Source organism: Sphaerodactylus townsendi, linkage group LG04 (assembly GCF_021028975.2).
Source record: "Sphaerodactylus townsendi isolate TG3544 linkage group LG04, MPM_Stown_v2.3, whole genome shotgun sequence".
NCBI lineage: Eukaryota > Metazoa > Chordata > Lepidosauria > Squamata > Sphaerodactylidae > Sphaerodactylus > Sphaerodactylus townsendi.
This window is the reverse complement of record NC_059428.1, coordinates 68,870,925-70,024,357: the sequence shown is the minus strand read 5'-3', so window position 1 is coordinate 70,024,357 and position 1,153,433 is coordinate 68,870,925. Positions and strand designations below refer to the sequence as shown.

Sequence of the window (1,153,433 nt, the reverse complement as noted above, 5' to 3'; positions counted from 1 at the left end):
GCTCCCTCCTTGCCGTTTGTTTGCTGATGGGTACTGGACTCGGTCGGCACTGACTGTCGGCCCTGGTTCGCATACCTGTTTCCATTGAAGACCGTAGGGAGAGGCTGGTGGCAGGAACCTTTCCCTATTGCCCATTATCTAGCCATTTGATACCATCTGGCCACCTGACATTGATACCAGCTAGAGGGAGCCACATTTGTTGGATCCTGGAAATGGTCTTGGACTTCTCCATTATTGGAGACTTTTAAGAAGGTGGATGTTTTACAAACGGTCAGGTTTGGCAGTTTTGAACTTACCATCAGCGGGAAGAAGTGGCAGTGACTCCCGACTGATGTGTATTGGGCTACATGATCTGGTTTGGCAATCTTGAACTTACCATCAGCGGGAAGAGGTGGCAGTGACTGATGTGCATTGGGCTATGTGACCTGGTTCTTGGTTAACAGGTTGGATCCAGTATCTGTCACTAATCACCATTATTGCCATTTAACCAAACTCTTACATGGCTAAATAGGAGTACTATAATTGCACTAACGCATCTTACTATACCTTGCTGCACTCCATTTCTGGGAATTAGCTGTTGCCAAAGCCAGGGAACAGTGTTGTTGAGTGGCTGTTGGCAGCTAGCATGTATATATATATAAGTTAGGCTAGTAGAGTAGATAGTTGTTGTGAGGCTACTGCAAGTTGTATTTGGCCTTTACCATGGGAGGGGATGGCAGCGGGGGGGCAGTATGCGGGAGCCAGGAGATCCCAGTAGTATGGGGGCGGGGTAGATATGGCGGTAGGAGGTGGCCATATGAGAGAAGGGGGAGGAGATGCGTTCATGCTCGGCCCCCTTCTGGCCTCCGGCCTATCCCGAGGGATGCGGGCAGAAGGGCCCAGGTACACTCTGCTTCGAGCCTGGTGTTGATTAATGCCAGGTCCATCAACAATAAGACCGCGACGCTCCGAGATTTTCTCGGGGCGCAGCAGGAATGGACCCTGGCTTGCATCACCCGAAAGACCTGCAAAGATTAGCTGCAGAAGGCAAAGGCGGTCGCTTCTTTAAAGCGTAAGTCTCGCCCGGTTTCAGCGTGTGTCCACCAGCCGCCTCGAACACAGGGCGAGGATGTGGCAATGTTCATCCGGGATGACATGCGCCTTCAGGGCAACCCTGCCCCTCAAATTTCAGACTGGGTTCGAATGTGCTGGTTTGGGTGGTTGTCGGGGGAGAGGTTGGCCATCTTCCTGGTGTACCCGGGTTAAGCCCTAAGCGCAATTCCGGCTGACGTGACCTTTCGCCACGGCATTGCTGGAGGCGGATGGCTGAGTGGGCGTTAAGCGGCTTCCCCGCTAACTTATTGTCTTGGGGGACTTCAACGTCCATGTGGACACCGCCTCATGTTCAGCGGCAGTGGACCTGGTGTCATCCATGGCGACGCTGGGACTCTCCCTACTAAACACCGGCGCCACCCATGAAGCCGGTCACACTTTGGACCTGGTCTTTGGGGCAGGAGTGGATATGGCCGTATCCTCTGTTAGCAGAGTGCCATGGTCCGACCATTTTGCCCTGAAGGTCCGGATGGATCGGCCGCGCCAACCCCGTCTAGGCGACGGACTTATTTATGTCCGCCTGCGGAGACTTATGGAACCGATCAGGTTCCTGAATGCCCTGCGGGACCCTGAGCCCTCTGGTACCCTCGATGAGCAGGAGGTAGACTGCAATTCCAGACTCTCCGATGCCATCGAGGAAATTGCTCCCAAGTGCCCTCTGCGCCCCCGCTCACGGCAGGCTCCTTGGTATACTGGGGAGCTGCGCCAGATGAAGCGGGAGCTCAGACGGCTAGAGCTGGCGTGGAGGAAGTCTCACAATGAAGTGGCACGAACAACTTATAGGACGTTTATGAAGGCCTATGAGTTGGCGATAAAGAGGGTGAAGAGTGCTTATTTTTCATCCTCCCTCGCGTCTGCTAGCTCTCGCCTGGCACAATTATTTCGGACTGTTCGGTCCCTTACCTCTTTGGTGGAGGGATCCACAAATTATCACAATTATCACATAATTGGTGGAGGGATCCACAATTATCACATAATTGGTGGAGGGATCCACAAATTATCACATAAGATGGCGGACAAAGGTTTGGATGCCACAAGGGATGTTATGAGAATATCCTGTTTTTGTCTCCTTGGGGAAAAGATAGAGTGCTAAACTAAAATGTCACCAGTACCTCCGTCCCTACCTCTGAATCTAGAGAAATAAATAAAAGTCAGGGGGTTGGGTTAGTCTAGTCAAGCAGCCTGGGTTGAAGATCCACTCTCCCAAAGCCTCTGAATAAGGGACTATGTTTCAATGGTATACAGCAATTTTATAAATTAAATGAGAATGTGTAGGAGGGTGCTTATAGGGACAAAAACAGAAGTATAGGTCCAATTCCATGTAACCATGTTGTTCTATTCATTTGTTAATTTCTTCCTATGCTTGCATAGCCTTTCACTTTCTCTTTAAATAGATGGCTTAATTTGTTTCTCTTTAAAAACTTCTTCCTTACTAGTCTAGTGTTTTCTTGCTTAGGCAATTTATAGACCTCATCTTCACTGTGCATTGGCCCTCAGATGCAGCCTAAGGAAATGATAGGTGGGAATTTTATAACAGCAAAGGAGAACAAAATGCTGTTCTTCCATTCAGTTTGTGTGGAGTTACCTGAAACTATCAGCTTTTGCTCCTTTCAGAATGGGTTTATGGTGAGTTGAAATTTGGTTAGCCGACCTACTGTAAAATATTTAGGACTGTTTCCTGTACCTATGCCGAATGTCTGCAGTGAAAATCAATGGCTGATAAATCTTGATAACATTGCTATAGGGCACATCATGTGTCTCCACACCCCCACCAAGCAATGAATGACGAAACAGGGTGTGTTTGAACAAGCCCATCGGTTGCCTCAGATTATCTGATTAATGGCTTTGCTCATATATATTAATGAAATATGAAAAACACAAAGGCAATATTATTCAGCCTGTCCATCATCAGATCAGATATTATTTAGACTTATCTGTGTCTGTGTGTGATACAGAATATAATCTTACTTAAGGAAAATGCTAACTGCAGGGCTATTAAGTATAGTAATAAGGAAGTGATGCATATAGAAAATGGTGACTTAATTAGCTGCTAGTAAGTCAGCACCATCCTAGAATCATGGAATTATAGAATCATAGAGTTGGAAGACACTTCAAGTTCAACCCCCTGCAATGCAGGAACACATAATCAAAGCACTTCTGACAGATGGCCATCCAGCCCCTGATGGACTTATCTTCCATAGACCTATTCTCCATAATCTGTCTAATTTCTTCTTACAGTCATCTATGCTTGTGACTATCATAATGTCCACAGGCAGTGAATTTTCCAATTTTACTCATTGAGTAAAGCATTTTTTTGTCTGTCCTGAATCTGCTGTCTGTAAACTTTATGGAGTGCCCCCAAGTTCTAGTACTGTAGGAGAATAAAAAGTTCTCTCAGTCCTACTGCTGGAAATAGCAAGTGTTGATACCTCTGGAAATCTTTGTCATGGCTTGTTCTAGTCAGTATGTTGCTGTTTGGATTTCACAACTGCATGAGGCAAGGACTGCAAGAAGGGTAGCAAGGGTAGAGAATGACTCAGCATAGATATGGCTGATAGGGATGGAATCCAAGGAGTTGGCGGATCTTCCTACCTAACAAGATCATCCTGATTGGCATTTCTACTTATTTGTTTTTATTTTATTAGATTTTTAACCTGATCCTCCCCTCAAAGGGGGCTTGGAACACCCTCCAAAACAGCCATTTTCTCCAGGGTAACTGATCTCTGTAGAATGGGGAATAAGATGTAATTCCAGGTTATCTTCAGGTCCGACCTGGAAGCTGGTATCCCTGTGGGGAATGGGGAACAGGCAACTTTCTTCATTTAGATCTATTTTAAAAACATTTTTATGAAAGCAGAGCACAAGGAGGACAGGAAACCAAACCTGCTTCTACCTGATCTCATTGTGCTCAGTTGACTGATTTCCACATACACCCCCCCCCCCCGGCTTCAATAGGGTAACTCAGCTGGGCTGGGGAAAAGTGTTCCAAAAGAAACACAAGAGAAGTAAGGTCAATAGGGAGACAGTTTAGTTCCCATGCCTAAAAGCATGATTTTTACGGGAAAGACACATGAGCACACATACTGCTTTTGAATTCTGGGAAAGAGGAAAAACTTGCATTTTATTTGGCATTGCTGAAGAGATCCCCCTTCTACTGCTTGTCAAGCAGCGATGCAGAATGGGACTAGACCCTCCACCAGTATACCAGGAGACCTTCCTGCCACCAGTGTCACACTTCTTTGTTCCTGTCCTGCAAGCAAGGGTGTTTATTGTCTATAAACTGGGACATTTTCATCTATCTATTTGAAATATGTTAGATGAGAGGGCCTTTTTGCAGAGTGAGAGGTAACAGTAAGTGGGAATTTCATCCCAGATAGATGAAGAGGAAAATGTAATCCCTTGAAATGTGCTTCTCATTAAAACCAATAGGAAGGAAAACAAAATAAAGAAAACAAACATGTGTCATAACTATAATTAATAAAAATATATAATTTTTTTAAAAAATGAACGAAAATTAAAATTAAATGTTGGTAGACATCCCTACAAATAATATTAGAGCCTAACAAACACAACTTTGTGATTAGATTCTAACCTTTAGATGTGGCTGCCCTCTAGTGGTTATTTTTAGTATCCTTTTCAGTCCTCCTGCCCCCCAGTTTATGTGTATTATTTATTGTATTATGGCAGTAATATAATTACAATGAAAACAACAGTTGGTATAGATATGAAAATGAAGATAATCAGAATAAAAATCACTAGGTTAGGAAGCTAGGTATGTTTTGTCTGGAGAAGGGAAGCTTAAGGGACGATATGATGGCCATGTTTAAATATCATGCTGAAGATGGAACAAGCTTGTTTACTGCTGCTCCAGAGACTAGGACAAGGAGTAATGGGTTCAAGATACAGGAAAAGAAATTCCACCTAAACATTAGGAAGATGGTAAGGGCTGTTTGATAGTGGAATGTTCTGCCTCGGATATTGGTGGAGTCGTCTTTGGAGATTTTTAAACAGAGGCTAAATAGCCATCTGTCAGGAGTGCTTTCACTGTGTCTTCCTGCATGGCAGGGGGTTGGACTCAGTGGCCCTTGGGATTTCTTCCAGCTCTATGATTCTCAGTCTTGGTCACTAGGTAGTTATTGTTCGGCTGCTTGGAGACGATGTATACATGAAAATGTGAACACAGAATTAGGAATCACAAGTGAGATGCCCATAACATACTGAAAATCCATATGGAAATGTGGCCATAAATGTGGAATAAATGTGGGCAATGTATGAGTAAGAAGGTGAAAGGCAGTCCCATCTTCCCTCACAATGGGTTTCTCCTCACCTTCCTGTCTCTTGGCCCATCCTTCTCCAGATCTTCTCTTGGGGTCAAACTAGATACAACAGTGCCAGTTCCATGTGTTTATACATGCAGAATCTCTACGGTCACATGGAACAATAACTCAAGTTTCAGCTTTCCAAGCAAAATGATATGCTTGTGAGAAATACTAAGCTGTAAACTGTAAACAGTTTCTATAATTCCTTACTGGAGCACATTTTTGCTTCCCTGAGTTTTGATACTGGAAGTTAGTCGTCAGGGAGAAAAACACTCAGAGGCTGTTTTTGCACGGTCAAAATATCCTGGGGTGAGCATGGAAAATATTTCTGTGCAGGCAGGAATTCCACATGGTTTCCGAAGCTGCACAAGGTCTGCCCCGGTCTTGCACCACCATTTCCCCCTTTCCCTGCGACTTAACCCCCCCCCCCACCAAATTTGCAGTTCTTTTGAAATGCCCCTGTGTGACTCTGCTTCTGTGCAAAAACCATGGAAGCAGAAACAGGGCTATTTTTCCCACCTTGCCACTCTGACCCACCCCACCAATCAACAGGTGCTGGATGTTTGAGAGAATCACTCCCCTCCTGCTCATTGCACCTGCACACACCCCTTTCCTGTCTAACATCCATGTGTGTTTGAGAGAATCGCCACCCTTCTGCTCGTTGCACCTCCACACACCCCTTTTCCGTCTAAAATCCAGGTTTTCTCCCTCTGTTTTTATTTATTTATTTATTTATTTATTGTATTTGTATACCGCCCTCCCCGAAGGCTCAGGGCGGTTTCCAACAAAATAAAAAGTTAAAACATCATATATATAAATTAATTAAAATACATAAAATTAGACTAAAGATGGCTTCAGCTATTCTATTCCCCCTTTTATGAACCCACGGGAGGCCAGATGTTTGCTTTTTGTTGCAGTTGATATCATCCTGGCTGGCAAAATGCCTGGCGGAACAGGTCCGTTTTACAGGCCCTGCGGAAACTTTGTAAATCCCGCAGGGCCCTGATCTCACCTGGAAGCCTGTTCCACCAGGTAGGGGCCAGAGCCGTTTTCCCCTCACTGCAATCAAAGCCACATCTCTTATCAAGACTGAAGGAGTTTTGAGTTCAAAGTCATTTAAAGCTAAACTAGTGGAAGTGAGTGGGGGAGAATCAGCCAATCAGAACACGGGAAACGGGGGTTGTCTGCACATGCGTGGAAGAGATCGCGGAACAGATCGCAAATGGAAACAGACTTGGGCTAGTGTGGAAACAGCTGGGGCATTACATCCGGGTTCTGCCTTGACTCCTTGGAAGCACTGGGGGTGGGGAACTGTGACAAATCAGCTGCAGTATGTATGATCCCGGTTCTACCCTGGGATATTTTTAACGTGCAGAAACGGCCAGAGAGAGAAGCTGAAGAGAGGTACACCATGAATGACACAGAGAGGTTTCTGCATTTCTCACATACATACCTTTTTGCTTTTAAAATCTTAGTACCCCGCTTTCTACGTAACATGTTTCAATACACAAAATTACCACTGTTGCCTTTTGTTTGCTCCTTATCTCCTTTGCTGCCTCTGCCTGCTCCCTCATCCCTTTGCAGCCTCACTTGTGCCTGCTGTCTTATTCATCTTTTCCACTCAGGCGACTGTAGCATTTATTCCTTTCCCCTCACCTTGACTTCCTACACCTTTCCCAAACTCCCCTGTAGTCCTGATCAACTACTTCTGTATCTTTTTTCCATTACTACCTCAGTGGATCTCAGATGTGAGACAGCAGAGTTTTTGCAGGTTTCCATGGTACGCATACAGATTCTACTCGTGGCTTTTGCTGTACATGCTGTGGTTGGGGTAGGGCAAACTCCATGGATTCAGTGAATGCAGTTTTGTTTGTCACTGGGGCTTACAATACAGAGTGGAAAGGATCACTGTTGACTGTGCCCTGGAAGTGGCAGGTGTTCAAAAGGAAAGACAGTGAGTGTATTTGCACAGTTATGCCACACAGGTATATTATTGTTACTTCATTTTAAGGTTGTCAACTTCCAGGCTACAAAGATCAGTTCCCTTGGAGAAAACAGTTACTTTGGAGAGTGGACTCTGTGGCATTGTACGCCGCTGAAGTCTCTTCCTTCCCTAGACCCTATCCTCACCAGGTGCCAACCTTCAGGAATTTCCCAACCCAGAGCTGGCAACCCTATCATACTCTTCTGCATCTCTTAGCAAAGCACTAGAGAAAGATATAAGCAGATGTTGCACTTAGGCACAGTCCTTAGAAGAGGGCTATTTCATTAGTTGTACCCCACCTTTCTCTTCAAAGGAGGTCAAAGAGGCCTACAATTAAAAAAAGAATGGAGGAGAGCTACACCTATAAGCCATTAAACTACAATACAAAACAACAGCAGACTACATCTTGGACTTGAATGCTGGTCTTGAATGCTGGATCTTGAATGCTGGTCTGGAATGCTGGTCTGGGCCTAGTCTGTGAGCCACTGGCTAAGGGTCAACAGGAAGACGACCAAGGGCCAAAACAATTGGAACAAAGGCTGATTCCGCATGGGCCAAAAACAGCAGTGTGAAAACGGTGTGAAAATGGTGTAAAAGGGTTTAAAACGCTGGAGAAGTGTTTATACTGTTTTCACACCGTTTTCACACCGCTGTTTTTGACCCGTGCGGAATCAGCCAAAGAGACAAAGAAATAACAGTGATGCAGTGGGAAGACTAGGCCCATTTTATTCCAAAATATTAATAACCTCTATATGTCTCACATTAAGGGACTTCAAGGGGATCTATACATATGTCAAGAAATGACAGAAAAATGTGAACAAATATCTTTTGACTGTTTTGACTGTTTTGACTGTTTTTCTTGTTTTATAATATATTATAAAATATGTTTTAAAGGATAGAACAAAGAACACTTAACTATGTACAAATAACACTTAATTATCAAGAGCCATCAAAATACTGCTAAGAACTTAGAATAATAACAGTTGTTGCAGGCATGTAAAAAACAGGACAGCTCCAAAAATCTATACTGACCTGTGGAATATAAACATAGCAATGCTCCCACTAAATCAGCTTCAGGAAAAAAAATTCTGTTCTTGCCCTGCATTTCTCTAAAACAAAGCCAGCTAGGAAATGTTTTCATTTAACCCCTGTGATACCTAGGTTGTCAACTTAAGAATCCATTCTGCTTCTCTTCTAAGAAGAATCTTATTGTTCTGGCTATCAGATCTATATACAGTCCAAGACAAGAAATCATTTGGGGCATGACTATGTTCTAAAAATGTTGTACCAATGTAAGATATTATATTTATGATCTCCCAATGCACATTGTATGTTTCCCTTTGGTTTTACCCACTTACAGTTTGTCACATGAACATGGGATCACATAAGCTGCACAATCAGAATTGCATGTTGTAAAATGCTTTAGGGTGTAGTTTTTTGTCACGTGGATTGATACTGGTGTTTGATGGCTTCACACATTTTAGAGATTGGGAAGGTAAAGTAAATTGGTAGTTCAAAATACAAGACTTGTCAAGAGTTTGGTAATGAGGTTGTAGAGGATGCATGATTGGGTTTTGCATTGTAATGTTTGTTTAGGTAAGCTTTAGTTTTGCAAAGGTAATGAGCCTACAGTTGTAAAACTTGTAATTGTTGTAATTTATCTCTTTAAAAAATTAAAAAAAAATGTAAGCAGTGCCCTGCTGGATAAAGCCAATAATTCATCTGTTCGACCATCCTATTTTCCAACATAGTCAACCAGATTCTTGGAAGGACAAAGCCTTCTCCCTGTTACTGCATCCCAGCAACTGGCACCCAGATAAATACTGTCTCTGAACATGGAGGTTTCATTTCGTCATCATGACTTTGTGGAAAAGGTAGATAATATAGCAGGCACAGGCAACATGACAAAGGAATTAGGGGGATACACAGAGGAAATAGAGAAGAAATCTGCATTAAGCCCTCTCTCTCTCTCTCTCTCTCTCTCTCTGTGTGTGTGTGTGTGTGTGTGTGTGTGTGTGTGTGTGTGTGTGTGTGTGTGTGTGTGTGAAGTCAAGTTCAATTGACTTATGGTCAACCCAACAAGAGGCTTTCAAGGCACTCAAGACGCAGATGTGACATAGCTTTCCACTGCAGAGTCTTTCTTGGTTTGATCCTTCTGAGATCTGACAAGATTGGTCCTGCTGAGCTTCTGAGATCTGACAAGATTGGTCTATACTATAAACCATTCTACATTCCATTAAGTCATCTATTAAACATATAAAAACTACTGTGCCTTTATAAATAAACAAGGAGCACTTTGGGATTGTCTGAGTTTTTGTTTTTTTAAAACTGTACTTCCTTGATACTGAAAGATTTAGCTGACGCATGGAGCGATCTGTGGTTTATAGATATTCAAAAGAAGCTGGTGTGGGAAACCCCCACAAAATGGTGTCACTTGGGCACTTAGTTGACAGCAGAAGAATAAGTCTTTTCTCTCGAAGCTACAGAACCCAGTCACCTAACAACAGTTCAATATTATGCCCTGAGGTTTATTTTTCATGGTAGGAAAGAAGTGGGGTAACTTTAACTTTAAATGGATTTAGGGCATGCGTTACAAGGGTGTCGAATATTGATGGGCCTATGAGAACCTTTGGAGATTTGAGAAAGGGAAGTGGGCACTAACACAAAATGACTGGCATGGATTTTGGGCTCATCAGAAAACACTGGAAGGTTGGAAGATAAAGGGATCTGGTTCTGCAGATGTGAAGGTGATGCTTTATGGGGTTTTTTAAGCATCTAGGCAAGGATGTACATAATGGGGGGGGGGGTTTCTCGGGTTCAAACCTCCCATTACATGTCCGAAGCTCCAACCCATGTTTGTGGGGTTTTTTTGTATTTGTTTTATTTTTTCAGTTTTTGGCCTGCAGTGGGCACAGTTTTTAGGCTAGCAGCACCAAAATTTCAGGGATTTTTTGGGAGACTCTCCTGATGATACCACCCAGGTTTGGTGAGGTTTGTTGTAGGAGGTCCAAAGTTATGGACTTCCAAAGGGGGTGCCCCATTCCCCATTGTTTCCAATGGGAGCTAATAGAAGACAGGGGCTACACCTTTGAGAGTCCATAACTTTGGATCCCCTGAACCAAACTTCACCAAATCTGGGTGGCATCATCAGGAGAGTCTCCTGAAGATACCCTGAAAGTTTGGTACTGCTAGCTTAACAATTGCACCCTTGACAGCGCGCGCGCGCACACACACACACACACACACATTTCCCCAGATTCTCCTTTTAAATCCACCCCCTTCGGCATGGATTTAAAAGGAGAATCTGTCCCCAGTTTAAACCTTGAAAGTGATGCTGTTTCATGGTGGGGGATAATCCACCCCAAAACAGCATCACTTTCAATGTTGTTTTAACTGGGGATCCCAGATTCTCCCTTTAAGGTGGATTTTAAAGGAGAATCTGGGCTCCCTAGTTTAAACACCATTGAAAGTGATGCTGTTTGGGGGTGGATTCCAGCACCACAGCGACTGCCCATGCGCCCCCCCCCGCAAAACTCAGATTTTGCACCAGACTCCATTTTCTCTAGCTACGCCTCTGCCCAGAGGGTAGGGTAGAAGGGACTGCCGGCTGCTGGTTGGGAGCCCAACCGGGGGGTGGGGGGAACGGGGCAGGGGAGTCTTCTATCCCTGGCCTCGGAGAGCTGCTTTTATAAGCACTGAGGCTGGGGTGGGGCTTGGGGAGGCATGGGCATATCCCCAGGGGTAGATGGGCCCAACCCCCCCGAACCCACTCCACAAAAAATCTATACCTACGTCACTGATCTAGTGTGCCACCTATGTGGAAGAAAGCTCTGACATGATAGAAAGCTAGTGGAGAGGCACTTGGCTAGGTTTACCAACTTCCTGGAGAAAAAAAAATCCTGTCACTTTAATAGAGGCTTAATGGGATACATGTGATGTTAGTTATCTTCATGCCATGAAAACTAAACCCATTTCTACACATTAAGTCTCTATTAAAGGGACAGGACATGGTCTAGAAGTGGGCCAATTACTTTTATCATGCATCAACAATAACCGACTGTACTGCATATCTTTGCTGTCATAAGGACTAGAAACTTTTCTGAGGATGTCTGTATTGCACACTGTCATACCAGGTTATGTGCTTCTACAGAGATATATGGACTATGCAGAGCCCTTGCAGGATGCCAATTTCCTCACCTGCTTCAAATCACAGTTACAGAAATGCTAAGATTCTTATTCTAATTATACAAGACAAATTATTATGAACACCAGTGAAGTTCAAAGGGTCCTGGAACAAGCCAAGCTGAGGGCACAGCTCACTAGCTGCTTTCTCTTGCAAATTGGCGGCAGTGCAGAAGGAGGCAATTGGTGAACTGACAGCATTTTTCATTCTGCTCAAGGGCTCAAGCCAAATGGCCCCTGAGGCCTTGGCAGAGTTGCTGAGACTTGGCTCTGCTTCAAAGTGGTCCTCTAGACCAGCAGCCCACCAGAAAATGTCCCTTCGAGTGCAATGGTCAGTCCATTCTTGGACTGAACCGAGCCTCTGAAGAGTCCTAACATCTCCAGGTTAGCACTGATTCAGATGTTGGAAGAAGTTTAACCCAGCCTTGGGCAATTCAATGGGGTTGACATGATAGACAGAGGTATCTTATGCTGAGTTACCCTGTTTAAATTCATTAGATCCAATGAGTTAAAAGAGTGTAGCTCTGCTTAAGATGGCACAGTCTGATACAAATATTTGCATTCAGGTAGTGAGTCTTATAAGGGACACTTAAATCTGATTTTAAAAAGAAGAATATCTGCAAGAGAACTTAACTGACATCCTGTTCCTGAGACCCAGGAAATGAAGGGGGGGGGGGCACTGTTGCTGCGCATGGACATTTGCAATGGCAAGTTATTTTTGGAGAAAATGCTCCAAGGCTGCTTCCATCTGGAGGTATGAAAAAACACCTCTGCTGTAAACAGAGTGGCAGCAAACAAGGATGTTCCATCCCCATGTTGTCTGCTGCTGTCCCCATCCCTTCCCTCCCTTCCAACCCATTAATGCAGAAGCACCAATGTGAAAACAATTAGGCTGGATCACCCAAGAACCCGCCCTTTCTCTTTTCCCAGTTGAGCTGCGGTTAAAGCTACTCCACAGCTCAGATGGGAACAAAATAAACCCCTAAAGGACTGGGGAGCCTTGATACCTTAGGCGGTGCACCACACCAGCACTTATTCTGCATATAGTGTTAATTGGCTCTGGCAATAAGGAAAAGAATACTTCAGAAGTCACCCTCTAGTGGCCATTAGACACACCTTCAAGCGGATTCCAGTACATGGAAATAGCAGGGCAAGCAGAAGGGTCTTGGCAAATATGAAAAACAGCTTGAAATCCAGTTCAGATGAGAGATGTGTTGTGAGCGTGCCAAAATGTCTCCATTAACTCACTGTAATTTGCTGTTCTCAAAATACATGTCACAGTAGAGCACCATCACACAACATAGAAACAAAAGTATACCTTTGCTGTTGAAGAAACATTTTTTCTTCTTCTTGTAAAACACACAATGAAATACCAACTCTCTCCAGATGGAATGATTTTCAAATGACATTTAGGAGGGAAATTTAGGAAACCTCTTCTAAAAACATTGGTCCTCAGTTACTTTAATTACATGAAATAGTCCATTAAATGAACAGACAGTATACCAGTAAAGCTGTTAAACATTTACTGTGCTATTTGCTGTCATCTAAGAATATGTTCAAACAAGTGGGGGACCTGCAATAAAATGTTGTAGATCCTGTTGTGGTTAATTTTCACTAGTACTGTATTTGGGGGGAATGTTTCTCTTTTCTGTAGTCTTTCTGATTTTGGATTTATCTGCAAGTTTGGATGCAATGGATCATGCCATCTTGTTGAGGCAGTTGCAGACAGAAGTAGATCTTAAGGAATGTGCTTTGAATTTATCCAAATCATTCCTCAGGCAGTGATCCCAAAGGGTTGCTATTGGAAATCAGTTGCCATGAATATGGGAGCTATCTTGTGGGGTTCTTCAGGGTTCCTTTCTATCCCCCATGTTTTTCAATCTCTATCTAAAACCCTTAGGTCAAATTATTCACAGTTTGTGGCTGGTTGCAATCACTATGCTGATGATACCCTTCTCCAAATCTCCTGGTAATGCAGAGAGAGAGAGAGAGAGAGTGAGAGTGAGAGAGAGAGAGAGAGCGCGCGCGCGGGTAAAATTGTGTCAACTTGCAGCTGTCTTGTGGCAAACCTACCAAGGGTATCTCAAGGCAGATGAGAAGCAGAGCTGGTTTGCTATTGCTTTCCACTGCAGAGTATTCCTTAGTGGTCTCCTTTCCAAGTGCTGACCCACTTAACTTCTGAGATCGGGCAATACCATGTTGCCTTCCATCCCTGGTGGTGAAGTAGAGATCCTAAATAACTGTCTTGTGCTGTTGCTAAGAATGAACAAACTGAAACTAAATCCTGAAAAGACGGAGGTAATGTTTGTTGGGCAATTATTAGCTGTATACTCCTTAAGCTAGGCACTAAGGACAAATTAGGCATTCCTTTTGTCTCCTGCCTGCCAAGTTCCCCAGTGGGCACACTTCACGAGTTAGTAGAGGCACTGTCAGATGTGGTATCGCAGATTCTACACTGTTTGTTCTGGGGGACTCCAATATCTAGGCCAGGGGTAGCGAACCTGCGGCTCTCCAGATGTTCAGGAACTACAATTCCCATCAGCCCCTACCAGCATGGCCAATTGGCCATGCTGACAGAGGCTGATGGGAATTGTAGTTCCTGAACATCTGGAGAGCCGCAGGTTCCCTACCCCTGATCTAGGCTGAGGAACAGCCCAGGATTTTATCATCTCTTGACAACTTTGTACCTGTATCAAATTGTGATGGGCCCAACACATGAGAGAAATCACACATTGGGTTTAAGTTTTTGCACTGAACAGTTGATGGATGGCCTCATTTCAGGGTTAGAGATTCAACCTGCAGCATGATCTGACCATTTCCTACTTAAAGCCAAGATGAATGTTGCTCCAACACCTCACATGAGAAGGAATGCAGTTAAGTGGTCCACCCACAACAGCTGATGAATCCTGCTGAATCACAGAATGCTCTGGAAGATTTTAGAATCCCAAGCACATGCTCAGCTGAGGTTTCAGTGGGAGTGTGGAACATGAAGCCCCTTGAAGCAATCAACAAGGTTGTCCATCTAAGACCACTCTTGTCTCTGGTTTAGTATGGAAGTGGGTGACCTGAAGAGGGCTGGGTGACATCTGAACATTGATGGCAGCGACCCCATATTGAATCTGATACATTACACTATAAAGCCAACTGGAAGACCTATGAAGCACTGGTTATGGCACCATAGGCGTAAACTTCAGTGGGGATGGGCTTGGGGGCTTGAGCTCCCTGGGACAACCTGTGCCAAGCCATATTACTGAAATCACATAAGGGACTCAGCTAGTGACTGTTGAGGCATAGGACTGCCCTACTTTCCTGCTGCACTCATAGGGAAAATCAGCAAAGCTCCCACTCTGCAGGAAATGAAACCTCTAGGTTTGCCATAGTTTCACCCTAGATGAAACCGGGAAAAGGCCTGTGTTTTGGACTGTGTGTCTGTGGAGAGAAGAACCTTCTGACTAGGATTAAGCAAGGGTATCTGGGGTGATCTAGAAGGAATGCAGTGTCAGTGGCTGCATTTCGGAGAGAGATTACTTGTTGATGTGTGAGTTCACAAGAAAAGGGCTGTACAGCTAAAAGCTGTGAAAATTGGGGAGGGGGCCTCTACCAGCTAGCAAGTGATTGTTTTTATCCCATTAGGAGATTTACATGCAATAAAAACTGCTTGAGGTGACTCATGGCACAAACAGTGAACATTAAAAACAAACAAAAGAATTATATAAAACTAAATAGTTGAACCCCCAAAGCTCAGCAGCCTACCCGAGGTGTAAGTAAGCCAAATGGTATAAAACTCTTTGCTAGCATACAAGTACCTAAGAAGATGTAAAGAAGCCAACTGGCAGGAAAACAACTCAATCCAAAAGATGCTCAAATATGAATGTTCTGATCTGGTAGCAAAGTATCTGTAGGGGAAGCAGCAGAAGCAGATGTGGGATTCTAAAAATGGGGAACCACCACAAGGAAGGCCCCATCTGTAACTGATACCTGCCTCACTTTTACAGCAGCAGAGAGTATAGGATGAGGATTAAACCCGGTGAGTGGTTAAGAACAGCCCAGACTTTGGTCCTTGCTGAAGGGGACTGTGTGGTCTTTCTTAATTGATTTGTCTGATTTGCATACCACTCCTTCTTCCAGGTGCTCAATGTGACATATAGGCCTCTCCTTCTCTTTTTATTCTCACAACAACACCATGAGATCCATTAGGCTGAGAAAGAGAGAGTAATTGATTCAAGATCACCCAATGGGCTTCATGGCTGGGTGGAGTTCGAACCTAGGTCTCACCAGTTCTGCAGAGTTCTTGCCAGGAGTTTGTAAGGATTTTGAATACTATAGAGGAGAATATAATGTCATTGTCACTGGGGGGTGGGGGGAACCAATATTCTCTATTTTTTTTTTAAAAAAACTGTTAGACGAGAATAGACAAACATGGTCTGGTCTGGAGCCCTTCTCTCTGATATGCTAGTTTTTACTTACTGGAAGAATGCTTTTATTGTGAGCAAACATTGAGAAGTGGCATTGTCCACCTGCAGTCTCAAGCATTGCAACCTCAGTATTCTACTACCCCATTCTCTCCATTACATTTGTTTCCCATTCTTCCTCAAGAACTATGCTCCCTTTCCTCACTTTGCCCTCACAATAGCACTGTAAGGTAGGTTGGGCCAAGGGTCTGAGACTTCCATGTTAAGAACTCCCAATGTTTGTAAAAGTCATTTACTTGGTATGTGGTAGTAGCCTGATTTGGACCAAGACTGTAATACAAGGGGATTAAAGCTTTCTGCTCCAGCGAAATTTTCCCAATTTAACACAGCCCCAAGGAGCAGCTATTTTTTCAACTGGGAAAGACTTACATGGACATGAGTTTTTAGGGGAAGGGTCGGAAAGCTGTCTTTGCAAGAGCTTGTCTTTCTCAGGCCCAACTCTGGCCAGGCAGGCCTAAGTGGAGTAAGACTCCTCTAGCTTTGACCCCAAACAGCTCCACTTTTTTAAACTGTTGACATCCCAAATCCAACAGTTCCAATTCTGGCTAGCCTTGCTCAGACAAGCATGAGCAAGAAATGTTAAATGAAGTGGTTCTCTTCCATCTCAGGCATGGAAATTGGAAAAAGGAGGAGGATGTTTTGGGGACCATCTGAAAAGAGGGAGGACAACTTCACCCATGTTGATCACTGGCAGGAAAAGAGATAAATGCTTGGAACTTTATTTTGGAAGAAGCCAATGTGTGTGTAACCTCTATGTAAGATTGGGATGACCCAGAAAGTGGTGGAGTCTGAAAAGAAGCAAAAGGCTGCAGAACTCATGAGGTTGGAGGAAGCAAGGCTACCAGGCTGGGACCTTGATTGATTTTATTAAGCCCTTAACACCTTGTTTAAGGTAACTGCAATGTTGTTGGGAACTAGTGGGAAGGGAGTGTTTATTTTTGCTGTATTGTAAATGTTAGAATTTATTGTTTCAGGGTTTTTGTATATGTAATTGGTGAGAGTTCTTTGGGGACCTTCATTATCTTGGATCCCGTTCACCAAGCCTCTGAAGTCTTCATAAGCCAACCACCAGTAAAGAAGAATTTGACTTGGCATTATCAGTAGACTGTAAATATAAGGACTTGAAATGCAACTTAACAGACTGTAAAGTGTTAATGTTAAATGTTAAAAGTGTTATTTGTTAAGAAAGTAAACCATTTTGTTTTAAATTTAGTTCTTTGCAACTCCTTCCAAGTTCTGCCCCACAGATAGAGGTTACATGTGCATGGAAGATGCATTGAATATGAATCAGGGGCCAGAAAGGGGATTCATTCCAGTGCATCTATCCTTTTTTAAAAAAAACAACTGGGAAGTAAGGCCTATAGTTCAGTAGAACTTCTGCCCAAGAGTGGATAGGATTGTACCCTTTGTTGTGTTTATTCTAATTATACAATGATGTTTCCATCTTCTTTCTTTCTTCAAGGTGATGTGTGGCTCAGGGTAAGCATGTGACCTATCACTTACTGTTAATGGGTTACTTGTTAGGTGAGTAGTCACTGCAGAATATTAAAAGTTAAAATATGCAGTAGGTTAACAATTGTATGACAAAAAGGAAATATTATTACTCACAGTTTTGACCTGTTCATTTGTCAAGTTCAGTCCACAAGGTCAACTTGCAATTTTGTATATCAACATGTGTGGAACTATCTTTTTTAAACCTTAAACCTTTGGTCACTCCTGAAACAACTCCTGAAACAACAAGGAAATAACAAAAGTGTGCTCTTGGGTTATTTGCAACTTTGTCATTGATTTACTGTTAACTTTATTTAATCACCTGCTGAGTAAAACAAGTTCCAGTTGCCTCATATCCTAGCAGTACAAATTGAACATTCCATATTTCTGAAACTATGGATTAAAATATCTTCTCTATGGAGTGCCAATATAGATTGGTGCCTGGTGCCAATCGGTAGAAAGGGTCCAGTCAGTATTCCTATATAAAATCTTGGGCGTACCCCATTGTGTCCCATATGCGGTGTTATGCTTGGAAATGGACTTGCAAATGTTAACAACAAGGGCATGGCTACTCACCTTTAAATTTTGGATAAGAGTATGCTTTTCTACTGATCCAAACAGTTTATTGTTTAGGGCTCTCCTGGATGTTTATGGCTCGGAATGGTGGAGTGTAATCACAGGGAAACTTTCCTCTTTGGGTTTAGCCTTAGAGGACCTGGTCATGAGGCAACCACTAGGAATACTCTGGGTAATTAAAACTAGACTACTCAATCAAGAACATCAATACTTAATTTGTCAAGCAAGATCGTCATGCTCCCCTTTATCTCTTGGCATTAACCTTGAGGCTGGTAGGATGGCCACATATCTTTCACTGATTGTTGATCCCAAGCAATGTTAAGTTCTCACAACAGCCAGATGTAATGTCTTTTCCCCTGTGCTAATACAAGGTCAGTTTGGGAAGCTGCCCCTTTCAGATAGTATGGACATACCAAGTTGAAATGCTGGAACTTATTCTATGTCTCTGTCCAAAATATAACCTTCCGAGAGAAGCCTTATTATCATGGAAGCTTGACAGGTGACCTTGGGCTAGTCACTCGTTCTCAGTCTAACCTACCTCTCAGTTAGGGTTGCCAGCTCCAGGTTGGGAAATTCCTAGAGATTTCATGGTGAAGATTGGGAAGGGATCACAGCAGGCTACAATGTCACAGAGTCCACCCCCAAAGCAGCCATGTTCTTCAGGGGAACTGATCTCTCAGTTGTAATTCCAGGGAATCTCCAGGCCCCATCTGGAGGCTGGTAACTGTGACAGACAGCTGTCCTGCCCCTGAAGGGCAGAGCCTATAGGAATGCTGCTCCAGCATCCAACCACCTTTGAGAAGGGGGAAAGAATATTGGAGTCAAATGCAGGAGAGGGGAGCTCAGGTCTGCCTCAGGGAGAGAGCAGGGTCCTTCCTACACAAGGCACTTATGTTTCCAGAACACTTTCAGTATCTACCTTTACTACAGTGTTTGCTTGCAATCACCTTCTCTAAATCTTTCCTGGCCAACCTGAGGGTTTTTGCATTTGGTGGTGGTGGTGGAGGACAGGGTTGTGTGCATGTGGGGGGGGGGGGGGGCATTATTTGTAGAAATGATACTTAGTTGATTCTTTGCTTTAATTATTTGTAGCTCCACTTAATAGACACTTTTAATCGATTCAACCAAACAACAACAGCAAAAAATGCAGAAATGACTAAAATAAAGAGGTGTGAAGTCAGTGACACACAAATAAATGGTGCCAAGGGAAAAGTTGGGCAATGGCACAGTGGGAAAGATAAAACATGGTAAATATGACCACACAGTGAGGGAAGATGGCTTGATAATTGTAAAAAGGTTTTTTTAAAAACAGAGAAAACGTTGCTTGGAAAAACAATGTGGAACTCCATGGAAGAAATGCTTAATTTCCAGCCTGAAAATGTAAATTTCTTGTACGGAAAAGGTCCAGGGATAACTCAGGTCTGGCTCAACAAAGACAGCTACTAAATCCTGGGAGAGAATAGAATACCCAATTGTTAGGCCTGTCTCTGGAGATGAGCGGACCTTGTACAATTTAGTCTGACTCTTGGAAAAGGGCAAGTGGATGGACCAACCTACTGCCTAGTCAGCAAAAGTCTGTGTCTAAAAGCATTAAAGAAAATTCTAACTACTTTCCTAAATTCCAACTGAAGCCATAACTAATTTAGATGTATGTGTCTCAGCCAGGTTTCTCCTTTGTTTGCCTGGAGACCTGTATTGTTATCCATTCCTCGAAGCTAATCTATAAATAATTAAATCTTCTTTGTTGTTCATATCCTGCCTCAGTGATCTCCATAGTCTACTTGCACACCACAAATCTTATCTCCCATCAGAGAACCTATTCCAGTATAAGTGCTACTTTAAGAACACCTGGCAACTGAGGAGAAAGATTTTGGTTTTAAAATAAACCCAGTTCTCCAAAACCACAGGAAGCTGTGTGGGTTGCCTCAGTAGGAGAACAGACCTGTCACAGTAATACTACTCACAAGGTTGTGGTGAGGATAAAACAGAGAAGAAGAGAATGATGTAAGCAACTTTGGATCCCCATTGGAGAGAAAGGTATATTACTCAAATTAATGGTTTGCAACCAAGTAAATTATTATGTGGAATTTTAATTTATGCAAGAAGTGGGTAATGGCAAAATCTCTCCACCAATGTATACCAGGATCCTCCTCCAGGAGTTTAGACCTTTGAATAATATTTTGACAATACAGAGAGTTTTTGTTGAGTCTCAGAAAAATTTCGTGATAAAAATTTCTACAATTGTCTTGGAGTGATTCTGTTCTAGCTTGCTGAGTTCAGGGAGTCAGATTACAGCTCTCTGTAGCAAGCAGCAAGAATGCTCACTGGAAGTTCAGGCACAACTAATTTGGTGCACGGAAGAAACAGCCAAGGGTCAAGTGCAGGTCAGGTGAGACAGTCTGGTGCAGGGTCATTGAGTCCAGAGATGGCCATCTGAGAACAGGTGCAGCAGCTTTCAACAAAGTTGCTTCTGCAAGGTCTCCTCCTCTGCTCCGTCTGGCTGCTGGGAGAACTTAGAGCATTCCCTAAGGTGTCTCTGAGCCTCTAGTCTTGCACTGTCTTTTAATTTGCAACTCCTAATGGCCACAGATTGGAGTTGCCTAACCAGTTCAGGCGAGCTGGGTGGGGTATTGACTGTGACATTTATAGCTGGAGGTTATTATGTCAGCACTTTGTCCTCTACTCTTGGCCTGTCTGAGGATCTCATCGCCTCCTTCCTGTGAGACTTTGGATTGCTCCTGGTGCTCAATCAGCTGGGGCTCTGATGTAGCTGGGTTGTTGTGCCTATTCTCCTCTTCCCCCAAGGATTCTCCACTGGCTGAACCTGGGTCCATAACAAATTCATTCATACAGAGTCTAAGAAAATAAAGTATTAATGTATTGTCGAAGGCTTTCACGGCTGGAATCACTGGGGTGCTGTGCGGTTTCCAGCCACAGATGCAGGCAAAACATCAGGAGAGAATGCTGCTAGAACACGTCCATACAGCCCAGAAACCACACAGCACCCCCAAATAAAGTACTGATTTGGATTTGGAAAAGACATAGGGCAGAGTTATACATTACTAATCCAGGTCAGGAAGCAAAAGCGCTATGCATGACCAGTGTGCGTAAGGTTGAAGGGGAGAGAGTGGCAGTTGGGGTGATAGCAGCTGCAGCCACAGCCCCACACCAGCCAGTTTCTATACAGATGCTAACTTGCTATTTTATAGGAAATAGTTTTCATAGGAACATCAACTGAGTGTCTTCATGAAAACAGTATGTTCTCTCAGTTGTTGTTTGTTATAGGAAATGCTGCTGGCCAGAACCTTTAGCCTTGATAAAAGACACATTAGGCAGCTGAGTAAAACTTTTTCTCTGGGAGAACTGCTGATGGTCTTCTATTAGAGGGTAGATATTTATTAGGGGATATTAGTAATTCTGTATATGGGAAAATATCTTATAGGAAAAACCTGTCATCAGTATTGATGAGACTGTTATAGTGTAATAGGAGACTCATTGGCTATATATTTTATTTATTTATTGGATTTATATCCCACCCAATCCCTGAAGAGCTTTGTATATAGCAATGTATACCATTAAAGTGTGGATTGGGGTGATGGGGTTAGTGTTTTATATCACTTCCACATAGCTGTCAGATGTCTGTCAATTTCTCTCTGAAATTGCCATGTGGGACCTATCCTTGCAGAGAGGTGTTTCAGCCCTTATAACTGACCCTAAGGATTGTGGGAGTAGTCTGACCCATTAACAGGTGGGTCATAAATAAAGTAAATAAAATTTAGCTAACTAAAATTACAGGCAAAGCTAGCAGGTGTTCTTAGTAGATGAAGCTTGTCTCTTAGGATGGTACATTCACCATGTTAGAAAAATAACTTTATATTCCTACCTTGGTAAATACTCTGTCCTAAGAAATAAAGGCCAATAATGCACAGCACAAATAAGATGTCCTGGGAATGTCTTAAAAAAAGCTACCTCCTAATTTTTTTGTTTGGACAGTATGGATTTAAAAAGGCATCAGAGGAGAAAGAGGATTCCTCCCACCCCCACCATTTCCTCCTGCCCAAGTTTAAAGCTCTCATGCCCAACATTTTGTTCCACACACAGCTATTTTATTAAGGTTTCTCCAGGACATTCACGCTGCAGGCTCTGCTGCTGGTCACCTTTTCATCCTGAAAAGTACACGGTTGTACTCAGCTTGTCCTGCCAATTCTGGCAATATATAGTTTCCCTTTTTAAAAAAATTGAGGAGCTGTCTTTAAAGACACAAACACACATATAAGAAGCGGCTTATTCTCATATGCATATGTCTGTGTCTTTGAAGACAGCTCCTCGGGGAAGGAAGAGGAAGGGAAAACTATATATTGCCATAATTGGCAGGACAAGCTGAGTAAAACCATGTACTTTTCAGGCTGAAGAAGATGCCCAGCAGTGGAGCCTGCACTGCAAACATCCTGGGAAACCTTAAGCAAAAAGCTGCAGACACAGAGAACCCCTGCAGCAGCATAAAACACCAGGCACGAGTGGTGGAGGAAACTGACCAGAAATCTTTAACGGTGTGGTGGGGAAAATAAGACATCTCCTGAGCTCCACACAGCAAGCAGGAAACAGCTTGCAGATGACTTCAGGGAAAAAAGTACACATTTTAGCTCCTTCCAAAAAAGGTGAAATAAGGCATCCTGAGGATGTCTTGAGGAAAAAGCTTGCAGAGTTCCTCCCCGAGATGCCTTTTCCCCCATCCTCAGAAGAACGTCTTATTTGTGCTGTGCAGAATGGATCCTCTATCAAGCAGACTCGCTAACTGTTCCTATAATTCTAATTTCAATTGAGGACATAGCAGGTTTTATATCATTTCATACTTTATTATTGTATTATTACATTTAATATACTTTTTATTATTACAGTTACTTTATTATTGTATTATAAGATAGTTTGCATCAAAGGTGTAGCAAGGGAAAATGGCGCCCAGGGCAATACCTGCTCCGGGCGTCCTGCCCCCTCTGCGCCCCACTTACCTTAGGTGGTAGTCTTGGGCAGCCTAGAGGGGCTGGGCCTGGCAGAGCGGGGGTGAAGGGTACCCAGCGGGGGCTCAGTCAGGCTGCTCCTTCAGCCAGTGGAGGCTCCACCATGTGAAAGAACAGCTTGATGGGGTGGGGCTGGGCGAAGGGGGAAGGAGGAAGGAGGAAGGGTGTGGGGGTGATTTTCCACCCCCCACGTGATGGAACGGTAGCCACCCAGGGCGTTTGTCCCCAAGCGGCCCCATGGAAGCTCCGTCTCTGGTTTGCATATGTAGTATTTGATCTCTGCCTTGAGCTGACACATAAAATGTATTTAAGATTAACTTCAGAGGAAATGTTCTCAGTTTCACAAGGAAATGTTCTCAGTTTTATATTTACACTGCTTAAACTGATAATACTGAGTGCCATGAAGGATTATGAACAAATATCTGATGAGAAATTTACAATTCTATTGGGTGAAGAAAACAGTCTTTTGAACTTACTGTGATTTAAGTTTTAATTCTAGCATTTTGGCAACCTATATCACGCTCTGTGGACATTTTAGTCTGTTGCTTAAAACCTGTTCATATTTAACTTCCTGGCTGGTACCTGTTCAAATGATTGGAATTTGTGGCATATGCCCATTTGGTTGGGTCGGGCCTGAAGTAAACAGGCTTGTAGTTTGTGTTTGCCCAGGCAAAGAGGATTGGGTTTAACCCTTGGATAGCAAGGGATAGTCTTGGGGTGATCTCTCAGATGGCTTCTGCACTGTGACAGTTCCCACTAGTTTGGCTGATGGTAGAGACTGACCGGCTTAATGACCTGCCTCTCTGGGCACAGCAGAATACCTGCTTTCATTCTATTCTTTTGATTATTGATTAGTTTACTAGACTAGGAGAGGACAGCATGATTTACAGGTATCTGCCTGGCAGAGTTAAAATAATTGCCAGACGTCTAAGACAGGCCCTTGACAATAGGTGCCTTGGGGCTCTCCTGGACTTGGCTGGCATTTTCTTTTCCCTGCATGGATGGGCAGTTTTAAAGTTGTTGCTATTATTACTATTTTTAAATTTACATGCTACCCTTCCCTCACAGACACAGGGCAACTCCCAACATATAAAAACAGTATGATTCCAGCGTTAAATATGTTTTAAAAATCTAATGGTGAATAACTAATTTCAGAAGTCTAAAAATTTATAGTTTAGCATCTCAATTGAAACTTCTACACATTTACAGTAATAGTTATCACTGTGAGATTCCTCATTCTATTTTGTCACAACTTATCTTACAATATTGTTAAACATTATTACTGTTTACTAAATATTGCACATAATATCTAATAATTAATGATAAGATTTATTAAGATAATTACCATTTAATGCTTCTTATATCACTAGTCAATGCTCATAATGGTCATGATCATCGTGCATTATTTATTGTTCATTATTTCATTGCCGATAATATTGCATATATACTTATTCTTCTCTTTGTCTTTTAATGCAACTGTAAATGTTACAATATGGTTCCTATTTCTCTTAATGTTTTATTCTGTTTATGCTTACAAAAATAAAATAAAAAATAAATTGGGAAAAAGGAAAGAAAATAGAAACAATTGGGTGGGGGAGAGGCTGTTAAATGGAAAAACCATTGCTGCCTCAACCATTAGCCAGGTGGAACAGCCCTGTATAACAGGCCCTGTGAAATTATGTCAGATCTTGCAGGGCCCAGGTCTCATTGGACAGAGTGTTCTACTAAATTGGGGCCAGGGCCAAGAATGCCCTGGCCCTGGCTGAGGTCAGCCAGATATCTTTAATGGCAAAAAAATTATGATGGACTTTAGTGGATGTTTTCCCTTATCTATTACATCAGAGGCACAAGATTCTATGAGTAGGGGCCTCCTGGGTGGCAACAACACACTGACTGAGCAAATGAGGTAGGATAGTATGTATAAACATGCTGGTCCTACCCCTGCATACTTGGCAAGGTGACTGCATGGTGTGAACTTGCGGCGAAAGTGTCTCCAGCATACTTCCTTCTCATGACCAGCACTGTGGCTTTCTGAATGCTGCCAATCACAGGGAGGGAGAGTACACATGAACACTGCCTCCATGTGTAGGTGGTTTACTCATGAGCTAATGATCATGTGGAGGTGGGGGTCTGGGCCGCATGCTTGTTCCCTCTCTCCCTTTCTGTGAGTTCAGTCAACATGTAGAGGGCTTGCATGGAAGTCCCTCGCCCAATGCTGCAATTTGGGAATCAAAGTGAATCTAAATGTTCATGAAGAAACAGCCACACATTCAAGAAGTTCAGGCTGTTTAGGACTTCAGTAGTAGTTACTACCTAAAATTTGGCAAAGAATTTAAGTGGCGGTTTGTACAACTACAATGACTGATTCAAGATGTTCCCTCTGGCCCATTCTTCCTGAAAAGTTCCCCAATTCCAACAAGTATAAATATATAATCATAAGTTACACTTTTCTGACTTATAAATACACTATCAGTTTTTAAAGGACTGGTAAACATACACATCTAGTGCATGGAATGAGGAAAACATGTCTCACACCCAGATCTCTCCCACACTTTTACCTTTGTTTGACAATTTGCTAAAGGGGATGGAAGCCTCAAAATGAGCACAAAAACTTCCCACCAGTCACTTCAATGGTATGACATCACCAGCATAAAATCCTTTCTGTGTTCTGATTGCAATTGTTGAAATTAATAGCCCCAAGACCGAGTCAATCAGAGAAAGAAGAGAAATTGTGCTTGTGCACAATCTGTACCATTAGCTTTCTACTGGTGAATGTTTAACTGCTTGTTCTCAGAATGCTGTTACGTGCGCTGAGTGCCATTTCCAAATGCAAGCAATGTTTTAGGGATTGTGGTATAGGAAGCAATGGAACTGGCTATCGCTTTGCTTAATGTGATCTTAGTTTCTGAGCTGTATGCATTTGGTTGGTTCTGCTTCTAATCTTGTTGGTGGAAAACAGAAGTACGGACACTAAAACACTCAGTTCAGCCTACATTCTGCTCCATGGTTGCCAGCAGGTCTGTTCGTGAGCAGCTCGAATCTGCTTGGTTGGTTACTTTTTGCATATTTAAGCTATAAAACAAAGTGAAATTGGCCATGTTGATGCACATGTATTCTTGCAAAGCTTGCTGGAAAATGACAAGGTTCCTCCAGGCAAGGCTGCCTACAGGTCAGGAAAAAAACATTGTCCTTTGAATAGAGGTTTAATATGCAGAAATGTGAAGTTAATGGAGTGTAGAATATTACAAATCATAAGCTATTAAGCTGTCTTTCAATAAAAAAATGATTTCCAACATAGTTCAAAGAAAGAAGACAATAAATATATAAACAATACAATAAACTTTTTCATATAATGGAACAAATTAACCTCATTTAATAATTGCAGATCAAATTGATATTAAAGGAACAGCTAGAAGTACCAGTTTGAAAGTTGGCAAACATATCTCCAAGGAGATTTCTGATGAAGAACTGGGAATCCAGGAGATGTATAATGTTGCCCCAGCCCTCTCTCCATAATCCACATGCTATTCCTTTAAGAAGCTCTGGCAACATCAGATGTCTCTTTCAACTTCTACATAAATACTTCCTCACAGGATCATGGCCGAAGCAAGTTGTTGCTGGCTTAGTCCAGCACGCAGGATCATTCCCCCTCTTGCTTCCCAAGACCTGTGGTGGTGGTGGTGATGGGAAAGAGGTCCCAATCCTGGGAGCTGGACTGAGCCCAGCATGCAGGATCTTTTTTTAAATTCAACAAACAACAATATTATACTGAAACTTGATCAATAATCAAGAACAATATAATCTTGATCAATAATCAAGAACAATTTGCAACAAAACCCATAATTTTTTGCACCAAGCCTTTATTGGCATATAAGACAATACAGGTAAAATACAGAGAAAAAAACAATAACAAAAAATAGATTTAAAAGAATCTCCAAAGAGAATGATAACAAAGAATCCCTTAATAACAGAGTGACTTAAGAAAGTTATAAAACATAGGGTGTATAATTTCTAGTAAAAACTATTTTTTTAAATAGCATATAGCTATATAGCAGCGCTGAGAAACATAAATTACAAAGCTCTCAGAAATACATACCATAATAGATTCAGCTTATTCACTCAAATAATCATATATAACCAGTAATTTGGTCCATTATGGATTACATTAAAATCTACAACTTCCTGTTAGGGGGGAAAATATTGTCTCTTTCCTATACCATATATACAAATGCCATCCATACTGTAAATCAAAGTTTACAGTTAAACCCTCCAAATTTAATAAATCTTCATTGGTTAATAACATCCATTCTCGAAACTGCACAAAACCTGCAGCTTGATAGTAAAGTTTTAAATCAGGAAGTGCTGGACCACCTCTTTCTAAAGAATCACATAAAATTTTATATGCAGGATCATTCCTTCTGCCTCACTTTCCAAGACCAGTGGGCCTTGGGAAGTGAGGTGGGGGGCCCAGAGTTGTCTCCTGGGTGCTGGACTGAGTGCCCTCTGTCCAGCACAGAAGACTGTTCCCCCTCCTTGCTTTCCAAGCCCTTCTGGCCTTGGGAAGCAAGGGGGAGGGGCTAAGAGCCCAATCTTGGGTGCTGGAATGAGCATACTAGAGACTTTTTTTAAATAAAGGAAGCTAGAGACTTTTTAAAAAGGATGAACATTCAGAGAATCTGATACACAGATTATTATATCAGTATAATGATACTTGATTGACAACTTTAAAAAATTCTGAAAATGCACTGGTGACATGGTATGTGTATATGTGTCACTGCTGGGGGACTTAGGCAGAGAAACTATAGGGAAACCTGATATGTCGAGTCGCATTGTTGCTGTCCTGTACTGGAAGTTACAGCAACAATGAGAAAAATACACAAGCCTGTCCCCCTATGGAAGCCTCCCACGTCTACTCATTATTCTTCTAATTTGTAACAACTGTTTTAATTAATGTTCACTAGGATACCTTGGCTTTCAGAATTAAATGTTTGTGTTGAGTTAACAGCTAGTCATGAAATGGTTTGTTTTATCAGAAACCAGATTTACTTGGGTTGCCGTGGTCACAAATGTATTCAAATGACCTGCTCAACTGGATCTACAGCTGAGTCATATGTTTAATATGATGCAGAACAGGTAGGAGAAACTGGCCTCAAGTGAAGAATTGGATTCCAACTACAGGGGATGTGAGAATTTGCATTGTCCTTGTTGCCCAGCTTTATTTCTTGCCCCCTTTTGCTCTTCTGTCACTGACTAGTATGTGCTGAATTTGCTAACATGAGACAAATTGTCTAAGGGAAACTTCCTCTTATATGAAAGAGATGAGGTTTAGGTAGACACTTTTATTTATAAATAAGTAAGAACTATGCATGTATTGTAACTAAATAAAGAATTCTTAAATCTTAAGACTTTTCAATATGAAAATACACTCAAAAGATTACTCTAAGTACTTACGAGATGTTTTAATAATCAAACATGTTAATTTCATTAATGGTTATCCAATAATAGTAACTGTTAGAATCATAGAATCATACAGTTGGAAGAGACCCTAAGGGCCATCAAGTCTAGCCCTCTGTAATGCAGCTACACACAATCAAAGCACTGCTGACAGATGGCCATTCAACCACTCTTTAAAAAAAAACCCAAAGAAGGAGACTCCACCACACTCCGAGGTACTGTATTCCACTGTTGAACAGCCCTTACCGTCAGGAAGTTTTTCCTGATGTTTAGGTGAAATCTCTTTTCCTTCACCTTGAACCTATTACTCCTGGTCCTAGTCTCTAAAGCAGCAGAAAACAATCTTGCTCCATCCCCAACATGACATACCTTCAAATATCTAAACATGGCTATCACGTCACCTCTTAACAGTGGTGGGATCCAAAAATTTTAGTAACAGGTTCCCATGGTGGTGGGATTCAAACTGTGGCGTAGTGCCAATAGGGCTGGGCGGGGCACGATGGGGGCATGGCCTGGCATTCTGGGGGTGGGGCATTCCTGGGCGGGGCTGTGGCAAGGACACAGCCGCTGCACCAGTCCTTGGGCGGGAAACGAATGCATGCAGGCGCAGGCTGCCACGCACGTTGATGCACCTCCTGCTAGACTGCTTCAAGTTCTGCTCGTGTAACCTCAGCATGTGGGTTCTGTGGAGCAGAACCTGGAATGAGTTTGCAACAACAACTTTTAAAAACAAAATGGTTCACTTTCTTAACACATAACATATAACATCAACATTTAACATCACATTTCAAGGTCCTGTTCAGGTTGCATTTTCAAGTCCTTCTAGTTACAGTCTACTGATACTGCCAAGTCCATTTCTTCTTGCAAGTGGGTTGGCTCCTGAAGACTCCAAGGGCTTGGTGAACAGGATTCAACAGGATGAAGGTTTCCAGGAGAACTCTCACCCATTACAAACATAAAAAACCCTGAAACAATAAACTCCAACATTTACAACATAGCAAAAACAACAACTACCTTCCCAGTAGCTCCCAACAATATTGCAGTTACCTTAACAAGGTGTTAAGGGCTTATACAACCAAGGTCAGAGTCTGGTAGCCTTGTCTCCTCCAACTACATGAGGTCTGCTGCAGCCTCTTGCTGCTTTGAGTCTCCACCCCTTACTGGGTCAACCCGTTCTGAGCATGGGGGTTACACGTGCTACTGCTGAGAGGAGGGGTGTAACTAAGGCAAAAATCACGTGGCAAAATCACCAATTAGTAACCCCCCCTTGGCACACACAAATAATTAGTAACCTACTCTCGGGAACCTGTGAGAACCTGCTGGATCCCACCTCTGCCTCTTAACGTTCTCTTCACCAAATTAAACGTACCCAGCTCCCTAAGTCTCTCCTCATAGGCATGGATTCCAGACCTTTTGCAATTTTGGTTGCCCTACTCTGGACCCATTCCAGCTTGTAAATATCTTTCTTGAATTGTGGTGCTGAGAACTGTACACAATATTCTAGGTGAGGTCTAACCAATGCAGAATAGAGAGGTACAATTACATCCCTCGATCTGGACAATATACTCCTATTGATACAGCCCAAAATTGCATTGGCTTTGTTGGCTGCTGCATCACACGGCTGACTCATGTTCAGTTTGTGGTCTACTAAGACTCCCAGATCCCTTTTGCATTTATTGTGGTCAGGCCAGGTGTCACCCATCCTATATCTGTGCATTTCATCTTTTTTTGCCTAAGTATAGTACCTTATATTTATCTCTGTTGAAATTCATTTTGTTTGTTTTGTCTCAGCTCTCTGATCTGTCCAGGTCATTTTGAATTCTGACTCTGTTCTCTGGGGTATTAGCTACCCCTCCCTAATTTGGTATCATCTTCAAATTTGACTAGCATGCCTCCTATTCTATCATCCAAGTTGTTGATAAAAATATTGAATATCACTGGGCCCAGGACAGAATCCTGTGGCACCCCACTTGTCACTTCTCTCCATGATGAAGATGAGCCATTGATGAGCACCCTTTGAGTTTGGTCAGTCAACCAATTAGAAATCCATTTAATAGTAGCATTGTCTAGTCCACATTCCATTAGCTTACTTGCGAAAATATTATGGGGCACCTTGTCAAAAGCTTTACTAAAATCCAGGTATGCTATGTCCACAGCATTCTCTTTATCTACTAAGCTTGTCATTCTATCAAAAAAAGAGATAAGATTAGTCTGGCATGACTTGTTTTTCAGAAACCCATGCTGACTTTTTGTGATCACGGTATTTCCTTCTAAGTTCTGGCAGATTGTCTGTCTAATGATCTGCTCCAGAATCTTCTCTGGTATTGCTCTCAGGCTGACTGGATGGTAATTATTAGGGTCCTCCTTTTTCCCCTTTTTGAAGATGGGGATAACATTAGCCCTCCTCCAGTCCACTGGAACTTCTCCTGTTCTCCAGGAGTTCTCAAAGATTATAGCAAGTGGTTCTGAGATTACTTCTGCCAGTTCTTTTAATACCCTGGGATGTAGTTCATCAGACCCTGGAGATCTGAATTTGTTTAAAGTTGCCAGGTGTTCCTGAACTATCTCTTTATTTATTCTGTTCTGTTGCTATAACTGGATTCTGCATTTCGGTCCTGGTTGTAGCTGGCTGCTTATGGCATTGCTCTTTCATTAAATTGAAAATACAGGAACAACCATTTCCTTTGTTCCTTGTATCCTCAGTTCAGTTCTTAAGATCTCAATCATACTGAAAAGTTCTAGTAGAATATTTTTAAATAGTAGAGCAAGAAAGGTACAACATATTCAATTATCCATACAAATCATAAAATAACACAAAATTAAACAAAATCCACTATTTCCATTTTTAGTGATTCATTTGGCTTGATTTCATCCCAGTATGTAATAAAGAGGGACCCAGCTTGAGTAGATTTAGGGAATCTGTCACCTTCCCAAAACTTTCTGTATGCAGAGATTTTCTTCATAAGCATCATGTACCATATTTTCATTAGCCATTTTTCAGTATTAGGTGCAAAGTATTTTTGAGTTAACATTTTAGGTAGTATTTATCCAGTTATTTCTATATCTGAATGCAAGAGCATGGTGAGTAGCACCTCCATGGTGCCATTATGTCCCCGTGCGCCTTTGCTTCTCCATCAAGAGAGATTTGAACTTTCCCCTCCGGGCTCCACATGACAGCATTGATGAAGTTTCAGTTGCACACCAATGGATCCTGCAAACCCACCTATTCTGGGGTCATCCTCAAACTTGAGTGGTGTGTTTCATGACACCAATATTAGGAAAACCACGGAATATCATCGGGAGTGGGGCAGAGACCAGGGCCACCCACCAAGATTACTTTTGGCAATGATTATGTGAATATTTTGTGTCTTCACCCAGTGGGAACATTTTGCTAACCAATCTGCAACCACACTGCTGGTTGCATTGTCCACACCACAGTGCACAATTCTGTAGGCAGGAGTATCATGGGTGAAAACATGGCTCGCAACATCCACAGCTTCAGAATAAATGTTCTGTCTTTATCCAAATTGTCATGTCCACATGCACTGTGATCTCTTATACAACTGTTTATGTACTCCTAATACAGGGCAACCAGCTAATCCAAATCCTGCGGAACAGTTCCTGGAGTTCAGGTTGATTGTGGGTCATACTTGGAGAAGGCGTGTCACCCTGCTAACTGATGTTGCTAAGAACTTTTGCAGCAATCTTCAGCAAAGGCAAAGAGATTTGAGAAGCAGCAAGAACAAATACTTCAGGAAGACAGAAGCAGGCATGAAGCTGCACTTCATCGCGCCAGCAAGCAAGGGAGGCTGCACAGAGAGGCAACCTGACAGAAGGGGGGATTCCACAGAGAGTCATTTGAGAGGACAATGGAAAGGAGCCACAACCTGATGTCAGAAGTTGTGGAGGTCATAAAAATCCTAACAGGGATTATGGTCTAGAAACTGTCACAGCAGACCACAGAACAACAGTCACTAACTGTTCCTGTCACTAACCCTGTTCCTTCTGGACAACCAACCCTCCTTCTTTGCTACTTCCCCTCAATCCCACCAGTCAGAGAGGACACAGTCAGCCATGCCCCTCCCCCGTAAATTTCAAATTAATGTCCTATTTAAGGGCCCTAGCCCAAATGCGCTTCAGCACATGCCCTCCAATCCCACATGGCAGCAACACCCCATACATGTTCCACCTCCACACTCCTCTCCTATCCATACCCATTCTGAACCTTCCACTCCCAATGTCCCTTGGCACATCCCAGATATGGAAACCGGGGAATTCCCTCCTAGCCATGTCCTTCCCGAACCCACCAACTCCCATGGCCCTCAGAACATGCCAGACATAGCAGCCAAGGAATGACCAGGTGTTAACTTGCCTGAGAAAAAATCAGGAAATCTCAATCAGAAAACTTTGCCCCAACTACAGACAGGGAGAAGTCAGGAAAAAGAGGAAGCAAATGGACCTTTGAGACGGTGAACTAAACTCCCCCGTTTGCATTAGACTTTTTTCAGCGCACTTTAGCTGTTCTGTTGAGATGCTGAAGTTGCTGTTTCCACTTTCTACTCTACTGTTTGTTTACGGTTTGTAATAATGTTTCTGGCTTGCTGTGGTGTGCAGGTTGAAATTGTCGACCTCTGAACCAAAGAACGGCACAATGCTTTGAACTTAAAAATAGTTTTATACCGTTAACTAGTTTAACATTGTACAGTTACAAAATAAAGGAATGTGTGAACTATTAACAGAGAACACCTATTATAACTATTTACAAGCCAGTGTTGAAACATATTAACAACAAAACACTACAATTTTTTCATCCTTTCTATCTGCTTGTCCATAGTACTCAATCTCTGCTCCATCCCAGTTAGTGCCTGGAGCCTCTTCTGCTCCCTACAGTGTCTCTCCAGCCTTCTAACTTGTCTGTGAAGGTTCTTGACTGTAAGATAGAAAAGTTGTAATTTGACAAAATACACCAATAATGCTGTAAGTTTCATTATTCTTACATTAATGTTGTAGTTCATACAGAGTAATCCTTATGGCATGAGGCAAGGAAGGCAGGAAATATTGCTGGGAACATTTCTCAAAGGCTGCACGGCACAGGTAAACATCAAAATCCCTGAATGGACAACAGGCACAAAATGAACACAACAGAGCATCTACTCACCTCTGCTACATCTTCCCCAAGACAGACAGTCTTTCTGAAGAGCTCCATTTGATGGCCAAGCACACCTCCACAACTGTCTTACCGATTGTGGACACTCCAACTCTGAACTTGTATTGAATCAGGCAGTAATAGCTCGGGCTAGCGAGGTACCACAGAGCAATAGCCAAATGTTTCTCAACCAGGACTGCACAGCACATGGCAGTATCCTGACTCTGCAGGCACCCTCGCAAGGCTTCCACCAGGTCCATGAAGATCCCCTTGGTCATTCAGAAATCAGCTAGCCACTGCTTATCTCCCCAGGAACCCATCACAAGGTTGTCCCACCACTGAGTAGTCCTGCAGTATACCCAGCAGCAACGCTGGTTAGGAGCACTTGTCAGGGTGAACCAACCATGCTTGGCTTTCAAAGATGAGTGGTGGTGGCTGGCATCAACAAGAGCTCTCCTCCCTCCAGTACCTGGACTCCTTGGTGGGGTCGGTGGCTACAGCAGTTCTAGTCTCCAGACCTGCATCCGGTGGTAGGAACTCCTGGTTTATGCTGGGATGTGCAGACTCTCTTTGCATCAGAAGCGCCGCGCTGCAAAAGAAAAAACCAGCAACATCCACTGCAGCTCTTCACAGCTCCATGTTCTTGCCTTCATCAAACAGTTCAAAGATAGAGATCTTTGAGTTCACCATCACCACGGAGAATTGACAAAATAGATGCCTGGCAAGACAACTGGAAGCTGATTTTAAAAATCACTTCTGTTTTGTGTGCACACTGACCAACACAAGGGAGAGGGTCAGTAACACCTTCATCTAATGAGATCGCATGTGACACTTGATAGAAGAACTGAAACTACCCAGTTCTTTAGCAGAGTAAAAAACAAAACGCAGCAGAATTATAAAAAGGAGTTATCCTTTAATAAGGTTCTAACTATAAAAAGTCAGGCTACAAAAATATATTTACAAAAGAGAAAGACAAAATAGTCATGTGGTACAAAGCACTGGCAAGCAAATAAGCTTACACAATAAGCAAATAAGAAAAAAATACAACACAGCAGCATACAATGCCTTGGGAGAGACCAGCCGCTGAGTGCAGCGCCCCCTCCCGTTTTATTATCAGGGATCCCCTAACATCAATGGGACCCATCGTTCTTCCCTCTCTGGGAGGGTTTTAAATTTAAATTCAGATATTTGCTGGATGCCATTTTATTGTATTAACTGTTGTTTTAATAGATTTTTAGCTTATAGCAAATGGAGTTGTGTTTTTATTATCTGTAAATTATTTATTTGTATTAGCCATTTGCTTCACCTGTTGGGGTTGGGGTTGGTTATTTTTGTGGGGAAGTTTGTGTTGTACACTGCCCTGAGGCCTCTTGGGAAAGGGCAGTGTACAAGCCTAAATAATAAAATAAATAAATAAATAAAAAGCATCAGGAGGAGAGAAAAAGGAGTAGGAAAAAAGAGTGGAGGAGAGGTGAGGAACATGAAAAAGCTACACCATAGTATGCAGCATTGAAGGTCACCCTCAATCAACCAATTAACTGCCCAGCTACCCTCCATTAACATTCAGTAACCAAATAGTGCAACTATCTTGCTCCTGCAATTACTTCCATAAAAGATGCCAAATATTCTAACAACACTAACATCCAATCAGAGAGCACCCTGAGAGTAGGGAAATCACCATGTCTGTAGAGAACCATGTCTGTGTATCTTTGTATCTGCACCAGTGGCATACCACCCAGGGGGACATATGGGGTCAAATGTCCTTGGGTGGAGGCCATTTAGTCATGTGGGGGGGGGGGGTTTGCGGAAAATCGCCCCACACACCACTCCTCCTTCCCTGATTGACTTCTGCAAAATTCAGCCCCTGCTCTGGTGCGCCCAGCCTTCCCAAAGTCAGTGGAAGGAGGCAGCTAGGACTCCACCCCCAGTCACTCCTGAGCGACCTCCAGCTCTCCAGTTAGCTGGGTGTGACCTGGGGAGGATGCCTAGCCCAGGCATCTATCCCTGCACCACTCCCTCTCCTTCTCTGCAGCCTTGTTTGGCCCAATGCTGCCTTCTCTGGCTTCCAAGCACCAGAACTTCCCGTTGCTTTTGCATTGCAGTGCCAGGTGAGATCCCCAAGAGGTTTCTTGGGGAGGAGGGCACACCAGAATCCCATAGGGGCAGCAATTGGAGTTGCATGTTTCCAGCCAGACAGGCAGAGGGAAGGCAAGTCCCCCCCCCCCCGCCAAGGGGGGCAGAGCTTGGGAGCAGTGGGAATACTGGCCCATGGTGTAACTTGGGCACAGCAGGGATAGTTTTGGGCACTGGGGAGGCATGATGGATGGAGCTGGGGGCACAACTTTAGACAAGATCTCTGCAACCATGGCAGGAGATGACACATGGAAGTATAGGGTTAGGAATCCCAGGGTTTGGTCTTGGCGGGGCGGGGGAGGAAGCCAGAGTATACTGTGAGGTGGGGGCAATTGAAGTGCAATTCTCCTCCTCTGGTCCACAAGTCCTTGTTTAGCAGAGTTACCAGGTTTTTTTCTTCAGAAGTTGGTGGGATCCTGATGGGAGAATACCTTCTTCAGAGATTTGCACCTACTATGCTTCTGTGTTTGTGTTTTAATGGGTGATGGCACCCGGGAACAGTTACTGTCTACTTCCCCCCACCTATATGTCGCAGACTGACTCCTGGACCTTTGGTCTGAGCCATCAAATGCCTCCTTGTCAAGGATTAGAAATTTTTCTGGTCCCTGGAACTATCAACTGCTATGCTCCATCAGAACTAAAAATGGAACCTCCGTAGCCAGAGGCAGAATAGACCTGAATGCAGAATGCTGGGGACATACAGTGGGGGAAGAACAGTTGCTTGGCAACCCTTGACATAATGTTTCCAAAATAGGAAGAATAATGATAAACAGTCTTTCAAGGATAAATAGGGAACATTTTGCAGATCAAAAATACTATAGAAACCACACACAGTACCTATTGAGTATGAGATGTTTCTTTTTCATAATACAAACAGGATATTCCTTTCCCATACAGTTGAGATTTCCCACAAATGTCAAAAATTAAGTACTGTCATTTTTGTCTTCCTGTATGTATCACATACTATTTTAGCAACTCTTCCTTGAAAATAAATGCACACTCAAAATAAATATACACTCATCCAGATAAACAGCTGTATTCATGGATAATTATTATGCATACACATCCTTGCATCTTATTGTTTGCATATTACAGAAATCTGCTATTTGTTACTATAGATTTTGAGTAAGACTGGTGCAAGTCCAAATAGTTTAAGTAAGTGCTCTTAAGAATAAGGAAAAGGAAATCTAGAGGAGAAATTGTTAAAATGTCACTGCCTTGGAAGATACAGGTTCCATTTAATTATAATAGCTAATAATCATAGACATTTTTCTTAGGAATTTGTTTAAACCCAATTTAAGGCACTCTATTACACATTACAGTAGTGAATTCCATGTAAGTTAAGTACTTATAGACTAAAGTACTTGTATAATTTTAATTGTACATACTGTTGTACTCTGCTCTAAGCTCTGCTTGTTAGGGGAGCATGATTTATAAATTGAATAGTTAAATTAAATTACTTCATGATGTCTGTTCTGAATCTACTTTCCATCAGCTTTACTTGGAGCCCCTAAACTGTAGTATTACTGGGGGAGGGGATTATATATTGCTAGAGAAAGTGGAGAGGTTCACTTACTTGGGCAGTGTGATCTTCCAGAATGGAGATGTGGAGGCAGATGTCAGGTGCCACATTAGGAAGGCTGCAGCCGTTTTTCTGAGAATGAACAAGATCTGTTTGTCCCCAACCAGTGCCCTAAAGACCAAGCTCCACCTATTCACATCCATTGTGATCCCAACAATCATTTATGCTTGTGACATCTGGAAGGCATCAACAAGTATCAACAACAGGCTCAACATCTTCCAACTGAAGTGCCTAAGCTGAATCCTGAAGATCCAATAGTATGATCACATCACTAACGAACAGGTGCTCCGAAGGAACAAATCATTCCTAGCATAGAATTTGCCTTTTGTTTTTGTTTGCCACTGTCATACACTGAGAACATTTTCACAGAACTATTCACTATGATTATTCACAAGCTATTCACCATCTCTGCCAGTTCAGATGTCATAAGCATACATGTAAGGTTAGGATTCATTGCCCTACCATACATTATTGTACAATTGCATACCAAATCCAAATCCAAATCCTTTATTTCAAATTTCAAATACAATAAAAAGATCATTATTGCTCAACTTGTAGTACACAGAGTAAAAATATAGCAACAGCTTCAGAGATTTCAACATTAGAGTTATTTAGAAGCTTAGCCATTTTTATTTTATCAGAAAGGAGCATAAATCCTGTTGGTAACACATTTCTCAAATCGGTTCTGATGTTGTTGTATTTTGAACAATGAAGCATAATATGAGAAAGTGTATCAGTTGTATCAGGACAAAATCGACAGCAACGCTCATTTTGTGGAATACCAGAGAAGCGACCTTGAAGATGTACTGACGGAAAAGAGTTACACCTTGCTCTAGTCATGACCCATCTGCAATTGTAATTAATAAGTTGTTGCAGGTATATAGCAGGGCTAGATTTCTGAGGGATAATCCCAAAGAATATTGGAGAGCAAGAGCTTTGCGCTTTGCTCAGGAGAAATTGGTACTCTTGATCAAATAATCTAGTCTTTAAGCAATGGTAAATCTCCGGAGCGACACACAATTGCATACACTGAAACTGCCTTTAGCCTGAGATCTTTAGACTAGGCCAGTGGTGGCGAACCTATGGCACTCCAGATGTTCATGGACTACAATTCCCATCAGCCCCTACCAGTATAGCCAATTGGCCATGCTGGCAGGGGCTGATGGGAATTGTAGTCCATGAACATCTGGAGTGCCATAGGTTCGCCACCACGGGACTAGGCTTTCTCTATGTGCCAGCTCTATGGCAGGCAAGCCTGATGAGCAATATGAGAGGGTCTTCTCCAGCACCCCCTCCACTTTGGACCTCCCTGCCCCTAAAGACCCAGCAAGCCTCCTCCTCACTGATCACTTTCCAGATTGCCCTTCCCAAATAATTGCATTATCCTAGGCTTTTGCGGTTTGATTGGACTTGGTTATTAGTGTGTTTAAATTGTTAGGTTTCTTAAATATAGTAGGTGCTGTTATTACTGCTGTTTTAAGTCTTAAGTCACTGATATATATGTTTTAATTTCTGCTCTAAGGTGCCCTGAGTATTTTTCTTGCAGTCAAACAATAGATTAGGAAACCTTTCCATCCTTCCAAGAATCCCTCCTTTGTGAGTCCTAGAGCAGAATACGGAAGGGTTCCAGTTATTTCTGAATGTAAAATAGTTATGGAAATTAAAATGGCATAATCAAGTATATAATATGTTATTGGCTTCAAATATATGATAAATTCTTGGTTTCTGAGGCAAACAGTGCGCAGTAATAATTCCATATCTATGCTTGTAAATGCTTTTTTAAATACTTAGTTTAATTTTAAGGGAGAGGCTGAGTTTCATTGGAAGGGCATCCTCTTGGCATCCAGAAAATCCCAGATTATATCCTAGACATCTCAAGTTAAAAAGGATCCAGTGGTAAGTAACATGGTTTACTTCTAACTGACATCTTGAAGAGATTCTGCCTGTTTGAATAGATAATATGTACCATGATAAACCAATGGACCCTATACTTATTTAATACAAAGCAGCTTAATGTGTTGTGATTTCTGTGGTAACTTCAGCATAAAACTGCTATGTAGTATCAGCAAACACCATTTGTATTTTTTGTGTGTGATTGTTAACAGTCATCATCATCATAGTTTATTTACGGTCATTGACCAGCAAGAATTGTTAACAGTTTTGCTACATAAACTTCCATTTTGACAACAATTTTGTGTGCTTGCTGTATCTTTTCAAGATATACAATTGCAATGACCTTTAATGGCATTAATGCAAGATATACCATGCAGGAATAAAATAGCTATCTTGTGTTCTTTGGAAGTGTAAAAGAAATATGAAGCGTCCAGTACATTTCAGATTGACAGTTACTAAAATATTTCCATTGAATTGTTATTTTCTTAAATGCTGCTTTGTTAAGAAATCTCTTTTGCTAAAGAAACTTCATGTTTTGTTTTCACTCCCCCACCCCCACCCCCAATTATTGTATATTGTATGCTATTGTCTTTATATTGGCGGTAGTTGGGGAGATTTTGTGAAACTATAAGTATAAATTGAAATTGTATCCTTTCTCTGTGAGATAATGACAAGCTACTAGCAACAGAGGAGTGTTCTTGCATAACTATGCGCTTAATTGTCGAGAGTGATAAGCCTGCAAGTGCAAAGCGATAGCCGGCCTGGCCTTTTCACTCCTCTTTATTGACTTTGTTCCTAGTCATATGTTGTAAATCATTTTGTTATTCCGGTATGGGGTGGGGAGCCACGCCATTTGGCATGAGGAAACATTTCTGATTCTGTCTAGCCATGGAGAAGGGAGTATCATAAAGACAATGCCTTCAGCAATTTTGCTTCACCTGGGCAATTGAAGCACTGGGGTGTCACCCCATGTAGGATTTTCAGATAAATCAGGTGTCCCACCTGCATATGTTGTATTCTGTGAAACCTTATAACAGGGTCCTGAGTTACCAGGACTGCTCTAGATTGGAGGGTTGGAGGCTGCCACTGTGTGAAGCTGGCCTGAGGAAGCTTGGATGAGCTGGACTTGTAACTACTGAGAAAAATCCTTGCCACTGTTTGTTTTGCTGTTTTTTTAGACAAAGTCTCCTGTTGAGACTAGTGAGTTATTTGTTTTCTTACTGCACACAGTGCATCCTGTCTAGATCCTTGCACTCTGCTTAAATAAACTTATCACTAACATTTCTGGGCTCTTTTGTGACTTCACTACAAATTCAGGGGACCTCTCAGGTAAAATACTACTAGTTAAGCAATGGGCAGCCTCATCTAACAGGTTTGATGCCTGCCTGTGATGCTGCAGTCACACCTGCCTGCCACTTCCAAGGAGCTTCCTGGTGGTGTGGTGAGGCTACAAACACAGAAAAGCTTCCTCACTGCCAGAAAGTCCCCATTGCGCTTCATGGATATACCACCTTTTCTGGTGGCATAAGGTTAAAGCCCCAGCTGCTGGCACAATGGGTACAGTGGCTGAGATGAAGCTGAGTAATGTCAGCTCCTCCCCTGGTCACACCCCTGGACTACCTATGCTATGCTAGGAGTGGCAATGTGAGTGCAGGCACACTGGCTCAGCATCCAGTGCAGTGTCCCACCAGCAGGGAGGGCCATGGTGTCTGCCCCAGAGGCGTAGCAAGGGGGAAAAGTGCCAGGTGCACCCCTGTCCTGCCCGGGAACACCCTCACTACACCACCACAGGGGCACCCCCCCTCTTGGAGCTATGCCTCTGGGCTGCCAGCTGGCGTAATAGCCCCTCTGGACAAATCCGCTACTGCAGCCCCACACCATTCCCACTGGCAGATTCACCATACTCCTTTGGATGGGGCTGCAAGACTATCTTATAGGACTGGTTGCCTGCTTTGTTCCCAACTTTGGGGCAGGGGTGGAGTTTTTGCAACCAAGAGCTTCCTTTGGCTTACGGGAATATCTTGACACTGGTCCCAGTGGTGGGATCCAAAAATTTTAATAACAGGTTCCAATGATGGTGGGATTCAAACAGTGGCGCTGCTGCACACACGCACCTCCAGTCCCTATTGGGCAGGGAGGTTGCTTTAGTAACTCCTTCTCGGCACTCAGAAAAAAATTAGTAACCGCTTCTAGAGAACTGGTGAGAACTGGTTGGATCCCACCTCTCTGGTCCTCTTGTTGCTTGGCACTGAAGGCTGGCACTGCAGAGGTAAATCAAAAGTGCCTTTATAAATTATACAAATATTGACTGGGAGAAACTGCCTTTTCCAAATTAGGTACTTAAAGGAGAACGTAAAGGTCACATTGTATCATTTATAAAGGCATTTTTGATTGTCAGTGAATAACGTGCATACAGCTTTTTGGCATTTTGAATGTATTTTAGCAAAAAGGCTGAAGCCATCATCAGAAGCATTTAAAAGACTCCTAAAAGATAAAAGGCCATATTAGATATTTTAAGAAGCAAGCCTTTATTGGCATAGACAGCAGTACAACAATAATAAAAACAGATTAAAAAGCATATACAATACAGGATATACATGTTAGGACGAAGGAAATCTACTGGCATTTAATAATTTCCAGGAGAAAGTCTGCCACTATCATACAGAGAGAAAGATCAGGGTTGTCCAACAAGTAGTGTAATCTAAATAAATCAGGGAGATCGGGTAAATGTAAAGGAGTGAGATTCACATACTTGGATCTGATTTCCTTGAATCTGAGACAGTGAAGTAATTGGTGGGCCAGAGATTCAACTGAGCCATCGTTACATGGGCACAATCTTTTAGCCTTTTCTTGCTTATTCAATCTGCCATGTAACAAGGCAGAAGGCATAACATTAAACCTGGCGAGCATTATGGCTCTCCTTTGAACAGGGTTTATTAAGCAATACCGGTAGCGTGCCAAGTGGCCCCGTTCAAATGGGAGAGAAAAATACAGGGGAACATCGTTTTCTTGGCTGTGGTGGGATTAAGGTAGAGAAACTCTCTATCCAATAGTTGACCTTTTAATTTCCTATAAGCTTCTGAATAGGACAAAGAGGGCAGAAGTGAATCGAGCTTGACAGTCCGGATAGGAGGCAATTTTTTCTTCAATTATGGAAAACCAGGGTTGGAGATGGGTGTCAGAGAGCGAGACGGTGGACCAGGAATTACTGTCCGTGAGGAAATGAATTCGCTGCCAGACTTTACAAGCCCTCAGCAAATCGGCTGATTTCAAGGAAGTTTTGACTAACTCCAGACAAAAGGGGCTGCATAGGGCACACAATTTGGGAGTACAGTTATTCCTTGTTGAAAAATTGGATTGAAGAGAATTCAAAGGGAAAATTGGTTAGTAAGCTTGAATCCAAATTGGGACTCCGTAAAAGCAATCTCAGCGCTGACTTTGGCATTAAGGAAACATTTGAGGGAGGAGGAGGGATAAAGGAGTGGCTAGCCACTGCTGTAAAAAAAGAAGAAATGTAGTAGATGCTGACATACTATTAGATAGCAGCGCTAGGAGAGCGGCCTTCCTCTGGGTTGCCCATGAAAGGTTAAAGGAGAATGAGAGGCCAAGGTATTTATAGCACTTAACCTGTTCAATTTGGGTGCTTTTCATTGCCCATGTAAGCTTCTTAAAGTGCCTAGAGAAGACCAATACCTTGGTTTTTTCATAATTAATTGTCAGTCTGTTGGATTCACAGTAATCCACACAGCGCTTCATTAAGCATCTGAGGCCAACTCTGGATCGAGAGAGAAGGACAGCGTCATCTGCATAGAGCAGAATTGATATATGGGATGTAGCCAGTTTTGGGGCATGGCTGTTCACTGCTGAGAGGGCAGAGGGTAGGTTACTTAAGAAAAGATTGAAGAGAGTGGGGGCCAGGACGCAGCCCTGTTTGACCCCTTTGGAAATTGGAATACTGTCTGTCAAAAGGCCTTCGTGGGAACACTTGATCCGGCAACTGGTATTTGTGTGCAGTTGCCTAATTAAGAACAAGAGTCTGGCATCAATGTTGAGGGCAGCCAGTTTTGTCCAGAGAAGTTCTCTCGGCACAGAGTCAAAGACAACCTTTAAATCAATAACGGCAGCGTAGAGTTTGTTATCTGCATTGATTGAATATTTACTGGCAAGGTGTAATAGCACCAAGGCATGGTCCAGAGGAGATTTCCCCTTGCGAAAGCCTCTTTGTTCAGCCCCCACTGCACCAGAGTGGGAAAGCCACAGCTGAAGTTTCTTCACTGAGAGGAGAGCTGATGGGGCGAAAGTTGGCAGGCTCTGAGTGACTTCCTTTTTTATGGATGGGAAACACAGTCGCAGACAGCCAAGTCTTGGGTAGGATACCTGAACTGTTTACTTGGGTAAAAAGAGTGGCCAGGATAGGGGCTCACCAATCAGTATGAAATTTCAGAATCTCTGGAATTATAGAATCAGGGCCAGGGGCTTTCCTTCCTTTAAGGGCCTCTAACAGCTCAACTACTTCTTGAGATGAGACAGGAGGCCAACTTGGCAAATCTAAAGGGATGGGTGAAAGAGATCCATTGCTTAAAATATCATCATTAAAAAGTTTGCTAAAATAGCCATGCCAAATATCAGGGGTAATACAGGTAGGGGTAGGATGCTTGCTTTGGTTAAAATTATTCCGGACAGCCCAGAGTAACTTCGAATTTTTGGAAGTTACTGCAGAGTGGAGATGTTCCCATTGAGTGTTGACATGTTCCATATGGTTCTTCCTAATTAGCTGACGAAAGTTGTTTCTACAATTTATTAGTAGGGCGAGGAGGTCCTGGTCTCCCGAAGCCCTAAAGTTCCGATATAAGGAGCGAATTTGACTATTGTGCTCCATGCACTCTCTATCAAACCAAGGTGTTCTCTTTCTGTTTTTGCTGGGATTCCCCATGTTGGACGTGGAAAGACCAACCACAATTTGTTTAAGAAGATCTTCGAAGCTGGTAATAGTCTCCTGGGGGGAATCTGCAGTGAGAACAGAGGATTTAAGGCTGGTTAAGCTAGGGGAAATGAGTAAGTTTTGAGTGGCTAAGGCCAGTTTGGGTATCTAAACTAGTCTGGGGGGGGCGGTTCATTTGGTGGTGAGGAAGCTGCATGTCTGGCCTCTTGATGTGATAAAACAAGTCTAAGGGGAAGGTGATCACCCAGCAGAAGATCTCCAATCTGGAAGGATAAAACAGATGATCTCAACTTTGGGGAAATGAGGAGATAGTCAATGACACTGCAGCCATGAGGAGAAACAAAGGTATAATCTTGAGCATGGGCGTAGCACTTTAAGCCGTTAAGCCAAAATTTGTTGTGCTTGATGGTCAAGTTAATGAGTTTCCTACCAGCAGCGTTGGAGTGAGTATCCTTGGAGTCACGAAGGGCAGGAAGTAAGAGTGAGTGGTAGGGTTCATCATCAAAGCCTTCCTGCTCAAGAAGGGAAGCTAAATTTGCACCTACTCTTGCATTACAGTCCCCCATTAGAACAATCTCAGAGGAGGGATGGCTAGATTCAAGCTCCTCAATATAGATGAATAGGTTATCCCAAAGGTAGGTTTCTGAAGACCAGGAGGGACATAAATATTAACAAGGACTAGAGAAAGATCCTCCCAAAGAATTTGAACAGCCTGAGCTGTCTGAGCGAAGGAGGGAAGGGCCTGTGCCTGGATTGACTGTGAAACTAGAATGCAAAGACCACCGGAATAGTGACCAGACCTAGACAATTTGGTTGCTGGAAGGCAGAAGGACTTATAGCTCATAAAGCAAATATGATAATTGGCCCACGTTTCCTGAAGGAGAATCACATCAGCCTCTCTGAGGTAGTCACAGAAGAGAGGGTTTCTGAGCTTGTTCCCCCATCCTGAAATATTCCATGATAGGATGGAGAGGCCAGCTGGAGGTTGGCGTCATTCGGTGTGCTCTAAGTCCGTGATTCCAGGAATGTCAGAAAGGATGCAGCCATTTCTGGAGGGTAAGGCTGTTCTTGTGATAGGGGGCAGTGCCAAGGGTCTCGACTTCGGCATAGAGTTCTCGACTGAGAGGATCTCTGGAGGGCACGAATTAGAAGGACTTATTGGTGCAACAGGACACTCCATATTAGTTATTTGAAAGGAGTTTTGACTATAATAGAATGGTCTTTTCTGTCTAGGCTATGATAGCCATTCGTTTATATATGTTGCATTAGTTATTATTCTTGTGCAAATGTCAAAAAGTTATAAGTGAATAATGTGCAAATCATTATAAAATAACAGAAGACACATCATTGTAAAGGACCAAATTCATTTTGCGGTTCCACTCACTTATTATTTGAATGTGAAGCAACAATTTTGAATGTGGAAAAAACCTTATTATCCATGAACTGGTAAAATACTTTATTATTTATAAAAATAATAATTGTCTAAGCACCCTTCCCACTATATACAGTGTACCATCTAGCCTCCTGATAGTTGATTCCTTTTGTTGTTGTTGTTCTGTGAACTACTATGTACATAACTGGAAACTTATTGGTGGCTGCCTGGTAGTAGATCTTCAACAAGAGTGCCAATATTGTATGGTGGTTAGAGTGTCAGACTAGAATCTGGGAGCATCAGATTTGAATCCCATTTTGCCATGGAAGCTTGCTGGGTGATCTTGGGCCAGTCGCACACTCAGCCTAACCTACCTCACAGAGTTGTTGTGAGGTTAAAATGGAGGGTAGGAGCACAATGTAAGTTTGATTAGATCAGTTGGTGAGAAAGGCAGGGTACAGAGGAAGCAAAAATAAAAACAAAAAATATTTCCTCTACCACGTCTCCTGTACTCAGGCATGGGGGCAGGGAGTAGGTGTGCTTTTCTGGGGTTTATTGCCTGGTATGATCTATTTGTGTAATTTCAGAAATAAAATACTAATTTCTTAAATGATTTGTGAGATTGTATTATAGGATCAGTTCATGAGCATATGATTTTATAAACTAGTGCTGGGCTCAGAGAGATAATTCTGGGGTTTTCTATAAAGCACCAGAAATTCAGGTGTGAAAGTTTTTCCCATGCTGGGAAAACTGCATGTACTAAATTTCTACGGATAGCAAACTCAATTTCTGTTTTACTTATAAAACTGCCAGAAAAACTGCAAAACCTCTTTGACTTTTATTTTTCAAGAACTTCAAAGGATCTAAGGCTGCAACTCCATTCATATTTACCAGGAAGTAAAGACAGTTACATTCAGCATGGATTATTTCTGAATACCGGTAAGCAGGCATATTAATGGGATGTAAGTTATGTTAAGGACAAATGCACCAGTTGTAGTGGGTTTTCCAGGCTATGTGGCCGTGGTCTGGTGGAACTTGTCCCTTATGTTTTGCCTGCATTTGTGGCTGGCATCTTATTTATTTATTTACTTACTTACTTACTTACTTACTTACTTATTTATTTATTTATTTATAATTGGTTTTATATACCGCCCCTCCCCCGAAGGGCTCTGGGTGGTGAACAACACAATAAAACAATAGTTACAATAAAAACCCCATTAAAACAGTTCAGGGGTGTATCACAGAGGGAAGTCTGCTACACACTGTGTCAGTCTTTGACAATACAAATGCACCAGTTTACAATCATTCCACATACGAATATGTCACTTAAACTGGAGATGTGATTGTGCTTAACCTACCCTAATCACCACTGTACCACAGAAGTCAATGTGCACTTATATTTATTTATTGTACATCTATTTATTGTACATCTCCCGATACAATTTTATTTCCACAACCAGTCTGTGCAGTAAGTTAAGCTGAGTCAAGATCAACTGGTGACTTCATGACATAGAAGGAAGAAGAATGGTAGTCTTATTTGCTTTATTGCAAATAAACAGAAACAAGTGAATGATACCAAAAGGTGAGTCTCTTCTCCTGACATTTCTGGTTGACTTCCTTACCTGTATTTTTCAAGTGATCTCACTGTGAACTCCACATCATGTTTAGGAAATGAGATCATGTGAATTTCTACACCCATACACGTGAGAGGGAACACAAAATTAATCTAACAACCCCTGTCACTTTTATGTCTGTAATAAGAGTTATGATGACTGCAAACTCATAACAGTTCAAACAATATTCTAACCTTAAGACCAGGACTGTGACATTCATTTTCTTCAAGCTTCTCTGAACCTATGGAAAATATGGTTGATGTAAGGTTGCACTATATAGTATCTATAACTAAAAACAAACCTCTCTAAAAGTCCACCAGTGTGAGTTATTTATGTTTATCTTTTCACAGTAAGTGAAAAGATGAATGCATATCCATGTAAACACCATCATAGTGCTTTTAAACAGCAAAATTAAAAAATATATCACAGTGCAACTCTCATTTGAGGAACATTTTCTTTATTTTTAAAATATTAATTTAATGTAAATATTTTATTCAATTTTCAGTTTTCGTCCTTAGCCATATTTTATTTACTTTAATTATTTACTTCGTTTACTTCAGCTAACCTTTCTGCTCAACAGGAACCCAAAACAGCTTCCATAATTCTTCTCTCCTCCTATTATTTACTTCAAGCCAAATTACAATTAAAAAAAAATCAGTTGAAACAGTGAAGACCTCCAAAAAAGAAAACCCTCCTAAAAACCTAAGTCATGATTAACATCAGACAGGAAGTGGGCTACAAAGGTAATCTTAGGGAAGACATACTTTGGGCAGATTCAGAGCCATTCTTGGCTTTCCTGTAGGTCTACAGAAGATGCCCCCCTTAGAAACAGTTGCTTCCATTACAGGAGGACAATGAAATCCACCAGTAGGCACCATGTTGGGGATCACTGCTTCATTAAGAAATACACTCTGAGATTCTACTGCTGATTTCTAAAATTAGGAGTAAAGGTTTTCTAGAAATCACACAATTTTACCTAGAATCCTGGATCCACATAATCTGTGTTGGAGAGTCGGGCTGAAGGAATGAAATTCTGGTTATGTATAGAGGTCCTTTCTATCTCATTACTTCACGCATTCCCAGCAGCAAATTGGGACATTAAAAAGATCCCTGCAGCAGGCTGAGCCAAGTGACTTTTGCAATGCTTGCAGCACAGTGGGATCTGATTGGTCCATCCCCAGGCTGTGATGAGGATGAGGACAGTTGGGGTTTCAAGGCAAGACACTAACAGAGGTGGTTTGCCATTGTTGCCTCTGGCCCTGCTTCGCTTCTGAGATCTGATGAGATCCAGCTAGCTGGGGCCATCCAGGTCAGATTTATACAAGACTTGAAAGTTAATATTGCTAGGCCAATATTATTAGAACACATCAAACAGCCTTATACCAAGTCAAACCACTGGTCTATCAAGGTCAGTATTAACTGTTAGGACCAGCAGGTCTTTCGCATTGTCTCTACTACCTTGTCCTTACAAGTGGAGATACCAGCGATTGACTCTGGGACCAGCACGCTTTTGAATTTTACATAGAATTATTACGACCTCACTGTCCTACATTTTATGTCCCGTTGACACACTGTTTATGCACAAACACATCTATAAAAATCCATTTCATTCATCTGATAAAAATCCATTTCATTCATCCAACAAAAGCTTTTGCTGTGATAAACTGTTTAGTATTTAAGATAAGGCCAGACTTCTCCTGCCTCAGCCTGTGTGCCTGTGTTGGTCAAGCAGCCATATAGAACTTTTGACATCACGGAAATCCCCTTTCAGATGCTGGGGTTGCTAACAAACGCGTTTACTCCTAGTTAAGTTAGTAGTCCGCTGGGTTTACTGGTTAGTTTATGTGCTTGGTGGCTTTCAAGCCTCTTCTTTTGTGGTTTAAACCCTTTTGTTGGCCGCTATGAGGAAATCTACTGATTTCTCTAACAAATAGCAACCGGTCGCCCCTCCTCTCCGCCACTCTCTCGGTTCCTGCAAGTGAATAATAGGACATTAATCCCGTTTGCCGGGTTGCGCGGGGGGGGGGGGGGGAATGAAGCGATAAAGGGCAAAGGGAGGTTGGCTGCAGGAAACGACCGCCTCCTCCTCCCGATGCGCAACAAGCACCTCCTGGCAGCTAGCAGCAGAGCGCGCGCTCTCATTTACCTGCCTGGCAGCCCGGAGGGGTTTAATTATTCTTCCTCTCACCTCAGGGAAGGGCGCTTGGCAGGAGTGGCGCGGAGGCAGCTCCCTGGGGAAGGAGACTGTCTGTGCGGAAAAGCGTCGTCCTCCGGCAGGGCTGAAACTGAGCAACAAAGAGTCGGCTTCCCTTACCTCCGGTAAGCTCCACGCGAAGCTTTTGGGAGCATGCCTATCTCGGGGAGTTCAGAAGGTTCGCCTTCCCTCTCCTTTGTGGGCGAGTGCTGCGAAATGCAAAGATCTCACCTCGCTTACCCGGTCGATTATTGGAATAGCATACTTAAAGCGCAAAGGCCGTTTTGATCGGAACTCTGCCTGCGTTTTTTCCTCGTCCTCTTTGGTTGCGAGCACACATGCAGCTGTGTCTCATCATCGGGGGTCTCTCCATTAGTACAACTGAAGCTCGTGTTTATTTAAAGGCACTCTGCATAGGAGATAGAGGTATGAAGCGTTAAAATTGGATGTTGAAGCTGGAACAAATACAGTATTTTATTGTATGACTGATCTAAGATTATATTGCCCTGACGTTTTTCTGTCTGAACATTCTTTTGTGTTGGTAGAAGTTTGAGTAGCGCTATAGTTCTGATAATCTATAATTGAATACGTTTTTAAATGGTTTTTTCGTGACCTCAACAGATGTGTGCTTGTGGTGTTCTGTTCGGTAATGGTTCAGTGGCTGAATCCAAATCTGAGCCAGAAGGGGCACTCATTTGTCTTCTAGTTTTTGTCTGTACCGTATGCTTTCTAGGACCTTGGAAATTCTGGTAAAAGTTTTGGTTGTTGTAACAGCTATAGTGAAGCGGGGTTAAAACAGGTTGCTTGGGCAAATCTCACTGATATATCTGTCCCATTTCACCTCTAAAGATCCCAAAGCTATTTAAATGTGCTTTCCAGGTGTACTTTTATCCAGGCAGTTTACAGAGCAAGACTGTTCAGGGTTAATTGAGTCTGTTAAAAAAAGTTCAGTATAGAAAACTAGTAAAGGTGGGGACTAAATGATGGCCAGATTTCCACCGAGTTGAAGTTTTGGGTTGTGCTTTATTAGGGGGAGATATATCTGCCCCATTGCACCTCTAAAGAGCCCAAAACTATTTAAATGCGCTTTCCAGGTGTGCTTTTATCCAGGCAGTTTACAGAGCTAGACTGTGGGGACTAAATGATGGCCAGATTTTCCACCTAGAGTTGAAAAGTTTTGGGTTGTGCTTTATTAGGGGAAGAAAAGCTAACTAAAAAGAATATCTAATTAAGTTGGAATTGGGGTCAAAATCAGTGACGTGAATATTCACTCACACTCAAGAATCCAAGGTTCTTACATACACTCAGCTGTTTTGTTAGTGACTAAGAACAGGATGGTGGAATCTGACTTTACAAAAACACAAGTATCCTTTGCCTTTCAAAGGATGATAGTGCCTTTCTAATAATAAAAAACTTTACAGTCAATTTAAGCTTAAACTACCATGTTCAACTAATTGGAATAATTAGGACTAACTCTGTTTTGCCATAGTAGGGATATAAAATCTTTGAATGAGACACAGCTTTGACAGTCATCTCAAAAGGGGGTCTCTAGTCAGTAAGATCAAAATCACACCAAGGTGTCAAATATATGTGGGAACTGGCAAGGATGGGAGGCACCTCATCCTGTCCCCCACTGATATTTCTTCTTTCCCTTTCCTGAAAATTTCCATAGCCCTCCCCATTTCCTTCTTAATGCTTTCCCTATAGTGTCGCCAGCCTCCGGGTGGGTCTGGAGATCTCATGGAATCGCAACAGATTTCCCAACTATAGAGATCATTTCCCCTTTAGGATTGCCAGCTCCAGGTTGAGAAAATCCTGGAGATTTGTTGGTAGGGCCTTGGGAGAACAAGGTTTCAGGAAGGAAGTGGCTTTAGCAACATATAATGCCATTGGGTTCACCCTTCAGAGAAGCTATTTTTTACAGGGGAGCTGACCTCTATAATTTTGAGGTTGTCCACCTGAAGGTTGGCAACATTAGTTTCCCTGTAGGAAAAATGGCTGCTTTGGAAGGTACAATATATGCTATTATGCTCATCTACTTTTTATTTAATTTCTGCCCCACCTGGCGAAGGCTCCATCAAACACTAAAAATAGGCCTGGAAAAAACTTTACCCTCTCCCCCTTCCTTTTAATCAAAGGAACTGATGCCTGGAATGCTGTGGTTGCCTAGCAACAGTCACAATGTAAATCTATTGCTTAAAGCTACAGGCTTTACTTTTATCATTTTGGGGCTTTTAAACCACCAGCTGTATTTTTTTAAATCACATTATTATGCACTCCTGCAGCCCTCTTCAGGTTTGTAAAAAGATCTGTTTTGTTTGTCATCCATTTGAGTCACCAGATTTAAGTATCCAAAGATTTGGCCAACTTCCTATTATAATGTAAGATACCATTCAGCAATTGTCCTTTCCTGGGACATTTGATAGTAAAACCATATAGAAAACTTTTGCAGAAATGTTTGACTTGTGTTTTTCTTATTTAAAAGTCCAACATAGCTATGAAGTTTGGACTTGTTGCTCAAATAGTAAACATTTTATCTCTGTGTCATCCTTCAGCTAAGCCGTAGGTCAATGGACTAGTTTGAGAACTAACATGGATCCAGTATCTCTGTTCTTTTACAACCCAGAATCCCAGTCAGATGAATAGCTGCAGTATGCAGTCAAAGCTCTCCTTAGGGCTTGAGTTCAATATCAACAGAAGTCGGTTTCATGTAGCCAGCTCAAGGTTGACTCTGCTTTCTATCCTTCTGAGGTTGGTGAAATGGGCACCTGGCTTGCTGGAGGTAAAGTTTAGATGACTGGGGAAGGCACTGGCAAACTACCCTATAAATTAAGTCTTCCTAATGTCATGATGTGATGTCAGCCCATGGGTCAGCAATGACCTGGTGCTTGCATCTTTACCTTTATGAAATGGTATATTCATACAATGCTTAAACTTTTTGGTAAATGAATTCCATTAACCCATTCATGATATCATGCTTTTCCAGACTTTCTGTAAGATTGTTTTGGCAATTTCTCCAACTAAAGGTTATTATCAAAGATTCTTGGTTTTGAGTTTTTTGGAAGATAACATGCCTTTTTGCAGAAAATAATGTTATACAATAAGCATATAGAGTTGAGAAATACCTTAATCCCATTGTTCCTTTGCAAATCTATATACACGGAATCAACCCCCTTATCTCTTAAGTGCTAAGTTTCAAGAAGTTCAATGAATAGAAAATGGTTTCACTGGAATTGATCTGTACAAGTAATTAAGTGTGAGCAACCATATATTTGGAAGAGACTGCAAGGGCCATTAAGTCTAACCCCCTTCCATGCAGGAATACACAATCAAAGCACTCCTGTCAGATGGCTATTCAGCCTCTGTTTAAAACCTCAGAAGGAGATTCCACCATACTCTGAGACAGTGTATTCCACTGGCAAACTGTGTATTCCACTGGCAAACTGCCCTTACTGTCAGAAAGTTCTTCCTAATGTTTAGGTAGAACCTCTTTCCTGTAGCTTGAACCCATTACTCGTTGTCCTAGTCTCTAGAGCAGTAGAAAACAAGCTTGCTCCCTCTTCAACATGCATTCCTTCAAATATTTAAACATGGCTATCATGTCACCCCTTAATGGTCTCTTCTCCAGACTGAACATACCCAGCTCTCTAAGGCCCCTTCCGCACATGCAAAATGATGCACTTAGAAGCTGAAGGAAAGACTTCTGAAGGAGCCTTACCTTACTCTAGAGAAGACATTTGAAATGTGCCAAGTGGCTGAAGTAATGTCTGCTTAGCTACAAACTATGGCTACTTTTTCTAAGCAACCAGACAGATCATCTGAGATAAGCAAGGAATGTGAAGAGATTCCAGTTCAGATACTTGGACATAAGAAACTCTTGCAGCATATGGTGGGACACAGATACAGTCTCTTGGCACTATTGTCCTTGAAGGTTGTCCTTCAAAGGGGAAAGCCAGATAGTTGTTCAATGTAACAAATGTATCAACTCTTCCATTGTTAGGTAGGATGGGTTGTGAGACCTTGAATTCAGTTCGTCAAGTTGATGTTATACTGCCAGTTAAAATGTTGTCATGTGAACAGTTATTTGCAACATATTCTGATGTTTTTCAAGATCTTGGGGAATTTGAAGGTACTCATCATATGCATGTTGATCCAACAGTTCCCCAAGTAATTTAAGGTTGAAGGAAGGTATCTTTTGCAATACTTGAGAGGTTAAAAGAGAACTTATGTCAAATGGAAAGTACAGGAGTGATATCCAAAGTTGTAGGACCTACAAAGTAGGTGAACTGTTTGGTCATCACAGAGAAGAAAAGTGGGGTGCTGTGTATATGTTTGGATAATCGTGGGCACAGTGGGCTGGCCAGCATGCTTTAAAGCAATTGCAGCCACCTGCCTACTAATAGAGAGTTTGGATTTATATCCCCCCTTTCTCTCCTGCAGGAGACTCAAAGGGGCTTACAATCTCCTTGCCCTTCCCCCCTCACAACAAACACCCTGTGAGGTAGGTGGGGCTGAGAGAGCTCCGTAGAGCTGTGACTAGCCCAAGGTCACCCAGCTGGCGTGTGTGGGAGTGCACAGGCTAATATGAATTCCCCAGATAAGCCTCCACAGCTCATGTGGCAGAGCGGGGAATCAAACCCGGTTCCTCCAGATTAGATACACGAGCTCTTAACCTCCTACGCCACTGCTGCTCCTAATGGAAGAAGCTCCCTAATGGAAGAAGCTGTCAAATGGAATCTCTTCACATTCCTTGCTTGTCTCAGATGATCCAAATTTACTCTTGGGGGAGCACTGACTATATATGTGCCCCATGCAGTGCTAGCTACCTTGGAGCAAAAGGGGTGGGACATTGGCTCACTCAGAGAATGGCAAAGTACAAGGCTATTCCGTGGATCGCCTGGGAATTAAGTGTGAAGTAAGCACCAGATTGAACCCTGCTACCCTCGTGCCAAACCCAGGAGAACCCCTTGAGCATGACTGTGTTCACACTTTAGTTTTAACATTTGCCACTTGTGAAGTCTTAAAGATGTTCCTCTTGACAATTCTGATTTGGAATTGTGTACAGATGGCAGCAATTTTATGATCAGTGGCAAAAGATTCAGTGGATATGTGGTTGTCACTTTATATCCGTGGTGGTGAACCTATGGCATTCCAGATGTTCATGGACTACTAGTTCATGAACATCTGGAATGCCATAGGTTCACCACCACTCTTTATATAGTACTGTGGAAGCTGCCTCTCTCCCTGCTTCCTTTTCAGCTCAAGCAGCTGAACTGAGGATGCTTACCAGAGCCTTAGAAATTAGTATAGAACGAACAGCCACAATGCATACAAATTCAAGATGTGGATTCGATGTTTTACATGTTTTTGGTGAGTTCTGGGTTGAACGTGGAATGCTCACATTGGGAGGGAGAACTGTAAAACATAGAGATTTAATAGTTCAGTTGCTGGAGGTAGTTCATTGGTCAACTGAAGTAGCTGTGGTACCCTGCAACAGTCATTCCTAAGCAGATACTGAAGTAGCTAAAGGAAACAGAAGAGCTGATAAGGCAGCCAAGAACGCATCCCAGTCTGGCAGCATTAAATGCTTCCATTGAGAAATTGGATCCTATTTTTACTAAGAGGGTGTAGCAATTTGCCAAATCAGAAGATTTAACAAAGAACCCAGAAGGTCGTTGGGTGAGAAAAGATCTTGGTCCCCCACCATCTAATATTCCCAGATTTAAAATCCTTATGCCTTTAGGCCTCACCCATTAATCTATGTTAATCAAAGTCCCATTGATGTGGTGGTTTTTCTCACTGTAAAGACATTTAATATACAAATACCATCTTAGTAGTTATGTTTTTATTAGATGTTTATTTTTATTTCTATGTTATTATGGTTTTAGGCTGACCCGAGCCTGAAAGGGAGGGGTAACATGTCAAGTCTAATAATTCATCATCATTACATGAAAGAACTCACATGGGCAGCAATGGTCTGGATAATTGGTTTAACACTTATTTCGTGGGAGCCAGAGTCAGAAATCAAGGCAAAGCCATTATTCAAAACTGTTCTGTTTGTCAGAAAGCCAATCTAGCAGCATTGAAGAAGCGAAAAGGGAGTGGTGTTCCAGCAGCAGCACTCTGGGTTCAGATGGCAGTGTGATTTCTCGGAGTTGTCACCTGCCATGGGCTACACATGTTTGTAGATGCCATGATGTCATGCCCATTGGTTTTTGCAACTCACACTTTCCAAAGTAAATAAATACATGTTCTTAGCCTCTCTTGGGAGGACCCTTTAATCCTGGGAAACCAGATCACCGCTCAGTATTTGCAGCAGTTATCTGTTGCAGTATCTTCTCTTCACAGAGATTTTAAAGATTTGACACATGATATCAAGACAAAAAAACCCCCTAGATCAATTCACAAGTCCCTTGGCCTCAAAAGTTTTTTTCGGGACCATTAGATTTGAAGGCAAAATCATTAAATGTCCATCTGTTTTGTTGACAAAGTAAGTTTATACAATAATCTTAACTCTAGAGTGGAAACACAGAAAACTGCTGCATGTTTCTCAGTCACCTGAGAAATGGCAGGGGGGAAGGGAGAGAGGCAGACACCCATGAGTTTCCAGTGCAAGGGGTAAATGCAGGTGGGTGGGTAGTAGAGATTTTTTGGTGAAAAACATAGTCTGCATCTCTATTTAGATTGCTGCATATTCTGATGTGCAAAAGATCTTGAAAAATAATTGAAACTATCAACTACCTATGCATATACCATCCTTTGCAAACCTCAGCTCTTTCTGGTTTTTAGCTTTGCTGGCATAGAGGTGAGTACCACTGAGTTGCATCAAAGAAATTTGTTCATAAAAAAACGGTTAGCACAGATTTTTAGATTCACTTACTATGTGCCCTATCGCATTTACCACAGTAGTTTTTGGCTAATGGGGCCAGCAGTATACATTTTGGTGGATAGATATGAATGACTTTTTACTGGTTTTGTGTGGGGGAGGGGGACTGTTAGATAGTGTGTGTTGTTTTTTGTGACAATTTGTGAAATGTTAGTATTTTGTTGATATGCTTTTCACGTTCTTAGTTGCTTCATGCTGTGAAATAATGGGTGTGTATATATTATTTTTGAGACCCCTGTTTTTCTGGAGCTGCACTTTTCCTGCCAATTTTGTGGGGTATAAAATGCTGATGATGATAATGTGTAGTACATTCAGATATTTTGTATTCAGATTTTCCCCTTTCTTGTTCCCAATCCTTTAATGGCATTCTCCATTATGCTTTTCTCCGTTACCTAACTTCCCACTATCTGCCTGGAAATTCTAACGTTAATGTTAATATTATTTATGGAAAACATTTGCATACCACCTTTGTACCCAACTTAAAGTTCCAGAGGAGGCAAATAATCACAACATTAAAGCAAACTTTTTATATTTTATAAAAGTATAAAATGATTAATAAAACATGTTAGTATATCGATGATGACATATGAACAGGAAGGAGAGTCGCTGAAGATCTGTGACTGAATACAAAACAAAACTACTGGCAGGGGACAATGAAAGAGGGACAAAGTTACCCTTCGAAGCTTGTTAGGTAGCTTTCTTGTATCTTTGGCCCTGCCTGATTCTCACAACCCCACAATGAAAGACATATGTAGTTGCATGAGATGTGAACTTCAAAATAGATTAGAATGCAGGCTTCACTCTCTTAGTATATACTGTTAATTTCCATAACTAGCTTACTGCCGAAGCTGTCACCCCCTCCTTCCACCTCTTACATTTGAAGTATATCTTGGAATGACACATACTAAATATGAATGCTGCCTAAAGATTGTGATGTAATGTTTTTCAATCAAAGCAATATTGCTTCCAATGTGCATTTTATTGTGCATTAATTTTGTAGTAGGAAGGTTACCTATTTGAATAGGCATTTTAAACTTTTCGAGTGGCACATATTCTCTGGTATTTTTGATATATATGATGTATGTGGTATCTACTTTGACAGTGCTGACTTGCATTAAAATTTCAAGAGATCACCTCAAACATCAGACAGCTCCTTATCTTCATTTTGTTTTTAATTAATTCTGAACTGCACTCCCATCTTTATGGCGAGTAGCCTGTGGAGGCTTTGAAATAATATTGATGATATCCTCACACATCTTTAAGCATAGTTTGGCATGATAACTAAAATGAAGTGTTCGTAGTATATTCTCTCTTTTGTATTTGCATGCACCTGCGTACATTCACACCCGTTTGAAGATATTGGACAGCATCCAAACCAATACCAATAGCTCTATTCTTTCCATCTGCTCCGATTGCCAGCATAGACAACAAAGTAATTAATTCAAGAAGTGTCCCTCCTTCTCTGTCTCACTGTTCTAATGCACCACTTTAAAGCAGAGGAAATGAAGAGAAAGTAGTTGGTCCATATAGGGAAGTAACTAGACATACAAGTACTTAAAATTTCCATTAAATTATTTCCATGCCTGTTTCCTCTTCAAACTAACTACAATATCCAAACTAGCTTTTTATGTTGCTGCCATGGTTGATGCTAAAAAAACCTGGAAGATCCAAAAGCAGTTTGTTTTTAATGGAGTTAGATAAATTAGGATGTACCGGATGGGTAGCTTCTTTTCATCTGCTTAGTATGGCCCTATAGCAGTGGTGGTGAACCTATGGCACTCCATATGTTCATGGGCTACAATTCCCATCAGAAACTGCCAGCATGGCCAATTGGCCATGCTGGCAAGGGCTGATGGGAATTGTAGTCCATGAACATATGGAGTGCCATAGGTTCGCCACCATGGCCCTATAACATGCATCACTACAACTATCTTTGAAGCAATTCTGTTAATATAAATACTCTCACTGTAGTGTGAAAGGAAGGGTATTATGGAAAATGGCTTGCCAGCTCTGTAAGGTCCAGGTGGCTGAGCTATTGTAGCAGGTAGTCAAAGCCTGGACACACCCAGAGGTTGTGAGCCTTTTCACAAGAACCAACAAGTTCATAGACCGTGCTCTCAGTCTTTGCCATAGATAGACTACCATAGTGGACCCCAGGTCTGCTCAGGGTGTTTAGCTCACTGTTTGTTTTTGTTTGCTTACTTTGCATTTTTTTAAACCCCTTGGGAGACCTATTGGGGAGGAAAGCATGATAAAGCTTTTTCAGTGGTGGCCCTGAGACTGTGGAACAATGTGAAAAGCATCTTCTTTGCATGCATTTAGACATTCTCCCTGGCCTTTGGCTGAAGAGATGGTTTCTCCCTTTTGATATTATGAATTTTTCAATAGGTTTTAAATAGATTTAATGAGTAACTTTAATGAATTTTATAGATGTTATGAATTTTAAATAATCTTTATTGTTCTATTGCAGTTGTTTTTAGGTTCTTAATTATTTCACTGGTTTGTGTTGGGTTTAAATTTTTTTCCCAAAAATATCCAGGCAAAGCTATAATTACTGACCTGAATATTTACTGACTCAAAGAAAAAGCAGTTAAGATTAGGGTTTCAGCACGTTTTGTGAAAAACGTGTATAAGCATGATACAGAAAGTAGGGTGTGTATATACCGTGAAGAGGTTTTTCTAACCTCTTACTCATTTGTATAGTACAAAATGTTTACACTTTACTTCCCTTTCCTTTCTGCAGTGTGACGAATTTGGATGAAAGAAGAACATATAGTATTTGTACTACATCAAAGTTTCAAATTGTCAGGTTATAAATTGTGAAAAAGGCAGAACTCTGGAAACCTGAGTTCTATACCTTGTATAGATAAATGTAAATCCATATGTACACCTAAGTAGCTTAGATGTTCTGCTGCTTTTGTTAGTCTGGAAAAGAGAAAGATGTGGTACAAGGCACTATGCCCCTGCTCCTACCTGTTTCCTAGATTAGAGTACAGAATCTAACCGAGAAAAAATCGTAATCAGTAGTGGCTTGAATATATGAAGCTGTCTTATACTGAATCAGACCATTGGTTCATCACAATCAGTCTTGTCTGTTCTTCTATCAGATCATTTTTAACAAAAGATGGGGAGGATTGGAACCTGGGACCTTCTATGTGCCAAGCAGATGCTCTAGCCCAGTGGTTCTCAACCTTCCTAATGCCGTGACCCTTTAATACAGTTCCTCATATTGTGGTGACCCCCAACCCTAACATTTATCCATTTTACAGATGGAGAACACTGATGCAGAGAGTCGTAGGCGACCCCTGTGAAAGGGTCGCGACCCACAGGTTGAGAACCGCTGCTCTATCACTAAGCCATAGCCCCTCCCCATGGAGTATTATGACCATTGCAAAGTGATAGGTGGTCAGTTGACCTGGCAATGTTTGGCCAAGCAATTAAGCAGCATGACAATGCTGGCTTCTTTTGTTTTAGAGATAACATCATTTCATGGTTCCCTTTACACCTGTTAAGGGCTCGAAAATTGGCATTTTGAAATGAAAACTGAAATTCTGAGAGTAGAGTTTTTTCACAGTATCAAATGCCATGCTGGTTCTGTGACTGCAGACACTTGTGGACTACAATAATTACTGAAAAAATTACTGTGAACAGACACGTGGCCGTTCTTACAATGCAGAATTCCTAGGTGATGTTCCTAGGTGATGGTAATCTCAATCATTCATGCTGGCAAATGCCCACAGGAATGATTCTGGTGGCACATTTACCAATGCCCTAGGACTAAAGCAACCTGTGTGACAGCTGCTTTTAAATAGTGTACTATTTAATCACTTTGAGAATTGTCTCTTACAAAGATGCTGTATGTGAAAGCGATGTGTAATCTACCCAAAGGTACCTGGTGGCTCTTGACGAGCACATCATAATTATGCTAGTAAAAATTAATTTAAAGTACTTGCATCCTCCCTGTTCAGAGACTACATCAGAAATGATCACTACAGTAGCTTACTGACTTTGTGGACAGTTGTGAGAAAAACAAAAGTACCAGCACAGCTTCAGGGAAACAAGATGCATTTTTGGAGATTTAATATTGAGGTCCCACTTCCAAATACAGTACTAAGAGATATGAAGAAATACTATGCCTCTTTATTAAAAATGCACAGTTATTCATAGTCCTTTAATGATTTCAGAATTGCAGGTGAAGTATTGAGAGAAAGCCTCATGTTTGTAGAACAGTTGAGAAATGCATACATGACTAATAAGTAGGTATTTAGGGCAGACAGATTGTGGCTGCATTCCTAAATCATGTTGTAAAACTCAAAACGTGATCTGTTAAATGTTATTCAGTAAAGGTGGGGTTTCTCAGATGACAAAATTCTAGAACTGCACTGCTGAGTAAAAATTGATAGAGCAGAAAATAAGAGGTTCTTTACATTCCAGAACAGTTACCTGGAGAGAGAGAGAGAGAATGTGTATATTCATCCATTACTTTTAGTATTCTATCTTACTTCTGACAGGCTATGTTTGAGCATCTATTGATTTATATTTAACTTTTCTCCCTCATGGGTGCTCATCACATTGTTCTCTCCTGTTCTACTTCATCCTTAAAACACTCTTGGGAGTTAGGTTAGGCTAAGACAGGGGTCTGCAACCTGCGGCTCTCCAGATGTTCATGGACTACAAATCCCATCAGCCCCTGCCAGCGTGGTCAATTGGCCATGCTGGCAGTGTCTGATGGGTATTGTAGTCCATGAACATCTGGAGAGCCGCAGGTTGCAGACCCCTGGGTTGAGAGAATGTGATGGGACCAGCGTTACTTGGGGAGTTTCCATGGCAGAGCTGGGGTTTGAACTTGATCCTCATAGGCCTTAGTCCAACATTCTAACTGTTATGCCACACTGACATCATATTAGCAACATTAAATAGCAGTGGTTTCTATTTTTGTTCAAAGATATTGTTTATGTCTAATGCCAGTGGGCATGTTTGGGCACTGTCCAGGACACATGCGAAGGTGCACTTGGAAATGCTCTAGATGTACCCTAAACCTTGTGAGTAAATCAAAGGGTTTGGGGAAAATACTAATGTCATACTTAACATGACAATGGTACTTCTGGCATGGTGTTACAAGTGACATTGTGTGCAAATGTAACCCCTTTTCTCCTACTGGGTGAAGTTCTGGCGGGAGTTGACGAAGGGGGGGGGGGATTCTCAGGAGCTATCTCCCCCCCACCCAGCTTGTAAACATTAGAAAATCCTTGCATTGAAGTATACCCTGTCACCACTCCCATCCAGGAATTCTGCCTACCTTGCCCCAGAGAAGTTTTCATCACTTCAGACTTTAAAGACCCCAGGCCTTGCTGATGGACTGGCTCATAGGCTTTTTGAATTTGCTAGCCACCTGTTATTCCCCACTTTAGCCTCTTACCATTTAGTGTCTATGCTAGAGTTGCTGAAGTTTGGAAACTTAACAGGGATGTTATACCATAGAGTTCACTTTACAAATAGGGTTGGCAGGTACTGGCAACTGGAAGGACAGTGTTACCCAGCTTAACAGTGAACAAACTTATTTTATAGAGCAATGAGGAATTACTCTGCTTGGCAATGCTAGTGGTAGGCTGGGAGGGGATCTTTTTAGACTATGTATACCAGAAACGGCTTGAAACGTATCTGCAGAGAATGCACAAAGAGACCAAATTGCAGTTTAAATATTTTTATATAAGTTTTGGTTGCAAACAATCACACAGTGAGACGTTAAGGCACTTACACACAGTTCCTAAGTAATTAGATAGGGAGGAAAAGATAGGTGGGATGATAGAATGGGATTTGGGAAAGCAGGGGACTTATACATTACCAAAGATCTGCAGAGAAGTTCCAGAAGAAGGCAAGAATCTCTATGCCAGCATAGGGACCCAAGCAAAGGACGATATATTGTGTCTCACACCAACTTGACCAAGGGAGGTTCAGGTCAGAAATGAGCAATGAGCTTAAGGTGAGCAGGACTTTTATAAGATCGCTAGTTTGGCAGGAAAAGTGGCCCTTGGCATTAGGTTTTGTTTCTTGCCTCTATGCTGGGCTGCAGGGCTGAGCTAATTAGCAGCTCTATCTATTGTTCTACTCCCTGGGACAATGGGGCCAATTGGTCCTTGATTATATCAATGAAACCTTGAATGGTTTATGCAGAGGTACTTCCTACAGTCTCTGCCTTAAGTATTCAAATTTGGCTGAGGCTTGAGTGATTTAGGAAGGGATCTTGTTGTTAGGGAGATTGTTTCTGGAGCTTGAGGAAATGCATGGAAGAAGCAATTGTTTGGAGAAATGTTTTATCAAAAGCACAGTATCAGGGACTTCCAAAGAAACAACTTAGCGAGGTGTGGTGCTCAGGAGTTCCACAGACTCCATTATGTTAAAGAAGTATTCTGGCAGGGTAAGATAATCAAAGATTCATGTCCTTATTGTGAGACATCCAGATAGTATAGATTTGCAAACAGATTGTTTTGCCTTAGGCTTGCTCTCAGCTTGGACACTCTGCTATCCACCCAATCAAACATGGAAACTGGCATTTTGCAGCACACAGTGTGAGAAATAATATGAAATCCAATAATTCATAAGGCAGGGTATGCAGGGCAGGGTTACAGCAGGGTGGACGCAAGGCAGGGCAACTTGCAGTGGCAAACTGAGGCCCATCCCCCCCCCCCATCATTAATGATGCATTTATGTTACTTCTGGCATACACTGGAAGTGACTTCATCACCGAGAACATGAGGATGCTTTGGTATTTTGGCAAAAATGGTTAAAGCTATTTTTACCATAGAGTTTTTGCCTATCACTAGAAGTGACCTCACTTTGCTGATGACATGGAAACTGCACCTCAGTTCCCTGCAGCCAGCTGAAAAGCGCCAGGGAAAAGGGCCCCAAAGGAGTGGGGAGCTCCCCCATCCCAGGTGGAGGTATGGCAAAGCTGCTGTTTTCTCCAGGGAAGTGGATCTCTATAGTATAGAGGTGAGTTGTAATTAAAAAACATCAAGGTCCCATGTGGAGGCTGGCAACCTTATTTGGGGCCATGCTGATTTCCTGGCTTTTTTGGCCTATTCTTGAGCAAGTCTTTACTCTGGAAGAGGCCATTATTCTTGAGGAGGCTGTGGTGGTCTCTCTGGTGGCTGGCAAAAGCAGATATCTTCTATAGATAGAATTACTTTATTAACCAAAGGACTCCATTTGTAGAGATTCTTTTTGCTTGCTCTCTTGAAACTTCTCTGCCTGAATAACACCGTTCTCTTAGTCTTGAGTTGTTCCTTCTTACCCATCTCTTAAAAGAACCTTATTTTCATGTATTTCTTCTAATCATGTAAAACAAACTGTTCATTCTACCACCATATCTAATAATAAAATCATGAGTGAGACACAAAATCATCATGTTCTGTCAGTTTCTGTGGTGCTTTGTGCTTGTAGGACATGCCTAAGACTTTTGCTCTAAAGGAGAGTCACATTGGTCCACTTACGTAGCCCTTGTATTTTGTGTAGGTTGGGGTGGCCTTGCATCACATTCTCAAAGTAGTCTATGGCCCCTTTCGCACATGCAAAATAATGCGTTTTCAAATCACTTTCACAACTGTTTGCAAGTGGATTTTGCCATTCCGCACAGCTTCAAAGGGCACTGAAAGCAGTTTGAAAGTGCATTATTCTGCATGTGCAGAATGAGCCTATGTAATGTTGCTGCAAGGTATGACTTAGCAGCTTCTTGGTTAACCACAGTTGCTGCCTTTGTCCATGCTACATCATCATGAATAAACACTTGGTCATCTGGTTGTAATGGCTGTAAATTCTTTGATCTCTTGTCATAACATTTTTGCATATGGTTCATTTGTTCTTTCTGTTGATATACTTCTCACATCTTCTGCTTCTAGTAAGCAGGGAAATCTTGTTCAAGTTGGTCTTCAAATAACAGAGCTGGAGCTTTTCCATGATGATCTGCATCTTAATATAGCTAATATGGATCCATACTAATCTCATGCACTTTACTGAATAACGTCTTAATAAGTTGTACTGCATTTTCTGTGAGACCATTAGACTGGATATCTGGGCTTCAAATGGATGCTTTGAACCCCACTCACTGGTAAACTCTTGAACTCATGACATGTGAACTAAGGGTCATTATCTGTCTGGATAATTGCAGGAATACCAAATCTGGCAAACACAAGATTTATTTTTCCAGGGAAGCTATGGTATTCATAAGAAAAGGTCAATCCACCAGTTAACGTCTGTCTCTCAACCCCTGCTTTCTGTGTCCCTGCCTTCAGAGATGAGTCTGGAGATGGCATTTTCTGTGATGGCAACTCACCTTTGGAACTCCTTCCCACTTGATGTGTGTCTGGCATCTGCTTTACTTACTTTTAGGCACCAAGCTGAAACACATATTTTTACCCTGGCTTTTAATAATGGGTTTTATCTTATCCTTTTTAATGGTCTGTTGCTGTTTTATGGATAGTTTTGATCCTGCTTATATGTCCAGTGGCTTGTGTTTTAGCAACATGTTTTAATGTTGTGGTTTTTAATGGTAAGTTGCATTCAACAAGATTCTGAAGAGGCGGTATAGAAATGTTCTAAATAAATCTGTCTCCAGGTAATAATAAAATAGTTCAGCTAGGACATATTTCTTCCCACATATGCAAACAAATCTTTACCCACTTCTGTTCATTCTACAGTAGAATGAATAGTTTTGACTGGCGGGACTCTATTTTTAGCCCACATTACAGTTTTTTCTATGTCATGGTTGGTTTTTGGCCAGAACAAAATATTTCTGGCTCTTTTTTGCACTTTTCAATACTTGTATGGTCTTCATGCAATGTTTTTAATGTGTCCATTTTCATATTCTTAAGAACCACAAGTCTTTCCATTTTTAACAAGATTCATCCAGCACAGAAAGCACTTCCTGAAAGTGATTACATGGTGCTGGTCTGTAATGTCTTGGCCAACCAACTGCAACAATATTCATCATGTTTTGCAAAAGTCTGATCATGGGCAGTATTTCCTTTCAACTTACTCTTTTTCTTTCTTCATCAATAGACATTTAAATAATACACAATGAACAAGATCAAAATAAAAACTCACAGTAGTCTACTTTCTAGCTTTAACAACTTCTGCAAATAACTTTGCAGCCATAACAGATCTTACCCCTGTTGCGTCTCAGACCAGGTACGTTTTCCTAATCAAAATATATACACATGACCTCAGCTTAGATGTCTTGCCTCTTGAACGTAGGAATGTATCAGCCACAACAAGGTCTTCCCCTAGCACTTCTTTCTTTTAGGACAGGTATCTCTCAAAAGTCTCATTTTTACTTGGCATACAATGCTCCTGAAACATGTTTTATCACTGTATCATATTTAGACTTCTCATCTGAAGTTAGTGAAAAGGTATTAAATCATCAGTTTGGGGCCCTGTAAAGTTCAAAAATAGGGCTGCCTTCCTCTTGTCTTGCTTCTCCACATCTACACTGTCTTGAATAAGTCAAACTGCTGTTTGAATCTTTTCCAGTTGTCTGCATCATAATCTAATGTACCTGGGACTCTAAGCTGCTCTATTCAGCTTCTTGTTCACTTCATGACCACTCTATAAATATACACCCACTCCTGGTACCAGATGGCATTTTCTGGCTAGTAAATTATTCAGAAATCTTAGTTATCAATACTTTATTGACGTTATTAACCAGAGCACTCCATTTGTAGAGAACCTTTCTACTTACTCCTTTGAACCTGCTTCGCCTGATAACTGCTCTCCTTCCCATTCATCTCTTAAAGGAGGCTTATCCTCACAAAGGCTAGCACTGGAAGACATTCCCCCGCAGCTTTTTATCTTTTTGTCTTTTTATCCCCTAGCTTGCTGTTTACATTCCTGGGCACCCTCATCATGCCCAGCCCAGATTACCCTGGGATTTGACAATTAGTGCTATCTCTCTGGGTTTTTTTAACTCTCAGTAGTTACCAACAGGGGCGTATCTTGGGGTGGGAGGGTGGGAGTTGCCTGGTGCCATGTGCCTTGGTCACATGTGGGTGCATTTGGCTGCCCTCCCCTGCTGTCCCTCCCCCGAAGGCCAGAAAGGCAGAAAAAGGGTTGGGCTGGGAAGGCCCTGCTGCCAAAGAATGTGAGCTTGGGCAGGCCCTGCTGCCTGACTTGTCCATGATATACACTTTGTAAAATTATAAAACATGTAAATTTTTTACTTTTCTAATAAAGGACATGTATTTTTTGTTTACAGGTATACATTTCCAAGAAGTGCATTCTGAAAATCAAGATGGCATCAGATTTGGTAAGTGACCTGTGTTTCAGTTGAGTCTGTTGAATAGAACTGTTCTGGGGAAACACTATTTTCTGAAAAGTGGATGTTACTTTTTAAATCCACACATTGTTCCATAAAATGAGTATTACAGAACCTCTGTAATTGTGTGTGTACCCAAGACCATAAAAATAAAGTCAATATTGAATCCAAATCAGATAGATTGTAATATATTATGTACACCTAAAATACTACTTATGCTTTAAAGGTATAAAGTCACTTGTGATGCTGTTCTAAACTAACAAGTTATTCTGGAAAGTTTAAAAACTAAGCCTGCTCTGTCCTTTTCTTGAGAATTTCCCTTGGTTGAGCAGCCATCAATACGAAAATAAAGATGGCTGATTATTCACAAGGCACCTGCTGCGAAATGCGGCAAATGTCTGTCACAGCAAGATTACTTGTATGAATGTATTTCTTCAAGCCCCATTTTTCACTTTCTAGTCTCCCCACGGCAAATGAGACTTGTAGCATGGATTTAATTTTGCTTTGCTGCCAGAGTGAGGAGATTTTCCAGTGAGCACAGCTTTGCCCTGGACCTCTTACCTCTGCCCACGGCCAACCTGTCTTGTTCCACCCTTCCCCCTCCTTGCACTGCCATCCATGCGGTTCTCCTTGCCCGATTCCATGCTGCTTCTCTAATACTCATTTTGATATATTGATATAACAGTTGGCTTTTGCAAGGAACAGCACAAGCAGGGTCTGTTTCTGGCTGTAGCCCACTCTGTAGCCCACCTCCCCACTCTGCTTCTGCCCTCCCAGATGATTGGGACTTATTTCCAGACAAGCCTCTTACTAAAAACAAGCCTCTCTCCTGCTGCAGCAGTGAGAGAGAGGCTGGGAGAGGGAGAGAGTGTATGTGTGTGCATTTGGGGGGGGGGGAAGGGGGGAAAAGAATATCAGCTCTATACTATTGGGACTTCTGAGTGGAGTTAAGAACCAGGAAATGACCCCGTTTAGCTGTGGGGGAGGACTGGGCTGCCCCCTCATATGTAAACACAGAAATACGAGGAGGCTACACTTCAGTCTCACCACGCAACTCAAAGGCTTGAGGTAAGTGTTCCATGTGCCTACTTACAATTTAAGTTCTGGTTGCAAAATGCTGGTAGAACATAGAACAGGGAAGCTGTTTGTTCAGCTTAACCTGCTGTTTTCAATTATTTTTAAAGTGTGTGTCCCTAATACCTTCCCTTCTGTACTAGTCTGACTGCAGTGGGCTATTGCAACTTGCTCCTTTTACAGACTGTGATATTTGACTTGTTCCTGACACTGGCTGATTATGCATAACACAAATAAGACACCCCAGGGATGTCTTAAAGCTGCCTCCTCATTTTTGGTTTGAACAGCATGGACAAAAAAGGCACCAGAGGAAAAAGAAGTTTTTACTCATCCCTTGCCATTTCCTCCTGCCCAAGGTTAAAGCTCTTGTGTCAAACATTTTGTGGTGCTGCTTTTTGCTGCAAGTTTCCCTAGGATGTTTGCTATGCAGGGTCCACTGCTGAGCCCTTTTCAGCCCCCAAAGTACATGGTTATATTTGCTCATCTTGCCAATTCTGGCAATATATAGTTTTCCTTTTTTAAAATTTTTTCGATGAGCTGTCTTCAAAGCTAGGCAGACACGATTTCAGAATCCATGCTGACTTTCATATCATGTCTGTGTAGCTTCAAAGACAGCTCATTGAAAAATTTTAAAGAAGGAAAAACTATATATTGCCACGATTGGCAGGACGAGCTGAGCACAACTGTGTACTTTTTGGACTGAAAAGGTGCCCAGCAGCAGAGCCTGCAGAGTGAACTTTTCTAGAAAACCTTAAGCAAAAAGCTGCAGACATGGAGAATCCCTGCAGCACCACAAAATATTGGGTGCAAGTAGTAGAGGAAACTGATGAGACAGCTTTAACCGTCGTGTGGGAAAAATAAGGCATCGCTTCTGCTCCTGAGCTCCACACAGTAAGAGATGATGTCATGAAGATAAGTTCTGGAAAAAGAGTCAGCATTTTAGCAATTTCAAAAAAAGACAGCTCGAGCAGAAATAAGGCTTCCTGGAGAAGTCTTGGGGAAAAAGCGGTGCAGAATTCCTCCTGAAGACTTTTTTCCCCGCCCTCAGGTCACCTTATTTGTGCTGTGCATAATCAGTTACCATCAGCTTTTGTACTAACATTTTTTTCATTCCATTGTTTTCAGAGGCCACCTCCATATTATGAAAACTATGCTTATCAGCCAGAAAACCCTACTGCACCCAGACACACCGGTGGCTTTTATACGTATCATACATCTCCATATTGTTCAGCAACAGTACCACATTATATCCCAAGAGTTTACACTCAACCCTCAGCTCCAGCAGCTACAATAGTGCATCCTGTTTCTTCATCTGGAAAAATCTGTACAGCAAGTAAGCATTGCACTGAAGTTATGCTAATTATATTTTAGTAAATAATGCTTGTCTGCTGATGAAACCATATTCCAGTTTCCAGGTTTCATGCATTTAAAAATTCCACACCCAGCTGGAAGATTATGCTGATATTAGAGTAGGAGACCTAAACCTTGACCTGGGAGGCCCAAACTAACCCAGTCTTGTCAGATCTAGGAAGCTAAGCAGGGTCAACCCCTGGTTAGTGTTTGGATGTGAGACCACCACAGAAGTCCAGGATCACTACACAGAGGCAAACCACCCCTGAATGTCTCTTGCTTTGAAAACCGCACATGGTTACCATAAGTTGGCTGCAATTTGATAGCATTTTCCAGCTCTACCAGGAGACACAGTATATGAGCTTGGCCCACACTGATGGCTGATCCTGTTGAAGAACCGCCCTGAGCCCTCCGGGGGAGGGCAATATATAAGCCAAATAAATAAATAAGACTTGTTTGTACAATTTCTTTCCCTCTAAAAGAGGGAGAACGGGGAATTGTGTGAGCAGGCTTATACTCAAATACTGGATACTGGGATGTATGCTTTAGTTAGTTCATATTATTCTCCCCAATAGAGTGATAACATTATTTCACGGAGTGGAGTCTTTTAAACACGTGAGCAGGGCTCTGAAAGTCATGCAAAGTGAAGATCATAGCACATGCATGATTCTGAAACACAAATAGGAGGCATAAGTAGGGCATGTTGATTTTTTTGACCAACTAGATCCAATGTTTTTGTAATGCCGGGGAAGCTTTATGGAAACATACCTACTGAAGTGGAGGAAATTTTGGCTATCAGTTTTGTTTACACAGGTAGATAATGTCTTTGTTCTTTTAATTTCAGGAGTTAGGAAAGTCCTGTGCCTCAGTCTGTCAGTTATAATTCTGCTAGTAGGAGCTGCAATTGCAGGCATCTTCATCTGGTACTTTGGTAAGGACATACTTGTATCTGTAGATTTTTTTCTGTCAAAGAACTCACTACACAACTTTCTCCTTTGACTAAGCCTGAATTGTAATTTTTTTTCTCTTTGCTGATTGTGTTCTTATGAGTTGTTCAATTTATGATTATTGCCTTTGGCCTCTTGACAATATTGCTTTATCTCCTTTTCTCTTTTCTTTGTGGCTTGCAAATTGAAACAACAGTGCTATCACAATAGAAACCTGAGAAGATGGATTTAGCACTATTCAATAATCGCCATGTTTATACTGGAGTGTACTCCACTCTAAATATGTATTTCTATGTGAAAAGTTCTAGCCCTTAATATTCAATTTGGCATAGGCTTGCTTTGGCTCCTCTATGAGGAATTGCCTTCTGATTAGCTATTGCTATGAGCAGACTTGGCTATGCTTAAACTGTACTTGCTGTATTTCACAGTTGACCTTGAGGTTTAGTTAATGAATAAAAGTTCACTTAATGGCTGCTGCTCATAAATAGGACACACAGTAGAAGATATTAAATCAAGCTGCTCTTTCCTGTAAATATTGCTGCATGACTGTAATTGTAAATAGTTTGTGTACACTGTTTTGGTCACTTAAAATCTTAGCAAATTACTACATTTGTTACTGTTTCTATGGCAATAATATTTTTGTTGAGATGACCTAAAAGTCAAGAATCTTAACGGTATTGGGAGCTCAAATAACCCTACTGATTTGCTTATACAGTGCTACCAAAGACAGTTGGCTCTAGGTATTGTTGAAGTCTTTCAAAACTGGAATCTACTGGCTGTTATGGGTTTTCTGGGCTGTGTGATTGTGCTCTGTTAGTTTTGCTCCTAACATTTCACCTGCTCACAACTTCAGAGGCTTGTCATTGTAAGATGTTTCTCTATCCAGCTGCCTCGTTGTCTTCGAGCACCCTTGACCCTGCCCATGTGTCATCAACATGGGCAGGGTCGAGGTTGCCCGGCTCTCCACCCCACTGCCGTTGTCTTTGTCATGTGGGGGTGTGTGTGATTTTGCGCCCCCCATGTGACCAGAAGAGTGGCGTCTGGGGCAAATACGCCACTGCCCCCCTAACAATCCCTCCACACTGTGCCACAGAGAAAAACACCTGTTACTGTGACATGCCTCTGAAGATGCCAGCCATAGAGGCATGCAAAATGTTAGGAACAAAAACTACCGGACCACGGCCTCATACAGACAGATGGCTCTGTCATGCAACTGCAGTATTTCTTTACTGATTTAACAGCTTTGGGCAGGGAAGCAGTCTGACTGGTGTTTTTTTACCAATCTGTACATTTTCAGTGGCGGACAGTTGTTTTGGATCCAAAATACGGTGTGGCACTCTATCAAGGTGTGTGTCACCATCTCAGTGGTGTGACGGAGTGAACGATTGCCCTAATGGTGAAGATGAAAATCGTTGTGGTAAGTGTATACAGATACTATTTTTAAGCAGAAGGATTTGATCTGTGATGCTTCTGCTTTTTTGATTCTTTTAATGCCAGTGATTAATGCAGTATTCATTCTAATCTACATACTGATCCTGTGTAGCAATTGCTGCAGTCTTATAGGAGAAAAGTCACCACTGTCTCAAGTGACCTCACTTCAGGTACACATGCATAGAGCACGGGCATATTTTTACTTTTGATGTAACACAGTTTTTTGTCACCCGTTGTAATGGTGGCATCAGTATGAAAAAAATGTGTGATAGGGCCATTGATGCATCCCTGCTTGTAACCCTAGCAGTCCAGCATAAGCAAACGGGTTAGGATTTGCTTGCTATATTGCTTGCATTGTTTCAGTGTTGTGCTTTATCCACCCAACACCCCATTTTTTGGAATCATGAGGCTTTTAAAACAGGAGATTTAACATTTTTCTGAAGTGAGTTCTCTAGTCAACGGCAGATTTACAGTTGTGCTTGAACAGGGGATTTTGAGATCACTTCTAGAAGTAAACCGAAGTTATTTTGAAGACAAGTAGTTAAGCTGTAAAATGCATAGAAATGAGAATTTACTTAAACAGAACAAACATGTTTTAGAGCATGCTCGAACAATATAATTGCAGCTGAGTTGCACTAAAAAAAGTTTCATGAACTGGAGAGCTGCAGCTAATTTGTTTTGTTGTTCACAACTGACATTAACTTAATTTGTACAGATGATTACCTCTAGAAGTGGTCTCAAAATCCCCTATTTTTAATATACAATTTGCAAATATTTAATATACAACTTGCAAATATTAATTAGTCATAAAACTAAACTTCACAGTAATAAATTGGAAGATAAATTTAATGTCTGTTTATAGTTCTACAATATTTTGTCATTGAAATGTCAAACTTATCTGAATGTGCCTTCTCTAGAACACATAATCTGTTAAAAGTGCCATATTTTAGCAGGGGTGTAATGAGGCAAAATGTAGCCCTGGGCAAAACTTGAGTTGGATGCCCCCCCCCCCCCATGGGCGGCCACTCCACCACGACCATTTTTTGCACCAGGACATTGGTGCCTGCAGGGGGTGCATTTTTAGACATATCAGCACCAACGTTTCAGCGTATCATCAGGAGACTGTCCTTATGCTACCCTCCAGGTTTGGTGAGGTTTGGTTCAAGGAGTCCAAAGTTACGGACTCCCAAAGGGAGGTGCCCCATCCCCCATTGTTTCCAATGGGAGCTAATAGGAGATGGGGCTACAGTTTTGAGGGTCCATAACTTTGGCCCCCCCTGAACCAAACTGCACCAAACCTGGGGGTATCATCAGGGAAGTCTCCTGATGAGACCCTGAAAGTTTTGAGACTGTGCCTTCAGAAATGTGCCCCCCCCCCAGTCTGCAACCCCCATTGACAGCAATACAGAAAACTCAATGCAGAACAAAGATTCTTGGACACATTTCTGGGATGTTCCTGTAGGGGTGCATTTTTGGATGTATCGGCGCCAAAATTTCAGGGTATCATCTTAAAACTGTCCTTATGGGACCCCCCAAGTTTGGTGCAGTTTGGTTTAGGGGGTCCAAAGTTATGGACCCTCAGAGGGGGTGCCCCATCCCCCATTCCTTGCTAAGGAGATGGTGGCTACATACAGTAGTTTACTGCCAAATACTGATGTTGCTGAAGACAAAGACTTTATTTGGAGCAAAGTTTAGGCTGGCATGGCTATGAATCTCAGAATTATTCAACATTTGGAGTAAAACAGTGGTTCATTTGTGTTCCTAGAGTGCTGGAAAGCTGCTAATCCTAATGCAAACTCTGTTAAGCAGCTCTACCTCATCTTGCTCCCAAATCTTCTGTTTTTAGCTGCTGCTGAGTCAAGTTCAAAGGCTTATACTCGAGTCAAGTTTCCCATTTTTTTGTGATAAAATTAGGTGCCTTGGCTTATATTCAGGTCGGCTTATACTCGAGCATATACGGAAGTCTTTGTAATCATTCTAAAAACCTAGAACCACTAGAAATCTAAATTCTAGAAATCTAGAATCTAACAATCTAGAAATAATATATTCCAGAATATTTAGCATAAATTTCCAGGAAATATTGTCAAAATCTTTCTCTGCATCTAAAAAGATAGACACAGTCTTCTTCTTTTTTGATATTTGAGAGTTCAAAGGCATTAATCACATATCGTATGTTATATTTTTTAGGAACAAAGCCTGTCTGATCTTCATGAATCGTCTTCATGAATACAGTTTCTCAGTCATTGGCCATTATATAAGCAAATAGTTTATAATCTACATTTAATAACTATATTGGTCTATACACCTGTGGTAATTCTGGATCATTCCCTTCTTTGTTTCAGTTTCCAATAAATCCAGTTTCCAGTAGGTCCAATTCAGTTTCCAATAAGTCCAGTTGTTGTCTCAATATCTTTATTTCTCTTAATATTTTTTATTCGTTCTTTTTTATGCTTATCTTCTAATTCCTTCATTCTATTAAAAATATTCTGTTCCTTTCTCCTCTTACCTTTCTTTTGCTTAGCAGCTATTACAATTAATTTTCATCTCATGTATGCTTTGCTTGTTTCCCAAATTGTTATGTTGGACATTCCATCAGTTTTATTAAGTTTAAATAATTAATCCAAGTCTTTCGTACATTTTTAAACTACATCCTTTTGCAGTAAAAGAGTATCTTTTCTTCATCTTGGTCTTCGTTTAATTAAAGTCCATGTAATTTCTATTGGATTATGATCAGTGTATATTTTCAGTTTGATTTCTACTTCTTGCAAGTTTGCTAATAAAGACTCCAAGATCCAACACCTGTCAATTCTGGAGTAGGATTGATGTCTATCTGAATAAAAGGTGTAATCTCTCATTTTAGGATGTGTCGTTCACCATGAGTCTACCATATTCAAGAGATTCATATATGTGAATACATTTTTAGGTATTTTACCTCCTTGATTTGAATCTAGGATTGCATTCATATCTCCAATTATTGTCATTTCTCCTTCTTGAAAATCCAGTATTGATTGAAACAGCTTTTCCCAAAAAATTATCTCTGGCATTATTGGGTGCATAAACGTTTGCAGTAGTTAAAATCTTGTCATCTGGGAGTTTAATTTTCAACATAATATATCTTGCTGCAGTGTCTTTGCTTTCTTTTAAAACTGTTATACAATTGTTTTTTAAATAGGGCCACGTCACATTTTCTTGAGTCTATGTGAGCTGATTATACTCTACCTAATTATTTATTGGTTGATAAATGTTGATGCTTTTGCTTAAGGTGCATTTCCTGAATACAAATAAAATCTCCTTGTTTTTGAAGTTGGTTAAAGATTTTTGATCTCTTGGTTGGGGAGTCTAATCCATTCACGTTGACCGAAAATATCTTCATTTTCCTTTATTTTTTATGGCAATGCTGCTGCTTGGTCCAATTTATTTTCTTCTTTATCTAAAATTCCTGGAGGTCTATCTGCCAATGTACTTATTTCTGCTTTTTGTCTTTGCACAGTGGATGAGTTGTCTCTGGAGTAAGGTTTCTCTGGTATATTTCTTTGGTTCTTGTTTTCTGAAAGATATTCTGCCAGTTGTTGCGCTTGTTGTATTGAAATTATTTTCTTCCTGGACGGCAACAATACTCCTAGAGCAAATGGGATTCTCCAAAAATATTTTATTCATTTGCCAATTAATATTTGTCATAGAAGTTTTTGTCTGTGTAGGATCATATTACTTGGCTTGGATTCTTAGCTGTAGCCTTGCTGTTATTTTCCTCCCTGACTTCATCTAGGTCTTCAGTTCTCGGCTGTTGTCAAAGTACTTTTGTAAGGCTACTTAGATGCACACTCATTTTTTTGCTCACTGTGGCTGAACTTGGAATAGACCAACTTAGGACTCTTCAGGGGCTGGTAGCACCAAGTTTACACTAGGAACATACAGTGCAGATAGCTACTACGGATGCTATAATGCTTGGCTGCTTTTTGCAAGGAAATCTGAGAAGCTTCCTCTCTGCCCTCTGTGATGTAGCTCAAGAGTAAATGAGTGATGGTGTTGTTGAGAGGGCATGTGGAGGCTTTCTTCTAGCATTTATTCAGGTTTGTAAAGATTTCTTGACAGGCAGAACATCACTTGTAAACTGTTGTGTGAATCATTCCTTAATCTTCTTAGGAACTTTGAGAAATGTGAAAAAAATGAATAACTCAAGATTACAAACTTATTTTATTGTAGTAAGGCTCTATGGACCAAGATTTCTCCTGGAAGTCTATTCATCAGAAAGCAAAGATTGGTACCCTGTATGCTCTGATGACTGGAATGATAACTATGGGAAGACAGCCTGTGTCGACATGGGATATAACAAGTAAGTATTAATCCTATAACAAAAGTCATGTAATAATTTGTAGTGGGGCCAAACAAATACCTGAACACATTGTATAAGCTTTTGGGAGTTATCTACAACTTTTAATCAGGCTGAAAGTAAAAAAAACACACACACAAATATAGTGATACTTTCATTATAGACCTGGGGGCAGAAGTTTGTATCTTTGGACGTTTCTGCGCGGCATAATTTTACCGGATTACAATCGGTATTTTACAATCTGGGTCTTATTTTATCCCAGTTTCTCCCTTCACATGGCTGCTTGTTTCTGTGAAGGAATAGAGTGAAGACTGGGAGGAAATACTGCAGTTTGTTTTGCAATAGTCCAAGTCTTTTGTATTTACTCAGCAAGCGCATGCGCCAACATCCCCAGTGTCCTGCGTTCTGATTGCCTGTTGTTTTGGGGCAGCAGCAGGGGAAAACGAAGCCCCCCCCCTTTCCTAGTTTTGGATAGGGCCCAGTGCAGGACTCAACATGGCAAGTGGTAGCAAAAAATAATAAGGCACAGCATCACATCACATTCCCATTCCCATATTTTTATGGGAAAAGAGAGACTCCCCCTCCCCGTGATATGCCCACTAACATTCAGCCAAAAGTGCACATCTCCCTAGCTATGCGCTCCAAGCATCCAGTAAAGAAAACGGGGACATTTTGGGACTCCACTCCTGATTAACCCAGGAGAAATGACACCTTGGTCGATTCCTTGAGCAGAAAACGTGCTTGGGTTAGGGGGAACGTTTCAGAAAGGGCGGGCTGCAATGGTTGGTGGCTTGCAGAGTTGAAAACTGACGTGAAGTCAGGTGGGGAAACAGGGCAGGAGAGGGCAGGCAGGGAGATCAGGCAACTGAATGGAAAAAATAAATTGGTTCTGCTCCCACAGTAGTGGATTCACTGTGGGATTTTTGAAGAGAATTGCCAAGCTGGCCATTTTTGAAAATCCTGGGATGAGGGAAATACTGCAGGACAAACCTGCTTTAGGACCGGGAACCATGCAGACTTCTTGGCCAAACCAGAATATTTCCCTTGCTCAACCCGGGATATTTGGACTGTGCAGAAATGACCTTTGTTTGTGCTTCATTTGAAACCTTTGTTCATAGCTAGTGCTACTCTGTGGGACACTTATATGTCTGGATTGCCAGCTGGTGACTGAGGCCAGGAACATTTTAATGCATTTTCAATGAGTTTAAGTAGCATCTGTATGTATGAGAGCAAAGAATAAATTTGTGTTACAAAAGGACATGAGACTCATACCACTGATTCTAAAACATTTAAACTGAGTTTTTCAATGTATTTTAGGACTTAAGCCTTACAAATAAGATGTGTATTTAAATATCACCATTCCCAGGTTTGGCATACACAATTATTTTGTGGCATGCAGTATTGCCTGTTTAAAACTCAAGAGCATCAGAATAAATGAGTATTAGATTATTTCAGTAAAAATTTCACAGTTTTTGCTGGGGGGGGGGGTAGTCCTGATGTTGTCAGATCATTGTAAATATCTTAGAAATGTAAGTAGAATATGAAATACCCAAACTTCGGTCTGTTATACAAAAAACAAAAGGTTTAAGACTGGGAAACCAGAACTCTTTGGTTTTCCCAGTTTTGGAGCCTATTGAGTTGTACTGGCACACTGAATTATCTCAAAGCCACTTCCTACTTGGACAGCAATTTGAGCATTAATGCACAGGCATTGGTACAAGCTGATAATATGCATTGGAGCTGGGTGAATGAGGATGAATATTAGATACCTGTGACACTCTAAATTCTGCTGAGTTATGGGAAATGCTCAGCATAAATATTTCATAAGAAATTTCAATGAACGTGTAGTTGGGTTACATCAATATAGCTCTGCTTACCTAAGAGGTAATGATACTAAGCTGTTTTCATCAGCATTTCTGTGGTCATACAAAATGAATTAGGTATGATTTGCAGATTTGTCAGGATATGCTGTGTCATGTTTCATCCTGGTGTTGCTTTTGGATGGGGTGTTTGCAGGAATGTTAACTACCATGATGGTAGCAACATTTTTAGCATTGGAGCAGTGGCTATACAATTATGGTGGCAGAAGAAACAGAACTGGAGATCTATTACTGCTATTTTTTCAGCTGTTGGGTGCTGTTGTACAGCAGTCAGAGCTGGTGGGAAAGTACCTGTACATAGAAAAGGGTTTTTTTTTTCCTGGCTAAAGGTGGTTTTGTAATAGAATAGGAAATAGCCATCTTTTGACTGAACTTGTTTTCATTTTTGCCTTTTTACAGGGACACTTATTTCAACAGCAAGGCAACAAAACCCATATCTCCATTTACAAGCTTTATGAAGCTAAATACAAGTGCTGAGGATACAGATCTCTACAAGAAACTGTATAACAGGTAATACTTCTATACTTCTGCTTGTGGCTCCTGAAATCAATTCTGGCAAGCATACCAGAGAAATGAATGTTAATGCTGTCTGATTAAAATGACAATTGTAAAACACTAGTCTCTTTAAGGGTGTTTTCAGCTTGTACTTAATACAGTCTATAAATTCAAAATTTATTTTTTTTCTGCTGAGTTCACTTTGTGCACATGAAAGCACAATATCCATTGATACACCAAATTAGGAATTTTTTTCATACCTCTCAGATGTTTTTATGGAGTTAGTCTGTGGTTATGTGTAATAATAATTGTGTGCCTGTCTGCAGTGTTCACTTGCATACCCCTCTAGCATAGGACTGCATCACATTAAAATTGTTCCTGTGTTGCTAAGTTGGCCTGTGTGAGCAGACTTACTAGTCACACATTGTTTAAGTCTTATTCAACCTCATCTTTGTATTGCAGCAAGCTGTGTTCATCAGGAAATGTGGTCTCGTTAAGATGCATAGGTAAGTGTTGCAATGCTACTGAACTTTTATTTTAGATAGATCTATGCTGACTGACTTATTTCCATGATTAAATTATTATTTGTTGGCAGAATAATGTAAAAAAGGGAAAACAGAGTATGATGACAATAACATTTGATGACATCTGCTCTAATTCATTTTAAGATTCAAGGATCCATCCTTCTAAACTCTGCGTAAAAGATAGCTATATAATACTACTGACATTACCTTCAATAAATAGTACAATAATTTATTTTGCTAAACTGAGGATGGCTCTTCCTGAGACTTTCTTGAGACTTGTCCCCTCCAGTTGAATTAAGGTAGACAATGGAGCACTACCAAGACGACCCTGGCCTTTTATTTGACAGGGCTTGGTCAATCCATTGTCTCCAAACTCAGCCTACTTAACCCAATTCACAGTCTAATATATAGTAATATATATCTCCCCTACCCCCCAGATATGGGATTATAGTATTGAAATAGGCATAGATATAGAAAAATGAATGTGCTCATAGCACCTTCTGGTTCTATTATACCTATTTTGCTTTACTGTGTTTTAACAGAATGTGGCTTGTCAACAAAAAAACCAAATCCTCGTAACAGAATTGTGGGTGGAAATGTAGCTGCACATGGGGAATGGCCATGGCAAGTCAGCCTTCACATTCAAGGAAATCATCTGTGTGGTGGGTCTATTATCACTCCTGAATGGATTGTTACAGCAGCTCACTGTGTAGAAGGGTGAGTCCCGAACAATTTCTGCCAAGGCATCTTCCAAACTGTATGTTAATAGCATTTCATAAAAATGTGTTATTTGGAATGTGGCATGTGTAATTCAGTTAACTGTGAAAGGTATTTCAAAATTTTATTAGCCTATAAATGTAGATGTTCAGTTTTCGCACAGATATAAATCATATATACTATTTCATTACCTTTAGACATACTGAAATAATGTAGAAGGTGCCTGTGGAGAATGTTTGTACAGTGTGTAGTTTTCTCTTTTAGTCAAATGTTCTGAGTATATTTGCTGCCCTCACTCCTCTATAGGGGGTCCTGGCATACGAGAAATCACCCTTTTAAAAAGGATACCAGAACTTGCCATTATAATTTTATACTGCAATAACATGAAATGCTGAAGAGGAAATATTGTCAGCTTTTGGTCTTTTCTATTTTGTAGGTCACACTCCCAACCATCCTACTGGAAAGTTTATGCTGGAATTCTGCTTCAGAATGAAATGCTCCGTTCAAGGGGTCACAGAGTAATCAAAATAATCTCTCATCCGAACTATGATTCAGACTCTAAAAACAATGATGTCGCTCTTATGAAGTTGCAGTCTCCTCTGAGTTTTGATGGTATGCATTATATTCACCTTTTAAAACATATTTACTTTTTGTAAAACATTACTAGATGACAAATGAATTTATGCTAAACTAGTGGGGCCTGGCCACATGTTGCTGTGGCAATTGTCCTTCTCATCACAGTCCGCAACCCACACAGATGTCCACGCAGGTCCAATGATCCGCAGTATAGCCTTTTGGGGTGGTCAAATGGCATCCCTCTTTCCCTTTTCAATTCACATTGTTATATGGTGATGTCTTGTTTTTTTAGTATAAGGTAACCCTTTCCATTCCACAACGGAACTGTCCAGAGTGCGAATCCCGCTGTCCATGAGGCTGGTTGACACGCACAGTCGTGGCTTGGGTAAGGCAGAACTGGGGCAAGGAGGCTATCCCAGTCAGGCAGCAGAGGCAGGGTGGTAAGGTGCTCAGATTGAGGCCAGCTTCCTGGGTTCTTAAAGGGCCATGTGCAAAAGAAGCGGAGCCAGGAGTGTTGGTTTGCCCCCACCCCGCGGATGTTCTTAGAAGAAAAGGGCAAACTCCAGCTTGCTTTTAGTAAAAGAGAGCTGTGGCGAATATGGATGAGGAAGTGGATAAGTGGTGATTGGATGTGACGGAGGGCAGAGTGAGGTGTGTGAGGATGAGCCGGATGTGTATGAGAGTATGTGTGTTGTGGTAGCAGTGGGTGAGGCACAGAGTGAAAGTTACCTGCGTGTGAGGGGGGGAACCCCACCTGACGTCTCACACGGCAAAGTGTGTATGTGTTTCACTTCCACTCGTATTACCAAACAGTATTACCTATTTACTGTTTTCACTGCTCATCTCTGCCCATCTGCATGAACATTCTAAGCCCTCAGGCCACAGACAGGCTGCACGAACATTCTAAGGGTGACAGTTAAACACAGCCAGCTTCATGGCCTAGTGCGCCAGGAAAAATACGTTTTACATGGCTCAGGTATGGACTTTTGGCGATTTGAAGGTCCGATTACCTGGCCAGAACGTGGAGGGACGTCCTGTGAAAATTTGGGGGTGATTCATCCAGCCGTTTTGGTGTTAGGGTGTGACTAACAAAGTCACTATTAGCTTTATATATATATAGATATAGGAACAGCAAACTCTACCTATTCAAGTGCTTAGTCTGGGTGTCTGTTCAGTCTACATGTCCCTGTGTGCCTGTCTTTTCTCTTTTGCTGGAAGAAGAAAAGAAATCTTTTCAGCTCATGTGATTCTAGGCATGTGACTTCAGCAGTTAACTCTTGCTTGACTGAATGATGCAGGCACTTATAAAGTCCTAACAAACCTTTTCTCAAGTGTCAGCTTCTGAAGTCAACCAGGCATAATTTCAGACAGATTCCCAAATTTCATCATGGTAAGCAATTTCGTCAGTATGTCTGCTATCATTTTCTTGTGTAAAGAGTCTAATTCATACTGCCATCATCCATTTTTATTGTTCATGTGGAGGCAGTTTCATTATTTCATCTCAGCTTTTGGGTTCATTATGGCTTTGCACATTTTGTGTGGTAGATATATCTCTTTGGTGCCACTCCTTAGTGCGCCTTTCTGACCTCCTTACAGTTACTGCAGTCTCTCTGTTAGCTTGGCTCCATCATCTTCCCCTTTTGGTTGGGAAGTCTTTTGTTGGGATGTAGTATAGGCAGGCAATGCTGTTATCTGCTCTGTAAATGTGACTTCTTCAGTATCATGTCTGCTTTCTTTTGTGGAGTGATTTTGTTTCGAAGCACCCAGAATGCTTCTTTCATATTGCAAATTTTGACATCATAGGTCTTAGGATCCATGACTCTTTAACTTCTTGAATTTGGATTGTAGCCAACTAATTCAGCTCTTGAATCTAGTTTTCTTCTTCTCTCTTTGGGAATTTGTGCACAAGTTTTTGCTATGTGGGTTTTTGCTCTACTGCCTTCAAGTGTTTTAAACAAGGTTTCTTATGCCATATTTCAAAAGGAGTCATTCCAATAAGTTTGCATAGTGTTCCGTTACAGAGATATACCGTGTATTGACAGCTTCCGCCCAACAGGTGTCAGGTAACACAACAAACAAAGAACCTTTATTGGCATAACAACATTATATACACAGATCCACTTAACCAAGTAGAGGGAAGCTAAAATAAATGGACAGGTAGAGAAGGCTGATGTTCAGGATTTGCTCCTAAAGCGCTGTTTTATGTACAAATCCAGAAATTTGGTGACTGCATCGTTTACATCACTACTGGAGCTGTCCAACAGAAAGGTAATCTTTTGCAAGTCAGCTGCATACTCTTTTTTGAGTAGCAGAGGTGACAGGTGTTTGACTCTGGGTCCTGTGTAAAGTGGACAATAAAGTAGAATATGATCTATAGAGTCTACACAGTTCCCATTGCATATGCATAGCCTTAGGTGGTAAGGGGTTTTAGTGAATCTCCCTGTCGATACGGCTGATGGAAGGGCATTGCAACGGGCCAACATCATTGCTCTACGGAGCCTGGGCACGATTATCTGGTGCAGGTATTGAGCCCCCTTATTACCAGTGTAGGTGATGCCTAGAGCTAAAGGAGAGCAAGTCCTGGAAGCCTTTTCGAGTAGGATCTGACGTTCCTGGTCAAACAGCCTTTCCAGCCTCAGAAGCTGGAAAGTCTCTTTAGATGGTAGCATGGCCAGATAATCCAAAGAATAGCCTAATTTGTTAATTTTTGTTTCTATAATGCCCCACCATTCTGAGTGACAAGAAGTCTTGAGGGCTTTATATGACAAGGAGGCTGCATCACGGTTGAAACAGATGCGCAGCCAATATTTGAGCGTGGCAAGCCATGCTCTTGTCTCTAAGAGATGTTGCCCAGTTTCGAGGCACACGGTGGCGTAAGGCACGCAGTGAGGCATGCCCAAAAGTTTAAATAAGAAGCGAGATTGTACTCGCTCAGCTGTGTTGGACCAGGAGCCTATCCAAAGTGGGACTCGTATAATAATTGCTGGGCCACCTTGGTGTTAAAGACTTTTAATGCTGCAGGCACAAATTGATGGCCCTTGTTATAGAAAAAACGTAAGATTGCTGATACACTGACCATGGAGTTTGTAACAGCATGGTCTCTGTGGCTGGCCCAACCCCCTCTATAATGGAGGTGCACTCCTAAATATTTAAAGCATTTGACCTGTTCCAATTCGTGTCTTCCTAGCACCCAACGGGATGGCTTCCAAGATTTTGAAAACACTACAACCTTCGATTTTTGAGAGTTGAGTGTCAGGCCATTGATTTTACAGTATTCGTTGCAGGTTGCTAGGAGTCGCTTCATGCCGATTTTGGTATACGACAGCAAAACTGCGTCGTCGGCATATAGCAATAGGGGGATTGGATGTCCATCTAAGTTTGGACAGTGTGAGTTTACAGATTTAAGTTTGCTTGCTAGGTCATTTAAATAAAGATTGAAAAGAACTGGTGCAAGGACACAGCCTTGTTTTACTCCCTTGGAGACAGATATTTTGGGTGTAAGCGATCCCTCCTGGTTGCATTTGACTTGGCAAACTGTGTTATGGTGTAACACCTTGATAGGTGTCAGGTAGTCTAGCTTGCATTAATAAACATGCAGTTTCACGTATTGTATAATTTAAAGTGTTCTAGTAGCCCATTTTGAGGAGATGAGTATATGACTGATCTTACATGCTGTGTACCTTCTTGTTTTAGGTAATTTTGGAATTCACTGGCACTGTATTCAACCCAATTATCTGAGAATAAAATTTCTGGTGCTCTGCTTTGCTTGATTTTAACAGCTTTGAACTTATTCAATACTTGATCTTTTGATTTGAGAAAGTACACATGGGCAAATCTGCTTGCTTCATCAACAAAAGTCAACACATATTTGTTTCCACCAACAGAAAATGCTAGAAGTCCAATTAGGTCTGAGTGTACTTTTGTTAGCACTTCCTTTTCTCCTGCTGATAACAGTGAGCTTTCTGTATAACTATCTATTCCTAATGAGTTACTAATAATGTGTTCTTGTTTCTCAGAAGTTATAAGGCCAGTTTGTTTGCCCAACTCAGGGATGATGTTTCAGCCTGCCCAGCACTGTTGGATATCCGGATGGGGAGCACGACGTCAAGGAGGTAAAACTGATTCCCCTCAAAACCAGGGTTTTTGCTTTAATTGCACATGGGTTAATTCAAACACTTTAGTATATTTTAGGGCCCCTGTGGGGCATGTTGCACAATTTTAGTAGTGTTAAAATAGTTGACTTTTTGCAGTGAATAAGCTGATGTTGCTCAGTAGGTGATTCATTAGAAGGTAATTTTTAGCTAGTTACTACTTTTCCCCAGCTTCATTGCTCACCAACCAAAAACGAGGATATAAATGCTGAGAATTTTAAGTGGTATATTTGCTTCAGGCCATGTGGAGGAATGGTGAGGTAAAAATGCACATATATATTCATGGATTTCATGTAGGTATTATGAATGTTTTCATGGATATGTTTTCATGGATTTCATGTAGGTATTATGAATGTTTTCATTTATGTTTTGTATTAAATGGTTTCATTATTTTATGTTAAAGTAAACACATTTGATCAACAAGTAAAACTATGATTTTTTAATATACCGTATATACTCGTGAATAAGCCGACCTGTGTATAAGCCGAGGCACCTAATTTTACTCTCCAAACCTGGGAAAACTTATTGACTGGGGTATAAGCTGAGGGTGGGAAGCCGGGAGGCAGAGGGAGCTCGTTATTTGGGCAGTGACATCAGGGGGAGTCACTGCCCAAATAAGGAGCTCCCTCTGTCTGCTGGGGTTTGACGAAGCCCAGCCAGGCACCCAGCCAGGGTGCCTTGGGGTTCCCCCTTCACCCTCCCAGGAGGAGGGCAGCAACAAGTGCCTTCCGGGGCAGGGAGGTTGTCCTGTCCCCCAGCCTCCTTGTGATTAATAGAAAATGGTGACTCGAGTATAAGCCGAGGGGGCTTTTCTCAGGGCTGAAAAACTCGGCTTATACGGGATTATATACGGTACATATATACACACACACATACGTGTGTGTATATGTTTGTGTGTATCATAGTTCCACTTGTTGATCAATCAAATGCGTTTACATCAAGCCATAACATAATGAAACAATTTAATACAAAACATACCCCATACACTCGAGTATAAGTCAACCCAAATATAAGTCGAGGCACCTAATTTTACCACAAAAAACTGGGAAACTTATTGACTCGAGTATAAGTCTAGGGTGAAAAATGCAGCAGCTACTGGTACGTTTCAAAAACAAAATAGGTACCAATAAAATTCATGAAGGTATCTCACTGGTTATAAGAAAAGTTGACTAAAAGCAATCTTCATGATCAGAGGACAAACAGGATGAAGGCAAGAAGGGAGACTTCCTGGCTGTGAGTACCCACAAGGCCTCCTCAAAAATGGCTCACTAGAATTTTAAAAATGTCATTAAGCAAGGCAGTTTTTACAGGAAGCAGATACTATTTGCTAGCACCACCTTGTGAACAGTGTATGCTTTAATCCTTGCATGTTCAGGGACATATTTTATTCAAAGGTAACATTTAGCCATTAGGAAGATCTGCAGTGTCTCTTTGTCTCCTACTACACTTGCTAAATAGCCCAGAGGGTATTTCTGTCCTTAGAACTGTAAGACCCTCTCTTTTCAGCTTTAATTTATTTATTTATTTATTTTATTTATTTTTTCGATTTATAAACCGCCCCATCCCCAAGGGGCTCTGGGCGGTGCACAACATTAATATATATATACAATTAAATAAGGTTCACAATAGTGACCACACAACAATCAGTATATAACTAAAATCCATTAAAAACTATTAAGACAGCGGTTGACACATCAATGACACTGCTTTACAGAGAGGAATTTGCACAAAAACTCAGCTTGACCTGACTTACTAGTAACAAATCTTGACTTGCATTTTGCAGTCTTTAAACCCTACAAGTGCAATGGAATCTCTCTCCAAGAGTATGCCATGCCTGTCAGAACACAAATTTCAAGGGCACAGAATAATACCTAACATGGCATTCAGAGCCAATGGAGCAACTCTAATTGCAAAGACTGTGGCTTTATCAAAGCTGGAGGATTTACAAGCCTATCTTTACATAAAAACACAAAAGGGAATGTGAATTTAATACTCAAAGTTGGATGCAGGTAAAATGCTTCTACCACAGCTGGTGTGATCTCCTTTCTCAGTGTGCCACAGCTCTGGTGGCCATCTTGGAATTACCGCATATGCTCGAGTATAAGCCGAGGGGGGCTTTTTCAGCATTTAAAAATGTGCTGAAAAAGTCGACTTATACTCGAGTACATACGGTAAATGAAAACATTCATAATACCTACATGAAATCTGTGAATTCCTTCCTAAATTGTTGAGCAGGGCACCCAAACAAGCTGAACTGTATTAAATTTATTGCAGTCATAGTAAAATTTTAACTAAATCAGTATAATCAATTGCCTTTGTCAAATTTAACAACTTTCCAAGCAGTTTTTTCCTTGGCGTTCAGATTAGGACAGAGACATATGGGGCAGATGTAGGTATGCATTCTAATCCACCAGAGACAAGGACACCCAGGGATTTCATGTATCACCCTTTTAAAAATTAGATTGGCATTACTTGAAACCACAGGGATCAAAACAAATAATTTACTGGATTCATATTAAAAAAGTGAAAACTTTGATAAGGTATTGCTGTTTTAATTTATTAAATTCCATTTACTGTTATGTATTTCAGTTTCATTGTGTATAGGCACTGTAGATGAGTACTTTAGCAGCTGGGATTTGAATGTACATCATCCATGTCTGTTTTAAATTTTAGGGAATACCTCAAAGGACCTCAATGCTGCGATTGTACCTCTGATAGAATCCTCTAGATGTAATGCTAGACAAGTTTATAATGGACACATTCTGCCTACTATGATTTGCGCTGGTTATCTCGAAGGAAAAGTGGATTCCTGTCAGGTAGAAACTTTATTTTAGCTGTTGCCAATCAAACACTTGGAAATTTTGTAATTGTGAAACATACTTGCATGTTTCAGATAATCAGTAACAGATTGGAAAAAGACATCTGAATGATATGTAACTACGGGGGGGGGGGGCATGAAACTTGCAGGGGAATCCCCATTTCCACCTGCCCATTGCTGAGCTACCACGAGTCAAGGTTCAGCTACTCACCTTAGTCTGGCCGCAACAGCAGCAGTTTCTGGGAGTCCCTCCAAGTCTGGAGTGGCTCCCAGCGTCTGCTGCTGCAGGACTGCTCAGCTTCTGGTCTCAATCACTGCAGCAGTGTGTTGTCTGTGCATGGTTGTACAATACTTTTTAAATTTAGAATTTTTATTTTAATTTGGGGGAAATTTAAACATTCAGATTTTCCCACAAACCTGGGATGTCTCCTGAGTTTGCAGAAAAGTCTGATTAGCATCTGTATAGCCCTGATCCATGGATTTTCCATTATCTTTTACAATAGGGTAGGCACTTAAGCTTAGGAAGTTAACAATCCTCACAGAGTTCCCATTACCTAGAAGACTGAGTCAGCTCCCTGGGCAAATCCATGGTCCCAAAATGGCTGCTCTCTGCAGAGCCTAGGCACATGCATCTGCTTCCTTCAGTGGCCCAGTTTAAAGAGACCTCCCCTTTCTGCTCTCAGGGTTTTTATCAGTTCCTTGGCTCCACCCCTCTTTCAGGGTCAGTCTGGGTTTATCTCCCCCCCCCCCCCAGGTCAGGTATCTCTTCCTGATGTTCCTCTATCATTTTTAGTCCTCCAAATCTATGATACCTGCTCAGAGCAGGGGAGGGAAAAGGGGGGGGGAGAAGGAAGGAGCCATATCCTCACACTCCACAAAAGGCTGTATCTGATGGATTGGAGTGTATAAAATACAAGTTTTGTAGGACCTTAAAGACTAAAATTTATTGTGGCATATATTTTGTGCACCAAGGCCTCCTTCATCAGATGCTCTGATTCATTAAAGCCTACTTGTACAGTTTTTAAGATATGCAAGACTTAAATGTTTTAACTACCCCAGAGTAACACTGCTTCATCCCTTCTTCTCATTTTTATGGTATAAAGTGCCATGCATGTTAATAGTGCTATTAAAATGAGAGGTAGTGTTTGTGTTGTAGTTAAACTGTTAGACTAGGACCCACTTGCCATGAAATGTAATGGGAAACATTGGGGCCATTATTCTTCCTCAGACATCCCTCTTCAGGATGATTGTGAGGATAAAACAGAGAAAGGGAGAACCATACATGTTGCCCTGAGCTCCTTGAAGGAAGAGAGGGATAAAGATGCACTAAATAGGGGGTCCTCATGGTGGTGTCCATGATTATCATGGTGCCCACTGAAACCTTTCCTTATGCCCATCAATTTGGATGGGGCCAGGTGAGACACTTGATCCACAGGGGTTCTGATTTGTCACTGGATATGTAACTGGCTGGACAGATTAAAATAACATTGTTTTCTTGGCAGCTACAACCACCACCTTGGTATTGTTCTCTCTCTTCCTTCCCGGTATATTTTTCAAATTATTCTTCTTCCTTCTCTAGTAGCCATTTTGTGGTTGAACCTATAACCCTGTGTCAGAATTCCAAAGATGCCCTCAAGCTCAGAAAGGTTGGGGATCCTTGCATAATAACAAATAAAGTCTTCAGGCTGCTGCAAATTGAATTAGAAGGATCCTCTCAATTTTCAGGCATGTGTTCTTTGATCCAAGTTTAGTGCCATCTTCATAGTTGTACCATGCCAACTTTCTGTGAAAGATGAATTTTATTTGATAACTATCTTAATCATATCTACAATTGAAAAGTTATTGAAATTGTTATTTCTATAAATTAAGTGAGAAGGTCACAATAAATGTATTACTATGTTTTTATTTTAGGGCGACAGTGGTGGTCCATTGGTAACTGAGAAAAATGCCCTTTGGTGGTTAGTAGGTGACACAAGTTGGGGAACAGGCTGTGCGAGTGTAAATAAACCTGGAGTTTATGGTAATATGACTCAGTTCACAGACTGGATTTACAGAAATATGCAAGTAAGTTTTTCTTCAGAACTTCCTAGCCATTCCCAGCAGTACTTGTTTCCCTGTACCTCTTGCTCACCTTGCTTTGTCACTTCATTTTTGTCTGTGTGGAGGAAGAGAATTATTTCCTAGAATATACTTTGACTTCTAACCACAGCCACCTCTTTAATATTTTTCACCTGAAGAAGTCAATAGATGGTAGCTGTAGATGTGGTATTGTGTGTCATGATACTGGGGAAAGGAGACAAGAGGAATATGGAAAGGAGCAACCAATCCCCCACCCCTAAATAAGTTGGTGGGAAGAGGGATGCAAGAATAAAGGCAATTTACGAGGTGCATTGCCCATTGCTTTCTACCCCAGAATCAAGTTTGTATACTTCTGATACTCTTGCTTCTTCTTGCATGATGAAGACCAATGTGATTTAATGGATTAAGTTATTATTTGAAGTTGATTATTTTGAAACAGTTCCTGTATGTGTGGATAACAAATTGTGAAGCATTTCACTTTGCTGGCTATTAGCTTTAATTGATGATAGGTTACCATGTTCCAGAAGTTTATAGTTCTATAACATAATTTACATTCTTATATTTTTTAAAATCTAATTTAGTATCCAGGGAGAGAAAGAGAAGCTGAGTTAAAATCTCCTAATCTTGACAAAAGTTGGTTGATATTGTTTTTTTCTTCTTTAATTCTGCCCTGGATGTTAAAAATGTTCAGTTGACTTCAGTGGATACCCAGTTAACTAATGATATAAATGGTCTCTCTGAAAACAAACTTACTTTTCTTGGACTGGCAGTGCTGAAACTGTTTTCTGTTTTACTAATAGGCAAACACATGATGATGGTCTGCCCTGCATCCCTTCCATGAATGAAGAATCTTTTTCACTAGTGATGGATCTTTGTAATTCATTTTAATAAATACCTTTTAAAAAGAATTCTAAGTCATCAGGTTGGCTGGTAGCATTTGCACTGACATCCAGCTTAATAAAGGTTTAATGAAAACCTCTCTACTTAATGTGATGCCTATCAGCCCTTTACTCAAACTTATTATTGAACTTTCATTTCTTAGAATTGCCAGTCAGGTTTTTTAAATTCTAAATTATAATAAACAATTTTGTAAATTGCAGTTTTCTATAAATGTATCAAGAATGTTACTTGTTTTCTTCATGTTATTTAATGTTGTATATCCATAACACAAGTGTCTGGGCTGGTGGCTAGTCCAGGATTTCAGGGGTGGTGTGAAAAACCACATGGATAAGATGGCAGACGATTTTTCTCCAAAGTACCATTGAGAGAAGGAAAATTCTTCAGATATATATGTTCAAGTATTTAAAATTCCTCATGCTCATTATGGGTGTGGTGCTGCTTCTGAGATCATGTGTGTGTGTGTGTGTGTGTGTGGATATATATATATATATATATATATATATATATATATATATATATCCATTTTGATATATATATATATCCATTTTGAATGGAACTTCCCCTTCTGTGATGTTAAAAATAACCAATTAGTGTGACTTCCAAAATAGTGAAGACCGTGAACTCTGATTTGTGCTGTTGTTGAACAAGGCATTCCAGAATTGTGTGCCTGCATGAGTAACTTCCTTAGCATTCAAAAGGCTGGAATAATGGTTGTTTTGGCTTGCGTTCGATGCATCTGCAGGCAAAGAAAGCAGCAAATAATGAAGAATTGATGGCTTGTCAACTGCTTATGAAAGTAATACCCATTTAATCATGTAACTACCTCATTTTATAAACGTATTTGTGCTGAGCAAATCTTGTTTTTTAACTGATTCATTTATATAAGGTTTTTTAAATGAAGGCAGAAATTAACTTGTTACCACAGACCTAGACAATCTGATTAGCACAATAATAATAAACCTGTTGAACTAGGCTTTGCTTTGAATGTGATGGACTGAAACAACAGTGCTGCTACTGACATGTACTTCAGTGTTCCTGCTGTGGGAAGACTTCAACTTTTGCTGATATAATATGTACTCAAGTGCCATTGAAATGATAACTTATTTTAAAGTAGACAGAGTAATTGAATTTAAGGCGAACCTATACAAATGATGCATAATTGTTAGAGGGGTTTTGCTGTTATTTTAAGTAGCGAGTGTTTGTGCTACAGCATTTGGAACAGAATTGTATCTTGCATTCAAATAAACTTTTTTGCTAATTTTTCTTTCTGGTTAATTTGCATTCTTGAACATGGCTTGTTGTGAAAGCAGATGTTTGGTAAAGGTAAAAGTCGTCCCCTGTGCAAGTACTGAATCATTACTGATCCATGGGGTGATGTCAAATCATGATGTTTATAGGCAGATTATATTTATGGAGTGGTTTGCCATTGCCTTTTCCAGTCATCTACATATTACTCCCCAGCAAGTTGAGTAATCATTTTACTAACCTTGGAAGAATGGAAGGCTGAGTAACCCACCTGAAACCAACTTTCGTTGGAATTGAACTCAGGTTGTGAACAGAGCTGTGACTGCATTTTACTACCTGCATCACGAGGCTTATCAGACATCTGTTTTGTAGTTGCAATTGCTATGCACACCTTGTTCACCAAAAATGCCACAATCGAGGGCTCTTCCCTGCACAATCACTATATTCTGCAGCAAACTGTAGGCTATTCACAATTGAAAACTGACCTGAAATCCTAATTATTATTGTACTATATATGAAATTACTTTGTAGTAAGCTGCATTGTAGAATGTCTCTCGGATCTTGTACAATGCGTTAATGGGGTGGGGTGGGGGAACAGAAGTCTCCAGCATTGTTATACATCCTTGGAAATGCCTGGGGTGAGGAGAGCTACAGTAAACCCTGACATAACTGGAGCTGATACTGAGTATTATGTATAGGAATATACTTGAAAATAATTCCAGATCAGTAGCCATGCTGGTCTGTAACAGCTGAATGAAGCTGGAATCCAGTGGCATTTTGAAGACCAACAATTTGATTCAATATAAACATTCATGAGTCAGGAATCTACTTCATCAGATGCATAGGGGTGTAAATCTATCAGGCCAATTACATACACAACCAACTAGAGTGAGAATGATGAATGTTACAAAGGGATGAAGGTTCAAAACAAGATCCAGTTCAAAGAGCAATCAATTCACTCAGCATGGGTGCAAGATGCCCCCAGTTATTGTTAGATAGGCAAAATATAAAACCTACTGCAGGATGAAATGAAATAAGCTGGTGCAATAAGAATTTACACCTGAATGAGGTGTAAATATAAGACATTTGCAACAGATTTATGTTCCAAAGCAGTCCAGCCGGTTTTTGAGCAGAACCAGGTAGACATATGATAACATTCAAATTCAAAGTGTGCAAATTGGATCTAGATACATCTAGTTCTCAGCATGACTCCATCTGTGGAAAAGTCCCAAATTTTCAGAAATATCTAATACTTGAGATAATTCTACCAATAATAGAAGCAGCCGCCCTCTCAGCAAGGATTTTACCTGCATACAAATGGAGGGACAATCAAATTCCAACAAAACATGACTGAATTTGAAAGTCACAGAATATGCAGATTGCAAGACTGACAGTGTTTATAACAGACAAGAACATGGACAATTTCCTTAAAGATTGAAAATCCTTTGTAGACTACTTATTGAAAACATATACAAATAGAAAAATAATGGCAGAATTCGAGATTTAAATGAAAACAGGGTATTGGACTAAAGTAGTTTCATAAGAACAGCTAAAAGTGAAAAAATGCAGATATTAACCAGAAACATGGAACTAGATTCGCATTTGGATCAATAGTGCGGTAGCTGGAACTCACCATATATATGGTTAGGTGTGTGGTTTTTTTTCTTTTATTATTATTATTGGGGGTGGGGAGGGGAGACCAGATTTGAATTTTTTCTTTCTCTGTAAATGTTTATATGCGTAAAATAAATAAAACTTTCACACACAAAAAAGAGAAATGGATGTCCTCTGAGATCTCAGTAACTATTGTGGTGGATGGCTGGGTAACCATAACAATATTATTTGCTAGCCTTCAAGATTGGCTGCTGTCGTTATGGGGGAGCAGGCAGTGACATAGTACCAATGGGGTGAAGTAGACACATGGAAATTAAGGGTCTTTTTGCCACATTAACCACTAAACTGCTACTCTGCACTATGGGTCTCATTTGGTGTCCATTTTATATTGGCAATTGCTATTCACACCTTTTCCACCAAAAAAGGTCAGAATCAAGGGTTCTCCCTACACAATAATTGTGTTTGCAGCAAACTGCAGGTTATTCATGAATGGAAAATTGTCAAAACATTGAGAAGGCTATTCGTTTCATTAATCAATCTCTACAGGTTAACTGCCCTCTGACTGAAGAGAAAACTGCTTATTTATTCCAGTTGTCAAATGTATCTTTGTATCCCAGTGAAAGATCACTCATTTTATCTTTAAGATTTTTATTTAGTATTTGTCTAATCACACTTGAAATGATTAAATATAAAAGAATAACAATGATACAAAAATACTTCCATATGTAAATGCAACTGGAAACAGAAATACACAACATGCCTTATTCTATCTAAGGTTAAAAGTGGTTTCACACAACCCACATCTAAGAGATTCAGGAGTGTTTGGGGTGGCTACATCATATAGGAACAATTAATGAAACATGACTTTATTGAAGCCAATTAATTCATCTTTGATTCTATGATGTAAGAATTTCTGAACTTAGAATCAGTATTCTAATAATAGTACTGCAACCCAGAGATCTGCTTGTTCCCAGCTTTGCTAAACTTATTTCTGGGCAAGTCTCTAACAATTCACAATTATCTTTTCAAGGATGTAACAATGACATTTTGTTAAAATGATAAAAATAAATTTTCAAGTCTGCTTTGTTTCGTCATATAATATTAACAATCTTGAATCTGTGGCGTATTTGTGGCTAAGAATGGATGCTAAACCTGCTTGTACTAGGCTTCCCTCTTGTACAAGCCTATTGTAGGAGCAGAGATTTCTCAGGTATATGAACTACAAGTCATGAGGGGCTTCAAAGGTAATGAACTGAATTTGAATGAAAACTAGAAGCCAATGGACATTATGGATAATTGTTTGATTCTTTCATAACTGTTACATGCTCAAAACAGGTGGCTGCATTCTGCACCAGAGGCTTCTGAGTCACCTTTAAAGGTAGCACTAAGTACAGGATAATGCAACTCCTTTTATTTTGGTATTCCTTGTCCCTATTTTAGGGAGTTCAGACGGTAGGCACAATACTAGAACACAGGAAAGAATGCCTATTGTGACAAAAAAAAATCTAACCTCATATACTGTCTCAAACGGTGATAACTAAGCATGAAAGGGATCTTGGGGGCATGGTAGATAGTTCAGTGAAACTATGTACTCGATGTGTCAGCAGTGAAAGCAAATCCCATGCCAGTAACAATCAGGAAAGATTAAAGCATAAACCTATGGGTTATATTTTGGAATTCTGTGGACTGTTTTAGCCACCCAACCTCAAATTCAACTGGAAAAGTACAGAAAATGGCAACCAAAAGTGATCAAAGGTTCGGAGACCCTTCCCTGTTTAGAAAAAGGTAAAAGGGGGTGGGGGATGCTTGCAGGAAGTAAATACCGTGTTTCCCCAAATATAAGACAGTGTCTTATATTAATTTTTGCTCCCAAAGATGTGCTATGTCTTATTTTCAGGGCATGTCTTATTTTTCCTGTGTTCTGTTCGTCGGGCATGCTTCCAAACAAAAACTTTGCCATGTCTTACTTTCGGGCGATGCCTTATATTTCGCACTTCAGCAAAACCTCTACTATGTCTTATTTTTCGGGGATGTCTTATATTAGGGGAAACAGGGTAGTACTGTCTCAGGTGTAAAAAAAGCCCTTTTAGTTACTTCTTGAGATGAAACAAAGTTGGGAAATGTAGTAAAACAAGCAAAGGGGGAGGGGCAAGGGAAAACATACATTTGCTTTGCCCTAGGAGCCTTCTCCTTCTTGCACTGTAGGAGGGTGCAGCAGTAGTGGCAGTGCAAGGGAGCTTGGGATAGTATCTGGGGATTCTGTCTGGAGCCGGGAAAGGACTCAGTATATTTACAGTCAAAGACTAGCATGGAATTAAAAAAATGAACTTTTTAGACAAGGTCTAGTTAACATAGCTTTTCAGAAATGGTATCCTGTAATATACCTTCTATTTTAACCAGAAAATTTTGCTAGGTTGTACTGCGCTTGAGTCAGCCGATCAATTCGATCATGCAGGAGTTGCCTCTGTTCAGCGACATCTTTACGCTCCTGGAGCAAATGGCCAATTTCTTCTTTTGTCTGCAATAGCTTCAGCATTTCATTTTGTAGATTATCTCCATTTTTCTTCAGCATGTAGAACAGGATAATTAGAGGAATCTGACAGGAGAGACGTTTCCCGGCACTCTGAAATGAAAAGGTCATAAAATGCAATTTTCCACTTGCTCTATGTATGCAGCAGTGGACAGAGACACCTGACACATAGACTTGCTCCACATATATTTGCTCAAGACATAATGTGGTATCTGTTGAAGCTTTTAATATATTTCCTTAGACCTAAACAGATCATTTTAGTTAAGGCCTCAAAAAAAGACAATAAATTGGTAGCAGCTGCTACTTGAAATATTGTATTAATATAATATGCTTGAATCATGCTGGGTGTTTGAGTCTTCCCCAGACCACTCACCCTCCTCCTTATCAGATCCCATAGGAATGGAAGACCTGATAAAGGGCCTTTCCCCACTCCCTTCCATCCCCCCTATGCCGCGCGCTGCTCTCAGTGCGCGGCATCCCAGGCGCTACCAGGGTGTTCTCACGACCGCGCATCTCCCTGTGCTGGGTCGCCGTGCTACTGCTCGGAAGAGTGCTCCGGGATGTCGCTGCCAGCTAAGGGGGCGCGACAGCGGCAGTGTTGGGGCAGCTGCACTGTGGCCGCCCCTACCGTGGGGAGGGAGGAGGAACCCTGCGCTACTCTCCTCAAGTAGCGCGGGGCTTACGGTAAGTGGGGAAAGGCCCAAAGTTCTCCATGTAAAAATCCCTGTGAGGTCTTTTAGGGGGTTTCCTGAAAGGAGCTTCTGGGCTCTCCTGCCACCCTGATTGGAGGAAACAGAGGCACTCTCATCTTACAGATCGCTCTCACTACCCTCCTCAGAGACAGATGGTGCTTTTTGCCACCTGCAGCACAACTTTGTAGAGACTATTTTGAAGGCTCCCCCTGACAGAGAAGGCTTATGCAAGTTTGTGGGGAAGGCAATCATTGGTGTGTTTGTGTGTGTCTCTCTGTGTGTGAATTTCTGCCAAATGTGCCACCACCATGGCATGGGGGGGGGGGGATTTAAGGGGAACTGATCCTGGCCATCACTGATTCACTGTGGGCTTAATTCCCCCCTGTAAGGAACCTATAGCTCAAGACAACCTCCATGGAGGCAAGTTCCAGTCTAATTCAAGCCTTAGAGAAAAGGCAGGAACAGAGTTGCACTTGCCATGTTGTTTGCAACTGTGGGCTGTTGAGAAGGTGCCCAATTTTGCGATTGTGTGAAAGGGGGGTTCCGAGGTCTTGGAACCTGCTCTTGCATCTTCACTGGCCTCCAATCCTGGATGGCTCACTGCTGGGAAACACTCTGCTCCCAAAGGGCTCATAGGCAGAGGGCTCAACACAGCCAGCATCTGCAATGGCTGTATGCCCAGGGAGCTTGTCCCAGAACTGCCAGCTCACCCTCATGTTCTCAAAGGGGTCTTGAAGAGTTGCTGCTTCTGCAGCTGTAGTTATCCTCTTCAGTTCCAGGTCTGCCATTCATATAATTACTACCAGAACCAGATGCCTCTGCATGGGAGGATTTATCGTTAATGGCTAATCAGCCTGGGATGCAGGAAATCTGTTGACTCACCACAAGGTCCCTGAGAGGGGTCTGAGGTAGTGATGAACACTTGTGTGACTCCTGGGTGTTCTCTCCCTGTTGAATATGAGGAGTCTCTTAAGGCATCACTCCCAAGCCCAGAGTCCTCTGGATGGGAGGATTTTTTTCATTTTCTTTTTTTTTAATGGTCTGAGAAGACCCTCCTGGCTTCTTAGAAGACTTGTTCTCATCCATTTTGGTGGGTAAGGGACTCTAGTGTGAAAGCTCGAAGGGTTTCATTTTCCTTTCCTTTCAGCTGTAGGAGTTATAGTGATAGTGACTGTCCTGAACAGTAGGCTATTCAGTCTGGAGAGGCACAGCCCCCTTCATCCACGAGCCCTTGAAAAAAATTGTATAGTTCTGCCTGAACAAAGGAGGAGTGACCTAACCAGCCTGGATAACTATAGCCCCACTGAAGCAGAAAGCTATCTATTGTTGGAATATAATATTTGAGCCTATAAATATAGGAGTTTGTACTGATTATCTGTATCTTCTTAGAAGGTGCTTTTTTGCTGGTGACTTGCCTATCTCTGGATAAGACATTTGAATGGACTTGAGTGATTCCTTTCCTTTAATTATCTATAGTATTATTATCACTTAAATTAGTTGATGACATTCCATTAATGACATTTCATCAAAGATAAAACACAAGCAAAAATTCTCTAATAGTGTTACTTGTGTGCATGTGCAGTGCCATCAAGTCACTTGCGACTAATGGCGAGCCTATGAATCAATGTCCTCCCAAATGCCCTATTGGTAACAGATTTGCGCAGGTCTTCTAAGTTTTGGTCCATGGCTTTACTGAGTGATCCATCTAATGCTGTGTCTTCCTCTTTTCCTGCTGTCTTCAAATTCCACACATGTAAAAGGTGGAAAGGATGGGGAGCATCATTTACTAACCTGTTAGATCATTGGGAAATATTAACTTCCCACTTCTGTTCATAATATTAACAAATTTCCTACTTTTCTACTATTAAGAACATTCTAAATTGCCAAGCATGATAGTGATAGGTAAGAGTTTAGAAAAAAAGCTGTAAATAAAGGGGCGGAGACATGAAAAAATTAGGTGGAGAGAGAAATTATGGCAGACCAAGAAAGAATGCAAGCCAAATGAAAGAGAAAAGTATAAACAAGAGGGAGAGAAAATAAGGAAAAGAAAGGGAAAGGTTGTTTTATCTTCCTGCAACACGCTTACTACCACCTTGAACAGACACAACTATGGAGCTGGGAACTAGGAAAAAAAGAGGATAGATTGCTGCAGCCTGGCAATCACTGTAGAAGCCATCATCTATGCTGGCTTGTCTTGTTCCAGTGCTGACTTGGTTGAGGGACTTTGCATGACCTTCTTAGGCAGTTTTGCTCCAGCCATGCAGAAAGGCAGACTAACTGACAGATGGAATGCTCTTTGCAGCGTTCAAAACTTCTCCACAACCAGAACTGCATTAAAAATAAAATGTTTGTTGGACAGAATGTAAAATTGCTACGTATATTCAAAAAGCATCATTAACATAGAACTCTCACCTTCGGTAGGGAATAGGAATTACTTACATTGAAATATGCTTCCAAATGATAAGCCATTTCTTTGACTGAAGCAAACTTTTCAGGGTTTTGAAAATTGAAGCTCAGAGGACTGATCTTTAAAGGGTTTTTTTCTTCTTCAGCTGTTTGTTCCCGTACTGAATTTAAGTCTTGACTGTAGATGTGGTCCTGGCAGTATAAAAACTGTTCCATTGCAAACTGGGTTCGCGCTGTACATTCAGCTTCCTTTAATTGTTGCTCTTTAATATCTTCAATTCTATTCTGTGATGAGCAGCAACAACAAAGTAAAAAGTATAAACAAGCAGAATTATATTTGGTTATTCCACAGTGACCAAATCCACTTACTCTGCAAGTGGATATCCCGGGGGACCCAAAGTAGTTCCTGTGGGTGCTATGATGCCCACCAACATGTTTCCTGGTGCACACCAAAGGCTTGAAAACAGTGAGCAGGGCCAGGTGGAGCATTTGCCAAGAAGGGCTTCTGATTGCCCACTGGCTATTTGATTGCATGCGCAGATTTTTTAACATACTGCATGGAAACAGCTGCCACCACAGTACAACAATCTGTACTGTCAGACTAAAAATACACTGCAGCAGTTTTCTGGCTGGCTCTGCCTTCTGTGCCATCCATCCATCCGTCCGTCCGTCCGTCCGTCCATCCATCCATCCATCCGAGGCGTATCGAGGGGAAATGGCACCTGGAGACAACTCCTTCTCTGGGCGTCCCCACCCCTGTGCTTCCTTGGCTTTGGGGTAGGGAACCCTACCCCGAGCCCTGCCCTATGGCCTCCATGCTGGTCAGCTTCCCCAAAAGCCAGCCTGCATGGAGGCGGGAGTGGGGCTAGAGGGTGGGGCCATGCTCCAGAGCCCTGCCCCCAGTATCTCTGCAGTCCAGCTTGCCAAAAAGTCAGCCTGCAGGGACAAAACAGATACCCAATTGCACAAATCACTCCACATTGTGCCACAGAGAGAAACACATCTTACCATGGCATTCCTCTGAAGATGTCAACCTTAGATATAGGTGAAACATTGGAAGCTAAAACTTTCAGACCATGATCATACAGTCCAGAAAGACCACAATAGCAAGTGGATTCGGGCCATGAAAGCCTTTAACAATATATACAGTATCATGTTTATTAAATTTATCTGTTCTTTGAAAATTTCTCTCTCGGTTAATTATATGTTAGTCAATAATATAATATATTAATCTTGTCAATAGGGTAGTATACCACATGTTATTAAACCATTCTTTTTCAGAAGGAGGTGCTGTTTTTTTTACCATTCTTGCCTTTGAGGGAAAACAATTGCGCTCTGTTTCACACTAAGGGACCCTTGAGCTGGATATGTGTATGCAACTTTGCTTATTTATATGGCTCTGCTTTACATTTATTTTGCTTTTTAATGACTGATGGGAAGGAACAAGAAACTGTCCAGGATATCCTTAACATCGGGGCATCCATTAACACAATTTTTTCAGCAAGGGAATTTTACAGGGGGCCTGAAGTTGTGAAATAGAAATGTGGTTGTAATTGTTTCCACCTCAGTTGGGAAAATGTTCTTCTTTCCTCCTACAATAGCTTAACAAAGCTAAAAGGCTGTGTTATTACCAGTACTATTTATGAACCGATTCTGTACTTATCTCATATACATTCAACTTTCACACAGAATTGCTAGATTGTGTTTTTCATTTTCCATGGCCCTTTGGTCTCATTGTTTGCAAATCTCTCTCTTTCACTCACTCATAATTATATATCTACTTCTGTACAAGGATCTAATATGTGGATCAACAAATCCAGCTTTTAAGGGGGGGAAATCCCCTTATATATTTTAGGCATATTTAGCTTCCAAGAAAAAGACTGTCCACCAAATAATTCTACTAAAAGATTTCTATTTCCCCACTTATCTTTCTGCCCACCACCCTTATTTTTACTTGCTCCATTTTCAATTTCCCTTTTCACCTTTCTTTCCAAATGCAAGCACCAAGTTGGCACCTTTTGAATAATCAGAATACATTGTTGCTGAATGGGATGGAGAAGGAGATAGAGCTGCAAATCTTTTTTTAAAATTACAAATCTCTAGCTAGCCCTTTAAGATGTGGATTTCACCCTCTCACTGTGATATTCCTGCTTGTCTAGTTGCCATATGTCCAGGAGAAAAATGTCCTGTCCCTTTAATAGCATTTTAATGTGTGGAAATTGGCATAAATGACACTGTCTGGCATTTGTAGACCAAACTGATGTTAATGGGGTTGCTAGAGACTTGTCATGAAGCTGGGAAAGAATAAAACAGCAGTCATTATCTAAACACCAGGATTGAAATTTGAAGAAGCATCACTCACCAGGAATAGCAGATAAACAGATCAATAGCACAAGAAAAGCAGGACCAGCTTAAAAGAAACAAACAAAACAAAAAACAAAAACAAAACACACCAGATTCAGAGTATTTAAGGCAGCACAGGTGTCCATGAGCGCAAAAAATAGTAGAACAATGCACACACAGACTTTTAATTAGGCTTTCCAGATAAGCCCTTGGTGGTCAGTAGCAATGATCTAGTGCTTTTGGGTTCCGGTGGTAAATGCTGATAGCTGGGCTAGTTCCTTTGGCTGAAGTATTGTAAGGTGAACCTCATAAAGATGATTTTAGAGGCCTCTCTGCTAAGCCGGAACCTACAGAGTTAAGAGCCCTGACCGCAAACTGCTTGCCTTGTAAAAAACAAAATAAGCTGTATCCTGTACTCGAGGTGTACTTGTCAAAACCACCAAGGTTTCTCTTAGAAATACTCTTTGATATTGTGTTCTTGTGATTCTCAGAAAAGCCACCTGCCACTCTTCTCCTCCTGACCCCCTCCCCAGGGAGCTTTGCTTCATGGTTATCTGTGACATGTAACTATCTCAAACTATAGCTGGAGCCAACAAACTGGTCGCCAACCATGTATACCGGAACGCATCCAAATTTAGACAAGGCTTAGACAAGAAGAAGGAGGAGGTAAAATACTAATTAGCCAATCATTAATTCAATGCTGCTTGTTGACGTATCATTATAAAAATGAATGTATTGCTAGCAAAATTCGTCCTGGACCCAGCTAGGCCTAACTGTTAAGAGCTCTGGTAATAAACTTTCACTGATTTTTCAACCATTTGCCTTTTTGCAACTGAATCGCGTGGTCTTGTGACTGACACTCAAGGGGCAGAGTTGTCAGTATTTGTTAATGATTTGAAAGGATGTGCACAGAAACCTGGACCAATGTGAAAGAGTGAGTGAGGTGCAACTAATACAAGCACAAGCTAGAAAATTCAGACCAGGTAAGACAGGTTTCTTCTAGCTAGAGGAAGCCTTGCCCTGGGAGAGTGTGATCTACAGCTCACCTTAGCAGCTCTGTAAAGATTGCGAAAATCTGCAAAATGGTCTTTAGCAGTCTTTGTAAAATCTTGTCGTATCATTTCTGAGGGGAAAAAATACATAACAATCAGAATTAGAGCATAATAACAAGGCCTTGCAAGGCTACGTCTCTGGTCTCTGTTCAACCCTACATCTAAAAGTAGCAGCACTCATCTTCACATCTTTTGATTGTCCTGTGATGGATGAAAATTAAGATCTTAATCATAAATGAAATAGGCAATGATCCTAGATGGTCTGTGGAATTTCCGCCCTGTTGCTATATAGACACTGTACTGAGAATTTTGTGTTTACATAGGCCTTAGATTAGTTTGTGCATTCCATGTTTGATGTTGGCTGCTGGCTTTTAAGGACTTCAGAATGTTGATTTTAATATACACTGTACTGTGATTGGTTTTGCAATCTTAATGAGTTATGTTTTTATTATATGCCACTTCAAGAGCCTATAGTTGAGAGGCAGGATAGAAACAGACAAATAAAGATATATTCTGAAGCTATCTATCTTTTTAATACTCAAGCTAAAAAAAATCTTCATATTAAGCAGAGGCCTGTTAATAAATGACTTGCCTGTCACTTTCTTTAACATTTCAATTGCTGGTGCTTCTAGTTCTATGATCTGCTGCTTGATGATAGTCTCAAATGTTTTGTAACTGATAAATCCAGGAAGTTCTCGCCCACGATACTGCTGTTCAAATCTCCATATCTCATCAAAGAAGCCTTTTTGTGCTATGGAATGAAAACAAAATCACTCTATTATTTATACATTATCAAATTATTGTTGGTGATATATGCATCTATTAATAAGTGTGGCCCTTTGCAAAAGAAAGAGGCAGAGGCAGAGTTAAACAGGGGGAAGAGATGCATTTATTCCAGTTAAAAGTACTTACAGAATACCACAACAGTGGGAATTTCATGGTACAGATGAGCTTTAAAGAAAGCAAGCATATTCTCTTCATACACAGTAAATTTAGTATTATTAAGTAAGGTTTTGAATACTGGACACTATATCCAGCAGATTCTTTTGAAACTTCAATCTATCCTTTCACAAGAACCCTAATTATTAAGGCCATGCAGCTGAAAGAATAGAGCCCACTGCACTATGTCAAAATTCGGATCCTGTTGTTTGTATGCTCTCTGTTTTTCAAAAGGATTGGAAGTGCAAGATTGTTTCTTACCAGCCTAGCAACTCATACTCAGAATTCTTAGGGGAAGGAGCCTAAGGAATCAAGGCCACCAGTTGAGGAGGACCAGTGGGACCAGGAGGGGCCTGAAATGGCAAATGCACCACTGGACAATGTGCCAGAGGCCACCCATTGGAACCTGCAAGAGAGACCTCACTGCCAGCCCCTGAGACAGCCACCATGCCTCCACTGCACAGATCTCAACCTGGACCCATAGCCTTTGAGGACCTGTCCCTGATATGCAGAAACAGCCGCAACAGAAGACCTGGACCAGTGGCTCAAATGAGGTAAAGTTCCAGACTAGCTTTGCACAACCCCATTCCACGGCCGAACAGTGAAACCAATATTCTTAGCAAGTTCCTGACCAGAGTACAGCATAGCTACAGGAGCGTAACACCTGCCACCAGCATATTTAATCTGAGACTTGGAAAGACTGCCTGACTGGATCAAGGGGTCCACCAAGTGTAAGCTTTTTCTCTAACTTTCCTGTGCCTGTTGCTGCTCCCAATCTTGGAAAATGGCAGGCTCATGTGGGTGGAATCCTGTGTGTGTGAAACGATCCAGCCCAGTGAGTAGTCAGTGACAGTCTATTTGTACCAGCAAGAACTAAAGAGAATTCAAATCATACTCTGAAACCATAATTAGCTTAAATATCTGTGTCTTAGTTAGGCTTCTCCTTTGGCTGTCAGGAGGTCTGTACTAATAATCTGCCCTTTAAAACTAGCCTGTATATAAATGAACAAATTTCCTTTGTTATGCAACTCCTACTGCACTGATCTCCATGTTATCATTAACCAAAAAACTTGCCTCACTGCAGCAAACGCAAAGCCTTTACACTTGCTACCCTAAGAACAGCTTTTAACTGATGGGGCACCTAATTTTACCACAAAAAACTGGGAAAACTTATTGACTTGAGTATAAGTCGAGGGTGGGAAATGCAGCTGCTAGTAAATTTCAAAAATAAAAATAGTTACCAATAAAATTACATTAATTGAGGCATCAGTAGGTTAAATGTTTTTGAATATGTATTTCAAAGAAAAACAGTAAACTAGCTCTGTAAGTGGAAAAGGGAGTCAACAAAAACAATATGGTCTCAACAATAATTTTAAAAGTACAAAAACCTTAGCTCAACCAGCAACCAAGCTAAAAACACGTAGAGTGTAAAAAATCCTTCAAATTTTTTGGTCAGGGGAGGAAATGTTTCTATGTTGTAAGAAAATTCAACATTTCTCAGGCATCTTAGGGAGACTCCTCCTGATGATACATTCCCAGGTTTGGTGAAGTTTGGTTCAGGGGGGTCCAAAGCTATGGACTCTCAAAAAATGTAGCCCCATCTACCATTAGTTCCCATTGGAAACAATGGGGATTGGCACCCCCCCTTTGGGGATCCATAACTTAGGACCCCCTAAACCAAATATCACTAAACCTGGCTCCAATGGCAAGAGATTATTCCATTGATACCTTGCAGGTCTTATGAAGTTTGTCTCAAGAGGTCCAAAGTTAAGTGGACCCTCAAAATGTGAGTCTCTATCTACTATTAGCTCCCATTGGAAACAATGGGTGCACCCTCTTTGGGGGTCCATAACTTTGGACCCCCTGAACCAAACTTTACCAAACTTGGGTGGTATCATCAGGAGTATCACCTGATGATATCCTGAAATTTTGGTGTCACTAGCCTAAAAACTGCGCCCCCAGTAGCTTGGACAAAATAAAAAAACTCCTAAAATATTTTTTTTAAAATAATAATTCCCACCTGTATAAGTTTTAGGGGGCTTTTTCAGCACAAAAATGTGCTGAAAAACTCAACATACACAAGTATATACGGTTATTACAATTTTTTCAGAGAATCCTTTATATTTCCTTTTTGATTGTTTTCTGGATTGGCCTTCTGCTTGCTATGGTAATTAAATGCTTAGAATCTCCAAAATCATTTTACTTTAGTTTTTAACTAATGCATTATATTTGTTACAACTATGAAACTAAATTTACATTTCAGAATCCATTTTTTTTATTTTCCAGTATAGAAGCTCTTAAACTTGTTAAAGATTATCATGTATCGAATACTAAAATGGGCCATAGAGTGCGCATCAAAATCAATACACTGGGTCAAGGACAGATGGGGACAATTCTTCTACAAACCTGGCAAAAGCCCCCACTTTGCAGAAAAGAATGAAATATAAACAAAACAGACACTGAAAGGTTAGAAATGCCGGTAACTTTAAGAAAAGAATGCCTACTGAAATCTCAGAAGTTTACATTTTGCGATCTTAGTGGCCATTTTGGGAGTTGCTAGGTAACCACAAAACTGTCAGAGAGTAGAGGTGCACTGAGAGGCCAAACAGACCCTCCCTTGATGGAAGAAGAACTTGCCTGAGCCAGGCATGGTGGCAACTACTGTACGACTTCAGGCAACTTACTACCACTTGTGCAACTTGGCTGGGTTTTGCAAAGACTGCTGCATAACTCGTTAAGTCAATTTGCTGCTATGCAACTTGTGTAGTTAGCTGAGCCTTGTACCACCACCCAATTCACCTATGCAGTGCCCTAATATGCCACAAATTGCCTGCATACCAGCTGCTCCATACTTACTCTTTCTTGCACTCTCATGAAGTTTTTTCCCCCATTCCTGAAATTCTTTACGAATTTTGGTGAACAGTCTGGTATCATTTTCAGACAATGCTTCTTCCCCTTGTGTTGAATTTGTGATATCTTGATTGAATAGCTTGATTTTCTACAAAGGCAAAGGGTAAAAACAAAACATAGTTCAATGCAGCTGCTGATGACAGATTAGCTGTGTTTGTTGTCAGTTTCTTCCAGCAGTGCTAGTAATTTTCATTACAGAGCACAGTTAGTTCAAAGCTTCATAATTTCACCTAGCAGACATCTGTTCAACCCATCCTCCCAGGACCAAAGAGCTAGAAGCTTCTTTCTTTCTATATCTAGAATTTACTTGAAACAAAAACTGGCCACTCAAGCAATGGAGATCCTGAAGGGATGGCGGCGATCACATTAATTTTAGGGGCATCTGTATATTCAGGAGAACAAAGGTCAGTTCAGCATGTCTATTTGTGGATTCCAGAAAACAATTCATAAACAGCTAAAGTGTTAACTTTATTACAATTATTCCTGTAGGTAGAAGACTGTAGAATTTTGTGCTGCACTGAGTTTTTCAACTGACAAAATGGAAAATTAGGTCAATGTTAGGTTTATGAAGCATTAGAGACTAAAATGTGGAACACTTCTTTTATCTAATATCCTATTACCTTCTATGTCAAATTAATTAACAGTTCTAGATTTTTCCAACATCAACAGGCAGTGACTCAGTAAAAGACATACAGTGCAGTCATAAACAGAGCTATACTCTTCTAAGACCAACATAGTTAGTGGGCTTAGAAGGTTAGGATTGTTCTGATGAGTCATTAAAATTTACATGCCAGTACTTACATTTATTAAAAAATTGAGTTTTTCACTTTCGGTGCTCGGCGTATCTTTTCCACATTTCAGCAAATCATGATTTGCTTTTTGGAGCTGTGTGTTTATTTGCTCTTCTAAAGTGGGTAAAGATTTCTAAGAGGGAAAGTAAAAGATTTGGTCTTGAGTAAAAGCTGACCATTTGGTTTGTTGAGTCATTTGGTAAAGCACTGATGACAAAGTACTGACAATCGTTATTTGCTAACTTACATTAATGTGCTCCACAAGTTCACTTGTAAGTTTCTCAGCCAGTAAGGGAATTGTGGCTCTTTTTTCATCCAAAAGTATTCTGTGGGGGAAACCAGAAAAATGTTCCTTAGTACATATGAAAATGATACTTTCGGTAAATATCCAGTGGCCTAGTTAGGTTGTTGCAGGCTTGTCAAAAGATGCATTCCCTTGCGCAGGCTACAAATCTGTACCAATGCACATGCAACATTATAGTGCAGAAAATTCTCAGCTAATACCATGTAAAAGTGAAATTGATTTTGATTTATAATCTCTTAACCTAGCATCTTAGCTGTGGCTTGAGCAATTGTATTAAGAATTTTCAAGGCAAAGTGAAAAGCACTCAAACATATAAAGATTGGATTTTTTAAATTTTCTGCAGGAAAAGTATCTTTCACTTAAATATGAATCATTGTGAGATTAAAGCAATCCCATACCAGATAGGAGTTCTGTTTTTTGTGTGTGTTCATGTGCATGCACACACAGACAGGTGGACAAATATTGCACGTGACCAGCCCAGGAACTGGAGTTGTATGCTTTTCATACCCTGTTCTAGGCTGCTCCCTTTCCTCTGCATATATTGTGGGATTTTGCATCCCTTGTTCAAATGAAGAATAATATGGGGGAGGGTGGAAACAGATGCCTCCCATTCCCTGTAATGGCTGGATCCTCTGAATGTGCAACTCCTTAACACATCTTGGGAAACAAGGAGAGAAAGGCTTCTGTTTTGCTTTGGGTATCCTTTACACATGGGCACTATACTCAATGTTTTCTACTTTAGAAACTTAGTATATCATTAAAGAGGACTTGTAAAATCAAGCACATGTTTAAAACATATGCTAATTTAGGGCCTGGATCAACTGTATACAAGCACAGAAATTCAGTCAAAATGATTAGAAAAATTCAACTGTGAAAGAAACTGCCACATAGGGGGTGGAAAACAAAGTACTCTATTTAAAAAGAACCTAAAATGTTTGTGATCCTTAAAGAATTCTCTCTCTTTCTGAATTGCAGAGGCCAAGTCCACGTTGAACTGGATATCTTGCTGTCCACGGCATTTCACAATCATATATCCCTTTTTCAGGTGGATGATCAAATTTCTCACTATATCCAATAATGCTTCCTCGAAGTTCCTCATCCAGCCTGGCCGGGTTTTGCCAGAATCCCTATGTTACGAAAATATGAGGCTATTACAAGCAGTCACAGCAAGAAGAGCTGCTCGGCATGGACAGAAGGCCACTCCATTTCCCCTTTTAAACAAAGTTGAGAGGAAAGGCCAGGGTTTAGCCATGGTTGGTAGGAAGGGAGAGCCAGCCAAAACTGACACTGTGTGTCTGACAAAGAAGTTTGAGGTGGTCTAAGAAGAACATATACATGAACCAGTTTCAGATGGGCTCACCATCTTTGACCTCAGCAAGCAGAGGAGGTGTTTATGGAAAAAAACCAAGTCTAGGGAAATGGGCCCTGGTAATGCAAACCCAGGTCTGCAAACTCCCCATTGTCCCAGCCAACAGTGGTTCCCATTTCCCACAGCCCAGCTTAGACCTGATGGCGCTTGAGGTTAGTGATTGTGGTGGTTCGCCCTGTGCAGACTTTATTAAAGGCTATTGGACTCTATCAAGTGTATGAAAATTGTAGTTGCTGTTGAATTGCAAATTTATGGGTCTCCTAAAAAATCCACAATTACGCCTCCAAATTATCCAAAATTAGAGTTTCATAACATAAGTAGATTACTAAGTAAAATGTACACTGCTTGTTACTAGGTTGTAATTACATACCATTACAATGAGCTTTTCACTGGCTCCATAGAGCGTCCCTGGATTGGACTATGATTTTTCAAAAGCTTTGTATGAGGAGAATCGGCCTCATCTGTTCCTTTCAAAACCAGCCACCGCAGCACCCACAGTTCCATAGGATTTTGAAACTTCTGCCCCTCAGTGTTGAAACTGCTGTCTTCTTTGGAAAAGCTATCCCTTGCTTAAATAAGCTACATCTCAACCAATAAAATTTCAGATTTACTTCCTTTCATATCACAAGGGGAACCTGACAACTAGATGACTTCTGGTTTTGATGTGGACCTCGCCTGATGCAAATGTGAAGCTCTCTTAGAACCAGGGCCGGAGCAAAGGGGAACTGCGCTCAGGGCACGGATGCCCCGCACCTCTGCCACGCCCTGCCTGCACCAGCACATGCCCAATGCATCATCCCCCCACTCCCTTGGTGCTACGCAACTCCTTTGCACCCTTGATTGTTTTTTTGGCTACCTCTGAGCTACTGTTTTTTTCCCCCACCATAGCTCCACAGTATAATATGCGGCAAGTTTGGGATGGGGGCAAAGAGATCTAAAAAAGAAGTTTACCAGTGCAAGGTAATCAAGGCAAGGGATTATTCTTTTCTTCCTTACCAAGTGTTCTTTCTCCATCAGGGTCCACTTCCTGAGCCATTTTCAGCGCTTCTGTTGTGGCAATATCTACATTACTTGGAACCACCACCAAGTTTATTGTCTCATTCTTAGCAATGAATTTTTTAATTAGCTGTTTGATCTGCAATAAAAGAAAAATTTGCTCTACATTTCACTTTGGCAAGTGAATATCCATCATGGGTTGATAAGGATGACCAGCTAATGAGACAGTGCTGGGAACAGAAACACCGGCAGGTTCAAGGAGAAAATTCTTGTTGCAAGGAGCAATCAAATGTTCTCCAACCAAATGGTTGACTATCCTTCATAAAGCCTTGCAACAGCAAAACAGCAAGGTTGTGGAACTTTTGAATTATAACACTATATAACATTTGTAAAGAAAGTGCATTTTAACTTATTATTTTGTTAAGTTAACATGACCCTAGCCATTTTGTATGATTTTAGAATCTAAGATGTTTTGTTTGTCTGTTAATTTATTTTAGCAAATGCAGCTGTAATGGGAGTGACTTTCTTCTACCAAGGTCATCAGGACCGTTTAACTAGATAATTGGGGGAACATTCCTTTTGGTGTCTGTAACTGATTTCACCTGCAAACCATTGAGATAACTATTGTTATGGCTTAATTAGAGGGGCAATCCCATTGGTTCAAAAGTACCACATGGGTTAGAGTTTTACTATATTAGTTTTAATATGTTCTTGAGAAGTTCTGTCTTTTTTGGCTGGCTATTCTGTTACCCTATATCTTGAATCATCACTTTGATTGAATTTTGCATTCTTTGAACTCTTGTTCCTAACTTGGAAAAATACAGCTTGCTGCATAGAGCAATGCAGAAATGAACCTGTCTGACTGAACTCTGTTGGGACTTTACTTAATTATATTAGCCACTGCAATTGTCCAGCTTATTTTTTTTGTTCTATCTGCACCTGCAAATATCATTGCCACTGAACTGTGCTTTTTTTTAAATAAAGCCAAAAAACGATTTTCTACTCTTTGTTTGGTGTGAAGTGTTTGGTTCAGAGCAAGAGCCCATGTACTAGTTCAGTGGTTCTAAACCTTCCTAATACTGTGACCCTTTAATACAGTTCCTCATGTTGTGGTGACCCCCAATCCTAACATTTATCAATTTTACAGATAAAGAACACTGATGCAGAGAGTCTTAGGTGACCCCTGTGAAAGGGTCGTTCAACCTCCAAAGGGGTCCCGACCCCCAGGTTGAGAACCACTGTACTAGTTGGTCTTAAGTGAGCACTTGGGAACCTTGACAACATTGTCCCCCCTTGTAGCACGCACTAACAATGTTATGTCATGTCAGAAAATGTGCCAGTCAGCTTAACTGGTTCACAAAATCCCTACTGCTACTTCTTATCAGCTTCCCAGACTTGTGCTATCCCTTACCTGATGTCCAATATCTTGGGGCTGATTACCTACAGCCACTCTTGCAATCCCTGGTAAATCAATCAGTGTCAGGTCTGGAACTTCTGGAGAGCTAATTTCTAGGGTAATCAGTTCATGGCTAATACCCACCCCTTCACCAGCAATAGAGATTTGAGCTAGAAAAGAGAAAACAAAAATGACCATGATAAGCATATATTCAACGTGAAAGTTTCATACAGAGAGATTGTAATACAAGTAAACACCTCTGATCAGCTGTCATGATGCAAAACCCTTTTGAAAATCAAGGACTGAGAGTTTAATATGGATAAATTCAACGCACTGTGCTAGAACTGTCTACAGTGGTATGATTGTTTTGCAGCATTATTATTTATTTAGTTATTAAACTTTCTATGCTGCCCATCCCCAAACAGCTCTGGGCAGTTTACAACGTATAAAACGGCAACATAAAACCCAATGAAATATAAAATCAGTTTAAATTAATAAATTAACAAATATAATAGTATAAAAATTTTAAATGGCAAGATGGCAGTCCTATTTGCATCAACAAGAGTAGAGAAGGTGATAACAGCATCAGATGTTACAAATTCGACCACCAGATGGAACGTAAGGAATGGCACTTCAACAGCTAATCCCCCCCCCCCCAAAGGCCCGGTGGAATAATTCTGTCTTACAAGCCCTGTGGAATTCTGCAAGGTCCCGCAGGGCACAGACAGTTGGTGGCACAGAATTCCACCAGACAGGGGCCAGGGCACCGAAGGCCCTGGCCCAGGTGGAGGCCAGTTGTATTTCGGAGGGGTCTGGGACGGTGGGATCAACAGTAGGTTGGTCTCTGCCAAACGCAGAGGCCGGATGGGGACATAGGGGATCAGACAGTCTCTAAGGTATGAGGGCCCCACACTGTGGATTATTAACCTAACTTCCATCTGCTGTTAAAATCTGATAAACCTTATGGAAACACTCTTTAAAAATCCTGGAAGAGACTAGCCTTAGTGACATAGACAGTCGCTATCATATGTTTGACAGTATGGGTATATGGATATTTTAAAAGGGGGTAAGATTTCATAGTGTTTATTGTAAAAATGTAAATCACTGAGGAAAGCCTCACAGCCAAAACACATATAGTTTACATGTATTTTACGTTATTTATAGTTGTAGCTGGTCAGAGTGGAAAGCTGCCCCATTCTCCTGGAACCTACTGTTATAATCCATTCTGTTAACCGCAGTGTTAACCGCAGTCTTTGGCTTGATGACTATCTTCTTCCACAATAATATTAAGCTGGAATGTGGCAAACTGACTTTCTAAATTACCTGTGAGGACTCCAGGATATTTTTTGCCTGCATTTGGTATTACATTCATCCAGGAAATCTAGATGGTGGGGGGATGTATTTTTCTTTGCTATTTAATTTTCTTTCAGAGTGTATCGAAAACCCTTTAAATCATCCATGAGCAGGGCTACCATGTTTAATTTCTACAGCATTGTCCATCCATGATTCTGAAATAGTTATGGCATAGGATTTTATTTTACTTGTTATAACACTGGGGTTCCAGTTTATAATGTTATTCACAATATATATGCCATCTGCAATTTCACATGGATCAAATGATAATTGAAATTTTCTGGATAAATTTTTTTCCAAAAAAAAGTTTTTCCAAAAAACTGTTTTCTGAATTTGTTTCAAGAAAACAATTTTATTGTTTTATGAATGTAAACAGATTATCGATCAATTACACTTACCTTTTCTTATTTCTTTTTCAACCTCTGAAGGAACTTTGAGTTCCATAGTTATATCTCGGTAACTAATTTTTCCTTTCCATTCATGGTCACAGCGAGTTTTTTTCAGTATGAGAGCAAGAGGACATCTGGTGACAATACCTATAAAGATTTGTAAAAAGAACAGTTGTATTAAGATCATGGAAGTTATAGATTTGCCATTTTGTTTCAGATGAGCTATTGCCTTCTTGCCCAATTTGTATGCTGACTTTTATTGTTTTATGAATGACTTATTTTAGTTGAACTTAATTTGATTGTTTTCTGAGCATTATTTATGTTGTCTTTGTTGTGTGTATTACTAAATTATTGCAAGCTATGCTGAGAGTCCTGAAACAATCCTGAAAAGCTTGCAGGTGGGGTATAGTTCAAACTAGGCGTCCCTTACATGGCTTCTGCTGACACCTTTCCTCTAGCCCACAATGTGTTTTTAGAAAGTGAGCAGAGTTTGGTGGGGATTTGCCCAGCTAGCCATCAGAGAGATAATTGGCTATGCATATTATTTAAAAGTTCCTTCAGAAGCAGCTCCAACCATAGTACAAGGATCTTCACTGCATGACTGAAAGTTAGCTATGTGTATCCAAGAAAATATTTTAAAATAGTTTTAATTTAACAGGCATTCAGCGCAACAGAGCATCTGCCTGAAATGTTGAAGAGCTGCTATCCGAGTGATGCATAATTTCACTGTGATATTTTATGGTTTGCTCAGCCATTTTGTGTTTGGCTTGACCTCCTCTAGTAGCCATTTTGTAGTTGTGCCCACGACCACTCTATGTCAGAATTCCAGAGATACCTTCAGGCTCAAAAAGGTCAGGGACCCTTGTTTAAATATAAAAATTTGAAATGTAGCAAGCAGAGTGATAGACTGGATAGATATTTAGTCTGTGAGTAGAACTCCTATAATTTTTAATATTCTTGACTAGATTAGTTGTTCAAAATAATAACATAATGCAAGTAAAATTGCGAAAGTGAACAAGACTAGTCTGAATAAGCTTTAAAATGGATACAAACAGGAGGTTTCTTTAGGAATGAAGGACACATAAGTAAAATATCTGTATGAGAAACTCTGCACTGTAATTGACATCTCATAAAATTCAAAAAGAATTCTCACCACTGCCTCTAGGAAGAGCAACTCCGGACAATGCTTCTAGAACGGAACTTTTTCCAGAGCTCTGATCTCCAATCACAGCAATAGCTGGCAATGCCAGGTCCTTTTCCACTCCAAGGGCTCTTAGAGAATCAATGAAGTCAATACAAGGACGAATTTTTTCTTCGTATTGGCTGTATAAATTGGTTTCTATTTTCTGTTAAAAATAGTTAATTACAATTTTAGTCTCTCTTTTTTAGAGTTGGCAATTTCCCATTCACTAAAGAATAATATTAGTGTATATTCACACAACTGAAAATGTACGCTGCTTGAGTAAGATACAGTCATTTATCTACATTATGGATAAACAATAAATAATGGTGACAATCCCAACAAATGGAAGGTGTTGACTCATGTTTGTTGTTGAACATGAATGTTTCAGAATTCAGTCTTTTGGCCACCATGTAATGTGACCTCTCTAGCCCTCAAAGTCATTTACTATTGAACCTCAAGTACAACTTATTGACTTTTGTTTACAACAATATTGTCAGGCAGTGCAGGAGAGTTACAGGTAGGGATACTGTAGGCACAATGCCAGCAGTGGAGCCAAACCACAGTGTTTTTGGCAATTCGCAGAGCTACCATATGTCACTATAGGGATTTTTTTTTTACCCAGAAGTGTGACCCTGCAGGATTTTTACATTTTTCTTCTGCTGCTGCTCTACGTAGCAGTGGGTAATGGGATTGGGCATCTCCCACACCTGCTGGGGAAATGGGACCCCTAGTACAAGAACCTGCTCTGGCAACCCACCAAGTAAATGATTGCTTTTGAGGAAGAGGAAGGCAGTCCTGAATCTACTTTCCTACCACTCCAAATGAATGATCAGTGTCCTTAAAATAACTGAGTCTATCTATTTGGCACTGTTCATGCATTGTGCTAGTCCTGCAAAAAGGCCCATTTGGGGATTGGATGAAGGGAGCCTGTGATAGGAATGGAATGTGCATCCCCTTTTGCATATAAGGGCTTCACTCTGAGGAAGAAAAAGTGCAGCTGATAAATCATGAACATGAATAATGCCCACAAATCTGCAGGATTAAGATGTAACCACTATTTTTTTAAATAAGCCTGCAATATATTATCAGTTTTTGAAATAATACTGTATTTGATAAGATTACTTGTAGGCGAAGAATCCTCAGGTTCACATGTCAAGATCACAGCTCTTCTAAACCTCTTACCAGTGTGGTATTCTGACAAATTCTGATCCTTTCTGCATAACACAAATAAAACATTTTCAGGCAGGAAAGAAAACGTTTCCTCCATGGAGTTCTGCATGGTTTGTAGCCCAAAACATTTTATTTCCTGCCAGAAAATGTTTTATTTACATGCTGTTCCCTACTGATTCTTTTTTTTTTTGAAATTTTTTTTACTGGCTGCGTGATTTTCTTAAAATATTTCCCACATCTCTCTGTGGTTCCCACACATCCTTGTCAGTGCCATTTTCTGTGCTTGGATCAACTGTTGGGTGCTGTATTTCCATAAGGGTCTTTTTTAATTTTGAGGGGTCATGTCTACATAGGGCCTTTCCCCACTTTAAAAAAGATGGAGATACGCACCGGGTTTGTTTGCTGTGGGACATTTTGGGCATGGGGTCATGCCCCCCACTGCAGCTTCTGTTGCTCAAGCAGCAGCCACCAGGAATCCCTGTTAGATTTCGTTTAGTCATGGATATGCCCAGTAGTGTGTGTGACTGCAGTTTATAGAAAGTTCTCCAGAGACATAAATGTAAAAGGTAAAACTTACATTTATTCAATCATCTTCAGTTCACAACTTTGTTCCAAGAAAAGGTAAATAGAAAGAACCCTAGTCTAAAGAGATTACTTTCCCTATGACAAGTGGGCACAACTAACGCGCCATCATGTGGGTGGAAGTGAGTGGATGCTGCAGTGGGAAAGGCCCCACTGAGCAGGCTGCCATTGACCATGCGCTCGGGTCAAAGGCTAGAGCAGAAGTGAAGCTAGCATGGGGAAGAAAGGAAGTTAGTGGGCGGTCTCCTGGCCCAGACAAGGAGACAAACAAGAGAGGCAACATCACAGTTAGAATGATATACAGCACCCCCCCAGTGTCCAGGCATGCAGAAGTGGCTTATTCCCAACCTCCCTCGACACTGCATGCTTTCAGGTATACAATGTTCAGTTTGTGCACTTGAGCTTTGGAGCTTGTCTCTTGGCAGTGGTTTAGTCAAGATGTCTGCTGTCATCATATCAGTAGGACAATGCCCAGTTTCACAGTTCCTTCTGCCTGTAAGAGTCTTATATTGATCCTTAATTCCAATGTGTTTTGAATGCGTGTACTATTCTTTTCTGAAGAAAAGAGCTATACAACTCTGTGGTTATCTTCTAGCATTTGTACAGGTAAAGGTTCATCAATACCAAAATCTTCTAACAACATTAAAGCCATTGTAATTCTCCTACATGCCTCCAGAAACTGATACTAATTCTGATTCAGTAGATGAGTGAGCAACAACTACTTTGTTTATTTGCCCAACACAGCACTTCCTCCATAGAAAAACACATAGCCACTGGTAGATCTTAGATCTGGTCTTTCTCCAGCCCAATCTGCATCAGCATATCCCAATAGTAGTAGGATCTTTAGTTGCTGGCAGTTTCGGTTTCAAAGTCTAAAGTACCTCTTAAGTACCTCACCACTTTCGTTTAACAACCAGTCCAGTCTCTTGGTAGGCAGGTGTGCTAACCCTTCTGGACAATATGGCTGTAGCAATGCCAGGTCTGGATTGTCATTGCTAAGTACAAAGTTTGCCTATTGCAGTCCTGTAATCATTGCCAGGTAGCAAGTCATCGAATTAGTACTTGTCTGAAATCAGGGCACTCATTAGGGTAGGCATTGGATTGACACCTTCCAGGTTCAGGCAGTTCCAATATTTTCTGCTTCTGGCTAGAAGATGACTTCCATCTGGTTCACGTTCGATTTGGATCCCCAAGTAGAAGCCCAGCATCTCCCAGGTGCTTGACTTCTACTTCCTTGTTGATTGGGATATAATCTCAGCACCAGTCAGTTTCATTTTTCATGGCAAATAATCCAGGTCATCATATGTCGGGATAAATGTCCATCTCCCATTTCTGTGCCTGCTATAAAGACAGGGGTCTGCATTGCCTTGTTTGAAGTCTGACTTAGTAGCATCTTGGCTAGCTTATCTGACCAAGCTTTTTCTGCTTGTTTCAATCCATAAAGTCCTTTCTGAAGTTTACAGACTAAATGTTTATTACTTTTCATCTATGAACCCTGGTGGTTGCTTCATATAAAGCTCCTGATTCAATTTACGCCATGCAAAAATGCGGTTTTAACGTCCAAATGCTCCAGTTTTTTCATGTTTCTAGATGCAGCAATGCTTAAGAGCATTCTAATTGTAGAATATTTTACAACAGATTGCAAAGTCTGATCATAATCTGTTCCATAGATCTGAGAGAATCCTTTAGCAACAAGTCTGGCCTTATATCTCTCAATCTGACCTTCATCTTGTTTAGCTTTAAAAACCCATTTTACAACCAATAGCGTTCTACCCTTAGGTAGTTCTGTGAGAGTGTTTGGTTTATGTAGTGCAGCGATTTCTTCTTGTGCTGCCTCTTTCCACTTCTTTGCTTCTGGTTCAGGCATTAGCTGTAACTCAGACCATGAAGCTGGTTCATGCAGTGGCCAGTACAAGGTAGGTAAGTTTCTCGGCTGGAACTCCCTTGTTAGGCACTATGGCCCTGAGGCAAGGTCTGTCTGCCTCCGCAGTAGTCTGTGACTCCTCTGCCTCACTTGTCAGATCTGGGATTTCCACCGCTGCTCCCTCTTCAGGTTGAGCATTTGCTGGCATCTGCATGGTGATGTCATGCTGGGACTTTGGGCAATGTAGGATCAGCTGGTCACTATCACCACCTCCCTCTGAATGGTCATCCATCACAGGAGGCTCGCCATCTCTGGGTCCTTCGTCAAACTGCACAACTCTGCATATAGTAATTTGGTTAGTTTCTGGATCAAAAATCCTGTATCCTTTGCTTTCTGGAGAATAGCCCAAAATATACCTGCTTGCGTAGTAGGGTCTGGCTTGGATCTCTTTTCTTTTATGTGAGCATAAGCTTTACATCCAAAGACTCTGATGTGTTCTACATTTGGTTTCCTGCCATGCCATAACTCATATGGAGTTGCTTCTGTGTGGCTTTGGTTGGCAATCTATTTTGTAGGTAAACTGCAGTCATTGCTGCCTCTCCCCAGTGCTAGCGGGGAAAGGCCTGAATCAATGAGCATGCACGAATCATGTCCATTATATGGAATTTCTTCTTTCAGAAATTCCATTTTGTTCTGGCCAGTGGGCTACAATGCAAGTCTGTGTTGGATCCATGTTCCCTCAAAGAAATTGTTTATAGATGTGGGTGTATTCACCTCCATGTCGTTTGAAAGCTTACTTGGGTTTTCCTATTAAGCTTATTAGATACCATAGCAGTCTCTTAATATTTCTGTTCAGTCTGAGACTTTTCTTTTTAGCAAATAGCACACAGTGTATCTCGAGTAGTCATCAATAGAAAGAAAGACAACAGATAGGTGTTATTACCAGTTGATGCTGGTTTGAGTTAGTCCACATAGATCCAGAGTGAATTAAGTCAAAGAGGCTGCTTAAGAGCATCTTTGGCTTTGCTTTGGGAATGAAGGCCTAGTTCCCTTCCTCTTAACAACAATCGTTTTACAATTGGTTATCATTAGGACAGTCTTTTATGGAAATGCCTGTTGCAAGTCCTTGCTTTCAGCTTCAGGATGGCCTCTTTATCGCGGTGGGCAAACCTCCTATGCCAGAGCTCCAAAGACTGCTGGGTAGAAGTTGCCTTGGCTGTGCAGGCTTGTGGTTCCTCACAGTCCAGTTCCGAACTCCATTTCTTAGGGTACCTGTGGAATATAAGCTCACCATCGGCGAGATAGTGCACACATTATTCTCCATTGAACAGCAAATCCTTTTTCTGATAGTGTGGGACACTGATCAGATTAGCATAAGGTCTGCAATGTACAGGACATTTTCAGCCACAATCTGGTTCCATTACCATTCAGTTGGCAATGTAAAAGTAACTTTGCCCTTTCCATTCACTGGAATCTGTTTTCCATTGGCTAAATACACACATTGCATCCAGCATCTCTGTCTAATTCATTGAACAAGCAACATCTGAAGCCATGTGCCTAGAAGCACCCGCTATCAATAATCAAGGCTTATATTTTTTTTTCATTAGTTTGTATCATGTGGGTTGTGCAAAGTTGGACAGTTTTAGGGTAAAATCCCTTTGTCTGTGTGAATAAGCAGTGTGAGATGGCTTGCTGCCGGTCTCAGCATTCTTATTCGTCGACACTCCCTCTGGAAGGTGACCAGGTTTATTACACTTGAAACAGATGGGTGGGCTCTTTCTTTCCCTGTGGGATTAGTTTTCTGTATTCAAATGATTTAGTTCCTTGCTGCCTCTGGCTTCTTGGGCAATAATGGCAGGCCATTCTTCCCTGTGCTCTCAGAGAGATACTCTTGCTGCTTGAAAATTCAGACCTAGTTAGTCCTAGAAATTTCCTCAAATGTGCAGTCTTTTGCCATTTACAGTAGAGACAAAGCTGAATATTTCTCAGGCAATGAGCTTAAAAGCAGTCAATTTTCAGTTCTTCTCAGAACTGTGCCAGTGGTTTGCTAACTTATCAGTAGATTCAACGAATTTCTCTATATGGCAATCAGCATCTCCATTTTCTTGTAATTTGATTGAAAATAGTTGTTTGAATAAACTCACTTTGCTATTTCTGTCTTGCTCTCCAAAGACCCTTTTTAATGCTTCTAGCATGTCTTTGGCAGAATCTTGTCCTTTAACATACACCAGTTGTGAGTTTGTGAGAGTACTAACAATTACATTCATGGCCTTTTCATCTGCTCTTTGCCATCTAGTCTCTTCAATTTCACTGTTTGGTTTTGGTGTAGTTAAAACAAAACCTACGCCCTCTTCCTTTACTTGGGATTTAATTCTGTAGAGCCATGAGTTAAAATTCAGGCTTGTAAGCTTCTCAAGAATTGCCTTACGCTGAGCCATTTTTTAATGCAAAGGCTTTCTGCAATCTCAATGAGTCACACACACAAAGAAAGAGGAAGCAAGCCTTCAGGCTATGCGGCCTTTGTTACTTTCGCTGGCTGTTAGAGCCAGGTGAGCAAGAAAACCTGCCTAAGAACCAAGGCAATGGCTGCTAAAGCCATGCAGAAAAAATTGCTCCAACTTTAAAATATCTGGGCTTCAAAAGAAATAACCATCAATCTCTGCTACCATGTTAGATTTCGTTTAGAGTCATGGATATGCCCAGTAGTGTGTGTGACTGCAGTTTATAGAAAGTTCTCCAGAGACATAAATGTAAAAGGTAAAACTTACATTTATTCAATCATCTTCAGTTCACAACTTTGTTCCAAGAAAAGGTAAATAGAAAGAACCCTAGTCTAAAGAGATTACTTTCCCTAGGCAAGTGGAAGGCTGTAGCCCAGCATCGATTGGGTGGAAGTGAGTGGATGCTGCAGTGGGAAAGGCCCCACTGAGCTGGCTGCCATTGACCATGCGCTCGGGTCAAAGGCTAGAGCAGAAGTGAAGCTAGCATGGGGAAGAAAGGAAGTTAGTGGGCGGTCTCCTGGCCCAGACAAGGAGGGCAAACAAGAGAGGCAACATCACAGTTAGAATGATATACAGCACCCCCCAGTGTCCAGGCATGCAGAAGTCGCTTATTCCAACAATCCCCACTCTGAAGCTGTGGTACGCGCGTTGAGATCAGGGGCTATCCTGATTGGCAGCTGCTGCTGGGCAGATGGGTGGGACTATAAGGAAAGGGGGAGCGCTTCATCACTGTGAGCAAGAAAATATTCTCTTGATTAGCATGTTGCAGTGCCAGTATGCCCCAGTGGGAAGGAGGAGCAGAGGGGAGGGAGAGCCGCCGTTGCCCGCCGCGAGACTTACTTGCGAGTAAAGGGGGCTCTGGGGAGCGGGGCTCAGCTCTTCAGCCTGGAGTCGGTGTGACTCTGCTGGGCTGTGCCCATAATACAGACTGACTGGGGGGCTCCACATGTTAATAGGGTTCAATGTATCTGCCGCCCTCCCCGAAAGGGCTCAGGGGGGCACAAAGCTCTGCAGGTTCCCCGGGCAAACCCCCTGATCCCCCCCCTGGCTGGGGTGAGAACTCCTTCCGTGCAGCCTGGCTCCTTCGGACAGGCGCTGGAGAAGACAGAGGTCGTGCATCTTTGATCCCCCCCCCATTTGTTTTGCAGCGCTTCCCCTTCTGGCAACACACACACACACACAGCCTCCCTCCAAATCCCGTCATTTTGCTTCTGATCTGCTTCATCTACGTTCCCACCGGCTGCTCGGCGGCTACTTTGGAGGTGCTGAGCCTCCACCAGAGTGATTGAAAGAGGACGGGTTTAGCGCGCCCTCTTCGCCGCTGAGTGGGGATTAGCTCCCGTCTCCTTCAGCAGCAAGACTGGGGAGGGGGGGGCAGCATTTTCAAGGGGGTGAGTGCAGACAAACAGGTGGTTTTGAAAATATTTGCAAAACGTTTTCAGAGGCTTGTGTGGAAAGGGCATCTTTCTCTGTGTGTATATGTGTAAAGTGCCAACAAGGCAGAACTGACTGAAGGCAAGAAACTAACAGAAGTGGTTTTCCATTGCCTTCTTTTGCATAGTGACTCTGGTGTTCCTTGATGGTCTTCCATCCAAGTATTAACCAGGCCATCTCTATTTAGCTTCTAAGATTTGATGAGATCAGGCTAGTCTGGGTCATCCAGATCAGAGCTTGTCAGACTACTTCCCCCTTTCAAAGAATTCCTAATCCCAGGTGATTAATACTGGTCAACTGACAAACCTGCAGCCAATGTCTGGCCCAGCTCTCCCTCAATGCAGACAAGAAGATTGCACACACAAACTCTGTGATTTCTGCGGTGTACTGAGATTTGCTTGGGATCAGATACCAGCAGTCTCTTGAATACAACTTTGGCCTCAGGAATGCCACCCCAGATTTTACTCAGATTGTGCTTGTTTGATGTCTCGGATCATACTCCTAGCACTGTGAGCTCACTGTGAATTGGCTCTTGCCACACCTGGGTATAGAGTGGTAAGGTGTAGTTTTACAATCAAAGCTTTGCTCATGGCCTAAGTTTGATGCCTCTGGAAGCCAGCTTAAGATAGCTGCTTTAAGGCTTTCCACCCTTCTGAGATCAGTAAAACTAGTATCTAACTTACTGGGGGTAAAATGCAGATGACTGGGGAAAGCAATGGCAAACCTCCCTGTACACATAATCTTCCTAGTGAACATTGTGATGCGACGTCACTCCATGGGTCTGTAATGACCTACCTGGTGCTTCCACTGGGCTACCTTTACCTATACCTGGGTTGTGAAATATATAGTTCACAAGTTCCAAAAGTTGTCTGTTTCTGATTTAGTCCAGATCCTGTTGTGAGCCAAAATATTTTATTGTTCCTCTGAAACTTGTTTGTATAACTGTCATCTGAACACCTTCAAGCATGGTGGAAAGTGTTGAAAAGTCACAGCTAACTTATGCTGACCCTGTAGGGTTTTCAAGGCAAAATTTGTTGGTGGTTTGCCACTGCCTGCCTGTACACGGTCTGAGAGAATTGTGAGAGAACTGTGAGTAATCCCAGATTACCTAGGAGGGTTCATGTGGAAAACTGGGGAATCAAACCCGGATCTGCAGATCAGAATCCACCACACTTAACCCCACGTATAGAGATTCCTTAATGTTTTAAAGCAGTTTGATCTACTGCTGTATATCTCTTAAAGTTATTTCTAATTTTAAATATACGAATAAAGTGCCCCAAGGACACACAACAAACTTCAATGGCAGAGTGGAGCTTTGAACCTTGCTTTCCTAGGTCCTATTCTGTCACAATAATCTCCACAAAGAGCAAACACTCAATATACTTTACAAAACAGGAACAATTATGCAAAATTTTATAATTTGCATAATCTGTGTGAACTGCAGAGGGCGGGTTTTCTAAATATTTGAACTGTCGAGACTGTCCAGATTTTTCACTTTGTTTTGGCAAGGAATGTGAACAGCTCTGATTAAACCCTTTATTCTAAATTATGGTATTTTATTGTCCACAAGTTCACTAAATAAAACAAACTCCAGTGGCACTCTGTTGACTAATAACATTTATTTCAGTATCAGCTTCTGTGAGTCACTGCTTACTTCTTCAGATATTTTTGAAAATAAAACTGATAATCCTTCTTATGAGGCAGTTTATAGCGATTGGGGGAGGAGTTAAAGTGAAGGAAAATCGTACTGAAAACATTTGTGTCACAGCTCACAGAAATTTTACAATATGATTGTTCATGTAATAATGTTAATCTTTAAGGTGCCTCTGGACTTTTATTTTGCTATGATGGGCTACCTGTTTGTGATCAGAAGTTCACTGACTTTTTTTCATTTATAAATTCAAGATACCCAACTTACCTTTTTTGATTGTTCATGATTTTGCATACGAGTCACATGGAATACTGGGGGCAACCCAGGGTTCTCAGCTTTCTGTGCAGTGCCCAAATTTTGTGAGGAAAAAGGTTGTCCCAATTCTAATGGCATTCTTAGTTGTTGTTGATTGAAGACAAAAAAGGGTTTTGATGGAGCTTCTGGTAGCATTTTGATGCCTGTTCCTCCATATGGCTGTTGCTGGTTCAACACAAATGATGGTCCTGCTATACCTTCTGATGACCCTGGTTTTTGCATGCTAAACTCCATTTTTGACTGCTGATTCAAGACATCAAAACCGATGTTAACTGGAGTAGCCATGTTGACTGGAGGGGGCTTGGATGAAACCTTCTTCTGACTGCTCCTCTTAGGAGACTCTCTCCATCCACTGGATTTGAACATTAAATTCTGTGCGATTTTTTATGGAACTGGAAGTGATGCTGTGTCTGCAATGGCAATAACAACATAGTAAGAAAACTCAAAAGGAGGGATAAGATTTCAGTGGAAACACAGAAGAAGAATTAGTTTTTATACCCTGCTTTTCTCTACCTTTAAGGAATCAAAGCAGCTTATGATAGCCTTCCCTCTGCCCCCTACAACAGACACCTTGGAGGTAGGTGGGGCTGAGAGAGTTCTGAGAGAATGGCAACAGGCCCATGGTCACCCAGCAGGCTTCATGTGGAGGAGGGGAAAAACAAATCTAGCTCTCCAGATTAGAGTCCACTGCTTTTAACTACTACGTCAGAGACTGTTGAGAAAACTCAGCAATGAAGGAATAAGAGGGGAAGTCCTCCTATGGATTAAAAACTGGTTGAGGAACAGGAAACAAAGAGTGGGTGTAAATGGGAAGTTTTCACAATGGAGAGATGTCGGGAGTGGTGTCCCCCAAGGATCCGTTTTGGGACCAGTGCTCTTTAACCTATTCATAAATGACCTGGAAGTAGGGGTGGGTAGCGTGGTGGCCAAGTTTGCAGATGATACCAAATTATGTAGGGTGGTGAGAACCGCAAAGGATTGCGAAGAGCTCCAAGCGGACCTTGATAAATTAGGTGAGTGGGCTCAGAAATGGCAAATACAGTTCAATGTAGCAAAATGTAAAGTGATGCACATAGGGGCAAAAAATCCAAACTTCACATACACGCTACAGGGGTCAGTGCTATCAGTCACAGACCAAGAAAGGGATTTAGGCGTCTTAGTTGATAGTTCCATGGGAATGTCAACTCAATGCATGGCAGCTGTAAAAAAGGCAAACTCTATGCTTGGGATCATTAGAAAAGGAATTGAGAATAAAACTGCAAAGATTGTCATGCCCTTATATAAAGCAGTGGTGCGACCGCACTTGGAGTACTGTGTCCAGTTCTGGTCGCCGCATCTCAAAAAGGATATTGAGGAGATAGAAAAAGTGCAGAGAAGGGCAACAAGGATGATTGAGGGACTGGAGCACCTTCCCTATGAGGAGAGGCTGCAGCGTTTGGGACTCTTTAGTTTGGAGAGGAGGCAGCTGAGGGGGGATATGATTGAAGTCTACAAAATTATGCATGGGGTAGAAAATGTTGACAGAGAGAAATTTTTCTCTCTTTCTCACAATACTAGAACCAGGGGGCATTCATTGAAAATGCTGGGGGAAGAATTAGGACTAATAAAAGGAAACACTTCTTCACGCAACGTGTGATTGGTGTTTGGAATATGCTGCCACAGGAGGTGGTGATGGCCACTAACCTGGATAGCTTTAAAAGGGGCTTGGACAGATTTATGGAGGAGAAGTCGATTTATGGCTACCAATCTTGATCCTCTTTGATCTGAGATTGCAAATGCCTTAACAGACCAGGTGATCGGGAGCAACAGCCGCAGAAGGCCATTGCGTTCACATCCTACATGTGAGCTCCCAAAGGCACCTGGTGGGCCACTGTGAGTAGCAGAGAGCTGGACTAGATGGACTTTGGTCTGATCCAGCTGGCTTGTTCTTATGTTCTTATGTTCTTATGTCATGCTGGCTCCATAAAGTTAGGAGGGAAGATGATGATAGATGAGTTTCACATAAGGTTTGGATTCTTGAATATGATGCCAGAGGTTCTCTATTGACTGTTATCATCTTGATGCAGGAAATACACATGTAAGGAGTACTTGTCTTCTCAGCTGTAACAGTCGAAAAGGTCAGAAAGAGAAGGTCTATGAGGAAAGTCTGGACAGTCTGGAACTCCCCGTTGGCAGACCCATCTTCTGAGAAGGTAAGATTCTATTATGGGTGTCTTAGAAGATAGCTGCTTCAAAAAAATTTAAACTATATATTACTGGAATCAGCAGCACCAGCTGAGTACAACTATTTATGTTTTGGGCTGAAAAGGCATCCAGGATCAGAGCCTGCAGAACAAGCATCCTGGGGTAGCGTTCAGCGAATGGCAGTGAGGAAAATCCCTTCAGCTACACACAAAATGTTGGATGCAAACTGAGGGTGAAACTGACCAGACAGCACAAAGGTCTGGCAGGAAAAAGTCTCTTTTCCCCTCTGATGCCTTTGCTGTTTGGAAACAAACTAGCAGCCACCTCTCTTTAAGATGTTCCCTGGATGTCTTATTTTAGATGTACAGAGTGAAAAGAAGCAGTTGCCTCTTTTTAAGAGGTGTTAAGATGTCTTTTTTGTGCTGTTTCAAATGGACAAACAAATAGTTTTATTACAGGATTCAATACCTGTGGACACAGTAATAGCCACAAGCATAGATCCCTTTAAAAGGCAATCTTTGAGGTATTTTGAAGCCTTCAAGCAGACTAGAAACAGTGGTTAAAAGATAGACAATAGGTCACTCTTAGGCCAATTTAGGATGTTTTTTTGCTTTCAAAATGCCTCATGGCATATCCAGGAGTGTACCTGCTGCGGGGCTTCTCACCCTGCTTGTAGCTCCCCACAGCTGCCTGGCTCTTTCAAGCACTTGAGTAAGGGGTGGTGTGGGAAGCCCCAGCTGGTTTCCCATGAGCCTGGGACTTTCCCATAAGCCTCACGTGCTCTTCCACAGTCTCTTCCACGCATGCACGGGCAGCCTCCATTTCCTGCATTCGGTTTGGCTGAATCTTGCCCCATTCCCCCCATTCACTTTCAGTGCTTTAAATTTTTTTTTAAACAGAACGCAGGCAAATGCTGAGAATTGGCACCCTCCCCTCCATCTAAAATTCTCACTGGTGCAAATTGCCAGCTTTCCCCCCCCCCCCAAACTTCTCGTGCGTGCGAGATAATCGCCATTACCCCCTGCAAACTCCTCATGCGTGGGATTCTCGGCAGGGATTCTCTTGTTTGGTGGGGTGGGCTAGAGCAGCAAGGTGAGAAAAATGGTCCCAGTGTTGCTGCCATGGAGTTCTTCATGGCAGAGAAGCCCTTGGAGCAACACGGGGGCATTCAAAAACAACCTCCATTTGGGCAGTTCTGGAAAGCCATGGAGCAAAGCCAGGGCGGCCCCGGGGCAACTGCGTGGCTGACACACTGCAGCAATGGGGACAGTGAAGAACTCTCCATTGCACCGGGGCATTTCCCATGCTAACAGAGGAGCAATTTTGCCATGAAAAACCAGCCTTACTTGACCTATAAAAGAGGGTTTAGTGGTACAAGATCCTGAGCACATATGCTTGCATGAAAATCTTACAATCTAAATGGGACACTGTATGCAAGAGTTGCATTATAAAACAACACTACCAGTTGAAACATCGCCTGTAAAAAACAAAGATTACTCTCAGAATGAAAACACCTGAGGCTGGATTAATGGTGATGACTGGAGTCACCCTGTTGGGTTAATGAGGAAAGTCAGATAAGGCAGGGAAAGGTGGGGAGGAGAGGCCCTGGTTCTTTTTCTCGGTATGCTGAAAGGCTTGCTTTGTTAAGAATTATTTGCTCCTTTTCTTTTTCCTGTTCCTGAATTTTAAAAAAGCTGTTTGGAGGAGTCTGTAGTCTGCTTCTTATCTGGTATATAAAGCTACTGAAAGGCCAGAACGACAGCACGGGCTCATACAGATACCTAATTAATTTCAGGAAAAGAACATTGCTAATAGAATGTAACCACCGATTTCCTGTAACCAAGCAAGTCATCTTTCAGTGAAAGTGCTCATGGCAAACAAGACTTCTTGACCAGTTGTTCTTTAGTTAAAACTGACACATATAATAAAATTGCTCCAGTTTTCCACTGGGCAGGGAGCCTTTTAATGGCTTTTGGGACCTGGAGAGCAGGCATTCCCTTTTGCTTATTGGCTGGGGATCAAATGCGATTTCTTTGCCTGGCTGCATCTAGTAGATGGTAATATATTATTGACTCTCATCACAGAAGGTCGGAAAGAATAATCTCTAATATATGCTGGAGAGATATCTGATTAACTGCTGCATATTCAAAAAGGGAGAACAGCTGTTGTGCCCTGAAATATCCTTTTTTCCATGAAACATGTAACCTGATGAAGACTTCCTAAGGGTCAGAAAGTGTGCTCACTATTTTGTGATATTTAATTTGAATTGAAAATATTGCATTTCTGATGCTAAATATATATACTGTCCTGTTCATTTGGTACTTTATCATTCTTTTAAACAGCTGGATACAATCTGGATACTGCATGAAGTCTTTTCTTATATGTCTGTCATATCTAATTTGGAAACAATACAGGGCTAAATTTATTTCTATGTTGTGTAAAACTGGTTCAAGAAAGCAAAAGGAGGAAACTAAATTTGCTGGAGAAATGAAACAATTGTCATTGGTATTTCACAACAGAAGAAGCATTGAGTCATAAGCAATAGAGGTCTGTTTCCATTCCAGACAGAATCAGGAACAGAGTGTTGAAAAATATATATATAATGATGACTATAGTTGGGAAATAAGTATTTCCTTAATGCAGCACCATTCTCCCTAGGATAGCCCTCTTGAGTATGTTAAAACCAGGTTAAGATGATAATCTTAGGAACCCTGTCCCGGGAAGTAAGACCCACTGAATAACTTGAGTCTTACTTTTGAATAGATCAGTAGAATTGTTGTGCAAGGCACCATACTTCAGTGAAGTAACTTTAAATGGAGACTGAAATGTGAATTTGCTGAATTAAACCTTATCAGCTGCAAGTTGGATTTTATTCATTTAGTCTTCAGTTGGGATAATTTCAAAGCAAAGCCATGTTCTTCTCTTACAGCAAAAACTTGAAAAGTGTCCTGAATCATTTTAAAGGCTAATACTATTGTGGCATAAATGAACATGGATCAGAATTCATTTCTTCAGATGCCTCTTGAGAGAAACAATGGTAAACAGTGGGTCCAAAGGGAGATAGTCATTTTCAAGGGTCAAATGGGGACATTTCCCCCCTTGCACTACAGATGCTAACAAGCAATGCAATCCTAGATTTGAGCTATTCTGAAAAAGGACTGGGTTCCAAATCAACCAAGAAAGAAAGATTGTTCTGTCACCATTAACTGCGACTATGAATGTGCTAATTAGTATGCATTTTTGCTTTTCACTCTTGCTGCCAAGATCATTGGACAAAACTCTGTATATCCCCTAAAGTGGTCAATTTTGGATTGGGAAATTCCTGGAGGTTTTCAGGTGGAGGCTAGTGAGGGTAAGATTTGGGGAATAAGGGGATCTCGGCAGGTTATAAGGCTAAAGGATCCACCTTCCAAAGCAGCCATTTTCTCCAGGGGAACTAATCTCTGTTTTTCTGGAGATGTTATAATTCTGAAAGATTTTCAATCCCTGCCTAGAGGTTGGCAATGGCAGTGACACACTCAAATCTATGCATATTGCTGCAAAATGAGGATAACATTTCAAAATATAATGTAATTGGCTTTAATTATCACTCCTGCTCCCCCACCCACCCACCCTTCAAGGGGAATTGAAATTTAACAAATAGTCCACAAAAGTGAATGCAGTAATAACCTATTAGTTTTCAAGATGCTCCAAGACCCTTTGATGGTTTTACAGATGTTTCACAACACACTGTTTTCTTTGGTTTCAGTTTCCCAGCTTCATTATTATCTTGCAATCCTATCACTGAAGTTGGCCTTTTTCCCTTAAAAACAGCAAGATAATGAGAAAAAATTATTCTCCCATAGGAGAATACATGAGGCTATGTGCTGTTGAGTTCTAAGTCTGTCTTAGAGACTTTTGCACATGTTAAAATAACAACAATCACTATTGTTTCTTAAACTGGAGGAAAGAAATGCAGAGAAGTTCTTACCTTGTTGCTGGGATGAAGATCTAATTGATTTCTGATACATACTCTTAAATATTTTGTCTTGGAAAGTGAAACTCATGCTGAGTTGTAGCTCCACCCTGTCTCAGCCCAAAGCTGGGGAAATCGAAACTCAGCCAGTCTGGTGTATTGTTAACAGGATGAGGAAAGTTTCCTTCTGGACATAATAAGCATTTGTTAGAAAAGAGAGGGGAGGAAAATAAAATCATCTCCATTTCACAGTAACGTTAACTTCTCTTTAACTATTTGGACCACATCTGAGATGTATTAAAAGTGTCAGTAAATTTTTGGTGCCTCTTAAAAACTTATCCTGATAATCCTAACAAATCTAGAAGTAAATTTCTTCTTATGCACAAAGAGAAGAATCTGATAAAAACTGATAAAAACTGCACTGTAGGGATAGAACACTTTTGCTCTGTTCTGTGTACTTTAGACCAGTGTTGCATTTTGGGCAGTGCCTTATATATTTAATATCCAATACAACACAGTTTGCATTTACTGCAATTTCTTAAAAGTTTGCCAGATTTGTGTTTGTAAGGAGAAACAGATCATTCTGTGCTATAATCTATACTTCCATTGCACACACATAGAGGGCCACTACCCACTTACCTCACTAAACTGCAACGCCGCTGCGACCCCGCAATGAAAAGCCTCCGTGGCTTCTGACCACGGAGACATTTGTTCCCCACACGTTTGCAATTCTTGAAATAACGCGGGCAGCAAAGAGCGGGAGTTCCGTTGCAATGAGGGGAATGGAGCGCTCCGATTGGCCGTCGAACGTGTGCGTCATGAGTTACGAGAAAGTGCCGGCCAGCCGAGGGCGGGTCTCCAGTGTGATTGGCTGGGAAGTGGTTGTTTATGATAGGTTCGCACGAGCGTGAGTGCGAACGTCATCAAAGAGGCGCTAACAGCCCTCTATTAAGACGTCGGCACATGCTGACGTCAGCAGTAAATCGTTGGCTGCGCTTTCTGTGGAGACACGTCATCAGCAGTGTTTGGAAGTGAAAGCAGAAGCCAGCTCGCACGCACGCCTCTTGTACTTCCTCATTCGCTCGGCGCCGACATTTTCCATTTGCTCGGCACGGGCTTTGAACAAGTTGAGACGTGAAGACGTGACTTCGACTGGATGTCGACACGTGTCCACGTCATCACTACGCGCACTTTTAGACGGGGACACCCCCACTTAACAAGATGGCGCTCCCTGTTCCCTGATTGGCCGTGAGCTGCGCGTCACAGCGAATCAGCCGCGCGCAAACAGCCGAGGTTCCCCACAACCCCGCGGCACCCGCGGGGTTTTTTAAAAAGTTGCTCTTTTTAGCGGAGCTAATTTGCCGCGCAGCCAGGAGGCGGGAGAGAGGTAAATCCCTGGCAGCCGCGCAGTGAGCGCCGGAGATGTGGGGAGCGTCCAGGACCCCCGTGGCTTTTAAAGAGGTGACCCCGCGGCTTATGGTGAGTGGATAGTGACCCAGAGTTGGATTCTGCCAATCATTTCCATGAATTGAAAATACTTCTGTCAGAAGAATGTAACTTCAGTAAAAGTGTCAGAAAGCAAAAGAGCCGACCATTTCGCTCTCTGGTCAATTTCACCCTCAGCTTGCGCCTGACGTTTTGTGCGCAGCTGAAGGGACTGTCCCTGCCTCCATTTGCTGAAGGTTGCCCCAGGACGTTTGCTCTGCAGAATCTGATCCTGGGTGCCTTTCGTCCCAAAAAGTACATAGTTGTACTTAGCTGATCCTGCCGATTCCGGCAACATATAGTTTCCCTCTTATTTTCAAGGAGCTATTTTCATAGTTTTATATGCAGACACACATAATAGAATCTTAGCCACTCAAAAGATAGGTCTGCCACCCAGTGAAAAGCATTGGATTGACCCTCCCTCCACAGATTGACAGTTTTTTTCTGTGCAGTTGGATTATTGGAACCTTCTGTTAGACTTTTTGCATATGACAAAAAAAATGAATTGATGATTTGTGGATTCGAGTAATGGAAGAAGAAAATAGATCTGATAAAGTGTGAACCTTATTAGTAATAATAATTAAGGATTAATTTTTCAATTGCAACTCGATAACAAGTAGTAAATTTTAAACTGCATTTATATTTGGTGCAGACAAAATTGGGAGCCTTCCCTCTCCTCTTGTAATATGTTTTATGCACTTTTGTTTGTATGGTTTTTCTTCTTGTTGTATATCCTCAAAGTCTTGATTTTAAACACTCTGTTGTTTTCTTTTTATAGACTGAATTGTTGACTCTCTCTCTATATATATACACACAAATACACTATATATATATATATATATATATATATATATATATATACATACATACATACATACATACATACATACATACATACATACATACATACACACACACACACATACATACACAATATATATACATACACATATATATACACAATCAATATGGTGACAGTTACCTCCCCCCAATCCCATCCACGGGGGGGCCTGGATGACACGAGGATTTGATGGCTATCCCAGCTGGCCAAAATCTTGGTGGAACAGGTCCATTTTACAGGCCCTGCGGAAACTTTGAAGGTCCTGCAGGGCCCTGGTCTCCTTAGGGAGCCTGTTCCACTAGGTAGGGGCAGCCCTGGCCCTTGTAGAGGCCAGCTGGATCTGTTTGGGGCCAGGGATTTCCAGATGCTACTCTGAGGAGCGGAGGGCCCTAGCGGGGCAGTATGGGGAGATGCGGTCCCTTAGATATGCAGGCCCAATGCCGCTAACAGCCTTAAAGGTAAAAACCAGTACTTTAAAGATGGCCCGGAACTCGATGGGCAGCCAGCGTATATGGTATAGGACTGGAGTGATCCAGTCCCAACACGATGTTCCTGTTGGTAATCTGGCTGCTGCATGTTGCATGAGTTTCAATTTTCGGACCGTCGACAAAGGCAGGCCAGCATAGAGCGCATTACAATAATCTAATTTGGAGGTGACCATTGCATGGATCACAGTGGCCAGGTCGGAACGAGCCAGATATGGAGCTAGTTGCTGTGCTTGCTGCAAATGATGGAAAGCTACCCAGGCAGTCTGAGTGACCTGGCCCTCCAACGATAGTGTGGAGTCCAAGGTCATTCCCAGGCTCTTGACAGACGAGGCTAGTTGTAAAGCCTCGTCGTCTAGCAATGGCAGGCAAAAGTCCATCGGTCTCTTCTCCCGTCCCAGCCACAGGACCTCCGTCTTCGTAGGATTTAATTTCAGCCGACTTGCTCTCAACCAACCCACCACGGCCTCTAAACAATGCTGGAGAGTTCCAGGGGCCCCAGATGGGCTGTCCTCCATCGTGAATACAAGCTGAGTGTCACCAGCGTACTGGTGGCACTGCAGCCCCAAACTCCAGACCACACTTGCCAGGGGGTACATGTAGATATTGAAAAGCATCAGGGAGAGGATCTCCCCTTGTAGCACCCCACATTCAATGGGGTAGCGCCTGGAGAAACGAGGCCAGCAATTCAAAGCTGAACCGCAGACTCCAATATTGGCGAGGCAGTGGACCAAAAGGTCATGATCTACCACGTCAAACTCTGCGGTGAGATCTAACAACATCAGCAATGCCAACCCACCTCTATCTTCTGCATCAATTGTTTTGACCCTGTATTAATTGCTCTTCAATTGCTGTGATATTTCTAGAGCAGCAGTGATGTAGTGGTTAAGAGCAGGTGTATTCTAATCTGGAGGAACCGGGTTTGATTCCCCGCTCTGCTGCTTGAGCTGTGGAGGCTTATCTGGGGAATTCAGATTAGCCTGTGCACTCCAGCACACGCCAGATGGATGACCTTGGGGTAGTGATGGGATTTGGCAAGTGCCAGTAACACAATCCAGTAACGAAGGAGTTAATTGTTGCATGCTAATTAGTTAGTGAGGTCAGAAGTCAGTGACCAGGTAATTGATACCTATTGGTTGGGTGGGCTACATGCAGGTCTGCACGTAGGCTTTAGATATATCTTTGTGTTGCACTCTGCACGTGCTCACTCAGTCAGTTCAGTTCCGTCTATAGCTTAGTAGCCATGTAATAGTCTAAGCAGCAAGCTGGCTGTTGGTGCTAGCTAGTAAGAAAGATGTTTATTGTTTTTCTTCCAAGTTTCCCTTCCCTGTAATAAGTAAACTTTATTTCAGTAAAGCAACTGGTCTCTGCCTCATTATTGCATTAACTCTGCTAATTAAGTATTTGTCCACACAACAGGTAGTCACAGTTCTTCTGAGCTGTCTTAGCCCCGCCTACCTCACAGGGTGTTTGTTGTGGGGGAGGGAGGGAAAGGAGATTGTCAGCCCGTTTTGAGCAGGGACGTAGGTATAGATTTTTTATGGGGGGTTCAGGGGCAAGGCCACGCCCCCACCCACCCCTGGGGTGTGGCCATGCCTCCCCAAGCCCTGCCCCCAGCCCCAGTACTTGTCAGCCCGGGCAGCCGCTGTGATGCTGGAATCCACCCCCAAACAGCATCACTTTCAATGGTGTTTAAACTAGAGAGCCCAAATTCTCCTTTAAATCCACTTTAAAGGGAGAATCTGGGGTCCCCAGTTAAAACATCATTGAAAGTGATGCTCTTTTGGGGTGGATTATCCCCCATCCTAAAACAGTAACACTGTTTCATATTCTTCCTTTAAATCCATGCTGAAGGGGGTGGATTTAAAAAGAGAATCTGGGGAAATTTTGGGGGTGCCTGCTGTCAGGGATGCAATTGTTAAGCTAGCAGCACCAAACTTTCAGCATACCTTTAGGAGACTCTTCTGATGATACCACCCAGGTTTGGTGAAGTTTGGTTCAGGGGGTCCAAAGTTATGGGCCCTCAAATGTGTCACCCCCTTCTATTTACTCCCATTGGAAACAATGGGGGATGGTGTCACCCCCTTTGGGAGTCCATAACTTTGGACCCCCTGAACCAAACCTCACCAAACCTGGGTAGTATCATCATGAGAGTCTCCCAAACAAGTGTTTGCAGAATAGCAGCCTAATTGTTAGGTTTCGGCCCTTAAATCAATAAACGAACTCTGGATCTGTTGATCAGTAGAGTTTATTGGAAGGTAACCTGTCGAACCTGGCTTCAGTGTCCCCCCTTTATCCAGAAATGATTCCCCCTCTCGTTTTCCCAAAGAATGTGAGAAAGAGTTACATTGGGAGCATAGGTGCCCCAAGGTCAGTGACAGTTAGAGATAAAGCCACCTGGACTCTCACCCCCGCAGAACAACAGAAACATCCTGTTTCCCCTGGGAGTAACAAGTGTCAGGGACAAGCCTTGTTATCTACCAAGCGTGTGAAATCATGAAAGCACGATCAAGGAAAGAATGTTCCATTAGCACAGTGATAACATTTAGCAGGCTAAGTACATATATCTGAAAGCAGTTACATTGACAGCAGTGCATCTCAGTCACCTAAATACAATCATTGTCTATTTTATAGCTTTGGCCCACCTCAATCAATTAGGTGCCATCCCTGACACTAATTAATTAATTAATTAATTAATTAAACTTTTATACCGCCCCATCCCCGGGGGGCTCTGGCCGGTGTACAACATAGGGGAAACAATATAAAATAAACATTTAAAAACAGCGATAACCATAAAAACTATTTCTAACAATATATAGTAGATTTCAATAAACTAAATAGCGTACAACAGTCTATATATAAGTTTCCATCCCCTCCCCTAAAAGGGAGGAGTGGCGTCCAGTTTTCTAGCTTTAAAATTCCCTCCCCTTCCAAGAGGGAGGAATGGCGAGTCTCATTGGATGGCAGTGGGCCCAGATGTCAAGGGCCCGATAAGGCCCAATAAGGGCCGATAAGGGGGGGGCACCATCAGCGGCCAGTTCCTCCAAAGGCCCGGTGGAACAGCTCCGTCTTGCAGGCCCTGCGGAACTCACCAAGGTCCCGCAGGGCCCGCACAGCTGGAGGAAGAGCGTTCCACCAGGCTGGAAACCAAAGCCGTGAAGACCCTAGCGATGTAGAGGGATAACCGCGCCGGCGCTGAGGGGCCGGGGACCACCAGAAGATTGGCCTCGACTGAACGAAGAGGCCTCACAGGGACATATGGGGTGATGCGGTCGCGAAGATACGATGGTCCCAGGCCGCGTAAGGCCTTAAAGGTCAACACCAGCACCTTGAAGATAATGCATGTAACTAAGGTTGCCAACTGCCTGGAGAAAGAATGTCCTGTCCCTTTCATAGAAGTTTAATGGGATGTTATTTATTCCATGCCATGAAAGCTTCAGCAGCCCATTTCTGCACATTTGCTTGATTTAAAAAGAAGGAAGTTTTTTCCAGGCCCACTGACAATTCTAGGTGTAACTGAAGCCCAATAACTCTTTTTTTTTTTAAAGGAAAACCGATTTCCACAAGTATTGGAGTGAAGAAATGGTAGACTGGGAAAGGGGGAAATCCAATATGGTGCAATAGCTGGAGTGCTAATAAAAATTTATGCTCAAGTCTCTACTATCAAATTGACTGATTGATTGGCCTTGGGCTAGTCCGTGTTTTATCCTCATCAGCCTTCATAGAGCTGGTGCGAAAAACCAGATTGTTATCCTACACCCCTTCAGGAAAAGACAGAAAGTACCTAATCCTTTCCCCACCCTGTCTCCCTGCTCCAGACTGCCATTTCCCTACACACAAATAAGGAAAGTTCCTAGGCCAGTGTGCTTGCTTTCTCCAAGATGATAACAGATTAGCTATGAGATTATTTTTGGACAAATGAACACTAAGGCCAACTGGTGCTTAGGGATGCATTTTCTCTTAGCTGGTGTATGGGGGCCAAAAGGGCTCTGGAGGCTGACTAAGGTTGGCCTCTGGAATGCCCCTGGGACACTAGTGTGGGTGGGCCGGAGAGGAGATGGACACCATGGTTGGATGTCTCAGGGTCCGCTGCAGGCTGCCACTGGCGAGTTTGCCCCTCCACCCGCATTAGTGCCCCAGAAAAGGCAAATCCAATGACACAAGCCTGCACTGGCTTTAGAGGGGGATTCAAACCCCTCCCTCCTGATTGTGCTGTCAGTCTTACCTCTCCATAGAGATGCTAGTCAGCCCGGATCATGACTTTCTCTACAAAGCTGATGGTAGAGAGCTACTACAGCAGAGGTTATCCATAAACTACCAGCTGTTGATCCTCAACTGCTGTTAAAAATATCACAGACACACTACTTGAGACCCTGTCTCATGAAAGTAATGCCACAATCTATCTTCATACTCTACTTGGAAGAAATGCATTGGGTAGAAAGGAAGAAATGGTAAACAGCCAATACTCTCCTCTTTGTCATGAATGAAGGTTGAAATACAGTCTTAAAATCTAATATACATTAATGTCCCTAATTTTGTATTTTCAAAGTATTTAGTTAAATATCACTATGGACGAGCAACACAGAAACACCTCATGTTTATATTGGGAATTTTGCTAAGCACTCTCGAACTTTGGTGAGACGGCTGATCCTTTCCTTTAGGGTATTCCTCCTATTGCCAACATTGTTTCGCTCCTTAAGGAATTTGCTCAACTCCTCTTTCCTTTGCAAGAGCTGCAGCATTGCATTTTGTAACTTTTCAGCATAATCTTGGAGAATGTAGGTCTGAATGATCAGAGGAATTTGAGTACCAAGACGGATTCCAGAACTCTGAAAAGAAAATTGAAGAGAAATGTTTTGAAGGCTGGATCAAAAAAATGACAAAACCAGAAAATGTTATACGGGGACTGCCTATCAGTACAAGAGATCATATATTTAAATTTGGATTCTTGGTCAAGGAAAAGAAAGGTCAAGCTTCCAAACACATCTGAAACAGAGAGAAAATGGAATTTTTTTTAAAAAAGAGGTAGTAGTGGTTGCAATTCTCTCAAGCAGCTGATATTGAAACAATCCTTACAGTTATGGACAAGGGTTGCCAGCTTCCCTCTGGGGGTGGCCGATAACCCATCCCCTAGGATCCATGAGCAGTTCCTGCTCAGCTGGATAATGGGATGAAACACGTTGGTAAAATGGGAGTAGGGGGAGGTACACACATGGCTGGTGTCCCCAATGCGATGGATGTTGTTTGTGGTGTGACCCAGAAGAGACCTCATCCTACCAGGTGATGCTGTAGCATTCAGCCCAAACTGAATTGTTAAACCACAGTGTCTTTGAGGAATGCTATAGTACAGTGATGGCGAACCTTTTTGAGACCGAGTGCCCAAATTGCAACCCAAAACCCACTTATTTATCGCAAAGTGCCAACATGGCAATTTGACCTGAATATTGAGGTTTTAGTTTAGAAAAAACGGTTGGCTCCAAGGTGTTCGTTACTCGGGAGTAAGCTTGATGAAGCAACCATGCAACGCTTTGAATGGGTGAATCATGACCCTAGGAGGGTTTACTGAGAAGCAAGGCCAGCCTAGATTATGTGTGTATGCGGGGGGGGGGGAAAGATTTTCCACTCCCCCTACATGATGAACTCTGTGCGCCTGTGCCCACAGAGTGGGCTCTGAGTGCCACCTCTGGCACGTGTGCCATAGGTTCGCAACCACAGCTATAGTATCACCCCCAGTATATTGTCATTTCTGGGTCACACTGAGTCCTATCACTGAACTGGGGACATCAACCCATGGCATTCACCTCCCCACCGCCTCCCACTGATTGCCAGGCAACTCTATTATAGACTTAGGTTGTTTCCACACAGCCCAATAACAGCGCCCTAGGGACGGTAAAAACACCATTCCTGGGGCACTGTTTGCACAGAAGGCACTGCTGCATCGCAGCAGCGCCATACTCATGCCACCCAAGCGGCGTGAAAACGCCGCTTTTGAGCCTTGCTCGGGGAGCAAGGTTTTTCAAAAGTGGTATCTTCCACCTGCTGTTGTGTGAATGGCAGCGGGTGGAATCCGGAGTTTTTCCCACACCGGCCCCAAAAGGCTCCTTCCTTCCTCCTGGCTTCCTTCCTTCCTTCCTTCCTTCCTTCCTTCCTTCCTTCCTTCCTTCCTTCCTTCCTTCCTTCCTTCCTTCCTTCCTTCCTTCCTTCCTTCCTTCCTTCCTTCTGTGGAGGCCAGAGGACATGCCTCCTGGCCTCCGTCCCTGCAGTTGTCACTCTGGCCATGGGGGCGTGTCCCCTGGCCTCCACAGAGCGATGGAAGCCAGGAGGAGGTAAGGAGCCATATGTGGGGCTGCGTGGCTGTGTGGAGCCTGCTCCGTCAGCTGTGCTGTTCGTGTGAACGGCCCCGGGGCTTGCATCGGCATGAACCATGCCGATGCAGCCCTGCTGCTCTGGCTGTGCGGAAACAGCCAAAGACAAAGGGCCATGAGAGTCAGTGCACATGCTGAATTGTGCAGACTAAAAGTGTCACTGAATCTGCCTATTCAACATTACAAGCCAATGATGACTCCCTTGTTATCCAGGCAACTCACTGTGTATGCTTAATTACCATAGTGCAAAATAGGAAGCCTAGAAATCAGCAAGGTAATATCTTCTGTCCTTCAAAGCCAGCCTCAGCTTCTGCCAGCAATGCTGTGTCATGTCTGGAGAACCAGAACTGCTGGCATTTTGCCAAGTATTCCTGATAAGTGCAGAGCCAGAAGCCTGTAAATCTTCCTGTTCTGTTGATACAGCTGGTGGGGCTCTGTGAGACTTGACCAAGTCTTCATCTGATGAACAGTCAGCCACAGCAGGGGAAGGGGAGGGGGTCATTACACTTACATATATTGACAATACAGTCCAATGTCACCCATGTTAACTGTTTGGATATAGAATAGTCCCTAGAATGAGAGTAGCCATCGGCGCCTCATAGTGAAAGCCTGCTTATTTAGAAAAGGGATTTTCAAACTCTGACAGAACGAGCTATTCAACATTGTCACTCAATCCTTTGGAATCAAGTGTGAATATAGTTAAAACATCACAAAAGAAGACAAAATAATTAGAATTATACTTTTGTTTTGACTTTTTAATGTTCTTGGATATTGGTTATGTTCTTTAATAAATCTTAAACATACTTAAAAGGAGGCAAACTCACTTTGAAGTAGGCATTCAAGTGGCAAGTCATTTCTTCCATGGAACACTGCCTTGCAGCAGTTGGAGCTGAATAGGTGACTTTTTTTGTTCTAACATCCTTTAAATCTTCACTATAAATGCCATCCTGGCAGTATACAATACGTTCCAGTTTAAACTGATTGTTGATCATAGATTCTGCTTCCTCCTCTTGCTTCATTTTGAGATCTTCAATATTATTCTACTGGGACAAAAGCAATTTGGTACTTTGCTTAAGATATGTTTCAAAATGAGAAGCAACTTACAGGATTTCTAAGCTGAAGGTAAACCTTAAACATGAACATATGGGGTTCTAGGAGCAGATCTGTAGTCATAAATCTGTGTGGACAGAACAGAACTTTCACATCTCCCAAAGTGTGGTGCTTGTGGCTCAGTAGACTCCTGAGATTGGTGCCAAGTGGTCTATAATGACGGATAATTGGTGGAAACAATCTCCCCCCTTGTGCACAAGTAGAATATGACTGAACAGAGCAATCCTAACAAAAATGTTTTTCTTGTGGGTAAGCATTGTGAGTAGGATTCTACTTAGGAAGGCTGTTCTAGGGATTCAGCCTAATAGGCTAAGGAACTTGAGGAAGGGCTAAGGAACTTGAGGAAATAGAATCTTCTCAGCTCTCTTCTATAGCTCCCATTTGACATATTGTTTCACCTAGATCCCTTGGGGCTCCTTTGTCTTGTGAGGAGAATCATGATGTTTCTCCCCAATATATGTCCATATATGTCCAAATCCTTGGAAGAGGAGGTTCTTACAGGGTTTCAGGACCTCCCAAGTTCAGAACAAAAAGCTGTCATTGCTAATCTAGACTCTACTACCTCCAAACTCATTCAGCTAATGCAGTCTTTGTCCTCGGCTCTAGAGAGTCAGGCCTCAACATTCTGCTTTGTGCTTGAGTGTCCTATTGCACCAATAAGTCCTTCTAATTCGTGACCTCCAGAAATCATCTCAGTCGAGAACTCTATGCCGAAGTCGAGACCCTTGGCACTGCCCCCTATCACAAGAACAGCCTTACCCTCCAGAAATGGCTGCATCCTCCCTGACATTCCTGGAATCACGGACTTAGAGCACACCGAATGACTCCAACCTCCAGCTGGCCTTTCCATCCTATCATGGAATATTTCAGGATGGGGGAACAAACTCAGAAACCCTCTCTTCTGCTTGTGAGCTACCTTTAAGAGAGGCTGATGTGATGGTCTCAGCCTTCAGGAAACATGGGCCAATTTCCATATTTGCTTTATGAGCTATAAGTCCCTTTCTGCCTTCCAGGCCAAACCAAATTGTCTAGGTCCTGGTTTGCTAGTATTCCGATGGCCTTTTGCATTCTAGTTTCACAGTCAATCCCCAGGCACAGGCCCTTCCCTCCTTCGCTCAGACAGCTCAGGCTGTTCAAATTCTTTGGGAGGATCTCTCTCTGGTCCTTGTTAATGTTTATGTTCCTCCTGGTCTTCAGAAAGCTACCTTGTGTGAAATTTGGGATAACCTATCCATTTATATTGAGGAGCTTGAATGTAGTCATCCCTCCTCTGAGATTGTTCTAATGGGGGACTTTAATGCAAGAGTAGGTGAAAATTTAGCTTCCCTTCTTGAGCAGGAAGGTTTTGATGATGAACCCTACCACTCACTCTTACTTCCTGCCCTTCATGACTCCAAGGATACTCATTCCAGTGCTGCTGGTAGGAAATTCATTCACTTGGCCATCAAGCATAACAAACTTTGGCTTAATGGCTTAAAGTGCTACGCCCATGCTCAAGATTTTACCTTTGTTTCTCCTCATGGCTGCAGTGTCATTGACTATCTCCTCATTTCCCCAAAGTTGAGATCATCTGTTTTATCCTTCCAGATTGGAGATCTTCTGCTGGGTGATCATCTTCCCCTTAGATTTGTTTTATCACAAAAGGCCAGACATGCAGCTTCCTCACCACCTAATGAACCACCCCCCAGACTAGTTTGGATACCCACGCTGGCCTTAGCCACTCAAAACTTCCTCATTTCCCCTAGCTTAACCAGCCTTAAAACCTCTGTCCTCACTGCAGATTCCCCCAGGAGACTATTACCAAATTTGAAGATCTTCTTAAACAAATTGTGGCTGGTCTTTCGACGTCCAATGTGGGGAAACCCAACAAAAACAGAAAGAGAACACCTTGGTTTGATAGAGAGTGCATGGAGCACAATAGTCAAATTCTCTCCTAATATCGGAACTTTAGGACTTCAGGAGACCAGGACCTCCTCGTCCTACTGATAAATTGTAGGAACAACTTTCGCCAGTGAATTAGGAAGAACCAAATGGAACATGTCATCACTCAATGGGAACATCTCCACTCTGCAGTAACTTCTAACAATTCCAAGCTACTCTGGGCTGTCCTGAATAATTTTAACCAAAGATGGGGGAAAGGGGGGGGGAGCCAAGATGATGGCTGCCTCCATACACCTGGTAGAACAGCTGTCTTAACAGGACCTGTGAAACTGAATCAAATCCCATAGGGCTCAGGTCTCACTAGGCACAGCATTCCATAACAAGTTGGGGCCAGGGCACAACCCCCCCCCCCCCCGGCCCCTGGTTGAGGCTAGCTGGATTCCTTTTGGGCCAGGGATCACCAGTAGATTTACATTTGCCAAACGCAGCTGTCTTTGGAGGACATACTGGAAGAGGCAATCCCAAAACTTAACAGTCAAATAACAATGAAAAAAACCACTAACACAGAAAGATAAAATATAATTGAACAAAATTGAACAAAATTGTCCAGCACCTTCAGGGCTGTAGTTCTAACACAAGATTTTTTAAGGAATTCTTCAAGGGAAGCAATAAAGTCCCACTGGTAGAAAACCATTGGCTCAGATTCTGCTTAGATTTGTATAAGCACAAGTAGGACTAGTAGTTTTTGCCAATCTTCCTCCAGTAGATCATCTCCAATTCACCCTCCCCCAACCTATTCCAGCAGCAGTCTTCGGGAGTATATCTTGGCCTCCTGCAGGAAGCATGAATCAGTAAAAATTGGCTCTCCTCTTTGTACCCATGGAAATACAGGCAAGATTCAAGCCATTTCAAGGAGTAAACAAGTTCAGACCTCACCCTGCATCCTCCTGCATCTCCCCCACCCTCCTTCTCTGCAAGGAAGGAAATAATCCTACCGAGTTGCTGTTTTTGCGACTGGTTGGCAACCTAATATGCAGAACTTCCATCACTGGAGAGCAAGTACAGTTATATAACAAAGCTTAATCTTGTGGGTTTGTTGAGGGTTCTTTTGTCATCTACAAAAAGCATTTAATTCATGGTATGACAAATCAAATCTTACCTGAGCAGCTGTCAAAAGATTGTAAAAATCACTGAAGTGTTGGCTGGCAATTTGAACAAATGTTTCTCGCACAACATCTAAGAAATGGAGAGAAATCATCCAGCAGGTAACTTAATGGTAGCAGCATTAAGAAACAACTGTCATACTCTAGTGGTTGACTGAAATAATAATGTTCTGTCCAAAACCTGGGACCCTTCAAATTAGACCGAAGACATGCAAAAGAATTAAACCAGGTATCACTTTATTGTACTGTACACTGATCTTGTTGATTTGTACAAATCATCAATAAATCAGTTCTCAAAGTCTATACAAACACTACAAATTAATAAAATTCCTCCATTAATCAGTATCTGAAGTCAATGGCTATTTTAGAATTAAAAGGGGGCCTCTCTTTCAGTAGTAAAGACATTCCCTGCAAGAAACAGAGTAACCAGATTTTCTGTCCAGTGATCTCCTGCAATAGCCAAGATAAATTCTTCTTTACCTCTATTATCATAGTTACGAAATAAGAACATGTGAATGTAAGCTATTCATTGCTCGGCATTACAGGGATAAAATCCAACATTATAAGGAGGCTGCTTACAAGAGATCTCTAGAACTGCTTGGCCGTAAGGCACTGCTCTGAGCTAAGGGGAAAGCTTTCTTGTATTTAGGCACATAGATTTTTAAAAATTTAGATAGTTTCACACCATTCCTAAAAAAGGAAATTTATATTTAAAGAACAAACTATGCATGGCACAGCATGTACATTCAAGACCACACATATCACAAATTCTTTCTCTATTGACTGAGTCTTTTCCAACCTGTAATGTGCCAGAACATGCAAATGAATTGTAAGTCCTTAAAAATTTGCGTAGAGCACATTAATGTCTTTAAAGTATAACTTTGCACACAGAAAATATCCTGTAAACAAATTAATGGTTTTCACTAACAGTACTTGCATTATTATTTTTTGCATGTCCTACCTTTGCAAACAGAATGCAACACCTATGCTGACTGGAGTATGTAGTTTAGTCTAAGAGTTCGTTCTCTCTCTCTCTCTCTCTCTCTCTCTCTCTCACACACACACACACACACACACACACACACACACACACACTTTTCAAGGAAATCAACATATAGAAATTATGGATTCCAGACTAAATTATATTTGATTTACTCAAGAAAATCTTCTATATAAATCAGGTATTAAGAATGGGACTCACATTTATAGCTGTAAAGCTTACCTGAAGCATTCTTCAGAATCTCTGCAGCTGGTTTTTTTAATAGCATAATTTGCTGTTTTATGATTGTCTCAAAAGTTCTGTAATTGATAAACCCAGGAAGTTCTTTTCCACGATATTTATTTTCAAAGCCCCACACTTCTTCTTTCACAATATCTCTGACTGCAACATTAAAACAAATCTATAAATTCAGCTTCTACTCTCATAACCCTAATTCAAATAAGGTTGATCATGAGCCGTCACTGCTGTACCACTGATTTCATACCGGTGCTACAATCCATATGGAGCCAGGTGAGGCCTTATGGCTAAAGAACTTAAAAATACACTGATTGAGACTTAGGTGGAGGGATTTTGGTGAAGGAGCACTTTGCACCAAACTTGAACTGTATACCTTGGCTATGTGTATGATCTGGTCCTCAATGAAAAGGGCTTTTGATGGAAGAGGCAGGTGTTAAAGCCTCTCCATCCAGTGGCTTTAACACCTGCTTTCCAACACCCCCACCCCGCCCTGCCATCCCAACCACAGGACCTCTGTCTTTGATGGATTAAACTTCAGCTTGCTGTTTCTTAACCATTCTGCCATGACCTCCAGACACTTAACCAAAACATCAGGGATAGTGGCTGACTGGCCCTCCATCAACAGAAAAAGCGGATGTCATCAGCATATTAATAACAACCTAGCCCAGGGGTAGGGAACCTGCGGCTCTCCAGATGTTCAGGAACTACAATTCCCATCAGCCCCTACCAGCATGGCCAGTTGGCCATGCTGACAGAGGCTGATGGGAATTGTAGTTCCTGAACATCAAGGGAGCCGCAGGTTCCCTACCCCTGACCTAGCCCAAAGCTCTGGATCAGCAGTGCCAGGAGTCACATATAGATGTTAAACAAAATTGGAGAGAGGATTGTTCCCTGGGGCACCCCACAAACTATACTGTTTCACCAAAAGAAAAAAACTCAAATTGTAACTTTATTTGACACTTACTGGATCGTATTTGTTTTAGAATACTCCACTTGGGCCTAGTGCCTTCCGAACAGCATGTGGAGAACAGCATGTGGTGAATGAAGACAGTCCAGCATGGGCCAAATAAAGTTACAATTTTGTTTTGTTTTTTCATGAGATAGAGTATAGTAGATGCTGCTGGAACAACTTCTCTCCAATCAGCACCCGCTGTCCTCAATGATGAAGCAACAAGGTCAGCCATTGTAAGGCCATACCCCAAATCCCAGCAATGGTTAGGCAGTGGGTCAAAAGGTCATAATCAACCATGTCAAATGTTGCAGTGAGATCTGAAAGCAGCAGCAGCAGCAACAGCAGCAGCACTGACCTGCTTTCATCTAGCTGGAGATGGAACTTGTCCGTGATGGTGACCAGCACAGTCTCTGTCCCATGGCCAGGACAGAAGCTGGATTGGAATGGATCCAGAGCCAATGTGTCATTCAAAATACCACTGCCTCTTTCAGCCTTGGGTTACAGGTGAACAATAAATTAAATATGAGCATCCAGCATGATGCAGTAACAAAAAAGACTAGTATAATCTTGGGTGCATCAACAGGGACATAACATCCAGATTGCAAGAGGCTTGGAGAGGTTTTTTGAGAGATTGCACCATATTCTGTAGCTACACCTCTGCATCCTGGCTACATGAAGACTCACATTGAAAGCAAACATTTATCTGTAGAACAAATTAAAATGTCTTGAAAATAGGTTTACCATCTGAAGCATTGTCGTTAATCTCCAACTGCCACTTATTAAACAGTTGCCGTAATTTTGTGAACAATCTTGGTTTATTATTATTTATCAAAACTTCTTCCCCGTGTGCTGCACCTGAAATGCTATGGTTAAATTGCTTGATTTTCTGTAGAACAAATATATATATATTAAAAAAACATCTGCTTGCATCTTTTAAAAATGCTAACTATAAATCATTATGCAATAAAAATAAGTTTACAATCAAATGTAGCTGTAACATTTTGCATATTGTCTTTCTTCCAAGAGGATTTTTTCTATTGAACACATTCACACCTCTTTTATTATTAGACGTTGAAGGGAAAATGGAGAGGCTCACCTGCCTTTAAAAAAATACAATTAACTAACTATAGCACCTGCAGAAGATAAAATTTATGTTTGCTCTGTGGATATACTTCCATTATTAAAGTTTCAGCAAAAACATCACTGGGGGTTTCTGAACAGAGACTAAGAACAAAGAACTAAGTTTAAGAACAGAGACTAAGGTCCTTTCCGCATGGCCAGCTTGCGGGGGTTTATGCCACTGTACCCCCAAGGGACCGTTTGTATGGACTGGCCGCGCCTCCTGGGCGCAGCCTTTGCACAGGCTGTGCTGCTCTGAAACGCTGCTTACCTCCAGTCTCCTTCCGTCATGTTGTGGAGCCCAGGGGACACGCCCCCCCGGCCAGAGCGACAATCCTGGAGTCGGAGGCCAGGAGGCGTGTTTCCTGGCCTCCACAACGCAACGGAAGGAGATGGGAGGTAAGCAGTGTTTGGGAGGGCCGGGGGAGAAATGCTGGCTTCCACTCGGTGCCGTTCGCATGGCACCAAGTAAAAGCCGGCGTTTGCGGAAAACCTTGCTCCCTGAGCGAGGTTTGAAAACACTGTTTTGGTGAGAACAGAGCGCCGCTGTAACAATTTGGCAGCGGCGCCTGTGCGAAGGGTCCCCACCAAAATGGTGTTTTACTGGCCCAACAGTGTTGATTTTGGCCCATGCGGAAAGGGCCAGAGTTTTCTGTAAGTACCTTAAAGAATCAGGATTTTCAAGGGAGAGCTCTGTCATCATCAGTAACATCACAGTAACCCTTTCCATCTTTGTGCATGCTTATATCAATATATCCATATCATGTCTACATTTTTTTTTAAAAAATGGAATTACAATATCAATATATTGCTGTTTTGCTGCAATGATAGGCATAGCAGGTACTCTGAATTCCTGGATTTCATGAAAAAAAGTTTCTAGCTCATTCTCTTGAAGAAAGAGAGGAGGCCGGTTGAGAGAGGAAGGGATTTCCAGCCGCCGATATGGGAGGGGGCTACATTGGCACCACGACACTCCGTTAAATAACCTGAGGGTCCCACCTGGATTCGTCTCTTTCAATGGAGACCCAGGTGGCCCATGTAACCCGGGTTGCGTTTTTCCATCTGCGCCAAGCCCGGCGGCTGGCCCCCTTCCTCTCTCAACCGGACCTGGCCACCGTGATCCACAGCGGTCACCTCCAGACTGGATTATTGCAATGGCTTCGCTCTACGCGAGCCTTCCGCTTGCGTCTGATTGGAGAATTAAAATTGGTCCAGAATCGCGGCGGCACGCTTGCTCTAGGAGAGGTGCCGCCAGAGACCACGCCTCTCTACGCCTGTGCTTTGTGCCCATACCACTGGTTACCGATTGAATTCCGAATCATTTTCAAGGTGTTGGTTTTGACCTTTTAAGGCCTTCTTGTGACCTTGGACCCTCGTACCCTACGGGACCGTCTTGCCCCATATGTCCCAAATGGGGCCTCTGCGCTCAGCAGAGAGCAAATTTACCTGATCCCTGGCCCCTCAATGATGTGACTGGCCTCCACGCAGGCCAGAGCAGCTTTACAGCTCTGGCCCCTGCCTGGTGGGGCAGCTCTACCTCCAGCTACGGCGGGCCCTGCGGAGATCTTAATGAATTTCGCGGGGCCTGCAAGGCAGAGCTGTTTCACCGGGCCTTTGGGGAGCCTGGCCGCTGATGCCCCCCCCTTTCTAAAATCTGTGGACCCTGCCGTTCCCCCTCCCTCTTCTTTCCTGGGGGGGGTGGGGGGGGGGGGGGGGGATTTGGGGGGGGGGGGGGGTGGTTGGGGGGAGGGGGGGGGGTGGGGGGGGGTGGGGGAGAGGGGAAGGTGGGAGGGGCTGTGGGGGGGTGGGGGAGGTGGGGGGGGGGGGGGGGGGAGGGGGAGAGAATGGGGGGGGGGGGGGGTGGGGGGGGGGGGGGGTTGGGGGGCGGGGGTGGTGGGGGGGGGGGGGGTTGGGGGGGGGGGGGGGGGGGGGGGGGGGGGGGTGGGGGGGGGGGGGGGTGGGGGGGGGGGGGGGTGGGGGGGGGGGGGGGTGGGGGGGGGGGGGGGTGGGGGGGGGGGGGGGTGGGGGGGGGGGGGGGTGGGGGGGGGGGGGGGTGGGGGGGGGGGGGGGTGGGGGGGGGGGGGGGTGGGGGGGGGGGGGGGTGGGGGGATCATCCACCCTATAAAGGTACTTACTTCTATAAGGAAAAACAGCTGTTCTTCCACTGTCCCAGGTACACCTGGACCACATTCCTGTAGATCGATATTGGCTTTCTCAAGTTTGCACTTTATTTGATATTGTAACTTGGGTAATGATTTCTAAAAGAATACGTCACCAAAATCTTAATCTCATGAAACAGATTAATGCTCCAACATCTTCTATATTGTGAATTTGGCTGCAACTTCCCATCTTGATCAGTCAATCAGATGTCCTGTCTAAATTTAGCAACTGATCTACTTAACATGAGTGAGAAAGAGAAGTCCTCAACTTTCTGTAAAGCTAGTACACCAGCAGGTTTTTTTGCCAGGCTCTGGTAGATTTGACCTATTTTATGAATGTATTAAGATGAGCAAGAAATGTATATATTTTTACCATGGCTTGATATAAAGTCATTCTTCCTTCCTGAAACTTTTTTAAAGATCCATTAATATTTCCCCAAATATCAATTAATATTTCCTTTCCCCAGAAAGTTTCTGTACCAATATACTTATAGTTGTTGGGAGTACCCTCAAGTATTTTTGGGGGGGAGACACACAAATTATATCCCCCTATATCTGCCTCATCCACTATTTACTCTTTCCCTTCCCTAAAAGACCCCACAGACTTTCTCCATTTTCAGTTTCCTTTCTCCTTCCCAGCCACCAGCACTTCAAAGAACCAGGGGGCGGGGCTGAATCCACCGCTAGAAGTGGCACGGCCTTCCACTGGCAGAAATGGGGACACAGGCAAAATTGCCAGTGTGCAGCTGCCACCAGCTGTCTCTGGAACTGGGACATGGTGTGGCATGCTGCACCAGTGTCCCAGTGCCCCTGTTACCACTGCCAGTGCAATGGGCATGCCTAGGGGAGGAGCTGACATTCGTTTCCGCTGGTGCTGGCGAATTCGGACTTATGTGTCCCTTTTGTAAGTCTACTCAGCCCCAAAGAAGCTTCTTGGTGGCAGGGAAAGCTGGTTCTGTTTTGCAAGCCCTCCCCCCCTCCCCCTACAGGGAAGCCTCTCTGGGAGTGGAGGGACAGCGCAGTCACTCCACTGCCACTGCTTCCCTCCCTGCTTGGATGGGGTTTCCTCCTTTCCTGCCAGTCCCTTATCAGGGAAGTTTGATCAAATTGTGTGGTGGAAGTATCCAAACTAAACAGATGGGTACAGTGTATCAGAATCACAGAATCACAGAAGAGAAAATCCCAAGAGGCATAGCTATGGAAAATGGAGCCCGATGCAAAATCGGAGTTTTGCCCTTCCCCCCACCCCCATGGGTGGCTGCTGTGATGCTGGAATCCACCCCCAAACAGCATCACTTTCAATGGTGTTTATACTAGGGAACCCAGATTCTCCTTTTAAATCTGCCTTAAAGGGAGAATCTGGGGTCCGCAGTTAAAACAACATTTAAAGTGATGCTGTTTTGGGGTGGATTATCCCCCACCCTGAAACAGCATTACTTTCAATGTTTAAACTGGGGACCTCAGATTCTCCCTTTACATTCATGCCGAAGGGGTGGATTTAAAAGGAGAATCTGGGGAAATTTGGGGGGGGGGGTGTCTGCTGTCTGGGGTGCAATTGTTCAGCTAGCAGCCCCAAAATTTCAGGTTATCTTTAAGAGACTCTCCTGATGATACCACCCAGGTTTGGTGGGTTCAAAGTTATGGACCCTCAAAAGTGTAGTTCCCATCTCCTATTAGCTCCCATTGGAAACAATAGGGGATGGGGTACCCCCTTTGGGAGTCCCCTGAACCAAACCTCACCAAACCTGAATGATATCATCAGTAGAGACTTCCAAAAAGTAACTGAAATTCTGGTGTGGGTAGCCTAAAAACTGGCCCCCTGCAGGCCCAAAACGGAAAAAAACACTAAAAATACAAAAAACCCCAAACAAATATGAATTTTTGTGCGCCCCCCCCGGGGGGCACCCAGTGCAACGTGCACCCCCTGGCCCCTTGGTATCTATGCCTCTGACAATACTCCAGGCTGCCAATATTGTAAGGGAGATAACCACTAGCATAAATATTTATTAAAGTGCAAGAAGTGTCAATTGTGAAAAAATGCAAGTGTATTCAAGTGACATCTAGTGATTTAAAAGCATAAAAACTAATTCTTAAATGACAGCATTCTTACAGTAATGTGTTCTATCAGCTCCTGCATGAGTCTTTCTTCCAGAAGTGGGACAGTAGCTCTGCCTTCTTCCAAAAGAGGTCTGACAAGACATAAATTATTCAGGTAACAACTAAATGACTCAAAGAATGATTCAAAGTATAATTTGGATCTAGACAGGTAAGGAACAGGCAGTTTCCAGTCTTCTCTCACTTTATCATACTCTCCCAACTCAAAAAGACCACACAGATAGTCAACACTGTGCACAAGGTAGGCATATGCCGGGTCACATACTCTGGCTCTACACCTCATGTCTCTGTATTCTAGTGGTTCTCAACCTTCCTAATGCCGCAACCCTTTAATACAGTTCCTCATGTTTTGGTGACCCCCAACCCTAACATTTATCATTTTACAGATGGAGAACACGGATGCAGAGATTCTTAGGCAACCCCTGTGAAAGGGTCGTTCGACCCCCAAAGGGGTCCCAACTCCCAGGTTGAGAACCACTGATGTATTCAGTCAGACATTCTGAGAGAGCCCTATCCATGTACAAGAGGACATGCTTCAGTTCTGACACACAACAGAGCTTTTAAAAAACAAACCAAAAACAACATTTGATAATTGCTATAGTAATTACTAGTTTCTCTGAATTCTCAACTTCTGTTGAAAAAACCAAAGCAAGTTTCTATGCCTTTTTGTTATGGAACTATATGTGGAAACACAGTTATCTGCAGTGATGCAGGAATAGAATTTATTATTACGGCCTTTCGGTCAGCCATTAAAACCAGAATCAGTATATGTCAAGATACATAATATTCCAATTGTGCAGAGATCCAAGGTGTGAGGTCAATACATTAGATATCATTAACTTAAGCCATTATTACAAGTTTCATCATATAATCCAGTTCTCTATCTCAGTGATACAGGAAAGAAACATAACTTTTTAAAAAATTAAAGAAGGGGATTGAGAGGAACTAGTAGGCAGATCATTCCAATGTTATAGCTGCATAGTAGTATGTCAATTATCAGTTTTTGAAGACTGGAAAATTCCTTCAGAGTAGAAGTTTTCAGCGCAGCTAGAACACTTGTGGTATGGCAAGAGACTTTGGCAAGAGTAAGTATCTGGAAGGTAAGGAAAAGATAGGGAGGCTATACAGAAATCCTCCGTGGGGTTATAATATGGGTAGATACAGGTAATCAGTGAAGAGGTGGAGACCAGATTGCTCAGTCATGCAGTCAGCAGAGGAGTGGGGTGTGTGAGTATCATGATGGCCCTTTTAAGAGAACAATGGGACCAAATTATGGACCATCTGGAGCCATGCACAATAGTTGATATGTATCACAAGAGGTAGGGGCCAATACTCTTTAATAGCTTGTTACATGTGTTCATTTTCTTTTGCATTACATTGTAGCATTTCTGTTTGTAGTGGGTTAACCCTACCTGAAGTAGTCATGTTCTTCAAAAAATTCTCTTTCTTTCTGGATTGCAGCTGCCAGGGTAATTTTTTGGTTGATGTCCTCCTGCCCACGGCATTTAACTATCATATACCCTTTATTCAAGAAAATTCTATGATTTTGGACTATGTCAACCACCTCTGCCTCTGTTCCTTTGTCAATCAGGTCAGGCTTGGTCAGAATTCCTGTGAAGTAATTGATGAACATAAAAGCATAGGTTTATTTAATTAACAGAGGCAATTTGAACCAAATCTTACCCGAACCACTTTTGAATAATATGTCACCACTTTGGACCATCTGCAGTGGTGAAAGGGAGCATTACTCCACATTGAGCAATTATGACTCATTTTCCAAACTGATGCAATGCCTTCTTGTGAAAGTATGTGTGGGGCTACCAGCTCAGTCTGAGGCCTTTATATCAGGATACATTTGGTAGGCATGTGATTTTCTCTTTGCCGAGCTTTGAAATATTCTTCTTCAGGAAGGATGATTGTTTACTTGAAGAATAGTTTTAAACTTGCACAAGAAGTGAATGTTGAGGGTCAACCAAACAATTTCAGAATATATAAGAACATAGGGAAAGTGTTGGACTTTTTAACAAATATATTTAGCAGAGTAGCAGAAGAGACCATTCGACAGTTGCTGGTTTTATATAAATGTTTACTATCTATTAGGGAGGGTTTACATGGAAGAAAAAGAATAGCTTTGTATTCTAACTCTAACTCGGTTAAACAGCTTTGCACCATGTGCTCCCCCACGATGCCTACCTAGCAAGGCAAAAGGTTTTATCTCGTGTGGTTCAAACAAAGAAACATACTTTACTTCATAACTTCTGTCTACGTGACTAGTCTCCCATAGACAATTGTGAAGTTAGCTGACCAATAGCTTAATCAATGGACTGGCAAAAAAACTCTGGACTTCAGTAGCTAATTAGCATGCACACAGTTAACCCCTCCATGTCTGAATTGTGACAGACACTTGCAAATACCAACAGAAAGGCATGTGATCTTTGTGACAAATTTTGAAACAGGTAATAAACCATGTCCACATCTTAAGTCAGTGATAAATTCTCAAGCAAAGTACTGCATAAAGATGTGATTCGAACCACTCAGAATGTTTGCTGGGGAGAAGAAAGCAAAGTATTCTGCTTTGTCAGAGTGGTATGGTGCTAACTGCAGTCTTGCAGACCTGGGTTCAAATCCTCGTTCTTGCTATTGAAGTTTGTTGGGAGACCTAGAGCCTGGCACTCACTGCCAGCTGAACTTATTTCACAGGGTTGTTGTATTGAGGATTAAAAGCAGGGAGGAGCAATGCACACTGCTTTGGGTCCCTACTGGGGAAAAAAAGCAAGGTATAAATATCTAAATAAATAACAATGATTCCTCTTCTTCCCATAAAGTTGCCAGCCTCCAGGAGAACTGCAATGATGACGAATCTCCAGACTACAGTGATCAAGTTCCCTGGAGAAAGGGCTGCTTTGGAGGGGGGGTTGTATGGCATTATACTCCCATCCCCAAGTTCCACCCTCCCCAGGCTCCACTCCCAAATCTCCAGGAATTTCCCAACCCAGAATTGCTGGCAAATCGATCTTCCCAGAACCCTTTTACTGCTGCTCTGCAAAGATCAACAGAATTTCTCATACGGAAGCATTCCAATCTGCCAAGTGGTGTGCTATGCTAGAGCTTTCACTCGTGGCCAGCGAATCCAAATTCTTGGGATGTCTGTTCAAATATGACAGACACATGAATGTGGGGAAGCCACTTCTGCAGCGTGACAAGCTCATATGCAGAAAATGGAACTTGAGCAAAGATAAGAAGTAGAGTTTGTCCTGCTGATGAAAAAGCCCAACCTATTCCTGTTTGAAAGTGCATCACCACAAGCTTGAATTTTGTTAGCACCATTGGATTTCCTTCTGAAAGCTCTGAGGGTTTTTTTTTCAAAGCAAGCTACAAGACTATTTTTGAATTAAATATGTTTGACAATGACACTCCTTTTTCCTGCCACTGCAAGCATTGAATGATGTATTTAGTTACTTACCAAGTGTTCTTTCGCCTGTAGGGTCCACTTCTTGAGCCATTTTCAATGCTTCTGTAGTTGCAATATCTACATTACTTGGCACCACTACCAAATTGATGGTCTGTTGTTTGCTAATATATTTCTTAATTCATTGTACAATCTGTAACAGAATTAAGACTGTGTTATTAATTACTTTTTCGATTCCAGGCCTCCAAGTAGATTTGCTTTTTTGAAGTCAAATCACTTCATAATAATGTAAGCACTTTATACGTACAGAACTAGAAGAAGAAGAGTAGATTTTTATACTCCACTTTTCTCTATCTTAAGGAATTTCAAAGCGGCTTACAATTACATTCCCTTTCTCTCCCTGCTACAGACACCTTGTGAGATAGGAAAGGCTGAGAAAGTTCAAGGTCACCCAGCCCAAGGTCACCCAAGCAGGCTTCATGTTGAGGAGCAGGGAATCAAACCTGGTTCTTCAGATTAAATTCTGCTGCTATTAGCCACTACACCATGTTGGTTCTAACGATATTGATGAACATATCCTTAAGAAGACCTAATGATAACCTTGCATTTTGGAACAATAAGACAACCTTTTCTACAAGGCTGATTATTTATAACAATATATATTCATAAAAGACGGATTGGAACTTAATGTGAATACTCTTCAGTTGGGTGAAGTCATTCACTGATGGTTAGGTCACGCCCCTACTGTCCAGGCAGGGCTATGAAATTTTGTTTCCCTCCCAGAACAACACGGGGGATCCTTCCTCTCTTTTCCAGGAGTGACAAGTTCTGCTTCACCTGAAAACATATCCTGTTCACTCCCAACACATCCAGGTGGGTAAAAGTGAATGACTTCGCCCCATTGAAGAGAAGACATCTTCATGGTAAGTTCTAACTCATCTTTCTCCTTGATTGGGGCTGTCAATCACTGATGCTTGTGTCCAAACTCTGGCCCTTTCTGCACACACGTGGATCCGAGCCTCGGGGGCCATTGGCACACTAGCGTGCAAGCAGCCAGCACTTCTCCCTCAGCCAGAGAGGCAGCTCCATACAGAGCCGCCTCTAGTCGTTCCCCTCCACTCACCATCCCATCCTTCGTCGCTCTGGAGGGCTGAAGGGACCTGCCCATGCTGCCCTCAGACCTCCAGGGGTTGGGAGGGCAGCGTGGGCAGGGCTCTGCAGCCCTCCATAGCGACAAAGGACAGGATGGTGAGTGGAGGGGAGGAGGAAAGCAGCGTCTTCCCGCTGGTGCTGTTCGTACCGCGCCCACGGGAAGACAGTGCTTTAGAAAAACCTCGCTAGGTTTGCGAGGTTAATAGGAGTGGCTCCACGCCGCTCCCGGGCGGCCAGGACGGCACTGCTGTGATGCAGCAGCGCCTCCTGTGCAAACAGCCGCCCAGGGACGGTGTTGTTGCTGTCCCTGGGCTGCTGTAAATCACCCCTGTGGAAAGGGCCTTTGACCCAGGATAGGAATACCCCAGAAATATTACAGAATTAAGCTTAATGATCATACCAATTCTTTTCTGTTTTCACCTTATATTTCTCCATAGACCACCTGCTGAAGGACTGTACAACCAAAAACTACATTAGCTGAAGCCTGAAAGTCTAGCCTGTAGTAACACAAGAATGTTGAAAAAGACAACCAAGTTGCAGCTCTGCAGATTTCTTTGACAGGAGCTCTGGTCACAAAAGCAGCTGAAGTCACCATTGATCTAGTCAAATAAGCTGTAACATTTCCTGGGGATTATAATCCATGTGCCCCATATACCAAATTTAAACATTAAGTAACCCATTGCACAACTGAAGACTTGGATGCTTTTCTCCCTTTGTTTTTCATTCCATGTGTTGTATCTTTGTTTTTGAAAAAAAATAGTCTTTGCCAAATAAAATTTTAAGGTTCTACGAAAGTCTAAGGCATGCCATTCCGTCTCCTTGTGTGGACAGGCTTAGGGCAAAAAGAAGAACCGCTGGTTGGCTTAAGTGAAACCCCACATTTACCTTAGGAACAAAGGAAGGATCCAGTCCTACGATAAGAGTTCTGGGTTAAGGTGCATAGTTCTTTCCATATGGATAGAGCCCCCAATTCGGAAACCCTTCTTGTGAAAGTGATTGCTATAAGAAAGGCAACTTCCAAGTTAAGAAACTAATGTCTACCTCCCCAAAGAATTTTTAAGGATGTTTTGAGCCTTTCAAAACCCTGCCCAGCATCTGAGATTTGTAGCACGTACCATCTATGATGTACCCTTCAAGGTGTTTATTGGATGACATCATTCTTTGCTAGATGTTTGAAATGCCTGTCCTCCAAAACTGATGCCAATGTTGCTACCTGTCTTTTAAGGGTATGGGGGCAGAGATCTATTTTTCACCCTTAAACAAACAAGTATATCCTTGTGTGATGGTGCAACAGCATTCACTTTGTTAACACAAGCCCACTTCTTGAAGGTTAACCATGTGGAGTTGTAAATCCTTTTGAATAGAAACACATCTGGCTTGATGGAAGACTGAAATTACCTCCTCAATAGACCTAACATCAACAAATCTGACCTCTCAACATCTACACCGCTAGCCATAACCATGTCGGGTTTGGGTGAAAAAAAAGGTCCCTGCATTAGTAGGTTCCTATGACAGGAAAGCCTTCATGGGTCTTGTGGGAAAGGTTCACCAGGTCCAAGAAGAATGATCTCCTTGGCTAGTAAGGGGCCACTAATATTATGGATGCCCCTTCCTGTCTCACCTGGTGGATTAGCCTCCCAATTAGTAGAATGAGTGGAAAAGTATATTCCAAATCTTGAGGCCAGGCCTATCTGAGGAAGTCTATACCCTCTGTCCAGTAGTCTTTGTATCAGGCATAATATTTGAGAACCTGACAAATTTTTGCTGATGGCACAGAGATCCAGTATTGGAAGCTCAAACCTCCTTACTATTTCCCAAAAAACTACCTTGTTCATAGCCCATTTGCTCTAGTCCAAATCCAATGAATTCTTAGCTGGGACATTTATTATCCCACTAAGGTGTTTTGCATGGAAACTTGCTAGATTTTTCTCTTCCCAAGAAAGAAGTTTGCAGAGACAGAGATCGTGCACCCTCCTGTCCGCTGACATAGGCTTTGGCCGAGGCATTGTTTCTCTGAACCAGGGCATGCAGGCAATGAGGCTTGCCCTGGAAAATCAGAATGCCCAGTTTTGTTGCTTGAAGCTCCAGCCAATTTATGCTTCAGTTTTTTTCCTCTGGTGTCCGAAGACCTTGGGCTACAAAATCCTGGCAACCCCAATCCCTCTTGCTTGAATCTGTGGTGACCAGGATCTGCTCAGGTTGGAGAAAGAGGGAGCCCTTTGCAATGTGATTGGGTCTCAGCTACCACCTGAGTTCCTTCCTGAGAGACCAGGTATGTTGAATCAGTTTATGGTGGCACTTTCCTACATCCCTCTGATATGAGAGCAGCCAGTGTTGACGAGACCTTTTGTGTAGTCTGGCCCAGGGAACAATGCCGATGGTTAAAACCAGTAGTTTTAACATGGGCTGTCAGAGTTGGCCTTGGTTAGAAGACAGACTTCTTGGATTATGTGTTTGAGTTTGATCGGCTTGTCCCCTGGCAAGAACACTTCGCCTCTCAGTGTACTGATCTCGGCTCCCAGAAGTGTGATGTTTGTTGGAATCAAATTGCTTTTGTCCCTGTTGAGAAGGAATCCACAGGCCTACGATACCTGAATGGTTGTTTGAGTATCCGGGAGAAGGACCTTCCCCAATAAAGCCCTGAACAGAAGGTTGTCCATATGTGGATACACATAGATTCCCCTTTGACAAAAATGGACTACCAAGATGACCTCTATATTTGCAAACACCCTGGAACCTGAGGAAAATCCAAAGGGCAAGGCCATGTTGCTGCCATATGCAGAAACATAAAAGGCAAAGGAGGAAGCATGGATTGGGATGGGACAATAGACTTTTTTTAAAGTCTGGAGAGGCCAAGAAGTCCTGCAGCTATATTGCCTGCAGAATGGTTCAAAGGGATTCCATAAAAAAACTTCTTCGTGATCACCTATGGATTGCATTCCACTCTCCCAAAGGTATCTGCCAACCAGCACTGATTCCTGGTGCAAAACTGCATTGCATCCTGGGATGCATCAGCAATAAATTGAGAGGTGTGTTGCATCTTCAAAAGAAAAGCTGCTGGATCTACCTCAGGTTCTGAGGTATTGCATTCAGAGTATTTCCATACTCAAGGGTAGACCACTCTTTGATGACTTTCAGAAAACTCTCTGGGAAAAGGCAGCATGAAATGGAGTTTGCCAGTTGTTTAAATGTTTTGCTGACATACAGTTCTGAGCCATCAGATGGCACTGTTGAGCCAGAATTTTTAACCTGGTATTTTAAAGTGGTAATGACTTTTTTTCAATAAGTGTTGGTAATGCTCACTGGGGGGAAAAAAAGCCTTGAGGTTTTGTCTTGATATTTTTCCTCATCCAAAAACCCACTCCGTCCATTCTGTCTGAGCCAAAGGTTTCAGATCTACCAGAGGAAGAATCCTCCAAATCCATCTCACCCTCGGAGTAATGGGGATGATGGGTTTTCCTGAGGGCTTTTCTGTCTTTGAAGGGAGGGGTGTGTGTGTGTGTGTGTGTGTGTGTGTGTGTGTGAGGGAGAAACAAAATGAATCCATTCTTCTTTCTCCCATTCAGTGGTAAAGCCAGGGGAAGGCAATTGCCTCTTGGCAGGAGGGTCATGTAATCTCCTTTGATGTCTGGGACTCCCAGTGTGATGTGGGGGTGTGTGTGTGTATGTGTGAATTGGGCAACCTCATCTATTGAAGCATTTTGAGTTTCAGGGCTTTTTTTCACCACTGCAGTTGATCTTGCTCCCTCTTGTAGCTGCTGCACCAGCAGCAGTTGAATCAGAGTCCATGGGAAAGTTCCTCCCAATCCACATTTTACATGGTAACTGGGGCTGCAAAAAATGGTGGTGGTGCCATGTTCCTGATTCCCTTTCATGAAAGGCCAAATCATATTCAAGGGGAACAAACCTACGTGGCCTTGTGGTTGGGCAAGTGATTAACAGAATACAACAAAGCAGCCTTTCACACTGCCCTGCTGCTTCCCTCTACTCATCTTTCTAATACGATTTGTGAAATATCTATTAATGAACCACAGGCACATTACTTGTTTCTTCAGGATGCAGAGAGAAGGTTGCTTTTGAAAGAGGCCATGCCACATAAGCTCCCTGCCCCACAGAGAAATCTCAATGACCTGTCCTCTTTTGCATACCCCATCAAAATGATTCATGTGCATCTGGGGATATTTTTGGGATGGGCGGCATATGGAAATCGAAAAATAAATAAATAAATATCTACATTGGAAGATTTTTAACAAATCAGCCTCTACCTCCAGAGAAAGAAATCTATCACAGGTGAAACACGGAAATATTAGCCTGACGATAATAAACAACAAACTCAAGCAAGAAGAAATGCAGTGAAAAAGAAACGCCATAGTCTCGATCATCTTGATATCATCCACTGGTTTTCAGAATCCTACTTTACCTGATTGCCAATGTCTTTTGGTTGACTGCCCACAGCCACTCTTGCAATTCCTGGCAGGTCAATCAGAGTCAGATCTGGAACATCTGAGGAGGTGATTTCTAAGCTAATTAGTTCATGGCTAATTCCCACTCCATCACCAGCCACGGCATTCTGGGCTACATTTGAAGAAGAAACTTATCAATCAACAGATTTATTTAATATTTTAATCATAGACTACAGAAGCCATTTTGAGCAAGTCCTCCCCATGCACCAACAAATGAACTGCTGTGGAATCACTTTGTAATTATAGTTGGAAGTGATTTCGTAAAGCCAATTCTGATTAACATTAACTATGGTCAGTACCAGGGCACTACTTTTGAAATGGCACTAACCATGGTTAATATCAACCAGGACTGCTAAGGAATCGCTTTCCAAACTCATTTCCAACTATGATTACAAAAGTCAATTTGAATTAACATTAACCATTAGGAGTACCAGAGCAAGTACAAGTCTAGACTGCAACCATATACCTCTGGATATTGTGCTGCAGCTATCATTCACAGTTAGTTGTCTGCACCAGAAATTCAAGTTGTGAATGACTGCCTTAGCACTATGATGTACAAAATCCAATAATGTGTGGATGGAGCCCTAATGCTGTAGCACTAATAAAGGTTTACTGTACTGTACTGCTGTAGCACTGTTGAAGAAAGCCATGGGAGGGTAGCAGGAATTGCAGGCAATCATGCAGACAAGAAGCAAATAAGAATGGTTAGTAGACCAGGATCATTACATATACGAGCCCAGATTTGTCTCATTCCTGATCCTTACTAGTCACTTCTGTCACATTTTAAATTTATCTCAGCATGTCAACAGCATGTCCATTGCTTGCCCTGCAAACGGAACATTCCGTAGCATTTTTTGGGGTAGGATAAAATTTTAGGGTGCAGTTAAGTAGACTTCTGGAATTCACGAACATAGTTTGCTAATGATGCTGTTAGGACACTGCTGAACTGCTTTTTATGTTTGTCGGTACACATACTAACCAGAATGTAGTTTCATGTGAGGCGCATGCACAGCAAGATAACTAACAAACTCTTTAACAGTTGAGAAGGAGGACAGTTTGGATTTACATCTCACTTTTCTCAACCATGAGGAGTCTCAAAGTGGCTTACAAACTCCTTCTTCAACCCTCAACAGACCCCTTGTAACTAGATGGAGCTGAGAGAGTTCTGAGAGAACTGTGACAGGGCCAGGGTTGGCCAGTAACCCGTCTTCCTTGGCGGTCTCCCATCCAAGTTCTACATAGGTTCTAAGCTCTGACAAGATGGGGCTAGTCTGGGCAATCAGGTTGATTCAGCCAAACTTGAATATGGTGAACAGAAACAACAGGTGACAAAAAAAAATAGCTTCAAGTACATGGGTGCTTGCTCTTGCTTCAGTGATAACTCATCACAAGGTAGGAATCAAATATATGAAATGTGATTCAGTCATAAACACCTCTTATTACTGCATTCTCCACCTCTAATGGGCTAGTCAGTATTTGCTCTGTGTCCTTGTACACAATTTTACCACTCCATGTCTTTGTAGACTGCAGTTTCTTCAGCTTGAGCTCTAAAGGACATCTAGTAACAATTCCTATATGTTGAAAACACACAAAATGTAAATATTTAAATATTGTAGAACAAATGAAAAAAAATCTTCATTTTCTTTTGACTGGTACTCAGACATAAAATATCCAAAGAAGGCCTGCTTATACCTTTGAAATACTTCAGAACTTTCTAGATGCTTTTGGTAATAAAAGGCTGTGCTATGTCAATCAATATAAAACAGCTGTCCGTTGCATTTTTCAAAGGCAAAAAGAATGATAAAACATGACTGTACTTTTGTTGGACACACTGAAACAAAAATTTCACAGAGGAAAAACTTAGAAATTCTCACCAGTGCCTCTAGGAAGAGCAACTCCAGACAATGCTTCCAGAACTGAGCTTTTTCCAGAGCTCTGGTCTCCAACCACAGCAATTGCTGGCAATGCCAGGTCTTTTTCCACTCCAAAGGTCCTCAGAGAATCGATGAGGTCGATACATGGGCGAACCCTCTCCTCATATTGGCTGCACAAGGCACTTTCTCCTACCTGAAAAAAAGACCCCATAATGGGGCTTTCATTAATCTTGAACCTCACCTTGGACCTCACAGGTCCATTCAATGTCATTGAAGGAGCCAGTCTGGCATGGGCACAGAGAGGGTGCCTTGGAGCGACAGCCTCAATGGCTTCAGAAAGCCTGGTGTTCCAGCTCTCTACCAGCTCATCAAGGGTGGTGCCAGTGGGTGGGGACTCCTGCAGGGCGTCCTAGAACCGCTCTGGGTTCATTAGTCTCCGTGGGCAGGCCAAAATATGCCCATCGCCTAGACAAGGGGGCGCAGCAGCATCTATTCGAGCCTTAAGGATGTAGTGATCAGACCATGGCACTCTATCAATAGAGGATAAGCCCACACCTGCCGCAAAGATCAGGTCTAGAGTGTGATCATGCTGGTGCATGGTAAATTAAATAATAAATTTATTATTATACTAGTTTTGGGGAAATCCTAGAGCATCCAACAGTGCGGTGACATTGCTTTTACCTGCACAGCCAGAAGTGGTATTGTGCCATCACAGGACACCATTTTGGTAAGTGTCTGCCACCCAACTTCTTACTAGGAAGAAAGTTCCAGGAATAAAGTAGATGTCTGGATGAAGAAACATACTCAGTGCCATGGGGAGAAAACACGGTTGAGGGACTTTGTACACTGTTGGGCACTCAGAGAATCTGCCCACAACGTGCTGGGTGATCTGCACAGGATGGCGGGCAGGCGGATTCTCCCTGGCAGTGGCCTGGAGGGAACCTAAAATGAATGAGTATTGTGTTCCTGCAGGAGCATCTCCAACCCAGGATGGTGCAAAAGGATTGCTGGTTTTGCGATTTTGAAAATCCCAGTTGAGGGGAATAAAATGGGCCAAAGTTGTTTTGGGAATGGGGCCTGTGTGAAGTCCCCTCGCCCAATGGCAAGGACGTAGGTAAGGGGGGGTTCTCGGGTTCAAACGCACATTCATGTCCGAAGCTCCGCCCACCTGTTTGCGGGTTTTTAAAACATTTTAGTGTCTTTCAGTTTTTTTCCCCCTTTCTCTCCTGTAGGAGACTCAAAGGGGCTTACAATCTCCTTGACCTTCCCCCCTCACAACAAACACCCTGTGAGGTGGGTGGGCTGAGAGAGCTCCAAAAAGCTCTGACTAGCTCAAGGTCACCCAGCTGGCATGTGTGGGAGTGCATAGGCTAATCTGAATTCCCCAGATAAGCCTCCACAGCTCAGGCGGCAGAGCAGGGACTCAAACCCGGTTCCTCCAGATTAGAATGCACCTGCTCTTAACCACTACGCCACATTGAAAGTGATGCTGTTTCAGTGTTGTTTAACTGGGGACCCCAGATTCTCCCTTTAAGGTGGATTTAAAAGGAGAATTTGGGCTCTCTAGTTTAAACACCATTGAAAGTGATGCTGTTTGGGGGCGGGTTCCAGCATCACAGAGGCTGCCCGGGTGTGTGTGTGTGTGCAAACTCAGATTTTGCACTGGGCTCCATTTTCCCTCTATGCCTTTGCCCAGAGGGGAGGGCAGAAGGAACTGCCAGTTGCCCGCTGGGAGCCCAGCTGGTGGGGGCAGGGGAGGGCAGGGGAGTCTGCCATCCTCGGCCTTGGAGAGCTGCTTTATAAGCGCTAGGCCAGGGGCGGGGCTTGGGGAGGCGTGGCCATGCCCTAGGGGCAGGTGGGGGTGTGGCCCCACCCCCGAACCCCCCCATAAAAAATCTATACCTATGTCCCTGCCCAATGGTTTATAGAATGTGCTATATTTGTTATATCTGGCCTGTGCAGAATCCACCTCTGCTACTTCCAGAAAGTTCTGTTATGTTTAGGCTGTTAGGGGCAGGGCTTCATTCTCCAAAGACAGCTGACTTCAGAGGCATAGTGGGGTAAAATGGCGCCCAGCCCCGGCCTTTCGCAGCCCACCCACTTACCTTAGTTCCTCTGTCCTGCAGCCTGGTGGGAACTACACTTTCCAGGAGCAAGGTCTCCTAGGAAGTGTAGTTCCCACCAGGCTGCAGGAGAGAGGAATTTCCTGGTGGGGAGAGAGAGAAACCAAGGAGCCAGAGAGAGAAACTAAGTGGGGGGGGGGGCATGGAGGTGATTTTCCACGCCCCACTGGCACCTGCCTGGTGCACCCCCAAGCCCCTTATAGCTCTGTCACTGGCTGACTTCCACTTCATTTAAGAGAAGAGAGGGAAAAAATGGTTGAGAGACAAAGGCTTCTTAAAAATATAGGATTTTCATCTCTAGCTTACTCTGAACCAGAGTGGTGGTGGTGAAATGGGGTAGGGTGTGGGGAAAATAAGCAGGAGGCTGCTCACATTCTTTCCTCTGTTCCTCAGGGCCTCAATTCCCCTCCTCCAACTGGGATGCCTCTGGAATCCACTCCAGATTTAGGAAGCAGCACAAATGGAAGGAGGCTCCAGCCCCTAAACGTTGATCAGGCTGGCCAGCCCAGGGTATTAATATCACAGCTGTACCCGACATAATCCTGGGTCATGGTATTAGAAATATTATAATTTTAAAATAATTTTATTTTAAAGATGCATTTTTATACATTTCCAAGTATATACTTTGGCAACTTATGATGTAATTTTGGATATGTTATATGCCAGTACCTGATTGCTGTTTCTATTCCATTTTGTTCCATCTTCCTTTATATTATTCATGGATTTTTTGTACTTAGACATCAAAATATTTTCCCACAACTGAAATCAGTCCACAAGAAACCTATATATATAGGGAGAGAGAAGGTGTAATTATGTTTATTTTCGTTTGCATGCTGTTTTCTGAGCTACTCTGGAGAAAGCCTTTTTGATATGAGCAAAATCCTGTTGAGCAAGGTACTGAGGCAAGGCTGACACCCCTTCTCCCTTAAACCCTCAGACAGGGAGATAACACCCATTCAGATGAGGAGGTTTCAGAGAGTTGTAGGGAGGGGCCCTGCAGTCCAGGCAGACACTGAAACCCCATAACCTCAAAGAGAACTGCAACAGTACCCAAATATTCCACACGTTCCCATTCCCTCTTACAAAAAACAGTGCATGAATTGCCTACTGTAGATCCTGCCTCACACTGTATCATGGTCTGGCCTTATCCTGAATACTGCTCTGTTCACAGCTTCCGAGTCATCATGGATTAAGTGCCCCCTCCCCCACCCCAGAGACTGATGGAGCTAAAGCAACAAGTCACTGTAATGCACCAAAAATATATCCCCTTCTCCCAGGATCCTCTTCAGTGGAGTCCCAATTTTGAATGTTTGCATTCAATGCAATGGGGACAGGATTCCAAATCTGTCCTATGTCCCCTACTGAGTCCCCATTGCATGGTCTCAACTGGCAGGAATGTTCTTGGATCCAATGTTAGGATATATCAAGAAGTCAGCCCTGGGAGACCATAATATACATGTCAGGGACCCTTCTTTGGTTTAGAGCAAGAGTTGGTAACTGTGTGTGTGTGGGGGGGGGGGGGAGTCCCCAGATGTACGTCCTCTGAGGCAAGGTGGGCAGGAACACCCAGATAGTCAGCACCCAGAAGACTTCAGCAACAATTTCTGGGAGCTTCAGCAACAACTTTTGTTACTGCTTCCAACTAGGAGAATGCTTACACACTGAAAACTGCAACCGACATACACACACACAGTGATGTCCCTCTTAAACTGGCTCTGAGGGGGAATGAGCTAAAAGGAAATGACAGGATGTCTACTGGAAACAATGGGAGATGCTTGAAGGCCCATTGGGGAAAATGAAAGCCAGAAATGCAAACCGACTTACCTGGGCTTCATTGAAATACATCAGACCATCTGGGTCTTAGCTGGTTAGAAAGAACCCCTCTCTTTAGAACTAAAATTTCTGCCTTTAATCTAGGTCCCCCAACCCATCCTAGACAGACCAGTCGTAGAGGTCGACAACAAACTGGCTATATACAAGGAAATGTCTTGCCTTTTTTCCTCGGAGTGTGAAGAAGATGCTGCGTTTCTGAGAAGCTGAACCTTGTGTTTCCGATCAGGAGCACAACATCAGATCCACCCCTGATCAAAAAGCCGGTTCAGAGAAAACGAAACTTAACACTGAGGGCGGGCGGGGCTACCCTGTACAAATTCTACATAGCGGACTAAAACGCAATTCAAAACCAGAGGTTTCTCCACCACCACCCCGCCCCCAACTTCCGGGAATCCCGGCAAGCGCTGTTAGAGACGGACAGCCAAATTAGTCACAGTTCTGTGATTCCAGGAAAACGAAAGTAAAACACCACATTGCCACAGGATGAAAAGCTTTTCTCTTCTTGCAGAATGATTGCGCTCTCTGCAGTAGCATCTAAAAACTGGTTTCAGTTTTGATTCATATTAAAATAGCCAAACTTTATGCCCCTTTCTACTAGGCATGACACAGCTTATGCAGTAGTTTATACTCAGTTTTTTTAAAAAAAAAATCTTTCTTTTCAGTCTTTACAAGAAATTAAAAATGCAAAACTTACTTCAACCATTGAAATGTAGACAAATGAGCCACAGCAGACTTCAGATCATGAAATAAAGAAATGTTATACAGTGAAATGCTTTTTCTAACTAATACAAGAACCCTGAAAGGTTGCAAGGTAAGCCCAGAACACTGGTGGGCTAAGGACAGTGGCTGCAAAATAATTCCCCCATTTGGATGGAATGGCCACAGCTGAAACACCAGGATAAGATGTGTCCACCCTCTTCAGGAACCAATAGTCACATCAGCAGAAGAGAACTGGCTGTTGTGGGTTTTCCAGGTTCCATGGCCATGATCTGGTAATTTTAATTCCTAATGTTTTGCTGGCAGCTATGGCTGGCATCTTCAGAGTCATGTCACGGTAAAATGTGTTTCTTTCTATGACACAGTGTGGAGTGATTTGTCTGGTTGGGTATCTGTTTTGTCCACCTCTTGTGTGGAAGGGTGAGGTGCATTTGTATGTGTCTTGCATTTATATGTGTCTTGGTGGCTTGAATGTGTGAGACTCATTAGGTGGTGGGGGAAAGGGGAGAAGCAAGGAGTTTATAGTATTTGTTCCATAAGATTCAAGAAATCCAAGGGCAATTTAAAGCTCAGTTAGGCATCCTGAACGATCAACATGAGAATACATTCACTGAACGTATAACGGATAACGGATAACGTATAACGGATTCACTGAACGGATAAAATAAACAAGAGATGACAACAATGCATTGAAGGACTGTACAGAAAATATGAAAGGATGATAGATTCCTTCCAAGAAGAATCTTTTGAAGAACCAACAGTTTTAGAAAATGTTCAGCTGTAATCCAACATTCACATTTTCTGCTTGAACATTCATCAGTAGTCATTTCAAGTCTTCACGATTTGCTACCAGTACTGTAGTGTTATCTGCATATCTCAAATTGTTAATGTTCCCACCACCAAATTTTCACTTGTCCTTCATCTAATTCTAAACCAGATTTCCTTGTGATATTTCTGCATACAGATTGAAGAGACAGTGATGGCTGCTGCCAAAACAACATTATTTTAATCTGCAGAGCTAGTCAGATCTCCAGTGGCCAGTCAGAAATCCTACTGTGGTGCCCAATATTTCTTTAACCAAATATCAAGCCACTAGAAGAGAGTTTTAAGTAGCTTTATTTGCAAAGAAAGGGGAGATATCCTGCCTGGGTAGACTCTGCTGAAACAGTATATCCACAGCATGTTTATTCCCTTCTCCCGAATGTGTCACACCCGCTCGTTTCCCCCATTTACCAAGGGTGCGTAGAGTCACAACTTTCTGGTCCACCTGTTTACATGTTACTCCCTGATATGTTACTCCCTCCTATCCCCACCCAGAGGAGAGCCTTGGCTACTGCAAGATGTAATGTGCTGCCATCAGCTCTGCTGGAGCAGTGGCGTATCTGCCTAGGGACAAGGGGTACCCCTTGTCCCCGGGCGCCACTCTTCTGGTCACGTGGGGGCACAAAATCGCCCCCCCCAAACGTGACCAGAAGTCCTGCTGTCTTGTCATTTTTGCGTGCCTCAACCCCATCCGAGGCATGCAAAAATGATGAGGCAACAGGACTTCCTGTTGCCTCCAAGCACCCTAGACCTTGCCCATGTCCATGGTGACATGGGCAGGTTAAGGAGTGGGGGTGGAGCCTGGGGCATCAGGGGGCGGAGCTGGGGTGCGGAGCTGGGGTGGTTGGCGGCAGAGCCTGGGGGCGGCAGAGCCTGGGGGCATCCTAGAGACAATTTGTCTCCGGGCACCATTTACCCCTGGTACGCCACTGTGCTGGAGGGAAGATTTAAGAATATGGAACGTTCTAAAAGAGTTTGTTCATGTGATATGACTACGGTTGAAACACTTGACCATTCTTTGTTTCTATTCCCTAAATACAATAAGATACGCATGAAATACATGAATTCCATTTTCTTGCAATGTTCTCAGTGGCATGAGTGTTATAAGATACCCAATCTCCTGACCAGCTCTGATGTACTCTTTTGTGAAACTGATGCAAATTTTATACTGGAAATTAGTAATTTTAACTGTATTTCTTAACCTTGTTTTGTTTTAAAATTTTGTCCTGTTTTATATGCCAATAAAGGCTTGTGTTGTGTTGTGTTACACCCTCCTATATTCTTCCTGCATGTTCATTATTGATGCCCCTTATTCAAACAGGAGCATAAAAGTTAATATGCATTAATCCATTAAGCATGTGTTCTTTTTACATTCTGATGCAAGCCTTGCCCTTTAGCCCACTTTTTGGGTTGAGCTAGTTTTAACCAGTTTTATCTGGTCCTTGCCTGGACCCATCACATCCTCTTGACATCCTTGTTCTAAGTTACATTTCTCATTTATCACACTACTTGGCACGAGCCCCACCTGACCCCATTTAATTTCTAAAAACACTGTATGGGCACCAAGAAGGATATTAGCAGGCCCAATGGTACCTATCAGCACCACATTTGAGAACTCTGATCTAGATCTTCCTTATTTTTCCCAATTTGAAAATGTTTTAACATCTAACCTAAATGTTTTCACCCTAATAGCTGGAGTAAGTGAAACTCTTGCAGCCAATTTAATGCATATTTTGACCAGATAGTCCTCATAATATTAAGGACTCTGTTGATCCTCTTTGAATATTCAGTGGCAGTTATATGTTGCTTTTATATTAACAGTTTGTATTTTGATTCCCAAGTTCCTGAGTTCAACTCAAGGGTCTGATTATCAGCTAGAAGCCCTGAGTGACCTTGGGCCCACATACCTTGCCTTGCTCCACTATAACAGTTTTGCTCAAGCAAAGCCATCTATGGGTACCACTCTGCAAATGGGTATGATTGGCAGCTGTCCATCCATATGCATCCCTAGTGGTGGCCTTGGTAGTTTGTGGAACTGCCTGACTGAGCAGTTTGAGAAGGCTTCTACATGTCTGTCATTTTGAAGAATGTACAAAACTAATGTTCAACAGATCATTTAAAAAGCAATCAACACTGCAATGGAATTAACATTCCTTTAGAATTGCATTGCTCTTTGGTTGTCTTATGCTGACTGCATTGTTGCAGCCTGTAAACCATCTTGAATCTTGGTGAGAAAGGCAGTACATTTATAAAGTAATTAATTTTTAAAAATGGTTTCTGTGAATTCATGGCATCATTTTTACTTGTGAGCCACTCATGAACAGGTCTTTGAAGAGGTAGCATATAAATTCTCTAAACTAGTACATAAATGTATCCCATCTAATGACTTTATATTGGAAGCAAAGTTTGAAGCGGTGACTTCCTGAGAAATAAGACATTCCCTTTGCTACACTATCCTTCAAATCTTATTTAAGTCATCTTAATGCCCCTTTTCCCCTTAAAAAAAGATTCCCACGGAAGATTACATTATAAAAAAGAAAGGAACGTCAATCAAGAATCATAAAAATATAATAAAATAGCAGCATTACAAGACATAAAAATTATATTTTATAAAATATTAAATGTTCTATGCACTTGAAGTGCATTAAAATGTCATTTTAAATTCACATTAAATGCATATAAAAGTTTGGTAGAACTTCATAGGCTTCAGGATATCTGCATGTAGAAATCCTTCTTTATTATTTAAGAGTAAATCCTTATTTATTAGCCTTCTTTATCAGTGATAAATAGGATCAATCTTTGTGATAAGGTCCCCAAGCAACATTTCAGCAACATTTCAATATTACCTTCTAAGACTGATCTGCAATACATGGAACTGATTTGTGTGGACCTTGACCACCTCCCCCACAGCAATGTGCTCAAGTCAGAAGGTACAGACTATTTTAACTTGCCTATCACAAACCACAATTTTCCACACAGTAGTCACGCTTACAGACGTGAAGAACCCCAAAACAATATTTGAATATGAAATCTTTTTTATGCTTCCAGAAAAATTCAAGTAATAAATACCTGTACATTCAAGTACAAACTGTGTTAGTTATATAACCACTCTTTTCATGGTTAGCTTGGGCTAATGCTTCAGTGGAGAGGAGAGCATACAACTGGGATTCTTCATTGGCAACTTTAACTTTGAAAATGTACGGCTGAACAGTGGAAACTCGAAACGAAAACACACATACAGTAAATTTTATTTCTTTAGTGAACTCTGTGAAGTTAGTGAATCAAGTCTAAGCTGTTTTCTTTTCTTAAAACACAACATTTTAAAAAAATTAACTAATGGTGTATATCCCACGAATGGGACAAAATAGCAGTACATGGTTTTTTAAAATTATAAATATAATTTCTATTCAAAGACAGATACTTCAGCCTCTGTCAAATCCTTATGAGGATATATTGTAGAAACATAATAAACCACTTTGTCTGTATAGCTGAATTTAAAAATTCAGCGTAGGTTTCTGGGAATACAGCCTTCTATCTGGATTTCAGCAGGCCAGCCACCATATCGGTTCTTCTTGCCATCAGAATGATTGATCTGTTTGAAAGATGTACAGAAAGAGTAATTCAGTTTACAGTTGCAAACCAATCCAACTTTGGAAGTGCATCTTTGATTTGCAAATGCAAAAGAGAAGGTTGGTGATGGATTTAGATTGAGGGTAGGATTTCAGAGTTAGGGACACCTGGCTTTCCAGATGTTACCAGGAACAATGAGAATTCCCATCACATGCTGGTGTCAGGGCTGATGGCACAATTCACATGCTGGAAAGGTGGGATGGGAATTGTAGTTCCTGAACATCTGGAGAGCCGCAGGTTCCCTACCCCTGGGGTAGATAGAAGGACACTTCAAAATGTAGGAGGATGTAAAATTCATAACTGTCTCACTGGTAAGGTTGTTTGAAAAATATTTTTTTCATTTAAGATATTTCTAGGCTTTATGTTCCAAAAATATGCCCAAGGCGGTTACACTAATTGTGAATTGCATTCTTTCCTGTGTAAGCTTGTAATGAACTACAATTGGGACACAGAAATATTTGCTAAGCTGAGTAGCCAGAATTTGGATGCCTCTTTGGTGTTTTCTCCTTCCCTGGATTGTCAGCCAGATTCATCACTGTATTGCCTGGGTGATTTTAGTTTCATCTCTTATTTACAAATAATATTTCTATACTTCCTTTGAGCATTCTCAAAGAGTTTTCCTACGAAAGGAAGAAAAGGACCAATGAGGAAGCCTAAGTTATAGCCTGATAAATGTAGAGAAAACATTTCACTTCTGTGGCTCAGTAGGGGGAAAGACTTACATTCTAAACTGCTATGTATCAGGCTAAAGTTAAAGACATTAGTGGTGGGTGTGGGTGGGAGGAGGGCTGGTAAAGTAACACATATGAATCATACATAACACTGATGTCAAGTTTAAGTTAAACCCCACAGAAGTCTGACCTTTTCTTTTTCTAGATTATCTGGCAACTTGAAACCTTTTGCAGCGATGAAGGCCCAGCTTGACCGGAATCGTATGTTCTGTATTTCTTTGCTGCCGAGGTCTGCTATTGCCTTTTTTGCATCCTGCTTTAACCTATACGGGATATACACAGGAATTCTTTAACTCTGCACCTTTTACTATACAGCATTCCAGAAAGCCATAAAGTAATAGCAGATAAAACATATTCTTACTCAAACAAGGCTCTCTCAGTACATGTCAATAAAGAGAATAAAGATATTGGGGTGGATCCCATGGGCTTTCCACTGATGGAATTTTGCCATTTCCAGTTCTCACTATAGGTCCTCCAACGTTTTTTTTTGCAGGGTCATTCTAGAAGTCACACAAAGTGCTAAACGAATGGGATACATGAAGGGAACCATTTTTACTGTGGGAACATTCATGGGCTTGAATCAAAGGTGGGATTCAGCCAGTTTGGACCGGTTCTCTAGAACCGGTACCTAAATGGTTGGCTAGTTCGCTGAACCAGTAATCCCACCTCTGCTGAGGCTACCATTTTCATTTTATTTGCAGACAACTGGGAAGATGATTTATTGAGCAGCACAAAAACATTCTAGAATAGAAACAACTGAAATACTAAATTCCTGCAAGAGATCTAGCTAAGTAATGAAAAGGCAGCATTTATAGTGTGATCCAGTGCTGGCTAATACCTTCATTAGTTTATTAGAGTATTTCAAAAATGAGTAAAGCTAATTAGTAAACCATAACATTGCATTAACAACAGAGAGAATGCATTTGTGTGCTTACTTGGTGCTTCCATCATCATGAGTCACCATCAGGAGTAGAGAACCTTGTGGAGCCTTTTTGATGAAATCTATCATGTGTCCAGAGAATTCTGTGGGGAAGGGGAGGTGGACATCTCTAAAAATATATCTCACAAAAGTCTACAACTCTCTCTCTCAAAATTAATTTCTAGTTCCTGGATTTTTAAAAATTCATTGGAGCAAAGCTGAGGAATTTCTTGCTTTTTTCTTACAGAGTCTATTCGGCTGAAATTTAAGGGCTGCATCCAACACACTATTTCTGTTTGCACTAAAGTTCTTGTACAAGCAAAAACACAAGAAAAATACTGCACTTGTGCTATTTTATCCCACTTCACTTTCACTGGTACAAGATCTTGAGCAGCCAGATTCTGGGCACTGTAATATATAGGGATGAATGTATTAGATGTTGCAAATGTCTTGTGGTACTCCATTTACGGTATGTCTCCATTCACTAATCTAAGTCAAAGGAGACCCTTGTGGTGCAAATGTTCAGAAAAGTCCCTATCAGAATAAGCATTAGATGTGGACATCCCCGCCCCCCCCGGTAGGAATGATATTCCACAACTGTGTAATCCCAGGTGGATAGTGAACAAACATTTGACAGTGAATACCCCCTTACCTCCTTCCCACATGTCAAAATATTTTGCATCCATACATTTTCCGGTGTCATCTACAAGGGAAAAAATTAATATGGGAGCAAAGATTATAAAATAAACAGAAAAATTAGTTTCACTTTTTAACACAGGATGCAATTAAACATTTCGTTTAAAATCCAAAGGGCTGTAATGTGCCTGCACAGGACTGCATCTAAGCTTCTCTTCTGAGGACTTACCAACACAACTACAAGCATTTTCACAAGAGGAAATACATTCACCTTTTTCTGAGTGCCTCACTGGCAGAGCCTGTTTTCCTTTATTTTTATGAAGGTCGGCTCACAAGCAAAACAGCACAAGCTAGTGTGCAAGGGCTCAACCACAGGCAATAACAAATTGGATTTTCCCATTACTGTTTTCCCAGTTTAATCCTCCAAATCCTATAGTGATCACCATTGCCAATATTCCCCAAGTATTTATTTTAAAGAGAGAGTTCCTTGCTGATATTAAGCTTAAGAAGGCCTTAATGTAATCACCAGCTCTTACCACATGAGGGCATATTCATGTTAAATATGGCTTGATAAAGATCACCTTTGAGTGACTTTCCCACATAAAAATATAAGTATCCTAACTATATGATTCTGTTATGTGGATGACATGTTCACAATTTGGAGCCACGGAGAAGAAGAACTAAACAAGTTTCTGGACCATATTAACAATATCCACCCAAACATCCAATTTACTATGGAAAAAGAAAATGAGGGAAAACTACCATTTCTAGATGTCTTAGTCATCCGCAAATCCAACCAACAATTGGGCCACACAATATACAGAAAACCTACACGCGCTGATAAATGTCTACTTAAAAACTCCAATTATCACCCAGATCAAAAAAGGAGCACAATAAAAACCCTGGTAGATAGTGCGAAAAGAATCTGTGAACCCCACCTCCTTCACTGAATCACCTAAACTGGGCTCTACAGGCTAATGGTTACTCTACTATAGACATCAGAATTGCTGCAAGAACAAACCACAGGAATGAAGAAAAACAGCCACCCAGAGGGAAGATGTTCTTACCATACATCAAGGGAATCACTGATCGAATTGGGAAACTGAAGAAGAAACAACCTTCAAACAATCTTCAGACCCACCAAGAAAATTTAACAAATGATACATTCAGCAAAGGATAAGAGGGATCCTCTAACTTCTGCAGAAGTCTACTGTGTACCCTGCAGCTATGGACAAGTCTACATAGGGATCACGAAACGCAGCACCCAGACACGAATCAAAGAACATGAAAGGCACTGCAGACTAATTCAGCCGGAAAAATCAGCAATAGCAGAACATGGGATAAACCAAGCTGGACACAGAATATTATTTGAAAACACAGAAATTTTGGATCACGCTGACAGCCACTACATCAGACTATACAGAGAAGCCATTGAAATCCACAAGCACATGGACAATTTCAACAGAAAGGAAGAAACTATGAAAATGAACAAAATTTGGCTACCAGTCCTTAAAAACACTAGAATCAAGATAATGGTTAGTGAACATCACCCAGACACAGGATGTTTCTCTGCAGGAATCAATTAAATTGATTAAAATCCATTTTACTACCATCAGATCCTCTGATCAATTAAATGGATTAAAATCCATTTTACTACCATCAGATCCTCTGAAGATGCCATCCACAGATGCAGGCGAGACGTCAGGAGAAAATGCTACCGGAACAAGGCCATGCAACCAGAAAACCCACAACACCCAAGTAGCCTAACTGTTTGTCCCAGTGTTTGATCTTGATCCAAACATTTACAAATACATATTTGAAGTCTAAGATAGTAATTTCAATCTTATATTTTTGCTTTTAAAATCTCATAGAAAGGCAGTAAGTATTTTATAAAACATGGAATGGATGTTGCAGTGCTACATAGGAGGCAAATACAAAAATCAGAGCTACCATATTGGCTGCCAGCCAGAAGTCCAAGACTGGCTTTCCCTTCTACAATGTTGTGCTGGCTAGAAATGGTTGCTTTGCTATTAAAAAGGTGCCTTCCAATCTCTGTGGTGTTCAAGTGAAAATTATGCTTTACTAGTTCTCTGTTGCACAAAGGTTTTTCAAGCTCACACAAACTGACCAAAATATTATACCCAATATTACTATTATTTTCTAAATTTATGTGCTGTTCTATGGTCAGAGCAGCTTACAACCCATAGCAGTAAATAAATACACTTAAAACCATTGTAAGGCTACATTCTGATGTCACAGTAAGCCTCTATTAGTTCCCAGGAGGCACAAACATGGTTTAATTCCAAAATGCCTCTGCTTCCTCCTTTCTCATCTCATATGCACAGCATGGTCGAAAGTTTCCTGACTCAAGTTTCAATTTGCTCCCACATCTGAATGCAGGCATCTGGACCAAGAGTTTCTTTCACACAAACTGGAATTTTAAACCAGGACCGAACTAGGTTAGAATCCCAATTTGTGGAGAAGAAACAAACCATATCTGAGCAGTGCACATTGAGAACAGTGCACATTGGGAACATGATATTTAAACGTGGCATAAAGCAACTATCAGTTGAGTCAAACATATAAAACAGAATATGAAATCCATACTGGTGAATCAGAAATAATTTCTAAAACCTTTCTAACACACTGCAAAATAATAATAACGATAATATAGCACTTCGAACACTCTTTCCACCTAACAGGTAGAATTAATATTTCTACCCAGGACTTCCTGGTTCATGACCTGGTTTCTTGCTACTGTTCTGCTCTAGTTTAACATTCATCATAGCTGTTTATTGTGCAGGGCTGTGCCTTTTTACTTACAGTCCACAACGGCAATATTGATTCCTCTCCCTGCATTTTGCTTTTCTTCGCTTATGAGCCTGAAATAACAAAGCAGAATATAGTCACTAGGAAGTACTTTCAGCAGATAATTTCTTGGAAGTTATTTGCTGCTATTCTTAAGCAGGGCACAGATAGCTTTACAGAAATGACTTTCAAAAAAATCTAGGCACAGAAGACAAAGAACAAAGACACCACAACTACAACACTAAATGGAGAGAACATAATTGCACAAAGCTCTTCTTCTCCAAGTTTTACATATAATTAGACACTGGATCACACTTGTTACAATCCTCCCTCAAAGGCTGATCAGTCTGCTGTGAAGTTAGAAAAGATTCTAATGAGCGTTGAGAAGAACCAGTCATGGAAGGTCAACACACATATACTCCTAATTACTTAAGCAGGGCGGAAACAATTGGGTACAGTTTGTGGGAGCAGATACTTTCCCTACAACACCCATTCCTATTTGGAACGTAACCTTCTCATGCACTTAATCAGAGAGATGAGGGTGAAAATTTGGGGCGCTTTATTTTTCTGTGGAAATGTTCCATTCCTAAAGACTCATTTCCCCATCACATTAATAACTATTGTCCACTTCCAATACAACATTAAATAAAAGTAGCAATTTGAAAACTGTAATTACTGTTTGTCAAGTGATTGTATAAAAGAGTACATTTACATTTTGTTTAATTGTAAATGGGAGCAGGGATAAAACCCAAAGACATATAAAAATCCAAATAGAAAATGAAGTTTTGAATCCACCTGATAAGCTGATGGTGCAAGTTAGCAGCTGTGCGGTGTGATCACAGTCATAGGAACGAGGGATGGAGAAGTATGCTGACGTGAGCAGGTCATTTAAAAATGCACACTTTCCCATCTACATGATGTTCTAAGGTGCTTTGATTGAGAGCTTTCAAAAAGATTGTATGCAACTAGGTTTGATCAAGTTCACAGCAAAGCAGAGGGAAAAACAGAAGTAGGATGAATTGAAGATGCATTATGTGGATGCTCCTCAAAACAGCATGGCAATAAGGAAGCTAAAGTGGAGCAAAATACATGTGCAGAAGCAGCTCTAATTGTATAAATCAACTTTAAATTAAAGTTGCTTTTATGGCACCTGGCACTATTCTGTGGGAGTTGCAGTTGTGGAAGGAGTCTGAAAATTATGAAGATACCTTTCAAAGTGTTGAATCATTGGTTAATCTAGCTAGTACTGTTTGACCAGAAGATGGTCTCCAACAGCACAGGCAAGCCTTTCCCAATCCTGCCATCTATGATCCCTATGACTAGAGATATTAGGAACTTGTCAGAAATTGACTGAAAACCAGTGTGGTATTATGATTAACAGCACTGGATAAGTGAGACAGGGGTGACCTTCCGCCAGTCATGTTTTCTCAGCCTCACTTACCTCAAAGGGCTGTTATGAAAGAAGAATCATACATAGCAGCTTGAGCTCCTTAAAGGAAAGGCAGGATAACAATTTGATAGCCTATGAAATTACGCATGTAGTGAACCACTGACTTGCGGCTATAAGTAAATTCTGTTTGGTTGGTGTGTTCTAGTCATTCACAGAACTACAATACCCAGGAATCCTTAAAGATCAGGTTTGACATGCTCAGCTAGGCTGAAACGTAAAGGTAGGATTTCATATGGATTTGTTGCTTACTGTTCATCTTCAAAGCAGATTTTTGCCATCTTGTCTCTGCCCCCACCACTGAGTAAGCGATAAGCATAACTCCCAGATGGACATGGAGACCAATGATTACATTTCTGTCTTTTTGGTGGTGGTGCTGCATTGAACAGAAAAGAAACTTCAGAACACTTTCATTGATTACATCAAGATTTAATGAGTTAAATTGCCCAAAGCATAAATCTTGTTCCTGTTGTTTCTAGGGGACTTCAAACTGTGACTTATTCAGCAAAAAAATATGCTAAGGATTTACTGGAAAACACAGTGCCTTTTAAAAGTAAAGGCACCCCTGACTTGCACAAGATGCAGACAATGTGAGCAGAGCAGGGAGGCAATAACACAATATTGTATTGTATGTCAGAGATGTTGGGTGTTCATATATTTAACATCTATATGCGACCCCTTGCTCAGCTAGTACGGAGCTTTGGGCTGGAGTGCCATCAGTATGCTGATGATACCCAGCTCATTCTGTCGATGGAGGGGGGAGCAGACGCCGCCCCTGCAGCTCTACAGCATTGTTTGGAGGCGGTTGCTGGTTGGTTGATGCAGAGCAGGTTAAAACTGAATCCAGCGAAGACGGAAGTCCTTTGGCTAGGTTCGCAGGGGGGCGGGGGGCTTCCAGCCGCCGGTGTGGGAGAGGGGTCTCATTGGCACCGGCCCCCTCAGTTCGTCTGGGGGTCCACCTGGATTCGTCTCTTTCTATGGAGACCCAGGTGGGCTCCATGTAAACTGGTTATGCTTCCATCTTCGCCAGGTCTCGGGCGGTTGGCCCCCTTCCTCTCCCAGAAGTGGATCTGGCCACAGTGATTCATGCAACGGTCACCTCCAGGTTAGACTATTGTAACTCGCTCTAATGCTGGCCTACCCTTGAGACTGATCCGGAAATTGAAACTGGTCCAGCATGCTGCTGCCTGCCTGCTCTCACGGGTGGTGCCTCTAGAGATCATATCACTGCTGCAACTGGCCTGCACTGGCTCCCAGTTGAATTCCGAATCGCCTTCAAGGTATTGGTGTTAACTCCTTAAGGCCTTTAATGCCGGGTTCGGGGACTGCATCTTTTAGGGACCGCCTGGCCCCATATGTCCCACGCCGGGTCTCTGTGTCTCGGCAGGAGGCTAATTCCACTTGGAGATCCCCGCCCCCTCTATGATGCGGTTGGTTTTCACCAGGGCCAGGGCTTTCACGTCTCTGGCCCCTGCCTGGTGGGAATACTCTTCCTCCAGTTGTCTGGAGACCTGCGGGACCAAGAGTTCCGCAGGGCCTGTAAGACTGAGTTATTCCGCCGGGCTTTTGGGGAGGCCGGCTGCTGATAGGTGCCCATTAACATTAACAACTAAGATCCGCTGTCCCCCCCCTTAGGGGAGTTGGGGAGCTAATAGCTGAACGCCATCTGTTTTAATTGTTTCTGAATTAGGAGCGCTGTTTTTAACTGATGAATTTTTAGTATTTTATTTGTTACCCACTTGTTGTATTATGATGTGAACCGCCCTGAGCCCTTTGGGGGAGGGCGGTATAAAAGTGGAATAAATAATAATAATAATAATAATAATAATAATAATAATAATAATATTTCAGGAAACATGTAGCTTGAGTCTCAGCAAGATCTCAGCAAGGAGACAATTATCCTTCAAAGAAAAAAAATCTGTTTCCACCAAAAATTGCAATATTTGTACTTAGGACGGGAATATTTGGGCCCACCTGCCCCCAGGCCAGGTCAGCTTCCTGGTATACCAAGGAGCTGAGAAGGATGGAACAGGACCTGAGACGGCTTGAGCGAGTGTGGCTGTGGGTTCATGAAGAAGGGACAAGACAATTGTACAGGACGCTTATGAGATCCTATGAGAGAGCGGTGAAGGAGGCAAAGAAAGTTTACTTTGCTTCCTCCATTGCATCTGCAAGCGCGCACCCAGCTCAATTATTTAGGAAAATTCAGACATTGGCGACCTCTTCTATAGGTCCCAAATCTAAGGCTGTGAGGCATTTGCGAGACATTTTGCAGATAAGGTCCTGTCCCTCCACCAGGCTCTTCTGGCCATGTTTGATACAATACTAGAAAATCTGAGGCCAGCCAAGACTAAGAAGCATGGACTGCATATATAGAGACACAAGGCAATGAACTAATTGGTATAAGCAATTACTTCGAGTATAAAGTCAATAGATAAGTCATAAACCATTCATAAAGATATATTGTGATTATATTATAAGTAATATGCAACTGGATATAAATGTAATAACAAAACATACAATGAGGGCACTTAGGCAACCTAAGAAGCGTAATGGGACAGTACTTAGTAACAAATTCTCATAAACATTGTATAAGATTTCATAAACATTGTACATAAGGCAAGAAACCTGTAACATTCATATTGCGTTCCAATAAATTGAAAGAGTCAGTATCACCAATGTTCAATGAGTCAAAAATATTAAAGCGACTTATAAAGGAACTGGAGGCCCCTTGGCCATCTTCTGGTCCTTGTTTGGACCACTTCAACCTACTCAGCCTAGCCGATGTGGACTGGACACTGGCAGCTGTAAGATCTACCACTTGCTCTTTTGATCTGTGCCCTTCCTGGTTGGTGAAAGCTAGCAGGGAGGAGCTTCGGGGCCACCTGTTGAATATCATCAATAGCTCCCTTGAGCAAGACATTTTTCCTGGTCAGCTTAAAGAGGCAGTGGTTTATCTGCTCCTGAAAAGACCTCAATTAGATCCATTAGATCTAGCCAATTACTGCCCCGTTTCAAATTTTTCATTTCTGGGTAAGGTAATTGAGCAAGCAGTAGTGGATCAGCTCTAGAAATTCCTAGATGATGCAAGAGTGCTGGATCCCTTCCAGTTCAGTTTCTGCCCTGGCCATGGAACCAAGACAGTACTGGTCACAGGCATGAACGAACTCTGGCTACAGCTAGATCGAGATGATTTGGAGCATTTGATATGGTAGATAATAACCTTTTGGTCTGCCGCCTTGCCGAGATGGGGGTCTGTGGGACAGCCTTGTGCTGGCTGACCTCATTTCTCTGGGATCGGGGATGGCAGATAATGTTGGGGGGAGAGAACTCCAAGCACCGTCCCATAAATTGTGGGGCGCTTCAGGGGGCAATCCTTTCCCCGATGCTTTTTAATATCTACATGCTCCCCTTGGCTGATTTGGTCTGGAGTTTTGGGCTGCAGTGTCACCAATACGCAGTTGACACAATGGCAGGACGTCCAGTCTCAGCCCTGGAAGCTCTCCAGCATTGTTTAGAAGCTGTGGCTGGCTGGTTGAGAGCGAGCCGGATGAAGCTGAATCCAGTGAAGACAGAGGTGGATTGGGGAGAGAGACTGGTTGACTTTTGCCTGCCTACGCTGGATGGTGAGGCCTTGCATTTGGCCACATCCATCAAGAGCTTGGGAGTGACCTTGGGCTTGGCATTGTCACTTGAAGACCAGGTTACTAGAACTGCCCAGGCAGCTTTCTACCATCTGCGGTAGGCTTGGCAACTGGCTCTGTATCTCTCCCAGTCTGACCTGGTCATAGTACTCTATGCAATGATCACCTCCAGATTAGATTATTGTAACTTGCTCTACGCTGCCCTACCCTTGTCTGTGCTCCAGAAACTTAATATGCTGCAGCCAGGCTCCTTACCAGAACATCAAGTAGGGACCAGATTACGCCTATACCAACTTCACTGGTTGCCGATTGAGTATCGGATCATATTCAAGGTGTTGGTGTTAACTTTTAAGGCCATGAGTGGTCTCAGACCTGCATACCTGAGGGACTGCGCCTCCCCATATTGCCCTGCTAGGTCCCTCCGTTCATTGGAGGGAAATTTGTTGGAGGTTCCTGGACCGTGGGATATCCGGCTGGCCACTACAAGGGCAGGGCTTTTATGGCCCTGGCCCCTACCTGGTGGAATGAGCTCCCATGTGAGATCAGGGCCTTGTGGGTCCTAAATTATTTCCATAGGGCCTGTAAAATGGAGCTTTTCCGCCAGGCATTTCCATCTGGCTCGCCGGACTGACCTGACTGCTACTCTTATTGGCCTTCTGTTGGTATGGCAGGGAGGAAAGTCACCATCTGAGCTTGTTTTATTGGGTTTTTGTATTTTGAACTGTTTTTATTATAGTTTTTACTGTTTTACTGTTTGCCGCCCTGAGCCCTGTCGGGGAGGGCAGGATATCAATAGAAAAATAAAAATAAATAAATAATCCAAAGGACGGGGGAAAGTAACCAGTATTTCACAAGTGTGCAAGTTAAATGGCAGACACCGTGCCCCAGAATTATCAAATACACCCAGCAGAATATACACATACCCCGAAGTATTGGTTTTTCTCCAACTTTCTGAATGTTGTCAATAGTTGCTACCAGTGAGTCTTCCGGTATGATATATGCAAATAAGGATCCTAAGTACCAAGCACAGATGGATGCAAAGAGAAATCCTGCTAACTTCATAAAATCTGAAACATAAAATCATGAGACAGATAAGAAAATCTGCACAAAGGACAAACATTTTTATTTCTAGATGATCAGTCTATAACTTTACAAAAAGTATATAATTCAGTTGATTGCATCCACTGCATTGGTCCCAAAATAGAAAAGATACAAGATAGGTAAAATTATATATTTTACTAAATCAAGCTTATGCTGGCATAGCAGTTTGTAGGCCTTGGACAAACTTTTCCCTGTGTTTGTTTATTAAGAACTAAGCCCCACAGACTTCAATACAAGTTTCAGTCCAATCCAGAGCCCCAAGCCAAAACCCGAACCCTGCTCCCAGCTGTCAGAAAGCCTTCCATAGGCCTTAATGGACTTATGCCACACAAAAGTCCGAGTTCCATCAGCACCACCACTGGGAACCAATCTGGTGTGCCAATGGGGTCAGCAGTGGCGTGGGGGTGCTGACACAGTGCCTAGTGCTGTATCCAGGCATCCCAGGGGGGCAAAGTGCTGCTTCATCAATATAAAATGCATCATTTATAATTTAGCGTAAAAATAATATTCATTGGCATATTTATGAAATTTAAAAATATAAATGGCTTTGTTTTGTAGACGTAACATTTCAAATATGCCCAGTACTCAAGGAGGAGAACTGTAAACGATGTAAGGAATTTATACTTTGAAATTCTATAAATATGCCAATTAATGCAACTTTTAAAAGCAATTTCCCTGGGAAGGCATCGTAAAAAAAGTTTTACATTTAAAAAAATACAATAGTCTAATCTTAAATTTAGTGTGGTGATGTTAGAGGTGCCAACTCTGCACTGCACAAATATTTGTGGATATTTGGGGTGGAGTAGTGCCTGACGAGGCAGAGTTTAGGGATGGAATGACCTTAGCAGAATTTAATATCATAAAGTTCACCCTCCAAATCAGCCATTTTCCCCAGAGGAAATGATCCCATCGTCTGGAGAACAGTCTTAGGTTTTGTAGGAAAGTACTGCATGTATTTCAATTTTCCCCAAAGGTTCAAATCCTTACCAGGGACATAGGCATAGACTTTTTTATGGGGCGTGGCCATGCCTCCCCAAGCCCCGCGCCCAGCCTTAGTGCTTATAAAGGCAGCTCTCCCAGGCCAGGGGCAGCAGACTTCCCTGCCCCGCCCCCCCCCACCAGCTGGACTCCCAGACAGCAGTCCCTTCTGCCCTCCCCTCCAGGCAGAGGCGGAGCTAGGGAAAATGGAGCCCAGTGCAATCTGAGTTTTGCGCCCGCCCACTGCCCCCATGGGTGACCGCTGTGATGCTGGAATCCATCCCAAAACAGCATCACTTTCAATGGGGTTTAAACTAGGGAGCCCAGATTCTTCTTTTAAATCCACCTTAAAGGGAGAATCTGGGGTCCCCAGTTAAAACAAAATTTAAAGTGATGCTGTTTTGGGGTAGATTATCCCCCACCCTTAAACAGCATCACTTTCAATGTTTAAACTGGAGACCTCAGATTCTCCCTTTAAATCCATGCCGAAGGGGCTGGTTTTAAAAGGAGAATCTGGGGAAATGGGGTGGGGGGGGGTGCCTGCTGTCAGGGGTGCAATTGTTAAGCTAGAAGCACCAAACTTTCAGGGTATCTTTAGGCCCAGTGGATTCTGTGAGCCTTTTATAGCTGATCACGATGGAGAATTTGAAGCAGATGCACCTTTCACTTCTTGGGTACTATTAAAGAGGGGAAGAAGGGGCCAAACAGATGAGCATGGGAGGAAAGGATTCCCAAACAATGACTTCTGCAAGGCCCCAGCTCTCCTGGCTTTAATTAAAAAATAATTAATTTATGGAAAGTACTAACTCCTGTTTGCCTCTAAAGATCTTTCTAATCTTTTTTCTATAGAAACACAGACTTGCCCAGAATTTGCAGCTTGAGCTCTTGTTATGACTGTAAAGATCTCAGTGGTGCTGAATCTCTTCACAGCCGTTTGGCCTTGACTGAGCGGAAGATTCCCTTGGCAGCGTATGCGACGGGCTTTCTCAGAGAATCAAGCAAGCAACCATTACACTGTTAGAGGGCTTATCTCATAGAGTGAGATGAGAATTCCGTTCCCATGAGAATGGGACTGGAGACACCGGGAGGGGGATGGGACAAGGGAGTTATATTCTGTAGTTTGCTTGGAGGCCCCATTCCAGTCATGCCGTGTATTGGCCATGGAGCTTTCTAAGATGTCTGGAATAAATGGTCTTTCAACCAAGAAGCCTTTTATTTCTCTGCCTCCTGTTGGAATTCCTTACATTAAGTGACTGGAAACTATCTTTATTTCTTCTCTTTTAACACTCAGTGGATCTCTGGTGTTTTGTAACATGCAGAGATTGAATATTCCACTGAAACTGTGGGAAGGCGCTGTAGCCCCCATAGGAGGGTTCCGAAGCCTTCCCTTCCTGATTCTGAGGGAACCAGTGGGGGAACGGGTCTCGCTGGTGACTCTCTCCCGCCCTTGTTCCAGCATGAGTCTCCCCTAAACTTCGCTGGGATGAGGGATCGCGGATGTGACCATGTGGATTTGCATGAGTCGCTTGGGCGCTGTCTATGGATCGCGCCGCCTGTGGATCAACGATCTCTACCCGCTTCCAAGTGTGGATTACAAAACCCCAGATGCAACCTGTTTCGGAAGAGATGGAGTCTGGACTACACTTCATGCAGCCACCCAGGAGTCAATTGAACGCATTCCTTGACTCATACTTCGATGATGTTCTGGCGGCGACTCCCTGTAGTGGTATAGCACGTATTGTGGGGCCCGTCCCAAGTCCACAGTCGAAACCGGACGTTGACGAGATCAGGGATCGGGTGATCGGGAGGGGTTTCGTGCCGGTTCCCTCTAATCCGGATTTCCAGCCCCGGACCTGTAGTGCAGTTGATGTGCCAGAGGCGCCCCATGGAGCCCGTCCGCTTGAGGACTGGAGGAGTTACCATCCGGGAGAGGAGGAATCCGAAGAAGACCTGGACTCCCCCATCCAGATTTATTTCCCCTCCCGCCCAAAGTTAAGCAAAGTTGAAGGTACTGATGAAGTAGCCAGACTGCTTAGCCGATGCTAAAGAGGCATGGGACCGGGAAGCGCAGACTCTGGGAGGAGGAACGCGAACAGCTGCAAAAAAGATCGTGGAATGCCTGCAAAGGGACCACGAGAACAACAATGCAGGGACGTCCAACTCGAAGCCGCTGAACCGGGCCAAAGAAGCGCTACAACGGCAGTATCGCAGCAGAACTTATCGGGTCCGCCATGAACCAAGGTCTTGGATCACTCCAAAGCGCTGGATCTGGAACATGGCCAGCTGGAAAGCATTAGCTATCCAAACGCCAGAAGCCGAGTTGACTGCGACCATTCAACGTGATGAACAAAGCAAAACTGGATCGTGAAAAAATGGCTGCTTACATGCGCGATCAAGATGCCTTAACTTCCGCAAAGAAAGAGAATTGGCTGCCTTGGAGCAAGAGCTGAAGAGGCAGCGCTGGGATACGATAATGGCAAGAACCTTCGGGCCGGTGCTTACACCTCCCTACCAGAGCGCCTACCACCGCTCCCCCTGCCATGGGGTCGACGCTGCAAAGGTCCCACTTCAATCCTCGGGCTGCCTTCTCTTCTCGCCGGAGGGAACGACGGTTTGCAAGGTCCCAGCTTCATACCTCCTCAACCTGGCGGGTAGTAACATCCTTCCAGCTGGCCCCCTGCTCTCCCAGCCCCACCGCCCCAGCCGTTGCAGCCACAGCCCCAGCTGGCGAATCCAAAGAGCTGTTGAAAGAAGGATATTATAGGGAACCCCCCCCATCCCTGCCCGTTTCGACGTGGACCGGCTCTAAACTCCCTCACTTCATCCTGCAACTGGACGCACATATGGAGGTGAGGAATTTTGATTGATTTGTAATGCGCTCACCGAACGTGAAAAGATAATGGACATCGGGTCCGCGTCAATATGGATGGGGGGTGGCTGCCTTTGACTTGGTTTTCGTGACTCTTTATGAATTGGGTAAGCTGATGATACTCGCACAGTGGCCTTGGATTTCTCCAAGCCTTACGTGCCCAGCTTTCAAGATCCGGATGCTGCTGAAAAACGCAAGCCATTCGGTGGACCACGTAAAGTCCATTCAGCAGGGCAGCCGCTCTTTTGCCGAATTTGCCCGTGGAATTTAGCATGCTTGGCCCGGCTACTAAACTTCCCTCCTGACTGGCCTGGAACGCGATGAAATGTGAATACTTCTTCGAGGCTATGGAATAAGCCTGAAACTTCGGGAGACAGTTCTCCTCATCCGCATCCCGCTGCAGACCGTCAGCTGAGGTGGGATCGCATCTGGGATCACAAGTAGCAGCCCTCGCCTAAGAGTACGCTCGTGCCGGGGCACGCCCCACCGCGTCCGGAAACCACCCCACGGTTGCCCCAACAACTCGCAAAACGTCTAAGCTTCCAGCTGCCTCCACGTAGGGAGACTACATCTGAACTTGCCGCCGTGCGTTTGGGATTATGCCTCCCCTATTATGCGGTGGTCCTGGCCATCCTGGCTGCCAACTGCCCCAAAAAACAGAAGCCTACGCTGTTCTGGTCTCTACGCACTTCTCTGCCAAGCCTCCACGGAAGTCTGGGCCTCCCCCAGGCTTGCGTGGCCCAAAGCCGCCATCAAAGGAGGGGACTTCGAGGAGGGGGAAGTGGCGGTTTGCACTATCTTCGGCGCCGCCATGGACATGGGACCTACGGAATCCAGATTCCGGTGAGTGAAGGCAGCGCGCCCATTACTATTCAAGCCTCTTTAGCCAACCCACCTGCCAAGCATAAGCACGTATTATAGCCTCCGCCCTACGTTGGGATTCTGGCTGCTCCCACTGTTTCAATCTCGCGGCCGCTTGGGTAGCTGGAGGGAACTTGGCTTTAGACCGAATTCCCCTAGTAGCGTAGCTTCCATTCCGTTTTACTCAAATGGATGGCAGCCCACTTGGGAAGCGGAAGGCTCGGCCCGACCAAAGCGCTTAACCTGTTTTTGCTCATTCAGCTATGCACCATTGGGAAAAAAAAAAAATTAGTTTCGCTTCTTGCTCCAGTGGCCAAACACTCCATTGTCTTGGGCATGCCATGGTTGTTATTACATGAGCCATAAATATTATTTGGAAAGAGCTAATTCTAGAATTCACTGGACCCGCTCTGGGAGCACATCGAAGTGGAGGAAAACCCGCCTCCTAAAATGACATTGAACCGCTGGCTTCCACCGCCTTACACACGTCGGTGACTTCTAATCCCACCGATATCCCCACAAGCTTATAAAGATCTGGCCAGGGTGTTTCAGGAGCAAGAATGCGATCAAGTTACTCCCCTTCATAGAGATACCGATTGCAAAAAAATTCATTTTGCAGCCCGGAGCTCAACTGCCCAAGGGTAGAATTTACCGCATGAGCCCCCCACAGAAGAGAAGAAAGGAGCTCCGTGTTTTCTTGGATAAGAATCTGGCTAAGCTGGAGTTCATCATCGACGAGCCACCAAACACACCCATGCCGCTCTGGTAAGCCTGTTTGTAAAGAAAAAAGATGGCTCCTTGAGACTTTTGTACTTGATTACCAGGTAAAGGATTAAATGCTGTTTCCATGTCCTCAATAAATATCCCTATTGCCCTTAATCCAAAGACCTCTTAGATGCACTGGGCAAGGGCCGGATTTTTACTAAGTTGGATTTAAGAGAGGCCTATTACAGGGTCAGGAATTGGCGGAAGGCTATGAACATTTAACAGCGTTTAATACTAAATTTGGACAATATGAATGACTTTAATAATGCCATCTCGGGTTTGGCTGGAGCCCCCGGAGCTTTTATGGCCTTAAATCAATGAGTGGGTTTTGCAAGATTTATTGTATAAAGGGGTGGTCGTGGTACTTAGATGATGTCTCTTGATTTTATTCTACAAACTATGGAAGAGCATGCGATAGCCCTGGTTCGAGAGGGTGTTACAATCGTTTACTTGACAAACTCTCTCTCTTAGCGAAAATTGTCAAAGTGCTGGTTTTCATCAGTCCCTCCGCATAGACTGCATTTAGGCCTACTCGGATCTCAAACCTGAACGGCAGTTAAAGATGCTGATCCTGCCAAAGTAGACAAGCGGTACTTCAATATGGCCTGCCCCTATTTTCCAACAGAAAAGAATTGCAATCCTTCGCTTGGTATTTGCCAATTTCTATCGTGGATTTTATATACCCCAATTTGCTAAACGTGGGCGCCTTCCGGCTCACAGAGATCTCTTCACGTAATGCACTGGGGCAAAGGCAAGGATCTCACAGGCTTGCTAAGCCCGGGGCTCCCCTCCCTTGGTTCTCAGTGGGAAATAGTCAATCGGCATTCCAGCATCTGAAAATCAGCTTTCACTCACCGAACTCCATTCTCTTGAAAACACCCCGACCCGACCTTCCTTTGCGTAGTTCACGTGGATGCATCGGACAAGCTGCACTCGGGCGCAGCTCCTCTTGCAGAGTAGAAATAAAGATGAGTAAACTTGCTGCACGTGTGCTTACTTATCCAAAAAGTTTTCTGGCCCTGGAGCTCAACTGGACCGTAGGAGCGGATAAAGAGACTGCTGCTATCAAGGTGGCGCTTATGCAACTCCATGGCGTGCTACTACAGCTTGAGGGGGCCAAACACCCTTCCAAGTTTGAGTCGGATCATAAAAATTCTGTACGCCCTCTCTACCCCCTCAAAATGTCCCATGGGTGGAAGCAGCGCTACATTGCTGGCTGGATTTTTGCTCGGCTTCTCCTTCACCGTCCCATTTTTTCCCTGGAAAAACCAATAGACTGGCTGGATGCGCTTGTCTCGCCTTCCCGGGGAGGGGCGGTTTCTTCGCTACTGTAGGATATCCCGCGCACGGTGCTCTCCCCTCCCAACTGGTATGTATAGCTGTCATCTAGGTCACAGACCTCCGCTCCTCCTCTCCCCTTCGCCTATTCCAAGTATCGTCTCCCCCTTCCTCGCCCGGGGAACTTCGAGAGGCGAGGGCTCCGCGAACTTCCAGCTGGAGGAAGGAGACTCCCCAGATACGCTTGGAGGATGGCGTTTGGAAATGTTGGTATACCTCCTCCTCAGCAAGCAGGTTCTCTAAGCCTGCCACGCATGACCGAGGTCGGCTGGACATTTTGGCTTCCTCAAAGCGCTACATCTGGCCCGGTCGCCAGTTCTGGTGGCGCGCCATACGCAAAGACATTGAGACTCTACTATCAAAGGGATGTTCGGCCCTGGTCTGCGCTTTCGAGGCTTTCAAGTCCATTCCGGGAAAACCCCTAATGGGCCTTTTTTAAAACCTTCTCTCTGTTGCCTCCCGTCCCTGGGAGGTTTACTTTTCAATGGATTTCTATTACGGAGTTGGCTTGCTGGAAAGCCAGGGAAACACTGTTTTATGGGTAGTGGTGGACCTTGTTCTCCAAACAAGCATATTCTTTCATCCCCTGCGTAACCACCATTCCCTCTGCTCCCTAAATTGGCAATTAACGATTGTTTATTCCAACATATCTATCGCTTCACACTCCGCCCCTCCAAGGGTGGTGTGTCCCACCAAGGGCCCCAATTGCCTCCAAATTTTGGAAGTCTTTCCTGGGCTTGTTTGGAACCACTCCGGCGGTTGTCGCCCCGTACCACGTTCAAAGTGACGGTGAATCAGAGAGGACGAACAGAACTCTAGAGCAGTATTTAGGTTGTTACACTAACTACCATCAAGACAATTGGTGCGAGTTAATCCCATTTGCAGAGTACGCTACAACAATGCCATTCATAGTAGCACACAGAAAACCCCTTTGAAATTGTGTCATGCTTCTTTCCCACCACTGCCCTAACTGCCCAATGGAGGCGCTACATCCTCCAGAGTTCAACCAGTGGCTTACATCCCGGGCTGACGGCTGAAAGACAGTCCACACTGCTCTGCAACAAGCCACGGACTCACAAAAGTTTCAGGCGGATAAACAACGCTCTGACTTCCCTTTATGTGTGGGGGCTTGGGTTTATTTGTCTACTAAGAATCTTAGAGACGTTCACAAATATTCAAAACTGGGCAAGAAATTCGTGGGTCCGTTTAGAATTACAAAAGTGATCAATGATGTTACTGCTCGTTTAGAACTGCCTAATTCCTTAAGTAATATCCATCCCGTCTTTCATTCCAGTTTGCTCAAGGAGGCTCCCGCCCGATGCCTGGCACGACCCTCTGGAGAGACCCCACGACCATAAATTCTGATGGCCACAAGCACTATGGAAATTGACGCTTTATTCTGGACTTCGCTTTAATCGCTAATCGCTGCGGCAATTACTTCCTAGTGTCCTGGGTGGGATATTCCTCCGGCCATAAATCAATGTGGTCTATTCGAAAATATCAATGCCCCCTCCCTTATTTCTGCTTTTCATACCGTGCTTCTTTCCACCTCAGGAAAACCGGGGAAGGGTTCTTTCTTAGGAGAGGCAGAGTGTAAAGATCTCAGTGGTGCTGAATCTCTTCACAGCCGTTTGGCCTTGACTGAGTTCCCTGGCACGGGCGACGGGCCAGAATCCGCAGCAACCACACTGTTAGAGGGCTTATCTCATAGAGTGAGATGAGAATTCCGTTCCCATGAGAATGGGACTGGAGACACCGGGAGGGGGATGGGACAAGGGGGTTATATTCTGTAGTTTAAGCGGGAGGCCCCATTCCAGTCATGCCGTGTGTATGAGCTTTCTAAGATGTCTGAATAAATGGTCTTTCAACCAAAAGCCTTTTATTTCTGCCTCGTTGGAATTCCTTACAATGACTGTGCAACTCTATCATCAAGCTAACATCATCAATAATACTACAGTTTAATGACCAGTCCACAGCCTTGAAAACTGACTGCTACTAAAAGAAATTCTGAAAATTAAAATAAGTCACTGTGGTCCCAAACCACCTCATAGCCACTATCCTTCAGCAGTTTGGCTTCATATTGTGGTGTATGAAAGCCAGTGTGATATAACAGCTAGAGTGACCTCCTAGGCTCTGGGAAATGCAGATTCCACACCCTGCCATTGAAGCTTGCTGGGCGACCTTTGAGCGGTCATAAATTCTCAGCCTAACTACCTCATGGGTAGTTAGTGAGGATAAAATAAAGGAGAGCAAAAGGATGTAAACCTTTTTGGGACTCCATTGTGGAGAAATGGGGTAGAAAGGGGGTAAAAATTCAGTGGGTCTTTCTATGGAAGCCCAGGGACTACGCTAGGAATGGGAACATACAATAACTCAAGACAGAACTCAAAGTACTGCAGAGAAAATACAGAGAAATTGAAATCAGAAGATATGCAAAAGCAAAAAACAACAACACAGGAACAAAAGAAATCACACAGTCATGGCTAAAATCCCTTTAACTGCAGGTGGCAGAATCTTCTCCCTTCCAACTGAGAAAACATTTGTACAGATTTACAATGAGACAATGGAACGTTTAGGGAATTGTCATTGTTACTTATAAAAACAGTAACAAATAGCCCCTACAGTAAGCTACATTGGGAAGAACTGGGTTTTTGGGGTGGGTGGGGGTGGGGAGAGATTTGTTGCTGATGGGCCTGCCTGCTCAACCAGCTCAGACTATTCATCATATGTGCTGCTTGACGCAGCACATATCTGACTGCACACTTTTCAGTCTGCAAAGAGAGTTTATAATAATCATCTTCCTCTAGAATTTAAGCACAGTTGTGATTCCTCCTAGATACAATAGATTTTGACTAATTTACACAAAAAAGTGGTAGTCTCCAATCCCAGAAACAACAAAGCATATAAGATTCAACAATGGAAGGGTTCAAACAGAGAACTGTCGTGCCTCTGATTTCCCAGACCGGTTGGTGCAACCTGAGATCTTTTGGAAGCAAGCATTGTTTATCTCAATGTAACAGAGTCTCTGTAACCTCTCCATTTCATTTTAAATTGCAGCCATCTACAGACTTGGCCCTTCCATCCATTGGGATAATGAATTCCAAAGCAGGCTCACTTATTAATGTAAATTTATTATGGTGAATCCATATACTGTAACACATGTACAGAGCCAGTGTGGTGTAGTGGCTAAAAGTGGTGGACTCTAATCTGGAGAACCAGGTTTGATTCCCCACTCCTCCACATGAGTGATGCACTCTTATCTGGTGAAGTGGATTTATTTCCTCACTCCCGCACATGAACCTTGGGCCAGTCACAGTTCTCTCCAAACTTTCTCAGCCCCACCTACCTCACAAAGTTTTGGGGAAAAGAAGGGAAAGGAGTTTGTAAGCTGTTTTGAAACTCCTCACAGGACAGAAAGGTGGGCTACAAATCCAATTTTGCTTTTATTATTATTATTATTATTATTATTATTATTATTATTATTATTATTATTATTATTATTATTATTATTATTATTATTATTGTTGTTGTTGTTGTTGTTGTTGTTGTTGTTGTTGTTGTTGTTGTTGTAGATTTCACAGCTGTCAGATCTTTAGCTAGTTGTTGGCCTTCATTACAACTCGAGCCTCACCCTGAGGCCTAGGAAGTTGTAATGTATTGGCGTAGTATTCGTGCGGATCCCAGCAGGGCTGCCTTCTGAATTTGACAGATGTTAATTTTGTCAATTCAAAGATGTTTCAAGTGCTGCCTTAGTGTTTTGGGGATGTCGCCCAGTATGCCGATTACCACTGGGACGACCTCAGCTGATTTGTGCCATAGAAGCTGAAGCTCGATTTTCAAATCGCGGTATCTAGTGACCTTCTTGTGTTCTTTTTCAATGACCCTGCAATCACCGGGGACTGCTATGTCGATGATGGTCACTTTCTTGTCCTCGATCATGGTGATGTCTGGTGTATTGTGTTTCAACACTTTGTCCATTTGGTTTCGAAAGTCCCACAGGATCTTGACCTTCTCATTTTCCATTACTTTCTCTGGACAATGTTCTCACAAGTTCTTAGCTGTTCTTATGTTGTAATTCTTGATAAATTCCAGTGAATCATCTTGGCCACTGAGTTGTGTCTCTGTTTGTACTCAGTCTGGGCAATCTTTTTGCAGCAGCTGAGGACATGATCTACAGTTTCATCAGCTTCTTTGCACAATCTGCATTTTGCATCATCTGAGGATTTTTCGATTTTGGCCTTGATCGAATTTGTTCTAATGGCTTGGTCTTGAGCAGCTAAGATCAGGGATTCAGTTTCCTTTTTCAGAGTTCCAGTTGTTAACCACAGCCAGGTCTTTTCGTTATCCACCTTGTCTTTGATTTTCTCCAGGAATTGGCCGTGCAGTGCTTTGTTGTGCCAGCTTTCAGTCCTCATTTTAATCACATTTTTTCTGTATTCTTGTTTGGTTTTCTGGGTTTGCAGCAAATGTATGTTCTTCACTTCAATCAATGCCTGTTCTTGACTTTCCTTCACGTAATCGGCCAATGCATGCTTCTCCTCTTCCACTGTTGGCTGTATTTGCAGTAAGCCCCTGCCTCCAGATCTCCGGGGAAGGTATAATCTATCAGTATCACTGCATGGATTATTGTAGATTTCATAGCTGCCAGATCTTTAGCTGGTTGTTGGCCTTCATTACAATTTGAGCCTCACCCAGAGGCCTAGGAAGTTGTAATGTATCGGTGTAGTATTCGTTCAGATCCCAGCAGGGCTGCCTTCTGAATTTGGCAGATGTTAATTTTGTCAATTCGAAGATGTGTCAAGTTCTGCCCTAGTGTTTTCGGAATGGTGCCCAGTGTGCTGATTACCACTGGGATGACCTCAGCTGGTTTGTGCCACAGACGCTGAAGCTCGATTTTCAATGATGATGATGATTTATGACTTATGTAAAATAATGGCCCTTCACCCCCTTTGCAGATTAATATAATTACATGCCATTTTTGAATGGAAGTAAGCTCCACTGAAGGAACTGCTTTTATTGCAAGTACCTCCTCTTAAGGGTTAAGGTGCTGGACAGAGAAACCACCAGGCTTTCTTCCTTCGGTGATTTGAAAACGCTCACTAGGAACCTAAGAGAAGAGCTTTTGCATACAGTTTGTTTCTGAAGATCCCGTTTAAGAACGCCTGCTCAAGCGTCGGAAGCACCCGGCTGTGCTGAAAATGGGAAACGATCGCAGGGGACTACGGACTTTCGAGACTCGCTTGCGCAAAATCGTGCACACGACTGGGCAGCATGGCCACCGTAAGGCCACTGTCCCCATTGAAGTGGGACGAGCAGGATTTTGAGCACCCGGGCACATGACAGCGAGCGCTCTTCATTGGACAGGCCGGAGAGGCGGGTGCCAGGCTTCTTACTCGAGACAAAAGCGCCCTCACCTCTCACCGTCCGGGTCTGAAGGGAAAGCACTCCGGACGCGCTCAGAGGCACGTACGGTTTCAGGCACACGGCACCAAGCTCGGCACCTCGGGTCCCGTTAAAAGCCATGTTTTAAGATCCGTGCAGGAAAGTCCCATCACCAGTAAGCCAGAAAGCCAGCGGCGCGCTCAGGCTCCTCGACGGCGACCCCAGCAAAGGATCGGACCAGCCGAGCAAGGGGGTCGCGGGAAGCGCTTGTTACTCACTGTTGCAGCCCAGCCGCATCTTCGCTCAGGCTTCTCTGGACTCCGCGCCCCACTACAGGTTGCGCCTTCGCTTGCTGCGCCCCGCGAAACTTGGGCACAGCCGCTCTCGGGGCAAACAGGAAGCGCGCAGCTGGGCAGCACCTCCCAGCCGGATTGGCCGGGCGCCCTCGGGACTACAGGGAGGCCCGGTCCCTCTTGGCGGGGAGTGCCGGTTAGAAGACCAGCAGCCAGAGGCCTTTCAAAGAAAGGCGTTTTCTAAGCAAGCAGCGCAGCCCGACAGGCAGGTGCGTCCCCTCCCCCTCCCCCTCCCCTTGATTTTCCTTTCTTCCCCGACTCCTAGCTACGGAGCTGTCTGCACCACCCGGAATGACTGGCTCGCAAGTCAATTTACAAGTGCGGTTAGCGGGAGGAGTTTGTTCCATCAAGGACTTCAGTGCAGGGGTGCCAGCCTCAGCTGACTTGCACCTTTCTAAGCTCTCAGGGTGCAACTCTTCGGGGGTTTGCGGAAATAAAGGTTTTGAAGAAAACCCTTATTAAAATGATTTCCCTGGCTACCAGATAGGCCCCGACTAAACTAGGGTGTGTGCGACAGAGGCGTCGCAGGTTCAGTTGCAGCAAAAGTAAACAGGAGCTTTGTAGCCTCTTATGAACAAGCACGCTTTTTTTTCCGAGCAGAAGCTTTTGAGGATCAGAACCCTCTTGAGCAGAGGGCCTTTGCGGTGGGGACCTGTGCATTTCTTGGCAGTGGCATTGATGTTACCTAACTGGGTTACCTGTTACCTAACTGGGTGGACCTCTCAGTGTGTCTTTTTTTAGATGGTGGCATTTGTTTTTGAACTTTGTTACTAACCAGGCCTCCTTCAGGAAAAATAGGGTAGAAATACTTTAAAAGTGAAAGAAAAGCATTAAAGTAATTGTACATATTATTTCAACAATGTGATGAACAAATGTTCCAAAGAAAACAATGCCCAAATGTTCTGATGGAGAGTTAGACACTTTCGTAGAAGGACTGTTGTTAAAAAGTGGATGGAGCTGAAATACTTGTTGAACCGGTAGGAGTAAAGTCTGGAGTTATTGTGAGTTTCCGAAGTATTGCTTTATTACCTTATTATGACCATATTTCCAAGGCTGTGTCTGCTGGTTCAGCTGATGGTGCAGTGTAGGCAGGGAGCACTCCCTCCCCCTACACAGACTGGCCTCACTCTACTGCATTGCATCTCCAAATAAGAACCTGTGCTAAAGGAAGCAAGGAAATGGTTCCTTTTCATACCACTCTTATAAGTTAAGTCGTTTTGTCTCTCTCACTTTGCATTTATCCATTTCAAAATACCACTTTAAAAAACATATTTACAAGCATTCTGCCTTGTTCTGTATTACCTTACCCTTATTTGCTTGCTTGGGATCAAAAAATGTTAATAACAGGTTCCGATGGTGGTGGGATTCAAACAGTGGCGCCACTGCACACACGCACCTCCAGTCCCTATTGGGCAGGGAGGTTGCTTTAGTAACCCCTTCTCGGCACTCAGAAAAAATTAGTAACCACTTCTAGAGAAGTGGTGAGAACTGGTTGGATCCCACCTCTGTGTATATATATTATTTCAAGAAAGCATTAAGGATAAAACCTCAACATTCTGCAGCTAAATAGAATTTTCACAACAATGGTGGCAAATCTACACATTGTAACAAGGGCATGGAGGGTCTATTTTTGTTGACCATTAGTCAGTCTCCAAGTGACAGACAGTTTAAAAGTACATAGGCATCCCCCAAAATCGGTAAACTTTCTTATACAAAAATGATAGGAGTAATAACTTATTCCCAGAAAAATTGACCTGCCGGAAGTATAATACTTTGTTATGAAGCTGAAATAACAGGAAAAAGTGACATAACTGGAAGCTAAAGGATCTAGCAAACTGAGTACAAAATGGTTGTCAGCAGGAAAAACAACAAGCAAACAAAAACAAATCTAAACTCCAAGGTCTGCAAAGTCTGTTTTTAGTAGATTAAAATTTCCAATTAATTATGCATTATAGCAGTGCGGAAGAAGAAAAAGAAGCGTTTGTATTTATACCCCGCTTTCCTCACATTTCAGGAGTCTCAAAGCTGCTTACAAATGCCTTCCCTTCCTCTCCCCACAATTTAATTTAATTTTCCCCACAATTTAATTTTCAATAAGCCTTTATTGGCATACAGAACATACATTATAAATACAGTTAAAATTACTAGATAAAACTTCACACTGGATCATAAGTTCAGTTCGCAAACCTCAGCCAGAAACTTTGCCACTGCGAGACAACAGTCAAGGTCATTACAGTTTAAGAGCATATTTACTTTATCAAGCTCTGTCAGGGTTTTTATAGAGTCAATGATTTGTAATAATAAGCCTCTCCCCACACAGACATCTTGTGAGGCGGAGAGAGTTCTGAGGGAACTCTGGCTAGTCCAAAGTCACGCAACAAGCTTAATGTATAGCAGTGAGGAAACAAACCTGGCTCTCCCAATTACAGGAGAAGCGGGGAGCATATTGTAATCCACCACTCTTAACCACTACACCACACTAGAAAAACTTTAGCTATGATTTTCTCCTACATCTCTGTGTGCTGCAATAGTAGAGTGCTGGTCTAGGATCTGGGAGATCCAAGCTCAGATCTCCACGATGACATTGGGATAGTCATTCTCTCAGTCCAACCTAATTCACAAGGTTATTGTTGCAAAGATGAAATGAAGAGGAGAAAAATGTTGTAAGCTGCTTTGAACCTTCATTGAGGAAAAAAGAAGAGTGCAAATAAATAAGTGTTCCATGCATCTCTCGACAGGGCAGTTCACTAGGAAGAAGTAACAGTTTATGCTGTTGGTTTTATTGTATTGTTTTTGCCTTTCAAGCCGCTTCCAGCAGGTGTTTGGATAGGCACCATTATGAATGTTCTAAATATACCTGTTGACTAAATAAACAGATGTACTTTTTAACCTCCAATTTTGGTATGTGCTTTTTAGACTGGTGACTCTGTATGTCTGTATCTCAGTTGTCTGATAATGTCGCCATAATTTTCACAGGTCCTCCTTTTGAAGTTATTGGTGCTTTAGAACTTGTTGGTTTTTCCAGGCCACATTCCTATGTTAGCAGATTCCTTCTCCCTGCCTGTTACATAAAGTTTGTGCCCTGCAGTCTGGGTCTGGAACCTTGGCTACTTTGCCTTTCGCCTACAGCTAAGACTTCAAAAATTAAAATCTTGGCCATACCCTAACTTGAATCATAACCTCCTGAATAATTTGCTTCAGCTGGACAAAGTATATGAATCTATAATACAGAGTCAAGTTGGTCTTAGATCACAGATGTAAACACCATAGTGGACATGTGCGCTTTGTACTGTATGAATAAACAAGACTGATAAATTAAGAACTAATAATCTGGACAACTGATGCAGAGCTAGATAAATAATTTAGCAACCTGGAAATAATACACCTCTGAAACTGGCCAGTTTGCCATTTAATCTGATCATACGCTTCTTTGCCACTGCCTAATTCACAAGGTGTTTTGAGTTTTAAACTAGCACAAAGTCTCTCTTTTTTTGCAAATTGTGCAAGTCTGCCACCTAGTGAATAACAGAATGCACTCCAGTTTTGCAGCTACACGGCAAGGTAATATAATTAGGATAGTGAATCATCACAAAATCCAGTAATTTCACCCACACTATTGAACTGTCATTTAATATCTGAAACCATGTGAAAGATGTGTAACTATGTAGTAGTTTGGAAACGAGTAATGAAGTACATCAATAGGAAGACACACACTTATTAATTTCAACTAACAGGAAAAATATTTTACATTGTTCACATCTGAGGAGCTTTAAAGTACAAAATGACTATAGCTTACAAATCTAGTAGATATTGACAAGTTTTTTGCTAGCATTTCATATTATAAATATAGTATCTCATCATCCTGGCTCCTTTATGTGTGTGATTTATATTTGTTTTGTTTTATTCAAGTTGCCATTGCATTGTAAAGAAAATCTGAAACTTAAATCTCTTCACTGACTTCCTAATAATTTATAAAAACCAAGGTTTCGCCCTCTTTTTTTCACTGCACGGGTGGGGAGGACGCCACTTCTCAGCACCTGTCCATTGGTAGTGCGGGCCAGAGCGGCAAGGGGGGAAAACTCGCCCTATTTCTGCTACAGAGGAGTTTTGCACAGCGGTGGAAGCCTCCAGAGCAACAAAGGGGCATTTCAAAAGAACCTTAACCTTTGCAGTTCAGGAAATTCACGGGAGCAAAGCCAATGCCACAGGGCGGCTCTGGGGCAAAAAAGGGGCAGCCACGCTGCAGCACTGGGGGCAGTGCAAAACTCCCAATTGCATCGGGGCATTCCCCATGCCAACAGAGGAGCAATTTCACCTTGCAAAATCAGTCTATGAAGCCTGTGGTATTACTTGCCTGTTGACCTTTATGAAGATAGCTTGTAGAGTGTTAGTTAAACTAACGTGGAATCCCTGTCTCACCTCAATGTTGCTATAATGCACACATTGCCTCTTGCAATCAAGTGCATTGAGCCTCCAAGCACAATGGCTACAGAAAAACATCTGCATTTCTAAAGTACTGTTGAGTGTTGTAAAGGGCCCCTTTTTTCGTGTTAGCAAAGCCATCAAGAACCAGAATGTTTAGGTACTGACTGATAAAACAGATGTTGAAATCTTAAATGTTGCCATCAAGGTGCCAATGCTCTGTAAATGAATGTATTGATGTTTGAATTGTTTTTGGAGACATTCCTTCCCATGCTTGTTCCTATAAAACCACCTGCTTTTTGTTAGTTGATTGATCCCCTACCGTTGCTACAGAAGATGCTATTGGACCCGATAAAATTTATTGAGTAATTCTCAAGCTTCTTGCATCCCAATATTCCCTGTTCCTCCTGTTGGGAGTAGGGTTAGCCTGCCTAGTGCCTTCTGTGACAACAAGACCATTGATCTATCCAAGTCAGTACTGTCATCCCTGATTGGCAGTGGATCCTGGGTATCTGGTGGAGATCTTTCACAACACATTACAGAACTTTTAAACTTGAAATCCTGGGTATTGCATCTGGGATTTTCTGCATGCAAAGAAAATGCACTACCACTCAGTCTTGAAGTTGGCTTAAAGTACTTACTGTTTTAATTGGGTTGAATCCAACTAGTTTTGTACTGATGAAAAAAAGGGGGAGGCCATCCCTTGTTCACCCAAAACAGCTAAGCTGGGGATCATGGGCCCTCTATGGATAAAAACCACGTGCAAATGAATGGGGGCTATAGTAAGTATTGTGTGAGACCCAGTAAGAATTTGGCGGAATCCCTCCCATTCAATTCTTTCCCCTCTACAATACTTAAAGGGGTTTTTAGAATTATAGAAGAGTAAAAAAGAAGAAGGAAAAACATAGAGACCAATTTCTACAATGGCACAGGTTATAAGTTCAGCTGGGGATATGCCAATTTGTAGGCCTCTCTCTTTTTTTGTTGACATCCTATCTCAGGATATTTTCAGTTTAACCATCAACCTTTGATTTTGTTGGCCTCTTTCCCCCTTTGGCTTGACACCAGGACCTTCTCTTTTCTGCTAGTCACCTGATGGCGAGGAAACCAGCTTTTATCCCTTTACAATGCAAAAGTGGCGAGGCAGGGATGAAGAGCAGCTAGATTTGAGTTCAGTAGCACCTTAGAGACCAACAAGATTTTCAGGATATAAGCTTTGGAGAGACAAAGCTCTCTTTGTCTAAAAAGGAAATTCTACAAAATCTCATCATGTTTACCTGGAACAGCCTTAAAAGTAAGCCAAGCTCTTTCTGTGCTTAGTGCCACACAATTAACCAGGGTGACTCAGTGATTACTCAAGTTGCTCTTAGACACAAAAGACATTGCTACATTTATATTCCAGATAACAAAAGACCTAAGTTCACATTAACATCTTGAACAATGCTGGACAGCTGGAATTTCTCCTCAAAATTCTGCCTTAATCTGCCTTCTGTATAGCACAAGGCCTTCCCCTCTTTTTCATATTTGAAAATATCCCCTGGACCTGGGAACTCCTTCACCTTTCACTCACAAAACATACCTGGGTTGCTTACCTGTATTTTTGTCCTTTTCCCCAAGCCTGGGAATAAGGACTCTCTTGTTTCAAGACCTATAATTGGAGTGAGAGGCTGTCCCGAAATTTCACTTCAAGCCTCCAGTGTTTGTTTGGTTGATGCTCTATTTCCTTAAGACTTTATCTTCCATGACATCATGTGGATCTTGCCTTCTCTTCGGATTTGTTTTTTTTAAATTACTGGTTATCTAAACATTTGAACCCACTTGACAATCTGGATCTCAGTGTAGCATTAGTCAGGGAAGAGGGGGACATACATGTGTGTAGTCTCCACACATGCATCCCCAATCTTGAGTTTGTTTTTTACTACAGATCACAGACCAATGTGGTATTTTCCCATAAGAGAGACCATTGTTTTGTAACAGCTAAATTTTATTAACTACAAATGGATAGCCTGCAGGCAAAACTGAAAAGAAATTCAAAAGACAATCAAAATATTTGACAAGTCAAAATAAAATACTTCACATAGCTTCTTTTGCAAGTCTTAATCAAACAATAACTAAAATCTATGAAAATATGTTCAGTTACGTTTAACTTATAGCTAGTCCACAGGAGCGTTGCATGGATATGTACATGTCTCTGTAGATGAAAAGAAAGCATAGATGAGAAAGGGAAAGAGAATTAAAGATAATGCAAGATACTGACTTGGGGATCTGAGTGAGTTATGCTGTAGACATAGAATAGAATCATATAGTTGGAAGAGACTACAAGGGCCATCAAGTCCAACCCCCTGCCATGCAGGAACACACAGTCAAAACACTCCTGAAATATGATCATCCAGCCACTGTTTGAAAACCTCCAAAGAAGGAGGCAGTGAATTCCACTGTCGAATAGCCCTGACAGTCATAAAGTTCTTCCTAATGTTTAGGTGGAATCTCTTTTCCTGCACCTTGAATCCATTACTCCGTGTCCTAGTCTCTGAGGAAGCAGAAAACAAGCTTGCTCCCTCTTCGACATGGCATCCCTTCAAATATTTAAACATAGCTCTCATGTCCCCCCTTAATCTTCACTTCTCCAGACTAAACATCCCGAGCTCCCTAAGCCTCTCTTCGTAGGGCATGGATTAATGGGGGTAGGATGATAAGAGCTAGAGAACCAGGAGATTTTGAGAGTAGTTTTGGGAGTGGCAAAGGGAGACTTAAATGGCAGGAACCAGGAACTGTGTCAGAGCAATGGAAAGGAAGAATGTGGGGGACCTGGGCCATGGTGACAGAAAAAGATTAAGAAAAAGGGCAGATAATAGATTAAGGCTACAGACTTGAAAATCGTATGCTGTTTTCATAGTGGTACAGGTAGGTTTAGATGGCAAAACCTGAAAGTTTATGTCTTTCTTGATTTCCCAAAATGGTATCTCCTATAGAACAAACTATGTGACCAATATTTTTGGCAAAAAAGGGCAAAAAAGGCCATTGTTTTCACACACACACACACTTCCCAAAGTGGTATCTCCTTTAGAACAAAGTCTGTGACCAATATTTCTGGCAAAAAAAGGTTTAAGGCCACCATATTTACACACACACGCACATGCACACGCACACACTCACACTCACACATACATACATACATACATATCATATACGTATATGTATGTGTGTGTATATGTATATGTATATATGTATGCATATATGTATGTACGTACACACACACGCGCGCGCACACACACACACACACACACACACACACACACACACACACAGAGCATTGTTGAGTAATGCAGTTCAGGCTCTGCTCACAACCTAATTTTGATCCTGGCTGAAGTCCGATTCAGGTAACTGGCTCAAGATTTACAGCCTTCCAAAGTTGGTAAGATGAGTATCGAGTGTGCCGGAGGTAAAGTGTAGATAACTATGGAATTGTCATATGCATGCATTTGTGTCTTCTAAGACAGCTCATTGAAAATTTTAAAAAGGGAAAATTACCAGAATTGGCAGGCTGAGCTGAGTACAACCATGTACTTTTCAGGCTGAAAAGGTGTTCAGCAGTCCTAGGGAAACATTCAGCAAATGGCTGCAGGGATGGAGAATCTCTGCAGCACCATAAAATATTGGGTGCAAGAGCTTTAAACTCAGGTGGGAGCAGTGGTATGCTGCATGTCCCCGAACACATGTCTTTTGGTCACGGGGGGGGGGGCACCGGGTGTGTCCCCACACCTGGCCTCTCCTGCGGCACAGTGACCTGGCCGGGTCTCAATGGCTTTCCCCATGCTGGGGTGCCATGCTGGGTCCAGCCATGTGACTGGAAGGCCTCTTGTGCCAGCACAATTCCCTGGCCTTGTGTGGTGATGCAATCCCTCAGCGGAGAAACCTTGTGCGCCGTGGGAGAGGCCGGGCACACTGTCAGGGAAGAGGCCTCATGTGCTGCGGGAGAGACCAGTGCACTGGCATGATCCCCTCGTGGGGGAGAGGCCTCCCAGCCACGCGGCTGGGAGGCCTCTCCCCCCTCAGGAGATCGAGCCAGTGCACGCAGCTGGGAGGCCTCTCCCTCCCAGTTATCTGCCACGGTGCCCTGTCCATGCCTCCCTGCAGGCCGGCTTCTGCCCTCCCCAGGGCTTGGGGAGGACAGGAGGTGGCCTGCAGGGTGGTGGTTGGGCTCGGATGGGCGTTGCGACAGCAGGCCAGCCTAGGAGCCAGACTACTAATGCAGTGCCTGACCAAGCCACCCTGAGCCCCAACCCCAAGCATGGGGGGCTCATGGGGTGAGACACTCGGAGTAGGTGCCATTTCCCCCTGATGCGCCTCTGGGTGAGAGGAAATGGCCGGCAGAGGGGAAAAGCCTATTTTTCCTGTGATGCCTTTTTTGTCCATGCTGTCTGGACAAAAAATTTGAAAATAGCTTTTTAAAGATTTCCCCAGAATATCAGGTTGGGGAGGGGAAGCAGAGCAGACTCGCATTAGGAGCAGCATCTGTGTGATGTTCCTCCCCAACATGGGTTTTATACTGTGGTTAGCCCGTGTTTATTGGTTAGTGCGGAAGGGGCCTCAGCAGTGGTGGGATTCAAATAATTTAACAACTGGTTCTGGTGGTGGGATTGAAATTATTTAACAACTGGTTATTTACAAGCACCATTTTAACAACCGGTTCTGCTGAATTGGTGTGAACCTGCTGAATTCCACCACTGGGCCTCAGTCAGCCATGCTGTGTTGTCTGGACAACCCAACAAAACTCCAAGACTTCAAAAGAGGAGGGATAACAGTAGAGGAGAGAAAAATGTGAGGGAGGGAAGGGAGAAAAAGCAGTACCCAGGGTAAGAGAGGTGATGTGGTGCAGATAATAGGAGCACAGAATTTTGTAGAAAGTGAGGGAGAGACACTGAGCCTGGGAGCGGGGAGAAGGAGAGTTTGGAGAGGGAAAGTCTCCTTGTGAGACAGGAGTGATGGGGAAAAGCAACAACAGGATGAGAGAGGAAGAATGAAGGTATTAGAGATCCCAAGGGTGGGGGATTTTGATCAATCAACAGGGGCTGGAGTGACAAAGGCAGAAGTGGACATAGCACGGGGGCAGGAGGCATGTGAAGTGGGATTTTCATTGTCCCCACCGTCAGTCCTCATGAGTCCCCCTGTTGTTTACTGTAACTCTGACCATGACAGCACATTTACCAACTTGATTTCATCACCGAGGATCAAAACTGATCAACATTTTTCATTGTTATACAAATTATATTCAAACTTGCAGCAAGGCCCACTGTGGGGGAGATCCAGTGGGCCCTAGCAAAGGTTGGGGGAGCAAGCATTATCCTCTGCAGTGAGCTTTACTAGGGCTGTATCTATCCATCTATCTGTTCCTGGGTGTGTGGCTTGGAGTGGGAAAGGGTAGAAAGGTGAGGCATGGGGTGGGGGTAGGGTTGGAAGGTGTGGCTTGGGGTGGGAGGGAAGTTGGAAAATGAGTATTGGGATAGGGGAGGGTGGAAAGGTGAGACAGGATAGGGTGAGGGTGGGATGCTTGGGGTGGGGGAGCCAGGAGGGGTTCTCAAGGCCCACACAGTAGGCTGTTGGGATGGGGGAGGTGGTGAGAGGGCTTCTCTGCCAGCCAAGGCAGCCCATTGGGTTGGGATGGGGAGGTAAGGGGGCTTCTGCGGGCCTGTGGAGTAGCAGGCACCAAGAGACCACTGCTCCTCCAGCCAGGGCAACCTGTTGTGTGTGTGTGTGTGTGTGGGAGATGGGTGGGCTTCTGCAGGCCCGCAGAGCAGTGGGTGCCACCGCTCTGCAGGCGGGTGCACTGGTTGAGGTAGGCAGAGGTGGAAGGGACTTTCTGAGCCTGCAGAGCAGCGGGCATCAAAGCGCCAGGATGGGCTGCTGGAGCTTTCTCATGGGTTGTGGGAAGGCAGGTGGGGGAGGAGATGAAATGTCACACACCAATGGGTGAGAAGGACTGCTTTCAAATTTTCACTCAACGTACCTTTCTAATGTAGGCAGGTTTTTGGATATTCATATTGCTGAAATTCAATACCTGAGCCATGTAAAACGTCTTTTTCCTGGTGCACCAGGCCATGAAGCTGGTTGTGCTTAACTGTCACCCTTAGAATGTTCGTGCAGCATGTCTGTGGCCTGAGGGGTTGGTATGCCTTTAAAATGTTCGCGCAGATGGCCACAGATGAGCATTGAAAACAGTAAATAGGCAATACTGTTAGGTAATACGAGTGGAAGTGAAACACATACACACTTTGCCGTGTGAGACGTCAGGTGGGGTTTCCCCCCCCCTCACACGCAGGTAACTTTCACTCTCTGTGCCTCACCCACTGCTACCACACAACATACATACTCTCATACACATCCAGCTCATCCTCACACACCTCACTCTGCCCTCCCTCACATCCAACCACCACTTACCCACTTCCTCACCCATATAGGCCACAGCTCTCTTTTACTAAAAGCGAGCTGGAGTTTGCCTTTTTCGTCTAAGACAATCCGCGGGGTGGGGGCGAACCAACACTACTGGCTCTGCTTCTTTTGCACATGGCCCTTTACAAACCCAGGGAGCTGGCCTCAATCTGAGCGCCTCACCACCCTGCCTCTGCTGCCTGACTGGGATAGCCTCCTTGCCCCAGTTCTGCCTTACCCAAGCCAGGACTGTGCTTGTCAACCAGCCTCATGGACAGCGGGATTCGCACTCTGGACAGTTCCGTTGTGGAATGGAAAGGGTTACCTTATACTAAAAAAAACAAGACACCGCCATATAACAATGTGAATTGAAAAGGGAAAGAGGGATTCCATTTGACCACCCCAAAAGGCTATACTGGGGATCATTGGACCTGCATGGACATCTGTGTGGGTTGCAGATTCTGATGAGAAGGACAATTGCCACAGCAACGCGTGGCCGGGTCCCACTAGTTTAGGATAGAATGTCAAATGTGCAAGTTGCCACAAGATGTTAAAACTATAGTTTAGACTATAGTTTGCCAGTCACCGATGCAGGCGAAATACTACTGGAACATGGCCATATAACCTGGAAAACCCACAGCACCCTATAGACTATACAAATTATATTCAAACTAATTACATTAGTTTGTAATTAGAGTTCTATTTATATGTAATACCCAGCTCAACCTCCTGCAGATGCTAGTTGTGTTCAGTAGTTTTTATGCAAAAGTAAACCCTTTCCTAAGAAGATGGAATGACAGGGAAAGATGTAATTACAGATCTGTCAGGGAAACAGAAAGAGGGTGGTGGAATGTAAAAGATTTATTCTGAATTGCAAGTGAGGACACATCCTGGATTAGGCAGTGGAAACAATTTAATTGATTTAACAATTTTTTACAAATTTACAATTAAAAGTTTGGACACATTTCAGCTCACAAGGAAATATCACTCAAATTCTGCATTAATTCAGATTGCCAGTGTTAGTATATTACCCATTTTTAGACAACAGTTAGAACATTAGATAAGGGAGATTTTCTCTGTTCCTTGTTACATCACTTTTATTTCTACCTTTCAAACTCTTTGGATATGTTTAGAATAATAAAATTTAAAGCTTGCATATTAGAAGTCTGTTGCCTTTAAAATGGGTCACTAGGTTAGTTATTCAAGATCACTTCTCAATAGGCCTTTAGTGTGGAAATAATTGAGGCTGAATATAGGCAATAAATCATTAGAACAAAAATTATGTTTACAAATCATATGGATGACAATAAGTCTTAATTTCTGTTAGAAATACCCCCTTGAGATTTAAACAAGCCCTCTTTACTTTAACTGATAAGGGCAGTATTTTGTAGCATAAACAGGCCAGCAAGGATATGAACATTTGATGGAGTCTGATTTGGTATCCGTTAGCCTACAGGAGGCTAAAATGCAGAAATATAATGTTATTTGCCTACAAATTAATTTAATTTTCCCAGAAGGGTCAGTACTGATCCAGTGCTTGCAAAGAAGGACTGCCTTTAATTATTATATCATGTCTATTACAGAAGAGTAATGAAATTTTAAACTGCTTTGTACTAGAGTTCTGTTCCTTGTGCACTATTCAATGTGCAGAAGAAATGCAACATAAATATTCTGTTGTTATTCGAGACACATCAGGTGGATCCACAGAATCAGCAGGAGAGTTTGTTCTGATAACAAACCTGAGCCAAGACATGTGATCAGAATTAGCATATCAGTTCAGCTGTACCATTGCTAACAGTAGATGAGAAAAGCAAATGTTTGAATGGTTCCTCTCATAAAAAAACTCCTTGTATACATGCATTTCTATACATACATAATACAAAACAAACAAAACTAGGATGTCAGAGAGATGAAAAACATCACAACCTCCCCCAACCTTTAATACCCCACCATTTACAAATGCTACTACTCTACCTGCATGCATCCATCTGATCCAGTCAAGCAACAGATGTATAACATAATAAGGCAGCAAGTCATGCCTTTCCCCTCTAAGACGAAATCTAAGACTGCTGTACCCTAATTCCATTTTGAATCTTCCCCACATGTAACTCACTGTAACATCAGTTAAAATGCTACTTAAAAACAGGCAACAAAATTACGTTTCTTTATCGTGGCCAAATTTGTTGACTGAAGAGTAACCATAGCCATTTTATGTCTAAATTATGTGTCTTTTAAAAAGAGAACACAAAAAAGACATATTTTATTAGACAAAACAATCCCTAGTTAATCACAACCCTCTAACTGAAAGTTTTTTTATGCAAGAAACTTCTTTTTAGATTTAGTTCTCTTAAAGAACTTCTACAACAAAGGCAGCATGGCTGAATAAACTATGACAAAACCTGAATGGCTTATTGAATTGAGTTGATTAAATGTTAGCAACTTACACAGAAGAAGTTCAAGGGCAGTTTTGGAATCCATTTCAGGTTAAAAATGGAACATTGTCAGTGCAGCCACTGCTGATCCTGTTGCCTGAGCAATACCCACCTGAATATATTTCATTGTACACCTCAATTTAGAAAGATGGATGTAAGTTATGCTATAAGCATCGAGACAGCCCTGTGTTTGTTAGCTATATTTGTGTGGCAAAAGATTCCATGGAAACTAACGCAATAGTTGAAATTATTGCTTATGTGATTCAAGTATTTGTAATTATTTGTCCTGATGAATGAAAGAATTAATAGGCACTGATATATAATACTGGACTATGAAAAGGAAACTATGAATAATAATTTCCCATAACATTATTTTTAGTACAGGAGAGCTAATATACATCTTTCAGGATTACCAGTTCTTCCGCCGGAAGCCAATATTATCCTTTGTTGCTTGCATACAATATTATAACCAAAAATACTGCTTTAAAGAAGCAAAAATAAGCATAAGGATTAACACTGGAAAAATCGATTTCTGTTAAAAGAAGAATTTACTGGCCAGTCATATGACATGGATTATTATTTTCCATATATATGCTAGCAATTCACATTTCTATGCATGGTCAAATATATGGGGGAAGGATTCTTTCATGTGTGATTATTGCTCGGTGCAGGGGGAAATTAATTTGTTTCTTGGTTCCTGTGAATATTAAGAGCTAGAGCCATTTTATTGCTTCTAAGGAATCTCTTTTAAAGATCTACAGGACTGGATGGAATTTGTCCTTTGTATGGGCAATACGAATTTATTCAGTTGCCATCAGAGGTTTTTAGTGGTTAAAGTTGAGATTTTAAATTTGTTTTATGATGCTTTAACTACTACCTAAAGTATTCTATAATAGTTTTATTATGTATGTTAGTCGCCCTGAGCCCAGTTTAGCCCAGGGAGGGCAGATATTAAATAAATAAAATATATTTTACAAAAGCCTGTCCAGACATTCATTTTTTGTTTTAAATTCATTTTCAGCTCTTCTACTAATAATTATGGCCCTTTTATGTAAGTGTTTAAACTTGTGTTAATTTTGGTGGGGGGGGGGGGGAGTCCTAAGCAGAGTTGCATCCTTCTAAACTGATTAATTCAATGGACTTCGAAGGGTACTACTTTGCTTAGGGACTAAACGTTATTATTCTATTTGCTGTCACCAGTAACATACTTCCAAAGGAAAAAAAGAGAACACCATTGCTCATTTAAATCAAGGGACCAACCACCTAACTAGTGTTTCAGAGGCTAGCCATGTTGGTCAGCAATAGAACAGTTTGATGCAAGTCCAGAACACCTTAGAGACCAATCAGAGTTTAGGTACAAGCTTTCAATTGTCAAAACTCCCTTACAGCCCAATCTAGATTGAAGGGAGGTGGGGGGGAATGAATAATCCCATAGAGGCAGCACAGGGCCATGCTGGTAGATTTGCTCCAAGTCACTTACCCAGCAGAGGGGCAAACACATAGGTGGGTGACTGCCGCACCCTTCTGGTATGCCAAGACATCTCTTTTAAAAAGATGCCCAGACATGGAATTGAGCACCACATCAGTGCTCCCACGCTGCTGCCAGCCCCATTGGCATAAAGGGCCATTCCTGAGGGTGGTGCCATTAGTTGGCTTTCACCCTGATTTTGCAGGGAAGTGTGCAGCAGCCTGGGCTTTGGACTTACGCCATCCCTTTGGGTGACATAAATCCATTGAGCACTATGGACGGCTTTCTAGAAGTAAGGAGGTTTTTCAGGTTTTCCTCCCTCCCTGCACCTCCAGAAAGCCCTCTGGAGAAGGCTGCACAGCGCAGCAGTGGCACTATCCTTGGCAGCCCAGGGATATGAATTTGGCTCCCTGACAAACATAGTAGACATTACTGATGCTAATTTTCTGCTCCCAAGTATTTCCCCTCTGCTCTAGTCAAACTGATTACAATAAACATTGTACCTTCGCATCCTTTACAATCATTCTTTACAACACCCTTCAATCTTTTGACTAGAATAAAGGGACACAGATCTGTTCTGCTCTGTCTGATGAAGGGAGAGTTGACTTTTGAAAGCTTACACCCTGAAACTCTTGTTGATCTCTGAGGTTCTACTGGACTTTACCTAGTTACTGATCATTCGTGAAAAACCCTTTACCTTTTCCAATCATGGCCAAATGAGCTGCCTTTCAACTGAAGAGACTGTATTGTTTTCAGTTCAGTTTCTGGTCATTAGAGATATCCAAAATTTGTAAAGAGAGAAACTTGTCCTTATAACTCATCTTCTTTGTAAGATGCACACATAAAGGATCAGTTAACCTAGCCTAACATTGCTTATGCATGAATTCAGAAATAGGAAGCAAATATAAGTGGCAAAGTCAAATGTTTTTAAAATGTCATTAACTAGAAAAAAGGGAAGGCTGAAAAGGGGTAAGCTTGGGCTGTTTTGGTGGGAAAGTATCTTTTCTGTTTCATAAACTTTTCTGCCTGTATCATATTTGTGAATAGCATCCTTGTAAATTAAGAGGTAGTTTTGTTGTATGTTAAGGCTGCACAATAGGGTTAGGTTTCAGTATTTTTTTTCCTACTTCACCTCTTCTGAGAGTCTGGATCCTTTGAAAGTAACTGATACTGCCCTCCATCTAAAAGAAGAAAAAAAATCTTTTTCGTCTGACGTGTATCCTGCCTGTATACAGAAAACTAATCTCCTTCTCTCTACATATACAGAACTAATCTCCTGATTTAAATATGCTCCAAAACAACAATGGTTTTCTTCAAATGTGACTAAGAAAAAAAACAAAAGTCAATAATACATCATTTTTGTTGGAACGATGATACAACATTCTGCATTTTAAAAAAGCATGAAAAGCATAAAGGTTCAGCTAAATGACTGTCTTTACAGAACCAACGGAATAGCACTTGCTGTTGTTATAGGCATTTGGTTCAAAACTCTGGTTGGAAAATAAAGCTTAACATTATAATACAGCAGAATTGGAGGGCATCTTGTAGTGGAATATGATATTGAAATTGTTTTAAGAGTGGAACCTGGACTTCTAGCTTTGGTTGAGATAGCCACAGTTAATTTCCACTAAGCAGAACAACAAGAATTCTCTGAACTTCAATAAAATCCCTCATTTCCATCTATGTTGTACTAAGGATGATTCATCATTTACTATGTCATTTTCAGTGTAACGATGGCGAAAACGAGATGGAAGCAGCAGCAAGATTATTAGAAGAAGGAGGACTAGTCCACAGAAGCTCATAAGTGCGTAAGACACTATCCACAATAATGGTTCATGGAGTGATACTGTAGACACACAGTTGCTTGCTACATCTGCAGTTGAGAAAGGGCCTTCAATCTCAGACAGTGGGAGACCACCAACTCCTAAAAGATAACAAAACAAAAACGAAAGAAACAAATGCTTAAAAGGGATATTTTAAAAATACTAACAATTTTCAACCATTATGTGACTATAAATATTTAGTTTTAACAGATCCCCATCTATGTGGAATTTTAGATAAGGAACACCTACATCTGTAATAGAACCACTGAACTACAGAAATAAAGCCAAGCAAGCCTTTAATTAGCTTTTCTCAGTCAGTTTCTTGTTCAAGTGTGCTACTCCTGTATGAAATGACACACTCCATCCTAAAATAAAGGGAAGTGGACATATTTCTTTTCCATTTCCTGAAAAAGGAATGATTTTAAGGCTGCCATTTCCTTTCTTTCTCCTGAACATCTGAACAATATCTAATCACTTCCATCCATTTAATTTAACAGAAATATAATGGACAGTTCAAGCTTATCGGATAATATGCTTAACTAGAGATATGCCTGCTCAGTATGATATTGCTTTTTTTCTGGAGGGGTTTCACTGTCTCACCAGTGAAATGAGAATGAAACAAAAGCCCTATTTACACATGACTTTGTAGGTGTTACTAGGTAAGATATATGGAGAAGATCAACACACACTTATTGCTCCTGTCTAACTTATCACAATTCTGTTCACAGTTTCTTATCAATTTGCATCATGCTACTTTCCTCCCAGTCATATCTCTAAGTCTCTGCTTCACAAGGAGAACTTCCAGGTATTTATTTCCTCAGTGACTGTAGCAGAATACCCAAAAGCAAAGGATGAGGTTTCATAAATATAGTTATGGTAAAGGAAACTTTGGTGTTTTTACATAGGTTATTTCCTCCCTAAGTTTGATGCTGTTGGGAAGTGGCATTTTCCCTGCTTCCTTACAGCCTTGGAGTACATTCATGCATCTCCCAGGGGTTTCCTAGCTTCTCCCAGGGGAATCCATCCCCCCCCCCCCCCAAACAGCATCACTTTTAATGGGGTTTAAACTGGGGAGAATTTTAAATCCACCTTAAAGGGAGAATTTGGGGTCCCCAGTTAAAACAACATTGAAAATGATGCTGTTTTGAGGTGGATTATCCCCCACCCTGAAATAACATCACTTTCAATGCTTAACCGGGGACCTCAGATTCTCCCTTTAAATCCTTGCCGAAGGAGATGGATTTAAAAGGAGAATCTGGAGAAATTTGGGGAGTGCCTGCTGTCAGGGGTGCAATTGTTATTCTAGCAGCACCAAACTAATCGGGTATCTTTAGGAGACTGTGTCCAGGTTTGGTAAAGTTTGGTTCAGGGAGTCAAAAGTTATGGACCCTCAAAGGCGCAGCCCCCATCTTCTATTAGCTCCCATTGGAAACAATGGGGGATGGGACATCCCCTTTAGGAGTCCATACCTTTGGACCCCCTGAACCAAACCTCACCAGATTTGGGTGGTACCATCAGGAGAGTCTTCCAAAAACTCCCCCAAATTGTGGTGCTGCTAGCCTAAAAACTGCGCCCACTGCAGGCCAAAAACCAAAAAACACTAAAAATACAAAAAAATCATAAACGGAGGGGCGGAGCTTCGGACATGTAATGGGGGGGTTGAACCTGAGAACCCCCCTTACCTACATCCTTGGCAGGATGTGAAAGCAATGGCCTTCTTCTTCTGCTGCTGCTCCCGAGCACCTGGTCTGCTAAAGCATTTGCGATGTCAGATCAAGGTGGATCAAGATTGGTAGCCGTAAATTGACTTCTCCTCCATAAATCTGTCCAAGCCCCTTTTAAACCTATCCAGGTTAGTGGCCATCACTACCTCCTGTGGCAGCATATTCCAAACACCAATCACGCGTTGCGTGAAGAAATGTTTCCTTTTATTAGTCCTAATTCTTTCTTGCAGCATTTTCAATGTATACCCCCCTGGTTCTAGTATTGTGAGAAAGAGAGAAAAATTTCTCTCTGTCGACATTTTCTACCCATACATAATTTTATAGATGTCAATCATATCCCCCCTCAGACGTCTCCTCTCCAAACTAAAGAGTCCCAAATGCTGTAGCCACTCCTCATAAGGAAGGTGCTCCAGTCCCTCAATCATCCTTGTTGCCCTTCTCTGCACTTTTTCTATCTCTTCGATATCCTTTTTGAGATGTGGCGACCAGAACTGAACACAATACTCCAAGTGTGGTCGCACCACTGCTTTATATAAGGGCATGACAATTTTTGCAGTTTTATGATTAATTCCTTTCCTAATGATCCCCAGCATAGAGTTTGCCTTTTTCACAGCTGCCATGCATTGAGTTGACATTCCCATGGAACTATCAACTGAGACGCCCAAATCCCTTTCCTGGTCTGTGATTGATAGCACTGACCCCTGTAGCGTGTATGTGAAGTTTGGATTTTTTGCCCCTATGTTTATCACTTTACATTTTGCTACACTGAACTGCAGCTTTACATTTTGCTACATTGATAACTGTGCAACTATGTAAACTGATTTTGAAAGTTTCCCCAATTTCAATTTTTTTTAGAATGGGAGACTAGTGTTCAAGAAAAAGAAACATAAGCCAAAAGATTGCTTGGGAACACGGAACTAAACTTTGCATCCCAGCCCAACTTTATTACTAGATAGTCTTGTCTGGCCTGCTTTGCAAGTATTTCCAAAGGACAGAAGCAGTAAAAAAAATGTGGCAAGTTCTACAGAAGTTGTAAAAGTTGACTGAATAGACTAAGGACAAGGTGGTATATTATGAAATGGATAGCTCTGTGAAACAGGTGTCTTACCAGCACATGGACTTACTGCAAAGCCCACTCTCTTTTGAGCTCTATCAAAGATGACATAGAAACCTTCCATCACTGTTGCACCAAGTACCAGGGTACTGGCAGATGAAGAGATACCAAACCGGTAACAGTTCAGATTCTGGCCAATCTCTAGAACAGGCTGAATATAAAGCTGTTTATAAAAAAAAGAAAATTCACTATTAAAGAGGCTGAAATTGACTATTAAAGGGGCTGCAACATACATTGTTTGGAAGACTGTTAAGAAAGTGTGGCTGAGAATTACCTTGGCCGCTATTGCTGCATGGGAGTGGGCAGGGAGAGGGGTGGGCTCGGCTCTGGCACCAAGCCCAGGAGGCAGGACCATTCTGCTGCCCCTGTGAACACATGATGTAGGTGGAGGGTGTGTGGCCGTGGCCTTATAAGAGCAGGTCAGGCCTTCCCGTGCCTCTCTTCCGCTCGAGCTATGATGGCTTCTCCCACCCACCCTCCCCCATTTTTCAACCTTGTTGTGTTGACCTATTGTTTGTTGGGATTTGTTGTTATTTACATTCATCGGTCACAGCTTGGCGGGTGCGCATGGGGACTGATCTGTTCAGGGGAAGAAGAGTCTGTGTGCTAGGCCTCCCCTTTGGGTGTGGGTTTCCATAAGAGGCCTGGGGATGGTAGTGAGCATGTGTACTGCATGCCCAGGTGGAGGCTGCAGGTAGCTCATGCCCCCTAGCAGCAAGGGGAGTTCATCCAGAGGCCAGTGCCCAGAAGGCTCCCACTATCTTGCTGCTCCAGGTGTTGGTTTGTTCCCCATGCATCGGACTGGGGGAAGGAAATTATTGGGGGACAGCAGACGTGCTGCCCAGTGCCGGATCCATCCCCTATGCTGTGCCTCTGCTTCCTTCAGCCAGCATACCAATAAACAGGCAGTGGCAAAATTTTATTCCATGCAAGGTGGTTGTCTGTGTTGTCTTTCCGTGCTCTCGAGCTCATTCTCCCCTCCTCAGGCAGCAATAGGGGGGATTGCAGTTAAGCACTTTAAGTAGAGTTGTAGTAATTACTCCATTGACTGTAAAGGTTTTGAGTTCTCAATCTACTTTTCCCAAAAAAGTTTATATATTAGATCTTCCAATACCATACTCTATATCTACTTTTCTTTGATTGATGCCTTCCTCCTCCAGATTCCATGTCAAAATGGAATCAGTTGAGGTTTGCCCTCATTGTCATTGGTATTCTGTAATATATAAAATATACTAGCTGTAGTTAAATAATTACAGGCTAGCCAGATCCCGTCAGATCTCAGAAGTTAAGCAGAGTTGACACTGATCAGAATTTAGATGGGAGACTTCCAAGGAAATCCAGGGCTGCTATACCAAGACAGGCACAGGCAAATCACCTCTGAACATCTCTTGCCTTGAAAACCCTACCAGCGGCAGCAAAAAAAAAGCAAGTTTAAGAGGCAGTTGGATTTCTCCTGTTGTAGTGATCCAAATTCTACATATTATTATATCTGACTTACCTCCAAATGTTGCCAAAAGATAGTGAAGTAAAACAAAGTTATGATTCAGACTAAATAATCCCACCAAATTGAGAAGAAACTCCTGCTTTACTTTGTAGTTCACTAAAAGTTTAGGTTTAGCTGAAGGTCATTTCAGAATTATATCTGCTTCATTAAAACTACTTGAAACTATGGACAACGAAATTTAACATTACAGATAATGATATACATGAATTCTGGACTCTTTGCAATCAATTTCACAATCTGCATAATCAGATTTAAAAAGTCATAACAGGGTTATAAAACTGGTCAGTTAAGGCTTTTTAGGGACAAAGAAAACTGTAAACATTCTTTCTTCTTCTTCTTCTTCTTCCAGTACAGGCAAAGCATCAGCTAATCTGCAGTCAGTCTAAAAGCAGACTCTCTTGTAACCTGCTTTTGTCTTACTGAACTCCACCTTTCTACTAAAAAGAATTAGGGACAATTTTTATGTCATTATCTGCCCTTATGTATTCACCTTGCTAGCAAATAGGTCTGGTAGTTCAGGTTCTTGGCCAATGAGACTCATGCAAAGGTCTTCCACATGACTACTTAATGGCAAAGATTTCCAACATAGACATTTTCCTCACCACATGTTCACCACTTGCAAAGAAGTGGAAGTTTGCATGTAAGGGAGGTATGTGAGAACACCAGGCTGGTGCAAACCCTGCATATTATTTATTTATTGTATTTATTTATACTTTCGATTTATTGGCCGCCCTCCTGCAAAGGGCTCAGGGAGCCCTTTACAACACGATAATGGAGCCATTGTTATATACAAACTAGCCTACAGTGTATTGTTGAAGGCTTTCACGGCCGGAATCACTTGGGTGCTGTGTGGTTTCCAGGCTGTATGGCCGTGTTCTAGCAGCATTCTCTCCTGACGTTTCGCCTGCATCTGTGGCTGGCATCTTCAGAGGATCTGATGTTGGAAAAGCAAGTGGAGTATATATCTGTCCAGGGTGTGTGGGGAGTGTCCAGGGTGGGTGGGGAAACCTTGTCTGTGAGTAACAAAGGCGGCAACCAGGTCAATAGTTGAGGGCATCTGAATAGAAGTATGAGTAACAATGAAGACTATAGCCTTCATTGCACAAACACAGGATGACCATAGACAAAAGAAACAAAGGCCAGGATACTTCTATTCAGATGCCCCCACCAGTGACCTTGCTATCTACAGGGTTACTCCCAGGCTATAGTCTTCATTGTTACTCATACTTCTATTCAGATGCCCTCAACTATTGACCTGGTTGCCGCCTTTGTTACTCACAGACAAGGTTTCCCCCCCCACCCTGGACACCCCCCACACTAGAATGCTGCTAGAACACGGCCATACAGCCCGGAAACCACACAGCACCCTAGCCTACAGTGTCTACAAAAATCAGTTTCAAAAGAATATTAACCACAATCTAATTATTCCTACATTTTCCATTAAACAGGCATTCTGTGCTCACATTAAAAGGGCACATGCTATATTCAAAAGCTCCCATTGTTGGCTATGAAACGCAAACATTTCTCCATATAATGAACATATGAAGATTACTGTTCCTGGTATGACTGAAGATCATTGGTCTCTAGGAACATTGGTCTCTAGGAACATTTCAACAGGGCATCCAACCTAGTTTATAACTTAATGGGAAACATCAATAACTCCAAACTAAAATCAGCATATACAACAGCTTTAAAATCTATAATGCGTTTATTGTGCAGTAAAACACAGTGGTCAGTACAACACACACAAAAGAGGAATGGTTCAGACCTGTGGGAGGATAGTTATCCGAAATGATGAGCTGGAATTTTCATTTCTCAGATAGATGGATAACTTTGGAAACATGGTCCAAGGTTCTTCTGTTATATCCCAACAAGCAAGCTGCGCACCAGCCCAAAATCCAGGTGAGAAATCTTGGATCTTTATAGGGGAGAGAGTTTAAAAAAAAAGGCCTTGGTTACTGTGTGTATAAAGGCCATCAAGTGACAGCTGACTTAAGGCAACCCAATTGTCAAGGCTAGAGACTACGGAGGTGGTTTGTTATTGCCTTCCTCTGCACCTTGGTGATCTCTCAGCATAGCTTTTGAGATCTGATGAGATCAGGCTAGCCTGGGCCAGCCAGGTCAGGGCACCTTTGTTATTGGTGTTATTGCAATGCAGCACCGAAGTCTTAATGCAACCACTACTCCTAAAAGCATAGTTTGGGTGAACAAGCAAAGCTCACTTCAGACTTCTGAAAAAGGAAGAATCACTGCCCAACTCAGAGCCCTCATAAGCAAGCAGAGACCCAGATACTGATCACTTCACTATTCTGCTGCTCTTACTGGCATGCAGCCTTTGATGTGTTTAACAATTCTTCTAGATGATGCTACAATTTGGTGGGTTGATGCTCCTAATAAATTGCTAAGCAGTTTGAAAGCCAGATGAACAGGCCCTGTGAGCCACATTCAGCCTCCAAGGTATAATCTGACCATCTCTGATGTAAAATGTATACATGTGATTTTCCCTGGGGTGAATTTGACCACATGCATTTAGAGCACAAAAATATGCCACTGTCTCCAAATATGTTACAAAAGCAGAACATGAGCTAAGTTAAAATATATCCTATACTATGATTAGATTTGGGAGAAATGCAGTATAACATTATTTAATTTAAACAGCCACTGGTGGAAATTTGTAAGTTCCTCTAGTTATACCAGAATATTACCTGCTGAAAGCAAATAGTCATTATTTCTAGGTAAACAATGGCATTGCTAAAAATTGTAATAAATATAAGATGGGTCAGTCAAGGTACTTGGAGGTTCAAAATCTTAGTCTGAAGAGCAGAAAAGGAACATCAGTAAGTGTTTATAGTGCAGAAGTTTCTGGACTGTGTGAAACACCTGGCAACAGCTAAAATCCAGTTCTTAGTATTTCTTCCAGTTTCTTCTATGGCCAAAAGAGAAAGGAAGAGATACAATTTACTTTTCTCCTCTTACTTATTTTTTGGAAACATGACAATACCATAATTAGTTAATATTATGCATTAAAAACATTATATATTATGCATTAAAAACATTATATTTTGGAATGTTTCCAGACACCCATGCCCTGATCATTGTTGTTTCTGGCATAATGTGATTTGTTACTGAATACATTGATTAGGGACAGGTATTACATGAATAATCTTCTTTGGCAGCCCTGAGTTATATTTGGATTTTCACCTCCCTGCTTCCCAACCCTCCCCTCATCCCAGCAACAACACAGTGGCTTGGTTTTTCCAGGAATGCAAGGATTTTTGCCCATGGAGAGTGACTTTCTCACTTCCCCTTCCTGTTGCAGCCCAAAATAGAACCCAAATCTAGTTCCTAGTGGTTCTGGAACAGTTTTCTGGGAAGTATTTCAGGCTGCTGTGGGAAGGAGATGAAAAAATGGTGGGAATCCTTGAGTCCATGGAAGAACTCCAGCAGATTCAAGCCAGTATTAGATCAATGTGATTTTTGCTTTGGGTCTTGGGTAGTGGTAGGATTCTAATTTTATAACAAACAGTTCTCCCCCTCCTGCCCCCCCCCCTGCCGCCGCTGTTGTTGCCTCCCACTTACCTGGCTGCTGCCCCTCCTTTTCCAAGTTGGCGGGGTAAGCGAGGGAAGGCAGTGGCTGCAGCTTGGCCCAAAGGGGCTGCACACCTGGGCTGGAGGCTGCCCAGATGTTGCAGCCACTGCCCTATTCCGAGAAGGCCACTACGTCGCAGCTGGAAGGCCTGGGCAACCTCCAGCAGGGCTCCAGCCTCCAGCCCAGGTACACAGCCCTGCTGGAGGTTTCCCAGGCCTCTTGGCCATGCTGTAGTGGCCTTCTTGGGCTAGGGCAATAACTGGGATGCCTGAGCAACCTGGGCAGCTGGGCAGCCTCTGTGGAAGCCTCTGGGCAGCCTCTGTGGAAAGGAGGGGAGCCCAAGTCAGCAGCCCTAGTCTGGGGGTTGGTGGGGCTTCTCTCCTGCATGGAGGGTGCTTGGCTGGCTGGGGAAGAGGCAAGGACTCTTGTGCTGCACAGGATTCCTTGCCTCAGCCCCCAGCCAGATGGGTGGCTTCTGTGGGGAAGGAGGAAGGCAGTGGTGGGATTACCGGTTCGGTGAACTAGCTGAATACTTAGCTACTGAATCTACCAAACTGGTCCAAACCGGCTGAATCCCACCTCTGGTCTTGGGCCACTCCTCATAGGTACCAATTTATGAAAGCAGTTTATTAAAGCTATCTATCCTCCCTCTCTTCTTTAAAACAAACAAACAAACAAACAAAAGAAAGAAAGAAACTGGTACTCTAAACTTACTATGCATAATACAGGCAGAACAATAAGTGGCATTGCAAAACCACTTAGTTTCAGAAAGGGTGCCAATAAGGCAATAACTTTTGAGGCCAAAATTCTCCATGATTAAAGAAGGACAGCATGCTAATGTTTTTTCAATAAGTTGGAATAAACAGAATTATGTAATTGTAATTAATTTTTTAATTTGCACTTATTTATCTAGAATACAATGCACCCACACAAAAAAGGCAACTATTAAAAACTGTTTCCAAAAGGAATGAGCTCCTCAAAAGACAAATATTGTAAATGATGACAGCAGTTTACCAATGATGTGCGTCCAATTGCATCCACAACAGCATTGAACACTTTCTCAGGTAGTCGGAGGAGAGTGGTGCCACTGTCTACAATTGCCTTTTCTTTATTGTACTAATTTGGAAAGAGAAACAAGAATGTTGAAAGACTGAACTACACACTGGCAAGTCAACCACACAACATGTCAGCTTCCTTATAGGGACCTTGGCATTTCTGAAATTCCTGATGTCCAAGATAGATCATGCTTTTTTCAGCACAGTCCAGACAAATATTTCATGATCAGGTTAGTCCTGGCTCCACTCCAAAGTCGCCCTAGTGGCCCAAGTGGGGGAGGTGGAGGGAGCCCATCCACACTGCAGAGATGGGAAAAGGGGCCTGTCATCTGATCAGGGCCCATGCACCCTGGGGAAGAGGTAGGGGTAGGGAGGGGGGAGGAGGCCCATCATTGCGTCGAGGCCCACCCACACTGGGGAATGGGGAAGGGGGCCTGTCATTTGGTCATGGCCCACCTATCCTGTGGAAAAGGGTAGGGAGGGGGCAATCATTTGGTCGAGGTCCACCCACATTGGGGGGAGGGAAGAGGGTGCCTGGCATCTGGTTGAGGCCCGCCCACCCACCCTGATGAGACATTTAGGGAGGGGGAGTGTTCTGTTCAAGGTCCACCCATCCTGGGGGGAAAGGTAGGGAGGGGGAAGGGGAGGGGCTGGTAAGGGGAGGGGGCCTATCATCTGGTCATGGCCCACACACCCTAGGGCTAATAGGAGGGAGGAGGAGGTCTGGTATCTGGTCACCTGCCCTGGGGGGAGGGGTAGAGAGGGGGAATTGAGGGCTAGGGAGGGGAGAGGGGAAGGACCCCTCATCTGGTCATGACCCACCCACACTGTGGGGAAGGGAGAGGGAAGGGAAAAGGCTCTCAAATTATTTTAACGTCAACGTATTTTAAAAGAATATATACAATGCCTGGTGACATCATATATAGGAAGAGTAACTTCATGCATTATTTAACAAATGTCACTAACTGAGCCCCAACCTGGATGACCTAGTCTAGCCTGATTTTGGAAGCTAAGCAAGGCAGTCCTGATTAGAGTTCTCAGGTGCCTGCTAATGGGGATTCCTTCTGTTGCCTGCCAATACTCAGATGTTCGACTGGCAGAAGCAGGTTGGCCAAAAGGAAGGGAACTGATTCCATCAGGCCAAAAAGCAGGGAGAGCAATTTGCCTCCCCATGTGATGACACCACTTCTGGCACAATGTGGAAGCACTGGCATCACTTGCGTGGTGTTCTCTCACTCTCCCAATAACTCTATAGAGACGATAGAGTTTTGGAGCAGGCGTAAAAGCATCCTCCTGATATGATGCCAGTGCTTCCGCATCGCGCTGAAAGTGATGCCATCACGCATGGATGCAGATTACCTCTCTCTGTCCCTGTGTCCCAATAGCTCCCACTGGATGGCAGAAGGGACCTGGCAATCCTCGCCCTGATTGTTTGAATTAGAAAATGAAAACCTATCTACTTCAGGGTTCCTGAAAGTAGAGAAGCCCTTCTGCATAAGGAATGTGGGAACCTTTATCTAGTCTGTTCTAAATTTATTTTACTAAGTTAACAGTTATTATGGCCAGCTGGAAGAGATTTAAAGGTTTGGGATAAAACAAGGCATGGATTCCTTTCATGGTGCATCCAGGTGTGGTGGTGGTGGTGTGTGTGTGTGTGTGTGTGTGGGATGGGAGGGAAGCCTGAAACCAGAAACCTCCAACAAACCCATAATGATTAACTAAGTAGCTTTGCTTACAATGATCATGATGTCCAATACAAACCCTACCTTTCTTCTTTATAATACTGAAGTATTGTCTATGGAATTTGGCTTTGGGCAACTTCCTCTCATGTTAATAGGCTATTCTGGAGAAATTCAGAATAAATAGTGTTTATCATTACAAAATATGAGGACAATTTGGAAACATGCAAAACCAATGTTGGATTTTATAAAGCAGAACTAATGTAGCACAGAACTAATTCAAGTGTCTCAGGGGACATTCAGATATCAAGAGGGCTGAGAGTTTCAGGAAGGGCAGGCTGTTTTTCCTGTTGAATTAATTGACCCACTCTTCTGCATACTCTGAAGTAAATTCCCTTGTTTGGAATGGGACTTTTTGAACTATGCTTTGGATTGTACCCTAGTGCTATTGATAAACATTTAAAACCCCATTCACATAATTCGTTTCTTGCAATCTGCTGGAATTCTGTAAAAAAAAGAAGAATCTTAAATGATGCTTTCTTATTATAAATACCTCTCTACAGTCCAAGTTAAGGTTCTGGCCTGCAACCTCCAATTTGAGTATTTCAACCTGATAATACCACTCTGCTTTAATAGGTGTATACCAAATTTCTCCCTCATACAGGCTTGGTTCAATTCCACCCAGGATCTGAAAAGAGAAAGACAAGCCACAAGATATCTCCTACTGTAGTAAGCAACATAAATATAATCATAACTAATACCCTCCACATATAACTTTCCAGATGGTTCTGGGAGTACTAGAATGCATTTTAAGTCTCCTCCTTTTCAAAAAAAAAAAGGAAATGTACTTGGTTAGCATATATTAGGCATGTGACATGAATGCTCAGTGCAATTCACCAGTTTAAAAAATCTAGTTTTGCAAACAGACATCTTTTGTATTTCACAAGATTTGTTTGTTTGAGCAAAGAAATATGAAACAGCCCAATTTGTGGAGGGGGAGAGGGGAAGCAGCATGGATTCATACTGACACATTTGCTCACTATGCTGGTGTACACTCATAAGGAGGGCAAACAGGGCAGTGGATGGGCTTCGTGGAACTGTGCAGCACCCAACCCAGAAGAGCGTGCCTGCCCCAGAGGGTGCCTGCCAACATAACTGCAGACACCAGAGCGGCTGGGGGCAGGCTAGGGATGTTTCCAGGAGTGGAGCCAATCTTAGTCAGCATTTGCCAGGCTTTCAGGCTGGGAATGGCCCCAGCAAAGGCCTCTGACTTCCACCACACAAAAGCGTGTCATAAGTCTTGTTTTCCCCAATGGGGGCTGTTCGGGTAGCCTGGGATTCTCTGGGTTTTGCTGCCTTCCTCTGACACCTGGAAGTCCCATGGAGACAGCACAGTGGTATGGCAACAGTACTATCCCTGGTTGTCACAGTCTCTGGATTCGGCTGTAAGCTAACTCAGTATTCCAACCACATCACAGTAATGTTAAATAGTGTTCGTAAGATCAGCAATGCTTTTCAGCCTATCAGTGTCAACCCTATGTTTAAAGTTATGGTTGGCAACTAAAAGAACAGAACCATAACATTTTAGTCTATGTATTTAAAACATTTTAATCTCACTTAATCTCCTTTTTTTATTATTGTTGTTATTGTTATTGTTATTATTAATTCAATTTCTTTACCGCTCTACCTCCGAAGGGCTTTGACAAAACATGACTTTCAGAATTTACCAGTTAAAAGTCAGAAAATTCAAAATGTAAGAGGAAATGCAGTCAGAACAGTCTCCACATCATAAAAAAACCTATTAAATCCGTTTAAAGCTACAGTTAATCAGCAGTACTATATACCCTTTTGAACAAAAAGAACTACGTAGAATTGCTGGATCCTCTTTGTTTTAGAATACCCTACTTAGGTCCTTGTGCCTGCCTAACAGAACTAGATAGGTACTAGGCCCAAGTGGAATATTCTAAAACAAAAATGGTCCAGCACATGGTAGATTAAGTTCTACTTGTTCTTTTTGTTCAAAAGGGTATGGGCTATTTCAGGGGTTTGCAACCTGCGGCTCCAGAGCCACATGCAGCTCTTTCAGCCTTATACTGTAACTCCACGTGGCCTGGAGGTCGGAGGGTAGTGTAGGCGTGTCCCTCCAGAGCAGCGCTGGCAGGAAAGGTGAGTGGAGGGGCCAAACTGGAGGTGGTTCCGTGCGGAGCCATCTCTCCAGCTCGGTAGATCTTCAGGGCCATGGAAAACGGGTCCAAATGGCTCTTTGGGTGGTAAAGGTTGCCGATCCCTAGGCTATTTGATTCAATAAAGCCACAGTGCTATCCTAAGCAGAGTTATACACTTCTAAGTTGACTAAAGTCTTGGAGCAATCTGAGATCTGCTTACATCTAAACTCATTTTATTCAGTAGGGTTTGCTCCCAAAAATGTGTTCTTTGCATTTCAGCCATATGCACTTAAATTACATCCCAATCTGTACACACTTAGGCCCCTTCTGCAAGGGCCAATAAACACAGATTAAGGATGGTAAAAAACCCATTTTGTGGGGGAACTTCACACGGATCCTGCCCTGAAAGCGAGTCTACCCCAAGTTATTTCCCCTGTGAGGAAATGGCAGGTGGACTAATCTGGTGAACTAGGTTTGATTCCCCACTCCTCCACATGAGCAGTGGATTCTAATCTGTGAACCAGGTTTGTTTTCTCACTCCTACACATGAATCCTGCTGAGTGACCCAGGGCTAGTCACTGTTTCAGAACTCTCTCAGTCCCACTTAGCTCACAAGGTGTCTGTTGTTGGGAGAAGAAGAAGAGTTTGGATTTATATTCCCCCTTTCTCTCCTGCAGGAGACTCAAAGGGGCTTACAATCTCCTTGCCCTTCCCCCCTCACAACAAAAACCCTGTGAGGTAGGTGGGGCTGAGAGAGCTCCGAGAAGCTGTGACTAGCCTAAGGTCACCCAGCTGGCATGTGTGGGAGTGTACAGGCTAATCTGAATTCCCCAGATAAGCCTGCACAGCTCAGACGGCAGAGCTGGGAATCAAACCCGGTTCCTCCAGATTAGATACACAAGCTCTTAACCTCCTACGCCACTGCTTGTTTTGAGACTTCTTACAGTAGAAATCCTTTTTCTTCAACTCTTCAGTGTTAGTAATTACAAACCTGATTAAAAGCACTTTAGATAGCCATGAATATTGCCCCCTCCAGGATGACTTAGATACTTACAAGACTACCTTCACTGGCAGCAGATCCAGAAACAGGCAAACCAGCTCCACACATCTGTAAGGAAAAGATGTTGGGAATCTTGGCTTGACGCACAAGGGAATCAAAAAAGGTCTCCACAGAACTTGAGGGCTGCAATAAAAAAAAATTGTAAACTGATTCAGACACTCTCACATAAAACAACAACTTTTCATTTTTTAAGAAGCACAGTAATTATTTTAAAGGCCAAGGACCTGTATACAGTGGAACCTCAGTTATCATTGACATCGGTTTTCGTTTGTTTCGGTTTTCGCCAATTCTTTGGGCGAAAATGTTGTCTCGGTTTTCACCAGTTTTCATCTGCATGTGTGCACCAGTTTCACAATGAAAACTGGTGACCCATGCAGGCTCCATTGCTAGCCAATGGGAGCCTTGGTTTTCGCCGGTTTCGGTTTTCGCCGAGGTAATCCAGACGGATTACCAACAAAAACCGAGGTACCACTGTACAAGCAATCCCATAAATGATATCTGAGGTTAGGCCTCATTATCATTGGACAACACTATGTCTGCCTCAATGAATAATACTAGTCAGCTTACTTCAGCAGAATATCCTAAGGTGTTCAAGGCTACTGATTTGCTAGGATTTTTAGTGGGGCATAGGCTGAAGACATGTTTAAGGAAGTTATTTCGCTTTATTCTACTTTGTATGTTTACAATTTTAATTTGTGGCCAATTACGCACAATGTGCTTAGTGTATGGTGGGGACAAATGTCCCTTGAAGCAAGACTTCTTGTATAGACCCCATTTCCTTAAGCCCCACTTTCACTTTCCATTCTCTCTGAAGCAAGCAAGACCCCTTTTAGCACAACTTTTAATTTGCTTTGTTGACAGAGCGGGGAGATTTGCCAGTGAGCATAGCTTTGCCCCAGAGATCTTTCCTCCACCTAGAGCCAGCCTTCCCTCTCCCTCACACCAATTTGCAAGCCTCTGTCCTTTGGAGGCAGCAGTACCAGCACCAGCAGCAGGAAGTGTTGTGGGGAGGGGAGGGGAGAATATCTGCTTTAGGACTGTTCCCTTCTTCAGCAAACTGCGGTCCAGGGAATTGCTTTGTCTCTTTCCATGGTGGGGTGAGGGGAGGATTACTTTTGGAGCAGTAATATCAACATTAATATAGCCTAAAGGACTAAGCCAACAGTCTTGACTACTAGGTGTAATGAGATCTGTGCCTTTAATAATCACTTGACAGGCAGAGTTAAGAGAACCAGGCCTGGAGAGCTCTCTACAGAAAAACTCTGGGGCAAGGAGGGGGTGCCTCCTCAAGGGTAAACAGAGAAACATGAAGAGTCCCCTCTGTAAGCTCACTGCACAGAGAAAAGTCCCAAGGTAAGTGTTCAATGCATAATGGGACTGTGAGTCACCATGACTTGGAGTATAAATATTGTAATAAAATACAGTCAGTCAATAAATACCATGGCATCAGCTTTCTGGCAGTCTGGTAGTGAAAAGTCTTTTGCAACACCACATTACTCAGAATTATTCAACTGAATATGTTAGTAATTGAACCATGATACTTTTGAAGCCATTCCTACAATTTTGACTGTAATACCACACAAAAGTATGATTCAAAGCTACAACTATGACCACACACCCCTAAATTATTATTTATTTATTTATTTATTTATTTATTTATTTATTTATTTATTTATTAAACTTTTATACCGCCCCATCCTCTAGGGGCTCTGGGCGGTGATTATATAGTATGTACAACTGTTGTTCAATAAGAGATAAGGTTCAATAAGAGACAAGAGCTAGTTTTATTTGTGTGACTAAAGGTCAATTCACAATAAATTTGAAAACGGATACATTTCCTGGAATAGTTCAGTAAACAAACTCTTCCTCTCTCTTTCTCTCATTAGATGAAATGGTGGAAGGAGAAGCAGTAAAGAAGTCTTGAAAGAAAGTGCTTAATTATCAGTTCATAATGAAGGTTTGATAGGCAAAAGTCAATTTACCTTGGCTAGGACACTATAGGCCAGTCCAAGGATCCCTTGCCATTTAACTCCTTTTAAAAAGAAATTCTCAGACTGAAAGATGGTAGCAATATTGATTGTATAAGTTCCATTTATCCCTTTAGGGATAGTGATAACATCTGTGCCAAGAGTTCCAGTCCAGCTTCCTTGGGTATATTTAACAGTGACTTCAATGCCCAGTGACTGATATGTGCTTGACCTAGGAAAGGGGAGAAAGAGGGGATAAAACTCATGAACAGGATTTGTGTATTATCAACATGTATATCCCAAATTATGTTCAACAAGGCCACTTTTAAAAAACTTTTTAAGAACATAAGCCACCTCAAGCAGGTTTTAGCCATCTTAAATTCATTATCTGAAGTGGTGGCATAGAAAATGTAAATAAATAAACAGTGCAAATTCAGCAAATCTGGCCTTTTCCACACAAGTTACTTACATCATTCCAGGATGATAATAAAATGTTTTCCCTGTGGATTTCTGCACATTCCCCACCCCGACTCCCATTTCATTCTGGAAACGTTTCCAAGCAGCTTTTTCTCCATTTCTGAAAACACTTTTACCATCTTGTTTTTCACTGAAATGTTTTTAAACTAGTGCCATCATATCAAAACTTTCCCAGTATCTGAAGTATGTACCCCCCCACTCCCTCTATCTGTGTATGTGTGAGAGAATATAAAAATATGCACAAACACCATGTGAAGAAGTTGTGGGAAAGCCCCTCAGAATATGACACCTGACATCCCATTTGCAATATATTTTTTTCTTTAATGGTACTTAGTACAAAACATAGTACAGTTTCAGTTTCACCTTGCCACAATGACATTGGACTCTAAGTTATTTTCATATTCCTTTAGGAAAAAGTAGACCTGCCTCTGGATATTATTTAACGTCATTTCAATCAGGTTTCAAAATTCCTTCTTACCAAGTTTTCCTAATGACATGTGACAGAATGCACTTGATTGGCTCAATGTGATAGTGCTCCAACACTGCAAATATCAGCACTGGACTTAGCCAGGAATGTTATGGTATTTACTCCACCCAGTTTCTAAAGCGTGTTTGTTACATTACATGCATCTCCATTAACATTTGGGTGCGGGGACCACATATGTTGACAAAGGACAGTTTCTTCTAATGCAAATAATGGTTGTCCAGAAGGGAAGGCCATGTTTGCATGGGAAGAAGCAATACCATGTGGTCCATTTATCTGGCACTGACATAGTCATATCACCTCTGTAGTGTGAGAGTCATACATAAAAACTAGTTCTAAAACCAGAGACATTCTACACTCAAATGCTCCCTTGCTTGTAAAGAGGAGCCTTCTTAATCTAACTCTGCACTAACTTTTCTGGCAAATTTCAATGTTCTTTCCTGAGGGTGGGGAAAGTTAACATACTTACTTTTTTGTATCAAAGTATGAAGTCATGTCTACACTTGGTGCACCTGCTACTGCAAAATTGCTGCTTCCAGTGTCAACTAGAATATTTAGCTGTCAAAAAGAAAATAAAATTATTCATTGTATTAATTCAATAGATCTTAGAAGAAACAAAGGGCCTCACATCAGAAGAAAATGCCACTATTAGTAGAAAAATGTTGTAGGATCCATACTTTAAGCTTGTTAGGCATTGCATACAATCAAAAACAGTCAATTATTTTAAACAATATTATTTTAATGCTAGTTTGCTAGTGGAGGTGTTTAAAGTGAGGACCTTTACTGCAGTCCTATAAGCAAACATCCAAAACAAAGAATTTGTTTCTTTTTTTCTCCATTTGAAGCCCATTTATAAAAGCTAGAAACTGGTCCTGGCCTATGAAGACTTGCCTGAAGTAGTAACAGCATGAGAAATGTTCATGATGGAGAAGTAGTACATATTGAAAGTAATAGTGGAAAGTAAGGACCAAAGTTTAAGGAGTCAATATAACTGGGGGTCACAGATTTCATTATGAAGTTCTAAAGCGATCCTAAACAATGTCACTGGCATACTGCCATCAAGAACTTTGCTTCAATGCAAGAGAGCAGTTATTAACTTAATTTATACACCACCTTTCTCCCTAATGAGGGCCCAAAGTGGTTTACATTCTTCTCATGTCATCCTTTTCTTCTCTATTTTCCCCACAACACCCCTATGAAGTAGGTTAGTCCAACTGCATCAGATGATTCTGACAGAAGTTGGGAAAAGAGGCAAGCAGCAGACTAACTGGGATTACAAAGAAAATGCACTCTGTTATATACATCTGGTACACAAGTTTAAACAAACCTCACTTCATTGTGTCATGAATTCAATCTATAATCCTACTAAAATGTAATTTACTAGCAAGAAAAAATATTCCTAATGAAAAGCAGATTCAGAAACTGTACTCATTTATTAGGCATCTCCCTGCCCATTTAAAGAGGAGTGGTTCTTTAAAAAAACCCTGAAAAGACGATACATGAACAAATAAATGCTATCATAATTCTTACATCTCAGTAGCACAAAATGAATGATTAAAAAAATAAAAATCTGATTTTGAGCAATCAACCATTTATTTCTAAAGTGTGGTTCTGCTGTTTGGTATCAGAATATCACAGCAGTGTACAACATCTCCTAGATGCAACACTACTTCAACTAAAATTATCAGAATTATATGCTGAGGTGTAGCCTTGCAGAATTCAAATGTCTTTTTTTCAAGGAGAGTAAGGCTCATTCCGCACATGCAGAATAATGCACTTTCAAACTGCTTTCAGTGCTCTTTGAAGCTGTGCGGAATAGCAAAATCCACTTGCAAACAGTCGTGAAAGTGGTTTGAAAACGCATTATTTTGCGTGTGCGGAAGGAACCTATGACAACTTATCTTAATGAGTGCTGCAGTGCCATGCATACTTCTCCAAAGGAATAATGTTCTCCACAAGAAACAAAAACACCACACAGTAAAATATCAAAGCTGCAGCCCACTCAAGTAGCACCAGAATTCACATGAAAAAAATTGCTGTTCAAATTGACATTCTGTATCTCTATGAATCTAGAGTAACCAGACAAGGCAGCTGAGTCAAACACTGCTCTATTGTAATCTGCACAATGGCACTAGTTAAATAGATTGAGAGAACTAGAAATGAGCCACTGCGCGTTTTTAAGTTTCAGAGTGTTCACAGTTCCACCCATAAAAGAAACCATCAAGAGTGATAATTCTTTTTTCCTCTTTAAATTATCTACAAGACAGTCAATGCATGAGCATGTGAAATTGATTTGCAGAGAGGTTAAAAAAGGATGAGATTATACTAACTTTCTAGCCCAGTCTTCATAATTAGAATAAAATGACAAATGTTTCTTGGGGAGGGCTGCTGAAAGCCCACTCACAAGCTCTGAGAAAGCCAAGACTTGCTACAATGCTGCACAAAAACAGAGACCAATACATTTGCTTGAAATAATGAAAAGTTTGGAAAAGTATTGCTGTGCTTGAAAAGAAAAAAATCCTGTTTTTTTCCAGATAAGGGAAAATTGAAGCTTTTCCTTGTATACAGCTTTAGGCACTGATGAATCAAGCTGTAGCAGAAAAAAAAAGTGGATACACTTTTAATACAAAAGTCCAAAGCATAACATTCATATTCAGACATGGGCGACAAGTCACTCACAAGGCAAAAATAATGGTCACAATATTAATAAAGCACATAATGAAATGTTGAAGATGACACTAACTGTAGAAATAAATCTTAAGGATTATAATTGTCAGTTACAAGTTTCCAGTTTCCTACTACATTAATGTTAATTATTACAAGCTTTGCCAGTGGGTGCTGAACTCTTTTACATACCAGTCACACTACTTAAACAAGAGTTAAAACAAGTTTCCCTCCCTCCAAAGATACCATTCATCTGTAATAGTGCTCTTCTAATTGTGTATTATCAACAAGCATTGGCCTGTATACATGAAAACATCAGTAGAGTTCATGTTTAGATGAATATTCTATTGCTCAAGCAATGCCCTGATGGTGGTAGATGCCATCAAGTCATAGTCAATTTATGGTAACTCAAGGCAAGAGATGTTCAGAGGAGGTTTGCCATTGTATGCTTCTGAATAATGACCATGGACTTCCTTGGTGGTCTCCAATCCAACCCTACTTAGCTACTGAGATGTGATGAAATTGGCCTAACCTAGGCCATTGAAGCTATGCACTAGGTAAGCAGAAATGTCATCTGATACAGTGAGGTTGTTCTTTTGCAACAGTTTGCCACCATTTAACAAAAAAAAACATTAACAGGGAATGGAGAAAAGGTAGAACTACTCAACATCTTCTTTGCCCCAGTCTTTTCCAGGGGAAAATGAAACAGAAGATACAGAAGGAGAATTTCAGCACATAATAAATAAATATTTACTGCAGGATCACCTGTCTACTTTAAACTAATTCAAATCTCCATGACCTGATGGACTACATCCCAGGGTATTAAAAAACTAGCAGAAGTAATCTCAGAACCACTTGGTATAATCTTTGAGAACTCCTGGAGAACAGGAGAAGTCCCAGTGGACTGGAGGAGGGCTAATGATATCCCCATCTTCAAAAAGGGGAAAAAGGAGGACCCTAATAATTACCGTCCAGTCAGCCTGACATCAATAACAGGGAAGATCCTGGAGCAGATCATTAGACAGATGGTCTGCCATCACTTAGAAGGAAATATTCTGATCACAAAAAATCAGCATGGGTTTCTGAAAAACAAGTCATGCCGGACTAATCTTATCTCTTTGACAAGCTTAGTAGATGAAGGGAATGCTGTGGACATAGCATACCTTGATTTTAGTAAAGCTTTTGACAAGGTGTCCCAAAATATTCTTTCAAGTAAGCTAGTGAAATATGGACTAGACAATGCTACTATTAGATGGATTTCTAATTGGATGACTGACCAAACCCAAAGGGTGCTCATCAATGGCTCATCTTCATCCTGGAGAGAAGTGACTAGTGGGGTGCCACAGGGTTCTGTCTTGGGCCCAGTGCTATCCAATATTTTTATCAACTTGGATGATGGAATAGAGGGCATGCTAATCAAATTTGCAGATGACACCAAAATAGGAGGTGTAGCTAATACCCCAGAGGACAGGGTCAGAATTCCAAATGACCTGAACAAATAAGAGAGCTGGGCCAAGACAAACAAAATGAATTCCAACAGAGATAAATGTAAAATACTACACTTAGCCAGAAAAAAGGAAATGGACAGATATAAGGATGAGTGACACCTGGCTTGACAACGCTACATGTGAAAGGGATCTGGGAGTTTTAGTAGATCACAAACTGAACATGAATCAGAAGTGTGATGTGGTGGCCAAGAAAGCCAATGTGATTCTGGGCTGTATCAATAGGAATATAGTGTCAAGATTGAGGGATGTAATTGTGCCTCTCTATTCTGCATTGGCTAGACCTCACCTGGAATATTATGTACAGTTCTGGGCACTGCAATTCAAGAAGGATATTGACAAGCTGGAATGAGCCCAGAGGAAGGCAACAACAATGGTAAAAGGTCTGGAATCCATGCCCTACAAGGAGAGATTTAGGGAGCTAGGTATGCTTAATTTGGTAAAGAGAAGGTTAAGAGGTGACATGATAGTTTAGATCAGGGGTCCCCAAACTTTTTAAACAGGGGGCCAGTTCACTGTCCCTCAGACTGTTGGAGGGCCGGACTAAAAAAAACTATGAACAAATTCCTATGCACAAATGATTGTAAAATGTTTGATTTCACCTTTCAGCCTTTCTGTCATGGTCTATTTTTAGAACAGTGACCAAAGTATGTCAAGTACAGGGTGGGCTTCAAATATTGTTGGGGAGGCTGTGGAATACCTTCCCCTGTAAAAAAAAAAAAGCAGAAATTTCCCAATGAAGCATTCCATCTAACCCAGGATCAGAATTTATCTTCCCTGGGTTCTGCTTTCCTCCTAGCAGCCAGTGGCGATTAGCCAGCCTGGCTGATGCCAATGAAGGAGTGAGGCAGAACAGAAGCCTAGGGAAGCAACACATGGAGTAGTCAGGAGGGAAGAGGGTGGAGCAGGCGTTGCCCACATGTAAGGTTTCCAACTCTGGGTCCAGAAAAAAATTCCATGTGGGAGATTTCGCGAGGTGCCCATCCCATGTAACTGCAATCAGCGGCCCGTTGGGAATTCGGTTCCTCCCTCTCCCCTCAGAGCCCCACTGCACATAGCTTAGATGGAGCCATCGCCGCCATGCCTGGCGGGCCGGATAAATGCCTTCAGGGGGCCACATTTGGCCCCCGGGCCGTAGTTTGGGGACCCCTGGTTTAGATATTTGAAGGGATATCATGATGAAGAAGCAAGCTTGTTTTCTGCTGCTCCAGAGATTAGGACCAGGAGTAATGGGTTCAAGATGAAGGAAAAGAGATTCCACCTAAACATCCGGAAAAACTTCCTGACAGTAAGGGCTGTTTGACAGTGGAATACGCTACCTCAGAGTATCATGGAGTCTCCTTCTTCAGAGGTTTTTAAACAGAGGCTGGATGGCCATCTGTCAGGAGTGTTCCTGAATTGTAGGGGGTTTGACTTGATGGCCCTTGGGGTCTCTTCCAACTAGTGGCGCACCACCCAGAGAGACATATGGGGGCAAATGTCCATGGGTGGTGCCCATTTAATCATGTGGGGGGCAGACAATCTCACTCCACACCCCTCCGGCAAAGAGGCGCCCCTGCCATGCACTCCCTCCTCCGCTGCTGGCCTTAGCAGTCCCCTCCAGGGTCTTCTGGCCCACCACGACCTTCCTAGCTTTGGCGGTGGTGGCAGAGGCTTCAGTGCCCCTGCAGGTGGCCTCCCGTTGCTTCCCCTGGCCTGGCCTGACCTGGCTGTCCCACCCCAGAGACCAGTTCGGCTTGGGCCGGTTCGGGAAGGTGGGTGAATTTCAGGGCAAAGGGGGACATGTAAGAAGGGGGGCAGACACCCATGGAGGGGGGGGGGCTGGAAAACTCAGTTCTTGCCCTGGGCTCCACGTTTTCCAACTCTATGATTCTATGATTCATTTCCAGTAATATAAGGGTCTTTATCTTAGCAGAAGTGGACCTTAGACTATAATTCTATATATGTTCATATATCTATACTCTTTTCCACCAAAAGGTCTAAGTAGAACTTAACTTCATCCACCACATGCTGGACCATCTTTGTTTTTGAATACTCTGCTTGGGTCCTTCTTTCCAAGGCACAAGTATGCAAGCAGAGCATTCCAAAACAAAACAAAGATGGTCCAGCATGTGGTGGATGAAGTTAAGTTCTACTTAGTTAAGTTCTACTTAGAATTTACAATCCTACTTAGATCTTTAGGTGAAAAAGAGTATAGTACAATTTTATTCTGCCTTCCTTGAAGGAGCTCATCATTTCCCATTTATCACTTTATCCTTCCTACAACATTGAAAAAGGTTAGGCAGAAACAGTGTAACCAGCCCATGGTCAGCAGCTAAACTTCATGGCAAAGTAGGGATTTGAACCTGAGTATTCCACATCCTAGTCTGACAATCTAACCTCTGCAACATACTGGCTTAATCTATGAATGTGACATTTAACCAGGAATACCAGACCACCCTTAAGGTATCAATCCAACAGTTCTGGAAAAACTCTTCCCCAGTATTCAGTCATTCATTAAATTGTATTATTTAATTGTTATGGCAAATTATGGCAAATTGTTATGGCAAATTTCCATGTTACATTTACAGCAAAGCAAACTAAATGAAGCTTCTCTTTTTAATAAAGTGTTTTGAACCAATACAGACGTTTATTGTGTTAAACAGAGGGCAAGAGTCATAAAAATTCACTCAACATAGGTTCACAAAATGGCTATTTCCACTTGGAGTTTAATTCTCAGTTCTTTTAATGTTGCTGTTGGTGGTTGAGAGTAGGAAACATAATGTACAACACCTCATCCACATTAAAAAAACTACTGTAACAATGCAGTATCCTAAAAACAAGTTAATAATCTGCATTCTGTGTTTCCCAGTTGATTATCGCTAGGAAGGAGTTCTGATTCATTTATTGACTTTAGGGATTAACGAATCATGTTGTTTCTGCTGGAACTGCCAGGGCTCTTTAGAAAAATCTGGCTACTGCTGCACCCCGTGTCTCTCCTACTAAGAATACTGAACAAAAAGTGATGGAATCTTCATTTCATTTTGCTTGTTGTGAACTATCCACATAAATTGAATGCTGTTGTCCAAATTCCAGGTGCTCCCAGTGAACAGAAAAAATCACTAAGCTCTGTAGTCGTGCCGCGAGGTCAGCGTAAGAACGAGACGAGACGCGGTGATTTCATCTGGTGGAGAGCGCCAGCAACGAAGCCTTGGTGTCCGCGTGTTCCGAGCGACTTCTCCATTATGCTGGTTCCTACCAGCACCTTATTATTATGATTCCTAAGCCGGTAGGACCCTGTAGCAGAAGGGCGTGAACGGGAAATTCAGGAGGCAGGAGAAGTGCGGGGGACCCCAGAGAGATCATCATGTGATGCATGATCTCACCTTGTAGCTGCCAATACGTCTGCGAGGAGGAGAGGAAGACATCGGCGTCTGGGCCTAAGAAATCACTCACCTGGGGGCAAGGCCATTGTCCCTTTGTCCAGGGACACCCGGTGGATTTGTGAAAGCCAAGGTAGTGATTCATGACCACTGTGACTCATCCGGGGGATGAGAGGGAGTGCAGGGGAGGCAGTCGCGAGCCAGAAGGCCGCAGGGAAGCGCCAGTGTGCCCGGCCTTTCTACTCCGCAGTGCTGCTGGGTCAGCAGTGCATCCCTACATGCTCAAATAGCATATAAGTATTAGCAGAGTTAGCAGAGTCTGTTCTGCATGCAGAAAGGTCCAGGTTCAATCCCCAGATTCTCCAAAAAGATGTAAAATAGTAGATGAAGAAACCACTTTCTGAGTTGCTGCCAGTCAGAATAGATATGGTCTACAAATAGTCTAAGGAAGCTTCATGTTTCTGATTCTGAAAGTAAATAAAATAAAACAAACCACAAGGGAGCTCACTAGCCTTAGGCCCAGCCTCAAACTGCACTCCCAGCTGAAGCCCCAGAATCACTGACACTTTTGGAGAGTCCTCTCAGTTTTGGGGAGCTCACTGGTAGGTGGCATGCTGCCAAGGTTGACCCTGCATTAGTGCAATAATATAACTAAACATTGGTCTAGGTAGGTTCATGTCATTTCCCAATTCAAGAAATTCATGAAAAGCTATTAAAAGCATTGAATATATATTTAGTGGAATCAGAATGCATACAAAATAACAAACACTAACTTGACTGCTCTATTTGCTTATCCTAATGGAAGCACTGCTGGTTCTCACCATTAAAGCATGATTTTCCCAAATTTACGTGGAGTATTTTTAGGCAGCAAGGGTGATCACTGGAAGAAGGGAATATTATCTCTCAGCTACAACCTATAATATAGATATTGCTGACCATAACTTCCTGACTTTTCAGCCAATCACAAGGAAGTTCTCATGGTACGTTCTAGAATGAAAGCAAGTTTCTCCTTCCCGTACCAGATTCTCTGATGAACTCTGTGAACTAAGTAACAAGCACTGGAAAGGACTTTGGTGAGTAACTAACAATAAAGGAGTGGGGGTTGCAGTGGTGAAGGTATAAGGCGGCGGGTGCGGGTGCATGCACCAGGTGCATGCCTGAGGGGTGCAGAAAATCGCACCCAAGGCCCCTCCCCGTCCCCTGTCCCCCACGGCGCCCCCCTTCCCCCCTTCCAACACTTACCTTAGTTCCTTTCCTTTTTGATAACTTTTTCAGGCTGCAAAAGGCCTGTTCTCAGTAAAAACGGCCTGAGGAACTACAGTTCCCAGGAGACCTTGGGGCTCACAAGGTCTCCTGGGAAGTATAGTTCCCATCAGGCCATTTTTACTGAGAACAGGCCTTTTGCAGCCTGAAAAAGTTATCAAAAAGGAAAGGAACTAAGGTAAAAGTGTAATGAAGAGAGAATTATACGAAACGCCGAAGGGGGGCCGAGAAAATGTGTAAAAATATTACTTTTGAGGTGCAGTTTATTGCTATGCCTCTGGGGGGTTGGTTGACACCTGCAAGATAGATTACCAAGTGATGAGAGTTTTAGTTGGAGTTTTCCTTTCAGGTGGCTTTTCTCTTGTCACATGCTTTATAAATGGAAATCCCAGCTTAAACATCTGATACCTCTGGATATGAGGATTTCAGACAATAACTGATGTCACACAGTTAATGGTAATTGTTTGGAGGTGACAAAGACACAACCAATGTCTCTGTCTTCCTAAAGGACAGAGTTCTTATCAGGAAAGCATTTAGAGTCCTATCCACGTCCAAGTTGTACCACAACATCTCCTTGGGGTGTTTGGGATTAACACAAAAGGTAGGTAAACAGATTTCTTAGCGTTGTGGAGGAAACCTTTGGGATGGAAAGAGAGATTCATGCATAGAACAACTTGTCCTTGTGTAGGATGCAGAGGTTGGGATTTGCCAACAACATGCAGAGTTCTGATACCTTATGCACAGAGGTTACAGTGATGAGGAAAATAATCTTCATTCAGAAAATCTTTAAAGGAATGTCACCGACTGGATCAAACAGTGTCTGTGTGAGTGCAGTAAGAACTGTGTTTAAATTCCATGTTGGGAATTGGTGCATTATTTCAGGTTCTTTGGCGATTGCCCCCTTGAGAAAATGTGTCACTTCTGGATGGTCTGACAGTGGACTGAAAGGCTTGCACCGGGGGACATGGGTATCCCCATGTTCCTAGGCTGGTATGCCTCTGTTGGGGAGTAATGCTCAGAAGAGCCACTGGTGGCATATCAAAGAGTCCATATAGCTCATGAACCACTGAGTTAGAATTGTTGGGATTTGGCAAGTGCCAGTCACACAGTCCAGCAATGAAGGAGTTAATTGATGCATGCTAATTAGTTAGTGAGGTCAGAAGTCACTGACCAGGTAATTGATCCCTATTGGTTAAGCAGACCTGGCATGGGCTACATGCCAGTCTGCACCTAGGCTATAGATTTATATTCTTTGTTACTCTCTGCACATACTCTCTAGTAGCCTGTTAGCCATGTAATAGTCAAGCTGAGAGCTAGCTAGTGAAGCCAGTTAGAAAGATATTTTCTTGTCTTTTGCCTCCAAGTTCCTCTACCCTATCTTGTAGCTAGTAAACATCATTTACAGTTCACAACTGGCTCTGTCACATTATTATGCAAACTCTGCTTTATAAGTCTCACAACAGAATTGCTGTCTTAAATGGTGGGAAAGTTTTGGGACTTTTGCTTCTCCCAGTAAGTTGAACCAAGGCAGGAGCCTCCTCAGCATCCCTTTGAATCTTGATACATTTGCTGCCAGACTACCATAACTCCAAATTCATCAAAATCACTGTAAGTGGTGCAAAAATAAAAAAATGTATAGTTGAGCAACAATTGTTTAAAAGTTACAAAAATAAAATGAGTGATACACAGTCTTCTCTCTACAAACATCACCTAAACTTGTATGTTGAAGGAAGGAAGGAAGGAAGGAAGGAAGGAAGGAAGGAAGGAAGGAAGGAAGGAAGGAAGGAAGGAAGGAAGGAAGGAAGGAAGGAAGGAAGGAAGGAAGGAAGGAAGGAAGGAAGGAAGGAAGGAAGGAAGAATGATCTTAAAATATTAGACTCCCCATTTTCTGTTCTTCTCCCTGCGCTGCTGTCTATGAAAGTCATCAGAGGTAGGCCCATATCATGGTCTCTGCCTCTACCAGCCATTCCTGGCATTACTGTCAAGTCTGCTCTTTAAACTTTTATTTTCTGAAATTGATTTTTTAATACATCTGGGGGTGAGGTACTCTCTTTCCACAAAAGCCATTACCAGTACAGCCTCAGGGCAACTGTCAAAAAGGCCTGTAGTGAAAGTATCATATGTGTTTGTATGTTGCAATTCTCTCTCTCTCTCTCTCTCTCTCTCTCTCTCTCTATATATATATATATATATATATATATATATATATATAACAACTGCTGTATGGCCATGTAACATGTACAATAACAATATAAATGCGTGCGGTATGCATGCATGTATGTATGTATATGTATATATGTATGTATATATGTATGTATGCATGTATGTATGCATATGTGTGTGTATACACATACACACACACATATATATATATGAGTGGCATCATAAGAGTCTTAGATAAATGAATAAAATAATTGCAAAGTCAGCCAGACTGATTCAAAACGTCTCCTAAATGCTTATTTTCTGGTAATGCATGCACAGTCTTCCTAAATTCTATAGTTAATGGTCAGCAGCCAAAAGTCACTATAATGTGATTTTTTAAACAAAAAAAGTGGGTTAATAGGTGGGAAAATTAGCAGCAATTTAAATACTGCCTCATTTAACATGATTTCTAATTATATTATCAACCCATCTGGAAGAACTGCTTACAGCCATAATAGATCACTGATAAAGCTCTCTGCTATCACATGTGCTGCTTTCCCAAGCTAATGTAAGTTATTATTGGCACTTAGTTCATAAATATGAGTTTTTCCAGTCTTCACAATGCTCAAATTAGTTTTTTTAGAAAACACAGTATTAGTGATTCTAATTTTGTTTATTATGCAAAATCAGAGTACAAGCAACATTTGTAGTGTCATTTATAAAGTCCTGAATGCATATTTTTACTTGGGATTATCCAGTTTCTTTCAGTATAACTGAACTTTAGAAGAACAGGAGGAATGCTATTCATACAAGGAGAACATTTATTTATATATATATAAGTTACATGAGAATCATTGTTATATTATTTTTACCACAGTTATTGTAGAGAACCAGAAAGGACCAGAATAGAGTAACCATTGAAGGATCTTTATTCTTAAGCTTCCATGATACACACACACGAGATGCTGAATCTGACTTTTCCCAAACAAACAGACTGCTTTTACGAGTCCGAATCCCCCCTCCTTCGAGCCCCCAGACAGGTTCCCATGAAAGACTCAAAACTAGCTTCACACACATAGATAAGGAGTAGCAAGGTTAGCTTGCCTCACCGGGCACACAGCCCAACTCGAGGAATGCTCGAGTTGCCAAGGTCGCAAGAGCTGGGAAAGGACAAAGCAACATCTTTACACTCCGCCTCCCTTAAGATGTCTCCCCCCCACTTCCCCCAGGCTTGTCGGGAAAGGACTTATGAAAAGCAGAAATTAACGGGGGCGCATTAATATCCTCTACATATACCCATTGGTTATGCCCGGAAGGATAGCCCACCCAAGAAACTAAATACTGCATAGCGTTTCTAGCGTAAGAAACAGGAGTCTAGAATGGCGTCAATTTCATAATGCTTGTGCCCGTCAATAATCACTGGCGGGGGGTGTCTCGAGGAGGGTCGTGCCGAACATCGGAATCTGGAGCCCGTTTGAGTAAGCTGGAATGAAAGACGGGATGAATGTTACTAAGGGAGTTAGGGAGTTCCAAGCGAGCAGTCACATCATTAATCGCTTTTGTAATCGAGAAATGGCCCTATGAATTTCTTGCCCAGCTTACCCCAGGTGTATTTGTGCACATCCCTGAGGTTTTCAGATAGAAGTAAACCCACGACCCAACTTGTATGCTTGGCGGAAACTCTGAGCGATGCTTGTCAGCCTGGGTTTTCTCGCGACTCCTGAAACACTGGAGGGAAGTTGAGGAGCCGACTTCAATCCCTCTGCCAATCCATTGATCAAACTCAAAAGAGTTGCAACGCCTGGGATGGGGAGTTGAGGCAGAGAGAGGAGGGAAAAAGCGTCCCGACACCACTTCAAAAGGGGTTTTGGAAGTACTGCTATGAACGGCATTATTGTGGCATATTCCGCAAATGGTAGTAGGTCACACCAATTATCCTGGTGATAGTTAGTGTAGCTTAGCGTAGAGTACTGCTCCAATGTTCTGTTGGTCCGTTCGGAGCTGACCATTAAGCTTTGCGATGGTAGTGGGCGGCGACAGCTTAGGTGGTCCCCAACAGCTTAAAAACACCTTCCAAAATTTGGAAATGGTGGGGCCCGCGGTCTGAAATCACCTTATCAGGAGAGGAATGTAAGCGGTGAACATGTTGTATAAGCAATTTGGCCAGTTTGGGGAATGAAGGAATGGTGGAGCATGTTGTAAAATAAGCCTGCTTGGAAAAAAGGTCGACCACCACCCACAACACCGTGTTTCATTGACTTTCCGGGAGATCATTAATAAAAAAATCCATGGATATAACCACCGAAGGTCGAGGGCAGCGCGCCGGGATAGGAGGTGCAATAATCCGTGGGAGGTTTTGCCTGAGATAGATTTGGCTTCTGCACATACTGGGCACCCCTTAATGTAAGATTCAATGTCTTTACACATGGAGCGCCACCAAAACTGGCGGTAGCAGCAGGTGCAATGTTTTTAAAAAATCGAAATGTCCGGCTTGCACAGCATCGTGGCCAGCTAGGAGGACTGACTTACGAAGATGGGACATACCTTTTTTCGCCTCTCCTCCATACACCCCCTTCCAAGCGTAAGAGAGGGGTGGGATTCTGCCGTGGGAGAGCGTCTCCCACGACCAGCCTCCATCGGATGATGAAGAAAAGGGGAAGCGAAGTCCGGAATGTCCGGAGAGGGAGGGGTTTGTTGACTGGAAGCCTGAGAGCGATGTAACCGCCAACTTAAACTGAACAGGGAAAAGGATGGTCGCGAGGGATGGCTCGTGAGTGAAAAGTCCGTCCCCTTGGGTAGACAGGACATGGAATCGGCCAATTTGTTGTTTTTCCCCGGAATGGGCACTGTAAACTGGAACCTGGAGAAGAAATCTTGCCCACCGCAATTTAGCTTGGCAGACGCATTTTTCAGGGGGGGTGGAGAGGGCTGCCAAGTTCTTGTGATCAGAATAACCAGACTTGGAAGAACGCTTTCGACCCTTCCAACCAATTAGCGCCAGGTGCTGAGCGCCTATAATAACCCGCTGTCTCTTTGTCACCACCACAGTCCAGTTGAGTTCAGGACCTGAAAATGTTTTCGATAAGTAAGCACACGGCACAGAAGTTTGATAAATACTTTATTTTTTCTGCAAGAGGGCGGCTCCTAAAGCTTTGTCCGAGGCATCTACATGCACCACAAGCGGTACATTCCGGATCAGGGTGTTTCAGCACAGGTTCAGTGGTGACATATACCCGGTCTTAAACAGTTGAAATGACTCCTGACAGGCAGAAGAGGACCATTGAAGGGGCGCCCCCGGTTTTGCAACCGAAGGCTCTTTACCCTTGGTCGCGTAATAAATCAGTCAGAGGTAGGGCAAGCTTAGCAGAAACTGGGGAATAAAGTCACGATAAAAATTAGCGAACCCTAGAAGCGACTGAAGTTCCTTCGCGGTGCGTTGGGGCGGGCCAATCCACCACGGCCGCAACTTTAGCTGGATCCATTTCCTAGACCTTCGGGTGAAATTCGATAACCCAAATAATCAATGGATGACTTCGATGGAAGCAACATTTGGACAGTTTTGCATAGAGGGAGTGATCGAGGAGCCGTTGCAACACTGAACGGACCAACTGTTACGTGTTCCTCTAGGGTTTTGCGAGTATATCAGAACGATGCGTCTCAAATACACCACCACCCCGCTTATACAAAATCCTGTAGCACTTCGTTAATGAGAGACATGAAGGCTCCGGGTAAACCAGATAATCCGAAGGCATTACGCAAGATATTCATATTGGCCAAATTCTAGTATTAAAAGCTGTCAAATCGCTCCATAACGCCTTCGGCGATGCGTACTCGATAATGTATGCTTCACGTAGATCGAAGTTTAGTAAAATGCGTCTCTTTACCGAGGGCATCAAAAGCAGATCCTTGATCAGGGGCAATGGATATTTATTTTGACAATATTGTGAAACTGCATTGAGCCCTCTATAATCACGGGTGCACAACCTAAGATTGATGCCATCTTCTTCTTAACAAAAAAGAACCGGGCGTGGGTGCTTTTTAGTGGCCAGCGGATGAATCCATGTTTTAAATTTTATCCAAGAAGGCTGGTAGCTCCCGTTCCTCTACCGGACTCATTCTATAAATCCCTACCCTTGGGAAGTGCTGCGCGACCGGGTACCAGGAGAATCTTGCAATCAGTGTCTCTATGGGGGTAGCTGGTCACACTTACTGTTCCTCAAAGACTTTTGGAAAGATCCCAATATAAAACCTGGGAACTCCAGCTAAATCGAGGAACCGGGTGGACACTTCAGTTCACGATGGATTCAGAATCGGGTAAGGATTTTCTGAGAGGGTTCTCAGGTGGTTCTTCATGCATGTGATCCCCGCACGAGGGGTTCAGTAAACCGGACAACGCTTGGCTGCTTCCATAGTATCGTGGGTTCATGAGATAACAACCAAAGGCATTCCCAAAACTTATGGGGTGTTTGGCGACTGGCGTAAAATGAAATCTGCGTCGCTCCCAATGTTCTGCATACATCGTAGAAGCACCCGGTTGGGTTCTAAAACGAGCGAGGCCCTTTTCAGTCCCCTAATGGACTGCCATCCATTTGGGTGAAGGTAATGGGCTTGACCAATGCTATGCGCTCCAGACCAAGATTGCTCTGCCACCTGAGGTCTCATCAAGCAAATGAGAGCAACCAGAGTCAACTAGGGTACGCGAGCCAAAATCACCAGCCGTGATTTTTTTTGGCGGGGTTGGCAAGAGAAGTCATTAAAAGTGATGGGGGGCACCACCGTCACTCACCGCGATCTGGCGCAAGGTCTCCATCCTCATCGGGGCCGACGATGAAGCTCACCCCCCCATCGGGATCAGCGAAATCATCATCTTCCACCGTCTTCAAAGCTGTTTTTTGCAGTGCCCTGCTGGTACCGGTCCGGACCAGCGTGGAGCCTTTGCAGTTTGGAGTGCGGGAGGCGCTGGAGTAGGAAGTTTTTTGTTTTCTTTGGGCAGTTGGCAGCCAGGTGACCCGGACCTCCTTAATAAAGACACAGAACCAACCGACAGCGATGTTCCGATGTAGTCTCAGCGGGAGTAGATGCCGCCGGACTTTTTGGCAACGCGCAGAGGCCGGTTGTTTAAGCTGGTGGTTTTTGGAGGGGTTGTTTTCCGGATCTGGCATGGGTGGGACGGGTGGAAATCAGCGTTCCGACTGTAATCCATTCTGCGCGATGGATTTGAGAGACTCCGCGATATAACACCGCCTTCTCTCGAATATCATCGTTTACAGCTCAAAAAAAATACTTTCGCATTTCATGCGTTCCGACCAATCAGGGAGTTTACTGAAACATAACCGGAATTCGCTTGAGGCAAATTCAGCAAAAGGTCGGTTGCCTTGTTTGATGGTCTTGACCCGTATGAATAAAGCTTTATTTTCCGCATCCGGTTCCCTGGAAGCGAAGACGGAGACCCTGCAGCAGCTCAGCTACAGAGTGGGTTTCATCTGCCCCAATTTCATATAGCTCCCCGAACCATTGGGCCGCTTCACCATCTAGGACCCGATCCGATATCACGTGCTTTTTCGGCCTCCAGATCTATACATGTCATCAAATTCCAGCATATGAGCATCAAGTTGCAAAATGAAGTACCAAGGCAGTTTCGGCGTATTTCCGTCGGCTTGAGGGCGAGAATAAGCGGCCGAAGGTAACTTCTCTGGCTGGAGCCTGCGCCGCTCTCGGTGCAGGCAGAGAAGCTTACATCGAGGGCCTGGTAATATGCGGGCAGCGGTGGCGGCAACTGTTGAATTCTCCTTGGTGGTGGTTGAGCGACCGGAATACGATCCCTAGCGGCAGGAACTACTGGCACTGTGAATGCGGCTGCCCAGGGCTGGGCAAGCAGCGACCCTATCCACCTCACGTTGTAGTTGGAGGGCTCGTTCTCGTTCAAGAGAGCTCTTGCTCACGACGCGCCATGGTAACCCTTCTCAACTCTAGGGCATCTAGTTCCCTTTGGAGGCTGACTCCCTTCGGCCCGTTGTGCCGCTACCGTTGCCCGGCTCTGTGTTTTGCTTAGCAGCCTTCACACATTCACGTTGATGTTGAAGGTCGATCCGAGATTGTTCCATAACTTTATCATGGACTGTGAGATCTTGTAAAGTACTGCGGTGAAGCGTCTCTCGTTCCTTGTCCATCTCCACCTGGAACAACCCGGCGTTGTTGGTGGCACTCTTCCTGGAAGGCTTCCCGTTCCTTCTCCAATTCCTCGGCGCTCCAATTCCCAATCACGTTGGGTTCTCTTCAGTCCCTTCCATCTGGGCTTCCCATTGTTAACCTTTCTGGGCAGCGGTTGGCACAGTGTCGAAAGCTGATTACGGTGAGGCAGTAGCTCCGAGGAGTTCCCTCATCCTCTTCCAGTTAGTTCCTGGATTCGACTGTCATCACAGGAAGGTCAGTTGGACTGGGAAACCAGCGAGGCATCGTGAACCCTGTCGAAACACCCTCGCCCGGCGGTAGAGCCGAGCTACGTGATCTCGGCGAGGTGCCAGGGGCCGCGGCTCTTTCGGACGCGCACCGGTACTTTGCCAGTGTTCGGTCAGCGGCGGGTCCTCCAGATAGCGTTCCAGGAACTTCTCCAAGGACTCTTGGGTATCTCCATGAATGGTGGACAATCCCATCTCCTCAGGAAGCGCTTTCATGATCGGTTTGTAATCCATATGTTGGCACATGGTGACATGCTGTTCACGAGGGGCTCGATCCATCGACACCCCTCCGCCTGGATTGTAATACTCCTGGCGGACCTCTAGGCGTTCGGCGGACTTGCGATGCGTCCTAGCCATCGGGAGCAGCCTCAGTCACCTGCTTTCTTCAAGGTGTAAGAAGGCCATACTACGACTAAGCCGAGAGCTTGGAAGGGGTGACCAGGGGAGATAGTCCGCGCAGGTTCCTCATGTTCAGTGGAGACTGAGAGAGGGGGACGAAAACCCTCTTTAGGGGTTACGGGGCCCTCCACCGCGTCTGACGAAATTTCAACCTCTGCATGTTGGGCGACATCAGGGGTTCATGCGTGGAGGAAAGGATTGTATGAGATTCAGCATAATGTAGAGAACCAGAAAGGACCAGAATAGAGTAACCATTGAAGGATCTTTATTCTTAAGCTTCCATGATACACACACACGAGATGCTGAATCTGACTTTTCCCAAACAGACTGCTTTTACGAGTCCGAATCCCCCCTCCTTCGAGCCCCCAGACAGGTTCCCATGAAAGACTCAAAACTAGCTTCACACACATAGATAAGGAGTAGCAAGGTTAGCTTGCCTCACCGGGCACACAGCCCAACTCGAGGAATGCTCGAGTTGCCAAGGTCGCAAGAGCTGGGAAAGGAAAAAGCAACATCTTTACAGTTATACTTGTGTAAGATCTTGCGTAATACACTGTCATGAGTCAGTCCCAGGACAGTGGGCATACAAGCATCTGAGGAAAAGACAATTAGGAAGAAAGCAGTCCTGCCAGAAACCCAGCAAAAAGGCACTAAGGAGCAGGAGAAAGCATTGACAGAAGCTCTTCAGCCTTGCAGGCTCTTCCTGGCTCTCAGTCAGGCACCAGTTGAGGGAAGATTCACTTCAGATTCACCCCAGATTCAGAATAACACTGGCAGCAACTAAGGAGTGAATTTCAAATGAAAAGTCGCAGTGCCAGGCTCTTGCAAAAAACAATGCTTGCTTGAAAACAGTGAGTCCTCACAGGATGAAAGCTAGTCTGTCCAAGAAGGATGCCAGTTCAGCAGGCAAACTGTGGATGCAACAGTGTGAATTCCTTGCTGTTGTGCTGACACTTCTCTGACTACTCTTCATGAAATACCGACCCTTGGCTCAGACCTGTGAGATCTTGCTGTTCAGTTTACCCTTGACTATATGACAACAGTTCTTGGAAACCCAGGCCTCCTGATGAATAGACTGGACTAGGCTTTCAGAATACAGTACTCTGCCTAGGTGTGGCTGCTTCCTGGACTTCACCCCAGACACTGAAACCTGACCCTGGAGATCGGCCTGAGCTAGCACAAACATGGTGCTTTCCTTCTGGTATCTTGTAGTGCTCAGAAATTTCTTGCACAATACCTTGTGCAAGCAGAAAAACACTTCAGAATTTAATTCATCAAAAGAGGTTAGCATGAGGGTATTTTCCAATATTCCCATCTGCACAAGGACTCTGGTAAATGTTGAAGTCTTTCAATGGGTACAAGCCACAGTGTATATGGGAAAGGGGTTGCTTGCGCCAAATGAAACCAGCCTGTTCAAAAGGCTTATGAGGGTTGTCGTTGCTAATATAAAAACAAACAATAAGATTTGGCTGAACAACATGATTCTCCAGACACTGCTGTTACCACTGTTGTGAGGATCCCCATCGCTGTTTTCATTTTTTGCATGCAGTATAATTCCCTCCTTGCAAGTGTGCAGAGTACAATTTTAACCTTTAATAAGAATCCATCCACCGCTTAGACATGTATTTCCAGCCCAATAATAATCTACCAGCTGTGGCGGTAGATAGTACCATCCAATCACAGCAGATTTGTGGTGACCCCATGGAGTTTTCAAGAAAAGAGCCATTCAGAGGTGGTTTCTCATTGATCACCCCTATGAAGCAATCCTAGGTAGTCTCCACCCAGAGCTGACTCTACTCAGCTTCTGAGAACTGACAACATCAGGCTAGCGAGCCTGAGCCATCCATGTCAGGGCAATCTACCAGCACTACTGGGCAAAACATAAAAAAAAAACCCCAATCAAAATAAATATGCTTTTTATGCACAGTATCCTGAACACCCTGCTGGGTTCAAGGCAGCACATGAATAGGAGACACTTAACAGACTTGCTTTTTTCATTCTTTTGGCACAACAGTTATTAATTCTCAATGGTTAAAAAGTGCCTCTTTATTCTATGTTAGTAAAGACCCAAACTTATGGATCCTGAATGGGGAAGAATCAGTTCTCTCCTGCATAAAAATCAGCTTTCTACCTATCAGTAAACATTCAGAGTGGAAAAGATATTCTTCATTAGTCAGACATCCTGAATTGTGTGTACAAAGGTGTGGTTGGGTATACTTTGGCATAACCAAACAATATGAGCAAGTGAATAGGCATTCCAAATATTAGTTAAACACAAGCACTTAATGTGTACAGTATATTTCTAAAAGTACATTTCCTAAATATATATTCTTTAAAATATTTCTTAAGAAATACTGGCAAATAAATCTGATCAATCTCTTCTGAAACTGTACTACTAGAGTCAGGGCCAGATCTGGGGGGTAAGAGGGACAAGTGCTCAGGGCAGCAGACAGGGGAAGGGCAGAAGCAAGAGGTGGAGAAGGCTCAATTGCTCTGGAGCAGGGGTAGGCAACCCTTAACACCCAAAGAGCCATTTGGACCCGTTTTCCATGGAAAAGAAAACACTTGGAGCTGCAAATACCTTTTGACATCTAAAATGAAGATAACACTGTATATATCAGTGATGGCGAACCTTTTCGAGGCCGAGTGCCCAAACTGCAACCCAAAACCCACTTATGTATCGCAAAGTGCCAACACGGCAATTAAACCTGAATACTGAGGTTTTAGTTTAGAAAAAATGGTTGGCTCTGAGGCGTGCGTTACTCGGGAGTAAGCTTGATGGTAGTCAGTGGCTTTGCTTTGAAGCAACCATGCAAGTCTTCAAACGGGTGAATCCCGACCCTAGGAGGGTTTACTCAGAAGCAAGCCCCATTGCCAGCAACTGAGCTTACTCCCAGGTAAAGGATCGCACTTTAGTTCTCTGCATGAAAATCAGTGGGGTTTAACAGCGCTTAACAGGGTTACCTATACTGCTTCCCCAAAACTAGGTCTTAGGTTTAATACTAATAATCGAGCCCAGTGGCCCAGGCCAGCCTAGATGAGGGGGGTTGATTTTCTCCCACATGATGAACTCTGTTTGTGCGTGCCCACAGAGAGGGCTCTGAGTGCCACCTCTGGCACCCGTGCCATAGGTTTGTAATCACTGGTATATATCCTCATGCAGGGAGAAGTTCCCTTCTTTGGGGCCCATTTTTACCCATCAAAGCAAAAAAAAAAAGGGGGGGGGTAAAAAGCCTGTTGACCAGCAATAGAACCCCATTTCACACATTTCTCTTTTCTTGTGTTGAAAGAATTATGCCCCCCAAAAGAACCCCTTCAAATTCCACTTGGATGGTGGATCAAAATTGGTGCCTTTAATGGGGTTATCAACTTCTGGGGCGGGGGGCTGAACTTCTCCCCCCCCCCCCCGAGAAAATGTCTGCCATGCAGGGTGGACTCAACAGCCATATTCCTCACTGAGCATGGCCCCCGCCCTGGTCCCAAAAGCCACAGCTTCTGAGAATCGACCCCCAAATGTCCTGGGATTTGCCTGCCGGGAGTTGGCAACCCACCACAACCATGGCTGAGGATGATCCCGGCCTTCCTCCCTTCCACGATCTACAAGCTTACCCTCCACTAGCTTACTCTGAAGTAAACCTTCCAAGATCCACATGCAAGGCTTTTCCCATGCACTCCTGCCCTCCTTGGCAATGCAGAAGCAAACAATTCCCACCCACCCCCGCCTTCCCATCAAACAGCCCCAACGGGTGCAACCTTGGAGGACTGCAGGTAATAACTCCTTTAAAAGCTGACATTGTATTTCTCACCTGGACTCAGCCAGGCTGCCATCTGCCTGGAATGGAGCTGGGGGGGGGGGGTCTGCAACCCAAGGTGGCACTGCTGGGGTCCCCCATGTGGTCCCGCCCCCAAGAAGGACCCGGGGGAGGTGGAAATGAGGCCACCCAAAGCAGGGTCGACCCCTGACCCCCATTCAAGGGGGACAGACAGAGGTTAGGATTCCGCTGAAAATCTGCGCTCCTACAACTCCCTCCCGTTTCCCGCCCTTCGCCACTCACCTGTTCAAGACGATCCACCAGCAGTGCTCCGCCCCTGCCCCGTGATGTCATCCCTGGCATCAGCCAATTAGGCAGCTGGGACAAGGAAGCTGGAAGTGGCTTGGGATAGCTTTGGGCTTTGCCTCTCTAGGAACGGGGACTCTTTCCCATTAACCCTTAGGGAAACTCTCCGAAGGAGGCTGAGAGGACCCAAGCCATGCAGAGTCGCAGTGCAATGATGAAAAAGCCACATGCGGCTCTGGAGCCGCAGGTTGCAGACCCCTGCTCTGGAGAAATGTTCTGAAGTGTACATGCCCCCCTCCAGTGATTAGGCTGATACTAGGAGTTGGAAGAGACTCAGTTGCCCAGCAGAGATGGCTCGTTCTGTAATGTGCATGCAGCATTCCCCCAGGTTAGGCTCCTGCTAGGAAATGAGGGGAGGAAAAAGGAGACCCAGGACCTCAGAGGCAGAAGCTGCAGCTTTTAGTCAGGCAAGACTGTGGCAAGTGAAGAAGAGGGAAAGCAAAAACGTTCTTGAGGAGATGTTTAAAAATGTTTTGTTCTATGTAGTGGGAGACGTAGACCAACAAGTAACCTTCCTTGGCCTCACTAATTTTCCTTATTCTTCTGGCCAAAGCACCCTCTGTTCTTCTGCCTGCAGGATCTTCCAATTCCTTGCCTTCCGCCCCCCACCCCTTTCAAGAACTGTACATTGACAGTGGCTATGGCAGGCTTTGGCCATGCAAGACTTCTGGGGGTTAAGGATGCATTCTAAACACTCACATGGGGAGGATTGTTAACAGTTAATAATGTCTAATGTGCCCCTCTTTCCCACCCACTGCCTCCTGCTCTGCTGAGGCACTGCAAGCCCTGGAAAAGCCTGGAGTTGAATGGGGTGGAGGGGGAGATGGTGGCTCTTTTTTTTTTTACCTCTTCCCTTCTGCCTCTGCTTTTAAAACTGGGAGCTGTGTTGTGCTTGGCTTCGACAAATGCCACAAGTAGACTTGCCCTCTCATTAAAAAAACTAGGTCTCCCCAAACAACCTAATTTTATACCTTAGGAAAGTCTTTGGGGGGGTGGTGGTGGTGGAGAGACAAGACTGGAGAACCTGCTAACATGTATATTATGACATCAAGTTTTTATGAATCAGTTACCTCCCACACAGCCTCTTGTTAACAGCCTTGCTTAGGTCATGCACACTGACGGTTATCGCTTCCTACATGCTCATTATCTCATGCTCCTTTTCTTTCTTTTTCTACTGTCTTCAATCTTTTCTAGCATTATTGTCTTTTCCAATCTTGTCCAGTAGGTTCCAGTCTTGTCCAGTAGCTTCAGTTTAGTCATTTTAGATTCTAGTGGAGAATGACCAGATAAAGTTTCTCGTGGGCTGTATTTTATAAGGCGACGAAGTGTGAGGTGTGTTTGATGTTTCCTATGTCAAAATTGTGTGTGCTGTATTTTTACAATGTTCAGAAAAAGATGACCCTGAAAAACTTTCTTCTTGGGTTTTTATATGTACAGAGAAGTTGAGAGAATATTCATACATTACATATACATAAAGTAATGTAAAAGTGCATTTCTTCATTACATACAGGTCAACATAATTTTTAAAAGAGTTGTTGTACCATTTGGCCTCTAGCTTCCTTTTGGGTAATTTATTCAAAGCCTTCTGGTTTCCTATCCAGAGATCAAAGGCCCTTGTCAGACTAGTGTGAATCTGCCTGATACTGTATCCAGAGCAACCTCTTTACAAGTATATACTTAAATATTAATATAATAAATGAGGGGCATCATGTTGTCCTTTGGCCCCCCTTCAAAAAATATAGAACCAAACCCTGAGTACATGAGAAAAGCCTGTCCAAATTAATACTTTCTAACTTCTTGCTTCTTTATCTCACCTGTCTTCTATGGAATTTAAGTGGATGTACGTATAGCACCATCAAAAAGGGTAGGGTGGGAGGGAATCATTACTCAGAATAAGCTTCAAGTTTTGTTTTTGTTGTACTAAGGAATTCTAAGCAAGTAGTAATGTGTAGCAGAAATTTTTTTGATCCATTAATTTTCATGTTGAAAATTTCTGCCCCACATATATTCTGTTTATATATAGTTGTCAGGACTGTTTGGCCACAAATCAATCGTGTTAGATGGGATAAATGTGGGATTTGAAGCATGAACAAATCACAGTGCTTGAACATGGCCCAGGCTTGTACATAGTTTATTTGCTTCCTTTTGCTAATGTCCTTTAAATTTTGCTAACATTTTAAAAATATTTAAATTATGTATATAAATTTAAATCAGAAAATTATCCTGGATAATCCACATCATTGTAATCAGGTCTACTCGGAATCCTATTCTGGTCTGTCCAATGGGACTTACTTCCAGAAAAGTGTTTGCAGCACAGCACTGCAACAGTAAAATTCTAATCAAAATTACACCCTTCTAAGGTTCTTAAGTTAGAATGGTGGAACTCTACTTAAAGTTGCACAATGTGTATTGCATATGAATGACATTCTCTAAACTTGATAGCAACTTGTGCAGATAATCAGGAGACAATTTAGCTGCATATAACCAGATCAGCTATTTTTACTTGTCAAAATCTCAGTGAACAAGCAAAGGATTTTTTTAAAAAAATGAATACAGCTGAATTAAATATTCAAAAGAAATACTGAAAGATAAAATGATCATCATCAGGACAAGGGTTCCTTAGGACAAGAAGCTCTGATTATGGCACATTTTTTGACACTAATTATTGAGTGAGTAACTGGAATTCCATTTTGGTTTTTACATTTGCTTCTGCACATTTTCCCATCTGACAGCTAGTTTTATCACATTGTGGGAGTATTTTCCTAATGTAACTGGAATTTCAAAAGAATTCTGAAAAGTACTAGGGTATGGGAAACAAAGATGATGAATGACAGAGAAGAAACAAAAAAGCATAAAAAGGAACATATGTAATAAGTGACTTTATAAGTTAAGCATGCAAATAATTTAATATTAAAAGGATCATTTGAAAAGCAGGGCAAGAAGGTAGTTTACTTTACAAATACATTAAATATATGCATAATTATAAATCAAAATATGTTTCTAAATAATTCCCAGGAATAGAAGATGAAACACTCGCCAACAGTGAAAAAGGTGCTTCTGAGAAGATGGCAGGCCAAGAATGTTCTGTGTACAAAACTTTCTATGTGAAACCTAACCAGCAGGAATGAATGCAAGGCTGTGGCCACTGCTGGCAGGTCGCGGGAAGGCCACTGCCAGCAGGTCATGGGTTAGAGTAGCGGCTGGGAGGCCTGGGCGACTTCCAGCAGGGCTACAGCCACCGGAGCTCTCCTCCCCACCCTGGGCTGGTGCTAAAAGCTTCATCGTCACTCCCTCTCCCACAGTAAGAGGAGCGAGGGGGCTTTTAACAACCGGTTTGGCCAAACCGGGCCGAACTGGCTGAATCCCACCTCTGTATAGCAGTACTGATCTTCTTAGTGATTGAGAAAGAAGAAAGTCACCAGAGCCCTTCTGAAACCATTATGCTTTTAAAAAGAGAAAAGGGGCACTGCAAGGTAGCCATGGAAAGGATAAACTGGTAATTCACCAACTGCAGATACAGCAAATTCAGATATTGTCAGTATTCCTAGATTTCTACTTATCTATGGATCATCGGAAACCCGATTTCATCTTTGCATCCTCTATGACCTTGGCATTCCCTGCTAACACAAAACCCATTTCTCCATCATAGGAAGCTGTTCCTTATCTATATGGATATATAAAAGCTTTTAACCATTACGGATTCGAAAGTAGCTTCATGCTCTCTAACTTCTAGGGAAACTTCATTGGAGCAAACGCCTCTGAAATTCCCTAGGGACCGCGTTCTCATCCATGCAAAGCGCATGTTTTCTCTGTATCTAATCATACCTGGAGCTTGAGGGTGTGTACCATTGCCTCTACCTCTAGGGGTGTGGATCTGTGCACATGCGCCTCACCTCAAAAGCCTTGAAGACAGCCAGCGTGCCGGCACCGGGACCAGGCGCAAATGATGGCCCGGAAGGAGGAAGCCAGGCCAGCAGCCATCGAAAGAAGCCACGGACCAGCCGATTGCGCCCCATCCCACCCCTGAGCACACTGGGGCTGGGACGGGGGGCGGGGGGGGGCTAACAGCTCAGCCACCCGCCACCTGAGGAACCCACAGCCGAAGTGACGCGACGAGGAACTGCCCCGGCTGCCGCTGGGAAACACACCACAGCAATGCATGGCCGGGTACGCTAGTTTACTTATATTTATTACAGTATTTATATCCTGCCTTTCTTGTGGCTCAAGGAAGTTAACAAGTCACAGAAGCATGCAAAGTAGGATAGATTAAAGCACATGAAACTGAGAAGCCACACCATGGATTATATATCAACAAAACTCAAATAATTTGCCTCAGACAGCCTTATCATTTGACTTGTGAAAAATACACACATTGGTAACAATGCTATAATCCATCAAAATTACAAACAACAAGTTTTATTACATGGGGTGCCCATTTTCAAGGTGTTAATCCTGCATAGTATATCACCTCAGCAAGCAAGCTGTCTAGTGTAAAGCAAGTAGCACCACAGAAGTTTAATGATCATCTCTAATGACTTGGTGGGTGAAATTTCTGCTCACGGTTCTCCCAGCTGATGTTTTCAATGGGATAGACTGTATCAGCAAGTTGCACAATAGTACAGCTGTTCTATGAGGACTTTTCAGATGTGATATTCATGCTTTGGTTTGGAACATATTGGTAAAAGAGCAGAAAGGTAGGGTCCTTGGCTCCAGGGACATAAACCACATTGTGCTTAGGTCACTATTCCCATGTTTCACCTCCCACCTTCCTCCCTCCACTTCCCATGTTCCCTCCTGTTTCCTTCCATATGTGTCTTGCATGTCTCCTCACTATACCAATTATACAATCCTGTACCATTGTACCAATTTAATGTACTTGTTGGTTTGCTACATTAATGTAATGCCACAGGAAGGATGTGCAAAAAAGAAGTCATATTTTTTGGATTTTGACCTAAAAATATTGGTATGCTTGATATTCCATTACTGACATTTAGATGGGGGGGGGGGGGGGGGGAATCCAAACTTTTTGGGTTTATTATTCCTATGATTAAACTTTCCAGGTGGTTGTGGAGTGGTCGTTTTTGAAGATATAGTGACCAAAATAGCATCAGAGTTACTGTTTCCTGTCCTTTAAATAACCCCCAAATTTCAAGTAGATTAGACCTATGTGCTCCTTGGGGCTAGCAGTCATGCTGGGGTGTTGAGGTAGTACTCGGTGCCATGTTGGAATATCCCGTGAGGCCACAGCAGCCACTCGCCAGCAGATTTACCCTTCAGCCAGGGTAAGTGCCCTGGGGAGGGCATTTCTGCTGGCGCAGGGTCCTGTGACTTCCACAACCCTTTTCACACACACACACCACTTTGGATTGGGCTGTTAGATAAGCTCAAATGTTTATTGCCATCAGGTTTTAAGCAATGGAGAGAAACCAGAACAAAATATTTTTCTTCCATCTGACCTCTCACGGTCTTCATGGATGCCTTCCTACAATTACCAGTTACAGACTGCAAGGAACTAACAGCTTTTTTAAAAAGATGAAAAGAAGGCTTTCAGGAAATAAGACTCCATTCTTCAAATACTTCTCCGGAACAACCTCCATTTGTTTCACCTAGATTTAAGACACTGGAGCACTTTGAGGATTACATACTTAATCCTCATCATCTGACTACTCTTCTTGCATCACTTACTCACATGAGATCCCATGACACAGAGGAAAAAGCCAAGCCTTCACAACTTTTCTAAGAAGTAAATACATATTCACACAATCTTTCAAAATATGGAGGTTTTCAACTAGGTTCTGATTACAATCAGGTTATTTTTTAAAATAGGAAACTTCCATTTTAAAATACTTTTCCTAAAATGAAATACTTTAACCTAATAAATGATGAACAATTTACACAGTTTTAATCCAAGAAAGGATGCAAGATCCCTATTCAAGCAACGATCGGAAAGATACCAAACAAAAAGTACTATGACGTGTTTCGATGGCTTAGCATACATTAAACCACTGAGAAATAAAGAACAACTCTGCACAAATCCTTTATTTAGCAAAGGTCTTCCTCTTTGGTTCTGGAAAGTGCCATTATGTCACAGTCAATTTATCGTGGCCCCATGGGGTCTTCCAGGCAAGAGACATAGCAATCCTCATGTTCCTTGGTGGTCTCTCATCCAAGCATTTACGAGGGCTAACCCTGCTTAGTGTCAAAGATCTGATGAGATCAGGCTAGCCTGGGCTATCCAGGTCAGGGCATCCTTTCTTGGTCTCTCCCAACAACTGCTGCAAAACTGAAGTACTGCTGGTGTAGTGAAGAGGCGCTCCTCACATTGGGCAAAGTGGGCAGCTGCCCAGGGCGCCACTTTGTGGTGGGCGACAAAAATGCAGGTTCGTTTGTGGGGGATTTTGTATTTTCAGTGTTTTTTCTGTTTTTGGCCTGCAGGGGACGCAGATTTTAGGCTAGTAGCACCAAAATTACACGGACTTTTCAGGGGACTCTCCTGATGATATGATCCAGGTTTGGTGAGATTTGGCTTATGGAGTCCAAAGTTATGGACTCCCAAAGGGAGTGCCCCATCGCCCATTGTTTCCAATGGGAGCTAATAGGAGATGGGGGCTACACCTTTGAGGGTCCATAACTTTGGACCCCCTGAACCAAACTTCACCAAACCTGGGTGGCATGATCAGTAGGGTCTCACAAACATACTCTGAAATTTTGGTGCTGCTATCTTAATAATTGCACCCCTGACAACAGGCACCCCCTAAATTTCCCCAGATTCTCTTTTTAAATCCACTTCCTTCCTGCCAATGCTTGTTTTCTTTCTTTCTTTTATTCTATCAATGCCTAATAAAGGTTATTATTACTATAATTATTATTAGATCCACCCCCTTTGGCATGGATTTAAAGGGAGAATCTGAGGTCCCCAGTTTTAATATTGAAAGTGATGCTGTTTCAGGGTGGGGGAGAATCTACCCCAAAATAGCATCACTTTCAATGTTGTTTAAACTGGGGACCCCAGATTCTCCCTTTAAGGTGGATTGAAAAGGAGAATCTGGGCTCTCTAGTTTAAACACCATTGAAAATGATGCTGTTTGGCAGTGGATTCCAGCATCACTTGTTTAAACTAGGGAGGCCAGATTCTCCTTTTAAATCTACCTCAAAGGGAGAATCTGGGGTCCCCAGTTTAAATAAAATTGAAAGTGATGCTGTTTCCCCCAATTGGGGGGACTGGATACAACACCATAAAGTGTTTCCATAGCAGTAATAAAACATTTTGAAAGCATTTTGAAAATGTTTTCCAAAAATTATTTCTGCTGTGTGGCATGGCCCATTGCTGTGTTCAGATTTGTGAGTTGGGGGATGTTCTATAATGTGATGGTGACTTTGAAATGACCTGGTGAAAAAAAATCATTGTTTGGTCACGGTGGGAGAGGGTGGCCACCCATGGGGGGGGCGTCAAACTCAGGTTTTGCCCATGGCTCCAGTTTGCCTAAGTACGCCTCTGGTGTAGTGTAAGAATGAGACCAGTGAACCAGGAAGCCCCTGGATGCAATCTCAACTTAGCTCAGTTCTTGATGGTGAGATGTCTACCTTATGATCCCATTTAAACAGAGTTTGGAAGACTATGTGGAATGGTCATAAAGCTGCACAGAAAACACACCCTGCCATTTTAAATTCATAAGGTTACTCTTCGGAAACTGCCATGTAGAGAGTCAGAGCAGTTCGTCTAGTTCGGCACTGTCTACATGCAGTGACTCTCCAGAGACTCAGGCACAGAAGAGCTTTTCGTAGCACTTGTACCCAGTTGTTTTAACTAGAGATGACAGGGGATGAAGCTGGGCCTCTTGCCTGCACAGCATAAGCTCTGACTCTGAGCAACAGCTCAACTCCATTAACTGGCAGAAACACAGCACAGCTTTTATGTCTGAATGACAATTACAGATCTGCAGTTAAGTCTTCAAACTGCCCCCAATGCACACACTAGCTTCACCAAGTTTCATTTTTGCCATCTTCAGGTTAAACAAATATTACAGACTAGCTTATTTAGCAACCTTCTTCATACAGGCAATTTTTGACACTGTTTCACAATGTCCCAAATCTATCCCAACAAGGTTGTGCTAGTACAACTATAGCCAGATTCACAAATCTCACCACTCCAAAAGTGATTAGACACAGCAATTAGCATGTCATCGGATGGTAAAACTCCAGATAAACCATCAAACCTTTTATTGGCATAATAAATAATACAGATTAATAGTGATCACAGAGTAATACAATCATGGGTTGAACTCCAGATCAAGAGATGCAGCAAGTCCAGATAAGGGTAAGACTTCTTTCCCAACTGACAAGTTCTTGGAAATTCCCGTGTTTCTTATTGAGGCTCCATTCACCAGTTGGTGACAACCTTAACAAGGAGACTTCTTAACTCAGATAAGGTTGGGGCCCATAATCTACGAATCCAGATGCTACAGGACAATCCCAAAATGCTGGGCCTGATAGCCTGTGGTCCCCACCTCTGTCTAGGTTAAGGGATCCTTTCATTTCAGAAAAGGTATGGTTCATTTTTATACTCTAATAGGATGTTTTTATACTCTAATAGAATCTAATAGGAACTCATGTGAGGTGCGGCATCTTTCAATAACATCCTTAAATCAGCATTAAGAATAGATAAATTTGATCCGAACTTGGGACAACTCAGAAAGTTATTTACAAATCACTCAGTAAAGCATAATAAAGCAGTTAACATAAGGAAGCAGTGGCGTAGCGCCAAGGGATGGGGATGGGGTGCACGATGCACTGGGCATGCGCTGGTGCGGGGGCATTCTGGGGTGTGGCGGGGGCACAGGGTGCACGTGTGCCCCGGGCGCAGTTCCCCCTCGCTCTGGCCCTGTAAGGAAGGGTTAGTTCAGATCAGCAGACACAAAAAATAATACTATTAGAAATTCTTAGCATAATTACCCAGGCCATCTTTAAAAACCTAGAAGTTCACTGTAAATATATATCAAAACACACGGCAAAGAATACCAGGGGGTTAACCTACCCTGGCCCAGTTCTCATGGAGCTGATTGTATCTTGATTAACCTACCCAATACAATCACCTCTGTCGGAACTGAGCCAGTTTAGCCTTTGGCCATGTCTCAACCTGAGCTCCATATACATAATTGCCTGGGCCAGCACCTGGCCCATCCTTGGCCAAGGCACTTGCAGCAAAGCTGGGGACTTTGCCAAAGCTTCAGCCAGAACCAACAGGATGGGATCCCAGGCAGCAGGTACCTGAGGCAACTGAGTGTGGGTCTTGCCACCTCCCTCCTGGACCCCAAAGTGTCAGGCCTCAGCTGATGACATAATCTCTTAGTGCCAGCCAGGGTGATGCACAGAAGGAGCCCACTCATGCAAGTACCTCAAAGGAAGGTCCAGATAAAGGCCTCCCTGGCAGAGAGGAAAGTCTAGCTGAAGGTCTCACAGGAACTGGCCAATGAGAGAAAAGGGGAGAGTCATTAAGGATGAAGGAGAAGACTGGAGGAAGTGACCCAGATAATGGTTCAGGCTGTAGGGTTGGGATCAGGGAGGTGGGCTGTGGATCCCTGATAGGGAGAGGAAGTGTAAATGACAGTTTCTCAACCAGGCCAAGGAGGGGTGGAAAAAAGGAGTGTGTTGGGCCTCTTCAGGAACACTGCTCAAGGAAAAAGAGGGAGAATTTAAAGGTTGTAACCATGTGCCTTCCTTTCTTATTCTGAGGCCTGAGGAGACCCCAGGGAAGTAAAGCAGTGCAACATCTAAATGCTGGGGACAATTCTGGTGAGGGAAGAGCCCAGAGGTGTATCTAGGCAAACTGGAGCCCGGGGACAAAAATCTGAGTTTGCCCTCCCCCGTATGGGCGGCCACTCTCCCCCACCATGACCAAACAAACACATCACAAAACACCTCCCACCCCCAGCAAAACATACATGGATTTCTCCCCACCAACTCTCTTTCCTAATTTTGTCCTATGAGGTAGGTTGTTAGCCTGAGGAACAGCTCCAAGCCAGTGCAAGTGGGTATTAAGCATGTAAATCTCTAACAAATCACCCCCAGCAAAACATTTACCAAACAAATGTCAGCATCATCTCTCACAAAACACCTCCAGTGGAATCCACCACCAAACAGCATCACTTTCAATAGTGTTTAAACTAGGGAGCCCAGATTCTTCTTTTAAATCCATCTTAAAGGGAGAATCTGGGGTCCCCAGTGTTAAAACAACATTGAAAGTGATGCTGTTTTGGGGTGGATTATCTCCCACCCTGAAACAGCATCACTTTCAATGTTTAAACTGCGGACCTCACATTCTCCCTTTAAGTCCATGCCGAAGGGGGTGGCTTTAAAAGGAGAATCTAGAGGGTGCCTGCTGTCAGGGGTGCAATTGTTAAGGTAGCAGCACCAAACTTTCAGGGTATCTTTAGGAGACTCTCTTGATGATACCACCCAGGTTTGGTGAAATTTGGTTCAGGGGGTCTAAAGTTATGGGCTCTCAAAGTTGTAGCCCCCATCTCCTATTAGCTCCCATTGGAAACAAGAGGGGATTGGGTCACCCTTTTTGGAAGTCCATAATTTTGGATCCCCTGAACCAAACCTCACCTAACGTGGGTGGTATCTTCAGGAGGGTCTCCTGAAAAATCCCTGAAATTTTAATGCTTCTAGCCTAAAAACTGCGTCCCCTGCAGGCCAAAAACTGGAAAACAGTAAAAAATACCAAAAAAACATAAAAGAACCTGCAATTTTTGCGCCCTCCACTGGGGGTGCCTGGGAACCATGTCCTTAGGCAAATACGCCACTGGAAGAGCCTCATAGTAACAAGGAGATAATGGCTTGTATTCAAAGGCACTGCCCTGCTGCTGCTGTTAATAGCAGTTCCTCCAGTGAGGCATCATTTCCTTTTCTTTCTGCACAGACTCCTTTTTTGATACCCCACTTGGGGTGTCAACTGACCTGCTGGAGCCCAGCTGGGTGTGTTCTAGGAGGGGTAAAAATTACTTTGGTATTTAAAAATGATATTCCCCACTTGCAGTCTAAAGTGGTACAGTCCATGATTCCTCCGGTGTAGACAAGGTGAATGTTAACATAATAGTTCAATAAATTTTTAGCAGTTACATCCTTCTCTGAAGGGTGTAACTCTTCTTAGGATGGCTTTTTAAGTAAACTCTTGCCATTTTCACTTGCTCAGTGTGTCAAATATTACCAAGAATTACAGAGATGAAGGAAAAGAAGAATATATTATTTTCAGATACCACTACTTATGAGGACAATGATAAAGAATTATGCGTTGCTGTGTATTTTGTTTTTCCCCCATCTCTAGCCAAAACACTAGAAGAACAGGAAACGAATGTAGTCATATGGAAAGTGAACCTTGCTCTCTTTCTAAGTCTTTTCAATTTATTCCATATTTTCCCAACAATAATGTTCATCTGATCTGGCTACATAATATATATATTTTAAAAATAGCCTCACTTTACCAAAAGCGAAAGCAATTCTTCTGTTTGTAGATTGGGATCAAGTTAAAGTTCTTCAACTGGAATTCAGTTTCAGTGTTTGTTTAAATGCATGCCTTATAAATCCTCATGTAGCCTGGCTAGATAAGAACTGTGGAGTCATAAATCTAAACCATTTTTAAGACTACTTGTCATGGATGAGAGAACCTTACAATTATAATCTAGTACCAAGACTGCAGAATGCCAACAAAATTGTTAGAGTGCTTTTTGAAGTATTCTGATGTAATGTAAACATGTTCTTTCCAATGTAAACATGTTCTTAACTTGGACCATTAACAGAACTAAACCCTACAGGAAAGAGGTATACTACATGTTTCCAAAGGTCTCCTAGTTAATGTCTGGAACAAACCTCCAGACCTGTAGATCCAGGACTGCAACCTGACAGAGAGCTAAACCTTAATGCAGTATTTGAGGGAAAGTGAATGTAAGAGAGTCTCTGTGTTGTAGTCATTAGAGTAAGTTCAAGGAAACCCATGTTCAGGTCCCCACTTGGCTATGTAACTCACCAGCTAGCCTTTGGCCAGTCACTCTTTTCTCAGCCTGGCCTACCTCACTGGATTGTTGCGAGGATAAAATGGTGAAGATAATGATGACTGCTATTCTGAGGTTGTTGGAATAAAGTAGCGTTAAACTGTAATAATAAAAAATAACGTTTTAAAAAGCAACCAGGCATTTATCATGATAGCATACCACGATCTTCTTTTATAAAATGTAAAACTGTTATAATGCTCCAAGCAGTTTTTCTAGGAACTGCAGGTATTGAGGATGCAACTTAAACTTCACTGGTGTAAAATAATGTATACCCTGATTTCCCCTGCTATTATCCTGTCCTCTCTCTTTCCCATCAGTTTATTGCTCAAGAAACTGAATAGCAGCAGAAAGCACAGAGACAATACGTTCCAAGGAACACCCCTCCCCCCGTTTATACAATGCTCAGAAACCTATGCTCACATTTAAGCAAGCTGTAACTGACTACTGCAGAATACATATTTCTTTATGTAGCTAGCAAGTGCAGTAAGGAATTCAAAAGTTTACCACTTACTGTGGCACCACAGTTTCACTAATCCATCTCAACCCTACACTCACCTAGTCTTTTTGTTTCCATTTAGAGACCTGCAACTTACAAAGAGCTTCAGCGGTCAGGCAAAGTGGCATATAATCATGATGACCATTTTAGAAAGTTGTTTTGTTTAACATTTATGCATTAAAAGTGCTCATGCACTGGCCAACCACATCATTCTGACACTAACATGTTACATCAGTGGTTCCAAACCTTTTTTCACTCACAAACCCCTTGGCAACCCATTTCCTTAAAATTGTACCCCTATATTAGCAAACCCATTACATAATTTTTTCCATACCCCAAAACACTGTGGTGTGTACTCCTGGGGGTACAAGCACCTCAGGTTGGGAATCACTGTGTTACATCAATGTATCTGAAAAAGCTTGGGGGAAGAGATAAAGATGACAGATTTATTTTATCTAAATGACCAGCTTGTCTGCCTTGCCAGTATGTATAGCTCCTAAACCAGAAGTTCTTGGTCACCCTCACTGTTGGCTCCCCAGAGCAAAGAAACCAATGGCACTTGCAGCACATAAAAAAGGAGAGTGTGGTTCATCGTTTCCTTAGGCACAGAACCAGGTGGATTAACAGCGGTGGGAAGGACCCAGGCTGAATGTGCTAATGGCATTTCTTTCATCCTTTCTTTCCTACATTTATAGTCTACCTTTCTTACTGAGACAGACTCAAATTAGAAGACAATAAAATAAAAAGTATGACACAATAAACAATATAATAAGAATTACCTACAGTTGTCACAGACATTAAAACTACAACCCCCTTCATAATACTGCCCTTCTGAACAGTCCTGTTTTACAGATTTTGTGGAACAATAACAGCAGGAGATCTCACCAGGCCGGTTGTGGAACTTTTCCATATACCTGATCTATATGTAAGCTGGGTTGCAACGCTGAACTCAATGAGCTGCAATCACATGGCAGGAAGTCACAGGGCACCACAGTCATCAACAGGATGAGCCCAAGTACCTGAACTTGCCCATGCTGAAAAGGAATCCTCACTGCTGCTGAGTGACCTAACCTATTTTCCTACTATTCCTTTCAGCACACATGCAAACTCAGGCAGGAGGGAGGCAGTCTTTGCACTAGCAGAATGCTGTTCCAAAATGCAGCCCCCCCCCCCCAATAAACCAAATCAAGTGGCTGTAAAGGGCTTGCAGTGCAGCAGGTGAGGCTCCATGACTGCTCTAAGATCCGCTAGAAAACGGTGGAAAGGAACAAAATGCCATTCACAAAGTAATACTGCCATTCAGTATTTATCCAAAGTATCTGAAGTCTTCTATATGTATTACTTCCACAATCCTTAGATGATATGTTAGAAAACATGGTATGTTGGCTTCTGGCAACATCAGTCCATACAACTGAAAAAAGAGCTGGTTTGAAAATGCAACTGACAGGTGTAGCACACCTTCAGAATGAGCTTCAAACCCATTCAGAAACGGAAGTGGGTCTCAAATATATACTGGATAGAATGGGGATATACACCATAATCGGCCTATAGATGGAATCATGGCCTGCACAGACTTTGTCTCAGCATTACAGAAACACAAGTGTGTCAAGGATGAATGGCTAGCAACTGCTTGAGCTTACCTTAGACTTTAAGAACCCAGATCAAAAGCTCAATTTTTGTGCAAATGTGAAAGCTACAGGAGCACATAATGGAATGGCAACCTATAAACACACAAGGGGAATGTAGTCTAGGAACGAAAGTCCATATGGTGGCCTTATTAAGAAGGAATACAAAAGCAGTCCTGCTTAACATTTGCAGAGTGATAGAAATAAACAACAGCAAAATCTACATCATTTCAAAATACTGCCTTGTGATCCAAACAGCATTCATGGGAAAAGTATACTTGTAGGTGTTATGCTCAGCCACTGACTTCACTCAAACCTGAAAGAACATTCTGGGGGCAGATGCACAGTTGCTCATAAACAAACAAAGAAAAGCAGCAGTTTTTGCATCCCTTCAAGGAAGTACGTGGACCCTCATTCATATTTTACTGGGATTAATTTGTAACGACCACCAACCTCAAGACAGTTTCAAAATGAAGAAAATCACCACTGAATACAGGAAATGTCCCCTGCCAGCTGATTCTGTCCTTTATGTTTTTATAGGACCTTGTGCACAGAATCAACCCCCCCCCCCCTTAGTAATTCATTATACCGACCACAAGAATGTCTGCAAAGGGCTATTGGGGAATTTGCTGGGGGTGGAGGGAGGGAGATCATCTTGCAAGTGACAGGGGACAGCCCCGAATTAACTTAGCTCTTTTTCCCCAGAATAGCTGGTTTTCATACCCTGCTTTTCTCTCCATAAGGAGACTCAAGGTGTCTTACAAACTCCTTTCCCTTCCTCTCCCCACAACAGACATCTTGTGAGATAGGTGGGGCTGCGAGAGTTCCGAAGAACTGTGACTAGCCTAAGGTCACCCAGCAGGTTTCATGTGTAGGAGCAGGAAACAAATCCAGTTCACCAGATAAAGCTCCACTGCTCACGTGGAGGAGTGAGGAATCAAAACCATTCTCCAGATTAGAGTCCACTGCTCTTAACCACTACGCTGAGTGGAAAGAGTTACATTGGGACGGGCAAAAAAACAAAAAACAAATACTGGACTAGGCAGAGGTAACGCCTGACCCAACAAGGCTGTGTCCCTTCCACGGTTGCATTTTGCAGGGGCTCACACCCACAGCATGGGACGAAGGCGAGTGGGGCAAATGATCTACTCCTTCATCACCGGGCCATCCTCGCGAGCAAGTTCCCCCAGTGCTGGAGGATCCGTCCGATGTTTTGCACGCCCTCTCCTTTCTTCTCGCCACTGCCCCCCTCCCACCAGCGGCCGGGGCTGCCCCTACCTTCTGCGCCGGGCTCCCCAGGAGCATCTCCAGGTAGTAGCCGCGTCCGGAGTCTCCCTGCAGATTGTCCACCATGGCCACGAAGTTGACGGCGCCGCCGGGCTCCGCGGCTAAGGCTAAGCTGCCCGCCTCTTGGCTGTCCCCGGTCCTGACTGCCGGCTTCAGCAGCACCGGGGTGGGGGCCAGGGAGCCGTCGGGGGCGACGGCAGGAGACACTCGCAGGGGGAAGACGAAGCGAGCCCCGCAGAGCCCGCAGGCCACGGCGGCCAAGACCAGCAGGCAGCCCGCTGCCCGCGCCTGGCCCATCTCGGCTGCACCGGCGCCTAAACTCCGGCCTCCCGGCGAGAAAGGAAGAGTTTCCCGGAGCAGCCGTGGGGGAGGAGGAGGAGGAGGAGGGCGACGGCTCCCTGGCGGCCCGGCTTCATGTCGCCCTCCCGGGATCGGCTCCTGCTGGCATTTCTGCGCCCACTCCCAAGCTCGCCGGCACCGAGAAAGAGCGAGGAAAAGTTTCGCCCTCGGTTGCAGCGGCCGCGTCCTGCAGTGCCGCTGGTCGTCGTCGCCCGCCCTCCTCCTCCTCCTCCTCTGGCAAACAATTGGCAACTTGCTGAGCCCCACCAAGCCGCCTTGCAACGGATGTGACGGGGCAGGATAGTGGCCGGAGGAAAAAGTCCCTAACAGGGCGCTCAACAAACAACCCTCCCGTCGTGGAAAGAAAGAGCACTTCCTTTTGTGTAGTTCGCTTCTGTTTGTGGAAGAGGCTGGAAGCTGTTGGTCACAGGATCATTACCTTTTATCCAGAAAATGATACCACGTAGAGAAGCAGGCGTGGCAAGTATACTATCTGGGGAGCGGATCCAGAGCAGATCTTGACAGAGTTTGTCTGACCCAAGAACTAGCGGAGGCAATCCCCTCCCTCCCACCCTGCAATCTGGGCTGGCAAAGACTACTAGTCTAGGCAGGCAATCCACCCCACTGTGGGCCCAACAGTCCAGCCACCCCATTCCCAGTTTAGCCTGGCACACCAGTTGCGGACTTGCCAGTCCAGGCACCCACTCCACCCTGCTGTGGGCTCACCAGTCCAGGCACTTAGGCCAACCCACTTCAGATCTGTCCCCTCCCCCATGCCAATCTGGGCTGGTGTGAATACAATGTGTGGTCACCAGCTAAGGCAGTCACCCCCTCCCCCAGTGCTGTTCTGGAACTGGATATGGAGATCTGTGCTTTTTTTAAAAAAGCTAGGCTGAAACCGTAGGCTTAGGAAGAGACCTCCAGTCTAGAACTACCAGTGTCCTGCCCTGCAGCCCTTAATGTAAATGGCTCTGAACAGGGAGAAAAGGAGTGTATTCCTCTCATTTCTGAATGATACTGAGGGTCCCCACTGCACATCAGCAGACCCGTTTCCTGGACCTTCTTTTTGAAGGAAAGACCTAGCATTTTTCTCTACAGCAACTAGCTGAACCACAGCTTCACCTGCTGTCTGTCTGAGTACTGCTGGATATACCTGGAGCAGGAAATGTTAAAGATACACACCATCAGAGACAGTGCGGAGTAGGGCTAGAAGACTTGGATTCAGACTGGCACTGTTCTGTGAAACTCAGTGGGGACTTTGAACCAGTCACTCTTTCTGTCAGCCTGATCTACCTCTTAGGCTTTTATGAGAAAATGCAGAGGTCCCCTATATGCCACCTTGAACTCCTTAGAGGACTGGTGGAATAAAGGTTTAAAAATACTGAGATGCTCCTGAAGGAGTATTGTTCAACCTTGTTTATTGGTCTGTTAGGCAGGAGGTTTTGAAACTGAGAGGGAAATGGAGCAAACAAAATAGAATGAAGAAGGAAAGTGAGGGAAGCTGGTGTCACTTCACCCAATTATTAAAGTTGTATGTCTGCATGTAATTTACCATTTGTTTTGCAAGCAAGGAGAGTTATGCAGGCTAGTCACCTATTCCAATTCCAAATTAAAAGCCATTTCTGGATTTGTACTTTCCCGAAGAATATGCACCTCCCTGAATAGGTGGTCCTAAAAATACTCTACTAAATGCAGTGTTTTTAAATGTTCATAGCCACCCATTCTGTTAATTACTGAAGGCAGATTAAATATTAAAGAACGCCAAGCATTTTCCACCACTCTTACCCTTGGAAATGTAAAGTTATGAAGTTTTAACCCTGAGTTCATAGAGGCTGTTAATTACAAAGTACTTACTATGGAGTAACTCTGGCACACAATGGTTGTCATTTTCAAACATAGCCGCTATCCTGGATTGCTCAGTGTTACTCCTGCTTTTTGGTATTCTGAAAGGGACAGAATTCTGCAAATAGAAATGGCTTACTGTTTGTAAACATCTGATGAGAACTAGGGACTAGAACTTTGCAAAGTCAAAGCAAAGATGGGAAGTTGATGGTGTCAAATACTAAAGGGGTAGTTACCTATTACATTCTTAGCTCAACCTTCTTCAAAGGAACTCAGGGCAGTGTACATAGTTTTCTATTTCGCCTGTATAATAACTCTGTGAGGCCTGAAAGTATCTGAGACAGTAACTGGCTCAGGATTCATGGCAGAGTGAGCATTTGAATCCAGGTTTCCTGGATCCTTGTCCAACACCATAATGTGTTGTGTGTCTTGTCAAATAAATCAATATAAAGAAAAGAGGCATGGAGCCACATCTCCCAGATGTGTCAAAACTGACTGATTAGTCAGGACAGTCAGTACGGTGCAATGGTTAAGAGCAGGTGCAGTCTAATCTGGAGAACTGGGTTTGATTCCCTGCTCTGCCACTTGAGCTGTGGAGGCTTGTCTGGTGAACTAGATTAGCTTGTGCTCTCCAACACATGCCAGCTGGGTGACCTTGAGCTAGTCACAGTTCTTTGGAGCTCCTTCAGCCCCACCCACCTCACAGAGCATTTGTTGTGGGAATGGAAAGGAAAGGAGATTATAAACCTCTTTGAGTCTCCTTACAGGAGAAAAAGGGGGAATATAAATCCAAACTACTACTCCTCTTCTTCTATATGCTTTGAGCTCTGCACTTACACACCCCCCCCCCGTTTTACTCTTGCATTAAAGAATAACACTTACATGCTGACAAGAACACCCAAGCCATTGGCCATTGTTAAAACTGCGCTGTTGGGCAGCGGTTTTAAAATATTGACTATTAATAACAATATAGAATTGAATTTAGATGTAGAAGCTTATACTTTTCTTAGCCCTAGGAATAATTAGTATTTCATCTTCTAGTACAATGATAAGAGAAATGTCAGACAATTTCAGAGCTGAAGGACTGAAGCAAGTCCACTAGATGCCATTATCACTGTGATAGACAAACTGAAACATGCTCTGGATCACACACACACATATTAAGAGAAATAGTTTAATAATGGATTCACCTTGGCAACTGATAGATAGTTTTGTCTAATTTGGTGTAGAGCTAATTCGTTCATTAATGGCAACATTTCTTTTAAAAATAGCACAGGGGCTAACAACATACTTCTTTATTCACTAATTGTACCTTTCTGAACAGGTCACACCACATTAGTCAAGTCATCCCGAGGAAAAACATTTATATTTCCACTCTTAAAGTTGTTAAAAGAGTGGGCATAGTCTGGTTCATGAAAAATATAGTAATTATAAGACTATATACTTGAATTCTTCCCGGAGACTTGGAAGCGATATTGGAAAGTTGCTATTGCTTGTACTATATGTACTTTTTTTGGTGCCCCAACCTACCCTCTGGTTAAATCAGTTTTGCAGGTTTCCATACTCGTGCTCCAAACACTTTTGAGTGTGGTTTCAAAATGGTGTTTTATTTTGTTTTTGTCATTAGGAAGAGCATATGCTCATCCACATAAATGCCCTCAAGATTCCTTCCAGGCAGACAAAATGCTTGTGAAAAAGAGACTCAGGTTGCAATCCTGCACTCTTGTGTTGGAGTGTCCCACCAAAGTCCAAAGTACTTACCTCTGAATGCACCAGCTGTTCTACACTCACCCCTAGCATTGTCAACAAAACAACAAACCTGTCTGTCTTTTTCAAATGACTCCTTAAAGAAGCTCACCAAGTCTGCAGAAAATCTTGAAGGATCTGGTGAGATTTTTATGAACTTCCAGCAACCAGTGTTTCCTAAACACAACTGGAGCTACTCATTTAGGAAGCATCTCTGCTGATTGAAAGGCTAAGCAAAGAGTCAAAAGAATGACAAAAGGTGTACTAACAAAAAAGATAAGAAAACTGATGAGAGAAGAAAGAGAATTTAGAACAAAATAGAAAAGTCATTGTTTTCATTATTATTTATGGCATTTTGATGGTTTCCATCAGAATAACCACTCTCTTGAGCATTTGATTTTGACAAGTAATAGAGATTTACACAAGAAAGCTGTCTCTTGGGCTTTGTGTTAAAATGTGTTTTTGTCAACTTTCAGAAGGGTACTTGTATGAGTGGAATACTATGAATTCAGAATGCTCCACTGTTGCTTATTAAAATAGTCCTCCTTGGAGGTGGGGGGGTGGGCGGGGAATATCCATCCAATTCCATAAGATCTAAGGACCCTTCCCCCTCCCCCCATAGGATCTCAATGCAAAATGTGCTGCTCAGTTTCCCCCCAGTAACACTCTTTTAGAAGTTCATTCCTATGCAGTAATAATCTAAACTAGAATTTCTAAAAATACTTTTTAGGTTTGGTATTCTTAGTTTTTCCTCTTTAGAGCTTCTTGAAATGATTTTGTTTTTGCTGTATAGATCATTCTTGCTTGCATTTTGTTTTACACTGTTGCTATTTTTCAAGAGTGCATCAGATATATGAATCAAGAAAAGTTGAAAAAATGAAATTTAGGAAGGATCATCATTTTTATTGCACATTTCTCTTCAATTCAAGGACATGATCCAGACAAGCAAAAGTTTGGATCAAATGATGAGCAAAAGCAGAATCCTGATAGGATTTTAAAAAAAAATTCATAGTTACCTGGTAGCTCAAAACTGGAAGAAAGAGAAGGCACCAAAACTTAAGTTCTGTCTGAACTCCTTAATCAAATACAGAAATATTGATGAATTCTATACCCTCTTGAAATACCTACTGATTGAGTGCTTTGAAGCAACATGAAGACATTTGACCACTACCTAGACAAGAAAAATAAAATAAAATAAATGAGAAAATATTTACTGCCAGAAGACTGCAAACCCAACACCACTGAACAGTTTATAGACTACAGAACACAACTATAGAACTATAATACAAAAACCAAATGAGAAAATCAACTCACACACTTGAATGAACTTTCATCTCTAACCACTTGAAGTATATCTCAGAGGTACACTATCTATGTGAAGAAATTAGTTATAATTTAATATTCTTTGGTACTATAATTTTTATTATTACAATTGTTTTATTATCAGTTTTTTATTATCTTTACTTCTATCTCAATTTAGTTTTAACTTCGTTCTATATTGTACCATCACTGTATAGTACTGCAAATGATAATTAACCACTTAGGCAAAACCTGTTACTTGATAGACTCATAATACAGATAAGAAACTAGTATAAAAAAAAAGTCAACCAGAGAAAGTGATCTTGAGTGTCATCAAGGAAGTCCCTCTCGATGCAATTTTTGAAATTTTTGCTAGTGTAACTTGTTTTCTTTTATGTTATTGAGAAACACACAGCATTCTGTAACAATCATTGAATGTATAATTCTAATATTGAGTGTATAATTTTAATTTTCATCACTTAATAAAAATACTTTTTTAAAAAAAAATCGTAGTTTATAAATAGCTACAAATCTGACTTTATTTCCATATTGTTCCTTTCACAGGGAGAAATCAAAGGGAAAAGGCAGTTTTGATTATGAATGAGACCTGGAGGAAATATAAGCTCATCATGCCTAAAGAGTTCAAGCTCTAGCAATTTTGGTGTTGTTCAGATCATGGTTTTATTTCTGTCAAGAGACTGTCCCATGTCTTATCTATCATCTAGAATACCACTTTTTTTTTGCTCTCAGGTGTTTGGGGATTTTATACCATCTAGTATATAACAGGATAATTTGACAAAATTGGGATTTAATAAATGGTTGAATTGCTTTTAAAATTCCCTGGAAACCCATTTCTGCCTGGCTTTTAATTTTCTAACTTTGTCAACATTTCTTCAAAAAACTTCTGTACGGCTTTTGATAGTTAAGATGTAGTAATACCTCTACAGTGAATTGTATAAGAATTGAAATCTGGATTATTTGGTAGCAGAGGACTTTAGATTGGTAAGGGTGGACAAAGCCTGTTAATTAGTCTAGGTCTAGCTCTACTCATTCTGTAGATCACTCAAGAATAACTGATGCCACATGAAGCTCTGACAATGATTTACCTTGGTTAGGATCAGTTCTCACTATGATTTATTACCAGTTCCCTGTCTATATTCCCGCTTTTCTCATTTTTGTCATATACACTTTTAGCTCTTAGCTGCTTTCAACAAATCGTGCTGCTAGTAGTAATAAAATATCAAATACAATTTCTTAAATATTTATATTGTTATTGAAGTACCTGTAAAACAACGCTGTTCCGCCAGGCCTTCTTTGTCAAGCCTTCCTTCTTTTCTTAAATCATCTCTGGTCCTCATCCGGATGTGGCATGTGCACTCTGGTTTTTTTGTGCTTCCATGCCGAATTGTTTTTACGCCATCTTTGTACTTGCCTTTTAAATTTACGTATTTATTCTTTTAAAATGTTTATATTTATAGTATTATTTATTGTATTTTTGAATTGTTTTTATTGTAAACCACCTTGAGTCGTAGAGATATGGTGGGGTATAAGTGTAATAAACAAACAAACAAACAAATATCCACTGAGGGTTTTTTGGGGGCCTTTTGGGATATTATCGATCATTTACTAGCATAGGTCACCAAAATACATTGGGAAACTCTAACAGTCCTAAGCATCATTTCCCTCTTCCCCCTTGAGGTAACTGAGGAATTCATAGCATTATCTGGATTTGTAAATGATCTTGCACATGCTGTTCATGATCAGCAGTACTTGTGCTGGTTTTATGTCGAAGTTCAAATTTGTCTTTTAAAAGACAATTGCATCTGACCTTCCCTGCCCATGGCTCCTCCATTGCCATTAACTTTACACAGATATCATGCCAATTTTTCATGGCACCAAAACTTTGAAACTCCCTCCCAAGGCAGATTTATCTGTCTCTCTCTATTGGTGTCTTCCACCTTTTTTTGTGCGGTTTTTGCTTGGCTTATGCCCAATAACAGCTATTGACCCCCTTCCATAGTTCTGATGTTGTTTGTTTATGTGTTCTTATTGAATAATTTTATCATTTTAAATGTTGTATTTGGTTGTTCTTATGTTTTTATGTTCACTGCCTTTTTGATGAGGTAGAAAGGTAGCATAAACATGCTTAAAATAAATAAATGGTAGTTTGTGAGGACCATAATTTAACCATCATGATCTGAGTTTGCAAACAATCAGGCAAACCCAGAGTTAATATTGCTTGCATGCTTTGTCCCTTCTCCCCCAGTCTTTTCCTGTCTCCACGTGCAGTGTCCTTTAGAGACAGAGGCCACCAAATGCAGAAATGACACCAAACCATAGTTACTGATTCTGGTTTGCCAATTCAGACATCAGGCAAAATCACCATTTAAGATGGCTTGCTTCTTTTTATGGGGCCATTCACTGTACTACTTTGGGAGTCCGCAGAATTCTCCCTGAACTCTCAATGAGCAGTATGCATCCAGTGGTGGGATCCAAAAATTTTAATAACAGGTTTCAATGGTGGTGGGATTCAAACAGCGCCGCTGCCACACACACGCACCTCTAGTCCCTATTGGGCAGGGAGGTTGCTTTAGTAACCCCTTCTCGGCACTCAGAAAAAATTAGTAACCACTTCTAGAGAAGTGGTGAGAACTGGTTGGATCCCACCTCTGTATGCATCCCTCCTGAGGGTTGCCCTGCAGTTGGCCTTCAGTTTTCTACTGCAATATGTACTCAAAGGAGATTCCAACCTATACACAGCATCAAAGATAATGATAATCCCATGTGCAAGCACTGAGTCATTAGTGCCTCATAAAATGATGTCACAATATTACCACTCTCAAAATGTGCAAGAGAAAGGCTAAGAGTTTTTGAATCTCCTGAAGGTTTCCACTGATATGCCTTACAACACTGAAACCATTCTTCCCAGTTGGGCAGTCAAAATTGCAGCACATTTTCAAACAGGGTGTTTCTTTTTATATTTAGTTTGTTTGTTATGGGGATTAGATATAGACTTGCGTTGGAGAATGGAAATCACTCCTTGAGAAAGATTGTCTGATTGCATCTCTTTGTATCTTTTTCATAAATATCTCTGGAAGATAAGTCTGTGTGGTTTGGTTTTAAGATCTTTATTTGCAGCAGAGCTCTGTTTCATTTTTCCTGATTCTAGTGCTTGAGAAGTCTTCTAAGAATGATGCTATTGTCCTTCTGGCTCTGAGAATTTAATATAAGGCTGTAATTCAAGGTTTCCTATTTGGTTTGCTTACACTAGGTTTAAGGCACATTATGAATTAAACTGCCTGCAAATGTACAGAATGAACTTCACCTTGTTATCCATTCTCTGTAGACATAGAAAAAAATATTTTAAATCAATTATTTGTGTGTCCACTAGATGTCACTATAATATAATTCTAAGAAAGTATGTTGTAGAAGGGGCTTTAATACGCCAAAGAACTATTCGCAGAACAAATTAAAATTTTTATTTGCATTTGGATGGATTCCAATTACCTTTTGTTCCATTGTGAGATTATATTTTGAAATCATCCTGTTTTATTGGTCCTCCCATATCTTGGTGCTATGAATAGATTCAATCCTGAGAAACAAAAGAGCAAGATCTGAAAATCTACAATTCAAACAAACAAAAGGCATTGCATATTTATTTACTGAGATAAAATTCTTCAGTCATTTCAGCAGAGAGTATCAGATCATGTGTCAAACATTTAAGCAAATGATTATGATTTACTTCAAGAAAAGCAAAACCTCAGCCTACCTCAGCCTAAATAGATGTTGGGTGCCAACAACTATTTAATTGTTCAGGGCACCAATTGAAATTGAAAAATTTTAAATTAATAAGGTATTTAATTATAGTATGCATTTTTAAGCTAATTGTGTTGATTTGGTGTAAGCCACTATAAGCCTCTATAGTCAGGAAAGGGCAAGATAAAAATATAACAAAATAAAATAAATACAAATTGTAATGGTTTTTAACATGTGATTTTATTATGTATGTTGTAAAATAAATAATAAATAACTTAGCCATGGAGGCAATTTCACACATTACAGAGTATACACGTTTCATCTGGGGTCCCCATTCTATGTAACAGTTAGATGTGAGTTATGGATTCTCCTCCTAGGCTGTGTATGGAGTATTCAGTGCACCCTGGGAATGCAGAAGGCAGGGAGAAGGATACTCACGCTTTAAGTGCCTGAACTGAAATTTATTTATTTTATTTAAAATTTATTCCACCCTATCCCCACAGGGCTCAGGGCGGGTCACAACATGAAAATTCAGTTACAATAATTAAAACTTTAAATATAAAAATTTCTAATACAATTGCCCAAGGGAATCACTGCTAGAACACCAGGGAAACCCCAATGGGCCAAACAGCACACCAAAGACGGTTTCATGGCACAAGAATGGCACAGGTGGAACCTGTATGGATTTGATGGGTCTTTGGTTGCATACTTGTTCATGGTTCACTTTTGTAGCCTTACATGCATGGTTATATAACATAGGAACACAAGAGTACATTCTAATGCTGAAATGCATTTTAAAAATAATCAGAACTTTACAAAATTAATGTTAAAAACATATTTGTTCCACACTTTTTATTTTTGCCTGTGCAGAGCAAATTCCCATATGCTTTAATTTTTAAAAGTCTTATTGCTGCCTGACATTCTCATAAATGTAAGAATGATGGTACTTGGTAATTGTCTATTCTGTAATGTTTGTAGGGTTTTTGTATCTTTTTATTAAATAAAGTTTATTTTTTTTAAATAATGATAGTACTTGGTACTGACTATATCAAATCAAAATCATGTGCCACGTGGTCTTGCTAAAAAAAAAGTCTCCAAAATGCTGCTAGGGGTTGGGGTAAAATGGGGGACTGTCAGGGAGAGTTTGCAAAAATTGCCCCCAGCTCCTGGTAAGAAACAGTGCTTTGATGCAACCCAAAGTATTAGAAGAAGAAGGTAGACTGACTAAGGAGACTGTGGATGCTCAGAAGACAGGTTGACAATCTGTAATTAAAGACTGATATTTGTTATCTTTGTAGGCTGCAAAGAAAAAACACGTAACTAAAGAGTGATTAGGAAGTGAGAAGTGATGATTCCAGAGGATGTGCTATGAATGCTCAGTTGTTACTATTAGGATAAAGTCTTCTCAGCATCTGCTTTACTTTTAAGGATTGCAAGGATTGCAGTGCCCATATTTTGTTAAAATACAATTAGTTTGTCTCCCAGCTTTTCTTTTCTTTTTTGCGGAGTCTGATAGTGCAGTGCCATAGGCATAGCTACGGAAAAAAGTGGCACAGTGATCTTTGGGATAAAAGTATGAAACTTGTATTGCGCAAACCCTGTGAAGTTCAAATTTCCATAGGGAAGTATTCCCAATACTGTCAAAATGCCAGCTGATTTCAAAACTAGTTGGTAGTTATAAACAGTTCTGTATCCAGCCAGCCATGAACGTCATGGAGTGTGACTTTCCTGCTTCTTCACCTTCTGCAACCCACTGAACCAATTCCCCTGCCAAGTGTTGGTCTTGATGGGGGATCAGTGGCCATGCTGGCAGGGGCTGATGAGAATTGTAGTCCATAACATCTGGAGTGCCAAAGGTTCGCCACCACTGCTCTAGAACAATATAGGAGGCAAGAAAATTATTTTTTTAAAAAGTTTTAAAACTGTGGAGAGATGCATTTCAGGAGAAGCACCTGCCATAGACAGGCCCTTAAACAATCATACTCACTAACCAGTTTGATATCGTGAAATAGAAATGTTCATCGTTGATCATCAAAAATGCTGGAATATCTAGTGAGTAGCTTGCTGTCAGTGTTCTGGTACATAGTTAATACTATTCAGTGCAAACACAAAGATTTTTTTTCCTAACAGCAGTGACTCAGATTTAATTTGTTTTGAAAGGCACGCTACCAAAGACTTGTGAATTAAAGCCTATTGTGAGAGACTATGGAGTTAAGTAATTACAGATGCAAATGTTCACAAACATAGCATTTTTTCATACTTCCTCATAATTATATTTGCATGCATATTGACATACATTTGAAAGCATCCTTCTTACTACTGTACATGAGCCCAGAAGGAAACAATTGGTGTTTGGCTGATTCAATTCACACATTCAGTTTTTGAAGAAGGCAAGAACTTTCTGACAATTTTTAGTTTCCTTTGATCTGTTCGTTGAAGTGTCTGGTGAGAGTTCATTTCCAGATCTTGTTCTGAGAACAGCCTTTTTCATCTCTTGTGAGAACCCCTGGTGAAGGTTTGGCAGTTCCCTTGCATTCTGTCATGCCTTTCAAAAGAGTGCTTCCTTCCTTCCCAGCCAGCAATGTAGCTATTTTTCCTGCCAGCATCAGGGCTGCTTCCTATCCCTGACAATCAGATCTCCTACTAATATCTTTGAGTTGAGACTCACAGGACTATCAAAGTCAGGCAAATTTAAAAATGTACTTAAAAATCCTATTTATTAAAGTACTTGTTTGTTATAACTGACGCATCTAAGGTAGAATGAAACTTTTCCTTAGAGACATTTCATTCTGTCAAAGACATTTCAAGAACACATAAATCTGACATTGTACCCCAGTATTTGAAACACCAATAGTGAATACAAAAAATATACATTTTCACCGGAAAACTAGTTAGCTCGAGATTTTGGAATACCATTAAAGAACAGTAATTGTATGTTTGTTTTAGCTGACTGGCTCCTAACTCCTTTCCTTTCTTATGATTGGCATTCTTGCTCATATAAGAAGGGAAGGTTTCCGTCCCAGTACAAATCCCCACAATGCACTCCCCCAATCCTTAACAGACCATCAACCATAGGAATATATTTCAGGGAAGTAGCATCTGTGGGAGGAGGTAAAGTTCCACTCCACAAGCACTGCTATAGTCATTATAGTGTATAAGGTCCAACCCTATATTTTAAAAATATTTTAATGTCACTATATATTAGAGTATCAGGGGCCATGGGGACAGAGGGGGTCAAATGACCCTGGGCGCAATGGAGGAGGGGAATTGCCCCCCCTCCCCTGTGCTGACCCAGCTCAAAAGAGCTGGGTTGGTGCAGGGGAGGTGCCTAAAGACAGAGTTGGCCTGCTGCCAAGAACCAGCCTGCTGCTGCTGCGGTACCTGTCTGAACCGCCTCCTTCCCTCCCCAGGTCCTTGGGGATGGGGCTTTGGGTCAGGGGCAGAGGCAGAGGCAGCTCAGATGGGCACTGCAGTGGCGTGGGCAATCCTGGGCTGCCCCCGTGGTACCCTGCCCCCTGCCTCCCTGCAGGTCGGCTTCTGCCCTCCTCAAGGCCTGAGGAGGGCAGGAGGCAGTCTGCAGGAAGGCAGGGGGGTGGCTAGGGGGGCGGCTCAGAAGGGCACCACAGCAGCAGGTCAGCCCATTCGAGCCACCCCTGCTCCCGTGCCACGCCCCCACACCCCACACCAAGCATGGGAGGGGGGCACAGGGGTGTGTGGGGTGGTGATGTCCAGAACAGGTGTTGTCCCCAGGGACCATTTCCCCTGATACACCTCTGTAGAGTGTTTATATACAATATATGTTTATCAAGTCACCATGACAAATACATGTTAAATACATATTACCATTTCTTCTGAGTTTATTAACAGCACAGGGCGAGGGAAATATTTTTCTCCCCTGACATTTTTGTACAGTGTTTCCCACTCCCCTCCAAAAGCAACTCAGGGTGGATTTTTCTACCAAGAAAAAAGGAGGGGAGAAGGATAATGTTTTCCTCTTTTCAGATGTTTGCTTTCTTGATAAAGCAATCCTGGCAGCTGAGTTTGAAAGGGGAAAAAAGGAACAACAACAAAAGAAATTATAACGTATCATGGAGCCCATTTGTTGTTTGGTTCTCGCTAAAGATAGTAAATCTGTATCTGGTCTGTATCACTTCAAACTGAAGAAAAGGGCTTGAATGCATATATATGCATATACATATACGCATATACATATATATGCATATGCATATACATATACATATACATACACACACACACACACATATACACCAGTCAAATATATACACATACATACATACATACATACATACATACATACATACATACATACATACATACATACATATATGTGTGTGTGTGTGTGTATACATTCATACATACATACACACACACATATATACATATGTATGCATATTTATGTATGCATATTTATGCATGTGTGTGTGTGCGCGCGTGCACACACACACACTATTGTGTTTTTTGACTGGTAACATAGTTGTATTCTAGCCTTCTGTAGCAGATGCAAAGCAATGCTTTACATATTTGCCTCAATGAGCTGTTATGAATCACCTTTAAATGCCATGTAATAAAATAGAATAAATTTAAGGTGCATACAATTATCCCATTGAAATCAGCAGAACTTGGATAGTCTGCATTTGTAAAAGTATAGGAACTGTGACCACCCCGTTGTATTGCTACCTGATACTACAAGTATGTTCTGAACTCAGTAGTTTCTATGCCATGTATCATGTTTAAAGTGCATGCTTTGTTTCAGCTCTGTTTGAGATTTCTGTTCGTTTTCAGATTTCTGTGGTCCAAACCTTATTGTGTTGCTCACTGGACATCCCATTCTGTTGATTGTACTTGATTACACTGTGCAATCCACCATGAGTCTCAGTGAGAAAGGTGGACTATAAATAACCACATAATAATAGTGTGTGGTAATGCATTTGGCTACTTTTCTATATGTGAATTGTGAACTTCATAAAAAACAGCAGCCGCAACCTCTATTAAGCAATGAATTTGGTACTGAAAAATTGGATTTGACAGATTAATCTGATGTATCAATGGATGGATAGATGGATAATTAATGTAATGTATTATTTAAAGCAGCGTGGTTGTAATTACCTTGATGTGAGGATCCAGGACCATGATAGGTCTTTAACTGGTGATCTGGGTGACATCAAACTTTGTGTTATTTTGGCCAAAACAAGGAAGCACAAAGCAAGTGAGAGGGATATTCCTTAGCTCTTATAAACTGTGTGAGTCAGAATTACTTGTATAGCATAGCACAGCCAGCTATACCTACATGTGAAGTGCATCTTTTAAAATAATCTTTGCTGAAGTGTAGTTTGCTGGACTGGTGTCATGGGCCAGCCTATGGGCAGTTACCTGGACTCAGAGGTTTCAGATGCAGAACCTGCTAATGCCGGGCACTCAGAAGTGGCTCCTCACGAGGAAGCAGAAGCTGACCACACTGTTCTGCCAGAGCAAGCTGCTCAGGAGGAAATTCAAACAGCAGAATCAGCTACCAGCCCTTCCTCACCTGATACCACGTAGCTGAGAGAACTTGCACAATCCTCCATCAAGCCCTGGGATGAACCAGCTGTGCAAAGGAGGTGGAGACAGCATCAACAGCTACACAGCCAAAGGAAATTGCTTGTTTCTCTGCCAAAGATGACAGAAGGCTCTGTGAGATGGAGGCATCTGCATCTGAGGAGGACTGAGCTCTTGCAGAATCTCAGCCTCAGTAACCAGAACTTCCTATGTAAACTTTGCCTTGAGCTTAGCTCTGCCTGGGTGCAATAAGTGCACTTCCGGCTGGATTTTCCCGTGCTTGCTGTAGCTCCCAGTCTAACTGCCTGCTTGGATTCCTGTGCTGTGGACCTGGGGCTGCCCTGCCCACACCTGCCCTGACTGTGACCTGACTACGCCTTGTCTGCTGCCTGTCCTGACCCATTGGACTGTGACCTGACCATGCTTGTGCTTGCCACCCACGTTGCCCTGCAAAGCTGGACCTGACCACCACCCTGCCTGCCTGTTGGCAGCACAACTACAATTTTTTCTGCGTTCTTTGCAGAAAGTGTATGAAAAGAGAAATTGATTCTCATCAGTATTTATTGCCATGCTTAACTAACAGAATTGAACAGTCTTTTGAATGCATTATTACTAGTGCATGTTCATGTAATGAATTCAACACAATATTCCAATGTGCACAGCAAATGCTGCATTGTGTTGATTAATGACAAATACTTATAAATGATCCTAGGATTGTTCATATACCAGCCATATTTGAAGATCATTTTGCTCTTGAGGCATTTTAATGGGCCAGATTTGCCTGGAAGATTCCCCCCCCCCCCATTTCTTAGTTTTGTTATCCATTCGTATCATTAATTTGCTCAAAATGGAGAACAGATTTTAAATTGGAAGTGAAATTAAAAATATTGAAGACATTACATTTCCACCAAAGACAAGTATGAACATCTTCCTTTCGTGGAAGAGCCACATCTATCACTGGATAGTTTCTTAGTGGGAGGAAGGCTTCAAATCCTGGAAAGGTGGAGCACAAACCATTCACTTTGGCTCCGGTCAAAAGGTCAGGTTATGACTGAGGAGCTTCCTGCTGTATGTACGAAGAGGTAGTCAGCTATGTGCGATCTGACCCAAATTCACCACCACCGGAAGAATAATCTAGAGAGGAAGTGATCACCTAGTAGTTGTTATTAACAGTTGCTACAATCTCAGGCCAACTCAAGGGAAATTCCAAATGTGGGCACTTATCAGATAATTGCATGATCTGAACTATGAAAAGGTCTGAGAACATTGGTCTTTTTCTAATGTCGCCATGGAAAAGCAACTAAATTGCTTTTTTGCCATTTTTTTCTGTTCTTACTTAACCATTAATCAAAAGTCTTTCACAGCAGTATCCCATATGATGCCTTACAGTTATTTAAAAACATTGAAAATGGGAAATGGACTAAGGTATTTGTGAGTGCCCCATCTGCCAGCTACTCTTTTGGATCAAACAAGACACTACTCTGACTTCTGTTCATAAGCTCTTTACCTTCTTCGTCAGGCAGTTAACACTACTTCTGCAAGCTTGAGCCCCTGCACCACACCAACCTCCTCCTCCTTTCCCAGGCTCCTTTTTATCCTTCTTAAGAGGTTCCCTCCCTCCTGGAAGCTCCTGGCTCCAGCCTCCTAGTGACTGGCAAGCTGTCTGTTGACAGTATGAATGAAAAGCCCGTTGCGCAATTAAGACCAATTAAGACCAATTATGACGTGGTGCGGCTAAGTATTTTCTATTCAGTGAAATAATACTTATTTGACTATAAAGTTCATCAATACGATGTTGTACAATAGTGATTCTCTATACAATATTACCAACATATATATACATAGTTAACAAATAATAATGATAACTCCAAAGAGCGATTATAAATGACAAAGAAGAACGAAAGCGCAGATAAATGCGTGTTGTGTTTTGTATACCCATTGATTTCATTCATAAAATCGCACATGCCACGTTGTATGGCGGGACTTAATAGAAGTGATTTATCAATGGAAGGCTGATATGAGCATCCAACAGCGATCATCATTGATCCACGGGACTGTGCAATAATGGATGGACCGCTCAGATAATAATATTTCGGGCAAGGACTTATTCTTCCTGTAGGAAACAAAGAGTGATATATCATTATTATTTGTTAACTATGTATAAACAGATTTTGCACACCAAAATTGTCCCTCTGCTGGCACGGGGAATTCCCCGATGCAATTGGGAGTTTTACACAGCCCCCGGTGCTGCCATGGGAGCTTGACTCCCATGTTTCTGCCCCTGGATGCTTCTGCTGCCATGCAAAACTGTAGCAGAAACGGGGCCAGTTTTCCCGCCTTGCTGCTCTGGCCCGCCCCACCAATAGACAGGAGCTGAGAAGCAGCGCCCTCCCCCCTTGCAGTGAAAAAAAACGGAGGGAGAAACCTTGGTTTTCAGAAAGAAGGGAGAAACTTTGGACAGAAAAGTGGCGTGTGCAGGTGCTGCAAATGGGAGGGCGGCAATTCTCTCGCACATGCAAGGATTTTAGATTTACATTTGAGATGGAGGGGGGTGGAGGATTGTGATTTCATTATGCATGCAAGGATTTTAGATGGGGGGGGGGGAAATGAGGGCTCCAATTCTCAGCTCAGGGTAATGCTGCTCACCACTTTGGGGCCAGGAAGTAATTTTCATCCAGGCCAGATAGGCCAGGGATCCTGGAGGGTTTGGGATTTTTTTTTTTTTTGCCATCTGAACATGGAATAGGGGTCAGTGTATGTGTGCATGTGTGCGTGTGTGCATGTATGTGTGCGTGGCTGCAAGGGGGGAGGTCCCTTCTAACTCTATATCTCCTTGATTCTAATACATTATGGAGGGATATGGTGTAGGAAAAATATCCATTTCAGTCAAAAGAATAGCTGTAGAAGGGGTTATTAAAACAAAACGAAGAAAAGACTGCTTGGAAATGTTTTTAGAATCCTAGGGGGGGAAATAATGTGGAACTGCATGGAGGAAATGTTTTATTTCCAGCCTGAAAACACTGTAAGTTTCTTGTGCGAAAGGACCATAAATAAATAAAAATACTATTATTGTATCCACGTATTTCCATGTTAGCAAACCGCACCTTTTTTAGTTTCTACTGATAAAGTAGCTTCTGAACTGAACTACTTTTCTGGGAAGTATGTTTTTCACTTGTTCCCTTCTGTCCCTCCTTGGAACCCCACAATTCACTACTTCTTCATATCACAAGTATTCCTGTCCTCTGACAATATTGTGATTATGTAGTTTTATTCCACTTCATGTTCCTCACCCCAAATTATTCTTACCTCTACTAGTCTGTCATTTCATCTGCAGCACACACACCTGCACAATGCATAGCATGTCTGCCTTGTATTTGATACGGGTGTTTTGGCTGCTGACAACATTCCCCCCTCTCCACAATCCTGCCTCTCTAATACAGCATGAGGATTATTGGCAGATAAAAGGTGAACAGTTCAGGCAGTTGTAGTGAAGGATGTAAAGCTACCAGTAGTGGAATTAGCAAATAGTACAAGGCCTGGAAGATTCAAACAAGACACTTCTTGCATATGACTCATTAATCACTGTCTAGTGCCATCTAAAGTGTAAATTTTTTTTCCATGAAAACATTTGCTCCTTTGATCTTCACAACATCTGCTAAAGACTTCTCCAGGAAAAGTAAATCTTCTGGCAGACCAAACTGCAAAACAATCACTACAGTTTTCGGATCCAGTGGGATAATTTGTGGTAGGGAATATGTTTCAATGATAGGCATACTCTATGGATTGCTTTACTTGAGAATAGAGATTTCCTCCCATGTTTCTTTAATTAAAAAAAATAGCTGAAGAGATGGTTTTAGTTCTTTACAGGCACAGACATGAGGCACTCATTACCACTAGAAACCTCAGTTCCCAGCTGCTGCCATGACTAGCCTTTCTTGCTATGTTCACAACCTCCTTTGATTACATCCATTAGGTAGTTACTCCTAAGACTGCCAACTCTTGGTTGGAAATTCCTGGAGCTTTGGGAGGGCAGGGGGTAGGGATGGGGGATCTCAGTTGGGTATAATGCCATAAAGTCCATCCTCCAAAGCAGACATTTTCTCCAGGCAAAATGGTATATGTAGTCTGGAGATCAATTACAATTCTGGGGGATCCTCAGGCTACATGTGGAGGTTGGCAGCCCTCAGGACTCAGGTTGGCAGGATTCAGCTAGGGGTATGAGCCTTTAGTCAAGATCAGGGGTCCCTAAATGGTGCCAGTGAGTGCCATAGTGCACACCAAGTGTTTTTTAGGTTGGAGCCAGGTTGAACTTTACACAGCAAGGCTTCTGATTGACTGTTGGAGATTTGATTGACTGTTAAAATGTTGCTTGCAGCAGCTTTCACCACATCACAAGGATCTACAGTGTGCTACTGAAGTTAAGCTGTGGCAATCATTTTGCAGCAGCCATTTTGTTGCTGCACCTACCATGCTGTGTCAAATCTGCCCACAGCTTTCACCACAGCACAAGGATCTAAAGTATGTTACTGAAGTTAAGCTATGGCAATTGTTTTTTGGCTGGTTCTGCCTCTTGTGGCAACCATTTTGCATCAGCCATTTTGTTGCTGCATCTACCATGCTGTGTCAAATCTGCCCACAGACTCAAAAAAGTTGGGAACCCTTGGTCTAAGACTGAAGGGTGTGGACAAGCTGGAAGAAAACTGGAAGGAGAGGGAAGAAGAGTCTAAGCTGTACCTGCCAGAGACAGACTGCTTAAGTTGCCAGGTTTGTAGCAAGGCTTATCCAATGGCATCACCAAGACCCATTCCAGTGACCCAGGCAACTGCTTGGGGCACCACAGTTTACACAGGGCAGTAATGCAAGAGAAGGTGATGTGGGTGATTTGTGTACAAACAAGTTCTGCTGCTCCCCAGATCCAAGGTGGCAGAGAGGTGGCTAAACACCTTGGGGTTCTTGGGTTGAAAAATACTTTGAGCTGCTCTTGGACTAGGATTGCCAACCTTCAGGTAGCACCTGGAGCTCTCCCACTACTATAGTTGATCTCCAGGTGACCGAGAGAAGACCACTGAAGAAATGAATGCTTTGGAGAGGGAAGAAGAGTCTAAGCCAGGGGTAGGGAACCTGCGGCTCTCCAGATGTTCAGGAACTACAATTCCCATCAGCCTCTGTCAGCATGGCCAATTGGCCATCCTGGTAGGGGCTGATGGGAATTGTAGTTCCTGAACATCTGGAGAGCCGCAGGTTCCCTACCCCTGGTCTAAGCTGTATGTTTTGCTATTATACCTTGTTGAGGTCCCATCCTTTCTCAAACCCTTATTATCTGAAGGTATTTCTCAATACAGCTGGTAACCATATCCTGAAGATGATATTCTACTGTCAATCCCATGGCTAATGTTTCACATTCCTATTGCTTTTGGTGGCTGAAGGATGCTCTGAAAGACTGCCTGATACTTTTTCTGTCCTTTTAATGCTTATTACTTTTGTCCTCTAATTCCAGCCATCTATTTGTTTGAACATGGTTGTGTGCAAGACTGAACCCTGGTACAGGAAAGCTATCAAAATAGTGTTCCCGGATTACCTCTTGCACTGCCATGTGACTGGAGAAATAAGAGTGAGCACCAAAGGGGATCTGAAAACTGGCCCACAGACACTCAAGTTAAGTTTTTCAGTATCTTCCAAATACAGCTTTTAAATTTCTGTGCCTGCTGATCTTCCTTCATTTATCCTGTAGTATATGGCCTTTCAAGACACAGTGAAAATGTGCAGAAGCAGTGCAAAATCTGCAGGCCCCTCTCCCATGCACAATTTTGTGGGATAATAAATGTTGCCAAATATTTAAATGGCTCAGTCTATTGCAGAAGAAAATAAGCTGTGCTAACAAGGTGGGGCCTGGAGATATCTGGAATCTCAACTGATCTCCAGACAACAGAGAGAAAAGGTAGGGGAATATGTGAAAAACATAGCTCCTTGAACTGTGTGAGCAGTCCTATTTTAAACTAACAATTTCCCCAAAGCAATTTTGTGCTTGGTAATTTTCACTCATGGAAGAGTCATAGGAAATGATCCCACTTGCAGCTGTGCAGTTACTTAAAAACATGTACTGTCAATGGTCCCTTGCCAAACGCTGTTCTGCGGAAAATATATAACATCTGGCAAGCAGCAGTTCTTTTCTACTGTTAAATCAGTAATGGTGTAATAAAACATAAACTTGACACAGCAAAATGCATACTTAACTTCTCTCTAATATTCAGGTCAGTGAACCTGGACAGTTCTAGGTTAATGTATAACAAAGCACCACTAGGCTTCACTTCTGTTAATACAGCTCTCCTCACACCTAAGCAATTGTCGATTCGATTTCGAATACCTTTAATGGCATATAAACCGCATATACATCACAAATTTAAAACAAGTTTTACAATTTCAAGCGCATTGAAATAACACCGTTTAAAAATTTAGCCACCGCTTCCAACAGATCAAGGTTGTGGCTATTTAAAAGATATATAACCTTCTGGTCATCTGTTATGCCTTCACTTCCGTACAGGGAGGGGATTATATGCTTCTTCCTATCTTTCTCATAAAGGGAACAATTCAACAGCATATGAGATACTGTTTCCACAGAACCCATGCCACAGGGGCATTTCCTTTCTTTGTGTGGAATACCAAGATGACGTCCCTGGCTAAAGGAAGAGGGCAAAGCATTACACCTAGCTAAGGTGATTGCTCTGCGCCACCGGGCCTCAACCAGGAGGTAGAGGTACCGGGCTGCAATTAACCTATCCACCGGTATTCCCAGAGAGATCGGGGAACAGGTTTTATTGGCTTCCTCTAGCATCTGTTGGAACTCTCTATCAAAAAGTCTCTTCTTTTTTTTTTTTATAATTAAATTTATTAAGTTTCAACATATATAGAAAGGAAGAAAAAAAAAAGCATTTCATATCCTATTAATGTTATAGGTAACAATATCATATGCAAAACAAAATATTCCCATTTCTCTGGATATGTATCTTTTGACAATCAGATACTTATTCCTGAATCTACATTGTTTATAGCTTAAACAATAAATCTGATGTGCATATGATCGCCAAACAATTAAGTCATATTTGTTACCATTAGTAATATAAATAAGGGTAAAGTGTTGAGTTAAAGATTAGAATAAAGAGAGAAAAAAGAGATAAAAGGGGGGGAAGGGGGTTAGCCGTATGTCGCAGAGGAAAATAATTCCTTCAGTTTTCACTTGTCGATGATCTTATCCTCTTCTTATCCTTACGACTCTTGCAGTGTTGAGTAGAGGTCAAAGAAGAAAGGAACAAGAAATTTAGAAAAGGAAAATAGTAGAGCCTTAAAAATATACCCTCTATCCCGCACCCTGGTGGGTGGACTTCCCCTCGAACATAACCTCACTTTCTAAGTGAGTTTAGTAGTTACAACTTATCAAATTAATACGCTAAAAAGTAAACACTTATCCTGAATTATAATTATATGTTCTTAATTCTATATTCTGTCACCAAGTTACATTTAAATCTTATCTATATACATTAACTCAAAGATCTTCAATTGTTACTTACATAATCATCGGATAAATAAACAAATCTGTACATTACCTATTTACTATCTCTACATAGACTAACTAATAATCATAAATTATATCTTTGTTTAATAAATGATATCCACGGGTCCCACTTTGAGTTCCTGTCCTTCAAGAGTGCTATGTTTCTTGGTGACTGGTTAATCTGCTGCGATAAACTATCCGCAATATGAAATTCTTGTGTTTTATGGATCCACTCTTCTATGGTTGGTAAGGTTGGTAATTTCCAGTGCGAAGCTATCAATAATCTTGCTACTGACGATAGATAAAGAAAGAGATATAAATCAGGTTTAACTAGTTGTAGTTCTGCGATTACTGGACTTAAGAGGTAAGTTTCTTTAGTCATCCTAAATTTTTTCCCCAGTATTTTTTGTACATGTTTGTGTATGTGCTTCCAAAATTTCTTTACTTTCTTACAGGACCACCAGGTGTGTATAAAGGATCCAACTTTCTTTCCGCATTTCCAGCACATGGGTGAGTAGCTTTTATACATATTAGCTAGTTTTTGGGGTGTATAATACCATCTGTAAAACATTTTTATGTTATTTTCTCTTAGAACGGTACATGGTGAGAAATTATATATAGTTTTCCAATATTTTTCCCAATTTTCTAATTGAATGCTATATCCTACGTTTTGTGCCCAGCTAATCATGTTTGGTTTTACTAAGTCTTGTTCTGTTTTATGGGTTAGTAATAATTTGTATAACTTACTGATTTGTTTTGTTTCTTCATGTAATAATACTTTGTCTAATTCATTTTCCTCCGTTGTAATTTCCCAGTATTTTTGGTCTGATTTAAAGAAGTTATGGAGTTGTTCGTAAGTATACCAGTTGCAAATTTTTTCTCTAATAGTTATTTGTTCTCTAGTTTTGAAAATTACCGTTTTGTTATATTTAAGTGTGAGATCTTTGTATGTTGGCCATTTCTCTTCTAGATTATAATCTTTTAGTTGTAAGGATTCCATTCTTGACACCCATAAGGGCATTTTCGTATAGAATATTTTTTGGTATTTTTTCCAGGTTTTTAGTAATGTTTTCCTAATATGGTGGTTTTTGACTACTGTTGTTCTTAATATTTTTGTTTTTTGTTGTGGCCACATTTGATTATGCCAACCGGATGGGCATCCATAACTTTCTAAGTTTAATAGATTATGTTTTCTTAATGTCATCCAGTCACTGATCCATTGTAGCGCATTTGCGTCATGGTAAAGTTTGAGGTCTGGAACCGCCAGGCCTCCCTTTGTTTTTTCCTGGATCATATTCACATTTTTGATTCTGGGCTTTTTCCCCTTCCATATAAATTTATTTATTTCCTTGTTCCAATTTAATAGTGGTTTATCTGTTTCTATTACTGGAATGTTCTGGAATAGATACATTAATTTTGGAAGAACATTGGTCTTTATTATGGCTATTCTCCCTAGTATTGAAAGGTTGATATTATTCCATTTGGCTAAATCATTTTTGATCTTATTCCAGAGGGTAAAGTAATTATTTTGGACTAAATTATGGTTGTTTGTTGTTATCTGGATTCCTAAGTATTTCAACTTTTTCTCCACCTTAAATTCAGAAATTAACTCCAGTTTTCCGTCCTCAGTTTTAGTTAAATTTTTGGTTAATAGCTTGGTTTTACTTTTATTTATTTGGAGGCCTGCCACGTCTCCAAATCTACTAATCTCTTTCAATAATGGTGGGATGTTGTCAATTGGATCCTTTATGAAAAAAATCATGTCATCCGCATATGCTCTGGTCTTATATTTTTTCCCTTTTAGATCTATACCCTTAATATCGTTGTTTTCTCTAATGTTATTTAGTAATATCTCGATAGCCATAATAAAGAGAAGTGGTGATAGAGGGCATCCTTGGCGTGTTCCTCTGAATATACCAATTTTTTGGGATATTTGGTTATTAAATATTATTTTGGCTGATTGTTGTGAATATATTGCCGATATTGCGTTGTAGAAGGGGCCTTGTACGCCTATTGTCGATAATGTTTCTTTTAGGAAAGCCCAATTGATTTGGTCAAAGGCTTTCTGGGCATCTAATAATAATAGTGCAGCCGGCAGGTCTGGTTTATGATCTAGCAATTCAATTATGTTTAATACTATTCTAACGTTTTGTTTTGTGTTTCTTTTTGGTAGGAATCCCGCTTGTTCCTCGGAGATAATTTCGTTTAGGACCACCTTAAATCTATTTGCTAGTAATAGTGCGAATATTTTGTAGTCCACATTGAGTAAAGAAATCGGCCTGAAGTCTTCCTTGGTAAGTATCTTTTCTTTTAATTTAGGTATAAGAGTAATATTTGCCTCTTGCCATGTTTTAGGTATATTACCCCCTGTCATTACATCATTAAATATATCTGTTAAGTGTGGAATTAATTGTTGATCGAAGGTTTTATAGTAGATGGCTGAGTAGCCATCTGGTCCTGGCGCTTTATTATTTTTCAATGTTGATATGGTTCTTGCTGTCTCTTCTTTTGAAATTGGTTGGTTTATCATCTTTTGTTGTTCATCTGTTAGTTTATTGAAAGCTTTATCTTTTAAGTAGTTTTGTATTTTCCCTATTTTAACTTTGTCTTCCTTATAAAGGTTTTGGTAGTATTCCCCAATTATCTGTTCTATTTCTTCACCATTTGTTATGGTCTTATCTTTATTTTTAATCTGTGTTATAATATTTCTTTCGGTATTTTCTCTTATTTGTGCTGTTAACCATTTGCCAGGCTTATTTGCATTGTAGAATTCTCTTTGCTTTAGGTATTTTATCTTGTTTACAATTTCTATTGTTCTTAATTGTTCCAATTGGGATTTTAATATTTTGATTTTATTTAGGATATTTTTCTTGGGTTTATCTTTATCTTGTAAAGTAAGTTCTAATTTCCTTACCTCTGACTCTAATCGTAGTTGGTTTTCTCTTCTTTCTTTTTTTTTTGGATTTCATATGTAATTATTTCTCCTCTAATGACCGCTTTATGGGCGTCCCAGATTGTATTCTTATCTATCCCACAAGAAATATTATTTTTCCAATAGTCTTCCAAAGTATTAGAAATTTTTCCCTGGAATTTCTTGTCTTTGATCAACCATTCTTTAAATCTCCAGTGGTATGTGTGTTTGGTTTCTGATAATTCCCAGCTGACTGGGTTGTGGTCTGACAAAATTCTCGGTAATATGTCAATTTTTTTTGTTTTATTACAGAGAAAGCCGGAGGCCCAAATCATGTCCAGCCTGGAGTGTCCCCCATGGCGGCCTGAGAAGAATGTATATCCTCGGCCATTAAGTTCTTTCTCTCTCCAGATATCGTGCAGTTTGAGTGTGTCTATTAAATTAAAAAAAGATTTTGGCAATTTTCCATTTGTTGGTTTTTGATTCTTCAATTTTCCCAGTTTAGAATTAGCCAATTTCTTGTCTAAGATTGGATCTACGAACCCATTATAATCACCCATAAGTATCCAGTGATCATAATTAAGATCCAGTAAGGTATCACTTAATTTTGAATAAAAGTTAGCTTTATTGGTATTGGGGGCATACATCCCCACTACCAGTATGAATTTATTATCCTGCTGGATCTCAATTGCTAGGAATCGTGCTTCTGGGTCATTTAGTATTAATTTAGCTTTCAGGGTATTTTTCACAAAAATAGCTATCCCCCTTTTCTTTTTTGGATAGTTGGTATGGAATAGTGTCCCTAGTTTACGCCATTGTATAAATTTTTCGTCACCAGTTTTGAGGTGGGTCTCCTGTAAACATAGTAAATCATTGTTACATTTACCAAAATAATTCAGCACATTTCTACGTTTCCTTGGGTTATTTAAACCATTAATGTTACACGTAGTTAGTTTTCTAAGCATTCTACCAAATAGTCACACAGGAAATGGGGTTAGTTAGTTGTAAAGTTAGTACATCGGATATAAATAAGGTTAAGACAAAACAGAATTATACCTATTCCTCTTCCTGGAGCAGGTCTTTCTGATGTCTGAATAAAAAGTCCTGGGCCTTTGCTGCAGAGTCAATGAAATGTCTCTTTGATTTATATTCAAATATCACCCCTTCAAGGTCTGCCCATTTGAATATAATCTCATTATCTCGCAGAACTTTGGTGAGTTTGGCATAAGTTCTGCGCTTCCGTAACAGGTGGTTGGGGATTTCTTTTAATACCTTTATGACGGTTCCGTCAATAGTTATTTTCTGAGCTGAATGGGTCTTCAGTATTAAATTTCTCATGGACTTGCGTACACAGTTTAGTATAATGTCTCTTGGTACTTTATTTTCTTTCGCATAGCGTTAATTAATCCTGTAGAGTTGGTCTATCTCTCTGCAAGCCTCCTCTTCTGATAGTTCCCAAATTTCAGCTAGCATGGGTATGATTTTCCCCACCAGGTTTTCTTTTGGTTTTTCTGGAACACCACGTAGTCTTAGCATTGTTTCTTTTTGTTTCAACTCAATAAGGGCAAGTTGGTCTGCGTAATCTGAATTCCATTGTTGGATATTTTCAATTTTGTCTTCTAGATTTGTAATCCGTTGTGCATTGTCTTTGACAGAGTCTGCCAGTATTTTCATTGACTCCTCCATTTTTTTTATGTGGCAAGTGTCTTTCTTTACTTCTGAAATGTCAGTTTCTATTTTTTCAAATTTTTCTAACAGTAGGTCCAGGCGTTGATTTAATTCAGTATTTTTCTCAGGGGTTTTCCCATCTAGCGAGCCTGAGCTTTTAATCATGGAGGTGGCAGTGGTTTTCCTCGTATTTGCCATTATCCTCTTCAAAATAATTGACTACAATAAAGACAGCCTGGGGCGTTTGTCCTTCTCTGTCGCTGTTGTATCGCGTAGAGTTGTTATTTAATGCTTACGTTTTGACTCGTGTCAGCAGCGTCGATTCTGGTATGTTTGTGACTCCAGTTCTTTAATTCTCCCTGTACGACAGTACCCCGGTAGTTCAAGTATGTCAAGTTTTCGAGTTAAATACACCCCGTTCTATTGTTTGTCTTCCGTATTCCGTCTTAAAGGGGACTTCCGTTTCGCATCTCTGCTCCGGAAGAGAAGGGAATGTTTTAGCCGCTCATTCCGGCTTGTCTATGTCTTGCCTTAAAGTGCCCCTGCTTCGGTATTAAGTGGTGAAATGTTTTTTACGTTTCGAAAAGAAAAGAAGGAAAAAAAAGTTCGTCTTACTGTGTCTTTCTGGCGACTTCACTTCGCGCAGCTGTTTGCATATTTTTCCGCTGGTATCTCCCTGCTCAGCGTTTTGTCGGGTAGCGGGTAGTCGTCCTCAGCTTTTGCAACGGCTCCCTTCCCCCGCTTTTTTTTCCTTATGCGGAGCTCTTAGTATTTCAGGTAAGTTAATTTTCTATTAATAGAGCGTATTTTTTCGCCTCTTGCTCAAGGTTTCAAAGGTTTTTCTTATTATTTTTCGTATGTTAAATACGGTTGGACTTCTGCTCCCGTCTTAAAATCCCCTTGGGTTGAGCGGCAGGGCTGTCTCCCCACTCCCCCGCCGAAAAGACGGGGTGTCAGAGGAAACTAACAGCCTCTGCCTTCTATCTGGTTCTTCCCCCCTTTGTGGGGTTGAAATTTTTGATCTGTAACTTACGGATCAAGAAGATATTTGGGGATTAAAACCTGCAGTGGTTAATGACGTTCTCTCGGAGCTGCGATCCAACCGGAAGTCCATTTATGGGTAAATACCACAATTTTAGATTTATCTAGGTTGAGTTGCAAATCGTTGAGTGTGCAGTATTCTATGCAACGCTCTAGGGCTCTCCTTAATCCAACTCTTGTACGTGAAAGTACAACTGCATCATCGGCAAACAGAAGCAGGGGTTTAGAAGTTGAGCCCAGAGTTGGACTATGTACTTGGGCCTCACTTAGTGAGGAAGCTAGATCGTTAATAAAGAGCTTAAAGAGTGTAGGGGCCAATACGCAGCCTTGTTTCACTCCTTTAGTAACTGGAATTTGTGGGGTTAACAATCCCTTTATGTTGCATCTCACATGGCAGTAAGTATTTGTGTGCAGAATCTTGATTAATTCGAGCAACCTTGACTCTATACCTTGGCTACTGAGTTTCCTCCAGAGAATCTCTCTATTAATAGAATCAAATGCACTCCGGAGAGCGATAAAGGCTGCATACAAGGGGCTCTTTTTCCTCTTGTATTTGGTTATCAAGCAGCTTAACACCAGGCAGTGGTCAAGGGTTGACTTGCCCCTTTGGAATCCAATCTGTTCCCTCCCTATGACATTTCTATCAACAATCCAATCAGTTAATTTCCCAAGGAGGTATTTGGCATAGAGTTTGCCCAGAACTGAGAGTAGACTGATCGGTCTATAATTAAGAGGACTGGCAGGGTCCCCCTTCTTATAGATAGGGATGATAATTGAATAGTTCCACACAGTGGGGATTATACCTGTTTGGTTAACCGTGTTAAACAATTGTGCCAATATAGGTGACCACCATTCCCTGAATACTATAAACAGCTCTGGTAAAAGAGTATCAGGGCCGGCAGCTTTACCACATTTAAGTTGACTTATAAGTTTCCCAATCTCAAGGGGGGATACTGGGGGCCAGGGGTTATCAGAAGGTAACACTTGGGCCAGAGAGGAATGAAGATTCTGGCCCTCCCCCATTGTTTCTAAAAAATACTCATACCATTGCGTTCTTGAGATACTGGAAGGAAGGCGTGTGAGAGAGAGAGAGAGAGAGGTCAAGATGTGGCTTCCACCTCAAAGAGTGCTGTGCTTGTCTGAAACCAACCTACTTGTGCTCCCTTACCCAAAACATTATCTGGCTGTCCTCAATCTGAGCCAGGGATTTTGAGCCCTGGCCCTGGCTTGGTGGAACTCTCTGTAGACACATTTCTTACTATTATGCCCACTGTTGCTTCCTTACCCTTTGTTAAGGGGATAATTATTAGGATACCCTCTTTTACATATTTCAAATAAATTGCTAATCCAGGTTTTATATTGGCTTTGCTTGTGTTAAGTTATGTATCTAGTTCTGTATAGTATTGATAGCTGCCCTGAGACCAGCTTTTGTTGGGAAAGAGCAGGGTAATATATGAACAAATAAACTCATGGTGAGTTTATGAATTATGAATTAATGTCCTATACAATGTCCTATAATTAACAGCCCTACTCAGGTCCTGCAATCTGAGGCCCATCAATCCGCCTCCTGTTGGGACTTCCTGTTTTCATACTGCCTTAAACTCTTCTTGGAGTTACTGTCTTTTCTAGTGACCCTTGTCTTCTCACAAAGGGTCCAAAGTACAATAGATTCAGTTTAGATGGGCACATAATTAAGAAGACAAGCTGAATTCTTTACAGCCTGCTCATATTGTAGTTTATTGCTTAGAACTGTAAGGACTGATGGGCACTCCTGCCATAAAGAACACTAACTCACATACACTCCCCTAATATTAAAACCACATGATCACACCACATAAAACCCAACACCTGCAAATTTCCCCCCAAAAAGCACCCCCCCCAGTTGTCTACTTTGTTTTGTGGATGCTCGAGAAGGGAAGAAAATAAGCTCTTGAAAGTATATTGCATGGTTTCTAGTCATCTGTGAAGTATTACTATTGCCGCCTTCTGGACATAGTTGGAAAAGTAGCTGATTTGGGAGCGTACAGTATTGATAACAGTAATATCACTGACAGACCTAAATTCCTTTTGGTTGCCCAGTCTTCATACTGTTTTCTTATCTCCATGTTTCATTGCTATTCCCTTTGAATTCTATGATGAACATTTTGTTATATGATTTCTTTTCCTTGCATCTTCTGCTTCTTTCTTGCTGTGCTATAGACAAAGTGGGTCAGATATGGAACCTAAGATTGTTGAAAGGCAGCTCTACAAAAAAGGGGGTGACTTATATTGCAACCTCCAGAGATTCTGTGAGAAAATCTCACCAAGGAAAAGGAATCAGAAATACCAGGTGAGAAGTTATGTTTTAGAATGGGCTGGTCTGGGGGTGGTGGGGGGGTGGGGGGTGGGGGAGAGGCTGACTGGCAAAAATGTAGTTGCTGACTCCTAGAAATAACACACCAGTTTTCTTTCACAAATTAACTTGGGGAGGATTTGGGATGATTTTGGAAAATGCTATATCCTTTTCCACGAAAAGATCTAAGAGTGCTCAGTAGTGGTGCAACAGAAGAAAATAGAAAATAGTCCTATGAGCATTATAACCAGTGGTGGGATTTAGCAGGTTCGCACCACTTCGGCAGAATCAGTTGTTAAATTATTTGAATCCCACCACCGGAACCAGTTGTTACATTATTTGAATCCCACCACTGATTATAACTTATTTTTAAGTGCAGATTGTGGGTCCCCACATCTGCAACTTGGAATAAATGAATGATTCCTAATGAAGTAATGTGCATTTGTTCATTCTCATAGCTGATTTCCCAGTGATTCTAGATTTTTGTTTCCCACCAAACCCACCCACTCCCCAACACACACAGACAGACACAGCCAACGTGAATTATGGCACAAAAAATCTCTCTGTGTGTAACTTGGCTTTACAGTGTTTTAAGTCACTATACTGTTTCAGTTGAAATGATGGGTGATGAGATTGAACTTAAGCAAAATCCCCCTTTTCACATCCCCTCCATTTTTAATCCCCAATTTTCCCTGGCTAGAAAAGGGGTTGCTGGGAGTTTGAGAAGCACCTTCTCCCCTCCCCTCCTCTTAACAATGGTCTCATGCTGATTAAAGTGAACTATGCCATATTTCCCAAGTATGTTTTCTCCTTTCAGCTACTCACAAAGTGATAAGAGAAAATGCTGAGGGGCTGCTGAACGGCTCCTAGTTTGAGCTGTGGTGGGCTTTGGGGGCCAAAGAGCAGCAGCAGCACCCGCAGCCTTGCACAGGAGGCAAGTTGAGCAGTACCCGGCTGAGCTGGTGAATGCATAAGGGAGCAAGAGAGTATGCGGGCCCATTCAAGAGAGACTGTGGTTGGGACTGGTTCTCTGGAGATGCTGTCAGGAGAACAGGCGTTAGATATGGAAGCTACCTGCCTGTTCTTAGCACGCTTGCTGTCCCACCTCTGGAGAGGTGACAGGCAAATGCCAAATTGACTGCCTGTCACGAGGAAGCTTCTTCCTGAGATTTAATTTCACCCTTGGTGGTTTATTAGAAAGCCAACTTCTCCGAGGGGCTTATGAGGTGCTTCTGGAGGCATTGTCAGAGGAGTCACTGTCAGCCTTAGCTTGTGTCAAACTAGCATGGCACTTCACTAGGGAAATTGACCTGGGAACGGGGCAGGGAGCAGGGAGCAACAGAACAAGGTAGACAGTAGGATCCACAGGAGCATTCTACAATAAAGAAGGTCCAGAAGTGGTGGTGGATGAATTCATAATTGTACTTAGATCTTACAATGAAAAAGTGTACAGATTGTTCAGGATTACAAATAACCGCTGCAATAGATCTCTTGAAGAAAAGTAGGAAAGCAATTGATTCTCATATCATGTCTTTGTAGCTTCAAAGGCACCTAAACAAAAAAACAAAACAAAAAAACAAAGGAAAAATGATGTGTATAGAATCGGAAGACAGAACTAACTTTATTCATGTTATTTATGCATTGAAATGATGGGAGGTTGTGCTACAAGCAGAGAAAACTTCCATGGGAGACACAACAAATGGCAGATTTCACAGAGGATCTGAAGCGGCGGAAAATGGCAGACACAACAATAGTGAAAATGAAGCTTCTAAATTGGCTGGGGAAAAATAAAACACTTTCTGCTCTCAGCACAGTCAGCAGGGAACATTTTAAAAACATCTTAGGGGAGAAAATCACTTGCTTAGCATTTTTAAAATAAAACATTCTGAGGGAAAATAAAACATTTTCCAAATGTTTTGAGGAAAAAGCTATGCCGAATTGCTGCAGGAAGCATTTTATATTCCAGCCTCAAAACATTTTATTTGTGTTATGTGGAATGGACCTACTTCTTTCCTGTAATGTGGATTGCAGCCTATAGCTGAAGTAGCAACTTCTTCCAATGCTCCAGAGTACAGCTCCTGAACTTCCTTGCCTAAGGTTTCCATGCCCCTTCAAAACATGTATAATCTTCTAAAATTTACCCTCTTTATGTAGCCATAGAACTCCATCTTCCTTAGGGGTTGAGATGGCCAATCAACTTCCAGGTAATGATTCCATGACAGAATATCTTTATACTCCATTTCATAACTTCTTTCCCCTCTCAGTTGTGAGCGCACAGGATGGACCCTCCATCCAGAGTTTGTAGCTTTCAGATTTGTAAGTACTTCCAGTCTGAAGAACATCCATATAGTACCAAACAGAAGGTCACTTTCTGCATCACAGATGGGGTATTGGGGACTGTGATCCTTTAGCCAATTGAAAGGTTAGGGTGCACCACGGGGAGCAGTAGGGTTGATTATGTACTGCTGGGAGGACCATAATTATTCAAATATAGAACAGAAGTTTTAAAACATTTGATCTGGAAATGACCCCCTTTTTAAGGCTGAGTTCTATCTTTAATCTAAAATATCCCTTTTCTTAAGACCAAGGAAGAAACACACAGCGAGGGGGAAAAAATCCTTTAAGAAACAGCAACCCACTGGTTAATCCAAGAAATCATCTGCTTGGATGGTGTTAAGCATTATTAGTTCATTTAAAGTTTTTTACTAATTAGTGCATGAGATATATAATGAAATAAGTAATTTGGAAAATATTTTTTAAAGAAAGGATAAAACAAGATTTTTATTTAAAAAGATGACAAATTATCTTGTTTATGTACAGCACTATTACTGTGTTGTCTTTATTGTTTTCTGTTCATTAACAGTTACCAATTAAGATTACATTCATATTTTGCTGCAGCTCACAAATTCTTTCCCATATGAGTATAAACTTCTGCTCTCCAATCAGTGTGTTGAATCACTGGGATATTGACTAAGTATATAATTCTTAGCTTAGACACTGAACATCTGTTGCCATTTTTGTCCGACAATCTGTAATTACAGCAGGGGGAGCTGGACAATCGGAGATTAAAGGGATGCTGCTTAATCTTCCAACACATGCTTCCACTTAAAAATAAAACTGCACACAAGAGAAATCTCATTGAGACACACTGTTTATCTGACCCCTTCTGTTCATTAGTTAGAGATTAGTAAACATATCCACACGGCTCATGGTAGAGTCTGGAAGCCTACAATGTGATTGCAACTTTCTAAACCTTATTAGGTCAAAAACTCTTTCCCCTGGGCCAGGAGGGCATGCATACACCCCTAAACTGGCCAAAAGGAGTAATTTGATCATATCAATGCAGATGAATTTACTATTTACCAACTACTAACTACAAATTATTAATTATTAACTTCCAACTATTACCCTGGTGTGGTAGGTTATTTATTGTTTGTAGAATTGACATGGAATTCACCATAATTGACTCCAAAAATAATTGTATTTTTTGGATATTTTAATGCTGTCATTAGGCTGCTTGTGATATTTATTACTATTGGTATTGAAATGTTTGTTGTACACTGCCCCAAGCCCAAAAGTGGAGGGGTGGCCTATTAGATCTTAACAACAACAATAACAATAATAATGGATAGCAACTGGCCAATGACTCAGAAAGAATGATTTGAAGTTCTATGGGAAATTAGACAAAGAAATCCAGTCACTAGTGAACACAGTCTGAATATTGAGCACAGACATTTCAATGGAGTTTGGTCTGGAAAAGTGCACCACTGTGGTGATAAAGAGGGGGCAAGGTCACTGAGAGTAATGGCATTGAAAAGCCTGATGACCAACTAATCAACCAAAAGGAAGCCTATAAGTACTTGGGCATTTTGCAGTTGGATAACATCAAGCATGAGCAAGTGAAGACTGTGGTCAGCAGAGAATACATCCAGAGGGTCAGGAAAATTTTGAAATCCAAACTAAATTGTGGAAATACCAATAATTTACAATCACCTTCCACTTCAGGAAGCTTATGAGTTTTTTTTCTGCACAGCACAAAAAAGATGTCTGAGGGACATCTTAAAAAGAGGCAACTTCTTTTTACTCAAAATAAAATGTCCTGGGGACATCTTTTTAAAAAGTCACCTCTTATGTTTGTTCTGGAAAGCACAGGTGTCAGAGCAGAAAAGAGGCTTTCACCCCATCTGACCGTTAAGCTCTCAGGTCAGTTTCCTTCTCAGCCTGCACCCAACATTTTGTGTGCTGGTGATGAGATTCTCCCTTCCTCTATTTACAGAAGGTAGCCCCAGGACATTTGCTCTGCAGGCTCTGATCCTGGGTGCCTTTTCAGCCTGAAGTGTATATAGTTTTCCTCAGATGATTATGATTATGTACTCTTTGGGCTAAAAAGTCACCCAGAATCGAGGCCTAAAGAGCAAATGTCCTGGGGCAACCTTCAGAAAATGGAGGCAGGGAGAATCCCTTCACCAGCACACAAAATTTCAGGCGCAACCTGAAGAGGAAACTGACCACAGAGCATAGCAATCAAGCAGGAAATAGGACACCTCCTGAGCTCTGCACAGCCAGGCAGGAGATGTCTTGCAGATGACTTGAAGGAAAAAGTTCTCCTTCTAGCACAGTGATGGCGATCCTATGGCACAAGTGCCACAGGTGGCACTTGGAGCCCTCTCTGTGGGCACACACACACAGAGTTCATCATGTGGGGGGCAGAAAATCACTCACACACATACACACACACACACACATCTAGGTTGGTCTGGGCCACTGAGCATGAAGTGCGCACATCGTGGTGAGCAGGGAGGACTTGGCTGGTGGGCTTGGTGCCTGTGCTCCGGGTGACTGCTACCCGAGGGGGGGGGGTGCGGAGGAGGCAGAGATGCTAGAGAGGCACAGAGTGGTGCGCGCAGGACTTGCTAGAGGCCAGAGCAGGCTGGCCCCTGCTCGAGCAGGTGGAACGTAGGAAGAGGGAGCCAACCTGTTTTTTCTAAACTAAAACCTCAGCATTTAGGTTAAATTGCCGGGTTGGCACTTTGCGATAAATAAGTGGGGTTTGGGTTGCAATTTGGGCACTCGATCTTAAAAAGGTTCACCATCACTGTTCTAGCATCTTCAAAATAACATGGCTTGGGCAGAAATAAGTTGTTCTGAGAATGTCTTGGGGAAAAAGCTGTGCAGAGTCCCTCTCCATTACATCTTTTTTTTTGTTTCTTCAGGATGTCTAATTTGTGCTGTGCAGAATGGATCACTGTTTGTCCAAGAATAAACTTTAACGTGTGATATAGCTTGCTGTAGATTTATTTATTTAAATATTTATACTTTTCCTATTCTTGGTTTAAAGCAGCTTCACAGCTTTCAAAAGGTATCAATTTAAGTTGTTTACATGGTGGTTTCAGATACACCTCAGTTAAATATTTTAGTCAGTTACAGTGCCATCCTAAGCAGAGTTGAACCTTTCTAAACCCTTTGAGATCATTGGATTCAGAAGGGTGGAACTCTGGGAAGCTTTATGAAGAATCAGTTACCACAATTAAATATGAATAAAATAGCATATTACTTAAGAAGGAGAACAGTTGGTTTCGTACCCCATTTTCTCTATTTTTAAGGTGTTACAAAGTGGCTTACAATTACCTTCCCTTCCCCTCCCCACAGCAGACTACTTGGCCCTTTCTGTATGGGACTTGTGAGCGGGGGTGCATGGCATACTTGCAGCCGGTGCACCACCTGGGCCCATTTGCACATTGTCCTGCAAACGGCCCAGGTGCCTCAGAGGCCCGTGGGGCCACCTTCACATGGGGCCCACCACTTTCCCCCCTCTTCCCTCCACTTGGCTGCCATTGTTCAGCAGAGGCCAGAGGACATGCCCCTGTGGCCATGGTGATGCCTCCGGGGTCAGAGGCCACAAGGCATATCCCCTGGCCTCTGTAGAGTGACGGCAGCCGAGAGGAGGTAAGAGGCGGAAAAAAGCAGCATGGGGGGAAATGGCGCCCTCCACCCAGTGCTGTTTGCTTGGCACTGGGTGGAAGGCGGTGTTTTGCAAAAGACTTGCTCAACGAGCAAGTCAAGAAAACACTGGTGTGGGGGTATTTGCCTTTGCAGCTGTGCTCCAGCAGCAGCAGTGGCACGAACACCTCCCCCACACTGGTGTTTTTACTTGCCCCGCTCCACTCTAAATGGCCTGTGCGGAAGGGGTCTTTGTGAGGTAGGTGGGGCTGAGGGAGTTCTGAGAACTGCGACTAGCCCAAGGTTACCTAGATGTCATGATCGGTTCTCCCTCTCCCTGTATTGGACAGCGAAGACAAAAGCAGCCTTCCACACACCCCTGTTAATCCCCCCACTGACAGCGAAGGAATGTTCCAGGAGTGGAGGCGTGAGAGCAGCTGTTCATCAGAAGAGGATGAACCAGCTGTTGATCCAGAGTCCTCTGCGGGACCCTTGAAGTTAGGACTTTCTCAGAGTCCACCCTCAGCACCCCAAGCAAACAGTCCTCCTGGTTCACCCACCTCTTCAGAGCAACATCGCCAATGGTTATGCCTTGAATTATCTGAGCGTAGACTATCAGCTCGATTTGCTGCTCAGCATTTGTAAGTTACTAGCAGGACCAGCTCCCTGAAGCAACGTTCCTTCAGCATTTCAGCCTTCATGTTGGTAAGAGACAGCTCACAGTTGATGCATTTTTGCAGAAGGCAAATCGTCACCTCGACGGCTACTCTGCTTGAGTTCCGTGGATTGCTCAGAAAGGCCTGCTACCCGGTAACAACCCTTGGACTTTGCCCCCTGGACCTGCTTTTTGAATTTGTGTTTTGGATTGTGACGACCTGGTGGACTGGTGAGCTTGCTTGCTGGTTCTCAGACTGAACTCTAACCAGTGCCTTGTTAGGTGCCTTAAGATACATTTCTGACCTGTGTTTAACCTGCAGTAAATATCTATCAGCTGCACCCTATCTTCTGTCCGTCCTTGACAGTCAGCCCATGACACTACCAAGCTATATGTATAGGAGTGGAGGAACAAACCTGGTTCACCTGATTAGAGTTTGCCACTCATGTGGAGGAGTGGGGAATCAAATCTGGTTCTCCTGATTATTTTTTATTTATTTTATTTTATTTCTTAAATTTATATACCGCCCGATCCCCGAAGGGCTCCGGGCGGTATATAAATCTGCCACTTTTAAACACTATGTCACACTGGGTCTATATAAAAGTATAGGGAAAACAAAAATCACCTGCCATATTAGTAAATTTATATTTACACACATACATACCATACAAGCACACTATTTTTCCAAGTCCAGCTTATGTATCTCAAAATAAGACAATGCTACATTTTGCAGCTGGTTTGAAACCAAGGATTCATACACATTCATTTATTAACAGTCAGAGTATAGGAAAGATCAAGCCCATCAAAATGGGCTTCACAACTGCAGGTTCTTCAAGAATCTCTGGAGTTTTGTGGAGCATGCTGATTCACTGGGAGAGGATCAATCTGCTATATAAACTTTAGTTGATTCATCTCAGGTTTTCAGCCCTAATTTTATTTGGTGTGACAAGATGGCCCATAACAACCTATTCCATTGCAGGATATAGGGGTATTCTTGATGCCATCTTTACTGCCAAATCTTGTTGGCCTTTGGAGCATGACTTGTGGGAAAAAATACTCCCCAACTCATTGAGTGAGTTGTATTATAATTGGTGTCATGATCATACAAACACATACCAGATGATCTATTTGACAGTGCCTTTCCCCCAATGAGGTTTTTCCTCTAAACATACACATTTTAAATATGGAAAGAGTATGGCAAGAGATCAGATCAAGTACTAGGTGATATGGTGGATATGCAGTTCTAAACACTTATTGGGGAGAAATGAGATGTACTTCTGAACAAAGAGAGTAAGGTTTGCACTGATAATATAGGTAAGAATGCAAAAGATGATATCATTACAGTCAGACTGAGGGAATGAAGACAGCTACTGAATTATCGCAGAGAGTGGCACTGTTGCTTATCTTGTCTGAGCTTCTACTATAAAGCTGGATGATAAGCCAAAGGTCATCCAGACTTTGATTTTTTCCCTACATTTAATGCAGCTGACCATCAAATAGAAATTGTATTGCACACAACACTGTGAAATTGTCCTGCTGATTGCAGCAAAAATATTTCCGGCTGCAAGCTGCTCAGTTGGACAGGGAACCTTTGAGGTTCCATTTTCTCCATGAATTAGTGTATTATTCCTTGTTCATCTGCTAACATTTGCAGGTGCTCTAGAATGATCAATAACATAAGACTTGAACAAACCACTGGTCCTGATCCACAGAGCACCAGTACTTCACCCTTATAGCTTTTTACAAATATATTAAATTCCACCATGCAGTTATTTAGTACAGAAAAGAGAACAGAAGGGAGTGAATTCTGACTCCCACTCCTTTTCCTAAATAGCTGAGGAGCAGGATTACAGCTCTTTAAAAGGAGCAAGGCACACAAACTGTGACAGATGAATCAGGTTAGAGAATCATTTATTGAAATTTTCCATACACATATTTCACCCCATCATCCAATGGGCTCTCAAAGCACCAGCTGCTTCCTCATGGAGAAGACTTTCTGCAATGTTTTCATTGTTGCTGTGAATGTCGAGGCATGCACATTTGTAATTCAGCTCTCATACTTGGGAGTGTTCTGTGCATTTTTCTCTGTGTTTTCCATGACTTCTCAGTTCCCTATGTATTCTGCAGTAGCTCCTTGCTGGATCTTTGGGAATATGGTTGTTGTGGCAGCTGTAGTGACTCATCATCTTTTTCTGTTTTTGCTTTCTGTATGTAAGCTATATGTAAGGAATTCCATAGAAGCAGAAATAAAAGGCTCTTTGGTGGAAAAAGACCGTTTATTCAGACATCTTAGAAAGCTCAAGTACACGCAGTGGCAGGAATGACACTTCCCGCCAGAAGCACAGGTTATAACTCTATTCATCCCATCCCCCTCCCGGCTTCCCATGGGAACGGAGACCTCATCTCCCGCGCAGAGATTAAGTCTCCGCCGATGAAGCTGGCCCATCGCCCGGGCTGTGGAATGTACTCAAGGTTAGGCGGCTGCTCTCACCATCAACACCATTGAAACCTTTACACTATATAGTACCATAACATCTCTATCAAAATTTGAAACAGACATGTGGAAATAAATAATTATAGCACTACAGTGCTATGATGTTATGGCTAATTACCTTTAAAAAACCCTTGAAGAACCTTAAGGTATCATAGCAGGAGAATGGTGCTGGTGAGGACTGATTAGGAAAATGACACCAATGTGGGAAGGATCTTTGGAGGGCAAAAAAATGGGCATCATTCCTTTTCATCCTCATGTTAGTAGGCTTGGACTGCCTTCTTTCCAAAAAGATCAGAGTAAAGAAGGTTTTGGAAACAATTGTTGAGAACAGGGAAATCCTGGAACAGGATGATTATAGGACAATGTAATGCAGAAGCTTTTGGGTGGAATAAGAATTTCAGTTTTGAAACTAAGCAGCAGAGTGGGAAAAAAACCCCATGCAGAAGTAGACCCATCACCTCTGCATGAGATTTCCCATTTAGTAAGTATAAGCATACAAAAATTACTTTTGAGTGCAAATCTCCCAACCAAGTAGGGTGGTACATAGTCTACCTAAGGCTGCCAATCATTTTAGAGATCTTTTAGTTGATTATGGAAGCAATGACAAGGAAGTCTACTCATAAGTAAGCCTCACTTTAGGCAATGGGACTGTCTCCCAAGAAGATATCCCATTTAATGTATTGTCAAAGGTTTTCACGGCTGGATTCAACTGGTTGTTGTGGGTTTTCTGGGCTGTGTGGCCATGGTCTGCTAGATCTTATTCAGAGGCATACCAGGGGTAAATGGCACCCAGAGTCAAATTGTCTCCGTGCGCCCCCACGCCTGCTGCCTCATCGTCCTGCTGCCTCATCATCTTTGAGCACCCTTGACCCCGCCCATGTCATCATCGACATAGGCAGGGTCAAGGGCACCTGGCTCCGCCCCCCGCTGCTGTCTTCCTGGGCATGTGGGGGCCAATTTTGCACCCCCACATGACCAGAAGGGGTTCCCCCTTATCCCTAGGCAAATACGCCACTGATCTTATTCCTAACATTTCGTCTGCATCCGTGGCTGGCATCTTCAGAGGTGTATCACAGAGAGAAGTCCAGAGCCCTACGGGGATGGGGCGGTATAATAAATCGAAAAATAAATAAATAAATAAATAAATAAAATAAAATACACTGTGTCCAGACACAGTGTTTAACAGACTTCTCCCTGAGGATACACCTTCTCTCTGGACACAGTGTGTAACAGACTTCTCTCTGTGATACACTTCTGAAGATGCCAGCCACAGATGTGGACGAAATGTTAGGAACAAGATCTATCAGACCACAGCCACACAGCCCAGAAAACCCACAACAACCATATCCCATTTAGTTTCTTCTGGATCGACCTGTTTGGCATTACTCCTATAACCAACTGAAAATCAACATAACTTGTTCTTTTAAGACTTGGAATGGAAGGGAACCTTGAGCTGAACTGACTGCTAGTTAGAGTCAAAATGAAATGGAAGAGGACAGGGAAACTGCTCTTTGTAAAGGTTAATTTCAGCATCTCCCATTCAAAAGCATATTACATTGAATTAATCAATGAGCAAAAACCTCTTTGTATATTGAAAGAAATGTAAGCTATGTTACATTTTGTTCAAAAAAACGTATTAGGAGAAAGGCAGTCCTTATTTTTAATTCCTTATTACAGGAACATACTGGAATCAAAATAGCTTTAAAAATCATTATATATACATTTAACTCACAGCTCCACTAGTTAACATTTGCCCTCTGCTTAATCTACTAAAGCTAAATGCATACTTGGCAATAAATGTACGTTATCCTTCATAATGCTTAAGTTCCTCAGGATTTTAAGATATTGTCTTCTGAAATTAAATTTGGATTACATATATGAGACAGCATTTAAAGTGTACAGCTCAGTATACAGGAAGGTATTTTCCAAAAGTATATGCTATTTTGATTCCTATTAATGGATGAAATGAACTAGTCCTTTGAGCAGATATATGTTCCTGTTCTGTTAGAAGGCTGTTTTTCCTGCCTCTCACAAAATGGGTTTTCTGACATTTCTTTGACCTCTCAGAAAAAGAATTAGGTGTACTAGTTACCAAGCAACAGAGAGTCAGGCAACACACTTTCAAAGGCCTTTAATTGCACAAAAAACTGCAACCACATTCACAAAAGCTTCACATATTAGGACTTTTTTCTGTTACAAGAATTCATTTCCCTTTGACTAGGAGTACACTGTTATGCTATAATAATGATCACTAGGGGGAGGAGAGGGAAAATTGCTGGGTGTGCTCACTGCAGACCTGCTCTGCATACAGTAGACTCTTCAGACATCTCATGTTTATCTAGGTTACATTGCATGAAATTGTCTCACTTAGGAGTGAAGATAACTTTCATCTCTAGAATATTAAAACATTAGATAATGGGAAATTCACACTGCAAAACAATTCTAAGGTCTTAGCATCAGAGTACAGAATGGAATTGCCCTATGTTCTAGTGACCCAGGGCCAAACTACAAAACATGATTTTGACAAGGCAGTTCTCTGGACTAGACTCAATTTTATTTCAGCCACATCCCAGCTGAGGGCAATGTTATTAAAAAAAAATTAGCAGGAGCCTGACTCAGCTTGGAACTGTGGCATGCGGGAAAGGGGGCTCTTGCCTTTCCCCTTGATACATTTCTTTCAAGCTGAAATAAGCCAAGCAGAGAATGCAGTTCTGAAATTATACAAATAACTCATTGCTGGAGCTTCTTTCACTCAGGAAAATGGCACAGGGGGAGGCTGGAGCCTCTTCTCCCCCCATCCTGCACTTCCAAGTTGAACTGGACTCCCACTGATTTTTACAATGATGTTTCCCACAGCTGCATTGCAAGTCAGGTCTGGAAAACTTAGACCCTACTCACCAAAAAGTGTTGTTTAGTCCACTTTCACTATCAAACCAGAGCGTGGGTAGTCCCCCCCCCCCCCACACACACACACTGTAGTCTCCCGGAAATCTGCCCTGTCAGACCTGGCAGTCCAGTGCCCTGAAACATAGGAGTCTGTTTGGATTCAGAAATTCCATCTTGGGACTGTGTCTCACCTTGTGAGCAAGAATGCTTAAGGGACCCTCCCCCCTCATGCCTGGCTCATATGCAGGAAACAACATTTGAATATGGATAATAGCACGCCTGGGTGAGACCGGTTCTTTTGTCTCCCTTTCTAAATCTACTCAAGAGTCTCCCTCTCACTCATCCTCCTGTGACCGTCTATGTTGTAACACCCATTAAGGGTCGTTACCTGTATTGTCTAACAGCTGGCAAAAACCATTGAGATAATGGATCAGTCATCAGGTCCAATGGTCTGACACTCAAGACCATTACCTCACCTTGGAACAGCAGGAAAAATCCTTTCTAAAAGGATTTCATTGGCCCCATGTTTTGGCCTATAAAAGCCCACCCCAGACTCCAGTCAGTTGTACAATATTATCACACCACCATGGTGTTCAATAATATTGTTCCATCAGTGCTGATCATCCAGAGCCTAGTCATTAGGTCTCTGCTTTCTGGACTGGTAAATATAGTCTTTGATGCCCCATCCTTTCTCTCTCTATATCCAAAACTTGTCTTTCACCTCTACATTGCATCCTAGGAAACCTTGTATGTGTGTGTTCTTACCCCAGTAATTGAGTGATTCTGAGTGAGATTTATTTTATTCCATTTCTTATTTTCTTAATAAAACCATTGAAAAAGAAATTTATTTTATCTGCTTGTTTCTTATATTTACACACACACACACACACACACACACACACACACACACACACACACACACACACACACACACACACACACACACACACCATATATATATAGTTACCCATGATCCTCAAATGACGCTAAGCGGCCTTTTGCTCTACAGCTAATTTTCCCACCCAAAGTGCGTCATTGCGTTCCACCATTTTGGGTAACACCATGATGCTCTAGGAAACCACCAATCATAAAAGAATTCCTTGAGTGTTGAAAGTGTGGGTGTAATGCCACTTCTGGATTTGACCCAGAAATCATTAGGAAAGGAATTGATAATAAAACTGCAAAGATTGTCATGCCCTTATATAAAGCAGTGGTGCGACCGCACTTGGAGTACTGTGTCCAGTTCTGGTTGCTGCATCTCAAAAAGGATATTGAGGAGATAGAAAAAGTGCAAAGAAGGGCAACAAGGATGATTGAGGGACTGGAGCACCTTCCCTATGAGGAGAGGCTGCAGCGTTTGGGACTGTTTAGTTTGGAGAGGAGACGGCTGAGGGGGGATATGATTGAAGTCTATAAAATTATGCATGGGGTAGAAAATGTTGACAGAGAGAAATTTTTCTCTCTTTCTCACAATACTAGAACCAGGGGGCATTCATTGAAAATGCTGGGGGGAAGAATTAGGACTAATAAAAGGAAACACTTCTTCACGCAACGTGTGATTGGTGTTTGGAATATGCTGCCACAGGAGGTGGTAATGGCCACTAACCTGGATAGCTTTAAAAGGGGCTTGGTCAGATTTATGGAGGAGAAGTCAATCTATGGCTACCAATCTTAATCCTCTTTGATCTGAGACTGCAAATGCCTTAACAGACCAGGTGATCGAGAGCAACAGCCGCAGAAGGCCATTGCTTTCACATCTTGCATGTGAGCTCCCAAAAGCACCTGGTGGGCCACTGCGAGTAGCAGAGAGCTGGACTAGATGGACTCTGGTCTGATCCAGCTGGCTTGTTCTTATGTTCTTATGATCTTAAATGACATTATGGCTTTGGCAACACTGTTTTCCTCCCCTCTTGTCACAGCATTGAAACAACCTTGCAATCTAATATGGATACATCCTTAAAAGGGGGATTTATATGGGGTAGAAGAAGAAGGAGAAAAAGATTTATACCTCACTTTTCTCTCCTGTAAGGAGACTCAAGGTGGCTTACAACTCCTTTCCCTTCCTCTCTCCACAACAGACACCTTGTGAAGTAGGTGGGGCTGAGAGAGTTCCAAAGAACTGTGACTAGCTCAAGGTCACCCAGCAGGAATGTAGGATTGAAGACATCTGGTTCACCAGATAAGGCTCCACCACTCAGGTGGAGGAGTGGGGAATCAAACCTGGTTCTCCAAATTAGAATCCACCTGCTCTCAACTGCTACACTAAGCTGGGACTATTTAATTTTCCCTAATCGCTTTGTTTTCTCACTGAAAATCATCCTTCTCACTTGCTTTCTTTGATTCCACTGGGGAAAACTTGCAATTTATTTATACTGTCACTAGTGAACCCCCTTCAGAAGAGGGCATACCTCAGTGGTAGAGGATGTAGTTTGCATACAAAAGATCCCAAGGTCAATTCCTAGCATCTCCAGCTGAGGGGTCAACTAAGTAACACAGGTGACATAAGCTATGCTGGGGCACCCTTTACATTTCTTACAGTCCAAGGACTTGCCTTTGAAAATTGCTAGTTTACTTGGCATGTTTCTGAGCACTGTGTGGGTTCCCTCTACGTGCAAGGAAGAGATAAATAGGGTCCCTCGTGGTGTTTCTATTCAGGGGTGTAATATGGGTGGGGAAAACCAGGACTCTTCCCCTGGGTGCCAGTGGCGGGGGGGGGGGTTTACTGGCTGCTATCCCCTCCCCACAACCACAGCTGAAGATTGCTCAGGTAAGCAACTTGTGCCTTTAATTTCATACCTGGCAAGAAGCTGGAAAAAGACTGCAGATGGAGACAAGGCCAGGGAAGGGGTTCCCTTTTCTGGCCTTGTCCCTGCACCCAGTGTCCTCCCAAAATGGCTGCTCTCCTGGCATGAAGTTAGACATAACTGAACTTAAAGGAAAAGCTCTTGACTTTTTATTTTCTGGCAGTGGTGGTGGCGGCGGCAGGGGGTGTGAGAGAAACATCCACTCTTCCCATCCTCGCCATCACTAGCACCACAGAATAAAAAGCTAAAAGTGTCTCCATTAAGTATAATTATGTTTAACTTCTTGCCAAGAGGAGAATGACTGGGAAGAGACTGGGGGTGGAGATAAGGCCAGGGAAGGGGCACCTCTTCCATGTCTTGCCCCTGCCCCCAGTCTCCTCCTGGGGTAGCCACTCTCTTCCTGGCACAAAGTTAAACATAATTAAACTTAAAGGAAGCCTAATTGGGGAAAGATGCTTACTGGGGTGGGTGAAGGCTGCAGGGGTGATGATTTGGCCTGCCTCTTCCACAGCTTAAACAGGCCAATCTCCTGCATCCTGCTTCACAGCACATCTCCAAGGGGAGAAGCCCATCCCCCCAGGCCCTACTTGAGAAGTGAACAGGGAGGGCACGCCCCAGCCACCTCCCCCTTCTTTTTCTGTGCCTGGGGAGCTTCCCTGGAAAAAGGAGTGTGGGGGGAGGAAAGAGAAAGGGAAGGTCAGTGCATAGGGGACCATGGACCAGAACAGACCAGCCCTCACCACAGCTCAAATTTTGAGAGGTGATTTTTTTTCCCCCTTTGAAGTGGTGGAAGACTTCTGGAGAAGACTTCTGGGCACTTTCCTGTATGGAAAGTGGTGGCTCATCTGAGGGGCCTGTTGGAGCCATTCAGCTGAGGGGGCTAAGAAGGGTGTATTTTGAGCTTCATGGGGGAATTGGGGTGTGTGTGTGCAATTTTGGCACTTGCCCTGGGCACCATTTTTTTAGATATATCCATGTTCCCTAAGCAAAAATGGCACAGCAGGGAAGCCTGAAGCCCCTTCTATTCCCTCACAGTTCCTAGATAAAGCATGGGATTTCCCCTCTGCCCCCATAGGTAACATTAAAGACAAATAGGATAGCAGGGGGGCATATTGTTCAGGGGCCTGTAGAATTCACTTGAAACCTGGCGAATCTTTAGTGCAAAAGAAGGACTAGGTTAATAGCAATGTTGTGACATTTGCTTTAAAAAAGCCACTCTACTCTCCAGAAAGTGTTCCCCTATAGAGAATAATAGACCACAAAATTTTGAAATTCCCCAAAAAAATCCGAATGCTGAAACAGTATGAGGAGACCTGAACACTCCAGAATACTGGTATAGAACCCACTCCCAAAACTGTAACCAGAACAATGCCTATTTTTTCAAGGTGCACATCCTTACTCATGTATCATTTATGAACCTCAAGAAGCTGTTAGACAACAGAGCTACTAGAGCTCTTTCCACCCTGGAGCAATGCAGATCTGATATTTATTCACTGGTTTGCCAATATCAGAAAAACGTCAGATATGCCCAGTAACATTTAGCCCAAAGTACACATCTCCCTAGCTATGCTCTCTAGTACATGCACAGAAAAGAAAATGGGGACATTTTGGGACTCCACTCCAAATTAACCCAGGAGGAATGGCGCCCAGTCAATACCATGTACAGAAAACGTGCTTGGAGGAACGTTTCAGGAAGGGTGGGCTGCAACAGTTGGTGGCTAAGGTGCAGATGTGACCTCAGGTGCGGAGATTAGGAGATCAAGGGGGTGGGTGATGGGGCTGGAAGAGCTGGTGGCTGGGCGGGAAAAATAAATTGGTTCTGTTCCCATGATGTTTGCACGGTAGTGGGTTTCAACTCGGGATCTTTGAAAAGAATTGCTAAATTGGCAATTTTTGAAAATCCCGGGATGAGGAAAATATCACGGAGCAAACTCGCTTTTGAACCGGGAACTGTGCAAACTTCTTTACCAAACAGGGATACATCCCTTGCTTAACCTGGAATATTTGGTCCATGTAAAAATGACCATAGAGTTTCTATATACTACTTTTAAATTATGTAAAATTATATGGGGGGGGGGCTGCATGTTTGAATGCTTGTCCCCAACCCCTCTCTGTATTTCAATAACTGACATATTAGGAAAAGGATGCAGTTAGCTTTTTTTAAAAAAATGTGCAGTATCACAGTCAGCTAATAGCAAACAAGGTCATAGGTCTGAAAGCAAGCGGAAAGACAATGGAGCATTTGTTCTCTCATGGGTCAATTTTTGCTAACAAAATGTCTATCTGGGAAAAAATTGGCAGAAACAGGGTAGTTAAATTTGCTTATAAAGACATTAGGAAGTCTGCAACTTAAACTTCTGGTCTTCCTGCTGCTCACACTAACTAGAATCTTCTCCTTTCTTGCCAACAAGGAATGTTTATTTCTATAAAATGACTTGGATTGCTATTATAATGCTCTAGGGAATGAATTTCCTTGTATGATTAGCTCTGATTTATTTTTTTTCCACAGTGATGAACATTATAGTGTCTAACAGAATGTTAACAATCTGCTGTGAATTTTATGTAATGATATTCCAGCTTTTCACAGTCAGTAAATTCTGTGGAAAATGCTTCTGTTTAAATTGGATTCTCTCTCTCTCTCCGCACTCCTCTTTTCAGAACTGGATAGTCATATGTTACACAGTAAGATAAATAAAATCACAGTGACGTTCAATACCCCACTGTACATCTGCATCCTTAATTTGTTTCAGGCTCCCTCAGGACCAATCATGCACCCAGCTTGTATATATTAATGATAGAAGCAGTCTTCTGCTTGGGAAGGGATAAAGGAAACCACTAACAAAAAGAGAGGGCACTTTTTAATACCATTCCCAACTCTTCCTAGAGTTCTCCCAGAATTACAACGGATCTCCAGTCTACAAAGTTCCTCTGTACAAAAAGGCTGCTTTGGAGTAAGGAGTTTATGGCACTTTAACCTGCTCAGATCCTTACTCCTCTCAAACTTTCCATTTTCCAAGTTCTGCCTCAACTCTCTAGGGATTTCCTAACCTGGAGCTGGCATGGAGAAGATTTATGACTGTATTTAAGAAGGTATAGGAATTTGGAATTTCAGGATACTAGAAGTCTACATTAGGAGCAAAATAGCTGTGAGACCATGGAAATATATAGTGCAATCGTATGCAGAGTTATTCCAGTCCAAGTCAATTGATTTCTGTGGATTTACACCACAGTAAATTTGCCACACTTTGCTAAGAAGCTGAGGCCCGTTCCGCACAGGTCTGTGAAGTGGCACCCTACCGATATAAATGATACCAGTGGCACCCCAGGACTGTTTGCACATTTTTGAGCAGGTGGCCCTGGAGCCACCATGGCACTCAGAGGCGCCTTTGTACGGAGGTGCCTCCATTGCAATGTGAAACCTACCTTCTCTTCCCTGCGCAGCTCTGCAGAGACGAGGGGACACGCCCTCATGGCCATAGCAATGCCTCTGGGGTTGGAGGACAGGAGAAGTGTCCCCTCATCTCTGCAGAGCTGCACAGGGAAGGTAAATGTGGAAAAAATGGACGCACCTCGACCTGGTGCTGTTAGCTTGGCACCGGTTGCGCAACACTGTTTTAGAAAAAACTCGCTCATTGAGCAAGTTTCGAAAATAGTGTTTCCCCAATGGTTCTGACTCTGTGATTTTATTTATTAAAATATTTATACCCCACCTTTCCTTATGATTGAAGGCAGCTTACAATGATAATCCAAAACCCTTACAAGCCCCAAACCACTGCTCCCTTAAAAGATGCCTGTCAATTAAAGCCCCTCAATAGTCCTGGAAAGCAAGCAAGCTTTTCAGTTCCTCCTGAAGATCTCCAAGGAGAAAGCTTCCCTCAACTCTTCAGGAGCCCATCCAACAGAGCAGAAACCATGATGGAAAATGGGTGGGCTCTGGTTGATGCCAGACAGCCTCCCCCAGGGGCGGAGTGAGGGGGAACTGTGCCCAGGGCATGCACGGGCTCTGTGCCTCTGCCGCAGCGCTGCCTGCCCCCACCTTGGAACGCCCTGGTCATGCACCCAGGGCATCACGCCCCCCATTGGCGCTATGCCTCCCCACCCACAAAAATGATGGGATAACCTGGAAACTTTGGCTGGTGCACAAAAACATATGGAAGGAACTTTCACATTATCCACGAAGTTAGTATGCTGTTTTATATCATATATATTTATCCAGCTAATTCAGATAGCTTATATGTTTATCTTGTTTGGCATCAGTGAACTACAATTTGTGTTTACATCTTAGATTACCTCCCTATTTTAGTCACCATTGTACACTAACTCATTCCCAAAGGAATCTCCAGGAAACAGTGCAACATTTATAAGCTACACCGGGATTTGGTGTTACCTAAATTCTGTGCCTTTGCACTCAGCCTTGTGTCTTTCAATTAACACTTCAGATGGGAAATCCAGACTGATCCATGTCAAATCACATATCTCACTTACTACAAACTCCAGTGAGCAAATCTCTCATGATTCAACATTGTTGGCTGTGTGAGGATTGTAAAATTAACATCTTTTTAATATTTGCAAATAGAAAAACATTTATCCTTGTCATGTTGAGTCACAGATTTGCTTGCTGGATCCAAAGAGTTGGAATCCAGCATCACATTTGCTAGACAGATCTAAAATCTGGTTTAGAAATGTAGTAGTAGCTGCGATGTTACAAATTTAGCATGTGAGTAGCCATGAAGATAGCATAATCAATTAGTGAGGGCATCTGCATTGTAGTAGCATGGTCTTTTGATCCCTTTGATTGCTTACTGCCTAGAGACATCTCCCAGACAAAGGATGTCTCTATCTTCATGGTTACACACATGGTAAATGGGTGGATCCAGTGGTGGGATCCAAAAATTTTAATAATAGGTTCCGATGGTGGTGGGATTCAAACAGTGGCGCCGCCACACACACGCACTTCCAGTCCCTATTGGGCAGGGAGGTTGCTTTAGTAACCCCTTCTCAGCATTCAGAAAAAATGAGTAACCACTTCTAGAGAAGTAGTGAGAACTGGTTGGATCTCACCTCTGGGTGGATCCCACCCAATACATGCAAATCAAGCTTGCTAATTGCACCCTTTACACTTGTTAATAGGCAAATGGTTCTTTTTCCCACCCTGGACATTCCACAGGATATATACTCCACTTGCTTTATTACCATCAGATCCTCTGAAGAAGCCAGCCACAGATGCAGGTGAAATGACAGGAGAAAATGCCACTAGAACACAGCCATACAGCTTGGAAACCACGCAATACCACAGGAAGATGTTTGAATGAATACCCACCTTTGTAAAATGTATCTGGTGATGGGGGTAGTAGGTAGAAATAAAAACTGGAAGAGGTGAGACCACACAAGGAGGTCTTATATTTGTGGGGAAGCTTTACCCAGAGCTCCATGGATCCTCTTTGCTTTTGTGCCAATAGTTAGGGTGGGGAGGAAAGAATCAGAATACAGAATAGAATTTAGTCTTTTGTGCACGCACATTTTGACCTTTAAGTCCTCTGTCCTTTCATCTTCATCAGACAGAGTACTATTTCTTGGAATGAAACTGCTTCATACAAAAAAAAAAGATGGCTGATGCCAGACAGAATATCTATAAGCAGACACTGTGATGTGTGTTTGATCATTTGCGATGGGAAAACATCAGGATTCAGCCTCTCTCTCTCTTGTGTAATAGTCACAGCTCCATCTTTCATTCTGTCTACTTAATGCATCTTAGGCATGCTTTCTGAAAGCCTGACACGGAGTACTCTTGCAGAGCAGGCTGAGCTACAGAGCCTGTTGGTTCATTTGTTCCTTGCCATGCCTTATATCACACTGAAAGAGCAGGCTGTGTTTCACTGAAAAGCAGCGTAATAATATTTCCGAGTCAGAAAGGTGGCAGCATTGAGTCATCTAACCCATGATTCCATATTTACAGTATTTATTGGGAAATGGCATCACAGATGGCTACACATTCTGATACTGAAGATGTTTTTTTGGGGGGGGGGCTGTTATTTTTTTTTTTTGCTTCTGCTTGGTACTTACCTAGTAGTAACTCCAAGAAACTAAAGTAGGAAAAATATAATATTTGTCAACAACAACAACGTTTAGGCAGCACAACCAAAGATCTTTTTAAATTATTATTGTGAAGCTTCTATAGCACTAATGTCAAGTAGTGGCACCTCCAGTTACAAGAACAGGGAGATTAGACAGGCCAGGTGATACTGTCTGAATGCTGAATCATTTTTCTTCCTCATTTCAGCCTTGTGTGGAACTGAAATAGTGTCCACCAGAGAATATACTGCAGATTACATGTGGAGCCAGAGAATATACTGCAGATTACCTGTCTTCCCTCATTATTTCTGAAAGTGTTAATGCTTAATTACAATAATTATGTTAAGGAATGAGTTCTGCTCAGTTGAGACATTCCGTTGCTTCTATCCATATGCACATCTCTATTTTAAACATCTTACTACTGGTGCATTTTGGGGGACACTGTGAGATGCCATTGGAGAGGAGAGGCAGGAAAGTAGTGCAGATCCACTGCCCCTCAATTTTCTATCAGAAGTGTTTCCGATATTCCAAGGCTTGAACCATATCCTTAGCTTGCAAAACCTTCTTCATGCTCATCATGGCATGCATTCTAGGAACCTTGTTGTCTTTGTCTTGTCAATGAATTGTCAATAAATCTCATCCTGCTCCAGTAGCTGAATCTTGCCTGGACTCCAGCCAGCACATTTCAGGTCTGCATTTGGCCTCATGCATTTACAGGGGTTTCTGATACAGGCACAACTGTTTTGCAAATTACTGAACTATTAAGGCATGGTTCACTTTTGAATACACGTTCCTTCATTTGTTTGTACTTGATAACGTACAATTGAGCAGTTTTTAGATAACACTGAGTATGTCAGTGTATGTGCCTGTTTGCAAAGTAGAATTAGGGCAGCAGGCTGTGTCCAAGGACATCTGTGTTCGTTTGCAGATTTGCCTGAAGTAGGGTTGCCAGCTCCTGGCTGGCTCCCGGTGGGGGATGGGGCGTAGGGCTGCCAGATCCAGGTTGGGAAACTCCTGGAGATTTGGGGATGAAGCCTGGAGAGGACAGGGACTTTAGTGAGATGCAGTGTCAGAGAGTGTACCCTCCAAAGCATCTGTTTTCTCAATGGGAAGTATTCTTTGAAGTCTGAAATTCTGGGGGATTCCCAGGTCCCATCTGGAAGCTGACATTCGTAGTCTGGAGCTTAGCTATGTATGGCTCTGCATGTAAGAAAATGGAGAGTTCCCACTGTAAAAGAAAGAGCCCCCTTGTATAGAGCTCGATATATGCAGACCCTATAGAAACCTCTGTAATAAATACTTGTAGTTGCAGGCCATCTTGTTCCCTGCCATCACCATGATTTTCATACATGATCATGCTATGCTCAAGTACTATTCAAAATTACTTTGGTGACTGGCAGATTTCATTGAAAAGCATTTCCTTTGAGGTCATCCTATGGTTTCGGGGCTCCTGAGGCTCAAAATGGTCTCTTGAAACCTGAATGATCAGATGTGAATTTCCTTTCCCCCACAAAAGTTTGTGGCACATTATAGTAAAATAAATTCTGTGACAGGGCCATACCTCAATAGTTCTCTCTACAATTCTTGAAAAGAATTTCAGCAAGAAGAATCTGATTTAAGATTCTGATTTTTTCCCCCATTGTAGAGATCATGAGTGAATTTATGTACTGCTAAACATTATATGCAGCCCAGCTGAGAAACCATTTTCTTCTTTGCTAGTACCACCACTGCTTCTCAGGCAGCCCATTACTTCCATCCCCATGTGTACCCTTACTCATTCCTACTCCTGTTATCCTAGCTGAAAGGGTTTTTGTATGTGTGCATGTGTATAGGCAGCAAAAGGATTTGATTATTTTGAGCATTTATATGTGCATGTGATGCCTGGACAATGAATTGAAATATACAACTTTGCGTACTGTTGAGTTTGTCTTTCCATAAATCAAGCTCAGAATGGGTGTTGATTTCCTTATGAGTAACTCATATTTTTGAGACTTGACATGAGAGATGAGTGACTTATTCAGCAGTAGAGCAAACACATTCAGCAGGTGAGCATGCCATGTTCAACAGCTATGGTTGCCCACAAGCTGAATATCCAATCTTGTGGATTATCCACTATCTGCCTCAAAAAGGTGTCAAATAGCAATGTAGCTGCACAGTAGCTGTGGTGGTGATTTTTTCTTCCTTGGTAATAGTGTAATAATTTCTTTACATTGTCTTGCAGAGACTTTTTGATTCTATCCAGGATTATGAATGGTTGAGTCAAGTAATAAATTAAATTAAATTAATTAAATTAAATAATATGGAGGGAGAGGGGATTACAACTTCAATAATGTTGTGTGAAAATAAACTTAAACAAATGTTAGTAAAACAAACTTAAACAAATGCCAAATGATAAGACTTTTTAAAACAAATCAGGTGGCTAGCTGATTGATTAGTTCACTGTTTTATTTATAATGATGATTGGCTGCTGGGTGGTGATATGAAACAGGTTTGTGGGGAAATGGACTACAAGGAAAAGGGGACTATCAGGCTGTGAGAGAATTCACATGCATGAAACATTGTGAATTACACTATAACTACTGTTCTGTTTGAAGACAGGGAAAGTAACCTGACAAACTCAGACTGTTCATGAATAGTCCAAATTGAAGAAAAATTGACTCCAAATCAGTGGATCCAAATTATCCCTTATTTAGCACATCTGCTAGGTAATCTTGATTCAGTATTATTGGGATTTTAAATGGATGGAGCATGGTGCCTGAACCATGAATTTAATCTTACAGAATTTACAATTACTAGGTGAGTAATGTGGAATAAAATAAACGCCATATACCTAGGGCATGTTTTCTCACTCCTAAATAGGAAAACAAGGAAAAGTTAACCCAAAAGACATGGTTTAGCATAAGAAATAAATACTAAGTTTATGTTGTTTTATGATACATACTTCAAGGTAATATCAACAGTTATAAATGGGTTGAAAATATTGCAAAAGTGCCTGCTGAATCATAATGTGTTGCTTGTGGTTATTTAACATCAGATACAATTACACAAGCTACATGCTCAACTTATGTTGAAACTAAACGTTTCTATTTTCTCTTCTGTAACGCTTTTGACTCAGACTGCTGATTCCTGCTCTTCAAATATATTTATATACATAAACACACACACACGTGTGTGTGTAAATGTATTTGTTCACATTTGTATTTCATAATTTTTGTCTCCTTTTATTGCCTCCCACTGTTGAAAATGCAAGTTCCATGGGGCAGGGATCTGTTTTGGTTCACCTAGTATTATGTGGACAGATGGCACTACATACATTTATAAATGATTAATGGCCCAATACGGTGTGTGCATGTATGTGTGTGTGCGCGCGGGCGTGTATGCATGTATGTGTGTGAATCTGGAGGCAATGTTGGCCCATGCTGGAGGCAATGTTGGCCCATGCTGGAGGATTTACCCTCTGTGGACCATTTACCCCAGCAGAGGGGCAAACACACTGGGGGGCAGATGCTGTGGCCCACTGGAATGCCTGGTTTCGGCATTGGGTGCTGTGTCAGCACTCCCATGCCACTGTTAGCTCTGTTGGTACAGCAGGCATGCTGGAAGTGTTCCTGGGGGTGGAACCAACATTAATTGGCTTCCACCCTGGCTTTGAAGACACTTATGCTGCCACATGAGGCTTGAACTTATGCCATCCTTTTGGGTAGCATAAGTCTATTGAGCTTTATGGGAGGCTTTCCAGTGGTGGGGTATGCAGTTTTTGTTTATTCTGCCTTCCCACACCACCAAAAAACCCTTTGAAGATGGTGATGCAGTGCAGCAGCAGCGCCATTCCCAGCTGCCTGGTGCTGTGGATTGGACTGCCCAAAATCATAATGTTGTAGCCTGTACAGATTCTGTTTTGTCAAGAGATTGCTCATACTGTGGTCCTTAGTTAACTGCTAGTGAAGAGTCTTCCCACACTTTTAGACAGATTCTGTAGACCTGAGGACAGGAAAACCTCTTCTAAGTAATAAAAAATGAAAAATTGATTGTACAGGATTCTGGGTAGTTTCTAACCTTTCATTTCAGTTTCCATCTCACCAATCTCTTCCTCCTTCTTACTGGAAGAAATTTCACATTCCGAAAGCAATATGACTGTGCTGGAGTTTCCAGCAATGTTTGTATTTCACACATATAGTATAAAATTTGACAGGTTGCAGTAATTGACTGGGATCCAAAGGCCATGTGTGGTGAATAGTTAGAGAGATAGACTTTGGCCCAATCATTCTATCTCCATTTTAGGACAATGGGAGAACCATAGCCATCTCTTGAACACTTCAAGAAAGCATGATAAAAATAGAACAGGCAGATCCATATACAGTGGGGTATTTCTGCCTGCCCTCCTATGGCTTTGCCTTTTTGCCCCTGAAGGATACTGCTATAGTTTGTAGAAATGAGGCTGCAGCTATGGTGAATTTTGCACAGCATAATAATAACAGGTTGTATCCATTATTTGTTAATCCAGGTCCATTTTTTTCCCGTCGCATGGGTGCCTATTTTTCATGAAGGAATCAAGGTTGGGGAAAATAATCCATTTTCTTTCTGCCCCTTCTCATGAACCTGCTATTTTAAAATCTTTTTTGTTACAATGCATTTGTAGCTGCACAGGTGAACATCCAATTTTTCCTGCATTCTAATTGGCTGTTCCATTTTTTTTCTTTAAAAAAACCCTGTGACGCTCCCACTTCCATGCAAACACCACAAGAGATGAACCAGTTTATTTTTCCCGCCTCGCCGACTGCAGCCAATCAGAACAGCGGAAAAATGGGACAGTTTGCGCATGCATGGCAACGTAGGTGAGGAAAATGAAACTGAACCAGGGGCTATGCAAATTCTTCCTTCCGGCCTGAATGCGCAGCCGGGCTGCCGTGCAGAGGGAAAAACCGAGATAAAAACATCCTGTTATGTACAATTTCGATTTTCCCCCAGGAAATTTTGGCCGTGGGGAAAACGCCTAAGTAAATGTATTATGTAATCCACAGTGGCCCTAAGTCTTGAACATGACATTACTGACATCGTGGGTGAGTGCATGAAGTAACTTGGAACTTCTGCTGTTTAGAGTGAGTTGTGGGGTGGGGGAGAAAAAAATCTTGTTTTTTGACAGCATCAACTTTCAAAGGAATGAGGGGGTTATTCATAACATAAATTGTGCTTTGAACGCTCTGGCCAATTAAATAGACTTGGCAGTGCCTGTTTTGAGCCCTGCCCCCCTTTTTTGTTTTTTTTTGCCAGGCTTACACTTGGCAGTTCTTACCCTCTTAGTTTGGGCTTGGCTGGTCACTTCAGGCCTTTCCAGAAATTTATACAAGGGCTTCACATTAGCTCTCTTGGAACCACTTTTTTATCTGTTTCAATCTGTCAGTTGAATAGTAGATGTCAGATTGATTAAGTAGGCCTTGTTTTGACTGATTAGGGCCTAAACTGGCAGCAGTGTGCTGGGTCAAGTAAGTTAGATAGAAAAACTGTTGAGTATCCTGAACCATTCAGGGATGAAAGAAGTTCACCCAAGCCAGCCTTCTACAAATGAATGACAAGGGCCGTTTCCACACGGAGGCGGAAACGGCTAGGTCGGCGCATTTCGCGCCGACCCGATGACGCTGGGACCGTCCGCACGGACAGTCCTGGCAACAGCCGGGCGGGCGGCACCACGGAGCGCCGGCGCCCGGCCGACCCGGCATGTCCCCAGGCCTCCGACGCATCGCAGAGGCCTGGGGACACGCCCCCTGGCCCTGCGTGCCTGCTCCAGAGGCGCAGGGGGGCGTGTCCCCAGGCCTCGGCGATGCGCCGGAGGCCCAGGGACAAGGTAAGTGCCGGGTGGGGGAGGCGTCCCGAAGCCGCTGCCGTTTGCTCGGCAGCAGCTTCGGGGCGGCGTTTCCCCAACAAGAGCGCTTCCAAGCGCTCTGGGGAAACGCCGGCTTCGGGCTGGGCGGGCGGCGCGAGGGCGGCGCAGCTGCGATGCAGCTGCGCCCCCTGTGCGAATGGCGGCCTGGAGACGGCGTTTTTGCCATCTCCAGGCCGCCATTAAATGCCCGTGCAGAAACGGCCAAGGGGTGTATGAGGATGGGACTCCCTTGATGCTGGGCAGAATTATTCTGAACTGTAGCTGCTGTATGACATGAGGAGAAGGGAGTGACACTCACTCAAAACTTGTCAGCATAGAATTATGAGTGAATAATAAGAAACAAGTCAAGGCAAAAATCACTGGACTGAATTTTCAGCCAGAGTGGAGTAATCCTTAATCAACCAGCATTTGAATGCTGCTTTAGTTGACCTATGCACATTGGTGAGTTAAGTAGATAACCAAATTAACTTCATGGTGCATATCACTTTAATAAATCTTGTTGATTTCATCTACATGTGTCTTGCATCTTTATTCTGGGGTGTGGGGGCATTCAAGTAGTATTTCCTACTACTTCCATAACTTCTCCAAATAGTAATTTGCCTGACTTCAGCCAGAGAACATTTTTTGAACGTTCTGATATAAAACGATGATCATACAGGGTTACATCTAGGATTTCAGTGCATGAGATTTAAGGTTATTTTCAATCCATAATTTTCTGCCTTGAAGACTTTAAAGTGGAAAGGGGTGGGTCGGGTGGGGGTTAAAAAACAAACAAGCAAGCAAATGGGACCCCAAAAGCAGGCTATGGGTTGTTTCAATTTTCATAAATTAGATGTTTCAGCCTCAGAAAAATACATTCTATTTGCCCTTTAAAATCCTGCTTAATGATTGTAAACCATAAAATAGAGACTCACTGTAAATTAGATTTTTAAAAAAACCTAAGAGAGCGTCTTGTTTCATGCAAAATTATGTTTCAGCCTAAAATTTAAATTGTCCTACTTGATTATCAGTCTTCACCAAGAGGATTACAGAGCAATCATGAAATCTTATTATAAAGTAACATGCAAAAAGTAATTGCACATATTTGTAAGTAGCTTAGGATTGATTAAAATACATAAAGAAAAACTGCTAAAATTTCCTTCAGGCTCAAGATTTCAAGTCCCTTTAGGTAAATATTACATCAGCTCACTCTTCTGGCAACCTTCACTTTTTCCACTGCTGTAGGGAAAATGTGTCTTTTCTTTTCTCTTAAGGACAATGAAATGAGTGTGTCTGATCCATGTGAATTGCTATCAGCTGTACAAGATATGGAAAGCTTGGGATCATATTAAAGTTTGGAAGCTTTAGGAGACGCTCACCAAGTTTAATTTAAGCTGTTCCTCAGGCTAAGCCTTCTCTTCCTATCCCCAATTTTATCCACAGAAAGCTGCATTTTTTCCAGAGTAGTATATAAGGAATTAAAATATTCCACTTATATGCCAGCCAGTTTTACTGGTTTTCTTGCTGAAAATGTTTATGAGAGGATCTTAGAAACTCCTGAACAAGGATCCATTTTACACTTCATTGCATGCTTTTCAGGGCACCTTCAGCTGAGGACAATAGTGACTAGTCCCGTGGTGGCGAACCTTTGGCACTCCAGATGTAATGGACTACAATTCCCATCAGCCCCTGCCAGCATGGCCAATTGGCCATGCTGGCAGGGGCTGATGGGAATTGTAGTCCATTACATCTGGAGTGCCAAAGGTTCGCCACCACGGGACTAGTCAATGTTTGACTCAGCGGCTGCCATATTGCTTGTCTCTCCCATTCCAGGCTCCCACTGCTACTGAACAGAGGCGTTCCTCCCACTGGGCAAAGTGGGCAGTTGCCCAGGGCGCCCCCTTATGGGCGGTGCAAAAACTGCAGGTTCGTTTGTGGGATTTTGGTATTTTAGTGTTTTTCCGTTCTTGGCCTGCAGAGGGCGCAATTTTTAGGCTAACAGCACCAAAATGTCAGGGATATTTCGGGAGACTCTCCTGATGATATCACCCAGGTTGGGTGATGTTTGGTTTAGGGAGTCCAAAGTTATGGACTTCCAAAGGGAGTGCCCATCCCCCATTGTTTCCAATGGGAGCTAATAGGAGATGGGGGCTACACCTTTGAGGGTCAATAACTTTCGACCCCCCTGAACCAAACTTCACCAAACCTGGGTGGTATCATCAGTAGGGTCTCATGAAGATACTCTGAAATTTTGGTGTGCTATCTTAACAATTGCACCACTGACAGCAGGCACCCCCTAAATTTCTCCAGATTTTCCTTTTAAATCCACCCCCTTCCTGCCAATGTTTGTTTTCTTTCTTTCTTTTATTCTCTCAATGCCTAATAAAGGTGGTTATTATTATTATTATTATTACCCAGGAAATTACAGGCCAGTCAGTTTGACATCTGTTCTTGGTAAATTAGTAGAATCTATCATTAAAGATAAAATTATTAAACATGTAGAAAAGCAAGACCTGCTGAGAAAGAGTCAGCATGGCTTTTGCAGAGGCAAATCCTGTCTTACAAACTTACTAGAGTTCTTTGAGGGTGTAAACAGACATGTGGATAAGGGGGAACCAGTGGACATTGTCTACTTGGATTTCCAAAAGGCTTTTGACAAAGTTCCTCACCAGAGACTGTTGAGAAAACTCAGCAATGAAGGAATAAGAGGGGAAGTCCTCCTATGGATTAAAAACTGGTTGAGGAACAGGAAACAAAGGGTGGGTATAAATGGGAAGTTCTCACAATGGAGAGATGTAGGGAGTGGTGTCCCCCAAGGATCCGTTTTGGGACCAGTGCTCTTTAACTTATTCATAAATGACCTGGAAGTAGGGGTGGGTAGTGTGGTGGCCAAGTTTGCAGATGATACCAAATTATGTAGGGTGGTAAGAACCACAAAGGATTGCGAAGAGCTCCAAGCGGACCTGGATAAATTAGGTGAGTGGGCTCAGAAATGGCAAATGCAGTTCAATGTAGCAAAATGTAAAGTGATGCACATAGGGGCAAAAAATCCAAACTTCACATACACGCTAAAGGGGTCAGTGCTATCAGTCACAGACCAGGAAAGGGATTTGGGCGTCTTAGTTGATAGTTCCATGGGAATGTCAACTCAATGCATGGCAGCTGTGAAAAAGGCAAACTCTATGCTGGGGATCATTAGGAAAGGAGTTGATAATAAAACTGCAAGGCTTGTCATGCCCTTTTATAAAGCAGTGCACTTATATAAAGACTGCACTTGGAGTACTGTGTTCAGTTCTGGTCGCCACATCTCAAAAAGGATATCGAAGAGGTAGAAAAAGTGCAGAGAAGGGCAACAAGGATGATTGAAGGATTGGAGCACCTTCCTTATGAGGAGAGGCTGCAGCGTTTGGGACTCTTTAGTTTGGAGAGGAGACGTCTGAGGGGGGATATGATTGAAGTCTATAAAATTATGCATGGGGTAGAAAATGTTGACAGAGAGAAATTTTTCTCTTTCTCACAATACTAGAACCAGGGGGCATGCATTGAAAATGCTGGGGGGAAGAATTAGGACTAATAAAAGGAAACACTTCTTCATGCAACGTGTGATTGGTGTTTGGAATATGCTGCCACAGGAGGTGGTGATGGCCACTAACCTGGATAGCTTTAAAAAGGGCTTGGACAGATTTATGGAGGAGAAGTCAATCTATGGCTACCAATCTTGATCCTCCTAGATCTCAGATTGCAAATGCCTTAGCAGACCAGGTGCTCAGGAGCAGCAGCAGCAGCAGAAGGCCTTTGCTTTCACATCCTGCATGTGAACTCCCAAAGGCACCTGGTGCGCCACTGCGAGTAGCAGAATGCTGGACTAGATGGACTCTGGTCTGATCCAGCAGGCTAGTTGTTATGTTCTTATGTTGTTGTTGTTGTTGTTGTTGTTGTTGTTCTTCTTCTTCTTCTTCTTCTTCTTCTTCTTCTTCTTCTTCTTCTTCTTCTTCTTCTTCTTATTATTATTATTATTATTATTATTATTATTATTATTATTATTATTATTATTAAATCCACCCCCTTCAGCATGGATTTAAAGGGAGAATCTGAGGTCCCCAGTTTTAACATTGAAAGGGATGCTGTTTCAGGGTGAGAGATAATGCACCCCAAAATAGCATCACTTTCAATGTTGTTTAAACTGGGGACCCCAGATTCTAAGGCCGTTTCCGCACGGGCAGAAAATGACGGCCTGGAGACGGTAAAAACACCGTCTCCAGGCCACCATTCGCATGAGGGGCGCAGCTGCAGCGCAGCCGCGCCGCCCTCGCGCCGCCCGCCCGGCCTGGAGCTGGCGTTTCCCCAGAGCGCTTCTTAGCGCTCTTTTTGGGGAAACGCCGCAGTGAAGCCGCTGCCGAGCGAACGGCAGCGGCTTCACTCCGACTCCCCCACCCGGCACTCACCTTGTCCCTGGGCCTCCGGCGCATCGCCGAGGCCTGGGGACACGCCCCCCTGCCCTGCGCCGCTCGAACAGGCGCGCAGGACCAGGGGGGCATGTCCCCAGGCCTCAGTGACGTGCCGGAGGCCCAGGGACAAGCCGGGGCGGGCGGGCGCCGGCGCTCCACGGCGCCGGCTGCCCGCCTCTTTCCGGGACTGTCCATGCGGACGGTCCCAGCGTCTTCGGGTCGGCACGAAAAGTGCGGAAACAGCCATAGGTGGATTTAAAAGGCGAATCTGGGCTCCCTAGTTTAAACACCATTGAAAATAATGCTATTTGGGGGTGGATTCCAGTATCACTTGTTTAAACTAGGGAGCCCAGATTCTCCTTTTAAATCCACCTTAAAGGGAGAATCTGGGGTCCCCAGTTTAAATAACATTGAAAGTGATGCTGTTTCCCCCAATTGGGAGGACTGGATACAACACCATAAAATGTTTTCATAGTAGTAATAAAAGATTTTGAAAGCATTTTTAAAATGTTTTCAAAAAATATTTCTGCTGTGTGGCATGGCCCATTGCTGTGTTCAGATTTGTGAGTTGGAGCATGTTCTATAATGTGATGGTGACTTTGAAACAACCTGGTGGAAAAAAATCATTGTTTGGTCATGGTGGGAGAGGGTGGCCACCCATGGGGGGGGGCGTCAAACTCAGGTTTTGCCCAGGACTCCAGTTTGCCCAGGTACGCCACTGTTACTGAATAGAGTAGCAGGGGAAGAGGGGGAGGAGGAGGAGGAGGGTGGCATTGTGTGGCACTAAAACATTGATTGAGAACCGTAAGAGACATTATGGCATAATTCGATGTTCTGCCACCCCCAGTGCTCCTGGGGGGTGCCAAGAGAGATAGGGTTGCTATGGGGCAGGGACATAGGGCATGATGGCATGATGTTATTTCTGGAAAAAAACACAGAAGTGATGTTGTGCTTCTCTAGGAACAACCAGAAATTCTAAAAACTACAGAGGTTTCAATAAAATCATAAAGTTACACTATAGAGTTTCTGGCAGTTCCCAGAAATGTGAGATGTCACTTCTAGGATTTCCCTGGAAGTAACATCATGTTGTTGCCTTGATTTTCATTTTGAAAAAAATTCTCCCACCATAGCTCTTGCCAGGAAACAAGAGGTGTCAGGTGGGCAAAAATGGCAACCCTATTGGTGATTGTTGTTGCTATGTAAAGCTTATGCCCCAAATTTACATTACGAATAGTGTTGTAACTGTGTGAAGCCCACAACGAGAGGTGGGTTAAGCCTGAATACTCCTAGTACATTTCCTAAGCAGATTGTGGGCCTGTTTCAGGTTGGGAAAATGTCCCAGCTGTGGAAGTCTTAATTCTCCTTCTTCCTACATGTTATGGCCCCAATTTGAGTTGCTCTATGGGTCTGAAAATTAATTTCCCAGTATGCATCCAGGAATGTATGGATCAGCCCTCGGTATGCATATTAAATCCTCATGATATCAAAGGGGAGTCCCAGAACAAGGTGGCAGTATTCTGTAGGGCACTGATGAGAGGAACAGAGTTCCCTTCAGAATAAAGTCAAGGAAGTCATATGCATGGGTATGCAACTGAAGGCTTTCTTTGTTTCATGCCACTTTCACATCCCTATTTATTTTGTCTTATGAATACTGTGAGATTTCAGATCAAGAAACTATCTCAGTTTTAAAAAAGCTGTTTGTGGGGGAGGGCAGCAATTTTGGCTTGGATCCTATCAAACCTTTCACACAATGAATCTTCCTTATCTTCCTCCTCCTGCTACAGCTAAAAATGCCCCCATGAACAGGGAACCCCTAAGAACACTGAGGGGAGGGATATGATATCCACAGCAGGAGTAACAATCAGGGGGGAAAAATCACTCCCCCTTCTATCGGCAAAAATTCTCATATGATCCAGCCCTCTGTATGCCAAATGGGATAAAATGCCACCATTTCCCACTATTTCATCTGCATGCCTTGGGAGGCAGACAATCACCCACTCAATGTCTGCTTGTTTTGTTACTGTAAAAGAGAAGCCCTGACAGAAACAGATTGGCAATGCTAAAATGTTTTTTATAGTTGACCCTGCCCTGAACATTTAGGAATGAGTAATCTGCAAATCCAAAGGGATGTATGAAAATTCTTATGTGACAAGTGCTGAATAAGGGAAGGATTTCAATGAGAAAAGTCCCCCGAATTGGCTAGTTTTATTTAATATTTCACCTTTTCTTTGAAAAGTCTCGAGGACTGTCCAGAGGCTACATCAAGCATTAGCTATATTCAGTTTCAGAGACTGGATTGGAACTATCTTGTAAAGAAAGCAGAATTAACCCATTGTTTGTTTTTCAGGTGAAATCTGTGAATGGCTGCTGCTGAATCATTTTTTTTTTAAAGCTACCTGGCTTCTTGATTGCACAGTAATGGCATTGCTCTAGGCATCAGAAAGTAATGTCTGTAACCTTTTCAAGCCCAGGGACAAGGAGGAATAGTCCAGAACTAGTCAATATTAATGTAAGTGCAGGAGTAATAACAGCATCGGCTGAAGACAAAGGTTTCCCTAGCAACTGGAATTCTGTAAAAGGCCACTGAATAACATTCAGTTCAAATGTGTCATGTAGAGCTTGCATGGAATATAAGCTGGTGACATTCCCACCCAATTCTGCAGAAGCTGCAGCTCATAAAAATGCAGTTAGTTCCATTGTGACCAGATTAAAAGGATAGTATATTAATAAAAGCCAAATTAAACTTCAATCTGGTTTAGAGGTTGAGCTATTTGTAGTAACTGCTGTCCTTTTTCACCATTTGTACAGCAAAACATTGTAGAAGTACAGTCCATTATAAATATTTGTCGTTAATCAAGCAAATAGACTTGCCAGCTGGGAAAAACTTGGAGATTTGGGAGGTTGGGTCTAAGGAGGATTGGGTTTGGGAAGGGATTTCAGTGAGGAATAATGCATAATATCCACCTTCCAAAACAGCTGTTTTCTCCAGGGGAACTGATTACTGTAATCCCAGGAGATCTCCAGCTACAACCTGGAAATTGGTATACCTATGCAAGCAACTTTGTACATTTACTAATGGTGATAGACTCAGCATTTTAGGCACAGATTTCTTTACACCTTCAGGGCTTAAGTGGATTCTTACAGTTCAAGTAATTTCTAAGCCCAACACTTCTTGAAATGTCATTCTTTAACGTCTCCATAAAACTGAAAGCCTCAATTAGAAACTAAGAAGCCCAAGGATGTGACCATCAACCATACACTAAAAGCCTCTTGGTCACAGTTAACCTCTGTCATGGAATAAATTCTCCAGGTGATATTTTGAAATAAATCCATTATATTTAATTACCTTAGTCCAGATTATGCCAGTCTCGCTCAAAGCAGCATCTGATGCTATCAGAGGCAATTAACAGGATAAATTTCCAATTTTATAGTTAGATTTAGGCTTGGTCTTTATATGCAGTAGAAAGAGACTGAATTATAGGCGGGTAATGGTCTTCTTGGAAAGCGATGGAATGGGTCACCATTTCAGATTGAAGGGTGGGGTTACATTGTTGAATGCTCCAGTACTTAAAAATAAAAACAGCTTCACGTAAGCAGAAAATAGCTAAGCAAACATATTTTTAATAATAATATTTTTGAAATTTTCTCACATAAAAAGACAACACACAAAACACAAAAAACATACAAAAGGAAAAAAGAAACAAAACACAACAATTACACATCACAAGGTGACTTCCAGTTATCTCATCTTTGACTACAGGTTAACTCTAACTTCAGTGCATACAAGTAACATGTTGTTTCAGAAAATCTTCCTTAAATGTCTTCTGGTAATTACAGTCTATTGCTTTCTTTATAATTCAGACGGTGACACTACTTCTCTATTTCTTCAAAAGATATTCTGAAAAGGGTTTCCAGTTTTGTGAAAAATTGTTCAAACTGTTATCTCTTAATGTTGCCATCAGGTTTGCCATTTCTGCATATTCTGTAACTTTCAGAATCCAGTCCTCTTAGTATTTTTAGGCCCCTTCCGCACATGCAGAATAATGTACTTTCAATCCACTTTCACAGTTGCTTGAAAGTGGATTTTGCTATTTCACACAGTAAAATCCAGCTGCAAAGTGCACTGAAAGTGGATTGAAAGTGATTATTCTGTATGTGCAGAAGGGGCCATTGCCTCTCCAATTTTGTGGAAAAAAAGTCCTTGCTACAGTTGTCATACACATAAACAGAGTTCTATATTGCTTGGGAATGTGTTTACCCATTATATTGTTGAAGGCTTTCACCGCTGGACTCAACTGGTTGTTGTGGGCTTTCCGGGCTGTGTGGCTGTGGTCTGGTAGATCTTGTTCCTAACGTTTCACCTGCATCTGTGGCTGGCATGCAGGGACGTAGGTATAGATTTTTTATGGGGGGGGTTCGGGGGTGGGGCCACACCCCCACCTGCCCCTAGGGCATGGCCACGCCTCCCCAAGCCCCACCCCTGGCCTAGCGCTTATAAAAGCAGCTCTCCGAGGTCGGGGATGGCAGGCTCCCCTGCCCTGTCCTCCCCTGCCCCTACCCTCTGGGCAGAGGCATAGAGGAAAAATGGAGCCTGGTGCAAAATCTGAATTTTGCGCCCCCTCCCCCGGCAGCTGCTGTGATGCTGGAATCCACCCCCAAACAGCATCACTTTCAATGGTGTTTAAACTAGAGAGCTCAAATTCTCCTTTTAAATCCACCTTAAAGAGAGAATCTGGGGTCCCTAGTTAAACAACATTGAAAGTGATTCTGTTTTGGGGTGCATTATCCCCCACCCTGAAACAGCATCACTTTCAATGTGGCATAGTGGTTAAGAGCAGGTGCATTCTAATCTGGAGGAACCGGGTTTGATTCCCTGCTCTGCCACTTGAGCTGTGGAGGCTTATCTGTGGAATTCAGATTAGCCTGTGAACTCCCACACACGCCAGCTGGGTGACCTTGGGCTAGTCACAGCTTTTCGGAGCTCTCTCAGCCCCACCCACCTCATAGAGTGTTTGTTGTGAGGGAGCAAGGGCAAGGAGATTGTAAGCCCCTTTGAGTCTCCTTCAGGTGAGAAAGGGGGGATATAAATCCAAACTCTTCTTCTTCTAAACTGAGGACCTCAGATTCTCCCTTTAAATCCATGCCGAAGGGGGTGGATTTAAAAGGAGAATCTGGGGAAATTTGGGGGGGGGGGTGCCTGCTGTCAGGGGTGCAATGGTTAAGCTAGAAGCACCAAACTTTCAGGGTATCTTTAGGAGTCTCTCCTAATGATACCACCCAAGTTTGGTGAAGTTTGGTTCAGGGGGTCCAAAGTTATGGATCCTCAAAGGTGTAGCCCCCATCTCCTATTAGCTCCCATTGGAAACAATGGGGTATGGGGGCACCCCCTTTGGGAGTCCATAGCTTTGGACCCCCTGGACCAAACTTCACAAAACCTGGGTGGTATCAATAAGAGACTCTCCCGATGATACCTCCCAGGCTTGGTGAAGTTTGGTTCAGGGGGTCCAAAGCTATGGACCCTCAAAGGTGTAGCCCCCATCTTCTATTAGCTCCCATTGGAAACAATGGAGGATGGGGCACCCCCTTTGGGAGTCCATAACTTTGGACCCCCTGAACCAAACCGCACCAAACATGGGTAGTGTCATCAGGAGAGTCCCCCAAACAATCCCTGAAAGTTTGGTGCTGCTAGCTTAAACAATGCGCCCTCTGCAGGCCAAAGAAGAAAAAGCACTAAAATGTTTTAAAAACTCACAAACGGGTGGGCGGAGCTTCGGACATGAATGGGGGGGTTCAAACTCGAGAAACCCCCCTTACCTACGTGCCTGCTGGCATGTTCTCTCTGTGATACACCTCTGGAGATGCCAGCCACAGATGCAGGTGAAAAGTTAAGAACAAGATCTATCAGACCACGGCCACATAGCCCAGAAAGTGCACGACAACCTGTTTGCCCATTATTCCCAACAAAAAAGCCTCAGGTTTTTTCAAAATTGTTCTTTTTTTTGCAGTTTCTTGAGCATCATATCCCCAAAAGTCATAGTCTTCTTATATGTCCACCACATATTTTAAAAAGACCTCTCTTGCTGTTGAGCACCTATTCGACACAGCTTTATACATCTTTGCCAATTTTTTGGGTGTTAAATACCATCTGCACATCATTTTGTAACAATTTTCTTTCAAATTGTAACATGCTGTAAATTTTAAACCTTTCTTCCAGTCTCTCCCATTGATCCTGTATGCTGGCCCTTCCTCTCCCCCCCGCCCCCCGCACCTCTCTCTCCAAGGCTCACAGACCTTGGGAAGTGAGGTGTGGAAAATGAATGTGAGTGCTGGACTGATCTTGCTGAATCATTGTCTATAGGAGGCAGATCGTGTTCATCTGGAGTTCAGTGGCAATTCTGGGAAATTTCCAAAATGAAAGAAGCAAGAAAAGTAAAAAGCTATGAAATATAGTTGCTAAGGGTCCCCTGGCAACTGGCATGGGGTGGGGTGGCAGAAATTTACCAGCTGCAAATGTTGGATTTGCTGACATCACTTCCAGAACATGTTGATGTCACTTTCAGAAGTGTCATCACATCACCAACAATCATGGGAACACTCTGGGGTTTTGACAAAAAAACTATGGTAGAAGTTGATTTTACCATAGAGTTTTGCCCAAATACCAGGGCATCCCCATGGTCATCAGCAAAATGATGATGTCTATTCCAGAAGTGACATCCAAACATGGATGCTGACCTCCCTTTGCAGCTAGTACTGATAAGTCCCACTGGCCTGCTTGATAGCACAGGAGGGAGGGAGCTCAGAACGGGGCACTCCCCACCCCAGGCTGGGGAATAGCAAGCCTACTTCTATTCTTCTAATATTCAGTGGCTTAAAATACAAACTAGCCAATTAGGCCCATTGCTACTAAACTCACAAGATTCTTCTCAGCCTAGATGGATCCTTGCTGTTAGAGACAGAATAGAGAGACTGGGCTTCTCGCAAAAGACCTTATTGGAGATTGATAGAGCTCAGACAAAAAGACTGGTCAAGCAGTGAATACAGGATACATACCTACATAAAACATACAAGTGACATCATCATGTTGCTGATGACCATACAGATATTCTGGTATTTGAGCAAAACTATGGTAAAAACAAATTCTATCATAGAGTTCTTATGATAATGCCAGACTTTAGGTCAGTGCCAAAAGATAGTTATATCCTGGCCCAGCCTCCTATTTTTCAACCCTGAAGGTCAGCAAGTTTAGGAAAGCTTTTACCCTTGCCAGATGTAATGCCTTGCCCTCTGCTGCACTAGAAAGTAGATTCAACATAATCCTCTATGCAGGAAGACTGTGCTCATGCTCGCAAAGTGAAGTAGAGTCCCTGGAACACATTTTTTTGCTGCCATTTTTACATGGAAACAAGGTCCAGAACCCTTTCCTCCATATTAGAAAATGTATAGGTTGCCTGAATAAGGTGCAGTTAGAGAAACTTTTGGCTGATGAATATGCCTCAACCTTGCTGAATGTGGCTGTTTTGTGCACATGATGTTAAAACCCATAGTAAGCAGTCTGAGAAATGTTGAGGTAAATAATTGTATTCTATTGTTTCTATATATGGTATTTATAGTATCAATGTTGTACACACTTATTTTATCTTATTCAGACTTTTTTGTGATGTGTTTTTCTGGATTTTATTTATTTTAGGATTATTATTTCAATGGTCTGACTGTAATAATAAACTACTGCCGCTACTGCTGCTGCTGCTGTTGCTACTACTACTACTATGGAGGCTATCAGGGAAGGGAAAGAGAAAATAGTACAGGAGGAAATGAGATACTCCCCACAGGTACTTGGTGGGTCCCTGCTTGTAGTTCTCTACTCTGAAATCCTTCCCAGCAATCCTTTCCTGAGTCAGCTACCCTGTCTGCTTGTTCCATCTTTATCCTAGCTAAAGCATGTCAGAATTATGGAATACCAAATGGTAGCTACCCTTTGGCCCTTTCCGCATAGGCCTTTTACAGTGCCCTAGGGATGGCAAAAACACCATCCCTAGGGAGCTGTTCGCATGGGGGGCACAGCTGCATCGCAGCCATGCCGCCCTCGCCCCCCCCCCAGCGGCGCAAAGCCGCTGTTTCCAAACCTCGCTCCCTGAGCGAGGTTTTCTGGAAACAGTGGCTGGAAGATGCCATCCCCCCTTTTCCGATCGACTTACCTTCCCTGCCACCTTCCGGCGCGTTGCTGAAGCCTAGGGACATGCCCCCCCTGCCCTGTGACTCCGGAGCACCGTCTTCCCTGCGCCGTCTTCCCTGTCTTTACTGGGACCATTCGAACAAATGGTACCGGGAGGTGTTGGCGTCGTATACGCCGACGCACCCCCCAGCGTGGCCGTGCAGAAGCAGCCTGAGAAAAAAGGGGGGATGTTGCTGAGGGGTGTGCATGAAATTTATTCCTTCGAGAACACTGATATCTGATGACAAATCCATGAAACTGAACAGCAAGCCTTCTTGCAATTAAATGAGGGCCTGACGGAAATAGCATTTGTAACAGAGGAGAGAATGGCTACCAAGCTGCCTTTTCTACAGGCTTCTATATTTTTGTCTCTGTTCAGCAGCATGTTTATAAAACATCATGAACCTCATGAGTTATAATGAAAATTATAACTAAACTGAAAGAAAATAAGATTTACTTTAAATGTTAAGCTGTTATCATTATGCAGTTTGATGATGATAACCTTAACAAAATAATCTAGAACTGCTTTAGCACTCCAGGGTTTTTTTACATGCTGTGAATTTGGCTAATTCAGATCAATTTATGAAATTCAGTGCCCAACCTCTTGGATCAGTCAGAGGTTCTCCTGGGAGTATCTGATGTCCATCTGACCTTTTAAGTTACAGTGGCCCTAAGCACAGGGGTTTCTTTGGAGAAAGGGTGTCTCAGACAGAAAGCAAACTCTGGTTCATTTTCTCAATAGTCAGAATAAGAGTGAATATTTTGTGAGACTCCAACTCCTGAGGGATGAAACTCAGGGCTACTGAACCATCCAACATCCTTTAGCAGCAGGCTGCATACAAAGCCTCAGTCATGGGGTGGGGCTGGGGTTCTGTCTCACCCTTCTCTTTCTACTACACACCACTTCTCTGACTGAAAGGCAAAGATCTGGTCTGCCTTGGCATCTTGGCTTTTAAAGGACTTCTGTGGATGGGGCAGCCTTGGGCTCATTTATTTTATCTTTCTCATGTATCTTCATAGATTTTGTGAGTTCTTCACATTATTTTTTCTTTATTGGGGTTCTCTGGATTTTTTTAAAAAAATGTTTAAACAAAGCTGCTTGCTGCCAAATCCGGGGTGGAAGGAATTTTCTGGTTTTTAATTTCTTTTGTTTAAACAAAATCGCTTGCCATGGTCAAATCCCGGGCGGGGGGGGGGGGCTCTGTTTTTTTGTTCTTTAAAGCCACTTGCTGCAGAATCCTGAATATATACAAGCTGATATGAATACTTTGCATTCAGATCAGCTTGTATTCAGGCATATTTCATTCGGGCTGAATATGGCCTGAATAGCCTGTGATTCTCCCATTTTCAGTGATTCAGGATACCTGATTTGCTAATGGAGACATACATGATTCTATTACTCCTTGTTTTAAAAGTCTATCAATCACAGGTTGTAACCCCCTTAGACCCTTGAGCGATATTGGACACTGTTTCACTTGAAGCATATCTCAAGTTTTGACATGTAACTGAATAAGCATTATATCTAACTTTCCCACATTATCATCTGTAAATCAAACTTTTGGATCAACCCAAGAGCCTGCCATTTCCCTTAATTCACTAATATTAAATTTACCTTCATTATTTCCATTCTCGAGGCAAAAGTAATTCCCAAATTAGATTTACTCATCAAATCTCGCCCTAAAAGTTTACAGTCACTCTGTGAAATCAAAAGAAAATCATGCAAAACTGGCACCCACCCCCCTTTGAAAAGACTCTCCAAAAACCCCTTGTACCTCCATAGTTCCATGTGTAAGACCAGCTCCATCCGGTATTTGTTGAAGGGTTCTTCAACCAGCTCCAGTATCAAATAAAAATTTTATATCCTGTTGACCTGCCCTTAAAGTTATCAAAGGCTCCCTGGTAGATCCATTATAATATAAATGGAGTCCCTGACCCCCCAATCCTCAATTTCTAAATTCATTAAGTCCACAATCTGTTGTCTTTCTGTTTGCTCTGGATATTCATTTTTCCAGTGACCCATCTATTTGCAAAGTGCATACTGATCAGGGTCCAAGGAGGTGTCTTTAAGCATGGGTCTCCATTGTATTTTCTGATTGGAACCTACTCTTTCGTGTCCCACTCCGATAAGCATCTCCCTTCCCAGAATTCCTCTCTGTGGCGTCCCCTTCCTCTACCTCTTTCACTAATCCCTCTTCCATGCCCTCTTCCCCTTCCTGCCTGTTGTACTAACTGAACCATTAATTTTTCCTTTGTTTTTTACTTTTTCTTCCTCTCTTGCAACATATACCTTTTGAGCTATTTGCAAAAGACCGGTGATCATTTCATTCATCCAACAAAGTTTCTACTTCTTTGGAAACCTTTAGTTCATCCTCTGTTAAAGGAAGCAATTGAATCTTACAGTCTCTCACCTCCATAGAGGACAAAGGCTGGTTTACATATGATATTCCAAGTTGCCCATCTGGCACCTCCCTTAAGGTATAGGATTGAGTTACCATAGCTCCTGCCCCTTGCCCCATTGTACTGAAAGACTCAGACTGAGCTCCACCCGATCCAATTCCCTTTTATGTTTCGTCCCAACTTGTAGATGGACTATTCCAAAGTTCCGCTGAACCCGTCATGGGTCCTGAATACTGCCAGGTACCATTCATATGCCTGCCCATATCAGAGGTATTTCCCAAAGTTGAAAAATCCAGCAGGCTAGCTAAACCTACAGGAGAATTGAAGGGGAAGCAATACATTACTGGTGCTGTCTGATTGGAGGGAGGCAAATTATCCAGCAAATCCCACTCAGGCGGTTTTGGTGCAGCTGGAGGGGATTATTACAAAATATAAAGGTGTAGTTTTAACACCTCCCTGTTCTTTTGACTCCAACCTCAGCTGATATTGTTTCCAAATTTTACAACAATCCATCTCCAAAACTGATCCTTTCCTTGTACTGAGAAAATCCTCAATTCTTCTAATAATGCCTGCATCCTTTGATTTATCCTTTTGCCATTATTTAAGTGGATCTGCTTTGGGGATAGGGCGGGTTATAAATCCAATTGAATACATAAATAAATATTATAAATAAAATATATGCATAAATAAATTATAAATAAATAATATTGTAAATAAATTAGCCATCAGCATTATTTTTTGAAACAAAAATACCATTCTTGGTAGTATTTATTCCATCTTGACAAATCTGTTTTATCTTTATCTCATGTTTTAATATAATTATTTTAAAATATCACAAAGTCACATTTGACAAAATAATTCCTAGATATTTATCTTTTTTCAACCATAAGACTTGTTTTACTCATCACATTTTTTGATCCTGTGCATTCATATTTTTGTTAAATCCTCTGTTTGCTGTTTGCTAATTAAAAAACCCACTAATGCACCAATTCTTTCAGTTTTGCCATTAAAGGTTCAGCTCCCTTTAATGAATTTTCTACGATCAATCCCAGCTAATTAGCTAATGCTGTTTAGTTATAAGACTCTTTCTAGCCCTGGGCTAGAAAGCTCTATGAAAAAGGTGTGATCCTGCTAGATGTGGGCAACTCATTCCCTAGTTTAGGCCTTCCCTTTATGTGCTTTTCTCTTTCCTTCCACCTTAGGGGGCCTCTGCTGTGTCCCAGGGCAGCCTAAGGGGGATGGTGCCCACCTCATCTGTGGGATTGCATGTGGGTGCAGCTCAGTGTCAGAGCCTGTCTCCTCACTGTTCTGCCACACTTCCTTGTATGGTGACCTGCTTGGCCCTTCCTTATTTGCTCTTGGATGAAATTTCTGTTGGGGGCTCACCATATTCACTTCAGTCATTGGTGGGGCCTACACCAGTGGTGGGATTCAAATAATTTAACAACCAGTTCCAGTGGTGAGATTCAAATAATTTAACAACTGGTTGTTTACAAGCACCATTTTAACAACCGGTTCTGCCAAAGTGGTGCAAACCTGCTGAATCCCACCACTGGCCTATACCCTACACAATTTTGGGTAAGTTTAAGGTTGGGCCCTAGAGTCCAAACATATTGCTTGGCATCATTGTAGCTCAACCAGTCTTTACCCAAGTTTTTGTCTCTATGAAATTCCTTGCTGCACACTAGATCAACAATAGGTGAGAGAGAATTATACTAATGATTTTGTGGTTACCATGGAGCTGGAGTATAAAGTATTTTCTTATGATGCTAACAAGTGTACACAAATCAAGATAAAAACATCAGGTCAAACTACTCTTTGACCAGAACAAGTTTTCCTTTTTTTGCACAGCATAATCCAAATAGTGTGATTTTTCTTTCTTTATTCCCCCGATCTATATTTGTACCACTAACCTCTTAGTTTAGAATATCATTTTTGCAGAAAGCAAAGGTCAAAATCTTTTTCAGCTGTCTAGAAAAGGAAAGTTTGTTTTTCAGAACATGGCAGAGCTTCCTTTCTGTAACTGTTATTACATGATTCCTGCATACTGTAATGGCCTGGCTAGATGGCAAACATATATAAGAAAAAGACAGTTATCATTGTCTTATTTTATTCTGAACTGAGAGCCACACATATTCCCACCTTCAGATTTTTTTTAAAAAAGTCTAAATACTTGCTAGTGATTTTACTACAGACTAGGCGACCTTAATTCTCTGGCATGGTCCAGGTAGCTGTCTGCATTTGATATTTTTCTTAAGTGCTGCTGGCATGTTTATTTAATTAATGCTCATTCAATGACTTACAATGCAATTGGATGCTAAGTTGCCTCAGTTTAAGCCCTCTGAAATTAATTAGCTTACACTGAGGTAACTTTGCATAAGACTGCACTGTTAAACTCTCATTATACATTAAACTGTTAAACTCTCATTACACTCTCATTAGACAATTACACATCAGAGATGGTAGCCAATGAGTGCTGCACACTACTGGCATCTGCTGAAAACCTCATTTTGGCCCTGAAGCAAAAGCCTACTAAGTGCAACAGCTCCTGTTTTAATATATATTTGTAGCTTTAATGTGAGAATTCCATCTCAATAGTAAGCATGTGAAGTTATCAAAGTTATCAAAGCATAACAAGTTGGAAAAAAAGTTCAGCACAATTTTATTCTGTGAATTCTTGCATAAAAAGTAAAATTCAAAATACATTGTTATATTTTTATTTAAAAATATGTGTGGTGATAATTGCATTGCACTACTGAATTGATAACCAGCTGCTGTAGCTTGCATCCTGCTTACAAGTCACTATCAGAGAACCAATTGGTTGCTGAGCAGTGTGGATGTGTTCAATCAATTTGGATGTATTTGTTTGCATAACTGCATAATTGCTCTTTCACATCTGCTCTCTCATATCCCAGATCATCCATCACTGTTACTTCCAATTGTTAAAAGGCACATAGTTAAAGGAGGGTAAAATTGGTTTGATTTTTTTTAGTTGAAACTTATTACATAGGTTCCCTGTGTGGTTTCCATACCTGCCCATAAACCTAGTTAATCTTTCAACTAGTTCCTTTGATTTTTTTTTATAAAGGGTATTGACTGCAAAGGCAAAAAAAAGTTGGCAACTTATTTATAGGGCTATTTAAAGGCTCAAAGAGGGGACAAACTATGAGTAATTTGTGTAGCACAAGCATCTACTGGGCAGGAATAAATTTGTTTAATATGAAGCTCAAGAGACATTTTTTTATTTTTTAAAAACATTTTATACCACCTTTCTATCCAATCAGGGCCTACAATGTAGTAAACATTACAATGTTTAAGCAATTAAACAACTGTTAAAATCTATTAAAATTCTATGAAAAACTCATACATAGCACTAGTAGGAGGGCCAATACCATTAACGGGGGGTATACAGATGAAGCAAAAAGGTCTTCACCTCCTGGCGAATGACACCAACAGAGGGAGACAGGTGAATTTGTATGGTCACATTTTGAAAGAAGAGATTAAGCCAATCAATCACCAGGAACTTACATCATGTATAAATAAAGGAGTTTGATCAAGGTAAGGTTGCCTGGCAATCATGCTTGAACTGAAATTTTTAGTATAGCTAACTGCACAAGAACTCACTGGTTGGTAGAGTGCTTTTCTGCATTTTCCTGTTTCCTCTGTCTAACTTTCAGGGTGCTTTCAAACATTCTGAATAAGGCACTTTCAAACCACTATCAATGCACTTTAAATATAATTTGCAATTGAATTTTTCCTTTTCACACAGTAAAATCCAGCTGCAAAGTGCATTGAAAGTGAATTGAAAGTGAATTATGCAGCATGTGTGAAAGTGCCCTCAGTTTTTTTCCCCTAGTTCTTCATGAATTTTACTCCTTCTACTGGTTGATTCAACATCACGCAGTTTTAAATAGAGCTTTAAAAATTCTGTTTATATCTGCAGGGAGATATGCTTCATTTAAACTTGTGTGATGTTGATTCCACAGCTATAGAGACCAGAGCATGTATGGAACTGAACCCTCCCCCCAGGAAACAAGATGTAAGGAATATAAGAATGTGGAAAAGCCCAGAGACAGGTGAATCCAGAGCTTTATAGTACAATAAATCAAACATGAACAACATTAATGCATTTGCAATCTTTAAAGAGTAAATTATAACTTAAAGGTTAGGCAGCTTAACTGCAGATCTCTTTGCCAGGTGCAGTTGTATTTAATGTTTTTACTAATATATAAATTCTCACTGAAAATGCCTCAACCAAAACCAGTAATTATATTCTTGAATAAAACCATGTGACATCTACTTTGTGTATCAGTCCTAGCAGAACACTATGAACTCTGAGGAAACAAAAATAGTTTCAATGAATGTGGGAAAGCGCCATCATTGAGAAGAATTTAATGAATTCCTCCTTCCTACTCCCTAGTTGCTCTCTTTTTCTCTCGTGTGTGTGTAACTCTTCTAGTAAGGGATGGCTTTTAAAATGTTAATTTTTTATGAAGATAAGGTTACCATCCTCTAGTGGAGCATGGATATCTCCTGGAATTACAACTGATCTCGAGGCTACAGAAATCAATTCCCCTATAGCAAATGGCAGCTTTGGAGGCTGGAAATCTGTGCCTCTCCCCAAGCTCCACCCACAAATCTTTAGGACTTTCCCAATCCAGAGTTGAACTAGAAAAGCTATGGTTACTTGAAACATACTTGGTCCTATCAAACAATTAAACAAAAGAGCCTTCTTCAAAAGTATGTGGGTCTTCTGCTGGGTTGATGCTCCCCATTATATAAATCTCTTGCAAACTTTGCCTAGAACTAATTGGAATGGCAACAGTATATCTGCCACTGAAAACAGCTTACCTGCATCTCCTGCTCTCTACTGATGTTATTCAAATGACATAACATTGTCATTCTAAAGCAGCCACTTGTTCACACTGCTAGTCTTAGCTGTGGGGCAATTAGAGCAGTTGCCTTAAGCACCTCATATGTAGGGTCCCAAAAGGGGGCAACCACCATGCAGGCGCTGCAGCTCCCACTGTCTGCTCTGCCATCAGTGGCTTGAGAGGCCATAGTGAGGGACAGAGTCTGGAACCTCTCATGACCACAGTGCAGCTACAGAGTGACTGAGATTAAATAAGAGAGATACAGTGATTTTTTTGGGGGGGGGGATTATTTCTTGTGTCCATAGCTTGAGCCCCAGGGGTGTGGAACTGAGGCTTTTACCCACAGTCCAGGATATACTGCCAAACTGCTGTGGAGTGGGGGAGGGCAGGGAATCCCCTGCCTCTGGCTCCTGTTTCCTACCTCCATTTAAATGGGTGGTGGGAGAAAAGTAGATTTTTTTAAATTGCCATTGGACTGACGGCTTAACATCCCTTCTGGGGGGAAATGGAGTTTTACCATGGAGTTTCCAGTGATTCCTATAGACGACTGACATCATTTTCTGGATTTTCCCTGAAATTGTTATGATCATGCCATTGCTGCTGGTGCCTGCCATGTCCCTACCCCCCAGTCTCCTCTATGCCAGAATCACTAAGACCTCCATGCCTTTTCACATAGTCATTTCATCCATGTGATCCTGGACATGCTCATGAAAACATCTGAACGTAATGTGTAAATCATCCTTAAGTAGCTTCAGAATATGGACTTCTGAATCTTACTGAGCCTTTTCCTTTGCTGCAGACTTTCAATCATATACTACTGTCCTTAAGTCTTTCCTCTGCCTTCTGCCCAAGCAAGGTTGCCATAGTAACTTCTTGTCTTGACCATACTGTCTTTCGCACAGTTCAGTGCTGCTTCTGTCAGCAAAATTTCAGATTTAGCAGAGCTACAGAGTCTGAAAGCTTTTCTTTTAGCTCACTGGGTAACCTTGGGCTACCGACATCAAAACTACCCCACAGGGTTGTTGTAAAGTTAGACTGATAGGAGAAGACAAGCCAGGCACACGATTGTGAGCACCTTGGCAGAAGGGTGGCTACAAATATGGTAAATAATAAACAGATTCTTTCATATTATATTAGAAGTCTATTGGTATAAAATATATATTGTTATAACATTAGTATGAGACTGTGGTACACTAGTCACAGGGCATATCTATCGTAAGTACATGTATTGATTTAATAGTCAGTTCCTCTCCTGAAGAAGCCTGTGAACTGTAGTTCTGTGAATGTAGTTCCAGGCAATGCTTGGCAACTGGCAAGAGGGTGTGGGTGGCAAGCATAGCATTGTGGGAGAAAAAATATAGCCTTATGTACTTACCAGAAGTGACAAGGATAGCTCTAGAAATCTATGGCAATTCCTTTGTCATTTCCTGTATCACCTTTTAATTATTTTTCCATAAAATAGAAACAAATACAAAAAAGAGAAAGGGAAAAAAAGAGAGAAACTAAATAGATTAGTTACTAGTTAGACAATTTCTTCAGTACTGATCCATCAACAATTCCTTACTACTGACCCATCAACAGTAAAAAAAAACCTTAAATGAAATAAAAAGGAAAAAAGAACCCAGAAAAAAACCCAAGAGATTAAAAAAATGCAAGGGCAGCTTCTTTTGCCGAACAGCACGCATTCACTTACAGACCCTGTTTTTTACCAGAGCTAATGGGTCACAAATAAACCCTATCTAGCTCACCTGTCAAAACTGAAGACCTTCAGAGTTTCTGAAGAGGCTAAAGCAGATCTGATCTTCCCTAGTGCAAGATAATCGCCCCTTTCTGTAAGTGAAGCTCAGGAGATACAAAAAGCTCCTCCAATTCAAAATGCCATTGCACCGGAAGTCCCCTGTATCAGCTTCTGATAAGTGCAAGAGTCTGCTCTTTTTTTCTTAATGTTTCTCCCACCACTGCTTGGAGCAGTGGTGAGCAATGGGACCTGGGGCATCCCTTGCGAGGGACTTGCCAGCCCTACTTTCCAACAAAATTTTCTGTGTAAAAATGCCCTTATTGTTGGAGAGATCCTTTACCACACAGCCCTACACAGTCTGGGATTATTTATTTGGAGTCCTATCTATTCCTGTGTGAATCTGCTTGACTGTTGTCTTATACAGATACCTTGCTTTATGACCTTTCTGAGGTAAGGTGGAAACTGGAAATGGGGGCTATTTGGTGATGGCACCTTGACTTTGGAATACTTTTCTCGTGGTTTGCCTGGTACCAAATTTGTTAGGTTTTAAGTATCAAATAAAAACAAAAACTACAGTTTTCCCAGGCATTTGCTCAGAAAATTTTTTCTCTCTCTTTTTTCTTTTTGTATCTGATTGCTGCTATTCTTGACACACCTTTTCTTTGTTCTGGTTTTAGTCAGTTTTAATTGAACTAGTAAGTTTTTAAGTGTTTCGATTGTGTCTTATTGAGATTGCAAGATTTGTTTTACTCATTGAAATGCCTTTTCTACCTGTTTTTGTGCCCTTGTCCCATTTTATAGTTAGGTATCTTAATACATTCTTGCAATCTACCTTATGTATTCTTAAGGATAAAGCTGGTAAAGTAAGTGACTACCATTCAGTATAACCTCTTGAACAAGCTTGTTTAAACTACTTGGAAACCACCCAGAAAGCCTAGGGCTGGTGACACAGATGTTTGGAATAGGCATAACCCCCCCACACACACACACACACACCCAAACATTTGTATTCCATATTACAACCAGTGAACATCCAGCTCATAGTTCTACCCCAAATTCTATTTTTTTTGGTCATCATCGAGCACAAGAGAGATAGATTGGGAGAGAGTGAGAGAATTGGCCATATTTTTTGAGTATGTCAATCCAAAAGCCATACTTCTGGATACGCCTACAGTATACAAACCTCCCCCCTTTTATTTCAGATAAGTTCTGGTATATGGAGGACTTTTTCTATTCTACATGACATTCTTTTTAATGGAAGTCTTAGTAACAGCAGCAATAGCTTGCTTGCAAATAGCTTGCTTGCAAATATCAGACCTTTAGGAGCACAGTCTGTTCCTATCCATTCACATTAGTCAGAAGCATGGTCTTAGGCATAGTTCATAGAACTTATTTCGAAGTAAGTGTGCATAGGATTACAGATGTATAATTCTATTTACACTCTCAAGCATTTAGATATTGCCCATGGTTTTCACCTATTATAGCAATTCGTCAAACCAAATGGATGGAGGAGCTCTCCATAAGATATTTATTACATGGATTTGGCCCTGCCCTCACAATACTGCTAATCTTGCCAATATTTGGCTACTGTGGCTTGTTGTTACTATTCAGGGAGCTGTCGTCTGAAGCCAGAAGCTGAACTTTATAGAGCAGGTTTGAGAAACTGTGGTGAGAAATATCAGCAGTTGCCTCAAATGGATAGAAAATGAGAAAACACTTTGGAGGCTTTTCAGCAATACTAGTGAAAATGACATTTGACAAGACCAGAATCCTAAAATCAGCAAGGTAAGTACAGTGAAATGCTTTGCTTGTCATTCACACAGTTGTAATCATGCCATGGCCAAAATGCATATTTAATATTCTTCTAGAGAAAGCTCTCTTATACAAAGGCATTTTTACATGAGTTGTTTATCTCAAATCATGCTGCCAAATGCTACATTTTTTCTTTGCATTCCACACTTTTTTCATTTGTTTAGTTCTGGAAACATTTTCCCTTCATTTTTCCTCCATTGTTTTCTCAAACACTTTTACCACAATGTTTCTTTCTATCCATTTCTGAGCCAGTTTCCTTTGAGCATGCAAACAGGTTGAAACTGTCTTTATTTCCCCTCCTCACCAAACACCTAGCCCTTATCCATGCCCCTGCATAGTCACCCAACTTCCCCTTTAGCCATTTTCTCTTCCCCCTCCTCCATTTTTGAAAAGACTTTTTAAAATTCACTTTGTCATATCAAACTAGCAATGTAACATTGAGGCAGAGATAAGAAACAGGTGCAATTAGATCAGCCTTGCCAATTTCTTATGGAACTTACAAACTAGCATGGTTGGTACTTGCAATGTTAATGTTCAATACAGATACAAAGAAGCAGAGGAAATTAGATCAGCTTCGTCAATTTCACATAGAGCTTTTGATTAAAGAAGCAGGGATGATTAGATCAGCTTTATCAATTTCACACAGAGAATTTTCCATCCGACCACCATTAGGAATAATATGTTTTCAGCAGTAGTAGGTGGAATAAATGCAACTGAAAAGACAAAAGAGGAAACAATGGATGAAATGGAGGTGTGTGGAATGTTTTCACAGAAAATGTTTCCAAGACACAAGGCTTGACCACAGTGAAAATCAGTGGTAAACTGTACATGCAGAAAGACCAAAAAGTAAAATCAGTTTAATCCATTTTAATAATTTTTAACAGAGGAATGAATTTAAAATTTCAGTAACAGTTCATACTAAATGACTGATGCCCAGTGGACAATGATTACAGTTTATGTTTACATAAATCAATTACAGAGGCTTCACCAGTAAGCACTAAACAAGAGAGCTCAATTGAAGAGGGTGAAGAGATCCACCCATGAGCCTAGATGGAGCAAGATTAGTAAGTGAGGAAATTCCTTTAGGAGTCAGGGGTCAGCACTTACATGGCTGAAAGATAAGTATGGCTGAAAGATAAGTAACAAAACAGTGTTTGTATCATAGTGTAGTTTGCTGGGGCAGTTGTGAAAATACATACTAGTGGAAGAAAGCTTGCTGGGATTAATTAGGCTAAAAACAATAGAGCTAAGGAACATCACTAGATCCAGAAACACTTCCACTCTCTGAATTCTTTTTCTATGACTCCAAAATATTTCAGACAGTCTGAATAACTGCTAGTTTGAGAGCAAAAAGCTTTCAAAAACGACTGCTGAGAAGGGTCATAGTCACAGAACCATGGTTTGTCTGGAGGAAGTTCTTGGTACAATCCTCAGCATCTCTACTTTTGATTCTCAAATAGCAAGAGCCAACTCTGACCACCTTGGGAACAGCAGCCAGTATGAGCAGGCAATTTACTTTTGTTTAATATAAGACTGTTATGATGGTCTTCCATAGGCCGGTGGTAAGAGGGCTGGGGGGGGACTCAAGCCCTGGGCATCACTTCTTAGGGGTTCACAACTGCACCCCATCCCAAACTCTGAGGAGTTTGGAGTGGTGCGCAGTTGAATACTGGTGAGCAGGTCTCACCCCACTTCCAATCTCCATGTGAAAATCGAGAGCACAGCAATCTGAGACTGCCCCACCCCCATTTCCACATGGAGATTGGAAGTGGGGCCAGCTGGCTCACCTCACCCCCAATCCCCTCATAGAGGTCAGGAGTGACAAGGCCTGTTTCAGACTGAGCTTAGCTGCTGTTGACCTTCTAGCTTTATGCTGTTTGCTCTGGCCCCCAAGCCCCACCTTCAGTCAGGGCTCAGGCGCCATTTTATTTAGCTATGCTCAGTGGTGGGGTCCAAAAATTTTAGTAACAGGTTCCCATGGTGGTGGGATTCAAACTGTGGCGTAGCGCCAATGGGGCCAATGGGACGACGGGGGTGTGGCCGGGCTTTCTGGGGGCAGGGCATTCCTGGGTGGGGCTGTGGCAAGGACGCAGCTGCTGCGCCGGTCCTTGGGTGGGAAATGAATGCATGCAGGCGCAGGCTGCCACGCACGCCAGTGCACCTCCTGCTAGACTGCTTCAAGGTCTGCATGCTACTGCTGAGAGGAGGGGCGTAACTAAGGCAAAAATCACGTGGCAAAATCACCAATTAGTAACCCCCTCTCAGCACACACAAATAATTAGTAACCTACTCTCGGGAACCTGTGAGAACCTGCTGGATCCCACCTCTGGCTATGCTCCTGGGCAGGTGTTTGGACTTTCCTTATTACTCAGTTGTCTACATAAGTTCAGAATGAAGACCATGATACCCTGTCTTTCTCCTTTGCTCAATTTATGTATACATTTTCCCACAATTCCTTTTAAAATTCAGTCACAGGCTCACACTTATCTAAAAGGCTGTTATGTGTCAGATGAGAGAAGATGGTGGTTGTTTAGAAGAAGAGGAAGAGTTCGATGTATACCCCACTTTTCTCTCCTGTATGGAGTCTCAAAGTGACTTCCAAACCTCTTCCCTTCCTCTCCCCAAAAGAGACGGGGCTGAAAGAACTGTGACTAGCCCAAGGTCACCCAGCAGGCTTCATGTGTAGGAGGGGGGAAATCCAGTTCACCAGATAAGACTCCACCACTCGTGGAGGAGAGGGGAATAAAACCCGATTATCCAGATTAGAGGCCACTGCTCTTAACCACAAAACGATGCTGGTGTACAAGCTGTCCATTATTATAATGTTGCAATTTGGAGCAACAAATATTGTTGGTTTGTTTTAATACTGCTGCTTACCTGTTGTTGCTCTTGAGAGATCTGAGGAGTTGCATAAGCAATCAAAGTGCAGTAAGTGCACAAAATACATTATTTATATTAACGGTAAAAAGACAAAAGTGGGAAAGCATTAGATGTAGAATTAACAAAAATGGATGCATGATGGGGTAATTGTTTCAGTACCTAAATCCGTGTAGGATAAAACATCATGGTTATGGTTGATTGTATTGCAGGGCAGCCTGAGGGTGATTATTTCCCTACCTGACTTTTTACCCTGGGACTTGTCCTCAGTCTCATGGTCCTAATCTCCATAGTGGCTGCTCACCCTCCTCAATCCAGGCCACCATTTTCCTTATGATACAGTGTGTGCAAACATTTGTGGAATCATAACTCAGCATGCTGTCTGATGTACAGGCAAATACACAGTAGTTATGCAGCTACAGCCATGATGAATTCTTCCTAATATTTGCTCTTTCTTTTTCTGCATTTTGCCTATTCTTTAGTTTGTTGAGTCTTGTGTTCCTGTTGGTTACTATATGATCACTATATTTCCATTCTTCATTTTCATCCCATCTTCCTCTGGTGTGTCTGCATTAATTTTCTTTTCATATTCAGCTTAAGACTTTGTTGTTATTTTTTTGTTCTCTTTCTTTTTCTATGCTATTCTTCAGGAGTGTTATTTTCATATGAACAAATTAAACCCCTTTATACTATTGAACAGGTCCTGCAAGATTTTTTTGCAAGTGGAATTAAACTTGGTGCCTACATGCAAAATGTTCAGTTTGTCATTGAGCTGTGGCTCTTCCTGTTCATATTTTTTCTTTGCTATTTTCATCAAGTCTATTATACACTGCAAAGGAACAATCCTGATCTTATCTTGCATGTGATCATTCAATAGATTATTTTTATCTAACAATTTATCATTGTACACTCACATCTGCATATAAGTAAAACTACAAAAATTTTATACATCCATTTATTTAATCACATCAAGATTTCTTTGGCGGATGTTATCAATGCAAGTTAGCACATAAGGTATCAATAAACTAGTGCACACATACAATATTGATACATTCATATGTATGATTTCCTCATGATTGCTTTTTCAATGTTATTAATGTGCCCTGGTAAAATTGGAACAATAAACTAAAAATGAACATGCATAATTTGTCATACAAAATGCAGACATCAAAAACTGAGAATTCCTAATTTATCAACTCTGCTTTGAAAATAAGATAAGGTAATTCAGAACTCCAGAGACTAAAAAAGACATAGGCCCCTTCCGCACACGCAAAATAATGCGTTTTCAAACCACTTTCACAACTGTTTGCAAGTGGATTTTGCTATTCCGCACAGCTTCAAAGAGAACTGAAAGCAGTTTGAAAGTGCATTATTCTGCCTGTGCGGAATGAGCCATAGAGAACTTTAGAAACAAGTTTTCTATAGCACAGCTTCAAAGAATCAGGAAGTTTGACTATAGTTTAAAAGTGGAAGCAGACCACCATGATGTTAACTATAGTTGTCCCATAGAAGGTCTCCTCGCCTGTAAAGCATAATTTTATAAAATTATAGAAGAATCAAGAAAATGCCCACCTTTGCTTGATGGGGGAGGATATTCCTGATCAATACAGAACACTTTTTATGTATAAGACAACTGCAGCCTAAAGTGAGAGTGTGCTTAATCCTTCTCGTATTCAGAAGGAATGAAGAGAGACTTTGAAAATCACCCATTGCACAATTTTTGCTTGATGATTGTTACACTTAACTATGGATTTAGTATAAATATTTGGAAGGGATTCATCTGAAATTCACTTTATTTGTGCAAATAAGCCATAGTCCTGCATGTTTACAATGGCAACTCATTAATCAATGAGCCATTGTGGGTGCATTTTTTCCAGACTTTAAGGTGCAATTGAAGCTTAAACTACAATGCTTATAAATGATTGACTTTTCAAAACATTTCTTTAATTTACAAAGAAAACCATTTAAATGTTACAGGGCAATCTTACAGGGATAAAGGACTCCCAATGGACCAGACCCTATTAACCTTTTGTTTTGGGGTCCAGCATCTATCTATCTATCTATCTATCTATCTATCTATCTATCTATCTATCTATCTATCTATCTATCTATCTATCTATCTATCTATCTATCTATCTATCTATCTATCTATCTATCTATCTATCTATCTATCTATCTATCTATCTATCTATCTATCTATCTATCTATCTATCTATCTATCTATCTATCTATCTATCTATCTATCTATCTTTCTTTCTTTCTTTCTTTCTTTCTTTCTTTCTTTCTTTCTTTCTTTCTTTCTTTCTTTCTTTCTTTCTTTCTTTCTTTCTGGCTACATATGTGTTTCTTATTAAATCAGTGCATGTCATCAGTACTTAAACTTTAAAGTATAGTTACTTACTGTTACTTTCTGTAGTTACTTACTGTTACTGTAGTTACTGTAGTTACTTACTTACTTACTTACTGTAGTTACTTACTTACTGTAGTTACTTACTGTAGTTACTTACTTACTTATAGTAACTTACTGTTACTGTAGTTACTTACTGTTACTATAGTTACTTACTGTTACTTTCTGTATTGTTGTAATTTGCCTAAATTTGAACTAGTTTTAATGCTTTGTTTTATTTTTGCTTCTGTTGGTGTAGTTGGCAAATGTATAGATTAGTCCTTCTTTTCAGCTGTAACCAGAGACCTTTTGTTTTTGACTTAGTCATCTCTGAATTAGCTAGCTGGCACTAGTATTAATTTGTTTCACTTCATGTGCTAGTGAAGCACCAAACTGATGCCAGATTGGCAGAGGACCCATCTATCTTTACTTTGTTGCCAGCATGAATGCAAACAAGACACCTTTGAGCTTTAAACTGGACTGACAAATGCTGAAGTAATGGAAATCTCAGGCTGCACCAAATTTGATTTTGTTAAAGTTATTTCAAATATTTACATCCTGCTTTTATCCCAGTCAATGGCACTCAGCATGCTCACATCAAATTTAAAAATGGCTCCAAAATCACAGTCAAAGAACTACAAGTAAGAGGAAGCAAACCACAGCCTTTACTCATGAACCAACAAAAACTATGCTTTACAGAGCCTCGGAAACATATACAGTGCTGGGGCATTCCTCAGAAAGCACAGGTATAGCCACCAATGAAGAATAAAGAACAGAGACAGTTGTTATTGGCCTGAGTAGAGACTGTGCTATGAATCCCCACCACAAAATGAGCAGAGCTGCCTACCTGTCACAAATGAATGGAGGCGGTCCAAAACAACAACAACAACAACAACAACAAAAGAGTTGTTTACCAGCACAAGACAGGTTTCAGCATTGCAAAACTCCAATCCTGAAAAATTCAGAAATTCTTTAAAAAACTGCTACTGAAAGTTCTGCAAACCAGTGACACATACAGCAACAGGAGTTTCAGAGTGTAAGCTTTCAAAAGTCAAAGCTTCCTTTGTCAGGTGACAATGGCACATACTTTTTCAGACTCCCCCCCCGCCCCCCAAGCTCATGGTCTAGGAACTTGGTTTTAGAAAAGATGGTGTTCTCAGGATATTGAATTCAGTGTTTGACTTGCATAAGCCAGAACCCAGAATGTATACAGAGCCAGTGTAAATGATCCAGTGGTGTAGTAGCTAGAAGAATGTCAAACAATGATTTGGACAACTCAGGTTCAAAATCCCCACTCTGCTTTGGAAGTTCACTGTGTGACTTTGGACCAGTCATATGCTCTCAGCCTAATCTATTTTTCTCCTCAGAATAAAATGGAGGACAGAAAATGATGTAAGCTGCTTTGGATCTCCATCAGGAAGAAAGGCAGGGTATAAATGAAGTAAATAAAATATGCAAATGAATGCAAGTGAAGAGAAGAGAATAAGGAAGGAAAAGGAGAAGCAGATTATGTGAAGTCAGACTAGTACTAGGCCAGGCAGCTATTTTTATCTTTACTATAATACATGTGCATCAACTAAGCTTCTCTAGTAAATTTTAGATTCTTTCTCTTTTCTTACCAGTATTATGCAAAATGAGGTCCCATTAGAATATTTTTGCTAAGAAGATACCAGCTTTAAAAAAGTGGTGTCAGTAGCAGTATAGAAAAAGATAAACAGCCTCCAGACAACCAGCTCCACAGAGTCTTCAACTTGCTGAAGTTTAGAAGAATAAATGAACAGCTTTAAAGCAAAGCCATAGCTCAGTTACAAAGCAGTTGTTAGACTCCACTGGGAATCAGTGGCCTAATGTTTGCAAGAGCAGCTCATCTCAAGAGGATGCTCAGAAAAGAGAAATCAAGTCCCTGTCTTGGAGTGCTTGGTATTATGTTTGCATTAGGAGAGAATGGGGCAACGAAACACAAAAGGCTATGGCTACCTGCTTTACCTTGCTCATGTTTTTCACCCTAGCAACCACCAACCTCTCCCATTCCAAGTCCATACCTTTTCACATTTATCTGAAATCTATGACAGATCTTTAACAAAATAGTTCAGTTCAGACATAATGACTTAAGATCCACCAGAGCTTTTTCATAGATAGAGAGATTTCCACTCATGAAGCATGTCTGTCTCATTTGTCATGGGTCATCTTCTGAGAAGCAAGGAGTCCTCAGGGGAAGAGCATGGCCAGGTTGAACTGGACCCTTTGGACTCTGAACTCACATAAGACTCTAGGCTCAGTGTACTGATTTGACATTTTCAGATTGCAGACTCTTGTTCTTGGCTCTTGGCTTCCTGTTTCCCTCCAGGCACAAGCTCCATGCTGTAACCTGAAACCCCTGGCCAGCAGCCTAAGTCAGAACACATGACTGTCTCATTGCTCCCCTCCCACTGCAGCCCAATATTTCCCTGAATCACTTTGGGGCCACTTTGGGTTATAGAGGAGAAGAAGGGAGAAAGTCATGTGCCATCTAAAGCTCCGGTGGATCCAAGTCACAGTGAAACCATAGTTAAAATATTTCTGCGTTGTGGATCATGTGCATTTAACCCTCAAACTTAGAATAGTTTACTTTCCTTAAACCAGGTTCTTATAGTATAATCCCGGGTTGTGTGTATGTGTGAAAGGACTTACGGAAGTGGTGTGAGGGCATGCCAACGTGGGTGCCTCCTCCACCAGCATCAGGGGCAAATGTGCAGGCAGAGGGGCTAATATGCAACTGCATGACATCCTAATCCAGAAGCTTCCATGTGCACCAACACTCTTCCATCGAGGGACCACATGCTGGTGTGGGTGAGGATGGTCTGGGGGCATTTCTGGGGATGGAGCTGGCTTTAATGAACTTCCACTGGGCTTTCAGCTTGAGAACACTCTCTATGCCACCAGGCGACTTTAGTGTGGCATAGCCCATTGGATCGCAATAGGGGTTTTCAGGTCAGTCTGGGAGTTCTTCAGTTTTCTATGCTCCCTGCACTGCCTGAACCCCCTCAGAACAGGGGTCTGCAACCCATGGCTCTGGAGCCGCATGCGACTCTTTCAGCCTTATACTGCGGCTCCACTTGGCCTGGAGATCAGAGGGTAACATGGGCGTGTCCCTCCAGAGCAGCTGCCATCCTCCTCTCCGTGCGGAGCCGCCTCTCCGGTTCGGTAGATCTTCCAGGCTGTGGAAAACAAGTCCAAATGGCTCTTTGGGTGGTAAAGGTTGCTGACCCCTGCCTTAGAATGTGCTGCCACGGTGTCATCCCCAGACACTGTGGAACTGCCCCCCTCAGTGGACTGCATTGTAAACCACAGATACTCTTAACTATGGATTCAAGATACATACTAACGAGGAGTCCTGGATTGCCACCACTTCTCACATCCCCTTGGTTACAGAAGAGCCTGAAGAGACCTTCTCAGTCTTGATGTTGCTCTTGAATGCACCCCATCTCACTAGTAATCTCCTGTCTAAATTCATCTTAAACAAGGAGAAATGCTGGCATGTCCTATTCCAGAGGCAGTTCGTTTTGTTTTGTCACAAAGATCCTTCTCTGGTGTCATCCCTGCTGTTCTAGTAGGCTTCAAAGGCTGCACCTATGCAGGCAACAGCAACAAAGAAGTGGATAGCACATGCTTTCTCCTGTCACTTGCCATTTTGCTTGCTATAGTGGTAGTTAAACTCCAAAAGTAGAAAGTGGAATTAGGTTGCCAATAATGGGAGGAAACTTGTTGGGGAATGACACCTGGACATTTGGGTGTGATGATTGTATGTACGTGATAGTATTCTTATAACTGCCATGAGGAAAAGGATCATTTGTTGAACTAAGATGTAATGAAGATAAGGTTCAGTAGTTCTACATGGATGGATGTATGTCTGTAAGAGCCTACTGTATTCACTTTACAGATGAAACCAGGGACCAGTACTAAATGGAGTTTCAATTACATATTCAGCTGTGTGTCTGTTGATTGTAACTTGAGAATTACTTGACACATGTATAAAGAGAAACCAAGTATGCACTCTACACCAGTTGTATGTATGTTCACTGTCCTTTGTGAATAGGGCTAGTGTTTGCTAGAGTCAGTGTGGGGATCGTATTTCAAATGTTAAAATAGGATCTAGCGGACCCAGGTTTGTACTCCCTCATTAACTTACTTCACAGGTTTGTTGTGACAAGAAAACAGAGGAGAGAAGAACAATGTAACCCACTTTCAGTTCCCATTGGGAAGAAAGGTGGGGTATAAATAAAGTAACCAAATTTTGAAGTTGAGAGATTTTAGCTTCTCTGATTTGCAATGATAAATTTCAGTGACCCTTTGGCCGTTTTTGCAATACAGGCTGTGAGAACTGAAGAGAAGGACAAATAAACCGCATCCAGGATTTATCAACATAAATCAGGATTGAGTGTTCTTACATGAGCTGGATCCTAGCCTCAGAAACAATCCACTGTTAAAATAATCTGTGGTTTCAGATTTCATCATAATCAACCCAATGAATGTGTACCTTCAGTCATCACGGTCTGCTTGTGCAATCTTTGTGTAAGAATATTTTTGTTTACCAGTACTCCACACAAAAGCTGAGAATGCTTGTCAAAGCACATGGTGAGAACTGAACACACGAATGCACCAGTTCTTCAAGTTTTTGGATGATCATCAGCACAGAGATATTTCATGGGATCAATCTCTGTGGTGGGCATATGAATCACTCTAATTATCATCTTTCAGTTACTCAGCATTTGATGATGCTCAAATGACTATGTGACCTCGTTCCACTGAAAAGCATTCTTGGTACACTGTCAGGTAATATGAACTTTTGACATGTGGATGACTCATTCACACATGCCAGTCATTTTTGGATGATGCTGTCATTAAGTGATGATCATTGAAACTAGCCTTATGTCATCTCCAAGTGTTTTGGAGATGGGTAAAGGCAAGGCTTGCCTTGCCAAATCCATTTTATTGACATTGTGGGGGACAGGAGCTATCCGTAAACAAGTTGAAGAACAAGGAAGAGCAAGCATGATAGCCAATTCAATACTGCTAATTAGAACACTTGCTCTTTGCAAGCATTTTTTCCTAACTGAAGTGCAGTTCCCTAACAATGTCTAAAAGTGGTCTGTATTTCAGGAACCTGTGGGACAGAGGAAGGTGGACATTAATCCTAGATAAAATATCTTAAATGAACATAAGATAATTGTGAAGCTTTTCAAAATGTTATTTTCCAGTCAAATATTTAATGAATGAATTTATACTGACATACATTAATTTTGGAATGTAACACTTGTCTATTCAGCTTTTATTAGAAACATAATTATTTCAAATTGATTTTGAAATAGAGTCAGCTTTATTAAATATGAATAATCATGTAAAGTGGATATCCCTGGCCCCTCCATGATATGGCTAGCCTCCATCCTGGCCAGGACCTTCAGTGCCTTGGTCCCTGCCCGATGGAACTCTCTACCACCATCTGTTAGGGCTAGTGGTGGGATTCAGCAGGTTTCCACCACTTCGGCAGAACCAGTTGTTAAAATGGCGCTTGTAAACAACCAGTTGTTAAATTATTTTAATCCCACCATCGGAACTGGTGGTTAAATTATTTGAATCCTACCACTTGTTAGGGCCCTGCAGGATCTTGAGCAATTCTGCAGGGCCTATAAAACAGAATTATTCCGTTGGGCCTTTGGTGAGAAATAGCCATTGATAGTGCCATCCCCTACATTTACATTTATATTCTATTCTATAATAGATTAGACATGATATGGACTGCCAGTTGAACTGCGATTTTCGCCATTTGATAATTTTATATTTTGTAAATTGGTATTTGTTTTTTGCTATTTATGGTTTTAGTCTGTTGTTATTGGTTTTGGCTTGTGAAGTTTTAATGTGCATATTGTACATTACCCAGAGCCCTCTGGGGGTGGGCCGTATATTAAATTGAACCAATAAATAAATAAATATTCAAAAATAAGGCACTTTAGGAATTTTTCTCATTAATAAATACGCAAAGACAGGGTAGTCTTGTTTGTGTTGTATGCCTGGGTCCTTCTGCATTTCTTCTGTTCTCACCTGTCAGGTCCTGTCTTTGACATACCCCTTCCGCAAAATCAATGCACACTATCACCCTTAGGTATCTTCTTAACTGCTTTCAACTGACCCTGTCTTCTGGATGCTCTCCTTTTATAATCTCACCATCTTAAATTCCCCAGAAATTCAGATTAAGCACAAGAGCTACAGACATTCAAATTAAGCACAAGAGCTGTCTGGTATAGAATTTTTAAAGAAGTGTGATGTCTGTATGCCAATCGTGCAAGATTTCTTGTGAAACTCCTTTGTCTCTAGTGGGTAACTTGCAAGTGTTTAGAGCAGTGTTTCCCAACATTTTCGATGTCATGGTACCCTTGACCTCACTCTTCATATCTCACGGTACCCCTGCCATCCCACCCACCTTCCCCTCCCAGTGCCCCTGCTTGCCACCCCCACCCCCACCTTCTCCTCCCAGGGTGAAGGAAAGCACTGTGGGGTGGAAAGTGGCTGCTGACCTTTGCAGCAGGTCCTGCCCCCTGGGCCAGCTCCATGTCCTTGCTGGCACTAGTGGAAGATACCGCAAAAGTGAGGGGAGCCAGTAGCATTGCTGTGGTACCCCTGGGACATGCTCACGGCACCCCAGGGTACCAAGGAACCCTGGTTGGGAATCACTGGTTTAGAGGGTTCCGCTACATTTTGGTTCTAACGAAAAATGGCAGTTAGCTATGAGCATGGTAACTCACTTAAATAATACATATTTTACATGAAATCAAAACAGTCTTGTAATAACTGTGTGGTCTCTCTGGGAGCTACAGCTATCATGGGGTAATCACTCCCTTAGGGGATTCAAAGTTCTCATCTGTTCTTCATTTTCTGCTTTACCCAAAGGATGTGATTATCCTGCACCAATGGTCATATTCTTTGTCATGCCTTATTAGTTAATTGCAGCATCCTTTAAATAAAATAAAATCAGGTGAGACTGCTGAAATTTCTTTAAGAGAATCTAATGGTTTCTGAGTTGGTAGCAATATGGACTAATTAACCATGCCTAAAGAAAGGCAAGGGAGCCCTCCCCCGCTTCCAAGAGACAATGATTTTCTCCCTGTGCACATACTGTGGCAAAGTCACTCTCCTAGTATCTCATGAACAGCTTCAGGCTCTTCATGTCAAAATGCACCAGCTGAGCATGTAGGATAAGAACTGCCACAGGCTTTCCTCTGGTCCTTGAAACATTTCAAATCTATATTCTCCTGATTAGTATAATACTCTGTATCTTTCAAAACCACTGTTTCCTCCTTTCCCGGCATTGAAACAGGCAACTTATTGAGAATAAGCACTAAAAAAAAATGCCCTTTCAGTATTACAGCTACGGAACAGGAAAATGTATCCAGGAAGCATGCGCACACATATGGACATATGAGACCAAAAAACAAACAACACCCCCCCTTACAAATTTCTCAATATGTACTTCCCTAAAAAGCATTAAAGCAATTCCTTAACATTTCTAACAGATCATCTGTTTGAAATAATTGAAACTGAAATGTTAACAGAAATTACAGTCTGCTAATCCATTTACAATGGTATAAAATGCTTTGCAAAGCCAGCTGCCTTCCTGGTTGCTCTTGTTAATAACTTCAGTGCTGATGTTCCTTCAGGCAAGGAGATAGTCACACCACTGATCATGGATAGCTTTGCTGCGGTCCCTTGGCTATTGTCCAGCCTCTGTAGGACAGCTTAGCTTACAGGTTTTGCTGGTTTCTTTATGTCTTACCAACATTGCAGCTGTTTAATATCATAATGCAAGCTAAGTCAGGCAGCAATAGAAACTGTCTAAACAATAAGATCTACTTGTTTACTTCAGCCTGTGCTATTTAGTGTTCAATACAGATTCCAACTAATTTTTAAATGGTAATAATGCTCACAGAATAGTTGATTATAATTTTGATTTTGACGTGATTCATTTTCCTATGAAATGAACGATGCCCCAAAGGGAGAAATCACATTTCAGCAGGATATTGCACTGGGGCTGTTAATGTACTAAAATTGTCAATGGAGCTTTAGAGCCTTCTTCCAAGAATTTCAGGCAGACCAGTTCTAAAAACCCTGTTACTGGTTTATTGCCGACACCAGCAAAGGGCCAGCACCTCTAGTTGACATCCTGTGGATGCTCTGCAAAGAGAAAAGTATGGACGAGAAACACCCTTCAACGAGGTGCAAAGCATAGCAACTGTACTAGAATCCATAGCAACTCTGTTGCAAGCCACCAATCATGGAACAGTGTGCTGATGATGCTTCTGGTACAGGCAAAGGGAGACAGCCAGCACACAATGAAGTGGCTATGCCCCCCTTACATCAGCTGTTGCTGCCTACATGCATAACACACCAAAACAGAGGACAAAAGGAACACACCACACTACACTGGAAAGAGAACCCTGGAGGGATCTCTGTAAATCTGAGCTTGAGTTCTCTCCTAAAACCATGCTTTCTTTGCTGAGCACACAACAAAGGAAGGAAACATGGTCATTGCAGCCACAGCTCTGTCATGTTTTTGTAGCTAATGCAGTAGGAGAAATCTTAATAGCATGGCCAGGATTTCTCCCACACAACAGTTCTTACTGGGCTAAGCAGGGCTCAGTGCACCAGCCTTTTACAAGGCAAGGGTAATACAGATTCAAGCAACAAGGGAGCATGCAACCACACAAAAGGCAATGCACAGAACAGCTACTGAGGGGGTAGGGTAGGGAGAAATGAATAGCTGTAGCTGCCAAAGTTTGGGACTGGGCTTCCCTTCTTGATGACCTGTGTGGGGTGCCCAGTTGAAGGAATGGAGGTCTTCTTAGTTATTTGTGCCTGAAACTGGAATAATGTAAAGGTTCTGAGTGGAGCAGTTTTAAATATATAGTAGGGATGTGCTGGAATTGTTATACCAATATTGCTATTGTAGACAGTCATTCTGGAAATAATGGACAATACTCTCAACTGTTACACTTCCTGACTTCACCATAGAAAACAATAATTTTGCAAGTACTTCCCCCACCAAAGGCTGCAAGAGCAGAGATGGTTGAACTAGTCCATGCATCTGTCCTTTAAAGGGATGCTATTTTCAATTAGAAGAATGGGCTTCCTGAACCCTGGAAATCAGACCTACCCCACTGAAAATAATGGTGCTTTAATGTTTAAGAGCCATTGCTCTGTGAAATAGCTATGAATAGTGAAACGCTTCCTAACCCGATTCTGGATGTTTCCAGTTTTTATCAGGAGAAAAATATTGGAACTGGGAAATATCAGGAAAGCCTTTCACAGTTCAATTCAGAAAATATCAGACAGTGGCGTAACGGGCTTAAATGGTGCCCGGGGGCATGACCAGCTTCCCACACCTTCCCCCCTGGCACAGGGGGAGCTGCCAGGTGCTGGCTGGGTTGCTGCACTGCAGGAGAGGCTGGGCGCGGTGACCTCACCAGTGCCCAGTGCCCCCCCCCTGTTATGGTGCCATGACGAAACAGCATGTGCCTGGGAACATGGGATACCCCATGTCTCCATTAGCAGTATGCCACTGACATCAGACATTGTATTGTGTTCGCAATGTATGATGGCGCACCACTAATATATACTACAACAATATTTTCTGTCACTCACAGCTGTGTTCAATGCTCACTTCTTTTTCATGCAAATTGCCCTTGCTGTGGAGTTCCTAACACATATTCAAATTCTAAGCTATGCTTGGGACCAGGGTGGCAGGCTGAAGGTAATGGGGGCTAGTATTATTCTGTCCACGGGTTTTATGAAGATTTTTAAAGCTACACCAGGGTTATTGCTACCCTATTTCTCCGAAAATAAGACATCCCCTGAGAATACGATGTAGTAGAGGTTTTGCTGAAGTGCTAAATATAAAACATCCCCTGAAAGTAAGATGTAGCAAAGTTTTTGTTTGGAAGCATGCCCGTCGAACAGAACACCAGAGCATGCAGCTGTGGAGCGGAAAAATAAGACAGCCCCTGAAAATAAAACACAGCGCATCTTTGGGAGCAAAAATTAATATAAGACACTGTCTTATTTTCGGAGAAACACGGTAGCATACTGTTACACCAGGATCTTGGACATAACAGAAAACTAAGAGACTTAAGGGGCTGACTAAGCCCTCCTCCTCACACAAGAACCAGTCTTTCAGCATTCTGCAATGCCAGTGCCAGATATTCCTGGAAACAGAATGGGTTGCTCCTGAGTTCCATGCATGAAATGTATTTTTATATCCCCACCAGGCTCACCACACATGGTACATGCATTTGTATGCACCCTGGATGCCACTGAAATAATTGAAAACGTAGAAGCCTTTCTTTTTCCCTTTTCAATTTATTTTTATTGAAAGAGACCCAAATTGGACCTAAGGTTATACTTCAGATTGGATGCAGCTTCCTTATAAAAATAGCCCCCTATGCAAGCACCAAGTCATTACTGACCCATGGGGTGACATCACATCACAATGCTTACTAGGCAAACTATGTTTACAGGGTGGCTTGCAATTGCCTTCACTTTACCCCCAGCAAGCTAGGTACTCATTTTGCTGACCATGGAAGGCTGAGTCAACCTCAAGTGGCTTCCTGAAACCAATTTCTGTCAAGATCGAACTCAGGTTATGAGCAGAGTTTTTGACTGCAGCACTGCAGCTGACCACTCTGCACCATAGGACTCCTGACATCCTCATAAACATATAATATTATAATTGAGTCAAAACCAAGGGAATACAATCCTACTATCCCACTATCAGATCCTCGGAAGATGCCAGCCACAGATCCAGGTGAAACGTCAGGAGAGAATGCTGCTAGAACACGGCCATACAGCCCAGAAACCACACAGCACTCCAAGGGAATACAATTTGTAACAAGAAATATGAATATATGGGAATATTAAGGGTCAGTTTGTAAGATCATGATTAATGTATTGCCTTTGTGGTTGGCACTGATGGGCCTTTGTTGTGGGCGTTGAATCTGGTGAGAGCAGATGTCTAGTAGAGAAGCACTCTTCCAATCTAGCAGTGTTTTCCATTGATGTAATATTTTCTCAATGGTGTAGCTACTATTATTAAAAATTATAATTATATATGTGCATCAATTAAAAATGAACATTGTCTGAATATAAACAACCCCTTTCTCTTCAGCATCCCAGAGTACAGAGCATGTGCAATGATATGCTGGAAACATTACTTGATGCTGAACTGAATGTTCTCTCTAGGGAGCCATGGAAACTACACTTTCATACAGACAAGCTTCTTGTACTGGTATATCTAATGGCATCAATACTCAGTCTTTGTCTATCCTGGCTAAAATATCTAGCTAAGAGATTGCCCACCTGGGTTCACAGAGTAGTTAATGCTTGTAGTCATCTTGAAGTGATCAGTCAAGAAGTTCCACTGAAGGCCTTCTAAGTCTGAAATAACTATCGGACAGTGACTATGTGCCCTTTTTGGACAAGCTGCTTAAATATACAGTGGTTTCAAGGCTTCCTTGGTAGAGATGAACTATTAAGACCCACTTCAATCTGACTTCTGATCTGGTTTGGACTTTAAACTCTCTTGGTTTCTTTGATTTTCTTTTGACAGGAAACATAAATATGTTTATACTATTGAATCTCTCAACTGTTTATGATTTCGTCTTCTGGTCCATTTGTTTGAGAAGCACCATTTTCCAACAGGTAGCAGGACTGGGCATTGGGTGACAGCTACTTGGATATATGTGGCCCCATGCTACTTATTATCAACCTGAAATAATTGGAAGATGTGTTCTGGGGATTTGGAGAGAGGTCTACTCTAATTCCTTTTAACTGTCAAGTTAGAAAGCAGATGTTACTGTTATGAGAGCAAATAAGATCAAACTCAGTCCACACAACTGACATATTATTAGTTGACAATATTATGTATCAGGGATAAGAAGTCATCCTGTTCTGAATGTGGCTCAATTAACTGGGAGTTCCATATAGTTTTATATCATAGCTATAACATTATATTTGGACCTAGAAGGCAGTGTTTAAATTCCACCTCAGATTTAGTTCATGCTGTGTAACCTATGGTAAATTATTTTTACCAGTTCTTTCATATGTAAGATATAAGAGCAGTAATTTCACACCACAATTCTGGAAATCAGTCAGTGTGGGAATAAAGGGGTTTTTTATTTTATTTTTACTTGTTTTTATTTCATTGGATTTAATAGCCCCCCCTCCCTTTTGGGCTTGGGCAGCTCACAACATACATTTAAAAACATAACCAACTACCATTAAAACATTCTAATAATTTATTAATACCAATTTTCCAAGATGGCAAAAATATTCAAGTAATCCTGTGAGGTTTAACACTAATTAATACAGCATGATGGAAAGGGGAAAGATAATAATAAAATGTTTTTAAGAGTAAAATTTAATAATAAAATGTTTATTATTATTTATAAAGAGTCATGAGATCAAAAAGACCATTAATGATGCTCAGAGTAGCGTTGCCAGCTCCAAGTGGGAAATACCTGGAGATTTTGGGGGGTGGGGGGGGGTGGAGCAAGACAAGGATGGAGTTTGGGGAGGGGAGGGGACTTCAAAGCGGTATAATGTCATACAGTCCACCTTCTAAAGTGCCCATTTTCTCCAGGTGTTGATCTGTTGCAATCCTAGGCCATTTCCAACTTCCACCTGTCAAGCGCACAAGTCAAGATCAGGTTGGGAGACAGCATGCAGAAACATCCAGCACCACAGCCTGCCCCAGATTCTCCTGTATTGATGGCAGCTGAAGGCAGGGGGAGGGGAGGGAGGGATGGGAGATTTTTAATGGACGTCTTTATTGACTGTTTGAAGGATGTTTTTATGGTGGTTTTTAGTGTTTTATGTTTTTAGGACTGTAACTTTTTAACAGACCTTTTTACCCTATTATGTAATTCACCCTGGGACTGGTATAAATGGAATAAATGGGTATAAATGGAATAAATCCTGTGAGGTGGGTATAAATGGAATAAATCCTGTGAGGCGGGTATAAATGGAATAAATATTAATAATATAGCTCAAGCCGAAATGAGGTTGGGAGACAAGCAAGCAGGAGCCATAACACAAGCCACAAAATAAAAATGAATAATCCTGAGGGAGAACTAATCAAAGCTGTAGCCACATTCTTAATACGTGTTTTGCATGCCTTGTAATAATGTTCTTTTAACTGTAATTTTATTTAGTATTAACTGTTTGGGGGTTTTTTTTTCTAATGCCTATTAGTTTTCTGAAATCTGAAATCTAACACAAGCCAAGATTGGGACAGGCGACTCAGGGTTCAGCACAGCAAAGTCAATGGTACAAACACATAGGAGAAATGTTGCTACCACACCCCTTGGCCTCTTTTAAGCGAGATGCTCACCTCACAGCCTGAGATGCTGTGCACCTGGCTCATGCATCAAACCTGTTCCTGCAAGCACTCCCCATCATAGCTGATGCCTGACTAACATTGAGCAGCCAAGCAAGTGCTGTATCTCCTCTCATGCAAGCTACTGTGCTGCTCGCAGTGCTCAGAAGAAGTGGAGGATGAGGCATGCCAGTGTTGGGTCTCTTGCATCTGATCTGCTCCTGTAGGGCTGAGGGGCTTCTCAGCTTGTGTCTGGCTGAGGGTCTTCTGTACTTGTTCCTGGCTGTGGCTCTGAGTCTTGACCTTCATGGACTGTCTTATTTTCCTCTGGTGCCTCTGCTGGTGGCTGAGGAGGCGTCCTCAGGTTGCCCTAGCACAGCTAAACCTGGCTGGACCACTTACCCTGGTATGATTATAGAAGGTAACACGCACACAATGGGAGTTATTGTAATCATCCAAGAAGATATTTTCAGTCAACACAAAGCAAGCCATTAATCACATATAATTGCATTGTCAACTAAAACAATGAAATAGTAGAAGCTATAAAATAATACCAGGATTGTCACCAGTACTACATGCATTGCACTCTGCCATATCTGATTTAAATGGACCGATGAACAGATAAATAAAGGTCATTATCTTCCAGGCTTTATGAAATTAATTTTGCCCTCACTAAAGAGGAAACTGTGGAAAAAATCTTATGAAAACAAATCAGATGTAAATTATGGGATGTTTTTTTAAGTAACCCTGAACCAGATCTTCTGCTATCCATGTGTTCAGTGAAGGCCATATGAGCAGATTGGAAGATGAATCCAATCAATGAGGATTGAAAGGTTTTCTGTTATTAAACATAATTACTAAACGCCATAAAAATTAAAATGCTTTGCTGACTTTAGTACTGTGACTAGATGTCATTTTGCAGAACGTTTCATTGATCTGTTATATTTATATTTGTACCCATGCAGAAGGTCAGTCGAATAAAGTTCATGCACTTGTCGGTGCTAAAAAAGCCGGAGATGCTTCTACTGCCTTTTAACATCTCTGGCTGCTTTCCAGGCATAGTGGCAATACTACGACTGTGTGTGACCATATTCTGACAGTCTGTGCCTGGGATAAAGATGAGAGAGTGTGCATCCCCACCCATGAAGAAATAGAGTTAAATGGAGAATACATTTAACGACTCCTCTGATATGTGGGCTTGTCTCCTGATCCAGTAAATGGCAATAGATGGAAGGGAGGTTCTCTGGAGAGGTTCTAATTATATAAGGCTGCCTTGGTCAGTACATAAATATCCCTCACCTCTTGCCAGGGTTCCTAAAACTCGCCTGCTTAATGTGGATAGTAACTTCTCATGCAGTCGCACATACCAAAGACAAAGTGAAAGATGAGTTTTAAATGTTCAGTTGCTTTTTTTTACTACATCCGGGCAAACCTTTCCATAGCCCAGCAGAGATGGTGAACCCTCAGTTTTTTAGTGGCACTAACAGCTTGTTTTAACTATACAAGCATTCTGGTATGTGGGAATGGAGAGGTGGAGCCTGGCTGCAGCATAAAAATGGCCCAGGCTTAAAAAAAATTTTTTTAAATTACAGAGTAGTGAAACCAACTAGAATAAATTGCAAGTAGCTTCCAGTCTAGTTAATTTTGTTTTTAAAGGAAAACATTCACTGTCAACTACAAGTTAATGCCCATTCATCACATTTTCCAACAAGTGTATTACCCGTATATACTCGTGTATAAGTCGACCCGCATATAAGTCGAGGCACCTAATTTTACCACAAAAAACTGGGAAAACTTATTGACTCGCGTATAAGTCGAGGATGGGAAATGCAGCATCAATTGAGGCATCAGTAAGTTAAATGTTTTTGAATATTTATTTCAAAGAAAAACAGTAAACTGGCTCTGTAAGTGGAAGAGGGTCAACAAGAACAATATGGTATCAACAATAACTTTAAAAGTACAAAAACCTTAGCTCAACCAGCAACCAAGCTAAAACACAAGAGTTAAAATCCTTCAGAACTGGATTCCTCATCATCATCTGTATGTCCAAATGTAATCCAACTTAGATTTTAAGAGGGATATTATCAGAAATGAAAAATATACTATTAGCTTCCATTGTAAACAATGGGGGATGGGGCATCCCCTTTGGGGGTCAATAACTTTGGATCCCCTGACCCAAACTTTACCAAACTTGGCTGGTATTATCAGGAGAGTGTTCTGAGGGCACCCCGAAATTTTGGTGCCTCTAGCATAAAAACTGCACCCCCTGCTGGCCGGCAAAGTAAAAACACACAAAAAATTTAATGACCCGCATATAAGTCGAGGGGAGCTTTTTCAGCATTAAAAATGTGCTGAAAAATTCGACTTATACATGAGTATATACGGTAGTTTTGGCTAATGCACTTCTATGTAAGTCCCCAGATCATTACACTTTTGGGCGTAACCAAATGGACATCTCACTAAAAAGTAATGTGAGTTGCATAACAGTACAATTGTACTACTAACACTCCTTCCAATAGAAAATGTTCTGGTGAGTCGTCCCCAAGGATTGTGCTGAACTCAGCTTCCTACTGCTGGAAAATTTATTCTTATATTTCAACTGATTAGCTAGTTAACAGTTTGCAGAACATTTGCTAGTCAAAAATAAATACAGCTCAAGCTGTAAATGTTTTAATTAATAAAGTACAAAAACAGTACAGCCTTTTCATGATTCATTGCTATGGGGAATATTAGAGTACAAGATGGTTTGGGAAAGTGCTAAAAGATATAACGTACAATAACATTTGACAGATGGAGGTTCTCAAAAATGGGATGTACTGGATTGTTTTCATAAATATCAGGCACATGATGATGTTCCCATGTGTTTTTTCACCCTTGCAATATGTAGAATTCAAGCAATTTCTACAGGGTAGCTTTGCTGTTTTTAAAGTTCACGCATTTTTGTGGTCTGCCAGCCAAAGCAAACTTCCTTGGGTATAAATCCATTTGAAAACAGGGGATATCTGATCACTCCTCTGTTTGTATTTTCAAATTGCAAGTAATACTCTCAAAACTGTGGGGGATCACTTTGTCAGACATGCAAAACTGGACTGTGGATGTTCTGCATGTGGATATTCTCAGTTTGCTTTTCACACTGCCATTCTTTATCATTCCACATGGCTGAAAATTCAATGCAATAAAATAAATGCTGTCTTTGTGGGGGGCAGGTCTAGTCTTGACCAATTTGTCTGGCTGATTTGAAACTATACTCTTGCACTCCACCAACTTCACATTTGCTAGTTTTGTTGCTGGGGTGTCAATCACAATTAACTAACTATTTTGTTTGGATCAATTTATGTTACTATTGATTTAGAACATTTATAAGTTGCCTTTCCACAGCTTAGGATCCCCAAAGTGGCAAACAATAAAAAAGTAAAACAAGCTTTTGAAATATATAGTACATAGACACTGAAAAACAACATAGAAACAAAACATATGCATAATTAAAACAAAGAGGAAGGAGAGTTAATAAGGGAATGCTAAACGGAACAGGTTAAGGGTAGAATCCATGTAGATGAGGATGCAAAAGTGCTGTTGAACCAGAATGACTCTGCTGCCAGTGTCAGTGTTGGTCCAGATAGTGGTACCTATGCCATCAAGAGGAGCACTAACATTGGGGACATGGCACTGCTTGGTTCTGCGGCACCTGGGCATGAATGCTGCTGCCACACCGGTGCTCCTCTGCTGTAGGAGGATGCACCAATGTGGTGTTCTAAGGACATTCTGGAGATGGAGCTGACTTTAGTTGGCTTCCTGAGGGCTTTCATCATAGGAAAGCCCCCTGCAACTGTCATCAACTTAAACCTGCAAAAATCAGGCATAACTCATTGACTATCAACTGTGAGTTTTGGGCCATGGATATTTTTCTGTTTTTCCTCTAATTTCTGCACCTTCCCAGTCCTCTTTGGATGTGGCATAGTTATGCTGTCCCCGAATGCCCCCCCCCATGAATTGAGCTGTAAATCTTCACCTGTTGGTGGAAGACAATGGTGGAGGGGGACAGATCAATCTCCCTGGGGAAGGAATTATCTAATTGTAGTGCCATGACCAAGAAGGCCCTTTCTTGGATTGCCACCCATCTCTCCTCAGACAGCAAGGGCATCCGATGAAGGACCCCTGAAAATGAATGCCATGGTTGAACAGGTCCAACCTGGGCATAGGTGGTCCTTAAGGTGTGTTGTTCCCAAGCCATATGTTGAATGACACTATGATCTACCATGTCTCATGACTACATTCTCCTGTAAAGGCCACTGCAAGTCCTTTTTTGTTTAGTTACTGATAATGTTCTCATCCATCCAAAATAGAAATACTACAAGTTTCTCTTTATGATATAAATGATGAAAAGAAATTGATAGGTACCACAAATTTCTAACTCATTAGACTAATGTCCCAATATTTAAGTTTTATGTCTCTCTTTTGTCTTTTCCTAGAAAGACAAGACTCTCCTTTGTCTAGGCCCTATAAAATAGCCCCTCTCCCTGCACCCAGACTCTGAGTCTGCCTTTGGGTTCAGTTGCTGCTGCATGCCACCTGCTTTCTATCTTGCTTCCTTGGAGCCCAGTGCAGGTCACTGGATTCTGCTTCACAGACCCAAAGCCACTTCATAGACCCCAAACCACATCTGGTAAAGTATTATCCCTAAGAAATTCCCCAATTCCTTCACTATTCCCAACCTATCCCTTCAGCACTGTTTATATCCTAGGACTGCGTGTGTGTGTTCTGTTGCTTTGATTATTGTGTGCTTATATGTTTATTATTTTTCCTTTAATAAAATTGTTAAACTTTATCTCGTTTTCCTGCAGATTTCTTGCAGACTTCTGTTTACATTAGGCAATAAAGATCCTGAGCTTGCCTGACCTTTTGCTAAGCCAAGAGTCTGCTCTCACTGATTCCCCACTCTAAAAGGGACAGGCTCCCACCATTTTGGGTAACCCTTCCTCCTCTTGCCCTATACCATTCCTGAAAATCACTATACCCAGAGACAAAATTTTATGAGGCTCACTGGTCTGCACGGGAATGGGGAGGCAAAAAAGTCCCTGTGGTCTATTCCACAAGTAGTTCTCATTGGATGCAAGTCTGTATGTGTATGTAGAATCAGAGTCTAATGGGCAGGTATTTTGGAAAGCAGATCTGGACGAGGGCAAGTACAGACAAGATTATTATCTTTATGGGTACATTAGCCAATGGAGAGATTGGGCTCCCCATCTTGGCAAGTCACTGCTAGGCACCCCCAAGAGTTGGCAGGATGGGTAGACACACTGTTGTCTTAAAAAAACCCCAACCCACCCACCATGGGTCGGTCTGGTAACAGAGGGTCTGCCATAGAAGTGAGAATTGGTGGAAATCACTGTATCTTTTTGTGAACACAAAGTGCCCTTTCATCTTCAGAACAGAACGAGCAGGATTCAAGTCACTGAATATATATGCCACCTATTGGAAGGTGATGGAACTGTGAATTGATTTAGGAATCATTTTGTTTATGAAACGGTTGCTGAGCTAATTACAAGAGGTACCTAATGGAGGAACAGAATATGATTTGCTGCCTAATGGTGGTGTTTTCTTCCTTGTTGATACACAGTACCTGGACTGGGGGTTTCATATAGGACCATTATACATATACAGCCCTCATTCAGTGAAAAGGACTTCCCTTAGGCATCAGTGGACAAAGGAAAGCATCTGTGTCTCTCTCTTCATCAGTGTAGATAGGGGTCTCGCTTGCAGAGGAGCTTTGTGCATTCGCTGAACACATATGATTCTCATTTGTGGCCATACTCTTGAAGAATATTATCTCTTTTAGCAAGCCCTCTTCAGCACATTTTTAATTGATTAGTTGCTTAAGAAAAGAGGGAATCAGAGGGAAGCAAGAAGGACAACTGAATGCAAAACTGCACAATAATAGCAAACCAAATGCAAAATCACGCAACCCTTTTCAGCAGGGTGGGAATAGATGTTCTGGACCATTAATGGTAAAGCACTGCAAGCACTGGGCCATTACTGATCTATGGGGTGACATCACATCCTGACTTTTACTAGGCAGGGTACATTTGTGGGATGGTTTGCTGTTGCCTTCCCCAGTCATCTATACTTTACTTCCAGCAAGCTGGGTACCATTATATGATATGCAAATATTTCTTCTTTTTAAGCTAATATCAGTAAAATCCAAAGGGTAGTAAAAGTAGGAAAAAAAATTAAAACCAGAATCTCTTCAAAATAAATTCATTAGATTACTTTAATAAATCTGTATGCAAGCTTATGCCTGCAGTTAATGACTGGTTTTGCTTAATGACCCATTAAAACTCCAGCAAACCAGCCACTAACTGTGATATTTTGTAAAAATATGTTTCAAAGGGACTATTAACATTAAAATCTGATGTTGATTTATTAACCAATCCTTTTAAAGGCATTTATTTTCTTATCTGGAGCAAGACCTCAACTGGTAATATCATGAAATCAATAATACCTTGAGATTGAATAATTAGTTTTATGCCAATCAGGAGACTTTTTTTTTAAGTGATAATTTGGATTCTGTTATTAGATCTGGAAGAACCTTGGGAGCTGAACCTTGCAAATAGCACAGAGCAGGGACTCAAATGTGGGTATTGTGCCAGGATAAAAGTCTTGCCTTTGCTGTTTGCATTTCCAGCTAGGGAGCCAAACTGAACAAAAGAATATAAAGGAATGAGAAGACCTACAGTCAAGAAAACCCCAAAGTTGAGGTTATTAAACAATATTCCCCTATATCTATCTAGTGCAGACATCTTCTTTAAACTCTAATAAAGGTGTAAAGAATTCTGCATTAAAGACTAGCTAGTTCACTGGAATTCCACAAGATCCACAGCTTCATTACGGGCATAAAGATGATTATCTTGCTCATTAAAAACTAATTTGGAAATTTCTATCTGAAGACGTACAGCAAAGAATTCTCTGAAAACACAGTCATAAGGGATAGTGATGGCTGCTCCAGCTATATGCTTAGTTTGAGGGTAGAAAACGTGCTGAATGGCACTAGTAGTATTAGATTATTGTTGGAAGGCCAATCAACTGATTTGTAATTAATTAATTAATTAATTCAGTTAGCTAATTGGATAGTTAGTTAGTTATTGGTCACCCTTCTGCAACTGGTCTCAGACCAGCTTATGACAATTGTATCTCTATAAACACACACACACACACACAGATGGGGCTTCTTTTAGCTAAGACTCCGTGCTTGTTGTTCATAAATCAACAAACCATGAGTGGCACACTCTAATGCCTTCAATATTCCACTAACACAGGCAGCCACTATCTCTTTAAGCAGGTGCAGATTTGTTGGTGCTTGGCTGAGTTGTGGAACTGGATAAAAAACAACTTGAAAATGACTAAGGCAAATATTCCAAATAATGTGGACTTTCATAAAAGATTTATATGCATAATATCTTGTATTCCAGTATCAAAGTAATCCTAATCTTTGAACACATAAATCTGGTGACTGGATGTGTGAAAGGGCAAAATAGATCTGAAAATAATATAAGGAGCACCTGCAGCTTTAAACAACAGATTCTCTCAGTGGCTGTTGCCAGGCAACCACATCATTCCAGGCTTCAGTTTTTGTAAGTAAAAGGCAGAGGGCGGGGCAAAACCCTTTGCATGCCTATTTTGGCCTTTGAGGGAGGGCTCATTGGGGTCAGATTTGATGAGGGATGCCAAGTCCTGATTGGGAAATTCCTGGAGATTTTGTGGGGAAGTTTGAAGAAGGCAGGGTTTGGGGAGGGAAGGGGCTCAGGGGCAGGGGTATAATGCCAGAGAGTCTACCCTCCAAAGCAACTGTTTTCTTTAGGAGGAGAGATCTGTGTCATCTGAGTAAAGTTGTAATTCTGGGAGATCTCCAGCTCCCACCTGGAGGTTGCCAACCATAGGCCTGGCACAGGGACATATCTGGGGGGGGGGTGTCATTTGACTTGAGCTCTGCAAGGACCACTTGGAGGCTGCTTACCCACAATGGTGGCCTCAGCTAGAGGGGAAATTTATTTTTGCAGCGCGGGGCAACAGCATGTTGGCACAGTAGTGGAAAGCGGCAGGGAGAGTTTGTCAGGGATGGGGCAGGGAAGCCCCGGGTGCTGTTTTGTGGCCTGGTAGCTTGCTACTTTTACACCTGTGGCCTGGCAGCAACTTCTGGGTGACCTGAATGACTCAACTAGGCCTGGCTACTTAATACTTTTCAGGAACAGTCACCCTATGAAAGCTGCTGTGGTGTAACAATTAAGGCATGTGGCTGCTCACCTCTGTATTCTGGTACATCTTACTAGGCTTGAGGAGGCTTCTATATGGATTGTATAACACACCTGCTTGTCAAAAAGGCTGTGACGGGTTTAGGTATACCCTAGTACATTGTTATGCCACCAAGTGAGCATACCTGAATTGCCCAGTGATCTCCTGATCCTATCGCCTATATGTTCTCTGGTTAAAAAACTGTCATCAGTACAATACTGTGCCATTCAGGTTTGGCACCTGCACAATAGCCTCTTGGTGACTACAGCTTGTAACGGGGGTGGGGGGTGGGGCGTTGCCCAGAACTAGAAGTGTCACAAAGCAGATGACTGATGCTTTCCTGCTTTTTGCTGCTACAAAATCATTTGCATTGGCTCAAGAACAGACCACAAGAAGTGATGACAGGATTAGCTATGTTTGGAAGCAGACACCAAGACACAAAGGTGCAAGGCTGAACTGCTCAATTTCAACTGATTTTCCCTGTTTTGTGGTAGCCCTGGGCAAATAATTCCCAGGATCTCTTATGCCTCCAGCCCTCCTCCTCTTCTTACCTACTCACCTATGTACCTCCACATGTCTGTCATTTTCCTGCCCAATCACAGACTTTCCCATTGCCTGCAGTCACAGCTAACCTACATGCCCTTTCCCTACATTTCAATCCAGCAGCACCTTAGAGACCAGTTTGATTGGGGGGTGGGGTATAAGCTTTAAAGACTAAAGCTCTCTTTGTCTTCTTGTGTATCAAAAGCTTATACCCTGAAAATCTTGTTGGTCTCTATGACAAGTCTATTCTGCCAACGAAAGAGACCCATACAGCCTCCTATGATTTTGGGTTTGTTTTAAACTGTGAACCTTCCCATCAGCTACTGTAACCCCTATGTTCATCAAGAATATGTAAGAATATGTGTAAGAGACATAAAACGCAGGCTTCGTTATGCATATGATTTGGCTACTCAGAAAAGTGAAAAGCACCAGCAAGCCAATAAAAGAAGATGGGATATGAAAGTCATCAAATCAACCATTTCATCAGGAGACAGAGTACTTGTACGTAACTTGAGCCCCCGGGAAATGCAAAAATTAGCTGACCGATGGGAACCTGTTGTGCATGTATTTCTGGAGCAGCCTGATGAAACCCTTCCTGTATACAGAGTGCGATCAGAAGATGGCAAAGGTGTAGTTCAAACTTTGCACCCAGATATGTTGAGACCATGTGGATTTATTTCCTTCTCTGAGGACATGAGTGATTTGGACATTCTAGAGAGTCCTATTAGTGGCAGGATGTTAGCAGATGTGAATTCAGTAGGAGAAGATTTTGCATCCACATCTAACTCCCTTTCAGACCTCAATCCCATGGCAAGGGAATTCACTCCAAGCTCCCATTCCGATGAGATTATTGCAGTCAGAAACCCTTGTAAGATAAGACAAGGGAAAGACAAGGCTGTGCTGTCAGATTCACCAAATGTGGTTCTTCCCAGTACAGGGATCTCTGGGAAAATCAGTAACCTGCCACCTAAACCTCAAGGAGTTAGAACTCAACCAACTAAATTAGCTGATTATGTTCTAAACTTTTCAGTGGGGTTAATCTGAGTCAACACTCCTACTGTAATATGTCAGTGTTCAATGATTTCAAGGGTTAAATTGTAAATACTGTCGAGAAGACAGAATGTTAGTGGGGTAGAATGTAACCCCGTATGTTCAGAATGGGATGACCCAGAAAGGGGTGGAGACTGAAAGCAGCAGAAGGCTGCAAAGCTCATGAAGTTGGAGGAAGCAAGGCTACCAGGCTGGGACGTTGATTGATTTTTATAAGCCCTTAACACCTTGTTTAAGGTAACTGCAATGTTGTTGGGAACTAGTGGGAAGGGAGTTGTTTATTTTTGCTATATTGTAAATGTTAGAATTTATTGTTTTAGGGTTTTGTGTATGTAAATGGTGAGAGTTCTTTTGGGGACCTTCATCATCTTGAATCCAGTTCACTAAGCCTCTGGAATCTTCATGAGCCAACCACCAGCAGGAAGAATGGACTTGGTAGTATCAGACTGTAATTAGAAGGACTTGGAATGAAACTTGAACAAGACCTTGGAGTGTTAAGTTAAATGTTAATGTTTGATATTTATTTATTTATTTATTTATTTATTATATTTGTATACCGCCCTCCCCGAAGGCTCAGGGCGGTTTCCAACAACATAAAAATTTAAAACATCATAAATATAAGTTAATTAAAATACATAAAATATTAAACTAGAGATGGCTTCAACTATTCTATTCTATTCCCCCTTTTATGAACCCACGGGAGGCCAGATGTTTACTTATTATTGCGGTTGATATCATCCCGGCTGGCCAAACGCCTGGCGGAACAGGTCCGTTTTACAGGCCCTGCGGAAACTTTGTAAATCCCGCAGGGCCCTGATCTCACCTGGAAGCCTGTTCCACCAGGTAGGGGCCAGAGCCGTAAAAGCCCTGGCCCTTGTAGAGGCCAGCCGGATCGCCTTGGGGCCAGGGATCACCAGTAGGTCCGCCTCCGATGAACGGAGGGGCCTAGAAGGGCGATATAGACACAATATAGACTGCACTTCCCCTCCCCCAGGGCGGCGTCAGGCCGCCCTAAACAACAACCCTTTAAAGGGTTGTTGTTGAGGGGAAAGCGTCTTCCCGGCGGCACGGTGCGAACCGCGCCGCCAGGAAGACGCTGTTTCCCCTTCCCTTTCCCATGTCCCTCTCGTGTCGCCGTCCTGCTGGCCTCCTGCCTGGCCTCCTGCTGGCCTCCTGCCGACCTGGCCTCCTGCTGGCCTCCTGCCGACCCCCTGGAGGTCGGAGGGCAGCGTGGGCGGGGCTGAGGAGGCCAGCAGGATGGCGACACAAGAGGGACATGGGAAAGGGAAGGGGGGAAGAGGCGGCTCCATGCGGACCCGCCTGCCGCCTGCCGGCCTCTGGAGAGGCCGTCCACATGCCTGCATGCAAACGGCCTCCGCCTCCATGCCGGCGGAATTCCTGCCGGCGTGGAGGCGCCCTTACGGTCGTGCGGAAACGGCCTTACTTTTGATTTGTGCAGCTCATGCCCAGTTTGTAAAGTACATGAATAAAGTTCGTTTTCTCTGCCGATTCTGTGCTTGTGTCATTTTTCCTGTGATTCTCATATGAGTTTGTAGCTTAGAAGACACATAATTTGCAATTCAGTTAACATGGTTAAAATGAGATGGGAGATCAGTTCACACTTTCAGCTGTCCTTACACAAGAATCTAGGCAGCATGCATGGGCCAGCCAGTGACAGCCGGTCAAACTTCATGTGAAAATACTGTTTGAGAGAACTATTTATATACAGCTTGCCCGTACATGCTGCAATCTTGATTAGCATGATCACAGAAAAACAGCAGAGGACTTCCACTATCATTCATCTTTTAGCTGGTTCTTGTACATCCATCACCCTGGAGACACCCATTCTCACAAATATTGTATCCATGTGAACCCAGTAGATACTTGCCCCCTAAGAAGAAGAAGTTTGGATTTATACTCCACTTTTCTCTCCTGTAAGGAGACTCAAGATGGCTTACAAGTTCATTTCCCTTCCTCTCCCAACAGACACCTTGTGAGATAGTTGGGGCTTAGAGTTGGCAACGCTAGGATCACAGCAAGTGGCCCACGATGGTAATAGCAAATATGGTTATGTGCTCAACTGATGGGTAATAACTTGAAATGTATAAATACAACAGGATCAGATTTGAACAAGTACTGAGCACTATGGAACTTCTGCACTATGTATATGTGTGCCTGAAACTAACCAATTCAGACATTGTTCCAGGTCTCATGAACAGTCCTGGTTTTACCTCAAGTCACAGGATATATATATATATGTGAAGGGGGAAATTTGATTTATTATATTAACTATTTATGGAAAATTGTAGATACCATTAATTAATAAATTATTCTTTTCGTTTGCTCTAAAAAAAGTTTTATCAACTTCATGCTGCCTTTTTCTTTTTAAAAAAGGCTATGAAATTTAAAATGCTAGTGATTACACTTTTGCTGCTCTCTGATTGGTCATTGTTAGTGGCTACTTCGAGAAAGTCAAGTTATCAAGATTTGTACATAAACTTTTTAATATTCCAACTTTATTTAATTATGCATTGAGGATACCGACCAGGACCCTGCCACCTTCCAAATATACAAAATCATGACACATTTCTAAGTTTCTGAAATGCTTTTATATGGTTTGTACACAAGTTATCACTCTACATCTACGAGGGTTGAGAAAAAATGCAGAGAATGTTGTGCAATGTGAAATCACCCAAAACAGCATCCTTGAGTCCAGTTCTCCTGCTATATCCTATTATGGGGTAAGCTCATGAAGACACCTACATTTTTAGTCATATGACGTGTGTATGATTGTCTCTGGAAAAGTTGTACAGTACAGTTGTTTATAAAGAGACCTGATGGGCTGGAAAGCTTTCTGTCAACTCGGTTGGTACTAATAAAAGGTGCTATATGATTTTGTTCTTGTTTTTCATTGTTAAGTTCTCCCCAGAATTCCCTCTCTCTATCTGTGCTTACGGAACTTAAGAGGGTCTGAAAGGGCCATGAAACTAGTGAAGCAACCACTTCAAGTAGGGATGTAGAAAGAGCCGTCAACATAGACTATATGGCATAAAGGGATGTTTCATAGCAGCACCCCTTTTAGTTGAAGGGTTTAGAATGGAGAAAATGATCTGACATAGTCTTAAAATCTCAAAACATTATTTTAAAACCAAAAGAACACAATTCGTTGTGTCCCGTTTCTTTTTTGGAGGGAAAGCTTTGTTCAATAATGAGCTTGATTCAAGCTTACTTGATTCAAGTAAGAGGACTCTGGAGGGATAGTAGTGATAGGTAAAGAATCAGGTAGAAATCTAGGTAAATGTTTGTAGTTAGTTAATTGGTTTTAATCTTTCATTTGTGGTTGCTGTTGAGGAAGATTTGCATAAGAATTACCTGGTCCATCAGTGGAAGTACTCATAACATTCCACTTACCTTCCCTTTAGCTCCTAAATAAAATTTTAACAGTATCAACTGACTACTAGGTTTTTCCTGTGTTCTCCATGCTCTGAAACTACTTCATAAAGCTTCCCTGGAGACACAGCTCACCCTCCAAGATTTTGACAGGGGTAATGTTTAACATGTTCAACCTGGGTCTTTTAAAAGTCTGATAGATGGTGACAGCACCCCTTTACCCATTTTTCCCTTGGGGGGTGGGCGGTACAGACAGAGTCCATCTCCCTCCCTTCAACTCACCTTAGTGTGAATGAGACCTGCTTCTTAAATCCAAATTAACTCTGGAAAAGCCAAGTATAAGATAGAGAGAGAGGAGAGAAAGAGAGAGAGGAGAGAGCGAGATCATTTCTGCTTCTCACTCCTGCCCTAAAGGAGCTGAAGGTTTAAGTTTCAATACCCAGCAAAGGATATTAAAATTTAATGCACACACTTCTAAAGGATCTTTAGTACAAAGGGATGAACTCAGAGGAAGACCTAGAAATGAAAACAAAAATTTAGAAGAATAATCAGAGTTCATTTGTTGAATTGGGAACTAAATGCACATGTACAGCTAAAGTAATATTCAATAACATTACTAAAAATCTCACAGTACATATAAATAGTCCCTAAATCCACACACTATCTATGCTGTGGAGAAGAAGGACAGTGAGGAGAATGAAGATACTCCCAATCTTGTTCTTCATGTGTGTGTGTGTTTCTTTAGAGGAATCCCAAGAACGTGAGAGGATCCTACCTAATGGGTAGTCACTAAAAGTCAGTTTGCACTGGAAAGCATTGAAGAAAATTTAAAACACACTCTGAAGTCATAACCAGCTTAAATTTATGTGCTTTGGACCAGTTTCTCCTCTTTCTATCCAGAGATTTGCTCCTTGAAATTCACCTGTAAATAATAAATTTTAAACAAAATGGTTTCCTTTCTTTAACATAAGATATGATGTGCGAACAGCGGCCTGGGGGCGGCGTTTTTACCGCTGCCAGGCCGTCGTTTTTGGCCCGTGCGGAAAGGGCCTAAGAGCTGGAGGGTGGGGAGTGGACCAAGGAACCATTTTCCCCTGGAATGCTTGCCTCCCCCCACACACACTATGCTGACAAAAAAGGCCCGAACAATTCTTTTTAAAACATCTGGAGGATTTTCAATTTGTGTTGTGTGGAATAGACCAGTGAACTTTTCAACTATGTTCAGAAAATGATAGTAGTAAATAAGCAGAGTGTTAGGTTTCACATGAAAATATAGTGCATACCCCATGTTTTGGAGAATTTCAATCTGATTTTATTTAATTTGAATTGTTTCCTATTAAGTGGAAAATACAGAGGTTAATGTACAATGAGAACAAACACTGTTGCTTGAATCCACCCTTAGAACCAAATATTCATGTAATTGCTATGCACTGTGCAAAGCTATAGGTCCCCTTGCCATTAGGGCAGTGCTGATAGGCTGTGTTCCTCTCAGGCACAGCAGTGTTGATGCTTTCAGATTTCCATATGACCTCCTGTATCTCATTCCCGAGTAGTTCAGCACCCTGCAATATATCGGTTCAGCTACTCATATTTCAAATTCCTTCTACTGTGTGGCTACCATTTTAAGATGCCTGACATATATATTTATTTGTTTTCCCAATATTCAAGGCAGAAAACAAACATTTATGTGGAGAAAGAACCATTTCCTCTGTTTGCTTCACTGCACACCTACTGATCCCAACTATTTAAAGTCAAACAAGGAAACCTTACAAGACTTCTGGAAGACATTCTAGTATTCTTTTTGATGGCCTTCCATGGAAAGTGTGTGCCATGGAACATTCCTGTGGTCTCTGCATGCCCTTGCTATTTGGGATAAGGAAGACAAATGTCAAGGAAGTAGGGGAAATGTTGATTTGTTGAAGTAGGGGAAAAGGAAGTGGGGGAAAAATGCCTGTCCCTTTAACAGAGGCTTAATGGGATTTTATTTACTTTCATGCCATCAAAAGCTTCAGATGCCAATGTTCGCATGTAAGTCTCTGTTAAGGGTCAGGATACTGCTCTCAACCATATTTGGGCTGCACATCCACATGGCCATACTGGGGTGTAGAGGACCTCTGTTAAAGGTAAGTCTAATTTCCTTCTTCTTGTGGAGGAAGTGAGAAAGGGGAGCAGAGGCTCAACTTATATCCAGTACTGAACAAAGCAAGATGATGTATGTGAATTATGTATATGATTTATTTCATTTTGTGTCCTTTTTTTTTTTACTCTGCAGCCAACTTTTAAAAACCTGGTGTGTGCTGGTTACAAATTGCTGCTGGAGTTATGGAGCTATCCTAAGCAGGTGTACTGAGTGTGTACTGAAAAGAAAATTCAGTTTTATTTAGTTGAGTTTATTCCCATAAAAGTGTATTTGGGATTTTAACCTCAGTGTTACTTCTTTGCATACCTTTTGTGGGATGTTGCCAGATCTGATAAGCTAATAGAATATATCATATGATATATACTATAATTATCACATGTAATAATAGTATTACATAAATTATTATCATGCAATAAAAATATTATTACATGCAATATTATTGCATGATAATAATTTTGTGGCTTTTTATAAATATTAATGCATTAAGTTCATGTGCACGTGATAGATTGAGGACCCTTAATGGATAAGTCTGGATATACTAGATTTTTTTTTAATTTTTCAAAATGAAGTTTTTGCCAAACTCTAATATTTTTAGCAAAATCTGTTTTTTTTTTCATTCAGGGAAAATATTTTGCAATGAGGATTACACCAAATTTTGGTTTTATATGTGTGTGTACAATGTTTATACCTAGCCTTCTATGACAATGTATTTCTGACATGTTAAATCAAAACAAACATCACATATTCAAACTAACCTGTGTGACTTTTTGTGCACTGGAGAGCTGTATAACAGAGGAAATGCTGCTGGTTTTTATGTCTGGCAGCATCCCTGGAGGAAAATGTCCTGCCCCTTTAACAGAGGCTTGATGTGTGGAAATGGGCAGCTGAAGGTAAATACCATCTGGTAAATGACATTCCATTAAGCCTTTACTAAAGGGATAGGAAGACTCCAACCAAGAAATCAGAAGGAGATTGTGACTGGGAAGGGCAGCCAGGAAGGAGATAGAAAAGATTCTTGTGTGAGGAGGGGTCACTGGCAACCAAGATCAAGTTAATTCAGATGATAGTGTTCCCTATTACTATGTATGATTGTGAAAGCTGGTCAATGGAAAAAAGCTGACCAGAAAAAAAGTAGATTCCTTTGAAATGTGGTATTAAAAGAAGATGTTACAGACACCGTGGACAGTCCAAAAAAAAATATATGAAGGTTCTAGATCAAATCAAGCCTGAAATGTCCCAAGAAGCTATAATTACTAAACTGAGGCTGTTCCACTTTGGTTACATTAGGAAGAGACAAGAGTCACTGGAAAAGGCAGTAAAGCTAGGAAAGGTTGAAGGCAGCAGGAAAAGAGGAAGACCCAACATCAGATGGACTGACTCTATCAAGGAAGCCATGGCCCTCAGTTTGCAAGATCTTAGCTAAGCCCAGGCTGTTTATGATAGGATGTTTCAGAGGACATTGATTCATTGACTTGTAATGAGTCAGAAGCAACTTGATGGCACTTAACACACCTCAAGGAATAGGGCAGCCCCCCACCCCAGGCAGTTGGCCACCTCAGGGGTGCTGCCCCACTTCCTTTACTGCCATGGGGCAGTAAATATTTGCTGGTCTTTGACTGTAATAAAGTGAAATTGAATTGAAATACTGCCATGGGGAACACTCCCCCCCCCCTTTTTGAGATTTTCCCTATCTACCAAATTCTTAACCACAATCTTATGCCTGCCTATTCCATAGTAAGGCCTGCTATCTTTAATGGGACTTACTCCTGATAAAGCTTGCACAAGATTGTAGCATTTAAGACTCCAGCGGCCTTCTGGCCCTAACATCTTGTAACCTATTAAATGGGAGTTTTGACAACAAATTCTTCACAGTTCTAGTATATTTTCTTATGCTCTGTATAAAACATTTTTGTAGAGGTTAATCAAAAGTATTTGTTAGAATCAGAATTTGGAACATATCACGCTTCCCCTGAATTTAAATTTGTATCCTTGTTGAGAAATAAGTCTGTTTGGTATTCTAGTTTATTGTGCTAATGCCTCCACAAGTGATTTAATATACATCGGTGACCTTCAAGAAGTGTCACCTCTGTTATTTGTCAACAGATTAATCATATTTAAAATTCAGCTGCTACTTTTGAAAAAAGAGCCCATCAGTGTGTTTCAGCACACCAGAGGCGAAATCTAGCATCTTCTTCCCTGGTCGGCTGGGTCTTGGCTGTCCTTCTTGCTGCTTGAAGACCAGAGCAGAGCAGAGCAGAGCGGGGAGGGCTGTGACTGATGGAGGCTGGCGAGGGGGTTAATGCTTCCCTCTCTGCTGCTCCCAGGCAGGGAAGGTTAGCCGAGGGATCAATGTGATTAAGGCTGGAGGAGAGGGAAGATGTGCCTGCCTGCCTGCTCGCTGCATGGCTGTGGGGGCTGAAGGGTGGTGCGCCCGGAGCCTTCCTCCTGCGGATCAAGGGCCGGAGATGACCAGGCATGGTCTGTTGTTGCTGCCGCTGCTGCTGCTGGCGCGGGAGGCTTCTCTGCACCTGTAGACCTGCGGGTGTCTCGCCGGACTCCTCGGCGCGGCAATACCTGCTGAGCTCCAGGTGCAGCTGCCTCCCCTTCTCTGCCCGCCGCTGCCTCCCGCCGCCGCCGCCGCCGCTCCGTGCTGCCAGAGGAGCCAAGTGTCAGTCAGTGGCGAAGAGCCGCGAAAGGCGCGGCGGAGCACTCGCTGGTGCGGACGACCAGCCGCCACCGACGCGCAGCCTCCGCCAGCGACCAGCCCAAGGAGGCAGGGCGGTTTCTTCCTTCTGCTGCTTCGCTGGCGGCCGCAATCACCTTGCCGCCGCCGCTGCTGACAAATAGGCAGACAGGGAGCCAGGGGGAGAGTGCGGAGCCAAGCGCAGCGCTGGGAGCCCAGCAAGGAGCAGGGGCATGTGGATATTGGCTGCCGTCTTGGTCCAGAGCATCTTGAATGGTGAGCAGCCCTGCCCAGCCCCGCACCGGGGCGCGGGGGGGCGGGGGGGCGCCCTGGCCTTTCGGCCAAGAATTTGGAAAGGCGAGGGGGGGGGGGGCGCCTGGAGCTCGTGTGCTGCAGGGACGAGGGAAGAAATTGCTCAGTAACCAGTTAAATGAGCTTACCCAGCAAAGTGACAGCCTTTTAACTTTCAAAAAAGCGTGTATCTTAACGATGAGCTTTTACTTGGAGAATCGTATATTGTTTCTCTTTGTGAAAGGTCACAGCTCTTCCTTTCCAACACACCTCTTTAATCCACTGCAACCTACAATTTTAAGAGCAGAAACTGAACTGTCAGATTTTCTGAAATTGTTTTCTTGGCACCATATGTGATTATGAATTTCATTGTGCAGCATTCAAATGATAGAAATAGTGCTTTATAAGGAAAGGAAATATGTATTGCCAACGCAGCAGGATTTTCCCCTAAAAGGATTGTCGTATTAGAATGTCTGTAATCCAGTTAATTAACAATATTTGAACTTTTAAATAACTGCTGTACCTCTTTTTTAGATGTATTCATAATGCAGCATCTATTCATACAAAGTAATAGGGACAGCATCATATGGATCTCTAAGAAAGCCATTATAGTATGTCACTAGTAATTTTAAAATAAAATGATATTTTTATAGTATCTCTTTCTTTTTTGTTCCATAATAAACATACATGTTGTCTAAAAAAAATTATGCTGTTCATGGAGGCTGAACCAATATTAAATAAAATGGGTCCATGTGTGCTCCCTTTAATGATCCAACACTGAGATAGTACATTTTTCTCACGTGACTGTGTATCACCTGAGAGTTTTTTTTTCCCTGCCAAGGCATTGAATAGAGTATAATTCTGCCTTCTGAAATAAAAGCTTGTTTCCAAGCCCATTTCTTAATGAAAAAAAAATCATTCTTCTGTGGGACAATATTTCTCATGTGAGAATGTTCCCCTGAGAAAGAGTGCCCCTTCAGTGAAATGGAACAGGAAACTGTCACGGAAAACCATATCACCTCAGCAACTGAACATTGGCTGCCTGCTCTTAGGGTGGGATCCATTTGCCTTCGGGCTGCTTAAACTGCTCCTGAGTCTATCCTTGGCTGGCCATATCATGCCCATCCTGCAAACTGTAGATTGTTGTATACATTATGAAGGATTGCTACCTCAGGATCTTAATATTTTGGTTATATTGTTATGAAAAAAAAAAGGATTTAATGGGCATTCAGTTGTGTTCATTGTATGTTTTCTATCACTATTCCTAGTAATAATCTTAAAATTAAACAGTATCCCAATGGCATCCTAAAGACTTCTACAAAATGTGTCCTAGCAGATGATGCGCCTGATGAAGTTAACTTTGACTCCACAAAACCTTGTGTTTGAATACATTTTGTAAAATATTTTAGGCATCACTGGATTTTCTAATTAACTATGCAACAGAAATGTGACGCGTGAGGAACTGATCCAAAGAGAGCCCAGTTTGAAACTATAGTGAGCCAAAGAAAATTCAAGCCATTCAGGATCACTCCCAGTTGGGGATAGATGGGCTGGATAAACTTAAACCCAGATATAATGAAGGAAGGTAACTATGTGAGACATGGCCTATGGAAATAATCATCATCTATAGATGGTTGGTCAACTCTAACATGGATGATTTGAAGCCGTATGGGAAATCAGACACAGAAATCCAGTCATCAGTAAACACAGTCCAAACATTCAGCACAGACATTTCGATGGAGTTTGGCCTGGAAAAAGTGCTCTCTACTGGGGCAATAAAGAAGGGCATGATCACCGAGAGTGACGGAGTTGAACGCCCGATGGCCAACTCATCAACTCATCAGAGTGCAGCCAAGGGAGGCAGCTTACTAAATACCTGGACATTTTGCAGCTGGATAACATCAAGCACAGGCAAGTGAAGACTAAGCTTGTCAGCAGAGAGGAGTACACCCAGAGGGTCAGAAAAAATTTTGAAATCTAAATTAAACGCAGTGGGAATACTATCAAGGCCATCAACACCTGGGCCATACCCATCATCAGGTACACTACTTGAGTGAATCATCAACTGGACACAGGCTGAGTTGGAAGCATTGAATAGAAAAACTTCGGAAGCTTATGACAATGCAGACTATGCGCTTACACCTTACATGATACTGATAGATTAATATACCTTCCCTGGAGATCTGGAGGCGAGGGCCATCACTGCAAGTACAGCAGAAGTGGGAAGAGAAGCATGCACTGGCCGATTATGTGAAGGAAAGTCAAGAACAGGCATTGATTGAAGTGAAGAACAGACATTTGCTGCAAACCCAGAAAACCAAACAAGAATACAGAAAAATGCGGATTAAAATGAGGGACTGGAAAGCTGGCACAAATAAAGCACTGCACGCGGCCAATTTCTGGAGAAAATCTAAGACAAGGTGGATAAATGAAAAGACCTTGGCCAGGTTAACAACTGGAACTCTGGAAAAGGAAACTGAATCCCTGATTTTAGCCACCCAAGAGCAAGCCATTGGAACAAATCTGATCATAGGCCAAAAATCGAAAAAATCCTCAGATGATGCAAAATGCAGATTGTGCAAAGAAGCTGATGAAATCGTAGATCATGTTCTCAGCTGCTGCAAAAAAGATTGCCCAGACTGAGTACAAACAGAGACACAACTCAGTGGGCTAAGATGATCCACTGGAATTTATGCAAGAATTACAAACATAAAAAAACAGCTAAGAATTGCGGGAACATTGTCCAGGAAAGAGAAGTAATGGAAAATGAGAAGCCTTTAAGATCCTGTGGGGATCCTTCGAATCCAACAGACAAAGTGTTGAAACACAATACACCAGACATCACCGCGGATCGAGGGACAAGAAAGTGAGCATCATCGACATAGCAGTCCCCGTGACAGCAGGGTCATTGAAAAAAAAAAGAACACGAGAAGGTCACTTCAGATACCGCGGATTTGAAAATCGAAGCTTCAACGCGTCTATGGCACAAACCAGCTGAGGTTGGTCCCAGTAATAATCGACGCACGCTGGGCATGCATCCCCAAAACACTAGGGCAGCACTTGCCAAAACATCTTCAAATTGGCAAAATTCACTAATAAATTCAGAAGGCAGTCCTTCTGGGATCCCATCAATACTACGCCGCATATTAATACAACTTCCTAGTCCCTCTGCGAAGCCTCCGAATTGTAAGGGCCAATAACCAGCTAAAGATCTGGCAACTGTGAAATCTACAATACATAATGACAAACCAGGCCAGAAGCTAGACTGAAATGAGGGCATCTACATGTACCACCTTCAAGGGCTTGGCTAGATCTGCATGAGTTAATACAGGTTCTGAGGTAAATGCTTGCTTAGAGCATCAAATATTTGGCAGGATGGTGTCCACCTAAGAGGGACACTCGGGCGGCTGCTGTAGGACCCTTTACCTTAGCGCGGAGTAAGTCAGTAAGGGGTAATGCAAGGTCAACAAAGCAAAGTTAGGTATAAAGTCCCAATAAAGTTGGCAAAACCTAGAAAATGATTGCATCTGCTTCCTGGTAGCAGGAGGTGGCCATTGCAGCATAATCCTGTACTTTTGAGGATCCATTTCTAGTCCCTCTCTAGAAATTCTATAGACCTGAAAAATCCAGTTTTTCCTGGTGAAACAAGTGATTTTATTGGAAGCTTGACAAACTATTTGACAAAGATAATAGGTCTTGAATTATCAATCACACTGTTCCTCTGCATGCCCAGCAGAAGATACAGCAAGGGATCTGAAGTTTCTAACAACAGATTTGATGGATATAAGAAATTTGGCAATAAAATTGAGGCTAAAGATGTTGCTGAAGAAATAGTGGTGATAACTCACAAGGATGCTTTTAGAATTGCATTTCTGGTAATAATACTACAAAAGATTATGGAATGTTGTTGTTAAACTGCCTAGATTCCCTTTCTTCGGGGATGAGGTGGTCTATGAAATCCAAATTAATAATAATAATAATAATAATAATAATAATAATAATAATAATAATAATAATAACAACAATAATAATAATAATAATAATAACAACAACAACATATAACAGCAAATATAAATAAATAACAATAACAACAGAGAGTTATCCAACAACCATTTCAGCACTTTTGAACTAGCAGTATGGGATTCCTCATCCTACAAGTAGATCAGAACATCATCCAAGTAATAATTATCACAACTTCTTTAAATAACAGATCTTGGAGTACATTATTTATGAGGCTCACTTAAGACCTGGGGCTCCACTTAATCAGAAGGGCATTACTTGATATTCAAATTGACCTCATAATGAGTATTCAAAGCAGTCAAATGTTCAGATCCTTCAGCCGTTCTCGTGACTCAATAGTAAGCTTCTTAAATCCAGTTTGGTAAAACCCACCCTTTACTCCAGGCTTGCTAGAAAGTCCTGATCAGTGGGAGAGGGTGTTTGTTGCAGTTTGAATGGCATTTAATCCACGGTATCTGTACACACCAAAGAGAACCATCCTTTTTTGACAAACAATACTGGTGCTACATAGTTACTAGGATAGATCGAGGAATTTCTGAGCTGTTTCTGTCCAAACGTCAGAACTCCAAGGCCACAGCTAGAAGTGATAAACAGCACCTGCAAAGCTTAAAGCTTAACCCCTCCCCTTAACGCACCATCATGACAGAAATCCCTCTCCAAATTCCTCTCCATAGGCATTGGCTCCCCAAATTTTCAGGAACTTCCCATGCCAGAATTGACAACTCTACTCCTAAAGAAGAGACATCCTTACTTGCTCCAGCTGGTCACTTCTTTCAAGACTCTTATAGGTCATAGGTGACCAGTAGCCTTCCTGATTAAGGCCTTTGGTGTGTCAGATGCCACCTTCACCCAGGCTGCCTGGACTTTGGATGTGGGCCAAGTGAGCTGAGTGTAACCTTCTGTCCTTGGGTGAGTCAGGGTCTTCTTGGTCTCTTCTGCATTGGATTGGACTGGCTCTGGTCCACTGGGAGAAATCCTGTGGTCATAGAGGCTAATTCACTCCTCGCTTCAGCAGAGGAGTGATTTGAACTGGGGCTGGCTAATGTACAGCTCTATACCTTGTTCCTATTACACCCCAGCCTCATACTGCGGAAGCAAAATGTTACAAGATAAGCAGTTTTAAACGATTTTATAAAATGGGATTACTAAGGATATGCCAGCCTTAATGACACTCTTATATGCTTAAAAACCCATTCAGAAGGTCATTTGAGAGTCTGTCCCCAGTCTGATTTTTTCTTTTTAGGATAGGGCTAGAGATCCCCTGGAATTAAACTTCGATATCCAGTCAACATATAGGCTTGGTGATTCCTTGGCTTACTGAATCACTTGAAAAGCTGAAAGAGCAATATCAGCTCTTACAATGCTTTTCTTTTACTGACAATCCACATTCACATGGGGCCAAAATGCTGAATAACATTTGGTTTTTTCAACTTTCTCTCCTCCCTTGGGAAGCAAAGCAGAAGAGAGAGGAAGATCCTGGGGTGGGGAAGGATCCCACTGGGCATGAAGAGTATGGGGGAGAGATCAGAAATACTTGTATGTTGGGCCAACCTTAGCTCAGCCCCAGAACACAAGATCTTACCCCTATCCCATGCTCTTCCAGCCCCACTCAGCTGAAGAGTAGCGGGATTCAAGATTTGCATGTTGGACTGACCTATTCAGCTCTGGCATGCAGTTCCTTCCCTCACCACTCATTTTCCAAGTTCCCAAGATCTTGAGAAATGCTGGGAGACAGGGAGAAGAAATTTAGGTTTGATTTTTATTCATATTTTTGTCCTTTTCACAAAGCCAATCATAACTCCCCAGAAAATGCCTGATAAGAGGGGCGGAGACTGGAAACAGAAAACCCTAAAGCAAAGGAAACATCAGAGCATCCCTGTTTCATTAACTGGGGTTTGGGGATCTGTGGCACCATAACACAGAGCCATCAGTATGGACATTACATCTACCCTGATGGACATTTCTCCTGCTGTGGAGAACAACAGCTGTGTATAATCAGCTGATCGCAGCTCTCTGATAGTGGATTTTATGGCATCATACCATGCTGAGGACCCTTCCTGGCAGAGGCGAGGCTCTCTAGGAATGTAGCTGGCCAAACTGTGCCCGTGCCCAGCATTTTCCATGCCCCTGTTCTCGAATGCCCTCCCTTTTCCATTATTCAATTTTCCTTTTTCATTTTGGTTGCAATGCTCAGCTCAGGCACCGCCTGAGGAACTATACTTCCCAGGAGACCTTTGTGGAGCCCCAAGGTCTCCTGGGAACTGTGTGTTCCTCAGGCCGTTTTACTGAGAACTGGCCTTTGCAGCCCGGAAAAAATTTTGAAAAGGGAAAGGAACTAAGGTTAGTGTGGGAAGGGGGGGTGTCGTGGGGGCAGGTAGGGCCTGGGTGATTTTGTGCCCCCAGGTGTATGCCTCGGTGCATGGCTTATCCCTTCCCTTGTAGCCCTCGCCGACTGCTTCCTGGGTCTCTAGAATGTCTGAATCTAGAACTGGCAACCTGGTTCTCCTTATCATGGTAGTAGAAATTTGAAGTTCACACCCACTGCCAGATATAAGGCTTCACATATTATACAGCTTATTAAAATACAGCCAAAAGATTTAAAATTGAAATACATTAATGCATGCTGCAAAACGCATACCGTTTCTTGCCAGAGTTGATAGATTGTGTGACAGATACACCTGCTCAGTTTTAATACTGCTTCAGTTTTAATACTTTAATACAGCTCTTTAATACTGTCTCAATGTGTTGTGGTTACTTATTCCATTTTTATTTTTTAATTTTTCTCATAAGCTATAAGAGCATTTAAAGAACAAGGATGAAATATAAAATCTAGTAAAATAAAATGTCACATGTTGATGGATGAGAGAATATTGGTTGGCTGGAACCCTCCTGAGCATACACTCCTTTCGGCTTGACAGTATATAATGTTTGAATTGACTCGTCTCTCATTGTTCCATGAACAATATTTTGTATAGCATTGTGATACTTTATAAAGGTCTGTACAGCTTGCATCCAACAAATTCCCTGTCTTTCCTGCTTGAACTCCTAAGGATATTTCAGAAAACTTTGTGTAAAGACTTGGTGTAGTATGATTTTATATATTTTTTCATACATTGTGTGTTTATTATCTATACTTTGTCCCCAAAGCTAATCTTAAGATCTCAAAAAAGCCATGGCAAATGAACTGGTTCTAGAACAATGTAGGCCGCTTAATAGTACACAATTTCTGAATAACAGAGGGTTTTTTTCTCTTTATTTGCTTTTGATTATCAGCTTGAGGGATATCTATCAGAAAATGTTTGGCTATTTTGAATGATAATGCAAGTATTAGTTGCTTTTAATGTCTTCTTGTCCCTTATGTTTCAAGGTACATATAATAAGTAAGGATTTTTTCTGCCAACAGGTAGTATGGGATTTTTTGTCCTTTCCTCACTGTTTAACAAAGGATGTTGCTGACAACCCATTCCTTCCCTTTGGCATTTTCACTGGTGCATCTGGAATGGGGAATTCATCTGCAAAATCTCTCTCCTTCAATTAGTCCATCAGATGAGACCAATGATAATCTTTATGTGGGAATGGGTTGGGATGAGTCCTGGTGAAGGAATGTGGTTCAGAGATGTCCAGGCTTTATTAGGATCATTCGTGGTGAAAATAAACCATCTGTTAAAAACCAAAACAGCTAATGCTCATGCTATCTTTTGAATGTCTCTATAGCCCTCATAATTCATGGTCTTTTCTTCCTCACTGACAATCATATGAAAATGTATCTGCCACAATATTTTAAATTTGATACCAACATAAACCAATGCAACATGCATGCTAGGGGGAAATGATATGGAACACTTTTAAAAAATATTTTCAGGTGGACACCACCTGTAGTGATTTGCAGTGAAAAAGCAAGATTAGATTCAATAGCACCCTGAAGACCAATCAGATTTGTGGGTATAAGCTCTGAGAGTCAAATCTCCAGAAGGTACTATTGATGCAAATCTTGCTTTTAAAAAAATATGTATTCAAAAATTCAGGGTACATTTCTAACACACAATATCTCGTGGGTAGAAAAATCATCCCCACACCCTCCTCCTCCCTCCACACTAGCTTCTAGCCAGGCCCACTCTCCAAGGCAGGGAGACATGGGAACAGCAGTAGGGTTGCCCAAGCCAACCCAGCAGAAGAGGAGGTGGTCAGCCAGCTGCCTCGCAGAGACGCCTCCTGCTTCTTCTGGCTGAAGTTGGACAGTGGTAGCTGCCTCCTGGCTGAAGCTTGACAGTGGCAGCTGCCTTTCCCACCCAGTGGGGAGCCTGTAGGAGAAGGGCCCGCAAGCAGGAGAGTGGTGCCTCCCCGCCCTCCTGGCACGCAGAGTGCCTGGCCAGAGGGCCATTGAGGAGCTACCATGGCCTGCTGGGGACCAGCAGCACACACACACCCTGCCACTGCATGGCTTCCCCCACTGCATGTGGCTCCGGCTGAGCCCCCACTTGCTTCTGTGAAAGCTGGGGGGAGGGCTTGGCCACCCATGGGAGGTGTGTGTGGAAAACTCAGTTATTGCCCTAGGGCTCCATTTTCTGGTGATATGCCACTGCCTTACCATCATGGATGGTATTGCTGTTTGCATGATGGTTCCAGCTCACCCAGGGCATCACTCCAACTGCCCACCTTAAGAGACACATTATGGGCCACAAGGGCATGCATGTATTTCTGAACAGGGCAGTAAGAATGGTTCCAGCATGCTAGGAGCACAGCTCCATTGGTAGTGTGGGCTGGGGAGAGGCATGTCTCAGGCCAGAGACCTGTTCTTGATGCAGCTAGACAGCACAGCAGCGCAGAAGTCACCGGGCTGGTCCTGACAATCAATAGGGCTACACTTGCATGATTTGACCTATTCAGCAGCACTTTCTCATCCTCAACCCAGTTAACCTGGAAGGGGTCATCTCTACTCAGATGTTGCAGCAGCCATGACACTCACACATAGAGGGACATAGGAGGCAAAACAAAGCACCAAAGGAAGCTCAAGAACCCCTGATCTCACTGTGCACTCCTGTTCCCATGATGGACACATCCTTCCACAAACTCACCTCTAATTAGGAGGGTTTAACTTTCAGGAAAAAAAATTCTAGTTCTACAGACTTCCTCTTTTGCTGGCAGAAACAAATCCACACAGAGATGCAACAGAATATTTAAATTCCCTAGCTGTGAAGTCACTATCAGCCCCTTCCCCTTTTCAGGGGAACAAAACAAAAAAGTAAAATGGAGGAAAATACTTGGGAGACAGCCTTGGGAGACTGAACTTGGGAGGGTCTGAGGTTTCTACTGCTGAACGCAGGCTATCACCTGTGTTCTATATTTGTGACTGAGGGTAACATGCTCTGCAGTAGCATACAGCTGCAGAAGTCAACGGAGCAATTTGTGGCTTCTCCTCCCCCCCCAGCCTCAGTCAGGCACTCAGGGCTAAGCTATGTGGCTGCAAGCTGAGCACACATTAATGTCAAAAGAGTCCATAAAACAGCTCCTTCTCCCTGCATATGGGTCCTGGGATCTTCATCTTGACTGCTGCATGGGATATGCATTCTAGAGGGCAATATAAATGGAGTTTCCAAGGAGGAGTATAAGAACAAGGCCCCACGGGCCAATTTGTGATTCTCATGATCATCCTCTTCAAGTGCTAGCATCAGAGGGACAATCATCCCCAAAAGGGCACCTCCTCCTGTGCCATATGTGTTCCCATACCCTCTGACATCCTGCCTCAACACTGCCTTTTTTTTATGCATCATCCTGGCCTCCCCTGATGAGTCCCTCTTTGAGGAATAGAGGGCCATTGCTGATGGCAATGTGGTGAAGCATAGCAGAGATGGTGAAGAACTTGGTGACTGCTAGACTGCATGCCCGACACTCTCCTGTCTAGTGAAGGTAATGGTCCTATTCTGCAATCAGACAAATCTTGAAGCAATATACAATATAGTTTGGGGCAACCAAAATAAGAATACAAGAAAACACCACTCTTTGGGATTAGTCGACTGTGCAGTAAAAACTGATGATCTTCCCATTCCAGCCCCAAGGACTCTCCACACAAATTCAGGTAGTGATGTTTACCATATAAACACTTTTCTTTATATACCCCACATTTCCTCCAAGAGCAGAAGAGATTTACCAGCCAGTCCTATGCATGTATTCTTGCAAACTAGCTAAGTGAAGGCTTTGAAGTTAGGCTTAATTTGGAAAGATGCTTAAGAAGCTGCTATTACATTGCTGAGAAAGACATACACTTCCCCAAGTCTAAGCCAAATACTGTGAACATGGTACAACACTGGCTAATGCTTATTCCCATGGGTTACATGTTAAAATCAAAAGGAGGAGCAAGCTGAAAGAAGTCCCTCTAAGCATATCTTTTCTGTTCTTTCTCAATGTTGTTCTTAAATGCTGGCAAGAGGAAGCTGAATGGTTACATGCCATATTTATGAATATGCACTCTATGACACATCTGTTCTTCTGAGCTAGGAACAAGTGCTTTGCCTACTTTCCCAGACCCATTCTTGACAGTAACCGCTCTTAATGATTATTTCCCAGCTTGGCTATTAGTCAGTCTAGGAACATGACTGCTAAATGCTTTAGAAGCATCTGGATTTGCTACCCATTCTCTTTGCATTAGCTGTCTACTTTCCTGTCCATTTTAATCAGTTGAAGTGAACAGGACTAAGGAGAAAGAGCAGTTATCATCACCACTCAATTCCTGTTTCTCTCAGTAGGCAGCAGCAGAAGGAACTAAGCCTACTCAGAATGTTACTCAAAGGAAACCCTCCCAAAAAAAAAGTTCCAGGTGATAGAGCTGTATATAGAGATAGAGGTCCAAAGTGTTGTTACCTTTCAACGGAAAAGCACAATCTGAGGCCATTCAGTGGAAAGAACACTCACTCCTTCCCCTGCACAGCTCTTGAGGCAAACTGAGGTTTCATGCGCTGCAGTTTGCAATTCTATCCATGGAACGCAATCATGATCTTCATTAAATGTCCTTGAATCTAAAGCTTAGCCAGTATCCCAAATCCTAAAATTCACCTGTGCCAGCTACCCTAGGAGCTTGGTGAGTGGTAGAGGAGGGGAAGGGAATGTAACTGGATGATAGACCCCAATTGGGGTGGATCACCATAAATCATCACCATATCAGTGATGATATATGAACGCGACACCCCATTTTGACTACTGCTGAATCACCTGAGAATATGCCAATGGGGCTGGAGGCTGTCCAGTGCAGGCAGCTAACAGGCAGCCTTATAATGATCTAATGGGATGGACTTCAAGATGTCATCCTGTTAATATGGCCCACTTAGTTCTCATCAAGAACTGAAGATAACTATTGTGGACTCCTACCTCAAATCCATCAAATCAAATTCAAAAGGCATACTGTCTAAATTCTTTGAAAGCTTTGTGAGAAAGGCTGTAGCCTGTTATTAGGTCCAACTTAGAAATAAGAGAGTTTCCTGAGCTTTGGACATGTTTAATTCAGTTTCTACTGTGCTTGGGAACTCTTTCTAGACCAAAAGCTGATTAGCTACTCCCAAGCTTCCCTTGGATAAAATGGTTCAGGCACTTGAGTAGAAGAAAGACTGATGTGTCAGGGTGACTCTCATCCTAACCAGTCTCAGTAAGTGATTGCAGGTAAGATGAAGTGAGCTTTGTGTTGGCTGGTAGTTGCCTAGCAACAGAGGAAGGTTTTCAGGCTTTCACCTCCTATCACCAGAGTAAGGTTTCAGAGTGCAAACATGTGACATTACTATTTTTTCACTACCCACCTTGTTCCTCCTTTGGCTAGAAATATTTTTGCTACCCTTTAAAGTAATATCTGGAATAATCATACTCTCAGAGGACTTCTTCATTTTCCTCATATGAAATAAAGCAAAAGGCCAATGACTTGCTATTTTTTTGTTGATTACAGTAAGTTGGCTTCTTAGAGTGGCTTTGATAGAAGCCCCGAAGGCCCAGTTCATTGCAATGTTGTTGCAAGGAGAATATATCACAATAAAATTCACTAACTTTTTTCCAGCAGGGCTTCTACTACACTCTTGAAGCTGTGTGACCAGCACAATTATATAATTGGTTTCACGCTGGCAAGAAACAGCTATATGTCAAAGTTTTGGTAAAAATAAAGCCTCTTTTGTTAAGCAGGAGTGGAAGCTAAATCACAGATCTGTTTAGGAAAATAATGCTGCCAGTCTCTGCACCAAAGCCTTCCTACAGAAAAGGAGTATGTCACCAAGAATCTGATAATGATTAGTAATGTGTATTGTATGCCATCAGGTCTCTTCTGACTTCTGGCCACCATTTGAATTAATGACTCTTCAATAATAATACACACAAATATCCTATCATTGGATAGCCTTGCTCGGTCTTGTAAACTGAAGTCTGTGATTTCCTTATTGAATCGACATCCATCTATTGTAGGGTCTTCTTGTTTCCTCACGGTCTTCAGCTTCTCCTAGCATTATTATTGTATCTTCCATAAGATATCTCATGATTTGACCAAATTGCCAACAATAGCCCCAGTTAATAATTGTATCTTCTAGAGAATTCAGGCTTTATTGATCTAGAACCCAGTTATTTGTTTAGTTATAGAAAATGAGAAGTGAAATGTTAGATTAGTATGGAGAGATCCATACTGCCTTGAAATATGCTACAGATACCCTTCAGCCAGTCACTAATCCTTCAGCCTAACCCACTTCACAGGGTAACTGTAAGAATAAAATGCAAGGTATGCTGCTCTGGGGAACTTTGAAGATGAACAGGATATAAATTACAGAAATAAAATGAAGACTAATATCTGTATTGAATGTAAATCTGTTGTTTGTGAACTCAGATACTGAAATATAAAGACAGGTAACAATGACCTTGTCCTACCCACCTCCCCAAACTTTTGATTATACATTCTTGCATCTCAAAATCATGCTGTACATGAGTTTAAATATCAAGTTTACAAAATGGTTGCTGTATGAAAACAGACAAAACTGTTAAAATGCCAACCTGATTGTCAAAGGCTTTCATGGTCGGATTCAATTGGTTCTGCGGGTTTTCCGGCTGTGTGGACGCGGGTCCATTCTCGGGTGGGGAACCAATCAGTAAGCAAGTTTGGGTGAACTTGTTATGCAAAAGATATGGCTGATAGTATTGTATTGCGGTGGGGCTTCTTATCAGTTATTGAGTTATTCATTATTATAGCCTTGCAGTGATTGGTGAATGCAAATCCCAGAACAATGGACTCCACCCAAACCCAGGATTTGCATTCACCACTGCTGCTGCAGGGCATGAAAAATGTGAATATATACCCCAAACATTCCCTTCTCTGGACACAGTATGCACAGACTTCTCTCTGGATACACCTCTGAAGATGCCAGCCATGATGAAAAAAACGTTAGAACAAGATCCACCAGACCAAGGCCACACACAGAGCCTGAAACCCACCAGAATCAGCCAACCTGATTGTTTGCAGAATGAGGCCCAGGCTTAGCTCAGCAGAGTCAGGGACTGATGTGTCATTCCTGAGGTGGGACCAGGAGTTCTCCAGAAAATAAAGCTACCGGTATGTCCAAACTATATATATCAGTTCCTGTGGAGGAAATGGCAGATTCAGAGGGCAGTCTCTGGGGAAGCACATGCTCCTTGAGCACACTTTCCTCCCCAGGCTTCATCCCCAAATATTCAGGAATTTCTCAAGCTGGAGTTGGCAACCCTGCATAAGAACATAAGAACATGCCTTTGGGATCAGACCAGAGTCCATCTAGTCCAGCACTCTGCTAATTGTGCAGTGGCTCCACCAGGGTGCTCTTTTGGGAGCTCTCATGCAAGATGTGAAAGCAATGCCTTCTTCTGCTGCTCCTCTCCTGAGCACCTTGGTCTGCCAAGGCATTTGCAATCTGAGATCAAGGGATTAGATGTTCCAATTCAGGCATTTCCCATTGGGCCAAAGCTGGGTTGATTGCTGTGTTTAGTGATTCCCATATTACCAGCTTGGGCCTCCCCTGCGTGGGTATGGAAGGGGGGTGGGTTTTGGCCAGCTGTTGCTGCTGCTGAGGATGTTTTATTGTCTCTATTGCATTGGCTGTTTTTACTGTTTTACCTGTTTGGTCACCTCTGAGCCCCTGTGGTGGGGGGGAGGACAAGATACAAAATTGAAATATAAAATAAAAATAAAATAACAGGTCCTCACATGGGGAAAAAGATTACTTTGGATCGCTGCAGGATTGAGGCTTCTTGAATGAGCCGGTTGAGCACATTTGTCAATTTGAGCGTTAGAGAGCAGTTATGGCAAAATTTCCAGAAAGACCACCCGTCAGGCCAGAAGAGAACATGGTGGCAGTGGGACTATGGCGTGAAGCCAAAGTGGAGACATTTTCAGTTATAAATCCTGGCTGGAGGTATAGCCAACCTTTCTGTTCACAGAAAAGCATGTGGCATCTCCCTTTGGAGTGTCTAACAAGGCTATATGGTACCCGTACGGATGGAGGCTTTAGTATGGGAGTGAAATTTTGGCAAGCTTGAGTTAGCCAGGGATCTAACCCTCCATCTCAAATTCTCAACATTCCTGACTGGGTTTTGGTAATGGGTAAAGGAAGGGGAATCAAAATCAGTAGGGAATCTGTCAGGTAATGATTCCAAATGCATATCCAGATAACCTGAATCTCTGACCCTTAAAATATTACTATCAGGGAAGTTTCTATGAACCAATGAAAAGTAAATGCCATTTGGCACAGTAAACACTAAGGTCTATGAGATTTTGCTCTATGGAAGTCTCATATTGCATGTTCTGGATCTGCTAACTGAGTGTTATGTTGTGGTGGTTGAAGTCATATGGATATTTGGATAATAATGTGGAAAGTAGAAGGCTGTACCACCAAGAGAAGTCTCTGTTGGAATCAAGTGGACCCAAAATACTTCAGGGCCACAATGGGCCTCCTAATAGGACAGCAAAGATTTCTATTTCACGGCCAATGCTAAACTGAGGAAAAAAGAGTAGATGGGGTTGAAAGTGAAGCATCACCTCAAGCACAGTCTTCAAGTGACCATATCTCCCTCTCACAGCTGAGATGAAACTACAACACTTGTTGGCTGCCTAACAGAAGCTGGCCTGTGTACAGCATTGATTGGCTTGCACTCATGTGGGTTGCCTCTTTTAAACTCTCATCATCAGAATAATTTTACACTTAAAATTACAGGTAAACATAACGGTGTGCCATTAAAAAATGGAAAAAAAGACAACCTTGACTGAAGTTACAGAAGAGAATGGATACATTGATGGCAAACACAGTATTTGGATTCATTGGTGTAATGTCTGGTTATTTTCCAGAAAGGGAAGCCAGATTCAGATCTGTGACTAAGGGTATGGGTTTTGATCTCTCTCTCTCTCTCTCTCTCTCTCTCTCTCTCTCTCTCTCTCTCTCTCTCTCTCTCTCTCTCTCTCTCACTTTTGCATTTTCCCCCACATGGCTCATATTTTCACTTCTGGCTTCACCTTCACTTTATTCCTCCTGACTCCCCACATGCATTGCTGATGTTTCTTCTCTGGAAGCTTCTCAATTGTCGGTCTAGCTTTGTTTTTCTAGGGCATAAGTGTTTTCTGTCAGGTTTTGGGGGGTTTTGTCCACCTGTCTCTAAATGCCCACCATTCAATGCCTTGGGTTATTCCCTTTTCATGAAGGACTTCCCCTTCTACTCCACTTCTGAACCAAGCCTGGCTTCAGATTCGGGTGAAGTACGAAGCAAGCTCAATACAATATTTTGTCTGTTTTCCTTTAGCCCATATCCCCTCTTTTTTTTCTTTTTTTCTTGCTTCCCACCCACTCTCACCACAGTCAAACTACCTATGTACCACCCTGTTTTCAGCCTTCCTTCTCTCTCTCCCACATTGAAGTCTCTCCCCTAGAAAAAACTCTGGCAGTTCTGACGGTCACCAGGGAAGTGTGTGGGCCTAACTGCATGTTGGGGAAAATTCTAAGACTTGATGGAGTTGTGCACTTCATTTCTCTCCTGTAGCCCATGCCCTATACTACTTCTTTCTTTCTTTTTCTCCTCCTCATGCCAGTCCCCTATATCCACTTTGCTATTCTCCTGCTTTCTGCTTCTGCCTCCTCCCCTTCCAACTCACACTCCACCAAACTTCTTTATCTATATAATGCATCTTCAGATATATTTATTATTTATTTACCTTCATTTATACCTGTCCTTCCCCCCCACCATAGTGATCCAAAGCAAGTTTTGATCATTGCGCCCTCCATTTTATACTCACAACAATCCTTTGAGGTAGGTGGGAGGGAAGATGTGGGGTGACTGAACTAAGCTGCAAGAACAGTGGGAGATTCAAAACCCTAGGGTCTCTTAGGATATTTGAAACTTTTGGCAACTACACATAACTGGTTTTTGTAGGTGTGTGATGATGTTGAACAGTAGTAAGAAGGCTAGACTCCGCTGAGAGGCCCCATCCCAAGGCCAAGGCAGGTGTGTGTGTGTGTGTGGAAAGTGAAGTGTGAGTGTGTGTGTGTGCAGAGAGAATCTGCTCTGGGGAGCATGCCACTGTGCTAGTGGGATTTGTCCTCTCCGGGGAAACTTATCCCAATGGAGAGGTGATCCCTGCTGGTATGTGGTTGCCATTACTTCCTCCCCCCCCTCAGTGGTGGAATGCTGGATTGCACACCAGTTGTCCCCAGGGCCCCTGCTCCACCAGCATGAGTAGGCTCACAGCATGGCCAGCATAGCTCCTCTTCAGGCCTTTTGCTGGCATGCTGCGAAGTTTTGGACTTACTGCACTTAAGCCATCTTCAGTCATCTGGTCCTTCAAAAGGCACAACAGACCATGTTCTTACAATTCTGTATTTCTGTGGTTCAGTAGAAACTTGTGAAGGTCACAAGAATGTGAAAACACAGAGCTTCCCTTTTGAGAGCAGAACAACCATTCTTTTCCTTGCACAAAACAATATATTGATGACCTTTTAGGACTGCTGGAATCATTGGGTATATCAAACTGGAAACATATATACATTCCATCTCAGGTCCCATTCCAGCTCATGAAACATGAATAGAAAATCATATCTTTCCCTCGCTACACCCAATATACTTTTGTGACCTTATGGTGAACCTCTTTTTTTTCTCACCTGAGAAACCTTGCCTTGTCCAAAATAAAGTAGAAGTAGAATCTTTGAACACTCATTTTATAAAATATTTCTAGAAGAATGTTTAATGAAAAACTTGTTGACATGTGATGTAGCTTCTCATAAGAAGAATGTGAAGCAACTTATATGTTATGAAGTGGAGAAGGCCATGAGGGCAGTTAAATCTCTAATTCTCATGTGAATTGCAAGGTGATATCTCTTGTAAAGCTTATCTTGACTATTTTTGATTCATTAGTATTAGTTTCTTTTATGTATTCAGGAAGGTGAAAGGTCATCTATTGGATCTTATTGGCCTATCCAGAACACCCCCATTTTCCTGGCAGCAAAAAAGGAAAACACGAGACCAAAAGTGTGGATTTTCATAGTAAATTTATTTGAATATTTGTTTCTCATGCTGGCTAAATGTTATTGTTTTAGAAAACACTTCCAAATGGGAGAAACATCTGTTCATGCTCTGTAATTAGCTAAGGTATGTGTGATACCATTTCCTTGTGTAGGAGAGAATTCATTGGTTTTATAAATAAGGTGAATTAATAAAACCAATAATTCCTCTCACAAAGGGAAGCTTATGGATATCAACATACCTCCAGTTTAACTCTTGATAGGATTTTAAGATGTGGGATGGAGCCTGTGGAGTGGAGAGAGATGCAGCTTAGGAATGGTTTATACTTGGTGGTCATTCAAAGCACATAGAAAGGGAATGGTTTATACTTTGAGGTGGTCATTCAGCACATAGAAACATTTGAGTATAATAATAACTTTATAGCAAAACCCCTAGTTTCTTCCATTATGTATAGCATACAGTGAAGCTTTATTGTATTCAATCTGTCACATTCCTCTCTAAAATAAACTGCAGTAAAGGTATTAGGGAAATAGATTCTTTTAAAAAATTAACACACCACTTGTTCTGAGTGATTGCTTTTGTAAATCTGCAAAATGACATGAAAGCCTTAGGAATCCTTAACCACTTTGAGAAATTTGCTGGAATTCATCCCCTCTGCAATTATAGGACCCTGGATCCTTCTTTCTTGAAGGCATTACAATTTCTGAATAAGCACCACACAAAACCTAGCTAGGAATATTTGGAAAACAAAGTCTCCAAAGGAATAAGGCCTCTAAGCTTCCATAGTATCTCTTTGTCTTCAGTTCTCATTTCTAACAGGTCGCTCTGGATGTTGTCATGGTAGCTTCTATCTTGAAAAAAAATCAAGCAGAGTTTGTGCTTCTGCATGACTTTGGGCACATATGTGGGAGTTCCCATTTTGTTTTCAGTCTCTCAGAAATTCTGAGTATACTGCATTCTCCTGAAACCTGTGTGTTCAGGTGATGTATGAATTTAGAAGTGGCCTAAATGTACCATTGTTAGGCTCAGAATAGTTCCTTATTAAAAGTCTGCTAATTCTTAGATTAAAAAGGGCCAACCCTTTCCATATAGTTTAAGTCGCTAGAAGGAAATTGCTTTCATTTCATTAATACAGGGGAAACAGATAGATTTAAGTGTTGGGAAGTATGGATTAATTTGCTAAATTTGTCAGTAAATCATGTTACGGACTTCTGGAGTGGCCACCCCTATCAACACATTAGGTACGTTTAAAAATCAGTTGCTGCTGGGGAGAAAAAACAGTTCAGCACACCAGAGGCGAAATCTAGCATCTTCTTCCCTGGTCGGCTGGGTCTTGGCTGTCCTTCTTGCTGCTTGAAGACCAGAGCAGAGCAGAGCAGAGCGGGGAGGGCTGTGACTGATGGAGGCTGGCGAGGGGGTTAATGCTTCCCTCTCTGCTGCTCCCAGGCAGGGAAGGTTAGCCGAGGGATCAATGTGATTAAGGCTGGAGGAGAGGGAAGATGTGCCTGCCTGCCTGCTCGCTGCATGGCTGTGGGGGCTGAAGGGTGGTGCGCCCGGAGCCTTCCTCCTGCGGATCAAGGGCCGGAGATGACCAGGCATGGTCTGTTGTTGCTGCCGCTGCTGCTGCTGGCGCGGGAGGCTTCTCTGCACCTGTAGACCTGCGGGTGTCTCGCCGGACTCCTCGGCGCGGCACACCTGAGCTCCAGGCAGCCGCCTCCCTTCGCCCGCCGCTGCCTCCCGCCGCCGCCGCCGCCGCTCCGTGCTGCCAGAGGAGCCAAGTGTCAGTCAGTGGCGAAGAGCCGCGAAAGGCGCGGCGGAGCACTCGCTTGAAGGACGACCAGCCGCCACCGACGCGCAGCCTCCGCCAGCGACCAGCCCAAGGAGCGGGGCGGCTCTTCCTTCTGCTGCCTTCGCTGGCCGCTTTCACCTTGCCGCCGCCGCTGCTGACAAATAGGCAGACAGGGAGCCAGGGGGAGAGTGCGGAGCCAAGCGCAGCGCTGGGAGCCCAGCAAGGAGCAGGGGCATGTGGATATTGGCTGCCGTCTTGGTCCAGAGCATCTTGAATGGTGAGCAGCCCTGCCCAGCCCCGCACCGGGGCGCGGGGGGGCGGGGGGGCGCCCTGGCCTTTCGGCCAAGAATTTGGAAAGGCGAGGGGGGGGGGGGCGCCTGGAGCTCGTGTGCTGCAGGGACGAGGGAAGAAATTGCTCAGTAATCAGTTAAATGAGCTTACCCAGCAAAGTGACAGTCTGTATACGATATCTGCACATTCAAAGTACCTTGAGAGAATACGGAACGCTGCATCATTTCCCTTGTAATAAGTACAGGATTTCACCCTAGGGTGTATGAATCTTTATGAAAGGCAGGTGTGGTATGCTTCTGGAAGGTTTGCAGAGGGGAGATCCCCCCCCAATGTTTTATTTTGGAGAAATCACACTACTTTTTATGCAACACTGTAGTAGTTCTAGGCACTGCTCTCTTCCTATTGCTCTCTGAGGAAGGTGCTCTCTACTTACTCATCACCTTCATTTATTAAAAAATGTGCATTGATAAGCATTAGGTCACCTGAAAAGGCTGGGGACTCTCTCAATCAATTTCAAAGTTATAGAATAGAAGTAAAAATGGAAAGGGATCAGCTTGATGTTTCTGTTTTCCTGATATTCTGTCATATCATTTTTGTGCATATTTAATTAGAATTCACACAGATTTTTTAAATCTAAGCATAATGCTATGATTGTAATGCATAAGTTTTATGATACTTATACTATTCCTTTTCTAAGACAAGAAATTATATATATTCAAACCTATATGATGTTAAAGCTCTGAAGGGGGTAAAGTAGAAATAATGTCATGCACTGTGCTGCTAGGTATTCCTCATTTTTCAAATTTAAAAGCATGGCTCCACTTAAAATGCATTAATATGCTGACAGTTAAAACAGAAAGATTTCCACACAATTTCCACACAATTTCCAAAATAGGCAAAGCAGGCAGCACACACACACACAAATGTTGATAGTGAAAATGAATGAGGGGGAGAATCACAGGAAGGAAAGTGAGAGATTTTCTTGGAAGATACAAATAATTAAAGCTCCCAGCAAAAGGGCGAGGAATGAATGTTGGGTGTTTTCAGGTCTGCTTAGCTGTACACTGGGTGGAAAATTTTATATTGACGGGCTAGGCATCTTTAGGACAAACAGGCAGAGCATAAAATTCAGTAGTTAAGGAGTGAAATATAAATAAAAGAGAAATGGAATGGAATGGTCTTAAATATTTTGTCAAATGGTAGGTTGTACAATATAAAATGATAAACCCAAAACTCCGGAAATTGTCCTGACATATGTAATTGCAACAACTTCTGCCATAAATGTCCCCCCCACACACAATGAGCCATAAATGCCCCCCCACACACACAATGAGCATAGATCATTTCTGTGACCTTTACAGGAGGAGACCTCTGAGAATACAGATTTTCTTCCAGCAATATAGAAGAGTATATTGAGTACAAAAAAGAATTTTAAAAGAGTTCCATCAACTGGATATTTAAATTATATTTTATGACTAAGTAAAAAAAAGAAAATGTTTACATAGTGCTTCCTTATTATGTGGCTGTTTTTGTAAGCATTGTTAACAGCTGACCACAAAGGGAAAAAAATCTTCTAAAATAAAAAAAAAGATCACTTGGTCATTTTAAATCTGTACATTAATTTAACCACAATCAATATTAATCAGTATTTTGCACCAAGTCAGGAGGAAAATAGATCTGTTTAGATATGTGCAGTTTCTTAAAGTGTAAGGTACTTGACCCATACCAAAACATGCTATTTGTGTACAGATGAATATAGATAAATGTAATTAGAACAATTTTGCATTTTTCATGCATATGATTGTTTCTCTCATCTTAAAATACCAGATGTTTCAAAGATATCACAACTAATTGTCTTAAATATACATTATGCATTCAATTACACTAGCTTAAAATAATGCATAAACAAGTAAATAGAACATCGATCTTGATACACATTTCCTAAGGATAATAGGTGTCAGTACATTAAAATTGTGCTGTTAGGCATGATTCTAGGGGGAAAATGCAGTGTGATCCAGCATTCCATTTTTCCTGATATATATGTTGTTCATTTTCTATGATAAAATATTTAATGTAATTAGGTATTTTCTAGGATCATGCATTTTCTAGGATCATGAAAATAAAAAGGCAGATTTCTTTTTAAAAATTTGTCTTGATTTGTCTCAGAATAGATTATCCTTGTTGTGTGCTGAAAAATTGCCCACTTACATCCTTCTTTCAGAACTCCCTATAAAAGGAAATTACCTTTCATATGCATAAGTGTGTGTGCACGCGTTTCTCATAATTTTAAAGTGTAACTTGTAAGACTACATTAGCTATGATTTACATACTTAAAATGTAGCCATTTATTTGTTTTGAAACGAGATTACTAATTCTATCCAGTACCTTGCTATCCTGACAGAATTAGAGGGAACTACACATATAAAGATACACTGTTTAGAATTATCAATTACAATATAGAAATATTAATTGTACTAAAATAGCTAAACAAGCTATAATAATACTGCATATTCAAGGAAGTATTTGTCCTTGATGCTAATAGGATATATGATGCTACAGCCCTCTTAAGAACTGCTGATTTATTTTTATCTTCCATGTTGGTGTATTCTAGAAGCAAGACTGTTTGATACAAACTGTATGAGTGAAGAAAAATCTGGATTTTTGTGTGAACTGAGCTCCTATAGTACGTTGATGAAAATATTTAGGATTATTATCTCAAAACCAGTAGATTTTTTTTCCCAATTTTGAATTTTAAGCTAGACCTACAATTATTTTATTTAATTATCAGTTTGATTATCAGATGTGAGAGTGATCATTCTCTGCATTCAACACACTTGTCTCAATCTAATATGTTTTTGCTGGTGTCCCCCCACCCCTTCAAGTAAGTACCTAAGACCCATTGATTCTTGGCTTTATAAAGAATCAGTGGGAAAACTAGAATGTAACCTTTGCAGTAGTAGTAATGCTAAAAACAAATTCCCATTAAATAGATTTGACTCTGTGTCTATAATATATTGCTATCTTTATGTTCATTTTTATCTACTATACATTGGAAAGGTGTTTCTTACTGGCATATTAGAACACTAGTCTATATCTCCTTCATAATGCCCATTGGGGAAGGAGTAGATGGCCCAAAGAATGTGAGGAAAAGCTTCCACACAATGACTCTAATGAATGAAAGCAGAGATGGCATCACATTCATGGAGTTGTTTAAAATGTTAAAGTCCAGCCAATCAGCTATCTGGTGAGCAAGAAAGAAGGGGCAAAACCAAATTTGGCTCCTCCTTCCATACAACTGATGTACGTAGTTTTAATGTTTTTAGAATATAAATAGCCTGTGTTGTTGAATCTGGAGGTGCGGGGAGAGAGAGAAACAGAACAAGTATGTGAAATGGTTCTCATCTAGATGGTTATATGCAGGCAGGTCAAGTAACCTAATCTACTGAGGCAAACAGAAAGGGAGCATTTTAAGACACCACTCAAGCCCTTTTTAAATCTCATTGAAATAATTGGCTAGACAGATATATTTTAAAAGCAGGGATGTGAATGAATATAATGAGCTCTGAGTTATTAAAATGATCCTTGTAGCCATTTCTTATTACATGAATATTAAGAATAATACGTGGCTATGGCCACGGTTGTGGGTAAACTACATCCTTTAATCCAGGTTGACCTGTCATAATAGAAGCCATCTATTCTTTTTAAGTAATAATTGACAGACCTGACATTTGCATTAATTAGGAAGTCAGATGCATTTCAAGGCAGCTATTCTTTTGTGTTGAGTAGTGATCTAATAACATGACACTTTAATGGGCATCAAGACCTTTTGACAGGTTGTTTCAGATACATAGGCCATCATGCTGCCTGCCTGCATGTTAGTCTGTGTCATAAGACACTAGTGGGCAGCAAACCACACAAGACTTGCAACATTTCAGAACAGCAGCAATAGGAATACAGACGTAATGCGTGGAATACACAATCATTTTTTTTCTCCTGGATCTTTTTTGTGTTGCTTGCAGGGTTGACTGTTCTGCTTTCTTTTCTCCCTTCTTCTGCTAAATCAGTGCTTGAACAGCAAGCAGCCTTTAATGAAGGAAAGGGCATAGAGATTTTATTGTGTGTTATTTAAATGTGCATTGCTATAAACAGTTTTGAAATTAAAGTGAGGGACAGAGCCGGCAAGCTTTGGAAGCATAGAAATTTTCCTGCCATCGTGGCTTGTCCTTCCAGCTCATATTGACATCTGCATTAGAAGAGGAATGTGATCCAGAGATGGCAACCCGAAAAAGTCTTAGTACGTAATCAGCTTGAAGCAGCAACCAGCAAAGCCACACAATTAGATGGGATAGCAATGCAGTGTGGATAAGAAAGGCTGATTAGCTAGTGATCAAAGTATTGCTACAAATCAAGCCAATATCATGTACCCTGCAAAAAATGTATGCCAAAAAAAGTAGGGGATGTTATACATTTTAGAATCCTTGTCTTTTTAAAAAAATTACCTGGTACAGAGGGGGATATAGCCAGACCATGTAATGACTTGTAGTGATGGGGGGGGGGTCAGGTCGGGTCAGGGGCACATTTTGTGATGTTTGCTTCACTGTTATGCATAACATTAGATACACCTAATCCAAAATGGGAAAATTAATCAAGGACTCTTGTGTTATAATCCTGGCACTATTCGTATGGAAGATTATTCCATTGATCTCAATGGAATTTATTACATATAGATATGTTTTTTAAAAAACCCATTCCAAAAAAGATGCCATATTTTTGATTATCTTCGTAGCTTATTAGTGGTGAGCACATTGGAAATAATAAGATGTGTTTTAAGGGTGACAGCAGTAATGTTTATAGAGCACTTTGTGTGTCATATAACACTTTGGTTGGATATTATTATTGCAAGGCCACCTTGCAAATATGTTAACAAAAATGACTAGCCAGCACAAACTTCTAGTAGCATACTAGATTCTGGGATTCGGAGTTCAGCCTTGAATTGGCTGACCTCATTTCTCCAAGACCGGGGACAGCAGGTAGCGTCGGGGGGTGAGATCTCTGGACGACGCCCCATCATGTGTGGGGTGCCAAAAGGAGCGATACTCTCTCCGATGCTCTTTAACATCTATATGCACCCCCTGGCAAGTTTAGTCCGGAGTTTTGGGCTGCAGTGTCACCAATATTCTGATGAACCCAGCTTTTGTTCACAATGGAGGGCCACCCGACCTTGGCTCCTGATGCTCTCCAGCGTTGTTTAGATGCCGTGGCTGGTTGGTTGAGTGCGAGTCAGCTGAAGTTGAATCCTACAAAGACAGAGGTCATGTGGCTAGGTCGAGGGGAGTGTCCGGCGGCCTTTAGTCTGCCTACGCTGCACGGCGAGGCATTAACATTAGCCTTGTCCACCAAAAACCTCGGGGTGATACTGGACCCATCACTATCATTGGTTGCCCAGGTCACCCAGATGGCTAAGGCGGCGTTCTACCATCTGCGGCAGGCTAGACAACTGGCCCCCTACCTCTCCCGCTCTGATCTGGCCACAGTGATCCATGCCACGGTCACCTCTAGGTTAGACTACTGTAACTCGCTCTACGCCGGCTTACCTTTAGCCATGATCTGGAAATTGAAGCTCGTGCAAAATGCGGCAGCCAGGTTGCTGGCGGGAACATCTATTAGGGACCGGATTACTCCAGTCCTGTACCAACTACACTGGCTGCCAATCGAGTACCGGGTCATGTTTAAGGTTCTGGTTTTGACCTTTAAAGCTATTCGTGGCCTTGGACCAGCATACCTATGAGACTGTCTCTCCCTATATCGCCCTGCTAGGCCCCTCTGCTCCTCGGAGGCGGACCTTCTGGTGATCCCTGGCCCCAAAGTGATCCGGCTGGCCTCTACAAGGGCCAGGGCTTTTACGGCCCTGGCCCCTACCTGGTGGAACAGGCTCCCAAGTGAGATCAGGGCCCTGCGGGACATACAGAGTTTCCGCAGGGCCTGTAAAACGGACCTGTTCCGCCAGGGATTTGGCCAGCCGGGGTAACATCTCACTTCTGTGGAAAAACTGGCCTCCTGTGGGGGGTAGGAATGGGGAAGGGGAAACAATTTTAATCTCCATCTCAACTTTGACTTTTATAATTTGTATATGGTTTTAACTGGGATTGGGGGTGAAATGGATTTTAATTGTTTATATGAATGATTGACACCGCCCTGAGCCCTTTGGGGAAGGGCGGTATAGAAATTTAATAAAATAATAATAATAATAATACTTTCTCATATGTATTTGTGCTGTTTGACTGAAGCAACTAATTATGGAAAGAAAATGAATTACATAATACATACATAAGCCTTTATTGGCATAATCAGAAGCAAATACATAGATAGGTAATAAAAGCAAAAGGCCCCACAAGGACCATAACAGATACGTGCTACTGGGAACTCTCAACTATCTCCATAATAAAATTGGCGACCTCTTCACAAAGACCAGGGTCCGAGTTATTCAGCAATAGAGATAACCTAATCAGATCAGGTAGCCTAGATTGGAAGAGAGAATATTAAGTTGGTATATTTAGATCTGATTTTATCAAATCTGGTGCAGTGCAAGAGTTGGTGGACCAGGGTTTCAACCACATTGGATTTGCAGCTGGATACAGTTTTAAGAACAATTTCCTGGGATTACTAAAATGGGGTTAGTTTCTGAGGATCTCTTTTGTTTGCTCATCTGGAGGTGATTCTTTCCTTCAAGGGACTCTTTTCATTTTTATTTTAAGTTATCTATTTTTCCAAGATCTTCTTCCAGACTTGATAGTCTTTGACAAATGTGTTTTAAAATAGGATGTCCTCTTTTAAGGCTAGGGTTTGACTGTAAATAAATGGATCCCTTGTAATTCCATTGCTGTATTTATACCAGTTCTCCTCCTTGTCTTTCTGTATCCCAAACTGTCCCTTAAGTTTCTGGGCAGGCCATAGCAAGAATCCTAGTCCCCATGAACAAAGAACAGAGCAGAAATTGCTTGTGAGCAACCAGACAGCTTGCTATTTCATGAGCAAAGACAGGCAGAATGCTTTCTGCTGATGAAGATGTCAAGCAAGAATGGAGCATTTCCTCAACAGTGGATTGGGCCAGCAGTAACTTTGTGATCAAGTGAATCCATTTCATTTCTGTTGAGAGAAATATTGAGTGAAACTGACCAGACCAGTGGTGGTGAACCCATGGCACGGGTGCCAGAGATGGCACTCAGAGCTCTCTCTGTGGGCATATGCAAACAGAGCCCCCTCCCCACATCTAGGCTGACCTGGGCTGCTGTTCTCGATTATTAGCATTAAGCCGAAGACTTAATTTTGGGGAAGCAGTGTAGGTAACCCTGTTAAGCGCCGTTAAACCCCACTGATTTTCATGCGAAGAACTAAAGTGAAATCCTTTACCTGGGAGTAAGCTCGACAATAGGGCTTGCTTCTAAGTAAACCCTCCTAGGGTCATGATTTACCCGTTGGAAGAGTTGCACGGTTGCTTCAAAGCAAAGCCACCGACTACCACCAAGCTTACTCCCGAGTAACACACGCCTTGGAGCCAACCGTTTTTTCTAAACTAAAACTTCAGTATTCAGGTTAAATTGCCATGTTGGCACTTTGCGATAAATAAGTGGGTTTGGGTTGCAATTTGGGCACTCGGCCTCGAAAAGGTTCGCCATCACTGGACCAGACCAATAGCTGCTTGATGCAACGAATTCAGTGTTGAAGGAGTTCACCTGGTGGTAGCAAAGGAGGTGTACTGGCTGAGTTGATGCTTGAAATTGCTGGACAGGGCATTTCCTCGTGAGTAGAATCACTCACAAGTAAAAACCTTAACCTGACATTTCAAAAGTTTCCTGAGGTTATATTTTCTGATACTGTAGGAATTGGATTCTTCTACCTGGTGGTTGTAGTGATTGTGCTTATGGAGAACTTGTTTGGTCTAGAAAGGAAGATTTTCACAAAACATTTATTAGCAGAACTGAATTACTGATTCATGAATATAGAATCTCAAATAATAGTCAAGACAGCAGGGCTAGAAACAGTGCATAAGGAGGATGAGGATGAGGTGTATGCCATCAAGCAGGTGGCCTTCTTTTAAAAAAGCAGTGGTAATGTGCCTTCTAAATTACTGCTGCAAAGAGATGTGTGCTGCAGCTCTGCCTCCTGGGAGATCACTTTATTATACACTCCAGTGCTGCTAACTCTTGAGGGTGCACTAATACTTCTGAGTGCTGTGTGGTGTTGGGTCCTATGTCTGAGTCTCTGAGAGTTTTTGGAAAGGACCTAATGATAATGCTGGGAAGGAAGAATACTTGTGGCTTGAAGGAAAGTCTCTGGAGATGTTCTGGTTCCTTTACTGGGCAGTGAGGAATTGACTAATGCACATGCATTCCTGATTGCCTTCCAATGTTGTACATTAATGATGTTCATGTGAGACTCAGGCCCAGATGGGATTTGGGGCACAGAACAATGTCATGTGGGATATATGGATCATGCAAGTTTCTGAAAGGTATCCTGAGGTGAAAATGGCTAGATTATCAATAGTTTATTATTGTTATTTTGCTTTTGATTTAATAGCCTTCTTTCGTGTTTCTCAAAAACAAAGTGGCTGTGTTATGCAAGTCATTGGTCCATTTTTAATGCAACCACATCCTTTAACTTAAAAATGGACATTCTATGTACAAGTTCCTTTTATTTTACTAAAGATTTTATAAAAACCAAACCCTATCAACTTCAGATGGATCTTTAGAAGAACCCATCTGCATACCTCATTTTGCATCCTGGCAATTTTTGCTTACAATGGTTTTTATGATGGCACCTTAGCATCATTTTTATCATTCTTTTTATCCATGTATTTCTCATTTTAATGTGGCAGCTTGATGTGCAAGTGGGAATGACAACTGTGTTTTGAGCAACAGTTTAAAAATGGGCATTAAGGAGATAACCTGTAAAAATGGATCATGGATACTCAGACAGAATGATGGAGCTGGAAGATCAGAAACAGGTTTCTACTCTGAGAGCAGCTAGCAGGGCAGCTTGTGCCTGCATCTTCTGTGAACAGGATGCTCTGCAAGCCTGGTGCACCCTCATTAATTGTGCACATCTCTTCAGTGAGTTGCACAAGTTGTTTTTTCTCCCTTGTGGCTCTCAGCCAGAGAGATTAATGAGTTTTGTCCATCTCTCTATTTAAGGTATTTTTTTATTTAAAAGGCAGTGAGGAAGAATGAGCCAGCTATCCTATTTACAGAAAGCCATTTTAAAATGCACTAGCTCTGACGAGAGTCACCTTCATATGAAATTCCCCACCCCCACCCCTAGAATTTCTTTATTACTTGGGAAGAAGAGACTGTGGCACAAAACAGAGCACCAGGGATCTTTGGGGAGTGGCACCCACAATGCACTGTTTAAAATTTCAAACACAAAGCCAGACGAAACAAATCAGTGTTAGGCTTAGATGATGAAATACCCCTCTAGGTATCTGATCCATGTACTGTATCATTCTCAAATGAAGACTGAGCATGGTGGGGTGGGTTAATCTAATGATGGCAGCAGTTAAAAACAGCAACAACATTCCCTACATTGCATATGATCTTTTCAAGGCTACTTACAGCTTAGGGAAGATGTAACCAGTTGGTGTCAGTGTCCAGTTTTATTTATTTTTATATTTATTTATTATTGGGTTTTGTATACCACCCCACCTCCGAAGGGCTCTGGGCGGTGCACAGTAAAACTTTACAATACATACGGTAAAACCCATTAAATTAAAACACAGCAGACAATATAATAGAGTGGCGTCCAACAATAAAATCCATATTAAAACCCTCCCAGAGAGGGAGAAAGACAATGGGTCCCGTAGATGGTAAAGGGACCCCAAACATGGGGGTAAAAGGGGGGGCACTATCAGCGGCTGGACACTCCAAACACCCGGTGGAACAACTCGGTCTTATAGGCCCTGCAGAACTCACCATGATCCCGCAGGGCCCAGGCAGCTGGAGGGAGAGTGTTCCACCAGGCAGTTTCATTTAGGCTGTTTCGTTTGTGTAGTGTTTACTGTATTGTATTCAATTGTTTGCAGGTTTATAGTTTCTTCAGTGTGCCTCTCATTGATAGGTCAAACATATTATTCTGTAAGACACACACACACACACACACACAAGCTTTCTTATCGAGGCTTGCATCTTATAAAACAGCAGCAATGTGACTTATTCATTGTCTATTCTCTTACTGTGAATCATTTTGAACTCAGGACATTTATTTTTGTGTATGGGTGACTGGTTGAAGTGCGATTATTTAAGAATAGGAACTAGAGGAAATACTATAAAGCATATCAGATGGCCAGTTTGCTGCAAAAAGAAGCGCTGCAATCTCCTGTTTGCAACTGAGAAGCTAATTCTATATTGAATGTACTAAAATAATTTGTTGTGCCTCTGCACCTACTACTTGTTGTGGAGGCCAGGAGACATGCCCCCATGGCCAGAGCCACTCTACAAAGTGACAGAAGGCGGCAGAAGGTAAGAGCCGTTTGGAGGACTGTGGGAAAAATGCCGGCTTCCACTCAGTGCCATTCACTCAGCACTGAATGGAAGCTGGCATTTTTCAAAATGCTGTTTCGGGGGGTGGGGGATTGGAGAGCTCTCAGAATTACCACAGATTTCCAGATGACAAGGAAATGTTCCCCTGGACAACATGACTGCTTAGGGGGGGTGCAGTCTTGGGCATTATATCCTGATGATGTTCCACTTTCCAAACCCCAACTGACCCCAAACTTTAGAAATTTCCAGTCCAGAGCTGACAACTTGATACTCAGGCTCTACTCTTGAACATTCAGGAATTTTTCAACCTGCAGCTAGCAACTCTAGTTGCCACTGTTGTGAAGTAATTTTCATCTGTAAGTTGGTTAATAATTCGTTTTCATGTTTACTATATTTTAATTCAAAATTTTACTGTCTTTTGTACTTAATTATTTTTAGTTCTGTGGGCATTTTAAATTTAATGCTAGGTTGTTCAAAAGTACAAATTGAAAACACTTCAGATCATAAATATCAGCCCTTGAGAAAGATGCAGGTCTTCAAAATGATTTTAAGAAATCAAATACGGCACTGTCAAAGTTGGTGGTAAAATTTATCTATAATCATGCTGCATAATACATATTTATTTTCATTTGTTCATTTTATTTATTTCAAACATTTCTGTTTATACCTTGCCTTTCATTCCAACAGAAACCCAAAGTGCCTTACATCAATATCCTCTTGTCCATTTTATCCTCACAATAACCCTGTGATGTAGATTAGGGTGAGAGTATGTGACTAGCCCAAGGTAGACCAGCAAGCTTGCATGGTAGAGTAGGGAACCCAGGCCTGGTCGTCCCGGTCCAAGTCTAACCACTGCACCTTATTAACTTTGTTTACAAAATTATATATTATATAATATAAAACATGCTTTGGCATGATTTTGTATGGCAATAATTCTTTAAATAACTGAGAGTGAAAAACCAACACTGAACTATTATCTTTAGGGACTTGTGACATAACCAATGGCATTTAATCTAATTAAAACATTTTTGTGCCACCTTTTCACCCAACCAGGTGCCCATAAAAACAATTCAAAACAGCCTTTTTGTGTTTTTACTTATTTCTTAATTTTAAACAAATAACACCAGAACAACTTATTGGCAAAATATAGAGAACAGTATATGCTTGCTACCGTAACATAAGGCTCATTCCTGACTAAGGTACACTTGTTTGTTAGTTTCATTTTATTTCATTTCATTCAGTTTCTGCTGTCCCATATGGTTAGGGAAGAAAAAACATTTATTAGATAAATTTCTTATGCATAGAGTTGCTGAATCAGGATTAAAAAATTCCTGGAGATTTGGAGGTAGAGCCCAGGTAGGGGGAGTTCTTAACATCACTGGACTTAACTGAGGCATATCTCCACATCCCAATTCACCCATCTCATTGCAAATACCTTCGGTTCGCAGTGGGGAAGGATCACTGGCAGTTCAGGGCTCTTCCGTTCGGCCTATCTTCAGCTCCGAGAGTGTTCTCAAAAGTCCTCTTCCCCCCAGTGGTGAGACTTCGTCAGCGCGGAATACACGTCCACCCATACTTAGACGACCTGCTGAGCAGGTCCAGGTCAGCGGAAAGGGCCCACGACGACGTTCGAGAAGTGCTATAAACCCTAGAGTACTTTGGGTTTCTGGTCAATCTAGAGAAGAGCATCATTGTTCCCACGCGATGCATAGAGCATTAGGGGATAGGAGATTTGGAGGTAGAGCCCAGGGAGTTTAGGAAGGGAGGGAAACTCAGCAGGATATATTGACATAGAGTCCACACACACCCAACCAAAGACCCATTTTCCCTGAGGGAGCTGATCTTTGTAGTCTGGAGATCAGTTGGAATTCTGCGAGACCTTCAGCCCCACCAGAAGACTGGCAATCCTGTCTGCCAGGTGCTGACAACTGCTGAATCCCAACCATTTCAGTGGGGTTTGTTGTGGTCTACTACTTATTAAAGGCATTCTATCAACAAAAAATGACAATGGCCACAATTGAAATACATATTCTTTTATCAGAGGGATATATTTAGGCCCCACCCAGATTTAAAGTCTCATGATTATCATGGATCCTGGATAAAGCCCATTCAAATTAGCTAAAGATCTTACATGTTAATCTGATGTGTCTCAAAATAGCTGTGTGTGTGTGTTTTAAAGCATGCAGCCTATTAAAGAACAAAGACTGAAGTCCTTCTGCACTGATACTTGGGAATAAATCGCTATACTTCTGGCCAAATGAGCATAAAAGTGGGCTGAAAGTTACATTTAGAGAGGGTGCTAAATTAGACACATATCTCTGTAGAAGGCTTGCCAACTTCCAGGTGGGATCTGGGGATCTCCCAGAATCATACTTGATTTCCATATGACACAGATATGTTTCTCTAGAGCAGGGGTAGGGAACCTGCGGCTCTCCAGATGTTCAGGAACTACAATTCCCATCAGCCTCTGTCAGCATGGCCAATTGGTAGGGGCTGATGGGAATCGTAGTTCCTGAACATCTGGAGAGCCGCAGGTTCCCTACCCCTGCTCTAGAGGGTAGTCCCTATAGCATTTTACCCAATGAGGTCCCTCCCCTCCCCTCCTAAAACCTCACCCTCCTCAGCTTTTTAACAGTACTGCAGTTAGCTATTCATGTTGCCTATGTCTAGTGAATTTTAGTAAGGTTTAGGTATGCCTATCTGTATGCAGGCTAGTAGCCACTGATTCTGAAAAATACCCACTGTTTAAATTATTACAAGCTATGTGCATTAGTTAAAATCTTTGCTATTCTGTCTTCAACCATTCTTGTGGCAATGTGAACTGTTTGATGTCTTTCACAGTGCTATTCAATGTTCAGAAAATGTTGTGCTGCTTTGCTTTCAGAGCTCATCTGATTAGTGACAACGTGGTATTTGCACATCCATTTCACAGACAAAACCTTTTACTTGATAGCTATTTACAAAATTTGGTCAGGTCAGTAGGCTAGCAGTAGGCCAGTAGAAATACAGGCTGGGGAGGGGTATACCAGAGGATTAAAGCAGTATCCAGTTTAACTAATTTGCAATGGCAATGTAAAACCTCGATTAACCAGAATGATCATTTGCATTACAAATGGGTTCTCCACACAAACCCAGTCAAGTGTGAACATAAAGATCTGAAGGCTTCTCAAGTCTCATCTTACCCTATATAGTTTGGTAATATGCTGTATCACAATGACAAACCCTCAACCAGTGGGTAAACAGGACTCTCTTCTGTGAGTCAATTGGTGAAGGGTTTGGTGGCACAATTTCCCAGCCTACCTTCCCTCTGCTGGGCCTGGAAAAAGCCAGCCCCTCCACACATCTGCCCTTCCTCGCATCCCAAACCAAATCCAGACCCCACCCCGCCCTGCCTACCCCACCCTAACCAAAGTTGGACCCAGTGGAAGAGTGGTGCCAAACCTCTCTCTCCTTCTGGGTCAGATAACAACTGACCTTTTCCCCTACTCACCCTACCCACACCTGAAACCAAAGCCGGGCCCGGCACCAGAGTGACAGCAGCCCACACGCTCCCACTGTGCCTGACAAAAGCCATCTCTTTCCCCTGCCTGCCCTTCCATGAACCCCAAACCAAAGCTGGCCCCAGCAGGAGAGTGCTGCTGATCCGCTCTTTCCCACTAGCCCTGCCAAATGCAACATCTACCCTCTGGCTGCACTTCCACACTCAAAGCAGAAGCCATGTCCAATGGCAGAGTGTCACTGGCCCACAATCTCCCATTCAAACCCCGTAAAAAAACTGCCATTCCCTAACACCCACCTCCCTAGTACCCCCACCTCCCCCAGCCTCAGAAACCAACCTGGACCCTCCTATCCTGGGTCTTGGCCTCCTGACTCTCACTCCAACCCCACCAATCCACCTGCGAGTCCCAATGGAAGCTCCTGGCCAGCCAACACAAACAGTGAGTTTCAGGGAGGCAGGAGAACTGTCAGGAGGGGGCCAGTAGAAGGTGGGTAGCCAGAAAAAGACTGCCCCCCCACTAGATCCCATTTCATTTCTTCCTGGAATAGGCTTTTATTCCTAGTTCATAATATAATACCAAGTACCCCAGTCACTAATGTATCTAGAAAATAAGCACTTGTACCTAGAGGGAAGTGGAAGGAGGGGAAGGTAAATATACAGTGGAGGGAATAATTGAGCTATAACATGTGCTCATGCTCCTTAAATCTTCTTTAACAGAAAGCAGATTGTTAATGTTCTCTTCATTATAAAAATAACGATAGCTAATCAGGCAACATTACCACTGTTAAAGAACAGTTTGTAGTGCTGCTGGCAGATTATATAAGAAGATTCTCTTTGCTAGAGAATTCTTCTCCTTTTTTCTTTTATACAGAGGAAAACACACAGATGTGCATGATCGTGTGGCACTAATATGTTGGGGACCTAAGGTATCCCTTTGTCTTTTCTGTAGCAGCTTTTTCCCCTCAAGTCATTATGCTAATTAGTGTTTGATCAGATGATTAAATTATAATTCGATTAATCCTTTGTGCTAAATGCTCTGAATGCATTTTCCAGCGCCTGAATGCCTTGTGTTTAGGAGTCCCTGTTTGCAGCCTGATATTGAATGCTCTTTACCCCTCCTTGCTTTATTTCCTTTGGTTGTCGCTTTTTCATTTTAAAGGCACTGTAGACTCCCTTTGAAAGCCTTCTCTTCCTTCTGTTCTCTTCCTTTTTTTAAGCATATAGCTAAAAGGAGAGCTGCATACCTTCAACATCTCTCTAGAGGGTCTGCGATTCACCTTTAATGTTTTACTGCTTTGTTTTTTAGACTGAGTTTGTCTGAAATGCCTTGGACTGATTATTTCTAAGGCCTTCTAGCTGGCTGTCTTCAGCAAGAGCACTCAAACAGTGCCATCCAATACCGAGATATATCTTTCTAAGTCCATTGATTTAAATGGTCTGACATATTTGGGATTGCACTGTAAGTAGCTTACAAACAATGGAAATAATGGACACAAATTAAAATATCCCAGACTAAAATAGCAGAATCTGTACATTTATTTCATAATAAATAACTGAGTGAAGTTTTATATATAATTTTTGTTGTTTTGGTGTTAACCTGTTTACCTGTGACAGTAATTTGATAGTGTGCTGCAAAAAGCGTGAAAACTCTCACCCTAAGAAAGCATCACCATCAGCAGAATACATCCATGGTTTCTACCTTGTGTATATATGTATGAGTGATGTACGAAATACGCATAAATATTGCATAAATTATATGTAAAAGCATACAATGCAAATGAATCTGCAAAACCAATATCAATATACTACAAAGTAGTTAGTGTTTGCTCAGGGAGTGTTTGCTTAGTTTTACATTGGTCCTATTGAATTTATCCAAATGGAGCATCATTGCTAGACACTGTGGTAAGGTTTTGCTTCTAAAAAGAAAAAAAGTGTTTGTATCCTGGTAGCTTAATGGGATATCCTGTACACGACACAGATGTTTTGCTCTTAAACATCTAATGCAAAGCGGAAAAGAATGCACTCATGGGTATGCAGAATCTATAAGAGACCCACAAAAAGAACACAGAGGGTTGATGCACAATGCTATGCTACACTTGGCAAGCACATTGATGTCATATATAGGATCATGCTATAGGACAGTGGTAATTTAAACTACCTGGAAATTTAAACTACACATAAAATATGTTTGCCAAACAAACAAAAAGAAATAGGCAGCAAACTGACTGTATTGGAAACTTAGCATTTAAATAATCACTTGAACACAAAAGTTTTGCAGTGGCCATGTATCATCATCTTGGACAACTGTGGGTTGCTTGAACTGTTAGCAACTCATTATGAATTATGTTGACTGCTATACATTGTAGTTTAAATCTATGCTTTATTTTCTAGTCTACATGACTTTTTGAATACAGTGAGCATATGTTTATGGAGCCTCTTGGGGGAAAGCACAGGACAGATTGAACAGAGAGATGCCAAGGTGGGATTTCTGCTCCCTGTACCTCAGCTGCAGCAAGGTACAGCAGAGCAATGAGGGCATGGAAACACACACACACACACACACACACACACACACACACACACACACACACACACAGAGAGAGAGAGAGAGCGAGCGAGAGAGAGAGGCATTTCAGTGTCTTTCCAGGTAGATACAAACATTCTTAACCATTTCCAGGGTCTTCCCCTCTCTTTAATAGAAACCTCTTTGTAAGATATCACACAATAATAAGATTCACAAGGCTTAACAATTATAAAGGGATAAGGTTAGTAACTATAGTATTAACTTGATAGAAAGATGACCTTGTATGTATGATGCCCCCCAAAATAGAAGGTTACACATGAAAGCAGATGGCCCTTAATTTAAAACAATCCCTGCTAAAAAATAGCAGTATAAGCGAGGTTTTTTATTACATAGTAATCAATATACAATAAATTATATAGATTACAGAAGATAATAATTACCTTTGTTTGCTTCTCTTTGCATTTTAACTGTTCACAACTTGTATCAGATCATGTTATTTCAAATTTAGAAAGGCATTGGTTTCCCCCCACCCCAAGTTGAATGAATACACCAAGTCTCAAATAACTTAACATTAATAATTAAATCATCTAAAATGTCTACAGACTCAGAACAGCCACAGCTGTGGGTGCTCAGGGGTGGAGCACCCACAGGGACATGAGGGTCACATGTCCCTGGGCGTACACCATCCTGTCATGTAAAGGGTGCAAAATCACCCCCACACCCTCCTCCCCTGCACTGACTCAGCTCCTGGATCAGTGCGGGGGAGGATGGCTGTGCCATGTGAGAGGGGATTTTGCGACCCTCCCGCCTCCCCTGTGCTCATCCCAGTCGCTGTGGGGGAGGAGGGGATGGTGCCTGTGGGGGAGGGGTACAAAATTGCCCCCACACTTTTCCCTTCTTTGCTAGGCTGGGCCTGGCCCGCCAAGCCTGGCAGAGGCCACAGCCAAATGCCCCTCGACCCTGCTGGGCTGCCTGGGACCACTGCCGACTCAGGTAAGTGGGGCTTGGGGGAGGCCATAGCTACCACAGGGCACGGGGAGCCCCATTTTGCCCTGGGAGCCATTTTGCCCCACTATACCTCTGATTGTGCTAAATGGGTGTAAACCCACCACTGCAAATGCTTGGTCAATCCACTGTTGGGGATTCTGAAAGAAATTTTTAGATAGGACAAACAAAGCAGCCAACATCTGATCATCCAAAATGCTCTTTGCAGGTAATTTAAACCTTGAGTGTAGCCGAGGTGCAAGAAGGTAAGAAAAATGAGAACATCAAATCCTGCTAAATGAGACCTTGACCAAGCATTAGCCTCCCCCACTTTTGGCAGGTAATTTAAGGTCTGGGTGTGACTAGAGGCATGACCCAAGGGCAAAAGACAAAGGGATATTGGCTGTTCGAAAGTTAGCCCTGTGTAAGGTGTCATAATGGAAAATATTTCAGCCCCAGCTGGCCTTGTGGCATATCTCCTACCTCAAAGATGTACTGGGATCTTGTCAAACTGTATGTCTTTATATAAATTGTATTTTGTCTACTGCATCAGCAGGTTGACTCTTGAATACTTTACATAGGATTGCACTGTTAATTCTTTGGGGATGGGCTATGGTTGAGTCAGAAGGCCCCTCAGTTAGGTCTCTGATACTTCCTTTATCAGGAAATATGTGATGTGAAAGACACCCACTCTGCTTGAGATCCTGGAGAGCCACCACCAGCCAGAATAAACAATAGACCAATGTTTTTATTCAGTAGAATGCAACTTCATGTGGTCAAATTTAATAGTTTTGTAAGAGTTATTGAGCAGTTTGCAATCCACAACATTTTGACTATAAAATAGTATGACTATAAAATAGTGCCAGTTGAAAGCATTTGAAAACATACTAGTGGATCTCATGGAAATACTGTCATCTATGTGACTTGTGGTTTTTGACTGTGTGGATCATGAAAAGCTATGACTGGTTTTAAATGAAATGTGTGTACCACAGCATCTAATTATTTGGATGTGCAACCTGTACCCTGGACAACAGCCTACTGTTAGGTCAGAATATGGAGAAACAGAATGGTTTCCAATTGGCAAAGGTGTTCCAGTGGTGGCGTTAGACAAAGATATTTTTATGTCCCTATCTCTTCAATCCATATGCTGATCATATCATAAGGAAAGCTGGCTTAGATTTAGATGAAGGTGGAATGAAAATTGGGGAAAGGCACATCAAAAAGACAAAAGTATAACTACTGGACAATAGCTCAGCTGTAAGGTGGATAATGAGAAAACTGAAATTGTTGAAGACTTTCTATTCCTTGGCTCTATTATCAACCAAAAGGGAGACTGCAACCAAGAGATCAGAGGGAGACTGAGACAGAAGGCCATGAAGGGCAGCCATGAAAATATTCTTAATTGAAAAGGATGTGTCACTGGCAACCAAAATCAAGTTAATTCATGCCACAGCATTTCCTATTACTATGTATGGATGTGAAAGCTGGATAATGAAAAATGCTGAAAGGAAGAAAATAGATTCCTTTGAAATGTGGTCTCTTCTAAGAAGAAAATAGATTCCTTTGAAATATGGTCTTAGAGAATATCGACTCTATTAAGAAAGCCATGCCCACAGTTTGCAAGCCCTGAGCAAGGCTGTTTTGGAGAAGATTGATTTATATGGTCACCATGAGTTGGAAGCGACTTGACAGCACTTAACACATGCACATGTAGCTTGTTGATTATCAAAGTACTAATTCATTTATTTACTTGATATAAAAAGTTAACAATCATATGAATACAGTGTTGGAAATTATTTAGTTAGGCTGGCCAATGCCAACTTTGGAGATACCTTGAGATTTGGGCATGGTGATTGGGGAGGGTTGAATTTGAGCAGGGAGCTGTGTGGGGAAGTGATGTCATAGATGTATTGTTGAAGGCTTTCATGGCCGGATTCAACTGGTTCTGGTAGGTTGTCCGGGATGTGTGGCTGTGGTCTGATGGATCTTGTTCCTAACGTTTCACCTGCATCATAGAATCCATCTTCTGAAGCTGCAATTTCTTACAAGAGAACTGGTCTCTGCTGTCTGGAGATCAATTGTAATTCCAAGAGAAATCCTGTCACTTGTTGTGGCTGTTGACTGTGTGTTCCACCTGGTAACTCTAGTTGTTATTGTGAATGGGACAGCTTGTAACCCAAGTCTATCTTTGTGTTGATTTTGACTTTTGCATCCACACTTCCATTTTCTTATTAAGAAAAACTGCACTATCTATGTTGGAAATGGAAGGATACATTCATGCTTGGGTGGAAAGTGTGAGGGAAAAGATAACGCATTGTAATTCTAAAAGGACAGTTGGACACATCACTTCATGTATGCCTTGAATCATAGAGTTAACCAAGTAACTAATATTTTAACTTGCTCAATTCTTTCATTTTTTTTGTTTGGGGAAAAATAGGGCTTTTCCAATATCCTCTATTTTTCCCCTCAGCACCTATGCAGACATTTGCCTAAATACGTAGCCTAATACATGGGAAAAAATAAATTGCAAACCATGGCCGATTATACACAGATCACTGCCTCCCAGCAAGGGTGAATTGAAGCAAGAGTTCTTGTACAGCCATATTTTCCCAAGCCCCACTTTCACTTTCCAGTTTCCCAATGTCGTGACATTACTTCAAATGTGAGTTTTAATGTGCAAGAACCCTTTGCCATTGTTATATAGTCCTGATTAGAAGCTCAACCCAACCAGGAGATCAATGTAATTTTTCACTTTTAGAAACACATGCTTTTATATTTGTATAAAAATATGAAAATATGCTTCTAAAATAACTTTCCAATTCAATAGCCATGTTTCTGTGGATTATCATTCAAGTTAAAATGTTTCCTGTATTACATGCTATCTTATCTTATAAGTTTAAAAAACAGTTTATACTCTTAAACAGCTGAAGATGAAACAGGATGACATATTGGAGATTCATGATCACATATCCTGTCTCTTCATACTTCTATAAATACGTATGTCAGAGAGGGGTCTGCTTGAATTAGGATTTTGGTAATAAATACACTCATTTCCTGGTACAAATCACCTCCATCTAAGTGCTATTTATTTTCATAACAAAAACATACAAGAAAACTTCTGCTACAGACTGTAGCTTGTCTCACAACATATTATTGCTATTGCTATTGCAATTTGCAAATGCTTATGGTCTCCAAGAAGCAGCATCTTCTGGCATGGTAATATTTACTAATCACATTTGTTTCTAAGCTGCTGCCAAGATGTTTTGAGCAGCATAAAAAGGTTACTCCATTTTTTCCTTACAACTCTGTGAGCTGTGACTCAGAAGACGGTGCCTTGCAGGTCACCCTGCTAGCTTCGTTTTTGAATGGGGTTTTTAATCCCCATTCCCCATTCCATCACCGCAGCATTTAAGCAATGTGGTCCTTATTTTATTTTTGATATATTCAGGTTATTTACAATCTGTCTTTATCACCAAGATGCAAGGCAAATTTAAATCAATGCATTCAACAAGATGGGACATCCAGTAAGCAGTACAATAGGATCTTGATAGTTGAAATCCTAACCAGAGCTGAAACCAAGCATGAGCATTAACACAGCATATTAAATAGGATTTGGGTGCTGTGTGGTTTCCGGGCTGTACGGCCGTGTTCTAGCAGCATTCTCTCCTGACGTTTCGCCTGCATCTGTGGCTGGCATCTTCAGAGGTGAAACGTCAGGAGAGAATGCTGCTAGAACACGGCCGTACAGCCTGGAAACCACACAGCACCCAAGTGATTCTGGCCGTGAAAGCCTTCGACAATACATTAAATAGGATTGCCAGCCTCAAGGTGGTGACTGGAGATCTCCTGGGATTACCACTGATTTCAGAGATCAACAGAGATCAGTTCCCCTGGAGAGAATGGCCAATTCAGAAGGTAGACTGTATAGCATTATAGCCCATCTGAATAGCATTATAGCTCACCTGAAATCTCAAATCTCCAAATCCTCTCCTTCCCAGGCTCCATTTCCAAAGTCTCCAAGTATTTCTCAACCTGGAGATGGAAACTCTACGTATTTTATAATACAGAAAAAAAATCTGTTCAAATGCACCCCCCTAGTTTCCAGTCCTTTGCTGGAGGCAAGGATCCTCCACTTCGGGGTCCCTCTTGCTGGCGCAGTTCAACCAGCTGATGGCAGGCAAAAATTAGTAGAACAATGGTGCAATGGCATCACTTCTGGAAATGACAGCATCTGGTAAACACTCTGTTATTTGGGCAAAATTCTATGATAAAAAAATTATCTATCACAGAGTTTTTGCCCAAATATCAGAACATTCCCTGTGGCATCATGTTGCAGTGATGGCATCATGCTGATGACTTCAATGTTTAGGTTTAATTTTCACCTGGTAAGACCCACTGGCAAGACTCCCAGCATTGCTGGGGGCATGTGTCAACTATAATTACTGAGATGCGGTGTTCTGCACTGTGGAATTTGCAAGGGGGTTTATGTAGAGTGTACTCAAGTCATTGACGACCTCAGCTATGGGTCCTAAATTAGAAAAATTGGCTGTAAGCTGTGAGACATTTGCAAGCTACTTCATGGACAAAGTGTTGGCTCTTCGCCAAACCCTACCCGCGACAGTTGATACAATAAGTGAACTAGAGGCCCCTTGGCCGTCTTTGGGTCCTTGTCTGGACCACTTCGACAGACTTGACCCATCGGACACTGGCAGCTGTACAGTCTACCACATGTTCTTTTGACCCGTGCCCTTCCTGGCTGGTGAAAGCCAGTGGGGAGGTGCTTCGGAGCCACCTGTTGGATATTATCAACAGCTCTCTTGAGCAAGGAGCTTTCCCAGGTCAGCTTAAAGAGGCAGTGGTCCGCCTGCTCCTGAAAAGACCGCTGTTAGATCTTGAGGATCCAGCCAATTACCGCCCAGTTTCTAATCTACCATTCCTGGGTAAGGTAATTGAGCGAGCGGTGGCGGAGCAGCTCCAGCGATTTCTGGATGTAGCACATGTGTTGGATCCCTTCCAGTCCGGTTTCCGTGCTGGCCATGGGACCAAGACAGTGCTGGTTGCCGTTGTGGACGAACTCCGGCTTCACTTGGACAGAGGTGGGTCAGCGCTGCTTGTGTTGTTAGATCTCACCGCAGCATTCGACGTGGTAGATCACGACCTTTTGGTCCACCGCCTCGCTGATATCGGGGTCTGCGGGTCAGCCTTGGATTGGCTGGCCTCATTTCTCCGAGACCGGGGACTGCAGGTGACATCGGGGGGTGAGAACTCCAGGCATTGAATGTGGGGTGCCGCAGGGGGCGATCCTCTCCCCAATGCTTTTTAATATCTACATGCGCCCCCTGGCAAGTTTAGTCCGGAGTTTCGGGCTGCGGTGCCATCAGTACGCCGATGACACCCAGCTTGTGTTCACGATGGAGGACAGCCCGTCTGCGGCCCCTGGAACTCTCCAGTGCTGTTTAGAAGCCGTAGTTGGGTGGTTGAGACCGAGTTGGTTGAAGCTAAACCCTGCGAAGATGGAGGTCCTGTGGTTGGGACGAGGGGAGAGACCGGTGGACTTTTGCTTGCCGTCACTATTATTGCAACTAACCTTGACTGTTAAGAGCTTGGGCATGACTTTGGACCCGACATTATCAATGGAGGGCCAGGTCACTCAAACTGCCCGAATCGCTTTTTATCATCTGCAACAGGCGAGACAATTAGCCCCGTATCTGTCCCGTTCTGACCTGGCCACAGTGATCCATGCAACGGTCACCTCTAGGCTGGATTATTGTAACGCGCTCTACGCTGGCCTGCCTCTGTCGGTGATCCGGAAATTGAAACTCGTTCAACATGCAGCAGCCAGACTACTTACAGGAACAGCTAGTTGGGACTGGATTACTCCGGTCCTATACCATCTACACTGGCTGCCCATCGAGTTCCGGGCCATCTTCAAAGTGCTGGTTTTGATCTTTAAGGCCATCAGCGGCATTGGGCCTACATATCTGAGGGATCGCATCTCCCCGTACTGCCCTACTAGGGCCCGCCGCTCTACGGAGGAGCGGTTGCTGGAAATCCCTGGCCCCAAAAAGATCCGGCTGGCCTCAACAAGGGCCAGGGCTTTTACTGCCCTGGCCCCTACCTGGTGGAACAGGCTCCCTAAGGAGACCAGGGCCCTGCGGGACCTTCAGAGTTTCCGCAGGGCCTGCAAAACGGACCTGTTCCGCCAGGCTTTTGGCCAGCCAGGATGACCATCTGACCCTCATACCATCTTGGTCTCCCATGGGCGGGAATGAGGTTGGGATAAGTCACCATCTGCAAATTTTAAATTGTTTAAATTCTATGAATTTAATATTGTTATAGATTGTTTTTATATTTGTATTTATATGATGTTGATGTACACCGCCCTGAGCCCTCCGGGGGAGGGTGGTTTAAAAATGGAATGAAATAAAATGAAAATAAATAAATAAAATATAGTATATTGTATATATTGTTAGATGTTATTGGGGTATGGATCTTGCTAGTCAGATCAGTCATGTCAAAGTACAGCCAGACTGGACTAAGTTGGAAGAAAGGGTTTTTTGTTTTTTTGAAGTGGCATTAACTTGCTCCTCTGGCAGTAGTGTAGGATCTAACTCCTATGTTTTTAAGTAGGGGGCATGGATTTGGGACTTGCTATTTTATACTTGGCTTTAACTGAGGATGTTTTAACTATTATTATGTTTTAACTACTATGGCTGGATGGCCATCTGTCAAGGGTGCTTTAACTGTGTATTCCTGCTTGACAGGGGGTTGGATTTAAAAGGCCCTTGTAGTCTCTTCCAGCGCTATGATTCTATTATTGTAAGCCATCTTAAACCAAAAGGAAAGGCGGGATGTACCTGCTGAACCCTACTGAAACAGGGCGTGCAGTATTCTTCATGATTTCCATCTTCCCAACCAATATTACCTCTGACTTTCTATGATTTAGTTCTGATTTGCTCACTCAGCCATTAAACACAGCAGCCAAGGTGCCAATCAGGACATCTGAAGGAAATATAAAGCTGAATATAATAAGCATATTGATGATAGCCAACCCCCAAACTATGAGTGATTTGTTCTGAGGGCTTTACATAGAGATTGAAACACATGTGGGATAGGACTAAATCCTGTGGAACCCCACAGGATAAGCCCCAGTCACATAACTAGCTAACTGATACCCTTTGAGTTCACTCTATGAGGAATGTTTTGAACACCCAACATACATACCCTGATGCCTTCTTCTGCCTCCAAATGCCTCAGTAGATGGCGTATCAAAACTAGCACATAAAGCTATTAGGAGCAGATTAGAGACTGGGAGATAATTGGCCACATTGTTTTTCTCATAAGGATGGTTTTTAGACAGACAACTGCCTCTTTGAGTCAGCGGGTGATTTGTGATGGACTATAACGCTGCAATCCAGCTGGAGGGAGCCCTACAGTGGCTGCAGGAGGCTTGTAAAATGTGAGTCTGTGCCATCTCCAATGGGGCATCGGGTGGTACAGAAGGGGGGGGAGAAAAACTCCCTCCTGCCATCCGAATTGTCTCATAGGCGAAACAGGTTTTGGCTATACAAAAGTGTGGCATAAGTCTGCAGGCAGGGAGGGCAGCATTTTCAGGCTGGAAGCTGATTAACATGGTGGAAGCTGTTTAAGAATGCCCCAGGCTGCCTGCTCTATGCCGGTGCCTGCTTGGACACCACTATAGCCAGAGGTGTATTTATGCAAACTGGAGCCCGGGGACAAAACCTGAATTTGCCCCCCCCCCCCGCCCGGTATGGGCAGCCACCCTTCCCCACCATGACCAAACAATGATTTTTTGCACTACCTCACAAAACACCCCCAGGTTCCTTACCTACCTTAGATGTTAAAATCTTGTAATGAACTTAGGCATCCCAATCCAAATATGTGAGTGTGGGGGGAAATGGCCTTAGGAAGTGGCAGAGGGCAAACATGTTTGCTCCTGCCAGCAGAGGGATAAACACATTGATATCTGTCCCCTCCCCAGCTCTGTGGTGGGTAAACCTGAAATTGTTGTAGAGCTATAGTCACTGGCGTATTTGCCTAGGGAATTAGTGGAATTAACAGATCCCAGGATCTTGTCAATATTCTTCAGAGAAACTAGGTCAAAAAGGTTAATAAATAAGCCAGGCAATGTATTAGATATTTCTTTTGACTAACTTACGTTATAGTTGGCATCCAAATCAGTGTCAGGCCTGGCTCATTCTGGGCCTGACTTCTCAAACATGGGGCCAGGGCCACATCTGTACTTGCTGTTGGTCTGAAGGCCCTGTTGTTTTCTATACCTGTTTGTAACTAGATAACTAGGCAAACCTTCCGCCCATCTCTCCAGCTCCCTGGAGAAAGGGAGGATGTCTGTTGTGACCTTGGCTTAGTGATAACAATGTTGCATTCACACTGTCTTTTCTTATGCGAACTATTGTGGGAATGGTTGGGAAGGGGGAGTACTTGAAGGGGTAATGTTTGAATATATATACTGGGTGCAGGAGGCAGAGCGCCAGCTCTGACTTCTTCAAACTTGGGACCTGACACAGTTCAATAAAGCTCTAAAAATATTCCTGAGTCTTAATTATTGACTGGAGTACCAGACACTTACAATCAGAGTATATTAATTGTATTTTAATAGTGAAAGACTCCTCAAAAGTATCTCACCAAAACTGTCAGTTCCTGACACAATAAAGAGTCAGGTTTAGGAGTCAGTAGATGCCAAGTTACCTCAAAACAACTGGGATAGTTATCAACTAGCTGACCAACATTTCTTTGCTGCTGTCACCACCACTTTATAGGTCTTCCAATGGGCTCTAGAGTGTGATATGTCAGATTCAATATGAGTTTTCTACCAGCCTCATTCTAGATGTCTCTTCAGGTTGCCCAATCCTATGGTAAATCAAAAGGTTGGGTTACATCCTAAGGGTGGGAGAGGTCAATAAGGGACAACCTTGTTGGTAACTTCAAGGATCTTCATGTTCCAAGCTCCAATTGTAGCCTCAACAACCTCCCCCATCCCCAAAATATTGGTACAGTGATGATTCTTCCACTAAGAAAAGGTTAGAGATGTCTAGGGAACTGTTATAGTGCATTTTTATGGTTTATCTCAAACTTACTATAATTTGAAAAAATCTGTGTATCATCCAAGAGCTGACCTTTACAATACTGGCTGAATGACTAGTAGCAGCCACAGCAGACTCATGTTCTTCAATGAGCAATCCACTCTAGCTTTACCAAGCAATTATTTGTGCAGTATTTCCATAGAAACATAACTGACTGCTATCCACTATGACTCAACACATTTGGAACTAAGGAGTGCTGAGTAGCTTTCTCAGCAAACCACAGCTTTAATAGAATGAACCGTAAGCCACTTTGGGTATCTTATTCATATTTAAGCTATCTTGGCCTGTGATCCTAAATTATATCAAAATCTGGACTTGCTTCCAAATTAACATCAGCAGAATGGGAAATCTAATCCAGCTGTAGTCAATTATGCAGAGTCCATATAACTGCAAATACATCATCTTTGTTTAATTTCTAGAATGCAGCTGTATTTTTTAAAGTATGAGTTATTGTCAAATCATTTTATAAAGTTAAGGTTCTGATGCTGAACAAATAACTCATAAGACATTATGATCTTGAGCAAATCACCTATTTTTGAATTGCTGTTCTGCATAATATTGAAATAATTGTATCTTTCCCACCAGAATGGGCTAGTGAAATAGTATGGGCAATTGTGAACATCTTGGATGCTGCAGCACTATTAATGTGTGGCACTAATGGGAAACCAGTCAAAGGGACAACAGCATAGTTGACTGCCCGAATGGGACTCCACATAATGCTACAGTTTGACCCCAAAGGCATTGAGCAAGATGGCCCTCCAGCACAATATGCCAATATTGAAAGAATTCATTTCAGCCTGTAATTGGCAGGTTAATAACTTTTATGACTACCAGACATAGTTTATTTTACTCAGTGAAAGATTTGCGAAATGCCCTGTGTGATCTTCTTTTGCTCTTATTTTGGGTGGGGGGAGGAACTCTCCTTCTTGCTAATATAAATGTTGACAAATTGCATAGCTAGATCTTTGAAACTTTAATCTGGTGAACTAAATTTATTTCCCTGCTCCTACACATGAAACCTGCTGGGCAACCTTGGGCTGGTAACAGTTGTCTCAGAACTCTCTCAGCCCCATCAACCTCACAATATGTCTGTTGTGGGAAGGCAATTGTAAGCTACTTTGAGACCCCTAAAAGAAAAAAGCAGGGTATAAAAACCAACTCTTCTGAAAGAATAAAGACAAGAAGGGATAGGATGTTCTCTTTTCCTTTCCAGGACTGTGGTGACAGTGTTGGATAGGGTCACTGGATTCCATGTTGTAGCTGGATTTCTCCTGCTATAACAACAAATATTACTTCACCTGGAGAAAATGGTTGCTATGGAACGTGGATTGTATGATATTATACCCCATCAAAGTCCTTCCAAATCCCACCCTCCGCAGACTCCACCATTACAATCTTCAGGTATTATCCAGCTTGAAGCTGGAAGTTCTAGAGCTGAACATTGTTCCCATGTGGAGAAGGGGGCTATGCCCTTACTTCAGCCTCAGTTTAAACGGCAGTTATTAACTATTTTTAAGCACTGTGAAGATCCAGTCATGTATTTCTCTATATCTTAACTGTTTGGCCATAAAGTTACAATCTTGCAGATGTATACTTGGGTTTAAGCCTCTTTCCTATCCATGGGACGTGCATCTGAATAGGATCAGGGTGCACTACGAACACCAAGTTGTATGAGTTGAATGATAAAGAAGATGCAATTGCATTTATTAACTGTTTGGTTTTTTTTCCACCATAGCCCTGCTCAGATTCCCCATCCCCAAACCATCTCCTTTCCATGTCTCTACCCTTCCCTTTCAAATCTTCATGGATTTCCCAACCCAAGGGTAGCAAGCCTTGGATGGGCACATCAGCCACAAAACACATAGCCTCTGACTCAAGGCGTTCTGGGCCCTGAAGCTTCTCTGTGAGTCTAGGAAGCCACTAACTTGATGTTAGCTTCATAAGTAACTGCATGATATGCCTGAATAACATGTGTGTGACCAGTGGTGGGATTCAAAAATTTTAACAACAGGTTCCGAAGGTTGTGGGATTCAAACGGTGGCATAGCTCCAACAGGGCCTGGAGGGGTGCGCAGCGGTGGGGGTGTGGCCAGGGCAGTCCGGGGGCGGGGCATTCCTGGGCGGGGCTGTGGCAGTGACTCATGGCACACGTGCCCCAGGTGCAGTTGTTATGCCATTTATATTTATCTGCTTTGTAGCACAGTAAGTTAATCAGGACTAGATAGTACACTTCTGTCTACATGTGTATTACTTACAGTTTGTGGAATTATAAGATGCTAAGGAGAAGTGAATAGAATATAGGTTACTCAAGCCTTTTTGACTTCCTCCTTAAATGACTGTTGATTGTTGCTTCATGTAGAGTAGTGTAGATATGGAAGAATTTGCAGATTAAAATTATCTTCTTTTCCTCTCTCTTCCCCTCCCATATTCTTCTTTTTTTCTACTGTCTCCTAGTGCCTAACTTGTAAAAACCAACGCTTCTTCTCCTAATTTATGAGTTACTAAAATGAGTTAGCAACTTTAGGGGGGGGGGCAGCATTATGCTGATGTATCTGTGCAAGGTAGATTGTTTTTAAAAATGAAAAAAGATCAGAGCAGCTTGCCACAGTAAGAAGTGGTTACATACAATTAGTTATGTATAGACCAAAAAGTAGTGTGTGAAGTGCAATCCATTCACCCAGCACAACCCATTCACCCAGTACACAACTGGACATCCTGAAAGGAGCACACAATGAAGTTAACACAGTTACATTTTAAGATCCACTCAGTCACTTCAACATAGCTTCACAAGAAGGTATGTGATTTCAGGCAGTAGTTCACATACCTGTTGCTTGGTCACTATCTTTACCTTCTATGCATAGACAGTGGTTTTCTCAACTGAAGTGTTTCTATCTGACGACTGACAACAGAAACCTGAAATGTTAGGCAGAGATTATAGTATAACTGATATTAGCCCCTTCCTTTTATTTTTGCAGAAGCCCTGGGGGGAGGGTGCTCTGGCTGGCATCCCCTTTCCCCAGGCGCCTTTGCCACTCTGCAGAGCACTACTCATCCTGCTAGGGAGGAAGACATCAACCTGCCCAGGTGGGGCTGACAGCTGCTGTGGGACAGTGGAGCAGGCTGCCAGGGAACACAGGGGGCCAGTTTTGGAGCTGTGAATATGGGAATGTTGTTGCAGCTGCTTTCTGCCTATTCATCTATTGCCTTTTCTACTCAGAAGAGTAGAAAACAGGAGATGGAAGAGCCAATGATGTGATGGGTTTGCTGCGTGTGTCATTCATCCGTGTGTCATTCATCCACATGCAAGAATTTTAATTTGGGGTGGACTGATAGATGACAGAGATAGCAGAAAACAGTCTGTGGTCATGCAGAGGAGTTTTCCTATGTGAGGTTTTGCATTGATCAAAGAGCAAAGGTTAACAAAGGAATCTTTCCTCACATTGTATCTGGTTGGAATGATTAGGCTTTAGCACAGCAGAGTCCTAAAACAATGGGATTCCTTGGTAATCTCCCATTCAAATACTAACCAGAGCAATCCCTACCTAGCAACTGAGTTCTGACAAAATCTGGCTTGCATGAGCTATCTAGGTTAGGGTACAGATATCTTAGGACTGCACATTCCCACCCCGTTGGCAAAGAACAATGAAATTCTAAAAATTAAATACAGCCCCCTAACTGTCAGTTGCTGTGGTCTGATGGGAAGTAATGGCTATTCAAGGGAGCCCCATTATTTCATGTAGATGCAAACTAGGCTTAACAGCTCTGGATAGTACCCAGCATGATCTGCTTCAATATGCCCAGAATGTGCTTCAGAATCTCTTTTAAAGGATATAATTTATATACTTTCTCTGCAAACAGGAAAATATGAGGTCCCAAACACATATTTGCTGAGATCACAGAAAATCCAGAAGAAGGGAATACTTCACAAGTGAGAACTGGAGCCTGGAGGGGACTCCAGCTGGGCACCCCACTGGCTTGGAGAGGGCAGGGCCACTGCTTCTGGGGCAGAGCTGGGCCAAATGCTCCCCCCTCTGAGAAGTTTAAAGACACCCAGTAAAGGCAGGTGCCACCCAGTAAAGGTCACCCAGTAAAGGCAGGTGTTTACAGGTCTAATCTGGAGGAACCGGGTTTGATTCCCTGCTCTGCCTCTTGAGCTGTGGAGGCTTATCTGGGGAATTCAAATTAGCCTGTGCACTCCCACACACGCCAGCTGGGTGACCTTGGGCTAGTCACAGCTTCTCGGAGCTCTCTCAGCCCCACCCACCTCACAGGGTGTTTGTTGTGAGGGGGGAAGGGCAAGGAGATTGTCAGCCCCTCTGAGTCTCCTGTAGGAGAGCAAGGGGGGGATATAATCCAAACTCCTCTTCTTCTTCTTCTTTTCAGGTTGGCTTCTTAAGCCACATCTCTGGGGTGGGCTAGAGCCTAGAGGGGACTCCAGCCAGGCACCCCGCTGGCTTGGGGAGGGCAGGACTGCAGCTTCAGGTGCAGAGCTGGGGCAAATGCTCCCCTCCCCCCTCCTCCACGCTTCGAGAAGAAGCTTTTGAAGAGGCGGGGGCTCGGCAAAGCCAGGCATCTTGCTGCCTGGAAGAAAAGGCTTTAGAAGAGGGGTCTCTGGGCTGGGCTGGAGCCTAGAGGGAACTCCAGCCAGGACCCCGCTTGCTTGGGGAAGGCAGGACCGCCACTTCAGGTGCAGAGCTGGGGCAAATGCTCCCCTCCCCCAGAAGAAGGTAAAATCGCGCACCCCTTGCCCACTTGCGCCTTTGCCTTTAAGGAAAAGTTACTAACTTTAGTAGCCTAAGATAAAAAGGCTTCAGGAACCAGTTCAAAAATCACCTCCTGTTCTTCATAAACTCTGCCTCGTGCTCATACTCAGTTTAAAATTCTTCCTCGGGCCACTAAACGCCAGCAACTCAAAGAAAAAAAAATGGGCAGAGAGGTTAATTAACAACCGGTTCGCCGAACTGAAGAAAATTTAACAACCACTTCTAGCGAACCGTTGCGAACCGGCTGCATCCCACCTCTGTGTGTGACCAGACTTGCAGTCAGACTTAGGTTGAGGGAACTCATCTTTAAAAGTGCTTGTTTGCTCAGCTATGCAAGGGAAATCTGCAAGAGGGTGAGTAGCTTCTCGTTCCCTGTCACACCTTAAGCAGAGTTGGCCCCTGCTATGCCCATAGGACAGCACTGTGGCCCTTTCCGCACGGGCCAAATACAGCGCCCTGGGGACGACAAAAACGCTGTCCCCAGGGAGCTGTTCACATGGGGGGTGCAGCCGCGCTGCCCTCGCTCCTCCCCAGTGGCATGAAGCCGCCATTTTCCCACCTCGCTCCCCGAGCGAGGTTTTTGGAAAACTGCGGCTTCCAGCCACTGCCGTGCGAACGGCAGTGGCTGGAAGGTGCCATCCCTCCCCCCTTTGCCCGATCGACCTACCTTCTCTGCGACCGTCCAGCGCATCACCGAGGCCTGGGGACACGCCCCCCCCCCGCCCTGCAACTCCGGAGCAGTCGTGCAGGGCAGGGGGGCGTGTCCCCTGGCCTCGGCAATGCGCCGGATGGTCGCAGAGCAGGTAGGTCGATCAGACGACGGCGTTCTGCGGTGCCCTCTTCCCTTTTGTTACCGGGACCGTTCGTGCGAACGGTCCCGGGGGGGTTTCGTCAGCGTCATGTACTCCAACCCAACCCCCAGCGTGGCCATGTGGAAATGGCCTGTGAGTGACCTCAGGCAGTCCACTCAGCTCTCCATCTGTTCTGGGGGATAATCATATTATCTAACCTTCCTGGATTGTTGTATGATGATATATATATAAAGAGGTTTGGACATTCCAAAATGTTGTCAAGTTCTAAGTGTTATCAGATGAATAAATGTTGAATAAAAAAAGTTTTAGCTGAATAAAAACCAATAATGTTTGTTCTTACAGACTCTGATTATTTAAAATCTTGAAAATTAAAGGAACTGGTGTTTCTTTCCTGCATAGGTTCTTTGCTGTTGTTACAGTGGAGCGGATGTGATGGTGATGATGACACAGAGAAGGAAGAATATTTTTCTTGTGTCTTGTTTGGGATTTAGAGGTCCCTGGATCAATTTCCCACTGGAATTGAGTTTTTGCAAATAAGGATAATCCTTCATTTGTTGTTTACTCAGTTGGAAATGCTTCTATATTTTTTGCATTGTATGCATTTGGGTTTGTAATTTTTTTTTGTTCCTGACAGAAAACATTTATCTTAGCTGTTCCAATTTTTTTAGTTATGGTTGAGATGCTGCTTTCTGTTCTTTGGTGGAGATTTCATTGGCATATATAGAATTATTGCACTTTAGAATTATTCAACTTGGTTTGGAATAAGAGATCTTAAAAGATTTGAAGACACTTTTAATTTTAATGATATTATATAAAATATATATAATGTTCTAGGAAAGTGATCTTGACTGGGTGCATGGAGGGGGGGAAGGGAATTGCTTTAGAAAATTCTAACATGGTGAAAATGCTATAAAGTGATATTAAATATATTATTTGTGCCTTTCATAAAAGGTAACTTGTTAGCATGACAAGCAATCTAGAACTAAGAATTCAGCTTTGCATGAGGGAAATCTTAGATTAATCCAGAATTGAGGCAGACACCTATTACTCGAACAATTTGTCTTCTTATGGGTATTACCAACCATTTCCCTGAAATTGGCTTTATATTATTGAATATATATGCTTAGCAGGGTTACCATATCTTTGTGATAAGCTTTGTTGTGCTTTATTTTTGGATTCTGCTATACATTTGATCTTAATCAGCTAGAGAGCTATGACATTGGCTAGGGCTGAGAAGACACCTTGGCAGTAACCTAGCAACACTACATTTTAGAGACTGCATTACTGGGTTGCAGATAAATATTTGTGTGGTGTCTTTTATTTTAAGGCGAGGTGTTTTTCAATGCCAAATGACATTAGTGAAGTAGTGCCCTAAGCTAAGATACATTCTTTTCGCCTAGAAGAAGCCTCCATGAGAAGATCTGTTTTGTACTAAAGTTATTAGCTATGACTAAGCAGAACCAATGCACACATGGAATTTTTCTCATTCACTTCTAGAAACAGGAGAACATGCAAGCAATGAGAAATCCTAGTATGCCTATATATATTTATTGTTCTTTTCAATAAACTTTATTAATAATTCATCACATAATACAATTGAGATTAATTACACAAGAGTAAAGTAAAAAAGAAGATAAGAAAAAAAGTGGAGAGAGAGAGAGATGGAAAGAAAAGAAAAGACTTCTGGCTAGCGTTACACATAACAATAAACTATCTCCAATTTTTAAAGCGTGATAATTCATATATGTCCATATATAGTGATATACAGTTCGTTACATCAAATTAACTTAAATTCCTCAAACTTAATACATAGATTCTCAAAATTTTCCAGTGAAGAAGAAATTTTCATCTGATTATGACGTATTATAGTATTAATTATATCTGAAAAGGAGGAAGAGAAATTGAGAATTATCAATATATATTTTCAGAATTAAATAGTATAGCCAAATATGCTATAAATTACATTTGCCTAATTGGTATTGTTGCATTTTTTGGGGGGGGAAAGTAAGGAGTTCCATTTTTTTCTAAATTCTGTTGTTTTTTGAGAGCCAATTATTTATCAATGACTAAGAACTCCAGCATTTTGGAAAGCCAATTTTTTTAATCTGGGCTGTACACGGAGGTGGGATCCAGCAGATTCTCACAGGTTCCCAAGAGTAGGTTACTAATTATTTGTGTGTGCCGAGAGGGGGTTACTAATTGGTGATTTTGCCACGTGATTTTTGCCTTAGTTACGCCCCTCCTCTCAGCAGTAGCGCACAGAACTTGAAGCAGCCTAGCAGGAGGTGCGTGGCAGCCTGTGCCTGCATGCATTCGTTTCCCGCCCAAGGACTGGCGCAGTGGCTGCGTCCTTGCCACAGCCCCGCCCAGGAATGCCCCACCCCTGGAATGACCGGCCACACCCCCATCGTGCCCCACCCAGCCCCATTGGCATTATGCCACAGTTTGAATCCCACCACCATGGGAACCTGTTACTAAAATTTTTGGATCCCACCACTGGCTGTACAGCATTTTCCAGTCTTCCGTGTATAAAATTCTAGCGGCTGTTGTCATATATAAAATAAATGTTTTATGTTCCTTCTTGATATCCTTGTCAAGGATATTTAATAAGAATCGTTCTGGCAGAATGTTTACTTGATAGACCAAAATATTTACAATAAAATGATGTCTCTCATGCCAATAAGTTCTTGCTATTCTACAATTCCACAATAGGTGTGTGTGTGTGGGGGGGAAGTACCTTGAGCATTTCAGCATTTCCAACATATGTCAGAAGAGCCTTTATATATTCTGGCCAATTTGCTGCGGTAGAGGTACCAACGGTATAACATTTTAGAGTAGTTCTCTTTTAGATCCAAAAAAAGTAGAAAAGTAAATTTTAAGTGTTTGCCTATTTAATGGGGGGCAGGGACATACTCCATATGCATTTCTAAGGAAACCATTTTCAGTTATCATCATGTTTTTGGGAGTCTGAGAGAAAAATCTAATTTGTGGTGTTTGCTCCTAGGAAAGTGTCTTTGGGATTGTGGCTCCTGTGTGTGAGAGATGGGGAAAGAAAGAGAGTGGTGTTATGTGTATGTATTTGTAATCTCAGTATATGTCTAATATGAAATCTACAGAAAGTGATGAGTTCCTAAGCTTTTAAATAATTTAATCTGTTTGAGATATACTCTTTTTGTTTTGCTTTACCTGGAGATCCTGAAGTGGTTTAAGTGCTCCGAAGCTCTTAGCATGTAAACATTCCAATCAAACAGTACAGAACTAGAGTGTTGTGGGTTTTCCGGGTTGTATGGCCGTGTTCCAGTAGCAAATTTACCTGACGGTCTGCCTGCATCTGTGGCTGGCATCTTCAGAGGATCTGATGGTAGTAAAGCAAATGGAGTATATATACATGTGGAATGTTCAGGGTGGGAGAACTTTGCGTTGGTTAAAAGTGTAACGAGTGCAATTTGCAAGTGTAATTTGCATGTGTTAAGTGGAATCCACCCATTTTAGCATATGTAACACTGCAGTTGCATAATCAATTAGTGAAGGCATCTGCACAGCAGTTGCATGGGTTATTAATCCATTTAATTGCTTCCTGCAGAGAGAAATCCTGTGTCTGGGTGGTGTTCACTAACCATTGTCTTGATTCTAGTATTTTAAAGTACCAGTAGCCAAATTTTAATAGTTTCTTCCTTTTTGTTGAAATTGTCCATGTGCCTGTGGATTTCAATGGTTTCTCTGTGTAGTCTGATGTAGTGGCTGTCAGAGTGGTCCAGAATTTCTATGTTTTCAAATAACATTCTGTGTCCAGCTTGGTTTATCATGCGTTCTGCTATTGCTGATTTTCCTGGCTATATTTCTTCATCAGTTTCCCAATTTGATCAGTGAAAATAAGATTTTTCAAACTTTTGGGCTCTTTTTTGCTAATTTCAATCAGAACAAAAAAGAAAAAAGAACAAATGTATTAAAATACTGCTCTGATTTGATCAGGGAGTCTCTAGAGCAAAGTAAAACAAAAGTGACAAGGGAAAATCCACCATCCATTGTTGCCTGATGATAGAGAAGGTTTTAAAAATCAAACACTTTGGTATAGCCTGGCTGTGCACAGAGCAAAATCAAATTAATTTTAAATGAGTTGAATAAATAATTTAACAGCATCATTTATATTGCCTTTTATAGTTTAACTCATGAAAAATAATTTCAATTAGAAACTGCTACTCAGTCTGATATGCAAAGAGGCTTCAGGGTGGATGCAAAGTCCTTCATGAGATTATATTTAGACACATAAAGGTCTCTTTTTACAGTGGGGATGATATTAAAAATAGAATGACTTCCAAGGAGAACATCAATTTACTTTTTTCTTCTGGTAGCGTGAGTTATTTCAAGATGTATGAATTAATAAATGGAAGTCAGAAAGGGTTCAAATTTGTTTTAAAAATGCCTTGACTTCCCCTGTCTTCATGTTATATGAATAACATGACTACACTTCGATGTTAATTGTCATATCCTGATGCTTCAAGACCAGCAGAAGATAGAAAATCCATACATTTGTTCGTGCCTAGATACTTATTTGGCAAAGTTGAAAAAAGTGTTTCTATTTGAAGTGACCTTGTGGTAGTATTTTTGTTATTTCAGGACAGGCTGGCTAGGTCAAGTGGAGGAGAAATGAGTGAAATGTTATACAGGCATTGTGGCTGTGGTGTTTCTTTTCCTATAGAGGCATTCAGCAGCTTCCAACAATGGCATCGGTGCCAAAGTGCCTATTCTCAGCCTGAAGTTATCTATTTGAGGCTCAGGTTACACCTTGTTTTTTGGTTTGGCCTACAGGAACATCTTGCTATGAAGTGATATTCTTTTTTTTTCAGTTATCAAGACTAATTCTGTGTTTCCTATGTGAAATTTCAAAGGAGACTCTGGGAACATTTCTTCTATGGGTAAGATTGTGAGGGACTCTGGAGTACAGCTTCGTGTCTTGTGTGCAGGGAATTCCTGGCTGCAGTCTCACCCGAAACTAGGGATACCATCATTCAGATGGGACTTGGGATTTCCTTGGAATTACAGCTTATCTCCAGATGAAAGAACATAAGAACATAAGAACAAGCCAGCTGGATCAGACCAGAGTCCATCTAGTCCAGCTCTCTGCTACTCGCAGTGGCCCACCAGGTGCCTTTGGGAGCTCACATGCAGGATGTGAAAGCAATGGCCTTCTGCGGCTGTTGCTCCCGAGCACCTGGACTGTTAAGGCATTTGCAATCTCAGATCAAAGAGGATCAAGATTGGTAGCCATAAATCGACTTCTCCTCCATAAATCTGTCCAAGCCCCTTTTAAAGCTATCCAGGTTAGTGGCCATCACCACCTCCTGTGGCAGCATATTCCAAACACCAATCACACGTTGCGTGAAGAAGTGTTTCCTTTTATTAGTCCTAATACTTTCCCCCAGCATTTTCAATGGATGCCCCCTGGTTCTAGTATTGTGAGAAAGAGAGAAAAATTTCTCTGTCAAAATTTTCTATCCCATGCATAATTTTATAGACTTCGATCATATCCCCCCTCAGACGTCTCCTCTCCAAACTAAAGAGTCCCAAAAGCTGCAGCCTTTCCTCATAAGGAAGGTGCTCCAGTCCCTCAATAATCCTCGTTGCCCTTTTCTGCACTTTTTCTATCTCCTCAATATCCTTTTTGAGATGTGGCGACCAGAACTTAACACAGTACTCCAAGTGCGGTCGCACCACTGCTTTATATAAGGGCATGACAATCTTTGCAGTTTTATTATCGATTCCTTTCCTAATGATCCCCAGCATAGAGTTTGCCTTTTTCACAGCTGCCATGCATTGAGTTGACATTCCCATGGAACTATCAACTAAGACGCCCAAATTCCTTTCCTGGGCTGTGACTGATAGCACTGACCCCTGTAGCGTGTATGTGAAGTTTGGATTTTTTGCCCCTATGTGCATCACTTTACATTTTGCTACATTGAACTGCATTTGCCATTTCTTAGCCCACTCACCTAATTTATCAAGGTCCGCTTGGAGCTCTTCGCAATCCTTTGCGGTTCTCACCACACTACATAATTTGGTATCATCTGCAAACTTGGCCACCACACTACCCACCCCTACTTCCAGGTCATTTATGAATAGGTTAAAGAGCACTGGTCCCAAAACGGATCCCTGGGGGACACCACTCCCTACATCTCTCCATTGTGAGAACTTCTCATTTACACCCACTCTTTGCTTCCTGATTCTTAACCAGTTTTTAATCCATAGGAGGACTTCCCCTCTTATTCCTTGATTGCTGAGTTTTTACAATAGTCTCTGGTGAGAAACTTTGTCAAAAGCACACCCTTTGTTCCTTTGTCATCTAACGGGCCTACCACTTCCCTTACTGGCTTCCTGCTTTTGATGTACATGAAGAACTGTTTGTTGCTGGTCTTGATGTTCACAGCCATGCGTTCCTCATAATCCTTTTTTGCCTCCCTTACAGCTAACTTGCTTCTCTTTTGCCACCATTTGTGTTCCCTCTCATATTCTTCATCAGTCAAACTGGACTTCCATTTTCTAAAAGACATTTTCTTTTTTCTGATAATTTCCTCAACCTCTCTTGTTAACCATGGTGGCTTTCTTTTGGACTGGGTGCTGCCTTTCCTAACCTGCGGAACACATTCCAGCTGAGCTTTTATTACTGTGTTTTTAAATAACCTCCAAACATCCTGGACAGTTTTGACTCTCTTGATTTTCCCTTTCAGCTTCCTGCGCACTATCCCCCTCATCTTTGAGAAATTTCCCTTTCTGAAGGCGAATGTAACTACATTAGTAGTTGTCACTTGTTCGCATGCAGAGATACTGAATCTGACAGCATTGTGGTCGCTGTTCCCTATCGGCTCAACAACACTGACTTCCTGCACCAGGTCCTGGGTCCCACATAGAATTAGATCTAGGATCACATCTCCCCTGGTTGGTTCCACAACCATCTGCTCTATGCCACAGTCATTTAGCATATCCAGGAATGCTCTCTCCTTACTATGACCTGAACATGCATTTTTCCAGTTTATATGGGGATAGTTAAAATCACCCATTACCACTACATTTTTGTTTTTGTTGGCCTCTCTAATTTCTTTTTCCATCTCAGAATCCTCTTGTGCACTTTGGTCAGGGGGACAATAATATATTCCTAATACTAAACTGTCCTTCACACCTGGTATTGATATCCACAGTGATTCTGTAGGGGAACCAGCTCCCCTTGCATTGTCTATTTTATGTGAAGTCAGTTTCCCTGGAGTCAGTTTCTCTGGAGAAAATTGATGTTTTGGAGGGCAGATTCTGTGGCATTGTACCCCACTGAGATCCCTTTCCCTCCCAGACTCCATCCCTAAATTTCCAGCAGCTCCACAACCTGGAGATGGCAACCCTATCCCACATCCCCCCCCCCCCAGTCCAGTGACTCAGGGATACATGGCAATCCCACCAAACCATGAACTCTCAGGTCACACACACCTCAATTTCCTTCCTTGTTTCTCTTTCCACAACAACAGACTTTGTATGGTAACCAGAATCTAAGTTCTCTTCTGCTTGTTTTCAATGAGTTTCATGATAGCAGGGTGGTCCTAGTAATAATAGTAAATAAATACAGTCATTCTTTTGCAAATTTGGCAGCATTCAAACTAAAATAAGCCTAAACATATGAGCGATCACAGAAGTTGAAGTACATGTGTATGGACACAGAGCAGGCTACCTAGAAGGTGTCTGTTTTCTCCATTCTTCATGAACCTTGATCACAAAGACAAGAGACTTGGTAAAGGTTTTTAAAGTTTCTGATTTCCATCAAGTTTTGTATTTTGCTGTAATTGGGGGAAGGGGGTCTCTGAGCCTAGCGTCCCATGTATGTTTTATGATTTGATAAGTGGCTTTCCCACTCTTGGTTTCTTATTCTAGACCTCCTGGGAAAAACTAAGCTGCATTTCCTATGAAGCATTTGATGAACAAGTACTGTGAAACTGCTGTCTTGCACAGTGTACTTTTTTTTTACATAGCACTCAAAGAAATATGCTCTTCAAGCCTTGCTGTGGAAAAGTAAGAGTTTGACTTTTGCATGTTAACGGGTGAGCGGGAAGAAGAATCTTCCTAATGCAGAGGCTTTCAAAGATTTTATTTTATCACGACCAAACTGCCTGCCAAATGATGTGAATATATATCTAAACATGGCCTAGGAAGTGAGTTCATGAATAACTAGCAGAGAATGGGTTCCTCTATGCACAAAATAACTCATGCACTGTAATCACTAGTGGGCTGGACTTTGACTGAGGAACTTTGGGGCCAAGCAGTGGTATAATGGTCGGGGGAGTGTGTGTGTCAGCTCTGAGCACCACTTGGGCAGGTGATGTAGGGGGCACATTACCAAGCTGCCCCCTGCAACTGGAGCAGGCCTGCAGTCGAACACTGCTGACCAGCATGTGCTCACCTCACCCAAAAGTCCGCATGAAGTTGGGAGTGGGGCAGCCTGTTTGATGCTGACCAAGTCCAGCTTTAAACTGCAGGCTTTGAGGGGGATGGCTGGCAACTTGACCCTTATGTGACCTGCTCAAGTGGTGCCCAGAATGGGGCACACTATTTTAGGCAGTTTAGGCCAAGCAAGGATTGTGTTACAAATGACTATAGTGCTTCAATTTGAACTACTTATTCTGTAGTACTGTGCTGTGTTCTGCGTTGGCTGTGATGCAGAAGAACTGGCCACCACAGACACCTCCCAGCCTGCCAAAAGACATCCCAGTGCCCCAGCTCCCAAGACTCACCAGGCAAGCCAGAGTCCATTGTGACCAGCCGCCATTGGGTCAAGAGGAGGTGGTAAGGCAGGCACTTGCCCAGTGGGAGTGGAGCAGGTGGTGCCCAGGCCCAAGGAGAAAGCTGTGACCCAGAGTAGGCAGTTTGTGGGGGCACTGGACTACACTGGAGATGGACCTGCAAGGTGCAGCAGCAAGACCCATTGGCTGCGAGGCTCTGGTAGGAAGCATCAACTTGGCAGGGGAGAATCATGGCAGCATCGTGCCACTGCGGGGAAAAAAGCCACAGGATATGGCACTGATAGAAGGGCTGGGACTAACCCTGCTGATCCAGAGACAGGCCTCGATGTTTCAGCAAAGTATGGGGGCAGGGCTCAAGGGAAGTGGTGTGGGAGTCAGGTCCCAGCTTAGAGTGACAGCACAGAGGACCAATCCAGGTCTTGAGGGAAGGACCAGAGAACAAGGGTGAGGCCCCGATTGGCCTGGCCTGTGCTACAGGGTGGAGTGACCCCCTTAAATGTGATAGGGAGGGGCAAAGCCAGTGAAGAATCAGGCACTGGAGAATCCCATGCACCCTGAGGAATCTCCTTGCCAGGGGAAGCAACAGACTCAACGAATCTGAGGGCAGCTGCTCCCTGCCAGAGCTGGAATCCCAGAAGACCTCCACAGGCTGGGAAGAAAACACCACCACCAGTGAGCTGCACCACGCAAGGCAATTCTGAGATAAAATAGAGCATAATGCAGTCTAGCTAGAACTGCCTGGAAGTAATCATCACTCAATCTGTTGATAAGGAATATCTTTTTAATTTTGTTGCCTGCTTTAAAGCTATTTTTGTAATACTAAAGCTGATCAGTTGTCATAGCATAATGTGCAAAATGGAGCCTCTTAGGGGAAAAACCGGTTAAGTGGTTATATATATTATATATATACATGGTTCCTGACTGAGTAAAATTATTTGACATGTCCATTTTTTAAATTGAGACTAAAACAGCTTGTATTGCTCCTTTAATGGAACTTTTCCTTCTGTTTTCAATTGATGATTACCATTTATGTATAGTAGCTCACAAGCAAAGCCAATTCCAGGTCTGCAGATGTTCTGCTGTGCTGCGATACTCAGTGGCTGGGGAGCCATATGTAGATCTTTGATATGTGGCTCTTTTGAACACTGTTTTCCAGTATGACTCCTGAAACATGAGGTCAATGAGAAGCCAAGGCCCTTGCCCAGTGAGGCTTGCAATTAACAGATAGTTCTCACCATGAAACAGCCATTGCTAGAAGACAGGTAAACTGCAAGCCTCCCTGAAAGGCAGGCCTCATGCCAAGGTTGGAAATAAATGTGACTGTTTTGGATGATGGTAGCTGCAAAACAAGCTACATAGTGAATACCACTTTGCCAGAGTTGATCCTTTATGCTAGAAAATATTTGATTAGTCCTTTTCAGGAATGGATCTGCTATTTTAAAACACTCAGGTTCTGTATTCTTACAAGTACTTTTGAATGCTGAATAGCAGGGGCATTAAAAATCAATTGATGTTAAATCTTTTCTTTAGAAATATCGTGGGTTCTTAATGTTACTTTGGTGTTTTTTTTAAAGAACTAATCACATGGAGCTGTATCTAAAGGTTTTGTTCCATTAATGGTGGAGACTTTTTCCAGCATTAGGTACATTTTCCCCTGGAACTCATCTTTTCCAGTAGACTTTTCCACTAGACATGAGCAAAGCTTCTTACATCAGAGTAAGTCTCTCTCCTAGTAGCAGAGAACCTTTGAATCCAATTTGGGACGGACATTTGGGATAAAAATACCTGTAACAAAGGAAATGTACCCAACAACAATAATATGGGCAAATAGGAATCTCATATGAAAGCAATGCAAAAGTCATCATAATCTGTTCAGCACAGTTTCTGGTGATTCTCCTTAGAACTCCAAAATTTGGTAAAGATTGGATCAGGGTGTCCAATTTTATGGACCCAAATGGATGAAAAATGGGGTCACATAACATTGGATACCTTGATCCAAACTTTACAAACATGGGGGGTTCTTCCAAGGAGAGTCACCTGCAGCTATGATATAAACTTGGTTCCTCTACCCTAAAAAAACAGGCCCCACCTAGAGCCCTGAAAAGATTCCCCATAGGTTATAGTGAAATCTTTTTTTAATTCCCCTCAAAACACATAACAGTATGAGAATTTGGAAATATGTGAGAATCCTAAAAAATTTAGGCCTAATATTCCCAAATCCAAATGTTCTGGATTTTTTTTGGTGCACCCCTATTAATATCTTGCCATGATCTGTATATCCTGAGCTAGCCTGATCTTGTCAGATCTCAGAAAATTAGCTGGGTCGACCCTGGTGATTATTTGGATGAAAGACTTCCAAGAAATATCAGCATCATGATTCAGAGGCAGACAATTGCAAATCACGTGTGAAACCTCCTGCCTTGAAAACCTCATCAGGTGTTGTCATGTCAGATGTGACTTGATGAGAAAAAAAATCCCTTTGATATCTTATTGTGTCATATGTCATAATATCCTAAGGAATTCTTCCCTCTGACAGTTAATTCCCTTCTCCACCTGCTAGTTTTCAGTTGGTCTGATGACTCATGTTTCTGTGAAATATATGTGTATGGTTTTTAGTGAGCCCACACAAACTTGTTTCTATTTATCCTACAAAGGTTTGTATGGGAAGGACTTCACTTAGTACTTCACGTGTAAGTCAAAGTTCCAGGGGCGCCTGAATGTAAAGAATTCTGTAGCAGTGTGCCACACTAGTATGCTAGTAGGATAGGTAAGCTTAATCCTAAATACCATACCCCAGAGCATGCTACAGATTCTATGATTTTTTACCGTGCAGACTGATAAATCATTTAGTGGGAAAAAGAAATGTTGTTAGTGGGGAAAAGAAATGTGTTCTATCATTCACCGTTGACTCTCTTAAAAACTGGTTTCTGTCAGTAGGCTGAAATAAGATTAATGGATTTTTGAAATAAATTATGTATATTATATATCTCCTAATAATGCAGCTTTCATTCAAGTAGGATTTCTGTTTACACTTAAACTTGGGCAATGACAGCTGGAATCCATGTTAAACCACAGGCTAAGGTTGATGGGTGGTGACATACCACTAGAGATTCTGAGTCCATATTAGTGCCTCAGTTTCTCAAACTTTCAAACTGTTTTTATTTATTTATAACTTTCAAAAAGCAGTTTGGAGAAATGAGATGCCAAAACTGATTTTAAAAAAGAAACTGCTTCTAGTGTATATAAGCTTTTTTTTTTTGTTTAAGTGAACTTCGTTTTCACCTTCTTTTTTGAAGCTCCATCACCACAAGGTAGGCTTCACAGCCTCTCCGAACTACTACTCTTGGGCAATTTGTAAAATCAGCACAAAGAGAGATCAGCATTTTTCCATTAGGCCTTCTCTTTCTGCTCAATGGGCACAAGTGAATCCCTACTTTGCTCTCATGGTAGCCATAATACAATACAATACAATATAAATTTGTGTTCTAGGGCAGCAGTTTGCAGACCATTGATCAACTTGAATGATGTTTATGCCTCTATACTTTCCAGTATTATTTTATTCATTGAGCTATTGAAAACAGTGTGGTTCTGATTATGTAATACTGGTTTCTTAAGCTTCTGTGTGTATGCAGTCAGATATAATAAACCAAAGGATTAAATGTTCATATTTTTAGAGGATTAACAAAAGCTTTAGCTAGACGTACAGGTGATTTTATTGTGACCTTGTCCAATGACAGAAAAGTTTGAGTCCTGTTTTTTTAAGACTGGATTTTATAATTTAAATCAACAAACATTACTAATATAAGTAACCAGATGGCAGTACCAGCATTCAAAAATCAAAATATAAATTGTTAGAACTACTTAACGACTAGTTGTGCTGAGGAGTTCCTCTAGAGAAAATGGCTGCTATGGAAGATGAACTCTATGGTATTATACTGCACTAAAGTCCCTCCCTTCCCCAAGCTTCCCCCCAGAGGCAAGGGGGGAAAGTGCCCGGTGCACTGGTGCGTCCTCCACTCCGTCCCTCTCCGGGACACCCCGAAATGCCCCCAGAACGCCCTCACCACACAGCCACAGGAGCACATGCCTGGTGCGTTGTGTGCCCCCCACTCCCTTGGAGCTATGCCTCTGCTTCACCCACCTCGGGCTCAATCCCCCTTCCACATGGAGCTGGTAACCCTATTTGTTGTGCTAAACTGTAGTTAGCTTGTGCATAAATTCAGCTCCTTCAGTGGCTCATATTTATAGCTAAGTCTTTTAATAAGAGTTTCATCTCAGATTTTTACCATATGCTATGTGTTACTGGCTTGAAGCCAGTGGTGGGAATCAGCAGGTTTGCACCACTTCGGCAGAACCAGTTGTTAAAATAGTGCTTGTAAACAACCAGTTGTTAAATTCTTTGAATCCCACCACCGGAACCAGTTGTTAAATTATTTGAATCCCAACACTGCTTGAAGCACTTAGATGTTTATCTACTTGTATGATCTTGGGCAACTATAGATTGCCAGCATTTTTCAGGAAATGCAACAGAAGGTGCAGTGAATGTCTGAAACTTCTACTTCAATTGGTATAAAAAAAAATCATAACATTTGTGGAATGCAGCTTGAAGTAGGCAACTGCTACACATACACACACACATGCGCGTGCACGCACACAGACGCACATGCACCCCATGCCAGTCTCCTTTCTCTCCTCCAGATTTCTGAAATCTTCTCAGGGAAGGGGAAAGGTTGCAATGTGAAATTTCAGGAATGAGGCTTTGGATAGCACAAATAAAAGGGAAGAGAGATGGGGGGTTGGTATAGGATTTGCTGGTGAGTAGTGGGGGTTAATCTTCCTTTCTTGATTGTTCAAAGATACCTGCTTTCAGTGTAAATTGCTTTAACAAGATCATTCCCCTAAGCCACCATTCGTAAAGGCAGCCTAGGTACAGAGTGAGTGGGCACACCCCTAAAACTCTTCAGGAGATCCTAACAGGCTTATTCTAACTGCCACTTCTGATGGAATGTTGATAGCTCTGTGAGGTGATTTTACTTTTCTTTCCAAAAACTGATTGCTCTTATCAGGCTGGATTGGGCACTCTCAAATGACTCCTTAAACCTTATTAACAAGCAAAAACAATTGGAACATTTATTTACAGATTTACAAGAATATAAGTTACAGAGATAGTTAAGTTTTTCTTTTTCTTTGAGAGGAATACTGACAAAAATAATATTATAATGAAATGTATGCAGTTGGCACCTCACACTTAACTTCCCTTTTGTTCTTCTTTGCTTCTGGCATCAACATTCTCTCAATATTCACATTGTCCTCACCTTTCACTTCCACCATAAATTTGCTGTTTGGATACTGTGTGTTGATCCGATGGGTGGAGACAATCCAAATTCTATCCTGGGACACCCTCACAAGCTGTTGCCCAGGCTAGAATCTATCGCCATTCAATGTCTCAACTTTTTCCCCTTGTGCATCTGTCCAATCACATGCAGCATTAACGCATCAATATCAAGTGCCCCAAGACTCATGGTACCATTGTTAGATTATTTTTGCCCATGATTAGACTGGCACAAGGGGGGCAGGGTGGAGATTCAAGCACAGTTGATACCCAGAGACCACCAAAATGAACAATGGCTTTTGAAGTGAAAACCACAGGTGGGTCATTAAGTTTGAATCAACCCTGAGGCAGGACTAGATATTACCGTACATTAAATCTTACTCGTGTCCTCATGGCATCTTACTCTGCACTTCCCTGCATATCACTGGCTAGCAGGGACTGCAGAAATCCATGGCTTGATGCTATCAGGACACATACATTACTGCACATTTTCAGAATCATCCCTGCACCCTTGCCTTGACAAGAACTAAATATATATTGTCTTGTGTTTATAACAGCAGGCTTTTGTTGTATCCTGAGGGGTATTATGTTAGAGGACTTTTTAATTTCCCCTGCTCTAAATCAGGTGAAAATAATGCACATCTACCTTGATCTGTAACATTTAAAGTTTGAAGAACATGTTGATGCCTTTTTGAAAATGTTTGTTCCTCTTTTTACACAAGGCAAGTTACAATATCCTATTTCGGATTTTCCATACCCGTAGTGAAGGGGAAGGGTGAGAGGAAGGTTCCCAACTTTCTTTGAAGTTATGATCTAATTGCTACTTATTAAAAATAATGAACTATCTTAACAGTCATACCCCCCCCCCCCCCCGCTGTAGATTTAATTAGCATTTTTACCCCTTTTGCTAGACTGGCGGAGTTAAGAAGAGGAAAACTGCATCAATTTAAAACCTTATTAGAAATTTATGAAGTGCTAAAATGTTTTATTCCCTGAGGCTGGTTTGCCAGCTGTCACTGGTAAGCCATTCGCTGCCTGCCTGCAAGGATGTCTGTGATAGCAAAGGGAGGCAGTAAGCCACAGTCAACAAGAGCTTGTACATCATTTGGCAGATTATACGCTCAATAATTAGCAGGAAGTGGAGTGCAACTAATTACTTTTCTCCACAATTGGCCAATGACATTTTAGAAGAGGCCAATGTGGTGCTTGACAAAGAAAACACAGAATGGAGAAGTTTTTTTTAAAAAAAAAATCATTCATAGAACCAAAGAGTTGAGAAACAGGCCCACAAAGTCACTGAGTTCCAACCTCTTTCCCTGAGATGGAGCATATGATAACTAAAATATTTTTAATAAATGCCTGCCCAGGCTGTACCCCAAAATTTGTGTCCAAATGAAAAAAGATGTTACAACATCTAAATGTTGTAATGTTACACCTTTATCATTTCTTAAATTCTTGTTAAATTCTTGTTACAGTGGTTTATTTAAACCTTTATACCCCAATTTTCTCCCCAGAGGGGCCCCAAAGTGGTTTCCAGCATCTCCCAGCCCTCCTCTATATTTATCCTCAGTCCTCCTTTTTTATCCTCACAAAGTGTAGTAGGCTAGCTAGACTAGAGAGATTTAGAGTAGGGTTGCCTGCCCCTACTCTAAGGTGGGAAGTGGGGGAGATTTGCCATCTGTTAAGGACAGCGCCAATGTGCTGACATCACTTCCAGAGAAGTGACATCGTCATGTCCGCAACATGAGGGAGATGCACTAGTAATTGGACAAAAACTCAGTAGGGCCATTTATGCATACAGTGCTTAACCTGTAACTATCAGTCTCACAATGGGGTTTGCCTGCATTTTTTTCCTTTTGTTTAAACCGGATTTTCCTGCTGTGAAGTGTCCTCACCCAAACTGATCTGCCATTTTAATCATCCATTCTTTCCATGCAACCTCCAGCTAGGGAGATAGCTCTGTGCTGCCTTTTTTTGTGTATCTGTTGTCTTGGGTCTAACGTTATTTTGCTAGGGTCATGTAAAAATTTCATGTAGATTTGTCTACTGCTCCAGCAATAGACTAGCAGTGTTAAAAGAAAAGAAGAAAAAGCTCTTCTGATCCTTCTGAATTGCTGTCCCGAAGAGTGGGAGGACCTGCTGTTGGATGAGCAGGGGAAGGTGGGGAACAGTGAGAAGATCACATGAGGGGGCAGGACTACTTGTGCTCTTTCGCAAAGCCACAAATAATACAGCTCCCAGCCCAAGCCAAATGAACGCGGTCTCCCCTTGCTTTTCCTGTGAAGGGAGAGGAAAAGCCATCCTTTCAGAGGTTTCAGAAATGACAGTTGTTCTCTGATCTGAGGTGTGGGGAGTTTGGGAAAGAGGAAAATGTGTGTGTTTCAGAGAATCTAACCTGAAGGAAATGTATATTAAATGCTAAGGAGACCATAAGTATGTAATGAACCTAGGAAAAGAGAAAGATCCACCATGACATGGATGGCCTCCATAAAAGAAACCATGGCCCTCAGTTTGCATGACCTCAGCAAGGACGTGAATGAGATGAGGTTTTGGAGGTCATTGATTCATAATTGAGAAGGGACTTGATAAGCATGTGAACAGACCCTCAGTTCTTGTCTACACCCCTTCCCTTTGGGGATGGCCAAGCCTAACAATTGAGGGGCTGGATTACTTGTGGTCTTTGGCAAAGTCATGAATACTACATCTCTCAGTTTTCAAGTGGCAGGGGGTGGGGAGGATAAACTGTTAACAGTCCCCAGTTCTCAGGCAGGAGCCTGGGATCAAGCAGAGAAGCACCTAGGGGATGGGGGATGAGCGAGCTGATCATCTGGCAAAACACTTTCATTTTCCCTAGGTAACCAAGTAGAGGCACCCAGGGCCGGGCGGCTCTTCTAACCTTGAGTCCATCCTGCATTCCTGTCTTTTGCACCTTCTGTAGTGTGGGATAGAATTAAGCGAAAGAGAGGGGGAGGTGACCAGGGGTTGATATACTGGTTGTTTGATTGTTCCTCCAGAGTTAGCTTTTTCCCTCAAGCTGCTTTTCCCCTCAAGCCGCTAATGCCAATAAAGACTTCTAAACCTTCAAGTTGCAGAGTCTGATTTGAGTTACAGATCCAGGGCTTGACACCAGTCCCCCAAAATCTTCTGCCCTGTGAGTGTTTAGAATGCATCCTAAGCCCCCACCATCCAAAAGTCTTGTGTACCCAAAGCCTACCATAGCCACTTTCAATCCACAGTTATTGGAAGGGGTTGGGAAGGCAAGAAATTGGTAGGTCCTGCAGGTGGAAGAGTAGAGGCTACCTTAGTTGGGGCAAGGAGGAAAATTAGTAAGGTCAAGGAAGGTTACCTGGGGGTCTATATATTCAACTGCATAGAACTTGATATCTTCGAACTTCTCCTCAGGAACCTTTAGCCCCACCCTCTCTTTTTGCTCACCATATTCTCATCTGACTAACAGCCACATCTTCTGCCTTACCAAGGGTTGAGACTCTTCTCTAAGGCCTAGAGTTTCTCTCTCTCTCCTCCCTTCTCCCAGCAACAGCCTAATCAGGGAAATGGGGTGCTTGTATTGAAAAATGAACCATTTCTTCTGGCACTTGAGTCTTCTCCACCTCTTACCGTAGCATCACCCTAATCAGGGGAAGGGGGTATGTATACTGCAAACCAAGCACAGACCAATCCATTTGTGCTGGGCAATTGAGCCTCTTTCAACTCCTGCTGTTACCCCTCTCTGCCCACCGCCTAGGGTCCCTGCCTCCCTTCATTCCCTAGATCCAGTTATTCCCTAGATGCTGTTATCTATACAGTGCTATAAAGTCTATTTTCTATAGGCAAAAGCTGTCCAGTTAGGAGTTGTGAATCCACCTATGGAAGCCGCTAACAATGGACAAAAAAGCCACCCACTTAAATGTGTGTTATGAGAAAAGTGCCCCAAATTATTTGTGTTGGAAAAGGGTAACATGCAAATTTTTCTACCATTTAAGATTTGATGTGATTCAAAGCCTGAATCAGATACACACTTAACTGAAGTAGTAATATGCAGCAGAATCATCCATATGAACCAAGTTAGAGGATCAGAGCTTTACTACTCATTTTGATATCAAGATGTTGATACTGCATTGCTTAGGTGTTAGAGCTACCATCTGTGTGTTAACATTGCAAATTAACTGTATCTGTTTTCTTTGTTTCACATTAACATTGCATATTATTTGTTTCTGTAATACAAGGGAGAATTTAAATATATTTCCTTGAAATGGCATCCACAGAGGAGAAAGGTAAATGAAACAGTAAGGGGCATGTGGAGCTCCCTATCAAACCTAGTAATGAAATTATTTGAGCACCAAGCTTAAGAAAGCTCCTCTCTAAATTTAACTTCAGGCTTTCTCCAGCCAGTAGAGCTGAAAGTGTTCCAAACTGAAATCCTTTCACATTCTATCTTGGGGCTATGAAATACCAAGTAGATGCATTCTGAACTTCTTTTACCTGGTATAATGTATGTTCAGTTACCAAAAATTATGGTATGTTTTTAGATACATGTGTACCTCAGAAATATATATACATCAGTAGAAAATTGTTCCAGCTAGCAATGCCGGTAACCACCTGGCATCCCAGGAAGCTTTTGTAGGTAAGAAAAGGATGGATGGGACTTTGTGCTATTTCTGACATCTTGTCTGGGTGAAAAATACAGATGGGATATCAGCACATCAGCCAGCTTTGTAGGAACTCTGTAGCATTACCATGGAGTTTCTAGAGTGTTGGCTGATGACAGCATACTCCATAATATCACATCTGCCCTTGCTGTTTTTCATGCTGGCTCCAGAGACATGGAGGAGCCCATCGACTGTAGGAAGCCCACCCACAGCAGACACTTGGCATCCCAGGTCCAGCATTAATGATGATTGGTAAAGGGCTGCTTATTACAGAATGGATTTTAGAAAATGTTTGTGTGTTGTTATTAACATGAATTTTTCCTGCTTTGAAGAAGAGGAGGTGTTTGAATTTATACCCTGTTTTTCTCAACTGTAAGGAGTCTCAAAACTCTTTCCCTTCCTCTCCCCATAACAGACACCCTATTAGGTAGGTGGGTCTGAAAGAGTTCTGTGACTAGCTCAAGGTCACCCAGCAAGTTTAATGTGTAGAGTAGGGAAACAAACCCGGTTCATCAGACTCATCAGAGTCTGCCGCTCATGTGGAGGAGTGGGGAATCAAACCTGGTGCTCCAGATTAAAGTCCACCTGATCTTAACCCTATACCACACTTACACTGGTGATCACAGGATTCCAGTGGACAAAAAGTCAGGTGAAATTACCATATTCTTCATTTACAAGTCATGTCAGAGTGAGATTTGGTGATCACACCTGGTATATTCAGATCAGGTAGCTTTTTGTCCATATAAGTCCCACTAACTTCATTTCCAGCTTTTTATATACCTTGGATTGTTTCTGGAGGATGAGGGAAGTGGGAAAGAAGTGCTCTGGGAGTATACCTTACTCACACTTCATGAGGCAGGAATTAGTCCTATATATTTATGGCATCTAAATGAAGTCAGTGTGCTAGAGCATTAGTATTTTGCTTTTGGTTCAGTCTATGTGAAAGAATAATTCAGAACAAACTGTTTTAGAATAAACTTACATTTGCACATGCCAGTTTTATACCTTGCCTATATTTCTGTGAAAATAATTAATGCTTGGAAACCAGTTGTCTCTGGACCTGGAGGTCGGAGAGTAGCGTGGGCGTGTCCCTCCAGCCCTCCAGAGTGACGCTGCCAAAAGAGGTGAGTGGAGGGGACTGAAGGAGAGGCCTCTCCTGCTGTTGAGGAAATTGGGGCTGCTCGTATGCTATGGTGCAAACAGCCCCCGAGCCTCCATCGGTGGAGGTTCGTAGAATCTAACTTACCCTACAGGGTTGTTGTCAGAATAAAATGGAGAATAAAGTGGAGGAACAATATAAGCAGCTTTGGGTCCCCATTGAGGGAAATTTGGGGTATTAATGAAGTAAATAAAACCATACTTATGTTCCAATGTGGTTTAATTGGAATTTTTTGCGATGTCAGGATGCCCTACCCTTTGAGCTGGATAGAACAGAAAAGACACATGAATGAACCCTCAAGGTGCAACCAATTCATGGCATCCTTAGCAAAGGGCTTTCAAATTAAGTGAGAAACAGGGGTGGTTTGCCATTGCCATCCTCTACAGAGTCTACCTTAAAGGTCTCTCTTCCAAGTACTGACCCTGCTTAGCCTCCGAGATCTGACAAGATTGGGCTATACCTTACTGTTCTGCATCCCTACAGACAAGAAGAGTGGTAGAATATTATAAAATAGGAACTGCAAACTTCTGGAAATGCTTTGAGCCGTCATCATCCTAGTTATTTGTATGAGAAATGAATATTCTATGACTGAACTTCAATGGAATGGGAAGACTAGACTATAACTGATCTCACTTAGTTATTAAGTTCCTGACAACTTCTCTCATTTCTGTTTCTGTTTCCTAATTTAGGAATACTAATAATCTACCTAGCAGGGACTTTAAAAATATAATCATTACAATAATGCAAGTTTGCAGACTACAGTTGCAGTGAATATTAGCAAAAGTGTGCTTGCAGTGACAGTGTAACACTCCTGCAGCATAGTTTTGTGATATTCTCTGAAAGTACAAGTTATTTGGCTTCTTCCGTCAGCTTCCCTGGGTCATTAGAGGATGAATTGTTCTATATGGCCTATTAGTGGATCCATTCCTGCAAGACTAATGGCAAACATATTTGAAATGGTAATTCAGCTGCAGCTGCAGGAGCAGTAGTTGTGAATCCATCATGCTATATTATAGTGGAATTTAAATGTTTATCCCTGTTATTCTTATATTTTATTGATGAAGTTTGTGGAGTCTCATGAGGATCACACTAGGGTTGCCAGGTTCTCCTTGACTACTTGTGGGGGATGGGAGGCAGGGTTTCAGATCCAGATTGGGAAACTCCTGAAGGTTTGGGGGTGGAGCCTGAGGAGGGCAGGGACCACAGTGGAGTACAGTGCCATAGATTCCACCCACCAAAGCAGCCATTTTATCCAGGGGAACGGAGCTCTGTTTTTTGAAGATGAGTTAAAATTCAGGGGATCCCCAGGTCCCACCAGGATGTTGGTGTCCTTAATCCCAACCATGTTGATAATGTGTTTTTGGTTTTCATGAATGTGTGCTTTAATGTCATCTTGTTACAAATAGTTAAAACATGCTGAAGATAACAGGAGTACTCTAAATAATGTTGCGTGAACTCCCCTCCCAGGGTTTGAGCAGAAATTGGGCTAAGCTAAAAAGGCCATTTCCTTTTAAAAAAAAAAAAAGTCGGCACTGAGAAGCTTTTCTCAAAGCCTGGTTTGGACCCTGCTGCTTTCCTTATAATTACTTTGAGAGTGCAACAGCCCAAATCCCCTCCCTCAACTTCCTGTGAAGTCAGAAGCAGACATCTATTTGCATCTCAGACATATATATCCATACAATGATTAGAAGCAAGCAGATGGTCCACTGAGTTGGGTCTATTTCTGCAAGCACAGGGCTTGCTCCTGTGTAAAGTGGTGGATCTGCTCTAAAAGTAGAGGTGATAGGTTACCCATTTTGTTACAAATTGTTCCCTTGTCTTTTTTTAAATGCAGAGATGTTTAATGAATGGCTACGGTTGTAATTAATGCACATAAATATGAAGGAAGCCTTCTCTGAATTTTAATGCTTAGAAAAACCCAGAGAGAATTGGCACTAACAGATTCAGTTCTTACATCTTGTAAATATTGAAATTTAGAAATCACTAGACCAATTTTCTGCCTCTTCTTCATTTTAATTTGTTCAGAATTCATACAGAGATTTAGCCACGTGTCATTTTTTTCTGTAATATAAATTTACATCCTGATATATACACTCACTGTATGAATATGTTCTTTCTGTACCACATCATCCCAATTAAGTTCAGAGGGACTTGTGTTCTTGGCATAAGTCCCACAAGCTCATGGGTTTTCCAGTAGTTGTTAATGTGGCGGATTAAAGGAAAATGCAAGTTGGTGGCATTTATGTTTCTCCACAGTAATATACATGCCTCACTGGACAGATTTTGCCAAGATACCAAGTAACAGGCACTGCAATCCTAAACAGTGTTACACCGTTCGAAGCTCAGTGAAGATAGTTGGTTTAGAAGCATGTAACTCAGTCTAGAATTATAGTATGATTTTTCCTTTAATTTCCATTACTTAGAGTAATTGCTGAATTAAAATCAAAATAGTTTCAGCAGCCTTATTAACATTAAAACATGTCCCCTGAAAATGTTTGGCAAATGTTTTCAAACCTACCATTTGTCTGCATTTACCTCTCAAAACCACTTCCTGGCCACCCTTTTGTGGTCATTTTTTTTAACAACTTAGATTTTTAAAAAGTTCTTAGATTAATAGCTTGAAGCTTCCAAGTCTCATGCCGTGATCCTCTAGGGGTCATGTGTATTGCAACTACACCTTTGCATAACAAGTTCCACCCAAACACTTACTGATTAGTTCCCCACCCCAGGACATGGACAATATACCCCACTTAACTTTCCCTTCTTGCTAGACACAGTGTGAAACAGACTTTTCTCTGTGATCCACCTTTGAAGATGCCAGCCACTGATGCAGGCGAAACATTAGGAACAAGATCAACCAGACCATGGCCACACAGCCCGGAAAACCCACCACAACCAATCTTTTCTGAATTTGACTAACCCACTTTTAAAATCATCTAAGCTCATTGCCATCATCTGACAAGCCAAGGTAATAATTTACTATGTGAAAAAGTACTTTTGTCTGTCCTGAGATGACTAATAAACTTCACTGGATACCCCCTGCCCCGATTCTCATAGTCATTGCTTTCCTGAATTGAAAAGCCCCCAACTATTTTTTTTCATAGGGAGATTATTGTTTATTTATTGATTTACAGGAAGTCACTTCTACTACATTGCAAGTCAATATTGTACTCAAGCTATCTGTCAAAACCCTAAGATCCTTTTCATGGTATCTAGCAGCTAGCTTAAACTCCAGCAGGATTTAGGCAATGTTAGGATTTTTACAAGTGCTTCATGAGAAACCTTGCTGCTTATGAAATCAGGATTTGTTTGATCATTTAATTTAATACTGTTGTGGCCTAACCCTTGCTTTTACTATGAGCAAGAGCAATATTACAGATTTTCATGGCAATAAATAGGCAGATAGTATACTGTATTGTGCCATTTGTAGAGCATTGCTCAAAATGAAGGAGTAGAAGAATGGCCATGAGGTAGCCTATCTTGCTGAACCTGTGGGCACTCTGATAATTTTGAGAATGGGGAGTGGGCCCCACCTTAAAAGGGCTGCCATGTGGTGCAGGAGCAATTGCAAAGCCAAACATCCTCTTATGTTGGAGGCAGCTATTTCTGAATGGTTTTTCGTATCTTCATTCCACAACACTTGAACCCCCCTTCCCTTCAGCTTCTGTAACATAGATCATTGTCAGCCCCATATAATGGGAGAGGCACTTTTTGGTCATGTGGGGAGCAAGAAGAAGTTCTGAAACCCCTCCGCTGCCAGAAAGCCCCATAAGGCTTACAGGACTTATGCCACCAAAAGGACCTTGCACTGGCACATTCGCTGTCCCTGGAGCACTTACTCCAGCACTGGTGGCATATGCACTGGCAGCTGCCCGTTCCTCTGTCCCATGCTGCAAAACCAGGAAGTCCGAGCTGTGGAGGGGCTGGGCTGGCATCCCAATCAGACGCCAACATGAGGGTAGGTGGGCCGGGGCATTTCCAGGGCCAGATGTCAGTTCCTTCCTGCATTTTAAGGCCAGGAGCACTGTGCCCCAGCCCTCAGTTTTACACTACCTTTTTGCTCAAAGCCTCGGTTGAGTTCACTACATGCATAATCATGTTTCTCAGTTTGAGATTTTTGAGTTGAAACTAACTACACAAAGTCTTTATTTGCCTTCACTGTCTACCAGTGAACCTAACATGAACATGTTTTAAAAAACTCCAGGTTTGGATTTAGGAGCTTAATCACACAATCAGATAAAGTAAGAGTGCCCCTATCCATTTCAGGGAAATTAATTCCCTCCAGAAAATCTGCAATACAGAAGTATATTTTTTACCATAAAGTTGGATTATCTGAAAAGATTAACTCACTGGCAGGTGACTGTTAATTTTAAAATCTCATCAGAAAATAGTTTTTGTATTCACTGTCACTATTTAATAAATTAAACTAAAAATGAGCATCATTGATCATGATCATTCATAAGTCTGAACATGGATTATTTCTCTCCCCCCCCCCCTTTATGTCCTGTAACATTTTCACATTTCATGACTTTGTTACCTGTGTTAATACATGCCTTCAATTAAAAAGAAATTAGTAAAGGACAGTCTTAAAACTTATTTTCCAGCTAACTATCCTGTTCAGTAGTCATCAAATACAACATATTGATTTATGGCTCACACCTGTGTTTTTCCTATCCTTTCATTCAAACCATTATCTGCAGTAAAAATGAAGGAGGCGTGTATATTTTAAAAAATGATATCTTTTTGGATAATTAGAGACTGTCGTTTAGAATGTTTGCCATTCACTATTGGGAAGTTCATGCTCCCCAAGGGATTGAAAGAAAGGGGGGAGGAGAGAATGCTTATTATATGCTTTCAGAAATGCTACTCATTCCACTTCCTTTTATGCTTTGACCCAGAGCATTTGACTTTTTTTTTAATTGAGGAAGCCTCCTTTGATTTAATAGTAAGTTCTGTCCTATGATAAAGAATGGAAATGTAAAAATGTACAATTTTCCAGAGTTTTTTTTCCCCCTGGCCTTTTTTGTAGTCAAAAACACAATTACATGCTTAATTATGCTCATTAGAGGATTTGATTATGAGATTGCTTTAGAGGAATGTGTTGGCAAAAGGAAAAGTTGAGCATCTAGTTGAGTTCTGAATAACAATTTGAAAAGGCACAATTTTGTGTGTGTTCGTTTTTGACATCCTATAATTTTATATTGTTTAGCCCTAAAATGCTAATAACTTGATATCTACTAAATATGCATGACACTGATAGTACTTCTATAGTTGTAGAATATTATATCAGTTGGAATTCATTTCAGTAGCATTTATGGCATATCTTTACCCAATATGTAACAACATGACATCAGATGCTACATCATACCTGACACTTTTTTCCTGCTTCAATTTTTGGAAAAGCTTACATTTTCTCAGCTACATTTTGAATTTCTTAAAGTAAAACTGGTGAAAAGAATTGCCTCTGCATGCTGATCAGGTCTTTTATCTTTATACGCTAAGCCTTTGTGATGAGTATTCACAGCACAGTTGCAACCATGCTGAATAACTAGATCTTTCTTGGGCAATAAATAAACATGTAAACAGGTGCAGTACATTAACATGACACAATGCCAGCTCTCTGCGAGAGCTTTAAAACAGGACCTTCAGATTTTGGTATAGAAGTTGACATAGAATCATAGAGTTAGAGGGGGCCATAAAGGCCTCACTCAAGGCAGGCTGAGCTTAAAGCATCCCTGACAAGTGTTCATCCAGCCGCTGCTTGAATTCTGCCAGAGAGAGGGAGCTCGCCAACACCCCAGGCAGTCAGTTCCATTGCTGAAGCACTCTTCCTGTAAAAACTCCCCCACTAGCCAGGTGGTACCTTTCCACCCATAATTTAAACCCATTATTGCAAGTCCTATCCTCTGCAGCCAGTAGAGACCTCCCTCCAATCTGATTAAATGGCACAGTCAACTACTCTTTGAATGCAGTTCCCTGTCCTAGATTCTAATCTGCAGTGCTTTTGTTTATCCATCTGAACATCATGAGGAACCCTGTCAAAAGCTTTCCCTGAAAAAATGAAGGGGGCTGCATCAAGGCAAAACAAAGACAAGGGGAAAATGGTGTAAAGGGAAACAAATTCTTTAATAATTTTTGCACCATTTGTTCTGTTGGATTCTCTACCATGTTTTAATCTTTTTGGAATAGTGATTGTTTGAGCTCTTGTTTCAGGAGAGCCCATCTTTCACTTGCTTCTTTCCCTTCCAGTATTCTTGTTGATGAATTGACTCTCAGTTTATTAAAGTTTTCCTTTCTAAAATCTAGCATATATGTCTGGCTATGAACTTCTTTGGTCTGTCATTGCAAAAGAAATTCTAGGATGACATGGTCACTTCCCTTCTAAGGTCTCCACCACCTTCACCTCATTTACCAACTCTTGCCTGTTGGTTAATATTAAGCTGAGTATGGCTGAACCCCTCATAGCTTCTTCCATCATTTGAAAAGGAAATTGTTGTCCAGACAGATCAAGAAGTTGCATGACTGTGGATGTTTAGCAGAGTTTGTCTCCCACCACAAATCTGGGAAATTGAAGTCACTTATAACTACAGGTTCAATACCTTTCCTACTAATGCTAAGCATAGGAATGTGTGGAAACTGATGATAAAAGATGATGGGATACCAATGAATTTGCTGATAATAACCTTATCTATAATTGTGTTTTATTGGTTAGAATGCTGGATTAGGGCTGAAAAGAACTGGAATCAGATATCTCATCCATATAAGTCAATGTGTAAACTTGATTTAGTCACTTTTTCTCAGCATTGTCTTCTTCATATTGTGAGGATAAAATGGAAGGCTGAACCATTTATACCATCCTGAGGTCTTTGAAGACCTGGGAAACATGAGATTGTGATACGCTTAATGGCCTAGACGTACTCCCTGGGCATGTAGGAGGAACTTGGACAGGTTAAATGCAGGATTGCCAGACAGGCACCTACATTGTTTAAACTCCCATTTCTCACATGTGAAAAATGTCCTGATTAGATTGCCCTGATGTTTCTTGTCAAAGATTGTCTTCAAAACAGCATTGTGCTATACAGCCTTTCCTGCAGCAAAAACAGCTCAAAGAAAATAATCTCATGTATTGAAGAAGAGGCACATGTATCCTCAGAGTTTTGGCTGAGTCCTTAAAGTACTTACTAGTAACACATGTAATTACTTGCAGTTTACCCCATGCTTGCACCTGTATTGGCAGTTGCAACTTTTAAATCACTGATCGTGGCTGTTCCTTGTGCATTTGCACAATCAGCAGTATCTATTTATGAAATGATCACAAGAACTAATGTTATGATCATCTGACTCAATCAGTCTCAACTCAGAAATCTCAAACCAAATTTTATTCTGACTATATGCTATTAGAAAGCATATGTGAACGGATACATCCAGACACATGCAGATTCACTTGAATGCATCCCAACAGCTTTATGAATGACTGGGTCCCTGTTCATGACCAGCAAAAAGGATGTGAAATCCGCACTCTCCCCGACCAATCGGTTCGAGGCATGACTGCACTTCGGTCAGCCTATTTGTACGTAGTTGCTGTTTTTGTGTGATTACGTCGTTCCCAGCACACCCATAATGCCCAAGCCACCTCGCAGCTGCCTGGGAGCTTATGGCCTTGGACTGCACTGCTAGTGGTACAAGTCAGGGCAACTTAGAGCACTTTGCCACCCTGAGAGCTCTCCTATCATACTTCTTTTGTGGAGTTAGGCAAGGAGCAACAACTTTGCATCTCACTGAGGAGCCTAGCCAGGTGACAGAAATACAGTGGGGCATCACCTTCTTCCATGCCATCTTCATTGGGTACAAGGGGAAGTTCAATTGGGTGGCAACAGCACAGACAGAGAGATAAAAGGAGTGCATCTCCCAAATATTCCTTGCTTGAGTCCTTGTACCTTAGTATCAGTGAAAACAGCTCAGAATGGTGGATGACTCACCTTCCTGGTTCACTACAAAAGTACTTTATGTAGTAAAAGAAAAACAGTTTATTATGATTGCTGTATGCAGTGATGGGGCATGCTGGCATTTCTGTACTTTATGAGAGATAGAAAAATGAGTATGAATAGGAAGAACTGCTGGCAACAAAATCTTTTTCCACGCACCTCTCTAACAGAAGAAGGCATTGATGAGGAGTCAAGAACCCAGCATTAAAATCAGGATGTAGTGTTGCTATCCCATGATGTAAGGAATTGTAGTTAAAATGAGATTTAAGCATTAAAGCCATGAGTAGGCTGAAAGTATGTGACTTTCCCAAGGTCACCCAGCTAACTTCTGTGGCAGAGTGGAGGTTGAAATATGAGTCTCCCACACATTGTGTCGTGCACAGACCCAGTTCCCCATCATGGTGTAAAACTCACTGGTGACCTTGGGCCACTTATGCTCTCTCAGCCTGTGAGGATAAAATCAAGAAGAAAAAGTGCATCACCCTGAACTTGGAGGCAGGGGGAGACAAAACTGGTCTTAATGATAATTCCACAACATTGGAATTATTCATGTTAATTCTTGTTTCATAGATGTGTATTAATAGCCAGAGGGATTTTACTATGTGCGAAATTACTCTAAGTGGGAACCCTAACTTCCAGGAAATATATGCTGTGGGATTTTTCACAGAATCCTTATGCTCTGCAAAAACAAATCCATTACTTGAATTACATTAACACTCAGGTGAAGTAGGAGTGCCCACAGGTGTGTGGCTGGGCATTCCCAAATGCCAGCAGCGGTGGAGGTGTGGTTGGGCTGTCAATGGCATGTGGTGGAGGCGTTCCAGTGCAGGGTGGGGGTGGTCAGTGCTGCGGCAGGGGCATAAAGTGCACGCACGCCACAGGCGCAGTTTCCCTCGCTCTGCTTCTGCTAACACTAAATGATCAGCATACAGAGATTCTTCTTTTTGTACCTCTAGGATAAACTACTGGAGAAACACTTGAGGCAGATGGTCTTCTTCATACTGGAAGTTATGCAGCTCTCCTTATATAGCACCAGTGCTCAAGTAATCATTGCAGACTTCCATTTACTCCCCACATCAATTATGGCTTATGCTCCATGGCATTTTTACTCTTTAAAGCTATGCAACCCTCGTTCATAGTTACATGTTAGCTCCCATTTGGACTATGTAATGGTTATCTCAATGCAAATATATGAATTGATTCAGCTCTGGCCTTGAATGAGAACATTTAACTTCCATTATATCTTTGTCTTGGTGCTTTTAATGTATGTTCTGTTGACTGAGAATACTTTTGACAGTATAGAATTCTTGCTGAGCGTGTAGCAAACAAACTGAATATAATATGTAGTAATGTCTGGGTTATTTATACCTTCCATATATGGATTGTTCTGAATAATAATTGACATACGTGGGTCTGAAAGGCACACATAATTTTTTCACATTCCTTTCAATCTTGGAAGCCATTTTAGCCCCTAGAAATAGAATTCCTGAGATCATGGAATCTGAATGGAGTAATGGTCATGTAGGCAAAGGCACTTCAGTAAAGTAGGAGAAGAGGTGAAACTGTCCTTTCTCTTTTCCATCAGCAGAGCATCATTTGAAGAAGACACAGAAGGAGTCATTTCACCCCAACCCTTTCTTTGCACAGCATGCATTGCTGTCCCATGGGGCTATTTCTCCATGCAAGTTCCATGGCATCAGGAATGATAATTCCAGAGGATGGGAGGGGTTTTGTGCATGCATGGTTGGATATGGCCCACTGATTTCTACAACATTTTAAATTAGGGTTGTGCTGAATTTTATTTTTTATAATATAAGGAGGGGGTGCCTATCTTTTAAAAAGGCATGTTTCTCTTCTTGTACCCCCCCCCCCTTTAAGGTCAATGGGGCAAAATACTTGGCAAAGAATGTGGCATGAAAGGGAAAGAAATAATGCTTCTTTTTGAAGTAGTCGCTATAGACACTTTATGAAGGTACTCTCCCCTCCCCAGTTCCTGGCCCCACATTTGTGTAGCTGTTAATGACCTCCTTTAAAGCCATTGCTGCTTTATGAGATAAACATTTTACCTTATTCATGTGACCCACAAAAAGATAGGAATCCATTTCAAGGTGGGGAGTTGGTTCATGAAACAAGGGTTCTAAATTTAAGATCTAAAGTTTTTTTGAAACTTATTCTACTTATCAAATTTTGAATGTAGGTTATGGTACCAATTTACATGTGTAAAACTGAAGATAAGAGGAAAATGATTTGACCAGTTCAATAAACGTATAGCCAGTGAAGTACTCCATCTTAAGACTCAAGTCTAGCATTCAAAAGTTTGATTCTTTGGTATCTCAAAGAATCCTGAAAGGGGACATTTGGGAGGAAGAGGGTTCCAAATTGGACCATATGCAATTGCTAATGAATTCCCAGCTTGCAGTTTTCTATTCCAGATTACTTTTAACATTTATACACTATAAGCTTATAAATAAGTTATGCAGGAAATGGGTTTTTACTTTGATCATTAGAGTTCAGAAACTGGAGAGACCTATTCTGGTATTCACTTCTTATTTAATTAACTCTATCTATTGTATATTTTATATACATAAAGTGTGATTAGATCCAATGTTGGATTTTCACATGCTAGTTAATCACTTGTGCTAAGACTATAGTAGGCTGGCAGCTTCTTATAATCATAAGGGGCCATATAGACAATCTAGTCCAACCATATCCTCTAGGCAGAATTAATCTATAGCATCCCCGACAAGTGTTTATCCAGCTGCTGCTTGAAGACTGCCAGAGAGGAGGAATTCACCACCTCCAAAGGCAGCTGATTCCACTGTTGAATAATTCTTACTGTAAAAAAGTTCCTCCTAATGTCCAACTGGTACCTTTCTGACCCTAATTTATGTCCATTATTCTGAGTCCTATCCCTTGCTGACAACAGTAACAGATCTCTGCATTCCTATAACTTTCAAATACTTGAAGAGAACAATCACATCCCCCCCACCTCCTCTTTCCCAGACTAAACATTATCAAATCCCTCAGCCTTTCCTCATAGGGCTTGGTCTCTAGGCCCCTGATTGTTACCCAAAATGCTGGGATCTGCCCCTTTTAAGAATCAGCGAGGACAGACCATGCTTAATGAGAGACTGGATAAGGGTTGTGAGATCTTTTCCACCATTGTTTATGAAGGTAGTTTCCACAAGAAATCTGCAGGAATCCAGAGTAAAGGTTCAACAAGTTTTATTAAAGAAAAGTAAAATAATAAACTTACAAGCATGCAAATGATCAAAGCGCACAAAGGATTCACACAATCCTAGGATGCATAAGGAGATGAGGGCATAGGTCTGAAATAGAGTGTGGTTTTTTGGGGGGGAAAGGCAATAATTACATGATCTAGATGAGGACTGGTTCTGTGAGCAGTGTTCAACACCTGCATTGAGCTCCAACAGAGGTGGGGTAGAAAGCAAGGCTGGGATCAATATTAACCAGACAGAGAAATGCCCAAGAAAATACTGAACACCTTGTGCTGGGTGGACAGTCTAGTTATAGGGGAAAATGGGTCCTTGGACTAGCTAAATTACCCAATCTTCCCAGGCCAAAGGCAATTCTTGTTCTCTGGGAGAGAACAAGAGGGGACCCTTGGGCTTAATGTTCTAACTCTGGGGAGTGTTTGGAAATTATTAGGTTTTTGGGTGGAATTGATACAATCACAGCTCTGGGATAATGCCAATGCAGTTGAAGGTGGTGTCTTGGAGAAGTTAGGAAACTAGAAGATGGAATTAGTGCTTAGAAGAATAGCTGATAGGAACTCTTGATAAAGTTATGTAGCATTCTCTTTGTCCCATGGGGACAGGTGTTCCATGACTGAAATGGGAACTGGTTTTCCCAGGCTAGAGACTTTGTCCTTCCTTGATTGCTTTATGAAAAGGTGTGACTATTTGCAAGTAAATACTGGCAGGAGATCTTTGCCCAGGCAGGTTTTTGCCTTAGTGGGAACTCTGAACCAATACAAGGATGGCATCCATCGTGGTACTGCATTATTAGACTACCTCCAAGATTTGGCAAGATAGTAAAAACACTGTTGTCCTAAAAACAGGGCTCTCCTTTCACCCACCCACCCATTGGCCAACCATGGTAACATAAATCATCATCACTCCTCCCTCCCTTCACACACTTGCTTCCACATTCTGTCCACACATGGTTTTAGTTTGGGGTGCTGTGAGGCCTCCAGAACTGCACACGGTACTCCTTGTAGCCTGACCAATGTGGTACACAGGGGGACAATGACATCTTGTAATTTGGATGTTATGCCCTATTGATTCACTCCAAGATAGCATTAGTCTGTTTTGCCACTGCATGACACCTATACCCCCTAAACCTTGTTCACACACAGATTTACCCAGAAGCGTATTCTCCATCTAATATGCATGCTTCTCATTTCTGTTACCCAAATGTAGAACTCTGTACTTGTATTTGTTGAATTGCATCTTGTTCAGATCTATCTACTTTTCCAGTGTGTTGAGTTCTATCTTTATCTTCTGGGGTGTTCACTACTCCTCCCAATTTGGTGTCATCTGTAAGTGTGAGGTTTCACTGGTCCAGGATTAGAGACATGATGGGTCAGGGGTATCACAGGACCATCTCCCAAATGTGTTCCAACTACAAATGTCTTTTGGAGGTCTTGTAGGACACTGGTAGTTATTGTAAAACATCTTGAATATGCTTATCATTGCACATACAAGCAAATTAGATTAGATGTGGGAGACGTATATGCAGATCTTTTTCCATTTCTGCATCGCTGGATCTGACCCATAATCTAAAGAGAGCATGCCAGGGTTTAAAATGGAGTGGTATAAATCACATTTTGCTTCCTTGGAAACTTTCCATCTAGTCCAAAGTTTATGTGCAGAGCAGGGCTGATTATGGTAACACCCTGGTGAGAAGTGAAATGCTCATGCGCCTAGGCCACTTCATTAGTGTTCCAAATATTTGAGTGCTGGCATTTCCAAAATATGTTCCCTGGCTCAAAGAAGCCCTGCTTTAATATTCGTTTAAAGTTGTCCTGATTACTTACAGGGGTCCTGATTACTTACAGGGGTTTTTTTTTTTTTGCTCAGTCAGCTAATGGAGAAGCTAATACATTTTCGTTTTTTATTTTGTTAATATTTTTCCCTTTCTACTGAGATTTTGTTAGTCTCTTTGGCTGACCTTAATAAATCTTATGTCTTTAAAATCTATTATGCCCACTATATTTCATAATCATGTTGATGTATTTTGTCCTGAAAGATTTTCATAATAAAAATATCAGCTGAAAATGAATGCTTATTGATGTTCATTATACGGCTTATTCTCCCCTCCTAACATGTGCGAGAATACTATTAGCATGAATGAGTCCTGTACAGAAGTACCCAGGCAATTGAGTTACATGCAGTGAGATCCCTAAATGCATGCCTTGCACTTTCTCTAAAAGGAAATGACAACTTATATTTTCATGCTCAAATAACCTTGGTGTTGCTAATTCTATGAAATTTTCCCTCATCAATTGGGTGATGGTATGGGGGAACAATCAAGATGGTCATTACTAGATGGCTTCTTCAGATTTCATGTTATCAACAACCATGACCTCACACTTTTATCCTCATTTTGGTCCACATATTCCTCAGTTGCTCAGCTTAGCACTCAGGGATAATTTTTCATAATTTAAATAATGTTTCATAATTAACAAATAATTCATAATTATTTATCTATTTTGATATTTCTGTTCCATCATATGGCTCAACAAAATCCCCAGGTCAGTTTAAAACAGGATCATTTGTACTAGTAAACTAGTAAAGGTCTAACTAAACAAAAAATAACCTAAAATGAATGCCAAAAGAAAACATTATGCATCAGGTAAACTTTACAGTTATGAGAATTTCAGTAATTGTGTATGACTCTTGGATTGATTCCCAATCTTTCTAAAAATTAACAATAACCATGCTGCCCCTACTAACATGACCTTAGGAAAAGATGGCATTCAAGAAAATCCCAGCTGATCTCCTTGTTACTCAGGAGAAAGGGCAACAAGAGTTCATTTGATAATTAACTTCAAATCAATATATTTAATTTTGAAAGGGGCCATAGTGTGTGGTTTAATAGATCAGCAAGATGGTGCCAGTTAGGTCTAAAAGGATTTCATTATAATTTTGCTTCCTCCTTTTTTCCTGTCTCTGTTTCCTGGAAGACCTGGAGCTTCCGGGTTATCAGTCTCTTGATTTTCATCTTGGACTAACTTCATCACCTGATTCCCCCCCCCCACCATTTATATGAAGCAGCTGTGTTTTTAGGATGCCATCTTGTTTAAATCAAATGGGAATGCATGGTTTTAAATCAAATGGGGATGCATGCCAAGTCACATCTGACTTGTGTCTACCTTGTAGGGTTTTCAAGGCTAGAGACATTTGGCAGTGGTTTGCCTTTACCAGTATCATTACCTTGGTATTTCTTGGAGATTGCATGCCACAATACTAACCAGAGCCATCCCTGTTTAGCTTCTGAGATCTGACATCAGATTAGACTGGGATTAAAATTCCTCAAAATAATAAAAAGTGCTTCCTTAGCTTTAAGAAAAGGAAAAGAAGAAGAGTTTGGATTTATATCCCCCCTTTATCTCCTGTAAGGAGGCTCAAAGGGGCTTACAATCTTCCCCCCCCCCAACAAACAGCCTGTGAAGTGGATGGGGCTGAGAGAGCTCCACTGTGACTAACCCAAGGTCACCCAGCTGGCTTGTGTTGGAGTGCACAAGTTAATCTGGTTCACCAGATAAGCCTCCGCAGCTCAAGTGGCAGAGCAGGGAATCAAACCTGGTTCTCCAGATTAGAGTACACCTGCTCTTAACCACCACACCACTGCTGGCTCTCAGTGTTCAGTGGCCATTTTGGTGGTTGTGAGGCCACAGCCCAAATAAACTCAAAAATACACACATTGCACTCTGGCTGTGTCTAATCTTATATATTAATCTCATATATAATTGAACAACTTAACACTTCTATTTGTATTTACATTTCCTTATTTCTCTGACAAAGTTCTTAAAGATACAGTATAAGTCTTCCAACTCTTATAACATAAATAATCACTTAGTCCATTCAATTCTTTGTTCAGAAACAAAACTTCCCAAAGTTCCCATAAGTGAGTCACATATTTCAATTCTATGGGTTCTAAAGCATAGAAACGTCTTGCTGCATTATGGAGAACGCTTTTTTTAGTCGCGTCTTCCCTCAATTACATGGACTGGTGCAAGAAAGAGAAATAGGCATAATTTTGATTTCAGTATATATGTATCTGTAGTAATTTTAATTTCAGGATATACCCACCATTAGAAGCCTCAAAGAACTAAGTTGTGGAAATTGTTTGAAACATACCTTTGGCATACTCACATAGAGGAAGACGCTTGAAAAACATTCTCCTATCTGGCATAAAGACGTTTCTAGTGTGTAGAACCTAAGTAGAATTGGAAATATGGACTATATGGAACTGAAATTTTGTTTCTGAAACAAAGAATCTGAGATGGGACTCAAGTGAAGTTATTTTATGTTTAGCTATAAGAGTTGGAATTGACTCTATACCAGTGTATCTTTTACAGAAAACCTCTTTGTCAGAGAAATAAGGAAATGTAAATAATGCAAATAGAAGTGTTAAAGTTGTTCCAATTATATATAAAGATTAATATATAAGATTAGACACAGCCAGAGTGCAATCGCATTGTGTATTTTTTTTGAGCTTTACTTGGGCTAATATTGACATGATGCCAGACTCTGTGAAAAGATAGTGGTAATTGGCAGGCTACAGCAAGCAATGTTGCTAGAGGTTCTCATCCAAGCTTTGGTTTTTCTTAAAATAAAAGCCCAAGGGAAAAGCAAGGATGGACTTGAAGACCAAAAAGCCCTATGTCACATTCATTCATTCATTCATTCATTCATTCATTCATTCATTCATTCATTCATTCATTCATTCATTCATTCATTCATTCATTCATTCATTCATTCATTCATTCATTCATTCCATTCATTTATTGCTTTTCCCTGGAGGATAGGGTGATTTACAACCTCTCTGATTAAGTTACAATCAACCCAAATAAATACAATTAAAACTGTCATTAAAGTCAAAATACTCTAATGCTAAGAATAATGTGGTAACAAATCACAAAGCATGATCAGTCAGGCCTTAGATGTCTAATCAATCCCTCCACCATCAGATTCTTAATTTTTGGTGTTATCCTTGTGGAAAGATTGGCTAATGGCATAGTGAACAGCAGTGGCATAGTAGGTTAAGAGCAGGTGCATTCTAATCTGGAGGAACCGGGTTTGATTCCCCGCTCTGCCGCCTGAGCTGTGGAGGCTTATCTGGGGAATTCAGATTAGCCTGTACACTCCCACATGCCAGCTGAGTGACCTTGGGCTAGTCACAGCTTTTCGGAGCTCTCTCAGCCCCACCTACCTCACAGGGTGTTTGTTGTGAGGAGGGTAGGGCAAGGAGATTGTAAGCCCCTTTGAGTCTCCTACAGGAGAGAAAGGGGGAATATAAATCCAAACTCTTCTTCTTCTAATGGGGGAGGCATTGTCTTTAAGAAAGAAGAGAGGAAAGGAAGGGGGGAAAGCAGGAAACAAAAAGAAGGGAGGAAGAAGAGAGGAAGGGGAGGGAGTTCATAGATGTAACACTGTAGTTGCCCTTTCTGGAACAACTCTGTGGAATTGCATTAGATCCTGCAGGGACCTGGTCTCTACAGACAGAGTGTTTGACCAGGCAGGGGTTGGGGCTGAGAAGGATCTAGCCCTAGTTGAGGCAAACCAGATTTCTCTTTGCCTGGGGATCATCAACAGACTACACCAGGAGGGAAGAAACATGGTCAGATAAATATAGGTGGGCTAGTAGGTGTTAAAGAATCAGGGAAAGGGGTTGCTGTGGGGACTGTGAAGGAAAGGAAAAGGGAAATAGTGGGGGAATAGTGTACAGTGGAAAATTAAAAGCCCCTTGCAAGTCCCTGTGGGTCTCTCCCTTGTGACAATCATAGGTAAAGGTAAAGTTTCCCCTTCAGTCGTGTCCGACCCTGGGTTACCACTGCAAGCAGTGATTTCATAGGCAAGCCGTTTTTGTGGGGTAGTTTGCCATTGCTTTCCCCAGCTATTATTTACCCCCTAGCTATGTGCTAGGTCAGTGGTGACGAACCTATGGCACTCCAGATGTTCATGAACTACAATTCCCATCAGCCCCTGCCAGCATGGCCAATTGGCTGGTATGAGGGCTGATAAAGTGTCTGTCTCATGAAACATCTTGGAGTGCCACACGATCTCCAAATTCACGTGGTGCTAGGCTACTCCATTTACTGACCAAGGATGATGGATTAGGATTGGCTATGGAGTGGACCATGAGCCAGCTGCCAGGATATCTGACCCACAGGGGGTTTGAACTCCTGACTGTGTGAGTGGCAGTGCAAGCAGTGACAATCATAGTATGGTACAAAAATTAGGGACACGATGTTTGGTTGAGGAAAATAATACATAATTTACCACAGAAATATCCTAATACTTACATGCTATTAAGTGTTTGATATGCAGGATGTTTCCATTACGTTAGTATAAATTTTAATACTATGAAAGAAGACTATGAGCCATCACCTGGACCACCCAGGCTGTCTTGATCTCATCAAATCTCAGAAGCTAAGCAGTATTGCCCTTAGCCAGGATTTCGTTGGGAGACGTCTATGGAATACCAGGGTTATGGCATGGAGGCAGACAATGGCAAACCACCTCTGAAGGTCACCAAGTCACCCTAAGTCAGATGTGACTTGATGATAAAATAAAATAAAAGAGTCATTAGACTAATTCAGATTCCCTGCTTCTGTTTTTCTCACATATTTAAAAAACATTTCTGTCTTGCTTACCCCAATTTTGTTGATTTATGTCTAAATAAATATTTGATGGAAGTTTGGATTCATCAAGGACACAACAGTAAGGTTTTTCTATGTGCTTTTAAAGAACTTGTTATATTTCAGGGCTAAATTCTGTTCTCAGATAAATATGTGCTAATAAGATATTTTGCCTCTAATATTTAAGATACAAAAGCAATTTTGAACTACAATGTAGGTTAATTCTAAATGTGTTATAAAGTGCCATCAAGTGGCAGTTGACTTATGATGACCCCAGCAAGGGGCTCTCAAGGGCTCTCTGTATCATTGCTGCCAAGGCAGTGGAGTTAAACAGTTCCTTTTTTTTCATGCTAAAATACTGATAGGGCCAAACTAGATGTGACAGTGTCCTCATGGCTGCCACGAGAATGCTGCCTCCAATCTGAAATCATTTAAAAATGCTGCAAGGGCCCAATATTGATTGGGCCTGCAGAGCAGCACTTTTGCCCCCCCCCCCTTCCAATCCATATTTTCAGGTACTAGAACAGCCATAGGTGAGGGTATGTGGCTGTTTCAATGCTTGATGAGGTGTTTGTGGAAGAAACAAGAACACTTCAGTCTTCCTCACAGAAGTTCTCATGGTGGCCATATCTCATCTAGTTTGACACTGAGAAGAGCAATTTCACAAAACGATGCATATGATTGCATCCAAATTCTTTTTTATGCACTGTATTAGACATGCAATTGTGTTAATGGATAAAACTTCAAAAAGCATTCTTGATGCAATTTTATTTATGGTTGTATTATTATTCTTGTCATTTTAGCAATGTGCAGAAGTATCTATGAATGAGTGAATCATTGCAGGAAAAGTAATCTTTATACAATTGTATGCAGAATCCTATCAACATAGCTTTTGGGCAATATTTTATCAATGGATGGGTGTGCACTGGCAAAATAGGGGGGAGATGGTGATGGAAATTAAATGAGGAACTGTATTCTGTGACTAACTGCACATAGTCCACTTCTGGAATTAATTTTAGAATGTTTCCTATTTGAAACAGAATTTCATAGGGCATGAAATGTAGGGCAGGGTTAAAATTGGAAAATAATGAACAAAAGCAGTGGGGAAAATCTTTGCATCCTCTGGTGTGACTGTCTGATAGGATTGTCCCCTTTTCTCTTCCATGTACCTGTCCAGTTTCAGAGAAGTTTTTCCCATCACTTATTTCTACACCTATTTAATTTTTCCATATTTAGCTGCTGTTAAAGGCACAAAATCAGGACCGAAAAACATGTGGCAATGTCATGTTCTTTCCTAGAAGATGATGCTAATAGAAAAATAAAGATTTGCACCTGGATAAATGGAGGTGGTTTGATGCTAATCCTGGCCATGGCTAGTGAATCCTTGATGACTTTAAATTTGGCAGGATTACCAAGATCCTGCAGCCTTTAGGAGGAAACAGCATCTTATTCTTTGTCCAGCAGTAGTTAAATATGCTGCTTCATGGCAGTGTAAGCCCTTCTCCCAGTCCCTGCAACTGGAAGTGGTGCAGTCTAGGAAAATCTTTACTGCTTCATCCTGCCCTAAGAAGCTTTACTACTTCATTAGCTCTAAGACCTGATGCTCAGACTGGCTTTGAGAACTTCCAGGTCATGCCTGGCTTTTTGATTGTGAGCTGTTATTGATATTCAGTATAATATATGGAGCATATAAGTTGTACCTAGAACTTCTTCCTTTTGTTTGTTCAAGTCACACCTGTTCCCCTGGACAGATACATTCCTGGAGGGCTACTTTAATCAAGATGTACTGGGTTTTGCCACCATTACCTATAAGAACCTGGATGCTCCAATATTGCTGCCTCAGTTATCACTCTGTGTTTTTATTAAGGGCTACCTTGATACTCCTCTTTTCTTAGCTTAAAAAAGACCTATTAATTGTTCATAATCCGCTCTCCCTATTGTTTGGGCCCAAGAAAATAGCTGGGGTGCAAGAAAATAGCTATGCAGCTGGCTTCTGAAAGGGAGGGGGATTTGAGAATGGGGAAGCATGAATGTCTGAGTAAGAAATAGGGAGCAAGTAAGAAAACAGATGTACTTATATTGGCTGTCAAGAGCAGGTGAAGATTATCCCGCTTCTGCATGAGAAATCATATGTTTCCACTTTCTTGTTCCATTGTCCTATAAAATCCTCATGACCTGTCCAGGGTGCTGAATTTTCTTCTCCAATACCTGTGCTCTCTTTTGCGCAGCAGGACTTAATCATAATCTTTAAAAGCACAGAATATCAAGAGTACTAAAAGATTAATTTATAAATGCCAATAGGAAAAATCCTGTTGCTAGATGGGACAATTTTGTTGCAATTTAGTGAAACTTTTTAAAAGCATGCCTAGTATTTTTAAATTAGATTAATTATTTTAAATTAATTTAAATTTAAATTAAATAAAAAATTAGACTTCTCAGTTAATTGAATAGTTACAATTTTCTGCCTAGATGTCTAAGTAAGAAAATGACCTTTCCCTACACAGTTGCAGTTGTTCTAATGATCTTTATTTAGGTGCAGGTTTTTGATTGAAAAATAATGTGTTCATTATAGTTTCATTCATGCCTTGGCCAGCATGAGCAAAAAGTTGGAGTGTTAATTAGTAACGTGCCATACATTCCTTGATGAGCTGTTTCATGTTGTCAAGCAGGGGCTGCGTCCTGGGCTCCCCCACTCTCTTCATAATCTTTTCTTATGGCGTGACCTCCCTCTGCTTCCTCTCTGTAGCAGTGAACAGCCATGCCCCAAAACTGGGTACATCCCATGTATCAATTCTGCTCTATGCAAATGACGCTGTCCTTCTCTCTCAATCCAGAGTTGGCCTCAGACGCTTAATGAAGCGCTGTGGGGATTACTGTGAATCCAACAGACTGACAATTAATTATGAAAAAACCAAGGTATTGGTCTTCTCTAGGCGCTTTAAGAAGCTTCCACATGTGGCAGTAGAAAGCAGTGCCAAACCGTGATTGAACAGGCGTTAAGTTACTGCTGGTAAATACTCTTGTAGCCTCTCTATTCTTTCTTCCAAACCTTTCCTATGGGCAACCTAGAGGAAGGCCGCTCTTCTAGCTAAGCATCCCAACAGGTATGCTCAGCTACACTACTACGTTTCTTTTACAGCAGTGGCCACTCCTTTATCCTTCTCCCTGCTCCTCAAATGTTTTGGGTAAATGCCAAAGGTTGCCTCGGAGAGTTGCTTCACGGGAGTCCCAATTTGGATTCAGAGCTATTAACCACTCCTTGAATTCCTCTTCAACCGCAGAGTTTCTCTCGCACAGATAAATCTGGACTCCCAAGTTGCATGCGTCCTATGCAGCCCTTTGTCTGGAGTTAGGTCAAAGAACTCCTTGGAATCGTCGCTATGGCTGAGGACTTACCTAGATTCTGGCTGGAGTTCATTTTCTCTCAGCACTGTAATTCCCCGGTCCACCGTCTGCTCTCATGACACCCATTCCAGCCCCTGGTTTTCCATAATTGAAGAAAAAATTGCCTCTATCAGAGACTATCCAATTAGATTCACTTTGCCCTTTTCTGTCCTATTCAGAAGCTTATATAGAGATTAAAAGGTCAATTAGCCTGCCTGATAGAGGGTTCTCACTACACTAATCACTGCAGCCAAGAAAAGCGTGCTCTCCCCTGTATTTTTTTCTTTCTCCCATTCTTGAAATAGAATGCTACTCTGGCACACTACCTGTCCTAAAAGTCGCCTTTAATGGCAAACCCCTGTTCAAAGGGGAGAGCCAAAATACTCGTCAGCTTATGGAGTTCTAATCACATATGCACTTCTGCCTTGTTACATGGCAGATTTAATCAAGCAAGAAAAGGCTAAAAAGATTGTGCTTACATGTAACTTGATGGCTCTAGTTGGAAACCTCTGGCCCACCAATTCACATATTTCACTGTATCTCAGTATTCAAAGGGAAATCAGGATCCAAGCAGTGGTGCTTAGGAGGTTGGAAGGAGGCCTACGTGTATCCTAATCTGGATGAACTGGGTTTGATTCCCAGCACTGCCACATACAGGCTGTGGAGGGCTTATCTGGGGGAATTCAAGGATTAGCCACTGTACACCTCCCACACACGCCAGCTGGGTGACCTTTGGGCCTAGTCACAGCTTCTCTGGAGACTCCTCTCCTAGCCTCACCCTACCTCCACCCAATTTTGTGGGTGTTTGTTGTGAGGGGGGAAGGGCAAGGAGATTGTAAGCCCCTTTGAGTCTCCTGCAGGAGAGAAAGGGGGGATATAAATCCAAACTTTTCTTCTTCTTCTTCTTTACATTTACCCGATATCCCCGATTTAATTAGATTACACTACTTGTTGGACAGTCCTGATCCTTCTCTCTGTATGATAGTGGCAGACTTTCTCCTGGAAATTACCTAAACAATTCACAGTAGATTTTCGCTATTGTCCTAACATGTTATTTCCCTGTATTGTATATGCTTTTTTAATCCTGTTTTTTGTTGTCTGTTGTCCCAAGGTCCTATGCCAATAAAGGCTTGCTTAGTAAATATTGTCATGTATCCAACTGCACCATTTCAAACACTTAGTAGCATGTAAGTATTAGGAGATTTCCATCAATCTTCCCTTACCACTGCAGACCTACACTTTGTTTCTGATGCTATTTTTTGAGAGTCTTCTGATCCTTAGGAATGAAACTCTGGAAACCTTGGTGGGATGTAGGGGAAGGGAAAACAAAAATGTCTTGCTCCATGAAGTTAGTGAATGTTGTCTTTGTGATTAACAAGCAAATAAATGCAGAAATTACCTCAAACAGTTTCCTTCTTTGCTAATTATGTTCATTTATTTTTCTGTCTTGCAGTTTGCAGTGAAGACCTACACGCCAGTTTATATTTTGTCAATGCATCTTTGCAGAGGGTAGTAGGTTTGCTTGAGTACCACAGGGACACTACATGAATTGCCTCCTGTCCTGCTTAATACAGGGATCCCATCCTGTGACGCTCAGGATGGCTGGTACCTAAACTTGTCCCATGGGAGATCTCTGATGTTCCAGGGATCCGCATGCGTCCATCCTCCTAATGCTTTTCTCAAATTTTCCCTTTCCCTCCTTCAAGCTTTAATAATTTAATCCATGATAACACTTACTATTGCACAGCTGAAAATCCTTCAGGGAAAATCAGAAGTCAGGATGTTCACATTAAGGCCGGTGAGTTCAGTCATATATTATGTTTTCTTAATAAAAATTGAGCTCCTACAGGGTGCTTGACAGTTCACAATATACAGAGGGGTATTGTAATCTGCAATGGAATAATCAAAAATGTTGAAAGGATTAGGAATTCACCAATAATAGAGTGGGTCGGGTTAGGGATGAGGTCTGCTGGAGATGTAAGAAACAATGAGGCAAGGTTTACTTGATAGAAACAAATTGGATCTTAAGGAAGGACGTGAGAAAAAGAACTAGACAATGCCATTGTTAGCATACAGGGAAAGAAATTATGGTAAAGAGATATTAAAGGTAAAAGGAGTAGAGGCCTCCTGTTGGACTGGATCCCAAAGATCATGATAACATTGTTTAGGATTTCGAAGCTGAGTAGAGCTCCTGGCCTGGATATTATTACTTCTATAACACTATAATAATATTATTTTTAAAATATGTTGTATTATTTTTCCACAGAATTGAAACATAATAAAACAAAAAATAAAATAAAATAAAAAATAAAAAATGAATGTACTTCAATAACTAATTGAGCTACAAATATACCAATTACAATTCAAAATATAGTGAAAAGAAAGGCAGCTCACCCCCAAACTTGATATATAAATTTGGCAATTTCTTTATACTAACATACTTGATGAAAAGATATATATTAATTTATGCTTTTGTACATTAAAATCATTCCAGTAAAACATAAACTTAACACTACTTTATATGCCATAATATTTAAGATAAGACTCTCTATTATTAGTTTCAATTCATATCTTGACTTCTATTCAGTTAATTTTGCCTTACAAAATTATTCTCTCATTTTAACTTCCCAATTCTTTTAAGTAGGAACTGTTTCAAATGTAACTCTTTCCACATAAAGGTATCAATTACATGTGCTACAATTGGTAAATTTATATTGAAATTATATATGTTAGAGAGGTATGCATTAATTTGTGCTCTTAAACATCAAAATCATATTAGCAAGATATAAACTTGTGCTTAAAGAATACCATTATAAATAATATAGGGAAAAGGAAGAATAGAAAAAGAAAAGAAAAAAGCTTAGTACATAAGTTTAGCAGTGCCTTCAGACTATACTCATTTAATTAGTTCATATTGAGATTATATATCATTATCTATATGGTACTTTTAACATTTTAATGTGGATTAATTTCCAAATTTTAATATCTTTTAACACAAGGAAAAAATAGATTTCTCACTACATTACCAGCATAAATTCCAATGTTTTAGTTCTTTTTTATTTATTATTAGATTTTCTTGCAATCTTCTAGGTAAATTATCTTTAAAATATTCTGGAGGTTTTTTTCTCTGGAGAGTGTTCTTGAAATTTCAAGAGTCTCTCCATTTTCTTGTAATATCTTGGGTGGGTAATCTTTTATATTTGCTGGTGGCTTTTCTCTAAAGTCTTGGAGTCTTAGAAGAAATCTTCATATGAAAGACATATTGCCTATTGTTTTGCTTATTTTGCAGTTCATCCCTCTAGATGGGAAAATTTCTAAAGCAAGTAAAATTTTCCAATTATATTCTGCTTCTTCTTTCAAGGAAATTTGTGTAAGAAAGTTAGGCTCACTTTTCTTCAGATGTATATTCAGTGGGTCTTGAAAGATTAGTATATCAGTCTTCCTTTCTACTGATAGTTCTCTGTAGTCAATATCAATATCAAGAAGATCTTCTCCAAGTGGATAGATTTTTGTTGACTTTTAACAAATTCTTTTTCGACATTTATTTAATCTGTCGTTTCCTCTTCATTCAATATTTCTTTTCTGCTGGTTGTTTGCTTGGCAAAAAAATTCCAGTTGGGTTTGAATGGTTCTCCCTGTGTCTTGGACATTCTTCCAAACTTTTCCATTGAGTATAAGCAGAATCAAGACAAATTCCTGTCTTATACTCTGCAGGTCATTCTTTAACTGTTCTTTGATATGGGATTTTGATGGTTGAGTTTCTTGCTTTAAACTCTTAAAGTCTTCCTTCATATTAAGTTCTGATTGACTTATTTGCAGGGAGATTGATTGAAGCTGTTTAATTATCTCCATTCCAGTAGGTGTTAGCAACATATCAAAGTAAATTGGATTTTTTCAATTGTACATGAAAAGTACTGAAAATCTAAAAGTAACTGCAATGTACTGGAACAAATAAAAGTGACCAGCAAGAGTAAATGATTGTTTACTTTTAAAGAATGGAACAAGATAATAACTGTTTCTGTTCTCATGGTTAGCAAGCAGCAGCTCCATTATAATAGGTATGAAGCTATCTTAAGCTGAATAATTATAAATTTTAGTGTAGCTTCACTCTAAGCCTCCAACAGTCATTCACCTTTACAGAAAGGTCTCTTGAATGCTTAGAAATCTTTTCAAAAACTCGTTATCACCACCATACACAGTCAGAATTTCATGTACCTTCACCTTAGAAGCCAATATCAGCTTGTTTGTTACCATTTCCCCAATTAAGTTCTTGTTAATCTTGCACATATGTCCGATAATCTTATATTTTCTGAATCAGAAGTCTGTAATCTACTCAACATGCTGAACACTTTATAACTATACAAGTCCAAGTCAAGATAATATTAACTCTGGTCCAAAAAAATGAAGCCAATCCTAAATAAAGAGTCGGTCAGAAATGTTTTTAGGACCAGTTTTTCAAGTCATTCACACAGTAACAACAAGCCTCACAACTGTGCAAGTTCAAACCATACAAAATGAAAGTAACTTCAATTCAAGAGACAGAAAAGTTCTTAAAAGATGAGAGTCTCTTCAGGTAATGACTTTATATAAATCCACTCCAAGAGTCTTTTTAAGTACTAGCATCATTTGCATCCCACAGCTGAGAAGAGTTCCACATTCAAGACTGTAAATAAATCAACCTATTTATTGGCAGCCATCTGTCTTAGATGCTTTAAAGTCTGTGAGTCTTGAAATCCATTTGGTGTTTTTCTGATATCAGACAAGTGTTACAAAGAAAAACAAAGACAGCTTCTTCATTTAGTGGATAAAAATTGATTTTTAAAAATTCCTTCAGTACTCTAAAAGAAAACAGAGAAAATGAAAGCAGGAGACTGAAAAGAAAAATGGGGGGGTGGAATGAAGAGAGCTGTCTCTTCTACTGAAACAGCATGCTTGCATTCACTGGTCCTGAATATTATTGAAACTAGTGGGTCAAATAAGCCCTAAAATTAGTCCACCTCTCAAATTTAAGGTTCTCAAAACATTGAGAAGGCAAAAGTTAAACCTAGTCTATCCTGTGCCTGCGGCTCTCCAGATGTTCATGGACTACAATTTCATCAGCCCCTGCCAGGGGGCTGATGGAATTGTAGTCCATGAACATCTGGAGAGCTGCAGGTTGCAGACCCCTGAGCTAGGAGCTAGCCAAGCTCAGACTGAACTAGATACCATGTCTTCTGGTAGTCCAACACTATTATAATATCATTGTTATTCACTATTTTTCAGGATAAATGTTCCTGAAGAAATTTTAGAACTGCTGCTAAAAAGTACTTATACAGCATTCTAGAAGTCTTAGGTTAATCAGTGTCTTAGCAGTCATAGGGCATATTACTTTTTCTTCAAGGATTTTTTCACCTAATTAACCACATCACACAGTTGAAAGATATGTAAGTCCTCTTAGGCAATCTCATTTGAAGTCACATATGCAATTCAAAGCCATGAACTCCATTTTTTGTCTCTAAGGCAGAAAGAAAAGCATATCATGAGCAGAAGGATGCACCATTAAGCAGAGCACATAGTTTGCATTCAGAAGGTCCTTGGTATCTCCATGTAAAGGGGCCTAGAAATCAGGTGAAATAAATGACTATTCTTTGCCTGGACATCCATTACTAATCACAGTATACAATGCTGACCAGTGTAAGATATGGTTTGTGTATAGTGCCCTTCAGTGTTTATTTATTGATTAAAAGTATGTATACCCCAACTGTCTATAGTCATATTCAAGAAAGCTTCATAGTTTGCTTTGTGGCAATTCTGAAGTAGTTTCGATTCGGTGAGTCAACAGGGACTGACTGGTTTCAGTTTCAGCCAGTTCTCCACAATGGCAAAGGATTCTGGAAGAGCCAGGCAATAAATCAAGATGGACACACATTAATGTTCTCTTTGTACATTCTAAAATTTCTAGAATTTTGCAGGGAACTTTTAGCTGAACAGACTAGTGATGTCCATTGTGCTGTACTTGCAACACAACATAAAGTAGTGTCATCTAGTGTATGATCATCTCTAAGGCCCATTCCGCATGGACCTGTGAAGCGGTGACATATATGATGCCAATGGAGCCCCAGGACTGTTCGCATGCTCCTGTGCGGGTGGTCCCAGAGCCCCCACAGAGGTGCCTTCGCCTCCATCGTGTTTGTAAACTTACCTTCTCTTCCCTGCACAGCTCCACAGGGATGAGGGGATACATCCCCATGGTCATGGTAATGCCTTGGGGGTCAGAGGGCAGGAGGCGTGTCCCCTTGTCCCAGCAGAGCTGCACAGGGTAGAGAAGGTAAGTTGGCAAACAAAATTTGGCGCCTCCAACCAGGTACCATTCACTCGGCACCGGGTTCAAAATGCTGTTTGTGAAAAACTCATTCAGCATATATATGGAGCAAGTTCTCTAAAAGTATAGCAAAAGAAACACAGTGCTTTGCCTCAAGGTGCAGAGGCAGCAAAGCTGAAGAAATATACGCACCTGGAATGGGTATCGCGGTTTTTAAACAATTCCAGGGATGCTGTTTTTGGCCTGTGATGAGTGGGCCTATATTATTTTAACTGATGAAGTATCCAAAGGACAAAAGGGAAGAGTATGAAAAATATGGCAGTGGTCAAAATTGGAGCTCATCTACATGTTCAATATTCCAAGGACTGTTCAATATTCCAAGGTGGGGGTTGCATTACTGAATTTCTTGAGTATGGCTGGCTAATCATCATATTATTTTCTTGCTATGATAAATCAGTCAAGATTTGACACACAGTCAGAATCATCAGCACATCTTCGTATCATAAAATTTCAAGTCACTCAACAGGCTGATTTCAATAATAAATTATTGCCGAAAAGTCTTTAGACCTTGAGAGAGGATGGGTATGGCTAGAAAAATCTGGAAAGTAGGTAGTTAAGTAGCAGTAAATTCATCAGGCCCGCTTTGGAAAAAAAAAAAAAAAAATATTCAGTAAGACTGGAGTTTCCACTGGTATATATGATGCTGGTGGAGCCCTGTGGCCGTTTGCACACTGTGGTGCAAGCGACCCCAAAACAGCTGTGGCCTGCAGAGGCACCTCCGCATGGAGGCGCCTCCATTTTGTTTCATCACACTTACCTTCTCTCCACAGAGAAAGAAGGTAAGTGTGGGGGGAAATAGAAGTGCTGAAAAGCAGTGCCTCAAACCCTGTGTCGTTCGCATAGCACTGGCAGGGAAACGCTGTTTCCCCAAAGGAAACAGTGTTTTCAGCCGGGGGGGGGGGGAGCATTATGCTGCCTCATTGTGAAAGCAGCAGCCGTGTGAACAGTGCCCCAGGGATGGTGCTTTTACCGTCCCTGGGGCACTGTTCTTGACCTGTGTGGAATTCGCCTAAGATGGTCTTTTCTTATTTTCTTTTTGGATGTGTGTTCATCTGTGAAAGTAAATGCAACTGCGCATGCTTGATATTAGATTGTCATTACAGAATATTATTTAACATAGACTATTAAATGAAATAAGCTTGTTCTGTGTGCTTTGGAAGACTTAACTAAGTTCCATTGTGCCAGTAATATATGTTAGACTCGCCATGGTGGCGAACCTTTAGCACTCCAGATGTTATGGAATCAAATCCAATTGGCCATGCTGGCAGGGGCTGATGGGAATTGTAGTCCATAACATCTGGAGTGCCAAAGGTTCGCCACCACTGTGTTAGAACCTGAGAATGATTTTCACAGTAACAATGAACTGGTTTTTAATTAGGTATATTTCCCACGGCTGTACCATTAGGTTTCAGTGGCCAGCTGCTTTTGCTCAGGCTCTCGTTCTACCTATTGATCTCATGTTGGACAGCAGACTCCACTGGTCTGGATTCCAGTACAGCCAAGTTATAACAGGTTCAAAAAGATTTGTTCTAGGGCCTCCAGTGGCTAAACACATCTTGAATGAGTGGGACTTAATGCTGCATCTTCTACAACCAAATCTAATAGTATTTGCAGTATTATTATCTCCAGGTTTATTTTGTAGAAACCTATTAGTTTACCAGTTCATATTTACAGCAGAGATGATGTGAAACATTGCTTCTATTAGCACTATTATTGTTTGTTTATATGTGGTAGACATGCTACTTTCTTCTTGGCAGCTACACTTTCGCTTTTAGTTGTTGCAGTTTCAAATGCCTCTAACTTCTTCCGTTTCTTTTCTCCTCACTTCAAATGAATGCATTGTCAGTCTGTCAGAAAATTATTTTCGGCATTCGTTCACTGTGCAACTTCTTTGGTATCTTTTTGCATGAAGATTATTCAAGTCAGCCCGATCTGGTGGTGTCCCTTGTATTGTTTCAGTCACAAGAAGTCTAAACCTTACTGAACAGTGCTCTGCACATGACAAGGGAAAATAGAAATATCTTCCACTTAACTTGATAAAAACCAGCTTCTCTGTATTTAGTTTGTGGAACCATATACAGTCCCGGAGGAGGACCCAGAAAGCCAGCAGAGAGTGGCAATGTAAACGGTCTTCAAGTGCATTATCCCCTCCTCTGTGGAGGCCTACATCACTGTTGTCTCATGGGAGAAAGACACAGTCTCACTCGTCTCAGGTAGGCCTTTCTGGTACTCTTTCCTAATCAGCTCCAGTGTATCTATTCCTGTGTAGTTGATGTTTCTTTTGTGGAAGTTAGCTGATTATTGATAAATTGCACTGAAGCATCTCTTGGATCAGATGTGGTGAGATATTTGGAGGGGGGATTGTTGTATTTTCATCTTTGGCTTTGATTTTCAAACTTCATAGTGTAATCTATGGAGTCTTTGGTTGGTGCATTACACTGGTTTGGATTCTAAAGTTTGGATCTTTAGTAGAGTTGCATGAAAACTTTGTTGTAATGTCTTAAGATTCATACAGACATCCATTTTACCAAAATTCACCACACGGTACCCGTAAAGCACTTGGTAATCTTGTGTGAAAGCCCCTTTCCTGGTAAGTGTTCAATTGGTTTCGCTTGCATGGTTGCAATAAGGCAGACTTTTCCCACTGAATCAGCATTCCTAGCCTGGGAGGATGGCCATAGCCTTGCCAACATTATTGGATGATTTGGATCATATGGAAGCAACCTCAGATGTATAGTGCAATGTATGGTAAAATTGCCCTATGAATCTACTTTGGGATTGAAATATAATTAGAATTTGGATGTCACTGTGATAATATTCTTTGCTGCAGATGGGACAGGAGACTCTTTGTCGTTCTGGAATAATCGCCAACACCACAAATCGTACAGGCTGGAAAGGAAATGGGGCTCGCGAGTCTCCAAGCTTATTAAACATCAAACATATCAACAAGAACTATTTACATCAGAGCTGGGCGGCAAACGGGTCGCACATCACATCCCAATAAATGGGAAACTGGCGGGAAGGGAAGCCCCAGAGATCATACCCCTTCGGTTCTGCACACTTCCTTCATGCTATGGTACAGCACCGACTGAGCCCTCCCATATATCGCCCCCAGCTCCGCTCTTCCTCCCCGTTGTTGCCGGGGTGTCTGGCACCGGTTAAGCCCATGGCCGCTTCGTCGGCCCAACCCAACCCCTAACTCTTTAGTGTGTCGGGTAGCTGCCCGGCCTGCCGGCCACAAGCAGCCTGCTCCGCCCCACCCTCACGGCCCTACCTGATAGGGCGCAAGCCTGGGAGCCTCAGGCCGGAAGGCTTCCGTTCTCTTCCCCAGATACGACCAAGCGGTAAACCCGCCAGCGACCTGCGATTGCAAGGACCCAAAACCCCGCTTCAACCCTAAATTAGAAGGGAGGGTGCGGTGCCGCCCATATTCCGCCACTTGGTTCTCGCCGCGAAGGGCGCCGGACCAGGGAAGGCGCCTTCCGTGATATACCCAGGCTCCTCCCGCCTTTTCTGCTGGGAGCCAATCATTGCACTGGTTCTGCAGAATGCAACCAGAAGCCATGCATTCCCCTTATTTTGTCATGCGTTGCTCAAATTACGTGGTGAGGCAATTCCGCGCCCTTAAGCTGGTTAACCAGGTAAATCTTAATTTATCAGAATGCGGATGCGGAAAGTGTTAGTTTCATATTGAGTGTTTTTTAATCTTCCATAGGAGAAAGTCAGCCAGAATAAAACCCCAGCCTCTGCTTTTGCCATATGGTTTAGTTTAAATAAAGCATGTAACTTGCTTCTGGAAGTTAGTCTGGCGGGTGGGGGATGGGAGGGGATTGTTGGCAATATCAGCCACTAACATTTACAATTCAGAGGCATGACCCCTTAATAAAATGCAAGTTTCAAATCCATTTCTGTTACATGACAAGATGTATTCAAGTTTAGTGGCACATGCTGAAGGAGTTGTACCACTCTGTCAACTGGGAAAAAATTATTGGTATCTGAAAAGTGTGACATAGTTATATTCAAAGCATGTAATAAAAAGCATCTATTAAATATGTTAACTTCAAGATATAAAATGGCAACTTTAAGAACATGTAGTGTCTCACTTTTAAGCTAATTAGCTTTTAATTTAAGCTAATTAGCTTTTACGCTAATTGTGTTTTGGACACCTTTGAATATCATAACCCTCCTCCTGGCATGTTTATGTACAGAAAATCCACTGTTTGTTGATAGACAAGTTTTGAATATTGTAACAAGAAAGCAATATCTTGTCAACAACTGTGGCAGGAATTAGGTATAATGTACCGTAAAATTTAGAAAAGGGTAGAAATGGATGGAAATTAAATTGAGCACACTCTATGGAATATGGTATAGAATGTGGTATACCTTCTGAAATCATAGATGTATGTTGATAGCAAGCCTCAAATCCAAGCCTGAAAAGGCATAGGATTACACATCTCAGCACAGCATTCCTCATATACCTTGTTTTATGCTGGAATGTTAAGGTCTATTATGATACGATTAGAAACAAAATATTCTATTTTCAGATATTCATAGTAATCTGTTTGCCTAGCCATGCTTTTTGGAATAGCCAAGAGCAGTGAAATCCTATACAGTGGGATTCTATGCAGAATCACTGCAGTCCATGGAAATAGACAGGCTGAGATTACATAGGATTACATTGGATGTGTCATAACCATTTTCATGGAGGGAAATAAATGCCCTGCTGCAATATGGTTCTAGCAATTGATGTGATGTGGATAACAAATTTTAGTGCTCTAGTTCACTGGTACACTTTTAACAATTTTGAAATTCCTACCAACTAATATGTGAAGCATAAGTTGCATCTTATAAGTAAATGCTCTGGTAAAGATAACTAGTTTAATAAGTATGCTGAGTAATCTCCTGCATGGAGAAAATATTATTTATGAGAAGTTGTAGCCAAATCTGTTGTGCACCAGAAGGGGGAAGGGGTTGTATAAAACCTTTATGAGAGTAGCCATGCAAATTGAACAGTTATCACAAATGTTATCTGGGGTAAATCTGTATTTTTCTGTGTCTGTATGGGATATTTTCATTTGTTTTATTATAGGAGAATATTTTTAATTATTGCTTTCAATAATTTTTCCTTAACATTTATGAATGATAGCTGCTTTGAGAGTTCGTTAGAATGATGTGATTAGCATATTTTAGATGAAACGTATACAGCAAGTTTGGTGTAGTGATTAAAGTGCCAGAAGTGTCATGGGAGTTTGCTGAGTAGACATGGACCAGTCACTCTATCAGCCTAATCTACCTCACAGGGTAGGTGTTGTGAGAATAAAATAGAAATGGGAAAAAATGAGGAGACAAGCAGAGTATAAATAGGTAGCCAAATGTGTGCTTCATCATGCTTACTGGAAGCCCACTGAAATCAGTAGTATTTAGCAGTGTGTATATAAAGGGCCTTAGGAAAACCACCTGACCTGCCGATATAAGTAGCTAATCCTTGTGGGAGTCCTAATTGAACAGATTAATGGTTTAAATAATAATTATATATCTTTCTGCAACAATAACTTTTCAAAAATTAGAGATGTCAATTGGTTGCAAGTAAAACAAGTGATGGAAAAGTCAACTGATAATACCTTTGTATAAATGACACTTGAGTTTATTAATAACATTAGTTTCTTGAATATGATTGCCAAAACCCTCAGCATCAGCAGATCCTAGGTCTATCTCGAAGCTGCTTGCTCACAATAGATGCCAATACTGCTTAAAAGCCTCAACTGGTTGGAAAAAAAATGCAATTCCATGGTGCTCTGTTCCTGGCTGGAAGCTACTGCAATGGATACTGTAAGCAGAATTGGAAAGTTCTGTATCTGGACCATAGATATAACTGATGCTGGCCAGAGTTTGGCTTCTTGTGCTAGAGGGAGTCATTCAGGGCACTGCAGCAGAACAGTGAAATGTGATATAATTAATCAAGTTATTTATAATTTTTGAAATCCTCATGACCAAAATCCAGAGAAGCATGAATGGGAATCTTATTAGGAGAGCTTTTTATTTTCCATGTAGCTGCTCTCCTGTGTTGCATCACATACTGCTTCCTGAATTCTCTTGGTTGCTCATTGTGACCAAATGTTCAGGTCTTCCTGGGTGAAAGGGAAGGCAAAATATGAAGTTGGCTCAGAACGCAGTGGAGTCATTCTTAGTTGTACTGAGATAAAATAAATCTAGAGCTTACCGACCAAAGCTGTTGCAAGATGGTTCACATTCTCTTTGGCACTGAGGGTCGAGGTGTGGACCTGCCAGCTCGGGCTAACCATAGAATAAACCCATAATAAACAAACACATGACAACTTTTTGTGGGTAAAATTTTGGCCATAGCCAGATGTTTTTATTGACACAGAATAAAGGAAGCAAATGGTGCAGCATGGGAAGGGTGATCCAAGCCTTTGAGCAGCCTGAGTGCTATCCCTCAGAGCCAACCAAATTCCTTGAGCCCGCCTGCTGGAGGAATTGACCACAGCGGCAAGATTGGAGTGGGGTATACCAGGTGGGCAGTGGGCCCCTGTCTGGTGCCCCATTTCATCTGCCTCTAGGGGTGCGAGCCACTGTAGCCCCCACTGGGTATTTCAACTGTTGGCTTGCTCCACCCTTACCTCTTAAGGAGGTGTCATGACAGGGGAGCTCCCAAGCTCCTGCTTCCCAGACGATCACTCCCCATGCCCAACCCGCCAATCTGGCTATGACAAGAGCATGCAAAACAGAAACAGAACAACATATCACATATCAATTGAATACAGGGACTGGGTGGATGGGTCACAGTCTGGCATCTTGGCAAGAGTGGGGCCTCTGGCATGAGGTAGCATCTGGTCCCTTCTGATGATGTGGCCCCTCCCGGCACTGTGAGAACACCCGATCAATCAGGACCCGGCTTCCGCATATGCACGGGCCAGGCCCTGAAGCTACGGCCCTGCTTTTAGCAGAGCAAAACAACGTGGCCTTTGCCTGCCCTCCCCCATCCCTCAATGGCGGGCCGTATTTTAGACATGGCTGCGCTTTTTCAGCACCAGAAATATCTATATTTCAAATCAAAAATTGTCTGATCCACTCATATATTTCCATTGTGAAAGAAAAGTTGTGAAACATATTACAATCACTTGAAATTTATTTTATTGTTGAAAAATTTAATTCCAGTTCACACATTATACAAAGACAAACATGGGTTTGCCAGCAAAGTAGATTCAACAAAGAGCTGATGACAGTCGAAGCACTCTAAGTTAAATTGGTGCATGTACGCGGGCCATTATTTTTTCATTTACACCAGCTTTGGTTAAGGCATTGACCTCAGAATGTAGGATATGAAGTATGCCTAAAGCTGTTCAGTTGGGAAGGCAGAATGAATCAGATGAAACAGTGGGGGGCCCCAAATAAGGAGGCCATCAGCAAATAAATGAGATGAAGGAGCTTTGTAAATGGATGAGAATGGATGAGGGTAGTGAGAAAGTAATAACAGAATGGCTTCTTTTGGGAAGTGTTTCAAATGTCTTTGGGTAGCTGCATTGGAAGCAAGCATTTCCCCATAATTATCTGTACTGAAGGATTTTATTAAAATGTTCAGTCACTTAGGACTCCCAACTCCCACTCTTATAGTCTGAAACCAGGACTGAGGGAATGCAGACTCAGGCTTTGGACTGATCTGTCATCAATATGCTGATGACACTCAGCTCATTCTGTTGATGGAGGGAGGGATGGACACTGGTTGGTTGAAGCATAGCAGGTTAAAACTGAACCCATCAAAGATGGAGGTCCTTTGGGTGGGTTGCGATGGGAGGGGAGAGGAGCTTCAGCTGCCTACTTGAGAGGTCTCCTTGCCGGTAGCCCCCTCTGTTCGTAAGGTCCCCCTGGATTCCTCTCTATCTATGGAGACCCAGGTGGCCTGTACAACCCAGGTGGTGTTTTTTCATCTGCTCCAGGCACAGCAGCTGGCCCCTTACCTCTCCCAGTCTGACCTGGCCACTATAATCCATTCTACAGTCACTTCCAGGCTAGATTATTGCAACTTGCTTTACGCGGGCCTTCCCTTGCAGTTGATCCAAAGGCTGAACGTGGTCCACCATGCAACGACACAGCTTCTCGCAGGTAGCTCTATATGGTACCATATCTTTCCTGTGCTGCACCATTTGCATTGGCTCCCAATAGAACACTGGATCACCTTCAAGGTGTTGGTATTAGCCTTTAAGTCACTTCATGGCCTGGGGCCCTTATACTTTAGGGACCATCTTTCCCCATATGTCCTGCTTTGGCCTCAGTGCTCTGCAGAGACCAATCTATTAGTGGTTCCTGGCCCTTCTGTGATGCGGCTAGCCTCCACCCAGGCCAGGGCCTTTAGTGCCTTAGCTCTCACCTTGTGGAATTCCCTGCCACTGTTTGTTAGAGCCCTGGGGGACATTGAGCAGTTCCGCAGGGCCGGTAAAATGGAATTATTCCACCGGACCTTTGGGGAGGGGGATAACCATTGAAATCAGATGCCATCCTCTGTATTCCAACTTGATATGGTTATACCATCTGGACCAACCCTCGTAACTTGTAATAATTCACAATAATATATGTGATCTCTGCCATCTGTATTAATAGATTATTTATGGTTTTATATTATTTATACTGGGTTTTAAGTTGTTAAGTTTTATCATGCAGATTGTACACCGCCCAGAGCCCTCCGGGGGTGGGGTGGGTGGTATACCACATTTGACAAATAAAATAAATAAAACGACAATGCAAAACTCACAAGCTGTTTCTGGAGATGAAGCTTCTGATGCTTCAGCTTATGTATTGGAATTTTCAGTTTCTTTGGGTTATTTTTCAATTTGGTATCTAATGTGTAAACTGAAATCTAGCAATATTGAGATGACTCATGAAAATGATGAGAACTTTTAAATTTCAGTTTGACACACTAGAGAAAAAAAGAAACTCTTAAAAGATCAGAGAAGAGAGAAAATGCAATGGTGTTGTTCTGAGGTGAAACCTTTCCAACAATGTGATTTACTAGAACAGCTTAATCATTATAGTATGTGTTAGCTACAACTGCTGACTAAGGTGTCTGGATGACTTACTGCTCAGCACTACACTTTCTTCTCTTCCCTCAGCCACTAATCTTGGCTATGTATTTCACTCTTATTTGTCCTAGCAAGACAGCTTGTAGCCCACACATGGGGGTCGGGGAAAAAATAAGAGTAAAGAAAAAATGTTCATTGATTCTTCCCTCATTATGGAATGAATAATTAACAAACAATTCACGTTCTTTTAAGTGACTATTGCTCCCTAGGGTGAGCTGGGGAGGGTAAAAGAGGTGACTCAAGCACTTGGATTGAGAAAATAAGTTCACAAATAATGAATGTTCAGAGAGAGACAGAGAAGACAGGGTAGGTCAAGAGAGGACTATTCTAAGAAAGCACCAGAGAGCAAGCTTGGTTGTGTATTGAAAATGGGTAATGGAGCCTCCCAACAAGCCCTTCAGGTTCTTCCTTAATGACATGGCCAGATTTTCCAAAGCCAGATGACAATCTTGCTGGCACTTCTTGTGACCACCTAATGTCAGCTGTACCTAGAGATTTATTAATGAAAAATAATTGCATCAATTACTTACTGTTCATAAAATCAATTTGGTAGCCCAAAAGGAAAGAGGCAGTATATTTAATAAAACAAATACATAAATAAAATGAGGAAGCCTGCCTATGATTACCTTCAATCATGCTGGTATTAAACATGACTGGTTTTAAGAAAAGGAAGGAAAGAAACTGGATAAAGAAAATATAAGTATCTTTCCTCACAATATACAGTCCTATTGCAACGTACAATAGTGTTCTGTATGTACAAGACATTCTCTGACACTGTACCAACTTTTTACAGATGGTGTTAAGACAGCCTAAGACAAAAGGGCCAAGGGTCTCATTTGGAATAAGTTATACGAGACATTTGATAGTATGCTTATGTGGATTTAAACTGAATTGGATTGAAATGAATACACATTTTTATCTGTAGTCATCTACTGTTCGGTCAGGCTAGAAATCCAGATGTTTAGCTCATTCCTGTCTTCAAAATATAGTTGTTGTTTTTTTTACACAATTGCACATTGTACATGGAGTTTCGTTCCATCCTTAGGTTAGGGCAATTTCTTTTGCTGCTCCTTCCCAGTAGTAGGGATGATGATAGTCTGATAGGCTGCAGATAAGGAATTGTCTGTTAAAAAACTTCAGTGAATGGATCCACAACATGCGGACCTTGCTAATTGCTTAAGGGATATGTGCCATGTTGTGTTCTTATGTGTAGTTTTAGCTTTTGGGCTGCTTCTTTTTCATGGTCCATGTGATACAGCCTGTAATGGGGTTTTTTTCTTCAACAGAGACAATTTAAAAGATAAAGTGCTCGGTCATTACTGACCCACGGGGTGATGTCACATCACAACATTTACTAGGCAGACTGTGTTTATGGGGTGGTTTGCCATTATCTTCTACAGTCATCTGTTGTTTACCCCTCAGAAATCTGGGTACTCATTTTACTGACTTTGGAAGGATGGAAGACTGAGTCAACCTTGAGCTGGCTACCTGAAACTGACTTTGACTGCAATTGTTCAGTTTACCCCCCTTCACCATGGGGTTCTTAGAAGAGAAACTTAATGTATCAAGGTCTTTATTTCTGTAATTCTTTCATGATGAATAGTTAGATTGATGTTCCTTACGTGATGACTGAGGCCTGTAAATTCCCTTGATTGTGATAATATTGTCAGATGGTTACAAAATAGTGTTCTGTGTTCCTGATGATTCTTCAGATTCTAATCTGACCCAAGAAGATGTCTCCAAAGTGCTGACAGGCTTGGAATGAGGAATAAAACTGATGCACTTGCTCATTCATTTTAATGACAGCCTGCCTTGCTGCTCAAAAGCCATTATGCAGTAAAGCTTTTGTCTATGTATGTGGTTTAGTTGTGTGGATTTTAAAGTGGCTCAGAGCAGAAACTTCCATTCTGAATAATGTCTAATCTGTGTTTTATTTTGATAAGAAGATACATTGACATTTTGGATTAAACTTGAAAAGGTATTGTCTATGAAGTTGATTGAAAAGCTTAATGAATGAAAGGTAGAACAACATTAGTAGAGGCTGCAGAATTGTATTTATGTAGATAAACCATCAGGGGTTTGGAAAGTGGTACAGCTATCCAAGTTCAACTCATTCTTTTAAATTATGTTGATTTATTTAAAAATGCAGCATGGGAGTAAAATTTGTTGCAAAATAATGTTCTCTTGAGAACTTTAGTGCTAACTTGCATGCATGACAGCTCATCTCAAATTTGTCTTTGATTTCTCTAAACAAACATGGCTATGAACTTCAATGACTAGTTAATATCAAAATTGCAGAAAGTGGGTACTGGAAACTGCATTTTTTTAAAAAGCTGCATGTTGTCTATCACTCATTGAAATGTCTTGCTGTATCCTGGAAACCTTTAGAATTAATCTCTTTCTTTGCAAATATGTAGTTGAAATGACTGGAAATACAGCATTTCTGGATTGATGTAGGGGAGTTGCCAATGGAACTAGCCAGTCAATTCCAGCAGGTTTTTTCTAGCCACTTTTTTTTCCTGCTTACTAGGTATGTACATGATTTGAAACTAGGTCACGGAATCTATTGAGGTCATATGGTAAAGGATATAGCCAAAGAGCACTGTCGTCGCTGATTCAATGATGGTTTTAGATCGAGATCAGCTAAAATAGAAATTTCCTTTAGACTGAGGTGCTTTTTTTTAAAAAAAACTTTTAACAATTGCTCCCTCCAAGAAACCGTTAGTTTTGTTTAATATTTAAACTGTCATATATCAGAGTAATTAAAACTTCACTTCAGCCTTCATGACAAGGCTACCCAGGAGCTATTTTACACTGGCCACTGATTATCATTGGAGGTATGGTTTCTAACATAACCGCATCTACTTGACCATTTGACTACAACAAAAGATTATTTACTGTACTCCAACTGCAAGTGATTCAATAATTTCAGTAATGTGCACTTTTTAGTATACATGTTCTTTGCTTCATTTCTCCTCCATTTGAAGCAAGCATGTGTATAAAATACACACGTGCATGTGTATTTTATCAGGCACTCAAATGCTATTAATGTCGAACCAGTAGAAATGTTTACCGCGGGCCAGAGAGACCAATATGATGCCAGAATTTCAGCTGACAGATGAGTGTGATCCATACAGACCTGTCAACAAAAGCAGGTCAGCAGGACTGAGCAAGGCGAAAAAATCAATAATTCTTTGAATTAATCATGTGGCTGCCAGAGAGAATTATGGGGGCATGAAATGAAGCATGTAAGTGTACAGCCATGGTACCTATTGCTGTCTCCTTTTTCTGATCAGGTTTGTTCTTTCTTTCTTTTTGATCTTGCTTTATTCCCCCCGCCCCACTTTTGGGGGAATCCCATTAGTGCTGCATGTTCATTTGACATTCAGTGTCTATTAAAAGGAAATGGTTAAATGAATTGTAGAGGGAAACAATGGCATCACCTTCCTTGAAAACCTTTTTTTTTTGCACGTGAATTGTTGGCACAGTGGTTATGAATTAATTTGGGAACTGAGCTGAAGCAATTAATGCTTCATTGCACAAAAGTTAAAAATTCATGCCAACGTCTCAGGTGAACCACTGTCTTGGCATCTAATTGAGCATTTCTGCAGAATCGCAGTAGCCCTTGTGAGTAAAAGAAAATCTACACCTGGGTGTTTGTGTTGACCTAGCTTCTTTGTTTGTCTGCCTTTTTCTCCTCTCAGCTGTGCATCATAGGTAGAAGCCTCCAGTCTCTTAGTACTAAATGTGAAACATGAGACTATCTGCATTTAAACAACTCAAGGCAATCAGAAATGACAATTAAACCTGAAAGAAAAGTAGAAACAAAGAAAGAATGATGACTAGTGGGATGTATGAATGGTATATTGTTAAATCAGAGCTGAGAATCACATTTCCCACTATACTTCTTAAATTAATTTTTAGGGGGTTTGTCCAGAGAGCAATTTTTGGACCATTGGTAGGAAATCTCTCCTCCCCCTCCCAGTGGGATTTGGGATTTTTGGCAGATTGAAAGATACACCGAGCAAATGCTCTGGGCTCTGAAGCATGTGCTGCGTTTGTCAATATGCAGCACACTAGATTTGTTCCATTTGCAGCACACTAGATTTTGCTCCGTTTGTCAATATGCAGCTTACATATAGAGGTATTCTATATGCTCAATAGACTCAAGAGGAAAACCCAATTCTGTAACTTACTATGAACCAACTTTGCCCATGTGCTTTGAAAACCATCATTAGCAAGAGGATGCACCCTTTAGAAGAATAGAAGATTTTTTTAATCTGGAAGGAATTTAGTTATCCATGCTTTAGCCTCCAAGGATGGTTATCCAAATTCCTTTTGTGCTGAAGGCCAGAAAACATATTTGCAGATTTGATTCTGAGTGCAAGAAAGAAACTAAAAGGGGAACCATAATGATTTTTTTAATGTTGGATATTGTCAGGGATGAACCATATAATAACAATGGAACAAAAGCCCAAAAGCCCAAATTGCAGCTGGTGTATAATTGCCTCCTGAAGTCAGAAAAAATTGTAAAAGAGCTGGAGAGCGCACTGAGGCTAATTTCTTGGTCGTATTAAATGTGAGTTGTCCATGACAGGTTTTAAGAAAAAAAGATTGCTCATATAATGAAATCTGTTCACTTGTTCAGTTGGGTGACCATTCACAGACCAGTCTCAATGGTGTGGTGGAGGACCTTTAAAAAAACACTAAACCTTTATTTAACCTTGGTTGAAACAGTCATACCTACAAGCGGAGGTGGGATGCAGCCTATTCGCACCTATTCGGTAGAACCGGTTACTAAAATTTTCTCAGTTCGGAGAACCGGTTATTAATGATTAACTCCACTAGCGACAAGGGGGTAATCTCTGTCCCTGCGGGCCCCCTGTCCCCCCTGGCATCCCCCCACGTGTGTATGAACTGTATGAAATAATACAATATATAGTAATTCTATTTTTTGTTGTTCATTGGTATAAAGGTTGGGAAAGTATTATAGGTAAAGATTTTTCATTTTCTTTTTTTCCCCTTGAAATTTATATTGGAAAGAGAGGAGTTTAAACTACCGGTACTCTTTTAGATTAAGGATTTTGGATCTCTCCCTCTGTTAGTTTTTTTTCAAGTGGAATAGATAAAGTAGTTATAGGAATCTGAAGGGGAAGTAGAAAGTAGGGAGGGAGGGAAATATGGGAAGGAGGGAGGCAATATAGGATGTTTTAGTTGGAAGGGTTGAGAGAGATAGACAATTAGATATGTTTGTAATATGTTAACAATTGTAAACAGCTTTTGGTTTCTCTCCTTACTTATGTTATTATTTAAAATCAATCACTATAATTATATAAAAAAGAAATAATACACTACCTTTCGGTATATTGCTTTTTTAATACTTTAAACAGTCATTATTTGAATCTAGAGGCAGGGCGAAGGGGAACTGCACCTGGGGCATGCACGCCTTGCGTCCTTGCCACAGCCCCACCCAGGCATGCCCTGCCCCCAGAATGCCTGGCCACGCCCTCATTGTGCCCCACCCAGCCCCATTGGTGCTATGCCACTGTTTGAATCCCACCACTATTGGAACCTGTTACTAAAATTTTTGAATCCCACCACTGCCTACAAGGAATAAGGAGATAACCTATATATCTTTCTCAAGTGTGGCCCCCATCTGCTGCTGTCTTAATGTGAGAATTGGGTCCATGCTGACTGAAATATTTTTCTCCAAATTTGGGGGACCCACCAGGTTTGCATAAAAATCTTTAAGCTTTAAAAATATATTGGGGGGTTAGATCCCACAAAACAAAAATGTTTTATGTGCAGGCAAAGAGTACTTACTGTCAGCTGAACTTCAGTGGCCCTGCAGCTGGCAGGCAGCTTCTAGGGAGCCTGATGCAGATGCTGTACCAATGACCAGGCCACTGTCACAACTTCCAGGGGCTTTGCAACTGGCTAGGAGGTATCCAGGGGCTCTGTGGGTGGACTGGTGGCCTGCCAGGCCCTGCTGCAGTTGCAGTAGCTCCTGGGGACCCTTCCTCAGCCATAGCCACTGCAGCTCCCAAAGTGGGATTAGGAAAAGGAGGGAAGAGATTGTCTAAGGAAAAGAAAAAGAAAATGTGGAGAAAGGGAGATAAAGAAGAGTGAAAGAGAAGGGCAGGTTGATAAGGGGTGCTGATAAGTAAGTGGCATAGGCAAAGGATTCAATGAATTGTTGATGAGCCGGGTCAGTCACGCTGGCCTTTGACTACATTCCAGCAACCGGGCGAGGGGCTAACCTTCTCCGCGGAGACCTTTATCTCCTGCGGGAGCATGAGACCCCCGCTCCCATGGGAATCCAGGAGGGGATGGGATGCGAATGAAAGCTGCTAACCCGTGCTTCTGATGGAGAATCGATTCCTGCCACTCGCGTACCGCGAGCTTTCTTAGGATGTCTGAACAAACCTGCCCTTACACCCAAAAAAGCCTTTTATTTTCGCTTCTATGGAATTTTTTGCATTGTGGCAGGAAACCATCGATTCATCTACTTTCTTAGTGCAGTGGATCCCCGGCGTTCCGGCATGGAGAGGCTGAATGTTCCTGGTGGAAATTGGTAGCCCCAAAGAGGGCCTCAGGTTATCCTCTTCTGGATTTAGAGGAACCCGGCCGGGAGAGCGGGGTTCCCGCTGGCGACTCTTTCCGGCCCTCGTGATTGGCATCACCGAGCTCCTGCCCGTACTCCGTTTGAACGAGGGGCGAGTAATCGTTTCACCATGGGACTTACATACAGAGTCGCTTGGGGCTGCATTGCTCCGGATCGAAGGCCAGTGGATCGGTATCTACCCGTTGGGGATGGATTACAAACTCCAGATGCAACCCGTCACGGAGGAGACAAGGCCTGACCACCCTTCTGGCGGCAATGACAGGTCCATTGAACGATTCCCTGGACTCCTGGATTTTGCAGATGTTCCCAAAGATCTACCGTACAGCACTGGGGCAAATCGTCTGAAGACCACCCGGTGAAACTCCGACTATGTACCAGGGATTGGGAGGGGGTATCCGCATCAGTTTTCGTATCAATCCCAGATTCCGGACCCCAGCTGCACCTGAGTTGCCCGATGGAGCTCACCGGCAGGCCACGCATCGCCCATGCCTTCAGATGAAGAGAGGAGACCCCGGGAGAGGCTCGCACTCCCAGCTCGGAGCCATTCCCTCCCACAATTGAAAAGAGAGCTGGCAGGTTGATGAGTGGGTCGACTGGCGAGATGCCCAAGAAGCATGGAGCCCGTGAATCCAGCTATGGAAGAGGTGGAACGGGAACAGCTGCAGCAAGAGCGCGGAAAAACCTGCAGAGGGCCGTGAACAGCAGGCTAAGGAAATCCCAACTTCCGAATTGACCGAGTGCCAAAGGCATTGCAACGGCAATATGTACCAGAACCTATCAAATCCGCTTTATAAAGTCCTGGAACACCTGGGGAAGCTGGTTCCCGCGAAGGCCAACGTAGCTGAAGCGTTTCAGGCCTTACGTGCACGAAAGCGAACTAACTGCTTTCGTTCCAACGGTGACCCATCTGGCCAAATTGAAGCGAAGAGAAAGCAGCTGTATATAGCGCATCCAGGGATGCGCTTGGACCCCGCGAGAGAGAGCTGGCTGCCTTGGAGAGGAACTGGAAAGAAGCAGCAGAACAGGACAGAACCTGGGTGGGAAGCCCAATGTCGCTCGGTACAGTCCGGTAGCCAGAGGGCGACGCTGCTGGGTCACCAGCGCACCTTCCGCGACCAGATCCCACCAGAAGCGCCAAGCGCACCAGCATTGAGTACCTCCACTTCCCACCCGATTCCGGCCCCGCAACCTGCTTCAACCCATGCTAACTCCCAACCGCGAATAACCTGCACGGCGTGGCGCTGCGGTACCAAGGAGCGTGGAGAGGGATAGCTTCTACAGACCTCTCAATGGTTCTGCCCGTTTCTCGATGGGACCCGCCTGTTCAAACTTCCCCTGCACTTCATCTTTGTAAACCTTTCCATGCCCACGGGATGGTACCATGAGCCCGATGATACCGTCTGAGCTTGAAAATAATGCGGGACATCGTAAGCTCAGTTCCTGGATGGGGCAGCAGCCGACTGGTTGTAGACTCTTTTGAACCTGCAGAGTTGAAGATACTTCCGCCCACGTTGACGGGGTGCTCTCGGCGCCTAAGGGGCTCGGGCTTCCAAGATCCCGGCAGATTGCTGAAAATGGTTATCCTCCAGCACTATCAAATCCTATTCAGCAAGGCAACGCCTGCGTTTGCAGTAATTTGCCGCCCGTGAAGTTCGATGCGACGCCACAGTGCATGGCGCCTTTCCTGACTTCCTGAGTGGCCTGAAGCGCGATGAAATGTAGATGCCTCTGCGGATGCTTTCGTTGACTTTGCAAGCTGCGTGAAACCTGTGTTTTAATTCGGGATCCCCCGTGACGTCTATTAAGCTTGGATGCAACGGATATCCCAGGTGGCGCCTCGCTTGGAGTACGCCACGCGTCAGCTGACATGCGCACTAAACCTGGCCACTTCACGCATCTTCACTGGGAGCAAAGCCCAGCCTTTACAGATACCTCCTCGAGTTTCTTCGCCGTATCGGGATTTGGTGGTTCATCACTGCGGAGGACCAGGTCATCTGGCCGCCAACTGCCCGCCGTAAAAGAGAAGTAAGCCAACCGCCCGGTCACAAGACGCGCTTATCTGCCAAGCCACCACGCATAGAACTGACCAATTTCAACAGGCTCGCTCTTTAAGCAGTTGTCGAGAAGTGCTACCCAGAGGGAGGGGAAGAAGCTGTTTGCGCCTTTCTTTCCAGCCCCCCCCATGGACATGGGTTCGACTCCAGACTGGCCAAGCGAGTGAAGGCAAGTAGCGCAGCCCATTACAATCCAAAGCCGCTTCTGGCCAACCCGCTATACCAGACTGCATTATTATAGCTCTCAGCCCTTGTGGATTCGGGGCTGCTCCCCATTGCTTAATACCGCGGCCCCAGGTGGCGGAGGAGCCAGTGGTTCCAGACCAAGTCCCCTGGCTAAGCCCTTGTCTATCTCACCTGCTAAAATGAATGCGGCGAGGAAGTCCCTCTCGGGGAAGCCGATGGGCGGACCGCCCCGAGTTCAAACGCTTGAACCGGTTCTCCTCTGGCGCCGACCATTGGGAGAGAAGATTAGATTTTATTCTTCGCGCCAGCGGCCAAACAAACACCTTATAGTCCTGGGCATGCCATGGTTGTTGCTTTCGTAATGAACCAAAAATTCATTTTGGAAGCAGCGATCTATGAATTCACTGACCCTCCCTGCGGTGAACGCCACATGAATTGGGGAAAACTTCGGCTTCTCCTGACATTACCACCCCGGCTTCTTCGTTTTCAGATTTATCAACTCGACATTTTACTCGTGGCATTCCAATCGGGTTACCAAGATTTTAGCCAGAGTGTTTCAGGGAGCAAAGAATGCATCCAGTTGCCACCCCATAGAGACACATCACTCGACTGCACCGTAGTTTACAGCCAGAGCGAACTGCCTGCAAGGCAAGGGAGAATCTACCGTATTGAGTCCTAATGGAGGAGGAAGGCGAACTTTCGTGCTCTTCTTAGAATAAGCAGAAACCTGCAGCCTCGGGTTCAGGTGACGTATGGCTACTAAACACACGCAGCATGCTGCTCCTGTATTGTTTGTCAAAAAGAAAGATGGGTCTTTACTGGCTCTGCACAGATTACCGAGGACCCACGCAGTCTCCTTAACCACAAATGTTCCTATTCCCTTAACCATAGATCGTTTAGGGACGATGGAGCGGTGACGATCTCTACTAAGTTGGACTTGAGAGAAGCTTTACCACAGGGTCCAGAATTGCTGAAGGCTATGAACATTTGACTGCATTTTAACATACAGAAGTTTGAAGTTTGAATACTTAATAACGCCACATTCGGGTTAAGTAGCCCCCGGAGCTTTTATGGCCCTTATCAACTAAGTTCTCCATGATTTATTGTACAAGGGAGTAGTGGCGTACTCCGGGATGACGCTTTTAATTTATTCACAAACCACAGGAGCATGAAGCATTGGTTCGGGAAGTATTGAAACGTTTGTTCAACAACCCCTCTCTTTGCCAAATCCTTCCAAAATGCTGTTTCCACCAAACTTATTGATCATTATTTCAGGTCACTTATCCTTCCAGGCCTAAAATGATCCCGTTAAAATTGACATGGCAGTCCTCCAATGTCCCTACCAGCCTAAAAAAGAACTCCAATCTTTCTAGGTTTTTGCCAATTTATCGACTTGATAATCTCCACCGCTGGAACTGACTTCCCACTCAATAGACCTCCTCACGCATCTAAGGTAGCAAGATCCAATGACCGCCGCCCGGGCCCCTCTTCCTGGTTCGAAGAATGTCAGACGCCTTTCAGCTTTTAAATCCACTTTTTACTACTGAACCTATCCTGGCAGCTACAAATCTGAATCCTGGAGCTCCTGCCAGTTCACGGGATTTCGGACAAAGCCTGGGGCAGCCCCATTGCAGAGAAATAAAGATGGTAGTTGGTTCCGTGCTTGGCTAACGCGAAATTCGGTGCTGAACTTAACTGGACTGTAGATAAAGAAACTGGCGCCAACAAAGCAAGACCCCTTCACCGAAGTTTTCATTGGCTGAGGGCTAAACACCTCAAGTTTGGTCGGATCATGCAATCGGCCCTCTCCACCTCCCCTGGTTAAGATGTCCGCTGGCAACTTCAAGGTCGCATTTTTTTTTTTCTGCTTTTCTACGGTCTATTTCTTCCTAAAACCAATAAACTGGTTGATGCCGCTTTCACCCGGAGGGTGGAGTTTCACGGGACATTCCACTTGATCGTTCTTCCCCTCCCATTTTAGCTGGCTGTCACCCGCTTCAGAGATTGTCCGCCTATTCCTTAGCCTGTCTCCTTTCCTGCAAAACCGAGGCTGGGTTGCGCCGTAACCTCCGGGCGGAGGAAGGGGACTCCCACCTGCCGGAGAATGCATGCTTTAGCTACGGGATTGTTAATGCGTCTCCGGTAGTTAGCAGGCCCTGAAAGCCGGTCATACGTCTTCGGCCGGCTGCTGGACATTTTGGCTTTTCTAAAACTCTACTACCGCCGTTCTGGCGCTGGCGCGGCGACAACAGACGCATGTTGGGCATGTTTCTGTTTGTAGCCAAGAACGCTCCTTAAAACCCCATGGTCTGTTGAAACCTTCCCGTGGCCTCCCGCCTCGGAAGTCATCTATGGATTTATTACAGACGCAGTTCTGCGGCGCCTGAAGCGGCAACACTTTACCCTGTGGACTCATTTTCATGACATCCCATGTGCTTCCATCCTCCGCTTCCTAAGTTAGCTATTTGTTCATCAGCATGTTTACCGCCTACACCGCCTTTGCGGTGCGGTTCCCACCGCCCTGCAATTCATTTCAAAAGTTCCCAAAGTTTTCAGCCAGTTAGTCGCCCGGCGGTTGCCGCCACGCAGTTTCAGTTGACGCGGTGATGAAGAGGAGAACTAACAGAACCAGAGCAGTATTTACGTTTGTTACACCAACTACCAATTGCTACAATGGCGCGAAGCACCTGCTTGCAGAATACTTTCTATAATAATGTGCGGGTTCATAGCAGTACAAAACTCTTCGAATTGTGTCCGTCGCCTGCCACGAATCCGTTCATGAGATGTTGGATCCTCCTCGAGTTTCAGCAGTGGATTGCATTCCTGGCCTGCAGGTGAAAGTGGTCCAGACTACCATGCCTGCGGCCAAAGACTCCCAAAAGCTGTAAGCGGATAAGCAATCGCCTGGATTCTGCGCAGCAAGCCCGGTGTATTTGTTCACCAAAAAATCTCAGAGACGGCAATTTTCAAAATCCAGGGCAAAGACCATAGGTCTTCGCAGATCACTACAAAGGATTAATGATGTCACTGCCTCATTGATTTCCGGTCAACCTCTTAGTAACATCCATCCGTTCCACCGTAGTTTACCTGTTGAGGCCCCGCCCATGCCTGCACGAATCTGCCGGAGAGACCCCACCGAATATTATTGATGGCCACAAGCATTACGAAACCATCATCCTTGGACTTCCTTTACCCGCAAACGCCATTAAGATGAAGGTCTCTTGGTATTCTGGGAGTGAATCACTATTCCCGGTACTATTTTGACTCTCACTCTCATTTCTGCTTTCCACCTGCTCCTCCCAACACAAACCGAGAGGGTCTTTTGGGAGGCAGAGTGTAAAGGATCTCATTGCACGGTGTTGATGAGCGGGTCGCCTGCCCTTGACTGACATTCCAATGCCCAGGGGGGCCAACTCTCCTGGGCGGATAACTTATCTCTGCAGGGAGATGAGACCTCCCGTTCCCATGGGGAAATCCAGGGACGGGATGGACAGAGTTATAACCTGTGCTTCAGCGGGACTCGGTTCCCAGCCACTGCGCACGGAGTTTCTAGGATGTCTGAATAAACGGCTCCTGCCTTGGTTTCTGCTTCTATGGAATTCCTTACAAAGGGGGACATTGGAAGGGCTGGGGGAAGATTGATAAACAATGGGTAAAGGGGGAGACAGGATGTTTCTTGTGGGTCCACACTTGTATATTCTAATTGCCAAGTCAACCAAATCAAATACAAAATGTTTAAAGGAACACCTGTAGTTTTAGGAAACAGATTCCTTCAGTGGCTTTTGCTGGGCAGCCCAACTTTCAAGCATTTATTTCTGTAAGGAAAAAGCAGTGGGAGGTTGCAGGGTGCTTTCCAGGGCTGTTGTGGCCTTCGAGGGAGGACTTATTTCAGGCCAGCCTTGCTGTGATTGCCAGCCCCAAGTTGGGAAATTCATGCAGATTTTGGGGTGGAATCTGGAAATGGTAGCATTTGGGTTTGGATTTGGAGAAGGAGAAGGAGAAAGGTGGGATCTCAGCCAAATATAATGCCATACAGTCCATCCTCCAAAGCATCCTTTTCCTCCACAGGTAGGGAAATCTCTTTTGTCTGGAGATCAGTTGTAATTCTGGTTGATCTCCATGTTGCACTTGGATGTTGGCAATCCTAGGCCTGGTTGTAACCACTGCATGAATGCCACTTGACTTGCATGACTGGAAATGCTGGAAATGCTGAAGAGAGGAGATGCTGAACACAGGGAGGCAGATAAATGTAGGTTGGCTATTGGTGAGAAGGAGTGAAAGGAAACATGAAAGGGGGAGATTCTATGGGGGATTTCAGAAAAGAGAAAGAAGAAAGTATGGGGGAGGGGAAAATGAGATGTCTCTCTCAAGTCCTTGCAGGTTTCCTCTTGTTTATGCATATAGTCATATGTGGGCTTATCTGCGGATACCTAAATCCATGGATCAATGACAGAAAGGAGATTTTTCTCCACACTCCCCCAACTGTTTGCAGAAAAATCTAAAAACAATTAAAAATGCATTGGATGGGTAAAATCCACCCACAAACAAAAACATTTTCTGTGCATATATGGTCAACGCACCTGCCTCTTCCAGGCAGCAGTGATGGGTGTACGTGACTAGGAAAGGTCCAGACTGAGAGGAAGAAGCTGCAGCAGGTTCAACGATAGAGGCTGAGAGCTGTGCCAGATCTGAGACCAATGATGACAGTAGTGATTGTGGAGGGAGAAACTGTGGCATGCCTGTCAGTCAAGGGGGACAAAGGAAGCTAAGAGGTGGAGAGGGAGAAAGGAAGAGAAAGAGAGGGTGATGGAGTGGGGCACAGTATCAGAAAAAGAGAATGATGGAATGATAAGGGCAGAAAGAAAGAGAAAGAAATACTGATTATATGGAGCACAGAGCAAGAAAGTGATGGGTTGGGGGCAGAAAGAGAAAGTTATGGGAAGAAAAAGACTAATGGGGTAGGGAGCAGAAGAAGAGAAAGAGTGATGGGGTTGGGGAGACAAAAAGAGAAAGGGGGAGGGGAGCAGAAAGAAATAGAGTATGGGGTTTGAGAAGGCAGAAAGAAAAAGAAATAATAATGAGGTAAAGAACACAAAGAGTGTGGGATGGGTGGGAGCCAGAAAGACAAAGAAAGTGATAGGCATGGGGGAGAGGGAGGGTAAGATAAGGGGTGACAGGAAGGAGAAAGAGTGAGAGGCAAAGAAGTGGAGACAATAGGGAGGAAACATAAGAACATAAGAACAAGCCAGCTGGATCAGACCAGAGTCCATCTAGTCCAGCTCTCTGCTACTCGCAGTGGCCCACCAGGTGCCTTTGGGAGCTCACCTGCAGGATGTGAAAGCAATGGCCTTCTGCAGCTGTTGCTCCCGAGCACCTGGACTGTTAAGGCATTTGCAATTTGTTTATCACAGATAAACAAATATGGGGAGAATAGGATATCTTCTTCCATAAATTTCTTGCAGTTCTCCACTTGTAAATACATTAAACTGAGACCAGAAATATTTTAAAACAAATATGTTTTAATTGTGACTTTGGTGGAATGGACAACTGACAAGATTAATGGTCGTTGCAGCCTACAGGAGGCTGACTACTGTTAAGATGTTGAGAGATTGTATGTGTTCTCTCTTCTTTCTAACAGATGCATAATCCACATTTTTCAAATGTCAAAAATTGTCATGTACAACTAGAAGAAGGTCACTTCTAGCTCTTCACCTAGGGATACAATCTGGCTGTATTCCATTTGAGGAATGGCCTAGTACTTGATGTCTGCTTTCACTGCGCATTCAAATTTATTTCCCCTTTTCATCTATGGGCTTTTAAAGACAAATAGATAGTGATGTACTTCTTCTGGAAGGTCAGGGCTACCCAGTTCAGGGATTATGTGATTCAGTAGAGAAAACTGATTTATATATTCTTCTCTCAGATAATGCTGGAAGCAACTGGGACATGTGCATATATATTTGCTCTTTTAATCTGCTTTCCAGAGAGTGGTCCCCATATTGCAGACAACATTTGGAAAATATATTTGGATTCCAATAACATGTTTAAGTGTCAGATTCTGAATTAAAAACTGTAGAATGTGATCTCCTCAGGGCAACCCACTCTGTAGAATTATACACACACTGAAGTCTTACAACTATATGCCAGGGATAAAGGTGGTAATGTTAAATAAGTACAAATCAAAAAGGAAAGGTACCTTTTGAAGAGAGAGTTCAATTGTTTTCCCCAAAAGAGATTCTGGGCAGACCTCTGACAAAGACACACTAAAGATAATTGAGGCCCTGCTTTACTGCTCACAGTGCCAGTTTTTGGCTTGCTGTAATCAATAACTGGGGCTTTCAGTGATCCTCTGAGGCTGTTTCAGGTATATAATAACATTAATCACCTTTCTCCTTCACACTAATGACAGTTTTTTGTATACATTTGATTACAATTTAATGAAGGTAATTAATGCTAGAAGAAGAAGAAATCAGATTGTCTGGGAATTTTTACAAGCATTAGAATAATGAAGAGAAGAGTTTGGATTTATATCCCCCCTTTCTCTCCTGTAGGAGACTCAAAGGGGTTTACAATCTCCTTGTCCTCCCTCCCTCACAACAAACACCTGGTGGGGTAGGTGGGGCTGAAAGAGCTCCGAAAAGCTATGATAAGCCCAAGGTCACCCAGCTGGCATGTGTGGGAGTGCACAGGCTAATCTGAATTCCCCAGATGCCTGCTGGTCAGAGGCAGAGCTACCAGGGGGCCGGTGTGTGTGCGTTGCACCGGGTGCGCACCTGGGGGGGGCACAAAAATTCAGGTCTATTTGGGTTTTTTGGTATTTTTAGTATTTTTTTCATTTTTGGCCTGCAGGGGGCGCAGTTTTTAGGTTAGTAGTACCAAATTTTCAGGGATTTTTCGGAAGACTCTCCTGATGATACCACCCAAGTTAAGTGAAGTTTGGTTCAGTGGGTCCAAAGTTATGGACTCCCAAAGGGGGGGGCCCATCCCCCATTGTTTCCAATGGGAGCTAATAGGAGATGGGGGCTACACCTTTGAGGGTTCATAACTTTGGACTCCCTGAACCAAACTTCCCCAAACCTGGGTGTTATCATCAGGATGGTCTCCTCTAATTTACCCTGAAATTTTGGTGCTGCTAGGTTAACAATTGCACCCCTGACAGCACGCACCCCCCCCCCAATTTCCCCAGATTTTCCTTTTAAATCCACCCCCTTCGGCATGGATTTAAAGGGAGAATCTGAGGTCCCCAGTTTAAACATTAAAATCCAGAAATTGAGCCTACTGGAAATATTCCTTGCTATGTATGAGTCAAATTATGCAAGTAAAATTCATACAGAGTACTGTTACGGCTTTAACAGGGGCAAGGGTTTTATTAAAGGGACTCTCCACCAGCTGCTAAAAGTATAACAGCACACATAGAATTTTATAAGTAGCAAAGGGGAATGAGCTCTCACGTTGGCAGCGAGAGGGGCCAGGAGGAGATCTTTTAGACTGTATGATACGGGGAAGGAATTCTGACAATGGATATTCCACAGAGTAATGCAAGAGTCCAAATTGAATTTAAAAGTTTTATATAAATTTGTTTAAAAATACAAACACACAGTGAGACATAAGAGCACATACATTCAAGTTCCTAAGATATAAAAAAGGTTTTAAAAGATAGATTGGATAATAGAAATGGAGGGGGTTTTTCAGGGAAATACGTTACCTAAATTCAGCTGAAGAAGATCTTGTAGAAGGCAAGAATTCAAATGACCAGCATCTGAATCCAGGCGAAGGACGATATCGTGTCTCAAACTAACCAGACCAAGGAAGGTACAGGCTAGTAAGAGCAAACTGTTGCAGGTGAACTGAATTTTTATACCCTTTTGCCCAGGTGGGGCGGGAACAAGTGAGTTTTAAGTTTAATTTTTCTAAATTCTCTGGAACTTCCCATGCTGGGCTTGCTGGGCTGAGCCCTATCTAAGAGCTCTTCTATTGTTCTGAACCTTGGGACAATGGGAGTCAATTGGTCCTAGATTAAGTCAGGAAGCACAGAATGGCTTTATGCAGAGTAGCTCAGATTTTGGCTGAGACATTAGACCGGGGAAAGGTGGGTGCTTTAGGAAAATTCATAACAATGGGAAGAGGAGATGCAGAGAAGCAACCATCTGTTGATGACTTGGTTTCCAGAAGAGATAGGGAAATGACAGTATCTGATAGCAAGTTGGCTTTCCATATTCTTTGTCTTTAACAGTATCTTTGCCAGGTGAGGTAATCAAGCTCATGCCCACAAACAAAATGAGACCTCCAGGTTATGCTGGAGTAACTCATCCTCTTGATTAGATTTTGTAAAGCAGACCTGTGACCTTTGGACATGCTGCTACCTGCATAGAGAAGTGTATGACAACTGGCTTCTGCCAATATGATTTTTGAAGCAGAAATATATATAAATAATATTCTGGGGGTCCTTTGGGTCGTTACAGTTCCTTTACCTCTGCTATGGAGTCATCCAAAAAGAGGTTCAGGATACCCAACTGGATGAAGTAGTATACATAAACTGATCTTTTTGACTGTTCTGCAATAATCACATGGTCTTGGCACAAATGTTTTTTTGAAGATAGGACTTGAAGTGGCTTCAAACAGTTATTTCCATAAACAGTGCTCACATTTTAGACTCTGATTTCCATTTAGACTGCTCTTTGGATACATTTCTTTTCAAAGGCAATCCTTGGTGAGATTGGCTCTTAATTGCCTTTGCTTGCCGTACTCATAGCTCAAATAAAACAATAATCTAGAGTTGGTTTTGTATGCTTGCTAGGTAGAGATAAATGGAATATATCCACACTGGGTTAATTGATGTGGTAGTTAGGGAAAAGCACAAATCTGTGAACACGATAAGAATACCTGATGTTGCTGATTCAGTGTGATCATAAATCAGTGATGATGTTCAGACCCTTGGGATGGGGCGGTATAAAAGTTTAAATAATAAATAAATAATAAATAAATATATCATGTTGACTCTAGTTAACTTTTGGGATTGTTTCACACATGTTAGGAATGAAAAATTAGTGCTTGACTGCCTAATGTCTATAGGAGAGACTGAAGTCTTTGTATTGTCGAAGGTTTTCATGGCCGGATTCAACTGGTTGTGGTGGGTTTTCTGGGCTGTGTGGCTGTGGTCTGGTAGATCTTGTTCCTAACATTTCATCTGCATCTGTGCCGGCATCTTCAGAGATGTATCACAGAGAGAAGTCTGTTTCACACACAGTATATAGCAGACTTCTCTCTGTGATACACCTCTGAAGATGCAGGCGAAATGTTAGGAACAAAATCTACCAGACCACGGCCTCTCGGTCCGGGAAACCCACAACAACCAACTGAAGTCTTTGTTTATTCTGGCCAAGTGTTTCACTGTGATGACTTTTGAACTTCACACATTCTGCATAGGACAAGGATTTTTCTCTTTTTGGGAAAAAGCAGATTTCTTTAAGAGTATTTTTTCAGGGCAGATCACATATTTACAATGGAAAGTAAAGGTTCATGGTTGTGCACAGGTAACTGAGGGAAGAAAATCGTACCATTTATTAATAGCTATATTCCATTTATTCCATTATGTCTTTAACAATTCCATAGAATTTTAAAGTGACTGGCAAGCAAGCATTAAGAATTTATAGGAACATAGGAACATCTGAAAGCTGACCTCTGTATGGGTAGGTGCAAGGAATGGGTACTTGAAAGCCTTTCACTAACCTGTTTGGTTTTATATGGAGCTTTCAGTACCCATCACTTTCATTGTTGAAGTTACTAGTATATTTCAGCACAAATACTCTGTTCACTTAATTTTTAAAAGATCAATTTCTATTTGAGCAGGTCACTTTTGTTCAATAACTTTTTTTACTATTTTTATGAAATATCTCTTGTTTCCCTTTCAATCTCTGATGGGATAAAGAGATCCTAAACTGAAGTGAAGCCTCAACAACTGTCCTCTAAAGTCAGTATTTGCAAGTAGTACATTCAGTGTACTACCAATCTTGATCCCCTTTGATCTGAGATTGCAAATGCCTTAACAGTCCAGGTGTACGAGAGCAACAGCCGCAGAAGGCCATTGCTTTCACATCCTGCATGTGAGCTCTCAAAGGCACCTGGTGGGCCACTGCGATTAGCAGAGAGCTGGATTAGATGGACTCTGGTCTGATCCAGCTGGCTTGTTCTTATGTTCTTATGTTCTTAGTGCAACTAAAATATTTTAAAACAAATTCTTCTTGCCAAAGACTAATGTTGATTTTGTTGCTACATTTTGTTTCCCTGGCTTCTGCTGCTTCCCTGTTTCATTGTCCTCACAATCCTTGGACTCATTTGCCCACCCTAGTTTAAGCCATTTGTCTGTGATTTTGTTTACAAGCCACTCTGATGTCACAAAATCAGGATGCAGTTTCATTATTTGACAGGCAAAATCGCATGGATTGTTTGCTGCAGCCAATAATCTTAAATGTTAGTGTGGGCAAATGAGGTTGAAGGTTATTAGGGCAGAAAAGGACAAAACCTCAATGGGTATAGCAGTAATGAAAAAACATGGGTATGTTTGCAATAACTGTAGAGCATTGGTCAAAAAGAGATACTTTTCAATATTCACAAAACCTTAAATGAAACAAAGTTAGTCCTTTCACCTCATTTCTAGTTTAAACTGAGCTTGCAATCCTTAAATGTGCTATAGACGGATGTAGGGACATAACTACAGAAAGTGGTGCCTGCAGCAAGTTCTAAAATTGTACCACTACCCTCTCCCCCAAATCAGACTTCCAATTTTGGATCACTGTATTAAAGCAAAGCCCCATGTTTCCTGATATACCTCCACACAAATGTTTTCATTCAGATGTAGCATAGGCATGAAATAAAGACCATCAATAGATATCTCTGCTTCAAGGAATCTTTTCAATTATTTTTTTAATAATAACTATATTGAAAGGTTAACATGAAAAAGGTACAAAAACATATATTATCATATTATAAAAAGTGAAACATTACTAAAGAAGATTTCTCCTTTGTTACAAATAGTTTTAGTTACGTAATTTTGACAAAGCGGGTATGATTCTTTATCTACGTTAGAAGAAAGGAAATGTAGTTAATTATTAAGTTGGTAGATTAGAAGAAAGAAGAGAAGAGAGAAAAATCATAATATTTGTGCAATAAAAATAATTCTCATGTTGTTATTAATTTCTTCGTATTAGTTGGATCAGATTTATATAGATACTGTATGACCGGATCCCGTACTTTTGTATAAGAGTCCAAACTGTTGTTATTAAGTAAAGTTGTTTGTCTGCAGATCTGTATTCTTGAATTTTCTGGAACCATTCTTCAGTTATTGATCATCTCCCTGTCATAATTCTTCTACCTCCCCCTCCTCCCTCCCCCAAACACCCACTTCTCATAATTCTTCCCCAGTATTGGAAAAGGAAAACCAGTGAAGGCTCAGATAATGTGTGAGAGAGGAAGTTTCTTTTGTGCTCTTGAGATCAAATAGTATCGGTAATAATATTATGATGTTCTGGGAGAGGTAGGATCTGCAATTCTGGAATGGGAAGGGGAAAGGGAGAAAAAAAGGTGAAGAGAGATGGAGAGATAGATGAAAAGAGATAGATGAAAAGAAATAAAAAGAAAGATGAAGAGAGAAACATGAAATGAAAGAAAAAAGAGAGATCAAATTAAAGAAAGGGGGAGAGGGAAGGAAAGAAACAGAATGAAGGAGAGAAAGGAGACCTCCTGATATTTCATACATACACACACACTCTCTCTCTCAAATATAGCAGTTTTGCAGTTCCAGAGACATCAACTATATATTTAGCCCCTGTTGTGCTACATTTAGCTTTCTGGGTTCCAAGTTGTACACTGTTTAATAATACAAAAATACATTTTATTCTACTGAACTTTGAAGGTTTTTTGGTGATGTAACAGTTGATTGAAATGGGAATTGTGGGAGGGAAATGGCCATTTCACAGAAGAGCTAGCAAACAAGCACTGATGTTGACTATAAAAGAAAACAAGAATAGCTATATGAGGTCATGTCAAATGGCCCTCTAGTCTACTGTTCCATTTGTAGAATGGTGCAGTAATAATGTAGAGTGGATCATTTAGATAGGCAACTTGTTTTGTGCTAAGGATAAGGAAGGGCTGTCCTTGTCCTTCCTCTTAAGGGAGACACTCTCCATCCCATCTGTTTTTAGCTCTTTCTTTGGCACCCCTTCCATACCTGTCCAAACTACCCGCCCTGCAAATCTCACACTTAGACTCCTACTTCTTTCCCCCTTTCTGCATCTGCTCCATATTCCTTGCTCCCAAATTTTTCCACCAGCAACCCCAACCTTCCAAATCTGGTCCCACTTTCTCCTCCCCATCCTGAATTTCACCCAAAGCCCCCACCCTGTCTTTCAACTCTCTCTCAGTCACATGAGCCTCATCCAGCCTCCAACTAGCTGCAGAGAGTTCCTGGCTCTGCACAAAGGGGGATTAAAGGGGAAACCAATTGGTTGGGGGGCCTCTCTCTTACTCATCTCATGCTGCACCCCCTTCTTTCTTCCTTGCATTGCAACACTGCAGTGTGCTGGGCTGTCACCATGAGCCTTGACTCAGAGAAAGCTCCAGCCAAGGGAGGCAGCCCTGGAGGAGCACCTCTCAGGCAGGCCAGACAAGGGCTGTTGGGGAAAATGAGTGACAGCACACCCTCCCGCATTTGCCCGCCCACTTGCATGCTTGCATGCCCATCACCTGGGCCCGTGCTGATTACCTGCACAGTGGGCTGAGTGGAGGGCAGGTGGCCAATCAGCAGCAGCATCAGAGGCAGACAGGCAGGTGGGTGGATAGTACCAGGAGGAAGCTAGCATGAGAGAAGGGCACACTCATGCCTGCATCCCCCACCTGGCTGCTGAGTTCTGCAGCAACAGCCTGACTTGTTGCTGTGCTCTCCATCTTCATCTCAGGGTGCCAACCTAAAGGAGAAGCAACAGTGGGCAGCAGAAACCCAAACAGAGGGCAGGCATGGGCAGCAGCAACAGAGATAGGTGGGTGGGGAGTGGAGTCTGGTTGGGGACATTGGAGGAGGAGGAAGTGGCAGAGAGCACAGTGCTCCTGCTTCTCACTCCTGGTGTCGGAAGGGAGGGGGACTGGTAGCTAAACACACTTCCTACGGGACACATGGAAGTTGTGCCTGGGGCTTGAGCCCCCTCTGACCTCTCCTCCTAATGCCTATGTATGAACATAGGGTCTGATCCAGTTCAAAATTTATCCTAATGAAGGTGGGCAATTTTCATTGAATTTTCCCTTCTCTTGTTTCCAAGGAATTGTAATGCACATGACAAACAGTGCTTAATGTCATGTAGCTTGTGGCTTTTGATCAGCTATGTGGGAATCTCCTGCAGTTTTAAGAGTAAAAGAAATTATGTGCTGAATTTGTGCCGCTGCTACACCACAGACAATAACATCATTCCTGTTTACCTAGTGGGACTTTCATTCTCAAGACTTCAGCTCCAAAACCTGAGCATTTTCCTTCTCTTGTGTGAATAGAAATCCCATAGCTAACATTAAACAGGCCTGTAGTAGTAATAGGAGGTAATGAACTTCAAAAACGACATATTGCACTATCTTTGATTAGTTTTTGAAAAGTGAATTTTACAAGGCACTCAGGAGACATTGCCATTATCAAAGCACTCCAGTGTGCATCTCTAATTTGGGCTGCTTCACAAAATTGCTGTTTTTGTAAATATTTTGTCCAGTAACATCACCAATTTATCAGCTGTCCAGGTCTTATTGCCCCCTTTCCTAAGAAACTTACCCACTACTCCTTTGTACCAATTTGAAATCTCTTCTGTCACTGGCACTCCATTTTATTAAGATAAATGTAGCATCTGTGGATCCTGGGTTCTTCCTCCCCCTCCTTCTTACTTTTGTGCTTCTCTGCACATCCTTGTAGAAAATCTCTTGGGAGCCATATTCTCTTTGTTCATGTTTTAGTCTTGAAATCAGTACTCAAATGTAGCTATACTTTACAGATTGGCAATTTCAGTATAATTAAGCTTCATGAATATGAAGGCTCCTGTAGAATTCCCACAATGCCCTGTGGTTAGATTTCACAGTAAAATTCTGTCTCTTCTCATTTGTGACCTATTAGGGTGTCAGTTCTGCTCAGCAGCTACATGATGTTGATTCTCAAGAACTACAAACTGCATATTTGTTAATATTTAATCCTCGGCAGATTGGCTCTGAAAGGCGCTTGTGCAGAAAGAAGTTTTAAGCAGGATTGGGAGGTCCATTATTTCTAAGGATTCAGGAATAGCCTACTGATAAAGAAAGATAATATGGTATCTGGCATGATATAGCTGATTGAATCCTGGACGGCAGGACTTTCCTGCACTGAGGTGGAGCTTTGTATCACTGGAGAGCTGAAACGCAGACATGCCAGGTCAGTTGAGGGGCATGCATGCAGAGGAGGGGAGAACGATGCCATAAATTGACAGGAGGGGGAGAACGATGCTGTAAATTGGGTCCACGCTGAGGAGAAAAGTGGGGTTAATGTAAATAAATTCCAGACCATACTTGTTTTAAGTTACTTTTTTAAAAAAAATATTTAATTTACACTTTGCTCTTTTTCAGCCATGCCAGGCTCAGCATGGCTTCCAACAATACATTATAATATTAAATACATAAGTTAAAAACACACTATTTAAAACTATAAATACCAATTTAGCTTTAAAAATGGCATTCAAAATCATGCATCTACTATATAATACAAATTTTTTTCCAGAAGTGGATTGGCCCATAATAATGGTGAGCAGATGACCAAAACTGATCCAAAGATCCACAGGTCCTCCAAGGAGTTGAGACAAGAGGGGGGGGCACCCCAAGGGGAAAAGGAATTAAGGCACAAGGGTAGGGAAAGCAAAGAAGAGGGAAGGAAGGAAAAGAAGTAAGGGAAGAAAAAGGAGGGGAATGGGAAAGAGAGAACATCTGATCTGAACCATTCCTGCCTCGACCATATCCCTAGTGGAATATCTCTCTCTTACAGGATCTGTGGAACTCAGGTAGGTCCCAAAGGGCAAAGGTCTCATCAGACAAAGAGTTGTACCGGGCTGGGACCAGAGCCAAAAAGGCCCTGGCCCTGGTTGAGGACAGCTGGATAATTCTGGGGCCAGGGACTTGAAAGGGAAAAAATCCAAGTGGGATGTTGTCCATGCTACTGTTCGATTATGTTATTTGTATGCAAATAGTGGTGATGGTGGTGGGGAGATATATAGACACTGCTAATGACAGAGTAAGTACTCTCTTCAGCTACATTGGCATCTCACTTTTCCATAAGGTATGTCAGCCTTGTTATAACATTCTTCCTGCAGTTTCAGAGTGAGATGCTGACAAAGCCAAGAGCATCAGAACATAATTAACATCTTATTTCCAGCAGTGGTCATGCAGAGGAATAATTCTATAAAAGGAGTCTAGTGCCAGGGGGCAACTTACCAACATAGTTCCTGTGGATGGACTTAACCTGTGGGGCTTTGTTCCTTTTAGTAAGCCTACTTTGGTAATGAGTAAGTGGGGTGATATTTGAAAAGTGGGGTGATATTTAGATTTTTAAATAAATCATGAATTGAGTTTATGTGCACATGTGCCAGCCAGAATTATGTTTTACATAATGGATCACATCTCCTTCTCAGCCACGTAAAGAGGTTCATTGTAAGTAATATTTCAGATACTTACAGCCCAATCCTGAGTGCGGTTGGATGAAGGGACTTATGGAGTTTGTGCAGGCCTACATCAGCGGACTTGCCCTCCTGGGGCACTTACCCCAGCAGAGGGGAGCAGAGGGACAAATATGCCAGTAGGCAGCCTTTGTAGCCCTTCCTCATTGGTGCAGAGTGAGCATGGTGAAGGCATTCCCAGGAGTGGCACCAACCTTAGTCAGTTTCTACCCTGGGTTTGTAGCAATTGCACGGTGTCCTTTTAGGTGGCATCACTTGATTAAGCTCTATGGAGGGCTTTCCAGTGGCAGGGGGTGTGTGTTTTATTTTTATCCTCCCACACTGCCCCTCAGCAGTGCCATCCCCACCTGCCCAAATCTCTGGATTTGGCTGTAAGAGCCACCTTCCCTGACCTGGATAGCCGAGGCTAGCCTAATTTAATCAAATCTCAGAAACTAAGCAAGATCGACCCTTGCAAATATTCAGATGGGGAAACTCCAAGGAATACCAGGGTCATGATAAAGAGGCAAACAATGACAAACCACTTCTGGACATTTCTTGCCTTGAAAATTCAGATGTGACATGACAGCAAAAAAAAAAGCTTAAGTATGTACATTTCCTTTGAAACTTCTCAGGTTTTTTTTTCCAGAAGTTCTACCTTGTTGCTGCTGAACTGATTCATAAAATAATTATCCCTTGTTCTTAAAATTGCTTAATAATGCAATTTCTTATATTTGTTTTTCACCTTTAGGTCTGGTAGTGCAATGGTATGAGCTATAATATTCAGTACCAAATCTTATGCTAAATACCACCAGAGCTAATTCATACCCTGTATGGTAGCAGCCCTACCCAGGACTGTATAGTATTAGCCCCAGGCTGACCTGATCTCATTAAATCTAGGAAGCTAAACAGGGTTGACCCCGGTTAGTATTTGGATGAGCAACCTACAAGGAATACCATGGTTGTGATGCAGAGGCAGGCAATGAAAAAGCACTTCTAAACAGATCTTGCCTTAAAAAAACCCATGGTATCATCATGAAGAAGCTGTGGATGGCACAAAAATGACATGGGGGTGGGGGTAACTTTAATTTCTTTTTGACCTAGGATGTTTATAATAATATCAAAGAGCCTAGAGAAGGTCATGCTGTGTGCATGTGTCAAGCCTTATTGTAATTGAACACATCCTTTTTGAATTTTCTTACCCCCTTAGGACAAAGAGTCAGAAAGACTGTATTTAACAACACAATTAGCTGCCCCGAGGCTCAGAATGACATGATTTTGTGACGGTGATGGAGAGCTGTGCTTTTGCACCTGCAGAAAAGTAAAGGGTTGTGGAAAGAGACATGCCTGTAAAGAAAGGGGGAAAGAGAGGAGGACAGGAGAGATGGGCCATGTTTTAATGCTAAAGTACACAATAATCCAATTTAGTTATATCGTGTCCACTTGAGAAAGTATTAAAACAATGCACACATAACCTGCTTGACAGCCTGGTTGCTAATGGACTTAAGTGACAAATGTATTTTGCCCAGTGCACACCAGACAGGCCTTGGAAACTTATGGTAACAGGTAAGATCTTGCAGCATTAAGATTCCCAAAGGAGCTGAAGTGCTGCTGGTACATCATTACAAGAAAATGTCAATGATACACAAAAAGAAGTGAAAAGAAATAAAGTGAAATCAGTAGTGACAACAAGAAACACTCAGTTTCAGTTTTCAGTTTTCAGGCATTTTATTTTATTCTTTACAAATTATAATGTAGCATTCTCAATTAGAATTGGTATGTGGGGAGAACTGAAAGCATAAGTGTATTTTCTGGGAAATGTATTGATTGTTTTTAAACAATTTGGGAAATGTATTGATTGTTTTAAAAAAAAGTATATATTTATCAACCTGTCTTTGTCCCGATAATTTGGGATTCATAGCAGAAATTCTAGTTACTCTAAGGGCAAAATGGGAGATATATCCTGTTGTGAAAGATGTCTGAATGTACAGACTGCCTTCTTGTGTCACTGCAAATGTCTGTTTATCCTTGACAGACACAAATGCAGATTGTTCTCATATTTTTCTGCTCATGAAAGATGTGGGGGTGGCAGGGAGTGCCTGGGAAAAGCAGCATTTGGGGGCTTCAGGGATCTCAGCTGGACGCAATGCCACAGAGCCCACCTTCCAAAGCAGCCATTGCCTCCAATGGAAGTGATCTTTGTAATCTGGAAATCAGTTGTAATTCTAGAGGAGCTTCAGCCCCCACCTAAATGTTGGCAACCTTGGTAAACTGGAATTTATGTTCTATGCATGAGGGCAAGAGAGAGGGAAAGAATGAGAAAATATAAGAACAAGCTGTGTTTGTTATGGTCAAACAGTTGTGTCATGATGTCAGAATGTTTTTTTACATTCTGTGTACTGAAAACAAATGCATTGAAATGCAGCAAATGCAACCATTTCCAATATATTTTAAAATGCAACAAGGTCAGTGGTGAGCAGACACATTGCTTTCATACAGCCTCCTACTTTCCAGCCCCTTTCAAACAGGATGCTGCTCAAGCAGCTGGGGATGCCATGTGTCTCTTCAGCCTTGCTCCTGCAAGCATTCCTTTTTTGCTGTTAAAACTGGGGCTGTGCAGGGTTGCCAAGCATGTTCTACACTTCCTTCCCTGCAGGTCACTATGTAGTCTTCTTCTGCAACACTCATGGGGCTTGGTGGACATTGAAGGTGAGCAAACTGGACTCCCAGAAGCCAGCCTGGTTCCAGGAGGGCTGAAAAGCTTCTGTGCAGATTCCGGGTTGTGACTCTGAATCCAATCCCATAGGGGCTGCCTCCTCCTGCAGTGCCACTGTTCCCAACTGAGGGTAAAGAGCCATTCCGCCATCTGACCCTTCATCCAAGGAGTCCCTGGGCACAGCTGAGCCAGGTGGGCCATGATGAAGATGGAAATATTTGGATCAAAATGGATTAAATTGATTGTAAATATAGTTTGTTTCCAAATGAAATAAATGATAAATTTGCTTTAGTTAGTACGGTAACATTAAAATAAGATATAATATTTATATAATACATTATATGATATATTAGATAATATAATGTTTTCTGCATAATATATTTTTGCATATGTATACAGAGATTTTATTAAACTGAAGCAAAACCATCACCCAGATGCTGGAAGATAACAGGCATTGAGGCTGAAGTGTTTGTGTGTGATTGGGATTGATGGTCCGAGAGGAGGTGAGGACAGAGGCGGGATTGATGGATTATTCTTGGTATAGAGGGCATAGAGTTTATTATCCATTGTTTTTATAGTTAGATTAGAGATCAACAGCTTCTCAAAGACTGACAAGATTTTCAGGTTACAAGCTTTCAGGAGTCAAAGCTCCTGAAGGAAAGCTTCTACTCTGAAAATCTTGTCAATCTCTAAAGTACTGTAGGATTCAGATCTAACTGTTCTATTACAGACCAGCATGACTACACTCAAAAACGAAATTATGTTTATATTTCAGCAAGATACACTAGTTCTGGTCAATAATGAAACTGCTTGAAGAACTGAGGAGTCAGCTTGTAGTGGAGGGGGTGGCACTCCCCCTGAAGGAAAAAGTATGCTGCTTGGATATACTGCTGGATCCTGGCATACTGTTGAAGGCTCAGATTTCTGTGGCACATGGAATCTTTTATCAGCTTCAGTTGCTATGTCAGCTTTGGCCATTCAAGTAATGTGTGATCTGGCCATGCTCTGATTACATTACTATAATCAGGGGTGGGATTCAAATAATTTAACAACCGGTTCCAAAAGGACTCAGTGGTGGGATTACAACCAGTTCTCCGAACTAGACAAAAAATTAGCTACCGGTTCTACTGAACTGGTGCGAATAGGCTGATGGGAAGTATGTCTTCACCACGTTTCATTCCTTAGACAATTATGTCTGAGGATACTTTTTGCTTTGCAAGCTGCAGCAGCCAGGTTCCTGGAAAGGAAGCATTAAAATGTTCTAAATAAAATAAGTATTTCTAAATTATTTATGCAAATGTGAAAAACATGTACTGAATCCCGTTGAGATATATTCATGATAAAGTTTTCACCTCAGGTAGATAAATTGTATCATTTTCTTCCTTCTTTGGAAGGTCAAATTTTATTCTTGAATAACCATTAGGCAGAATAAAAGAAGTGAAGGGAATGAACAGGCTTGATAGAAATCATAATGAATATGTCTGCTGTGAGTCTTGCTAGCAATTATTTTTAACACATTGCACAAGTACACATATCACTTTGCAATTTTCTATGTACATTTCAGTTGTAAACATTTGTCATTGTTTTATTTACTATAAATCACTGCTGTACTGCTTTTCAGGGTATCTAGGGTAGTTTATAACAAAACAGTATAAAATAGAACATTATCTATTTATCTGATTCCCTTGTGTGGTCCCTGCCTGCAGATATTTAAATCCACAGAAAGGGGATGCACTTTCCCCCAACAGGTTTTTCTGGAGACTCCGGGGACCCCCTAAGTCTGCAGAAATATCTCCACAATTTTTTTTTAAATAAATGAGTGGGTTATATTCCTTCCAAACTCAATAAATCATTGTCTGTACAGCTTTAGAGCCCAGTAGCACTTGTGGATCCATTGCAGCTGGAGTAGGGGTCCATGCTGGGCTCGGTTGCTGCAGCCAGGCTCTGCAGGGATCCATGGTGGAGCCTGAGAGCCAGCAGCAAAGCCTTTCTGTGGCATAGCCCAGGTGCACGGTGGTAGTGGAACCCCTTTGCAGTGGGGGAGGCCAGGCCCCTGTCTGTGCCAGCAACGCCCAGGAGCTGGCGGTGGGCATGCCCACTTGCCCTCCCAATTCCTGTAAGATAAGCAGGGGGAGGGGAAGGTGGGGTTTTTCAGGCTCTTGTAGATCATATTCCCACAACCCAGACATGGGATATTTGTAGATCTGCCATATAATATCTCATGATATTATATGCAAAGGATGAATTGGGGAAGGGGAATCCATGTTACAAGTTACTACTGGGCCTAGATAAATTATGCCTGGACTCTACTGTTTTGGCCTGTTTAAATATATACAGAGGACTCAGAATACTTTGTAATAATTTAATAAGATTCTGGGGTTTTTTCTTTCAACCTGGTGTTGCTCCATGAATTAAACTGGTTTCTTTAAGTTGGGTTGTCTGCTGTGAAATCCCTGTTTTGCAAATAATTCTAGGTTGTATTTAGAGGCCCCATACTTCACATGGTGCACTGCCCAGGCTGAATGGACCTACCTGCTAACCATTGTGAACTCAGTGGGTGTCCTAGAACACACTTAACAGTTCCCGACAATTGTGGCTTGAAAAAAAGAATTAAGAGCCTTCTGTCTTTCTGGGAAGGTAAATCTTTTCTTTTTATTGAAGAATCCTGCAAAAATTACTGTGAAACCTCCATGGGAAGGCCACTATCTCAGTTGAATCACTTTGTATTAGATGTTTGTAAATGTCTGAGATTTGGAAGCATCCCTCCCCTGCCCCCAAATAAAGCTGGGGGTATTGTGAGGGTTTCCAAACCCTGGCATGTCCTTGAATTCTCCTGAAATTACAACTGATTTCTAGGCTATAGAGATCAGTTCCTCTGTGGAAAATGTCACTTTGGGATATAGACTCTTTGGCATTACTTCCCTTCTGACCTCTCCCCTCCCTAGGCGCTCTAGGACTTTCCCAACCCAGAGTTGGCAACTCTAGCTGCTGTTGGAGCGAGGGAACTCAGATATCGGACATAGGGTTTAACCTATCAGACGGCCTCCTGGAAGTCATACTGTCTATGAAGTTTTCTTAGACGGTAATAATAATCCACAGAATGCAGTATATGGTTTCCCAAAGGCCGTTTTTGTCAAACTCACAGTGTATGGCCACTGTACTTCTGAATATAGTAGAACTTAGTCTTCAAACAGCTAAACTTTCTTGCTATTCGGGATACTGAGTCAGGACTACCTGGTGCCAATTATAAATCATCCCTTACATAAAAAGGCTCTTTAGATGTTTTACATGAAGTTTGTTCCTGCCGGTTAGGTGTGCTGACTGTTGCCAAAATGAGGAACACCTCACATTCTGCCTCCATCTTCTCTTCCTGCCCCTACCTGTTTCCATTGGCTGTGTAGAGAAATCTCAAGTTGGATGATTGTGATCAGTGGAAACTGACAGTGGGAATGCCTGCTAATTATTCAGGTTAGACAGTGCCTCTGTTGGGTTTGTATTTAGTATGTGGCTGTCTTCCTTCACTGCCCTTCATGCTGCCAGGTGAATTGAAATCAGACATTAAGATATCAGAGTGACATCTGATTTACTTGTAGCCTCAATACCATTTTTCAAAGGGGCAAAATGATGAAAATTTGAATGATTCTACTTCTGGGTGTGTATGAAAAAATGTGGCCCATTTCCTTTTAAGAATTCTATATTACATGTTGACAGTAAAAAAGCAACACAGAATTTTCCTAATCTTGTAATAATTTTTAATTGAACTGTACCTTACAGAAAACTTCCACAGTGAAATAAATACAGAGACAGATTTTTTAGAAAATGTTATATCTGACTAGGATGAAAAAGTGTGCATACTTAAGGTGAATTTTTCTTTTAATTGCTAAATTATTGGTTTAAATCTCACACACAACTGATGAATGGCCCTTTCCACTTATTCTGTGATTATGGTCCTGCATTTTTGTTTGAAATCCAGGGGAAGAGTCGACATGGGGCACATTAAGTCTATTTACATTTGTTTTTCTGTAGTTATCCTACATTATTAGATCTGTCCATTGTCCTATAATTTTGGATATTTATGTAAGTACTCCCTCAAGAGTGACTTTAAACTATGCCTAATATATTGACAATTTTCTGATTTTCCCGAATTCCACCTCTGATGTGGGGTATGAGGGAGGGATTGCATCCATGCAAGGTTAATACTTATCTGCAGTGGATTTTTACTGAAGTGAGAAAAGGCAGCTTCCCTCTGCAATTAGTGTAGTAAGTCCTCTTTACATGTGATACAGGAAGAAAGAAGAGGTTATAAATCAAACAAAGGGTTAAAAGAAATATTGAAAGAAGAAATTGTAACATGGCTGGTACGAGAAGAGGAAGGGACATAATGGGCACAAGAACGTTTAATCAAACAACCACACTGGAGAGATCTGCAAGGTATGGGACACTAAGCATGATATAAGCAGCTTTTATTTTTGTTCCCATACCTTGCGGATCTCTCCAGTGTGGTTGTTTGATTAAACGTTCTTGTGGGAAACAGTCTCAAATAATTAGCAGATGAATGAAAATTATGGTTGCCACTCCAGGTGGTGCCTGGAATTCTCTCAGATTTCAGACTGATCTCGAAACAACAGAAATCAGTTCCTCCATGGTATACCTAGGATTGCCAGCCCCCACCTTCCCAGCCACTGGTGGGGGATAGGATTGCCAGACCCATGTTGGGAAACATGATGGTGCGCCCCCTTTTTGTCCTGCCTACATCTTGGGACTTTTACCATCTATACAAACCACTGTTCCCCCACCCTCTTTGGGGAGGGTTTTTTACTGAAAATTTAATGTTGGACGCTGGGAAGTTGTATGCAATGTTGTATTTATTGGGGTTTAATGATTTTATGACTTATGGAGCTTATTATTTATTTGTAATTTTATTCTATTTTGTGTTCTATCTGCCTGTTTACTCTGTTGTTCACCGCCCAGAGCCCTCCGGGGGAAGGGCGGTATATAAATCTGACAATAAATACATTCAATAAATAAAGCTCTTAAGAGATCTGAGGATGGAGTCTGGGGAGTACAGAGACCTCAGTGGGGTAAACTACCATTGGGACCACCCCTTAAATCATTCCTCCAAGGGAGAGAATGGATCTCTGAAGTCTGAGTTATAATTCTGCAGACCCACCCAGAGGCTGACATCCCTAGGTATACCAAAGATTCTAGGTGAAATTCCTACCCAAATTCCCACATCTACAGTCACTGCCCCAAAATCTTCATTAATTTCCCAGGCTGGAGTTGGCAAACATAGTGAAAATCCTGATATTTTTATCCCTCTCTAAAAGTCTGGAAGGCAACTGCTGCTCTTTCAAAGAATAACTGAAGAGCTTTGCTCAATCCAATCATGACACCGTTCCCATGTATCATTTCATTCAACCAACTAGATGCTTCTGGAAAACCCCAAATAGGCCATGAAGACAACAGTCTTCCTCTGTGGTGTATTCCTTCTGTCTGGTGTTTATCCCAAGACTGTTGAAAAACATAATAAAAAATGAATTTTAAATGTCATTTAGAAATATCTCAGAATCTTACAGTGTATGTGTTCTAATTTCAGATGCCGTGGAGAAAAATATGCATTTTTCAGTATACAAAATGTTCAATTGTTTAGATTTACATCCTGTTTGAATTGAGGATATTACCTCCCTTTCACTGGATAGCTGGAATGAAGCACAATCTTTTCAGAATCCATTTCATGTAGAGAGGATCTCTGCTCATTTATCATCGCCTGAATTTTGTGGCAATTCATATGAGTTGAGACTACAGGATATACATTTCAAAATAAATGGAGAATACATTCTACCTTATATTCTACCCCTTCCAAATTCTGCTCTGAACATGATCAGACGACTCAGACCAAATAGATGAGCCAACATGATGCAGTGATTAGAATATTGGACTATGATCTGAGAGACCCAGGTTCAAATCCACACTCAGCCATGGAAACCTGCTGGGTGAACTTGGGCCAGTCGCACACATGCAGTCTGTCCTACCTCACAGGGTTATGGCAAGGATAAAACAGAGGAAAGAAGGAGGATGGTAGCCAGTTTTGGTTTCCATTGGGGAGAAAGGTATAAATGAAGCAAATAAATAAACAGGTTTGTTCCAGCTGTGATGTCACACAGTTGACACAGGAATAATTTTGGCATCATTTCCTGCACGACTGATCAGTGGTGAGGGTTGGGCTGCCGGCAGGAATTTTCCCACTATAGAGGGAGAAATGTACCATCTGCCATGGCTTTCAATTCCTTCAGTGCAGTCCATTTGCAACGCTTTCCCCTGCCCCTTTATATGGTTACTGTGAACTTTGATAAAACTGTGCAAAAAGAGAAAAAAGCCTATTGGTGTAATTTCACATATGATTGTAACAAGCTTCTTTTTGTGCAGTGTTTTTAGTGACTCCCATCACATTACTTGCTGATCTGCTGCATATTGGCCAGCCCACCAGTTTACAGTGCTGCCACTTCCATCTGGCTCACGTGACAGCTGAAGTTGGTGGTGGGGGAATTAGGGTGGTTCTCACTTTCTTCGCCTAGTCACCCACCCATCTGCAGTATCACCACCAATGCCAGCTTAGATCATGTGGCAGTGGCTTGGGCTGCTTCATCTCCCCCTGCCCTAACACTGCTTCAGGAACCTGCAAAAAACTCCTAGGGGAGGAAAATTCCTGATGACGACAGCATCCTGCTGCTACCCTTCTCACTTGCCACCCCCTCACTCTGCCTGTCTGCCCCCCATCCCCCACTCCAGACTGTGTCCAGTGATGTTGTCTTACTCAGTCATTTATCCATCTCCCTGACTTCTCCTCTCTCACAAGATAATGTCTTGGCTTTTCCTAAGTGAGCTTTTGTGGCTTTTCAAAAGTCCTCATACACTTTTATTTTCAGATTTTTTTTCCTACAAACTTAGGAATTCCTGCAGGTTTGTAGAAGAAATCTCTCATCTCTCTACGTGGCTTTGATGATCTGCAGAAATAGTGATAATGTTATGGCAACTAATCCAGTGACATCATTTCATAGTGTTTTATCAGTGCACACATGGGTGTCAGCAATGTAGACAGGATAAAGAAACAGGGCTATATGAATGGTATGTAATAACTATGTCTTTGTTAGATGACTGAGTGGACGGCTATTACATGCCCTGCTTGTGGCTGCCAACATCATTCAGCACTGCCAAAGGAGAACAGCTACACCAACCCTTACAATTTCAGAGAACACCAATACTAAATGTGTAATGACTTCTTCAACATGGCCTGGTATATGTTCTAGATGCCTGATTGCTCCACCATCTTGTGTTCTCAATCTAATAAATGGAAAATTATTGAGAAGACATTACATGATGTGTTTGTGGAACTTGCCTTCCCAAATGCATTTTATATGCAAAACAGTGTGCCAGTGAGAGCTGCAAAAGCGACTGATTTTTACAGGCATTATGTCTGAACAAGGAATGTTGGAAATTTATTTATGGCATATAAAAATGAGAGTGAAAACTCAGAAGATTAACAGCCCAATCCACTGAGAAGATTGCCTCTGCACACGCCATTCAAATGAATAGGAAATGCATTTAAGCACAGAAATCTTAGTTGATGGTGCCCTAAATAAGTATTAAAATTTTTCTGTAACTAATACATAATGACTTGTTTGGATGTGCTTTTTGTGTCACCACTAAAAGCCCAAGTACATATGTACATATATCAAGCCACTCTAGAGCCTGCAGATTGGACAGTGTTTTTAAGAACAAGGAGTGGAAAGTCTCCTTACTTTTTTGTGTATGTATTTTTAATTGGCTGTTTCATGACACTTAACCTTTTCATGAAGCCAGGAGGAAAAGAATAATGAAAATGTGTTTAAGAATCTCTGCTCTATCTCTAGAGGGCTACAGCATTTCTTCTTTTCAGTTCTGAATAAATGTATTTGCTTCATGGTCTCACATGCATATTACTTATAATCCTTTAGATACAGTTGCCAGCTGTGTGGTAGAGATAGTGGAAGATGGGGCTCAGAGCTTTAAAAATGGTGTGAATCTTTCCCCAAAGAGGAGTAGAAAAGAAATAATTATTTGCATAATCTTTCTAGAGTTACCTAGATTTCCTGAAAGCTGCTTAGCATATTTGGAATAAATCTATTAGGAAAATGGAAGGAGGAACAGGCTTCTTTTTTTTTTTCTATTCTCCTGATCATATGCAAATACATTTTGATTTTTCTCCTTCCTGCAGTCAATTTCTACAAGATTTATTCATTCTTCGAATGTTCCTGCTGGACAAAGAGTTACTTTTATGTTGTATTCCAACAGAAGACTTGTAAAAGCTGATGACTCTTGTTTTGGTGTAGTTTATATTTCCTTTCAAAACTGTAGACTATGGTGGATTCTGCACAGCACAAATATAACATCTTCAGGAAATTATAAAAACTGTTTTGTGGAAGAAATTCACACAGCTCCCTTCCCCAAAACGAATTCAGCCTGCCACATTCCTCTCAACCTGGTTTTTCAAAATTGCTAAACTAGTGATCTTTCCCTCACAATCCAGGTTGAGGACAATTCCTGCCTACTGAGCAAACACCAGCAGACAGGAAATACTTTATTTCTCTCTCCCAAAACCTTCTTTGTTTCTGCAGCACTTTCTTAAGTGTTGTGTATTTGCAGGCAAATGAAACTATCCATAGAGTAATGTCATGGAGAGTCTATACAACACAAAATAATTGGGCTTCCTGTGAAACTGACCAGCTCCATACATGGGAGGGGGGGGAAAGATCTATTTTGGCTGATAACATTTGTGTTCTCCTGTGCTTTGGGAACACAGAACTAAAACGATCTTTTTATAAACGTATAAAGATAAATTATTTTGTGCAGCGTGATGGAATCCACCACATTGACTTCAGAGGGGTGTTTTTGTTGGAAAAAGCAATGAGGCTTAATTTGCATAGAATGTTTAATGTTTATGGCAGGAAGGGGTTGTTTGCTCGAATATCCACTCCAGAACTAGCACCTCTCCTCTGGTGCCACTTCAGCTGACAATTAGATGTCAAAAGAATGCTCTCAGAAAAAGATCTTAAACTTCTTCGGTTTACTATTCTGACTCCTCTCATCTTTCCTCAGAAATGCAAAGTTATTTATTATTCTCCCAGCTTCTTTAATCCCTCTATAACATTTTACTGCAGAAAAGGAACTATATGCGGGTTCCTGAATTGTACTGTTATGAGTGGAGGAGTTGAAGGCCCAATCAATAATTGCCAGATGGGAACCTGTAAATATTATTAATATTTGTAAATTGCAATCCCAGCAATGGCATATCTTAGAGATGGGGTCATTTAATAGATCACCATTCAGTTGGGTCCCCTGACCCAGGAGAAACTGACCCCGACCACCTACTCCAACCCACCTCCTCTGCTTTACCTGGCCTGCTCCACTCCCTGTTCAGGCACTCCACAGGACTCAGCTGCTTGGGGTAGCCATTGCTCAGGCTACTGTCTCAGGTACCCAGAGCCCCTTTCAGCAACTGCAAGGGCGCCTACCCTCATCCCTACCTCAGTACCAGACACCAAGTGGGAGGCAAAGAGCAGATGGTGCCATTGCCCTCTCTCATGCCACAGCTTTGCACATCTATGGGATATTTTGGCCTGCTGCTTTCAGACAGCCACTTCCATGGCCTGCTGAGCCAGGTTGTCAAGGCCTCTGGAGGCAGGCAGAGAGGAGAGGCCAGGCTGAGAAAAGTGGTCAGCTAATGGGGTGGGTGCCTGACCTGGGACTGCCACAACAGGGTCCAGAGGGAAGCAGCCTGGGCAGCTTCCAGCCAGACCCCTGGGAGATCTCGCTCTCTGCTTTCCGCTGGCAGTGGATCAGTTCTGCTGTGGGCAGTGGAGCCAGCTTGGAGGAAAGAGACTTGAGGCCCAAGGTAAGGGGCAAGAAAAGGGGGGAATGAAAGAAAAGACCCTGGGTAACACAAGCCTGATGTCAGAGAGGGTGGTTTCATGTGAGGTGCTCAAAATTGACTTCTCTCTCTCTCTTCTCTGCCGCCCACTCATTCCATTTTTACTTTGGCTCATGCTACCGTTGGGTTTTCAGTGCTGCTCACTGCTGGGCACAGTACCAAGGAGCCACCAGACAGGAAGTGGCACAGAAGGTGGGGGGCTCAATTTGACAGCTTGCCCAAGCACTGTTTTGTGTAGATACACCCCTGCTGCCCAGTGCCCCACTGAAAGAGTCAGATATTTGGACACAAGTTTTCACACCAAACAGCTAGTGCTGAAACCACTGTGCCATTCTGGCTTTCTGTATGAGAAGCATTTTCAATACCCAGGAACAGAGTTATGGAGCTGTTTTAGATTATCATCATGGCTTGTTTTTTAGACAGATATCTTATTTCTTGTGGATAGGGAGGGAATATCTTTATATAACTATATGTGGTGAGATTGGACAAAACAAGAAAAATACAACCTGCCAAGCATACCCTGGGCAAATATTTTCCTTTCACCCCTGTGATGTAGATTCTGCCCTGATTATCTCCTCCCAGAGCCCTGTATGTTCTCATTTCAATCCCCTACAGGGTGCTTCGTCAATCTTGTTAGTGCCTTTGTCCCTATTCACAAATGTGAAAGTGACCTACAATGTGCAGCACATGGAGAAAAGATTGCGGGTGGTCATACCTCACTCAGTATCTGGTCTCGGCAGCTTGAGGCAATAAATGAGCTCAACTTGATGTTTCAATGATGATGCTCGCATCACTACATACTTGAATAAAGCCAGTTCTGATGAAACTGGAATTCACAGTTCCCTGTATTCCCTGCTGAAAGCCCCCCTCCCAATTTTCCAAGAATTTGTGAAAAGCAGTCTTTGTAGCCGAAGCACCCCAAGGTCAGTGACAGATCGTGAGAGAGCCACCTGGCTTCCTGCCCCATGAAATAACGGATGTAATTCTTTTCTCATGGGACAGAGGTGCCAGGGGAAGTCTAGTTTCCTACAAAGCGTGTGAAGTCATAAAGTTGAGATCAAGGAAAGAATGCACAGATGGCAGTGCTTACATATAGCAGGTTGGTTATATATATATTTCGAGCAGCATTGATTTGTTATTTTAGACAGTTACATAGAATTGGGAACGCATCTTAATCACACAGATAACATCCAACTGACAATCTTCCTGGAAAAACCAACAGGTATAGACAGATGTTTTGAGATTCTGTAGCATTATCCACAAATTGTAAGAATTGCCTAACCAAACAATGCTCTCTTTGAAACTCTTAGTGCAGCCTGTACATTTCCTCTTGTATCCTGATTGTGTGTGTGTTAATTGTCAAGTTGCTTCTGATCTGTGGTGACCCTATGAATTAATTACCTCCCAAACATTGGGCTCTAAATTCTGATTTTTACAATAGAATCCAGTATTTTAGCAAAATATCTGCATTATTTGTGAAGTGCAGCATGAGTCTGTGTCACGGTGGTGCTGGGCTTGGCTACAAGTACATGCAGCCCGAGTAGAAATGGTGAAAGTCAAGAAGAATCAGATAGAATCCACGAGGAAATAAATGCTATTTTGGCATGTTCTCATGTTTTTGCAAGCTATACAGAATAGGCCTATAATACTAAAAACAATAAGTGGTGGCTTTGTGCCCTCATAAAACTTGACAAAAATAAATTTGCAGAAGGGATAGCAGACTTTACAAGGAAATCTATTATCACTTTGGTTTACTTTAAGAGTAACATATGTGAAGACTTTTGTTCATCTAGCTTGTTGTCTAGCTCTTGGATGGAAGCTTTAAACACCTTCTCGATATCAAATAAATAGCCTCAGGTTCTTGTTCGTAATTTATTAAAATAATTTATTGAGAGGAGAGGAATAATGTGAATTGCCCAGTGGCTATGAAAGTACATTTACATTATAATGGCATAGGCCTATAGCAGCCAGGAAACAAATAAAAAGAGCACTATGGTAACAGCGGCCAGTGGGTGGTCTGGCAAGCCCTATCAGAAAATAACAGCTGTGGAAAAATAAAAATGATCTTGCTTGGAAAGGTTGCCACAATTTTGTCTGGCTGAGTGACTTTTCTGGTTGTATTATGGGAGGTCAGTTCACAATTATATTCCACACACTTTATGGAAGTTATCAATTATATGAGATATACAACATGAAAGTGCATTTTGAGCTACAACAGCTCTCAATATCTGTGATGCTTAAATATGCAAATTGCTGCATCTGTGAATTCACACTTTAAGTTGGTATAAACTGTATAATTTCAGTGAGGAGAGAAAACAGATAAAAGTCATGAGTGAACTTTCCAGCATTAGAATTCTAAATATTCATTACATTGAGATGAGCAGTTGTTGCATCTACTTCCTACTATTTAAGTTCAAAAATCTGTTTCCTTCATTCAGTTTAAATATAACCAATAAGATAAATCTTTGATGACAGTGATCTGAACTGTTAACTTGGGGATGGGCAGCCAGCATCCTATCATACGACTGGAACCAAAGCATATCTACCATGGTTACCAGCCAAGTACTGACAATCAGGCCGTTTCTGCACTGGTGGCAGAAGCAGCTGGCGACCAGCATAATTCATGCTGGTGGGACCGTTCAATTGGAACAAGGTGCATAACCTGCGTGCCCCCCTGGACTCCCTCAGTTTGAAGGTGACTTGGGAAGACATGATCAGGAATGGGGAGAGAGTGCATACATACCAGGAGAGCTGCTCGTAAACAAAAGCAGCCAACCAAAGTGCTCAGATAGGAGGTGGGCCAGGGAGGCAAGGGTGCTCTGTGTTTCTGAAGTTCCCTCTTGGCCAGCTGCACTGTGAAGCTCCCTTCTGACTGGCTGAGTCTCTGAAGTTCCCTCCTGGCAGTCTGCATTTGCACACCCTGACCCGACAGGGGGAGCTCCTTCCTGCCCCCCCATAACATATCTGCTCCTGCTCTAATTAGACAAATGGGAAGCCTATTTTTATGAGTGACTTGAACCTGGCTTGTTCCTTTCCTTCTCCCATCATATGTGAAATACAACTAAAGTCTTTAAAGGATGCGTTTTGGGACCAGTGCTCTTTAACCTATTCATAAATGACCTGGAAGTAGGGGTGGGAAGCGTGGTGGCCAAGTTTGCAGATGATACCAAATTATGTAGGGTGGTGAAAACAGCAAAGAATTGCGAAGAGCTCCAAGCGGACCTTGATAAATTAGGTGAGTGGGCTAAGAAATGGCAAATGCAGTTCAATGCTTGGCAAAATGTAAAGTGATGCACATAGGGGCAACAAAATCCGGCATCACATATACGCTACAGAGGTCAGTGGTATCAGTGACAGACCAGGAAAGGGATTTGGGCGTCTTGGTTATTAGAACCATGGGAATGTCAACTCAATGCATAACTAGCTATTAGAAAAAAAACAGAATTCTATGCTGGGGATAATTAGGAAAGGAATTGATAATAAAACTGCAAAGATTGTCATGCCCTTATATAAAGCCGTGGTGCGACCGCACTTGAAGTACTGTGTTCAGTTCTGGTCGCCACATCTCAAAATGGATATTGAAGAGATAGAAAAAGTGCAGAGAAGGGCAACACGAGGATGGGACAGAGGGACTGGAGCACCTTTCCTTATGAGGAGAGAGCTGTTTAGCGTTTGGAACTCTTTAGTTTGGAGAGGAGACGTCAGAGGGGATTATATGATTGAAGTCCGCCAGAGCCCATGCATGGGATAGAAAATGTTGACAGAGAGAAATTTCTCTCTCACACAAAACTAAAACCAGGGGCTTGGATAGATTTATGGAGAAGTCGATCTATGGCTACCAATCTTGATCCTCTTTGATCTGAGATTGCAAATGCCTTAACAGACCAGGTGCTAAAGAACTAACGAAAGCATGAGGCCATTGCTTTCACATCCTGCATGGGAGCTCCAAAAGGCACCTGGTGGGCCACTGCGAGTAGCAGAGTGCTGGACTAGATGGACTCTGGTCTGATCCAGCTGGCTTGTTCTTATGTTCTTAAAACTTTAAAGAGAACCTCAGATCGCACCATTTTGGCCCCTGTAATGTCCAAATGAAAGTGCCTGGACACCCCCCCCCCCCTTCCAACTGGCATTGTAAACTAGAATTGAAACCATGGTTTTACCTGCATTTGCATATCATGACAAATTGGAATTAACTGGAAGATATATGAAATGTGGAAGTCTTCAATTAGGCTCTGTGCATGGGGGGAGGAGGAGCAGAGTGCACAACAAGCCAGGTTTGCATCTATCATGAGAAACTTTTGTTCGGTTGTCATATCTTAACACACCACCTGATCATGATGGTGGTTTAGGTCTCTCTGTCTTGTACTAGATCTACTAAATCCCTTTGTCTTTGTTCAGCTACCAGGGAGGACTCTAGCATCTTATCACTCTGGCTCATTTTTATTAGGGCAGATGTCACAGATACATAATGAACTATCTCAGAACCTAATGCATGGATGGGATGCAGTGTGCTGTTAACATTCTGACATGAGAATGATTTAAGTATCTGGTTTTAATATATATTTTCCCTTTATGCTAAAATGTTAAGCTATTTTTTTAAAAAAAAAACCCTACCACTTTATTATTATATTTAAAAGAACAAAATTTGGTAGTTAACATTGTCAAAAACAAAGTACCTCGTCGTGATGAATCTGTTTGCATGCATCAGTGACCCAGAAAAAAGAATGTTCAATAGGGCTGTGAACTTTGTCATTGCTGCACAGCTTTGGGTGGCAGGGGAACAATGATGGTCAAAATTACCTGAATAGAAACTGGAGGATGTGATAGCAAAAGTGTCACATACAGATGAGTCTACAGTAAAATAAGGTAATGGATAGGCTGTAAAAACAGGACCACAACTCTTTAAATATTTTTCACAAAAAAACATCAGTTTCTAGTCAATTGTGTTAGCTTATAAGCCTTACCAAGTAATCTGGTAGTTGTAAAAGAGCTACAGATATTAGAATAAGCGTCAGTTGTATAGTAGCAAATTGACAAGCATTGTGGAGTGAATTATTTTTAAAACAAAAAAAATCAGTTTGTTCTTTTGTGCTTAGTTTAGAAGATGATCAAATTTATTTAATATGGTGTAGATAAATCAGAAATGTATAACTTGTTTAATTTCTTTGCTTTACTATTGAGATTATTTCTGTTATTTGTCTTCCTGAAGGATCATTTTACTAGAAAAATATTTAGGTTCCAGTCATATGTCCTATCAGGAAATGTTTTAAATCTTTACACAAATATTATATCAGTTCAGTATGATACAGCATTACCACAGGCTTCACAAAATGGTGCTCAAAAAATGGAGAGGTGAAATGTACTAGTATATCAAACAAAACAAAACAGTCTCCAAAGGCCAATTGATATCAAATGCCAATTTATATAATGTAATCTCAAGTGCATATTCAATGAAACAAATATACAGTAATCAACGAACAGACAAATGTGTTCTTAACATACATGAGGTGTCACCTATGACAATAACAATATGACACTATTAAAAATGCCTCTGTTTTTCAATAGGGAAAGTCACTCCAGTACATCAAATTGCTACTACAGTCCACTCAGCATGTCTCATTTGCATGAAGTAAATTCCAATGCTTTCAAAAGGAAATATTCAAAAGGAAACATTCAAATAACTTTCACAAGAGAACTCTTGTTATTTGTTGTTATATTTATTATTATTTATTTTCCTAGGTGATACTCCATGTATGTCGTAACACACTTGTCTGTCTTGATGAGTTTGTGTATTTGTTTGTATATTTGTATCGCACAGCTGAACTTTATATCACATTATATGTATTAGCATTTGATATCAATTGGCTATTGGAGAGTGTTTTGTGTTGTTTGGTTTACAAAATGGTGCCCCAAAACTGAGTTGTACAACTAACGCATTTACAGACTCTACTTAACTATGTCAACTGATCTCAAAATGTCTGTTATCTATTCGTCAGTTCTCTCCTAATGTTCCCTGAACTGCTTCACTGACTCACAAAATATGTTCTTATTTATATATCTAAACCTACCTATTTCCCAGCATGGTTAGAGCTCAAAATGGATAGCAGTATAAAACACCCTCACTAACAAATCAATATAATGAAAACATGCTTAGTGCAACAAGACTATATTGGAACACTTGAACTGTGGAACATTCCCTGTACCCAAAACATAAGGCAGGATTAAAAAAACTGCCTATTTAAATATTTCAGTCTCCCTGTCTTTCTAGAAAATAGTGAGGTCGCAGCATTCTTCACCAATTCTGGGTGATAATTTCCAAAGCAGAGTGTAGCAAATAAAAAAATCCTGTGTCTTGGCAGTAATTGTATCCTGGCAAGAAGAATTTTGGAAAAATGGAGATACCAAAGAATTACACACATAGATTGTCTTCTCTTCCTATTATAACGACACTCACTGTCAAATATGTTCAAATTTTTACTGAAAGACAAAAAGGGAGATAGACTTGCAAACCACTCAAAAGCTGGAAAAGCCAAACAAAGATTAGGAGAAAGAGTTTAACTGAATCTATTTTAAAAGAAAATGAATAGGATATGCCTTTTAATAAACAGCAGCATCACAACATGAACATCTTATCATATAACTCAGTCCTGCTCTTCCATTGGTGAGACATCTATCCAGTGGTGGGATTCAAATAATTTAACAACCGGTTCTGGTGGTGGGATTCAAATAATTTAACAAGTGGTTGTTTACAAGCACCATTTTAACAACCAGTTCTGCCGAAGTGGTGCGAACCTGCTGAATCCAACCACTGTTCTAGTTCCTTTGACTAGAGCATTTTCAAAATCAATCCCACCACTGCATCTATCTCTCACCCACTGTCACGAGTCAGTCGCTGGACATTGAGGACTCGGCTGTGGAAGGTTTAGGCAGCAGAGCAAACCCTTCCCTGCAAGCTGAGCCTGATGCCATGCAGCTGGGAGAGCCAGCAGGAATCTCAGAGAAACCGACTAATGAGCCAGCTGTGCAAAGGAGTCAAAGGCAGAGGCTACAGTTACAGGGTAAAAGGAAAAGTGCTCACATTGCTGCTAAGTATAGCAGAAGGTTCTGCGAAATGGAGGCATTTGCATCTGAGGAAGACTGAGTCCTTGCCGGATCCTAGCCTCAGTAACCAGAACTCCCTATATTAACCCACCTTGGGTTTGGCTCTTCCTGTGTACAAGTGTACTTCCTGGTAAGCTGCACATGCTTGGTCTCTCTCTGACCTCCAGCTATCAGCTGCCTGCCTGACCTCCTGCCTGTGCCTTGACTTCAAGGTTCCCAAGTATAGATTTTACTTTAGAGGTTACTGTGACATGGAGCCACATGCCCAAGTCAGCCAAGCCATCCTCTAAACTAAATGAAGAAAGTGTTTTTTCCAACTGCATTAACTTTGCTTCCCTAACAATATTGCTAAATCTGGAATAACCCCATGGCTCTTAACCAAGCCAGCTGCACCTCATCAAATGTGGGAACCATACTGTCCGTCAAGACCTCAACCTTCCCAACCAGCATTTTCTCTGCCTTAGCTGGATTTAGTTTCAGCTTGCTCACTCCTGGTCATTAAAGCCTCTGTTTTGGATATGTAAGAAGTCAGACAGTGGCCCAAGACCTCTACTGTATCACCAGGCAATCTGGAAAAATATATAGAACTGGGTAACATCAGCAGGTTGATAACAGGCCTCTTCAAAAACGTTTTTTGCTTGCAACATGCTCTTTACACCTAGAGATTACCCAGACAGCATTGGAGTATATGAAATTTAGATCCCACATTGAGTGCTCACATCAATGTGAGATCTTAATCTTAACAAGGAATGATTTAATCCATCCCTATGCATGTGGGGCTGTGTGTGTGTGATAGCTAATTCTCATATCATGTGTTCATGTCTTCGAAGGTAGGTCATCATTTTTTTTAAAAAACAGGCAAATTACATATTGCTGGAATCAGCAGGAACAGCTATGTGAGTTGATTCATGTAGTTTATTTACTGAAAAGAAGCCCAGGTGTGATGCATGCAAAACAAATGTCCAAGGGTAAGTTCAGCAAAAGGCCAGTGCAACTGAGGATTCAAGTGGCAGAAAATGGTGAGCACCATAAAAAATGAGCAGGAAAAATAAGTCATCTGCTGAGCTCTGCACAGCAAGCAGAAAATTACTTTAAGCCAGCTTCAGGAAAAATATCACTAGTATAGTGATTAAAAAAAACAGCATTGAGCTGAAACATTGAGCTGTGCAGAGTTCCTCTTCAAAACACTTATTTTCATGTCCTCAAGACATTTTATTTGTGTTGTGCAGAAAGGGCCAATGAGTGACTATAATGTAAAATGAGGTAACCTTGTTAGCTATTTATTAGTTACAAAATAGCAAGTTGACTGGTTTGCAGGATAAGCGGAGAAAGCCTCTGAATTTCACAAAGCTTCAGTAGGTAACATTATAATGATAGCAAATTATTAACCTCTGTTGAACCAGCAAGTTATTTTAACAGAAGAAAAAGATGGCATGCTCACTGCTCTCTTGGACACTATAATGTCCAAGAAATTATTGCGCTATGTTTTATCTTTTTACTGCTGCTGAAATTCCAGTTTAATACATTCAGTGATATTGGTCCAAAGCTAGCCATACCTTCAGGCATCCACATATCATTCATAGGAGCTGTCATCCCAGTGCAATTAATGCACTGAATCTCTGATAGTTACAGCCTTGTATATTCCATATGCCTTCGGCAACCAGCTGTGCTCAGCTCTCAACATGACTCGCAGGAGAATGGCATTTCCCTGTCCCTTTTTCCAGTTGCTACTGTTAGACCACAGTGTGGATGTAGACACTGTCCTTCAAAACTCTTACATGCTAATTTCTGTACCAAAACATGATTTCAGTGCTTACTGATTTTATTTAATTTAAGGTAGACACAACATGTTGGATATCACATTATTATAACCATGTACATTCTGGATTTTGCTGTATGGATAGGAAATCTAGGTGGTGAATAATTATCTTAGTGTAATAGCCAATAAAGTGTGGGTCCAAACTTTTCTGTGAGAAAAGTCATAGGTGGAAATCTGAACAGGAACAGAAGCTAGCAGTTTCTGTAATGAACTGTGATCTGTGTGGCATCATTTTGGAAAGGTCTTGAACAGGTTATAAGAAAAATATAGTGGCCTACTTTAAAATTACTTCCTTAAATGGTTTTTGACAGTACAATAAATCTGCTGTGACTATTCTGAAGACAGTGAAAAATCTGTTTCCTAAAACAAACCTGATGGAAATGAAACTACTTCCCTCTGCTCGTGTATGTTCTTATGAGTGTTAAAATGGGCCTTACATTTTCTACAGTTATGGTACAATTTGAAAATGGGTTTCTTCAGTCTTCCCTTTTTTTCCCATTTGCCCACTTTCTGCTTTAAATTAAGTTGATGTACCTGCTTTTATTGTTGATTTCATAATAGTCATGTGAAAACAAGATGACATGTGCCAGAGCCAACTAGATTAAAGGGAGTGGAAGAAAACAAGGGCAAGGAAATTGTATTCAAAAAAAGAAGCAGCTTAAAGACTAACAGAATACTGAAACAGCACTGAAGTATAAACATTCAGAAGAGTCAGTTTTTGGATGTGTGGTATTTAAAGCTTCACTGTGTGTACAAATTTTAAGTATGTATATATATATATATATATATATATATATATTTGCTAATCTATTTAAAATTTGTATCTAGTATCAAAGTGCAAACTTTTCTCTGAGAAAAGTCATAGGTGGAAATCTGGACAATAGAAGCTGGCAGATTCTGTAATGAACTGTGGCCTGTGTGGCATCATTCTGGAAAGATTAGAACAGGTTATGAGAAAATATATATATCCAAACCAAAGGACTCCAATGCCTTCTTGTGCTTTTATCTTGCCCACTGAAACTGACTAGCTCATGCTTGTTATTTGCTTTCCACATATAGCCACACCTCTCCTCACTTCTTTCTCAGTATGTATCTGAAGGAAAAGGAAGTTGCTGACACCATAAGTGGCTGTTTGGTAGTCCAATTCCAAATTGGACTTTTTAGGGGCTCTTATTGCCCTACATCATGATAATAGAAATGAAGCAAATGCTATCTAGGAAATATGGAGTGGATATTTACCATTTTGAGGGCCTGAGAGGAAAGGTAGGATTAAAAAGGAAGAGAGAGGGCAAGTAGCATTGGCTTGCAACTATACTGCAGCAGTTGAGATGTTACCAGTGGACCCTCCTGGAATAGCTGGGCCCCAGCAGTGGCCTAATAATGCCAGCTCTTGAAAATGGCTCAGCTACTACTGATTTCTAGAAAATATCCAATTCTTAGTATATCTTAATCATGTAAACTTCCTTAATGGTAGAAGAAGAGAAAGTGGAGCCTTTTATGATGGACATTTGGTACTGTCACTGCAGGGCCTTTTAAGTAAATGAGCAAATACCCTGGATGGTTGCAGAAATGGGAACTTTTTTCTGTTTTGTTTACTTTGCATTCAGCAAGTTTTGTTAATGGCAGATGGACCCAAGAAGATGAGGCCAAGATAAAAGGGCTTGGAAGGGAGAAATGGATAGTCTCTTGTAGTAATTAATTTACAGTGCTTCTAATAGAATCTACCTCTTAACACTCAATTGGATAAGAAGTTGGGTCAAAGAGTAGAGATGAAGAAATGAAGCCCAGTAAGAAGAGCCATTTCACAGAGTGATTTTTTTGTTATACTTCAGTTAACTCAGTAGGAAAGAAAGTATCTGAAGTCTAAGTTATCTGTAACCTAAGTTGCTCAGGGGGGAAATTAGAAGGTGCAAAGAAAGGGGAAGAGGTCACTGAATATTTCAAATCAAGTATGATTACTCTTCTGGATCAGCAACCTGAAGAGCTTATTGCTTCTACTTGGAATGTCTAGGGCTATTTTTTAATGATACTTCTTTTGCCCCCACCCCAGACCCCACCAGAGAGCCTCCAACACACACAGCAATGATAAGTAAGGTGGAAGGTGATTCTCTGGGGGCATTCTCTAGTTTTAACTATGCAGAGCTTAAGTTTAATAAGGTGGAGGGGTGGGGATTCTCTAGTTTTAACTATACTCAAGCTAAGTTTAGTAAGGTGGAGGATGGGTTGGGGATTCTCTAGTTTTAACTATACACGACCTTAGTTAACGTTAATAAGGGGGATTCTCTGGTTTTAACTATATGCAACCAAAAGTTAGTTAATTTTAACTGGAGTCCAAGGTGGCTAGCCGCTATTGCAAGCTCCCTTTAAAGTTTAAATCCCCTGAATCCTGAATATCTATTCAGCATTCAGCATCTATTCGGCATTCGGATTGGCTTTTATCAGTCCTGCTTGTATCTCGGAACTGGAAAAAGCCCCCAAAAAGCCAAATGCTCCTTTTTTCGATATTTTTAAAAATTCAGATATACCAAATTGCGAGGCCTAGATGCAATTAGGCAGTCTTACATTTTCCAGTTGCATGCGGTGGGGAGAAGGGAAGCAGCATCAATTCACAAGTAAGCTTGCAGAGAGGAGTCATCTTTCATCACTGTTCTGTAGCGGAAGGGGAGGACATGTAGGAAGTACTAATGACATACCTACAGCATCATAGATGCATGCATGAATACAGATCCCAGTGCTAACAATTTAGGTAATCACTTGTCTCCATGCTGGGTTCTATTGTCCATTCATCAGTTGAGTACTTCCACAGTACTCTGATGCCACAGTACTCAGTACTTTAACAGTACTCTGATGCCACTGGTGATACAATCTCCCCTCTCAACAACAGCACTTCATGGTACTTCACACAAATCAAACTAATCTATTTCTCTTTTGCCTGAGAAAGTGATCTTAAGTGTATATTTCCTGATTTTCTGGACTACTTACTATCTGAAGATGTAATTATTTATTTGCTTGAGGCAGCATACTTAGTATTTGTGGAACACTAGCAAAGTGACTGTTGTCCTTGATAGCATAGTAGTGAGCAAACAAGGAAAACTCTTATTGTCTTCAGTAGCCTAAGACCTGTCGATACTCTGCTTTTTCTCTAACCTTTATGCAGATTTGTGTGTTATCAGCATCTTCCTATAATGGGATATGCTTTTATTTGGTGCACCCAAAATTATTTCTGTGCTTGATGGTCTGCAAAGTGGTTTTGATTTCTAACATCCTGTTTGGAAATAACTTTTCTTCTTCTTTGGATGTAAACTGTTATTATTATTGGTTATAAAACATTTCTTCCCATATTTTTTTCCTCTCATAAATACAGATTGGCAATCCAGATACACTTTCAGCTTCTACTTACTCTAACTCTATCCCTGGTCCATCTGTCTGTCTACATTTGCATGATGTAGTGATTAAAAGTGGTGGACTCTAATCTGGAGGAGTGGGTTTCCTGCTCCACCAGATGAGCAGCAGACCCTTATCTGGACACTGGATTTGTTTCCCCACTCCTATATGAAGCCCACTGAGTGACCTTAGGCTAATCACAGTTCTTTGGAACTCTCTCAGTCCCACTTACCTTGCAAGGTGCCTGCTGTGGAAAGAGGAAGGGAAAGGAGTTCGTCAGCTGCTTTGAAACTTTTTACAGGAGAAGAAGGTGGAGTATAAATCCAAACTCCTCCTCTCTCTTCTCCTCCTCCTCCTCTTCTTCTATGCAACATCCTTCTTAGGGAGGTGAGATTGGGCTCCTCACTTTTTATCTTTATCAGGCAGCTGAAGATAATTTTATTCAAGGTGTCATTAGATTAATTCTTCACCCGCATGGAAGTTTTAAAATATTCACTTTAAATCAGTGGTTTTAAGTATTTTTTGTGTTTTATTGCCACTTATACTGTAAGCTGCCTTAAATTCCTGTAAGGCAGAAAGTCAGCTACTAAGTGTTTTAAATAAATAAAACAGATAAAATAAAATTTAAAATGAAACTACTTTGGAATAATTTGTGAGACGTGTTCATATTGCTAATCAGACAACATCCCTCTGAGAAATCTGTGACATAATATCAGAGTATATTTGATCGCAGCTAAATCAATCACTTGTTTCAATTTGACATGTATTTGATTCTTCCAGCATTAGGCAAAATGCTCTGTTTTGCTCTCAGCCCATCTCCCATAGCAGCAGGTATGATGTGTTTTTCACTCTTTTGATGATGATTCCTGCAATTCAGCTCCATATTTCAGATTTTTCCAAATTCTTTATAAGCAAACAGAGTTTTTTGCTGCAGCCAATAGTTTCTCCCTGTTTTTTGTCATAGTGTTATTTTTGTCATAGTGTTATTTTAAATGGTCTTGCTGTGTAGACTTGGAAGGCCTTCATTGTGGTTAGGCTTTATTCAATTTCAAGCGATGTTTCATTTGAACAGCAAACTCCTCCCATTTTGGTCTGACAGTTATGGAACCCCAATGTGTTGCAAAGGATTACCAGGAAAGTTTTCACATACTGAGTTTATGTTGGTTTCATGCTGGCCTCACCATTGTGATCACCCAGTCCCATATGGACCTACCCAATCACTATGGTCATCTTTGAAGGCTGTTTATAGGAAAGTTGAGATACAGAAGAATAACAGAAGTTTATAAAATTATGAATGGGTAAAAAGAAAGTAGGTGGAATTTGTTCTTCTTTTCCCTAAATGCTAGAACTCAAGACTATCAAATGAAGTTCATGGATAGTAGGCTTAGGACAGGCAAAAGGAACTGCTTTGCCCAAGGTATAAACAACTTGTGAAACTGACTTCTGTAGTGTAGAAGGTACTGGTGAACACTACTTTAAATGGCTTATAGGGGATGAGACAAATGGATGTGGAATAGAAGAGTATTAGTCAAGATGGCTAAATTCCATTAGTATTAGTCAAGAGTATTATTCCAAGAGTATTAGTCAAGATGGCATTCCATGGTAATAAGCTGTATAAATGCCAGCTATTGTAGGCAATAACAGTGGGAGGCTTCAACCTCTGCAACTCCTAATTGGTTTTCTACCAGCAGCGGCATAGTGGCTAAGAGCAGTGGCTAAGAGCAGGTGCATTCTGATCTGGAGGAACTGGGTTTGATTCCCAGCTCTGCCGCTTGAGTTGTGGAGGCTTATCTGTGGAGTTCAGATTAGCCTGTACACTCCCACACACGCCAGCTGGGTGACCTTGGGCTAGTCACAGCTTTTCGGAGCTCTCTCAGCCCCATCCACCTCACAGGGTGTTTGTTGTGAGGGGGGGAAGGGCAAGGAGATTGTAAGCCCCTTTGAGTCTCTTTGCAGGAGAGAAAGGGGGGATATAAATCCAAACTCCTCCTCCTCCTCCTCCTCCTCCCAGCCACTATGGGATATGGGATACTGCTTGATACATGACTGAAATGTCACAGCAGAGCTCTTACTTACATTCTAATGGGGGTGTCCCATTGGTTTCAGAGTTATGCAGATTGTACCCAATACCACTTCCACATACCTTACTGTAGAAATCTGAGTGTGTGTGTGTGTCATTGCTTTGAAAGGGCTCACAAAAGGTATCTGTGAGGCAAGTGGTTGGGGTGTAGAGCTGTCTGTAGAAGTGGTGAAGTCAGTTGTACATTACAGTAGTATTATTCTTAAATCTAGTTGCTGATTTTGAAACATTAATTTTATTGATGTCTGAAAACAATTATTAATGTCATATTTGACTTGTTTTGAATTGGGTACTAAAAGCTGATGAGTGACAGCTAATTTTCTAAGTATACACTGCACCTCCCAACCATAGCACTCAAGAGCACTGTGTAAGATGAAAGAAATTGCTCGTACAGTATTGAGGCAAAATATGGCATTAATCAAAAGAATCAACTAGCAATAAGTATTTCTTTGATGTGGAGTAAATTACTACTAAGAGGCTCTATAAAGCATGAGTTCAGTTGTTAATAATCCATTTAAAGCATGTGCTCCACTTCCAAAGCATGTTTAATTGACTATCCAGTTCTGTCATATTTACCTTCATCCACTTTTTGAAAATTACAACAGATGGCATAAAGTGAAGAAGACCCACCTGTAAGGAAAATGGCTTATGAAACTATAGGCCTGACTCAGTTAAAATTAATTGTTCATATGCTGTAATGCCTAAAACAGATTTTCTCTAAAGGGACACGAACACTATAGAAACATGGATTTATACATAGTAATGTGTTTTTCCCTACTGATAAGAAGTAAAATTAATGGCTTGTTTGGCTTTGGGCCATGCAGTGAGTTTCAGGCCACCTCTAAGCAAACATTTGTGAATATAGTTCTGTTTTTCTACTGCTTAGATGAGGCAGAAATAGCCTACAGAAAATATTACATTGATTCTTAGCAGTCCCTGATCCTTAATAATATGTCTATTATTTTTATGCTGTACCTATCTTGTGGGTCAGTTCTGCCAAATTAAATTAGCAAATTGATTTTACTGGATAATGTTTTTTCTCTGTGTGAATCTGTAGTCTATCAGTATATGGCTCTCTGTGATGAACAGCTGACGGAGTTCCATTCACCTTGCTGCAGCAAATGCCTCCCATATCACATTTTGGTAAACTGTAAATATTTTTTTCAAGTGGGAAATCTAAGTGGACACATTGGGGGACAGAGGTGAAACTGGGTAGTTGAGCACCCTATATTCAGACTTGGAGGGCTGCTTCCTAAAGCATGTTGCCCTTATTGAATCAGTGCAAATAACTTTAAACATTCTGACCTTTGAGATGTTCTGTGCAGAGTTTACATAGCGTGGCTCAACAAGCAGTGGGGTCGTGTCTAGTCTGTCAGGTGCTTTTGTGTACACTTTTGTGTACAGTGTGACACCACTTTGCGATGGGAGGGGGCAGAGCAGAGGTGTGGGGGGCAAAATGGTGCCTGGCCCCACCCCCTTGTGGCCCCCATGACCCCCATCCTCCATGCCCCCCCAACTTACCTTTGTTCCTTTTTCCTGCAGCCTGGTGGGAACTACATTTCCCCCCCAACTTACCTTAGTTCCTTTTTCCTGCAGCCTGGTGGGAACTACATTTCCCAGGAAACCTTGCTCCTGGAAAGCGTAGTTCTCACCAGGCTGCAGGAGAGAGGAATTTCCTGATGGGAAGTGAGAGAAACTAAGGGGCAGGAGAGAGGATCTAAGGTAAGTGGAGGGGGTGCGGGGGGAGGAGGGGTGATTTCCCACCCACACTGGCATGTGCCTGGTGCATGGCGCACCCCCATTCCCTTATAGCTCCGCCACTGGGGCAGAGCTCTCTGACAGACTGTCTGGCCAAGGGAAGCCCAAGTCCCTGGCAGAAGAGGTGTGTGTGAATCAAAGTCAGGAGGGATTGATGGAGATTGAGACAGGCAGTGATGGTTACTCTGGCAGGTATTTGGGAGAAAGCCAGGCTCTGCTGCACCTTGGCTGCCTGTGGGACCCCTTGGCAGTGCTTGCTTCCTCGCCTCCCTTCAGCCCTGTCCCCACACCAGACAGTCCTGTTGTATAAAGAAATGAGTTGCTGGAGCAAATTAGAATATTCTACAGATACTGTTTCAGAAATACAATAGAAAGACCGTGATAGTTAAGGTGACCAGATTTTAACATTGGTAAAGTGGGACGCCATTGACCGGGGGTGGGGGGTTGGCGAAAGAGCACAGGGCGGGAAACAGGGGAGTGCCCTAGAAGGCAGTGCCGCAGCGCAGGAGGCTGCCACACTGCCAGAGGCGTAGCTGGGGAAATTTGAGCCTGGGGCAAAATATAAGTGTCCCGCCCCCGGCAACCGCCCTCCTCCACCATGACAAAAAAAGTTTTTTGCACCAGGTCATCTCAAAGTGAAGTGGCCATCAGCTATTGAGTAGAACATGCCCAAACCTCCACAAATCTGGGTAAAAAACCAGATGCAGATGATTTTAAACAGATCATCATGAATTCATATGATTTTTACACTGGAATGAAATGAAATCATCATAAAATTATAGAACATGTCTTATTCTGCAGGAAGCACCAAAACAATCCACGCGATCTACATGCTCAACCAATAGATGCTGCAGTGGCACAATAAAACCACCTGCTTGAAAAACATGTGATCCCTCATGATTTTGCACTAATTCAAATCATCCCAAAATCACCAGAACATCACAACTCCAGTCATTAGCCACATGTCTAAACCACAACAATCCACACAGTCCACGCTTTCCATGTAGATTGCCGTGAGTGGTGCACAAACCTACTTAAAGAAAAAAAACATGGATCCCTCATTATTCTTCCACTTTTGAGTCACCCCAAAATCACCTTTCAGAACATCACAGCTCATACCCTAGACACATGTCACAGAACATATGAAATCCTGCATGCCATATCCACCTTGGCACCATATGAAGTAGAGTTCCAAAGTCAGATCCTCATGGACTCTTTACAGGATTTTTTGCACTGCAGGTAACCCCAAATTCACCTTCACATCACACATTATGTTTCATATGCACAGACTACCCCCCACAAATATGGGATCCTATGCTTTTTGGGTGCCACTACAGTACAAAAATGGAGTTCCAAATTACAGATCCCTCCACTATTTTTTTCTGCCCAGATCATAGCCAGGAAATCTCCCCTCCCCATGGCACCAGGATAGAAAGTTTTTGGCTTAATGGGAACCCAGGCACTGGCCAGAAACTCTGCCCTCCCATCCCCACGGTGGCACCAGGGCAGAAAGTTTTGCCAGCAGAAACCAGAGCACTGGCCAAAGCTCTGCCCTCCCATCCCCATGGCACCAGTGCAGAAAGTTTTGCCAGCAGAGAGCCAGGTGGCATGCACCGGGCAAACTGTGCCCCTCTCCGTCCCCCCATGTCCACCAGGGCAGAAAAGTTTTGCCCAGCAGAAACCAGTGGGCATGGGCAAACTGTGCCCTCTCCATCCCCATGCCACCAGGGCAGAAGGTTCTTTACCAGCAGAAGAGCCAGGCATGGAGCAAAGCTGCTTGCCCTCTCCATCCCCATGCCACCAGCGCATGAGCGCTTTTAACAAAGGCCTCAGCGTCACTTACTTTAATAGCCAGGAGGAACAAGCTCCCAATGAATCTCCTGGTGTTTCTGCCATGACCACTCTCGCTTTCCCTGCTAAGCCAGGCGCTTTCCCAGCGGCGGCCAGGAATCGAAAGCCGTCTTCGCCCGCCCTGCAGAAGCAGCAGAGGGCGGGCGCATGATCCTCGCCTCAAGCGGCGACCAGGGCCGCGACCGCGGGCTTTTGCCTCCCTGCCCGCCTTTGTTGGTTATGCAGGCTGGCGGTTTTCAGCCTGACGGCCAGGCCAGGCCGAGCCGCCGGACCCATCTTAAGCCCACGCCCTGCAAGCAGCAGGGCGGGCGCATCGCCACGCGGCCAGTCACGTGGCGGCGCTCCCGGGCCCAACATCCTGCCCGCCTCGCTGGTTCGCGAGGCGGGCCTTCCGGCGAGCTACGCTTCCTTGGATACTTTTTTTATAACAGAGCTCTCTCACACTAACTAACCTCCCATGGAGGGAGGGGGGGATTAATCATTAACAGACATGCTGGGTCAGTTGAAGTTGAAGTTAATCATTAACCGGCAGTTTGCAGAACTAAGGAAGATTCATCAAAGGAGTAGAAGTTAATCTTTGCAACAACCCGGTTCCCCTTAACTGCTGGGAAGAAAATCGGGGACTTTTTCCTACAAAAGACCCCTCGGGACGAGGACTAATTGATTAAAAAAAAAGCGTGGAAGCGTCCGCCGAAAAACGGGGCGGATGTCACTTAATTCATAGTGATAGTGCATTTTTGCTGTCCTGATGTTTTATAGACTCTGTGTTCAGGGGTGATATAATGTACCATTACATGTTTCATTTATTTATTTATTCTATGGGTTAAGGTGTTTCTCATTTTGGATTCCAAAATACATTCATTTTTAATTGGAGACCTCTAACACTCTTGTTTCTTTTGTGTGCATTCTTGTGTATGCCCAGAAAGGCAATAATCTGTATTGGATTGAAAGTGTAGTGGGATTGTGAGAGGCCTTTCAATTTTGTGTGTTTTTAATTTTGAAACTGGAAGCAGTCTTGAACCGCAAGGGGAAGGTATGGGGTATAAATATTTTAATACATATTTTGATGACCAAGGTAAAACAATGAATGTGAAAGAGTTTACTTTTTTGTTCTGTAGTAATTTTTAAAAGGAAAAAAGTATAAAAGGCTAGATTTTGATATGTTAGCTTTTTCTTATTGAAAGGGATACATGCTGGCAAAGCTTTAGCTTACATTTCCCTTTTGCTATATCTTTTTTCTGTTTAAAAATGTATTTTATTTGATCATCCACAGAGCTTAATTTGTCTCTGAAATAGAAAGGTCTGATGACATTTTACCTTTTTTCTCAGCTTTAGTGTCTTGCATCTCAAAAAGCTGGTAGCACAGGAACCTGAAACCGTTTGTTTTGCTGCTACTCTGTTATTGATGAATGTTCTGTCTTTTCATCTAGCTTCAAGAAGAAAGTATGAATTAAACATTAATTGAACTGTATTGAGTGCCAAGTGTAGAAATCTTATTGTAGAGTCTGGAGAATGCACAGGGCTGCAGGGTGCAGTGTTTCTGCTTCATTGATCATTCTAGAAGAAGAGGAGGAGAGAAGGAAGAGGAAGAGGAATTTGGATTCATATCTTGCCTTTCTCTCCTCTAAAGAGTTTCAAAGCAGCTTACAAACTCCTTCTCTTCCTTCCCCCATAACAGACACCCTTGGACTGAGAGCGTTCTGAAGAACTGTGACTAGCTCAATGTCATACAGCAGACTTTATGTGTAGGAGTGGGGAAACAAATCTGGTCTACCAGATAAGAGTCCGCTGCTCATGTGGAGGAGTGCGGAATCAAACCCTGTTTTCCAAATTGGAGTCCACTGCTTTTAACCACTACACCATGCTGGCTATTTTGCTGACAGAGTCCTGCCCTGATGTGAATAATGTTTTCTCTGATAAAATTGCTTGAATGTGAAGTGACATACTATCCAACAGAAAGGGAAGTGAGAAACACACACATTCCTATGATTACATGCGGATAGAAATGTATTACTGCCTAAATTTGCTTTATGTTTGATGCAGAGTAGCCATTTAGGATCAGATCAAAGGTATGTCCAGTCTCTATTATATTTTCAAGAGGGGTCCGCCTGGTGTCTTAGGGGTGCTTACAAGCAGGACAGAGGCAACAGAATTCCTGTATTGTCTTTTCTTTGCATTGGATATTCTAAGAAATAAATTCTTTGAACATGAACAGTCTATTTAGTTATCACAGCTTCATAGCCGGTAGACCTATTCTCAATTATACTTGATACCTGATACTTTTAAAAATAGTCATCTAAGTAAGCAGCCATCACCTTGTGGCAATCAGGGGCTTTATGGGAAAAGTGTCTATGGCAACCCATTTCCTTCTGCTGGCCAGTTGTGCACCTTATTGCTGGCTCAGGCAGGTGGGACCCTCTCCACAAAGATCAGCTTGGCATGGGAGGGCAAAGCACCATCTGTGGCTAAGTGGCACTGAGAGCTGGATGGTGAGGGGTTGTGGCAGGCAGGTAGGGATGACACCCACTTTCAAGTGGTGCCCAAGGGACATGTCATACTTGCCCACTGGTGGCAATATTATTATATTTCTCATATCCATCTATCTCTTATCTTATTATCTCTTTTATCTTCACAATTACTTTGTCAGGGAGGTCAAATACAAAGTATGGAGAATTATTTAATTTCACCAGCACTGAAACCACCGCCATTCAGTTTTCTTGGGTGACCTGGTGTTCTGGCATGAAGAGAGAGAGAGAAGTCTCTACTACTGGCAGAATCTAAAACCATTTGATAATTTGTCTTTTGTTCTCAGGTCCTAAATATTTAGAATTGGTGATTACATTGGATCTCTTCAGCTTTGCTTTATGATTCATATGGTTTTTAAAATATAGCAATTATGGTTAAAATGTCCTTACTGTATGCACCACTTACCCAGATTCTGTTTCTGACCATATTTTCCTCTGAGCTTTAAACTGGTCTCTCTTGGTCTCCCTGAGGCGTTTATTTTTATGTAGCAGTGGCACATTACATGCCCATGACATACATGCTGAAGCTGGCTGATAAAAAATCCCAGAGCTAATATTCTTAACCTAGATGATTGTAGTAGGATTTAAAACAGAGCGAAAGCTCAGCATGAGAACAGTATTGCATTTGTAGAGGAAGTTTTAGAAACTTTCACTGTGTAGACGTTATATGGCTGAAAGGACTAGTGATCATTTTGTCTTGATGAAAATGGTGCAGCCATCTTGTAGAAACAGCATTATGGCGAGTCTCTTCCCTGCTCCCACCCGCCAGGGGCTGCACTATCCCTCCTTCCCCTTCCTTGGTGGTGTTAGACCTGGACAGTGCCCCTGGCTCCAGGGGGCCGTGATATCTCGAGGAGCTTTTTAAATCACAGGTTTGCAACGTATGGCAGCGGGCTCCTGACCTAGTCCCTCCTTGCCCATTTTTCCACACTGCCCTGCCTCCTCCTCCATTGCCTCCTCCCTCCTCCTGGCACTCTTTCCACTCCACCCTCCACTCTACTCCATTAACCTTCAGCCAACCACTCCCTAACACTCGTCCTTTCCCATCCACCTCCCTGCCTTCCTCCCCCTGCTTATTGTTATCACTTTCCCCTTTCCCCCAGGCCAATCGCAGTCCAGCTGCCCAGGCTGGGAGTTGCTCTCTGGCTGTCAGCAGAGCTCACCCAGCCCCTCCATTGGCACCCTTCCCTCCAGCCCCTCCTTTGGGGTGGGTGATTGCTGCCAGTTGGAGCAGCTGGGGCCAACCTGTCCGGTTGGGCCTCCCTGGCCCTCTCCTGGCCCAGCCCTTTGAAGAGGTGTGAGTTGCTGTGCAGTGTTTCTGTCTTCAGATTTGATAAATACATTCCAATCTACTATTCCAAACATTGGTTGAGGTCATATTAAGAAATAAAATAAAAAGAATGCATAGCCCTTCTGGGGGAACTGATGAAGAGATTCTAGCTATATAGTTAAGCCCTGATCTGAAAGCATGCACATGGGGTAATACCTACAGCATCATGCAGAGGTAGCTTTTTTTTCCTGGGTTTTACTGCAATTTTCTCCACCACACCATCTTTTCACACAGAATTGTTAGACTGTATAGTGGGTAGGAAACCCCTGTGCTGCTTCACTCTTCTTCATTATAGGAGCATTCCCAGCCAATCAGAGACATCTTCCTGAGTGAGTACAATGATGTCACTGAAGGCCAGTGGTGTAGTGCCAATGGGGGTGTGTGTGATGCCCCAGGCACACGCCATGGCAGGGGTGGCTGAAGTGTGGTAGGGGTGTTCTGGGGCATTCCGGGGTGGGGAGGGGCGGGTGCCGCTGCAGCAGGGATGCAGGGCACACATGTATCGCAGTTCCCCCTTGCTCTGCCTCTGCTGAAGGCAAAAGTAGCTATTTTTTTAAGTTCCTATTGGCTCAGTGATATTGGTGATCCTAATCAGCTAGAGTTCATAGCCTCTTTAAATGCTTGCGAATTGAAAAGCGAATAGGAAGGATCACATTTAATGCTGCTTCTCTTCAGGTAGCAATTTGTGAATGTTTGCCACAATGAAGGAGGCAATCAGTGGTGTATCTATCAAAAATGGTGCCTGGAGCAAGCTTTCAAGCACGTGAGCATACACCCCCCCCCCCCAAGTCTTGAAATCTGGATCTTGCAATTCAGTGTTCTGGCCTGTGCCTGGCTCCTTCCCACTGGGTGGCCAGGTGAGGGAGATGCCCACTTAGCTGGTACTTAGTGCTTGTAAATTGCCCCCCCCCCCAGTTTCTGTCACGTCCTGAGTGTGCCACGCCTGGTCTGTGCACCTTTAGATGGTGCCTCAGCAATCAGAAAAGGGGAGGGCAAGAGTGGCCTGCCAAGGAGCTCACAGACAGGAGCTCCCACCCCATGCCTGGGTCCATCCTGGCCACAGCATGAATGAATGGAGGAAGGGGAGTATTGGCCTTCCCTGCCCCTCATATTCTGGCAGCCCCACATGTGCCCATCCTTCCTTCCATGGAATGGCTGCATCACAGGGGGCTTCTCTGTGCCCCCTGGGACAAAAGCTTACCATCTGCATGCCTGTGCGCCACTCTCCCCTAGACCAGCTGCCAGCTGCTGAGGGTGCGCACATCCTGCTGCTGTGGGCAGAGCCAGCAGGCAAGTGGCGTGAGGGGGAGCAGGGTGCTGGGAAGGTGGAAGAACTTCTTCTGATGAAGCAGAGGGCAGCCGGCAAGCAAGTGGGTGGGTGTGTTGCTTCTTGCTCCTGGGGGGAGGGGTTACAGCTTAGTGGGGCCCTGCACGTGACACTTTAAAGTGGTGCTTGGATCACCTACCCCCTGTGTCCCCCCCCCCCCAAGGTATGCCACTGGAGTTAATGTGATTCCTCTCTTCCAATTAGTTAAAAAGTGCTTTGCCAAGAAATGAGACTATGCCATCTGTTGTGCTACACATAACATCCTTTAAGAATGGAATTTTTTCAAGCAGTTGTATTAAAGGATGTGAACCATGGACTGATCTGTCTTGGCAAGAATCTAATTGCTTAAGAAAGTGATGAAACTGCAAACATTTTGTCCCATTTGTGTGCCCACTAAAAAGATTGCCAACATGAGGGAGGCTCTTTTCAGTTCAGTCGTAGTTTCTTACTTTTTCCCCATCAAAATAGAAGTATCTCCAGGGACCCTCTGTAGAGGTATACAAACTTCATAGGAGTTCTAATCTATTTTTACTTTTTATTGCATGATACATTTCAATTTGTTTCACCCACAATTTCATTATTCCTATGTTAGGTCCTCCAACTAGACAGATACTAGGTTGAAAAGTTATATTTTTTCCCATATGAAAATATATTCCAGCTACATGCACATTCTTTAGTATTTGGAAAAGTCCTACTGAAGTTGTGATAGAGAAAATAGGTAGCAAACTGAAGATAGTTGAGCCACTTCACAGAAAAACAAACAAAGGTTAAATATGAACTCATCTTTTCTTAAACTGTCTTAAATAAATAAACTCAGGAACTTAGTTCTCATGCAAATACACTGAGGTACAGTCTTCTGTGTTTATGTATTTGTAAATTGCCATTGATGGAGGGAACAGCAAATCCTTTCATCCAAACGCAGCTGGAGTTCAGAACACTGTTGACAACATTCACTGTGCTAGTATATAAAACAAGCTTGTAACGAATTTCAACTTACTATTTAGATTGGGAGAATAAAACTGCAATGGTAATAATATTTTAGCGACATAAAGAATGTTCTACATAGGATTGGTTGAATTCCTCTCATTTAGTTCCAAATGGTGCCATTTAAACTGGAGTAACATGGAAAACATCCACTGAAAAATCTGTTGGTTTCAAAATTGGATTCATCCTCAGTTGACAAAGTCTATGTGCTCTGTATTTTTATTTACTTAATTCATTTAAAATCTTTTTTGGCACTTTCCCACCCAATAAGGGTGAAAACATTAAAACATTTAAGCAATTAAAATTAGAAAATAATTCAGGGAAACACATAAAAAATGCTAGAAGGAAGGCTGGTAACCATTATTGGAGTATGCCAGATGAAACAAAAAAGCTGTCGCTGGTAAACGACACTTATAGAGGGAGACAGACAAATCCCCCTGGGGAGGGAGTTCCAAAGTCTTGGTGCGAAAACTGAGGAGGCCTTTTCTTGGGTTGCCACCTGTATGGCTTCAGATGGCAGGTGCAACCAAACCAGTGCCTACAAACATGACTGGAACAGGAGTGGGTATTTGGTAAATCCAATAAGGGGAAAAAAACATTGTTGTATCTAATCTAGATGAACCCAGAACAGTCACCACAGAGGCAATATTTCAAGAATTTTTATTCCCCAGTCTAGAGTCATTTATCTCCAGTTCCAAACATTTTAGAAGATAAATCTGTGATTATCTCAGTAAAACTGTGAGCTGGGCAGGTGATACTAAAGTACAACTGAATCAGGAAAGCTCTGATTTGTTTAAAATATGAACAAGAACCAAAAACAAGAACCAAACATGTTAGTAAAAGATAAAAGAGAATTGGGCAATGTAATTTAGGGGCTGGGCGAATAAGAAAATATACATATGATTCAACAATGTGATGATGTTGCACAAAACCCTGAAGACAATTAGTTTGTATGAAGAGCGGTATGGTTTTTAAGACTGTGTAGCCTGGCAATATCAGTCATAATTTTGTATCACTGGCAGTGCATTTTAAGAATGGTGTTGACACACTGAAGAAGACCAGCGTAAATGGATTACAACATCATCCCTCCAGCTGGAGTCTAGGTCATCCTGGGGATGTGAATGTACTCCAGGCTGTCTGTGACTCCTCACACCTTTCTTGCTAAAGTGCAAATGAAGCTCTGTCTATTTTTTTTAATGAGGGACACAGACTGATAAGAAAGTTACAAAATTTCACCATTAAGCTTCCCCTTCTTTCCAAGGTCAGGAGCTCCTGCAGCTTCTGCTACTTGCTGTCACCTGTCTTCTCAATCACCACAGAGCATGAACCACCCCTCTCCAATTCTCATTTATCCTTGGGACCATTATTTAAACCTGTTTTTAAAGTATAGCCAACATGGTTCTCACTATATTTAATATAGGCCCAGTCTTATCTGGCGAGGAATCCTCAGATGCAGAATATGATCAGGATGATCACCAGGCCTCAACTGGATGAAGCCTGGTGCAATCAGAACCCCCACAGCTCAGCAAAGGGAAGAGGTAACTCAGCAATGGGAAGCTAACCCACAGTCAAGCCAGGAACAAAATGTCATAGTGCCGGCAGAAGCTCCACACTTCCCTGACCCAGCTCTCCAGCTGCAGGGCCAAGAACCAGCCCTCCCTGCTCACCAGGAACTGCAGGCTAAAAGACACAGTGCAAGACTGGAAGCTCAGAGACACCACAGAGAGCACGCTGAGTTTTTTTCCCCAAGATACCGACTAGATCCAACTCTTTAAAAACAATAACATAGCAGGTTTGGCCCACTCTCATCAAGCTCCCTGGAGCATGTTGGGCCAATCAGTTTCTTTCAATCTAACCTGGAGGAGGAAAGAACCACCCTGAGGACTTTGAAAGAAGGGGTAAAAATGTAATACACAGTTCATCCTGTTTATGTACTGAAAAATAATCGAAGGGGGGGGCGGGGAAACAGGGTTGTCAACCTAAAATTTGTGTTGTAGCTTCAAAACAAAATAATCTACATAATGTTGTTACTGTGTCAGCTTTTTACCATATTTCTTCTGAACACCATTCATATATATTCTTTAAGGCAAACCTGCTTCATTCAGCTGTTTTTGTTATTGTTTTTAGTGCTTACATTTGTCTTCTGTGAAATATACATGTAAAAGCAGAATTCTTATTCAGCTAAATGAGTCTCATTGTCCTTTATTAAAATGGATCAGTCCTTTCTGTTCAGATCACATTCATTCCTGGTGTATAGTCCTGCCAATGACTCATCTAGGCGCTAGGCCATTTTCTGTTCATTTTCTGTTTGCCCTGCCCCCTCATTCCAATTCAGATAGCTTGCCCTATTATACCAGGTTTTCTCATGTGGCTTCCGTTTGCACAGTCTGATCAGGGCAATCTATTATTCTTTTTGTCAGCCACAAATGCTGCTGCTGACCTGGATCACAATAGATAGCCCATGGTGGAGCCAAAGCCTGCACATGGCTGATAACAGGGCTACACTTGGACTGAGAACACCATGATTAGCAAGCTCGAGTATGGCTCAGCATGGAGGAAATACAGCTCAATAGCAAATGTGAAAGTTGCCACTTTGAAAGATTTCTTCTGTCCCTTCTTCATATGTGCTTTGTTTTGCTTGATTGTGAAAGCTGCAGACTCAGAAATGGTAACAGTATTCCTGCTTCATTTATTGGGGGGTGGAAACAGCTATATTAGTAGCTTACAGCATGATCAGAGTGTGGGATGAAACTGAGCGTAATTTCCTGTTCTTGTCCCCTTGTTTGATTCTACAGAATCTAGTACAGGATAAACAAATTTGTATTTTTTGTTTTCTTTATTTCAACCCATGTATTTGACTGAGGCTTCCTGTTGTAGCTCTTTGATTTTAATTGTTTTCAATCAAAGTGTTAGCTTTCTTCCTTGTCATGCCCATAGGTCCATTGAAAACCGGTCATCTGTTTTCATTGATAAGGAATAATGATACTGTTTAGAAAATGTGAGAGGTGTAAAATATATATTTGCCAGCCTGGGGCATGACCAGGCCTTCATTTATTTGACTTGACTTTTAATGGCCCAGCTTCCCAGAATCTCTTTTAATAGGGAAAAATCATGTAGTAAGCTTCACATAGCATCTTAACCCTTAATCTATCACAACTGTATTTTTGCTTGTCTTTCTCCTCATGTGAATGTTTTCTCTTGAGTCTGTTTCTTTCCCAAATGTCTACCCTTGTGTCCACTGATCTTGCTTTAACTGATGAAGCTTGGTCTTGTCACCACCTTGAATAAGTCTCTTGACTCCACCCTAAACCAGATTCTGCCGAGAAATTGGGCTGCTATCCTCTCAGCAATGATCAACTCCATGTATTTGTGTGTCTTCTGGATTAAGCAACAAATCTATACACATACAGTAGGAAACGTCCCCCCAAGACCTGGACACCCCCCCCCGTGGGAGTGCAAAATCACCTGATCATGCCTCCTCCTGCTCTGCCCAATTGCACGCCCCCTCCTCCTCCTCCTCCTCGCCTGGCGCTCTCTAATTCTCTCTGTATATATAAAAAACTCACTCAGCTTGGTATTTATGTCTCCACAATCAGTGAACCTTTCAAGTTATGGTGAGTCTCAATTTCATTTTACACAGTTTCCCAGCATCCTCAGGGCATCTGCAAATCACTATTTTGTAATTTGCCCTCATCCCTTTCTGCCTTTCCAAAAGGATATTTCCTCCAAACTGTCCCCCAGCACCCTTAGAGCCTGCATGCAAATGAGCCTTCTTCTCATTGGCTCCTACTTTCAGTTTTGCCTCATGAAGGGGGGTGGGGGAACTGGCAAAAGGGCTGCGATGGAGCCAGCAGGGATAGTAAAGAAGAGATCATGCATGTCTTTCTGAAAATTGCACTGGTAAGTTTTAAAAGAAAAGAAAATATGACTGTCTACTTTCAGTTTTGCAGAGATTTCACAAGGGGGCTAATCAAAAGCTAGTTGGTGGTTTTTACCTGTTATCTTCCAGCATAAGCATGGTATGATATCTGTGAATTGCATTTGCACAAGATCTTTAATGGATTGAATATTAAAATAATCCCTTTATGGAAACAGCACACAGGCAGCATGAATTTTGTAGATTCAGAATCTGAAGAGTCTACAAAATCTCATAAATGCTAGAATGCATACAGCTATGAAACTTCAACAATTGAACCTGCAAAGTTTTAATTAGTAGTTTTTTTATATTATGCATAAGCCACATAGTAAAAAAAATGCAGATGCATGTATGTGATGTAATTCTTGCATACTTGATTCCACTTGAAAAAGATCTATCTTTAAACCTTCCAGTCTTCCCCCTTGCTATTTTAGTTGCCTATGGCTATTTTGTTTTTGGTATAGCTTTTGGCATGTAATTTTATAATACTGTGTCTCTCAAAGTAAGTGCATAATGTGGTTTTTCACTATAGATAGTGGAATGAATTTCAGATACATAATAGTTAGCTAAAGAGTACAAGTCATATTGTTCCAGCCAACAGGTGGTTGCTGGAGATCTCCTAGAATTACAAATGATTTCCAGGTACAGAGATCAGTTCACCTGGAGAAAATGGCAACTTTGTATGGTAGATTCTGCATTGCACTCCACTGAAGTCTGTCCTCTCTCTGAACCCCCCGTTCCTCGAGTTTCACATTGAAAATCAGTCTGGAGCAGGCAACCCTAGTTCTACACAATATAGGATGTTTGAACAATAGCTATATCTTCATTGTTCGTGATGTCTAAATTGCAAACAAAGGAGCCTAGAAGAAAGAGCAGGGGACACAAACACATAGCTGTTCATAATTTCTCTGCATCTGGAATTGTAGAGAGTGATGTGTTGGGATGCTTGGAGTAAACTTCCCACAGTAAACTCTCTGAGGGTCAACAAAAAGGCATAGAGGCCAAAGTCTGAAGTTGCCTCTTGGCACTGGTATTCAGAAGAAAGGTTTGAAGGTTTACTGCCTCTGAATGAGGAAGTTCTGCACAGTTTCAGCACTCAAGATAGATTTTCAAGAGCAAATCAAGAAAGTAGATTCTGAGTTTGTGCCCATAACAGCCCACAGCAGGTTCTGTCCTTGCCTGCCCAGGCTGATGAATGCTCACCATATAAATTCAAAATAATACGTCTGTCTGTCTGTCTGTCTGTCTGTCTGTCTGTCTGTCTGTCTGTCTGTCTCCGCCCGCCCCCCCCCGGAAAGAACCTTTGGGTATTCCAGAGGTTACTTTGGGCTGCACCCTTAGCAATTAGAGGACGAATCTGCAGTGCTTGGAGTTCTTGTAGATACAAGTGAGAAATAGGTATTCAGAGGAAGAGATGGAAATTCAAGTTTGCTTGTACTGTGCCTTATTTGGGCAGGTTTGATATTAATCCAAATTGGCTATTATTTCTGGCAATGCTTGGGAGAAATGCAAAAGAATGAATGGAGAGTAATAAAACATTATTTTTTATTTTCAAGATTACTTTATTTGGATTTCATGAAAATACAATTGAATAAAACATTTCAGTATTCTTTTCATTGATATTTCTTAATTACAAAATTAAAGTAAAAAAGTGAAAAAGGAAAGAAAAACAACAACCAGAAAAAGAAAAAAATTAACAATGTTAATTTTTGCCGTTTATTTTCTTACAGCAGTATAATATGACTATTTAACATCTTTATAACTAAGATTCATTGGCTTCTATCTGTACATACTTTATTATCAATCAAATAAAATTATTATCCAAAATACATGTTTTGGACATCATATTTTTGTTCTAGATACTTAATCCATTGGTCCCACTGATTAATAAAACATTATTCACAGCAATAATAAAACATTTAAAAAGCATTTTAAGTCATTTGACACTTAAAAACTTTTAAGTGTTATCATAGTTGTTAAACATTTTGAAAGTATTTTGAAAATGTTGTCAATTTTTTTTTATTTCTGCTGCATGCCATGACCTATTGCTGTGTTCATATTTGTGAGTTGAGACATGTTCTATAATGTGATGGTAGCTTTGAGATGACCTGGTGCAAAAAATTGTTCTTTGGTTGTAGTGGGGGAGGGTGGCCTTTGGTCATGGTGGAGGAGGGTGGCTGCCCATACAGCCCCCCCCCCTGCAAAACTCAGATTTTGCCCTGGGCTCCATTTTCCCTAGCTGTGCCTCTCCCCCACACCCCCACACACATTCATCTAATGAATAGATGATTATGAAGGTTATGACTGTGTACATGAAGATTATGTAGGGAGGGACGAACATGGACATAAGCCTTGTCCTCTGTGGTGCCAGCTTTCCACTTGCTGTTCACGATCTCGTTGACATGCACTCATAAATGCATCAGCCTTTTCCTCACAATCATCTTGAAGACAGGAAAGAGGGCAGTAATTGGGTGAAGGATATCCACAGGATTTTCCTGTACATGTAAATTTGGTATTCAGTTCATATTACTGTAGCAGCATAAGAGATCAGGCCATAGAAGCAGAACTGAGCTGCCTGAACTCAGCCTAGGCTGGGAAAGGATAGGATAGCAAGTTAAATAAATAGTAATAACTAGTACCTTTCTGGGCAAAAGTGAATGGTGCCAAAGGCTGCCTTTGATGGACATAATTAATGACTATGAAACTGATGCTGCTTAACATTAATCATGTAAACATTTTAATAATGTTGGAGTGTTGATTTTCCTACTGAAATATAAGTGATCTGCTTGCTAAATCAACATTATCCATAGAGGCACTTGAATTTATATTATTTAGCAGTTGTGGGTTTTGATCTTCTATAAAAAGCATTTGAGAAATGAATCCCTAAGTGTTAGATATTCTTGTCTAGTATGCCTAGCTGTAATTTTGAAGGGAAGAAAAAAAAAAGCAGTTGTGCTTTAATCCCAACACCATTTTCTGTGCACAGTAAAAATGATTTCTGTCTACTAGTCAGACCTATTTATTGGTTCATAAATTCCCCTTCACATATTGTTAACCTGATCAAGGACATACTTTGCCATAAAATCAAGTATATGCAGAGATTATTTTAGAGAGGATTAAGAGACAAACAAATGTGTGAAAAATACATGTAGAAACTTAGGTTCCATGTCATTAAAGTAAGAGAAAAGGAGGATAGAAGAGCCAGCCTGAAAAGAGGGTCTTGCCTTACTAATTAAAGTGGAAATGTAATGCTTATGAAGTTTTATTATTATCTCCTCTGCAATCAAATAAAATTGTTCCAGCAATTTTGTTTGCCTGTCATCCATTACTAAGTGGAAAAGGAGAGCCAGCTGGAAGTGACTGATCATGAGCCTTCTGCTTTCAATTACCTGATAAAAGCAAGTTTGCTACACTGCAGAAGAATATTTTAAAGGATTTTTAAATATTACTAATATATATACATGGTTGTGAGAGAACATGTGCACTAACATGTCACCTGTTTAAACATTTTCAGTTCTCTGTGCTGGACTGTTTGGGCTTCATCTGATATCTGTTTCTACCACAGTTTCAGATTTCATTAAATCAGCAGCAGCATTTTAAATCTCTCTCCTCATTGTCCTCTGGGTGGTTTATCATTTAGGATGGCTTTGCATGGATACTTGGTGCTGGTTTTCCTTTTGAATTGTTCTCCACACCACACAGAAATCTGCACATTACCACTTTTTATTTTTAGCAATATTCACCACATAATGTAGCAACAGCATCTGATGCTTGGCCAATGGGCAAATCTGAACAGCTATCCAATCAGTCTTTGCAATAATTTCATAAAAGGTTCCCTCAGAATATCAGGAGCATAGGATTGCTTTCATATAGTTGGCTTTCGGATGGCCAAAATCCCCTTCGGATGTCATGTAGACAAATCACACCCATTTCTGCTTCATCCTTCTGTGCCCTTCTCAAGCCAATTCTGTGCAGGAAAGCAGATTAGTGTGACACAGCTGCCCTGTCCCTGACATTGGTGGATATTATCTTCATAGCAGCAGGAGCCTGTTAATACCCTGCAAAGGCCCAGACTGACAGCACAATGCCACAGATCAGGACCATATTCTGGAAGTTTGTAGCAGAAATAGATGCACGTTATTCAGACAACATGTTTCTGCATATGCAGTGTTTCATGGAGAAAAACTGTGGAGTAGACTGTGGAAGATCTATTGTGTAGAAGGAATTATATGTGTTTCCACATTGGGTCCTTGTGTGGCAACCTGGTCTGCTAGCTGTGGAACGGCATCATGCATGCTTTCTGAAGCACTCACAACTGAACTACTGAGCTATAGTCTGTTCAGTTCATTATGGTACCTTTAAGACAAATTGTATTGTGGCATTCATTTCATAGACAGGAGTTTATCTCTCCAGATATATAAAGGCAAGCACTGAGTCATTTCTGACCCATGGGGTGACCTCACATCACAATGTTTCTTAGGAGGATGGAAGACTGAGTCAATGTCGAGCCAGCTACTTGAAACTGACTTCCGTCAGGACTGAACTCAGGTCATGAGCAGAGCTTTGACTAAAGTACTGCAACTTATTGCTCTGCACCATGGGGCTCCCAATATACAGCACAGACAAAAAACCAGTTGGAATTGTATTGTGGAAACCACTGACACAATCTGAGATGCCTCTATGTTTCATTAGGAGATACTTATTCAGAACTTTCTGGAAGATCCAGAACAAAGGTTAGATTGCTGCAGTTAGTAATGCAAAACAGTTCACTTTGTAATAAGTGCTGTTACCTGAAAGTGTATATTGGTGAATAACAATATTGTAAAAGTGTTAGATGTAAGTAGGGGTGGAATCTCAAGGACAACTGAGATACTGAACAAAAAGGAATACATTTATGTTGTATGAAGGGAATGTGATAGATTGTTCTATGATCCATGTGGATGAAATCTGGCTACAGTTCTACCATACATTAATTCAGGGATTCTGCAAATTTTTGCATCAAATGTGTTTGACTGTCACACAATGTTCAGCTGTAATGACTGGATATAGATCTGTTCAGTTCTGCACTGAGCAACACCTACTGAACAGCTATGCACCAAGTTTTTGAAATAATGTGCTTGTGTGAAAGTGCTGCTGATTCAAACAAAGGTATTTTCCATACAAGTTGTTTACAGCATATCTTGCTCCCAAATGCTATGCTTTTTTCCCTTTCAGTTCTGCATTGTTTTCCCTCTGTTTGGTTCTGGAATCATTTCCCCTTCACTTTTCCTTAGCTGTTTTTCGGAGCACGTTGATCATTATTTTTTAAAAAAATCCGTTTCCAAGTCAGCTTCCTGTGAGCATGTGATCATGTTGAAATGGTCTTTATTTTTCTGCCGCACTAAATACCGGGTCTTTAGCCCCACTAAATAACTGGTCTTTATCGATGTCCTTGTGTAGCCACCCAACCTTCCCTTCACCCATTTTCTCCTCCCCCTTGGCCTCCATTTTTGAAAGGATTTTTTTGTCACATCACATTAGCAATGTAATGTTTGAGCACAATCACAATCCATATTGATTGTATCAACTTTGTCAATTTCTTCTCAAATTAGTGAGGTAACATTAAGTCAGTTAAGCTGTGTCAGCAGTTAGGAGCAACTGAAACTGACAAGTAAAGTTGCTTTTACAGGAAGAAATTGACAAGGGACTGCTGCAATAATGATTCTGTGTTCCTGTAGCCCTAATTTGACCAAAAATGTGTGTTTGGTGTGTGTGTGTGGAATGAGTGGGCTATGTGTTTCTGTTCCTCCAGGTAATGGCACCTGCTCCAGAGCCATTTTATTTTTGCTTCTATTTTGTGTGGGTACTTCTCAATGGTAGAAACGAGACATTTTTTGAATTGCTGCTTCAATATAACTGCATGGTAACACTAGATCACCTGCACAGAAATAAAAAGAGGGAGGGTTGTTCTTCTGCATCACAGATATCGCACCACCATCAGGAATAATATGTTTTCAGCAATAGCAGGTGGAATAAATGCAACTGAAAAGATAATGGAAAAAACAATGGGGGAATGAAGGTGTGTAGAATGATTTCACAGAAAATGTTTCTAAGACATAAAATTTGGCCACTAGGAAAATATGTGGTAAGATGTGCATGCAGAAAGGCTCAGATTGGCTGTCATTAATGTCACAAAGGAGTAGAGTTAGAAAAACACCAAAACAGTAGAATTTGTTTGTAGACACAGAATATATTTATGCTTCTTTATATATTTGTCAGTGAGTTACCTGTCTATGTAAACTATTGCTTGCTAAGTGGAGTAGCAAGCACAGAGCTCAGTCAGGCTGTGTGAGAAAGTGCATGCATGAAAAGTCAATTATGTTATACAGTACTGATAGGAGGGAATATGGTGAAGCAACTTGTCAAACAGCAACTAACCAGTTAACAAATGGTATGTTAAAAAATCAGCTCCCTGTACCCTACTGAGGAACAAGGTGCAAACCAAAGTGGCAGATGTTCTACCACAGATACTTTTACTACCTTCAAAGAAATTATTATCAGATTAAGTTGTTAGTGGTCCTTCACACTTCTTGCCTCCTTCATAACATAAGAACCCTGCTGGGTCAAAAGAATGGTCTATCTAGCCTAAAAAACTGTTTCATACAGTGGCCAGCCAGTTACACTAGAGGGCCACCCAACAGGGCATAGAGGCCAAGGCCTTCCACTGGTATTGTCTTCTACCACTTGAATCCAGAGGCTTGATTCCTCTGAATATGGAGGTTCCCTTTCATCATCATGACTAATAGCCATTGATGGACCTATACTCCATTAACCTATCTAACCCATTTTCAATGCTTGTGGCCATTGCTAAATCCCCTGGCTGTAAATCCCCCAATTTAATCACTCATTGAGTAAAAAAGTACTTCCTTTTATCTGTTATGTAGAAATTGCCCATTAACTTACTTGGGTATCCCCATGCATTATTTTATAAACCTCTAACACATCCCTACTCAGTCATCTTTTTTCAAAACTGAAAAGTCCCAGACTCTTTTGTAGGTATCATATTGCTTTACTGCACTGTTTTCTACCTGGTAATTCCAAGTCCTGCCTTATTTATAGTGTACCTTGTGGTAGGCAGTTTGTTGCTTGCACTATATTGCAATCCTGTAATCTCAGTCCTCTTACATTATTAGGTATACAATCTGATTTCTTTGCATTGTATTCTGTAATCTGCCTTGAGTGTCAGTAAAAAAGGCAGGCTATAAATGTAATAAATAAATAAATTCTGCATAGAAAAGATGTTCCAATCCCTTAATCATCTTGCTTGCCTTTCTTTTATGGGGAAGTGATCAGACTGCTTGGTGTTAACGGTTAGTCTACTTTGGAAAAAAAAGGATTTCAGGGACTAAAGTCAGGAAGCTCTTACTCTGAAGACAAGAAGCTCTTTGGATTTCAGAATGTTTTACAGACTGCTCAATCCTACTACTACAGAAACAATGACAATTCCCTGACTTTTCTGTTAAGAATAGGAAATGGGTGGAGAATTAATTGTAGGGGAAAAAAGGAATTTCCAAAGAAGCAGCATGTTGTCTGCCTTCTTTAAATTTCACTAATATAAACTATTCATAAGAGGCTTTGTGCTTTAATCCCCTGTGATTGTTAGACAATTTTTTTGTCTGACAATTAAGTGCAGATGGTTTGGAGCTGTAATGCAGATAAACAAGAATGCTTAGGACTGTTTCAATTTCCGGGTTGGATTTCACCAGTAATCCTGGTCTAAAACATAAGAAATCTGTTTTTATCTGATCTTTAATAGTCTTTTGCTGTAATCACTGAAATATGCTGGCTTTTAAAATGTAAAATAATACCCTTTATAATATTTAGAGAATGACCAAAGGTCATAAGATAACTCACAGTATGAACTTCCAATTTGTTACCATTATCAAGAATAGCCTGGTAGACAATTCAAGTAGCTGGAATTATATTTCCAAGGAATCAATACAACAAATAGCCAGTATTTACTATTTAAAAGTAAACATGCCATGACTGTCCACTCAACAGATGCTTTGTAGGTAGGAAATAAACTGAGGTTGAGATTTTTTTCACTTAAGTCTCAAGTTCTCTAAAAACTTTCGGTCTCTGCTGCAGTTCTGTACTTAACACTTAGCTGTTGTTGGGTTATAGTTAGGAACATGTCCGTTTTCTTACAGGATTAAGTTATTAAACTGATGCCAAATGAGACTCCTAATATTCCAATCATAGTTATAAAAACTTTCAAAAAATATTTTTAATGTTACAAAATTCACTCACAAAACTAAATCATTAACTCAAAGACCCTTTCCGCACGGGCCATAAACGGCGCCCTGGGGACGGCAAAAACACAGTCCCCAGGGAGCCGTTCGCACAGGCGGTGCTGCCAAAACGTAGCAGCGCCGACCTGGCTCCCCTCCCCCTCCCCCAGGGCGGGCGCTATCAGGTCAGCTTCCAAGTAAACCTCCTCCTCCTGGAGGGAGGTTTGAGAACAACAGCGCATTCTCGGGCGGCACTCGCAAACGGGCAATCGCTGAATGCGCTGTTTTTTCCATCACTAAAGCACTGCTCTTTAAATGCCTCAAAGTCGCCCTGCTGGCCTCTGTAGACCCTCCCTCGCTGTCCTCCGACCCCTGGAGGTTGGAGGGCAGCGTGGGCGGGTCTACGGAGGCCAGGAGGGCGACGGAGGTGACGAGGTGAGTGGGAGAGGGATAGGGAAGAGGCGGCTCCGTGCGGAGCCGCCTCTCTTGCACCGGCCTCTTTGGGGGCCGCTTGCATGCTCTCATGCGAACGGCCCCCGCTTCCCCACCGGCAAAATTCCTGCCGGTGGGGAAGCGCCCTTTCCGCAGTGCAGAAAGGGCCAAAGCTTCTAATGGTGCTATCCAACAAATGTATAAGATCAACAACTGCACATAGGCAAGCGTTTTCTGTGGAACGGCCTTTCTGAGGATATCAGGACAGCTCCTATACTTTTGTCATTTGGCAAATTATGTAAAGCAGAATGGTTCAAGAACACAATTTTTATAAATACAATAGAACTACATAATAATGGAATAATTTAGGAAGGAGTTTGTATAAAAGCAACAGGACTGTGGATTATATCACTGTATGTTATGTATTGTCTGTTTGCTTTATGTATTATCTTGCTGTTACTGCATTGCTTTCTACCTTTGTAATACCATTTGTTGCATTGTTTGAGATATTATGTGTAATTATTTTTGCTCTTAATCATTGTCTTATTGCATTGTTTATTAGATATCTCATCTGATTGATTGCATTGATTTACACTGTGTAATCTGTTTTGAGTCTCATTGAAAAAGGTAGACTATAAAAATACATTAAATAAGTAAAATGCATGGTAGCAATCTGAGAGCATGCTTCTTTTTAAACTGAACACACACATATCAAGCAGCAGTGGCATGATCCCTGAGCTTCCCAAAGGTAAGGGATCTTATCCCAGCAACTTTCTATCTTCAGAAAGAGAGGGGGAAAACACACACAATCCTTCCCTATGGATAAGATTCCTGTACAGTAACATAAATGAGGAAATGATTTGTACTCACTTACCTCTGAGCCTAAATGCCTTATTATTTGACTCCTGTCCTGTCAAAAATAATTTCCCCAGCAATAAAAGTTCTTCAGCACTATTATGGAACACTTTCCTGTCTTCTCTTTTTCTATGCTTAGTTCAGAAACTAGTACACATGCCTTTTTTACCCCTTCATTACTTAATCTCCCCCTCTTTCTCTTACTCCAACATCATTCTACTTCACTGTTTGCAGGTTTTTAAAATCACAACTTTTCATCCTTGCTAACTATTCATTCTGTTTTAGCCAATTGCCTAGATAATTCCCACTTGGAAAGATTTATGACAGGATTCACACCTTTTTGCCTCAACTCTTTCCTTTTTCCCTTTACATAGAGAATTTGCACTTGAAAAACTTGTGACAGTTTTCACACCAACCCCTAATGCTGACTTGAGGGGCACGATGATTGATGGGGCACTGCCCCACCTGTTGCATTGGCTATCCACCAGGTTTTCCAGACATTCATGCAAGAAGCCATTTGCAGATACCTTCTCCAGCTTACCCACATATTTTTAACTTATCTTTTCCCTTCCTTTCAGATACTTACCAGAGGGTCTTTCAGCGACTGGCTTTGTCTAGTTCTTAACCACAATTTAGCAAATCATGTTTACAATTTGTAGACTTCTCTACAGTGGAAACCCTCCTTTCTCTCAGTTACAGATTGTGACTTTTTAATTCCTTAGCCAAGTTCTGACTGGGTTCTGGGGTGGGTATTCTCAGACCCTAAGTTCAGCCCCTCCCTCTGTGCAGTATCTGTTGTCCTACACACTCATTTTAGGAATAATGTGATACAATGGGATTAATGGTGGGGGATTTTTGTTAGGGTTAATCTATTTTATCTCAGATTCTACTATTACTGAGCACTGGGATCCCCAATATGGTATCTGGGGGCAATATGATGCCTGCAAACACCTTTCCTGGCATCCACTAAGTGGTTTCAGAAAGTAGGTAGGGCCAGGTGGGCTCCTGTTCAGTAGGCCTTCTGATAGTCCATTTGAGATCAAATTGGCTGAAAAGATTAAAATAATATTTCAGTGACAGATGCCACTACAATGTTAGTTCTACTCTCTGTCTCTGGTTCTTTTTTCCCCAGAGAGAGAGAGAGAGAGAGAGAGAGAGAGAGAGAGAGAGAGAGAGAGTATGTGGGGAGGGGGTTTTGCATAAGGCACAATGGGTTTGCTTAATGCATTTGAATAATGTGAAGGATATATGTTGTAAGGACTATTTTTTTAATTAGCATAAATCTGTCAAAAGAGGCCAAAGAAGGGCAAGACAGGGCACTTTCTGTAATATGTTAGCAATAAAACAAGTTGTTATGATATATAAAGAGCTGTGTGTGCATAAAATACATAGCACAGAGGCCAATTGAGATTTCTGGCTTTGCTCAAAACACCAGCTAAAGGTCATTTTCTCCAGCTGACTCCTCCTCTTGTGCCCCAAGAAGCAGCCAATATTTGGCATGAGATTTTTATTGCAGTGACATCGAAATCTACGTGTCTGGGTAGCAATGAGTAAATTTGCAAGCATTTTTCTCGAATGAATTTACTTGAGGGGAAATCAATTTTATATTCTGATCATTTAATTTTTATTAATTATTCCTAATTATAAATGCTGATAGATTTAACAGTGGGAGGTGAGGAAAAACAAGGTGTACATGCATTGAATATTGCATGGCAATGATGTATGTAATGGATGATTTTGTACCCTTCTGAGATTTCTTCTCTGATATTAATTACAAGAGAATAATTAGTTTCAGGTTATAGTTGGTGTGTTGTTGATCTTTCCCAGTAACAAAGAAAGACTAAAAAATCCACCAAAGATTTCTCTCACTGTGGATTTTGCTTGCTGGAGTAACCAAAACTGAACAATCTACCAAGATGCAATAAAAATAAATGTGGCTATTCACTACAATGTAATTAATGGTATTTGATAAATGAGCTTAGGCAAAGCTAAGCAAAGGACTTCATTTGTCTTTTTTTTTTAAAAAAACCAAGCAATATATGCTAAATATGAGCTCTGTAATATAGACTACTAAATTTAGCGTGGTGCAGTGCCAGTTGAAGGGTAAATGGCAGCCAGGCTGCTATACCAGTTTCAAAGCCTAGCAGAAAACATGATCCTGCATCTTTAAGAAGTGCTTATTTGGCATTTACTTACTTAGTTAAAGATCATCATGGAATGTAACTCCCTTAGGAGGAGTAGATAGCTTATTGGGCCCCATGGGGAGGGCGGTAATTAAACTCTGAAGGCAAGCACTGATGTTAAGCTAAAAGCTTGTCTTTAAATAGTAATACACTTGCAATGTAAAGTGGTAGGCCCTCGGGTGCCTGTTGACACAGCGTTAGGAGCTGGTTCTTTTTTATATATAAAAGCCAAATTGAAGGAACTGTTATAAGCTCATCTACATAAAGCAATATGATTCTGCCTGAGGGTGCGGACAACAGGGAGTGATTAGCGAAACGTCTTTTTCCCTGCTTTGCTAACATGCCACTTGTCACTGAGAAATGTGAGACAGCATATGCCAAGCTGCATCAACAGAGGCCTCCCTTGCTGATTGCTCATTGAAGAATTTCTTTTCAGCCCATGAGGTGCTGTCAAGAGAAATTTTTGAGGGCAAAGGAAATATGCTGGAAAGAAAAGACTGGCCTTGCTCTCTCACACTGATGCAGCCCTTCCTTTCCACGGGAGGATTTTGCACAGTAAGGAAGATGCTGCTGTAGTGAGAGAGTCAAATCGCCAACTGCTGAAGTAAGCTTGGCCATACAATTAACACCAATGAGCTTTTTTGGTTTTCTTTAAGGTCTTTAATACTGGTATATACAGACTGCTGAGGAGACTTTTTAAAGCATAATTAGGCCTGTATGAATTGATTGAATAACAAATGTTAAACCAGTACACCAGTCCTATATCTATGTACCTCCCGCAGTGACTGGGCATAAAAGGCTCGGTGCTACTGTTTCCATGGCAGCATACCCACTGAAAGCAAGTCGGGTAGGTCTGTCTGGCCCTGGTTGGCATGGAAAACAGTGTGCTGACAATGTTCTACATGGCTGTTGCTCCATGCCAGACACATAGATATTTGAACAGATGTGGATGGTGCTTGGAAGGAATGGAAGATGTCCTGCAGAAACCACAGGCCTGTTCTGTGAGAATGGCCATTAAAAAACTTAAATTACTCCATGCAGAGGAAAACAACAGTTTTAGTTTGACAAATGAGTGAGAACCAGAGGTGAAATGGTTCTGGCAATTTAGTGACATTGTCACAGGGCCAAAATGGGTATCTTGTCTGTATCTTGTCTTAAAAGTCATTGATTTGAGTTTTTCTTTTTCTTTTAACTGCTTTTAGTGGACAGTATTCTGCCCACTCCTTTCCAGTAGATTCTTTCTAGTTGCAATGAGAGGATCAGAAATAAGAAGTCTGGTGTGGGTTTCTGTCACAAGCAGAGGGGGCACAAGGACAATCACAGGACTCTAAGAAGAGAAGTTTTTTTCAAAAGCTTTTGATTCCTTCTACCCGCTTTCCACTTGGAAAAGTAATGCCTCTGTTATAAGCACAGGGTAGTTCAACGTTATACCTTTCTGTTATTTTGCTTAGGGTTTGTTGTCAAAGAACTATTCTTCTGATAATTTTCAAAGTACTTGTGTTTGGTAGGATTTTACGTTTTAACTGTTTAAGATTAATTTTTAATACTGGTTGATGCAACTCACATCCACAAACATTGATAATTTAATACCATGTTTTTAGTGTGAGCCAGTTTTAGGGGTAAAAGACCCATGGTTTGTGTTAACATCAGGCTACACAAGATGTAATATTTTCTATTTTCAGACAAAAATATCTTGTGACATATTTCCAGATGTGTCTCTAATAACCTTGTTTTGTATTTTGACCACTGAAGAAGGCCAAATAGGCCAAAACACATATGGTTCTGTATTGGTCATTTATAATTAATGCATCAGGAGCTAAAACTACCAGACCACAGCCACAAAGCCTGGAAAACACACAACAGCAAATGCATCATCAACTGTGTTTGAGACCTTCGTAACAATTGATATTGATTTTTAATATGTAGTGTGTATTCCAAAACCTGTGTTTATAATGATTTTTGAGTATGCCATATAATATAATTATTTTGTTATAGATTTTATAGTTTTTAGCTCAACCTTTGAGGCTTCCTTAACTACTCAAGATCCATTTTCTTTAACTGACTGGATTGTTATTTGACTGATTAAAAAACCCTCACTTACTGGTTGATTGGGTCATTCAACCCAGTGCTAGTGCTGACTGTGTTGCTGCAGAAGGCATCAGGCAGGTTTACCCAACTCCCAACAGGAGGGACTAGGAATATTGGGAGCACAAGGCTTGAGAATTACTTATAGAATTACTTATAGAAATATTTATAGGAAAAAGTATGAGAAGGAATGTCTCCAAAACAATTCAAACATTAATACATCCATTTGCAGAGTATTGACATCTTGATGGCAATGTTTAAGATTTCAACATCTGTTTTCTCAGTCAGTACCTAAACATCCTGGTTCTTGATGACCTTGCCAATACAACAAAAGGAGCCCTTTACAACATTCGATAATTAAAAAGGATATCGAAGAGATAGAAAAAGCGCAGAGAAGGGCAACGAGGATGATTGACGGATTGGAGCACCTTCCTTATGAGGAGAGGCTGCAGCATTTGGGACTCTTTAGTTTGGAGAGGAGACGGCTGAGGGGAGATATGATTGAAGTTTATAAAATTATGCATGGGGTAGAAAATGTTAACAGAGATAAATTTTTCTCTCTTTCTCACAATACTAAAACCAGGGGGCATACATTGAAAATGCTGGGGGGAAGAATTAGGACTAATAAAAGGAAGCATTTCTTCACACAATGCGTGATTGGTGTTTGGAATATGCTGCCATGTGATTGGTGTTTGGAATATGCTGCCATAGGAGATGGTGATGGCCGCTAACTTGGATAGGTTTAAAAGGGACTTGGACAGATTTATGGAGGAGAAGTCGATCTATGGCTACCAATCTTGATCCTCCTTGATCTGAGATTGCAATTGTCTTAGCAGACCAGGTGCTCTGGAGCAGCAGCAGCAGGAGGCCACTGCTTTCACATCCTGCATATGAGCTCCCAAAGGCATCTGGTGGGCCATTGTGAGTAGCAGAGTGCTGGACTAGATTGACTCTGGTCTGATCCAGCAGGCTCTTTCTTATGTTCTAACTTTAGAAATGAAGATGTTTTCTGTAGTTGTTGTACTTGAAGGCTAAATTTACTTGATTGCAGAAGGCAAGGTGTGCCTTATAGCAATATGGAGAGATGGGGCGGGTAGAGATAGAACAGCTTATCAGTATTCAAAGATACAGAAATTCTACTTCAGTTTAGCAAACATTGTACAAACTATCTTCATAAAGGTTGACAGGCAAGTAATATCACAGGCTTCATAATATCATTTTCCTACATAATATCATTTTCCTATTGTAAGCATACAAAAATAGAAATACAATGCAGTAAAAACAGGTACATTAGGATCTTTAGGACTAAAAGCATGGATCTTTTGAGCAAAAGAAATCATTTTCCTTAAAGCACACACCTGGTATCCTCAGACAGTGGTGTAACACCAAGGAGACGGGGGGGTGTGCATGATGCACCAGGCATGCGGCAGTGCAGGGGCGTGGCGGGGGTGCAGGGCGCTCGTGTGCCCTGGGCGCAGTTCCCACTCACTACGGCTCTGACCTCAGGGACCCTTAGGGCAGACTATATGGGTTCTTGATATATTCCTTCAGGGAAGGGCTAACTATTCTGCAAGTCAAAAGGACCTTTTATTCTTCTATGTCCTTTTGTTACCACATCCTGTGTATGTGCCAGTTTGCTTGTCAGTACTTTGGTGAGGTAAAGGGCTTGGGCTGAATATGGCTTCATGAGAGATTATGGGATACAACTTTAGCCAAGCTGAAATAATACTGGCTGAATTAAAAATTAAAACAGAAATGACTGTGGGGTTACAACTGGACAACATTGGACTAACTGAAACAGGATAAGGGAGAGCCAGAGGATAAGGGGAAGGGGAACATATTCGCTACATGCCTGCAGCACTCACTCACTCTCACACAGACACACATCTCAGTTCCCTCAGGGACCAGGAGTGCCCAGGGAAGGCTCCAGGCAGAAGAATGAAAGGAACACCAGGCATAGATGGTAGCTTGAGTCCCAAACCAAGGTTTAAGGAGGAAGGGGTTTTTCTTATGGTCTGAAGTTTGGGCCTCAAGGAAAACATAAACGGGACCCTTTTGGTCTGCCAAAGGCTAGAAGGCAAAAAGAGATGGGGAGGCAAGTGGGATGGTTTATAACAAATAATTCATTCTGAATTCAGATATCTTCTGGAGTTGTAGAACTCACTGTTCTGCTGCATTTAAAAATTCTATCATTGTCCCTATAAACCTGGTTCTTTAAAAGAGAAGGTTGGATCCCATCAAAAATTTTCATTTTCTTTGCCTCCCTTCTCCTGCTTCAGCCCAAAATGCCATTCTAAGTATTGCTTCTGGGTTATGGGGGATCCCAGAAGCTGTTTTGTGATGGTTTGGAGACAACCCCCCATAGATTATTAGTAGATCCCCAAATTTTTTTCCTTTTACTCATGTTCACCTGGAAGAAAGGAAAGATAAAAAAGATGCTCTTGAAGGATAGAGCATTGCAACGAGGGATCAACAACAGTCTTTTATGCAATCACAGTTTTTGTGCTATTAAAATTTACTTTGCTTTCTTTTAAATTGTTTGAACTTCAGATATGACATGGACTTGGAATGATGCATGTATTTCTTTTGTGGATGGAAGCAGGATAAGTATATCTGCTGTGAGTAATGAGAAGTGGAATCACCTTGGAATTAAATGAGATTTACCTACAGTACTGACATGACTTTGGTAGCCTTACAGATAAGTGGATTTCAGATGTCAGAAATCTTTTGAGAGCTATATTTAAGAATAGTCGGTTTCTAAGTTTGTCTCAAGTCAAGGATTTCATAGCTTAAATCCTAACAGTGATCCTCCACCGATTGAGTTTGCAAAACCGGAAGAACAGAATTTTGCCTAGAACTACAAAGAAAACAGTTGGTTTATTTAAAATATTTTATATTGTTTTTCTGTTCCATACTCAAAGCACAAGGGGTTGGGAATTGTACTGTGGAAAGAGTACAACCTATTGATTACTCTTCATGTCCCGTATTTCATCTAGCCAAGCTAGCAAAAAGGGAAAATATATAAATGCACTTGCCTGAAGCATGAAAACAACCAGTTTTCAACACAGTCCTTTCAATGCCAAAATTAAATTTATACTTTTTTTAATATTATGTTATGTGTACTGTTAAGAAACTTCTGACTTTGAATTAATGAGCTCAAAAATGCAGGGCTGGATCTAGAAGGGGACGGAGGACCTGCACCACGGGGCACCCCGATGGGGCTGCGGAAGGACAGTGGTTCACTTGTCCTTGGTGTGAAAAGTAAAAAGGCTAGAGTACAGCAGGGCAAGAACAGCAGCAGCAGCGCGAGGAGGCAGCGAAGGAAGAAGCGATAGAATCGGGGCTGCTCCTGCGCTGCTTTTGCGGCTCGTTCTTGCTTGTGACTAGCAGAATGGGGAGGGGGAGCTGGTGATGGCGGAAGAGGTTGGTGAAGTAGAGCGGGGAAAGGGGCGCCCTGCAGCGTCTTGCTTTGCTGCTTCGAAAGATCAGCCACCGTCGCTGTCTGCCTGCCCCCTTCACCGCGCTCACCCCTGCAGTGAGCCTCGCGTCGCCGTCTTGCGCGTAATCTTTTTTTCAATCAGAGGAAGCGCCGGAGAGGAGGAGGAGACTGACACGGCCGGCTTGCGGGCACTGCCGGGATCCCGTTTGGCAGGCAGTTTTAAAGAGTGCCTCCGTCACTTCGCTCTGCCCCCTCCCCCACCTGTTGTGGGCTTCACTGCAATTCAAATCGATTAGGGAAGATGTTTTAGTGCAAGGGTAGCCGCCTTCGCCGTCTCTCTCTCCCCTTGCAGTTCTGCGGCACAGGCATAAGCGCACAAAAAGAGTCCTCTTGCTACTAGCTGCCAAAGGCAGGGTTCTGAAAAGCCAAACAAAATCGAGGCAGCCCTCCTGGCCGTGTCGCATTGCTTTCTCTTTTGCCGGGCTGTGGTTTTGGCTTCCTTTCGTTTCGCCATCGTTTCGCACCCTTTGATCCCAGTTATGTGCGGGCAAACGTCCGTGCAAGCAGGACTGGTGAGGGGCGGGGAGAGAACAGTGCGGGCAAACCAGCCTTAGACTCCCAGGAGTCTATCCTTTGCAGATAGAAGGGTAGAAAATGCCATCGCTTAAGAAGTCAACACTGGGAGGCACGGCCGAGCCCTGCAGTTGAGCGGCAAGCATTTTGTCATGTGCACCACGTCAGACTTCTGAACAGGTAGTGATGTAAAAACGTTTGCTTGCAACCAGCCAGACAAAGGAATGAACAATCACACGCTGTGTATTTCCCCTGACAGGGTGTGTGTGTGGGGTGTGTGTGTGGGGGGGTGGAACTGCACTAGGAGAAAGGTGTGTCTTGTTGCTTATTTTAATGCTTGAGAATCTCAAGGGATTTGGAAGCTTATTAATCACAAATCTTAATTAGAATTCAAGAGTAGTTGATTTTAAATCTGTCTATTAGAGTACCTGCTTCCCTTCCTTTTGCCTCATGTGGCTTAAAGATATCAATGGGGGCTGTGAATGAGAGTGCAAATGAGGGGTTTCTGAAGGACAGGTATCCACCTACATTTGCCCAGGAACTTTATTGTCCTCTGGGCCTGCAACTCTTCGCCATCTTCATCTAAGGAGTAGATGATGGAAAGAAGGCACTATGCTTAGCACAGGTGATGCAAAAACTGTGCAGTGATAACAAACTGTTCTCCAGTGCAAGTTAAAATTAATCAAAATAATCTAAATGGAGAGCTGATCCTAAAAACAAGAAAATATATTCTATAAATTGTTGAATAGTCAGATAGTATTGCTGCAATCCTGGGAATAAGAAGAGGAGGAGTTTGGATCTGTACCCCTCTTTCTCTTCAGTAAGGAGACTCAAAAGGGGATTACAAATTCCTTTCCCTTCTCTCTCCCTACAAAAATCACCTTGTGAGGTAGTTGGGGCTGAGAGAGTTCCAAAGAAGCATGACTAGCCTAGAGTCACCCAGCAGGAATCCAGGAGTGGGGAAACAATCTGCTTTACTGGATAAGAATCTGCTCTTCATGTGGAGCAGGAGAATCAAACCCAGTTCTCCAGATTAGACTCCACCCGTTCTTAGCAACAACTAGACCATGCTGTGTCTAAAGTTGGGTATATGGATATAGAATAAAGAGAGAAGTGCCAAAAAGCAGAATTTCTTACATTAATTTGTAGGACTATGATTATTCATTTAAGATTCCTCTCTTGTTGCTAATAAGAATGCAACATATATGCTGTCCTTTAAACAGAGACTTGAAAATCAACTGGTGGTGATTATCATGTCATGGAAGTAAATAACATCCCATTAAGTCTCCTTTAAAGGGATAGGACCCCCCCCCCCTCTCTCAGCTCCTGACAGCAAAAGACTTTCTAGGAGGACAGTCACTAGGAGAAAGGGGGAGGGACCGGGGGATTTGCATACCCCACGGGACCCAAATTTGTGCGCCCTGTGCGTTGCGCGCACCCCCTCCCCCTGGGAGCTTCGCCGCTGTCTTAATACATTGTCCATCTTTTATACCCATACAAAATGGGGGATACTATGGCATAAATTATCCAGATCTTGTTTGCCAGCAACACATTTTTACACTTTCACATCTTTTCTAGATTCTTTATGACTGCCCTTCCCAGTCTTAATCTCCTTCTGATTTCTTGATTGCAGTCTCTCTTTTAGTTAGGGATGGAACCAACGAAAGGCCATCTTACTTTCCTGCAGAATGTTTTGCAAAATTCACAATCCACTTCCCCAAACTGAGGGAATCTGGTCATTCCTACTTTGATGAATACCTGCACAAATGCAAAACACCCATTCCTTTGCAAAGTACACAGGCTTATAATGGCTAGTAGTATTTCCTTACCTCGTACAAGGTCCAAAACAGTCTTTGTGAGATAAAACTAAACTTTCCTACTGAATAACAGTAGTTATAAATACGAATACTGCCTATTTTCACATATCTGACAGAATATTTCATACTTCTGAAAACACATGCAATAAAGATTCACAAAGTTTTTTTTTAAATTGCAAATGTAAATTGCTTGTAGAAAGGCAAAGTACAGGGCCATCTTACTTCCCTTTTGAACAGCAAGGACTTTTATATGGGCCTCTTTTCCTAAATATAAAAAGATGGGAAGATGAGCTCCCAGGGAGATTCAAAGTCCAGGCCATGAAGGGAAATTTTTATTGATCAGAACTAATGAGTCACTACATTTTATATGTGAATAAAGACATGCGCGCGCACACTCATGCATACAAACACCTTTCATATGCAGAAACAGTCTGCGTTATTCACCCTCCATACAAGTATTGCATGATGAAGAAAAAGAACAAATGTCTCTGTGTATGTTGCCTGTATCTCAGAGACAGACAGACAGAGTCTTCTGGTGCTCTCTATTTATTTCCCTTGTTTATGCATTCTGCTCTTGTCACTGATGTCATACTGCGCTATATTTTTCCGGTTGTCAAAGTAACTGGATCATTTTGGCCTACCTAGTCATATTAAATAAGGCTGTCAAATGGTAAGCAAATGAGGCAAAGATAGGAGAAAAGCAGGGAAGAAATTAATTCAAATGATTCATAACTAGAAGTATGCAACATAAGCTTTTAAGAATTAATTTTCTCATTGTTGCATTTTGCACCTGAATACTCTGTTATTTTTAGAGATCACCAAATGGGATTTCTCCTGCATTTAATTTAGCTTGTTTCCATTCTTACAATTCCAGTGTAACTAGGGGAAAATCTTTCTCTGTGCCCAGGAAGATTGGGGAAAAATGCTATATTGTTTGGATGCAATTTATAGCATGACTAGAGGCAATATGTTTTAACAACAACACAGCAACATTAAAGTATGATTTGGCAGGAGGAACTCTGATTCTGAGGAATATAACTGATCAGAGATATGTCATACAGGTAGAATTGATGTAAAGGCTTTAGCAGAATTTGGTTTTAGAGTCCACTCTTTGTACTACAGTATTTATGTCACCCAGTAGGGTGACTCGGGGAGGGGGGATCAATTAGCATTCAAAGTCATTTCCCATAGAGTTCCTACTAGTAACTGTGATTAACAAATGTTAGGTTTAATTCATTTAGTCTACATTCCCTCCAATTAATTACTTGGTATTCACTCATTTGGTATGCGAATTTCCTTTAGGGATCTCATTCTTAAAGGGCAGATACAGTTTCACACTTTTAGCCATCACTGCTAAGATGAATTTGTGTAGTTTATAGTAGGGAACAAAAAATATGAGGTTGTTACACATGTTTCTCAAGAAATATGTAAAGAGTTGTCTTTCTCCACTAATGTTACTTGTAGAATTATGTTGACTTTCTTCCCAAAGATACTCAAAAATTTGTTGTAAACTCTATAACCTCTGCAAGATTTTCTCTATTAGATGCTGGAAAGGGAACATAACAAATAAACTAACCTGTATGGTGCAGGGGGAAACGTTAGATAAATTTAATAAATGGAATGTATTCTGACTTGGGTGGTGAATCATTTGCTTAATTGAAGAATAATTTGTAAAGCTTTCAGCCAGTTTTGTTTTTACAGTTTTTTTTAATTAAAAAAAATAAGACTAATCATGTTTTAGTCTCTATTAAGGAGAGCTTTGTTTACAATTGTGGTAAAATAGTTGTGGTAAAATGTAACACACATATTTACCTATCACAGAATTCACAAAATGTAGAAAATACAGTCTGGTGTGGTATTGCTGAATGCCCTGTTGAAGAAGCAGTTACTATATTCAGTAGCTTTGTCTGTGCACAATCCCATGCCAGATTAATTATAGATAACAACATTATAGTGGTTTTTGCTTCTTGTGAATAATTCAAGGAGCAAAATATATACATCTTTGATTACAACTTACAAATCATATTTCTATGGAAAAGTGGTTATATGGCAAACACATGGCAAAACCAGGGACTTGTAAACATCTGATGTTTGCATTGGAAAATGCAAGGGACCACTTCTCAAAAATCTCACAAATAGAAACTAATGAGAGTTGCCAACTCAGGTTTCAGAAACACCTGGAGATTGGAGGGTGGAGGTTGGGAGGGTGCGCTTTGGGAAGGGGAGGGACCTCAGTAAAGTACAATGCCATACTGTCTATGTTCCAAAGCAGCCATTTTTCCCTGAAGTTGAATAAATGTTTTGAATGAATACCAAAATAATAAGCTATCCATAAAGTCTGGAGGTCAGTTGTAATTCCGGGAGATCTCTAGCACCTATCTGGAGGGACAGCCCTATCACCACCTCTGCTTGCCTATCAACACCTTGCTTTGATTATTATTTGCATATTTCTGAACTACTTTCTGCCCTTTCTTTTTTGTAAACAGAGGTCAATATATACGGTGTTCACTTGCCAACTTTCTATTTTTTCCTTTTGTTTTTTGGGAGGATCTTGGTGAAAGCGTTGAGATAGTTTTAACAAGGTAGAATGTGAAAATAGATTTGAAGCAAGTTTTGTTTTGATTGTCTTTCATTTAATGAGCAGCTCTAGCCTGCTTACTGTTCTGTTCCTTTTGATGCTGTGTATGCTAGAAACATTTTGCTTGTACAAGTTGCCAACCAGGTAGCACCACAGAGTAGAATTTGTCTGGTCTCAATCCTTCTATATCCCAACAATGCAGTTCTGCTGTCCCGCTCAAGGGTTGGCCTCAATAACTGACTCCTTAAATGCAACAACTACTGCGTTTCTAATTGGCTTTCAATCAATCCATCAAAATCCAAGGTCATGGTTTTTCAAACATTTGTAGTACTATGATCTGGTCTGTTCAGGGCTCAGTTATTGAGCAAGTCAGATCCTTCAAATACTTAAGGGTTGTCTTCCAACATAAGCCTGGCTGGGCTAAACATAGAGACAAGGCCCTGAAGGGTAGCAAATGTGTTTTTGCTGATGTTGTTCTGAAGTTTTTTTTACCTCCAATGGCAGCAGATTCATCCCGGTGGCCCTGAAAGTATTTCACACAAAAGTGGTTCAACATCTAATGTATTGGGTTCCTATGTGGATCCACAAATGAAAATCCAAGCTTGAACAGCTGCAGTCCAGCTTCCTATATAAAATCTTTGGACTTCCACACTGCATCCCCTATGCAGCTCTTTGCCTTGAGGCAGGACAGTACCTTCTGGAAACCAGGACATGGGTCGCCACTTTCAAATTTTGAGTATGCCTCTGTTTACATTCTGACTCGCACAGCTTGGTCCAACTAGTGATGCATGAGCTCCAGACCTCTGACTGGTGGTTACTAATCGAGGCTAAGATCTCCTCACTAGGCCTTGCCTGGGACTCCCTGCTCATGCTCACTGCCAACGAAGTTTATCTTCAACTAAAAATACATTGTATTGTCGAAGGCTGGAATCACTGGGGTGCTGTGTGGTTTCCAGGCTGTATGGAGGCGAAACGTCAGGAGAGAATGCTGCTAGAACACGGCCATAGAGCCTGGAAACCACATCACCCCAGTAAAAATACATTATTCAATCAGGAATTTCAGTACCTTTTGAGCAAGGCACAGAGTTCTTGTTCACCCTTGTACTTCGGGATCATTCCCCGAAAGCTCTGTGTTGCCCATTATCTGAACCAACTCCCAAACCATGAACTTAGATGGGCACTCTCAAGAGCAAAATACAATTCCTTTCCATCCTCTTTACTTCAAGGTCGGTTGTTAAACAACCCTCGACATGATCGACATTGTTCTTTCTGCCATTCCTGTACTGACTCCCTTGAACACATCTTTTTCTCCTTCCTAAAGTATAACAGCTTTATCGATTTCTCTGCCTTAACCTCAGCTGGGTTCTTGGATCTTTCTACCAATGCAAAGATTATTCTTCTGCTCAACAATCCCGAGGCTGAAATAATGGAAATCGTAGCCAAATGTTTGCTGTGCACTTTGAACTAGGTTCCCTTGGCTTCTGTTCACACTGTTTTCATTGTTCTCTATTGGATTTACTCTTTCCTTTTTGTCCCTATGCTATATAAAGGTCTCTGAATCTGAGTAGAATTTGGAAGTTTGGCAAATGCTATTCTTGCATACACTTATTTCCAGTAACACTACCACAAAGGCAAACATAAGCAAACATTTTTGCGTGACACATTGGCATACTGGCAAGCAACAATCCAGCTGTCTGTGGAAGGGGGAAATATTTTCAAATGTTATGCAGGTTATCTGCACCCCTGACACAAAGCAATATCTGCCATGTTATCTTAAGATGTGCACTCCAGAATCAAGAAAGAGTGAGACAAATAGATCTTAGGCCTCAGCAGATGTGATATAAGAAAACATTGATTCCAGAACCTTTGACAGCTAAAAATGTTTTTTTGTAACAACTATGGAAGATGTCTGATTACACTGTTTCTCTGACAAAAAAGTTCCCACAACTAATTGCACCTGTAGGATGGAAACAATCAGAAAACATTTTTCAGTTAAGTGAGAGCCAGATGTGATGTGATGTGTGTGTGTGTGTGTGTGTGTGTTTCTTGTGTATTTACACGAATCCATCAAGCCAAGTGTAAAGAAAGAAGGAGGGGGATTAGGCAAAAGTGCAACTTGGGGGACACCAAGTTGCCACCATCCATTCTTAGTACCACCATCCATTCTTGTACCACCATCCATTCTTGAATTTGCTATACAGGAATGTGAGGCAGTTTGCTTAGTATGTTTAGTACCACCATCCATTCTTGAATTTGCTATACAGGAATGTGAGGCAGTTTGCTTAGTATGGCCCCAACATGAGAAAAAATCCGTGTCGGGAGAAAGTGCTTCAAGGACTGATGCACAGCAAGGTAGGACATGAGGGGGAAAAGTTCAACTCACCCTACCTATGTATAAAAGTAGGCATGCTCATCCCCTGCTTTCCATGAATGGGATGATATAAATATTGAAGGATCCCCATGCTTATTATTATATAATATTTGTGCCCCACAAATGCTCCTTTTTTTCAATTCCAAATTTGCCTTCCCCTATGCTTGTTCTGCAAGCAAGAAGGGCAGATTGCAATTGTGGCTCAGTCAGGACATTGAATTATAAGTCATATCTGCATTTGGTGCCGTGGCTTGCATTTCCTAATGTTTAAATTGGTTTGTATAATCTCTGAGACTATATAGAATATATAAAATGTGTGAGATTTGGTTCTTTTTATCTGCAGTGAGAAGCTGCAGGACTTTTACTATGCTTGCATGATAAATGGTGATGTGTTGTATGTTAACTGGTTCTTGACTAAGGTTTCCTGAAATAGATCAGATAAACAGCTGTTTTAGACTTTCAGACTTCTGGTTCACTGTGGCGCCTGTTGGACATCTCTAGAGTTAGCTCTGGAGAATCCTTACCCAACCGCTGCAATCCCTATATCGGGGCAAGCAAATCTCTGCTCATCAGGTAGAGGAGAGGAGAGCCGAAAACACAAGACGGGAGGGAAATCGCAGCTGACAGTTTCCCTACTACCCATCTCAACATTGAGGGAGGGTAAGCCATTAGACGCAAATAGAAGCAGCACCATAGAAACAGCCTGTAGCAATACAAAAAGAAAATATGGAAATGACAAGCTGATGTCCTTTAAACAAAAAAAAGCTAACTTTAATCATGAAGTAAATTGGAAAAACTTCAGCTGGATTTTACCAGGAAGCATGGTGTGAAAGTTGGAAAGTTTTGATTGAGGCGAAGAGCAGTGCTGGATTACAGCAGTTTCGGGCACCGTGACCGTGGACCGGGCAAATTGGCATGCGCTGCCAAGACAGTCATTGAGTGAAAAGAAAAAAGTGTCAGTCAGTGAGCTTGACACGTGTCCCTTGAGGGTGGAGAGGGGCAAGAGGAAGGTTGAAGCTGTGCCAAATTCTGACTCCTAACCCTACACGCCCCAACAAGCCCTGTGAAGGTTTGACATGGAAGCGACCAGACACAGACCAATCACAGCAAGCCTTGGAAGGAAGAACTCTTTGCCCTGGGCTAACGCGATAACAGCAAGCACAGGAAGAAGAAACCAACGAGAATTAAGTACAAAGGAGCATAACTAGAAAGGGGAAAATTACTTCCTCTCCTAACTTTAATGGTGGACGGCTGCAGGAAGGAGTTGAATTTGAATTAATGAACTGAATAGGAAAGAAGAAATAAAGAAGGAACTGTCTTCTGAATAGTCTGCAATAAACCTTTGTACTTTTTCTATTGAGTCTGCCTGAATGAAATCCTAATAACCAAACAACATGATGACAACCCAAAGAAATGCAGCTGAAGGAAAAGGATTAAAAGTAACTATGAATCAGGGGACAGCCATTCCTGAAAGACAAATGGATTATGACCCCAGAATAGAACACATGATGGAAACTGTTATGAACTCCCAGAATGAAATTAAAGAACAATTAGGAATGATGAGACAGGAAATAACAGAAATTTAAAAAAAAGACTCAATTAAAAAAATTGATGATACACTGAATCAAATTAAAAAAGTATTGAATGACAACGCTGAACATATAAATGAAGTGGAAGACAAACTGGATACACTTAAAGACCAGTCTGAAAAACAGGCAGACAGCATGGCTATGCTGGAATATAGACAAAAGGAGACTTTCTTACTGATGAGGTCTGCCAGAGGTAGAAAAAGAAAATCTGGTTGCACAAGTGATGCCCCTACTAAGTCAAGTGTAGGACCTGGAAGAAGACGAGGCAATTAAAGAAATGGACAGACTCTATCATGTCAATTCTAAAATAGCTAGATATAAGAAACTACCAAGAGACATTGTAATCAATTTTGTAAGAAAGAGCTTGTGTGATCAAATCCTGCGATATAATTCGGCATCAAAATTGCAGGTGGACGGCAAAGACTTAATCATTCTAAAGGAAATTCCAATATCAATTAGATGGAAACGAAAAGACTACACTTTACTAGTGGAAACCTTGCAGCTAAATAACATTGATTTTAGGTGGAACATCCCAGAGGGACTGTCATTCCAATTTAATTCTAAAAATTTCAACATAAACAGTGTCTCCAAGGCTCAAGATGTCTTAGCAAGAAACAAGAAAAAACTGAAATTTCTTGATTAGCAAGCTTGGTGTAGTGGTAAGAACACTTCCTGTCTTTCTTTTTTCTTTCTGACGTGACTTGTAAAATTGTCTCATGGGATGTAAATGGGTACAACAACCCCAGGAAGAGAAAAAATGTCCTTCATTAACTCAGTAAGAGAAAATATGGAATTATGTGTATTCAGGAGACTCACATTAGAAAAGGTGAGGAAAAATATCTCCATAACCCTAAAATAGGAAAACTACTTCATGCAGGGTGTGAAAAAAGGGGGTCTAGCCCTATACATCAAAGAAAGTTTGAAACCCAATTTAATATTTGCATACAATATGGCCAGATATATCATTGCTGAAATTAATTGGAATAACAAAAAGATCCTGATTGTGGGGATATATGCCCCAAATGATAACAAATTTTAATTCTACCAAAACCTCTATGACCATCTAGTTGACTTACACCCAAGCAAATGAATCATACTTGGTGATCTAAACAGAGTGGTAGATCCCCTTAATGATAAGAAAAGTCTGAGGCAGAAGAAATCTGAGTTGATAAAGGAGAATAAATTACCGAATGTATTTTTCAAATTAATGAATGATTTAGGGTTAGTAGATGTTTGGAGAGAGAGGGCAGGCAATTCATTAGAGTTCACCTTCTATTCGGTGAGACATTCAACACATTCCAGGATTGATATGATCTGGGCACCCAGATCGTTACGTATCCAAACAAATGAAATAAAAATGAAATGCAGAACTATCTCTGACCATAACCCAGTACAATGGGAACTAGGTCCAAAAAGAAAGAACATAAATTGGAGGATTAAGGACTGGGTGCTCGGAAACACCACATGTATTAATGTAGTTAAACACCACCACAAAAATACCTACTATAGTTTTGGGAAATAAATAAATAAATCAGTGAAGGATAATGGAAGAATCTGGGATGCCCATAAAGCTGTTATAGGAGGTTGTATGCTAAGTGCAGAAATAAAATTTACAAAACAGAAATTAGAGCAGAAAAAATTACTAGAATATGAATTTTATAATCCAGCTATTAATCCTTATTTTGATTACTTTTTTATTATGTTAGGAACATAGATGATTTCTTTATGATTACAAGAAAAGAATAGTAGTTAAGAAATTTCTACAGAAAAGAATAATAAGAAATATTTACAACAGTACTTAAGAAATTTCCATGCCAGCCAAGTTCACAGGTACCTTCACAGGCGGTTCACAGGAACATATTACATTTTTGGATACAATTGTCCACATTGATTCACATTATAAATTGACACATTATACAGAAAACCCATGGATCACAATTCATACTTTAACTACCAATCATATCACCCTCAACATCTTAAAGCAAATATCCAATATTGCATTTTTTTAAGAATGAAAAGAAACAGTATAAGACAGAAGAACTATAAAAAGGCTGCATATTCAGTAGAAATCCGTCACTTAATAAGAGCTACCCTTGGGAAATCATCAAAGAACAGAGCAGATGAGGTAAAAATACAAGAATTGTTCTATGAAAAGTCAAAACCTGGTATGAGTTGATGTAGATTTACTTTTTTCTATTGTAAGTTACCGTATTAAGAAAATTATTTATAAATTCTATCATTTAGTTTCTGAAATACAGGGATGTCAGTTACCATTCTTAATGGGTCTTAGACAATCCAGTAGTATTGGGGGTGTTCTTGTGAGATCAGATATTAGAAAATGAGTGAATCATACTCTTACACTTTAAATATGGGTCTTGTGCAGTTTGTAAACTTACAGTATAATTTAAAAGGTTTGAATATCCTAGTAGGCAGTAATAAGAAAGACATTCAATACTTCTCCAATTGTAATTCTAAAAATGTTGTTAAATGTGAATGTGATCTCCTGTATATTGGAAAACCTGTAGATTTGTCAAAAGCAGGATTTCTGAGCACTTTTCACACATCAGGAATCATGTGGCTGATACACCACTTGTTTCTCACTTTGAACATACTCATCACTTACCTGAATCCTTTAGCTTCTTTGTGTCTGCTAAAGTTGATAATAGCTTCTGCTGGTATAAATATCTCTCAACAATTATCTCAATTGGAAGCTTATTGTATTCATTGTTTAGGAACCATTCAGCCAGATGGCCTTAATTCAAACTAGGATTTAACAGGATTCCTGTAAACATCTCTTTAGCACAGTAGTCCCAGCTGAGTCTCATTACACCATTTGGGTATTTAAATTGGTTAGGTGAAACTTTGGTAAGGACATTGAGCAGAGCAGGATAGCATTACTGTTGGGCATGTTAATGTTTGTGTAATCTGCATTTTCCATTGTAACATTTTGTATTATGTTTTTATTGAACATTTTTAGTTGATTGTTATATTACATGCCATAGAAAAAGAGCAAGAAGCCTGTGAAGGTTTGTTCTGAGGCAAAGAATTATTGGGAGCTTTGTGAGGCAGCTTTACTTTGTGCAGCAACTGTGCACATTAACTTCTGGAGAACTACATGAACATTAAAATACTGTACTGGAAACTATTTCCTGTGCTGACTATTGACTGAGAGTCATCCATAAGAACTTTTAAGATACTTTTCTAGGTTGCACATAAAATCTGCATTGTGTCATTGCTTAGTTTACAATATCAGTTTACAATATCAGTTTCTGTTTTACTAGTTCAATATATCATGCTGCTAACATTGGAGAATTTGTATATGTTTCATTAGGTAAGGTATTGGATTTCTTGTTAAACACTGGTGAGTTTGATCAATTGTACTCCTACATTCCAGAGTATTTTTTAAATGTTTTGGTAATCAGTAAACTGATCTGGCCACTCTCCTGTAAGTCAGAACATCACTTCAGTAGTCTACAGTAAAACGGGGTAGCCCCATCTGTCTCAGATCCATTCTCTGCTCCCAAGGGGAGACTTCCTGGTAGCATGGGGAAGCTTAAAATGTAAAAAAGCCTCCCTGCTGCCAGGAAGCCCCCACTGGGCTTAATAAACTTATGCCACCTTTTTGGTAGTGTAAGTCCGAAGCACTGGATGCTGACAGAACAAGGGCAGTGGCTAGAGGAAGCTGACTCAAATTGGCTCCTCCCCCACCTCCCCTTCAAACTGTGTCCCACCTCTGGGGAGGGCAAATCCATTAGCTCAACCCTGCATCGCTTCAACTGGTGTATTTGGATGGGGCTGTTTTTTGCTCAACAGTGAATGTTACGTATTTGCACTTACCGTACATACTCATGTATAAGCCAACTCGTGTATAAGACGAGACATCTAATTTTACTACCGAAACCTGGGAAAACTTATTGACTCGCGTATAAGCCAAGGGTGGGAAGCCAGGAGGCAGAGGGAGCTCCTTATTTGGGCAGTGACTCCCCCTGATGTCACTGCCCAAATAAGTAGCTCCTCCTCAAACCCAGCCGGGAGGCAGAGGGAGCTCCTTATTTGGGCAGTGACATCAGGGGGAGTCACTGCCCAAATAATGAGCTTCCTCTGCCTGCTGGCTGGCTGGGCTTTTTCAAACTCAGCCGGGAGGCAGAGGGAGCTCCTTATTTGGGCAATGACATCGGGGTTCCCCCATCACCCTCCGAGGAGGGCAGCAATAAGCAGCTTGTGCAGCCACAGGGAGGTCCTCCCCGGCCACGCCTCCAGCCTCGGCAGAGGCCTGAAGAGCCGGCTGGTAAGCGGTGACTCGTGTATAAGCCGAGGGCTAATATAAAACTCGGCTTATATGCGAGTATATACGGTAATTATTTTTAAAAGTTAGCTCTATGGCAATGAAAGCAGATGTGCAGATTGTAATGAAATATATCTTTTAGTTTAAAAGTTTTAATGCATGGGATGTAAACATGCCATTATCACAGGAAGCAGATGTAACCAACTTCCTTCTGTTTACCTATTTTGAGGCCAGTAGGTACAACAAATGTCCTCTGCTTTCTTGTCCAGTAAATATTAATATAACCTTGCTATTAAGTAGATTCATGTTTCTTTTGGGGGACACATCCATTAATTTATCTGTAATTCAATTACTTCCAGATTTATTCCATCCCTGTGACTAAGGAGTAAAAACATGGTCCTTTATGCATGCAGTACTTACCCCAAGTCTGTTTGCTTTTCAGTAAGGTTTCAGCCTTCTCAGTTTAAACATGAGGAAGTTCCCTCTGATTCCTCTGTGCCCAGCCACCATTTTGCGAGCCCCTTTTTTCAAGTTGCTTTAATGATCTATCATTCCTGTGATAGACTGAAATGCTGGGGGGGGGGGGGGAAAAAAAAAGAAGAAACCCCATCAATCTTCTGGACGGAGTGGCGGAACTCTTCTGTGTGGTCCGAGAGAGGAGGAGGAGGAGTTTAGATTTATATCCCCCCTTTCTCTCCTGCAGGAGACTCAAAGGGGCTGACAATCTCCTTGCCCTTCCCCCCTCACAACAAACACCCTGTGAGGTAGGTGGGGCTGAGAGAGCTCCGAAAAGCTGTGACTAGCCCAAGGTCACCCAGCTGGCGTGTGAGGGAGTGTACAGGCTAATCTGAATTCCCCAGATAAGCCTCCACAACTCAAGTGGCAGAGCGGGGAATCAAACCCGGTTCCTCCAGATTAGATACACGAGCTCTTGACCTCCTACGCCACTGCTGGTGGGGAAGAGCAGTTAATCTGGAAGAAGGCAGTCTGCTTTGTTTTTCTGCTCAGAAAGGGGAAAAGACACACATTGCCCACTTTCATAAACCACAGGGCATGGTGAGTTTGGAAGGGTGGATAGCAACCAAGAATCTGACCCGAAGGATGTGTATGTTCACAACAGGGCAGATCACAAGTGCATAAATGGCCACAGTCTTTCTGCCTGTCTGGTGGAATTGTACAATAACAGAAGGTAAGCAAATGCTCCCCCACCATGCAATTTCTATATTTATTTCATAGATGTATTTGTTAAGGAGTGGATAATGGAATTGATCCTTTATGGCCCCAGATGTAGGAAAGTGCTTGTGGAGGTGGACTTTTCCACCTTCCCCTAAGATCCACCTGTGAGTATTCAAAAGTTGAGGGTAGGATTGGAGAGATCTACATGGCCTTGAGATAAATAAAACAGTGGAACTATTTGAAATTGTCTCTTCTGCTTTTCCCAGCATCAGTAGAGCCTCTGCTATTAAAACAGGGCTTCTTGAACTAGCAGAAGGGAGGCATGGCTTTTCTCCCAGTAACAATTTATAATTAAATGTAACATTGCTGTACTGTGATTCAGGAAAAAAAAACTATGAACATCTAATTTTAATCTAATGAACATCTAACCAATCACATCTCCTTGACATACATAATATTGTATTGCCAGAATGGTGGGCTTCTGTAGACTAAAGAGTAAGTCTGTCTCATCTAGGATAACTTGTCAAAAGTTTATATTTACTGCTTCTTTGCTGCTTGTTGGATGTTGAATGTAGATGTAATTAACTGGGCTGATGACTCTTTTAAAGACCCTTTGAGAATATGATTTGTGACACTTCTAGGACTTCATAAATAATTGATTGCAAGAAGGTCAGGGTTAACACACACTGATAAAATTATTATAGGTTAATTGCTGGGTGAATACATACACCTGACTTTTCAAACCAGCAAAAACATAAAGATGGAACATGGAGAAATCTTGGTTATAATGCATTTTGTCATCCAAAAACCATCCAGTTTAAGACTATTGTGAATCCAGAATGAGGTATCTTCATTTGTTGTGTCTTATACACCAGTAGAAAATAGTCCCTATTAAAAATTACTCCCTTAACAAATTGTTCTTTTTGCTTAATATGGCAGCTTTTCCCTCAAGCTTTTGTTGCTGCTGTTGCTTTTTTAATTATAATATTTTTTACAAACCAGGAATGAAAATTATTGTACAAGGATTTTTCATTGTAATGTAAACAAACGTATATTTTTGCCTAGTAGCGAATCTCACTGAGGAACTAGCCAGGTACTGGGGAATGTGGATATTTCTCATAATACAGTTTTGCAGTTCATTGATCAATTCAGAATACATAAAAAGCCCAAGTGACATGTAAGACCCTCCCTTTTTGGTTGTCTCTCTCCCCTCAGCGATTGAATTTTTTTCCCCTGAAGTGACCTCTGCACAAGAGCAGTTCCAGTTATTCTATGACAGAACAAAAACAAATTATTCCATCTCCATGGCAACATCAATTCACATTCTGCAGGTACAGCATCTGTCAGTTAGGCCACTGACTAAATGAAGGCTCCTGAAGGCGCTTTGTACTGCAGTACTTGGCCAAAAATAACTTGGCATGCCACCGTTTCCCACAAACCCACAGAGAGAGAAGGATTAAACTGACTGGCAAGCAGACTGTCAACTCATTTAGCGTTTTCAAGCTGAGATGAAGGAAACAGTCACTGTAAACATGGGAGGGAGAAAATTGTTCTGGTCAGCACCTTATTTTCATGACCTACAAGGTAGAATATTTATGCCCTTGAAAATAATCTGAAAATACATTCCACTGACTTTTCCCAAGGGCACACAAACTTAATTTGTTTTCTTCAGAACTGCTATGACTACCTTCATACAGTGTTGAAATTAATTATTGTGTTTTGCGAGTGACTAAGATAAAAACCAATCAGTCACTTGAAATTAATTTTAATGGAAGAAACCCCAGATTTTTTTAGCCTGCTTTGAGGTTTGCAGTGACTTAAAAAGAACAGGTCAGAATGGCTTTCAAAATCATTTGAGTTCAGAAGCCCAGCTTGTAATTAAATAATTTCAAATGCGGTTAAGGTTCTCACCAGTTTTTCCCTCTCAAATAAACTAGGTTTTTTTAGAACATGATACCCTTTGAAAATATTTTATATGAATTTTGTAACAGAGGTACAATTTCATGGATTTATTGAAAAGAATATTCTTATTTTTAAAAATTGAGAAACTATTGAAAACTGAACCTTTTCTTTAACAACTACGAATTGTGGCTCATGTGAATATTCTATGACAATATTCCTTAGTTTTATTCAGAATATAATGTTTTTATGAGGCTATAAAACAACACTATCAGTGGATATTTTTGTCTCTCGGCTTTGATGTGATCTACTTGGAGCCTGTGGTTCAGACTGTGGCAAGAGCCTGTGGTTCAGACTATCTCAGGAGATCAGAGGGGATGGACAGAGGTTTTGGGGATGTGTTGTAAGGCCATTTGATTTGTAATGGCTTTAAAATAGTTATTAATTTTAAGGCATTAGACTTAAGGGTATGGCCAATAAATCTGTACCACTGCAGGAAGGAGGAATTTTAAGGCATTTTGTTGGGGTCATAATATATAACGTTTTACTGTATTTTTCATGGTTTTTATTTTTGAAATTGTAAGCTACCTTGAGCTATAAGTGTTTGATGGGGTATAAATATTTTGATACATAAATATTTGTGCACATTTGTAATTGGTCACAGTTTGATTCCAGCAGAAACCATATTTATCAAGTCACTGCAAAGTGACTTTCCATTTCAACATTTTATGCTGGCTAATATCTTTTTTGTTTTAAATCTTCCATATGGAATAAAAGTAAATACATTTTAGCATTTTAATTTTGTGTGGCAGCTTTAGACATGGTCAGTGCATAAGAGAAATAGAGAAATATTTTAATACATTTCCTCTTTCCTGGGGGAAAGCCGACAGGAACTGAGGTGACTTCGGTTCGGAATACAGTATCTATGGGGATGCAGACAGAGAGGGAGGTTTTTCTAAATCAACCACATACAAGCGAGGAACATAGCAATGTGCATGTGACAAGGGATAGTGTCTACAAAAGACTTGAGGGTAAAGCACATAAATCCCAGGTTAAGGACAGAGACAGGGTATACAGGTGTCTCTATGCTAATAGTAGAAGCATTCGACCTAAAATGGGCGAGCTAGAGTACAGAGTTTTGAAGGAGGACTTTGATATAGTGGGCATTACAGAGACATGGTGGAATGAGGAGAACCAGTGGGATGCTGTTATACCAGGCTACAGGCTCTATAGGAAGGACAGGACAGGGCGCATTGGGGGTGGAGTTGCCCTTTACATCAAAGAGAGCATAGTATCACATAAAATAGACAATGCAAGGGGAGCTGGTTCTCCTACAGAATCACTGTGGATATCAATACCAGGTGTGAAGGACAGTGTAAAGGATTCAATGGTGTTGATGGTGAAGTAACCTTGAGTGCATTCCACAGCCCGGGCGATGGGCCAGATGCATCGGCGGAGACTTCGACCTTTGCGCTGGAGATGAAGACCTGGGCTCCTAATGTGGGGAAGCTGGCGGGGAAGGGGATGGGGTGAATGGTGTTATAACCTGTGCTTCTGGCGGAAGTGCCATTCCTGCCACTACACGCGGTAATGCAAGTGAGCTTAAGATGTCTTAATAAACGGACTTTACACCCAAAAAAAAAAAAAAGCCTTTTATTTGCTTCTATGGAATTCCCTTACATTGTGGCAGGAATCCTAATTCTGCCCATTCCCAGTGTAGTGGACTCCTCTGGTGTCTTGACATTACTGGAGAGGTTGAATGTTACCGCGGAATAAGCGGTAGCCCCCAAAGAGGGTCTTCGACCTTTCCTCTTGGATCTGGAGGAACCGGCAGGAGAATCCGGCCTCGCTGGTGGCTCTTTCCGGGCCCCTCAGATCAGCACGAAGTCTTCCTTTACTCCGCTTGAACGAGGGACGGAATTTCGCACTCCACCATGAGGGACTTCCATGAGTCGCTTGGGGCGCTTGTCTATGGATCGAAAGCCAGATCGGATCTCTACCCGCTGCAGTGGATTAAGCAAACCTCAGATGCAACTCTGTTTCATGGAGGAGACGGGCTTGACCACCTTCACATGCGCAAACCCAGGAATCCACTGAACGGGTTCCTGACCTCAGATTTTGGTGATGCTCTCTATGGTTCACCGTGAGCACAGCATCAGTCTGGCCCAGCATGACACCGATTCAAACCTGGAATTGGGAGGGTGAACTGCACTCGGCTCCCCAATCGACTCCCCCCCTGGGATCCCGTGGGCCAGCTGACCGCGATTCCTGAGGTGCTCCTCGGGAGCCACCGCCGGGTGGCCACGGCGGGGCATACGGTGTTCTCTGAATAGCCTTCGGGCCTAGACGCATTTAAGAGTCCGGAGAAAGCTTCCAGCACTCCTAGCCGGGATTCGTTCTCCTCTCCCATCAAGGGAGACTTGGGATGAGGGAAGGGCGCGACGCGTAAGTGATGCCCGCGAAGCATGGACCCGTGAACGCCAGCTATGGGAGGGGAGGGGAACGGCACAGCTGCAGGCAAGAGCGCCAAAACCCGTGAGGGACCGGTGAAAGGCAACGCAAAGAAGTTAGCTCGAAGTTGGACCGCGGCAAGACGCCTCCAACGCATAATATGCCCAGAATCTGTCAGTCCATGATAAAGTCCTGGAACACTCCAGACTGGACATTTACAACGGGTAACGCCAAAAGCTGCTCTTGTACCTGGCGCGACGCAAAGTGAGAGCTCACCAGTTCTTAAACGGACTTAACTGGCTAAATTGGAACGAGAAAAGCTGCTTTGCATGCGCATTCAGGGATGCATTGGACTCGCAAGGGAGGGGGGAGTTGGCTGCGCTGGAGAGGGAACTAAGGAGGCAGGCAGACCAGGAAGCCCTCAAGTTGGAGTCTATGCTGTTACTTCGATCATGCCGGGTGCCAGGGGCCACGTACTCTGGGTCCTGCCACTCCAAACGCCAGCGGCACCGCCAGCCCCGGATTCGCCTCGGGGCCTGCATAACAGCTGCCACCTGGCTCCAACCTGCTCAACCCGCTGCGAACCACCTTCCCCAGCAGGCGCTTAAGAAAGCCGGCTGAATCCGGGCTACTACCGCCCCCGGATACCAGCCCGCTTTTTGATGGGACCGCTTTCCAAACTTCCCTACTTCATTTTGGTAAAACTCAATGCCCACTTGGAAGATCTATGATGATTTAGTACCGGTCTGAGCTAAAATACGGGACATCGGCTCAGTCCTGGATGGGGCAGCAGCCTAATTGGTTCGTGGACTCTTTTGGATTTGCAGGATGAGGACTTCGCGACAGTGCCCGTGATTCCTCCAAGCCTTAAGAGCCGCTGGGCCAAGATCCAGGGCGCCGAATGAAGCTATCCGCACCATCAAAACCATCCAGCAAGGCAACCGCCTGCTTGCAGAATTCTGCCTGGCAGTGAATTTCAGGCGGCGCGGCTGCTCGACTTCCTCCTGAGTGGCTCTGAACGCATGAAATGCTTAATACTTCTCGATGCTGTGGACGGCAAGCTACTGCTGAAACGGGTGTTTTAATTCGGGTTCCTCGCATCTATTGCAGATTGGATCCAGTTGGGGTCCTAAGTGGTGCCTTCGCTTTGGAATACGCTGCGTGCCACAAGGAGGCTCATTTAATGCCTACTTCAAACCACTATCTGTGTCTACTCAAGGTCGCTAAGCCCTCCAGTCAGCCTCTCTACCTACCGAAACTACCTCCTGAACGCCGCCGCCACTGGGATTGTGTTCTTACTCGCAGAGGGCCAGGTCATCTAGCCAGCCAACTGTCCCCAAGAAACAAAACCAACCGGGCTTCCAGCTCACAAGACTCCGCCTGCCAAACCACCACGCAGGTCAGGGGGTCAGCCTACCAGGCTCGCTCTAAAGCGGTTACCAAGAAGGCGCACTCCAGAGGGGAGGGGAAGCAGCTTGTTTGCCTCTTCAGCTCCCCCCCCCCATGGACATGGGTCCGGACTCCTGACGCCGGGTGAGTGAAGCCAGCAGCGCCCCATTACTGTTCAAGCATTTCTTGGCCAACCCTCGCTAAACACACTCCTCGCGATTATAGCCTCAGCCCTTGTGGGATTCCGCTGGCCGCTCCCACTGCTTAATGCGCTCCCAGGTGGCAGAGGAGCTTGTGTCTGACTGACCGAATTCCCTGGCTAAGCTTCTATACCATTCACCCAAAATGGACGGCAGCCCCTCGGGAACGAAGCGACCGCCCAGTGACAAAAAACACAGCCGGGTTCTCCCCTCCGCTACCAATTCATTGGGAGAAAAATTAGTTTTATTTTGGCCAGTGGCCAAACACTCCATAGTTTTGGGCATGCCTTGGTTATTGTTACATGAACCAAAGTTCATTTGGAAAGAATGGATCCTAGAATTCACTGACCCTCCTGGCGGTGAAATACATGAATTGGGGAGAAAACCCAACGCCTTCCTGACACACACCCCTCCCTGGCTTCTTTCAGTGATTGCTCCTCGATTCTCATTGGCATCCCACCTGCATACATCATGATCTAGCCAGGAGTTTTCAGGAGCAGGAATGCCATCAGTTGCCACCCCACAGAGACACTGGACTGTAAAATTGTTATAATAAACCAGGGGCTCAACTACCCAAAGGTAGAATTCCACCGCGATGAGTCCCAATGAGGAGAAGGAACTTCGTGCCTTCTTGGACAAGAACCTTGCTCTCGCTGGTTCATACTGGCGGGCTACCAAACACAATACCACACTTGCCCCCCGCTTTGTTTGTAAAAAAGAAAGATGGGCTCTTTACGGCTTTGTACAGATTATTGAGGTATCAATGTCTCCCCTGTCCAATAAATATCCTTTGCCTTTGATCAAGGACCTTTAGATGCACTCAAGTAAAGGACGATTTTTACTCTAAATTGACTTGAGAGAAGCTTTACATTACAGAGTCAGAATTGCTGGGAAGGCTATGAACACCTGACCGCGCTTAAACACAAAGTTTGACAGTTTGAACATTTAATAATGCCATTCGGGTTATGGGGGTCCCCTGGAGCTTTGTGGCGGTCTTTATCAACGAAGTTCTCCATGATTTATTGTACAAGGGAGTTGTTGTATAATTTAGATGACAAGCTTTTAATTCTACTCACAAACCATAGAAGAGCATGAAATATTGGTTCGAGAGGTAATTGAAACGCTTTGCTTGACAACCTCTCTTTGCCAAACTCTCCAAATGCTGTTTTCATCAGACCTCCATTGACTATTTGGTTACTGGATCTCACTTCCGAGGGCTCTAAAATGGATCCTTAAGAAATTGACGAAGTCCCTCCAATGGCTCGCCCCACCAACCGCAAAGAACTCCAGTCGCTTCTTTGGTTTTGCTAATTTCTATCGCGGACTTTATTATACCCCACCCGCTGAACTGACTCTCCCCTCTCACAGACCTCTTAATGCGACCAAGGGTAAAGATCCACTGTCCCGGGCCAAGCCCGGGCCCTCCTTTCCTGGTCTGAGGAATGTCAAACAGCCTTTCAACTATTAAAATCTGGCATGCTACCACCTAACCTATCCCAAAGCACCCTGACCCAGATCTCCCGCTTGTGGTTCACGTGGATGCCTCGACAAAGCTACTTGGGGCAGCCCTGTTGCAGAAAAAAATAAAGATGGTAGGCTGGTTCCGTCGTGCTTATTTGTCTAAAATTCCTCTGGTGCCGAACTCAACTGGACTGTGGGAGACAAAGCAGACTGCGGCCATCAAAGTAGCACTTCCACTTGGCGCCATCTCGGCTGGAGGGGGGGCTAAACACCCTCTTTCAGGTTTGGTCGGATCATAAAACCTGGCAACCGTGCTCTTTTCCACCTCCCCTCAAGATGTCTCGCGAGAAACAACTTCAAGTAATGAATTTCTTTCGCTTTCTCTTTACAGTCCATTTTTCCTGGGAAAACCAACAAACTGGGCTGACGCTACTCGCTGGGCTTTACCCGAGGGGGGGGTGGAGCTGCCTTACGAGACATCTCCCACGCGACTGCTCTTTCCTCTCCCAGTTGGGGTTGGCTGTCACCCCGATCTCGGGAAACGCCCACTTCTCCTCCACCCCCCATTCCTAGTCTCCGCTCTCCTTTCCCCAAGTGGGAACTGGAGGAGGCGGGCTGCACGGCGCCTCCAGCGGGCCGGCAGGTGACTCCCACCGGCGCTTTGGAGAATGGAGTTTGGGCGGAGGGGGAATGTTGGTAATGCGCGCTCCTCCCTCCGCAAGCAGGTAGTTCTTGAAGCTTGCCACCCATGCCCGCTCGGGCTGGACATTTTGGCTTTTGAAGACTCTGCATTTAGCCCGCCGCAGTTCCTGGGTGGCGCTACAATGCGCAGCACATTGAGAGGCATACATTAAAGGCTGCTCCGGCTTGTGCAGAAGCCAAAACCATCCTCGGAAAGCCCCATGGGCTATTGAAACCTTCCCGGTGGCCTCCTCGTACTTTGGGAAGTCATCTCCATGGATTTTATTACAGATTTGCCCGAAAGTCATGGCAACATCAGGTTTTGTGGGTGGTGGTAGACTTATTCTCTAAGCAAGCCCATTTTATTCCATGTGCTTCCATCCCTCCGCCTCCTAAGTTAAGCACGGGCTGTTTATTCAACATGTTTACTGTCTCCCCATTCCGCCTCGCTAAGGTGGTCTCCGACCAAGGCCCCCCCAATTCATCTCAAAGTTCTGGAAAGCCGCTAGTTGTTAGTCGCTTCGCTCGCCGTCACTTCTACCATCGCTCAAAGTGACGGGCGTATGACGGAGAGAACGCTTAACAGGAACTTCCTAGAGCAGTATTTACGTTGTTACACCAACTACCACCAAGACAATTGCGCAGCAGTTTATTCCGCTTATGGAGTACGCCTACAACAATGGCGCGTTCATAGTAGTACAAAGAAAAACCCCTTGAAATTGTGTCTGGTCGCCTCCTTCCTGCAACAAGGTGTTACAACTACCCAGTGCAGCTTTTGGGGACCCCCCAGAATTTCAATAATGGATTTCATCCCTAGTCGAGGGATGGAAGCTCGGTCCAGACCGCCTTTACAACAAGCAAAGGGACTCCCAAAAACTGTAAGCGGATAAACACCGCTCGGATTTTCCTCTCATGCAGGTGGGCTCCTCTGGGGGTATACTTATCTACAAAAAATCTCAGTGAGACGTGCATGCATAAATATTCCAAACTTGGCAAGAGATTTGTGGGACCTTTTCAGTATTTACTAAAAGTGGATTAATGATGTCACTGCTCCGCTTAGATTTGCTTCTAACTCTCTTTAGTAACATCCAATCCTGTCTTCCTTATTCCAGCTGTTTGCTCAAGGAGGCTCCCGCCTGAGCATGCGCTGGCACGTAATTCGGCCGGGAGAGGGCCCCCCTACCGACTATTATTGATGGCCACAGGCACTACTAAATTGACGCTTAATATCCTGGACTCTCGCTTTAATCGCAGAAACGCTTTGGCCATTATTTAGTCTCTTGGGTGGGATATTCCTCTGGGTATAACTCAATGGGTTTATTCCGGAAAATATTGAAGCCCCCCACCCTTATTTCTTCTTGCTTTCCAATCTACTTTCCGCATAAACCTCCAGGGGGAAGGGCTCTTTAGGGGAGGTGGTGATGTAAAGGATTCAATGGTGTTGATGGTGAAGTAACCTTTGAGTGCATTCCTACGCCATTCGGCGATGGGCAATAGATGCATCAAGCGGAGACTTTATCTTTACGGGAGATGAAGACTCCGCTCCCATGGGAAGCTTGGTGGAAGGGGGGATGGGGTGAATGGTGTTATAACCTGTGCTTCTGGCGGGAAGTGCCATTCCCAAGCTACTCACGGTAATGCGGAGTCTAAGATGTCTTAATAAACGGACTTTTACACCCAAAAAGCCTTTTATTTCTGCTTCTATGGAATTCCTTACAGACAGTTTAATATTAGGAATATATTATCGTCCCCCTGACCAAAGTGCACAAGAGGATTCTGAGATGGAAAAAGAAATTAGAGAGGCCAACAAAAACAAAAATGTAGTGGTAATGGGTGATTTTAACTATCCCCATATAAACTGGAAAAATGCATGTTCAGGTCATAGTAAGGGAGAGAGCATTCCTGGATATGCTAAATGACTGGTATTTAGGAGCAGATGGTTGTGGAACCAACCAGGGAGAGAGGTGGGATCCTAGATCTAATTCTGCTGTGGGAATCCAGGACCTGGTGCAGGAAGTCAGTGTTGTTGAGCTAATAGGGGAACAGCAACCACAATGCTGTCAGATTCAGTATCTCAGCATGCTAACAAGTGGCAACTACTTTAATGTAGTTAAGCATTCACTTCAGAAAGGGAAATTTCAAAGATGAGGGGGATAGTGCGCAGGAAGCTGAAAAGGGAAAATCAAGAGAGTCAAAACTGTCCAGGATGCTTGGAGGTTATTTAAAACACATTGTGCAATAAAAGCTCAGTTGGATTGTGTTCCCACAGGTTAGAAAAAAAGGCAGCACCTAGTCCAAAAAAAGAAAGTTTTCACCATGGTTACCAAGAGAGGTTGAAGAAATTATCAGAAAAAAAAAAAATGTCTTTGTGAAACAAGTCCAGCTTGGCTAAGGTTTAAGAATAAGGAGAGGGAAACACAAATGGTGGGCAAAAGAGAAGCAATGTTAGCTGTAAGGGAGGCAAAAAGGATTATAGAGGAACGCATGGCTGTGAAACAACATCAAAAAACCAGCAACAAACAGTTCTTCAAGTACATCAAAAGCAGGAAGCCAGCAAGGAAGCGGGTAGGCCTGCTAGATGACAAAAGGAACACAGCAAAGCTAAAAGATGGTGGAGATTGGCAGGAGAAGCTGGAATGAATTCTTTTTGCATCTGTCTTCACTCCAAGAGGAGGGTGAGGAAAAAATTCCTGCACCTGGAACCAAGCTTCTTAGGAGGCTTAATCCAGGGAACTAGCTGAAGATAGTTGTAGACAAGGAAGAAGTTCTGGCAGTCATTGATAAACTAAATGCTCCCAAATCCCCTGGACCAGATTGCATTCACCCAAGAGTTCTTAAAGAGCTCAAGCATGAAATTGCTGGATCTTCTCACCTTTAATACATGCAACTTATCCCTTGAAATCAGGCTCCATCCCCTGAAGACTGGAAGATGGCTAATGTCACACCAATCTTTAAGAAAGGATCTAGGGGGACCTGAAATTACTATGGGCCAGTCAGCTTGACATCTGTTCCTGGTAAATTAGTAGAATCTATCATTAAAGATAAAATTATAAACATGTAGGAAAAGCAAGACCTGCTTGAGAAAGAGTCAGCATGGCTTTTGCAGATGCAACTCCTGTCTTACAAACTTACTAGAGTTCTTTTTGGGTGTAAACAGGCATGTGGATAAGGGGAACCAGTGTAACATTGTCTTTTCACTTGGATTTCCAAAAGGCTTTTGACAAAGTTCCTCACTCAGAGACTGTTGGAGAAAACTCCAAGCAAATGAAGGAATAAGAGGGGAAGTCCCCTATGGATTTTCAAAACTGGTTGAAAAACAGGAAACAAAGGGTGGGTATAAATGGGAAGTTCTCACAATGGAGAGATGTAGGGAGTGGTGTCCCCAAGGATCTTTGGTTTTGGGACCAGTGCTCTTAACCTATTCATAAAATGACCTGGAAGTAGGGTGGGTGAAGCGTGGGTGGCCAAGCTTGGTGATGACTACCAAATTATGTAGGGTGGTGAGAACCACAAAAGGATTTCATGGGCGAGCCCCTGCTCGACCTTGATAAATTAGGTGAGTGGGCCTTAGAAATGGCAAATGCAGTCTTAATGTAGCAAAATGTAAAGTGGATGCAATATAGGGGCAAAAATCAAACTTCACATACATCGCTTACAGGGCTTCGCGCTACTAGTCACAGACCAGGAAAGGGATTTAGCGCCTTTAGTTGATAGTTCCATGGGAATGTCAACTCAATGCATGGCAGCTGTGAAAAGGCAAACCTCTATGCTGGAGATCATTAGAAAAGGAATCGAGAATAAAACTGGTAAAAGATTGTCATGCCCTTATATAAAGCAGTGGTGCTGACCGCATTTGACTTGGAGTACTGTGTCCAGTTCCCCTGGTCACAAGATTCCCAAAAAGGATATTGAGGAGATAGGAAAAAGTGCAGAGAAGGGCAACAAGGATGATTGAGGGACTGGAGCACCTTCCCCTGTGAGGGAGAGGCTGCTGGCATTTGGGACTCTTCTTTAGTTTGGAGAGGAGGCTGAGGGGGATATGACTCAAGTCTACAAAATTAAGTGCATGGGGTAGAAAAATGTTGACAGACAGAAATTTTCTTCTCACAATACTAGAACCAGGGGGCATTCATTGAAAATGCTGGGAAAAGAATTAGGACTAATAAAAGGAAACACCTCTTCACTCAACGGTGATTGCGCTCTTGGAATATGCTGCCACAGGAGGTGGTGTGATGGCCACCAACCTGATAAGTAGCTTTGCAAGGGCTTGGATGATTTATGGAGGAGAAGTCGATTTATGGCTACCAATCTTGATCCTCTTTGATCTGAGATTGCAAATGCCTTAACAGACCAGGTGATCGGGAGCAACAGTCACGAGAAGGCCATTATGCTCACATCCTACATGTGAGCTCTCTAAAGGCACCTGGTGGGCCACTGCGAGTAGCAGAGAGCTGGACTAGATGGACTTTGGTCTGATCCAGCTGGCTTGTTCTTATGTTCTTATGAGGGGAAACACATAATGTTTTCAAATAGCAAGTAAATATGATTAATATTAGATAGGCCTTTGTAATTATTATTGCAATTTTTATTTAAATGCCAATTGGTCAGAAGATCTCTGATATAGCTAAGGTGGTTGGTTGCAAGGCTTCCTTGAGAACATTCTCTGAAATGAGCTTTCCAAGCTCAAGAGGATGTAAATAAATAGTACAGCATCTTCCTAGTTTCACTTATAGATTATTACTATGTAGTCCCATTGCTTTCTTGAATAAAGGCTTTCTGCTGTGACACTGGGAGCTGTAAAATTGAGGCTTTCTTCTCTTTGGAGTCTCATTCACTTGAGACATACAGATGTGGCACATGAGAAAGAAAAAAGTGAGAAAAGCCAAAGAAACTCTTTTTAGGGGAATTGACAGCATTATAGCCCAGTCCTATGGGTAGGGGGGAATGAGCTGTTGGAGCCAGTGCACGGTCATGCACATTTACCTTGCCCACTGACATGTGACACTCATGTCAGTGAGGAAAGCAAACTGGCAGGTGGATGGAGCTTGGGATCTCACTGGCTCCATATCTAGAAGCCGGCCGGCCCCCAGAGCTGAGCCGACATTTGCGCAGATAGCAGGATGGCGGGGGGAGTTCTGGGGTCATTCCAAGAGTGAAGCCAACATTAGTTGGTTTCCACTGACCTTTGGAGCCAGAAATGCCCAAGCATAGCCTGGTGTTGTAAGTCTGATATAGGCTATGGAGGGCTTACAGGAGACTGGGGAATTGTAGTATTTGCTGCCTCCCCAGGCTGCCTGTAAGTCATCTGGAGATGGTATGCCATTGTCTGCCTTCCTGTCATGACCTTGGTTTTCCTTTGAGGTCTCCCACCCAAATCCTTTCCAGGCTCAACCCTACTTAGCTTCTGAGATCTAACAAGGTCAGGCTAACCTGGAATATCCAGGTCAGGGTTCTTGAGTTTCAGTTCCTGACTTTATTGGCATGGCCTAGACATATTACAGTGTGGGTGGGGACCGCTTCTGATCTCAATGGACCTGAAGTACCAAAATAAAATAATTATGTGTTCTTCCAAATAATTTGCTTAGTTCTGCTGTTGGGAAGTCAAATATCACAGGTGCAGTTCAGTACCTATTTCAGGTTTTATGTAGGCATAGATTTGAGCTTCATGTCCCTCTACCTGGGAAAGGCAGTCCTAATAGCCAGACACCCAATGAATATCAACAGTGAAAAATTATTTCATCCAGTAAAGGAAGAATTGGTCACTCCACCAGTTCAAGCCACTGCATGGTTGATGGGGATGAGCAGAAGACCATCATGGAGACAGATTTGGGAGTCACTAATTTCAAGAAGAGAGAGGAATTTATAAGAATGTATACATCAAATTCTGGGCTTTCCTTCTACTTGTCTTTTCAGAAAAATTACATTATAATTATTTATTCCCAACAGTTATTTTCCCCATCTAATATATTCATTTATTTCTAGCAGTATTTCCACTGTGATACTTTCTCATGAGTTTATGGACTGTTTTCAGCATAATTATCTTCAGTCCCTTTCAGACAAATTGCAATCCCCTGTCATTACAGCCAGTCTATTAGTGTTTATCTCTCTTCCAGAAATAATGAGATCCTTTTCCAGTTAACATAGTTTGCCTAGCAACCTTTATGTCAATAAAGTCATTGGATAACAGGACACCAGACCTTTATTACAACACCTCAAAGTCTAATTTATTTTGATTTCTGTTTAACAAAGAAACATCTCTTTGTACTTGATGAGAAGCTATTTGAAACACAACAGCTTGCCACATATTTTAAATAGTAGGAAGCCTGATCCTATGAACTTATTTTAAAGGATTGACTTATTTAAGCATTGGCTTGTGGCCCTATAGAAAAGAGTGTGATCTTTGCTCCAAGATATAAATCAGAGCCAGCCACCTGCCAGGAAAGGCTCCCCACTTATAAGAAATGTTGTTTTCTTCTCTGAGGCCAAATTATGTCACATTCTTCTCTGAGGCCAAATTATGTCACATTTATTTATTAGAATGTTTATCTAATATTTATTTGCAGCTTAAGGTAAAATTGTACTGTTAAAGTTATAAACAAAATAAACCATACCAAAGCACTTCACGGAAAATTCTACAGATTTGTAGGGTTTTCTAAAAAAACCTCCAAGGAAGACATCTTTTATCTTTTCATGAAGTCCATTCTATAAAGTGAGGACCACTGATGAAAAATATTCATCTGAAAGCACCATCTGAAAGCACCACTGAAAGCACCATTTCATGAAAACTAAGTTCTATCACCACAGCTACTGCACAGCTGCAAAATTGTTCAGTAGCCATTCAGGGTGGTAGATGAACAGGCAAACAGATCCGTTATTTGACTCAAAGGTGATCACAAGTGTTGGAATGAGCTGTGTTCAACTGTTGGAAGTGTTCACTGCAAAATTTGTGGTATCTCTAACTTTAATAAGCTTAAATTGGAATAACTCTGCATGAGCTCACACTGCTATTGTATAACTAAATATGGCAAAGAGAAGGAGAACTGAGTGAGAAAATACATGGAAAATGGTTTAATGACTATAAAATGGGGAATGTTTGAATGTAGTAGGCAAGCTTATTTCCCATTCAGATGTCATGCTGAATTCCACCCTTAAGAAAGAGCTGTGAAGTATGAAGTGCAATATTCATTAGGTATTGTTATTTGTTAGTTTTAAATTGCCGCTGAACTTTTTGTTCGTATTTTTTTCAAATGTTGTTTGTACTCCAAAGCAGCTTAGAATTTGTGGAAATGTCGCTCTCCTTTGTGCTTTTAACAACACATCCGCCTCAAACAATTCAGGATACAATTTAATTCTGAGAGATTTCTATCTAGATGTTTTTACTAACACTAAAGATTGTTGTGCAGCCTTCCATTTTATAAGGAATTATTATTTCTGGTTATTTTAAAGGGGAAATTGACTAGGCTAAAGCATTATTGATTTAATGCTACTTTTCATTTAATATAGTCTGAAGAACCAATATCAGCTGCTGTTTTATGAAATAATGCTTGTATTTGGTAATTTTATGCCAAATGCAGAAAAGACAGTTTTCAACTTGATGGAATAAGCAGTGTTGATAGAAAAATGTAGGTGTAGCCAAATAAGTAATATAATGCTGTTAATAGATTTAAGTGATGTTCCTTTGTCTTCAATAACTCACATCTAAAAAGAAAGGCACTGAAGCCTATGAGGAAACTATGCCTTGTGGTGAAGAAGATCAAGCTGTTATCCCAAGGGCTTAGTGCTGGCTGTTTTTACTCATTTTTCAAAGGCTCTGTCTGTCCACACACTGTGCCAAATCCCTCCTGTATTTCATACATTTCAGAAATGAGATTTTGCACTGAAAACAAGTTTCTAACTTAACTGTGGTGAGCTTTAGCCCAAGTTAAAGCTTGCATTGTTTACTGAATTAAACATGCTGTATTGGAACTGGACAGTGTGCCTCGCGGACCAAATTAATAATTCCAGTCTGCAGTTGATAGATGCTGTGTGACATTTACAATTCTTGAACTGCTCTGTTTCTAAGACTGATCCAGTTTATTACTAGTTAGTATAATTTAGATCTCAGTTACCAGTGTTCTTGTTGATGTCTTGAAAATAGATATTTGGACATTCAAAAAAACATGAATATCTTAAATGAGGTGTAGTTAAACCTTAACCATTCAAATTAGACATAAACAGGGCAAGGTGCGCTGTATAAAAGGATATTGAGAATAAGGAAAGAGAAAAACATGGTACATTATGCTACCTTACAGAAGCTTTTTAGTGGACCTCTTAGGTGTTAATCTCCTATACTTCTTGCACTCTTCGAGTAGAAAATTGACTGTAAAAGAAATCCTCTGGTTTTCGCCCGGTACTGTCTAGATTATTCCATATCACAGTTGCAATCAACCAGGTTTGAAACACATGACAGTCACTGATGGAACTCAAGAATATAACACAGCCTCCATACATGCACACATCCAAAGTCAACCCTATATCATTTAAATGTTTAAGGTAGGGGGTATGAAATTTATATAAAATGGAAGGTAGTTTAGATATCTTTGTTCCTAAGTTTTTCCTTGACACTTTCTTGGATGCTGCCTCTACATCCTTCAGGCTTAGCCCTATCCTGTGCATATTTTCCTAGAATCTTTAAATGGTGTATTGAGCAACTGTATTATTATGTTGAGGAATGAAAAAGAAAATGTTATAGATGTCTTTTCTTTCTAATGAGTGGTTAACTGTTAAGTAAATTGTAAATTATCTTACATTTGCTTTGATGTCTCAAAAAGTGTGATGTTTTGTAATACACACATTTACCTAAATATGGGAACAAATTGTCCTTAGGCTAACTGAAGTCACCGCCATTATAATATGTTGCAGCTGGAATGGGTAGAAGAAACTGAGAACATCATGTCAACAATACAAAACGTTTATATGCAGAAATGTAGACAGATGTATTTTGACAGCTACAGAATGCTGTTCAGCTTCATAACAGGGAATCTTACCATTACCATAGTATATTGATTTTTATAGTAAGAGTAGGTGAAAGTTTCAGATGAAGGTTATAGAAATTTATGCCTTTACTTTCTAAAAGAACAATTGGTAATCAGCCATTTGTTAAGGGTTGTGGTCCATTTATGGAGCAGATCCCAGGATGTCAAGTAAGCCATCTCCAACCAGTATTTGAATTTGTTTTGAAATATTCATTTTTTATGAAGCGTAATGTCACCGAAATTCAGTGGGCAGCACTGCTAACCCAGTGCTCCAGTATTGGTAGTGGAGATAAGTCTGTAACAAAGCTCTGTAGTCACTAGTCTTTAATCAATCAGTTTTATACATGGTTGTGTCTTAATAAAACAAGAGTGTGGTGCATTGTAATTTTTTTCCAGTTGGCTGTAACAATGCTTAATAGTCTCACAAGTCACCTTAGCAGTACTGCTTTAATTTGTTGTGGGGACTCTACACATCTCTTTAAAAGGAATCTTATGAAATCGCAAACATTGATACAATGATAGGAAAAGCTAGCAATATATGAGTGCACATTTGTGATGTGAACAGCATTTTTAATTGTTGGGGTTGTTGGTAAAGTGTTAGATGTCAAGAAAGCAGTTTATTATGGTACACAAAGGGGTTGAAAACAGGTAATTGTTCTGGGATTTTTAATTAGGATGTTTATCACACTTGTAAAACAGGTCCCAACTGACCTTTGTGTTAGCCCATAAGGGGAAGGTCAGCCTATACATAGAAATAACTTAATAAATCATGGAGGAAGAATTTAATTGACCTACTAGAAGCTGAAGGGTTCTCTTTGGCTCCCACCAATACAATGACCGATTATGCACAAGGTGTTAGCTGGGTGGTGGAGGCAAATGTCCTCTGTGGCAAGGTTTCTTGTATGGACATATGTCTTCTAGCCCTGCTTTCATTTTCTACTCTCTCTGCAGCAGGCAAATCTACTTATAGTACAATTTTAATTTTGCTTTGCTGCCAGTGTGGGACAGCTTTGCACCAGACCTGCTCCACCTGCAGCCAGCCTGCTTAGTCTTACCCCCCCCCCCCCACTCCCTCACACTGCTTTGCACGCTTCCCCCTCACTCTCCCTCCTATTGCCAACTACTTCACACTTCTTGTCCTGTCATATGAGTTCTATTGCCTGTGACTTCCCCACTCCTGCATATTTTTCGATTTAAAAAACTAAATTATTGATAGATGAATAAAGGGATATTAATACTAAAAAAGTAAAAATAATAAGATTAGTCAATCAGTCCAAGCATCTGATTTGCCCCTGCATTTAATCAACAAACTGAAATGTCTCCAGCCTCGTAATTTTATACACAAGCACTCAGTGATTCTAGACCACGCCAGGAAAAACTCGTTGGTCTTAATGCTTGGGTTTACAGCACATCAGGAGATAGACAATTGTGAACCTGGGGCACTTAGCAAATGGCAGTTCTTTTTGCAGTTTGCATGTCACCATTATTCCTCCCTCACTTTCCACAGTAAAGACAGTCAATGTTCAGGCAAAGTATAGATGCTGTATTCGGGACTTTTCTTTAATAGTTTGTCTTTTTTATATTGATATAGGAATCTGCCAATAAATGGATAAAATTAAAGATAAAAAAATTAAATATTATATTAAAAATTAAAGCACACATCCACATAGAGAACCTGCAAAACATTGTGTTCCCCCTGCCCTCTGTACACAAGCAAACAGCCAGCTGATGGGTAATACCTGCCCTGCTGCAAAGAGTGCAGTGGATAATAATACCAAGAAGCTTGTGCCCTGAAGCAAAAACTCCGGGTCAGTTCTCTTTACAAAGTCATAGGAACCTTGTAGAATTGCATCAATTGGCCAGTAGCTTCTAGCTTAATTCGCACTACCGTGACATTTTATTGGTGGTAATGTAAGCATATGTAAAAACTCAAAATAATGTAAAAACTCAAAATAATAGATGAGAAACTTTGGGATGCATCTTGGCCTAAAATCTGATATATTCCACAAAAAAACATTTCCCCCATAGATTTGCCTAATCATAACCCAGCAGGACACCCTGTTTCTTTCTGCCAGCAGCAGATCCCCAATAGCAGCATAATAGCAATTGTTGTTACATTGATCAGCAGTGAAGACTCTGTTTTAATGGTTCCCAGCCAAAAACCAAAAAGACTTAGTAGGACATAAAAGCATGCAAACAGATATTGCTGATCCAATATGGTTTGTTATATTTCTTAGTATTAATGTATTCCCCCTTTGGTTGACTATCAGTATCTCAGGCACTGTATGGACATTGTTGTTCTATTGTGATTTGACCATTGTAAACCACCCTGTGCCCTCTTGTGGGGAAGGGCTGTGTATAAGCCTAATAAGTGAAATAAAAATAAATAAAATAAATATAATCAATATTTCCTGTATTAGATCAGCAGTATCTGATACTGTGAAAGGCTTTTGCTGTCCTTCCTGACTCCAATATTTTGCTCCTGATAAATACCAGAAATATCACTCATCTCAGCTGGTCAACAGTTCCCCTTTAAAATTTAAAGAGCCATTCATTTCAATCAGGATGGACCTGGTCTCTACAATTCACAGGCCAGGACTTCCTATTGAAAATAATAGCCCTTCAAACTTTAGAGGGCTGGTGTTTTCTGGACCAGCTGGGGCCATGGGTCCTTTGTCTCCTTCCCTTCCTGGTCTTGCTGCCTCTGGAGGTAGAGAAGTCCTTGCAGAATTATTCTTGTCTATGGAATAGTCAGGAAGGAAAATATCAGAAGTAGGCACTAGGACCTGAGCGGAGCATTCTAAAACAAAGACAGTCCAGCACACAGCAGACAAAGGTACAATTCTGCATACTTCTTTTTGCAACATAATTACCAGCTAAATCTTTTTGGGGCTGTGCTTTATCAACTTACAAAGAAGTGTGAGGTGAATTTGGTGTTTCTCATGTTGAAATTATGTGTGCTGTATTTAAAATTTGTCTAGGAAAAGGCTAGGCTGGAAAACTTTATCCTTGGGTTGGGAGCAGAGGAAGTATTCAAACAGATAGATAAAATAATGTAAAAGTTAATTATTCATTAACAGTTCATATAAGTTAACATAATTTATTCTATAATTTAAAAGAGGTGTTGATTATATACATTGATTATGTATGTATATATAAAGAAAAGTATGTATATAATATGTAGGGGGTATCATTTTGTATTTTTGCCTCCCTTAAAAATGTAGGTTTGACCCTGATATACTATGCAGTGAGAATATAATCAAGTATTTCAGCAGAACATAAGAACATAAGAACAAGCCAGCTGGATCAGACCAAGGTCCATCTAGTCCAGCTCTCTGCTACTCGCAGTGGCCCACCAGGTGCCTTTGGGAGCTCACATGTAGGATGTGAACGCAATGGCCTTCTGCGGCTGTTGCTCCCGATCACCTGGTCTGTTAAGGCATTTGCAATCTCAGATCAAAGAGGATCAAGATTGGTAGCCATAAATCAACTTCTCCTCCATAAATCTGTCCAAGCCCCTTTTAAAGCTATCCAGGTTAGTGGCCATCACCACCTCCTGTGGCAGCATATTCCAAACACCAATCACATCTGCGTTATGTGAAAGAAGTGTTTCCTTTTATTAGTCCCTAATTCTTCCCCCAGCATTTTCAATGAATGCCCCTGGTTCTAGTATTGTGAGAAAGAGAAAAATTTCTGTCATGTCAACATTTTTTTCCTACCCATGCATAATTTTGTAGACTTCAATCCTTATCCCCCTCAGCGCCTCCTCCTCTCCAAACTAAAAGGAGTCCCAAAGCGCTGCAGCCTCTCCTCATAGGGAAGGTGCTCCAGTCCCTCAATAATCACATCCTTATTGTTGCCCTTCTCTGCACTTTTTTCTATCTCCTCAATATCCCCTTTTTTTGAGATCGTGCGAACACCAGAACTGGACACATGATTACTCAAGTCAGAGTCGCATACCACTGCTTTATATAAGGGCATGACAATCTTTGCAGTTTTATTCTCAATTCCTTTTCTAATGAACCCCAGCATAGAGTTTGCCTTTTTCACAGCTGCCATGCATTGAGTTGACAATCCCATGGAACTATCAACTAAGACGCCTAAATTCCTTTCCTGGTCTGTGACTGATAGCACTGACCCCTGTAGCGTGTATGTGAAGTTTGGATTTTTTGCCCCTATGTGCACTGTTTATATGTTTGTGTACATATATGTTTGTGTACTCTGGTTTCTCTTCAGATCGTATAAATCTTTCGCCTTTTTCTCTATATATTGGTGGCCTCCTTGGGTTCCCTTCCATGGAGAAAGGCGGTATATAAGTGGAACAATAAATACATAAATAAATATTGGGATTTAACTTGGGCTTTATATGTTCAAACTGGGTGCTCTTAACACTGAGCCTTAGTCCCAGAACCCTGGCACATAAAATACATGCACAGGTATAGTTGTTTTCCACACTTTTAATGACAATAAGGTATTTTGGAAAAATTGATAAAACTAAAGGGGTAAAAACCCATGTGTTTATGTGTGGAAAATCTAAACTACAGAACTGAACACTTAACTCTGTCTGAAATATACTACAAAGAAGCAGCAACCCATAAAAGATTCACTGTCATTAATTTTCTGGGTAATCTTAAATTCTATAATGTTAGGAGCCTTTTAAGGAGAGAGTAAGTAAAAAAAAAAAGGAAAGTGCCACTATATTGGCACACACTAATAGGCAGAGCCCTGCATTCTAAACTGGCATTGGAGTGAAGAACGTAATCCCTGAAGAATGTTTCCTGCAGACCAGATATTGAATATTTAATGTTGGTGAATTACCAGACCCCTTCAAGCATAATGAAGGAATAAACAGGCAATTAGAGAACACTCCAAAGACTTGCTCCTCCCAAGTTTTTCAAAAAAGACCTAGAAACGTATAGTATTATTCTTGGTCATTGTCATTTGTGGAAGTTATATTCAAATGTGTAAAACTAAATGCTTAAAATTAAAAACATAGATTTTCAGAAGCTGTTGTTTGTTTATATGATACAATAGTTAAAGTTGCAGTCAGTAATAGAGCATATGTGCTCATTCCCTCAACCAGTGATGAAGGGAGGGGAAACTGCACCCAAGGCATGAACTGCCTGTGCACCCCCTGCTTCCTTCCTGTCTGCCAAAACACCCCACCCCTGACAAGCCCCTTCCCCTGCCCCCAACACATGACTGCAATGGCAGCGCCTGGGGCGAGCCACCTCAGATGTCCCCATTGCAGCTAGTCCTCTGCCCTCAACATCCCCAATATTTCACTTGCTTGTGCAAGTTTACACCAGAGTAATCAAGAAAGAGGAACATTAGGGAGAAAAGGAAGCAAATGGTCACATGTTCTGCTGCAGATAAGATTCAGGGTAACCAGGTTCACAGATGGCAGTTTCTGTTTGTTTTGGAAATACATGAGATGATTTTGACGACCTGGTGGGCTGGCGAGCTTGCTTACTGGTTCTCAGACTGAACTCTAACCAGTGCCCTGTCTGGTGCCTTAAAAAATATTCTGACCTGTGTTTAACCTGCAGTAAATATCTATCAGCTGCACCCTGTCTTCTGTCCGTCCTTGACAGTCAGACCCATGACAGGGGGACAGTGATAAGTGGAGTGACTCTTTCCATGCTAGTGACCACAGATAATTCAAGAAGGTGTGGTAAGTATGAGCACTACATCCAAAAAGCAAAAGTTGGCCCTGCGATCAAATAGCAAGTAAGCAGGTTTGTCACATCACTATAGCACTTTTGCTTTATGTGTGCCCCTTGTGTAATTGCCTTCCAGGCAATCAGGTTAACAGAAAAAGGTAGCATAATTGCATTGATAGAGGTGATGAGTTGATCTGTACTTTTAAGGCTAAAGAGCTAGTGCTGTGGGACATCTCGTAACTAACGCATTTTCTTTCTTTAAAAAACTGAAGGCAGTTAACAAACAGATGTTAGAGACTGCGGGCCAAACAAGGGTTTTTGTGTCTTTCCTGCAGAGCAGCTGGCTATTATTGTAGTATGAAAGGGTTGGCCAAGCAGACTGATATCAGGGTCTAGCTTTTTTCCCCTCCCTTGCTCTGCAAAGTGCCACAGATGCAGGCGAAACGTAGGAGAGAATGCTGCTAGAACATGGCCATACAGCCCGGAAACCACACAGCACCCCAGTGATTCTGGCCGTGAAAGCCTTTGAGAATACATTGAATACTTGATCTTTTTGTTAATATTATCAAAATAGTGTTCCCACCATGCTTTGTTTATGCCAATGTAAGAAGTCTAGCCTTTCAAAGCAAATAAACGAGAGTACTTGCACTTTGTTTCTGTTGTCATATGAATAACCAAGACTGTGTTCTGCAGTAGTTAGTGTTCAGATTAGTATCTGAGAGATGTAGGTTCAGCTGCCATGGAATTTTCCAGATGACCTTTGATCAGTCTCATATTCTCAACCTAACCTAACACATAGGGTTACTGAAGGATAAAATGAAGGTGAGGAGAATGATGTAATAATTATAAATATAAATAAATAAACCCACAAATGAAATAATTATAAATATAAATAAATCAACCCACAAACAAAACAACAGTGTCTGGAGCTTGTCTAGGATTCAGTAATTGGGTCATCCAAACCATTAGCTACAAGTCATGGATTAAGAGCCAAAAGGGTAAGCCTTTCATTCACACCTCTGGCCATTTCCAAGCCTTATAATACCTGAAATAGGAATGTTGTTATTGAGCCATCTGGGTTTTCTTGATAGTACAGCATAAAAAGAAACTACCTGCACTGTATTACTTATAGTCTACATTTAAACAGTAAAGGAGAAAAGGTAACAGTGATTGAATGAAGAAAATAGATCTACTTATCCTTTGCTTCTGTTCTGGAATGAGATGAAATGGTTTAGTAGACTAATGGTTTAGTAGAGGGGGGAAAATGGCACCTGATTTGTTGGGATGAAAGTAGACAGTGTAGGTATTCTGCAAAGGAGTACTGAGCAAGAGAGACAGGTGAAGTTGAGTTCATATCCCCGCTCAGCCATGCAACTTGGTTTGTGACCTTAGGTAGAGTGTTATTTCAAAGCCTAATGTGTACCTGGCTGAGTTTCTGTGAATGTGTTCTGATGACAGCTGTTTGGAGAAGGCTTCTTTTGTACAAAATATAAATTTTGCTGGCTACCAGTTTCATTATGGGCCTAATTTAGAGTGCTGGCTTTAAGCTGTCCTAAATGATCTGGACCTAGGATACCTTAAGAACCCTCCCTCCCTGCTTAAGAAAGTCTGTCTTGGACACTCTGTTCCATGTGTTCTTGCTAGTCTTTTCTAAATACTGAACCTGCTTAGCTTCTGAGATCTGATGAGACTGGGCTATACTATTCTACCTTTTCTCCCAATAAAATGAAAATCACATACATACAAATTTCATTTTGTTTTGTTAGCAGAGTTGGGGGAAAACTAATCACACACATGCAGTGGATTTCAGTAAAGTTTATTGCGTCAACAGGATTTGCAAAAAACATTAGCTGTAGGCCTTCCCATGCCAGAGAAACCTGCAGGATACAAAAGCACCACAAGAGGCAGGAAGAACATGAGAAGCATCTAATAAGCCCCGAACAGTGGACAAAATGCACTACCTCCCCACCAGAGCGCAAAGGAACTAAACATACCCTGTATTAGTCTTTATATTAATAAAACTGCTCACATGCTCTTGCCTCTCTAGCATCATATATGGCTGCCAGGTTCCTGCTGGGGGCAAGGAACACCCCATCCTTAGCTCTGGTTTACTGTTGCAGTCCTGGTGAGCAACAGGAAAAAAGAAATTTAAAAAACTGCTCTTGATTAATTTTATATCACTTCAGGGGAAACCCATAGCATTTCCAGTGATTCCTAGAGCAGGCTGAAGTCACTTCTCCAATTTCCTCAGAAGTAATGTAATACCATTGTAATATTATGTCCTTGCCCTTTTATGAATTATATTTCTTTAAAGCTTGGTGGTATGAATAGTTTTCATTTTTCACATCAATTATGTGAGAAACCCAGAGAGTTTTTACTGCAACTTGGGCAGATCATGGAGGGAGGGCAGGAAAGGTTGTATCAGTATCTGGCTCTGGTGGCCCTATCTAACATGCCCTTTCTATATGTCCATTGCCACTGTGGGGTCAGTCTTTCTGCAGGCCAGATTAGCTAGGGATCTTGAAGGAGGTCCCCCCCCCCCCCAATTCTAGTCATGGAATAGGAGTCATGGTGGATGGGGTAGTTGAAAATGTCTGCATCGTGCAGGGGGTTGGACGAGATGGCCCTGGAGATTCCTTCCAACTTTCTGTTTCTGTGATACCTTTATGGACAGTGGGAGTTCAAACTTGGGTCTGTAAGGATGCCAAGTCCCTCCTGGTGAGCAGTGGGGAATGGAGTGATTTACAAGCAGTGGAGGGAAACCTGGTATCATGAACCAGCCCCTGGGTACTTACCAGGATACAGAGGACTCTGAGGAAGAACCTGAGGACACAGTGCAGCCAGAGGTTGCTGCTCCTGAGAAAGACCTGGCAGCAAAGCCAACTCCCAGCCCTGCTACCCTGCCTAATGACATGCAGGTGGAGGAGCCTGCAGATGCTGCAGGGGTCTGCAACCTGCAGCTCTCCAGATGTTTACGGACTACAATTCCCATCAGCCCCTGCCAGCATGGCCAATTGGCCATACTGTCAGGGGCTGAGGGGATTTGTAGTTCATGAACATCTGGAGAGCTGCAGGTTGCAGACCCCAGCTCCTAGGGAACTCAGTAATGTGTCAGCTGTGTATAGGAGGCAGAAGCAGCTGCTGCAGAGGCAAAGAAGGAGTGCTTGTCTGGCAGCAAGATATGGGAGAATAGAAGTGTCTGCATCTGATGAGGATTAACTCCTTGCAGAATCCCTGCTCCTTGAACACAGCTTTCTATATAAGCCTTTCTGTGAGCTTGCTTCTGCCTGCGTGCAACACCTGTTACCATTGTGTGTCTGGGTCATTGTTGATCCCCAGCCTGCTTATCAGTTCTCCTGTACCACGACCATTGGACTGTGACCTGACTATGCTTGTACCTGCCGCCTGCCTTGACCCTTTGGACTGTGACCTGACCATGCCATGCCTGCCAGCAGCACACCTAGACTGGTGTTGCAGTGACATCATTAGTGATGTGGTGATGTCACTTTCAGCTTCCACTGGAAGTCATGTCATCACATCACCTGAAACTTGGGAATGCTCTTGTATTTGGACAAAAACACTGTAGTAAAGGCCATTTTATCCATAGAATTTATGCCCAAATGCCAAAATGTCCTGCATTGTCAGTGATGCGATGATATCACTTCCAGTGCTCGCCAAAAGTAACATTATCACATTGCTGGCAACATCACTGTAATGCTGGCCTAGGCCTCTGCCCCCAACAGAGACCTGGCAACTGAACTCTCACCAGGTCTAGTCCAGTCAGTATACTTCACTTGCCCTCTTAATAATGGACAAGAAGTTATTATTAGGGCTAGCATTTCTGAACAGAACTGTTTATATACAGATGAAATACTAAATAATAGCAGTATAATACCATAATCTTTTACCATAATCTTATACCTTATATATTCTGATTTTATTTTTACAGTGCATGTCAGACTGATTCAGAAATCGTTATGTGTATCAGTAGCTGCAACAAACTGTTTCAACTGCTGTGTGTTGTGTTCTTGTGTGATACCAGCTTCAGTTCAAAAAGATCAGTTTTCAGGCAACAGACCTGTACATTCTCCTTGCACTGCAGCTTTACAAAAACCCTCCTTGCTCAGCAAGTGTTGCTACCCATACATTCTAGCTTAATCTGCCCTTTATCTGCAAACAAACTAGGTGAAAAATCTGTGCTTAGTAATGGCTCATGACTATTCATAATGTTGCTCCATAGGCCTGAAGTGTGGGGTAGGGGGGAGCAAAGCATTTGTGCTGCCAGGGAGAAAAAGGCTGCGTATTGTAGGGAGCAGTAGTTTAATGAGTTGAATCTAATATGGCCCAGTTAAGCTGTATCTAGCATTTGCCAGGGTTTGGGAAATCCATCAATTTCACAGGAAATTAAGGCTAAATTTTGCCATTGGTTAGCCACATGGCAAAGATCCCAAATGACTTTGAGCCCTGAAGAGATAATTGAGAGCTGTGAGTAAATGCAGGGATTTCTTTCCTTCATTGAATTTTATGCACATACTAACCACTCTGCTTATACAAGATCCCTCTGGGAGTTTCTCAGTGAAGCAGAATACTCTGCCCAGATGACTGAGTGGTACACAGCAGAGAAATGGTGACAAAGCTGAAAGTAGATGCAAAGATATAGTGGTTCCTGTTTGGTGTTTCTGAATTTTGTGAAATGTGTTGCCCTCTGCTTGATGGTGAAATTTTTCTCAACTGAATTGATGGAAACATTTATATGAAATCACTTAAAATCGCCTTTTAAAACTTATATAGGATTCTGATATTGAATGAAACGTGGTAACACAAGCTTAATATATCTCAATACATAGCCTTGCCATTTGCCAGTTGAAAATGGGCAAACCCCTTTCACTGCCCTCAATTATTTGAGGAGCAGGAGGAAAAACAGAGGGGTGAGAACTGATGGTGATATTCTAGGAATTTTCCCAAACTCTGTTGTAAAGACAGTAGAGATTGATAAGATTCCTAAAGTGTCATCTGGAGGTGATAGCTCATCCTCTAAACCTCTGAAAATGGCCTACTTGTTTTACAGCTGTTAGCTGTTGCTGTTAGCTCTGTTTTACTGCTGTTAGCTCTGTTTTTTTAAGAGTCATTGGTTAATTTGAGGTGGATTTTTGTAGTGACGTTGTTTTATGCTGTATTGTGAACTGCCTTGAAGACCTTATGGTGGAAAGAGGGAGTGTGACAGTCTTAAATAAGTCCCATTTTGTTTTGAAAGCCACATATATTTGCACTATTTCTGTGGTGTAGCATTAAAAATTATTTCAACAGCCATAATACTTTTACTCATCACAAGGAGATAAAGTCAGCAGTCATACTGTCCCTACTCTGCTTAAGGAATCACTAAACTCTATCTGATTAACAGCACAATCCAGAGCTGACACGGACAGGGACAGTACTGCTTGAGCACCCCTCTGCCTGCTCCACGGGAAGCCTGAAAAATTTTGTGGTTTTTAAAAAACCCTTCAACTCCCCCATAGGGGAGAATAGAGATAAAGTGCAAAAATTGTGGCGTATCTCTGCCCCCACCTCTTCTGGTGAATGGGGGCTGAGAAGGGTCTGGAGGCTTCCTATGGTTGGCCCATCCCCTGGAACATGCCTGGAATGCCCCCGGAAAGCCAGTGGGACTGAGGATGGCATGCAAGTGCTGGCGCTAGGCTAGGCATTGTGGCCAAGCATTGGCAGATTTGCCCCTTTGTCAGCATGAGTGCCTTGGAGATGGCATTTATCTTTTCCCTTCTGCTTCTCCCATTCTTCCTGCCTCTGAGTTATGGTTAAACAGAATTCATCAGGAAGGCATTTGCTTAAAGGAAATAGGATTGTAAAAAGATGATCCCTACCCTGAATAGCCCAGGCTAGCCTGTTTTTTGTTAGATCTCAGAACCTAGCAAGGTCACCCCTAGTTAACTTGAACAGGAAACCACCAAGGAAATTCTGGGTCATGACACAGAGGCAGACAATGGCAGACAACCTCTAAATACTTCTTGCCTTGAGAACCGCCTGGTCTGCCTTAAGTCAGTTGTGATTTGATGGCAAAAGGAAAGAACAACCAATTTTCATTATGTTGTGTATTGTAGGTGTCCTTTTTTGCCTTGCTTTTTAATTTTGTAGTCCATTTGTAGTCTATTCATTGTAAGACTATATTATATTTGTATTGTTTAATTTTGCAATCCGGTTTTAATGCATTATTTCTAGGTATTACATTGTTTTATTACATGTTTAAAATCAATTAAACTACCTTAATTGGCAGTGGGAAAGGTGAACTGTAAATGTAGTGAATAAATAAACAAACTTATTGACCGGGCTATTTATTGTTATATGTATACTATGTTGGGTAAAGATGCAACTGGACTCATGTATCTACAAAAAAGATTGGTGTAAATTGGCGTATCTGCAAATAATTATGTAGTTTTAAATGACTGCTGTAATGTGATGATAGGGCAATAACCAGTGATGTGTGGATGCTGCTTGGTACCCTTTTTAAAAACTAGATACATGAATTAAGAGTTTAGGTTCCCCCAGTCACTGCCACGGAATTGGGGGGAGGGGGTAGGGTTGTCAGATTCAGGTTGGGGAACTCCTTGGAGATTTGGGGGTGGAACCTAAGAAGAACAGAGACCTTAATAGAGTATATCCTGTAGCATCACCCACCCCCAAAACATCTATTTTCTCCAGGTGAACTGATGGCTATATTCTTGATATGAGCTGTAATTCAGAGGGAACCCTTGGTCCCACCTGGTGGCAGTTATCAATAACATGAATGTTTGTATATAAATGTGATTAGATCATGGTGGCATGCCTGCTTCCATCTTACTTATTATTTGCACTGTTTTACTGAATGTGTGTAGGTCAAGAGAAGGCAGCCTGGCTTCACTGCTGTCCTCCAAGAGGCGCTTTTATAAGCTCTGAGACTGGGGGCGGGGCTTGTGGGCAGGGCACAAAATCATGGCATGAGTTAACCTTCATCTCTCTACATATCAAAATTAGAAGGCAACAAATAATTTTCAGCCAATAGTTAACAGGTGCTTCATAAAGTAAGGTTGTTATTGAGGACAAATTTGATTTTTTTTTCTGCCTTCAAAAAGCTCAGAACATGATCTCCTCTCTCCTCATGCTTGGGGTTATGTCATTTAGGATGAAAAACATTTCCAGGTTATTCAGTGTTGTGGCAAAGTGGGGATTTGAACTTAGGTTTTACTATTCATAGTCCTTAACCACTGTATAATATGGGCGAGTATTGTCTGAAATTGGGGCAATAATGAAAATCTCTGACAAAATAATGACACCTCTGAAGTTCTACTTTGTTGGATCTTTTCCTAATTAGCTGTATTTTAAAAAATGAAAAAAAGCCTCTGATAAGGGTTTTTTCCCCTCATCTCTCTCTCAAAAGGGTGAAGGGGAGATAAGAACACAGCAAAGGACCAAATCTTCTGAGTAAAAAAAAATTAGGAGGAAACAACTCAGAGTTATTATGTGAATTACGATAAAAATAACAAGTTGTGAGGCTCTGGGAACAATAGACTGCATTGAAAAAGCTGACAGACATTTACTATACTGACCCTAGCAGGTGCCACTAAAATAATTGCAAAGCAACCCAAATGAAAGCGTGAATCAGAATCTTTAAAATGTGTCACAATATCACTTAGCAACAGGGCCCTGAAAGGAGGGAGGGAGAGAAAGCCCCTGTAACACAGATAGGAGACCAGTTTGTTAGATTTTAAGCAAGACTTTTTTTTAATCTTGCTGGTCATGTGGTAGCCCCAAGGAATTGCAGATGTTGCATTCTCACTTCTCCTTTACTCCCCTTCCTCTCACAAAGTAATTAGATTGGTTTAAACCTAATGGAAAACCATGGTAGATTGCTAGGTTTGTGTGCTTCCTCTTTCGCTCTTGGATAGCTAGATACTTCTTGTAGAGACCAACTACCCATCATAGTCTGCCGCTGAGTAAAATTATAGTTGTTCTTTCACCATAAATCAAGATTCCAGACTAGGAATAAGCTGTTTCCTGGAATCCTGCTTTGCAGTGCAAAGGTAAATGATAGATATTTAAGAGAAAGAAAATGTGCATAAGAAATAGCACTCTCACAACACCCCCCCTTCACATGCTCTGTCATTATGTCTGAAGCAAGCCATTGTTCTGTTTTTGAAAAATTGAATTAGAATGTGAGCAGATACTGATGTCAACCACAAGTTTTATTGTAGAAAATAGTGGGGATGCTTTCAAATGATGTATATAAGTATTATGCAAGATGAGGGACTTTTTAAAACAGAAGGTTCTTAATCTACAGGTAGTCAATGTAGATGTTTTTTAAAAATGTGCTGATGTTATACGTTAGTACTTTTGCGAGATGTTCCATTGGATTTGAATTGTTACTTGTCTTAATTTTTTAGAATAAGGCACTTAAAAAAATATTTTCATACACATTTGTTCCCACCATTACCACATTATTGTAATGCTAGAAGTTAATTTGTTTCTCTTGTGGTTTTGCAGAGTAGGCATGATGTAGAGAGCTGTGAATACTGACAGCAAGAAAGATGAGGGAAATATTAGGCAAAGAAATTTCAAATCAGATGAATTAGCAATGTTGGTCTTAATGTTGCTTAAAATTCAAGAAAGGAAATTCATTTCCATTCATTTATTGCTGCTGGTGGAAAATATGCTGGCATTGCAGTAGTCAGATTGTCAGTATGACCTTTTTTTAATGTCACATGTCACAGGATTTCATGTAACACTAAGACAACATGACAGGATAGAGCACTGCTTTCTAATGCTCCCCTTTCATATTCTCAAAAGTGTTTGCATCGGAAAGAAGCGTTCCATCTCTTCAATGCTTGGCAATCTAAGCGAGCCCTGAAAATGTCATGATGCAAAACTTGCCTAATTTTAATTAGAAGTATTTGTCAATAGTACCCTGTTAAAATTGTTGAACAATTATAAGACAGGCTGTCTTATAATGTAGGTGCCAAGACAAAATTTGAAATGGCATGACTAGTTTAAAATGTCAAGCAAATTCTTTATGCTACGCATCTAGCATAATGAGAACTAAATGTAAACTTACTGGTCATCAGATGCAATAGAATGCATGATGATGTGGACACAGTGAAACAAAGGCAGATCAGCCAACTGCTCATCATTGTTTCCTCTTCTTTTTGTATTTTGTTTTGGAGGAAGGTACAATAACAGCAATATTTATAACAAAATGTAGAAACTACGTTTTCATTTTGCATGAAATATGTCAAGCCTTTGGCAATAAAACCTGCTGTTCCCAGGAATGTTTGTCATACATTATGGAGAACTTCACCCAAACATTAAAAAGTCAAGTAACAGAAGAAAATGTGACAAGGTTTTTGAAAAGATTTCTTTGGGGGCACACTCTAGCCAAAGTTAATCACTTTCAGAGCCACACCAGTTTCACTGGACAAGGTAAGCATATACTTGAATATTCCAGTTGAGATAAGTGGAAATTATGGGAAAGTACTTTTAAAAACCATCTCAGAGTTTAGTTTTTCTAAATACTCATTAACAGTCTCTCTCTGCATATTTACCCAGATCTCATAAATTTATGCATGTAATTATGGCAAGAATGTAATACTATAGAGTGACTTATTTCTGAAATGTGAAAATCATTTGTTTGAATGAATGATTTACAGCCCAATCCAGAATGGGGAAAGTGCTGCTACTGTGCTGCTGCGCTGCCTCCAATGGGCTTCCTGGCAGTGTGGCAAGGCAACAAAAGGAGGGAAACCCCAGCCACTGAAAAACTCCCATGGGGAAAAATTAGGTGTACACCATGATTTTTGGAGCATACAGCTGAGGTAGGGGAGGGTGGTGCTCTTGCACTGGAATCCAGGTGGGTGCCAACTAAAGTCAGCTCTACCCCAAAAATGCCCCCCCCCCCATGCCAGTGTCTGCTTGGACGTTGGGTTGTTTCAAGTATAGAAGTTTTGACTGGTTTGTTGACTTTGGGAGCAAAGATATTCTTAATTTGAGCTCTCCAAGCAATTTTGGTCAAAAAGAGAATTTCCAGAACAATCCCAAAAATATGTTGGTGACTTTTTGCAGCAATAGTGCTCATTTGGGGAGGGAAGGCCACATGGCAAAGCCCCATCTCATCAGATCTCTGAAACTAAACAGGATCAGTACTTGGAAGAGACACCTTCAGGAAAGGCTCTGCAGAAGAAGGCAAGGGCAAACCACTTCTGCTTGTGTGAGAGCTCCTTGCTGGGGTCACCATAAATTGGCTGTAACTTACCAGCACTTTACACGCACGGTGCTCACTTGTAGTCTATTTGTGTGAGCAACATAACTAGCATACAGAGTTCGGTCAGTCACAGAACTACAACTTGCCATTTTCCAGTCCCTTTAGGAGTAGTCATGATCTTGTATGAGATTGGATGTTATTTTCCTTATGAACATGAATCCTTTCCCCATCAGCCACCACATGTATCCCAGGAATGTACACTCTGTGTTTTTGAGGGAAGCTGTCATAGTTCCCATTCCTGCTGGTTCAACTCAGAAATTCCCATTTTGATGTTGCTTCCCTCCTGTGCCATTTTTCATGATCTTATTCCTTTTATCCCAGTTTTTATTCTTTTAGCTAGTCCTTCAGAAACATTACTGGAGTTCTTGATTTGTTTTTATCTCTAACATATTTTATGTGCAGGAAATTGTGGGGAGCAGTCATGTGAGGCTGAGATGCAAAGTTCAAATATAGATTTAACTCCTCAAAAACAATTGGTCTTGATGTAAAAATCTACAGATGTCCATGTTATTCCCTCTGTACTGCCCCCCCCCCCCCCCGGATAAACTGCCACTAGAAGCAGCAATCAAGAGTGAATGTCTGTTTCTCTTCATACCTGTTTTTTTCCTCAGGTGGTAAAATGATCAGACAACTGATAAGGAAACAATTAAGCACCATCTCCTCACCATCACCCCCTGTTCTTCTGATAGTTACCTGTAGGAACAGGGTTTTTTGTTTGAAAAAAATAGGATGACATTCATGGATATTCATTGAATATCCATTTCTGACCTTAGCTATCCTGATTTATTAATTTATTTCGTTATGGTTGAATACACTTACTTCACATGTTTATTTGAAGGCTACCTCTTCTGTTGGTAGAGGGATGAAGCAGTAGATTTGTTTGCAGTTGAGGCAGAAGGCACAGGTCTATTTGAGAGGTATGTGAAGGTCAGTACAGGGATGGTGAAAAACAAAGGTAGATTCTGCACAGCATATTTATAACTAGTTGCAGTCGGTGTAAATGAACCTGTTTTCTTTTTTTCCATTTGCATGTGGGCTCTTTACATGTTTAGGAAGTGACTGGAGCCCATGGAAACAATTTGGTAAGCTTTTGCGCTTTGCACAGAAACACTTCTCTTTTTAATTTTTTCAACACATGCATACAGAAATGAACCCCCATGGCCATGCTGATTGTTCCACAATCTGATGGGCTGCACCTGCGTAGCTACGCATGTTCAAACCACACAATTAAAAAAAAAGATAAAGGAACTTTCCTGCAATGGCCAGGCAATAATGAATGCATTGCTGTAGATCTGTAGGTGTAATGGCAGTCATACATGCCTCCACTGGGATAAAACATGCTTAAGGGACTTTGTAAACTGGTGGGCACTCAGAGAATCTGCCCACAACATGTTGGGTCAACAGCACAGAATGGCGGGCAGGCAGATTCTCCCTGAAATGGCTGACAGTGGAGGAAAATAAAGTGTCTCCTGCTTGTGTTCACATGGGATCATCTCCAACCAAGGATTATGCTAAAAGATCACTGCTTTAGCAATTTTTGAAAATCCTGAGTTGAGAGCAATAAAACAGCCCCCACTTGTTTTGAGAACAGGACCCATATGTAGTCCCCCCCCACCTGAACATTTGTTTATAATATCATGAAGATATTATATTTGGCCTGTGCGGAATTCACAAAAGTGTGACAAATGTTTTAGTTTGTGTACACAGTCAGCAGACTTGTGTTTGCTTTATACAAGAGAGAGATTTTCTGTGAGGGTTTTTTTTTAATTGCAGGTCTCATAGCTGATTTTCTCTGTTCCACTTCTGTTCCTTTAAAGCCTTAGGCTTCCCTGGGAGACAACATGATGTCATTATAATTGCAGTACAATTTTCTTCCTGCTGGAAGGCAACACATTGTGCTCTGTAAATGAAATCAAATTGCTGCTTTCAACATTGCGAGTACAGTAAAACAATGTACATTTTAACTTGCTATTGATCTTTAATTACTGCAGACATCCATGAACCAAGTTGGAACTAGCAGATGGGACATAATCATTAGCATAGTTCCATGAATGAAGGGTTCATGTAGTACTATAATAGAAGGGGTTAATAGAAAATTGTCTTTTTTCACATGGGCAAAAGGCTTCACAAGTTCTTGTGCAAATGGAAGAACATTTCTGGATTTAGTTTCATTTTTCATAGAGTGCCAGCATGGTGTAGTGGTTAAGGACAGTGGACTCTAATCTGAAGAACAGGACTTGATTTCCCACTCCTCCACAAGAGTGGAGAACTCTAATCTGGTGAACTGGGTTTGCTTCTCCACTCCTCCACACAAAGCTGGCTGGGTGATCTTGGGCTACTCACAGTTCTTTCAAAACTCTCTCCACCCCACCCATGTCACAAGGTGTCTGTTCTGGGGAGGGAAAGGGAAGGCAATGGTAAACCGCTTTGAGACTCCTTAAAGGTAGAGAAAAGTGGGGTATAAAAACCTCCTCCTTTACTATCTAGTAAGATATTCAGCATCCCAGTGTGGTGTAGTGGTTGAGAGTGCTGGACTATGATCTGGGAGGCCCAGGTTCAAATTCCCACTTGTGCCATGGAAGCTGATCACACTCTTTCAACTCAATCTATCTCACAGAGTTGTGAGGATAAAATGGAGGAGAGTAGAAGGATGTAAGCTTCTTTTTGTCCCCACTGGGGAGGAAGGTGGGTCATCAATGAATTAAATAAATATAAGATACCATCCACATGTAGAAGAACAGCTTTGGATTCAGGTCTGAAGCAGCACCAGGATTATACTTCCTGCTTTGGCTTCAGGTCCATTGGCTGTGCCATCCTAAACAGGGTTACACTGGGTAGGTGTGTAAAATAGCTGAAACCTTAAGAGGCAGCCATTTTCATACAGCTGCCAAAAAGCAGTGCCTAAATAATATGCAAGAGATTGTGCAAGTTCACAGGCAAATGGACTTAGTTTCACTTTTCTCATGTAGCACTAAATTCACTGTGTTTGGCGACATACAATAATATTTAGTAGCAGAGCTTCACGACTAGGAGGATAATGTTTAATCAGGAACATGATGTTTGATTAATCAGATAACAGAATTTTGATAGAGTGATACGTTACAAGATTTTGGTGAGGGGTGACCCAGAATTAAAATAACAGCAAAGAAGTTGAAATCTGATTGGGCTCTAGCCTCTATGAATCTTTTCCACTAACAGCAATGCTTTCCTCCAGCACAAAGAGCTTTTTCTTAACACAGGAGTCAGCGGAAGGCTCCTGACAACCATCAGAAGTGCCCTCTTAGTGGAATGGATCCACAGGATCCGTCCCATTGTGTTTGAAAAGAATGTAAACCTTTGAGGATTTGATGCCTAAATGCAAGCTAGCAACTTAAAAAAAATCATAAACCTGTTATTACGTTTTAGATTTTTCCTTTCTTTGTTTTATCCACAGAAAAGTAGTTTTGTTACATCTGAGTTAAATGGTTGCAGCTGTGGCTTTTAAGCAGGTTTTTGGGTTAGTAGAGGCTGACTTTGTCACTTACATTCAAGCTGATGTGATTCTTGGATTTTTTTTTTGAACAGGCCTTTTTAGTGGCCAAAGAAATTGGATAAAGAACTTCCTGCCATCACCCCCAAGCTCTGCTTCATTAGCATTCAGTACCACTGCTAATACACAAAGGGAAAGAAAACTGGCAGAGAAACATGAGAAGACATGATAAAAGGAGCACACTGAGAGGCAAAGACAGTTGTTTGCTAATTGAGAGCTGGAGAGGAAGACATAGCCTGGGCCTGCTTCCTGTGATTTATACCTGCTTCACATGGAAGTGGGATGCTGCACCTGATAAATTGTCAGCAGCAGGATTGTAGGGATCAGCAAACACAGCATGTAGACAATTAAACAGAGACACTCTCTTTTAGATCTCTTCAAGGGGGGTTTACTGCACGTGCATGTATGTTGAGAACTTTCAAGTATTAACTTGGTTTTTCAGCATCCATTTTCATTGTTTTCTGCTCATAACCTTCTAGTTTTGAATACCAGCTTTAGCTGTCATGGTAAATATTGACCATGTTTGTTCTGTTCCCCAAGCAAACTAAATTCAGTTGCCTTACACGTGGCCAGAACAGAGTGTAAGACCCACAGACAAATAAGCAACAGTTCAAAAAAGGTTTAATATTACTGAAAGTTTAGGACTCCTCCAATTAAGTCTAACTAAATAAAGAATACTTGCGATTCTGGAAACAATTGGAGATGGTTTGAAGAACTTGCAGACACCAACTTTTCCTTAACTGCTTCTAAGGAAGTCTGTGCTACTTGCTTCTTCTTCTGAGTTCTCCTGGTGTCCTCTAACTGGACTGTGTTTCCTTGCAATTCTGTTGGAACTTGCTAACTCTGATTTGTATGGATCTCTTAACACCTTAAACATCTGAGATATTGCTGTCTCCAGCCTTCCCCAGACACCTGACCTAAAACAGACTGTAAAACAGGAACTTCTAACAAATAAGAATGCTATAGTGCTTTGCCTCTAGAGGGCTTCTTAAAGGGACAAGGTCTAACTAGGGTTCCCTCCCACAGAATACTGTACATAAACAACTAATCCCATTCTTTCTAAGGATACAACTGAGGCTTAAATAAAGAGTATAGTGAGGGTGTCTCTAGGGACATGACAATGTTTTTGCATTAGTTGATCAAGTCCAGTATTGGGTCTACTCCGACTAGGGTTGCCAGATCTGGGTTGGGAAATAGCTGAAGATTTTGGGGACAGAGTTTGAGGAAGGTGGGTTGGGGAGTATTGTAAAAATTCATCTGTATCTAACCAGCATTTGGACTCCCACCACCACCACTGCAACCTTGCTCCAGATGGACCAGAAGGACTGAAATAGTAGCAGCTAGCTCCACAGTGACAAATGCAATGGAGCCACTGGTTTTACCTCCTCTATGCTTCAGCTGTGCACTTCCCAATTAGAAAGTAATCCCAGGTGTCTTCTCCTTGAATCTAGGTGACTCCCTTCAACCAATGAGACAAAGGAGCTGATTTCTGCCCAAATAGCACTTGCTGGATTGGAACCTAGTAGTGTTGCCATAAACACACTGGTATTCCAGTGGCTGGTGGGAGAAAGAAAATATTTAAATCGCGATTGAGTGTTCATTCTACCATTGATACCATCACTTCTAAGGAAAACCGGAAGTGATGTTAGGCCTCTCTGGAAACTGTTGGATACTCTATGGCCATTGTGGAAGGTCACCACATCCCACATGTCTCCAACTGATCTCCTGCAGGTTGCCAGGTCAGACTAGTAGCCAGGTCAGACCAAAGGGTAAATTATTGCTTCATCCAAGTAAACATCAGAGTGGATATGCTGTCCGTCTGCACTACACTGCTTTAATGTTAGATTGCACTAAAGTGTGCAGTTGCATTCTCATCAGGTTACACATGTGAGCATGCATTCTACTGAAAGCAGAGCGGGGTCTTGACTCAGTGGTAGAGTACATATATTGCCAGCAGAAGGTTCAACCTTTGGTGTATCTCCAGATAAAGGATCTCAGGCAGCAGGGTTGAGAAAGCCTGTACTTTATGAGAAACTGGAGAACTGCTGCGAATGATGGGTCACTGGTATTATTTGGTATAAGCAGTTCCATATGCGCAAGGTAGATAGACAGCATCTGTACTTGTATAATCCAACCATCTACGGCAGGGCTCCCCAACCTTTTTGAGCCTTTGGGAACATTTGGAATTTAGATATGGTATAGTTGGCACAGCAACAAAATGGTTGTCATAAAATGGCAGCCACAAGAGGTAGAGCCAACCACAAAATGGTTGCTGCGTCTTAATTTTAGCAATACAATGTAGATCCTTGTGTGCTGTTGTGGCTGCTGCTGCCAAAGCAACCTTGCATAGCCAAACAAATCTCCAACAGCCAATAAGAAGCCTTTCTGAGCAAAAGCCCTGCCTGGTTTCACCCACTTCCTATAAACGTTTGGTGGGCACCCACAGGCACAACATTGCAGACTCTTGGTCTATGGAAATCTGCCTTCATACATGCATTTCCTTAGTTGGATCAGACCAAGGAAGCATGGTTGGAGAGGAAAGAGAGAGTTGACTTTCTTCTCCCTCTGCTGTTATTTATTTATTTATTCTGCTGCTTCTCATTTATTGTCAGTTTGCTTACAAGTATTTGACCTGAGCATGTTTGGAAGCAATTACAAGCAGACCCAGGTTCATGGCAACATTAGCTGCTGCTTCCTAGAAATGACCTTATCGGTTCTGTGAGCCAGCTGTGGAATCGTACTGAAACCTGGGCATGTTTTGCATGCATTTGGCCATGAGAGTGAACTGATTTTAAGTTTCTGGAAGAAAAGTAACATTCCAAGCTCACATGTGATTAGAATGTATTGGTTGCTGAAGTCAGGTGCTGAGGCTGCAGCTTCCTGTTTCGGGCGGGTGGGGATAACCCCTCCTCTTTTCACTTTTCTTTTGTTCCTTTTGTGTGAAAGAGGCAGTACTTAGTAACTTTAGATGTACGTTCTCACTAACATGTAAGCAATGGCTATCTCACTGACCAATAGCTAATCAATAGATAGGTCATAAACAGTGACTTCAACAACTTGTTTACATACAAGCTGTTAACCCTTTTGTAGCAGAGTTGTGACAGACATTTGCAAAATCCCAACACTGGTTATTAGATTCATAAATGTAAATGTGTTTGAGTATTCAATTGGAGATTGTCTAGCAGTTTCTCTGTCACATGAAGTTTAAATACCTAAAACTGTGAATAACTCAGATTGCAGAACTGTGAATAACTCCTGTTATTAGCATCCTGGAAGCAATACACTATGGTGTTAATCGCTCCTGAATTGTTTGCAAACCTAATAGGCTATGTGCTCTGTGATTTATTTCACATGAGCAAGTGTCAGTGATTGTTTAACAAATAAATACGTAGCAGTATTTGTTTTACTAAATGACACATGGATTCAAAATAATTTACTTGTGAGTATGATTTAAGCAGAACAGTTCTCTATGTATTTTGTACTAATCATGTATGAACAAGCAGAGGGATCCACCAAGGCCTGTGGAGAGTATCTCATTTTCTCCCCCTCCTCTACTTTTCCTTCTTTCCTGTTTTAAAACCTCCACAGCCTCCATCTCCTTTTCCAGTTTCCTTCTCTCCTTCTTGCCCTCCAGCTAACCTAACTTTATCTGCCTTAAGAACATAAGAACATGCCTTTGGGATCAGACCAGAGTCCATCTAGTCCAGCACTCTACTACTCGCAGTGGCCCACCAGATGCCTTTGGGAGCTCATATGCAGGATGTGAAAGCAATGGCCTTCTGCTTCTGTTGCTGCTCCCAAGCACCTGGTCTGCTAAGGCATTTGCAATCTCAGATCAAGGAGGATCAAGATTGGTAGCCAGAGATCGAAACTTCTCCCTCCATAACTCTGTCAAGCTCCCTTTTAAAGCTATCCAGGTTAGTGGCCATCACTCACCTCTGTGGCAGCATGTTGGCTTACCACTCATATGCGTTCGGCAATTGAAGAAATGTTCTCCCTCTTTATTAGTCCTAATTCTTCTCCCCAGAATTTTCAAATTCTTCCATATTCAGCTGTATTTATTATTTGTGAACTTCTCCAGGTGGGGACCAAAACAGCTAACATTATTCTCATTTCCTGCTTTTTGTCTCCTCACAATAACCCTGTGAGGTAGGCTGAACTGAAATTACATGACTAGGGTCCAAATCTTCCTCTCCCTTGTGTGTTATGTATTAAGGACTCTTCACTATTTCATTCTGCAAGCATTCTTTTATGAATAGTTTCATTTTCCTGATACTATTTATGAGCATTTCATAACATCATAGTAGTGGGAAACAATTAAAATCCATTCACTGACAGGTGACGGGTGAGGGTGGTTAGCTTGATAATTTTACTAGTGTGCCTCATTGTGCTCCATATTATTTTGATGATTGGATATTATTTTGATGACTGGAGGAGTGGCAGTGGTGTGATTCCACTTCTGGGTAAGTCCAAAAGCAGCAATGTGTATCTCTAGGAATGACTGGAAACTCTGTGATAAAACCACATTTTGCACTGATTTCTAAAGAGGACTGATATTGCTTCTAAGTTTCCTTTGGAAATGCTGTCATGCCTGTCTAGGAATCACGATAGAGATTCTTGTGATTTAGAGAGGTTCATGATGTCATTTCTGGGCAAATCTGGAAGTTATGTCACACAATTTCTGATAGTATTTTAATTTTTTCTTTCTCCTGCCAGCCACTGGAGTGTGAACATTCAAAGGCTGCTGGGGGTAGAAGATCTGCCTGCAGAGGACATATGACAGCCACAGTTGCAACCACAATTGAATGTTTATAATAGAGTTATAAGGGGCAGCAAGTTCCTTTGACAGTTTTTTTATTCTGATTGATATTTTGGGAGATCAGGTTTGTAAAAAAATGAAATGTGGCACTTTGCCACAATTTATACTTACATTCAGAAAGAGGTAAACTATTGCTGTAGGTGATTTGATTTTCAAGATGTTTCTCCCACTAATGGTTAATTATTAATTGGATTTTGGCTGACTGTGAAAATTTGATTTAAAAAAGACCAATTTCATTTTGACTTTCAGCACTTCTTCCCCACACTCAAATGTTAATGTTCTAATCTACACAGAGCATAGGATTGTGCTTGTGTTCTGAAAACTGAAGCAAGTGGAACAAAAGGATTAGAGAATAAAATAAGTTATGGAATGTTCAAAAGAACATGTAAATAACTTCACCGTTACGTTCAATTTTTTTAAAAAATATATATTTTTCCAACAAAAAGGGGGAAAAACCCAAAATACATATACCACTATACACCCCCCATCCACAGTTATATTAATACAAATTAGACATATAGAATACAAAAACCACAGAAAAGAATAAACACAAATCTGACAATATCTAAACACAACCAATTATAACTAACTAAATTAAACACCAGAAGTGACTTCCAACTATCTCACTGTTGAATTCTAATCCATTTTAGGTTTGTGCATTTACTGTATTTAAAATAAAACAATTTATCAAATGTAATCTATATCATTATTAATATTCTAATTCACTCTGCTTTTAGATCTCAAACCCTGCAATTATTTCTCTAGTAATATGTTTCTAATAGATAGTCCATTAAAGGTTTCCAATTTTCTATAAACTTCTTTGTGTTATTATCTTTTATTGAAGTTATCAATTTTGCCATTTCTGAACATTCTTCAATATCCAGCCTTCCTTTGTTGATTTTTTATTATCTCTCAGTTTCTGCAAATACAACATGCTTTCTGCAGTTAACAGGTACATGAAAAGCAGGTATATTAATTTGGGATATTATCTCCCAATAGTCTTAACTTAAAAAAACTTCTGTTTTTTTCACAATTAGTTATTTTGAAAATATTTTGTATCTCTTTTAGTATCACATCCCAAAAGGATTTGGCCTCTGTACACAACCCTCACATGTGAAAGAAGGATCCTTCATGTTTTTGGATCCCAACATCTATTTGACATACCTTCACACATTTTTGCCAGGGTTGTTTTTTTTTTTTTTGGCGTCAGATACCATTAACACATTATTTTATAGTAATTTTTGTTCAGATTATAGCATGCTGTGAACTTTAAATTACTCTTCCATAGTCTCTTCCATTGGTTCATTTGTATATTCCTGCCAACATTTCTGTCCCATTTAATCATTACAGACTTTACAACCTCATCTTCTGTGTCCAATTTTAATAAAATCTGTACGTTTCAGTAATCAGTTTCCCATTACTTGTATATACATTACTTTCAAACTTTGTCATTTGTGTATCAAAACCCATATTTCTTTGGTCAGTTTTAAACATCTCCAGTAATTGGTAATAATGGAACCAGCTTTTAACAATATCATCTATCTCATCCATAGGTTTAAGATCCAGTTTACCATTCCAAAAATTCAGCAGTTCTCTCTGGATAGGCCATTTCTCCTGCATAGTCTTTCCTAGAAAAGCTTCAGCTGGGGACAACCATAATGGCATTGTGCTTGCTCTAATTTTTTAAAATATTTCAACCATACCCAGAAAAGACACCTTTTGACAAAGTGATTAGAGAACACTCTATGCATCTTTCCCTTCTCATACCACAAATATCCATGCCATCCAGATCTCCTGTCAAATACCCCTAAGTCAGAGGTGGGATCCAAAATTTTAATAACAGGTTCCGATGGTGGTAGGATTCAAACAGTGGTGCCACCGCACACATGCATCTCCAGTTCCTATTGGGCAGGGAGGTTGCTTTAGAAACCCCTTCTCGGCACTCAGAAAAAAATAGTAACCACTTATAGAGAAGTGGTGAGAACTGGTTGTATCCCACCTCTGCCCTAAGTCCAGAATTCTGGTATTTTTCAACAACACCCATTCCCTTATTCATATCAATTGTTCTGCCCCCCCCTCCCGCCAGTAACTCTATTGGAGGTGCCCTGTTCTTGGCTGGGACAGAAAGGTCGAGAGACAAGCCAATCTTAACAGTTCAAATAATGGCTTTATTCACACAGAGAGACAAGACTTTAACTCCTCCCTGGCTCAAACTAGTGGGGTTACTTGCTTGTCTTCATGATGATAGAAGCTGTAGACTGTGTCCTTTTCTGGCTTCTTTCAGTTGGAATACTGTCTCTTGCTTCCTCGCAGCTCTGTTGGTCTTGGTTTTTACTCTGGATGCTGATAGACTTGGCTAGCTCTCTTTAGACCATCACAGGGACATATGGACTCCTCTTTGGATCACCATGTGGAATGTCATGAATATTAAGGGACCCCGGCTTCCCTTTGCACCTCAACGAGACTGACTGACTAACTAAAAACAGGGGATGCTGGGTAAGGAGAGGAAATTCGCTCTACTGGGAAAAGTCTCTTAAAAGGGGCAGGGGGCAACTAGCAAACACCCTCCCAAAAGGAAGCAGCTTTTTCTTAACAATAAGGCAAAATCATGCTGACTATGGAAACTAGTCTGTAAAGCCGAAGATATGCAACTAGTTAGGCTCTGTGGGGGCATGACATCAATGCATCAAAATGTAATTTTAAATTTGGCAACAAGAAACCTCCATTTTCCTTTGCATCTTGCATATTTTTATATTTAATTCTTGGTTTCATGCCTTGCCAAATGAAATTACTTATATCCTCTTGCCATTTCTTAAATCACATTACAGAATTAATTACTGGTATAGTTTGGAACAAAAATTCTTAGTAATGCATTCATTTCTATTACCAAAATTCTACCCATTAAATGATCTTGTGAGTAGTTTTGCAGAATAAATACATGTTTGTTTCCTTTTTATTATACACACGCTTCCCTCAATAAAGTACTAATTCACCACAATACAGCAATCTCAAAAAGTACAATACATTGTAGCTGGTAAGATGAGAATGTTCCAGGTGACATGTAAAAACATAAAAATATTATGCAGCCCAATGTTTACTCAGAATTAAGTCTTACTGAGTCTAATAAGACTTGCCACTTTGGAGCCAGCTAATTACAGATAGTGAGTATAAAGAATGGTAGGCTTCATTTATAGATATACCTTTGGAAGCTGTTTTGACCATTCATGAAAAAACAACATGCATGTTTATGCATGTCTAAAATTCCCTTTTCACTGTAGGTCCACTTGCAATATCAACCACTACTTGGTCTGATCTCTGTGATTATTTTTCTGGCATCATTTGCTTTGCATGAGCTGCACAACAGGGTTGACAACAGGATTGACAACAGGATGAACTGAAGATTTGTATTTTTTCAATAGTGTTTTAGGTAAACATAGTTCAAACTGAATTTGTAAGTCCTTAGATAACTTGCAGATTTCAAAAATTGGTTCTGATGTGATTTAGATGATCTAAATGATCCCAAATTGGAGGGGGGGGGGAGCATGATCAACTTACCTTGAGAATACCTTTCTTTAGCTTTTAGACTATTTCTGACCTGTTATAGTTTAAACCCACACAAAGAGATGCTGAACTGCAAGGGTTGCTATGGCAACCCTAGGGGCTTGTCAACACCTCTCTCTAATAGTGACAAATGGTACTTATTACATCAGCACTAATTTCACCCGATCCCTTTCAGATGAAGATATTTAGTCCTTACTGATCAGACTAATTGTGTCACTGTAATTACTGAGAACAGACCTTATGAGATGACAGCCCTCCTTACCCACAGCCTAAACTAAAATCTAACCAGTTTAAACTATTGTTGAGACTAATTTACAAAAAAGCCCCCAAACCTTCACAAAATATCTACAGATATGTAAAATAGGTTGACTATATTCCTCAACTTTAAAAAAATAAAAAAAATCATATGGGTTTTTTACATTTTAGGGGCCAGACATTGTCCCAATAAGCTTTCATAAAGCAAAAAAAAATTATCAAAAACAAAGATACAAACCTGGATTTCTTCTTCAAGAGCAGACTAGGACAAGTTCATTCATATTACTGTCCATGAGGGAGGGTTTCTGTCATACTGAATGAATTAATGTTTTAATTAATAGCAGTGTTGACAATACTTGCAAATTCTGCGGAAATGAAGGTATTTTACAGAAGCATACTTACCTAGTATTCAAAACTGTGATCTTGTTTTACCATCCATATTTAAGTAACAATTGTGGTCATAAAGACTGAATAAGACTTGTTATAAACAAAAACAATCCACAGAAAAGCACACAAGGAAAATATAGAGAAGTAGCAACCTAAATTTTATCAGGTGATTTTACTGCACAGGAAAGTTGAACGAACTATTTTAGTTGTCTGTCACCTCCCATTTAAGCTGCCCGTCAGTCTTAAAATAAAGGGGTATGGAAATAAACAATTCTGCCTGCACACTTAGTGACTACTTATCTAAAAGCACCAGGGACATAGGTATAGATTTTTAGGGGGGGGGTTCGGGGGGGGGGGGCACCTAAATGTGTGTATACATAGTAGGATAGCATTGTGTTTTCCACATCTTTTCCCACATCTTTTAGGTTTCCATTACCACACTTTCTCATGTATCTTATAACATCATACTAATCCAGGTGGTCAAGTTTGAATCTTTTCCAATAGCACATTGAATCAACCTTATGATAAGACACCATTTTGTCACCCCACTTGTACTGTTGGGTTTGAACATGTTTCCTCTGATCCTCAGTCCTTCTTTGGCAAATTAGCTAAATGTTATTGTGAATATGCTTCATATACTTTACCCCCCAGTGCAAATATCAGTTTATAGAACATGTAACAGCTATTCTAATCCATCATGAGTTGCCATGTAACTTTGAAGCGGTGAGTACAATAGTTTTACATATACTTAGGAACAAAGACCCAGGTTTTTTTATCAGACTAATGGCTTGGAAGTGGTGTCAGAAAGTGTTTTGGTAATCACATTTGACAACTGGAATTGATGGCTGATGGCCTGTAAAGGGCAATGCACTGGAGTGATACCAGGGAGCTTTTAATAATGTTTGGCAAATGATCCTGCTGCACAGTCAATGACTGCATGGGTGTCAATATTCTTTTGTTTCAGATAGCCAATGGGGCATGCTTCCAAAGTATCAAAGCAGAACACATACAAATCAATCTGCAGAAGTCAGGGTTACGACTGATCAAAAAGCATTTCAAGTTTATAGCACATTTATCAATATTCCTGTACTTTAATTAATGTGGTAGCTTTCATAAAGACAGCGGACGAGAAGTAGATGTGCTCGTTTGCTTTCTGACCTCCGACCTATCCCTTAGGAACGCGAGGATGGCTGGGTTCAGGAATGGTTCACTCTGCTTACCCGTCTCTGGTGCTGGGATTAATGCCAGGTCCATAAACAATAAGATCGCTTGAAAGTACTCCGGGATTTTTCTGGGAGATCTCTGCAAATGGACCTGGCTTTGTGCTTCACTGGAAACCTGAATTGCGTGAGTGAGAGACCTTTAGGCGGGGTCGCCCCCGGAGTTTCCACGTGCCTCCACTCAGTCTCGAACCCAGGGCGGGAGGTGGTGGTGGCAGCAATGTTCATCCGCAATTCCACCATTCCCTTCAGGGCAGTCCCGTCCACAAGATCACCGCGGCATGGTGTGTGTCGGCCTGGAGTGGTTGGCCATGGAGAGGTTGGCGGTCCTTCTGGTGTACGGTCAGCCCTAGCGCGCGGGGAATGACCTTCTACTTGGCTGCTAGGGTGGTGGCCGACTGGGCGTTGAGGTTTCCCAGGCTTATGTGTCCTGGCTGACTTCAATGTCCATGTCGCACACCACCTCCATGTCTCTTTGACTGCAGACCTAGTGTCATCCATGGCGACTCTAAGGCCTCTCGCCTTAATAAATTCTGGCCCCATCCATGAGGCTGGGCACATCCTGGATTTGGTCTTTGGGTGAGGAGGTTAATCTGGTCATATCCTCTATTGATAGAGTGCCATGGTCCGGATCTTCACTATGCCCTGAAGCTGTGGCTTTTCTGACATGCTCGCCGCCCTGTCTAGGGCGAGACTGCTTCCAGTTATGCCCGCACCACAGAGACGCCCTTTATGGATCCAATTGGTTTCCTGAATGCTCTGCGGGACCCTGAACCCCTCCGGCACACACTTTCGATGTGCAAGAGCCCTGGAGGAGATTGGAATTCCCACCTCTCGATGCCATCGCGACTGTTGCTCCTCTCGGCGTCCTCATGTGCCCCCCCTGCTCACAGCAGGCTCCATGGTGCCACAGAGGCTAGCTTCAGATGAAATGGGTGCTCAGAGCGCTCTAGAATGCGAGGGGTGTGGAGCTTCATTGAAACTGAGAAACTCGCAAGCTGCAGGAACATCCTATAGAGGCTGTTTATATGAAAGCCCTATGAGATGGCATGGTGACGGAGGCTAAGAGGAGCTTTCTTCTCTTCCTCTCTCGTACGATCTGCTAGCCTCGCCTGGTTCAATTGTTTTCGGATAATCTCGATCTTTGACCTCCTCTTTGTATCAGAGGGTTCTACCACAGAATTGTGAGTTGGCTATTAGCTGTGAGGCATTTATGAGCTTTTTTTGCAGACAAAGTGGCATGGCTCGCCAGGACTCTTCCTGCCACCTTTTTAACTACAATTGATCAGTGAACTGGAGGCTCCCTTGCCGCCTTCTGGGTTCCTTTGTTTGGCCCGGGTTTTCTCCTGCTCTCCGAAGCTGCTGTTGACAGGATCTTGGCTGCTGTTAGACCTACTACCTGTCCTCTGGATCCGTGCCTTCCTGGCTGGTTCAAAACTTCGCCGGGAGGAGGAGTTCTGCACTCCCACCTGCTGAAGATCATCAATGACTCTCTTGGAGCAAGGAGTCTTTCCAGATGGGTTGAAGGAGGCAAGTGGTCCGCCCACTCTTGAAAAGACCATCGTTAAGATCCTGGAGATCTGGCCAATTGCAGCCCCTGTCTCCGAATCTTTCGTTTCTTGGGGAAGGTAATGTTAGAGAGAGAGTGGTGTTGGAGCAGCTTCCAGGGTTTCCCTGGATGAAACATCAACGCGCTTGTCCTTCCAGTCCGGCTTCCGTGCTGGGCATGGGACAGGCAAGGCGGTTCGCTGCGCTGTCACAAGATCGCTCCATTAATACGAAACTCAGGGATCGAAGCTGGTCCGGCTGCTGGTGTTGTTAGATCTAACCGAGAGCATTTGATGTGGCTGATGCGACTCGCGACCTTTTTGGCTCCACAGCCTGGCGGCTTCCGGGGTCGGGGGGCACTGTCCTTCTTCAAATGATTGTCTTGTTCCTCCGGGCCCGAGGAGTCAGCAAATGTGGTGCATGGGGACAAAGAAAGCCCAGAGGTGCCTGCTTCATTGTGGTGTGCCTCTAGGGGCATAGTTACATCCCCACTGTTATTTAACATCTATATGCACTCTCTTGCTCAGTTGGTATGGAGCTTTGGGCTGGTCTGCCATCAGTATGCTGATGACACTCAGCTCATTCTGTCGATGGAGAGGCGGGAGCTATGCGCCCGCCCTGCAGCCTCTACAGCATTGTTTGGCCCGATTAAGCGCAGTTGGATTGGTTGTGCAACAGAGCAGGTTGAAAACCCTAATCCATCAAAGACGGAGATCCTCTGGCTTGGCCGGGGAGAGATTGGGGAATTCCAGCCACCACCAGTGTGGGAGGGGGTCACATTGGCGCCTGACCTCCTCCGATCCAAGCTAGCCTGGGGGTCCACCTGATTCGTCTCCTTTTCCAATGGAGACCCAGGTGGCTCCAGCCACAACCGGGTAAGCTTGCGCTTTTTTCCATCTTCGGCAGGCCGAGCTGTAGCTGGCTCCCTTCCTCTCCAACGCTGACCCACAGCCACTGTGATCCATGCAACGGTCACCTTCCAGGCTAGACTATTGTGGTCCTCGTCGCTTCTACGGACGCTTCCCTTGCGTTTGATCTGGAATTGAAACTGGTCCAACAGGTGGCCGGCTGCTCTGGGAGGCGCCTTTGAGAACATATTTACCCTGTGTTGCGCCGTTTGCATTGGTTACCGGTTGATTCTGAATCATCTTCTGAGGTGGCTGGGTGCTGAGCTTTGGGCCTTACGCGGCCTGGGACCCTCGTACGCCGGGGACGCGTACCCCATATGTCCCGAGTCGACCTCTGCGCCGAGTAGAGGCCAATTTACACTGAGAGATCCCTGGCCCCTCAGCCAGTCGCGGCTGGCTCCACGAGGGCCAGGGCTTTACAGCTCTGGCCTGCCTGATGGAACACTCTACCACCAGCTGTCCGGACCCTCTGCGGGGACCCAGCAGGAGAGTTCTGTAGGGCCTGCAAGACCCGAATTGTTCCACGGGCCTTGGCGGAGAGACCAGCCGCCCAGCTGAGGTGCCTGCTCACCTCCCCTGCTGTATAGGGTCCCTAACATCATCGGGACCCATCATTCTTCTTGGGAGGGTTGCATATGGGTTCGTGGGATACTATTTTAGAATTTAAATTTTAAACTTTTATATGTTTGTGTTTATATATGCTTTTATATTGTTCACCGCCCTGAGCCCTTTGGGGATAGGGTGGTATACTAAATCAATCAATCAATCAATCAATCAATCAATCAATCAATAAATGTGACTTCCTTACTCTGAGGAATAGTCTGTAGAAAGCATTAAGGAATCTTCTTTTGGAGAAAGTCAAATCTTGTGTTTAAATTGTAAAAGTTATTTTCTCATGGAGCTTTATGGAGACTTGCTTGCATACTCAGGTCTAACGAGGAGTTTGCAACTGCTTCCAGAGCATAATATCTAATTTACTTGTGTGGGACCTGTTGGTTAATTGTACATGTCTACCTCTAGAATGCACTGCTCTTTGGTTTTCATGATACATGAACTAGTTGTGTAGAATATTTGGAAAGACAGGGCATTATTTATTTATTGTTTACATCATTTATAGTTCATGATGCTGACAATTCCGTTTGATGCCCATCTGTGCCTCGGGCATCACCAGGAAGAATTGGGGTGGGGGAGAAGGCCATCCCATTTAAACTGGAAGTGATGCAGGGTATTCTAGCATTCCATAAAAACTCTATGTTAAAATCATAGAGGTTTTGCTTAAATGCAAGACTGTTCCTGGCAGTGAACTGACATCAGCATGTCACTAGCAATGTCATTAAGTCACTGTCAATCCCCTCTGGTAAGTCTTTCATTGGTTTATCAGGCTGTGCCTTACTCCCTTCTTTATAATCAACCTTTCTCCTTGAGAGTCAAGGTGAACGGTGACTTCTATGGGTAGAGGAAGAAGAAGAAAGAAAGAAAGAAAGAAAGAAAGAAAGAAAGAAAGAAAGAAAGAAAGAAAGAAAGAAAGAAAGAAAGAAAGAAAGAAAGAAAGAAAACCCTGGTTTTGTTTTTAAAAAAAACTTTGGCACATTTGCACTGGGTTCCTTAGGGTTTTAAAGTTTGATTCTCCCCCCTTCCCTTTGGCTCTATTATTGCTATGGGGAATCTTTCTGGGACTCCATGGGGTTGTTTTTAAGGTAGTGGCACCAAATTGGCAGCAAAGATGCTGATGACTCTTTTGAGAAGAAGAACTATAAAGTTTAGTAAAGATTGGGTGAGGGGATCTAATTTTATAGCTCCCCATTTTTCCTTGATTGGAAACAACGGATGGGTAGGAACACCTTCTTTGGGTTACCCACAGCTATATTGAAAATTTGGAGATTCTACCCTTAAAACATAGATGGTGGGGAAGGAAAGGAATGAATAGGGGGGAGGGGGATAGCGTTGTCCTTTTCCCCTGAAGGAATATTTTACTACAATTCCTTCTTTACTATGCATTACTGCTGATGAGGCCAAAAGGACATTGGTAGTTTTAAAACTTGTACGGGAATTTCGGAATATTCATGAATCCCCAAAATTATGGGATACAATACACCCAAAACTGAATTCTCCCCTTTATTGGTTTTTGCACACCCTTAATTTGCAGTCCTCAGACATCTTTGTCATTGATCAACAGTATCTCATTCTTGTCTGGGATGAGCTTCAGTTTATTAGCCCTCTTGTATCCTGTTGCTTTTTTTCACAAATCTGGTCAGGACTTCCATAATCTCAACAGCTAAGGAGAAATAGAGCTAGCTGTCAACCATATGTTTTGGAGGCACCTTACTCCAACTTCTAGGTTTTCAATTTGTTTTGCTTGCATTAAGTAAACTCTTGACCTTGGCCCCAGATCCCTACCCCTGATTTATTGAGTAGCAAGATAAGAAGTAGCCTTCATAGGCTTCCACTATGATTTCCCTTTTGTATTTATGGTCTTTAACATACAGATAATGGGAAAGTTACTAAAGCATCATCCAGAAATGATGCCATACATCCTCCCCAAGCTCCACCTTTCCCAGGCACCACCCTCAAAATCTCCCGGCACTGGTTGCTAAGACAACGCTGGCAACCATACTGAATCCCCAGAAGAATTCTCACAGATGTTTAACATAGTTGATAAACAGTATGGGAGACAAAATAGACACCTGTGGGCCCCAGTAGCATACATTTCATGGGGCTGAGTAGTAGCCCTCCAGCACCACCTTCTTGAATCAATCAGCCAAAAGCAGAACCACCAAAGCATGATCCCAACTCAGCCAGTCTATTGTAATCATTCTGTTTTATTTCTAATTTATGTAAAGTTTTATTCTCAGATAATTCTAACAGCAATTCAAGGCATCTTACAAAATAGATGAGAGTAAACCAGAACACTATACACAAAACAACAGATAATTTATTAGCAAACAATCAGGGTCACAAAAACTGATCAGAAAATCAGTTAACAATAGGGTTTTCAGGTCTGCAGCTATGGCAAATGACCTGCTGCCATCAACCTCCACTACCACTGTGCAGGTTGGCAGAAGAATACAAAGAGAGCAATAATTGGTGGCATAATGGTGTTGCAACAGTTCTGGGGAAAAGTGATGTCAGAAGTGATGTCATGCCTTCTACAATTGCTACAAACTCTATCATCTAGTTCAACTTTAGTTCAGCAGTTAGATACATAAAATCTTGTAGCCAGTTAAATGTTGGACTTTTGCATTTTGTGCCAATTACATTTTTTTAGGTGTCTTCAAGGGCAGCTCCACACCAAGTGTCCAACTTTGAGATTATTTTTTCATGTATCAGCATGGCTAGACTTGGAAGAGATGTGAATTTAAATGGTAAATTCAATGAGAACCATGCATTCTTAGCGGCCGCTGCCACTTGTTTTCTTATGAAGAGGGCTGAGTTGCACTAGACACCTAAACTTTTCACTGGGTTTGCTACTGAGTCTGTTAACTGAGTACACATCAGTCCTTTTTTATGCTTCTCAAATACCCAGTTTGCTCAACAGTTTGTGTTATGAATTCTTAATCCACAAACAAACAATTGGGCATTTTATTTATTTTCATTGTAGCGTTTTAGAGAGTTGAACTTGATTTCCACAACTGCCTGTGTGTTAAAGTTCTGCCAGCAGTTAAAGCACAATTTATGTATAATATATAGCATACATATTTTATTGCATACTGGGAGTTTATATAATTTAATACATACATACAAACATTAAGAATGCAAACATTCATACAGAGGATGGTTTAGGTACCCTTTTTCTGTGTCTAAAATGACATTGCTAACCACACTTTGTAATTTTTGCACACAAGTCCAATTCCCTCTTGCATGAATGCCTTCATCGGTCATTAAATTTTAGTTCATATTCCAAAAGTTGGTAGGTAGAACTTCTGTTTTAAAGAGAGAGGGAGTTGTCAAAGTGCTATAAGAACACTTCATGTAGGGTTCAATTCATGGCATGTAAACCCAAACAAAGAATTTCAGAAATTCTGAAGTAAAGTCACAGTCCATTTGGCCTACCTTCTGTTCAATTACCATAGGAAATGGCACAACATTTTTTTGATTGGCCCACAAACAAAATGTCCATCATTCAAATCATGTGGAAGCCTGTAAGTTCAAAATCTTTTCTAGAAGCTGTTGAAAGTGTTCAGTGAGCCACTGTATAAAAAACCTTCTTTGATGGACTGGTTTCATTCTCGAACCATGGTTTTTGTGCTGATGTTGAAGTGAACAGATGCTGTTGCTGTGATGTTTTGAAGCTGGGCTATGGCTCAGTGTTGGAGTATATTTTTGGCATGCAGAGGATTCCAGTTTCAAACCCCAGCATCTCCACTTAAATGGTTCTGGTAATAGGTGAGAAAGACATCTACCTGAAAACCTGCAAAGTTGCTGCTAGAGAATACAAAACTGAAAGAGAACAAGTGAAAGAATGTATGACAAAATGGACTAGTAACTTTGGGTATAATATCCAACTGGAGTAGTGACAGAATATATGGTCAAATAGGCTTAAATTTACATTAAGCTCCAATTTGATGGAGATTTTTTTATAAAATGATGTACCATCGGTGTATGCCATCACTGGAGAAATTGGCAAAGTTGTATTAAAAAGTTTCAAATAAGTATTGGGAATTCAATCATCTTTAAGGGTTCTTTTGTCATTTATGATGGACTTGTAAAAAAGCTAAGGAATTTTTGAAGTTAATACATTAACCAGTTCAAAAGATTCTAAAGATTGAAGTGTTGTGGGGTTTTCGGGCTTTATGGCCGAGTTCCAGTAGCATTTTCTCCTGAGGTTTCGCCTGCATCTGTGGCTGACATCTTCAGAGGATTTGATGGTAGTAAAGCAAGTGGGATATGTATATTTGTTTTACAACCATCAGATCCTCTGGTATGCAAACTTTTGTAAGATGTATCTGTTTCTCTGCTGGGACTGGTAAATGCTGGACTTGATGTTATTGGATGCCCAGAAGGAAGAGTCTGATGTTGTCCCTGCCATGGCCTGATATGCAACATCAACATGCAAGTTGATAAATACAGTACTGGAAGGAAACATAAGAAAACATATTCCATAAAGTTCAAAAATGAAAAAGCAACAGGACAAACAGTAACAACACCCACTTAGGCCCAATTGACTCATTAAATTTAACACATGATGGTCCTAGGGACTTGCAACCATGCGAAGGTTCTCACTGAGAACTGAATTTTAAAGCATTGCAGAGGCCTGATTATTATAGGAATGATGGAATGGGGAAAGAAAAACAGTATTTTCCACCTCACATTATTTCCTGCAGTAAAGCAGTTTTAGGAGTGTTATTTGCCCCATGGTGCAGGAAATGGGGGTGGGACTGCATGTGCATTGAATCCTAAAACATGAATATTTAATTCATCTACCATGAACACTGCTTCGGAGGTTCCTGGTGGGCTACATGTAGGCTAAAGCTTTCCAAAGGAGATTTTTTTTTTACTGAAATTGTTTTTTCATCACAGTCTTCTTCCAATATTAGTTGTTTTATTACTCCTCAGTGATTACCCATGAGATGCTCCAAAGAGCTAAAAACCAGGCAAATTTAAAGCACATAAGTCTATGAAATGGGAGAAACTTTAATTGCTGTAACACAGCATAGGTTATATGCAGTTACTTTAAACAGATTGGTAACTGCACATGGCTTTAGTGTGACTTTAGTGATCAGTTCATTAGACTATGATTTATTTTAATCTTATGTATTAGCACTTTAAAGTGCTTACACATGAACTGATGGTGATTCTCTGACCCAGGCCAGCTTTATAAAGTTATAATCTTAACTACTGCATTTCAGAAGAAATGTGCCTCTGTTTTCTAACAGAAAACATCCTGCTAATCTTAATATGTACGTATTTCTTTTTTTATTTAAAGATGATTGAGTTTTCCTAATATCAGTCCATTCTTTTTTTTTTAAAAAAAGGTCTGGTTTATCTGCATGCTTCCTGTGGTCCCCATCAAAGAACATATTTATAAAGAGATCAGTGGCAAAAACTTGAAAAAGATCATTTCTAATCCTCCAGGCAATTTGTGTGCATTATTAGTGAAGCCTGTTTAATCAGAGACTTTTAACCTGATAGTGTATAACTCTGTGACTTTCTTTGTAGTGGAGATAAGAAAAGCATCTGCTTGCATGACATGAATTATCTAAATACACAGAAAGAAAACATAATAACAAAAAGGACCATGTTGGATCAAACCAGTGGTCCATCTAGTCCATCATCCTGTTTCACACAGTGGCCAAACAGTTTCTGTGGAGGGCCAACAACAGGACATAGAGGCCAAATCCTGCCCTGATGTTTCCTTCTGGTGAAAGGAGTTGGTGACAATTGTAGTTAATCAGCTGAGAGAACAGCAGTTGGAAGCAAGTGGTGTCATCCTTCACCACCCAAAAGAAATCATGTTCAGGGACTATAGACAGAAAAATGAGACAGCCTAAAACATCAACTGTATATATTTTTTATAACATACAGCACATAACATACAACATTGTTGGTGCCTAACATTTGTTTTAACTGTTGACACTTAAAAAATACTTCCCAATCCAGAATGAAATAAATTTTTGTACATAAATGGGTGGATCCTATGGATTTGTTCTTCTAATGGAAGGACCTTCCATTAGAAGTAGGGACCTTGTGCAACTCTATTTAGGATTTCACTGTAAGCTTCCTAGAGAACATCACCCAAATTCAAGGAGTGACAGCATAACTTCCAAGGCAAAAAAAGAGTCAAATAAAAGAATTATTAGTGTTATGTTCTGAAAACATTCTCACTTGTCATGATTTTGCTGGGAAACATTCAGATGTCCTTTATTAGTGAACAGCTGGATAAAATTTACAACCTACCAGAGCATAATTAATAAGTCCAGTAAAATTTAATCTTTGATATTATTGTTGTTGTTGTTGTTGTTGTTGTTGTTGTTGTTATTATTATTACTATTACTTAGATTTATAGGCCGCCTCACCCCCAAAGGGCTCGAGGTGGCTCACAGTACAGCTGTTTCCAATAACAGCACATAAAATACATAACTAAAACTTAACCCCATTAAAACAAATTTCCAACAGCAGCAGTTACTTAAAATTTAAATGACAAAGTTAAGAGCAAGCAAAATTTAAAGACAAGCGCCCGATCAAAAAGGCTGCACAGGCTAATGGGTTGCATTAGAAATCTTGCGTATGATCACATTGATTATTACAATATTAGGCCGTTTCCGCATGGGCGTTTAATGGCACGGGCATTTTTGCCGTCCCCAGGCCGCCATTCGCACAGGGGGCGCAGCTGCTTTGCAGCCGCGCCGCCCTCACGCCGCCCGGCCGGCCCGAAGCCGGTGTTTCCACAGTACGCTTGGAAGCGCACTTGTTGTGGAAACGCCGGCTGTAAGCGTACTTGTTGTGGAAACTTCCAGGCGCTTCCCCCCCCACTCCCTCCCTGCACTTACCTTGTCCCTGGCCCTCCAGCGTGTTGCCGAGGCCTGGGGACACGCCCCCCTGCCCGGCGACGCTGGAGCAGTCGCGCAGGGCCGGGGGGCGTGTCTCCAGGCCTCGGCGACATGCCGGAGGGCCGGGGATGCGCCGGGTCGGCCGGGCAATGGCACTCCGCGGCACCGTCGTCCCGGCTCTTTCTGGGACTGTTCATGCAAACGGTCCCAGCGTCGTCGGGTCGGCGCTAAATGCGCCGACCCAGCCGCTTCCGCCTCCGTGCGGAAACGGCCTTAGTTTCTTTTGCTTCTAGGTAGCCATATTAATGCAAGACTTGTCAATGTTCCTTCCTAGCTTTAATGATACTTTTTAAAAACAGAAACCCTGCCAGCAAAAGGTGAACAGCATTCATGTTGAATTCTTGTTCTGTTCATTAATTGGAAACAATTAGCAAGCTGTTTGAACCATTGCACTGCTTTCTCTCAGCAGCAGCTTCTCACTCCTCATGTGTCACCTCCATCACCACTTTTATAAAGCACACAGAAAAAGCAAAAAAGATTGTTTGCATATTTTCGCATATCTGAGTTACGATGTAGTACTTGGATATTTCCTTATTCCTTAAGTGTTTGGCCATGAACTACGCTATATCTTTGGAGCAGTTCCCCTTATTATTTCCTTCATAAATGTTGCTGTTATATTGTAGCTGTTATTGTAATGTTGCTGTATAGATCTGTAATGCAGCCTCATTTGGAATCTGTATGCAATTCTGGCCACCATATCTCAAAAAAGGTGTTGCAGATTTGGAAAAAGATGGCTGTAGTTATGCCAAGGAATGTATTAAAGCAAATAGAGACAAATTAATCATTGCTGCTAGTGTGCACCACGTTTTGGCAATTGAGTTTCTGCAGAATTTTTACAAAACATGAAAAATATAAGCTGTGGTGCTTGGAATATATTCTTTTGACAGGGGATTGTTTGACAACTTTGCTACATTTTCTTATTGTTGCAAAAACCAAAGAACACAGGTTTCTCAAAGAATAAAACATATTTGACTTTAAATAGTTTCTATTTAGTGCCTCATGAAGATAAAGGAATTTATTTTGTTCTAGTAAATGAAGAATGATTATATTAGATTTGGTTAGAGAAGATGACACTTCTCAAGATCTTCATGATAATAAATGTCTTTTCTTGTCCACACGACTTTATAAACAATTCTTGAAGCATCCAGAGTGTTCAACACTTGAGGTTCTGTCACACTTGATAAGCTGCAGGTTTTGATGAAAATGCTCTCTATCAGAAATTACATAGATTCCCTTTCTACTTTTCTGTCATCTTTTATGCCTAGTATTTTAGTCCCTAAAGTAATTTGTTGTTCACAGTTATGTAAGTATGTAAAATCTATTAAAAATAATGCATGATTTTATCAAGTAGTGTGTGCTGGTGAGGAATGTATACTTGGCATGTGGCAATAGCTATTTATGTCTCATTGATGTTTTTTAACAAGAACTGAGCATACAGTTCTCATTTGGGTAACATGCAAATATCATTTTCATGGTTAGTTCTGGTAGACAAACATATTCATACAGAAATATCATCAGGAAAAGGGAAGTGCTAGGAATCCTTCTGAGAGCTGGGTATTAATGTAGGACTGTGATGGGACTGTGGTAAATGTTCTCCTCTTTCAGGTTTGCAGTTGAAAATTACTGGTGTTGGAGACTGGGGCAGAAGTTCTGCCAGACTCCTTAATTATAAAAATGTTTACTTTTATTTGGTTAATTGAATGGTTTCTCATACTGCTTTTTAATTTTAATTACAATGGATCCCCACAGATTAATCACATAGACTGTCTCAGCCATTTTAACCTGATCAGAAGGGCTTTAAACTAAGTTATGTGTGGGAGGGAGACATTATTCAAAAAGACAGGGGCTCACCAAGTGATAGTAATGGTAGTCCAAAGAGATAAGAGATAACTGAGTGAATAGGTCAAGAAGCCAACAGCGGGAGGGAAAAAACTTTAAAGAAGCAGTCAGAGGAAATGCACCATGGCCTTTGATGTCTCTACACCTAGTCACAGAGCATGAGAAATAAACAAGATGAACTCGAACTCTTAACACAGCAAAACAAATATGATATTGTAGGCATCACTGAAACCTAGTGGGATGAGTGTCATGACTGGAACATAAGAATTGAAGGGTATAACCTATTTCAAAGAAACAGATCAAATAGGAAAGGAGGAGGAGTAGCATTATATGTAAAATATTATTACAGATGTGAGCAGGTCCGTGACTTAAATCCTGAAAGCCAGGTTGAGAGCATTTGGGTAAAAATTAAGGGGGAGAGAAACAGCACTGATCTCATTGTGGGGGTCTATTATAGACCCCCTAGACCCCCTTGCCCAGGGGTAGGGAACCTGCGGCTCTCCAGATGTTCAGGAACTACAATTCCCATCAGCCCCTACCAGCATGGCCAATTGGCCATGCTGGTAAGGGCTGATAGGAATTGTAGTTCCTGAACATCTGGAGAGCCGCAGGTTCCCTACCCCTGCCCTTGCCAGTCTGAAGAGATGGATGATGCATTCTTGGATCAGATGACCAGACTTTCAGAAAGGAAAAAAGGTAGTAGTAATGGGAGATTTCAATTATCTGGATATTTGTTGGAAGTCAAACTCTTCCATGAAAATCAGGTCCAACACATTTCTCACACGCCTTGCAGACAATTTCATGGTCCAGAAGGTGGACCTGTTCCAGCTTGTCACCGGACGTCCCTCACTGATTGAGGGAATAGAGTGCTTGGGCCTGTTCTGCTGGTGTACCAGTCACCTAGCACACTGGCAGACAGTCTGGCGCGGCTTGTAGAGGTGGTTACTGACTGGGCGTTGAGTTTCCCTAACCTGGTAGTGTTGGGGGACTTCAACTTCCATGTCGACTCGACCTCCTCTTTGGTTGCTGCGCACCTAGTGTCATCCATGGCGACACTAGGCCTCTCCCTTATAAACACCAGGACTCCCACACATCAAGAAGGCCATACTCTTGACCTGATCTTTGCAGTGGGTATGCATGTGGTCCTATCTTGTGTTGTCAGAGTGCCATGATCTGACCACTATGTCCTGATGGCCTGGATTGATGCTACCATGCCCTCCTGTCTAGGCGACGGGTGTATTTTGGCCCGCCCGTGGAGGCTTATGGATCCTGAGGGATTCCTGAATATCCTGTGGGATCCTCCTCCCACTGGCTCCTCTCTAAGTTGGTAGAAAGCTGGGATTCCAGACTCTCTGAAGCCAATGAAAAGGTTGCCCTAAAACGTCCTCTCCATGCCCATCTCAAACCAGCTCCCTGGTATACCGAGGAACTGAGGAAGATGAAACGGTCACTGAGACGGCTTGAGCGAGTGTGGCAGCATATCCATTACGAAGAAACAAGACACTCTAGGATGTTTATTAAATCCTACAAGAGAGCCATGAAGGAGGCAAAGAAATCTTTCTTTGCCTCCTCCATCGAAGCTGCTTGATCATGCCCAGCACAATTGTTTAATGTAATTCAGACGCTGACGACATTGATTGGTCCTAAAAATCATAAATTGACATTTAGCTGTGAGGCATTTGTGAGCTTTTTTGCAGATAAGATCTTGGGCCTTTCCCCACTTACTTTAAGCCCCGCACTACTCTCCTCAAGTAGTGTCGGGTCCCCCTGCATACCTCATGACAGGGGCGGCGACAGCGCAGCCACCCCGACGCTGCCGCTGTCGCGCCCCCTCAGTGCGCGGCATCCCTGGTGCTGGAGAAAACGGTGCCTTTTGATGACCCCGTGCAGAGGCATGGGGACGCCCGGGCATGCGCCAGGGCACACGCCAGGGATGCCGCGCACTGAGAGCAGCATGTGGCATGGGGGGATCCTTGTGAGTAGGGAAACGCCCCTTGTCTCTCCACCAGGCTCTTCTGGCCACTATTGATACAAAAAAGGAACTGGAGGCCCCTTTTCCATTTTTTGGTCCTAGTTTTGACCATTTCAACCTGCACAATCTCTCTGAGGTGGACAGGCTCCTGTTAGCTGTAAGATCTACCACTTGTCCTTTTGACCCGTGTCTCTCCTGGCTAGTGAAAGCATGTAAGGAGGAGCTACAGAGCCAACTGCTGCATATCATCAATGTCTCTCTTGAGCAAGGAGCCTTCCCAGGACAGCTGAAAGAGGCAATGGTCCACCCCCTTCTGAAAAGACCAAACTTGAATCTTCAGGATCTGGCCAATTACTGCCCAGTATTGAACCTTTCATTCCTGGGTAAGGTAATTGAGAGGGTGGTGGTGGGTCAGCTTCAGGAGTTTTTGGAAGATATCAAAGTGTTGGACCCCTTCCAGTCCAGTTTCTGCCCTGGTAATGGGACTGAGACGGTTCTGGTCGTCATTGTGGACGCGCTCCAGTGCCAGTTAGACGGAGGTGGCTCAGCGCTGCTGGTGTTGTTAGATCTCACCACAGCGTTCGACATGGTAGATAATGACCTTTTGTACCACTGCCAACGTTGGAGTACCTGGGACAGCCTTGCACTGGATGAACTCATTTTTCCAAGACTGGGAACAGCGGGTGATGTCGAGGGAGGAGAGTTCCAGGTGATACCCCATTGAATATGGGGTGCCGCAGGGGATGATCCTTTCCCCAAAGCTTTTTAACATCTGTATGCACCCCCTGGCCAGGCTGGTCCAGAGCTTTGGGCTGCGGATGACACCCAGTTTGTCCTTACAACGGCGGGCCAGCTGGACTCGGCCCCTGAGGCTTTCCAGCAGAGTTTAGAGGCTATGGCTGGTTGGTTGAGAACTAGCAGGTTGAAACTGAATCCAGCAAAGACGGAGGTCCTGTGGTAGGTCATGGGGAGATGATGGCCAACTTCAGTCTGCCTGTGCTGGACAGCGAGGCCTTACATCTGACCTTGCTGGTGACTAGTCTGGGGGTGATCCTGGAATCCAGGCTTTCCTTGGAGGCCCGGGTCGCTAAAACAGCCCAGACTGCATTTTACTATCTTTGCCTGGCAAGACAGTTGGCCCCTTATCTCTCCTATTTTGATATGACCACAGTGATCCATGCAGTGGTCATCACCAGATTAGATTATTGTAACTCGCTCTACACTGGCCTGCCCTTGAACCGAAGTTAAAACTCATTCAGCATGCAGCCACGAGGCTCCTAGTTGGGGCCTCAAGTAGGGACCATATTACACCTATCCTCTTCGGCCTTCATTGATTGCCTATCGGGCACCGGGTTATCTTCAAGGTATTGGTTTTAACCTTTAACTGGGCTTTCCCTAATGACCAGCCAGGTTAACAGTTATTTTGGCCTCCCAGGGGCAGGGGAGGGAATGACGCACCCTGAATTTTGTAAGTCGCCATCTGGACTTAGTTTTTAGCACTGTTTTATATTGTTTTAATTTATTTAATAAGATTTTATTGTGTCTGTTCTAAAAATGTTGCCATCCTGAACCTTTTGGGGGAAGGGCAGGATAAGAAATTTGAAAATAAATAAATAAATAAATAAAAGGTCTGGAATGTATGCTTTATGAGGAGAGAATTAGGGAGCTGGGTATGTTTAGTTTGGTGAAGAGAAAGTTAAGCAGTGACATGATAGCCATGTTTAGATATTTTAAAGGATGTCATGTTGTGAGGAAGAAAGCTTGTTGTCTGCTGCTCCAGAGACAGGGACCAGGAGTAATGGGTTCAAGGTGAAGGAAAAGAGATTTCACCTAAACATCAGGAAAAACTTCCTGACAGTAAGGGCTGTTCGACAGTGGCATGCACTACCTTGGAATGTAGTGGGATCTTCTTCTTTGGAGGTTTTTAAAGAGAGGCTGAATGGCCATTCGTCAGGAGTGGTTTGGTTGAGTGTTCCTGCATTGCAGAGGGTTAGACTTGATGGCCTTTGGGGTCTCTTCCAACTTTGTGATTCTATGAACATCATATTTCAAATGGGATGATATTATCATTCTCTACATTTAATCAAGATTACCGGGACATTTCAATCTGGATTTGGGCTTTGGTTGCAACAGAAATGGACATGGTCAATTGAATGATCTTCCATCCAGTCTCTCAACAACTTCTAGCAATTAGAGAACTTCCCATTCCTAACAATACAGATATTGGGCATCCATTCCACAGATCAATCCATCTAGCTAGTACTCTTCTGCGCTAAATTTTCAACTGGTCTCTTTTTCATTTCTTAGAAATGCCTTCCCATCCAGGACTCTCTCTTAAGGGGTGGCATGGCAAGGGATATATGCATAAGCTGGGGTGAGAGCAAGAGTTTAGCCAGGATTGGTTCTGGAAAGAATATTTTTTGGGGGGGAAAGGGACAAGATATATGGAGCCCAAATGTGGTCTTGTTAATATAAATTTAAAAAAATAAAAAGAAAGGAAATATTCTTCTTTGAAAAGAAGAGTTCTTTCTTCATACTGTAGTAGTGATCTGAGAGTTTCAGGCATAAAGGATTGAAAGAATCTCCTATTCATTTGGAAATCATTTCTTCAATTCAGTTACTGAAGGATGATAATAAACCTTTTGCCTTAGCACAAAATAAGAAAGCTTCTTAAGAGAGGAAGATTGAGGAATTCTTCAGTTTAGATAATGACAAAATAGGACATAGTAGGAGGGAAGATGTTGACAATAGTGGATTCCACTCAGCAAATGTATAACAGGTTGCAGTCGTTTTAAAGGAACCTGTTTTCCTTTTCCCCCCCGTTCACATATGTGCCCTTCACCTATGGGCAGTGATTGAAGTCCATGGAAACAATCCATGTTGCTTTCACACCTTTTCATGGAAATATATATCTCCCTCTTTTTTTTATATCCTGCAATACATGCATAGCTGTGCAGGCATGCAGAAATGAGCCCCCACAGCATATTGGCTGCACCTGAATAACTGTGCATGTTCAACACACAAAACAAAAGAAAAAGGCACCTCCCTGTAATGGCCAGGCAATAATTAACCTGCTGCTGTAAATCAGTCATACTTGCTGCCACTTTCAGAAAATGTGCTTGGGAAACTTTGTATATTGTTGAGCGCTTAGCGAATCTGCCCTCAACATGCTGGGCAACCTGTACAAAAAGGCAAGTGGGTGGATTCTCCCTGACCATGAATGGCACAGAACCTAAAGTGAAGAGTAGAAGGGAGAGAATTAAAGTGTATCCTCCCTATTGGGTTTGCGTGGGATCAGAGGTGGAGTGAGGGGAAACTGCCAGGTGCATGCGCGTGGCCTGTGCCCCTGCTGCAGCGTCAAATGCCCCTGCCCCTACCACTCCCCCTCCACAGCCTGGCCATGCCTCCACAGCTGCTCCGCCCGGGGCGTTGTGCCCCACCCCCACTCCATGGGCACTACGCCACTGCATGGGAGTGCCTCCAACCCGAGATTGTGCAAAAGGATTGCTGATTTAGCAATTTTCAAAAATCCCAGGTTGAGGAGAATAAAATGGGCCAAACTTGTTTTGGGAACAGGACCTGTGTGAAGTCCTTCCCCCAAACGCTTTATATAATGTCCTATACTCGTTATTTTTGACCTGTGCAGAATCCACCAATGTCTTGTTTAATAATTCCAACTGCACAGAGAGCTTCTTGGTTAGAGATATACAAGAGGCCTGAAGAGGCTTTGAGAAGGATAGATGATAATGTTTGCTAAGCCAAAGACTTTACAAAAATGGCTCTTTGTGTAGACAGAACCATTCTTTTATCAGATTTTTAACTGGCCATCCTGTGGTAAGTGGACCTGTGGTTTTTTGATTTTCTCTCATATATATGATCAAGATATTAGAAATCTTGTGTAGATATTTGACCTGTAAACAGCAATTTTTTTTGGGGGGGGGGGAGATCAAGATATCTGATATCCCTGTTTTATCCACATAGTGGCAGGCCTTTGTAGTTCTGATGGTCAGTTGCTCCTGCACTGCTGCCAGTCAAATCAGAACTGCTCATTCAGAGGTATCTTGCAGTGGTACAGGAAGAGGTGACAGGCAAGCTGAGACCCATCACTGCTAGCCAGGGCTGAATTGAGCTGTCCTACATTGCCTGTGCCCTTGCGACTTAGTTTGGCTTCCTCTTGGCCAGCAGCGGCCCACCAAAGTAGAAGTCCATTGGCAATATTCCTGCCCCTCATGAAAATATTATGTAATGAAGGTTCTTTTTAGTATTGCTAGTGTTTTTATCCCTTCATCTTCTCATTCCATACACTTTTTTGAACTTTTTTGGAGGGTGGCACAATAAGTCTGATTTGGTCTGATATGGTTTTATTATGCATCTTCTCTTATATAATTATGTAGATCAGCCCCATGTAATTATGATGTATCTCATACTCAGGTTCATTGCTAATACAAAATAATATGCTTTTGTATTTTGCACTAGCTGACTCACATCTAATAAGTAATTTCATCTCTCTCTTCCATTTTATTTAAAATAGTTTTACAATGTCTATGCTGTAGCCATGGTACATACTGAATTAATTATATCTTTCTTGAACTGTTCCACAATATAGTGTTCGTTAATTTTGTTCTTCTTTAGGAAATGCTGTTGAGTTAAAGATAGGTGTTGACACACCAATCATTTCAGGAGTATAATCATTGGCAACAATGTGCATTTTGGGTATCTGACAAGAAAATTTGCAATTCTGCAGGATGGAAGAGGGAAGAATTCTAAAGCTGTTCAGGTTGTTAAATGTTGCATATTTTTTATATCTTTCAGGATCTAGATTTCTCATCACATCCACGGGAGCCTTGTATATTATAGATGTACAGAATGAAGATGGATTGTATAATTATCGATGTATCACACGGCACAAATATACTGGAGAAACACGGCAGAGCAACAGTGCTAGACTTTTTGTATCAGGTATGAAATGATACTGAATAAGTCAAAAGTGTTTTTTTGTTTCTTTGCATTTTACACAAAAACTATCTTCTTGGGAAAACTTCCATATATGTTTTGCTCCAATAAGTTATTTACATGGTTATATCTTTGGAGGCACAGATCAGCATTATAGTTTCTGCAAAACACATAATTTTCTGAGCAACCTTCATTAATAAGATGCACATCCAGTAAAGGGAAAGAGAAAAAAATTGTTGCAAAGGAGGAATAGTAATTTTATTTAAAATGTGGTTGTAGTAAGTTTTTAAAAGATCTTAACAGTTGTTCTAGATGTTATGGAAGGTCCCCTGCTTACAATGAGATCATTGAAAACTCTTGCAAATGCACGGAAATACCATTGTGGTCAAATGAAATAGTCAGCACTTGTATAAAAATTTTAGAAAGTAGCCTTTTTGCTTTTTATAACTTCCTTGATTTACATTGTTAACCATGCAAACATTCTTTTAGATTTTGCTGTGCCTTTCTTAACCTGGGGAATGCATTCTATCTGGATTTCAGTGTGATTTTAAAGAGCTTTCAAGCATCTTCTAGGGATTTGAGTGTTTTGTGTCGTCAGCTTTCTTTTAACGATTTCCCTCATTTTTGTAAATTTCTTTTTTGAAACCAAATATTACAGTTTTGTACATTAAGGGTAACTTCACATTGATGGAAATGACAATTTAATAGCATTGTGTTTACTGACAAAGGCTTTCATGGCCAGAATCACTGGGGTATTGTGTCGCTTCCGGTCTGTGTGGCCGTGTTTTAGTAGCATTTTCTCGTGACATTTTGCCTGCATCTGTGGCTTCAGAGGATCCTCTGAAGATGCCAGCCACAGATACAAGTGAAACGTCAGGAGAAAATACTACTAGATCACGGCCATACAGCCTGGAAACCGCACAACACCCCATTGTGGTTACTGTTCCCAACTGGGGCAGCAACTTTGGACTCTGTTCTGAGCCCCACTCAGAATGGAGTCCAAGATCATTACACCTCTCATTGGCTCTGTGGTCAACTGATTCAGTGCATAGTCATTTACAGTGGTGTAGCCCCCATGAAGCAGGGGGGCACAATGCCCAGGGCAGAGCAGTGCAGAAGCGTGTCGTGATGTGGCATTCCAGGGGTGTTCCGGGGCAGGGGTGGGCGAAATTCTGTGGCAGGGACGCAGTGTGCCCAGGGCACGGTTTCCCCTCGCTCTGCCCCTGGTTATTTATGAGGTCTACGAATCTCATTTCTGCAGCATGTCTTGAGCACATGTTCACACAGCCAGTTTAAGGGTAGTTGAAATCTCCAAGTTTCACAATATTATCTGCTTCAGTCACCTCCTTTATTTCCTGCTCCATCTCAAGATCAGGAAAGTCAGGTTTGATCAGGTGGGTGCAGACCTGTGGGTGCAGACCTGGCATCCATGGATGTAGGTAAAGGGGGGGGGGGTTCTCGGGTTTGAAAAAAAAACCCATTTATGTCCGAAGCTCCGCCCCTTCGTTTGTGGGTTTTAAAAACATTTTACTTCTTTTTCGGTTTTTGGCCTGCAGTGGGCGCATTGTTTAGGCTAGCAGCACCAAACTTTCAGGTATTGTTTGGGGGACTCTCCTGATGATAATACCTGGGTTTTGTGAGGTTTGGTTCAGAGGGTCCAAAGTTATGGACTCCCAAAGGGGGTGCCCCCATCCTCTATTGTTTCCAATGGGAGCTAATAGAAGATGGGGGCTGCACCTTTGAGGGTCCATAACTTTGGACCCCCTGAACCAAACTTCACCAAACCTGGGTGGTATCATTAGGAGAGACTGCTAAAGATACCCTGAAAGTTTGGTGCTTCTAGCTTAACAATTGCACCCCTGACAGCAGGCACCCCCCAAATTCCCCCAGATTCTCCTTTTAAATCCACCCCCTTTGGAATGGATTTAAAGGGAGAATCTGAGGTTCTCAGTTTAGAAGAAGAAGAAGAGTTTGGATTTATATCCCCCCTTTCTCTCCTGTAGCAGACTCAAATGGGCTTACAATCTTCTTGCCCTTGCTCCCTCACAACAAACACCCTGTGAGGTGGGTGGGGCTGAGAGAGCTCCGAAAAGCTGTGACTAGCTCAAGGTAACCCAGCTGGCATGTGTTGGAGTGCACAGGCTAATCTGAATTCCCCAGATAAGCCTCCACAGCTCAAGCGGCAGAGCAGGGAATCAAACCCGGTTCCTCCAGATTAGAATGCACCTGCTCTTAACCATTATGCCGCATTGAAAGTGATGCTGTTTCAGGGTGAGGGATAATCCACCCCAAAACAGCATCACTTTCAATGTTGTTTAACTAGGGACCCCAGATTCTCCCTTTAAGGTGGATTTAAAAGGAGAATTTGAGCTCTCTAGTTTAAACACCATTGAAAGTGATGCTGTTTGGGGGTGGATTCCAGCATCACAGCGGCTGCCCGGAGCGGGGGAGGGGGGCGCAAAACTCAGATGTTGCACCAGGCTCCATTTTCCCTCTATGCCTCTGCCCAGAGGGAAGGGGCAGGGGAGGGCAGGGCAGGGCAGGGGAGTCTGCCATCCCTGACCTCGGAGAGCTGCTTTTATAAGCACTAGGCATGGAGCGGGGCTTGGGGAGGCATGGCCATGCCCTAGGGGCGGATGGGGGTGTGGCCCCACCCCCAACCCCCTCATAAAAATCTATACCTACGTCCCTGCTGGCATCACTAGATTTGTTCACCCCAACTTTTAAGTAACCCTCAGGATCCAGTAATTCCATCCATATTGCTTCTGTTGGGGAAATTCATTCCCCTGTTGTTTTCTGACTTATTTGATGTACAGCATAATGGCTCCCACAACCTAACCCTCCTTGTCCTGTCTTTAGAGCTTTTACCCATGGATGATTCTATCCCATAGATTTTCCCTACTCCATCATGTTTCTGAGATCCTCACTATATTTAAACTGTCATTTAGCATCAAGCACTCCAGCCCCACTCTTCCATCTTAGTTCAGAGATAGCTAACCATTCCCATATGAGCTAACTAGCCCTGATTCCAGTGTTTTTAGAAAAATCAGAGCAAAATAGGAGAACCTTCTTAAAATGATAGAAGGGGGATGAAAAGACAATGATGTCATGCAAATTTGCAAAAAAACCCTGTTACAGTTTGAAAGCAGTAGTGGATGAACTCATTTGTGTGGCAGCAAGCCCATAAAATAGCATAAAATATGGAGCAGATTTACATGGTTAAACATTTTTTGGCCTAAAATTGAGTACAAAACAATGTTTTAACAAATCAGATTCTTCATTAAAACATTGGTAAACTGAAACATTATGACTTCAAGGAAAAGGGCATTCCACAGGCAAGATGCCACAACTGAAAAAGCCCTGCTTCTAACCATCAAAGCTTATGAGGAAGATCTTGGCTGGTGGGACTGGACAATATGAAAGGGGTTGTCTTTCAAGTACCCAAGCCCCAAGCCATTTAGAGCTGGGCAGACCAATCTAGATGGAGGGGGAAGAATGGACTGTGAAAATGGCACAGACCCATGCCAATGCGTTTGCCCACCCTACCAGTATAAGTGCCGCTTACGCCAATGAGGAGAACAAACAGGGAGCCAGGTAAGCAGTGTGGAGCTCTAGCACCACAGCTGCGCTGGCCTCAACATGGACAGTGGTGTAGCTAACATGGGCTAGGGATATTCTTAGGGGTGGAGCTGACCTTTGTCTGCTTCCATCAAGGTTTTTTTTTAATAAATATTTTATTGAAATTTTTCAGTTACAACTTTAAAAACAACACACAGTTTTACATAGTTCAAAAATCCCCATATAACATAATTCGTTCAACAAATTGACTTTCGTTCCAACAAAACTATTACTTAATTTCAATACAAATTAAAACATAATTCTCCTTCCATGTTTTTATATTTATATATTTCTCCCTATTCATACATATAGTAAACTTAAACCATCGATTATACTTCGCTTACTAAACAAAACATGGAATCTCTTTGCAGAAAAAAATACCCCTTTCTCCAGGGGTTGTACTTACTCCTGTCCTATAGCGATAGATACTCTAGTTTCAACATCATATTTATGTACTACAACTTATAATATTGTTTGAACGGCTTCCAGATTTCTTCAAATCTTTCTACATTATCTTTCAGTCTCCAAGTTAATAAATCCAAGTCCATTATTTCTTGCATCCTTTCTTCCTGCTTCCATCAAGGTTTTGACCTGGGAATGCCCCTGGTGCAGGCCAGTGACTCATACCATGATAAAACGTGGTGTAAGTCATTATTTCCTATAGTACATTCCAGACAGCAGTGTATGTTGTGTGTGGTGGGGGTGGGGGTTGCCCCACTGTTTGCTATGCTACCTGGAGTTCCATTGGAGGTGGTGCAGTTCCATCACCATGGCGTGCCTGCCCCCAACTGGATTATGCTGTTAAAGATAAGAATCAGCACTTTGAATTATGACTGAAAAAAAGATGGATAGCAACTGCAGATCTTTCAGCACTAAGGAGGTATGATTCCTGCCTTTGATCCCTGATAGTATCTTCACTACCGTATTTTAGACCAGCTGAAGTTTTCAATGGTAGCCCCATGTACGGTGCATTGCAGTAATCTAACCTGGATGTAATCAAAGAATAGATCACCATGAGCAGATCATGTTGATCGATGAATGCCTGTGATGTATTGGTAAAAGCTGAACATGGTGATTCTGTGTATGTGAGCTGGATCAAGACTGTTGTCTGAGAATCTGAGAATCCAGAATCAGCTCATGTTATGAATTCATTTGTTTATGATATTTCTATTTCTTCAGAGTCTTGCTCAAGGTGGATTACAATTATAACCACTTCACAATATTTAAAGCACGCTATTATGTTCCAAAGGATGAGTCAATAAAATGATGGAAAAGCATTCTTCCTTTGTATTTAGATGGCATGAGATAGTTTGCAGGAGAGACATTTTTCTGAAGATGACTTACCTGGTGTTCACAAATTTGACTGACCTTAATTGCCAGTTGGCCAATCTTGCCATATTCCCCTCAGCGATGAGTAGAATCATCTCTGATCTCATGCTGCACCTGTGAGACACTCCGGAGCACAGGATGTGGTTTGAGATGATTCCACCTCTGCCTTTCTCCCAAATCTGAACTCACAAGGGCTTTAATTAATTTGTTTTGCACTATGTTTGGCAGGCATAACTTGAAGGAGTTTGGAAGGAAGAGGGGGATTATACCAGTAGTTGTAGTGTACTTTAAAGTCATTCCAGGAATCTCAAAAGTGTAGTACGGCATGGACAAATCCAAGTGCATCTCCTGGACTTGGACCTGGCAGTGGGATGTTATGCTTGAGGTTCACCATGCTTCTCAGGTTGGGAGGGATTCCTCCTCTCTCTGCTCCAAGCTCAGGAGGAACACTGCGACACACATACATACCTGTATCTTTCTATATCTATCTGTCTAATTTGTTGTTCTCTTTAATTATCCAGAACAGTTAATAGAGAAAAATGTTTCAGTCTGGTTAAACATTTGTTTCGGGCATAAAGGACATATTTTATTTAATATGTATTTAACGTATTCCTTTCCAAGGAGGTCAGATCCAGTGGTAACCAGTGGGAGCATTTGAGCAGCAGGGAGAGCCATTGCTATGACATTTCTAGTTCCCCCCTGGAAGAGATGTCACAATGCTGTAGGAATTTGCTCATCTCTATAGAAATGTGTGAGTTCCTTGAGGACTGTGATGTTATTTGTGGGTGTAAAATAGAAGGGACATTCCAACTCATCACACTCAACTCCCTCTCCCACTGGTGTGAAGAGTCCTGATATGGGAGTTTTATTGCTTCCTCTGGGAGAATAGCAAGTCTACTGTGAGCTAGGTTAGACACTGAAAGTCTGGCCTAGGGTGTCCCAGTTAGTTTCATTGCAAGTGAGGATTGGAAACTGGGATTTCCCCAGGCCCGTTCCACACTCTCTGCACCACACTGATTCACACATGGCGCATGCCCTGGTGACATCTAAAGTAAATTATGCAATGTCCTGTCTTTGGGGCTGCTCTTGAAAAGCAGTTCAGGAACTTCAATTGGTAGAGGATGCTGCAACCAGGAAGTTGATCAGACTGAATCATAGGGACTATATTATTCCAATTAGATCAGTCTTCACTGATTTCCAATTTGTTTCTGCACCCAATTTTAAGATGCTGGTGCTGTACTTAAAAGCCTTATATAGATGCTCCCACCTTTTGGCAGTCCATCAGTGATCCCCTCTTCCAGCCTGTTTTTCAATTATTGTTTTGTGGTGTATATAAATGTGAGTATTGATTTTAATTGTTTTATTTGTTAGCCACAATAATGGCCCTAATGGGACAGAAAGACAGATACAAATTTGGTAAATAAATACATATTAAATAATTATATCTGTATTCCTTTCTAGACCCAGCAAATTCTGCTCCATCTATTCTGGATGGGTTTGAACACCGTAAAGCCATGGCAGGACAGCGAGTGGAGCTGCCTTGCAAAGCATCTGGACACCCAGCACCAAAGTACCGTTGGCTGAAAGACAACGTTCCCTGGGAGCCTGACAGCAGGTTCCGGCTTACTGTGATGGGCCTGCTGATAGAAAACACCCGCTCTTCAGACTCAGGCAACTATGTGTGCGAAGTCTGGAACAATTATGGTACAGCTGAGGTGATAGGCCGCTTACATGTAAAACGTAAGTGCATCAGCAAATACTCAAATATGTCACAAAGTGACACAGAATATATGTTCTTATAGTGGACCTGCATGTAGAATGTCTGTTTTGTTTAAGAGAAAAACTTGAAATATTTGACATCAGGGACTTAATTCATAACATACAAAATGTAAATAAAACCACTGTATTGTCCATGTGTGAATAAAGCAAACAAAAGAGAAGACTAAATTTATAGAAAATGATGTGAGCACTTCTGACGCTGTGACAAAGGAAGCTAACCGTGTAATTTTTTGAATCCATTCCCTAACCACACAACTTGCATGAATCATCCAGGCCTAGTGATAACCACCTCACAACTCATTGCTGTTTAACAGAAGCCACTGCATGAAATCCTGTGTGGTATATTGGTAAGAGTATCAGTCTAGGATCTCCGAAACCCAGGTTTGAATCCCCACTCTTATCATAAATGGGTGATCTTGGACCAACCACTCTCTGTCGCCACTCATTCTACCTCTCAGGGAGGTAGAGGTATGAGCATAAAATGGAATGATATAAAGTGCTTTGGATCCCCACTGGGAAAGAAGGCATGGTATAAATATGTAAATATATAAAGCTGAACATGAGGGGGGCAGATAAACGGTTGGCTGGTGGGTGGGGAGAGAAGGAAGCAGGAAGGAGGCTGCCAGGAGGGGGGAAATAGTGTGGGGAAAGGCACATAAGGAGAAATGTGGTGTCCCTGTCAAATCCTTGTGGGTTCCCCATAATTCAACTGGACCTGGCTGTGCAGCCGGCACTGTAGAACTGAAGCATAATTTTCCCAGGTTGAGGTTCCTGGGGCAAGGCAGAGGTGTAGATAAAGGTAGGCTGGCTGGTGAGTGGGAAGGACTGAAGTAATCAGGAAAAGAGGAGAGGTTATAATGGGGTTATGAAAGGAAAAAATAAAATGCCAAGAAGGGGGAAATGAGATGTCCCCTGCAAGTTTTTCCAGGTCCCCCTCTTGTTGTATCATTTTACCAATAATAAAGTGCTAAGGGATGGAATGTCTGGTGCCGAACCCTCCACAAATTAGAAAACAGGCCTGCTCACTTACTGGTGGAGGGTTCGTCCATCCCTGCCCCAGAACAAAAGCGCCTTGCCGCTGTTGCTCCAGGGCTCCAAAAGCTTCCTTGCCCTCCTCCCCAACATGCCCTCCCAGCCTCTCCCGCCCCCACCCCAGGGTAGTGACACCTTGCCTCCACTGCTCCAGGGCTCCAAAAGCCCCCTTGCCCTCCCTTCTAGAACATCTAAGCAGTCAAACATTATAAAGCCTAATTAAGATGTGTGCCAGTGCCTGAAAACTGAAATCTGAAATATTCCCTTCGGGAATGAGGCGGCCTATAAATTTAATAAATAAATAAATATATTTATCTCCTGCTTATGTAACCTCAGCTTGTGGGTTCTGTGGGGCAGTACTTGGAAGGAGTTGCAAAGAACCAAATTTAAACAAAACAGTTTACTTTACTTAACAAATAACACTATTAAAACATTTAACATTTACACTTTGCAGTCCTGTTAAGTTTGCATTTTCAAGTCCTTATTTACAGTCTACTGATATTGCCAAGTCCAATTCTTCTTTGCTGGTGGTTGGTTTTGAAGACTTCTGAGGCTTGGTGAATGGGCTTCAAGATGATGAAGGTTCCCAGAAAACTCTCACCATTTACATACACAAAAACCCTTAAACAAGGTGTTAAGGGCTTAATAAAATCAATCAAGGTCCCAGCCTGGTAGTCTCGCTTCCTCCAACCTCATGAGTTCTGCAGCATTCTACTTCATTTCAGACTCCACCCCTTTCTGGGTCATCCCATTCTGACACAGGGGTTACACTTACTTTCCATCCCTTTGTTTAATAAATTTTACTGCTCTTTATTCTTTGGTACCTTGATAAAGGGGATTTGCCACATGTTAAACAAAAGGTGGCTTTCACCTTCTGTGGAGATATAGGGCTGAGCAATAGAGTTATAAAGAGTTATAAAGCACTTCACACTACCATGAAGGGGTTCATCACAACAACTAATGATATACTGTTCCTGGCTGACAGATTATTTGGGATGGGCTTTGTTCTGTGCATCATCACCAACGTAAGGGAAGAAGGCCTTTTACATGATGGAGTCCTAGTTATGGAATTTCTTTTAGTTGGGGTTTACCAGTTGCCTGACCTTGCTAGTTTTAGGCACCAGTCTTAAGATTTTCTTTTCCATCCAGACGTCTGAGATTTTGAGTGAACTTGGACTGTAACTATTTACTTCTACATTTGTTAATTTGAGCAGTTTTTGACTTGCTTATTGTGTAAAATGAGGCAATTATCAGAATTACCTATACATTTGTAAAATACCAACTTTCACATTGTAGGATGAAAGAATGTTTTAATTGGTCAGTGGTGGTTGAAGTACTAATACTGGCCCAGAGTGTCTCTTTGCAGTGTGATCATGTTTATGGCACTTGTACCAGTGTTATGGTGGGATTTATGGCTTTAAACACATGGAAGGGAGAAGCAGATCTCTAATAATTTGGGACGTGCTGTGGGAATGGCAAGTATAGGTAAAGGAAAGGGATGACTGTTTGCTGAGGCTAGAAAATGTTGAGGGGCCAGTCAATATCCCTGTCCTTTATTGACTGCTGCAAACATCATAAAACATGATGCCATTTGGAAAACAATGGGTGTCTGTATGGCTACTGCCCCAAGTTCACATGGAGAAAATCACTGCTTCCTTCCTTGTACTTGCTTTGGTTCCTGCTATCATTCCACCTATCAGTGTGCAGTTGTGGGTTATGATCCCCTAATCATACCATCATAAAGATCCCATGTGCAGATTTTATTTTTAAAAGAAATAGAGAGAGACGCTGTCTGAAAGTAATAGCATTGGCCCTAAAAACTTCCCCTGCCTTACCTCAGATATTTTGAGGGTGGATATAATGATCCATCATAAGGAATGTCAAGGGGCCAAACATTTAAGAGATTTCACATGTTTACAGTGCAAATAATACTAGGAATTGCCACTAACAGCCTCTTGTTCAAGTACACACAAAAATTAGGAAGTGGCACAAGTTTTAGCAACTTTGTGATACATGTCAATTGTGTATTTGAATCATTGTAATATTAACTCATCTAGTGCTCTCACTCTGAAGTTAAATTTCTTATCCATTCTCTCTTTTTTGTGTAGAGCCTCTCAAAGTCACCATCAGTCCACGGAAAGTTAAGAGCAGTGTGGGTAGTCAAGTGTCCTTGTCCTGCAGTGTGGCTGGAACTGAGGACCCTGAACTCTTCTGGTACCGGAATGGTGAAATCATCAATCCTGGAAATAATGTGAGGATCATTGGGGTCAATCATGAGACCCTTATTATGGATGGAATGGCCAAAAGCGATGGTGGGGCGTACCAGTGTTTTGTACGCAAGGACAAGATGTCTGCACAAGACTATGTTCAGGTGGTGCTAGAAGGTCAGTCATTGCCTATTGAGAGTATGCTGTGTACTATGAAGCACTCTGCCTAAAATGTGCATTATGTTCATACATAGATTAATCAAATCTTGGAAGTCACAAGGCTGTTCGGAGGATAAAATGGAAGAGAGGAGAATACTGTAAGCCTCTTTAGGTCCCCACTGGAGAGAATGAAGGATATAAATAAAAAAGTAAACAGAGTGGAAGGATAGGGGCATCTGATCCAGGCAGAGCCTGAACAAGTATGGAAAACTGGCCTCAAAAGTTATATGATACATTCATGGCTATTAAAATAATGCTTACGTTATATAGTAGTGGAGGATGAAAAGCAGAGGTGTGTTCTAGGTAGAGGTGAAGTTTCAGCATGTTAATTAATTCATTTATTAAACAGAATTACCCCCTTCTAAGTCCATTGACTTTGATTGGCTTATGTTTATGACTGCATAGTCAATGAGGGCAGCAAGCTAGGTAGTATGGCATCTTGCAACTGACTGTATCTATACCCTAACTCAGTAAAATTACACTGAGTAGCCACATTTTGCTGCATTACTCTTGTCGGGTACACATTCATTCTGAATACGACCCAGATTTTCCAGTCAATTCTTGCAGACTCAGGCCAGCAGTTTTTTACCTGTAATTTCTTAGCCTGTTACATGTGAAAAGTTCTGCAGGAAGGTATAGTGGTCTTCTGGGAATATATGTGAAGACCTAGCAATAAAATCTGCCCTACACATAAAACAGAATGAGAGGGAATAAACAAAAAATTGCATCTGTGCTAACAAATGCATTTCCCAAGACAGAGAGTGAAACCCTAGTGTTCAGCTATGTATGTTTCATCAATTATGGATAGATGGGATATCTATTAAAGAAATGGCAACCATAATAAGCAACTGGCTCACGGTTCCACATAGTAATCAAGTAAGAAAATAAATCAATTTGTCTAGAGCAAATGAGGCTATAGTGCAGGCCTGACCTGGCCACTATTTTTAGAGTAGTTATAGAAAAAAACAAAACAAAGAGATTACCTGTGACTAAGAAAGCCTAAAGAGCAAATTGATAATCTGTAATGATGCTGAGAGAGTGCAGGTTATCAGAGAATGACAGCAAGAAAAATGTCAAAGACACTCAGGTCTCACTGGGAAAATAATGTCTGCTTTCATCTCCAAAAAGCCTGTCACTTGAATTTAAGGGAGGATGGGGGGCGGGGGCAAGGTGCAGACTGAGCACATTCACTGATTTATTTGTCATGTGTCAGTTTCTATTCAGGATAAAAAGCCTGTAGCTTTTTTGTTTTCTACGAGATGACTGTGCTAATGCATAGGAAGAGAGTGAGAAATGATTAGGAGACAGTCATTCAATATATATATATATATATATACACACACACACACACACAGCTTCAATTATACATTAAGATTAGACCAAAATGTGAATGGGCAACAGACTGAATGGATAGATATCAGATTGAATGCCCCTGCTAGTATATTTACCTGTTTTAATATCCAGTAAACGCTGAAACATCAAAGGCTCTCATGGATTGTGCAGAGCTGACATTGTTTCCACCTGCTGGTACCATATCACTATTTCTACTGAATGGTGGGTTCTTCTGAAATGCAATAAGTGTAGCAAAGTATGTGACTTCTGTGTACTCTTGAGCTGAACAAGCAATTTCGCAGACTTCTTGATTGTAGGCCTAAGCCTTAATAGAATATGTGGACCACGCTTGGGTATTCAAAGAGGATTTTGAGCATTTTATATATATGACACTGCTGTCATTCTGCACTTGATTTTCTGCGGAATATGTGTTATTTCGCATTGAAACTAGACTAATTGTGTATGGGGGTAGAGAAGGGCACATTTTCTTGTATTAAATTAATCTCCCTACTGCAATTCACCAGTCCACCGCCAAAGTGGCACCCTTTCTTTCTACTCTAGCTGCACCTTCCCTGCTGATGTACTCTTCCCTGCCATTTAAGTTTGAGGAGCCTCTCTGAGTGACCTGCACAACACAGTACAAATGGCAATGGCACTATGTGCATGAGGGAGGGAGGCTACAACACCAGGAGGCATGATGGTTATGTATACATTGTGCAAAACTGTCTGACTTTCTCTGGGCATAGTTCTGGTCATTGCAGATACTTACTGGTAAGCCATCTGTGAATGAAACCTTTCTGTTCCTAATTAATGAATTTAATTTCTTTAAGATAAGAACATCACTCACACGCAATAAAATTGCTGTGAGGAATGCTGGTGTTAGGCTGTTGTTTCCTTTAGAAAACATAAAAATGCAGAGGTGATGCTTAAATGAACATTGCATCTTTCACCACCTCCGTGCAAGATCTCCCCTCTTCCCCAGCCAGCCAGGCGACCTCCGTGCAAGAGAGGAGCCCCAGCCAGCACCCCCCATACGAGAGCTGCAGGCTGGGGCACTCCTCTTCATTTTAAATGTCAAAAATTATTTGCAGCTTCATGTGTTTTCTTTTCCGTGGAAAATGGGTCCAAATGGCTCTTTGGGTTTTAAAGGTTGCTGACCCCTGCTATAGAATGAACCCCTTGTTGTTATCATGTTTAGTGTGGCTCTCAGAACTTCTTAAGCATATCAATATATTTGCATAGAATGCATGGATTTTTGGCTGTATTATTTGCATATTAATAGCAATTCCGCATTTATGAGAGACCTGACTTTCCTCTGTACCAGCCACAAATTCTGAAGGAGGATGGGACTCTATAATTGATGGGTGGGAAACAATCACAGGATACTATATGTACATGGATGGTGTTTGTTTAAATTTGTTTATAGTGAGGCTCAGTATGTTCTGCAAAAATCTTGCATTGAGTTGAAGTTAAAACATTCATCCTTTCTCCATCAGCCCATCTAATTTTGTCATGCAAGATCCATGAGAGAACCTAGCAGGATATTTTTCATAGGTCAAATTGACTGAGGAAAGTAAGGAAGAATGTTTTAACTGAGGAATGGTAGGAAATAACTGGAATGAGTGAAACTGAGAAACTGTGTCACAAAGGAAAGAAACTTGATTTAAGACCCAAAGGAGATGTAACAGTGTTATGTGTCTTCTTGCTTTTTTATTAAAGTATTATTTCACATTTTTAAAAGATGCATTGAGACCCTGAAACTATTTTTTTTCATCAGTTGTTCTTTCTTGAGTCATCAGTACTGGAGGGGTGCTCCCCTAATGTTTGGCTCATATATTTCTCCTACATATGCATTTGTTTACTTTTTCTTCTTCTTCTACAGATGGAACTCCCAAGATAATTTCTGCCTTCAGTGAGAAAGTAGTAAGTCCAGGAGAGGGTGTTTCTTTGATGTGCAGTGTAAAAGGAACTCCTCTTCCCACAATCACATGGACATTAGATGAAGATCCCATCCTAAAAGATGGCTCCCATCGGATCAGCCAGATCATCACCTCTGAGGGGAATGTGGTCAGCTATCTTAATATCTCCAGCACTCAGGTCCGAGATGGCGGGGTCTATCGTTGTACTGCCAACAACTCTGCTGGAGTCGTCCTGTACCAGGCTCGAATAAACGTAAGAGGTGCTTGTCAAATCAGCTCCTCCAAACAAACAAACAAACAAACAACAACCTCATTGTAGTAAAGTCAAGGTTGACTGCATGCTATGAGCTTTACCGTGGAATGCTAAGAATGATGTCATTTTATGTTCACTCCATTTTCCTCCACAGTCTCATGTAGAAACTATGTTATGACACTCAGCATATTATGTAGCTGTACTAATCAATTCAGCTGTGTGTTCTAAAATATATACAGAATTTTTGTTTTGCTTGCATGTCTCTTTTTCCATTGGAATTCCTTCATCCATTGCAGTTCCCCATGTCCAAGATATTTCAGCATAGAGTTATAGTTTGGCACAGTACTCATCCTGTTGGTGTATACATAATTCAAAGTAAACATTAACTTGCTCAGTAATCTCATAAGTACCAGACTACTGATTCAGGCTAGGGTTCTCCCCCCCCCCCCCCCCCATATCTGACATTAATTAAATCCTCACCAGCCTTTAATTTGTAATTCAGCTCAGATTTTTATCACACAAGTGTTCCAGTGATGCAAGCGCATAGCAAAGCAGTTAATTAGTGTGACTGCTGTAGGGCTAGAGAAAAACTTAAAAGACAAAATGATTAGAAAGACCCCTTAAGTAGCTCTTTGAAGTAAAAACTGTGACAGAATGATTTCTAATAGCAAAAAGATTTGTAAATTTAAAAGAAATTAATATTTCCTCGACTAAATACACACTTAAATTATTTTTCAAGAGTTTTGTTTTGCCTTTACAGGGCCTGCCAGCATTCGACCAATGAAAAATATTACAGCAATAGCTGGGCGGGACACCTTAATTCACTGTCGGGTCATTGGCTACCCATATTACTCTATCAAGTGGTACAAGAATTCTAATCTGCTTCCTTTTAACCATCGTCAAGTAGCCTTTGAAAACAATGGAACGCTGAAGCTCTCAGATGTACAGAAGGAAGTGGATGAGGGCGAATATACATGCAATGTTCTCGTTCAACCCCAGCTATCCACCAGCCAGAGTGTACATGTGACTGTAAAAGGTAATGCTCCCATGGAAAATAATGCTTGTATAAGTGGGTGTCAGAAATCAGAGATCTACGGTCTTATTCCCCACTGAGGTTATTGTCCCCAGGAACACACATTTCTAAGGAAACATACTGTGAATTGGCTCGTCCTCAGATCAGCAAGTGATTTCCCAACAGTAATTCCTGCTTATGACATTAAGAAGCATGTTGTGATCACATGCATTTTTCTGGGAAGCTGCAGTTGTATCTGGGAAATTAGAAATGGCAGATCAAGTGCTATTTATTTATTTCAATTAGAAGGGTGGCATACAAATCAAATATGATGATGAAGATGGTGATATCATGACTTGAAAATTGAGATTCAGCAACTATGTCACAAACCAGCTGAGGTCTTCCCAGTGGTCATCAACACCCTGGGTGCCATTCCAAAAACACTAGGATGGCACTTTAAACATCTTCAAGTCGTTAAAATCAACATCTGGCAGATTCAGAGGGCAGCCCTGGTGCGGATACATTACAGCATCCTAGGCTTCTGGGTGAGGCTCAAATTGTAATGAAAAGTCAACAACAACCAGCTAAAGAGCTGGCAGCTGTGATATTGAACTGATAATAATAATGGCTCCGCACGAATACTACGCCGACAATTACAATGTTTTAGGTCTCTGGGTGAGGCTTGAATTGTAATGAAAGGCCAACAACCATCTAAAGAACTGGCAGCTGTGATATTAAACAAAATAATATTTTTCCCCTTCTGGGATCCAAAATGGCTCACATCATTTCCTGTCTTCCATTTTATTATTTTGGATATATGTACAACTGAAGTAGATCAAGCCACTAAGCATGGAGCCCTTTGGGCTTAGTCAGCTGGCTCTAAAGATTCTGAGCTCTGAAATGGTTTCAAAAGCTTTACATTCCAATAGAGAACCAGTAAAGTTTGGAAGTTTGATGTGAAATTCATCTATGTTCTTACTTATATATTGAACACTATAAATAACGATCCTGCTATTTTAGACTGCACCTTTAAATATTACAGGTTTTTCTGTAGAGTGCCCTACATCACTGACATCAAAGAGAGGAGAAAAATTATACTGCTTAGGAAAAGTTTGATTCTTTGTTTTTTAGCAGCTGGCATCTTAATATTAGAAGCCTGTCTATGACTTAGCCCAAATTAAATGTGGATCCACCTATTGGCTAGTTGGTGTCTTTCCTCCCTATGATTTTAAAGAAAGTTAACACATTCAAACTTCTTCAAATATGCCTTTGTTCCATCTTTTTTTTCTCTTTTTCTATCAGTACCACCTTTTATCCAGCCTTTTGAGAGTCAGAGGTTTTCCATTGGACAGAGAGTCTTCATACCATGCGTTGTGGTCTCAGGGGATTTGCCAATCACAATCACTTGGCAGAAAGATGGCAGGCCAATCCCAGCCAGCCTTGGTGTAACCATTGACAACATTGACTTCACCAGCTCCTTAAGGATTTCTAATCTTTCCCTCATGCACAATGGGAATTATACCTGTATAGCTCGAAATGATGCAGCAGCCGTGGAGCACCAAAGCCAATTAATTGTAAGAGGTAAGTGGATGTAATTAGCTTGCATGGCATCAATTAGATGGAAGCCAACAGCATTTTCAAATAACATCTATTTGATGGGAGATAGACACTCTTGGAATATAGACTAATCCTTCTTCTGTCACAGAGTACACAACACAATAATAAAAAAGTGTACTGGCGAAGGAGGCTGAGTATGTTGCATCAAGAAATGTTTCCATGTACAGCTGGAAGACACAGGATTTTATGAAAACATTTTAAAATGCTATTCTTCAAGTGCAAAGCGTTTGAAAAACTGTAGGCTTTATAGCATTTTAGTTTTGAGTCTGTCAATTTTTAATGTAGAATGTCAAAATTATGCAGTATTTTATTGTGAGTGTTATTAATGTGTATGTGTGTAAAGTGCCATCAAATCCCAGCTGACTTATGGGAACCCCATCAAGCGGGTTTCAAATCAAGTGAGAAGCAGAGGTGGTTTGGCGTTGCCTACAGAATCTTCCTCTGTTGTCTCCCATACAAGCACTGACCCTGCTTAGCTTCTGAAATCTGTTGAGATCAAGCTATACGATGCCACCTTCCCTCCCACTTGCATTTCTAATTATAATGAATTTAACAGTACCAAAATAAAAGGTTTTTTAGGCCCATATCTTCAATCATTTTTGGGCTTACTAGGAAATGCCAGAGATTCTTGAACCAGTGAGTCTGACGACCAGATCAAGCGTTTACTCCTGCACTGTTCTGGCAGTTTGTCAAATAAAGGAAATGCCCTCCCAGTTCTGTTCTGCACTAAGTGCCACCAGGGCAGCTGGCTGGAGTGCAGTACTGCAGCTACTAGTTCTCCAAGTACCAGCTGGCATGAGAAGGACTCACAAGGTTGTTTCTGGTCTTGTAAATCATCACATCTGATCTGGCTTTTTAATCTCAGAAACTTGTTGCTTGAGTATAGCTGTTCTCAGATCCTCAGTTTCAGAGCCAACACACTGTTCTGAGTTGAGACAGTGATGTAGAGGGAATGGAAGGAGAAGGGGAAAGAACCTGGGTCTCACTGTGCATGTGTTGGTTAATGCACTTTACTTTGTAGTACTCTGTTGGGCTCAAGCACTCTCTGGTAGAATTACCAGCACTGGGGGAATGCCTTAAAAAATGCAGGAGTACTTGTCTAGCCATTCTCAAGTAAACTGGGAACCTGAGAGGGTACTTGACATGTGCTGCTGTTGTGCACTCCCTTCCCATATCCTAGCATAAGGGATCTGTTTTTAGACAAACACAAACTTCAAATATCTTCTGAGTTCAAATAGTGAGAGAAGACAGGAACTCTGTATAAATCTTTATTGAACATATAAATGACAAAGAAAAAAATCAGGAAAATGTAGGCAGACTGAAAAAGCAGTACAATACACTTGATTTTGCAAATACTCTTTGTCAATATAACTGGATAAATGCAGGACCGTGGAACATTTGGAGAATAAGCAAACAATTGGCAAATTAAACAATTATGTGTAGAAGTGATTCCTTTTAAAATCAGATGTTTCCTCCTATACTACTCCCAGAGTTGGAAAGCCTCCCTTCCTTGTGCTTCCATGTTTCCAGAGGGAGAAAATGGGGGAAGAAGAGATTAGGAGGAAGAATGGGCACAGGAACAAGAGTGACTGAGCTAGACTTGAAAAGGGAAAAGGCAGATGGAACAGAAAGCAGGAAAATTGGGGGACAAGGGGCAGATTAGAGTAGTAAGGCAATAAATTGCATATTTCAGCTTGTCCTGCAGCTTGAATGTAGCCTCAGAGTTCCAAAGGAACTCCAAGGGAACAATCAAATTAAGAATTTCCTTATCCTGGGGAAGTGGCAGAGGAGCAGTTCTGGGGATGGGACTGAATATACTATACCACTATGCCCTATCTTACATCTTAAAATGATGAAGGAACTGTCTGGGGTAGCGGTATGCACTTCAAAAATTGCTGTTTTGATTTTGGTTCAGGTTGTTTTGTAGGGCATGCTTTCCGCTGTATGGTAATTGCAGGGGATGTTTTTAAAATAATTATTCTCTGGCACAATTTTCTGCTCCAGGATTTTGGCATCCCCCTTGCCTGAAAGAAAGAAAGAAAGAAAGAAAGAAAGAAAGAAAGAAAGAAAGAAAGAAAGAAAGAAAGAAAGAAAGAAAGAAAGAAAGAAAGAGAGAGAGAGAGAGAGAGAGAGAGAGAGAGAGAGAGAGAGAGAGAGAGAGGTTATCTAAAATTAAAATGGAAAGTTTTGAAGCAGGTGCTCTACAATTGAACCAAATCCTCTCTCCATAATTCTCCTCCATACCAAAAATGATTCTTTCACTGAAAACTAGCATGCGCCACATAAAGATTGAAGTCAAATTGTAATTTCATACATAATTTCCCCCTGCCCCCATCCACGTGCTTCACCTCCCCCCCCCCCTTAGTGGCCTGTTCTGGACTAGATGATGAGTGGGGTATGTGGAACACATGGACGAGGGGGAGAGGAGGAAATGAATTTTACTTAGCTCTTTATGTGGAATAGAGTATAGGCAAGAATATGTGTCCCTGGCATTCTACTTATGAGAACATTTTCTGTGGAGGATGTAGGGATGCACTGCTGACCCAGCAGCACCGTAAGTAGAGCGCCGGCACACCGGGCGCCTTGGCTGCCTACTTCTTGGTCGCGATCAGCTTCCCCACCCCTCATCCCCCCGATGAGTCACAGGTCATGAACTACCTGGCTCACAACCACCGGGTGTCCCGGACAAAGGGACAATGGCCTTGCCCCCAGGTGAGGATTAGGCCCAGACTGGCCCGATGTTCTCTCCAAGCATCGTAGCAGCCAGGTGAGATCATGCATCGATCACATGATGATCTCTCTCTCTCAGTCCCCCCGCTCTCCTCGCTCTCCCCGAATTTCGCTGTTCCGCCTCTTCTACACTCGCCAGAATCAATCATGCAATAAAGGTGCCAGGAACCAGCATAGCAGAGTCAGTCGCCGGGAACGGACGGACACTCCAAGCCCCGCGTTACTGCGCTTCTCCACCAGATGAAATCACCCAGCTGCCTTTCCGCCTACGCTTCTTCACCACCGCGGCTTTGACCTCGGCGGCTTACGGATTACCTAAGCTGGTGCCAAACCCGGGAAATCTCGAACTCTCCAATTCTGCTCATTACCGTCAGCTTCGGGGAAAGTATTGCGGTACCTAAGAGATCCGCTGGATCGGGCGTGATCCAGGGACCACCATTTCATTGCATCGCCTGCCCAGCTGGATCGGCAGCATCCAGGGACTTCGAAGTCCTAGGACACTCTCTCGTCCGGACGGAACACCCGGGTGAGTATGGGAGCTTGCAAAAAGCAGGGAGCTTATGACAAGCATCGCTAACCCAGTACTAAGAAGCTTAGCGTTGAAACGCCGGGTAGGGTCCCCTGCTAAGAGAGGGAGCTGCGCTAAATTGGTCGAGGAGATTGAAGCTCACGTCCATGGTACCCGGAGGGGGGGGGTACATTGAATCTATGGCGATTGGGAAAACATCGGCGACTCTTTCACACAGAGCTCGCTACTGCCCGTCGCTAAGCTACCGACATGGAGAGACAATGTTATGTCGCCATCAGCCTGCAGACCTATGGCTCCCCTTTGCCGTAGGTCAGCCTCCTTCGATCTTTCAACTTCAATTTCACCTCCCGAATTTTCCTTCTATTCTCTAAATTGGACGCCTCGTCCTCCTTCTTCATGGCTCCCCAATGCTCCCTGCCCCTTCACATGCTGCTCGCCGCCTTCCCACCCCTTGCTCCGCTTTCATTTCTGAAGCATAGCACTTCCGGCTTCGGCGCCACTGCATTAATGGCGGTTGTTTCAGAAAACCCTCGCGAGAACGATTAACCGACGCATCTTACCCGCGTAAAAAAAAGGAAACCCTGACGGAAGATCGATACCGATATTCTCGCCTTATGCCCGTTCACTTCACGGATACCGGTGGGAGGATGGTATTGTTCGGACCGGGTTGTCGAAAATACCGCCTCTTTGCCATAATATCCTCAATCGAACTCCGCAGCGAAAAGCGATGCGGACGTGAAGTGCACCAGCCTTTATGTGAGAGAGGCATGCATAGAAGCAGTCGCAAGGGAATCACCCTAATGGTCTCGGATGACTGGAAGACCACCTTCGTCGCATGCCTTTTTGAGCTCCTGCACAATTTGTGCATCTGGGAAAGTGAGTTCCGCCAGCAGTGTATTAAGCGTAAGCTGGGGAGTTTCGTATGCATACTCGTATGGCCTACACCACCACAAGCAGCTTTGACGTGCTTCGACATGCCTTCGGCCAACCCCAACGCGATCCAGATTAAAACTCTGCCAGAGGTACTTCACCTTTACGGTCGCCTTCGGAATGCGCCTACAAGGCGCTTATCAAGGAGTCCCTAATGCTGGCCACACCTACCCAAAGGTTTCTCCACCATCCTAATAAAACCCTAAGGAGCTCCTTACCGACTCTTTGGTGAAGCAGGCTCCAGGAGGCCTCCAAGAGGCAGGTAGATAGCGAGGGAGTGCCCAAAACGAAAGCTCCTCATAAGCCTCGCCACAAAGAGAACGCTTCTCCACTGAGGTGCGTCAGAGCAATCATGGGCCTAGAGCAAAGATCCGGAACTGGCCGGACATGCTTACAAGGCTTTGCCAGGACATCGGATCCTCTGCCCACTGCTAGCCTCACTTGCGCCAGCAGCACTCTCCACATGCCAGGGACAGCTCCCCAAGGTGATTGCTTTAATTGCGTGAGCAGGTCAGGACATCTCTCCGAGAGGAGTGTAGGCAGCTCCGGGCCGGGGGGGCCTACAACCCCGAGCATGGAGGAGGGTCCTCCCCTCAAGAGGCTAAGGCCCCGAGGGCCGCCGCCAAGAACCCGATGCCCCCCTGTGCCAGAAAGGTTTCCACTTCGGAGAAGCTTGACTGCCCGTCCCGGAAACTCGCGACTGGGCATCTCCCACAGCCCAGGACCAAGGGGAAGAGTACTTCAGAGCAGGCCCAAAACACCAAGACCCACACACCCAAACCACCCCCTCACCATTGTGGCATCTCGCTTGTGTGCGCACTTCCAGCCAATCTCCTTTAAGTTCCCTCTACGCAGGTCACCTTTGCCGCCCCAACCCAATAAGGGAGCGACCCTATCCCTACCGGGATCATATTGGGCTGGAAGCGCTGCCAAAGGCCTCCCCGCCGCTGAGCAGGGATTGTTCATCATCCTCGAGTCATTGACTCCACGCGACCAGGGACTCATCCATCTCCAAGTCTGGACAAAGCATCCCGCAGGAGCTGCCCAGCCCGGGACCAAAGGCTGCCGCAGCTGGATCCTCTCTGCCCCATAAAGCCGCCTGCTGCCGACACAATAATCAGGCCACTTCAGCCCCGGTGCAGCCATCAGGGGCACAGCCAATACTACCATCGCAGGCCCGGTGGAAACACCTCCATCGGAAGCTCCCTGCCTTGTATCTGGAGCTCACCGCGGAGAGGGGTGTTCGTTCATGGGCCTCAGGTGGACACCGGCTGCCGCTGATCGCTGACCGCCATCAGAGCAGCCGAGTAGCCTCGACCAGTGGCCAACCGCGTGACCTTCGTCCGGCACATCTGGGGGGGGGTGGGGAAACAAACCGGGCGACGGAGCATCCGGGCCTCGCCACGGTCCACAGCCTAGGGCTCGAAGCGCAGCCCGACGAGTCCGCTTCCCATCGTTTCTGGACATTCCATGTCCAATCTCTTGGGAAGGGACCTCATGAGCCAGGTCAAAACTATTCTTAGTCTGGGATGGATAAACCCATCCCACAGATCATCATAGATCCTAATTGTGCCCCCTTCCGAACTCATTCTCCTCAACTTCCGCAGGGAAACTACTCCCCCCTTTCTCTCTCTTTCTTTTCCCTCTATCTTTCAACCAGCAGAGGCTGGAGGGCCACCATTGGCTGGACTGGCTCCTCACCTGGATTGTGCATCTGGGCCCGGCCCTGGTACCGTGAAAGCACTGCCAGGACAGGTTCTTAGCCCCAGATTTAAAGAGGCTGCAAGCCACTATGCCCCTGACAAACCTGTTTGGCTTGTGGCTACCATCGCCAGGGCGCTTTAGTCAAAACCGGGCCTCTTTGGCGAGTGTGGTTTCGGGCGCCAGGGCAGGCCTCCGGTCAAAGGGATGCTGCCGCGACTAAATTCACACACAAACCTGTTATTGGGGTTAGAGCGTTGCCAGCGCCTGGCGGCTGTGTAAGGCTAGTATGCTAATGGGTCAGCCTGCCTTTAAGGGAAGAAGCGGTTTCCGGGCGGCTGCAATTCCCCAAGATAATCTCGATTACAAATTAAAGCAAATTCATCTCCAGCCTCTCAGCTGCTAACCACCAAGCGTCACGGTAAGTACATTTTCCCCGCAAAGAAAGAACCCTCCCTTGTGTGTGAAATTTTACCCCTTAATCGCTTCCGATTACCCTTAGTCTCCTCGGACGGTCCATCACCCATAAAGCGTGATCCAAGCTCTTCTTTGTATTGCAAATTAAGCATGCATACCCACAATTCCCCTGCGGGTCCGCTTTTGCCCCTCCTTCTCGCCGAGGGATCGGACCTCGCTTTTGGACGCACTCCTGATGACGCTTCTGAAGCCAGCTTCCATCAGGATCGCCTACCTCTCCGCCCTTCTTCCTGTCAAACAACAATTTAAAGAAAGAGGAGTGGACGGCCCCTAGTAGACTGCATTAAAAGGCAACCCTACGCGAGGCTGCAAAATGTTTGCCTGAATAGATCCTATATCAAAACACTCAAACCTAAATAAACCTGATTTAACAAACTTTGATTTTGACCTCCCCCGCCATCGCTGACTCTCAAGCCCGCAGGACCTCGCCCCTCCCTATAACCTGGGGAAGGGGTGTGTTTCTGTCCCGCTTCCTACAGATCTCCGGGTGGATCTCCGACTTCGCCATGACAGGCCAGCCTATATGGAATGCTGAGGAAATTCCACCCCATCCCGAGATGGAACGAATCTCCTGGAGGATCCCGCCCAGCCGCCTCGACGTGGAACGCCGCCACCGGCCTTCAGACGCGGTCCAAAGATCCGGATGACCTGGGGGGGAATGTCAGCAACCGCCAGCCAAGCTTCAAAGAGTTGCTGCGTACCAGCAAGGCCACCCTCGGTGACGCCCGAGAACCTCTGTGTGCCGCCTCTCTGCAATCATCACTGCCAGCTCCAATCGACGCCACCATCCTTTGCCTGCTTCTGCCTTCCTGGGCCGTGGCAATCGGCCACCCCCAAACCGATCTAGATTTGACCAGACCAACATCTGGGAGCAATTTGCCGTCAGCTGCCAACGCTTTCAGGCCCTTCTGCCTGGGCTAGTACTCTAGGAGTCGGGAGCCTGCTAAGCTCCTGCCTGCCCGTTTGGTGGAAGCCCCTGGAGACTTCCTTTGAATGGAGTTCCGGCTTTAAGTCTCCTTCTTTATGAATGCTTCATCCATCAGTACTCATGGCTGACTGGGGACCCTGGTTGCCCAAACCCTCCCTTCGCCGGCTCTCTCCCTTTGTCACTAAGACTGCCCATAAAATCACAAATCCAACACCTGGCGCCCACATCTCCGGTAGCGCTGATGAGATCGGAACCGAATTCGGCCCATTCACCCGGTTCGCTAACTGGAGCTTCGTAACAGCACAGAGGATATTCTCTATGTAATGCCGGGGAACATCTTGCCTCTCGAAGCGGCTGGTTCTGGACTTAGCGGGGAGAGAACCTTCAACTACATCCCTTTCGCCACTCTCTGCCGGGACTCTCTGTTGCCTTTAGTCGCCTCACTATCGCTTCTGCCTCTCAGGCTCCACCCCAGGAGCCAGTCCGGCCGCCGCCGGGCCCACTCTGCCCCTCACCCTCTTGCCGAGCGAGCGCGTTGCCCTCTCCGGAAGCTGAGTTCGCCTCCCGCGACTTCCCTAGTGGGAGTCCCCGGACTCGCTTCTTACTTAACGCTTAAGACCATTGGCCGACTGGCCTGTGCCCTTCGCGATGGTCCATCAATCCCTACCTCCATTGCTCGATGCTCTGGCCTCCGAGCAGCAGGAACAATTCGCCAAGCGACCTTAGATAATCGGTACAGCTATTGATTATTTGTTGCTATTGCATCACCAAGGTTTGTGAGGAATGTACATAATATGTGTTGTTTTGAATCTTTCTGATAATTCCCATTTGATTTCATATGAAAGTCGCGTGAACTGCAAGATGTTGTATCTAGTCTGAAGTATGACGCTTCTACCCTACTGGTGGTCAGCCCTCTGGAGCTGGCTACCGGGGATGGTTGAGTGCTATTGTACAGCTCTGCATTGGCTTGATTGTGTGCCTCATTGTCGGATCTTGTTTCATCTAATAATGTATATCTAATATTGCCTGTAACATGTGTAAGAAACCCTTGACTTTCCCCTACATCGCTAGTCCAACCAAGTCCTAATGTTGCACAAGCAGCTCAGCCAGCTTGGCTAAACGGGCGAGGAGACGAAGGCCCCCCTAAATAAAGCCTCTCTAACATTTCGCCTCCCCTTCTAAATGTAAAAAAAAAAGGAGATGTAGGGATGCACTGCTGACCCAGTAGCATCGTAAAGAGGTAGAGCCGCACACCGGGCGCTTCCTACGACCTTCTGGTCGCACTGTCCCCCCCACCTCCTCATCCCCCGAGTGAGTCACAGGTCATGAACTACCCTGGCTTCACAAACCACCGGTTGTCCTGACAAAGGGACAATAATGGCTCTGCCCCCCAGGTGAGGATTAGGCCCAGACGCCGATGTTCTCTCTCCTCCTCGCGACGTAGGCAACCAGGTGTGAGATCATGCATCACATGATGATCTCTCTCAGTCCCCTCGGGCCTCTCCTCGAATTGCTCGTTGCTTGCTACACGCTCTGGAGAATTCATAATAAAAGGTGCCAGGAACCAGCATAAGAGAGTCGTCGCTGGGAACACGGACACCCGCGCTCCCGTTGCTGGCGCTCTCCACCAGATGAAATCACCGCGTCTCGTCTCGTTCTTACGCTGACCTCGCGGCACGACTACAGAGGATTGTTCAGACATGTGTGCCAACACCTGAAGTTGCACAGCCCAGACACAGATTTCCTATTTCAATGAGAACAAAGCATTTCCTGAAAGGTTATTCGTCAGTCTGCTTTCAGTCTCCTGGAAACCTTTGTTTGAATTTTAATTTATAGGTAGTTTTGAGTCTCACATTATATCCAAAAGGACTTTGCTTATTGCACACTTTGTCCTTATCATAGTTCGTAAAATGTACTTTCATTTTTACTTCCCTGATGTTTACCCTATCAAATTGTTAAGTACCTAATGAAGAGAATTTCAGAGTATTGAAGGTTTAGAAACGGCATGCAACATTTAGAAACTGCATGCAATTCAGTGATGATTTGTAAATAAACAACACAGGAAGAGCCTATGATTGAAAATTGGAAGTGGCAAATGATCATGTTGGTGCTGAACAGCCAATATAGTTTTCTATGGCAGTACTGAAGTCTATTTTTAAAAGATGTACATAATATTTAACATTGCCATTTCATCACTGTAATCAGCATGTCTCTTTATGTGCTTTCTTCAGAGATGAATTTCTTTTCAAGAAACTGCACAACTAAATTGACCCCATAGGTGGTGTGATGACCAGATTTAATAACAGCTAAAGTGCAGAGCTTGATGATCTCATTCATTAATGCATCAGCTGTTGCTTTGGATGATTAAATTTCCTTCATCCTTTTAACTGCAGGAACCTAAATCAAAGTAAAAATATTCCAATGAAAAAATGAAATGCTATATTCAGAGCCAATCACTTAGATTCAGTTTAATCATTTTGGTGGCCCAGTGAAGATAAGAATGAACATGGGAGCATCCAGTATGCTGTACCTTGTTTTAAAAGAATGATACACATGGAAGATACCAGAAAGAATAAGGCATCTTGATCCACTGAGTTTTTAGGAGCTCAACTGTTTCAGTGTGCATAGAGTTGCTCTGCCTATAGAAGTTATCCCATCAGTTTGAATGGAGGCAGCTGATCCAAGGGTCACAGATTTGCTCTCTCCATTGAAATAAATAACAGCTTGCATACGCATCAAAACCACACACTGCATCTGCTCTGAAGAATTAGCCTGCAAAGACACTTGGATTTATAGAAATCAAATAGAAAATAAAGACCAGTTATATCAACTTGACTTTTAATGTATTAGATGACATTATTATACTGCTGAAGTTTGGATAGTTTTTGAAAGTTTAAATTATCACAGGTTTTTTTACATTTTAAATTGGTGTTCAAAAATATCATTGTCATAATATATTGTGACTGTTTACCTCAACCTTTTCATTGGCTGTTTCCGCACAGCCAGAGGCAGCAGCTTCCCACTGGCATAAGCCGGTGGAGCATGGGGACCGTTTGCATAGTCCCATGTGGGCAGTCGTGATGCCGATGCTGCCAGCAGGGGTGGCTCCACACTGAGCCGCCCAGGGTGTCTGTGAGGGACTTACCTTGCTTTCCTCTGCAGCTCCAAGCAGCTGGAAAGACATATCCACACTTCCCTCCGACCCTCAGGGGTCACAGGGCAGCGTGGGCGTATCTTTCCAGCCACCCGGAGCTGCAGAGGAAGGCAAGGAAAGTCCCTCACAGATACTGGAGGGGCCAAAAATGGCCTTACGTCGGTGCGAGGTTTAAAAGCAGCGTCTTTGTGCCACTTGGGCAGGCCCAGCCTGCTGTTTGAACAGCACCCCAGGGACGGTGTTTTAACCGTCCCTAGGGCACTGTTTTCTGCCCATGCTGAAACAGCCAAAGTTACTCTCTGAGACACATTAGCTAACATGTTGATCTTTAAGGACCTTGTGAATTCAACCTTCTTAATCTTTTTACACTATTACCACTAAATGAGAACCAGTCACATTCATGCCAGTTCCTTAAGCTAAAAGGCCATCATGATCTGTCAAAAAAATCTGGTCTGTGTTTGAACTTTGTACAAAGTGACGTGGGTGGGCAGATGAGAGAGGACTTTCACAGACATGGCCCCCAGATTTCGGAATTCCCCCATAAAGAGTCCAGGTCAGCTCCTAGTCTTCGGCCTCCTGGAAGGTGATGAAGACTTCCTTACCGGTTGGCCTCAGGGAAGAGGAACACAACATAGCACTCTGGGTTTTATTTCCATTATCTTTCTCATTAGTTATGGATTTTTACTGACACTGCTACTTATAGTTTCACTGCTGAGTTGGTGATTATTTTTAACTTTTTTGATGTTACTATTAACTGCCCAATGACATGATGAAAGGTCTTTTTCTGTTGTAATTGCTCTGCTGGGAAAGATTATCCAGTTTTTAAAACAGTTTCAGGTGACTGATAGATACCTGTGGTTAAACTTAATATGATGTGCAATGAATCCACGAGAAAATAATGTGTAGTCGCTGAAGCCAGTTTGTTGACTGTTATCTGTTTAGGGCTGAATTGTTCATATGCAAAAAATGGGTCTCTGTGCATTCCTAGACATGTCCTGTATAACAAGGGGGCAATTACATCGTCAGCTTCTGAATAAGTGAGAGGTTTCTAGGCAGGTGATGTGAGGACATGGTTTAACTTGATTTGTGATCTTGCTTTAGTAAGGAGATGATGATGTTGTAGTAAGGCTGGGGAGGCCGGCCACTGATTGATTGATTGCCCCCCCTTTTTATAACATCAGTGGACACTGCCGTTCCCCCCCCTTAGGGGGTTTAGCCGCGAGACGCCATATATTGTATTGTGTTTTTGTAATTAGAACACTGTGTTTTAATGGGGTTTAGTTTTAATATGTACAGAGCTATAATTTTAATTTAATAATATGATTTTATTTTGTGCTCTGCTTGTATACTCTGTGTTCACCGCCCTGAGCCCTTCGGGGGAGGGCAGTATACAAACGTAAATAATAATAATAATAATAATAATAATAATAATAATAATAATAATAATAATAATAATAATAATAATAATATCATCCTCTTACCAGGAGCAGATATTCATAAGATAAAATTGTTTTTGTATAACAGTTTTCACAGTTTGTTTATAATATCCTCTGCAAAGCAATGCTTTTGATTAGTGATTTTTGCAAATTGCTTCTTCCTCAAAGATTTTAAGGAAATATCACAATTATTATCTTATTTTAGCCTTCCCGCCCCTACATGAGAGGTTAAACTGAACTAAGGCATTTTCCCCATGGACATAATATCCCAAGGGAAGACCGGGATCAAACATACAGAGTTGTTTGTATCTCAGTTTCTCCTTTTGCTCGGCTGCCCCTATCAGTGTGTTCAGGGTGGGAGGAAGAACTCCAGTGAATTATGCACGAGCCCCCGGTTTATTTTCATTTTCCACATGAATGTTTATGTTTATGTAGTTTACGTTCATTTACATATGGTTACGTAGATTCCTGCGCATGCACAAACATTCCCATTTTTCTGACATTCTGATTGGCTCTAGCTGTGGGGTTGGGAGAGCAGGGAATGACGCAGGAAAAATAAACCGATCTGTCTCCTGCAGTGTTTGCATGGGAACGGGATCAGCCCGGGCTTTTTCAAAAGAACTACCAATTTTATTGTTTTTTGAAAGCCACGTGATAAGGGGAATCTTGCGGTGTTGGCCTGATTTAGGGCCGGAAACCATGCAGAAGTCATGGTCGAACCGGGATGTTTCATCTCCTTATTCCAGGATATATGGTCTGTGGGTGAAACGGCTAAGTTTACGCAATGAGCTACTTATCTGAGTAGTGATTTGAAGACAAGTCTCCTCAATTAATCCAACCTTGCACCACATTGGCTTTCTTTATCTGCAAATTTTGTTCCCATTACAGTTTGGGTGGGAGGGGTGTAATTTTTTGGCAGTGTAAATGGCTAAGATTTTGCTTTCTTCTCTTTCTCCATCTTCAGTTCCCCCCAGATTTGTGGTTCAACCAAGTGATCAAGATGGGATTTATGGAAAAGCTGTCATTCTGAACTGTTCTGCAGAAGGCTATCCTGTCCCCACAATTGTTTGGAAGTACTCAAAAGGTATTTTTCACCCTCTATTGACAATGTAAGAAACGTTTGATATGGTGACAAAAAAGCCCTTTAATGCATGCATTTCTGTTATAGTATTTCCTTGTCCCCGAGTCAAGCAATGGTTTTTCATTAGCTTCACTTTTTACAAGGAAGCAAGAAGATTCCCAATGATGACTGCGGACATGATTTAAAAGCTGATTTAGTCTCATATTAGCACTAGCCCACTAAAATGTTTAACTTTTTTACAATTTTGTTGAAAAATGACTAAAGGAACTTAGGTAACAATTGCATGAAAGTGAAGAATATCACCAATCTGCTTGCTCCAGAGAATTACTTTCATGGGATTTCTCCAGAGTGTGCACTTGTGTGTCTGAGTTTCTAGGGTTGCAGGGTGCCCCCTGACAACTAGTGGGGGAGAGGTGGGTGGGATCTTACCAGGTGTGCTGGCTCACAACACCAGGCACATCATCGGTGACATGATGATATCGCTTCCAGAAGTGACATCAATGTGCTGATTCTGTCGGGGCCTAGATCTCAATTTATACTTGGTAAGAAGGCCCCCATCATCATCCAGCTGAATAGCATTGGGGGAGGGGCCCCCCAAAGCAAAAGATCCCCCGCAAGTGGCCAGGATCTGACAACCCTATCAGTCTCCCTCATGAAGCTATATACTGTAGCTATTTCTAATCTTTTAGGATAACTTTTTACATTATGGACTATGTAGTAAAATGGTCACAATTCCCTCTGTTTTACTCTGCTGTCATAATTACAGCATTCTTCTTCCTAACTAAAAGTTCACCTTTTGACTTCTTACCTTATTTCATGTAGCTCAGAGTAAATTATTTGTCTGAGCATTTTTAAATTGCATCTGGTATTCACATTCTGGATTGTTCAGGTTGTTTATGCAAAGGACTAAAGTTTGGATACTTCTTTATGCATATCCTGATTTTACTGTCATGTTTGTATTTATTAATTTTTCCCACTTATGTAATGAAAGATAATCCTGGAAAAAATTGTAATAATATTAGCATTGTAGCAATGGATTATTTCAGCCTATCTGTTACAGCTTAATGTAGAATCCACTCTGGATTCTCAGGAAAATCAAGGAGATGTAAGTGTATACAAATTTAATTTCAATGAATTTATGTGTGCTGTAATTCCTCTGGATTGCACACCTAATGATGTTGTCATTATTGTAGTATGAACCTTCTTTGAAGTAGCTGGGGCAGCCATGTTCTTACATTGTACAAACAAAAGTAACTGTCAGACAACAGTATTAATTTGTTATCTCTCTCTCTCTCTCTCTCTCTCTGTGTGTGTGTGTGTGTGTGTGTGTGTGAAATACTGTCAACTCACTTCTAACTCATGGTGACCCTATGAATCCATGTCCCATCATTAACAGCTTTGCTTATGCTTTGCAAACTGAGGGGTATGGCTTCCTTTACAGAGTCAATCCATTTCATGTTTGGTCTTCTTTTCCTCTTGCCTTTCATTTTTCCTAACATTTTCCTAACATTATTGTCTTTCAGTCCCATTTTCCCCATGGACATAATATCCCGAGGGAAAACCAGGATCAAACAGACCGGGTTGTTTGTATCTTGGTTTCTCCCTTCGCACGGCTGCTCGTCAGCACGTTCAGGCCAGGAGGAAGAACTCCAGGGAATTATGCATGCGCCTCCAGTTTATTTTCATTTTCCATATGAACGATTACGTAGTTTGTGTATGTTTACGTAGATTACGTAGATTCTGTTTTTCTGACTTTTGATTGGCTGAAGTTAAGGGGTGGGGAGAGCAGGCGGAAAAGTTGGAAAAATAAACTGGCCCATATCCTGCAGTGTTTGTATGGGAGGGGGAGCGGTGCGGGCTTTTTCAAAAGAACCGCCAATTTAATCGTTTTTTGAAAGCCGTAGGATAAGGTAAATCTCGTGGGGCAGGCCCGATTTAGGCCCGGAAGCCATGTGGAATTCATGGCCAAACTGGGATGGTTCACTTCCTTATCCCAGGATATTATGGCCATGGGAAAACGCCATTGTTCTCATGTGACCAAATTACTCTTGTGTTCTCATAATATGAGCCTTAGTTTGGTCATTTTTGTTTTTATAGAGTGAGTTCAGAGCGGATTTGATCTGGAACTCACTGATTTGTCATTTTGAGTGTCTACAGCATCAGTAAAAATCTCTCCTAATACCATATTTCAAATGAATCAACTTTCTTCCTTTCACTGTTTATTATCCAGCTTTCACATCCATACATAGTAATGAGGAATGCTATGGTATGAATTAACTTGATCTTGGTCACCAGTGTCACATCCTGACACTTGAATCTCTTGGAGCTCTTTCACAACTGCCCTTCCCAGTCTCAGTCTTCTGATTTCATGGTTGCAGTCTTTCTTTTGGTTAATGATAGAACCAAGTAACAGAAAATCTTGATCAATTTCAATTTCTTCCAGTTGAGTATTTCCAGTAGTCATTATTTTTATCTTCTTTATGTTCAGATGTTGTTCTTCTTTCACCGTTTCTAGTTTAAGCTCCATCTGTAGTCATTTCAAGTCTTCCACTATCCAGTGCCAGTAATGTGGTGTCATCTGCATATCTCAAATTATTAATATTCCTTCCACCAATTCTTCACTCTACCTTCAGCTAAATCCAATCCAGTTTTCCTTATAGTCTGCATATAGACTGTAGAGATAGGGAGCTACAATACAATGTTGTCTGAGAAGTTTGCTAGCTGGAAACCATTCTGTTTCTCCATATTCAGTCCTAACAATAGCCTATTGTCCAGACTACAGGAAGCCTCTTTAAAGTACATTAACCTCTTGTCCAGAGTACATTAAAACAATCAGATGCCATAGCACATCAATTTCCTTTAAAACCAAATCTAGCTTTTCATAATCCACACAATCTAAAGCTTTGCTACCAATATGAACACTAAGTGTGGTATTAAAAAATCTTACCATAAAGATTGACTATTAAGGAGCTGGCCAGCAAAAGTGCTCGGTGCTGTTCCTTTTTCCCAGCTCTCTTCATTCCACTTCCTCTTCATCAGATATCTTTCACTTGGTCTTCTGGTTTCTGCCTCCTCTCTTGGTGCTTCTTCAGCTTCCATTTCACACTGCTTCTTCCTCAATTTGTAGTCTCTTGATTTAGCTTCCCCCTCCTTAGTTCAATATATTGCTCTGCTGTGTGTTCGTTGATGTATTTATAACACTACTTAAGGTAAAGTAGGAAATATTACTTTTGTGAGAAATTCTGGTTTTAACCTAAACTATCTTCTTCATTCTAGACATATGCTGTGATTATTACATTTGCTATAAGAAGTCTGTTTACCAGATCCTCATATAATTTACAAACATTTTATTTTTTGCTAAAATGACCGAGAAGCCTAAAAGCTATAGACCACTTTGGTTCAAGTTTGTCAGTATTAACATGTGCTAGCTGTGTTCTGTCTTCATCAAAAAAAAATCCTCTTCTCAGCTTTCTGCCCTCCCTCTTTTATTCCCACTATAGGTGCTGGAGTCCCCCAGTTCCAGCCAATTGCCTTGAATGGGCGGATACAGCTTCTCACAAATGGCTCCTTGTTGATCAAGCATGTACTGGAGGAAGATAGTGGATACTACCTCTGCAAGGTCAGCAATGATGTGGGGGCTGACGTCAGCAAGTCCATGTACCTCACTGTTAAAAGTAAGAATTTATTTCTGATCCAAGTAATCATTATAAGTCACAAAGGTGTATCTGTCATCTCCTGTATCAAAACAATATTTTGCTTGCAACCTGTGTCACAGTTACACGTTGCTTCTCCAACATAGTCAGGTGGATGCAATGCATTAGGAGAAAAGGCCTTGTATCTTGTAGCGATCTATCTTACTTGAAAAAGTAGGGGCACAAAAAACAATCTGGTGCCAGTATATAAAAGCTCAGCCCATGGTTTTTAGGGCATCCTGGTATGTTCTCAAATGTTGGTTCTTCCCTATGTGATATGGTGGTAGTAATGGAAAGTGCCATCAAGTCACAGCTGACTTATGGCAACTAAGACAAGAGACATTCAGAGTTGGTTGCCATTGCCTAGCTCTAAGTAGGCTGAGAGAGTTCTCAGATAATTGTGACTGGCCCAAAGTCATCCAGCAGCCTTCATGTGGAGGAATGGGAAATCTATCCCAGTTCTCCAGATTACAGGACATCACTCTTATCACTATCCCCCGCTGGCTCTCTCCCCCTCCAGTGCATACTTCTGGGTATAATTATGAGACATCTTTTTGACCTGACTAATCTTGAAGAGATCAATACAATGCATATGATAAAAATTAGTAAGAAATACAAAATATGTATTGTCGAAGGCTTTCATGGCCAGAATCACTGGACTGCTGTGTGGTTTCCGAGCTGTATGGCCGTGTTCTAGCAGCATTCTCTCCTGTAGAACTCTAAACTGAATTGAATCACCTAAACTGGGCTCTACAGGCTAATGGTTACTCTACTACAGACATCAGAAGAGCTGCAAGACCAAGAACAAGCCACATGAACAAAGATAAAGAGCCATCTAGAGGGAAAGTGTTCTTACCATACATCAAGGGAACCACTGACTGCATAGGAAAACTGATGAAGAAACATAACCTACAAACAATCTACAGACCCACTAAGAAAATTCAACAGATGCTACGTTCAGCAAAGGATAAGAGGGATCCTCTAGCTACTGCAGGAGCTACCACATACCATGTAGCTGTGGACAAGTCTACATAGGGACCACCAAACGCAGCGCTCAGACAAGAATCAAAGAACATGAGTGGCACTGCAGACTATTTCAGCCAGAAAAATCAGCAATAGCAGAACACATGATAAACCAACCTGGACACAGAATATTATTTGAAAACACAGAAATTCTGGACCACTCTGACAACCACTACGTCAGACTACACAGAGAAGCCATTGAAATCCACAAGCACATGGACAATTTCAACAGGAAGGAAGAAACCGTGGAAATTAACAGAATTTGACTGCCAGTTTTGAAAAACACTAGAATCAAGACAGTGACTAATCAGCTCCACACAAACACAGGACAACTATAGATAATAGCAATCTAAGGGAACAAAGGCCAGGTTACTTCTATTCAGATGCATTCACCTATTGACCTTGCTATCTTCATTGTGACTCACATGCTACAGACTTCATTGTTACTCACATGCCAAGCTACCTCTATTCAGATGGCCTCACCTATTGACCTCACAGTATATATACTCCACTTGCAGGCGAAACGTCAGGAGAGAATGCTGCTAGAACTCAGCCATACAGCCTGGAAACCACACAGCACTCCACAAATACAAAATAAATCCTGATGAGCACTGGTTCTCCAAGTTGCTGGCCAACACTTACTGCAGTATTTTTTGGTAATGAGCTTGCCTTTACCTTAGTTGGCAGTTCTACACAGCCTTTGTCTGATCAGTGCATGCAGTTTCATGTGTGATAAAAGAGAATCTCTTATCAAATAAGAGCAGGGACCTCTCTGACAGTGAGTTACTGTTTGAATCTAAGGAAAACTCCTCTGGCTCTGTGATAACAAACATGGACATGCATCCATTCCATCCTCTTCCCTGCTCCCCAAGTGTACATGCACATACACACACTTGCATTTGTACAGTGGTTATAGCATTTGCTCTTTCAGTCCAAAATGTATTAAAGGAGTATTGGAGTTTAATATTTAGAATGCAGTCATCATAACCAATAATCATATGGTGTTCTCTAAAACTTGTCATCAAGTTTCATTCATTGCCTTTTTGTAGTATTTGCTGTTTTTCCCTGCTCATTTTTCCTAGTTGCTTATATATATTGGTTTTTCTGCTCCAGTCCTGAGGGATATCTGCACTACTGAATGCAGCAAGCCTTCAAGCTCCCTCCAGTGCAACTCACTCTGCTAGCCATTAATTGATCCCACATAATGTGTTTGCCCAGCTCTGCAAGGTCACTGTCTAACAGCTTCTCCTTGTGTTCAGAATGAGAACAGGGAGGAAACATGCCACAGGCAGTGTTTTCTAGATGACAAGGTTAGGAAGAAATAGAGTTCTCCAAAATGTGAAATGACTGACAGATTTCTTTTTAATTTATTTTGAGGGAAAACCTCCCCCTTTGTATTCCTTAACAATTAAAGGTTTTCAGGGCAAAATGTAGTGTGATAAAGCAACTGAGTAAGTAATGTGACTTAAAAAGTATAATTTACGTCACAAGAGTCTGGAAAGAAATTTACTACTCTGTAAAAGATCAATACCTCTCATCTTCCATCCTGCAACAATATATGCACCCAAATAGCTACAAGCAGAATAAATCTGTCATTGTAAAATAAGTTTTGTATAATATATGCAGAAGACATTTCATAACAGAAACACTTTGTCTACAGGTCTGTGCCCGTACTCCAGTGGTACTGCTCCCAAACTCTTCTTCTTGGGGTTTTTTTTTTTCATTTGGAGGTTCACTCCGTATCAGTCTACTATTTGATAATTCTTCTGGTGATCTAAAATGGACTGCCATAGAGGGTAACTGGAGTGTAACTTCTTTGACAGTTTACATAACAGGATGTCAGAATGATTGACATAGGGGTGCTTTTGTTGGTTTTGCTGATTTTATGTAATCTGGGTGAATTGTTTTGATAGTAATTAGCATAAAACAAACAGTAATCACATCAGCCCTTCGGAAAGGGGCCTCCATTTTTTAGTAAGTAAGTGGATGCTGTTTGAGGAATTTCAGAGGGATCGTCTTCCTTCTTCTGCTCCTATCCCCCTCCCCCATGCCATTGTTTTTATCTGACATTGCCAATTGCAGAAATGTGGGCAAGCTTCTGAATTCTGTCTGCCAGATCCTTTCACCATGCTGAATAGTGAGGGAAAGAGGAGGGAAGGAAAAAAATTGTTTCAAACGCTTATGGTGTTGAATTCCAAGTAGACATGAATCAGTGAAATAAATCTGGGTGAAAATGGTATCAAATAGCTCCTTTAACTTCTGGGAAGAAGAAAGAAAAATGGCTGCTTCCGATTAAAAATATTTTAAAAATTCATTGAGTAAATGCACCAAACAAAACAAACAAAATGCACAAGTCAACAAAACAAACAAAATGCACAAGTCACCTAAAAGGCCAAAATTAGAGGGTAAATGTGGTAGCCATCATATTAACAAAACAAGGGATATGTTTAGGGATTCCAGTCGCCAGGTGGGACCTGGGATTACACCTGATCTCCAGATCACAGAGATCAGTTCCATTGGAGAATCTGGGTGCTTTGGAGAGTGGACTCTGTGACATTATACCCCACTGAGGTCCCTATCCTCCCCAGGCTCCCTCCTGGAGTTTTCTTACTTGGATCTGGCAACCCTAGATTCATCACTGCATCATGTCTAATAGGCATTATTTTTTGTTTTTGTATTCCCTTCTATATATCGTTTTCAGAGTTCTTTGTGAAAATTACTATGTACAATATCTTCAGATTCAAGGACTGTTATAGAAGGAAGAATATCTATGGGTCAAACTCAAGAGTTTCCAAGCAGTTTGATCTGCCACAATCTCAGGGGAGTTTCTGAAGACAGGGAGAGTCTTCACAAGATCAAACTGCTGAGTCCCCCATATGACTCTGATCCAAACCATGTGACTAATTTTGTGACTCTGTACTTGTACATATGTATAGCTATACAGAACACATCCGAAATAGCAGGCTGTAGTTCACAAAAACTTCGTATCACAATAATTCTTTAGTTAGTAAACCAATAAGAAATATATTTCAGTTTACCCTTCTACTTTATTGAGCACAAGAGCAGGGACAAATTGATTATAGAGTGGTGCTGGGTGAGAAGTATTGGGATCATTGGGATGATTTTGCATTTTCTAAAAAGGTTTATGTCATTTGTCATATAACATGAAGCTTAATGTCTTCAGCCGCAAAACATAAACTAGAAAAATCCCACTACACCAGTACTGCTGGCATTAAAGAATAAAGTGTCAAATTTTAATGCAGTATTTGACAAGAATATATCTAAATGAATAAGTGTACAATAACAAAAAAGAACAAAGCCACATTCAACAGGATCAACAATCCCACATAAATAGTACAATACATATAAACAAACAAAACCTGTGTCAACACGATAGACATGTCTCTTAAAGAAGGAACTGAGTCCTAAATTACTGTCATATACTGTCCTTTGATCTTTGTGCAGTAAGCCAGAGAGCTATAGAAAACGGGGCTCCTGGTGATTGCCTATTTTGCACAATGCTTGATCACTTCATAGTGACACACAATGGCTGCCTTCTATTAGGATATCCAAGCTGAGCAGCTAATAATATAAAGTATTTAAATAAGTAAAAAAGCCCTTTATATTTCTGTTTATTTAAATACTTTATATTACAGATGACACAGATCTGTTTTCCTGAAAAAAATATGGCTGCTTTGGAGGGTGGACTCTATTGAATTATATTCAGCTGAGGCCTCTTCCCTTCCCAAACCCTTCCCTCAAACTTCACAAAATCTCCAGGATTTCCCAACCAGGAGCTGGCAAGCTAGATATGGTCCCCCCACCACCACCCATCCCCACCACCCACCTTTTATGTACAGAAACTGAAGCTGGAATTCTGTGGTTGTTTAGCAACTGCCACTGAGGGAATCTGTTACTTAAAGCAATAGGTTTTATATAATTTTGGAGTTTATTAAACCTCTCCATTTATTTTAAGTATCACATTTTTTCTGAAAACCTAGAATACTTTTCAAGTTTGCAGAAAGATCTTTCTTGCCCATTCACAGCTCCAGTCACAGAAATTAAGTATCCTCAGATTTGGCTAACAGCTAATAAAGAGAATCAGATCTTCACTTTAAAGACTAGGATCACCCTCCCCCCAGGCAAATAGAAGGTGGTAGCTGCAGTTGTATAAAATGAATAGAAGCATAAAGAATCACCTGGAATCTCAACGGTAATCAAATTCAGCCTCTAAATTTATTGCAGTCATTGACTAGTACAAAATTTACAAAACAGTGTCAAACTGAAATTAAAAGCGTATTTCCTGATTTCATTGACAGTAAAATAGTCTCATTCACAATAAAATTCATTTCTAACTTATGAGAATTCTAACATGAGAATTCAGCCAAGTGTTTCTACACTTGATGGCCAGCCCTGCATATTTAGTATAAAAAATCATCTGGAATCTCAACTGTTATCAACTTCAACTGTAATCGCCGTTGCATGCTGGTGTATAATAGCATCTTTTAATGCACCATCTGATGGGAGCTACAGGGAAATTTATGCTAAACCCTGCAAACATGAAAAAGTTTCCCTAGACACAAGCATTTGCTCTTGTTAGTATAACAGGCCCTTTTTTGTCCTAATGAGGTCCTCCCACCATGAGAGATGAACAAGCTCTGAGTGTTGTTTGCTGCCTCTTCAGACCATCCGCACAGCTTTGATTTAAGGACTTGCACTTTAATCACCCATCATGTGTCATTACCCCGACAGGCAGCAGCAGCCGGGAGATACAAACTCCAATAAATTGCATGGAAAGTCACTGAAGCGATCCTTTGTTGATTTTCTTTTACAGCTATTCAATGGCAGATCAGCTGTCATAACAACACAGTGCTCGTGGCAACAGGGCAAAATTAAACATGAAGTATGTTCAAGGTAGCTGGTAGAAAACCAGAATATCCTTTTTTTCCTATTGAATCTTATGCCCCCACCCCCAAGTAATGCTGAGCCTATGGCAGTTGGTTGAAATGAATGCTGTATCTTGGCAGGATAATTGCCAGATATACTATCATACCAATATAGGGGAAATGCTTTGGTATGCAAATGAATACTATTAATATTTTTAAAGAAAGAAACTTGCTATCCCCCTTTTTAAAAAAGCCGTGATATAATTGGGCTTTTGAACAATGGTCAACTGTTCCCACATCCTTTCTCCTTCCCCCAATAGTTTTTATGGACAAATATCGAAATGCCTGGAGAAGAAATATAAAGTGTAAAATTTCTTACTTCTGATGCAAATAAAGCAAGCTAGGAGAAATATACAAGACAGGCTCTGCAATAGCAGTTTCATCTCTTTAACTAGGGCCGTGGTGGCGAACCTTTGGCACTCCAGATGTTATGGACTACAATTCCCATCAGCCCCTTCCAGCATGGCCAGTTGGCCATGCTGGAAGGTGGGGGGTGGGGGGGGGGGGGGGTGGGGGGGGGGGGGGGTGGGGGGGGGGGGGGGTGGGGGGGGGGGGGGGTGGGGGGGGGGGGGGGTGGGGGGGGGGGGGGGTGGGGGGGGGGGGGGGTGGGGGGGGGGGGGGGTGGGGGGGGGGGGGGGTGGGGGGGGGGGGGGGTGGGGGGGGGGGGGGGTGGGGGGGGGGGGGGGTGGGGGGGGGGGGGGGTGGGGGGGGGGGGGGGTGGGGGGGGGGGGGGGTGGGGGGGGGGGGGGGTGGGGGGGGGGGGGGGTGGGGGGGGGGGGGGGTGGGGGGGGGGGGGGGTGGGGGGGGGGGGGGGTGGGGGGGGGGGGGGGTGGGGGGGGGGGGGGGTGGGGGGGGGGGGGGGTGGGGGGGGGGGGGGGTGGGGGGGGGGGGGGGTGGGGGGGGGGGGGGGTGGGGGGGGGGGGGGGTGGGGGGGGGGGGGGGTGGGGGGGGGGGGGGGTGGGGGGGGGGGGGGGTGGGGGGGGGGGGGGGTGGGGGGGGGGGGGGGTGGGGGGGGGGGGGGGTGGGGGGGGGGGGGGGTGGGGGGGGGGGGGGGTGGGGGGGGGGGGGGGTGGGGGGGGGGGGGGGTGGGGGGGGGGGGGGGTGGGGGGGGGGGGGGGTGGGGGGGGGGGGGGGTGGGGGGGGGGGGGGGTGGGGGGGGGGGGGGGTGGGGGGGGGGGGGGGTGGGGGGGGGGGGGGGTGGGGGGGGGGGGGGGTGGGGGGGGGGGGGGGTGGGGGGGGGGGGGGGTGGGGGGGGGGGGGGGTGGGGGGGGGGGGGGGTGGGGGGGGGGGGGGGTGGGGGGGGGGGGGGGTGGGGGGGGGGGGGGGTGGGGGGGGGGGGGGGTGGGGGGGGGGGGGGGTGGGGGGGGGGGGGGGTGGGGGGGGGGGGGGGTGGGGGGGGGGGGGGGTGGGGGGGGGGGGGGGTGGGGGGGGGGGGGGGTGGGGGGGGGGGGGGGTGGGGGGGGGGGGGGGTGGGGGGGGGGGGGGGTGGGGGGGGGGGGGGGTGGGGGGGGGGGGGGGTGGGGGGGGGGGGGGGTGGGGGGGGGGGGGGGTGGGGGGGGGGGGGGGTGGGGGGGGGGGGGGGTGGGGGGGGGGGGGGGTGGGGGGGGGGGGGGGTGGGGGGGGGGGGGGGTGGGGGGGGGGGGGGGTGGGGGGGGGGGGGGGTGGGGGGGGGGGGGGGTGGGGGGGGGGGGGGGTGGGGGGGGGGGGGGGTGGGGGGGGGGGGGGGTGGGGGGGGGGGGGGGTGGGGGGGGGGGGGGGTGGGGGGGGGGGGGGGTGGGGGGGGGGGGGGGTGGGGGGGGGGGGGGGTGGGGGGGGGGGGGGGTGGGGGGGGGGGGGGGTGGGGGGGGGGGGGGGTGGGGGGGGGGGGGGGTGGGGGGGGGGGGGGGTGGGGGGGGGGGGGGGTGGGGGGGGGGGGGGGTGGGGGGGGGGGGGGGTGGGGGGGGGGGGGGGTGGGGGGGGGGGGGGGTGGGGGGGGGGGGGGGTGGGGGGGGGGGGGGGTGGGGGGGGGGGGGGGTGGGGGGGGGGGGGGGTGGGGGGGGGGGGGGGTGGGGGGGGGGGGGGGTGGGGGGGGGGGGGGGTGGGGGGGGGGGGGGGTGGGGGGGGGGGGGGGTGGGGGGGGGGGGGGGTGGGGGGGGGGGGGGGTGGGGGGGGGGGGGGGTGGGGGGGGGGGGGGGTGGGGGGGGGGGGGGGTGGGGGGGGGGGGGGGTGGGGGGGGGGGGGGGTGGGGGGGGGGGGGGGTGGGGGGGGGGGGGGGTGGGGGGGGGGGGGGGTGGGGGGGGGGGGGGGTGGGGGGGGGGGGGGGTGGGGGGGGGGGGGGGTGGGGGGGGGGGGGGGTGGGGGGGGGGGGGGGTGGGGGGGGGGGGGGGTGGGGGGGGGGGGGGGTGGGGGGGGGGGGGGGTGGGGGGGGGGGGGGGTGGGGGGGGGGGGGGGTGGGGGGGGGGGGGGGTGGGGGGGGGGGGGGGTGGGGGGGGGGGGGGGTGGGGGGGGGGGGGGGTGGGGGGGGGGGGGGGTGGGGGGGGGGGGGGGTGGGGGGGGGGGGGGGTGGGGGGGGGGGGGGGTGGGGGGGGGGGGGGGTGGGGGGGGGGGGGGGTGGGGGGGGGGGGGGGTGGGGGGGGGGGGGGGTGGGGGGGGGGGGGGGTGGGGGGGGGGGGGGGTGGGGGGGGGGGGGGGTGGGGGGGGGGGGGGGTGGGGGGGGGGGGGGGTGGGGGGGGGGGGGGGTGGGGGGGGGGGGGGGTGGGGGGGGGGGGGGGTGGGGGGGGGGGGGGGTGGGGGGGGGGGGGGGTGGGGGGGGGGGGGGGTGGGGGGGGGGGGGGGTGGGGGGGGGGGGGGGTGGGGGGGGGGGGGGGTGGGGGGGGGGGGGGGTGGGGGGGGGGGGGGGTGGGGGGGGGGGGGGGTGGGGGGGGGGGGGGGTGGGGGGGGGGGGGGGTGGGGGGGGGGGGGGGTGGGGGGGGGGGGGGGTGGGGGGGGGGGGGGGTGGGGGGGGGGGGGGGTGGGGGGGGGGGGGGGTGGGGGGGGGGGGGGGTGGGGGGGGGGGGGGGTGGGGGGGGGGGGGGGTGGGGGGGGGGGGGGGTGGGGGGGGGGGGGGGTGGGGGGGGGGGGGGGTGGGGGGGGGGGGGGGTGGGGGGGGGGGGGGGTGGGGGGGGGGGGGGGTGGGGGGGGGGGGGGGTGGGGGGGGGGGGGGGTGGGGGGGGGGGGGGGTGGGGGGGGGGGGGGGTGGGGGGGGGGGGGGGTGGGGGGGGGGGGGGGTGGGGGGGGGGGGGGGTGGGGGGGGGGGGGGGTGGGGGGGGGGGGGGGTGGGGGGGGGGGGGGGTGGGGGGGGGGGGGGGTGGGGGGGGGGGGGGGTGGGGGGGGGGGGGGGTGGGGGGGGGGGGGGGTGGGGGGGGGGGGGGGTGGGGGGGGGGGGGGGTGGGGGGGGGGGGGGGTGGGGGGGGGGGGGGGTGGGGGGGGGGGGGGGTGGGGGGGGGGGGGGGTGGGGGGGGGGGGGGGTGGGGGGGGGGGGGGGTGGGGGGGGGGGGGGGTGGGGGGGGGGGGGGGTGGGGGGGGGGGGGGGTGGGGGGGGGGGGGGGTGGGGGGGGGGGGGGGTGGGGGGGGGGGGGGGTGGGGGGGGGGGGGGGTGGGGGGGGGGGGGGGTGGGGGGGGGGGGGGGTGGGGGGGGGGGGGGGTGGGGGGGGGGGGGGGTGGGGGGGGGGGGGGGTGGGGGGGGGGGGGGGTGGGGGGGGGGGGGGGTGGGGGGGGGGGGGGGTGGGGGGGGGGGGGGGTGGGGGGGGGGGGGGGTGGGGGGGGGGGGGGGTGGGGGGGGGGGGGGGTGGGGGGGGGGGGGGGTGGGGGGGGGGGGGGGTGGGGGGGGGGGGGGGTGGGGGGGGGGGGGGGTGGGGGGGGGGGGGGGTGGGGGGGGGGGGGGGTGGGGGGGGGGGGGGGTGGGGGGGGGGGGGGGTGGGGGGGGGGGGGGGTGGGGGGGGGGGGGGGTGGGGGGGGGGGGGGGTGGGGGGGGGGGGGGGTGGGGGGGGGGGGGGGTGGGGGGGGGGGGGGGTGGGGGGGGGGGGGGGTGGGGGGGGGGGGGGGTGGGGGGGGGGGGGGGTGGGGGGGGGGGGGGGTGGGGGGGGGGGGGGGTGGGGGGGGGGGGGGGTGGGGGGGGGGGGGGGTGGGGGGGGGGGGGGGTGGGGGGGGGGGGGGGTGGGGGGGGGGGGGGGTGGGGGGGGGGGGGGGTGGGGGGGGGGGGGGGTGGGGGGGGGGGGGGGTGGGGGGGGGGGGGGGTGGGGGGGGGGGGGGGTGGGGGGGGGGGGGGGTGGGGGGGGGGGGGGGTGGGGGGGGGGGGGGGTGGGGGGGGGGGGGGGTGGGGGGGGGGGGGGGTGGGGGGGGGGGGGGGTGGGGGGGGGGGGGGGTGGGGGGGGGGGGGGGTGGGGGGGGGGGGGGGTGGGGGGGGGGGGGGGTGGGGGGGGGGGGGGGTGGGGGGGGGGGGGGGTGGGGGGGGGGGGGGGTGGGGGGGGGGGGGGGTGGGGGGGGGGGGGGGTGGGGGGGGGGGGGGGTGGGGGGGGGGGGGGGTGGGGGGGGGGGGGGGTGGGGGGGGGGGGGGGTGGGGGGGGGGGGGGGTGGGGGGGGGGGGGGGTGGGGGGGGGGGGGGGTGGGGGGGGGGGGGGGTGGGGGGGGGGGGGGGTGGGGGGGGGGGGGGGTGGGGGGGGGGGGGGGTGGGGGGGGGGGGGGGTGGGGGGGGGGGGGGGTGGGGGGGGGGGGGGGTGGGGGGGGGGGGGGGTGGGGGGGGGGGGGGGTGGGGGGGGGGGGGGGTGGGGGGGGGGGGGGGTGGGGGGGGGGGGGGGTGGGGGGGGGGGGGGGTGGGGGGGGGGGGGGGTGGGGGGGGGGGGGGGTGGGGGGGGGGGGGGGTGGGGGGGGGGGGGGGTGGGGGGGGGGGGGGGTGGGGGGGGGGGGGGGTGGGGGGGGGGGGGGGTGGGGGGGGGGGGGGGTGGGGGGGGGGGGGGGTGGGGGGGGGGGGGGGTGGGGGGGGGGGGGGGTGGGGGGGGGGGGGGGTGGGGGGGGGGGGGGGTGGGGGGGGGGGGGGGTGGGGGGGGGGGGGGGTGGGGGGGGGGGGGGGTGGGGGGGGGGGGGGGTGGGGGGGGGGGGGGGTGGGGGGGGGGGGGGGTGGGGGGGGGGGGGGGTGGGGGGGGGGGGGGGTGGGGGGGGGGGGGGGTGGGGGGGGGGGGGGGTGGGGGGGGGGGGGGGTGGGGGGGGGGGGGGGTGGGGGGGGGGGGGGGTGGGGGGGGGGGGGGGTGGGGGGGGGGGGGGGTGGGGGGGGGGGGGGGTGGGGGGGGGGGGGGGTGGGGGGGGGGGGGGGTGGGGGGGGGGGGGGGTGGGGGGGGGGGGGGGTGGGGGGGGGGGGGGGTGGGGGGGGGGGGGGGTGGGGGGGGGGGGGGGTGGGGGGGGGGGGGGGTGGGGGGGGGGGGGGGTGGGGGGGGGGGGGGGTGGGGGGGGGGGGGGGTGGGGGGGGGGGGGGGTGGGGGGGGGGGGGGGTGGGGGGGGGGGGGGGTGGGGGGGGGGGGGGGTGGGGGGGGGGGGGGGTGGGGGGGGGGGGGGGTGGGGGGGGGGGGGGGTGGGGGGGGGGGGGGGTGGGGGGGGGGGGGGGTGGGGGGGGGGGGGGGTGGGGGGGGGGGGGGGTGGGGGGGGGGGGGGGTGGGGGGGGGGGGGGGTGGGGGGGGGGGGGGGTGGGGGGGGGGGGGGGTGGGGGGGGGGGGGGGTGGGGGGGGGGGGGGGTGGGGGGGGGGGGGGGTGGGGGGGGGGGGGGGTGGGGGGGGGGGGGGGTGGGGGGGGGGGGGGGTGGGGGGGGGGGGGGGTGGGGGGGGGGGGGGGTGGGGGGGGGGGGGGGTGGGGGGGGGGGGGGGTGGGGGGGGGGGGGGGTGGGGGGGGGGGGGGGTGGGGGGGGGGGGGGGTGGGGGGGGGGGGGGGTGGGGGGGGGGGGGGGTGGGGGGGGGGGGGGGTGGGGGGGGGGGGGGGTGGGGGGGGGGGGGGGTGGGGGGGGGGGGGGGTGGGGGGGGGGGGGGGTGGGGGGGGGGGGGGGTGGGGGGGGGGGGGGGTGGGGGGGGGGGGGGGTGGGGGGGGGGGGGGGTGGGGGGGGGGGGGGGTGGGGGGGGGGGGGGGTGGGGGGGGGGGGGGGTGGGGGGGGGGGGGGGTGGGGGGGGGGGGGGGTGGGGGGGGGGGGGGGTGGGGGGGGGGGGGGGTGGGGGGGGGGGGGGGTGGGGGGGGGGGGGGGTGGGGGGGGGGGGGGGTGGGGGGGGGGGGGGGTGGGGGGGGGGGGGGGTGGGGGGGGGGGGGGGTGGGGGGGGGGGGGGGTGGGGGGGGGGGGGGGTGGGGGGGGGGGGGGGTGGGGGGGGGGGGGGGTGGGGGGGGGGGGGGGTGGGGGGGGGGGGGGGTGGGGGGGGGGGGGGGTGGGGGGGGGGGGGGGTGGGGGGGGGGGGGGGTGGGGGGGGGGGGGGGTGGGGGGGGGGGGGGGTGGGGGGGGGGGGGGGTGGGGGGGGGGGGGGGTGGGGGGGGGGGGGGGTGGGGGGGGGGGGGGGTGGGGGGGGGGGGGGGTGGGGGGGGGGGGGGGTGGGGGGGGGGGGGGGTGGGGGGGGGGGGGGGTGGGGGGGGGGGGGGGTGGGGGGGGGGGGGGGTGGGGGGGGGGGGGGGTGGGGGGGGGGGGGGGTGGGGGGGGGGGGGGGTGGGGGGGGGGGGGGGTGGGGGGGGGGGGGGGTGGGGGGGGGGGGGGGTGGGGGGGGGGGGGGGTGGGGGGGGGGGGGGGTGGGGGGGGGGGGGGGTGGGGGGGGGGGGGGGTGGGGGGGGGGGGGGGTGGGGGGGGGGGGGGGTGGGGGGGGGGGGGGGTGGGGGGGGGGGGGGGTGGGGGGGGGGGGGGGTGGGGGGGGGGGGGGGTGGGGGGGGGGGGGGGTGGGGGGGGGGGGGGGTGGGGGGGGGGGGGGGTGGGGGGGGGGGGGGGTGGGGGGGGGGGGGGGTGGGGGGGGGGGGGGGTGGGGGGGGGGGGGGGTGGGGGGGGGGGGGGGTGGGGGGGGGGGGGGGTGGGGGGGGGGGGGGGTGGGGGGGGGGGGGGGTGGGGGGGGGGGGGGGTGGGGGGGGGGGGGGGTGGGGGGGGGGGGGGGTGGGGGGGGGGGGGGGTGGGGGGGGGGGGGGGTGGGGGGGGGGGGGGGTGGGGGGGGGGGGGGGTGGGGGGGGGGGGGGGTGGGGGGGGGGGGGGGTGGGGGGGGGGGGGGGTGGGGGGGGGGGGGGGTGGGGGGGGGGGGGGGTGGGGGGGGGGGGGGGTGGGGGGGGGGGGGGGTGGGGGGGGGGGGGGGTGGGGGGGGGGGGGGGTGGGGGGGGGGGGGGGTGGGGGGGGGGGGGGGTGGGGGGGGGGGGGGGTGGGGGGGGGGGGGGGTGGGGGGGGGGGGGGGTGGGGGGGGGGGGGGGTGGGGGGGGGGGGGGGTGGGGGGGGGGGGGGGTGGGGGGGGGGGGGGGTGGGGGGGGGGGGGGGTGGGGGGGGGGGGGGGTGGGGGGGGGGGGGGGTGGGGGGGGGGGGGGGTGGGGGGGGGGGGGGGTGGGGGGGGGGGGGGGTGGGGGGGGGGGGGGGTGGGGGGGGGGGGGGGTGGGGGGGGGGGGGGGTGGGGGGGGGGGGGGGTGGGGGGGGGGGGGGGTGGGGGGGGGGGGGGGTGGGGGGGGGGGGGGGTGGGGGGGGGGGGGGGTGGGGGGGGGGGGGGGTGGGGGGGGGGGGGGGTGGGGGGGGGGGGGGGTGGGGGGGGGGGGGGGTGGGGGGGGGGGGGGGTGGGGGGGGGGGGGGGTGGGGGGGGGGGGGGGTGGGGGGGGGGGGGGGTGGGGGGGGGGGGGGGTGGGGGGGGGGGGGGGTGGGGGGGGGGGGGGGTGGGGGGGGGGGGGGGTGGGGGGGGGGGGGGGTGGGGGGGGGGGGGGGTGGGGGGGGGGGGGGGTGGGGGGGGGGGGGGGTGGGGGGGGGGGGGGGTGGGGGGGGGGGGGGGTGGGGGGGGGGGGGGGTGGGGGGGGGGGGGGGTGGGGGGGGGGGGGGGTGGGGGGGGGGGGGGGTGGGGGGGGGGGGGGGTGGGGGGGGGGGGGGGTGGGGGGGGGGGGGGGTGGGGGGGGGGGGGGGTGGGGGGGGGGGGGGGTGGGGGGGGGGGGGGGTGGGGGGGGGGGGGGGTGGGGGGGGGGGGGGGTGGGGGGGGGGGGGGGTGGGGGGGGGGGGGGGTGGGGGGGGGGGGGGGTGGGGGGGGGGGGGGGTGGGGGGGGGGGGGGGTGGGGGGGGGGGGGGGTGGGGGGGGGGGGGGGTGGGGGGGGGGGGGGGTGGGGGGGGGGGGGGGTGGGGGGGGGGGGGGGTGGGGGGGGGGGGGGGTGGGGGGGGGGGGGGGTGGGGGGGGGGGGGGGTGGGGGGGGGGGGGGGTGGGGGGGGGGGGGGGTGGGGGGGGGGGGGGGTGGGGGGGGGGGGGGGTGGGGGGGGGGGGGGGTGGGGGGGGGGGGGGGTGGGGGGGGGGGGGGGTGGGGGGGGGGGGGGGTGGGGGGGGGGGGGGGTGGGGGGGGGGGGGGGTGGGGGGGGGGGGGGGTGGGGGGGGGGGGGGGTGGGGGGGGGGGGGGGTGGGGGGGGGGGGGGGTGGGGGGGGGGGGGGGTGGGGGGGGGGGGGGGTGGGGGGGGGGGGGGGTGGGGGGGGGGGGGGGTGGGGGGGGGGGGGGGTGGGGGGGGGGGGGGGTGGGGGGGGGGGGGGGTGGGGGGGGGGGGGGGTGGGGGGGGGGGGGGGTGGGGGGGGGGGGGGGTGGGGGGGGGGGGGGGTGGGGGGGGGGGGGGGTGGGGGGGGGGGGGGGTGGGGGGGGGGGGGGGTGGGGGGGGGGGGGGGTGGGGGGGGGGGGGGGTGGGGGGGGGGGGGGGTGGGGGGGGGGGGGGGTGGGGGGGGGGGGGGGTGGGGGGGGGGGGGGGTGGGGGGGGGGGGGGGTGGGGGGGGGGGGGGGTGGGGGGGGGGGGGGGTGGGGGGGGGGGGGGGTGGGGGGGGGGGGGGGTGGGGGGGGGGGGGGGTGGGGGGGGGGGGGGGTGGGGGGGGGGGGGGGTGGGGGGGGGGGGGGGTGGGGGGGGGGGGGGGTGGGGGGGGGGGGGGGTGGGGGGGGGGGGGGGTGGGGGGGGGGGGGGGTGGGGGGGGGGGGGGGTGGGGGGGGGGGGGGGTGGGGGGGGGGGGGGGTGGGGGGGGGGGGGGGTGGGGGGGGGGGGGGGTGGGGGGGGGGGGGGGTGGGGGGGGGGGGGGGTGGGGGGGGGGGGGGGTGGGGGGGGGGGGGGGTGGGGGGGGGGGGGGGTGGGGGGGGGGGGGGGTGGGGGGGGGGGGGGGTGGGGGGGGGGGGGGGTGGGGGGGGGGGGGGGTGGGGGGGGGGGGGGGTGGGGGGGGGGGGGGGTGGGGGGGGGGGGGGGTGGGGGGGGGGGGGGGTGGGGGGGGGGGGGGGTGGGGGGGGGGGGGGGTGGGGGGGGGGGGGGGTGGGGGGGGGGGGGGGTGGGGGGGGGGGGGGGTGGGGGGGGGGGGGGGTGGGGGGGGGGGGGGGTGGGGGGGGGGGGGGGTGGGGGGGGGGGGGGGTGGGGGGGGGGGGGGGTGGGGGGGGGGGGGGGTGGGGGGGGGGGGGGGTGGGGGGGGGGGGGGGTGGGGGGGGGGGGGGGTGGGGGGGGGGGGGGGTGGGGGGGGGGGGGGGTGGGGGGGGGGGGGGGTGGGGGGGGGGGGGGGTGGGGGGGGGGGGGGGTGGGGGGGGGGGGGGGTGGGGGGGGGGGGGGGTGGGGGGGGGGGGGGGTGGGGGGGGGGGGGGGTGGGGGGGGGGGGGGGTGGGGGGGGGGGGGGGTGGGGGGGGGGGGGGGTGGGGGGGGGGGGGGGTGGGGGGGGGGGGGGGTGGGGGGGGGGGGGGGTGGGGGGGGGGGGGGGTGGGGGGGGGGGGGGGTGGGGGGGGGGGGGGGTGGGGGGGGGGGGGGGTGGGGGGGGGGGGGGGTGGGGGGGGGGGGGGGTGGGGGGGGGGGGGGGTGGGGGGGGGGGGGGGTGGGGGGGGGGGGGGGTGGGGGGGGGGGGGGGTGGGGGGGGGGGGGGGTGGGGGGGGGGGGGGGTGGGGGGGGGGGGGGGTGGGGGGGGGGGGGGGTGGGGGGGGGGGGGGGTGGGGGGGGGGGGGGGTGGGGGGGGGGGGGGGTGGGGGGGGGGGGGGGTGGGGGGGGGGGGGGGTGGGGGGGGGGGGGGGTGGGGGGGGGGGGGGGTGGGGGGGGGGGGGGGTGGGGGGGGGGGGGGGTGGGGGGGGGGGGGGGTGGGGGGGGGGGGGGGTGGGGGGGGGGGGGGGTGGGGGGGGGGGGGGGTGGGGGGGGGGGGGGGTGGGGGGGGGGGGGGGTGGGGGCGGGGGGGGGGGGGGGGGGGGGGGGGTGGGGGGGGGGGGGGGTGGGGGGGGGGGGGGGGGCGGGCGGAGGGGGGGTGGGGGGGGGGGGGGGGGGGCGGGGGGGGGGGGGGCGTGGGGGGGGGGGGGTGGGGGGGGGCTCGGTCCCCTCTCTATTGCACTGAATGCTGCCTGAGGATATGGGGAAGCTCTAAATGCAATGATGTTCCATTTTCTGCTTGGTAGAATTATGTATTGCTGGAGAGAGAAACAAGACAACTATTGCCACTGGCAGCCATGTGTTCTTTCTAATGTCTACTCCCAGCCTTAATTTTGATTCCTTTATAATGTTGCATTATTATTTTTGCCTTTATTACGTTTTTAAAAATTAATTGTTTTTCACTAAAATCTACAAAAGTTCTTTTTTTAATGACATTGGTATTAATTGAAATTTGGAGGACTTAAACATTATTTCCACATTACTAAAATATCCCCTCCCTCCCTGGTTTTTCTTTTACCAGTTGTGCCTAGAGTGGTAGTTTCCCTTTGAATCTTTCAGGTACCTATGGGGAGATAAAAATACCTGCTCTGAATCCCTCTAAAAGGAATGCACAGGGTACTTTCTTCTTGAGAGTCACATTCAGGCATATATTCTGCATGCATAAAATAGATGTACAAAATGTAAAACTTTACAGACTTTAAATGTCATCCACTAAGCACATAATGGATGTTCCCTGGGTTTTTATGAGCTGTTGTATTCTCTCAGCCAACATGACTTCTTTGAGGTGATTTATGGTGCTTTCTTGGATCACAGGCAATAATGCCAGATTCATAAATTCCTGGGATTTCCTCTGTGATTGTATTATCTTTTACAATCTCAGGGGTTACTTCTTGCTTCGTTTCTGTGCTTATTTGTTGGTTTGTTCAGCAGCAGGGCAGTGACCCCTGCCCAGAATTGTTCAGCAAGATCAGTGGCATGAACGATACACAATCTCAGCAAGTTAATTCCTTTTATATTTTCAGGTTCCCAGGCCTATGTTTCTTATCTCCGAGTCCTGAAGCTTTCCAACATAGTTACCTCCAACTTCCATTTGCTTTTTTCATGGAATTGATTTATCAGTCATATAAGCCGACAAAAACACTGCACCACATAATGTATGCTTAATGTATAGAATTCATCATCACACGAGATACTACTGGTATCTAGCTGATATCCAGCCAATGCTGCTATCTAGCTGATGTTCTAGATTTATCAAGCTGATGTCCTAGAAGGCAGGTGTATTAAGAGGGTGGCCAGTTCTGGGTTGGGAAATACCTGGAGATTTGTGGGGCGGAGCCAGAAAATGGGTGGAGTCAGATGTTGCTTTTGTTTAGCACAGGGCTCTGCAACTTGCGGCTCTCCAGATGTTCACAGATTTGTAGTCCATGAACATCTGGAGAGCCGCAGATTGCAGACCCCTGGCTAGCAGTAGGAGGCTTAGAAATATGATGAATAAAACCATACCATAATTTGTTTTGTGTATTTATTGATCATATTTCCCCCCTGCTTTTCCCTAAAAATGTCTGTGAGGCAGTTCACTGTGCACTAAAACGTGAAATACAATTAAAAACAGTCAACAGAAGATTAAAAATCAGAACAAACATGATAAAAAGATAAGAACAATGGAAGAAATGTCAGATTAAAATTAAGTTAATTAAAATATCTTCCATTTTGCTGCAAGTACTACTCCGGCTGCCATTAGCAAATATTGAAACAGTTCTTCCAAAATTCTTGGTATATTTTTTGGCAGTATGCCTAATAACATAGGTCCATTCCACACAAAGGAATTATGTCTTGCAGACGTTCTAAAAAGAATGGTTTGGCTTTTTTCTCCAGCAGAGTGCAGGAAAAATGAAGCATTGTCAGCCAAAACGCTTCATTTTCCTGGCTCCCCCACCCCCACCACCCCCACAGTTGAGTTCTTACTTTCATTTACGCTGCAGCTTGTGCCCACCATTTTCGGATAGCTTCCAAAACTTCCATGCAGCCACCATTTGCTGAAGGTTTCCCATGGAGGTTTCCTCTGCTAGCAGGTCATCCGCCTGCTATTTCTCTGTAAAAAATGTTCCTGAATAAAGTTAGTTTTCCTTGGCCCTTTCCGCACAGGCCTCCGGGTGCCCTCACACCTGCAAGAATTCTGCCAGCGTGGGGTTGGAGGCCGTTCGCACGCAAGCGTGCGAGCGGCCCCACAGAGGCGGCTCCGCATGGAGCTTTCCCTGTCCCTCGCTTACTTGCTTGTCCCCGTCGTCGCCCTGCTGTCTTCCTAAGCCCTGCCCACGCTGCCCTCCGACCTCCAGGGGTTGGAGGACAGCGTGGGCGGGGCTTAGGAAGACAGCAGGGCGACGACGGGGACAAGGCAAGTAAGCGAGGGAAGGGGGAAACAGCGTGTTCCCGGCGGTGCCGTTCGCACTGCGCCGCAGGGAACACGCTGTTTTCTCAAAAACACCCCTTTAAAGGGGTGTTTTTGAGGACGGCCTGACGCTGCCCTGAGGGAGGGGAAGGGGAGCCAGGTCGGCGCTGCTGCGTTTCAGCAGCACCGCCTGTGCGAACGGCAGCCTGGGGGCGGCGTTTTTACTGTCCCCAGGCCGCCGTTTTTGGCCGGTGCGGAAACGGCCTTTGTGAGGCCACACTGAAATCCATAGGGCTTATTCAGAACAGCTGCTGCAGTAAGTGGTTTCTGGTTTTGCAGCCTTGGGGTCTTCAAAGTCTTAAGTTGCATATTAAAGAGGGATATTGATTATCTGGCATTTGAATTAGTTTCCTTCTGTCTTTGTTCATGATTCATTTCATGAGGCAAATAACCCTCTTGTGATGATGTGAACAAAATTACATTTAAAAGGTAGGCAACTATAGAACAGTAATGCAATTTTTTGTGACTACAGGGGATTTTCTTAAGTGTGTAAAATGGGTGATGGCTTGACATGTAGGACTTACACTCACCCTTTTTCTCTTTCTTTTTGATCCTCTGTTCTAATTCATTTGCCACACATTGCATCATCTGCAGTGCTGCAATGGAATGTAAAACAAGCTAGTTGTGATGCGTACTTTAATCTTGGAAACCTTCCATTTTGAAGGGAAAGTATTTGAAATTATCTTTGCATTTTTAAAGAAGTAGTAAACCTAAAATGTTAGTCCAACATGAAGACAGACTTCAGATTTTAGAAGCATTATATCAGGGTTTTAAATAAATATATGCCAAGTACTCTGACAGCAGTTCCCAATTACTTTATGCGCTTATTGAATTATTAGGTTAAACAGCTGCTCAGAAATTTGCATTTTTTTTCTCTACCCTGATCCCCTAATGACCCAGTTACCATGTTCTGTGTAATTTACTAGCTAATCAACAATATCAATTTGAGTTTTAACCTCAATACAAGAGAGTGTCTACTGTTTCCCCCTCATTGATCGTTAGGATAGTACAAGCGGAAACCCACAAGAACTTGCAGGGGGCATCTGATTTCCCCCCACTATGTTTTAATATGTGAAATTGAGCAGTTGAAACATTTCTTGGAATGGAGCAAAATAACGTCACCTGACAGTTGCAGTCAATCAAACTAATATTAAAGGGGCATTTGGAATGACTTGTTTAAAAGCTGGCAAGTACCTTGAAGACAAATTCATTTATAATGAGCTAACAACTGTTAAGACTACCTTTGGAGGAAAATGGTACAAATTTCGTTATCTTCAAAGATCATTTAGCAAGGGTTTTTGTAAGGATGGAACTCCTCTACTGTTTCCATGGAATGAAACTTGCCTGCTGGTGCTATTCATCTCTACAACACCTGTTCCTCTTTGTGGGTATTTTGTGCTTTGTGTGACTGTGCTTCTGCAGGGCTGCCACAGAAAGATTTTCAAGCTTTTGGTCTGTTCTGCATCTCTAAAGAGTACTCAGTCCTCTCCCTCCCCCACATTTGGAGGGAATATTCCCACCCAATGATCCAAACAACAACAACAACAACAACGGTTCTCATCCAGGATAAAATGAAACAGATGATACAGTAGGAAGAAGAAGGAGAGTTGGATTTATATTCCCCCTTTCTCTCCTGTAAGGAGCCACAAAATGGCTTACAAACTCCTTTCCCTTCCCCTCTCACAACAAACAACCTGTGAGGTAGGTGGGGCTGAAAGAGCTCCAAAGAACTGTGACTAGCCCAAGGTCACCCAGCTGGCATGTGATGGAGTGCACAAGCTAATCTAGTTCACCAGATAAGCCTCCACAGCTCAAGTGGCAGAGGGGGGAATCAAACCCAGTTATCCAGATCAGAGTCACTTGCTCTTAACCACTACACCACGCTGAATGAATAAATAGTTAGTGCAGGAACACCTGGCTACTTTAAACAAATTCAAATCTCCAGGCCCTGATGAGATACATTCCAGGGTATTTAAAGAACTGGCAAAAGTAATCTCAGATCCACTTGCTATAATCTTGGAGAACTCCTGGAGAACAGAAGAAGTCCCAGTGGACTGGAAGTGGGCTAATGTTATTCCCATCTACAAAAGGGGGGGGGGGAAGGAGGACCCTAATAATTACCATCAAGTCAGCCTGACATCAATACAAAAGGATAGTCTGGAACAGATCATTAAACAGGTGGTCTGCTAGCACTTAGAAGGGAATACTGTGATCACAAAAAGTCAGCATGGGTTTTTGAAAAACAAGTCATGCCAGACTAATCTTATCTCTTTTTTTTTATAGAGTGACACACTTGGTAGATGAAGGGAATGAAGGGAATGCTATGGACGTAGTATTTCTTGATTTTCATAATGCTTTTGACAAGGTGCCCCATAAGTTGAGATTCAAAGATAGATTTGAAACTAATATCCATGATATGCTGTTTTTTGTGGGGAGCTGCTGTTGAACAGCAGCAAGCAACTGTGCCTGGGTGAGTCATGGATGACATGTGGTATCAGGTCAGTTGATACTTTTTAATGGGCCTGGCTACAATGAATCCTCCCTAAAAGGCCCAGTAGCCCTAGAAAGGGCTCTGGCCCACTCTTTTGGCTACCATTTCCAAATGATCAGAAGGGCTTTGTTGTTGTTGTTTTTGATTTTGTGTTTTAACACTGGAGGTCTAACAGAGAAGCAAGGAGTGGTCTATTAAGTTATCGGATGCTAGGGGGAAAAGGGCCCTCCAATTGTGCTCTTCTGGACACCATTTGCAAACAATCAGAAGGGCTTTGTTTTATTTATTTTTTAAATGCTGCAGGTCTAATGTTTTGCTGACAGTAACCCAAGCAAGGCTGAAACAGCTGTTGTGGTCACCTAGCAACAGCCAGTGAAAGTATTAATTTCTTAAAGCTACAGATGCTGCTTCTATTGAGGGATTTTAAACCCTTTCTAATATTTTTCTGCAAACCTAGGACTTTTCTGAGCCCTTCGGACTTTTCTGAGCCCTTCGGGGGTAGGGCGGGCTATTAAATGTAATAAATAATAATAATTTTCTCAGGTTTGCAAAAATATATTTGTTGTCTGTTCTTGACCTTGGACATGAGCTCCACTAGAGCTGATTTCCCAAGCAAAGGCAACATCAAAGAAAGCTCTGCATTATTCCATGATGCTGAATCAGAGAGGTCCAAAATGAGTAAGATTAAAATATTTCCACTTCCTTGCTACAATAAAGACAAGGTCTGCACTGGCCTGCTCTTTATGACAATTCTGTCCATACACATGATTTCATCCCAACGCTTTTTGTCCCAGGGAGATATGAATCCAGGGGCATCTTATCAGAAGCATCATACCAGACCTTAAAAGTTCTGAGAAGGTTCTCAGAAATGTCAGTACATGAAAATTCCCCCAAGCTCAGTATATAAATGGCTGTAGCCTTTTTGAACTTTCTCAGCTACAGCCTGCAAAAACCTTTTACTTCAGAAAAAGCCGTTAGTCATTATTTATTTATGGCTGCTTCCAAGCGGTTATATTTCTCCTCCTTGGCTTTCAAAAGTGTGGGTTTTTTTCCTCAAAGAACTGCACAGCATCATCCTCCATAGGTTCTAGGTGAAATCCTCCCCAAGCTTCCTCTTCCACAGACCCCCTCCCCGCCTCAAATCTCCAGCACTATTCTAGGTATGTGTTGACAATCTACTTGTGATGGACAGGAGGCTGTTCTGCTGCTGAGGGAAAAAATAGCCACTTAGCTGAGTTTATATGAGTGCTGCTCTAGCATCCAGTCACCTTTCAAAATGTAGATGGAATATTGGAGGGAAGCAGAGGAGAACAGGAGTTCAAATCTGCCTCAGGGAGAGAGCAAGGACAATTCAGGTCTGGCTCAGAAAAAGAAGCAGAAAGAGTGGAGGGTAGGTCTGGTTAGTAGTGTGGCAGAGTGGTATAATTTTATCTATAGAAGAAAATAGAGTACCCAATTCTTAGGCCTCTCTCTGTGGATAAGGTAATCTTGTACAATTTAATCTGACTCTAACACACAGCAGGCTTCTGTGGGTAGAATCCTATGGATGAGAGACGATCCAACCTAGTGGCTAGTCAGTAAAAACCTGTTTGTACCTGAAAGCATTAAAGACATTTCTAACTATTCTCTGAAGCCATAACAAGGTTACATTTATGTTCCTCTGGCCTTTTCCGCACAGCACAAATATAATGTCTTCAGGATGTTATAAAAAGACTCATTTACATGTTTTGTTTTTGTTTTTAATGGTTTCTTTTATAACATTCTGCAAGTGTGTTAAGGGCCTGAAAATAATTTGTGTTGTTTTGGTTCCTTTGCACAGAAAACACTTCTTTTTACTTTTTTTACCACGCATTATAGCTTCGAAGCCACAAAGACAGTAATCTTCACAGCCATGCCAATTTCCTAGCAATCTGATTGGTTGCTATTTGTTGCCTGCACTCCATTGCTCCCTGTCTCCTTTGCTTCTATTGGTTCCCAACCTCAGGTGAGAAAAGACTTCAAATTGGTGGCGACTTTCTACAGTGAACCTGAATGGTCTAACCAATACCTCCCTCTCCTTAAAATTAATGATATAATCAATAAAAATATGTTAAATGTGAGAATCTTCCCCGTTCCTTCATAAACACCCCATTGTGGCTACCCTCCTGTGCAACTTCGTAGCTTCACATTTTCAACAGACAAAATATTTAAAAAGAGGGAAAATGGCACTTTCATAAAACAGGCCTGGTATTAGGATTGTTTCACTGTGGTCTGCTCTGCATGGGCCTTAAGAGCAGTGGTGCACTGGCATACCCCCGGGGCCATTCACACGCTTAGGTGTGCATTGCCCCAGAGCTACCATGGTGCACGGAGGCACCTCTAGATGGAGGCACGCCTTTTTTTAACTTACCTCCTCTTCCCTGTGTAGCTCTGCAGAGACAAGGGGACATATCCCCATGGCCATGGCGATGCCTTGTGGATTGGGGGGCAGCAGGTGTGTCCCCTCATCCCCACAGAGTTACACAGGGAAGAGGAGATAAATAAAAAAGCGGTGTGCCGAAAAATGGTGCCTTCCACTTGGTGCTTTCAGTCGGCACTGGGTGGATGCTGCTGTTTTTGAAAAAACAATGGCTCAGGGGGGAAAGCGCGGTGTTGCCTCTCTTGAGAAGTGGCAACCGGCGTCACCAGGAAAGCATTTTTGCTGTTCTGGGGGCACTGTTTATGGCCCGTGCGAAATCCACCTGTACTTTGCTGTGGGAAATGATGGACCGCATCATTCCCAGGGGAGAAAACATGTTTGGTGAATTTCACAAAATATCAGGCTGGCAGAGAGTCAGCCTAAAATGTCAGGCAGCAGTAAAAATGTAAGTAGCAGGGAGGAAGTGAGGGGGACCTTTAAAATTGTTCAAGAGAAATTACATGGGAGAAACTAGACATTTCCTGATCGTTTTGTTTGCACAAGGCAAGCAGGAAATGTCTTCAACCCAGCTTGGAGAAAAAAGATAACTTGTTTAGCAATTTAACCCAGGTTGAGAAAAATCAAACGACATGAAAATGTTTTGGGGGAGAGAGCTGTGTGACCATCCTCCCAAAAACACTTTTTATAATGTCTTCAAGATGTTATAATTGTGCTGTGTGGAAAAGGCTTCTGCCATATTTCTCCTGGAGACCTGTGCTGCCTTGTTCATTTAAACCAACATGTAAATCAATCAATCTTCTTAGTTGTTTATATACTAATCCTTTCTCAGTGATTCAAATAATCCCCTTGTGTGCGCACCACAAAACTCACCTCACAGCTGTGAACTCAAAGCCTATACACTAGCTACCTCCAGAACACCTGGTAACTGTGGGAAAGGTTAATAACTCAAAACAAACCTAGTTTATAGTTTAAAACCTAGTTTATAGTTTAATATGGCTAAACCTTGGTTCTGTGTTCCTCTTAGGAACGGAATGATGACAGAGGCATTAATTTATTTTATTAACCTCCATGAGAATAATAATTTCTTTAAATTCTTGCAGTATATTTTTAAATGATTAGTTAATGTTCTTGCAGTATATTTTTAAATGATTAGTTAATGGCCCTCAAGCAATTGGTCGTACATCTGAAGTAAGATGGAGCATTAAAATCTCTTTTAGAATTTGAGCCTATATTTTTTACTAGGCTACTCAACTCTTTTAAGATAAAATGGATTCACAAGCCTTATTCTGATGAATTGTTTTTGCAGTCTTTAATTACAGTATACTCATGTTGATGGCACCATTACCAGGAGATAACAATCTCCCAGGAGCCATGTGCCAAGTTGTTTCCTGTGAAAACAATTGTGTGTGATAAAGAATGTCTTCAAATGTCAAAAGTAACCACATGGTGTCTTTGAGACCTTCATTGTGGTTGAGCAAGAATTTACTAGCGTTCAAAGATGTATATTGTCATAGATAGTACCTAATACTAAAAATAAAGACATATATAGATAATTATAGCCTGCTTGGTAGATATAAATTGATTTTTCCCATAACATGTTTTATTTATTTTTTTTATTTATTATTTGACTTATAAGCCGCCTCACCCCCGAAGGGCTCGAGGCGGCTCACAACACAGCTGTTATTCATACAGCAATCATACAGCATAAAACTTAACCTATTAACCAGTTTAATGTTAAAGTTTAACATTAGTTTAACATTGTTGTTGTCTACTGGCAGTGGCTGCAGTTTAGGAAACAAAACATTTTTCATTGTAATTTGCTGTAAAATTGTACCTGTTTTCCCTTTGGGCTCAACCTGATGTTTCTGAATTGGTTTACATTTGCACTCAAGATTTGCCACAACTGGTTAAAAGCAAATAAAATGTATATAAACCTATCCCCAGGAAAAACATGAAAATAAACAGTATGAATTTTAATTTCTCAGTTTGAGCTAGAGCAAATTCATTTGAAATCACTATGATATTTTGGATTTGTACTAACTTTCCAGCAGCCTGAGTAGTCCAGACTAGGCTTGGAGATTCGGGTGCACCAAATCCCAGATTTGCCCCAAATCTGGACACATTCAGGCATATTCGGGTCAAAATCGGCCGAATATGTCCTGCCCAAATATGAACGAATCTGAATGCAAGGCATTCAGACTTTTTTTGGTATTTTTGGTGCTTTTTTGTGTTTTTGCCTGCAGGGGACACATTTTTAAAACTAGCAGCACCATTTCAGAATATCATCTGGAGATTCTCCTGATGATGTCACCCAAGTTGGTGAAGTTTTGTTCAGGGGGTCCACAGTTATGGACTCTCAAAGTGGGTGCCCCCATCCCCCATTGTTTCCAATGGGAGATAACAGATGGGGGCTACCCCTTTGAGGGTCTATAACTTTGGCTCCGCTGAACCAAGCTTTACCAAACTCAGGTGATATCACGAGACCCTGAAATTTTGGTGCCACTAGCTTTAAAAATGTGCCCTTGACACACCCCATGAAATTTGCCCAGATTCTCTGCTCTGCAGTGCTTTGGCTCCATTGTAACCAATGGGGAATTTCTGAGTGTGAAAATATGCTGCACATTTTTGAAGATAGAGGCACCAGACTTTCAAGGTGGCTCCAGCAGGCCCTCCTGGAGTAGCATGCAGCCTTGGTGAACTTTGCTTCTGGGGGTTCAATTTATGGGGTTATTTTGTTTCCCCACTCCTACACATGAAGCCTGCTGGCTGAGTTCTCTCAGAAATCTCTCAACTCACCCCCCCCACTGTCCCCAGAAGCAAAGTTCACCAAGCCTGGATGCTATTACCAGGAGGGCCTCCTGAAGCCACCTTGAAAGTCTGGTGCCTCTATCTTCAAAAATGTACATCCTGCTGTTATGCATTAAAAAATGTGCTCCCCTGAAGGCCAAAACATGAAAAAGTACCAAAAAATACAAAAAAAATCAGATGGACCTGAAGTTTTCGAGCATACCCAAATATTTGGTTATATCCAAATATGTTATTTGTCTTATTCGGGTGTATAGATAATTTTATGCCCGAGTAAAACCAAATTCGAATTTTACCAAATTTCTAGGGTTTTGACCAAGCGTAGTCCAAACTTGCCTGCGTTTGTTAGAGCTCAGAAACTAATCTGGATTGACTATGATTAGTATTTGGATGGGAGTCCACCAAGGAAGACCAATTTGCCATGCAGGAGAAGTGAAAGGCAAACCTCCTTTGCTTATTTCTTGCCATGAAAACCCCATTGAAGGGTTGACATAAGTTAGTTGTGATCTGATGGCACTTCATTATTAAAAAGCTCATCAGTGGAACAAAAAAAGGTGGGGGGAACATATCTGGCCTCCCCTTCCAGTGAACCACTGCCTTCCAAATAGCCATTTGGTAACTTGGTAAAAGTTTTTGTGATACAGAGCTCTTTGGCTTATCCTGTTGGCAGAGGCAGTTTGCTTGAAGGTGTCCCCCTTTCGGTGACTTCCTCTGCCCGAAGCCTGGGAGTTCAGCAGTGGCGTAGGAGGTTAAGAGCTCGTGTATCTAATCTGGAGGAACCGGGTTTGATTCCCAGCTCTGCCGCCTGAGCTGTGGAGGCTTATCTGGGGAATTCAGATTAGCCTATACACTCCCACACACGCCAGCTGGGTGACCTTGGGCTAGTCACAGCTTCTCTGAGCTCTCTCAGCCCCACCCACCTCACAGGGTGTTTGTTGTGAGCGGGGAAGGGCAAGGAGATTGTAAGCCCCTTTGAGTCTCCTACAGAAGAGAAAGGGGGGATATAAATCCAAACTCTTCTTCTTCACCTGGGTTCATCTCTGTCTATGGAGACCCAGGTGGCCCAAACAGCTCAGGTGGCGTTTTACCATCTCCTCCAGGCATATCAACTGATCCCTAACCTCTCCTAGAACAATCTTGCCTCAGTGATCCATGCCACGGTCACCTCCAGGCTAGACTATTGTAACTCGCTTTACGCGGGCCTTCCCTTGCGATTGATCCGGAAATTGAAGTTGGTCCAGCATGTGGCAGCACGGCTGCTCGTGGCAAGTGCTGTATGGGAACATATCTCCCCTGTTCTGCACTGCTTGCACTGGCTCCCAATTGAATACCGGGTCACCTTCAAGGTGTTGGTACTTACCTTTAAGGCTATCTACGACCTGGGACCCTCATATCTCAGGGACCATCTTTCCCCCTATGTCCCCATGTGGCCTCTATGCTCTGCAGAGGCCAATCTGCTGGTGGTCCCTGGCCCCTCTGTGATGTGACTGGCCTCCATCCAGGCCAAGGCTTTTAGTACCTTGGCCCCAGCCTGGTGGAACACTCTGCCTCCAGCCATCCAGGCCCTGTGGGACCTTGGGCAGCTGCTATGCAGGGCCTGTAAAACAGAGTTTTTCCACTGGGCCTTTGAGGTAGAAGGCTGCTGATGGGTGTGTGCCATTCCCTATATAAGGGTAGGATGGCACCATCCCCGGGGGAAGTTTAGCTAGAGCTAGCCATCTATTACCCCTGAAGTGATTAAGAAGATGTCAAAACAAATGATGGCCACTCTTGGAGATGAAACGAAGAGGTTGGAACCTACTTTTACACGTGATGGACTTGTAAAAAAATCAAGATGCTTTGGATAGAAATACATAAGACAATACAGGAGATAATTAAAATTAAATTCTCTCTCAGTACAAAAACAGTGCTATTGAGCATACTGCCAGAAAAACTTCCCAAGAAATTGAATGAATTGTGCTGATATTTCCGAATTCTGGTAGAGTAACAAATACAACAAGTTGGAAATCAGATAAAGGTCTCACAGTAGAATGTTGGGAAGAAAAAGAAAATATGCTACTATGGCCAAATTAACCAATACTGTAAATCAACGCTCAAAAAACAAATTTAATGAGAAATGGAGTCTCTATTTTACATATAAATCTGAATCAATCATGTAAAGACAAGATAATTAGATGACTGAAAATTAATAATGACTAAGATATAACAACTGAACTAGTAAAAATACTTTGGAACAAGCAAATGATAAAGATTTTTAAACCTTACAGGGTCTTTCTAGTAATCAAACAATGTTATATTGCATTGTGTTTACTTGCATTGTGCTTACTCTAGGACAGGGGTAGGGAACCTGCGGCTCTCCAGATGTTCAGGAACTACAATTCCCATCAGCCCCTACCAGCATGGCCAATTGGCCATGCTTGTGGGGGGGGGGGGGGTTGGGTGGGAGGGGGGGGGGGTTTTGGGGGGGGGTGGGCTGGTGGGGGGTGGGAGAGGGGGGGGGGGGGGGTGGGGGGGGGGGGGGGGGGGGGGGGGGGGGGGTGGGGGGGGGGGGGGGTGGGGGGGGGGGGGGAGTTGGGGGGCGGGGGGGTGGGGGGGGGGGGGGGTGGGGGGGGGGGGGGGTGGGGGGGGGGGGGGGTTGGGGGGGAAGGGGGTGGGGGGGGGGGGGGGTGGGGGGGGGGGGGGGTGGGGGGGGGGGGGGGTGGGGGGGGGGGGGGGTGGGGGGGGGGGGGGGTGGGGGGGGGGGGGGGTGGGGGGGGGGGGGGGTGGGGGGGGGGGGGGGTGGGGGGGGGGGGGGGTGGGGGGGGGGGGGGGTGGGGGGGGGGGGGGGTGGGGGGGGGGGGGGGTGGGGGGGGGGGGGGGTGGGGGGGGGGGGGGGTGGGGGGGGGGGGGGGTGGGGGGGGGGGGGGGTGGGGGGGGGGGGGGGTGGGGGGGGGGGGGGGTGGGGGGGGGGGGGGGTGGGGGGGGGGGGGGGTGGGGGGGGGGGGGGGTGGGGGGGGGGGGGGGTGGGGGGGGGGGGGGGTGGGGGGGGGGGGGGGTGGGGGGGGGGGGGGGTGGGGGGGGGGGGGGGTGGGGGGGGGGGGGGGTGGGGGGGGGGGGGGGTGGGGGGGGGGGGGGGTGGGGGGGGGGGGGGGTGGGGGGGGGGGGGGGTGGGGGGGGGGGGGGGTGGGGGGGGGGGGGGGTGGGGGGGGGGGGGGGTGGGGGGGGGGGGGGGTGGGGGGGGGGGGGGGTGGGGGGGGGGGGGGGTGGGGGGGGGGGGGGGTGGGGGGGGGGGGGGGTGGGGGGGGGGGGGGGTGGGGGGGGGGGGGGGTGGGGGGGGGGGGGGGTGGGGGGGGGGGGGGGTGGGGGGGGGGGGGGGTGGGGGGGGGGGGGGGTGGGGGGGGGGGGGGGTGGGGGGGGGGGGGGGTGGGGGGGGGGGGGGGTGGGGGGGGGGGGGGGTGGGGGGGGGGGGGGGTGGGGGGGGGGGGGGGTGGGGGGGGGGGGGGGTGGGGGGGGGGGGGGGTGGGGGGGGGGGGGGGTGGGGGGGGGGGGGGGTGGGGGGGGGGGGGGGTGGGGGGGGGGGGGGGTGGGGGGGGGGGGGGGTGGGGGGGGGGGGGGGTGGGGGGGGGGGGGGGTGGGGGGGGGGGGGGGTGGGGGGGGGGGGGGGTGGGGGGGGGGGGGGGTGGGGGGGGGGGGGGGTGGGGGGGGGGGGGGGTGGGGGGGGGGGGGGGTGGGGGGGGGGGGGGGTGGGGGGGGGGGGGGGTGGGGGGGGGGGGGGGTGGGGGGGGGGGGGGGTGGGGGGGGGGGGGGGTGGGGGGGGGGGGGGGTGGGGGGGGGGGGGGGTGGGGGGGGGGGGGGGTGGGGGGGGGGGGGGGTGGGGGGGGGGGGGGGTGGGGGGGGGGGGGGGTGGGGGGGGGGGGGGGTGGGGGGGGGGGGGGGTGGGGGGGGGGGGGGGTGGGGGGGGGGGGGGGTGGGGGGGGGGGGGGGTGGGGGGGGGGGGGGGTGGGGGGGGGGGGGGGTGGGGGGGGGGGGGGGTGGGGGGGGGGGGGGGTGGGGGGGGGGGGGGGTGGGGGGGGGGGGGGGTGGGGGGGGGGGGGGGTGGGGGGGGGGGGGGGTGGGGGGGGGGGGGGGTGGGGGGGGGGGGGGGTGGGGGGGGGGGGGGGTGGGGGGGGGGGGGGGTGGGGGGGGGGGGGGGTGGGGGGGGGGGGGGGTGGGGGGGGGGGGGGGTGGGGGGGGGGGGGGGTGGGGGGGGGGGGGGGTGGGGGGGGGGGGGGGTGGGGGGGGGGGGGGGTGGGGGGGGGGGGGGGTGGGGGGGGGGGGGGGTGGGGGGGGGGGGGGGTGGGGGGGGGGGGGGGTGGGGGGGGGGGGGGGTGGGGGGGGGGGGGGGTGGGGGGGGGGGGGGGTGGGGGGGGGGGGGGGTGGGGGGGGGGGGGGGTGGGGGGGGGGGGGGGTGGGGGGGGGGGGGGGTGGGGGGGGGGGGGGGTGGGGGGGGGGGGGGGTGGGGGGGGGGGGGGGTGGGGGGGGGGGGGGGTGGGGGGGGGGGGGGGTGGGGGGGGGGGGGGGTGGGGGGGGGGGGGGGTGGGGGGGGGGGGGGGTGGGGGGGGGGGGGGGTGGGGGGGGGGGGGGGTGGGGGGGGGGGGGGGTGGGGGGGGGGGGGGGTGGGGGGGGGGGGGGGTGGGGGGGGGGGGGGGTGGGGGGGGGGGGGGGTGGGGGGGGGGGGGGGTGGGGGGGGGGGGGGGTGGGGGGGGGGGGGGGTGGGGGGGGGGGGGGGTGGGGGGGGGGGGGGGTGGGGGGGGGGGGGGGTGGGGGGGGGGGGGGGTGGGGGGGGGGGGGGGTGGGGGGGGGGGGGGGTGGGGGGGGGGGGGGGTGGGGGGGGGGGGGGGTGGGGGGGGGGGGGGGTGGGGGGGGGGGGGGGTGGGGGGGGGGGGGGGTGGGGGGGGGGGGGGGTGGGGGGGGGGGGGGGTGGGGGGGGGGGGGGGTGGGGGGGGGGGGGGGTGGGGGGGGGGGGGGGTGGGGGGGGGGGGGGGTGGGGGGGGGGGGGGGTGGGGGGGGGGGGGGGTGGGGGGGGGGGGGGGTGGGGGGGGGGGGGGGTGGGGGGGGGGGGGGGTGGGGGGGGGGGGGGGTGGGGGGGGGGGGGGGTGGGGGGGGGGGGGGGTGGGGGGGGGGGGGGGTGGGGGGGGGGGGGGGTGGGGGGGGGGGGGGGTGGGGGGGGGGGGGGGTGGGGGGGGGGGGGGGTGGGGGGGGGGGGGGGTGGGGGGGGGGGGGGGTGGGGGGGGGGGGGGGTGGGGGGGGGGGGGGGTGGGGGGGGGGGGGGGTGGGGGGGGGGGGGGGTGGGGGGGGGGGGGGGTGGGGGGGGGGGGGGGTGGGGGGGGGGGGGGGTGGGGGGGGGGGGGGGTGGGGGGGGGGGGGGGTGGGGGGGGGGGGGGGTGGGGGGGGGGGGGGGTGGGGGGGGGGGGGGGTGGGGGGGGGGGGGGGTGGGGGGGGGGGGGGGTGGGGGGGGGGGGGGGTGGGGGGGGGGGGGGGTGGGGGGGGGGGGGGGTGGGGGGGGGGGGGGGTGGGGGGGGGGGGGGGTGGGGGGGGGGGGGGGTGGGGGGGGGGGGGGGTGGGGGGGGGGGGGGGTGGGGGGGGGGGGGGGTGGGGGGGGGGGGGGGTGGGGGGGGGGGGGGGTGGGGGGGGGGGGGGGTGGGGGGGGGGGGGGGTGGGGGGGGGGGGGGGTGGGGGGGGGGGGGGGTGGGGGGGGGGGGGGGTGGGGGGGGGGGGGGGTGGGGGGGGGGGGGGGTGGGGGGGGGGGGGGGTGGGGGGGGGGGGGGGTGGGGGGGGGGGGGGGTGGGGGGGGGGGGGGGTGGGGGGGGGGGGGGGTGGGGGGGGGGGGGGGTGGGGGGGGGGGGGGGTGGGGGGGGGGGGGGGTGGGGGGGGGGGGGGGTGGGGGGGGGGGGGGGTGGGGGGGGGGGGGGGTGGGGGGGGGGGGGGGTGGGGGGGGGGGGGGGTGGGGGGGGGGGGGGGTGGGGGGGGGGGGGGGTGGGGGGGGGGGGGGGTGGGGGGGGGGGGGGGTGGGGGGGGGGGGGGGTGGGGGGGGGGGGGGGTGGGGGGGGGGGGGGGTGGGGGGGGGGGGGGGTGGGGGGGGGGGGGGGTGGGGGGGGGGGGGGGTGGGGGGGGGGGGGGGTGGGGGGGGGGGGGGGTGGGGGGGGGGGGGGGTGGGGGGGGGGGGGGGTGGGGGGGGGGGGGGGTGGGGGGGGGGGGGGGTGGGGGGGGGGGGGGGTGGGGGGGGGGGGGGGTGGGGGGGGGGGGGGGTGGGGGGGGGGGGGGGTGGGGGGGGGGGGGGGTGGGGGGGGGGGGGGGTGGGGGGGGGGGGGGGTGGGGGGGGGGGGGGGTGGGGGGGGGGGGGGGTGGGGGGGGGGGGGGGTGGGGGGGGGGGGGGGTGGGGGGGGGGGGGGGTGGGGGGGGGGGGGGGTGGGGGGGGGGGGGGGTGGGGGGGGGGGGGGGTGGGGGGGGGGGGGGGTGGGGGGGGGGGGGGGTGGGGGGGGGGGGGGGTGGGGGGGGGGGGGGGTGGGGGGGGGGGGGGGTGGGGGGGGGGGGGGGTGGGGGGGGGGGGGGGTGGGGGGGGGGGGGGGTGGGGGGGGGGGGGGGTGGGGGGGGGGGGGGGTGGGGGGGGGGGGGGGTGGGGGGGGGGGGGGGTGGGGGGGGGGGGGGGTGGGGGGGGGGGGGGGTGGGGGGGGGGGGGGGTGGGGGGGGGGGGGGGTGGGGGGGGGGGGGGGTGGGGGGGGGGGGGGGTGGGGGGGGGGGGGGGTGGGGGGGGGGGGGGGTGGGGGGGGGGGGGGGTGGGGGGGGGGGGGGGTGGGGGGGGGGGGGGGTGGGGGGGGGGGGGGGTGGGGGGGGGGGGGGGTGGGGGGGGGGGGGGGTGGGGGGGGGGGGGGGTGGGGGGGGGGGGGGGTGGGGGGGGGGGGGGGTGGGGGGGGGGGGGGGTGGGGGGGGGGGGGGGTGGGGGGGGGGGGGGGTGGGGGGGGGGGGGGGTGGGGGGGGGGGGGGGTGGGGGGGGGGGGGGGTGGGGGGGGGGGGGGGTGGGGGGGGGGGGGGGTGGGGGGGGGGGGGGGTGGGGGGGGGGGGGGGTGGGGGGGGGGGGGGGTGGGGGGGGGGGGGGGTGGGGGGGGGGGGGGGTGGGGGGGGGGGGGGGTGGGGGGGGGGGGGGGTGGGGGGGGGGGGGGGTGGGGGGGGGGGGGGGTGGGGGGGGGGGGGGGTGGGGGGGGGGGGGGGTGGGGGGGGGGGGGGGTGGGGGGGGGGGGGGGTGGGGGGGGGGGGGGGTGGGGGGGGGGGGGGGTGGGGGGGGGGGGGGGTGGGGGGGGGGGGGGGTGGGGGGGGGGGGGGGTGGGGGGGGGGGGGGGTGGGGGGGGGGGGGGGTGGGGGGGGGGGGGGGTGGGGGGGGGGGGGGGTGGGGGGGGGGGGGGGTGGGGGGGGGGGGGGGTGGGGGGGGGGGGGGGTGGGGGGGGGGGGGGGTGGGGGGGGGGGGGGGTGGGGGGGGGGGGGGGTGGGGGGGGGGGGGGGTGGGGGGGGGGGGGGGTGGGGGGGGGGGGGGGTGGGGGGGGGGGGGGGTGGGGGGGGGGGGGGGTGGGGGGGGGGGGGGGTGGGGGGGGGGGGGGGTGGGGGGGGGGGGGGGTGGGGGGGGGGGGGGGTGGGGGGGGGGGGGGGTGGGGGGGGGGGGGGGTGGGGGGGGGGGGGGGTGGGGGGGGGGGGGGGTGGGGGGGGGGGGGGGTGGGGGGGGGGGGGGGTGGGGGGGGGGGGGGGTGGGGGGGGGGGGGGGTGGGGGGGGGGGGGGGTGGGGGGGGGGGGGGGTGGGGGGGGGGGGGGGTGGGGGGGGGGGGGGGTGGGGGGGGGGGGGGGTGGGGGGGGGGGGGGGTGGGGGGGGGGGGGGGTGGGGGGGGGGGGGGGTGGGGGGGGGGGGGGGTGGGGGGGGGGGGGGGTGGGGGGGGGGGGGGGTGGGGGGGGGGGGGGGTGGGGGGGGGGGGGGGTGGGGGGGGGGGGGGGTGGGGGGGGGGGGGGGTGGGGGGGGGGGGGGGTGGGGGGGGGGGGGGGTGGGGGGGGGGGGGGGTGGGGGGGGGGGGGGGTGGGGGGGGGGGGGGGTGGGGGGGGGGGGGGGTGGGGGGGGGGGGGGGTGGGGGGGGGGGGGGGTGGGGGGGGGGGGGGGTGGGGGGGGGGGGGGGTGGGGGGGGGGGGGGGTGGGGGGGGGGGGGGGTGGGGGGGGGGGGGGGTGGGGGGGGGGGGGGGTGGGGGGGGGGGGGGGTGGGGGGGGGGGGGGGTGGGGGGGGGGGGGGGTGGGGGGGGGGGGGGGTGGGGGGGGGGGGGGGTGGGGGGGGGGGGGGGTGGGGGGGGGGGGGGGTGGGGGGGGGGGGGGGTGGGGGGGGGGGGGGGTGGGGGGGGGGGGGGGTGGGGGGGGGGGGGGGTGGGGGGGGGGGGGGGTGGGGGGGGGGGGGGGTGGGGGGGGGGGGGGGTGGGGGGGGGGGGGGGTGGGGGGGGGGGGGGGTGGGGGGGGGGGGGGGTGGGGGGGGGGGGGGGTGGGGGGGGGGGGGGGTGGGGGGGGGGGGGGGTGGGGGGGGGGGGGGGTGGGGGGGGGGGGGGGTGGGGGGGGGGGGGGGTGGGGGGGGGGGGGGGTGGGGGGGGGGGGGGGTGGGGGGGGGGGGGGGTGGGGGGGGGGGGGGGTGGGGGGGGGGGGGGGTGGGGGGGGGGGGGGGTGGGGGGGGGGGGGGGTGGGGGGGGGGGGGGGTGGGGGGGGGGGGGGGTGGGGGGGGGGGGGGGTGGGGGGGGGGGGGGGTGGGGGGGGGGGGGGGTGGGGGGGGGGGGGGGTGGGGGGGGGGGGGGGTGGGGGGGGGGGGGGGTGGGGGGGGGGGGGGGTGGGGGGGGGGGGGGGTGGGGGGGGGGGGGGGTGGGGGGGGGGGGGGGTGGGGGGGGGGGGGGGTGGGGGGGGGGGGGGGTGGGGGGGGGGGGGGGTGGGGGGGGGGGGGGGTGGGGGGGGGGGGGGGTGGGGGGGGGGGGGGGTGGGGGGGGGGGGGGGTGGGGGGGGGGGGGGGTGGGGGGGGGGGGGGGTGGGGGGGGGGGGGGGTGGGGGGGGGGGGGGGTGGGGGGGGGGGGGGGTGGGGGGGGGGGGGGGTGGGGGGGGGGGGGGGTGGGGGGGGGGGGGGGTGGGGGGGGGGGGGGGTGGGGGGGGGGGGGGGTGGGGGGGGGGGGGGGTGGGGGGGGGGGGGGGTGGGGGGGGGGGGGGGTGGGGGGGGGGGGGGGTGGGGGGGGGGGGGGGTGGGGGGGGGGGGGGGTGGGGGGGGGGGGGGGTGGGGGGGGGGGGGGGTGGGGGGGGGGGGGGGTGGGGGGGGGGGGGGGTGGGGGGGGGGGGGGGTGGGGGGGGGGGGGGGTGGGGGGGGGGGGGGGTGGGGGGGGGGGGGGGTGGGGGGGGGGGGGGGTGGGGGGGGGGGGGGGTGGGGGGGGGGGGGGGTGGGGGGGGGGGGGGGTGGGGGGGGGGGGGGGTGGGGGGGGGGGGGGGTGGGGGGGGGGGGGGGTGGGGGGGGGGGGGGGTGGGGGGGGGGGGGGGTGGGGGGGGGGGGGGGTGGGGGGGGGGGGGGGTGGGGGGGGGGGGGGGTGGGGGGGGGGGGGGGTGGGGGGGGGGGGGGGTGGGGGGGGGGGGGGGTGGGGGGGGGGGGGGGTGGGGGGGGGGGGGGGTGGGGGGGGGGGGGGGTGGGGGGGGGGGGGGGTGGGGGGGGGGGGGGGTGGGGGGGGGGGGGGGTGGGGGGGGGGGGGGGTGGGGGGGGGGGGGGGTGGGGGGGGGGGGGGGTGGGGGGGGGGGGGGGTGGGGGGGGGGGGGGGTGGGGGGGGGGGGGGGTGGGGGGGGGGGGGGGTGGGGGGGGGGGGGGGTGGGGGGGGGGGGGGGTGGGGGGGGGGGGGGGTGGGGGGGGGGGGGGGTGGGGGGGGGGGGGGGTGGGGGGGGGGGGGGGTGGGGGGGGGGGGGGGTGGGGGGGGGGGGGGGTGGGGGGGGGGGGGGGTGGGGGGGGGGGGGGGTGGGGGGGGGGGGGGGTGGGGGGGGGGGGGGGTGGGGGGGGGGGGGGGTGGGGGGGGGGGGGGGTGGGGGGGGGGGGGGGTGGGGGGGGGGGGGGGTGGGGGGGGGGGGGGGTGGGGGGGGGGGGGGGTGGGGGGGGGGGGGGGTGGGGGGGGGGGGGGGTGGGGGGGGGGGGGGGTGGGGGGGGGGGGGGGTGGGGGGGGGGGGGGGTGGGGGGGGGGGGGGGTGGGGGGGGGGGGGGGTGGGGGGGGGGGGGGGTGGGGGGGGGGGGGGGTGGGGGGGGGGGGGGGTGGGGGGGGGGGGGGGTGGGGGGGGGGGGGGGTGGGGGGGGGGGGGGGTGGGGGGGGGGGGGGGTGGGGGGGGGGGGGGGTGGGGGGGGGGGGGGGTGGGGGGGGGGGGGGGTGGGGGGGGGGGGGGGTGGGGGGGGGGGGGGGTGGGGGGGGGGGGGGGTGGGGGGGGGGGGGGGTGGGGGGGGGGGGGGGTGGGGGGGGGGGGGGGTGGGGGGGGGGGGGGGTGGGGGGGGGGGGGGGTGGGGGGGGGGGGGGGTGGGGGGGGGGGGGGGTGGGGGGGGGGGGGGGTGGGGGGGGGGGGGGGTGGGGGGGGGGGGGGGTGGGGGGGGGGGGGGGTGGGGGGGGGGGGGGGTGGGGGGGGGGGGGGGTGGGGGGGGGGGGGGGTGGGGGGGGGGGGGGGTGGGGGGGGGGGGGGGTGGGGGGGGGGGGGGGTGGGGGGGGGGGGGGGTGGGGGGGGGGGGGGGTGGGGGGGGGGGGGGGTGGGGGGGGGGGGGGGTGGGGGGGGGGGGGGGTGGGGGGGGGGGGGGGTGGGGGGGGGGGGGGGTGGGGGGGGGGGGGGGTGGGGGGGGGGGGGGGTGGGGGGGGGGGGGGGTGGGGGGGGGGGGGGGTGGGGGGGGGGGGGGGTGGGGGGGGGGGGGGGTGGGGGGGGGGGGGGGTGGGGGGGGGGGGGGGTGGGGGGGGGGGGGGGTGGGGGGGGGGGGGGGTGGGGGGGGGGGGGGGTGGGGGGGGGGGGGGGTGGGGGGGGGGGGGGGTGGGGGGGGGGGGGGGTGGGGGGGGGGGGGGGTGGGGGGGGGGGGGGGTGGGGGGGGGGGGGGGTGGGGGGGGGGGGGGGTGGGGGGGGGGGGGGGTGGGGGGGGGGGGGGGTGGGGGGGGGGGGGGGTGGGGGGGGGGGGGGGTGGGGGGGGGGGGGGGTGGGGGGGGGGGGGGGTGGGGGGGGGGGGGGGTGGGGGGGGGGGGGGGTGGGGGGGGGGGGGGGTGGGGGGGGGGGGGGGTGGGGGGGGGGGGGGGTGGGGGGGGGGGGGGGTGGGGGGGGGGGGGGGTGGGGGGGGGGGGGGGTGGGGGGGGGGGGGGGTGGGGGGGGGGGGGGGTGGGGGGGGGGGGGGGTGGGGGGGGGGGGGGGTGGGGGGGGGGGGGGGTGGGGGGGGGGGGGGGTGGGGGGGGGGGGGGGTGGGGGGGGGGGGGGGTGGGGGGGGGGGGGGGTGGGGGGGGGGGGGGGTGGGGGGGGGGGGGGGTGGGGGGGGGGGGGGGTGGGGGGGGGGGGGGGTGGGGGGGGGGGGGGGTGGGGGGGGGGGGGGGTGGGGGGGGGGGGGGGTGGGGGGGGGGGGGGGTGGGGGGGGGGGGGGGTGGGGGGGGGGGGGGGTGGGGGGGGGGGGGGGTGGGGGGGGGGGGGGGTGGGGGGGGGGGGGGGTGGGGGGGGGGGGGGGTGGGGGGGGGGGGGGGTGGGGGGGGGGGGGGGTGGGGGGGGGGGGGGGTGGGGGGGGGGGGGGGTGGGGGGGGGGGGGGGTGGGGGGGGGGGGGGGTGGGGGGGGGGGGGGGTGGGGGGGGGGGGGGGTGGGGGGGGGGGGGGGTGGGGGGGGGGGGGGGTGGGGGGGGGGGGGGGTGGGGGGGGGGGGGGGTGGGGGGGGGGGGGGGTGGGGGGGGGGGGGGGTGGGGGGGGGGGGGGGTGGGGGGGGGGGGGGGTGGGGGGGGGGGGGGGTGGGGGGGGGGGGGGGTGGGGGGGGGGGGGGGTGGGGGGGGGGGGGGGTGGGGGGGGGGGGGGGTGGGGGGGGGGGGGGGTGGGGGGGGGGGGGGGTGGGGGGGGGGGGGGGTGGGGGGGGGGGGGGGTGGGGGGGGGGGGGGGTGGGGGGGGGGGGGGGTGGGGGGGGGGGGGGGTGGGGGGGGGGGGGGGTGGGGGGGGGGGGGGGTGGGGGGGGGGGGGGGTGGGGGGGGGGGGGGGTGGGGGGGGGGGGGGGTGGGGGGGGGGGGGGGTTTGGGGGGGGGGGGGTGGGGGGGGGGGGGGGTGTGGAGGGGGAGGGGGGGGGGGGGGGTGGGGGGGGGGGGGGGGGGGGGGGGGGGGGGGGGGGGGGGGGGGGGGGTGGGTGTCGGGGGGGGTCTGGGGGGGGGGGGGCAAAGGGGCTTACAATCTCCCTGCCCTTCCCCCCTCACAACAAACACCCTGTGAGGTGGGTGGGGCTGTGAGAGCTCCAAGAAGCTGTGACTAGCCCAAGGTCACCCAGCTGGCGTGTGTGGGAGTGCACAGGCTAATCTGAATTCCCCAGATAAGCCTCCACAGCTCAGGCGGCAGAGCGGGGAATCAAACCCGGTTCCTCCAGATTAGAATGCACCTGATCTTAACCATTACACCACTGCTGCTCCTATGAATACAAAGCTAATGTTTTTGACAGTAGGTTTACTTTTTTCACACTTGCCCATTTCTATTCTTTGGGAGCGGGGTACCTTGAAGGAAAAAAGAAACTTCTGAAATCATCTTAGAGCTGTGTCTTGTGATAATTGATGTAATCTACAAAAGCAACGTAATTGCACATGGAGACTTACATGAATTGTACCTATTATTGTAAGATCTGTATCCGGTTGTGAAATTCTACTTTACTTTGTAAAGTTGGTAGCCATTTTCACACAATATTTTTTAGAGACTAAAGATGGGCTTGGGAGGAGGGGGCAGGAGAACAGCATTGTGGTGGAAACCTCCATTCCAGTATCACACTGCAAGCTTTGTGACAGTCTTGTGTGAATACCTGCGTGTATGATCCATAGTGGAGGCGGGATGCCAGGTAAGAGGAGATAGTCAGCTAAGGAATTTCTTTTCTGAGCATCAGACAGATCTGCCTCTTTTCTCCCCCTTCTCACTTTCTCTTCCTCCTGCTATCATCTGGTGAACTGTACTGTAATTTACTGGCACCAACCTGCCTTCGGGCTCCTAGGTTATCTCCTATTCCCCTTTAATTCCCTTAGAAATGGTACTTTTATTACAACGAAGCTGCTAATTAGGGCTACCATTTGCCCACACCCTAGACATTGATGGGAGAAATAGTTTTAAAAGGGTGCTGTTAGTGATATCACATACCTCTGGGGATTTCCAGAAACTCTGCAATAAAACAGAATTGGCAGTGGCCCAAAGCAACTCCACCCCTTAACTTTGGTTCATTTCCTCAAGCCCTCCCTCAGTTCGAAAACTGAGATCTATCCAATGGCTATTTAGTGACATCCAGATTATGTAGCTAAAATGCAGTCTAGGCAGGATTATCTGAAAATTTCAGCTAGTGCAAAATACTGCAGCTAATATTGGTCAGCAAAATTCTGTTACAACAATACAAAAGCAATTGCATTGGCAATTTATAGCTTTCTGCCAAATTCAAAGGGTTGGCTCTAGTGTTTCAAATTCCAAATGGCCCTATTTAAAGGAGCATTTGTTCCATATGAATTTTTCTCTGTTCAGCTAAAAACTCCTGCTTCAAATGGTATAGACTAGATTGACCTCTGCATGCAGTACTTGCACATAGAGCTCTGGAGTGTACTCTCATATTTGCCAGGCCTCACTGTTGTAGAAGTGTATTAATAATTATGTTATCTCTTCTCAGGTTTCCTCCCCTTATTCTTTTGCTGTTGTTTGTTTAGTACAGGGGTAGGGAACCTGCTGACTCCGACATCGGCTCTTCTTCCCTTACTCGCGGCTCCGCGAGGCTGAGGCGCCCGGCTTCACATCCTTGCCATGCGAGGTAAGAGGCAGGCGCTGTGCCCTTGGCCAGCTGGGCAGTGCAGTGGGCTTCCCTACCGCCCACCCGTTGGTGAGGCGTTTTACCTCCCAGCCCGGCTGCTTGAGGCCAAGCCCACTGTATCCTTGCCCGCCAGGCAGCAGGGCGAAGCATCATGACTTCTCAGAATGAGTGGAGTAAAAGGTTAAAAAACCCCAATATTTACAGTGTTATCTTTATTTTAAATGTCAAAAATTATTTGTGGCTCCAAGTGTTTTCTTTTCCCATGGAAAACGGGTCCAAATGGCTCTTGGAGTGTTAAAGGTTCCCTACCCCTGGTTTAGTACATAGTTTTCCCTTTGGTTGGCCATGGCCCCAGACCTTTTGCAAAGTGAATAGCAGTGGTGGGGCCTTGCCCAACAGAGTTGAGGTGCAGTACTTCCGTGCTTTGATTACTGTTTCTTGGTGGTCCCATCTAGCTTCATGCTGGAAGTGAAGTCTACCTTCAAAATTCACACCCTCCAGCAGCTTGGGCTCATGATTAAATCCACAGAGATCTCTCTCTCCATTCCAGTGTATAGACTTTCTGGGGACAAGACTGGATTCCACCCAGTGGTGGGATCCAAAAATTTTAATAACAGGTTCCGATGGTGGTGGGATTCAAACAGTGGCGGTTCCGCACACACGCACCTCCAGTTCTTATTGGGCAGGGAGGTTGCTTTAGTAACTCATTCTCGGCACTCAGAAAAAATTAGTAATCACTTCTAGAGAAGTGGTGAGAACTGATTGGATCCCACCTCTGATTCCACCCTTTACCAGGTGTTCTGCTCAGCCTTCAGGGCAGCTGCCCCTGGATCTTTGGATCTGTGGTGATTCACACCCACTTATTGGATCTGTGGTGATTCACCCCTCATGTACATTTTCGATTCCAAAGGCCTTGGATTTGATGATGGACCTAGTGAACTTACTCCAAGTGGATCTGTGCTATTTCCATGCCTGTGGTCACAGATGCCTACCTAGCCAGATGGGGGCCTCATGGTTAGGGTGTTGATGCTCTAAGTTATCATCAACTGTGGAGATCTTGATCTCAGAGCAATAGAATTGTTCGCATTTCTTTGTCAAGCATGTTGACCAGGACAGCTGTCTAGACCCTATATTGGCAGATGGCCTCCACACATCTATGCTCAGTGTCTTCCTGACTCTGGCAGTGGTTGATACAATAGGTGTCCTTCCTGTTGGCCATGCACATTGCCAGCATCCAGTGTATCATAACTCACATGCTGAGACAGCATTACCTACTCTGCTGGATTTGGTCCCTAAGCTGATCCTATCTCAGGGAGCTGCTCCAGCTTTTTGAAGAAAAAAAACCCCATGGCTTTATCTGTCTGCTTCACAGAATACTGCCAAGTGCAGGAGATGCAGCTTGAGAGCTGGTGTTCTGGCCTGCCAAGCACACAGAGAGTCAGATTACAGCTGCTAGCAGGCACAGATGCAAGAGAGGGAGAGAGAAGTCTGAATCCAGAGGAACAAGTCCAAAGCAGGTCTGAAAAGAGGAAGTTAAGGGTCGAAGATGGGTCAAGTCAGGCAGCCCAGTCCAAGTCTGAGTTCTGAGTGATCAGCCTGTGAGCAGGTGCAACAAAGAACTGTTGGGCTTTCACCAATGTTGCTTCTGCAACTTCTACTTCTCACAACTGTCTCTTATACGTCTATGCTGTGGCTCAGTCTTGATCCTGAGCTGACTCACAGCATTCTCTTTGAAGCCTGTGGGACTCCAAGCAGTTCCTGTTGGCTATGGATTCTAAGTTGCCTCACTGGTTCAGGTGAGCTGGGTGGACAGGTAATTCTGGCCTCAGTGGCTGGAGGAGCTTCTCCAAGCAATCTAACTTCCTGCTCTTGGCTTGCCTGCAAGCCAGCTCCATCTCTGTCCTTTGAGACTTCTGGCTGCTCTTGAGACTCAACCAACCAGGACTCTGGTGAGGCAGGGTCACTCTGCCAGCCCTCCTCATCTGAGGAATCTTGGCTGTCTGATTCTGGGCCCACGACCACTGGCATTGGTACCACAGTGGGGGGAAGGGTGTTCCAATTTTGTTGGAGTGGAGAGTCTTTCTTCCCACCATTCTCCCTACTCTACTGTGGTAAACAAATCCAAGCAAACAAGGCCTGGGGCATTCTCATTGCCTGTTATGGGAGCAGGCATCCTTGGCTCCCATCCTAACATCTTTGGCCTAGGATTGACCTCCAGGTTCCCACCTGCTCCTGATTACTCCGGATGGGTCCTCTATAGTGCCATGACGTGCAAGCACTCTGCCAAACAGATTGACCACTACAGCCTTAGAAAAGTAGCCTGTTAGGGCGATCCTCTTACCATCCAGAAAAGAGTCCATCACAATTTCCTAGGTCAACAATTGGGTCTGTTTTGTTCTATGGCTAAAAACACAAAAAGTTTATCTGAATCATGTGACTTACCTGTGTTTGATTACTTTCTTCACCTGAAAGGCTCCGAACTTTCTACATCCTCAATTAAAGTGAACCTTTCTGATATTTTCAGCATTTTGTTTTGGGTTGGATTCATTCCACTCTTTGCCTACCCACCCTGCAAGCATTACATCAAGGTTTTACAGAGCATGTGCTTGCCTGTTAAGAGACCTTTATCACAGTGGGATTTGACTTTGATTCTCACTGGATTAATGGCATGCCCCATTGAACCTTCTCTCCTATAAGACTGCCTAGCTCATCGCCACCACCTCTGCTAGGAGAATGGGAAACCCATGGGCTCTCAGATGTGATCCACTTTCAATGGATTCCACCTGGAAAATGTGCCATGGTGCCCCGGCCTAGAGTTTCAGATACCTTATAGTCAGCACATGGTATGGCTGATGTTCCTCTCCAAACTGGTTCCCCCAGTGGAGCTATCCCTGCACACACTACACATACATAGGATATTGCTTTTCAACCTTCATCGCACTATGGACACTATGAAGGGCAATAACCTTTTCATTCCGGTAGGGGACCACATAGAAAGCTAGTAGTAGCTACATCTGTCCACATGAAGCTGACCTACATCTCATCAGAGGAGGTTTGGCCATTGGAAGTTCATGCTCACTCCACCTGAGTAAAGGTAGCATCAACTGCCTAGCCGAATGCACTCAATCAGGACATTTATAGGATGCCCACATGACCCTCTCTGATGTCCATTTTTTTTAAAAAAATTATTGTATCATTTGAATTTTACAGTTTATAGTAATTTCCTTCTTCATACATTTTCAAACAATACTTTTCCCCCCTTTTCTCCCTCCCCCCATTACTACTTCTTCCATTTTTGACACTATTCGGTGCATGTTAACTCCCACAGGAAAGCTGCAGTGGGCTGAGCAGTCTGCAGTCATTAGTTGAATAGACAGCTTCATGCATACTGCCAAGCTACTTCAGCTTGCTAGTCTCCCAATGTGGGGCTGCACAGAATACCCATGAAGATGAAATATAGAGTTGCACTTACTTGTAACTGTGGTTCATCAGGTGGGTTTCTGTGCAGACACTTGTTCCTCCCTCATACCCTGCTGTGGGCTGCTATTTTTTACTGCACTGCAACTGGCTTTCCAGGCCTTCCTTGTCCAGCAGTGATGGCGATAGGAGAACTGAGGGAATAGCACTCCCCCCCCCCAATCATGTGATGATTTGGGTGGGAATCTTCCCTTGCCAGGGGAGTGGGAGCTTGTGCTCTTCAAAGCTGCAGAGCAGACTAAAAGCTTGAAAATCTTTCTATGGCAGGCATGTGCAACTACAGTCCTAATGTGTGTCTGCACAGAAACCCACTCAATGAGTTACAGTTATAGGTAAGTGCAACTCTGTATTTCTTCATTGAAAGACAACATCATCCCGGATAGGAAAGGAAGAATTAAAGTTTCTGGCTATAGGATGGAGAGAGAGTATAGAAACTATGTCCAGTCCTCTTGGTGAATAGGAGAAGCAGAGAAGATGAGTGACCAGAAGAAAGGAACCCCTGAGGATAGTATTCTGGATAAGAAAGGGACAGCAGGAGCAGTGGACACAGGAAAGGTCAGGGAGTTCTGTTTACTGACTCTGTAGTGTCTTCCCCTGAGACTCTGGCATCTGTACTAGCATTAAGTAACAGCCTGGTCCTTCCATCAGAATCCTTAGGCAGGAGGAAATTTTCCAATGGAGAGGTAGGGTACAAGCCTGTATGTATGTGTATGTGGTTTCCAGTCTGTTTGGTTTTATGTTAATGTATAATTTCGTCAATTTATTTATTCAGCCAATGTATTGATTGATTTGATTTTATAAGACTTTTGTTTAACTGCTTTTTTATATCACTGAATGACTTGACTACAAACACAATTTTTAATCATTTTGGAACAATGGAACATTGTCATCTTCAAAAGTATTAGATGTTTTTAACTATAACCGGAATAGAAAGGGCAGATATTTGGATTTCTCCTAACAATGATATGGTAGTGTCACACACCCCTCCCAAATCTTTCCTAGGTTTTCCTGCAATGTTAACCACATGAGATCCATTTCTTGAAGCAAAAACCATAACTTATATTTTTGTAGCTAGAAAATCAGTTTGTTATGGTTCAGAAACCTTTCCCATGGGAAAAGCTGCATTCTGACTTATTGTCATATACAAGCATCAATTGCGCCCAGATGTGCAGAGGTTCCTTCTGGTGAATAACCACAGGACACATCTTGGAATTAAATTGGGCTGCAGCCCTTTATTGAGGCAGAAGCTGGGCAAGCAAGAAGAGCACATCCGTTTTATGACTGGTCAGCACCCCTGACTGACCCCAGCGCCACATCCCAATCAATATTGGGGAGGACAGGAGGTACTGGACCACCTGGGTGCTGCCCACCGTGGCCCCCTTCCTGCTGGGGTGTCAGGCTCGAATTGCAGAGGCCTCTGCAGCATGCACCATGAGCCCGCCCCAGCCCAAGCCTCTTATGGAGGCCCCCAACCATGGGAGGACCGGAGCACAAGCTCGGCCTCCCCTTAAAGATGCGCTCCTCTGTCCAAACCACCAAGGCTGCGACAAAATGAGCAGCACAAATGAGCAGCACAAACCCTGCCCAAATAGGAAGGGAGGGTGGGTCAGTTTGCTTGAGGCATTGAAGAAGGCAGGAGCAACTGCATGCTGCCTAATATATAGGGAGCGTGCTCCATCCCTAACATTCGTGTGCATCACACGATCGGGCTGGGTGTTGCTCAGCTGCACAGCCAGTCCAGGGCACAATTGCTTATTGCTGCGGAGCTTACCATGTGCCCTGCCCCCTATCGTATGAGATAACCCCTCTTCGCTATTTACATACATACATACATACATACATACATACATACATACATACATACTTACATACATACATACATACATATGAGAGCAAAATTAAGTAGAGTGTAAGAAATAATAAACAAAACTTATCTAGTGAGACCTCTTGTACAGCATAGTTGCCTTTTCTCTTTCCTAGATTCTTATGAAGTTCTTAATTGGTGTGTTAATATTTTTATTTTTAGTTCCTGCTATGATAACCTCCTATCCCAACACCACCTTGGCAACACAGGGTCAAAAGAAAGAGATGAGTTGCACAGCACATGGGGAAAAACCCATCATAGTCCGCTGGGAGAAAGAAGACAGAATAATTAATCCCGAAATGTCCCGGTATCTTGTTTCTACAAAGGAAGTGGGTGATGAAGTGATCTCTACACTGCAGGTAATATGACCAACATGTTCTCTATTACAGAGGTAGTTCCATCTAAACCCAGATGCTCTTGGACTTATTTGGGGAAATGTGTGCTTCTTGTCTCTGTTTATTCACAGATGGTTTCCACATGGGGAGGAGCTCATGTAGTGTCTCAGTTACTGGTAGGTGCAGGACAAGTACAGTGTAAATATAGCATGTTGCTTTGTCCTAGTTCCTCAGCTGTGGCCACCAAGGCTTTTGAATTAAAAAAGATACTGGATTATCATTGTTTCTTTAGTTATTTTATTTATTTACATTATTTACAGTCCACCTTTCTTGCTGAGACTCAAGGCAGATTACATTGTAAGTCACATACAGTCAACAGGATGAGACAGCCAAGGAACAGCACAATAGGATTTGGCATGTAAAATTCTCAAAACAAGTATATATCTGAAAAGAGTTGAAAGAAACATGACACAAAGCATAAACATTTAAACATGACTAATTAGTGTAACAGTTACATAGTTGGAACATACTTAAAGAGACAGGCATCAACACAGTAGTGTAGTCCCTAGTCCTGATAACTTTTGCAGTGAAACTTTGTAAACTACGTCATTAAGTACTAACCTATTTCCTTGTGCAACAAAAGTCTCCCTCATTTTTTTTAAAAAAAGTAAACCTCTAGCCCAGGTTCCCTACCCCTGCTCTAGCCCCTTCCATTGTGATGATATGTTGTTCCCCTTATATCTCCACAAAGGAAGGAGATAAAGAGTTACTTTTTTAGATGAGAGCTGAGAATTCATGGAACTTCTTCCACCCACTGTTACAATGATATTCTAGTGTAAACTGTTACAAAAATAAAAAGCCAGTAGCAGGAGGAAAGCGGCTTCGGTGGGGTCAAGGTTTGTAGAAAATCACAACCATGTGGATGGGAAGATTTGCATTTTTCCATCACGCAGGAACCATTCAGGATTTACTGTGATTTTCCTGAAAACTTTGCAACAAGGCATGTTGGTGAAACATCATAGAAAAGCTGAAGAAATCCCCAAAAGGGCATATATGCATTTTGAAGCTGTAAGCAGGAAAACAACCCCCCACTTTCCAACAACATTGATCTCTGGACAGATAAACTGTGCAGAAATGGCCTCAGTCCAGGGATGTGCACTCCCCCCCCCCTATTTTTCAAGTTCATCTTTAAAAGATGCATACATTTAAAAAAAAAGTTTTAAAAAGTTGAACCCCCAGATTGGTATGCAAGTTTCACTGGCTTTGTTCAGCTTTTCAATTTTGGAAGGGCTTTTAAAACTAATTTTTTTTTAAAAGTACAAGCCACAGAGTATTAAGCTCTCTTTCGCCTGTTGCCGCCTCCAAGCTCATGTGGACTTCAGGGGTGGTGTTCATCAGGAGAGGGAGGGGAAAATGGTTCCCCCTCATTTTTAATGGCAGTAGGGCCAAAGCAGCCCCCCAAAATGCAAAAAAAAAAAACGGCATTGGGGGGGGGGGATCTGCTTTTTGGCTCGCTTAAATTACCACCATTTAGGGGCTGAAAATAAGCTGGAAAAAGCTGAAATAGAAACACATTCCATGCTTTTCCTGCAGAACAAAGATATCCCAGAGTGATTTCTAAAGAGGAATGAATGTGTATGGGTGTGCACACACGTATGTTGTAGACAGATTCTGTAAAGGGTAAGAACAGTCATGCTCTGGTAATAGTTAAATGCACAAATTATTCAGGAGAAGGGATAAGGAGCTTATACTTCTGTTTCTCTCTGATTCACATTTTATTCTTTTGTAATGAAGGAACACCTGTGATCAAGGAACAGGTTCTCTTCTTGTGGCAAATACAAGTTAGGTCTTATGAAGATCCTCTGCCAGTGCTTATCTTTGGTAATGCTCCCAACAAGGAAAATGCCTCCATCCTCACTATTTTTCACCAATCTGAGCAATAGGTGTCTGTGGTGGAGAGGGGAAGGAAAGGTGATTGTAAGCTGCTTTGAGACTCCTTAAAGGTAGAGGAAATCAGGGTATTAAAAACAACTCTTGTTCTCTTTCTGGCCCCCACCCAAGTACTATTTATAGTTACGTACCAGAATAGTTGTAAGATGACCTGAGCCTGTTAGTACAAGCAAGGATGTTTTAGAAACTTGCAGGGGAGAAGGGATTCCAGTGATGCCTGCTGCTGCCTCATTTGTACCACTTCTTTGCAGCTCTATCCACCTACCTGCCTTACATGGATGTTGCTGTGGGGTGAAAGTGGCAGGAGATGCTGCTCTTCCTCTCCTGCTGTCTTCTTTGCCCACCAGCCTGCAGTGCCAGCAGCAAAATGGTGGCAGCAGTGGCTCCCTCTCCTTCCCACCTAGCTGTAGTGATTGTTATTGTTTTCCTCATTTGTTCATCCTGCCAGCTGGTCAGTATGGCAATGGTAGCTCCTGCTCTTTCTCCCCCATCTCATTGATTTACACAGCTGCTCCTTCCTTTTAAAAATATAGCCTGGGATTTGCAACATTTTTTCTTACAAGTGTACCCAACTTCTATAGTCATATTCTGAGGTCTTGCTTGGGGTTCTCCCACCTTCTGAAATGAGATGGGGCAACCTAGGAGAAGATCTTCTTGGTCATGGGACCAAAATGCTGGAACATTTTCTCTTCTGTTGCCACATTCTGCCAGTGAGTAAAGACTTCTCATTTCCTCTGGCATTCTCTAAGTGATCCCTTCTTCCTGCTCTGCTTTAATTATTTTTATGTGCAATTTTGCTTAATTTTAATTGTTTTAACAATGTGTTTTTGTTTTGTTTTAATGGTTTTTAAGATGTGTTTTTATTATATATGTTTTAATTTGTTAGCTGCCTTGATGGCCCTGGTAAAGAAAGACAGTATAAATTTTGTAAATAAAATAGATAATAAATAACACAGTATCTTGGTATTTTCATTAAAAATTTTGGTATTTTATAAAATCTTGTTGGTATATTTCTTCAAACTTAGGTAAATATACCCCCTATCTGTTCCTGACTGTGTTCTCTGGGTCTTTTGATCCACATGGGGGCAGGTTCAAAATTAGTTACGGATATTTTTAAGTGTTCATCTTCTTTCAGATGTTACAGTGAAGTCAATGCTTGTATGAAAGTGACTCCATGATTAAGTCAGATGTTCAAGTTATTAATATTATTCAGTGTGATGACACAACTTCATTTGAGCATAAGCATCTGCAAACTGGAGCCTACTTACGCTGATACATTTGATGAAGTTTGCTCTAGTTCATAAAAACATGCCGGAATAAGATTTTGTTAATCTTTATGGATCCACCAACTCCTGTTTATCTTTGAAGCAACAGCTACCCCACTGGTATTGTGGTGCACAAAATAGCCCATTGAAGTGCCAGTATCCAGTTCCATTGCTAAGAACATCATGTATCTGAGAATAATGTTTCTTTAGACCTCACTTTTGACCCTCTATGAGTGAGTTAGCCAAATAGCGTGGTATCCAGGCAAGCATCTGGATAACTGCCATTTTGCATTTAAAAACCACATTAATAAACAGATAAAATAGTTACTGAAATAAAATGAGAGCAAAAAGCACATTGTCTGCAGTTTAGAAGTACAGTTTTCGTTTTAATAAAACTTGTGTGCTGTCGTTTGCAGATGCTCATTCTATGTCTGATCCTGTTAGGTCTTTGGCAGTGACTTCATATATAATCAGAGCCTATAATAAGAATCTCGAATTGAGAGAAATCAAAATTGTTATGTGTATGAATATTGAACCACAATTGCAAACTTCTAACTCAGCTGTGTGTGTGTGTGTGTGTGAGAGAGAGAGAGAGAGAAAGAGAGAGATAAATAAATCAACAAAATACTAAAAGAATATCTTAACAAAACTGAAGACAATGGTTTACTAAAATCCAAGACCTTGAACTAACAATAGAATGGAAAACAAGAGGGTTTTTTTTCTTGAACAGGTTGAGTAAATAAGTAAAATGAATGTAATACTCAACCCAGGTGGCCAGTGTATATACCAGAGGTGATGTTTAACAGTTTATAAAAAGTAGTAAGATTTTATTTCCAGGGATAAAGGGTTTTAGAATGTCGTATGACTGAATGAAACCAACTTGAAAAGAGGGGAATGAATATACGTAATTTCACTTGGCTTCACAATCTATCTAGAAAAACCTCTGACTTAATTTTAGAAGCAAAGGAAATAAGTCACAAGAAGTTTTTCTACGCTACAAGAAGCAGAACAAAGTTGTACAAACTAAAGAGAAGACGAGGAACAAATTTACACTAAACTTGAATCTCATAAATAAATGGTTCTGGTGTTTTTTTTTCCATAATAGCAAATGGAATCTTATAATTACCTATTTGGGAATAACTTCTCTAGAATTAATGACTTTCAGCACAATCCACCATGGGGGCAAGAGTGCTGTGAACGTTTTTGACCACAGCACTGGTGCAAATGCCACTTGTAAGGGTGCAAGTGGCATGGACACTGGCAGAGGGGTAAATATCCCAGCACCAGAGAGTACCACAGGAGCATGACACAGGGGCACCAACACAGTTGGAGTGGGGAAGCATCCCAGACACCAGGCTTTGCACCAACACCAAATGGAGGGGGGTGGCCATGGGAAGATCCAGCATCAGTCAGCTCCCTGAGCCCTTTCAGCCCAAGAACACCCACTTTTGCTGGTACAAAATTATGTCAGGCAAAACTATGGTGTAGGCCTTAGGACCCGATCATAACAGTTTCTGAGAGACACACACACACACACACACACACACACACACACACACACACACACACACACACACACACACACACACACACACACACACACACACACACACACACCATCAGTGTCACCTTGCCCTCAAGGTAGAGAAAGTGCTCAGAATGCCGACCAGGCCTCTGGCTATGGCAAGGTGCAGGCCATGCCCCCTTCCTCTGTTCCAGAACCAATGGCAGGACTCCAAAGCATTTAAAAACCACAGTCTGAACCCAGCAAACTTCATAAGTTAAGGTATGTGGCATGGGATGAGATGAGCAACATTCAGGATGGCTGCATGAGCAAAGAGCAGGAGCAAAGAGCATCATGCACAGCAGGAGTTGCACTTTTCACAACAATCCACCGGGGACAGCAAAGTCCACAGATCCTGTAGCTGAGTGCTCCCACCAAGGCCTTTTTTTCAGGAACAACAGCTCCAGAGCTTGGTTCCGACTTCTACAGGTAAGCTGGGCAACTCACTTCTGAAACCACCTTCCCACGCCCACCACCCGCTCCCGGGGTCACAAGCCCTCACAGGCATGGCTGAAGCTGCACCCAACAGACATCAATGGAACCAATAGCCCTGGCCCCTGATAGTCAATTCCCTATCTATGGCAACATGGCGGCAGGGACCAATGAGGGGTGGTCACGAGGACGGATTGGGACAGTGGAGCACCTGTAGACCTTCCCAGCAGCCATGCACCATTGCCTCAGTCAAAGATGCAATTACATTGGGGTGACCAAGGCCTCCCAGTGGTCACAACATGCTTCTGACCCTAATCCCTGTTGTACGATTACTGTTGCAGGGAACACTGGCTTCCATGAGAGGATGCCAAGGAGGATCCAACATTCTGCACTCCAGAAAGGAGTTGGAAGGGAGACCATCCGAACAGGAAGTCCGGGGTTTGTACCCATGGCACCAATGCAACAACCCCCAAAAGATGAAGGAATGGAGCAGCTGGACATCCTGGAGGAGTTGGCTTGGGACCACAAGGGAGTTCTTGGGCCCCCTCTGTGCCCATGCACACTGTCTTTATTCCTACAGACCCCCACGAGAAGCCATCCAAAAGGTGCAGCAGAAGGTGCAGCCTCCACTGTCGTCTGTGCAACCACTCCCTACCAGCTGGAGCTGTGCAACCACTCCCTATCAGCTGGAGCTGTGCAACCACTCAAATGTCCAACTGGTTCCAGTGCTCTCAGCCATCCCCACCAGCTGGAGACACAGTGAGACACCAATCCCCTGTAGCTATAGACCATCCTCAAACCCCCAGGAGACCCAAAGGTGAAGACGAAGGACGGATGTTTCCATGCTGTTCCCTCCTCTCAAATAAAGTTTTGTTGCATCAGGCTACAAAGTCTTAGCATCTCTTTGAGGGGAGGGTGGGGGTTAGGAGGGTGGAGGGTCAGGGCATGGGATGCTGGAAGCCAACAGCAGGGGTGGGGGAACATGGAGCCCATGGGGAACAGACTCCTTTTATGAGAGCTGGGACAGAGTCCAGGCACCCACTGGGGTCCTGGCCCAATCCCCCTGGTAGCTAGCACTGGGGTGGGAAAGACATAGGACCCAGAGAGTCATGGCAGAGAAAGAGGGCATGGAGGGGTTAGACAGACCTAACAAGGGAACTGCCTTGAATTTCTAAACACTGACCTGGAGCCATGTCAGCTCTCCAGGTAGGCCACTTCACATGCCTAGCAATGGGAGACCATCCTCAGGCTCTTATCCCTGTGGGGGGTGGCCAGCCCTCTCCTAGCAGCTGTCACAGTGATTGGCATGTGGGGTGAGCTGGCTGTTGATGGCTCATGGTGGCTAGCACAGTATCACTGAGGGCATCAGAGATGGACAGGCTGTCTCTCCCAGTCAACTAGGGTCCATATCTGACCACACCAGGGGTGGAAGCTGGCAACCATACCTCTGGGTGATGTTGCCCATGGGCCATGGCCTATGCCCGTGGTGGCGAACCTTTGGCACTCCAGATGTTATGGACTACAATTCCCATCAACCCCTACCAGCATGGCCAATTGGCCATGCAGGCAGGGGCTGATGGGAATTGGAGTCCATAACATCTGGAGTGCCAAAGGTTCGCCATCACTGGCCTATGCCATCCAAGCAGTGGCCATCCAGGTGCTCAGTCTTTTCTGAGTGGAGTGGAGACATCAGGGCAACAATGGCAAGAAGCCTGCACAGCTAGTGGGGAAGGGATGGGCCTTAGATCCTCCCTTCCATTAGTCTCCCCTAGCTGACTGCGGTGCCTGGTGGCTTTTGTATAAATGCCAGTCTCTGGGCATGCAGTTTTGAACCTCACACAAAGTGGGTGCAGCCTAGTCACTGGCAGTGGCAGTTTCAAGCTCTGGGCTCATTGGAGACAGTGGTTAAAATCAAACATCTCATTGGTGAGAGGTCGGAGTGACCATGCAAGCCTCCCTTCCCTGTTGACTGCAGAGATGGGGTGGTGGCAGTTAGCGAAAGGAGTGCATGAGCACCATCCTGTGGACATTGGTGAGCAGGACATTCCATAGGCATTGGTTGGGAGCAAGCAGGCCATTGCTGGCCAGGAGCAGACAGGCAGCATGCCTCCATAGAGGGTGAGTTGCTGTAGGTTGTGGGAGGATCTCTCCCCTCTAATCCTCCCTGCTGTATTTCAGAAGTTCTAAACTGTGAACATTGCACAAACAATGACTAGCAGTCAATAGGACTGAATAGCTTAATACTTTAATTCATTATTAGTGTGAAAACAATCTACAATTGTGGCTATGAGACAACTAATGCTCCAGTCTCCACAAATATGGGTCAAAGCATACAATCATACAACAATTCATATCAATGAAAGCTTCTCTAAGCTCAATAGAAAATTCTCAACAAGCTGCCACTATCCAGTAGTATCTGGCTTTGATTACTCTTTGAAAGCTTGAGGGCCCATGGTATTTTCGGTGTACATAAAATCTGTCCAAAGAAATACATTCTTATGATTCAGTTCAGACTGTGTTGCTCTCTGTGTTGCTGTCATAATCTCTTGCTGCAAAATGACCCAATGGCTGCTGATATGGTGTAGATATATAGTATATGGTATGATATAATATAACTGCATCTTAAATTGGCCAAATGCTCTATTACCATGTGCATTGGGTGGTGGGCCTGGTTGTAGGTGGCTCCATCATACAGCTCATTACAGCTGTAAGAGGTCAACAGGTATGTCAGGAGCATATACCCACAGTCATGTAGTGAGAGGTGCTGTCAGTGAGGTCCCAGTTCCAGGGAAAGCTGCATTCCACTACCTAGCAACCACCCTTTGCCCTGTAGCCACTGCTTCAGGAGCTGTTTGAGGCCTGGGGCTGCGAAGATCTGGGCATTGTGGATGCTTCTGGGGAATTTGACCACAAGGCCCACAAAGATGCCACAGTGGCTGCAGGATTCCTGGACACTGATGCTGTAGAAGTGATGGCAGTTCTGATCACCTAGGGATCCTCATGAGGAGCTATCAGAATTATGTGAGTCTATTGTGCCCACAACATTGAAGAAGCCACTGATGGCCTTGAATCCTGCACATATTGGGGTAAGGTCCATTTCCTTTACCAGTATGCATGTCATTGCAGTGGTTGGCCAGTGTGGCATCCAGAAAGCCATGCAGGTGGAGGACTGGGGAACTCCATGACATTGGTCACAACCCCCTGGTACACTCCTGTCACTAGAAGTAGTAATAGCAGTTTGGATTTATACCCCCTTTCTCTCCTGCAAGGAGACCCAAATGGGCTTACACACTCCTTTCCCTTCCTCTCCCCACAACAAACACCTTGTGAGGTAGGTGGGGCTAAGAGAGTTCCAAAGATCTGTGACTAGACCAAGGTCACCCCAGCAGTAATGTAGGAGTGGGGAAACAAATCTGATTCACCAGATAAGAGTCCGCTGCTCATGTGGAGGAGTGAAGAATCAAACCTGATTCTCCAGATTTGAGTCCATCTCTGCTTAACCACTACAGCATGTTGGCTCTCCAGTGCAGAAGGTACAGAGCAGTGTAGGGATGATTTTGGGGGGAGAGGGCACCTGGTCCTGGAGGTGATCCCTGACCTTCTCCCAAATCCCTTGTAAGGCAGCACTGTCCAGGAAAAACTGGCGTAGGCTGGCATTACTCAAGAGTTGAAGGGTACTTATCCTTTCCGTGTACAGGCACACACACCACCTCCATCTCTAGTAGACTGCAATCCAGACATACAGCACAGGGAGAAGGTGGATGTGCTGAAAGGCCAAGGCATATGGATGTGGCAGTATGGGGTATTATGTCTGTGGGGCAGGAGCTGTTTCTGTGTGGGGAGAAGAGGAGGGCATTAGTATGGGGGTGGAGGATGCCTGGAGTGCACTACTCGTGATACATTGATGAGTAATTTTACCTGATGTAGTATGCTAAGTAACATGGTGGCAAAGATTGTTAATACTACAGTATTGTCAGGTTTGATACTTCATTTAGAATTTCTTATTCATGATATTTGGGACCATAGTTAGTTACCACCCTGGCTGACCTCAGAAACAATTAGTGTCTCATGAGTATTCCTCTTGAGTACTCAAATAATCTAAAGGGGATTTGGGAGTGCTTGACAGAAATATTAGCAGAAAAAACTTTGAAAAACAAACGGGTGAATAATCTTTAATGGATAAATAATACGGCTATAATGTCTAAAATCTGCAGAAATGCTATAATAGTTCTAACCGATATATAAAAAAGGAAATAGTTTAGACCTGCGAAATTACTACCCAATCAACCTGTCATCTGTAACAGGTAAATTGTATGCCTCTGTTTTATCTGATAAATTAATCTTTTGTCTCCCAATCAACTGCATTTTTTAGACTGGAACAAGCTGGATTTTGAAAAGATTACTCAGTCATTGATCAGTGTTTAACTCTTTGCTTTCTTGTTGACAAATATACCTCAGCATATTGCTTTCTTGTCAACAAATATACCTCTGTTTGCAAGCAGGCATTTGATTCCATTCCAAGGGAGAGAGTATGGATTAAAATAGAAAACTCTTCAATTGATAAATGCTTGTTGTGGCTAATTAAGCAACTGTATTCTAAATCTTCTGTTCAAATAGGTGATGATATTGAGAAACAATTAACTGATTAAATCCCCTTGCATGAAGGGATGCGACAGGATTGTTTATTGACATCACTCTTATTTAATATCTATCTGAACTATTTAACCGTCATCTACCCAGTTACATAACACATGCACCAGTGCTGGTGAGCCAGAAATTGCCACTTTTGCTGAATGGGGACAATACACTTTTGTTGTCACTCACTTTGTTTGGTTTGTGTAAACTGTTAAAAGCATGTGCTGAATGGGGTGCTGTGTGGTTTCCGGGCTGTATGGCCGTGTTCTAGCAGCATTAGCAAAAACATGTGCTGAATACTGTGCTGAAAACATGTGCTAACATGTGCTGAATACTGTGCAAAAAAACTAGTTGTAAATAAGCAAAAATCAGTTCTGCTACCTGGGAATTTATTTCCAACAAAACCTGAGTTGGTCCTATCAGCTGGAGCACACTATAAATATGGCCAAGAGTAATATAACATCACTAAATCGTTACTTCTTCTCGAAGGGAGGACAATATGTTCCCTCTGCTATCAAAGTTTTCAAACACAAACTACTTCCACAAACCCTTTATGGAGCTCCAATCTGGATGGGCATGGCATCCAAGCTCCTTGAGCATATTCAATCATTGCTTCTTCAACGCATGCTTGGTGTGCCTAACTGTGTTGCCTATCACTTGTTGTGCGTGGAAACAGGCTCTAGCCTCTTGGAGATAAAGTTATGGCAATCCACTTTCAAATACTGGTTGCATCTTCATTTCGAAGCCAAGCTTGGTAGTTTCACCTGGCAAATGCTCTCTGATACTTTTCGTTCAAAGTGGGACAGATAAATTGTAGATAAGATCCAGTCCATTGGTATTTCCTTGAATTCCCTCCAAAATTCTGATGAACATCACGCCTTTCTAGTTCTCAAGCACAGATTACAAAACACCGAGAAACAGACTCTATTCTCCTTGACAAGGGGTCCCCAAACTACGGCCCGGGGGCCAAATTAGGCCCCCGGAAGACATTTATCTGGCCCGCTGGGCAGAAGCGGATCTCCCCCTTCTCTATCTCCTTTTCCCCAGGTTTACAAACAGCATTAAGCGCGGGCGACTCGCTGCTCATTCCAAGTGGCCGGAGGGGACCGTACCAATGCGGCAAGGGGGGGGGAGAGAGAAAGGCCCCCCTTTTGGGGAAGAAGTGTAGGTAACCCTGTTAAGCGCTGTTAAACCCCAATGATTTTCATGTGAAGAACTAAAGCGTGATCCTTTACCTGGGAGTAAGCTTGGTTGCTGGCAATGGGGCTTGCTTCTGAGTAAACCCTCCTAGGGTTGTGATTCACCCATTGGAAGAGTTGCTCGGTTGCTTCAAAGCCAAGCCACCAACTACCACCAATCTTACTCCCAAGTAACACACGCCTTGTAACCAACTGTTTTTTCTAAACTAAAACCTCAGTATTCAGGTTAAATTGCTGTGTTGCCACTTTGCGATAAATAAGTGGGTTTTGGGTTGCAATTTGGGCACTTGGTCTCGAAAAGGTTCGCCATCACTGGCCTAGTGGATTCTGATGGCTCATTTCACCACAAATTGTCCCCTGTGGTTCACTTGAATGCGTTCTCTCATCCTATGCATATTAGAGAGTCCTCGAGGGAGTTCCATACAGGATATTAAGTACACATGTATTTACTGAAACTTTCTGTGTGTGTGTGTTGGAACTGTACTGGTTGATCTTGTAATTGGCAATGTTTGGCTCATGGATGGTGTTTAACTTATCTTCTACATGCATTTTTGCACAGTTGTATTTATGTATGTATTGTCGAAGGCTTTCACGGCCGGAATCACTTGGGTGCTGTGTGGTTTCCGGGCTGTATGGCCGTGTTCTAGCAGCATTCTCTCCTGACGTTTCGCCTGCATCTGTGGCTGGCATCTTCAGAGAATCTGATTGGCGGGGCTTCTGAGTAGCACCCCTTGATCAATACTGTTTAACAAAGTTCATGGCAGAATGCAGACTTGGATACAGACTTGCCTGATCCGAACCCCAAACTCTGGCTTCTGCAAGACACTGGTTCTCATAGAGATAACCCATATTCTGCTCTTGGAAACAAGGAACACTGTTTTTAAATATGAAGCTTTGGTGACAATTTCCTAACTTTAGGAAATCAAAATTCCTTTTCTTCTCCTTGGTGAGGGAGTAGGGCTCCCAGTTCCTCTACCTGTAACAATTACCTGGTGTACAAACATGCAAATTTAGCAAGCCTTTATTGGCACAGACAACAGTACAACAATAATAAAAAACGGATTAAAAAGCATATACAATACAGGAAATAAATGTTAGGTCGAAGGAAATCTACTGGCGTTTAGTAATTTCCAGGAGAAAGTCTGCCACTATCATACAGAGAGAAGGATCAGGATTGTCCAACAAGTAGTGTAATCTAATTAAATCGGGGAGATGTGTTAAATGTAAAGGAGTAAGATTCACATATTTGGATCTGATTTCCTTGAATCTGAGACAGTGTAGTAATTGGTGGGCCAGAGATTCAACTGAGCCATCGTTACATGGGCACAATCTTTTAGCCTTTTTCTTGCCCGGTTCATTCAAATCCTGCCATGTAACAACAAGGCAGAAGGCATAACATTAAACCTGGCAAGCATTATGGCTCTCCTTTGAGCAGGGTTTATTAAGCAATACAGGTAGTGTGCCAAGTGGCCCCGTTCAAATCGGAGGAGAAAAATACAGGGGGGAGCACGTTTTCTTGGCTGCGGTGATTAGGGTAGAGAACTCTCTATCCAATAGTTGACCTTTTAATTTTCTATAAGCTTCTGAATAGGACAAAGGGCAAAGTGAATCCACTGACAGTCCAATTTCTTCAATTATGGAAAACCAGGGGTTGGAATGGGTGTCAGAGAGCAGATGGTGGACCAGGGAATTACAGTCCGAGAGAAAATGGATTCGCAGCCAGAATCTAAAAGTCCTCAGCCAAGCAGCTGAGGTAGTTGAGTTACACTAGCATCTTTTGTGTTTTGCTTGACAGTGTTTTGCTTCATTCCCCTCTCGCTTAGTTTGGGACAATATGACTACAATGTAGTTGTTTATTCTATCTAGCTATGTGTGTTATGTGCACCAAATGTGGTTTATTGTGCATAGACAATTATCCTGTAGGATTATCTATTGCATTATAAGTATATTTAGAAAATGGGTTTTACTTTATATATATGTATATTTTCTCAATCTGCACTGTAGATTTTGCCAACGGTACGAGAAGACTCTGGTTTCTTCTCCTGTCATGCCATCAATTCATATGGGGAGGACCGTGGAATCATTCAGCTCACTGTACAAGGTAGGAGGGGGACAATTTAAGTGGGGGAAACACAGCTTTTGTAGTACAGTAAGTGTATGTCATGCTCAGAAATCAGTTGGGGTGGGGGTTCCAGTTTCTAAATAAGCATTCTCTTAACTTTTGGAATTTGTAATATGATGTTCCAACCCCCAGTTTGCTGTTTACACTGGAGCAATCAAAGCAGAAATGTAAATAACTATGGAACGTATTTCTTGAGAGAAGTAGATTTGAGTCTTTGGGTTCAGTTTAAACATGATGTTGACAACATGGAAACCAATAGAAAGCATCTATTTGAGTTAGAGTTCCACCAAACAGATTTAAAGGGCTCTTAAATCAGGTGCTAGCCTTCAAGCAGCCAGTGTTTGCTGACCAGAACAACTTGCAGGTTCTTCATGTCTCAGGCCAACTCATGAGCTTTAAGAAGCCTAGTAAATTCCATTCTTACTGCTTGGAACCCCACAGCCAGGAAGTGCTTTTTGTCTGTTTCTTCATGCCCATGTTCATGTTTCAGGACACTCCAATTCTTAATATAAAATATGAAATACTTATTTGTGAATAAAGATGGTTGACATCACTGAGACTTAATTTCCATTCTAGTAGCCCTAGATTTCCAAAGCCCAAATAGGATGAAATAGTACAAAAACAATATGATTTTCTGGGGTGTTGTGTGGTTTCTGGGCTGTATGGTCATGTTCTAGTAGCATTTTCTCCTGACATTACACCTGCATCTGTGGCTGGCATCTTCAGAGAATTCTCTGAAGATGTCAACAACAGATGCAGGTGAAACATCAGGAGAAAATGCTACTAGAACATGGCCATACAGCCCAGAAACCACACAACACCCCAGTGATTCTGGCCATGAAGGTCTTCAACAATAATATGATTTTCTCTCTGAAGAAGGAGCAGTAAACCTACTATATATTTAGAAACCAGATGTTTCAAGTTTAATCAATCAAAAGCATCCTGGCAACTGCAGTGTATTTTTACATTTGTAGCTTGAATGTCCCCAGGCTGGGTTCTCCTATGATATTTCTTGGTGGGGAGGGGAGGGGAGGGGTTGTCAGGCAGAGATCAGCAGGCCCTGGAATGGGTGAGGTGATGCCCTGTCAAATGCCAAGCTGAAGTATAAATCAGCCACTGGGCTCTGCTTGCCCTGCATAGAACACTTGCTCACATGCTTGTATGCCTTGGAGCTTACATGTAAGATGCCAGATCTACTCAGAACTCACAAACCACCTTTCTCCCAACCACTAGTTTTCTGCTGCTGCAGTTTTTATCAGTTCCTACAAGCACATAAAAAGTCCTACAGGACTTCTCGGTAAAGCAGGTTTCTGATTCTCACTTATAGTAATTTAATCTTATGAGTAAGATCGTAAGTAATATAAATGAGCGGTAAAAAATGAGAAAATATGCAAGGCAGATGTTCCTACATCATGGAAGAGTCTTAGTGCATATATACAGGAGCATATTGTTTGTTTTTATTCTAGAATAACTCATAACAAACTTTTAGAACTGATTTTGGCTTCATGGTCTAGTGTAGGTCCAAATCTACACACAGAATAAGGAACATTTAATTTCCTCCCCTTCTGTTCTTCAACTTCCAATGTTGTGAGTGGGTTAACGTTATTTTGTAGATGTTTGTCTAGCCACACTCTGGATTCAAGCTTGTGCTGTTCAACCTGACATATGAAGAAATTGGAATAACACTGTTCATTTGCTGATGCACACATACTCTATTTTACAAGTATTATCTCCTTAATTTGTTTACATCATGATATTGATATTTCCCTATAATGTCTATTTTATAGCTAGCTGCACTCAGGGGAAAAGTAGCATTCTTATAGTCATACAGAGTACTGTTAACATGGGATTCTAAAATAAGATAACGTTCAAAGATAAAATCTCTTATTTTAAACAAAATAATACCTTTCCTCCTTATGGGAATTAGGTGAGCTAAATGGAAGTACAGCTTAGTAAGTGCAGAAAATGAATAGCTATCTTACTGTTTACAAGCTGTATTTATTTTGCCATGCTCCTTGCTGTCGCTTATACACAGACGCTTCCTTCCTTTAACTAAAGCAGAGTCTGTCTTTTTGCCCAGAACCCCCAGATCCTCCTGAAATAGAAATCCGGGAAGTGAGAGCCCGCAGCATTGCCCTCAGATGGACTATGGGATTTGATGGAAACAGTCCAATCACAGGCTATGATATAGAATGCAAGAACAAGTCTGGTAAGAAGTCATTGTGATCTATCACTTGCACTTTTAAAACATCACTGATTTGTTTGGTGTAGTAATGTTTTCACATTATTAACAGGAACTTCTCCATTTCACCATTTTAAAACGCTTAAATGTGGTCACTGTGTATGTTGCTGATGTCCTCAGTTGTTAGGGGGTAAATTAGGTATGGTGCTAAGAGATCTGTGAGTTTAGTCACAAATAGCAGCTGTAAGACTCAGCACCTTTAACCTTCCCCCAAGATGTTTTCCCAACCTCCAACTTCAGAGCAGTTATTTTTCCCATTTCAAGAAACTCACAGACATCATATAGGTAATTGGTATTTCTCCTCAACAGAAAAAGTAGCAGCTGGAGGAAGACATTTCCAGTCAGGAAAATCATACTAAAGGAAAGAACACTTGTGCCTTGGGTTGGTTTTTTACCAGTCAGCATACTGAAAGGAACTATTCATGTACTTTGCAATGTCTCACATCTCATTTGGCAAAGAATACTTTGTATATTCAAATGCTTTTCACTAATTTATTTTCACCATGGTAACTTCTGCAGATGCAAGGGTTCCAGATGATGAGAAGCATAATATAGGTCGAGATAGACTTTTCTTCCTTCCTTCATGCTTTCCTTTTCCTGGTGTCACTGTTTTTCTGGAAAAGAAGGCTCTTGTTATTGTTGGTTGCCTCATTTGAATAAGTATGATAAGAGCCAAACCCATTAACAAATGAGCTGGTAGGTATAGTGATTTAAGGGTGTGCAGAGAAAAAGAACCCTGATGAGAAAATACAACCATGTCATATACCCTTTCGAGATGTGAACTAAACATGTAATGTTTTGTAAATATGCCAGAATAAATTACTTTAACCAAAATTATTGATTTACAACGGGAATAATGTTGATGTCTAAGGTCCAATTCAATTTATACAATGTTATTGGCCATTGTGAGAAAATCATATCACTGTGCACCAACAGTTCTGTGCTCCCAGGAAACTTGGGACTGTATTTTAATGGCAGTCATAGAGTGCATAAAGAACAGGCTTCATTCTCATCCTCCCGCACGCACGCACGCTCGCACGCATGCACACACGTACACATCATTTTCGCAAACTGAAATGAGAAGCTGCTGGTGAGCTAATGTATGCTTCATTATGAAACTTACCTTGCACCTCTGTAGAGCTGTTTCATTCCTTGGAAAAAACATGGGGGGTGGGGGGCTGCAGCTATGTTTGGAATCTAGCTCCTGTGAAGCTGGGAGTTACAGCACTCGTAGTATGTATTAGGGATATTGGAAAAAAATTTAAAAAATTGGATCTGAATATCAGGGAGCAAAAACTACTGATTTCAAACCAAAAACTACCTAGATTTCTAGATTCCAAATACCAGTTTAATATTTGGACCTTTTCCCTCATCTGCACCACAAGATTCCAATACTATTCAGCTCCACTATTCCCTATGGGGAATCATTTTGGAAGGACTATGTTTTGTTCAAATTGCACCAAAATTTCAGCAGAGCTGCTGGTGTTTTTCCTTTATGTAACCACTAAATTTAAAGTGGATTGAACCCATTAGTCTCTATGAGCCTCTATAAGTCTCTGAACAAGTTGCTCCCAGTCATTTTGGTTGTATATTTCTGCACTGACGGGGGTTGATCTCATTGGCCCTTGTGGTCTCTTCCAACTATATGATTCTATGATCCTACATTGCTTGCGATGGGACGAGGATTCCACGCAGGGCAAATATAACGGCTGTAGAACACAATACAAACCATTGGGGAAGGGCTTCTCACAGGATCCTCCTGTCCTCAAAGTGAGTCTGCCCCATTTTATTTTCCTCAACTCAGGATTGTTGAAAATCGCTAAACCAGTGATCCTTTTGCAAAATCCCAGGTTGGAGCGCTTCCCACATGAATGGTCAGACAGGAGGCACTTTATTTCCCTCCCGTACACCATGCCACCCACAGTCAGGGAGAATCTGCCTGCCATAACCCTGCCATTGCAGGGAGGCTCCTTAAAAACTTTTTCTTTTATGTTGCTTGCTGAACATGCACAGCTACGCAGGTGCAGCCGATCGTATTGTGGGACAGTTGGCATGGCGGGGGCGGGGGGCATTTCTGTATGCCTGTGCTGCTACACATGTGTTGCAGGAAAAAAATTTTTTTAAGGGAAGTGTCTCCCTGTGAAGGCATAAAAGTAACCAGGATTATTTCCGTGGGCTCCAATCGCTGCCTGCATGGCACACATGTGCACAGGAAAAATGGGTTCCTTTATAATGACTGCAACCCGTTACACATTTGCTGTGCAGAATCAACCATTGTGACAAGCCAAACACAACAAACAACAGGGTCCAACCCACTGTCAAAACAGAATCGTCCAAGCCAAATTGAATAGGAGCACTGTTGCAAGATCAGCAACAAATCTGAGCCAATGGATATCCAATAATCAAAGGCCAGATTGAATCCAAGAATCTTCCACAACCCACAAACCTAACACAAACTAACTCATGCAAAGAATACAATGTTGCAAAACCAACAAGATCAATTTGGAAGAACTGAGTCAAAGTGAAACTAACACAGCCATCCAATACCAAGCCAAGAAAAATGCAGACTAACAGAAAAGAATAAAGAAAAAACAGTCAAGGGAGCATTCAGATACTGGATCTCAATATTCTTGGAAAATCCCAAATATTATCTGGACACTTGAATATATCCAGAAAATACCAATAAGGTATTTTTAAAGTATCTATTCGGATCAAATATCTGAATGCTCATCCCTAGTGAACATTTGAAATGAACTTGGAATGTTGGTCATGATAGTTTTATATTATATGACTTGCTGCTGTATATCAGTGTCAGGGAAGTTATTGTCAATGGTGGATTAGGCACAGTAGAAATATAATGGGTTGACAAAGGGTTGAACTGCTGGGTTGAGGAAAAACTTCACATGAGTCCCTTCCCCAAAGCGGGATTGACCTGTTATATTTCCCTCAACCTGGGTTTTTCAAAAAAATGCCCAAATGGTGATTTTGACAAATCCCGGGTTGAACTGCTATCAGTTGGTTGGTTGCCCAACCACTTTATTTTTCCTGCCCCACCACTTGTCCTCCCATCTTGTATCAAATGGGTTCCCATGTAAAGAACAAATTTGGAATAAAATAGACCCAGATTCAAAAATAACGGATGTAACCAGTTATTATTATGCGGTGCAGAATCCACTTTTTTGTTGTTTTAGGCCAAATGATGTAACCAGATGTGGTATCGATAGTGAAGTAAATACTTTTAGAGAAGCTGGTATAGCACAGAAGCAGAGATTGAACTCTAAACCATGAGCTCGCAAATGGGCTCAGGCAAGCCACTTTCTCATAGCTTCAGCCTCTTTCCCTCCCTCAGAACTGTGGAACGGGATAATATTACTAGACTACCTTGATAGAATTGTTGTGATGAAATGCAAGAAGACAATGTGTGTAAAAAACTTTAAGCATTTGAAAATGCTATGGTCATGCTAATAATACTATAACATTATACAAATAGAACTGTACCAATATTAGTATATGTATTTTAGTTTTTTTCCCCAAATGCTCCTCGTTTTAATTGGAAATAAACTTAATTTTTTTTTCACATTTAAAATGAATGTTGAGGAAAAACTAAAATACAAATAGTTATATTAGTGTAATGCTGAGTTTATTCCCAGCCTTCAAAAATATTCAGAAATTTATGTTAACTTCTAAAAGTTGTCTGCCTACATTCTAGAGCAGATGTTTGATACTGTTATATCCTGCTTGGCCAGTATATGGGGTCCCCACCTTCCCTGAGTGCCTGTGAACAAGCCACACTTGTAAACAGATGTTCACAGCTGTGCCAAAAGTAATTCCCATGCTCAAGGCTGCAGAATTTTACTCGCTATCACTACCATGGACATTGTTGCTGGCCAGCTCTGTTGCCCTATAATTTAGATTATGTTGATGCCTGACAGTTAATTCTATAAATTATTTTGTGCAGAAACTGCTTGTATGGAAGAAAAAAGTTTGACTATTGTAATATGCCTCTGTCCCACATATGTATTAGAACATAGCACTGAATGCTTAAGGCATGGTAAAAATAGCTGATTGTTGAGAATTCTGTGTTGCTACTGATTGCTAAATATATGGAAGCTAATGTCAGTTTACCATCTGATTATTGTGAATGGGAATATCTCTGTGAAGAAACCAGCTGTTTGATGTCTGAGTAGAACCTCTAGACATAGCAAGGACTTTACTGAAGTTGGGATTCTTTCCCTGAGGTTCATGAACTTGTCGGAGTGCCTGATAATCTCCACTTATACTTTGCTTATAAATGAGGCAAATACCACAAATCCCCAACATTCTCTCATCCAAAGGAACAAAATTTAATGAACTGGTTGTGTTGTTACTATTTGTAAACTGGCTTGGAGACTGGATCAAAAACTGTAGTGTTAAATCAGACTTTGCAGTGGTTTTCTCTTAATAGAATTTTTCCCTCTTTGGGAAAAATGACGTTAGTTGAGACCCCAGTGCAAAACCTAACATCAAAATTATTTTTCCTTCATTATAAAAATATTACTTTAATTATGTTCCATGCTACTCATTTTAAAATGTCCACTACTTAAGCAACTCATAGAGGATAGCTTGTATAGAGGCTAAGATTCTGCGTAGACAATGAAGGAGCCATGGGTGTGCCAGAGTTCTTCTTCTGAAGTAGAGAGGCTATGGATTTAACATGTTTCCACTTGAATGGCAGAGGCTGTCACTGTGACACTGTTCATTCATATTCACCTAGGCTGCATTCAGATTTCATGAACAAAAGGGCCTGTAAAGCTCCGACTTCCCTGCCTCCCCTTGAGGCCATGCCACGACTGGTGACTTACTGTACTAAAAGAATTTGTCTAATTACAAGTTTTGATGGTGTCTAAAATGGGGTACCAAACTGAGGTTTAGTTGTGGGTTTTCTGGGGTATGTGACTGTGGTCTGGTGGTTTTAGTTCCTGACGTTTTGCCTACATCTGTTACTGGCATCTTCAGAGGCATGTTATGGTAAGATGTGTTTGTCTCCATAGCATACTATCTGGTTTTTGTTTTTGTTTTGTGTTTTCCTGCTTTGTTTTCCACACTGTCCCATGGAGAGAAATATATCTTGTTGTGACTTACCACTGAAGATTCTAGCCACAGATGCAGGTGAAATGTTCGGAGCTAAAACCACCAGACCACACAACTACACAGCCCAGAAAACTCACAACAGCCAGTTGATTCCAGCCATGAAAGTCTTTGACAATACCTTCAGGTTTGTTTATTTTCCATGATTAGGATTATAGAACAGGATTAAAGAAGGATTTAGAATCATGGTTTATGTGCAAGAAAGACACTCACATTTGTTACAGTGCCAGATATCATAACAAGTTATGGATCGTCTGAAGATTTTCTAAACTAGGCAAGGAAATCTCAAGAACCACTGCAGTTGGACCTGAGGCTTCAAGCCCTGGATATATTAGCAAGCATGTGACATCAGAGAGGGGTTACAGGTAGGACCTCCAGGGTCTCCTAATCTAAGAGTCTAAACCACATGCTTGTCTTTCTCCTCAAGCGTAGATCCCTTTTCAGACCACTTTCTTTCTAGTTGCCATCACTAACCAAAAGAATGTCAAATGAGCCAGGTTGGGAAAGACCAGAAAATCAGACCAGTTAAACAGAAAGGACTGATCTTCAGGTGACTGCTTGTGTAACAAGGAATGATGGAAAGGCAGGAACTCCACAAAAGGTATTGTGAAGTGATGGCGACAGCGCTGGCTTATCAGTGTTGCTTTTCCTTGCACTGAAATTTGCTGTGAAGGAATTGCACAGCACAGGAGGGGAGTAGGGAAGGATTGCCTTGAAGTTTTCAGTATTTTCAGCGTCATAGGCCAACTGTGACTTGCTCATGCTATTTTAAAAAAGCCCTGTTGTACAAATTCTGCTCATGAACTCATTGAGATAAATCTTCAGTATGAGGAAAGGCAACAGTTCTAAGCTAGCCCCCCATCTACACTAAAGAACAATGTGATAATAAAAGTATGATCCAAGGATTGCTTGGATAGCATATGTGAAGCACCTGAGTATTTAAAGCAATGCACACTATTAGAAATGTAAAAAGAAATTTGCCAGTTTCAAACAGGCCACTCTACACACAACCACTAGATGGCAGAGCATCCAAAGTAAATTGCTATGTAGAGGAATGTTCAAGAATCAGAAACAATTTAAAAAACTACTGTACCGCTTTTATCCATAGTATACGGATTTCATCAGTCTTATCCTTTATAAATCTGCTATGTTTATAGGAATCTGAGAAGCTGAAAATACAGCAACTTTCCTAAATTACATGTGAGAGAGTTTTTGACAAACTGTTATAGTGGGAAAATTAAATTATGGACACATTTCTCTCAAAGCATTTCTTCATTTACAATTTGCACAAAAAAAAGTCCTGATGTTACAAGCCATTACAAAAATGTAGCTGTTGTGGTATTTATGGAATTATAGGTTTTCAGGCAGCAGTTGTGGGAGGTGGTTACATGTTGGAGTGTGTGTGTGTGTGTTTTAAAAACCTGCATAATAGAACTAGTGCTAAGCTGAAAGTATTCTAACTTTGCAAAAACAGAACTTTTTTGACAGCATGGGGATGGCAAAGATTTTTCACGCAGGTAATTGAATTACATCAGTTGAAGTGACTTTTCTTGACCACTTCAGACCTGACATTTTCACTGTATTGCCAGATTTGATTTTCATTTTTTTCTTATTCAAATTTGAATATTCTTTATTTTACAAGGAATATAGTGAGTACAAGTTATGACTTATTTCTTCGGTCCCCAGGATCTCCCTTTTTCAGTTCCTAAAGACTGGTTTGAAAGTGTGTGATGCCACTGGGTCACTGAAGAAAAGCAGAGCTGGCCCTAAATATGGCCTGGATAGGAAACTATTTTTGTGCTTATGTATGCACAGGGTGGGGGGGGGGGGGGGAACAAAGGGAAGATAGTAGTTTCTGCAGACTTTTAAAAGATACCAGAAATGGAGGGGTCAGCAAAAGATACCAGAAATGGAGGGGTCAGCAATAGCTTTTCAACAAAACTACCTAGTGCATTCATGGAAGCCTCAAATATTTGAATAATCCAGGCCCCTGTGGTGGATCAGACCAGCAGCCCATCTAACTCAACATCCTCTCTCACACAATGGCCATCCAGGTCTTCTCGAGGTCCAGCAACAGAGTACGGAGGCCTTTCCTGATGTTACCTCCTGGCACTGGGATTCAGAGGTTGAATGTGGAAGTTCCCTTAAATCACCAGATTTCCTTTAGTCACTAAGGGTAGTAGTCACTGATGAGATTTGTCCTCAATTAATCTGCCTAATCTCCTTTTAAAGCTGTCTATGCCTGTGGTGATCACTACATCCTCTGGCAGTTAATTCCACAATTTAATCACTAACTGTGTAAAAAGTCTTTCCTTTTCTCCTTCCTGAATCTACTGCCAAACAGCTTCATTGGATGCCCTCAAGTTCTGCTGTTTGGGAGAGGAAGCAGAAGTTCTCTATCACAACCTCTATTATATCCTCCTTAGTAATTTCTTTTCTAAACTGACTCTTCAGCCTTTCCTCATAGGGAAGGTACTCTAACTCCCAGATTATCTTGGTTGCCCTCTTCTGTACTTTTTCAAGTTCTGCAATGTCTTTTTTGAGATACGATGACCAAAATGACACACAATATTCCAAATGAGGCCATATTATAGATCTGTACATGGACATTATAATAGTGATCATTTATTTTCAACTGGGGGGGGGCAGACATGTAATGGGAGGTTGAACCCAAGGAACCCCCCCCCCCCCATACCTACGTCCTTGCATCGGACCAGGGATGGAAATAAAATAGACATTTTGAATATCATTAATAATGTTACAATGATGACAGATATTTATAATTATGAATCCTTAAGCCACTACCTTCACTTCTATGGGCCTCTTGTCAGCTGAAGACAGTCCATGCTCCCTCCCTTTGCAGGACCAGAGAACCTGTTCTGACAGCTGACTTACATGAACAGCTGATCATGTAGCCAGAGCCATTTTGAATCCACATCTCTGGAACCTTTTTGTGATCAAGGTGCAGGAAAGAGAAGGAAGATTTACCATTGCTCTTCCTGGGGCAGCAGCTGAGCTGACAGGAACTTTCTAGGTCAGTTTAGTAGTGTGCTTCATTCAGAAATTTCAGTTAAAAATACCAGACAGTAGTTCACATGTCATCCCATTGTTCCTATCACAGCAACAACAACGTCTGAAGAACAGTGACTGCTGCCCTCCCATTCTTCCATTTTATCTTCCCTTCTCATGTTGGAATGTTGCCAAGAGCCACTATGCTTACATATACCAGTTTGTGCACACATGCTCACATACATGTTCACATGTATTAGATAACTTCTAGACCCTGTTGCCAGTGCCACCTACTCCTCATAGAGATGGTTGTAAAAGTTTTGATACTTTTGTGGTGTCCAAGACTGTCTGCAAGCTATGGTAATTAATACCTGTGAAGTTCAAAATTTCAATAAGTACTGTCTAGTAGATACTCAGACATATCAAAGGAAAGCTATAGCCATCTTGCCTCACTTTTGTGCAATTTCCTGAAGCCTCTGTCAGGCTTTTATCAGTATGTGAAATATACTATTAGGTGCTCTGATCCCTACATAGCAATTATTGGGAAGATATGAATATATCTTCAGAGTTGCAGAAGGATGGTTTGGCTAGAACATTCCAGTGGGGTGCCGGGTCTGCTCCATCCCTGAGGCAGCCTCACCCCATGTTGACAGGAGCCTCCACAAGCTACTGGCCCATGTAATGGGGGAGGGCAGGGGGAAGGCTGCTTCAGCTACAAACTGGGGGTCCTTGCCCTGCACAATACAGGTGGGTATGAGGTTGATGGAAGCCACCACAGCCACAATTCAGGTGGGTATAAGATAGGTGGAAACTGTGGGGGGCCCGTTTTTTCCCCCAGCCCTCTGTCAGGGTACAGGGCCAGAGGGAAGGCTGGGGAGAAAAGTCTCTGCCAGGGCTGTTTTGCCTCCTAATCTACCCCTACGCTTGCATTTGAGTCACTCAAAATGATGAAGAGGACAGATAATTTCCCTTTATTTCAATGTTATTTGTCGTATTCTTTGCTATCTTTCTGATTTAGCTAACTATTAAAGTGAAACAAACAGGGAAAGGCGGAAAAGTATTTTCCTTCTCACACTTTCTTTCAATAGATTCCTGGGATTCTGTTCAAAGAACCAAAGATGTTTCCCCCCAGCTGAATCAAGCCACTATCATTGACCTTCATGCTTCCTCTACCTACAATATCCGCATGTATGCAAAAAACCGCATTGGCAAGAGCGAGGCCAGCAATGAGCTTACAATCACCACGGATGAAGCAGGTAAAAGTTCTACATTTGCCCTACCTAAACTTAATCTTCAATTTATAGGTTGAAAACGTAGGTGGGGGTATTATGAACTACCAGGTCCAATGCCAACAAATTCAAAGAAACTGTAAATTCAAAGGACATTTTGCTGTGTACAATGCAAAGAAAAGGCCCCTGTTGCTCTAAGAAGACTTTGCAGGAATTTATTTCAAAATTAGCTGCTTAACATTAGGCACATAACAACCTTTAAAATAAATACTGGTGGTTGAAAGTGCTATCAAGTCACAGCCACTTTATAATGACCCTGTAAGATAAACAGAGGTGATTCACTATCACCTGCCTTAGTATAACAGCCCTCAACTTCCTTGGTGTTCTCTCATAACCAGAGCTGATCCTGCTTAACTTCCAGAGCTGATGAGGTCAGGTAACCCGGGCAATCCAAGTCAGGGCAAATAAATACTAGCAGTTTTGCTTGGGTTTTAGCCAGTTTCAATTTTTATTTAAACAAGGGATGTCTTTTCTCATATGGGAAGGGCAGATATTCTGTAAAGGAATGTTTGTTTTTAAGTGCTACTGTTACAGAAGCATCCAACTGTGGGGTTGGAAATTAGCATGTCAAAGAATCAAATGGGATTAGAGAATGAGTTTGAAAGAGTAGGGGGAAAAGATGAATACCTCAATCAAAGACATTTCCAGAATAGGATAATCACTACTAATTCGTAATGCATTTCATTTGAAAATCTCAGCTGAAGTTACTCAGAAGTAGTTCACAAAGGGAAAAAAAATCACTGGTAAAAAGTCCATTACATTCAGAGTTAAGAAAACTGTATAATTTGAAACTGTGAAGTTAACTACTTAAAAGCTTACTAGATGAGAACTGTAAACATGCAACTACGGAGTCATTATCAGTAGCCTTCAGCAGTTTCTTCAATGCTAGACTACCATGACCCAGCTTCTCCAAATTTTTAGATGGCTATGAAGTATTTTTCTATTCATTTTGTAACCTGTTTCCCTCTAAGAAACTCTGAGTAACATACATGGTTTTCTTCCTGCTCCGTTTTATTCTCACAACAACCTTGTAAGGTTGGTTAGACTGAGAGAAACAATGTTACGGGCCCAAGGTCACGCACTGAGCTTCAAGGCAGATTGGGGATTGGAACCATGGTTATCTAAGAGGTGCTTATCTAATGCTTTGCTATTCTGTCTCTTGCCATTTTAATACATCTATGATTATATGCTTTCTGTTATATATTATCTCCTCTCCATGGGGCTTTGTCACCACACAGGAAGCTATTATCTATATATATAAAAAGCAAACTGTCCGTTTGTGAGTCGTTCTCTAACTCCAAAACCATTGGACGGATCACCCCCAAATTTTCACATGACATTCCTCCCTGTTGCGGGCAGGTAATCGGACCTTCAAATCACTGAAAGTCCATACCTGAGCCAGGTAAAACATCTTTTTCCTGGCGCACCAGGCCATGAAGCTGGCTGTGTTTAACTGTCACCCTTAGAATGTTCGTGCAGCATGTCTGTGGCCTGAGGGGTTGGTATGCCCTTATAATGTTCGCACAGATGGCCAGAGATGAGCATTGAAAACAGTAAATAGGTAATACTGATAGGTAATACGAGTGGAAATGAAACACACATACACACTTTGCCGTGTGAGACGTCAAGTGGGGTTCCCCCCCCCCACACGCAGGTAACTTTCACTGTCTGTGCCTCACCCACTACTACCACATAACACGCATACTCTCATCCACATCCAGCTTATCCTCACACACCTCACTCTGCCCTCCCTCACATCCAACCACCACTTATCCACTTCCTCACCCATATTCGCCACAGCTCTCTTTTACTAAAAGTGAGCTGGAGTTTGCTTTTTTATTCTAAGAAAATCCACAGGGTGGGGGCAAACCAACACTACTGGCTCCGCTTCTTTTGCACATGGCCCTTTAAGAACCCAGGGAGCTGGTCTCGATTTGAGTGCCTCACCACCCTGCCTCTGATGCCTGACTGGGATAGCCTGCTTGCCCCAGTTCTGCCTTACCCAAGCCAGGACTGTGCATGTCAACCAGCCTCATGGACAGCGGGATTCGCACTCTGGACAGTCCCGTTGTGGAATGGAAAGGGTTACCTTATACTAAAAGAACAAGACACCACCATATAACGATGTGAATTGAAAAGGGAAAGAGGGATTCAATTTGACCACCCCAAAAGGCTATGCTGGGGATCATTGGACCTGCATGGACATCTGTGTGGGTTGCGGACTGTGATGAGAAGGACAATTGCCACAGCAACGCGTAGCCGGGCCCCGCTAGTTAAGTATATAGTTCACTGTCATTTTCTCCCAGATCTTTGTGTATCTTGTATGCACACACACTCACACACACTACTGTCTTGCCAGTCTTTGTGTTTGCTCCCTCTCTCATTCTCCCAAGTACATAAATGGATGCACAGAATGCTCTACAGTTATTTTCCTTAATTAGCCAGTAGTATGTTTTATCTGTGGGCTTTCATTTGACTGAAAATTAACATGCCAGCGTAATCAACTGACCTTAATTTGTAGATTAGCTTTCCCATTAACAACGTGCAACCTGAACGTCATGTTATATTCTCAGCTGTGTGACCTAGTTTCAAGATGACTGACCCTTTCTTTGCTCTCATTATGAAGCTGTCCATTCAGAGTGAAGGGTCAATTATAATGGAACCATCATCAAAAACTGCTGATTTATTCAGGGTGAAACCAGAGGAGAAAAGCCAAGGCTTCAACAGAGCCATAATACTGGTTGCCTTGGTATCAGCTGGGACCTCATGCACCACACACGGAAGTGCCACCATTTGTCATTCTTTATTTTAGCTCACTGCTTTTACCTCAGGCGTATTAAATGAGTATGGATTCCCAAACATCTGAGGGAAGCCCCAGGCAGGGAATGTAATGAACGTTTTACAAACACAACAACATTAAATATTAAATGGAAGGATGTAGGAGGGAAACCACATTTGCAAAGGTGCACTGAATATGATAAACTGTTGTAGCTTCAGGCTGCCAACAACTTTTATTCAAAGAACCAGAAAGAGGATTCCTGCAGCAAGAAGAGAATCATACACTGTATTTTCCCTTCTACATATTTCCTGCTCACTTTTGTTTATGTCTTATGGATCCTTCTTTCTGTCCTTCATCATCACTGGTGCCTTTGCAAAAAGCCAAATCTGCACAGTGGGGCCAGCCATTACTGCCATTTATGGTCTTACAAGCCTGGGAGAAAGAAAAACCTTGTTTCAAAACAACAACACCACCCAAATTGTGGTGAACAACACCAACTAGTTAATAATACCATTTATTTATTTGGTACACTTTTATCCTCCTTCTCTCCCCAATAGGAAGTAGCTTACAAACATATACCTTGAAATAATTTACGCAGTATAGATAAAAAAGCAAAGAGCAAAATTAACATGACATCTCAAAATTAACATGACGCCACATCTCAAAAAGGATATTGAAGAGATAGAAAAAGTGCAGAGAAGGGCAACGAGGATGATTGAGGGACTGGAGCACCTTCCTTATGAGGAAAGGCTGTAGCGTTTGGGACTCTTTAGTTTGGAGAGGAGACGTCTGAGGGGGGATATGATTGAAGTCTATAAAATTATGCATGGGGTAGAAAATGTTGACAGAGAGAAATTTTTCTCTCTTTCTCACAATACTAGAACCAGGGGGGCATTCATTGAAAATGCTGGGGGTAAGAATTAGAACTAATAAAAGGAAACACTTCTTCACGCAACGTGTGATTGGTGTTTGGAATATGCTGCCACAGGAGGTGGTGATGGCCACTAACCTGGATAGCTTTAAAAGGGGCTTGGACAGATTTATGGAGGAGAAGTCGATTTATGGCTACCAATCTTGATCCTCTTTGATCTGAGATTGCAAATGCCTTAACAGTCCAGGTGCTCGGGAGCAACAGCCGCAGAAGGCCATTGCTTTCACATCCTGCATGTGAACTCCCAAAGGCACCTGGTGGGCCACTGCGAGTAGCAGAGAGCTGGACTAGATGGACTCTGGTCTGATCCAGCTGGCTTGTTCTTATGTTCTTATGTTCTTATGATGTCCACCAGGACATTCTGACTGGCAAAGTTTGTGAAACCACAAACGAAGAGCCCTTCAGCTCACAGCCAGGGACTTGGGCCCCCATCATACCCCCATTATCAGGACCTGCAGTGGGAGAGGAAAAAACAGTCAATCTAGTTGTTTCAAGCTGGCAGCCTTTTTGTCTCAGTTTCACCTCATATGAAACATCACAAAACACACTAACACATAAACTAAATGCTGGGGTTTGCACAGCATTTTGGATTTCTACAGATGGAAATGATAGAAAAGTAGAACAGGATGCTTAAAATCAGAGCAGCTGCTATCCCCTACAACCCACAAAAGTGTCAGTGTTTCTGAAAGCAGAACTTCAATTTTGTTGAGGTCTTGCCATGGAAGACTGGAAACCAGAGGTGTATCTAGGCAAACTGGAGCCCAGGGACAAAACCTGAGTTTGGCGCCCCCCTAACACACAAACCCTCCCCCACCACGACCAAACAATGAGTTTTTACACCAGCTCACAAAACATCTCCCACCCCAAGCAAAACATACATGGCTCTCTTCCCACCAACTCTCTTTCCCAATTTTGTCCTCACACCAACCCTATGAGGTAGGTTGTTAGCATGAGAAACAGCTCCAAGCCAGTGCAAGTGGGTATTAAGCATGCAAATCTTTCACAAATCACCCCCAGCAAAACACTTACCAAACAAATGTCAGGATCATCTCTCACAAAACACCTCCAGTGGAATCCATCCCCAAACAGCATCACTTTCAATGGTGTTTTAACTAGGGAGCCCAGATTCTTCTTTTAAATCCACCTTAAAGGGAGAATCTGGGGTACCCAGTTAAAACAACATTGAAAGTGATGCTGTTTTGGGGTGGATTCTCCCCCATCCTGAAACAGCATCACTTTCAATGTTTAAACTGGGGACCTCAGATTCTCCCTTTAAGTTCATGCTGAAGGGGGTGGATTTAAAAGGAGAATCTGGGGAAATTTGGAGGGTTCCTGCTGCCAGGGGTGCAATTGTTAAGCTAGCAGCACCAAACTTTCAGAGTATCTTTAGGAGACTCTCCTGATGATACCACCCAGGTTTGGTGAAGTTTGGTTCAGGAGGTCCAAAGTTATGGACCCTCAAAAGTGTAGCCCCTATCTCCTATTATCTCCCATTGGAAACAATGGGGGATAAGGCACTCTTTTTGGGAGTCCATAACTTTGGACCCCCTGAACCAAACCTTACCAAACATGGGTGGTATCATCAGGAGGGTCTCCTGAAAGATCTCTGTAATTTTGGTGCTGCTAGCCTAAAAACTGCATCCCCTGCAGGCTGAAAACTGAAAAAACACTAAAAATACAAAAAAAACACAAACTAACCTAAAATTTTTGCACCCTCCACTAGGGGACGCCCAGGGACATAGGGTAAATCCCCTAGGTAAATACGCCACTGCTGGAAACTGATATAGGTACAACATTAATCCTAACTGAGCCAGGACATCAAATTTGCTTTGTTGCTGTTATAGCTTTTTGAATCATTATCTTTCTCTGCTTAACATCCCATTTAAGGCATTCTTTGGTTTCTACAGGTAGATACAAGTTCTCTATACCTGACATGTCTATACAATGACTGAATGTGTGGTGAGAAACAGTGGGCACAAACATATTGACCCTATCCCTGCTGGCCCTCTGCTTCCATGTGATCACTGTATTGTCATGGAGAGCAAGTGTCCTCACATATATTCCTTCCCTATGATTGACAATGCTGCTTACCAAACATTGCCAATCACATGTAGTGTGTGTACATGTTGACACTATCTCCATGTGTAGGTACAGTGCTCATGAGCTAATGATTACGTGGAGGCAGAGGGCAATGCAAAATGTATTTGTGCCTGCTTTCCCTCTATATGTATTCATGATTCAACACAGAGAAGAACTGTGGGTAAAAGGATGTTACGGACTCGCATCAACAAAGTTTGCATTGCAACTGCTTACCTGATAAGCAGAGCCGTGATGTGTGAAATTGTGCTTTTTTTTACAATATACAAATAAATATTATATTTTCAGTGATTAGTTAACATTAGTTAACATTTTATTAACCTTGGCAAAAGCCCTTTGTTATAAACCAGCATGTTGGAGTTTGTGAACACAGTGTGGTGTATTGTTTTCTGTAACATAAGAGAAAAATGTAGCATGTTGATGCATCTTTCCGTTTCTCACCAGCTCCTGATGGACCCCCTCAGGATGTTCAGCTTGAGCCCATATCTTCCCAAAGCATTCGAGTAACCTGGAAGGTAAATAACTAATATTCAGCAGGAAGAAAAAATGGTTTATTCTGGGATGTATTAGTAAGCTTGAGGCTCAAAAGTGATTGGGAAATAAGAGATATATAGTTGGGATGAATTTATACATATGATGCTTGTGGCGGAATTTTAAGAAAATTACTTTGCAACTGAGTGCAATTGCATGCTAAATTAAATTTGCATGCAATTAAATGTGCCTATGATTTTGCCCTTTTGAACAGCTTATTAACAGAATACAGCTACAATCTAGTAAAGACTGGATTTTAGGTTGTTTCTTATGTAGAGGGCTGGTATAACCTTAGCATGAGACTAGAGAAGTAAAACTGGAGTTTCTGCAAGAAAATGTTCATGGCATGTCAACCAGATCAAAACAAACATAAGAAATTATGCATATAACACATCTGATGTAGGGCTGTATAAAAGAAGAATTGAGTGGTAACTGAGAAATGCTGAAATTAATCATTTAAGAAAAATCAAAGCCTTGATTATATCTTTTATGGAAATTCTGAATTTTTATAATTTTGAAAAACAATTTTTAAAAAAGAACTTTAATTTTAGCACACAAAGTAAACCTGATACAAAATCATCCAAAGTTACTACATTATACTATAAATGACAATAACAGTGTAGTCAGAAGCAGAGTTATACCTTTTGAAGTTCACTGAAGTCAGTGCATTTAGAAGTATATAACTGCTTTGGTTTCACTGATAATTTTCAAATAGTAGTCCAAAAGTAAGATCACTACAGCTCATAAGTTTATGGCCAGCTTGTACAGTTAGTTGCTTTCAAAACTGAGCTTAAGTTTGTTCAATTTAAGAGGAACAAATGTAATTCTTAGAACTTAATGAGCAATTAGAATTCCTTTTTACATCTGATAGTTAAACACAGCATATGGATCATGTTTACATGGCCTTTTGTGGGAAGGCAAATAACTGTCCCTTTGAAGTCAGGTAGTTTCTATTCTACTACTCAAGAAGGCTAGCATACTTTGGGGTTTATTCAAATGTCATTGAAATGACTAAGCGAGCAGCAGTGGCGTAGGAGGTTAAGAGCTCGTGTATCTAATCTGGAGGAACCAGGTTTGATTCCCAGCTCTGCCGCTTGAGCTGTGGAGGCTTATCTGGGGAATTCAGATTAGCCTGTGCACTCCCACACACACCAGCTGGGTGACCTTGGGCTAGTCACAGCTTCTCTGAGCTCTCTCAGCCCCACCGACCTCACAGGGTGTTTGTTGTGAGCAGGGAAGGGCAAGGAGATTGTAAGCCCCTTTGAGTCTCCTGCAGGAGAGAAAGGGGGGATATAAATCCAAACTCTTCTTCTTCTTCTATAGTTAAGTGCTATGTTAAATCAGTGGTGGCAAATAAAATTCTCCTAAACAAAGGGAATTAGAGCCAGGCAAGCAGGCTTAGAGCTGGACACCTGCATTGCACTGTTATTTTTGTTTTGGGTAATGGTAATGAGAAGTGTCTCTAACAGATCTTAGCACTTTTACTAGCAAAAGTTTCTGGGATTCTTTCAGGGAAGCCATAACAACTGTATGGGTATATTTCTGATATTCATTTGTACTGAAGATATGCCCACAGTCCCTACATTCTGAGGGCTGCTGGTTTCCATTTTGAAAGGGAAGGGAAGCTGTTCCATCAATAAGGAGCAATGTCTGGGTGAGAACAGCGATTTCCCAATTAGTCTTTGCTCTCCTCTACCAGTATATGATCACCTATCCACATAATGGCCTTTCAAACATGCAGAACTTTTCTCTGTGACAATATTCTATTTTCTGGTTTTGTAGTTATGTGGCCAACAATCCACATTGTACACTCACACATACACACATTAGTGATGAGCTTAGCAAATATGTCTACTTTTTATACACATATATCTAGCCAATATTCTGTGATACATACCCCATCCTCTCTTGTTCACATACAATAGTGAATCCTTATGAAGCTTTCCAGCTGAAGCTGATTATGAGATAATTACAGTCATGAATAGAGATCATTTCAATTATTTTAAAATAACATGTAGTTTCATAGTATTATTTTTACATCATAACAAAAGTTCTCCACAGCGATTCACAAGGAGAGGTGGAAATCTTATTCCCTTTTAGTCTTTAGAGGCAGGGGATCCACTACTTTGGGTCCCCTCCTCCAGCACCATCCTGCTGGCAGAAGTCTTATCAGGCTTAAAATGAGGCCTAGGCCTCGATGTAGCTGGCATGATTATGTCATTTCGAGAAGTGATGTCATCACGTCAGCAATGTTGAGGGAGATGCTCTGCTATTCAGGCAAAACTCTGCAGTAAAAACAACTTCTACCATAGACATCATCACTGGTCTCTCTCCACAGCTGGTAAGTTCCATCCTCCTCCCAATCCCCTTCCAGCTTCCAGAGGGGCCTGGCAACCCTACATTCAACTCACCCCAGGTTTCAAAGTGAAGCTGCAGTATTCATTTTGAATTACCTCGGCACTGTTGTTTGAGGTTGCCTAGCCTAGACAATCCCAAATGATTTTTATGCAAACCATGATGCTCCTCCTGGTTTATAGAAACACCTCTTCTGAAATAGCCCTATTTTACAGATTTTTTATTTGCACTCTCAGTGCAGGTCCAAAATTAAATATATAAATAATTAATTTATGTATGTTTGTCATTGATGCTAAAAATACGTATCAGCAGGAGAGGCTTTGCAGAAGAAATTATGCAAATAATTCTTACGGTTAGAACGTTTGAAAATCACTGATCTGAAAGTTTCTTTTAGTTAATATTTGTTAAAAGACTGACGAAAGCCTTAGAAGCTGTGCTCATGACTTTTATTTTGTATATACCAAACAAACTGAAAGAATGACTCCCAATACTCCTCTCCCCAAATAGGCAAAAGGCAAATATTGAATAATAATTGTTCAGTTTCTACCTTCCTGTATGAAATTTGTTTTTGAAGGGAAGGGCAAACCCTTTCTGAAGCCAGCACACCCCTTCCCCGGTGGAAATACCCTTTCCCACCAACACAAGGGGCAAATGTGCCGGCAGAGGGGCAAGTTACCCAAGTAGCCAGGCATTGTGCAATTCCACAGCACCCAACCAGGAAGTTACCCTCGTTGTCAAGGCCTGCCAAATGCTGTGCTGGCAGGGTGGGGGCAGGCAGGGGAGCGGGGCCAACATTAGCTGGCCTCCAGTATCCAATTGGTCCCTGCATCAGTGGAGCCGCCAACAGAGATACGCCATGATATTTCTGTTCTCTGCCATGGGGGATTCTTTGGGGTTTAAAAAAACTTTTTAGGGCTTCCTGGGCTGTTAATTATATTCAGTTTGCAGATTCAAATCAAAGTGGCATTCTTGGTTTTGTTAATTATTCGACATGCTCCTGCCAGAGAACCAAATGCTAACATTGAAAATTGATTTGATATAAATTAGTGAATTTTGTGTAGCACTGGAAACTAAAGGGTTTTTTATAACATTCATCTTCTGCCATGCAGAATTAATTATGCTAGCATTATTTTACACTGCAGTTTATAATACTCATTTGCAGCGAAATGAAACAGTCACTGCCAGCAGAATCTAGGGTTAATTTATTGTGGTGGCTAAAATATTCAGAAATATGACCATCTGTATTAGCTCAATCTTGTATTCCACATGTATACATATGCATATCTGTGAAGTTATATACATGTTATCATTTAGTATTTAACACCTTGAATCTACTTTAGGTAATCCACTTGCCCGGTAACCCTGTAAAATGTATGCAGGACCTCAGTGACAGTTGCTTCTTCTGACCTCTGAATGGCTGTGCTGCTGGCACTTTTTCACTATGAGGATCAAGTGGTTCCCTGGGGGAAAATTGTTAATCAAAACTGCAAGCTGGGACTTGGGATAACATGTAATAACAGAAGAAGAAAAGTTTTTAATCTAGTTCTCTAAACATTGCAGTAAATACCTAGGTCATAGGACTGTCCCTTAAATCCTTATAGTCTCCAAACATTGTCACTCTCCTCAGGGTAATTCACAGCAATTGCCCTTTGAGTATAGCTTTTCCCTACCAGTTTGGAAAAGAAAAAATCCTAGTTATAATTTTAATCACAAACATGCAATTATTAGGCTTTTAAATTTCTTTATGTAACAGCCATTATTATCAAGAGTTTAGAGCAAATCAGTACTTTAGTTTGGTTTTTGTTTTGATTTTGATTTGGTACTTCAGTTTTGTATTCAGGTAAATTGAGAACAATTTAAATTGTTAATGTGCAAAGTATGCTTTTTTTTAAGGCTCCAAAGAAACACTTGCAAAATGGGATTATTCGCGGATACCAGATTGGTTACCGGGAATACAGCGCAGGCGGCAATTTCCAGTTCAACATCATCAGTATTGATACAACTGGTGACAGTGAAGTTTACACTTTAGATAACTTGAAAAAATTCACACAATATGGCATGGTGGTACAGGCATGTAATCGAGCTGGAATAGGACCATCTTCTCAGGAAATCATTACAACAACACTTGAGGATGGTAGGTAGTACACATGCAAATAGCATATTTTAATCAGGCTGAGATCTCTGTGGGTCAAATTAGATTTTTGAAATAAAGTATATGTTTATACATTTATTTTTAGTGTGTAAATTGTAATGTGCTGATTATTAAGTAGAAAGTGTATGTTTATACATTTAATTTCAGTTTGTATATTGTAATGTGATGACTATTAAGTAGAGGGTGTGACAAAAGTGACCATTTTGTTGTCTTGGCAGGAGTTTCCTGCTAATAGTATTTCCTACTATTGATAGTCTTGCATTATTCTTACCCTAGGAGAAAAACGGCCATTCCCCCTCCCAAGCTCAGTTAGCTGAGACACATATTTGGGCTAGAAAATTTGAATTTACCAATGTGTAATCAGACATTCCACTTTCTGAGAAGCTGAAAATAAATGACCTGTAAATCTACATTTCTAGATAGTTGAGATCACCTTGAATAGGTAGATCTGTTCTAAATCAATCATAGAGAGCCCTCTTGTGGAAAAAATAAGATTACTTTATCATTGAAGCAAATAGTGGAAAAGCGTTCACTAATATGACTAGTCAGGCATGATCCCACAGGAGAGATTCTCAGACATTTTAAAGAGTCAAAGTACATTTAAAATGCTCAGCTGATGATGATGTTGCTGTGTAAACTAATTAAATAACAAAGCTTGTAAATTTATGAGCATTTCTTTAGAGAAAGTTTTATGGAATGGCAGCAGTGTTCTTTATTGATAGATTTTTTAAAAACTCAATACTGCTGAGAGATATTCTTAGATTTTTTTAACTCAATACTGCTTAGAGATATTCTTATTCTGAGAGATACCTCAAATGTTATATGAGGTCTCAGAGCCTAGTAGGAGGCAGAATATACCCAAAAGTTTACAAATGTTGCCTTACAGCTGAGATACCCATATGCAACAGGATTTTCAGTTGCTGATTATGGCAAGGGAAAGGTACTGCAAGCATCTTAATCTTTCTCATCACTGGCAATAAGAGTCCTGTATGCATAAAGGACTCTTGTTTGCTGACATTGTGTTAAAAAAACTTCTGACCTATTTTTGATAGCTACCCATATATTCTTATCCATCCCTTTCTCCAAAGTACATGGCTCTCCTTTCCCGTTTTACCACCCCAACAACCTTGTGAGATAAGTCAGCATGTGAGAGGGTGGCCAGGCCAAGGTCACCCAGTTAACATTATGCTGCGCTGGCTGTCTGAGTAAACATCTCCAGATGGTGTTTTTCTGCAATAGTTCATCCTTTGATGACAATATTTTCTGCTTGTTTTGACCAATAAAAATAGGTGACCATCACTTATTTAAAAATTAATGTTAAATATCCGTTTTTATGTGTGGATGCAGGCATAGAAATGCACAAAACATTATACACAAGGTGTGGCATGTGGAATACACACATGAACTGATTATCAGTCCATCCGCTGTTCTGCTGTCTTCTTTGCTGATATGTATAGGAGTAACATAAAGCAAGGACTGTAATGAAAAGAACAACTTCATAATCTCTGTTCAGTGATGGCAGCAACACCTTGATGTAAAACACATAGGCTCCTTCCGCACATGCAGAATAATGCACTTTCAAACTGCTTTCCGTTCTCTTTGAAGCTGTGCGGAATAGCAAAATCCACTTGCAAACAGTTGTGAAAGTGGTTTGAAAACGCATTATTTTGCGTGTGCGGAAGGGGCCTTAGTATTTTCATGGTATCTCAAGGCAATTCATATGGCATAGATAGTGACTTATGGTCATTTGCAGAAGTGTGTCAGCAAATAGTTCTTCCCTAAGACTATTTCAGGCTGGAAAAATACAACAGAGGAAAGGTAGGAATTCTTCTTCCCCACCACACCATGGTGATCCCATCCAGACTTGGGACTCTATGGTACTGTTAAAAGGAGTCCAGTAGTAGGAACTCACTTTATAAAATGGCAGCCCATCACTGTCATCTTGTCTCATTCCCTAAATGTTGACTGTAAGGTATAACATGGTGGATTTGTCTGTGTCGCATTGAACAATTGTGCTTAGAAACAAGTATTTTTATTTATATTCTCCTCAAACTTACCTAAGAAATCTAAATAGTTCATTTTATATGTTTTTTCATTATTACACAAACTCTTAATTAAAAATGATAATGTTCTAATTTCAGTTCCAAGTTCCCCCCCAGAGAATGTCCAGGCTGTTGCTACATCACCAGAAACCATCTCAATAACCTGGTCTACTCTTGCCAAAGATGCCCTCAATGGAATTCTACAGGGATTCAGAGTTATATATTGGGCTAATCTTTTAGATGGAGGTAAGTATCTTTTTACCCTAGTCCTAGAATCATCCTTCTGCATATAATGTTTTCTGATGCTGCTTGGGCATAAGAAGATATTTGGCAGTGTATTAAACAGGAAAATAGTAGTGATCCCAAAGAGTCAGGATACTCTTCATAGTGCTATACACTTTCTTTGTAACTTGTGATATTGGTTAGACAAGTATTAATTCTGAACCAGTAAATCTTTCTATGACCCTTAGTTTTCATCTACCTATACTGCTGTTTTTGAAATAAAAAATATCAGTAAAGTAAAATGCAGTTTCATAATGTTTTCAAATAGAAATAATTTAGCAGCCTATATTTATTTTTACATGGTAAAATGAGCCTAAAATAGTGCATTAATAACTTTAAAGTGTTTTGCATGTTTATTTTTTCTTGTAAGACAAATGTGGTTTTTGTGATTAAATGCACACTATGGGCATTTAATATTATTATGATTTAATAATCATCATAAACTTTATCCTTACTACAGTTATTTATTTTAAACTGGCAATTTCTTGCATATACACACAATAATATAATTAGCCTTTAACAGGAGAAGAATGGCACTGTCACTAACTCAGTTTAATTTTCTGCTCCCTAGAGCTGGGGGAAATTAAAAATATTACCACCACCCAGCCCTCGTTAGAGCTTGATGGCCTGGAAAAGTACACAAACTACAGCATCCAGGTGTTGGCCTTCACACGAGCTGGAGATGGAGTCAGGAGTGAGCAGATTTTCACACGCACAAAAGAGGATGGTAAGAGAACTTAAGTATTCTTCAGTCACAGAGCAGTGCTGCTGGGTTATATTCAGCTTTTCACAGTTCTGCATGGACTATGTACATCATGTTATGTACATGGACACTTCTGTATACCTATACAACCCCTTTGGAGTGAAGCTGATTTGTCCAGAAGGACTGCAATTTATAGGTATAGATATAGGTATCTTCCACAGTATCTTGCTTGGAGGTCAGGCATCGGGAAAAAGTAATGCCTAGCTCTACTAGACTATGTAAGAGAGCCAGCCAAGATCTGAGAGGCTGTTGTCAGCCATGGCTCAAAAAGCAGTACACACATGTCAAAGGGTGTGTGAGTCTGGCAAAGCAAACTTGACAAGACTTGGGAGCAGACAGAGGTCAAGTGGAGCTAAGGCATCATGAGGAAGGGGCAAAGAAGTAAGCGTTATACTTGAGGGAGGGGGCAGCTGAAAGCTTCAGCCCAACCCCCAGAAATATTCCAGATTCAGGACTTTCTGTTGCCAATGATAGTTGGCACATGACTAGTTGGCACATGACTGTTGCCAATGATAGTTGGCACATGATAGTTGGCACATGACTGTTGCCAATGATAGTTGGCACATGATAGTTGGCACATGACTATCTAATCATACATGTACACAACCAGTGTGGTCCAGAGTTACATTTGTTGCAGTCTTCAAGTGAATACAAACTGCAAATCATGTAATGATTCTCATTTTGATCAACCCAAATATTCTGAATACACTATCCCAAAATAACTATTAAGTAAGAAGATTGGACTCTGAAATAAAATTTAAGATGAAAATGACCAACATATAAGGTTATTCACCATGTCACAGAAGCATCCCATGTTGATGTTGTTTAACTTAAGCACTGTTTAACTTAATTGAACAAGCTGGCTGTCTTAATTTAGTAGCTCCCCTTTTATTTTGTTTCTTCTTTGTTCAGATCTAATATGTGAGTTTTTATTTCTATTTTTTCATACCACACATTCCCCATTTTTTAAACTTCTGTATCAGTAAATCAGTATTATGTATCTACTTTTATAAAACATGTTTGGAACCTATAAATATCAAATTAATTGCATTAAAATGTGTAAAAGAAGCAAACAGATTAGCAACATCAGTAATGAAAATGGATGGACCAAAACCATTCCCAGTGAAAAAGTAGAAATAAAAAAAACATTTTGTTCAATAGTTGAAAAGGCTCCCAGAGAGTTCTGAAATGAGAGAAATCTGTTTAAGTTTATAAACTTAAAAATAAGATTTTTTTTGTTTGAAAAAAGTCCCACTTGTTAATATGTAATGCATCCCAAGAGTCTGTCATTAAAATGTTGATGACTGATGCTTTTTTTCCTGCTAATCATCTGGCTGAGATTCCTTTTTTCTTTTCTTTTAATAACCCTGTCTGGTTTGGTTTTATTAAATCTTCCGTTTGTTCAGCTGGCTCCGCTGGCACAACTGAGCCTGCCCATTTGCGATCTCTGCTTGTGGGTGATAGGGGGCCAATTTGTTCTGATAGTCTGGAAACCTAAGATCTTGTTTTTGTCTGCAGGTTTCTAAGTAGATTAACATTTGATTCATTCCAGTTTATTATGCATTCACTGCACTGTCTGTAAACTTCCAAACAGCCCAAACCAGATGCGGGTCTGGGATGACGACTCTGTGGTGGCTGGGGACAATGTAGGGAAGGTAGCACTGCTCCGCTTCCAATGGAGCTCCAGTGGCACAGCAAGCATCGGGGAGAAAAAAAACCTGCTGCTGCCCTGAAAAGCTCCATTGGAACAAATGACCTGTTCCATGTGTTTCCGTGGTGTAGGTCAGAGGGCTACACCAGGGTGTTCCGGGTAGTGGTGGGATTCAAATAATTTAACAACTGGTTTTTCACAAGCACCATTTTAACAAGTGGTGCAAACCTGCTGAATCCCACTACTGATTCCCGGGCTGAAAGCCTGAGGGAAGCTGACTTAAGTTGTCTCCCCCTCCAGGAATACCTCTGGCCCAATCCATGCTATGGTGGCCTGCTCCCAGATGTTGGAACAGCCTCCAAGTGGCAGGCCTTTCCAGGTTTGGTTGCTACATACCTCCACGGCCCCCATTTACCAGCATGTTTGCTCTCCCAGCCTTCATAGGTACTACTTACTCTGGGGGTTGGTCAAACACATCAGCACGGGGCCTGCGCCTCTCCCACAGCCCATTCTACCACCACCACCCCCGAATTTGGATTGGGCCGAAAATTCCTTAAGTTCAATATGGATTCCTGGCATAAGTGGACTATTTGCTTTAGAAAATCAATAGCACGATGCATCTCTTTTCTGTTTTAAAACTGCTTAAAGCAGATCACATGGAGATAGTTTAATGGAAATATGGTAGATATGGATGAGGTATGTCCTGGAGGGGAAACATTTCTCCTTTCCTATGCTAGATGTAATCCCAACTGGCAAGGAAAACATTTCAGGAGTTTGTTATGTCAGTACTTGATTTTAGACACCAGAGGTCAGGCATCGCCCCACTTGAATTTATGAAACAGAAATCACACTAAGTACATAATGAGGTCTGTTTTTAAGATTTGTATTATTTAGTTTTTTCTCCCTCGGAAAATTCTGCAGGAAAAAATATTGTTGTTGTCCAGGATGTTCCTGGCACTGTGAAAACACAGCAGCAGAAATGTCAGACTGTTCTGAGAATGCTCCATTTATCTACTTTGCTGGGAGTTCCTTCTAAACTATAAATAGAGTTGCTTATTAACCAAGTGTCTTTCCACCTGAGGATTTATTTCACTGATCATTAAAATTTAAATAGACATACTCATTTTCTGTCTACAGTGTAGGCTTTTCACAGGCTGCTGTATCTGATGGCATGGGGTTTGAATGATTGCATTCATTAGAAGTGTTGCATTATGAAATCTTAATCAAAACAATGAATCTGTGTTCCTTATTTGACAGTCCAGCCATAGCTAGTGCAAGCCGGTATACACATGAAAGCTGCCTTATACTGAATCAGACCCTTGACCTATCAAAGTCAGAATTGTCTGCTCAGGCTGGCAGTGTCTCTCCAGGGTCTCAGGTCTTTCACATTACCCACTGCCAGATCCTATTAACTAGAGATGCCAGGAATTGAACCTGGGACCTTCTGCATGTTAACCAAATACTCAGTCACTGAACCACAGCTTCTTACTGGTATAGTCTAATAAATGGCACCAATGCTCACCAATTGGAATCTAGCATTAATTCATTTCAGGCCAATACTTGTTGACACCAGCTGACACAAGACATATAACAAGAAAAGTGATCCTTTTCAGCACATGAGTGAGGCTGTGAAGGGCTTTAAAGATAACAACCAGCCCCTTGAATTGACCCTGGAAGCTAATGGACAACTAATGAAGTGCCTTTAGTTTAATATGGCCACAATGGTTCACACCTGCTGAGAGGTCAGCTGCTGCATTCTTCACCACTTGAGTCCAAAGACCAAAACTACATTCCAGTCAATTTAGCAAAATAGTATAATCATGTCAAGGGTAACTGCCCTCTAACCAGGTCCATAAAAGTCAGATTGAAATGGATCAAAGAAAGAAATATCAAACAGATATGCCTGAGGTTGTTTGGCTATTGCATGCCCTGTCACCCTGCCTAAAAAAAGCAGTTAGATGTGGTAAAAGTGGTGGAAAGTGCTATCACATTGCAGCCGATTTTTGGTGACCCTGTAGATTTTTCAAGACAAGAGACGTTCAGAGGTGATTTGCCATTGCCTGCCTCTGCATCACAACCTTGGTGTTCATGCATCCATATTTTAACAAGGGCCAATGCTGCTTAGCTTCCAAGATCTGATAAGAACAGGCTAGCCTGTGCCATCCTGGTCAAAGCAAGGATAGATACTGAACTATAATTGGCCAGTGTGTTTACTGTAGGAGTGGGCATTTGGCTGAACAGAAAACCTCTGAGATATATGCATTTTTTCACCATTCTTAGAGCTGTTTTGGCATGTTGCCCTTGAAAAAGAAAAGAAAACCTCTCTTCCCCCTCCTTCCCTCCCTCCCTCCCTTCCTTCTCTGCCACCTGGCCACGCCCAACTTTGGACTATGCACAGCGCCTCTAAAATCCATGTGACATTTGGAGGTGGCACACACAATACAGTGCTGGGCTCTGACAGGCTGGGCCCAGTGTTTAACTGCAGGTGCCACCTCCAAAGTCCATGTGGAGTTCAGAGACTGCACCCACAGTGGAACGCTGGGCTTGGCCCGCCTGAGTCCAGTGTTCAACTCTACGCTGCGGCCTCCAAACTCCTCATGGGTCTGGAAAGCAGCTGGCAGCATGGGTTCAGCTCTGCACCCCCTGCTGTCTGCCAGTCCCACATGGTCTCTAGAGGCAGGCGGATTTTTCAGGTTTGAGTTAAATAACTGATAAATAATGGGGAAAAATGAAAAGTTGGTATGGAATAGCAGCTATTAGCAGGTTTTTCAAAAAGGTCTCTGTCTGTTAAACCTGAACACAAAAAATAGCAATAGAAATTTTTTTTACCCACCCCTAGTGTACTGTCAAGTCGCAGCTGACTTATGGCAACCCAGCACAATTTTCAAAGCAAGAGGCTAATAAAGATGGTTTGCAATTGCCTTCCTTTGCATAAAGACCCTGGTATTCCTTGGTGGAATCCCACCCAAATACTAACCAAGGCTGGCCCTGCTTAGCTTCTGAGATCTGACAAGATCAGGCTAACCTGGGCTATCCAGGTCAGGGCTAATTGACTGGTATCTAGTTTTATTTTTTACCTCTGCATCCTCTCTTGGGAGAATTCTAGATGAGTTGTGCAGTGCCAGCCTCCAGGGGAACATGCAAAGATTTGTGAGGCACACCTCAGTTTATCCTGTATTACTTTCCCTACAGTATTTCTTCTTTCTCTCTTCCTGGCATCTTAGCCTTTCCATGTTTTCTTCCTTCCTGCCTACCAAACAACCTACCTACCCTTCAGGGGGATGCTATATAGGTAACTAAGATACATACCCGGAATCGTGCCACTGCTTAAAATGACAAATTGCTGCTGCTATAAAGATTTATGTAACCAGCCTGCTATATGTATCCACTGCCATCTGTGCATTCTTTCCTTGATCTTTACTTTATGGCTTTACACTCTTGTAGACAACTAGGCTTCCCCTGTCCCTCCTGTCCCGTAGGAACTATGCTACATCTGTTATCTCATGGGTTAGGAAGCCAGGTGGCTTTCTCTTGCTATCTGCCACCGACCTTGGGGTGCCTTAGCTCCAAAGGCTGTTTTTCACAAACTCTTGAAAAATGGGAGGGGGGTTCCCTCTGGAGATGGAGGGGATTGTGAATGCCAGCTTCATCAGAACTGGTTTTACCAGTGTGGTGCTTTGATGCCTATTCAATAAATGCTACTGATCAATACTTCAGAGTCCGTCTATTGGATTAAGGGTTCACGACCTAACACTACCAAACCCCCATCCTCAGATATATTTGTTATCTGTTTATTTCATTCATACCTTACCTTTCACATTGTGGACCTAAATAAGCTTACATCATTCTCTTCCATTTTATCTTTGCAAGAATTCTGAGAGGTAGATTAGGCTGAGAGTGTGTGACTGGTCCAAGGCTACCCAGCAGTCTCCCATGGCAGAGAAGGGATTAAAAACCCAGGTCTCCCAGATCCTAGGTGGATTCCGCACAGGCCAAATAGGACGTTATATAAACTGTTTGAGGGGTGGACTTTGCAAAGGTCCTGTTCCAAAAATGAGTTTGGCCCATTTTATTCCCCTCAACCTGGGATTTTCAAAAATTGTTAAACCATTGATCCATTTGCACAATCCCAGGTTGGAGGAACTCCCATGCAAACACAACAGGCAGGAGACAATTTATTTCCTTCTCTTCCACCCGTGCACTTTAGGTTCCTCGCTGTCAACTGCTAGGGAGAATCTGCCTGCCTGCCATTCTGTGCGGGTCACCCAGCATGTTGTGGGCAGATTCTCTGAGCACTCGACAGTGTACAAAGTCCCCCAAGCATGCTTTCTCCCCATGGCAGCAAATATGGTCAATCTACAGCAACATGTTCATTATTGCCTGGCCATTGCAGGGAGGTCCCTTTTTCCTTTTGTGTGTGTGTGTGTGTGTTGCACATACACAGCTATGCAAGTGCAGCCGATCAGATTGTGGGACAATTTGCATGGCTGTGAGGGTTCATTTCTGTATGCCTGCGCAGCTACACATGTGTTGCAGAATTTTTTTTTTAAGAGAGAAAAGTGTCTCGGTGCAAAGGCACGAAAGCAACCCAGATTGTTTCCATGGGCTCTAGTCACTGCCTGAATGAGTGAAGGGCACCCTGTGAATGAGAAAAAAGCAAAATGGGTTCCATTATAGTAACTGCAACCCATTATACATATGCTGTGCGGAATCCACCCTAGTCTGAAACTCTAGTCCCTACACAGCACTGGCTTTCATGTCATAGCTGTAGTTGAGCAGTGGTGAACTACTGGGCCTGGATGAGTCATGAAAGTCATGATATCAAATCAACCAGTGATTGTTATTAAGCACTGACCCTGATGAGTCCTCCCTGAAAGGCCAAAACAGGCTTAGGAGGATCCATGGCCCCACTCACACCTTTAACTGACAGAAATTAAGGCAATACTATTGTGGTTCAAATCCCTGCTCTGCCTTGGAGGCTTAATGGTTGACCTTGACCTCTCAGCCTTACCTGCCTCGCAGGTGTGTTGATGTGAGGATGAAAGGAAGAGCGGAAATGATGTTGTAATGACAGTTTGCATCCTTGTTGGGAGGGAAAGTTGGGTATAAGTATCTACATAAATACTTTAAATATTGTGGACTTTTTTCCCTTTAGCTGTAACATTGCACTACCATAATACGGTTGTGCTTCAAGATCAGAGAGGTGGACCCCAACCATTGTGATATTGCAAGGGATTCTGGAGAGCATCTTTTAAACCGCACATTGCTCCATCATTTCTCATCAAAACACTGAGCTTCAAATGGTTCTTCTCAGGCCAACTGCAGCTGTCTTGTAAGGTTTACCGTACCATTCAGGTCGATGTGTATTGATTGCTTTTGCCCTCTTTGAGGGCATGTTTCTCTTGCAGTTCCAGGTCCTCCTGCTGGAGTCAAAGCAGCTGCAGCTTCAACTTCCACTGTGTTTGTATCTTGGCTACCACCCATCAAATTGAACGGTGTCATCCGAAAGTACACTGTATTCTGCTCTCATCCATACCCCACAGTAAGTTAAACAATACTAAAACAGTACAAAAATCAGGACTAAAGGGAGAAATAGTGTACCTCTTCCAATGCTGCTGAGTTTCTATTCATAAAATCTGGAAGAAACTTTGCTTGATCAAAAGGCAGGGTAAGGAGAGGTCAGAAGGTTATTATACTCCTGCTGTAGCAATTCTTTGCCCTGTTGTAGTTCTCTGCAGTGCAGCAAGTCAGCTTTGGAAAACGGAGCATCTAGCACTGTTCTCTTGGCTGTTCTTTCCAAAGTAAAGGACATACAAGAGGAAGTTTGAGGTGTTAGTGTGTAAGCTTCCAGAAGTTGCTTCCATTTGTACCATTTTGACTTCACAGGAAGATGCTGAATATTCTAGCAGATGGGAAGCAACTGAAAACTGCAGATGAGTGAATGATCCCTTCAGTGTGTATGGGATTGAATGCATCCATATTGGGCTGACAAATGCATTGTTTATTGTGATTAGGGGTGTGTATTCAGCAAAGCTGAACCAGGAAAAAATGGCTTCTTTGAGCAGTAGCTGGCAAATCCTGATCTCGTCAACCTCCCCCCCCCCCCCAATTGACTGTTTCAAGATTGTTTTGGAAACTCAAGCAGCAGTGGCGTAGGAGGTTAAGAGCTCGTGTATCTAATCTGGAGGAACTGGGTTTGATTCCCAGCTCTGCCGCCTGAGCTGTGGAGGCTTATCTGGGGAATTCAGATTAGCCTGTGCACTCCCACACACACCAGCTGGGTGACCTTGGGCTAGTCACAGCTTCTCTGAGCTCTCTCAGCCCCACCTACCTTACAGGGTGTTTGTTGTGAGGGGGGAAGGGCAAGGAGATTGTAAGCCCCTTTGAGTCTCCTGCAGGAGAGAAAGGGGGGATATAAATCCAAACTCTTCTTCTTCTATAACTCCTTTTAAAAGGGGAAAAATGCTTCAGGACATTCCCACCAAGCACTTTAAAGTGTTTTCTGGGGCTCAGGGGTGGTGGTGGGGAGGCTTTTGAAAGGCAGAGGCACCACATAGCTGCTGGTAACTCTCCTTAAAAGAACCTCCAAGGTTGGTAAAGATTGGATCGAGGGATCCAATTTTATGGACCCCATTTTTTCTCCCTCAACACAATATTTACCAAACTTGGGAGTTCTTATAAGGAGAGTCACTAGCAGCTATGCTGAAAATTTGGTGCCCCTGTCTTTAAAAAATGTCTACCCCAGAGGCTCAGAAAGATTCCCCAGAGGCTCCAATAGAGCTGAATTTTTTCCTGAAAAAGACAAACAAACTGGAATGGGCATTCATGAAAATTCAGGAATCCCCCAAATCTTCAGTTCAAAACTTTCTCTAATTTATTTTTTTGAACATCGTAACCCAACTCCTGGTGGAGTTAATCGCACATGGCACAGTATAATAGTGTTTGAAGATGTCAGAGGTGCTTTTTAATAACCATACATGTGCATGAAATACTTGGCATGTCATCGATAGAAATCTTAAGACTGCATCAGTTTTAATTAAAATTACTGTGGTGAAAAATGAACAGAAAAAGAAAACTAGTTTTTATCCTTCATACTAATCCTAAGGGGTTACTAAAGGGCTATTAGGTGGACATTACAAATTAAAATTACCTGTGCTTTTAGGTTACACAGAACCTAGGCTGACTTTTCAAGCTTTTCTTTAAAAGAGAGAGAGAAGAAAAAAAATAAAATTATGTATATGAGTTGCCCATAATTCTATATGGTGTGTAACTGCTAATATGCTTAGAGATTGGCATCTTGCCCTCATGTGCTATGTCCCTGTTTCTTGCTGTCCAAAACAGCAAGAAACAGGGGACCTTGCTAATGATATAAAGTGTGAAGTGTTCGTAATTACTTTAAGGCTGAGCCAAGGCTTTGGATTGCAGGTTCTCCCAAGGTTTCAAACTCAAAACAGTAGTAAGAAATTTTTTTCCGTCTTAAATTATTAGAGTTGCCAGTACCTTTTTAAAATTAAAAATGAAATTGGACGCATGTCCTTCTACTTCTTGCCTCTTTCCCATCTTCTATCAGAGGAGACATCCATTTCTTCATCCACGCAGCTGTGAGGAGTAATTGCTACTCATCAGACTGTGATTTGTGATTTCAGACCATAACTGTGGTAACAAAAGCAAACTAGCTGCAAATCATAGTTTGAAATCCCACAATTAGTTGGGCCATCTGCATTCATACAAAATCAGGGCTTTATCGTATCTCAATTTATACACTAAAGTTTATTGCAGTGTCTGAATAAAGCTTACTTTTCAAAGGAGACTTTAATGTGGAAGAAGAATCTAATACCTGCACGTATGTGATGGCATTTTGCAAAGAACTAAGAGAAAGAAGAGAGTAATGATAAATGTTTACAGTTAACAACTAGTTAGGTTGAAGTGATGGTTCCTGTTCAGTACTTGTGTTAGCATTTTGAGAAGTCATGTGTGTGAAGAGGTTGTTCCGGTTACAGTATCAGGCAGATTCACACTAGCCTGAAAAGGACCTTTGATCTCTGGATGTAGGAAGCCTGAAGGCTTTGAATAAATTACACAAAGGAAGCAAGTGGCCAAATGGTTGTAGATCAGAGAGGATGATTTACAGGGGGGCCCAGGAAACAGAGTTTACCTGAGAACCAAGGGGAGAGAACAAAGGGAATTCTGATCCAGACTGGGCAGGGAAAAGCAGTTCCTGGCCAGGACTGAAACAAAACATGCTTGGAACGATGCCAAAGCTGAGAAATCTATGTATTAGAACATTTCTTATTTTCTGTTTTTCAATAAAATCTTTGGAAAACTCAGTGGTTTTTGAGTATCTGGAAAAAAGAACCCAGGATTTATAAGGCAGGTGTGCACCCCCTCATGCCTAGTCTTTGACAATGTGTTAACAGTATGGTTTCTCTATATCTGTTTATACTCAATGTACTCTCTCTATATTCAACTAATTCTACCTTGAACATTGTAGTTCTCAAAATGTGGTGAACACATGTAGAATTATCTGTGCCAAAAGTTTTTCAATCAAATTCCGGATGCAGAGTTATTCCTACTTGGATGGGGAAAACAACGTTTAGTAATTGCAGTATGCTGCTAAATAGGTCGAAAGGTAATTTTTTAAAGTAGCATCGGAAAACATTACTGTGTTCCATAAAATTAGTGCTTGTTGAAAGCATTTTAAATATGTTTTCAGTCTTCTGCCAGCCTGTTGGGTTTTTAAATGTTATTAAGCTATTATTCTCACTCCATCCATGTAATCTATAGGGAATTGTTATTTATTACTGTAAGACTTCAGTGGATAGTACAGATCTGTATTTCACTGAGGTGGATAAAATCAATTCAATAACAATTACCATCAAACCCAGATGATTTTGCGCCCTTAAAATAAAATTGAACTGCCTGTGGTTTTTGCAACATGGACTGCTTTATTATTGTCCAAAGAGTGTTGGTTTAGTTTTGCTGGGCTGAACAATTTGTGTTTCTGAGGTAAGAAAAAGGAAGAACAGTACTTTGCCTTGCAGTAGCCACCAGGTGGCACTACTGGTTCTAGTTTAATCAGACTCACCTATAGAGCATTTTCTGGTCTGCCTTTTTTTCTTTTTTTACTGAAATTGTTGGCATATATCACACGGAGATTAAATACTGCAGAGAACATTCAGTAACTGGAATTTGTTTCCACGGTATTATTCTTGTTACATTTTTCTCTGGTGCTAAGCTCATTTCCACAGTTCATTTGTTTCAGCAACTTCTACATCTAGGGTCATTTTTGGCTTCTTTAATGTTTTAGTCTGCGTGTATTTCATTTGGGTGAATTTTATCCATCTACACAATAGTGAAAATTGACAGTCATATGTAGATCAAACTCATTAATATTGTAGAGTGGGGTTAGAGTGCACTGATTCATGCTCTTTACAAAGAGTCTTGTTGACATTTTTTTCAGGAGAGGGAAATTTCACCTCTGAAATTGACTGCAGCCTTCTGGGCTTCCAACACTTCCAAAAAGCCCTTCCTTCATTGTTTTGGGCTGTAGAAAGTGTAATTTTGTGATCAGGCCACTAGGGATCACTAGCATGCTGAGCTGCACAAGCCATATTCTTGTTCTGATGCTCTCTAGAACTTGTGGGTTAGTATAATGTCCCTCGTAGCAGGAGACTGATACAAGAAATGATTGTTTTTATTCCCCTGCAGAACATTGGCTTGAAGTTCACACAGAATGAATATAAAAATTAAAGGACACATGTTAGAAACAAAACATAAGAATCGGACATATGACATTTGTTTGCAACAAGTTTTATGTTGCTCATCTTAACATTTCAGAAAGCCATAGGTATAAACAGTCTAGTCCTGAAAAGCTAGAATTATAGTGTTCATTTGATGTACTACCTGCAAGTTCTTTATTTTAAAAAACCTGCAAGTTCTTTATAAGAAAAAACCTGTTAATAAATAAAAATAGTGAAATACTTGACAGTGTGGCGTATCATCAATTGACTTAGGAGAACTCTGTTTAAGTTGGCACCATTAAAAGTCCAGCCTACCATTTATTTTGAAAGTGCGAAATCATGGAACTTAAAAAAAAAAAACAATGTTGGAGAAGAATGTAAAAACAATGCATTGTTTTTACATCCTGAATTAACTGGCTGTTGTGGGTTTTCTGGGCTGTGGTACTGTGATTGGTAGTTTTTGTTCCTAATGTTTTACCCGCATCTATGGCTAATATCTTCAGAGATATGTCATGTTAAGATGTATTTCCCTCTGTAAAAACAATTCTACAAATTAGTAGTGTTCACTTTAAAACAATAACAGAGCCCTTTGGGGATAGGGCGGTATAGCAAATTAAATAAATAATAATAATAATAGTGTTCACTTTAAAACAAAAACAGAGCCCTTCAGGGATAGGGCAGTATACCAAATTAAATAAATAATGATAATAATGATAAATAATGATAATAATAATAATGATATCTAGACTACATCTAGACTATTTTTAACGTTTTAGCTTCAAGGTTGCAGGTACTTAATAGGGTTGCCAACCTCCAGGTGGAGTCTGAAGTTCTGCTGGAATTGCCAACAATCGCCCAACTATAGAGATCAGTTTCCCTGGAGAAAATGGCCGCCTGTATGGCATTCTATTCCTCTCTTTTTTCCATCCCAAACCTTTCCCTCCCCAAATTACACCCCCAAATCTCCAGAAATTTCCCAGCCTTGAGTTGGCAATGCTAGTGCTTAGGACTTGTCAAGATAGTATAGGAATTGACAGCCTCTTATGTCTAAACCAAATATTGCAGAAGACCTGTGTAACAGTATCCTGACAGATGTTTTATAACTGAAAGCAAAGGTCCAACAGGGTGGAAGGCTGCTTAAGGAAGAATTGCCCTGTGGGGATAGGGCAGGCTAGAACTCGAAATAATTTAAAAAATAAAAAACCCCATCCCCCATCTGTTTTTTCCACTCCAGATTGTTTGGGGGGAGATAAAAGTGTTAGTAACAGGCATTAGATTAAAAAAAACCTCTTTGTTTTGAAGTGAAAGAATTTATGCCCAGTTACTTTTCATCAATAGTCGCTCAACTGTTGTGTAGAGTCAGCAAGTTAGCCAGAAGTATATGTATTCCTGAGGCAAAAGTATAGGCATATGTATACATGAGGCCCATCCACATTCAAGATAGTGCCACAGCAGGAGGCATGAGTAACAGCTCCACCATAGTTCTAACTTTTAAGTTAATAAGGATAGAGGAGCATTGTAGGGACACAGGAAGAATAGTAGAAGGTTGCATAGTAAACTCAGTTATTCTAATGGAAACGCTTCTGAGACTTCTGAGCTAACTCACTTATGCCAAGGTGGAAGCTGGAACCCAGGCGGGAGCAGAAGAACTCAGTATCTCAGCATGCGAACAAGTGGCAACTACTAATGTAGTTACATTCGCCTTCAGAAAGGAAAATTTCTCAAAGATGAGGGGGATAGTGCGCAGGAAGCTGAAAGGGAAAATCAAGAGAGTCAAAACTGTCCAGGATGCTTGGAGGTTATTTAAAAACACAGTAATAAAAGCTCAGCTGGAATGTGTTCCACAGGTTAGAAAAGGCAGCACCCAGTCCAAAAGAAAGCCACCATGGTTAACAAGAGAGGTTGAGGAAATTATCAGAAAAAAGAAAATGTCTTTTAGAAAATGGAAGTCCAGTTTTACTGATGAAGAATATGAGAGGGAACACAAATGGTGGCAAAAGAGAAGCAAGTTAGCTGTTAGGGAGGCAAAAAAGGATTATGAGGAACGCATGGCTGCGAACATCAAGACCAGCAACAAACAGTTCTTCAAGTACATCAAAAGCAGGAAGCCAGTAAGGGAACCGGTAAGCCCGTTAGATGACAAAGGAACAAAGGGTGTGCTAAAAGATGGCAGGGAGATTGCAGAGAAGCTGAATGAATTCTTTGCATCTGTCTTCACCCAAGAGGAGGTGAGGAAAATTCCTGCACCTGAACCAAGCTTCTTAGGAGGCAAATCTGAGGAACTAGCGAAGATAGCGGTAGACAAGGAAGAAGTTCTGGCAGCCATTGATAAACTAAATGTTACCAAATCCCCTGGCCCAGATTGCATTCACCCAAGAGTTCTTAAAGAACTCAAGCATGAAATTGCTGATATTCTCACTTTAATATATGTCCCATATGTCCCAACTCGGCCTCTGCGCTCTGCAGAGGCCAACTTACTGGTGGCCCCCGGCCCCTCTATGATGCGGCTGGCCTCCACGCGGGCCAGGACCTTTACGGCACTGGCCCCGGCCTGGTGGAACACCCTTCCTCCAGCTGTCCGGGCCCTGCGGGACCTGGGTGAGTTCCGCAGGGCCTGTAAGACTGTGTTGTTCCACCGGGCCTTTGGAGTGTCCAGCTGCTGACATGGTGCCCCCTTACTGCCCTGCCCCTAGGGCAGTTACATCAGGGTCCCCTCATATTGAGGGGTCCTGCCATCCCCCCCCATGGGGGTAGGTTTTAAATTGGGGTCGGACGCCTTTTATTATGTATTATGGTTTTTTGCTGTTTTATGAGTTTTAAGCTATTTTATGGATTACTATTAATGTTTGTTACCGCTGTTTTAAAGATTTTAGTGACTTGTTTTACCATGTTTTATGCTGTACACCGCCCAGAGCCCCTAGAGGATGGGGCGGTATAAAAGTTTAATAAATAAATAAAAATAAAATAAATAAATAAATAATATGCAACTTATCCCTGAAATCAGGCTCCATCCCTGAAGACTGGAAGATGGCCAATGTCACACCAATCTTTAAGAAAGGATCTAGGGGGGACCCGGGAAATTACAGGCCAGTCAGTTTGACATCTGTTCCTGGTAAATTAGTAGAATCTGTCATTAAAGATAAAATTATAAAACATGTAGAAAAGCAAGACCTGCTGAGAAAGAGTCAGCATGGCTTTTGCAGAGGCAAATCCTGTCTTACAAACTTACTAGAGTTCTTTGAGGGTGTAAACAGGCATGTGGACAGGGGTGAACCGGTGGACATTGTCTACTTGGATTTCCAAATGGCTTTTAACAAAGTTCCTCACCAGAGACTGTTGAGAAAACTCAGCAATGAAGGAATAAGAGGGGAAGTCCTCCTATGGATTAAAAACTGGTTGAGAAACAGGAAACAAAGAGTGGGTGTAAATGGGAAGTTCTCACAATGGAGTGGTGTGGTGTCCCCCAAGGATCCGTTTTGGGACCAGTGCTCTTTAACCTATTCATAAATGACCTGGAAGTAGGGGTGGGTAGCGTGGTGGCCAAGTTTGCAGATGATACCAAGTTGTGTAGGGTGGTGAGAACCACAAGGGATTGCGGTGAGCTCCAGGCGGACCTTGATAGATTGGGTGAGTGGGCTCAGAAATGGCAAATGCAGTTCAATGTAGCAAAATGTAAAGTGATGCACATAGGGGCAAAAAAATCCAAACTTCACATACACGCTACAGGGGTCAGTGCTATCAGTCACAGACCAGGAAAGGGATTTGGGCGTCTTAGTTGATAGTTCCATGGGAATGTCAACTCAATGCATGGCAGCTGTGAAAAAGGCAAACTCTATGCTGGGGATCATTAGAAAAGGAATTGATAATAAAACTGCAAAGATTGTCATGCCCTTATATAAAGCAGTGGTGCGACCGCACTTGGAGTACTGTGTCCAGTTCTGGTCGCCGCATCTCAAAAAGGATATTGAGGAGATAGAAAAAGTGCAGAGAAGGGCAACAAGGATTATTGAGGGACTGGAGCACCTTCCCTATGAGGAGAGGCTGCAGCGTTTGGGACTCTTTAGTTTGGAGAGGAGGCGGCTGAGGGGGGATATGATTGAAGTCTACAAAATTATGTATGGGGTAGAAAATGTTGACAGAGAGAAATTTTTCTCTCTTTCTCACAATACTAGAACCAGGGGGCATACATTGAAAATGCTGGGGGGAAGAATTAGAACTAATAAAAGGAAACACTTCTTCACGCAACATGTGATTGGTGTTTGGAATATGCTGCCACAGGAGGTGGTGATGGCCGCTAACCTGGATAGCTTTAAAAGGGGCTTGGACAGATTTATGGAGGAGAAGTCGATTTATGGCTACCAATCTTGATCCTCCTTGATCTGAGATTGCAAATGCCTTAACAGACCAGGTGATCGGGAGCAATAGCCGCAGAAGGCCATTGCGTTCACATCCTATATGTGAGCTCCCCAAGGCACCTGGTGGGCCACTGCGAGTAGCAGAGAGCTGGACTAGATGGACTTTGGTCTGATCCAGCTGGCTTGTTCTTATGTTCTTATGTTCTTAACAAGCCAGCTCTGAGAGCAGCTTGATGGACCCAGTCAGAGATGGAGGTCTAGGTCTGTGGAACAATTGTTTTGGAGGAATTGCCTCAGGGAAGAGGTAGCCAAGTTCATTGCTCAGTTGGCTAGGAAGGCCGAGGTGAGTCTGGCATGGCACTCCAAGCTGCCCAGCAAGCTGCCCAGTGCCAGGAAAGAGAAACTGACTCAGCAGCAAGGTCATTTGTTTTGGGAGGAGACCAGATGCCATCAGAGAGAAGAAGCTGAAGGCACTCGCCTAGCTAACAAGATGTGGACATTCCTCGCTGTTTCCTGGGCTCTGGAGACACTTGGAAGACTTTGGGTCCATTCGAGGCCCTGTGTTGTCTCTAATGATCTGAAATGCATTGGAGGTCTCTTGGGTTAGCTTGATGATTAGCAACATCTTCTGGCCAACCTGGGGAACTGCAAGCAACATCAGCAACTCTGTGGAAGTGTTTAGGTTTTTAGGTGTGCAGGGGTTTTAGACAATGATTCCAGCATATAGCCAAGGAGCAACCCAAGAGTCCTGCCAGGAATGGAGCAAGTTGAGAAGAGGCAGGTGGTGAACTAAAGGGTCCAAGAGCCCTAGTAAACTGAATCTTGCTGATTCAATATCCACCCCTGGGAGAACTCAACAGCTGAGTGGGAATTCTGTTCACACTGGAGGCTCAAGTCATTTGAGATGGTGCCCATCAGTAGTGCCATCACTAGTCAGTATGGGGCGGTTTAAGATATTATGCATCCCTGGGTGGATGTTAGCTAGTCCCTACTGCTCTTGATCGTTGGTGTGGCATGTATTTTAGGGGATCTGTCCTGTGGTTCTCAGCAGAGAGCTGAGAGAGGTTGGTACACATCTATTGTGGATTGGGCAGAGTCCTGGGGAATGATCTGTCATGATCTGCATTTGAGTGATGCTACCAAAGGTTGATTGTGAGTATAAATGATTTAGGGAAGGCCGTAGCTGGGTCAGTCATTGAGTGGTATGGCTGTGGGAGAAAGTTTGATAGTGGAAGAAGATGGAGATATGTATATGCTCGATCATCTTCCAACCTTCATCCCATCCCTCAATACGATGGTGGTGAGACTAGAAAAATTAACCTTTTCCAACACTGATGTTTTGTAATACCAGGTCCATTAATAATAAGACCATGACCCTACAAGATTATTTTTGTGGATCAGCAAGTGAACCCGGTATGCATGACCAAAACCTGGATGAGGGAGGGCAAAACAGTTACCTTGAAAAAAACTGACCCATTAGGCTTTTCAGTCTTTCATCAGTCTTGGACAAAGGGACTTGGCATCACTGATTCGGGAGTCTTTCTCCTTTACAGCTCTCCCCACTCCAGATATCTCAGGAATTGATTGGTCTGGTGGGGGTCCTGAGTAGAGTTCAGCTTTCTGGCTGGTGTACCACCCCCCTAACACACCAGTTGAAACTTGGGCAGGGCTGTTGGAGGTAGTTTTGAGCTGGGCCTTGGAGTTCCCCAAATTGGTGGTTCTGGGGGACCAGCATCCATGTAGATGATGCCACTTCCAGTTGGGCCTCAGACCTTGTGTTTTCCATGTTCGCATGGGGATTTTCCCAATTTGTATCACACCCCAAGCATTGGACAGAGCACACCCTTGTTTCGATCTTTAGTCCTGGGATAGAAATGGAAGCAATCTCAATACATAGAGTGCCATAGTTGGACCATTATGTTCTGAAGGCCAGATTGGCATGTCTTACCCTCCTTGTATAGGCAATGATTTATGCTCACCTGCAGAGACTCATGGATCCTCACTAGACTCATGGATCCTCACTAGATCTGGAATTTTGGTGAATCTTTCACAAGGCATTGGATTCCTCAGTAATTTGAAATCAACAGTGCAGTTGTGCTGCTAGCAGGTAGGGGCATGGCCCGGTCTGACCCCCGCAGGGCAAAACCGGCGACAAGCACAAGCATGGTCAGGTCACAGTCCAAAGGGTCAAGGCAGGTGGTAGGCAAGGCGTAGTCCAATAGGTCAAGGAAAACCGAGGAGCAGGCTAGGAATCAATGCAGAACCAGACACACAGCGGCGACAGCAGAGGTGGGATCCAACCAGTCCTCACCACTTCTCTAGAAATGGTTACTAATTTTTTCTGAGTGCCGAGAAGGGGTTTCTAAAGCAACCTCCCTGCCCGATAGAGACTGGAGGTGCGTGTGTGCGGTGGCGCCACTGTTGAATCCCACCACCATGAGAACCTGTTATTAAAATTTTTGGATCCCACCACCGGGCGACAGGTAACACATTTGTTGCACCCAAGCAGAAGCAAGCTCACAGTAAGGCTTATATAGGAAGTCTTGTTCAGGGGCTGGGATTCTGTGAGGAGTTAGTCCTCATCAGATCCCATACCTTGCTGCCAAACAAGCATTCCGTCTGTGCTTCTGCAGCCTCTGCTTCTGCCTCCTATGCACAGCTGGCTCATCTCTGGGTTCCCTAGGAGGATTTGCAGGTTCCTCCACCTGTATGTCATCAGGCAGGGAAGGACTGGGCGTTGGCTCTGCTGCCTGGTCTTCCATAGGAGCAACCAACTCTGGCTGCACTGTGTTCTCAGATTCTGCCTCAGAGTCATCTGTGTCCTGGTAAGCACCCAGGGGTTGGCTCATGACATCAGTCTTAAAAAGATTTACATTCTTCTATATCCTTAGAATTGCCCTGGAAATCTCTTGTTTTACTCACTTTCCCCCAAGCAGGGATATTTGAATTAATTCATATTTTACCATTAGAGAGGAACCCTGTTAAATCAGGTCAGTTTTCTGTATTCACTAAGTAGGCTGTTTGACCGAAAATAAAACCGCTGTTCATTCTGTGGGTCAGTTGAAGTCTGGAAGGGCAGAGGCATTAAAGTGGAGCAGTGCTGTAAGTGGATAGCGTGTTTAGAGTTTGCTCTCTGAAATGTTCCTTTCAAGGTATTGCTTGTTGGTTCTCATCTTCCATTTTACCCTTGTTAGGACACTGAAATAAGATGACTTCATTGCAATATTATGTTTTCCTGATAAGTGAGAGGGAAAAGAAGTCCTGAACTGTGGTAACCTTATTTTACAAGAATTAGAACCAGTCATGTGCAATCTTGCTAATCATTTGAAATGTCTGAAAGACTGTCCATTTCTGAATGTTTCCTTTTCTGTTTACAATTCCATTTTTCAGTGACAGAGCTTGGCTATCTATAACCATAAATGTTTTAATTTAAAATGAAAGCCTTTAAAATGATAGTTTTTTAGCCCCTTGCTGATAGAGAATAATCTTTTGATATGCACTGGACATATCAAAGTTTGGTTAAGGGCCTTATTTTTGCTATCTATCATAATCAGCAGTGTTAACAAAAAATTGTGTGTTTTAGAACATGTAATTTTATAACTTTTTAAGGTCTTCCCCTACTCAGAATGCATAGGGTTTCTTCATTACAAAGATAAAGTGGAGTTTAAACTACATATTGTTTTTAAATTTCTGGGATTTTTTTCTCTCATGCCAATTTTAAAACTATTTTTATTCCCATATCTTACAGATGTCATTATGTGGTTATATATACACTCCTGAGAGTTGTTGTTTGTTTTTAAATTTAGTTGTTTGTAAACTAACATCCATGCACCTGGCATTTAACAGAATACAAGACTGCCTGAAAGAGCTTGCAATCTAAAATGTAAGGATCCACAACAGGGAAGGAGGGAGGTGGATTTCAAGGGCATAGGTAAGGGGGGTTTCACAGGTTCAACCTCCCATTACATGTGTTTGGGGGCATGGTCAAGTCTCCCAAGCCCCGCCCCCCGGCCTCAGTGCTTATAAAAGCAGCTCTCCAAGCCTGGGAATGAGTCTCTTCTCCCCGGAGGGGAGGGAAGAAGGGACTGCCGGCTGGGCTCCAAGCCAGTAGGGGGGGCAGGATGGGGCGGGAGCAGGATGGGGCGGGCGGGGCAGGGGAGATTGCCATCCCCAGCCTTGGAGCACTGAGGTGGGGCATAGCTTGGGGAGGCATGGCCATGCCACCAGGGGTGAGTGGGGGTGTGGTCACACCCCAAACCCACCCATAAAAATCTGTAGCTATGTCACTGATGGATTTGGGGATAAACTGGGGTTGTACTGATTTATTTCAGCGTAATGTACTGTTTCACTAAAAAGTTAAGATGTTATAGAAATATGCATAAAATATATTTTTCCACTGCACTTTTCTTCCCCCCCTTTTTTTCAGGGATATGGAGAAATGGCAGAATCCTTTTAGAGAGCAGTTAGAGCTTCTGATGTTTAGCAGGTTTTAACATCTGCTGTTACTTGCAAACTGAGCCTTGGATTGGTTTATCTCACCTTCACTGTTGACTATCTAACAGCGTTTTGGTGAGCAGCTTTTGAGCTGCACAGTAGCTGTACTGGGAGAGGGTGGGGGATTTGCCTTGTAGTTTCTTTTGCATCTGCCCATTAGGAGAAATTATTTTTCCCCAGGGTCTTATTTAGGTGAAGGAATTAGGTGGTAGAAAGCAGCCTAATTGCTCAGTCAAGCCTGATGTCATTGGAGCATGCAAGCTAAGAGGGTTGGCTGTAGCCAGTGCTTGAATGGGAGACCACTGGGGAAGGCTGGGGTTGCTATGCAGAAAAAGACAATGACAAACCACTTCTGCTTATCATTTGTATTGAAAACCTCATTGTCCTGGAGTTGCAGTGAGTCAGTTGTAGGTTGACTGTACAAAAGTTAATATATTATGTAACGTGGTAAAACTGTGAAACAGACTTTTCTCTGTGATAAAGCTCTGAAGATGCCAGCCACAGATGCAGGCAAAACGTTAGGAACAAGATCTATCAGACCACGGCCACACAGCCCAGAAAACCCACCACAACCAGAATGTACAACTGTTTACGTTTGGCTGCCTTTTCAACAATTGGCAGCAAAACTTACTAAAGCAATAAGCGTGGATTAATGTGCACAATGTATTACTGAAAAGAAAATATTCTGGTAAACAGGCTTTTGCTGTTTGCTAAGATGTTTGCCAAGCAATCCCCTATATGTGATGGGTGATCAGTGCAAGAGTTGAACCAGAGCGGCCTGCGCATCATGCAGAGTTTTCCTACCATCCCCATGTCCTTGGACAGAACCCTCAGTTTGACAAAGCATCTCCCCAGACAATAGTACGGAAGCTCTCTTAGAACTAGTGCCAGTTATGGCAGTGGAATCTCATCACAAGGAAGGAGGCAGCTTTGTTTAACTGGCATTATTCTGACAGCAAATAACTGATTTTATATCTAATATTTTTCAATATGTCATTTCATCTAGATTAGCATTGCAGGAGTGGGGGTTACTGTGAAGTAAATTAAACTGTTCTTTAGCTGAAACGGGGAAAACTTGGAAAAGTCATATTGTACTGCTCTAGATTTTATATTTTCAATTACCACAAAAACAATACCACTGATCTATTTCAACCAAGTTATAAATGTGGCTAATAAAAGGAAATGGTAATGGAAATGAATAATAAATGAAATTATAGTATTTATAAAAGTGTTGGTGTAAAGGATACAGAAGCTATTTTAGAAAAGCAATTGTTTTGAGCACACAAGAAGAAGATCAAACTATCTGGCAGCTGCTGGATTACAAACATTGCTGTTTCTGGATCCGAGACTATGAATTTTATCATTGTTGTCTGATTGGTTTTTTTCCCTTCCAAATGTTCAGTTTAGAGCTTCTCTTTTGGTTCTTCTTTGACGTTTTTCTGTTGCTTTTAAAAAACCTACGTTCGTTTATAATTTTGCACCGCCACACCTTACTTTTGTCTAGAGGAAGAAGAAAAGTTTGAGGAGACAGGGTATCATCTGTTTCATTATGGTATATTGGTGTGAGATCTTGGGTTTGCTGGACATTGTTGGGCAATATAACAGGATTAGATATTACAGAGATACAGTTAGCTTTGTCCCCATTCTGCGTGCTTAATTTTTCCATTGAAGACATGATTAATTCAAACATACTTAATCTTAATTATCCTGCTGCCCCCCACTACTATGGATTTTTTTTTAAAAAAAGGCTTCTTTAGTTTGCTTCGTAAAGCACAACAATGACTTTTGTTTTCATATTGTGTGTGTTTCAGTCTGATTCTTAATTGGGAGGTGCCTAGAAGGTGTCAGTGTGGTGTAGTAATTAAGAGTGGTGATCTGGAGAACTGGGTTTGATTCCCCGCTGCTCCACATGGTTGGTGCACTCTTACCTGGTACACTGGATTTGTTTCCCTGTTCCTATACATGAAGCCTGCTGGGTGACCTTGGGCTAGTCACAGTTCTTTAGGACTCTCTCAGCCGCATGTACCTCACAAGGTATCTGTTATAAGGAGAGGAAGAGAAAGGAGTTGGCCTCTTTGAGGTCAATTATGCACAATGTATCTGCTGCATGATCGGAGCAAATGTCTATCGCAGAAAGGAGTTTGTAAGCCACTTCTTTTTTATTTATTTCGGGTTTTTTGGTTATAAATCTTTATTTAAACATTATTTTAAAAAACACATTTTTCCCAGATTAATGTTCATGTTTACATTCTATTTCCTCATTATTGCTTACATCAAAAATTTTGAATTGTATATATTTCTTAAAGTTTAAACTTAGAATACCATATTTACTAATGTACTTCCCAATCTGTACATTCTTAAATAAATCTCATTACTTAATTCCTAATTGTTACATTTGAAATTCTTATTAATTTGTACAAATAAAGCAAAGCCTGAAGATAATTTCTGATATTCTTAAACATAATTCAGTATGTACAAAGCCTCAGAATTTCAGTATTTTCTCATTTTTCACATATTTCAATAGTGGGTACCAGTCTTGAATAAATTTGTCTATAGATTTTTGATAAATTAAGGATGACAGTTTATCGTGTCCAAGGTATTCCATCAGTGTGTTCATCAAGTCTTCTGCTTCTGGAGATTCTTCACTTTTTCATTTTTTCGCTATTAATATCCTTGCTGCTGAAATCTTATAGGAAAATAATTTTCTATGTTCTGATCTTATCCTTGAATCTGTAAGGTTTAATAATAAAGTTATTTCCTCTTTAGTTTTCATTCTAGAGAGAAAAACCAGAATGTCTCTCTCTCTTCTTTTCTCTCCAGAAAAATTTGAATTCAATCTGAAGATTCTTTCAGTGTCTTCTTCTAAAACATCCTCCTCTGTGTCTAAATATTTAGCCAAATTTGTAATTATTTCTTTTCTTATCATTTCTCCTTCTTTTGCAGGAACTCCTTTTAATTTAAGTATATTTTGTTTTTGGTGCAGCTCAGTTAACAACATTTGGTTTTCCAAATTTCTAAATTCTTCTTCCCAGCAAGCCATCTTTCTGTCATTTTTTCTTCTTGGAGATCTTCTATTCCACTGCATTTTTGTTCCAAATCTGCCATTTTTGACCCATATCTTTGATTGTCTTCATTTTAATTTTTAATTCATTAATCTCAGTACAGACCTTGTTAAATTTACTATCCATTGCATTTAATTTTCCTTCTAGTTCATTGAATCTCACCGTATTGCATTCCATTCATTATCTCTATTACATGATCCAATTTTGCTTCCAAATCCATCTTCTCCAATAAGCTGCTCTTCCTGGCTTTACTCATTTCTTTCATGGTTCCTCACTTATTGATATTGTTAGTAGTTCATATTAATCTTTACTAACTTTCAAGTCTCTTGTCTGTGCCATGCTTCTACAGTTATAGTGCTGATCCCGCTCGTCACTCTCTTTTCCTAGAGCTTCCGTTGTGGAGTCAGCCCTCTTAAAGCACTACTAAGCAATTTAATAGATACACAGCCTCTTCACTCGAACTTTTCTCTTCAGTTTTTCCACCCAGCCCATTCATGTAATTAAATTTTCAATCCTTGTTATCATTAATTAGGAATCTGTTAACGTTCCAGCCTTTCTTGGAAAACTGCTTCAGATGAAGCTGCTGCTTATCCTCGTTCTTGGGTGTATTCCGTCTTGGTGTCTTGCTGCTGCCGTCGCGCTCCGCTTGCTGTGGGCTTGCTAAATGGAGCGGATTGCTCATGCCAAGCTGGTTCTTTGTCACTCCTTTTAATCCAGGGATGAAGGATGGTTCTTCATGGGTTTTCCCCTATTACAGGGGAGCCTCCCCCTTCTCCAGCAAATTATGGGTTTTAACAGAGAGCGGTAGCACACACCTCTGTCTCCTTCGCTGTCACAACCGGAAGTCCATTAGCCTCTTCTTCTTACAGGACAGACAGGCGGGGTATAAATCCAAACTTCTCCTCCTGTTCCTCCTCCTCCTCTTTTGGAAGGTGCGAGACCATAGTATATAGTAGCCTAATGGGTGAATTTTATTCACCCATTCACCCTAGTTTAGCAAAAATATAAGTTGTCAGAGTACATGTTAGATGACAGGTTGTTACTTTTTCAGCTAAGATGCTACAAACACAACGATTACTTAATGTGTTACCTTGATCAGGTGAAAGTTAGCAATTCCCATCACTTACCATGGTCAAAGAATTAAGTGAAATTGAGATGGAAGGTGATACAATCATGTGTTCTGATTTAGATATAACATCAACTTGTCCTGTGATTCTACTCTGAGACACTTTAATAAGAGTGAATGAGTAATATTCATGCTGTGGAGTACCACCTTTGATTTATGACGATGGCTGGAACTGATTTAAACAAAGGAAAGGTTTGCACAAAAACTGCCACATAGAAAAAAGTGGAAATATAAGGTGGAGGTATTGAAATATATTGGTATTTACGATACATATTATTTAACTAGGACTGGCAAGTCCCTCTTTGCCACTGGCAGGGGATGCCTAGGACTGCATTCAGGTGTTAGTCTCATGGGGAATGTAATGCTCCTAAATGTATTCTTCTCATTAAGTCAACTCACACCTTCTTGTTTCTGGAGATCAATGTAAATCCAAGTTTAACAACATGATTCAGCAGCCATTACATATTTTGGAGCCTCAAGAAGCAGACAGTCCCAGGTAATGAAGATGCTCAATATAGTCCATTGTCCATCAGGGGTGAATTGTAAATATCACCAAAGAATTATATAACACCAATATTCTTGTGCCATGAATTAGCATGTACGTACATTTTGACAGTTTGCATACTGCAAGAACTAAATATCAGCTGACTATATTGTAAATTGTATTACCACATTTTACCAAACTGCATAATATCAGGCACATAAGGAGGCCACGTGGAAGGTAAAAATGGCTTCTACTTCCTCTACTTTGTCTTTATATGCATATGTTTTGCTTACTATAGTTTTGTTTTCTCTGTCACAGGTAATCAGTGAGTTTGAAGCATCTCCGGACTCATTTTCCTACAGAATCCACAACCTGAGTCGAAATCGACAGTACAGTGTCTGGGTAGTAGCTGTGACAGCTGCAGGAAAGGGCAACAGCAGTGAAATTATCACTGTGGAACCATTAGCCAAAGGTGAGGAGACTTTCCTTCATAAAAAAAGCAACTCAAAGCAACTGCATTGGGAGAAACTGAGGGGCCACCTGTCCCCTGTCACAAGATGGAATGATTAACTCACCAGACCTTCCTGTCATCCTGCATACACTTGACCATTCTTTTAGCATTAATGATGCAGCAGTACAGTATGAGAATCTGACACAATTAAAAAGTTAAATGAAACCCAGAATACTAATTACTAGGTAGGTTAATGCACACACTTTCAAATTATGAGGAATGGAAGTTGCTGTGATTCTAAAATAATACAAGTTTAGTTGCTGGAATAGCTATCCAGATCCCCAGCTGCACTAAGTTGTGGGGAGCCGGATCACTTTTTGTGTGATGGATGGCTTGGGAAAGCCCAGAGCAGGCACTAAAGCAGCCACTGAACTGTCACCCTCCTCTGACTAAAGATCAAGCTTTCACCTGTAAGGTGCCAAAAAGTCAATTTGCCCCATCACTGAATGGTAGGACAGGGTCAGCAAGCCTCTGATCCATAGCTGGCAATATTGTCGGTGAACTTCTTCTCAGTTCCCTTGCATGCTAGACATTTCCAACAAGTTCAAGTGCTGAGCCCAGTAGTGGTAGGAGAGCAACAGCTGAGGCAAGGCTTTCCTTGAGGGGAGGCAGAACTGCTGCCCATTCTCTGCAGGGGCGTACCTAGGCAAACTGGCGCCCGGGGACAAAACCTGAGTTTGGTGCCCCCCCCCCTGCCCGGCGTATGGACGGCCACCCTCCCCCACCATGACCAAACAATGATTTTTTGTACCAGCTCACAAAACACCTCCCACTCCCATCAAAACATACATGGCTCTCTCCCCACCAACTCTTTTCCTAATTTCCTAATCACAACAACCCTATGAGGTAGGTTGTTAGCCTGAGAAACAACTCCAAGCCAGTGCAAGTGGGTATTAAGCATGTAAATCTCTCACAAATCACCCCCAGCAAAACATTTACCAAACAAATGTCAGCATCATCTCTCACAAAACACCTCCAGTGGAATCCACCCCCAAACAGCATCACTTTCAATGGTGTTTAAACTAGGGAGCTCAGATTCTTCTTTTAAATCTACCTTAAAGGGAGAATCTGGGGTCCCTGGTTAAAACAAAATTGAAAGTCACTAGCTTTAAAAATGCATCCCTTCCAGGCACCTCAAGAAATTTGCCCAAGATTCTTTGTTTTGCAGTGACTTTGCTCCATTGTAGCTATTGAGGAATTTCTGAGGCTACACATTTTTGAAGATAGAGGAGCCAGACTTTCAAGGTGGCTCCAAGAGGCCTTCAGTAATAGCATCCAAGCTTGGTGAGCTTTTCTTCTGGAGTGGGGGGGGGGGGGGGGTTGAGAGAGTTCTGAGAGAACTCAGCCCACAGGCTTTCATATGCAGGAGCGGGGAAACAAAATAAGCCTTTTGGGGGCCCATAAAATTGAACCCCCAGAAGCAAAGGTTTCCAAACCTGGATGCTATTACCAGGAGGCCCTCCTGGAACCACCCTGAAAGTCTGGTGCCTCTATCTTCAAAAATGTGCAGCCTGCCTACACACTCAGAAATTCTCCATTGGCTACAATGGAGCAAAGTCACTGCAAAACAAAGAATCTTGGGCAAATTTCTTGGGGTGCCTGGAAGGAGTGTATTTTTAAAGCTAGTGACACCAAATTTTCAGGGTATCATCTGTTAATTATTCTTATGATGCCAGCCAAGTTTGGTGACGTTATGTTCAGGGGGACCAAAGTTATGGTCCCTCAAATGGGTAGCTCCCATCTCAGGTTAGCTCCCATTGAAAACAATGGGGATGGGGGCACCCCCTTTGGGGGTCCATAACTTTGCTACCCCTGAACCAAACTTCACCAAATTTGGGTGGTATTATCAGGGCAGTCTCTGAATGGTACCCTGAAATTTTGGTGCCGCTAGCCTTAAAAATGCGCCCCCTGCAGGCCTGAACGTGAAAAAACACTTAAAACATTAAAAAACACCCAAACGACCCTGAAATGTTGGCGCCCCCCCATGTGACCAAATGGGGGGCGCCCGGGGACATAGGGTACCCCCTGTCCCTAGGCAGGAACGCCACTGATTCTCTGGGTAAAACATGATCTAGGATAAATATCATCATGGCTTAGTTCTATGACCTGGTGCTGAAAGGTCTTATAACACAAGGGACTTAGTCTGAATGGTAAGGATGGTAGTCATAAGGATGGGAAAGTCAATGGTAGTCATAAGGATGGGAAAGAAATCATGGGGTTTAGTGTCAATAACGCAAGATTATTTTTTAAAAAAAAACAGTACTTTTCTAGCCCTCATGGAGGCAGAGATACATTAAATACTAGTTGGCACAATTTACTGGTGTAGACTGATGCAGTGTTGAACCAGAAGCTTCTTTCCCCGCAAGACAGCATAAGCTGGTTTCTTATGATGGTACTTCAGAATCATCATAAGCCCTGTGATTCACATTTCTCTCTGGCTTTGCTAGCAATATAATGACAGACAGACAGAAGCCTTTATTGGCATTATAAATTACAGAATATAATGAAATTTCATTAGATAAGCGTCATTTACTGCTCTTCATTTTGATCCACAGAACTGATTTGTGTGCGCCTGTGTGTGTGTGTGATTTAGTTAATTTTTTTACTAGAACAATTCTCTGGAGAAGGTGAAGCTTCTTTCTTGAAGTGAATGTGAGCATCACAGTTTTAGAATGATCATATACCACATAAAATAATGGATCCCAGAAGTCACTTAGCAGTCCAGTGAAGCAATTTTCTTTTGCTCTTCAAGGACTGGTTTATTGACTTTCTTTTAAAATATGATTTTGATTTAGAAACCCACTGAGATAAGACATTCCAGTTATGTTTGATGCTAATGCCTGTTTTCATGTTTGTCTAATTGGTGTAAAATAGATACTCACCATATAGTTTGTTCTTCCTTGTCAGCTTTTAGTTCTAATCAGCATATTTGACAAATTCCAAATACAAAATCAGCATATTTGACTGAAGTGTGTCATGACTGAAAATTTGATCCATGGTAGTGTTTTGTTCCAAATATATCATATCACACCGTTTATACACACATACAATGTTGGGTTTTTTTTGTAGAGGCATTCAGCTGAGCCTTTCCTCTGGCCCTTAGCTAGACTAGTGACTGCTGGTGTGCTGAGTGGACATCAGTGCCCCCTTACCATGACACCAATGGGAGGCCTTTCTGTTTCTTCTGACTATGCATATCGTAAGTCCAACATAGTAACACTCTGGTCAGCTGTGGGCCAGCAAAGGAATAGGAAACACTGAGCTGAGACAGTCTGTGGAAATCTGTTCCTGTGCGTTCACACTTTTGTGCAGCAGTGCACACTCCGGAGGGAATGGATCATTCCATGAGTGTTCTAAAACTAAAAAGCACTCTGTAGCAAAGTACAGGTCCCAGTTATTCAAACATCACTTCCAATCGTTAACATGTAAATAAAATGTCTGGAGTTTGTCATGTTGAATGCCTTTCAAATGCCTTTCATCACTGATGGAAGATGTTGGGCATAGCCAATGTTAAACCCCTGTTAGAAGAAGAGAAAACAGTGCACGTGGCACTTGAGTACACTGAGCACTTCAGAGTCAGAATGCAAGCTTACTTGTACCATTTACCTATTTCTAGCCACTCTTAGGGTAGAAGAGATTTAAAATTTCTTCCTTGTGATGAATGTAGCACCTCAACCTTTCTGTAACCTAGGTGTGATATGTGTGATTCATGATATCCCCATGGTTTGATTACTCCAGCAAGATCAATCCCTTATTGCTGATTGTTTTTAAGCAGTTGCTTGGGTAGTAAATTAAGCAGCTTTGAACCATGAATCTTAAAAGAACCACATTAAAAATGAATCACTGATTTTTGTAGGTTCTGATTGCAGATTTCTCCAGATTTAATTTTGGCTAGTTTATATCTCTATGGGTGCTTTAAAAAAATCACTATTCAGCTACATTTGCATCTTGTTTTTCAGCAGCATTTTGGTGACACAAAAATCCTGTGAAGCATATTAGACTGAATGATGGTGACTTTCCCCAGAGAAATTTGTAGCTGAACAGGGATATGGGTCTGGGTTTCCCATTCCAGACCCTGCACACTGTGACATATTGGTTCACTTGTACAAAGAGTCATCACTCTTTGTACTACTAGAATCCAGTTTCATACAACAGTGGAAAGAGCAAAGGTTAAATATGTGCACTTATAATATTTTGGTTTCTTATTATTGGTGAGCACAGTTCTTCAGGAACATTCAGCTGTGCTCTGGTGTTTGATCAGAATGATTCAGGAATGCTCTCTCTATAAATTAACTGTTCTTGTGAGGGTTCCAAATGTACCAACTGTCCTAGATCTATACCCTTGGCACATTGGTAATAGCTGGCACATGCTCAGCTCTCCAGATAAAATCCATGAAAGCCAATGTACAAACAAAGAAACAAAAAAGAGCGTGATCTGAAAGTTTGTGCTACATTGAAGTTATATGCCCTGCATGATTGGGAAGTGCAGCTTATCCATATGCATGATTTCAAACAGAATATCCCCTGGCAAGTAAATGCAGTGATTTGTCATACTGTTTATCATGGCACAGCTTGGTATCAGCAATGAATTCAAAATTATTGCCCAGAGATTTGGCCATTCAGCTCACACTAAAAGGAAAAGGTGAAACTTAAAAGAAATGAACTGTGAGATCCTAAATGAGGAATTGTATGAACATCTGAATGAAATTTTTGAAACTTCCTTATACAGAATCAGACTGTATAATTATGTCTATTCTGATGGGCTATAGCTTCCCAGGGATTAAGTTAAAGTCTTTAAAGGCACTTGAGATCCTTTAAATGAAAATGTTAGGAACAGAACTTGGGACCTCCTATGCACACATAATGTGCTATACAGCTTAGCTATGGCCACAAAGTTGCCTTGTACAGAATTAGATAAGAATTGATTAGTCTAGCCTAGTGATGGCGAACCTTTTTGAGACCGAGTGCCCAAATTGCAACCCAATTGTTGAAAATGGCAACCCAAATTGCAACCCAATTGTTGAAAATGGACACCCAAAACCCACTTGTTTATCACAAAGTGCCAACACGGCAATTTAACCTGAATACTGAGGTTTTAGTTTAGGAAAAAACAGTTGGCTCCGAGGTGTGCGTTACTCGGGAGTAAGCTTCATGGTAGTCAGTGGCTCTGCTTTGAAGCAACCGTGCAACTCTTCCAATGGGTGAATAATGACCCTAGGAGGGTTTACTCAGAAGCGCCATTGCCAGCAACCGAGCTTACTCCCAGGTAAAGGATCACGCTTTAGTTCTTCACATGAAAATTAGTGGGGTTTAACAGCGCTTATCAGGGTTACCTACACTGCTTTCCCAAAACTAGGTCTTAGGTTTAATGCTAATAATCGAGCCAAGCGGCCCAGACCAGCCTAGATGTGTGGGCGGGGAGGGGGGCGACTCTGTTTGCACGTGCCCACAGAGAGGGCTCTGAGTGCCACCTCTTGCACCCGTGCCATAGGTTCGCCACCACTGGTCTAGCCCAATTTCAGCTACTCAAATTGACAGCAGTTAAGGAGTCCTTCCCAGACCCTTCTCATTGGAGATGTCTGTTTCTGAACTCAGGGCTTGCAAAGCTTGTATATTCTAACACTGAACAGTGCCATGAAATGCTAGATGTATATTAAAGGAAATGAAGTTGTGTCATTAAGGCTCTAAATATATTTTCTAGATATGCATGATTGATAACAACCAATGTCTACGTTCTGTTCATCTTCTTGGTAATATTTGCTGAAAGAATCATGGGATAAGAGATTTTTATAACACTGAACAAGAAGGTGACACATCCATTTTTACTTTGGTGACTAGTACTAATTGCCAAAGCTTATACTTTGAACTAAAGCTACTTATTTGACTGGCAAGAACTTACCTAAATGGTCCTAAGCCTAATTTAGAAGATACTTCATTTGTATTCTTTGGTTTCACTGTCAAATGGCCAGCCAATGTCAGCTGCTGGATTCATGTACTGATCACTCTCTCTCAGCTTGTATTTCTGACCCTCTCCTCCTTTGACACTCACAATGCCAAAATCTTGAAACAGAATCAAGAAGCACCCAGACTTTTCTTTCAGTTGAATTAGCTTTACCACCCATGCACCAGTAAATTGCATCTTTATCATCAAATACCTGTTCTGTACTCCCACTGTTCTATGTTCCTGACAGTTCACAACTCTGCATCATTTTAATTTAATGATCACATATTATTAGAGAAGCTGAACTGTAGGCTGACAGCTGTCAAAATCTGTCTTGTCTTGGAGGAATTTTCCATCAAAAGATGAGGAAATAATGACACCCCCCCCCCCCACTGGCTCTTCCTTTGTCGAAGTATATAAAATACATACCTAATCAAGGAAAGAGAGGAGACAGCAGGTCATGAACTTGGGAGGTTTTATTCAGTAATCAGAAATTAATTTTTAAAAAGGCATTTTTGTGCTGGTTTGTTATGGGTGGAGAAGGGATGTATTGCTCTGAAACAAAAGCAGATCATAAAAGGGAATGTAGAGTTGTGATGGCAGGTGTGTATTAGGGACTTTCTTGATGTCATGCCTACATACCTTTTGGCCAAGTATTGCATACTGGTTACATTGGGCACAAACAAAACATTGGAAGAGTTGTGAAAATATATGTGTAAGAAGGTATTCCATAAAAAGGCTTTTAATTCATTTCATTTGTTGGGTCTCCAGAGAGCCAGCGTGGTGCAGTGGTTAAGAGCAGGTGGATTTTAATATGGAGAAGTGGACTTGATTCCCCACTCCTCCACACGAACAGCAGAGCCTTATCTGGTGATCCAGATTTGCTTTTGCACTCCTTCATTCCTGCTGGATGATCTTGGGCTAGTCACAGTTCTATGGAACATTCTCAGTCCCAACTACCTCACAAGGTGTGGGGATAGAAAGGGAAAGGGGTTTGTAAGTCTCTTTGAGGTGAATTACATAAACATGTCTGCTGCATGATTGAGGCAAATGACCATTGCAGCAAGATCTCTTGTACAGACCTATTTCCTCAAGCCCCACTTGCACTTTCTGTCCTCCCTGCAGCAAGCGAGAGCACTTCTACCATGAATGTAATATTGCTTCACAGCCAAAGCAGGTAGATGTGCCAGTGAGCACAGCTTTGCCTCAGACCTCTTCCTTCCACCCACGTCCAAACTCCTATCTCTATTCATCCCCCCTTCCCCCCATTGCCAGGTCCTTTCTGCTTCTTTAACTTCTTATATCTTTCTGGCTCCAGCCCACCTCCCCTGCTCCTGCATCTCTCTGATGATCAGGAGGGCTTTTGAAAAATGTATTTGAAACAAACCTCTTTTTTAAAACAAGCCTCTCTCTTAGAGCAGCAGCAATAAAGGAAATGTGTATGTGGAGGGGAAGGGAAGGGAGGGGAAACAGTAATGGGCAGAGTTAAGAGAAGCAGCAAAAAGAAAGGCCAGTTGAGACTAGCAAGCAGGTGTAAAGCAAACACTGGACTGCCTCCTTGCGTGCAAACAGACCACACTTCAGCCCCACCAGGCAGTTACCAACCCCGAGTTAAGTGTTCTATAAGTAATGGGCCTATCTCTCCTAACCCTAACCCTTACAGGAGAGATGGGGGGAGGGGTAATAAATCCAAACTCCTCCTTACTTATTTCTATTTCTGGTTGTACAGTTAAGTGCAAGGAATATTCTGACCCTTCTACAGAGAAGTTATTTCTCCAGTTCCATTATTATTCAGATTGTTCACTCTTCAGTACATTTCACTCCTCCTGAATTCTGTTATATCTATGAAAGTTGCTTGAAATGAAGAACATCTACATGCTGTGTAGATGTTATGGCTTCTGAAAGAGTGTGTCGTTTTAGTGTGGGCCCCTTGAAATAAGGCAGGAAGCAGACTGTTGAAAGACCCCAATGCTAGCCACTGAGGTAAACAGGATCCTTTGTTTGGTGGGCTCTTCCTGTGTAAGAAGGAGTGGTGGGAAGGGACACAAGCAAGAGGAAGGTTCCTTCTTTGTCATGCACATTCTGTCTTCCTTTTTGCCAGTTGCTACCACTCTGAAATAAAAGCAAGAATGAAGAGACAAACCAAAACACAAAAGCGAGAAGAGAATTTTTTTCTTGCCTGATGCATGCTTGTCAGTATTATTTCTTCCATTTCTCTGTCCATCTAACACTGCATGTGGTTAATTTTGCCAGTCTGCATTTATTTTCATTTAACCACCCACCCACCCAATACTGGGCTTCATGCCATTGTTTTTGACCCTAAAAATCTCAAGAGGTCTCCAAAATAGAAAGCTGGGTGAAAGACATTCAAGACGCTAGGAGTCAAAAAGGAAAAGACCTCCAAGAAATATGATCTAATTTGGAAGAAATTCCTGGAACTCTTTGAATAAACACCAGATGCTGTCATGACGTGCCCTGCACAACCCCCTCCCCCCACTTTTTTTTCTTTCTTTCTCCTCTGCCTTATTTTCCCTCTTTCTGTTTATGGGTTTGTGTTGGGAGCACTGCGGGGTGGGGGGGAGTTTGACACTGGGTGAGAGGTCAGGGTGTTGAGGGAAGTTATGGCAGCTCTATTATGTTGTAAGTTACAAAAATACATTTGCAGGTAGTTTAAAAAATTGAACAGAAGGAAGTCAGGGCACATGGTGCTCATCATTCTTTGCCTTTCAATCTTGCTGTGCTGCTGTAAGGGAGGGAGGAAGAGATGGGGTTGGCAGCTGAGGGTTCTGATTCAGCCCAGGTCCACAGTACCACTGTGGGCTCTGCTGTCCAAGAGAATAGTGTGGTCATGCGTGATTCTAGGCCAGCAATAGAACTCACACTAGTTGCAGGTGTCCAGCGTAGGCTAAATTCTAACATACTTGAAGGCTGCTTAGCACCATCAGAATATGTGCAATGTCTGCCCCTTTCTTCCAATATAGGAGAGAGGGATTGGTGTTTAAAGGCTGTTTGTTTTTTATTCCCAGCTGCCTGGAGGCCATGTTTTCCCCCACCTTCTTTGCTGCAGATATTAAAATTATATTATTTGTGTTCCAACAGCCAGATAATGGAGGCTGGAATTAATTAGTCTCATATAAACATAGCCAGAAGCATCTTAACTTTTGCTTTAAATATTTAATTCCTCCTGTTTCTACCCAAAGAATGTAATACCATACCAGTCTCTCTGTTAACCCTTTTCTGCTTCCTGTCTCAGCTCCTGCCAGAATTCTGACATTCAGTGGCACAGTTACAACCCCATGGATGAAGGATATTATCCTCCCTTGCAAAGCAGTTGGAGACCCAGCTCCGACCGTCAAATGGATGAAAGAAAGGTAACCAGCACTATATGTACAGCTTCAATAACAGCTAGCCTGTTATCCAGCTGGATATGGGAATTGTATCAACCTCATGCTTAAAGATTTGCATTATCTGCCCATATATTCCAGGCAGAATTCAAAATGCTGGTTCCTAACTTTAAAGTCCTAGAACTCTTGGGGTCAGGGTAATTGAAGGACCCCCTTCTGTTGATTGGTCTAGCCTGCCTGTTAACAACCTCTTTTTGGACCCTACTATGCTGCTAGCAGGCAGAGGCGTGGCCAGGTCTGACCCCACAGGGCAAATCAGGCAGCAAGCAAAAGCGTGGTCAGGTCACAGTCCAATGGGTCAAGGCATATGGTAGGCAGGGCGTAATCAGGTCACACTCCAATAGGTCAGGGCAGGCGGCAGGCAAGGCATAGTTAGGTCACAGTCCAATAGGTCAATGAGAACCAAGGAGCAGGCTAGGAATCAGTGCAGAACCAGGCACACAGCGGTGACAGGTAACACAGTTGTTGCACCCAGGCAGAAGCAAGCTCACAGCAAGGCTTATATAGAGAGCCATGTTCAGGGGGTTGGGATTCTTCAATCTGGGATTCTGTTAATCCTCATCAGATATGGAGACTTTCAATCTCCCATACTTTGTTACCAAAGGAGCACCTCTTCTGTGCTTCTGCAGTAGCTGCCTCTGCTTCTGCCTTCTATGCACATCTGGCTTGTCACTGGATTCCCTAGGAGAATCTGCAGGCTCCTTCACCTGTATGTCATCAGTCAGGGAAGGGAAGGCCTTGGCTCTGCTGCCTGGTCTTCCCCAGGAGCAGCCAACTCTGGCTGCACTGTGACCTCAGGTTCTCAGTGTCCTGGTGAGTACCCAGGGGCTGGCTCATGACACCTTCTCTCTTTAGGGATGAGGACAGTGATGACCAGACAGAGCCTTTTCAGTGAGGGTTTCCTGTGTTTATAAGGCTGCCTGGGACTGAACTTACTACAATGGGAGACTTCCCAGCAGCAGCCACTGATCCCAGAAACCGCTCAGTAGGGTAATAGGGGGAAGGAAAATACATCAAATATAGCCATCAGAACAATGGCATGATGTCACTTCCAGGTTTGCTCCATTGTTCAGTGGCACTGTGCTTCCATTATCTCCCACGAGGAGTCAGACACTACTGGCAAACCTGCTTTTGCTGCAAGCTTTTCCGTGAAGAGCTCCACCTTTACAGTCTGGTTCTAGTCTGAGGACTGTTCTATTAATATTCTTTTTTATGTTGCTTTTTATGTTGTTCCGTACCCTGGCGTGTTTTTCATGGCACGTTTTATGGCTGTTCATTGTTGATAAATTTTGTGCTGTTGTTATAGTTTTACTGTTCTTTGTGAGCCACTTCAGGCAGGTTTCTGAAGAAGTGACACATAAATTAATAATAATTAATAAGTTACCTCTTCAAATCACAATGAAGACAGCTACTGATTTCTTTAACAATAGAATACCTTCATCATTTTTCCAGCTAGAGCAATGTGTTATTCTAGTTTATGCAATTTGTATAAATTTAAAAATAACCCCCATTTTGAGTAATGTTGATTTTAACCTCTTTAATGTATGACGTTTGTTTCCTGTGAGGTAGTAACGGGACACCCAGTCTAGTGATGATTGATGGGCGAAGAAGCATCTTTAGCAATGGCAGCTTTGTCATCCGTACCGTGAAAGCTGAGGATTCAGGATATTACAGTTGTGTAGCCACTAACAATTGGGGATCAGATGAAATTATTTTGAATTTACAAGTACAGGGTAAGTAATAAAAATTGTTCTTCATGTGCTTCAATATGAATATGTATTCATTGAATATGATGGCTCCAGCAATTATATGAATGGAAATATGTAGAAAGTGGTTCAAGGATTTCATTTTATGTCAGAAATTCATCTGAAATTTTAATTTCATAATTGATTGATCAGTTTTAGAATTGCACTAATAAGCAGTTGGAGAGCCAAAGTCACAAGTGTACAAGTCATCTTATAATGGATGATGCATTTGGCTGTGCATTTTCAGCAGCACTGATAGATCTAATCTCTATGACTTTATGAAGACTGCAGCCACAGTGGTTATGGCTGCCAACAGTGGCGTAGTGCCAGTGGGACAAGGGGGGGCACGAAGCACCAGCTGCACATAGGTGCTGGGGCATGGAGAGGGTGTGGAGGGGGCGTTGTGGGGTGGAGAGGGGCATGGCAGAGGCACAGGGTGCACACATGCCCTGGGTGCAGTTCCCCCTCGCTCTGGCCTTGGCTGCCAACCTCCATCTTCAGGTAGCTGACCCTCTTCCACTATTGCAAGCAATCAGTTCACCTGGATAAAGTGGCCTCCTAGGAAGGTGGACTCCTATACCCCATTTTTGTCCTTCCCTTCCCCAAACCCCACCCTTCCCAGGCTCCACTTCCAAAATTTCCAGGTATTTCCCAGTCTGGAACTGGTAACCCTAATAGTCAGGGACACATATAACCATATGTAACCATTCACTCATTCAAATCTCTCTAAAATACCAGAGCATAACCTGAGATTTGTGACAGATGTGTTACAGTTTCGCCAACCTCACCTTGGCAAGTTTTTACCCAGCCCTTTGAAAGGTAATCCTGCAGGGTTTGAAATAATGGAAAGGAAAAAATGAGGTCAATAAATGCCAGATATAATTACATAGATTTAAAATATTTAAGAAAAAGAGAAATTGTCTATTGTTAGCTAAAAATGTCAAATTAACAGATCTTTTGACTGTGACTTGCTTTTTTGTGCCTCAGAACAGTTGTTTAATAAATGTTTTTAAGAATTTTTTGAAGTCATTAAAATAATTTAATTCCTATTTCTGTTCTGAACTGTTACTTATCCAGTTCCACCAGATCAACCTAGACTTACAGTGTCTAAAACCACATCTTCCTCAATCACTCTTTCCTGGATACCTGGAGACAATGGCGGCAGCTCTATTCGAGGTAACAGTCATTGCAAAGAAGTGGTTTACAGATTTTGAGCTGAGAACTACTGCTGAGTGTTAGCATTAAGAAAAAGGAGAAGTAGGTTAACTAGGTTGCTTGCTGATAGTCTGTATTTGGACAATGCTGCTTCATATGAATCAGAAATGATATACTGAGTTTGGAAGTTCATTGAGAGCTTGTCAGTAATGTTGGCTCAAGGCACATTTCACAAACAACTGGTGGGCTCTATTCACATATTGACAAGAAGACATTTCAAGTCATTGAAAGCAAACAGTTTTTACTCAGATGAATTACAATGAAGAATAAGTGGTTTTGAATCTGAAGTTAGGATTATTATGGTAGATCTCTGAGAAAAATAAAGTGTCCTGGTTATCTTACAGGAAGGTTGGGAAACAGTACATCAAAGAACATTAATACACGCCAAATCAAATTGACTCCACTTCCATAGTCTCTTTGATCTTGTGAGGCTACCTGCTACCTAGCAATAAAAAAATACAGATCACAGTACATGAAGGAATGTCCACATGGACCTGCTTTCTACCCTACAAGAACATCAGAAGTTCCATGCCCATGAGAAATGTTGGATCAGGATCAAACTGTCTTGCTACTAGGAGTTAGAGGATAGAAATGTTATCTTCTGAAATGGTTATACTGACATCCATTGCTGCAGATGGTGAGACCTTTCTTCGCTCAATAATCACACAACAACGACAGGCTGGAAAGGAATGGGCCGCAGCCCAGTTTATTAATTATTCAATAACATAATCAAACATGAACTATGTACATAAGAGCTGGGCGGCAAACGGGTCTCACATCACATCCCAATCTCCATTGGGAAACTGACGGGAAGGGAAGCCCCAGAGATAACACTCCGGCTTCACCCTTCCCGCCCCTGCTGAGGAGACGGGCACCGGCTAAGCCCTCGGCCGCCTAACAGCCCGCCCTCTTCCCGTGCTTGCTGGGGTGTCGGGCACCGGCTAAGCCCTCGGCCGCCTATCGGCCCAACCCAACCCAACCCCACTCCCTGGGGTGTCGGGCAGCGGCCCGGCCTGCCAGCCTGCCCGGCCCACCCCCCGGCCCTTCCACAGGGCGCAAGCCTGGGAGACCCAGCCGGAAGGCTCGTTTTCTCCCCAGATGTGCGACACCCGTTGCAAACCCGCCAGGACTGCGACAGTAAGGACCACAACCCCACAACCCCTAAGACCGTAGGGAGGGTGGGTGGGCCACGCCTTGCTGGGTCTCGCCGCCGGGAAGGGGGCGGACTGGGAGAGGCGTCCTTATATATCCCGGCTCCTCCCGCCTTTACGGCTGGGAGCCAATCATTGCACCCGGTTCTGCAGCATGCCGTCAAGCCATGCATGCCCCTTATTTTGCTCCGTTGCTCACCCCGGCAGCAATGGCTGCCCCCGGTTATTCGGGTGCATCTAATTTGCTGCAGATGGTGAGACCTTTCTTCGCTCAATAATCACACAACAACGACAGGCTGGAAAGGAATGGGCCGCAGCCCAGTTTATTAATTATTCAATAACATAATCAAACATGAACTATGTACATAAGAGCTGGGCGGCAAACGGGTCGCACATCACATCCCAATCTCCATTGGGAAATTGACGGGAAGGGAAGCCCCAGAGATAACACTCCGGCTTCACCCTTCCCGCCCCTGCTGAGGAGATGGGCACCAGCTAAGCCCTCGGCCACCTAACGGCCCGCCCTCCTCCAGTGCTTGCTGGGGTGTCAGGCACCGGCTAAGCCCTCGGCCGCCTATCGGCCCGACCCAACCCCACTCCCTGGGGTGTCGGGCAGCGGCCCGGCCTGCCAGCCTGCCCGCCCCACCCCCCGGCCCTTCCACAGGGCGCAAACCTGGGAGACCCAGCCGGAAGGCTCGTTTTCTCCCCAGATGTGCAACACCCATTGCAAACCCACCACGAGCTGCCCCCCTTGCAGCTCCCCGCCCAAGCTCCTCAAGCCTGAGCCCGTCTGGACCGGACCCAGCGGAGGAGGGTGTACCGGACCGATTGTAGCCACAAGTCCATGCCCCAACGGGACAGGCGGACGCCGTCTGGCTCAAAAAGTTCTTTGTTGTCCCGGGTGATCTCCGCATGGTCCACCACCACTCCCCCGAGGGAGAGCACCACCTTGGCGGCCGCCTTATTGACTTTTCTGCAGGACCTATCCACGGCAGTGGGGTCCAGAGCTCCCCTCCAGTGGACCCGCTGCAGCAACTCGGACCAAACCAAAGTCATGCCGGGCCGATGCCTGGCGAGGCTCCGCAGCGTGGTGGCCACCGCCCAACGGAGTTCCAGACCCAACCTGGCCGGGAGATCCTCCTCCCCCAGGTGGATAACTAGGAGATCCGGTGTGGCCAACTGGAAAATGTACTCGATGAGCTTGGGCTCAAGTTCATGCCAAAGCATGCGCCCTTGCCCCAGCCAGGTAATCCTTATGTGAGCCCCGAGTCCGAGATGCTGGCCCCAGTCGGATGAGCAGGCGTAGTCCCCGGCTCTGTTGACAAGGCTGTGCCCCATGACCCACACCTGTCGAAAAACAGTCTGCGTCGTCCCTGGAGGCACTGTGAAGAGAATCAACAAGTCAGATGGGGGCGAATGTAAGCCCGAAAGGCCCCCGACCGCCACCTCCCCAAGGTGCGGATGTCCTCCTGGGCCCTGCCCTCCTGCGCCGCGGTTGTGGCGGCCCCTATTCGGAAGTAGTGCAAGCCGAATTCGGTGGCTGGCAGCCCGGCCCGGGCCAAGCATGCCCGAAACACCGCCAGCATCTGGAACCTGGTGAGGGGGGAACCGTCCTCGTGTACCAGGAGCATGCCGCCCATCCGAGGCCTGTGCCGAAGCCAAGAGATGAGGGAGGCGAGGGGGCAGGTGACGTCGCCCGGCAGGACCGGCTTGGTGACCCAGGCACCGCGGCCTTCCTGGTCGTTTTTGGAATGGGCAAGCCACGCATAGACCATGTTCCCCGACAGGACGAGGTGCTCCCTTTGCAGCGCGGTGCTGGACGGCCGGTCCCTAGTGGGGGCAACTAGTTCCCCGGGCCTGAAAGCCCCATGATGCGCCAGGTGTAAGGCGGCTGCGAAAAGTAAACACTCATAGCGTGAAGCGCATACCTGCCGCAGCTCCCCGGTGACCGCTCTTAACACCTCCCTGGTGACTGGGCGCCGGAGGTCCCTCTGTCTGGGGCCCACCTGCCGCCAGCCCGCCACCAGCCGGCGAACTACAAATGCCTTGGTCACATCTGGGAAGCCCGAAACCCTGCAGAAAAAGGCGATGCCCACCAGTTGCACCCCCATGGAGCGTGGGTGCATCCCCCGCCCATGGAGTTGTACCAAATACTCAAGTAGGAGGCCTGTGTCCACCCCGCCACAGACGGGGCACCCCTTGGACGCTGCGTAGCTCCGGAAGTCGCGCACGGCTCTGTCGTACTGCCTGCGCGTGGCCGGTGCCAACGAGTTCAAAACACCTGTGATGACGGTTCGCTCCCAAGGTTCCACAGGGACGCCGGCACTGTCGCCGGGAACAGCTCCGCCCCGGGGGCCAGGCGCCGGAATCGATCCACCTGCTGGCGAGATAAAGCATCAGCGATCTCATTTTGCAAACCTGGAACGAAAGCAGCTTTAAAAGAAATGTTATAGGTGAGGCAGGTGAGAACAAGATTGCGAACCAAACACATGACCCGTGCAGATTTGCTCGACTGCCTGTTCACCACACGCACCACCGCCTGGTTATCGCACCAGAAAAGCACCCTTTTATTGAGCCAGAGATCGTGCCAAATGTGCACCGCCACCAAGATGGGGAACAGTTCTAGAAAAGTGAGGTCCCTGGTGATGCCCTGTGTGTGCCAAGCTGGAGGCCAGAGGCCCTGTGCCCACTGACCCTGGAAATACACACCAAAACCGTGAGCCCCGGAGGCATAAGAGTGCACCTGCAACTCCAAGCCGGGCTCCAGAGGTGTCTGCCACAAGGAGATGCCGTTGAAGCCTCGGATGAAGGACAGCCAGACCTGCAGATCGTCTTTTAGGCCCCGGGAGACCCTGATGTGGTGGTCAGGGGACTTGCAGCCAGACAACGACCTCGCCAGCCGGGAGCAGAAAGCCCTGCCTGGTGCCACCACCCTGCAGGCGAAATTGAGGTGGCCCAGTAAGGACTGCACCAGGCGCACCCTGCATTTGCGCAGGGGGAGAACGGACTGAAGCAGGTTGGTTAAGGCCAAGAGTTTGTCGCCAGGGAGAGATGACATGCCTAAGACCGTATCCAGGTGGATGCCCAGGTAGCTGAGGGCGGGGATGGGGCCCTCCGTCTTGTGGGGGGCCAGGGGGACCCCTAGCTCGGCGGCCAGTGTCTGGAAAGCCTGTAGGGCGACCTCGCACTCCCTGGTGCCCCGCCTGCCAATGAACAGGAAATCATCTAGGTAATGGGTCACCAGCCCGGAGGGCACCCTCTGCCTGAAGGCCCATTCGAGGAAGGTGCTAAAAACCTTGAAGGCGGCACAGGCAATGGAGCAACCCATGGGCATGGCCTTGTCCACGTACCACATGCCCTGGAAGTGGATGCCCAGCAGCTCGAAATCCAGCGGGGAAATAGGCAGAAGCCGGAAGGCTGACTGGATGTCACATTTTGCTAGGGAGGCACCTGTGCCGGCCTGCCTGATGAGACTGATGGCCTCGTCCAGGGTGGCGTACCGGACTGTGCAAAGCTCAGGGTCGATGTAATCGTTCACTGAGTCACCCCGGGGGTAGGGGAGGTGTTGAATTAAGCGAAACTCCCCCGGGGCCTTCTTGGGCACTAGGCCGATGGGGAAGACCCTGAGGTTGGGGAGAGGCGGGTGGCTGTAAGGGCCAGCGATGCGACCGGCCCTGATTTCTTTATCAAGCTTATCAGCCACCACGCCAGGGTGATCGCGAACTGATTTTAAGTTGTTCGCCTGGTAGGCCTTCCGGAGGCCCCGATAGGGAATCCTGAAGCCCGTTGAAAAACCATCGCCCAGCATGCGCGCCGCGCGCCTGTCGGGATAATGCTGCAGCCAGTCCAGCAGCACCCCCACCCGGACGGGTGTGGGGGCCAAGGACTGCAGCTGGGCGAGGAGTTCAGTGCTTCTGGGCGGCGGTAGCGCTGCCCTGGCCACCGGCTTCTTTTTGGGAGGGCCTGGCGCCGGGGGACTGGGCCTGCCGAAAGGGGGAGCGGCCGGCTGGCTTGGGGCAGCTCACCCTGCTGTGGTTTCCGGAACAGTTGGAGCAAACGTGCTCATACCTGCACTTGGGCCGCTGGCAAGCGCCTCTATTGAATTCCCAACAGAGCCCCTTGGCCCCCGCCCGCCCTAGGTAAGCCCTGTTGGACTTGTCCGGGAAGGAGGGTTCCGCGGCCCCTTTCATGGCAGGCTGGACCACGACCATCCAGGTTTGGTCGTGAATGAGATCCCAGCGGAAGCGGCTCCTGTGGGAAGCGTTCTTGCGTATGGCCTCGTCGTAGGCTATGGCCGCGGGTTCACCGGCCAGCGCCCGGGCCCGAAGCACATGGGCCATATGGGCCGCCAAGTGCCAGGCCCGCAGGGGGTAGGCGGCCCCAATGAGGGCTAGGTATTCGGTGAAACCCTGCAGCCAGTTGTTGAAATTCCGCTCGGCCGCCGCCGGGTCCTTCCGTTTTTGTCAGCCTTCCCGCCAGACAAGCCGTGTTCCCCCTCCCGCCGAGGAAACCTGAAAATATCCACATAGTACCTGTCAAGCGCCGGCTCCCGGAGCTTCCTGGGGAGATGGGACCCGGGAGGGTTGCCGTTGTTGTCGGGGGCCGGGCCAGAAGATGGCGCCTCAATCCCCCCCAAGCGCCTGCGCTTTGCGAGCCAAGGGGGGAGAGCGGGCACCTTCTCCCCCTGGAACCAGAACTCCCTGCTAGCCTGCAAGTCATCGTCCTCGGTAGACTCACCCAACGACGAAGAGCTGGGAGACCGTCTGGAGGAACGGGAACGCCTCGACGACCGCTTCTTCCTCTGGCCCTCTCGCTCGGAGGGACCGACGGATGCGTCCACCGACGTGGACGCGCTGACCGGTGGGGAGAGCTGGAGGTCCTCCGCCGTTCCACTTGCAGTGCCCGTCCGCACCGCGCCAGCAGCCGCCGACGCGGGGGGCTCGGATTCCCCTGCGCCGTAGGGGGTCCCGGATTCCCCAGCCACTCTGCCGAGGGCCTGGGAGAGGTGCAGCAGCGTGTCCGCCAGGTTCCGGACCAGGGTGGAATCAGGGCCCAGCTCGCTGGCAGGCCCAGGCCGGGGGACTGATCCGGCGCCACCGGAAGACGCAGGGAGGGCCTCCCCAGATGGGGAGGACTGCTCCCCCGGTCTCGCTGGCCTGCCCCTGCCGATAGGGGATAAGCCCAAGGCCGCCGCGGCGGCCGCCTGCGCAGCCGCTCCGATACGACCGACCACGGGGCCCTCGTACGAAGTCCCTGGGCTGGTCTGGGCCCGGACCCTGTTAAAGAGGGCTCGGGCTCTGCCCGAAGGTGCCGGCCCCCCCTCCCCGAGAGGATCTCCTTGCTCTTGGCCCACTTTGGCCCCATTGCAAACTTCGAGACCGGCCGACGACCAGAGGAAGGCAAAGAGAATAGAGAGGAAATGAAGGAAGGTGAGTAGGAATGGAAGCAAGAGAGAAGGACAGTGAAAAAAGGCCACAACCAGTCTCCTTCCGGGCCTTACACGAGACACCAACCAGCAGCACCACGCCTTGCTGGGTCTCGCTGCCGGGAAGGAGGCGGACTGGGAGAGGCGTCCTTATATATCCCGGCTCCTCCCGCCTTTACGGCTGGGAGCCAATCATTGCACCCGGTTCTGCAGCATGCCGACAAGCCATGCATGCCCCTTATTTTGCTCCGTTGCTCACCCCGGCAGCAATGGCTGCCCCCAGTTATTCGGGTGCATCTAATTTATTAGAAGGAATAATAATTTTCACTTAAATGTCCCAGTTCTTTGAAGTGGGGTTGAAACTGTCTCCAGGAGCCCTCATCTCCTTGAGTTAGACAAGTGACCTTTATTGTGATGGCCCCATTTAGGAATACTGTATTTTTTGTAAAGCAACTTAATTTTATTTTAGATACCATTTTATTCTCCTATACCATTTTATCTGGTTCAGTTGGACTTGAACTTCTCACTTGAAGTGCTCCTGATTTTTCTGTTTTTTTAGTATGTTTCTTAATTTAATATGCTTTCTGTTTAATGGTTTGATTTGTATAAGCTACTTGATGGCTTTTTCAAAGAGGAAAGGAAGAATATATGTCTAAAATTAATAGTGTGATAATCACCCTGCCATAATCCAGTTGTTGGCTAATGCTGCTGTGAAGTATCACATGCATAATGAACTGTTATTATGTTATATAATATTTTGGTGGCTCATTTTAAAGGATAGTTCTTTCACTTGCATAGTGTTGTTGACTCAAAAGGCTATGGAAATATATTACCCTCCCTACTTGAAGCTATACACTGATCATATTTAACAAGAAAATAGAAAATTGCTCTATGTCTGTTCAAATTAATTGAGTAAAAATATATTCTCCTTTTGCTATGCTAACACTAGAATGTCCTGAGCTGGATAGCCGAGGCTATCGAAAGCTAAGCAGGGTTGATCCTAACCAATATTTGCAATGAAAAACTGCCAAGGAATACCAGGGTCATTTCACAGAGGCAGGCAATGTCAAACCACTCTGTTCATCTCTTGCCTTGAAAACTCTGCAGGGTCACCATGTCATTTGTGACATAATGACAAAAAAAAACCCCTGTTATGTTTTCAAAATTCTTGATTGATGCATCTCCTGAATGTGGGCCTTTTACAATGTATCTTGCTGCAAATGCTAATTTTTTTCTTTTAATTCCACATTTTCCCTCTATTTGGTTCCAGAAATATTTTCCCTTAATTTTTCCTCCATAGTTTTCTCGAGCACTTTTACCACAATGTTTTTCAATCCATTTCTGAACCAGCTTTCCTTCAGAATGCAATCTTGTTGAAACAATCTTTATTTCTCTGCCGCATGGAATACCATGGAATCCATGGCCTCATGTAATCACCCAACCTGCCTTTCAGCCATTTTCTCCTTCCCCTCCTTTATTTTCATAAGTATTTTCTTTTTCTATGTCATATAAAACTAGTAATATAATGTTGAGGCAGGGATGCAAACTAATGTAATCAACTGGATCAGTGTTGTCAACTTTAAATAAGGCTTGGGATCTTAACATTGAGGCAGAGATGCAAACTAACATGTTTCATTGGATCAGATTTATCCGTTTCACATAGAACTTGAAATCTTAATGTTCAGAAATAGAACTAGCATGGAATGGCTTTGTACAATTGAACTATTGATGTTGAATTAGGGCAGACAGAAATTTTGAAGCTGGGGAGGTATGATTGAAAAGAATGTAAGGTGTAATCACTGCACATAATTGGGGACTGCTGCAGTAACCATTGTGCATTGCTGCAAATCAAATTTGGCCAAAAATGTGGTTCTTCGTGTGTGGGGGAGAGGGGTAAGCTATGTTTTCTGTTCCTTCAGGTAATAGCGCTTGCTTTGGGAGTTGTTTTAGCTTCCATTTAGGGTTGGTAGTTCTCAATAGTAGGATAGGATATTTAATCTATATACTGCTCTCCCCTGGAGGGCTCAGGGCGGTGTACAACATAATAGGAATAACAATAACATGATAATATAAAGCCATAAGGCTACATATAAAGACAATATCAATTTCAGTGGATCCACAAATTAACAGTTCAAGATCAAAATAATGCTATCAGGTTAACAGCTCAGAGCAAGTTAAACAGCTTATGATAACATCCCCAACATTAATATAGCATTTTACAACATTAATATGTACAAATGGAGGTTGAGAGATTTTTGAATTGCCTTGTTAAAGTGTAATTGTTCTTCTACATCCTGGATGACATACTACCACCATCAGGAATATGTTATATTTTCAGTAGTAGTATATTGAATAAATGCAACTGAAGAGACAAGGGGAAAAACAATGGGGAATGTGGTTCTGGAGGGTTTTCGGGGCTGTGTGGCCGTGGTCTGGTGGATTTTGTTCCTAACGTTTCGCCTGCATCTGTGGCTGGCATCTTCAGAGGTGTCTCACAGAGAAAAGTCTGTTTCTCGCTGTGTCTAAGTGAGTCACTTAGACACAGCAAGAAACAGACTTTTCTCTATGATACACCTCTGAAGATGCCAGCCACAGATGCAGGCGAAATGTTAGGAACAAAATCCACCAGACCACGGCCACACAGCCCCGAAAACCCTCCAGAACCAGTTGAATCCGGCCGTGAAAGCCTTCGACAATACAATGGGGAATGTATTCAGAATGAATTCACAGAAAACATTTCCAAGATGAAAAGTTTGACCACTGGGAAAATCTGTGGTAAGCTGTGCATGCAGAAAAGATTATAGTCAGTGTCTAATATTGCATTTACTTTTTCGGTAGGTTATATACTGCAATACTCAGAAGACAACAGTGAACAGTGGGGCAGTTTTCCCATTAGCCCCAGTGAACGTTCCTACCGTTTGGAGACTTTGAAGTGTGGTACCTGGTATAAGTTCACATTGACTGCTCAGAATGGAGTGGGGCCAGGACGCATTAGTGAAATCATAGAAGCCAAAACACTTGGAAAAGGTATTTAAAAATCACGTTCCTGTTATTATTTGGACATCAGTGACTATTGCAGTCTCATGCGGGAGTAGATTAGCAATAATATTGCATCTTTAAGACATATATTGCCATGCCTGCATGGTTTAGTGCAATGTTGACCTTCTCCAAAGTTTCATAGCATCTGGAAAAGCTTCTCAAATATCTTTGCAGAGAGATAAAACTGTCTATGACACATCATCCCAACATACATTTTCTAAGAGTTCTTCTGTTTCTGTTATTGTTGTGGTCAGTGGAGTTAGTGTTGGTATTGTCGATTCAGGTACAAATGTGTGTTTGTGTTTGATTATTTCCATGTTTGCTTATACAAGCCCATGTTCACTTACACAAACCCTTGTTCACTACTCACATATTGATATTTCAGAACAGATGAATTAAAGCATGTAAGGAGGTGGAAGAAGTCTTGGGGATAAATGGAGTAGAAAGGAGAGTAGGAGGAGAGTGATAAAACTGGATTTGCAGGAATGAGTTGTATTTGTAAAGTTTTTTTAAAAAATCTGTAGTAAATAATAGGAGTTACAATAAAAAGATATGAGATTTGAAGGTCACTGTTCAAATATTATTTCAGTAATGGCTAGCCATGCCACTGTTTTCCATCTGCAATTTGGGACTGATGATTTTGACCTACCTTATATAACTTGCCAAGAGGTGAGATTGCACTGTGTATTATTCAGGGAAAAATTATGAGTGGATTTCTTTCTGACAGGATTTTTTTACTCCCTCTAAAATTTGGCACATTACTAGTGCAGACCTTTTCAAAAATGAAAATGGGCTTTAACACTTCCTGATTTGCTTTGTCTCAAGCTAGCACTGGCGTAATGCCCATTGGGCAAGGTGGGCAGCTGCCCAGGGCATCACCTTGTGGGGGGCATCAAAATGCTGGGTTCGTTTATGGGTATTTTTAGTGGTTTTCCATTTTTGGCCTGCAGGGGGCGCAGTTCGTAGGCTAGCGACACCAAATTTTCAGCGTGTCATAAAGAGACTGTCCTTATGCGACCCCCCAAGTTTGGTGAGGTTTGGTTCAGGGAGTCCAAAGTTATGGACTCCCAAAGGGGGTGCCCCTATCCCCCATTGTTTCCAATGGGAGTTAATAGGAGATGGGGGCTACAGTTTTGAGGGTCCATAACTTTGGCTCCCCTGAACCAAACTGCACCAAACTTAGGAAGAATCATTAGGGCAGTCTCCTATTGAGACCCTGAAGGTTTTGAGATTGTGCCTTCAAAAATGTGCCCGCCCAGCCTGCAACCCCCATTGACTGCAATGCAGAAAACTCAATGCAGAACAAAGATTCTTGGGCCAATTTCAGGATGTTCTTGCAGGGAGGGCATTCTTGGACGTATCATCACCCAAATTTCAGGGTATCATCTGGAGACTGTCATGATGGCACCCCCCAGGTTTGGTGCAGTTTGGTTCAGGGGGTCCAAAGTTATGGACCCTCAAAACTGTAGCCCCCATCTCCTATTAGCTCCCATGGGAAACAATGGGGGATGGGGCACCCCCTTTGGGAGTCCATAACTTTGGACTCCTTGAACCAAACCTCACCAAACTTGGGGAGTAGCATAAGGACAGTCACCTGATGATATGCTGAAAGTTTGGTGCTGATATGTCTAAAAATACACCCCCTGCAGGCACCAATGTCCTGGTGCAAAAAAAAATGGTCATGGTGGCCGCCCATGGGGGGGGGGGGATCCAACTTAGGTTTTGCCCAGGGCTACAGTTTGCCCAGGGCTGCCTTGTTACTCCCCTGCAAGCTAGATTTGCAATATGGTCTAAAAGTATAAAATGTGAAACAGGCAAGGACCAGTGAAATAGGAAACATATTTGTGAACTATTTTTATTCATATGACTACTTTAACAGAAACTACACAGTTGAAATGCATGTGCAGTTTTGACACCATCAGATTTCAATGAAACTGAAGTGTTATTGTTCCTTTTTTAAACCTATGTCAACTATATATCTTACCTGTCAGTTCCTAACTTATTGGCGATGGTCCACCCCCACTCTAATTGGATTGTTTAATCTTTTGATTGGATCTTGTTTTCAGATTGTTTCCTGTCTGGTCAAGTAACAAACATACATTGTTTGGATCTCTGGGCCTCTGGCTTCATTTTACAATCTGTACACTACCCCACATTTCTTCTGTTTGAATCTGTATGTTATTTCTGGCAACTGAGGGTAACAATCCATGGATCTGATAACATGGGTTCTAAGACAGAAGAGCATACACCACAATAAACTGTTAATCTGAAGTTGCCTTAAGCATCTTTGCAGTAATATCAGAAAGCTCTTGGAGCACAGTACTTGTATTATAGTCAGCATATTTTTCTGGAAGCAGTGTATGGCCAGTGTATGCCCCAGTGACCTCTCCACTATAACAAAGATGCTGGAATGCATTTCTGGGATTTCATACTGAAGTCAGTGCCCCCCCCTCATAAAAAAAACCCACTTCGAAGGTGAGCATCTCTTGGATTGCCTGCTGCAAAACTCTTGGTAGTGTAAAATCTCTTGGATCATCCCATCCTTCCACCCCCTTCTTCTCCATTCTATCATCCCCACTCCAGAAAAAGGGACATAATATGGGGAAAAGGGAAATGGAGAAATATGGAAAAGTAGGAACGAAAGGCTAGCTTTAGAAAGAGATTATCTAAATATATAAAAAGCTTACAGTGTTTTTGTTGATGACAGTATACCTCAGTAACTGCTGGGCCAATTCCTCTGAAAATTCCCAGCCACTATAGTCAGCCAGGCGAGAGTGTTTTTAGATGTTCACATACCTGAAATTTCACACCTGGCCCAGGTAAAATGCCTTTTTCCTGGCGCTCCCTGGTGAAGGACATGCAGCTGCCTGTGTGTAACTGTCACCCTTAGAATGTTCGTGCTGCTTAGAATGTTCGCTCAGATGGCCAGATATGAGCAGCGGAAACAGTGTATAGGCAGTAACTCGAGTGGAAGTGAAACACATACACACACATAGACGTGAGGGAGAGGGAAGGGAGAGGGAAGGGACAGAGTGGGAGGCATGCAAGGGAAGAGAAGTGAGAGAGGGGAGAAAGTGAGGGGTGGCATGCAAGGGAAGGGAGGCAGGGGGCCCAGCATCTTGATATGCGGTTACAGATAAGAAAACCAGGCATGCATTACTCAGGAGTAAGCTCAGTACAGCAACTGTGACATACTTTGAATGGCTGTGTCGCACCCCTCAGAGGGTTTCCTCAGAAGCGACACCCATTACCACCAACCAAACTTACTCCCAGGTAAAGGATCATGACCAGCCAGCCTAGATGTGTGGGAGGGGTGCCTTTCCATTCCCCCCCCCCCCCCCAAGGAATGCAGGCACACACATCACTGACATCGCACAGTATCAGGCTGCGTGTTTGCATGAGCACGTACTGCTGGCCTCTGCAATTGATTTGCTGCTACTGTTCCTTTCCCATTTCACCACAATAAGCCACAGCAACGCGTGGCTGGACCCCACTAGTTTTAAATAATATATAAGGGTAAACAGTTAATAAATACCCCACATTGCCAACTAGGCTTACAGTTAGATCCCTCATCTGAGATGTTTAGATGTCAGTGTGTTATGAAATTGATTTATTCTAATTCCCTAACTCAAATATATATTTTCTTGTAGAACCACAGTTTTCGAAAGAACAAGAGCTTTTTGCCAGTATTAACACCACTCGTGTAAGATTAAATCTTATTGGCTGGAATGATGGCGGTTGTCCAATCACCTCCTTTACCCTGGAGTACAGGCCATTTGGGACCACTGTATGGACAACAGCTCAACGAACCTCTCTTACTAAGTCATATATCGTGTACGACCTTCAGGAGGCAACCTGGTATGAGCTACAGATGAGGGTCTGTAATAGTGCTGGTTGTGCAGAGAAACAGGCCAAATTTGCAACACTCAACTATGATGGGAGTAAGTGCATTCATTTCATTTGTGCTAAATGTAGAATTATCATAAATAGTTTAATTTCATGTAATGTTCTTTAAGTGCTGTTTAATTTTGTGTGTGGCAATATGGCATCTGTAATAACTAAATGATAAAACAGTAAAGGCTTTTACATCTGAAGTTCCATCTGCCTCTTGTCATATGGAAATTTTTACAAGGGTCTGTAGAAATGTATGACATAGTTAATCTATGACCAGGTTTTGCAGTGAAGTTTTGTAGCTTGTTGTGGTATAATGGACTTCTCTGCTATCACATGAGGATGCTTTTCATTCACTAAGCACCTTAATGTATCAGCATAAGTCAGTGTGTGCACATAAACATAGGATACTAAGCTAAAATTTTAAAAAGACATGTACAAGAAATGGAAAAGGGGGAAATCACCAAAGAGGAATTCAAACAAATAGTGAGGATGTATAGGGAGAAAGTCAGAAAAGCTAAAGCCCACAATGAGCTCAGGCTTGCCAGAGAGGTTAAAAACAACAAAAGAAGGCTTTTTTTTGGTTATGTCCGTAGAAAAAGGAAGACAAAAGATAGGATAGAGTCACTGAATGGAGAAGATGGCAAAAAGCTAACGGGATGGAGAAAAGGTAGAACTACTTAACACTTTCTTTGCCTCGGTCTTTTCTCAAAAAGGAAACAGTGCTCATCCAGGGGAAAATGGAACAAAATATACAGTAGGGGTAATTCAGCACAGAATAAATAAAGAGGTGGTACAGGAATTCTGGTTATCTTAAATGAATTCAGATATCCAGGCCCTGATGAGCTACATCCCAGGTTATTAAAAGAACTGGCAGAAGTAATCTCAGAATCACTTGCTATAATCTTTGAGAACTCCTGAAGAACCAGAGAAGTTCCTGTGGACTGGAAGAGCGGTAATGTTATTCCCATCTTCATAAAAGAGAAAAAAGAGGACCCAAACAATTACCATCCAGTCAACCTGACACCAATACCAGGAAAGATTCTGGAGCAGATCATTAGACAGTGTGTAAGCATTTAGAAAGGAAAAGTGTGATCACTATAAGTTAACATGGGGTTCCCAAAACCAAATCATGCCAGACTAATCTCACCTCTTTTTTTGATAGAGTGACATGCTTGGTAGATGAAGGGAATGCTGTTGATATAGTATGCCTAGATTTTAGCAAAGCCTTTGAGAAGGTGCCCCATGACATTCTTGCAAGCAAGCTAGTAAAATGTGGACTGGACAATGCTACTGTTCGATGGATTTGCAATTGGTTGATTGACCGAACCCAAAGAGTGCTCATCAATGGCTCATCTTCATCCTGGAGAGAAATGACTAGTGGGGTGCCACAGAGTTCTGCCCTGGACCCAGTGCTATTCAATATTTTTGTCAATGACTTGGATGATGAAATAGAGTGCATACTAATCAAATTTGCAGATGACACCAAATTAGGAGGAGTAGCTGATACCCCAGAGGACAGAGTCAGGATTCAAAATGACCCGGACAAGTAAGAGAGATGGGCCAAAGCTAACAAAATGAACTTCAACTGAGATAAATGTAAGATACTCTACTTAGGCAGAAAAAATGAAATGCACAGATATAGGATGGGTGACACCTGGCTTGACAACACTACATGTGAAAGGGATCTGAGAGTCTTAGTAGACCACAAGCTGAACATGAGTCAGCAGTGTGATGTGGCAGCCAAGAAAGCCAGTTAAATTCTGGGTTGCATCAATAGGAGTATAGTGTCTTGATCAAGGGACGTAATAGTACCTCTCTATTCTGCAGTGATGAGACCTCACTTGGAACACTGTGTTCAGTTCTGAGCACCACAATTCAAGAAGGATATTGACAAACTGGAATGGGTCCAGAGAAGGCCAACCAAAATGGTAAAAGGTTTGGAATCCATGCCCTATAAGGAAGCTGGGTATGTTTAGTTTGGCAAAGAGAAGGGGTGACGTGATAGCCATGTTTAAATATTTAAAGGGATGTCATGTTGAAGAGGGAGCAAGTTTGTTTTCTGCTGCTCCAGAGACTAGGACAAAGAGTTCAAGGTGGGTTCAAGGTGAAGGAAAAGAGATTTCATCTAAACATTAGGAAAAAATTCCTGACATTTAGGGCTGTTTGTCAGTGGAATACACTTCCTGTGGTGAAGTCTTCTTCTTTGGATGTTTTTAAAACAGAGACTGAATGGCCATTTGTCAGGGGTGCTTTGATTGTCTGTTCCTGCATGGAGGGGGTTGGACTTGATGGCCCTTGTGGTCTCTTCCAACTCTATGATTCTATGATTCTAAACACACACATGTACATTAGAGGTTCTCTTCCCCAATGTAAATATTCATTCTGATACAGAGTATTGAGATGGTGGGGAAAGGAAGAGTCTGGCAGCGCTCTGAAAAACAAAGAAAGGCAGACTAGTAATGAGAGACTACAGCTTTGTGCTGTAGTAAATCACTGCTTTGCTTTTTCAGGTGTTTCGTATTTATTTAACACTCAGAAGAATGCCACAGTGGGTGTACTTACTACCTTCAATCTTTAGCTAAAAGCTATATCACTGAGAAAGTTAACACCAGAACTTTTGCTTTGGCTTAACGTTTTCAGGCAGAAATAGACTGAAAGACAAAAATAGCCCTGAAAAAGGCTCTACTTCCACCCACCCATCGCACCTCCCAGTTTGCCCACAGCTCTGTCCTTGGCAGAAAGGGGAGGGGTGGAACAAGATCACCACACTTTCTACGCAGCTGTCATGGGCCAGCCTGCTGACACCTCCTCAAATGAGGAGGTGGAGGAAGTCAGTGAGTCCCACACAGAAGTTATAACAGTAGTTGCAAGCACTATTACACTGTGCCCTCAGTCCTCCAGTGCCTGAAACTCAGCAACCATCACCCTCACCTTTAGGGTTTCTAGAGCCTTTAAAACAAAGGAAGATACATTTATGACAAAAAAATACAGAAGAGATGAAGGAGCACCCGATCACTGGCTTAGCATAGATCAAACCCTGACAGCAATGTTGAGGCAAATGAATTACACTTGGCTTGGAATGCCAGCGCAACCTAATTAACTTCAGCTGACTAATCTATCCCAACAAGATAATTTCCTATTTAAGCAGCCAGTGAAGAGAATTTTTTGTGGGAGTAATACATCACCTTTGTAGCCATGCTATACTTTGGACACTCTGCAAACCTAACTCTTCTAGACCAAATCTGAATTCATCTTTTGGATTAATTCTCTTCGGCGTTGACACTTTGGACATAGAATTACCTGTGTTTGACTGTATCCACTGATCACATCTCCTGCCCTAGCCATCTACCTGATTCCAGACAAGATACAGTAAAGCAGCAAAAATTTGAAGCAGCTTTAAGAAATGAATGAGTTTTGGAGTGTGCATTGTGGAGGTTGCTGGGCAACCACAACAACATTGCCAATGTCTGCTTTGCGGTTTGCCAGTAAAAAGGTAGTTGAGAGGAATAGAACGCTTTCCATGGCTATTTTGGTCAGTCAAGAAGGATTCATTGGAGCCAAACATGACCACAACAACTGGGTGACTTCCTACCACATGACTTGCATAACCAGGACTGGCTGCTTAACACTATTCAACAGCAACTACCTCAGAGAAACCAGTGTGGTACAGTGGTTAAAGTTTCAGACTAGCATCTGGGAGATCCAGGTTCAAATCCCCACTAACCAAACACACAGGGTTGTTGAAAGGAGGCAATGGAGGATCTACACCATGCAACTCAGATGGAGTTATCCAGTGTAGAGGCTGCCAGGGGGAGGGACAGCTGAAGACAGCGGGACAGATGATGGTAGGTTGCCTATTGGGTGGGAGGAGAGAAGAAAGCAGGAAAATGGCAGAGGCTATGGGGGCTTTCAGGAAAGGTCAAGAGAAAATAGTGGGAAAGGGGGAAATGAGATGCCCCACACAAGTTCTTGTGGGTCCCCTGTTTGTTTCTCTCTATTTTTGCTTTAAGCCAGGCATAATCTTTATATGCATTTGCTGAGTTAGTGCTGGAAAAAGCAATGCTAAATAAATAATGTTTGTCTTATGTAACTAGCCACATCACTCCTTCCTTAGACATTATTTGTGTTCCAGCAGTAGTTGATGTTCTGTTTGAGATCAAATGCACTTATAAAGCATTCCTTGTTACAAAGCAGCTGACTTAGTAGCCATGCAAAATATATATTCTTCAGTGTTTTCTGGTTGGGGACTAAGATGTATCCCATTTGTGCATGCTCCATCACTGTAAATTTGTCTGAGAAGTAAAAGAGACCATTTGTAGTATGGATTCCAGATTGAGTGTCTGAATCAGGCTCCAGAATCTTTTTATCCAATTATACAATTTCTTCAAAAAATAATGTGCTTATCCATAACTTCATTAATAAAGAAAATAGATTAGAGGCATTAGAGACAGTCCTCATTTTCTTTTTAGAACTCTCTCTGATATTTTTTAGATTAGTACCCTACCAACGGCTACGTTCATATGCTTCATAACTATGAAGCCATTACTGCTTGAAGTCATTAGCTTTTTATGGAGCCTCATCTTTCACAAAGGGTCACCTGGTTTGGCTCTGGACTGATTCTGGTCTCTGGAAAATACAGCTGCCCCTGAGAATACACTGCATCCTTGATTTATACTATACCACTACAGCAGTGGTTCTCAACCTTCCTAATGCCGTGACCCTTTAATACAGTTCCTCATGTTGTGGTGACCCCCACCCTTAACATTTATCCATTTTACAGCTGGAGAACACTGATGCAGAGAGTCTTAGGTGACCCCTGTGAAAGGGTTGTTCGACCTCCAAAGGGGTCCCGCCCCCCCAGGTTGAGAACCACTGCACTACAGTGTTATTAGTTGCAACTTCCAAGAGCACTTGAGAACATGAGTCTCCCGACTGGACCTGATCCATGGTCTGCCTAGTCTGTCGACCAACGGTTTGCAGTACTTGCCAATTAGATGCCCAAAGATACTCGTGAGCAAGTCATCTGAATGTTACCAATGTGTAGTTTGTTGATGGCATCTAGTATTCAGAGTTATATTGCTTTTGTACATGGAGGTACCAAATTTTCTTTAGCTCTCACACAGTAGAGGTAAATTTACTGCTGATCAGAAGAGTTAAAAATCTAGAACAGGGTGATTTAGGTTTGTCCTTCTACTGCAGAATGAACAATAACAGTAAAGCCCCAAAAGTTGAAACTTGCATTCATTTTGATAATATACCCTGTAATCTAGAAAACATTGAAATATAAACAATTTTTTAAAAATTATAGGCATGATTTAGTGTTGTGTGGGTGCTGCTGTCTAACTCCTCTCCTTGTCTTTGGACACAGACAAATTGAGTGCCCTGGCCATTTCATAGAAGGGATCTGCAGCCATCCATTTTCTCCTGGTGCTCTAGTCCTGCTGTGGCAGAAATAACTTGAGAACTGAATCTTTGAGGAAAAAGAGGAGAGCTGAATTCATAAGGGGTTGGGTACACTAAGTGCTCCTTCTATGTCATACAATGTGTGTCCAATGACAAACACCAGAGAAGGTTCATCAGGCTCTATGGTGATCCATCAGCAGCCCCAACAGTGTCTGTAGAGCAGTGGTTCTCAACCTGAGGGTCGGGACCCCTTTGGGGGTCGAACGACCCTTTCACAGGGGACACCTAAGACTCTCTGCATCAATGTTCTCCATCTGTAAAATGGATAAATGTTAGGGTTGGGGGTCACCACAACATGAGGAACTGTATTAAAGGGTCACGGCATTAGGAAGGTTGAGAAGCACTGCTATAGAAGACTGGATCATGCCCTGATGATCATTCCCATTCGTGTACCCCAAAGCTGAATTTCTCTTGTATATTGCTTTGGGTATTTTATAGAGATGCTATTAACATTTATAAAGAAAATAATAAATATACACCTTCATTATCCTCTGCAATTTCTAATCTAAAGTTTTTTGGTTGGTTTTCTAATCTGATTTTATTATGTTTGTTAGCTGTTTTGATGGCCCGTGTGAGAGCATAAAGACAAGGTAGAACTTTTGTAAATGAATAAAATAAAATAAATTCTTATTCAGTTTTCTGACAAAGGGTTTCTGAGTATTGTGTGCTCTGCTTGTGGCGCTGCAGTCTCTGACAGCTCATTTAACTTACAAAGGAACAGGAGCGTTGCAAGGTGTTCTGCTTTGGCATTTGAGTTCAGGTCTTTCCAGGCTTATTGTGATCAGAGGTGTTGCGCTGATTTCACAAGCTCAGTTCTCAGAACACTAAATTTGTTTTTGAAAATGGAAGTGAAATAGACAGAAATACAACCAAGATTAGAATTTAAAGTGAGAGAATCAGAGTAAAAATAATCAGTTGCATAAAAAGTATGTTCTCACAAAACAGTACCAGAGCATGGGGATAAAACCTCCATAATTGCCTTTACACATTGGTAAAGTTGGCAAGTCTCCCTTAAAATGTCCCCCATTCAATTTTAGTATGAGTATCAAAGTTTACCTAACACTACAGTGCTAAGCACTTCTAAGCACTTCTAAATCCATTGAAGTCAATGGGCTTGGAAGAATGTAATTCTACTTAGGATGCAGTACCGTAAGAAGGGAAAATGGTGCCCAGGGCAAAATGGCGGCCACCCTGCCACCCCCATGTGCTCCCTGTGCGCCCCCCAAACACCCCTCACCTACCTTTCTAAAGCTAAAAAAGCAGCCTGCTGTGGTCCATGGGGACTGCAGAGGTGGCCTGAGGGGAAGGGTGGGGGAGCGATTCAGTGTCCCCCCACGCCTGGGCCGGAGGCGTTTGTCCCCCTGGCCTGTCCAGTGGCAGCTCCGCCACTGCTAGGATGGCTCCATAAATGAACAGGGATATACAGAAGAGCTTCTGTACACCGTAGTCACTTAAAAAACAACCTTTTCTCTTCATTGATAGGCATCTAATGTCATGACACTGTTTCCAGGTACAATCCCTCCACTCATTAAGTCAGTTGTCCAAAGTGAGGAAGGTCTGGCAACCAATGAAGGGCTAAAGATGCTGGTGACCATTTCCTGTATCTTGGTTGGGGTCTTGCTGCTTTTTGTGCTTCTGCTGGTTGTGAGAAGGAGGAGGAGGGAACAAAGACTGAAGAGACTCAGAGGTAAGAGTGGATAACAACTATTTGTTTGCATATATGATAATCACTTTACCAGTAATTTGTAGCCTGTGAGAAGGGCCATTATTATACAGGAGTAGAATGCCCAAGGCTTCCCATGGCACATTTGATACCACTGGGGTAGCACTACTGTTGTGAAGATCATGTAGTATCATTTATTTACTGTGACAGACTCACACTGTTGAGAGAAGTTAACAATATGTAGTCCCTACCTCACCCAGTCAAAATGCTGAGGGCATAGATTTTTTGTGAAATGATTAGACCATTCCTACCCAAAACCAATTAGAAGACTGCATATACCATCCATATCCGTACAGTAAAAAGCCTGGATCCAGTGGCTTGTGTTCTGGAGGAAAAGGCTTCTAATTTATCGCCCCTCAGTCATTGTGTTTGGAGGAGATTGAAATACAGCCAAATTGCAGAACTGAATCCTCAGATGGGTTTACCATATTTCAGCCTTTCCCAAACACAGCGATTTGTTCCTGAAGCCTGCATTTATAGGACTTCTAAAGCATCTCCCACAATTCTAATAGCCACTGATCAGTTTGAAGTGGCTGCATCTTTGTGCATGTACAGTTTTGTGAAAACCTAATGCAAACCAGTTTGGCAAGTGTTTTGGCTGTTTGGTATGAATTAAACAGATTGAGTCAACAACTTGCATCTGATTGACACCTTCAAATACGGTAAGTGTGATTGCTGAATGTGTATGGGGTGAAATTCGTAGCATTCCCTAGAATAGACTGACTTAGTGACTAAATGGGCTCATCATGTAGTTTAGCTGAGGAATTATAGGTAAAAAAAACTGATAAGGAAAGAGGTCGCTTTCCAGTTTTGTTTCTTTTTTTTAATAGATGTTCATATTCTGGTCATGGATTCTTCACTTTTTGCTGTTGGTTTTTGGAGTGAGAAATTTGAAACCATCCCTATATTGCAGTGCAAAAACAAAAAACTGGAGCATGTTTTTATGATTGCCATTGGGATCTACGAACTGGAGCATCTTAGTGAGGAATTCACTGTCACCCAACTGCAATGTTTAAAATGGCTTGTTGCATAGATAGACTGAACCAAACTAACAACAGTGGCGGCCAGGAAAGGCTTAGGAATATGCCAGCCCTCCATATGATAGCAATCCATGAATGCACCAAGCCTGTGGTGGCGAACCTTTGGCACTCCAGATGTTATGGACTACAATTCCCATCAGCCCCTGCCAGCATGGCCAATTGATGGGAATTGTAGTCCATAACATCTGGAGTGCCAAAGGTTCGCCACCACTGCACTAAGCCATTTTAAGTGTTACAAGTGATAGTAAAAAATAGGCCGTTTCAGTGGTGTCAAAGTGCCAGTATTAAAGACCCGCTCCATGTGCAGTCTCAGGACCATAGAATCTATTTCTGAATGGTGAAATATTTACTACAGAAGTAAAAGTAAATGAAATGATCTCATGGACAGTCACATGATTTTCCCCTCCCGTGTATTCAGCACTCTACCAGAAAGGGGATTGACAATCAGGTAGGAAAAATCCTCATGATTAGCTTCACCCACCCACGTGGTCTACATTATTTATTCTTTTGTTTCGTTGGTTGCTTAAGATATTCTATGCTGCCTTTCCTCCCAAATTGGGGCCCCAAGACAGTAAACATCAAAACATTAAATGTTTCAACATTAAACAGACTTAAATATAGGTTTATATAAACTATTCAAACCATTCTGTAAAATGTATAACCAGAAATAACAACAACAATAACCAGTGAGGAAGATCAATAAGTGTTAATGGGGGAAGTTAAACAAAACAAAAAATCTTCACCTGCTGGCAGAAGACAGTGTTAAAGGCATACGAATCTCCATGAGAAAAGAGTTCAGGGATGCCAGAATCGAAAAGCCCTTTCTCTGGTGCCATTTATTTAACCTCAGATGGCGAGGCCTCAGAAGATAACCAGAGTAGATGAGAAGATTAGTATTGACCTGTGATTCATTTTAACTGCATGTGGCCTTTGACTGAGGATTTGGGAAGACTGAGATACTAGTAATCAAATTAGTTCCAGCTAATTGAAAATCAGTATATGGTGATTATCATACAGTTAGTGAATAGTAAGCAGGTTGTGTTGAAGATGATATAAAATTATGACTTCATAAAGTGGTTTAAAATCAGAAAAAAATATAAATTCTGAGAAAAGGTAGGATACTTTTCAGTGTGCTCCATTAAGACTTTGTAAGAATATTTAATAACTTGTGCCAAGGAATAACAAAAGGGTCAGCCAGTTGTTGCCTTTCATGACACCATAGGATTTCAAATTTTCAGGAAATCATAAATCATGAGTAAATTGGTTAATATTTCATTTAAACTTAAGTGTATACTCATCAGTCAAATGTGCAGCCTATCTGTAGCCCAGTTCTGTCTCACCTATATTTTCCTTACCCCTTATTTTCAAACACGATAAAAAAGTTTCAGCGTTGAAATATCCAGCTGAACTATCCAGCGTTGAAATATCCAGCTTACCTTAAAGAGGACTAAAATAATTTCCTTATTGCATTCCACATTTTCTGACTCATAAAGGAACAAAGGTTGATACTGACTTATAACTTATTTGAAGCAGAAACCATGGGACTGGTTGGAGGTAAACAGAAGTGTTTCAGGCACAGCAACGAGGGTGGGATACAGATTGAATTGTACACTTGCTTCAAAAATCTTATAAGATTTTGCAAATAACATAACAGATTAGCAGGTAAATCCAGCTATTTATGTGTGATATATAAAGCCATTATTAAAAAAGACTGAAATTACAATATGTTTCCTCCACTCAGTTTGACAGGACTGCTACTATGTTACTGTGGGATTGTGGATTCTATATATTATACAGCATTTTTACTTAATTTTCAAAGATTCTCTTTGTTGTTTGCTCCCACAAATGTTGTGTTGGTTTATCAGATCTTGCTAATCGTTTGTACTCTAGGCATTTAAAGTGACTCTTTAGGTGTTCCTTGGTGTTGCTATCTAGTATTATTAGCCTTTGATGCCCAGCAAAGATCAGAACAAGCACCATCAAAACATTAGCAGCACCCAGTCCAGTTTCAGGTTTAGTAGACCAACAAGATTTTTGGGGTAGAAGCTTTCAAGATCCCAAGTGCCCTTTGTAAGATACCTTTGTCAGGTATCTGAAGAAAGGAGCTTTGACTCTCAAAAGCTTATACCCCCAATATCTTGCTGATGCTAAGGTGCTATCAGACTCAAATGTTGCTGTTCTAATGCAGATCAGCACAGCTACCCTTCTGAAAGTACTGATCCAACACAAGCCCGTCTTCTTTAAAAAAAAATTAAAAACCACAAAAAAGCCGTGCTGGATCAAGCCCATGATCCATCTAATGCAGCATCTGTCTCACATTGCGACCAACTAGTTCCTCTGGAAATACAAGACATAGAAGCTGACACCTTCTGTTATTGTTGTGTCCTGCCTCTAGTATTCAGAAGTTTGCTCCCTCTGAACATGGACATCTCCCTTTAATCATCGTAGTCAGTAGCCACTGATTGACCAGTCCTCCTCAAATCTGTTGTAATGTAATGTTAATATGTCCCTCTGTGCATGTATTACTGACATCCAGAAAAATTAAGCCTTAATAATTTTTAAGCAGTTTAGCTAACAAACATTTGTATTTTGTGACCTTTTTATATGATGGTAATGTTTCTCCTGTTTTCTTTAGACGCAAAAAGTCTGGCTGAAATGCTTATGAGGTAAGTATAATTCACAGACTATACCAGATTGCTGGTAGTGCAGGGGGAATGGAACTGAGATCAGTACTGGGCCCTCTCCAAATTGCACTGCAACTGTCAGGAAAACACTCCATTTGGTATTTGTTTAGAAGTCTTGAAGCAGCACCTGGGTACTTGGCCTTCCAATTCACTGGTATTTCAGTAGCAAGATTATGGGACAGATGTAGACTCCAGCCCTGGTAAGAGGTTATGCTATTCAACCTCCCAACCCATTTATTTATATTTAGTTTTTATTTATTAAAATATTTATATCCCACATTTCTGTGTGATTCAGGGTGGCTTACAATAAAATGTTTTACAAAGACACACAAGATAAGTCACAAAAATTATTCCCATAATGGGAACAGAGATACAGCTTAAAAAGCAGTCAGTTTTATTAACTATTTGTGAAATGAATTCTGAAACACTATTTCATTCAGTCTCTGATAGACAGAGAAATAGGAGGTGCCTCTGATGAGTACAGATGCTTGGTACATTTATATCTGTCAGGCTCTTCTGAGAGGCTTTAGTGCCCAGGGAGTTTTTAAACTGTGTCATCCCCACATAGTAACAGTGGTTGCATCGGCTCTAGGTCTTGCTGGGGTCTTTTCTGGCATCGGGTGGAGGTCACCCTTCCTTCTGTACATGTAGAACAGCTGAAAGATAACCAATCCTTGAAGTAAAAAAAAATACTGGGACCTATCCTTGAAGTAAAAAAAAATACATTGCCTATGATTACTGTCCTGTTCCCCCTGCAGGGTCCCCACACCGGGCGCTGAAACCAACTCTCCTTCCTCACTCCCGGTCTCAGGAGAGTGGTGTATGCCTGCTTGACATTTGAGCCAAAAGCTGGCAAAGGGGACGCCTCTCCCAGGCATCCGTCCCCTCTTCACCCAAACCAATAACAAGTAGCTAAAGGGAGAGCCGCTCCTGGGCTTACTTCCCCTCTTAGTAAGAGTCTTACAACAGACTCTTCAGGAGGCTGACTGCCAGAATCTGAGAGAAGCACTCCACTTTAGCCTCATTTCCATCCCTTCCTTTCTCTGCTGCCCTGCCAACCCTCCTCTTTTTCTAATTCCACCTTCCACTCCTCTGTTTTCCTCTCTCCCTCCTCCCTCCTTCCTAGCATGCCGCGCCAAACAACTTCCTCCTTTTCTCTTTCCTCCCCCCTTTTATCCCCTCCCTTCCTCCCCATGTTGCCTCTGGCCTCCCCCCTGAGAACGTGACCCTGCCCCCTGTTCACCAGCTCGGCCGTGAGAGGCCACTCCGGAGTTGGGCTGGGGCAGTTTGGGGGTTGGTTCCTGGTTCCAACAATCCTCTGGCCACAGCTGGGCCGCCGCCTGCTCCCCCTCCAAGCTGCCAGAAGGTCCACTGCAGCAGCCGATCCTCCCTGTCAACTGGGACCTCTCAGGAGGTCCCGCCTAGTCGGGCGATCGACTTTCTTCGTTTCCCTCCTCCCCGGGTGCCATCCAACGGCCCTCTTTGTTTCCAGGACCAGTAAGTCCAGGCCCTCGGCAGGAGGTGGGGAAGTCTGGGGAGGGGACGGACCCCGACCCCGAACAATTACATAGCCTATTAGTTCAGGGATAACCCTATAACATGAATCTCAGCAACAGAGGTAAAAGTTATCTGCATCCTTCCTACAATGTTCATCTTATATTTTATCTGTATAAGTAATTGTCAGCATGGACAGTCTTAAAGGTTTATAGATGCAATTTACCATACACTCTGTATCTGATATGAATTTGCTACAGAGTTTTAGTGCTCACATACACACAAATATTCTTGGTTCATAGCTCATTCCAAGTGTAATTTTCCAGTACACAAATTTTAAAATGGGAATATAATAGCTTCAGTGATAACACACTAATTGTTTCTTATGTCTGGGCCAAAATGCCACATCAATCACTAGGAGTTAGCACAGGAATGATGACTAGATTGCTAATTTTTTGCCATTTCAGTGTCCATAGAACACAATGTAGAATCTGTTTCAGGTAAGCTGATGGCGAACCTTTTTGAGACCGAGTGCCCAAATTGCAACCCAAAGCCCACTTATTTATCGCAAAGTGCCAACCTGGCAATTTAACCTGAATGTTGAGGTTTTAGTTTAGAAAAAACGGTTGGCTCCCTCTTCCTCCGCCTCACTTGTTCGAGCAGGGGCCAGCCTGTTCTAGCCTCCAGCAAGTCCCGCGCACACTGCTCTGTGTCTCTCTAGCATCTCTGCCTCCTCTGCGCCCCCCCCAGCAGCCACCTGGAGCACAGGTACCAGGCCCGCCAGCCGAGTCCTCCCTGCTCACCACGATGTGTGCATGTCATGCTCAGTGGCCCAAGCCAGCCTAGATGTGTGTGTGGGAGGGGGGATGATTTTCCGCCCCCACATGACGAACTCTGAGTATGTGTGCCCACAGAGAGGGCTCCGAGTGCCACCTCTGGCACCCATGCCATAGGTTCACCATCACTGGTATAGAAGCTTGAATAAGCAGCTGCTTGTCAAATGTCCAGTTTCTAGGTTGATCAATACTCTAAGGTATCACAAACATACAACTCTATTTCAGCAACTTTTTTTCCCTGCCAGCTGACAGGTTCACTAGTTTTTTGCCTTTAAGAAATGGAAGCATTTTTTCATAACCTTCCTGCTTAAAATTAATACAGTTTATGTGCATGGGAAAAAAACTAATGAGAAGAATTGCTTTGATCATCTTTTGGCCCAATCTGGCTTTTACTGACTCTTTACCTAGTGCATCAGCTAAAATTAATCTCCAGCTTGCTTGTTTTTTAATATGATGACGACTAATACTTTTCCCTCCTGTGCAATAACATTTCATTGAATAGTTCCCATTTGACCATAGTAGGACATTTGATTGACTATTTTTAAAATAGGTTTTCAATTGGAATCTGTCATTCTTCATTCTTTTCCCACAATGCCATGGGAGCAACCAGATACTAGCTCCACCTAACATCCTTGTATCTAGTCACACCTGCTTGGTGTTCTGTTCAGCCTGATTACAGGTTCTGAAAAAATCAAAAGTGTGCATAACTTGTTAGGTCTGTTTGGTTGTTTCTAATAAATTGTTTTTATTTTTAACAAAAACTTGAATTTTTTTCAAATAGTGTTTAGCTTGTTTCTTTGCTTGGTTAATTTTAACAGATGCATTTCCTTTTTTGTTTGTCTTGGGTTTTTTAAATTTCTAGTAAGAATACAAGGACTTCAGATACACTTAACAAGCAACAGCAGACACTGAGAATGCACATAGACATTCCTAGAGCTCAGCTTCTGATTGAAGAGAGAGATACAATGGAGACCATTGGTAAGCTATCTTGGACAGATGCTTTCTATTGCTGCTTTTATAATATTGCTGCTTTTATATATTAAATTATTATTATTATTATTATTATTAATAATAATAATAATAATAATAATAATAATAATAATAATAATAATAATAATAATAATAATAATAATAAATGTATGAGTGTGTGTTTAGGTAGATATAGATAGATATATAGATATGTACACACACACAGAGATGTAGATAGATATATAGATATGAACACACACACATATAGAGATATATACACCCACCCTGTATAATAAGAGAATTAAAGATTATTCAGTATTTGATTTCTTGAGCAATGATGACATCTAGTAAGGCCTTAATATGGACTAGAACAAGAAACAAACAAAACTTGGAGGAAACCCAGCAAGTATTAAACATCTCTTGCATTTTCTTTTCCCCAATATTTAAAATTCCAAAAGAAATTAACAGCTAAAGAATTTAAATGCACTTAACTTTAAAATAATTGAAAGTATCTCTCTTTACTGACTCATTCTCACTCTTGTTGTCCAATGTTGGAAATGGCTACATTACAGGTGAAATCAAGATTTGTGGCTCAAGTTGCAAAGAAAATGATTGAGGTGGTTTGGACATTCAGCAAGAATGAGGAAATCAACTCCACCCCCAAAATGCTGGGCCAGTGGGCCAGCAAGCTTTATTGCCTGTGTTTCTAACTCAATAATGGTCGAATCCCCACTTGAAAATTGCACACAGATCCAAACCTGTTCATTGTGAAACTGTGTCCTCTTTATCGGAGTGTCTCCCTCCCCACCACAGCGAGCACACAGCAGACACACCAGGTTACAGAACTCTTAGCAATCCCCACTACCAGGCAATCTCGCTTCGCCAGTCTCCCCTGATTGGCTGGCGTGCCTTGATGGGGCGGGACCTTTTTCCCCGCGGAAACGTACCTTGTAGGGGTGTGATAAAAAAAACCAACATGTAAAAGTTTATTTATGCTGCTTAAAGGGTTACCAGTTAATCGTTTACCTGTGTAAACCGTTAACGATTCAAAGTTACATGTTTGACTGTTTAACATCTTTCTGCGTCCCTTTCTGCTGGCCGATCGCAAAAGCAAAAACAAAACCAGGGAAAGGCTGTGTGCGCATCGCATCAGCGCTGGCAGTGCTGATTGATTGCCCGAATTCTGCGTCACGCTCCACGACAGGAAACGAGTCAGGGTTTCAACCCTTGTCCCTCCCCTCAGATCAGCTCTGAACCATGTCAATGGGGTCTATGCCACCTGCAACCAGGTTCTGCCAGGATGTGGGTTAACGGGGAGAACGAGCACCAGAAATGGAATCTGCTGCAGAAGCAATGGGGAGGTCGTCCCTGAAACCTGGTTAGTTTGCGTTCTGAAACCTGGGTAAGAAGGTAGTGGGGATTCGACCAATGAGGCTCAAACTAGTTTTGACCCATGCTATGAATCACCAGCTTACATGGCTGCTGCCTCCCCATGGCTGTGTCACACTGGCCGAATTCCCACTGAAAATTTAATCTAGATGCAACCAAGTTTCAAAAGAATCAGCACCTTTTCATCCAGGTTCCAACATCCTCACTGCAGCATGTTTCAAGTGAAGACATCTAGGCCTGCGTCTTGAGGGGGGGGGAGTGCCTGCTGTCAGGGGTGCAGTTTTTAAGCTAGCAGCACCAAAATTTCAGAGTATCTTTAGGAGACCCTCCTGATGTTACCACCCAGGTTTGGTGAAGTTTGGTTCATGGGGGCCAAAGTTATGGACCCTCAAATGTGTAGCCTCCATCTCCTATTAGCTCCCATTGGAAACAATGGGGGATGCGGAACCCCCTTTGGGAGTCCATAGCTTTGGACCCCCTGGACCAAACTTCACAAATCCTGGGTGGTATAAGTAGGAGACTCTCCTGATGATACCACCCAGGTTTGGTTCATGGGGGCCAAAGTTATGGACCCTCAAATGTGTAGCCCCCATCTCCTATTAGCTCCCATTGGAGTGTTTTTTTCAAAAAGATGCATATACAAGCAGATCCAGGAAAATCCAGTGATAAGAGGGGGAGCACCAGAAACAGAACTGATCTGTGTTCTGTGGCTCGGCTGTGAGGAGACCTCGAGGGATCCTGGATATTTCGGGTGACTATCCCAGGATTAATCGCCAGTGAGGATATCACCACTGCTCCATAAGATATTATAAAAAGATATTGTGAGGGACAGACTTGAGGGAATTTCCAGTACCTGCAGCTGTCTAAAGTTCCACAGCATGGCAGAGAAATCAAGCATCATTGACTATGCCTTAGATTTGAGCCACCATCTTCATCTCTGCCATTTTTATTCCACTTCTCCCCTAAGAAGGTCAGTGCAGTGTACATGGCTCACCCCTCCTTGAGAATGTCCTCCTCAACCCCAGACACAAGCAAAAAGCCAGCTAATAAGTAATGCCTGCTCCACTTCAAACAGGAAGGTGGGTAATAATGCCAAACATGTTGCAAAACAAAGACTCCCCAGCCAATTCTCTTTGAAGTCACAGAAACCTCGCTGTGTATAATTGGCCATTAACTTTAACTTTGTCATACCATAGATAGGCATGCCATCGGGATCTCAAATCATGTCCCTCTAGTTCCAGCAATCTTCTATTTCCCAATATAACCCATTTCAGCCAAACCAAGCAACAGGTAGCAAAATATTTCAAACCAGGTAAACTTAGACCTCCTCTTTCCTTTGCAACTTGTAAGGTTTTATATTTAATCCGAGTTTTTTCCCCTTGCCAAACGAAATTTGCCAGAGAATTCAGTGCATTGAAAAGTACACCAAAGGCTGGATTCATCTCAACAAAAAAGCTAAAAGCAAATATATGTTTTGGTATTTTCTTTGCATCTTTTTTGCTTTGTTTTTTGGCACGTTCTATTTTGTCTCCTCTCCTCAAGAACTGAGTTGCAGGCATGAAATCCTGACACATGTCTGGTCAACAGGGCCCAAACATGATCGTCATTCTTTTATGCTTCATTAGTCTCAAAGATTCCTGCAGCTCCCTTGGACAGCATTTGAGAACCCATTGTAAATTATGAGCATTTGAAAACTGACATTACCAAACAAAAAAGTCATAAATTGAACTGGGGCCATTCAGTATAGTAAAGTATTTGGGTGCTGTGTGGTTTCCGGGCTGTATGGCCGTGTTCTAGCAGCATTCTCTCCTGACGTTTCACCTGCATCTGTGGCTGGCATCTTCAGAGGATCCTCTGAAGATACCAGCCACAGATGCAGGCGAAACGTCAGGAGAGAATGCTGCTAGAACAAGGCCATACAGTCCGGAAACCACACAGCACCCCAGTGATTCCGGCCATGAAAGCCTTCGACAATAGTAAAGTATTAACTTAGCTTCATTTTAAGTGCTAGGCATAGTATTAATATTTGGATTGGTTCAGTCGCAATAAGGAGGATGTGTGTTTCTTTTTATTTATTTTTAGAAGGGGCTTTTCATATCTGTACATCTTAGAAAATGCATTTCACCTTAAAAGGTCTTCTGCCTTGTCAACAAGTTCATGGTTATTTGTCAAGAAACTGAAAGATATGCTGATTTTTAAGACACAGTTCTGAACCACATACAAAATGAGACACCATAGCCAACATTTTCCTTTATCATTTCATTTCCCACAGATGATAGATCTACAGTCTTGTTAACCGATGCTGATTTTGGAGAAACATCAAAGCAGAAATCACTGACTGTCACTCACACAGTACATTACCAGTCTGTCTCACAAGCCACTGGACCACTAGTAGATGTTTCTGATGCACGGCCAGGGACAAGTAAGTATGAAAGATCGTCTGTTTCAATGATAATTCTGTGTGTATGTGTGGACACACACTTAAAGAGCTTAAAGCACTTCACATACATTAATCTGATGTAATTCTTAACAACAGTCATGTAAGGAAGGCCTCTATTACTATCTCCACCTTCCAGATGTAGAGAGAGAACTGATACTGAGAAAGAATTGTCTTAGGTCCCTTTGTGAGTTTGTGGGAGAAGAGAGTCTTGAACCAGCTCATTCTCATAGTCGCTGTGCTATATCAGCTCACTATTAAAATAAAAATTAATAGCATACTGTAGTATTTATATTATAAGGAAATTGGGGAGAAAATTCCATTACAATTATAGGCTTGTTTCTGGAAAAAAGAGAGAGTGAGCAGAATTCAACCGTGTGTTTGAGCCACAGATTCACAAAGATGGCAGCTCCTCTTTTATGACTGGATCAGTTCCATCTTGCAAGTATCAGGTTTATGGAATGAAAGAAAGGTGATTCTTTCCTAAGCTTGCTTATCTGAATCTTACCCTTTTGAGTTTTCTGGGACAATCATGGCATCCGGTTTATGTTTGCAGTGTGCATGATTGCACAGCTTTCAATTTGCAATGTTTTGTTGTTAATTTGGTTGTTTATGCTTCCCTTCTTATTATGCTCTTTGACTATCTTATACCTCTGATATAACTTGCTCATTTCTGTCTGGCTGCCCCATGTCTCAGAATTCTATGCCTAGGAAATAAGAGTGTTGTAATGCTCAGGGATCTTTTCTCTTGGTTGTCTTCTTCTGCCCTGCTACCTTTTAATTTTCAAGCATTTTCCATGACCAAAGGAATCTGTTATATTGATCATCCCCAGTAAGTGTCTGTATTTTAATAGTGAAAGCTTTGTGAATTGGATTTGTACAATGTTTCATGGGTAGAGTTGATACATTTTTATGGAGATTGTATATTCATTTGAAGAATAAATGTTATTAAAGGTTAAGTTTTCCTACTGTATCATGTAACCATGGCATTCTGTATGGAGACCCGCCCCATCCATGCCCCTGTTGTGCTACTCACATACATCACCTGATAATTTGAACAATCTGGGCACAAATCATTGCTCTGTGACAAGGCCATCATTTCTTGCTGCCTACTGCTGCCTCCTATGCATAATATGTAGATAAGAGACACAACTATATCTGTGCTGCATCAGGGCTGGTATCATCTTAGTGGTAAGAAGCAAAATGGCTTGTTCCAGTTCTTTTAGAATGGCTGTCACATTCTAGAGAAAATGTCACAGTTAGGTGGTTTGGTCCTTCTAATTCCCTTCCTTTCCCCAGTCTTCTGTACTACTACTTACGTCAAGTTTCTCTTGGGGGATTTACATGGCAATTCAAAATCCTGTTCAGTCAGCAGATCTAACCAGTTTAAACTTTTTAATTTGTATGAAATGTGGCACAGTTTTTCTGCTGTTTGGAATGTATCCTAGCACTTTGGCACTGCTTATGTACTGTTTACAAAATACACTGCACAATCAATATATGAAGCAGCAGCAATCTGTCAATTTGGGGACTGACTTTGTTTTGGTCATCCAGTTTTTCATCTAACAATTCTCTTGGCTCAGCAGAAGAGCTGGGAAATCATATTTATTGCTCAGTGTCTCTTCATTTTTTGTGTTGATGATTATCCTAATCTCAAAGGGTGAATCATACAAGGGCAGTTTGCATTTTTAAGTAAAAAGCTATTAATCTATGTGATGAGATGACTTCTGAATAATCCTCATATCTATGTGTGTGTATCCTGAGCTCGCTCTTTTTAAAAGTCCCCATTTCAAAGTAATACAAAGGAGTAGCCTTGCTATTAATCAGAAAGAGACCAGTCAGATTACATTTTAAAAAGTATTAATTTTAAATTTTAATTCTATTGCTCCTCATTGTTAATAGCACTTCAAAAGAAAAATATCTCCACTGCTTTTATGTTCTGTTCCCTTATCATTGTATCCACACCATCTGCCCCTCAGAAATGAGTAAATGAGGATTACAGGCACTGAGATTGTGGCATGATTCTTAGCCATTGATTTCTGTATAATGGCTCTGCTTTTGTAAAAAAAAAAATCCCCAAAGCATATTTTATTTGCATGACATAAAATGATTACTGACTCAACTATCAAGTTGAATAAAAGGAAACTGAATAATAATGACTTTGAACTTAATCGTGTATTTTAACATATGTATTTCAATTTGGTTTATATGTATTAAGACTGTATATCCAGATGAACTGCAGGAAGCCTTACAAGTATAAAGCATCATATAGAACATTCCAAAAGGCCAAGTTTAGATCCAGCCAACAGATATAGCAGAATGCAGACATCAATTTAAATTTTATTCATGTATTTAAAATATTTACATGCCTGGCTTCCTCCTGGGCATCTCTGGACTCACAGTGGGTAACAATAATATCATGTAATCAGCAGTTTGAGACATTAACAGTGCAATCCTAAACAGAGTTATATTCCTTTCATTCTAGCTTCAAGTCAACAGGCTTAGTAGGGCATAACTCTCCTTGGGATGTCACAGTAGAGAGTTCCAATACAGTTTTAAACTCATGCCCGAAAATCAGCAGTGAGGGGAAAGGCAAGCTCCTTTGGCAAAGAGTTCCACAATCTTATTTAGTTCATCCATCCACTTATATAGCTAATGGGCTGGATCTTAGTTTGTGTGCAGGCAGGGATGCAAGAGCAATCTCAATGTATGTCAATGTGCATGTGGCACACTTTTTGTTTGACACAAACCCACACTAAAATAGCCTGAGCACAAGGAAGAAGGCTTCATTCTACCACCTCTTAATTTTGTGCTAAATCTGTTACTTGCTTAGCTTCTATGTGTGGCTTAAAGAATGCCCCCAATTGGCAATGACCTATACAGTGGGTTATATGGAACCTGCTAACAGGTGAAGAATCTCTACATTCTTGGAAGGAATACTAAGAATCTAAATAGAATGGAATCAGAAATGAATGTTGTTGAGGGAAATCATACAAGAAATTGGTGGGAGGATTAGCAAATTCAAACAGTCAATAATAGCATTCCATCAGTGTTCTGAACCCTTGAATGGCCACATTAAGAGTCAGATTTCAAGCGTGCACATGCACACATGCTGTGCAGTGCCTTCACTTATAGGTGGGGGGAAGAGGAAAGGCCACAGTGGGAGTGGGATAGATCAAAAGTTCTTAAATTAAAAAACAAAAAGGAGCCTATCAATCCCATAAAAATGAAAGCAGAACTGCTCCGGTGTGGGTGGGCAATGGTAGGGAGGAGTGGAAAAGCCCAAGGAAGTAAAATGCTTTCCCTGCACAGTGGGGGGGGGGGGATTGCACTTAACCCACTCCTGGAAACCTCGGAGCTTCTCTGATCTGTGGTGCTGTAAGTTCTGATTGGGGGAAATGCGATTTGAGAATTTGACCCAAAGGTAATGCAAACGTGACCTGAAGAGACCAAACATGCACAAAATGGTCCAGAACCAGGACTGTGTTACTAGGATAGTCCTAGGCAAGCCAAAGCTCAATTTCCAAACAAACTCTGGGCTCAGTTATAGAGCAAAAGTCTTAAATTCAAAACAAAATATATATTTTTCTTTCCAGGTATGGAAAGAAAGGTGAAGTGAGTTGTCCAAGCAGAGAGAGGCAGTCTTGTTTACCTCATTGGACTGGTGTTTCAGTGGAGATTCAAATTGTCCAAGTTACATGAAAGAGACTGTTTTATCTGTTTTTGATTTCTTTGGAACATAGTTAGCATGATAGGATTCTTTTATAGCTAATGGAACTCTGATTAATCATTTGTGAGGCTGTGATTAATAGTGATTATTCAATACCAGACAAGGCTTGTAATGTTGCATGTAAAGACATCAGCCCTATTGATGAATCTTGATAGGTATCTGCTGTCTCATGCTCGTGGTGCTGGTGCTGGTGTGCTCAAACAAAGAAACAGAGTTAACTTTGTAATTTCAGGTGTACATGCTCACTAACATGTAAGCAATGGCTGTCTCACTGACCAATAGTTAATCAATAGATCAAGTCATAAATAGTGACTTCAGCAACTTGTTTACATACAGTTAACCTTTTTATAACTGAGTTGTGACAGACACTTGCAAAATGCCAATAATTTTGGCCACCGTACCTGTTTTAATTACTGCTGTCCCTCTTCCTTTGCCCTCCATTGCAAACACACACACACACACACACACACACACACACACACACACACACACACACACCTGGTTCTGTTCTCCCTTCTCTTCCCACAGCTCCAACTTCCTGCCTCTACCTCATTCCGGTGTTGTAGCTTCTTCAACATTGGGCACTGCTTTGGGTTTTTACAGCAAACAACTTCATTCAACATTCTATGGGTGTGCATGATCATCACTGACCTTTTTTTTTTAAAAAAAAAAGATTTTTCTCCAACCTGGATGTTCCCCTGAATTTAAAAAAAAACCTGTACCCTAGCCCTGGGTGGGCCTGTTGTGCAGATCTTTTTGTTCTTTAAGGGGGGCAACCATGGCTGTTAGTTTTCAACTTTAGCAGTAGTCAAAACAGCAGCAACACTCCACTGTAGGGACACAATGTCCACTCAGTTTTGCAATGGCCTCTGCTTGGAATCTAATCAGAGAGGTAATCTTCAGCGCAGTTGTGGTAGCAGCCATGTCCCTTTTAGACATTCTCCTTACTGCTTTAATTGACTGATCAAGTTCCTGGTGTCCACAAGGAAAGGAGCTGAGGCTCATTTGTTGAGCACTTGTTTTGCATTCAGAAGGTTCAGGTCCAGTCTCTGGTAAATTTAGTTAAATGATACCAGATCAGAGGTGCTGGTAAAGATCCTTCTTTGCCTGAAGAATCACCGCCAGCCACAATAGACAGTCTGAGCCAGATAGACTGATAGTCTGACTCAGTATGAGGGAGCTTCTTATGTTCAACGATTATCTCTGTGTTTTAATTGCAGATCCTACAACACGAAGGAATGCAAAAACGGGGCCCACAGCTCGCAACAGATATGCTAGCCAGTGGACTCTCAACAGACCCCATCCCACTATATCAGCCCACACCTTAACAACAGATTGGAGGCTACCAACCCCCAGGGCTGCAGGGTCTGTGGATAAAGAGAGCGACAGTTACAGTGTCAGTCCATCTCAAGATACAGGTAGAAACTTTGTTTCTAGACTTCTGAATAAGGAAGAAATTATCATCAGATCAGATATAATTCTCTTCATATGATTTAGTACATTTAAAAATTCTGAACCCTGTATACAAGATGCAGGCAGCAGCAATTTATAACCCCTCCCCCCAAAAAAGAATGCATGAAGAGAGAGAGAAAGTACTTGCTGAGTTTTCATAGAAAATGATTGAGAATTTGCTGCATAAAATTGCATCTGTCAGGATAAGACAGGATTGCACAACCAGGACCACAGATGTATCAGACACTGAATAATTTTAAAGTTTGAAGTGTGAGAAAAGAAATTATTTTGGTGGATCTTTTCCGGAAATATGAACTCAAAAGAGATTAATGTATGACATAGGGTTTCTAGGTATGGCCTGGCAGTTGGTGGGAGATGGGGGGGGAGGCAGAAACTTACAGTGGAGACCTGAAAGTGTGACTTGGAAGATGCAATGGGAAATCCACTCCAGCATTCACTCAAAACCTCATGGTTTTAACAGAAATGCTAGAACATCACCTGATGTGATGACATCATATCTGGCTCTTGCTGGAAGTGGCAATATTGCACCAGGCACTAATTGTGTCCCCAGTGGCAGGCTATAAAGACAGGGGGTGGGAGGGCTCTTGTTGCCAGGAGGGAGCTGGCAACCGTAGACATAGCATGTTGTGCATTAGGATACAACAAACTAAGCAACCATGAGGAATTGCAGGAAGAAGGATATTGATTAGCCATCTCCCAAAATCTTTCTTCAGTACCGCTTTAGTACAGAGCCCTTTGGGGTTGGGCAATATAAGAAATTTAATTAATTACTTAATTAACTGGCTCTCACCCTCTCTCATTATTTCTTGCCTCCTAGAACATATTCAGTTCTCATCTGAGTTGTTTCCTCACCACCACCACCACCACATTTTTTGTTTTTGTTAATTTACAGAATAATATTTTTCTGAGTTTACATAGAAGTCCATTGTCTGTGGTTTTTACTTCTTTCATTATTGTGGAGGAGAGAGAACCACATTACTGTTAGATATAATGACGCATCCCACTCTGGAGGGATTGGAATTAATCTCAGATGAAGTAACATGGACTTGGTGTTTCTGAGGTGTTTCCAGGGTGCTTCTACTGCTGCCCCTGAACCACTGTGTCCCAATTCTCAGCATACATATTCACATCATAATGCAGTATATACCATTCCACTCCTGTCTTCTGCTTGAGGCCCTTTCCGCACAAGCCCCGGTCCACACTCACCCCCTTGAAAGTGCTTCCTGGCCACCATTTTGTGGGGTCGTTCCATTTTTCCAACTTCTTAGATTGATAGCTACAAAGCTTCAAAGAACCACACTGTGCTGTGGAAAAAAATATGTGGGCTGATGATAGTGGGGTAGGTATTAAATCCAGGAAGAGAATAACCTATTATAATTTACTGCCTTCCTTATGTCACTGATTCTAATAGAATCGGAATACCAATAAACATATGTAGTGAAAGAACAGAAGGCAGTGAGGTTGGATGGTTTAGTTCTTCTCATCTCAGTCAGTTCTGAGCACCCATGTAGATGTGCAGACATGTACATATGAAAGACCCTCTCATTTCTGGTTGCCCAAACCTGAACTCTTTCAATCCAGCTGAAGTATAACAGGTCAAGGAGATCTCAGACTAACTCAACCCAGCCTCAATTCAATGGTGTTGACTACATGTAGTTTACAGATAGGAGAAGGTGCATGACCACTGAAAGTAACCTCTCTAACCAAGCCCTGTAAAAGCTAAAACATATACAGATCATTTCTCTTTACATCTTACCTCAGAGTGGAAAGTCATTTGTGATTTCATTTCCTATAAGTGAGAGAGCACTTGAAAACTTAACACTGCTATCCTAAATCAAATTATAACCTTCTAAATCTATTGAATGAAGGATGGTACTATTTGTATCTTTGAAATATTTATTTACAAATATACAAGCAGGGTTTTATGGGAGAAAAGAACCAGAGATACCCTCTTCTGAGAACAAATTGTTTATCCACCCTCCTGCCCATTGGTGTATGTATGTGTGAAGTGATTTAAATGAGCTGCAAAGGCTAGTTTCTTCTCCCCTCAAGCCCTATGTGGAAACAGGGCCTCACTATAGTTCATGTTTAAACTGAAGCTAAGTCTCCTCTCCCATTTGGAAGCAACAAAGAGACCTATTGTTGAGAACTTCCTGGTGACTGACTACAGAGGTTGCAATATGCACTGAAAACAGGATAATCAAAAGGGCATCCCTTTCCTACCCACCACACAACAGAGAATATCACACATCCAAAGCTGCATTTTTAGTTTCAGTTTACTCCAATTAAACCCTCTCAACTCTTGGTCTACCTTTTTGTCAAAACAGCAAACTCTGTGAGCCACATTAAAAGGCAGAGGCACAGCCACACCAGTGGCACTTACCCAGGGAGAGAGGTGATCCTGCCAGTGTGTGCTCCCCCCCCACCCCAGCACTGGAACACAGGGCTGAATGCTGCACCAGCATCCCAGGGCCCCTGCCACTGCCTCTGGCACAGCAGGGGCAGGCCAGAAGCATGGCAAGGGAAAAGCCGACAGTCAGCTCCCTCCTGACCTTTGCCAGCGTTATTCTGGCAGGCCCTACTTCAAACTTATGCCACCCTTTTGGCCAGCGTAAGTCCATTGGGGTCCATAGAGGCTCTTGGGGAGGTGTTATTTGACTTTTCCAACTTCCCTACACTGCCGGGAAGTCTCGGGGGGCGGGGGGGAGATGCCCTGCTCGTGAATGGGGCTGTCATTTTGCTATCCCTCCTCTGGGAAAGCATGGGCTTGATCAGGTTTGGGTGGGTCTGTTGAATAACTGAGGTGAGATTACCCATCAGTCCTTCCAACAAAAGAATGGTTGACCAGCAGCCATAACAGTGGATGGTTCTACACTAGTGATGTGTATTCCAGAATTCCTATGCTGAAAATATGCACACACACACAAATTTTCCCCAGCTCATTACTGTGATTTTTCAGGACAGTTATAAAAATTCAGTATTCTTAGTCATTATGAAGCACACACACCCTGAAAAATCTTTGTAGTATTTCATGTTCAGGTGTTTACTAGCAGCAGCTGCAGGGAACCTATTTTCATTGATTCTCCAAATTTCTCAGGCAGTAGCCTGGGGATAGAGTTTCCAAGCCACTCCCTCATGTGCTGATTAGCTAGCTAGGGGAGGACTCACTGGCAGAACAACTTGGCCTGCGTTGCTGGCAATACAGCAAAGTCACTTCTGGTGCACACATAATTGATGACACAGGGATACTCTGGTATTTGGGCAAAACATCCATGGTAAAAATTAATTCTGCTGTAGAGTTCTTGCCCAAATACCAGAACATCTCCATGTCACCAGTGACACAAGGACATCACTTTCAATGTGTATCAGAAAATATTTCACTTCATTTCTAGCAACACAGCCCTACTGGTTTTCCTGCCAAAAAGCCCATCCCAACACCCTGCCAGTCGCCATGGGGTATCTCACAACCCTACTTGGAGAAGGTGACTCCTGATCACCCCAAGCCACGTGTAGTTCTCGCCCGCCCCTTCTTCTTCTACCTCCTTTGTAAGGGTGGAACTCTTCTTTTCCTCAGCAAGTAGGATGTGGGGCACATTCTTTAGGGGACCGTGGAATTGGACACCATGGTACAATACTCTTAAAACTTGGAGTTCTTTAGAAGACAGGCAGCATTATCTCCCCTGCAAATTCAATGTCATTTGGTTGCAAAATAACTTCTCCACCCACCCCACCCCACCAGGCCTGCATGGGAAATAATGGCAGTGCAGAAATAATGGCAGTGGGAGTTGCCGCCCGAGGACAGGATCACCCCTTCTCTGAGCCCTTTGACCCAATAATCACACAACACTCATGGCTAGGGAAAATTACTTGGCCATAGCCAACCATTTATTGCGCAGTAAGAAGCGTGAGGTGAAGCATGGGATTCTGATCTGATTTGTAACACTGGGCAGTCCCTCCCAGGGGTGCCTCCAGGGCAAGCTGTTCTTCCCGTTGCCCTGTTGGCTGACGGATGCCCTTGCTGCTGCTGCAGAGCTCCAGTGGGCGGTTGGCTTCTTACTGGAGCTTTGTTGCAATACTAAGCTGGGCAGTCAGCCTCTTGCCATAGTATTCCATACCACGGTGGGGGGGAGGTAACTCCCTACCTTCCCTCCCCCAGCCGTTCAGCTCAATTCCCATGAGTCAAACTGCTGAATGGCTATGACAGAGCAGCATGCATTAGCACATCACCAAAATATGAAAAGGGGAGAGGTGGGTGGGTGAGTTGTTGGCCAGCCAGGGCACATGGTCTGAACACAAAGGCCACCCTGGCCTTATGTAAGCTCTGGCCAGCCTCCCTTGGTGACATTGCCCTGCCCACATGGGGTATGGCTGAGAGGCCCCCATTCGCCCTTACTAGGGCGGATGCCAAGGGCTTCTTCCTGCCCTTCCTGGACAGCAACTTCAGCTGTGGTGATTCACGGCCACTTTTCTAACTTTTCCTCCTCCCCCCCCCTTCTTTGTGAGGGCAGAGCCCCTTTTTTCCTCAGCAAGTTGGATGTCTGGGGCCATCTTGTTCCGGGTTTTGGTAAAGCTATCATTGTCCTTCCTTCCTTCCTTCCTTCCTTCCTTCCTTCCTTCCTTCCTTCCTTCCTTCCTTCCTTCCTTCCTTCCTTCCTTCCTTCCTTCCTTCCTTCCTTCCTTCCTTCCTTCCTTCCTTCCTTCCTTCCTTCCTTCCTTCCTTCCTTCCTCCCTCCCTCATTTTGTGAAAAAAACCAGACCACAACAAGGAAGGCAAGCAAATGCAGAATTTTCAGTGGAAATGTAGTTTTTTATTGTCAATCACTGTAAGAAAATGAAATGAATGCAGACAGGGCGGGGCGGGGGGGAGAGGGTTAACACTGGTGACTGACCTGAGCTCTACTGCACATTCCTATTCTGCACTAATTCTGCTGTCTAGACATCACTTGCTCCCTCAATTTTTATGGCAATGCAGTTGATGTCGAGAACACTGCCAAGGCAAAGCAATGGATCCTATGAGCAGCAGTTGCAGGCCTCTGGGAGAGATGAAGCTAGAGTTTCCAGCCAGATGTTTGCACCCAGTAAGAGATGGGGGAGGCAGGACCATGGGGGGAGGGGTACCATCATAACAACATGATATCATTTCTAGAGTTTGTCCCAGAAATAATGTCATAGCATCGATGCAACTTCAATTTTTTTGCTTTTTTTGCTTTATTTTTTCCCCAGCAGGCCTGCTGGGAAGTGATAGGATGCAGGAACTGCCAGAGCTGGAGAGTTGGCAACAGCTCTGGTCCAAGTGTGTGGATGTATCCACCCAAGGGCAGCATTTCTAACAGGCACAATACTAGGACAGAAGTTACAGTGTCTAATTACTGGACATTTGGGAGCAGTATCTGAGGAAGGCACAGATTAGGGTGGGGGAGCTCAAAGCAGGTCTGATGCTATTTCAGCTCTTTCTGTACAACCAAAATAAAAAGCTTTAAGGCAAGAAATAAAACTTTTCCTCCAAGGAGTTCTACATTGTTTTTTTCCCAAAAAGCATTTTATTTCCAGCCTCAAAACACTGTAAATACATCCTGTATTTTAGTGATTCTTTTATTGAAATGTTTTCAAAATGTTCTGATTTGCTTTTCCCATGCCTCTCTGAAATCCCCAGATGTCCTCCGGTGCCATTTTCTGAGCTTGCTCTGTCCGCTTGTCTGTTTATTTTTGTCATTTAAAAAAATTGGTCAGGGGGGTCAAATTTTTAAAGCCTCGTGTACGCCACCTATGAGAATTGCAGCATGAGGCTTTGAAGCAACGTAGCATCGAATCCACAGAGAATAAAAAAAACCGAACAGTCACAAAATGGTGGCCAGGATTTTGAGGGGACGAGTGCAAATGTTTTACAAACGTTTTCAGAATTTGTACAGAAAGGGCCACATCTGCTCTCCAGAGCTTCCATTTCTTCCAGGGGAACTGATCTCTGTAGTCTGAAAATAGTTATAATAGTTCTGGAAGAACTCCAGGTTGCCCACTGAGGCTGGCAACTCTACAAGAAATCTAGCTGATAATTTTGATTTTGTTTGCACATACGTATGTAAAGGCCTATCAAAACGGCTCTTATATGGACACACGTGCAAATGCACTCCCTCATTCTGGAAGGGCAAAAAGGGAGAGGAGACTGTTTCTGAGGTGGGATTTGGTATGTGATATCAGCTCTATCGGTGTGGGCAACTGCATCATTTCCTCACAGCTTGTGGGCTCAGTTTCAGATTGCACATCTGTGTAGCACACATAGTCATTTAAATTCCTTGGCTTAATCCCTTTGTTGGCTCTCTGTGATCGCATCTCAGTGGATGAGTTCTCTCCTTCTTCTGGCCTGGCCTGCTCTGTCACCCCTTCTAACTGGACAACTTCCAGATCTGCTCTGGGTACAACAGATGCCTCACTGACCAATTCTGAGAAAGTGGTTTCCTTAGCCTCTGAACTGGACCTTAGAACTGCACAGTCCTGGTAAGAGACCATTAGGATATTGCTTTCATCTACATACACAGCATTCAAAATTTCAACCACCAGTTCGGAGTTCAATATGCAGTACCACACCATGTTTCACTCTGGGGTCTAGTTTTCCTCTTTTCTCTTTTGGGACATATGCAAAAACTTTTGCTCAAAACTTTCAGTCCTGGCAGTCTGCCATTCCATATTTCAAAAGGACATTTTCCTATAGCACTGGACAAACTGCGATTGTACAAATATGTTACTGCTTCTCCCTAGCAGGGGTCTGGCAAGTCTGCTTGCATTAATAAACAATGCGCAGTCTCCAAAATTAAATCTTCCCTCATCCCATTATGGAAGGATGTGTATCTGTCAGACCTTGCATTTATAATTCCTTCACTTTCCAAATATTCCTGAAAATTATTGCTTGAAAATTCACTTCCATTGTCAGTGAAAAAGATTTCAGGTACTTTGCCAAATTTATTCTTGACAGTAGCCGAATAGCTCTTAAGTTTCTGTGGCACCTCATCCTTTGATTTAATCATGTAAGAAAAATCCATATCTGCTTCTGCTATCCATTACAGTGAGTACATACCTGGCTCCGCCATTAGATGATGCCAGAGGCCCAACTAGGTCACAGTGAACCCGCTCTAAGATCTCTGTCTTGGGGGCCGTATGGTTTTTAGAATGTTTGGGGGCCATCACCTTTCCCTTCAAGCAGACATCACATTTTTTCTCACTCAAATCACAATTAATCACTTGCATGCCACAACTCTTAATATGCTGTCTGATAGCATCAATGTCTGATGAGCCAATCTGATATGCCATGCATACACACAGTCCATATGGGGGCACTGTCCCCCTTTTACTTGCAACAGCTTATCATCACACGTTTCAACATTTCTTAAGTAAAAATAAAATCCATGCTTTTCGGCATTAAACTTCATATTCAGTTCATTATCAAGATCTTGCATTCATCCTCTTTGAACACAATCTCACATCAAGATTTTAACATTCCAAGTACAGTGATTAAATTGTCTAGAGCAGTTGGAACAAACAGCACATCTTTTAGTTTAAATGGAACAACTTCCCCTTTCACATTCATGATTTGTATTCAAACTCAGCATTTCGCAGGTAGCTTATTGCATAATTAATGTCTAATTGTTCTTTAGCTCCTAACATTTTGTTTTCAAAGCGGTGAGGGAGACTCACAAACAGGGCTGTGAGGAATTCATCATCTCTCATTTCAAAGCCGGCACTGTCAATTTGAAACATAATATCCTGCATTGTTGCTAAATGGTCATCTGGACTGGTATGCAGGGACATATTTTTTTTTTTGGTATACAAGTGTTTTCTAAAAGATCTGATATATTTGGGTGACTGCATGGAATATCTGTCCTGAATTGCTTTCCACAGGGAGTCTGCTGTCTGGCAGCTGAGAGTTAGTACAGCTTCCCTTTTGCCAAGTGTGGATGAGATAAAGAGCAGGGCTCTTGCATCATCGTCCCTGAACTGTCTGGCTTCCTGAATGGTTTTGTCCCCTCCTTCTGAGAGCTCTTCATTTAACACATGATCAACATGCTGGATGGTTAGGGCCTGTAACATGCATGTTCTCCACAGAAGAAAATTATTTTTCTCTAGCTTAAGTAGTGGAGGCAAACTGGGGGCTGGATTGTGACTCACATGCCCCCTTTCCCTAGGAAAAGATGTGTGGTCTGTTGATCTGTTGGTGGAAGAGGAAGAGGTCCCAGTGCCTGGAGCTCTGACTGTTGACATGATGCCAGGCGGTCTTTTGTTATTCTTGCCCATCTCATCAGCACTTTGTGAAATTCACACTTTGACTCAGGGAAAAAACTTTTCCTGTCTCCCATTTAAAACTCAGCAGCTGATTGCTAAAGGAGGTCTCTCTGCAGTGAATAAGCCAGTCTGGGCCCATAACCTTGTTGTCTCTTGGTACCAAATTCTTTGATCAGAAATGTGTTGCCCACTTTTGCATTTGCAGTCAGGTTAAGACATAATGGGATTTAATGGAAATTTAGCACTATATTATTTGCCATATGGAAACACAATTATAATTCTGTTTCAGGCTGATAGTGGAGGAATAATGACATGGCAACAATAAAAGACTCTGTGTCCAATCTTTTGCTTCACATTAGACCAATTTAACATTTTTTTTTCATATTTACTGGGAGAAAGTATTTGGATGGCCTTGATTACTGATACTAGCCTTCTAAAATGTTATTGTCCTACACCAGTAGTCTAGATTTCATCAGAATTTCATACCAGAAAGCCATGTTGCTGTGCTTTCTCAGAGTAGTCAGCATTGTGTTCATTCAGGTATTTTTTTGTTTAGTTCATGTATGCTTTGCAACCACTTTGAAATATCCTTTTGCTAAAATATACATCCTTTTCAAAAAAAGTTTACCAAATTATTCAATATGATTAAAGAAATGAGCTAATTTGCCTGCAGAAGTTCAGAGTTATTCTGCAGAACATATTGTGGCATTTTTTCCATTACTGAGCTATCTAAATAACAGGTTAGTTATAACTTCCGCTCTGATATTTTATTTAAAAATTATATTTTGCCTTTCTCCTAAGAATGGAGGCAGATTAAAGTATGCATGCAAGGTAGTGAAGCGGCTGTTTAACTGGTCAAGAGGGTGCTGGGAAGGGCACTGCTTGAATGACTGCAGAAGATGGTGTGTTGGTTCATTTTTACTGATGATACATAGTTTCTTCAAAATGTATACTAACAAGTTCTACTGGGAAAATTATATTCTAGGGCTAACTTGTTTGATAACATATGTTTTTAAACTGAAGTTTGCTGTCATACAGCTGAGTCAGCACAGTCCACCTCTGCTGATACTGTTAGATCTGTGAACACCATTTGCCATAAGCAACTATGATATTTTGGTGCAATTAATATTTAAAATTAAAAGGATTGCTTTCCAATGGTTCTACTTGTTTCTTGTTGGCAGGAAACAAACTGTTACCACAGGAAAAGAAGAGTAAAATAGCTAAGGCTTGATATGCAGGGTCCCATAATGGTCCATTTTATCCACAGTGTTCTTTAATCTCTATGTAAGAATATTTGCCAAGATCATCAGGGGTTTTAGAGAATGTCACCAATATACTGATGACACATATTTTCCAAGCCTTTAAAGGCAGCTGGGTCAGTATTGTAAGACCAAAGATAAATAAACTGAAGTTTAATCTAGACACAATGGAAGTGAAGCCGGTTGGAAAGGCAGAATGTTTGGGTAGTGTTGTTTTACCAGGCTATGATATGATTAAGCTAAGAGCTTTGTGGGTGCTCCTAGATTCCTGATGGATAAAGAGCACACTCTCTCAATTATATCTAACTCATAAACTGACCCTTTATCAAGATCCTGCCCAACAGGTCACCCTAATCCATGCTACCATAATCTCCAGACAGGACTAGTGTTAGTGCTCTATGGTCATTTCCACATGGTCAAAATATCCTGGGTTGATCAAGAAAAAATACCTGTGAAGCCAAGAATTTATCATGGTTCCTGGTCCTAAAGCAGGTTTGCCCCATGATATTTCCCTCATCCCAGGGTATCCAAAAACCACCAAATTTGAGGTTCTTTTTTTAAAAAAAACCCAGGGCAAGGCTGCTACAGCCTGCTACCATGCGAAAACCAATCAAGGCAAGATCGGTTTATTTTTCCCGCCCAGTCATCTGATCTCCCCACCTGTTGTTCATTCAAGCTGCCACTCAAAAACTACAGCCAATCAGAATGCGGGACACCAGGCATGCTCTGATATGCTTCCAAAGTAAATATAGGTCGTTTCCCCACTTTTAAAATGACGTTGATACTCACCGGTTTTGTTTGCTCCAAGACCTTTTTAGTGCGGAGTCATGTTCCCCACCGCAGCTTCCGCCCCTTCGTCCAATGAGCACGGCAGCAGCCAGGCAGGACTCCCCACGATCCACTCAGGGGGTGTCCTGATTGGCTGCTGCATTGTGCTGCGGCGGGAATTTTTTAAAATTTTCAACTGGATGAATCAACGTCCCAATGAACCCACGACTATTTGTAAACACATCTATAGCAGCGTGCTCTTAAAGATGAAGTGCGGACATGGATCCCCGCTTATTATTTACAAATTAAAAAAAGAATTACCGACCAGCTGCTTGTAGCAGCATCCGCGCATGCGATGCCCGCTTCATTACCCTGAATTGAATTGGGCCGGGGAGGGTCCATGTCACCAAGTGGCGGGAAAATGGAAACCCAGGGTAACCACCCAGGCTTCCCCACTGCCCTGCATTCTGATTGTATAGTATCCATGCCCTGATTGGACGGGAGGGTCCACGTCACCAAGTGGCGGGAAAATGGAAACCCAGGGTAACCACCCAGGCTTCCGCACTGCCCCGCATTCTGATTGTATAGTATCCATTTTCAGAGCTTTGTTTACCCTCCCATCTATCATTTACCAGTACTGAATTTGCTTCCTAAGTAAAATATTCTTCAGCTCAAAGTGTTATTTAAGAATCAGACTTCTGGGGACAGGGCTCTTTGATCGGTCTGAGGTTTCAGCAGCTCCTGGCTACTCAAAGCTCCTAGCTGGCATAATAGCAGACTGAGTCTAGCTCTCACCTCCCCAGTATCTCTGGGGACCTTAAATTTGACAGGTGAACTAGTTTGGGTTCATTTCTGACCCACTAGTTTTGGTAACATAGTTTGTGGTTTCCTTTTAAGGGTTGTTTTTTTTTGCTTTTTCTTTATTGGATATACTGCAAGTATTAATGTAGATCCATTAACTATTTTCCTTTTTTCCCCTTCTTTTTTCGCTATTATGCTTTTTTGTGGAAAAAATAATAAAAATCTATTTTTTAAAAAAAGTGGTATTTAAGAATTAGAAAGAATCTTTGCCAAGTATTTCATTATTGCTGTAAGCAAACTGATTGACATAATGGTTTTAATAAAATACATCCTTTATTTAAAAAGCCAGCGGAGAGTTACCCATGAAGTGTCCCCCCCTTTCTTTTGGTCTTTAGATCGCGCTCGAAGCAGCATGGTCTCCACAGAAAGTGCCTCCTCAACGTATGAAGAGCTAGCAAGAGCATATGAACATGCCAAAATGGAAGAGCAGCTGCGACATGCCAAGTTTACCATCACAGAATGCTTCATATCAGATACCTCCTCAGAACAGCTAACGGCAGGGACTAATGACTACACAGACAGCCTGACCTCAAGCACCCCATCAGAATCGGGGATTTGCAGGTTTACTGCATCACCTCCCAAACCTCAGGATGGAGGACGCGTGACAAACATGGCTGTTCCAAAGGCACATCGGCCAGGTAAGTGCCAGAGACTGCCCACCTGAACTCCCATTTGTTCTGAATTCCAGTCTGCACATATCAGTTTGAAAGCACCCTCATTCTGTTTCTAAAAATATAAAGGGTGTTTAACGTTTTTGATACTTACAAAAGCAACTTTTTTTTTCAATAGCCGATATGGGGCAGGAAACAGTCCAGGATAAATGGAAAGCAGCCCTAACCACTCCATGATCCAACTGTGCGCTGACTCCATGAAATATCTGAACCAGCTTCAATATTTTTTCTTTTAAACTTAACAAATCTAGGGATGGCCTTTTTAAAGTGAAGATAAAACCATTTGCAGGAAGGGTGTGGGAGGGTTGGCAAATATTTTTAGCAGTGACCTCCTCAAAGCCCCTTTTTTGGTGATTGCTTTCTGTTCCAGCAATCTTTGCAGAATTAAAAAAAAATGTTTGTTGTGCTGCTGTCCCTTACACTCACTGATGTTTTTATATGGCTAAATCTGAACAGCCATCTTGTACTGTGTTGTTACCCCATTTACTGTGCAGTCCTGGTTATATGGGGTCATCCAAGTGAATAATTGAAGATGGGAGAAAGAAGCAACATTCAGGGAAAGAAAAAGCATCAGTGCAGAAACAGGCATGGAAAGTGACAACACTGAACAGGATCTTGTTTAATGGTTGGCGGGGGAGATAATGACACAATCCAACTTTTCTGGAAGAAAAAAATTAGCCCCCTGAAATTGCTGTTGCCTACCCAGACGTCAAAGCTACAGTATATAAAACATCTTTCTATGATCTTTCTAAAATATTTCAGTCTGATATTGTTCCACCGCTTTTTTTCTGAAGAGTGGCACAGCTCACTTGAAATCCTAACAACCCCATCTGGCGGGAGGAGCCACATTTGCTGGTGGGAATGGCATGTAACCGCACTGGTGGATTTGCCTTTCTGGGGCACTTTGTCTGATGTAGGGGAGAATTTATTGCCATACTATCACTGCCACCCTCCCCTTTGCCCTTGCCCAGTGACAGCATCACTGCGCCCCTGCCCAGAGGCACGTTGGGGGGAAATGGTGCCCAAAGACAACTCTTTCTCTGGGTGGGGGCATGGCTCAGGGGCGTGGTTCTGCCCGTGAGCCCCAGCCCCCACAGACCAGCTTTCAAAAGCTGGCCTGCACAGAAGCAGAGGGGCTCGGGGGTAGGGCCATGCCATGAGCCCTGCCCTCAGGTGCATAGGAGGTGAGGCTATGCCCCCAAGCGAGGCCATGCCCCCGAGCCCAATTCCGGGCACAGGGGAGAGGCAGGGCCATGCCCCAAAGCCACCCACCCCGGATTCCATGCAGGCCTCAAAAGCCAGCTTTTGAAAGCTGGTCTGCACGGCGGGGACGGGGGGGGGGGGGGACTTGGTGGCATGTTTCTGGGGCACACACCATTTGGCCATGTGACCAAAAGGCATGTGCCCAGGGACATGTCCCCATGTCTCTAGGATGGTATACCCCTGCCCCTGCAACCAGTTTTTTTCCTCCCTGCTATTTGCTCCATTGTGCTGGTGACTGGCTGTGCAGACTTACACCACTGAAAAGGTGGCATAAGCCTATTCATCCCAATAGGGGCTTCCTAGCGGTGGGGAGGTTTTCAGCATTTTAAGCCTCCCCATGCTGCTCGGAAACCCCTTCAGGGGTGGTGCCACAGCCAGGCACCCAGCCCCTGGGATGGGACTGTAAGCCAGTTTTGTCTTTCCCAGTCAAACCACATACTATGGTTCAAGATGGCTCCAATTCACAATTGTGCCCTGCCAATAAAGGCTGAGGCTTCAGTATTGTCAAGGACGTAGGTGGGGGGGGGGGGTTCTCGGGTTCAAACCCCCCATTCATGTCCAAAGCTCCGCCCCCCCCCCCCCGTTTGTGGGTTTTAAAAACATTTTTACTGTGTTTTTGGCCTGCAGGGGGTGCATTGTTTAGGCTAGCAGCACCAAACTTTCAGGGATTGTTTGATGGACTCTCCTGATGATACTACCCAGGTTTCGTGAGGTTTGGTTTAGGGGGTCCAAAGGTATGGACTCCCAAAGGGGGTGCCCCCATCCTCCATTGTTTCCAATGGGAGCTAATAAAAGATGGTGGCTTCACTTTTGAGGGTCCATAACTTTGGACACCCTGAACCAAACTTCACCAAACCTGGGAGGTATCATCAGTAGAGATGGCCCTCACTGGATACTACTCAGGTATTTGTGAAATTTTGGTCCAGGGGTCCCAAAGTTGCCGGACTCCCAAAGGGAGTGCCCCATCCCCCATTGTTTCCAATGGTAGCTAATAAGAGGTGGGGGCTACACCTTTGAGGGTCCATAACTTTGGACCCCCTGAACCAAACTTCACCAAACCTGGGAGTATCATCAGGAGAGTCCCTTACTGATACCGCCCAGGTATTGTGAAGTTTGGTCCAGGGGGTCCAAAGCTATGGACTCCTAAAGGGGTTGCCCCAATCCTCCATTGTTTCCAATGGGAACTAATACAAGATGGGGGCTACACCTTTGAGGGTCCATAACTTTGGACCCCCTGAACCAAACTTCACCAAACCTGGGTGGTATCATTAGAAGAGTCTCCTAAAGATACCCTGAATTTCGAAGTTTGGTGCTTCCCTAGCTTTAACAATTCTCGCACCCCTGGCAGCAGGCACCCCCCAAATTTCCCCAGATTCTCCTTTTAAATCCACCCCCTTCGGCATGGATTTAAAGGGAGAATCTGAGGTCCTCAGTTTAGAAGAAGAAGAAGAGTTTGGATTTATATCCCCCCTTTCTCTCCTGTAGGAGACGCTTAAGGGAGCTTACATAATCTCCTCTTTGTCCTTCCCTCACAGCAAACACTCCTGTGAGGTGGGTGGGGCTGCACGAGAACTCCGGAAAGCTCGCGATTAGCCTTCAAGGACTAGCCCAGCTTGGGGCAGCTATGTGTGGTGGAGTGTACAGGCTAATTTGGAATTCCTCAGTGCTAATCCCTGAGTTCACTCAGGCTGAATCCCTCTGAATCCCATCAGATTAAGCCTCCACAGCTCAAGCAGCCAGAGCAGGGGAACTCCAAAGCCCTGTTCTTTTCCAGAGAGAGATTAGAATGCACCCTGCTCTTAACCACTTATGCCACATTAGAAGTGATTAACATTGTTTCAGGGTGGGGGATAATCCACCCCAAAACAGCATCACTTTCAATGTTGGGACTCCAGATTTTCCCTTTAAGGTGGATTTAAAAGGAGAATTTGGGCTCTCTAGTTTAAACTCCATTAAAAGTGATGCTGTTTGGGGGTGGATTCCAGCATCACAGTGGCTGTCGAGGGTGGGGCAAAACTCAGATTTTGCACCAGGCTCCATTTTCCCTCTTTGCCTCTGCCCAGAGGGAAGGGCAGAAGGAACTGCCAGCTGCCGGCTGGGAGCCCAGCTGGTGGGGGGCAGGGGAGGGCAGGGGAGGGGAGTCTGCCATCTCCGGCCTCGGAGAGCTGCTTTTATAAGCGCTAGGCCAGGGGCAGGGCTTGGGGAGGCATGGCCATGCCCTAGGGGTGGCTGGGGGTGTGCCCCCCCAACCCTCCCCCATAAAAAAATCTATACCTACGTCCCTGGGTATTGTTTTGATATGTCAGGAGCAAAGTCAAAGCCAGGTTTTAGAGGAGAATGTGTCCTCCTTTTCCTGCATCCCCACATTATATTCTTGGTACTCACTGCAGAATTGTGTGTCATAAACAGATTTAAAACACACACAATATTGCAGCTCCCTTTCACTGGCCCGAGTCATTAGTATAACCAACATCTTGAATATTCTGTGTTTGGAGCTTGATGACAACGTCCTTGAAATATCTACTTTCTGCTACATCTTAGTTTGCAGCTAGACTCCTGAGAACACACAGTAATTAGAATACTGGGGTGAATTCTAGGGTATAGAGTGTTTCTGTATAGAGTGTTTCTGTAAGCAATTTTATTACTCTGAATTTATGGGTACCCCTAGGACAGCCTTAATTGCAGTTGTTTAAGAAAACTATGGTTGTGCTTTTCTGGGATGTTGATACTTTGTAATACAAATTATGTGTAAAATGTGTACAATGGACAAATCCTATTAACCTATCCCTTGATCATTCTGAATGATCTATTGCAGGGGTAGGGAACCTGCGGCTCTCCAGATGTTCAGGAACTACAATTCCCATCAGCCTCTGTCAGCATGGCCAATTGGCCATGCTGGTAGGGGCTGATGGGAATTGTAGTTCCTGAACATCTGGAGAGCCGCAGGTTCCCTACCCCTGATCTATTGGAATAAACTGTTTGGGGTAGGAGAAAGCCGGAGAACTTCTTTGTATCTCATGTGAACAGGTTGCTGAACCCAAGCCTCAGTCTGGTTCAGTGATAATTTAAGGCCCCACAGTAAGATGTTACTTTTATAGCAGTGGTTCTCAACTTTCCTAAAGCTGCGACCCTTTAATATAGTTCCTTATGTTGTGGACCCCCATGGCCTCTCTAAACTGTTCATGAGTTCATCTGGGGAAGCGTCCCTCCATGAGCCTGCTCTAAAGGCTCTGTTTTCCTAGCCGTTTGAATTGGAGGAAAGAATGGGGGAGGCAGCCCTGCCCACCTGGCTGGGGGTTGCTCTGCCCTCTGGATCCAGGGTTGCTCTGCCCTCCGGATCCGGGGTTGCTCTGCCCTCTGGGGATTGGGTTACTCGGGGGGGGGGGGACTGTACTGCACCCAAAACCCTTCTTCAAAAACATGGATCCTCATGGATCCATCTGGTTTTTTCACTTGGTCACCCCAAAATCACCACCACAACACACCTCAACCCTTTGCCACATGTCTGAACAAAGCAATAGCTTCTCCCATGCTCCATGGTGCTGCAGTGGCCCCAAAACCTGCTTCAAAAACATGGATCCTCATGGATCCGCCTGCTTTTTGCCCTAAGTCACCCCAGAATCATCACCATATCACACCTCATCACACCTCAAACCCATTGACACAGCAATCGCTCCTGTTCAGACAGGTAGGCAACAGCAACAATCCTTGCTTGGGAGTAAGAAGCCTCACATTGAGACTCAAGCCGCAGGAAACTTACATCTGAGTAAATACCATCCCCACTTACAGGTTTTACACCAAGTAAATAACACAGGGGAGAAAGAACAGGCTGAAGTTATTTATAATGAGATAGAAGGGACCAAGGACAAAGCAAGGAAAGAGGGAGATCAAGGAGCAGACAAAGGAGAGAGCATAATAGGAGGAAAAAATCCAGAGAGAGCCATTTCAGAGACTGGGATGGAGTGGAGGGGAAAGAAAGTTAAAAGTCCAGAAAGCTGAAGTAAAAGGCTAGGAGGATAGTGGCAAAAGAACAGCAGGAGTCTTGGCGGGCAAGAACGGGAGAAAGTGGGAGAGGAAAAACAGAGCGGGGGCAATTAAAGGGGTGAGCTGGGGCCATTCTCAAGAAGGCGCTGGGGCAGGAAAAGGGAGGGGAAATATACACAAAAGAAAGAGGGGGAGAGGAAGGAACAGGGTGGGAGAGAAGGCACAGGAGAGGCAGCTTGACCCTTCTTCATTGCCAGCTCAGAGGAGTATCAATTTCTGCCCGAGGTAGGTGGATCCTCGCTTGTCATCCCGCCCAGCTCCTCTTGCCTGGATGCGTTAATGTTTTGTGTTCCCCCCCTCCAGGGCTGGCTGAGCAGCTTCTGGCTCCGGCAGAGGCGAGCTGAGCTGCTGGCCCCGATCTGCAGCCTGATGCCATCTTGGCCTGGCTCTCTGGCAGCCAGCAACAGGCTTTTCTTCCCCCACCTCACTCCCTCCACCTGCCTTGATAACAGGAGCCTTAGCAACCCCTGTGAAAGGGTCGTTGGACCCCCTGAGGGGTCGCAACCCCCAGGTTGAGAACCGCTGTTTTATAGTGTTCTACTGATTATCATACTATACAATTCTTTGACCAGGAGTATCACAGAGAGGAGTCTGTTACACACTATGTCCAGTAACAGACTCCTCTCTATGATAAACCTCTGAAGATTCCAGCCACAGATGCAGGCGAAATGTTAGGAACAAGATCTACCAGACCATGGTCACACAGCCCGGAAAACCCACAACAACCAGTTGAATCCGGCCATGAAAGCCTTCGGCAATATGTCAGAGAGTTTCATCAAGTTGGCAAAAACTGTATAACATGCTCCAGGACAAAAAAAGTCCCATTGTTAAGCAGGTTTGATCCACTTCAGTTCTGCTTCTCACCCAGGTTGATGATGGCATCCTGGTCTTCCACTACCATGGGTATTTCTGAAATCGATTTGGTTCTCGGCATGGCATGATGGCTGCTGTTCTTTCTTCATGTCAGTGCTGGGAATGTAGTTCTTGATCCACAGATAGCTTATTTTTACTAAGTAGCTAAGAGGATTAGGGGGGATTGTTTCACTATATATTCTGGTAGCTATGTTTTTCCAGTAATTTTTTTTTAAGATTTCCAAGTATAAGATATAGGACACACAATTAATTCATGGTGCAAAAATAGAAAGTACACTTTAAAAAAATGCCTATGAGCCTGGAAATAATTGTAATGACTTTCAATTTTTTTCTTGTATCATTGCTATTTTATGTTCGGTTTGTAAGAATTATTATACGCATTAGAACATTTATCAGAACAAAACTGCTGTGTAATGCTTGCTTATCTACAGGACTGGAAACTGCACAGGCCTGGTTTCTGATTCAGTCATACAGCCTGAGGCTAACACTGAGGTTAATAGCTTTGTCTTATTATTAATCATTACACAGGGACACCTTCAGAGTTTGCAGAACTGCATAAACATAATGCTACCGGCCTTGAAGTCTCAAGATACAATCCCAGTTGGCTTTTGTTTCATTGTTGCAGCTGAAATAAATTTGGTAGGAAATTCTATTGCAGTTTGTTTTTACTTGAATTTCACATTTAGATTCCCTTGATGTGAAAAAATTAGATGTTTTAAATCACAGATTGGGCAGCAAATGGTAAGCAAGATATAAAATTATTTATTTTGGTAATTTAAGACCTTCATCCAAAGGGGTGGCCAAAAGTGCTAGTGGGAGTTGCATGTCCTCGTGCCGGCATGTTTGTCCTCCCTGGGACACTTATCCTGTCAAAGGGCCAGACATGTCGGCAACCAGCCACCACACATCTCCGCTGCCTCAGGGCTGTGGTGGGGCTGTGCTGGTGTCCCACTTGGACACCAGCATGGGAGGGAGTGGGCTATTTCTGTGGGCAATTTTAGTCTGCTCCCTACCGGGATTGAAAGCTAATAATGCAGCGCACCAGCCCTCAGACTTACACCTGCCTTTCAGCAGCATACATCCATGCAGCCTCATTGGGCTTTTCAGTGGTGGAGAAGACCTGGACTTTTCCCTGCTCCCCACGCCACGGCCTGCTGCCTCTGGGTATAGATGGGGCTGCCCCTGTAATATACTGAGGGAAAAGGTTCCTCTAAATCTTCAAGAATATATCAAGCCAGAATTGAAGTACAGGACAAAGACAATTTGTGGAATAATAAAGCAATCAATCAGGGGAAATCTAGTCCATCCCTATGTCAAGGAGGGTGGATTGGCATAGTGCTGGCTCCCAACTTAGCTCAGGGTGCCCTTCAAACAGTTGATCTCACCTATTCCCAAATGCAGTCCCTTCAGAACACGTAGTTCTCCACAGCATAGAAAAGAACATTCAGACAGCAGAGCTCTTGTTATTGCTAACTTAAGAACATGAAAGTCACTGAATGGATGGGAGATTTTTCAAGAGGGAAGAATAATTATGAAAATGAGCGGTGATTTCTTTTGAGATAAATACAACATAAACATACCAGTAGAGTACCCAAGTTTGCTTATAATTTTATCTTTTGGTCTGAAGATCTGATTTAACTAGTTTGCATTTATATCGGTAGCTATTTAAACTATGTTTTCACAGCCTCCAATCTACTGTTAGAGTTCTATCTGCTCGCCTTCAGCGGTATCAGATTTCCCTCATCTCTTGCTCCCAAGAAACCCAGCCTCTCTTCATAAGATATTACCAAGTATGGTATAAGAATTCAGGCGGAACCTTATAAAACTGCATTAGGTAACAGAATCAAAATAATCCCAAATACATCCTTGGAATTTGTCATAAAAAGTATTAAAACTTGTACGTGTTGTTCTACCGATTCTTTATAGGTAATTGTCTTTGTGGAAGCTGATAAAGTGACTCTTATTAACTTATTTAGATCTTGTTGATCTAAAGCTGGAGATGAATATCAGAGGTTAGAAAGGGCAGAAATCTTTTTGGTATGCTCGGTGGTTAAGCTACTCAGCACAAGAGAGAAAAAATGTGTTCATGTGTCCAAAAATTAATACTGTTAAGTCAAGCACAAAAACAACAGGAGACAGTTTTTTATTGATAATGTGAATTTAAAGATGCTGAATCTAACGATTCACTCTTCTGTCTCATCAAGATTAAAACAGCAAGATAAAGCAAAAACCTTTTGCAGGTGTTCTGAGTGCATTGACAGAAAATGCTGGCTTTTTGCCATCACCATAGAGAATGATTTGTGCTTCATGTTTTATGGGAGGAAAATCACATTAAACATCTCTTGAATGTAGGCTGTCAATCTTCATGTGGAGCCTGAAGACCTCTCAGAATTACAAGTGATCTCCAGACTCCCAATATCAGTTTGCCTGAAGGAAAAGACTACTTTAGAAGGTGGACTCTCTCACCTTATATACCCCACCGTGGTTCCTTCCCAGTCTCTACCTCCAAATCTTCAGGAATTTCCCAACTCAGAGATGATAACACAACTTACATTATTTCTACATCCCTAAGTAAAATGTAAAAGATTCTGAGCAGGTGTTTTCTTCAGGTGTTAAAAAGGGGCTTGTATTTACCTGCCAAGGTTAGTGGCTGTAAATCACTTTGTCCGTCTTTTTCTCCTTTAAGAGAAGAGACCTTCAATTGATACTATAACCTAATGATCCTTTTTTCTGCCCTCAGCCTGGCCACTCCTCCTTCCCGTCTGTCCTCATTCTCTGCCTGGCCCTATTTTTCTTCCTTCTTTTGGTTCTTTTTCTTTGCTTTCCTGCCTGTTCCACTCTCCACCTGTCTAACCCCCTACTTCACTCTCCTTCACTACTTCACTCTTATACTTCAGGCCTTGATATGGTCCCTGCTATTTCTGGACCAGGCCATCCCAGATTTCCTAACTCCAGAGACAAAGCAAAGGGAAACCGCCTGGGGCACATGTGCGTCCTACTGCCCTGCAACGGTGTTGCTCGCCCTGCCCCGGAATGCCCCTGCCAAGTTCCCACCATGGCCCAGCCACACCTCTGCCGCTGCTCTGCCCGGGGCATCAAGCCCTCCCCCCCGCCCAGTGGGCACTATGCCACTGCCTAACTCAGCTTATCAGGTTTCACTACAACAAATGGTGGCAGAAGTCACTATTGCCCCTTCCGCACACACAAAATAATGCATTTTCAAACCACTTTCACAACTGTTTGCAAGTGGATTTTGCCATTCCGCACAGCTTCAAAGAGCACTGAAAGCAGTTTGAAAGTGCATTATTCTGCATGTGCGGAATGAGCCTATGAATTTGGCTAGTGTTACTCCTGACCAGGTGAAGGAAGTCAGTGAAAGATGCACTCCATCTACCACATGTGTACTGCATTGCCAGGGGTAGCCCTCATATTCCCTGTCTTATTGAGACCAACCATTTGTGCCTTTGGTCTTTCGTGAGAAAGATGCCACATTGCCTTGGGTCTCTCACGAGAGAGATGCCCCATTGCTGAGGCAGCTGGTAAATATCCAAATGTGTTTCATAGTTCACCATGTTAAAGGCCAATCTCCCTCTATTTAGTCAGAAAACAACATTAATCCTATAGTTCCAAGCTGCAAACTCAGTATTGAAGTCTGACTAAATCATCTGCTGCATCATCTCTGCTTTTCCTTTGTATTGTCTGTCATGTATCACTATAAGCAGCCAGTCTGAACATTTGTACTGTATATTCTTCACATCTGCAGGATGCATGATTTGTCATTGTCACCCATTTCTCCCCTAAAGATCAGCCAGCTTTTTATTTAGATCTGGGGTTCTTAAGTTGTGGAGTATACCTCAAGGGGGTATAGACAGTGGAGGTGTGAGTTGCCTCTGAATTAGAAATTTTTTATCCGTATTTTATGTACACAAAATTTATTTCCATAAAACTGTTTCATTGCTTGTGTTTGTGTTCATTTCAGTGAGTATGCAAAATGCTTTTTGACGTCCACTCTAGAACTGGGCGCTAAAGCTTTTTATAGGTCTCTGTGTGAAAAAAAAGGGATTAACATTTTTTTAGGCCTTTATAAAATGCAAACTCCACTCTTCCTAAAGAAGTTTAAGAAGGCCAGACATTGATGGGAGATGTAGGCCATAAGATCTTTCCCAAGGGAGGTGTGACAGCAAAATGTTTAAGAACCACTGCCTTAGATACTTTGGTGGTCTGAGAATCAATGATAAAATGTTACTTTGGGGCATATTGCATGGTAGTAAAGATTCATCTTCAAGACATTTGTGTTGTGAAGCAGGTATTGATTCCTTTACCAATTACTATCAACATTTAGAAGAAAGAATAGGGGTGGTTCTGTCTCTCTGCAGTATTGATATATAATTACAGCCTCACAGGGCACTGATTTTATTGCCTTCTACCCACACAGTATTGCCTAAGCATATTAATCTGTCCCAAAATTTGAACAGGCCACTGCAAAGTGGTTAAGTTTGCTTCTGCATTTTCACTATGTGTTTTAGAATGCTACAGATTTTTTAAAGCAATTTATTTTGCTGAAGCAGACTTGAAATTGATTTGGTTTGCCATTGTAGAGCCATGGATCCAGTGAGGGTATAAATCGATCTAAAAGAGGTAGCTAACTTCATCGAGAATTGGGAGTTAGAATTTACAGAAATAAAAAAATGGACCTACATCTGATGGAGTTATCCAGCACTGTTCCTAAAAACAGTTAACTGGGTCTGCTTCATAGGTCTGAAATTACTCTCGAGTTTTTGCAGACTGTTCCTAAAATTCGTTGTTGTTAAACTTAGCACTCAGTAATAACCACTCTGCCTTCTTCCAGTGTCTTGTCAAAGTAACATTCCTTCAGCTGAAATGGAAAAGCCACGTAAGCTGAAGGAAGTCAAAGGAAATATCCCTATGGTAAGTTCCAACCCTATTAGTAATTTGGGGTATGTCAGGAATAATAATAATAATAATAATAATAATAATAATAATAATAATAATAATAATAATAATAATAATAATAATAATAATAATAATAATAATAATAATAAAAAAAAAAAACACAGGGCACTTTCACTTAACCGAACTGGCACACAATAATTAATCTGTCCTTTTTCAATAAAAGCTAATTTGACCACCATGTTAAACTCTGTATAGCATAAGGTGGAGCCCCAAAAGGGTGTAATTATGGGTAATCCTCATTGAGTCCCTGTAATAAAGGCAGATAGCATAAATAAATAGATAAATATTTTGGAACATAATGAGCCTTGTGATTCATTCACTGAGATTCTTTTGATTTTTTCTTCAAATTATTAGGGTGGATAACAATATTTACAGATCTTAATACCTTTTTGTTTCATCAACAGTGCCATCCTAAGCAGGTCCACACCATTTTATATTCACTGAAGTAGATGGGTTTGAAAGGGTGCAACTCTCCTTAGGATTGCAGCGGAATACTGCTACATGACAAATCTGAACTTTATTGCCACCTCTCAATGCAGAAAATATATTCAAATGTTTTTATGATTTCTCAGCACAGCTGTTTGACTACATTGTCTAATACCCAGTGCAGCTAGACTGTAAACATCTAATTAAATCTGAGCCACTGATATCTGAAAATTCAGTTCAATGAATATGAACAAAATTGCAGATGTTACTTATGAATGAGATAATTTAATGCAAGAAAGTATGTATTTTAGTTATCATTTTGACAGAAGAAAATACACATTTCATTAAAAGAAGCTCTTGAAATTACTGAAATATATTTAAATTTGTTTTCTTAGAATGCAGCCTTTTTCATCTTTTTCCAGTGTTAAATAAGAATTATAAAGTATTTTGATTGCATTGCATCAACATTTTATAGGTTACACTTGTAGGGTGCAAAGCAGTTTAAAACTTCACCTTCCCTTATGGCAAAAAAAGAAAATCAGTGTTCTTTAGAGGGCTTTTTGGCAGCTCAGGAGCTTTTTTTGATTTTTGTTTTTTGCCTCCCCACCCTGCCAAAAAGGGCTCTGGAGACAGCCACCCCAGGGCACTGGATTGGGCTGTCTATTTATCCAGTGCTGATGAGATAGATGCAGATGTGTGGGAGCAACCAGGGATAAGACAGCAATCTTGCCATTCCAATCTATCTATATGTATAAAAAGCTAACCGTGTATGTGTTGATGACAGGGTACCTCAGTAACTGCTGGGCCAATTCCTCTGAAAATTCCCAGCCACTATAGTCAGTCAGGCGAGAGTGTTTTCAGATGTTCACATACCTGAAATTTCATACCTGGCCCAGGTAAAAACGCCTTTTTCCTGGCGCTCCCTGGTGAAGGACAGGGAGGGGCCTGTGTGTAACTGTCACCCTTAGAATGTTCGTGCCCTTAGAATGTTCACTCAGATGGCCAAAGATGAGCAGTGGAAACAGCACATAGGCAGTAACTCCACTGGAAGTGAAACACATACACACACATACACACGAGGGAGAGGGGAGGAGGAGGAGGAGGAGGAGGAGGAGAAGAAGAAGAGGAGGAGGAGGAGGAGGAGGAGTTTGGATTTATATCCCCCCTTTCTCTCCTGTAGGAGACTCAAAGGGGCTGACAATCTCCTTGCCCTCCCCCCCTCACAACAAACACCCTGTGAGGTAGGTGGGACTGAGAGAGCTCCGAGAAGCTGTGACTAGCCCAAGGTCACCCAGCTGGCGTGTGTGGGAGTGTACAGGCTACTCTGAATTCCCCAGATAAGCCTCCACAGCTCAGGCGGCAGAACGGAGAATCAAACCCAGTTCCTTCAGATTAGATACACGAGCTCTTAACCTCCACTGCCACTGAGAGGGAGGGGTGGCATCAGAGATGGGATCCAGCAGTTTCTCACAGGTTCCCGAGAGTAGGTTACTAATTATTTGTTATTGTGTGCTTCGAGAGGGGGGTTACTAATTGGTGATTTTGTCAATTGCGTTTTTTTTGCCTTGAAGTTACGCCTCTATGCTCTGCAGAAGTAGCCTTGCCGCAGAACTTGAAGCAGTCTAGCAGGAGGTGGCACCACGCGGCGTGGCAAGCCTGGCGCCTGTGTGCATTCGCTTTCCCACCCAGAGGACCCGGGCACAGCGGCTGCGGCCTTGCCACAGCCCTCGCCCCAGGAGGTATGTCCCAGCACCCTGGAGGACAAAATGGCCGCCACGCCGCCGCGGCCCCGGGCACCAGCCCCATTGGCGCCACGCCACTGAAGTTTGAATCCAGCCTACCAAGCCATGGGAACCTGTGTTACCAAATTTTTTTTTTTTTTTTTTTTTGTTTTTTTTTTTTGATCCCACTCACTCGGGTGGCATGCAAGGGAAGAGAGGGAGGGAGAGGAAAGGGACGGTCAGTGGGGAGTGCATGCAAGGGAAAGAAAGAAGTGTGAGAGGGGAGACAGTGAGCTGTGGTACGGCTACAGGGAGGGGAGGCAGCAGGGCCCCTGACATCTTGATATGACCCACCTGCACCCTAGTGCAGAGGGAAAGGGGAGTGGAGGGAGGGGGAGGGGTGGCATGCAAGTGGAAGAGAAGCGAGGGAGGGGGAGACAGTGAGGGTTGCATGCAAGGGGAGGGGAGGCAGGGGGCTCCAGCATCTTGATATGACTCCACCCACCCTAGCTGGAGGGAAAGGGAAGGGAGGGAGGGGAGGGGTGGCATGCAAAGGAAGAGAAGCGGGAGGGAGGGAAGAGGGGGGGAGGGAGCGACTTGCAAGGGATGGGAGAGGGAGGGGCCAGGCACCCCTAGATTCCCCTGAATACCGTGCAGTTACAGTTAAGAAGAAAAACCAGGCAACGCATTACTCAGGAGTAAGCTCAGTACAGCAAAATCCATGACTACACTTCTGAATGGCTAAGCGTCGCTGACCCGATCCAGAGCGGTTTCATAGAAGCCGCACACAATCTATTGCCACCAACCAAACTTACTTCCCCAGGTAAAGGATCATGACCAGCCAGCTCTAGATTATTGTGGGAGAGGGTGCTCTTTCCATTCCGCCCACCAAGGAATGTGGGCAGCACACAATCACTGAAGCCATCGCGACGGAGTATCAGGCTGCATGTTTGCATGAGCATGTACTGGCTGGCCTCTGCAATTGATTTGCTGCTACTGTTCCTTTCCCCATTTTCACCACAATAAGCCATTGCAGCAACGCTGTGGCCGGGCCATGCTTTAGTAGTATATATATAAATCTATCAGCGCGTTTTTCTGCTGACAGGTAGCTGCTCCCAAACTACTGGACCGGATTGCTTTGAAATTTTCACAATAAACGTCGCATTCGCGTGCAGCCAGGTTTCCATACTGTTTCCACATCTCCTGTTGTTGTGTACATGTCACAACTTCATGCCAGTTATTGTTGTACATGCCACACCTGTGACAGGTTGGGAACCCACAGTTCCTTGTTCTGCAACAGCTGTCTAACACCATCTGCTGGCTGTCAAAAGCAACACCCTCCTGCAAATTAATGCCATAGGGAAACAACCATGCCCTTCCTTGAAAACCGCCTTCGCCATGTTTGAGTGAAAGGAATGGGGCTCGGGCATGCATCTGGACATGACCCACCCAATCCCTAGCAGCAAAGCTGAAGCGTGAAGAAGGTGAGGGAGGGTCCGGGGGTTTGCTGGACCAAACGCTCTGAAATTTGAACACAACGTAGCTCATGCCTCCCAGCGTGTTTTAAGCTAGGTAATTCGCCTGCAAGGGAAGAGAGTGAGAGAGACAGGGTTCGCCGCCTGGACATGGCCCACCCACCCTAGCAGAGGAAGGGGAACGTTAGGGAGGGACGGGGCGGTGTGCCATGCAAAGGAACGGGAGAGAGGGAGGGGAGCGAGGGGCCCCTTGCCCCTCCCCTCCCTTGCAAGCATTGTGCAATGACACATGTTTGAACCATTCACTTCCCCTTTTCTTTCTTTTCCACTTCACCAGACTGAGGCACAGCAACGCGTGGCCAGGCCCGCTAGTTCATTTTTAATTCTCATGCAAGACATTCTGTCTGCATTTAAACAGCTATATGAATGCAGTTTGTTCTTGACTTTGCATGGAGATTAAAATGGGTTGTGTGGATAAAAGGCAGCAAGTTTACCATTGAAGAGAGTAGCTTTAAATTCAGAAAATACTACATCAATGTATGACAGCTCCTGTGTTGTATGTGATGGTGGACCATGCACAAGCATTATCAGAATTGCTTGGGTATAGACAAATATTCTTATGTGAACTAACCCTTAACTGGTTCTTCTTTGACATGCTTGAGCACCCACCAGGTTCAGCTCATAACTTTATTACAATCATGGGAGCCTGCTGCTTGCTGGGTAGTTTTGGATCTCATCCAAGTAGCTCAAATCTTTCTGGTGGGGAATTGCATGTATGGAAATGTAATAATCCCCTTTGCGCTACTGCCATTTAATTAAACTGAGAATTTAATTTTTACATTTGCTAGTATTGACCTTTTAAGTCCTAATTCTGACCATTTTGGATGTTAATGGCTGGTGAGCTGACTGGATCCAGAACAGGTCATTTATGTAGGATCATGTACAAACTCACAGGAGTTGTAGTTTATCTCCCCTCAGAATAAAGTTTAAAATCACTTTTAAACTCTCAAAGTAAACAGGAATACCTTGAACATGGTTTCCACATTGATAGTTAAAATAAAAACATCCTAACTATTCCAGTCAGAGCCTTAATCCCAACAAAGCAGAGGTGGGTTGTTGTGGGGTTTCCAGGCTATATGGCCATGTTCCAGTCGCATTTTCTCCTGTCGTTTTACCTGCATCTGTGGCTGGCATCTTCAGAGAATCTGATGGTAGTTAAGCAAGTGGAGTATATATACCTGTGGAATGTCCAGGGTGGGAGAAAGAACCATTTGCATTAGTTAACAAGTGTAAAGGGTGCAACTAGCAAGTGTGATTTGCATGTGTTGAGTGGAATCCATCCATTTTAGCATATATAAGTAACAATGAACAAAGCAGAGGTGCTTCTGGAGGGAGGAAAGTTTAACATAGGAATTGGGACCATTTATGTATGTATTACTAATCCCATGCTGAGAAGCAGTCAGTTCTCTAACTTTGCTTCATGGTAGGGTTTTGTTGTTGCCATGCAAGCTCCATTTGGGAGGTTGCCTGCCACCTTTTGTGGGGGGGACATGTCCTTTGCCTAGCAAAGCGTCAATTTCACTAGGTTCACCATTCCATCTACCATTTCAGCAATAGACTTTAAACATGAAAATTTACAAACAGAAGCCAGCAGGGCTGGGGGTGGGGGGGGCTCTCAAGACCTTTTGATCATTCTGAAATGATGGCCAGTAGAGTGGGAGGAAGTGCTGTAGGGTGGCCAGGGGAAGGTGGGGAGGAACGAGGAAACCTGAGGAAATTCTAATGAATATAGATTTGCTTTCCCTTTGAAGGGAGGAAAAAAGTGGCACTTAAACTTTTGGAAAGGGATTCTCTGATCTGAGGGTGGAATGAGTGCTGGAAAGGGGGAATTGTATGCATAATCGAGAATCAAACCCAATGAAAATGTATGTTTTTGTCTTCCTCTAATGTTGTTTCCCGCGAGCAGGTAAAAGTGTTTATGCTTTGTTTGACATTCCCTCACTGACTTCTATTAGTCTCATTCCCTATTTGTGTACTTGTTTGTATTTTAAACACTGTTTTAATATTACAGATGTTCAGTGCTTTGCGGACCCTGAGTTGGGTGGCATGGAAATGTTTTAACTAATGTTAGAGATAAATTCTCCCACAATTACTGACTGAAGTAAGAAAGGAAATCTGTCTACAAAGGGAATTGCACTGACTTCTATTAGTCTCATTCCCTATTTGTGTACTTCCCTATTAGTCTCATTCCCTATTTGTGCAACTGTAAAGTTGCTTGGCTCAGGCAGCAAACACTGACATTAAGTCCAAGGCCCAGTGTAGATTGCAACATTCAGATGGGGAAGGGGTTAGTTCAACTAGTGAGTGTGTTTCTATGAAGTCCTTAGCATTTCCAGCTGTCCCTCATTTGCTGAGAAAATTTGGAACCTTACTGAAGCTTCCCTAAATTTCCACCAGTCTTCCTAGCTCAAAAAGACTTATAAAATGGGCTGTTGTGGGTTTTCCAGGTTGTGTGGCCGTGGTCTGGTAGTTTTTGTTCCTAACGTTTTACCCACATTCATGGCTGGCATCTTCAGAGGCAAGTGACAGTAAGATGTGTTTTCCATAGCCACACAGCCTGGAAAACCTACAACAGCCAGTTTATTCCAACTGTGAAAGAGACTCTGTTCTTACTGGGGGTATATTACTGCCATTTTGCAACTTGGCTGTGATGTGGCAAGAACAACAAAGATTGTTTCAGTGCTGATTGTTGGGTTTTTGATCAGGAATAAATTCCAGAGCAAAATATAAGGCCCTTTGCGCATGGGCGGAAACGAGCCTCCACCTGCATAATTTATGCCGGTGGAGGCTTGGGGACTGTTCGCACGCTAGTGTGCAAGCGGCCCCCACTCCCCCCCCCCCAGCTGTAGAGGTGGTTCCACACAGAGCTGCCTCTCGGTCAGCCCCCTCCACTCACCGTCATGTCCAGCGTCGCTCTGGAGGGGTGCAGGGACCCGCCCATGCTGCCCTCTGACCTCCAGGGGTCAGAGGGCAGCATGTGCAGGTCCCTGCAGCCCTCCAGGGCGACGCTGGACATGACGGTGAGTGGAGGCGACGGGGAAAGCAGTGTCTATCCAGCGGTGCGGTTCGCACCGCGCCAATGAGAAGACGCTGCTTTGAAAAACATCGCTTGTTTAGCGTCGTTAAAAGCAGCAGCTTCACGCCGCTTTCGGGCGGCCAGGAAAGCGCTGCTGCGATGCAGCAGCCCCTCCTTTGGGAACAGCAGCCTAGCGATGGCGTTTTTGCTGTCCCTGGGCTGCTGTATATCGCCCGTGCAGAAAGGGCCTAAGTGTCAGTCTGGTGTAGTTACTCTGTTGAAGCTTTAGCACAAATTTGCTCCAGGAAAATACATTCACTACAAAGTTACTTCTGTTTTTAAATTAATTCTAGTTATAAATAAGCTTCCTTTGACATTTTGCATCATTAAAGAGTTTCCATTTAGTATATGCCGTAATCAGCAAGCTAGTAAAATGGAAGGTACATGCGGAATAGGTTTAATATGTTTCTCTCCTTTATCAAATGTCTTGAAGATAAGTTTCAGCATGTCCTCTTAAAAATAGATGAACCAGCTTGCGTGATGAGCCAAGAATGGGCACAGATCTTGTAGTATGCTGTGCCTCTTCTATCATTTCTTCATGATTTATTTAAAAATTTTCCAAGATTCAGTTTTGGACTTCATATTGATTTTACACAGCAAGGCTCATTTCAAAGTTTCTGCAACTTTGCTACTGCATTACTGTTGAACTTTGAAATCCCCACTTGCTCAGTAGCAGGGGTGGAACTGACAGAATCGCAGTGTCATCCTATGCAGAGCCTGAGAGCCAGCCCTTTCTAAACCCATTAAAGCCAGTGAGCATCGAAATGTGTTGCTCTGCTTAGGGCTTGCACTGTTAGATTCCCAATGAAAAGTTCCTTCATCCTGCCCTTACCTGGATAACCCAGGCTAGTCTGATCCCATCAGATATGGGAAGCTGACACTTGGATGGGAGACTACTAAGGAAATCCGAGGTTGCTTTTGGAATGGACTTCCCATCATTCTTTGTATGGGGGAGAGGAAGCATTCCCCCATCTGAAATTTACTATGAAAAGGTGCTGTCAAGATCCAGTCACAGATACCCAGCTAGCCTGATCTTGTCCAATCTGAGAAGCTCTTGTTAATTCTTGGATGGGAAATCACCTGGGAAGTATAGGGTTGCTATACAAGCCATATGATGGGAAAGCAGTGGCATAGCTATAAAGGGGCAGGGGGCTGTGCCATGTACCGGATGCACGCCAGTGGGTCACATGGAGAGTAGAAAATCACCCCCATTACCTTAGTTTAGCTTGCAGCCAGCTGAAAAAGCCACCTGGTGGGAACGACACTTCCCAGGAGACCTTGTGAGCCCCACTCCCCGCAGGAGTTGGAGCTCACAAGGTCTCCTGGGAAGTGTCATTCCCACCAGGCGGCTTTTTCAGCTGGCTGCACTTTGCAGCTAACTAAACTAAAGTAAGTGGGGGGCATGGAGGGGGCTCAGGGGTGTGGAGGGGGTGCAGGGGGCCAGACCGGATGCCATTTTGCCCCCCTACATCTCTGCGGGAAAGTACCTTTGAAGTCTTTTTCCTTAAAAACCCTGTGGGGTTGCCATGAGTTGGCTGCAGCTTGAAAGCAAAAAAGAACCATATTATTTAGTTATCTGTTTCAAGAGTGATTTGAATTACATGGCCCTGATCCAAATGTGCCTGCCACCAATATTTCTCCACATGTGCCATTCTACCAAACAACTGGTAATCGGTGCAGTCACTGATTTTTTTTTACAATGGATATATGGCCAAGACACCTGGATTATGTAAGGAATTATGCAGTAACCCATGTGCATGTAGTTCATCCCATTTAGGTGTACAAGCAGAAGCTTTCTTCCCCAGGGATGTATCCCTTAAGCTGTTTTGGAAAGTCATTTCTTGTTGGATTCATTTCTTGTTTAATTGATGTTCTTGTTTTCACATGATCACACTGTACTGTGAAATTATGATAATTGGTAATAGAAGAATTCACTGGCAATGCTTACTGGCATAACCCAAGTGGAAGCAAGTCAACTAGTGCCTGTGTATACTATAAATGTATACTTGTAAATTAATGGTTATCACAGTACTCTCTTTTTCTTATTCAAACAGAAAAGTCTGTTAAGTTATATTAGAAAACCATCATTTGTAAATAGCTTTAGCAGTAATTAAGCCTTAGTTTATCAATTATGAAGCACCCTGATTTTCAGCACTTTTGAGCTGAAAGGTTTACTCCCATTGCTAATAAAGTACACACTCCTGAAAAGATACTATTATTGCATCAAAGGCCAGTGAAGCACTTTATTTCTGAAATCTTTGCCTGGAAATGTCATTAGTTGGCTATATAGTCCTTTAGCAAGGAATGACATAAAGGGAAAGGGGTATCTGCTCAATTATGATATTATTACCATGCTTCTGCCCTTGGTATGGCAAAAATCCCCCAGTTTGTATTTATGGTCATGAAAAAATATCCAAGCTCAATGGGGAAAAAATGCCATATTGAACTTTTCATTCTAAACCATCATGAGGGCAATTAAATCAGACTCATTTTAATTCCACAGAAAGGCTTTAGCTGCAAAATATAACACATCAAAAAAAAATAAGCTGACTGAAGCTGTCTTTTCTGAATAATTTTGTATAAGCTTTGAGAGATATTGATTTGTTTGTAAAGCGCTGTTGAATTGGGATAAATGGATTGATATACTAACACATCTTTGCAATAAGTTAGAAGAACATAAGAACAAGCCAGCTGGATCAGACCAGAGTCCATCTAGTCCAGCTCTCTACTACTCGCAGTGGCCCACCAGGTGCCTTTGGGAGTTCACATGTAGGATGTGAAAGCAATGGCCTTCTGCGGCTGTTGCTCCCGAGCACCTGGACTGTTAAGGCATTTGCAATCTCAGATCAAAGAGGATCAAGATTGGTAGCCATAAATTGACTTCTCCTCCATAAATCTGTCCAAGCCCCTTTTAAAGCTATCCAGGTTAGTGGCCATCACCACCTCCTGTGGCAGCATATTCCAAACACCAATCACACGTTGCGTGAAGAAGTGTTTCCTTTTATTAGTCCTAATTCTTCCCCCCAGCATTTTCAATGAATGCCCCTGGTTCTAGTATTGTGAGAAAGAGAGAAAAATTTCTCTCTGTCAACATTTTCTACCCCATGCATAATTTTGTAGACTTCAATCATATCCCCCCTCAGACGTCTCCTCTCCAAACTAAAGAGTCCCAAACGCTGCAGCCTTTCCTCATAAGGAAGGTGCTCCAGTCCCTCAATCATCCTCGTTGCCCTTCTCTGCACTTTTTCTATCTCTTCAGTATCCTTTTTGAGATGTGGTGACCAGAACTGAACACAGTACTCCAAGTGTGGTCGCACCACGGCTTTATATAAGGGCATGACAATCTTTGCAGTTTTATTATCAATTCCTTTCCTGATTATCCCCAGCATAGAGTTTGCCTTTTTCACAGCTGCCATACATTGAGTTGACATTCCCATGGAACTATCAATTAAGACGCCCAAATCCCTTTCCTGGTCTGTGACTGATAGCACTGACCCCTGTAGCGTGTATGTGAAGTTTGGATTTTTTGCCCCTATGTGCATCACTTTTGCATTTTGCTACATTGAACTGCATTTGCCATTTCTTAGCCCACTCACCTAATTTATCAAGGTCCGGCTTGGGCTCTTCGCGAATCCTTTGTGGTTCTCACCACTCCCTACATAATTTGGTATCATCTGCAAACTTGGCCACCACGCTACCCACCCCTACTTCCAGGTCATTTATGAATAGGTTAAAGAGCACTGGTCCCAATACGGATCCTTGGGGGACACCACTCCCCACATCTCTGCATTGTGAGAATTTCCCATTTACACCCACTCTTTGCTTCCTGTTTCTCAACCAGTTTTTAATCCATAGGAGGACTTCCCCTCTTATTCCTTCATTGCTGAGTTTTCTCAATAGTCTCTGGTGAGGAACTTTGTCAAAAGCCTTTTGGAAATCCAAGTAGACAATGTCCACTGGTTCCCCCTTATCCACATGCCTATTTACATCCTCAAAGAACTCTAGTAAGTTTGTAAGACAGGATTTGCCTCTGCAAAAGCCATGCTGACTCTTTCTCAGCAGGTCTTGCTTTTGTACATGTTTTATAATTTTATCTTTAATGACAGATTCTACTAATTTACCAGGAACAGATGTCAAACTGACTGGCCTGTAATTTTCCGGGTCCCCCCTAGATCCTTTCTTAAAGATTGGTGTGACATTGGCCATCTTCCAGTCTTCAAGGATGGAGCCTGATTTCAGGGATAAGTTGCATATTAAAGTGAGAACATCAGCAATTTCATGCTTGAGCTCTTTAAGAACTCTTGGGTGAATGCAATCTGGGCCAGGGGATTTGGTAGCATTTAGTTTATCAATGGCTGCCAGAACTTCTTCCTTGTCTACCACTATCTTCGTTAGTTCCTCGGATTCGCCTCCTAAGAAGCTTGGTTCAGGTGCAGGAATTTTCCTCACCTCCTCTTGGGTGAAGACAGATGCAAAGAATTCATTCAGCTTTTCTGCAATCTCCCTGTCATCTTTTAGCACACCCTTTGTTCCTTTGTCATCTAACGGGCCTACCGCTTCCCTTGCTGGCTTCCTGCTTTTGATGTACTTGAAGAACTGTTTGTTGCTGGTTTTGATGTTCACAGCCATGCGTTCCTCATAATCCTTTTTTTGCCTCCCTTACAGCTAACTTGCTTCTCTTTTGCCACCATTTGTGTTCTCTCTGGTATTCTTTATCAGTTAAGTTGGACTTCCATTTTCTAAAAGACATCTTTTTTTCCCTAATAATTTCCTCAACATCCCTTGTTAACCATGGTGGCTTTCTTTTGGACTGGGCGCTGCCTTTCCTAACCTGTGGAACACATTCCAGTTGAGCTTTTAAGACTGTGTTTTTAAATAACCTCCAAGCATCTTGGACATTTTTGACTCTCTTGATTTTCCCTTTCAGCTTCCTGTGCACTATCCCCCTCATCTTTGAGAAATTTCCCTTTCTGAAGGCGAATGTAACTACATTAGTATTTGTCACTTGTTCGCATGCAGAGATACTGAATCTGACAGCATTGTGGTCGCTGTTCCCTATCGGCTCAACAACACTGACTTCCCGCACCAGGTCCTGGGTCCCACATAGAATTAGATCTAGGATCACATCTCCCCTGGTTGGTTCTACAACCATCTGCTCTAAGCCACAGTCATTTAGCATATCCAGGAATGTTCTCTCCTTACTATGACCTGAACATGCATTTTTCCAGTTTATATGGGGATAGTTAAAATGCGCCCATTACCCGACATTTTTTGCTTTTGTTGGCCTCTCTCTAATTTCTTTTTCCATCTCAGAATCCTCTTGTGCGCTTTGGTCAGGGGCGATAATATATTCCTAATGTTAAACTATGCTTCACCCCTGGTATTGATATCCACAGTGCTTCTGTAGAGGAATCAGCTCCCCTGCATTGTCTATTTTATGTGACACTATGCTCTCTTTGATGTAGAGGGCCACCCCACCCCCAATACGCCCTGTCCTATCCTTCCTGTAGAGCCTGTAACCTGGGATAACAGCATCCCACTGGTTCTCCTCATTCCACCATGTCTCTGTGATGCCCACTATATCAATGTCCTCCTTCAAAACTCTGTACTCCAGCTCCCCCATTTTAGGTCGAATGCTTCTACTATTAGCATAGAGACACTTGTATACTCTGTCTCTGTCCCTAACCTGGGATTTATGTGTTTTGCCCTCTAGCCTTTTGTAGACACTATCACTTATCACATTGCTATGTTCCTCACTTGTATGTGGTTGATTCTCTGTCTGCATCCCCATGGACTCTGTATTCCGAACCGAAGTCACCTCAGCTCCTGTCGGCTTTCCCCCAGGAATCATTTTAAAAGCTGTTCTGCCACCTTTTTAATGTTGAGCGCCAGCAGCCTGGTTCCTCTTTGGTTAAGATGAAGCCCGTCCCTTTTGTACAGGCCTGCCTTATCCCAAAAGGTTCCCCAGTTCCTGACAAATCTGAAACCCTCTGCCTTGCACCACCTTCTCATCCACGCTTTGAGACCCTGTATCTCCACTTGCCTAGCTCGCCCTGCGCGTGGAACAGGTAGCATTTCAGAGAATGCCACCTTGGGGGTCCTGAATTTTAACCTTTTTCCTAGCAGCCTAAATTTAGCTTCCAGAACCTCCCGGCTACATTTCCCAATGTCATTGGTACCAATGTGGACCACAACTGCTGACTCCACCCCAGCACTGTCTAACAGCCTATCTAGACGTAGCGTGACATCCGCAACCTTCGCACCAGGCAGGCAAGTCACCATGCAGTCATCACGCCTGTCACAAACCCAACTCTCTATATTCCTGATGATCGAATCACCCACTACAAGGAGCCCCCCACCTCCCCGAGGGGTATCCTCAGTGCGAGAGGATAGCTGATCACCAGTTAAGGAAGGGATCCCATCTAAGGGAGCATCTTCCCCCACCTCAGACTGGCACCCTCTGTCACCCAGACTCTCATTCTCCATGACATCTGAAGAGATGTCACCTTGGGAGTGGGACCCGGCTGCTAGGTCCCTGAAAGCCTCGTCTGTCACCCTCTCTGCCTCTTTCAGCTTCTCCAGGTCTGCCACCTTGGCTTCAAGAGAACGGACACATTCCTTGAGTGCCAGGAGCTCATTGCAGCGAGGGCACACCCACGACTTCTGGCCTAGTGGCAGATAGTCATACATGTGACACTCAGTGCAAAACACTGGCAAGCCCCCATCCCCCTGCTGGCTTCCTGCCTTCATATCTGCTTTTGTTTAGATATTTAGATATTAAACTTTTAGTCAGTGCCCCTTGGAGCTATCTGTACCTACTATCCCTCAAGAAATGTCCTTATTAATTAATTAATTTATTTATTTTAAAGAAAGAAAGAAATTGCGCACGCCGCTAGGCGCGCGCCACTGATTCCAGAGACTGAACTAAAGACTGAATGACTCACCTCAGGAGCCCCACCTTTAGCAGCCCAGGACAAAGAGTAACCTCTGTTAAGCCCCACCTCCAGCAGTCTCAGCTCCTAGTAGCCTTAAGGAGAAAAAGAGATAACCTCTGCAAACCCCTGTTAAAAATACACTGTTTTAAAAGATGTGGCTTTGAGAAAAGCCCTCCAAAATGAACACCAGAGTCACTCTGTTCTTCCTGGCCCAGATGCCTTGTCCACTGCTGCTCCTTTCTGCTGGTTCCAGAGACTGAACTAAAGACTGAATGACTCACCTCAGGAGCCCCACCTTTAGCAGCCCAGGACAAAGAGTAACCTCTGTTAACCCCTGTTAAGCCCCACCTCCAGCAGTCTCAGCTCCTAGTAGCCTTAAGGAGAAAAAGAGATAACCCCTGCAAACCCCTGTTAAAAATACACTGTTATGTGGTATTTTGCTTTTGCAAACTGATCTTGAGTATTGTGATAGTAAACTGTGCTTGTGTTGGTTCTCAAACCAGCAGCAGTCACTGTTGCTGGACATGAAGGGTTGAATGCAAGAATTCCAAATCTTTCCCATGATCCCCTCCCCCCACCCAGAAGCCATTTCTGGACCCTGGAAACTATTCCCTGGGTTGTGGCACCTACGTGGACTAATTACCATTCAAGTTGAGAGGATGTTGTAAAGACAGGCAATGGGACAAAAATGTCCTATCAAATATCATGTAAAGTTGCATACTTAAAATTATTGTGACACAAGTATAACATGGAACCGTTTATACTGTTGACTTATGACCGAACCGGCAACTCCAGAACTGCACAAAGTACTTCAGATGTGACCAGTGCAGTATATAATGTGACCAATCTATATATATATATAAATCTATCAGTGCGTTTTCCTGCTGACAGGTAATCTCCCAAACTACTGGACCAATTGCTTTGAAATTTTCACACAGCGTCGCATTTCCGTGCGGCCAGGTTTCCATACTTCTTCCACACCTTCTGTTGTGTACATGTCACAACTGTGCCAGTTATTGTGTACATGCCACACCTGTGACAGTTGGAACCACAGTTCTGTTCCGCAACAGCGCCATCTGCTGTCCGTCAAAGCAACACCCTCTGATACAAGGGAAACAACCATGCCTTCCTTGAAAACTGCTGCCATCTGGAGTGAAAGGGGTGGGGCGTGCCATCTACACATGGCCCACCCATCCTAGCGGAGGAAGGGGAAGGTGAGGGAGGGTCCAGGGGTTTGCTCTGAAATTTGAACACAACGTAGCTCATGCCTCCCAGTGTGTTTTAAGCTAGATAATTCGCCTTCAAGGGAAGGGAGTGAAAGGGACAGGGCCAGCCACCTGCATATGGCCCGCCCGCCCTAGCAGAGGAATGGGAACGTTAGGGAGGGACGTCATGCAAGGGAACGGGAGAGAGGGAGGGGAGCAAGGGGCCCCTTGCCCCTCCCCTCCCTTGCAATCATTGTGCAATAACATTTGTTATAACCGTTCACTTCCCCTTTTCTTTCTTTTCCACTTCACCAGACTGAGCCACAGCAACGCGTGGCCAAGCCTGTTAGTTTCATATATAATGGGATCATGACACCTTGACTAAATAATCATACTTTGGTCACATTATGAGAAGACAAGAGTCACTGGAAAAGACAATAATGCTAGGAAAAGTAGTGACAGGTTTTTTTTACAGTTGGGTGAAAATGTACTAAGTAAAGTGCTTGTAGAAAAATACAAGGTCAGTTTGATAGAGGACAAAATTCACCCTGCTAGCAATGGACAGCCAATGAGACTGAGGCTTCAATAACCAAAAGGAGCTGTAGGGTGGAAAGCAGAGTCAGTTAAATTTTCACAGTGGGGTTTTGGGCACTTGGATGGGTTGACTGGATGGGTAGCTTAACATAAGAGTTGAGTCAGGGCAGCATTGGGATCAGCTTATTCATGTAGTCCACTTATATTGCCCTGGAACTAAGAGAATGTATTACTAGGTTATTGCTGGGTGCTGTTTATTAGTTTAGTCAGTTTTATCCAAAACAAAACATAGTATAAAAACCTGTCTGGAAATATGTTTATGATTGGAGCTGGGGAGTGTAGTCATGGTATACTGTTCAGAAGAGTCTGTCCAAGAGAACAAATTGTGGCTATTCCACTGTATTTTAGTGGCAAATATTTTAAAGAAATCATGCATATTCATGGAAATGTTTCAATGATTTGTATCTATACAAATAATATTATAAAAATCATTTCCATTATAAAAAGATAAGCTCATATATACTTCTATTTCTGAAAGTTTATTTTGGGCAGCTATCTTACAAGGTCACTTTGAATGTTCAGTCTATATTTTAGTATGTAATTCCAAAGAACACTTCCTAAAGTTTTTTCTAGGTAACATGGGAATATGCACTCCATATTTTTTAAAAACAAAAAAAATTTCATGTCCATGAAACATCTGGCTGTGGAGGAAGGTATGGGATAGCCTTGAAGATAATATCTGTTTTTATTTTCTGTTTGAATGAGTACTCCTGAACAGGAATACTACGTAGCCCTTACATGCACGGGAAAGGTGGTTGGATTTGATAAGGGCCTCGCAAAGGTACATACCTTCCAATAATACTTTTTAAAAGTCACAAAATGCCATCATAAAACTACTTATCACCACTTACTTTTCCAACAGTAATCCAGTGCTAGGAACATCACTGTGATAATCTTTTGAGGTCTTCTTTTGGGTGCCCCCACCTTCTGAGTTTAGGCAGGTGACCATTCAAGAGGGGGCCTCCTTGGTCATGGCATCAAAATCACCTCCCCTGTGTTATCTATCTGTCCCCTTCCATCACTTTTTTTATCAGCAGGTGAAGACTTCTTTTATCTTATTTGGAGGTGCCTTCCTTGCCTGTGATTCAGTTGCTGGTTTTAAACAGGATTCATGTGTGGTTTTAACTGATTTTATGATGATTTTTATAATATTCTGCTTTTAATTGAAAGTCACTTGGTGGTTCTGTTTGGGCTGATAGATGAGTTATAATTTTTGTAAATTAATTTAAACTCATTGCATATATCAAGTGCAATTAATCTGCTATCTGGAGGAAGCATATCACTTTCCACATGCAAAGTACAGTATTTTTAAAGCCCAGAAAATATTATATGCCTGCAGTACAACAACAACCTTAAAGATAAAATGTATAAATGATTTCTATTCATTGTGTTAAAAATTTATTTCTGTCAAGCCAATTCAACTGTATTTAACAATCGAGTTATAATGATTATCGTTGACATAATTCCATTTACGTATTTAAATATATGTACATTTAAACATGTGGGAATTTTTCATACTGATATATTTTGTTGCTTTCCATGTAGCTTTTCTTCAGTTTTGCACCTAGTCAACAGGTGCAATTACTACTTGGAAGTTAAGGTACGCTGAATTTGTTGAGGTACATATCCACATAATTTTTTAAAAAAATAGTTCGATCCCTTTTTTGTGGATGCAGCATTTGAATACCTGAACTTTTTTGTCCTTTCCTCTCATTAAAAGTTGCTTTATTAGATTACTTTGTTTTCACCCAAAACATTTCAGCATTTCAGCTTTTGTGTTTTTACTGATTTTCTACAAAGTGCATGGGAATTCAGGATGTCCTTAGATTACATGGAGCAATTCCTTCAAATAAATTTTATGAGTCAGACAGGATTTATTTTCACATAACCTATTACTAGATGAGGAAAAGATGCATTTCAGTACTGAATACAATATCTCTTTCCAGTCACAAGCAGGTGAAGAGTTTTACATGGTGTTAATAAGAAAATATATTTCCCTTCTTTTCCCTCCCCGTAACAGGTGACATCATGCATTTGCCACCGTATCTTCGAATGGACTTTTTGTTAAATCGAGGTGTTCCAGGCACTAGCAGAGACCTGGGTTTAGGACAAGCCTGTCTGGAACCTCAGAAAAGTCGAACCTTGAAGCGTCCAACAGTTTTGGAGCCAATACCTATGGAAGCATCATCGACGAGAGAAGTACAGTCATGGCAACCTGGTGCCGTAGCAACATTACCTCAGCGAGAAGGAGCTGAGCTAGGACAGGCAGCTAAAATGAGCAGCTCCCAAGAATCCCTTCTGGACTCCCGAGGCCACTTGAAAGGAAACAATCCTTACGCAAAATCTTATACTTTGGTATAACGAAAAGAGCATGGCTGGACAGTGGCTGTAAATACTTAACAATTATTTAAAAAATCAATCAAAGCTACCTTTTTTATTGAATTCCAATATTTATAATTAAAAGAAGAAGATTGCCAAAATATTTGGGTTGGAAAATGCAAACTACAGACAGTGCAAAGACTCTCCTGCTTTTTTTCTGTCTGAGTGTAAGCTTCATCTGACTGGACCTCTGAATTTTTTGGGAAAAGGAAGTCCAGTTTTTCTGATACTCACAAAGCTTTTGTGTTTTTACTGATTTTCTACAAAGTGCATGGGAATTAAATAAAATATTTTAAACTGGGAATTCCATTACACACACAGAAGAAGGAGAAAAATAATAAAAAATAAATCACCCTCTGTGAATTTAACAAGGATATTTATTTGAGAAGGCAAAAAGTCTTTGGTCATGTTTTGCACATTTTTTTAAAACTAGAAAATGGGGTCCTTGATCATTTTTTCCCCTTTTATTGTTGATTAGGATGAGTGCTGTCAGTCAGTGAAGTGGGGAAGGGAGGGGGATTCAGTTTGTTTTTGGCATTTCTTTTCTTTTTTATCTTAATTTAATGAGACACTCTTTGCATTTTGTCTATGCGAAATAAAAGGGTCTTCTGCCTTTATCTCTGTGTCTGCTTTACTTTGCCTTGTTGCCTCTGCTCTATTTATTTATCATGGGATCCCTTTAGGTTTTGTAGAATTATAACCTCAACAGACTTGACTGGAAGAAACTTTTTTTAGTATTGGAGAGGAGAAAAAATCTCAAAGGGACTTCCAGTTAGGGAATAAAGCTGTTTAAATCCAAATGTTAAAAGATATAATTAAGAGAATGGATGAATTTTCATGTTATGATAACTTTGGAACCTTTGTTGCTGGTGTCATTATTTTTCTTTTGGATATTCTGGAATCTTTCCCCTTTCTCCTGAAGGGCCAGAGATGGACAAAGGAGAGAACCACTTGTTGCTGATATGCTGTGAGGTGATGTTGACTTAAATGTTTTCCATTCTTACTCAGAGCCCAGTGGATTGTTATGCTACAGGAGGCAAGCAGGTATTCTCCCCTGGGTCTTGTTTAGGGACTGGGAGGAAAATGGAATGTTTACTTTTCTCTTCCAGCAATTAAGATGAAAATTTACATGGAATTTTATGGCTTTGTACTTTGTTCTCAGGATTTCTTTTGTATTGCAAACTTTCTGGCAAACCACAGAAGCAATGGTACTTCAGCATTAACTGAAGCTCATTCCGCACATGCAGAATAATGCACTTTCAAGCTGCTTTCAGTGCTCTTTGAAGCTGTGCGGAATGGTAAAATCCACTTGCAAACAGTTGTGAAAGTGGTTTGAAAACGCATTATTTTGTGTGTGCGGAAGGGGCCTGAATCACTTCTATACTACCAGCTATTTGCCTAAAGTGCTTAGATGTAAGTCCTAGCCACATTGGACAATTCAACAGGGATGAATGAAAATTTGTCATGCTGGCAATTTACCAGGTCTTTTGTCTTCTGGCTTTTTAGACTTTTGGCTATGAACAGCATCTTCAGTTGGTGTCAGATGTACCAGCGTTCAGACCAATTTCCAATGTAGGATTTCTCAAGTTGCAGTAGCTAAACAATGACCAAGAGTTCATAAATCCACTTGCACATAAGCAATTGCAATGAACAGATTGGTCTCCCTACTAAATCTTGACTGTCCCCATAAACCAGATCACTTTATAGTTTCACAGATTTGGTTCTTATTTCACCATTATTTTGCTCCAGTGCAATTTCATCCTACAGGTCCTAGCTGGTCCAGATAATACAAGCCATGTCTATAAATATGATCCTGTATTTGCATCTGTGGTCTGGTAAGAGTTCTGATCCTCATTTTGTCCAAATTCTTTTTTTCTTAACAATCATGTTAAACTTTTAATAATGCTACTTACTTTTTTGAACAATTTATTCAGCCTATTCCTTTCTCCATGGCACCAAAGTATCCAGTATTTGCCACAAAAAATAAGCTTACACTATTTACTTTAAAATATTAGACAGTAATTCCAGCAAACTCGATGTAGTGTACAGATTTCTCATTCTACTGGAAAAATATTCCTCTGAATCCACACAGGAAGCCACCTTGTATCAAGCCAAACTGCTGGTTTATCCAGTGTCTGAAACTGAAGTCTTTCACACAATATACACATTATAATCCTATTTTTCCAGATGCCGATTTTTTTCTTGAGATAGTTTGTTTTGAACATTTGTTGGATTTGGCTTTTTGTTTTGGTTGACTTTTGCTTTTGTGGAATAGAAGTACCATCTCTCTGTGTTGATGTTCCTTACACAATTTTTCACCATGTTCTCAGGAGGACGTGCATTTTGGTGTTCAGTGGAAAGCATAGTTCCAGTTCCAAACTTCTTAACTTGTTTTACTGCAGACACTATTTTTAGTTTTTGAAATTGGTGCTATTACTCCACTGTGAACTCATTCTGTTTCTATTTCTACCACTAGGCATTATACCTGGTGTTGTGATCTAATAACACAAATTGAAAGAAAATATGGAGGTATACTATTGATGTCAGTAATACATTCAGCCCCCACAGGAAGCAAATCCATAATCAAAATGTAACAGATAAATGCATGATTCCAAAAGCACGATACCTGCCAACAAATGAATTTTCTACTGCTATCCTAAGAGCAAGGGAGGGAGGATAAAAGGGAGAACACTAAAACCAAAAACCAGATTGGGGGAAAGTAGGTCACAGATTTTGTTAAATACAACTGCAGGAGCCTTGGCGCAATATAGGGTTGGATATAGCACTGGGTGACTCACCCGCCACCTGATATTGTCCCTTTCCCCAAGTCTACCTGTTGGAGGAACACCTGCGGAGTGGCAAGCCATGGCATCCCACATGGGTGTAAGCCGATCTGCATGGTACTGTTCCCACTTGATGGTGAGAGCCACCTGACAGCCCTCAAGCTCAGCCTATCACTGTATGGCTCCATACCAAGACCTCTAAAGAAAGTCCCAAAATGGAGGAGGCATATGTAAAGGCACAGCCTCCCCGCAAATAGATCCAGCAAAAGGCCCAAACCTCCAACTCATGCTGTGATGGGAATGCCATTAAAAACAAAACAATATATATTGAGACACAACTAGAACTATAACCTAGAAAGGGAGGGTGAAATGGAGAGCCAGAACAGAGCATGAAGGCTCCACAGCCACCAGAATAGGGAAGGAGGGCAGAGGGAAGGGAAGCCTTTGGACCCCAGATCTGCCCAAAGGTCTACCCTTCCCTATTCTGCCTCCAAGAAGCTGATAGGCCAACATCTTGTGCGGCAGAAGCATGCCCAGCCCAGGCTCTCTACTGAAGCCAATGAGGCTTCATTCCCCAGACTCTCTTCTAACACTGCAGCTGCAAATGTAGCCCCAGATAAGTCCGGGATTGATGCTTGCAACTCTACATGCCACTAATGCTGGAACAGCAGCAATTTGATTGTAGAGAATGTTCCCATCACGGAATCACCTATTTTTGTGAGGCATTTTAGTGTCTTGTCCAACCTGCTTGAATTTTGTCAAGGGGCAGATGGAAAGATTTTCATTTTGCTTTCTTTAACATCAGTAGGACTATACCCTGAAGCTAAATTATTTTAATTGACTTCTGACTAATGATAAGTGCAATTTAACCAGGTTCCACACTTGGATAAATCAGGATAATTTGAGACTCGGTGGTTCTCTTAGGAAAAGGATTCCAATCAGTTGGTCCTCACTCTATTGCCTGCTGTTTTTGTGCAGGGCCCCAGAAGCCAAGAATCTGCCACCTGGCGAATTTAACTACAGGAAAAACTTACTAATTCTGTGACAAAAGCTTTCTTTTTAGAAAGATGCAAAGATTACACTGTTTGCATAACTGAATGCCATGTTTGTGTTCTCGAAGACTTTTCCTGTGGCTTGGCTAGTGACCACCCCATCCTTTCCTCTGAAGGCATTGCCTAGCTCACTTGTCTGTTGGCAAGTCCATGCACAAAGCTCTTGCTTCAACTGCAAACATAAAGCTTACTTTAGTGAGCATGCTCATTGGCCTCAAAAAGGCTCTTGTTACTTTTCTGTTCCATATTAACAAAGATCAAATATTTCTCTACAGAATCAAAAGTGATTTAAGCTTTACTTAGGAAAATGCCAGGGAACAACTGTGAAAATATTATTCAGCAGAGTCAGCAGTCTGGTGTATGCTGTTCATTCCTGCTTATGGTATTCTGTGGTCCAATTTACATGTTTTAAATGATGAGGATCCGAAGAATGTAAGATCCTGACCCATGGGGCAGCATTTGACACATAATGAAAACTTACAAGCCTTATGACTCTGAAGCAACTAATCCTAAGAATATTTTCTAAAAAGGAGGGGATGTGATATAGGCAAAACAAAGTGCCACTTTAGTTGAAGACTCATAACTCTATAGTAAAATCTCTCTCTTGGTCATAGAAAACAAGTGTGATAAAGAAAATGTTTCTACTAATATGCTACTATTCTACTAATATGCTAATATGCTAGTTTTCTACATTCAGCCATCCTATTTCCACTTGCATGCTGAAGTGGAACTGCACTATCTTTCTACTGAACATTTAGATAGCCCTAAACATTCACCGAGTTCAGCAGGTCTGACTTCTGACAGACATATTTAGTGCTGTATGAAACCATTAAGAAAAGAATGGTATGTGTCTGGATGGTTTTAATGTACTTTAAATGTTGCTTTGTTTGTAAGGAAAATGGGACAAAATTGTTTCATGGCAGTGAGCTGTCTCCATGAGTGTTGAAATTCTGTGCAAGCAATTGGCATACCTGGCAGATACCTCTGCAATACTTTAATGGCTTCCTTTCAGATATTCTAAGCAGAAAAAACAGACATAATTAGTGTTTTTAAAACATAAATCAAAGGATGAATGTACATTAACAGTGCTACTCAGTAGTACTCAATTTTTTGTCAGTGGCAGTAGGTATTTATATGTAACTATATAGGGCTTTGAAATGCTTCCCTACTGAAAAATAGTGCAACATGAGAAGCATCCATAAATGATTTTGTATAGCCAACCTCAAGCCCAACATATTTGCCATAGATAAAGTAAGCATATGTGCTAAAGGTACATGAGGGAACAGTCACAATTGATTGCTATTGTGTGTTCTCTGTGCATTCTGTGCTCTCTGCCAGAAGTGTAGCTGGGCAGGAGTGCGCCCGGAGCAACACACACACCCTGTCCCCTTGTAGCCCCGCCACTGCTCTCTGTATTGAATCGGTGTTTGCTCTAAAGAAGGAGGAAAAACAGCATTGATCAATGGCCCTACTCCTGATCCAACTAGGCCATACTCCCACAAAGAAAGGAGGGAGAAAGAGCTAGTCATCCTCACGCCGCACACTGCTCAACTTGGTGGCTTTCCCAGCTCTTCTGAGCCCTTGTGCAGCCATCTGCATGCTTCCCAGGCTGTGCATAATCCTTCCTGTTGGTTCACTGGGAAATTCCCCAGTAGCTAAAATGGCCAGTCTGCCACAAATAATTGCAAAATGTAATTATTTACAGAAGTTGCATTTGATGTGGCAGTACTCCTAAGCATATAAACTCAAGTATGCCTGTATTGCTGATGTGCTCATATGACTAAACTGTCGTCTCCTAAACTGTATTAGGCCATGTCTTATTTAAGTGAAGTTGTGAATAAGACTGTAACCCTAAAGACACTTTCTTTGGAGTGAGGCCCTTTGAAAAACATGGGACTTATTTCTGAGTAGACCTGCTCCCTGCATCACCTAGTGCAGCTTTCTGCTTCTGTTCCAAACCTTTCTTCCATGAAATGAGTCACCTCAATTGCAGCTAGGACTTCAGATACTAAGCCCATAGGGCCTTGCTCTCCAATTGTTATCAGCACCAGAAAACCCTTTTCTTGTTTTTTCCGTCTCCACTCTCTTTGAATGATGTTTGGGGAGAACCTATCAAATCGTAAGCAATGTTAATTAAATTCAGTATTAAGTATTGCAAATACATAATACTGTTTAAAAAGGGACCTTTCCTAACTCATTAGAATTTCTAAATGAGAGTTAAATTTTGGTTGGTAGTAAAGGACACTTGCAAAAGTACAGTCATGCATTGTGAAAAGAAAGTGCAGTTTGTTTGCTGCAAAATAATCTCATGCTATTTAAAATGACAAAAAACCCTCCAAATCTATACTTTCATTTCCAGTCCACAAAACAGATAAACAAGTGTCCTTATGGACTGTTCCCCAAAAAATTAGGGCAGTTTGTTCATTAAACTTTCAATTGTAGGTAAACAACTCAAAGTAAATCACTCTTGAAGGTAAAATGTTTTCAGTACTGATTATTTATTTTTATTTATTTATTTATGGGATTTTTATACCAACCCTTGTGAGAGGGCCTCTGGGCGATTACACAACACAGAATCTTAAGCTACATATAAATATATACAAACAAAACCTGCCATTAGCCAGTTAAAAAATAGTTTAAATTTAAAACACAGTGGTAGATTCAATAAAAATGGCATCAGCAAAACCCAAATTAAACCCTCCCAAGGAGGGGGAAACAGAACAAAAAAGTGGGTCCCCTAGATGGCAAGGGGACTCCGAAACCGGAGGAATAGAAGGAGCACCTCAATCAGCGCCTTGAACACTGCTCTAAAAGCCCACGATGCGAACAACTTCAGTCTTACAGGCCTCTTGAGAAATTCACCAAGACTCCCGCGAGGGGCCTGGCTACAGCTGGAGGGAGAGTGTTCCCACCTCAGGCAGGGGCCAAGCTGCTGAGAAGCTGGCCCTGGCCCGAAAGTGGAGGCCACGCCGCATCATTGGAGGGGCCAGGAACCCACCAGTAAATTGGCCTTCTGCTGAGCATCTGAGAGGATCGCACTTCAGACACATATGGGGTAATGCGGTCCCGAAGGTACGAGGGTCCCAGGCCGCGTAAGGCCTTAAAGATCAATACCCATACCTTGAAGATGATTCGGAACTCAATTGGGAGCCAGTGTAGACTACGCAAGACAGGTTGGATGTGATCGCGGAAGGCGCCCCCTGTGAGCAAGCAAACTGCCGCATGCTGGACCAGCTTCAACTTCTGGATCAAACGCAAGGGAAGGCCCGCGTAGAGCGAGTTACAATAGTCTAACCTGGAGGTGACCGTTGCATGGATCACAGTGGCTAGATCTGCGTGGGAGAGGAAGGGAGCCAGCCGCCGGGCCTGTCAAAGGTGGAAAAATGCAACCCGGGTTATATGGGCCACCTGGGTCACCATTGAAAGAGACGAATCCAGGTGGACCCCCAGGCTGCGGATGGAGGAGGTCGGCACCAATGAGACCCCCTCCCACACCGGGTGCTGGAAATTTCCAACCTCCCCCCCATGGTCGAGCCAAAGGATCTCTGTCTTCGATGGATTCAGTTTTAACCTGCTCTGCTGCAACCAACCAGCAACCGCCTCTAAACAATGCTGTTTAAGAGGGCCACCCAGGGTGCGTGACGGCTCCCCCTCCATCAACAGAGAATGAGCTCGAGTGTCACTTCCATGCGTACTGATGGCGGCAGATCAGCCCAAAGCTCCGTACCAGCTGAGCAAGGGGTCGCATATAGATGTTAAACAACAGCCAGGATAACAACGCCCCCTGGGGCACTCCGCAATAAAGCGGGCACTTCCGGGAGGCTTGATCCCCGCACCACACTTGCTGACTCCGGGTCCAGTCAGGAGGAACGAGACAATCCATTGAAGGACAGTGCCCGCGCGGAAGCTGGAAGCCTCCAGGCGGTGGGCCAAAAGAGATCATGGTCGACCATATCAAACGCTGTGGTCAGATCTAACAAAACCAGCAGCGCTAATCCACCTCGGTCAAGCTGCATACGGAGCGTGTCTGTGACAGTGACGAGAACCGTCTCCGTCCCATGCTCAGCACGGAAGCCGGACTGGAAGGGATCGAAAATCGATGTGTCATCCAGGAAACCCTGAAGCTGCTCCAACACCACTCTCTCAATTACCTTCCCCAGGAACAAAAGATTCGAAACGGGGCGGTAATTGGCCAGATCTCTTGGATCTAACAATGGTATTTTTAAGAGTGGGCGGACCACTGCCTCCTTCAACCCACCCGGAAAGACTCCTTGCATAAGGGAGCCATTGGTGATGTTCAACAGGTGGGGTCGTAACTCCTCCCGGCAAGTTTTAATAAGCCAGGAGGGGCACGGATCCAGAGGACAAGTAGTAGGTCTAACAACAGCAGATTAGGGCTGCGTATCAGGGAAAAGCCAAATCAAAAATAAAATTGTAAAAATTTAAGGGAGCCAAAAAGTAGACCTCAAGGATGCTGATTTTTTCCAGCATTTTTTCCAGCACCTCCTGCTTGGACTTAGAAGGCAGCAGAAGAGGCAGCAAAGCTGATTGCCAGGGTTGGCTCAGGTGATCCCAGCATTCAGCTCTCCCCTGCTACCTTCCAAGTCTGCATGGACTTGGGAGGTGGGGGTGGAGACAGCAGAGTGGAATGCCAGGGTTGAGTTAGCCGATCCCTTCGTTCAGTGCTCCCACACTGCCTCCAAAACTCACTTGGACTTCAGCGGCAGTGAGGGAGGCAGCAGAGAGAGCGCAGCTGATCCCAGCATCCAGCTCTTCCACACCACCTCCAAAAACTGCTTGGGCTTCAGTGGCAGCAGGGGAGGCAGCAGAGCTGATTGCCAGGGTTGGCTCAGCTGATCACAGTATTCAGCTATCCTCTACCACAGTGGTGGCGAACCTATGGCACTCCAGATGTTCATGGACTACAACTCCCATCAGCCCCTGCCAGCATGACCAATTGGCCATTCTGGCAGGGGCTGATGGGAGTTGTAGTCCATGAACATCTGGAGTGCCATAGGTTCGCCACCACTGCTCTACCACCTCCAAAGTCCTCTTGGACCTCAGGTGGTGGGGAGGCAGCAGAGCAGAATGCCAAGGTCAGCTCAGCCAATCCCAGCAATCAGCTCTCCCTCATCACCTCCAAAAGCCACTTGGACTTCGGAGGCGGCAGGAGAAGCAGCAAAGTTCAATGCCAGATCAGTTCAGCCGTCCATGAATGCAGCTCTGTGGCTTGGAATTTTTTGGATTTAGCTTTAAAAGGCCTGAAAATGTTTTTTTTTAAAAGCTACAATAAAAGAAGCTGCTATGAGAGTTTGGCTTTTCTGACTTAAAAAAAAATCTAAGTCTTTTAAAGCTGAACCTGAAAAATTCCAGGAAAAAAAATGTTGCACACCCTTACTACTGAACTTTAATGCCTGGAGAGTTCTTAGGACAAATCAAATCAATCGTATTACCACCCAGGATCAGCAGCCAAAAACAAGAAACATTACAAATCACTCTTACAAACTGTACAATCAATATAATATTGATCCATATACAATATAAATAAAAATGATAAAATTATCAAAATGAGTCACTTTCTATTGCCTTATTTTGCATACTATAATGCAAAAATTTGCTACCTTGTGGGATATTCCAGCAGCAATATTAGCAACAAGAAGAGAGACATAAAAATGGTTTGTTCTATCAAGAAATTTAGATTGAAGGGCATTAAGCCAAGCCAAGGTGAATGTTCTATGATGTTTAGGATATTCTAAAGTATATAGATACTTTGATGGAGCATAGTTTTTATCACTGTTCCCTACTACCAAATTGGAATGGTTCTGTGCTCTTTTCAAGTCTCTTTTTGAAAGGGAGAACAATTGTGGCTTTTAAGCCATGAAAAAGATATTCCCTCATGGTGCTGCTTACCACATTAACATAATATTTGTGCTGAAGGAAATTAACAGGGAATTTTTTGAAAAATTGCTATTTTGTAATATAATATTTCCTAAGCAAATTATAAAGCAAGTGATGCATCAGTATTTGCCAGTATCGGCCAAATAGCAATCAATGTTTGATGGTATCTAACAGCTTGATATTGGCCTTTTCCACACAGCTGAAATATTAGGATGTTATAAAAAGTGTTTGGGGGGTAGAGGTTCGCACAGCTCTCTCCCCCCCCCCACAAGTCTTCAAGATGTTTTATTTCTCCCAAACTAGGTTTTATGAAAATCTTAATGACTTTCCCCCAAAAATGGGTTGAAAACATTTCCTGCATGCTTTGCAAAAAAAAAAAAAAGCAGACAGGAGACACTTTAGTCCTCTTGCCTTCCAGTTCTTGCTTTCATTTTTGCTGCAATCATGCCCTTTTGTGTGCTGCTGCAGATATTCCCCTGCCTCGGACATTTTCCATGGAGGTTTCCTCTGCTTTCAGTTCATCCGGGAATGCTTTTGCTGTAAAATGTACATGAATAAAGTTGTTTTGTCTGGTGATCTCGTGCACATGTCATTTTTCTTTTGTTGTTGTTTTGAGGGGGATGTCTGCAAAGCTGTGATGACACAACACAAGAATCTGTAATATGTGCATATTCATGTAATTGTAGCTTCACAGACATCCCCCTCAAAACAAAAAAGGAAAAATAGCATATGCATGAGATTGCCAGGAAAAACAAACTTTAGTGCTGTACTTTATACAGCAAAATCACATGCAGATGAGCTGCAAGCAGAGGAAACCTCCATGGAAAACCTTCACCAAATTGCAGAAGCAGGAGAATCTCTGAAGCAGCACACAAAATGGCAGGCACAACTTTAAAATTGACGAGAGCTCTATCAGACAGCAGACAGGAAAACAGATTTGTTTTCATTGGCAGTGCTTGCGTTGTCTGTGCAGAGCAAACAAAAACAGCCAAAACATCTTTTTAAAACATCTGCAAGACATTTTATTTCTGCTGTTTGGAAAAGATCATTGAATTTTAAAAGTCAAATTGTAGCATAAAACTAAAATCTGAAAAATGTGCATGCAATATGTTTTCCTTGTCATGCATTTAATTTTGGCCTCTTTTAATTGTGTCCCTCCAGTCAAATATATCACTGAGGTGCTATTTATATTTTATTGAGACTATTCCATTAAGTCCATAATAACCTACAGAACTTGTGACCAGCCACATTTATCAAATACATCAACCAATAAGAAATTTGATGGACCACCAGTCTTTGCTGTCTGCACAGAACTGTAAAAACAGGAGGTGGGATTGTCAAACAATGGGCAGGAGGAGGGTTGCCAGTTCCGGGTTGGAAAAAATCTGCAGATTTTGGAGATGGGCCTGAGGTTTGGAGAGGTGAGAGACTTTAATGGGATATAATGTTATAAAATCCACCTTCCAAAATGGCCATTTTCTCCAGTGAACTGATATGTGTCATCAGTTATAATTCCAGGGAATCTCCAGCTACCACCTAGAGATTGGCAGCTCTAGATAGGGGACACATGGTGAGTCACAAGTTGTGCAGCCTGATTTAAGTTGGATGCATTCAAGTGAATGTAAGCATACAAATAATGAATAGTTTCTGCAGCTTTGTTGCCTTTCAGTTCAGTCTTCAAGGACCAATAATGTGCAAGAACCGGAGACTCATTCCCATTTAATGCAACTCCTAAAATACACACAACCTAAGAGAAACTTAAAAATAAAATAAAAGCAAGAACACATTTTAAAGGTTCCAAGGCATTTACACTGCCAATTTTGTTGGTTTAAGCTTATAAATCAGAGGCAAAGAGTAATTCAATTAACTGCTCACTTCATGTCCTTTACTTTTGCTCTCCTTCTCTCTCCTTTGAGACCTTTGTGGAATTCATGTGTCTGCTCAAAATTGCTGCTGAAAGCTGAATCCAACCTAAATCAACCTCCTCTGCATTTGTCTTGTGGCCAATGCACTTCTCTTGTCTCCTGTTTGACAGCTACAATGATAATCTGAAGGTAGGGTGGGGGTGAGAAAGAGTCCTAAACTGAATATAAATGCCAGTTTAAAGTGTCTTCTGCAGTTGATGCACATGGGTGAAAAACAGAAATGTGCTTGTACCATAGTTCTGAATCAGCTGATATCCATGTACCATAATTCACTCTTTGTACTTTGTACATAATATACACACTTAGTACATAATATACATGCTGCCACTACCTAGGTCAACTTAGATGGCTCCAACTCAGCAGAGGTGTAGCTGGGCCAGAGTGCACCTGGTGCACACTCTGGCTTTTTTGCATGCCCCACCCCACAGCATCCCCCCATCGCCCCCCCCCACCTCCCACCACTTACTTTAGGAAACCAAGCAGGCTGGAGGCCTGTTCTGGTGGGAACTACATTTCCCAGGGTATCCTGGGAAATGTAGTTCCCACACAGGCAGGCCTGTTCTCCAGCCTGCTCGGTTTCCTAAAGTAAGTGGGGGTGCGGGGGAGGGGCCGGGGGAATTTTGCGCTCCCCCACGTGACCCAAATCCGTGCGCCCAGTGCTTGGCGCACCCCCTGTCCCCTGGTAGCTTTGCCACTGCAACTCAGGATACAGTCTGCAGTAATATGCTTTACAGGCCCTATTGTACAGTAGGGACTTGCCATCTACCTACATAAGTCTAGTAGTTGTAGCTGAGTGATACAATAGCAACAAATCCCCCTATAAACTACTAATTTGGGTATCAAAGTGATAAATCAATTAAAACCTTATTGGTCAAGTAGTTGTCTTTAACAAAGTTACACAGAGGATATATTGTGAACATCTAAATTGTGATATTTTCCTAGACTGTAAGTGTAATTGCTGTTGCCATGTTTGAAGTACTGTTCCGAAGTAAGTAAAACACCTGTTCTGCTTCTTTTCAGCTCTCATTTTTCTTCAGCCTTCCAATTTCAACTACTGCTTGATCCTCCATCCACAAAATGTTGATGTGGTCCAGTCAGATGTGTGCATTAGGCTCCATTTCTACAGCAGTTCACCACGGTTTCCATCTGCAGCATTTTGCAGAGGATCATTTTGTGACAATCATACAGGAAAACAGATTGACAATCACATTTCAACCTTCCAGTGCTTTCAAATATATGTGTGATTTCAGCACTGTTATGTGCATATTATTTAATAATATCACAGGCAGTATTTTATTAGGAATCTGATAAGTCCTTTAATTCCTTTATTGGAAATGCTCCCAGAAGCTTTGGAGAGTGGGATTTTCTCATGAAAGTTTTGAATATTGTAGTGTTAACTACTGGATTGATTGTTTTGTTCATTTTTTGTTACTGTTAACCATTTCTAGTACAGGAAAGAGAAATATTTTAATAACCAACAGTATGATTATATGCAAGGTCATACCCTTCTAAAAACATTGCAATTTAATTGATTTTGAAGGCTCTGTCTCTTCTAAGGATTGCACTGTAAATCCTTTCCCTGTTCCCCAGGTTCCAGGCCTGTATTTGTCATGGATCCTTGCCTCTAAAAGATAATTCAGGGGTAAGCAACTGGGAGGGGAGAATTTTTTTTTGGGGGGGGGAGGGACATATGTAGTGAAAGAGTCCAATATTGTGAAAGGTTTTTTTAAATTAGTCCAAAGTTTAGTCCTTCCAAAGACTGTGTGCTTCAGTGTGTCCTTTTGTCCCCCAGATGAGCTGTGTGTTAGCCTTTAAGCTGAATATTTTTGAATTATGCATCTAGCTGCACAAGAGAAGCTGGGACCAAGTTTGCAAAAGGTGGTTATGACAGATCATGTCATTCCACTCTCAATCTCTAAGATAATGTCCTAATGTAACGACTTCTAACACATCTCCAGTCACATAGCTGCAACAGGGTGGGGGAGGGGTGCCACACCCCGGGGGTGTACCATTGGGGTCACATGGGGTAGAAAATCGCCCCCACACCCCTCCCCTCCCCCCCTTGCCCAACCCCACCAGGCCCAGCAGCCCAGGGCAGCCTGCTGGTGTGGCAGGAATGAAAACCACTCCCACCCTTGAGAGGTCGCTGCAGGAGTTGGTGCTCACAAGGTCTCCTGGGAAGGGGTGTTCCCCTCTTCAGTTACTTCAGTTTAGCTCAGGGGTAGGGAACCTGCGGCTTGAGAGCCACATGCGGCTCTTCTGCCCTTGAACTGCGGCTCCACGAGCCGAGCCGCTGGCCCCATCCTTGCCCGCCTTCAGGTAGCAGGGCGGGCGCACCAACTGCCTGCAGCCGGCTGGGCTGCTCCGTGGGCTTCCCCTCTCGCCTGCCCCATTGGAGTGGGATGGGCGCTTTCCCGGCAGCCGGCAAGGCCGAGCCGCTGGACCCATTCTTGCCCGCCCTGCAGGCAGCAGGGCGGACTCATCCATGTGCTTCTCAGAATGAGTGGAGTAAAAGGTTAAAAAAACCCAATGTATACAGTGTTATCTTTATTTTAAATGTCAAAAATTATGTGCGGCTCCAAGTGTTTTCTTTTCCCGTGGAAAACAGGTCCAAATGGCTCTTTGAGTGTTAAAGGTTCCCTACCCCTGGTTTAGCTGCAAAGAGCAGCCAGCTGAAAAAGCAGCCTGGTGAGAACTACACTTCCCAGGAGACCTTGTGAGCCCCCCCCCCGGGAGGCCACTGCGGGAATTGGGCTTGCAAGGGGGATGGCATGGGGGCAGGGGCAGCCACCATTTTGTCCCGAGCACCATTCCCCCTCCCCATGCCACTGCCTATCTCTTACATTGTTAGAAGCATATAACACAGCATTCTTGTGCCTGTGTGGGAAAATACCTATGAATTTTAGTTATGCCACCCTGAATCCCATGATGGAAAAGTGAAGTTTTAAAACAAATAAAATAAATGTAAGTGTGTATATCTGTACTCTCAAGAAGTCCTGCAGCTAAACATTTACTGGTGGTACTACAAATTCACACTGAGGATCATGTATGTATGTCAAAACGATTCTGCGTTCCAGCTGTAGTTTTGGATGTACAGGAAAAGTCAACTCAGCCCACACTGTGTGATGAACATTGATGCATCATAGTAGGTAAGTGTTCCTTGAGATTCTAGCTGGAAACAGGTATGTAAAAGTGTATATTATCTTTCTGTTTATTAATTTATCTTACTACTATAAGCCACCCCAATCTTTTTATAGACAGAGTATGAGAAAAAGATATGTTAAAAAAATTAAGTACACATCTGTACACCCAAATGTGGCATATGTAATGCAGGGAACCTAACTGAACAAGTTTGGTAACTCTGGGTAGCATAACTTGTAGCACAATATAGTTCATTTATTTCTGTTTATTTATAAATTTGATTTGAAATAAATACCCTAATAACACTGATAAAAATCCTGTGCAGTATAAAACATCCACTAAGCTAACCAGAGCCTGAATTTGCACCAGTCTTGAAGAAGCTTCAAGACTAGTGGAACATAAATTCCATATGTCTGTGCTTCCAAAATATACAAAAATTTGTTAGAGCAGCAAAGATTTGAAACCATCAGGGACTGCAGTCTGCTGTGAAAACTCTGGATGCTGCAAAATGTCCTGTATATTACAGATTTAAGCATTCTGTAAAGAAGACTAATATTATTTTAGAAGTCAGCGTGTAATCATCTTTTAGAAAAGAGGAAGAAGAGGAATTGGTTTTCATATCCCGCTTTTCTTTACCTTAAGGAGCCTCAAAGCAACTTACAATTATAATCCATTCCCCATCCCACAAACGACACTTTGGCCCCTTCCGCACAGGCCAATAAACCAGGGATGGGGATGGGAAAAAAACAGTTTTGGGAGGAACTTTGCACAGATCCTGCCTCTAAAGCGAGGCTGTCCCATGTTTAGCCCCCCAAAATGGGTTTTATCCTGGGCTGCAGCTGCTTGTGAGTGAATGGCTGGCTAGGAAGCACTTTACAGGGTGGTGCTTTCCTTTTTCTTAAAGTCCCTGCCTCGCAGCTGCGTGTCACAGGCAGTGGTGGGATTCAAATAATTTAACAACCAGTTCTGGTGGTTGGATTCAAATAATTTAACAACTAGTTGTTTACAAGCACCATTTTAACAACCGTTTCTGCCGAAGTGGTGAGAACCTGCTGACTCCCATCACTGGTCACAGGGATGTCTTGTGCCATCGTGAGACATCAGCGTGGCTTTGGGGGTCCATGCCTGCCTGCTTACATAGCTACGTAGTGCAAGGAGGCACTTTTTTAAAAAGACACACCTCCATCCAAAGGTGTGACAGAAACCCACATTGTTTCTGCGGACTCTGTTCACTGCCTGCACAGAGGTATGCGAATATTAAAACAGGAGAGTGGGTTCCTTTTTCCCAGCTGCAACCCGCTCTGCCTGTTCTGTGCTGAAGGGGCCTTTGTGAGGCAGGTGGAGCTGGGAGAATTCGGAGTCCAACACTCTTAACTCTTAAACCATGCTAGCTTTTATAAAGTCTTTGTTTTTTGTTTTACCTCTGACAGTGTCTGCATGGCACCTGGATTTTGGATGGGCATTCCTTTTCTTTTTGCTGCAAAGGAGCCCAGGGAAATTTTCCTATTCATTAAAAATTAAGCTCCTGAGTGTTTTTCATTGTAAGGTCAAAGGGAAAATAAAACCAAGTTCTGCGGATGTGAATTATTGAATAGAGTTCATTTAGCATCACTGGGTCCTGACATTTCAAATGTATGATCTCCAAAATGATTTCTCACATTTTATTGACTTCGCTAAGGATTTGTTTTTAGGGGCTTTTTAAATATCAACTGTAGTAAACTTAATGCGAGAGAGAGAGACAGAAAGAAAGAAAGAAAGAAAGAAAGAAAGAAAGAAAGAAAGAAAGAAAGAAAGAAAGAAAGAAAGAAAGAAAGAAAGAAAGAAAGAAAGAAAGAAAGAAAGAAAGAAAGAAAGAAAGAAAGAAAGAAAGAAAGAAAGAAAGAAAGAAAGAAAATTAAATCAGGAAAGTATTAGGGAGTAGGGATGACATGTTCCTACTTCCAGCGGGAATCCCCCACTTTCAGTCTGTGACTACCACTTAGTAACCTTGTGGGAGAAAATTAAGAAAAAATCATCATTGGTGCAATGGAATCAAATCACTTCTAGGAGACACGAGAAGTGACATGTTGTTACTCTAGGAATCAGTGGAACTTATGATTTTACTGAAAATGATGTAATGCTATCATGCCAGTGGTGCCCCCCATGTCCCCACCTCCCAAATCTCTTGCTGGGTGCCAGCCTCTGCATTAGATTGCTTGGCAATCTTATGAGGAAAAGAATAAATAAAAACATGGTGAGCCACACTGAAATTAGCATTGCTGCTATGACTTCACATTGCAGGGACATCCTGCATATGTTGATATGCTCTGTATTTGGAGGATGCTGAATGGAAACAAGAGGTTATTATTAACTCGATCATATGCTTCGTGTGCAGAAGGTTCCAGGTTCAATAGGGATCAGGTTGTAGACCTGGGAATGTGGCCAGGAAAAGTCTGCAATTCTTAATTTGAAGACCAGACTGTCAAGAGCCAAAAAAGAAAGAAGATGGTTTAGTATCTAGAAAGGCTAAACTAGCATATTTCTGCATACTTAAGGATATAGCTAACAGTAAAAGTGTTGTATTTCTGCTGGGGGTGGTAGAACAAGGTGAAAGAGTAAACTTTCTATTGAGATATTGTCAAAGACTTTCAAGGGCCAGAAGCAACGGGCTGGTGTAGGTTTTATGGGCTGTTGGGCTATGGTCTGGTAGTTTTTGCTCCTTACTTCTGCAAGAGTCGTGTGTGTGTGTGTGTGTGTGTGTGTGTGTGTGTGTGTGTGTGTGTGTGTGTGTGTGTGTGTGTGTGTGTGTGTGTGTGTGTAATAATAATAATAATATTATTGGTCAAGTGAAGAAGAGGAAGAAGAGTTTGGATTTATACCTCTCTCTTTTAAGGAGTCTGAGAGCAGCTTACAAACTCTTTCCCTTCCTCTCCCTATAACAGATACCTTGTGAGGTGGGTGGGGCTGAGAAAGTTCTTAGACAATTGTGACTAGCCAGGTCACCCAGTAGGCTTCAAGTGTTGGAGCAGGGAAACAAGTCCAGTTCACTAGGTAAAAGTTCATCATTCATGTGAAGGAGTGGAGAATAAAACCTTGATCTCCAGATTAGAATCCCCCGCTCTTAACCACTACACTATGCTAGCACTATAGTCCATAATGCCTGTTCAGGCCTTTCAGAAGAGGCTAATTTTACACTGTCTTTGAAAACAGGATCAAAACTCATTGGGAAGGTCATTCCACAGCCCTGGAGCCATAATAGTATATATCAGAGTTGCTAGATCTGCTGCTGTGGTGGGTTGCCCACCAGTCATTTTCAAGACCCTGTACTCTCCTCAGTTGAGACAACCCACTCTGACTCCCAGTCTTCTTTTAGTTGTTATGAAGGGTACCCCATTGAAACTCTAAAGTGCTCTGGGTAATCCTTAAGCGAAGTATTAAATTTTATTTGTGTATAGCCACAAGCCATTACAAAATAAGTGCATTACAAAATAAGTGCACTAAGATGTTTATTTACTCCCCAATTCCAAGGCATACATAATAAGAGCACCTCCCCTGCTTTAAGGGATGTCTTCATAATCTATTGAACAATAGCTGGAAAGGAGGTGATTTTTTCCCCATCAATTGGAAAATATCTCCTAATGTTCTTATATATTAATATAGATTTCTCCCCTGCTCCTAGCAGTAATACATTCTGTACTATTCCTGAAGTCATGCAGTCATTATCTTACCCTTCTTTGTTTGATAGATTTATTGCATGAAAACCATCACTACACATCTCAGAGAGATGACAAGTAAGTTTGCATTCTGAATTTGGATTTCACCTAGAGGATATCTTCCACAGAGAGCTGCATGTGATAATGATTCCCAGGGAAAGTAGTATATGCAGCAAGGTATGGTAAAACTTCTAAAGATCCTTCCTGTCTAAAAATAAATACTTTGAAACCAGGAACAGGCAATTTTAATGACACCTTAGAGGATCAACAGGGTTTGGGGTCTGGTGATGTGTTATTGGCCAGAAGAGCCAAGGGAAAAAACACACCAAATGAGGATGATATAATTACACTGGAGAAAGAACTGCAAATTCAGATCAGCACTGGCCATTAGTGCCATAGCAGCTAAGGAACTTTCTGGAAATATTTTCTGGCCATGTTAACTTTGCCATTAAGCTAACTCCTCAGGCATATCAGAGGATTTTTTTTTTGTCTTGCAAGCAGTAGCTTTTTACAAATGAAAAGTCGTAAGTTCTATATCTATAGCTGTTTCATTTGATTTCTTATCACTGGACAGTTCACAGTTGCTCATTATTTATTTGCTTATTTAACTTAATTTATACTAAAGCTTTCTCCCCGTTGGGGACCCAAAACTGCTTACATCATTTTCCTCTATATTTTATTTTCATAAAAAATCCTGTAAATTAGGTTAGACTGAGAGCATGTGACTGGCACAGAATTTCCCAGCAAACCTGTGTGGCAAAGTGGGGATTTGAACCTGAGTCTCTCACATGCTGTTCCAAAACATGAAGTGCTAAATCACACTAGCTGTCATGTGAACCAGTTCCACTGAAAAGCACTGGGTCCAATTCAGATTAAATTTTCCAGTAACACAAGAGAAGGTAGAATTTCAACCAACTGCCCCTTTCTACTGCAGACCCCTAATTTATCTATTTTCTCATTCCTGAAGGTTCCCTGCACTTTCAAGGGAAGCATTGCAGAGAGATCAAAGGGCTGCAACAGGAGGAAGAAACAAGAAAGTTTTGTTCTGTTGATTGGCAGTGCCTTTCAAAAGTGGAAAATTTAGCCAAGATGATCCAATCCATTGTGTGGTTGATGCACAGGTTCTATTGATCATCTGAGGAATATGACTTGTCATGATATGTTCACTCATCTTCTGATTAAGAGGAGTTATGGTCAGTAGTGATCATGGTCAAGTACATGTGCCACTGAGATACAAGGCCTGTAACAGCTTAAAAGATTTCCAGGGCAGAAAGCTCCCTTCATCAAATTCTTCATTCTGGTATCTGCTGAAGGGAGCTTCAACTCTTGAAAGCTTATACCCTGGACTCAAATCTTGTTCTTCCACTGCAAACCAACACAGCTACTCACCTAAGGAACATACTCACAAAGGAACATACAGTTTCTCCCCTCACCACCATAGTCCACTCTCCTCCTTGATCTTTATTGTATGGCTTCACACACTTTGAAGATAACTAGGCTCCCCCTAACATCTGGTCCCATGGGAAATGGAGTTGCAGCTGTTGTCTCATGGGACCAGGATGTCAGGAGGAGCCTAGTAATCTACAAAGTATGTGAAGCCATGAAGTAAAGATCAAGAGAAGAATGCTCCAGATGGCAGTGGTAACATATGTGGTAACAGGCTGGTTACATATCTCTTTTAGCAACATTGGCTTATAGCTTCAAGCAGTTACATTGTGTTAGAAATGCATCTCAATCACATAGATACAATCCCCCTGACAAAGTGACTGTAGCATGAATCACAGTGGCAAAAGCAGAGCAGGACAGACAAGGGACTAACTGCCAAACTTGGAGCAGGTGGTAGAATGCTATCCTTGCCACATTGGACATCTCCCTCTCCTTTGTCAGGGAAGCATCAACCAGAGCCCCCAAACTCTGATGGAAGGAGATGGAATTAATTGTGCCCCTTCAAGATATGAAAATGTCTGCCTTATCCCAATACTAGTCTGGTATAGCCATAGTACCTCTGTCAGCTCTGCCTCAGACACTTCACTGTTGCCTCCAAAGACCCAGCCAGGTCCATAGATACAGATTCCAAGCGATTATCTATTAATAAGAAAAGCTGGGTGTCATTTGTATTTTGATGACAACCCAGCCACAAACTCCCAGCAAGGGATCATGTGTACACACTGAAGAGCATTGAAAGCAACACACACACACACACACACACACACACACACACACACACACACACAAGAGGATGCCAGGCCAAGACCCTTTCCCTAGCACCATCCTTTGTCCCTTCTTTTGTAGAAAGGTGGACAGCCATTGTAAGGCCACCACCTGAATTCCCAGGGTAGCAAGGTGGGGATCAAAAGATCATAATCAACCATGTCAAATGCTGTTGAAAGATTAGGTAAAATCAGAAGCACCAACCCATCTCAGTGCAGATGTAAGTGGAGTCTCAGTCCTGCAGCCAGCTCAGAAACCTGACAGGAAAGGATCGAGGGTGAATGTTGCACAAGCATAATTCTTAAAAACATGTTCATATTGTATAATACTTGTCATTTTCTTAATAGAGAGCAGCCTACTATCTTATGTAGCAGATCTTGGAGGCTACTAAAAGGCCAGTTATTTATTTTTTAACTGCCAAAGCAGCCCAACTTAGATTGTTCCAGCTCAGGTGCTAAAATGTGGACAATTTTGTCTTTTACTCCTAGTTACTGCTCACCATGCAGAAGGGTTAAGCATCAATAATATATGAAAAACACATTACTGCTTTGCACTAGTGAATATTGCTGACTCCTTTTCTCCATTTGCTTCAGATGCACACCCACAGTATCCACAGTGAAGGAAGAACTCTCAGTTGGCTGTATATTCACATTATGAAAACAGACTGGCAAAAAAATATGAAAATTTTTTTGGACATTTATTGCCTGTTTCATCACAGAAATGTTCCAACTGTCTATCTTGATAATGAAGTGTCCCCTAGAGAACTGTTGCCATTAACTAGTCAGTTACCAAATATTTCTCTCTCTCCTCTGCTAATTCCCTCCCTGCTTGGTAGAATAAACTGTAGGACACCCTTTTTACTTGATGAAGTTGTCTTGATCCACCCCAGAATAGTGTGCTGCAAAGAAATAGAATGCTGGCTTTTAATTCAGATATGGGTCTTGGCTGATGTATATATGTATGAACTGAGCACTTTTTGATAGATGGCTAATGGTAAGGAAAATATACAGTAGTGGGCAATTGCTTTTTCTTGGGAATTGAAAAAGACCGCTTACTTTTTCTCTTCCATAGGAGTATAATGAATGGGAATGCATAATGTATGTTTTTGATGTACTCTCATCAGCACAGATGAACTGGAAATGAACAGAAACAGAGAGAGCATGAATCTTTTGCAATGCTATGAAAAGTTCTAACTAGCAGTTTTCCATTCTATTACACTTCTAATGTACTGGCAACATCTCCTCTTATTTCTTCTCCAGCAGCCCAGGAGAAATAAACTACTGTTGAGGGGATTATTTTAACATTTGCTTGTTAACAACACTTCTAGAATATAAACACTATTTATTTTGAACAATTTATTATAAGTACAGACTTCCAGTAGGTAAAGTTTTAATGAAAAATCTGCTGGAAAAAAATTCCTTGGAAAAGGTATATCTATAATCATTTGATACATGATGCATTTCAATACACTTTTTAGCTTAGTGGTGCATTGTATTCCCTAGTGCCCTTCATATGTCAGAGAAACATCTAGATGGGATGATTGATTGCCAACTGTTTTAAAAAAAGCAAAACCTGGGTATGTACTTGGAGTCTTTTATAAAGCACCAGATGTCTGAAGCTGTTTCATGCATTTTCTAAGTGGTGAACATGCTGAGAAAGCACACAGCATATTTTGGTCAAGCTTATATTCTTCTCCCCTGGATTGAACTTGGAGAAATAGGATCAGCAAAGCTAAATTTGATAATGTAGCAAGTGGAGCCCTCAACCCCCAACCAGGTCATCTCATGTCCTGCTAGCCAGTTACAAGCAGGGAACTGATATTTCTTTGGACAGTTCATCAGCTTATCAACCCATTCATGTCTGTTTGGCAAGTTCCTTCCCTACAGTGCAGCATAGAGCAAACTGCATGTCATGCATGTTCATTGTACTACGCCCTGATAGAGTTCTACAGATCCATCAACAGTAAGACCAAGACTCTGAAGGACTTTTTTTGCAGAGCAGGTGTGCATGATCGAGACCTGGGTGAGGGGAAAACTGCTACCCTGAAATAATTGCCCCCCAGGTTATTTGGTTCTGCATCAGCTGCAGACAAGGGGTCAGGTGGGGGCGAGGGGGCTATGTTGCTACAGGAGGCTTTCCCCTACAGAGCACTTCCTGCTCTGGAAATCCCAGGTATTAAATGCAGAGTCGTATGGGGAGAAAATGGCACCTGGGGACAAAACCTCCCCCGGGCGCCCCTGTGGGTCACAGAGCCCCACCTCCCACACTTTGTTGAAGAGGATGATGGGACGGGGTCAAAGGAGGACGAAATCAGGCAAGGGCGGCAGAAGGAGGCAACTCATCTGACTTCATACTCCCTCGGCCCCACCCACATCATTCTCTTCGACGATGTGGGCAGGGTCGAGAGAGGATGAAGAGGAGGCAGCAGGCCCACATCATTCTGCTGTCTTGTCTTTGGCCTCCCTCAGCCCGCCTACGTCGTCCTGGAAGACTACACAACAAGGTCTGAACTATAGATGTAGCAACTTATGTATCATTGGCTCCATGGTTTGAAATCCCTAGCCCTCCAAATCTTCCTTTCTTGGGCCTTTAAAGGTATACAGCCCCCACTCTTCAAACTCTGTGTTTTCTTCAGAGCCCTTCTTTAATTAGCCATACAGACTTAGGTCTAAAGCATGTTCATCACCAAGGTACTCCCCCAGCCCATGCCAGACCAGCATACTATGTCATAATCTATTCTTGAGGACCCAATCAGTTATTACATGGTATTTGCAAAGGATTACAAATCAAGAAACAGCACCAGTCAAAATCTCCTTCTCTGCAGTGAACTAGTTAATCTGCTTTTGGCCATATAAAAGATGTGGATTTCAGAAGGCAAAACACTATACACTGGGGAAGCTGTCACTTCCTCATGGCACAGAATTTGCCTATAATGATCATTTTTCTGTTAGAAAGCCTTGTAGAAGTCCTTAAGTGCCCTAAATTTTCCATTACTTCAGTGGTGGGATTCAGCAGGTTCGCAGCACTTCAGCAGAACCGGTTGTTAAAATGGTTCTTGTAAACAACCAGTTGTTAAATTATTTGAATTCCACCACCAGAACTGGTTGTTAAATTATTTGAATCCTACCATTGCATTACTTCCATTCTTCTATCTTCCTCTGCTTTGGTCACGATGGCATTAGATAATAAATGTCCAGTGTTTCCCATATATGCTATAATATCTTTATATAGAGAGATATATTAATTAGTGCAGTGATGGCGAACCTTTTTGAGACCAAGTGCCCAAATTGCAACCCAAACCTCACTTATTTATCACAAAGTGCCAACCCGGCAATTTAACCAGAATGCTGAGGTTTTAGTTTAGAAAAAAACAGTTGGCTCCTTCTTCCTCCGCCCCACCCACTCGAGCATGTGCCAGCCTGCTCTAGCCTCCAGCAAGTCCCTTGCGCACCGCTCTGTGCCTCTCTAGCATCTCTGCCTCCTCTGCGCCCCCCCCCCCCAGGCAGCAGCCACCCAGAGCACAGGCACCAGGCCCGCCAGCCGAGTCCTCCTCCCTGCTCACTGAGGTGCGCGCACATTGTGCTCAGTGGCCCAGGTCAGTCTAGATGCGTGTGCGGGTGTGTGTGTGATTTTCCGCCCCCCACATGATGAACTCTGTGTGTGCGTGCCCACAGAGAGGGCTCCGAGTGCCACCTCTGGCACCTGTGCCATAGGTTCGCCATCACTGAGTTAGTGTGAAGGGGAGATGATCCCTTATCTAGTGAAGCTTAAAGCTTGTTCACTATGTGTTTGATTCAGAGCTTGCCTGACTGTGCAAGAAACCCAAATGACTGGCTGTGATGCAACAATATTTCTTAAGGATGTGGCAAGATGGTTCATTTCTTAGAACCTACTGCACAGTTGCTTGATACCTTGGATTGGTATCCACAAGTGGTATCTCATGGCACACATTCACCTCCTATGATTGTGCACCAGGAGTTAGCACAAGCAGAGGATCAACACAGATAACAGTTTGTGTTCACAAAAAGGACAAATGTGGCAGTGCATCTGGCATTTACGTCACTTGTACTATAAATGAGAACAGCACACAGCCTCTGCTATTAGACTGAAATAGAACATGAACCTGCAGAGGAAGCATGTCAAAGGAGCAAAGGGACAGAATAATTATGATCTGAAATCAACATCTGAGACTTCTCAGAAGAGAATTAGTAAAACCTCTTTTAAATGAATCTCATCCATTCCTTCTCATTCCTCAGATAAATTTGTGTGTTGGATGCATTGATGGGTCATTGGAGAGCTAGGTGGGAAATTTCAGCAGCTATGTGACTTGTTTTCACAAGATGTTAAAGTTGGGTCCTCGTAGTGTAAGTGTGCGGCAGAAGGAATTTTTATGTAGGGGACCACAGTGGGTCAAAGCAGCCTGGATGGCTGTGTATAACAGGTTGATTCCGCACAACATAATAATAATGGGTTGCAGCCATTATTTTTGAATTTGGGTCCATCTTTTTTCTTCACATGGGTGCCATTTTCCATGAAGGAATCAAGTTGAGATCAGGGGAAATAATCCGTTTTCTTTCCACCCCCTCTCGTGAACCCACTACTTTCATTATTATTTTTACAATGCATACGTCACTACAAAGGTGCAAACATTGGAATCCATGGAGCCATCCCGTTCCCACCCTTGGCTAAGGAAATGCTTCCGATTGGTGGAGAATCTACAGCAACCCTGGGAGCCCAAGCAGAACCTCCTCCTCCTATTTCTGCAGTGTAGAAAAAAAATTAGGGTATTTAAACCACGGCAAATTTAAACATAAAGCCTTTAATGTTGTGATGCATAAAAATTATAAAATTTGTCCAAAAAGGGAGCAAAGCGTGCCTGTATAAATGTGGCATTCACAATTGCTACTATGGGGAGAAAACGTGCTTGGGGGACATTTGGGAAATAGCAGGTGTGAGAGAAACAGCGCACAGCATTCACAAAATAGCAAGTGACAAGGGTCATCCCATGATGGCAGCTGGAAGTTCAGCCAAAATGAAACTGAGATGAGGTAAGGAAGGCAGGAAAATGGATGGGGGACAGGAAAAATAAAGTGTTTGGCACCCGTGCTGTTCATTCTGGACTTGGTTCAACCTGGGTTCAAGTAAAAAGATTGCTAGATTAATGATTTTTTAAAAACCTGGAATAAGGGAAATATGAGTCAATCCTGTTTTGGGGGAGCACCTGTGTGAAGTACATCCTCAAAACGGGTGTTTTCCTTCCTCAGCCCCTTATATTTCTACCATGCAGAAACACATAGTTATAGCTGACTTTGTAGCTTCTTTATTTGTTAAATCACATATTGCTTTTTGCTCCAAGAATAGCAGTCTCTCATGGATCTTTGATAAATCTCATTAGATTTTGCTAATTCATCATTTATATCCCTTTGCACATGAATTATAACAGTCTGGTGTGTGTGGAATGCTTGTTACTCACTTATTAATAGTAATAAGTTAACCACTAGGGTATAGTTTCTATATTCTATGGCTACTGGATACTGGAAATTTTCCTAAAATCACTGGGTGTGGCAAAAAGTAAAGAAATGTATCTGAGTTATTATCTAATTCCCTGTTAATTAAACATGTGAACTTTTAATTTTATTTAAATTATTTAATTTCAATAAAACTCGCCTTCAAGTAAATGTGCTCACAGTCACAGCTGAAACCACTATTTCCTCTTTTTTATTTATTTTGGGACTGGAGGCGTATCTGATGTAATTTTTTATTCCATGGTTCAATGTGATTATAGTGCTATCTCATCTTATGTAACTAGTTGGTGTATATTTAGTACTACTCTTTAATGACTTGAATGCAGCAAAGGTATAGTATTTTAATATGCTAAAAGTGCATTTTGATAATATTCACTTCAGTTTAAGAAGCGAGTCTTCCAAGCAAAGTAGTCAGTGGTTCTTTTTTCCTCTTTTTCAAGGAGGTTTTTAAAACAATAAAAGAAATTCCTGAGCCAATTAGGGCAACCTCTGCAGCCCTAAGATTCCCCCCCCCCCCCGTATTATATTGATGTTAGTGCAAACAAAACATACAAACAATAAAAATTAAGTGTCCACTAAAACTTTACCCCATATGCAGCCACACTGTCATGATGGGCCCCATTCAGAGAGCTTTGAAAATATAATTTGTACATTGATAACATAATGAATGCTGTGGTGTTGTGGTTGTTGTATACTTTCTAGTAAGCAATCCTCCTATGAAGGGTAGTTGGCATGCTGAGTTCAATGTATTGTCAAAGGCTTTCATGACTGGAATCAACTGGCTGTTGTGGGTTTTCCAGACTGTGTGACTGTGGTCAGGAATCTTTTTCTCCTAACATTATGCCCATATTTGTGCTTGGCATCTCAAGAGGCATGTCATGTTGAGATATGTTTCTCTCATGCAGTGGCGTAGCGCCAAGGTGACGGGGGTGCGCGCAATGCACCAGGTGCAGGCCCTGCGGGGGCATTCCAGGATGTTCCGGGGATGGGGCGGGGTGGGGCGGGGCGGGGCGGGGGCAGACAGGGGCTTGGAGGGGTGCAGGGTGCACATGTGCACTGGGCGCAATTCCCCCTTACTCCATTCCTGCTCTCATGGCACTTTGCTGAGTGGTAAAACCCAGAAGTGACATCAGAAGGTTTGAAGATTTTGAAAATCCTGACGTGTCAATGATGTCACCTTCTGTTTTCACTAGCATGGCCATGTACTTCCCAACTTCCAATTTCTTCCTTCCAGTAGGAATAATTAAAGTTAGCCAGGAGGCAAGCCTACTCTATGGGAGTCAGTGGCAACAGAAAGGGAGAATTGCCTTGCAGTGCAGTTTCTTTATACTTCCTACTAAATCTCTCCTCACTCCCACCCCTTTGCGGCTTCTAGTAAGTTTTTTGAACCTAATTCCTGGGAAGGTTTTGTAATTTGATCTCTCAAGCAAGGCCAATAATTGGATTTGCAATCCAATTTACAAAGTTTTCGCTTGAGCTTGGCTGGTCTTTCTTTACCTAATTTTAACATTAGCGAGGTCATATAATATCATATCTTTTATAATTTTGCTTTAAACACATATGCTTGGAGAATCCTATGTAACTGGCCAGCTTACAGAATTCTAAACAGCAGTTGATCCAATCAAAGGTAATATTTCTTTATTAGGTGCTATTTTTGTTTGTTTTGTGGGGTTCACATGGAATCTACTAAACTCTGGCTGATTATACTCTTATGCCCCATGATAGGGGACATTCTCTTTGAGATAGAGCTTCTGTTATGGATGCCTTTCCCAGACCCCATAATCTCTGTTGTTTGTGACAGAAAAGAGTGATCTTTCCCCCTACTTTGCAGGGAAGACTAAACAAATGGCCCTGCATTATTCTTTGCTTCAGACTTTTTTGTTTCACCCTGCCTCACTCGTTTTACTTCCACCCTCCCTGATGGTCAGGAGGGCTTTTAAAAACTTTATTTCAAGTTCAAGCATTTGTACCATATTAGAGCTATCAAAATAATATGGATCTAATATAAGAACACTGATATAATAAGCCTCTCTTTTCTCCTATGGCAGCAGCAGTGGCAGGAAGTGTGCATGTGAGTGAGTGAGTGAGTGAGTGAGTGAGTGAGTGAGTGAGTGAGTGAGTGAGTGAGTGAGTGAGTGAGTGAGTGAGTGAGTGAGTGAGTGGGTGGATGGGGGAGAGAATATCAGTTCTAGGACATGGTCCCCTTCTTCAGCAGCATGTGGTCCAGGGAATTGCTTTGCCTCTTTCATTTGGAGAGGGATTATTTTTGGAAAGAGGCTACAATATCAATATAACTACAATAACAGCAATATAAATATAACAGTAATTTAAAGGGATTTTACAAAGCCAGCAATCTTGGAACTACCAGGTGTGATGAGATCTGTGACTTTAAGTGAGATGAGGGGCAGAGTTAAGAGTACCAGGAAAAGCACCGATGTGGGAGAGTCCAGAAAGCAAACTGCGCAGCAAGTAGGGAGTGCCTCCTTGCATGTAAACAGAGGACCCTGAAGAGACCCCACTACAACCCCACTGTGCAGCAAAGAGCCCTAAGGCACAGGTGTCAAACTCGCAGCCCTCCAGATGTTTTGGATTGCAGTTCCCATCAACTCCTGCCACCATCATACTGGCAGGGGATGATGGGAACTGTAGTCCATAACATTTGGAGGGCCGCGAGTTTGACACCTTTGTCCTAAGGTAAGCATTCCATGAATAATGGACTTCTGAATGAAGTCACTTGGCATTGAACACATAATGCTGCTCAATTGCTCTAGTGTTCAATAAATCTATTACTTTGATCCCAAATATGTTGTATAGGCCTATTGATTTGAACTGCACTCATGATATGCATTTTGATGGAATTTCAAATAATTGAAGCCTACAAAGATCAGTCAAGACCAACAAAGGAAACAACTTGCTGTCAGAAGTCTTACACTGCTGAATCAAATGAGTCCATCTAATTCAGGGTCTTTTTTCCAGCTGTGCCTGGTGGAGATGGCCAAGTTCTGTTCCCAGCATCTGTATTCAAAGATATATTGCCTCTTAATAAAAAGGTTTCAAATAGCCTTCATGGTTCATGGCCTCTGGCAGATCTATATTCCAGGACTTTGTCTAATCAGCACTCTAATAGTAAACTGGCTAGCTCACATGTGAATGCTGAAATTGTAAAACTAGGCCAAGGCAGGAGTCTCTATGTACTCAGTGGACTCCCCAGATGTACAGAAAAATATAACTCTTAAACTATATAAGTCACGGGTGCACCACTGTGCAGAGACTGGGAGGAAAGCCTGCAGGCTTCTCTTCCCCTCTCCCATGGCTTCTCTGATGCCGCGGGTACAGGGACAGGCTTCTCTTCCAATCCCTCGCACGTGCCGCGGGTGCTGCTGGTTTTTCTTCCCTGCCTAAGCAGCAGTCCCAGCATGAGAGAATCTCTCTCCTTCACCGGTTCAGGTAAGTGGGGCATGGGGGGGGTAAATGGGTGGGGGCGGGTCACCATGCCACACTTGGGGGGGCACCCGAAGAAGGTTTTGCCTCCGGGCGCAATCTGGGCCCCTTACGCCGCTGCACAGAGGACTCAGAGCCTGCAAATCCTCCTAGGGAACTCAGTGATGAGCCAGCTGTGCATAGGAGGCAGAAGCAGAGGCTGCTACTGCAGAAGCAAGGAAGATGTGCTCATTTGGCAGCAAGATATGGGAGATTAGAAGTCTCTGCATTTGATGATTAACTCCTGGCAGAATCCCATCCCCTTGAACAAGGCTCTCTATATAAGCCTTGCTGTGAGCTTGCTTCTGCATGGGTGCAACAAGTGTGTTACCTGTTGCTGCTGTGTGCCTGGTTCTTCATTGATTCCTAGCCTATTCCTCAGTTCTCCTGTGCCTTGACCTATTGGACTGTGACCTGACTACGTCTTGCCTGCCGCCTGCCTTGATCCATTGGACTGTGACCTGACCAAGCTTGTGCTTGCCACCCGCTTTGCCCTGCGGGGTCAGACCCAGCCATGGCTCTGCCTGCTGGCAGCACAGACTGAACCTTTCCTGCACCAAAACCTTATTTGCCCACAAAATAACATGGGCCTTTCCTTATGATTGCATGAACTTATTTTATAGTGAGTAAGACCACTGGTCTATCAAAGTCAATATTGTCTACTCTGACAGGCAGTGGCACTCAGGGGTTTCAGGTAGAAGGGATCAGATAGGGTTCCCATGGGATCATGTGTGTTTGTGGGATCTTCTGGAGATACCTTGCAGCCCTTCCTGACTATGCAATACACAAGTGCACCTATTATACACAGAAACAGAGAATCATGGACTCTTGGGACAAAAGATTACTCCAGGCAGATTTCATACCTCTCCCTTCAGAACATAGCTTTAGCCGTACTGTTCATACCCACTGTTTCTTCGGCACCTGCATAGACCCCCGCCACGCCGCCCATTGACACCAGTGCTCCTGTAAACTATGTTACCCACTGGAATTAAAGCCATTGGATACATACAGGCACAATTATCAGAATGAGTAATTGGATAGATTGGAAATGTACAGAATATATAGGTTGCTTGCACAGCAGGATTTTCATCAGGCCTGTTTACTGAAATGGATTTCCAAACAGCTACTGTATAATCTACTTCAGGAGGCAATATATCAGCCTGTTGACCGTTTTGAATTTGTTCCAAAATATCTTGGCTGTCTAAATACAGCAGTGTACATGTCGGGGAGGATATTAACAGGAGTTATGAATTGGGGAGACGATGGAGAGGTAATAGTTTGAGTGAAAATCAAATAGATTTAGTACTTATTCACCCATTACATTTGAGCAGGAGATAATCAAAATAATCTTCAGTGAGGTCCCTAAGGAGACCTTTGGATGTCCTGTGGCTTTCATTTGCTATATTTATAGTAGTTAATAGCAAACTTAGGTCTTTTCCACTGAGCTGTTTACAACCTTCTTTTGCCTCCAAGTGTTATGAGTTTTTTTCTTATAATTCTGCACATTTTCCCTTTGGTTCTGGAAATGTTTTCACTTCATTTTTCCTCCATTGTTATCCTGAGCACTTTTACCACAATGGTTTTTTTTTCAATCCATTTCCAAGCCAGCTTTCGTTGAGCGTGTGATCATGGGGAAACAGTTTTTATTTCTCTTCCCCACCAAACATCAGGCCCTTATCCATACCCCTGTGAGGTCGCTCAACCTCCCTTTCAGCCATTTTCTCCTTCCTGTCATCCTCCTTTTTGAAAGGATTTTAATTCCCCCCTCCTCTTTTTGTTAGTTCACATTGATGTGTATTGTTAGTGCACAGACATAAGCCTCTAGATTGTAATAACTTTGACAATTTCATCTTGAATTAATGATGTAACAATAAGATGGAGAGTCTGTGTTTACAGTTGCAAGCGAGTGATATAGACAAGGGAAGTTGCTTTTGCAGTACAGAATTGACAAGGAAGTGCCATAGTGACAATCCTATGTTACTGCAGCTTAAATTTTGCCAGAAAATATTATTCTTTATGTGGAGGGGAGGGGGATGCATGGTTTTTTCCTTCAACTAATGGGGCCTGCTCCAGTTGTTGTTTGGGGGAGAAGTGAGATTGGGCCTCTAAAAGACAACAGTCATGAGACAACCATGCACTCAGGGAAACATTTATCATTATTTTGTGGGCAGTAGATCACCTGGATCATTTATTTTATAATTAATATAAGAAAGCTTTGTTAGCAGCTTTTTAAAGCAATGTACAATCAATTTGTCATTAAAATCTTAGCATAAGGACTTTGAACATACTCATCTTGATGTGTGCTTGAAGACACTAACTGGATTGCAATCAGTGTCAGAGTATGAAACCACATTAAATACATTCTCAACTGTTAAAAACAGCCTCAACTGTTTATTCTAAAAGCACAATCTAAGATTTTCAGTGGAATCATGATCTAAACAGCAAACCTACAATTTCAGCCACCCCAAATATATTTAAACTAGCGGGGCCCGGCCACACGTTGCTGTGGCAATTGTCCTTCTCATCACAGTCTGCAACCCACACAGATGTCCATGCAGGTCCAATGAGCCTTTTGGGGTGGTCACTTCTGCTCGTATTACCTAACAGTGTTACCCATTTAGTGTTACCCATTTCACTACTCATCTCTGGCCATTTGAGCGAACATTCCAAGGGCATACCAACCCCTCAGGCCACAGTCATGCTGCACGAATATTCTTAGGATGACAGTTAAACAAAGCCAGCTTCATGGCCTGATGCGCCAGAAAAAAGACATTTTACCTGATTCAAGTATGGAATTTCGGCGATTTGAAGATACGATTACCTGCCTGCAACAGGGAGGAACGTCATGTGAAAATTTTGGGGCGAACCGTCCAACAATTTCAGCATTAGGGCGTGACTACCAAAGTCACTGTTAGCTTTTTATATATATAGATAACATCACATCATTTCATAAGTAACAATAATAATTTCATAAGCAACAATAATAATAACATAACATCATGATGTTATAACGTCATGATGTTATAGCGTTGTTATAGCACTGTTATAACGTCATGTTATAATGCCGTTATAGCGTTGGTATAACGCCATTATAACGCCGTTATAACGCCGCTATAACGCCGCTATAATGCTGTTAACGCCATTATAACGCCCGCAACAGAGAGGAGGCTAACAAAGGGAGTGACTAACAAAGTCACTGTTAGGTTTATATATAGATAGATAATATCACATCATTTCATAACAACTATAATAATTTCATAAGCAATAATAATAATGTAACATCATGATGTTATAACGTCATGATATTATAGCATTGTTATAGCGCTGTCATAACATCATGTTATAACTCTGTTTTAACGCCATTATAATGCCGCTATAACACCGTTATGGTGCCGTTAGCACCGTTATAACACCGTTATAGTGTTGTTATAAGGTCATGATGTTATAGCATCATGATATCATGATGTTATAGCATTATAACGTCATAACATCATGATGTGATGTTATGACATTATAATGTTGATGTTTCTCTTATAATGTCATAACATCACATCATTTCATAACAACAATAATCATTTCATAAGCAATAACAATCATAACGTAATATCATGATGTTATAACGTCATGATGTTATAGCATTGTTATAGAGCTGTCATAATGTCATGTCATAACGGAGTTATAGCTGTTATAACACCGTTATAACGCCGTTATAGCGCCGCTATAACGCCGCTATAACGCCATTATAGTGCCGCTATAACGCCGTTTATCACGCTGTTATAACGCCATTATAGTGCCGCTATAACGCCGTTATAACGCCACTATAACACCACTATAACACCATTATAATACCGCTGTAACGGCATTATGGCACCGTTAGCACCGGGATAATGCCCGCAACAGGGAGGAACGTCATGTGAAAATTTGGGGGCGATACGTCAAGCTGTTTCGGAGTTAGGGAGTGACTAACAAAGTCACTGTTGGCTTTTTATATATATAGATAACATCGCATCATTTCATAACAACAATAATCATTTCATGAGCAATAATAATCAAAACATAACATCATGATGTTATAACGTCATGATGTTATAGCATTGTTATAGGGCTGTCATAAAGTCATGTTATAACACCATTATAGCATTGGTATAACGCCGTTATAACGGCACTATAACGCCGCTATAAAGCCGCTATAACGCCATTATAACGCCGCTATAACGCCGCTGTAACGCCGCTATAATGCCGCTATAACGCCGTTAGCGCCATTATAACGCCCGCAACTGGGAGGAGGCTAACAAAGGGAGTGACTAACAAAGTCACTGTTAGCTTTATATATATATATATATAATATCACCTCATTTCATATAACTATAATCATTTTGTCTATATATATAAAAAGCTAACAGTGTTTTTGTTGATGACAGTATACCTCAGTAACTGCTGGGCCATTTCCTCCGAAAATTCCCAGCCACTATAGTCAGCCAGGCGAGAGTGTTTTTAGATGTTCACATGCCTGAAATTTCACACCTGGCCCAGGTAAAACGCCTTTTTCCTGGCGCTCCCTGGTGAAGGACATGCAGCTGCCTGTGTGTAACTGTCACCCTTAGAATGTTCGTGCTGCTTAGAATGTTCACTCAGATGGCCAGATATGAGCAGTGGAAACAGTACATAGACAGTAACTCGAGGGGAAGTGAAACACATACACACACATACACACGAGGGAGAGGGAAGGGAGGGAGAGGGAAGGGTGGCATGTAAGGGAAGAGAGGGAGGAAGAGGAAAGGGATGGAGGGAGAGGCATGCAAGGGAAGAGAAGTGAGAGAGGGGAGACAGTGAGGGGTGGCACGCGAGGGAGGGGAGGCAGGGGGCCCAGCATCTTGATATGACCCACCCACCCTAGCGGAGGGAAAGGGAAGGGAAGGAGGGGAAGGGGTGGCATGCAAGGAAAGAGAAGGGACAGAAGGAAGAGAGTGAGAGGTGACATGCAAGGGACGGGAGGGAGAGGCCAGGCACCCTAGATTCCCTGAATACTGCAGTTACAGTTAAGAAAACCAAGCACACATTACTCAGGAGTAAGCTCGGTACAGCAACTGTGACATACTTTGAATGGCTGTGTCGCACCCCTCAGAGGGTTTCCTCAGAAGCGACACCCATTGCCACCAACCAAACTTACTCCCAGGTAAAGGATCATGACCAGCCAGCCTAGATGTGTGGGAGGGGTGCCTTTCCATTCCCCCCAAGGAATGTGGGCACACACATCACTGACATCGCACAGTATCAGGCTGCGTGTTTGCATGAGCACGTACCACTGGCCTCTGCAATTGATTTGCTGCTACTGTTCCTTTTCCATTTCACCACAATAAGCCACAGCAATGCATGGCTGGGCCCCACTAGTAAGCAATAATAATCATAATGTAACATCATGATGTTATAACGTCATGATGTTATAGCATTGTTATAGCGCTGTCATAACATCATGTTATAAAGCTGTTATAACGCCGTTATAATGCCGCTTGTAGAGAAATTGAGTCTATCATTTTAAATTTCTCTATTTTAGTAGCTTGTTTGGCTAAGTGTAGAGCCCCAGCTGTAGAGCATGTTCCTTTTAGTTAGGACTCAAATGATTAACACCTGTTAGCAACTTTGGATTTTTGCCAAGCTGACTCAGCTAATTATCAAGAAAGAATTATTGGTCCGTTTACATCAGCTGACAGACAATTTCTGTATAATTTGCCTTTCAGCATTTCATTAGTTTATCTCTCTCTTTCTATACCTCTTTATGCTTGCTGTTGCTCTGTTTGAAAACTCTGCCTGTTATCTATGTATGTTTTAGGTCGTTAATCTCTGCCAGTGAATATTTTTTGTCGTAGTTAAGTGTTTAGTCTCTGCTTGCATTTTGTTGTAACAAAGCTATGCTACCAGAAATTTTAAGTTATTGTTTTAACTTTTACTTCTGCATTTTCAGTTTATTGAGCAGGTGCAGAACTCAATAAACATCTATATATATTTTTCCAAGAACCGTTTCGTTTTTAAGTGATTGTTTGCATGCTTAATAACAAAATCCCAACCCATGTTTCTTATGAAAGAGTGGCAGGAAGCCAGCTCTTCCGTTACACCGCTATAACACCGTTATGGTGCCGTTAGCACCGTTATAACACTGTTATAGTGTTGTTATAAGGTCATGATATTATGGCGTCATGATATCATGATGTTATAGCGTTATATAGCCTCTATAACGCAGCTATAACGCCATTTAACGCCCGCAACAGGGAGGAGACTAACAAAGGGAGTAACTAACAAAGTCACTGTTAGCTTTATATATATGGATAATATCACATCATTTCATAACAACTATAATCTTTTCATAAGCAATAATAATCATAATGTAACATCATGATGTTATAGCATTGTTATAGCGCTGTCATAACGTCATGTCATAACGTCATGTTACAACGCCGCTATAACGCCGCTATAACGCTGCTATAACGCCGCTATAACGCCGCTATAATGCCGTTAAGCCGTTTCGGAGTTAGGGAGTGACTAACAAAGTCACTGTTAGCTTTTTAGATATCTAGATAACATCACATCATTCCATCACCACAATAATAATTTCATAAGCAATAATAATCAAAACGTAACATCATGATGTTATGACATGTGAAAATTTGGGGGCGATCCATCCAGCCGTTTCGGAGTTAGGGAGTGACTTACAAAGTCAATGTTAGTTTTTTATATATATATAGATAACATCACATCATTTCATCACAACAATAATCATTTCATAAACAATAATAATCAAAATGTAACATCATAATTTTATGACATCATGATGTTATAGAATTGTTATAGCGCTGTCATAACGTCATGTTATAATGCCATAATAGCATAGGTATAACACCGTTATAACGCCGCTATAATGCCGCTATAACGCCGTTATCATGCTGCTATAACTCCATTATGGCGCCGTTAGCATCGTCATAACGAAGTTATAACGCCGTTATAGCGCCGTTATAACGCCGTTATAGTGCCGTTATAACGCCGTTCTAAAGCACCTATAACGCAGCTACAATGCTGTTATAGCTCCGTTAGCGCCGTTATAACTCCCGCAACAGGGAGGAACGTCCCATAGCTTCATTATGACGATGCTAACGGCCCCATACAGAGTTATACCAGCGTTATAGCGGCGTTATAGCGGCGTTATAATGGAGGTATAACGGAGGTATAACGGAGGTATAACAGCATTATAAAGTCGTTATGATGATGCTAACAACGGCATAACTGAGTTATAGCTGCGTTATAGCGGCATTATAATGGCGTTATAGCGGCGTTAAAACGGGGTAATAACGGCGCTATAACGGCGCTATAACGGCGCTATAACGACGCTATCTGAGCTATAACGTCATTATAGCTGCGTTATAGCGGCTTTACAACGGCATTATAGCAGCGTTATAATGGCGTTATAGCAGCATTATAACGGCGATATAACGGCATTATAACAGCGCTATAACAGCGCTATAATGGCGCTAACTGACCTATAACGGCATTATAACTGCGTTATAGCGGCTTTACAACGGCGTTATAGCAGCGTTATAAAGGCGTTATAACGGCGATATAACGGCGATATAACGGCGTTATAACGGCGTTATAACGGCGCTATAACGGCGCTATAACAGTGCTAACTGAGCTATAACGGCATTATAGCTGCGTTACAGCGGCTTTATAACGGCGTTATAGCAACGTTATAGCGGTGTTATAACGGCGTTATAGCGGCGATATAACGGAGTTATGACGGCGCTATAACGGCGTTATAACTTCGTTATGTCGATGGTAATGGCGCTATAACAGAGTTATAGTGGCGTTATAGCGGCGTTATAACGGAGGTATAACGGCGTTATAAAGTCATTATGATGATGCTAATGACGCCATAACTGAGTTATAGCAGCGTTATAACGGCACTATAATGGCGCTATAACGGCGCTAACTGAGCTATAACGGCATTATAGCTGCGTTATAGCGGCTTTACAACGGCATTATAGCAGCGTTATAGCAGCGTTATAGCAGCGTTATAACTGACATAACGTCATGTTATAATGCCATAATAGCGTTGGTATAACTCCGTTATAACGCCTTATAGCGCCGTTATAACGTATTATAACTCTGTTATGGCGCCGTTAGCATCGATATAACGTAGTTATAACGCCATTATAGCGTCTTCATAGAGCTGTTATAACGCCGTTATATTGCCGTTATAACGCCGTTATATCGCCGTTATAACGCCGTTATATTGCCGTTATAACGCCGCTCAAACGCCGTTATAATGCTGCTATAACGCAGTTGTAAAGCTGCTATAACGCAGCTATAATGCCGTTATAGCTCAGTTAGCGCCGCTATAGCGCCGTTATGTGAAAATTTGGGGGCAATCCATCCATTCGATTATTATTGCTTATGAAATGATTATTGTTGTGATGAAATGATGTGATGTTATCTATATATATAAAAAACTAACATTGATTTTGTAAGTCACTCCCTAACTCCGAAACGGCTGGATGGATCGCCCCCAAATTTTCACATGACGTTCCTCCATGTTGCAGGCGTTATAACGGCGCTAACGGAGCCATAACGGCGCTATAGTGGCGTTAAACAGCGTTACAGCGGCGTTATAACAGCGTTGTAACGGCGTTATAACTGCGTTATAATGGAGTCTCCTGATGAGACACTGAAAGTGTTGAGACTGTGCCTTCAGAAATGTGCCCCCATTCTTTGCTAAGGAGATGGGGGCTATCCTTTTGTTGGACCCCCTGAACCAAACTGCACCAAACATGGGGAGTCCCATCAGGATGGTTTCCAGATGTTACCCTGAAATTTTAGTGCCTATACCTCCAAAAATGCCCCCCTGGCACGAACATCCCAGAAATTTGCCCAAGAATCTTTGTTCTGCATTGAGTTTTCTACATTGCTGTCAATGGGGGTTGCAGGCTGGGGGGGCACATTTCTGCAGGCACAGTCTCAAAACTTTCATGGTCTCATCAGGAGACTGCCCTAATGATACCCCCCAGGTTTGGTGAAGTTTGGTTCAGAGGGGCCAAAGTTATGGGCCCTCAAAACTGTAGCCCCCATCTCCTATTAGCTCCCATTGGAAACAATGGGGGATGGGGCATCCCTTTTGGGAGTCCATAACTTTGGACTTCCTAAACCAAACATCACCAAACTTGGGGAGGGGGGAGCATAAGAACAGTCTCCTAATGATACAATGAAATTTTGGTGACACTAGCCTAAAAACTGCGCCCCCTGCAGGCAAAAAATGGAAAACCACTGAAAATACCCAAAAACGAATCCTGCATTTTGATGCCCCCCACAAGGTGGCGCCCTGGGCAGCTGCCTACCTTGCCCAATTGGCATTACACCCCTGGTTATAGCACCGTTATAATGCCGTTATAGCGTTGTTATAACATCATGATGTTATAGAATTGTTATAGTGCTGTTATAACGTCATTTTATAAAGTTGTTATAGTGTTGTTATAACTCTGTTATAGCATTGTTATAACGTCATGATGTTATAGCGTCATGATGTTATAGCACAGTGGTGGCGAACCTTTGGCACTCCAATTGGCTATGCTGGTAGGGGCTGATGGGAATTGTAGTCCATAACATCTGGAGTGCCAAAGGTTCGTCACCACGGTTATAGTGTTATAAGGTCATAACATCGTGATGTGATTTTATGACATTATAATGTTGATGCTTCTCTTATAAAGTTACTAGCGGGGCCCAGCCACGTGTTACTGTGGCAACTGTTCTTCTCATCACAGTCTGCAACCCACACAGATGTCCATGTAGGTCCAATGATCCTTTTGGGGTGGTCAAACGGAATCCCTCTTTCCCTTTTCAATTCACATCATTATATGGTGGTGTCTTGTTTTTATTAGTATAAGGTAACCCTTTCCATTCCACAACGGAACTGTCCAGAGTGTGAATCCCGCTGTCCATGAGGCTGGTTGACATGCACAGTCCTGGTTTGGGTAAGGCAGACCTGGGGCAAGGAGGCTATCCCAGTCAGGCAGCAGAGACAGGGTGGTGAGGCGCTCAGATCGAGGCCAGCTCCCTGGATTCTTAAAGGGCCATGTGCAAAAGAAGCAGAGCCAGTAGTGTTGGTTCTCCCCCACCCTGTGGATTTTCTTAGAAGAAAAAGGCAAACTCCAGCTCGCTTTTAGTGAAAGAGAGCTGTGGTGAATATGGGTGAGGAAGTGGGTAAGTGGTGGTTGGATGTGAGGGAGGGCAGAGTGAGGTGTGTGAGGATGAGCTGGATGTGTATGAGAGTATGTGTGTTGTGTGGTAGCAGTGGGTGAGGCACAGAGAGTGAAAGTTTCCTGTGTGTGAGGGGTAGAACCCCCACCTGACATCTCACACGGCAAAGTGTGTACGTGTTTCACTTCCACTCGTATTACCTAACAGTGTTACCTATTTAGTGTTTTCACTGCTCATCTTTGGCCATCTGAGCGAACATTCCAAGGGCATACCAACCCCTCAGGCCACAGATATGCTGCACAAGCATTCTAAGGGTGACAGTTAAACACAGCCAGCTTCATGGCCTGATGCACCAGGAAAAAGACGTTTTACCTGGCTCAAGTATGGACTTTTGGTGATTTGAAGATCTAATTACCTGCCCGCAACAGGGAAGAACGTCATGTGAAAATTTGGGAGAGATCCGTCCAGCCATTTCTGTTAGCTTTTTATATATATAGATTGTTGAACCTCAATGTATTGTCAAAGGTCTTCATGGCCAAATTCAATGAGTTATTGTGGGTTTTCTGGACTGTGTGGTCATGGTCTGGAAGTTTTTGCTCCTAATGTTTCACCTGCATCTATAGTCGACATCTTCAGGGGCATGTCATGGTGAGATGTGCTTCTCTCTCCAAACCACCATTTCTTGGACGAGTTGGGAAGTGGCAGCAGCATAGAGAACTCAATTCTGCGCTCAGCTGTACTAAGCACAGCATTCAGTTCTCCCCTCACTCTTGCACACTCTCCAAAAACCAATTAAGTGATTTCATTTTTTTCTGGTAAATAACCCGCCCCCCCAAAAAAAGCTAAGGGTGGGGGGAGGATTGGGTGATTTGCTTTTACTGAATTACTACCTCTAGTATGTGTCCTGTTTTCCTTTCAAAGAGCTGCACATCAGGAGCAACCAGAAGTCCCATACATGTGTGAATGCTATGGTTCTCAGATGCCAGCAATATCTCAGCGCTTCCTGGCACTGTACTCTAACACTCAGATGTTTGGTGGGTGGAAATTTGCTGGCTGACAGACTGGAAGCGATCTGCACCCCTGCCTGATAATATAACGTCCGGTGCAATGTGGAAGTGCCGGCATTGCACTGGGGGTGAGGGATGTGCTATCACTCTCCCAAAACTCTTTGGGAACCAAAGAATTTGGGGGCAAGTGTTAGAGTGTTTTTCCAGTGCAATGCTGGCACTTCTGCATGGCACCAAAGGAGATAACACTAAGCAGAGACTTAGATCACTGGCCCCTGTATCTGCCTCCCAAAAACTCCTGCCAGTTGCCAAGATGGACCTGGCAATCCTAATGAATGTTGTTGGGAGACTGGGGCATCCATGTTAGTCACTTGGCCTCTGGAAATGTATCACTAATGCAGGCAGACATTTTGTACAGCCATCTAGTCAGTCTTTGAAAGCAAGTTTCTGTTTTTTCAGTGTATTTCATAGCTAGTTAGCATCTTTCTGCTTAAAGTCTAGAATTGACAGAAGATATGGCAACAGTGAATCAGTCAATTCTTTGGGGATTAAACTGAATCATTTTACATGAGAGTGTGTGACTTTATTTGTATTTGTGTGGAAATAAAGCAGTTAAATTTAATTTACAGATCTCCCCAATCTCCTCTTAAAGAAATGGATTGCATCTGCTTATGTGCAAAATCAAGGTACAGTTGCCAATATTCATTGATGCTTTATTTTTTAAAAAACGAATTGGCTAAATAAATGAGGCATCTGGGGAATGCAGTTGCCAGAAGGGTTGTGTATAAACTCAGGGTTTTAAATGGCTGCATCATATATTTTACAAACATGAGGGGATAATTCTGAAGAATTCCTGTAACTCAGCAAAAAATAATTCATAAAATTCTTTTTTTTTCAACCAAGCGCTAGCTGATTATCTGGTGCACTTAAGAAGACTGTCAGGAACTGCATCCATATTTAACAGTTAGTTCAGCTGGGTAGGGGCTACAGGGGATAATTTAAATTCCAGGATATCTTGTCCATAAAATAGTGCTTAGTTCACCAGGTCCTCCTCCTTTTTTAATATAAAATTCAACGAAGCTGTAATAAAATTCCTGGCAAGCTCCCAAACCCTACTCTGCTAACAGTTTGCTTTGTAGGTCATTAGTTAACTTTGATTCCCAAGCGTTTTCAAAAAACAGTGAATAATTTTAATTTTCAGTGCTTCATGGGTCTCTAACCTGTGCCCTCCTAGAAGATGACACAGTTGACTTGTATTTTACAGATCTACTGCTGCTCTCTTCACCTCATCCTTCATATTGACCCTTTCTGCACAGCAAAAATAAAATGTTTTGCAGACATTTTTTAAAAACCCGTTTTGGCTTCTTTTTTTGTCAGCAGAGTGGACAAAAAAAGTGTTGCCAGACCAAATGGTTCTTTTTCAGCACTGCCCCCCCCACACACCTTCACACACCCTTCCGACACTAGAGCTTATTATTAATATATACATCTCAGTTACATTTCCCTGGTAATCGTTTATTTATGGAGCTTTTAGTATTTCTTTAGATTAGAGAGTGTGGAGGATGGAGTTTGTCGCCAAATCCACACAATATAAGACTCGCAGCCACTTAGCGGGTTGGCCTACCTCCCATTAAGACCTAATGGGTAGACCTGTTGTAGTTACAAGGACACCTCCCTTAAAACAAAAAGAAAAAAGAAAAAATACATGTGTGTGAGGTCACCAGGGAAAACTAACTTTATTCATGTAGCAGAGGAAACCTCTATGGGGAACCTTCCCCAAAAGGTGGGTGGGGTAGACAATCTCTGCAGCAGCACAAAATGGTGGGCATGAGCAGTGAAAATGAAACTAAATGTTTTTCAATTACTAGTCAGGAAAAATAATATGATTCCTGTACACCTGCTCTCCACACAGCAAGCAGGAAATGACTTGATTCCAACTTGACAAAAAAGAATCGCTAGTTAAGTGATTTTTGAAAAACCCAGTTTAGGAGAAAAAACTCAACCTGAAGATATCTTGGGGAAGAAAGAGCGGCTGAGATTTACCTTGGTTGCCATTGCTGCCCGGGGGTGGAGCAGAGAGAGGGGCAGGCTCAGCGCCGGCATCTAGCCCAGTGAGGGGCTGGGCTGCCCATCTGCCATCAAAAGTGAGCGATGTGCCTGGAGGAAGCGGGGCCGTGGCCTTATATCAGCAGGTCGGGCCGTCCCACTTCCCTTCTCGCCTGAGCACCAATGACTTCTCTTCTCTCCCCTTCACATCATCTGACAGCTGTTTATCAGGCCATGTGGAGCAGCAGAAAATGGCTTTTTAGCTTTATGCCTCTAGGCAACAGAAGGAGGTCTGAACTGAGCAAGATAGCAGCAGCCGACTTGCAGCAGCGAGCGATTGGGAATTTGTGGATTGCGCCCAGTGGATCGCAGTGCAACCTCGAGCGGCATACAAGGGAGGACAACAAGGGGCCTGCTGTGTAGGTCAAGGGGTAATAGGGATCACTCCCCTCCCTTTTGGAGATTGATCAGGAGATGCCAGGGAAAAGAGCAAAGAAGCCCCAGTGGGGGAAAGGAGTGCCAGTGGCAGGAGGGAACAGCATGGGTGGAAGGGGCAACCCAGGCAAGTGCCCCTCCAGGCTGCAGGCAACACGAGGTGCCTTACGAGCAGGGGAAAGCAGCAGCACCCAGGGGGGCAGAAGCAAAAGGGACCCAGTGAGGGCTGCGCCACATGCAGTCTCAGGGTCCCCTCTACTATCTAGTGGGGATGGTGGAGCCTGCTCAGCTTGAAGCAGGACCAAGCCTGCATCATCCAAGAGATGCTCTGCACAGGACCCCGTAGCGTAAGTTCCCGGCAGAAAGAAGAAGGCCTCCCCTGGTCAGAAGGAACCAGTCAAGGTTTCCAGGTCCTCAGCGGTCCCCCATGAGCAGTCACCAGTCAAAGATCTTGGGGGATGGGATCAGGCGGCAACCATCATCCGGCTCCAAGGTGCTTGGGCATCATGTGCCTGGTGTCCATTTACTTGGGCCCCAGGTGCCTGGTACTGCCTGTGGTCTGGAGGGGCACTAGCCTGGGTTGCCCCTACCATCCCAGGATGAAACTGTGTACTGGGACCTCATCAATGACTGCCTGGGGATGGGACAGGGAGAGGGGCAGGCTCAGCACCGGCATGCAGCTCAACATGGGGCTGGGCTACCCAGCTGCCAGCACAAGCGAGTGACATGCCTGGAGGAGGTGAGGCCACAGCCTGATAAAGACAGTCTGGGCCATCCCATGCCTCTTCTCGCCTGAGCGCCAATGGCTTCTCCTGCCCTCCCGAGTCTGAGTTTTTTGGTGTTGGCATTATGTGTTCTGTGATTGTTGTTATGCACTTCATCTGTCACAGCCTGGTGGGTTGTGCATGGGGACTGATCCATTCAGGGGAGGAGGAACCTATGTGCCAGCCCTCCCCATTTGGTGGGGGCCTACATAAGAGGCCTGGGAGTGGAGCAAGCCTGTGAACCACATGCCCAGGTGGGGACTGCTGGTGACTTCCACCCCCTGGAAGCAAGGGGAATTCATCCAGAGGCCAGTGCCAAGATGTATCCCACTATCTTGCTGCTCCGGGCATTGGTGTTTTTCCCATGCATTGGGCTGGGGAAAGTTATTACTGGGTGACAGCAGACGTGCTGCCCAGTGCCAGATCTGTCCCTTATGGTGCACCTCTGCTTCCTTTTGCAAGCACACCAATAAAACAGCTGTGACCAAATTTTACCCACACAATGAAGTTTTCTATTTCTCCTTCTGCACCCTCAGAATGCTTCCTCCCCGTCTTGGGTGGCAAAGTTGCGCACAGTTCCTCCCCAAAACACTTTTCATAACGTCCTTAAGAAATTATTTTTGTGCTGTGCAGAAAGGACTATAGAGTGTCTCTCAGACATACATACTTTCACATACAGTATGCTGTCCCCCTACCCCATCCACCTGTTTCTTTTTACAGATTGTCCATTTCAACCCAGGATGGCACCTGTACCTTAACATCTTGTGTCAAAAGGAACGTTTCAGCAAGACGTGTTCTACAGCTGTGTCTCCCAAAAGCAATTTGTCTTGCATTCTGATTGTCACATTCTCTTGCTAGTCCTGCTGCACTGGATAGAAATGGTGTCTACCTAAATTCTCCTACTCTACAGAAGCCATGACCAGTATTGAATTTGCCATCTCTATTCCCATCCAACTATTTAGCTAGTCATTGTGTAGCATTTATATCACCTGCATATCTGTCCACTCCATCTTTTATGCCACATTTTCAGTTAATGTCTCCTTTCTAATGTATTGTTCTGTTTAAACATTAATTTGGTGCAAGTGACTCAGTTGCCCTTCTGAGTGGATGAAAGTTGCTTTTACTTTACGTATGTCCAAGTGCAGAGTGTGAATGCCTCATGTAAATTGAGAATGGCATGCTTATCATCAGTTTCTCAGCAAAATACATGAACATGCTGTGAAAGGCCCCTTCACCCTCCTAACTTTTTGAAGCAAGCTAAATACATCTGAGTAAGCTGGTCAAATTTCACACCTTTTCACAGTGACTGAGGTGCTTGGAATTGTTCAACCCGATAACTCCACAGAAGGCGAAATAATCCTGTTATTTAACCTATGGTGAATCTCTTTATCAAGACACCAAAGAATAATGAGACAGGTTCAAGGCCAGGAGTAAAATTTATTAAACAGATGAGATGGGATAGGTGAAAGTGTAAATGGTTAGAAAGTAGGCAGAAGCTAAATATATACAATTTCAACTTAGATTTCAGTTTTCAGGCACTAGCACAGATCTTAATTAAGCTTTATAAGTTTCAATTACTTAGATGTTCAAGAAAGTTTTACTTCAGATGGTACCGTTTTATGTTACTGATGTTACTGGCTAATGGATTTTCACTGACTTTGGGTCCTAACAGGCTGGTACCCTTTCTCAGTACACACAATTAGAGCCTTTGTTAGCTACCCAACTCAAATATAAATCTCACTCCTGAGGTAAAACTTAACGGAAAACCCTAACACACCAGACAGGATCCACCTAATAATAATCACTCACTAACTGGTTTAGGAATTCTTCTACCCAAGAAGATCTATTCCAATCTCTGTTTATATTTAGGACCACTTGTGGTCTTTCACCTCAGCCTGGTCCCTAAATAAAAAACAACTATTTCTCCTTGTCTGAGTATTATTTGCTTCCTCAGCTTGTGCTGAAATACACCCTCAGAGCAGTTATAATCTCCTCCCTCTCTGAGTCATCTGGTTACTACACCAAACAAGCACAGGTTAGCATGTCCAATCAGGGTGCTTCCAAGTTTCTTAGAGAGTTTATTTCCCCACACTGATAGGCAAACATCCTGTCTTCAAACAGATCTGCACTTTCAGGCTCTCTTTTACCATGCAATCCATCACATATGCCAACTTGAAAAAAATGACTAGCCTCTCGCTTTCTTGAGAAAAGTGGCCTGTCATGTTTGGCTGATAGAAGTCAAACATAAAGGTAACCTTCAATATTCATGGTAAAATGAGGAAGTAGTTAGAAATTCCTGGCTCAGCCACTCAGAAGTATCAAAGTACATCTAGGAATGCTGTGTATCTACAGCTTATCCACTCTCTTCCCCTTAAAAATAATGTGAGACTGAGAGGCGGCAGCAGATCTACTTTTGATACCTACTATTCATTTTGATAATTGGAGCATTCTGTGAAAATAAAAGAAAAAACCCCCGATTAGCTATTTGAAAGAAGATGCTCTATAGTAATAATTGATTAATGCCTAAGGACTGATATTTCGCCCCAGTGTCCTTTATAAGACCACTGAAATTGTGAACCAGGCCATACATTTCAGTGGTTTTCCTCAGGTCAAAGCAGAGCTTGGTGCCATCATCCCACTTTCCATCTATGTATTCATTCTTCCCACTTAGAACATCTGAAAAAGCTACAGAGTAGAAGGTGCCAAGTAAGTCCCCAGCAGCATCTGGTGACTGAGTGGAAACACACCCATCTCTTTTTAGCAGTGATCCCCTAGATGATTTTAATAGCTCACCTTTGAAAAGTGCCACATAATACACAAGTCTGCATTTAAATTTCTGAATTTAGTTAAGGCATGTCTCCATTAATTGTATAGGGCTCGCCTGTAATGAAAATTGAACAGCTTCTGACTGCTGTTGTGGCAATATAACTGCCTGTGTCAATATCAAGCGTAAAAAGAATGACAAATGTCTCCCTTTGGCACTTTTTCCCCCTGATAAACAGTCCCCATCTCTCTGTATTGATCTGATCTGTATAATATATTGGACATAATTTCTATTCTTGTTCTCATTTTTGTATTTATAATGCTAAAATAATTCAGAAAATCAATCAAGTTTAAATTGTTTTCTATTTTGGAGAAAAGATAAAATTCAATTCAGAACATATGGGTTGGATTCAGCAATAAATGTTCACTGGGAGAAGAGTGGGTGATTTTTGCCAATTATTCATTGCTGCAGCAGACCTCAGATTTCCCCTCATAGGCCCTTTCCACACTCACCTTTGCCCGAGGTTTGCTAAGTGGCAATCTCCCGGCGCAGTGCAATTCTTGGCGCTACGCCTCTGGCTTCCCTCCTTCCGTGTGGTGAGGGTCAGCCGTAAAAGGCTTATATTCCCAAAAGGCGCCAGGAATTCCCAAGGCGCTGGGCTGAGGGGGCGGGGAGAGAGGCAGCGCCGCTGGGCGGCTAAGGCTCTCCGGGCCAGCCCCTGAAGTGGGGAAGGGAGCTGGACCCCGCGCTACTTGAGGAGAGTAGCGCGGGGCTTAAGGAAAGTGCGGAAAGGGCCATAGTGTTCCAAGGGACTTACTTGTCCCCTGGGAACAGGATTTTGGAGAACATTTTGGATGACAGCAGGAACAGACAGGTAAAGAATTCTTGCTCCTCAGCCAAGATCTTCTAAGAGACAAGCCTACGTGATGATGCCACCAACTATATTTTAACTGATATTTTAGAAATTTTGGATTTACTTCTTATATAATGAAAAAGAGTGGCTTATCATCTGGAATGGGGGAGGGGGAATTCTACTGAGTTGTGCTTTGTCTGCCATTATTTCTGGCATTATACAAGAAAAGAACTTGCCGAGCTAAAAGCACAAATGCCAGATTCAAAAATAGCTTGCAAAATTTAAATTACACAAGTTCCTTTTTAGTGCATCAGCAGAACAGTTCTCATGCCTCATGTTCCCCTAGCATCTTTACAGTGTCATAAACTGCTCTTACTATTCAAAGTTTTTGGACATCTAGAAAATAGCTCACCATCACACATAATTCTGTTTAATGTATACAGAAATATGTTTCTAGTTATTCAAACGCCCACATGATTCTGAATTTTTTGAATAGAGTTTCCTTTTCCAAAAAAGCTTCCAGTTCAGCTCACAGTGATCCATGAAGTTGCCTTGAATTGATCCATCAAGTCAGTATTGCCTACACAGACTGGCAACAGATCTCCAGTCTTTTAGGAAGAGGTCTTCTTTCCCATTTTCTACTACTTGATCCTTTTAACTAGTCTACTACTTGATCTTTTGAAGATGCTGGTGATGGAACTGGAGATTTCTTGCATGTGAGGTGGATGCTATTCCAGCACTGCTCAGTTCAGTATAGTAGATAGCCCCCTTTTTTGCATATGGGTGTATGCCTCCACAAAAAAAACAAAAAACAAAGCAAAAACTAAAAAGCCCTTTAGGGCAGGGAGTTGCCAGGTGTTTTTTGTTTTTAATTTCCATGTATGTAAGAAATTAACACTGTGGAGTAATTGTTCCTGGGAAAGATCACTGTTTTGTAAGGTCATGCTGAATGTTGGCTTCTCTGAGTGGAACCATAACATCTTTCTCAAGTAAACGTTCACTCTCCAACCCTACCCCCCCCCCCCGGCTCACATATACTCCACCCAGCATAATTAGCTGTCTGTAGCATTTTATGTTTTCCTCATTAGGGGAAAATATTGTCAGTTGTCACATATGGCTGGCATCTGGACTCACTAAATGAGGTGAACTGGGAAGAGAGTTTATGCTTTCATTTCTCAGCAAAAAGAAAGGGAGAGAGTTTGATAACAACTCCAAGGTTTAGGTGAAGAGGAAAATAGGCATCTGGGCTGTTTTAATTTGTAGCACTAGGCTTGCTAGATTAATATAACAAGACAGATCAAGGCTGACAGTTAAAGTAACTGCATCCTAACCTTTTATTTTAACATTAAGTAAAATGGTGAGTTACAGAAGCAATGAGAATGGAATTACACAGAGATTATGCCACGCAATAAGCTTTATAATTTTAATACCTTCCAATGGAGTTTTAAATAGTGATAATTTCTGTACATGCATCTAGGGTTTTTTGTTTGTTTTTTGTTTCTTCATTTCCTGTCAGACCAGGAAGTAGTGATGCTGAAACGGTGAGGTAGCTACTAAGACTGGGAGCCTGTCTTTTTCTTCTGGAATTTTCTGAACTGAGACTGTATTGCCACTGCAGCCTTCTCTGTCTCTGGTGCATCCATGTCTATATCAAAATCCTCTTGAACTTTCTTTTGCCCATCTGCAGAAAGAACACAAACACAATCCCATGACATATTAATATATATTTTATAACAAAATAGTACAGGAAGATTAACAGCTGTTAACAGCTGTCTTTTATTTTGGTAACGTGTGTACTGGAACTTGCTGTGTTTTATCAGAAGATTTTAAGAAAAGTTCTGTTTTTAAATGTTCAGTAATCTTATTAGTACATTGTAATCTAGTAGCATTTTTGATGCTTTAAGACTAACTCTTTGTTTGCATTGTTTTTATAGTGAGCTACCTTCAGAAGCAAATGTAACTGATAATTGTTTAAAATAAGAATAAGCAGGTGATCATCATTATGCATTACTGAAATTAAAAAAAATATTAGTAAGGTCATGGACTCCAGAAAAAAATAGGATGATTGGGAAAAACATAAAAAGCAATCTTTTATTAATCCAGCATGCTAATGAAACTGGGCATTACTGCTTCAATCAAAACAAAAAATGAATATTTCTTTAAAAAAAACCTTAAAAGCCCACCAGTGATAGTTCGAATGTTGCTGATTTTTTAAAAAAAAGAATAAAAACTGTGGGGCCAGGACCGTGTCTCTGGTCCTACACAGCTGAATTAGTTTAAGAAAAACTAAGTTAGAAATAAAAGCAAAAGACATCTGACATTAGAAACAAACAGACAGTTTTTACTTAGCATAATTTAGAACGTTACAGGAGGTTACCCCTCCCGGGTGGCTCTCGAAAGAGACACGCCCAGTAGAGGAAGAACCTTAATTTTTATAGATACAGAATACAGACGTCACATAGTTCATCCCCTTAAGTTCCACGTATTATGATCCATATCCCTTTCACATGCTACAAGCATGTATGTTCAAACCCCAATGGACAGAATCTGTCTCCTGGTCCCAGTAAGACAGCCTCTTATTCCTACGTATTCACTGCATGCTGTTAGTGCATGTCCTCCACCCATATACAAAGGGTAGCCATAAAACTAGCTTGCTGTCTTTCTTGTTTCCAAGAAAAACCTGTTTTGCTAAGTTTTCTCCCAGAGAGCGAGATGTCCTTAGGCAATGCAGGATTCTGACTCTACATACTTTTAGATCATAAAACTTCCTTCTCCCAGCATGAAATGATTCTAACAATTCCCCAGTTTGAAATGTTAAAACATTTAAAAGACTTTACAAACATGATTCTAAAACAATAGAATTATAGTGAAATACTAATACATGTGAATCTCTCATTATCATTTCTGTGTTCATTCAACTATATAGAAAAACACTTTGTAATTTAATTAATCACATTCTATTTCTAACCCAAAAACCAAAGTCATAAATTGCATATGTCTGCTGTCACGTTGGCCCTCAGTGCCAAGATACTAAAGATGTTATCTTGCTTGCCTGCATAGTCACTGACAAGCCTCTAACATTCCTTTGACCTACTGCAAAAATGCAGGCTTGCTGGTCACTATACAGAAGCTCCCATTTTGATTCTTCAAATCCTTGGTTCATTTGGATTTAATCAAATACTAATTTATAGACATTCTGGCCCGTCTCCACAGAATTAAGAGATTACTCTAATGATTTATTGAAACACTGTGCCAGATCCAACCTTTCATTTTGTAAAAAAGTACATCTTTAGTACTTTTCATTGTGAGGGAAAATGTTCAGACTGCACCTTTCCCCTTATAGGTCCACAGTAAAAAGGGCTATTTTGAAAAATGATATCTGAGAACCAGTATACTGATGCAGTAGATTTTTAAAAGCCCATTTTTTTTAGAAGCCTGGTGACAAGGGGATAGCAGCTACAAGTGACTGAGACCTTTTCCACACAAGTTACTTGCAATGTTTCCAGCCCGCTAATGCCTTGATTTTTCTGTGGATTTCTGCAAGTTATCTTCCCCCATTTGATTCTGGAAACATTTCCAACCAACTTTTGCGTTGTTGTTTTGTGATAAATCTGCTTTCTTTTGGCTTTCTTAATTTTGCTGCTAATATTTTCCCTGGTTTGTTGGCCCATTCAAAAACCTTTTGTTTAGCAAAGTCCAAGCTGGATTCTATTTTCTTTTATCCAGCATTGATATCTGTTGTTGTAAAATCTTAATACTGTGCACAATTTCTTTCTTGTTCAGGTATTTTTTAAATTCCTGCTTTTTTTGTACAATGATACAGGGATTTGCAGCCATAATAGAAGTAACGGATAAATCTCTCCAGTTGCATCATTAAAATGTTTATATAGCTTGTGGCTGGAGGTAGACAAATGCTTTTTAAGAATTTGAAAAAAACAAGACCACATTGTGCACATTATGCACATTGATTTTTATGTGGGTGCCACTGTTAATGTCTATTTTCAGTGTTAGTGTCTTTACTGCTTGTTGAACTAGTTATTAATCTCTTAACTCTTAAATGGCTTCATAAATGTCTTACCTTCACATGACAGAAACTTGTGGCCAATATGGGCTATGCTATAAAAATATCCTTTAGGAAACAAATCTATTCATTATAGAGACAACCAGAATATTTTTATACATACAAAAGGAAATCAAAATCAGTTGGCACAATTGGCTCTCCCTATTGCAGTACTCATTCCCAATGCTTTAGCTGCAAAAGTAAATTAGCTATTCACTCCTGCTGCAGAACAAATCTGTTAGCCACGTAATGTGTTTCTGTACAACACAATTAATAAAAAGAATAGGATGGATAGCAAGCAAGCTTCTGAGATATGCAGTGAAAATGTAATTACTCACTACCATGCCTTCAACTAATTTCTTGATTTATTTTTTGAGTCACAACTGAAATGAATGATGGTGATTTTGTTAAATGAAAAGCCATGAATACCAAATAGTCTTGGACTTGTGTCTAGGTAAACCAGTTTTCAAAAGGTCTGGGAGAGAAGATCTTTGTATAGGAACAACTCAGAGGGATGAAATTGGAGCACTCTATTATTCTCCATTTTTAAATTTCATCATATTGTATCTGAATGATGAAATTAACTTGTCTGCATAGGTTCCAAACCATGATACAATAAACAGTGGTCTGAGCATTTGATGCAAACAGGATTATTTGCTATTTTTAAAAATTCTGTTTATTGTCCCACTAAAGCCACTAGCACTGTACATGAAGTAAACATAATCAGGTGGAGTTCCTTATATGAGGAACTGTGTATCTCATTCTATGCCATAAAATAATATCACCACCGTGTTTCTCACATTATTCCCCAGAGGTTTGTCCCAAAGTCAATACTTAAGAGGCTGTCAAACAATGCAATTCCTCAGTGTCTGATGAATAAGTGTATGTCACAGTGGATCTTAGCAGATCAATCAGCGAAATAATTTTGGGTGCAAAGTGTTCCATTTCTGGTCAATATCACTGGAAGGGTTCAATATATGGTTAAATCTTTCCCATTCAAATGCTGAGATAGTCCATTGCTTGACTGTAAGGGGATCCACATCTTAAAAAAACAACTACTACCATTTTACACCATCTTGATCAAGGAGGAATACTTGTAGAGTATTCACATGAGCTTTCATAGTATGTGATGAAAATAAATGGACTTTGTACACCACTAGAATTAGCAGCTTCTTTCTTTCATGACATCAATAGTGTAGATGTTTAGGAACTGCTTGAAAATCTCCCAGGAAATCATTCTGATTCAAAATGCCAGATGAAATTTGACATTCATTTATTTGTGAAGATCCTTCTAAGTTACCAAAAAAAATATGAGCCTTTGGTGATAATAACATTTTCCTTTTCCAGACCAATTTGTACTTTGAAGGAATGAAACCCATGTTGGCAATATCTCATAAACTTAATCTCTGGAATGGGACTTGACAATCAAGAAATGTACCTGGTTAATATTGAAAAGTTTTCATATGATTGGACCATTACCTAGGAAAAGAAAGTTTGGGGCCAGAATAAATGCCTTACTATTTCCTATTCAAATCATGTATAATTGTTGAGCATTCTTAAGAAAAAAGGGGGAAATTTATTTTTAGTAAACTATAAATTGCCTGTTGGGACAAAAGATAGCCAATTGAACTCCTTTGACTTGACTTTTATTTGAGTGTGGAGTGTTCTGTATACAAAATAAAAATTGAGATGTACAGTGTGGTGGTTATTGTACAATGAGACTAAAATATTCTTTCAGTTCAAGTCTTTAAAGTCTCTGATCTTTTCTTTCCAGTTGTAATAGTGAGAGAGCAGGGATATTATTTTTGATAAAAGATAAGTGGAATACATCAGAATTAATACAATGTATGATATTTCATTTTAAACCAACAGTTGACCCTCTAGAGATATGTGGATTTTCCCCCGATCAACTGATATGGTTGACAAATGATAAGCTTTTGAAATGCTAATACAGAACTGTTTAATCAGGAGTTTATTGCTATTATTTGCTATTACTTCAGAAATGTTAATATGGGCCTGTATTTTATTGTCACAGTGCATTGGGGTGGGGATGACAAGGGAACCAAATACAGACATATGGCTAATTTCATTATTTCTGCCTAAAATAATTATGACTGAAAAAATATTTTTAAGGAGCCAATATATGCTTGTGTTATTGAAACACTTCAATACTGAAGTTTTTCTCACCTTAAAAGAATCAAACATATGCACATCAAAGACTTTGTGCTAGAGCAGTAACTCCCAAGAGGAAATATCAGAAGAAATCCACATTTCATACACAAGCCAAAAAAGAGTTGCTCGTGCTCAAATGCCTCTGAGTTTAGGAAGATACATGATACACTGTGCCAAAATAACATAATTAACAGCTAATGAAAAAGTAGGTTAAATCTTTATATCTTATTTTACTGTAATACCATACATATGGAACCAACCATGGAAATACAACTTTGTCCTCCATTAAATCTATTAATGAGGGTAATTCAATGTGTAATGAAATAGTAACCAGGCAATTAAATACAAGCCAATATGATGATTCTCCAATCAGTCATTTTACACATATTTCCAAATGGCAGTTTTATTTTTTACCCCAGGGAGGTACTCCATCAATACTTTTTCCCAGTAAAGCTCCTTTCTGAAGAATGAACATCATGTAGAACTACTGCTTGGTAGAATGCACCCAGCACAGATTTAGTTACTACCACACCCCACTCACCCACCCATAGTTAAAATATATCATTTTTTCCTTCCTCACCTTCAATTAGCAGTATTTTACTTTGCCAAGGAAGGTAAAAGACAATCTTCACCCAGACCCCAGCCAAGACAAGCTCAAGCATCTAAAGCCATTGTTAGCTTCACCCATCTCATGGTTACAATCCATTACAAGGAAGGAGAGCTATGATGCGGTATCCTGCCTCCTTGCCTGGGAACCTTCCTGAGGCTGCTCTCCATCTCACTTTATGCATCATGCCTCTTTCCAACAGAGTGATATTTATCTTCGCCCCGTTCCTACATGTGTTTTGGTTGGGATACAACATTTTTCTGGGTCTCTAACCAACCGAAACCCATTGTGAGACTCTACAGAAGACCACTCAATGAAAAACAGTTACAAGTAAGTGCAACCCTTTTTTAACACCAGAAAATTAATAATTTTGGTGCCAGTTGTATATGGAAGAGAATTCCACATATGAGGCATTGCAGTAGAAAAATGTCTCCCTTATAATGCTTATAGCATTTTTGAACACAAGGAATGCAATAGGGTCTATGATGGCAGACTTATTCAGGCATGTTCACACAGCAGCAAGAACATCTTCAACTGTATGTTGATTTGGTCTCAGAAATGAGCAGGTTACCATTGAACATCTTTAAGTTCTTGTGGGACAGTTGCTTGCAACAAGGGATGAAAAAGTTAAGTTATTTACAGTACTGGCAGGAAGCATTGCCCTTCCTCTAATTTGGCATGATGCTGCCAAATTTTATTGATTTTGTAGTAGTATCCAGAAGTCTGTTTAGAGTAGGGATTTCTAAAGTGGGCAGTACTGCCCCCCTGGGATCACTGAAAACATCAAGGGGGGACAATGAGGAATTTTGGGGCAATAGGGGGTATCAAATAATTTGGGGGCAGTATGGGGGCAAGGATTCCTAGGCCATCTGGCAGGAAAAAGATCTTGTCCTTCCATCCTTGCCAATGTGATGACTGGTCTATAGCCTGGGGTGAGAGGGGGAGCCAAGACAAGGAGCCCCAATGACGCTACTTTGCAAGGCATTTTTTTAAAAAGGAAAAACAACACTCTCATCACAGTGTAGGCTGGAGTGTGTGCACATGGGCCTATTTGTTTGTGTGTAGCTGAGGTAGAGGATGGCTGAGCTGAGGGTAGCTGCAGGGTCAGGGAGGGCTGGCTGGATGGCTGGATGGCCACTTTGCAAGGCCAGATGTATTTTTTTTGGGGGGGGGGACTCTCCTTGCTGTTGTTTTCAATTTACAGTAGACCTAATACCAAAAAAGAGGTGAGTATTTGTATATGTGTGTGTGGAGGGAGGGGGGAACTATGGATGTGACCTGGGAGTCAAGGGGGTAGCAACATGAATAGGTTTGGGAACCACTGGTTTAGAGTGGGAGAAATGTGTCTTGCTCTAACTCTGATTTTGCTTTGTGACATCGTCACATATCTAGGTTTGATTGCCTGTATGACATGACAGCATCTTAGGAAGAAATGCTTTTTAAATGGTATAGACAGGCAAACAGCACAAAAAAGCAAACAGCACAAAAAAGAGGCAATCTTTTTACACACCTCACTCAACTTTTGCTTCAAAATAAACTGTTGACAAAAATACAGTGCTATAATGTTGCCGCCCGAGGATGGGACCATCCCATTTCGTAGCCCCTTGACCCAATAACCACACCACACTTCTGGCTGGGGTAAATTACTTGGCCATAGCCAACTCATAATTGAGCAATAAGAAGCATGAGGCGCAACATGGGATTCTGATCTGATTTGGAACACTGGGCAGCCCCTCCTCAGGGGTGCCTCCCAGGCAAGCTGTTCTTCTCACTACCCCCCAGTGGCTGAACAGATGCCCTTGCCACTGCTGCAGAGCTCCAGCAGGTGGTTGGCCTCTTGCTATAGCATTCCATACCACAAATGGGGGGGGGGTAGCTCCTTAGCTTCCCTCCCCTGGCCCCTCAGATCAATTCCCATGCACCAAACCACCATATGGCTATGACAATGAAAAATTTATTAACATATCACCAAAACATAAGGGAAGGCAAGTTGCTGGCTGGCCGGAGCACATGGTCAGCACAAAGGCCAACCCGGCCTTTTGTAGGCTCCGGCCAGGTGATGTTGCGCCTGCTGGAGGCCACCCCATTTGCCCTTACTAGGGCGGATTCTCAGGGCCTCTTCCTACCCTTCCTGGGCAGCAACTGCAGCCGTGGTGATTCACTGCTGCTCTTTTTCAGCTATTAAATGCTCATGTGCTATAATTCTGGCAGTATCAAGAATGCCAGTGCATACTGGAACTGATCCAATATGATTATTCTCATCTGACCAGACTTTGGGAATGCTGTATGCTAACTACTTGAGTCTAATTTGAAGTTAAATTGATGTACTCCTTTGGAGTGAATCTATAAATGCCAACTTTTTAATTAAGTTAACGTAAGTCTTATCAAGAGAGAAAGGCACTCAGTAGATTAAGAATGTCAATCATTGATTCTTCTAATAGCCTTGGAAATTAGTATTCCATGAAATCTTCTACCTCAAGGAAGATACATTTTTAAACATAAGAACTCAAGAAAATTGCTGCTGGATTAAACCTGGGACTCCTAATACTCAGTTTATTCTTTCCACCATGGGCCAAGCAGATGCCCCCAAGAAGACAACAACAAGTCATGCATACAAGCAATACCTCCCCCCTTACTTGTCCCACAAGCAACTGATATTCAAAAGGTACCCTGCTGTTGAACATGGCAGATCTATTTAACTAATAATAATTGACAAGCAGGGACCCATGAGAATGCTGTGTGTGTGAGAGTGATTCTCCCCAGCCCACTCAACACTAGTTAACTGCTTCAAAGGAGGCAGCAACAGTGATGGCTAGCCCCCACCCCCAGTCCATTCAACTGGGTTAGTTGGGCTAGGGGAGGCAGGTATCCATGCAACACTTGGATTCTTGAAGATTTTCTCTTCCCACCCCCAGACAGGATGCCCAGAGCTCCAAGGGAAAACCATTGTCTGCACATGCACAGGCAATACTCCCATATTTGGGAGAGATTTAAACTCCCCACAATATTTTGACGTCCTTTCACTCAGATCAGTTTTAATTCATTGGGAGTTCTTGAAGGTCTGTTTGGTTTTTTACTCTGAATCATTTGGTATCATTTTTAAACTCCCTTAATTGTTTACCTCTGACTCCCTTGCCAGGCAGAGTCCCTGGAGAACTGCCAGTCTATTTTGTTTTGCCTGCTATTTAAATAAGGCCTTGTAATTTTTCTTGACCTATTTTGGTCATGGTGGTATGTGAATACACAAGCCCATGGCATAGATTACTTTCTGCTCTCTATCTAGTGTTTTGTGAGGTGAAGGGGGGTAGGTGGGTAGAGAGTTAGCAGTGGCATTACATTTACAAGGTGCAGTAAGAAGAAGGTCTTGCCCAACCTACATGACTGAAAGAGGGTGAGATGGATTCTGTTTACTTCCATACTTCCAATACATTCCACAAAGAGTAATGTACGTGGAATTATCTGTGGAGAAAATGGTTTATTTAATCTCCAAAGCTTTTAGTTGATCATAAATCAACGATAAGATTTTAAAATATATTTTTTGTTTGGGTTTTGTTTGGGTTTTTTTACCATGGATCGAATCCAAAGTCTATTAAAAGAAACAGAACACCTCCCTATAAACTATTCCTTTTAGAGAGCAATCGTAAGAACTAGAGTACATGTTAATAAAGATCATAAAGAAAACACTGAAAGTGGATCCCAGCCAGGGCCTTGGTGTAAAGGGTGCCCACTGCATTGCATCAGTCTTGCACATGATGTAGAAAGACTATTATGGTCCCAGATGAGTACAATGTCACATAGAAACAAAATTAGGAGGGGTAGCTAATACCCCAGAGGACAGAGTCAGGATTCAAAATGACCTGGACACATTACAGAGCTGGGCCCAAACAAACAAAATGAATTTCAACAGAGATAAATGTAAGATACTATACTTAGGCAGAAAAAATGAAATGTACAAATATAGTATGTATGACAGCTGACTTGACAACACTACACGCGAAAGGGATCTGGGAATCTTAGTAGACCACAAAGTGAACATGAGTCAGCAGTGTGATGCAGCAGCCAAGAAAGCCAATGCAATTCTGGACTGTATCAATAGGAGTACAGTGTCTAGATCGAGGAATGTAATTGTACCTCTCTATTCTGCATTGGTTAGACCTCACCTGGAATACTGTATACAGTTCTGGGCCCTGCAGTTCAAGAAGGATATTGACAAGCTGGAACAGGTCCAGAGGAGGGCAACCAAAACGGTAAAAGATCTGGAATCCATGTCCTATGAGGAGAGACTTATGGAGCTGGGTATGTTTACTCTGGAGAAGAGAAGGTTAAGAGGTAACATGATAGCTATGTTAAATATTTGAAGGAATGTCATGTAGGTGAGGGCGCAAACTTGTTTTCTGCTGTTCCAGAGACTAAGGCAAGGAGTAATGGGTTCAAGGTGCAGGATAAGAGATTCCTCCTAAACATCAGCAAAAACTTCCTGACAGTAAGGGCTGTTCAACAGTGGAATGTGCTACCTTGGAGTGTGGTGGAGTCTCCTTCTTTGGAGGTTTTTAAACAGAGGATGGATGGCCATCAGTCAGAAGCCCTTTGATTGTGTGTTCCTGCATGGAGGGAGTTGGACTTGATGTATTACTGTATTACTGCATTACTGTACTCCAGAATAAAAACTCAGTACTTTTCATCTAGCCTGTGTACTGTACATGGCAAATAAGGAATGAATGTCCTCCCTCCAAACGGCAGCAGATAATCCTGATGCACTGGCAGACGCTGGAATTTATTGTGATGAACAAGGTGGGGGATGACAATTAACATGTTCTCTAAAAGACTGGTGTATGAATCAGAAAGGGCACCATGTCCTTCTCAGCAGCTTGCTCATTACTTACAGGGAGTCATTGCACTGCTGGTCCAGTGCCTGGAAGTCAATACCATAGCTCTGAAAGATTTCTCTTGCCTGACTGTTTTATCTATATTTATTGAAGGGGTGCGGATGGTATAGGATAATGTAATTTTCCAGTCCTTCTTAAGCAGCTAAGATTCATGAGCAAGATCAAGCACCACATACTAAAGGCTCCCCGCAGCACTTTCCGGGGTTGAAATTTGAAATATAGTATGGTTGAGCCAAATGTTCTCAAGGTTCATTTTTCAGCATGAACATATTGATATTGCAAGGGGATGAATATCCCCTCCTTCAAACTCCATCTTTTGATTCTACCTCCTTCATGGCTATTTGCTACTGATTACAGACAGGTTGTTCCCCTTTAGTTTTTGCTTTAGCAACCAACTGTTATCTTCTGTTTCCCTGTTGTGTCTTTAAGCTTCTGCTTTTAATGGGCAGTGTGAGGAGTGAGTGATGCAGCAAATACTCGCCAGACAGACATGCCAGCCAACCAGAATACATATTCGCAACAAAAATGCCATCCCAGCTGGCATTTCCCATGGACATTTCCCCTGAAACATTATTGGCTCACTGGTTTTGGAGGACTGACATGCTAAACAAGGGACATTTTTGTTGTAACCATTTCAGCAATTGAGTGAGACTGGCTAGTATACCTTTGCTCCACATGTATTTATGTCCAGACACTGCAGCGACAATCAATGGGGCTCTCTTCTTTTCAATCTGGCACCTCATGTATATTGAATAGTATTGGGATTGGAATTATGAAAACAGAAATGCTTAATATGAGAGCAAGCAAGTTTCTGAAGCAAAAGACTGATCATCTCCCATATACACATACACACAAAATGGATAAAGGAGGGATGAGAGAAAAATCAAATATTTTCTAAAAAGCAGCCTGGATGGACACAATTGTGCCTCAATCTGTAAATGTACAACCAGAAAATACAGAAAGTAGAAATGTACAACCAGAAAAACTGCAAGGATTTTTAACCCACCCACCCCCACCCCCCCAGCAACAATCTTCAGCTTTTCCTCCTCCTTTCCTCTGGCAGTCTTTGGCCATTTCCCCACTGAGAAATTAAAGCCGGATACAACCAGGTTTCAAAAGAAACAGCACCTTTTCATCGCGGTCTCTCCCACCCCACTGCAGTGTGTGTCTAGTGAAGACCTTTATGTCTATTACAGTTTTGAGCAATGCAACACTCCCCACAATCGCACGATCGAATGTGCGATCTGCTCAGCTGCTCTGTTCTTCCTCATCCTGATTGGCTGTTGTGCTGTCATGGGGCAGAAATTTTTTTAAAACTTTTTTTTCGCACAGTTACGTCACTGCGCACATGCGTGGGTAGAATTTCCCCACCTATGCAGGAAGCAGCTTTCTTCTGATTAGCTATTGTATTGGAGCGGGAGCAGTAGCAGTTTTTCACGCTAAGCTACATTTGTGTGCAACTTCAACTTTTTTTGGCACTCTTTACCCACACAGCTGCACTGGCACGAAAGTCTAATTTTAGTTTACAGTTGGCATAGAAATCACATTCCATGCAACCACATTTCAACGTAGCTGCCACTGGTGCAAAACACACAAAAAAGGGCTCACACAGCCCACTGCGCTCTGATTGGCTGGAAGGCTCCACGTCACTCCCTACAGCAGGAGAATAAACCTAGATTCTGTCCCCTGATCCTCCCCACCGATCCAGCTTCGGCGCGTGTTTTTTTTAAAAAGGTGCACTTCCATGCAGGTTCTTAAAAAACACATGATAAGGGGGAGAGGGAGCACCAGAGCCGGGATGAATCTGTGCTTGGCAGTTAAGCAGTGGGGAGTTTTTGCTCAAACCTTGATATTTCGCGTGAGTATCACGCAATTAATTGACCGTGGGGAATCGACCTTTGTAAAAATTCAGTACATGTTCAGCCACTGTGCCCAGCTGCATGGTGTCATCCACCAGATTAAAAACCAGTTGTGCCATGCTGGCTACTGAGCAAGGCCCAGTTGCACAGAGGGGAACCCACAAGAACTTAGGGGGGGGGCTTCACTTTCTCTTGAATCACCCATCTTACACTATTTCCTCTTTTTCTCCTCCTGGCAGTTCCCTTATCCTCACATTTACCTGCTGCCCTTTCTCTTTCCCATCCACCAATTAAACTTCTGAATATTGACCTCTCATCATCTACTCTATTATTTATTTTCATCATTTATACTGTCTTTTTGCCCTATAGAGACCCAAACCAGTTTACATCATTCTCCTCTCCTCCATTTTATCCTCATAACAACCCTGTGAGGTACATAAAGTTGAGAATTTGTGTGTGGTCCAGGGTCACCTAGTAACCACCATGGCATTTCAACCTGGGTCTCCCAAAACCTAATCTCAAATTAACTGCTACACTGTTACCTGTACCTTTTGGAGTGGAAAGTGTTCCCACTATTATTTTCCTTTAATAAAATTGCTAAACTTATTAACTCTCTTGCAGATTTCTTGCAAAAACAACTTTCCCTAAATATAGGCAAGAAAGATTTTGAGTTTGCCCAACCTCTCACGAAGCAAAAGCTCTGCTCTCACTAATTCTCCAACTCTAAAATTGTTAAACCCCCACCATTTCGTGTTACAACATCACTGACTTTGGGGGGAGGGGAAGGGGCTGAGGTTGAATAGTAACAATCAGCTAGGCCTGGGTGAATCATGCAAGTTGAATAACAGGAAGTCACCTGGTGATTGCTAGTAGGCCTGACCCCAATGAGTCCTGGAAGAATGGCCCTGGAAAAAGTCCTTCCCCTCCCCTGTCTTTTTCTCACAGTTTTGATTTCAATAGTGTTGTGGTTGCCTAGTAGCAGCCACTTAGAGCATTTGTTTCTTAAATCTACAGACACTGCTTCTATTATTTCAAGCAGAAGTCTCCAAGCTTCTCAGTATAAGGGCCTCATTGTACATTTTACAAACATTCCTGGGCTAAAAAAAAAGCAGTTTTATAAAATAAATGAATAAAATTTAAATGAATGAATACGTTTGATTTAGATCTTTTTTGTAATTAACACGATAAGATTTAGAACGTAAGAGAAATGTGACAATTACAATTAAAACTGAGCATTTTCCCCCAGTGAAACAAAAAAAATTGAAAAAACAAAGAACAAAATTACAATAAAGACTGTCAGTTCCAAATAAGCTTCTTTGCATTCTACTGATTCTGTGTCAAGTGGCAGGGCTCAAAAGTCATCATTAGGAAATAATTTTATTTCAAAATGACCCCTTAAATGATAAAGATGTTTGTTTAAACATCGCACTCAAACATGTCAAAGGAGAAGTCATGTTTTGTCAAAATGCCCACTTAACTCATCCCAGCATCTTAAACTCACCCTCTCTTTATCCTGTCTATACCAGTAATTCTTTTTTGGCTTTTTATTCTTTTTTAACTTTTTTGACTTGTGTTTATTATCGGCATGGTTTTATTTATTATTAGGTTGTAAGCTGCCTTGACCAGGGTTTGAGAGGCAGCATACACATTTTCAAAATAAATAAATGTGCAACATCATGCAGATCTGAGAAATCTGGAGATTCATTGGAATCACACACAGCCCTCCACTTTCTCACCTTTAAATGAGTGGTTGCCATTCTTTCCCAACAGGAAACATAAAGAGCTGTACTGAAGACAGTAATGCAGTAGAGACAAAATATATATTTTATACTGGTGCTCATGAACAGATCCCCATCAAGTAGTACACTGCCTTCTTTTGCACAGGCATGTAATGCAACTCCAGGAATCCCTGCAATGTACTCCCCACATGTATGTGTTTGCATACTCACCATCTTTCATAATGGTAGAAATGAAATACATTAAGGGAACTGGTTTCCAGAATCTCTATCATTGTGCATTTCTTAGGCTGAGCTCCTAATAACCTCTTCTGAAATGCTTTTCCCTCCAGGAGTTTAAACTCTGACAGACAGTTTCAATTCAGCCTGGATTTATGAGCATGCCAAATTTATCACTAAAATGGATTGGGCAGGTTGTCTCTGCAAAACAGGCTGTTGGTGAGCCCATTCTTTGTGGCAGAGTTTGTTTCCCTAATCCAGTGGATTTCGGACTGGCTACCCTCAGGGAACAATTTCCACATCAATTCATTTGCTAAGGAATCCTTGTCTGCATGCTGCAGACTTGCTGCCTGTCGAGAGTATTCTGAGGCAGCCCAATTTGCACTGGGCTTGGCTGTCACTCCGCACAAACAAGAGTTTGGATGGCTTGGCCAAGCCTCTTCTGCAGACAGAAATTTCACGGAATATCAGTAATTCTAGGGAGCTGTCTGTTTGCCATAACAAGTATTCTGTCTGAGAATCCTCTAGTAAGCTGCTGCAATATCTTAAACCTGGTTCATAAACTCACTGGGATGACCTGTCTCTGGTTTACCTTCCCTGTCTCATTATTTCCCTTGGAGAGCATTATTCTCTTCAGGTGACAACAAACTGGTGATGCCTGGCCCAAAGATTACCTAGCAGTCCTCGACGAAGGCCAGAGCCTTTTTGGCTGTAGCCCAGCCTGGTAGAACTCCTATGGTTGAGGACAGTGACAGTTCTTTATATCAGATGCCCTTACAATGATAACATTACAGTCTAAAACCCTAAAAATCAACTCCTTCCCAAACACATACCATTAAAACAATTTAAGAAAGAGATAAAGTACACGTAAAACATTAAAATGTTAATTAGGAAGCGGGAGGAGGGGTTCACTGATGAAATGCAAAAAGTAACAAAAAAGTCGTCACCTGCAGACAGAAAACAGCAACAGATTTTCCCTGGGAGAAGAGTTCCAGATCTTTGGCACCATGTGGGGCAATAACCAACACTTAGCCTTATTTTCTGCAAGAGAACTGCAGCCCACAAGGAGTTAAGTCAGGACTGCTTCTGATTGGCTGATTGTGAAAGGCTGAACTCTAAGGGCTGGGTGAGAAGATTTTGATGGCAGTTTTGAACAGAGAGCCAGAATGAACAGGTGTGTGCCAATTGGGCTCTATTCTAGTTATTTAAGCTACTGCTACTCTATTTGAGGGACTGGAGGGTCAGATAAAAGGGAGACTCTGTACTACATGGCTGATGTTAACAGAAACAGTGCCCAGAATAAACACATGGGTTGCTTGGTTGTTTTACTCTGAGGAAAACCCCACTAGTAAGCATTGAAGCTTATGAGAGTGTGGGATCTTAAATATAGAGATTGAGAGAGAAATTGGCTTCCTGAAGGATAGCTGGAATTCCTGCTATTTGAAGCAACATGTGGGCTAGAGATATGTTGTGCAAAGGATTGTCTAGATAGAATATAGTGTTTTAAGGAACTTTTAAAAATACTTATCTGAGGGTAAAAGAAGGGGTTTTTTTTCAAACCAACAGTAAGAACAACTGAATATACTGTCACCAAAACTGTGAGTTTATAGATCAGTGGTGGCGAACCTATGGCACGGGTGCCAGAGATGGCACTCGGAGCCCTCTCTGTGGGCACGCGCAGAGTTCATCATGTGGGGGGGAAATCGCCCCCCCCCCCACATTTAGGCTGGCCTGGGCCGCTGGGCTCGATTATTAGCATCAAACCTAAGACCTAGTTTTGGGGAAGCAGTGTGACCTGTTAAGCGCTGTTAAACCCCACTGATTTTCATGTGAAGAACTAAAGCGTGATCCTTTACCTGGGAGTAAGCTCGGTTGCTGACAACGGGGCTTGCTTCTGAGTAAACGCTCCTAGGGTTGTGATTTGAAGAGTTCCATGGTTGCTTCAAAGCAAACCCACCGACTACCACCAAGCTTACTCCTGAGTAACGTATGCCTCGGAGCCAACCGTTTTTTCTAAACTAAAACCTCAGTATTCAGGTTAAATTGCCGTGTTGGCACTTTGCGATAAATAAGTGGGGTTTGGGTTGCAATTTGGGCACTCGGTCTCGAAAAGGTTCGCCATCACTGTTAATATAATTGAATGTAACCAGTGGTGGGATTCAGCAGGTTTGTACCACTTTGGCCGAACTGGTTGTTAAAATGGTGCTTGTAAACAACCAGTTGTTAAATTATTTGAATCCCACCATCTTGAAGACAGCAAGTTAGTGATCTGAGTCAAACTTGTAGCACTTAAGAAGAGAGATACTGTAACTACTTGTATAAAAGAACCACTCAGTATTTTAATAAATATTTGTTTATTAATATTTGTTCCTTTGCCAAAATATTTTTTCTTTGTTCAAGTAAATAAAATTTTCTTGTTTCATCATTTTCATTTTAAAGAGCCTGCTTTTCATTTCATTTTCTGATTGAAGGAAAACAGGTTATTTTTGTGTTCTCTCAGAATGGTTTATCTGCCTGACAGTGAGGTGCTCAGCTGAGAAATTAAAGAACATTTTTACTGTTTATTATAAATATGAAGGTGGGAAAAACACAAACTTAACAGAAATAAAGCAAAATCACCACATTCATACAACTGCATCACAATATTAAGAAACTAAAGGGCTAAAGGGCTGCTCAGGCAAAGCATAGTGACAGTTAAATTTTTTGGAGGGAAAATCTCCTCAGAACACTGGTGGGCAGAGGGAAGGTGCTTGTGGGGTGTGCAACACCCTGACTGAGAAGACCTTATCCTGGGATTGCCACCTGCCTTGTCTCAGAGGGTAGCAGTTCCTAAAGCAGAGCCTCTGGCTGTAGTGGTTAGGCTTTTTCATAAGAGATTAGGCAGTCCTTTAGGTTTATTGATCCCAAACCATATAGGGCATCTTGAATTGCGCCCAGAAACAAACTGGGAGCCAGTGTAGATAGGCCCAAATTGGAGTGAAATGGTCCCTGTGACCCACTCTAGGCAACTTCCTGCCACCGTCACCACCCCTGCTTCACTTGTGTTATGTGTAAAATGGTCAGGCTATTTCGTAAGAGATTAGGCAGTCCTTTAGGTTTACTGATCCCAAACCATATAGGGCATCTTGAATTGTACCCAGAAACAAATTGGAAGCCAAAATTGGAGTGATGGGCCAAAATTGGAGTGATATGGTCCCTGTGACCCACTCTAGTCAATTTCCTGATACCCCCCACCCCCTGCTGAAAGAGCACTGCTGTGACTGCACAGGAAAACTAAGTTTTTAAAAGTGCAGGTCTGGCAGAAGGCCATATTCTTTATGTTCAGAGTGAGGAAAATAGTCTTAGGAACAGGAAAGCCCATCTGATTGGACAGGCAATCTTGCACTCCGATGACAAAGAGGGAGAGGAAGATATCTCCCTGAATAGAATGATTTGAGAGGCTTTGATTACAGAATCCCTTGAGTAAAAAGCTATCTGCCTTAACTGTGCTTTAAACATATCATCTCTGAGAAGAGTAGTTTAGTCAATGTGTGTGAAACCAACTAATTCCACTGTGACAGCCGGTGTGCGTGAAAGCGATATTATACACAGAATATGAGAACTGGTGGAGGGTTATTGAGGTGCCCCAGCTGAGGCTGCCATATATATAGTTAGGGAGTAATATATCTTCCAAAGAGGAAAGAAGAATTCCTGGTGCCAGTTAGTCTGGTGTGTTGGGGTTTTGCTTTGTATTTCTCAAGGAAGTCTTATGTTTAATTTTTGGGTTTGTAACAGAGAGAAGCTGAGTGAGGGTACTGTGTTACACCCTGTGTGGTAATCCATTAGCCAGAATATCTTGTGTAACTGTATCACCCAACATAACATCTAAGCTAACTAAAACTTAATAAGCCTGTGCCTGAAAACCAAAAGCTGATATTTAAGCCAAAGCTCTCTTGTGTGTGTGTGTGTGTGTATATATATCTACTGTCTATAGCTTTCCTTTCATCCAAGTTATTTATCTCCTATTCCCATCTCCTTTGTTAAATAAAGCTTTGATTCTGTTTAAGTTTGAAATCTGCCTCAGTATTATTTTGTGCCTTACTAAGGGGTCTGCCAAAAATTTAAAACAATGGGCACTTTTGGGGGAAGTTACAGGGCTGAATAAGCTTTTATACCACTTTACACTACCATATCTAAAGCAACTCAGTCCCTCAAAAAAGGCAGGAAATATGACAAGCCTGGATAGGTAGTGGTTACCCTACATCAGTGAGCTGTGAAGGTGAGGGGGTCCATCACACATGCACTCACTTTTTCATCATATGAAGATGATGTCCAGTCTAATAAGTGAACCAGCCCACCACATTTAATCTGTGTTGCTTCACTTTCCCTTACTTTATTTCAATGATCAACATCACCTGTGCCAGTAGAAAAATGATAATCTAGATAAAAGACTCCAAGCATAATTTCTTCCTTCATGGAAGAAAATATAATCTAAGCTGTTGTAATAGATTTTATGGTAAAATATTTTCTGAAAACTGTAAGGAATCACAGGGTTAAATTACAATTGAGCTGTTTAGAGCCCATCTTCACATATTCAATATAATTTTGGTTAAGGACTGAAGTTTGAATAAACAAATATAGCATCTTTGTCTCTTCGGAAACCTACTCTTCCTTTTTTTCTCTATTTTTAAAAAATGATCCAAGGCTATAGTCATACCAACAAGCGCAAATACATTCTTAGACAGCCCAGTAAGAGTAATTCAAGAAAACTGCATGCCTTATGTGAGTATACTGTTCACCTACAAAAACAGTTTAGCCAAGAACTGTCCACTGAAACCATTTTGCAAAATTTGACAAAAGTTGGCTTGTTTTCAGTGACTAGAGATGAAGGTTGGGACTAGATTCTCAATTCATGCTGGAGTCTGGAAAAGGCAGAAGTGGCAAAAGAGATACATAGTATCATCTGCTGCCAAACCATGCAAAGGGAAACAGGCCTTTGCAAATGCCAACAAAATTAGAAAAAAGAAGGAGCTGATCACTAGTAGGACACATGTGTATTTCAGAACTGTTGAAAACTGCAGAAAGCACAGGGAATCTTCATGTGACATGTTTTAAAGTGGCATTAGGGACCAGAGTGGTTACAGAATGCCAACCTACAAGTGGAACCTGTCAATCTTGTAAAATCACTGCTGATTTCCAGAATACAGACATCAGTTCTCCTGGAGAAAATGGCTGCTTTGGAGGGTGGACTCAATAACATTATATCTTGCTAAGGTCCCTTCCATCTCAAAACTCTGTACTCCTCAGGCTTTATTTCCAAATCTCCAGGAATTTTTGGTTTTGAGATGGCAACCCTATTTGTGACAAAAAATCCAACTTGCCCTTCAGCTATCTGGTACAGAACTTTGACTCTGAGAACAGATGAGAGCCAGTGCAACTTTTTCTGACTCTCCTTTTCAATTTATTCACTGACAGACCTTAATGATCAGACTCTAGTGAAAATCTACAGTCTACCAAGCAAACATGCTAGTTGCCTGGAGGGTAAACAGACTTATCAGGAAAGATTACTATGCTGAGCCCCTCTTGAAATGAAAGAAAATTGTGCAGAAATACAGCATTTATTTCAACAAGCTCCCTGCAGGACAGAACTTGCTGGTTAGACGGTGTCCTCTGTCAGTAAAGCTGAGGTCATTGTGTGCCTTGTGATTTTTTTTCCAATTGCACAAATAACAGCAAAGTATCTGGCTCTTACTGAAAATCAATGTGTGCTTAGTTTTAGCTAAAGTGGGCATGGTACAGCTAGTTTCACAACCCTCATTGATAGAGGATGAAAAGAGGCATGAAGATAGCCATTTTTCACCAGTGTTGATCAAACTTTTGAAAGCTGGGGTACATATTTTTTCTGTTAAAACTGAAAACACACTTCATCTGACTGTCAAAGATGTCTCTGCATTCTCAGCCAATCTTTTGACAATGGTAGCCATCCGTTATGCTTCTGTTTCTGTGCCTGTCAGCTGTAGGATCACCTTCATTGTGGAATAATGCTACACCCTCCCTCAGTCTGATGTAATTGCCTATTACTAGCAGGGACAGAGAAGGAATTCTATGCTGCTACCTTAGACTGACTCCACCTATATCAGTATTGTAAACTGGCTGGCTGGCAGCAGCTCTCCAAGATGTTTCCTATCACTTCCATAGCAATCTTACTGAATATACGAACTTGATTGATCCTGGGATCTTTTGTACCACTTAGCTGTGGGGTCCATATCACATAGGAACTCTTCTCTCTGAAAAGCATACATGTATCCACATAGCTGTTGAACTAGCAATGTTTAGTGTGCAGAGGAACTGAGAAGACCTAGCAGGGGGAGGAAAGGGGTCAGGTAGAAAGGGCTGTAAGTTTAGAGACCCTTCCTTTTGTGTCACATCTTGTTTGTCCTTAGACTGATAATCTGAGATCTAATTTCCTCCTTCACAAAAGTCTCTCTTCCCTCTTTCCCTAGCTAGCGAGGTAGCTGAAGGCTATCCCTGAATCTCAGCTTTCCTATCTGAAATGTAGTTCCCTAATAAACATTAAACTTTTTCTTTAATCAGTGAGTTCGCTGTTCTCTGTGTAACTAGCAATTTGCCAACCATGACAACCCACTTTTGCATGGCACACCTCAGGCCTTTGTGACCCACTCGTGTTCCACTCGTGGCTGAGAATCATGATAATTAGCTGTAGTAGTATATGCAATTGATTTGGGTTTCTGTAACATTATCTTTTTTTTTTCCTCACAAGAGTTGGACATGAATTCAGCCAATGACAGCAGTCAGGAAATGCAACAAGGAAAGAAGGACACTGAACTCATAGGAAACGGTGACAAAAAAGATTGCAGGTTTGGGAAGAAACAGTAAAAATAATGCCTTTGGAAGACTGAGAGACTCACAGTGCTTGAAACAGGTCATGCAGTACTGAAAAAATGACTTCGGAACGCATCAGAAAGGAAACCACTAAAAACAATCAAAGCCATAATACAGAAGAATAGGAAACCTGATCTACATTCAAAATTAGAAAATGAACAACATAATTCTGTCTGAAGTATGGCAGTAGTTTCAGCTATATGAAAATTAAACACATTAGGTGCACTAGAAGAGTGACTGAAGTCCATTATGACTCTGACTCACAGTTCCTTTATGTGTACTCAAAGACTTGTAAGTACATGGACAACATTTTGAGCAACAAACCAAAACCAAAAAGCAATATTGCACTGGCTTCAAAGCTTGGGGATATGGCAGTAGGATTTATTTCCTTCTCCAGTTGATACCTTCTTCATTGGAGCGTGAAAGATGAGGTGGGGGAGAGTGGGATGTTTAGCAGTTTGTGTTCTACTTTGTTTCCAAACTGATCTAGTTACAAAGAACTGTTAGTACAGTGAAAGAAGCCCACTTGCCCATGAGTCTCTTTCTCACAAGTGTATATTCATCAGCACCAGAACATTATGGATTCCAAGGACCATTTCACACATTATGAAACATGTACCTTCAGCTGGGAAAGACAAACAGCATGGTATAGCCACATCTCATTGGATCTCGGCAGCTAATTAGGATCAGTACTTGGAAGGGAAGCCTCCAAGGAACACTCTGAAGAGTAAGGCAGTGGCAAACCACCTCAGCTTCTCGCCTTGAAAGCCCCTGGCTGGGGTCGCCTTAAGTGGGTTGTGACTTGACAGTATTTACATCCATATATACCTTCAGCTGAGAACTCCAACCCATCACAGTTCTCTGCTGTGCACCTATCTGATACATGAATGCAGAGGTATCAAGTTGCATTTGTGTACTGCAGTTTTAGGTTATATTCGTAGAATGTCTTGAATGTATACTTAAAAGCCTTACATATGTCTTCTTTCTAAGAATATGGAGGGAATCAGTAGTAGAACTACATCATCAAAAGTAGATAGTGATTAATACTGTAATTCAAATTTAGCATCTTTGAATTCTAAGAGTCCACAGTTGTAGAGATAAGTTATATAAATCATACCAGCTTCAAAATAATATAAAAAGGCAGCATTGCAATATTTTCTAAAAGGGGAAACATCAGCTATTGTAAAACATCCTCTCTTTCTCTGACTGAAGTCTGCTTTTTGGCAGAATTAGCCAACTGTAAATCACCCCACCCCCACCAAGCAAGTTTGTCTAGGGAAAAAAGAACAATAGTTTAGGGAAAAAAGGGAAAATGTCTAGGGAAAAAAGAAAATGAGTTTGGCAGTCCTCAATTATCTTTGCTATTAATTTTGCTCTTGCGGTGAAATTTAATCTGTGATGGGAACATTGAATTGACCAAAATTAGAATTGCAAGGTACTCTCAGCAGACTTGTGCCAGGCCTGTAATCACACGAACCAGGGGATCAATGAATGCCTTTGCTTTCCATCTAATGCAATGGGACTCTTTTGGCTAACCCAAAATGCTAAACATTACCATCCTACACCTGGTTCCACCACTTAGCACACAAGAGTACTTGACACTATTATTGTTAGGGGAAAATATTCAGAGCTGAAGTAAACCTGGACAGAGGAATTATCCATTTCCCTCCTTTTTGACTGACTGGCAAAAACCAAACAAATAAAATACCCTGAAGTTGTATTCTAGCAATCTGAATTTGTCTTCTGCTGATTCGTCACATAACTCACAGAAGCCCCTTAGAGTTAGAAGTTAACTCTATAGAGGCATCTACAGGCTGCACAACTGATGTTCCTGTAGAATTCTGCATATGGCCAACTGAGAGCCAGTATGGGCAAGCAAAGAGAAGTAGATGCATCCACACTGGAATACACCATTCACTGGTGAACTTAGGTGGATTCTGAACAGCATTTAGGATATTATAAAAAGATCCATCTTGGGATTTGTATTCCCATAGAGGGAGAACACAAACATTGTCAGTCAAAATGGATCCTTTTTCCTGCCTGCTGCACGGAGCTCTTCTCAGTTTCACAGTGGCATCTGACATTTTGTATACTGCAGGAGATTCTCCATGGAGATTCCCCATGGAGGTTTCCTCTGCTTGCAGCTTAACTGTTTGCTATTTCACTGGTAAAAGTAGATGAATAAAGTTTGTTTAGCTTAGCAATCCCATGCACGTACTGTTTTTCCTAGAGAAGCTGCAATATGCACGTATTTGTGTTGCCATAGCTTCACAGACTTTGCAAAACAAAACGGGAAAAAATGGAAAAAAAATGACACATGTGCGGGATTCCTGGGCTAAAAAAACTACACTGAACTCTACTTTTTACAGTGAAATAGCAAGCAGAGGAAACCTCCACAGGGAATCTACTGCAGCACACAAAATGATGGGCACAATCAGTGGAAATGAAAGTAAGGTTTGGGCAGGAGAAATGAAGTAGTTCCTGCATGCTGGTATTTGCTCAGGAGGCAGGTATTGTCTTCAGCCCAGGTTGGGGGGAAAAGATTGCTAGTTAAGCCATTTTTGGAAAACTGAGTTTGAGAGAAATATAACAGGCTAAGCTCATTTTGGGGAGGAGAACTGCACAAAGCTCTTTCCCAAAACATGTTTTCTAACATCCAAAAGACATATTTGTGCTGTGCGGAATCCACCCTTCACACGCAGCATGGCTCAGATGAAACCATACCTCACTGCTGTTTTACTTCAGTTCAATATTCTAGGCCAGATTATTTTCATTGCACCAGTGAAATTAACAGCAAAAACGGTTCAGTTCATTCCCATGAAATGTTGTTTCATTGTTAGTGGATAAGGGAGACAGTGTTATGTAGTATTGGACTAGGACTGTGAACACTGATAAGTTATCCAAAGATACATTCCATAAAGTTAGGATTTTCAGGTTCCCCTGTCTTTTGGTGCGGGATTAGGGGCAAGGTTGCCAGATCCAGGTTGGGAAATGTTGGGCTTTTACACACATTTCAGCATACATTCCCATTAATTTTTTTTATGCACATGTTTTTCCCTTTTCAGCACTGACCCTGCTTTCACCTGTATTATTCCCCACATTTTATGAATGCTCACAAAACACATATTTTTTCTTGTTGCGTGGAAGGTGAAGGAAATCCTGAAGCATAATAATTTCCTCAGTTTTTTCCCCTCCACCTTCAATTCCCTTCTATCCACAGTCATTCCTCCCATTCAACTGCACATCTCTCTCCCCCATCATTGCCATGCTACCTCCATAAGTTCCCACAGTATTTTTAATTTTTATTTTATTCAGCACCACCAAACTAGCGATAGGATGCTGATCCTGAGTGAAACTGGCAAAGCTCAGTTCAGAGAACAAATACACTGAAGCCACCGAATCATTTTCCACGGATCTGCTTTCATCAGATGAATAGTGGAGGGGCCTACCTCCCAGTGGGTTAACTGTAGGCTTTCCTCCATTTTTTGAGCTTTATTTTGCAGCCTCATTTTGCTAGATTTCACCCCCACCTTGATTCAAGCCCCAAGGCTTTCCTTTTGACCCCAGTTTTGCTTAGATTGGCGGAGAACGAGGAATTAGAGTCTACATTTGCAGTCTCAAGCAAGAGTGATGGCATTGCTGCCACCAGTCCCACTCCCCTCCCCTCCCCTTACAGAAAATAGCACTCACTTTCAGGGGGTACCTGCAGTCACACTGTAGTTTCTTGTTTTGGTTGCTTTGTGTTATTAGTGTAAATGTTGTGTTGATTGCACTGCATACCTGAAGACGCAAGATAAAATGAAAAATTTGATAATTTTAACACTTCATTAATTCCTTTTTTATTTTTAACCTATAAGTTTAGCCAGCTATTGATAATCTATTTCCATTATTAAAAAATACCCTCTCCTATAGATCTATAGACCTATAGATCAAGCTTTGTTAATTTCACTTCTCAGCTCAGCATTCTTTCAACGGTCTGGTACTACAAAATAAAAACAAATAAAAATATTGGGGGGGTGGCTAGGGAGATTGCTCAAGGTGGATATTTCCACCAGGAAAGCTCCCAGGGCTTTCCCACAAATGGAGGTCGCATGGTAATGGAGAAGGGGGAAAGAAGGTGGGCACCTGAATGAGTGGAATGGCAGCTCAAGACGCCTGTACTCCAAAACTGGGGGAGGGAGACAATCTAGAATAAAGGATGGAGGGCAAGGAAGGGGGGAGACAACCTTGCATGTGACCAGAGGTGGGATCCAACCAGTTCTCACCACTTCTCTAGAAGTGGTTACTAATTTTTTCTGAGTGCCGAAAAGGGGTTACTAAAGCAACCTCCCTGCCCAATAGGGACTGGAGGTGCGTGTGTGGCGGCGCCACTGTTTGAATCCCACCACCATCGGAACCTGTTATTAAAATTTTTGGATCCCACCACTGCATGTGACTATACCCAGATGTTAAGATTCAACTGTCAAATCACTGTGCATTATAGTGAAGTCAATAGAACTGTGGTTTAAAAGCAAAAAAAAAAAAGATACACCATCCCTGCAATCAATGACACCCCACATCCAGGCAAGCAAAAGCCAACTTTTTACCAGATGAGTACAATAGATAATAGATAAAGCACAATATAAGAAGTAAAAACCACAGAGAAAAAGGATGGTGCAAAAAGCAAACACAGAATGAGAATCCCAGATTGTGAATCTACTGTTTCTAAAGCATGCTGCAAGCAGTACATGAATAAAAGGTCTTTGGAGATATAGAGGTGGAGGTTGCTGTGGTATATGTACTTTGTATATATGTATGTAATGGAACAGTCTGCTCCTCCCCTGTTATATCTGTGATTTAGTTTGGTCCCACTGGGAGGAGCTCTTGATGTCAGTTCTTGTTTGTTAGCTAAAGCTGATGGTTGTAGAAGTTGCCTTCCCTGCAAATAAAAACCACACAGCACTCCAGTGATTCCGGCCGTGAAACCCTTCGACAATACAAAAAGCTGTTGTTTGGGACCAGCTGGTCTCTGCTGAATGGACTTGAGAACAAGTGCCTGAGGGAGTACTCTAGCCCAGGGGCACACAGCATAAGGCAGATACCACAGACCTCAGAGGGGCACACTGCCCCAGAATCCACCCTCCCCAATCATCCATTTTCTCCAAGGGAACTGATCTCTGCAGTCTGGAGATGAGATGTAAATCTGGGGAATCTCCAGGTCCTACCTGGAGTCTGGCATACCTAAAAACTCTAATTCAGTCCAATTCAGCTGTAACCTTTAGGACCAGAGAGTCACTTTCATGTGTTTTGGTTGCTGTATGTTTCTAACATATCAGGAAAATATATAACACCACCCTGAACTCAGTGGACAAAGAATAAATAACCTGTACAGTATGAATCCTGCCTTACAGTGAGGACAACAGCAAAGGATGGTAATTCAGCTGGTGTCCTCATTAAAAAGCCCTCTCCCCATTGACATCAATGTGTATTGTTCCAGTAGAGGCCTCTGAGGATCTCAATAAAGAAAATAACAATTGGCACATCTTTGTGGCTTTCCAGCTTTTCTAAATGCTGTCACTCTCACAAGCAGTCTCCCAATTATGCCAAATTACATGGCAATTTTGGAACATCAGCTAAATGTATTATGCTAGCTGCACATACTGGAAAACACAAAAGCCTTCCAAAGATTATGATGGTGATTAACAGCTTATCATGTTATCCACAGGTAAAATGACATCAGTTGCAAAGGCTTTTAGCATTACCCAAACTAAATCCTCTTACAGCGGAAACACATACTGAAAATTAAAGGAAATGGGTTCAGTAGTTATAATAAAAATGGTGTTGCTATTTTTAAATTTGATGAGGGCAAGAAGTACAGGCTTGTTTCTTTCCTCCCAAATTTCACCATCCCTAAACGTTAATTGTTTGGGACTTGTTAATGGAGTAGCTTAAAAAGATGGAAAAAATTGCGGTGAGTAAATCATCACAAGACAACAATGGCCTATCTCATCCTATAGCCTAACTATAGTAGTTGCCAGCTCCCAAATGTGTGTGTGTGTGTGTGTGTGTGTGTGTGTGTGTGTGTGTGTGTGTGTGTGTGTGTGTTAGTTAGTTAGTTATGGCAACCCAGCAAGGTGCTTTCAAAGCAAGTGAGAAGTAGAATTGGGCCGTTTCTGCACGGCCTTTTTATGGCGCCCTGGGGACGGGAAAAACGCCGTCCCCAGGGAGCCATCATTACCCGCGACCGCACTTCCCCTCCCCCAGGGCTGCTGCCAGGTCACCCTAAAAAACAACCCTTTCAGCGATTGTTTTTGCCGCATCAGCGTGTTCCCGGCGGCGCGGTGCGCAACCGCACCACCGGGAACACGCTGTTTCCCTTCCCCGTCCCACTCACCTTGTCCCCGTCGTCGGCCTGCTGGCCTCTGCAGCCCCTCCCTCACTGTCCTCTGACCCCTGGAGGTCGGAGGGCAGCGTGGACGGGGCTTCAGAGGCCAGCAGGCCGACGACGGGGACAAGGTGAGTGGGATGGGGAAGGGGGCAGAGGCTTGCCGGCGTGGGGGCGCCTCGGGGGCCGTGCGGAAACGGCCTTGGTTTGCCATTCTCTTCCTCGTCAGAATCCTCCTTGGTGGTTTCCCTTCTAGATGCTGACCCTGCTTAGCTTCTGAGATCTGATGAGATAGGGCTATGTCATGCTGGCTTTCCCCCAAATACATAGAGGCAGCACAAATACATAGAGGCAGCACAATAGCCCACAATATGATTTTGAGCAGACTGGTCCCTTAACTTGCTGGAAAGGGTCGGGGTAGACTGCTACCCTGGAGGCTGAACTGCTGCCAGGCTGAATCCTAGCAGTGATGACAGTCCTGCAGGGGCCATTTGGCTCAGAGCCAGCCAGTGCCAGCTACGGGATGAGTCTCATCTATTGCTTTCTCCCAGGTTATTGCTCACTAAGCCTGCCCCCATTCTTATCATTCCTACTGGCCAGAGGTGCTCAGCATGTCTTTTTCCTGGGCTGTTTTAATGGCCTATATTTGTCCCTGTAATTCCTGAATAAGGATCGCTTGGCATGGACACTATCATTGCTTTTCCAACAGAACCCTAAAAAGAACTTTTAGTATTCATCCATCACTTGTAAATTACTAATTTTTAAACTGGATGGGAGTGAGAAGCTTTAGAAAGACAGATATTTGAATACGTGGAAGTGCTACATGGGACAGAGTTTGGTTCTGCTGATTTGGAGCATTTGATCCCTGGAAACTCTGCACTATTTTCAGCACTAGTCACAGCTAGGAAGGGGGAGCATCTTTGAATCAGATTGTGCAGTATGTGACAAAACTGTTCTTTGGATGCCGCCATCCCAGGAAGAGGATTATTTGTTTAAAGAGCCTAAACATCCATGGAGCCTTATTGAATAGATGAGGTAAATGAGAGACAATCTTCTTTTCCTTGGTGCTGTCTTTTTGGTCAAGTTGGCTCTAAGAATCCATAGTTGGGTGGTTGAGTCCATGCTTTGTTCATAAATCATTCTGGACTCAAGTCCTGCCATCTTTCATTCCAATGGTTCTCAGTTGACAGGGTTGGAAAAAACCTGTCTGACACCTCCAAGAGCTGTTGCCAGGTAGTACTGAGCTAGATCTATGAGATATGTAATTCCTTCATTTGCCCAAGGTAAAAACATGTAATTGTCTTCCAGAACAGATGTTTTCCAATATGTGCACACACTCATACACAAGCAATCTTTACAATTGCCATTGAAACAGTAGAGATGCTTCTGAAATACCTCTCATCTAAAAATCTCCTGAAATTTCTGAATTGCCTTGTCCTGATTCCAAAGGGGACCCAATGCATTACAATCCTCCAATGTGCCAAGGTTTCCATGCAAGTTTTATGCAGCATTCTGTGCATGTGCAGTTTGCTCTGGCTTTTGGTTTCATTACAGCTTTTGCTGACAAGTATAGGTTAATGCTGAACTGCAGAAAAGCATATCTTAATGTAGTTGTATGCATTACTGCCTTACAATTTATTTCATACTAGCGGGGCCTGGCCACAAGTTGCTGTGGCAATTGTCCTTCTCATCATAGTCCCTTTTCAATTCACATTGTTATATGGTGGTGTCTTGGTTTTTTAGTATAAGGTAATCCTTTCCATTCCACAACGGAACTGTCCAGAGTGTGAATCCAGCTGTCCATGAGGTTGGTTGACACACACAGTCCTGGCTTGGGGAAGGCAGACCTGGGGCAAGGAGGCTATCCCAGTCAGGCAGCAGAGGCAGGGTGGTAAGGTGCTCAGATTGAGGCCAGCTCCCTGGGTTCTTAAAGGGCCATGTGCAAAAGAAGCGGAACCAGTAGTGTTGGTTCGCCCCCACCCCGCGGATTTTCTTAGAAGAAAAAGGCAAACTCCAACTCGCTTTTAGTAAAAGAGAGCTGTGGCCAATATGGGTGAGGAAGTGGGTAAGTGGTGGTTGGATGTGAGGGAGGGCAGAGTGAGGTGTGTGAGGATGAGCTGGATGTGTATGAGAGTATGTGTGTTGTGTGGTAGCAGTGGGTGAGGCACAGAGAGTGAAAGTTACCTGTGTGTGAGGGGAGGAACCCCACATGAAGTCTCACACGGCAAAGTGTGTATGTGTTTCACTTCCACTCATATTACCTAACAGTATTACCTACTTACTGTTTTCAATGCTCATCTCTGGCCATCTGCGCGAACATTCTAAGGGCATACCAAGCCCTCAGGCCACAGACATGCTGCATGAATATTCTAAGGGTGACAGTTAAACATAGCCAGCTTCATGGCCTGGTGTGCCAGGAAAAAGACATTTTACCTGGCTCAGGTATGGACTTTTGGTGATTTGAAGGTCCGATTACCTGCCCGCAACAGGGAGGGACGTCATGTGGAAATTTGGGGGCAATCCATACAGCCGTTTCCACATTAGGGCATGAGTAACAAAGTCACTGTAAGCTTTTATATATATAGATAGATAGATAGATGGTTTTTTATCATTAAATGGGAACACTTGCACACCTCAGTCAAATACAAAGACTTGATTCCATTGTACACATAATCACTTTGAAACCTATTTCCCCATTATTTTTGTCAATAGGAACAAATGCATCCATGAAGTGGTGGGAGATACAATGAACTAAAGAAAAGAAAGGATTCAATGCATGCTCTACATCTTTTTTTAAAAAAAATATCTAGGTTAACCTGGCATTCACAAGAGGTGGACACACAAGGCTTAATATTCAAACCCACAATAATCCACAATAAAGGAATCGAATGGGAGAAACCAGCTAACTCCTAGCTAGCTAATCTACCCAGCCATTCTATTGTAAAGAAAACAATTCTTCTGGACAGTTTTTAACAACTTTGTTGTTTTAATTTCTATTCATTTAAAGTGATTGCTGCTATTAGATTTTAATGGGGTTAAGTTATATTTTGTATTTGTATTTATTTGCTGTCATTGTGAACAGCCATATTGTGAGCCGCCTCGAACCCTTTGGGGGTGAGGCGGCCTATAAATCGAATAGATAGATAGATAGATAGATAGATAGATAGATAGATAGATAGATAGATAGATAGATAGATAGATAGATAGATAGATAGATAGATAGATAGATAGATAGATAGATAGATAGATAGATAGATAGATAGATAGATAGATAGATAGATAGATAGATAGATAGATAGATAGATAGATAGATAGATAGATAGATAGATATCACTGGGAGTGTGAAGTGAATTTCTAGTTCTGGTTTGGACTCAAGCTACAGTTGTTTGCAGCCATTGCTTGTCCAGTTTGGCAGTTACTGTAAACCAGAAAGTGAGAGAGACCATTTGATCATTTTGGTTATGTCCACAGCAAAAGGAAGAAAAAGAATATGATAGGGTCACTGAGTGGAGAAGATGGTAAAATGCTAACAGGGGTTGGAGAAAAGTCTTTGCCTCAGTCTTCTCCCAAATGGAAAACAGTGCTCAGCCAGGGGGAAATGGAACAGAAGATGCAGTAGGAGAAATTCAGCACAAAATAAATAAAGAGGAAGTACAAGAATATCTGGCTACTTTAAATGAATTCAAATCTCCAGGGCCTGATGAACTACATCTTAGGGTATTAAAAGAACTGGCAGAAGTAATCTCAGAACCATTTGCAGTATTCTTTGAGAATTCCTGGAGAACAGGAAAAGTTCCAGCAGACTGGAGGGAGGCTGATGTTGTCCCCATCTTCAAAAAAGGGGAAAAAAGAGAATCCAAAAACAATTACCTCCCAGTCAGCCTGACATCAAGGCCAGGAAAGATTCTAGAACAGATAATTAAACAGTCTGTACGCACTTATAAGGAAATGCCATAATCAGTAAAAGTCAACCTGGGTTTCTCAAAAACATATCATGCCAGACTAATTTTATCTGTCTCTTTTTTATAGAATGACAAGCTTGGCAGATGAAGAGAATGTTGTAGATGTAGCATACCTTGACTTCAGTAAGGCCTTTGACATTCTTGCAAGCAGGCTGATAAAATGTGGGCTAGACAATGCTACTGTTAGATGGATTTGTAATTGGTTGACTGACCAAAACCAAAGGGTGCTCACCCTTGTTTCATCTTCATTCTGGAAAGAATGACTAATGGGGTGCCAGAGGGTTCTGTTCTGGACCCAGTATTATTCAATATTTTTATCAATGACTTGGATGATGGAATAGAGGGTATGCTAATCAAATTAACAAATGACATGAAATTAGGAGAGGCAGCTGATACTACAGAGGACAGGGTCAGAATTCAAAATGACCTGGACACATTAGAGACCTGGGCCAAAACTAACAAAATGAATCTCAACAGAGATAAATGTAAGATACTACACTTAGGCAGAAAAAAATGAAATGCACAAATATAGGATGGGTGACACCTAGATTGACAATAGCATATGTGAAAAGGATCTGGGAGTCTTAGTAGACCACAAACTGAACATGAGTCAGCAGTGTGATGCAGCAACCAAAAAAGCCAAGGCAATTCTGATCTACATCAATAGGAGTATAGTGTCTAGATTGAGGGACCTCTCTACTCTGCATTGGTCAGACCTCACCTGGAATACTGTGTCCAGTTCAGGGCACCGCAACTCAAGAAAGATTGAAAAGCTGCTTACAGCCACAACACAACTTCAGTTTTATCTATGTAACTTTATTTGAAATAAACATGAACCCGCCATTCTTTTTAATTAGGTGGGACCCCTTGCAGAAAATTAAACTAAGAATTAAACACAATAATATATACTAGCTCTTTCTAAGAATAGAAGCACTCTAAAAGACCTACACACAAAAATATGATGACAACTTATTTCTGGTCATACTCATAAACTATAGGTTACAGTTTGTAAAAGATCTAATCACAATGGATTATCAGTTTTTACACGTATGCAGTCTTAGTAAAACAGCATGTATTACAAAAGGTGGACCAAGCTATTCTGGAATGGAAAGTTGACTGCAGTGGAATGTATTCTACCTCAGGTCTCTGCCAGCTGGAGAATTCTGATGAATATTTCATGGCCTATCAATATACCGCTAATTCTGAGAAATGCAGACTATGTTCATTACAGGTACTATAAATAATGCACACAAGGCAGGCATTCAAACCTGACTTGTTTCCAAAGCAAAATAACTGCAGATAACACAGAAAGTGGAGACCATAAAATGCAATACTCCAATCACACTTGCTAAACAAGTTGAAGAATGATGACTCCTACTTCTTTTGGAATTAGCAAGCCAGAACATCAATCCAATCTAGTTGTCTCATCTAAACATGAGAATTTTTCAAGTCTTCCCCCACTCACTTTGATGGAGGAAGCAACTTTATGTATCCAAAGAAATGTTTGTGTGTAGCTACCTCCTCCATCGAAATGAGTGGGGATATTTACACGTTCAGAAATTTCATGGGTAAATCATAATTCAAAAACATATAAATACACAGTGCAGTATAAATAAACAAAACCAAATCAAAATAAGGAAAAGATATGTACACTACAACTACAATCTTACGCAAAGTAAGAATTTATACAATAGGAAGGGTCAACTCAACAGGTGCCCTGAGCAACAGGTAAAATGCTAAAAAAACAGCAACAGTCTAGAACAACTATATACAGAACAGTAATCAAAAACAACCATATTTGTGTCAGATTACAGATTAGACAGTATACATATCTTTTAAATAATAATTCACCCATGTGCTGTTAAGTAAGGGAAACTCAATGGGCTTGTGCATTGTTTTATGTTACAAGTTGAATCCAGCCAGTTGTTTTGCTCTATCTTGGCCAATTCCCCTTCATATTACAGACCCTATTCTGCATGGCATTTGCCCATGCAAGTCTCATGATGCCAAATATAGCCTTGTGCTTGCCTAAAAGAACACTTCCTCCCTTTTTCATCAGTGGAAGGATTGACTGAATCCAACCGTATATTTCCAAATTACATATGCAGATGGACCTATATGTTGCAATTACCTCCCATCCACCTACACAACTGACTTCAGGCAATCATGAACAGTATAGTATGTAAGGACAGGGTGTTACTTTTGGGGTAAGGGGATGAAAAGTTGGGTATGGACCAGAGTGCTTTGAGGCCCATAGCTTGTTTCTAACAAGAAATTGAGGCAGCTTCCTTCCCAGACACTCATGACTGAAGGGTTTCCAAAATCTTTGTAATACGGATTTCCCTTAAACCAGTTTTTGGTTTTGAGACAGCAAAAGTTGGGGGGGAAATCTTACAAATCCTTTGCTTGTTCCCTTAGTAATGCACAACAAATTTGTTTTTCCTTAAAAATTGATGCAGCATTGCAGGTCTATTTTATTTTCTTTTTAACCTGCTCTCTAGAAAGCTATGTAAATTATCAGCTCTTTCTTACGTATGCTTTTTATTGTTCTATAGTCAGAGTCGTCTTCATCTAAAAGGGAAGTTGATACTGAAAAAAAAAACCAACAAATTTTTAAAAACCTCAAGACTAGTTTTGTGTGCTTTTGGAGGATGGCTAGGTAGGTTTAACACCAGAATTTACTAGCACAGATGCAGTTCTTTCCTTCTAAAATAAGTTAGATGGTTTATATGGCAGCAGCTTATAAATTATGCAAGAAGAATGTAGGCGGATGTGAAGGGAGGTGAATGGTGCTGAGTTATGGAAAACGTAATGTTTGTGACATCACTGTGGGAGTGAAAGGGCTATGATTATATATATATGGCTGAAGAGCAAGCAGGAAATGTAGTACTTCTTTTGCTCCAGTTATTTTCCACAAATGAAGGGACACTAAAACATACTGAGCCAGACTTACCAAACAAGGTGAGGACTGAAATAGCTTAGCTAGACTTCTGCTGCAGCTGCAAAGCAAATGTTCACAGAAAAAGCAGCTCTCATCAACTTGGGCTACATTTAAAAGACAGGGGGCTTCCAAAATGAGCATTTCTCTTTCATTTGTCCTAACTGCATACTTTTATTAGGAATATTGTGTTTCCCTATCGTGTTACACCAAACTGAATCAAAGGTATAAATGAAGTAAATAAATAAGTGAAGTAAATAATCTGATTTACAGCAGATAAATGGGGGATTTGTTTGAAAACCGCTGAAGTATGAAGGTGCAATTGCCTTTAAAAAAATCCACCCTGAACCTCTTAACCACTCAGAAGTTTCCCCACTTTCACTGTTTCATGGGAGCTGTTAAGTCACAGCCACAGTTCTGGCTAAAAGGAAGTATGACCAGAAGTGAGCAGAAGATGATGGATTTCAGCAAGGTAAAGAGCAGAGGGAGGGCAAATGGCGTGGTATAGCCCTATCCGGTAAGATCTCAGAAGCTAAGCAGAGTTTCTTCTTGAATGGGAGACCATCAAAGAAGACAGCAGAGGAAGGCAATAGGAAACCCCCTTATCTTCTCATTTGCCTTGAAAGTCCCAGCTGCACTTACACATGGCAGCACTTACACATGCACACACAAAAAGTGAGATTGTTTAGCTACACATTACTATAAACTATAATAATAATGGACTCTCTTGACATGAAAGAGTGTATATATAAAATAGAAGTGACATAGTCTGTCACATCTACTTTGATCCTAGGAGTGTCCATAGTAAAATATAACACAATAGGATCTTACCATTGTCACCAGATGTCTTGTCTTTTCCGTTTGCTGCTCCAGAACCTTGTCTCTGATACAGAAAGAGAAAAAAATGCGGAGTTGTTTACATAAAAGCATACTTATATTAGAAGTTGATGGACAATTGTCACCCTAGAATAACAATAGTCTCTCTGGAGCCTCTCATGTTCAAGGTTTTTAGGTATCAGATATTTACGCAAACATGGGCTTTGGAGAAATGTCATCCCTATCTGCATGTGGCTTTATTGTGCAGAATTAGATATATGATAATGTGATGTCTTTATAAGAATAAATTTACTGGAGTACATATTTAGAATCTTAACAAACCAAGCAAAAATGTTCTACAAAAAGAAAATTCAGAAAATAGCTTGCTTTAGTCTGGACCAGTTACAAATCAAATCAGAGGCAGTCACAACCTCATGATAATGTCAGGAGAGCAACTGGCCTCATTTTTGAGAAAATGTCTCAGTTTATTCCAAATCAAACGACATCCCATCATGTTTCCAATAACATAACTGGTAGTGTGGCAAGGCATCGTTCCTCATGCAATTTATTGTGAATTCCTAAATCCCTCTCACCAGTCTATGCCTGGAGGTAGGTGCTGCTACTCTATCAAAAAAAGGAAGTTCTCTCTTTCTCCTCCTTCTCCTTGCCTCTTCTATCCTGCTAGCACGATTCCATAGCAAGCAGCAAGAGAAAAAAAGATTTGCCTCTTTCTCTTCAGCCAGAGCAGCAGTACTCGTAAGAGGAGCTGCAAGTTGAGCAGGTGCATAGAAAAGCATTGTTAAAATCCAACCTAAAAATTATCTCAAAGTATTATATTGGCCTTATTCAGTATTGCCTCAAAGAATTCCTCAAAGATAAATTTCTAAACTGAAACTGGAAATCTCGTCAGAATTAAAGCATTCTGAAGCATGGTTTACATATGCAATAGAACAAGGTAGCAGAATCCTGATAGAACGGATGCGGTTACCTTCAGATTATATTGGTATATGTAAAATTTCTTACTGATCCCACTCTTTTCTTTAAAAAAATGTTTCTGCATATGGGGAAAAGGTTTTGGACCTGACCTACTCTCTGGTTTCTCTTTGGACTTTTCTTTGCAGGGAGCTTTTAAAATGAATTTATTTTTGATAATTTGAAGTGGACAACCCATTTTACCACCTCAAACCTTTACCACCACAATTCTGCCACATTTCATTGTATTTCGTTTAACCAAGATTAAAAGTATTTTTAACAGAATATTGACATTGCACAAAATTTAGTTTCAGCCCTATTTTGTTCTCAGACATAGCCTGCAACCCTTTCAGGCTGAAGTATATCCTTCCAACTTAATAAGCCTTTCATCAGCCTAAGGAACTTTTCACCAATGTAAGTGCCTCTTCCATTGGTGGAGGAGCCACTTAGACTAGAGATCAGAAGGCTTAAAGGTTTGCTTAGTGGGGTAACAGGCCATAGGCACACAGGTCAGTATTTGACTGGTTCACAAACTGAATGTAGAAAGGCATTTGCTATACTTCACTTTGCATGAGATCCTTTTCTTTTTCCTGTCTATGCAGCACACGACTTGGCTCATTCAATAAATCACTGACTGTTATTTGCAGTATCAGCATTTTCTTCAGTACACTTGTTCTCTGACTATGACATTCTGTGATTTGTGTCATTTAAATTGTTCTGTGTGGGCACAGATGGAATGGCTAGCAGTGAACAGGAATGGGTGCTGTTCCAATCCAAATTCAAGTACCAGCAATAGTATAGTGATCAGGGTACTCAGAGGCATAGCAGGGGGGGGAAACGCCCGGTGCACCAATACGTCCTCCACCCCCATCCGCCCCTGTCATGCCCTGGAATGCCCCCACCATGCCCCCCGAATGCCCATGCCACACCCCAACAGGAACGTACGTCTGGTGCATAGTGCACCGCCCCTTTAGAGCTACGCCTCTGAGGGTACTAGACTAGAATCTGGAACACCTACATTCAAACCTCTGCCAGGGTTGCCAGCTTCTAGGTGGGGGGATCTCCCAGAATTAAGGCTGATATTCACCTTAAGGAGACCAGTTCCCCTAGAGAAAATGGCAGCTTGGAAAGTGGATTCTATGGCGCTATGCTGTTCTAAGGTCCCTCAGTTCCCCAAACTCTGTCCTTCCCATATTCTGCCCTGCAGGGATTTCTCAACCAGCAGATGACAAACCTACACACTGCCAATGGAAGCTCACTAGGTGACCTTGAACCAATTAGATTGTTGTGAGGAGGGGGAAAGAATAAAGTACCTGGACTGCAATTCCTTGGAGGAATGGGCGGGGAAGGGGGGGGAGGGAGAGAATAAATAATTAAACGTTAGTAAAATGGCTTCTAAGTAAGCAGATCCACATTCTGTGGATTCCCTATTAATTGCTAAAAAATGTTTGTCCAAACCGAAGGATTAGTGTTACATTACATTGCTATGGAGATTGCTTCATAGTCAAGAGCTGCCTTTCTGAGAAAAATATGAGACTCAGTTTGTAGAGAGCAAAGACATGCAGCTGTCAATCAGAGCTGCATAAAGCTAGTCAAAATAAGCGGTCTTCATAAAGCAAACAAAGATTGCAACTATTTCATTATCAGTTTCAAGAACAATGATTAGTGCAGCCTGCTTTTTCTTAAACTAGAATGCCAGTTTCATCACCTTGGATCCAGTAATAAGGCAGCTGCTTGAGAAGCTAAATTAATTATTTTCATCTGTTTTCACCACTCCTCGTTTTGAAAACAGATCTGGGGGATCTGGGAAATTACAGGCTGGTTAGCTTAATGTCTGTCCCAGGTAAACCGATGGAAAACATTATTAAAGATAAAATAATCAAACATATACCAGGACAAACCCTGCTGAATAAAAGCCATCAAGTTTCTGCAGCAATAAAGCTGGTGTTATTATATGGACCTTATACAAATCTATGGTGAGACCACACTTGGAATATTGTATATAGTTTTGGTCACTGTAATTGAGAAAGGATATTGTAAAACTGGAAAGGTGCAGAAAAAAGCAACAAAAATTACGAGGCAACTGCAGCAGCTGCTTTGCCAGAATCAATTAAAACACTTAGGACTGTTCAGTCTAGAAAAAATATGAATAAGGAGTAACATGATAGAAGTTTATAAAAGGCATGGCGTGGACAGGAAGAAATAATTTTCCCTCTTCCGTACTACTCAAACCTAGGGTCATCCACTGAAGCTGAATGATGAGCGATTCAGGACCAATAAAAGGAAATATTTTTTCACACAGCAGATAGTTAATTTGTGGAATTCCCTGCCACAGGATGTGGTCATGGCTGCCAATTTGGAAGGCTTTAAAAGGGGAGTAGATAAATTCATGGAGAACTGGGCTATCAATAGCTACTAGTCATGATGGATATCTATTCCCTCCAGTACCACAGTAGTTTGCCTCTTTAAATCAGTTGCTTGGGAGCACAAGCAGGACGATGCTGTTGTAGTCTTCCTGTTTGTGGGGTTCCTAGAGATAGCGGTTGGCCAATGTGCGAACATAATGATGGACTAGATGGGCCTGTGGTCTGTTCCAGTATGGCTCCTCTTAAGGTAGTATGTAGTTTCAAACAATAAAGGCCATTGTACAAACAAATACAATAGGCTACAGAAAACTGTTTGTGGGTTAATGGCTTTCCCTCCTACCAGAGCTTGCCTCATGTCAAATTCAAAATTGTGGTGGATGGGGATTGCTTAGTGGTAGGGAAAATGCATTGTGCCCAAACTCCAATTTGCTATTATGTACTTATCACAGGTGTTCTATGACACTGTAAGAAGTTTGACATGAAATTAGATTGCAGCTTGGAATAAATAAAAATGGAGTAGTGACTACATGAAGAGATGTGAAATCAGATATTTCAAAACAAGATACTTCAGATATTATTGCTCTTACGTTATTTTAGTACAACAAGCACATAAAAATATTCCACTGGATTACTTTGAAGTAGATTCAGTCCTTGAGGCAAGTGGATTAACTGAAGGGCATCTTAAAGGAATGGACGCATGCAATCAGCAGAAATGACGGTGCCAAAACTGACAAAAAATAGCCTTACATAGGATCCAACACATACTTTTATTCTATAGAAGTCATGAATAGAAGCTTTTGAAAAGATAGCAGCAAAATATTTCTCCTTAGTTAGGTGTGTAACTTTGTGATAGTGTGAATTTCTTATTTTTCGGGGATTGCCCTGGCAGCAGAGTTATAGCCCATCTGAATATGAGAAAAAACAAGCAGATTCACAGGCAAATGACACAGACTCAGGCAGATGGCATTGTCCCCTGCATTTCCAGATGGTGCCACTGTCTACTCTATGTCTCAGATAGCTGGAGATATCAGGAAGCAGCAAACATGCCATGGCATCTGTGGCATCTCTTTCACACAGACACACACACTTTCTTATGTTCTTCAAGCAAGGAACCACTCATTGACTTGTGTTGTCAATTTTTCCTGCCTTTTTACCCCCAGGGTCCGAGGTGCTTCAGAAAATGGTAGTGTTTGGTTGAAAGAACTTCTCCTCAGTGATGTTATACACCCAGAAGGTGAAGGATGCCTGTTGACTTTATTCCTTTCCAGGCACATCCCTCACTAAGTCGCTTTCCTGACGGGCCGCTATGTTTCCCCACGCCGCCAAGAGTTCTGCCGGCGTGGGGGCGCAAGCCTGTTCGCACGCAAGCGTGCGAGCAGGCCAAGCAGAGGCCCCCGCAGGAGAGGTGGCTCCGCATGGAGCTGCCTCTTCCCCCTTCTCCGCCCCACTCACGATGTCGCCGTCGTCGCCTGCTGGCCGTGGAAGCCCCGCCCACGCTGCCCTCCGTGGTGGGGGGGGGGGGGGGGGGGGGGGGGGGGGGGGGGGGGGGGGGGGGTGGGGGGGGGGGGGGGGGGTGGGGGGGTGGGGGGTGGTGGGGGTGGGGGGGGGGGGGGGGGGGGGGGGGGGGGGGGGGGTGGGGTGGGGGTGTTGGGGTGTGGGTGGGGGGGGGGGGGGGTGGGGGGGGGGGGGGGTGGGGGGGGGGGGGGGTGGGGGGGGGGGGGGGTGGGGGGGGGGGGGGGTGGGGGGGGGGGGGGGTGGGGGGGGGGGGGGGTGGGGGGGGGGGGGGGTGGGGGGGGGGGGGGGTGGGGGGGGGGGGGGGTGGGGGGGGGGGGGGGTGGGGGGGGGGGGGGGTGGGGGGGGGGGGGGGTGGGGGGGGGGGGGGGTGGGGGGGGGGGGGGGTGGGGGGGGGGGGGGGTGGGGGGGGGGGGGGGTGGGGGGGGGGGGGGGTGGGGGGGGGGGGGGGTGGGGGGGGGGGGGGGTGGGGGGGGGGGGGGGTGGGGGGGGGGGGGGGTGGGGGGGGGGGGGGGTGGGGGGGGGGGGGGGTGGGGGGGGGGGGGGGTGGGGGGGGGGGGGGGTGGGGGGGGGGGGGGGTGGGGGGGGGGGGGGGTGGGGGGGGGGGGGGGTGGGGGGGGGGGGGGGTGGGGGGGGGGGGGGGTGGGGGGGGGGGGGGGTGGGGGGGGGGGGGGGTGGGGGGGGGGGGGGGTGGGGGGGGGGGGGGGTGGGGGGGGGGGGGGGTGGGGGGGGGGGGGGGTGGGGGGGGGGGGGGGTGGGGGGGGGGGGGGGTGGGGGGGGGGGGGGGTGGGGGGGGGGGGGGGTGGGGGGGGGGGGGGGTGGGGGGGGGGGGGGGTGGGGGGGGGGGGGGGTGGGGGGGGGGGGGGGTGGGGGGGGGGGGGGGTGGGGGGGGGGGGGGGTGGGGGGGGGGGGGGGTGGGGGGGGGGGGGGGTGGGGGGGGGGGGGGGTGGGGGGGGGGGGGGGTGGGGGGGGGGGGGGGTGGGGGGGGGGGGGGGTGGGGGGGGGGGGGGGTGGGGGGGGGGGGGGGTGGGGGGGGGGGGGGGTGGGGGGGGGGGGGGGTGGGGGGGGGGGGGGGTGGGGGGGGGGGGGGGTGGGGGGGGGGGGGGGTGGGGGGGGGGGGGGGTGGGGGGGGGGGGGGGTGGGGGGGGGGGGGGGTGGGGGGGGGGGGGGGTGGGGGGGGGGGGGGGTGGGGGGGGGGGGGGGTGGGGGGGGGGGGGGGTGGGGGGGGGGGGGGGTGGGGGGGGGGGGGGGTGGGGGGGGGGGGGGGTGGGGGGGGGGGGGGGTGGGGGGGGGGGGGGGTGGGGGGGGGGGGGGGTGGGGGGGGGGGGGGGTGGGGGGGGGGGGGGGTGGGGGGGGGGGGGGGTGGGGGGGGGGGGGGGTGGGGGGGGGGGGGGGTGGGGGGGGGGGGGGGTGGGGGGGGGGGGGGGTGGGGGGGGGGGGGGGTGGGGGGGGGGGGGGGTGGGGGGGGGGGGGGGTGGGGGGGGGGGGGGGTGGGGGGGGGGGGGGGTGGGGGGGGGGGGGGGTGGGGGGGGGGGGGGGTGGGGGGGGGGGGGGGTGGGGGGGGGGGGGGGTGGGGGGGGGGGGGGGTGGGGGGGGGGGGGGGTGGGGGGGGGGGGGGGTGGGGGGGGGGGGGGGTGGGGGGGGGGGGGGGTGGGGGGGGGGGGGGGTGGGGGGGGGGGGGGGTGGGGGGGGGGGGGGGTGGGGGGGGGGGGGGGTGGGGGGGGGGGGGGGTGGGGGGGGGGGGGGGTGGGGGGGGGGGGGGGTGGGGGGGGGGGGGGGTGGGGGGGGGGGGGGGTGGGGGGGGGGGGGGGTGGGGGGGGGGGGGGGTGGGGGGGGGGGGGGGTGGGGGGGGGGGGGGGTGGGGGGGGGGGGGGGTGGGGGGGGGGGGGGGTGGGGGGGGGGGGGGGTGGGGGGGGGGGGGGGTGGGGGGGGGGGGGGGTGGGGGGGGGGGGGGGTGGGGGGGGGGGGGGGTGGGGGGGGGGGGGGGTGGGGGGGGGGGGGGGTGGGGGGGGGGGGGGGTGGGGGGGGGGGGGGGTGGGGGGGGGGGGGGGTGGGGGGGGGGGGGGGTGGGGGGGGGGGGGGGTGGGGGGGGGGGGGGGTGGGGGGGGGGGGGGGTGGGGGGGGGGGGGGGTGGGGGGGGGGGGGGGTGGGGGGGGGGGGGGGTGGGGGGGGGGGGGGGTGGGGGGGGGGGGGGGTGGGGGGGGGGGGGGGTGGGGGGGGGGGGGGGTGGGGGGGGGGGGGGGTGGGGGGGGGGGGGGGTGGGGGGGGGGGGGGGTGGGGGGGGGGGGGGGTGGGGGGGGGGGGGGGTGGGGGGGGGGGGGGGTGGGGGGGGGGGGGGGTGGGGGGGGGGGGGGGTGGGGGGGGGGGGGGGTGGGGGGGGGGGGGGGTGGGGGGGGGGGGGGGTGGGGGGGGGGGGGGGTGGGGGGGGGGGGGGGTGGGGGGGGGGGGGGGTGGGGGGGGGGGGGGGTGGGGGGGGGGGGGGGTGGGGGGGGGGGGGGGTGGGGGGGGGGGGGGGTGGGGGGGGGGGGGGGTGGGGGGGGGGGGGGGTGGGGGGGGGGGGGGGTGGGGGGGGGGGGGGGTGGGGGGGGGGGGGGGTGGGGGGGGGGGGGGGTGGGGGGGGGGGGGGGTGGGGGGGGGGGGGGGTGGGGGGGGGGGGGGGTGGGGGGGGGGGGGGGTGGGGGGGGGGGGGGGTGGGGGGGGGGGGGGGTGGGGGGGGGGGGGGGTGGGGGGGGGGGGGGGTGGGGGGGGGGGGGGGTGGGGGGGGGGGGGGGTGGGGGGGGGGGGGGGTGGGGGGGGGGGGGGGTGGGGGGGGGGGGGGGTGGGGGGGGGGGGGGGTGGGGGGGGGGGGGGGTGGGGGGGGGGGGGGGTGGGGGGGGGGGGGGGTGGGGGGGGGGGGGGGTGGGGGGGGGGGGGGGTGGGGGGGGGGGGGGGTGGGGGGGGGGGGGGGTGGGGGGGGGGGGGGGTGGGGGGGGGGGGGGGTGGGGGGGGGGGGGGGTGGGGGGGGGGGGGGGTGGGGGGGGGGGGGGGTGGGGGGGGGGGGGGGTGGGGGGGGGGGGGGGTGGGGGGGGGGGGGGGTGGGGGGGGGGGGGGGTGGGGGGGGGGGGGGGTGGGGGGGGGGGGGGGTGGGGGGGGGGGGGGGTGGGGGGGGGGGGGGGTGGGGGGGGGGGGGGGTGGGGGGGGGGGGGGGTGGGGGGGGGGGGGGGTGGGGGGGGGGGGGGGTGGGGGGGGGGGGGGGTGGGGGGGGGGGGGGGTGGGGGGGGGGGGGGGTGGGGGGGGGGGGGGGTGGGGGGGGGGGGGGGTGGGGGGGGGGGGGGGTGGGGGGGGGGGGGGGTGGGGGGGGGGGGGGGTGGGGGGGGGGGGGGGTGGGGGGGGGGGGGGGTGGGGGGGGGGGGGGGTGGGGGGGGGGGGGGGTGGGGGGGGGGGGGGGTGGGGGGGGGGGGGGGTGGGGGGGGGGGGGGGTGGGGGGGGGGGGGGGTGGGGGGGGGGGGGGGTGGGGGGGGGGGGGGGTGGGGGGGGGGGGGGGTGGGGGGGGGGGGGGGTGGGGGGGGGGGGGGGTGGGGGGGGGGGGGGGTGGGGGGGGGGGGGGGTGGGGGGGGGGGGGGGTGGGGGGGGGGGGGGGTGGGGGGGGGGGGGGGTGGGGGGGGGGGGGGGTGGGGGGGGGGGGGGGTGGGGGGGGGGGGGGGTGGGGGGGGGGGGGGGTGGGGGGGGGGGGGGGTGGGGGGGGGGGGGGGTGGGGGGGGGGGGGGGTGGGGGGGGGGGGGGGTGGGGGGGGGGGGGGGTGGGGGGGGGGGGGGGTGGGGGGGGGGGGGGGTGGGGGGGGGGGGGGGTGGGGGGGGGGGGGGGTGGGGGGGGGGGGGGGTGGGGGGGGGGGGGGGTGGGGGGGGGGGGGGGTGGGGGGGGGGGGGGGTGGGGGGGGGGGGGGGTGGGGGGGGGGGGGGGTGGGGGGGGGGGGGGGTGGGGGGGGGGGGGGGTGGGGGGGGGGGGGGGTGGGGGGGGGGGGGGGTGGGGGGGGGGGGGGGTGGGGGGGGGGGGGGGTGGGGGGGGGGGGGGGTGGGGGGGGGGGGGGGTGGGGGGGGGGGGGGGTGGGGGGGGGGGGGGGTGGGGGGGGGGGGGGGTGGGGGGGGGGGGGGGTGGGGGGGGGGGGGGGTGGGGGGGGGGGGGGGTGGGGGGGGGGGGGGGTGGGGGGGGGGGGGGGTGGGGGGGGGGGGGGGTGGGGGGGGGGGGGGGTGGGGGGGGGGGGGGGTGGGGGGGGGGGGGGGTGGGGGGGGGGGGGGGTGGGGGGGGGGGGGGGTGGGGGGGGGGGGGGGTGGGGGGGGGGGGGGGTGGGGGGGGGGGGGGGTGGGGGGGGGGGGGGGTGGGGGGGGGGGGGGGTGGGGGGGGGGGGGGGTGGGGGGGGGGGGGGGTGGGGGGGGGGGGGGGTGGGGGGGGGGGGGGGTGGGGGGGGGGGGGGGTGGGGGGGGGGGGGGGTGGGGGGGGGGGGGGGTGGGGGGGGGGGGGGGTGGGGGGGGGGGGGGGTGGGGGGGGGGGGGGGTGGGGGGGGGGGGGGGTGGGGGGGGGGGGGGGTGGGGGGGGGGGGGGGTGGGGGGGGGGGGGGGTGGGGGGGGGGGGGGGTGGGGGGGGGGGGGGGTGGGGGGGGGGGGGGGTGGGGGGGGGGGGGGGTGGGGGGGGGGGGGGGTGGGGGGGGGGGGGGGTGGGGGGGGGGGGGGGTGGGGGGGGGGGGGGGTGGGGGGGGGGGGGGGTGGGGGGGGGGGGGGGTGGGGGGGGGGGGGGGTGGGGGGGGGGGGGGGTGGGGGGGGGGGGGGGTGGGGGGGGGGGGGGGTGGGGGGGGGGGGGGGTGGGGGGGGGGGGGGGTGGGGGGGGGGGGGGGTGGGGGGGGGGGGGGGTGGGGGGGGGGGGGGGTGGGGGGGGGGGGGGGTGGGGGGGGGGGGGGGTGGGGGGGGGGGGGGGTGGGGGGGGGGGGGGGTGGGGGGGGGGGGGGGTGGGGGGGGGGGGGGGTGGGGGGGGGGGGGGGTGGGGGGGGGGGGGGGTGGGGGGGGGGGGGGGTGGGGGGGGGGGGGGGTGGGGGGGGGGGGGGGTGGGGGGGGGGGGGGGTGGGGGGGGGGGGGGGTGGGGGGGGGGGGGGGTGGGGGGGGGGGGGGGTGGGGGGGGGGGGGGGTGGGGGGGGGGGGGGGTGGGGGGGGGGGGGGGTGGGGGGGGGGGGGGGTGGGGGGGGGGGGGGGTGGGGGGGGGGGGGGGTGGGGGGGGGGGGGGGTGGGGGGGGGGGGGGGTGGGGGGGGGGGGGGGTGGGGGGGGGGGGGGGTGGGGGGGGGGGGGGGTGGGGGGGGGGGGGGGTGGGGGGGGGGGGGGGTGGGGGGGGGGGGGGGTGGGGGGGGGGGGGGGTGGGGGGGGGGGGGGGTGGGGGGGGGGGGGGGTGGGGGGGGGGGGGGGTGGGGGGGGGGGGGGGTGGGGGGGGGGGGGGGTGGGGGGGGGGGGGGGTGGGGGGGGGGGGGGGTGGGGGGGGGGGGGGGTGGGGGGGGGGGGGGGTGGGGGGGGGGGGGGGTGGGGGGGGGGGGGGGTGGGGGGGGGGGGGGGTGGGGGGGGGGGGGGGTGGGGGGGGGGGGGGGTGGGGGGGGGGGGGGGTGGGGGGGGGGGGGGGTGGGGGGGGGGGGGGGTGGGGGGGGGGGGGGGTGGGGGGGGGGGGGGGTGGGGGGGGGGGGGGGTGGGGGGGGGGGGGGGTGGGGGGGGGGGGGGGTGGGGGGGGGGGGGGGTGGGGGGGGGGGGGGGTGGGGGGGGGGGGGGGTGGGGGGGGGGGGGGGTGGGGGGGGGGGGGGGTGGGGGGGGGGGGGGGTGGGGGGGGGGGGGGGTGGGGGGGGGGGGGGGTGGGGGGGGGGGGGGGTGGGGGGGGGGGGGGGTGGGGGGGGGGGGGGGTGGGGGGGGGGGGGGGTGGGGGGGGGGGGGGGTGGGGGGGGGGGGGGGTGGGGGGGGGGGGGGGTGGGGGGGGGGGGGGGTGGGGGGGGGGGGGGGTGGGGGGGGGGGGGGGTGGGGGGGGGGGGGGGTGGGGGGGGGGGGGGGTGGGGGGGGGGGGGGGTGGGGGGGGGGGGGGGTGGGGGGGGGGGGGGGTGGGGGGGGGGGGGGGTGGGGGGGGGGGGGGGTGGGGGGGGGGGGGGGTGGGGGGGGGGGGGGGTGGGGGGGGGGGGGGGTGGGGGGGGGGGGGGGTGGGGGGGGGGGGGGGTGGGGGGGGGGGGGGGTGGGGGGGGGGGGGGGTGGGGGGGGGGGGGGGTGGGGGGGGGGGGGGGTGGGGGGGGGGGGGGGTGGGGGGGGGGGGGGGTGGGGGGGGGGGGGGGTGGGGGGGGGGGGGGGTGGGGGGGGGGGGGGGTGGGGGGGGGGGGGGGTGGGGGGGGGGGGGGGTGGGGGGGGGGGGGGGTGGGGGGGGGGGGGGGTGGGGGGGGGGGGGGGTGGGGGGGGGGGGGGGTGGGGGGGGGGGGGGGTGGGGGGGGGGGGGGGTGGGGGGGGGGGGGGGTGGGGGGGGGGGGGGGTGGGGGGGGGGGGGGGTGGGGGGGGGGGGGGGTGGGGGGGGGGGGGGGTGGGGGGGGGGGGGGGTGGGGGGGGGGGGGGGTGGGGGGGGGGGGGGGTGGGGGGGGGGGGGGGTGGGGGGGGGGGGGGGTGGGGGGGGGGGGGGGTGGGGGGGGGGGGGGGTGGGGGGGGGGGGGGGTGGGGGGGGGGGGGGGTGGGGGGGGGGGGGGGTGGGGGGGGGGGGGGGTGGGGGGGGGGGGGGGTGGGGGGGGGGGGGGGTGGGGGGGGGGGGGGGTGGGGGGGGGGGGGGGTGGGGGGGGGGGGGGGTGGGGGGGGGGGGGGGTGGGGGGGGGGGGGGGTGGGGGGGGGGGGGGGTGGGGGGGGGGGGGGGTGGGGGGGGGGGGGGGTGGGGGGGGGGGGGGGTGGGGGGGGGGGGGGGTGGGGGGGGGGGGGGGTGGGGGGGGGGGGGGGTGGGGGGGGGGGGGGGTGGGGGGGGGGGGGGGTGGGGGGGGGGGGGGGTGGGGGGGGGGGGGGGTGGGGGGGGGGGGGGGTGGGGGGGGGGGGGGGTGGGGGGGGGGGGGGGTGGGGGGGGGGGGGGGTGGGGGGGGGGGGGGGTGGGGGGGGGGGGGGGTGGGGGGGGGGGGGGGTGGGGGGGGGGGGGGGTGGGGGGGGGGGGGGGTGGGGGGGGGGGGGGGTGGGGGGGGGGGGGGGTGGGGGGGGGGGGGGGTGGGGGGGGGGGGGGGTGGGGGGGGGGGGGGGTGGGGGGGGGGGGGGGTGGGGGGGGGGGGGGGTGGGGGGGGGGGGGGGTGGGGGGGGGGGGGGGTGGGGGGGGGGGGGGGTGGGGGGGGGGGGGGGTGGGGGGGGGGGGGGGTGGGGGGGGGGGGGGGTGGGGGGGGGGGGGGGTGGGGGGGGGGGGGGGTGGGGGGGGGGGGGGGTGGGGGGGGGGGGGGGTGGGGGGGGGGGGGGGTGGGGGGGGGGGGGGGTGGGGGGGGGGGGGGGTGGGGGGGGGGGGGGGTGGGGGGGGGGGGGGGTGGGGGGGGGGGGGGGTGGGGGGGGGGGGGGGTGGGGGGGGGGGGGGGTGGGGGGGGGGGGGGGTGGGGGGGGGGGGGGGTGGGGGGGGGGGGGGGTGGGGGGGGGGGGGGGTGGGGGGGGGGGGGGGTGGGGGGGGGGGGGGGTGGGGGGGGGGGGGGGTGGGGGGGGGGGGGGGTGGGGGGGGGGGGGGGTGGGGGGGGGGGGGGGTGGGGGGGGGGGGGGGTGGGGGGGGGGGGGGGTGGGGGGGGGGGGGGGTGGGGGGGGGGGGGGGTGGGGGGGGGGGGGGGTGGGGGGGGGGGGGGGTGGGGGGGGGGGGGGGTGGGGGGGGGGGGGGGTGGGGGGGGGGGGGGGTGGGGGGGGGGGGGGGTGGGGGGGGGGGGGGGTGGGGGGGGGGGGGGGTGGGGGGGGGGGGGGGTGGGGGGGGGGGGGGGTGGGGGGGGGGGGGGGTGGGGGGGGGGGGGGGTGGGGGGGGGGGGGGGTGGGGGGGGGGGGGGGTGGGGGGGGGGGGGGGTGGGGGGGGGGGGGGGTGGGGGGGGGGGGGGGTGGGGGGGGGGGGGGGTGGGGGGGGGGGGGGGTGGGGGGGGGGGGGGGTGGGGGGGGGGGGGGGTGGGGGGGGGGGGGGGTGGGGGGGGGGGGGGGTGGGGGGGGGGGGGGGTGGGGGGGGGGGGGGGTGGGGGGGGGGGGGGGTGGGGGGGGGGGGGGGTGGGGGGGGGGGGGGGTGGGGGGGGGGGGGGGTGGGGGGGGGGGGGGGTGGGGGGGGGGGGGGGTGGGGGGGGGGGGGGGTGGGGGGGGGGGGGGGTGGGGGGGGGGGGGGGTGGGGGGGGGGGGGGGTGGGGGGGGGGGGGGGTGGGGGGGGGGGGGGGTGGGGGGGGGGGGGGGTGGGGGGGGGGGGGGGTGGGGGGGGGGGGGGGTGGGGGGGGGGGGGGGTGGGGGGGGGGGGGGGTGGGGGGGGGGGGGGGTGGGGGGGGGGGGGGGTGGGGGGGGGGGGGGGTGGGGGGGGGGGGGGGTGGGGGGGGGGGGGGGTGGGGGGGGGGGGGGGTGGGGGGGGGGGGGGGTGGGGGGGGGGGGGGGTGGGGGGGGGGGGGGGTGGGGGGGGGGGGGGGTGGGGGGGGGGGGGGGTGGGGGGGGGGGGGGGTGGGGGGGGGGGGGGGTGGGGGGGGGGGGGGGTGGGGGGGGGGGGGGGTGGGGGGGGGGGGGGGTGGGGGGGGGGGGGGGTGGGGGGGGGGGGGGGTGGGGGGGGGGGGGGGTGGGGGGGGGGGGGGGTGGGGGGGGGGGGGGGTGGGGGGGGGGGGGGGTGGGGGGGGGGGGGGGTGGGGGGGGGGGGGGGTGGGGGGGGGGGGGGGTGGGGGGGGGGGGGGGTGGGGGGGGGGGGGGGTGGGGGGGGGGGGGGGTGGGGGGGGGGGGGGGTGGGGGGGGGGGGGGGTGGGGGGGGGGGGGGGTGGGGGGGGGGGGGGGTGGGGGGGGGGGGGGGTGGGGGGGGGGGGGGGTGGGGGGGGGGGGGGGTGGGGGGGGGGGGGGGTGGGGGGGGGGGGGGGTGGGGGGGGGGGGGGGTGGGGGGGGGGGGGGGTGGGGGGGGGGGGGGGTGGGGGGGGGGGGGGGTGGGGGGGGGGGGGGGTGGGGGGGGGGGGGGGTGGGGGGGGGGGGGGGTGGGGGGGGGGGGGGGTGGGGGGGGGGGGGGGTGGGGGGGGGGGGGGGTGGGGGGGGGGGGGGGTGGGGGGGGGGGGGGGTGGGGGGGGGGGGGGGTGGGGGGGGGGGGGGGTGGGGGGGGGGGGGGGTGGGGGGGGGGGGGGGTGGGGGGGGGGGGGGGTGGGGGGGGGGGGGGGTGGGGGGGGGGGGGGGTGGGGGGGGGGGGGGGTGGGGGGGGGGGGGGGTGGGGGGGGGGGGGGGTGGGGGGGGGGGGGGGTGGGGGGGGGGGGGGGTGGGGGGGGGGGGGGGTGGGGGGGGGGGGGGGTGGGGGGGGGGGGGGGTGGGGGGGGGGGGGGGTGGGGGGGGGGGGGGGTGGGGGGGGGGGGGGGTGGGGGGGGGGGGGGGTGGGGGGGGGGGGGGGTGGGGGGGGGGGGGGGTGGGGGGGGGGGGGGGTGGGGGGGGGGGGGGGTGGGGGGGGGGGGGGGTGGGGGGGGGGGGGGGTGGGGGGGGGGGGGGGTGGGGGGGGGGGGGGGTGGGGGGGGGGGGGGGTGGGGGGGGGGGGGGGTGGGGGGGGGGGGGGGTGGGGGGGGGGGGGGGTGGGGGGGGGGGGGGGTGGGGGGGGGGGGGGGTGGGGGGGGGGGGGGGTGGGGGGGGGGGGGGGTGGGGGGGGGGGGGGGTGGGGGGGGGGGGGGGTGGGGGGGGGGGGGGGTGGGGGGGGGGGGGGGTGGGGGGGGGGGGGGGTGGGGGGGGGGGGGGGTGGGGGGGGGGGGGGGTGGGGGGGGGGGGGGGTGGGGGGGGGGGGGGGTGGGGGGGGGGGGGGGTGGGGGGGGGGGGGGGTGGGGGGGGGGGGGGGTGGGGGGGGGGGGGGGTGGGGGGGGGGGGGGGTGGGGGGGGGGGGGGGTGGGGGGGGGGGGGGGTGGGGGGGGGGGGGGGTGGGGGGGGGGGGGGGTGGGGGGGGGGGGGGGTGGGGGGGGGGGGGGGTGGGGGGGGGGGGGGGTGGGGGGGGGGGGGGGTGGGGGGGGGGGGGGGTGGGGGGGGGGGGGGGTGGGGGGGGGGGGGGGTGGGGGGGGGGGGGGGTGGGGGGGGGGGGGGGTGGGGGGGGGGGGGGGTGGGGGGGGGGGGGGGTGGGGGGGGGGGGGGGTGGGGGGGGGGGGGGGTGGGGGGGGGGGGGGGTGGGGGGGGGGGGGGGTGGGGGGGGGGGGGGGTGGGGGGGGGGGGGGGTGGGGGGGGGGGGGGGTGGGGGGGGGGGGGGGTGGGGGGGGGGGGGGGTGGGGGGGGGGGGGGGTGGGGGGGGGGGGGGGTGGGGGGGGGGGGGGGTGGGGGGGGGGGGGGGTGGGGGGGGGGGGGGGTGGGGGGGGGGGGGGGTGGGGGGGGGGGGGGGTGGGGGGGGGGGGGGGTGGGGGGGGGGGGGGGTGGGGGGGGGGGGGGGTGGGGGGGGGGGGGGGTGGGGGGGGGGGGGGGTGGGGGGGGGGGGGGGTGGGGGGGGGGGGGGGTGGGGGGGGGGGGGGGTGGGGGGGGGGGGGGGTGGGGGGGGGGGGGGGTGGGGGGGGGGGGGGGTGGGGGGGGGGGGGGGTGGGGGGGGGGGGGGGTGGGGGGGGGGGGGGGTGGGGGGGGGGGGGGGTGGGGGGGGGGGGGGGTGGGGGGGGGGGGGGGTGGGGGGGGGGGGGGGTGGGGGGGGGGGGGGGTGGGGGGGGGGGGGGGTGGGGGGGGGGGGGGGTGGGGGGGGGGGGGGGTGGGGGGGGGGGGGGGTGGGGGGGGGGGGGGGTGGGGGGGGGGGGGGGTGGGGGGGGGGGGGGGTGGGGGGGGGGGGGGGTGGGGGGGGGGGGGGGTGGGGGGGGGGGGGGGTGGGGGGGGGGGGGGGTGGGGGGGGGGGGGGGTGGGGGGGGGGGGGGGTGGGGGGGGGGGGGGGTGGGGGGGGGGGGGGGTGGGGGGGGGGGGGGGTGGGGGGGGGGGGGGGTGGGGGGGGGGGGGGGTGGGGGGGGGGGGGGGTGGGGGGGGGGGGGGGTGGGGGGGGGGGGGGGTGGGGGGGGGGGGGGGTGGGGGGGGGGGGGGGTGGGGGGGGGGGGGGGTGGGGGGGGGGGGGGGTGGGGGGGGGGGGGGGTGGGGGGGGGGGGGGGTGGGGGGGGGGGGGGGTGGGGGGGGGGGGGGGTGGGGGGGGGGGGGGGTGGGGGGGGGGGGGGGTGGGGGGGGGGGGGGGTGGGGGGGGGGGGGGGTGGGGGGGGGGGGGGGTGGGGGGGGGGGGGGGTGGGGGGGGGGGGGGGTGGGGGGGGGGGGGGGTGGGGGGGGGGGGGGGTGGGGGGGGGGGGGGGTGGGGGGGGGGGGGGGTGGGGGGGGGGGGGGGTGGGGGGGGGGGGGGGTGGGGGGGGGGGGGGGTGGGGGGGGGGGGGGGTGGGGGGGGGGGGGGGTGGGGGGGGGGGGGGGTGGGGGGGGGGGGGGGTGGGGGGGGGGGGGGGTGGGGGGGGGGGGGGGTGGGGGGGGGGGGGGGTGGGGGGGGGGGGGGGTGGGGGGGGGGGGGGGTGGGGGGGGGGGGGGGTGGGGGGGGGGGGGGGTGGGGGGGGGGGGGGGTGGGGGGGGGGGGGGGTGGGGGGGGGGGGGGGTGGGGGGGGGGGGGGGTGGGGGGGGGGGGGGGTGGGGGGGGGGGGGGGTGGGGGGGGGGGGGGGTGGGGGGGGGGGGGGGTGGGGGGGGGGGGGGGTGGGGGGGGGGGGGGGTGGGGGGGGGGGGGGGTGGGGGGGGGGGGGGGTGGGGGGGGGGGGGGGTGGGGGGGGGGGGGGGTGGGGGGGGGGGGGGGTGGGGGGGGGGGGGGGTGGGGGGGGGGGGGGGTGGGGGGGGGGGGGGGTGGGGGGGGGGGGGGGTGGGGGGGGGGGGGGGTGGGGGGGGGGGGGGGTGGGGGGGGGGGGGGGTGGGGGGGGGGGGGGGTGGGGGGGGGGGGGGGTGGGGGGGGGGGGGGGTGGGGGGGGGGGGGGGTGGGGGGGGGGGGGGGTGGGGGGGGGGGGGGGTGGGGGGGGGGGGGGGTGGGGGGGGGGGGGGGTGGGGGGGGGGGGGGGTGGGGGGGGGGGGGGGTGGGGGGGGGGGGGGGTGGGGGGGGGGGGGGGTGGGGGGGGGGGGGGGTGGGGGGGGGGGGGGGTGGGGGGGGGGGGGGGTGGGGGGGGGGGGGGGTGGGGGGGGGGGGGGGTGGGGGGGGGGGGGGGTGGGGGGGGGGGGGGGTGGGGGGGGGGGGGGGTGGGGGGGGGGGGGGGTGGGGGGGGGGGGGGGTGGGGGGGGGGGGGGGTGGGGGGGGGGGGGGGTGGGGGGGGGGGGGGGTGGGGGGGGGGGGGGGTGGGGGGGGGGGGGGGTGGGGGGGGGGGGGGGTGGGGGGGGGGGGGGGTGGGGGGGGGGGGGGGTGGGGGGGGGGGGGGGTGGGGGGGGGGGGGGGTGGGGGGGGGGGGGGGTGGGGGGGGGGGGGGGTGGGGGGGGGGGGGGGTGGGGGGGGGGGGGGGTGGGGGGGGGGGGGGGTGGGGGGGGGGGGGGGTGGGGGGGGGGGGGGGTGGGGGGGGGGGGGGGTGGGGGGGGGGGGGGGTGGGGGGGGGGGGGGGTGGGGGGGGGGGGGGGTGGGGGGGGGGGGGGGTGGGGGGGGGGGGGGGTGGGGGGGGGGGGGGGTGGGGGGGGGGGGGGGTGGGGGGGGGGGGGGGTGGGGGGGGGGGGGGGTGGGGGGGGGGGGGGGTGGGGGGGGGGGGGGGTGGGGGGGGGGGGGGGTGGGGGGGGGGGGGGGTGGGGGGGGGGGGGGGTGGGGGGGGGGGGGGGTGGGGGGGGGGGGGGGTGGGGGGGGGGGGGGGTGGGGGGGGGGGGGGGTGGGGGGGGGGGGGGGTGGGGGGGGGGGGGGGTGGGGGGGGGGGGGGGTGGGGGGGGGGGGGGGTGGGGGGGGGGGGGGGTGGGGGGGGGGGGGGGTGGGGGGGGGGGGGGGTGGGGGGGGGGGGGGGTGGGGGGGGGGGGGGGTGGGGGGGGGGGGGGGTGGGGGGGGGGGGGGGTGGGGGGGGGGGGGGGTGGGGGGGGGGGGGGGTGGGGGGGGGGGGGGGTGGGGGGGGGGGGGGGTGGGGGGGGGGGGGGGTGGGGGGGGGGGGGGGTGGGGGGGGGGGGGGGTGGGGGGGGGGGGGGGTGGGGGGGGGGGGGGGTGGGGGGGGGGGGGGGTGGGGGGGGGGGGGGGTGGGGGGGGGGGGGGGTGGGGGGGGGGGGGGGTGGGGGGGGGGGGGGGTGGGGGGGGGGGGGGGTGGGGGGGGGGGGGGGTGGGGGGGGGGGGGGGTGGGGGGGGGGGGGGGTGGGGGGGGGGGGGGGTGGGGGGGGGGGGGGGTGGGGGGGGGGGGGGGTGGGGGGGGGGGGGGGTGGGGGGGGGGGGGGGTGGGGGGGGGGGGGGGTGGGGGGGGGGGGGGGTGGGGGGGGGGGGGGGTGGGGGGGGGGGGGGGTGGGGGGGGGGGGGGGTGGGGGGGGGGGGGGGTGGGGGGGGGGGGGGGTGGGGGGGGGGGGGGGTGGGGGGGGGGGGGGGTGGGGGGGGGGGGGGGTGGGGGGGGGGGGGGGTGGGGGGGGGGGGGGGTGGGGGGGGGGGGGGGTGGGGGGGGGGGGGGGTGGGGGGGGGGGGGGGTGGGGGGGGGGGGGGGTGGGGGGGGGGGGGGGTGGGGGGGGGGGGGGGTGGGGGGGGGGGGGGGTGGGGGGGGGGGGGGGTGGGGGGGGGGGGGGGTGGGGGGGGGGGGGGGTGGGGGGGGGGGGGGGTGGGGGGGGGGGGGGGTGGGGGGGGGGGGGGGTGGGGGGGGGGGGGGGTGGGGGGGGGGGGGGGTGGGGGGGGGGGGGGGTGGGGGGGGGGGGGGGTGGGGGGGGGGGGGGGTGGGGGGGGGGGGGGGTGGGGGGGGGGGGGGGTGGGGGGGGGGGGGGGTGGGGGGGGGGGGGGGTGGGGGGGGGGGGGGGTGGGGGGGGGGGGGGGTGGGGGGGGGGGGGGGTGGGGGGGGGGGGGGGTGGGGGGGGGGGGGGGTGGGGGGGGGGGGGGGTGGGGGGGGGGGGGGGTGGGGGGGGGGGGGGGTGGGGGGGGGGGGGGGTGGGGGGGGGGGGGGGTGGGGGGGGGGGGGGGTGGGGGGGGGGGGGGGTGGGGGGGGGGGGGGGTGGGGGGGGGGGGGGGTGGGGGGGGGGGGGGGTGGGGGGGGGGGGGGGTGGGGGGGGGGGGGGGTGGGGGGGGGGGGGGGTGGGGGGGGGGGGGGGTGGGGGGGGGGGGGGGTGGGGGGGGGGGGGGGTGGGGGGGGGGGGGGGTGGGGGGGGGGGGGGGTGGGGGGGGGGGGGGGTGGGGGGGGGGGGGGGTGGGGGGGGGGGGGGGTGGGGGGGGGGGGGGGTGGGGGGGGGGGGGGGTGGGGGGGGGGGGGGGTGGGGGGGGGGGGGGGTGGGGGGGGGGGGGGGTGGGGGGGGGGGGGGGTGGGGGGGGGGGGGGGTGGGGGGGGGGGGGGGTGGGGGGGGGGGGGGGTGGGGGGGGGGGGGGGTGGGGGGGGGGGGGGGTGGGGGGGGGGGGGGGTGGGGGGGGGGGGGGGTGGGGGGGGGGGGGGGTGGGGGGGGGGGGGGGTGGGGGGGGGGGGGGGTGGGGGGGGGGGGGGGTGGGGGGGGGGGGGGGTGGGGGGGGGGGGGGGTGGGGGGGGGGGGGGGTGGGGGGGGGGGGGGGTGGGGGGGGGGGGGGGTGGGGGGGGGGGGGGGTAGGGGGCGGGGGGGGTGGGGGGGGGGGGCGGCGGGGGGGGGGCGGGGCGGGGGGGGCGGGGGGTGGGAGGGGGGGGGGGGGGGGGGGGGGGGGGGTGGGGGGGGGAGGGGGGGGGGGGGGGGGGGTGGGGGACGAAATTGACGCCATCCTGGACTCTCGCTTTAATCGCAAACGCTTGCAATATTTAGTCTCTTGGGTGGGGTATTCCTCTGGGTATAATCAATGGGTTTATTCCGAAAATATTGACGCCCCCGCCCTCATTTCTGCTTTCCATCGCACCTTTCCGCACAAACCGGGGGGGGAGAAGTCTTCTTTAAGGGAGGCAGAGTGTAAAGGATTCAATGGTGTTGATGAGCGGGTCAGCCGCCTGGCCTTGACTACATTCCACAGCCCGGGCGATGGGCCAGCTTCTCCGGCGGAGACCTTGCCCTTGCGAGGGAGATGAGACCTCCGCTCCTACGGGAAACTGGGAGGGGGGATGGGATGGACAGAGTTATAACCTGCGCTTCTGTATGGAGATCTTATTCCTGCCACCGCAATGTACGTGAGCTTGAGGATGTCTGAATAAACGGACTTTTACACCCAAAAAGCCTTTTATTTCTGCTTCTATGGAATTCTTTTACATTGTGGCAGGAAACCAATCGTTTCATCTATCTTCCCAGTGCAGTGGACTCCCCGTGTCTCGGCATGGAGAGGTTGAATATTCCTGTGGAAGGTCTTCGGTAGCCCCCCAAAGAGGGCTCCGAGCTCTCCCTTCTGGATTTGGAGGAACCCCATGAGAACTGGTCTCGCTGGTGACTCTTTTCCCCGCCCTCGTATCAGCAGTCAGTCTTCCCTTACTCCTGCTGGAACGAGGGGATGAGAAGACGCACTCATGGGGACTTACATGATGTCGCTTTGGGGCTTTGTCTCATGGATCGAGCGCCTGTGGATCGAGCATATCTGCCCGTTTTCGCATGGATTACAAACCTCAGATGCAACCTGTCACCGGAGGAGACGGGCCTGACCACCTTTCATGCAGCAACACAGGAGTCCATTGAATCCATTCCTGGACTCTCAGATTTTGGTGATGCTCCCATGGATCCACCGTGGCATAGCACTCAGTCTCGTCCGAAGACCACCGCTGGAAACTGGGACTATACCGGGGATTGGGAGGGGTATCCTCGCATTAGCTTCCGGACATCGGAACCCCCAGACTCCTGACCAGCAGCTGCACCTGAGATGCCCCAGGGAGCCACCGGTGGGCACCTATCGCCCCATGCGTTCAGATGAAGAGAGAGGAGTCCGGAGAAAGCCTGCACTCCCATCCGGATCTATTCCCTCTCCCATCGAAAGAGAGCTGGGATGAGGAAGTGGGCCGACCAAGTAGATGCCCAAGAAGCATGGGCCCGTGAACGCTTCTGTAGCTATGGGAAGAGGAACGAGAGCAGCCGCAGCAAGAGCTGCTGAAAACCTGCAAAGAGAGATCGAACAAAGTAGCAAAGAAATCCAACTCGAATTGGACTCGGTACAAAGACGCTGGCTGCAACGGCAATATGTGCAGAACCTATCAGTCCATGATAAAAGTCCTGGAACACTCCAAACTGGACTTACAGCGCCAACGCCGAAGCGCTCTGTGTCCCATGCGTATGCAAAGTTAGAACTAACTTCGCAGCTGTTCAACGAGACCAATTGGCCAAACTGGAACGAGAAAGAAGCCAGCTTTGCATGCGCACCAGGATGCATTGACTCGCAAGGAGAGAGAGCTGGCCTTTGGAGAGGGAACTGAAGAAGCAGGCGGTGAACAAGACACCTAAGTTGGAGTCTACGCTGTCACTGTGTGCTGCAGTCACGCCAGCCATTACCACACTGCTGGGTCCTGCCACCTTCCAAGGACCGGCTCCCCACCAGAACACCAGCGGCACCGGCGTTGGCACCTCCACCTCCACCCATCTCCGCCCCCCCCTGCGCCGTCGCCGAATCCTTTGCGCAACCGCCGCCCCAGCGGCTTGGCAAGTACCGCGGAGAGAGGATATTACAGGACCTCCAATACCTGCCCGCTTCGGGATGGGACCGCTTCCAAACTTCCCTACTTCATCCTGCAACTCGGGATGCCTCCACATGGAGGACTATGACGATTTATACCGGGTTCTGAGCGCCGGGGTGGGCGATGTGGGACATCGGCTCATTCCTGGATGGGGCGGCAGCCGACTGGTTTCAGTGACTCCAGAACCTACAAGATGACGATACTCGCACGATCCCCACCGCTCCTCCAAGCCTTGGCGGCTCGCCTTCCAAGATCCAGGTGCTGGAAAAATGAAGCTATCCGCATTCATCACCTATTCAGTAAGGCAACCGCTCGCTTGCAGAATTTTGTCTGCGTGAATTTCGCAGGCGGGCGGCTGCTCGACTCCCTCCTGAGTGGCCTGGAGCGCATGGCCGAATACTTCTCGGATGCTGTCGACGGCAAGCTGCGTGAAACGGTGTTTTTAATTCGGATCCCCCGCACTACGTTGATTGGATCGAATTGGGGATCCTGGTGGCGTCTCGCTTTGAGTACGCTCGCTGCCGGGGGCCTTCCACGCCCCAAACCTCGCCACTACCGCATCACCGCTAAGGTATCATTGCCAAGCTTCCAGCCGCTTCTACCGAGACCACCTCTCCGAGTGCCGTCACGCACTCGGATTGTGTCTTTTACCGCGGAGGACCGGGTCATCTAGCCGCCAACTGCCTGAAAAAACAGAAGCCAACTGGCCCGGCCGCGACGCATCTCATCTGCTAAGCCACCACGCAAATCCGGTCACTTCCTCAACAGGCTCTCCGTCTAAGGCAGTTACCGAATGGGCTTACCCAGAGGAGGGGGAAGCAGCTGTTTGCCTTTCTTCAGCCCCCATGGACATGGGTTCGACTCCAGACGCTGGTGAGTGAAGGCAGCTTCCCATTACAATCCAAGCCGCTTTCTGGCCAACCTCGCTAAGCATACTCGTGATATAGCCTCAGGCCCTTGTAGATTCTGGGTGCTCCCATTGCTTAATGCGGCCCCAGGTGGCGGAGGAACTAGGTCTGTGACCAAGTCCCCTTCTTCGGCTAGTTCCCATACCATTCACTCCAATGGACGGCAGCTCCTCTTGGGAGCGAAGGACTGGCCCAGTTCAAAACGCAACCGGTTCTCCTCCGCCAAGTACCGACCATTACTGGGAGAAAATTAGTTTTATTCTGGCTTTCAGTGGCCAAACACTCCATAGTCCCAAGTATTATGGTTGTTGTTGCATGAACCAAAATTCATTTGGAAAGAAAGGATCTTAGAATTCACTGACCCTCCTTTCATGGAGAACACATGAATTGGGGGGAAAACTCGGCTGCTCCTGACATACCCCCCCCCTGGCTTCATCTGGCGATGCACGCTCTAGCTGCTCCCCGACTTTACCGACATTATCTCCAATCGGGCTTACCAAGATTTCTAGCCAGAGTATTTCAGGAGCAAGATCGCCATCAGTTGCCACCCCATAGAGACACTGACTGCAATCAACAGTAATACAGCCGGGGGCGCAACTGCCCAAAGGTAGAATCTACCGCATGAGTCCTTAACGCAGGAGAAGGAATCTCGTGTCTTCTTAGACAATAGAACCTCGGCCAAGGGTTCATATTTGGCGGGCTACCAAACACACACACACATGCTGTTCCTGTATTTGTTTGTAAAAAAGAAAGATGGGTCTTTACGGCTCTGCACAGATTACCGAGGGACTCACGCAGTCTCCCCTGTCCACAAATACCCTTTGCCATTAATCAAGGATCTTTTAGACGCATTAAGCAAGTGGACGCATCTTTACTTCGTTGGACTGGAGAGAAGCTTACTACAGGGCCAGAATTGCTGAAGGCTATGAACACTTTGACTGCATTTAAATACAAAGTTTGGACAGTTTGAATACTTAATACAGCCATCCGGGTTATGTGGGGCTCTCGGAGCTTTTATGGTCCTTATCAACGAAGTTCTCCATGATTTATTGTACAAGGGAGTAGTGGTGTAATTAGATGACGCTTTAATTCTATTCACAGTCCATGGAGGAGCATGAAGCATTGGTTCGGGAAGTATTGGAAACGCTTTGCTCAACAACTCCCCTCTTTTGCCAAACTTTTCCAAATGCTGTTTCCCACTCAAACCTCTATTGGACTATTTGCTACCGGATCTCGCCTCGAGGGTCTCTAAAATGGATCCTGCTACATTGATGCCGTCCTCCCATGGCCTGCCCCTACCAACCAAAAAAAAGGAACTCCACCTTTTTCTAGGTTTTGCTAATTTCTATCGTGACTTTATACCCTTACCCGCTGAACTGACTCTCCCACTCCGCCAGACTTTTTTTTGCATTTATCTACAGCAAGATCCACTGACCGCCGAAGCCCGGGGCCCCCTCTTTCCTGGTCTGAAGAATGTCAAACAGCCTTTCAGTTTTTAAAATCTGCTTTTACTACCTAACCTATCCTGAAACAATTCCCTGACCCAGATCTCCCGCTTTTGTGGTTCAATGGGATGCCTCGGACAAAGCGCTTGGGGCAGCCCTGTTGCAGAGAAATAAAGATGATAGGCTGGTTCCGTGCAGCTTATTTCTATCAAAGAAATTCTCCGGTGCTGAGCTCAACTGGACTGTAGGGGATAAAGAGATCGGGCGGCCATCGCTAGCACTCTCCACTTGGCGCCATTGGCTGGAGGGGGCAAAACACCCCTTTCAAGTTTGGTCGGATCACAAGAACTTGGCCGCCCTCTCCACTTCTGGGCGATATGTCCTCGCTAAGCAACTTCTATGGGCCGATTTTTTTTCTCGCTTCTCTTTCACGGTCCATTTTTCCCCCGGAAAAACCATTAACAACTGGCTGATGCGCTCTACTACCTCGGGGAGGGGGGTGGAGCTGCCTTACGGGACATTCCGCGCACTGTTCTCTCCCCCTCCCACCATTGGGCCTGGCTGGTCACCCGATCTCAGACATCCACTCCTTCTTCTCTGCCCATTCCCAGCCTATCTCTCCTTTCCTACGGGAACTCGAGGAGGCGTGGCTGCTGAGCCTTCAGCCGGAGGAAGGTGGACTCACCAATTGCGCTTGGAGAATGGTGTTTGGCGGCATGGGGATTGTTGGTACGCGTCTGCAGTAGTTGCAGGTTCTCGAGGCCTGTCATGATGCCCGCTCAGCTGGACATTTTGGCTTCCTAAAAACTCTGCATTTGGCCCGCCGTCAATTCTGGTGGCGCGCGATGCGCAAGGACATTGAAACGTATATTAAAGGTTGCTCTGTTTGTGCAGAAGCCAAGAACGTTCCGGGAAAACCCCATGGCCTGTTGAAACCTCTCCCGGTGGCCTCCCGCCCCTGGGAAGTCATCTCCATGGATTTTATTACAGATTTGCCAGAAAGTCGCGGCAATACGGTCTTGTGGGTGGTGGTGGACTTATTTTCTAAACAAGCCTATTTCATCCTTATGTAAGTCTATCCCCTCCGCCTCCTAAGTTAGCTGCGTCTGTTCATTCAGTATATTTATCGTCTACAAGCCCCCGTTAAGGTGGTCTCCTACCGTATTCCCCAATTCATTTTGTTCTGGAAAAGCTCTTCTAGGTTTGTTAGGGGCCAGCTCTCGGCGGTTGCCGCCCCCCTACCACGCCTTCAAAGTGACGGTGAGTCAGGAGAGAACTTAACAGGAACCCTAGGAGCAGTATTTACGCTAAGCGTTATACCAACTACCACCAGGACAATTGGTGCGAGCTACCCGCTTTGCAGCATACGCCTATAATAATGCGGTTCATAGCAGTACAAAAAAGACCCCCTTCGGGGTTGTGTCTGGTCGCCTCTTCCCTCCGCTGTCAAGAATCCACTGGCGGAAGCATTGGATCCTCCGGAATTTCAGCAGTGGATTTCATCTCTGGCCGAGGGGTGGAAAATGGTCCAGACTGCCTTTACAGCAGGCTAAAGACTCCTTAAAACTGCAAGCCGATAAGCACCGCTCGGATTTCCCTCTATGTGGGCGCCAGGGCGTATTTGTCTACCAAAAAACTTCAGAGACGCGCATAAATTTTCAAAATCCAGGGCAAAAGACTCGTGGGACCTTTTCAGATTACCAAAGTGGACAATGATGTCACTGCCCGATTGGATTTGCCTAACCTCTTTAGTAATATCCATCCTGTCTTCCATTCCAGTTTACCTGCCGAGGCTCCCCTGCTCGATGCTCCGGCACGACTACCGGAGAGCATCTCCTTACCGACCACTATTGATGGCCATTACGTTTATTGCAATTGACGCCATCCTGGACTTCTCGGGCTTTAATCGCAAACGCTTACAATATTTAGTCTCTTGGGTGGGGTGGCCTTCATATAATCAATGGCAGGCGCGAGAGCGGTGGGGGGGTCTCCCCCTCCCAATTGGGGCTGGCTGTCACCCGATCTCAGACGTCCACTCCTCCTTCTCTGCCCATTCCCAGCCTGGTCTCTCCTTTCCTACGGGAACTCGAGGAGGCGGGGCTGCGCGAGCCACCGGCGGATAGAAGGTGACTCCCAATTGGCGCTTGGAGAATGGGGTCTGGCGGCATGGGGATTGTTGGTACGCGGCTCCCCCCCTCCGGTAGCAGGTTCTCGAGGCTCCGCCATGCGATGCCTCGCTCAGCTGGACATTTTGGTTTCCTAAAAACTTCTGCATTTGGCTCCGGCCACACGGTGGCGCGCGATGCTAGCGACATTGAGACGTATATTAAAGGTTGCCTCTGTTTGTGCAGAAGCCAAGAATATTCCGGGAAAACCCCATGGTCTGTTGAAACCTCTCCCGGTGGCCTCCCGCCCCTGGGAAGTCATCTCCATGGATTTTATTACAGATTTTGCCAGAAAGTCACGGGTACACGGTCTTGTGGGTGGTGGTGGGACTTTATTTTCTAAACAAGTCTATTTTCATCCCATGTGCTTCCATCCCCTCCGCTTCCTAAGTTAGCTGGCCTGTTCATTCAGCATATTTATTAGTCTACACTCCACTTCCGTCAAGTATATTCTCCGCCAATCGCCGCCCCCAATTCATTTCTGAAGTTCTGGAAAGCTTTTCTGGGTTTGTTAGGGGCTTCCCCGGCGGTTGTCACTTCCTACCACGCTGCTCAGTGAGACGTGAGTCAGAGAGAACTTAACAGAACCTTAGAGCAGTATTTACGCGAAATTACACTAACCACCACCAAGACAATTGGTGCGTAGCTAATTCAAGCAGAATACTTATAATAATGCGGTTCATAGCAGTACAAAAAAGACCCCCTTCGAAATTGTGTCTGGTCAGCTCCTTCCCTCCGCTGTCGCTAAATCCATCATGAAGCATTGGATCCTCCTGAGTTTCAGCAGTGGATTTCTTATCTTCTGGCCGAGAGGGGCGGGAAAATGGTCCGTGACTGCCTTACAGCAGGCTAAAGACTCCCAAAAACTGCAAGCGGATACAATCACCGCTCGGATTTCCCTCTGCGCAGGAGCCCGGGTGTATTTTGTTCACCAAAAAATCTCAGAGACGCAGCATACCTCTTCAAAACCAGGGCAAAAGATTCAGGACCTTTTCAGATTACCAAAGCGATTTAATGATGTCACTGCCCGATTGGACTTTGCCTAATTTCTCTTTAGTAATATCCATCCTGTCTTCCATTCCAGTTTCTACTCAAGGAGGCTCTCGCTTCCGATGCCTAACGACCCGCCGGAGAGCATCCCCAATCGCATCATTATTGATGGCCACAAGCATTACAAAATTGACTTCATCCTGGACTCTCGCTTTAATCGCAAACGCTTGTAATATTTGTAGTCTCTTTGGGTGGGGTATTCCTCTGGGTATAATCAATGGGTTTATTCCGAAAATAGTTGACGCCTCACTCTCATTTCTGCTTTCCCATCGCACTCCTTCAGCACAAACCGGGGGGGGAGAAGTCTTCTTTAAGGGAGGCAGAGTGTAAAGGATTCAATGGTGTTGATGAGCGGGTCAGCCGCCTGGCCTTGACTACATTCCACAGCCCGGGCGATGGGCCAGCTTCTCCGGCGGAGACCTTATCTCTGCGAGGGAGATGAGACCTCCGTTCCCATGGGAAACCGGGAGGGGGGATGGGATGGACAGAGTTATAACCTGTGCTTCTGGCGGGAGATCTTATTCCTGCCACGGCGTGTACGTGAGCTTTCTAGGATGTCTGAATAAACGGTCTTTTACACCCAAAAAGCCTTTTATTTCTGCTTCTATGGAATTCCTTACACAGTGCCACCAGGAGGCTGATTTACATCAGGAAAAAGCATAACTCCTTGCACAGCATCATGGTCATGATCTAGATCACTCCTTCCCTGAAAAATTTCATGGAAGGGAGATCTGGTTGTCTCATTGAGTGTGAGACTTCAGTCAAAAAGTAGAATAAAAGCAAACTGCCACTGACATCAATGCTATTTTTTTTAACCCACAGAGATTGTTCTAGAACATATCCATTTGGTTATAGTGGCTGAATTGGATAACGCAAGTATGTCATCCTTAATTTATTTTCACATTAACTTAATTAGAAATAACTATTTTTGGAAACCGCTGATAACCCAGAGAGATGATTTACATTTGCAGTGTTTTGAGGTTGACTTGCATAAATGGTTTCCATGATGCTAAGGGAAAACAAATATAACAAAAATATTTTATGATATTTTGCTGAAGGCACTTTGTTTCTATGCAGCCTTGCAAAACATATACTGGCATGAAGAGAAATCTTAAAATTTAGCATTTGTTCTCAAAATGGGAACTATATAATAGCCCAAGTTGAAGGCTAATCAATATTTTGTGTATTTGACTTTGAAGTAACCATATTGTTTAGCAGATTTTTTTTCAAGGATAGAGTTAGCAGAAATATTTCCCGTATGGGAATTAAGAGGATGTCTACATTTATCTCAGAAGTGACTAAAAGAATAAAGAGCTCTGTAACTGTGAAGCCCTTAAAAAACAAATTGTTTGATTTTTTTTCTTTGAAGGAGTGTGGTTTAGATTTCTCAATATTTATCTACATAGGTAAACTTTACTTAATGTAATTCAATGTACTTCAGTGGTATAATGAGTAATACCTCTATGATCAGTGTTTGTAAATCGCATATACATCCTTTGCATGGGGCAACTATGAGTTACCGTACATAGTTCACCTCTCCTTTCTTTCCTCCCAAAGTTGGTAACTAATTAAATCTACCAATTATTATTAGTGCAGGATACAGCTTGTATCCCAGCTGAGGTAAAAAAGCAGAACTTGGGTATTAGAGAAATGATCAAAGTTTTGAAAAAGGATTCATAACATTTAATTGAAGTTTTTTTTAAATTACCAGCATAGAATCATAGCGTTGCAAGGGGTCATACAGGCCGTGTATTCCAGCTCAATACAGAGCTAGTTCAAAGCATCTCTGACAATTGTTCATCCAGCTGCTGCTTGAAGACTGCCAGTAAGGTTGTACTCACCATCTCCCTGAGAATCTAATTCCACTGCTAAACTATCCTAAACTATCCTGTAAAAAAAAAACACAAATTCATATCCAACTTGTACCTTTCCAGGTCATCACTGTGAGTCCTATCCTCTGGTGCTAACAGGAACAACTCCCTGCCCTCCTCTAAGTCAGTGGCGAAGCTCCCAATGGGACATCTGGGGACAAATGCCTCAGGTACTCCCTGTGGGAGTCACGTGGGGGGTGCAAAATCACCTGATCATGCCCTGCCCCCTCCTCTTGCCCCCTCCCTCCATCGTTCTCCTCCTTGCCTGCTCTCTCTCTCTCTGTTTCTCTTTATATATATAAAAAACTCACTCAGCTTGGTATTTATGTCTCCACAATCAGCTAACCTTTCAAGTTATGGTGAATCCCAATTTCATTTTATGCAGTTTCCCAGCATCCTCAGGGCATCTAAAAATCACTATTTTGTAATTTGCCCTCATCTCTTTCTGCCCCTCCAAAAGGATATTTCCTCCAAACTGTCCTCCAGGACCCTCAGAGCCTACATGCAAATGAGCCTTCTTCTCATTGGCTCCTACTTTCAGTTTTGCTTCATAGACAAGAGCAGTAATAAAACATTTTGAAAGCTTTTTAAGTCGTATGAAACTTTCAAGTGGTATAACAGTTGTTAAAAACATTTTGAAAGCATTTTGAAAATGTTGTCAAACTTTTTTTATCTCTGCTGTGTGCCATGGCCCATTGCTGTGTTCAGATTTGTGAGTTGAGACATGTTCTATAAGGTGATGGTGGCTTTGAAATGACCTGGTGCAAAAAAAAATCATTCTTTGCTTGTCAGTGGCGGGTGGCCTTTGATCATGGTGGGGGAGGTGGCTTCCAATACAGGGGGGGAGGGTGCCAAACTCGGATTTTGTCCCGGGCTCCATTTTCCCTAGCTATGCCTCTGCTCTAAGTTACAACCTTTCAAATACTTAAAAAGAGAGCAGTCATATCTCTCCCTATTAAAAAACCTGTGGGAGGGGTCAATTCACTTCAGTAGGAAAATTCACTAACTCTCTAGTTATCCGATGCCCCTGTCAATTTGATTATCTGCTGAAAATTCACTAACTCTCACCCCCCACTATTCTTACCTCATGCAGCTGTTAAAAGCAGATAGAGAGATGCCAATTCTGTGAACTTTCAGAATTTAAGTGATCAGATTGGTTATATTAAAGAACAGAGGAGGTTTCGTTTTATTTCTTGAAGGTTTTATTTTCCAAATGGGTGCCAACCCATTATCTCGCTTTTAACTCCTTTGTCTGCATGAATCTGATAAGAGGTGTTTTAGTGAAGAGGAAAGGGCAAAAGCCACACTGATAGAAATGATCCAGTGAAGAAGTTTGAAGAAGAAAAAAGAAAGGAAAGAACAATCCAAGGAGCCTGTTTTTAAATAGTGGCACTTTGAGCTTGCTTGCAAACAGGGAGGAAACAGAAGAGATTAAAGGATGATTTAATTTTCCAGGAAGCACATCTAGCTGCAATGTAGTTAGATGCTGCCTTCAAGGGACAGCACAATTATTAAGCTTGCCCCCAATGAGTGGCTTCATTTCTGAACATATTGATCCTGCCATTATTAAAACAGAATTGTCTGCTCCCAAATATGATTGCCATACTAAGTCCCTTCCCTAGGATGTACCCCCCCCCTTTTGTGTGTGTGTGTGCATTTGCACAATATCAACAGATTTCCCCTTAACTTTCCAAAGCAATAGCTTTTGGAAGATATTTGCAAGTAGCAAGCAACCTGCCAAATGAATGGACATTAGCTTTAAAATGGTAATTATGCAGTGCCATTTTTCATACACTTGCAGGATCTTCCATTCAAAATGTACAGAAGCCTTGGGGGCAGGAGGAGCAAAAAGCTGGCTACATTCCATGTTTGTTTGGGCTTCACTGCCAGTGCAGCCAAAAGAACATTATTCGCCTTAGGACTTCACTGAGCTGCAGCGAGCTCAGATGGATTATTGCCATCCATCAAGTATTGTAGAAAAACCAGTGTACATCAGCCATATTCATGTCTCCTTTTGGCAACTCTTCTTGCGCTGAAGGCTTCTAAAAACGATGGTATACTGCAGGCAGTGCAGGCCTGAAGGCACCAAAAAAGGCTTATGTAAGGGAAATCTACCATGGCTTTAAATCTTGTGCTGTTGCAGATATAAAAAAGCCCTAATTGCACAGAGAATTTGGCTTGTCTTTCTCAGGGACACAGCAAAATGGATCTCCGGAAAGCTAAAAATGTTGAATATGCATATTGAAGTCAGAATAAGGTTACTGTTTGGCTCAGTACATAGTTTCAACCAAATCAAACCCACTGAGAGTTACTTTTCTTCAAAGGAAATGAAATTACCACTGCAAGAACACTGTGATTACCAAAGTACACCATATACTACTGTTCAGATTTAAACAGGTTTTTGTCCTATATAAAATGTGAAGAAATACCTCCTCAATCCAGCTACTCCAAATTTCGCCCTCAATGGCCCCTTTGGCACACACAGAATAATGCGTTTTCAATTCAGTTTCACAACAGTTTGCAAGTGGATTTTGCTATTCTGCACTGCTACAAAGAGCATTGAAAGTGGATTGAAAGAGCATTATTCCGCATGTGCGGAAAAGGCCAATATTAATCATCTTATACCTTGAATTGCTCCTTTCCTTATTCTTTTATACTTAAGAGGAACAAAATGGTAGGAAAATTCTGTGTTTATCTGCCAAGAAATGGCAGCTGCTAACGTTGGTTAGGCCGGAGAAAGTCTGGAGAACTTTAGGAGAGGCTCTGAAGTGGCACCAGACTATTGTGGATGTGATTAACCTCAACCTTTTGGGGACCTGAGGAAAATACATGCAAATCCCCATTATCTGTCTTATTCTAGTCATGAATTACTTCCAGATGGTATTTTATTAGGGTCTTTCTAGATCAGGGGTAGGGAACCTGCGGCTCGAGAGCCGCATGCGGCTCTTCTGCCCTTGCACTGCGGCTCCACGAGCCGAGCCGCCGGGTTCATCCTTGCCCATCCTGCAGGCAGTAGGGTGGGTGCATCCATGCGCTTCTCAGAACGAGTGGAGTAAAAGGTAAAAAACCCCAATATATACAGTGTTATCTTTATTTTAAATGTCAAAAATTATTTGAGGCTCCAAGTGTTTCCTTTTCCCATGGAAAACAGGTCCAAATGGCTCTTTGAGTGTTAAAGGTTCCCTACCCCTGTTCTAGATTCTATGAAGCAACTTCACTCGTCCAGGAGAAGTACATTTACATCCATAATAGGGCATGTTAGTCAAACATGTTGCTCACTAACCAATTTGCTATACATTTTATAAACAGACCAAGATGAAGAGCTGTTTGATGTTTCAGCCAACAGGATGTGGAAGTTTCACTAACCTCTTGCCCCTGGTTTATAGCCATTTATAGCCCTTCGGGGATCGGGCGGTATAAAAATTGAAACAATAAATAAATAAATGTAAAAAACAAAGTTAGTTCTGAACTGATGTTTGGTCTCAGGCAGTAGCTGTAGAACCCATTAAGACTGGGAGAATTCCACTACTTATCTGCAAAATAAATCTAAAAAGTGATAATAAATTACATAGTGTTTCAGTTTGTGCTTTTATATGCCAAGTTCATCCTCTGCAAATATATAGGTAGTTGATGCAATGACTAGCTTAATAAGCCCATGCTAAATCGCTACAAAGGCTGAGTGAGCAGGTAGCACCAGCAATCAGGGTAAGCACCTGATCCCAGACAACAACAAAACAAGCCCACATTTCTTCTCCTCAGCTCCCCAGAATATAGTTGAAGCAAGAGCTGTTCTTTTGCCCAAACAGAAAAGAACTGCTCTTCATGAAGTCCAAAGCATGAGAAACAGTTCTAAGGCTCTCTCCAGACCATACCCACCTAGCTGAGGTCAGTGCAAAGGACTCTGTTGACTTTCTGAGTCCCTGATCGGTCAGTGACTTTTATAAGAATTCTTTTGTTACCATTTGAGCATAGAGACCTGTCTTCTGATGAAATGCCATTGGGGGGGGGGGTATGATTGGGGATTCCCAAGCCATGGCAAATGGTTTATTTTCCCAAGTGGGGAAAATTGTGAGAACAGGAACAAGGTTCAGCCTGAAACCCACCATTTGACATTACTGCCAAAGAGTAATGGATGAGCATCACAAAACTCAGAGCTATAATGCAAAGGAGGCACATGTGACAAGGTACAGGAGATCCTTATGAGCAAGATATCAGACTCCCAATTGGTAGAAGGAAGTTTTTGCTTCACCAAGCAGAACCCTTCCTTTTTTTTTGAGTGAGAAGTAGTGTGAAAGTGAAGTGTGGGATTTATTTATTTATTTATTTATTTATTTCCACTTGTAAACCGCCCTACCCCCGAAGGGCGCAGGGTGGTGTACATGCACATAAAACAATTCACACTCACATAAAACAATAAATATAATAAAACCACTTAATATAATTTAATTCAGATCAATAATACCTGTATAAACTGATGGTGACCTTCCTACCCTATCCCACCCACGGGAGACCAGAATGGTATGAGGGTCTGGTGGTCACCCCAGCTGGCCAAAAGCCTGGTGGAACAGGTCTGTTTTACAGACCGTGCAGAAGCTCTGCAGATCCCGCAGGGTCCTGGTCTCCTTAGGGAGCCTGTTCCACCAGGTAGGGACCAGGGCTGTAAAAGCCCTGGCCCTTGTCAAGGCCAGCCGGATCTGTTTTGGGCCGGGAATTTCCAGCAGGCACTCCTCCATAGAGCGGAGGGCCCTGTTAGGGCAATATGAGTGAGAAGGACGAGAGTTATTATTATTATTTATTATTTATTAAATTTAGTATACCGCCCTATCCCCGAAGGGCTCAGGGCGGTGTACTGATAAAAGTTCTGCTCTGACATGTGGAAACCCATCCCTGAAATGCTGGGATGGGGCAGTGAAGAGATGGGTTTGCTCTATCTGAAGGTAACTAGCATGAGGCAGCTTAGTTAGATAAATGTTTTTGCATTTTATTTCCTTAGATTTGTGTCTTACTAGGTCTATTTTCCATATATGTAATCTTTTGTAAAAAAAAATGTTTAAGAAAGCAGACTGTAGCTGAAATCTCACCCACATTCTAAGACGACTTTTACAAGCTAAGAGGCACACTTACAATTTCCATGTTTCTCTGTTTACAGAGGAGGTAGCCCAGTGCCTGCCTTACAGCTGCTTCCTAAAGTCTCAACCAGCCTCTCCTTTTGCTGCTTCTAACAGCCTTAAAGACACAAATCTCACTATTTTCTTCCCTTCCCCTACATAGCAGGGGAGGTGGGGTGCAGCCAGAAAGAGACCCTGCCTGATATAGATGTATTGATACAAGCATTTGTGGAGCAGGGAGGAGTTAGTAACAGGAAGGCGGGCAAGAGGAAAGCATATAAAGCAGTGGGGGGGTGGGAACTAGGTGTGCTGGCTGTGTGTGAAGGGAAGAAATCCAGGACACACCTGTGCCCAGTGGAAAATCTGCCTGCTCTGCCTACAATGCCAAATTAAATTTGTGCTAGAAGTGGTCTTGCTTGCTGTGGGGAGAATAGAAAGTGAAAGCGGGGCTTGTGTAAATATGTCCATACAAGAAATTTTGCAGTGACGCACATTTGCCCCTATAACGCAGCTTATGATTTGTGTGTAATCAGCCTCAGAGTCACATAGAACCACTTGCTATTTTTTTTAATGCATCTGCAACATTGTATACAAATCTGGTACTCTATTAACTGGGACTATCCTTTGTCAGTCACCACCAAATGTAAATTAAGCAAACAGAGACATCTTGGACCGCAAGCGCTGATTGGCTGCTTCTTGTTCATTTGCATCTTGAGCTCAGCTCCAACTGCCTTGCCCCTCTTACCCTGCCTGTAACCTTTTTAAAATCAAGCAATTATGTGTACAAAAGCAAACCAAACTAACAGAAGAAAAGTAAGCAATAAGAAACAATCCTTTTATACTTCTTGCCCCCATTCCTGGCTTTGAAATAGGTCATTTCAAGCTCTCATCAGAGAAAATAAAATTTCACATGCAGAATGCCTTAAATACAGTCACACAGTAGAAGTTCATCTTCAGTCTGTGGAGGCCCATTATATTGTGCAAAACAAGTTGCTCTGTGATAGCAACAGTGGATTTTAGATAGCATTTAATTATGTCTTGTAAAGCAATCCACCTCAGTAATAGGTTTGGATACATTAATCTTCTTTGCCTTTTCTGGCTTGACTATGTTTAGAGGCACTGACTATAAGTGAACATAAAAAAGAAAATGGGCTGTATTTTATGTAAACATCCAGGTCAGTGTTGCCTAGCTTACAGTTTACAAGCAACATTTTGTTATCACGAAGGTTGCCAGGCATTAATGTTGAAAATAAAAAATATTCCATAACCCTGGTGCCCTAAAATAGGGGATATTCATTATGTTCTATGGAACTGTGGAACTCTGGTGTAATGAGAACTTTTTCCAAAGGTTGGATGGGAAAAAGCCTAACAGTATTCTGAGCACAGTTACATCATCTTAAATCCATTGAAGTCAATGGTCTTAGATGAGCATAAAATCTGATTAGGATGGCACTTCAATAAGAGGTTCTAGATAACTTTTCTGAGTAAATTATACCTCTTCAGCCACAAAAAGCTGGTCCAGTACAAGGTATCATTTCAACCTTTTAATCATCTACACAAATAATGGCAGTAACTTCCTGGTCCTCCTTTGATTAATGGAGAAACATATGACAATATTGTACATTAATTTGTATTGGCTCACTATTTCTTATCCATGAGATGTCACAGTAATAAGAGTTGTGCCAATAAATTCTTGCATAAAGTCATTTGCACATGATCATAAAAATAGTGATGGAGAAGGTCATTTGTAGGGTTGTGTAAAGTGTCATTGAGTTGCAGTGGACTTCTGCCAACCCAGTAGAGTTTTCAAGGCAAGAGACCAGTGGAGGTGGTTTGCCATTGCCTTCCTCTGCCTAACAACTCTGGTAGTCCTCCCAAGTACTAACCAGGGCCAGCCCTGCTTAGCTTTTGAGTTCTGACAAAATCTGGTTAGCCTGGGCCATGCAGGTCAAGAACATATATAGGGTAAGTGTTCAGAAATTAATTCTCTTCAGAATCCCTGAACGTTATGAAGCATTACAGGTTAAGCTTGCTCCAAACCATTCCTTCAAATTTTGTACTAGTTCATAAAGGCCTTTTGTCATATCTATTATCTTCCCGTTTCCTTTCTTCCCCCTTTTGTTGCAAGGTAGAGGTACAGAAAATGGCATATGATAGGACTATGACTAGTTTCTAAACTGATTTCCACTCTCTGCAGTGAATGGCTTGGGACATGTCCTGAGCTGGATGGCACAAACTCTGGGGAACATAGCTTTTTTTGTAAACTGTTCCTATTGATTCATTGATCAGGATGAATTTTAAAAAACAAACTATTCCCCCAAGTTTCTTTTGGCAGTGCAGATTTTGTTCTGATGTGTTTACTGCAGTTGGGAACTTAAATCCAAAATGCCTTGATATTTACATGTTTAAAAAAATAAAGCATTTCAGGTTCAGAATGTTATGACTATTTTTGTATCTCATCAACATTATAGTAGTGCCAGTATAATATAATAGTGTAACATCCCTCTTTTAAGCAAAGGCAGTTGGGTTTGGGCATGCGAGCCTAAAAATAAGCCTGTCTAAGTGCTTATAGCTATAGCTGCCTTATGGGTAGAACAAGCAATCTTACCAGAGATGTAAGTATTGTTACGAAATAATTACATGTTATTCACAACACATGGAGGCCATACTCTTTCTCCAGCGTGGTGCAGTGGTTAAGCGTGATTGACTTAATATGGAGAACCAGGTTTGATTTCCCCACTCCTCCACATGACCAGTGAACTCTAATCTGGTGAACTGAATTTGTTTCCCCACTCCTCCCCCCGAAGCCTACTGGGTTACCTTGGGCTATTCACAGTTCTCTCAGAACTTTCTCAGCCTAACCTACTCACAAGGTGTCTGTTGTGGGGAGAGGAAGGAAAGGTATAAATCCAAACTCTTCTTTAGTAACCACCAAAACCACTACTGTTTCTATCATTAAAAAAATATTCTCCTATCCACTGGAGTGTAATCTATGCACAGTAGCAAACACATACAAAAAATTCAATGGCTACTCTATTGATCATGTGAATTCACTGTTGGCTATTCACATAATTAAGTCTGTAAGGGTGTATGCATAAGCCTTTTTCATTTCTGGATATTGTCATTATGAATAGTTTTTGACCTGCTTCTTTTTTTGTCTGTTATCTACAATTTATTTCTTGTACACAAATATGTTACAAAAAACACATAAAATAGAGAAATGAATCAATTCAAATGAATGTATCTATATGTATAATGTACCACAAATATAGTATAATATTTGAATATTGTTGTTTCGGTGATGCACAAATAACATGTGGGAAATTCCTGGAAAATTCCTGGAAAGTGGGGAAAACATAATAGCACTTGGCTGTGCGGTGGATATTACTGTGATTTTACTCAGTAAATGGCTGAATGAGGTGTGAGTGATTTAGAATGAATGAATAGTTTAATGTAGCTGTTTTGGCAATTTGTTTGTAGGTTTGTTTGCAATAGTTGTACAATTTGTGCTTGAATATTAGCATACCTTAGAGAAATTTGGTAAACATGTATAGGGCAGAATTCTATATTTCAACCTCAAATTCTACCTTGAATCTTGTAGTCATTTTCCAAGAACAGAAGGAATTGAAAAAAACAAGCGTGTAAAGCACTATCAGCTTTGAAACATTGACATACCTGTTGGTGTATATGTTGTGGATGGAATTCAAATAATGTCACTTTGACCCCACAGAAGGGGACGAAGAGAGATTGCAAAGCATATGGAAACATGATATCTCTCCCTGGGCAGTGAAATATTGCAGTGAAAGAGAATAAGTATATTTACAACATTTCTTCATTTGAAGTCTGATTATGATTTCTGCACAGCAGAAATAAAATGTCTTAGGTATGTTTTAAAAAGTATTTTGGAGAAGTTCACACAGCTTTCTCCCCCCAAATGTCTTCAAAATGTTTTATTTCTCTCAACCTGGGTTTTTCAAAAATCACTTAACTAGGAATCTCCCTCCCCCACCCACCCACCCCCAATCCAGGCTGAAGACATTTCTGGCCTGCTGAACAAACAAAAGCAAGCAGGAAACACTTTATTTCTCCTGCCTAAACCTCTTATTTTAATTTTTGCTGCTCATGCCTGCCATTTTTATGCTGCAGCAGAGATTCCCCAAAGGTTCCCCTCATAAGTTTCCGCTGCTTGCAACTCATCCACGTGCAATTACTATGTAAAAAGTAGATGAATAAAGTTTGTTTTGCCTTACAATCCCATGAATATGTTGTTTTCCCTTTTTTGTTGTGAGGTGGATATGTGCGAAGCTATGAAGACACGATTAGAGCATATTAGTGTTGTCATGGCTTTGCAGACATCCCCCTCAAAACAAAAAAGGGGAAATGACATGTGCGCAGGATGGCTAGGCAAAACAAACTTTATTCATCTACTTTTTACATGGAAATCATGCATAAATGAGCTGCAAGGAGAGGAAAGCTCCATGGAGAACCTTCACCAAATGGCAGAAGCATGGAGAATCTCAGCAGCAGCAAACAAAATGGCAGGTGTAACTATGAAAATGACAAGAGCTCTGTGCAGCAGGCAGGAAAAAAATATCAATTTTGGCTGGCTGTTTCTGGCGGGCTGTGTGCAAACTCAAAAAGCCAAAATGGATCTTTTTATATCATCTGTGGGACATTCTATTTCTGCTGTGCAGAAATCACCAATGTTAGTTCAGTCTCTGCATCACTTTTAAATGGTTGGAGGAAAGCTCTAAAGGAGATTGTGATGTGTTTGAAACCGGAATCTATTATTTTGTTCTACAACTCTACATTTGGGTCTGCAACTTGTCATTTCAGGACACTGTCATCTGCACATCAGTAAAAACTGACTCCAAAATTCAGTCACTTACCTCTTGCAGTTCTTTTTTTGGTAAATAAAAAAGCACCTGGGGAATAGAACAACCCCAGAAAATTGCTGATTACTTAATCCAGTTAGGGCTGCCAGCTCTGGGTTGAGAATTACCTGAAAGGGGGGGGGGGGGTGTGAAGCCTGAGGAGGGTGGTGTTTGGGAAGGGGAAGAATGCAGCCTTTTCAATCCCAAATGGGAGGGAGAAACTGTTGTTGTGTGAGTGGGGAAAGGCAAGGAGGAGTGATAACACCCAAAGAGAGCAAAACATACACCAATTCCCTTCACTTTCCCTGCACAGGGAGAGGGAATGTGGTGATTTCAGAGGATTCAAAAGCCATATCTGATCTGTGGTGCAGTGAGTTCAGCTGGTGGGAAAACATGCGTGCAACCACAAGTGCATAAATGGCCAGAGGTTTTTATTTTATTTTAATGAGAATCTTTCTTATGAAACATATTCCATAAGTCTCACACCTTTATTCTGTCCTCCCAAAGAGGACTATGGGTAGGGTAAGACATCAGAGACATGCTTTGCTCTCCTATGTTAAGTGACGGGACACCACCCATCTAATAAAGGGAAGTCAGTTCATATTATTCAGTGATCTTTGGCCCCTTCCGCACATGCAGAATAATGCACTTTCAATCCACTTTCAATGCTCTTTGAAGCTGGATTTTACTGTGCGGAATAGCAAAATCCACTTTCAAACAGTTGTGAAAGTGGATTGAAAGTGCATTATTCTGCATGTGCGGAAGGGGCCTTTCTTCACTTTCCTTTCCCTTCACACCCACCTTGTGGCAGCTGAAAATCCTTTCTTCATCTAGTTGTACAAATATTTCATTCTTCCTCATTATAGCTGTAGATCATTTGCTGTATAGAACTGGGCAGCTGATGTGTTAATGAGAATCATCTCTGTGAGCAAGTATTTCAGCCATATCAATTATAATCCCTCCTGAGATTTGAATTATCATATGACTAAAACACTTCCACTTCAGGAAGCATGTGCTACTTTCTCTTGAGGCTTAAATCCATTTAGCCAGCAGAGTCCCCTCATTTGTATTGTGGGGAAGAGATGTAGTTCAATGGAAGGGCCTCTACTTTGCATGCAAAAGATACCTGGTTTAATCCCTTGCATCATCAGTTAAAAGGACCCAGGTGAGGTGAAATACCTTCTCCTTGAGACCATGGAGAGCTGCTGTTAGCCCAAATAGGCAATATAGATCTCGATGAACCAATGGTCCAATTTAATATATGGCAGTTCTGCAGGGAGGGGGGAGAAACTGCCATTCCAACCACTATGGCAGGAAGTCTCTAGCTAGCAGCTTAGTTTTCCCAAACAGTGATAGGGGGAAAGAAAAGGGGAAAAAACCCGATCACATCAGCTCTGTTGCAGTGGATTCCCTAGCCCCAACCCTCCTGCTAGTTGCCTGGCTTGCCCTCACAACCCTATTTGTGAGTTGTGTTCACACACACACACACAAATTGTCACTGGGCATCCATTATGCCTTCAACAGGTAAACAATCCTCATTACAAAGCAGCATCCTCCTGAAACTCTAAAAGTTTATAAAATTGGAGGGAAACACTAATTATTGTGTCAGCATCCAAAAGAGGTTACTACAGCTAGAAGCGATGTACATATTTAAGCTGCAGTCAATGGAACCCCATGGAATGAACTCACAGTTAGATTTATCATCTTATGTGTAAATAGTTTCGGGATATTGCAGTAATACTACATGGTATGGTCACCCTACTGAGTCCTATTTGTTGCCTTTTCATGTTGTCTTTTCAAGTTGTCTTCTCAATGTCTCTGCCTACTTGGCAAGGACTTTTTGCCAGCAGTTACTTTAGGGAGAGTGATACATCCCAATCCTACAGGTTTGTTTTGGAATGCTCTTTGTTTTTATATTTTGTTAGTGCTCTTCTGCTAATTGCTGCTTGAAACTATGCATTAAAATGTTATATTTGTTATCAAAAAGAAGGCTCTAGCAGGCAACAGTAGGGAATGTCCCCCTTCCCCAGTATACACATCAGAATGAACACACACGTACTTCCTGCATGTTTTTGTCTGATACATTTGTAAGAAATAACCAGAATGAGTTCACTTTAAAATAAAATAAGGAACAATTACCTGTACAAATGTGAGTTTTATATTATGTGTTTAGCTGTATATGCAATGAATGTAGGTTGTAGTTTGAATGTAGTTTAAGAATCACTGAATGTGTGAACATAGAATATTTATGTATAGTGATAATTAATTGTACGTACATTCACTTTTTACACATGTAGAAAGCTACAGTCCCTTTTGATACAAATGGGTTACTACTAATAGTGGATGCTACATGCACTAACCAATGAGGACAAAGCTGTAATTATGGTAAAATCGAAAATTAAGAGAAAAGACGTCAAATGACATTTCCAAGCATTTACTATCTATTGGAACAAATGCTCCATCAATTTCCACATACACAGTATCTACTTGGGTCCCACAGCCTCATGTTATTCATTGTTTAATCTTATTAACTATTTGATATTAGAGAGAACGAGAGAGAGAACACTCAAAATCACTTGGAACAATTGCATTGACTGATAGAGTCCCTGACAGCATGTCAGATCAAAGAGTTCCTCATTGACTAGGGGATGAAGTCATGTTCCTACTGACATCTACAGCAAAACTCCCACTGATTTTAATGAAGCATGATTACAACCTCAGTAAAAAGCTTCAACACGGCTAAAATACAATCTTTCTCATGTAATTACTTATATTCAGCCGTGGCATATGTATTTTCGAATCAGCTGTTAAAATAATTGAATAATCAACTCTTTCTGTATTCTAGTATTAGAAGAGAGGACACCAAACAAATGATCAGCAGATTAATCTAATTTTCCCTCATAGTAGAGTAATTAGCATGTTAAATTGAGATCTGGGAAATTCAGATCGTGTTTCCAAAGGGCCGTAAAGAGTGCTGCGTGACCTTGAGCCAATCATATTTGCTCATCTGAATCTATCACACATGTTTGTTGCAAAGATACAACGGATAACAAAGAACCATGTGTGCTACTCTTATCTCTTTGGAGGAAGAGCAGGAGAAAAAATGACCTGGGTAAACATGAAAATATGTTCTGCTTTTAAACTATGTAGATGAAGAAGGAGAATAAGTTCAAACATTCCCAGTTACCTGCACTTCACCACAAGTTTGAATCTTTATATAACAAATTACCACAATTTTTTTCAATAAATCTTCTTTCCATTTTATGTTGCTTTCTACAAATATACAATACCCTTTTGATTTTTAAAAATAAATGAGAAAGTAAATGTAGGCAGGGAAGGTGATGGTCAGAAATTGGGGAGGATAAATTGAAGGAGAAACTGGACACAGTGTGTAGCAGACTTCCCTCTGTGATATACCTCTGAAGATACCAGCCACGGATGCACGCAAAATGTTAGGAACCAGATCTACCAGACCACAGCCACACAGCCCGGAAAACCCACAACAAACAGTTGAATCCAGCCATGAAAGCCTTCGACACTAAACTGAAGGACAGTTCACTGAGGCTGGATCCGAAAAGGAAATTAGTGGTGTGGGAGTCTTAACAGGAACTAGATAGATGCCCTGAGAAAATTTCCAAGATCTGCTTGTAGTTATGACTTTCCCCAGCTGGAATCCCTAATGTCTGATAATCAGAGGTATAATATCTCTGAACACTGATGTTTCATTTAGATATTACCACAAATAGTTGCCAAGAAATGTATTGCTTAAAGTGCAATCCATATGTGCAGGAGCACTGTGGTAATCAGAAACGGTGTGGGGAAGGTGGTACAGTGCCCACCTACAAAGGGGCTTCAGGTGGCATGGAAAGAAGGAAAATTTAAAAACCTTCCTGCTCCCCAAATCACCCCAGAACTGAAATAGGTTTACAGGTAGGTCTGTGGGCTTGGAAGGCAGTATTTCCAGGTAGGTCTGCAGGCTCAGAGTGCAGTGTTCCCAGGAGGGAATGCCAGTGGGAGTCAACTAAAATTGGTTCCACCCCCTGGCATGTCCCAACCTACCCCCTTTGCACCAATGCCTACTCAGATGCCAGCATAACTCTGCTGTGGCACCCACTTCCAGGTTTGCCCAACATGGACCAGTGGGGGCAGCCAGATGCCAGAGTCTTTACTTTCTTCACAGCCACGGATAACCCTTATGCCAGCAGAGGGGGCAAATATGTCAGCGCAGCCCTCCACCACTTCCACAACCAATTCACCCTCCCCCCACTCCCAGATCAGGCTGTTAAAGACCTAGTTCCTGCATCCATCATCATCATCATCCCTTCCAATTGAGAATTCTATACATTTTATTTATTAGAACATTTACTTTGCCTATTGAAAAATAACTATTCAGAGTAACTTACAATATTAAAATCCTGTCAATCTGTGGCTCATTCCGCACATGCAGAATAATGCACTTTCAAACTGCTTTCAGTGCTCTTTAAAACTGTGCGGAACAGCAAAATCCACTTGCAAACAGTTGTGAAAGTGGTTTGAAAACACATTGTTTTGCATGTGCAGAAGGGGCCTGTGTAATATAGATAATAGCAGCCATTTAAAACATACCTATGTAAGGAACAACAGTTAAGTAAAAATGATTTCCAGAATGAAAAAGTTTTCAGCTGACACTGAAAGACCTCTAAAGAAAGAATCATCCACAGTGCAATGTTCCAAAGTTCACAAATTAAGTAGTGGGATTTGTTTGCAGCCTTTTTTATCTGCACAAAATGGGAAGTAGGGATGGGGTGTCAAACAAAACAGGAGGAATTCACAGAATAGCATTCCGTGGCATTGCAGCCAATGGGGTTAAAGTGGTGGTTAGGTTTCAAAGCTCAGCCCCAGTTCTGCCCTGTACTTATTATATAAATGTAGCACAGCATCCTACTTCCAACAGTGGCCAGCGAGACACCTCTGGAAGTGTCTATGAATGGCATGTGGCCTTGTATCATCCTCAGAACCCCACTCTGAACATGGAGATTTTATTTAGCTGTTGTGACTGATTGGAATTACTTCTATCAGTGGAGTAGGGATGGAGATTTAGGTGGGAGTATCCAAGAGAAGGGGTGATGGGAATAGTTGGGAAAGTGAAGGAGACAGCATGCCTCCATTACAGAGATAGCAGCTTCCCCTGAGAGAGAACCCAGATCTTTCCTTAGAAAACTATATTTTGCAAGATGCCTCAGTAGTAAAAGATCAAACAAGTTTATATTTGTATTAAATTTTAATAATTATGCAGCCAAGGATAGTTTTTGTACCCTGAATAGTTGTAACTATGTTGGTTGATTCAGCAGTTACAACCGTTTAGTATTGTGACCCAGCTACTGTGCCTTTGTCTTGCGACTCTGCACATGCAAGAATCTTAAATTTGGCACCTCACCCATACTGTGTTTGTATCAGACTTTTGTGTGTACTATTTCTTGTACAGGAGTGGTTGCAAGTCCCAGATTATTACAATATAATTAGCCAAATAGCATATCAGGAAAAAATACCATAAGACTCTTTAAACATTTTAGTTATAATCCAAAACAGAATTTGGATAAAGGCCACTGGAATCAGTGGGACTATATACACTTAATTATGTCAGACAGTGGCACAGTGAACTGCATATTTTTCCTCAAAAGACAAATTCAATGGCAAAGATGCTTTTACATACCGAAGTTTCAAAATAAACTTTTTTTTAAAAAAAAAGCCTCACTATTTAACTAATGCGTAAACTGGATTGAAAAGGATAAAAAATATTATATCTGCCATGAAGCCGTGGAATGAGAAAATAATTAAATATGGGGTAGTAAATTAGGTTTGATGGCATCAAGCTTTCCAAATCCAAATGTTTAACTCAGTTGTGAGGCTAACCATTCTTAGTATAAAAACTATCAGCATCTGGGTCATCCTTTCCTCATTGCATATCCAAGTCTATTTTGGGATACTGTTTTCATAGCCATATGTGAGCCTCTATTTTCCATTACACTATGTCATATTTTGTTTAAGTAAGAAACTAGAGAAGGAAAAAAATTAGAAGAAAGTTCACTGAATTATCAGCAAATACTGCAGGTGCCGAAATGTGCCTTTCTCCAAACTCTTTCTACCATTCTCCTTTCCCGCATTCTCTTCTTAAGTAAAAAAACAGTTACCTTAAGACTTGGTTTTATTATTTCTGTAAAGGTATTTATAAAATATATTTACTGACTGCAGTAATTTTCTAAAGCATGGTGAAAGTCTCTCACGGCATCCATAAGAGAATTTAAATTTGTTACTTGTTAAGAATTGTATATTAATGATTTTAACTTCATACTATCTGATGAAATTGGATGCACTTTAGATTAGGCACTACTGATTTGGCTTTGCCTGTGAGGATAACTTGCTCAAAACTCAAGAATACTCAGAAACAAGTATAGCATTAGTGATGCAGTTTTCTTATTTTTGGTACAGACTTATTCCTATTTCTGGCACATGAGACATTTTAGCGTACTGAATCCAAGAAAAGAGAAATTTCCTCTGAGAGGCACAAAATGTAAGCTGCTGCAATGTGAATGATGTTTGCATGAACAGCGACTGACAAGAGAATAGGATACAAAACTTATCTGGCAGAGGGAAGATGCACAATGACAATTAGACTTCAACTGCTTTTAATAACTGGGAAACCTCTGAAAAGTTCTGCAGTACAAAATAACAAGAATAGGAGCTATATCAGACAAGCCATATTATTTAATTAAGGCACCAGGGAACAGTCTAATTTGCATGTTAAAACGCTGACCTTTTTCAGTTCTTTCAGCTATGAGCATCAAGTTGAAAAGTGAATAAGATCCAGAAGAACAAATACCTTAACTATATATTCAATAAGTAAGGTAAAATCACAGGATGAGTAATCTTCCTGCTTAGAAGGCAGCACTATTGCCTGAAGTCTGTCCCTTTCAAAGATCTCTGAAACACACACCTGTCCAAGTGAATGGGAGATTATTCACAGAGAAGGATATTCATACTAATTTGTAAGGATTGATTCTGAGCCTTTGGTTTTATCCTACTTCTTTTTATTTTAGGTACTATTGGTGAAATGCAGCAAACATCACACACTAGCTATAGAGAGAATCAGACTTTATGCAAGTGACAGTTTTACCCTGCTTGTTGGGAAATTGGAAATTGTTTGCCAGGAATAGTTTTCCATTTCAAAGGAAAGAACCTTCAAAAATAAACACTGGGGGAAAAATAGCTCTAATAGAGGAGCTGGCATGGCATTTGAATAAACATGCTTTAAACCAAGAAATATATTACTGGAAAATAACATTTCCTTGAATGTGTTCTGACTTCATTTTCATATTTTGAAAAAATACACAAAGGTCCTTTTGTGCTTCATGCTATCTTAGTTTTTTCTATGTGTACAAATGTAGCAACAATGGCTACTCAGTAAATAACAGGGACAAAGAGTATATTTTTACACTTCTGATGTTTAACTTTTGTCCAACTGACCTCTCAGTTGCTTTTAAGCATGCAGAACAGATACTGAGATGGTTTCTTCTTACCTTCAATATCACATGCACATCAATAGAGTCATCATCAGGATTAATATTTCTTAATGGTTGATAGAAGCTAGATTATTTGGGATTTTTGTACCTACAGAGCAGAGACTTTGAAGATCCACAAACTCTTCCAAGAATTTATAACAGTCTCACATGTATTTGAATAAAATCTCACAGTGACATGTTACCTGCTTCATTTCAAAACCTGGTAAATTTTAAGTTCAATATTTGTACAAGATGCATTATATCTTCACAGAAAACCTTTTTCAAGTTTCATCTTTATAGTAACACTAATGTCCTAGGATGTTCCTGTTTCTGAGGCTTAACTCACTTCACAATCAATTTCTCTTTTATCTCCTATCTGATTCAAACAGAGCTGCAATTCTTTTATTTTCTCTTCTGTTCTGCTTTTCTCTCTTCAGCTACCTGCTACCTTCTCACCAGATAAAAGCATTTTGTCCACTCACCTCACTCATGTTTGTTTTGAAATGACTGTTCACAGATTTCCACTTCCTCTGAACAGGGCTACTGTACCAAGCTGTATGCTCCGTTTCTAGCTTTTCTCTTTAAAAGGGCTGCCCAGTGGCATCATGTCTCTACTAAGCCAATAAGAAACATTCACCTGCGGAACCCCTCAGAATGTATCTGAGAGCACAAAGGGCCACCTTGTGGTACAAATAGAGAACTGTTCTTTGAAAGTCAGGGGAGTTCTTCAAAAGCTATGTTAATACAAAGGGAGAAAGGGAAAAATATATAAACATGAAAAGTAATGTGTGAAAGGGAGAACTTAGGCTGATTTCCCATGTGCCACTAAAAGTGCTTCTCAGCCACTCTCTTGGTATTGGTGCACATGTGTGAAAAACAGTCACAGCTTTACATGTACTTGTCTCTGGTGTCTGAATCGACTGGCTATTTAGGAAGGTTGATTTACCTTACTGCATATGCGGTTTTAGCCTATTATTGTATAATGAACTCATCATGATTAATTAAATAACATGATTGCAAAGGCAAGCCAAGGCACAGGTGATGTTCGCTTCAGCAATAGATTCCATGCCAAGAAAGATTCACCTGTTAAAAAATGTGTGTGCAACATAAGTAATGGAATGGTGGATATCTTTAAGGGGACTCAGTCAGCCTTGCTGCTGTGGTATAGGTGCACACATTCCCTTTATAAAATGCAATTAGATGTGCCATTGAAATCCATAAACACCAAGAAAATTTCAACAAGAAGGAAGAGACTCTGAGAATTAACAAAACTTGGCTACCAGTAATTAAAAACACCAGAATCAAAGGCCAAGGGCAGGCTGGATTCATGGACAATGGACTCCACCCAGACACAGGGTTTGCATTCACCAAGACTGTTGCTGCTGCAGGGAATACAAATGTGAATCACTCCCTGGACTGAAAAACCCCACCTGCATTACAATGCAGTCAACCACACCTTTGCATAGCAAGTTCCACCTAAACACCTACTGATTGGTTCCCCACCCTGAGACATGGACAATATATACCCCACTAATCATTCACTTCTCACTGGACACAGTGTGTAACAGATTTCTCTCTGTGATACACCTCTGAAGATGCCAGCCACAGATGCAGGCGAAATGTCAGGAACAAGATCTACCAGACCACGGCCACACAGCCCGGAAAACCCAAAATAACCAATCTCACATTATTCCTTTCTGGAGCCCTTGTAAAGCTAATTTCCCCTTTTCTGGATCCAGCTTGGGTACTAGTGCAAAACAGGCAAGTAGCGTATAAATGCACAGGATAGGAATAAATAATAGGCACATTTCCTTATTTCCCATATTCTTCCCAGCTACACTGGTTTCCTCCCCCCCTTCAGTTAGATGTCCAACAGCACTGTATCAAGGGGGTAGGCAACCCCTGACACCCTCTGCTTTTATTTTGTTTTCTGTCTGAGGGACCACAGCAAGCTCCTATAACAATGACTGCCCTGCTGAGGTTTCCTCTGCCACCATGATTTTTGGAGAAACTCCATCCTCATCCCCCTTTGTTAGCTGACACAGCAACATCTTCCCAAACAGATACTGCAGGAACTTTGGAAGTTGGGCCAAAAGGGTTGCCTGCCCCTCCTACATAGCACTGATTTCAGATTTTTTTCTTAAAGTTTCAGCTTCACTGACAAGGTCTTAAAAGGCGAATTAACTATTTGGCTGAGAGAGAAGTTTGGGGCTTCAGCATCATGGAAATGATGGGTCATGGCCCCTATTGACTTCAGTCAAAGCCAAAATGATTTAATAGCCAGGGAGATTCTTTTTCTCTGATGAACTGAATACCCTTTAAATTAAAACCACCCTCATTTGTGAAATGTTGAAATGATATATTGAAAAACATACACATGGAATCAGCACTTAGGCAGTTGCAGGTTGAAAACATTGGATTATTTTATAGTGTACAAAAATTAAAAGGAACCTCTTGCTGAACATTAGAAATTCTTATTATTTTTCATGCCATGCAGTTAGATAGTTACTGGTTCAAATGCCTAATGTATGCCTAATTATGCTGCTCAACCATTTCAGTAGTTATAAAAATCCTTCCTACATTTTGCATTGTATCAGACAAAGACAATGAGTAGAAACCAATCACTATGGCCCACTCAGTCAATTACAAAAAGATAATATTGTGCCAAGACCAGCATATCCACTACTTGTTAAATAGCTGGGCAGATGTTTCAGTGATAAAAATAAGAGAACATTCTTTGAAATCAAAACTTTCCAGCTGAGGTTCTGGGCTAATAGTTTTGAATGTGTATTGATCTTCAGCCAGAATCAAGAGAGTCTGCTATCATTACACAACCATCTTTTGCTGAATGTGGTATAGGAGGGATTTTTTTCCCTGAGAATTTTAAGGGGATTTTTTAAATACATTTGCAGATTATGCTTTGAATCAGTGTACCTGTTGCCCTAGTTACTTTGATTCAAAGTGAACTGCCCTGAGAGGGAGCCAAAGAAATATCTGAAAGGAACCCGTAAAAGCTTTGGAGAGCATTAGGTTACTGATTTGAAGCGTAAAGCTTCGGGCCTGCCAGGGCTTGAAGCAAGTTCAGTCAGTTTCTTCTGGCTTCTTTGTAAGAGTATGTTGGGAGACGCACAAAGGTCATTTAGCTCTCTAATTTCTCTAGAACCTGTAGCTAATTTTTTGTCAAGTTGTGCGAACTGGTTGCAATCCTACCACTGGCAGGAGGTGGCCTGAAGGAAGGCTGGGAGGTGGGCGCCATGCCAGCAGGCTGGATCCTGGACTGGCCTGCTGGCGCAGCATGGTGCTCGCCCAAGCCCCATCCCCCCAGCCTTCCTTCAGGCTGCCTCCTGCTGTGGGAAGAGCAGGAGGCGACCTTAAGGAAGGTTGGGAAGGTGGCCACCATGCTGGCAGGCCAGATCCTGGACTGGTCTGCCTGCACAGTGTTTGCCCGTCCACGTCTCCTTAGCCCAGCCCTTCAGCTGGATCAGCCTGGCACAGTCGGGCCGAGGAGGACTGCCCAAGACCACCAGGCTGCTCAAGACTGTTGCCACCCTCCTCCACCAGCCAAGGCAAGGGGGCATGGTGGGGGGCGTCCAGTGGGGGGTTGCAAACCGGTTATTACAGTTTTAGAATCCCACCACTGCATCAGGGGTATTTGTGGATCTTTATTCCATCATGAAGGCCTCTTTATAACCACAGACTGCACATAAATAGGTGGGGAACTAGCTTATTTTAAAATGGTTGGTGTCCTTATTTTTAATATGTATTCCTAACACAGTTTCTTAGAGTAGTGGCACATTTTAATATCACACAATTAGTGTGCATGCTGGTATATTATGAATCATTTTCATATGCTGTAATTCGCTGCATGTCCGAGTATTTAGAATATGACTTTAAAAACATGAATTTTTTCGGACTTCCATCTGAAATCTGCATCCCACTATCAAAACATTAAATCAAATTAATAAAGGAGGCTGAGGCCAATCAGTTTTGAAACCAAGGATATTGCTGCCTAAAGCAATCAATGGGAGCGCCACCAGTAAGCACTATATTGTAATCAGCTGAACTGGTATTGGCTGGCCAGAAAGCAGATGTATTAACAGTCCAACCAAACTTCAGGCATTGTTGTCCTCTGATTTTAATGTGAGGCTGTAAAACATGTGCTATACTATCTTGCTGATATTAGACATAAGGAGGATTGTGCCCTGAAGTCAATGGGTGCAACTCTGCTTAGGAGAGCTTAATTTGGGAACTCTCTTTCCTTATCATTGGCTGGATTCCTTTATTCTCTTGCTTGGTTCAGTGTTTCGTCATGAATTCTGCCTGCCTTTGCCTCTTTTCCTACTTATTTTGATTCTTCTTATGCCTACTTAACTCCACATTACTTCAGCTAGGTCTGAAGTTGAATCTTGATCTGGCTGACATAATCATGCTAACTTTTTTCTCCACTCTTATACCCTAATATATGTCTGCCGAGTAGTCTTCATTTTTCTAGCAATTCAAAGGACCCTTGCAACCTTAAATGACTCTTCTCCTTCTCCTTTGCTATTCTGGTATCTAACCCAAACTTACACAAAACCCCAAACCCACCCAAACTTACACAAAACCACTCTCAAGACCTATCTATTAAGTCTTCATCTCATTCAGAACCTTAATTAAAGCACACCTGATTAAGGAAAGTATGATACAAACTGATACATGCATACATACATAGTTCTATAAATTAGCCCAGGGAAGCAAACCAGTAGCATAGCATCTCAGTTTGGAGCATATCACTTGCTCATATTTACAGCTGACTGTGATTAATTTATAAAAACTATACACTATTTCCCAAGCATCTGCTGATGCCTATATTCCCAGAAATGGGGTACACTTACTCCAAACAGATACTTCTTTTAATTTGGGGGGCTCCCCAAGTTTGCAGAAAAATCTCAAAAGGTTAAAAATACATTGTGGGGGTTTAAAATCCTCCCAAACAAAAGTATTGTCTGTTCATGAACAAACAATATACATTGCTCTTCCTGCAACAGGCATTGTCATTGGCAGCAGTGTGGAGGGGGTGGGTGTCAGTGAGCCCAACAGTGGAGTCTAAGAGGCGCCTCAGGCCTAGCATGAATTGCCAGCAGCTGGAGTGGGAAGAAGCTTCAGCAGCCCTAGAACAGCAACCCAAGAGCTGTGCTGAGTCTGGAGGTGGTGGTGGCAATGGCTGGGAGACATGGTGGCCCAGCATTGGTGTGGATGAGAAGCTGAAAGGAAGAGTTGGGAGTAGAGGCTTAATGCCTGAGGAAAGAAACAAGAAGGAAGGCAGGCTGAGACATGACTATACTCCCAATGAGCAAGGAAGAAGCAGGAACCAAGCCTTGTCTTAAGTTGTTACAAAGCTCCATGAAAATGTGAGCGGAGGATATTTTTATACCAATATTCACAATTTAGGAAAAAATGTTTTCACGTTCCAAGAGTACTGTCATGGACATGGTGTCTGGGCATAGTGATTAAGATGTCTGTTTTTGATGCTTAATAAATAATATTGATTGGGAGCAGGGCAGAAAAAAATAAAAGGGTGAGCCTTATAGCAGTAAGGAGGACTCACACACATTTGCTGTGCAATCCTCAGCACATATGCTCAGTAGGAAATCTCGTTGGCCCAGACCCTAGATGGCTCAGGCTAGCCCAAGCCAGTTGGTGGAAATCTAAGGTTGCTAAGTTGAGGCAGGCAACAGCAAACCACCTCAGAACATCGCTTTCCCTGAATACCAGCTGCGACTTGAGGGCACTTTCCTCCCCTGCCACCAAATGGGTAGATGTCCCTTAAAAGCTCAGTTATTTTTATGTCTAATCCTGATGCATAAGGTGATAAAGTACTGGCAACCCAGACAGAACAATATAAATACATCCTTGATAACCCTGGGAATATAGAGAGTGTGGTTTGTAAACAAGCATTCTGAAAACATGGTGACTTGCCTGCCTGGTGTGAAGGTTGTGATCGTTACATGCTGTCTATACTCTGTCTCAGAAAAAGATGTTAGTACAGATAGTTGAGGTGCAGCGGTCAAGAAAATTGTATGCTTTTGCATTAAATTATAGTCCCAAATGAATATGAGAATTATCATTCATTTTTACATGCTTCCTTGGTCAAAACCATTATTTTGCGCATTATTGAACATGGTACTTTGATACAAGAGCATTTATAGTTCATTGAATGATGTGGGAGGGGAGGGTTAGGTAGGCACTAGGACCGAGATGGAGCATTCTACAACAAAGAAGTTCCGACACATTGAGTTCTATGGTGGAGGAATATACAACATCTACTAACATCTTTTTCTGAGACAGACTATACAGGTTGATAAATAGCGCTAACGAGGAGTCAGCAGTCATGCTGGCCACTGCAGGGAAATGTAGTTGTGTGGCCCTGGAGGAAGAAGGTAGATTAGTAGGCAGAAAGTTAAAGATCAGAATCTCAAAGATAGCATTCTCAGAACTGCTATCAGTTCCATGCACAGATCCACTGGACAGGCATAGATAGGAGTCTCAATGTATGATGAGGAAGTGATGCCAGGAGGAAGGGCTTAGATTTGTTAGGCACTGGGAAACTTTCTGAGACATGCTGATACTGTATAAAAGAGATGGGCTTCACTTGCGTTCTCCTGCATTGGCCAGTTTGTTGTTTGATCGTGGGGGGGGGGCTGCCCATACTGTGGAGGGGGGGGGCAGAAAACTCAGATTTTGCCCCAGGCTACAGTTTCCCTAGATACTCCTCTGGAGGAGCCAAACATTCCTGAGGAGATGTTCAGAGATGTCAGGTTCTATGCAGTGAAAGACAACCATCCCCCACCCCCCACCAGTAACCTCCCTTGGCCTCATTAATCTCCCTTTTTCCTCCAGCCAACTCTTCCACCTGCAGGACTTTCTAATTCCTTGTCTTCTCACTGTTCCCTTCAAGGACTGCATGTTTACAGTCACTGTGGTAGCCTTTAGGTACACAAGACTTCTGGGGAGGGGATTTAAGAACATAATATTTATGGAATGTTCTAAGAGGGAAAATATTTTGGGGGGCTGGTGACCATTAATAGTTTGGAATGCCTGATGTGCCCCTCTTTCTCACCCTCCTGCCTTGTGCTCCACTGAGGCTGTAGCCGCAAAAGTCCCCTGCAGCGGTCAACATTACCAACTGGTCAAAATCACATCACAAATCCTGAGCATAATTTATGTTTTCATTATTTTTTTGTTCACTGGTTCCACATATTTCTGTCTGTATTATAAGAATGAAGGAACATGAATGAAGGGAGCCAGTCAGCTAGTATGAGAGAAATGGGTTGGTATTAAATAATGACATGTAACTTCACTGATCAAACAAAATCATTTGTGTCTACACGGGCTATAAGAAATCAAACAGAAGGGATAAAAATGATATACAACAATGAATCTGAATTAAAATCTAAGTAAACAACGACACAATTCATATTGAACGTGGATGAAACCTCAATATACTCCCAAAGTCAAAACAAACTTTAAAAATGTGAGAATTATTTTGGTTCATTCCCAAGTGCAACTGCAAAATGCAACAAAATGTTCTGATTTCATTGAAAAGGGGCGGGGGGGGGGGAGTTTGGCCTTTAAGGTCCTTTGAAATACCTGAAATTCTTTCCATGCACTTGAGTGGCTTTGGGACAGGGGTTTTATAAAACACAACAGTTGGTGATACTCTACACAGTATTTGGTGATAAATAGCCACTCAGATATTTTGTGGAATTAGGACATTAATTTTAAACATCTCTTTCTGGAATAGTTTCAACCACTAAGTTTTCAGCAATTCTATTTGTAAGTATTATGTATAGCTCCAAATGCTGTTCTTGCTGTTTATTGCATATAGAAGAGTTTCCTGTCCTCAGCATTTAAAATTATTTGGAGTTCCAGCTATTGGGGTGTAATTGCACTTGTCGGGATAAATTTTGTCCTTAAGGAACCTTGAAGTAATTTCTGAGTAAAAATGTTTAACATATTCAGTTTCAGTAGTTATTTCCACTTGTTACTTCCACTGTGCTAGTCCTACACTGTGGGTAATAGTTCCATCACACATGGGCAACCTTTCAGCTGTGGAACAAATTTCTATAGGAAAAAATCCCACAAGGTACAGTTACTTCAGGTGTGCCTTTCAGTCAAGTTCATTCTTTGAGCTTCTATACCGTAATTTTATACAAGTAAAAAGCTACGTGATCCTGGTTCAGAGAGAAGAAGAAGAGTTGGATTTATATCCCCCTTTCTCTCCTGTAAGGAAACTCAAAGGGGCTTACAAACTCCTTTCCCTCCCCCCGCCACAACAAACACCCTGTGAGGTAGGTGTGGCTCAGAGAGCTCAGAAGAACTGTGACTCACTCAAGGTCACCCAGCTGGCGTGTGTTGGAATGCACAAGCTAATCTAGTTCCCCAGATATGCCTCCACAGCTCAAGCGGCAGAGCAGGGAATCAAACCCGGTTCCTCCAGATTAGAGTGCACCTGTTCTTAACCACTATGCCACTGCTGCTCCTTTGCATATTTCCTCTCAATGTTGCCAAACTACAGTAAATATGCTTTTTTTAAAAAAAATGGAAATTCAGCACAAGCCATATATGCCTTGATCCAGACCTGCTCCAATCCTCTGTTTATTGTATGTAGATGAAGGAAGAGTAGTGTGTGGTCCTTGCAAAGTGTTGGGCTACCAGACCATCAGCTGGCCACATTCTACTCCATGATTCTCAGATTTCCACAACTCAATATTGGATAGATAGATTTCCCAGAAAGGCTTTTGGATGTTTTCTAGAATCATGGATGCTTTCTAGGGCCAAGTGCACAACATGCATTCTGTAGGATTTAAGAAACGACGGCTGTGAATTACCACGGGGTTGCCGAGCGGGGTTGGCAAGGCGAAGTTTCCCTGCTCGTCCTCAGTGAAAGCGGAAGCAGGTGGTTGGCCATGTTGGGCCAGGGCAAACAGCAGCGTGCTAGCGTGCCAGCGCGCCGGTGGCCATGTCAGGAAACAGGAGGGTAGACTGAGACTTTAAAGGGCCAAATCATCCTTTGTGCCGGCCATGTGCTTGGGCAGCTAGCGATTTGCCCATCTACCTCACCCTTATTTTGCTTGGCTTTGTTAATGCATGCTTGATTGTCATAGCCTTTGGTGGTTTGGCACATGGGTATTGATCTGGAAGGGTCAGGGAAAGGGAGCTGGCGAGCTAACCCTTCCCCTCAGAAATGGCCGACAGTGGCAAGGGGCTACTGCCCTGCCAACAGGGTGTCTGGGGAGCCCCTCTTGCCAGGAGCGTCCGCCCGGCAGAACCCCAGAGCGGAGCGGAGTTCCAGTACAAGGCATCCGCCCGCACCATGCTGTGCCTCACGCTTCTATGTGATTAATAAAGAATGGTTATGGCCAATTGATTTACCCCAGCCAGAAATGTGTGGTGTGATTATTGGGCAGGGACTTTGCCCTGAATGAGCTCCACCCTCAGAAGGCAACACTTTCTACAGTATTTCTGGGAAATGCTGGTACATTTGTCTCAAAATCCCATACTGTATACACTGGCAAGACAGTGGCCCTTTCTATACAAATCAAATCAATCCTCTTCCCCCCACCCAACCTCTACTACAATGTATGTCTGCACTCACCCCCTCCAAACAATTCCTCGGGGCTACTTCGTGATTTCTCCCTTTTTTTCCTCCCTGTTTGTTTGAGAACATTGCTGCTATGCTTCACAGTAGAGTGTTGCAGTTCTCTATACCCTCTGCTACCCATCCTTCAATTACTAGCCCTCCCCCTTCCAAATAAAGAAACCTGCAGGAAAACAGGCTAGGGGCATGGAGTGAGCTGAGAAAATCGCACTGATGAGGACGTGCAGGGAAAGCAGCAGGGGTGTATTTACTTTAAAAGGCACCCAGGGTTGGCCCAGGCACCACCACACCCACACACACATCTGTGTCCCCCCCAGTTCCCCAAAGGAAGCAGCCTGGACACTTCTGCCCCCCCCCAATTCCATTCTGTGCTGCTTGCTTTAACTTGGGGAGGGGGGGTTGAGGCAGCTGGTGACGCAATAGGTGGGTCAGACAAGGCAGTGGGCCACAGGCAAGCTGGGCAAGCTAGGCAAGGCAACAAGCATGCTGGGTGAGGTGGCAGGCTGCACGTGGCAAGCTGGGTGAGGTGGCGGCAGGCAAGGAAAGCTGGGAGAGGTGGTGTGTGAGCTGGGCAGGGGACCGGCCAATCCATGTAACTTTTTGAAGTGGTGCCTGGGTCATCTGCCTCCTCTGGCCCTCTAAGATACACAATTGGAAGGAAAAGAAGCTTGGAAAACATCCGGGACCACACAGGCAAATCAAGCCATTTTGAAAATGTTTCAACTAAATAATTGTTTTTAAAAGATGTTCATTTAAAACATTTTGAGACTGCAATAAAGCATTTTGGGGTAAAAACTATGTGGAACTTCTTGGAGGAAACATTATATTTCCTGCCTCAAAAATGTTTTAAAGTGTCTGTGTGGAAAAGACCAGTGAAGAAATGAAAGCAGTGGAATCTATACTACTCAGACCTCATCTTCACTCCAACAATTTTTACCCTGTGTAGCAGGTGCTCTTCAGTTACTCTCCTGCATAAATTATTTCTGATTCATTTAATGAAGACCTTCCAAAGTATCCTTATAAAGCATATACCAACGCTGCCATACTATGTGGTCAGAAACCCCGACAACTTTGCCATAATTTCAGAATTCATTTAATAATAGGTTACTGGGAGAGGAGCCAGTTGATGGAATTAATATCAGAAGCAAAACTTGACCCTAGAGAGGTGTTCTGCAACAGAAACTGTAAGAAACCCAATGAGGTACAATTACCAATGTTGCATTACTGAGATGTCCTCTTGTATTGGCTAGCACCATGGCGGAATAAGATTGCTTAACAAACAATGCATACTTTTTCCTCTTGTTTTACACCAAGTTGTTTTATTATAGCACAGCTAGAATAACCAAACTTGAACAATGTGTTCATCTCAGCTCCTGTCCTCTCTAGAAATATCTCTCGCTTCAGCAGCCTTCACATAAGCTGAGTTGCCAATACATTACAAGCCCAGCCTAGAGAAGCAGTTAAAAGCAAACATTTGTACATGTAAGAACCTGGAATGTGTCTCTTATCTGGTCCTTCACCATCAGACAAAGCCAGCACAACTTATCAGGCTGAATGGATAAGCAGAGATGTCATTTTCACATTTTGGGAAAGCTTAACAATATTTAAATCACACAATTCCTTCTAAAGCCTGAATAAAGCAACTGTTCCATGCTGTTTAGCTCCAGCAGCCCCCACTTATCCAAGAAACCAGTTCTTCCCCTTACCATTATCATTTTTCTGTGTGCCTCATTTCTCCCCTTCATGGCTGCTGGAGCTCTAAGCCTGCCTCCCATGCTTTGTTCTGATGATGAGCATACCCGAAATAAATGCAGGAGCCCAGAATCTGCTATCTTAAGCCATATTTGCACTGTGCTGCTGGGGTGAGCGATGATAGAATTTATCTGTTTAAAGAAGATCACAGGGATACTGGGAGACAACCCTCAGTACAAGCACTATCCGTTATGCACTGCTAACGGGATATTGTCGGGGCAGAGTGAGCATAATGGTCACATGTGTCAATCAGTAACTGCAAAGTGTTCTGCACATTAAAAAATACATTTAAACATATCCTGGAAGTACACAGAAATGCCAGTGGGAGTACACATTCAGAGTCACATCTGTATCACATCTGTATCCACTTTAGCTGTGTGTATAGAAGGCTGTGTGTATACTACATGGTATATATCACAAAGCAGACAATATTTTGGTTAATTTGATTAAAGTTCTACATTTCATGGTGCTGAATGAATTTGGTTTGGCACAACCAGATGTAGAGGGGGTGTAAAGGATACAGCCAGTGGTGGGATTCAAATAATTTAACAACCGGTTCTGGTGGTGGGATTCAAATAATTTAACAACTGGTTGTTTACAAGCACCATTTTAACAACCGGTTCTGCTGAAGTGGTGCAAACCTGCTGAATCCCACCACTGGATACAGCAGTGAGAGAGAGAGAGAGAGAGAGAGAGAGAGAGAGAGAGAGAGAGAGAGAGCAGAGCAGGCACCCCCCACCCACCCACTCACCCACAACCACTTCAAGCAGATCCTGTCAGGTTATTATTCACTGCCATCTCTGAGGGAATATGGAGATTTTCACTTTTTCCTCCAAAACTGTTTACTGTCTAGACAGGCTGGCTTGGGCACTCTTAAATGACTTCTAAGGCTTATTAACCAACAAAGATAGAACGTTTATTTACAGAATTACTAGAATAGATGTAACAGAGATTGTTAAACTTTTCTTTTTCTTAGGCAGGAATACTTGGATAAATCCTAGTTGTTCCAAACAGTTCTTGGTTAAACACGGTGGTTGTTATACAGACAGATTGTTGACTCAGTTTATAGAAAACTTCCTTCACTAAACTACTTTCTTCAGGGAAAATGTTCCTTTCACAGATTCAGATAAAAACTTAAAGAACCTACTCTTTCCGCTAAAGAGAGGCACACTGGGCTTTACAGAGCAGGCTCTGGGGGTTTTCACCTGAAAACCCACTCCTGACTCTGCTAGTTAAAGAACACACCCTTAGAGACTTCACTGTCCCATATCTGGGTGCTTTCTCCGCAGAGACCTATAACAAGCCCTCCATTCGTTTCAAGTATTGTTTTTGTGATTATGTTTTTCCCAGGACTTAGGCCAGTGATGGCGAACCTATGGCATGGGTGCCAGAGATGGCACTCGAAGCCATCTCTGTGGGCACACGCACACAGAGTTCGCCATGTGGGGGGTGGAAAATCACCCCCCCACACACACACACACACAACTAAGCTGGCCTGGGCTACTGAGCACGACATGCGTGCACCGTGGTGAGCAGGAAGGACTCGGCTGGCAGGCCTGGTGCCTGTGCTCCGGGTGGCTGCTGCCCAAGGGGGGGGGGGGCGCAGAGGAGGCAGAGATGCTAGAGAGGCACACTGGACTTGCTGGAGGCTAGAGCAGGCTGGCCCCTGCTTGAGCAGGTGGGGCAGAGGAAGAGGGAGTCAACTGTTTTTTTTCTAAACGAAAACCTCAGCACTCAGGTTAAATTGCTGGGTTGGCACTTTGTGATAAATAAATGGGGTTTGAATTGCAATTTGTGCATTCGGTCTCAAAAAGGTTCGCCATCACTGACCTAGGCTCAGGTTCACACAGCGGGCCTTTCCCAGTCCTTCACCAAAACTGGCTATACAGCAAAGACTCTCTGCCTTTTCCCTATCTATTCCCTCTCTCCCTCATGAGCACACACCCTCTGGCCCTTATAGACAGCTGCAGCAACAACCTGCCAATTAAATGGGGCTCTGGGTTAACTTCTTAGATTCCTTTTTCTCTCTTAGAACTGTGCTTTGAAATTAACTCTTTTCTGCAGTCCGTCACAGGGGGCTTAGGGAAGGAACTGTGTTGTGAAGGCTGCCTGAATAAATATGTTAAATGATGGTACTTTCTCTACGCAGTGCACCCTTCAAAATGCACACAACAACATTAACAATTCCAGAATAATTTTAATGAAAGCACTTCCTGTTTTGACTCAACTCAACTACCTGAATATGTTTCTTTGAAAGATCCAGCATTTTGGGATACAGATATCTTCTTTCTGTAGTTTACATGCAAGTATGATAGAAAGCCAGTCATTAATATTAATTGGAATATCAGTGGTCCAATCAATTCAGTGAGTCAATCTCTTTCTATTAGGCATACAAATCCTGCATCTTCCATTAATGTAAGCTCCCAGGCAGATCATTTCCCCATTGCATTCTATCTACCAGGCTTCATGCTTCTTTCTTTCCTTGCTCTGAGTATTTTGAAAGCAGCAGTTCTGTACCCAGGGTTGTCAACTGCCAGGTGGTGGCTGGAGATCTCCCATTATTACAACTGATCTCCAGGTGACAGAGATCAATTCAGCTGCCCTCCTCAAGTTCCACCCCCCCCCAAATCTGCAAGTATTTCCTAACCCAGAGGTGGCAACCCTATATGTACACCCACCCAAGAATATGTGTCTCACTCTATGAGGAAAGGGAGAAAAAGAGACTGTAGAACAGAAATATTTAGCAAATCAGAGCTCCTGGAAATGCAGGCCTCCCCCTTATTTAGCTGAAGCTTCACATGCGCAAAACAATATTGCACAGAACTGCCTGCTCTACTGATGTCAACGAAGAAACCTTTTACTCCAGCTGAAGCTCCTTGTTCGAACTGGAGCATCTCTGAGCACCAGGAGCTCCTGCCAAGAGCTTAGTTGACCCAAATCTCTTACATCGTGCCTTCTGTAGTCATATCATTGCATATGTCCCAAATCATGTTTGCTCTTTGCACTTACACTGGGTGGTCGTGTTACGGTATCTGCAAATTTCAATGAGCAAGAGTGAAATAATTCTAACATGTGATTCCTACATTTTCAAGGGGGCATTGTTTTGGCAGAGTAAGCAAGTTGCTAATTTTCCAGGAATCAATAGTATGTTATCCAACACTCATCTGGAGTATCAGGTGATGTCATCTGTGTAGAGTTGCATAACATCATTAAAGATTTAACTTCTGAAACTTTAAATACAAAGAGATAGGCAATAAATATTCAAGAGAGCCTGAGATTAAATTTCCTTGACCTTTGGCTATTTGAAAGCCATGTGTTGAACAATCAAAGTTGCAATATAAATGCACACAGTAAACACATATCGATACAAGATAAGTGTCTCCAATCCATCAACAGTGCAAGGCCAGACCAAGTCAGTGGCTGAGGAATGTGCATTCCTGTTCACATTCAGTGCTGCATGCCTCACATCATAGTGTACATAAGCATTCAGATGTGCAGTTGCATCATTTCTGTACACATGGCTCCTGTACCACTTCCCTCTGACAAGTGAATTTTGAAGAAAAGGCAGGACTCAGGAGCCTGCATATTGGGGGTCTTCATGTGGTTCTCACATTGGTTCTTTGGCTGGGAAGTGCAAACACCTCAGCCCTGGTGCAAAGTGAGAACATGCCTATCCTAAGCAGTGGCGTAGTGGCTAAGAGCAGTGGTGGGATCCAAAAATTTTAGTAACAGGTTCCCATGGTGGTGGGATTCAAACTGTGGCGTAGCGCCAATGGGGCTGGGCAGGGCACAACGGGGGCTTGGCCGGACATTCCGGGGGCGGGTATTCCTGGGAGGGGCTGTGGCAAGGACGCAGCCGCTGCGCCGGTCCTTGGGCGGGAAACGAATGCACGCAGGCGCAGGCTGCCACGCACGCCGGTGCACCTCCTGCTAGACTGCTTCAAGTTCTGTGCGCTACTGCTGAGAGGAGAGGTGTAACTAAGGCAAAAATCACGTGGCAAAATCACCAATTGGTAACCCCCTCTCGGCACACACAAATAATTAGTAACCTACTCTCGGGAACCTGTGGGAACCTGCTGGATCCCACCTCTGGCTAAGAGCAGCATAGTGGCGTAGTGGCTAAGAGCAGGTGCACTCTGATCTGGAGGAACCGGGTATGATTCCCAGCTCTGCCGCCTGAGCTGTGGAGGCTTGTCTGGGGAATTCAGATTAGCCTGTGCACTCCAACACATACCAGCTGGGTGACCTTGGGCTAGTCACAGTTCTTCTGAGCTCTTTCAGCCCCACCTACCTCACAGGTGTTTGCTGTGAGGGGGGAAGGGCAAGGAGATTGTAAACTCCTTTGAGTCTCCTACAGGAGCGAAAGGGGGGATATAAATCCAAGCTCTTCTTCTTCTAACACCCAAGAGAAAATGTAAAAATAAAGCCACTTTTTTGAATAATCCTTTAGAGAACCAGGGAAGGGCATCCTTTACCAGAACCTTTATCCACTGAATATGTAAATCTGCTAATTCAGCAAAGTGCTCAAAAACTATTGTATGCAGCAAAGCCCATCTAGTCTCTGTGTGTTCCAGGAGCACAATAACTCCGAGCATTTTATCTATTCAAACTAATATACTTGATTTATTAAATAAAATTTTATTCTGGATAGGATAAATATAGTTTCCTAACTCAAACTAACCAGAATGGAGAGAGATACAGGACTTGCTTCCTGCCCTCATGATGGAGAACAGACATGTATGTGATGGAGGTGTGAAAAGAGGGAAGGAAGGAAGTTTCCCTGAGAATAGCAATCTACACCTCAAAGGAATAGTGCCAAAGCAGTAAAGAAAAGATGCCTAGTTTCTTGACCCCTCTATCTCCCATGACATATCTATAGAAAATGGAGCCTAGGGCAAACACTTAAACTGTGTTCCTCCCAAAAGGTGGCAGATCTCATCTCTGCCAGCCAAGAGAAGCCCCTCGCGCATCCTACCAAAGCTCCAGCTCCCTGGCCTTTGCAGCGGAGCCCACTCAACAGCTTGGATGCTTGGCAACTTTTCAGGAGATTGGTGCTCCTGAGACTGTGGGCAGGGCTTCGTACCCACAGCTAAGGAACTGTTGCACCTTTGAGACCAGAACATTTTCCCACACCTTTGAGAGCAAAACATTTCCAGTCTCATCATTCCCACCACTCTAGTGTTTTGCTCATGACTTTCAAGGAGAGTTCAGTGGCAAAAAGGTTGAGGCACCCTGTGATGAAGTTGTAACTGAAGTCCTGTAACTGTATCTGTAACTGTACTAGAAGAAGTCACACTAGCCTGACAAGCTATTTGATCTCCAGATGGAGGACCAAAAGGAAGCCCCAAACATCAAAGACTATAAGTGACCGCATGGCAGGAAGGAAGTTTTCCTGAGAAGTGAGGAACAAAAGTTGAGAGATTCTGATCCAGGCTGAGCTCAGGTGAGCATCTGAGCTCAGGGGGACTGACATAAGCCTGAAGGAACGGTGCCATTCAGCTGAGAAATATCTGTATCGAACTTTTTGTTATTTTCTGTTTTATTTTCAATAAAATCATTGAGAACTCAGCTGGTTTCAAAGTATCTGGAAAAAAGGACCCAGGTTTTGTAGAAACAAGCATGGCTCTCCCAGGCTTGATTTCGTGATATGGTGGCAGCTTTCATGGTTCCAGTACTCTATTTGGGCACGTTCCTGGTTCTGCAGCAGTCAGTGATGGCTCAACAAACTGACGGATGCTGTCAGGGTCAAATGCTGACTCTGGACTGTACCCTGCCCTGTCCATGATGGTATCTGGGCTCCCAGCTCCCCATGACCTGCAGCTTTAGCAAAGATGCAAGCACTGTGGAATGCGCAGGAGTAAACCAGGCCAACTTCAGAAGACTTCTCCATTGCTTTCCTTGTAATACATTATATGTCAAGCCATTGACTTCAGCCACCAGCTATTTAGAAGCTGCTGCTGGGTCTGAAGTGGGGCATTTGCTGGAGAGGGAAGGAGTGCAAAAGACAAGCTGCAGCTACTATGTGTGTGTGTGTGCGTGCACGCAAGTGTGTGTGTGTCTTTGGGTCCATGAGTGAATCAGAGGCAGCAAGCAAGGGTGTGTTTGCTAGCAAGCACTCTATAAAGACAGCTCTCCAGTACTGCTCTCTTCTTGGCAAAAGGGAGTGCTTGCAGGTGCATCTTTTGGAAGGTGAAGTTCCCTCCCTTGTGCATTCTGGTGCATGATATTGGCCAGCCTGCCCCCAGCCTGACTTTGGCCCTATCAAAGCTTGCGGATTTGTACCAAGGTTCCTGACCTGGAGAGGGGAGGACTCCAACTGTCATCCAGATGTCTTCATGGGGGAGGGGGGTGCAGGAGGGAAGGGAAAGGAAAGGAATGAATGCTGGTGCCACTACACCCCAACCCAGCAGCCTCGCTCCTGGGGGCAGGAAAATTCGCCCCTCATACACCCATACCCAAAATGGTGGGAGTGTCCCTTCTAAGGTGGGGGAAGTGCCATGAGAGGAAAGGGTGTAGTTTTAGCTTCAGCCTTTCAAAATGTAAAGCAATAATGGCTGAGGAGTTTCTTGAACATGTTAATTCCCTTGTCAGCATGGGGATTGAAAATGGTTAACTGATAATTAATATGTCATGTTACCTTTTAATTAAAAAGCTGGCTACCATAGTAAATGCCAAGGAATCACTTTCTGACACAGTTTTCTGGAACAAGAGCTACATTGGAGGATGAGACAGACCAGGGACAGCGGTCAAAGTGGGCTCAGCATCCCATGCAACACTACAAGAGATTGGCAAAAGCGTTCTCCTGTTCCCATCTCTCAACCTGAACGCTGTCACACTAAGTACTGTATGAACAGGATATAACTTATCTTGCCTTGTAACAGGACACTATTACTTTAAAGGACTGTTCTGCCTGTATTCAGCATACCCAGCCAGGTTTTGTGATTCTAACCTGTCTATCTTTACATTGTATTTTGTTTAGTCTTCAGAATGTTTGTTGCACTACAGTAAATTTGTTGCATTTCCTTTGGGTTCGTGTTTCAATAAATGTGTATGGTCTTTTGATACTTGAGCTCTAATGGTTTATCTGATATGACAAAATCAGTCATGGGTCAACCGCTGGGCTGATTTTTAAGGGGCCTGATTTTAATATTAAATTATCACTTTTAAAGGGCATGCATTTCAGTTAACACAATAGCAAAAAGGGGAATGGGCTAAAAAGGGAATGCTTAGTTGTTGCCTTTATTGTTGTTGTCTTTATGGAAAACACTGGTGATAGTATGGTGACCCCTTTCAACCAATCCTGGGACTGCCCTGACCAAACCTTCCTGGCCTGAAATTACCCCCTCCTAACTGGAATGAATAGTTTACCCCTCTCAGCTAGAAGCTTCTTCAGCTGTACAGAAAGTTCTTAATTAAAGTATTTTTCTGACACTCTAACCAGTAAACCACACTGGCTTTCAACAAATGACTACAAATATAAATAACCCAGGTATGAACTAATAAAAGTGATCACATTTCATATCAGTTTACATATAAACATAAGGAAAGAATACTATCTGTTTATATTTCCCTGGTCAATGATCCAGTGATTTCCCTGGTCAGTGATCTTAAATATCAGCTGAACTACTTCATTCTTAAATTCAATATTAAATGTTTAAAAGGGACAGGAAAATTCTGGGTGATTAAAAAGCTTTTGTTTGACAAAACCAATCTCTAGAAAAGACTGTGCTTCAAGCAAATGTAGACAGGAATGCAACCCAGACCAGTGCATATGGCTGCTTGGAAAAGAAGTCTGCTTGTGGGGCTTGAGAAAATAAGTCTGTGGAACAAATCTTGTTGCAATGGATATTTGCTCCCATCATGCAGCAGATACTTCATGCATAATCAGCCCCTGCTATCCTAAACCCCTGTTCTTTTCCCAGTCTGCCAGATTCTCTTCAACCAGTGCAACTGTCAGCAACTATCACAGGTCTGAACTAACTGATGCCTGCCTTGTCCTGATTGGTGGACAGCCATAAGTAGATGAATTCCAAGTGGATGCTGTAAATGCATCACAGATGTATACTTTACATTATTAATGTTGTTTACCTTGTAAACATGTTGTGGCTGAGCTGATTAGAAGTACCTAGGTCAAGAAAATTTTTGAAGCAGCCACTTAATATACAATTACTAAATTTGAACACAACATATGTATTTATTCCACATTAAAATCATCTGCACTTGTAAAAGGCCCGCAATAGCCTTCCTCATACATATAAAATCACACGTACAGTACACAGAAGGATCTAATAGGACATTATTTTCACCCTAAAATACAGATGCGTTTTGGCCAAATGATCTTCCTCAGTTATCAAAACTGATACAGTAGTGTAGTGTCTAACTTCCAGACTATCAATTGCAATTATAAAGCTTTTTGATTACTGAGACCACTTGTCTAAAAAAAATGGGCAGAAAATCAATATTTAGCCAATTTGATATGACATTAAATATCCATAAAAAATAATCCATACATACAATTTTTTAAAGAAACTTATTAAAAATTGCTTAGATTGGCACCCAGGCCTTCCACACAAAGTCATTTCCTCTTAGGCCGTTTTTTTCCCTGTCAAAATGCCCCATGGCATATCCGGGAGCGTAGCTGCTGCAGGGCTTCTCACCCTGCTTGTAGCCCCCCCCCCCCCCCATGGCTGCCCAGCTCTTTTTTCTTTGACTCAAGTCAGGGCCGGTGCGGGAAGTCCCAGCTGGTCCCCCACAAATCTGGGACTTTCTCTTAAGCACTGCAAGCTCTTCTGCAGTCACTTCCATGCATGCACAGGCAGCCTCCATTTCCTGCGCTCTGATTGGCTGAATCTTGCCCCATTCCCCCATTCACTTTCAGCATTTTGTTTTATTTTTAAATTAGAATGCAGGCAGGTGCTGAAAATTGACACTTTCACCCCCCCCCAATCTAAAATCCTCACTCGTGCAAGAATTGCCACCACCCCCACCCAAACTCCTCGTGCGTGTGAGAGAATCGCTGGCTCCTTCCCCTACAAACTCTTCACGCGTGGGGGGAGGGTGGGTAATCTCGTTTGGTGGGGTGGGCCAGAGCAGCAAGGCGGGAAAAATGGCCCTGGTGCTGGTGCTGCTGCCGTGGAGTTATTCATGGCAGGGAAGCTCCTGGAGCAACACAGGGGCGTTCAAAAAGAACCTCGATTTTGGTGGTTCTGGAAAGCCATGGAGCAAAGTCAATACTCCGGAGCGGCGCTGGGGCAACAGCGTGGCAAACATGCTGCAGCAATGGGGACAGTGAAGAACTCTCAATTGCACCAGAACTCTCAATTCCCAGCAAAGGAGCAATTTTGCCGTGAAAAACAGGCCTTAGAAAGTGCAATACAATGGGTCAATCATGCCCAATTCTTAAAGGGAACTAAATAAGAGAGAGAAAAAAGAAAAAAACTATTTCCAACTAGGACAAAGTTTATCTTACATCTAGCATATTGCTGAATATCTACCAAAAATCCAGATTTGTTCTCTAATTATTTACCTGCTAGGGCAAAAATCTTATAATCCCTGAGTCATAGTCCGGTTGCCAAGTTTGTTTCTGAACAATGGTTGTTTTATTATATGTTCATGCATACACATATGAAGTGAAGTGAACGCAACATGTTAGCAGGAACATGGCAGCGGGGGGAATGGAAATAAAGCAGAAAAAAGAGGTAATGATTGGTTTTCGGGAAAGGATAAGGAACAAAGGTTGAATCCCCACTACGATCTTAGCCAGGTTTCAGAACACAAACTAACCAGGTTTGAGGGACGACCTCCCCATTGCTTGTGTGGCAGATTCCGTTTCTGGTGCTCGTTCTCCCCGTTAATCCCCATTCTGGCAGGACCTGGATGCAAGTGGCATAGACCCCATTAACACGGTTCAGAGCTGATCCGAGGGGAGAGATGAGGGTTGAAACCCTGACTCGTTTCCCGCCCTGGAGTGTGATGCAGAATTCGGGCAACCAATCAGCGCTGCAATGCGCGCGCAGCCTTTCTTTGGTTTCATTTCCGCTTTTGCAATCGGCCGGCAGAAGGGGATGCAAACGTTAAACAGACAAACGTGTAACTTTGAATCGTTAATGGTTTACACAGGTAACGATTAACTGTCTGCACAGTTAAACGTTAAACTTTTGCATGCTGTTTTTTTTATCACACCCCTACAAGGTATGTTTCCGCAGTGGGAAAAGGTCCCGCCCCATCAAGGCATGCCAGCCAATCAGGGGAGACCGGCGAAGCAAGCTCGCCTGGTAGTGGGGATTGCTAAGAGTTCTGCAACTGGGTGTGTCTGCTGTGTGCTCGCTGCAGTGGGGAGGGAGAAACTCCAATGAAGAGGACACGGTTTCACAACGAACAGGTTTGGATCTGCGTGCAAATTTCAAGTGGGGATTCAACCAAAGATAAAAGACTCCAATTTTTTGAAGCTGCTATGTAAACTGCTTCAAGAATTTATATCTAAAACTATGTTATCTGAAGCCATGTTCACAGTCTCATAGATTTCAGTTAGTTCTTCCCAAGAAAATTGTACTTTAATCTGCATATTCCAATTTTGGACAGTTTCTTTTTAAGCAGATGTCAACTATGCTGAGGCACTCAATATAATATGTGTGATTGTGTTATTTTCCCTCTTGGCTTTCACTCAAGCAATATGAATTTTCTATCTTGGCAGCTAAGTCATACCAGAACAAGCAATGAGATTCACCTTTTCACTTTAAGGAATTCAATCAGCCTTGGTTACAATACCTCAGAAAAACTTTACATACAAAAAAGGTGTGACTAATATAAAAATGAGTGAAATGTTTTTATGAAACAGGTTGTTGTGAGACATATATAAAGAGGGATTTATCATTGGTGATGCACAGTCTTTGCATAATAGTTTCATAACATTTGAAGTAAAGTATAATTTGAGGCTCTGTTCAATTAAATGAACAACCACATTTATAGTCAATATTGTGATTAGCCATTACTGGCAGTGTTGAGATGGTATATCAATTAAGTCTAGGAACCCACTCAAAGCTAAGATTTTTTTCTCTCTCTCTCCTGTCAAGAGATACCTCTGTTAGAAGCCAGCCACAGTTATTTTAAAATAGGTATGACTAAATGGACCAGGTATCTCATTCTTGATACTATGTGAAATACAAAACTGAAAAGGAAAACTTAGGAAAAGATTATGCAGGACTGTAGTCTGTACAGGCTACAGACGTTTTGTTTCTAGGTGCCCACGTAAAGAACACTTCTGATGTTGGGGACCCCCACCCCACTTCCCCAGCCGGGAAGTACAGACAGACCTTAAATAATGAAACCTTCAACTGATCTTTAGAATCATTATTTTAACTATTAAATGACATTAATGACAGGCTGTCATCTGGTTATTATTCCTGTGCTTGGCTGTCTAGAGATTTAAAAGGTCAGAGAAGGAGGAAAGAGTGCAGAGGGTGACAGAAGATAGGTAAGTGAAGGGGATGTTACCAGATGGCAGAGTGGCACTCAGATTTTGCCATTAAAGAACATTATGCTGATAGGTCAAACTTTCCAAAGTATGCCAATCACACTGCTGAATCAGAATCATGTTTGACTTCTGCACAAGCAAACCAAAAACACTATTTCAGATGAGCTTGACAGAGATAGTCAAATATTTGGAAGGGCAGTTAGGGGATATTTTATTCTTCAAGAGAGGGAAATGTATTATGTGAAACAAGCAAGGAGTGTATTTTCTCAGGCCACCACAGGGAGGCAATACAGTGCATTTCACACTGTTGCATGAAGGATCTTGAAGACTGAATAAAGGCTGCGGCTAACAACAAGAAAGTACAGACAGTATAGACCAGGGGTCCCCAAACTTTTTAAACAGGGGGCCAGTTCACTGTCCCTCAGACTGTTGGAGGGGCGGACTAAAAAAAACTATGAACAAATTCCTATGCACAAATGATTGTAAAATGTTTGATTTCACCTTTCAGCCTTTCTGTCATGGTCTATTTTTAAAACAGTGACCAAAGTATGTCAAGTACAGGGTGGGCTCCAAATATTGTTGGGGAGGCTGTGGAATACCTTCCCCTGTAAAAAAAACCCAGAACTTTCCCAATGAAACATTCCATCTAAACCAGGATCAGGTATCTTCCTGGGTTCTTTCCTCCCTAGCAGCCAGTGATCGATTCGCCAGCCTGGCTGATGCCAATGGGAGTGTGGCGGAACAGAAAGCCTGAGAGCAACACATGGAGTAGCTGAGAGGGAAGGGCGGAGCAGGCGTTGCCACATGTAAGGTTTCCAACTCTGGGTCAGAAAATTCATGGAGATTTGGGGGTGCTATCATGTAACTGCAATCAACAGCTGTTGGAGCCGGTTCCTCCTCTCCCTCGAGCCCCACTGCACATGAATGGAGCCATCGCCGCCATGCCTGGCGGGCCGGATAAATGCCTTCAGGGGGCCACATTTTGCCCCCGGGCCGTAGTTTGGGGACCCCTGGTATAGACAGTTGTCAACCTCCAGGTGAGATAGGAGGGCCAGGTCTCTCACTATAGCACTAAAACAGGAGACCTTCCAGCCTGGGCTTCCTGCTCCCCACCATTTCTCAGGAGCTCTTTGGCATCAAGGGAAAGCACGCCATGACTTTTGGCACAAAAACTGAAAGTGATGTCATTATAACAAGGTGATGTTCTATGATTTACATAGAATTTTGAGTAGATCCAAAAGCATCCCCAGTTTCACCTATGAAGTTTTGAAAAGTGGTGATTATTATTGGCCCATTATCATCATGTGTCTGCTGCGCAGCAGGATGAATGTTCATTGCAGCAAGATTTCTTGTACAGATGTATTTTCCTGAGCCCCGCTTTCTATTTCCATTCTCCCAATGCCAAGTAACACCACTTTGAGTGCAACTTTAATTTTCTTTGCTGCCAGAGTGGGGGAAATTTGCCAGTGAGTACAGCTTTACCCTGGACAACTTCCCTCCACCCACCACCAGTCCCTCCAACTCTCTCGTACTCCCATGAATACCTCTCCCCTTCCACATTTTCAGATTTGTTATTACTTCAATTTCTGTTATTTAGTTTATGAATATATTGATGTAAACAGATAAGCACTGCAAAATCACTGTCTTTTATTACATTTGAAAACCAGGAAGTATGTGTGTCTGTGTGCACACGCACATATTTGTGTGAGTCACACACAAAAAGAAGGTAGCTGCTTTGCTGGGACAAAGAGAAGGGGAGACAACTGGCAAGTTGTGACCAGCACAGGTTCCAAGGAACTCATCGTCATGACCTCTGGGCTTGTTTTCGCACTCTTGATAACATGTAGAGAAGACACACAAACTTGACCAAAATATATCCTTTATTGGGGTTGTATGATAGCAGCATAGATTCTACAAACTAGTTTCACTGGGTCTTGCAATAGCATAATTGCAGAGATCCCTGTACAAGATTAAAAATGCAAGCCTCCAATGGATTTCACTCCCAAGTAAATATGATCACAGTCATATAAGATTTTTAAAATGAACCAGATGAAGGCAATCAGGATACAAAAAAAATCAATAATATAATAAGAATAAAATACAAATTATTCAATTAAATAGCAGCTTATTATATCTGTTGTGTCCTTATTTACTTCATTTATATGCCACCTTTCTCCACAGTGGGGACCAAAGCAGCTTTCATCATTTTCCACTCATTCTCAAATAACTTGTTTCTGGGGGGGATGCAAGGCAGCCTTGCTTTAGGGGTGGGAGCCATATGAAGTCCCCCCCCCCCGAAATGAGGTTTTTACCAGTATTATCTTGGATTAATTGGCCTGTGCGGAAAGGGCCCTAGTGAATGTCCATGGCAGACTGGTGACTTAAACCTGAGTCTCCTAGGCCCTAGATTGAAGCTCTAACTGCTACACCATTCTGGCTTTCATAGGGTGGCTACTGTTGGAAAGTAGCATGCAGCCAGGCCTAGGTGAGTTATGCAGTTCAGGTGGTATCAAGTTACTACCAGATTTGTCTCTGAGATGTTCCCCATCAAAGGCTTAACCAGCCCTGGAAAGAGCCCTGTCCCCACTTCCCCCACCTTTATTGACAAGAAGCTAAACCTAGAATTCTGTGGTTGCCTATCAATGGCCACTGAAGGCTTCCATTTTTAAAGATGCAGGAGATCCCTTTATCCTTTTAGGATTTTTTAAAATGTACTTTTTAGATTTCAGATTTTTTTATAAACCTGGGCCACTTTTCAGGTTTGTAGAAAAATCTGTCTTGTCTGTTTATAACTCCAGTCACCGGATTTAAGTACCCTCAGTTTGGCTGACTATGCCATTAGAACATATAACGATTTGTAAAGGGCCTCTTCCAAAATGGCAAACTGCTGAAGAAGAAGACTCTTCATGAACCCACCAGCTGATTTCATAATCATTCCAGCTCTTTAGTTAATCAAGATTGGAAGAATGTTTGATCAGTGCAATGTTTGATCAGTTCTGTTGGGCCTACCAGCAGTTTAAATTGCACATAGATTTCACAGTTCATACTATTCATCATCAGGCAAAATAAGTATTTTTAAAAGTATCCATTTTTTAATGTTCAGTGCTTTCTGTGGATAAAATGCAGCAGGCAGCAGATTTTACTTAATCTTTGTAGTGAATTATACTTACAAATATTTCAAGTACAATAATGGAAAATGCAACACTTGTGCAAGCTGTTGAGTCTTTGGCCACAAGAAACATCAGCAGTGTAGAGAAGAAATGGCAATAAACAGTGCTTAGAAAGAAAATGGACCCGAGAGAGAGAGCTTTCCTATACAAGAGTCACATTTCTGATTTTTCTTGGATTGATGGGGTAAGCGGCAACTGTTGAAGGAAGAACTCTGTCATAATTTCCATGATGAGGGACCTATAAACAAGAAAGATTATAGATTTAATAAAATGTCTCTCAATGACCTAGTTGCATCATTAAACATCAGTGGCTTGATCTGATTAAAGACAGTAATGCCAAGATCCTCCCCAAAACCAACAACACAAATTAACACTGAGCATGACTATCTTTATTTGTTTGTTTATTGATTTTATTAGATTTACACCTTGCCCATCCCTGGCCATAGCCAAGCTTGGGACGGCTTACATTCAATTTAAAACAATACATAAAACCAGCATTAAAATAGACAATCACATTCTCCTTCCTATCATAGATGGTGATGAGCACTCTTCAGCCCGTTAACCACAGCCTAAGAGTTTAGGCGGGAAAACAAACAGTCAAGAAGGGGGCATAACTAGATGACACAGTACAGAGATGTTAATAATAATGGTCCAATTGAACATTGATGGTAGGTGGTTGAGAGGCCAGCAAAACTGATGGCAGACCAATATATAGGTGGCCTCAACCAAAAGCCTGGCAGAACATCTCTGTCTTACAGGCTCTGCAAAATTGGAGAAGGTCCTGTAGGACCCTGTTGTCAGTGGACAGAGAGTTCCATCAGGCTGGATGCCAAGCTAATGTCCTTAGGGCTACAGACCCAGGGGTGTACCTGCCAGAGGGACATTGGGTGTCCCATGTCCCCGGGTGCCCCATCTGATCACGGGGAGGGGGGGTGCAAAATCGGCCCCAACATACCAAAGCTGCAGACAATGCATAATCTAATGAGAGGTGAGTCTAACACAGTAATTCACAATTGTTTCCCGTTTTGTTGTTGCAGCCTAGTTGCTACTAAAAAAAAACACTGAATAAAACATTTCACATTTTTGTTCCAATTAAAATCAGAACCTTTCAGTAATTACCAAGGATCACCTGAAGAAGTTTAACACATCTGAGATGCATTTTGCATCATTGTGATTCCTTTATATAAACTGTATTAACAAGCTCATAAAATTTTTGTTGCTGTGTAGCTGGAATTACATATATACATGTGTTGTGTTTCTATATATATCATGTCTCATCTACATGTATTTTATATATCACTGGTCTCTAAAACAGTACATAGTAAATCTGAAGTCTTTTGGTACTCCCACATGTATTTAATGTCTTAAATAATGCATCCAGCATACATCAATTATTTACAAGGCCATAAAAGGGGAAGTTAGATAACAAATGTGTCCAATATTGCTCTGGTATGAAACTGCCAACACCACTGAAAAGCTACAGAGTGCTTTTGGAACATCTGAAGATTACTGGTTCGGTTTCAAACACATTCAAATTTCCTTTTTCTAAATGTTGTATAGTTGACCTGCCTGAGTCTTGCAAATCCCCGCCTGCACTTAGTGATGCATACGCTCCCGTCAGCTCTCTCCTAAAACTGCTGCATTCAACCTGAGGAGCAAAGACATGCCTTGACCTTAATGGCGCCATGTGTGCTGCTGACTTAGTGGATGGATGCCTAGTGTGACTCCTCAGATCCCCTTGTAGTCTGGGAGCTGAGGGGTCCCTTGGGCTCCTGGCAATTGTAATATTGAAATCCACTCCTTATTTATTAGCATATCAAAAATAAAAACATGTCAAAAAACCTGCTCAGTGTAATTATTCATCGTAGTTATGGCCCAGAACATCCTTCATAAACAGGCAATGGAGGAGAGTCTGCCTAGAGCTGAGGCCATCCTGTGTGTGGTGATACCACCTGTCGCAGTGCTCAAATGTGGTGCTGAAGGTTGTATGATGGGTTTTAGGAGTTCTGCAGCTACCTCGCCCACATACACAAGTTACACTTGATGGTTCTATGTATGTGGATTGAGTAAATGTCATGTTGCAGTCAATGCATGGACAGCTGAAAGAGTGATACAAACACCCTATTTATCCAGATGCTGGTTCTGAGTTCCATTAATAAAGTGAATGTGTGTTGGCATACAAACAGGTTGTATGTATATTCACAGCAACATGTAAACAGGGCTTCTATGAATCCTAACGTGTCCGTCTGTTTAAGCAAACATTCGAAAGAACATTTTGTTTATATTTGAGTTACATTTAAAGACTGGACTAAAGATAGAGGGTTCTGTATTTATTACCCGATGAGCCACATTAGATAAAGCATTATAGGCATGTAGGCTTTTGAAAGGGAGCAGTTATTTAGTTTGTCCAGCATGTGAATGTTTCACAGCATTTACTTAGATTACATTTTGAATTGGTGATTTCCGCACAGCATAAATAAAATGTCCGGGGACATTAAAAACTGTATTGGGAAAAAAATTACTCTCTTCAACAAAACATCTTCAAAATGTTTCTCTCTACTTGGGTTTTTTCAAAAATTTCTAAACTAGCAATCTTTTTACTCAACCTGGGTTGAAAAAGTTTCCTGCCTGCTGAACAAATAAAAGCAGGCAGGAAATGCTTATTTCTCCTGCCCAAACCTCTTACTTTCATTTTCACCACTCATGACCACCAGTTTGTGTGCTGCAGCAGAGATTCTCTGAAGGCTCCCTACGGAGGTTTCCTCTGCTTGCAGATCATCTGTGTGTGATTTCTGTGTAAAAACTAGGTGACTAAAGTTTGTTTTCCCTAGTGATCCTGTCCACATGTCGTTTTTCCTTTTTTTTTACTGCTTTGAGGGATAAGTCTATGAAGCTACAACATGATTAGAGAAGTTGCAATATGTGCATACTTGTAGCTTCACAGACATGCCCCTGAAAACAAAAAAGGGAACAACAACACAGCATGGGATTGCTAGGCAAAACAAACTTTATTCATCTACTTTTTACATGGAAATCACAAGCAAATGAGCTCCAAGCAGAGGAAACCTCCATGGAAAACTTTCACCAAATGACGGAGGCACGGAGAATCTCTGCAGCAGCAGATTGAATGGTGGGCACAACTGTGAAACTAACAAGAGCTTCAAGCAGAAGGCAGGGAAAAAAAGTTCTATTTTGGCTGGCAGCACTTTTAGCTGGCTGGTTTGGGGCGTTTCCCCACTTGCCATGATCCCTGTATGCCGTGCGCTACTCTCAGTGCACGCCATTTCTGGCACGCGCCCGGGCTTCCCCACGACCCCGCGCTCTGCGCAGGGTCATCAAAAGGCGCCGTTTTGAAGAGCGGCAGGAATGACACGTGCTGAGGGGGCGCAACACCGGCAGCGTCAAGGCGGCTGCGTTGTTGCCGCCCCTGTAGTGGGGAGTGCCAGGGGACCCCGCGCTACTTGGCTACAGTAGTGCGCAGCAGAAGGTAAGTGGGAAAACGCCCTTTGATGGGCTGTGTGCGAAATAAAAAAGCCAAAGCAGATCTTTGTTTCTGCTGTGCACAAAAGATCACTGTTTATTTTAACAGACTGGTTGATATGGATTTTCCTGGCTATATGGCTGAGGTCTCACAGTTTTTGCTCCTAAAAGTTCACCTGTATTTACAATATTTCTGGGGGTGAAGCCTGGGGCGGGTGGAGTTTGGGGAGGGGAGGGAGCTCAGCAGATATAATACCACAGTGGCCACCTGCCAAAGCTGCCATTTTCTCCAGGGGAACTGATCTTTGTCTTCTGGAGATCAGATTTAATGCCAGGGGATCTCCAGGCTCCACCTGGAGGCTGGCAACCCTGTTAGTCTCTAGCATGCTTCTGGATGAATCTAGCTAATAAAAGTAGGGGCTACTCATAACACAAATGATGTTTCAGATCTCCTAGAAATAATATTGTGTTTGAAACTGGGGGATAAGAGGCTCCATGATTTTCAAAAATAGTCTGGGCTGCAGCACAAGGAAGCCTTGGTTCAAAAAGATGATCAGCCCCAGTTAGAATTCCCAATATTCCTGGGGATTTAGGGACTCAGCATAGGAAGGACAGAGTTTTGAGAGGGAAGATGCTTGACAGGGACATAATGCCATAGAGGCCACCTTCTGAAGCTGCTTTTTCTCGGGGCGGGTGGGGGGTGGGGCTGATCTCGGTAGCCTGGATATCAGACCTACAAATCCTGCTCTTGTACAAGTAGGACAGTCTCTACTCAGATGATGGCATCTTAGGTTCCAGAGACATTTGGACACCCATTTTGCTCACCAGCAATTTTCTCATCAGCTTAATACATCCATTTACAAAAGTGTCGAATTTTACTTCCCACTTACTGCTTTAATTTTCCCTATAATTACTTGCCTAATAATTTTTATTTGATGACTTAATTAGGGCACACTGAAGATCTTCCTACCTGGCAAACTTAATTTATGATGACTGTTTAAATTATGGTTGCCTATCTATTACCACCTGCTTGTAGAAAAAGACACTGCATCTACAAAGCAAGTCAGAATCACGTGTAAATCATGTATTACACGTTTACGTCTGGAAAGGCAGGATAGAAGAGTTTCAGGAGCTAAGTAGTAATGCAAAGAACAGAAATATATATGTAAACATTCATTTTTAATCCACAAGATACCTTTGCATTCCAAATTTTATTTCTTCATATGTTGATCTTAAGGTGCAAACAGAAACAGAAAACTGGAAAATCTAGCAATTGACTTTTAATTAATTAATTTAATTAATGTCAATGTGCCATGAAAACTAATGTTCTGTTTTGCAGGGCAAATGTTTAGAGAACATCTGAATGAGGAAACATTAATTCTAAAGTTACAAAAGCTATTTTATTATTTAAAAATATATTAAAACTAGCAAAGAAACTAGATCATCTCTCATATGCGAAAAATGAAGCATCACATTGAATTTATCCATGACAGATACAGAATGAATAGGAAACATTAAAAAAGAGGATTCAAAATAAATGTTTCTACTTTTAGACAGCCAGTCACTGCCATTGCATAGATCAGTGGTGGTGAACCTATGGCACGGGTGCCGCTTGACTTGATGTGCATTCACCTCAGTGAGCAGGGAGGCTGGCGGGCCTGGTGCCTGTGCTCCAGGTGGCTGCTGCCCGGGGGAGGGGGGGCACGAAGGCGGCAAAGATGCTAGAGAGGTGCAGAGCGGCACATGTGGGACTTGCTGGAGGCTACAGCAGGCTGGCCCCTGCTCGAGGGGGTTATTCAGGTTAAATTGCCACATTGGCACTTTGCGATGAATAAGTGGGTTTTGGGTTGCAATTTGGGCACTTGGTCTTGAAAAGGTTTGCCATCACTGGCATAGATGGACCCACCAGATATCTTGTGGACACATCAGATTTACTGTGTTTCTGTATGGTCAGCTTGGACATCTGGTTTATATTATGTTTGTTTTGATTTGCTTTATAGAAAAAAACCAAACTCAGGTTGCTTTTATCTTAGCACCGGGATGTAGTTTGCTTTCCCTGGAATGCTTGCACTTTGTGGTATTGTAGCAGAGCCCAAGATTTTGGATGAACACTCTTCTTTTGTTGCATGTCAGGACACTTATGGTGCCTTCTGACATGTTAGGCAGGGAACTGAGGATCTTGAGTCTCGGAATTTTAGGCTGATGAGCTGGCTCCTTAGTATAGGCATGACCTGTGGTGGGATTCAGCAAGTTCGCACCACTTCAGCAGAACCGGTTGCTAAAATGGTGCTTGTAAAGAACCAGTGGTTAAATTATTTGAATCCCACCATTGGAACCGGTTGTTAAATTATTTGAATCCCACCACTGGGCATGACCCCTTTTGGAAGTACATCTTATATAGAAGTTTTCCCAAAAAAAATTTTAAACAAAAGTTTTCCAGAAGTTTTCTAAAACACTGAAAATACTAATATTTATACAGCAGTTAAACAACACTGTTTTCATGAGTCCTGGAATACCTGGGAGAAAGGTGGGTACTACACCAACTGTCATCATGGTGGTTACAAATACACAATGCCATCATACATCATTTACTCCTGGCTCAATAATTGGAGTCAGGTTAACTTGAGGTCATTAAGACACCTGTAGTAAAATAGTATGTTCTCAAAGCTTGATTTACTTGTTGATGAACAACAGCATTACCAAGATAGCACTTCTTGGTAACTTACACCTTCCTCTGATAAAATGCATCTGAACTTACAGACTAGGTCATTATGAAATTGATCTGCTTCAATCTTTCTGATGCTTTATTGTTCCTGCAATTTCCTGACTCTTTCAACCAAGTGACAGCCTACAGTTGAGGTGACTGATTTGTTCTTTCAATACTAATTGAAATTAGTCAAACAGATGAAAAGAGATGTCCACATTAAGAGCCATCATCTCAGAACCAACACAGCTATCCTTTTTGTTACCTGAAAGGGGAAATAATATCATTTGTTCACTGGAGTCGCAAACAAAGGGAGAAAAATGGGGTTCATGTCACCAAGGTCTAGTGAGTCACCAGAATAGTTCTCTAGCACTGTTGTTCTATTCATTATAACAAATTATGGAAAATCTCTGTGATACCTTAAAATGAGGACAATAACCTTAGAATGAGGACAATAAACTGCTTAAATTCCCAGGGACCAGATAGAGATTGTATTAAACAGTTCCATATCTAGTTGTTCATCTATCTAAATTCAGTTCTAAGATTGTTGATAAACAGGAGACTGGATTCTGTCTGTTACTTTGGCCAGGACTCCCCTCAAATTGGGTACAAATTGCTCAGTCAATAGTGTGGCAGAAGGTGTGAGAGATTTTTAAAAATTGGACTTAATACAATATATGCAGGCAATTATTCTATATATCAGGAAAAGACCTTCTAAGAAATGTCAACTCAAAGCACAGAAATGTGTGAGCAAGTTATTGGAAACCAGTTATTATCAATGTGGGACCCATCCACAGGGACCAATTCTACCACCCCTGCTTTCCAATATTTGTGTAAAGACCTTAGACCAAATCATTTCTACCTTTGGGGTTGGTTGTCATAAATATGCAGATGATACCCAGCTATAAATGTCCATGTGGCTTGCTTGCTAGGGTTAAACTGCTAAGAATGAACAAACTGAAAAGAAACTCTGAAAAGACAGGGGTAATGCTAGTTGGGAAGGCAACCTGCCAATCAGCAAAATCAACAACAGCCTGTACATGTGCTGTTTCTGTTGTGGCCTCCACCATGTATGATGGCCTGCCTGAGGAGGTCAGGAAAGCTTCTACTCTGCTGGCTTTCCACAAACTATGCAAAATTGGGCAACAACATGGCAAACGAAGGTTCACTTGCAGTGATCCACATTGGAGCTAAAAATCCTCACTGAATATACCATTAGTGTCTGAACTGGCCAAAACTTAGAGGGAAAGAGATCTTAGAGTTGTAGTGGACATCTTGATGAAAATGTCAATTCATTGTGGAGCAGCAATACAAAAGGGAAAACTCCATGCTGGGGATTATTAGAAAAGGGATTAAAATAAAATAGCCAGTATTTTAACAGTATAGTATAGGGCTGTAATGCAGCCACACATGGAATACTGTATACAGTTCTGGTAGCCATATCTCAAAAAGGATATTGCAGACTGGAAAAAGTACACAAGAGGACATGAAGAATAATGAAGTGGCTGGATAACTTCTTGTATGAGGAAAGGCTAAAGAGCCTGGGATTTTTCAGTTTAGGAAAAAGGCAACTACAGGAGGACATGACAGCATAATATTACATTATACATAGGGTAGAGAAAGTGAATAGAAGGAGCTTTTTCTGCCTTTCCCATAATAGAAGAACTTGGGATCATCCAATGAAGTTGATAGGCAATAGATTGAGGAAAGACAAAAAGAAATATATTGTCGAAGGCTTTCACGGCTAGAATCACTGGGGTGATTTCGGGAAAGGAAATACTTTGTTACTGAACAAGTTATTTAAATTGTATGGAATTTACTACTAGGGAACATAGTGATGGCCAAAAACATAGATGGCTTTAAGAGTGAATTAGGCAACAAATCACGCTGACTCAAAGTCAAATTAGTAGTATGAACTGAAGGCTAGAGGACATGTGTTGTGTGTGAGAGTGAAAGAAGGCAAGGGAGGTTACTTAGTCTACTTAGTTACTTAGTATACTTAAATAGTATTTTATTGGATGGAAACCTTACTGAAACCCATTTTCTGTCTGTTGATAAGGTAAGGACAGGCATCATTCTGCCTGTAGCATAGGATGTAAAACACAAGTGTGTCCTGTTGTATGTCCTGTTGTATGTCCTGTTGTAATAACTGACACTGATCTTTATATAAAGTTGACTAGAATGCTTAAAATATGGTACAATTTGGCAATACATTTTTTACAATGAAATACAAGTACTTTTAATAAGCGAAAGTGATTACGTATTAGGAGAAGCATGTCATCTGTTTTTAACTAAACTGTGGAGGGCACCCTCAGTTGTAGTCAGCCTTCTCCTCATCCATTTAACATTATGGGCTACTACGTTGCCTCTGATCAAAATCACTAACTTCCCATGGCTTTTTCAATTTCAGTTTCAAAAAATAGCACGAGGAGGCTACTATTTGTACCTATTGTGCAATGTCAAGCTTTAACCTTTTACTAAGCAAAAGTAGGTTCTTAAAATAAAAGTTGCCTTCAGTGAAGGTCCCAGAGGGTGTAGAATTTTAGACCAAGGGCGTTTCCCCACTCACAAGGATCCCCCCTATGCCGTGCGCTGCTCTCAGCGTGCGGCATCCCTGGCACACGCCCAGGCATCCCCACAACCCCATGCTCTGCGCGGGGTCATCAAAAGGCCCCGTTTTCTCCAGTGCCAGGGATGCCACATGCTGAGGGGGCGCAACAGCGGCAGCAGCGGGGCGGCTGCGCTGTCGCCGCCCCTGTCGTAGGGAATGCAGGGGGACCCTGTGCTACTTGAGGAGAGTAGCGTGGGGCTTAAGGTAAGTGGGGAAAAGCCCCAAGCATACCAGATGGTGCTTTATCATCATTTTGCAATCATTAACCTCTGTGAATATTAAAATACAATTTCTTTTTTTTTAATCTCCCTATTTTCAGGGCATTCTAAAAAAAATTCAGTATGAGAAAGATAGTTAAGGACAACTCCTTAGTTGAGGACAGCTCTACTCCTTTAGAAAGCTATCATTTAAATCTTTCATGCGCTTATGGAAAATATATCATAATATCAATGAGAATGCTTCCAATTACCTCTGATTCAGAGCTCACTGCTAAATCTTGTTCCGGACCATAAAAGCTAGTGTTAACTGGGGAGAAAGGAGGTACTCCTGCAACAGAACAGAATATATACAGGATAATTGTTATTGACTGTTCAGAACTGCAGGAACTATAAACCACTTCAGAATAAAATAATAACAATAATTTTGTACTCCTGCTATTTTTTTCTATAAAAACACTTTTAAACAGAAAGACCTATTCAAGCACTTGAATGCACTTTATGTGAGGCTGCCCTTGAAGATGTTTCGGAAGCTGCAGTTAGTGCAGAACATGGAAGCAAGACTGCTAATGGGTACTCCTAACCTGATACACATCACACCGGTCTTAGAAGAACTGCACTGGGTCTAATTCACTAACGAGCCCAATTTAAGGTGTTACTTCTGACTTATAAAGACCTAAACAGCTTGGGCTCTAGGTATCTAATAGGACATCTTCTCCCATATTGACCTGCTGATGCCCTAAGACTGGCAGATGAAGCCCTTCTGTCATACCACCACTTTCAGAGGTTAAAAAAAGGTGAAGACCCAAGATACGTTTTTTTCCAGTGGTGGCCCCAAGGCTGTGGAATGACCTCCCCCCGAGGCACATCAAGCATCTTCTCTGTATGCATTTAGGAAATTGGTAAAGACTCATGTTACTTTTATGGGCAGGGGTATATATTTCGCCAATAAACAGTTGCAAGAAGATGAGCTTACTGATGAGGGCAAGCAAGAGACAAAGCTGGACCAGTGTGCCCACATCTGTTGCAAAAAGGTGCTGCTTTTGCTGTTCCAATTGGTGCTTCAACTTGTAAAGCAGGGCACAAAATCAGTTTACACCAAAGCACCATAGCATACATGGACAGTTTGTTGCCACTATGGTATTCAATAATCCAATAAAAACCTGATAGAAAATATGCTATTTTATTTTTAAAAAGCAAGAATGAACTGATTTAAATAGAATATATTTCAGTGTGTATAGGCTTAGGATACCTTACAATGCAACTGAGCAGGGGGGAATGCAACTATATAGGAGGCAGAATAATTCCAGCACTGGCATAAATGGCAGCGCTGGCATAAATGGCATAAAAACAGAGGCTAGATGGCCATCTGTCAGGAGTGCTTTGATTATGTGTTCCTGCATTGCAGGGGTTGGCCTTGATGGCCCTTGGGGTCTCTTCCAACTCTATGACTATGGCACAAACCTGTTGAGGTCGTCTTGGTGGTAATTAATACAAGGCACCATTCCGACATCACAGTGATCGAGGACAAGACACCAGACATCACAGTGATCAGTGATGGTCACTTTCTTGTCCTCAATCACTGTGATGTCCATGTATTAAATATTGGCACATAATACACCAGATATCACAGTGACTGAGGACAAGAAGGTGATTATCATCAACATAGCAGTACCTGGGGACAGCAGGGTAATTGAAAAAGAACATGAGAAGGTTACTAAATATCACGATTTGAAAATCAAGATACTGTGACCATGGCACAAAACATCTGAGGTCATCCCAGTGATAATTGGCACCCAGAGCACCATTCCAAAAACACTAGGGCAGCACTTGAAACACATTCAAATCGACAAAATCAGTCAGATTCAGAAGGCTACTGAGATCCACACAAATACTACACCAATATATTACAATGTCTTAGGCCTCTGGGCAGTGGCATATCTACCTAGGGACAATGGATACCCCTTGTCCTTGGGCGCCACTCTTCTGGTCACGTGGGGGGCACAAAATCGGCCCCTCCCCTCCGGGAAGGCCAGAAGAGACTGCAGTCCTGGCCTCGGAGACCTGCTTTTATAAGCACTGAGGCTGGGGGTGAGGCTTAGAGAGCAGGAAGTCCCACCCCTTCCTGCTCCCCAAGCCCCACCCCTGGTCTCAGTGCTTATAAAAGCAGGTCTCCGAGTCTGGAACTGCAGTCTCTTCTAGCCTGCCCGCAGGGGAGATCAGAAGACACTGCAGGCTGCTGGCTGGGAGCCCAGCCGGCAGGGGGAGTCTGGGGGGGAAGTGGCCACCCTAGACCTTGCCCATGGTGACATGGGCGGGGTCGAGGGCAGTGGGGGGTGGAACCTGGGGGCATCAGGGGGTGGTAGTGGGGGGCCGAGCCTGGGAGGCATCCTGGAGACAATTTGTCTCCAGGCACCATTTACCCCCGGTACGCCTCTGCCTCTGGGTAAAACTCAAATTGTAATGAAAGGCCAATAACCAGCTAAACAGCTGGCAGCTTTGATATTAAACAAAATATAATAATAATAGCATTTCAAACACAGGTACATTTTTACTCACTTGGTTTTTCCTTTGCATGTTCCTCTGGACTGTAGCCATAATTTTCATTTCCGTCAGCCCTCCTTGTTTCCAGATGTTGACTAGTGGCTTTCTTTTTTGCTGAAGCCTTTCTAGAAACAACAATTACTGACATCTGAATCCATGTTATTTGAGGGACATCTGTGCAAGCAGAGAACCCCCACCCTTTAACCCTTTGGGTTTTGCAAGCATCCAAACATTGTAGTAAGGCTTACTACTACCTCTGCTCAGCAGAATGAGTGTCTGTTAATACTATGAAGCATGTACTGGAAACAGAAATGAAAAGCAATTGCTCCTGACCCTAGGCTGAGGGTGCTCTCCTAAACAGGCCTGTTCAAAAGCAAACCCAATTTGCTTCAGTGGAACTACTATCAAGAAAGTATTTTTAGCATTGTAGCCTGAATCAACTCAACTCAGTCTAAATAATCATCCGGTTAAATCTGGTTGGATGTTACAATACATGTATGGACTCTTGGTATTTATAGCGAATGTGAACAACATATATTTATATCGATATATTGATGTTTGGGGCGGGGTGGACTCTATGCTCCTGGATATTAGTGTTGCTGTTGTGTACATTTTCAACACCATCCAAAGGAGGGGACTGAAAGGGCTCTTGGGAGTGGTGCATTTGCCCTCCCCAGGGTATTTACCCCATTGTAGGGAGCAGATGCCCCCTCGTCCACATGGAAGTCAGGAAATTATGGGCAGAGGCAAGCCAGCTCTCCTTACCCCCTCTCCACAAGAAGGCTGGGTGTTGAGTTGGCTCTATGCCCAGCCTTCACAAGGAATGGAGAGCAGCATGGGCCTTGAAGTCTGGCTGGGGCCACACTTAGATCCAACTGTATGCTGCAGGTTTAGAGTTTGATGTGTGTCTGGCCCCAGCCATGCTGAAACTGAAGACAGCACCTCTCAATCCCTCTAGCTCTATATTGCTGGCTCTGTCCCCCATCTCCACCGCTGGTCAGGTGGAGCTTGGGGGGCAGAGCTAACAGTACAAAGCTAGAGGGATTGAGAGCCGCCAGCTTCAGTCTGAGCTCAGCTAAGGTCAGGCTTGGATCTAGCTCTAAACTGCAGGTTGCATCTTAGAACTGGGTCCAAGCCTTGTCTAACCAGGCTCAAATGGACCCTTGCTGCTCCCATCTCCATGTGAAGATTGGGTGTAGCACACCCAACCTCTACTCGCCAGCCTTCAACTGTGGTCCCAAATAGGGAGTTCCCAATCAGGTGCAATTTGGGGGTGGCTGCAAAATGCCCCTCAGAAGTGGTGCCCAGAGCTCGTGACCCAATTCCCCTGCCTCCCCCAGATATGCTACTGGCCCTGCAACTCCTCTTTTATTTTTGCCCATCTGCTCACTCACTCAGCTTTTAACTTGAAGCCTCATCCAGAGGAAAAATGATAGCTATAATCTGTCCCTTGATGCTTTAATGATGCTGCTAACATCTATGGTGAGGGAAATGGGAAGCAATGGTGACTGCTGCTTCTCATCCTCTTCTACTGCTCTTTACTATCATTGTTCACCTGCCTGTTCACACTTACTGTTGGTTGATTGTGGGCATCAACTTGAGTTGAAACAGGCATTATCCCACAGTGAAGAAAATGGTAAATAGGCCATGATTGTAATGAAGAAGTAGGCAAGAGGTTTGGGACAGATCCAGGAGCCTACTAGTTATTTTGCTTGAGGGTCCCCAGGCTCTGGGCACCTATTCCTAGCAAGATTACTCCAAACATCAGTGCCATTACTAAAAAGTAAGTTCTATGGAACTTACATCTCTAAATGAGGTAGAATGCAAGAGAATGTGGAAAAGCATAGTCCAGAATGTATGAGGAAATGTGTCTTTTAAAAGCACCAGTCAAGCTAAGACAAATGTATTTATTTATATTTATTTGTATTTATATCCCACCCCATACCAAAGCCTCTTGACAGCTTAGATAGCAATTGGATAGGACTGATTTGGACTTTGTTTTCCTCTTTCTACTTCTGCCATCAGATGGCTTTCAAATCTTAGAGGATTACTGCTTGGGTTTCTCAAATTTAAATGAAAAAAATAACTCTTATTATCATTGACACAAATTGATTATTTTACCCACTTCAGTATTAAGAGGGCCTTCATATTGATAAATGGCCCTAATATTTTTAAGTTTTTAAAATGAAATTATTACCAAGAACTTTTTTACATATAAAGGCTGCTTTTGAATAATTTTTAGAAAAGCAGAGTATGCCACCTAAAGTGTTTGCCAGCCCATCTCAATTAACCTGTGTCAACTTGTCTCCATTTAGGCTTTCTTTCTAGGCAGCAGAAATCCAATACTCTGAGGCCCTATGGAATTAACACATCTGCCTTAACCTTTACTGAAACTCCAAAGAGAGTGCTACTTTGGTGCACAGTGACCTCCTGTGGTATATGTGCAAATACTGAAGATTAAGGCTACTGCTACAAGAAAAGCTACATCAAAACAAGCCTTTACAAAAGTGCTCTGCTAAAATTAAAGTTCAGACTACAACTGGTACACTCAAAGCATACAAGCAACTCCACTGGCTTCATGGAGACTACATACATTCCTGTTCAACAATTATGTTTTTAGATGATGTCAAATACAAAAACTGGCTTCATATTCAGAGGATTTCCTTCTTTCTCAATTGCTAAATCTTAACCTATTTAGGACTACAGAAAACAGCTACATCTAACTTTGTTACTTGGTTAGAAAATATTTTCTCCACATTTCAATGGCCCCTTCCGCACACGCAAAATAATGCGTTTTCAAACCACTTTCACAACTGTTTGCAAGTGGATTTTGCCATTCCGCACAGCTTCAAAGAGCATGAAAGCAGTTTGAAAGTGCATTATTCTGCATGTGCGGAATGAGCCAATGTCTACTCTAGGAAAAAATGCTCAGTGTTCTGCCTATATCCTGTAATACTGCCAGTAAGCATGAATGACCTCAGAATGCACCACTGCATTATCTAGATTAATATTAACTATGTTTCTGAGTGGGGAGTATACCATACTTGACAAGGTCTCAGTTCTTACAGGCAGCCCTTATCTACGGGAATGCTATATTTAATCTTTCTGCTTAATAGCCAAGTGCAATTAGACAAATACACACAACAAGGCTAGCTGCAGATATGATGTATAGAGTTCTGCATACCCAGGACAACTCCCAGGTTTTCACACAAATAGTTTCTTCAAAAAACTGATTTGGGGTTACAGTCCCCATCAAGTTAATTCAGACATCTGGACCTATGCAAACAAAAAAATCTGCTAGATTTCACAAAAGCATGGTGGCAAGAGCTGCCTAAACCATATACCCCCCTCCTCCAAATCCAACTGCTTCTCTCTTGTTGCCTTCATTTTGCCAGCAGTCTTGGAAAGGTGAGCAGGTAGACACAAAATGTGAGGAAGCTCATACATTTGGAGGGAGAGGCAGTTGTGTGGCTTGGATGGGGCAGAGAAACCAAAGCAGGCAAATAGGTGGTAGGGAGGCAAATGTGCAGGCAGGAAGGGTGAGAGAAGCTTCAAATGCTCCTTGGTCCCTCTACTTCTATGTGTCATATTCCTCCAATTGTCTGTTTCCTGTGTTTGAGAGCTGCTGTTCTTAGAGAGATTCCTGGTGTGTTCCCCACCCAGTACCGCCTGCTCTACTCTGTCCAGGAAACCTTCTTCTTAATTCTTCTAAGAGCTAGTGTGGTGTAGTGTTTAAGAGCAGGTGGATTCTAATCTGGAGAAACGGGTTTGATTCCCCACTCCTCCACTTGAGTGGCGGAGGCTTATCTGGTGAATCTGGTGAATGTGTTTCCGCACTCCTACATTCCAGTTGGGTGACCTCAGAGCCTGCCAACTTCCGCCCCATCAGCCTCCTCTCAGTGATAGGGAAGATTTATGCCAAATTGCTACTGAAGAAACTTCAGCTGTGGCTTTCCCACTCTGCTGCAGTGGGGGCTGAACAAATAGGCTTTCGCAAGGGGAAATCTCCTCTGGACCACGCCTTGGTGCTATTACACCTAGCCAGTAAATATTCAATCAATGCAGATAACAAACTCTACGCTGCCTTTATTGATTTAAAGGCTGCCTTTGACTCTGTGCCGAGAGAACTTCTCTGGACAAAACTGGCTGCCTGCAACATGGATGCCAGACTCTTGTTCTTAATTAGGCAACTGCACACAAATACCAGTTGCCGGATCAAGTGTTCCCACGAAGGCCTTTTGACAGACAGTATTCCAATTTCCAAAGGGGTCAAACAGGGCTGCGTCCTGGCCCCCACTCTCTTCAATCTTTTCTTAAGTGACCTCCCCTCTGCCCTCTCAGCAGTGAACAGCCATGCCCCAAAACTGGGTACATCCCATGTATCAATTCTGCTCTATGCAGATGACGCTGTCCTTCTCTCTCGATCCAGATGCTTAATGAAGCGCTGTGTTGATTACTGTGTGGATTACTGTGAATCCAACAGACTGACAATTAATTATGAAAAAACCAAGGTATTGGTCTTCTCTAGGCGCTTTAAGAAGCTCACATGGGCAATGAAAAGCACCCAAATTGAACAGGTTAAGTGCTATAAATACCTTGGCCTCTCTTTCTCCTTTAACCTTTCATGGGCAACCCAGAGGAAGGCCGCTCTCCTAGCTTTTCCATCTAATAGTAGTATGTCAGCAATCTACTTCATGTTTCTTTTACAGCAGTGGCCACTCCTTTATCCTTCCTGCCCCTCAAATTTTTCAATGCCAAAGTCGCCTACGAGATTGCTTTTACTGGAGTCCCAATTTGATTCAAGCTATTAACCACTCCCTTGAATTCTCTTCTAATCCAATTTTTTTTCACAAGATAACTGGACTCCCAAATTGTATGCGTTCTATGCAGCCCTTTTGTCTGGAGTTAGGGTCAAAACTCCTTGGAATCAGCCGCTTAGCTGAGGTGACTTTAGATTCTTGGCTACAAATTCATTTTCTCTCAGACTGTAATTTCCTGGTCCACCGCCTGCTCTCTGACACCCATTCCAACCCCCCTGGTTTTCCATATAAGTAATTGAAGAAAAAATTGCCTCTATCGGACTGTCAGGTGGGATTCACTTTGCCCTTTGTCCTATTCAGAAGCTTATAGGAAAAATTAAAAGGTCAGCTTAAGTTGGATAGAGAGTTCCCTAATCTCCTAAATCACTGCAGCCAAAAAAACATGCTCCCCCCTGTATTTTTCTCTCCCATTTGAACGGGGCCACCTGGCACACTACCTGTATTGCTTAATAATAAACCCTGTTCAAAGGAGAGCCATAATGCTCACCAGGTTTAATGTTGTGCCTTCTGCCTTGTTACATGGCAGATTTAATAAGCAAGAAAAGGCTAAAAGATTGTGCCCATGTAACGATGGCTCAGTTGAATCTCTGGCCCACCAATTACTTCACTGTCTCAGATCCAAGGAAATCAGATCCAAGTATGTGAATTTTAGTATTTTATGTTGTTGATTGCTGTCTATGTAACAGCCATGTTGGAAGTCAGCTTCTTGAGGCTCCTTCGGGGATAGGCGGCCTATAAGTTTAATAAAATAAAAATAAAATAAAATGAATCTCACTCCTTTACATTTACCCGATCTCCCCGATTTATTTAGATTACACTACTTGTTGGACAACCCTGATCCTTCTCTCTGTATGATAGTGGCAGACTTTCTCCTGGAAATTACTAAATGCCAGTAGATTTCCTTCGTCCTAACATGTATATCCTGTATTGTATATGCATTTTAATCTGTTTTTATTATTGTTGTACTGCTGTCTATGCCAATAAAGGCTTGCTTCTGTTGGGTGACCTTGGGCTAGTCACAGTTCTTCAGAACTCTCTCAGCCCCACCCACCTCACAAGGTGTCTATTGTGGGGAGAGGAAGGGAAAGGAGCTTATAAGCCACCTTGAGTCTCCTTACAGGAGAGAAAGTTTGGGTAGAAATCCAAACTCTTCTTCTTCTTCTTAATGTGCTGAAGAGTAGATACGTCCACCTCAAGCTGCTGGACCTTCTCTTCCAAGAGAGCAACCAGCTTGCACTTGCTGCAGTTATAGATACTCACATCCTCCCACAAAAAAAAAAAACATACCATAACTGTTGCAGGTAACAGCAGCAACTCCCTGATCATCCATATTTAGTAATCTTAAATAGTCCAGAAACAGATCTATGGACCTCCCTTTCAAAAAGTCCCCTACTGAACTCCCCCATAGAAAATGTGTTAGCCTTTCCTGTTTAGCTAAGCCCCTGTTCTTTGAGCTCCAGGGACTGGGACCTAGTGGCTGAAGCCTCTGCGCACAGTCAAGTCTCTAACTCACCTCCTACTCTCTTCCAAGAGATTGGTTCTTACTAATAAAAACCTTTTGCTCTCTGTTCAGCTGCCTTCTGCTACCTCTCAGAGATTACAGCGCATGCCACGGCCTCTCAGAAAGTGCTCAAAAGAGCTGGTTGGCAGTTAATTAGAACTGGCAACTCACCAGAAGCCCCACCTCTCACAAACCTGAGGCAAGACAAACCCAAAAAACAAAGAAAACCCCCACACATGAACAGAAGCCCTCCCAGGCCTTCAAGAAACAAACACACAGGTGCTGAAAACACACATAGTTATAAAGTTATTAACCCCAACACATTTTAAATTAATTCAGCATTTTGAAAGAATACCAATATATGGTTAGGGAAATGCATTGTAAAATTTTTCATCTATGTAACAATTATGCCATAAGTGGAACAAAAATGAGAATGAACTTACTGTATCTCTTTCTGATACTTGGACTCTGAAAATTTAAAAAAAACAGACCTTCAATTGTGGAAAAGTAGCATAACACTTTACTTTATTGATTCTGATCTCTGTCAAATATGGAAAGTTGCTTTAATGCACAGAGGCGATTCTGCATCTACAGATATTATCAGTTATTTCAGTAGGCAATGAAGACTGCTTGGTCTCACTCCTCCAGTGAAATAAATAAGATATATATTTAACAGAGTAGAATAAAAGAGACAGATTCTCAATTGCATTTTATAAATGAGCTGGCAACCTTATCCCTCACCCTTCACCAGTGGTTAGGAGAGACTTGGCAACCCTATTAATGGCTGGGGTTTAAAAATAGGGTTTAACTGGGATAATTTTCGAATACATATGCCAAGCCACAAGCAGGAACTTTGAAGACGCATATTGTTTATGTTTTGCAATCAACCAGCCAATCCAGGGGAAAAAATTAAACCTGTAGAGACCAAAGATTCTAGAGAAACTCCTTCCCTTTATCCTGCATAAGCAGCCCCTTGTAGCTATGCCCACCTTCAGAAGTTTCTGCAGGTGAATTCTATGTCAACCCCACTGAGTTCCCTCCTCTCCCCAAACTCTAGGCACTGTCCTCAAATCTCCAGGAATTTCTGAAGCTGGAGCTACTTTCCAATGCATCCCCCTGGAAATTAGGCTGCAATCTTGCTCTTGTTGCTCATGGACAGTGAGATCTGTAGTTCAGCTGCACACTGTAATCAGATTACTCCACTGTTCCAACATGCACACACACAACACACTATTTCTACAACTCTTGGGAATTCTATATATACAGATTATTTACTTGTAATTGAGACCATCCTGGGTCTCACCCTGAAACCTCTAACAGCCAACTTCACCCCCAGGTGTACTGTAAAAGTGGACTACTGAACAGTATGGTATTAAACTTCACAAAGAAGAAATCCTACATGTGTGAAATGAATGCCACATTGCAGCAAACCTTGCCCAGCAGAAGCAAACTCTGAACATCTGAGTCAGGGGACCTCAATGTGGTGCCCATGGGTGCCATGATTCCCGCCAACACCTTTCCTGGTTCTTGCCAGATGGGGCTTTTGCCCAGCAAGACTCCTGATTGACCACTGGAAATCTGATTGGTTGTGCAGATTTTTAAAAACTGAAACTTTGGCAGCATCTGCCAGCACAACACAAGGAAATACTGAAGATAAGCTGCAGCAGCCACTTTTGGCTGCCTCTGCCTCCCTGGACAGCCAGTTTGTGACAAGCCAGTTTGTGACTCTGCCCACCACCCTGTCAGAATTCCAAGGGTTCCCCTGGGCTCAAATAGATTGAGGACCCCTGGTTTGAGTATTTGATATTGGCAGAGGGGGCAGTTAAAATGTAGTCCAGAAATGCCTCTTTGTATGCTAAGCACTGTACTTTTGCATTGTGATTCATAACTTAGTTTTTATGCACATTATTTCTATTGAATAAATGAATGGTAAACCCATTTCTGAAATGTTATACAGTGTCGGAGCTACAAGGGGAAAGGGGGTGCGCCGTGCACCGGGTGCTCACCTGGGGGCTGCGAAAAATCACCCCCAGGCCCCTTCCCCCTTTCCCCCTCTGCGGTACCTCATTTTCATCTCCTTCTCATTACCTTAGTTCAGTTCCTTTTTTCAGAATCTCAGGCTGCAAAAGGCCTATTCGCAGTAAAAACGGCCTGAGGAACTACAGTTCCCAGGAGACCTTGGGGCTCACAAGGTCTCCTGGGAAGTATAGTTCCCATCAGGCCGTTTTTACTGAGAACAGGCCTTTTGCAGCCTGAAAAAGTTCTGAGAAAGGAAAGGAACTAAGGTAAATGTGGGAAGCGGGGAAGGGGGGCGCCACGGCTGGGGGGGTGCCACAGGGGCATGGGGGGGCAGGAAAATTAGAATGTGCACCGGGCGCAGTTTGGCCCAGCTACACCTCTGGTGTTATAACAAATATATGGCAACTATTGCTAATAATTGTTTCTCTTAAAAGCCAGTTATTTTTTATGTGTGCCTAATCTTCAGCAATTTTTTCTAATATGTAACGTTTAGGATTGAAGATGTATAACCAGTTTATACAAACAGTCCACTCACCTTTCCTTCTTCTTCTGCAGCAGCAGTATACAATAAGTAGAATAATAAGGATCAGAAGAAGAAAACCAACAACAGACAATACAACTGCTAATATTATAGTCTGGGTGCGTCCATCATCTTCATTTGTGACAGATTCTACTAGATAAAATTAATAACTATTAAACAGTGTACTAAATGAACATTTTATAAGAACTATACGTGTTGCTTTATTAATTTTAGCCACTTACCCCTTTAGAGTATAGCTCATTTTCAACAATGATGGATCACATTTCTTAAAGATGACTTCTTTAAGTCTATTTTTAATCAGCTTTGTTTTTCTATTACGTTCCATCCTTTCCATGTTATTTTATCACAGTCAAATCCAAGTTATTTGGCTTAGGAGGCACCAACCATGTCAAGAATTTCCACTCAGTTTTATTAAATTTATTTTGAAACTACTGTAAGCAGGCCTGTCATTAAGAATATAAAATCATAAGAAGAACCCTGCTTGATCAGATCAGTGAACCATCTAGTCCAACATCCCTTCTCGCACACTGCTCAACCATTTGCCTGGAAGGGCCAACAAAAATGTTTCATAGCCCACTTATGGAAACATTTGGGGACTCATTTATGGAGAAATCAGGAGGAGTGGACTCAATGCCACTGTAAATGAGACATCATCAAAATTAATGGGAAAATTAATGGGAAAACCCCCACATTATTCTCTGACTTTAGCCCCAAATACAATGCATAACAGTACAAGGCATGCGTTGTTTATATATAACGTTTGTGAATAGTTGGGATAACAAGTAAATCAAACAATTAAAATGCCGTATTCCTGGTCGCCCTAAAATGCCGTATTCCTGGTCGCCCACATTTGTCTAGAATGACTGTTTTAAAATTAAGCATCTAACATTTGGTATCATACCGAATCAGAGTGTATGCTAGTGTGGTTCCCTTTTCCAGTGGTTATGATCTTTCATAGAAATCAAAACCAATGCACAATGATAGCTTTGATAATTTTTTCCTAGTGAGATCATGCTCTAATGAACAATGGAGCAAATCCATAAAACATGTGACCAGGTTATCATCTAACACTGGGAGTTAGAGATCATAGTTACACATTAAACAGTTGGTAGTGGCACATATTAAACTGTTCAAATATTAAAAGCTATTCAAAAGTTGAGAGCAGACTGCCCAAATGCAAAATGATTTAAACTACTTTCAGGTTCAGGAAAGCCAGGGAGACTAGTGATGTATATCAAAAAAGGGATTATTAATGAATTTAAAAAGGTGTATCAATTATGCCTTTTATAATGTACTACAACTGTGTAATCCCAAGGAACAAACCAGAATCAGAGTCACTAGTTTGAACCTTGAAAGCAAGCCAGTGTATATGTGCATGTTACATTGCTTTTTAAATGTTTCTATGCTGTTCGAATTGATGTGGATACAAATGCTTGAAGGGTTTTCTAGCATTCTTTCCTGCTGTACCCAACATCTCTACATTTCAGATTTTGGCAACTAAAGCATTCCCTCACACTCTTTTACTTATTTTCTTTCTTTCTTGCATTTGTATATCACTTTTCCTCCAAGGAAGACCGGCATTTGTTTTGTTGGCATGCAAGCCCATAGCAAGAAAGGCGGTGGGGGGGGGGGGGGCATTCTTTGAAAATGCCTTACCAATGATATCTTGGTATCATAGACAGTTTGGACTTTGATACTAAGAGGAGTTTGTCTGAACATGTTTTCCCCCTTCTCAATCAGGTATACATAGCAGTAGAGAATGCCTTCCCTGAAAGCTTATCACTCAGATCTGGATCACAACAGTGGCAGAGGCTTATCTGGTGAACCAGATGTGTTTCCACACTCCTACATTCCTGCTGGGTGACCTTGGGCTAGTCACAGCTCTTCAGAACTCTTTCAGCCCCACTTACCTCACAAGGTGTCTGTTGTTTGGAAAGGAAGGGAAAGGAACTTGTAAGCCACCTTGAGTCTCCTTACAGGAGAGAAAGGTGGGCTATAAATCCAAACTCTTCTTCCAAATCCAAACTCTTACATTGGTGTTAGATTCCTGCCAGTGTCCCTCATTGCAAGGTTTGTTCCTTGCTAATTTCCAAAACTAGAAGGGATTAGACCAGATGAACAGCCCCATCCAGGAAGGGGGGCCAAAAGGTCTTGAGAGAACGGCATGGCCTTGCACCCACACATTTGCCCTCCTTGGGGCATTTACCCCAATAGAGGAGGCAAACGCATTAGCGGCCAGTCACTCCTCAGCCCTGCTGCTGCAAAACCCAGAAGGTCCAGACTGACGTTAGTCATCTCACACCCAGGGTTTAGGGCTTTCCAGAGGCAGGAGAGTTGCATTTTTTGCTCCCTGAACTTCTGGAAAGCCCTCTTGCTGGAAGCGGGGTGGCATCGCAGCAGTGCCATGTCCCACCACCAAGGGCTTAGAATGGGCTACCCTTCAGGTAACAGTTTGGTTCCTGTTCACAAAGTACATTTATAAATAACAAATGTAACTAATACATAATGCAAAAAACCCGAACCACCACCCCCCCCCCACTCCAAAAAAAACCTTCCTATAGGTCTGTGAAGTGCGAACAGGAAATAAACGACAAACTCTGAAGATGTATGTATGAGAAAATAAAAATCTATTTTCTTCATCTCAATAATTAAAACAGTTTCAGTTCTTCAGTCATGACAACTTTCTGCTGCACAACCATTTTCTCTGGAGAAAACAAAATAAAGGGTAGTTCATACCTCAGCAAGGACATAGCAATTACATTTTGTGACATCTAGTTTTCTTTGGTTTTGAGTAACTTCATATTGTTATAGTAACCAAAGGTTACTTCAGTATCTCTGAAAGATACATAAATAACAGAATTCATTCATTTCCCCAAACTTCGTGATCTGTTTTGCTTTGCCACTGATTTTTTAAAAATCAATTCATTAGTAGAAAACTTAACTACATAAAACTCTGTCTGCCTCAACCTTCAAAGGAGTACAAAATGGTTGTGGCTAAAAATTGATACCAGCATTCTCATCCTGTCAGGAGCCAGTAGAAGAAGCATTCTTTCCTCTTTACCACGAGTAAGATGTCTCAAAATAAAGGCAGATACTGCCTGATGAGGTTGTTGTGGGTTTTCTGGGCTGTGTGACCGTGATCTGGTAGATACACCTGTGATACACCTCTGAAGATGCCGGCCTCAGATGCAGGCAAAATGTTAGGAACAAGATCTACCAGACCACGGCCACACAGCCTGGAAAACCCACAACAACCAGTTGAATCCAGTCATGAAAGCCTTCAACAATACAATATTTAGCTTAATAGACCAATGGTCCCACTCACTGGCGATATCCCCACTGCCGATTAATCCACCCCACTGCCGATTAATTCACCTGAAATATCCAGGTTTCATGAAGAACTCCCCACAACTGAACCACTGAACACAGATTCATCGCGGTTCTGGTGCTCCCCTCTGCTTATCCCGTGTTTTTCCCAAACTTGCATGAATGTGAACTTTAAAAAAAAACATGTCTCCAATCCAGATCGGTGGGGAGGTTTGGGGGTCTAATGTGGTATAATTTCCTGCTGTAGAGACTGACGTAAATGCCTTCCAGCCAATTAGAGTGTGGTGGACTGTGCGCAATGCGCATGCAACCTTTTTTGTTTGTTTCGCTCAACTGAGGCTATTGTTGAAATGTGTGCATGAGGGAGTGAGAACTGCTCTAACATGGGCACAAGAGAATGGGAACCAGTCAAATGTGGGCACAAGGGGTCAATCAGAAAAAAAGCTGCATATCACGCGTACACGTTTGCATGCTCATGTTACCACGTACTGTCGTGACAGAAAAAAGTTCCCACCCCTACACGGCACGACAGCCAATCAGAATAGGCCCTCCAAGCCGATCACATGTAAGTGGGGATTGTCACATTCTTTGAAACCAAGATAGGCATAGATACCTTCGCTAGAAACATGCTGCAGTGGGGAGATTGAAACCTCGATGAAAAGGTACAGTTTATTTTGAAACCTGGTTGTATCTGTTTTTAATTTTCAGTGGGGATTCGGCCACTGAGTTGGATCCAATCTGTTCTTCTTCTGGTGAGAAGGCACTGATCTACTTTTTTTAAAGGGGGGCAAAAGTACAAAATGACACTCCCATATATTATATACATGTTTTTCTTTATATATACATATATAATCAACAACTCTTTTAAGCAGCAGAATGCACTGTGTTGACCTGTATGAATTGTCAATGAATAATTACACTTTCACATCATCTTATCTATCTATTATCTATGAATAATTACTAATAAGGCCCATAGGGGAGAAGGATCAGAACCTGGATGATGGGTTGTCTATCCTTCATGAGATCAAAGGTGGAGAGAATTTCATTAACAGCAGCCCTGAAGACCTGCATAGGGACGGGGAGACCAGTCAAAGGGACAACAGCATGGATGGCTTCCCTAATGAAAATGGGTGACTTCATAATAACCAACAGGCTAAGGCTGGTAGTTGGGGTGAAGTTGGTGGGGATTTCAGAGGGAAGTGGCCATGTCCTCCGATAATTTCTTTTGCTGTTGGAAGCCAGGGGAGGTCATAGCCAGAGTGTTCCACCTAAGCCTCTATGAAACCAGCTCAGACTCAACTCACTTAAACTTAAACCTAGGAGAGTGGAAACCCCTATACTCTCTTAGAAATAAAAGAATAAAAGAATAAAAAAGAATAAATAAAAGACCCCTGGGGGTCAGAGGGCAGCGTGGGCGTGTCTCTTCCTCCGTCCAGAGCTTTGCAGGGAGAAAAGGTAGGTACACACAACAAACCGGAGGCAGCTCCGTGCAGAGCTGCCCCTGCAGGCTGCGGTGGCTTCAGTACTGCTCACACAGTCCTGAGGCTCCACCAGCCACCACTTCTGCTGCCATGCAGAAGCCGGCTGCTTCTGCTGCTATGTAGAAACGGCCATAGGTATTATGTATAAGCAGAAAACCGTTCCTGTCTTTCCTGCTACTTTGTATTTTGAAAACAAGCTTCAGGACAAAATCCCAAGTGTTCTCTGGAATGCTTTCATGGAACATGAAAAGTGACCATCAGTAATAGCAACCAGTGCCCCCCTCCCCCATATATCTGTACAGAAGCCAAGTGTAGATATATATTGCTCATATTCATTCTCTTCCCTCCCCCTACCAAAACTTTACCTTTCTTCCTTAGGACTTATACCTGCTTGAAGGAAGGGAAATGATTTCCCACCCTCTATTGAATATAGCCCAGAACAATGCAACTCGGCACCAGCTCCCTATTGCACTCCCTGTTCAGACATATGAAACTGCCTTATACCAAGTTAGACCATTGGTTCATGTAGCTCAGCATGGTCTGCGCTGACTGGGGGCAGCTCTACATGATATTGGCAGAGAAATTTCTTTTAACTGAAAAATTTTGCAATGTTTTGCATTTTAAAGCTGGTAACATGGGGCATGGCACCATGATAGGTAATGCAGATTGCCTCAGGTAAAATCCTTGGCATTTCTACCTGAAGAAGGTAGTGGGATAGGGGGAAATACAGAATTATATCACGTCTATCATATATGTGTAAAAATCAAAGACATTGGCACGTTCCTCAGCCCCCAACCTGATTACACTCTCCTACACCTTGGCACATCATCCACACCACCCTTGCTGATCTCTTCATCTACTCTAACCATTTGCACTCCACTGATATTGCTGCCTGTCTCTCCCCCCAACCATTGATACTTTACTCATCTCAAACTCACTGCTCCCCTCACTTCCCGCCCCCATTGGCACTCCACTCACTCCACCCTCACTGCTCTGCCCGCCTACCTCCCCCATCCTTGGTATTCCCCTCAGCTACCCTTGCTGTTCTCTTTATCTATTCCCCCATCATCAGCACTTCACCCATCCTCACCCTTGCTGCTTTTCCCTTTTACCCCACCTATTAGCATCTCACTCACTCCACCCTTTCTGATCTTGTTACCTGCTCCCCAACCACTGACACCCTAGGCACTCTCATCCTTGCTGATCTCTCCACCTACCACCCACCCGCCCTTCCACTCCACTCACTCCCAGGGAAGCACTGGTAAGATGGGATGGGGCCAGATGAGGCAGGGAGAGGGTGCACCAAGAGACTTTTCTCTAGCTGGAAGGAAGCAGCCAGGTGAGGGGAAAGAGTTGGGATGGGCCTGGACAAGGGCAGTCGCAAGTGAAGCATCCCACACCACTGTGCCTGTCCCCACTGTATGCCCTTCTTTGCCTCATTCAGATCCAGCCCTGCCAGTGAAAATGAAAAGAGATTCCTTTGACCTCACAAAAAGGTTGTGCCAGGTAGTGCATATACCTACATATACAAAAACCATGTCTATCAGCCTGACCTCATCAGATCTCAGGAAAGCAGGGTCAGCCCCGGTAATTATTTGGATGGGAGACAAAATACTTAACTCACCCACAAAAACTTCAGCAAATATTTCACCAAGGGTCACCACGGAGAAGAAGGCAATGGCAAACCACCTCTCTTAATCTCTTGCATTGAGTACTTGACTGGGTTGCCATAGTCAATTGTGACTTAATGGCACATTACACTTTACACAAGTGAAAAGTGAAAAAGATGGCTGAATCCTACCTAGTATACAGTAGTAGCACACACGCATGTGAATTTTGAAGTTTGTGAAGAAAGTGTATATGTTCCTTTAAATTTACTTAGAGAGCATCTATCTTGTATATTGAGTCTTTTATGAGGCAACCAATTGGTTTTACTAGGTCATTTACAATGCAGCCATTCGACCTTGTAAACTGTGTTGTAAACTGTGTTTGTGATTAGTTTAAGTGGTGTTATTCTTTAGATAACGGAACTGGCTTTTACAAGGCCACATTCTAAACCGGACAGATAGGGCTTAATTTCCAAGAATGCTCAGGTGGGGGTCATCTCCCTCATCATCTAGATTAAGGTTTGACTCTATTCGACACCCAATTAGTTAATTACTGATCAAGTGGTCTAGATGAGCCAATTCTATTTAAAAAAAACCTTGAAAAAAGAGAGGCTCCTTGAGATTCTTCTCTTTATTGTTCTTGTCCTTATTCTTACAACTCTTCTGCCTTAGGCTGAATAGCCTTGTATAGTATTGGTTTTTTTAAAAAAACACTTGGTACTGTCTAAAGCTGAGAAAGAACTGATTTTATCATTTTCTTTCTGAGCCCTTATGAGCCCTTCAGGGGTAGGGCGGTCTAATAAATCGGATTAATCATCATCATCATCATCATCATCATCATCATCATCATCATCATCATCATCATCATCATCATCATCTCAGCTGTTTGAGAGTATCTGGATAAAGAACCCAGGTTTTGGTATGTTACTGGTAAGGCCCCTGACTTTGGGTAACTTTTTTTCAGAGTTTCCCTTTTTTTTTCAAACCAGTTTTGTGTTTCTGATCACTGAACACTTAAAACTGCCTTAAACTGAATCAGTCCACTGGTCCATCAAGGTCAGTATTGTCCGCTCAGACTGGCAGCAGCTCTCCAGAGTCTCACATCACCTCCTACCTGATTCTTTTAACTGGAGATGCCAGTGATCAAACCATGGACTTTTGGCATGCCAAGCTAATGTTCTACTACCGAGTCATGAGTCTTTCTCTTTCTATAACTAACTAAAGCCCGATCCAGAAATAGAGGTTAAAATGGATTCTTTTTCACTTGATTTCTTTGGTTGATCTTTTAGACTAGCTAAGTGTATTTAACATAATCTGCCCTGTCATCAAAAATGAGTTCAACCTAAAGTTCTTGTTCAATTTGAAGTTCCTGTAAACATCCTTCTGTACATATGGAGCCAAATTTTCTCTCTTAACAGCTGAATCCACATCAGTCTTATTTCAGTATCTGTTTTGAGAGAGGCCTGTTTTCTCTGCAAGCAACAGAAATATCAATACAAAGAAAGCAATTAAAAGGTGAACAGTACAACTATCTCTAAAAGACTGTCAGCCCGACCCATAAATTGGTTAGAACTTGAGTAGACCGTTTTCCAGAGGTAGAATCATAATCATCAAGTTTCGTCAGCATGGCCAATTGGCCATGCTGGTAGGGGCTGATGGGAATTGTAGTTCCTGAACATCTGGAGAGCCGCAGGTTCCCTACCCCTGCTATAGATCAATTATGCTAACTGTGATGCTTCCTCCAAAGCATGCATTGAATCTTCCATTGACACAAGAAAGTCTTCCACCAAGAGCCTATTGCATCAGCCCAAGGCTCCTCACACTGGAGGAAAACACCACTTTAGGAGAACAAATATGTGGGATTAAATCCAGTGCATCTAAACCATTCTGTACAACTCTGCAAAAAGAAGAGTAGTCAGATTTCTAAGCAATTTAGTCAATATTATATAAAAATGGCAAAGTTCAAAATTAACAATCCATGCTGTCATAAGAATACTCAAATTTGACTTGACAAAAACACTAGGAAACTAATTTATTAAATTCCATAAATCATAGAAAGCTCCTCAATATGAATCCATGTCCTGATCAGCTGCTAATGGCTGCTTTGTTTTCAAAAGTGAATTACAGGGCAATTCAAAACATATACCCTTCTAAGTCCATTGAAGTCAATGGGTTTAAGAAAGTTGTCACTCTGTTTAGGATTGCCCTGCCAATTTCCTAATCACAGGCATCTAAAATTCCAGACAGGCAGGCACATTAATCTATAGAAAAAACAAGACAGAGTGGTAACACTTTGTTCGCCTTCACTGCTATTACAAATCACCAGATTGGCCATGGGTGCATTGAGCCATTCTGTGTTCAACATCAAAACATGAAGGATGATATCAGATTTTATGGACAGACATTCTCACAATAACCTGGATTTGAGTGTTTTCCGTTATATTTGTACTTATAGGATTTAATGAAGATTTTGAAAAGGAAATAAGACGTGCATAGATGAAACTATTCACTTACTTGGAGGAGGATATACAACAAGAGTCATAGTTGCAGACTGAAGTTTAGAAAGTGCAAGTATGGCAGCTAAGCAAATCACAGTGGAATTGGTCACTGGAGTCAGGGTCAAGATGCTCTCTTCATTATACAAGCCGTTAGATCCTTGACTCTGGTTGGTGATGTAATCTGAATTATCTACTGAAATATTATTTACCATCCAGGTAATATGTGGAACAGGATCCCATCCAACAGCTTCACAAATTATTTCAACAGTTTGATTCTCTGTTACTGTCATGTTGTGATCTTCAATATTCAAAGATCCATTAACTGTTAAACAAAATATGTTTTTCTTTTACAGTGTTTATAGTTGTTTTATTATACTATTATGAAACTGTACAAAAATATTGTTACTTTTTTTCTAAAATTTAGATTAATTTCAGTAAATTTTTCATTGTTTCTAATATCTGTTCAAGTAGTATCCCATGGATAATTTCAGATACAGAAGCAATTCTTACTAAGAGAAAGTACTGATATACTGTGGTCACTCTGAAAGCTCTGTTTCCAAAAAGAGATCTGCATCCTATTTTTCTTTTATTACCACCTTTGAATTATGCAATTTATTTTGACTGAACAATATTTTCAGAAAGGAAGCATTTTGCCTCTTTGAGGCAAATGTATAGCAGATGACACATTCTGAATGTATTCTCCAAAATGGTGATTGACAGCATTGTTGACACAAGGAATATTTTATTTATATGTAAATAAAGTTACATGCAATGATTTCCAACTGCTGCTTCAATATTCACTAATCACAGGAACTTTGGGGAGGAGTTACCAAGATAAAAATCACTGGGATAGTTGGACATTGCTAGCTGAAGCACAATTCAGAGTGCTGGTTCTAATTTTAAAGGATGTAAATGGCTTGGGGCCAGGGTACTTGAAGGACTGCCAACTCCCATATTGTGCAATTTGCCAGTAAATATCTGCCTCACAAGTCTTGTTCTCAATGCCCCCGCCTTCACAGGTGAAGTGGTTAGCAACCAGAGACAGGGGTTTTTTAGTAGTGGCACCTTATGGAATGCTCTTCTTGAAGCTTGCCTGGAACCTGCATTGCTTACTTTTGGGCACAAGACAAAACATTTCCATTCACGAGGCCTCTAATTATGAGGTTGACTTTTGAAAACACAATTTTAGTTTGGAAACTATTATTTAAAGAGTTGTCTTTTTATTATCTGAGTTTTTAAAGATAGACTGGGTTTTCATGCTGGATTTTAATTAATAATGTTTTGTTTTTATTAAAAAAAATTTATAAGTTGCCTCGGACAGGTTCCTGGAAGAGTAGCATATTTTCTTCTAAATAAATGAAGTGACATTGTGAGAAATTCTAAGTGTCTTCCAGCTCATTTTCCCTTCCCACCATGTGGCATCCACTTTCCCCATAGTTGTCACAGCCCTGTAGAATGGTTTGCCTGAAGAAGTCCATAAGACATTTTTACTGCAGTTGTTTAGGAAATCTGTACCTTCGACAGGCTTTTTACTGACTCAAAAACAGTTTGATCTGGCTTTTGTCCCTCTTAATTATCTGTTTCATGACACTGACCTTTGCTGCTCTTAAAATCTTTGTGCTGTGCTGATTTTGCTAATTTGCTTGGAATTACTGCAGGGTTGGATCTAGGGCAGTGATGGCGAACCTATGGCACGGGTGCCAGAGGTGGCACTCAGAGCCCTCTCTGTGGGCACTCGCACACAGAGTTCGTCATGTGGGGGGTGGAAAATCACCCCCCCACACACACACATCTAGGCTGGCCTGGGCCACTGAGCACGACGTGCGTGCACCGCGGTGAGCAGGGAGGACTCGGCTAGCAGGCCTGGTGCCTGTGCTCTGGGTGGCTGCTGTCCGAGGGGGCGCAGAGGAGGCAGAGATGCTAGAGAGGCACAGAGCGGTGCACGCGGGACTTGCTGGAGGCTAGAACAGGCTGCCCCCTGCTCGAGCGGATGGGGTGGAGGAAGAGGGAGCCAACCGTTTTTTTCTAAACTAAAACCTCAGCATTCAGGTTAAATTGCCGGGTTGGCACTTTGCAATAAATAAGTGGGGTTTGGGTTGCAATTTGGGCACTCGGTCTCAAAAAGGTTCACCATCACTGATCTAGGGGATGAGGGGGCAGGTGCCCGTGTGGCATGGACAGAGGGGACAGCAGCAAGAGGTGGAGGTTCAACTGCAAGGAATAGTCAGCTCATTCTGCAGTGTGCGTCCCCCTTACCACAATTAGACTGCTACTAGAGGTGGAGGAGGGTAAACTGCCTAACAGAGATGGCTCCATCTGCAGTGCATGCATCCCATTCCTCCAACTGGGCTACTGCTAGGAGGTAGGGAGCCTCAACTGCCCAGCAGAAATGCAGTATGTGCAGCCTGTTCTTCCAATAAGGATGCTTGGAGGAGGGAGAAGCTCAACTGTATGGAAGAAATGGTTTGTGCAGCATAAGCACCCTGTTCCTCCAATTAGGCTGGTGACCACTAATGGTTTAAAATGCCTGATGCACTCCCCGCCCCCCGGTTGAGCTCTGCTGAGATGCTGCAAGTCCTAGAGCACCCAGGCATCAAACTGGGACAGAAGGGAAGAGAACAGACTCTTCTCTTGCCCCCTTGCTGCTTTAAAAGTGGAGCTGTGTTATGCATGGCCTTACTAAAGGCCACAAGTAGACCTGTCTCCTCATCTGATAGGCTTGGCCATCCCCAAAGAGCCTAATTTTATACCTTGGGAAAGGGGGGGGGACAAGAATGAAGGACAGAGGCATAGCAATGGGGAGGCAGTGTGCTGCAGTGAGGGCAGTGGCGGGGGGAGTTCAGTGGGGCTGGGTGCGTGCCTGGGGCTTACCCTGGTTGTCACTCTGTGGTGGTACGCCACTGATGGAGGGTGTCTTATGTGCTATCAAGTTGCTTCTGACAATGAATCTATGACCTCCAAAGCATGCTTTCATGAACAGCCTTGCTCAGGTCATACAAAGTGAAAGCCGTGGCCTCCTTTATAAAGTCAATCCAACCCATGGTAAATCCTCCTCTTTTCCTACTGTCTTCAACACTTGCTAGCATTATTGTTTTTTTCCTGTGACTAAAGCACAATAAGTTCAGATTAGTCATATTAGCTTCTACAGCATAAATACCAGATAAAGCTTTTCTTGGGTTGTATTTTATCAAGGTGTTTAGGTGTGGGGGGTGTATTGGAGTTTGTCATGTCAAACTTATGAGTGCCGTATTTTAAAAAATGTCTAGGAAAAGGTTAGGCTGCAAGATTTTCTCCTTTGGTTGGGTTTTTTTATAAGCAAAGGGACTGAGGGAATATTTAAACATTATAGACAGATAAAATAATGTAAAAGTATGATTACTCATTAACAATGCATAAAGGTCAACATAATTTATTTTATCATTGAAAAAAGTTGTTGATTATATATTTTGATTATATACATGTATAAAAAAAAACTATTTGTGTATAACATATGGTCATTTTGTACTTTTGCCACCCTTAAAAAATCTAGATCTGGTCCTGAATTACTGCTGCTGCCATGATAAAATTGCAATTTTGCATGATAACATCATTACTAACATTAGATGTCTTAATTTGTTAAATTAGCTTACTTAAGGTTGCTTGTTAGCTATCTGACAGTCTGGAAAGGCTGAATAGAAATATCTTGAATGAATGAATGAATGAATGAATGAATGAATGAATGAATGAATGAATGAATGAATGAATGAATGAATGAATGAGCGAGCTTTTGGGGACTTAAAGGACCATGAAATTTAACAGGCGGCAGACAGCACATATGACATTTCTGTGTTGATCCAAATACAATCTGAGCTACTAAAAATACAGTAATATACCGCCTAATTGATTATCTGTGCCCTCCTATGCAGAATTACTATACTCTTCCAAGCTCATTAACTTCAGTAGCCTGACAATGCTGGCTTGAGTTCTATTTGAACAAAGTCATATTTGACAAATTCAACATCCGCAACTTCATGCTGAAGCTCTCCTTATGAAAAAAATTGTTGAAGAATGACAACTTTGAAATTAGCTGCAAATTATCCAGAGAGACTGAAATAGTTTATCAGTGGCTTCTGGGTGCTGTCCTTTTGGATGTCAGACTTGTGTCCATATATGTTCTTGGCCAGAGACTAACTATTTTGCCTGACATAGAAAGCAGAAAGGGATGTGCTACATCTTACAGTGCTACATCTTACATTGGAAAATGAACTACTAAAGGAGTCACTGATGTTATGATTATCATTAGGTTCTAATCAGTATTGGTTGAGCAGATACAGGAAAAGTGTGACCATTCAGGTTTGTTTCAAAGTTTGTCCTCTATTTGGAAGCCCATTCTTGCTGGTGAGAAGTTATTCTAAATTAGTGAGGTTTTCTGTAAGTAAGGATAGCTAATGAGAATATTGGTCGTTTCCCCACTTTTAAAATGACGTCGATACTCACCGGTTTCATTTGCTCCAGGACCTTTTTAGCGTCATGCCAACGTGGATCCCTTGTGTTAAAAAAATTAAACCAGCTGCCCACGCATCGCCCACGCACCGCCATGCCCTGATTGGATGGGAGGGTCCACGTCACTAAGCAGCGGGAAAATTGAAATCCGGGGTAACCACCCGGGCTTCCCCACTGCCCCGCGCGTCAACCAAAAGGCGCTGTTCCGAACAGCGCCAGAAATGATGCACGCTGAGGGGGCGCGAGAGCAGCAAAGTCAGGGTGGCTGTGTTGTCGCTGCTCCTGTAGTGGGGAGTCCCGCTGGACCCCGCGTTACTTGGCGAGAGTAGCGCGCAACAAACGGTGAGTGGGGAAATGGCCATTATCAGTTTCTGAAAAGGCCACCATTCCTATGTTTACATTCTTAGTGAGAAACAGCAATATCACAAACCTAATTCAGCCATGTTCATGTCACAATCATTTGGCACAGCTGTTTATTTTCCTTCATATTTGTATGTGTGCTTATGTCTGCCAACTGAGAATTCATTTTATGCATATAATGGACTCTGCAGCCCACAATATTTTATGCCACACTAAATATATCAGTCTTTAAAATGCTACAAAACATTTTAAGAATTTTGAAAGAGCAAAGTATAGAAGAAAAAGGAAATAATATGTAAATAGAACACAAACTATTATTGCCATAAGACTACAGAGTTTTTTTGTAAAAAAGAAAAAGCACAAATGAAAACATATACATACCTTGAACAGAAAGAAATGCATACTCATGGCCACTCGTCGTCTGGATGCTGCATTCAATTTTTCCAGAATTATTCAGCTGAACATTGTATATTATCAGCTCTGAGGTAAACTCAGTACCTTTGTTGTACCCTTTTTGACCGTAGCTCTTATCTGTTATTATTACCTTTTCAGGATAAGTAACAGACAGAACAGGTTGTCCTTCAAAAAGCCATATTAAAATTTGCCAGCCTTCTGACACTGTACAGTTAAAATGTGCCTCCATACCAGCAAGTACTGTTAAATTACTGGGGCCTTCTATGATAGAAAAGCCAAACCCAGGATCTGTAAAGGAGAAAAAGCAGGAAGTGCAGTTAGGCCAAGACCTAAATAAAGAATAAAATGTCTCTAGCCTATTCTGCAATTTGATCATGATAATAGCCAGTGACATAGGTACAGATAGTTTATGGGGTAGGTGGGTTCGAGGGGTGTGGCCTTCCCTCCCCAAGCCCCGCCCCCAGCCTCAGTGCTTATAAAAGCAGCTCTCCAAGGCTGGGGATGGCAGATTCCCCCACCCCCACCCCCACCGGCTGGGCTGGCAGCCAGCAGCCGGAAGTCCTTCTGTCCTCCCTTCTGGGCAGAGGCGTAGCTAGAAAAAATTGAGCCCGGTGCAAAATCTGAGTTTTGCAGGGGGGCCCCCCCATGGGTGCCCGCTGTGATGCTGGAATCCATCCCCAAACAGCATCATTTCCAATGGTGTTTAAACTAGGGAGCCCAGATTCTCCTTTTAAATCCACCTTAAAGGGAGAATCTGGGGTCCCCAGTTAAAACAACATTGAAAGTGATGCTGTTTGGGGGTGGATTATTCCCCACCCTAAAACAGCATCACTTTCAATGCTTAAACTGGGGACCTCAGATTCTCCCTTTAAATCCATGCCAAAGGGGGGGATTTAAAAAGAGAATCTGGGGAAATTAGGGGGTGCTTGCTGTCAGGGGTGCAATTGTTAAGTAAGCAGCACCAAAGTTTCAGGGTATCTTTAGGAGACACTCCTGATGATACCACCCAGGTTTGGTGAAGTTTGGTTCAGGGGGGGCAAAGTTATGGGCTCTCAAAGGTGTAGCCCCCATCTTCTATTCGCTCCGATTAGAAACAATGAGGGATGGGACACCCCCTTTGAGAGTCCATAACTTTGGACCCCCAGAACCAAATTTCACCAAACCTGGGTGGTATCATCAGGAGAGTCTTTCCAAAAAATCTCTGAAATTCTGGTGCTGCTAGCCTAAAATCTGCTCCCTTTACAGGCCAAAAACTGAAAAAAACCACTAAAAAATACCAAAAAAACCACAAACAGGGGCGTAACTTTGGACATGTAATGGGGGGGGGGTAGAACCCAGGAACCCCCCTTACCTATGTGCTTGATAATAGCTATAAAACATTGTACTTGAATGTGTTTGATTCCTATTTTTCTGTCCAGTGGGAACTCAAAGCAATTTAAAGCATTCCATAGGTCTTAAATATCCCCAGCAGGGAGTTTATCTGCAAAATTTTGGAACTGCACATGGAATATCCCAAGTGCATGCATCTTCAAAATTATGCAGATAATTTCCCTTTGGAGATGCTTTGGCTTGGGAAAACATGGGGGGGGGGGCGGGTCAGGAGATATTTATTCCCTCACACCAGTGTTCCAAACACAATTGTACTCTTGTGAACTTTAAGAATGTGTTCCCCGCCAGCTGCTGTGTATCTTTGGGGAAAGCGTATCAGGTCCAACTCAACTTGACAAAAAATGTCACATGTAGTTCACCTCTGGGACATCACTGCTTTCACTACCTGCTCCAAGGTTACAATAAGGATGGACTTTTGCCTCCCCCTTGATAGTTTTGCAATGCCAGCTGCTGGTTCCCTGCAAACCACAAACACATACACAGCACAAACTTAGGAACACTTTCCTGAGACTGACCCCCTGTTGCATAGATCTGAGTGGGATTTTAGGGGCGAATCCCCACTAGAAAATTAAATCTAGATACAACCAAGTTTCAAAAGAAATGGCACCTTTTCATCAAGGTTTCACCCTCCCCACCGTGGTGTGTGTGTGATGAGGACATCGATGTCTATCACACTTTCAAACAGTGCAGCAATCCCCACTGCCACGTGATCGAACACGCAATCTGCTCAGCGGCTTTTTCTTCCTTGTCCTGATTGACTGTTGTGCTGTGTTGGGGTGGGGATTTTTAAAAAACTTTTTTTTTTGTCTGTTCTGCTCCGCTGAGGATGACACAGGGCTCTTGTTCATAAGCAATGCCCAGAGAGCCGGGGCAGCTGAAGCAGCCCTCCTCTCCTCTCCTCTCCTCTCCCCTCACCTCCCACTCTCATCTTTTCTTCTTTGCAAAGGCGGTGGCTGCAGCTACCACGCCCATAAATCCCCACTAGCCAGTGGCGTAACTAGGCAAACTGGAGTCCTGGGCAAAACCTGAGTTTGATGCCCCCAGGCGTGTGCCCAGTGCAACGCGCACCCCCCCCCCGGTCCCCTTGTAGCTACGCCCAGTGGTGTATCTAGGCAAACTGGAGTTTGCCGCCCCCCCCATGGGCAGCCGTCCTCCCCCACCGTGACCAAGCAATGATTTTTACACCAGTTCATTTCAAAGTCACTATCACATTATAGAACATGCCCCAACTCACAAATCTGAACACATCAATAGGCCATGCCACACAGCAAAAATAATTTTTTCGAAAACATTTTCAAAATGCTTTCAAAATATTTTATTACTGCTATGAAAACATTATCCAACCCAATCCAAAAACCTTTATTAGGCATAAACCATTATATGGTGTTGTATCCAGTCCCCCCAATTGGGGGAAATAGCATCACTTTCAATGTTATTTAAACTGGGAACCCCAGATTCTCCCTTTAAGGTGGATTTAAAAGGAGAATCTGGGCTCCCTAGTTTAAACAAGTGATGCTGAAAAGTGATGCTATTTGGGGGTGGATTCTCCCCCACCCTGAAACAGCATCACTTTCAATGTTTAAACTGGTGACTTCAGATTCTCCCTTTAAATCCTTGCCAAAGGAGGGGGGGTTTAAAAGGAAAATCTGGGGAAATTTAGTGGGTGCCTGCTGTCAGGGGTGCAATTGTTAGGCTAGTAGCACCAAACTTTCAGGGTATCAGTAAAAGACTCTCCTGATGATACCTCCCAGGTTTGGTGAAGTTTGGTTCAGGGGGTCCAAAGTTATGGACCCTCAAAGGTGTAGCCCCCATCTCCTATTAGCTCCCATTGGAAACACCCAGGTTTGGTGAGGTTTGGTTCAGGGAGTCCAAAGTTATGGACTCCCTGAACCAAACCTCACCAAACCTGGGTGATAGCATCAAAAGAGTCTCCCAAAACATCCCTGAAATTTGGGTGCTACTAGCCTAAAAACAACACCCCCTGCAGGCCAAAAATGGAAAACCCACTAAAATACCCCCAAAAACCCACAAACGAACCCTGCATTTTTGGCGCCCGCCACAAGGGGGCGCCCTGGGCAACTGCCCACTTTGCCCAATGGGCATTACACCCCTGCCACTAGCTCTCTCCAACAGATGTTTTTCTTGCTTGCTCTCTCTCCCTCTCTCCTCCAGGCTAGCCTTGGGGAAAAGAGGAGAGCTCTCTCCTCCTTTCCCACAAAGTCTCCCAGGCAGGCAAAGGAAATCCAACTGAGAGTCTAAGATTGCAGCCTGGAAAGGCCAGTTTCTGTCCACATCACTTTGGAAGCCAGTCCCCACTGCCTATATTCACTTGACTCAATGCAAGCACCTTGTTTTCCAGCTGGCTTTCAGCTAGATTATTGGGCGCTGGGCTAGGAATAGTAAGGGTAGGAAAAGCTGGAGATGAGGGTGGGGGGAGGCTCAGCTAACCAGCTAAAGGCGCGAAGCAGTCGAAGAGCAGCAGCAGCAGCAGCAGCCCCTTCTGCGGCCAAGGGGCCATTAGCACAAGCGGCCGAGCCTGCTTCTCTTTGCAGGCGCAGCTTCTGAAGGTAAAAGAGGGCGGCCCAAGGAAAGCTGTTATCAGATAGGATAAGATCAGGCAGGGAGGCAAGGGCCCACATTTCAACAATTTCTTGTGCCCACGTTTACACAGCTTCTGCTCCTCATGCCCATGTTTAAACAGCTTCTGCTGCTTGTGCCCATGTTTAAACAATGCCACGTAACCTCCGCCGGCACGAAACAAAAAAGGGGCTGTGAGCGCATCCCGCCACGCTCTGATTGGCTGGAATGCTCCGTGTCACTCTCTACAGTGGGAAAAACAAATCTAGATTGAAAATCTGATCCTCCCCACCGATCTCGATTGGACACGTGTTTTTTAAAAGGCACACTTCCATGCAGGTTCTGAAAAAAACACGTGATAAGGGGGAGAGGGAGCACCAGAACTGGGATGAATCTGTGTTCGGCAATCAGGCAGTGGGGAGATCTTCTTGAAACCGCGTTTTTTGCCGTGAGTATCACGTGTTATATTGACTGTGGGGACTCCACCTAGGTGGACCTAATTAGGATCGCTCTTGAACACTCTAAGCCAAGTTCACCTTGGTCCTCTGACAATCTGTATAGCAAACTGAACACATAAAAATCAGTGTAGCATTTAGTACTTGCAGAATACGATGTTCTCTTAAGAACATAAGAACATAAGAACAAGCCAGCTGGATCAGACCAGAGTCCATCTAGTCCAGCTCTCTGCTACTCGCAGTGGCCCACCAGGTGCCTTTGGGAGCTCACATGCAGGATGTGAAAGCAACGGCCTTCTGCTGCTGCTGCTGCTCCTGAGCACCTGGTCTGCTAAGGCATTTGCAATCTGAGATCAAAGAGGATCAAGATTGGTAGCCATAAATCGACTTCTCCTCCATAAATCTGTCCAAGCCCCTTTTAAAGCTATCCAGGTTAGTGGCCATCACCACCTCCTGTGGCAGCATATTCCAAACACCAATCACACGTTGCGTGAAGAAGTGTTTCCTTTTATTAGTCCTAATTCTTCCCCCCAGCATTTTCAATGAATGCCCCCTGGTTCTAGTATTGTGAGAAAGAGAGAAAAATTTCTCTCTGTCAACATTTTCTACCCCATGCATAATTTTATAGACTTCAGTCATATCCCCCCTCAGCTGTCTCCTCTCCAAACTAAAGAGTCCCAAACGCTGCAGCCTCTCCTCATACACAATCCTCAAGTCTGGGAAGTGTGGTCTTACTCCCCCCACTCCCCCCCAAATCTGGTTTGTGGGACCTTTCCTTGATTGTGAAAAGGGAAAAAAACACAAAACAAAAGCAATTTCTAGAAACTCTTAATTGCTCTTAATTGCTGGTTTGTCCAGTCACCATTAGTGTGTTTGCTTCACAGAATTGCAGGAAGTGCCATGAGGCACTTAATCCAGAATCTGCTGTGATAGTGGGACATCGCAAGCGTACTTCGCTTTATTTTGTTTATTTTCAGATTTGGGGTGGGTGGGAGAGGCCTATGGGGGTTGTACAATCAACAACATGATATTTTTTTTAAAAAAGGACAGATGAATCTGTGGAAAAGTGGGAGAAGGTTTTATGAAGCTGTGCAGAGTGTATAGAAAGGTGGATGGAGAGTATTTCTTCTTTTCACATCATCTTAGATTTTGAGGGGTGTAATACCACCCCCAGTAAGAGCCCCGTGGCAAAAAGTTATTTGCTCCAGTACTGCAGTTAAAGCTCTGCTCACAAGCTGTGTTCAAGCCTAATGGAGGTCAGTTTCAGGTAGCCAGCGCCAGGTTGATTCAGCTTTCCATCCTTCCAAGGTTAATAAAATGAGCATCCAGCTTGCTGGAATAAAGTGAAGATTACTGGGAAATGCAATGGCAAATCACACTGTAAACAACGTCTGCCTAATGTGATGGCTCCTTGCACTTGTAAATAAGGTTGCTGGTTCCAGGTGGGATAAATACCTAATGATTTTGAGGGTGGATCTTCAGGAGGGCCCGGTTTGGGGAGGAATAATGCCATACAGCCCATGGATCCATAATGACCCATGCTTGCACAGGAGATTACCTTTCACTTTTTCCTACCACCCCCCACCCCACAGGCAAGAGATTTGAGAATGGCGAAGAGGACAGTGGCCCTTTGCCAGGATTAGTTCATGGAACTTTCTGTCGAAAGACGTAGCAGTGATTGTGAGATATAAATTGATGTTGAGACAATTCATGAATGGATGTATTGACCATAAGGATGAACATATATCGGGAGTGCTTTGATTGTGCGTTCCTGCTTGGCAGGGGGTAGGACTTGATGGCCCTTGTGATCCCTTCCAACTCTATCGTTTTATGATTCTATGACCATGCATAGTCAAATGGAACCTCCACATTCAGAGACTGTCTATCTTTGAAGGCCACCATAGCAGGTATGGACTGTTGCCTTCTTGTCTTGGTTGTGAGTCTCCCAGAAGTGTCTGGTCAGCCACTGTTGTAAGTCAGGTCTGGATTAGTCAGCCAGCCACTGTTGTAAGTCAGGTCTTCTCCTGAACTAAGCTACATTCCACTTCATAAGCCATTACTATTTTTATAGGAGCCATCTTTGCTCTGAGAAGGCTCAGCAATATTGAGACTGACGATCCACTGCAAGAGAATTTTTCCCCATGCTGGAATTAATGCAACATGTGTGTCTGCCTACCCCAAGCCTGTTTCAGCCGGACAGTTCTGAAATTCAACTATTTACACAGAACAAAAACAAGTAACTTTCTGTGACCTGTAGGTTTGTATCATACTAATCCTTAAACAGAAGAGCATTCCAGTTACGCATTTTGCAATATATGAAATATTTCTGCCAATTCAAGTTGAGACAAGATTTTGAATTTAGTTTTCTTTGCTACTTATATGTGCCTTTGTTGAAAATGTGTGGGCCTAAGTGATACAAGGAAGGGTGTGGGCCTAAGTGATACAAGGAAGAAGTAGCACTATGTTGCGTTTTATAGCTTCCTGCCCTCCTGGAAATATATATGTGGGGCTGAATATATCATATTGGAATAGAGAAACGTGTCCCGCATACTATCTTTCATTTACTGTTTCAAAGCCAAACTGCATGTTCTATAGTACCTCTAATCATGAATCAGCAGGCTTGTTTAAAAGGACAAACAGGCTTAGGAAAAAGGGAGAAACTTGATTGGGGGGGACAGTTATAGGAATGAGGGTTTAACCCTTCCTCTAGGGATTTCTCCTGCTGAAGATTCGATTCTAAAGTTGCTATTAGGTAATTAGGGGATAGGTATGGGAATCAAATAGTTCTTTTCTTCACTCTGGGGAGTAGCAGTTTTAAAGGGAGGATGATTTCAAGGAAGTGAAACGTACTGGAGAGAAAGTGATATACCTCTCTGTAGTGAAAGAATTTAAAACTTCCAATTTATAATTCCCTTATATTAGTCCCGTATGTTTTTGATGACCTTCCCTAAAACCATATGTTCAAGTAGACAGTTCAGTTAGATGAGAGTGCTTGTACAAACCTACTGGAGTTGATCCATAGACTAAAACTGTTTGAACTACTCCTCATTCTTCTGGTCTCCCTTGGATCCAATCCCTCCCTCCCTACCCCCACATACAACTGCTTCCAAGCCTTAAAAAAAAGGCAGTGATGTGATCTCAGATTTCACTCATGATGTATAATTTGGCCCTCATTGTTCAAATGAGGCAACATAATTTTGCTTTGTTTTGCAGATTCCTACTTTGAAAAGGGCCAGATGGAAGGCCAAACTGGCTTTCAAAGATGAAACACAGAACTGTGCCCTGAAAACATTTACCAAATTTCATTCTGGCCATTCACTGTTCAAAAGAGTGATTGCATTAAAAACAACATAAACAGGTGCCAATGAAATGAAAGGCTTTCACTTTTCTTTTGTCAGTCCAAAGAGGTGCATACCTGTTAGAAAGCATAAGAGGCTCAGTGTCATCCAAAAGCACTTCTGAGGGCTATCCATTTAGCATACACTTCCCTTGAACCTGAAAGAGACTGGCATTTACTGTGAGGTCACTATACGTAATTGTGAAAGGTTGGCTCCCCTTAGGATCTAGGTTGGCAAATACTTGGAAATTGAGGGGTGAAGCCTGAGGGTTTGAGAAAGGGAGAGACTCCAGTGGGGTATAATGTCATAAACTCCACTTTCCAAAGCAGTCATTTTCTTCAGGTAAACTGATCTCTGTCATATGGAAATCAGTAGTTAGTGAAAGATCTCCAGCCAACCACCTGGCAATCTTCTTGTGTACAATGAAGCAAACCTTGGATACACTTCACATTTGTGTACAGTGCTATCAAGGCACACCCAACTCTTGTTGGGTGCCATTTGGTTGATCCCATCCAAATACTAATCACAGCTGATCTCACTTAACGTATGAGATTGGACAAGATTGAGCTAGCCTGGGCTGTCCAGGTTCGGGCTGGATATTATAGTTTGTGTGTGTGTAAAGTGTCATCAGGTCACAGCCATCATAACCCCATAGAGTTTTCAAGGCAAGAGTCTTACAAAGGTTGTTTGCCCTCCTGTGCAAAACAACCCTGGTATTCTTTTGTGGGCTCCCATCCAATTACTAACCAGGGCCAATCCTGCTTAGCTTCTGAGATCTGATGAGATCAGGCTATCTTAGACCATTCAGAGTGGATTAAGTTCAGGGCTCTGCAACCCTGCAACATTCTCAGGGGTGCTAAAACAAAGTTTTCAGTGGCCAGTGTAAGAAAGAAGTAAGTGCAGAGTAAGTGTCTTAGAGTAAGTGCAGAGAGGAAGAAGGTAAAACAACAAGCCCTGGAAGGGAAAAATGGGATTTTCTTCTCATGGGTTGTCCCTTTTGGGTTTGTACATATAGTGCATATGTATATATGTACATATAGTGCATATGTATATATTACACATAAATATGAATGTACTAAGTACACACTTTGCATTAACTTTAATGCACCGTAACATTGCATTTGGGTGAGCACAGGTGTAAAGATCCAGAGTCAGGGATTGGGGGGGGATCAAGGAGCAAAACATGCTAGGGGCAGTCAGAATAGTCCCAGAGTTTTAGCACTGGTGAAATATTTTTCATATTGGAAAGCTAACATTATTTTGGGATAGCTCTTCTCTTGTTTATGTGGGACAAGATGTCTTGAGATAGTCATCCTGGCAGGTCTTAGTTCTTGTCCCACAACAATGCAGTAGCAGAGAGGAATGGGTTTATTAAAATCTGTTTCTGAATATTCAGGCTTTTAAAAATTGTATTTTATTTATTTGCAGAAGAAACGGACTGCATGCACATTAACAATAGGATGTTTTGGAATACATTGATTCATAGGGTTGTCGTGAATCAGAAGTGACTGATAGCACATAACACAACACATCATTTTAAGGTTCTTTAGGATTGTGGTAGCAAAGTTCAGTAAGAATAATTCAGATAATTCAATTACATTCATAAATGAAGAGGGACAAACTTTTATAGCATGGGGAGAGGATCCCCTTAACTTTCTATCAAGTGGTTTATGTCCATACATATTATAAAGTGAAGGCAAATCAGAAATGTAAAAGAAGAAGCCTTTAGACTATCACACTTCCACTTTACACTTGTTATTTATTAACTAGTATTCAGTTCAGCAGTTAACACTGGAGAGCTAAAATCCATTTCCTCAAGGGCTTTCTTTTATCAGGTACAGAAGACTGTTGCAATATCAACAAAAGACAAGAAAGGAGGGGGCAGTTTAAGGTTCCTAAGGTGCTACTGGACTCAAATCTAACTGTTCCACTGTATCTTCTTTGCTCAAAGTCTCTCTTTTCTGTTTTTCCCCCAATAAAAGATTCAATGACCTATACCATTCATCTCTCAGAAACACAGCCTGCCCCACTCCAGATTGAGAGTTACCTTACCTTATTATTTAAAGATCATAGCTTGAAAACATCTTATGGAGTCCCAGTGAGTCTTTCAAAATAACAGCATTTCTTATTTGCGTTCTTTAGTATTTGAATGACTCCTCATATGTACAAACGGATAATCCATTTGGTTTCACGTCCCAGTTCACTGCAAAAACATTTCATGACGTTTTTGTTTTCTCCGCCCTGCTTCCTTTTTTCATTAAGGGTTTATCTGTTAAGATAAGACTGCAACCAATGTGCAGACTCCAATTTTCAATCATTAACAAGACTACCAAAACATGCAGTAAAAAGGCTAGAGATACAAAACTCTCTTCTAATGAAAGATTATGAGAAGTTAAGGAAATGATGACACCTATTGCCATCAATAAGCACAGCACAAGACCTTTTATAAAGCTGAAGCAAACTGAACCACTGTTTAGTCTGAATGGGAGTATCAAAACTTTGGAGACGTCTTGATATTGGTCTTCTTAATATTGGGCATGAGTTGTGTAATGTGTGTATTTTAAAATGTGCTTTCGCAACTTTTATTTTGGGTAAAAACCGAGGCAAAGAAGGTTTTGAGTAGTTCGGCCTTTTCTCTGCCTCCATGCAGTACACAACGTGGAAAGATTATTAAATAAAATTCAAGAATTTGCTGATCTGGCAGGGTTCAAGTTAAATGAGAGTAAAACAAAAATCATAGCAAAAAAATATGTCCCAAGAATTGCAAAATAAGTTATCCCAGTTGTTGGGATTTATGGTGGTTAAAAAAGTTAAATATTTGGGAGTGTGGTTGACTAATAAAAGTTGTTTACTATTTCAAAATAATTATGTAAAAGTATGGAATGAAGTAAAGAAAGATTTGTTGAGATGAATAGAATGAACTTATTTTTGCTGGAGTAAATATCTGTGATAACCAGCAATGACAACCTGTATAATGATAACCTGATTAATGGTGGAAGTGGTAGGGTGGAAGTGGTAGGGTTCTTAGGTGGAAGTGATCATGGGGCGTTTCCGCACATGAGTAATAATAGGTTCGATCCAGTTCCCTGAGAAGGGTACTGGCCTGGGTCAAAGCCATTGTTGCTTCCCACTGCAACCAGCTTGATCCCAGCTCGGAGGGCGGGATCATCCTGTGCCTCTTCACCACTCCGTTCCGATTGGCTACTGGTCTACATAGAGGTGATGCGACAGACGAGGGTGAGATTTGCATAGCTCCGCCTCTTGTCAGAGCATAGCCCCGCCTCTTGGCGCGAGTCGCCGTCTCCGTTGGGAGCGCTTGATTTGACCGTTTCTGTTGGAGCGTCTGTTCAGCGTTTCTTCGGAGCATCCGTTCAGCGTTTCTGCGGAGCGTCTTTCTCGGAGCGGTTTGTCGGGAGTTGTCCAATGGATCCAGAACTGGAGCAGCTGCTCTTAGCGATTGTAGCAATCCTGTCACATCTCAACAGCCTCCTCGATGCTGCGGCGTCTGCATCTGCTACCTATCTAGACCTGCTGCGTCAGTATAGCACAACGCTCCCTTCTGTGAGCACTGGTTTTCAGGACAGTGACCAGTGTATGGGCCTTGCAGCAATACCCCAGCGCCCACACTTCTGGGTGTATCTGCATAGGTCCACATGCTGGTGGCACAACTGTGTTTTGCCTTCTGGGATGACCGGGAGTGGATTAAGAACTTCCGTATGAGCAGGAGCACATTCATGGAGCTCGTTGACACTCTGAAGCCACATCTTCACCGGCAGGACACACAATAACCTTGCCAGACCTCATTGAGAGACGGAAGTTTTGCAACAATGAAGCAATGTGCAGTTTTCACATACATGAATTACCTGGCTTTCTGGGGGGGGGGGAATGATGAGGTTCCTCTGACAACTGGTTTACCTTTAACCTCTGCTTGCTTTCTCACTACAGGTTATGGGTGGATTCGCGCAGCTTGGATTCCCACAGTGTGTTGGAGCTGTGGATGGCTGCCACATATGCATCCTGAATCCTGGCGATTCGCATGGGGAGTACATTAATTGCAAATTTTTTCCCTCCATCGTGCTAATGGCTGTCTGTGATTACTGGGGTATGTTCTATGTGGTAGAGGTTGCCTACCCTGGAAAAAGTCATGATGCCCACATTTTTTGTGGGTGTCATTTTACCCATGCTATGGACAGGGGGGGGCCTTCTTTACAGCGGCTCCAACTCTGGTTGTGGAGGGCACTGAAGTTCCCCCACTGATCCTGGCGGATGGTGCCTTTCCGTTGAGGCTGTTAAAGCCATATTGTCCACCGAACAATGCACGAGAACAGAGCTTCAATACCAAACTGCCGCGTGCTAGATGTGTTGTAGAGCGTGCCTTTGGAAAACTAAAGTCAAGGTGGCGGTGCCTTACAGCGCCACTGATGGTGATGGCTGACAATGTAAATGCGCTGGTGGGGGCCTGTGTAGTGCTCCACAACATTTGTGAGAGCCATGGCCATGATGCCCCTGTACTGGAAGGGGGGCCTGGTCCACTCCTCACAGAGATGGAGCAGGCAGAGGATATTGTCCTTCCACCCCAGGAGGGAAGGGATTATGATCCACATGACAAGAGGAACCTTGAGGAAGGAAAAGCGGTGAGGGAGGCACTCTCAAGATTCATGTATGGTGGAGGGGAGCACTGAATTAATAGCCTGCCATGACATCACTGTTCACAGTTTTTCCCACATAAGTTTTTCTGGTTTTTTCATATTAAAGTTGTGCATTGTGAAACCTTCACTCCATATCTCATGGGTCCTTTCTCACAGTTAATCATTTAGGCAACGCAGAGGAAGTTGCCACCTTGCCAATGTAGCCTCCACAAACACACAGTACCTGTTGCAATGTCTGCTGATCTTGGGAAGGCTTTAGCCAAATTTGCTAAAATGTGCGTGGAAGAGGAAAATGCTGTGGGCACCAAGTTGAAGGTAAACCTGATGCCCACAGCATTTGGCCATCACAGGCAAACTTTAGCAAAGTTGGCTGGTTCCTTTCAGGAGACTCACACCAGCAGCCCTACAGGAAATGCCCCCACCCAGAGCAAGATCCCTACCACAGTGCTTTCTGTTGAAACCTCTACCACAGAGCCATCTGGGCATAACAGAAAGTCCCATTGAAATCTAAGCCCCACAGAACTTGCTGAAGAGCCTGGCAGATTCAGGTGAATGTCTGAGTGTGTAAGCACTGGCTGCACATTTTTGAAGATAGAGGCTCCAGACTTTCAAGGTGGCTCCAAGAGGCCTTGAGTGAGCTTTGCTTCTGGAGTGGCGGGGGGCGAGTTGAGAGAGTTCTGAGAGAACTCACCCCGCAGGCTTTCATGTGCAGGAGCGAGGAAACAAAATAATAATAATAAGAGTTTGGATTTATATCCCCCCTTTCTCTCCTGTAGGAGACTCAAAGGGGTTTACAATCTCCTTGCCCTTCCCCCCTCACAACAAACACTCTGTGAGGTAGGTGGGGCCGAGAGCTCCAAGAAGCTGTGACTAGCCCAAGGTCACCCAGCTGGCATGTGTGGGGGTGCATAGGCTAATCTGAATTCCCCAGATAAGCCTCCACAACTCAGGTAGCAGAGCTGGGAATCAAACCCGGTTCTTCCAGATCAGAGTGCACCTGCCCTTAGCCACTACGCCACTGCTGCTCTTGGAGGCCCATAAGCCTTTTGTGAATCCATAAAATTGAACCCCCAGAAGCAAAGGTCTCCAAACCTGGATGCTATTACCAGGAGGCCCTGCTGGAGCCACCCTGAAAGTCTGGTGTCTCTATCTTCAAAAATGTGCAGCCTGCCTACACACTCAAAAATTCCCTATTGGTTACAATGTAGCAAAGTCACTGCAAAACAAAGAATCTTGGGCAAATTTCTTGGGGTTCCTGGAAGGGGTGTATTTTTAAAGCTAGTGACACCAAAATTTCAGGGTATCATCTGGTAACTATTCTTATTATGACACCCAAATTTGGTGAAGTTAGGTTCAGGAGGACCAAAGTTATGGTCCCTCAAATGGGTAGCCCCTATCTCACGTTAGCTCCCTTTGAAAACAATGGGGATGGGGGCATTCCATTTGGGCGTCCATAACTTTGCTCCCCCTGAACCAAACATCACCAAACTTGGGTGGTATCATCAGGGTAGTCTCTGGATGGTACCCTGAAGTTTTGGTGCCGCTAGCCTTAAAAAATGTGCCCCCTGCAGGCCAAAACATAAAAACACTAAAAAATTTGAAAACACACAAACAACCCTGAAATGTATTGTCGAAGGCTTTCACGGCCGGAATCACTTGGGTGCTGTGTGGTTTCCGGGCTGTATGGCCATGTTCTAGCAGCATTCTCTCCTGACGTTTCGCCTGCATCTGTGGCTGGCATCTTCAGAGGATCTGATGTTGGGAAAGCAAGTGGAGTATCTGTTGGAGTGTCAGGGTGGGTGGAGAAACCTTGTCTGTGAGTAACAAAGAAGGCAACCAGGTCAATGGCCAGTTGAGGGTATCTGAATAGAAGTTATGAAGTAACAAGCCGAAGACTATAGTATAGTATGCAATAATTCTGAGATAGCAAGGTCACTATGGTGGAGCATCCAACAGAGGGGTATCCTGGCCTTTTGTTTTCTTTGTGGTGGTCTTCATGGTCAACCTGTGTTTGTGTGGAGCTAAGTTAGACACTGTCTCTGACTCTCAGTATTTTTCAACACTGGCAGCCAAGTGTTCTGTCTATTTTCATAGCTCTTCCTTCCTGTTAGAAATTGTCCATGTGCTTATGGATTTCAATTGTTTCTCTGTGTGAGTCTGATCGAGTGGCTTTCTGGGAGTGGTCCAGGAATTTCTGTTTTTTCAAATAATATTCTATGTCCAGGTTGGTTTTATCATGTGGTTCTGCTATTGCTACAGATTTTTTTTCTGGCTGAAATAGTCTGCGAGTGTGCCTTCGTGTTCTTTGATAATGGTCTGTCGCCATGCTATGGTAGTTCCTATGTAGACTTGTCCCACAGCTGCATGAGAGTATCGCGACATAGACTCCTCACCCTGTGTAGAAGCAAAGGATCCCTCTTGACCTTTGCTGAACAGTAGCATCTGTTGAATCTTCTTAGTGGGTCCGTAGATTGTTTTGTAGGTTGTGCTTCTTCATCAGTTTTCCTATGCGATCCAGTGGTTCCCTTGATGTATGGATAAGAACACTTTCTCCCTCTAGATGGCTCCCCTTATCTCTTGTTCATGTGGCTTGTCTCTTGGTCTTGCAGCCCTTCTGATTTTCTGTGCATTAGGAGTAACCATTAGCCTGTAGAGGCCCTGTTTAGGGTGATTCAATTCCATCTTGTAGGAGGTAGAGGTCTGCACTAGATTCTGTTTCCAGCGATGTACCCAAAGTTTTTTATGGTGCTCCTTTTTGCCCTGGATGGTGATTGGAGTTTTGTGTAGATATCTTCATACATTGTCTGTGTATGAGGGTTTTCTGTATACCTGTGTGTCCCAAATGCTGGTTTATTTTATGGATAACTAAAACATCTAAAATGGCAGTTTCCCCTTCATTTTTCTTTTCTCCATCGTGAAATTAAAGTGGATGTTTGGGTGGATCTTGTTGATATGGTCCAGGGAACTTGTTTTAGTTCTTTCTCTCCTCATGGCTCCAAATGGTGAATGTGTCATCCACATAACGGAACCATATGGTGAGGCTTTTTTGGGTGCTGCTATTTCAGGGCTTGTTGTTTCTCAAAATGTTCCATATTACAGGGCTAAGGCAGAGGGCTACCCATGGCTACCCCATCTTTCTGTTCATAGTATTCATTATCCCACTGAGCGTAGCTAAGTAGTGAGACAATGTTGAAAGTCAGGGCTGTGATGTCTTTGGGGAATTTCTGGTTAATGAGTGTCATGAATTGTCTGCTATGGGGACCTTTGGTGAAACCGACAAACTGATCCAGTTTTGGATGTGGTGGTCCCTGGTACCAGTGACATACTATCTCCAGTAAGTTAATGCCCATGCTATAGTGCTTCATTGTTACTCATACTTCTATTCAGATGCCCTCAACTATTGACCTGGTTGCCTTCTTTGTTACTCAAGCAGACAAGGTTTCTCCACCCACCCTGACACACTCCAACAGATATATATACTCCCACTTGCTTGTCACCAACATCAGATCCTCTGAAGATGCCAGCCACAGATGCAGGCGAAACGTCAGGAGAGAATGCTGCTAGAACACGGCCATACAGCCCGGAAACCACACAGCACCCAACCCTGAAATATTGGCACCCCCCACATGACCAAATGGGGGCACCCGGGGACATAGGATACCCCCTGTCCCTAGGCAGGTACGCCACTGAAGGGAGCATAACGGTGCCATACATGCCCTCAGAGTGTCTTACATCAACTTCCAAACAACCTCCAACACACCAAGCACCTTCCGAGGGAAGTGCATATCACTCACGGAGGAAAAAGGACATGATCATTTCCTGCCTCGCAAAACCCCTGTGGCCTGCACAGGACGGAAACAGTTGTGACGGTGCATGTGAAATACAGAAACCCCAAAGAAGACAGTACTTAGCTTTTTTTTTTTTAGAAATGCTAGAAAACTTTATTAACAGCAATACAGCAACGGTCAGACAAACAAACAAGAACTCTACACCCACACATCCACCCAATGAATCACACATCAAAACCACAAAACGAACAGCAGCAATCACACAACCAATATCATGTTCCCAACAAAGGCCAAACCAAACGCAACTTGTTTGAAAATAAACAGACAATGCTACATAACAGCAGAACTTCAAAAAAAAACCCACCACAAAACCAGAAACGGAAGACCATAAATCAGCACTGTTAGTCCTCATGATGAAGACCTAGAGTTGGCAGGCACCCCTGAGCTGAGTTCCACCACTGCTGGTGAGACTTCTGGTGGAGGGCTCAATGCCACCGTGCTGGCCTCCTCGTCTGTCACAACCATTAGCCTATCTGAGTCTGAGCTACTGTTAGGGTGGTGTGTGCTGTCCACCATTGTAGAGGTGGCCACGTCAGCACACCCATATGCAGCCAAGGAGGCCTCCAACACGCTCACTCTCCTGTAAACCTGGCTAAGGTGTTCTTCTATTCTTGACAGCCGATGATTAATTCCAGTCACTGTAAGAGAGAAAAGGGTGGGTCAATAGGAAGCAATGGGATAATTGACAGTCAGCCCAAAAGGACACTCCACATGGCCAAACTTACATATGTGCTCATTGACTCTGGGGGGGGGGAAGGGGGTTGCCCTCCCCATCTTCCGAGCTCCGGCTGTGGTTCCTGGGGGAACACAAAAGCGGGCATAAATGCATGGAAATTGAAATGCAGATATGTCTTTATGCATTGTTGAGGCAGCGGACTTGAATATTCATTGAACTCTGCATAATCAGTTCCTTCACTCCTGCGAAAGCTTCCTTCTTCTGTGCACACCTGTTGCATGGCACTGTACATCCATGTCAAGGAGCAATTATTTAAAATGATAGCATATGGGAATGTAGCTGGTGGCTGGTGTCATGATTGTAGTAAATTGGGTGACAGCACAAGAAAGTGATGTATGGCTCTTTAGACCAGCCTGCTGCATGGCGGCGAACAACAAGACCAGCAACAAAAAGTTCTTCCAGTATATCATAAGTAGAAAGCCAGCTAGGGAAGCGGTAGGCCCGTTAGATGACAAATGAACAAAGGGTGTGCTAAAAGATGACAGGGAAATTGCAGAGAAGCTGAATGAATTCTTTGCATCTGTCTTCACACAAAAGGTGGTGAGGAAAATTCCTGCACCCGAACCATGCTTCTTGGGAGGTGAATCCGAGGAACTAGCAAAGATAGTGGTAGACAAGGAAGAAGTTCTGACAGCCACTGATAAACTAAATGCAACCAAACCCCCTGGCCCAGATTGCATTCACCCAAGAGTTCTTAAAGAGCTCAAGCATGAAATTGCTGATCTTCTCACTTTAATATGCAACTTATCCCTGAAATCAGGCTCCATCCCTGAAGACTGGAAGAAGGCCAATGTCACACCAATCTTTATGAAAAGATCTAGGGGGGACCCGGGAAATTACAGGCCAGTCAGTTTGACATCTGTTCCTGGTAAATTAGTAGAATCTATAATTAAAGATAAAATTATTAAACATGTAGAAAAGCAAGACCTGCTCAGGAAGAGTCCTGCCTTACAAACTTACTACAGTTCTTTGAGGGCGTAAACAGGCATGTGGATAAGGGGGAACCAGTGGACATTGTCTCCTTGGATTTCCAAAAGGCTTTTGACAAAGTTCCTCACCAGAGACTATTGAGAAAACTCAGCAATGAAGGAATAAGAGGGGAAGTCCTCCTATGGATTAAAAACTGGTTGAAGAACAGGAAGCAAAGAGTGGGTGTAAATGGGAAGTTCTCACAATGGAGAGATGTCGGGAGTGGTGTCCCCCAAGGATTCGTTTTGGGACCAGTGCTCTTTAACCTATTCATAAATGACCTGGAAGTAGGGGTGAATAGCGTGGTGGCCAAGTTTGCAGATGATACCAAATTATGTAGGGTGGTGAGAACTGCAAAGGATTGCGAAGAGCTCCAAGCGGACCTTGATAAATTAGGTGAGTGGGTGAAGAAATGGCAAATGCAGTTCAATGTAGCCAAATGGAAAGTGCCACAGGAGGTGGTGATGGCCACTAACGTGGATAGCTTTAAAAAGGGCTTGGACAGATTTATGGAAGAGAAGTCGATCTATGGCTACCAATCTTGATCCTCCTTGATCTCAGATTGCAAATGCCTTAGCAGACCAGGTGCTCAGGACCAGCAACAGCAGAAGGCCATTGCTTTCACATCCTGCATGTGAGCTCCCAAAGGCACCTGGTGGGCCACTGTGAGTAGCAGAGTGCTGGACTAGATGGACTCTGGTCTAATCCAGCAGACTCTTTCTTATGTTCTTATATTCTTACAGTGGGGGAAGGGGGCATGCAATGTAGTTGCTCTATACTGAGTTGCCAAAAAACCACTCATCTGCAAACCTGGCTGTCATCCTCATGATACGCTAATGAGACTTCCATTACAGTTCTGTACTGACATCAGTAAAGAAGTGCTCCCTGAAGGGCAGGAATGGTAAGACCATTTGACATGTCAGAGCCACACAGAAATGTATTGTCTGAAAAGGGGGAATATTTTTTTCCCCACATTGATGCGTTCCGGATAACAGACATACCACCAACCCGGCTCTCACACATGCATGTGCATCTTACCGGCCACCATGTCGCCGTCCTCATCGGAGGAGGAAGCATCGCATTCCCGAATGCTCACAGCTGCCGGCGCCTCCGCAGCCACCTCCTCCTCGTCGCTCTCCTCCTCCGCCTCGTCCGGTCGATGACCGCCTATAGGGGGACAACCACAAGTACAAAATCTTCAGATGTGGTGTGGAACCTGCTGCATGCTGCTAGCACATGCACAGCGGGGGTGGGGGGAATGGTTCAACAAAATCACTCACTGTGAGGCCGCCGATCAGTCAGACTTGGCCGGCCTCCCAGGCGCCAGATTTGTTGAAGGGCCGCATAGTGGCTTGGCCACGGACTCTTTCGTGGCACACCACCCCATACCTCCACCGCACTAAAAAATTCCCTCTTCATCGCCTTCCACTTTGTCTGCACTTGCGCCTCAGTCCGTCGATACCCTGCATTGCCAAGGGCGCGGACCACCGCCCGGTAAGCCCGTCTGTTGGGCAGATGTAAGCTTCCCATGAGAAACGCGGCGTAGCCCTTGTCCCCGATAGTCTGAAGGAGAACATTTATCTCCTCGCCGTGCCAAAGGACGCCGTGCCTAGTCTCCTCCATTGCCTGTGGGGTCAAGTATGGCAAGCCAAAGGGGTCTTAGAGTCAAAACACTTTGGAGACTGCTCATTGGCCCATGTGATCCAAACTTTCAGAACTGCTGGGCTGAATGGATGCAAACTCCAACAGCAGTTGAAAAGTCAGCTGTTACACTGTTTAGTTCCCAGGGGCACGCACTGTCCTGTGAAGCGCAGAAAAGGTGGGGTGGTTGTTTCATGTGTGCAATAATGGGTGCAGGAAATGCTGTTTGGAACGAAAGAGTGGAGCGCTGCCACGGCGGTGCGTCTGAGCTTCCCATTGTCAATAAAAGGCCAAGTCTGTCTGTAAATTGTGAACCATTTTCTGTCACCCATGTTCCCATTTAGAAATGTTCTAAAATGAACACATGAATACATTAATTATGAGAACAGTAGGGTGAATGGGGAGGGAGCTGGAGATCAGGCACAGACTTAAAAGGACAGTGGTGGCGAACCTATGGCACGGGTGCCAGAGGTGGCACTCAGAGCCTTTTCTGTGGGCACACATGCCCAGAGTTCATCATGTGGGGGTGGGGAACGATTCCCCACACACACACCTAGGCTGGCCTGGGCACGATCCTTTACCTGGGAGTAATGGGGCTTGCTTCTGAGAAAACCCTCCTAGGGTCATGATTCACACATTTGAAGCATGCACAGTTGCTTCACTAAGCTTACTTCCGAGTAACGTGTGCCTTGGAGCCAACCGGTTTTTCTAAACTAAAACCTCAGTATTCAGGTTAAATTGCCGTGTTGGCACTTTGCAATATATGTGGGGTTTCGGTGGCAATTTGGGCACTCAGTCTTGAAAAGGTTCGCCATCACTGGTGTAGGAGGACCGGTTGAAATGCCTCCAAAGAATTACTGCCAGCATGATGAGTGCAAACATAGTTTCCCTAGGGATTGGGTGGTGGGAGGATGCTCTGCTTGCCACATTTAGGTTCTGCCCAGTTGTGATTGCAGCGCACAGAATGAATTCTCCAGGGAAGCATACTGTCAACAATGATAAATGAAACCTGCCTTTCCCTCTCCATTACTCTCCAAATGTATGAAAATCTTTGGGAACTGTGTTACCTGTGCAGGCAAATAAATCTTTCATTGTTCCTAGTTTTAAAACAGCAATCAATTCACTTGGTTAAGAAAACACCACACTTTTAATCACAAACAGCAACATGTTTATTTAACATTACAGCAAAATTTAAAAAACTTTACATAAACTCAACCAGGGAAGCAGAAAAATTACCAACGCATTCTTCAGTTTTGAAGGAAATTGAACCTAGTTATGTAACGCATAAATTCAACAGGTCCCTCCACCGTTCAGAAGCACCAAGCACTGCATGCACCAGTTGGGGCAACCCACACTGAACTGAGCATCAGTTCTACAAGGACCCCCCCCCCCAAAAAAGTGCATCATTTGTTTTTGCAGGAACACCAACTTTTAAGAACATTTTTTAACTGCATCCACGCAAAACCGAAGAGAAGCTCCTTTAGGAATGCCCCTATAAGTCCAGCACATGTCTGTTTTTTCTTTGACGTTTCCTGTAAACCATATCTCCATCTCCTACCTGTTTAACCACCCGCCCTGTTTCTAACTGGGTATTGAGAGGCTGGGGTCTATCCATTTGATCACAAGGTTCCCCCACCATTTCAAATATGCCCATATCATGGGAAACGTTTGACAACATGGGTACATGAGGCCTTGGTGGGTCTGAAGACATATTTTGAATTAAGAAATTTGTCAAATTGGTCAGGGACTCTGAAGCAGATTTTACTGCATCAGCTATTGCGGCCATATACTGGTTGTGTGCCCTCATGCTATGTTGAATGTTCTCTCTGTGCTGCCTGTTCTGAACCATCTTGTCCATCTTTGGCTGTGCCTCCTCCTCACTTTTCTGCAGCAATCTCTGTCCAATATCTGCTAGGACACCAACACGACGAAGCCTGCACCGTTGTTGCTCCGCCCTCCGCTCTGGAGAGGTTTCCACTGTTGGAATGATGGCTGTGGTTCCTGGAACATGAAGGAAGTTGGAGAAGCATGGTGTCACTGGCGAAAGGAACAGGCAATGTGAAGCACATTACAGCATTTTCTTGTAATGCACAGAATGTAATCAGTGTTGAGGTGCCAGGCATGGATGCATGCCAAGCATCATGGAGACTATATAGAACCACATGGTCCCTTGCACCCTGAACACACGTGGCCAAACAGCGGGTTTTCCTCATTTCAGTAGCTGTCTTGAACTGAGCAACCCACACAAAGCATTGCTATCAATCCCAATCGCAAATGCTTCAGCAAAAACTTCATTAGAAGTGGCAATGCTAACTTGAAAGTTGCCGAGCAGTAAACTGGCACTGAAGTGCCACTCTTCCTGAAGAAGCAAAATGGGGAATGACTGTGCGTCATTTGGTGTCTTTGCAATATTTGTCACATTACTGTGCCATGCAAACCAGAACAAAGAGTTTATGATGTAGTTTGAAACTAATGTCTGGTGTGGCTGTTCATCCGCTTTGTGGGATGGCACTGTGTGAGTAACTCACCTCCAACAAATGTGGAACTGTTGCTCAGCTGATCTTGTGGGGAAAGATTGGAACTACTTGAACTACTGCTTGTCTGATGTTCTTGTCCTGTGATTGGAAAGAATTTTTTAAGAAAGGCAGGTAGCGCCCATTGAAACACAAGCAAGCATGTAAACTCATCCCCCCCCCCTTCACATGCACTGTGACAGGTCACAGAGCCCAAGCTGCCAACAACTTTCTGTGTTCAGTCAGCAAGAGGGACTGCCGGATGCATCTAAGACTTGTAGGTGGATTTGTTTCCTGAAGCAGAAGAATGCCTTACATAACAGTGCATCTTTTCACTGAAATGGCAAAGAGTAATATCTAGAAAGCGGAATGATGGCAAAGCCTCTCCATCTGTGCTCCAGTGTCTGAATGTGCATTCCGTTTAAACTGTAGGCCACTGTCAGTGTGATGGTTTTAAGGCTCAGGTCCAGAAAAGCTTCAGAAGTCAGCCATGTGTCTGCTTGTCTGATCTGTACTCCCATGTCACAACCTCCATCCAATGGAGCAACTTCACCATTGTGTCTTCTAATCTGAAATTGAAGTTCCCTGAATGCATACCTTTCCAACTCTCTATAAAGCAGCAATGTTGAAAAATATACAACCATCAGAGCAGAGTGTGGCCATGTGCCATTTTTCTTCACAAACACAGCTTAATTCTGGAGGACATTCATCGCTGTTACTCCAGTTTTGTTGTGTGCTTGTGTATGATTCAGTTCAGCTACATCAATCTGTTGAATTTGAGATGGGAGTGACTAATTTTGCCACAGAAATTTTGAGGTTACCTGAGAGAAGCAGAGACTTGTCTGAAAAGGTAGGGATTGTAAGTGTATGGCCAAATGGAATCTTAATGCGCACACTGTATGCCACCACCAGAACAACGTCAAGGTATGACTCCAGAGGTTTGGTATAATAACATTTCATCCCGCAGTTTTTTAAAACAGATTTGAACACCTCATGTGTGTGGTGACCTGTAAGTTTAGGGATACTTACCTGCCTGCATCCCCTCACCCATCTGACTGGCCACATCATCACGCAGGAATTGGCCAGGCACAGTTCCTACAATAGGGATAGAAGGACGCCATTTCATTAAGCATATCATTAAACAAGTTTCAACATCCCAATGTGGCAAAAAAAACAGGAGACCTGTGCCATGGAGAGGCCAACGCACTGGCCATTCCCATATGTTAGATTACATAACGAATGAGGACTTCAACCAAATGGGAATTCTTACCAGAGCAATGTGCAATGGGGCTGCAAGCCCGAATTTCATTGTGTGTGATGGTGTCTGTAGGTGGGTACCTGTCAGCTGAAAGTGTGCCAGCAATACAGGAGACACTCCTCAAGATAGATAGATAGATATTTATTATTACGGCCTTTTGGCCAGCCAATAGTTTAAAATCAGAGTACATGTGAATACATAGCACTCCACTTATACAAAAATATAATATAAATTAAAATCCATTATAAAATCTATTAATAAATAACATTAGCTTCAGGCATTATTACAGTCCTCATCACACAGTGCGGCTCTTTGTTTTAATAAGGAACTACGCTTGTTGTGTACCAGTATGCAAAATTTAGCTACCTTCTGTGAGATGGCAGAAACACGATCTTCTAATAATATTCTTACAGAATTCGTATCCGAGTTATCTATGAATGGATATACATGACGAGTTAACAATGGTTGGATCAACAGCTTCCTTTCACCTTCATGTAACTTGCAATGCAGTAAGATATGTGACATTGAGTCTACTTCCCCTGAGCCGCACACACAGGTTCTCCTGTGCCTTGGAATGTTTTGGAATCGTCCCATCAGATTAGCTGATGGGAAGGCATCGGCGAGCCCTAGAAAAAAGCCCATCGGCTTCTTGCTGATGTTATTACCGGGATAGATAAAGGTGCAGCTGAAATACCTATCCATGATTTTAGTGGTTTATATAGGACAGGTAGCCGGGGAAATCTGTTTGCAACTCAATGTCAGTAAGACGTTGGTGGACCATACCATTGCTCTGCTACTTCCAATCTCCAAAAGTTGCATTGGATCAAGACCACACTGTCTGAGTTTTGATGTAATCTTTTCTAGCCATCCAGGGTAGGGTGTTGCTGCCAATAATGAAGGCATTAATCCCTGGGGACAGGAAAGTACTTTTAAGCCAGTATTTGATGGTTAATTTCTAAAAGACGGTCTAGACTTTGGCCACCCCTGCTTCTTGCCTTAATACCACATTGGCTGTACATTTCGATTATTAAACAAGTATCTCAGAAAATCGATAGGACTCTCTCCAAAAGGCACAAAATCTGAAATCATTGCCAACGGAGCACCATAGGTCAATTGGGCTAAGGCTTTGGCCTCAAACAGTCTAACTGCACTTGGGATGAATCCGTTCCCTGTGAGCGAAAAAACCTCAAGATTGCCTGTGAACTTCTTTGAGCCGATTGAATAACTGATTGTACATGGGCTGTGGGCTTCCCATTGTATTGGTACACCACTCCTAGATATTTGAAACATTTTGTTTTGCTCTATCTGTTGCCCTTTCAGCTGCCATTTAGATCTCTTGAGTTTAGTGTTGAAGTGCACTATCTTAGTCTTGGTATAATTGATGTTTTAACAGTTCTTCTGTGCACTTTTGGTCAAAAATCCTCAGTGCTCTCTTCAGTCCCACCCTTGTAAGAGATAATACCACTGCATCATCTGCATACATAAGAATGGCTATTCTTTTTTATTGGGGAGTAAGGGAAGGTGCGTGGGTATCTGCCCCTTGAAATGCAGTTATAAGTGTATTAACATAGATGTTAAATAAATGAGGAGCTAGGAGACACCCTTGCCTCACCCCTTTCTGGGTAGGAGTGGGTGCTGTTAGCCTGCCATCATGCGCAAACCTTATCTGTACAGTTGTATTTTAGGTGGTAACTTGATATTAATTAGATGGAGGAGACGCCTATCAATATTAGTTTTCACTAGTTTTGTCCATAGCCGGCTACGTGTGACATTATCAAATGCGGCTCTAAGGTCAATGAAGGCTGCAAATAGAGATCCTTTTTTAATATTTACATATTTCTCTATCAAATAGTTAAGTATTAGGCACTGGTCCATTATCGACCCGGCCTTTGCGGAAGCCTGCCTGTTCATCTGCCAATATATTTTCCCTATCCATCCCATTCTAAAAGTTTTGTACTCAGATATTTAGTATAAAAGTGTGCTCGTGACATTAAGAAGGCTAATGGGGCTATAATTAGCCGGGTCTGTCGGACAAACCTTTTTTAAAAATGGGAACGATAATTCGCGGCATTCCAGTCTGATGGAATATGACTGGTGCTATTAATATGTGAAACACGATTCGCCAATATCAGTTCCCACCATTCTGCATTGGATTTCAGTAATTCTGGTGGCATGAAGTCATTTCCTGGGGCTTTACCCGCTTGCAGTTTTGAGATCATCGATTTAACTTCCTCTGGTGTCACTGGTGGCCACAAAGGGGTATCGGTTATGGCAAGGTGTTGCCTTGTTGGGGCCTGCTGGTCTTTATAAAGATTAAAGAAATATCTCTCCCAGGCATCCCCTGCAATTGAATTTGCCATCTTGAGGTTATGGAAGTTTTTATTCTGTGTGATTAGACTCCAGAAAGTTCTGGAATCATTTGTTTTAGTCGCTCTTATTAAAGCCTGCCATTTGCCGTGGCTGTCTCTCCTTTTTTTGTCTCTTATTAAGGCTTTATATGCTCTTTTCCCTTCTAATACTTGTGATTGTTCAATCAAGCCATCTTGAAAGTTGTTAAATAGTTTTAGAAGGTTATTTTTTGCTGATTTACAATCATGATCGAACCAATGTTTGTTACGTGATTCTGGGTACAGGGTGTCTCTGCTATTCTTTGTAAGAAGGGGTTTAAGAGTTTGTACCAATTCCTCATAACCGCCCACCACTGACCCTTTATAGGCTTGTTCTAAGAACTTGTCTTTCATCAGTCTGCCAATATCTGAGTTAAACCACTCGGTAAATTGTTGTTCTAATTTGCTGTTCCATTTTATTCTCAGTTTATTTGACTCCACTGAGAGATTTAAATGTAGTTTCCTAGTGGGTCTCAGCTGTCCAGTTGTCATTTTCAACACCAGGGGAAAGTGGTCACTTTCTATCCTAGGGACAATAGTAAAGTGTCTAATTCTATTTAGAATTTCCTGTGAGCCCATCATATAGTCAATAGTAGACACTTTTGTTCCAGACCAAAAAGTAAATTGCCCTGGGTAATCTCCTGGCTGGCTTCCATTCATGATAACTAAGTTATATTTGTTTGCTGTCTGGTATAAGCACATTCCAGCATAATTTATTGCTGTATCCAGATTGTTTCTCTGGGTGTATCTGCATGGTTTCTCATTGTATTCTGTGCATGCCCCATATCTCTCTAACAACCGTTCATCGTTCTGTCCCATTTTTGCATTGAAATCACCCGCAATAACTATTTGGACTGTTGGGTAGTTCAACAGCAAAAACCCCAGCATTTCATCTACCTTGGCCCACTTTTCCTCAACCTGTGCCTTAGATTGAGAAGGGGGGAGGTAGATGTCCACACAGAGAAAGCTAAATACCTTATTATATAACAACACCACTAGGGCCAATGGGCAGTGGCAGTCAATTCTTTTAACTTGCACCTGTAGACTGGTTGAGATGAATATTCCCAACCCTCCTGATGGTCTGCCTCCCCTTACACTTGGTGTTGCTTCAGATGTTATAGAACAAAAATTAGGAATGTCGAAGGTATCAGTCATCCATGTCTCCTGTAAAAACAAAATGTCAGATTGGTTAAGAAAACTGATGACATTAACATCTTGGGCCTTGGTAGTCCACCCTGCAATATTCCACTCCTCAAGATGTTTGGGGGCCTTATGTTGACATTACTCCCCAGAAAAATGTCTAGATCATTGTAGAAGGGGCAGGTTTTGGGACTACTCCCAGACACCTGATTGTGCTGCACAACACGCTTGTATTCCCTCTTCAATGTCTTAAACTTGTTCCTGCATTCCACAGCACATCTGTTGTGCCCCCGTTTTTGCATTTCCATTGCCACCCTCTCAAAAATATGAAGGCAGGCCTTTTGGTGCCTTTGAGGGTCCGTTGGAGTTTATGTTCCCCCCAAATGCCAATCAGGTCAGCAGTCTCCTGCCCCTTCCAGGACACTCCTCTCCCTGGACCTCTGGTACCAGAGCTTTCTGCACCAGCCATGCCTCCTGTACCAGCTGCCATGTCGTTAAAACACACATTATTAAAAAAAACTGCCACAGGACTGAAGGGACGAAGGTGGTGTTTTTTGATTGGCCACTTACATGGGTACGCGGAAATTGTGCGCCGTTTGCTTCGAACGCAAAGAAGGAAAAAAATTAGGCTTGATTTTCGCCGCAGCGGTTCTCCAGCTCTACGCATGCCCAAAACACTCAGCTGTGATTGGCTGAACAACGACTCCTGGAGTCAGAAATTCTGCACTTTACTGGAATGAAGCTGCGTTCGAGCGTGTTTCCTCGAAAAAGTAGTCGTTCCTAACTGGATTCGGAAATTTGCCCATTACACGGGGCGAAGCTGGAACTAAACCACATCGACCCCAGCGGTTGTGCAGAGCACTTAGGTTGAACGCAGCTCAAACTTAGGTTGACAACGCAAGTGCGGAATCGACCATGTTCTCCTGGAATTCATTATACAATGGAAAGGGGATGCCAAGTCTAATTGGACATGTATTTTAGACTTTAAGAAAGCTGATTACAGTAAACTTAAGTGTGATCTCATGTGGGTGTGATCCCAGGGTTAAGAATACTAAAAGAGAAGGGAGTACAAGGTGGATGGAAGTTTCTTAAAAGTGAGATCTTGAAGGCACAATTTTAAACAGTTCCAATGAGGAAGAAAAATGGGAGGTGTTTAAAGAAGCCTGGATGGGTGTCTAAAGAACTCCCAGGCATGGGTGGATCTGCCAGAGGGACATGAAAAGTCACATGTCCCCGGGTGTGCGCCATATAATCACATGGGGGTGGGGTGCTGGCCTGGACTGTGCTTGCCGGCTCTGGGTAGTAGACCTGGGTGCCTCACCAGCTCCTGCTGGTAGTCCTGAGTGCCTTGCTGGCTGCAAGACCTGGATGCTTTGCCAGCTGTGGGTGATAGACCTGGGTGCCATCACCAACCTGGTGCTGAGATAGGCAGGCAGCTTGATCTCCCTCTCTCCACCCCCATATCTAGGGAAAATGGAACTACTTTCACTGCTTTCAATGGTAAAAGTAGGCATCTGTCTAGTTCCTTTGCAGATCTCACATTTTTCAGGCATTTCTCCACTTACAATTATTTTGGCATTTTGCTTTGTATAGCCTCAATCCCTTTCACAAAGTTGTTCCCAAAATCAATTTTAAAATACCTTTAGCATAAATCTCCAAGAAACATTATCAAGTGCCTTCTCTGCACCCCAAAAAAGCAATGCAACTTGCTTGTCAGTGTTTTTGTCATAATATTTCATTACATCTAGTATCATTCTGACATTTTCTCTCAAATGTCTTTTAGGCAGAAGTCCACTTTGATCTTCATGAAGAAATGTTCTTAAGATGCCCTTTAATCTTTTTGCTAAAATTGCTGCAAATAATTTATAATCATTGTTTAGGAGTGAAATTGGTCTATAGTTTATAATCTCAGTTGTATCCTGGTCAGGGATGTAGCTAGGGAAAAAGGAGCCCAGGCCAGACTCTTTTCCTCCCCCCTCCCATGAACCCCTGTCCTCCCCCATGCTCTGTCCCCCTGCTGGGAGCCTGGGCTGTGGGCTGGCTGGCTGGCTAACGAGTAGGCAGAACAGCCAAGAACTGTCCAGGCAGGCCTTGGTCCGTCAGCCGGCCTGGTGAGCCATGGGCATGTTCTCTGGCTGCTGTCCAAGGGGTGGGCCAAGCCAGAGGGAGCATCGCAGTGTGCAGGTCCCACGCCACAGCAGCACACATGGCACCTCTCCTTCTGGCTCAGCTCGTCCCTTGGGCAGCAGCTGGACAACACATCCACGGCCCACCAGGCCGGCCGACGGGCTGAGGCCTGCCCGGGCGGTGCGCACATTTCATGCCCAGGCCCAGCCAGGCCAGAAGTGTGGGAGCAATCCCCCCATGTGACTCAACAGCAGCTGCCCGAGGCATTTGGCCCCAGACCCACCCACCCACCCACCCCATTACAGCTACAGCACTGATCCTGGGCTTCCTTTGTGATTAATGTTATGTTTGCCTCTCTCCAGGATTCTGGAAGTTGCCCAGATTGTAAAATCCCATTCATCATTGCTAGGAGTGGTTCCATTAATGGATTTGCAAATACGTATAGTAGATGGCTGGCAATCCATCTGGTTCCGGAGATTTACTTAATTTCACTTGTTTGATAGCTACTAATAGCTCCATTGTTGAAATTGGGGTATTCAATATTTCTTTTTGCTCTTTTATTCAGTATTGGCGATTTTTTGCTTTACTAAATAATCTTCAATATCTTCTTCCTTTGATATGTTATTTTCAAATAGTTTTTAATAATATTTAAAGAATGCCTTTTTATTTATCTGTTCATCATTGGTTAGACCACTTTTCATTGTATTTTTGTAATAAATCGGTTATCTTCATCTTCCTTAGTTTTGTAGCCAGTATTTTCACTAGTTTATTGGCCCAGGTCCCAATGCTTTTCAGTGGGAGTCCTCCAAGTGGCTAAGATTTTCTTATGCATATCTTCAAAGACAGCTCCTTCCAATTTTTTTTTTTAAAAAACACTATATATTGCCGGAATCAGCAAGAAGAGCTGAGTACATCTATGTACTTTTTTGGCTGAAAATGTGGCCAGGATAGGAGAGTGCAGAGCAAACATCCTGGAGCAACCATCAGGAAATGGAGACAGGGCGAGTCCCTTCAGCAGCACACAAAATGTTGGGCACAAGCTGAGCTGAAACGGATCACAGAGCTTAACAGTTGTATGGGGAAAATAAGACGCCTCCTGAGCTCTACATTCCACACAACCAGGCAGGGGATGTCTTGCAGGCAGCTTTGAGAAAACAGTTGCACTTTAAAGCATCTTCAAAATAGGGCAGCATAAGCAGAAATAAGACATTCTGAGGGAGTCTTCGGGAAAAAGCTGTGTGGAGTTCCTCCCCAAGATACTTTTGAGGGGGGGGGGTCCTCAGGACATCTTATTTGTTCTGTGCAGAATGGACCTCTGTTGCTTATAGCAACAGGTGTTCCTTTCATCATTTTCATTGTTTTTAAAAAACAATTTTTAAAAAAGATTTCACATTTTTCTGCAAAACTGAGGGCCTTTTCTGGTTTGTAGAAAGATCTGAATAAACTGAAGCAATTTGGAGCAAGAACAATCAGGGAGGACAAAAAAGGAGGGAAAAGGTAGAAATAAACATCTGGAATTCAAATCATTTGTAAATTGGGAACTGCCTGCTGGTAGAAACCATGATGCCTTGTCTTTAACAATTTGAACCTTTGCAAATCGATGGATGGGGTGTGTGTGTATTTTCCTGGCAACCCTACACTAACTGTGGAAGGTGTCTGTGTGCCTTTTCCTCATCCTGGCTGATGGTGTCTTCCCAATCTGAAAGTGGCTCATGAAGACCACCACACAATGCACGAAAAAGGCATTTCAATTACCTACTGAGTCAAGAAAAGTTGTCAAGGTGCACTTTTGGAGGATGACAATGCACGGTGGTGTTGTCTATCTGCTAAGCTCACAGTTGCCCCATGTCAGGATGCCATTGCAGGCAAGGGGGAATTGCTGGGGAGAGCTATAGCTTTGCAGGTGCTGCTTTATCTGGTTCCATGGCCTTGGAGCTCGACGGCTGGGACAAGCCTTCAGGCTGGACTTTTCCTACTGACTTGGTTCACATGTGGGAGTGGGGTTTTGCTGCAACATATTATCAACTGCTTTGGCACCTTTTTGCCAGAACTGTCTTCTCCTATCTTTCTCATGTCTTCAATAAAATCCTTGAACCCATCAAGTGAGTTATTGTCTGAACGGGGAAATTGACACCCCCGTCGCCCCAGAAAATGTCACTCCCCTGGTGACATCCTCCATTGTTCTTCATAACATCTATGAAGTGATGAGCCATGCAGTGCCAGAGACTGAGAGGGAATCCAGAACAACACTAGCATGGCTTGCAGACCAGAGGAGACAGTTATTAGAACTCCAACTCCTCAGAAATACAACCCAAGAGATGACACTAATCATCAAAAAGGAGCATGGTCAAAGATGCCCTGTCACAATACCTTTACAGAAGTAGGCCCAGATGACAAGGGGGGAGGGGGTTGCAGAAGTTGTGGATCAGAGACAGCACACTTTTGCTGTGTGAAGGTGTGCTTTGGAGTTTTCACTTTGCAATACTCTTTTTTCCCTAAAAAAGTAATTTGCACTAGGCTGTGGTTTTGAACCTGTTTTCTATGAAAAATGTGAAATAAAGTCATGCACACCCTTTATCTATCAGAATCAGCTCCAAAGCCATGAGCTACAAACAAAAACCATGAAGTAGTCAAGCTGTCTGCAAAAAAAAAGTGTCTCCTGGGCAGAAGAGGGGAACTATGTGTATGCAGAAACGGGGATAAAATAGCCCAGGTATACATGATCCCAGGTCAACCCCGCTGTAATTGTGCCATGCAAAAACGGCCAAAGTCGCTCTCCCTTCAACAACCTCTTCAATTTCTACTATCAATCATCTCTCTATTTCCTAGGCTCCTTAAAATTCTCTGTGTGCGTTTGCAAAGTTGCAAGTGTATTTTTTCCGTCCAAGGATGCAATTCCTTCAGGGCGAAGTCCCTACCCAATAATCACATCGCACAATTTTAGCTGGGGTAAATCAATTGGCCATAGCCCTTCTTTATTAATCACATAGAAGCGTGAGGTGCAGCATGGGTCTTGATCTGATCATATAAGCATCACAGTGAAGCTCCCACAGGTGGATGCCTCGTACTGGAGCTGTGGGGCTCTGCCGGCAAGAGGTGCTCCCCAGACGCCCTATTGGCAGGGCGGTAGCCCCTTGCCGCTGTCGGCCATTCCCAAGGGGAAGGGCTAGCTCGCCAGCTCCCTTCCCCTGGCCCTTCCAGATCAATACCTGCCGGCCGTTGGCGCATTGGCGCTTGCCCTGGCCCAACGTGGCCAGCCACCTGCTTCTGCCCTCATTGAGGTCAGAACAGGGAAACTCCGCTTTGCCCACTCCACTTGGCAACCTTGGTCCGTGGTAATTCCCAGCCGTCTTTTATCATTTTTAAATCTTTTAATAAAATTGTACCCCTTTTACTTTCAATCCTGGTATTGAGTAGATTTCTGTGGGGAATGGACCTCTATATAAACAGGTGGAGATCCCATACTCACCTCTCACATTGCAGGGACTAATTCCCTGTTTACAGCTAATTCCCTCAACTATTAAAGGAACAAAACAAACCAATTTAGGTAACTTTAGAACCACATTGTATTTTGTAGGTGAATGAAACAGCATTATCTCTATATATAAAAATCTATCAGTGCGTTTTTCTGCTGACAGGTAATCTCCCAAACTACTGGACCGATTGCTTTGAAATTTTCACACAACGTCGCATTCGCGTGCAGCCAGGTTTCCATACTATTTCCACACCTCCTGTTGTGTACATGTCACAACTGTGCCAATTATTGTGTACATGCCACACCTGTGACAGTTGAAACCACAGTTCTGTTCCGCAACAGCACCATCTGCTGGCCGTCAAAGCAACACCCTCTGATACAAGGGAAACAACCATGCCTTCCTTGAAAACCGCTGCCATCTGGAGTGAAAAAGATGGGGCCCACCATCTGGACATGGCCCACCCACCCTAGCGGAGGAAGGGGAAGGTGAGGGAGGGTCGGGGGGTTTGCTGGACCAAACACTCTGAAATTTGAACACAATGTAGCTCATGCCTCCCAGCGTGTTTTAAGCTAGGTAATTCACCTGCAAGGGAAGGAAGTGAAAGAGTCAGGGTCCGCCACCTGGACATGGCCCACCCACCTTAGCAGAGGAAGGGGAACGTTAGGGAGGGACAGGGCGGGGTGGCATGCAAGGGAATGGGAGAGAGGGAGGGGAGTGAGGGGCCCCTTGCCCCTCCCCTACCTTACAAGCATTGTGCAATGACACATGTTCGAACTGTTCGCTTCTCTTTTTCTTTCTTTTCCACTTCACCAGACTGAGCCACAGCAACACATGGCTGGGCCTGCTAGTAGATTATAAAAACAGATTGAGTTATTGAGTTCTTTTAGAAACATGATGGAGACAAATGTTTATTGATAAATATTTCTAGGATTGCAGTTTTGTAAAGGGACAAAAATTAAACAAATGGAAACCATCTGGTCATATTTTACTTTAATATGCATTATAGTGTTAATATATTATTTTAACATATTATCAAAATGACCTGTGTCAGTCATGGAGAGGTGATTGTTGGTGATTTTAATCAGTGAATGAATAAACAATGCAATATTGATTACAGCTATTCATTGAATCTCTGGGCATTCTTCTACCATGGACCTCTCTAGTCCAGTCCAGTATATGAGCATTTCAGCAGCAGTGACAAAATGACTTGTGATAAGTTTCCTGTAGCGGCAAGGAGAAAATTCAACCCTGGATGCAAAAAATGTTGGCTCCGAATGAAGTACTTCAGGTTCAATTTTGAGTTCAGCCAGGCACATACCTACAAACACATCTTCCAATTTTAAAAAACGAACCTTTTGTGAAACCATGTACACATGACTAGCAACATCAGTAGATAAGACATAACCAGTTCCTGAACAAAATGGAGGGTATTTATTCTCTGGGTATTCTTCTTTACTCACATACCATTTACTCCCTGGATCCCTTATTGGACTATCATGCATTTTTAAAATACCTGTGAAGAATCTGGTTGTTTGGCTTCTTTTTGAAAGCAGTTCTACCAAGTAATAGGTATTAACAAACATATCACAATCAGTTTTCATGACAAAGCTAGACTGTGGACAAAATTTGTGAATCCATTCAAAGCCCATTAATGTCTTTAGCGTTAAATTATAGTACGTATCCAGAAAATCCTTTTGGATGATGTCTCTGTATAGCGAACTTTCTGTAGTAACAATAAGCCTGTCAAAGGGCTGTGAAGTGTTTCCCAGGAGAAAAAATGTCACAATGCGTTTCTCAGCAATTACTCTTTCTTTGCCCCATGTTTCACGGATAGCTGTCCGAGACTTAATTTGCCTAGGATGAGATGTTACAAGTATTACTAAGAATGGTGGAGTTCTTCTGCAATCTATATTGGGCAGTTTGAAAAAATCACTGTCCTTTCTCTTGAAAATTGACGTGGCCTCTTGACAGAATGACAAGATTTCAGTATAGTTCAGCATTGAGAATATGCTTAAACCAACTATGGCAAATGCCATAGTGAAAACAGAGACTTTTTTCTTGATGATCATCTGAAAAAGAGGAAAATAAATATATAGAAAGTTGTCATTCTAAGACTAATTAAAATTAGTTTAACAATCTATTTCAGTTTCTGTTGTCAGATGGCAAAATGCCAGGTCATATCATGCAGTGGTCTTTTCAAGTTTACAACAAAAGTGAATTAGTATGTTCCCCCTGTATGGGACACCTGATAGTTTATCTCAAGATCCATGATTTGACAACAGACAAAGAGAAAGACAGACAGCTGCATAAAAATCATCCATGAAACTTTCATTTCTGTGATACAAATGCTAATATGTTTCCAGTCACTAAAAATTTTGACGTGATTCTGGGGCAATGCAATTCTCTAGTTTGCTGTGGAGTTATCGAATTATCAAAATCCCTAGAATCTGGCAGTTCCTGTTTGCTTCACTGATTTGATTAGTTTTTGGAATCCAAAATAAATTCCACAAACATAATTGTTAGAATCATATTCAAAATCCAGTTCAGCTAAACTTTCTTTAGCAAAACCACACATTCTCATCTATCTCAAATTTAGATAAACAAGAAAAAATAATGCATAGTATCATTAGAAGACTAACAAATATAGATTACATTAAATGGTGGACTCCTAAAAGAGCTTAACATTGGATGAAGAAACTAATAACCAGCCTCAAAATGGTGCTTACTGACTAGATAATTGTAAAGAAATTAGAGCCTTCAAATAATACATTTAAACTGGAAAATAACACAAAGAAGCAGCAGCAGCAGCAGGAAGCTTGGATTAATTTCCCCCCTTTCTCTCCTGTAAGGAGACTCAAGGCAGCTTACAAACTCCTTTCCCTTCCTCTCCCTACAACAGTCACCTTGTGAGGTAGGTGGGGCTGAAGGAATTCTGCAGAACTGTGCGTAGCCCAAAGTCACCCAGCAGGATTTAGGAGTGGGGAAACCAATCTGGTTCACCAAATAAGACTCTGCCACTCATGAGGAGGAGTGGGGAATCAAACCCAGTTCTCCAGATTAGAATTGACCTGCACTTCCACACAGCTGGAGCTATGATGGAAAAGGCCTGGGGTCAATGCCAGGTGGGCCACTCTACATGGCAGGATAGCCAACATACGGCCATCTGATGACTAGGTTTGCCAGCCTTCAGGTGGTTAAAAATAATACCACTCTACACCAATAATGCTCAATGTTACCACTGTACAGTAATTTTGTAAACTTTTTACATCAGTTCCAGTTTCTACAATCCTATTACAGTAAATATGACAAAATATCATAAAAGAAACATTTTCAATAAACAATATACCAAGCAAAACGTAACAATGTATAATTCTGTATTAGTTATAGCAGAAAACTATGCTTATTCTGCTTTTACAGTTTAAAGGTGCTAGATCCTATACAATTCCAAGCCCATAAATTCGAGCTGTTTAACAGTCAACCTCAGTTAGATTTGATTTCATTGTATCCTTCCCAAAGGCCCGATCATCCCCATTAAAAAATAATTACTTCAATTATTTTATACTATCAAAGGGATTCTCAGCATTCTGTGTCTTTTCAAATGCCCAGTTTCTTACATGCTCGTGTATCGAGCTGGAAACAATTCTTAAATCCTAGGTTTTTTTTAACACACTTGTCAGTGTTGTTCCCACTTTCCAGAAAAAAATACCTTAGTCAAGTACATTAAATGCATCTAAAATTCTGAAAGTAATCCATTCAAAGTGAAATTGCTGGGTCCACCTGTCTGACTCTTACTCCTCGATTCTGTTCTTGTCCTCTCAGGAAAGGCTCATGGTAGATAAAGTTTCTGCTTCCTACCTCTATCTCTCGGTGACCACCAGTCATGTCATATGGGAGGGGGGAGGGAGTGTTAAGCACAGAGCTGAAAGCACACTGGACACAGGTCTGATTCCAAGTCAAGACTCTCTGATCAGATGGCTGGTAGTGGTCAGGGAGAAACATGAAACTGAACACATGTTCCACTACCAATCTTGCTTTCTTTCTTTAAATGTCAATTGTTGTATCCCCTGTGAAAAGTCTGTTTGGGAGCTGGATTGTTTGAAAAGTGAAGATTAGAGTGAACCAGTGATCCAAATAGGAAAGTGCACCTTTTATGCTAACCATCCCTGTTATTTTTGTCTTGGGAAGAAATTTCCAAGTCACAGCCTGAATATAGCTCATCCTGAATATCCTAAACCTTGCATCAGGTTGGGATTTGTCTGGAATTTATGCAAGGCTAAAAAATGTCTATCCTGATATATTTTACAAATTCAATTTCAGTTGTAGTGTTGCATTCGCTAACTGATCAAGTTTTTCCTTCAGCAGCAACAGATGGCTTCCAGGTACTTTAAACTTTACACTGACAAACAGAATACAGTGATCACAGTAAGTATGTTTGCCTTACCTCTTGTGCTGTCTTGCAGTTGGTAGGATGAGAGGAAATCTGCCAGGACCCACAATAGATTGAATCCAGTGTCCAATGTATATACTCAAAAGCAAAGGTGAAAGGGGTAAATTCCAAATAAATGTTTCATTTTTACCCCAGAAAAGTTGGATTTAAACTTGAATAGGGATCTTGCCCATAGGAAAACAAATGAGGAAATCTAACAGATGGCTACTCTTCATATTGTCTTTTCTTGCAACCTAAAGAATATCATGCAGCAGCAGTCTAAAGTAATGTAATGCAAGATTCTTCCAATGAAAACAAATTTAAAGAACTTGAGAGGCTGTCTCACCAAATCCTCTTCTAAACAACTGTCAGTATAATGAATAGGCAGGCCATAAATCAGAGAAGGGGAGTAACCCTGATTATACCACACCTATTATGCAAAGCTCTGTACTGAGTTCTAGGCACCACTGTTTAAGAAGGATTCTGACAAGTTAAAAAGGATGGGGCAAGACTGGGTGAGACAAGAGCAGTTAGTTTAATGCCTTCCCAGCAGTTTAAGCTTACAGGCTGGGAGGACTTTGCCCCACAATTACCTTCAGGACCTGAATAATCTACTGACTATTGGACAAGATTTTAATTGCATGGTAATCTGTCCTATCTCCATCACATACATATAAACTACAAATATGGCCTGGAGAGAAAGGTTTTTTAATAAAGGTTGTTTCAGAAGTTATGCAGTAAAACAGCTAGATTTGAGCCCACCACATTAGAGCTTTGAATCTTGAGAGCTTATAGCCTGAGAATCTTGCTGGTCTCTAAGGTGCTACTGGACTCAAATATAGTTATTCAGTACAGGTTGTGATACACACACTTGGTATAGAAACACACACACACACACACACACACACACACACACACCCCACCATAGCTGGCTATGACCTTCTTCACACATGGCAATAGGAGAATGCTTGTGAACCAATTTCACTCTCCTCCCCTGCATGCACCTTCCTCCCTTACAGTCTCAGAGGCTGGTGAGGAGAGGCAGCAGTGAGCAGCCTGGTGTCAGCAGTACTTTCTCCTCCCTGCTCAGTGCTACTGCAGATTCCCCTGACTATAGCATTATTCCCTCACCGCCTCAGAGGCTGTTGAACAAATGCACCAATGTTGGGGCTGGAGGCAGTTCTGCTCAGGTGCAGAAAGGTTCCCACGTGAGGGAGTAACTGTCCTGCCTTTGGGGTAGGTTTTTATATTTTTCTGAAACCTGGGGGTTCCACCAAGTTTATATCTTCTCTCCACTTGGCTCCAATTTGCAGATTTAAACATCTGCAGAAGGGGCCACATTCAGCTTAGATATATTGACAAGCAGTAGTATTGTGGGTTAGCAGAATATGCAGGGAGTATCTCATTTTCCTCTCCCACTTTCCATTTCCTGAAAGCTCCCACACAGCCTCTCCACTTTTCCTGCTTCCTTCTTTCCAACCCACCCAACAGAAAACCTACATTTATTTGTCTCCATCATTAGCTTTCTCTTTTCTCTTTTCCCTGAGGGTCCTTCTCTGGGAAACTCTGACCAAGTTGCATGGGGCCAGACATCATGCTAGTCTGAACTCAGTTGAGAAATGCTGGCTGGTCTAGCCCAGTTGCACTGTGGCAAACTTGCAAGGATTTGTGGGGAAAACCTCATTTTTGTTCAGTATCCCCCTCCCCACAATATTTTTTTCTTTTTGTTCTTCTGGCAGCCCCCATATCTACAACCTTCCCTGTTCCTACCTTCTTTCCCACCCCTCAACAAACCTACTTTTTATCTGTCTCCATCTCTAGAGATATTTATCATTTATTTACTTTATATAGACGCCTGGAAGAAATCTGCTCATAAATCTCCAGTAGTGCCAATGAGTCTTCCCTCAAAGGCCAAAACAGCCCCATAAAGAGCACTCCTCCTGCTTTTACTGACAGAAAACAAGGTTTCAATGCTGGCAAGGTTTTTGTGGTTGCCTAGCAGACTGAGGCTGAGGGCATACATTTCTTAAAGTTACAGGTGTTACTTCCATTATTTTGAAGGGTTCCCTTCAATTGTGTGTGTATTTTGGATTTTTTTTCCTGCAAACCTGGGGCTTTTCTCCAGTTTGTAGAAAGATCTGTCTATGGCCCCAGTCTCTGTGTTTAAGTATTTGCAGATCAGTCAATGTTGAGAATTAGATATTGACTAGTGGGGACCTACAATGAACTAGCAGAAGCAGCGGTACTATTCCCACCATCTTTGCTTCCTCTACTCTCCCACTTCTCTCAGTTTCACTCTCTTTTTCCCACCTGCCATCCATTTTCTTACCTTCTCTCCATGCCTGTCACTTCATCTCTCTCTCTGCCCCCCAATTTCCCAGCCTCTCGCTTGCTTCCTCTCTCCCTCCCATAGCAGCAGTGGTGGCAGCACTTTTCCAGTCACCCACCGGTTTCCTCCCTCACCCACAGCAGCAGTGGCTGCAGTTAACTCTTCCAATGAATTTCCCAACTACAGAAATCAGTTCCCATAGGGTTGCCAGCTCCAGACTGGGAAATTTCTCGAGATTTGGGGATGAATCTACTTTGTGAGGGTATGGTTTGGGAAGGGAAGAAACTTCAGCAGGGTATAATGCCATAGACCCCACCCTGCAAGGCATCCATTTCATCCAGCGAACGTGATCGCTGTCATCTGGAGGGCAGTTGTAATTTCTTCTGATTTCCAGGCCTCATGTGGATGTTGGCAATCCTTGTTCCCAAGGATCCCTAGTCACCATGAACTAGCAGCTTTGGACAGTGGAGTCTATGCAGGGTTGGAGCGAGGGGGAACTGCGCCCAGGACACACGCGCACCCTGCACCCCTGTCATGCTCCAGAATGCCCCCGCCATGCCCCCCCCCACTGGCGTGTGCGTGGGACATCACGCGTCCTCTTCCCCATTGGCACTACTCCACTGAGTCTATGGCATGATTGATACCCTTCTGAGGTCCCTCTCCTCCTTAAACTCCACTGTCTCTAGGTTCCACCCCTCCAGATCATAAGGACTTTCACAGTCTGGAGTAGGCAAATGTATCTCCTTTCCACCCAACAACCAATCTACCTTTATCTGCCCCTCTGTCATAAGTTTTTGTCTCCTCCCCACTCTACAGACTGTGTCTTGGAAAGCTAGTCTCTCTCCACAATGCGGACAAAAGCAGCTTACATTAGTCTCCTCTCCTTTTAATCAGCACAACAACCCTGTGAGGTAGGTTAAGCTGAAAGTGGGAAAGTGATCCAACATCAATGAGTGAGCTTCCACAGCAAGATAGGAATTTGAGTCTGGGTCTGGCAGGTGCTGGTCTGATGTTCTAACTGGTACACTACACTGGCTTTCTTAGGGTGGCTGCTGTTGAACAGTAGCAGGCCTAGTTGCGTCATGCAAGTTGGTTGGTATCAAGTCACCATATGTTGCTGCCAGCCCTAGAATTGCCAACCTCCATATGGGACCTGGAAATTCCCTGGAATTTCAACTGAATTCCAGATGAGAGAGATCTTCCCTTGGAAAAAATGGCTACTTTTGGAGTGGACTCAATCTACCCTCCCACAAACCATGCCCTCCTCAGACTCAACCACAAAATCTCCAGAAATTCCCCTACTAGGAGCTGGCAACCATAGTCAGGCCTGGCCTCAAGGTGCCCTCCTTCAAGGGCCAAAGTAGGCCTGGAAAGGGCTATGCCCCCTCCCCCAGCTTTTTACAGACAGAAAATGAAGCCTGGAATCTGTGGTTGCCTAGTAACAGTCATTGAGGGAATCCGTTGCTTAAATCTATAGGTGCTCTTTTTATCAGTTTTGGATTTTTAAATTCCTTCCAATGTATGTATGTTTTTTCCTTTGTTTATATTTCAGATTTCCCTACAAGCCTGGGGCCTTTTTCAGGATTATAGAAACATTCGTCTTGCCTGTTCACAGCTCCAGTTACCAGATTTAAGTATCCAAAGGTTTGGCTGACTTGACTATTAGATTATAAAATGATGATATGATATGAGCATGCTATTAATTATACCACATTGATAAAAGCAGTTATAAGGTGTTGCTTGTCTATGAGTTAGCATCTTTTGATACTGTTGATTAATGAGATGTGAATTTAAAAAGGATTTTTTAAAAAAGTAATTTGTAGTTTGGCCTTAAGAATGCTTGCACAGTGTTTTGATGACAAAGGTGAAACTGTCCAAATGTTTTCAGTGGCTTAGTAATCTTCCATGCTCTTAAGGATAAACAGGCAGGATGAAAATCAAGCATCTTGTTCCACTTATAATATGTAACCTCACTTTGCTTGGTGGTGTGCTGGAAAGACTGAAGGGATTTAAACTCGATTTCATTTTACTGTTCAAAACAACCTCTATTTCATTTTACTGTTCAAAACAAAACATTTTACTGTTTCAGCATTTGAATTAGAAAATACATATCTTGATTGATTGATTGATTGATTGATTGATTGATTGATTGATTGATTGATTGATTGATTGATTGACTGAAAAATATTTATATACCAAAGTCTCCAGGCAGCTTATGCAGGTTAAAACAATAAAAGATCACAATAACACATCATAAATAAACAATGACAATTAAAACAAAACAATAAAAACAACATAAAATTAACCCCAACCCCCACTCCCCCAGACTTTCTCCTTCTCAACCAGCAGCTGTAGAAGGGGTTTCCAGGGAGGCTAGCAAAATGAAGAGAAAAGGTGAAGAGAAAAGTCTTTGCCATGAGCTTAAGCCCATAAAGGGGAGGTGCACAGTGAATCTCTAACAGGAGACTATTCCAAAGCCTGGGGGCAATCAGGGATAAAGCCCTCATGTATGCCCCCCTGGGGGACATACCCCCAGGAGCACCTGCCCCTGTGACCTCAATGCTGGGGCAGGTACATATGAGCACAGGCACTCCTTCAGGTAGGCAGGGCTTTATATGTCAATGTCAGCACCCTGAATTGGGCCTGGGGCAAATTGGGAGCCAGTGCAGTTCCTTAAGAACCAATGTGATGTGCGTCTGGACAGCTGTACCAGCTAACAGCCTAGCTGCTGCTGAAACAACTCCAGCTTCCTGACTACCTTCAAGGGTAGTTCCATGTAGAGTGCCTTACAGTTGTCCAATTGAGATGTTACTAGAGCATGTAACACTATGGCCAGGATCCCTTTGTTCAAAAATGGATGGAGCTGACAAACCAGATGAAGCTGCTGGAAGACCCTCACAGCCATCACTGTCACCTGAACCTCACAGGACAGTGATGAATCCAGGAGCACCCCCAGATCTCACACCCAGTCCTGGGGCAATATAACCCCATCTGTGATCTCGTGGATGCAGGTCCCTGGAGCACAGAGAACTTCTGCCTTATCTGGATTAAGCTTCAGTTTGTTGGTCCTCATCCAGCCCATAACTGCTTCCAGGCAAAGTTTTTTTCTCCTTTAAAACACTAATAGCAGAGCAGGAGAGTGGTTTTTGAATGGCAAAACAGAGTAGAAAGGTGTATTAAAACCCTTCTCTCTTCCCTGCAACTTCTTGTGACTTGTCTGTTGCAGGACTCTAAACATATAAAATGTCTAAATCAATAAGTAAGAAAGAAAATAGTCCGTGTACCACATGTCTTCCTTTCCAATGAAAATCTAATTGGATGTCCAATAAGTCAGTAGCTGGAGGAGCATAAATAGACAAGAAGAAACTCTCACGGACTTAAATGAGAGAATAGAGAACACTCCCCCACTCCCAGATTCTTCTCCTTCCTTCCTTCCTTCCTTCCTTCCTTCCTTCCTTCCTTCCTTCCTTCCTTCCTTCCTTCCTTCCTTCCTTCCTTCCTTCCAAGGAGCAGGGTACTGTGGGGGAAGATGCCCAAGAGAAAGTCTCTCAAGCCCCCCCCCCCCCCCAACTGCCAATGCTAAGTTTTTCAAGTAAAATGAATATAGTTTCCAGTCATTTGAAACTGACAATGTTTCTTGGTCTTCTGTAGCTATCTTTAAGGCAGGAAGTCACTTTTTGCTAATTCATATTTTAGGTCTTCACCAGAAGCGATGGGTTGATCTGAACCCATCAAGAAGTAGCAGGCTGCATGCAAATATTCCCTCCACAATAGCCTTGGCCAGTTAAACTAAGTAGTCAGATAAGATGGGTTTATACTCAGTAATTTTGGAGTCATGTGAGAAGCTAGATTTGTATAGAATGCACAATTTTGTTTAGCTGTTTACCAGATATGGAAATGGGCCATCATATAGTTTCTTATTGTTTTCTTAGGCTGTTTCCACACAGCACAATTACACTGGGGGAGACCTGGGATCGTACCTACCGGGGCTATTTCATCCCAGTTTCTGCCTCCGCATGGCCCTCCACTTCTTCCCAGGAGCCAAGGCAGGACCAGGAGGTAATACTCCAGTTCGTTCCGCATAGTCTAAGTCTTTTGTATTTACCCTGTTGACAAAAGACAGAAGAAACGACTCTCCCCCACCCCCCACTTTCCCCTGCATGATCCATACTTCGCCAACTCCAAAGGCAAAAGGGAATTCCCCCACCTGCTTTCCCCTGCACAAGCCATGCCTCGCTAGCTCCAAAGCCATGAGGGAACAGGAAAAATATACTGGGTTTGCTCCCATGGTGTTTGCATGCCAGTGGGATCACCCTGGGATCTTTAAAGAGAAGCGCCAAACTGGTGATTTTTTAATATTGGGGGTTAGGGAAATATCATGGGGCAGTACTGAGGTAGGCCTGCATTAGTGCCGGGAACCATGAGGAATTCACGGCTGAACTGGGATATTTTTCTCGCTCACCCTGGTATATTTTGATCATGTGGAAACGGCCTTAGATAATCAGAAGGGTGCTGAACCTCTTTTTGGAACTCTTGCGATGTGCTGGATAGTGGAATAGCATTTCAGCCTGCCATGATCCACACAAAATAATTTTTCTCATAGCTAACGTGTGGGAGGGATCAGGGATTATCATAACAGTATACATGTCTCATCCTTCCATGAATAACAGAAGGGGCAGGTGGCTGTTTCAATTCATGCCCTTTTACTGTAAGAACAGGAAGTCTAATAGTATTGGACACCTTTGTCATTCTGGACCCTGAAGATGGAGAGATTCTACAGATAACAGAAATTATTTGATGTTACCTTTAAGACAGGGTAAACAAACAAGTAAAAAACACATGTAAAAGCTGCACATTTCTTACACATAAGCCAAAGGTTTACTCATTATTTCTGTGATAATGGCTGACAATTAAATATAAAGCAAACACTACCAGCTAGAAAATTGGAAACATGAAAGTAAATTGCATCGCCACTGTCCCTATCAGAGTTCCAGAGACATATTTCCAATAGCCTGTTATGGCACTTTAAAGACTAACACATTTATTGGACTAGAGTCCACTTCACCATGGCACAGACATAAAAATTGCAGTCAATGACATTAAAAGACAGATCTCAGTACTTGAACATATGAACCAAGACCACTTTCGATTTAAGTGTGTTCTAGTTCCCAAAAGTGAATGCTACAGTAAATACATTAGTTTTTAAGGTGACAGAAGACTCTTTAGTTTGAGGACATAATTATCATTGCTTTGAGGAAAAATGCTGGTTTGCTCCTATAGGATCTTTGTAATAAAATCTTTAGCATCCCAGTCCTAAGCACACTAAAGCATTATCTACACACAAGTGTTCCTGGATCGTCAAACTTCTAATGGCAGTTGAAAAATTGCATTTTCAAATGCTTCCTCACACTCCCAAATTCTGAATGTTAAAAAAAACAAACCCTGCATGTTAAGGAGGCATGTCTTTTGGGCATATCGTCTTTCACATGCTGCGAGAGTGGATATTTTAAAACAGAAAAATATGCAATTTGAAGTAGAACCACATTTTATGAGGGAGCATTTGGTTATGGAATTCCTTGGCTGTCATATGAAATCAGTGAAGCCCAAGAATAATTTTATTATGTGACAAGCAGTATGTGCAAACTTGACCAGTTTTGTAAAATAATTTCATTTAAACTAAATTGGACCTATTGCCAAATTAACATGTTTGGGATCAAGGTTTTACTAAAAAATTTTTTTAAAGAAGCCAGAAAAACTCTGGTCTATATAAAGACCTTTTTTAAAAAATGGAAAAATATTCAACTTGAAGTAGAACTGCATTTCAATCAGTACTCGTACTCCAATGTCCAAAAACTTTGCTATTTGTTTACCTAACCTTTTGTCCAATATTTTTAGATCTTGAACTTTTACTTGTAAACTGAGGGATGCTAACTACTTGGGCATTCTTCAGTTAAGGACTGCTCCATTTCATTCCAGTATGCTATCATTTCACTAGCAGAGATAAGATGGCTTGTGACGAGTCTCTTGTAGCGACAAGGAGAAAATTTAACTCGTATTGCAAAAAATGTTGGCTCTGAATGAAGCATTTGTGGTTTAATATTGAGTTTAGCGATGCACAGACCAACAAATACATCCTCCAGTTTAATAAATGGGACCGTTTTGGAAATTATATATACCTGACTAGCAAGATCAGTGGAGAATACATAGCCAGTTCCTGAACAAAATGGTGGATACTTGCTTTCTGGATATTCCTGTTTATTAACATACCATTTACTGTTTGGACGTCTTATTGGGTAGTCGTGTTTTTTTAAAACACCTGTGAAGAATCTAGTTGTTCTGTTTCTTTTTAAAAGAAGTTTTGTCAAATAATAGGTATTAACAAACATATCAGAATCAGTTTTCATGACAAAGCTAGACTGTGGACAGAATTTATGAATCCATTCAAGTCCCATCAAAGTCTTTAAAGTTAAATTGTAATATGTGTCCAGAAAATCCTTTTGGATGATGTCTTTATATAGTAGACTTTCCGTAGTAACAGCAAACTGGTCTTGGGGATGTGAATTATTTCCTAGGAGAAAATATGTCACAATGCGTTTACCAGCTATTATTCTTTCTTTGCCCCATGTTTCACGGATAGCTACTCGGGCTGTAGTTTGGCTAAGTTCAGATGTTACCAGTATTACTAGGAATGGTGGATTCCTACCACAATTTGTATCAGGTAGACTCACAAAATCTCCAGTGTTTCTGTGAATCATAGACTCATCGCTTTGACAGGCTGGGCAGATTCCAACAGAATTCAACATGGCGAAACATGCTATAGCAAATACCATTGCAAAGAAAATGCCATGCCTCTGGAAAAAAGAAAAGAAAAGAAATATAATGGGGAAAATTCTATTCAATGCTTCTTAAAAATGTAATACATCAAAGTAGATCAACCAATTGTTTCTATTGTTAAGTGTGCCAGGTCATACCATTCAGTTTCTAATGGAAGTAGATTTTTTTCTCATAGATGTCCACAGCAATTTTACTTTGAGCCTCTTGATACTTTATATAATTATGTATAAACACACACTACGCTACCCCCCGCATTTTTTCTGCTGCTTGTTACATTTGCAGTGCCCACAGACTCACCTTCAACTTATAGAAAAGTATTTTAGAATCAGCTATTTTCTCCCTGAAAGTTGGAAGCACTCAACTCCTTCCCTTCATTCCCTGCTCTTGAAAATTTATTGAGCAGCGGGGGGGGGGGTGAGGGGAGTAGAATCAACAGTTATACTCTAGGAATTTCAGTAGAAGATTGTATGGATGTGGTGTCACATTTTAGAAATAACATCTCAGCATCCATGACACTTTAGGAATTTCCCCCATTTCTATGACGTTTAGGTAGGGAAAATTCCCAGAGCATTCCCCAACCCCCTGAAACTCGACAATCCCTATCAAATCCGTGCATTTGCTGATGCAGGCATGGTATCTCTATTTTAGAACCTCATGCAGAACTATTTTGCTGCTCCATTTTGTATTACATGCCTTGTGGGCCATTGCCCTTCTTTGAGGATATGGGCCTATGCGTAATTGCCCAAATTGATAAGTCAGCCCCTATCCCTTAACTTACCAATGAACGGGCAGGAGTGTTGGTCAGCCACCCAAACAGTCGAATATGTGTGCCCTCAGAGTTGCACATTATAGTTGTTACATGCACGTAACGGAGTTTTTGTGACCTAGAATCTTGCAGCAACCTCCTGACGACACCTCCTCAACTTTACGAAGGACCTCACTTGTTAAAGTCCAAGATGGTAAAAAGGTAATATATTAACAACTCAAACGATGATGAGACTCTTACTACACCTGTACATAGGGAAACATGCAATGGTAAGACTTTCTGCACCCCAAAATAAAGTTTGGACCACCATACATCATATACCGTCACATTCACAGGACTCTATAAGAGAATATATGCTGGTTTGTGGTTCAAAGCCCAATTCTTGTGCCAACTGCTCTAAAGTGGGGTACCCTCAGGACAAATCACATACAGACCCAGCTGCACCCCCAAAAATATTTGGATCACTCCTAATCACACATGCCTGCACTCTGGAGACTGTCCCCCACAAGGAGCCATACAGTTTTGCCAAACACTTTCTGGCACCATGAGCTTCTTCCTGGGTTGTCACCAAGATGCCTGTATTGCTAAGATTTGAATAAGGAACTGGAACACCTCTATGCCCTCTGCAACCCAACATAAGGGTTTGACCACCATATATCATACACCCCCAAATTCGAGAGTAGAGCATTTAAACTGTCCTCAGTGTGTGTCATTGGATTCATTAATAAGGAATAAGGAAGTGTGAATAAGGCATGGGGAACTAACTTCAACCTCCTTCATTCCTGCCTTTATTGGAATTTTCCTTCCTTTTAATCCCAACCTAACAACCTGTTCTCCCACTCTTATGTCCACATAGACCTTCCCATCAGCCCTTACCTCCAAGAGTGAAATCTTCTGGTCTTGTTTAGACTATTCCATTTACGTTTCCTCATACTTGCTATTATAAGGGAGAGCATCTACATTCTATGTATTTATAGTTCTTTTATTGCTGTTTTTTCATAACTAATTTTGTTGGAGTTGGAGTAAAGTGTTTGTGACAGAAATTATACGGTATGTTAACTGATAACTGCATATAAAAGTTTAGTCTCTTCATATAACAAGCTCCCCTTCGGTTCAACTGTATACTAGATCATAGAATCTCCTCTCCCATAAGGTTTAGGGAGTCTTGCTGCTCTGTATGAGGAGCCATGAATGCTTTCTATGGGTTGCTCAGGCTTGTCCAATCACATCAGACCTTTGAAGCTAGGCAGGGTCAGCCCTGATTAATATTTGTCTGGGAGATCACCCAGGAAGTCCAGGGTTGTGATGCACAGACATCCTAAGATAGATCCATACTTCTCTGCAAGTCTGTGCATAATTCTTTTGGTCTCTAAGAACACAAGAGGAAGGGATAGGAACAAAAGACTTCTTTTCTCCCAATTGATCACTGGATTGAGGTTTATGTTTACAGAACGTTTCTAGATGCCAAATCCTGCCTTTCTTTCCTGCAATTATATTGACGGGGCAGACAAGCTGCACCCAGTCAGCCCATTTTCTGTCCCTGAAGTGGTTGCTAGACAGGGCTGGACCTACATTTTTTTGAAGTGAAGCAAAAGTACAAAATGACACCCCTCATAAACTATATACTTATTTTTTTCTTTATGTATTTGCGTATAATTAACGTATATAATCAACAACTCTTTTAAGCGATAGTATAAATGATAGTATAAATTTGGATTGACCTTTCTGAACTGTTAATGCGTAACTGAACTTTTACATTATTTTATCTATCTATAAAATATTCTTTCAGCCCCTCTGCACACATGAAAACCAAACCAAAGGCGAATGTTTTGCAGCTTAACTTTTAACTGGACATTTTTTACAATGCAGTGCTCATAATTTTGACATGGGAAACACCAAATACACCTCACGTTCCTAAACAGCCCGATAAAATACAGCTCAAATACAGTTTTATCTGGTAATTATGCTGCTAGAAGCTAGAGTGACCAAACTGAAGTTATTGTACTTTAGTCACTGGAAAAGACAATAATGCTAAGAAAGGCTGAAGACAGTGGAGAAAGAGGAAGACCCACCATACGATGGATTGACCCAGTAAAGGAAGCCAGGGGCCTTAGTTTGCCATTAACAAGAGGATATTTGGGAGGTCACTGAGTCATAAGTCATAAGTGACTTGTTAGCACATAACAGGGAAAGCCAAGCCTGTCAGATCAGGGCCAGGTCTACTTGTGGCTTTTAGCCAAGCATAACACCACTCCCAGTTTTAAAGCAACAAGGGGAGGGGCGGGGGGAAGAGCCTGTCCTCTTACCTTCTGCCCCATTTGACTTCCAACTGCTCTGGGGCTTGCTGTGCCTCAGCAGAGCACAAGGTGGGGACAGGAAAGAAGGGTGCATCAGGCATTCTAATCCATTAATGCAGGGGTGTCAAACGCAATTGCACAGGGCGCCAAAACTCAAAGCACAATTTAGGTTGGGGGCTGAACAGGATAAACATTTATTGCCAGGCATGAAAACCCCCTCTGCCCCACTGAGAAGGCAGCCGCCTGCTCTGTTGGGCAGAGGGGGCGGCGGCGGCGGCCTGCCTGGTGCTGCCACTCTTGTGCTGCGCAAGCTGGCAACACCAGGCTTGCAAACCCTCTCTGCCCCACGGAGAAGGCAGCTGCCTGCTCCATTGGGCAGAGAGGGGATTTGCCTGCCTGGTGCTGCTGCTCTTGCGCCATGCGAGCTGGGAACACCGGGCATGCAAACCCCCTTTGCCCAACAGAGAAGACAGCTACCTGCTCCATTGCCAGGCATGCAAACCCCCTCTGCCCCACAGAGAAGGCAGATGAGCCGCCTGCTCCGTTGGGCAGAGAGGGGACAGCAGCGGCAGCCTGTCTGGTGATGCCGCTCTCATGCCGCGTGAACCGGCAATACTGGGCTTGCAAACCCTCTCTGCCCCACAAAGAAGGCAGCCGCCTGCTCCGTTGGGCAGAGAGGGGACGGCAGCAGCAGCCTGACTGGTGCTGCCAGCAGCACTGGGCATGCAAACCCCCTCTGCCCTACAGAGAGCAGCAGCTTCTGTTCATCCCACACGGCAGCCTACCCTGCAGGTATGCACAGAAGTCAGAGCAGGACTCCCCTGGCGCAAAGCTGAACCTGGACCTCCCATCCGCCCCTTCCACTCGGCTGCCTTACCCAACGCATGACCCAGAGATGGGGCAGCTCTTGCAAAAAACTCATGCAAAACACCAGGCAAAAAAACACACACCAACTTCTGCCCGCAAAGAAATGTCACTGGACTTGGAGGCAGGGAGTTTGCAAATTTGGGTGGAGAGAAAGAGGAGGGCTCGCCCTTCTTTTGGCTCGAAGTGCTGTAGCTCACGGCCCCCTTTTTTACATGGATTACAGGGCTGGGTGTGTGTGATTGCAAAGTTTGAATGCAAATATGGTTCTCTGGGCGGGAATCTCTCAGCCAGGCTGGCCTTTTGCAAATGCGGGGTTAAAAACAAAAAACTGCAGAACAAAAGGGAAACTGGAGGCAGCTGATGCTCAAGGTGCAGCACCGGAGGCTCAGTTGGAGCTGCTCTTGAGTGCCAAGAAACCCCTGCTAAAAAATACACTGAGTGTCCCGTGTGATTCTCTCTGCAGTCCCCAGAGCAGGTTTGCTGCCAGAGAAGCCCCAAAGGGCAGCAGCTGGGACCCGGGGGAGGAGCAGCCAAGCCCAAAATGGAGCCAGAGCAGCCCCGGGGTGGAGAAGCCAGCCCGTCCACTCCCCCCCCCCCCCATGCCTGGCCTGCCTGCTTAGTGCTTACCAGTTGAGTTGCCTCCTCCTTCGTCCCTCCCTGCAGGCTGCAAGCTTCAGGCTCGCACTGTTGGTTTGGGTGGGTACAAGAGGCTCCCTTGGCTGCAGCGCCAGACAATGGGATGTTAAGTGTGTGTTAACGAGGGCCAGATATAATTATAGGGATCTTGCGGGCTGCGAGTTTGACACATGTGCATTAATGTTTTCCAGACCCCCAAACTCTTTTCCTCTTGTGAGTATTTAGAATGTGCTCTCAGTCACCCTCACCCCAGAATAGACTTTCTTGCTGGAAACTCTGGTTTTATCTATTTATTTAATTTGTTTGTACCCTGCCTTTCTTCCCAGTGAGGACTCCATGTGACTTACTTCATTCTTGTCTCCTCTTTTATCCTCTTAACAACCCTGAAAGGTAGGTTAGGTTGAAAGTATGTGACTGGCCCGACCCAGCAAACTTCCATGGCAGAGTGGGGAGTATAACCTTGGGTCTCCCAGATCCTAATCCAACACCACAAGCTCTGCATGACACTGGTTTTATTATTATAAACTGATAGAACATTTCTTTGGTGAATTTCAGGAAACCACTTCTAAGATTCCTGTGTTTCTGGATCTCGCAGTCCTGTACTCTTGTAAATATAAAGACTGACAGGCTACCTCAAATAAGTATTCCATGGACTGTAACCTAAATATCTGGAGGTCTGGGTACATTGCAGTTGAGCTAGAATCAGGACATCACCACTTTGAATCCCATCTCTATAACAAACTTACAAGGTGACCTTAGTAAGTCACACCTTCTCCTCAGCCTCAATTCCTATGCAATATGGGGACAATAATAATACTGAGCTTCCAGTGAAGATTGTGGTAAGGATGGCAAGACAAAATATGTGAAGTGTTATGAACACGTAGCAGTTTATTAATGCTGATAACTATTATTTTAACAAGAAATCTAGTGGGTACTTACAAGGAAGACACTGCTTGAAACGGAATTTAAATATTGTGTACTTAATAGTCAGTAAAAATGTGAAATCTGAAGACATCCACTACTTAAGTGTCAGACAGTGTGACAGAAGCAACACACCAGAAGCGCCCCTAAAGACCACTTCCCAAAGAGGAAAATAACCTAGAATACTGATGACCTTTGTTCAAAATTTAATTTAAAATTGCTAGTTGGTTAGTTGCCATTATGAAAGGGTCAAACATAAGGTGACAAGTAATATTCACAGATCTCCTATTTATCTAAAAGCTTTAAAGAACAGCTTCAGGAAGAGAGGATTAAGGTATTAGGCAAGGAAAAGTTCATCTCTTTCTTTCTCCACAGTATCATATTTGGAATCTCAGCCTTCTTACTCTGCAGCAATTCCCATAGGAGAATGTAACAAGTGCTGATATGGTGCCTGAATGTTTCAACTGCCCCCCATGGTGGTGGTGGGGGGGGGAGAAGCATGTGAAATTGCATAATTAGAGTAGGAGAAAAGAACACCCATCTACCTATCCTGTACAACAGCACTGATCTGAATATCACAATAACCACACTGCAATTTTAATATTTTTAAGAGAGATCCAGTTATGAATTTCATATTGATACATCTAGTTGGGCCTTAAACATTACAGAAATAAGTTTTGGATAAGTGGTAAAAGGAGAGAACTGGAATAATGTTCTCTGTTTAAAAGTGTATTATTTGATAGCATTGGCAAAAGCAACTAAATACAGGCAGTATTTGTTCAATAAACAACCAAGCTGGAAAAACCATAGAACAAGAGGAACAAGTTTTTAGATCATAAAAGGAAGTGCAAGAACAACAGCACTTTCCCACTGATATGTTCACGTGACTCAAAAGGGACTGCAGCATTCATGGCCAAGTGGATTTAAGGTGAGATATATGGGACAACTCACTCTCGTCCTTCTGGCTTCTATTGAATAAAAGTTATGAAAAATTAAGGCTGTTCTAATCAGAGATGCCGACTTCCAAGTAGGATCTTGGTATTCCCCCGGAATTACAGCTAATCTCTAGACTACAGAGATCAGTGCCCCTGTAGAAAATGGATGCTTTAAGTGGGTGGACTCTGGGGCATTGTATCCCACTGAGGTCCCCATCCTCTGCAGGCTCTGTCCCCAAATCTCCAGAAGTTTCCTAACCAGGACCTGGCAACTCTGGTGATAACGGTGAAAAATGCTACTCAATGTCATGATGGTGACTTTGGGGGAGGGGGGCAGGGGGAGAGAATTGCCTTCGCTTTTGCAGGTGCCGTGTTATCGTTTCTAGCTGCGGCCTTGGAGTTCTGCAGCTTGGATGGGGCTCCAGGCTGGACAATGCAAACTGTCTCATGTGGGGGTGGGGATCTAACACTCATATTATCAAGAGTTTGGTGGGGTTTTCGCCTGAACTCTCTTATGTTCCTGGCATGTCTTCAATAAAAGCCTTAAACCATTCAAGTTAATTACTGTCTGACCAGGGAATCTGTCACTCAACAGCTTCCAGGGAGGTGAACATTTTAAGCCCTTGACATTTCACTGCACAGCTAACCCTCTAGTACAAATGAATTACATAGCTGGATTTTAAGCCTGCTTATGAGAACTTTAAAATAAATCAGCTTTTTGTTGTCTGACTTTCTCAGACACAGCCCCAGCAAAGCAGCATTCAGAAGACGACAGCTCAGGTTTAATCTGAGTGTTTATAGTGCAAGAGGCTTTTGCTTAGGGCAGGGGTAGGGAACCTGCGGCTCTCCAGATGTTCAGGAACTACAATTCCCATCAGCCCCTGCCAGCATGGCCAATTGGCCATGCTGACAGGGGCTGATGGGAATTGTAGTTCCTGAACATCTGGAGAGCCGCAGGTTCCCTACCCCTGGCTTAGGGAAATCGTATTGGTATTCCATGCTTTCCAAGGAACATTTTCCCCAGTGACTCCCTGGGACTTGTCACAGCAGAATCAGGACTGTTGAGGGGATAATGCAACACGACACACTCAACCAACTGACTTGCATCCCTGAACAGCTCACCACAGAGGTCTTGCTAGGCTGATGGAAAACAGTATGCAGCTTGTTTTCCCTTAGCCAGCAGATTCCTGTCCCACTGAGCTGTCAACAAGGACCTGGGTATGTGCTTTGCCTCCATGCATAACATCTGGTCTCATGAAGGAAGCATGCATGTGCAGTCCTCACCAACAGTTTTGGGAAGCAGCTGTGGAAGCAGAAGGTTGTGTGCTTTTCCTGAAAGGCTACACAATCTCTAACTTCATTGGACAACCCTCTGCTATCCCAAGCCATCAGGTTTGGGCAGATATGGATTCTGTATACCACACTGATTTTACATTTGGGGGAAACTATGTTGGCAATTTAATAAATAAAGAACATACCACGTATAAAAGCTGCACAATTTTTATACCTGCACTGAAGATTTATTTACAACTTCTACAGCAAATTATTACAATTAACTAACTTTAACATAAACATTACTATTTGGAAAATGTGAAATGTGAATAAAAGTTTTACCACCATGTCTTATTGGTGATCTTTCGAGATACATCTGGTTGGACAGTCCCAGACAAAATGGATGCAACATGTCAAGTCTCATATTATGATGGTCACATTATATCTTCTGTTCTCCAGTACTGGCTGGTGCACATGCTGACTTTTGGTTTTCTCTTTCCTTGCTGATATACTTGCATCGAATGTGATGCCACTAGTGACATGACTCATGGTGGCATTTATCTTTATAGATTTCACTGTCAGTCATATAATGCTATAACTTCAATCTGAAGCAGCTCAGCCCAAGAACAATTTTGCCCCATCACAATGAGTTTGTTTAACCAGGCCTAGTTTGAAAGTTAATATAATTTAAACTAATTAGTCTTATTTCTAAATAAACATATTTAGATCAGGATTTTGGAAAACAACACTATGAAAACAGATGAAGGAAAACTCAGTGGTACATGTCTGTTTTAAACTTTTAAAAATGCATAGTAAAAAGTTCAAAACGATATGTATATGGCAAAGAAAGATTCATATTAACGGATAGTGAAAACTGAGTGAAATCACTTGCTGCTTTTTGTATCTATCGTGTAGCTGGATAAAGAATGCAGCACTGAGAACTTTGCTGTTTGTTGCCTCTATGAGTAGAATGTTTTGATCCTTGAACATCCTTTGTGAATTTAAGGATGACCACCTGAACATTCTTCATCCCTGGACTTCTCCAGCCCATACCAGTACATCAGCATCTCAGTATAGGTGACAAAATGACTTGTGACAAGTTTCCTATAGCGACAGGGAGAGAATTCAATCCGTTTTACAAAAAATACTGGCTCTGAATGAAGTGTTTCCACTTTGATTTTGAGATAAGCTAAACACAGCCCTACAAATACATCCTCCAATTTAAGAAAAGAGATGTTTTGAGAAACTATGTACATATGACTAGATACATCAGTGGAGAAAACATAACCAGCTCCTGAACAACAACGAGGGAACTTGTTCCAAGGATACTCCTCTTTACTCACATACCACCTACTCCTTGGATCCCTAACTGGATGGGAATGCATTGTTGAAGCACCTGCAAAGAATCTGGTGGTTCTGTTCCTTTTCAAAAGCAGTTCTGTTAAATAAAGGGTATTAACAAACGTATCAGAGTCAGTTTTCATGACAAAACTAGATTGTGGACAAAATTTGTGAACCCATTCAAGGCCCATCAAAATCTTTAAAGTTAAATTATTATAAGTATCCAAAAAATCCTTTTGGATGATGTCTTTATATACTAAACTTTCCACCATAACAGCATTCCCATCATAGGAAGTACTTCCTAAAAGAAAAAATGTCACAATGCGTTTGTCGGTGACTATTCTTTCCTTGCCCCATGTTTCACGAATAGCCATCCGGGTCTTAATTTGATCACGATGAGATGTTACAAGTATTATCAGAAAGGGTGGGTTCTTTTTGCAATCCATATCTGGCATTTTCAAAAAATTGTGGTTGTTTTTCTGGAAAATAGACATGTCCTTCAGACAGACTGAGCAGATTCCAATGCATTTGAACATAGTGAGTAGGTTGAAACAAGCTAGTGCCAATATTATAATGACAATAAAGATCCGTCTCCTGAAGGCCATCTGAAAGAGGAAAACATAATCTAGAAATTCCAGTTTTCTTTAATACTATGCAAAGTCAGTATTATAAGTTGTTTTAGTTTCTATTGCAGAATAGCCTATTGTGATTTTAAAAATTATTTGCAAAGATACAAAAGGTGAAAATACAATGACATCCACAAAAATGCAGCATTCCCATTGCTCAAATCTTTACAGAGATCCAGCATTTTGTTTTGATTACAACCTTGCCCAAAAACAGTCTCATGGATTCCAATGACACACTGATTACTTTTATAGCGCCACCATGGTGTAGTGATTAGTGTCAGACTAGGGCAGTGGTGGCCATGCTGGTGGGGGCTGATGGGAATTGTTGTCCATGAACATCTGGAGTGCCATAGGTTCGCCACCACCGGACTAGGGTCTGGTAGACCCAGGTTCTACCCCACATTCTGCCATAGAAGATTGCTGGGTAGCCTAGGGGCTCTCACACACTATTAACATAACCTACCTCACAGGGTTGTTGTGAGGATAAAATGGAAAGCTGTGGAAGCCACTTTCATGGGGAAGAAAGACAGGGACTCAAATGAGATAAACCAACAAATAAAATACATCACCATGGAAACTATTGAACTGGGGTTTATTTGGGGTGTAGTATTTTAAAATAAAAGCAGTATCATTAAGCCAAATTCTACATGAATAGCTATAGTAGTTTAGCACAACAAAATAAAACAAAGAGTTCTGCAGCCTCTCAAAGACTTTTTAATTTGTCATAGGCCGTTTCCGCACGGCCTATTAATGGCGCCCTGGGAACGGTAAAAACGCTGTTCCCAGGGAGCCATTCGCACAGGCGGCGCTGCTACTAAGCAGCAGCGCCAACCTGGCGTCGCTCCCCCTCCCCCAGGGCGGCGTCAGGCCGCCCTGAAAAACAACCCTTTAAAGGGTTGTTTTTCCCCCGACAGCGTGTTCCCGGCGGCGCGGTGCGAACAGCACCGCCGGGAACACGCTGTTTCCCTTCCCCGTTCGACTCACCGTGTCCCCGTCGTTGGCCTGCTGGCCGTCGAAGCCCCGCCCACGCTGTCCTCCGACCCCTGGAGGTCGGAGGGCAGCGTGGGTGGGGCTTCGACAGCCAGCAGGCCGACGACGGGGACACGGTGAGTGGAACGGGGAAGGGGGAAGAGGCGGCTCCGTGTGGAGCCGCCTGCCGGCCTCTCTGGAGGCCGCCCGCATGCTTCCATGCGAACGGCCTCCGCCTCCACGCCGGCAAGAATTCTGCTGGCGTGGAGGCGCCTCCACGGCCGTGCGGAAACGGCCATAAATTGTCATGGATCAGCTTTGCCTGACGTATGGAAGATAATATGCCATGCTCCCAGTTAAGCTGGCATAGTTCACAAAAGTTAATCCCACAATAACTTGTTTGTATTATTTTAATTGTAAGATGCCACTGGAGAGGAGGCATCAAAATATATAAATAAATAAAAACAAGTAATTTTTGTGATTCTGTCCTTTCTATATCGAATGATAATGACTGTATTTTATTTAAAATTTTATTTGATTTTAGATATTTATTGTAGCTATTTTAGTTTTATTTGTGACGTTGTAGACTGTGTAATCTTTGTTTTCCCTGACTAGTACTGCAAGAAAGGTGGCCTTCTAAATTTTGCAATAAATACATAAATGTGCACTGACACAACAGAAATATGTGATTCAACTTTCTATGGCATTTAATTGACTATTCCAATAGTGTTTCACTTTAGAGTTAGAAGCTGATCACTAGCTTTTCTGTGTGCTTACACAGGATATCCTTTCCTGAAACACAACAAGAATTATTACACTAATAGCAGGATTCACTATAAGGCAGAAGTTTTAGACCTGAGCATAACACTGACATGACAAACTAAGTGTCAATGAACATATTAATGAAAAGATGTAATCTGATACATGCATTCTGACATAAAATCTCAAATTATTAGAATTTAGTAATCATGCAAAACATTGAACTGTATATGGACTAAAATCCATTGGAAACACCCACATGATAAGAACTTGTTTTTTTGAAAAAAAATCTTAGTACTTATCTGTTGATTTTTTTAAAAAAAGAAGTAAACATGAAGTTTACAAGGAACAGAGAAAGCAAAGATCTCTCTAGTGAAGTTCAGTGACTTTTCAAACTATATCTACTTTCAGTCATTCCATATCCTGAAGAACTGAAAAGCATACTTCATAAGTCTATATGTGCTAAGAAATGAATAAACAATTAAACTGAAAAAAGAAAGGATTAGCAGTGCGCACCAAATAGAAGTGAATAGCAAGGATCCAAAGTAGGAATGTCAACCTCCAGGTGGGACCTGGGAATTCCCCAGAATGACAGGTCTTCAGATCACAGAAGTCAGTTTCCCTGGAGAAAATGGATGCTTTGGAGGGTGGACTCTACAGCATTGTACCTCACTGAGGTCTCTATCCTCCCCAGGCTCCATCCCAAATCTCCAGACATTTCCCAACCTAGATCTAGCAACGCTACCCCCACCCTCACTGGTGGTCAAGGGATCCAACGAATCATACAACTGACTCTGCACATCCAAGAGAAATGTGGGTCCTTTCAGTATAGAGGGTGAAAGATTGTTCTGATCTGGCAGGTCACTGTTTCACACTGAATCTCTGCCACAAATTTGCCTACAAGTGTTACACAGGGCTCTCTTTAGCTCTATTTCTCAGCTGCTGTCCTGTAGAGATTATAATTCTGGCCTGCTTTACTTTAGAGGTCTCTTGTAAAACTGCTATGACTGTTTGCTCAACATTACACTATTTCTTACCTTTGAAAGAAATGGAAAGATTCCTCGCATACCTGAATTAGGCCTGGAGTTTCAAGCTAGGCCTTTCATACCAATTTCCTTTTCCTGTCCAAAGTCATGTGGTGGGGGAGGCTAGTGCCAGTTCATACTTGCAGGGGGAGATCCCTTGAGGAAAAATCTCTGTACTGCACATGTTGTGGCTCATTGATGGACTTGCCCAGCCCTACTTCTTTCCAGGCAAAGGTAGCTAAGTGGGTGGCAACTGGTGATTTCTACCAGCTATCTGTGTGGAGGAGGGACATGAATGACTGAGTCTTCTATCACTATAAACATGCGTTTTAAAAGTTTAATCTGTGCTTTGGGATCTTAATACAAGCTGACTGACAGAATGTCAAAGAGGTAGCTGAAATTATTTGGGTGGGGAGAGTCCCTGCTTGGTGTGTAAGACTGCAGCAGGAGAAACTAAAACTTCATTAACCTATCTTTGTTTTTTCTGAGCAGAACCCTACCATATAAATAAATGCTAAGTCACTCATGGAATACTTACCTCTGGTCTTTTAGCAGTGCGACGGGGCTGAGGTGTGGCCTTCTAGGCTTCTAACATTTTCTCTGTTTTTATGGGTGGAGGAAGTTCAGTCATCCCTGCAGCTACTCTCCAGGGCCCCCGTTTCCTGGTTCTCTTAACTCTGCCCCTCTTGAAGGCACAGATCTCATAACACTCAGTAGTCTCAATACTCTTGGGCTGATATTCTCCCCCCACATCTCCCCTCCCCAAGTTTGTCTCTCACTGCTGCCATAGGAGAGAGGCTTGTTTTTAGAAAGAGGTTTGTCTGGAAAAAGTTTTTAAAAGACCTCCCGATCATCAGGAAAGGCAGAAGCAGAGCAAGGGAGGTAGGCTGGAGCCAGAAACAGACCCTGCTTGTGCTGTCCTTGCAAAAGCCACCTCTGTTATATGCACTGATATACCAAAATAAGCATTAGAGAAGCAGGAAGGAGCCGGCAACATGGAACAGGCAAGGGGGAAGGCCTAGACAGCAGTGCGAGGAGACGTCCGGGGCAAAGCTGTGCTCACTGGAAAATCTCCCTGCTCTGGCGGTAAAGCAAAACTAAATTCATGCTAGAGATAGTTTCGCTTGCCAAGGCAAGACTAGAAAATGAAAGTGGAGCTTGAGGAAATTTGTACATACAAGAAATCTTGCTGCAACAGACATTTGCCTCCATCACTCAGCAAATGCCGTGTGCATAATTGGCCAATTATATCTTTACCTTTGGCTATTTTAGAGCAATTGAAGGCAGAAAAGCATTGTATACCTTGATTGATTATATGATGTACCTCTGGCTGTGCAAGGCAAAATAAATGAGCAATGGTGCCTTGTTGACTATGTTTCTGTGCATTAGAGACATCACAAGCATATCATTTTAATTTGCCACATGAGTGTGGAGATTAATCTTTGAATTTGATCCTGAACACATAATCTTGATAACTGCTTCATGGAAGCAATTATACCTTCCCAATACTATTAACTCTGCATTCATATATTTTATGTAAAACAATTGTATCATGCTTTATTCATAGAATATTCTACACAGCAAATAAAAAGAATTAGATTGAAATCCTCACTCACACCCATCCACAGAGAAATAGTAGTTGTGCCTTGGAGAGGATTGGTGGGGAGATTAGAGCAGAAAATAACACAGAGATATGCATTTTGGTAAAACAGCTGGCCACAGCTTGCTTATTGAATTCAGGCACAAGGAAGTAAAGTGCATCATAGGAACTGATCCTATCATTGGGCAACCTACCTGCTGACCCAGTCAGCGCCATTTCCCTCCAGCCCACTTGCTGGTGTTCAGATAAATAAATCTATTTAAACACAATTGATCTCATTTAGCCAGCTTTATTTCAATAAAGGGGGAACACCAATAAATAGTGTGTTTCCCAAAGGAAAAAACACAAAGACATTTATTTATATATTTTCTCTTCAGTTTAGAAACAGTGGCTAATGCGAATCGGTTAGCTTCATATCTAGGCAGAATAGTTTCTAACTAGACAAATGATTGGTCTGAATAAAACAAAGAACAGAGCTGGTTTCAAATACAGAACTTATCTTGTCTGTGTGATAAAAACCAGATATTTATAGCATATGCTTGCAGCAGCATTTTTCAGTGGCCAACCCAGACCTGTGACCCCTGTCTTGCAGCCTTACAATCTAAGGCAGTGGTGATGAACCTATGGCACGGGTGCCAGAGGTGGCACTCAGAGCCCTCTCTGTGGGCACGCGCAGAGTGCCCCCGCCCCCACACATCTAGGCTGGCCTGGGCCGCTGGGCTCGATTATTAGCATTAAACCTAAGACCTAGTTTTGGGGAAGCAGTGTAGGTAACCCTGTTAAGTGCTGTTAAACCCCACTGATTTTCATGCGAAGAACTAAAGCATGATCCTTTACCTGGGAGTAAGCTCGGTTGCTGGCAATGGGGCTAGCTTCTGAGTAAACCCTCCTAGGGTCGTGATTCACCCATTGGAAGAGTTGCACAGTTGCTTCAAAGCAAAGCCACCGACTACCACCAAGCTTACTCCTGAGAGCCAACCATTTTTTCTAAACTAAAACCTCAGTATTCAGGTTAAATTGCATGTTGGTGTAACCTCTAACTGTGGGTTCTGTGGGGCAGAACTTGGAATGAGTTTGCAACAACAAATTTTTAAAACAAAATTGGTTTACTTTCTTAACATATAACATCAACAGTTAACATCACACTTCCAGGTCCTGTTCAGGTTGCATTTTCAAGTCCTTATATTTACAGTCTTCTGATATTTCCAAGTCCAATTCTTCTTTGCAAGTGGGTTGGCTCCTGAAGACTCCAAGGGCTTGGTGAACAGGATTCAACATGATGAAGGTTTCCAGGAGAACTCTCACCCATTACAACATAAAAAACCCTGAAACAATAAACTCCAACATTTACAACATAGCAAAAATAAACAACTACCTTCCCAATAGTTCCCAACAATATTGCAGTTACCTTAACAAGGTGTTAAGGGCTTATACAACCAAGGTCCGAGTCTGGTAGCCTTGTCTCCTCCAACTACATGAGCTCTGCAGCCTGCTTTGGGTCTCCACCCCTTTCTGGGTCAACCCATTCTGAGCATGGGGGTTACATTGGCACTTTGCGATAAATAAGTGTGTTTTGGGTTGTAATTTGGGCACGGTCACGGAAAGGTTCGCCATCACTGATCTAAAGCCTCTGGCTTTCTGCCTTCAATCTAAAACAGACACTGTTGTCTAAAAAAGTCACAAGAAGTTATTCCACACTGGGGGTAGAAAAAGGGAGTAGCAAGTCTTGAAATCCCACTGGGCACTTACTACCTGGGGGTATAGGCGAGCTGACAGTCCCCACCTGGGAATGTGGCATTGCAGCCCAACCCCCCCCCCCCCCTCCCGGCCTCTTATGGGAGCCCTGCAGTCTTGGGAAGGCAGGTTCGCAGACCCTGTCTCTCCCCAAATGGATCTGTTCCAATGCGCAGTCTGTCAAGCTGTGACAATAAGGGATAAAAGAGGGTCAATGCATGCAAAAACAAAACAACATTGAACATATGGAGGGAGTGTGACAAGTCCCGGAAGAAGTGTGGAGACAACTGGCCGGAGGTGGGGAGGGCTCACTTTTTTAAACCTTTCCGGGCCATGCCCCCTCCAGCCTGACATGGGAGAAAACAGTCCTAACTGCCTTGCCCTGTGGGGAGCATGTGGCTGCCAATCAGCTGCCTCTTTCCCACTCCTTTCCAGTCTGCAACTACTGCTCTAAGGTAAACTGGAGCTGCTTATTTTGGAATTATAATTATTATACAAGGTAAATGCAGTGCACAATCAATGCAGAAAACCCTCAGATTTCTGAAGCCTTTTATCATTTTTGCAGATAATTATAATCCCTATCCTATCTAAAAACTAAAATAGAAAACAAATTTCTTTTTACTAGTCTAGTTTATTGACTTGGATATTATTAATTCTACAACACAGTGAACTAATAGTGAAGCATCTAAATATGGTTCCCAACCTCCTGGTGGGGCTTGGAGATCTCCGAGATTTAAAACTGCTCTCCAAACAATGAAGTAAGCTTAAATTTAAAACAACCACACAGGCTTTTGAGTGGGTGGGGAGAACATGAGCACCATTTTCCCCTGCCACCTTAGTTCTCTCTTCCCTCTTTCTTCCCGTTTCTCTCTCTTTCTCCCATTTTTTTTCTTCCCCTCTTTCTCTCTTTCCCCCAAGCCCTATGCTTGATCTGCTGATTGTTCTCTTTGAAATAGTTTTTAACATTGGATAATATTTAAAAATATTTCATCAGCTGTGGAAGTGAAATAATTCAATTACCACCTAACCAGGTTTTGCTTCATATGCAGACCAGGCCAAAACTGTCTGAGGCCCTTTCCCCACTCACATTTAGTTGCGCGGTACCTGTGGTAATTAATCCGGGGGCCTGCCGCATTCCCCACTTCCTCAGTGACGGCAACGCAGCGACCCCGATTTTGCCGCTCTTAGTCCTCCTCAACGCGCGTCATTTCTCCTGTTTTTTCAGTGTTTTTTCTTCAAACCCCGCACCGAGCGCGGGGGAGAGCTAGGAAGTGGGGAAGGCTGGGGGTCACTGCGGATTTGATTTTCCCACCACAGATTATGACATGAATCCCACCGCCCAATCAGGCCACTGCGGGGGCGTGCGCAATGCGATTTCCCCCCATCCGATCATCAGAGAAGGGCGTCGTTTGCTGGTCAGAGCAGTGGAGTTTCCTCCTGCGACCTACTCCCTGATTTACCCCCACCCCCCACCCCCTCATCTCTCTCTCTAGATTCGGGGGCTGTGAGGATTTCACCGCCAGTGACGGTCTCTCGGGAGCCAGAAAGTGACACCCGAGTCCTGAAGTGTATAGACACGAGGAGAGCTAAGGAGCTCTCGGAAGGGACGGGAAAGAAATATTCACACGCCTGGCTTGGGAGGATGGGGTGGGGGATTCTTTTCCCCCTCAAGTCAGTTCAGGCTGTATACAACACTCTTCCTTTCCCGGACCAATGATCTCTAGACTCTGGTCCTTTTTTAATATTCATCGGGGAAACAGTGGCGATTTCAGCTGCAATCCTAAAAACACTTTCTTGGCTCTGGGAATAAGCCCATTGAACAAAATGGGATTTTCTCTTGAGGGGATCTGCTTAGATTTGGTCTCTACGCCTGTAGGTGTGTGCCATTTTTTTGAATGGGAAGTTCCGCCCACAAAACGGCTCTCCAGCCAATCGAAACAGAGAAGCTCCCTTCTGATGAGCACTGAACCTGCGGTCGTGGGGAAATGCTGATGTCTTAAGCCACGAGGCTTCTACAAAGGAGCAAGCTGCAATGGGGAGTAAGTACTTCGCAGTCAAAAGCAGCGATTTGAAGGAGAGCAGTTTGACTCTATGTTTTAAAGTGGGGAAAGGGCCTGAGTTTCTGTCTGTCTATCTATCTGTCTTGCTTCCTTCCCTCAGTGTGAGTGTGTCTTTCCTTCCCTCCCTTCCTTCCCACAGTGTATGTCCGTCTGTCCTTTCCTTCCTTCCTGTTAACACAACCAGGGCTGCTCAGTGCCCCTCCCCAAATCCACTGCCCTGCTGCAGTGGAGTCTGGGCAGGGGAGGAGGGCATTTTCTGTAGCTAAGCACCTGCATTCAGCTGCATTGGCATGTAACCATAAGAAAAACCAGTTGTGAATGCTTGCAGTAATAAGGCATGAGCCAATTTTCTGTTTATTTATGGTCTACCTATCTCACTGGGACTCAGTAACATGTTGATGCAGCCTAGAATGCTTTTCATTGGACTCTGCATATCTGGCTTTCAGTTTCAAATATTTAACTGTGAAAAGAATATAGTTAAAAATTAACATTTGCATCTGTTTACATTGTTAAAATGCATCCCAGTCTTTATTTTATGAAGCTGATTTATGTTTTAAAAATGTTTCCACATAAGGAAACACTCATAAACTCATCTTGGACTTACTGACATCTCATTAAGAATCCTTGAGTAGACAAAGAAAGTCTTGTTCCCTAATGCCCTGTAAGAAAGCAAAATATTGGCACATGGGTAGGAATAACACTACAGGGGGAAGCAAATTAGAGTTGGAATTGGCTTTTAATTATACTATTACAATCCTTTATCGATATGGATTCTGATAACAGTAATTAAGTCAAGATTGCAAGATCTTGCTATTTTACATTCTGAGTTGTAAGTAACAATTGTAGGTTGTTTTTGGTGGTGTAGCAGCAAAAGGGCCTGCCAATTTAGTAACCTAACCAAGCACTTTTCGGTGTGGCCATTAAACACATGGTACTTTAAAAGCAAAATAGAGCTTTATTGAGAAAATTAGAAATATGTTTAAAATCAAACAGAATTATCACATGGCAATAGCAGGTACACCGAAAATAACAAGCTAACCCTCTAAATACTTACTGAAGTCCTACACAGCATAGTTGTTTCTTGAGGCCTTAGGTTTCAAAGCATAAAGCAAAAAAAGAAAAAGTGGGTCAGTGGGTGGGTAGGTAACCCCTCTCAACCAATCCTGGAGCTGCCATCACTAAACCTTCCAGGCTTGGAGCAAATTGCCTCTTCCCGATTGGAATGAGCAGATACCCCGGCCAACTGGAGGTTTCTCAGCTGCATCAAATGTTCTAATTAGAACTTGCCTGGGAACTTGTCATTGAAGATAAGCAGTAACCAAAAAACCACTCTGCACCTGGCCAGACATGCCTAGCTAAAACCAGAAGATTGTCTCAAGATGGATGCTTTCTTGACAGATGGTAAAACATATCAGTCACCTGAACATTCTTTATCTGTGGATGTCTCCAGTGCATTCCAGTAGACCATCAAGTCATGAGGTTTGACAAAATGGCTTGTCACAATTTTCTTAAAGTGACATGCCGAAAATGTCAGTCCTTCTGGAAAGAACATTTGCTCCGAATGGAGTTCTTCTGGTATAATATCAAGTTTGGCAAGGCACAAACCTATGAAAACATCTTCCAGTTTAATGAAAGGAATATTTTCAGCTATATTATAGACCTGATAAGCAACATCAATAGAAAAAACATACCCAGTTCCTGAACAAAAAGGAGGGTACTTATTTCCTGGAAATTCATGGTTACTCACATACCACTTGCTGGAAATTTGTCGTATTGGCTGGTCATTCAGTTTTAAAAAGCCAGTGAAGAATCTGGTAGTCCTGTTTTTCTTTAAAAGGAGTTCCATAAGGTAGTAAGGATTGACAAACATGTCAGAGTCAGTTTTCATGACAAAGCTAGACTGTGGACAGAACTTGTAAACCCACTCAATGCCCATCATAGTCTTTAATGTTAAATTGTAATAGGAATCTATGAAGTCCTTTTGGATGATGTCTTTATATTTTTGGCTTTCAGCAGCAACAGCAACCTGATTATCATGATTCAAAGTAATTCCCAGAAGAAAAAATGTCATAACGCGTTTGTTATCAATTAATTTTTCTTTGCCCCATGTGTCACGGATAGCCATCCGGGTGTCTGAATGGCTGTCAGCCGATGAAGCTACAAGAATTACTAGGAATGGAGAGTTCCTATTGCAATCTGTATGTGGCAGATGCAAAAAACGTCCACTAGCCCTTCTAAATGAAATATTTTCATTGTCTGTTTGACAGAATATACAAAGTCCAATAGAAGTCAGCTTGTAAAATAAATAGAATGCAGCAGAGAGCAAAAACAAGGTGAAAACAAGAATTTTCCTCAGTCTCTTAGAAGTCATCTGAAAGAAAAGAAGGATAGTGATATAAGGAACATTCTAGGTTGCTCCACTGAAGGCTATTAACTGAGGACTGATCCACACATCTGTGGGCATGATTGATTATAGATCTCTCTGAGGGTAGCAGCCATTGAAACAAATAGTTAAAAACTGGACTGCAGCTAGAACTGGTTAAAATGGCTCTGAACCTCTCATTCCACATGTTATGGGTTGGATCCCACCAGCTTTTTTGTTCAATCTCATTCCATTCTTCATTTTGCTACAGCTCCTGTCCCAAGTGGCTTTCATACACACAGATCTCATGATCAAGCATAGCTTTTTGGGAGATCAAAAGGAAAGTCATCTTCTCCTTTTCAACAATGGAAAAGCTGGCTGGATCCAACCCATTAGTAAATAACCATCTTAGTTTCACACAGGCAAACTGAATTATAGAATCATCCAGTTGGAAGAGACCCCAAGGGCCATCAAGTCCAACCCCCTGCAGTGCAGGAACACACAATCGAAGCACTCCCAACATATGTTCATCCAGCCTCTGTTTAAAAATCTCCAAAGAAGGAGACTCCACAACTCTCTGAGGCAGTGAATTCCACTGTCAAAAAGCCCTAACGGTCAGGAAATTCTTCCTAATGTTTAGGTGGAATCTCTTTTCCTTCACCTTGAATTACTCCGTGTCCTAGTCCCTGAGGCAGCAGAAAACAAGCTTGCTCCCTCTTCAACATGGCTATCATGTCCCCCTTAACCTTTGCTTCCCCAGACTAAACATCCCCAACTCCCTAAGCCTCTCTTTATAGGGCATGGATTCATCCCTCTCACATGTAGTGTTGTTAAGTCAGGCGTCATCCATTCTATATCTGTCCATTTCACTTTTTCTGCCTAAGTGTAGTTAACATTTTTCTCTGCTGAAATTCATTTAGTTTGTTTGGGCCCAGCTCTCTAATCTGTCCAGGTCTTTTTGAATTCTGATTCTGCCCTCTGGGGTATTAGCTACTCCTCCTATTTTGGTGACATCTGCAAATTTGATAGCATGCCCTCTATTAGCATTGCAGAACTACGGTTTTCCCCTTATATCTCCACAACAGAAGGTAGAAGAGACTTACCTTTTAAAAATGAAAGCTGGCAATTCTGAGAACCTATGATACTTACCATTTTAATGGTATAGTGATACAACTATATTCAATGGCTGATTTTTAAAAGAACCGTTAAAGCCCCTTGGTGGCAGGTGGAGGAATTAAGAGAACAGTATCAGGGAAAATTGCTAGTGGGTAGGAAATCCACATTTTCCTACCACTGCTGCCTTTCAGACTTTACTACAATCTCCCCTAAATCTTCATAGCAAAACAGGTTTGCAAAACATCATCAAAAAGCTGGGGAAACCCCAGAAGGTGTATGTATGTACCACAATGCTGTGGGAAAGCAGAAAAACCACCTGCTTCCTGACAGCATTGAACTCAGAGCAGATAACCTGTGTGGAAATAGCCTGCATGTTTATTTTCCACTTCATTTCCCCCCGCCCTTTCATCTGAAGAGGAAGACTTTCTACAAAACCTTCTGAAGATCAGCTTTCTTCATGAGACGAAGCAATAAGGCTGTGTTACAATGAAAATGAGTTCATTGATAACGATTACAACTCGTTATAAATCTGCTGTGTGGAATGAGCCTCAGGCCTGCACAGTTGGTTGCCTACCAGGCATAGCACAACCCAACAGCCAGGTGTTGTGGCTTGCCAGGGTTTGACAGCTTCTTTGGTATTTCCAAGTTCAGGCAAGCAGGAAATATCAGGAAGTTGCCCAGATCTCTGCTAGACTCCTATGACTTGTGGGCTGCATAACTGGAGGGCTGTTATAGATAATGTTGTACTGGAAGACCAGTCAAATGAAAAAAAAAATGCAGAGCTGTGTGGGGCAAGAGGATAGTATTATAGAACTCTGGGATAATTCAGTGCTTAGATTTCTTTTACTTACCTGGGAGCTGCTGATTTCCAGTGCTCTTTGACCTTGTTCAGATCAGCACAAGCATAATCAGAATCCCTTTGTGGCTTGCAAGTTTCACTTGAGCAGGTACCACCTGCTCTTGCGGCACAGCAGAAATCTTCTAAAATATGCTTGACGTCTCTTGAGAAGGATACAGTGGTCAAATGAGACAGTCTACTTTCAAATACAAAGCTAATCCACACTCTATAGTCTGAAACTCTAAGAATCTTCCTTTGACTTTTGCTGCAAGGGGATCTGTGCAACTTTCAAGCTCTTTATGCAATAACAGAATATTTTTGCTTTGTACATGTCCTTGACTGTCAAGACCATTCATGGTGTATGCATATTTGATCTGGAGCTGAATATTTTTAATGGACTGATTGGTGCATTGTGTCCATGTTAAAATATCCCTGCAATATTAAACAATTATGTTTTTTAAAAAAATATCAATTGCAAAAAACTGTTTTGCTTGTCATAAATTCTACTAAATTTCTACCTTCACTTAAAATAACGAATGACTAGGCATACAACCAGTTTAATGAGTATCTGAGAATATAGCTTGGCACGGTCCCATAGTCGCCAGACTTTCATCCATAAAAAGGGCTGTTGAACAGCTCAGTCCCTGTTGATCCTCTCAACGTCCTTAACTGTAGTTTCAGAAATTATGTGCAGTCTAGATGTGTAGGCCAGTTCAGTCCAATTAGTCTACATAGCTGATAAATATTAACAAACCATTAAATTGTCCAACAGTATTTCAGAAGGAGCCCCATTGGCTGGTTTGCACAAGTATGCACCTCATCATACTATCAAATGATTATTTGTGTGTGTGAAGCTTTTATTTCTAGAAAAGGTAGACTGTTGTATCTAGGCATATTAAGGGAATCCATTTAATCAGTTCAGCTGCAGAAACAAAGCTAAGTGTTGAGCCCTGGCCATATTTGAACATTTTGGCTTACCCAAGGAATCATGTTGGAAGGCTGTTGTTGAGCCTGCTGGAATAATCCTGTTTTTGAATCTAAAATCAGAGACTTGATGACAAACCATAGTCATTGTTTTCAGGCAAGCAGATCTGAAAATAAAAACACATTTTAAAAATATTGGTCGTTAATCAGGTTTTTCAGGGAGCCATTTTCAGGATCCAGAGGAGGCTGGTGGTCCTGGTCCTGCCTTCAAGTTTTCAAAGTGACCAATCCCCTAACCCCTTCCCTTCTCCAGCCCACTGTTGAAACCATGCCTTGCAATATTATAACTTTTCCTTTGAGTGTTTTTAGTTGATTCACAAATTGTTATTTCATAACTCAGTGACTTTTCAATCAATTCATATCAACTCAAGGTAGGACCTGGCTTAAGGCACCAAGGTGGGCTTCCAACAGGGTCTTCTACCAACCAGGAACTAGTGCCTTCAGTTAAGTTCCACAGGGACTGCTTTGCCCCCTTTCCGTCTATGCATCCAACAAATTTTAAATTTTTACTATTGATCCAGGGTGATGAGTTCACAAAGGGGTCATGAATTCACCTTTAGGGTTTCTCAAAAGTAGGGAGTGATAGTGTCCCGTCCCCCCCCCCCCACATCCCACCTGTGCATTCCACAAACTCAAAACGATTCCCTATTGGTCCAGGACAAGGAAATTAATTCACAGAGTGGGTCACATGACATTCTTAGAGATTCTCAGGGTCGCACAGGTCAGAGTCCCACATAGAATAGATGTTCCCGGGCACAGGAAGGCGGAACTTAGGTCCCAGAAAGAGGACAAGGCACCTGCCACATTTTTGTAATGTAGGAGGTATACCCATATTTCTTCTATATATTGTATCAAGTATCGATTGCATCCCTCAGGCCTGGGAGGAAAAAAACTGCCCCAGGAAAGGGCTTTGTCTCCCAGTCCCCCCTGTTCCCCAAAAGGATGGCAAAAGAGCCATTCCCATGTGACTTGGCTGCCTGCCATCTCCTTTGGTGTTCAGAGTTGGGCCATGGGCCTCTCTGTTCAGCAGAGATATTCATGGTAAATGAGATGGTGGCCCTGCCAACCCATGTGGAACTTAGCCTCATACTTCCTTTCCCATCCAGCAGAGGTACATGACTGCTGCCTTGCTATGGCTATGACTCAGCATGCAACCACAATCACCCACCACTCAGGTGAGGTGACAGGGCTGCTCCCCTGGCCATTAAATAAGTCTTCCACTTTTCCCAATGCTCTTTATGGCTAGTCTGTCCTGGCATTCATTCACAAAAGAACTCCAAAAATTAATGAGGGAGGACTTATTTTTGCAGAATATTCTTTATGCAGGCTTATTTTTTAAATTTAAAGTTAACTCTTTAATAATGAGTTGCACTCAGCATAAAATTTCTGCTTATACTAGAGGTGAAAATGGAAATGCAAGAAAAAGACTGCAGTTGCCGCTTGTACTAATACTAGATGTTACATGACCAGTTTCTGCACAAAATGCCACAATATGGCACTAGGAAAGCACTAGGTGTTGCACAAGATCTTGCGCAAGCAGAACTGCACTGTCTGTTTATGAATCTGCAGCGTGATGTGGCAGCCAAGAAAGCCAGTGCCATTTTGGGCTGCATCAATAGTGTCTTGATCAAGGGACGTAATGGTACCTCTCTATTCTGCAGTGGTGAGACCTCACCTGGAACACTGTGTTCAGTTCTGAGCACCGCAATTCAAGAAGGATATTGACAAACTGGAACGGGTCCACATGAGGGCAACCAAGATGGTAAAAGGTCTGGATTCCATGACTATCAGGAGTGGCTTAGGGAGCTGGGTATGTTTAGTCTGGAGAAGAGAAGGTTAAGGGGTGATATGATAGCTATGTTTAAATATTTGAAGGGGTGTCATATTGAAGGTGGAGCAAACTTGTTTTCTGTTGCTTCAGGCCGAATCCCCACTGAAAATTAAATACAGATACAACTAGGTTTCAAAAGAAACAGCACCTTTTCATCGAGGTTTCACTCTCCCCACAGCAGCGTGTGAGATGATGAGGACATCCATCTCAATCACACTTTCAAACAGTGCAGCAATCCCCACTACTGCGCGATCGAATGCATGAACTGCTCAGCAGCTCTTCCTTCCTCATCCTGATTGGCTGCCGTGTTGGGGCGGGAACGGTTTTTTGCGCAAAAAAAACGTGCTAATGTTGAAACGAGTACTGTTCTTTCATGCACATGTTTAAACGAGTAATGTTCTCTCGTACACATGTTACAATAGACTCAGCCGCCGTGCTCTGATTGACTGAAAGGCATTTGCGTCACTCTCTACAATGGGAAATTTGAAACCACATTAGATCCCTGAACCTCCCCATCAATCTGCATTGGAGACCTTTTTTTTAAAGGTTCACATTCAAGCAGTTTCGGGGAAAACACGTGATAAGGTATGGGAACGCCAGAACCAGAATGAATCTGTGTCCGGTGGTTCAGCTGTGAGGAGTTCGTCATGAAACCTGGATATTTCAGGTGAGTATCCCGGGATTAATCGGTTTTGGGGATATCGCCTCAGAGACTAGGACAAGGTGTAATGGATTCAAGGTACAGGAAAAGATATTCCACCTAAACATTAGGAGGAATTTTCTGACGGTAAGGGTTGTTCAACAGTGGAATTCACTGCCATGGGGTGTGGTGGAGTCTCCTTCTTTGGAGGTTTTTCAACAGAGGCTCGTGGCCATCTGTCAGGGGTGATTTGATTATGTATTCCTGCATGGCAAGGCGTTGGACATGATGACCCTTGTGGTCTCTTCCAACTCTATGATTCTGTGTGCCTGCTTATGCTGGGTCTAAGCTATAAAACAGGTTAACGTGGGTGTGCTTTTCTGGTTCTCACTGAATCCATTTAAAAAATCTGGCATCATATTGGCAACTTTCTGGTTCTTCACTGAGGAGGGTGATTTTTTGTGAATTAATTATAAAATCTCTGTTTATTCTCAACATACATTTACATTGACAGAGGCTGAGTTATACTTCTTTTTCTTCTCTTTTTTTCAATAAGACTTCCACTTTTTAAAGAAAGCTGTTCATAACTTCCATGGTCCACATCTATTTATGGTCCACATTCCATCCATACATCTATTATTGTTTTACCTAACCTTCCAGGCACCTAGTAGATATCTGAAGCTCTTGATTCTCCCTTTCAGTTTTCTTTTCATTCATGCTGTCTGTTTTGAAATTAAACCTGATGTGTTAAACTTTCTGGAAAACTTTCCACTTAGGTATTTGTTGAATGTACTGAATCACTGTGCCACTATTCCCACGTGTGATACTTACATTTCACTTCTGATCCTTGGCATCACTCAGAATTAAGTGAAGGGTCACCTGTGTCATAGTTCTTATGTCATCCCATACACACTTCTGTATAACACACACCAAAATCTGTTTGAGCAAAACAGGTTGGGACCTGTCAGCATGACATGAGAGGCAGAATAAAGCTTCTGTCTTGGCAGCCCCAAGTGGAGGAAACCTGCAGTTGACGAAGGTCTGCTTCCTCTGCAAGGTACAGAAGCCTTTGGGTATTCAGGTTTGTGCTAGTTTTGGCCGCCATCAAGTGGGAGAGAGAAAGAATATAAGACGATGTTGATTACTCAACAAAATTTGTTTAAATAAAAGGTATTTGTATAACCTTTCGAATCATTTAGGGCTTGTCGCCTCACATGGAGCCTGTTTTGTAGCTTAGACCCAGCAATGCTGACTCACCTTAGGCTTCACCCACAAAATCTCCGGGTATTTCCTAACCTGCAGCTGGTAACCCTGGTGCTAGGGAGACGTAATCATTATAATAGTTATAGATAAATCAACAAAGAAACAGTGTTTTTCTGCCAGTGGAGCCATTCTTGGAGGTAGACTGCTCAGTGACCTGCTGTGACTGTTCTGATCAACATTTTGCAGATATATCGAATGTTACATTAGCAGTGACAGAAATAAAAAAACCTATCTATACAACTTGGGAGAATTCTTAGCTTCTACTGCTCACTTTAACTGCCATGCCAGGACCAGAAAATTAGAAGAAGAAATCAGCCATATCTGATTAGGTTAATCTGAGTCAGAAGAAATTTCATTTGAATTCGTTACTCTTCTAAGACTGACCAAGTGTGCTTCAACAAGATTATGATTAGCTGCATTCTGAATGCAATTGTTGCACTGAAATAAGGGATTTTCTTACATGGCTACAGCTTCATTTTTCCTTTTTAAATCCTGCAGTTGCTTATTCAATGTTTGGATTCCAGGAACATTTCAAGTATTCATTAAAATAGGAATCAGTCTTGTTGTGCTTTTTCTGTTACAAAACTACAAAATTCTATTATGAAATCACAAAAAAATGAACATTTCAACTATTCATTAAAATAGACATCAGTTTTGTTGTGTTTTTCTATTACAAAATTTACAACTATGGTTAGGAAAATGTTCAGCTCATCAGTTCAGTTCATCAGATCGTTAAAAGCACAGAAAATCTCTGGGGGAAGTGGGAGAGGAAGCGGTTGCAACTGCAGCGATCATGAGAATTGTAATCTTTCTCATATGTACTTGTGGAACTGAGTCCCTATGTCTTGAGTATTCACAGGTGCTTTGTAACTGGAAGTTGCCTGAGCTGCGATGGTCTGGGTTCTAAACCCCCCCCCCCAAATTGTGCACATGTATGCCCTCCCTTCACACACACGCACTCACACACACACCCACTAAGCAGTACCCTATATTCCTCATTATGTTGTGCTAGCTAATATATTTGTCAAGAGAATTATAAATATTTGCCAAAGAATGATGTGGCAATTAGTAAGAGGAATTTTGAAAACTTCACTTAACATCTGTTGATATCCTACTACAATGTTTCCAGCTTGAGTATCGGTAGAATTAAGGCTGCAGTTGTTATGCATGCTTCCTTGAGAGCAAGATTTAGACCTGAGCAGGGAGACCAGATGCAAAGGAAGAACTCTTGCACCTGTCACAATTGAATAGATGAAAAATTGCGAGGAACACCCTGTTTCAATTCATTTCAGAAATGGCACCGGCTCAAATTCTGCCTTCTTCACAGGTACTCTAAAGTAGGAACATCCTTCAGTGCTTCTGTATAGCCCAGCTCTGCTGTATTTTGTTTGTGCCCTTCTTTTTTTCCCCTGGCACACAAAAGAATCTGCATGTGATTCCAAATCCCTTATCCTAATTAACAAAAGCTGTTGAAAACATTACAGGAGTTAATGGTATAGTTTTCAATGCACACAGAAACTTGTGTTTACTTACCTTCCTCTTCAGCAATACACACCTTTGTTTTACTAGCCATGTTGCATGAGAGTTCTAATCAGCTGTCTCGGATCTTTTGCTCAAGAAAAAAGATCAAAGCTCCTTGCTATTTCCAGACACTTCCTTGTATATCAAAGGAACTAACTTGATCTCTGACAGCTTCTTTAAGCACTTTGGCCTGGGAGGGATGAAAAAAAGTCCATGTAGTAGAGGAAACCTGAGTCTTCTGCATTTCTTTCGCTCACGCCCTCTCGGGATCACCCTGCTGTGATCGGCAGCAAACCACAAATTAGGAACAGTCTGCAAATGCTCTAGCTTTATACTCTATACAAAGCTGGAAAAAGTCCATACCCACACATCTTCAGAAATTCTGCTAATGCATTGAAAAATAGAAATATTTAATGATTTGAGAGATCTGAAATACTTCCCAAATTCTAATTCCTTTTTACAGTAAGCATCAGGTACTGTTAAAGACTAGATACAACACAAAAACATTTTATTTCTCATCCTTAGAGATTTTTCACATGCCTCTAAAGTGTTGCTTTACCTTCTTCTCCCACACAAAGGTTATAAACAGTGAAAAGTCAGTTTTATATTCATGTTAGTAAGGTCACAAGGTTTTTTTTTTTAAAAAAAACAGATTTGCTCAGAAAAATAGCAACATTTGCAAAGAAGTATTCTCTATGATAAAATTCTTGTTTCTAGCAGTCCTGCAGGAAACAGAATTATTTGTGACCTGCCCAAGGGCAAGAAACAAATTATGAGGTAGTAAACAGATGACCAGTATATGCTACACTTGCTTCTACTTCTTCTGCCTGTCTTTAATTGTTCACCACATAATTATCAAAGTTAGCCACATCTTTGGATATTAAATCCAATGACTGAAGCTTTGAATGGGCAAGCCAGATCTATTTACACAGCTGAAAAAGACTGCAAGCTTGCAGAGAAATCTGCAATCTTTAAAAAAAAAACATTGAGGGTTTTAAAAATGCAAAAATGATAAAATGCAAACCTGTAGCTTTAAGCAATGGATTTCTTCCATGGCCATTGCTAGGTAAAAATTAAACCAAAAAATCAGCCTGACTGAAATATATAACAATCGACCACAAGGATCCTGTTACACCTGGGTTATGGGCAAAGACAACACCCACAGAAAGGTGTAATGTGATCTGCATTGAACTA

At 43.9% G+C, this 1,153,433-nt stretch overlaps 13 protein-coding genes and 1 long non-coding RNA gene across 29 annotated transcripts; 3 read left to right on the top strand and 11 right to left on the bottom strand.

Moving 5' to 3' along the window:
- Nucleotides 1–16,842: 16,842 nt before the first annotated feature.
- On the bottom strand, nucleotides 16,843–35,340 carry LOC125430595. The gene is made up of 3 exons (XR_007244197.1): nucleotides 35,215–35,340; nucleotides 23,995–23,998; nucleotides 16,843–16,855 (listed from the first exon to the last, which is right to left on the bottom strand). It is a non-coding gene; the product is annotated as an uncharacterized LOC125430595 (long non-coding RNA).
- Nucleotides 35,341–49,364: 14,024 nt separating this feature from the next.
- Nucleotides 49,365–91,193, top strand: TMPRSS2 (transmembrane serine protease 2). 2 transcript variants are annotated; one of them, XM_048495349.1, is made up of 14 exons: nucleotides 49,365–49,588; nucleotides 66,599–66,649; nucleotides 68,858–69,065; nucleotides 69,927–70,013; nucleotides 71,327–71,446; nucleotides 75,664–75,793; nucleotides 78,070–78,180; nucleotides 78,628–78,671; nucleotides 79,232–79,406; nucleotides 79,843–80,018; nucleotides 83,999–84,094; nucleotides 86,807–86,949; nucleotides 88,863–89,015; nucleotides 89,831–91,193. In XM_048495349.1, the coding sequence occupies exons 2-14, from the start codon at nucleotides 66,635–66,637 to the stop codon at nucleotides 89,840–89,842; spliced, it is 1,470 nt and encodes a 489-aa protein (XP_048351306.1). In that variant the 5' UTR covers nucleotides 49,365–49,588; nucleotides 66,599–66,634; the 3' UTR covers nucleotides 89,843–91,193. The 2 variants fall into 2 exon arrangements, with proteins under 2 accessions (XP_048351306.1, XP_048351307.1); XM_048495350.1 differs by lacking the exon at nucleotides 49,365–49,588 and adding an exon at nucleotides 49,639–49,889.
- Nucleotides 91,194–94,804: 3,611 nt separating this feature from the next.
- Nucleotides 94,805–129,166, bottom strand: LOC125431627 (interferon-induced GTP-binding protein Mx1-like). Its single transcript, XM_048494610.1, is given in 15 exon segments — nucleotides 94,805–95,412; nucleotides 98,451–98,702; nucleotides 101,807–101,883; nucleotides 102,405–102,563; nucleotides 105,608–105,749; nucleotides 106,463–106,585; nucleotides 106,700–106,778; nucleotides 107,683–107,852; nucleotides 107,855–107,883; nucleotides 109,122–109,260; nucleotides 110,533–110,687; nucleotides 112,269–112,406; nucleotides 113,413–113,605; nucleotides 122,912–123,369; nucleotides 129,114–129,166. Coding segments are annotated over 14 exon segments (2,301 nt in total). The 5' UTR covers nucleotides 123,326–123,369; nucleotides 129,114–129,166; the 3' UTR covers nucleotides 94,805–95,181.
- A 6,054-nt stretch (nucleotides 129,167–135,220) lies between these two features.
- On the bottom strand, nucleotides 135,221–165,128 carry LOC125431531 (interferon-induced GTP-binding protein Mx1-like). The gene is given in 14 exon segments (XM_048494405.1): nucleotides 135,221–136,738; nucleotides 139,099–139,314; nucleotides 142,425–142,501; nucleotides 143,651–143,809; nucleotides 145,359–145,503; nucleotides 147,872–147,994; nucleotides 150,006–150,084; nucleotides 151,423–151,621; nucleotides 153,474–153,612; nucleotides 158,992–159,146; nucleotides 160,468–160,605; nucleotides 160,909–161,101; nucleotides 163,701–163,812; nucleotides 165,024–165,128. Coding segments are annotated over 13 exon segments (1,926 nt in total). The 5' UTR covers nucleotides 163,773–163,812; nucleotides 165,024–165,128; the 3' UTR covers nucleotides 135,221–136,507.
- Nucleotides 165,129–169,420: 4,292 nt separating this feature from the next.
- FAM3B (FAM3 metabolism regulating signaling molecule B) lies at nucleotides 169,421–194,054 on the bottom strand. The gene is made up of 8 exons (XM_048494232.1): nucleotides 193,791–194,054; nucleotides 181,142–181,285; nucleotides 176,827–176,950; nucleotides 175,143–175,201; nucleotides 172,336–172,386; nucleotides 171,700–171,787; nucleotides 170,895–171,027; nucleotides 169,421–169,995 (listed from the first exon to the last, which is right to left on the bottom strand). The coding sequence occupies exons 1-8, from the start codon at nucleotides 193,807–193,809 to the stop codon at nucleotides 169,906–169,908; spliced, it is 708 nt and encodes a 235-aa protein (XP_048350189.1). The 5' UTR covers nucleotides 193,810–194,054; the 3' UTR covers nucleotides 169,421–169,905.
- An 11,505-nt stretch (nucleotides 194,055–205,559) lies between these two features.
- On the bottom strand, nucleotides 205,560–265,527 carry BACE2 (beta-secretase 2). Its single transcript, XM_048494231.1, has 9 exons — nucleotides 264,618–265,527; nucleotides 227,727–227,815; nucleotides 226,312–226,528; nucleotides 224,324–224,452; nucleotides 221,658–221,792; nucleotides 219,385–219,486; nucleotides 216,550–216,699; nucleotides 213,272–213,440; nucleotides 205,560–210,540 (listed from the first exon to the last, which is right to left on the bottom strand). Exons 1-9 carry the CDS (start codon nucleotides 264,921–264,923, stop codon nucleotides 210,287–210,289), a joined length of 1,551 nt encoding a protein of 516 aa, XP_048350188.1. The 5' UTR covers nucleotides 264,924–265,527; the 3' UTR covers nucleotides 205,560–210,286.
- A 135,359-nt stretch (nucleotides 265,528–400,886) lies between these two features.
- On the top strand, nucleotides 400,887–886,759 carry DSCAM (DS cell adhesion molecule). 5 transcript variants are annotated; one of them, XM_048495231.1, is made up of 33 exons: nucleotides 400,888–401,479; nucleotides 476,360–476,704; nucleotides 483,330–483,480; nucleotides 652,795–652,941; nucleotides 659,344–659,622; nucleotides 662,802–663,077; nucleotides 666,334–666,630; nucleotides 667,384–667,659; nucleotides 668,938–669,216; nucleotides 682,102–682,221; nucleotides 685,719–685,892; nucleotides 731,874–732,070; nucleotides 745,096–745,192; nucleotides 747,294–747,422; nucleotides 756,680–756,847; nucleotides 763,132–763,202; nucleotides 767,467–767,707; nucleotides 769,867–770,013; nucleotides 770,621–770,776; nucleotides 777,872–778,005; nucleotides 796,043–796,196; nucleotides 805,430–805,547; nucleotides 807,150–807,313; nucleotides 808,403–808,501; nucleotides 817,955–818,143; nucleotides 821,806–822,096; nucleotides 829,023–829,199; nucleotides 832,911–832,941; nucleotides 836,152–836,267; nucleotides 839,920–840,069; nucleotides 845,035–845,232; nucleotides 856,782–857,084; nucleotides 885,784–886,759. In XM_048495231.1, the coding sequence occupies exons 5-33, from the start codon at nucleotides 659,397–659,399 to the stop codon at nucleotides 886,122–886,124; spliced, it is 5,319 nt and encodes a 1,772-aa protein (XP_048351188.1). In that variant the 5' UTR covers nucleotides 400,888–401,479; nucleotides 476,360–476,704; nucleotides 483,330–483,480; nucleotides 652,795–652,941; nucleotides 659,344–659,396; the 3' UTR covers nucleotides 886,125–886,759. The 5 variants fall into 5 exon arrangements, with proteins under 5 accessions (XP_048351190.1, XP_048351188.1, XP_048351189.1 ...); XM_048495233.1 differs by lacking the exon at nucleotides 845,035–845,232 and having other exon boundaries at nucleotides 400,887–401,479; XM_048495232.1 differs by lacking the exons at nucleotides 400,888–401,479; nucleotides 476,360–476,704; nucleotides 483,330–483,480 and adding an exon at nucleotides 573,571–573,703.
- On the top strand, nucleotides 736,867–738,134 carry LOC125431973. Its single transcript, XM_048495237.1, has 2 exons — nucleotides 736,867–737,254; nucleotides 737,599–738,134. Exons 1-2 carry the CDS (start codon nucleotides 737,120–737,122, stop codon nucleotides 738,076–738,078), a joined length of 615 nt encoding a protein of 204 aa, XP_048351194.1. The 5' UTR covers nucleotides 736,867–737,119; the 3' UTR covers nucleotides 738,079–738,134.
- A 48,514-nt stretch (nucleotides 886,760–935,273) lies between the features above and the next one.
- Nucleotides 935,274–1,017,755, bottom strand: PCP4 (Purkinje cell protein 4). The gene is made up of 3 exons (XM_048495224.1): nucleotides 1,017,628–1,017,755; nucleotides 970,474–970,525; nucleotides 935,274–935,638 (listed from the first exon to the last, which is right to left on the bottom strand). Exons 1-3 carry the CDS (start codon nucleotides 1,017,634–1,017,636, stop codon nucleotides 935,511–935,513), a joined length of 189 nt encoding a protein of 62 aa, XP_048351181.1. The 5' UTR covers nucleotides 1,017,637–1,017,755; the 3' UTR covers nucleotides 935,274–935,510.
- A 24,117-nt stretch (nucleotides 1,017,756–1,041,872) lies between these two features.
- Nucleotides 1,041,873–1,087,716, bottom strand: IGSF5 (immunoglobulin superfamily member 5). 5 transcript variants are annotated; one of them, XM_048494508.1, is made up of 9 exons: nucleotides 1,087,596–1,087,716; nucleotides 1,085,621–1,085,700; nucleotides 1,077,752–1,078,072; nucleotides 1,072,545–1,072,850; nucleotides 1,063,610–1,063,747; nucleotides 1,061,499–1,061,523; nucleotides 1,054,750–1,054,859; nucleotides 1,052,445–1,052,521; nucleotides 1,041,873–1,043,418 (listed from the first exon to the last, which is right to left on the bottom strand). In XM_048494508.1, exons 2-9 carry the CDS (start codon nucleotides 1,085,676–1,085,678, stop codon nucleotides 1,043,323–1,043,325), a joined length of 1,131 nt encoding a protein of 376 aa, XP_048350465.1. In that variant the 5' UTR covers nucleotides 1,085,679–1,085,700; nucleotides 1,087,596–1,087,716; the 3' UTR covers nucleotides 1,041,873–1,043,322. The 5 variants fall into 5 exon arrangements, with proteins under 5 accessions (XP_048350465.1, XP_048350466.1, XP_048350468.1 ...); XM_048494509.1 differs by having other exon boundaries at nucleotides 1,063,610–1,063,744; XM_048494511.1 differs by having other exon boundaries at nucleotides 1,063,610–1,063,623.
- A 23,546-nt stretch (nucleotides 1,087,717–1,111,262) lies between these two features.
- On the bottom strand, nucleotides 1,111,263–1,115,058 carry LOC125431583 (beta-1,3-galactosyltransferase 5-like). Of its 2 annotated transcripts, none has more exons than XM_048494518.1 (2): nucleotides 1,114,729–1,115,058; nucleotides 1,111,263–1,112,356 (listed from the first exon to the last, which is right to left on the bottom strand). In XM_048494518.1, exon 2 carries the CDS (start codon nucleotides 1,112,354–1,112,356, stop codon nucleotides 1,111,409–1,111,411), a length of 948 nt encoding a protein of 315 aa, XP_048350475.1. In that variant the 5' UTR covers nucleotides 1,114,729–1,115,058; the 3' UTR covers nucleotides 1,111,263–1,111,408. The 2 variants fall into 2 exon arrangements, with proteins under 2 accessions (XP_048350475.1, XP_048350474.1); XM_048494517.1 differs by lacking the exon at nucleotides 1,114,729–1,115,058 and adding an exon at nucleotides 1,113,994–1,114,105.
- Nucleotides 1,115,059–1,121,832: 6,774 nt separating this feature from the next.
- LOC125431582 (beta-1,3-galactosyltransferase 5-like) lies at nucleotides 1,121,833–1,128,513 on the bottom strand. Of its 3 annotated transcripts, none has more exons than XM_048494515.1 (3): nucleotides 1,128,434–1,128,513; nucleotides 1,124,655–1,124,887; nucleotides 1,121,833–1,123,893 (listed from the first exon to the last, which is right to left on the bottom strand). In XM_048494515.1, the coding sequence occupies exons 2-3, from the start codon at nucleotides 1,124,721–1,124,723 to the stop codon at nucleotides 1,122,970–1,122,972; spliced, it is 993 nt and encodes a 330-aa protein (XP_048350472.1). In that variant the 5' UTR covers nucleotides 1,124,724–1,124,887; nucleotides 1,128,434–1,128,513; the 3' UTR covers nucleotides 1,121,833–1,122,969. The 3 variants fall into 3 exon arrangements, with proteins under 3 accessions (XP_048350472.1, XP_048350471.1, XP_048350473.1); XM_048494514.1 differs by lacking the exon at nucleotides 1,128,434–1,128,513 and adding an exon at nucleotides 1,127,817–1,127,909; XM_048494516.1 differs by lacking the exon at nucleotides 1,128,434–1,128,513 and adding an exon at nucleotides 1,127,817–1,127,906 and having other exon boundaries at nucleotides 1,124,655–1,124,816.
- Nucleotides 1,128,514–1,132,571: 4,058 nt separating this feature from the next.
- LOC125431310 (beta-1,3-galactosyltransferase 5-like) lies at nucleotides 1,132,572–1,133,447 on the bottom strand. Its single transcript, XM_048494076.1, has one exon. It carries the CDS (start codon nucleotides 1,133,445–1,133,447, stop codon nucleotides 1,132,572–1,132,574), a length of 876 nt encoding a protein of 291 aa, XP_048350033.1.
- A 5,985-nt stretch (nucleotides 1,133,448–1,139,432) lies between these two features.
- On the bottom strand, nucleotides 1,139,433–1,152,422 carry B3GALT5 (beta-1,3-galactosyltransferase 5). 4 transcript variants are annotated; one of them, XM_048494521.1, is made up of 4 exons: nucleotides 1,152,252–1,152,422; nucleotides 1,146,979–1,147,091; nucleotides 1,146,014–1,146,163; nucleotides 1,139,433–1,144,055 (listed from the first exon to the last, which is right to left on the bottom strand). In XM_048494521.1, exon 4 carries the CDS (start codon nucleotides 1,144,053–1,144,055, stop codon nucleotides 1,143,096–1,143,098), a length of 960 nt encoding a protein of 319 aa, XP_048350478.1. In that variant the 5' UTR covers nucleotides 1,146,014–1,146,163; nucleotides 1,146,979–1,147,091; nucleotides 1,152,252–1,152,422; the 3' UTR covers nucleotides 1,139,433–1,143,095. The 4 variants fall into 4 exon arrangements, with proteins under 4 accessions (XP_048350478.1, XP_048350480.1, XP_048350476.1 ...); XM_048494523.1 differs by having other exon boundaries at nucleotides 1,152,274–1,152,422; XM_048494519.1 differs by lacking the exon at nucleotides 1,146,014–1,146,163.
- Nucleotides 1,152,423–1,153,433: the final 1,011 nt, after the last annotated feature.

What these genes read in the sequence shown, in the direction of transcription:
- LOC125431973 (XM_048495237.1), top strand. Translation starts at nt 737,120, where the DNA reads ATGCACAGCAGGAGTTGCACTTTTCACAACAATCCACCGGGGACAGCA. An exon ending in CTTGGTTCCGACTTCTACAG is followed by an intron (nt 737,255 to 737,598) that starts GTAAGCTGGGCA and finishes TTACTGTTGCAG; the next exon opens with GGAACACTGGCTTCCATGAG.
- BACE2 (XM_048494231.1), bottom strand. Translation starts at nt 264,923, where the DNA reads ATGGGCCAGGCGCGGGCAGCGGGCTGCCTGCTGGTCTTGGCCGCCGTG. An exon ending in TCATACTTTGATACAAAAAA is followed by an intron (nt 226,529 to 227,726) that starts GTAAGTATGTTA and finishes CCCCTTTCCTAG; the next exon opens with GTCAAGCACATATCAGTCAC. An exon ending in TTAACTTGGACTGTAGAGAG is followed by an intron (nt 219,487 to 221,657) that starts GTATTTATAATA and finishes TTTCCAAATTAG; the next exon opens with TACAATAAAGAAAAGGCAAT.
- FAM3B (XM_048494232.1), bottom strand. An exon ending in AGAAAAACCAATACTTCGGG is followed by an intron (nt 176,951 to 181,141) that starts GTATGTGTATAT and finishes TGTTCAATGCAG; the next exon opens with CACCACCACCAAAAAGACAG. An exon ending in CATGATGATGGAAGCACCAA is followed by an intron (nt 171,028 to 171,699) that starts GTAAGCACACAA and finishes TATCCCGTATAG; the next exon opens with GTTAAAGCAGGATGCAAAAA.
- LOC125431582 (XM_048494515.1), bottom strand. Translation starts at nt 1,124,723, where the DNA reads ATGTGCAACTCTGAGGGCACACATATTCGACTGTTTGGGTGGCTGACC. An exon ending in ACACTCCTGCCCGTTCATTG is followed by an intron (nt 1,123,894 to 1,124,654) that starts GTAAGTTAAGGG and finishes TCTTTTTTCCAG; the next exon opens with AGGCATGGCATTTTCTTTGC.
- TMPRSS2 (XM_048495349.1), top strand. An exon ending in GTCGACATGGGATATAACAA is followed by an intron (nt 75,794 to 78,069) that starts GTAAGTATTAAT and finishes GCCTTTTTACAG; the next exon opens with GGACACTTATTTCAACAGCA. An exon ending in GGGAGCACGACGTCAAGGAG is followed by an intron (nt 84,095 to 86,806) that starts GTAAAACTGATT and finishes TTTAAATTTTAG; the next exon opens with GGAATACCTCAAAGGACCTC.
- LOC125431583 (XM_048494517.1), bottom strand. Translation starts at nt 1,114,017, where the DNA reads ATGCATTTAATGTACTTGACTAAG. An exon ending in ATTTAATGTACTTGACTAAG is followed by an intron (nt 1,112,357 to 1,113,993) that starts GTATTTTTTTCT and finishes CCTCTTTTTCAG; the next exon opens with ATGATCATCAAGAAAAAAGT.
- IGSF5 (XM_048494508.1), bottom strand. Translation starts at nt 1,085,678, where the DNA reads ATGGATAGCCCTCAGAAGTGCTTTTGGATGACACTGAGCCTCTTATGC. An exon ending in AAGTATCAGAAAGAGATACA is followed by an intron (nt 1,054,860 to 1,061,498) that starts GTAAGTTCATTC and finishes TGTTGTTTCTAG; the next exon opens with AAAGGCTTCAGCAAAAAAGA. An exon ending in ACATGCAAAGGAAAAACCAA is followed by an intron (nt 1,052,522 to 1,054,749) that starts GTGAGTAAAAAT and finishes GTTCTGTTGCAG; the next exon opens with GAGTACCTCCTTTCTCCCCA.
- PCP4 (XM_048495224.1), bottom strand. An exon ending in CAAGACATCTGGTGACAATG is followed by an intron (nt 935,639 to 970,473) that starts GTAAGATCCTAT and finishes TTCTTTCTGCAG; the next exon opens with ATGGGCAAAAGAAAGTTCAA.
- DSCAM (XM_048495231.1), top strand. Translation starts at nt 659,397, where the DNA reads ATGGCAGGACAGCGAGTGGAGCTGCCTTGCAAAGCATCTGGACACCCA. An exon ending in TGTTCAGGTGGTGCTAGAAG is followed by an intron (nt 663,078 to 666,333) that starts GTCAGTCATTGC and finishes CTTCTTCTACAG; the next exon opens with ATGGAACTCCCAAGATAATT. An exon ending in AGATACAATGGAGACCATTG is followed by an intron (nt 836,268 to 839,919) that starts GTAAGCTATCTT and finishes CATTTCCCACAG; the next exon opens with ATGATAGATCTACAGTCTTG.
- LOC125431310 (XM_048494076.1), bottom strand. Translation starts at nt 1,133,447, where the DNA reads ATGTTCAAATGCATTGGAATCTGCTCAGTCTGTCTGAAGGACATGTCT.